The sequence below is a fragment of the Lepus europaeus genome, chromosome 8, assembly GCF_033115175.1.
Source record: "Lepus europaeus isolate LE1 chromosome 8, mLepTim1.pri, whole genome shotgun sequence".
NCBI lineage: Eukaryota > Metazoa > Chordata > Mammalia > Lagomorpha > Leporidae > Lepus > Lepus europaeus.
The window spans coordinates 122,022,667-123,168,965 of record NC_084834.1 but is presented as its reverse complement, the minus strand read 5'-3'; the positions used below and the strand labels follow the sequence as shown (position 1 = coordinate 123,168,965).

General features: G+C 52.8%; 7 protein-coding genes, 3 long non-coding RNA genes and 1 pseudogene across 19 annotated transcripts; 4 read left to right on the top strand and 7 right to left on the bottom strand.

Annotated features, from left to right (window-relative positions):
* Positions 1-115,100: 115,100 nt before the first annotated feature.
* On the bottom strand, positions 115,101-182,727 carry USP46 (ubiquitin specific peptidase 46). 2 transcript variants are annotated; one of them, XM_062198838.1, is made up of 9 exons: positions 182,581-182,727; positions 148,794-148,874; positions 145,299-145,512; positions 143,282-143,511; positions 136,801-136,877; positions 126,101-126,184; positions 123,581-123,778; positions 119,004-119,082; positions 115,101-118,245 (listed from the first exon to the last, which is right to left on the bottom strand). In XM_062198838.1, exons 1-9 carry the CDS (start codon positions 182,614-182,616, stop codon positions 118,144-118,146), a joined length of 1,101 nt encoding a protein of 366 aa, XP_062054822.1. In that variant the 5' UTR covers positions 182,617-182,727; the 3' UTR covers positions 115,101-118,143. The 2 variants fall into 2 exon arrangements, with proteins under 2 accessions (XP_062054822.1, XP_062054823.1); XM_062198839.1 differs by lacking the exon at positions 115,101-118,245 and adding an exon at positions 118,680-118,890.
* Positions 182,728-187,354: 4,627 nt separating this feature from the next.
* Positions 187,355-222,106, bottom strand: LOC133765185 (uncharacterized). The gene is made up of 3 exons (XR_009866582.1): positions 222,023-222,106; positions 220,701-220,775; positions 187,355-190,273 (listed from the first exon to the last, which is right to left on the bottom strand). It is a non-coding gene; the product is annotated as an uncharacterized LOC133765185 (long non-coding RNA).
* LOC133765184 (uncharacterized) lies at positions 214,342-218,685 on the top strand. The gene is made up of 2 exons (XM_062198837.1): positions 214,342-214,415; positions 215,288-218,685. The coding sequence occupies exon 2, from the start codon at positions 215,288-215,290 to the stop codon at positions 216,677-216,679; it is 1,392 nt and encodes a 463-aa protein (XP_062054821.1). The 5' UTR covers positions 214,342-214,415; the 3' UTR covers positions 216,680-218,685.
* Positions 222,107-257,856: 35,750 nt separating the features above from the next.
* Positions 257,857-262,204, bottom strand: LOC133765186 (uncharacterized). Its single transcript, XR_009866583.1, has 3 exons — positions 262,102-262,204; positions 258,343-258,529; positions 257,857-258,026 (listed from the first exon to the last, which is right to left on the bottom strand). It is a non-coding gene; the product is annotated as an uncharacterized LOC133765186 (long non-coding RNA).
* A 5,740-nt stretch (positions 262,205-267,944) lies between these two features.
* Positions 267,945-283,171, bottom strand: LOC133765737 (uncharacterized). Its single transcript, XR_009866615.1, has 3 exons — positions 282,447-283,171; positions 270,456-270,558; positions 267,945-269,686 (listed from the first exon to the last, which is right to left on the bottom strand). It is a non-coding gene; the product is annotated as an uncharacterized LOC133765737 (long non-coding RNA).
* Positions 283,172-299,762: 16,591 nt separating this feature from the next.
* RASL11B (RAS like family 11 member B) lies at positions 299,763-303,328 on the top strand. The gene is made up of 4 exons (XM_062198836.1): positions 299,763-299,901; positions 300,077-300,133; positions 301,347-301,423; positions 302,052-303,328. The coding sequence occupies exons 1-4, from the start codon at positions 299,763-299,765 to the stop codon at positions 302,520-302,522; spliced, it is 744 nt and encodes a 247-aa protein (XP_062054820.1). The 3' UTR covers positions 302,523-303,328.
* Positions 303,329-305,316: 1,988 nt separating this feature from the next.
* On the bottom strand, positions 305,317-661,547 carry SCFD2 (sec1 family domain containing 2). The gene is made up of 9 exons (XM_062198835.1): positions 660,615-661,547; positions 641,072-641,240; positions 601,415-601,542; positions 565,897-566,072; positions 485,475-485,724; positions 325,963-326,108; positions 316,661-316,795; positions 311,650-311,769; positions 305,317-307,670 (listed from the first exon to the last, which is right to left on the bottom strand). The coding sequence occupies exons 1-9, from the start codon at positions 661,438-661,440 to the stop codon at positions 307,578-307,580; spliced, it is 2,043 nt and encodes a 680-aa protein (XP_062054819.1). The 5' UTR covers positions 661,441-661,547; the 3' UTR covers positions 305,317-307,577.
* A 10,593-nt stretch (positions 661,548-672,140) lies between these two features.
* Positions 672,141-743,223, top strand: FIP1L1 (factor interacting with PAPOLA and CPSF1). Of its 9 annotated transcripts, XM_062198825.1 has the most exons (21): positions 672,143-672,411; positions 673,222-673,266; positions 673,359-673,398; positions 675,839-675,896; positions 677,302-677,405; positions 680,940-681,004; positions 681,493-681,600; positions 682,321-682,451; positions 682,750-682,818; positions 691,060-691,169; positions 696,654-696,761; positions 697,157-697,210; positions 697,360-697,416; positions 710,598-710,691; positions 714,133-714,289; positions 725,678-725,704; positions 727,601-727,655; positions 729,504-729,559; positions 733,488-733,701; positions 741,066-741,203; positions 741,848-742,080. In XM_062198825.1, the coding sequence occupies exons 1-21, from the start codon at positions 672,327-672,329 to the stop codon at positions 741,993-741,995; spliced, it is 1,923 nt and encodes a 640-aa protein (XP_062054809.1). In that variant the 5' UTR covers positions 672,143-672,326; the 3' UTR covers positions 741,996-742,080. The 9 variants fall into 9 exon arrangements, with proteins under 9 accessions (XP_062054817.1, XP_062054812.1, XP_062054810.1 ...); XM_062198828.1 differs by lacking the exon at positions 682,750-682,818 and having other exon boundaries at positions 672,142-672,411; XM_062198826.1 differs by lacking the exon at positions 725,678-725,704 and having other exon boundaries at positions 672,142-672,411.
* Positions 679,875-679,970, top strand: LOC133766106 (U6 spliceosomal RNA; annotated as a pseudogene).
* On the bottom strand, positions 743,215-821,789 carry LNX1 (ligand of numb-protein X 1). The gene is made up of 10 exons (XM_062198834.1): positions 821,529-821,789; positions 780,944-781,185; positions 780,306-780,461; positions 778,375-778,577; positions 774,350-774,718; positions 763,496-763,606; positions 759,508-759,685; positions 757,680-757,908; positions 744,150-744,308; positions 743,215-743,769 (listed from the first exon to the last, which is right to left on the bottom strand). The coding sequence occupies exons 1-10, from the start codon at positions 821,618-821,620 to the stop codon at positions 743,634-743,636; spliced, it is 1,875 nt and encodes a 624-aa protein (XP_062054818.1). The 5' UTR covers positions 821,621-821,789; the 3' UTR covers positions 743,215-743,633.
* Positions 821,790-1,080,585: 258,796 nt separating this feature from the next.
* CHIC2 (cysteine rich hydrophobic domain 2) lies at positions 1,080,586-1,137,540 on the bottom strand. The gene is made up of 6 exons (XM_062198820.1): positions 1,137,198-1,137,540; positions 1,117,090-1,117,144; positions 1,116,792-1,116,947; positions 1,086,891-1,086,947; positions 1,086,669-1,086,728; positions 1,080,586-1,081,993 (listed from the first exon to the last, which is right to left on the bottom strand). The coding sequence occupies exons 1-6, from the start codon at positions 1,137,314-1,137,316 to the stop codon at positions 1,081,943-1,081,945; spliced, it is 498 nt and encodes a 165-aa protein (XP_062054804.1). The 5' UTR covers positions 1,137,317-1,137,540; the 3' UTR covers positions 1,080,586-1,081,942.
* Between the last annotated feature and the right edge of the window lie 8,759 nt (positions 1,137,541-1,146,299).

Genomic DNA, 1,146,299 nt, shown 5'->3' with positions numbered 1-1,146,299 from the left:
TTTTTTTTTTTTTTTTGCCAGAATGTCTTGGCTTTCCATGCCTAAAATACTCTCATAGGCTCTTCAGCCAGATCCAAATGCCTTAAGGGCTGATTCTGAGGCCAGAGTGCTGTTTAGGACATCTGCCATTCTATGAGTCTGCTGTGTATCCTGCTTCCCATGTTGGATCGTTCTCTCCCTTTTTGATTCTATCAGTTAGTATTAGCAGACACTAGTCTTGTTTGTGTGATCCCTTTGACTCTTAGACCTATCAGAGTCATCAATTGTGAACTGAAGTTGATCACTTGGACTAGTGAGATGGCATTGGTACATGGCACCTTGATGGGATTGTATTGGAATCCCCTGGCACATTTCTAACTCCACCATTTGGGGCAAGTCCAATTGAGCATGTCCCAAATTGTACATCTCCTCCCTCTCTTATTCCCACTCTTATATTTATCAGGGATCACTTTTCATTTAAATTTAAACACCTAAGAATAATTGTGTGTTAATTACAAAGTTCAACCAATAGTATTAAGTAGAACAAAAAAAAAACTAAAAGGGATAAAGTATTAAATTGTACATCAACAGTCAGGACAAGGGCTGATCAAGTCACTGTTTCTCGTAGTGTCCCTTTCACTTCAACAGGTTTCCTTTTTTGTGCTTGGTTAGTTGTCACTGGTCAGGGAGAACATACGATATTTGTCCCTTTGGGACTGGCTTAATTCACTCAGCATGATGTTTTCCAGATTCCTCCAGAATGCCATCTGTTTTATAAGCTACTTTCTGCTTATGAGGACCTTCATGCTTAGAGCTCTTAGCAGCAGAATATAACCCCAAAGTCAATAGAAACTAGGGGCTCCTGCCTTGTTTGAGATGGGCCAGGAAGCCAAATGGGTCTGCCTCCAGGTGGGTCACAGGGAATCCCAAGGCCCCCCTGTGCTGGGGAACCAGACCATGGTAAGATCACTCGATTCTGACCCACAGATATTTATTGTGTGCCTCATCCTGTTGCATAAACTTGACTCACATTCTGGACAAAAACGTTGGAAGATGAAGCAAGAATGCGATGTAAGATGTTAATGGTGAGGGAAAACCAGGATGCAGGAGCCACGGGAAGGTACAGCTCAGACCACAGCAGATTTGAAGAGACAGGAGAGGGAAGACAAGCAAGGGGAGGCAGGAAAGAGTGTGGGCACCAAGAGACCAACAGGCGGACAGAGGAACGCAGGCTCCGTGTTTGTGTTCACCCAGCATCTCTCATACTCATTTCAAGAGCATCTCTCTCATTCTTTTTTTTTTTTTTTTTTTTTTTTTTTTTTTTTTTTTTTTTGGTCAGGCAGAGTTAGACAGTGAGATAGTGAGATACAGAGACATAGAGAAAGGTCTTCCTTCCGTTGGTTCACCCCCCAAATGGCTGCCACGGCTGGTGCACCGCGCCTATCCGAAGCCAGGAGCCAGGTGCTTCTGCTGGTCTCCCATGGGGTGCAGGGCCCAAGCACTTGGGCCATCCTCCACTGCACTCCCTGGCCACAGCAGAGAGCTGGACTGGAAGAGGGGCAGCCGGGACAGAATCCGGTGCCCCGACCGGGACTAGAATCCGGGGGTACCGGCAGCGCAGGCAGAAGATTAGCCTAGTGAGCCGCGGCGCCGGCCTCTCTCTCGTTCTTGTCCCATCATTCTTTAGCCTGCTCTCGAGTTCATTGACTCTTGCGTCTCAGCATTTTTGTCTTCCCAACCAGAATGGGCCACCTTTTGGAAAGCAACTCCAAGTAAACAGACCCAGGAAAGCAACAAGAAGCAATCTGACCATCACCATATTTCTTTTTAATCTTTACTTTATTTATTTGAAAGGCAGAGTTACAGAGACAGAGATCTTCCATCCACTGGTTCACTCCCCCAAATGGCCACAACAGCTGGAGCTGGCCCAGCCCAAAGTTAGGAGTCAGGAGCTTCAGCCAGCTCTCCCACATGGGTGCAGGGCCTAAGCACGTGGGCCATCCTCTGCTGCTCTCCCAGGAGCACTGGAAGGGCTGGATCAGAAGTGGAGCAGCTGGGACACGAACCAGTGCCCAGAGGGGGGTTCTCACATCACAGGTGGAAGCTTTACCCACGTATGCCACACACCAGCCCCTCAGCATATTGCTTTTTAATGATGTATGTGTCTTCCATGACGAGAACACAGCCTTCTCTCGTTGCACCCGGTACTGATGTAGGGAGAAATACAGTCAGCAGTCAGAGGTTGCTCTTGGTGCTCAAAGTGTTAGATGAAGAAAGGTGTAGGCGTGTCTCACAAGGGAGGGACCTGTGGTGGAATAGCCCTTGCTCACTTCCAACACACTCAGAAGAGTGACACAGCTTTTCTTACTTATTTGATTATTACATCTCAGACAGAGGACACAGTTCAGAAAATTAATCCCTTTAGGAGTCTCCTGGAGATAGGGCCAGAAAGGCATTCAGAGAAGCCAGGCTCCTATCTAGAAATTAAGGCAATGGAAGGAATTCACAGAAATCTGCATACAGACCAGTATCAAGCACTTTGCTGAATGTCTGAGATATTTTATGGCATGAGTCGCTCACAGTGGCGTTCTGTAATCCTCCGATTTCAGAAGAGGAGTTTAAGCTCACATTCAGCCAGGGCGGAAAGCAGGTCTAAGTAGAAACCATAATCACTGGTGACCCAGGAGCTCAAAGACGTGCAAATAGCTGTCCTGCGAACCCAGTGGCTGGAACAGCCTTGTCCGCAGTCCAACAAATGCAAGGAGTGAACTCCACGTGCAGCGTCCTCTTGCAGTTTTCTATGTTTGAACTCTGAGATGAAATGAAACTTCAGCGATGCGTCCTAGGACAAAGGACAGCGAGGGTTTCAAGCTGATTAGTAACGTAGGCTGTGTCCCACAACTGAAGCCAGCAGGGCCCAGCCCAATCAAAATAAGATGTCTTCTAATTGAAAGCAAATGCAGGCCTTTGCCAGACATGGTTAGTACAAGTTCTGTTCAGTCGAAGGGAAGATAATCGGAGATTGTGTGATGGCAAACATCTGGATCCGGGAAACGCGAGACTGAACTGAATTGTCCGTGCCTGCACAGCTGGACCCAATCATCTTTAGGGCAGTCCCTTCTCACCCCCTCGCCCCTGTTCCACCAAACAAAAACAAGTGTTTTCTCCAAACCAGTCCTAGGTCCCATTCCTAACCTCCAGGGTGCACAGAGAGTTGGGGCTAGAGGCCATCACCTCATCAAGCCATTGACCTGCAGCTCCAGGCGACTGGGACGAGGCAGGAAGCCGAAGGAGTGCCAATCACAATCTCAACAACCACAATGTGAGACTCTGGCAAGACATCTCTCTCCAGGCTTCCGAAGGGCAAAGCCGTGCCATCTTGCTGCTCTGTTTCTCTGCCGTCTGCTCAGAAAGGGAAGCCAGGACATTCCATCTGAAGGCATTTTTTTTAAATTTCCAGCAACCCAAGTCCCCTGTTAAAAGCCACGCTTCAGAGTGTGGCTTTTCTCTCCCAGGATTTACTTGATCAGCGACATTTATTTAGCATCCTACAAGGTGAAGAAGTAAAGAGATAGAAGTGTTTGTATACAAGAACGTTCACTGTAGCACTGTTCATCACAATGAGAACAGAGGAAATAGCTAAAACGCCTCATAGAGACTGGTGAACTAGCTCATCAAACAACCGGAGCTGTGTACTTTGAAACTGTAAAACATCGTGCTTTCAGAGAACCATTTAACGGCTTATTGGGAAAAGCCGGATGCATGGACCCCCAGGTAGGAGGTTGCTGCAGTGGTAAGGACCCCGTGGCAGCAGTGTAGATGAGGGTGATGGTAAAAAGCGGGTAAGATGCTGACGTGGTATCAGTGTTCGTGCTGGAGGTAGTAGGGGTGTTGATCCGGGAGGTGGTGACAGGCTTGGTGGCAGTAGCGGTGATGGGTGTCAGAGGAAGAAATAGAAGGATGAGAAATTGGAGGAGGAGAAGAGAAGTGGCCTTGGTGATTGCTTAGAGAGAACCAGTATGCTCTGGGGAGAACCTATCTGCTCTCCCTGTGTTAAGTAGGAAGTTAGAAATTAGCCTATGTGTGTCGGGGACCAGAGGAAGACAAAACTTTCTCCAGAGAGGAATGTGACAGCCTCGGAAGCACACCTTGGAAGCAGCATGGGACCAGCCCTTACCCCTAACTGTAGATGGTCTCCGCCTTTCCCCCAGGAGAATCCTCTCTGCTCAGCACCAGGCGGGTAACCTGGCCTGAGAACATTAAGCAATAAACCTTTTATGTCTTTGCTCCATGGAAGGCACCCTAGGGGAAGCTCCTCCGGCTGGGCCAGGGGGGCTCCCCAGTCTGATAGTACTGAGTGAAACCTTCGGAGGAATTTTGCCTAATCACACTCAGCAGGAGAAGGTGGAGGAGGTGAAAGAGGAGCTGCAGGAAGAACCAGACCCAGACACTTGAAAACCCCGGTCTACATGGAAGCTAGCGCTTCTTTCTCAGATTCTGCCTGGAGAGGTGCCCATCTGTTCCGACAGATGCCCTGCCCCATTGAGCTTTGCTGCCTTGCTACCTTGCTCTCTACTGCTCTCTGACTCATGTCTGAATTCTTTCTTGTGCAAAGACAAGAACCCATCTCACCCATGTCCGCTAACACCTGACTTAACCTCTCTCAGTGGTCCTCGACATACGAGCCAACCTCCGTCAGACACACCACTCTCCCCGTTTTTACATGGGCATGTCCTACCTGCACTGTTGTCTACTTCTCTAAGCCTCCCAATCTTCAATTCAAGGAGCATTATGTTTAAGATTTTCACTTCTTATTTATTGGAAACTTAATTTTTGAAAAGAACTCAGTTATTTACTATTGTGAATGAAAAATGGTACATCACTTGGCATATATTGGAAATGCTGGTAAAATTTACCGTTCGCGAGAGTAGTAACGGCATCCAGGCGGTGTTGGTGCCAATAAGCTTTTAATTATGCAGTAGGGAATCACACGTTTTAATTTACACAACACACTGGGTACACCAACCACCCGAGTTCCCGAAGTACCTCCGGTGCTCCTTGCAAGGTGTCTTAGCCGCGGACGGCGGATTCATTCAGCAACCTCAACCCGAAGGGACTTGGCTCCAAGAGTCAGCAGGGGTGGTGCCTCTGAGCCGGACGAAGCAGGTCTCCCCGGTGACGTGAAGTCTGGAAGCCCGACGAGTGCAGGGCTGGCTGGGAGGCTGTCTCATCGGAAGGTCTGAGTGCAGCTGGTCAACACGGAGGGGGTCCAAGGAAGAGCTTCCGCAGGCTCAGGGGAGGCTGCTCAGAGTCTGGTTGAGGCTGGTTTGCTTGTGGCTGATGTTTGCGCCCCCATAGCCTCCATCGGCCGGGTGCAGTGGGTCGTGCAGGCATGGCTTGTCCTTTCCATCTGAGCAGGTTGGTCTCTGTTAGGCTCCTTACGCTTATGTCAGCAAGGTTGGTCAAGTCTTGCACACTCCTTACAAACACCAGGGCAGGACACTGACACACACCTGCTGACGTACGCAGCCGTTTTCTTACCCTGCCAAAGTTGGTGGCCTGTTTGTGTCCTCCCCAGCGCTGCACAGGCGCCCACAGCAAGGCTGCCTGCCTCGTGCTCACAGCTGCCCTGAGAGTGAAGTGGTGCCACCCACTCTCACCATGCACAGGCCCCTGGAGGTGGGGTGCACAGTGCAGCCCATGAGTGCCTAACACAGGTGCACCGGCCACATTCCAATGGCTCCAGCTAAAGGGACACGATCTTGGGTGCTTTACGTTTCCATTGTTAATTCCCTCTTGGTGCACATGAAAATGCCAGTCTTTTGCTCAGCTTACCTCCTGGGTGACAAGCACCAGTCCCCAGCAAGTTGCTGGTCATGGACAGCCAGGGCTTGAACTGCCTTCACCTCCGTCAGCACACAGCTCTTTCCGAAGTAGGCAGAAAGCGTGCACATCCACGCGGTACCCAGAAACCCTACCGAGTCACTGGGTTCTTCAGACTAGAACTTCCAGACTCCCTGTGCACTTTTCTCTAAAGGGGCTGCTACCCAGGAGCTGGGGTTGGATGAATAGACAGCAGCAACCTCAAGTGATGGACAGCGGCTCCCATATGCACCTGGAAGCCTGAGGGATTGTGGGTGCACAGGCAGAGTAGTGAGTGGCTTGCATGTTCATAACCAGGATCTCGGAACACCTCCGGAGAGAATGCCAGATGCAAGTCTGCAGCTGACCCGCGGGCACCGCCTGGGTTATGATCATTGCATGGAGGCACTGAGCGTCTTCCCACTCCCACCGGCGACATGCCACGTCACAGAGCCCTCCTGCCTTTATGAGAAGGTGTTTCTTCCCAAAAGGTCCCAGGCAGCTCGAGGGCTGAGCCAGTGACCTGACGAGGGGTGGGAGATTCCATGTTTAGGGACTGGCCATGTGCCCAGGTCTGTCTCACATCTCCCAGTCTTGGTGGACGCATGGATGACTACAGTACGTGTTCAGGGTAGTGTGGGAATGGGGACCGAGAGGACAGCCTTCCCTGTCCACTCCAGCTAACGTGCTGGGTTATGTGAGACGTGTTCCATGAGAACACTGGATAGGGTCCCTCCACTCAAAAAGCAAACATTAAGAAAGCAAGCCTATGATTCTGCTCTCTGCAGCTTGAATGTTGATGTAGAAAAATCCATAAAGTGTAGAGTGTCTCAGTGGAAACTACCACAGTAGTAGCGAACTGATGAAGAGGCTTCATGGGTTGCTTTTTTTAAAAGATCTATTTATTTTATTTGAAAAGCAGAGTGACAGAGCCATGAAAGAGGAGATGGAGGGAGAGAGTAGAAAACAGAAAGAGAGGTCTTCTAACTGCTGGTTCACTCCCCAGATAACCACAATGGCCAGGGCTGGGCCAGGCTGAAGCCAGGAATCAGGAACTCTATCCATGCCTCCCACGTGGGTGAAGGGGCCCAAGCACTTGGGCCATCTTCCACTGCTTTCCCAGGCACTACATCGGAAGTAGAGCAGCCAGGACTAGAACCAGTGCTCATAGGGGATGCAGGCAAAGCAGGGGCTGGCTTAACCTGCTGTGCCACAACACCGGACCCTGGAGAGGTTCTGTGGGTTCTCAGACCTACAATAAGCACTCACCGCACATGGACATTGCCTATTGCCACACCAGCATGTCAGTAGGAAGCAGCAGCTGCAGGTTCCTTGTTGGAACATGGTCCCTCCCCTTCTGCATCAAACTCAGGTTTTGTCATCTATGGCAGTTTACAGATGAGTCCTGGGAACATGGTTTCCTTTGTAAATCAGTGCTGTCCATGCTGAATGTGGACATACTTGGAGAGACACTGTGAAGTATTAGCACAGTGAGCCTGCAACTGCTCTCCGCAGAAAGGGTTATTTGCAAGGTCAGTTCTGGACTGGCACCCAGGAACTTGGCATCTGGAGTGTTCCCAGCCAATAATAATCGGCTGATATTGGCAAACAACTAGCAGTCTTTGTCACCAAATGCAAGAAAACAGTTGGGGACTATTTTTAATTGAAATCATTGGTCTTACATCACTCAGCCCTGTGCCTGTATTGTGCTTTCCTTGTGGGATTCTGGGGCTTGGTATACACCAGGCAGAGGGTCCCGTCATAAGTGATTCCCACATGGGCTCTTGTGTGTAGAAACAGCACACACTCTCACACACACACACAAGCACAGGCACACTCCTGCACTCTCACAAGAGAACAGTGAGCAGAGAGCAAGGAGAAGCCTACACATGGACCCGCCTGTGTGTCCTCCCTGCGCTGCCATCATAAACCTGAGCCCGAGCTCTGTAAGCCCTTCCAGCAAAAGTCTAAAGGTGCAGCGGGTGTTGGGAAGGAGCCTGAGGCAGTTCAGGACCAGATGACAAGATGTGCCCCAGGACCAGGAACCCAGGATCCTGCTGTCTTTCTGTCCACTGACTTCATGGTCCAGGGGGCTCCTCCTGACACCCATATTCAAGCCGGCAGGAAGAAGGAAAGGAGCAAGAAAACAGCCCTCGTCCCCCACCACTACAGCAGCACTCCCTAAACTGAAGGTCCCAAGACCCCCGAAGCTGCAGATGGCACTAAACCCTAAACACACAGTGCTTTTTCCTACACATAAGTACCTATGATGAATAGAACCCACAAATCAGGCACAGTAAAATAAGGGCTACTTGAATATAAGCACTGTAGCACAGTGACAGATGATGTGATAGCTGGGATGGCTAGAGACTAAGGAGAGGAGAGGCTAGACTATACAGCACAGTGGGCACAACAGACGAAGGCGGGACTCACATCCAGGGCAGGCTGGGCCAGTGTGCAATCTCAGCAAACTCTGAGAATGACACACATTTCATACCTAGGACTTATTTCCAGAATTTTCCATTCAATATTTTCAGAACGCAGTTGATCAGGGGCAACTGAAACCACGGAGGGAAGCCATGACTGGGAGAGATTACCATACTTAATTATGATTTCTCAGTGTTCTGTCATATCCCTTTGGCCTGAATTTAGTCCACTGGCCACATCTAGCTGCAAGGGAGGCTGAGAAATACCTTTACTCCAGGCATTTCAATGTCCCACCAGCACCCTGGTTTTCTCTACTAAGGAAGGAGAAAGTGGGCATTGGGGAACAACTAACAGTCTCTACCACAGAAGGTTAAAAAAACACAGTGAGGGGCAACTTTTTGAATTGAGTCAAGCTAGGGATCTTTATATCACAACACAAAATTAAACAGGTCAAAGTATTACATCAGTTTCAGCAGACTTCTTGCCTATAAAAAGATTTATTCTGGGACAGTGACCAGCTGCTAAATTATTTGCAAGCTGTTAAATGATTTACATAAAGATGGAGCTGAGAATTTCCTTGACATTGAATCCCTACCACTTTTATCATGCTCCTTCTCCTCCTGTTCTCCTTCTCTCTCTCTTTTCTAAAAATATTTTGACCAGAAGTCTTTAGAGCAAAGGGAAAAATCAAGCCTCTTTACTTGGTTCTCTATACATCTCATAAAACACCTACTACATAGGACTTTGCCAGGCCAACATAATATAGCTCTTGGAATTTCCAATTTAGTGCATGACAAATTGAATATTGGGTTATATTTTTATGCAGCTGTACTGCTGCCAACCAGCTGTAGATGTGTGGTTATTAACCTGGGGACTCTTGGAAGGGCTTCACAGAGCTCTAGGAACATTCCTGAAATGGCGTGCAAAATTACGGGTGAGTGTGCATTTCCCCATAGATTTCATCAGCTGAACAAAGCAGTCGGTAAGCCTCATGATTACAAATGCTCCATTCATGGTTTGACCTCTGATTTTCTAAAGATGCTATGTATGCTGTGATCCAACGTTGATAACTTCCCAGTATCCTGGAGATTGATGAGGACAGGAAGCTTATCAGCCAGACATCCAAGGCCCAAGATAGGGACTGGACAAGAATCAGCAAAATAGCAGGCCCTAGGGGATCAGAAATCACAAAGTGGAGCTTAATTACAGGGCAGCTCTACCACCAACAGCTTTTCTTAGAACAGGCAATTCTTCAATGTCCTTGCTGACTTCTGTTTAAGACGATTCACAGCCTCCCAAATAAGCAGTTAGGGCCAACTCTGGAACTTCTATTTTTCATTTTAACCCTTTTCTTCTGCTCATGGTCCTATTGCAAGGGTCTCATATCAGTAGTGTGACTTCCACTGTTCCCGGTGCCATCTATAATAGATGCGATTAGAGCAAAAATCAGATCCCCAAGTTTAATCAGCATATCACATCGACTTGGATATCTTACAGTAGCCAACGTAAATGAGATCCAGTAACAAATAATAAGATCCATGTGTTAAGGAATACAGGTGATGAAATGGCTTGCTTTTTTTGTTTTGTTTTGTGTTTTTCCTTAATTTACTAGAAGTTTGCAGGACACATGTAATGGTGATCTGAACCATTCAGCTCAGCCATGGGAAACCTTTATTCTGGTGAGGTTAGCAATTTGGGTGCAGGAGTGTTTATGGTTCCTAGCGTTTGCTGTTAGGTGTGTGCAGGCTGCAGGCAGGCACATCCTGGGTCACCCTGCTTAGCCATTAAGCCTCACACGGCCAGATGGTGAGCAGACACTTGTCAAGGGGACTTTAGGTAGCAACTCATGATTTGCACATGGAGTGACAGCTCTGCCAACCTAGGAAGTTTAACTATTGCTCTTGAATCCTGTAAACTGCATCAGTTGGGGGCCAACATCCTATAGTAGCTCAGATAAGATGGAAGTTTCTCTCTCACCAACTGCTCAGTTATGTGGGTGCTCTAAGCTCCACCATCCCTCTCCAAATTATCCAAGGACCCAGGTTCTTTCTAACTTGTTGCTCTGCCATATCAGGGAAGGGCTATGGCCACGCTCCCACCTAGAGGAAGAGATGAAGGAGGAAAGTAGGGCACAGGCACTTCTCCTCTGAGCGTGTGATGCTCAGGCAGCTCCCGAGGTCCTCCACTCAGTCTCCTGGGGAAGAAATCAGGACAAGGTCACGACTCACTGCCGGGCAAAGTCTGTGGCGATGTGGGGCACAGCTGCAGCCTCCGCGTGACTGCTCAGGTGCGGAAGTCACTTCTGCTGCTAGAAGAAAGCAAAGCAGGATGGATTCTGGGGACCAGGGATCATTTCTGTCCTGCAGTGGCTTCTCTAGAATCAGCAGAGGCAGAACACCGAAGAAGGAGCATTGGCTTTTGAGTGACACACACACTTCTAAATCCCGTGTTTCTCCCTTAGAATCTAATTTTTTAAAAAATAAAGATTTAATTATTTTTTGAAAGCCAGAGAGGTTGGGGTGGGGGAGGTCTTCCATCCACTGGTTCATTCCCCAAATGGCTGCAATAGTCAGGACTAGGCCAGGCCAAAGCCAGAAGCCTGGAACTCCATCCAGGTCTCCCATCTGTGTGGTGGGGGTCTAAGTACTGGCGCCATCTTCTGCTGCTTTCCTGGGTGCATTAGCAAGGAGCTGGATTGGAAGTGGAGCAGTCAGGACTGTTACCTGCACCCATGTGGGATGCCAGCATTGCAGGCAATGACTTAACCCAATAAACCTCAATGCCAGCCCCAAGTATCTGTGATTTTGAATTTGTTACTCTACTTCAATGAATCTCAGTTTCCATTACTGCAAAATGGGACTAATAATATCCCCAGTTCACAATGATGAAGTAAGCAATTCTGTGTCCACAGTGTCTGAAGCATAGGAAAAATTATGTATGTGTGTATGTGTGTATGCAAAGAAGAAGAGATAGAAAAGGTAAAGGATAGAGACATCCGGGGGTGTGGGAGTCCTGGAACCAACGTCCCACAGACGCCAAGGGACAACGGAGCAGACAACTTGAGCACAAGGACCACGTAGTCCATATCGATTGTTGTGTCTCTCCCCTCTGCCTGGACAACTAAACTCACACAACCCAGACAAAATCCCTGAGTGCCAAATGGATGAAGGAAGATACTCCCACTCAGCCTCTGCCGCTCAGCGATCCAGAGAAGGTGAGTGCTGAACAAAAAATCAGGACTGGTGACCTGATAAAGGACTAGCTGGGGGAGAAAGACCAGATTGCTTTAAATCTTAATGGTTCTGGGGCATTCAGACACATTTGGTTATACTCAAGAACCATGCATCTCCCAGTGAGTTAACACAGCTCCAAGCTTTGTTTATCTTAATAAATCACTTAACCTTTGTGGCTTCTCATTGCTTCCTGGCCTAATGTGGATAATGAGAGTTGCCCTGCCTTATCACACAGGGTGCTGGGGTAGGAGCAAAAGAGATGGTGACATGGGTGAAATCTCTTTAGGAAATTCTACATCACTGCCCTATCTGAGGTCAAGTTGTGGAAGCAGTTTCCCATTTTATGGGACATAAAAGTGAAGCTGCCAGGTTTGACCTCTGACCCCACAGCTGCATAATCCCTCACAGCCCAGGCTAGTGTTTTTTCTTGGTTTGGAGCAGTGACCTCCCACCTCTCATAACTAAGAAGTCTCAAGACTTGGAAGTCACTTAAAAGCCATTCTGAATTACAGCAGTTGACCCAACCTTTCATTTTACCACTGGAGATCAGACCTGATAGTTCCTTTCTCTACAGACACACTTTCCTCTCCCAACAATCTGCCATCTTGAATGGACATTCTGCAAAAATAAAGTTAGCTGTCATGATAGCTGAAGGCCACCCTCGCCGATAAGACGCCAGGTCTCCAAAGAGCAGAGTGGACTGTAAATTGGAAGCTTAAAGGGGATAGGGCCTAGTTTCCTGAGGCTGCACTCTGCTAACGTTACAAAGAAAGTCTGACTGAGGATGGGTGATAGGGCTTTAGGGTTTCCCCAAACAGGAAACCAGCAAAGGCCTGGAAGGTCCAAGGCTTTGTTCCTAGGGCCGGCCTTCATCCCCATGCAGTCCTTGCTAAGGAGCCAAGAGTCTCCAAGAAAAACACAACAGGAAAGCCACATCCAGGCCCAGGAGCACAACACGGCGGGGGATCCCGTGGAAGAGTGGGCAGGCAGGGGATGCTGTACACCCCTGGGAGACCTCGGGGTGTGATGCATTTTTAATAGGGTCGCTACTTTTAGTGCAGGGCTCTCAGGCTTGCTGACACGAGCTCAGGTAACTCTTGGTGGTAGGGGCTGCGTTGTGCACTGCGGGATGTTTAGCAGCATCCCTGGCTTCTATCTGCTGGATACTAGCAACATACTCAAAGGAGTGACGAGAAAAACATTTGTGAAATATCTTCAGGCATAGCCAAATGTGCCCTTGGGGACAAGATACTCCCACCCCATTAAGAACCTTGTTCTAGAGTCTCCGCACACGAAGAGGTGTAGGGCTCAGTACAGCTCCCTGTACTGCTGCCTAGTCCAGACAGAAGTACGCAGTGTGGCTCATGAGAGCCGCTGCCCTTCAGTTTACTCACATAAATAGAGTAGACCCCAGGGAGGGCAGGATTGTTCTGGAAGGAGCTGTAAGTATAGCAGGTGAGGGGTGGAATTATGGGACAGCAGGGCCTGGGGCAGAGACAGGAGAGGACCAGCTGGTGACAGTGCAGAGAGGCCATGTGAGCGGGGAAGGCTGTTTAGGTCGGGTCACCTTGGGCACCAAGGATCCAATCAGGACCATAGGCAGAAGCCAGCAAGAAGAGGCGAGAGCGCCAGCACTCGCCCTAGAAGTAAGCAACAGCGCATGAAACCCGCAGCTCCCCAGGAGCTGACACGGAGCGGCTTTGCTGCCTCCGGACGGCTGCACCATCCCCCGCTGCTCTAGATGATTACACCTTGACCACACAGGGCCTTTCCATTTCATGGAAAATGGAATTACAAGATAAGTTTACTTCGGTGCAAAAACCTTTTTGAAAACCATGCATAGTTTTTTTTCATCGTTCACGTGAACTTTTTGAAGACTGCCACCCTTCCCCATGTACATGAATTTCAAATATGTTTGGGCCAAAATAAACTTATCTTTCGGCCAACACCATAGCTCAATAGGCTAATCCTCCGCCTTGCGGTGCCGGCACACCGGGTTCTAGTCCCGGTCGGGGTGCCAGATTCTGTTCCGATTGCCCCTCTTCCAGGCCAGCTCTCTGCTGTGGCCCGGGAGTGCAGTGGAGGATGGCCCAAGTACTTGGGCCCTGCACCCCATGGGAGACCAGGAAAAGCACCTGGCTCCTGCCTTCAGATCAGCGCGGTGCGCCAGCCACAGCGAGCCGGCCGCAGCGGCCATTGGAGGGTGAACCAATGGTAAAGGAAGACCTTTCTCTCTGTTTCTCTCTCACTGTCTACTCTGCCTGTCAAAAAAAATTTTTTTAAATAAATAAATAAACTTATCTTTCAATTTCATTTTTCCATGAACATTTTTAAGTTTCCTTGTACACTACACTCTGGTGGCGGGGGTGGTGGGGGTGTGGCCCTTGAGATGTTTTGGGCTAAAATATTATGGAAAATTCTATTGAAAGTGACTTAAACAAGAACATTTATTTTTTTCAGGACATAAGATGTCCAGAGGTAAGATGGCTTCAGATGTGGGCAACTCAGCGGGCAGGGAATGTCATCAGGCCCCAGGATCCTCTCTCCTTTCTGCTCGGCCATTCTCAGTGAGTTTGCAGGGCAAGCGGGTCCCTGAGGGAGGGTTAGAGGAAAAGACTGGACTTTGGGCAAATGCCGGGAGAATTCCACCCCTCCAGGCAAACACAAAATGTAAGAAAACACAATTTGGAATAGACCAAAGGAACCAAGAAGGGTGATGCGACCCTAAGATAAGGGTATGGGGTGTGGGAAAATATTAACCAGCTATGACCCTTCTCACTTGTTGGGGGGTGGGAAATCCAACTACTGGCCCCTTCCCCACTCAGGAATGGGGGGGGATCCAACTACTGGCCCCTTCCCCACTCAGGAATAGAGGTGGGGGATCCAGTCACTGGCCCCTTCCCCACTCAGGAATAGAGGGGGGGGATCCAGTCACTGGCCCCTTCCCCACTCAGGAATAGAGGGGGGGGATCCAGTCACTGGCCCCTTCCCCACTCAGGAATAGAGGGGGGGGATCCAGTCACTGGCCCCTTCCCCACTCAGGAATAGAGGGGGGGGATCCAGTCACTGGCCCCTTCCCCACTCAGGAATAGAGGTGAGGGATCCAGTCACTGGCCCCTTCCCCACTCAGGAATAGAGGGGGGGGATCCAGTCACTGGCCCCTTCCCCACTCAGGAATAGAGGTGGGGGAATCAGTCACTGGCCCCTTCCCCACTCAGGGATAGAGGTGGGGGATCCAGTCACTGGCCCCTTCCCCACTCAGGGATAGAGGTGGGGGAATCAGTCACTGGCCCCTTCCCCACTCAGGAATAGAGGTGGGGGATCCAGTCACTGGCCCCTTCCCCACTCAGGAATAGAGGGGGGGGATCCAGTCACTGGGCCCTTCCCCACTCAGGAATAGAGGTGGGGGATCCAGTCACTGGGCCCTTCCCCACTCAGGAATAGAGGTGGGGATCCAGTCACTGGCCCCTTCCCCACTCAGGAATAGAGGTGGGGGATCCAGTCACTGGGCCCTTCCCCACTCAGGAATAGAGGTGGGGATCCAGTCACTGGCCCCTTCCCCACTCAGGAATAGAGGTGGGGATCCAGTCACTGACCCCTTCCCCACTCAGGGATAGAGGTGGGGGATCCAGTCACTGACCCCTTCCCCACTCAGGGATAGAGGTGGGGGATCCAGTCACTGGCCCCTTCCCCACTCAGGAATAGAGGTGGGGGATCCAGTCACTGGCCCCTTCCCCACTCAGGAATAGAGGTGGGGGATCCAGTCACTGGCCCCTTCCCCACTCAGGAATAGAGGTGGGGGATCCAGTCACTGGCCCCTTCCCCACTCAGGAATAGAGGTGAGGGATCCAGTCACTGGCCCCTTCCCCACTCAGGAATAGAGGTGGGGGATCCAACTACTGACCCCTTCCCCACTCAGGAATAGAGGTGGGGGATCCAGTCACTGGCCCCTTCCCCACTCAGGAATAGAGGTGGGGGATCCAGTCACTGGCCCCTTCCCCACTCAGGGATAGAGGTGGGGGATCCAACTACTGACCCCTTCCCCACTCAGGGATAGAGGTGGGGGATCCAGTCACTGGACCCTTCCCCACTCAGGGATAGAGGTGAAGGATCCAACTACTGACCCCTTCCCCACTCAGGAATAGAGGTGGGGGATCCAGTCACTGGCCCCTTCCCCACTCAGGAATAGAGGGGGGGGGATCCAGTCACTGGCCCCTTCCCCACTCAGGAATAGAGGTGGGGGATCCAGTCACTGGCCCCTTCCCCACTCAGGAATAGAGGTGGGGGATCCAACTACTGACCCCTTCCCCACTCAGGGATAGAGGTGGGGGATCCAGTCACTGGCCCCTTCCCCACTCAGGAATAGAGGGGGGGGATCCAGTCACTGGCCCCTTCCCCACTCAGGAATAGAGGTGGGGGATCCAGTCACTGGCCCCTTCCCCACTCAGGAATAGAGGTGAAAGATCCAACTACTGGCCCCTTCCCCACTCAGGAATAGAGGTGGGGGATCCAGTCACTGGCCCCTTCCCCACTCAGGAATAGAGGTGGGGGATCCAGTCACTGGCCCCTTCCCCACTCAGGAATAGAGGGGGGGGATCCAGTCACTGGCCCCTTCCCCACTCAGGAATAGAGGTGAAGGATCCAACTACTGACCCCTTCCCCACTCAGGAATAGAGGTGGGGGATCCAGTCACTGGCCACTTCCCCACTCAGGAATAGAGGTGAGGGATCCAGTTACTGGCCCCTTCCCCACTCAGGAATAGAGGTGGGGGATCCAGTCACTGGCCCCTTCCCCACTCAGGGATAGAGGGGGGGGATCCAGTCACTGGCCCCTTCCCCACTCAGGAATAGAGGTGGGGATCCAGTCACTGGCCCCTTCCCCACTCAGGAATAGAGGGGGGGGATCCAGTCACTGGGCCCTCCTGTGCTTGTGGACAGAGGCTGAGGAGCCGATCCAGATATGACCCCTACGCCATGCCCTAGGTGAGGGGCCAGTACATCACAGAGAAGGGCAGAGAGAAGTCCCACGGGGACATGAGAGTCCCAGCCCAGGGGCCCCTTCCACACATGCAGCCCCTAGGGGAGATGTTGCCACTCTCACAAAGAAACTCGCTTTTACCCTTGCACTCTGTTCCAGACTTCTGTCTCTATTTCTGTACTGTGCAACAGCAGGTCCATGGACCAGGGGAAGCAGCTCCCGTGCCCGGGACACAGCAGGTTGACTTGGATTTGACTAATTCCCTTCATGGCTACAGAATGACTGCCGCCATCCCCAAAATCACACAGAGAGAGGATATCTGGCAACAGGGTAAGAAACCATTCTCTAGACAATGGTAGGGAAAATGCTTCAGTTCAACTCCCTGGGCCTGCAGATGGACTCCAGCCCCCACGAGTCTGGGTAATGCAGATCTCCCAACAAAACTGGGGTCCACTGGCAAGGAAGAAAGGAAGAAGTGCTATTGGGTAGGCTTCTAAGTGTATGCTTTAATTTCATGTAAACTTTGCTGCAATCCTGTGAAGGAAGAACTACTACTAATTTCATTTAACAGCTGAGAAATTTTAGCAAAGTAAAATGCCTGTCCATTGTCATTGTGCAGGCGAGTGGTGGGGTAAGGACTCCAGCGGGTAGTCTGACTTCAGACTACACGCTTCTTAAGAGTCATTCTAGGCCATACCAGCTGCCTACCACCGCCAGCCATTCGTACCGAATGAGGGTACTGCTAGCACCCCGTTCCACCAGCTTCCAGAGACAGATCACACTTTCAAGTTCAAAATGAAGACGTATTACAATTTTTTTAAAATACAAACTCTAAAACAAGTATGGGAGTGTATTAGTCATCATTTTGCTTCTACAACAATTGTAACTGCTGTCATAAAGAGAAAGGTTTATTGAGCTGACAGCATTGGAAGTTCAAGATTGGGCAGCCGTGCCTCTTGGCTGCTGTGAGCGTGGGAGCGCATGTGGGGAGAGGATCCTGTGGTAAGCCAGGAAGTAGAGAGAGGCTGGACCCCACTCAGGCTCGTCCAGCAGCTACTGTATGAGGGCTAATTCCCAGGGCACAGTCCCAGTGACCTAGTCTTCCCACAAGGCCCGCCTCCTAAGCACCATAGTTGTAATATCAGTAACATATCCCTTAAATGCCATCTGTTATTAAAAGTCCCATCTGGGGTGCCAATTATGTTACCGGATGTTTATTAATAAATTCAGAATATTAATAAGTCTCTGTGGGTTCTTGCCACAAATTCAGAAAAGAATTCTGAATACCGGCACAAATAAATGAGGCAGCATGATAAGTTTTAACCTTTTTATTCAGTGAGAGAAATGCATAGGAGAGTGAGGGCCCTACCTAAGAGAGAAAGGGGAATCTGGATTCAGATCGAGCGGCAGGAGCCAGCTACGTGGAGGAGCACACAGGCCAGAAAGCACGGGCAGGTGGCCCGAAGGCCCCATGCCCCAAAGGCACAGGGCAGCAAGGGACTACAATGGCAAAAAAGGGCTAACAGGGCCAGGCCCACCATGTTTAATCCACTTCCAAAGGGGAGTGGTTAATTAGCCTGATTGGCAGGTGGGCACACAGGTGTGGTCAGGCATGGGCATGAGATCACATGGGGGCGTGGTGAAGGTGTGGCCGTCCAGCTCACAAACCTGCTCTATTTTATCCTGTATGCCTGCCTACAACAGTTGTATTACGTTTCCACTCTCTTAGAACCATCGCCCTATCACTTTGAGTGTTAAATGTCTGCGTGAGTAGGGAGCCAAATCGTATTCAAACCATAGAGGAAGTTTCTCCCTGCTTTTCCGTTTCTCTCTCCCTCTGTCCCTGCATGTCTCCTGATTTTCCCTCCCTGCACTCTCATTCCCAGACACTCAAGTCGATAACCAGGTACTCTGAGGACAAGGACGTCGCTTCTCTTGTTTTAAACATTACTTGGAAATCTGTGGAAATGTCTCCTACACCGCCCACAAAACTAACCTCATTGCTCCAGGGTACAAATCATTTGGTCATGATGTGTTAAATAAAAGGAGTTTAATTGAGCACAAACAAAACCAGATCAAAACTGATTCTGTAACACACCATAGTAATTTAAATTCCTACTGTCCCTGATATTATTGATTTATTTTAAACAGAGTTTTGGTTTCCACATTTACTTTTAAAAGAAGCAAAAAGATTCACCAAAAACAGTCTAACAAAAGTCAGCTCATTGGGGTTTTCCTGTTTCTTCCAAGCACTTAAAGACTGCACAAGCCCAGTCTTACTGGAAGCGGAGCTCTCGGCCAATGGGGCAAGTGTCCAAGCCTCCATTTCCCACCTGAACACAATTCCCAGCCCAGGGCCCTGATCACGTTCAATGGCAGAGGTGCTTTGTGTCGCACAGAGAGCACAGAGGGCCCGGTGCAGGAAGCTGGCTTTGCTACCCGTCACTCTGTCCCCAGCCACAAGGTGTCTCCTCCCCCTGACATAGGTGCGGCTGTCTGGGAAGAGCAGGTTTCAGGTGTGCCCTGCGTCTCCCGAGGGCCCGCAGCGTGCTGTCCCTGGGCACCACGCCCCTCCCACCATGCTCTCCGGAGGCACCTCCTAAGCCACCCTTACTCAGCCTCCATGGCTTGGCTTAGACAGGCCGTCCTCAGAAAGCCCCCTGCCCCCTGGATCAGTTCAGGACCTCTGTTAAACTCTCTCTGGCTCTCTCCTCTGTTGCTTCCGTCACCCACTGCTCTGTTTATTGAGAAGTCAAACTGACAACAGTTGGATCAGACTCTCTTATATGGAAGGAGTCGTGACCTAGTGGGACATACACAAAGGTGCTAACAAATACGTAACAATTCATGTGTGTGCAAAAATGATGCATTCCAACTTTGCTTTTGGCCCTGTCTAAATACTGATGGGGTTTGTGGATTCAAAAGGCTTCCGTAGCCTTGGCAGCTCATGACAAGAGCCTCGGGTGATCACTGATGTCATAAATAAGAGTGTCAATTGTTAAATCAACAGGACTCACTGTGCACTTGCTCCCCATGTAGGACCTCTGTCCTTAATGAGTTGTACTATGAGAATTAATGGTAAAACTTGTCTTCAAACAGTAATTTACACTCTGTGCGTCTGTGTGGTGCAAACTGTTGAAATCTCTACTTAGTATAGAGTTGGTCTTCTATATATAAAGATAATTAAAAATGGATCTTAATGAAGAATGGGATGGGAGGGGGAGTAGGAGGTGGGAGGGGAGTGGGAATGGGAAGGCGGGTATGGGGGGGGGGGAACTGCTATAATCCAAAAGCTGTACCTATGAAATCTGTATTCATTAAATAAAAGCTTTCTTAAAAAATGAAGAAAATATCAACGTTCCTGCCAGTAGATTTAAAAGTTAGAATTATTTACACTATTTCCTACCGATACACATGCTCCAAAAAAGTTAATTGTCAAATTATGTCTTCATTAAATATGAACACAAACATGCTGGTTTTCTAAATAATGTTCCACCCACCCTCACTGAACCGATTATTTTGTTTAGGAAGTAGGGGTGGATTTATTCTGATTGAGAATAAGCTTTCTGCCCAAGGCTTCCGGGATGAGCCGGCTGGAACTGGGCGGGCAGAGCAAAGGCGCAGTCAGGATAGACGTCCTTACAAAGCCGGGCTGTGTGCCAGACAGTTGGAAGCCCTTCACGCACCATTGCAGTCCGTCTTCAGACATCCCAGATGGGCGCCATCACCCTCTCATTTAACACAGAGGGAGTAGGTAACTTGCCCAGGGCCACACAGCTGACGCTGGCAATCTGGACCTGACCTCAGCACCCAGCCTATGGCTTTACAGTACTAAGCATTAACGCTGGGAGTTTCTCACCCACAGACTCCATTATATAAATATGGATTAGGCTAACCTGTGATGAGCGAAGTCCCGTGTAACCAAGGAAACTGACCAGATTAATGATTGCGTATTCCTAGAAGCCATCCAAGGGCCTGCTTGTAGGACCTTGTCGTTTCAGTCACTGACCTTGGCAAGACAGACAGAGCACAGTAACTAGGAGACTCCTAAGACCCCCACTGCAAGTCATCAAGCGGGACCCACGCTTCAGTCAGCGCACACGGGAGTCTGAGCCAGTGTAGATGCTGGTCACGGAGGCCCCGCAGCAAGTCACTTTCATCCCGCCTGACAGTTCCAGCCATTCCACTGTTCGCAGGTCCATGAAGAAACAAACCTCGTGGATGCAGATTAATCAACAGACGTCATCTCCTGGTCCATCTCAGCCGCGGGTCTGCAAAACCGAATCCGCTGGCGCTGTCCTCGTTTCTGGGTGTGAACACCGCAGGCCAGGGGCCGCAGGCGGATATCAGAATCGCGCGCTGATATGTCCTCCTCTTCCCCTGCCTATGAGAACTCTAGTTCGGCAGAGCAATTGAAACTGAAAACAGAGTTTGATGGGTGGCGGGAGCGGATTGCGGACCCCAGAGAGCCCTGAACAGCCCGACCACCCCCAGCCTGCACACCCGGGGAGGAGCCACAGTTGCTGCAGCCAGGAGCTGCCCGACCCAAGCCCCGCACCACGGGCAGGCGTGCAGGGCGCGGTGCCTGCCAGCAGGGACCAGCAGGTCATAGCAAGCCACACCGCGCAGCCTCCCGGATAACCCGCATCCACCAGCCGGCAGACAGACAGGAGCCGCCGGTCCACCGGGGCACAGGCCGGACTGAGCGAACGCGGGAGCGCATCTCCGCCGTCACCGTCCGCTGCCATCCAAGAAGAAATGAGTGTAAGATCCCAGCAGGAGAAATGTTCAGAGGACTGGGCAGACTACGAGAACTGTCCGCACTATCCGTGCAGCATGGGGCTGTTACTACTTTTACCTAGAGATGTCTCTTTTTGGCAATCACAAATGTGTTTTTTTAAAAAAGCCTCATTTTCCTCAGTACACCTTTAAAGGTTTTTAAATTGTTCCATTTCTTGTCAAATGGAAATTTTTAATAATTTTATTTTTAAATTGTAATAAGAGTTTATAACTTGACTTTTTTTCAAAAGTCAGCAAACTTCAAACACCTGTTAATAAAAGTCTTAAGAAATTGGGAAAAAGAAAGAGAGAGAAAGAGAGAAAAGAAAGAAAGAAAGAGAGAGAGAGAGAGAGAGAGAGAGAGAGAGAGGAGGGAGGGAGGGAGGGAGGGAAGGAGGGAGGGAGGGAGGAAGGAAGGAAGGAAGGAAGGAAGGAAGGAAGGAAGGAAGGAAGGAAGGAAGGAAGGAAGGAATGTGGTAAGCACCAGCAACCACAATTTCTACACGGAGGTAGTTAACGTCTTCCATAAATGGTAGATTTGGGTTGTACCTAGTAAATACACTTTCAAATATTCTGCTACTTATTTTCTGTTGCCTTTCTCCTTTGGAGCAAATTAGTTTCTAAGTAACAGACGCACATTTCAGCCAACACTGAAGTATGCGGAGCTGTGTGCTAGTGAGAAAGACCCTCACCTTGTTGTGATTGAGCTTAAGCCAGGTTCCAGGCTGAGGACAAGTCTTCATTTCAGTTGCCCTTTGGTTTTTAATGATTAGTGGAAGTTTCTATTTAATTTTTTAAAAGATTATGTATTTGAAGGTGGGAATTACGTGGAGATGGGAACAGACATAGGTCTTCTGTCCGCTGGTTTACTCCCAAAATGGCCACAATGGCCTGAACTGGACCAGTCTGAAGCCAGAAGCTTCGTTCAGGTCTCCCACGTTGGAGTCAGGGACTCAGGGATTTGGGCCATCCTCCCCTGCTTTTCCCAGACGAACAGCCGGGAGCTGGATTGAAAGTGAAGAACCCGAGACATGAACTGACACCCATATAGGATGCTGGCAACGAGGCAGAGGCTTTACCCACGATGCCACAGTGCTGGCACTCTCTATTTAACTTTCGAGAGGCAGAGAGACAGAGGGAGAGCTCCCATCTGCTAATTCACTCCCCAGATAGACCAAGCCTGATGAATGGAATTTTTATTGAAAGTGAAAGGAAGAAGAATGTTTGCATTCGGGGATATTTCGTGTGCGATGGCACAGAACCTCAGAGCGCACATTAAACCCTGGCAGCCACGGGAGGACAGTAATTCCCATGAGCCCCTGCTGATGCTGGAAATGACCTTGCACTCCACAGCCCTGGCCAGCCCTGCCCAGTGTTCTGGGAGCACTGGTTGTAGATTTGCCCCAAAACAGAGCAATTAGAAACCTTTAAAGGAAATAGCACCTGCCAAGGCATCAGTGATTTGAGCCAGTTTGCTGCAACTAACCCTTTTGTTCCCACTGGACTACTGGAATATTCTCTTGACACCTTGTCTTTCCCTTTCACGGTGCTCGACATATGTAGCGTGAAGTCTCGGGGTGCCTGAGGTCTGCGGGGAGCCACAGGAGGGAAGGGACTGCATCTGTGTGCCACTGTGTTAGCCACATATCACACTCGGTCCCAGAAACAGCCGTGGAATGAATGCATGAGCTCCAGCCAGTGCTTTGCCAAGCCTGTCGTCTCTTTAAGAGGAAGGCTTCACTTTATAATCCATAGAACAGAGGCATTTAGGCCGGCGCCGCGGCTCACTAGGCTAATCCTCCACCTTGCGGCGCCGGCACACCGGGTTCTAGTCCCGGTCGGAGCACCGATTCTGTCCCGATTGCTCCTCTTCCAGGCCAGCTCTCTGCTGTGGCCCGGGAGGGCAGTGGAGGATGGCCCAAGTGCTTGGGTCCTGCACCCCATGGGAGACCAGGATAAGCACCTGGCTCCTGCCTTTGGATCAGCGCAGTGCGCCGGCCGCGGCAGCCATTGGAGGGTGAACCAATGGCAAAAAGGAAGACCTTTCTCTCTGTCTCTCTCTCACTGTCCACTCTGCCTGTCAAAAAAAAAAAAAAAAGTTGAAAAAAAAAAAAAAAAACACAGGCATTTGACACAGCCATTTAGCTGTCACTTGGGATGCCTGCCTCCCATAGCAGGGTTCAAGTCTCTGCTGTGCTTCTGACTACAGCTTCCTGTTAATACGCGCCCTGGGAGGCAGCAGGTAACCACTCAAGTAGTTGGGTCCCTGCCACAGACACGGGAGACCTGGATGGAGTTCCTGGTTCCCGGCTTCAGCCCAGCCAGCCCCAACAGTTGTGAGCATTTGTGGAGTGAAGCAGTAAATGGAAGAGTGGTATGTGTGTGCCTGCATTTCAAATAAAACGAAAATTTTAAGAATAATTTTTAAGAAGCAAAATGCGTGAGACACAAGGCCCACATTTAGCCTAGTGGCTAAGACGCCTGTGGCCGCAGCAGTTAAAGCCTCCCTGTCCCATACTGGAGTGTCTGGGTTCGATTCCAGCTCTGGCTCCTGACTCCAGTCTCCTGCTAGTGTCGACCTGTAGGGCAGCGATGCTGATTCAGTTCATCGGGTTCCTGCCACCTTTGTGGGAGGCCTAATTGAGTTCCCAGCTCCCAGCTGCAGTCCAGCACAGTCCTGGCCACTGCAGCCATTTGGGGAGTGAATCAGTGGGTGGGAGTACTTTCTCGTCTGTCTGTGTGTCTGTCTCTCTCTTCGCCTCTCAGATAAGTTGCTTAGCATTTTTGAGACGATGTCTGCTTTCCACACCAGAGTTCCTGGGTTTCTTCCTGGCTCTGGCTCCCGACTCCAGCTTCCTGCTACCGCAGACCCTGGGGGGCAGCAGGGATGGCTCAGGTCACTGGGCTCCTGCCTCCCATGCGGGGGACCTAGACTGTTCCTAGCTCCTGGCTTCAGCTCCAGCCCGGCTGGAACCATTGTTTGTATTGGAGGAATGAGGCAGTGGTTGGGAGCTCTATGTCCATCTTCCTATGTCCCTTTCTCTCTGCCTCTCAAATTAAAAACATACAATAAAAACAAAGAAAACACTAAGATCAGTATTACCGCTCACGGAAGGGAGGGCAGTGGCCGGAGCGGGTCTCATGGGTTCTTTTGCTCAACTCCGTATAGAAACAAAAAGCTGGGAAACAATTTGCAAAGAGGCAGAAACTTTTATTTGATTGGCAAGGGTTAGAGAAAGCGTCTGGTCCGAGAGGAGACCAGGCGGAGTGCCCGAGCGGGACAGAGGCTTTGAAGAAGTGGCCCGGGTTTTTAAGGCAATACTGTTTGCTCATTGGGTCATGCTGTGGGGGTGCCCATTGGACAGGGGTTTCATGTATGTATGTTGATTGGCTTGGGGCTCATGAAGATAGTGGAGGGGGGGTGTTCCTGGAGACTGTCCATCTCCTTAGGGGCTCAGCCCTGGATAGCTCTGGGTGAAAGCCTGCAGCCACCCTGGACATGTGATTTAAAACTGCAAGGCCACACAAGATAGCCAGGATCTGCTGGAACCAGTCTGACTCCCCCCAGAGGCTCAGCCCCTTCCCCTGCCAGCTCTGGGTGAAATCCTGCCCCCACCTGGAGGTGTAATGTAAGGCTGCACGGTCACACATGCAGCACAAGAAGCTGTTGGGGGGGAGGGGGGGGGGGACGCCAGTTGGCCTGGAGATAGGCTTTCCAGCCACAGCTGACAGCCTGCTTGTGAAGGACATTCTACCTATGTCTACGGAGGCCCACACACTCCCAGCCCCACTGGCCAGCCTCAATCTGCATGTCTGGATATGTAATTCTATCTTAAATTTTGTGAGGTTTCGGGGATAGGTGTTTGCTGTAGAGGTTAAAAACCCCTGTCTTCCACATCAGAGTGTCTGGGTTCAAGTTCGTGCTCCTCTCTTGATTCCAGCTTCCTGCTACAGTGCTCCCTGGGAGACACCAAATGATGGCTCAAGTAATTGGATCCCAGCTGCCCACATGGAAGACCTAGGTTGAATTCCTAGATCCTAGCCTTGACCTGACCCAGTCCAGGTCAAAGCTCACCAATAGATGGGAGATCTCTCTGTCTCTCTCAAATAAATAGAAACAAGTAAACAAAATTTTCAAAGTTAATAATTTTTAAAATAAATAAGTAAAAGACATGACAGTTTCTACAAACTGGCCTTGAACTGGGCAGGAAGGCCTCGTGTGTCAAAGTGCCCTGCTCTGGGTGACATTTGTCTGCATCCCGCGCACTCAGGGAGGAGTATGTGAGCAGAGGAGTCTGTGTTTCCCAGAATCAACTGAACTGCAATAGATTGGCTCCCTGGACCTGAGGAGTGACGGAGGAGCAGCTGCTTGTGATGTGGGGGCTGAAGGTTGGACAGAGGGGTTAGGCTGTGTGCACGAGGCTGGGTCTGGGTACTGGGGGAGCAGCCTATGGCTTGAAACTGACCTTGTGGGCTGGTGCCGTGGTGTAGCAGGTAAAGCTGCCACCTGTGGCACCAGCATCCCATATGGGCATCAGTGTGAATCCCGGCTGCTCCAATTCTGATCCATCTCTCTCCTAATTCTCTTGGGTAGAGCACCTGTGTGGAGATACAGATGAAGTTCCTGGCTCCTGGTTTTGGATTGGCCCAGCTCTGACCATTGCCACCAGTTGGGGCTTGAACCAGCAGACAGAAGATCTGTGCATGTGTGTGTGTGTGTGTGTGTCTCCCTCTCTCTGTGTAACTCTGCCTTTCCAATAAATAAAATACACTTTAAAAAAAAGAAAGAAACTGACCTTTTGTGCTGTCCTGTTCAGGTTGAATGCCTGAGGAATTCCAGAGTCCAGGAATTTCACCCCTGCCCCCCAAGCCTTTGTGGAAGCATACTTGTTAAGGTCAGAGTATGTGTCACTTTGGTCAGCAGTTCCTACTGAAGTTGATTTGTAATGGTTAAACGTTCAGACGGAAGGCATACAAGCCTCCATCCGTCCCATTGCCCTGGACCCTGCCCATACCGAGGTTGGAATTCTCTAGCGGGGAATGGAAACCCTCTAGGGGCCCTTCCTGCCTTGCGGGCGGCCCGACTGCTCCTGCCCTCACCACACAGGCACTGGCGAGGTTGGCAATGGCCCCCACAGGCCCTCTCGCTTCCTGTTCCTGGCAGGTGAAGAGCCCCCTCCCTGAGTCTCTCCGAGCAGTGTCGAGTGCACACTCCATGGACCAGGCCTTGGCAGCTGCTCCACCCTTCACCGTGACAGCAGGAACAGGAGGGGATGGGGACAGCACACCCCGCAGGAGGAGGCCCTGCTGCTCTGCTGCTCTGAGACGCCAGGACAAAACAGCAGGACCTCGCTTTTGTAAACAGAGCACCAGCCCGAGAGAAAAATGCCTGAGATTATCCGCAGTACACAGGTGCCTGGGCCTCCCTACTGGACGGGAGTCTAGGAATGAAAATTGGATTCCTGTGAGATTCGTTCAAGGTTAAACCCATGGAGAAAATTCTGTGCATGTCGTAAGGTCAGACACAGGATTAGCCAGACTGACACCACGAGGATTTGCCTGCTAGAATTCTCAAAGCTTATCACACATTTCTGCTAAAAGCGGCCTGTTCTGGCTTGTTTAGAAAGCTGAGGGGCTAGATCAGACAGTGTCTTGTCACAGGGCCACTTGCTGTTACATGTGCGTATCGTGAGGGTTACAAGCTCGACTTTTTCTGGCACTTGAGTTTCTGGAAGTTGCTAGAAATCTGTAGCAGCTTCTTGCTTACTGGGTACTGAGTAGTTTATCCACTATGCTACGAGAACACCGGGTCAGCTGCTGACCTGCCTGTGCAGGTTGCAACCTCTCATCTACTCTTTCTCTCTTCATCTAGATGTAGTCAGTGTAACAGGAAGATAGGGGGCAGCGCTGAGGCGTAGTAGAGCTGCAGCTTGCATCACTGGCATCCCAGCTGCTCCACTTCCGGTCCAGCTCCCTGCTAAGGGCCTGGTGCTTGGGCCCCTGCACCCATGTGAGAGACCCAGGAGAAGCTCCTGTCTCCTGGCTTCAGCCTGGCTCAGCCTTGGTCATTGTGACCATTTGGGGAGTAGACCAGCAGATGGATGATCTCTGTCTCTCCCTCTCTCTCTGTCACTCTAAATATAAGAGGGACTGAAGAACGCATTAATGGAGAGAAGACCAGATGGAGAGTATGAGGAGTCTGTTCGAGTAAAATGCCAATACAGAACCTTAGGTGGTGGATATGTGAGGGAAACACTGCAAGACTCTGTCAGGCTTCTATAGTTCTGAAGGTTTCCCTAATAAAATGGTAACCAATATAAAAAGACTTTCACAGCTGTCTGAGTGTGAGTGGTCCAACCATTCCCTCACTCAAAGCATTTTAGCTGCTAACTTCAGGATGTACCATTCAAATGGCAAGAAGCATATCAAAGCGAGATAAATATTTGTGTCTGGCCTAAGAAATAAAAAGATGACATTTTGAGTTAGTCTTTCCACACAGGGGTATTAGAACCCTGTGAGTGGTGATTTCACACTCTTAAATGATACCCTTGGAGTTGTAGTGCTGTGGAATACCTGAAAGCAAGCATTTCAGTAATAATGAGGGTTCATATTCCATATACAAATGTCTTGTATTATGTAACACACACACATCCCAAGATGATAATTTCTCTGCCATAAATATAGAGAAGTGGTGGCCTCCATTAACTCATTAATTTCTTTTTCCAGTGTACTATCTGCTTTCATTGGTTTTAAAAGATTAAATAATAAAGATTAAATAAATTTATGGGGCTGGTGCCATGGCGCAGTAGGTTAATCCTCCGCTTGTGGCACCGGCATCCCACATGGGCCCCGGGTTCTAGTCCCAGCTGCTCCTCTTCCAATACAGCTCTCTGCTGTAGCCTGGGAAAGCAGCAGAAGATTGCCCAAGTCCTTGGGCCCCTGCACCTGCATGGGAGACGGGGAAGAAGCTCCTGGCTCCCGGCTTCGGATCAGCCCAGCTCTGGACGTTGCCGTCATTTGGGGAGTGAACCAGTGGATGGGAGACCTTTCTCTCTGCCTCTTCCTCTTTGTCTGTAACTCTACCTCTCAAATAAACAAATGAAATCTTAAAAAAATAAAAATTTTTTTAAAAGATTTATTTACTTATTCATTCATTCATTCAAAATGCAGAGCAATACAGAAACAGACAAAGACAGATCTTCTGTCCACTGGTTTACTCCCCCAAATGGCCACAAGAGCCAGGGCTGGGCCAACTGAATCCAGGAGCCTGGGAGTCCAACCTTGTCTCCCACATGGGAGAAAGGGACCCAAGTTTTTGGGTCATCTCCCATTGCCTTCGCGGGTGCATTAGCTGGAAGCTGGATGGGAAACAGAGCACTCCAATATGATGGCGTTGCAAGCAACCCTTCACACCACCATGCCAGCCCAACCTGCTTTCAACCTTTCAGCATTTTTTTATTTGAGAGGCAGAGCTACAGACAGAGAGTCTTACAGAGCTTCCATCAGCTAGTTCACTCTCCCAGTCCCCCCAGGGACCGTGGCAGGGAGCCAAAGCCAGTAGCTGGAATTCAACCCAGGTTTCCCACTTGGGCGGCAGGAATCCAACCAGTTGAGCTACCACCTGCTACTCCCCAGCGTCTACATTAGCAGGAACCTAGAGTCAGGAGCAGTCTGGGGGTCAATCCCTAGCACTCTAACACAGAAGTGGAGACTCAAACTGGTGCTCACTTGGGGTGCCGGTACTGCAGATGGCGGCTTTACCAGCTACACCACAATGTTGACCCCTAAATTCAACTCTTAAATGAAATGGACCAATTTTCTGTAAGATACAACTGCCAAAACTTACACAAGAAGAAATAGGCCACCTGGAAGCTTTTTTAAAATCTGTTAAAGAACTGAGTCATAATTAAATATTTAAAATAATTAAAATTCATAATTAAACTTTCCAGTTAAATTCACTGAATCAGATATTTATATAGGTATGATTTTCTCTCCACCAGACAAGTTGTCAAATCTGTATCAAATGCCTTTTAATTAATGAAGGATAAAGTGGCCTTCACTATTTTAAAAAATACATCAATTATATCTGGGTAATATTGAGCCTAAAAATGTGCTCTTTTAGTTTGAGTCTGTTTTTTGTTGTTGTTGCTGTTAAAAAAAAAAAACTTTTAAATAGGCAGTTGAATTAGTTCAAGGCTATCTGAAGAGGGAAAATTATTGAGTAATTATGCATTTAACAAAATAGAAATTCATTAGGGGGCACGGTCTTTCTGTGTCTAAGTTTTTTTTTTTTTTTTTAAGATTTATTTATTTATTCAAAAGGCAGAGTTAGAGAGAGAGAGGAAGGGAGAGTCAGAGAGAGGTCTTTCATCTGCTGGTTCACTCCATAAATGGCCACAATGGCTGGAGCTGGGCAGATCTGAAGCCAGGAGCCAAGAGCTTCTTCCTGGTCTCCCACATGGGTGCAGGGGCCCAAGGACTTGAGCATTTTCTGTTGCTTTCTCAGGCCCATTAGCAGGGAGCTGGATTGGAAGTGGATCAGCGGAGACGTGAGGGTTTTTGTTGGAGCCTTTTCTCTCACGCCCACTGCAGAATGCCCGCATCTGAGTTGCTCTCAAATATCAACCAGAAGATGTGGTATATTTAAGAGAGAGAGAGAGAGAGAGGGAGAGAGGGCAGTCTCCCCGTGCATCCCGTGTCAGTCATTCGTCATGATTCCAGTTCCCTCCCAGCGTGTGTTCTATGATTTGCTCTCCACAGTTCCCAGGTACTTGCCAAATGTGTTCCGTCCAGCATTCAGCCGCACGCAGAGGAGTGTGTGGCACCTGCTGCATCCGCCCCAGGCGTCCAGATGACCTTGTGCATGGACTGTTCTCATCTCACTCACTGGCTTGGGAATCCAACCCCTCATTTAAGATTTCCACTCTGACATATAAATCTCTTGGCACAGCAGTTTCAAAATGTCTCCATATTTTTCTCATTATTTTTTGCTTCACTGAAAACTGTGAAGGGATTCCTGAATGAGAGGAAGATAGTGCCGTCAGCAGAGCGTGTGTCTTGGTGTCAGAAGAACGGGTCAAGTCCGGTTCTCACACTCACTGGGTACGTGAGATCCTCAAGCAACTTATCAAATGAATCTGAAACTCAAGTTCCCCATCTGTAAAATAAGTATCATTACGCAAACCTTATAAGGCTGTTGAAAGAACTGGAGGGGCCGGCGCTGTGGCACAGTGGGTTAACGCCCTGGCCTGAAGCACCAGCATCCCATATGGTTCGAGACCTGGCTGCTCCACTTCCTATCCAGCTCTCCGCTATGGCCTGGGAAAGCAGTAGAAGATAGCCCAAGCCCTTGGGCCTCTGCACCCACAAGGGAGATCCCGAAGAAGCTCCTGGCTCCTGGCTTCGGATCAGTGCAGTTCCGGCCCTTGCAGCCAATTGGGGAGTGAACCATCAGATGGAAGACCTCTCTCTCTCTCTCTCTCTCTCTCTCTTTCTCTCTCTCTCTCTTTCTCTCTCTCTTTGCCTCTCCTCTCTCTGTGTAACTCTGACTTTCAAGTAAAATAAATAAATCTTAAGGAAAAAAAAGAACTGTATCAGACACTGGGTGTGCAGGATCTGCCCACAGCAGGCACTTAAGTGTCTTGTGCAGGATTCTCTCCTTTGCTTCACAGTTAGTCACAATGCTATGGTAACAGTAATCATTACACATCCATCGAGACCATTGCGAACAATGATATGAGTGGCCAGAGGCATCTCGATCCACCGGGAATCTGTGAGCTTGGCTGTTTTGTGGGGAGATGGTTACTTAGACGGCAGCACCCTAGGGACCAGCAAAACGACACTTTCTAGGGAAATATGTAGCGGAGATCTGACAACCCAGACAGGAAGAATCAAAGTGACTGCAACTCCCGGGGCTGGGCAAGGCCAAAGGTAGGAACCAGGAACTCAGCTGAGCTCTCGCCGGTGGGTGACAGGAACCCCATTACTTCAGCCGTCACCTGTTGCTCCCAGAGTCTGCAGAAAGCTGGATTCAGGATCAAAGCTGGGACTTGACCCCAGGCCCTCTGTGTAGGGTGCAGGAATCCAGGCAGGTGTCTTACCTGCTGGGCCAAAACCAGCCCCAGTTCAAAAGCAAAAGTCTGCAGCTTGGATTCACTGGTTTCTTCGTCCCCTACCATATCCTGCTGCGGGCTCTTTTCTCCTCAACAGTCCTCCCTGTCGGTTAAAAATCTTGCAAGGCCTGGAACTGCCCTGTTGAAACTGAAGTAGCATTTTGCATCATCAAGCCGTCTGGAGGGCTCTGATTCTCTTTTTCCTTTTGCTAATTAGCAGCCAGAACAGTTCTCTTTCTTTCCCTCTTTTTTTCTCTTTCCACTTCTCCATTGCTGTTTTCCTGTCTGGCAGGTTATAACTGGCATCAGCATTTAACACTTGGTTTCTTCCTTCCTTCCTTCCTTCCTTTCTTTCTTTCTTTCTTTCTTTTTGTGCCAACTCTCTTTTTATAAGCTTATAATGCTTGCCTGGGACTTTTTCATGGCACTCCATTGGATCACAAATGGGTTCTGAACTTTCTATTCTTCGCATTGCAATGATAATAAGTACTAGAGTCAGATTGAACTGAAGAAGAATAACCGCTGTGCTCCAGAGCAGAACACAGAATAATGCGGTGTTTCATTCGCTGTCAACGCCCACGCCGAAAGCTCATTGTGACCGCTCTTTTCCATTCCGTCGCTGCTGCTCTTGCATTCACAGTGTCTGCCGCTGTTTCGAAAGTGCCAAAATACAGCGATGATTTCTTCCACAGGGGCCTGTAAGACTCAAAATAAGCCGACTGTTAATAAAGGAAAAGTACCAGTTATTTCGAATATGAAATTCCGTGTCACCAAGATGGAGAGCCTGCAGCACAGCCAGCAAGGGAAGAGCATGAAATATGTCAGCAGTTCCCCCCTTCCCCACCCCCACCTCCATCATTTCATTCTAATAACCCTTAATCCCAAGTACTCTTTTTTTTTTGACAGGCAGAGTTAGACAGTAAGAAAGAGAGAGAGAGAAAGGTCTTCTTTTCGTTGGTTCGCCCCCCAAATGGCCACTACGGCCAGCACGCTGTGCCGATCTGAAGCCAGGAGCCAGGTGCTTCTCCTGGTCTCCCATGCGGGTGCAGGGCCCAAGCACTTGGGCCATCCTCCACTGCCTTCCCGGGCCACAGTAGAGAGCTGGACTGGAAGAGGAGCAACCGGGACAGAATCCGGCACCCCGACTGGGACTAGAACCTGGGGTGCCGGCACCGCAGACGGAGGATTAGCCTAGTGAGCCGCGGCGCCGGCCCGTCCAAGTGGTCTTTTTTTTTTTTTTTTAATTCTATATTTCTATTTGTAGAAAGCTACAAAGCTAACATGTGATTTGAACAGTGAACGATTAACCAGAAGGCAGGCAGGAGCCTGGGGCGGGGGGAGCAGCTCCTCTTCTTGACCTGCTGTGAAAATTCTTTGAGCTGTCTGTCAGGTTTCCGTACTTTTCTGAATGGATGTTAAACCTCAACAATTTCTCATGAACTTGGGGAGTGAGAATTCTCATATACTCATGGCGGGGCATAAATCTGGGGAGACATTTGCTCCACATCAAAAGTGTAAATGTCTCTCCTAAGAACTTACCATCTCCCAGCCCCAGGATCTGGATCATTATCCTGTACCCCGCAGAACGCATGGAAGTCATCTGTTGGACAATCTTCCTTTTTTAAAGGACAGACTTTATTGCCCATCTCTGGATTCTCGAGGCCATACAGCTCCAGCCTTGCAGCAGGTATCCAATAAATGCTTCGGAAACGAATTCTGAATTCAAACTCCCAAGTGGTCTTTCTTAAAAACATGAACCTCAAAAGCTTCCCAGGTTTGATTTGCCAGCTCCGCAGAACATGCAGGTACAAAGAATCCCGACCATCTATTAAGGTGTCCACCCAATCTCACATGTTTGAAGCTGTACCCCACGGTTATGGTGTTAGGAGACAAGGCCTTGAGAGGGTGGGTGTGTGCACCCATGTCAAAGAGACTGCAGAGAGCTCCACGGCCCCCCGCTAGGTGAGGGCAAGGTGAGAAGATGACATCTTTGAAACAGGAAGCAGCCCCACCCTCACCCATCAGACACCAACCCTGCCAACACCCCGATCTTGGCCTTGGGCATCCAGAACTGTGAGAAATCACTGTGTACTGTTGGAGGCACCCAGCGTGTGGTGTTTTTATTGTGGCAGCCCAGAGGGACTAAGACAGGCCTTGCAGAGTGGGTAGCAGGGGTGCCCAGCACTGCGAGTGTGGTAAGCCACTGGTGGGAAAGATCCTCCTGGAACAGCCGGGAGCAGAGCTGAACCGTGGCTTCTGCTTGGGCTGAAGACCCTGGAAATCTGCCATAAAATTTATTTATGTGGATAATTTTATTAAAAAAAAAACCAGTACTGTCCCTGTGATAGAGGGGAGGGTAGATCTACATTAGCAAGCATTCCAAGCTGCGGTCTGGGTTTCTTAACTGTCTTTTGTACTTCCAAAATTTCTAAAGTCCCCCAGTCAGCTAAGGAAAACTGTATCTTAAAATTATAATGCTGTGTCAAAAAGGAATTCCTAGGGAAGACATTGGAAGTAAATGTCTACTGGCTGACAAAAGCCAAACGGAGAGATTTCTCTCTTCTCACCATGATGGAGGCCTTGGCCTTGGCCCAGCCCTTCTGTTGGAAACAGCTGGGACACTGACATAGACAAGGGAACAAGGAGGCTCAGAACGGGGATCCCTGTGTGAACAGAAGCAAGCGAAGGGAGCCCCTCGGCCTGCCCAGGTCTGGGCTGCGGCAGAGAGCGGGAGAGCCCTGAGAGAGACTGGCCACCTCGTGAGCTCGGCGACCATGGTTGGAGCTCTCCACTGAGCTGGACGGGCCTGGTGCTCTAGCGCAGCGGAGGGCTGTCCCCTGTGTTGTCCCGGAGTGACCTGCGTGGAACGAAGCAGCAAGGCAAGGCAAAGACGACGTTCCTGAAACGCTCAAAGGCCACCCGTGGTCCAGCGCACCCTGCAGTTGGCTGGGCACATTGAGGCTTCCCTGAATCCCCCGTCCTCCCTCTCCCTTCACAGGTGTTGACCTCTCCTCGGCACCGGTCATCCCCGAGCTCCATCTCTGCATTTTCTTATGGAGAATCCAGCTGCCCCCGGGGCATCTACCAGCTAGGAAACAACCACGATCACACGCAGAGCATGCGGGAGGATAGAACAGCCCCAGCTTCTAGCACAGGGCCTGCGCTAACGATGGCAAACTCTCACAGGAACGTTGCAAGGAAATTCAAGATCCCTTTTTAAAAATTGGGTGTAAAAATGCTTAACAAAAAAAAATTACTAAAACGAAGTTATAGAGGAAAGTATATCATGATAAATGGGGTTTGTTCTAGGAATGCAAGACAGAATTATCTTCAGAAAATCAATGTAATATATTACATCAACAAAAAATTATATATGCATCTCAATAGATGCAGAAAAAGCATGTGGACATCAAAAAATCATCTGTCTGAATGTAGAATAGTGATTACTAGAGCTTGGAATTGGAAGGAGGGAAATGACGTTGAATAACAGGAACTAAAACACAGTCAGATAGAAGTAACTGTCCTAGTGTTGCACAGCACAATGGGATGACTACTGTTCACACTAATGTATTGTCCTGTGTGAAGACCTGGAGGAAAGACCAGTAGGCTCCAAACACAAAGAAAAGGTATGGGAAGTCCACTTGCCTGGCTTGATTGGTTTTTGCTGTGCATATGTGTCGAAATATTGCTCTGTACCCCATAAAAGTGTAAAAGTATTACATGTTAATTAAGGTCTTTAATGATAATTTATTTTTAAAAATAAAAAAAGCAGCCGACAAATTTCAACATCCCTTGAAAAACAATCAGCAAGATGGAAAGAGAGGAAAATCCTCCCTGAGAAAGGGACCCATGAGCAACACACAGGCGAGACATTCCCTGGTGCAAGAGGGAGGGAGGAAGGTGCCTGCTATCACCCCCATGCTCAGGGTCACTCAGGAGGTCCCAGCCACTGATAGGCACGAAAGCAAGTCCAATGCAACAAGTCTGGAAAGAGGAAGATAACCTGATTGCCCATGTAGAAAATCCCGATACATCCACAGAGAGGCTAAAACAATAGACTGACTTAACAAGTTTACAGGATAAAAGGCTAATATATAGAAACAAAGACTGTTAAGCAAATATAAAAACAACATGTTTGGTAAGAACATTTTAAAAACTAGAATCCATAGGGCTAATGAAAACACACAATATATTGAAAATTGGGGAAATTAAAGAACTATGAATTAACTGGAGAATTATCCCGTTTTCATGGGCTGGAAGACTTGATGCTATTAAGTGCATTTCTCCCCAAGTTCAAGGCAATCCCAGGGGCCAGAGATGTTAAGCCAACATTTGCAATGCCGACGTACATGACGTACAGCATCAGAGTGCCAGTTCGAGTTCTGGTCACTCCACTTCACTCTGGCTTTCTGCCAACGCACCGAGGAAGGCAGAGGACGACGACCCTCTGCCCTGCCACCCATGGGGAGTCCAGATGGAGCTCCCAGCTCCTGGCTTGTCTGGCCCAGACCTGGTTGTTGCAGCCATCTGGGGAGTGAACAAGTTGAAGGAAGAGCTCTCGCTCTCTCTCTCTCTCTCTCTCTCTCCGCTTCTCTGACTTTCAAATAAATAAATAATCTTTAAGAAAGAAGAGAAGAGAAGAGAAGAGAAGAGAAGAGAAGAGAAGAGAAGAGAAGAGATCCCAATCAGAATCCCACCAGGGTTTTTGTAGCAATTGATCACCTGATTCCAGAATTGACATAGAATTGACACCTGCTAAGATATAGAATAGCCAAAGCATTCTGAAAAGAATGACCCGAATTTGAGAACTTACTCTACTTGATTTCATGATCTAACATAAAACTACAGAAAATGAGGTAGTATGATATTGGTGACAGACTGAACACACAAACCAAAAGGACATAGAGAAAGACTAGAGATAGACACAGCCGATTTATCAATTTATTTTGAACTAAATTGTCATGAAATTCGATGAGGAAGTGAAAGCAGGTGGCATTGGAGCAACTAAATACAATATGGGGAAAATACTTAAACCTTTTAACCATACCATACAGGAAAATTGACTTGAAACACACTGTAAACCTACATATAGGCCGGCGCTGTGGCTCACTAGGCTAATCCTCCATCTGCGGTGCCGGCACACCGGGTTCTAGTCCTGGTCAGGGCGCCGGATTCTGTCCAGGTTGCCCCTCTTCCAGGCCAGCTCTCTGCTGTGGCCAGGGAGTGCAGTGGAGGATGGCTCAAGTGCTTGGGCCCTGCACCCGCATGGGAGACCAGGAGAAGCACCTGGCTCCTGGCTTCAGATCAGCACGGTGCGCCAGCTGCAGCACGCCAGCCACTGCGGCCATTGGAGGGTGAACCAACGGTAAAGGAAGACCTTTCTCTCTGTCTCTCTCTCACTGTCCACTCTGCCTGTCAAAAAAAAAAACCCTACATATAAAAAGCTAACAGTCTAAAACTTCTAGAAGAAAACGTATTAGAAAGTATTAACAAGCTCTTAATAAAAAAAAAAATCATAGAAGGATACACAGACAAGAAGGACAGAAGCCTCAGGCATTTTAGGTTCTTGTTACCCCCCTCCCTTCTTCCAAAAGACCAGTTCAGCCTCACACCCTGTATTGTTCTCCACCCCACCCCTGCATTCTTCCCTTGGTTTGAAAGCCACTGGGCCAAACCTGAAGAACCTATATGGAGAAGCTCATCTCCACCTACTGCCCCCACAACCCCTGCCCACCTAAGATATGAAAGGGCCAGCCTGCTGGGCTCCAGGCCTCTGCCACCTGTGCGGTCTGTGAGCCTAATGGAAGTTGGTCAACCTCTGTGGATTTATTTTCTCCAAATAAATTCAGTCTGGCTGCAAGTTCATATTCTGTCTCTTCTCTGGTATGCACTCTTTTCCTAACAGATACCAAAAATATAGATCATAAAAACTGATACATTTAAATTTTCTCCTCTTTGAAAGACATTATTAAGAAAATGAAAAAGAAAGGACACATTGAGAGAAAATAAGTATAATACATCTGCAATCTCCGACAGAGAATTTATTTGAAGAACTCAATATTTTAAATGACAGATAATGCAATTTTTAAAAAGTACAAAATACTTGAACAGGTAATTCACAGTGAAGTAGAAAAACATTAAAGAGATATTCAACATCAATATTTCTTAGAAAATGCACATCAAATTCATGAGATACAACCTCCCACACACTAGGATAGCTATAATCAAGCAGCTGGACAATAACAAGGGTTGGTGACAATATGAAGAAATTAGAACCCTCGTACAGTTTTGGCAAAGATATATAATGATGTAGCCACTGTGGAAAACAATTTAGCAGTTCTTGGATATGTGGAACATTGAGTAATAATATAGCCTGGAAATTCCACTATCAAAAATATATTTCTCCAAAATTGAAAACATGTCCACACAAAAACATTTGTATACTAATGTTCATAGAATCATTATTCATAATAGCCAAAAAATCTATATCATTATTTCATCCAATGATAAATGGCAAATGGAAGGTGGCTTATCCATCCAATGGCATATCACTTGTTCTTGAAAAGGAGTAATGTTCTAACTCATACTCTAATGTGGATGAATGGTGAAAACATGATGTGAAATGAAAGCAGACAGGCCCAAAGGCAACATCTTCTAAGATTCCATCTTGGTGAAATGTCCACAATAGGCAAATCCATGCAGTCAGGAAGTAGATTAATGGTCTCCAGGCACACAGAGCGAGGGAGTGGGAAGTCACTGCTAGTGTGTGAGGTTTCCTTTTGGAGTGATGAAGATGTTCTGGAATTAGATAGTGGTGATGGTTACAAAACATTGGGATAAACTAAAAAACACTCAATTGTACATTTTAAATGAAGTGTCTAGACTTCAGAAAAGGCTGTGTTTTCTCTACTGTTGTAAAAATATAACAATTGGCAAAATTTCTCAGTCATTAGCAAACCAGAGTTTATATTAACTTCTTTCTAAAAGCCAGTACTGACTTGACATAATTTTGGTACAGAAAATACTGTCATTCTGTGCATAGAAGTTACCACCACCCAACCAGCCCAGAGAGACTAACATTTCTCTCCTTCTACCCACATTCAAGGGATCATGGGACATGGAATTGCTTATATAAACTCTGCCACAGCAAGAGGTTAATTTACTTTTAAGATCTGGCAAATCAAATCTAGATTGTGGTCTGCTCAATGCTGAGGGCTTCCAGTGTTTTCCTAACACTGCGTTTTCACTTGGGTGATGTTGGCACTTGCTAATGGAATTCAATCACCAGTTCGGCTACCAGACAGATCTTAAAGGATGTTCTATGCCAGCGATAACCAAAGAGCAAAATGTGTTTGTGTTCAACATCTTCCCGACATTTTAGCCTAGGAAAAACGTTTGAGATAGAAAATGAGTTAGTATTTTGCTGTTTTTATGGAGAATCGTCACACACTTGGAAGCCCAAGAGTACCGCACTGAGGAGCAGTGCGAGAATATGGGTTTGCACCTGCCACGGGACCGGAACGACAAGGAAACAATCTGCGGGACATGATGCTGACTGTTTGAAGACCTACATCGAGCCTTGGATTTTTTATACTCTGCTAATTTGTGGGAGCCTCTTCATGGCTCTGGACTCCGATTCTCCTCTCTGTTATCTATGAAAAACAGATGAAATTAGCAGCTCCTGGGGTTTTGATTTTAATAAATTGGAGTTCTCCAGAAAAACAGAACTGATAAAATATGTCTATCTAGGACAGATGTGTATGTGTGTGTGTGTATACATACATATAAAGGTCAGATAGATATGTATGGAGATAGATATAGATGATACATAGATAACAGATGATATGGATATATAGAGATAATAGGTAGGTAGATAGGTAGATAGGTAGGTAGATAGAGATAGATAGAGAGATAGGGAGAAAGATGAGATAGATGATTGATATAGATAGATAGATAGACAGGCAGACAGACAGGCAGGCAGACAGACAGACAGGCAGACAGATACTCATTTATTTTAGGAATTGGCTGACCTGATTCTGGAGGCTGGCCATTCCCAAGCCGTGCAGCCAGCAAGCTGCACACTTTGACAGCAGACAATACAATTCCAGTCTGAAGGCCAGCAGACCGGAGACCCAGGAAAAGGCTGATGTGTCCCACTGGACTCTGAGGCAGAGAAGAACAATGTCCCCGCACAGAGCAGCCAGGTAGGCGGAGTTTGCTTCTCCTGGAGACGGGGTCAATCTTTTTGCTTCACTGGGGCTTTTACAGAACAAATAAGGCCCGCTCACACTGGGGAGAGCCAGCTGCTTACTCGGTCTACTGATTCAAAAACACCTCATCCAAAACCCAGCCCAGCAAGCGCTTCAGTGCTTCATGGCCTGGTCGACACGGAGAAGCCACCGCCACAGCGGGGCAGCCCTGATGCAGAGCCGCATACGAGAAATGACGCAGGAGATGCTCACTTGCCGAAAACTTGAGGGTCACCCCGACACGCTTCCCTCTCTCCTGGGGCGATGCCCAGAGTTGGTATAGACCAAGAGGCAGGCAGCCACATGCCCGAGTGCCAACGTCGCAGGGAGCCCCGGAAGCCTAAAACGTCACCACGAGGCACACAGTCGAGGGAGGGACTGCCGGTTTTGCAACCACGCCCATCACCCAGTGTCCCACGGTGATTCTTTCTGCAGCACTAGGCCACTCTGAGAAATTCTCAGACTATGATCTCTCGACGCCCTGTGACTCGGTGTGGCCAAATGCGGGCCAAGGGAATGAGAAGAAACTGATTTTGGCAACTCTAGGCCCTGCCTTAAAGAGAAAGACACTGATTTCTTCCTTCCTTCCTTTCTTTTTTTTTAAAGCAAATACCTTTTTATTTATTTGGAAGTCAGAGTTACACAGAGAAAGGAGAGGCTGGATTGGAAGAGGAGCAGCCGGGTCTCGAACAGTTGCCCATATGGGATGCCGGCGCTTCAGGCCAGGGCTTTAACCAACTGCGCCACAGCACTGGCCCCTGATGTCTTCCTTTCTCCACATTCTCACTGGCTAGAATACAAACATGCTGGTGAGTCATCGTTTTTATGATTTTATTTATCTTATTCATTTGAAATGCAGAGAGACAAAGAGAGACAGACAGAAATACAGAGAGAGCTCTTCCATCCACTGCTTCACTCCCCAGATGCCTGCAATCACCAGGATTGGACTAGATTCAAAACTAAATCCAGGAGCCGGCGCCGTGGCGCAGCGGGTTAAAGCACCAGCCTGCAGTACCAGCATCCCATATGGGTGCTGGTTCAAGGCCCAGCTGCTCCTCTTCTGATCCAGCTCTCTGTTATGGCCTGGGAAAGCAGTAGAAGATGGCCTGAGTGCTTGGACCCCTGCACCTACATGGGAGACCCGAAAAAAGCTCCTGGCTCCTGGCTTCAGATCAGCCCAGCTCCTGCCATTGTGGCCACTTGAGGAATGAACCAGCAGATGGAAGACTTCTCTCTGTCTCTCTGCCTCTGCTTCTCTATAACTCTGCCTTTCAAATAAATAAATAAATATTTTTTATTAAACTTTTATTTAATGAATATAAATTTCCAAAGTATAGCTTATGGGTTACAATGGCTTCCCCCCTCCCATAACTTCCCTCCCGCCCGCAACCCTCCCCCCTCCCGCTCCCTTTCCCCTTCCATTCATGTAAAGATTCATTTTCAATTCTCTTTGTATACAGAAGATCAGTTTAGTATATATTAGGTAAAGATTTCAACATTTTGCCCATATAGCAACATCAAGTGAAAAAACTACCATTGGATTACTAATTATAGCATTAAATAGCAATGTACAGAACATTAAAGACAGAGATCCTACATAATTTTTTTTTCAAAATAATTAATTTTCTATGCCATTTCCATTTTAACACCAGGTTGTTTTTTTTTTTTCATTTCCAATTCTCTTTATATACAGAAGATCACTTCAGTATATAATTAGCAAAGACCTCATCAGTCTGCGCCCACACAGAAACGCAAAGTATAAAAATACTGTTTCAGTACCAGTCATAGCATCACTTGGCTTTAGACGACACATTAGGGACAGATCCCGCATGGGGTGTAAGTACACAGTGACTCCTGTTGCTGACTTAACAATTTGACACTCCTGTTCATGGCGTCAGTAATCTCCCTGGGCTCTAGTCATGAGTTGCCAGGGCTATGGAAGCCGTTAGAGTTCGCTGACTTTGATCTTATTCCGATAGGGTCATAGTCAAAGTGTAGGGTCTCTGCCACCCACATAGGAGAACTGGGTTGAGGTTTTTGTTTTAATTTTTATCATTTTCATTATTTTTAAAATATTTATTTTTTGAAATAATAAATTAATAAATATTTTAAAAATAATGAAAATGATAAAAATTAAAACAAAAACCTCAACCCAGTTCTCCTATGTGGGTGGCAGAGACCCTAGGACTTGTGTCATCACGTGCTGCCTCCTGGAGCTTGCAATAGCAGAAGCAGAACTGGAACTCAAATACAGGCACTGAAATCTGCAACATGAGCATCCCAGGTAGTGTCTCTCTTGGGACTGACAGATGACAAGAACACACACATGGTAGGGCCACAAGAAAGAGGATCGTGGGCTCATGGGGACATCATCATAGACTTTTGGGTGAGGGAAAAATCCACTATCTCATCTGTGTCATTGTTATATTGCCTCTGTGTTGCATGGGGTTAAATGAACATCCCACAGGGAATATAGAACCATTAGAATTTCTCTCAGGAAAAATACTATGTATGTTTCGAAGGAGTATTTTGGAGAAATGAGATCCTTAATAAAGAACACGACTAATGGAGACATTTTTATCTGTGAGGTAGGCATGTGGGTGGTTGCTAGGCTGTGTGGTACAAAAGAAGGAAATCTAATGATGACTGTCCATCACCCACCCTCCCGCGTGCAGAACAGAGCTCTGTTTCTGCTCTAAAGAATTTCTTTCTTTTAATATAATTTTTCATAATGTGTTTAAAATACCAGTATGAGAAGAGGATATGGTATCTGCATGTCCAATGTGACTATATGTCCCCACGCCATCATATTATGAGGTGCAGCCCTGTGGATTTGGGAAAAGCTTCTGGTAAAACTTACTGGAGGGGCCGGTGCTATGAGGTAGCAGGTAAAGCTGCCGCCTACAGTGCAGGCATCCCATATGGGTGCCGGTTCAAGTCCCAGTTGCTTTACTTTCAATCCAGCTCTCTGCTATGGCCTGGGAAAACAGTAGATGGCCCAAGTGCTTGGCACCCTGCACCTGCGTGGGAGACCTGGAAGAAGCTCCTGGCTCCTGGCTTCAGATCTCCACAGCTCTGGCCATTGCACTCCACAAATGGGGAGTGAACCAGTGGATGGAAGACTTTCTCTCTCTCTCTCTCTCTCTCTCTCTCTCTCTCTCTCTCTTTCTGTGTGTGTGTGCTTCTCCTTCTCTGTGTGTGTACTCTTTCAAAGAAATAAATAAATCTTAAAAAAAAAAAAATTGGAGAAGATGATTTACGTGCCGTCTTCTATATCATGCATCTCTGGGGTGCTGCTCCTAACAACCATGTTCAAGAGCCACAGCATCATTCAACTGTAAGAAGCAGCTACATTGTCTCATGTGAGCAACATGGAAACAGGATGCATGAAATAGTGTTTCTATACTCTCCTCCTTTGGTATCCATGGGAGACTGGTTCCACAACACCCATGGGTACCAAAATCTGGAAATGCTCAAGTCTCATAAAATACAGCATAGTAATTGCTTACTGCCTACACACATTCTCCTGTGTACTTTATTTTTTTTAAGATATATTTATTTGAAAGGCAGAGTTAGTTACAGAGAGGCAGAGAGAGAGAGAGAGGTCTTCCATCTGATGGTTCACTCCCCAAGTGGCTGCAATGGCAGGAGCTGGGCTGATCCGAAGCCAGGAGCTTCTTCCATCTCTCCCATGCAGGTGCAGGGGCCCAAGGACTTGGACCATCTTCTACTGCTTTCCCAGGCCATAGCAGAGAGCTGGATCAGAAGTGGAGCAGCAGGACTCGAACCGGCTCCCATATGGGATGCCGGCACTGCAGGTGGCGGGTTTACCCGCTATGCCACAGCACCAGCTCCTCTTGTGTACTTTAAACACCTGCCCACATTCTAAGTGTTGGGGTGGCTCTGCAAATTTTTGACCTCCAGTGTCCTGTCTGTGTACAGTGCCCACGTGGCCACATCAGGCCCATTGTTTTTAAACGCCCTCTGTGCACTGATGGCTCTCAGAATGCAACGCCAGTAGCAACCTGTCCTCCGCTCTGCACAGCATTAACGCGGCCAGACCTGCCTTCTTGTTATTCGTGTTCATGTGCTCTCTGGCCTTCACTCTACTGTCCAGCTGTGTAGTCTTTCTACTCCAATCTTCTTTGTAATGTTTATTTATTTTCACCTACTTTAAAAACAAAGTGACAGAGTGAGAGACAGAAACAGACACACACACACAAACACACACACAGAGGAAATCTTCCGTCCACTGGTTTACTCTCCAAATGCCCACAATAGCCAGGGCTAGGCCAGGCCAAAGCCAGGAGCCAGGAACTCCATTAAGATTCCCCATATGGGTGGCAGGGGGGTGTCCAATTGATAATCACGAAGGTAGCTGGCTGAGCTGAAGGTTGCAAACCACAAGGCCCTGCCCAGGGAATTCTATCTTGTTTGTCTGCCAGAACATCCCCTTTCCCAGGAGGCCTTGTCTTCATTTGGGACCTGAGAAAGGAGCCATGTAAATCTGTCATTAGGCTCCACGTGAAACATTATGCAGGTGCCATAAACCCAGGGAACCACATTACCCCATAAAAGGAGGCGCTTGCTCTCTCTTTCGTCAGAGAGGAGGATGAGAGAAAGTGCGAACGGTGCCCCCTCTCTCTGCTCCCCTTCTTACACCCCCTTCTCTCTCTGGGCCACTCCACTCCACTCTGCAACTGTGCCTGTGTGTGTGTGTGTGTGTTTGCTTTCCTAACCTTCTAAGTAAACCTTACTACTTTATGCCCATATATTTGACTCTACCTAAAATGCTTTGCAAGTAAAAAGCAAGGACCCGGATTGAAACTAAACCCCACTTCTCACACCACAAGCACCTGCCCCATCATTTGCTATCTCCCAGGGTGCACGAGCAGGAAACTGGATCAGAAGCAGTGTAGACAGGACTCCAGCTAGCACTCCAATACGGGATGCAGACATCCCGGGCAGCTGCTTAAACCACTGCACCGAAATGCCTGCCCCGTCAGTCTCTTAAATCCTCAGTTGTTTCTTTTCTTTAACAAATGGAATCTGAAAACCTCTGCCTTATAGTGAAGTGTTTAAGTAATTTATAGTCAGTGTAACTACTTATAGAATTGGCTTGAGGCCGGTGCCGTGGCTCACTAGGCTAATCCTCCGCCTTGCGGCGCTGGCACACCAGGTTCTAGTCCCGGTCGGGGCACCGATCCTGTCCCTGTTGCCCCTCTTCCAGGCCAGCTCTCTGCTGTGGCCAGGGAGTGCAGTGGAGGATGGACCAGGTGCTTGGGCCCTGCACCCCATGGGAGACCAGGAGAAGCCCCTGGCTCCTGCCATCGGATCAGCACGGTGCGCTGGCCGCAGCGCGCCTACCGCGGCGGCCATTGGAGGGTGAACCAACGGCAAAGGAGGACCTTTCTCTCTGTCTCTCTCTCTCACTGTCCACTCTGCCTGTCAAAAAAAAAAAAGAATTGGCTTGATAATGCTTTTTATCTGTGTGGCTCTAGTGGTTACTTTTGGGATTGTAATATGCATCCTTAACTTACCTCAGTATACTTTGATTCATATTCTACCACTCATTGTAGAACATAAGAATTTCATAAAAGCAAAATTCCATTTGAACTCCCTCTTGTCCTCTATCTATTGTTGTCTTATATTTCAATTCTAGTATTTGTTATTAACCTCAAATTACATTATCATTATTTTTATCTGTTAATTTTTCATTAAAAGTAGTTAAATGAATCAAATAACCCTGCAAATTATTAAGTAGAAACCTTATTTTTAGAACCACCCACACGTTAGCCGTTCACTTCACCTGGCGCTGCTGCTGAACCCCTGACTGGTGTCATTTTCCTTCCGCTGAAGACCACGCCTTAGCCTTTCTTACACGTGACCTGGTAAAGAATCCCCTCAGTTCTGATTTTACTGAAACCCTTATGTCACCTGCCTTTTTGAAGCATGCTTTCCTAAGTGCAGAATTTGCATTTGGCAACCCTGTTTCCTTTTAGGACTTTGAAAGACGTTTGGCTCTCCTCTGTCCAGCCTTTGCAGGGAGTCAGCTGTGACCATCACCATTGTTCCCCCCTGGCCACATCACTTTTCCTCCTGCTCTTCCGCCTTTACCTCTCAGTAGTTCGCCTACAACGCCGTCTAGGTCTGGTTTTCTTTCTTTGTCTTGGTTGGAGTTAATGGAACTACTGGGTTCTACATTCTGATGTGTGTCTCCAAGTTTGGGTAACTCGTTTGCCATTCTTCTAGACACACTGTCCTCACAACGCGTCCTCAGAGAAGCCGAGCTGTTTCAGGCTTTGTGCCTGCGCTTGTCTCTGGCATGCTCCTCCCCTAGATGCTGTGGGGCTCGCTCTCCTAGCTCAGGTTCACCCCAGCCCAAGGTCTCTCCTCACAGCAGGCCTCTCTGGTGGCCCCTTACTCTCTGCATTGTTTGTTCCTCAATCCTTTTTTATGGCATATTTGTTTGTTTTCTATTGTTTCCTTATTAAAATGCAAGCCCCAAAGGGGAAAGGACTTGGTCTTATTCTCCAGAAGAGCGCCTACCCAGCACTCATTAGGTGTCTGTTGTGTGTTGATAATTGCTGAAGGCAGACCAATTCTCTGATTGATCTAGTTTGCACCGACTTCCTCCTGGGCTCCTGGGGAAACTCATGCCTTGTGCTGCAGGATTCAGAGCGGCTCCTCAGGGTGAAAGATGGAAACATCTCTACAAATACTAAAGGCTTCCCTCACCGTCATCCGGAACACTTGGCTGTGATCTCATAAAAGAAATTCTGCCAAAGATAGAACTAGGGACATCTGCCCGAAAACTGTCCAGAGGCAAAGTACTCACACCTGCCTTCATAATTACTCCCATGAGTGTACGAATCTGCAGCCAATCAAATAGAGAGGAAGAAAATCCTTCCAGAAGCTCTGTGTCCGTGTACAGATGGCTGGCCAACTCATCACTGCTACCCTAGAGCAGAAAGACAGCCAGTGCAAAATGGACTTAAGAATGAAAAAGTCGGGCTGGCGCTGTGGCGTAGCAGGTAAAGCCATCACCTGCAGTTGCCAGCATCCCATTTGTGCGCCGGTTTGAGTCCTGGCTACTCCACTTCTGATCCAGCTCTCTGCTATGGCCTGAGAAGGCAGTAGAAGGTGGCCCAAGTCCTTGGGCCCTGGCACCCATGTGGGAGTCGCAGAAGAAGCTCCTGGCTCCTGGCTTTGGATCAGTGCAGCTCCGGCCATTTGCCGTGTGAACCAGCGGATGGAAGACTCTCTCTCTCTCTCTCTCTCTCTCTCTCTGCCTCTTCTCTCTGTGTGTAACTCTGACTTTCAACTAAATAAATAAATCTTTTAAAAAAAAGAATAAGTCATTGAGGGGGTGATACTGCCATCAATTTCCCTTTTCCTCCCTAGTTAAAGAAGGAGAGACTTATGGATAACTGGAAATAGCGCAAGCTGACACGGCCACTCTGTTGTGTGGTCTATGGAAAAGGAGGAAAGAAAAATTAATAATAATGATGATAATAGAGTTGTATGGTCCAGCAGAATCCGGCTTAGTCTAGAAGTCTAACCAAGTTTAATGGCAAAATGCTTTTCTTTTCAACTCTGCCGCACTTCTCATTGACCTGGAAAGAGAATCGATTCTTTCTCATCTCTGATGATGTTTTGCCACATTTCAAAACAAGCCCAAGTGAAACGCACCCCTTTTCACCCTGGTAGAATATACCCCAATCAGGCTCCTGGCACTGTCCTTGTCTGTTGTCCTCTTTTGCTTGCTCTGTGGAAATGTACTGTGCTTGCACCGGGGGCCAGCGGAAAAGGCCTACAGAAATTCAGCTGTGTGGATCTAATGTGGCTGTCAGCTTGAATAGAGTTCGCTTGTTGTCTTAGTCACAGTAATTACAGAGCAGTAGCTTTAACAATCCCAGAGGAGGAAGTCTCCGCCTTGGCCCTCTGGTTTCTGCCTGCTACTTCACTGATAAGAAAAACAAATTAGGTTTACAATTAAGCCAGAGCTCGGCTTCATTTGGAAAGGTCACATATCCCCGCCAAGCTAAGGGCCTGATGCATAATTACAGAGTTAAAAACCTAGGGGCTTCCCGTTCAGTTCACGTCTCTGCAGTTCATAGCGAAGGTTGGTACAGTGCCAAGGGGAGCACGGCCAGGACTATGTCGTCTATGCCTGGACCACTGACACGATTCGTCCTCACAGCCTCCATCACAGCAGACAACCCAACCGTGCTTAAAGCAAAACTACACACGGCACCCAGGTGTGTTGGGGGGTCCCGATCCAATCCCAGAAATTATATGTCCCTGCCAGAAGTGGCTCACTTTGTGATCTGACTGACCCCAAATCCCCCCTTTCTCCCACCCTGCTGCCATCCCTCCACTCCCCAAACAAATCAAGTGTCAGCAAAAACCCGGAACCTCGACCTCTCTAAAAATGATCAGCTCACACAAACAAGCACAGGCCTGCTGCTCCAGGGAGACTCTGGTGGCATTGAAGGGATTTAAGTGGGAAATCTACTTTCCACTCAATTTTGCTGTAAACCAAAACCACTCAAAAAGTAATGTCTACCAGTTTTTTAATCTATTGAGGATCTATAAGGAGTTTTTGTTCATTTGTGTCAGGCTTACTGATATCTATCAAATTACAAGAGAACATAAGAAATATTGAAATGTTAATATTGAATTCATTTTAAAAGCTTGTCAACACAAAAACATCTTATTAAATGCACCTCCATTGAAACCATTTATTTCTAGCCAAGACAAAGATCATCCTATTTAAATGATTTTTTTAAAGACAGACAAATGTATTTTTAAAAACAGACCCAGGAAGACAAAAAGACAAATACTGCATGTTCTCCCTTGTATGCGGGAGCTAAAATTAAAAAAAAAAAAAAAAAAAAAAAAAAAAAAAAACCAGAAAAAGAGAAAGAAATTTAGTTTTGTAAAACCTTGTTTCAAAAAAAAATTAAAAAGTAAAATAAAAATCAGGTCTCAAGACACTGGACACGGGAAGCAAAAGATATTGACCCCCCCTAAAGGGCGAGACAATTGAACTGGGCCCCAGGTGCAACAGGTCACTATCAGGACCGGCTAAAAGATCTTGTATAGGGCCAGAGAGGAAATATTTTAACTTTTCTGGCCCACAGAAGGCCACCAGGCAATGGCCTAGGAGAACAAGTCCAAGGCTGAGGGGATGGAGCTGGGTATCTGCATAAGCCAAGGCTCACAGGGCAAAGCCTGGGAAGAACAGAGTGGCACACACAGCAAACTTCAGGGCTCTTCAAGGGGCTTCCGCAGGTGTGCAAGTAAATACTAAGCCCACGTGTGAGTGTTAGAGGGAGCAGTGCCCAGTGCTCACATCCAGCCAAGAGACGCAGCTGTCCCGACACCCAGAGAGAAAACTGTGTGTCTGGTGGAACAGCAGACAGAACACTAACATGAACACTTGAGGAAATGCTGCTCTGGTTCAACTTAACAAACCCAAAGAGTAAGACTCCTCCAAAGACCTAACTCTTCCAAGGAACTTTCTTGCATGCTAGAACAAAGGTCAAGAATATTTTTAGTAATATAAAAAATAGCCAGGACTATAGAGGTAAAATTCATAATACAGGCATTCAATTTAAAAAATTACATAATATATTTTAAAATCAAGAAAATATAACCTACGATGAGCAAAAGCAAACACAGTGGCTCAGAAATGATGTAATAGAATTAATAGACAAGAGCCCAAAAAGTTTTTCAAATTTCAAAATTATCAATTCACAAACCCAATAATTTCATGAACATCAAGCACAAGAAACTTGAAGAAAACTACATCAGGACACCAAAATCAAATTGGTAAAGCCAGTGACAAAATCTCAAAAACACTCAGAAAATATAGGCACATTTACAGGAAGGCAAAATATGCTATCCTTAAAAAAATTGCTTTTAATTTATTTGAAAGGCAGAGTTACAGACAAAGATAGAAAGAGGAGAGAGAGAGAGAGAGAGAGAGAAGAGAGAAAGGATCTTCCATATACTGGTTCACTTCCCAAATGGCCACAATGGCCAGGACTGGACCAAGCTGAAACTAGAAGCCAAGAATTCCATTTGAGTCTCCATGCAGGGGCAAGGGCCCAAGAACTGGTCATCTTCCGCTGCATTCCAGGCTCATTAGCAGGGATCTGGATCGGAATGGGAGCAACGGGGAACCCCCACTGCTCACATGGGATGGGATACCACACTGTCGGTGGCTGCTTAACCTGCTGCACCACCACTCTGGCTCCACAAAGGATTGCTCATTAGATACAATGCTAATCTAGAACACAATGGGGCAAAATCCTTAAAGCACCAAAAGAAAGAACAGTCAACTTAGAATTCTTCACTAACCAGAATATTTTTCAAAAAGGAAGGAAAAATAAAACTTTTTCAAACATACAAAAGCTGAAAAATATCATCTCCAGCAGACTTAACATTGCAAGAGATTTTAAGTAAATCCATTGGGTGGAAGGAGAATGATACCAGATGGCTACCTGGATGCTCACCAAAAAGCAAAAAGGGAGAAAAAATGAAGGGCACCAGAAACTGTAACTGATAGATAATTTTCTTATTATTTAAATCTTTAAATTTAAATAACTGAGATTTAAAACAACACCATTATCAATACATCAGAGATTTAAGTAAATGGTAGAAGTAAATTCTATGACAATAGCACAGAAACTTAGAGGAAAGAAACAGAAACTTAGAGGAAAGAAACAGAAACACATTGTTGTAAAGTTCTCATACTGTGTAGTGTGCAGGGCATAATGCATTAAGTTAGAGAGAAACTCTAATGTGCCCCAATACACAATTATAGTAATTAAGAAAGGAAGGGACTTAAGATGGAATCATAAGAAAACTCGGGGCTGGCACAGTGGTATAGCAGGTAAATCTGCAGCCTGCAGTGCAGGCATCCCATATGGGCGCTGGTTCGAGTCCCAGCTGCTCCACTTCCAATCCAGCTCTCTGTGATGGCCTGGGAAAGCAGTAGAAGATGGCCCAAGACTTGGGCCCTGTACCCGTGTGGGAGACCTGGAAGAAGCTCCTAGCTCCTGGTTTCGGATCGGCGCAGCTCTGGCCATTGCGGCCAACTGGGGAGTGAACCATCGGATGGAAGACCTCTCTCTCTCTCTCACTCTCTCTCTCCCCTCTCCTTCTCTTTCAAATGAATAAATAAATTTTTTTTAAAAAAAAAAAGCAAATCAAATAGAAATTCTAGAGCTGAAAAATATAATAACTGCAGTAAAAAAAAAAAACTCACTAGATAGGTACAAAAAAAAAAAAAAAAAGAATCCAGAAACTTGAAGATAGTTCAGTTAATTGAAATTATGCAATCTGGGGCAGGCACCATGGCTCACTTGGCTCACCCCGCCTGCAGCACCAGCATCCCATATGGGCACCGGGTTCCTCTTCCAGTCCAGCTCTCTGCTGTGGCCCAGGAAGGCAGTGGAGGATGGCCCAAGTATTTGGGCCTTGCACCCGCATGGGAGACCAGGAGGAAGGTGCAGTGCTGGCCGTAGTGGCCATTTGGGGGGTGAACCAACGGAAGGAAGACCTTTCTCTCTGTCTCTCTCTCTCTCTCTCTCTCTCACTGTCTAACTCTACCTGTCAAATAAAAAAAGAAAGAAAGAAAGAAATTATGCAATCTGAAGAGCAGAAAGGAAAAGGGATAACGATGAACAAATTCTATAACATATGCATAATGGGAGTCCAAGAAGGGAATAGAGAGGAGGAGAAATAGAACAAATTTGAAGAAATAATGCCCCTAAACTTCCCAAATTTTATAGAAGACAAGCCTCCCCATCCAAGAAGCCCAAAGAATCCCCCAAAAAATAAATAAATAAATGCAAAGAGGTCCTCACCAGGACACGGTATAGTCAGTCAGTCAAAATCCAAAAAGAATCCTGGAAGTAGTAAGAGAGAACTAAGTCAGCACACCCAAGGGATCGTGATAAGGTTTCCCACATTTTCAGCCCCTGAGCTCGAGTTCCAGCTCTGGCTCCTGGCTCTGGATTCCTGCTGGTATGGGCCTTGAGAGGCAGCAAGGGAAGACCCACTCCTGAACTTAGAGGCAAAAACCATTCACCATATTTTAGCAACTCAAACTTATAAGACATAAAAGAGTAATCTGTAGTAAACAAATAGATTTCATGCCAGATCTATAAGTTTGGCCTAACATTTGAAAATTAATATATATTGAGATACTTGGGGGCAGGCACTGTGGCGTAGTAGGTTAAACCTACTATGAGCCAGTTATGAGTTTGAGTCCCAACTGCTCCAATTCTGATCCAGCTCCATGCTGATGCTCCTGGGAAAACAGTGGAAGATGGCCCAAGGGCTTGGACCCCTGCACCCATGTGGGAGACCCAGAAGAAGCTCCTGACTCCTGGCTTTAGATCAGTCCAGCTCCAGTCATTGTAGTTATTTGGGGAGTGAACCAGCGGATAGAGGACCTCTCTCTCTCTCTCTCTCTGTCTCTCCCACTCTCTGTCTGTAACTCTGCCTCTCAAATAAATAAATTTTTAAAAAGATATTTTCAATCTGAATGGTCATCTGAGTGGATACAAAAAAATAGTATTTCATAAGATCTAATATCTGTTTATGATGAAACCTGACAGCAACTCAAAACAGAAGGAAACTTCCTCAACGTGAGAAGGAGAATCTACAAAACCCTGAAGCTAACAACATGCATAATGGTGAAAGAGTGGACACTTCACCAATAAGATCAGGAGCAAAGCAAGGATTCCATTCTTGCCGTTTCTATTCAGTATTGTACTAGTGGTTTTATCTAGTTTATCTGTTAGATGAGAAACATAAAAAGGCGAAAAATATGGGAAGAAAAAATAAATCCATTTTTGTTCGCAAACAACATGATCATCCACCTAGAAAATCCTATAAATCAATAAAAAGAAAAGTTCCTGAAAGTGTTGATAACAAGGAGTATGTGGAACTTGTAGGATACAAGATCAACATACAAAAATAAGTGTATTTATACTAACAATAAACAGTCAAAACTTACACTTAAAATGCAATACTATTTGCGGCTGACGCTGTGGCACAGAGGATAAAGCTGCCACCTGCAGTGCCGGCATCCCATATGGGTGCCTGTTCACGTCCTGACTGCTCTTCTTCAATCCAGCTCTCTGCGTCATGGCCTGGGGAAGCAATGGAGGATGGTCCGAGTGCTGGGGTGCTGCACCTGCGTGGGAGACTCGGAAGAAGCTCCTGGCTCCTGGCTTCAGATCGGCCCAGTCCTGGCTATTGCAGCCATTTGGGGAGTGAACAGGTGGATGGAAGACCTCTCTCTCTCTCTGTCTCTCCATATCTCTGTCTGTGATTATGCTTTTCAAATACATAAATAAAATCGTTTTAAAGGACTCTAACAAATGTAAATGAAAATAGAGTGTAAAGAAGAAAATCAGAGAGGCAGGAAATGGAGTGGGGATGGAAAAGTAGCGCAGGGAACCTTGCAGGGTGGTGGACAGCCCATGACCCCTACTGAGGCGATGGCTTCGTAGACATTCACATGTCAACATTTATTAAGTTGTGTACTTTAAATGTGTAGTTTTTTATGTTTCAATTATACCTTAGTAGCCGCTTAAAGAAATAACTGTATTTTCCAAAACAAATTAGTGAGCAAATTGTCATTGCCTGACAGTTGTGCCCATCTGTTTATTGTCACACTTGATGAAAGACAGCTGGGCTCTCGGTATCTGTTTGCTGCATTGGATGTCACTTTAGTTTAAAGAAAATTCGTGTTCATGCGAATATAGTTGAGAAAGAGAGAAATATCTCAACAGCCTGTTCAGATAATTGTGGATATTTCTCTTTAATACCACGTTGAAGCTTGACACGTAGAAGATTTTTAAAGATTCATTGCAGGCCGGCGCCGCAGCTCAATAGGCTAATCCTCCGCCTGCGGCGCCGGCACACAGGGCTCTAGTCCCAGTCTGAGCGCCGGATTCTGTCCCGGTTGCTCCTCTTCCAGTCCAGCTCTCTGGTATGGCCCGGGAGTGCAGTGGAGGATGGCCCAGGTCCTTGGGCCCTGCACCCGCATGGGAGACCAGGAGGAAGCACCTGGCTCCTGGCTTCGGATCGGTGCAGCGCCGGCTGTGGCGGCCATTTGGGGGGTGAACCAACGGAAGGAAGACATTTCTCTCTGTCTCTCTCTCTCTCACTGTCTAACTCTGCCTGACAAAAAAAAATAATAAAGAAAAAAAATATAGCAGAAGGGGAAAAGTTTGTTAATCTAGCATCAGCTTCTGTCCTGCAATAAATCTTCTGTCCCGGAGCAACACAGGACAGAATCCGGCGCCCCGACCAGGACTAGAACCTGGGACACCGGCGCCGCAGGCGGAGGATTAGCCTAGTGAGCCGTGCACCAGCCCCCCTCTGTTATATTAAAGCCCATTGGGCTACTGTCTACTTTGCATGGCTCTTTTTCCAAGCACAGTTAGGGTTAGGGTTAGGGTTAGGGTTAGGGTTAGGGTTAGGGTTAGGGTTAGGGTTGGTTCACTGCATTATGTAGCTCTTGCAAATGTTAACACAAGTCATTATGTATATATATATATATATATATATACACACATATATATTTGTGTGTAACTAATATACCATTGATCTTACCTGAGCCTATAGCAGGTGCTCGACAAACGAATGATCACGTTGGCTGTTCTCACTCTGAACTGAGGCAATCCCCCACTCAGTGCCATAATGTTCAGCTCAAGCCTCCTGACACCAGTCCTATCCAGGCAGCTGACCCTGGCGCATGAAAGGAACCTTGCCTGGAAAGCCTGGTCCATCACCCAAAGCCTTAGAGGCCTTGTGAGGGCACGAGGTTACCATGTGGCTACTTGAGACTCAGCTCTTTCTTCCCATCACTCATAATTGTTGAGCCACAGGTTGCAGGTGACCAGGTCTCTCGGGCTGTGCACGCATTATAGCAGCAGAGGCTCCGCTGAGAGAGTCAGTGACCCTGCAAGAGAACCAGCTGGACCCTGGCAAAATGCCCACACCCTGGGACGCCTCCTCACAGGAAGCACTCATTCCCTCCTCTGGGCCTCGTGTGTGACTGTTCCCCCACAGACGAGCCCTTGCCCGTCAGCACCATCAGCTGCTACACACTAGCACCAGGCCATACTTATGGCCCATCTGTGAATATTGACGGTAAAACGGTGGTATCTCGGAAGGCACTATGCCTCTGTTCCCACAACACAATAATTAAGGTGCATTTTCACTGCTTCCTGTAAGAATGGTCCCTGTTGGGGGACAGCGTTGGGGGAGGAAGCCAGCTTGCCTGCCCCGGCTGGGTGCCGACACAGAGTCAGTCTACAGCGCCCAGCAGCTCCTCTTTACTCCGGCTCACCTGAGGACAGACTCGGAGAAGTCTCCCAGCCTTGAGAGCACTGATTTCAGCACTTATCAGGGAACCAAACTGTGTCTCCTGACTGTTTACCGTGGGAGTCCTAACCCCAATACATCAGGATGTGACTTTACTTACACATAAGGATTTTGAAAAGATGTCCAAATTAAATGAAGACATGAGGAGGGGTCCCTAATCCAGTAAGACTGGAGTCCTTATGAGAAAAGGAAGAAGACTGGGGCAGGTGCTGTGGCATAGCTATTTAAGCCATTCCTGCAGTGCCGGCATCCCGTATGGGCACCAGTTCAAGTCTCAGCTGATCCACTTCCAATCCAGCTCCCTTCTGATGGCCTGAGAAAGCAGTGGGAGGTGGCCCAAGTGCTTGGGCCCCTGTACTCATGTGGGAGACCCAGAAGAAGCTCCTGGCTCCTGGCTTCGGACTGGCCCAGCTCCAGCTATTGTGGTCATTTGGAAAGTGAATCAGTGGATAGAAGATCTCTCTCTCTCTCTCTCTCTCTCTCTCTCTCTCTCCCTCTGCATCTCACTCTCTCTCTCTCTCTCTCTACCTCTGCTTTCTCCCCCACCCCACCTCTCCTTCTCTGTAACTTCACCTTTCTAGGAAATAAATAAATCTTTAAAAAAGAAGAGGAAGGAGAACATGACAGAGGAACAACCACATGAAGAGCCAGCATATGCGTATCAGCAAATCAGAGGAGAAGCCCCAGGAAGGCAGCCCTGCTGGCACCTTGATCTGCAATGTCCAGCTCCCAAAAGTGCAAGATAATTCACTTCCATTGTTCACACCACTCGGTCTGTTGTAGCCCTAGCAACCCAGTCTACCAGCTATTTCTCACGCTCTGTGTCTGTTCTTGTGTGCTCTGTCAAAGCCATGCAACACTGAGAACCCTTGCTCTCCAACACAAATGCATTGCCTAAGTACCTGCGCAGTGTTCTGAGAGATCATAGTCCACAGGATGACTTCGTGGCAATGGTGAGATGCTTCCATAAATTCACTTCAGTGGTGCCGTAAGTGATTTAGGGGCACCATGGGGTTGATTCTGAGAGAACAGTAGCCAGGATCGTATGCTCAGCAGTCCAGCACACCAGAGCTGCTTATAAACAAGAATGCTGACTGTTGCCATGGAAACTCATTGAAATATGCAAACAGGACAGTAAATACTTTATTTCACAGTAAGGGATATTTCCTTCTCGCAGCTACAATACTCTACCCCTTTCCAAGGAATTGTCTTCCCACTTGGAAAATACTGAGGACATGTTGGTAGCTGGGGTGGGGGTGACTTGGGAGTGTGGCATTAGCACAAAGGAGGGTAGAGCAGTTGCAGAGGTCTTCATCTAGAGCATGATCCTTGTCCCCACCAAATGGCCCTCTCCAGGCCCTGGACCCCACCTCTCTCACCTGGGCGTGTCAGGTGCACACAGCCAACTGCATGCTCCAAGCTGCCCCTCCCCTCTCTGTGTACCTACTCTGTCTCTCCACGCAGGACACAGTTTGATTGGTTAAGCTCCCTTTTTCTAATGACAAGTCACGTTCAGGTTGGCACTTTGACTGCTCCTAGATTCTTCAAGTCCTCATTTCCTGACAGGTTCTTGCTTTACTCTCAGAGACATCCATCGTACTCATTGCGCTTAACACTGGGGGCAGGCAGCCCGTGCTCCAGGTTTTCGAGAAAATTCCATGGCCTCGTGACCGGATAACTGTGCCTGGTTTTCATTAGGAAAAGAGACACCTTTGAGGCACTGTTGTTCTTTGTTGCTCCCCCGTCAGCGTGTGCAGCTCTTCACGCTCTCTGACTTCACATATGCACTGGATGTGTACTCAGCTCCCATGGCCAGCCTCATCACTGTGTCCACATGTCCCTGCGGAGTCCCCAGGCCTCTGTTTTGCAATGGAAATGACAGAAAATCTAAGCGTTCTGAAAGTTGGGAAAATTCTAAAGTTCTGGTCAAAATGGGTTAACTTGCGAGAAATACCCTGCACCTGCATGGGAGACTGTGAAAAAACTAGGCATGGATATCAAAATGTTTGATTCCAAAATAAACTTACCTTTTGATCCCACATTTTACAAACTGTGAAGTGTCCTCATCTACCTAAAATGCATTGAGCCCTACATTCTGATAACACATTTTGTGCACTTCAGCTGTGTTTATCAGTAGAAAAGTAAACAAATTTTTACCAAGAAACTAAAAGAGTGGAAGCAAAGACTCTTCTCATTTTTTATCTTATCTAGACTACGTTTGAAGCCATAGTGAGATAAAAGAGTAGAATAACATTGACACAGTAGTAAAAAGTCTAATATGAATAGTCTTTAAAATGCCCATGGCATCACATTATTTAGGATTGAAAAAGTCATTTTTGGAGAAATCCATATACTCTTTCATATGGATATGAAAAATACCATTCTATTTTAAATGCTTTGAGGGTCTTAATTTTTTCCACAATCTCTGGTTTCCTTTAACAAATACATGTGCAACACAACTCTATCTTTAGTCCAGACCTGAAGTCTCCGTTCAGAAAAGAAGACTGAAGCCAGGAAGCAGCTTTTATCTTGTTCAACTTGAAAGAGAGAGAGCAAATGGATTCCTGTGAAAAATGAACTGGGAGGAAGAACTGGCGCTCCAAGCCATGTTTCTTCTTTGGTGGGCACCGCAACTGTCAAACAAGTACTTCCCGCCCTTGGCCTCCTGGCTGTCAGCAACACACGGAACGAAACTCCAGCACTGGCAAGGCAAATCTCAAGGGCAAATCAGCTGGGGGGGGCGGGGGGGGGGAAGAGGCCACAGGAGCAGTCAGCAGTGCAAGGCTGCGGGGCGGGAGGGGGGTCTATGTCTCGAGATAAGGTCTGGGAAGCTCCAAGCTTCACCGGCAGCAATGCACTGGAGCAGATGGAAGCCCTGGAGTCGGCCTTCGTCCTTAGCAGCCTCTCGCTGACCTGCGAAATTTGCTTTGTGCCCAGCGGAAAAAGCCAGCAAGCATTTCCTTGGCCATAATTCACTTTAAAAAGAAAGCGGCGGATGAGAAAATCATAAAGCTTTAAAGAGGGAAGAGATCACGGCGTGGCGGAGTGGAAAGACCCCTACATATGGTCTGAAGGCCTGGTTCTCCCACGAGTGGGTTTGGGTGCCCAGCTCACCTGGGCCAAGGTTTCCTCATTTACAAAACAGGGGCGCTGAGCCACACGGCTCCTGTCACTGCTCCCCGCTTTGGTAGGAAGCTGTGTTTCAGAGTCTCTATTTAAAGAACTTGAAGAAGTGGGCTGGAGTCTGAGGAAGGCTTTCATCCATCTGCTGTACAAAGAGCAGCTGGTGCTTACAGGGCTGCGCATCCAACGCTGGGACACGCTCCGCCCCAAGCGCCTGCTCGGAGCCCGTCTCACATTGGCACTGCACCGTCCCTTGGCGTCAAGCTTGTCCAAACCCCAGCTCCGAGATTATGATCGGTCTCAGCCCAGAATACCAGCCACCTCTGCTCTGTGTCTCTTTCCTGGACAGTCTCCGGAGCTCCAAATAGAACGCCCCAGCAGAACAATCGGTGCTTATTCACAGGCACAGAGACAGGAATGAAGGCCACCGTCACAGCTGCAGCCCTCGTCCTCAGGCCCCGGGCCGTGGAACTGTCCCAGCTCCGGGAGGAACAAGGCTCTCACCTAAGCCCCCTGGCCTGGACTCCTCCATTGGGCCTCAAAGCCAGACCCCGTGAAATCACAAAGAGGTAGAGTTTTCTCGGCATTTGCATTAGAGTGGGTGCTGAGTCTTTGTTCCCCTAAAGTACACCAAATGCGTAAAAGGTCTCTGAGAGAGAAACACTTGACCATGCATTCAGCTCCGGAACAGTCCAACAAGACTCCGACTCTGAGTGCGCCTTCCATTGGCATTGCCTGTTCCGAAGACAGCATCGAGAGCTGGATGTTCATGTGCAAGCTGGCCGGGGAGACATGTGACCGTCTGCAAAGACGGCACAAGGTAAAATGCTTTGAACACCGTTGGCCTTGAAGGTGGTAGCTTGGTCCCAGCGGCCAGCAGCCTTCAAAAGCACACATCAATACTGAGGAGATTCACAGCATCAATTCCACACCCTCTTCTTCACAACCTTTCTGCATCAGACACCTGCTATTACCTTCTAGAACTTGTATTTACCATCCACAATCACAGTAAAAATAATAATAATAATAATAACATATTTTTAAATGTGATTCCCTAACCATGACCCAAGGATAACTAGCATAAAAATCTATGGAAGGAGGAGGAGAGGAGGATATGGTCCTTGTCAAAATGCAGCCTCGTGAGTCCAACCAAACTAGAATCTCTGGAAGTATGCCCTTAATCAAGGTCCCAGCCGATTCTAAAGAAGAATGAGTTTGAGATCCATTTACACAGCTTCATTGGCCTGAACAAAACTGAGCGTTCAAGGGCCAATTTCAATAGCAGCTAAAAGAACATCAGCAAAAAAAAAAAAAAAAAGCCCTTTCTAGCAGAAGTTGGTTTGGTTTTCTTTGTTTTTTGTTTTTTGTTTTTTTTTTTGACAGGCAGAGTGGATAGTGAGAGAGAGAGACAGAGAGAAAAGTCTTCCTTTTTGCCATTGGTTCACCCTCCAATGGTCGCTGTGGCCAGCGCATCTCGCTGATCCGAAGCCAGGAGCCAGGTGCTTCTCCTGGTCTCCCATGCGGGTGCAGGGCCCAAGCACTTGGGCCATCCTCCACTGCCTTCCCGGGCCATAGCAGAGAGCTGGCCTGGAAGAGAGGCAACCGGGATAGAATCCGGTGCCCCAACCAGGACTAGAACCCAGTGTGCCGGCGCCACAAGGCAGAGGATTAGCCTGTTAAGCCACGGCGCTGGCCTCTAGCAGAAGTTTTAGTGTCCATAGCTTCCGTCCTATAATCCAGGGCGTCATTGATTTAAAATGCTTCGCACCTGCACCAGCTCACCTGAGGGTCTTGTTAAAACACAGATCCGGATTCAGTGGGTGCAAGGCTGCCCTGATCTGCAGTTCTAACAAGCTGGGTGCTATGGGAGCTACCACCCACGCCCCACACCCTGAGTAGGAAGGGGGCAGAGCCCCGAGGTCCTACATTCTGCTTCCGTCTCAGAACAAATGCATCTGGTCTCTGGTGTTCCGTGCACCAGGACATCTCCGACCCACATCTCCTCATCTGCAATATGACGACTGACTTGAGAGCAGCCACCTCAGTGCCAGCAGTATTCCAAAGACAGGGATTCCAGTCTGAGGCTGTCGTGTGGCTTCTAGTCCCGCCTTCACCACCCGTTTCCTAGGTACAACCTCAGGAAGCCACTTAAGCCAGCGTTGTGGTGCAGTGGGGTGAGTCACTGCTTGTGACAGCAGCATCCCGTGTTGGAGTGCTGGTTTCAGTCCTGGCTCCTCTTCTTCTGATCCAGTTTCTTGCCAATGTGCCTGGCAAAGCAGCAACAATTGACCCAAGTGCTTGGGCCCCTGCCACCCACATGGGAGACCCAGATAAAGTTCCTGGCTCCTACTTTCAGCCTGAACCAGTCCCAACCATGGTGACCATTTAGGAAGTAACCCAGCAGATGGAAGATCTCTCTGTCTCTCCCTTTTTCTGTGTCACTTTGCCTTTCAAATAAATAAATAAATATTTAAGAAAAGATTCCTAGTTTCATCAGGTATAAAATGCTTTCTTTTTAAAAAAAGATTTCATTTATTTATTTGAGAGGTAGAATTACAGACAGAGGGAGAGACAGAGAGAAAGTTCTTCCATCCAGTGGTTCACTCCCCAATTGGCTGCAACGGCCGGAGCTGTGCCGATCTGAAGCCAGGAGCCAGGTACCTCCTCCCGGTTTCCCATGCAGGTACAGGGGTCCAAGCCCTTGAGCCATCTTCTACTGCTTTCCCAGGCCATAGCAGAGAGTTGGATCGGAAGAGGAGCAGCCAGGACTAGAACCAGCGTCCATATGGGATGCTGGCACCACAGAGAATGAACCTATTGCTTTCAATCCCTGGCTCTCTGCAGTGCTGGGAGAATCAGGTGAGAAGACGGGAGGAAAACACCGTGGACTCCAAGATGCAGCACCAATCGCCGCGGTTGCGAGAGCTCAGCAGAGCCATTACCTCCCCGTTGTCTGACCTCGGCCGGCTCCCGTCTGGGACTTCAGGGTCCTGCTCAGCACAGTGGATCTGTCTGGAGGTTTCATTAAGAGAACTGAATCAGATAATGAGCTGTGCCTGTCTCACAACTGGCACTCCTTAAATACCAGCCAAGAAAAGCTCCCTTGTTTGGGTTTCATTAGCTCGGATGTTTTATTGTGTGCCCTAATTTTTTTTAAATCCTTGCTCCTAACTGACCACCTTCCCTGGGTTTATAAAGTCAAAAGCTGGTTAAAACAGGATCTGCAGTAAGAACAATCGCTGGGGCACTCCGGGCAGAGCGGGTGCTCCTGGCTGAGGGCTGTTCCCACCAGATTGGTATGTGGAAGCCCCAACCCCAGGAAGTGAGAATGTGGCTGCCTATGCAGATAAGGACTGTAAAGAAACGAGCCATCCGAGCCATCCGGGGAGGGCCTTCTAGGCAGAGAAGGGGACAGCAGGGAAGCGTGCGCACGTGGAGACCACAAGAGGATGGAGCATCGGGAGCACAGCCACCTGCCGGCCCGGGGGACCCTGCCCCCGCCCCCACTGGCATCATGGCCTTGGACTTCCAGCCTCCGGAACCGTGAGACAGCAGATCCCTGTTGCTAAAGCCGCCAGGCCTGTGGCATCCCCAGCAGAGCAATCCAGGGAGAAAGAAACCCTGAGACGAGGGCTTTTGCATGCTCAGAGCAGCTCCACAGAGCAACTGATATTCTCAGGGGGGGGGGGGGGGGGGGCCTGATGCTACTTTGTCTTTTAAAAAAAATTTTATAGGCTTTTTTAAACAAATGAACTTAGGCCAGTGTTGTGGTATCACGAGTAAAGCCCTGGCCTGCAGCGCCGGCATCCCATATGAACACTGGTTCTAGTCCCGGCTGCTCCACTTCCAACCCAGCTCTCTGCTATGGCCTGGGAAAGCAGCAGAAGATGGCCCAAGTCCTTGGGCCCCTGCACCCACATGGGAGACCCAGAGGAAGCTCCTGGCTCCTGGCTTTGGATCGGCACAGCTCTGACCATTGCTGATGGAAGGCCTCTCTCTGTCTCTCTGTCTCTCTCTCTCTGTCTCTCTCTCTCTCTGCCTCTCTCTCTCTGGCTGTCTCTCTGCCTCTGCCTCTCTGTAACTCTGCCTTTCAAATAAATAAATAAATAAGTCTTTTAAAAATGAACTTTTTTGAAAAAAGTTTTTTATCTATTTGAAAGGCAGAGTCACAGAAAAGGAGAGGCAGAGGAAGAGGCAGAGAGAGAGAGAGATTAATTTTCCATCCACTGGTTCAGTCCCCAAATGGCTGCAGCAGCCAAGGCTGGACCACGTCAAAGCCAGGAGCCAGGAGCTTCATCCGGGTCTCCCGTGTGGGTACAGGGGTAATGGGCCCATCCTCCACTCCTTTCCCAGGTGCATCAGCAGAGATCTGGATCAGAAGTGGGGCAGCTAGGGCTCCAACCAGGGCACATAAGAGATGCCGGCACTGCAGGTAGCAACTTTACCCACTACCCCACACCACCAGCCCCCCCAAAAAAAATTTGAAGGCATAGCTAAATGTGTCATTTGCATGCTTTCACATGAATAACTGTGAACTGAGTGGCGGAGTCCCTGACAGCGCTGGTCCTCCTCCCTATAAGCCGAGGGGCTGGTGCACCTGCACATGCAGCTCGGAGCAGCCACACGGGTGAGGATCACCCTGTTGCCTGGTGAGCTTGCAATGAGCATGATCTGCAACTAATGCCCCCAGCCAGGGTGTGCAAATGCAATCCCCGGAACAGGTGACATGGGACTCCTCTCCTGCAGAGAGTCAGCGCAGCATCTGGAGGCCGGGAGACTCTGCTGGATTTTCCAGGGAGCCCCAGTGCCATAGCAAGTGCACTTCTGAGGGGAAAACAGGAGGAGAAAACAGCCAGGAAGCAGCTTCTCCAGGGAAGCCGCTTCCAAAAGAACGCGCCCTGCAGACGTCAAAGAACAAATGCATGTGTGCGAGCTGAGGTTTGCTAAGCCCGACAGGAAACAGAGACGGGAGTTGCTGTGTGCAGAACTGGCGGGAGCCTCGGGGGGAGCTGGAGCAGCCTCCTGGCGGGATCCACTTGTAGGGATCCATGCACTTGCACTAAAATAAGGTGGGCTAACCCCCAACCCCACCGCCTCTGTAGCTGCTTGCCCAGCAGCCGCCAGGCGACCCGCCTGGGCATGGTATCCCTGAGTAAGGGTGGACAGCTCTAACTAACACCTACGCCATGCCAGAGAGCAATCCACACACTCACTGGCTCCTCTCACACCTCCCTGAGGTCTACAGCCGTCAACCTGAGTTACAGAAGAAAACACAGAGAGGTTAAGTAACTGGGCCCCCGTCACCCAGGCCATCAGCTGCCCTCGATGAGTGCCGCGCAGGGCTGAGAGGGCTCTGAGAGGGGCACAGAGGGCAGGAGAAAGGAGGGTCGCCGACAAGAAGAGTGTCACAGCTGCCCCTGCTGGCTCACAGCAGTCAACAGCAGAGCTGGGCAGTTTGGGCCCCGTCCCGACAGGCACCCTCCCAGCCTGTAGCCAAGGTCAGCCTCACAGCCTCTCCTGCCTGCTCACAGGCACCACGCACAAGGCAGGGCCTGTGTTGTGGGATCAGGGGCTCCTGATGGAGGGGTCCTGGCCACAGGGGCAGCAGAGGAACAGTTGGGGGTGCCTAGGTGGTGGCTGGGGACATAGTCCAGCTGGCCGGCATTTTTGGGTAGCCACCTGCTAATAATTCAACCCGGCCACACCCCACAAGGGGCCTTGTCCACAGCTCCCCCAGAAGGCAGGCTGGGCCTGGAGGCTGGCAGATGAGGCCGTTCTCTCCACTCCACCCAGACTGGCCATCCCTAGCCCAGCCATGGGGCAGGCAGACCCCATATGCAAGGCAGGAGGAAATGGGGAGAGACCGGGAGCCCTGAGACAAGGCGACCAGAGAGGCCCCACGTACAGAAAGAGCTGCATCATCACCAATGAGCTGGGCACCCACAGCTCCGGACAAGCTGGCCACCCTGTGGCTCCCAAAACCAACAGAAACAGAGAGCGATGACGAGATGGGTCCCTGGGCCAGGAGCAAGGAAGGTCTGCTGGCCCCACCGCACCTGCCCTCAACCAGCCTCCCTCCTGCAGGCACGGAGACAGCCTACGCACCACCCCGGGAGGGAGGGAGGGCAGCGGCAGAGGGCCGGGGGAGGCAGAAGCAGCATCAACTAACTCTGACCCACCTCTGCACCCTCAGGGAAAATGACCATGCTCTCTTTGGAAGTAACTCATCGGTTCTTAAATGTCACTGGGGAAGCACGTGGGATCTGCCATCTGTCTTGTCCTGTGTCTCCCCTAGTCTCTGACTTTCGTCACTATCTGTTCCTTTCACAGCTTGGGCGGCCTGTCCATCTCACTGGTCATCTCCCCCTGCCAGCCTGTCCTCTGTCTCTCTTTGCACAAGTCTCTGTGTCTGTCTCTGCCTCTCCTCTCCCCCACCCTCCCTCTCCCTCCCTCTTCCCTGAGCTTGATCTGAGTCACAGGAATCTGGGGAGGGTTGCCTTTTGTAAAGATTCACAGCAATGCTTTCTCGAGAGCAACAGATTCAAACCATCTGGTATGCATCTCTAACTCATGCCTCCCGCCACACACACACACACACACACACACCCCAGCTCAACCCCTCTGTAACCCCCAGCACCATGGGGGAGACTTCAGGACTGGAAGCTCAGAGCTGCAGCTGCGGGCCAACCCCCCCCCCCCCCGGGAGGTGTCCCCTCGACAGCCGGATGCACAGATAGCCTTCCTCCCATCAGCTTCGGGTCCGTGGGCGTCGCTAAAAGGACACCTCCAACGCATTCATAGACTGCAGTGAGGCATGAAGATAGTCGGATTGGGATGCCTGTGGTTTCCCGTGGAGCTCTGCTCTCGGAGCTGCTGGAATAGTTCGGCTCCACTCCGGCCGCGCCTCCAGAGGCTCCCAGGGCATTTCGACTGCCCTCAGCTGTGTGGGGGCACTCGGCGCTGTGCTCCTGCTACGTCTGTGTGTGGGTGATGCTGCCTTGCCTGCTTCGGCAGCGAGGCATAGCCCAGAGCTGAAGACAGGACGCCAGCCCCACCCCGGATGAAGTCACCGTAGAACAGGACTTGACTGTGGGCAGGGGAGCCTGCAGCTGGATTGGACAGGATCGCCAGCCCTGGCCAGCACTCTGCAGCCACAGACTCTCCCCCTGGGGCAGGGCTCATCCCCCTTAACTGGCCCCGTGCAGGGACAGGGGGCCTGGGCAGTTTCCTCTCCCAGACTCCATATGGAAGAAGTCACTCCTCCCTCACGGGTAGGGAGGGTGGGGGTGGAGGGAGTGTCGCCCTCATTAAAGTTTCCCCTGGAAACCCAGAGGTGGAAAGACCAGCCCCCTCCTCGCTTTCTGGGCTTGGAGCACTGTGCCATTCATTTCCATAACAAGCGTTAGCACATAGCATCCCCAAAACAGTCCTAAGAAATAAACCCTGCCACTTACCCACTTTGCAGATGTGGCTCAGAGAGGTGAAGCGACTTGCCTGCAGTCACACAGTTAGCAGGTCGTAGCCCTAGGACTTGAACCCACTCCACTGCCCTGGCTGAGTCCAGTGAGTCCCATAATCTCCCTGAAGAAGGAGATCCACAGACTGCAGACGGAAAAGCAGGGTCCCACGCAACCATGCCATTCCTGGGGAACTTGTGGATTGTGCACCAGGAGCCATGCACCAGGGAGTTGACCACAGCCACTGTCAGAAAGAGCAAGCCTGGAAGCTGTGCTTTACAGGAGCCGGTGCTGTGGCATAGCAGGTCAAGCCACTGCCTGCGACACCGGCACCCCATATCAGAGTTCCACTTCAAGCCTAGCTGCTCTGCTTCTGATCCAGCTCCCTGCTAATGTGCCTCGGATGGCGGCAGGTGATAACATAAATGCCTGGGTCCCTGCTAATCATGTGAGAGGGATGGAGTGCTTGGCTTTCGGCTTTGGCCTGGCCCAGCCCTGGCCATAGTGGCCATTTGAGTGTGAACAAACAGGTAGAAGATTCTCTGTGTGTGTGTGTGTGTGTGGTGGGGGGTGTCTCCCTCTCTGTCACTCTGCCTTTCAAATAAAGAAAATAAAAACATTTTAAAATAAAGCATATTTTACAATAACACTATCAAAATAAAAACATAGGGAACTTGAAGACAAATCCATGAATCAACTCAAATCCAAGCTCATGAGACAACTCAGGGCAAAACTCAATCTTCTCCTGCATGGATTGCAGTTGTCATGGCCAATTCTCCACTGGATATACCCTCACCGTCACTGCCTCGTCGACGGAGAGACACAAAGGACCCCAGGCTCTGCAGCAAACCCAGCGCACACCTCCATCGTCCCCCAGTGCAGGGGCTGTGGGCGCAGGCTCACAGCCATTCTGACTGCCCTGCCAGCTGCCAGAAGCGCCTACAAGATACTCTGAGCTTTTAGAGTTGATGTGTCTGGAAAAGACACTGCAGACAAAGGGCTGAGGGCAGTTCCTGCACAGCTGACCCGCACCCACTAGTAGCTGCAGTCAGACCCTTCACGTCCTGAGTCCTTTATGTTGAGCAGGTCTCCCAATCAGGAGATTAATGACAAAGGGACTCTGCACGTGCAGCCATGGTGAGGCCCAGCTGCGGCCACGACACAATAGGAGGGGCGGGAAGTCATCAGGTCCCCAGTTTCCAGTTGTAGGGGCTCTTGTTTCTGTCACCTTACACCTGCCTCCAGTGTTCTTGCACTTGATTTATTTTTAAAGATTTATTTATTTATTTGAAAGGCAGAGTTACATATATATTTGAGAGGCAGAGGCAGAGAGAGAGAAGGAGGTCTTCCATCCGCTGGTTCATTCCCCAGATGGCCACAATGACTGGAGCTGCACCTATCCGAAGCCAGGATCCAGGGGCTACTTCTAGGTTTCTCCATGTGGGCGCAGGGGCGCGAGCACTTGGGCCATCTTCTACTATTTTCCCAGGCCATAGCAGAGAGCTGGATAGAAAGAGGAGCAGCCGAGACTTGAACCAGTGCCCATATAGGATGCCGGCACGGCAGGTGGCGGCTTTACCTGCTACGCCACCTGCACTTGAAATCTTACGGATCCAATCGCCCTCAAGGTCCTTCCCAAGGTGCGGTGTCTCTTGGACCTTCTCACATTAGGGGTATTTATTATCCTTCCACTCAACCACCCTGAGCCCCGGGCTGTACACTATCGTGCATATGAGCCTGGACAGGCTAATCTGTTCCCCACCCTGCTTTCAACCCCCACCCCTCACTTCCTAAGCTCAGTCCTTGCTTGGTTTCCCAGATGCGGGGACAGTAAGCTGGTGCCGGGCGGAAGGCAAGACTCTGAAGTAAGCCAGATCCACCGAAACCCTGGGCCTGCCACGGCTCAGGGCGTGGCCTCTGTAAGTTACTCTGCAGGCTTCTGTTTCTCCATCTGCATGGCATCAACTTCACAGCCACTGCGCGGTCGTGAGAACCGATCCCGTAGAGAAAGTACTTAGCACAGTAGTAGACACATAGCGATCATCGAAGCAAACGTTAGCGGTCCTCAGCTGTCTCCCTCTCCCTCTACTTCTCTCCTTACACCGTCCTAGGCTCTGCAACCACCTGTAGTCTCATTGCTCTCCTTTCTCTGCCTGTACCCTTAAAATGGGGGCCCTTTGTCCTGCCCACATTGCCCACCCACCCAGGGGGAGCTCACCCAGTCCCCTGACATTCACTGCCACCTCCATGGGCTGCACACATGTCCACAGCTCACAGAGCTCTGATCGCTTATCTAAGTCCTAGGTTTGCGTTTCCAGCCACCTGTTTACCGTGTCACCCTAGACGTCCTATGGGCACCGGACAGACCCACCAGCATCCCCCTCTAACCCGTTTGCACCCCCTGCCGTCCCAAGTGCTGTTGCTGAAGTCAGTCTCCCAGTGCGGAAATCATGATGTCGGGCCAGCGCTGTGGCATAGTGGATGCAGTGCCAGCAACCCTTATGGGTGCCAGTTTGAGTCCTGGCTGCCCCACTTCTGATCCAGCTCCCTACTGATGCACCTGGGAAAGCAGCAGAGGTCGGCCCAAGTGTTTGGGCCCCAACACCCACACGGGAGACCTGGAAGAAGCTCCTGGCTCCTGGCTTCAGCCTGGCCCAGCCCTGGTCATTGTGGCCATTTGGGGAGTGAACCAGCAGATGGAAAACCTCTCTCTGTATCTCCCTCTCTGACTCTGTAACTCTGCCTTTCAAATAAGTAAACTAAATGCTTAAAAAACAGAAATAGAGAGAGACTACTGGAACTCATAAGAGAGTTTGGTAAAGTTGCAGAATATAAAAACCAACACACAAAAATCAATAGCTTAAATAAAAACTCATGATGTCATCCATACCCTCTCACACTCCCTTGCCAAACCCTAGGATCCCAAACTGCCTGCTGCCTCCAGTCCCACCCCGCCCCCACCTGCTGCTGCCTCACTTCCAGGGCTCTGTGGCACATGCTGGACGGAAGGACCAGCCTCTCATGGGCTGCTCCTTTGTCTGGACACTGACCTTCCCCCATACCACTCTTCCTCTAGGCCCCATTCAACTTACCTTCTTCAAAATAAACCAAGGACTGTGAAGATACAAAGATACACAGACAAGAGGAGAGGGAACATCTGAAATATTGGGACATACACTTGGGTTCAGAAACAAACAAATGGGCCTGGTGCTGTGGATTAGGATTCTGCCCACAATGATAGCATTCCATATCGGAGAGCTGGCTCCGGTCCTGGCTGATCCACTTCCGATCCAGTTTCCAGATAAGGTGCTTGGGAAAGCAGTGGAAGACAGCCCACTGCTTAGGCCCCACACAGGCAAGAGGCCTGGATGGACTTCCAGGCTCCTGGCTTCAGCCTGGTCATGCCTTGGCCACTGTAGCCATTTGTGGAGTGAACCAGAGGATGGAAGATCTCTCTCTGTGTGTCTGTTACTCCCTTTCTCTCTGTCACTGTGCTTTTCAAATAAATTAATAAAAAAAAAAAAAAATGAAGAGACCAGTGCTGTGCTATAGTAGACTAAGCCTCTGCCTGCAGTGCCAGCATCCCACATGGGCACCATTTGAGTCTCGGCTGCTCCTCTTCTGATCCAGCTCTCTACTAATGGCCTGGGAAAGCAGTGGAGTATGGCCCGGAAGCTCCTTGTACCTGGCTTTGGATAGGCTCAGCTCCAGCCATTGTGGCCATTTGGGGAGCAAACTAGCATATGGAAGATCTCTCTCTCTCTCTCTCTCTCCCTCCCTCCCTCCCTTCCTCCCTCTCCCTGTCTGTAACTTTGCCTCTCAAATAAATGAAACTTTTTAAAAAATTGAAACCAAAAGAACAAACAAAAAAAAAATACTAGCTATGGTTTGAGTGTGCTCTGTCCTTGCCAACCTGATGCTGAGGTTCAATTTTCCAACACTGGTGGTGGGGGGGCACACTTACAGGGGGTGACAAGGTCTTCAGGAGGGATCCGTGGTAAGTGTGTGCTTGCCCTCCTGGCACTAGCTGTTATCAGCAAGTCTGGCACCACCCTGGGCCCTGCTTCTGACCCTCCACCCTCAAAGGCAGCATTTCTCTTTCTACTTCTTCCCCATCAGGGGAAGCAACACGTGACCCCCACCAGATGTGGTCGCTCAATATTGAGTTTCAACTTGCAAAACCAACAGCCAGCCTGCCTGTCTTCCTACATGACCAGCATCAGGTGCTCTGTCACAGCAGCACAAAGTAGACTAAGCCAAAGCTGTTCTTGTTACGTTTCTGGTTTTTACAACTTCAAGCAGTTTCAGACCTGCACCACAGCTAGAATTCTTGGCTCTGTCCCTAGAGGCCCCAGTGCATCTTCCTCACCCATTTGCACACTGCACCCCACAGGTGTGAGCAGTACCTCATGATCCTGCCACTGCCACCCCCATCGTTCTCAGCTCCACACTCCCAGACTCTACCGTGGCTGACACAGAGGCAAAGCTGTGAGCAGAAGGCAGACCTACAGTCAAATTTTTACACTACTCTTTAGAAGTCAAAACAATTGAGGTTTTGCTTGAAGTCAGAGAATGATAATATAATTTTTAAAGTATAGGAATTCAAGTCAATTCTTTGTTTCATGGTGATTAAAAATAATGCCGGGATCGGCACTGTGGCACAGCCAGCATCCCATGTGGGTGCCGGTTCGCATCCTGGCTGCTCTACTTCCCATCCAGCTCCCTGCTAATGTGCCTGGGAAAGCATCGAAAGATGGCCCAAGTCCTTGGGCCCCTGCACCTATGTGGGAAACCCAGAAGAAGCTCCTGGCTCCTGGCTTTGAATCAGATCAGATCCGCTCCGACCATTGCAGCCATTTGGGGAGTGAACCAGCAGATGGAAGACCTCTCTCTCTCTCTCTCTCTTTCTCTCTCTCTCTCTCTCTCTCTCTCTGTAACTCTTTCAAATAAATAGAATAAATCTTTAAAAAAAAAAAAAAAAGGAATAATGCCACGTGAACAATGCTGGTGGGTGAACAGCAGCAAAAGTTTTGTTGAGAGGCAGGGACTCCTATTTGCCTGGGGGGTCCCCAGGAAGGTGCCCACCAAGGTCTGGGTGTTGGGAGCTTGTATAGCAAGTGCATATCCATTGATGTGCTCTTCCACATAGTTTTGATACACCAGGGATCTGCTTTGCTCCCTCTGTGTCTCTCAGGAAACCACCATGGTTCCTGACTAGTTATCAAACGTTACCTTGCCAACCACTTGTGAGATGTGACAGTTGAGAACTGCTGACCTGACCACTGAGGCAGGTTACGCCTACCTGATCAGTTGCTAAGCACCTGGGACCTGCTGCTTTGTGGTGTGGTCTGGTCTGATGCCAGAGCCTGGTTTCTCATACGGTTACGTACGGTCGTGGGACCCACCGCGCTCACTATCAGTCCTTGCGTGTTCTTGGGGCAATGCCTTTTGTCTGCTCAGCTGATGGAGGTTTCATACAAACACCTGGCTCCTCATTCCCGCAGGGCCCTTTCCCAACTGCCTATTAACCTGCTAACTCCTCGCAGCATTGACGTGTTCCCCTTCTTCATAATTTAGAATTTAGAGTTCTTTTTCAAATTCATTAAGGATAGGCCCCAGGAATGAAAGACGGCTTGCTCCTATAATGGAGAGGTTGCTGCCGAGCCCTGAGGTTCACACTGAACATTTTGTTAAGGTAAATAGGGGGCCATCTTCAAGGACGCCAAGCTGCAAGAGTTGACCACAGAGCAGACAGCAGAAGCAGGTGCCTGAGAGAGCTCCAGCCACGAGGCAGGAGGCAAGCCTGCCCCATGCTGAGTCGGGTTCTCTACTCTGAAACAGTGTTATCAGGATGGTAATGTGGTTCGGTTCAGTCGGGGAAGACGAGCAGCCGCCTGCCCAGACCCACAAGGGGCCACCAGGCATCACTGCCAGTGTCCACAGCCGATTCCCTCACCGTGCAGGGAGTGCAGCTGGCTCAGGAGCCAAACTGCCTGGGCAGCCTCTACTCCAAGCTGTGGAACTGGGCCCACACAACTCAGTCCAACGTCTTACTTATGTAGTGCTTCAGCACAAACCTGAGATCATTCCACTATCTTACAGCGTCTCAATCTTCTATTTTCTTCTTGTTTAAATTTTTTATTAATTTGAAAGGTAGTGAGAGGGGGAGAGAGAGAGAGAGCGAGAGAGCTCCTCCATCTGCTGGGTCACTCCCCAGATGGCTTCAACAGGCAAAGTCCATGCCAGCCTGAAGCCAGGAGCCTGGAACCCCACCCAGGTCTTCCACACGGGTGATGGGAGCCCAAGTCCTTGGGTCATCAGCCGCTGCCTTCCGCGGTGCGTGCAGGAGGCTGGATGGTCAGCGGAGCAGCCAGAACGTGAACCAGCCCTCTGTTACGGGATGCGGGCGTCACAGTGGTGCCACAACACCCGCCGCTCTTCGTGCTTAGATCAGCACTTAGAAGAGCGTCTAGAAATATGAGCTGTCCTGAGCTGGGCCAGCTGGTAAGTGCAGGGTGCGGACACCTGGTCCCTGTCCCCGGTGCACGTCCGACAAGCTTGGCCAGAGGTCTGGTGCTCTTTGTCATGGTGTTCTTTCTCTAAATTTTTAAATTCGTGCAGACTCTATTCATAATGTACATTTTCCATGAACTTTTAGAACTACTTTTTTTTTATTATTTGAAAGGTAGAGTTATAGACAGCGAGAGAGAGAGACAGAGAGAAAGGTCTTCCTTTTTTTCTGTTGGTTCACCCCCCAAATGGCCGCTACAGCCGGCGCTGCACCGATCCGAAGCCAGGAGCCAGGTGCTTCTTCCTGGTCTCCCATGCGGGTGCAGGGCCCAAGCACTTGGGCCATCCTCCACTGCCCTTCTGGGCCACAACAGAGAGCTGAATTGGAAGAGGAGCAGCCGGGACTAGAACCCGGTGCCCATATGGGATGCCAGTGCCACAGGCGGAGGATTAACCAAGTAAGCCACGGTGTCGGCCCTAGAACTACTCTTGTCTTGAACAGCACTAGGCCCGGCAGCCAGGAGTCATAGCCAGGGAAGTCATGGTTCACTGGCTCCTCCTCCCAGGCCGGCCACCAGGCTGTCCTGCCCTGGGAACCACCGACGATGGCTCCTCAAAGCCCGGAGCCCTGCTCATTGTGGTAGAAATGGCCATGTACATGTCAGATCCGGCTCCTGCTGGGCACAGGCCTCCCCTCTGGCAGCTTCTTTTGCTGGTGGGGAGGTCGCGGGGCTGAGCAGCAGTCAACGCCATCCAAGCAGGACCAGGGGAGCCGTTCCCGGCCTGGCCCATAAAACCCCCACAGCAGCCGTCCCTGCTGCGCAGAGACCACAGAAGCAACCTGTTGAGGCTGTCACTGCGGGAAGACACGGGGTCCTTGAACCTGAGAATATTTCCCAGAGCTCCTGGAAAAGTGTTTATTTGGGTGCCAAAAGTCTTTGAGATCCGTGCCTAGCTTTTTCATTATCTACATTTTTCATAAACTTTTTGAAGACTTCTCGTAGGCAAGGATTTCGAAATGCCTTTGCACCAAAGTAAACCTACATCTGAATTCCATTTTCCAGGAACCGGTGGAAGTCCTTTGTACCCACCTGGATGAGGTGTCCTGTCATCAGCTGTGCCCACTGTGCACCTGATACGAAAGGGAAATGAACTTCTATCATCCTTGAGCCATTACACATGCTTGAGCTTGTTTCTTATGAATTCTAGAATTTCCTTGACAAACACATGAACCTGTGATTCCTATAGCAGCGCCCAGAGCATACCAGAAACTTGTATCCTCAGAAAGTCTGGATTTTACCGGAGAATCGAGCCTGGTCTTCAAGCAGAGTAAGGGTCATCATCAACACACAAGAGACCAACCCTGGACCTGCGTGGAAGGCCTTGGCCATGCACATTTCTGACCCATGAGAATGTTCCCAGGAGGAAGAGAGTGGAAGGCATTTTTTCCCAGATTTTATCAGTCAGGTCATGCCGATGGTGAGTTTCCTGAAGCTATTTCTCTCAGAGGCAATAGAAGCCGGGGCACTGAAGTGTGCAGAGCAATCGGGCTAAGGAGGCTCTTGTGGATGGCACAGTCCCTGACAGCTGTTGGAAGACCACAGCCCACTGGGGCCCGGGGAAAATCTGAGGTCGGCCGTAAAGGGTGAAGGAAGAGAGCTGAGAGCAGGAGCCGTGTGGCCAGAGCTCTGCTGCTCCGGGTGAGAGCCTGCGCAACACGGGGGGCAGCAGTCGTCACTGGAAGGGGGCCCTGGTCAGGTGCACGCCTGGCTCACTTTGCAGATGGCACCCGGCCCACTCGCCTCTCCTCCCCCAAATGCTCTCTCGTTAAGGGAGGAGTTGGAGCACTCGCATGTGCGTGGGTGGGGCGTGAGACGTGTGTGTCCTTACATCTCACCATCGACGTTTCCTTAGTTCCCAAGGCCTTTACCTGATGAAGGAAGGAAAATCCCATTTTTACAAGAACACAGGGCTAGTCCTCTGCAAGGGGGCCAGGTAGCCACCACAGAAAGTGACCGTGGCTCAAGAAGATGAGCCGCAGGCAGAGACCGGGTTGCCCGTGGGAGTGACGTGGCCAAGGGGGGCATTAATTGTATTCCAGGCTCTTGTTACGCACAAGGACAAGCATTCCAAGTGCTGAACGTGGAAGGGGCACAAAGTGACAATGTTTATGTAAGAGGAGAGAAAGTGGGCACCCATACGCATGTGAGCAAGAGATACGCCCATCATGAGTGGGCAGTGGGCTGGAAGATTGCAGGAAAGGAGACGGAGTGGGGGAGGAGAAGCAGAGATCCATCCAGCCCCCAGCCCCTCCCCTCATGGCCTGCAGTGGAATAGTGAGAGAGAGCGCTCCTCCCCGAGAGCTGGCCTCTGACAAAGCATGGGGGTGACTCCTCTCCAGGCAGGAAACCACCTGGGAACTACTGGCAGCTCCTCAAGTTCCACATGGAGCTCAATAGCCACACTGTTTTAGAGAAACTCTTTCCAAGCTACTACTTTATTTTTTAAAGATTTATTAGTTATTTGAAAAGCAGAGTTACAGAGAGGGGGAGAGACAGAGACAGAGAGAGAGAAATCTTCCATCCGCTGGTTCACTCCCCAGATGGCCGCAATGGCTGGAGCTGGGCTGATCCAAAGCCAGGAGTCAGGAGCCAAGAACTCCATCCAAGTCTCCCACATGGGTGGCAGGGTCCCAAGTTTGGGCCATCTTCTGCTGCTTTCCCAGGCACATTAGCAGGGGGCTGGATCAGAAGCAGAGTAGCCAGGTCTCGAACCAGCGCCCACATGGGATGCTGGCAGGGCAGGCAGCAGCTTTACTGCTACTCCATGGCGCCAGCCCCAACACCCACATTTTCTGGGCTTCCTCCCTTAGGTCAGATGAAGCAGATGCTTCCCAGGAAAGGGGACATGTCGATTGACAAGTAGGAGATCGAGTTCCGCTGGGGGCCTGTGACTTCCAGCCCAGCCAACCTAGCCAGCTGCCTGCCTGGCCTCATCAGGAGCAGGAGGCAGGCTGCAGGTGTGAACGAGATGGAAAAGTCATCTGCACGGCTGCCGCCCACCCCCATCTCCAGCACCGCCCTGAGCCTCTGCCCCAAGGACATGCATGGCCGTGTACCGGGCCAGCGCCCCTGCCCTGGGCCAAGCGCTGGCCCATAGTCTCTGAGGCACCCTGGTGGGGAATCTGCCTCAGAGAAATAGTGGGGACCACCACACCACACTCTTCCTCCGAGTGCAGCATGGAGTTTGGGGGAAACCTCAGGAGTATGAAGCAGATGTGTGGGGAGCGAGTTTGTCCTCAGTAGCAAGCAAGCGAGGAAAAAAAACATACAGGGGAAAGATGGGCGGGGCTGAAAGGATATTGGAAGATCAAGAGAAAGCGGAAGCTGGGAGCACAGAGGGAGCCCGAGCGAGAGTTGGGAGGAGGCAGGGTCCCGCGTGCGGCTTTTACTGAGAGCATTTGGAGATTAGGACAAGGAGGAGAGGTGTCTGCAGGGCTGACCGCTTGAAAATGAGAGAGAGAGGAGGACAGCAGGTGCTGGTGACCCTGGGGCGTCCGCCTCCCTTCTGTTCCCCGTTAGCCCTGCAGGAGGCAGCATTGCCTCTCTTTGCTCACTCTGCCCCTGGAGCCTGGGGTTGCAGGCTTCTATAATGATTCTATGTCAACACTCTCCGAAATTAGTCTTCCTCCTCCCCTTCAGGTCTCAAATTCTAAAATTCTAAAGCCAGAGGGACGTCTGGAATTCTATCACACTCAGCTCTCTGGATGAAGATGAATTCACCCACTGGCAAAGAGATTCAATGTATGTCTTTTAACATGTGATAGCAAATTGCTAGGTCATCTGAACCAAGCCTGAAAAAGCAATCAAGGAGGGGCCAGCGCCGTGGCTCACTTGGTTAATTCTCCACCTGCGGCATCCCATATGGGCGCCAGGTTCTAGTCCAGGTTGCTCCTCTTCCAATCCAGCTCTCTGCTGTGGCCCAGGAAGGCAGTGGAGGATGGCCCAAGTCCTTAGGCCCTGCACCCGCATGGGAGACCAGGAGGAAGCACCTGGCTCCTGGCTTCAGATCGGCTAAGCACTGGCCATGGCGGCCATTTGGGGAGTGAACCAACGGAAGGAAGACCTTTCTCTCTGTCTTTCTGTCTATCTGTGGGGAAAAAAAAAAAAAGCAATCAAGAAAAGGTAAAATATCTGATGCATTGGTTATCAATTTCTGGAAAGAAAGATTAAACTTTTAACAGAATAGCAACTTATAAAAAAATACCATAACCTTTAAGAAGAAACACACAAGGGCTGGCACTGTGGAGCAGTGGGTTAAGCGACCATCTGCAGTGCCAGCATCCCATATGGACGTCGGTTTGAGTCCCAGCTGCTTCACTTCCAATCCTGCACCCTGCCAATGTGCCTGAGAAAGCAGTAGAAGATGACTCAGGTCCTTGGGCCCCTGCATCCACGTGGAAGAAGTTCCTGACTCCTGGCTTCGTACCAACCCAGTCTAGGCGATTGTGGCCATTTGGAGAGTGACCCAGCCAACAGATGGAAAGTTCCTCTCTCTCTCTCTCTCTCTCCATCTTCTCCCTCTCTGTGCCTTTAAAATAAATAAAGTAAATCTTTAACAAAAAAAAAAAGAAAAGAAATATGATGTGAGCCACAAATGCAAATCATGGACGAAAACCAGAAATTTTTTAAAATAAATCAGATTAAAAAAATGACTTGGATAATACTCATTTAACATGTAATCTATATATAGAAGATATTATTATTTCATCATGTAATCAATAAAAATATTTTTGAAAATCTATTTATTTACTTATTTGAAAGGAAGAGTTATGGAGAAAGGTTCACTCCCCAAATAGCCACAATGCCAAGTGGGCCAAGTCACAGCCAGGAGCCCAGAACCCCATCAGGGTCTCCCACATAAGTGGCGGGGTCCAAATACTTAGTTCATATTCCACTGCTTTCCCAGGCGCATTAGCAGGGTCCTGGACCTGAAGTGGAGCAGCAGAGACTCCAACCAGAGCCCAGATGGGATGCAGGCCCTGCTGACTGTGGCTTAACCCACTGCACCACAATGCTTCCTACTTCAAAATGGCATACTTCTAACTCCACCTCCCTGCCTCAGTTAACTCCAGAAAGATGCCTGGCGTTTGTGACATTAGTATTCTTTAGGGCAGTGTGAGAGAAGAGGCTGTCCTGCCACTCCAAGAGGGAGCCCAGGCTCTGTGACCCAGGAGCCTGCAACAACAGTGCTCAAAACATGAGAAGCAATTTTCAGGAGGTGGTGGGAGAGGCAGGCAGTAAGCACAGGTCCTTACTGAGGACGAAACAGGCAGGACACAGCGCATCCAGGTTCAGCAAAGAGCCACACTTTTATTTTTTAAGGATTTGTTTGTTTGAAAGGCAGAGTTACAGAGAGCAAGGCAGAGACAGGGAAGGAGGGATGGAGGGAGGGAGAAAGGAAGGGGTGGGGAGAGAAAGAGAGAGAGAGATCTTCCATCTGCAGGCTCACTCCCCAGATGGCCACAAAGGCTGGGGCTAGGCCAGGCCAAAGCCAGGAGCCTGGAACTCCTTCTGGATCTCCCAATAGGTGGCAGGGACCACTTGGGCCAACTTCTGTTACCTTCCCAGGTGCGTTAGCAGGGAGCTGGATGGGATGTGGAGCAGCCGGGCCTTGAACCTGCACTCACATGGAATGCAGGCATCGGAAGTGGCGGCTTAACCTGCTGTGCCCCAGCACGGGGCCCAGAGCAGAATTTTCTCAACGAACTTTTTGCTCAACACACTCTGAGTCCTGTACACTCATAAAAGAACTATCACCACGTTCTACGTCACTGCTTCTGAAACATCTGCTCTCCCAATGTGCCCAGTTGAATGAAGCACCTGTTCTCACACACCATGCACCGTGCTCTAAGCAGCTCTGTGTGTAAAATAAATCCACATTGGTCACAGTCCTAGTGTGCAAGCTTCCTGAGGGGGGTGGTCACTCCTGCACCCTGAGCATCTCACAATTAGTAACAAAGCACTGGCTACAGGATTCGCTCTTCAAATGTTCCCTGTGTGTTCACTTATCCCTGAGGGCTGGAGCTGGCCCAACCTCATGAGGCACCTATGTGAAGGATGAGGAGCTCTCACACCTGTGTGAAGGATGAGAGCTCTCACACCTGTGTGAAGGAGGCAGCACTTCACACTTGTGTGAAGGAGGCAGCGCTCTCACACCTGTGTGAAGGAGGCAGCACTTCACACTTGTGTGAAGGAGGCAGAGCTCTCACACCTGTATGAAGGATGAGAGCTCTCACACCTGTGTGAAGGAGGCAGAGCTCTCACACCTGTATGAAGGATGAGAGCTCTCACACCTGTGTGAAGGAGGCAGCTCTCTCACACCTGTGTGAAGTGTTCCAGTTTCCACCATGCAGGCAGTGGCTGATGCCAGCCGCAACTTAGCCCACTGTGCAGGGTGTGCCTGGTCTGCAGTACGGCTCTCTCTCTTTTGCTGTTAGTGGTCTGAATGACACATATGATGGCCGCTGTTCTTAGCACGCAGCATTCAGGATCCAGTTACATCTTTAAACGTGTGCTTTACTCCATGGACTCTTTCTATCTCACTGTGAAGCTGACCATGGCGCCTTGCACCTGCCAGGCACTCAGATGGATGAAGGGTATGAATTTAGAGTTAAGGTGTACTAAAAACAAAGTGCATTCGCTTTTAAAAGCTAAAGTATAAAGCAGGGAGGGAATCAATGTATCTGAATGTCTTTAACTGAGGTAACAGTTAGAGGAATCCTGGACTTTCGCGCAATCAACCACTTGTAACATCCTCTTGGTGACTCGCATCCTTCGTGACCCAAGCTCAAGTTTTTTCTGTCTGAATGTGCATATGAGCTACTCCTGTAACGATCAACTGATTCAAAGCTTTCACCCCCAAGACTGCAGTGCAGGGTCCAGTCCTCATGTACGTCCAGTTGGGAAAAACAATGTAGGATGGAAACAGACATATAGGCAGAATTCTAGAAATCTTTTTTTAAAGATTTATTTATTTATTTGGAAGTCAGAGTTACACAGAGAGAGAAGGAGAGGCAGAGAGAGAGAGAGAGGTCTTCCATCCAATGGTTCTCTCCCCAATTGGCTGCTTCAGCTGGAACTGCGCCGGTCCAAAGCTAGGAGTCAGGATCTTCTTCCAGGTCTCCCACATGGGTGCAGGGGCCCAAGGACTTGGGCCATCTTCTGCTGCTTTCCCAGGCCCTGGCAGAGAGCTCGATTGGAAGTGGAGCAGCTGGGACTCGAACTGGTGCCCATGTGGGATGCCGGCACTGCAGGCAGCGGCTTTACCCACTATGCCAGAATTCTAGAAATCTTAACAAGGTGAGATGAATGGGTCACCAGAAGCCAAAAGGCCCATTTATGGAGATTACTAGTCTCACAGACTGCTTTCTGCAGAGTGCTTTTATCCCTCCCAGAAACCAATTGGTCCATTGGTTTGCTTGCTTATTGTCCACCTGTGCACCTCACTCTCCGCAGAGCAGGAGCCTTGTCTGTCTTGTTCCCTGCTCTATCTCCAGTTCGTGGCATACAGTGCACAGTAAGAATTTTTCTGATAAATGAATCCACAAAATAGAACAATGGAGATGAATGACTTCGTACCGGAATGCTACTGGAAATTACCAAAGACAGCCTTTTCCATACAAACAAGAGGGCTGTTTGCCAGGTTCACTGTGTCCTGCGTCCCAATTTATCTGAGCCTGGTGAGAAAGAACACTCAGAACAACTTGGTTACACAAAGCAGATTTGTTACCTACAGATAGGCAGCAAGCAAAGACAGAAGCCCAGGATTGCTGGCAAGCCAGTCCCCCAGGGCTCAGGAAAGCTGCCTGGGACAGACAGAGTGTCTGCCAAGCGTTCCCCACTAAACTGCAGCTGGGGGGTCTCCAGAAAACAGCCCACCCTCAGCTCTCTACTCCAAGGCAGTCTGACCCACTGTGTCAAATGGGTGAAGGACATCTTATGCCCGGAGGGGACTGGAATGGAGCCCAAGCGCTCCTGGCCATTCCCTTGCTATCTCAGGATGCTATGTTGCTAGCACATTCCACAATTAATCTTAACAACTACAAGCAAGAAAGCAGAGAGAACTGGCAAGTGCAAGGCCACTGGGAGAGCTGTGCTGTAGGAGCCGTTGGAAGAGCAGTGGCCATCTGGGGTGTGGTGGACATTCTTCTACTGAGACACCAAGGCACAGCCCAGTACCCACGGAGCTTGACTTCACTGTCTACAATACTCTAGAGCTTTGCACTAACGCTCTCCTCAAAGTCCTTCTGCCCGCCGCCCCCTTCCAAACCCAGGCCCAGGTTTTCAAGTTTTTGTTACCAGCACCAGCATCAGATTAGTGACCAAGTAAAACGGTCCCGCGGAGGTCAGTGCCTTAAAACAATTGCAGTGTGGTGGGAAATAAACACTTGGTCTTTGTTCCGGTTCCCAGCTCACAGCTCTTAACCTCAGAACCTCCGCAGTGACAGGTGTCCTTTGCACGATAATGAGATGGCTGCTGGCTGCTGGCTGGTGGTAGCCTCAGGATGCGGATGGTGTCCAGGAAGACCAAGGCAGGATTAGACTGTCAGTGCCTGGGGTTCATGGGAGGGCAGCTGCCCAAAGAGGGAACAGAAGCGACGGGCACCCTTCCCTTGCCCTCCGCGTCTCCTGCACTCGGCCGCTATAATAAACCAGAAAATGAGGTCAAACGTGCTCCAAGCTCTTCAAGCCATTCCAGAAAATCAGCAAAACTCAAAAGAGGTGGCCACTTGGCGGCTGGTCAGTCAGGGCCACAAGACGCTGGGCTCTGTGACTCTAACAGAAGTAGGGGTGATGTGCATGAGTGGGGGTATCAATGTTTTTACTCCAGTTCTTGTCCTGCACAGAGACACGAACTGTAAGTGCTGACATAGATAAGGTAAACTTTATCCAAAAGGTGAGGAAGCAGACACACACACACACACACACACACGAGAATGGGTTGTCCCCCACAGAGAGATACCCGTCATGAGTGGGCAGCGGGCCAGAAGATTTGCCCCAAAGGAGCAGGGGGAGGGGAGGGGACGCAGAGAGAGCACCTGGCAACCTCTCCAGCCGGGGTCTGCGGCAGAAAAGAGCCCCCTCCCACCTGATGGCCTCCTTTATGAGCTCGGGCGGTGCCTGTCCAGGCATGAAGCAGCCTGGGAGTTTCACGGCACCACGCACGTTCCACGTGGAGCTCGATATCCACATGTTCATGGCGCCTCCTTCTTGGGTCCCAGATGAAGCTGATGCCTCCCAGATGAAGGGATCATGTTGACTGACAAGTCACATAGCGGCTTGTGGCTTCTGGGTCAGTGGTCCTACACCAACTTCCTGCCTATTTATCCCCAGTCAGGGGCAGAGTAATGGGACCAGGCGCTTCACCAGGGTGCTCTGCAGTAACTGGGTAGTGAGCACCAGGAGGGGATTGGATGAGTTCACCGAACACCCAGTTGGTTCAGGACAGCCAGAGGGGTGGTGGTTGGTGTGGGAACCTCGTGTGCATCTGGTGTAAGAAATGTGAGTGAAACGGTTCAACAGAAGACATTTATCACCTCCTTGCACTGGGAGCTGAGCAGTCCGCCCAGTGGGAGCACCTGCTGAGGTGAGCATGCAGGTGTCCCGGTCTCCCCAGGACAGCAGATCCCTGCACCTGGTCTCAAGGTCACCTGAAGGTCACGTGACTTGAGTGAAAGGGGAGCCACAGTGTACTTGCTCGTTCATCTAACACATATTTTCTTTTCTAATTTTTAAAAATTTTTTATTAAAATGCCTGTGCGTGTTTACAAGGTTCAGTACAATGTTTCTTTAAAAATTATTTATTTATTTATTTATTTGAAAGGCAGAGTTACAGAGAAAGAGAGAGGGAGAGATTCCATCTGCTGGTTCAGTCTCCAATTGGCTGCAGTGGTTGGAGCCAGGCCGATCCGAAGCCAGGAGCCAGGAGCTTCTTCCAGGTCTCCCACGTGAATGCAGGGGCCCAAGGACTTGGGCCATCTTCCACTGCTTTCCCAGGACATTAGCAGAGAGTTGGATTGGAAGTGGAAAAGCCGGGACCCAAACTTGCACCTATATGGGAAGTTGGCACCGCAGGCATAGGTTTAACCTACTACGCCATAGCACCGGCCCCTCGTACAATATTTCAACAGCAATCAAAGCATAAGCAAATCAAACCTCATTTTTTCCTGTGTGTTTGGAGCCTGCCAGCTCCTCGCCTCCATTCTTTCCACAGGATGTAACACGTGACCGGGAACCACAGCCACCCACTGTTCTGTGCACACCAGAACTGTTCCTCCTACCCCAGTGTGTTCTGGTGCCCGATGTCCAACCTCCACTCTGCCCTGCCCTCCCAGCCCCGGGTCATCTCCATTCAAAGTTCAGATCGACTCTGTGACCCCACGCGGGAGAGAGAAGGCATGCTGTTGGCTCTGTGGGCCAAGCTCCCCTGCACGCCAGGCACTGCCGTGAGCTCACACGTCCTCCCTCTGTCGTCCTCTCAGTAGGCCCTCACTCTGCCATCAGATACACAGGGCCTGCTCCTTCCCGTGTCTCCTCCTCCGCTCTAGGCTTTCTCGTCTCACGCCGAGCACCGCCTCCCAACTACCGAGGTTTCCGTTCCTGCTGCCGCTCATTTACTTTATGCCCCCACAATGGCTGCCATCCTGATCTGCTTGGTTCACTGACATAGCACCTGGCTCTTTGTGCTGGTGCCCAAGTGGAAAGGGGCAGGGGACCCAAGAGTGACCGAAAGAGCTCACATTCAGGCCCGGCACTGTGGCGTAGTGGGTGAAGCAGTGCAGGCATCCCATATGGGCGCCGGCTAGAGTCCCGGCTGCTCTACTTCAGATCCGGCTGTCTGCTGTGGCCTGGGAAAGCAGTGGAAGGTGGCCCAAGTGCTTGGGCCCCTGCACCCACATGGGAGACTTGGAAGAAGCTCCTGGCTCCTGGCTTCAGATGCAGCCATTTGGGAGTGATCCAGAGGATGGAAGATTTCTCTGTCTCTCTGTAACTCTGCCTTTCAAATAAATAAATAAATCAGAGGGAGAGCGCTCACATTCTCTGTCGTCTGCTACCCATCATCCCATTGTGCACACAGGTGCCTTCCAAGTGTCACATCGGGCTAGGACACTGCGCAGTGTCCCCATTTCCCCCTCCCGCCCCACAAGCATTCCCGGGGTTGTCCGTGGCTGCTCCCCAGCCTAAGTGCCTCTGCTGCACAACCCAGATCCCCAGGGCTTTCCAGGTTCCGACTTCACACTTGCTGTGAGGAAAATGACATGTGCTTTCAAATGCAAATGTCCCGGGGCCCACGCTTGCTTCCTGACTTCTGCACCACACAGATTCCCGGCTCCGGGAAGAAAATGTACTTGTTGTCACTCGCGAAGCGGTCACACGGGGTTACGAAGCCACTGCTCACTTTCGTCAACAGGTACAATTACAACCTCCCCCCTTGCAAACTGTGGAAAAGACACAGCTCGCCACTCCCCAGAAGCCGCATCAAAGCAAGAACACGCTGCTGACAGCTTAATACAAACAGGACTTAGCCAAGAGGAAGGCTCAGGGCATGAGGCCGGAACTCAACACGGGGGCTGCAGAGGACAGATTCGAGATGAACGTTTAAAGGAGATTTTAGTTACAGTGCAGGAACACAGCAGCGGGCCAGGTCGTGTCTGCAACCTTTCAACAAAGACAATTACATTGTCTGGGGTGCAGCTTAGACAGACGGAGCTGCCTTTGCAGACGGAAACAAAATGGGAACCCAAAAGCACCATGAAGTCGAGATGAAGGGACAGGACACAGCGGAAGGAAGACAGGGCGTGAGCAGAGGGGAACGCCGCTGAAATCAGCAATCAGGAGCTATCTCTGGAATCCAAGCAGTGTTTTGCTGGGAGGGTTGGAGCCAGGAGGGTCACAAAAGAACCTCTGTGGTTTTGATTCTTTCCCTGAAGAAAATGGGTCAGTAGAAGCTGCCCTTGCCGAGTAAGGACGGAATCGCCAATACGGATCCTCAAGAGCTAAGCATCCAACAAGGGGGTCAGTGCACCGGTGCGCTTTAAAACTTAATGGATGGTGGCCGGCGCTGTGGTGTAGTGGGCTAAGCCTCCGCCTGCAGTGCCGGCATCCCATATGGGCGCCAGTTCGTGTCCCAGCTGCTCCACTTTCTTTTTTTTTTTTTTTTTTTTAATTTTTTTTTTTTTTTTTTTTGACAGGCAGAGTGGATAGTGAGAGAGAGAGATAGAGAGAAAGGTCTTCCTTTTGCCGTTGGTTCACCCTCCAATGGCCGCCGCGGTAGCGCGCTGCGGCCGGCGCACCGCGCTGTTCCGATGGCAGGAGCCAGGTGCTTCTCCTGGTCTCCCATGGGGTGCAGGGCCCAAGCACTTGGGCCATCCTCCACTGCACTCCCTGGCCACAGCAGAGAGCTGGCCTGGAAGAGGGGCAACCGGGACAGGATCGGTGCCCCGACCGGGACTAGAACCCGGTGTGCCGGCGCCGCAAGGCGGAGGATTAGCCTAGTGAGCCGCGGCGCCGGCCCCAGCTGCTCCACTTTCAATGGAGCTCTCTGCCAGGGCCTGGACAAGCAGTGGAAGACGACCCAAGTGCTTGGGCCCCTGCACCCACATGGGAGACCCGGAGGAAGCTCCTGGCTCCTGGCTTCAGATCAATTCACCTTCTGCCATTGTGGCCGATTGGGGAGAGAACCTGCGGATGGAAGGAAGACCTCTCTCTGTCTCTCCCTCTCTGTCTGTAACTCTGCTTCTCAAATAAACAAATAAAATCTTAAAAAAAAAAAAAAAAAACTTAATGGCTGCGTGGGCATGGTGGCCTGGCGGGTTAAGCCACAGCTTGGGAAGCAGAATCCCGTGTCACGATGCCAGTTCCAGTCCTGGATACTCTGCTCCCAAATACGGTTTCCTGCTGGTGCATCCTGGGAGGCAACAAAAGACGATTCAAGTTTGTCGGCCTCTGCCACCCACCTGGGAGACATGAATTTAGTTCTGGACTCCTGGCTTTGGCCTGGCCCAGCCCTGGCTGTTGTGAGTATTTGGGTATTTGTGGGTATAAGGAAAAGAGTGCAGATTGGTGCCTCCCCACATGGGCAAAAATGTAAGGAAAAGGAGGGTGCAGAACAGAGAGGAGGCAGGGCGTGAATGTGCAGCCAGACCAAATTTATTCAAAGAAAATAAATCCAAAGAGGTGGGAGACCAACTGCCAGTATGCATGTTGACTGGGCTACTTATATCTTAGGTGGGCTGGAGTGGGGGTGGGTGCAGGGGGCAGCAGGTAGAGGTGAATTCCTTCATATAGGTCTTTCATACAGGGTCTGCTGGATGCCCTCTCTCACCATTGCTATTCAATATAGTCTTGGAAGTTTAGCCCGAGCCATTAGAGAAGAAAAATAAATCAAAGGGATTCAAATTGGGAATGAGGAAGTCAAACTATACCTATTTGCAGACGACATTACATATTTTTATACAGGAGATCCAAAAGACTCCACCAAGAGACTATTGGAACTCCTAGAAGAGTTTGGTAAGGTAGCAGGATAAAAAATCAGTACATAAAAACCAACAGCCTTTGTATACACCAACAATGCCACAGCTGAAAAAGAACTTCTAAGATCGATCCCATTGACAATAGCTACAAAAAAAAATCAAATACATTGGAATAAAATTTAATCAAGGATGTCAAAGATCTCTACGATGAGAATTATAAAACATTAAAGAAAGAAATAGAAGAGGATACCAAAAAATGGAAAAATCTTCCATGTTTATGAATTGGAAGAATCAATATCATCAAAATGTCCATTCTTCCAAAAGCAATTACCAGATTCAATGCAATACCAATCAAAATACCAAAGACATTCTTCTCAGACCTGGAAAAAATGATGCTGAAATTCATATGGAGACACAGGAGACCTCGAATAGCTAAAACAATCTTGTACAACAAAAACAAAGCCGGAGGCATCACAATACCAGATTTCAAAGCATCCTACAAGGCAGTTATAATCAAAACAGCTTGGCACTGGTACCAAAACAGATGGATAGACCAATGGAACAGAATAGAAACACCAGATATCAACCCAAGCATCTACAACCAACTTATATTTGACCAAGGAGCTAAAACCAATCCCTGGAGCAAGGACAGTCTATTCAACAAATGGTGCTGGGCAAACTGGATTTCCACATGCAGAAATATGAAGCAAGACCCCTACCTTACAGCCTACATAAAAATCCATTCAACATGGATCAAAGACATAAATATATGACCTGATACCATCAAATTACTAGAGAACATTGGGGGATTCCTGCAAGACACTGGCACAGGTAAAGAGTTCTTGGAAAAGACCTCAGAGGCACAGGTAATCAAAGCCAAAAATCAACAGATGGGATTATATCAAACTGAGAAGCTTCTATATGGCAAAAGAAACACTCAGGAAAGTGAAGCAGCGACAGACAGAATGGGAGAAATTATTTGCAAACAACGCAACTGATAAAGGATTAATAACCAGAACATATAAAGAGATCAAGAAACTCCACAACATCAAAACAACCTAGTTAAGAAATGAGCCAAGGACTTAAACAGACATTTTTCAAAAGAGGAAATCCAAATGGCCAACAGACACATGAAAAAAATGTTCAGGATCACTAGCTATCAGGGAAATGCAAACTAAAATCATAATGAGGTTTCACCTCATCCCATTTGGAACAGCTTTCATACAGATATCAACAAACAACGAATATTGGTGAGGATGTGGGGGAAAAGGTACCCTAATCCACTGTTGGTGGGAATGTAAACTGGTAAAGCCGCTATGGAAATCAGTTTGGAGACACCTCAGAAATCTAAATATAGACCTACCATATGATCCAGTCATCCCACTCCTGGGAATTTACCCAAGGGAAATGAAATCAGCAAATAAAAGAGTTATCTGCACTCCCGTGTTTATTGCAGCTCAGTTTACAATAGCTAAAACATGGGATCAACCTAAATGTCAATTGAAGACTGGATAAAGAAATTATGGGATATGTACTCTATGGAATACTACACATTGGTTAAAAAAAAAAAAAAAGGAAAGAAAGAAAAGAAAAGAAAAAGAAAAGAAATCCAGCCATTTGCAACAAAATGGTTGAATCTGGAAAACATCATACTTAGGGAAATAAGCCAGTCCCAACGGGACAAATACCATATGTTCTCCCTGATCTGTGATAACTAATAGAGCACCTAAAAGGAAATCTGTAGAAGTGAAATCGATGCTTTGAGAAGCAATGACTTGAACAGCTCTTGTCTTAACTGTCAAGGAACAGTTTTTTTGTTTTGTTTTTCTTAAGGGAGAATGGACTGGGAGTGGGAGAGGGAGGCGGAGATGGGGTGGGAGGGCAAGTATGCTGGGAAGAATCACTATATCCCTAAATTTGTACTTACGAAATTTACACTCATTAAACAAATGGTCTCTTTGGGGAAAAAAAAAAGAAGAAGAATCAAGCAGTTGGGACCCAAACAGGTGCTCATATGGGAGCCCAGTGTCACAGGCGGGGGCTTAACCCACTGCACCACAACGCTGGCCCCCACCTTAGTTTCAAACAGAAATTGGAAGCCGAGTTTGGAGAGCCTGCTTTATTGTCATGTGTGTCTCCGCCCACTCAGGACGCTATAATAGAACACATGAACTTGGCAGCTTTTACACTGCAGGAATTTATCTGTCACACTTCTGGAGGCTGGCACGTCCAAGATCAAGACAGATGCAGGGTCTGGTGATGCCTCCTTCCCTGGCTCACAGCCGGCACCTTCTCATCCTGCCCTGTGCCAGTCCAAAGCCAGGAGCCAGGAGCTTCTTCCGGGTCTTCCACATGGGTGCAGAGGCCCAAGGACTTGGGCCATCTTCTACTGCTTTCCCAGGCCACAGCAGAGAGCTGGATCAGAAGTGGAGCAGCGGAGCTAGAACCAGCGCCCATATGGGATGCCAGCACTGCAGGTGGCGGCTTTACCCGCTACGCCACGGCGCCGGCCCCATTGCATCCTATTTATTAAGCCATGTGGTGGGTTAATCCAGGCTTGAGCCATGCTCTTACTTATCTATGCACTGAGTGACATGTGAAGCACAGATGTGTGTAAGTACAGTGGTCGACACATTTTCAGACTGCTGGACTTACAAGGTGTGACTGAGTGCCCCCTCCCCCCACCGCCGCCTGGCCCAGGCCGTATTCCTGTCCTTGGGATCTCAGCTTAGCAGTAGCCTCCTCTGTGAGGCCTTCCATGTCCCCTCCTGCAGGCTCATTCTGCTGCCCGCGCCACACTGCGTCCTTGCCTGTCTCCTGGAGCACAGGACCATCGCTCGGGACTAAACGCCTGTGGCCCAGCAGAACGCTGAGTGCGCGGTCAGTGGCTGCTGAATTAATCCGCTTCAGGGCCGGTGTTGTGGCTCAGCAGGTTAAGCTGCCACTTGTGAAATCCCATCATGTATGAGCGCCAGTTTGAGTCCAGCTTCCTGCTAATGGGCCTGAGAGAGCAGTGGACGATGGCCCAGGCACTCGGGCCCCGGACACCAACGTGAGAGACCTGGGTGGAATTCCTGGCTCTTGGCTTTGGTCTGCAGCCATTTGGGGTATTGGAGGAGTAGATAGAAGATCTCTACCTCTCTCGGTCTCTCTCTCTCTGTCACTCTGCCTTTCAAATAAATAAATCTTTAAATTAATCCATGTCGACCCTTCATAATGCCTGGGTATCTTTATCCTTATCTTGGTTGTTGGAAGCGAGGTGCTCACTACCCTACGAGACAGTTTCTTCTAGATTTAGAGAACTCCAAACACCAGAAATGCCTTAGAATGGGCTCCTGATGCCTTCTGGGCATCCCCACCCCTTGTTCCTAGCTCTGGCTTCCTGAAATTCTCAGAAGCAGCCCAGTTCCTGCTCCACGGACTACCCGTGTTTGGAGTCCCATCTTCCTTCCCAGTGGGGTGAGCCAAGCCTTCACTCTTCAGATGAACATCTAGGTATGCAGCAACACGGGAAGTACAGGGTGCTTTGAAAACCTCATGGGAAAATGGAAATAAAATGTTTATTTTTGTACAAAAATTGTTGAAATCCATGCAAAATTTGGAAATCGTGAGTAGTTTTTACATAACAACAATTTTCCATGTACTCTTTTTTAAAAGATTTATTTATTTATTTGGAAGGCAGAATTACAGAGACAGAGGAAAACAGAGACACAGAGAGAGAGAGAGAGATCTTACATCTGCTGGTTCACTTCCTAAATGGCTGCAATGGCCAGGGCTGGGCCAGGCTGAAGACAAGACCCCAGAAGTCTCCCACGTGGGTGGCAGGGGCACAAATACTTGGCCATCTTCCGCTACTTTCCCAGGCACATTAGCAGGGAGCTGGATTAGAAGTGGAGCAGCCCAGACATGAACAGGTATCCATGTGGGCTGCTGGTGTCACAGGCGGTGGCTTCACCCTCTACACCACAATGCTGGCCCCTCCATAAACATTATAAAGACCCTTCAGCTACGTGGGTATTAAAATATTTGCACCAGAACGAGTTTATATTTCAATTCCATTTTCCAAACTGTCCAAAGTAACATCATGTATATTTCCCTAGTGGGTAATGTTTGCAGGAAACCAAGCAGATTTCAGACCCAACACGTGGGACAGTTTTGAAGGCCAGGACCTGCAGGCTCACCCCTGAATGTCCACTGCCTGCACCTGGCAGGTGTGCGGCCAAGACTGCTCTGGCTGCCCGTTTTGTTGTATTTATACAGAAAGGCAAGCACAGCTCCACAGGGTCCTCCATCGCCCCCTCCTCAGCCCACCCCAGCCCTGTCGAAAGAAGGCAGCGTTCCATCTGCACAGGTGCCTGGCTCGTACCTGAAATGCCTGGAGCCAGTGTTCCCAGTTTCCAGAGTTTGGGTGTAGAACGTTTGCGTAGATTTTGTGAGGGTCTTGAGGATGAGACCCAAGTCTACCCACAAAAGCTACTTGTGTCTCACACACAACCTGAGTTCACAGAGCCTGGAGGTGACCTCACACACACCTTCTAATACACCTGCATCATGACTGACCCATCTCACAACATCAGCCATGGGGGTTTCCGTGGATGGCCTGTGTCAGTGCTCAAAGCATTACAGATGCTAGAGCACCTGGGATTTGGGATTTCTGGATTAGAGATGTTCAGCACATTGGACAAATGATTTACAAGTGCCGGTCAGCGTGCATCCGAGGGGGCTTTCCTGTGTGTGTCCATTTTCCCACAGGGCTGTGAGCCCTCCAGGAGGGCAGGGTCTTGTTCGTGAGTGTGGCACCCGTACCCAGCACAGGCCTGGCACACAGTGGGTGCTCAGTGCAAGAGCTGAGGAAGTGCAGTCCAGCATCTAAGCTGAGAATGCCACGTGTCCATGTGCACTGTCCACTCCAGAGAGGGGACACAGCTCCGCCGTGCCGGGCCCCTGGGGAGAGAGAAAAGACGACTTCACCCACATCGCACGGTGGGGAATATGTTGGGGGCATGAGAAGGACTCCTCGGGCTTCCAAAATAACAGTTGCAAGCTTGGTGCTTGTACACAGTGATGTGGGAGAACATGGGACATGCCCTGAGCTCAGTGTAATCGTGTGGCTGCTTCCTCAAAGTCACTGCAAAGACCCAAAACCCAACCCCCAGAAAGCACAAACAACTCCGGCCCCTCCAAGCCACCTCCCTGTCCACACAGGCATCCAGACCAGGGTGTGCCCGGAATGTAGAAGTCACAATGTAACTTACTTTTTAAATTACTCTCCATGGGCTCCTTCATCTTCTTTCAGGAGCTAACGGATTGGTGGGTTAGAAGTCAAGAGCCATGAGCCTCACCAGCTGGTAGGAAACGGAGATGCACTTGCTGGTGGCAGCAGGTGTATCCGGGAGACCACATTAAAACAGAACCGGGGCTGGCGCCGTGGCTCAGCAGGCTAATCCTCTGCCTTGCGGCGCCGGCACACCAGGTTCTAGTCCCGGTTGGGGCGCCGGATTCTATCCCGGTTGCCCCTCTTCCAGGCCAGCTCTCTGCTATGGCCCGGGAAGGCAGTGGAGGATGGCCCAAGTGCTTGGGCCCTGCACCCGCCTGGGAGACCAGGAGAAGCACCTGGCTCCTGGCTTCGGATCAGCATGATACGCCAGCCACAGAGGCCATTGGAGGGTGAACCAATGGCAAAAAGGAAGACCCTTCTCTCTGTCTCTCTCTCTCACTATCCACTCTGCCTGTCAAAAAAAAAAAAAATAGAACCGGGCTTACTGCACGGTTGCAGGGATGCCACCAAGGACAAGCTCTGAATCTACAGCTGCGAGTCCTGACTCCATGGCAATAGTCTCCAGGGGTTGGGGAAGAAGAGAGAAGACATGAGGACCAGTGACTGCCTGTGGCCACTGCAGGTCGGCTCCCTGCCTGCTGCCCTTTTATAAAACATTTCCTTTTATGGTCATGTCTTTTTTCCAGATGTATTTTTTTATTTGAAAAAGCAGAGCTACACAGAGAGAGAGGTCTTCCATCAGCTGGTTCACTCCACAAATGTTTGCAATGGCTGGGGACTGAGCCAAGCCAAAGTCAGAAGCTGGGAAATCTGGGAGGGTCTCCCATGTGGATGCAGGGGCCCAAGCACTTGGGCCATCTTCCACTGCCTTCCCAGACACATTAGCAGGGAGCTGGATCAGAAGAGGAGTAGCTGGAACACGAACGGGCGCCCATATGGGATGCCGGCATTGCAGACAATAGCTTAACTCGCTATGCCACAACAGCGGCCCTTGCCCGTATCCCTTCTCAGCTGTCTGAAAAAGGAGTAAGCCCTATCTGTAGCCCCCACAGCAAGGGGGTTTCCATCTATGCACCGCCTCTGCTTACCTTTGTAAAACTTTTTTTTAAGAATTGTTTTGTTTGAAAGGCAGAGAGAGAGAGGGGGAGACAGAGAGAGATTTTTTCCATCCGCTGGTTCGCTGCCCCAAATGGACATAAAAATGGCCAGGAAAAAAGCCAGGAGCCTGGAACTCCATCAGGGTCTCTCTCTTGGGCTGCAGGGGCCCACATACTTGGGCCATCTGTCCCAGGTACATTAGCAGGGAGCTGGATCAGAAGAGGAGCAACTAGGACTCAAATCGGTGCTCATATGGGGTGCTGGTGACACAAGCAGAGGCTTGGCCCATAGCCCCATGACATCAGCCCCTCTGCCTCATCTTTGCCAGGTCTCAGGGATCCGCTTGGAACAGGGAGAAGCCTCCAGGAACCTCTGTCTGCGTAGAGCTGGATGACTGCTGGGCTTCTTGGGGGAGTCAGAGCTGAAATCAGTGATTTTTGTTTGATGGCACTGGACAGCACCGATTCTCTTCTCCAACGCACACAGATTTTGCCAGGAAGAAGCTTCCAAGTCCCCGCGTGGGACAGAGAGGGGATCAAGCCTCTTTCCCTGGCTTCCTGTGTTTTCAGGACCCAGTGGGGAAAAGCCACTGGGACAGAGGGTGCTGACAGGTGAGCTGGTGGCCTCCTGTGAGGTTTGAGGTCCCTTTCCCGGCCACCAGGGCTGGGGGAGGCACTGCAGCAAGCCCAAGTTTTCAGCCAGCCCCCAGGAAGTGCAGGCCCTCCCAGCAATGTCATAGCGGGGTGAACCCTGCACGCGATTGCAAGGAGAACAGCAAGGAGCCGTGTGACCCGGAGATCCTGCAACTGGACTTTCTCCACCGGAAACAAAGCTACCCTCCAGCTGACCCACAGTCCGGGGGAACACGCTAACCTCGTGATTTCCTAGAGGACCGAAAGGATTGAGCAGAGAGAGTTCCAGAAAAGGCCATACCCTGCCTCTGCCGCTCAGGCTCTCCGCCAGCCCCACTCCGCAGGGCCTCCACTGTTCCCGGAATCACAGTTTGAAGGGACAGCGCTGGTCACTCCCTCAAAAGAGCTGTGGACTCAACCGCCTGCTAAGAACCTGCTCCTGCAGGCCCAGTGTCCTTTGCAGAGAGGGTGGTCCCCAGAGAGCCCTCCCAGTGCCTGGGGGGGGGGGTGTTAGCTGCCCTTCAGGGGGTCCCCAAGCAGATGCAAACCCAGGAAGACAGCGGAAGCTGCAGGATTTGGGGAACGCCCCATTTCCTGCAAGGCACCCTCCCTGCTGCAGGCTGAGGGTACCGCAGGCAAGAAAATGGGAAAAATCCTTGCATTTACGGAGCTTCGCCAGTGGGAATGAAATGGAGCTGAAATTTAAGGGCAAAGTCAATTTTGGGAAAAGCCTTCCCACTCATCCCAGCTTAGTAAGAACAAGAACACACGTGATGCACTTAAGTTTCTAAATCTTAGAAGATACAAGATCTTCATAAACCCAGAGTAAAGACAGCAGCCACACAGGAGCAAGATGTCAGGTTACTGAGGCACAAAGGGTCCCTAAGCCCCAGTGGTGGCAGCATGAGACCCTCCTGCCCAACCCAATGAGGAGCTGCAATCTATAGCCTCATTTTTAAATTTTTTGTTTATTAATTTATTTGAAAGGTAGAGAAAGACAGAGGCAGACAGAAAGATAGAGATCTTCCATCCATAGCTTCACTCCTCAAATGCCCACAACATCCAGCACTGAGCCGAACCAAAGCCAGGAGCCAGAAACTCCGTCCAGGTCTCCCACATCGGTGTCAGGGCCCAAACTGCTTGAGCCATCACCTGCTGCCTCCCAGGGGTGCATTGGTGGGAAGCTGGAATCAGGACTGGAGCTGGGACTGAACTCAGCACTCCGATAAGGGATGCGGGCCTCCCCAGGGCGTCAACCACGGTGCCGGATGCGCACACCTCTCCTTCCTAAAGTCTTTCTCTGTTTAACATAGAAAGAGCTGCAAGTGTGGGCACAGCCCTGTGGGACAGATGCTGGGATCATCACTCCCGCTTGTTGTTCAGAGCTCGGAGTACACCCACAGAATTCCAGAAATACTCCTCTTTTCTGAAACTTTATTCCCTCGAGATGCCTGAATTTATATGCAAGCTAAAATTTCTGAAGCAATGCCAAGCAAAGACTTTGTAAAAATAGAGGTCTTCTTTAATATTTAGGGGATTTGGGGCCAGCACTATGGTGTAGTAGGTTAAACATCCGCCTGCAGCCCTGGCATCCCAAATGAGCACCAGTTCAAGTCCCAGCTGCTCCACTTCCGATCCAGCTCTTTGCTATGGCCTGGGAAAAGCAGTAGAAGATGGTCTGAGTGCGTGGACCCCTGCACCCACGTGGAAGACCTTGAAGAAGCTCCCGGCTCCTGGCTTCGATTCTGCTCAGCTCTGGCCGTTGCAGCTGTTTGGGGAGTGAACCAGCAGATGGAAGACCTTTCTCTCTGTCTCTCCCTCTCTCTGTCTTTAACTCTGCCTCTCAAGTAAATAAATAAGCCTTTTAAAAAATACTTCAGGGATTCAAGAGTTCTTTTTACCTTAATGTCGAGGCAAGCCTGATAATGAGCATCTGTCGACTTGGGGTCACCCAGCACCCACTCACCCTTCCTCCTAACAGCTCTGTAACATCTCATTTTCTTCTGAGAACTCTCCCTCCCCTGCTCCTAAACCATGTGGCTTAGACGCACACACCCTCCTCCTCCACTCACCCATCACCTACACAATAGGATGAAGCCTGGGACCTCTGCCAAGCAGCTCAGTGACACTCTTGCGTCCACAGTGACCCCCCACCCCACCCAAAGTCCCAACACCTGTTCTCGTCAGACCTTTTGTGCAAATCCTAGGATGGAAGCAGGTGCTCCTTCTTGATGAACTTGGACTTCACACATTGGAAGACCTAGGACCTCAGCTAACTTGGAACCAGGTGGGCACTGCACACAGAGCTACAACTGTAGGAGCAGAGCAGAAAGATGAAAAAGAAAAGGCAGACAAAGAACAGAAAAGGAAGGAGGGACGAGAGACTGGATCTAGTGACGATGTTGGAGCCAGGCACCGGCAGACCTGATGGGGAACCAGGGTGCTGAGCTTGGAGGGAGGAAGCCACTGTTTGAGGCAGGCACCCCTGGGCCTGCACGTTTATAGATTGGGAAGGACATGCGATTTGAGTGATTGCAATTAGAGGATAACAAACTGCCCAGGGGGACATATTTCCTTGCGTGCCCAGATCCCAGAAAGGAATGTAATTCTCATAGGGTTCCACCTTCTGGATTCATCCAAAGAACACGGGGTGAGAGCAAGAAGCAGCTCCTGCCTTCTAAACCCCAGAGAGTCTTAAAACAGGCACAGGAATGGGCATTTAGCCTAGCATGCCCACATCAGAGTACCTGGTTCCATTCCCGACACCAGCTTCCTGCAGTGTGGACGCTGGAAGGCGCAGTGAGGGTCGGCCACCCACACGGGAGATCTGGATTGTGTCCCCTGCTCCCGGCTTCAGCTTTGGCCTGGCTCTGACCCAGCCATTGCAGGCATCTGGGTCGTGAACAAGCAGATAGGAGCTCTCTCTGTCTCTCTCTCTAAAGAAATAAATTTGAAAATAAACAACTAAATAAAATTCCAGCACAAATAACCCACCACAAAGCCATGAGGACTCCTGACACTGCCAATACATAAACATGCTGTAACAAGAGGTGTCTGGTTTCTCAGAGGCTGCTGGGGCCGTGTTAATAGCTGAGAACCCCGAATGTGCGTGTGGGGCCCCCCAGCCCCTGAGACAAGGTGCCCCTGTCCTCATGAGCGTTGGGTTCCCCTCTGTGTCTCTTCCACTGCAGGTTTGAGCCTGGTTCTCAAATGGGTAAGTTGCCCTTAGCAGCTGCTCATGGTGACCTCAAGGGCTCAGCCCAGGGAGAGAGAGAGATCCTGCAGCCATGAGAGACCCCCACTGCGAAAGCTTCCCTTAAACCACATTCCACAAATCAGCCCCCCAGAGAAAATCCCAGCCTAAACAGATGATTACACTTTTTGTTTTTCAAATACAGCTCAAGTCCCTGTAAATTCTATCAGGAATTCTCCACGGGATAATGAGATTTGGGAGTAGGATTACTGCCACAGTGTGCATGCCCGAAGTTTCAAAGAATTATTATTCTCCAAATCCTGTTTCTCATTTTGTTAGACAACGAAGTTAAAGGGAGAGAGAACTGTTTATTGGCTTGTTTGCTAATTAAAACAATATGCAGCAAGGATTCTGGCTTTGGTCAGCTTCTCCAAGAAAGCATTTTGGGCCCAACCGAGAGCCTTGAATTCCAGGATGTAATCCCTACCTGGCTGGTGCAAAAAAAAGTGAGAGACTAAAAGTAGGTAACACTGGCACCTTCTTTCTCAGGGTACACTCACTGTTGCAACAAACTACCCCAACCAGAGGCTTCACCCGAGACGACTTGATTTCTTCCAGCGGTAAGCACAGCCGACTGTTCGGGGTGAACTTCTGGCAGGCCTCTTGTAAGACAGAGTCATGAGGTCCTCTGCCAGGCCCCGGGCATGTGGCCAGCAGACTAGGGAAGCAGGGAGAGTGAGGGAGGAGCCGGCAAGAGGAGCCGGGCAGCCTGGACTGGTGAGCACCAGCCTGGAGCCCCTGCTCCCGCAAAGAGGACTGGGGGAACAGCCTCGCTCGGTCCCCAGGATGCCGTGGAAACGTGGGGAGCCTCCCCGGGCTCTGCTGCTTCCGCTGGGCGCAGCACAGTGGCCCACAGACCCCTCTTCCCTCTCTGTGTCCTCTGGGAGCCTTGCCAACAGCACAGTCCCCAGCAGTTCCTACAGCCCTGGCATGCCGTGGAGTCCCTCCGAGAGATGGCAATCACTCAGCCCCACTTTGAAGACCAGCAAACCCAGGCCGGGTCTCTGAGCAGCAGAGCTGTGTCCTCAAGCCACAGCTTTGCCGCCAACTGCCTGGTGCAGTGAGATGGCCCAGGCCCTGGCTGTGCCACCACACTGTGTCACTGAAATCCGGCCACACAACGCTGCCACTTGTAAGGAAGACCCGGTTCCGGAGCCCAGCCAGAGGCTGCCTTCTACATGGGGGAAGGGGCGTGTGGGGTCTCGTGGACCCTTGGACTGCCTTTTTCCAGCACCCTGGGGAGACTCTACTACCCCCGGAGCTATATGGCTATGAAATAGCGGGGCAAGTCAGAGCACAGTGTCTCTGACGGTCTCAGCAGGCCTCCCGAAAGCAGGGAGCAGACAGCTCTCCATGATGCCCCAGGACGGAAAGAAAGGAAGGTGGGAGAGCCAGTTCCACGTGTGTTTTGCAGCAGGGTTCCTCCGTGGACGGCTGAGGGCCTCAGGACAGCAACTTCCTGCTCCCCCCACCCTCCTGCCCACCCCCAGCGCAGCTCTGGGCAGGCTGAGAGCAAGCCTTGGTGTGGAGCGCTCCAGGGCCTGCAGGCCTCCGTCCGAGGGTGCAGGCATGTGGCTGGAGCCTCCTCCTGGACGCCCACAGTGCGGGCTAGGTAGAGCGTGGCTGTCCCCACGGCTGCACGAGCCTCCTGAGTGCCGCCGAGGGATGGACATCCCCAGCGACGGAGGTGTGGCGCCGACACTGAACACCCTGCTGTCCCCACAGGGAGCACCCGAAAGCCTGCTTCCCAGCCTGCCGACGAGGGCCACCGGGTGGCCATGGATTGCTAGGAGAACTGAAAGGACCAAAACACAGTGTCCACTCAGGACGGCAGGGGCCACGCAGGCCGCCATCATCAACGTGTTCCGAGTTCCTAGCACGGAGCCTGGGGACCAGTGAGGGAGTGAACAGAGGAAGGAAGGGAGGGTAGTCGGGAAGCAGGAAGAAGGAGGGGAGGGGCAGCGCCAAGGGGCTGAGTCCACAGGTGACTCGCAGTGGTGGGGGCCGTGCACAGCGCAGTGCAGATTCCTTAAGATCGCAGGCACGGTGGGCTGCGCGGACGCTCACCACCGCGTTCCCCTGGCCAAGCCAGGCTTGGTTTAGCACAAACACAAGCTCCGTGCGCGTGAGGAGGGGGTGTTACTGGTACCAGCAGAGGCAGACCATCTCTCTCTCCCCCTGCTGTCTTCAGCCTCTGATTTTTTAGAAAGTCCAGAAAGTCCTCTATTGGCATAAGGGCTAGGCTAGTTCCCGGGGGGGGGGGGGGGGGGGGGGCATAAGAAGTCAACACAATCTTAGCAGCTGGAAAACAAACAAACAAACAAAAAGCAGAAATTCGTTCTCTCGTGGTTCTCGAAGCCAGAAATCCAAAATCAAGACGTGGGCATGGCTGCCTCCTGCCCTGGGCAGAAGGCCATCCACATGCCTGCCCAGGCTCTCTGCTCTCTGCATCCCTCGCCCCCGTATCTAGGGCCCACCCTAAACCCAGAATGATCTACATCATCTCGAGACCCTAAGCCTCATCCTATCAGCCAAGACTCTTTTTCCAAATAAATTTGCACTCACAGGTGTCAGGGCTTGGGACTTGCACGCATCTTTTCTGGGGGAGGGGGGAGCACAATTCAAACCCCTACATGGGAGTAACCACCTGACTACGGGGAACATGACCGCCAGGAAGAGAAAGAACTCTTGGGGTTTTCAGAATGGCAGAGAAATGCAGCCGTTTCCTCTTTGTTGCCAAACATGAATTACTGTGGTCCTTTTTTTCCTTCCCAAAATGCCCTGGCAGAGAGCAGAGGGCTCAGTAGATAGAACCCAACATTTCTGTATAAACAGAGGAAACAAAGGATTTGCTCCAGGGTGCATGGCCTCGGAGATATATACAGAATCTTTCAAGCGCCGACTAATTGTTTGGTTTAAGGGCTGATCATTTATTTGCCAGAGAGTCAGAAAATAGCCAGAGATTAAAGAACAGCTGCGGGTGAATTAATTTTATCCCCATCACATGAATGAGAGCTGGAGTGGTACCAGGAGTAAAAGGAAGGAAGTAGATTGAAAACCCTAGGCACGCACATCAGCCTGAAGCTGATCGTTCTGCACCCATTCCCCCACTTTCGCTGCTGCAGCTGAAAACCCAGCGTTTGCTTCACGCCTCCCACCACCGCGGGCACGTTCTGCTCCGCTGTCTCCCTGGATCTGCACAGGTATCACCCCGAGAGTACGCAAAAGAATATCAAGGCTAAGAAACTTGTCCAAGGGACCGGCGCTGTGGCATAGCGGGTAAAGCCGCCACCTGCAGTGCCAGCATCCCATATGGGCGCTGGTTCAAGTCCTGGCTGCTCCACTTCTGATCCAGCTCTCTGCTGTGGCCTGGGAAAGCAGCAGAAGATGGCCCAAGGCCTTGGGCCCCTGTCCCACAAGGGAGACCCGGAGGAGCTCCTGGCTCCTGGCTTCAGATTAGCTCAACTCTGGCTGCTGCAGCCATTTGGGGAGTGAACCAGAAGATAGAATAACTCTCTCTCTGTCTCTCTCTCTCTCTCTCTCTCTGACTCTGCTTCTGTGTAACTCTGGGTGTCGAATAAATAAATAAATTGAGGTGGGGGAAGAAAGGAAGAGAGGAAGAAAGAGAGGAAGGGAGGAAGGAAGGAATTTGCCCAAGGTCATAAAGCCACTCCCAGGATTTGAATCCAGGCAGACAGCAAAGCACCTACTTTTAACCAGTATGTTGTTTTAAAGTCATCATTATTTATAAAAACCAGGGGCTGGTGCCATGGTGCAGCAGGTTAAGCCACCACTTAGGACGCCAGCATCCCATATCAGCATAGAGGTTACAGGGAGTCCTGGCTGCTCTGCTCTGATACAGTTCATTGCTAATGCACCTGAGAAAGCACAAGGGCTTGGGCTCCTGCCATTCACATGGAGACCAGGATGGAGTTCTGGCTACAGCCTGGCCCAGCTCTGGCCACTGCAGCCATTTGGGGAGTGAACCAGAGGATGTAGGATCTCGCTCTGTCTCTCCCTCTCTCTCTCTCTCTCTGTAACCCTGCCTTTCTTTAAAGATTTTTTATTTATTTGAAAGGCACAGTTACAGAGAGAAGAGGAGGAAGGGAGGAGGAGGAGGAGAGAGAGATTTTCCATCTGCTGGTTCAACCCCTAAATGGCAGCAACAGCTGAGGCTGGGCCATGCCAAAGCCAGGAAACCAGAGCTTCTTCCAAGTCTCCCACATGGCTGCACGGGCCCAAGCACTTGGGCCATCTTGCACTGCTTTCCTAGGCCACTAGCAGGCAGCTGGATCAGAAGTGGAGCAGCTGTGGCGTAGCAGGTTGGGCTACAGCCTGCAGTGCCAGCATCCCATGTGGGCACTGGTTCGAGACTCGGTTGCTCCACTTTCAATCCAGCTCTCTGCTATGGCCTGGGGGGGAGGGGGAGCAGTGGAAGATGGCCCAGGTCCTCGGGCCCCTGCACCCGCGTGGGAGGCCTGGAAGAAGCTCCTGGCTCCTGGCTTCGGATAGGTGCAGCTCCAGCCATTGCGGCCACTTGGGGAGTGGAAGACCTTTTTCTTTCTCTCTCTCTCTCTCTCCCTCTCTCTCTCTCTCTCCTCCTCCTCTCCTTCTCTCTCTATGTAACTTTGACTTTCAAATAAATAAATAAATCTTTAAAAAAAAAAAAAAAAAAAAGAAGTGGAGCAGCCAGAATTTGAACTGGTGCCGTAAGGGGTTCTGGCATTGCAGGTGGAGGCTTAACCTGCTACGCCATAATGCTGGCCCCTGCCTTTCAAACAGATAAAATAAATCTTAAAAAAAAAAAATCCAGGGCCAGCACCGCGGCTCAATAGGCTAATCCTCCACCTGTGGCGCCAGCACCCTGGGGTTCTAGTCCCGGTTGGGGCGCCGGATTCTATCCCAGTCACTCCTCTTCCAGTCCAGCTCTCTGCTATGGCCCGGGAGTGCAGTGGAGGATGGCCCGAGTGCTTGGGCCCTGCACCCGCATGGGAGACCAGAAGCACCTGGCTCTTGGCTTCGGATCAGCACGTTGCGCTGGCCGCAGCGGCCATTGGGGGGTGAACCAACGAAAAAGGAAGACCTTTCTCTGTGTGTGTGTCTCTCTCTCACTGTCCACTTTGCCTGTCAAAAAAAAAAAAAAAAATCCACACATGTATCAAACAACAGTAAGGCTTCTCCTGCTAAAGGCAAAAATATTCAGCAAAGTCCTGCCAGGGTGGACTGTGGGTTAAGCCACCTATCTGACTGCTAATTTGCACCTTGGTTACTCAGCTTCCAACCCAGCTTCCTGATGAGCCTGGAAAGACAGGAGATGATGCCCAATGACTTGGGTCCCTGCCACCCTGTAGGAGACCCAGTTGGTATTCTGGGTTCCTGGTACAGTCTGACCCAGCCCTGGTGAATCATCGGATGGAAGACAGGAAGATATCTCTCTCTCTCTCTCTCTCTCTCTCTCTCTGCCTTTCACATAAACTAATCTTTGTTTAAAATCCTGCCAGTCACTACCAAGTACCCACACTTCTACTCAGCCTTCATCTTCCTACCTTCCAAAATGATGCTATTCCCCTTAGAATGTCTTTCTCTCAGGGTGGGCTCTGTGGCATAGCAGGCTAAGCCTCCGCCTGTGCCATCGGCATCCAATGTGGGCGCTGATTCTAGTCCGGGCTGCTTCACTTCCGATCCAGCTCTCTGCTATGGCCTGGGAAGGCAGTGGAAGTGCTTGAGCCCCTGCACCCACCTGGGAAACTCAAAAGTTGTTCCTGGATCCTGGCTTCAGATCGACTCAGCTCCAGCCATTGTGGCCATCTGGGGAGTGAACCAGTGGATGGAAGACCTCTCTCTCTCTGTCTCTCCCTCTCTCTGTATATAACTCTGCCTGTCAAATAAATAACCTTTTTTTAAAATGTCTTTCTCCTAAAACCAATGGGGAAAATACGTTCCCTAGGGCAAGCAACTTCTACTCGCGTAGCCAGCAGATGAGGGACTCCAGCCTTGGAGACAAGGCCACATAAAGGATGCCCTCCAAGAATAAATGTGGGCCATAGGTTTTGTAAAGGAGAAAAAAAGATAAACAGGAAAAGAAAGGGATTAAGAAGAAATCTTTACATGAATAAATTTAGAAGAATAACAGATTTTTTTTAACAGTTAAGACTAAACAACAATGTGCATGGGTAACAGAACTTTTTAAAGATTTATTTATTTATTTCAAAGGCAGTGTTGCAGAGAGAGGGAGAACTGGAGAGAAGTCTTCTATCTGCTGGTTTATCCCCTCCCCCAAAATGGCCACAGCGGCCATGGCTGGGCCAGGCCGGAGCCAGGAGCCCGGAGCCTCATCCAGGCCTCCCACATGGGTGCAGGGGCCCTTCTGCGGCTTCCCCCAGGCCATTAGCAGGAAGCTGGGTTGGAAGTGAAGCAGCTGGGACGCAGGCCAGCACCCATGTTGGATGCTGACATTGCAGGCAGTGGCTTTCTCTACCCACTATGCCACAATGCCAGCCCCAACAAAGCTATTTTTACAAAACACATGAGCGTGATGGCTATAGAAGTGTGTTAAGGGGGGCAGCTCTGTGGCATAGCAGGTAAAGCCACCGCCTCCAATGCCAGCATCGTGTATGGGCACCTGTTCGAGTCCCGGCCGCTCCACTGTCAATCCAGCTCCCTGATAATGTGCCTGGGAGAACAGCAGAAGATGGCCCAAGTCTATGGGCCCCTGCCACCCGCATAGGAGATCCAGAAGAAGCTCCAGGTTCCTGGCTTCAGACTGGCCCAGCTCCAGCCATTCAGGCCATCTAGGAAGTGAACCAGTGGATGGAAGATCTCTCCCTCTGTAACTCTGCCTTTCAAATAAATAAATCTTAAAAAAAAGACCTGAATAGAATAAAAATGCTGAAAAACAAACAAAAAAAGCTGTTAAGCAGCCACCTGCAAATACCAGCACCCCAAAGGAGTGCAGGTTCAAATCCCTGGTTCTCCACTTCTGATCCAGCTCCCTGCTACTGGCCTGGGAAAGCAGTGGGAGACAGCCTAAGTGCTTAGGCCCCTGAACCGGTGTGGGAGACCCAGATGGAGCTCCAGGCTTCTGCCTTCGGTCTGGCCCAGCCACAGCTGTTGCAGCCATTTGGGAAGTGAACCAACACATGGAAGCTCGCTTGCGCTCTCTCTCTCTCCCTCTCTCCCTCCCTCCCTCCCTCTCTCTCCCTCTCTCTCTGTAACTCTGCCTTTCAAATAATAAGTCTTAAAAAAAAGAAAAGAAAAGAAGAAAGCAAAAGGGCAGTGGTTAGTTTCGACTGGAACAGGGCACGGAGGGTCCTCTAGGGTGTCGGCCAGAGTTGTTTCTTCCTCTGCCCTGGTTACAAGAGCGTTCGAGCTGCAGGGCCCTGATCACACTCCTTGCTTTTGTGTGGTGCTCTGTCTGTTTTATTTTACTTTAAACACGTTTTTAAAACATATAACAGTAATGTAACTTTAAAGTAATTTAACACAAATAGGGTGATCTGCATTACTTACTGATACAAGGCAAACACCAGAAGAAAGGTCTTGAACAGGCAAGGGTGGTTACTCCTGGGTCCTAACCCCTGACTGCGTAGGCTAGGGGTGATGAGTTTCCACATTTCACTGTGAACCTCTGGGTGCTGTTTGAGCTTTGAAACTGCCGTTCACTGGGGTGGGCGTTACGGTGCTAAGGGTCAGACACCGCACTCAGGGGGCCCTTGTCCCATGGCAGAGTGCTTGGTTTGAGTCCCAGCTACTCTGTTCCAATTCAGGTGCCTGCTAACCCACTGGAAAGCAGCAAATGATGGCTCAAGTTCTTGTGTAACTGCCACCCACACGGGACACCTGGATGGAGTTCCCGGCTTCTGGCTTCTCCCTGGCCAAGCCCTTGCTGTTGCAAACACTTGGGGGATGAACCCATGGATGGACGATCGCTACCTCTCTGTCTGTCTCCCTCTCTGTGTCACTCTGCCATTCAAATAAATAAAGAAACCTAAAAAGAAAAAGAGATTAGCTTTAAAAAAATACCCCATATGTACTGCGTTGATTCTAAAAATTAATACTTAGGATAAACTAGGAATAGTAAAACGACTTATGGGACTGTCAAAAGGATTCAACAATGAATAGAGAGCAGCCAGCCAGTGGCCACTATGGGGGGTCCTCAGCCAGTCTTGTTCATCAGGCTTGCTCTCCCAACAAACCGTGAGATGCGCAGGTGTGTCCCTGGGTTCCCAGCAGGGCCTGGCACATCGTACGCCCACAGTAAGTTCCTACCGATTCCATGAACGTGAATGCAGGGGGTTCTTCATCCAACCCAAATATTTGCACACAAAGAAACTCCGTAGCTGATCTTTGCTGGTTCTCGCTGTGAGCCTACCAGAAAATGCCACGTGGCACTAAGGCGTTGGTCATCAGCATTAGGGGAGTGTCCAAGCCAGGCTGCCAAGACATTCCAGGAGCATGCAGCTTCCCCCAACTCCAGAAGTAAAATAACACTAAGCTCTAAGTCTCAAAACTTACAGGTGTGGGAAAATGTTTACTTTTTAAAAGATGTATTTATTTATTTGAAAGGCAGAGTTATAAAGAGGGAGAGAGATCTTCCATCCACTGGTTCACTCCCCAAAGGGCTAGAATGGTTGGGGCTGGGCCAGGCCAAAGCCAGGAGCCAGGAGCTTCCTCCAGGTCTCCCACATGAGTGCTGGAGCCCAAGGCCTTGGTCATCTGCTGCTGCTTTCCCAGGTGCGTTAACAGGGAGCTGGAAGAGGAGCAGCCGGGACTCACTGGCAGCACAGGCCATGGCTGCCCCAAACGTCAGAAGCTGTTTCCTGCTCACCTCACTCCCACCCTGGGCTTGGTGGCTCATTTCCTAAGAACAAACCTAGGAAAGGAAAAACCCTAACTGCAGGCAGCCCCTAGCCCAGGGCCAAGCCTGTGGACGTCACGTTGCTCTGGTCAACACAACAAGCAGGAGCCCTCACCTCTGCACAACCCTTCCCAAACTCACAGCCCCAGTCTCACATGAGAAAAACACCAGACCCAGCCGAAACGAGGGGCATCCGGCAAACACCTGAACAGTACTCCCAAGGCACGCAGGGTCACAGGAATCCGAGAAAGAACTCAAACCCGGCCAGGCCCAGGGAGCCTGCAGGGAGACAGGGCCTCGGGACACAGCGCTCGGCCGGGCTGGGCTACATCTGCTGTCACGGGGCAGACACGGGTGGGAGGCTGGGAGCGGGCAGGAAGCCGGAGAGTGGGACGGCCATGTCAGAGGGCCCAGGCTGGCTTCTGGGTGTTGACCACTGAATTGAGGCAACTGTGAGGTTCACTGGGGGCAGGACAAGACAGGAATTGTCTGCAGCATCATTGCAGCTTTTCTGTCCCTCTAGATGGTTCCGAATGCACAGTTCACGTGTGCCCCTGCACCCCGTGGGGACCCAGAGGCCCAGGCATTCTGTGGATACCTCTGCAGGCCTCCGGCCGCTGCTCTCACAGGCTCTGCCGGGGCTGGTCTGGAGAGGAATTCAGAACGCACACCGGGGATATTTGCTTGTGGTTCCTCCGAGGGCTCCACGTGGGATTATTTCCTCAGGTTATCTGGCTCTGTAAACACTAATACGCTCACTTCTGAGACCTAAGATGCCGACAATATTTTAAATAAGAGCCGAACATCTTTTTAAATGGTTTTTTTTAAAGCCTCTCCTCTTAGATTCTCTTATGGCAAGAGCCTTAAAATACACAGCCCCGACAACCGCCAACACCTGTCACACAGGAGAGGGTTGCACCTGCAGTGGGCTGAGCACCGGTGTGGCTTCTTCTGCCTTTTAAGGCTCATCCAAAAGACAGGTGGCTACAGGGGGTGTCTTAGTCCATCTTCTGTCCTAGGACAAAATACCTGAGACCAGGTCACTTACAGAGGACACAGCTCCTTTGGCTCAGGGTTGTGGAGGCTGGGCTGTCCCAGAACCTGGCCCCGACGTGTGCTCCACGTCTTGGGAAGACCCTCTTGCTGGTGACACAGATCAAGCGTGTCTCACCTCTGGTTTCTTCCTCATCTTACAAAGCTGGCATCCCACCCTGGGCGCCCCGCTGCGATGCCCTTGTCTAATCCCAGCCACCTCCCACCAGCCCCTCCTCCGAACACCGCGAATGCAGACTCGGGACTTACCCTTTCCAACACGAGAACGTTGGGGGACCCACTCCAACCACAGCAGGAGGCGAAGGAATTGTTCTGGAAAATTCCCCCTTGCAGTGCCTCCCCCTCTCAAGGCAATGGCAGTGTTGTGCTCGCTCTCTCACTCACACTCTCTCTCTCTCTCTCTCTCTCTCTCTCCCCCCACCACGGCTGACCATCATGGAAGTAGAACAGGGCAGGGGAGAGTTTCAGGGCTCCCACTTCGAGGGCCCTGTACCCGCTGTGTGGCACCCTGAGGAGGACCCTGCCCAGGAGTGCCCAGGATGGACCCAGAAGGAACGTTCTACCGAGTGTTCTGCTGATTACCAAGCTGCCTGCTCCAGGACTGCACATGTCCCCAAAGACAAAGGCAGCCTGAAGGTAAAGAAGACGTTTAACCACACCACATGTGTCCAGGATGGGACCCTGGAGGCAAAAACTGCTCTCCAAGGCAGTGCGGGGATGAGCGGGAACACGTGGCTGTGGACCCCGCGTTGGCTGACGGTTTGGGTTTCCTGACTGCCCATTGTACTGTGGCTATGCGAGAGAATGTCTTTGTTCTTAGAGGATTCAAGTGCACTGTTAGGCACGAAGGCCCAGGGCAATGCACACGTACGAAGGGAGAAAGGAGACACAGAAAATTACTAAAATTACTAAGTCTAGGAGAAGGTGGATGGTGGGTGCGTATGACCGCACTGGGGCTTATACAGGAGAACGTAGGCACAAGCAAGGGGCGAGGTCATCGCTTCCACCAAGGACTTTGGAACGGTTGCTTCCCAAATTCTCTTTCCAAGCCCCACCCTTCAACCCTCAGATTTCCGCCTTTCATCTCCAGAATGGCAGAACACATTTTGCCGCATTTACAATTTATATCATATGACTTTGGCAGCAATTACCAAAAAAGCTCCCAGGAAAAATATTCGGAAATTCTAGACCCTGTTGAAAGGGCCACAATGGAAACACACACAGGCTCAGCTTTCCGGCCGCTCTTGGGTCTGGGACACTCGAGAAGCTCGGGTTGCAAGCCCCAGACGAGGACCGTCACGGAGCCCGTCCAGCGGTCTTAAATGACGTCTCAGACTGTTAGATGATGGTTCCAGGGTCTGTGTTCTTTAAACAAATGTGAAACGAAAATTCTTTTGGCGCGCATAAATCCAAGTAGTTCTGGGGTTCAGCGTTGGCTGTCAGTCCAGAAGATTTAATGAGTCCCCCCTCTCCCTTCTCTGGGCGAATTCAGCACACACATCCAGTGACGGCTCACCCTCCAGAGTCCACGTGTGTGCCTTGTGACGAGAGGTTTTAGGGTTCAAAGTGCTGCTTGCACAAAGATACAAAGATATTCACTGCAAGGTTGCTTATAATACCAACTCCCCCTCCCCGCCCCCACCCCAGAAAAACCACTAAATATTCCTTAAGTAAATGATGGTGCATGCATATTACGGAATTACATGCAGAGTGTATGTGTGTGTGTGTGTGTGTTAAGTGAATGAACTCTCTTCTCCTATAGGAAGATCTTCAAGACTTAACAAAGCTCCAGGGCCAGCATTGTGCTGCAGCAGGTTAGGCTGCAGCTTCAAACACCAGCATCTGGAATCAGAGCACCAGTACGAGTCCCAGCCGCTCCGCTTCTGATCCAGCTCCCTGTTAATGTGACGGTCCAAGTCCTGGAGCCCCTGCCCCCACAGGGGAAACCCACATGGAGTTTCAGGCTCCTGGCTCCAGCCTGGCCCAGCCCCAGCCATTATGGCCATTTGGAGAGTGAACCAGCAAATGGATGGAAGGTCTCTCTCTCCTTCTCTCTGTCACTCTGCCATTCAAATACATAAATCTTTTTATTTGAAAAAAATTAAGCTTTAAAAAAGAGCAACCTGCAGAATAGAATTCCAGAACATTAGCTTTATACATTTCATGTCATTTAGTGATCATACTAGCCACAGCCACTTCAAAAGCAAAATTTCCAAAAAATCCCCCAAAATGCTCCTGCTTTTCAGCTGACGGCCATGTCAACTCAACCCAGGAGACAAAGCAAGTGGAAAATCTCTTAGGATATTAACACCCCAAACTTCCGGCCTTTCAGGGTTGAGAAATCCTGAGGGGTTGAAAGCTCATGAGTCTGGCAACTTTGAATACTCACTGAAAATTCTAGATTTGCCTTCGACTGGCCACGGCTAGCGGCTGACACCAGGAGGTGCGTCCACAGACGTTCAATACTCTCTCCTTGGCACGTGCTTCAAAGCATCCATAATAAAAAGTGAGAACAAGCGGCCGACGCTGTGCTGCAGTGGCCTGAGCTTTCCGCCTGCAGGGCCAGCATCCCATATGGGCGCCGGTTCGAGTCCCGGCTACTCCACTTCCGATTCAGCTCCCAGCTTATGGCCTGGGAAAGCAGTAGAAGATGGCCCAAGTCCTTGGGGCCCTGCACCCGTGTGGGAGACCTGGAAGAAGCTCCTGGCTTCGGATCAGCCCAGCTCCAGCCATTGTGGCCACTTGGGGAGCAAGCCAGCAGATGGAAGATCTTTCTCTGTGTCTGTAACTCTACCTCTCAAATAAATAAATAAAATCTTTTTTTAAAAAGTGAAAATAGGCCGGCGCCGCGGCTCACTAGGCTAATCCTCCGCCTTGCAGCGCCGGCACACCGGGTTCTAGTCCCGGTCAGGGCACCGATCCTGTCCCGGTTGCCCCTCTTCCATGCCAGCTCTCTGCTGTGGCCAGGGAGTGCAGTGGAGGATGGCCCAAGTGCTTGAGCCCTGCACCCCATGGGAGACCAGGAGAAGCACCTGGCTCCTGCCATCGGATCAGCGTGGTGCGCCGGCCGCAGCGCGCCTACTGCGGCGGCCATTGGAGGGTGAACCAACGGCAAAGGAAGACCTTTCTCTCTGTCTCTCTCTCACTGTCCACTCTGCCTGTCAAAAATAAAAAATAAAATAAAATAAAAAAGTGAAAATAAAGTAAGTCCACCTCTTCCATAAGCCTGTTTTAAAATAAAATCCACCAGGCGGCTTCCTCTAATGGAAATCACGCCTAAGAGGAGAGCGTTTGATGTCTCCAGGTTTCCCGTGGCTCCGCTCTGCAAACCTCCTTGCCTGAATATTCTTCTCCACTGCCACCAGCCGCTCGCTCACAGCTCCTGCTCTCACACATCACCAGACTTTCTGTCCCATCTACGCCCACAGAGAGCTCCTGAGCCTACCGTCCCCAAAGTTCTATTAGGGAGCCTACAGTCCGGGGTCAGGAAGCACCAGCAAAAATCACACAGGACTGCTCCCAAGTGCAGAGCTATTTTCAGGCTTTTCTAGAACAGTCGGTGGGTCCGACTCCCTATCACTCGGGGGCCAGCTTGCCTTTTTTGTTGATAAAAATCAACACCTTGCACAGAGTTGGAACCGGAGTTTGGACAGCAAAAGCAAAGCAGGCTGTGTGCTCCTGGGGGGACGATGAGGATGCACGTCACGCTTGGCCACCAGCTGGCTCACTTTGTGGGACTCTGTCCCTAAACCTCCCAAAATAAGACAGTGGCTCCAGCTCCACATTAGCATTTCTGCCAGTTTCTCAAAGGCGCCATTTTTGCCTCGCTTCTGTGTCCCCTGCCTGCTTGGTGACAGTAACAAGTGTCCGGGCCCAGGACTTGCCGTCTGTGCTTCTGCCCCAGGCTCCTCCACCAGCCCCCCAGCACGGCCTGTGTTTATTTTCACGCAGGGCCCAAACCTGCAGCCACGTGTGAGCCCTTGTCTGCCCAGAGCTCATTTTCTTGCAGAAAGGTGAGAAAGAGTGACTTCAGCCTTGGTTTGGATTCAAGATAACTGCTGCAACCCACGGTCAAATAACATCTTTAAAATTAAAGCAAGACTTGGGCAGGTGCTGAGAAAAAGCAGGGGGTATTTTTACGTCATTCCCACTAGAGGGCGCCAGACCCTGCACTGTGCCTTTGGCCACCTCCACAACGCCCCACTCTTCCCCCAGCCTGTGATTCTAGAAAGCTCTCTGGCACAAGATCCAGGCAGAACTTGGACCTGTTCTACAGTGAAATGGAATTCCCGAAACACAATTTGAACGCTCCTCATGGAGGGAGCTGTGCCCTGTCTTACCCAGTTCCAGGCCTGCCTCAGTCAGGGGTTCCGACCCCTCAGTCGCCTGGAGACGGACACACCTGGGCCCCTGGGATTCTAATTTTGGTGTGGAGCTGCTAAGAATCCAGAACAAGCAGAGCTCATCGGCTTCCATGCCATGCCCACACTGGCCTCTTTTCCAGAAGTTTCTATGCACCTGCTCTCGGTCTCATTTTGTAGGTCAGGAAAAGCCAAAGTCCAGATTACCCCAGTTGCTTGTAAGAAGCTTCCTTTGGGGACAGAGTTACGCTACACTGGTCAGCTGCCCACTTCCATATCAGAGTCCTGGGTTTGACTCCCAGCTCCTCCGCTTCCAATCTAGTGTCCTGCAATGTGCATCCGGGAGGCAGCACTGATGGCTCAAGGACTTGTGTTCCTGCCACCCACGTGGGGGACCCAGATGGAGTTCCCAGCTCCTGGCTTCAGCCTGGCCCAGTCCTGGCTGGCATTTGGAGGGTGAACCAGAGGATGGGAGATCTCTCTGTCCCTCTACCTTTCAAATAAAAGGAAAATAAATAATTTTTTAAGCCTTTTTTAAAAAAAGAAACAGAAACCACCTTTGATGCCTGGCCCAGCACTACTGAACCCCTGGGCAGGCAGCGTGGCTGTGGACCAATCAGATGTCAGGAACTGCAGACAACCTTGGGGATGCACCTTCCCAGCCACAGTGAGAACAGCAAACCAGGACGGGGCTGGCTCCCAGCCAGTCAGCCCAGCAGGAACTCCTGTATGGAGAGTGCTCCATGCAGCAGGACCCCACACAATGGGGGAGAGGAGGCAACAGGGAGACATTAGGGGGCTGGGGCATTGGCTGTGTGGTCCTCTGGATTGGACCACCGGGAAGGGGCGGGATTCTTTGGGCATCTTAATCAGTCTCATGTGGGACAGATACAAGTGGGCCATAGAAAAGAATGAAGTCTTGACATCTGCAGAAAAGTGGGTGCAACGGAGCCGTGACTTTAAGTGAAATACGCCAGACCCGGAAAGTGATACTGTGGGCTTTTCCCCGAACATGGCCGGTTAGAACACTTTGGTTTTTGTTTTTTTTTTTTTTTTTTTTTTTAAAGATCTATTTATTTATCTGAAAGTCAGAGTTACACAGAGAGAGAAGGAGAGGCAGAGGGAGAGAGCAAGTGGTTTTCCATCTGCTGGTTCACTCCCCAAGTGGCAGCAATGGCCAGAGCTGCACCGATCCGAAGCCAGGATCTTCTTCTGGGTCTCCCACGTGGGTGCAGGGGCCCAAGCACTTGGGCCGTCTTCTACTGCTTTCCCAGGCCACAGCAGAGAGCTGGATCAGAAGTGAAGCAACCGGGACTCAAACCGGTGTCCATATGGGAAGCCGGCACTGCAGGTGGCGGCCTTACCCACTACGCCACAATTGCTGAATTGTGCCAAAAACTCATCAGGCCCCAACAGGAAGGGCACAGAACCTGTAGACTGCACATCAGCTGGGGGCACTCCTGGGTTCCTCTGGGCCCCATCTAACCCTGCAGGGCAAACGCCCAGACGGGGCAGGGGCTGCGAGGCCCAAGGCCAAGGCCAAGCAGCAACAGGAGTCTGAACTTCATTCCCCTCTTCCTTCTGGGGCTCACCCACTCCTCCTACACAGCTCTCATCCAGGGCAGCTTCCATGGCCAGCTCGGGCTATGCAAACCTCTACGGAGGCCTCCAAGGACATAAGACCAAGTCTCCAGGGAAAGGGCCCGAAAGCAACTTCCTCTCTCCTCTCCTCCCCGCCCCCACCTCTGCAGGAGCCGCCCAAGTCCACGTGGCACACACCACCCACAAAGCTGCAGTCTGTGCTTTGGGGAGGGTGGGGGCCTCTGGGGCTTGGGGTAGCTGACAGAAATGTCTCTTTCCAAGGAGTTCTCGCACACTGTGGTCCCCAAGAGAGGGAGGCAGTGGCGTCTCCTTCACCCGGCGTGCTGGTCACCTCCTGGGCACAGAAGCCTGTCTCCAGCCGGGCTCTGCGTGCTGAGGAGGGTTCCACGGCTCACGCTTCATTCGCTCGCGTGAATCTTCAGCCGTCTCAGCGTGGCACGTTCTCCCCGGCAGGTGCGTGAACCTCGGGCCGTGAGGACAGGGGGGCGGCAGCAGTTCCAGTTACCTTGCTGCTTCCCAAGGGAGGAGGACTCAGCGTTCTGTTCCGCGCCCCGGCCTACTGCTGCGTGGGGGTAAGGAGGAGACAGGACTCCAGCCCTCAGCCTCGGCGCCTGCCTTCCCGTGGGCAGCCCGTGGACTCCACACCACCTGGATGCCTGATCCCGGAGGACAGTGAGACCCCCAAGGCTTCTAACAGATACTTTTCTGTGCTCCTGTGGGGGAGGAGCACAACACTGGAAATCCTTTTTTTTTTTTTTTTTTTTTTTTTTTTTTACTTTTTGACAGGCAGAGTGGACAGTGAGAGAGAGAGAGACAGAGAGAAAGGTCTTCCTTTGCCGTTGGTTCACCCTCCAATGGCCGCCGTGGCTAGCGCGCTGCGGCCGGCGCACCGCGCTGATCCGAAGCCAGGAGCCAGGTGCTTTTCCTGGTCTCCCATGTGGGTGCAGGGCCCAAGCACTTGGGCCATCCTCCACTGCACTCCCAGTCCACAGCAGAGAGCTGGCCTGGAAGAGGGGCAACCGGGACAGAATCCGGCGCCCCAACCGGGACTAGAGCCCGGTGTGCCGGCGCCGCAAGCTGGAGGATTAGCCTGTTGAGCCACGGCGCCAGCTAGAAATCCTTTTTGTTCAAAGCGTTTTACAGCACAGGAACTTAAAGACAGGGAACACAGCTTGGCCAGTAAGGTCCCGAGTCGCAGAGTTCACGGTCATTCCCTGACTTACTCCGCTACATCCACACAGGCTCCAGTCCTGGGGTAAAAACGCAAGTACACCATTGGAAATAACAAACATCCGCCTGGCACAATCTGCCGTGAGGGGGCCAGCGCTGTGACGTCGTGGGTGAAGCTGCTGCCAGCAATGCTGGGGGCCCATCTGAGCACCAGGTCAAGTCCCGGCTGCTCCGCTTGGATCCAGCTCCCTGCTAATGAGCCTAGAAAAGCAGCAAAGATGGCCCAAAATCCACTGCTAGGACTTCCAATACACTCACTTAAAAAAAAAAAGTTTATTTACTTATTTGAAAGGGAGAGCAAGCGAGCGAGCACTGCAATGCGCAGCGCTAGGCCAGGCTGAAGCCAGGGGTCTGGAACTCCAGCAGGCTTCCCGCGTGAGTGGCAGGAACTCGAGCACTTGGGCCAGCAGCCACTGCTTCCCAGGTGCACCAGCAGGGAGCTGGACCAGAGGCGGAGCAGCCGGACTCCCTGGAACTGGCACTTTGACCTGGGATGCAGGAGTCCCCACTGGCGACTTCAACCTCTGCACCCCAATGCCCACCCCTGTACTCCGTTAATCGGGGCCAGACCTTAGAGTCCACTGCTGCCACCAACACATTTACACTTCGTTATCGAAATCGAGTCATCCCCAGAAGGAGGTGAAAGGCAGGAGGCCACCCCACAAGCAGGCAGGCAAGAAACTGGGGCTCCAAGGGGCAAAGGAGAGAGCCGGGTTCACCCCAGAGCACAGGTCCGGGGCCTGCACCTGCCTGCTTGGGGCCCGAAGGTGTGTGCATTTGGGGGAATGTGGAATGTGCACACAGATAATGAGGGAGTTGAGGACAGGATCCAAGGCTCAACAGCCAGTTCACTTATGCACACCAAGCCTCTTCCTCCTCTCACCCCCCCCCCCTTGGGTCAACGCCCAGTGCACGGCAGGTGCTGAACATCAGCTTAGAAACCCCTCCACCTGAAGCATCGCCGAGAAAAGCAGAGTGGTTTGTTTTTAGCACCACGCCCAGAACCAAAAATATAGAAACTGCTTAGTAAGCCCCTGTATCTCAGGGCAATGCAATATAAGACAACGGGGACAAGGGCTTCGTCCCCTGCCCGAGCCATCGTAAGCATTGATGAAGGGAGGGAAGAGTACAGGGACAAAGAACGTATCTCCTTCCCCAGAAATCGTGTCACATGGGCAGCCTTGGCGGTGACAGGCCTGTCCTGGAAACCCATTTAACAGATGGAGAAAATGAGGCCCAAGAGAGCAAAACACATCTCCTCAGTCTGTGGCCCTCGTGTCAGTCGGGGAGGACTTTCCAACAGCTCGGTCAGGTTCAACTGCACCGTGCAAGACAGGGCCAGGGGCTGGGAGACTCGCACTGCTCCTGGTCTGCGGGCTTTCAGTCCCACAGCGGGGCGCAGGCTCATACTCGGCTGACATCTGCTGTCCATAGGACGGCCAGGGAGAGCAGCGCTCATGGTGAGAGCAGCAGGGTTCACTCGGAGACCACAGCCCTGTGCTCTGCCCCTGTGGGGAGGGAGTACTGGGCACCCAGCTAGGGATTCTGAGTCAGGGGTCCCCACACCCCAGACACAGCCTCAAGCGTCCAGAGCAGGGCCCACCGTCCTCCGATCAGAAACCAGAGGCCCAGGGCTGGACGCCCCTTTCTTACCTGGCAAATGGGTCTTCTGTTCCTTAACTGGCAAGAATACCCACATGTAGGCTCAGGGACGGACGGAATCCATCACAATGTCTACTCACCACCCCCAGATTCCCCCCCGCCCCCCGCCCCCACACTCGCCATCGTGTTATTCCCCAGAGACCAGTTTCTGCGTTAATTCTATTCATCGTTTCCACTTAAAAGATGACGAGTTCTCTGCAACACTGACTTTATCAACACTGGCAGTCAGCACACTTGTGTATGTTCCAGTGCCCGAATGTTCGTGTTCCCAACGCTTTGAATCAAGTTTGGGGTGATACCGACCTGGGCACCGGCCCCTACCTCATCAACAGGAGTTCAAGTCCACGCGCACGGCAGGACCCCGGTATGATTCTCCAGGAAGAGAATTCTGACTTTATTTTTTATTTTTTTTTATTTTTTTGCAAACAATTTTAGAGGCAGGGTGTTCAACTGATTGAAATTTCACAAGATTGACATTATTGCTTAAAGTGCTTGAATTGGTTACATTAAAAAAAAAAAGGGTACGGATTATCTTAAATAAAAACTACATTTTTTAGCAACAAAACCAAATAAATGCTGCACAAATACAGTAACTATTTTTTATACAGAAATGGAAGCCAAAAATAAATTAATGTGATGCTAGGAGAGAGAAATTTAATCAGGCAGAGAAGCAGGCGAGAACTTTCCAGACCCATGCCGTCTGCATGAGTCCCTCCCAACAGTGCTGACAAACGCCTTGACCACTGAATAGCAAACAAGGGCAAAACATCTAGCGCACAACACCGTAACACACATGAAGAGACGAGGCTGACCAGAGGCAGCGTTTACAGATCACGTCCGCCTGCGACAAAGCTCTGCTCAAAGAAGCCCTTCGCTCCGCCAAAACACAGTCCGCTGGCAGGCCTGGCCACGGAAGAAATGCAGAGGGGCCGCTGCGGTCTCCTCCATTCTCCCCATTTCCCTTAAATCCACCCCACAGCAGGCCTGGCTTCCTACCCGGGCGGACAGCCTGCAGGTCGGTCCTTTGCTCCCTTCAAACCCGTCCACTGCTTACAGCCTGGGAGTGGAAAACTCACGGAGGGAGTGGCCCGGCCGTGGGGGGGCGCTGGGCTGAGATTCGCTCTTGGGGGAATGACACTCCAGCATACTGTACCGTAACCTAGGGGCTAACGCAGTAAGCAACCAATCAAGCAGAAATGTCTTGTCTTGTAGAACACCCGGCAGCCGCAGCTCTGCACTCCTGCAGCCTGCAGCTGAGCCTTTGTGCTTTCTGGTGGCCCGGAGTGGCCATCTGCCCGCCGTCCCCCGCTCTGCACTAGCAGTAAGGAATGAAAACCAGCCCCGTGTTTGTGTGCTGTCCCCTCCATGGAGAGCGATGTCCGGGAGGGGAAGGTAGCTGCCCAGTGTTTGCTGAGGAAGAAGGGCGTGGAGCTGCCACACAGCTCGGGTGTTAAAAAGCTGAGGGTGGAGAAATGTGTTCTGGCCTTGTCCAACCTCACACAACCGCTTTACTCTTCCCAGGATCTACCCAAGAACACGGAATTTTAACCGACTCTTTCTATTGAAAGAATCCCTTAAGTCACTGCAAAAATTCTTCACGTGTGCCCCCCCCCCAAAAGCTGTACTGAACCTGTGACTTAGCATGTAAATACCATTCACAGGCTTCCAACCAAACACAGACATCTAATACATTAGCTTCGAGAGTTGTTGCAAAGATAATTTTAATAGCTTCTGTGATGAATCAGTTCCAGATCTATCAGCGCTCAGCCATGGCTTTCCTACGCTTTGTAACATCTGGGTTGGTGACAGCAGACATCGCGGTCCCCTGCAGGAAAGTGCCTCTCCAGAGATTAAAGATTCACCTCCCAGGTAAGCGATTACTGCGCGTGTTTCATGGAGGGAAAACGAGACAAAAATACCCATGAGTCTGAGCCTGCCTCTGCACAAGGCCCAGGACGTTTCTGCCCACTTGCATGAGACAGAAACGTGAAGCTCACCCTGTTTTGTCTTCTCCAGTGAAAAGCGAAACGCTTCAGTTCAAGTAGGAACCAATGAAGTGTCGGCATGCGTATTTAAGTTCTGAGAAATCAACAGTTCAAGATATTTCAAAAATAAGAAATCCAGTTTTCATCTGGGTAAAGTGCTATCATCCTCTTCGGGGTTGCAGAACGGCCACGGACATCTCCCTCTCGAGTTCACATTCCACCCAAGTCTGCACGTCCGTTCGCGCGCGTGTCGGGGAACAGTGCGTTCACAGTACGGCCCCGCACGTGGAAGCCAGCCGACCTCCCCAAGGAAGCCACGGCTCGTGGGGTGCGCGGCAAACCAAAAATCAGCTCCACGCCAAACGGGCCCTCTGAATTAAAGGTACCAGTACTCAGATGCTCAAATAAATACATATGTAACAAAAGTGAAAAAAGGAAAAGGAACCGCGGTGAGATGAGGGTCTTCTCACGCCTTCGGGGAGTCCGGGCCAGAAACCGCCCCTGGGTGCCTTCATCCCCCAGCCTGGGGACCCCTCCTCGGCCACCTTCCCACCTCGCCAGCTCCAGGATGGCCTGCAGCCAGGGTGCCCGTCGGCCCTGGCACTCCCCCATCACCCAGAGGAGCTGCAGTGCGCGGCGAGGGCTGTGACCGGCTGAGCTGAGCTGCACCACACACTGCCTCCGCCCTGCGCCATCAGCAGGACGGCAAAGACGTCCCACGGAGCTTGCCAGGGGCCAGACACCGCGGAGCTCCAGCTCACGGGGCCTCACGGAGGAAAAGTGGGGCCACCGTCCTCCAGCTCGCGTTTGGTAGAAAGGAGAGGAAAGAAACTACTGACTGTGCGCAAAAACGCCCTCCTGGCTTTGCCTGCCCTGGGCTCCCACTCCCCGGCCTTGGAATTCCAACGTGGGCAGCACCTCCCTACCCCAAGAGGCCTTGCTCTTCCCCACGCCCCCCGTGGGTCACCCGCTGCTTAGCGCCTTCCCTCGCACAGAGAGCGACGGTCTTACAACGCACACCTCCACCCAAGTCCGCGGCCCTGCTGTCGGGGAGCCGAGCGCAGGCAGCACTGTTTCCAGGGACACGTTTCTGGAATGCACTGGAAGGGGGCCCCGGGGGCCAGCGAGGAACTCCAGCAAATCCCCCGAAACAGACTGCAACATCCGCAGGAAGCGGCGCCCCGACTCCGCCAGACGGAACACGTGGCACGACACTCACCCCGCGCGAAATTCAGCAACTGCTATCCAAAGAAATGTGACAGCCACCTGACCGCCGTGAACTCGGCTTCACACTAAAACTAAACCAAGAGGAGTGCTGCGTGGAGAAGAACAAAGGGGCAGAGGCCAACGTGGCCAGGCCGTGAGACTCGGAGCGAGCCCTGGGCGGCCGCGGCGGCGGAGGACGGTCAGCCGGGGTCCAGGTCCCAGGGCCGGCGGGCTGCCCCCGCTGCCTTGCTCCCACGGCCCCTTCAGTTATTCTCGTGACTGATAGAATAAAATATATCCAGACTCTGAATTCTTTGATATATCTGACGTCAGGCCATAGAATTCTTCAATAGCTTGGGCGTCTATTTTCTGCAATAAAGGAGAAACAAAACCAGACATGCACTTAACACGAGCCCCGCAGCAACAGGAGGAAACACTGCTAACATCAGACACGTCAAGGGCGAGTGAACCATCCCGCAGACGTGGCGGAGGTGCTGGGGCGCTGGGGGCAGCCACACTTGCACCTGCCCACGGCCAAGTACAGGCAGAACAGAGGTCTTGGGAACGGTCCTAATTATCTCTGGTCAGCAGAGTGCCTCATCCTGTTTCCTTTAACTTCACTCTGCTAAAACTGCTACCCTCACAGGTTAAAGCAGACCCCGTCGCTGCCCACAGAATTCACTCCAGCTCGCATTCCTTGACAACAAAAGCAATATACGGAATGCTTTGGTATAATACAGACATCTCCAAGTCCAACCGATTGGAAAAAAACATATTTTAAACAATAACCGATATGAGAAAATTCTGAATTCCATTGTAGTAAAGGAATTTTAACAGGACTGTGACGTCTTCCTGCACCAGAGAATCACCAGAGAGAACAGGACTTCCAAGCAAGGGAACTTCAAAGAGTCCGTGGGAAATGGAAAAAGGGGAAGTTTACAGTGGTCAAAGAGCTGTTTGGAAACCATGCACAGTGTTTTAAAGATAGGCACTGTTCCCGAACCTCCTCCATCCCTATGGAGAATGGAGAGGGGCACAATTAGGTTTTGAGGGGAGCACTCGGGCAAGGGGCCAACGGGACCGTGTTAGAAGGCGTCCAGGCAGACCCGCCCCCCACGCACACCGACCTCCACGATGTCGTCATCAAACAGGAGCCAGAAGCCGTGACTCTTCACGATGGTGATGTAATGGCCACGATTAGGACCGCTGGAAAAGAAGGAACAACGAGAGGTCACCACGGGAGCGCAGACCTACCGAGCTCCGCTCAGCTCCGGGGCGGGGCTGCCACCGTGGGGGTAAGGAACTGGGTGGAGCTCCTGTCCAGGCCCACAGCACGGGGAAGGGCACTCAGGCTCCGGGCCCAGCTGGCAAAGTCCAGTGGGAAAACAGAGCATCTGATTCAGCAAAACTTAACAATGACCACATACCTACTACGTGCGGGGCCCTACTCTGGCTGTCAGAGAAAGAAGTGGTGAACAGATGACCCCACGCCCCAGGCCTCGGTGCCACGGTGCGAACGTGTCCCACAGGTGCGCAGGCTGGGAACTGAATCCCCAGGGCAGCGGCGTGTGGAGGTGGCTCTGCCGCCTCCTTCTGGCGAGAGCGGGCTTGCTAGAAGTGCGCCCAGCCCCGCGTCCCACTCTCACGCGTGTGTGACGCGTGTGCTGCCTCTCACCGCGAAGGCACACCAAGAGGGCTCCCACCAGACGTGGCCTCTGGATCCTGGACTTCCAACCTCCAGAACCGTGAGCCTCACAAGCTCCCCGAGCTCCTAAGCTACTCCGGACGCCAGCCCAGGACGCCTGGGGCGGGGGGTGGACAGGCACAAAGTACAGGCAGGGACAAGTTCAAGTGCTGGCAAGTGCCCCGAAGAGGAGCACACAGGGCCAGGGCGACGGGGGCGGCAGCATCTCACGTGAGGCGGCATGCAGCCCTGCTGACAACGTGGGGCTCGAGCAGCAGGAAATTTTCCAGAAGATAGGGACGGGGGGTTGGGGGGACACGGGCCACATGGCTCAAGACAGAAGTTTCCAGAACAGGGAACAGCAAGGAGGCCAAGTGAGCTGGGGGCAGTGGAGGGGGGAGGACCAGAGAGGCTGTGCAGCCCGTGGGCAGGGAAGGTGGGATTTCAGGAGCTCACAAGTCGTTAACAAGCCGCAGGCACTGACATAAAGGTACAGGCTGCGCCAACAGCAGACGGGACAACAGATGGAGGGAGCTGTGTGGACCTGCACAGCTGAGGGGGCTGTAATGCTGAACCCAGAGCTGCTACCTGGGACGGCGCTGCTGAGGACAAGTCCCGCCCCCACCTGACCCCTTCACACACGGAAGAGGTCAGGGATCCGCTCCGGCCTTCCTCCAGCCCGGGCTACTCCGCTCTGCTCCCAAACTCCACTGGTTCAACGCCGACCCAGCTTCCCGAGGGCAGGGCCCCATGCTGTGTGTTCCTCATCGCTGGCACGGAGCCCAGGCACCTGGGAGCGATCCACACCACCCACCTCTCCAGCAGGAGTTCAGAGCATCCCGGTGGGGGCTGGGCTGTGGCGCAGCGAGTTAAGCCCCTGCTTCCTACACCTGTACCCCATGGCAGAGGGTGGGCTCCAGTCCTGGCGGCTCCAATTGCAATCCAGCTCCCTGCTAACGCACCTGGGAAAGCACTGGAGATGACCCAAGTGCTTGGGCCCTGCCACCCATGTGGGAGACCCGGATGCAGTCTCTGGGTCCTGGCTCCGGCCTGGCCCAGACCCAGCCATTGGAGCTATTTAGGAAGTGAACCAGAGGATGGAAGATCACTTTCCCTCTCTGCCTCTCAAATAAATAAATAAATCTTGGGGAAAGTGGGGAGGGGAGGGGAGGGGAGGGGAGGGGAGGGGAGGGGAGGGGAGGGGAGGGGAGGGGAGGGGAGGGGAGGGGAGGGAGGAAGAAAGGAAGGAAGGAAGGAAGGAAGGAAGGAAGGAAGGAAGGAAGGAAGGAAGGAAGGAAGGGAGGAAGGAAGGAAGGAAGGAAGGAGGGGAGGGAGGAAGGAAGGAAGGAATCCTAGCAGGATGCGTGACTTGGTACTGACTCACACTGTGCTGCCCGCCAGGGCTTCCTGGCCCTTGTGACCATTCCAGAAGTCGGACGATTCCAGAACCCAACCTCCCCTGGCCCTCACCTGTCCTCCCAGGTATGGGAGACATGGAGGTCTTCATGTGCCCTGGGCACCTGAGTGCTTCTGTGGCCACCACCCAGCCCCCAGCACGCCTGGCCTGTCCACACAGCCACCACCACACACCCAGGTCCCGGCACCCCAGGACCTCCTCCAACCCTGCCCAGAGAAGGGCGGCATCCGGTGCTGGCAGCCAGACTCCTGCATCCCCCCAGGACGGCCGCTAGGACACAGCTGGCTGAGAACTGACCAATACCTAACAGTCGAGAACCAAGAAAAGGCCAAGCCAAGAGGCACACGTGGACCGGCTCTGAGGCTCTGCAGCCCAGCAGCGGGGAAACAAGGGGTCAGACTCCCCTTCCTGGCTTCTCCTGGTGATGGCGCCCCCACTCCACCCCCAACACCCCCATCCAGGCACACAGCGGGAAGAACTTGTTCTACACATGCCCTGAGCACAACCAAGGGCAGGCAGAACACAACCCTTCCCAGCTGGGCGAAGGATACCAGAATACAATTCTCACTATTTAGTTTATTTTATTTTATTTAATTTTAATTTATTTCAGAATTTTGAATTTGCTCAGGGCTGGGTTTTGTAGCCAGCAGGGTAAGCCGCCACTTTTGATGCAGCACCGGTCCCAGTCCCAGCTGCTTCACGTCCAATCCCGCGCCCCGCTAATGCGCCTGGGAAAGCAGCACAAGATGGCCCGGGTGTTTGGGCCCCTGCTGCCCACGTGGGAGCCCTGGACAGAGTTCTGGGCTCCTGGCTTCCGCCTGCCCAAGCCCCAGTTCTTGCAGGCTTTTGGGGACTGAACCACCACGTGAACGATCTCTCTGTGTGTGTCTCTCTCTCTGTTCCTCTGCCTTACAAATAAATAAAACTTAAAACATAAATTTTGCTCAGAACATGCTGCTTCTCCACATCTAGAGGTTTGCTCTCTTATTCTTTTTTTTTAGGATTTATTTATTTTATTTGAAAGTCAGAGTTACACAGTGAGAGGAAAGGCAGAGAGAGAGAGAGAGAGACAGACAGACAGCAGACAGATCTTCCCTCCGCTGGTTCACTACGCCAATTGGCTGCAACAGCCAGAGCTGCGCTGATCTGAAGCCAGGAGCCAGGAGCTTCTTTCAGGTCTCCCACGTGGGTGCAGGGGCCCAAGGACTTGGACCATCCTCCACTGCACTCCCGGGCCATAGCAGAGAGCTGGATCAGAAGTGGAGCAGCCGGGACTAGAACCGGTGCCCATATAGGATGCCGACACTTCAGGCCAGGGCTTTAACCCACAGTGCCACAGTGCCAGCCTCTCCTATTCTTTTCATGATTAAATACTGATTATAGAATTTTGAGAAAGAACTGAAAATCTTAATTGTTTAAGATATTGTAATCATTCAAAATGCCATATTATTAATCTATTGCTTCCGGTTATTATATTATTATTATTTGAAAGGCTGCGTTATAGAGAGAGGAGGAAAAGGAGAGAGAGAGAGAGGTCTTCCATTGCTGGTTCTCTCCCCAAATGACTGCATTAGCCGAGGCTGGACCAGGCTGAAGTCAGGAGCCCAGAGCCTCTTCCAGGTCTCCCACAAGGAAGCAGGGGCCCAAGCACTTGGGCCATCTTGCACTTTTCCAGGTGCATTAGCAGGGATCTGGATCAGAAGTGGAGCAGCTGGGACTCAAACCGGCATCCATAAGGATGGGGAGTTAACCCGCTGCCACCACAGCGCTGGTCCCTGCTTCCAGTCTTTATTCATGTATCTTAAAACACTCTAGATCATACCATACGAACAACTTAGCTCTTAAAAATCTAGACTCCAGGGGCCGACGCCATGGCTCACTTGGTTAATCCTCCGCCTGTGGCGCCGGCATCCCATATGGGCACAGGGTCCTAGTCCCAGCTGCTTCTCTTCCAGGCCAGCTCTCTGCTGTGGCCTGGGAAGGCAGTGGAGGACGGCCCAAGTGCTTGGGCCCCTGCACCCACATGGGAGACCAGGAGGAAGTTCCTGGCTCCTGGCTTCAGATTGGCACAGCGCCGGCCATATTGGCCATTTGGGGAATGAACCAACAGAAGGAAGATCTTTCTGTCTATAACTCTGTCAAATAAATTTAAAAAAAAAAAAAAATCTAGACTCCAACCATGAGCGTTCATTTCTCCATAGTACTCCAAACTCATCAGGATCATTTCCATCCGATGGAGGCTTACTGAACTACTTCCCTATGGTAAACCTTACTGTAGATAAACCTTCCTGTAACGCTACCCATTTGGTAAGTTTTCCAGGTATGCCTAAGGTAACCAGTAAGAGTGTGGGGAAGTGAGTATGTGCTCTGGCTGTTAAGATGTCTGCCTCCCACATCGGAGTCTCTGGGTTCGACTCCCCGCCCTGGCCCCAGACTCCAGCCAGTGTCCTGCTAATGCAGATGCTGGGAGGCTGCACCGATGCTTCAAGGAGCTGGGTCCCTGCGGCCCATGCTGGAGCCCTGGCCTGAGATGGGAGCTCTCCCTGCCTCTCGAGTACGAGGTACTGAGTGCCACAGCCCAGGGAGGGTGCAGCTGGGTGTACCTGCCACAGTGAACGACCACGGCCACCAGGTCATACATGCGGTCCAGGTTCACGGCGTCGCTGGACGTGTTGAAGAGCCGCAGTTCCAGGGGGAAGACGACGCGGTAGGAGAGCTTGGTGTACCTGTGCAGCTGCTCCATGTACTTGAACCGCTTCAGGTGCAGCGCCAGGATCATGGGCAGCTTTTTGACGCGCATCCTGAGAAACCACAAAACAGGAAGTCAGGGGCTCCTAGAGGCAGTGAGGGGAACAGAAGACGCGTCTCCTGCACAAGGGCGTGCAAATACCCCGAGCTCCCAGGGAGAGAGGCGGCTCATTCCGCAGAGTGCACTTCTCACAGCTCCTGGGCCAACCACAGCACTGCCGGCGAGAGTAAAGCAAGACACTGTGTGAGAGTGTGTATGTATGTGTGTGTGACTGTGTATGAGTGTGCATGTGAGTGTGCATGTGTGTCAGTGTATGAGTGTCAGTGTGTGTATGAGTGTGACTGTGTGTATGTGTGTGTGCATGTGAGTGTGCGTGTATGTATGTGACTGTATGTGTACGTGTGTGTGTGTCAGTGTGTTGTGTGTATGAGTATGTGTGAGTGTGTCCGTGTGTGAGTGTGCGTATGTGTGAGAGTGTAGGTGTGTGCGTGTGCATGTGAGTGTGAGAGGGAGAGAGGGCCCGGCCACGGGAGCCAGGCCACAGTGGTACACTAAGAGTACGATGCACAGTTGCTCTCCGCTGCCCAGACAGGAAGCCGACGGACGGCACAGCCCGACAGTAACTGAGAGGAAGGCAGGAAGCAGTCAGGAGCGCGGCGTCTGGCCTGGTGGGGAGACCCTGGGTCAGGCGCGTCCCACATCGGGGCACCTGGATTCAGTCCCCAGCTTCCTGCTAACGCAGACCCGGAAAAGCAGTGACGAAGGCTCAAACAATCGAGTCCCTGCCAATCACACGGGACACCCAGCTCCTGGCTTTGGTCCCAGCCCAGCCCCAGCTGCAGTAGGCATTTGAGGAGTGACCTGGCAGGTGGCAGGCCTCTCCATGTCTGTCTGTCTGTCTCCCTCTGCCTCTCAAATAAACAAATAAAAAATGCAGTAAGTTAGTGAATGGCAGAGAGGAAGGAGCCCAGGTGGCAGGGCGCGGACGGGATGACAGACTGAAGCTGGCGGGAGGCGGTCCTTGGCATCGAACACCATGCTCGTCCCACTCCTCCCACCCTGGGAAAGTCAAGCCCCTTCTCTGGCTCTCAGCTTTCTCGTTTTTAACACGCAGGGGTTCTCTTGGGGCTGCCTGGCCCAGCTCAACGGCACGCTGGTGCTGTCAACCCTTGGAGGTTTGTGCAGCCGACTGAGTCCCGGAGGCTCAGCAGATAACGACGCCCTGAGCACTCCTGCAGCACCGGAAACGCCCGGTTCTCTTCTGTTCCGTGCAGCAGTTCCCAAACACGTGCAAATGGAAAGCTTGGACACCCTCCCCTAGGAAGTCAGGACAGGGACTGGAAGCACCCTCCCCTGTCCACTAACAAAGGCCACCTACTGCTCCATGACCAAGGCGACTGATGCGACAAGGCAAAGTACACAGGTCCAGGTGCAGGGCTGGGGAAGGCGGCAGAGGAATGATTTCCACCCAGACCTGGGCCTGACCCCTGCTAGCCCCCCTGCCTGCTCCCGAACCTCTGGGAAGATAACTTCACTCAGAGTAAGGGCTGTGAGGAGGACCGATGTGTCAGCGTGCTTGGCTTCTTGGTGAATACTCTATGGGAAACAGTGGGCAGACCGTCCAGGAAGTGTGGCTGGTGCGGAGTCCTTATCCCCAGCAACTGCTGGTTCTCCGTGGCCTCGTGATGCTTTTGAACGGCAGACTGACCGTCTCTAAGTCCGCTGTGCTAAGTGACGTCAGCGACCATACTGGGCGTCGGCCACGCGTCCCGTGCCAGGTCCCTTCTGTCATCCACCTTTAATCCCAGTGCTGGGTCTGCATGTGGCTTTGTCCCTGAACACAGGCAGGAGTTGAAACCCCTGCCTTAGGTCAATGGCCCTGAGAGGCTGGAAACTTAATCCAATTGTGGAGGTCAGAGGTGAGGGCCCTGGGAGTGATTCCGATCAGCTCAGCCGTGACGCATCCAGTAGCTAAGTGAGGAGACAGAGACACGCAGCCAGGCACACACAGGCTCCCTGGCTCACCACGGGCCGCTCTGCACCACCCGGACTCTGAGGCCACGCCGACAGGGCCCAGCCGATCTGCACAGGTATTTCATTACGGAGAGCAGAGTGATTCATTCAGGCAGCTCATGAGGACGTGTGGGTCCCACCTGCCCACCAGTGCAGGCCGTAGGCCGGCAGCCAGGCCTTGCTGAGTGGGGGAATGAGCAGAGAGCTACACACTGAATGATTCTGCAAGGCCAGCACTCTGTAGCACTTTGACTCGGCTGGCCTCAGGCCCGCGGAGCTGAGAGCCCAGGCCAAGCCCGACGCCCTGCACAGCGGGGCCCGGCTCGCCAGCCCGGCAGCCCTGAGCCAAACCCACACGCACCTTTTCTGGGCCTCCTGCTTGCTGCAGCACGTCTCACAATAGTACTTCTGCTCACTGCACAGCGTCTCCGTGTTGCTGAAGTCTCTGCAGACAAAGATGCTGTCATTAAACACGGCCACACGCGCTGGGGGCTCACACTGGAACCCGCCATCTGACCTTTCCCGAGTGGGGACAGAGGCACTCGGAAAAGAGCCCTGGCAAGGCCCGGGCTGTGGTGCACGGGGGCCGGCACCAAGTCGGGTAAAACAACCCATGGGAGGTTTTCACATTCAACTTTATCTTGTGAGACACACACACACAGAGACACAGAGAGGAAGAAACTTAGGATTTCACAGAACACCTGCAAGCTGGAAACTAAGAATTATAATAGAAAAATACTGCCTACAGTAAAAGCCCATCGTGATGCTACTAGGCTGAAAGAAACCAGCAGGTAAAAAGCAAGTGATAGGGCCCATTCCCCACGGGCACTGGCTGGAGTCCCGGCTGCTCCTCTTCCGAAGCAGCTCCCTGCTAATGGCCGGGAAAAGCAGCGGAAGATGGCCCAAGTGCTTGGGCCTCTGCACCCACTGGGAGAGCCGGAGGAAGCTCCTGGCCCCTGGCTTTGGCCTGGCTATGGTGGCCATCTGGGGCATGAACCAGTGGATGTAAGATAGATCTCTCTCTTTCTCTCTCTGTCTCTCCCTCCCTCCCTCCCTTTCTCTCTCTCTCTCTCTCTGAGAAAAACCACGAGGTTTTCCGCTGCTTACTGAGCCTTTGTTTTTAAACGTCACGGCTTTGCCTTCCGTTCTGGTCACCGAGACTCTACCGGGATCCTGCTTCAAGGCTGAGAACAGCATCCAGGAAATGACGATCCCCGGCAGACTTGAAGAGCCGGCGACATTTCCCTGTGCACGAGTGCCCGGCGCCAGAACAATCAGGCTAAACAGACGCCGTTGCTTAAACAGCGCCGAGGACGCCACCGCTCACACAGAACTCGTCAAGAGGTAACACAGATGGTCCTTCGCGCATCGCCCGCACGTATGCCGTGCTGGGGCCTCGGGACTCGGAGTGACCGCCCCCCATGGCTCACGGTCTAACAGAGACCTGCACCAGCGACCCCATAGCACCAGCCACCCGGCAGCTTCAACTTGAACCCAACAGCTTCCTGTGCACTCAGGAGCAAACCCACACTGCCACCAGGGCTGCAGGCTGTTATCCGCTCTCTCCTGAGCCCTCTTTGACCTGCTCCCCTGCACCCATGCCTTCCCCTTCAGGGCTCTGCCTGCCCGGGCATCTGCACAGGCTGTTTCCCCACAGTGCTGAGTGCCCCTGGGCACTCACCGTGCAGGGCTCCTCCTTGAGTGTCTCACAGCCTCATCCCTAGCGGCCCTCAAGAATGCACACCGGCTAAATGGATGAATAAGCAAAGGCTACAGCGGGTGTGAAGTCTGGGGTCGAGCCCAGAGGAAAGGGAAATGAACTTGAACTCGGGTGATGCAAGAGATTTCCCTAAGGGGCTACGTCCACGGGAGGTTCTCAGAGAGGGAACAACAGCCAGGGGATGCCACAGAGCTCGGCAGGGTCACGCAGGTGCAGAGGAACCCTGGCTGCAGTGAGCCACCAGCCTCAAGTGCACCAGGCAAACAGCGCGGCAGCTGCGTGGCTCTGGGGCCCAAAGCAGGTCTCCTCAGGGCGAAGTCCTAGTCAGATAGTGTTCTCCGGAACCAGGACCCTGGCAGGAGCCTGCGGAAGGCGTTGGAGGGGTGGGAAATCACGGAGACCGCACCTCCCCTCGACACTCGGATTTCGGTGCAGCTGCACACGGCGGACCCGAGCCCGGCTGCATGGGGACGTTGGCCAGTGATGGCTGTGGACTCCTGCCTGGGTGCACAGCACGCAGCAGGGTGCAGACGGGAACGGGGAGAGGGCGAGTGGCGAAGGAGATCATCCTCGGAGCGTCTGCCTCTCACCGAGCAAAAGGGTCCCAGCCGGGAAAGCCCAGCCTTGGGGAAGGAGTCCAACCCCGCGCACTCGTTCTGGTTTCTCGGCAAACACTCTCTGAAGGGTTTATGGATCCAGAGAGGCAGAAGTGCAGCAAAGGTGAGAACCCAATTTACACGGCCGATCTCGGGGCCGGCGCTGTGGTGTCAGTGGGTAAAGCTGCCGCCTGCAGCGCCGGCATCCTATATGGGCGCCGGTTCATGTCCCAGCTATTCCACTTCCAGTCCGGCTCTCTCCTACCGCGCCTGGGAAAGCAGCAGAAGACAGCCCAAGTGCTGCCCCTGAGACAACCATGCAGAAGACCTGGAAGTAGCTCCTGGCTCCTGGCATCGGCCGGGCCCAACCCAGGCCACTGGGGCCACCTGAGGAGTGACCAGCGGATGGAAGATTTCTCTCTCTCTGTACTCTGACTTTCGACTAAATCAATCAATCTTTAAAAGGAGCTGATTTACAAACAACCACAGCCCCGTTGAGCCCCAGCCGGCCAGAAGCCCGTGCAAGAGACAGGGTGGTGCTCTCGGGGCATCCGTGAGTGGAGAACGGGACAAGGAGGCAGTTAGGGAAAGGGGCTGGGGCCGAGCAGGCACATCCGTCACACCAGACCGCTGTGACGACAAACGTGGGCAGCCGAAGTCCAGGAACTTCCCTTTTTTAAAAGATTTATAGTATTTATTTGAAGGGCGGAGTTAAGGGGGCAGGGGCTGGGGAGATCGTCTTTCTGATGGCTCATTTCCCAAATGGCCACCAACGGCCGGGGCTGGGCCAGGAGCTTCCTCCAGGTCTCCCATGTGGGTGCAGGGCCCAAGCACTTGGGCCATCTCCCACTGCTTTCCCAGGCCATAGCAGAGAGCTGGATCAGAAGTGGAGCAGCCAGGACTCGAACTGGTGCCCTTAAGGGATGCCAGCACTGCAGGCAACAGCACTGGCCTGCCCCAAGGAACCTTAATAACAAGCCAAGGGAAGGAAACGCTAGGAGGTTCTTGATATTCGGGGTAAAGGACTGAATCACACAGAAGGGGCTGAGGACAGAAAATCCTTCATACTTCTTTAAGAAGAGTCACAGTCACAATAAAACGCTGTTTAGAAAGACACTTTGAAGGAATCTGTTAGGACACCGTGTCCCATAGCAGAGCGCCTGGGTTTGATCCCTGCCCCCAGCTCCCTCCTAATGCAGACCCTGGAAGGCGGCAGTGGAGGCTCAAGTGCTCGGGCCCCTGCCACCCATGTGGGAGACCTGGATGGAGCCCCTGGCTTTGGCCTGACCCAGCCCAGGGTGCTGAGGACATCTGGGGAATGAACAGTGGGTGGGCATATTCGCACTCTCGCTCTTCCTCTCCAATGAATAAAAAATGATTTTTAATACATGGTAAGAAGAAATTTAGTAAGAAATGCATGCCCTTTAAAGGAAACCATGACACCTGATGGAAATGTACACGAGGAAACTCGAAAGACAGACTATGTTCCAGAATGGGGACAGAGCCATCTGTCGTAAAGACAGCCATGATGTCCCAGTACAATGTCTGTATTTGATACATTTTCAATTACAATCTTAACCTTTCCCATCAATACAGTGCCTCCGATCACACGCACGTCATCCTGAGATGCTCATGGGAACTGAGGCGGCCTGGGAGTGCCAGGCCCTGCTCAGACTCCGGGAGCGGAAGGGACCCACACACAGCCCACACCGGCCTCCTGGTATACCGGTGAGGAAGCCCTGTTCTTTTTTTAAGATTTATTTACTTATTTATTTGAAGAGTTACACAGAGAAGGAGAGGCAGAGAGAGAGAGAGAGAGAGAGAGAGAGAGAGGGCTTCCACCCACTGCTTCACTCCCCAATCGGTCGCAACGCCCGGAGCTGTGCCAATCCAAAGCCAGGAGCCAGGAGTTTCCTCCATGTTTTTCCACCCGGGTGCAGGGGCCCATCTCCCACTGCTTTCCCAGGCCACAGCAGAGAGCTGGAACAGAAGTGGAGCAGCCGGGACTCGAACAGGTGCCCATATAGGATGCCGGGACTGCAGGCGGCGGCTTCACCCGATACACCACCGTGCCGGCCCTCGGAAGCTCTGTTCTAAAGCCAGGGCACTGCTCATCAGAATCACTTGGGCAGCTTGGTTAATGATCCCAGTGACAACCTCAGCCCCACCTCCTTCCCCTCTCCCCGCAGTGACTACAGGAGCCCCCCAGTGCGACGCAGGCATTGCTGTCTTACAAGCCCCCCAGGAGGCCTGAGGCACTGCCAGAGCCAAGAGCTGCCTTCCAGCGCTTCCCGAGGTGCACCTGCAACACCCAGGGACGTATCCAAACGAGAACCCTGGTGAACTCCTAGGACAGACCAGAGCGTCTGCATTTCTCCTGAGTCCCAGTCCGGAGGCCCTGTGCAAGGAGCAACGGCCTACAGCCGTGGTGCTCAAGCCTGGGTGGTCTCCAAACCGCTGGAATGTTCATTAAAACAGGCCTGGATGCCCAGGCCCACAGAGACTCTTGAACACACACTGAGGTTCCTGGATCTCTATTTTCACCAACTTCCTCGGGTGATTCTGAAACACGCAGTTCAAGTACCACCCAGCAGGGCCCACACTGGCACAGGAGGTTAAGTCTCTGCCTGCGACGCCAGCACTCCATATAAGCCACCAGTTCAAGTCCCAAGTGCTCCACTTCTAATCCAGCTCCCTGCTAATGCACCTGGGAAGGCAGTGGAGGACGGCCCAAGTGCTTGGGCCTCAGCCAACCATGTGGAAGACCCGGATGGAGTTTCGGGCTTCTATGACAGGTACCAGAAAATACCACGTATCAAAAATAACCAAAACTGAAACCCAGATCAGAGAAACCACGAGATAAGCGCGTGGCAAAGGCTGCACCTGTAAAAGCACAGGGCGGGGCGTTCTCAGAGTAAGTAGAGCAGGAATTTCTTACAGGAGATTAATTTTTTTCAATCAAGAGCTCTGGGAGAGTTAGAAGGCCTTTCCCTACCGGCCGCCTGACTTCCCTGTCAGTGGGACACTGGGAATTTTACCAGGAGGAAGGCAGAGGACGGGCAAGTGGCATCAGGACACGGAGAGTGTGGAAGACACAGGGGCACGCAGGCGAAGCAGCCACGGGAGCCATCAAGGCCCCAGAGGCCACGCGCAGATAACTGACATCAACTTCACATTGGCTCGGATTTGGCCTGAGGCCGTTCCTGAACTGTCTGAAACAAAAACCAAAATCTTTCTTTCCCAGCCTCCTCCCATCACAGAGGACAACCCTTGCTCAGGACACCGCTCTGAGGCTTGACAGCGTTAGAATCAGAGCCCAGCAGCCTCCGGGCTTCCCAGCACTGACACGACTCCTCGGGACAGAAGTCCAGGCAAACACCAGAGCCCCCTGGGAGGCAGCAGCAGGCGGCAAATCCCAATCCCACAGCGCCAAGCTCGATTCTCCGAAGTGACTAAAACAGACGAGGACAGGAGCATCACGTCCCGAGAGACACGACGCTCAAGATTTATAATTCTAACTTCAAAGTCAAGTCTCCAAGAATGCAAACCAGAGTCAACCTTCAAAGGGCCCCAGAAAGATCACAATCAACCCTTCCCCTTGATCTCAGAGAAAAACAGCGCAAGACCCAGCTGGCATCGCCTGTCCCCAGGGTCTCCCTCCTGTGCTCCCCCTCCCTCCTCCCTCCCTCCCTCTCTCTCTCTCTCTCTCTCTCAAAGCCACCACCACAACCCAGGACTCTCCGCGAGACAGCACCTGGTGGCTTCTCTTTCTTTACCTGCGCATGTGAGCAGATCAGTCCAGCTTGAGTCTGAGGGTGACATAACGTAGGGGAGGAGGAACAGGTGTCTGACACAGCGGCTGAGATATCTTTTGGGACGCCCACAGCCCACACTGGAGTGCCTGGGCTCCAGTCCCCACTCTGCTGGCACACACCCCGGGAGGCAGCAGGTGATGGCTCAAGTGACTGGGTCCCTGCCATGCATGTGGGAGACCCAGCCAGAGTTCCTAGATCCAGGCTTTGACCTGGCCCAGCCCCGGTTGTCGCAGGCACTTGGGGAGTGAGCCAGAGAATGCAAGATCTCTCTCTCTCTGTCTCTCTCTCTCTCTTTTCAAATAAACAAAATAACTACTTTTTAATAGGGGGCGGAACACCAGCCTCAACAGCCCAACAGATGGAAGGGAATGACACTCACAGGTGTTCAGAGGCCACTCCAAGCTCACCTTCCCGGCCTGAATACTGCCCAGTGCGTACACCCTGCCCTCACCGGTTCCACATTCCATCATCCACATCCTTCCAGGGGGAAAAAACACACGGGGACACAAATGGGGGTTACATTCCTTTGAAAAATCCGTTCCCCCACAGGCCGAAATTGTACCTAACCACTCAGCCTGTTACCTGGCTGACTGATCTGAAAGCTATGGCCAGTGCTGCTTGCCCTCTTGAGAGCTCAGGAATCGGCTGGAAGTGTGGGGAAGCAGCCCACCTCCCTAACTCCAAATTCTCACCAAGTCATGCCTTTGCCCTCATGCTTCTGCCACTAACGCTGGCACAAGTTCATTCAACTTCTTCCAGGCCCTGTGACTGTAGAACCTCAGGGAGACCGAAAATGGCGTGTTAGGAACCCAGGCCATGAAAGAACCACCCAGGAGAAAAAGGTCACTGTAACCCACGCACACGCTACAAACCACGAAGACAAACTCGTCCCAGGCACCTGGGCCAGTGGCATCTGCAGGCAAGAGCCGAAATGCCCGCTCGACAGGGCGCTCAGAGGCAACCATCTGCCAGGGATCGGGCAGGCAGCCAGCATCCTCCCCGCCACGCAGCAGAAACCTCAAGCTGTTCTCCTAAAGGGCTCCAAGTGGGGCTGGCATCGTGGCCCAGCAGGTTAAGCCACCACCTGCAATGCTGGAATCCCTGATGGATGCTGGTTCGAGTCCCAGCTGCTCCATTTCAGATGCAGCTCCCCGCTAATGTACCTGGGAAAGCAGCAGAGGATGGGCCCCTGCCACCCACGTGGGAGACCTGGATGAAGCTCCTGGCTCCTGGCTTTGGCCTGGCCCAGACTCCTGGGGAGTGAACCAGGAGATGGAAGATTTCTCTTTCTAAGTCTGCCTTCTAAATAAATAAACCTTTAAAAGAATTTTTAAAAATAAAAGAGAGGGAGGGGCAATGCTGTGGCGTAGCAGGTAAAGCCACCACCTACAGTGCCAGCATCCCAAACGGGCACTGATTCGAGTCCCAGCTGCTCCACTTCTGATCCAGCTCTCAGCTATGGCCTGGGAAAGCAGAAGATGCCCTTGCACCTGTGTGGGAGACCTGGAAGAAGCTCCTGGCTCTTGGCTTCAGATTGGCTCAGCTCCAGCCATTGTGACTAGGTGGGGAGTGAACCAGCAAATGGAAGACCTCTCTCTGCCTCTGCCTCTCTGCAACTTTGCCTTTCAAATAAATAAATAAATCTTAAAAATTAACTAATTTTTTTTTGACAGGCAGAATGGACAGTGAGAGAGACAGAGAGAGAGGTCTTCCTTTGCCGTTGGTTAACCCTCCAATGGCCGCCGCAGCCAGCGCGCTGCAGCAGGTGCACCGCACTGATCCGAAGGCAGGAGCCAGGTGCTTCTCCTGGTCTCCCATGCGGGTGCAGGGCCCAAGCACTTGGGCCATCCTCCACTGCCTTCCCGGGCCACAGCAGAGAGCTGGCCTGGAAGAGGGGCAACCGGGACAGAATCCAGCGCCCCGACTGGGACTAGAACCCGGTGTGCCGGTGCCGCAAGGTGGAGGATTAGCCTATTGAGCCGCGGCACCGGCTAAAAATTAACTAATTAAAAAGAGGCCTCCAAGTACACCACACTCCAGCAAGAACCGCTCTGCCCTGACTGCTACTGAGAAAAATCAACAGTGCCTTGCTGTGCAGCACAAAACGTCTCTGAGCTGTGACCCCGCAGGAGAGGGAGGCATGCACGCCCCCGCACTCCAGGCAGGTCTGTCTCCTTCCAAGCTCTGCTCATGGCTGTGTGTTCCCAACAGAGAGGGAGCACCGGGAGGCCCTGTCTGATCTTCACTCGTTACCAGGGCACTCGCGACCTCCCGCTGGAAGGAAGGGAGGAGGGAGGGCTGTGTCCCCACGGCAGGCAGCTCCTGGCACATCTCACTGCCCAGGGCCTCTGCGGCCAGCTCTCCAGAGGCATTCCTTCCCTGACTGCTCGCCAACAACACCGACGAGACACAGGGAAAGGCAGCTCCCTCACCGGTGCTCAGCTCCAAAGATGAAATGTTTAAGTAACAGACCGTCGTAGGGTAAGGGCAAAAACCTACCTACTTACTGAACTGCATGCTTGTGTGTGTGTGTGCACTCACTGGACTGTGTGTTGTGTAGGAGTGTGTGTTTAAGTGTATGTGTGTGTGTGAATGTGTGTATGAGTGTATGTGTGTGTGTACACTGACTGGACTGTGTGTTGTGTAGGAGTGTGTGTTTAAGTGTATGTGTGTGTGTGAATGTGTGTATGAGTGTATGTGTGTGTGTACACTCACTGGACTGTGTTGTGTATGAGTGTGTGTTTAAGTGTATGTGTGTGAATGTGTATATGAGTGTATGTGTGTGTGTACACTCACTGGACTGTGTGTTGTGTATGAGTGTGTGTTTAAGTGTATGTGCGTGAATGTATGTGTGTGAATGTGTGTATGAGTGTATGTGTGTCTGTGGGTCTGTGTGTACATTCACTGGACTGTGTGTTGTGTATGAGTGTGTGTTTAAGTGTATGTGTGTGTGTGAATGTGTATATGAGTGTATGTGTGTGTGTGTACACTCACTGGACTGTGTGTTGTGTATGAGTGTGTGTTTAAGTGTGTGTGTGAATGTGTGTATGAGTGTATGTGTATGTGTGAATATATATGAGTGTGTGCACGTGTGTGAGCATATATATGAGCATGTGTGTGACTGTGTATGTGTGTGTGAATGTATGTGTATGTGTGCATTCATGAGCATGTGTTAGCACATGTACATGTGTGTATATGTGTGAGCATATGTGTGTGCATGTGTGAATATATAACTCTACATGTGAGGTTGTATGTGTATGTATGTGACTGTGTATGTGACTGTATAAATCACGCTGTGTGTAGATGTGTGAGAACATGTGTGTATGTTTATGTTGGTCTGTGTGTGAATGTGTGTGTATGTGCACATGTGTGACTATGTAGGTGTATATGTGAGGTTGTGTGTGTGAAGATGTGTGTGAATATGTATATGTGTACATATCAGGTTGTGTGTGAGCAGGTGTGTGCATGTATAAGTATGTACATATGTTGTATGTGAACATGTATGTGTGTGAGGATATGTGACTACATATGTGACTGTATATCAGGTTGTGTGTGTACATGTGTGTCTGTGTCTGTGTTTGTATGTGTGAATGTGTGTGAATGTGCGCATGAGCATGTGTGTATATGTGAGGATGTGTATGTGTGTGTGAATGTGTACATGTGTATATGTGAGGCTGCATGTGAATGTGTAAGTGTGCATATGGGTGTGCATGTGTGAATTTGTAAATGTGCATACGTGTGTGCATGTGTGAATGTGTATGTGTGTATATGTGTGAGCATGTGTGAATGTGTAAGTATGCATATGTGTGGCTGTGTGTATGTGAATATGTGCATGTCTATATGTGAGGCTGTGTGTATATGCACATGTATGAATGTGTACATTGCATGTGTGAGGTTGTATGTGTACATGTGTGTATGTGAGGCTATGTGTGTGTGCACATGTGTGTGCATGTGTGAGGTTGTATGTGTACATGTGTGTATGTGAGGCTATGTGTATGTGCACATGTGTGTATGCATGTGTACGTGTGCATGTGTGAGGTTGTATGTGTACATGTGTATGTGAGGCTATGTGTGTGTGCACATGTATGTGTGTATGAATGTGTACATGTGTATGTGTGAGGTTGTATGTGTACATGTGTATGTGTGATGCTATGTGTATGTGCACATGTGTGTGTGCATGAATGTGTACATGTGCACATGTGAGGTTGTATGTGTGCATGTCTATATGTGTGGCCGTGTATGTGCACATGCGCCTATGTGAGGTTGTATGTGTATATGTGAGGCTATGTGTAAGTGTGCATGTACGTGTGTGTATGAATGTGTAAGTATGCATATGGGAGGTTGTGTGTGTGAGTGTTGAGTGTGTGTCCGACAGAAGGTGGGAGAGAGAACAGCCGACGAGAGCCCACGGCACACATCTGCATTAAAGATTAAAATCCTATGTCCAGATTTCATGACTAAGGACTCCCACTTATCTTCCCTCTCCTCAGCCAGACTCCTCTCCAGACCACATACATTCATTTTTAATCTCTTGAGAAAGAAGAAACAGACAATAATAGGACTACATTGGTTTAAGGAAATATTATCTCCCGAAGACAGACAGAGCGCCCCTTCCCCGAGTGTTTACCAATCTGACCGCAGTGCCCAGCGCCCCTTCCCCGAGTGTCTACCGATCTGACCGCAGTGCCCAGCGCCCCTTCCCCGAGCGTCTACCGATCTGACCGCAGTGCCCAGCGCCCCTTCCCCGAGCGTCTACCGATCTGACCGCAGTGCCCAGCGCCCCTTCCCCGAGCGTCTACCGATCTGACCGCAGTGCCCAGCGCCCCTTCCCCGAGCGTCTACCGATCTGACCGCAGTGCCCAGCGCCCCTTCCCCGAGCGTCTACCGATCTGACCACAGTGCCCAGCGCAGTGGGAAGCCACGGGGTTACCTGAGGCAGTGGGTGATGGACGTGTTCTGTTCCACGTCAACGGAAAGGTCCAGGAAATCTTCATCTTTGCTGCTAACCTGAACCAAAATCACGGGAGGACAACACGTTAGGCACACCACACACAGCAGAGCTGACACAGAAAACTTCGAACATTCACAGATAGCCAAAAAACACCAGGAAGTGGGGCCGGTGTTGGGGCAAGGCAGCTGAAACCGCGGCCTGCACCTCACATGGGCACTGCTTCAAGTGCCGGCTGCTCCACTTCTGATCCAGCTCCCTGCTAATGCGCCAGTGGGAGACAGCCTGGGTGTCTGGGCACCTGCATTCACGTAGGAGACATGGATGGAGCTCCAGGCTCCTGACTTCTGTCTGGCCCAGCCCTGGCCATTGCAGCCATCTGGGGAGTGAGCCAGCAGATAGAAGATTCTTTCTCTCTCTCTCTCTCTCTCTCTCTCTCTCTCTCTCCCTCCCTCTGTAACTCTGCCTTTCAAATATATATCTTAGTTTTATATTTATATTTATATTTATTTTTATATTTATAGCCAAGGCAGATGTGGCTGCACACTGCCTGGCAACCAGTAACCTCACAAACAACCAGAGCTAAAGACAAGACAGCATTCTCAATGTAGCCTCGTCTCTAGTCTCTATCACAGCTTTGACTCGGACTTTTAATCACCCAAACTCCACCAGTTCCCTTCCTCTCCATTCCTTTCCCTTTCTGTTTCAAGTCACAAGCATCAGACATCTCTGCAGGCCTGGCTGGCTGAGGGATGGAAATGGGCGAGGACGGGGACTTGGCCCGCCCAAGGCCCCGCGGTCAGCACTTTGCAGAGGGCTGTTTGCTCTCCCCAGCCCCTTGTAGCCACTCCCCTGCGTCCGTGTGTGTGGCCCAGGAGCTGGAGAGTTGTGCTGACCACACGGGGCTGTCCTGGGCCAAGAAGCATCACCACTGGTGGTGCCCCAGGCTGCCCACACGGCTCCCTGCCCGCTGGAGCTCACTGAGGAGGTGCAAACATCCCACAGGCTCTCCAGCAAGCCTGGGGCGCTCCTGTCTGCAGTGGGAAGGGCAAGCTCGCCCAGACAACCCTGACGTGCTCCTTGAGAACCACGGTAACCAGCTGTGGCTCCAAACTGCAGGAGAGGTATCTAGAGAAACAGCCAGAGACAGACACCTCCTCCGGACCTCCATAAGCACACCTGGGAATGTGTGGACACAGGCTGGTCACATCTAGGCCCTACTCTGGCACTCGTAAACTGGCCAGATACTTACCCTCTGAATCTCGGCTTTCTCATCTGTCAAGTGGGGACAGTCAGAGTATCTGTCTCTTGGGCTGGCTCTGTGGTGTTGTAGGTTAAGCTCCCACCTGCGGTGCCAGCATCCCACGTGGGTGCCAGTTCCAGTCCCAGCTGCAAAGACCTCTCTGTCTGTCGCTCTCTCTGTCACTCTGCCTCTCAAATAAATAAATAAATATTTATAACAAAAGAATAGTATCTCCCTCAGAAGGATGTTGTAAAGATGGAATAAGGTCCTGCATTTGGAAAGTGGTTAAAAAGGAAGCATTCGGGGGGCGGAGGGGGGGGTAATGCAGTGCAGCGGGTTCAGCTGTGGCTTGGGACACCACATCCCACATCCCACTGCCCGTTCAAGTCCTAGCTGCTCCACACTCCCCATCCAGCTTTTTTGTTAATGCAGCGGGAAGGCAGCTGATGACGGTCCAAGTACTTGGGTCCCCGCCACCCACATGGAGATCCAGGTGGAGTTCCTGGCTCCTGGCTTGCTTCGGCCTGGCCCAGCACTCCCACCACTACTGCGGGCGGGCATTAGAGGAACAAACCAGTTGATGGACAATTTCTCACTGTCTCTCCCTCTCCTTCTCTGCGTTACTCTGCCTTTCAAATAAAAATCTCTTTTTTTTTTTTTAAGTGATTTTTTACAAGATATATTTATTGGGGGCCGGTGCTGTGGCGTAGTGAGTTAAGCCGCCATCTGCAGTATCGGTTCAAGTGCCGACTGCTCCATTTTTGATCCAGCTCCCTGAGAATGCTCCTAGGAAAGTAGTGGAAGACAGCCCAAGTCCTTGGGCCCCTGCACCCACGTGGGAGACCCAGATGAAGCTCCTGGCTCCTGGCTTCAGCCTGGCCCAGCCCCAGTCATCACAGCCATTTGGGGAGTGTACCAGCAGAGAGATTTCTCTCTCTTTGCCTCTGCCTCTGCCTCTCCCTCTGTAACTCCGCCATTCAAATAAATAAATAAAAAGATGGAGTGATGGCAGGGGAAGAGGTACAGAGAGAGAGATCTTCAAATTGCTTGCACAACACCCAGGACAGAAGTCAGGAGCCCGGAACTCCATCCTGGTCCCCCAGGTGAATGCAGGGACCCACGTCCTTGGGCCATCTTCCGCTGTTCTCCTAGGAGCATTAGCCAGGAGCTGAACCACAAGTGAGCTGAGACTGAACTGGTGCTCAGGGGAGATCTCGGGTGGCAGCTTGCCCTGCTGCACCTGAATGCCAGCTCCAAATTTTTTAAGTCAGCATTTACTAAACTGGGGAGAGACACAAAAGTTTTAAATGGTCTAAGATGGCCAAAAAGTTAGGAATGGTGTACTGGCCTGTGGTTATCATACTGAATGAAAAAGTAGGCTACACTTTAAAAAACAAAAATGTAAGTTAATTCTGTAGGAAGAAGGCACAGATACACATCCCCTCCCTATCACTCTACCACCCAGCTTCAATTTTTATGGCGCTCAGGATGCATTAATGGCCCCAAATCCTCCCCTCTGCCCGTTCCCCACCCTTGATTCTCAGAGCAGTCATGTGACCTGCCAGTGGGCGGGCACCAGACAGGTTAGGGCTGTGAACTGACCAATGTGTGGGGCTGGCGTGGCGGGTCTGGGGAAAGTGGCCACTTCCACCCCCTGAATCTCCACTGAATGAGCAGCCACAGCCCCCGCATCCCCCGACCCCTGCTCAGTCTGCAAAGGCGTAGGAGCTGCTGTAAAACCGGTACCTTCATAAAGCAGTGCTTCACAGAGAGACCCTCTGCTGGTTCATCCCCCAAATGCCTGCAATCGCTGGAGCTGGGCCAGGCTGAAGCCAGGAACCAGGAGTGCAACCTGGGTCTCCCACGTGACCCGAGTAGGGAGCCACCACGGCTGCGTCCTGGGGTGCACAGGAGCAGAAGCTGGAATCGGAGCTGAGGCAGGACTCAAAGCCAGGCGCTCTGATCTGTGATGTGGGGCTCCTACCCTACAGCAGTCCTGTAAGCAGTCCCCTGAGCGCAGTCACAGAGAGACATGTGCTCTGGTTTAAGGTCCCAGAGAAGCGCTGAAAACCGATTCTCACCGCAAAAATTCAGCTTAGATGGGAAAGGGGAAAATTACAACAGACAACAAAATTCAGCACCAACTGGCCTAACAAAGCCTGGAGGCACATGAAGGTGGGACCCACGAAGCCAATGTGGAGGCTACAGCGGCAAAGCCCCAAGCCCCATTCTGGAGCGCTTTTAGCAAGGTTATCTGGAAAAGTCAGCAATGAATTACCCTTCAAGCAGTCTCTGCCGCTCTACTGCCAAATGAAACTGTTTGTCTCCATGAATCCCTCAGCTGACATTTGCACTGCAATCATAAGCAACATTTACAAAGACGGAGACCCAGGGGGCAAAGCATCCATTTTTGAAAGCAGAAGGGCTGGCACAGGGTTTCCCATAACCGGAGGCTGAGCAGGGGCCATGGCACGGTGCCCAGGATGGAGGGCAGCTGAATCCCACGGCGGGGTTTCACACACGTGGGTCCCCAGACACGGGGCGGGGAGCGGGGGGGCAAGTTCCCCATCCTGGGGGGGAAGGAGCTCCCGCAGGGCCTCCTCTTCCACTCTGTTCACTTACTCCTGTTCCGCAGTTCACAGTAAGAGAAGCCTCCAGGCGATGTGCTGTCTTAGAAAGCGAGGACTTTCTAACAATTAGAGCTTTCTAAAAATGGGAAGCATCGCCTCGGGATTATGTCCCCTGCCTCTGGACGCCATCCGGCAGATGCTGGTGACCGAGTGGCTAGCATATCGCATGTCACAGGTGGGACTGGGGTACTGGGAGAACAGGGACTACAGGACCCCCAGGATCCTGTCCAGTCAAAGGGTCTAAAAACCAATGGAAGTGACTGCAAGTCACTCCAGAGAGAAAACCATGTCCTCCTCCAACAACTCATCACTGCGCGGGGAGCAGGACGGGGTTTTCAAGGCTGTCCCATTCTTCAAAAAGATGCGTCCACACATGGTGACCTCCCACAGTCCAAGCCCCCACAGTCGGAGTCCCGTCTCACACACACACACACACACACTCGGGTAGCGTCCAAAATTTCTGGAGGACTCTCCGAGCCGTGGTTTCCCACCCCTACCCCCTGGGAACTACGGTGACAGCTTCTGCAATACGCATTCCCCAGGATGCAATATTCGCATTTACTGGGGTCATCTGACCTAATCACACAAGAGGAACTACAGAGGGACTGACAGACAGCACTTAAGGTACCCACGTCTTCTCCTGGGGTACCTGGGCTTGAGTCCCAGCTCCAGCTCCTGATCCCAGCTTTCCTCTAGCTGGCACACCCCGGACGGAGGGCCAGCACTGATGGCTCAAACTGCCGGGTCCCGTCTCCTGTCTGGGAGACAGGTGTTGAGTTCCTGGCTCCCAGCTTTGGCCTGGCTCAGCCCCACCTGCTGCGGGTATTTAGGGAGTGAACCAGCAGAGGGAAGGTATCCACTTCTCCCTTTTGCACCCTCACTGTCCCCTCTCTGGTCCTCCAATCTATTTTATTTTTTAAGTGAGACTCAGCCTAAGAGTGTCAGGGCAGGCACTGAGGTGCAGCAGGGTAAGACATTGCTTGGGGGTCTGGCACTGTGGCGCAGCAGGTAAAGCTGCCACCTGCAGTGCCAGCATCCCATATGGGCACCGGTTCTAGTCCCGGCTATTCCACTTCCGATCCAGCTCTCTGCTATGACCTGGGAAAGCAGTAGAAGATGTCCCAAGTCCTTGGGCCCCTGCACCCATGTGGGAGACCTGAAAGAAGTTCCTGGCTCCTGGCTTCAGATCAGCACAACTCCAGCCATTGTAACCAATTGGGGAGTGAGCCAGTGGATGGAAGACCGACCGACCGACCGATCTCTCTCTCTCTCTCTCTCTCTCTGCCTCTCCTTTTCTCTGTGTGTAACTCTGACTTCCAAATAAATAAATCTTTAAAAAAAAAAAAAAAGATACTGCTTAGGACGCCTGCATCCCATATTGGAGCACCTGATGCAAGTCTCGGCTACTCTGTATTTCCAATCCAGCTTCTCGCTAATGCGCCTAGGAGGCAGCAGATGCTGGTCCAAGTACTTGAGCCCCAACCACCCACATAGAAAAGCTGACTTCTCATGACCAACATCTTTTCAAGACGGCCAGTCGAAGTCCAGCTCAACAGCTCAACGTGTGGACCCTAAACTTTGCCCACGGTACAAAGCTGGCCAGCAGTTGAGGCCATCTGCCCTGGAGCTGCACATACATGCACGGGTCTGTCCCTGTACATCAAAGGTAGCTGCTTCATGCTGTTCTACCGCACCGCAGTCGCACGCAACACAGCCCGTGTTGACACTCGCACACAACACAGCCCGTGCTGACACTCACACACAACACAGCCCGTGTTGACACTCGCACACAACACAGCCCGTGCTGACACTGGCACAACACAGCCCGTGTTGACACACGCACACAACACAGCCCGTGTTGACACTCGCACACAACACAGCCCGTGCTGACACTCGCACACAACACAGCCCGTGCTGACACTCGCACACAACACAGCCCGTGCTGACACTGGCACACAACACAGCCCGTATTGACACTCGCACACAACACAGCCCGTGTTGACACTCGCACACAACACAGCCCGTGCTGACACTGGCACACAACACAGCCCGTGCTGACACTCGCACACAACACAGCCCGTGCTGACACACGCACACAACACAGCCCGTGCTGACACTCGCACACAACACAGCCCGTGCTGACACTGGCACACAACACAGCCTGTGCTGACACTGGCACACAACACAGCCCGTGCTGACACACGCACGCAACACAGCCCGTGCTGACACTCGCACGCAACACAGCCCGTGCTGACACTCGCACGCAACACAGCCCGTGCTGACACTCGCACGCAACACAGCCCGTGCTGACACTCGCACACAACACAGCCCGTGCTGACACTCGCACACAACACAGCCCGTGCTGACACTGGCACACAACACAGCCCGTGCTGACACTCGCACACAACACAGCCCGTGTTGACACTCGCACACAACACAGCCCGTGCTGACACTCGCACACAACACAGCCCGTGCTGACACTGGCACACAACACAGCCCGTGCTGACACTGGCACACAACACAGCCCGTGCTGACACTGGCACACAACACAGCCCGTGCTGACACGCGCCCGCCCCCCGCCCGCACTCACAGTTTCACAGTTCAGGCACCGCGTTTCATTGGTGAGCGTCCCCTGGAAAATCTCATGGACCCAGGTGAGCTCCGCCTTGTTGTTCTCCGCAGGTTCGTTCATGTTGCCGTTCTTTAATTTTCCATTTTGCTTTTCCTGTTTCTTCTCTTCCTGCAGGATGTCGGCAATAGTGTTCAGCAAATAATTTAAAAATTCATGGGCATCCTGCTGCATGTAGTTATCGAAGAGATCTGGAAGGCAGAAGGCCGTTATTTCAACCTGTGGTTCCTGAAGAGCGAACAGACACACCGAGCTAGCTGTGTTACACGCCGTGCTGGCGGATGGGCATACAACACAAACAGATCCCACGGCTCCAGCGGGTGAGTGTCGAAAGAATTTTCATTCATTTCCATTTTGCCACCCACCACCAACAACCTGCCCACATCGCTCTGAAGTTTATGTATAAAAAAAGTCCAAAAACGTTTCTTCATTCTACAAAAGAACAGAAACTCTCGGATGAGTTTCGCTGTCTAATATAATGTAACCACCGACATTGAGTTGTTTGTCTTTCACCCTGAACAACTGGGGTCTCTTCCCCAAAATGGGATAAGATCCTGGGCCAGCCTACAAGTAGCTTAAACGAAACAGATGAGGCAGCTGGTAAAGCCGCAGCCTGCAGCGCTGGCATCCCATATGGACGCTGGTTCGAGTCCCAGCTGCTCTAGTTCTGATCCAGCTCTCTGCTATGACCTGGGAAAACAGTGGAAGATGGCCCAAGTCCTTGGGCCCCTGCACCCATGTGGGAGACCTGGAAAAAGCCCCTGGCTCCTGGCTTCAGATCGGTGCAGCTCCAACTATCGTGGCCAATTGGGGAGTGAACCAGCAGATGGAAGACCTCTCTCTCTCTCTCTCTCTCTGCCTCTCCTTCTCTCTCTGTGTAACTCTGACTTTCAAATAAATAAATAAATCTTTAAAAAAAAAATTGGGGGCCGGTGCTGTGGCGTAGCGGGTAAAGCCGCTGCCTGTGGTGCTGCATCCCATATGGGTGCCAGTTCAAGACCAGGCTGCTCCATTTCCAATCCAGCTCTCTGCTATGGCCTGGGAAAGCAGTAGAAGATAGCCCAAGGCCTTGGGCCCCTACACTTGCATGGGAGACCCAGAAAAAGCTCCTGGCTCCTGGCTTCAGATCGGCACAGCTCCAGCCATTGAAATCAATTAGGGAGTGAACCAGCAGATGGAAGACCTACCTCTCTCTCTGCTCCTCCTCTCTCTGTGTAACTCCAACTTTCAAATAATAAATTAATCTTTAAAAAAAAACTCAATGAAGTCTACAGCAGGCTAGTTTTTAAGCTGACAATTTTGTATGGCCTGTGAATGATGTTCACAATATCCAAACAGCCCTTGGCAGAAAAAAGGTTCCCCACCGCTGTCAGGCAATAAAACTTGGACGTGCTATTAAACTACAGAAGCTCTGGTCAGACGTTACGCACTTATTCTGGTCACTCATCGCCAGGTGACTAAGACAGCACTGTCTTACTCAGTTACAGCCCTGCCTGTCTATTCCGACAGGCACTCCCCAGGAAGGCTGCTTGGCAGCCTCTCCTCTCGCAACGATCCTACCCAGAATGACACCAAGCATTCTGAGACGGGGTCACAACTCTGAACTTTGAAGCGTATTCTGAACCTGGTTGTATATATTCTGGGTAGAGAAGAAAAAAATTATCTTTTCTTAAAAAAATACTTGAGGGGCAGTTAGGACTGACAGCAGCTGGGACACTGCCGGGGATGCCCCCGTCCCATATCTGGTTCAAATCCCAGCTCCTCCACTTCCAATCCAGCCTCCTGCTCATGCACACCCTGGCAGAGCTCCAGGACTTGGGCCCTTGCCATCCACACGGAACAGCTGGACAGAGTTCTGGACTCCCGGCACCAGCCTGGCCCACCTCCAGCACATATTCTACCCCATTTTTAAACAAAGCAAAGCAGCTCCTGGCTCGGAGGCTGCACGGCACCGCCGGCCGGCCGCCCCACGACTCACCGTTCTCCTTTCTCAGCCTGGAGATGAACTTCTTCGGGGGGATGACGCCCACCTTCTTCTTCTGCGTGGCGATGCTGTGGAACAGGTCCGCCAGGCACGTCAGCAGGTTTTCCTTCTTTTTCTGCTGGGCCTTGTATGCCAGCACATTCTCACGGAACGGCCGGCAGAAGTACAGCGCCTGCAGCACGGAGTTACAGTAGCACGTGTTCCCAAACTGCCAAAGGACAACAGGGGTCCGTGTCACTGCTGGGGACAAAGGCCACCGCCGGCACACGTGGGGAGAGGGAGCGGGCGGCCGCAGGAGCCCACCCAGGTTACTCGCTGTGCTAGAGAACTAACTAGTCACCACTCCTAACCACCCGCGACAGTCTGAGGGCAGGACAGGGACAGCAGTGTGCCGTGAGTCCTCCCTCATGGGCAGTCTGGCCTTCCAGGGTTTCAGTTCACCTGCACTCAATCAGGATCCGCAAACATGAAATGGAAAATTGCAGAAATAAACAACTTTGTAAGTTTTCAGTTGTCCACTGCTCTGAGAGGCATGACACAACCTTGCACTGTGCTGCTCCAACCCGCCCTGACGTGGACAACCCGTGCCCATGCTGTACGCGCTGCTCGCCCATGAGATCAACTGTGGCAGTGTTGGGACACTTATGTCCAACCAAGACTCATTTTACTTAGTGATGGCCCAGGGCCAGAAACAAGGAGTGATGCTGGCGATTTTGTTACAATCTTCCTACCTAGAGAACATGCGTCACAGTTACTGTTAATCTGTGACTGTGCCTGATTCACTGACTGACATTCACACTTACAGAGAGTTAGGAAGAAACCAAGTTACATCTAGGGTTTGCCACTATCCATGGTGTCAGGGGTCCACTGAGGGTCTTGGAACCGCTCTTCCATGGGTCAGGGGCACTGCTGTATATAACTGTGGTGCTTCTCCACGCCAAGAAACTCTACCACAACTACAAGCACTGCGTCTGATAAAGGGTTGCATGAGACCTTCGGGCACTTAGAGAGAGGAGAAACTCCACGTAACACAGACCCAGGAAAGCAGACGGCTTGCTAAGAGACCACACCGTAACTCGTCCAAAACTCCCCTACGGGAGCAGTGAAGATCCAAATCAGAAGAGGTCTGGGCTCTGGGAACCTCTCGCTCGCAGACACCATCCACACTGAACCGGGTCTGTTTTGTTCCCTCCAGATTCTGTGCCGGCCCCTGGGCTCCGACCGCATTTCCTCACTTGCCCCAGAGCAACCAGGCACAGGTGTCTCCTGGAGTCACCCGCCACACCCCGCCCTCACAACGGCTGCACTGACCTCTGTCCTGTTTCCTCCAAGGTGGCGACTGTCCCAGTGCAACATCACCACGTCACTACCACCACACAGAGCCCACACCTCAACATCACGGACACGGAAGACGACAACGCCACCCCGTGGTTTCCAACCAACAGCGAGGCCAGCTGTGAGGCCACAGGACTGCGCACACAGGCCCTGGGTGAAGACATTCTGAGAACAACACGACTAACGACACAGACTACAACAGGCCACGCAAGCTGAAAGCAGAAGGCGCACACCTCCTCAACAGCGGCGGCCGGGTTGTGTGCCATTCACCCGAGAGTGAGACAGCCGCTGTGCCACAACAATCACGACATCCCAGGTCTACGCAGCTGACGCGGTTACGTAACCGGAGGCAAGCCTCCTCTCACGGAGAAGCTGGAACCTTCATCCATCACCAAAGCGACCATAAAGGCAGCGATTAATAAATACAGCACTCACAATTCCGCCACAAACCAGGAAATGGCCTTGTCTTCCTTTTTTCTTCTACCACGGCTAAAACAGGTGCATTAAAATGAGACGTCGGCGTTGCACACAGAGCTTCAGCCATCCTCCTCCTCCCACGCTCTTCTCCTGCACCAGCGTCTTGCCCTTCGGCAACGCTTGGCCTTGATGACTCCCGGGAACTTAAGAGAACTCGTATTCAACACAGGCCCACTCTGCACCTCGGCCTCACGTCGGGTCTCCCCTGTTCGTCACTCTAACCTTATGGCCCCCATCATTTACAGATGAGGATAGAGGGTCAGAGAAGGCAAGCAACTCACCCACGGTCACACAGCCAGAGAGTGGCACAGGTGGCATCCGAGCCCAGCTCTCACTGCACTGAACGCCCAGGTGCTTGCAGGCCTGCTTCCAGCTTCCCCGAGAGAAGCCAAGTGCATCACTCTGGGCCCCACGGTCAGAGCCATTACCCCAAACTCTGTGTTTAGGAATTAACACTCGCTGTCTCTTGAAACCTCCACCCCAGGGAGAAAGGATGAAGGCAGGAAGAGGGCTCTTAGAAGGGGAGGGTGCCACTGCCTGCTCCGTGCTGGGGAAGCCGGCACGCACCCAGGACCAGGGAAACGAGGCCAGGAGCTCCGCGACACGCCCACTCCCTGCTCTCCCCACAGCCCGTCCCTGCTTCAGGTGAACTGTCAGCCACTCCTGGGTGATCCGCAAAGGCGGACAGAACAAACCCACCAAGGGCTCTGTGTGATGGGAAGCCCTCCCAGCCCAGCGGGGTTTGTGCATCTGACCTGGGCACGCAGGCATTCAATCCTTTTTCCTGGGCCAAGTCATAATCTGAAACACAGATTAAATGAATCCCTTCCCCAACATCTGCCACTTCCACTCACTACAGAGCACACACAATTCTCTAAACCCTGGTAACGTGGCAGGTGTCGTCACCCGGCAGGTGTGGGCTGCTCTTGGGGTGCCAACATCCCACATCAGAGTGGCTGGTTTCAAGTCTCCGCTCCTCCACTTTGGACCCAACTTCCTGCTGATGCATCCTGGGAGGCAGAAAATGATGGCTCAACGACCTGGGTCCCTGCCGCCCACGTGGGAGACTCTGGCAGTTTCAGCCTGCTCCAGAACAGCCGCTGTGGGAATGTGGGGAGTGAACCAGCAGATGGAAGGTCTCTCTCTCTCTCTCTCTCTCTCTCTGTCTCTCTTTCAAGCACATGAAAATAGAGAAGATTTAAAAAAAAGAAAAAAAGTAGTGGGGGGCCAGCACTGTGGCATAGCAGTAAAGCCCCGGCCTGCAGGGCTGGCATCCCATATGTGCGCCGGTTTGAGTCCCAGCTGCTCCGCTTCCAATCCAGCTCCCTGCTAATGGCCTGGGAAAACAGTGGAAAATGATACAGGTCCTTGGGCCCATGCCACCCACAAGGGGGACCTGGAAGAAGCTCCTGGCTCCCGGCTCCTGACCAGCCCAGCTCCGGCTGACACAGCCATTTGGGGAGTGAACCAGTGGGTGGAAGATCTAAATCTCTCTCTGTGTTTCTCTCTCTCTCTCTCTCTCTCTCTGTAATGCTGTCTTTCAAATAAACAAGTAAATCTTTGAAAGAAAGAAAGAGGAGGGGGGAGGGAGGGAGGGAGGGAGGGATGAAATTGGCAGTGGAATTGTTTCAGATGCTCTACCATGTTTGATAACAGCGATGAATTTTCAATACTTACATTGACCAGTCCGAAGTAGTGCTCATTGATTGGAAACTGCTCTGGACCAATGTCTTTTTCCAGAGCAGAGGCATTGGTGCCCTGAAAGAGAAAAACAGCACAAGTTCTGCTGCACGAAATCAACAAGAAGGTACGCACACTCGGAAACGTCACAGCAGTCCCCTGGCAGAAAGGTGTTTGGGATGTTGACGCTGGGAGAAACGGCGCCAGCAGCAGCCCAGCAGACGGTCCATGACGCCAGCCCTGGCCCCTTCCTCATCCCACGGACTCATCCCTGCCCACCTGTCCTCCTTGGCCTCAACTCCCTGTTAGCAGGGGAGGAGACAGCAGGCAAATGAGCACCGCAGCAATGAGAACGTCTGACGCAACACTGTCACTGCTGACAGCTGCACCTGCTGTGCAGCACCTGACACACAACCGCACGCCCACCTTCCGAGGCTACTTCCACCTGCTGGTAAAGATCTATGCGAGATGCTGGTCTCCAGGTCCCAGCGCCGAGGACAGCACAGTGAACGAGAAAGATACGACAGCTGTGCTGCAGCAGGCCACAGCTTAGCACATGATGGCAGCCAGAAACAGAGGCAAGGACCCCGGCCACAGATCAGAAGGTGACAAGTGCAACAGGGAACAACCAGGTGGGAGATGGGATGAGGACAACAGGGAGGCAGGCAGGAGCAGGTGGACAGGTGCACCTGTGAACAGAGTGTACTGGGAACAGAGTGTCCAAAGAAGGTGGAGAATGGAGGAAGAGTATCTAAAACTAAAACACGCCCAGATGCACCGAACCGGAAGCACACGACACTCCACCATAACAGCCACTGGGTCCCCAACTGTGTGCCAAGGACCGTGCCGCTCATTCTCACAACCATCCTATGAGCTAAGCACTGCTGTCATCCCCATCTAACAGATAAGGAGGGTTAAAGAACTGACGGCCCAGGGTCCACGGTCAGTAAGTGGCAGAGCCAGGCCATGAACCCAGGAGTCAGACTTCGGAGTCTCATTCTCACTCAAATACACCCAGAGCAATGAATCAGACGAACCACGGCCATGCAGGCAAGCACACTGGACAGCCATGAGCCCAAGGACGCTGGACGGACACGGGGGCAGGGACATTGGACATGGGGGCAGGGAGACTGGACATGGGGGCAGGGACACTGGACACGGGGGCAGGGACACTGGACACGGGGGCATGGACACTGGACACGGGGACAGGGACACTGGACACGGGGGCAGGGACACTGGACATGGGGGCAGGGACACTGGACACGGGGGCAGGGACACTGGACACGGGGACAGGGACACTGGACACGGGGGCAGGGACACTGGATGGACATGGGAGCAGGGAGACTGGACACGGGGGCAGGGACACTGGACACGGGGGCAGGGACACTGGACATGGGGGCAGGGACACTGGATGGACATGGGAGCAGGGACACTGGACGGACACGGGGGCAGGGACACTGGACATGGGGGCAAGGACACTGGACACGGGGGCAGGGACACTGGATGGACATGGGAGCAGGGACACTGGACGGACACGGGGGCAGGGACACTGGACATGGGGGCAAGGACACTGGACACGGGGGCAGGGACACTGGATGGACATGGGAGCAGGGACACTGGACACGGGGGCAGGGACACTGGAAGGACATGGGGGCAGGGACACTGGACATGGGGGCAGGGACACTGGATGGACATGGGAGCAGGGACACTGGACACGGGGGCAGGGACCTGGATGGACATGGGAGCAGGGACATGGGATGGACACGGGGCAGGGACACTGGACATGGGGGCAAGGACACTGGACACGGGGGCAGGGACACTGGACATGGGGGCAGGGACACTGCATGGACATGGGGGCAGGGACACTGCATGGACACGGGGGCAGGGACACTGGATGGACACGGGGGCAGGGAGACTGGACACAGGGGCAGGGACACTGGACACAGGGGCAGGGACACTGGACATGGGGGCAAGGACACTGGACACGGGGGCAGGGACACTGCATGGACATGGGGGCAGGGACACTGGATGGACACGGGGGCAGGGACACTGGACATGGGGGCAGGGAGACTGGACATGGGGGCAGGGACACTGGACGGACACGGGGGCAGGGACACTGGACATGGGGGCAGGGACACTGGACACGGGGGCAGGGACCTGGATGGACATAGGAGCAGGGACATGGGATGGACACGGGGGCAGGGACACTAGACATGGGGGCAGAGACACTGGATGGACACAGGGGCAGGGACACTGGACACGGGGGCAAGGACACTGGACACGGGGGCAAGGACACTGGACATGGGGGCAGAGACACTGGATGGACACAGGGGCAGGGACACTGGACACGGGGGCAGGGACACTGGACACGGGGGCAAGGACACTGGACATGGGGGCAGAGACACTGGATGGACACAGGGGCAGGGACACTGGACACAGGGGCAGGGACACTGGACATGGTGGCAGGGACACTAGATGGACACAAGGACACTGGACACGGGGGCAGGGACACTGGATGGACATGGGGGCAGGGACAAGGGATGAACACAGGGCAGGGACACTGGGCGGACACGGCTGTGGCCACTCATGGGGCACTGCTCTCAGAGGAACCACTGGCCCGTGGAGTGCTATGCGGAGCAGTGTCACGGGATGAACCCCTGCCTGTGAGCCCCACTCAAGGGCCAACGGCTGGCACCTGCTGTCATGATGGCAGGGCCTCGATGTCTACTGGGATGAGGAAGAGTGAGCAGTTTGGTCCAATGAGGTAAACACAGTTGTCCCCACCTTCAGTGGAGCATCCGTTCCAGGACACCCAGAGACAGCAAAATCTGAGAAGTCACGGCCTCCATAAAATGGTAGAGACGGGCACTGTGGCACGGTGCCCCCTGCAGCGCCGGCATCCCATATGGGCTCCAGGTTAAGTCCCAGCCGCTCCACTCCTGATCCAGCTCCCTGCTAATGTGCTTGGGAAAGCAGTGGAAGATGGCCCAAGTGCTTGGGGGGGCCCTGCCACCCACACGGGAGACATGGATGGAGTTCCAGGCTCCTGGCTTCAGCCTGGCCCAGCCCCCGCCATTGCAGTCATCTGCAGAGTGAACCAGCAGACAGAAGAGCTCGCTCCCTCTCTCTTTCTCTGTAACTCTGCCTTTCAGATAAATAATTTTTTTAAATAAATAAATCTTTAAAACAGCACAGTATTGACAAACGACCTACCCACATCCTGCCGTTTACCTTAAACCATCACTAGAACACCTCTAACAGCTAACAGAATACAAATGCCATGGCCATGAAGTCATCGCTTTGCCATGTCGTCTAAAGAAACAAAGACAAGGCAAAAAGTCCGCGTGCGGTCAGTACAGGCTCAATTCTTTTCCCACATATTTTCAACCCATGCCGGGCTGAAACCACAGACATGGAACACACAGATACGGAGCTGAGAGGTCAGCAAAGCAGGTGGGATCCAATGGCACGCGTGCCATCAACATCCTTCCCCTACTCCCAGGCCATCACAGGAGATTCACGGCTCACAGAGACTCCGAGACGTGGGAGACGGGCGTTCTAGAGAGAAAGAGGCTTGCGCCTTATAAATCCAATCTGCTGCCTGAACCGACTCCTGACTCATACGATGAGCATCTCCTTTCACAGGTTAAAAAAAAAAAAAAAAGTGCCAAGAACCAGTCAAAACGCCACTTGTCACCAAGTAAACATTAAATGCAAATAACACTAAGGCAAGCAGAAGGAGCTGCGGCACTGTGGGCCCTGGTTTCCCAGGTCCGTCGGCCCCCATTCCCTCATGGTCAGTCAGCCGGAGATTTGGGTCAAGGGCCGGGCGTGTGCAGACGGCTCCAGCACCACTCCTCCGCGGTGCGAGACGACACACACGACACAATCACACCTCGAAACACACCGGGATTTTATGGTATGGACAAAAATCACTAAAAACAGTTACCTCAATCCATGAGTTTCTGTAAATAATGCATATTAAACACACCCACAGCCATTTTTCAAGCAAAATTAGAATGCATGGCTTGAAGCCCAGGAGAAATGTCAGATACAAAAATACAGCACATGGAGACAGAGCTCATTAAATCTTCCCACGTGGAAATTCCTGAGTCACCTATCTCAAAATGTCCCCATTTGGGGAGGGGAAGCCTGGGGGGTCACAGCGATGACATAGTGACCCAGGGGCAGTGTCTGACAACACCCTGGAGCACAGGCAGGCCCGGGAACACCAGGCACAGGGCAAGAAGGGAATCCCGGCTGCCCGTTGGGCACACACCGCCCCTCAGCCTCTCGCACAGCTTAGCCCAGGGTCTGGAAGGTCAGGGGAAGTCAGCTGGGCTGCGATCCTACTGCTGCTTCCAGAACACCTTCACCTTGTCAAAACATCCCCCCGGGAGACAGCTCAGGGCCACCGGGGGAGGATGAGAAAAGCAAACTCCCAAACTCTCCTAGCTCAGCCTGTTTCTCCTTGCCTGTCTTAGGCTCAGCCTTGCGGTGGGAGACAGAGAAGGGTTGAAGCAGCCCACACAGGCAAGGCGGCAGCCAACCCCGCTGCTCCAACTGCCTGCTTGGTAAGTAAGAGCAGGTTTGAGACAACCTCTTCTTAGACAGGACGTGGATGGCTGTGTGCAGATACACTTGGAAGGTGTACATACAGATAAGGTAACCTGTGACAATGGCCACAAGGCCTGCACGTCAGATGACCTCAGTGCCACACCAGGGCCCTCACCTGACACCTAAGCGAGCATATAAAAGACAGGCACCAATGCCGCAGGGGCCCCAGGGGCCAGACCTGCTGGCCTGCTCTGTCTCTCAAGGACTGCCCTTTCTCTCCCCACAATGAACCTCTGCTGCTAGACGTTGTTTTAGCCTTGTTCAGTTCATTGGATGAGGTTCAAAAGAACTCCCACTTCTGTGCCTTTCTACTCAACTCTGCACAAGCCCCACTTCCCCGTCAGGCTCAGAGCCTGGACACCAGCCGGGCAGTTCTAACATCTGTGCAGGGGGCCGGCACTGTGGCACAGCAGGTAAAGCCGGAACCTGCAGTGCTGCATCCCACATGGGCGCTGGTTCAAGATCCGGCTGCTCCACTTCCAATCCAGCTCTCTGCTGTGGCCTGGGAAAGCAGTAGAAGATGGCCCAAGTGCTTGGGCCCCTGCACCTACATAGAAAGACCCAGAGGAAGCTCCTGGCTCCCAGCTTCAGATCAGCACAGCTCCGGCCATTGCGGCCAACTGGGGAGTGAACCAGCGGATGAAAGACCTCTTTCTCTCTCCCTCTCTCTCTGCCTTTCTTTCTCTCTCTGTGTAACTGACTTTCAAATAAATAAATAAATCTTTAAAAAAAAAATCCGTGCAGGACAGCCTGGTTTCCAGGTGTCCTTTGCTCCACTCCCAAGGACACACCCCAATGCTGCCATTGAAATCCGGAGCTCCAGCCGCCCACAGCACCCTCTTGACCACCTCTGCCTTGCTGTGCAGTGCGATGTGTCCAGGTCCGGACTTAAGTGCTCTTCACAGCCCCCGGTGCGAGCCGCACTGTCCACCTTCTCTGACGACACAGCCAGCCAGTGCAGGGTGGGCGGGGGACGCCAGACAACCAAGCTGACTGCGCTCCCTGTAATTCTGCAAATTCGAGTGGTCCTCAGACGCCTGCTCCCACACTCTCATCCTCCACTCCACCAGGACTATTCCAGCCTCCCCCAAGCACCGTTCTTTTTTAAGACTTTTATTTTATTTACTTGAAAGACAGAGTTATAGAGAGAGGAGAGACAGAGAGAGAGAGAGGTCTTCCATCCGCTGGTTCACTATCTAAATAGCCACAATGGCTGGAGCTGCACTGATCCAAAGCCAGGAGCCAGGAGCTTCTTCCTAATCTCCCATGTGGATGCAGGGGCCCAAGGACATGGGCCATCTTCTACTTCTTTCCCAGGCCATAGCAGTGAGTTGGATCGGAAGTGGAACAGCCAGGACTAGAACCGGTGCCCATAAGGGATGCCAGCACTGCAAGCCAGTGCTTTAACCCACTGCACCATAGCACTGCCCTCCCCCCTCCAAGCACCTTGAAACTGTAGCCTCCTCATGCCACTCACTGCCTCCAAGTGCTCAACAGGAAAAAACTTCACCCAGCAGCCAGGAGTTCCCTTGGGTCCTACTCATACACTTGTGAGCCGCTCGTGGCCAAGGCTATCTCCTCCTCCATCACAGCCTCCCCACCAAACTTTTTAAATTAATTAATATACTTATTTATTTTGACAGGCAGAGAGAGACAGGCAGACAACCTATCTATGGACCCACTCCCTAAATGCCTGCAACAGCCTGGGGCTCCAGGAACAGAACTCCATCCTGTCTCCCACGTGGGAGGCAGGAACGGGAGCTGTCTCCCAGGGGCATCAGGAGGAAGCTGGACTCAGGAGCGGAGTCAAGACTTGAACCACCAATAAGGGATGCAGGGGCCCCAAGTGGCATCTTAACTCCCGCAACAAATGCCAGAGCCCCCCCCCCAATGTGCACAGGCTTTGTGGTCCCCCGCATCAAAACTAGATGCACACATACGTACTCCCCGCCTCCTCCCCCAGGCCCCCCGCCTTCTCACTTCCCTGACAGAGCTGAACTCGGGTGAACAAGTGTTTCTGATGATGTCTAGGACTTGCTTCAAATAACGCAGTGGAGAGGGGAGACGAGGGGGAGAGGATAAAGTATGGAAGCTGAGGGGCAGGCGGGGCTCACTGTGCTCCCTGAGTCACTTTCACACTCGGGCACAGGCGGAGTCACAGTCGGATGTCCTGGCCCTAAGCCCAGAAGTCCTGAAGAGGATGCAGAGGGAATCCATCTGCAGGTCGGTAAGACAGGGAGAGGATCCTGGATCCTCCGGCGGGCCCTGTGCCTGGATTGACAGAAACGGGACAGACCACAGGGACACAGTACAGGAGACACAACTGGCCTCCACCACTCCGGGAGACGAAGAGAGGGGCCCAGCAGGTGGGGGCAGCCCCTGGAAACTGGAAGGCAGGGAAACACGGGCAGTGCTGGACTAGTAGCCCTCTGTCAGACACAAGTGCTGTTTAACTGCCAAGCTGATGGAAACTGGTGACAGTAGCAACAGGAAGTGAGTGAAACTCCTTTGAGGCTCCCATAACACAACCTTCTTTAACACATCCCTCTATTACCTCACTCCCAAACCTCTCCTCCAAAGAACCCCTCCACCGGGGCCCTGATGAGCTCATAAGGCCACAAACCCCAGGTCCTTTCAGACTGCCAGCTCCTCCTCCCCCTCCCGGGTCCAGGCAACACCCAAACACACGGCTTCAAGGGTCAGCTCTGCCCACAACCCAGAGCCTCCTCCACTGCAGCCCAGCCTGCAGGGACTCTGGCCTTGCCACCTGCTTACCTGAGAGGCCCTCAAAAGCCATCTACACACTTCCCAGCTGTGTCCCCACCTAGTAAATGGAACAGCTCTCCCCTTAGCTCCTGTGCCCAACACATCCTCACCCACCCATCAGAGTCCTCCCTTTCACCCTCCTGCAATCTCTTTCACTCCCCTGCCACCGCTGGGTCGGGCTGCTGGGCTCTCTATCACCCCCTCCTAACAGCCCCACACACACCTTAACTCCACTGCCAACTCTGCAGCAAAAGATGTCGATCTGCTTTAGAACGTCCACTCTGTCTCCTGCCGTGGCTGGCCACTCAGTGCCCTGCACATGCTGCTGACCCAGCAGCCATTCTCTGTTCCACCCCTCAACACTCAAGTTCCTTCCCACCAGCCTCTGAGTTCCTCCCACACCTCTGTCTGCTCACCTGCAAGCCTGTTTAAAGATCAGCTCCTGGGCCCAGCGCAGTGGCGTGGCAGGTAAAGCTGTCACCTGCAGCGCTAGCATCCCATATGGATGCAGGTTCAAGACCCGGCTGCTCCACTTCCAATCCAGCTCTCTGCTGTGGCCTGGGAAAGCAGTAGAAGATGGCCCAAGTCTTTGGGCCCCTGCACCTGCATGGGAGACCCAGAAGAAGCTCCTGGCCCAGCTCTGACCGTTGCGGTCATTTAGGGAGTGGTTAGAGGATCTCTCTCTCTCTCTCTCTCTCTCTCTCTCTCTGCTTCTGTCTCTCTGTAACTCTTCCTCTCAAATAAATAAATAAATCTTAAAAAAAAAAAAAAAATGGAACCTGGGACTATGCTACCTTACAGGCAAAGGGGACTTTGCAGCTAGAACTAAACCAAGGGTCTTGAGGTGGGGATTCTCCTGGATTCTCTGGCCTGGCCCAGCATACTGAGGAGGTGAGGATGGAAGCAGAGGCCGGACATGACGGTGCTGGCCGTGAAGATGGAGGAAGGAGCTGTGCACCCAGGAGTGCAGGCAGCCCTTAGGAGCTGGAAACGGCAGGAAAAGGATTCCTCTCCCCACCCCCCAGCCTCTGGAAGGTACCCAACCCTGTGGGCACCTTGGTTTTGTGACCTCTGACCTCCACAACAATTTTTGTCTTTCTGAACTGCTAAGTTTATGGTACTTTTTTGACAGCAGCAACAGGCAACTGTGACACCCCCTCCTCAAATGCCACCCCCCACTCACAGCAACCTGGATGCCTCATTTCCACATGAGCCGGCCAACCCCTTGCTCATGGGAAAAAGACCGTGTCTGACCTGCTCAGTGGTGCATCCTCAGCAGTTAGCGCACAGTAGGCCCACTGTCTGCTGGCCATCTGCACCAGTGCATGCTGGGACGGTGAGAGCTGGCCCAGCAGCTCCCTGTGCTGCACAGCATCTGGACCAGAGCTCTGCACTCTCCTTACGAGCTGTTCAAGGAGACACACCCGCTACCCTCCACTTCCCCACTCTCCCTTCCCTGTGTAGACACACACTCCAGGAATTAGTTTCCATGGAAACCAAATGTCACTGATATTGACACATGGGACCAAACTCCAGCTCCACATGCTAGTGTTTTCCAGTGAAAGCAGGGATCTTTGTGCATCTTCAACAGACTCTGGATGAAATGCTAAATGTGAATGTGTGGTAAGAAGACACAGTCGAGATGCGGAATGAGATGGAGGTGGTGATGACGATGATGAGGAAAAGAAGAATGCGTACGGATTAATTAGCAGCACCACCCAACAATATCCCCCAGCCCCGAAAGTCTACTCTGCGCAATCTGTCGTACATATTTAAGGGTACTTCAAAATCTTCACAGAAAAAATGGAATTAAAAGATACGTCGGGGAGGGCACTGTGTGTGGCACAGCAAATTAAGCTGCCACTGCGTGCAACACCCACACCCCATATCCAGAGAGCCTGGTTGAGCCCCAGCTTCAGAACCAGCTCCCTGCTGATGTACCTGGGAGGCAGCAGATGATGGCTCAAGTACATGGACCTCTGCTACCCATGTGAGAGACCTGGATGGAGTTCCTGGCTGCTGGGTTTGGCCCGGCCTAGCCCTGACTGTTGCTGCCATTTGGGAAGCAAACCAATGAATGGAAGATCTCTTTCTTTCTTTCTTCCTTTCTTCCTTTCTCTCTTGCTCTATCTCTGCCTCTCAAATAAATAAATAAACCCTTTTTTAAAGAATTAAAAAGTATGGGGCCAGCGTTGTAGCTTAGCGGGTAAAGCTGCTGCCTGCAATGCCGGCATCCCATATGGGCGCCAGGTCGAGTCCGAGCTCCACTTCCCACCCAGCTCTCTGCTATGGCCTGGGAAAGCAGCAGAAGATGGCCCAAGTCCTTAGACCCCTGCACCCATGTGGGAGACCTGGAAGAAGCTCCTGGCTCCTGGCTTCAGATCGGCGCAGTTCTGGCTGTTGTGGCCAATTGGGGAGTGAACCAGGAGATGGAAGACCTCTCTCTCGCTCTCTCTGCCTCTCCTTCTCTCTCTGTGTAACTCTGACTTTCAAATAAATAAATAAATCTTTTAAAAAAAAATTGGAAAGTCACTTTTGGTGCAAAAATATTTGAAATCAGTGCAAATTTTCTTCAGAAGACATATTTCCCATGAACTGTTTGAAGATCCCTCCTGTGCACAACAGTGGGAAAAACAGAGACACTTTAACAAAGACCCAGTGAGCAGAAGCGGCTTCCGCACAGGCAAATGCTCCCGTCTCCTGGACATGTTCAAATGCGGTGCCGGTCTGACCGGGCTCAGCAGTGCGGGGGACCAGACTCCTTTTTTTCTATGCTCTGCCATCCTCAGGAGTCAGCCCTAGCTCTGGAACCAAGGAGGCACCAGCTCCTACATCAGATCACTGCCCCGGGGGAAAGCAGGGAGAAAAGGGGGAATGCCGCCTCCCTCCCAAGGGACGCTACCAGAGGCCGGACACATCACGTCTGCTCACAACCCACAGGCCGGGATCCAACCCACAGACACGGCCACGCCTCCTTCAGGGGAGCCCGGCAAGGTTCCTGACCGGTTCTCTCCCACTCTGTGAAACAGGCACGCTGAGGGCCAGTGGCGGGCACGTTCTCAGGTGGCCTTGCTGTAACATCTGCAGCGGGAAAAGACTGGAAATAGCTTGAACTGGCTGAACAGTTCTGGCTAGCCATGTCACGGAATGCCGTGTAGCTTTTTATTATTTTATTCTTTTAATTCCCGTATTTATTTGAAAGGCAGAGTTACACAGAAAGAGAATTTCTGTCCAATGGTTCACTTTTCAAAGGGCCACAACAGCTAGCTAGACCAGGCCAAAGCCAGGAGCCAGGAGCTCTATCCCGGTCTCCCATGTGGGTGGTAGGAACCCAAGCACTGGGGCCATCTTCTACTGCCTTTCCAGGTGCGTTCACAGGGTGCTGGATTGGAAGTGCAGCAGCCAGGACTCAAACTGGTGCTCATACGGAATGCCGGCATCACAGGCGACAGCTTTACCAATGCTGGCATCCATGTAGCTATTTTTTTTTTAAAGATTTATTTATTTATTTGAAAGTCAGAGTTACACAGAGAAGGAGAGGCGGAGAGGCAGAGAGAGAGAGAGAGAGAGAGAGAGAAAGATCTTCCATCCACTGGTTCATTCCCCAATTGGCTGCAATGGCTGGAGCTGCGCCAATCTGAAGCCAGGAGCCAGGAGCTGCTTCTGGGTCTCCCATGTGGACAAAAGGGCCCAAGGACCTGGGCCATCTTCTACTGCTTTCCCAGGCCATAGCAGAGAGCTGGATCGGAAGTAGAGCAGCTGGGACTCGAACTGGCGCCCATACGGGATGCCGGCACTGCAGGCGGCGGCTTTACCTGCTACGCCACAGCACCGACCCCATAGCTATTTCTAAAAATAAAGTTGATCTATAAGTACTGCTATGAATGTTAAGACACAGGGACAAGCAGAAGCCTGGCTATAAACAGGACAATATTGGGGACATCGGTCGACAGACCAGCACGATCCTGCTGCTAAGGACGCCAGCCGCTGTGTCCAGCACCCATGGCTGGGAATTCCTGAAAGGATACTTGGCCTTTCTCTTTGCGACTCTGGTCTTCTCCTGGGAGGTGTGCTTGTGTATTAGAAACCTAAGGGGGCCAGCACTGTGGCACAGCGGGTTAATGCCCTGGCCTGCAGTGCTGGCATCCCATGTGGGCACTGGTTCAAGACCTGGCTGCTCCACTTCCGATCCAGCTTATCGCCTGGGAAAGCAGTAGAAGATGGCCCAAGTCCTTGGGCCCCTGCACCCACATGGGAGACCCAGAGGAAGCTCCTGGCTCCTGGCTTCAGATCGGCACAGCTCCAGCCGTTGCGGCCAACTGTGGAGTGAACCAGCAGACGGAAGATCTCTCTCTGTCTGCCTCTCCTTCTCTCTCTGTGTAACTCTGACTCTCAAATAAATAAATCTTTTTTTTAACAATTTTTTTTGACAGGCAGAGTTAGAGACAGAGAGAAAGGTCTTCCTTCCATTGGTTCACCCCCCCAAAATGGCCGCCACGGCCGGCGCACTGCACCGATCCGAAGCCAGGAGCCAGGTGCTTCCTCCTGGTCTCCCATGCAGGCGCAGGGCCCAAGCACTTGGGCCATCCTCCACTGCCTTCCTGGGCCACAGCAGAGAGCTGGACTAGAAGAGGAACAACCGGGACTAGAACCCGGAGTGCCAGCGCTGCAGGCAGAGGATTAGCCTAGTAAGCCACGGCACCAGCCAAATAAATAGATCTTAAAAAAAAAAAAAAAAAAACACGAGTACTTTAAAAAAAAAAAAGAAAGAAAGAAACGTAAGAAACGTCCTGAGAAGGGAGGAAATGAGTACCCGGCAGACGAGAGCCAAAGGCCGGCAGCGCACGCCTTGGCTGTTCTTGGCTATTTGTCTCCTCCCCAGTAGGAATTTGCATTGGATTTCGGCCACCTCGCCTCTCTGTGGCCTTGGTTTCCTGGTCTCCAGCAGCGGTCGGGCTGCTGATATCCGGCCTGCCTATTCCTCTGAAGAGAACGGGGACTGCTCCCAGCACTACACAGATTGTCAGGTGCGTCACGGCCCCAGAGGCTGCGCTGCCACTGCGCTCGGCACCTGGCACGAAGGGCAAATGGGAGGCAGTGAAGCCATCACTGCCCGGCCAGACGCTGCGCGAGGGGCGTCCTGGGGGCACGTCCCAGGGTCCGGAGCACAAGAAACACGGGGCTGCCACTTCCATCCGTGGAAATGTGGTAACCTTTGAAAAACAATGCAGCCAACTTCATTAGAAACAGAATCTGAGCTGGGACAAGTTCCAACAAGGGGCGATCATGCCAGCTCTTCAAAGTACCTCTACAAGCCATTCTGTGAGTGCCAAGGGTGCTCCCAAAACACAACACAAACAGCAACAACTAACTGGGACAGACCGACCACCAGTGCACAAGACGGCCAGAGAAAGGGCTTTCTTTTTAAAGCAACGCATAAGGAAAACAAGTTACAATTTCTTCCGTAGAGGGAAAAAGCAACAGAAACAGATTCTTCCCCAAGAGGAGGAAATAATTCGAGCAATGTCATGGCAAGGTCTGTGAAAGCCGAGGAGATCGAGGGGGAGCCTGAAACAAAAACACAGACCAGGAAGGGTCCCTGGAAAGCAGCCAGGCCACGTCGATGGAAAGCCACGCCCCCAAGCAGGCTCACTGACGAGCGTTCCAGGACCCGCAAGTGTGGACAAGGCAGCCAAGGGGCACAGGAAAGACCAGCGGTTACGTGAGAATCCCCACGCGCACAGGGAACACGGCCCCGAGCGCCGGCAGCCAACGGTGCTGAGAAACCACAGCTCGGGGTCTCTGTTCGCAAGGCTCCTTCACCCAGCAAATGTGTTCTCTAAGAACAGGACAGAAAGTCTGCAAGGACCAGGACTCCCAGCTCCGATGACAGAAAGGTGAGGTGACGCACGCAGCCGAAGACCCCAGAGCGAGTCAGGACCCAGCCCCAGGATTCAAGGACGGTCAGAGAGATCGCAGCACCGGTGCCTTGGTGTGATGGGTAATAACTCACTCACAAACAGCATCTGCTGTGTCCAGTCACTGCTCTAAAGACTTCCTGTGCATTCTAAACATCTTAGGACTCATAATCTCCTTCTGACAAGGATACCACTGGTGTCCCCATTTTAAAGATAAGAAAACTGTGGCACAAAGAAGGTAAGTAATTTTATCCAAGTTCACACGACTAACAAGTAGTGGAACTGGGTCTAAACTCATGCTCCAGGGTGTGTGCCCCGACCACTGCACAGTTCTGGCGGTCAAGAATTCTCCTTGGAACCATAGAGGACACTGAAGGGACCACTGAGTCCCTGGGGAGCAGCCCGGCCTCTGAGGCTCTCGTGGCAGTGTTCTAGGCTGAAGACACAAAGTCCTTCTCGGGGCTGGCGCTGTGGTGGGGAGACCCAGAAGAAGCTCCTGGTTCCCGGCTTTGGATCTACTCACCTCCAACCATCGCAGCCATTTGGGGAGAGAACCAGCGGATAGAAGACCTCTCTCTCTCTCTCTCACTCTGCCTTTCAAGTAAAAAAATAAATCTTTTACGAAAAAGACCTCAAATGAAGAGTTTGTTTTGGTGCAAAAAAAATTGAATCCATGCATAGGTTTTTTTCATAATACATTTCCATGAATGTTTTTTAAGATTTATTTGAAAGGCTGAGTGAGAGAGACAGATTGTCCATCCACTGGTTAAATGACCACAACAGGGAGGGCTTAGCCAGTCGAAACCGGAAGCCAGGAACTCCATCTGGATCTCCCACGTGGGTGGCAGAGGCCAAGCACGTGGGCCTCCACTGCCTTCCCAGGTACATTAGCAGGAAGCTGGATGGAAGCCCAGCAGCCAGCACTCTAAGCGACACTCTGATACGGGATGCAGGCGTCGCGAGCCTCAGCTCAGCCCATTGCAGCACAACATCTGACAAGTGCCAGCACAAGGCAGGGGTCAGGGTGAACCTGCGACCTCAGGACCATCACTCAGCAACCCCAACTCCCGTGTCAATGGCCGGCTCCTCTCCAGTCACCCGCAGGACAGCAGTGAGAGCAGTTTGCGCTGTGCACCACGCACTACAGTCTGTCATTTCCATGCCTGACTGGGCAGGGGACAACAACCCCCAAAACCTCAACGTGACTTCACTTAGCAGGTAACTCAAAAGCCAAAACACCTGCCCCTGAAGCCAGGCGATCCAGGGCCAGCTGACTGAACAATGACCCCACATCACCATAGGAAGGAGCAGAGAGAACACCTTGAAGCCCTCAGAGAAAGACAAAACACAAAAGCAGAACGGAGGGAAGGAGCAGGCGTCTGGCTGGGTGGCTAAGACACTAAGCGCCCACATGGGAGTTCAAGAGCCAATTCCTACCAATGCGCACCCTGGAAGCAGCAGTGGTGACGGCTCAAGCAGTTGGGTCCCTGCAACCCGTGTGGGAGACCTAAACTGCACGCCTGGTCCCAGCTCCAGCCAGTACAGGCATCTGGGGAGTGAACAAGCAGACGGGAGGTCTCGCTCTCTCTCTGCCTTTCAAATAAATAAATCTTTTTTTTTTTTTTTTAAAGCAGAACAAGGGCTCCTGGACCCAGGCCTGTTTTCTAGCTGCTGGTGGAGAGAGGCCCCACGGACCCCTGGCTGAGTGCGCCGCAAGCAGGAACCTCCCTCCCAGCCTGTGTTCTAGAAGTCACCCAACGCCTCCTGGCCACCATGAGCGCCCGCTTTGCCCAGAGGTTCGCTGTCCACCACTTCCCAGAAGGCAGTGGGGAGGCCTGGGATCCCTGCGGGGCCTCGGGTCAAAGGCAGCTCTGCAGAGGTGCCTGTAGGGTGACTTTATCCTCCCAGCCTCCCAGCCTCCCTCTCAAGCTCAGTGCACACTCCCCATGAGCCCAGCACCCGCCTCACTGACAGAGGAACACCCCTGGAAGCCCGGACAGCACCAGCAGAGACACCTTGGCCACTGCACCGAAAACAGCCTCAACATCCTGTGCTCTCTCCCCGCAACCGAAACAGCGGCAACAGAAGAGCCCGGGCGCTGCCGGGAGCCAACTTCATATACATGAACCCATGCACAGATGACGACGAGCAGATAAAGCAACTGCGTATCTCAAGTTGATAGCAAAAATTGAGACTTGCTTTCTATTTACTTTTGAGGGTTTTTATTCCACTTTGCTGTGATTGGCTTTTTTTTATTTAAAGATTTATTTTATTTATCTGAAAGAGTTACAGAGAGAGGTCGAGACAAAGAGAGAGGTATTCCATGCACTGGTTCACTCCCTAACTGGCCGCAATGGCTGAAGCTGTGCCAATCCAAAGCCAGGAGCCAGGAGCTTTGTCCAGGTCTCCCACGCGGGTGCAGGGGCCCAAGGACTTGGGCCATCCTCTAATGCTATCCCAGGCCATAGCAGAGAGCTGGATCGGAAGTGGAACAGCCGGGTCTTGAACCGGTGCCCATAAGGGATGCCGGTGCTTCAGGCCAGGGCATTAACCTGCTCGCCACAGCGCCAGCCCCGTTATTGCCTTTTATTATATTTTACAAAAATATCAGTTTGAGCAGATTGAAAATAAGAATAAAACTGGTCCTTCTCTTCGGACTGCAGAAACAAGTGCCAACAGCAAAGCGCTTACGTGAAACTGAATTTATTTTCTCAAGCTCACTGTTAGTAAGAGAAATGCAAACTAAAAACACACCAAGACAGCAGTTTCCCCCTGACTGACAAAGATCAAAAAGAGTTTTTGCACCGCCCTGCTCCGGCGGCCGACAGCAAGAGCTGCACACTGGGACCAGGCAAGTTGGCAAAATCTGTCAATCACAAAAGCAAGTCCCTCTCCAGGAAGGCAGCTGACAGATCACTGCCACACACACGGCGGGTGGCGCGGACAAAGCTGCTCCTCACAGCCTTGTTTGTAAAAGCAGAGACCGGGAAACAGCCGAAGTGACCTGGTTAGGTGAATTCAGAGTTCAGTGCATTCAAGCAGCCGGATACTCCGACCACAGATCCAGTGGGACAGCGGCAGGCGCTGTGGCACAGAAGATTAAGCCTCCGCCTGGCCTGTCAGCATCCCACATGGACACGGGTTCGAGTCCCGGCTGCTCCACTTCTGAGCCAGCTCCCTGCTAATGCACCTGGGAAAGCAGAGGAGGATGGCCCAAGAGCTTGGGAGACCGGAAAGGAGCTCCAGGCTCCTGGCTTCAGCCTGACCTAGCCCAGTGGTTGCAGCCATCTGCGGAGTGAACCAGCGGATAGAAGATCTCTCACTCTCACTCTCTCTCTCTCCTTCTCTGTATCTCTGCCTTTCAAATAACAAATAAATAAATAAATCTTTAAAAAAAAAAAAAAAAAAGCAAGGGGCAGATCAGGACAGATCCTCACATGCCATTAGAAGTTATTTGTGTTTTTAAAAAAACCAAGGGACCAGCACAAATGCATTTGCTCGTATAACATGCCTTTAGATGAAAGCACAAGAAACTGTAAAACTTTTTTTAATTTTTTTATTTATTTATTTTCATTGTATTCGAAAGGAATAGAGAATTCCATCCTCTGGTTCACTTCCCCAGACACCCACAATAGCCATGGCTGGGCCAGGCTGAAGCCGGGAACCCACCACTCAATCCAGGTCTCCCATGTGGGTGCCAGGACTCAGATGCTTGAGCCCTCATCTGCTTCCCCCCCAGAGTGGCTGTCGGCAGAAAACTAGATTGGGAGCAGAGCCGAGACTCAAAGCAGCGCTCAGCCATGGGAGGCCAGTGCCCCAGACACTATCAACGCTGACGGAAGGCAGAAACGAGACTCGGAGAGAGGTCTGTTCTCAACATACCTCTTTCTGCATGTTTTGAATTTTCCATCATATGAACTCATGTTATCTGTTCAAAAACTTCCTTTAAAATTTTGTTAAAAGATTTATTTATTTGTTTCAAAGAGTTAGAGAGAGAGACAAAGAAATCTTCAATCCTCTGGTTCACTCCCCAAGTGGCTGCAACAGCCAGAGCTGAGCCAAGCCGAAGCTAGGAACCAGGAGCTTCTCCCAGGTCGCCCACATGGTAACAGGGGCCCAAGTACTGGAGCTATCCTCCACTGCTTTCCCCAGATCAGTAGCAGGAAGCCAGATGGGAAGTGGAGCAGCCAGGAGTTGAACCAGTGCCCACCAGTCCCTCCTTTAAAACTTTATAAACAAAGGGCTGGCGTTGTGGTGTAGTGGGTAAAGCCACTGCCTGCAGTGCCAGCATCCCATATGGGCACCCATTGGAGTCTTGGCTGCTCTACTTCCGATCCAGCTCTCTGCTATGGCCTGGGAAAGCAGTAGAAGATGGCCCAAATCCTGGAGCCCCTGCGACCATGTGGGAGACCCAGAAGAAGCTCCTGGCTCCTGACTTTGGATCGCCACAACTCCAGCCATTGTGGCCACTTGGGGAGTGAACCAGCAGATGGAAGACCTCTCTCTGCTTCTCCTTCTCTCTCTGTGTAACTCTGACTTTCAAATACATAAATAAATCTTTAAAAAATTTTAAACAAGGGGCTGGTGCCATTGCACAGTAGGTTAATCCTCTGCCTGCGTCGCCGGCATCCCATATGGGCACCAGTTCTAGTCCTGGCTGCCCCTCTTCCAGGCCAGCTCTCTGCTATGGCCTGGGAAAGCAGTAGAAGATGGCCCAAGTTCTGGAGCCCCTGCACCCACGTGGGAGACCAGGAAGAGCGCCTGGTTCCTGGCTTCGGATCGGCACAGCTCCGGCCGTTGCAGCCATTTGGGGAATGAACCAGCAATGGAAGACCTTTCTCTCTGTCTCTCCCTCTCACTGTCTGTAACTCTAACTCTCAAATAAAATTTTTTTAAAAACTTTAAACAAGAAAAAAACTGAGTTTAGTGCCTCCTGTACTGAACAGCTCAGAAGGTCTAATGACACAAAGAGAATGGCAGAAGCTCATTTGCTGGGTAAATGAGTATCTTCCATATACCACATGGCCTCATCATCAGGAAAACAAAGACACCACATCCACACCAGGGGTAACAAACGCTGGGCCACCTGCTCCCGGCACTGTGTCTTCCAACAACTCCAGCTGGAATCCCAGCTTCTTCCTCCATCCTGCCGGGCCAGTCCTTCCCTGGTCCCCTGGACAGGTGGCCACAGCTGGTTCAGAAGGCACTCACCTTCTCCACACTGCTCCCCAGCAGGACTGGCCCTTACCCCACAGCCCGGGACAGGCCACACCATGTGCCCGGTGCTGCTGAACTACAAAGTGACAAGTGGGGGAGTTCAGATGCCCAGCTCAGAGCTGTCCCCTGCTTCACTCACACTTGTTGGGACTGGAAAAAACAGAGGCACTGGACAGGCAGGCATCTGGTGTAGTGGCTATGACGCTGCCAGGACACTGGCTCCTCCGTTTCTGATCCAGCTTCCTGCAAACACACATCCTAGAAGACAGCAGATGACGGATCCAGTACTTGGGCCCCTGCCACCCATGTGGGAGACCAGGACAGAGTCCCTGGCTCCTGGCTTCAGCCTGGTCCAACCCTGGCTGTTTCAGGCATTTGTAAGTGAACCAACAAATGGAAGATCTCTTGTGTCTGTCTGTTTGCCTTTCAAATTAAAAAAACAGAAAATGAAAATAAATCCTGCAGTGCCAGTAATCCCATATGGGAAGGAGTTTGAGTCCCAGCTGCTCCACTTCTGATCCAGCTCTCTGCTAATGCACCTGGGAAAGCAGCAGAGGATGGCTCAAGTGCCTAGGCCCCTGCACCACATGGAAGACCCAGAGGAAGCTCCTGGCTCCTGGCTTCAGGTTGGTCCAGTCCCGGCTGTTGCAGCCATCTAGGGAGTCAACCAGCAGATAGAAGACCTCTCTCTCTCTCTCTCTCTCTCTCTCTCTCTCTGTAATTCTGCCTTTCAAATAAATAATCTTAAAAATAAAAAAAGATAATGAAATAAATTTTTTAGAAAAGTTTTAAAAAGCTGGACCCTGGAAAAAAGCAGTAGTAAAATAGCTGAACACTGGGCTAAGGGGCTGGCACTGTGGCGTAGGGGATAAAGTCACCACCTGCCTTGCCGGCATCCCGTACGGGCACCAGTTTGAGTCCTGGCTGCTCCACTTCCAATCCAGCTCTCTGCTATGGCCTGGGAAAGCAGTGGAAGATGGCCCAAGTCCTTGGGTCCCTGCACCCACGTGGGAGACCTAGAAGAAGCTCCTGGCTCCTGGCTTCGAATCGGTGCAGCTCCGGCCATTGTGGCCATTTGGAAAATGAACCAGCAGATGGAAAATCAATCTCTCTCTCGCTCTCCCTCTCTCTCTCTCCCTCTCCTCTCTCCGTAGTTCTGCATTTCAAATAAATAAATGAATCTTTAAAAACATAAATAACTAACACTGGGCTAAACGCCAGACACCAACGGCAGTGTGGAAACTCCAATCCATGCCAACGCAAGCAGCTCACAGACCAGCCCCACTGTCACTCCCCCAGCAGGAAGCTCTCACCTGACCAAGGTTACCCCAGCTACAGGCATGAATCCTGGAGGGAGGGGCTACGATCCCAGGTGGCACTTCAATGACTTTAGCTTCAGCAATTGTGGTTTTGATCCAAATCAGAAAAGTAGAAATTCAGGGGCAGGCACTGAATAGCCTCCACCTGCCGTGCCAGCATCCCATATGGACACCGGTTCAAGTCCCAGCTGCTCCACTTCTGATCCAGCTCCCTGCTAATGACTTGGGAAAGTAGTGGAAGATGGCCCAATTCCTTGGGCCCCTGCACCCACATGGGAGACCCCAAAGAAGTTCCTGGCTCCTTGCTTCAGATCAGCCCAGCACCAGCCGATGGGATCATTTGGGGAGTGAACCAGCAGACAGAAGACCTTTCTGTCTGTGTGTGTGTGTGTCTCTCTCTGTACCTCTACCTCTCAAATAAATAAATAAATCTGGGAAAAAAAAAAAGAGAGAGAAATTTCTTGCTGGTTTTCTCCCCAGGGCTTGGCTGCCCTAAAAATGCCCCCTGCCCCACAACGATAATAAAATGAGTAAGAAAGATAAAAAGAGGGGCCAGCGCTATGGCGCAGCGGGTTAAAGCCCTGGCCTGAAGCACCGGCATCCCATATGGGCGCTGGTTCTAGTCCAGGCTCCTCTTCTGATCCAGCTCCCTGCTATGGCCTGGGAAAGCAGTAGAAGATGGCCCAACACCTTGGGCCCCTGCACCCGTGTGGGAGACCCGGAAGAAGCTCCTGGCCATTGCAGTCATCTGGGGAGTGAACCAGCAGATGGAAGACCTCTCTCTCTGTTTCTACCTCTCTCTGTAACTCTGACTTTCAAATACATAAAAAATAAATCTTAAAAAAAAAAAGAAAGATAAAAAGAAACAACAAAAGGTGCTTTCCCAACAAGCAGTCCCTACATCACAGAAAGGCAAAGGCTGGGCCCCACCCCACCTGCAGAATCAGAACCCGCATCTCAGCGAGGCGCCCAGGCGATTCCCAAGGAGCACAGCTTTCCTGCGAGGCAAGGCTTCCACGGTTCCCGCTGCATCTCTTAAGTCATCGGCAATGATTTCCTGAGCACCTGCCACACACATGCTGGGCCCAGTGCTGACAGCCAGGAAATAAGCCCCGAACAAGACACACACAGCCCCAGCCCTCAGGGAGCTGCCAGTCAGCCTTGGATGCGCAACAGGATCAACCGTGACACACAAACACCACACACACACACACACACACTGTGACAGTCACAAATTCTGAGACTGGGCCCTGGAAGCTGCATTTCAGAAAGGCTCCAATGGGTGGGACCACTTTGGCGAGCAATGTGACACGGCCTGGTGCTCTAGTGCACTTTCTGTTGCTGTAACAAGATCTTGCAGGCAGCTGGGTAAATTACAAAGCAAGGTTCATTCGGCTCAGTTTCAGAGGCTGAGAGTCTAAACAGCGAGGCCCCGGCTCTGTGAGGCCCCTTGGGATGGCATCGCAATGACAGGAGTTCATGAAACAGCAGGCGATCCCACTGCAAGGACAGGAAGCCAGAGAGCCCGGGAGGGGTCGGGTTAGCGTTGTTATGAGCGCTAACCATGGACCCGCGAGAACGACACCATGTTCCTTCCGAGGGCAGCACCCCCAACGTCTGAAGGGCCTCCCCGACACTGAGGCCCAACACCTGCGCCCCGGGGGGACAAACCCCTCGGAAACCACAGCACCCAGCACAGCTGCAGACCTGCACCTCCACTTCCAGAGTCACACCCTGAAAAATGACACCGCACATGAGCAAAGGTGACAGGAGCTGGCACAGGTGCCACAGCACTGTCCCTCAAGACGGCCATGAGCAAGTCAAGCCCGGTTCGAAGAACACAATTACAGAACACGTGCTTGGGGGCCGGCGCTGTGGCATAGCAGGTAAAGCCACAGCTGTGGTGCCAGCACGCCACAGGGGTGCCGGCTGGTGTCCTGGCCAATCCATTTCCACCCAACTCCCTGTTAATGTGCCTAAGGAAGCAGTGGAAGATGGCCCACGGGCCCCTGCACCAATGTGGGAGACCAGGAAGAAGCTCCTGGCTCCTGGCTGCAGACTGGCCCAACTCTGGCCATTGCGGCCATTTGGTGAATGAGCCAGCGAATGGAAGCTCTCTCTCTTTCTGTCTCTCTCTCTCTCTCTCTCTCTCTCTCTCTCTCTATATATATATATATATATATATATATATACAGCTCTGCCTTTCAAATCAAAAACAAAAACAAACAAACAAAAAAAACAGGTTGAATGAAGAAACTAGGTCTCTACATGCTGATACAATCTCAAATATGTCTGTTGAGTGAAGAAAGACAATTGCAAAAGAGCACATCTGGGGGCCGGCACATGGTGCAATGGATTAAGCCACCATTGTGACACTGACATCCCATTTGACTGCCAGTTCAAGTCCGGGCTGCTTCACTTCTGATCCAGCTCTCCTGGGAAAGCAGCATAGGATGGCCCAAGCACTTGGGCCCCAGACATCCATGTGTTAGATGTGGATGAAGCCCCTGGCTTACTTTTAAAAAAAGGTACAGATTTTACATACACTCATATCCTGCTTATGGGTTCACAAATACAAAGGTGGTGCAAGACACCACACCAGCCTCACAAAAATGATTTGCTCTGGGACAGGAAAGAGACAGGTGTAGTGAGTGGAATAGTTACTATGTCTAGAAAAACTGAATCAAATACGGCTCAATTTTAATATCTGTTAAAACTAAAGGGTGAGTCATTGGACATGTGACCTGTATGCTTTTCCATACTCCTCTGGGTATTAATGGTTTGTGATTTCATTACTTTTAATTGCATTTCAAAGCTGCACAGGTGATGTGATATACAGCCAGGGCTGGGGCTCCGCTCCAGGAGCGCAAAGTAATAAAGACCTGGCTATTTAATATCAAGAAATACACGCACAGAAGGGCCAAAATCCGCAGCCTCTGAGTTAAATGACTACCTTAAGTAATTTTACATTGATTTTAAAAACCTTTCCCACGGTAGGAAGTCCTGCAAGCAGTATTTCTTAAGAGAGCAAGGCTATTACTCAAGGAAAGCAAAGTTTCTCAAAGTGGGAGCCTCTGCTCACTTGCAACAAATACAGAAGGAGAGGGAGGGAGAGGGTGCAGGTTCCAGGCCCCACTCCACATCTACTTGGGGGTCAAACCTCGGGGTCTGAATTTCTAAAGAGAAAATACGTACGTGAGCACCAGGGCCAGCGCTGTGGCACAGTGGGTTAAGCCGCCAGCATCCCATACAGACACTGGTTCAATTCTTGGTTGCTCTGCTTCCAGTCCAGCTCCCTGCTAATGTGCTTGGGAAAGTGGCAGAAAATGGGCCCCTGCATGCACCTGGATGAAGCTCCTGGCTCCTGCCTTCGGTCTGGCCCAGCTCTGGCCACTGCAGCCATCTGGGGAGTGAACCAGCGGGTCAAAGATATCTCTCTGTCTCCCTCTCTCTCTCTCTCTCTCTGTAACTCTGCTTTTCAAGTAAATAAATAAATCTTTTAAAAAAAAAAAGAAGAAGAAGAACCACGAGCATGTAATGCGTAGCTGAAGCTGTCGTTAGCATCCCTTTGAGGAGCACACATTTCCATGTTCAGCAAGAGGACATTCATCACACTCTGAAAATTAAAATGCAGAGCAGGGCGTGTCTTCCAAGTATCTAACACAGTCACTGTCCCGGGACGCCCAGCAGATCCTGATAAAAACCGGTTTCCTGGCCAGCGCCGTGGCTCAATAGGCTAATCCTCCGCCTTGCGGCGCCGGCACACCGGGTTCTAGTCCTGGTCGGGGCACCGATCCTGTCCCGGTTGCCCCTCTTCCAGGCCAGCTCTCTGCTGTGGCCAGGGAGTGCAGTGGAGGATGGCCCAAGTTCTTGGGCCCTGCACCTGCATGGGAGACCAGGAGAAGCACCTGGCTCCTGCCATCGGAACAGCACGGTGTGCCGGCCGCAGCGCGCCTACCGCAGCGGCCATTGGAGGGTGAACCAACGGCAAAAGGAAGACCTTTCTCTCTGTCTCCCTCTACTGTCCACTCTGCCTGTCAAAAATTAAAAAAAAAAAAAAAAAAAAAAAAAAAAAAGCAGTTTCCTGAACAGCCTCCCTACCCCAAAGGACAAAGAAACGTGTCTGAGGAAGAAGACCACAACCTCCCACCACCTGCAGCTGGCAACTGGGAAACAGGAAAGCTCTCCGTCCAGCCCTGCTACTGTTCTCACCGAGAAAGCTCCAGACACACTTTTTCCCAAAGCCACCTTCGGGTAAGCAAAGCATGGACGACGTGGCTTGAACAAGGCCCGGCCAGCCTGGGAAGACATCCGGGACTTACTCTCAGCACCGGAGACATCGTCTCGATTCCAGGCTGTGATCTTCCTGCTGCTCGCCTTCTCCCTACATCTCCCCACTCACCACACCTCTTCACCATCCCTCTCCCCGTGTTTTCAGACACTAACTTCCAGCCTGGAGAGCCGCTCCTGAGCGAGCAGCTGGCTTCAACAACCCCGCACGATGAACTCACAAAAAGACAAAACCTCCTCACTAGGAGACACCAAAGTACAGACTTTAAACCACAAAGACAATCTCACGCCCATCCGACTGGCAAAGCAACGCCAAGTGTGTGCAGGCACGTAATACAACGGGGGCCCACACACACTGCTGGCTGGAATGCAAGTCAGTGCAGGCAGTGACCCGGCCATGTGCATCTTCTTTAAGATTTGAAAGGCAGAGTGACAGAGAGAGGTTCCATCCGCTGGTTCACTCCCCCAAATGTCCAAACAGCTGTGGCTGAGCCAGACTGAAGCCTGGACGCAGGAACTTCACCCGGGTCTCCCACAAGGGTGGCAGGGACTCAAGCATTCAGCTGTCATGTGCTGGTGTGCAGGTGCATGAGCAGGGAGCTGGGACTCAAACCGGCAATCCCACATGGGATGCAGGCATCGCTGGCCACAATGCCCGTCCCAACCTGGCAATATAGCCAAGTGGAAGGTGCCCACTTCCGTGGCCCAGCAAGTCTCTTCCAGGTCTACACCACAGAGAAACTCCACACACACACTGAGAGCCAGGTTCACACCTGTCCACAGCATTAGAACAGCACACACCAAAACTATACACCTAAACGCTTATCAACAACATGAATACACTGTAGGCCATTCAGGTGAAGGTATATTAGCAGCAGCTAAAATAAACTAGGATTACCTTATATGAACAGATACAGCTCAAAACCATCATCTAAACAGTAAAAGCAAACTGAGACGGATCTGTCCAGCAATAGGGATCATGTTTAAAACATGAGCAAACAATACAACACAGGTCGAATATCTGAAATGCTCAGGCACAGAGGTATTTCAGAGCTCAGATTTTGGGGATGGTGGATTATCTGTACACGGATGACAAATCTTGGGGTTGGGACCCAAGTCTGCAGCTTGAAGATCATCTTCTAACTATCGTCAGTGCACCCGTGCCTTCACTGTGATGCCATCACAGGAGATCAGATGCAGAGTTGCTCGCATCTAGTAAACGCACAAAAGCACACGATAACACCACGTTCAGAATCATGGTCACAGGCTGGCGTAGCAGGTTAAGCTCCCACCTGCAGGGTCTGCAGGCTCGACGGTGGCCTCAGAACTCCTGGAGCCTGAACATAGGAAGCGAAGCTTGGGAACCTGGGAGATTCCCGCCCCTCACCCCACAATCTCACAAACTGCCCTTAGCAATTCATGCTCCTCAGAAGTGGGTGAGGACTGACACAGAACACACCTCCCAGCAGGGGCAGGCTAAGGCAGTGTATTTGTCTTAACACTACCTTTGCTGTTCATTTTGGGGTGGCATTTCAAACCCTCAGACTAGGCGCCAGCTGTGGTATGGTGGGTAAAGCCACTGCCTGTGGCACCAGCATCCCACATGAGTACTGGTTCATGTCCTGGCTGCTCCACTTCCCATCCAGCTCCCTGCTAACGGCCTGTGAAAGCAACAGAAAATGGCCCAAGTGCTTGGGCTCCTGTACCCACGTGGGAGACCCGGAAGAAGTTCCTGGCTCCTGGCTTCGGCTGGTCCTTGGCCGTTGAGGCCATTTGGGAATGAACCAACAGGTGGAACATCTCTCTCTCTCTCTCTCTCTCTCTCTGCCTTTCCCTCTTTCTGTAACTCTGCTTTTCACATAAATAAAAATAAATATTTAAAAACAAAAACTAAACCTTTAGACTAGCCATTGCTTTCACCACAAGTGAAAGTTTATTTTAAGGGGCATAAAAATATTTCGAGCAGAGAAGTTAACTAGAGTCAGACACTCTTCACACCTCTTGGGTCAGTCTGCTGGGGCTGGACTGATGGTCAGCCGCAGATACCACCAGCCAGAGACCTCTTTCTGACCACACTAACGGAAAACCAGCACAGAACCTCGACCGCTCCAAACCCGACAGACCACGCTGGGGCTGGGAAGGGGACGGATCTGAAGCCAAGGATGATACTGAGAGAATCAGCATTGAAAATGACTTCCAATTACAACCCATGCAGACCAGAGGTCCCCATTACAGAGAACTAAGCAAACAGGTTTGACGGTGTGGCTGGACAGCACATGCAGCCCGTATGGAGAGCAGGAATTACCATCTCTAATTCTCACTAACTGTGGGCATTCACCTTTGTTTCCCCACCCCCTCAGGATTCCAAGAAAAACAGAACAATCTGCAAACCTGATCCTCAGGCTGTGACCTAACACAGACGCCTGCATATTAGACCTGTGGGGTTGGAGGGGCAGAATGCTCTCCTTAAACATTAACCCAGCTCACCTAAGGCTGCACTTTTCAAACTCCAGCAACCAGACGCCCAGAGGTAAGTGTACCCACTCCCAGCTGATACATTAAACCACTCTACGGAAGGCATGAGTAACAGTAACAGCAGAAAAGGCAAGCTGTCCCCTCCCCGGAACTATGAGGCTGACACACTTCGATTAAACAGCAAAATTTTCCAAGGATGTGTGTTGTGACTCAGCAGGTTAGGCTGCCACTTTCCATGCCGGCATCCTATCCCGGAGTGCCGGCTCACGTCCCGGCTGCTCCACTGCCAGTCAGGTTTCCTCCTGATGCACCTGGGAGGCAGCAGGTGATGGCCAACTACTTGGGCTCCTGCCACCCAAGGGGGAGACCTGTGTGGAGTTCCAGGTTCCTCACTTATGCCTGGCCCAGCCCCAGCCATTGTAGTCATTTGGGGAATAAACCAGTGGATGGAAGAGTGCTCTCTTTCTCTTCCCACCTTCTCCCTTTCTCTCTTTCAAGTAAATGCAAATAAACATTAAAAAAAAAAATTAGGGGCCAGCACTGTGGCACAGTGGGTTAATGCCCTGGCCTGAAGCACCGGCATCTCATATGGGCGATGGCTCCAGACCCAGCTGCTCCACTTCCTGTCAAGCTCTCTGCTGTGGCCCGGGAAGGCAGTGGAGGATGGCCCAAGTCCTTGGGCCCCTGCACCCACGTGGGAGATCTGGCAGAAGCTCCTGGCTCCTGGCTTCGGATCGGCGCAGCTCCGGCCGTTGCAGCCATTTGAGAAGTGAACCAGCGGATAGAAGACCTCTCTCTCTCTCTCTCTCTCTCTCTCTCTCTCTGCCTCTCCTCTCTCTGTGTAACTCTGATTTTCAAATAAAATAAATAAATCTTTTAAAAAAAACATTAAAAAATATTTCCAATTTCAAAATATTTGCTCCAAGTAGTTGACCTACCAAGACAAAAACTATCTTTATAAAAATCCTCAGTTTTTTTTTTTCCAATTTTTATTTTCCTACCATTTCAAAATGGCTTCATTTACTTAAAAGAATTCAAGGGGCCAGCACTGTGACATAATGGGTAAAGTCACTACCTTCAGTACCGGCATCCCATATGGGCACTGGTTCGAGTCCTGGCTGCTCCACTTCCGATCCAGCTGTCTCCTGTGGCCTGGGAAAGCAGTGGAAGATGGCCCAAGTCCTTGGGCTCCTGCACCCACGTGGGAGACCCCGAGGAAGCTCCTGGCTCCTGGCTTCAGATAGACACAGCTCCAGCCAATGGAGCCAACTGGGGAGTGAACCAGCAGATGGAAGACCTCTCTCTCTCCCTGCCTCTCCTTCGCTCTCTGTGTAACTATGACTTTCAAATAAATAAATAAATATTTAAAAAAAAAAAAAAAGAATTCAAAGCTTTGCTAGGGCTGTGGTATAGCAGGTAAAGTTGCTGCCTGAGGTGCCAGTATCCCATACAGGCACCGGTTTGAGTCCCAGCTGCTCCACTTCTGATCCAGCTCCCTGGTAATGCACCTGGGAAAGCAGTGAAAGATGGCCCCGGTGCCATCAGAGGAAGCTCCCAGCTCCTGGCTTAGGCTCGGTTTGGCTCAGCTCCGACCGTTGCAGCCATTTGGGGAGTGAACCAACGATGGAAGACCTCTCTCTCTCTCTTTCTCCCTCTCTCTTTGTAACCCTACCTTTCAAATAAATAAATAAATCTTAAAAGAAAAAAAGTTGAATGTATATTAAAAAGGAAAAAAAGAATTGAAACCTGACACTCAACCTGGTGTCAAGTCTTGCCCTAGGGTTGTCCTCCAGATGCTAACATGGTAGGATCTGAGAAGTTCAGCGTGGTTATGTACTCCAGTGGGTGCTAACCATTTAAGAGACACAGGTTTTCATAAAGACCACACTTAAGAAATACCATTCAGTAAGCTCCTCATCATACAAACACTTCAGCTTTACAATGTGGAAAAAACACTAGCATCAAAGAACACAGCCATCTGCCCAAAGGTGCTATGAAATTCACGCTTCACCAGCAAGACAGGCAAAGGTACAGATCCCAGCTCTAATTCACACTATCCTCAGGGCCTCATACAAATAAAGCCACAAATACCAAAGTGTGCCAAACTTTAAACAAAAGTACCCTAAAGAAGTATCTTGTTGCATTCATCAGCTGTCCTTTGTTTTGTTTTTTAAAGATTTATTTATTTGAAAGGCAGAGTTACAGACGGAGGAGTAGGAGACAAAGAATGAGGTCTTCCACCTGCTGGTTTGCTCCCCAGAGGGCTCCAACGGTCTGGGCTGGGCCAGGCTGAAGCCAAGAGCCAGGAACTTCATCTAGGTCTCCCACATGGGTGGAAGGAACCCAAGCACTTGGGCCATCTTCCACTGCTTTCCCAGGCCACTAGCAGGGAGCTGGATCGGAAGTGGAGCAGCTGGGACTCGAACCAGCCCCCAGATGGGATGCTGGCGTTGTAGGTTGGCAGCTTAAGCCACTGCGCCACAGTGCCAACCCCCTCATCAGCCTTTCTACTGTGCAGCTTGCTTCTGGGATTTTGTTCAGCCTCCATCTGTGCAGATATCACACTGCACTGAAACTGGTTCTCTTTACCGACACTATGCCCACCACATAAGGACTGGCTGAGCTCCTCGGGGGCGAACCCTCGCCTTCTCCACTCAGAAAGCACCCGCAGGTCACAGCTGCCAACATGAACACAGCCGGTGACATCGTGTGACCATCTGTGCGAACAAAACTTGTAGTCTCCTTGGTACATGACACTTCCCCAGAAGCACACCTTCCAGCACCACTAACAAATGAAAGGAAGGCGCGATGACTTGGAGCAGCTTGCAACCGCACGCCACTTTCTCCCAACATGCTCCCTCTCTGGAAAATTCCTCAAGTTCTTCCCACAGAAAACTTTAAAAAACCTTTCATTTTACATGGCCGTAAAAACACATATGAAGTTAAATCCTAGGCCAGCATTGTAGGGCAGTGGGCTGATCTGACATCCCATATGAGCACCATTGGAGTCCTGGCTGCTCCACTTCCAGTCCAGCTCCCCGTCAACAAGTCTGTGAAAGCAGCAGAGGATGGCCCAAGTGCTTGGAACCCTGTACCCACATGGGAGACCCGGAAGGAGTCCCAGGCTCCTGACTTCAGCCTGGCCCAGCCCTAGCTGTTGCAGCCATTTGGGGAGTGAGCTAGAGCTTGGAAGAAGATCTCTCTCTCTCTCTCTCTCTCTCTCTCTCTCCCTTCCTCCCTCTCCCTCTCCCTCTGTTTCTCTCTCTCTCTCCCTCTGTATGTGTGTGTGTGTGTGTAATTCTGTCTTTCAAATAAATAAATAAGTAAATAAGTATTTAAAACAGAAGTTGAATCTTTTAGGTAGGAAATGAGAAAGTTGGGTATGTGAGCAGGAGGGGCCTAAGGCAAACAGGACACTGGGAGGGAAAGGAATGCACCAGCCTTTAGCAGCCTGGGAAGCATAGCTTGGAAGCTGCTACAAAGTCCCACCCATTCCCTGGCAACTTTACAGGTGGTCCCCGCCTTCTCTTCAGGAAGACGCTAGCGAATCCCCTCTGCCAAGCACCAGGTGGGCTCCCCAGTCTGAGAACGCTGAGCAGTGAAACCCCGGGAGGAGCTTTACCTAATTCACACTCGGCAAACCCTCTGTCCAGAGAGGGAGTGGGGCAGGAGAACGAGAGAACTGGACCCAGCTCCCTTACAAGCCCGGTCTGAACACAGACTGCGCGCTCAGCTCTCAGCTCTCTCCTGAGCCGCCCACCTGGCCTGCCTGGTGTATTCTCTCCATTAAACCCCGTAACCTTGCTCACCCCAGTCTGAATGGCTCAGCACGCTCACATCCCATCAGCAGAGGTGCCCGGTGGATGCCCTACCCCACTAAACCTCGCCACCTTGCTGACCACTCCTCTCTGTCTCACGTCTGAATTCTTTCTTGCAGGAAGACAAGAACCTATTCCAGTCATCTCAGCTAACACACACATCCACTGGTCCAGGCAAAACCAGAGGATTACCAACAGGGGCCGTTTCCTCATGCCTGGCTGCAGTGAGTGCACTGTGAAAGTTACAACACACCAGCCAAACAAGCTCTCCTATCTCCGAACCGCGCTGTGGGCCAGGCAGACGTGCCCCGAGCAAGCTGGTGAAGAATCACCTTGCAGGAGTTCAGGCGGAAGAGTGAGAAGCCGACGGGAGCCAGCAGTCAACAGCCAGGGGACAGTGACGTCCAGCAGGTAGGGGGCGAGGGGAGGGAAGGCGATTCCTTCGGAGTCCCTGCACCCAGCGCTGGCAAGGAGGGGTCGGGGAAAGAGACGGCGTTCAGTCCTTCCTGCTCTGCTGGGTCCTTTCTCGTCTGAGGGAGCAAACAAACCCACTTTCCAGGACCACGTCTTACAGATGTTGCCTTTGAACACCTTTTCCATTTAAGATACACCAAACAACCTGCTTTAAACAGAAAAAGGATACAGGGCCAGCACTGTGGCACAGTGGGTTACACTGCAGGCTACAGTGTGTCCCTGCTGCTCTGCTTCTGATCCAGCTCCCTGCTAATGCACCTGGGAAAAGCAACAGAAGATGGTCCAAGTGCTTGGGCCCCTGCACCCGCATGGGGGACATGGATGGAGTTCCTGGTACCCCAGCCTTGCGGCCATTTGAAGAGTAAACCAGAGGATGGAAAAATCTCTCTCTGTCCCTCCCTCTCTCTGTGTTTACTCTTTTAATAATAAATAAGTAAATCTTAGAAAAAAAAAAAGAAAGAAATAGGGGCCAGCACTGTGGCATAGTGGGTTAGGCCTCCACCTGCAGCACCAGCATACCATACGTGTACCAGTTCAAGTCCCAGCTGCTCCACTTCTGATCTAGCTTCCTGCTTATCACCTGGATGAGCAACAGAGGATGGCCCAATTGATTGCACCCCTGTGCCCATACAGGAGACCCAGAGGAGGATCCTGGTTCCTGGCTTCAAATCAGCCCAGCTGTGGCCATTGCAACCTTCTAGGGAGTGAACTAGTGGATGGAAGATGCATCGCGCTCTTTTTCTGCCTCTCCCTCTCTCTGCCTCTCAAATAAATATTTTTTAAAAATAAAATTTTTTTAAAAAGAAATAAATAAAAAATGAAAATGCAATCCCCCGGGCTCTTACTGGGAGTGTGTGGACCTAGGAGGGGAAGGGCCAGTTCGAGCCCCCAGAGAGAACCTGAGCCCTGGGAGGAGCCAGCCAGAAGACAGGGCTGGAGACAGTTCACACTGAGAGGGTGTAAGGAACATTTAGGTCTGATGGGGTGGCAACACAGCAGTCCCCTCATCCCCAGCCTACTCCAGGTGTGGGAGGCCAGCTGGGAGGGGCGGGGTCCCCGAGCAGCCTCTGCACACCGCCCTCCCCTGGCCTGCACCAAGCAGCAGGTGGGCTGTTGGTATCCATGCATCATCTCCCCAGTGCCCGAAACCACCAAAGGCTGGTCCGAGAAGGATGGTGCTGACCTCAACTGCTAGCAGCCCCAGCACCCAGCCAGGTCTTGGGCTCAGCACCTCAGTGAGGCGCTGGGCATGACTGTCCGGATGAGATAAGAGCCAGTATCCTCCCTTTACTGAAGATAAGGAAAGAAGAGCAACTTGTCCCCAAGACTGGGAGGCGTTAAGTTAGAAGCAGCAGCGGCAAGGCCTTGAGAGCGGACACACTGCCGCACGCGCCCCACGCACAGGACCCGCGTGCGAACAGAAAACTCCCCTGGCCTGCGCGCAGCTCCTCAGTCCGCCAGGCTTTCAGGCCTGCACAGACGGGAGTCCCGCTGGGGACACAGCAAGGGCCTGCCACCCCCTGCCTGTCCTGCCCTGTCCTCCTGCAGCTCCTCTCCCTGGCGAGTTTCACGGGAGCCAGGTGCGCTACAAGCCCCCGGTGCAGCTGGAGGCCGGCGTCCCCCACGCTGCTTCAACACTGAGAGGTGTCAATAGCACCAGGGTTTCAGGGCCAGCCTGGCTACTCGGCAGGCCCGAAGGAAGGCATTCGGCAGCTGTGGCTTCAGGATTGGCAGCAGCCGAGGGCAGCGAGGAAAAAGCATCACCAAGCTGCGTTCACGCCACTCGACAGAAAGCAGGCAACCCGCTTCCTCGTGGAGAGAGAGAGGAAGAGAGAGGAGACAGGAGCCGCCCGTGGAGGCCACCCCATGTCAACACCTGTGCCGCTGTCACTCCGGGACGCCCCAGCCTTCCCCCGGCCAACTGTGGCCAAGTCCCACGGAGCTAAAAGCCGAAGCCGCCCCTGAGCTAACACAAGGCTTCTCCGTGCTCCTCTGCCGGCGTGGATCTTGCAACAGAATGTGGGGCAGAAGCAGAAAAGAGCCCGAGATGGAGGAGGGGCGGCCGGCACACCTCACCCCCAGCCTCCTCGGGGTCCCGGCCTCAAAGTGGCACCCCAGGAGCACGCGTTGCAGCCGGGGAAGGCCAGGCAAGGGGCAGGAGCATGCAAGCACACACTCATCCTGACCCCAAGCCAGGCTCCCCAGGGCCATGACAAGGGGAAGGCCGGCAGGGCTGGCTCTGGGGACCCAGTGGGAGCTACTTCTGCAAAAATTACAGTCCCCACCAGGCCACGGCCCCAGACCCCCGTCAGGGCCCACTGCAGAGCCCCTGGCCGGGTGCACGCCAGCCAGCAGCCGTTGGCCCTCGGGGGATCAGGCAGGACAGCCCGGAGCCCTCCTGCCCGTCCAGGCCTCCGCCCCCCTCTGCAGAGACGGGGAACCGCGGCAGGAGACCCCACCACCGCGGCGCCTTCCCAGGCCAGGTTGAAGTTCACTTCCCCAATCGCACTTTTTCCACAGCTCCATCACACGGCAGGTTTCTGCAGACCACCACCGACTGCCGCTGCAAAGTGGATTCAGGCGAAGCCCGAGGGCTGAACTCGGACCCAGAGGGGGCAGCGCGGGGGCACCGCGGGGCTTCCTCGCCCGCAGCCCTGCCCCGGGGCGTCGCCGCCTCCCGGCCCCCGACGCTTCCACCGCAACCCGAGGCGGGGGCACCGCGCTGCGGCCCCGGGTCCCCGCTCTCCCGGGTCCCGGGGTGGGGGTGGCTTCGGCCGCGCGCCCGGCCCGGCCGGGAACTTCCGGCGGGGCCCCGCGCCCTGGCCCGCGCCCCGGCGCCGGCGTGCGCGCGGCTCGGGTCCCCTTCGTGGCCCGGCGCGGCGGCACTCACCATATTACAGATGGAGGCGATGTTGCGGACAGTCATGGGTCTAAAGGTGGCGGCGAGCGCGCACCGCCATCTTTACCAGGGGAGAACGGCACGGGCCATGGCGGGCGCGCGCGGCGAGGCCGGGCCCGGCGGCCTGGGTCCGGCTTCCAGCTCGGCCGGGAGAGGAGGCCGGGAGGGCGGGGGCCGGGAGGCGGCGGCGGGGGCGGGGCGCGCGCGGGAGGAGGGGCGGCCCGAGCGCGTGGGTCCGCGCCGCCGCCGCGCGCCCCGCCCGCCGCCGCCTCCCCCGCCTCGCGCGGGGGCCCCCGGCGCGCTCGCTGCGGGCCGGAGCGCGCGGCCGGGCCTCGCGGAGCGCGGGCCCCGCCTGTGTGCCCGGGCGGCGCGCGGCGCGGGGGACGCCCTAGGCCGCCTGCTGGTCGCGGGTCTCCCTCCCGCCCCCGCAGCCCCGGGGTTCCGAGCTGGGGCCAGGGCGGGGGTGGGGTCAAGCTGACCACGTCCAACTTTTCCTTTCTCCTGTCGCACAACACCGGCGGGGACCCAGGGTGGAAAATGGGGTCAGGACAGGGCAGTGGTCAGACAGCCGTGGCCAGCACGGGCGGGCAGGGCCAGGATGCGTGCGCTCAGGCGGTTTGCGAGCGCGCAGGTACCAAGGAGGAGTCCGGTGCCGGGCAGGGGGCAGGGACCGTCCAGGGGGTGGAAGCAGCCAGAACAGGACTTCGCCAGTTCCTCAAGGAAGACGCACCCCTGCCAGGGAGACCCAGCGCCTAGGTGTCGAGGTGGGCGCTGTCTGCGCACCCCGTCCACCTCTGGGGTCGTAACTTGTGGCTCTCAGCGCACCGCTTGGCAGTGTGGACTCCAGACGTGAGCAGCTTCTACACACAGTGCTGCCATCCCGTGAGTGGAGCGCGTGATAGATTCCGAAAGCAATGTATGCAAATGGAAAATGGAATTAGAAGAGAAATTAGTATAATGGAGGACAACTTTTATCCAACCAAGGATGATCTCATCGGAAGACGTGGGGTTATGCGGGTGAGGTTCCGAGCCACTGATCCACTGATGCTAACATCCCTAGGACCCAGTAGGGACTGAAGGTTGGGGGCAAGGTGTGGGGGGGGGGGGCAAGTCATCACCCTATTTTTCAAGGGATTTAAGGATTAGTATCTCCACTTATGTTAAATCGCTCTACCTGAATCTTACTTCCAAAAAGATCCAGATGAGAGCACTGGCCCACCTTGCTGATTCCCCGTCGTCAGTCCTCAGCACCTTTTTCTGTGACCTTCCGTCACCTGCTGGGTGCGATCCCCACCTCCTGTTGCAACTCAGTAACGTGGGACAGGGGTGGGGAGCCATTTGGAAATTTATAACATCATTCGCAGACCGTACCAGGTTCTCTCTTAAAAATTAGCCTGCCGCAGATTTATTGAATTTGGAGTCCGGCCTGCGGTTGCCTTGGCAGGGCTGGACCCAGTGCTTTCTCGGGCTTTCTCCAGCCGGCGGGCCAGAGTGTCCCATCCCAGCTGTGTTGCCCCAGTGTCACAGATGGAGCAGGTGTGCTTCACCTGGGGGTGGGGGAGGAAGAGAGCAGAACACCTGAACTGGGACCAGTCGGGCATAGAGGCCCGGGAGGGGCTAAAGATTTGAGGAACATCACAAAACAAGTTCAGGAGCAACTTCGGGGCTAAAACACAGGCCTCAGGATTCCATTTCAAATAAATCCCACTACAAAGGCATTGACCCCAAACTTTAAATGAGATGGACATTTTGGAGTAGGGTTCAATACTTTTGCAACATCGGCATGTGCATTGAAAAGTCCGCAGGACTGAAAACGCCACTGACGTCATGAGAAATGGACGGCGTCTGATGGCTGCGTGCTGTCAGCACTTTAGAAGGGCTCTTGCATGCCTTGTAACAGCCCCCAGCCCCAGTGTGCAATATGGACAAACAGCCGGAGTGAAGCCCAGGCAGTGAATGACATAACACAACCAATCAATCGAACGCAGATCCTGTCAGCCTCGCGAGTGATTAAATACGTTTGAAGCTTCCTCGAGGTTGGTGTTCACAGGTCAAAACCGGAAAAAGCCTCGCTGAAGAGGAGGGGTCCTAGGGTGACCCTGAGTGAGCACCGTCGTTGAGAGGGAATCTGGGGAGGGGGGGAATTAGCCGATGAGCGAACTTGGAGGGAACGTGTCCCACAGAAAGAGACAGGTGCAAAGGTGCAGACCGTGTGGGTGGGAAGAGCAGGCAGAGGGAAGGCTTTGATGCACGCTGGCACAAATGCACGCCAGGGCACAGTCACCAAGTGTGGCCCGCGGGCCAGCAGCAGTGACATCACCCAGCTCTGTCTTTAGCTTTGCCCAACACTGGCTGTAGTGGGTATTTGAGGAGTGAAATGGTATAGCTCTTTGTGTGTGTGTGAGAGAGAGAGTGTATGTGTGTGTGTGTGTATGTCTGTGTCCAAATAAATAGAAAATTGAGTTTTTGAAAGCAGTAGACCTGGGGCCGGCGCCATGGCACAGCAGGTTAAGCTGCTGCCCGAAATGCTGGTATCCCATATCCCATATGGGTGCTAGTTGGAGTCCCGGATACTCCACTTCTGATCCAGCTCCCTGTTAATGTGCCCAGGAAAGTAGTGGAAGATGGTTCAAGTGCTTGGGCCCCTGCACCCATGTGGGAGACCTGGATGAAGCTCCTGGCTCCCGGCTTCAGCCTGGCCCAGTCCAGGCTGTTGTGGCTATTTGGGGAGTGAACCAGTGGATGGAAAATCTCTCTATGTAACTAACTATGCCTTTCAAATAAATACATCTTTAAAAATGTAAAAGCCATAAGGAAAAGAAAACAGTAGACCTTGGTGTCCCACTGCCTGAACTAGGCATATGCAGAGGGACGGTTCTGGTTACGGCTGTGCTTCACTCTCCTAATTATGAAATGAAGATCATGAGAGCACTCTTTGAGTGTGAGCTTGTTAATTTGTGTACTAACAGCAAAGTATGTGCACTCGGAACACATAGTACACACTGGCCGCTATCGAAGTGACAGCCTCCATGACTGTGCGTGGTTGCTCTTGGTTGATGCCTGTCCCCTACCCCTCCTCAAACATGAAATAAGAAGAGATCCAGCCCTGCTCAACATTTTGCACCTAAAGAAAAGCACCATGCCTTTCGACCACAGGAGGGGCCGAACAATCGAATACTGACTGTTTGGGCCCCTGCCTCTCTCCCTCGTGGCCTGGAAGATCCTGGAGCGAAGGCACCTTGTCCTGTGCATTTGCAAAATCTCACCCAGTCCTGGCACAGTGGATTCTTTCCTGTCTTCCTCACTGCCAAATGGGCTCTTGTGGCTCACTGATGTGCAAACGACTCGTAGACATTGGAAGCCTCACGGGAAACCGTTTTGCTGGCTGTAGGCTGGACTTGACGACCAAACTGGCTTGTGTGCATTACCTTTCAGTTGTGTATAGTATTTTACGATGGGGGCCGGGGCTGTGGCACAGAAGGTTAAGCCTCTGCCTGAGGTGCCGCCATCCCATATGGGCACCAGTTCGAGTCCTGGCTGCTACACTTCCAATCCAGCTCCCTGCTAATGTGCCTGGGAAAGCAGCAGAAGGTGGCACAAGTACTTGGGCCCCTGCACCCAGGTGGGAGACCCAGAAGAAGCTCCTGGCTCCTGGTTTCAGCCTGGCCCAGCCCCGGCTATTGTGACCATTTGGGGAGTAAACCAGCCCCTGGAAGATCTCTCTCTCTCTCTCTCTCTCTCTCTATATATATATATATATATATATATATTCTCTATCTCTATCTCTACCTCTATCTCTACATTTCAACTAAATAAATTTTTAAAAGAAAAATAACTTTATGATGGCCTTTTTTTAAAGAAAGCTTTTATTTAATAAATACAAACTTCATAGGTACAGCTTTAGGAATATAGCGGTTCTTCCCCCCATACCCACCCTCCCACCCCCACTCCTGTCCCACCTCCTACTCCCTCTCCCATCCCATTCTTCACTAAGATTCATTTTCAATTATCTTTATATACAGAAGACCAACTCTATACTAAGTAAAGATTTCAACAGTTTGCACACACACACACAAAGTATAAAGTACTGTTTAAAGACAAGTTTTACCATTAATTCTCATAGTACAACACATTAAGGACAGATGTCCTACATGGGGAGCAAGTGCACAGTGACTCCTGTTGTTGATTTAACAACTGACACTCTTATTTATGATGTCAATGTCAGAGGCTCTTGCCATGAGCAGCCAAGGCTATGGAAGCCTTTTGAGTCCACAAACCCTGTCAGTATTTAGACAGGGCCATAAGCAAACCTCCTTCTTTGACTATGGTCTTTATTCTTACTTGTCCTGTGTGCAACAAGTATTTATCGAAGACATACTCTGTGCCAGTCCCTGCATGAGGCACTGGTGACCCTAGGATAATACAAGTCCCACTGCCTGGCCGGCGCCGTGGCTCAACAGGCTAATCCTCCGCCTTGCGGCGCCGGCACACCGGGTTCTAGTCCCGGTTGGGGCACCGATCCTGTCCCGGTTGCCCCTCTTCCAGGCCAGCTCTCTGCTGTGGCTAGGGAGTGCAGTGGAAGATGGCCCAAGTCTTTGGGTCCTGCACCCCATGGGAGACCAGGAGAAGCACCTGGCTCCTGCCATCGGAACAGCGCGGTGCGCCGGCCGCAGCGCGCTACCGCGGCGGCCATTGGAGGGTGAACCAACGGCAAAAGGAAGACCTTTCTCTCTGTCTCTCTCTCTCACTGTCCACTCTGCCTGTCAAAAAAAAAAAAAAAAGAAAACAAGTCCCACTGCCTGCCCTCATGGATTTTGGATGTAGTGCTCACTGGTTTGTTTATGTGTCTTTGCTACTTCTCATGAGCCAGTTTATGAGTGAAGCGTCAGATAACCTGGGAGGAAACGTTACATTAGAATTTATATAACTGCAAACACCTTTAAAATCACAGGTGTATTTTATGAGTGGTTATGATTTCCCAAGCCTTTGGAACAATTGGCTCATTTTGAAGTGCAATTGAAATGCCGTTGAAGGGTTGTTAAGCCAGGCTAGAACATGAGTAGGTTTGTATTTGATAATACATTTTGATTAACTGAAAGAACAGATGACTCCAGTTAGCTGCAGTGTGGGGAAAGACGATTGAAGGGCAGCAAAATGCTCCACGTGAGGCCAGCCAGAAATCTGCAGTGAGACAGTCCCCAGGCTCCCCAGGGAGCCTGGATTCAGGAGCGTGGCAGTGGAAAGAGAGAGAGGCAGACAGTTGAAAGACTGGTTTTGGAGGTAGTCAGCCGAATGTGTGATTGACTAAGATAAGGGAGAAGGATGTGTCCCGGTTTCTAACTAGAAGGCAAGCAATGTCAGTGTGTTCTTCACAACAGCACATGCTCAAGGAAGAGGGTCCAGGGCAAGTGGCTGGGAGGAGTGAGCTTTGCTCAAGAGTTGACGTTGAGATAATCATGAAGCAGGGGCCGGCGCTGTGGCGTAGCAGGTAAAGCCGCCACCTGCAATGCCAGCATCCCATATGGGCGCCGGTTCGAGACCCGGCTGCTCCACTTCCCATCCCACATCCCACTATGGCCTGGGAAAGCAGTAGAAGATGGCCCAGGTGCTTGGGTCCCTGCACCCACGGGGGAGACCTGGAAGAAGTTCCTGGCTGCTGGCTTCAGACTGGCCCAGTCCCAACCGTTGTGACCATTTAGGGAGTGAACCAGTGAGTGGAAGATACCTCTCTCTCTCTCTCTCTCTCTCTCTCTCTCTCTGCCTCTCCTCTCTATGTGTAACTCTGACTCTCCTCTGTCTCCCGTCAACAAACGTCACATTTTGTATTTCTCTAAAGCTAAATCGAGCGCACAAAGGATGCCCTTCCCCACTTAGCGGGTCGCTGTAGCACCCGAATCCCGTGGCTGGCTCAGAAACGATCCCAGTGGTTCTCTCCCTCCCCCAAGTTCTGGGCTGAATGGTGCGCACCGGTCCAGGAGGCAGGGTGCGGGGCACCTGCTGAGGACACAGGCGGGCTCTGAGGAGCTGGCTCCCGAGGCCACCGGCACCTGTGAAGCCCCTCAGGGTGGCCAGGAACCAGGTAAAGGAATTCAAAAGTCCCAAGAGCACATGTCGGCTCTGGCTTCATGGAGTCTTTGGAAGCATGATACTCTCTGAGTTTCCATTTCAGGCAAGCTGTAGTCACTGCTGTTTGGATTTTTTTTAAAGATTTTATTTATTTGAAAGAGTTACAGAAACAGGTAAAGAGAGAGAGAGAGGTCTTCCACCCGGTGCTTCACTCCCTTGATGGCCAACAGCCGGAGCAGAGCCAATCCAAAGCCAGGAGCTTCTTCCCGGTCTCCCACGTGGATGCAGCAGCCGGAGCACTTGGGCCATCCTCCACTGCTTTCCCAGGCACATCGTCGGGGAGCTGAATTGGAAGTGTAACAGCCGGGACTCGAACCGATATCCATATGGGATGCTGGCACTACAGGCCAGGGCTTTAACCTGTTGTGCCACAACGTGGCCCCTGGAATTTTTTAATTCAGAGAGCAGTAGAAGGACAGCCTAATTATCTTGTAGCAGGTGGTGGTGATTATGAGTCGTGGGATGGACGTCAGTGATGTAATAATGAGCTTCAGCTTCTAAATGGAGTTATTAGTTAGGTTATTACAGTAGTTAGAGAGCCACTGTTGCTATATCCAAGCACAATGCATCATAGTTTTCCTGTCTTTAATAATATTTTTAGTTAAAACATATAAAATACGTAGAAAAGCGCATAAACTTTCAGTGAATTGTCACAAAGCAGGCACACGTGTAACCACACAGGTCGGGGAATGGACCCCTCCCAGCACCTCTGAGTCCCCCTCCTAGTCACTATCCTCTTTCCCATTGATAACCCCTGTCCTGATTCTAACACAGCCATTCAGTTTTGCTTGCATTTCTTCGTGTGTGTGTATTTATAGTAATAAAATCATGCATTATGTTCTCTTGTGTCTGGCTCTTTTTGTTCAATATTATGTTTGTGCAATTCAGTTGTGTTCAGAAAAGCTGTAGTTTGCCAGTTTCCCTGTAGTATTTTTATGTATAGCATTTTTCATATTTAGTAGTTTTGTGTGTAGTGTCCTGTATGAAGATGTCGCAATTGATTTACAACTTCAACACCAGTGGATTTGCAGTTGTTTCTGGCATGAGGCTGTCACCCAAAGAGGTTGCTGTGAACAGCCCTCTATGTACCCCTCGGTGTACATACCCTCATTTCTCTTCCGCACAGACCTGGGTAGAAAGTGGCTGAGTCACAGGGAGTGCACAGGTGCAGCTTTGGGGAGGTGGTGACAAACAGGTCTTCACGTGGTCACGCTAACACTCCCACTGCCAGAGTGTGCGAGCTCCAGCTGTCCCGTGTTCTCCCCATTCCTGGAAGGCTGTGTCGGACTTCTTAACATTTGCTGTTTTGGTAAGCATACAGCTCTATCTCATTGTGGTATTACTTTAAAGTCCTGCACTAGTATTTTAATAAACAAATGTGCCTTTCAGTAGCAGAACAGAGGGAGTCATATATAATGTCATCATGCTCCTAAGAATGTTCTTGGTGAGGAGCCCACGTCATTCTGTTTAAGACGGCCTTCATGATCAGTTCATGCACGCAACACAAAACAACAACATATACAGGGAAGCAGAAGCAGAAAGACCCATTTACTGCGTCCTGGAAATAAAACAGATGGAGACACAAATGGTCAAAAACTATAGGCAATAACAGAGAAACACAGCTAGCTTTTTAAAAATAAAACGTAAACTGTAGAATAATTGACTACTCCAGCAGTTTCATCTGATTCAGCCTATTTGGAACCAGGAGAGTTTGAATAATTAGGACCCACACATAGCCACAACCACAGGTCTGGACCAAACCTCCCCTTATAGCCTCTTAGAGCCCACTCAGAATTTCACTAGACACACTCTTCTTCAGCTAAAAAAAATTCTCTTTAAGCTCAATTTAATTTTCCAAAGTTCTGATTAATTTTGCAAACACACTTAGCTAACCATGAAAAAGATCAGTGTGTGCATATGTTGTAATTATACAGCCATGCTTGCTCGATTAATTAGGGGACAACTTAACACTGAAGTCCAGTCCTAACACAACCACCGCTGGCTATCGCTCCTCAGGAGGACAAGACAGTCTCAGTGCCCATGACTTACGTCGCCGGCAAGTCAAGGCTACAGTTGTATGAATCGACCCATGTAAACACTCAGCTCCAGTTTCCTCTGAAGACTTGGGGAACCAACACAGAATGTAATAGCTTTCTTGTAGGAAGATGTCACCACTGGCCCACGATCAATAGAGCAAGGACTTGGGGTCACGGCCCTGCACTGATCCATATACTCCCATCCAGACTAGGTGACAAATGGCCTCCAGTGACAGAAGTCTGGGCCCTGGCTGCAGGAGAGGACTGCAAGGCAAAGGGGAGACAGAACAGGGATCCACAGCTAGAACAGGTTTATTCACAGACCTGAGAGGGGCTCGCTCCCTGTGAACACACAGCAGAGAGCCACCTGCCAACACACAGCAAAGAGGGCCCCTTCTAGCACAAACTAGTGGCTTAGACAGCGTAAAGTAGTGGGGAGGGCTTGGGGTGTCTGGGCTAAGGCTGAGCTTTAGAGACACCGAGGAGAGCTTGGGCCAGCAGCTGATCCCTCAAGATAGCACTGTGGTTGGGAAGGTTTGGACTAAGGCTGAATTCTTAGGATAGTGAGGAGAGCTGAGGCTAACAGCTGGACTTTGAAGATAGTGGTGCGGGGCAGGCATTGTGGTGTAGCGGGCAAAGTTGCTGCCTGCAGTGCCGGCATCCCACAAGGGCGCCAGTTCGAGTCCCGGCAGCTCCACTTCTGATCCAGCTCTCTGCTATGGCCTGGGAAAGCAGTAGAAGATGGCCCGAGTCCCTGGGCCTTTGCACCCACGTGGGAAGACTTGGAGGAAGCGTCTGGCTCCTGGCTTCAGATTGGCGCAACTCCAACTGTTTCAGCAATTGGGGAATAAACCAGTGAATGGAAGACCTCTCTCTCTCTGCCTCTCCTTCTCTCTGTGTGTAACTCTGACTTTCAAATAAATAAATAAATAAAGATGGCCCAAGTGTTTGGGCCTCTGCACCTACATAGGAGACCTGGAAGAAACTTCTGGCTCCTGGCTTCAGATCCACCCAGCTCTGGCAGTTGGCAGCCATTTGGGGAGTGAACCAGCAGATGGAAGACCTCTCTCTCTCTCTCTCTCTCTCTGCCTCTGTAACTCTGCCTTTCAAATAAACAGATAGATCTTTTAAAAAATTAGCAAAGGCATACAAAAATTTTTAAAAGATTTATTTATTTATGTGAAAGAGTTACACAGAGAGAGGAGAGGCAGAGAAGGTCTTCCAGCCAATGGTTCACTCCCCAGATGGCCACAACGGCCGGAGCTGAGCCAATCTGAAGCCAGGAGCTTCTTCCAGGTCTCCCACGTGGGTGCAGGGGCCCAAGGACCTGGGCCATCTTCTACTGCTATTCCAGGCCATAGCAGAGAGCTGGATCAGAAGTGGAACAGCCAGGACTCGAACTGGCACCCACATAGGATGCCGGCACTTCAGGCCAAGGCATTAACCTGCTGCACCACAGCACCAGCCCCACAAAACATTTTTTTTTTTTTAAAAAAAAAAGTTCTATTAAGCAATGTGAATCTAAAATGCAGTATCCCCTAAATCAAAAGCTCCAAAATGATGACCCACAGACATATGTGGTTTGGCCATTACAGTGCTTAAATAGGGACCAGTGTTGAATAGGGACCAGCACTGTGGTATAGTAGGCTAAGCACCCCATATGGGCGCTAGTTCGAATCCCAGCTGCTCCCCTTCGATCCAGCTCTCTGTTATGATCCGGGAAAGCAGTGGAAGATGGCCCCAAGTCCTTGGACCCCTGCACCTTGGTGGATCATCTGGAAGAAGCTCCTGGCTCCTGGCTTTGGATCAGCACAGTTCCAGCCATTGTGGCCATTTGGGGAGTGAACCAGTCTTTGGAAGACTTTTCTCTCACTCTGCCTCTGTCTCTCTGTAACTCTAACGTTCAAATAAAAATAAATAAAATCTTTTTTAAAAAATCTGAATGAATGCCAACATTTAAAATCTAGGGGTTCACATAAAAATTCAGATTATCAGGTTACCTTAAACCACCAGAATCTTTTTTTAGAGATGTTATTTATTTATTTGAAAGGCAGAGTAATAAAGAGGCAGAGGAAGAGAGAGACAGAGAGGTCTTCCATCCACTGGTTCATTCCCCAAATAGCCTCAACGGCCAGAGCTGGGCCCATCTGAAGCCAGGAGCCAGGAAATTCTTCCAGGTCGCCTACTTGGGTGCAGGGGCCCAAGGACTTGGGTCATCTTCCACTGCTTTCCTGGGCCATAGCAGAGAGCTGGATCGGAAGAGGAGCAGCCGGGACTTGAACTGGTGCCCATATGATATCCCAACGCTGGGCAGAGGTTTAGCCCACTATGCCACAACGCCAGCCCAAACCACTAAAATCTTTAACCACTCAGGACCTACATTCCTGGCAGCAACCAGGAGAAGGTAAGGGCGGGGTGGCCTCCTTCGAGGATACTTGTCCTCCCAGTTCATGAGTTTCCTGTCCACTCCCCCTTCCTTCCTGCGTCTGCCTCCCTCGCCCTCCAAGGGCGTTTGAGTTCACAGCCCCTGCCCTAACCCAGTAGTCCCAGGCCAGCTTCTGCCTGCAGCAACAAAGCCAGGGCACAGGTAGATAGATGTGTAGACTCCCAAAGCAGGCTGCGTATGGCTGTGCGGGGCCCCTCCGGATCCCGGAGCCCTGTGCTCCACTGAGCTCCTTCTAAGGGTTGGTGTTGCCAAGCAAAGGGGCTGCATTCATCCAGAGAGATCTGGGGTTTCTGCATTCTCCCCAAACCTGGCTCCCATTCCCTCTTCCCTAGTACGTACCCGAAAAATGCTGAGAGATGTGGTTTGGCTTTCCCTACTCTGCAAGAAATTCAATTGACAAGCAGATCTGCAAGTTGAACGGTTTTTTGAAGCATCTGTATTATCCCCCTGTGAGTCACTGCATTCAACAATGCTATTTAAAATTCAATAAATGAAGGCAAATGAAATTATAAAACCGGATCATCACTTTTGCGGAAAACCAACTAAACAAATGTTTTGCTGAAAATGTCAAGCATTAGGGACTTCAATAAAATAATTGAGAGTGTGCCCCCCAGGGGAGATGTGCAATTCAAAGACAGAGCGTGTGACAACAGGACTACCTGATATATCAGCTCCAACGGTACCCCAGGTCCTAATGGAACAGGACGCACCTTACCTGATGAGATGGCACAAATTAAGCAGCGGGGGGCTCAGGGACCCAGTGGACAGCAGCTAAGCAGGATCTGAGCCTGCGGATGTGAGCAACTGTGTCCCTGGAAATCCCGGGGGCAGATCGGTTCACTGCCGTCTAGAACCACATGGCACAGGGTTTATTATGGTAAAGGCTTCTAGGAGTTCCAAGAAGAGTGGGAAGTCGGAACCCAGATGGTGGCACCCAGGTTCTAGCACAGCAGGGGCTCTCTGGCACTGCGGAGCACTGCTCTGGTCCCCGGGGCCTCCTTAGAGGAGCTAACGGGTCTGCCCCAGCCCCCCACCTTCTCTGGATCATCGGTGGTGGATCATGTGACCCAGCTTCGGAGGAACCGCTCAGCTGTGCAGCCAGTCAGTCCTTTATTGCCCACTCTGGTGACTGAAAGGTTGCCCCAGAGGCGTCTATTCTGCCGGCATGTTAACTTGTTTTCATGTATTTATTCTCACTTATTTGAAAGGCAGAAATGGGGTTGGCGGGGGTGGGGGGGGATGCTCTTCCATGCACTGATTCACTCTGAAATGCTCAGAGCAGCTGGCGCTGGGTCAGGCTGAAACCAAGAGCCCAGAACTCAATCTCCCACGTGGGTGACAAGGACTCCAGGACTTGAGCCATCACCTGCTGCCTCCCAGAGTGCACATTAGCAAGAAGTTGGAGTTGGGAGAAGAACCGGGACGCAAACACTGGCACTCTGATATGGGAGGCAGGCTTCCCAAGCAGGGCTTAACTGCCGTCTCAAACACGCGCGTCCCCATCGGCACTTCAGAAATCCCCAGAGAAATGTGTCAGACGCAGCATCCAGATCTCTGCTCCCAGCCTCTGACCCAGTGCGTTCTGGTGGGAACGGGAATTTATAGAGCAACCACTGCCCCTGGGCTTTCTGATAGGAAAGGTCACAGCCATGCTTCAGGAGCCTGAAGCCAACATCTGGTAACTCCATCTCCAGCATCAGTTTTAAAAACACGCATTGGATGACATGTCAAATACATAAAAATCCCAAAGTCATAATAACACAAAACTTCTCCCATTATTGCTGGAAGTTGTAGTCCTGTGAGATTTGATAAATGAAGGGAAAGAAAAAGAATTTATCCTGCCTTTTCCAGGACAAACTCTCGTTCAGTGTAATCAAATAGTGTACGAGGGGAAATTCTTCCATATATACGTATATTATATATTTGCCGATCTTGGTAATGGTATTCTTTAAAAACGATTTATGTATTTATTTGGAAGTCGGAGTTACGCAGAGGGAGGGAGAGATAGAGAGATTTTTCCATTTGCTGGTTCACCCCCAAGATGGCCGCAACGGACAGCTCTGGGCCAGGCCGAAGCTAGGACCCAGGAGCTTCTTCCAGGTCTCCCACAGGGATGCAGGGGCCCAAGCTCTTGGGCCATCTTCCACTGCTTTTCCCAGGCCATAGCTGGAAGCTGGATTGGAAATGGAGCAGCTGGGACACAAACCAGCGCCCATATTGAATGCTGGACTTGCAGGTGGAGGCTTTACCCAGCGCACTTACAACCCTGGCCCGGGAAAGTTCTTCCTTCTAGAAGACCAGCTGACAGAAGCCGAAGGAATTGTTTTAAAATGATTAAAGTCATTGTTTTAGAACTAAGGAAACAAAGAGCAATGGATGAGAAAAGTCGTTGTGTCCGAGGGCATCAGTGGCCTTTCCTGGAGGGGCCCACTTCAAACCACCCGAACCACCCAGGAAACCTGCAAACCTGGGGCAAAGGGTTCTTCTGACCCTCACGTGACCCCCAAATTCACCCTGAATCTTATCCAGCTAGGAAACGGAAATACAGGAGATCAAAAATAGATTACAAGAAATCAGTGAGACCAGTCCAGAGAGTAGGCCATTTTACAGGACAATTAGCTCGATTTCCATGACAAATCAATGGGATACTAAGGAAGAAGATTGTCACAAAATGAAAGGAACTTAAAGACATAGCCAAATGCTATCCTAGGGCAGGGCTGGCATTGTGGCTCAGCAGGTAGACGCCAGCATCCCACATGAGCACAGGTTCAAGTCCCGGCTGCTCCACTTCCGATCCAGCTCCCTGCTGCTGTGCCTGGAAAAGCAATAGAAAATGGCCTGAGTGCTTGGGCCCCTGCCATCTACATGGGAGACCTGGAAGAAGCTCCTGGGTCTTGGCTTCTGCCTGGCCCAGCTCTGGCCGTTGTGGCCATCTGGAGAGTGAATCAATGAAGAGAAAAGCTCTCTCTCTGTCTCTCCCTCTCTCTGTAACTCTATCAAATAAATAAATCTTTTTATCCTGATTACAAGAAATTGACTGTTAAAAAACAACTTTGAAACAATCAATAAAGTATTTTTGCAAAAACAAGGATGATGAAATTATATTGGCAAAATACTGCTGGTGGTGGATAAAGTAGTTGGGTGTGTGCCACCACATGGCAGACACAGAGGAAGTTCTGGGCTCCTGGTTTTAGACTGGGAGATCTCAGTCTCTGTCTCTCTCTTAAATAAACTATTTTTTCTTTTTTTTTTTTATTATTAGTTTTTCTTTTTGCGTGTTGTCTTCTTTCAAATACACTTTTTTTTTTTTTTTTGATAGGCAGAGTTAGACAGTGAGAGAGAGAGACACAGACAGAGAGAAAGGTCTTCCTTCTGTTGGTTTACCCCAAAAATGGCTGCCACCACCGGCACGCTGTGCCGATCCGAAGCCAGGAGCCAGGTGCTTCCTCCTGGTCTCCCATGTGGGTGCAGGGCCCAAGCACTTGGGCCATCCTCCACTGCCTTCCCGGGCCACAGCAGAGAGCTGGCCTGGAAGAGGAGCAACCAGGACAGAATCTGGTGCCCCAACCAGGACTAGAATCTGGGGTGTCAGCACCGCAGGCGGAGGATTAGCCTAGTGAGCCACGGCGCTGGCCTTCAAATACACTTTTTAATATCAGTAATTGCTAAGTCTTATTATACTCTTCTTACTTTTTGGGAAATAGGAAGTTTTTATTTTTAAAATATTTATTTATTTATTTATTTATTTATTTATTTATTTGAAAGTCAGAGTTACACAGAAAGAAGGAGAGGGAGAGAGAGAGAGGTCGTCTGTCTGATGGTTCACCCCCCAATTGGCCGCAATGTCCAGAACTGTGCCGATATGAAGCCAGAAGCCAGGAGCCAGGAGCTTTTTCCAGCTCTCCCATGCAGGTGTAGGGGCCATCCTCTGCTGCTTTCCCAGGCCATAGCAGAGAGCTGGATCAGAAGTGGAGCAGCGGGACTCAAACTGGCACCCATATGGGATACCGGCACTTCAGGTAGCAGCTTTATCCGCTATGCCACAGCACCAGCCTGGAAGTTTTTAAAAATATACTACATCTTTTTTTTAATAAACATCATTTTTTTAAAAAAAAATTGTATTTATTTATTTGAACGGCAGACAGTTACAGAGAGAGACAAAGAGAGACAGAAGTTTTCCATCCACTGGTTTACTCCTCAAATGGCCACAATGGCTGGAGCTGGGCTGATCCGAAGCCAGGAGCCAGGAGCTTCTTTCAGGTCTCACATGTGGGTGCAGGGGCCCAAGCACTTGGACCATCTTCCACTGCTTTACCAGGTCATAGCAGGGAGCTGGATCGGAAGTGGAGCAGCCAGGACTCAAACCTGCACCCATATGGGATGTCGGTAATGCAGGCAGCAGTTTTACCTGGCTATGTCACAGTATTGGCCCCAATTTTTTTTTTCTTTTTCCATGACTTCAGTGCTAGAGGGAAGGAGACTCAAAGAGAGAGAGAGATCTTCCAGCTGGTTCATTCCACACATGGCTGCAATGGCCATGACTGGGCCAGATCAAAGCCAGGCGCTTCATCTGGGTCTCCCCACATGGGTGCAGTGGCCTAAACATTTGAGCCATCTTCTGCTGCTTTTCCTAGGCCATAGCAGAGAGCTAGATTGGAAGAGGAACAGCAGGAACACGAACCAGCCCCTACATGGGATGCTGGTGCCGAAGGCAACGGATTAACATGAAGCCGGCTCCGGTTGTGGTCATTTGCAGAGTGACTGTAGATGGAAAATCTTTCTCTTTGTCTCTCCCTTTCTCTCTCTGTAAGTCTGCCTTTCAAATAAATAAATAAATAAATATTTTTTAAAAAGTGTATTGACGGCCGGTGCCACGGCTCAATAGGCTAATCCTCCACCTGCGGCGCTGGCACACCGGGTTCTAGTCCCGGTGGGGGCACCGATCCTGTCCCGGTTGCCCCTCTTCCAGGCCAGCTCTCTGCTGTGGTCAGGGAGTGCAGTGGAGGATGGCCCAAGTCCTTGGGCCCTGCACTCCGTGGGAGACCAGGAGAAGCACCTGGCTCCTGCCATCGGATCAGCGCGGTGCGCCAGCCGCAGCGCGCCTACCGCGGCGGCCATTGGAGGGTGAACCAACGGCAAAAAGGAAGACCTTTCTCTCTGTCTCTCTCTTTCACTGTCCACTCTGCCTGTCAAAAAAAAAAATGTACAAAAAGTTTATTGACATGATAGGCAGAGAGAAAGAGACCTTTCATCCACTGGTTCACTCTAAATGAGCACAACAGCTGGGGCAGGGCCAGGCTGCAGCCAGGAGCCAAGAGCTCCATCTGGGTCTCCAAGTGGGTGGCAGGGGTCCAAGCACTTGAGCCCTCATCTGCTGCCTCCCAGGATGCATCAGCAGGAAGCTGGATCATCAGCTGAGCTCCAACCAGGCCCTTGGGTATGGGATGCAGGCATCTGAAGCCGCAACACCCATCCCTGCATTTGTGGCGTCTGAGGTCAGTGCCATAGCCATCTGCGCAGTGGTTTAATTCCCAGAGGCCATTTGGCTTCCACAGCCGCTAAGACTACACGTGGCTGCTTCACTCACTGCAGGGCAGCTACCTAATTACCACCTCACTGTTCTCCTGGACATCGCTCCTTCCCACGGCCACCTCCTCAGGAGCAGCGGCCAGGACACGAACCTAGGCCCCTTATACTAAGCTGGAAATAATGTCTCCAGCTCAACTTTTTTTTTTTTTTTTTTTTTTTTGACAGGCAGAGTGGACAGTGAGAGAGAGAGACAGAGAGGAAGGTCTTCCTTTTGCCGTTGGTTCACCCTCCAATGGCCACCGCAGCTGGTGCACCGCACTGATCTGAAGGCAGGAGCCAGGTGCTTCTTCTGGTCTCCCGTGGGGTGCAGGGCCCAAGCACTTGGGCCATCCTCCACTGCACTCCCGGGCCATAGCAGAGAGCTGGCCTGGAAGAGGGGCAACCGGGATAGAAACCGGCGCCCCAACCGGGACTAGAACCCGGTGTGCCGGCGCCGCAGGTGGAGGATTAGCCTATTGAGCCACGGCACCAGCCTCCAGCTCAACTTTTAAAAAGTCTGCTTAGTCAAGGACCTACGAATTGCTTTTATGACTCCTGTGAAATGCCAAGTGTCATGACCATCAGGACTTAAGGACAGCGAGCAGTGTTTTCTCAAATCGCGTTCTGGGGACTCCTGCACTAGAATCCACTGGCGCGTTAAAATGCAGATACTGCCTCTTGAGCACGTGGTATCAGATTCCACCCATGGGCCTGGAACTGTGCAGCTTCTGTGTGCAGGCCAGGTGATCTTTTCCCACGTGCTGTGTGTGATGACCAAGTTATGAAGAACATGGGTTTTTTCTAAGTCTTTGAGGAAAGTAAAGCTAGGGAAACCAGCTGCAGAGCACCAGGAATAGGCAGGCAGTAGAGCTGAGCATGGTGAGCGTTCTGCAAGACGACGGATTTAGTTCTTCAAACGTCAAAGCATGTCCACCAGCAGAGGAACGCACGGACAAAATGTTGTAGAGCCCTACGATGCAATATTATTCAAGTAGAGCAGTACAAGGCAATATTATTCAAGTAGAGCCATACAGCGTAATATTATTCAACCACAAAACAGAATGAGGCACTGACACCTGCTAGAACACAGAGAAACAAACCTTGGAAACTTCAGTTCCAAGTGAAGAAAGCCAGACGTAAGAGGCCACATAGTGCGTGGTTCCACTTATATGAAATGTCCAACACAGGCAAAGCCGTAGTAACCGGAGAGTGATGCAGGGGCTGGAGGGATGAGGTGGGGACAGTTTGTTGGGGTGAAATGTTGAACAGGAAAATGTTCTGGAGTTAGATAGCAGTGACGGCTGCACGATTCTCTGTGCCAGAAACCACGGACTTGTGCACTTTGAAGTTTTATGAAACCTGAGTCATCTCTCAAAAATTGTTATTAAACAAGTTGAAGGTATTAAAAAGGAAAAAGGAGGTATTTTCTGTAGTCTGAAAGAAGTGTTACCAGGCGCGGAGGGGAGGGCGGTGGCCAGAGCGAGTCTCGTGGGTTCTTTTCCTCAGCTTAGAATAGAAATAAAAAGCTGGGAATCAATTTGCAAAGAAGCAGGAACTTTTATTAGACAGAAGAGAAACTTTTATTTGATTGGCAAGCAACAAAGAAAGCGTCTGGTCCGAGAGGAGACCAGGCGGAGTGCCCGAGCGGGGCAGTGGCTTTGGAAGTGACCCGGTTCTAAGGCATTGCTGTCTGCTCACTGGGTCATCCTGTGGCGGTGCCCATTGGACAGAGGTTCCACGTATGTATGTTGATTGGCTTGGGGCTCATGGAGATAGTGGGGGTCTCCTGGAGACCGTCCATCTCCTTAGGGGCTCAGCCTGGTGACCTGCCTTCTCACAGACCCAGGAACTCCAAGGCTGGAAGCCAGTTCGCATCTTTGCAAATTGTTTAACTTCTGCAGGGCTCAGTTTCCTGTCTGCAGGATGGAGACCAGGCAGAGTGTAAGGATAGGAGAGCAGACAAAGAGGAGACAGAACAGGGACCCACGGCTAGAATAGGTTTATTCACAAACCTGGCGAACACACGGCAGAGAGCCACCTGCCAACACACAGCAGAGGGCCCCTTCTCGCACAAACTAGTGGCTTAGACAGCGTAAAGTAGTGGGGAGGGCTTGGGGTGTCTGGGCTAAGGCTGAGCTTTAGAGACAATGAGGAGAGCTTGGGCCAGCAGCTGATCCCTCAAGATAGCACTGTGGTTGGGGAGGTTTGAACTAAGGCTGAACTTAGTGGGGAGAGCTGGAGCTAATGGCTGGACTCCTAAGATAGTGCTTGGCCAACGGTCGAGGCAGGGCAGGGCTGAGCCCGCTGAAGGAGAACTCAGGGAGTTTTGGTCTGGTTCCAGTCACACAGGTGGGAGGCCAAAGTAGTCCTCGGGCTTTTGTCCTTGATCCATCACAGTGCACTTATCTCCAGGTTGGTATGAGGAATCACAAAGGCCATGTGTGCCGGACCCTGGCCCAAAACGCTGGCCGTGACCCTGACGATTAGGGTACAAGCCTTTTGTCCAGCATACACTCTTGCTGTGATGCGGGTGTCATTATTAAGGGTTGGCCAAGGCTTTTCCTCTCTAAGGAGCTGAGCAGCACAGAGGGATGTGTCCCAAAATGACTAAAGTGAGGTTCCAGTCTTGTTTCTTTATTTGCGTGGGTCCCGTCCAGGACCAGTGAGGGCTGCAGGAACGTGCTACATGCTTGGATACTTCTGCGAAGTGCACAGACGTTTGAGGCTTTTGTATTCCTTTCTTTTCTTTTTAAAGATTTATTTATTTATTTGAAAAACAGAGTTACAGAGAGGCAGAGAGAGAGAGAGAGAGAGAGAGAGAGAGAGAGAGAGAAAGGTCTTCCATCCACTGGTTCACTCCCCAAATGGCTGCCAACAGCCAGAGCTGAGCTGATCCAAAATCCAAAACCAGGAACCAGGAACTTCTTCCAGGTCTCCCACGCGAGTGCAGGAGCCCAAACATTTGGGCCACCTTCTACTGCTTTCCTAGGCCATAGCAGAGAGCTGGATCAGAAGTGGAGCAGCCAGGACTCAAACCAGTGCCTGTATGGGATGCCGGCACTGCAGGCAATAGCCTTACCCACTATGCCACAGCGCCGGCCTCCACTGCTTTTCTGAAGAGGGATCACTCAAGTCACCTTACGTCTCTGGAGCCACCAAGACGTGGCGAGCTGGATGCCGACAGCTCTGCATTGATAGATGGATCAGGCTTTATAAATGTGATTGCACCTGCATCAAAGTGTGATCTAACATGCTGAGCTTTCTTTTTTCCTTAAATATTTATTTTATTTATTTGAAAGAGTTACAGAGAGAGAAATACAGAGAGAAAGGTCTTCCATCTGCTGGTTCACTCCCCAGATGGCTGCAACATCTGGAGCTAAGCCAATCCAAATTCAGGAGCCAGGAGCTTCTTCTGGGTCTCTCACATGGGTACAGGGGCCCAAGGATTTGGGCCATCTACTGTTGCTTTTCTCAGATGCATTAACAGAGAGCTGGATTGGAAGTGGAGCAGCCGGGACTGGAACTGGCATCCATATGGGATGCCCGGGCTGCAGGTCAGGGCTTTAACCCACTGCTTCACAGCGCAGGCCCCGAAGATGCTGAGTTTGTCAGTCAGATGGGCCAGCTTTGTTCTAAAACAAAGAATACATATTTGTTCTGGTATGGCTTTAGAATTGGATTAACGTTTGCCTAATACCCTTAGCAGTCAGCTACCTAACCAGAACAGTGTTGTCCGTCCCTCACTGCTTAGCCAGATTTCACAGCTTCCTGCTCTTTCTGCACATTAGCTATGGCCCTGGCTACATTGCTTCCTCGTTCATACTGGTGACTTTTTGTGAATTTCCCTGTAACCATGGCTCCTGACTTCCACCGCTGAGCCTACTAAGCTCTGCAAAAATTGCATCCCACAGCTCAGCAAAACACAAATCACCGTGAATTTAAAATAGCCTCTCCAGGGGCTGGCGCTGCAGCTGAGCGGGTGGAAATGCTGCCTGCATTCCACATGGGCACCTGTTCATGTCCCAGTTGTGCCACTTCCGATCCAGCTCTCTACTAATGTGCCTGGGAAAAGCAGCAGAGGACAGCCTGAATGTTTGGGCCCCTGCCACCCATGTGGGAGACCCTGATGAGGCTCCTGGCTCCTGGCTTTGGCCTGGTCCAGCCCCGGCCATTAGGACCATCTGGGGAGTGAACGAGCAGATGGATGATCTTTCTCTCTCTCTCTCTCTCTGAATTTCAAACAAATAAGCAAATCTGTAATAAATAAATAACTTCTGCAGGTAATTGTCTTTTTTTTTTTCTTCAGTAAAGAAAAACAATGCCAAAACTTAGAAGAAACATTGTAAGGAAAAGGAGAGCAGTACAAAGAGGAGGCAGCACATGAACTCACAGCCAGACGAGGTCTGTTCGGAGAACAAGCCTGGGAGGGGCTCGCTCCCAGTGAGTGCACAGCTGACAGAGCACCTTCCCTTACAAATGGTGGCTCCTCTAGCGCCAAGCAGTTGGGAAGGGCTTGGGGGTCTTGGGCTAAGGCTCACTGCCGAGAGAGAGGGGCGACTTTGGGTGGGGTGGCGTGGGAGGGAGGGGAGAGCTCAGGCTGATGGCTGATGGCTGGAATCTCCGGTGGTCAAGGCAGAGCAGGGCTGAGCCAGCTGAACACTGGGAACAGAGGGTCTGCTTGCAGCTGAGAGGCCAACACGGATCTTCGGCTTTGTCCTTGCTCCATCACAGAACACAGCCAACATGAAATGCAGTGGCCAAGAGTGAGCATCGTGGCGCAGCGGGTGAAGCCTCCGCCTGTCTGGCTAGCAGTGCTGCTCCAGTTCAGCTCCCTGCTAATGGACCGGCGAAGGCAGCAGAAGACGGCCCGAGTGCCTGGGCCCTCACCACCCACGAGGGAGACCAGGATGGGGTTCCTGGCTGCTGCTGGCTTTGGTCTGGCCCACTCCTGATCTGTGTAGCTGTTTTGAGGGGTAAATCAATGAATGAAAGACCAACTGTTTCTCCCTTTCTCTCTGCTAGTCTACCTTTCAAATAGATAAATAAGTAATAATTTATAGTATTTGAAAGCAAAAGCATTTTTCTGTGATGGTTTAGGCCCAGGAAGATGCTAGCAGAGTCACCCAGTACATGCTGCTAAGGGTTCCAGAGCTGGGCACTGAGGCAGGGGCCGGAGAGGGGTCAGGATCAGGTGGGAGGTCGACAGCAAAGGCAGCACGGGGGGAGGGAGAGTGTGGGAGGTCGACAGCAAAGGCAGCACGGGGGGAGGGAGAGTGGTGGCCAGTGCCTAGGCTGGGGCCCCTCTGGACCGGAGAGCTCTCCTTTCTTGGAAAGCCCTTTAATTCATCCTGATATCACTTCTTGCAATTACTTACAAGAGGCTAATTGGAAACACTAGGACTGGCTCCTGAGAGCTAATTCAAGCTTGTTAACTGTCTTATCTCCCTTGCACGATTTTCTTAAGAATCAGAGATAACATATGTAAAGTGCCTGTCCTCAGTAAAGAGCTTTGTTATTATCATGCTTGCAGGGAGAGAGCTGAGGAAGCCTGGGGCAGGACACAACCTTGGGTGGGAGAGGGAAACCCAGAGATCCAGAGCGAGGAGGAGGCCAGGAGAGACACCTCGGAGGCTGGTGGTGATCAGGACTGTGGCTTTGGCCCTGAGGAGGACCCACAGGGCTGGTAGGTTTGTTAGGAAGGGGAAGGGTGTGCCTGGCACCTGGGACAGGGGAGCAGGTGAGGGAGGGTTTATTTTATATATACACAGAGAGGAACGGAAAGCTACAGAGGAGGAGAGAAGAGTCAGAGAAAGAACTGGGCACACCCTGGGGGTCCTAGCAGGCTGCCAGAGCCCAAGAGCAGGGGGTATCGGGGTCAGGGGAGATGCACCTGCTCACTGAGCTGGGAGTCTGGGGTCTCCTGTGCCTTTCCATTTGTATCCCTATTTCCTGTAGGGCACTTTACTCAAGTTGTAAGGCCGTCACAAAATACACCAAACACCGGAGTAAGAGAAAGGGGTTATTGGGGGAAACCCGACAGACCAGAGGGAAAGGGCGAAGAAAGAAAAGAGGGAGAAGGAGAGTGTAAGAGAGACAGAGAGAGGGAGACAGAGGTTAGGAGACAGAGAGAAAGAGCCACGTGTTCAGGAACAGGTCCTTTTAAAACTTTGCCTGGAGGCAGGCAGGGAAGTAGGAGCAAGGAATCCCATTGGGAAAGAGAGGGGTGGGGCTGACACTGGTGGTTGGGCCACGTGGCTACCTGGCTTCCACCAAGGGGTGGGGAGGGGGCTAGGGGGCTAGAGTCTAGGATAGTGGCGAGGCTGCGCCATTTTACTAACATGAGTTTGGACAGGATAAATCTGGACAGACTCACTGCTCTCACTTGATCAGGCCTCCTGTTACTGGGGATTAGCTGCTCAGGGTTTGTGTCTGTACACATGAAAGACTAAAGATGTAGGGGCCAGTGCCATGGCACAGCGGGTAAAGCTGCCGCCTGCAGTGCCAGCATCCCACGTGGGTGCGTTTCTAGTCCCAGCTGCCCCACTTTTTTTTTTTTTTAAGATTTTATTTATTTACTTGAGAGGTAGAGTTACAGACAGTGAGAGGGAGAGACAGAGAGAAAGGTCTTCTATCCATTGGTTTGTTGCATCCACTCGTCAGCTAAGACAAAATGTTACAAAAACTGGTGACAGTCACACATGAATCTTATTGAAAATGAGAAGCAAATGAGAGACAAATGAAAGGCAAGGTAACCGATCGGGACTGACACTCCTTACCAGAGTGCGGCCCCCAACAGTGGGTTACACAGCTTTTTATATTGTCCACTAGGGCTCACAATTTTGAACGGGACCCTTGGTATGCAGGGAACAATAGAGGAAAACCAGAATATGGTTGTAAGATAACAGTTAACAATAACAAACCCAGTAACAGATCCAAGATATGGTGGTGAGACAACAGTGGAGGACACATTTCGGTCAACCTGAAGTCAGAAAAGACCCCACTTCAAACCGAGTTCCTAGTTTCAAAAGATCCACCCTTAGACGTTAGCAAGCAAAGCGAATATGTGCAGAAGCAAGAGATCTGCAATTAGCTGTTAGCCACACTTGTTAGCCATCACAAAGCACACCTAACACCCGAGTAAGGGAAAGGGTTTATTGGGGAAAACCCAGCAGACTGGAGGGGAGGGGCGAAGAAGGATTAGAGAGAAAGAGTATAAGAAAGAGAGACAGAGGAGAGGAGCTAGTGAGGAAAGAAGACGAGAGGAGGAGAGGAGAGCAGATGAGAGGAGCTAAGAGAGAGTCACGTGTTCAGGAACAGGTCCTTTTAAAACTTTGCCAGAGCCAATGCCACGGCTCACTGGGCTAGTCCTCTGCCTGCGGCGCCAGCACCCCGGGTTCTGGTCCCAGTTGCTCCTCTTCCAATCCAGCTCTCTGCTGTGGCCCGGGAGTGCAGTGGAGGATGGCCCAGGTCCTTGGGCCCTGCACCCGCATGGGAGACCAGGAGGAAGCACCTGGCTCCTGGCTTCGGATGGGCAGGCCAGCCGTAACTAACGGAAAAAGGAAGACCTATCTCTCTGTCTCTCTCTCTGTCTAACTCTGCCTGTTAAAAAAAAAAAAACTTTGCCAGAGGGTGCGCAGGGAAGCAGGAGCAGCGAATCCCATTAGGATGGGGGTGAGGCTCACACCGGTGGTTGGGCCATGTGGCCACTTGGCTTCCAGCAATGCCGGCGGGGGCTAGAGCCTAGGATGGTGGGTGTAGATCGCGCCAAAGCTAGGATGGTGGGTGTAGATCGCGCCATAGATAAAACTGCACCAGTTTCCTAACAACACTCACTCCATTTTGATTCTGATTTTGCAGGTTCACTCCCCGCCAGCAACGGCCAGAGCTGCGCCAATCTGAAGCCAGGAGGCAGGTGCCTCCTGGTCTCCCACGCGGGTGCAGGTGAAATCGGAAAAGACCCCCCTAAAATTTACTCTGAAATGTGGCCCCTTAAAGTTCCCTAGAAATGCTATCCGGGGTGCCACATGTGCTGCTAGAATTTGGGGTGCCTTACGATTTCAACAAGGGCTTATTACTAAGTCCCCGACATTAATAAGCCCGAGAGGGTTCTTGCCTAATATTTAGAGAAGAATTCTAAATACCGGCACAGATAAACGAGGCAGCATGGTATGTTTTAAGCTTTTATTTAGTAAGGAAGATGCATAAGAGAGTGAGAACTTTGTTTAGCGGGGGTGGGGGGGTGGTAATGGTGAATGGGGGTTCATACCGAGCACCAGGAACCAGCCATGTGCCCTGGAGGCGCGGGTCTACAGCAAGCCCCCTCCTGAAGAAGCAGGGCCGGGCACACTGTGCCCCAGGCTTTTAACCCACTACAAAGGGGAGTGGTCAATTAACCTGATTGGCTGGTGGGCACACCGGTGCGGCCAGGTAGGGGAATGAGGCCACACAGGGGCATGGCAAAGGCATCTGGTAGGGGCATGAGGTCACACAGGGGCGTGGTCTTCCAGTTCACAAATCTGATCAACTCCAACCTGTATGCCTGCCTACTTCACAGGGACCCAAGAACTTGTGCCATCTTCCACTGCTTTCCCAGGCCATAGCAGAGAGCTGGATGGGAAGAGGAGCAGCCGGGACTAGAACTGGCACCCATATGGGATGCCAGCGCCGCAGAGGGGGAATTAACTTACCACGCCATGGCGCCGGCCTGGCTGCCCCACCTTTGATCCAGCTCTCTGCTAATGCCGCCTGGAAAGCAGTAGAAGATGGCTCAAGTCTTCGAGGCCCCACGCCTATGAGGGAGACCCGGAAAGAAGCTCCTGGCTTCGGATAGGCCCAGCTCCAGCTGTTGTGGCCATTTGCAGAGTGAAGCAGCAGATGGAAGACACTGCCTCTCTGTAACTCTGCCTTTCAGTGGTAAACACATCCATCAGGTTGAATGAAGAGGATGAAGAAAGTACACAGTAAAGAGCTGGGAGCCCCGCCCGCATTCAAACTGGCATTTTTATGGATGCTGGGTGTGGGCCCGCTTTCTCCTTCCCCTATACTCTTTCTGGAATATTGCTGGGTGTGCATTCCTTCCCAGAACTAAATAACACCCCCCTTGGTGAACAGCAGGTGAGATTCCTTCAATCTGTCCCCAGGGAGAGGGCTGGGGCCCGCCCAACCAGGTTTTCGAACAATGGCGAGACTTTTTAAATGTAAATGCTGGTTTGCTTCCAAGGCTTGTTTCCTCATTCCAACACTCAGAATTTCCCATTTTTCTTCTGCCCCTCACACATACATAGGCTCATGTCTATCTAGTGACCTTTACACTAATAATAAATCCAACAGGGTTAATTCCCTCTAGACTTTACAACAAACATTTCTTTGTTGTTCTTTTTTTAAAAAATATTTATTTATTTGAAAGTCAGAGTTACAGAAAGAGGGAGAGATAGAGATCTGTCCTCCACTGGTTCACTCCCCAGATGGCCACAACAGCCAGACTGAAGCCAGGAGCCAAGAGCTTCATCCAGGTGTCCCACGAGGGTGGCAGGGGCCCAAACACTTGGGCCATCTTCTGCTGCGTTTCCCAGGCCATTCGCTGGTTTATACACGGGGCATCCGGGACATGAACAGGTGCCCATGTGGGATGCTGGTGCTGCAGGTGGCAGCTTTAACAATGCTGGCCCCATGACAAGCATTTTTTTTAAAGATTTATTTATTTACTTGAAAGACAGCTACAGAGAGGCAGAGACAGAGAGTGTAAGGCTGCCACAAAACACACCACACACCAGAGTAAGGGAAAGGGTTTATTCGAGAAAACCTAGCAGACTGGAGGGAAGGGGCGAGTAAGAAGGAGAGCATAAGAGAGATAGATATATATGAAGAAAGAGAGATCAAGAGCCAGAGGAAGGGGGAGGGAGAGGGAGAGGGAGAGGGGAACCACGTGTTCAGGAACGGATCCTTTTGAAACTTTGCCTGAGGGCAGGCTGGAAAGTAGGAGCAGAGAATCCCAATGGGATGTTCGTGGAGCTTGACACTGGTGGTTGGGCCTAGGATGGTGTCTGGGTTTAGATCCTGCCATAGATAAGACTGTGCCATTTTCCTGAGAGAAAGAGAGAGAGAGAGAGAGACAGAGAGAGATCTTCCAACTGCTGGTTCATTCCCCAAATGGTTGCAACAGCCAGAGCTGGGCTGATCTGAAGCCAGGAACCTGGAGCTTCTCCTGGGTTTCCCACATGGGTGCAGGGGCCCAAGGAATTGGGTCATCTTCCACTGTTTTCCCAGGCCATAAGCAGAGAGCTGGAAGGGAAGTGGAGCAGCTGGGACTTGAACCAGCGTCATAAGGGATGCCAGTGCTGCAGGCGGCGGCTTTACCCACTGTGCTGGCCCGACAAGCATTTCTAATACCCAACACGGACTACCCTGAACATAAGAGCAGCTATACAATGGTTCATTTGCTCCATGACGTCTACATAGGATCCTCATTATTTTTCCTGGTTGGGGAGCTGTCTCCTGTCTCAGTCAAGGGAACAAATGAACTGCTCTAACCATGGATCAGGGCCACCTGGCCACAGGTGTGACGATGCCTCCCGACAGCTGGGGCTCTGAGTTCCAGTTACCACTGATAGAATTCTTTCTTGAACTCCTTCCGTTTTGGCCACCTGATTTTGGATATGGTTTTACCTGTTAGAACCTGTGGTGAGGACACTGAGGCCTAAGCCCCCAGATAATCTCAAGGCCAGAGGAACGCTTAATTGCTCCGGAAGGCCCCACACCCGAGACATTCCAAACTGCTAACACAATGCCCGGTAAAACTCACCTAGGAGCCTGTCTGCCCATCCCCCACCCGCCTTATCAGATTCCCTGTGGCCCTCTGCCCCGCCCCCAGCGAACAGCCCCTGGCAGGACCCGGCCTGCTGCCCAGGAAGCCTGCAAACACCCCCTCCCACTCCCACCCCCACCTCCCAGCAGCACCAACCCCCACTCTTCCTGGGGATTCTGTCTCCTCTAAAATGAAGTCTTTTCTACTTTAAGTAACCCTAGAAATCCCAACACCTACTATTCCCCTAACCCCCATTAGCTTGGCACTGAATTCCTACATGCCCCTGTCCCAAGAGTCTTGCCTGTCACTTGGCCGTGTGAACCATCATCTGCCTCAGTGTCCAAAGTGACACAGAGCGCAGGTCCCGTCAGAGCTGTGTCTGGGGGACTCGGGGGTAAGGCAGTGTCTTGGTGTCTCCATTTCAGCGGGGTTCTCTGAATGCCTACGGTTCACTGTCTTCCAGCAAATCGATTAAATCCCAGACTACGCACGCCTACATCAGACACCCTCTTCTGTTCATCCTTAGCACAAAATGCAAACTCTCCCAGGGCCGCCTGCAGGGTCCAGCCGGGAGCGGCCCTCCGCTCAGGGGGTACTGAACCAGGTGGTGCACAGTCCTCCCTGCGCCCATCAGGGGGTACTGAACCAGGTCGAGCAGTACTGCCTGCGCCGCGGCTGTCTCCACGTGGACTACCGGCGCCCACAGCCCCAATCAGATGGGGGCTGTTTTGGGGTTTCCCTTCCACAGCCCGGAGAAGGGCAGCGCACCGTCGTGTTTGGGGGGGGGCTCAGCATTCACACCGCTGGGGTTCACACCCCAGCAGCCATGCTCGCCAGCTGCTCTGTGGCTTCGGGCGGGGTCTCCCCCCCCACCCCCGGGGACGACGGCGGGCACTCAGAGGGCAGCGAGAGCCCTCCCGCTGGCCTGTACCCCAACTCCGGCCCACTCCCGCCGGCCTGCGGGCTGGCACCTGCCGCCCCCGGGACGCCGCGGAGGACCCGCTCTGCTGGGGTCCGCGACTCCACAGGCGTGAGGCGGCCGGGAGGACGCGCCGGGAACCGGGTCCCCAACTCGGCGGGGTCGGCTCGCACTCCCGCCGCAGCCCGAGCCCGAAGCAGACGGGCGGGCAGACGACCGCGGGCAGCCAATCTCCGGACCCGCCCCGCCACGCCTCCGCCGCGAGGTTCCCGGCTATTGGCTGCCTGCTCCGCGGGCCGCCTCCGAACCCCGCCTCTCCGAGTCTTCCCGAGGATTGGCTGCGGGACGCACGGTCCTCCGCCTACTCCGCCCCAGGCTTCACCCGGATTGGCTGAAGGTCCGGTGACCCGCCTCCTGCCCCTCCCCAGTCACCGCAAGGATTGGCTGCCAGTGCCGCGGCCGTCTGCCCAGCTCTGCAGAGCTGTGCGGGTCTCCGCGCCCAGGGGGTCGTGGGTCTCTTTGTCTCGGGACGTGCGCGGCAGGTAGGGTGCCCGGCCAGCCCGGGGCCCGGGCTGGGGCTGGGCAGGGGCTGGGCGCGCCCCGCGTCCCCTCGAGCTTTGCCCGCCCGGAGCTGCGCTGCTCCCGGCGGCCAGAACAGAGGGGTAGAGCAGCCCTCGGTGGTCCAGGGGGCGGGCGGCCGTGCCCGTCCCGGGGCCGCGCGAGGCACAAGACGCCGCGCGCAGCCGCGGCCGCTCGCAGGCTGCGGGGCGCCGTGACACTTTGCGCTTTGCCTCCGCAGGGCGGGTCCGTGCGGCTGCGGCAGCCGGAGCCGGTCCGACCTGAGTCCCGGGGCTGCTCCTGCGGCGTCTGAGCACAGGTAAGGGACCGTCCTCGGGGAGGCTCCGCGGACTCGCTCGCTGGTGGGAAGGGGCAGCAGCCGCAGTTGCTTGCGGTGCGTGGGGGGGCGCCCTGCGTGTGCCCCTTTGCAGCGGGGTGGCGTAGGTCTCCACGAATCCCAGCATAGAGGCTGCGCCTCGGACGTGGAGCCGGTCTGAAGCCGCAGCGGAGCCAGGGGACATCTCCCCGCAGTTACAGCACCTGTGCGGGTGGTGCAGTGTAGGGCCCCAAGGTGCAGGGAGGCGGCCGTGGGGGACAGAAGCAGGGGCTGAGCCTGCCCGCACAGAGGGCAGGGGGTTTGCAGTCAGGCCTGCCTCCTGGGCAGCAGACAGGGTCCTGCACGGAGCTGTTTGCTGGGGGCGGGGCGGGGCGCCACTGGGAATCTGATAAGGCGGGTGGGGGATGGGCAGACAGGCGCCTAGGTGAGTGTTACAGGACATTGTGTTGCAGTTTGGAATGTGCCGGTTCCCGGAGCAATATGCATCTCACTGGCCTTGTCTGGGCCCAGTTTCCTCGCAATCAGGGGCTTAGGCCTCAGTGGCCTCCCAGTTAGTATCAGTTATCTTGTCATACAATTCATAGAACAAGTGATAAACTCAAACCTCAACGTTAACACCTTCAGGCATGTTTTTTTTTTTAAAAAAAATTATTTGAGAGGAAGAGTTACAGAGAGAGGTAGAGACAGAGATCCATTGGTATACTCCCCAGTGGCTGCCAACAAGCAACTGGGGCTGGGCCAGGCTGAAGCCAGGAGCTTCCGGGTCTTCCACGTGGGTGCAGGGCCCAAGCACTTGGGCATCCTCAGCTGCCTTCCTAGTTGGATTAGCAGGGAGTTGGACTGGAGGTAGAGCAGCTGGGATTTGAACTGGCGTCCATATGGGATGCCAGCACTGCAGGCCTGGGCTTTAAACCGCTTTTTAATCAAGGATTTACTTATGGAGACGGCATCATGGCTTAGCAATTACAGCTGCCACTGCAGTGCCGGCATCCCTTATGGGCGACGGTTTGAGCCCTGACTGCTACACTTCTGATCTAGCTCTCTGCTATGGCCTGGGAAAACAGAAGATGGCTCAAGTCCTTGGGTCCCTGTACCTGCGTGGGGTGCCAGAAGCTCCTGGCTCCTGGCTTAGGATCAGCTCAGCTCGGGCAGTTGCAGCTATTTGGAGAGTGAACCACCAGAAGGAAGATCTTTTTCGCTGCCTCTCTGTAACTCTGCCTTTTCAGTAAATAAATACATTTTTTTAAAAAAAAGGTTTATTTATTTGACAGGCAGTTACATAAAGAGGGGGAGAGAGATCTTCTATTCACAGGTTCACTCTCCAAACGGCCTCAACAGCTAGGGCTGGGTCAGACAGCAAGCAGGAGTGTGGAACTACATTCTTCCAGGCCTCCCATGTGGGGGACCCAATTACTTGGGCCATTTTCTGCTGCCTTCTCAGGTGCATTAAGCAGAGAAAGGTCAGAAGTGGAGCAGCTGGGACTCAAACCAGTGCTCGTGGGACGCCAGTGTTGCAGGCTGCAGCTTAACCTGCGCTACAACGGCAGTGGCCCCTTCAGACATTTTTTTTTTTTTAAGCTTAATTTTTTACTCGAAAGTCAAACTTAGAGGAGGGAGAGACAGATCTTCCACCTGCTGGTACACTCTGCAAATGTCCAAAATGGCTGAGGCTGGGCCAGTTGGAAGCCAAGAGCCAGGAGCTCCATCTGGGTCTGCCACTTGGATGCAGGAGTCCAAACACTTGTGCTGTCTTCTGCTTTCCCAGGCACATTAGCAGGAGCTGGATCGGAAGTGGAGCAGCTGGGACTTGAACTGCCACTGCAGCAGGCAGCTTAACCCACAGTGGCTTAAGATTCCTCTGGCGGGGCCAGTGTTGTGGTGTAGTGTGCGAAGTTGCTGTCTGCAATGCCAGCACCCCATATGGGCACTGGTTTGTGTCCTGGGTGCTCTGCTCCAGTCCAGCTCCCTGCTAATGGCCTGTGAAAAGCAGTGGAAGATGGCCCAAATATTTGGGCCTTGTACCCTCATAAGAGACTTGGAAGAAGCTCCTGGCTAAGGCCTTGCTGACTCCAGCCATGGTGGCCATCTGGAGAGTGAACCAGCAGATGGAAGATGTCTCTCCCTCTCTGACTTGATCTTTTTTTTTTTTCTTTTATCAAAAAAAAGTCCATCATTAAAAAAAGACAGTTGGGAAAAGCTGTGAAGCCCAGCCCCAACCTCTTAATGCCTCTGATGAAGACTACCAGGCCCCAGTGTGTCTCAACTGGCAGTATAAAGAGTAACTCATTGAACTAAGGAGTCACAGGGGTGGAGCCAGAGCAGAGACCCTGACTCACAGACGGAGGCTGCCCCGTAGTGAACAGCTCAGTGCTGGCCTCAGGAACTCACAGGCTCTGCTCAGTCATGACCCTGAGACCAGAGCCCACCCTTGCCCTCTCAAGGAACCCTGGCCCCTGTGGCTGTGGGTGTACAGGACAGGTTCTTCGACCTCAGGGAATGAGGCAGCACCAATGTATTACAGTAAGCTAAGTGCGCTCCTGAAGGAAGGTGGGTGTGGGCATCCAGGCAAGGGGGCTCAAACTCTCCTCCAGATCCCCCTTAGTTAATGCGACTGACAGACGCCAACTACACAGATAGGGACTGTCAGGGAGCAGGGTGCAGGCTCCTGCTGCCGTTTGGAGCAGCTGTTTGAGTCTCAGAGGACCAGGGAGATGTCGGGCAAGTGGCTTCTGTGGTTGGAGAGTTGGCTTTCACCCAACTACCATAGCCCAGAACCAGTGAGTCACTGCTCAGTGCCTCATCTGCATCTCCTGGACCAATCATGAGACCTTCCCCTAACTGCCTGTAAAGACCTGAGGCTGCTAATCCCGCCTTCTTTCAGGGCCCCTCCTTTACGGGGGCTTTCTCTTCAATAATATGATTCTCTTCTGCCCCTTTGTGCTCCTCCTCCTCGTCACAAGACCAGGGTCCAGGTGATCAGATCCACAGACTGCTGCAGCCTTTCTCGGGGCTCATCTGGGATCCTCCAGAGGGTAAGATGGACTGCTCTTGCCTCCCCACACCCGCCCCTGGAGTCCCTACTGCCCACTGAAAACACCAGGCCTCCGTTAGCCAGTTAAAAGCAACTAGGCTTACATAATGGCTCAACTCCCTTTGCCTTTTGGCACTGGAAATGCTGGTTGTGGCCTAAGAAATTCATCCAATGCATGAGACTGGAATAAGATTGGGGTAACTGAAGGATTCTGGCCAGAGAGTCTTGATCAGACCTGGACTCCGCCTGCCTGTTAGGGTACTGGACTGAATTCTGCACCCCTCTCCCATCACTCCGCCCTGGATCTCTCCTGTCTGGCTGCTCTGCCCATCCTCTCCCCTGGTTCTTCTGCAAGATTTCACTCTCACAGATTCTCCTCACTGTGCCACCCTCTTTAGCTAACAGCACCCATTCTCGTTCCCAGTTGGAAAGATTGCACAAAGGAACCTGGGCCCAACCTTCACGGACATCTGTTGGCCCCTACCTTTTCCTTCCACACACTCTGGGTGCCAGGGAAGACTTTCTGTCAGTGGTTGTAGCCTTATCCATGCCCCTTGGCACTTCTGGCATTTTGATTCCGTCGCTGATCCTCAGATCCTGGGTCATCTCCATCCCAAGTCTACAGACTTAGTGTCACTCAGGAAGCCCACTCAGCCAGCGGTGGGCACAGAGGCACAGCTTTACCAGGTTTGATAGAGGCTTAGAGCTAGAGGCTCAGGGACACCGGGCAGGATGGACGTGTGGCTAAGAGTGTCTACTGTTCACCGACCTCTGCCTGCTGTGGGCTCCAGGACTACCACGGCCAAGGAACTTGGGACGCCTCGGGTGGGCACAGCAGAGACGTAGGGGGATGCCTTTGTTTTGTCCTTGCAGATGGGTAATAAGGCATCTTCAGCATACACCCCCATGGAGTGCATTCTCCGGCACTGGGAGTCCCTAGGCCTGCAGAGCTTGAGGAAAAAACGCCTGGTCTTTCTGTGCACTGAGGCATGGACAGCATACGTCCTGGAGGACGGAGAAGCCTGGCCCCCAGAGGGAAGCATCAACTACAACACCATCCGACAGTTAGACTCGTTCTGCCACAGAGCAGGGAAGTGGTCCGAGGTCGCCTATGTCCAGGCGTTTTTTGCCCTCCGGAACAACCCACACCTCTGTCGACTGTGCAAGGTGGACTTGGCCCTTCTGACTGCCATCACCACCGGGGCTCCCACCAGCCCTCCCTCCCCTCCTGAGCTTTCCCCGGCTCCCTCTTCTGAGCCCCCTGCTTCTCCAGGCCCCTCTCCCGGGAGACCCAACACCCAACCTGTAGCCTCCATCCCATTCCCCCAGGAGGTTCCCACAGGGCTCAGCAGCGCCGCTCACGGGCAGGTCCCCTTCTCCACAGCTCACCTTGGGCAGGTAAAGGGAAAGTTGGGAAGCTTTTCAGATGACCCTGACAGCTATATTGGGGCCTTCGAGCATTTGACCGCGGTCTATTACCTCACCTGGAAGGATGTGATGGTAATCCTAACACACACCCTAACCTGGGACCAGAAACAAGCTGCCTTCCAAGCGGCAGAAACCTTTGCCAATGAGATCTACATGGTCTTTGGCTCGTTATCTAATCGGGGAGACCAAGACGAGCTGTATCCTATAGGGGTAATGGCTGTCCCTCAGCAAGAGCCTTGCCCCGAATGGAAAGCAGAGGACCCTAGGGGGGAGTGGAAACGGAAGTACTTCATCGCCTGTCTGCTTCAGGGACTGAGAAGGATCAAGAGCAAGCCTGTGAACTACTCCAGGCTGTGCATGATCCACCAGGACCGGTGGGAGAGTCCCCTTGCCTTTCTACAGAGGCTGAGGGAGGCCCTAGAGAAACACACCACCCTGTCCCCCGATTCTGTAGAGGGACAGCTGATGTTAAAGGACAAGTTTATTACTCAGTCGGCCCCAGATATTAGAAGAAAGCTCCAAAAACAGGCTTTTGGACCAGAGAGTACCCTAGAAAATCTCCTAAATATTGCCACTAAAGTCTTTTACAACCGGGACCAGGAAGAGAACAGACGATGGGAGAGAAAGGCTAGGACAAAGGCCACAGCTCTGGCAGAGGCTGCATATGCACACCAATCTAAGGGCTCCCAGGGGTCTCTGAAATGCTACAGCTGTGGTCACACAGGACACTTCAAAAGGGAGTGCCCACATTCCTTTGCCAGAAAAAGCCTCCAGGATCCTGTCCTATTTGCAGTGGGGATCACTGGAAGGCAGGCTCAGGCCTCCCACTGCAGATAACCCAAGAGGACCCCTGGGGCCGGGGCCATGCCTACGCCTACGCCTACAGGCTCCCACTACCCAGATCACCTGTATTCGAGAGCCCCGGGCAGCCCGGCAGTAGAGGGGAGGAAGCAATTTCCTCCTGGACACGAGCTGCCTTTTCTGCCCTTCTCTGTAACCCAGGTCTGTCCCCTCTTCCCTTAGCATGGTGAGAGGTGTGCACTAGAAGATAGAAACAAGGCCACAGCCACTTTTCCACTGCCTGAGACCCTCAACCAGCTCAGCCACTCCTGGCTATTAGAGCCATTGCTGACTCTGGACCCTGGCATGGGGAAATACCCACTCCTTGTACCAGCTGATACAAGGCCCCCAGGCGGCAGGGTCCCAGCCCCAACATTGCCTGGTTTTCGCTCCGTAATAGGAAGGGGCATGATGGCTTTAGGGCTGTTGCATCTTAGCAAAGAACCTGACCTGGTGGCCAGTCTGCCTCAGTGGCCCCCTTGATTCCCGAAGCCATCAAACTGACCTGGGTGGACACCTTCCCCTCAGAACCGAGGGCCTCTGAAGTGAAGGTGTTGGCGTCTGAGAAGATTGCTTGATTTTGCTCCCCAGAAGCCTACAAAGTGACAATGACCTCTCTTTCCAGGCCACCTCTACTCAGGGTGTCTCTAAGGTGCTAGTTATTCAGTAGCATCTGTGTGGTGCCTGGAGTCCTCAGTCCTAGAAAAGACCAGTGACACCCTCCAGTGATACCTCAAAAAAGTTTATCTCAGGGAACCCACAGCCCCCAGACCTCCCTCTGACCCCTGGCTTTTCTATGCACTAGAAACTGCCCCTCAGAACTTTTCCAGTCCTGATTTCCTGCTAGATGAGGGATAAGACAGGCAGTTTTGGCAGACAGGACAGCTTTCAGCAACCCAGCCCTGAGAGCAGACTGCCTGTGCAGGAGATCTGTGCTGGTGAAGTCTGCCCTGCCCCCAGCCCCCAGCCCAAAAGGAGCGTGGGAGGGACCCTATCCCATCATGCTTTGTACTGCAGCAGCTAAAGGTGCCTGGACTAGAGTACTGGATGTACCACTCTCAAAAAGCCTGGGCTTCCAAACCAACTTCAGACCCCATCCCAGAGGATGGCTGCAACACCTCCGAAGAGAACGGTGACTGCTCCTGGGAGGTGACTGAGGGACTCCAGCTATTCAGAAGGGAAAAGGACCCCCTCGCAGTTCACGTAAGCACACCTGGCTGGAAGCTGGTTCCCCACGCTGTAGCTCAGTCACGGCACCACTGTGCTCACTATTAGGACTGGACCGTGCTTTCTCTGTTGTTAACTGCTCCTGCCTCCCTGAACTGGCCCTGTGCTGTCACTCCTAACCTTATGCTCACGGTTCAACAGGGATAGGAAGCAACAGTGGATGGGTTCAATGGTCTTGCAGAACTATTGGGGACAAGGCTGAGCAGGTTTGTAAGACTTGAGTCCTGGTCTACAGGTTATCACATATGCAGGCCTTCCGTCCAGGACCCCTGGCAGGCCTCTGGAGGAAGAACCCTGACTGCTGTCCCCAGCATCGCCAGCTTGAAGGAGCCAGAGCAGTCGTCGGCCCTGCTCCCTGACAGCGGTTACAGTCACCTCTTCAGACGGTAGCAGGGGCAGGGGTGCCCCTCCCCACTGTGGTGCTGAGACCTGGAGGCAGCCAGCTTCTGTGATTGCAGACTTAGCTGTCATCCAGTTCCCACAGCCAAGAACCGATCAGAAGTCACTGCTGAGTGTCCCCTTTGCCTCTCCCAGACCAGTCATGAAAACTTTCCTTTATAGCCCATAAAAACCTCGATAGGAGCGCGTCTCCTAACAGCAACCCCCTTTGGGAGCATCTCTTCAATAAACTTTGCACATGCAATCAGCCTTCCTTGTCCATGCTCTGCGTTCTTAGTGGTCGCAAGGCATGAGCCCGGGTGTTCAGAGCCATGGACTCCTGGAATGCAATAGCTGTGAATCTGAGGGAGGGGAGGAAGTTGTCAGGAGCTCCGGCATTGTAGGGCAGAGGGGTGCTCTCAGGAAGACCCTGGCCAGTTTCTGGGCTGAGATATCACTGGGGACACTGGCCGGGGTCCTGGGTTGTGGGGGCAGTACTCTGGTATCACTGGAGAACTGTGACTATCCCCTCCCACAATGTGCTTGCCGACCAGCTTTCTGGCCTTTCTGAGAGCAGGCAGGCTGTCTTTGAGCCAGCTGCTTTTTTTTTTTTTTTAACAGGCAGAGTGGATAGTGAGAGAGACAGAAAGGTCTTCCTTTTTGCCGTTGGTTCACCCTCCAATGGCTGCTGTGGCCGGCACATCGTGCTGATCCGAACCCAGGAGCCAGGTGCTTCTGGTCTCCCATGCGGGTGCAGGGCCCAAGCACTTGGGCCATCCTCCACTGCCTTCCCGGGCCATAGCAGAGAGCTGGCCTGGAAGAGGGGCAACCAGGATAGAATCCAGCGCCCCAACCTGGACTAGAACCCAGTGTGCTGGTGCAGCAAGGCGGAGAATTAGCCTGTTAAGCCACAGTGCCGGCGAGCCAGCTGCTTTTAAAACGTACTTTGAAGCAAGTAAAACAAACATCCCCCCACCCCGCCCTCAGCTTTTTCTGAATTTTCCTCTTGCTGCTCTCCCTGGACGTTGGCTCTCTCCTGCCTCACTAGCCAAGGCAAGGCCGTGTGCACTGGACGACCAGAGGTCCACACTCAGCCCCCACATGAACCTGTAGCACTCACTGCGTTTGTTCTCAGGGAGCTGAGGGACTGAACGCTGCCTAACTCCTCGCTCTGCACTTTTTTAATAAATATATTTGAGAGGTAGGGTTAGTGAGAGGGATTAACACTCCAATAACTTCTTTCACCTCCTGGGTATTGCGTATTGGGTGAGGACACCCAGTTTTGGAGGGCTCTATGGCATCTAAGTAGAACTTTTACTGCAAAGCTCAAAAAGGTCTTGGGAAATGGAATTAAAAGATTAGTTTGGTCCAAAATTTTGAAATTTGTGCATAGTTTATTCATAGTATGGATTTTTCACGAAGACTTTTCTAGTTCAAGATTCTATTTGGGACCAGTGTGGTAGTTTTCCTGCAATGCTGGCATCCCAAATGGCTGCCTTGGGCAGGACTGGGCCAGACCTGAGCCAGGAGCTTCTTCCAGGTCTCCCTCCTGGGTGCAGGGCCCAAGCACTTGGGTCATCTCCTGCTGCTTTCCCAGGTGCATAAAGCTGGGAACTTGAATGGGAGTGGACTAGCTGGGATTGAAATTGGCAGCCAAACCGGATGCCAGTGCTGCAGGCAGCTGCATTGCCTGTGCCATGCTGCCTGCTGGATGGTTTTTTGTTTTTTTTTTTTTTACAGGCAGAGTGGACAGTGAGAGAGACAGAAAGGTCTTCCTTTTCCGTTGGTTCACCCCCCAATGGCCGCTGTGGCCGGCGCACGCGCTGATCTGAAGCCAGGAGCCAGGTGCTTCTCCTGGTCTCCCATGCTGGTGCAGGGCTCAAGCACTTGGGCCACAGCAGAGAGCTGGACTGGAAGAGGGGCTACCGGGACAGAATCTGGCGCCTGGACCAGGTCTAGAACCCGGTGTGCCAGCGCGGCAGGTGGAGGATTAGCCTATTGAGCCGCGGCGCCGGCCCGGATGGTTTTCTGAAGCCCTCACAGTTTGGGTACTTCGGTTTCCTTTGAAGGTGGAAGCTCATCAGCCGCAGCGGGAGAATCCCTTATGTGCAGTTTCCCGAGTCCACTTCCGCTCACTTTTCATCCGTTCTCAGTTAATTGCTACTTTGTGTATCAGGGATGGGATCCCTTCATTTAAACCTCTCCTGCCACTTAAAACTCGGGCTGCTGACATTACTTTGTTACTACCAACTAATATTTCAAATGTCTCGTTTGCAGATGTATTTGACTTTTCTATTAGAAGTTTAATATGGATTCTTTGCTTTACACAATGGTCACTCGTTTTTATGGCGACGAGGTAATTTTGTTCCCATTACTAACTGAAAGCCCAGATGGAAACATGGTAAGCACTTACCCAGTCACACCGCCTCTAGGTTCACAGACCACACGTGGCTGTGCCATTTCAGCTCGGATGCCTCTGTTCTCCCACCTACAAAAGGAATCAGGCGTTTTCCGATTTGTCAGATGAACAGAAAAGTCACACTTGGAATACAGTAATTATGTGCAGGCAGCATGCAGACCCCCTCTCCGGCAAATAAGACCCGCCCATTTCCCAGTCACGGGCACTGCCACTCGGCTATGTACCAAATACAAACGACCTGATGCAGTGGCGCCAGTCTCTGTGTGCCATGTGTGGCTGGGCTTCTAGGAGTTCTGGCACGGAAAAATTAGTCCCTCAAGTCACAGGTCCTACTGAGAAGACAGCCTTCCCTTGATAAAGGGCAAGTGGAGGCTTTGGACGCGTATTTCACTTGGTTTTCAGATAAGTTTGAGAATGTTTGCAAAAATTAGGGTTGTGCAATGCAGACGCTGTGACTTTAAATCTCATCTGCTGAGTGTTTTGATGAAATACACACAACAAAATTGATCCTTTTAATCGTTCTAAGCGTGCAATTCAGTGGTGTTAAGTACATTCGTGATTGTGCCACCAACACCCATTCATGGAAGTTTACCATCACCCCAAATACATTCTGCACCCACTCAACAGTGACTTCCCGTTGCCCACTGCCCACAACCTGGCTGTCACCCTTCTGCTTTCTGTCAACTTGAGGGCGCCAAGTCCCTCCCACAGGCGGAGCCGTGCAGGGCTTGTCCTCACGCTTGCAGCATGGACCAGAACTTCCTGGTGGTGTGAGAACCCACAATGTGTGTGTCCGCTGGTGATGGACACTGGCGCTGGTGCATCCTGCTATGCGCACCGGTGTGCGAGGGCCAGCTCGCTTGCTTCCCACTCCTGTGGGTGTGGTCATGACGGATTTTTCGAAGCCCGTCCTCAGGGGCTCCGGTTCACTGCACGAGCGTTCCCGCGTCTCCTGTCCCACCCGCACCTGGCGGCTCCTCCCCTCGCGGAGCCACAACAATGGGGCTTTTTCACCGGGCCCTGTGCGCCGGCTTTGCGGGGTTTGCCAGCTCAGCGCCCGGCGGCGGGCTCGGCGGCTTCAGGGCCCCTGGCCCGGTCCCGCGGGGCCGGCTGGGCTCGCCGAGGAAGCACGGGCTGCAGGCAGGCCGGCGACGGGAGGTGTCCCCTTCGGGGCTCGGGGTCCGCGCCGCGCAGTGGGCGCTCGGCCCGGCGCCGCCGGGTCTCTGCACATCTCGCGGCCCTTCCGCCCAGGGCCGCCGGGGCGAACGCCGGGAAAGGAACCGGACGGATTGCGGCGCGAACGCAGCCGCCCCTACCTCCCACATCCCAGCCCGGGAGGCGACATCCAGGTGTCCGAACCAGGTGACCAAGATTCAGGACGAGACCCGCACTATCGCGAGAGTTCTCACGCGGGGCCCGCCCTCTTCCCCCGCCGCTGACTGCGAGAACCCTGGGAGACGCGACTGTCAATCACCGCGTGAGGGCGGTCCCCTGGCGCATGCGATTGGCTAGGCACGAAGACGCTGCCGCTCCATTGGCCGCTCTGAGGCCCGAGTCCCCGCCCTCGCCGGCGGGTCCCGGCTCAGCTGAGAAGGTAGGGAGGGGAGAGGGAAGGGTGAGCAGACCCTAACCCCGGTGCGCCTGTACTCGTAGTCAGCAGCCCAGCTCCGAGGGCTACCTAGCAGGTGCACCTGCCGTCTCCCGGGGTGCAGCTAAGCAGGAAGCTGGAGCGGAAGTGGAGCTGGGACAGAACCCAGGGACTCCAGGGTGGGATGGGGCGTCCCGGGGGCGTCCTGACTGCTCTGCCGCTCAGCTGTTGAACTTTGCTCCTTTGGGTCTGTGCGCCACTTGGAGTGGGCCTCCGTGGGCCTCCGTGAGTGCTGGGTCGCTAGGTGGGTCCGGATACCGGTGTGTGAGTGTTTAGTTAAAGGACCTCTTTCCTCCCTTGCAGCTGTCTTTAGTGAGATGAGCGTCTGTGTCTCGTGTTAGTCATCTTTTCTTTGAAGTCCCCGGGAGGAGCTTCTTGGGAAGCACCCGCGTGGGAGACCCAGAGGAAGCTCTGGACTCCTAGCTTCAGATCCACCCAGCTCCAGCCACTGCAGCCATATGGGGAGTGAACCAGTCGATGGAAGACCTCTGTCTCTCCCTCTGTCTGTAACTCTGCCTCTCAAACAATAAGAAATCTTAAAAAAAAAAAAATTTCCTTGTTGAAAATAAATTAATCACCACTTCCTAAGATATTCAGTTTTAAAGATGAAGTAAACAACCCACATTTTCCTGATAGAGGTTGTTTTTCTCATACACATCTCATCATTGTAATCATATACCCTCTCTTTTGTGGCTGAATTCTTCACTTTGATTTTGTAGAAGTGTAGGTTTTGGAAGTAAGCCATATGTAGTAACGGGGGTGTTCCACCTGAAATATTCCTTTGCAGTAGCACCATTATTTACTTATCTGACAGAGAAAAAGATGAAGAGAGCTGGACAGAGGGCTCCAGCCACTGGCTCACTCTCCCAGACGCCCACTAAGCTGAAGCTGGATGCCAGGAACTCAGTCCAGGTGGCTGATGTGCATAGCAGGGTTTTTTTTTTTTTTTTTTTTTTTTTTTTTTTTTACAGGCAGAGTGGACAGTGAGAGAGAGACAGAGAGAAAGGTCTTCCTTTTGCCGTTGGTTCACCCTCCAATGGCCGCCGCGGCCGGCGCGCTGCGGCTGGCGCACCGTGCTGATCCGATGGCAGGAGCCAGGTGCTTCTCCTGGTCTCCCATGGGGTGCAGGACCCAAGCACTTGGGCCATCCTCCACTGCACTCCCTGACCACAGCAGAGAGCTGGCCTGGAAGAGGGGCAACCGGGACAGGATCGGTGCCCTGACCGGGACTAGAACCCGGTGTGCCGGCGCCGCAAGGCGGAGGATTAGCCTAGTGAGCCGCGGCGCCGGCCATATAGCAGGGTTTTAACTCCTGGAGCTGTCATGGCTGCCTCCCAGGGTCTGCGTTAGTAGAAAGCTGAATTCAGAAGCAAGAGCCCGGGGTTGAACCCAAGCACTCCAGTGTGGGATACGAGACCCAGGCACCCCAGTGTGGGATACGAGACCCAGGCACTCCAGTGTGGGATACAAGACCCAGGCACTCCAGTGTGGGATACAAGACCCAGGCACCCCAGTGTGGGATACAAGACCCAGGCACCCCAGTGTGGGATACGAGACCCAGGCACCCCAGTGTGGGATGTGAGCATCTTAATAGCTGGGCCAAACACCCGCCCCCCAAGACTGCACCCTTGAACGTTGTGTCTTGGGGTGGCCTTCTGGCACAACAGGTTAAGCTGCTGTTTGGGACATCTGCACCCCATGTTCGAGTCCTGACTACTTTGTACTTCTGATCTAGCTCTCTGCTCATGCACCTGGGAGGTGGTGGGTGATGGCCCAAGTACCTGGGTTCCTGCCACCCATATATGAGACCTGGATGGAGTATTTGACTCCTGGGTTTGGCCTGGCCTTGTCCTGGCTGTCGCAGGCATTTGGAGAGTGAACCAGCAGATAGAAGCTCTCTGTCTTTACCTGTCTTTCCATCAATCTGCCTTGTAAATGAATGAATGAAGCCATAAGACACTGACCAGAAGAATCAAAAGGATTTGTTCTCCAGGAGGCAGTTTATGGGACACTGGACTGAATGAGGAATTTATCCGGTTCCTTTGAATGACTTCAGTGGAAGACGCGGTTGCCACGTTTTGCACCTGGGTTATCTGGAGTGCAACAAGGATGAGTCAACTTTTAAAAAGCGCATGCGTGCCCACATAGGAATGTATTTGTGGGTCTGGGGGCTGCCTTCACTTTTGAACACAATGTTTTGCCAGGACCCTATAAAGCCAGAGACAAAAGGCAAACACTGCATTCCAGCTGCAAACTGTTCCTCAGAGGTGCAGTCTAGCTAGCAATTCTGGAACTGTGTAACTGGTCTACACTTAGAGTGGGGTTTAACAAACATAAACTGTAGATAACAGACAGGCTTCTCATCATCAGGGGAAAAAGTTACAAGCAAGCAAGGAATGAGATGAGGCTGAAATGAGGCTATGAACTCACTGATTCTGAGAAGGTCGGGATACACTGTGTGCACACGGAAGCACAGGCATACCTGCATTTCCTAGCTCGTCCACAGAGGGGCCTCCAGGGATACCCCCCAGCAGCAGGGGCAAGGAACTGATTTTGTGCCCAGATCTTGGGTTCTGAAACTAGTTTTCTGTCACAGGAACCAAGGTTCCTCGGGACTAGGAATGATCCCTGGATTGGATAGGAAAAATACAAGTTGATCCTGGAGCATATGGAGACACGGAAAAGTAAGGATGTGCTAAAAAGCAAGGCAAAGCAACAACAGGACAGGGGCGTGCCACAGGGCAAGGGGCCAACTCCAAAGAATCCAACAGCCAAAGCTGGGGCAGTGTGAGCGACTGTGTGGCAGTATTGGGTTACAGTACCAGCCAGTGACCACACCCAGGCAGCTGTCCTGATCAAATGACTAGCAAATTGTCCTAAACTAAAGTTCTGCTTAGTAAAAGCAGGAGACAGGAAGCTAAGCTCTGTGCTGGCAAAGAAATAATTGACATTTTGGCTAACTCATAAACTCCACCCGTGGTATAATAATGGAAGGAGGATTTTTTTTGCCTGTAAAATAATTGGTGTTTCCAACATAAAAAAAAAATGCCTTTGTGACCGTCGTCAGTAATTTTCAAAGGATTGCTGTGACTTCTCACGTCCTGTGGACCTTACAGATGGGGAGCTTCACACCCGTTAAGCCAGCACCGAGCTGACCACATCCTAGAAGCACTCGAGCCCCTTGACACATGACACTTTGTCTTCTTACATTCCAATGACCGCACCTCCCCTCAGCTTCCCTCTGACTTTGCCAGACCTTGACCCTGTGAAATGAGGCCAAATAAGTCCTACAAATACCCGGTGCTGAAGGCTGCCTTATCTCCTAGCATCCTCTGTCCAGTGCCTGAGCTTATCTGCACTTGGTCTACACACACAGGAAGTCCTAAATCCGTCAGCTTAAAGTGCCTTTCCATTATGCCCTATACTGCTGCAAGCATTTGTTTCTTACGTACTTTTGACAGGATCAACATCACTACGAACCAGAAACCCACCTCTAAGGAGATGCTGAGAATACTGTTTTAAAAAAAGAAATGTAACTTGAAGTAATTATTCTGAGTTAGTTTATGTTCAACTTTTCAAAAGGAGGTAATCATCTCATTGTCTGTCCCCCTTACATTAAATTACCTTCATCAGCATCTCTGGTTTATCTTTCTTGTTCTTTTATTCTTTTTTTTTTTTTTTAAGATTTATTTATTTGAAAGGCAGAGTTACAGAGAGGCAGAGGCAGAGAGAGAGCAAGAGACGACTTCCATCCGCTGGTTCACTCCCCAGATGGATACCATGGCCGGAACTGTGCCAATCCAAAGCCAGGAGCCAGCAGCCTCCTCCAGGTCTCCCACGTGGGTGCAGGGGCCCAAAGACTTGGGCCATCTTCTACTGCTTTCCCAGGCCATAGCAGAGAGCTGAATCGGAAGTGAAGCATCTGGGACTCAAACTGGCGCCTATATGGGATCCTGGCACTGCAGGCAGCGGCTTTACCCACAACACCACAGTGCCGGCCCCTCCTGTTCTTTCTGCAAATACACACGTGGATACTTCAAAAAGTTCATGGAAAGACAGGACTAAAAGACTGGTATATCTGAGGGCAGGCATTTGGCAGAGTGGTTAACATGCTTGGGATGCCAACATCCCACGTTGGAGCTTGCAGATTCAAGTCACAGCTTTGTTCCCAGTTATAGCTTATTGCTAATGCACACCCCAGGAGGCAGCGGGTGGCAGCTCGGATAGTCAAGTCTGTCACCATGTGGCTCCCAGTTCCTAGCTTCTTTCCCTGGCTTTGGCCTGGTTCAGCCCCAGCTGCTGCAGGCATTTGAAAAGTGAACCAGCAGATGGGCAATCTCTGTCTCTCAAAATAAGTGTAAAAATAAATTTAAAAAGCATATTCATTTTGGTGCAAATTAAAAAAAGATTTAGTAATTTATTTGGAGGGCAGAGTGACAGCGAGAGAGAAAGAGAGATCTTCCATATGCTGGTTCAGTTCCCAAAAGGTTGCAATAGCTAGGATTAGGCAAAGATGAAGCCAGGAGCCCTGAACTCCATCCTGGTGCCCTACGTGTGTGGCAGGGACCCAAGCACTTGGGCCATCGTCCGCTGCCTTCCCAGATGCACTGGCAGGAAGCTGGATCAGAAGCGGAGCAGCCAGGACTTGAACCAGCACTCCACCATGAGACAGCAGCTCTGCAAAGCCGTGGCTTAACCTACAATACCACAAGGCCTGCCCCCACCAACCCCCGCAAATTTTGGAAACCTATGTGTAGTTTTTCATAATAGGGATTTTCCATGAACTTGCTGAAGATCCTTTGCGTGGATGCAGACTGTTTTTCTTACTTCCTGTCCCTTCCTGAGAGGCAGCACTCTGCATACTCTGTCTTCATCTTGCTGCTTTTGCAGCAAAGGCTGTGTAAGTAAGCTGTGTCCCCCTGGAGTTTACTCGTTTCAGATGGGCCCGGCAGAGGGAAGTGCTGCCATCAATGCCACCCCACGCCGTCACCACGGCCCTGCCTGCAGCTGCTGCCCACAGTGGGGGAGGGCGGCACCTCCCACCACCCCATGCACCTTAGCCTGTAGACCGATGTGCCTGCAGGCAGTCAGGAGAGCACAGGCCATCCCCGTGGAAATGGTTTGTAGCTCTGTCCCTAAAGGAAATGCAAAGCTTTCTGTTAGTTCTTTACATAGGATGACTACCCAAAGTTCATTCTTTGAGACAAATTTAAAAGGAGAGAGCCTGGTGTGTAGGTATGGGTTGGACTCTCTCACTGTCACAGTCGAGGTTTGGAAATGCCCTTAGCTACTCAAATCCACTTCCTGCTCCACACAGAGGAGGCTACAAGTGCTGCTGGGAGGTAAACTCCTCCGCCAGCTGAGATTCCAGTGGCGGGGGCCTGCAAATTAATTAACAACAGACAGGTTAATAGGGAACAGTGTTATCACACATGTGAGCAGGAGCGGTTCTCTGAACAGTCAGGGGCAGGGTTTATTTATCAGCTTAGTGGTGTGTGTGCGCGTGGAGAGATGGCTACCGGGAAGTACTGGGAAGGCCATTTATCCAGCTCAGTTCCTAGGAGGTCCTGGTGATAAATTAGTCCCGTCCCATACAGGAGGCACCCTCAGAGGGGCGCCTGTGGCAGGGGAGTCCCATGAAGGCCTGCTACACCCATCAGAGGGAGCGGGCGATAAGCTCCCTCTCTTCCTGCAGCTGCTGTTTGTCCAGATGTCCTCAGACTGAGGTGGTCTCCATGCCACTCTCACGGGTTGTTAGTTCCCCCACTGCCCCGTCTGAACTCGACATGAGGTCTCCTAGACGAGGGCCAGGTGCTCTGCTGTGGAGAGAAGGCTCTGCTTAGAGGTCAGGAGTTAAGAGATCTGCGAGGGGCAGCGACAGGTCACAACAAGGATGAGAAAGCAGAAAACAATGCGAACACCCGGCCCCACATTCCACGGAAGCCGCTCTCACCCCTGGCGGTGGCTCAGTCCAGCTACACAACTGTCTCACTCAGTCTCTGGATTAGACGCTGCTTCTCCCACCTTGTTTAACGGAAGCCGCATGGTTTGCCAATGGCTGCACAAGGTCTTCCTTGGTGGGTGGGCAGTGTATCCAAGATGCGATTTGGGGGTACAGAGGCTAGGCTGATAACTCGATTGGTAGTGACAGTGATTCCATTGCTCTGGAAACTTGAAATTGGTTTTCCTAGATCATGAGTTCCCAAACTTGGAAGAAAGGACATTATAGATCTGACCTTGAGATACGCAGGTGGGCTGACTACAGTGTGTTCCTGGGATCTATATGATTCTGCTTTATGACACATCCCATGCCCATAATATGGCACTCAGGGGGCCAGGTATCCAAGACCACATCTTCCCTAATCATTTAGGTGAAAACCTTATAAATGCTTTATCACTGCATTCACAGAACAGCAGAGCTGCTCCAAGTCCCATGTGTGGAAGCTGCAAGCCAGGAACACTGTGTAGTGACTGGGAAAACAGTTAACAACCTATCAGATTAATTGGCATCACCAGCTGAGGGCTTGGGGGTGCCATCTGTCAATGAGCCATAGTGCTTCAGCACAGTATTGTTTAGGTGTGTAACCCAGAGGGGGCCCAGTGCCGCTGTCACTTTCAAAAGCAAGGAGAAACATTTCCCTGTGATCACCTAAAGGCCAGACTTGAGCTTTGCCTGGTGGTGTCCTAGGGCGTAATCACTCTGCCACAGGGGGAATGCATGGTCTCCACTGTGGATGCCACCTCCCTTCACACAGCCACTAGCCAGTGGTCCACCAGGGGCTTGCACTTGCAAGAGAAAAGCAAGTTCTTAGGCACTACGTAGAAGCTGACATAACCAGCAGCCAGACCGAGAGGAGCAGGGGTTGGGGTTGTGTGTTGTCAGAAAGCTTCTAAGAGTTAGTTGAAGCAGGACACAGTCTGAAAGGGAGCCCATTGTGGGGGGACAGAGAGAGAATCAAATAAACAGTGGAACTTAGTCAACCTGGTGCGAAACCCAAGATCCTAACTGGTGTCTTAGCCACCAGCCCAAATGCCTGCCCCGGGAATTCTGTTTTCATGGTGGTAGCAGTGGATAGCAGTCTCTCGTAAGACCCCACTGCAAGGTGGGAACAATGCTTATTTTCTTTTATTAAAAGATGTATTATTTATTTTAAAGATAGGTTTACAGAGAGAAGGAGAGAGACAAAGGTCTTCCACCTGCTGGTTCACTTCCCAAATGGCTGTAATGGCTGGGGCTGAGCCAGGCCAAACCCAAGAGCCTGGAACATGGGTGGCAGGGGTCCAAGCACTCGGGCCATTTGCTGGTGCTTTCCTATACACATCAACAGGGAGCTGGATCCAAACTGGTGCTCATATGGGATGCTGGTGTCACAGGTGGTAGCTTAACGTGTGTGCCACAATGCCACCCTCAACAACACACATTTTCTTTTAAAAACCTGATGTGCGAGGGTACTTCACAAAGTTAATGGGAAATGGAACTAAATGGTAAGTTATTAAGTAATTTGGGTGCAAATTGTGAAACCCAACCATAGGTCTACTTGACCACACAAATGGGATGGCAGCTGTCCACAAAGGCCATGTTTTCACCAGTAGCAGAGAAGCTCCTAGTTGAGCAATTCTCACATGTGATGGTCATGGTGTTAAATTGTTCACTCAGGACCCTGTAATGCTCAGGCAACGGAAGGTACAGATGCAACCGGTGGGCATAGGCAGCAAGGACTTGTTTCCAAAGGCATCAGGTGGCCGGCGCCATGGCTCACTTGGTTAATCCTCCACCTGCGGCGCCAGCATCCCATATGGGCACCGGGTTCTAGTCCCGGCTGCTCCTCTTCCAGTTCAGCTCTCTGCTGTGGCTCAGGAGGGCAGTGGAGGATGGCCCAAGTGCTTGGGCCCTGCACCCACATGGGAGACCAGGAGGAAGCACCTGGCTCCTGACTTCGGATCAGCGTAGTTCTGGCCGTAGCAGCAATTTGGGGAGTAAACCAATGGAAGGAAGATCTTTCTCTCTGCCTCTCTCTCTCTCACTGTCTAACTCTATCTGTCAAATAAAAAAAAAAAAAAAAAAGGCATCAGGCTTCTTGTTTACAGAATACCAGGTCTGCAAGGGGTAAGGGTGATGCTCCAGCCACTTGTGTCCAGTTTCTCGACCGATTATTTTTTCCCCTAGAGTTCTTCACATGTCTAGATTTTTTGGCTCACTTGTGAGGATAGTAGTGGGTATGAATTTTAATGACTGGGGCCAGCATTGTGGCACAGCTAATTAAGTTGCAGGTTATGATACTGGCTGGCATCCCATATCAGGGGTGTTGCAGTCTGTTTGAGTCCCTGCTACTCGGCTTATGTTCCAGCTTCCTGCTAATGCACCTGGCAAAGCAGCAAAGGACGGCAAGGATGGTTGGGCCCCTTCCAGCCACATGGGAGACCCAGATGGAATCCCAGGCTCCTGGCTTCAGCCTGGCCCAGCCCTGGCCGTTGCTGCCAGTTGGGGAGAATGAACCAGCAGATGGAAGATCTCTCTTTGACTGTCCTTCTCTCTGCATCTCTGCCTTTCAAATAAGTAATTTTTTAAAAGGAAATTTTAATGACTATCCCAGGGTCTTTGCAAACAAATGGTTTATTTCTGCTGCAAAATCAGTTCCTTGGTCCAATTTAATTCACAAAAGGATACCAGACATGGACTGGTCTGAGACGGTCTCTGCCACTCCCGCAGCATCAGCACGTGGTCTGGATGGAGAGCACAGCCCGAACACCAGTGTGCAGGGAGAACAGTCCAGCGTGGAGGGCCCCGCAGGCTGCCTACCTCCAGAATTCCAGTGAGATCTGCACATGGCCAGAAATGCTAACGGTCAGCAAAGTCTCCAGTGGCTTCATTGTCCCATTGTGCATATGAGTCAAGTATTTTCAAATGTGCAGTGTGTTGCTGTCTTCTGGCATTTTAAGAAAGCCTTCTGGCTGGGGAGACCCTGTGCTTCCAAGATGAATCCATTTTTTTAATACAGCAGACTCTTTTTATCCTTTTTTTTTTTTTTGGACAGGCAGAGTGGACAGTGAGAGAGAGAGACAGAGAGAAAGGTCTTCCTTTTGCCGTTGGTTCACCCTCCAATGGCCGCTGCGGTTGGCGCGCCGTGGCCGGCGCACCGCGCTGATCCGATGGCAGGAGCCAGGGGCTTATCCTGGTCTCCCATGGGGTGCAGGACCCAAGCACTTGGGCCATCCTCCACTGCATTCCCTGGCCACAGCAGAGAGCTGGCCTGGAAGAAGGGCAACAGGGACAGGATCGGTGCCCCAACTGGGACTAGAACCTGGTGTGCCGGCGCCGCAAGGCGGAGGATTAGCCTAGTGAGCCGCGGCACCAGTTATCCATTTTTTTAAAAAAAGATTTTTAAAATTTATTTTGAAAGTCAAAGTTACACAGAGAGCAAGAGAGATCTTCCACCTGCTTATTCACTCCCCAAGTGGCTGCAACGGCCAGGGCTGAGTCAGGCTGAAGCCAGGAGCCAGGAGCTTCTTCCAGGTCTCCCCACGTGGGTGGCAGGAGCCTAAGCACTTGGGCCATTCTCCACTGCTTCTCCTAGGCCATCAGCAGGGAGCTGGTTTGGAAGTGGAGTAGCCAGGACACAAACTAGCAGCCATATGGGATGCCGGTGTTGCATGTGGCAACTTAACCGGCTATGCCACAATGCAGCCCCCCTCCCCCCTTTAAAAATATTTATTTATTTTGAAAGTCAGAGTCACAGAGAGGGAGAGACAGAGAGTCAATTCTTAGAGATGATAAAAGGCCCATCAGCAACCCTGAACCTGACTTGTAGCAGGCCCTACACCCAGGACCAGGTGCAGGGCAATTGTGGGCCAGCCCATAGCTTAAATCCCAGGCAAACTATTCAAGCTAGCTAGTCCTCATCTGTTCACCTGGCGCCACCTTTCCTTCCTGTGGAAAGTCCACCAAGGGCCTTGCCCAAAGTGTCCCCTCAGTGTGGTCATGTCTCTGGACCAGACTGGGCTGTCCCCTAAGTGACCCTGCATGGAGCCTCTGTATCTAGGCCTGTTGAAAACAGTTTTTTTTTTTTTTTTTTCCCCTGAGCCTCTCCTCTGTCTCCTTTTTTGCCTTCTCTGACTACCTGAGGGATCCATTCCTGGCTGCCCATATAGCAACGTTGTCAGCCGTGTCATTCCACTCTGTGAGTACCTGACAGTGAACAAGAGCAATTATATAGGCAGACAAGCAGCTGCAACAGGACGGCAACCATATGGCCGCTGGGGGCAGGAGAAGGTTTTCCCAACTGGGACAATGCCATGGCAGAGGTAGCCAGGGTCACCAGGGAGAGTTTTCCCTTTGGCCAGTGTAGCAGCTCAGGCGGGCATATCTGAGGCTTGTGTTTAGACGGAGTGGGTGTGGACTACCCACGCACGTGGGTAAGAGTTCTACCAGTGGTCAGAGACCACCTCCAGGGTTGTAAGGCAGCCATGTGGCTGTCTCCGGCTTGGAGCCTGTCAGAGGAGCAAGCTACAGGGAAGTGGCTGGGCTGCTGTGGAGTGGACAGGTGCTCTACTGACGAGCTGGAGGGAGCAGAAGTTCAAACGACGGAAGGTGACGGCTGTCAATCACAGTGGCAGCAACAGGTCTGACAAACACAAGGAACGTGCCTGGGATTTGCTCGTCCTGGAACACCCACGGTTGTCACCTGTTTGCCAGGTGCTACAGGTGAAAGGGTTTGTCAAAACTGGGTGAACTGAAGGCAGGTGTGGGGGGGCACATGCTACGGTCAGTGCTGCAGCAAGCCTCCTGTGGGTGTGTGGGGAGGAGCAGGAAGATTTGGAAGCCCCTGGTGGCAACAGCCCCCGTCCCTTGAAGTTTGTCTTTGGGAAAAAGACGGACAAAACTCAAGGTGCTTGGAGGTGCACAAGCATTTTCTTTGTCTACGTTCAGCTTAGCTCAGGTGTACCACTGAATGACCCACACATACAAAACCTCTCACCCTTTCCCACATTAAGAAATAATGTATTTTTTTATTTTATTTATTTATTTATTTTGACAGACAGAGTGGATAGTGAGAGAGAGACAGAGAGAAAGGTCTTCCTTTTTGCCCTTGGTTCACCCTCCAATGGCCGCTGCGGCCGGCGCATCTCGCTGATCCGAAGGCAGGAGCCAGGTGCTTCTCCTGGTCTCCCATGGGGTGCAGGGCCCAAGGACTTGGGCCATCCTCCACTGCCTTCCCAGGCCACAGCAGAGAGCTGGCCTGGAAGAGGGGCAACCGGGATAGAATCCAGCGCCCCAACCGGGACCAGAACCCAGTGTGCCGGCGCCGCAAGGCGGAGGATTAGCCTGTTGAGCCACGGCGCCGGCCAAGAAATAATTTAAATACAGTCTTCACTGATGAAACACGAGAGCATGACAATACAGAAAGCTCATTCAACCCACTTCACACAGGCTCTCACAGAGGAGCTGTCCCTTCCCGAACACAGGACAAACCAAGTCAGCACGAACTCCTACTGTCGGTGGACAGAGGGTCAGGGAAACGCAGGACCTCAGAAACAAGACAGGGCCACAACGGCAACCAGCAAACCACTCACGGCTGAGTCCCAAACACCGCTAAATGTGGGTCACCAGCAGAGACCCGCTGCACCACGAAACATGGCCCTGCCATCGCTGACTCCTCCAGTGGGGAGCAGGTGCAGCAGGCACGGCCCTGCAGCCCCGCGGCTTTCTGTACATGCTGTGCGTGTCTGCCCCAGGCCCCCTGTGAGAACGTCCTTGACACCGACCTGGGTTGTGGACCAGCTGCCTTGGCCCCTGGGCCGTGGCTGTTGCAGCCTCCCGCATCTCTGCAGCTGAATTTGCTCTCGTGGTTGTAGCCCCAGGCGGGCAGCAGGGGCATTGCCTTGGCCGTGGCTGCAGCTGCCAGCATGTCTGGGGCACCAGTGAGTTGTGGTTGTGGCCCTGGCAGGCAGAGCCATAGGTGAGGCTGCCATAAGCCCCCAGCCCTCCGAGGCTGGGCGACGGAATGTAGCCTGGTCGCCCCCAAACCCTCGCTTCCATCCGCTTGGGGCCGTGTCCATGGCCTGCAGTGGGACTCCTGGGGAGACTGGGGAAGCCTGTACTGCTGGACCTGCCAAAGGGGATTTTGAAACCGCAGCGTTAACTGTGACAGTTACCCTCCGGGGCTGAGCACAGGCAATGCGTGCCTCTGTGAAGCCCCTGTCTCCTCCAATCCCCTCTTGGGACAGGAGGGCTCCGACCACACACCCCACTTCTCATGCTCCCCCATGGCTATGCTATGTTTAATCGCTGGCATGCAAATGGCCCAGTCGCCTGGGGTCCCCGCTCTCGGCTACCTGCCTACTCCAACGTCCCCCTCAGGACTCCGGGCTCAGAAATCATCCAGGAGTTGACAGTGTCCTCCCTTCTGTGGTGCTTCCTGCTGGGTAGGGGCCAGGGCTAGGGAGGTTTAGAGCCCGAGTCCCTGCTGTCGGGAGCCCAGGCAGGAACCTGCTGTAGACACTGGGAGGTGGCCACCCCCAAGGGTGGCAGGGGCTGATACTTTTGGAGAACAAGGAGGGCGAGTGGGAGAGAAGAGACGAAGTTGGTCAGAAGGCTGAGGACTACTGAGGGGACATCTCGGGTCTTCCATGGGGGAGGTCGCAGAGCCCCCCCCCCGCCCCAGGCTGCACAGACTTTAACTTGGGGCGTCTCCCACACCCAGCTGGCCATGCCGTGCACTGCAACTGCTATACACACATAGTGAGTTGGGGAGGGATCCCTTCCAAAGGAGATCCATCCTCTCAGGTCTTCATAAGGACTGGTTCCCCTGGCTGGTTGGAGACGGGGAGGCTGGTCCCCCTCGGGGCCCAGGGAGGACCTTGCTCCCATGTTCCTGGACAGGCCGCTGCACGTGTCCCAGAGCTAAGGACTCAGGGTCAAGGCCGAGGTCAGAGTAGGAAGAGGAGACCTTCAGAAAGCAGCTCACGCAGACCCTGCTGAAGGCCTGTTTGAACCCTAAGAAGAGGGACAGAGAGGAGCTCTAGCCTGGCATAGTTTGTTCAGGGTGTGTCTTAGAATCTGGCTGGCCCCCTCTGCTTTACCCAAGGCCTGGGGTGACCACAAAGAGTAGAGAACACTGGAACCCCAGGCTCCTGGCTGCAAGGGGTTATCCCAGAGACTGAGGCCGCTCCACTGTCGCTCAGCGAGGAGCCACCTCCCTGGCGTGCTCCGCCCCAGTCTGGCCTGCACAGGCGCCCACGAGAACCAGAAGAGATTTAAACCCGTGGCATGGGCAGGTTGAGAGAGGTCCATCTCCCAGACCTCCCCTGGATATGGTCCCCTCTGCCGCAGGGGAGGTGGAGCCAGCTGGCTCCTCTGAGGTTGTCCTAGATGCGAAGGGCACAGCTCTATCAGATTTATCAGTGTTTTCCGTGGCCTTGGCACAGCTGCTGTAAGCCACCCCTGAGCCACGCGGGCCCTGAAGGCCTTGCCCTGGGACGAGCCTCCCTTCAGAGTTGAGGAGACGGCCTTTCCTCTTGGAGTGCTGAGGCAGGGCTGGAGGGAGAGCTGGGATCAGGGCCCTGCAGCAAGTCTTCCACCTGGGCAGCCCCCTTGGCTGCCTGCTCTGCTCCTGTGCTTCTTTGCCTCCACCTTTGCAATTACTGCAGCTTCCCAGGCTCCGTGGACAGCCTCCAGGCGCTGCAGGACTTGGGCCCTGCACTTCATAGGAGAGTCTCTGGGGCAGATCCTTCCAGATCCCCCTGGGGTATGCAGGACAAGGCAGGCATCCTCAGGGTCCTGTATGTTAGCTCTTCCCCTCTGCCTCTCTGAAGGTGTTACAGTAACCTGGGGTGGCGAAATTCCCTTTCAAACACGCACCAGAGGCTGAGTGGTGGATCAGAAACAATGGATTGATGCCAGCAGGCTCAGTGGGATTGCTTCCGAAGACGGATCCCTGAATGCAGGTACCTTCCAATATTTAGAGGCTCATCGGCATCACGCCATGACAGTCACAGCATTGGTGGGTTTGAACTTCAGCCTACATGACTCGGGACCACTCACGAGAACCTGGTCTACGTGACGTGGGACCACACTTACGGGGAATTGGAACTGGGTTACAGAATAACCGGGGGCAGCTGCTTCACCAGGTGATTGTGAGCAGCCACTCTCCAAAGTTATGTCCGGAGTCTTGTTCTCCCCCCGCACCCCCCTTGTCTCTGATTGCAGCCTTATTTTCCCTTAGGGGACTCTTGTGAGGGCACTAAGCGTCACTTGTTGTGCGCAGGTGTTTGGGGGAAGGGTCTCTATCATAGTTCTGCTGTGGACAAAGTGGCTCCCTTCTGTGTACCTGGCCTGAAGGTCGTCTCTGTTGGAACAGGTCTGGCTGCTGACTTCAGAGAGAACGGGGGCCCTTGCTTAGGCACAGACAGAAGGGAGGCAGGATTCAGGGTGGGACAGACCAGACAGCACCCTCTGACATCTAAAGCCATTGGGGACCTCTTCGCTCTATAAGGCTGGACAGCAGGTGGGAGGTGAAGACATTTAGGGCTGTCTCAGAGCCAGTTTAAAGCCCCTTTAGGCCAGCATTGTGGTTAGGCCACTCTGTGCAACAGCAACTTCACCTCTGGGCACTGGTTGAGTCCCGGTTGCTCCACCTCCAATCCCACTTCCTGCTAATGCACCTGGGAAACCAGCAGAAGATGGCCCAGTGCTGGGGCCCCTGCACCCATGTGGGTGACTGGATGGAGTTCCAGGCTCCTGGCTTCAGCCTGGCTCAGCTCCGGCCATTGCACTTGAAGAGTGAACAGCGAATGGAAGATCTCTTAACTCTGACTTTCAAATAAATAATTTGTTTCCTTGCTTGTTTGTGAAGCCTTTCAGCCAGTAGGGCTGCTGCTGCCACGGCCCAGGGGCATCCACCCATCCCTGAGCCAGGGTCTAGTCTTCTTAAGAAACACCTCAGCGAGCCAGCGCTGTGGCTCAACAGGCTAATCCTCTGCCTAGCGGTGCCGGCACACCGGGTTCTAGTCCCAGTTGGGGTGCCGGATTCTGTCCTGGTTGCCCCTCTTCCAGGCCAGATCTCTGCTATGGCCCGGGAGTGCAGTGGAGGACGGCCCAAGTCCTTGGGCCCTGCACCCGCATGGGAGACCAGAATAAGCACCTGGCTCCTGGCTTCGGATCAGCGCAGTGCGCCGGCCACAGCGTGCTGGCCACAGCGGCCATTGGAGGGTGAACCAACGGCAAAGGAAGACCTTTCTCTCTCTCTCTCTCTTTCACTGTCCACTCTGCCTGTCAAAGATTAAAAAAAGAAAAGAAAGACACACCTCAGCGGTCCTCTGTGGGGCCCAGAGCCCACCCTCACCTCGCTTCCCAGCACTGTACAGTGGTCTAGCCGCTTGGGGCAGCCCCAGCACAGGGGCTTGTGAGCACTACCTCCTGTTCTCACTTCTGTTGGCACTTTCCCCTTTGAGGGCCTCATGCAGAGGCCAGGTCAGCAACCTGTACCCAGGGATCCACAGCTGGCAATATCTGGTCAGACCCAAAAAGTTCTGAGCTGGTTTGGGTTGTGGGAGGTGGTGTCTGATCTACTGTTGACACTCATTCTCCAGGCCATTTGCGAGCCCTGGATTTACAATTAATCCCAAGTATCCAACTTCACCAGCCGGCCCTTGGCTCAGGATACCTCATACCCCTGCTGGGCTGTGACCTGGGTGGGGGGCGGGGGAGGTATCCTTGCTCTAGCTCTTTCGAAGGGGAGCAAATCAGTACATCATCTACATACTGGAGGAATGTCCCTGTTCTAAGGCCAAGTCTCTAAGGTCCTAGGCAGGGGTCCTAGGCAGGTCTGCTGAACCCCCTTCCCACCTCCAATGTTGTTGCTTTTGAACGCAGAGAACCTGGGAGGCTTGGATGCAAAGGTTGGCAACACACGGCGCCTGTAAGACAGGGCTGCGAACCTGCGCCTTCCTGGAGGACTTTCCCCGAGCAGGTGCAAGGGCTGGGTCCCCTAACAGAGATGCACCTGCTGGTGTCCCCAGGGTTTGGGAGTTCAGGGGCTGCAGCCTGGCCCCTGCGGCGGGCTTTCCGGGGTGCCGGCTGGTCTGGAGTTCTTCACCGGATTAAGAAAGAGGCGGCTGTACCTGCCCTTCCCGGGCCCGGTCCGCCCAGTCCTTCTAAGCACTGGTGTTGCTACAGGGTAGAGGAACCTCACCAGTCCCCCAACAGGGCTCACGCATCGGAGAGCCTGTCCCGGACGTGAGAGAAGCCCCGAGCTCTGGCAGGATTCCTCCGCCTGCGAAGTGCACCTGCTCCCTGCTTCCCGCGGGCACCCCCGGGGCCACGAGCCGGCCAGGGCAGACAGGGAGCTGTCGGGCGCTGGGCATCCCTCGCCCGGGGGCCAGGCTCTGCTGCCCGGGCGCCTTTCCTATCGGAGCAGGGCGTCGCGTCTAGCGCCCGCGGCGCCCTTCCCGGGTGCGGGGCCTTACCTGCGCCGAGACCCTGTAGACAAAGTCCGGGTCCGAGGTCCGCCCGGTTCCGGCTCCTGCAGCCGCGCGGATCCGCCCGGGGCAAGCGAAGCGCCAAGGGTCTCGGGGTCCGTGCCGGCTGGGGAGTCGGGGCCGCCGCAGAGAGCAGCCCAGCTCCAGACGGGGACCTGCTCAGCCCACGCCGCTAACCTTCGCCTCCACCGGACCCACACGCCCTGGGGCGGGGCGGAAGGAGAGCCGCGAGACCGGCAGCCAATCCTCGGGAGTGTGGGCGGGGCATGAGGCGGGCCACTGGAAGAGCGGCCAATCGCCGCGGAGACTCGGGGTGGGGGTGGAGCAGGGAGGCGGGCCAATCTCTGCGAAGACGGGGCGGAGTGAGGGCGTGTCGGTGGCGAGCCCGGCGATTGGCCGCCGGAGACCCAATGCCAGCCCGGTCCTCCCGGCCTCTGCGGTGGCGGGAGTCCGAGCCCAGCCTGTGGTGCGGAAGCTCCGTTCTGAGAGGCGGGGTCCTCAGGCCCTCCGGTCCTCGGCACTGGTGGGGCTGGTCCTCTCAGGCCGACCGCGCCCTCAGGTATTCTGGGAGGCTTTCGCGGTCGTGCCGCAGGCGTGCGCTGGCCCAGGGTCCCGGTGCTGTCAGTGTGAGAGTGGACAGTGGCTGTCGTGGGCTCACGGTCCTGGTGCTGTCAGTGTGAGAGTGGACAGTGGCTGTCGTGGGCTCACAGTCCTGGTGGTGTCAGTGTGAGAGTGGACAGTGTCTGTCCTGGGCTCACGGTCCTGGTGGTGTCAGTGTGAGAGTGGACAGTGGCTGTCGTGGGCTCACGGTCCTGGTGTTGTCAGTGTGAGAGTGGACAGTGTCTGTCCTGGGCTCACGGTCCCAGTGGCATCAGTGTGAGAGTGGACGGTGGCTGTCGTGGGCTCACACCTGGTGGTGTCAGTGTGAGAGTGGACGGTGGCTGTTGTGGGTTACAGTCCTGGTGGTCAGTGTGGGAGTGGACAGTGTCTGTCCTGGACTCACGGTCCTGATGGTGTCAGTGTGAGAGTGGACAGTGTCTGTCCTGGGCTCACAGTCCCGATGGCATCAATGAGAGAGTGGACAGTGTCTGTCCTGGACTCACGGTCCTGGTGGTGTCAGTGTGAGAGTGGACAGTGTCTGTCCTGGGCTCACGGTCCTGATGGTGTCAGTGTGAGAGTGGACAGTGGCTGTTGTGGGCTCACGGTCCTGATGGTGTCAGTGTGAGAGTGGACAGTGGCTGTTGTGGGTTACAGTCCTGGTGGTCAGTGTGAGAGTGGACGGTGGCTGTTGTGGACTCATGGTCCTGGTGGTGTCAGTGTGAGAGTGGACGGTGGCTGTTGTGGGCTCATGGTCCTGGTGGTGTCAGTGTGAGAGTGGACGGTGGCTGTCCTGGGCTCATAGTCCTGGTGGTGTCAGTGTGAGAGTGGACGGTGGCTGTCCTGGGCTCATAGTCCTGGTGGTGTCAGTGTGAGAGTGGACAGTGGCTGTTGTGGGTTACAGTCCTGGTGGTCAGTGTGAGAGTGGACAGTGGCTGTCCTGGGCTTACACCTGGTGGCGTCAGTGTGAGAGTGGACAGTGGCTGTCGTGGGCTCACACTTGGTGGTGTCAGTGTGAGAGTGGACAGTGGCTGTCGTGGGCTCACACCTGGTGGTGTCAGTGTGAGAGTGGACAGTGTCTGTCCTGGGCTCACGGTCCCGGTGGTGTCAGTGTGAGAGTGGACAGTGTCTGTCCTGGACTCACGGTCTTGATGGTGTCAGTGTGAGAGTGGACGGTGGCTGTTGTGGGTTACAGTCCTGGTGGTCAGTGTGAGAGTGGACAGTGCTGTTGTGGGTGCTGTGGTGGTCCTTACATCCTTAGCTTCCCTGCTCCTGCACTTCCCATCCCTACTTGGGCCTTTTCCCTACCCAGGCACCTGCACCTGTCCCTCCCCTGGTTTGGGCTCTGGTCACCATGGTCTGTTCCCCAGGCGCCTCCCCTCTGTCATGTTTGCTTTTCTGTGTGGCTCTACCACACGCCTTGCTAATGTGAGCTCATTAACTCCTATCTTGTTTTTCTGATAGCTCTTGGAAACATCTTCCATTAGCGTTTCTTTACCCTGGATTGCACTGTGGTGAGCTCACCCACTGGCTGGAGTAATGCTGTTTTCCACCATGCGAGCTACTGCTCTTAGAACAATCCTCTGTCTTATTTTTAAAAGATTTATTTATTTATTTGAAAGGCAGAGTTACAGTGAGACACACACACACACACAGACCTTCCATCTTCTCGTTCACTCCTCAAATGGCTGCAACGGCTGGGGCTGGGCCAGGCAGAAGCCAGGAGCCTGGAACCCTGTTGACATCTTTCCCGTGGGTGCCGGGGCCCAAGCACTCGGGCCATCTTCCACTGACTTCCCAGGCGCATTAGCAGGGACTGGGTGGGACCCGGAGCAGCCGGGACTTCAAGGAGCGCTCGTGCAGGGTGCCAGCCTCACGGGTGGTGGTTTCACCTGCTCTGCCACGCGTGGGCCCCTGGAACAATCCTCTACACCTGTGTGTGGTGGACACTGTTTCTAACCAGGCTTTTGTTGTTGCTGAATTCTCTTTTCCTCTTTGCCCACTAAGTGCACACTTTCTTTTTCCCAAGCTATTTTTGCCTACATGAATGCCTTTCTCAGTAGAGCTGAATAAGGCCAGGGGTGAGGGACCTTGACTGTGAAATAATATGAGAAAGAAACTCAATCCTTGAAGCAAGAGCCTCATGTTTGTATGGAATCGATAACGCGGAGACCCTGCCATGTGCCAAACACGGTGGTAGCCCTGGGAGAAAACAGTGAGGACACTCCCCAGACATGACCTTGCCCTTGAGAGCTTTTCAGCCTAGTGTCTAATGTGTCTGATGTTTAAAAATGGAAAATTAGGGCCCGGCACTGAGGTGCAGCAGGTTAAGCTGCCGTCTTCAGTGCCAGTATCCCATATGGGTGCCGGTTCATGTCCCGGCTGCTCTGCTTCCAATCCAGGCCTCTGCTAACACACCTGGGAAAGCAGCAGAAGATGGCCCAAGTCCTTGGGCACCTGCACCCCTGTGGGAAACCAAGAAGAAGCTCCTGGCTTCCGACTGGCCCAGCTTTGGCCAATGTGGCCATTTGCGGAGTGAACCAGTGGTTGGAAGATCTCTCTCTCTTTGTTTCTCCCTCCCCCCCCCCCCGACTTTTAAATAAACAAGTAAATCTTTTTTTAAAAAATGGAAAATTACCACTCAACAAGAGCTCAGATGGAGGGGAGGCTGAGGAAGGGGTGGTGAAAAGGAGGGCTGAAGATGAGCTTCTGAGCCGAGGAGAGGGGCTTGGGGTGCAGCTCTGAGTGGAGGCTGTGTGCTGTAGGAAGGAGCTCAGGGCATGCTGGGAGATAGGGGGATGGTGGTTGCTGTGACCTGCACGGAGTGGCCAGGCGTGGGGACAGAGAGGTGTGGGATGAGGTGAGGTACAGACTGGGCTGCAGGCGAGGCGTTGGCTGCACAGGCTGGAGGCTGATGGACCACGCTGGACCTCACAGACCATGACAAAAATGCCCATAGACGATGATCTCTGATGAGTCAGGGTGGGATAAGGGTTGCCAGGGACTGCGAGATAGGAAGGTTGGCCATAGCGTACAAAAGTACACTTAGAGAAGGGGAAGACGTTCTGATGTTCTGTAGCCCAGGAAAGTGACTATGGTTGACCATAACTTACTGTGTATTTCATGTAGCCTGAAGAAAGGATTTGGGAAGAAATGATAAATGTTCAACATACTGGATCTGCATCTCATTGGGTTGTGATGTGTTGTATTCATGGATCCAAACATCACATTGTATCCCATAAGTATGCACAGTTTTTAATTGTCAGCTTAAAAAATTTTTTTAAAAAGAACACATAAACTCTCAGACATGATGTGTTGTATAAATGTGCATCAATCAAAAGTTGATATTTGTGGGGCCGGCACTGTGGCGTAGCAAGCTAAGCCTCCACTTGTGGCTCCAGCATCCCACATGGGTGCTGGTTTTAGTCCCAGCTGCTCCACTTACAATCCAGCTCTCTGCTATGGCCTGGGAAAGCAGTGGAAGATGGCCCAAGCCCTTGGGCCCCTGCATCCACGTGGGAGACTTGGAAGAAGCTCCTGGCTCCTGGCTTTGGACCAGCCCAGCTCTGGGAGTTGCAGCCATCTGGGGAGTGAACCAGAGGGTAGAAGACCTTTCTCTCTGTCTCTCCTTTTCTTTGTCTGTAACTATGCCTTTCAAATAAATAAATAACATCTTTTAAAGAAAAGCTGATGTTTGCAAGCGCTGTGTGTGTTCAGCGTTAAGTGATCGTGCTGCTAGCCTTGGCTACACGGCATACTGTGCTCTGGGCTCCTGGGACGTCTCCGTGGATGACCTCATCTCGTCCTTGCAAGTGCTACACCCAGTAGGCTTCCTCATTTTGAGGACTCACGTGGTGCTGATATTTTGTGAGAGCTATTCTATCCCCAGTTGTATTAGTTCACTGAGAAATACCCGAGGCAGCCAACTTTACAAAGAGAAAATGTCTACTAGCACACAGTTCTGGAGGTTCAAGTCCAAGACGGGGCAGCTCTTTTTGGGTGTCTGGTGAAGGCAGCAGATGGCAATGACCAAGCCCTCACATGGTTCACCAAGAGGCAGGCCCAACGTGGCTTTTATGTTATTTTTATTTATTTTTTAATGGTTAGACCATATGGAACCTTTTTTTTTTTTCAGATTGGTTTATTTATTTGGAAGAGTTACAGAGAGAAAGGGAGAGAAAGACACAGATTGTCCATTCAATGATTCACTCCCCCAGATGGCCTCTACGGATGTGGCTGGGCTGGGCTGGGTCAGGCCAAAGCCAGGATCCAGGAGTTTCTTCCAGGTCTTCCACAGGGATAGCAGGGGCCCAAGCACTTGGACCATCTTCTGCTGCTTTTCCCAGGCCATTGGCAGGGAGCTGGATCAGAAGTGGAGCAGCCGGGACATGAACCGGAGCTGGTGGCTTTCCCTGCTATGCCATAATGCAGGCCCCCAGCTCAGCTTTTAAAACCAGCTCTCTTTGGAGAACTCCCTCCTGAGGGCATGTCCTTAACGATGCAGAACCCTCTACTCAGCCTCCCTTCTAAACACCATAATTGGGTTAAGTATCCACCCTCTAAATAACATTAGCTTATGATTTGGGGATTTAAAGACTTGCATGGGCCGGCGCCGTGGCTCAACAGGCTAATCTTCCACCTTGCGGCGCCGGCACACCGGGTTCTAGTCCCGGTCAGGGCGCCGGATTCTGTCCCGGTTGCCCCTCTTCCAGGCCAGCTCTCTGCTATGGCCCAGGAGTGCAGTGGAAGATGGCCCAAGTGCTTGGGCCCTGCACCTCGTGGGAGGCCAGGAGAAGCACCTGGCTCCTGCCTTCGGATCAGCGCGGTGTGCCGGCCATTGGAGGGTGAACCAACGGCAAAGGAAGACCTTTCTCTCTCTCTCTCTCTCTCTCTCTCTCTCTCACTGTCCACTCTGCCTGTAAAAAAAAAAAAAAAAGACTTGCATGAATTTAGGAGCCAACTCATGTTCAGACTGAAGCAGTCTAATCGTGTGGATGGCTGGTGGATGTATGGGAACCCTAAGCACCGTTGATGAGTGAGTCATACTGGAACACTCGCATGCTTGTTGCACAAACACATATTAGGACATTGAGATGTTAGCTGTGAGGGCAAAACAGCAGGCGCAGGTGCAGGGTGGCAGCATGGGATTCTCAACTTCTGTAACATCGAGGGCACTCTTCCTTAGAAGTGACTGTGGGGTACATTTGGAAACCTTTGAAATTCAGTGACTGCATTAACGCAGTCACAGAAGTTGCACGTTGCCTAAATAATAGCATGCCCTCTCCCATAGCACTTGATTCTATTGGTTTTTATTTTATTTTTTAAAGATTTATGTTTTATTTTACTTGAAAGGCAGAGAGAGAGAGAGAGAGAGAGTCTATCTGCTGGTTCACTCCCAAGATGGCCTCAACAGCTAGGGCTCGGTCAGGCTGAAGCCAGGAGCCAGGAGCTTCTTCTGGGTCACCCACGTGGGTGCAGGGGCCCAAGTAGTTGGACCATCTTCTGCTGCTTTTCCAAGGTGCATTAGCGGGGAGTTGGATCGGAAGTGGAACAGCCAGGACTCAAACCAGTGCCCAAATGGTATGCCGGCAATGCAGGCAGAGGCTTAATCTTCTATGCCACAGTGCTGGCCCTTGGATTTTTAAATACTGTGGTTTTGTTATTTCTTTCTTTCTTTCTTTCTTTTTTTTTTTTTTTTACAAAAATGTCCCTTAAAATAATCACACATGGGGCCGGTGCTGTGACACAGCAGGTTAAAGCCCGAGCCTGAAGTGCTGGCATCCCATATGGGTGCCAGTTCAAGTCCCAGCTGCTCCACTTCTGATCCAGCTCCCTGCTAATGTGCCTGAGAAAGCCATGTACCATGTGGGAGATAGGGAAGAAGCTCCTGGCTCCTGGCTTTGAATCAGCTCAGCTCTGGCTGTTACAGCCATTTAGGGAGTGAAGACCTCTCACTCTTTCTCTGTCTCTACCTCTCTCTGTAACTGTCTTTCAAGTAAATAAATCTTTTTTTTTTTAAAAAACATGATTATACATTATATATTTTTTAAGATTTATTTACTTAAGAGGCAGAGTGATGGGGAGAGAGAGAGAGAGAGAGCGAGATCTCCCCAAATGTCTGTAATGGCCAGGCCTGGGCCAGGCCAAAACCAGAAGCCAGGAATTTCATCTGGGTCTGTCACGTGGGTAGCAATGGCCATCTGTGGCTGCCTTCCCGGTTGCATTAGCAGAGAGCTGCATGGGAAATGGAGCAGCCAATACTCGAAGAGTCGCTCTGATAGAGGATACAGACAACCCAAGTGATGGCTAATCCACTGCACCACAACACAGACTCCCGCATGTTGTCCATTACCCTTAGCATTCAGGGTACTCCATAAGATTACTATATAAATTATATCTGGTCAGGCTGATTAATTAGCATAAAGCATCCAATTGCAAATAGAGCCGACATGAGCTGTTTAATTCTGTTAAGGAAAATTGACTGGAGATAAGCCTGCTTCTTCTGCAGCATAATTTTAATTAGAGTGCCTGGTCTGAGTCAAACAGGAACACAAAGCCCCAGGGCTTCTATTTCTGGTGGTGCCACAGCTTTGCTGTTACACCCGGAGTGAGGTGGAGCCTGTTACTTTGTTTCCATCTGCAAAATGTAGTCAATGCTTTTAGCAGTTTCCCCAGGAGTAGCAGGATTAACGAGCACCACAAATGACCTTGACCTGTTTTGTAACTGCAAATGCATTTCCACTGCTATCCTGTCACGAGAAGTGAAAATCTGCTTTTTTTTTTTTCCGACTGGCGAGTTAATATGAGGCTGAAACTTTGAAATCTGGAATATGTAGCTGATTAGCTGCTCTCCAACATGCCAGGTTCCAAATTTAAACAAAGTTAATAAAATAAATCTTTCATGTACTAATCAAAACAGTGAGAAGGAATTGAGACAGCTGCCTTATAAATCAAGGACTATTTGCTTTTCTGGAAATGCACTCTTTATTTTTAGTGAGATTAGTACGAGTATCTGAAATACATTACTAACGTTTGTGTTGAATGTAGCTGGCTTGCTAGAGAAAATAGTGCCAAAAAGTAAATTGATGTGTCCATGAGTTTACCTGGTCAGCCAGTGGATAAGCTTGCACTAATACACTTTATTTTTTTAAAAAAATCTTTATTTGAAAGGTGGAGAGACAGAGAGAAATCTCCCATCTGCTGATTCATTCCCCAAATGCCTCCCACAGCAGGGGTGGGCCAGGCTGAAGGCAAGAGCCAGGAACTCAATTCCGGTCTCTCAGGTGGGCGGCAGAGACGGCCTCCCAGGGCGCACAGTAGCCGGAAGCTGGCTTGGGGAGCAGAGTGGGAACCATCCCAAGCGGCACCTTAACCACTGATGCCCGCGCCACAGTGCATTTTGAAACCATCCTGGATTCCTTAGATCGCACCATCTGTCCCAGTTCTGATGCTGAGGGCCTGGGATTGATGGCCCGTGAAGTAAGAAACATCTTGACCCTCGGCGATTTTGCAGGGCTCCAGCTGGTCAGGAAATTCTCTCTCCCCTGCCAGTGGCTGTTGCTGGCCAGCATCAATGTGGAGAGCGCAGTAATCAGGTGAGGCACACGCTTGTTTACGAAAGACAGGGTGCAGGTCTGAATCACGGTGATGAGATCCACTGCCCCAACAAACTGGACGGCTGCTTGGTGGGACGTGCCTAAGCCTGCACTCCACAGGTTCCCAGCGGAGGACTGCGGCAGAACCAGGTCCCAGCCTGCCTCTGCCGCCCTCACCCCCCTGGGTGAGTTTGAAGGCGCTGAGCAGGAATCGCAGCCTCTTGTGCCCCTGGCCTCCACGGCTGCCGATCTTCAAGCGTGGGCGCGAATGTTCTCTGCAACGCACCACACTCGTGCCTACCTGGTGCTCCGGCCATGCTGTCTTAGTGTTCTTCAGCGAAACATAGCGAACGAAGGCGAGCTCTGTTCCTAAACTTCCCCCAGGTCGACAATCCTTCTCCGTGTTCAATCCTCCCTCGGTATTTGTGAGTTGGTCCCAGGACCACCCTGCAGACCAAAATCCAAATGGGATCCATATACCCTACAGATACCCTCCCATAAACCTTGAATCACCTCCAGATTAGGTGCGGCATGCAATACCTACTACGAAGCGAAAGCTTTGTAAACAGTTGCTTCACTGCATTGCCTAGGGAAGAATGACAAAGGAGACTGACTGCACCTGTCAGTGCGGAGGAAGTTTGTTTCTGAGTGTGTTTGATCTGCAGTTGGTTGGATCTGAGAATACAGAAGCTGTGGATCTGAGAGCCCACTGCGTGCTGGTGTTCCGATGAAATTAGGAAGACTGCCTGTTCCATACTCCTGCTCCCATCCCTCTAGTCTCTGGCGGCAGTAGCGGCGGAAGTGCTGCTACTGAACCGGAAGTGTGTGTTTTCGCACTGGACCGCTCCTACTCCTGTCATTAGCCGGATGAGGGCACAGGATGGAGCTCGGTAGCTGCCATGTGTGTGAAACCCAGCAAATTAAATTCAGGGTTGTGTTGAAAGTGCTTAAAAACCATTTTAAGGTATCTCGTAATGCCCTCAATCAGATTCCAGTGTGTTATCTACAGGAGATCTGGTTCAGCCTGGGGGCTGTGTCATGAAGCTCATTTGGGGACAGACCTGAATGACTGGGTTCCTGCTGCCCATGTGGGGAGCTGGATGGAGTTCCTGGCTCTCAGCTATAGCCTGGCCCAGCCCTGACCATGGCAGGCATTTGGGGAGTGAGCCAGCAGACAGGAGTACCCCTGCTCTGTGCCTGTCAAATTAATTAACAAAGCCTAAAATCAAACATGATCGGATTCATCCTGGAGTTTATGGCTGAGACAGCTGCCAGCCCCGTGGGAGGCACAAACCAGGCACGGCTGGCCCAGGGAAGCCCAGGGCCCAGGTCGTCTCCCTCGGGCTTCTGTGGTCCGGAAGAGCCTTTCTTTCTACAGCTGGGGTTGAGACTCTTGAGCAGGTCCTAGACTCAGACCCAAAGGCTTGGTGAGGTTGAGAACATTCCTGGAAGGAGAGGGAGAGGTGGATGTGGGTTCTGGAGGCAGGGGGTGGGGGAGGGTGGAGGGGAATTCGGCAGACTCTACCGAGATGCCGGGGGCTTACAGTCAGCATTCGGGCCCTTTTGTGATGGGGACTTGTTCTGAGACATGTGTAGGGGTCAGGGTTCAAGGGAGGAACAGTCTACTAACTAGGGCTCTGTTATAAGGACAGCACCATGTGTGTGCACGCTGGGGTATTTTACTGCCATTTTAGGGACTTACAGTTTGCCAGCAAGCTTCCGTCATCCTACAGCATACGCTTGTGTAGACAAGTCCAGGAAAAAGCCAGATTGACATTAATCTTCAGTGCGTTGCTGGGAAGGCTTTTTTCCCCCCTCGTCTTTGAAGTGAAGATCAGAGGTGGTTCTTTGTCACCCACAAAACTTTGATGTTTTCCGGAGCTACTGCTCACAGCCAGGATGTAAACACCAACATGCATTTGCAACATCCCCAATGGTTTTATGATGAGGTGAGGAATTTGTTAAGGAGAGCATCGTTTGTCACTGCTCAGTTGTGACTTTGAAATGTTCCTGGGCCTGCGGGCGGGCGGGGTGGGGAGCGGGAGGCAGCCCCAGGACGGAGGCACTGGCTCCCGTTAACTGCATTCTGCAAATGAATGTGACAGCATGGCAAAGACAGGGCTTGGAGTGGAGTGGGCAGGAATCAGGATGCGAGTGTGACTGCCATGGATACTAGACCAAGCCCGGGGCTTTGGAAGTGGCAGGTTCAGCGTTGAGTCCTGGCACTGTCATTTACCAGCTGTGTCCCGCAGGCAAATGACAGCCTCCGGGTTCTTTAGAAATGAAGTGAGATACTAATATTGTCATTGGGATTCAGCACAATTACATACTGAAGGTGCCTAATACATAAGGGGATGCTTAAAATGGTAGATACATTGAGCAAAATAGTCATCACGTAGACTTGTTGCTCTGAAGCCTCAGTGACACGACACGAGCTTGAAGTGTTCTGAATGCCCCGGATGCTTCCTGGCATGTCGGCTGCTGTCTTTCCTGACTGCCATGGAGGTGCCGATCGTGCCAGGACTCATCCGTGGGCACGAATGGGACCCGGTGGAGAACCCGAGGACCGATCCTGTGTGTTCACTTACGTGCATACTCACGGTTGTTCCAAATGTTGTGTTATCAAGAACCTGAATGATTTGTGGTTATTTCTGACTCTTCTTTACCAATACTAGTCTCTCCTTAATTTGTAAATGTTCATTTCTTTTCATCTGCATGAAAAGCAGAGAGAGAGAGAGAGAGAGAGAGAGAGAGAATGAATCTTCCATCCACTGGTTTATGTCTCAAATGCCTGCAACAGCTGAGCCTGGGCCAGGCTGAAGCCAGGAGCCTGGAACTCCATCCAGGTCTTCCATGTAGGTGGTAGGGGCTCAAAAACTAGAGCTATTATCTGCTGCTTCCCAGGACACATTAGCAGGGAGCTGGGTCAGAAGTGGAGTAGCCATGGGGTTGGCATTGTGGTATATAGGTAAAGCTGCCACTTACAATGCCAACATCCCATGTGGGTGCTGGTTCAAGTCCCAGCTATTCCATTTCTGGCCCAGCTTCCTGCTCATGGCCTGGGAAAACAACGGAAGATGGCCCCAGTGTTTGAACCCCTGCCACCCACTAGGGAAACCTGGATGAAGCTCCTGGCTTCAGCCTGGCCGCTATGGCCATCTGGGGAGTGAACCAGCAGATAGAAGATCTCTCTCTCAATCTCTCTCTGTAACTCTCACTTTCAATTAAAATAAAGAACTTATTCAAAGAAAACAAATAAGTGGGGTAATCAGTACTAAAACCAGCACTCTGATATGGGATGAGGACACCTCCCACAACAGTGCTCCTCCTAGATTTACAAACTGAGTTCAGGATGGTCCCCCAGGCTGTGGGAAAGTCCTACTGCACCTCACAGCTTGTGGGAAATTGACTACGGAGGCTTTGACCCATCAGAACCATCAGATTCTCCCCACCGTCCCTCCCTCCCGCCCTCCATCCATATAAACGTCTATTGGTGCATGCGTGCACCCATCCCCAGCCCCTGCCCACCCACCCATACCTGTGCTAAGCAGAGAGGACACAGTGGTGGGCAGATACCTTCCCTCACAGGGTTCCCAGTCTGTGGGTCACTGAGTGAGTGATTGACAGCCACACAGCGTTCCCATCAAGTGAGCAGAACCTCCCGTCCTAAATATATACCCCTTTTAAAATTGGGAAAATAATAAAGTAATGGAAAAAGTGACCGTCATCTTTAATCTCTCTCTCTCTCTCTCTCTCTCTCTCTCTCTCTCTCTCTCTCTCTTTTGACAGGCGGAGTGGACAGAGAGAGAGAGAGAGAGACAGGTCTTCCTTTTTTCCATTGGTTCATCCCCCAGTGGCCGCTGCGGCTGGTGTGCTTCGACCGGCACACCACACTGATCCAAAGCCAGGAGCCAGGTGCTTCTCCTGGTCTCCCATGGGGTGCAGGGCCCAAGGACCTGGGCCATCCTCCACTGCCTTCCCGGGCCACAGCAGAGAGCTGGACTGGAAGAGGAGCAACCGGGACAGAATCTGGAATCTCTTTGTTAGAGTCTATCATCATTAACATTTTGGTCCTTCCTCAAAGTCTTCTAACGGTGCTTGCATTTCAGCTGACAACAGTGAAAGCATGCAATCCATAAATGTTTTCTCTAGATTAATTATGCATTTCACATTATATCATGGGAAGTTTCCTATGCTACTAAATCTTTTTTTTAAAGTGATTTATGTATTTATTTATTTGCAAGGCAGAGTTACAGAGGGAGAGGGAGAGAGAGAGGCAGAGAGAGATCCTCCATCCACTGGTTCACTCCCCAGATGGCTGCAACAGCTGGAGCTGGGCAGTTCAGAAGCCAAGAGCTCTTCCAGGTCTCCCACGTGGGTTCAGGGGCCCAAGAACTGGAGGCATCTTCTGCTGCTTTCCCAGGCCATAGCAGGGAGCTGGATCAAAAGTGCTGTAACTGGGACTCGAACCGGTGCCCATATGGGATGCCGGCACTGCAGGTGGTGTCTTTACCCAATACACCACAGTGCCGACCCCCCTACTAAATCTTTAGACATATGATTTTTAGTGGTTGCTTGGTGTTTCACTCTGGACCCATAAAATCACTATTTCCTAAACATTTAAGCTGTTTTTCTCTTATTTCTTACTGTTGCAATTAATACTAGCATACCATTTTTAAACCAAAAATTCTGCCCAAAATCTCAAATTCTCTGTTAGGATAGATGTCTAGAAGTGAAATTTCTGGATTGTTGGGTGTGAAAGTTTTGTGGTGTTTGCCAAGTAGCTTTCCAGAATGGAAAAGATTCCTTCCTGAAGCATGTGGGTACTTTCAGCCCCGGTTGGCTCAGTAGTTGCTGTCATGTGCATGGATCACAATGGCGCCCCCGGAGGAGTGATGCCGTCCTTTGGGAGGTCGGTGTTGGTACGTGAACTTTTAGGCGGTAGGTTTGGGAAGTTGACTCTGAGTCGTGCTGAAAACAATGGGAATTTTGAATTTTGCTTGTTTTTTTTTCCCCCTTTTTGCTCATGTTTCTCATTCTGCTTTACTCCTTTGCTCACAGCATTCCAAAGCCCAACCCCCCACCCCATACACCAGTCTGTGCTAGCAACCTGTGCTCAAAACTGGTTTGCATCCTTCCAAAATTTTATTTTCCTTCTCTTTGAAAAATGATTTATTTTATTTATTTGAAAGGTAGAGAGAGAGAGAGAGAGAGAGAGAGAATGATTCTGTTTCCTCTTGAAACCTGGGGAGGTTCATCTTTCTGTATGGCGCTTAACATATCTTGGACCTTGTAACTCCAGGTGTTAAATTCCATTTTTTAAAAGATTTATTTATTTAGTTGAAAGGCAGAGTTACAGAGAGGCAGAGGCAGAGAGAGAAAGAGATCTTCCATCTGCTGGTTCACTCCCGAAATGGCTGCAATGGCCATAGCTGGGCTGATCCAAAGCCAGGAGCCAGGAGCTTCTTCCAAGTCTCCCACGTGGGTGCAGGGACCCAAGGACTTGGGCCATTTTCCATTGCTTTCCCAGGCCATAGCAGAGAGCTGGATTGGAAGTGGAGCAGCTGGGCCTAGAACCAGTGCCCATTTGGGATGTCGGCGTGGCAGGTGGTGGCTTTAACTGCTATGCCATAGCGCTGGCCCCATAAATTCCGTTCTTACTATCTTAGCTTGTGCTGGTTAGCGCAACGACATGCTAGTGAGTGAGTGAGTGGTGTATGATCAACAGGTGTTGGTTCTCACAGTTCTGGAGGCTGCACAGTCCAGGCCAAGGCTCTGGAAGATGCAGCACAGCCTTCTTTTCACTCCAGCCTCACGTGGTGGAGGAGAGAAGGATTTGTCCCAGCCTCTTTCATAACGGCATTGATCCCTCTCCTGGGGGCTCCACCATTCTAATGTCATCACCTCCCCAGCCCCCACCTCCTAACCTGTCTTGGGGAGGGGCTGAGAAATTCAACATACAGATTTGGGAAGGGAGACATAAACATTCAGACCCCAGTACTAACTAAAGAGAATCATCTCCCGTTTGTCACCTGAGACAAGATGAAAATCCACAGTTTCACAGACTCTCTTGCAGCTAGGAATCAGCTAGGAATGGGATTGCAGCCCGCAGAGGCAGTCATGTGAGGTGCGGAGGATGGAAGTGTGGCAGATGCCAGGTCCTGCAGCTGTCCCACTGGAAAGCCCGCGTGGAGAGATGCAGAGTTATGAGCCCATCATCCCGGTGTCTGATCACCAGCTCCCTGGCCTTGATTGCTGTGGGGCAGTGGAAGCTCTGTGACATCTGATTGTAATATTGTTGAGGTGCCCGTGAAGTCGGTCATGCAGTGGCAGCCGCCTGGCTTCTGTCCTCTGGCCCTTCCAGTACTTTTTTTTTTTCCGCCAAGATTTATTTTATTTATGTGAAAGAGAGTTACAGAGAGAAGGGGAAAGATAGAGATCCTCCATCCACTGGTTCACTCCCCAAATGGCCACAACAGCAGGGGCAGGCCAGACCGAAGCCAGGCGCTTCATCCAGGTCTCTCAGGTGAGTTCAGAGGCCCAAGCATTCAGGTCATCCTGCACTGCTTCCCAGGCACGTCAGCAGGGAGCTGGATTGGAAGTAGAGCAGCAGGGACTGGGACCAGTGCTCATATGGGCTGCCAGTGTCCCAGGCTGTAAGCTAAACTTGCTGTGTGCCACAATCATTTCAATAGTTTTTTTTTTTTTTTTAAGATTGATCCATTTATCTGAAAGTCAGAGTTACACAGAGAGAAGGAGAGGCAGAGAGAGAGAGAGAGAGAGAGAGAGAGAGAGGTCCTCCATCCCATGGTTCACTCCCAGTTGGCTGCAATGGCTGGGAGCTGTGCCGATCCAAAGCCAGGAGCCAGGAACTTCTTCCAGGTCTCCCATGCGGGTGCAGAGGCTCAAGGACTTGGGCCATCCTCTACTGCCTTCTCAGGCCATTTCTGAGAGCTGGATCAGAAGTGGAGCAGCTAGGACACGAACCGGTGCCTATAGGGGATGCCAGCACTGGAGGTGGCGGCTTTACCCACTACACCACAGTGCCGGCACCACCATTCCAACAGTTTTAAAAATTTTTAGCTATTTAAAGAGAACAGGTTCATGTATTTCATACATATAATTCTAAGAAGAATACCATACTTCCTCCCTCAGTTCCTCCTCTTTCCTACCTTTCTTTTTTTCCTTAATTTTTGCAATAACGACTTACTTTATATTTCAGTTTACTTTATAATCAATGGCTTAATCCATCAGTAACCATAATGTTCAATAAGTAAACAATAATCAAATCATAAGATGTCGGTTTCATTCTTAGACATTGTGGGATTTTTTTGTATTCTACATTAACCACCACATATCAGAGCAAACATGGTATTATCTGTTTGGGTCTGGCCAATACTTTTTTTGGTTTTAAATATTTTATTTTATTTTTTAAAATATTTTATTAATTTTGTTCTAATTTTTCATGTTTAAGTTTTTATTCCACCTGGAATTAATATTCTTAAGATAAAGTTTGATGGCATATATATATATATATGGGAGAGAGAGAGAAAAAGCCATCTTCCATCTGCTGGTTCCCTCCCCAAATTGCCAAAATGGCCAAGGCTACTCCAGACTGAAGCCAGGAGCCTGGGACTCCATCTGGGTCTCCCACGTGAATAGCCGAGGCCAATAGTTGGGCCTTCTTTCACTGTTTCTCAGTCGTATTATCAGAGAGCTGGGACAGAAGTGGAGCAGCCAGAACTGGAACTGGCTCTCCAATATGGAATTCTGGCTGTTCAAGTGGTGGCGTAACCCCCAGGGCACAACCCCGGCCCCATGGACCAGATATTACATGTCCAGTTTCAACCACAAACTGAGAATGTCTGTCCCGGCGAGGGCTTGCTTCCCATGAAGCCTTGGATGCCGCTAAAGCAACGGGTGGGGCCGTGGGACAGCTGAGAGCTAAGGATTCTTGGGAATGAGATTGCATGTGTCCAATGTCCCAAAATGCCATCCTTGAATATCTGTGTGCGTTTGACTGTTTTTGACACGCCCATCGATGTTGACTGTGGTTTTTGCTTTCAATTCTTCGCAGCGGATGGTTTAATTAAATCTTTTAGATACCATCATAATAACAAGCTATAAGAAAGGACACTTGATGAAGGATTGTCATAACACAAATGTAGTGACTGCAGTGTCTGTTAAGGTAAAATGCTTTGACATCAAAGCTAAGAAATGCCTTGTTTGGTTGTGAGCTGGGTTCTACCCACTCTGTGCAACACCGACTATTATTTACTGCGTAGCTTCCATGGTCACAGTGTCTGTAGCCGGGTTTCTCCTGTGGCTCCAGCTCTGACCTCTCATCTACCCGCTGTGTTCCTTGTGTCTGTGTTAAGGGTGTGGAACACATATTCCCTTGAATTTCTTTGTTTTATCTGTAACATCCAATTCTCTTTATTCCAAACTGATGCTGAGTGTGCTCAGATACATAGTGTTTTCTGCTGGTGAGAAAAATCAGTGAAACTGTGATTTCTACCAGGGCTCACTGGGCCACCACTCATTTCTGCTTAGGTGTTGTATTATACAATATAGTAGAGCCTATTTAAATATATTATTTTTTTTTTAGTTTCTAATAAAACATCAAACTCTAGTTACTTAAAAGAAAGGAAGGCCAAAGAGTTATTGCTTCAAAAAATATGTATGTATATCTATCTCTATCTATCTATGTATTCATTCCAGAGGAAGGATTTGCCACCAAGGTCTGGGGAAGCCTTCAGGGTACAGGAAACTTCTGAATGGGCACTGTATAAAATGTATCCAACTTCCTTGTTACCATTATTATTTTGAAAATAAAAATCACAGAGCATTAATTGTCATCTGGTATTAACATAAGAGTAATCAAAATAATAGGAACAAATGTTTTATTTTATTTTATTTTATTTTATTTTTTAAGATTTATTTATTTATTTGAAAGTCAGAGTTACACAAAGAGAGAGGAAAGGCAGAGAGAGAGAGAGGAAGAGGCAGAGAGAGATCTTCCATCTGTTGGTTCACTCCCCAGATGGCCACAACAACTGGAGCTGGGCCGATCAGAAGCCAGGAGCTTCTTCCGGGTCTCCCACATGGGTTCAGGGGCCCAAAGACTTGGGCCATTTTCTGCTGCTTTTCCAGGCCATAGCAGAGAGCTGGATTGGAAGTGGAGCAGCCAGGACTCAAACTGGCACCCATATGGGCTGCCAGTGCTGCAGGTGGCAGCTTTACCCGCTGTGCCACAGCGCCGGCCCTGAACAAATGTTTTAGAACTCTATCTCCAATAAGAGACCCCTAAAAGCCCTCCAACTGTACTCCTTCTGCACCATTTCCCACTTCTCTGCCCATTTCTGGTTGGACGCAGTTTGTAGCAGAGTAATGCCCTGTTTCTGCACACCCTGGGCGTTCTCCTGCCCTGTTTTACAGGGAGTCTCTCGTCATCCAGTGCGGGAGTCGTGCACTCACCAGAAGCAGCCATGCCGCCCTCCCCTGCTTATAGACCACACCTGGATCCGGGCCACTCCCACAGGTACCTGAAGATGGAGTGAGTGGGCTCCCCGACCACCATTAGCACTTTTGGGCCCTGACCCTGGTACACCTTGGTGGAGGCTTACAGAGACGCACTGACCTGCAGGCCCCCTCGGAAAGCAACTTCCAGGGTCAAGAACCGGAAGCTCCTGATGACTTTTAATCCCCTGCAGTCGTCAGATACCTCAGGGAATCTTGCCCACTTCCAAGAGGGCTTCTCCGAGTGCTCTGAAAAGGACAGCCAGCCTCCCTGCCCCGTCCCAGGCTGCCACGACGCACGGATCTCTCCAGCATCTTTCTCCGTTCCCCACCAATGTGTTGTCCACTCCCGCACTGCCTGGGTGCTCACAGCTTCACAGTTCACCTTCCTGCCTCCGAGAGCCCTCCTCCACCTCCTGGCGAGTTGGCCTGGCTCTTCTCATGCATTTGTCTTTCTCTATAAGTATTAGAGCCGGTCTGTGACGTCCCCAGAGGAGGCTTGCCAGCCATTGGCTTGGGAAGGCGCTGGGTCTACAGGCCAATGGGGAGGGGGTGAAATCTTGGGAGCAATTTCATCATCATTTGGTGATTTGACAGAAGCTGCTCATGGGGGAGAGGGGTGGAGTCAACATTTTGAAAACGGTGCCTTTTGTGGGGAAGGAGAGGTTTCTAAGTCGCTCTAATATTTGCTGCTTCTGGTGGACTTTGGCTTTTTGCTGTCCAGTATCTAAACAGCCTTCCTGTTCGTGGAGTCTGCTGCTGTGTGCACTTGGCCAAGGGCAGGTTCTGGCTTCTGTTAGGATGGTTGCAGTGATCAACCCCGTGTTGAGGCATCTGGGACGCGGCCATGCACCAGGGGAACTGGTGCGCATCAGCTAATGAGAACTTCTTGCCTTGGACTTTAAGTCTGGGGCAAATTAGTGAAGAATCAGGACACTGCAGAGTGTTGTTTATTTGCATGTGGCCATGGTGTGGAAACTGTCTGCGGACAGCAATGTCTGGTGGGACCGTGGCCTCCTCCCCAATCACTGCCCGATTTTGCCTTTGGATTTTCCTTCGAGTCATTGCTACACTCCCCAAGCTTGTGTTTTATCTGGCCGCCCTGTGTGTGTGTTCTTAAGTGTGACCAGCTGAGGGCTCTTCCTGCACGGTGCCTCTCAGGTTTTGTAAGGAGGCGCGATGCTTTTCTGTTTCCACAGCGAAGAGCTTCAGACTTTGGTTCTCATGTTGGACAAATTTTATTTTTTTATTTTTATTTTTAAAAGATTTTATTTATTTAAAAGTCAGAGTTACACAGAGAGAGGAGAGGCAAAGAGAGAGAGAAAGGTCTTCCATCCACTGGTTCACTCCCCAGTTGGCCACAACGGCTGGAGCTGCACTGATCCGAAGCCAGGAGCCAGGTGCTTATTCCAGGTCTCCCATGCGGGTACAGGGATCCAAGCACTTGGGCCATCTTCTACTGCTTTTTCAGGCCTTGGCAGATAGCTGGAATGGAAGTAGAGCAGTTGGGACTAGAACCGGTGTCCATATGGGATGCTGGCACAACAGGCAGCAGCTTTACCCACTACACCACAGTGCCAGCCCCTCCCACAGATTTTTACAAAGTACCTCTAAGTGAGTGTTTCCCCTTCTGAAGCTCAGAGGAATCCTATGGCCCCTTCCTGGCCACCTTTGCATCCGACCAGGACGCAGGGCCAATGCCCACTGAGGAATGTGACCAGAGGTGATGTGCCACTTCTGGCTGTGGCCTTAAGACATGGGCTGTGTTTTTTAATTTTTTTTTTAAGATTTATTTACTTACTTGAAAGCAGGGAGAAGGAGAGAGACAGAGAGCTTCTATCACTGGTTCACTCCCAGAATGCAACCACCAGGGATGGTCTCGGCTGAAGTCGGGAGCCTGGAACTCCATCCAACTCTCCCATGTGGGCTGCAGTGGTCCAAGCACTGGGGCCTTCTTCCACTGCCTTCTCAGGCACATCAGCAGGAAGCTGGATCGGAAATGGAGCAGCCGGGACTCGAACCAGCGCCCAAGTGAGAAGCTGGCTTCACAGGCAGTGGCTTAACCCATCGCGCCGCAGTGCCGGCCCCTGGGCTGTGCCTATTCAGTGCCCCTGCCCTCTGTTAGCTGGGTGCAGAGAACTCCAAGGAATTGGGGCTGCTGAACCCATAGCCTGGAAGAAGAGCAGCTCCCTAAACCACAGCGTGGAGGGAAAGCCTCTGACCAAGAACATGGACTTGAAAGGTCACACGAGCAAGGAGCAACTGCTGTGCTGTGTCGTGGAAACGCGGGGTTTACAGGTCCAAGTGCCAGTGTTGGCCACCCGATTGAAGCTGCCAGTGTTGGCCACCCGATTCGAGCTGCCTGTGTTGGCCACCCGATTGAAGCTGCCAGTGTTGGCCACCCGATTCGAGCTGCCAGTGTTGGCCACCCGATTCAAGCACTCTCTTTATACAGGGGTGGTTCGTTAAAGTGACGTCTGTGGTGTTCCAGCTATCACTGCAGGAAGCAGAATCCTCGCTGGTGTTCAGCTGTCACAGCTCACAGCGCCCACAGGACCTCAGGGGACAGGGGAAGGAGGAGCAGGCCGGCAGCTGAGCCGCTGCCCCGATCGTCCCTCTCACCTGGAGTCGGACCATGCACAGAAAATCTCCTCGACAGCCTCTGATCACTGCTGCAGTGGAGGGAGAGGCAGTGTTGGTGACCTGGGCCCAGCTCCCAAGGATGCCGAAGTGCACGCTCTTAAGTATGCGTGCCCTTGGGGCAGCGTGCAGGGTACATAAAGATAAGAGCTGCGCAGATCGAAGCCAGGAGCCAAGCTTCTTCCGGGTCTCCCACGTGGGTGCAGGGGCCCAAGGACTTGGGCCATCTTCTGCTTTCTCAGGCCATAGCTGAGAGCTGGATCAGAAGTGGAGCAGCTGGGTCTTGAACCGGCGCCCATTTGGGATGCCGGCACTACAGGCCAGGGCATTAACCCGCTGCGCCACAGCACCAGCTCCAAGAATGCCCATCCTTTATCATGGTACTGTGTACCCACAAAGGAAGCTGAACTCAATTTCTGACTGGCTGCAGCCAGGATTTTAAACGGGGTGGGACAGAGAGAGCTCTCGGTTAAATTTCCAGTGCAATTCAACCTTGCACATCTTATCCAACAGGATCTCTGCAGGGAGTTAGCAGGGACAGGAGGAACTTCATCCCAAGGCAGCAAAAGCCAAGCTGACCTAACCGCCAGCTTTGGCAAGAACCCTGCAGAGCGCACACCAGCCGCAGCGTGGAAGGGTTTCAGCAGGTCTGAGATGTTATCAAAAATTGACAAGAAGATGAAAGAAAGACCTGTAATTTCTTGGAGGTAACAGATGGGATCAGAATGGCTTAATGGCTTGAAATGGAATGGAAACACAAAGCGAACATTTGCTCAGAGGCTGGCTCTGTGTGTGGGGGGAGATTTGCTTTCCCAGGCAGTATCAAAGTGAAGTAAGTGGTGGCTCGGGGGTCGCCGTGTCCTGTCCTTTGGTGTCCATGTGAGGATGGACATGTCACTGGGGACAGAGCCTTCATCTCCACTGGGCCGGTCACGGCTTGGCTGTACCTGCACGAGACCAGGACGTCCACCCAAGGAGCAGAGAGCTGTGAACGTGTCCAGCGATGCCAGCAGGTCTTACGTCTCCAAATATCCAAGTGTTTGCACAGATGTTTCCAAATATGTAGATGTCGGCGGCTTGGTTGATAAAACTCAGATAAGTCCCTGCGTTTTATTTTTAGCATGACTCTTTTTAGCACCAGACTCTCCCAGCGTTCCGTAACGGACGAGAGGGCAACTGCTTCACATTCTTGACCCCAGGAAGGGCCGCGGGTCCAGGAGGCCCCAGCAAGAGCACTCAGCGCTTCAGGCTGCCACGGGGCATCCCCTGAGCCCCAGCAAGGCCTGTGGACAGCCCTGGCTCACGGCCGCCGCAGGGAGGCAAAGGCTTGGAGAGGCTTGGGCCCACTTGGTGCGATGAGCGGGTGGGCAGCCTGAGGCTTGGCGTCTGCCGGCGCTCAGGAAGTACACAGGACACGGGCAGGGAGCAGAGTGGGGCCGCAGACCCCCCAGCACATCTGCCCCGTCTCAGGGCCTGAGCCGCTCCTCCTGCAGACCGGTTGTCTCTGCTCCTGATTCCTTCGCTCTGCAGAGCAGCCTGCTCCAGACGCAGCCCCAGGGCCTCTCCCACCGCCACCCGGGAAGTGGCCCCCTCCCCATCAGCGTACTCACACCCTTCTTTCTCCCATTCTCTGGCGCACACACACACACACACACTGCACATGTCCGTTAGCCACACTCACCATCCTCCTCCCACTTGCTCTCAAGCCTGCTCTGCTCAGGCCTTTCGCTGTGCCCTCCCCCCACCCCCACCTGCTCTCAGCTGCTGCACCTGCCACCGGCTCCCCAGTTCTGCCCCACCCTGATCTCTGCGGACACCTCACACCCTGGGCCTCTGTGCCAGGGGCCTCTTTTCTTCTCTGGGCTTCCAGGGCCTCGGCTCTCCTGATTTTCTGCCCAGTTCGTGTTGGTCCTTCTTGGTCTCCTGGGCTGTCTCTTCCTCTCCCTCCCCTTGTACAGTGCAGCAGCCCAGGGTTCAGTCGTTGGCTCTCTGCTCCATCTCAGTGCATTTGCTTGGAGACTTTGATGTAACCTTACAGCACCCTGTTTTGCTGGTAAGAACCTAACCACCCGTGGGATGTGGCTGGAGTGGGGTGGCGAGGGGGCATTTGAAAGGGGATTAGGAACTTAATCCAGGTCTCTATGAGTGGCAGGGACCCAAGCCCTTGAGCCGTCACCTGCTTCCTCCCAGGGTGTGCATTAGCTGGAAGCTCAGGAGCAAAGCCAGGACTCACATCAGCTGATGCGGGGTGTAGGCGTCCCAGGGGGTGTCTTAACAGCTGTGCCCAGTGCCTGACCGTGTGTCCTGACTAAGGAGCCCCCAGCATTCTCCTTTCACCACTGGATCGGTCGTGGGCATGCCTGACTCACTTCTTTCTCCCATCTTCTTGCAACACCTTCAGGATCCAAGAGCAACAAAGTCGCCCACTCCCCAGGGGACTCAGATGAAAACTGGTACAGCTCAGATGAAGACCTTAGGTGCAGCTCTAAGAGAAGATGCTGCCGAGGAGCCACACCGGGTCTGGGAGGCAGGGCAGGTGTTTGTGGTCAAGGTCACTGTCACCTTAGCCGCATCAAGGAGAGAATGCCAGCATGGCCTGGGCAGCTGGGGGTGTGATCTCCCCTTTGCTTCTGTGCCCTGCACTGGTGGGTTTGGGGAGGCAGCTGCCTCACCCCTCCTGCCGTGTCTGTGAAGGAGCAGGTCCTCACCAGACGCTGAAACTGCCAGCACCTTGGCCCCGGGCTCCCCAGCCTGCTGACCGTGAGCCGTGAACTTCTGCTGCTGCTGCACCTGCCCAAGGCGTTTTCTTAGAGTAATGCGAGTGGACTGAGACAAACAGCTTCAAGAATACCACACCTGTGCCCGTGACTTCTGGAAGGACATCTTCCTCCCAGCCCTCCCTCCCCCTCCAGAGGTTCACCTGATGGCCGCTGCCTGCAGCCCAGCTACAGGTAACTCCATCCTTCCAGGGGCTCAGGTTCAGAGTGGAGCGAGTCCCTACGGCCGTTCCTCTCTCACGCCACAGAAACCCTGCCAGTCCACCCACCCCGCTCCCTGCCCCATCCTGGCTGCAGTCACCGCCAGGCCCCTGACCTAAGCCCCGTCGTGTGACTGCCCTGCTCAGAGCCCTGCAATAGCTCCCCAGCCACTCGAGGACAAGGTCCCTGTAATCCACCCCGCCCTGACTCCGTGTGACTCCCCCTGCACCAGCTGCCAGGCCCCGAGCCCTGCCACCAGTCTGACATCACCGCCAGGCACACAGACACCCTGCAGGACCCGCCACCCCACCCCCAGCCCGGGCTCAGCTGTCACCGTCTCACGGGTGCCTGTCCTCATTGCACTGCTTCCGAGTCCCCTCTGTGTCCTGCATTCCTGGGAGTCCTTGCTGTCTCTGACATGGGGGGCAGGGGCTGGTTCCTGACCCTGCTATCTCTCGTCCACCTCCTCCCCCACTCCCTGAGGGCCTGGTTCACTGACTTAGGCCCAGCGCACCTGGGGGCACTCAAGAGGTATTTGCCCAATGGGGCGGATCAGTGAGTGGAGACACCTGGTGGTTAAGAGTCTCTGGATGGTGGTGGCTGCTAACTGCTATTGTGCACAGCGTTAGTTACAGTGACCATGGGGCTGGCGTTGTGTGTTTCAGGTTAAGACACTACCTGCAATGCCAGGATCCCATATGGGCACCCGTTGGAGTCCCGGCTGCTCCACTTCTGAGCCAGCTCCCTGTTAATGTGCCTGGGAAGGCAGTGGAAGATGGCTGAAGTGCTTGGGCGGCTGCACCCACGTGGAAGACTTGGAAGAAGCTCCTGGCTCCTGGCTTCTGTCTGGCCCAGCCTCTGTCTTGTGAACCAGTGGATGGAAGATTCTCTCTCTCTCTCTCTCTCTCTCTCTCTCTCTAACTCTGCCTTTCAAGTATAAATAAACTTTTAAAAAGTACGGTCATTCCCTTTTTTCTCAAATGATAACATTTCTGTCATTTGTCCTAGGTCACATGACTGGAGGGTGGCAGAGACAAGATTTGAATCCAGAGCTGTGTGCTGAGCCTCTCCACTACTCTCACACATTTCTGGAGTATTCGTTGGTGCAGTTTGGGGCTAACGTTGTGGTGCGGTGGGTTAAGCCACCGCCTGGGATGCTGGCATCCCCTGTTGGATCCAGCTCTCTGCTAGTGCACCTGGGAAGGCAACTGAGCATGGTCAAGACTGCGGCCTGGACCGGGCTTGGATGCTGCAGCTGTTTGGAAAGTGAACCAGAGGATAAAAGATCTTTCTTTCTCCCGTACCCCATCCTGCCCCCATCCCAATTACTCTGGCTTTCAAATACAAATGAAGAAATCTTTAAAATCAGCCAATGTAGCTTTAGACCTTCATATGAAAAGTTTAACCAAAGCGTATGCCTGCTGTTCCAGAGAGCTAAGCATGGACACACACACACACACACAGACACACACACACCATTGCACCATTGTTTGCTGTAACAAACAAGCAAACAAACTCAGGTAAGAGCCCCGGGGTGCACAGCAGGGACCTGATGTCAGAGAACATCTTAGTCCATTCACAAGACAGAAGACTCTGCAGCTCCGGGAAATCATGGCAAAAGAGTGGAGAATGACGCGGGAAGTCCACGTGCGTGTGCAAGCGTGGAGAATGACGCGGGGAGTCCACGTGCATGTGTAAGTGTGGAGAATGACGCGGGAAGTCCACGTGTGTGTGCAAGTGTGGAGAATGACGCGGGGAGTCCACGTGTGTGTGGAAGCGTGGAGAATGACGCGGGAAGTCCACGTGTGTGTGGAAGCGTGGGGAATGACGCGGGGAGTCCACGTGTGTGTGGCAGCGTGGAGAATGACGCGGGGAGTCCACGTGTGTGTGGCAGCGTGGAGAATGACGCGGGGAGTCCACGTGTGTGTGCAAGCGTGGAGAATGACGCGGGGAGTCCACGTGTGTGTGCAAGCGTGGAGAATGACGCGGGGAGTCCACGTGTGTGTGGAAGCGTGGAGAATGACGCGGGGAGTCCACGTGTGTGTGGAAGCGTGGAGAATGACGCGGGGAGTCCACGTGTGTGTGCAAGCGTGGAGAATGATGCGGGAAGTCCACGTGTGTGTGCAAGCGAGGATGGCGCCAGCCCAGCGTGCAGAGCCATACCCCTGGTCCACTAATATTTTAACAAATTGCAATATTCCTGCTTAAAAGTGATGGGAAAGATGACACCCAATTTTTTTTTTTAAGATTTATTTATTTGAAAGGCAGAGTTGAGAGCGCGAGCGAGCAAGTAAACTGGGAGTTGGCCCAGAAGTGGAGCAGCTGGGACATGAACCGGTGTCCAGTTCATGTCCCATATGGGATGTGTCCATATGGGATGCTGGCATCACAGGCAGTGGCCGCAGCACTAGCCCTGACACTCACATGTTAGTGATGGTTCTCCTGCTACTGTGAGATGAGTTTTATTTTCTCTTTTATATTTTTCTGCATAACTTCTCATAAGAAACAGTTATGTCTAAAAGAATTCTGCCTTGACAGTAACATAACCTGTTAATACACCTTATGACCAACTTAAACATTTCTGAAGAGCTGAAATTCCATAGATCCCTATGGAATGCCAAACGGGCTGTAAGAAGTAAGAATGGAACAAGCCCATTTTTTTTAATCCAAGGCTAAAATATTTCCTTTTATTGCAATGTCCTTATCTAGATAAACCACACTGAACAGTTTCAACTAAGCACACTAGGTTTTCCAAGTTTTAATAAGGTTTAGCGTTCTTTCCATTTCTTTAGGAGCTAGGCCCAAAGAGGCATTACGCTATACTTCTCTTGGGAGCTCTCAGTCAAGATCTTCAGAGAGAAGCGTCTCTTTCCACAGCCTAGGACAAGCCCCCGGGCAGCCTCAGTGCCCTAAGTGGCTTCAAGTTGCTCCCATAAGTTGTTTCAAGAACACTGCAAATAGGATGTATTTACACTGTGTCATCATGCTAAGAAATGACGGGATCAAAGCGCATTCCTAAGCAATTACTTATATTTAAGTATTCCTTTACCTCCACTCCTGAAGAATTATCCTCTTTACTTGGAAAACATATCTGTTTAATTTTTTTTTTTTCTGACTACAAGCCATTCTGGGAACTGTCAGAGACCTATGAGCGAACTTCAAAAGATTCGTGCAGAATGGAATGAAAATGTGTTCATTTTGGTGCTAAATACTCTTGCAACCCACGCATAGTTTTACAATAATATGCATTTCCACAAACTTTTGAAGACCCCTCGTATTCATGGATTTCAATTTTTTTTACCCCAAACTAAACTTATTTTTCAGTTCCACAAGCTTCATTTTGAAGATTTATTTATTTATTTGAAAGTCAAAATAACAGAGAAGCAGAGGCAGAGGGGCGGGGGGAGAGGCAGAGAGAGCGATGTTCCATCTGCTGGTTCACTCCCCAAATGGCCGCAATGGCCAGGGTTGGGCAAGCCCAAAGCCAGCGGGATGCCAGCACCGCAGAGGGTGGCTTAACCTGCTATGTCACAGTGCCAGCCCCTTCCACAAACTTTCTAACGCACTTATATATGGTGCAAGTCAGCATGAAGCAATTTCTTAGTATCAGAAACAAGGAGAATGCCAGAACGATTAGCTAACACAGTAAATAAAGGAAGAAAAGGACACATTTAAATTCGCTCGTGGAGCAACTTGAAAGGTCCCGAAAGGTTAATGCTCCCAGGTTAACAGCCATGCAGCTGGAAGTGCTTTCGAAACGTAATCTGAAGCCCAGATAGAATCTTCGCATTCTTGTGGGTTTGCAGGTGAAATGTTTCAACGGATTAGGAGTGAATTCATTACAAGTAATGCTGTGGGTGCCGGCCTTGTGTTGTAGTCAGTAAAGCTGCCCCCTTCGATGCCAGCATCCCATATCAGTGCTGGTTCGTGCCCTGGCCACTGCAGTTCTGGTCTAGCTCCCTGCTAATGGCCTGAGAAAAGCAGTGAAAGATGGCCCAAGTGTTTGGACCCCTGCTACCTGCAGGAGAGACCCAGAAGAAGCTCCTGGCTCCTGGCTTTGGCTTGGCCCAGCTCTGGCCATGGTGGCCATCTGGAGAGTGAACCAGTGGGTGGAAGATTTCTGTCTCTGTCTTCTCCCTCTCTGTGACTCTGCCTTTCAAATAAATAGATAAATGTTGGCGGCGCCGTGGCTCAACAGGCTAATCTTCCACCTTGCAGCGCCGGCACACCAGGTTCTAGTCCCGGTCGGGGCACTGGATTCTGTCCCGGTTGCCCCTCTTCCAGGCCAGCTCTCTGCTGTGGCCCGGGAGTGCAGTGGAGGATGGCCCAAGTGCTTGGGCTCTGCACCCCATGGGAGACCAGGAGAAGCACCTGGCTCCTGCCTTTGGATCAGTGCGGTGCGCCGGCCGCAGTGCGCCGGCCGCAGCGGCCATTGGAGGGTGAACCAACGGCAAAGGAAGACCTTTCTCTCTGTCTCTCTCTCTCTCTCACTGTCTACTCTGCCTGTCAAAAAATAAAAAAATAAAAAAATAGATAAATGTTTAAAAAACATGCTGTGAAGAGAGAGGAAGACTGATGGAAGGTGCCACCAGGAGGGAGCACATGCGCACACACATGTTCAGGTACATACACGTGTACAGGTACACACAGGTCTGCACCCACACAGGCACACACAGACCGGAATACATGACATGCCTGTACACACAATTCACATAAAGACCCATGCAGGCATGCACACAAGGCATGTATAGAAGGAACACATGCCCACACACTTGCACACATCTGCACACAAGGCACCCATGCATGCATGCACACACAGGCATGTTATACAGGAACACATGCCCACAAAAACACACATGCCTGCACACACACTTCACACAAGGCACGCACAAGCACATGCAGGCACACAGGGGCACACATGCCCACACACTTGCACATGCCTGCACACACATGGACACACATGCAGGCACGCACACTCCCTCATGCAGCCCCGACAGTAAACTGGCTCCGCTCTGAGAACTCAAATACGAGCCCAGTCCTTGCTGCCGGCGCTGGTTCCACACGAGTCGACGTGGCTGACGTGAAGTGGGCAGCTCCGGAAGAAAGGGTGAAGAGCCCTGGCCTCTAAGCTGGAGACACCGGCCGCGGACCCGCGCTCCGCACCTGGGGGCGGCGGCAGAGACCTCGGCAAGGTGACGCTCATCCCCACCCCGGCCACCCTCGCGTGCCTGGGGCCCCTTCCTCAACCCTGGGGCAGCCACAGAGATGCCTCCCGGAGCAGGGAGCAGCTGGGCCAAGACACGAGGTGCTGAGTCCCACCAGCGGCAGGAGGACCACGGGGTCCTCCGCGCGCCCACTGCCCGAAGCAAGACGCTTCCCCGCCCCGCAGGTGCTCTGGTGCCCATTTCACTGGTGAGGAGGCTGGGGCTCACCTGTCCCAGTGAGCGCCTCAGGCCCCGCCCCGTGCCAGTGGGAGCTGAAGCCCCGCCCCGGTCCTCTCTCCTTTGACCTCTTCTTTCCCACGGAGTTCGGAGTTCGGAGTTCGGGGTTCGGGAAGGGCTCCAACCCCAGCCCTGGACGGGAACCCGCCCAGCCAGCCCCTTCCGGCGTGGTGGCTTGGGTCTGGACCACGCGGTCCTCCCTGGGGGCCCCCGAGTTCATTCTTGCAGGCCGGTCAGCGAGGGCGGGGCCGGGCCTGGGGAGGCTGCAGGCTGTCCCCCTGCTTGTTGCGGCACCTGCCCTTGGTCAGCCGAGGCCGAGGCCGCCAAGGCGCGGACGTCACAGGCGCAGGAAGGCAGAGGGTGAGACGCTCGTGAACGTGGCTCGGTTGCATTTGCACAGTGCGGGTGGAGGGAGCAGGCAACTTCACATGTTTTTCCTTTTTGCTCATCTGTATTTTCTAAACACCTATCGAAATATTCCTTACTGATGGGGCCAAAATAAGGAAGCAACCCCGACTTCAAGGCCAGCTGCACTGCAAACTTTGCAGGAGGCCGGAACAACCAGACCAAACCAGAGACAAAACAACCAACGAAAACCCAGGCTCTGAATCGCATTCTCTTCTTCCAGTCAAACTGGAACTCCCAGACGACCCAGCCGCCCCACTGCTGGGGACACAAAGGACGTGTCGGGGACACATCTGCACACCCACGCCTCCTGCAGCGGCTTGCACACCCGAGCACATCTGGAATCAACCCGCTGGGCGAGTGTCCATCAGGACAGAGGGAGGGGCCACGGTGCCTGCACACGCGGGAATGCCGTTCGGCCCGTGTCGTCTTCAACACGGAGAGATGCAGACGCCCTGGTGCTTAATGAAAACCCAGCACTGTATGATCTCACTTATAGGTGGAGTCTAAAAACTTCAGAGAGAGAGAGAGAGAGAGAGCGAGAGAGCATGGTACCAGGAGCTGCTGCTGGTGTGTGTGTGGGTGAGGACAAAGGGGAGATCGGCTTCTATGAGAAGGGGTCAGATCTGCTGACCCATTGCCTGCACAGTGATGCTATTGGTGATGTGTTAAGTGACACTAACACACTATAGGTCTCAGACTTGCTAAGAGAACAGCTATCGAATGTTCTCACTGCAGAGAAATGATAAGTGTGTGAAGTGATGGACGTGTTAATCCACGTAATCACACCGTTCCATATGTGTGTGCGTCATACTATCAGGTCGTATCCCACAGACAGATGGAGTCACGTTTGCCAATACTAAATAGAATACAAATGTCACAGACAACTTGCATTCTCAGCAGATAATCATTTAGGGGCTTTTCAGTCTTAAAGGCCATTGTTTCAGAGACTAAAGGAATGGGCTCATCCCAAAGTCGCTGACAAGGGCAAATGAGAGAGTGTGAGAGCGGGGGGGTGCGGGGGTGCAGAGCAAGCCACTGTCTTTATTTCCCACGGGATCTTGGGTTTGCTCAGCTCGGAGCATCCATGCCCGGCTGGCAGCAGCCTGGACTCCTCAGGTACTGAGTTACAAGTGCCCGGCATGCAGCTGCTCTTGGGCACTTATCTGCAAGTGCCGTGCCCAGGGCTGTGAGCCAGTGCACCTCATCAAGAGAGCAGGGTGTCTTCTGCGGCAGCGTCGCCTTCTCTAATTCCAGGGGAGAGATTTCCACCGCACGCAGCTCGGGATAGTTGAACCCTGAATCACCAGCTGAGCATGGCCCCCACAGCAGGCAGCTCGGCTCATGGAAATCTGACGAGGACATCAATCAATCAATCACATCTGGGAAAAGCAGTCCGGGAAGGGAACAGCTCCATCTCTCCCAGCAGGATCTCCTGGGTTCTCCTACGAGTGAGCTCCCAGCTGTGCACTCAACAGGCATCCCCTGATGTCTGCTTTATGCCAGGGGCTATTTGGGCCACCGACTCCCACAATGTGTGGCCCTCAGCAGTGACAACCGTAGCTCTCACACGCCAAGCCTCGTTCCAGGTTCAGACTTGCGTGTTACGTGTCGCCGCCCTTGTGGCACTTCAGTCTAGTGGGAGGGAAGACTAAGGATAGGAAGGTGCTTCGAAACGTTCCTGGTAAACGGAACAGATAAGCTTATTTGGGTACCAAAAATTCTTTGAAATCCACACATACTTTTCCACCATATGCGTTTGCCATGGATGATTTCAAGCCCCCTTGTGAACCTGACACATAGTGGACAATCGAGTCTGTTAGAAGGTGGTGAGTGCTATGGAAAGTAAAACACCAGACCAGCTGCAAGGCCCTGGGACGCTCGGGTGCAGGGGGCGGGTTCAGCGTTGCAGTTATTAACTGGGGCGGGGCAGTGGGGTGAATGGTGACCGCCCCCATCCCAACATGTCCAAGTCCTAATACCTGGAACCTGCATAAGAGGGTCCTGCAGATGCAATTAAGTTAAGGGTCTCCTGGGTCACCCAGCTGGGCCCTGAGGATGGCAGGGGGATTGGAGCGTAGGTGGGGGAAGGAGGCAGGCAGCCCTGGAGCCACCAGAAGCCGGAAGAAGCTAGGGAGTGCCCTCCTCCAGAGCCTGCATTGCCAGTGTTTTGATTTGTCTCAGCAGCTCTAGGAGATGAGCAGAGGGAGAAGGGGGTCAGCTGTGTGACAGGTGGGGCATAGCTGGCTCCCAGGGGAGTGCGCCTCTGTGTGTCATGGCATGGGACACAGGGAGGAGGGACGAGGGAGGAGAGAAGCAGGGAGGGAGGGGGGGGAGGCAGGAGGGAGACAGGAGGGAGGGGGGAGGGAAGGAGGGAGGGAGGGAGAGAGAGGGGGAGGAAGAGAGGAGAGAGGAGGGAGGGAGAGAGAGAGGGAGGGAAGTCTACAGACCTGTGTCTTGCTCTGCTCCCTCTGTGCTCTGCCTTTGGTTGCTGTCACACGATTGTGATGTCTGGAGCTTCTGTGACCATCTTGCAACCACGAGGTAGTAAGTCTGTAGTTTAAGCAGAAGAAAACAAATCTGTTTTAAAAAATAAACATAAAGGGCAGTACCTGGAAAGCACCTGACATCACTGGTTGCTGAACCAATTCTGAGACTTCCCATCGACTACGTGTCAGCTAGCTGACAAAGTGCTGAGCACAGACAGCGGGACCTGTGTTCCCTTCCTCACAGCTGAAAGCATTTTAGCTGGGCAGGAACCCTGTGGGTATTTCACACCACTTACCAGTGCTTAGCTTTCCCGGTAGATGAATCCGGAGCTTCCACTGTAAGCTAACCTCTTACTGCTGCTTCTTCTTTTTTAAGATTTATTTGTTTGTTTGAAAGATTGAGCTGGTTCACTCCACAAATGGCCGCCACGGCTGGAGCTGGGCGGGTCTGGAGCCAGGAGCCAGGAGCTTCCTCCTGGTCTCCCCCATGGGTGCAGGGGCCCAAACTCTTGGGCCATCTTCTACTACTTTCCCAGGCACACCAACAGGGAGCTGGATCGGAAGTGGAGCAGCTGGGACTCGAACTGGTGCCCATGTGGGATGCTGGCGTTACAAGCTGTGCTATGCCACAGCTCTGGCCCCCATGCTGCGTCTTAGCTCAGGGGAGGGCAGGCTCTGTAGTCACATGACAGTTCTCCCACAGGGTCCAGCTTGAGTCACTCACACTCCAGGGTGCGGGAGCTCTGTGCCTGTCATGGGTGGTGATGCCCCGGCTGTGCCCGGACTCCTGCTGGTCTCCCCAAGCCACCTCCAGCTGCTGAGGCCAAGTTCAGGGAGCTGCAGTTGTCCCTGCCGGAAGTAGGGCAGGGCCATGAGTCCTGCCGCCCCCTGTATGCCACCCTCACTGGCCACCCCCACCCCCCTGCACACGCACGCACACACACACGCACACACACATTCTATTTCTCTGGAGAACCGTGACTTACACAAAGTTCTAAACAGTTTTCTGTTTTTATGTTAGCTTTGTATAATGGCTACTGGAAACCTGTCCAAAACAAGAAAGCAACGTTAAGGTCCGCTGTTTAGCCCTCAGCGTCATCAATGCTTCACTCACGCCCTGCTCCTGCCCACTCAGTGCCCCCTGGGTGATTCTGAAGCCGTCACACCTTTCATCCGCACACACTCAGCGCGCATCACTGGGAGCCAGCCACTCTCAGCTACCCAAGGGGGCGGGGGTGTCCGGTGCGTGGTTGACGCCCACAACCCGCGTCGGATTTCCTGACTCTGCATCTGATCCCAGCTTCCTGCTAACGGGCACCTGGGAGGCAGCAGGTGCTGAGCCAAGCGCTTGGACCCCTGCCACCTCCATGGGTCACCCACACTGAGTTTCCAGTCCTGGCTGCAGCCTGGCCCAGCTGCAGCTGTAACAGGCATTCTGATTGTCTTTGTCTCTCTGCCTTTTAAATGAGTAAAGTTTAAAACATATACCCATGTCCATATATAATATATATATACACATATATACAATATATATTATATATACATCATATATATGATATATGATATATATATATGTCTATATATATACATCATATATATATATATGATGTATACAACACCACAATACCATTGACACTCCTGAAAGTCGTTGCTTAATGCCATCAGAGATGAAGGTACTTCCGAAGTTGGTGGGGACTTCAACGCTAAGTTTAGGGGTGGACTTTCGGCGTAGCAGTTAAGACACTGCTTGGGACGCCCATAGCCCATGTCAGAGTGCCTGGTTCAAATCTGGCTTCTTGCTTCCAGTCCACCTTCCTGCTCACGCACCCTGGGAGGAAGCAGAGGGTGGCCCAAGTATTTGAGTCCCTGTCCCCCATGTGGGAGACCCGGATGGAGTTCCCGACTCCTGGCTTCCACTTGGACCAGTCCTGGTTGTTGTAGACATTTGAGTAGGAAGTCAGTGAATGAGATCTCTCTCTCTCTCTCACCTTTCAAATACAAATAAATAAATAAAAGTTAAATTTATTTTGGTTCAAATCAATTCTGAAATCTGTGAATAGCTTTTTTTTTTTTTTAAAAAAAGACATTTATTTACTTGAAAGGCAGAGTTACAGAGAAGCAGAGGGAGAGGCAGAGGCAGAGAGAGAGAGAGAGAGAGGTCTTCCATCCACTGGTTCACTCCCCAAATTACTTCAATGGCTGGAGCTGGGTCAATCCGAAGCCAGGAGCCAGGAGCTTCCTCTGGGTCTCCCACGCAGGTGCAGGGGCCCAATAACTTGGGCCATCTTCTACTGCTTTCCCAGACCACAGCAGAGAGCTGGATTGGAAGTGAAGCAGCCATGTCTTAAATCGTTGCCCTTATGGGATGCTGGCACTACAGGCAGTGGCTTTACCCACTACACCACAGTGCCGGCCCCTCTACCAGTGATTTCTTAAACATGGATTCCATTGTGTTTCATTTAAGGAGTTAATACGACAGTGATCCTACTTATCAAAAAGAACTTTTTGAAAACATGAAACACACAAACAATACTACTTCCAGGGACTGATGCCAGTCTACGTGGTGCCTCTGTAAGATGAGAACCACACGGCCCTTCCACGTGGCACAGCCTGTGCCAAGACGCCAGTCATCCCCGTTCTCCCCGAGGGAGGGGGCCGCCCTGTGCCAGTGTAGCTGGGCCGCTGTGTACCCACGGCCCTGAAAACCCCACCAGTGTTCCCATGTTGGAGGACAGCCCTCTACATTTTCTAGGGAGACACACACACACACACACACATGGCTTTGGAATAATTGTTTTCATCCTGCACGGTGTTTGGTAAGCAGCATTTTTTCCACTTAATAGCCAACCAAAAACATTTTTGCATGTCGAGAGGTTGGCTTCCAAAACCTGCCTTTCCGGGCTACCTCCAGTGCATGCTGTGGCTGTACCACACGGCCGCTTGTTGGACCCAGAGCTCTCGGAGTGCAGCGTCTGTCTGGCAGAGCAAACCCAGGCAAAGAACATTCTGTCTGTCTTGAGAGAAACATTAACATGTGCAGGGCAGGGTTTGTGTCTTCCTTGCGTGAGTTTTTAAATTGGTTCCACCTGTTGGTTGGGAACCAGCAACGCTTTGGCTCCACTTGGTTCAACTCCTGCCCGGGGAGACGGGGAGATCTGTCCCGTGCCGTATTTAGATTCTGAGCCCTTCCACACTACGCAAGAAGCTTCAACCGGAGCAGTGAGCCAAGGAAACAGCTGTTCCCAAAGCTGGGCAGAAGACCTGGAGTTCGGGAGACCAACCTCCGGGGAGTGAGGCTAGCAGGCAGCAGCAGGCCTGCAGGCTCTCTGGGGCTGGCCTCCCAGGGGCCAGGTCATGGACACAGCTGTTCCTGGTGCAAACACCCCCAAGTTGCTTTGTAAGGAACCCCACCCCAGACTCGAGCTGGTTAATGGAGTCTCACATTCTGCACCACTTAAGAATCAGGATAGGCCGGTGCCGCGGCTCACTAGGCTAATCCTCCACCTTGCGGCGCCGGCACACTGGGTTCTAGTCCCGGTCGGGGCACCGATCCTGTCCCGGTTGCCCCTCTTCCAGGCCAGCTCTCTGCTGTGGCCAGGGAGTGCAGTGGAGGATGGTCCAAGTCTTTGGGCCCTGCACCCCATGGGAGACCAGGAGAAGCACCTGGCTCCTGCCATCGGATCAGCGCAGTGCGCCGGCCGCAGCGCGCCTACCGTGGCAGCCATTGGAGGGTGAACCAACGGCCAAGGAAGACCTTTCTCTCTCTCACTGTCCACTCTGCCTGTCAAAAAAATAAATAAATAAATAAATAAATAAATAAAAGAATCAGGATAAACACCTAAGTCAGCTGACAAGGGTCCATTCGCCCAAGCCAGCAGCCCACAGGGGTCTCCAGGTGAGCCTTTACCACCTTTGCTAAAGGCAACGGGACCATCAGGACAGGGGAGGTCATAGGGCAGATGGCAACCAGGATTCTCAACCCCAGAGGCCACGGCCAAGGGCTGCAGAGGTCACTCCCACGCCACTCACCAGAGTTACGCTGGGAGCCCAAGAAGGCAGTAGAGGAAAAGTCGCTAGGGTGTGACATCCATCCACAAATTCCCGCTTAAAAGTTGGCGAGGAGCCCATGGGGCCTTCACTGGGGGCTGCTCTCAGGGCTGGGGGAGGTGCTGAGGAGGCCTCGCCTGTGAACACCCCCTGAGCCCCAACAGCCATCTCTCATGGTTTCCGAGGAGCCATCTCCTGCCTGGCTCTTGTCACACAGGTGCTCTCCGCTGGGGTGTCGGCTGCCTGGAGCTACCACAAGGGAACACCCAGGCCTGGGGCGGGTGCACCCACCAGACGGAGGAAACTTCTGCTCTCCAGTCATGGAGCAGGGAGGCCTGAGACCCAGCTGTGGGCAGCCCTGCTCATGCCATGGCCTTGGGGAAGAGCCTGGCTGGCCCCTCAATTCAGGGCAGCCTCTCCCGGGGCCCTGGGCTCGTGGCTGCCCTACTCTGACTCCAGCCACCATCTCGAGGGGCCACCTTCCCTGGGGGTGTGTCTGGGCCCACATCTCCCTCCCTGGAGTAGGGCACACCCTGGTGACCCCACGTGAATCTGCGTCAGCCCGTGGAGAGCCCATTTCTGAAACGGTCACATCACGGTGCCTGGTGTGGTGACTTCAGCTGGAGCTCAGAGACCCAGCATCCAACGAGGACACTTCAACAAGTTGCTGGGAACATGCAATTGATTTTATTTATTTTTTAAAGATTTATTTATTTTGAAAGGCAGAGTTACAGAGAGGCAGAGGCAGAAAGAGAGAGAGAGAAAAAAAAGTCTTCCATCCACTGGTTCACTCCTCAGATGACTGCAACAGCCAGAGCTGAGCCAATCTGAAGCCAGGAGCCAGGAGCTTCTTCCTGGTCTCCCATGCATTCGCAGGAGCCAAAGGACTTGGGCCATCTTCTGCTGCTTTCCCAGGCCATAGCAGAGAGCTGGATCAGAAGTGGAGCAGCCGGGATGCGAACCAGCACCCATATGGGATGCTAGCACTGCAGGCAGCGGCTTTACCTGCTACACCATGGCACTGGCCTCGAAACAGCAATTAAGACAGCGTTGGGGCTGGCGCCGTGGCTCACTTGGTTAATCCTCCGCCTGTGGTGCCGGCATCCCATATGGGCGTTGGGTTCTAGTCCTGGCTGCTCCTCTTCCAGTCCAGCTCTCTGCTGTGGCCCAGAAGGGCAGTGGAGGATGGCCCAAGTGCTTGGGCTCCTACACCCACATGGGAGACCTGGAGGAAGCACCTGGCTCCTGGCTTTGGATCAGCGCAGCACCGGCCATGGCAGCCATTAGGAGGGTGAACCAACAGAAGGAAGACCTTTCTCTCTGTCTCTCTCTCTCTGTGTCTATAACTCTACCTGTCCAAAAAAAAAAAAAAAAAAAAGCGTTGATTTTGGTGCCCAGCGACAGTGGCATCCATCTGTAGCAGTTTTTGTGATAGGCGTTTCCCATGAGGGTTTTGGAGAGTCCTGTGGGTCCTGCCATGTTCCCAATGCATGGTCCTGGGTGGGCCTTGTGGTCCCTGGGCTCTGCAGGGACCCTCATGGCCTGCAGACCCGATGCCGAGTCACAGACAATGGACTGCAGGTGGGGAGTGTCTGCTGGGCTGGGGCCACAACACAGCTCAGAGCAGCAGCGCCAGGCCCCACATGGGGAGGGGAAGCAGCCCTGGATCCCTCTGCAGCCTGCCAGCCCTCTGTGTATCCACAGCTGCCCTCATGGCCTCGCTTCTTCCCTCAGGGTCCGCCAAGCCCTGGGAAGATGGCAGAAGCGTAATGGACACTGTCATCAGTCCAGCTTTTTTTTCCCCCTAAAGAAACCTTTTATTTTGGGAATAAACACAACTTTAGGATTATAGTGATTCTTCCCACCATACCCGCCCTCCCACCCTCACTCCCACCCCTCCCCTCCTCCCTCTCCCATTCCCAGTCCCATTCTCCACTAAGATCCATTTTCAATTAACTTTATACACAGAAGACCAACTCTATACTAAGTAAAGATTTCAACAATTTACACACACACACAAACTGGGAACAAGTTTTATAGTCAAATCTCATAATACAACTCATTGAGGACAGAGGTCCTGCATGGGGAGTTAGTGCACAGTGACTCCTGTTGTTAATTTAACAATGAACACTCTTACGCATGACGTCAATGACCACCCGAGGCTCTTGATGGGAGCTGTAGGCTATGGAAGCCTTTTGAATCCACAGACTCCATCAGTATTTAGAAAGAGCCGTCAGCAAAGTGAAAGTTCTCTCCTCCCTTTGGAGAAAAGTCATCCTTCTTTGATGGCCCCTTCTTTCCACTGGGGTCTCACCCACAGAGATCCTTCATGTAGGGCACTTTTTGGGGGGCCACAGTGTCTTGGCTTCCCATGCCTGAAATGCTCTCATGGGCTTCAGCCTCACTCTTGGCTTCCACACCGGCCCACACAGAGGCGACCCGGCTGGCTTGGACAGCTGCAGGAGTGAACGTGCACGGAACACGGCCGCCCCAGGCACTCAGTGGGTGAGGCTGAAGGCACCTGAAGCGACACCGAGGCCAGGGCCAGGGAGGTGACGCTGGGCCACCTGCATCCCAGGAATGCGGATGCAGCACCCCCACGGTGCACTGAGCCTGACAGGGTTTGACAGCTCCCATCTGGGAACAATACCCAGCTGGCCACGCGCAGGGCCCGCGCCCCCCCTGTCTGTGCCCGGCTCTGTGTGCTCCCAGGGAGCTGTGGGGACAGCAGTGTCCCGTTGCGCAGTGTGACTGGGCAGCAGGCGGAGCACAAGGGGGCAGGGCCGGATGCCTGCCATTCCAGGAGCAGCGGTGGGGCCGAGTGGGATGCCGGCCGCTCTGCGTGGGGCAGCGGGGGAGCCTGTGCGCCAGTGCGTTTCGGTCATGTTCTCTCTGTGTGCACAGGGGAGGGGCTGCCATCGGTGAAGTTCAAAGCACATTCATAAGCCACCTCTGCTAATCTCTCCTCTGATCCACATTTTGTCCTGGAACTAAACTGATTACAAGCAGTTGGCGGATCGGGGAGGCTGGGCCCCCGAGGGGACTCGCGCATGCTTTGCCGGCGGGAAGCGTGGTCAGCAGTGAGTGGGAAGGACCTTGGGGGCCACAGGCCACAGTGGGTGGTGCCCTGTGTGACAGCGAAGGCAGCGGATGTGAAGAGACGCCCGTGTGACTCCAGAATCGCTTCTCTGAGCCCCAGCAGGAGTCTCTGCCCCCACAACCCCCTGCCCAGAACCAAAAGCAGCCTTTCCCTGATCTGGGCTGATGGGACCCTGCTCTGGGCATGCTGAGGTCCTCATTTCTGTCTGCCCATCCCCACAGAATGCAAGCTCCAAGCTCCCACTGGGGCCCTATAGACCCCTGCCCGCTGCACCTGCCACCAGCCTCCATCAATACCGAGTCCTAGGCCGACCATCCTCATCAGCCAGCCACCAGGTTCTCTCAATGCCACCACGGATGCAGCCCCTGTCTCCCCACGGCTGCCCACGCCTCTCCCCAGCTCCCGCTGCCTCCACATAGGCCTTTCCCCTCCCCTCTGGGCTCTGCCCTGTGGCCAGGATCCTCTTTCTCTTCCTCTCATCTAGGACTTGACAGAATCACGTCTCCTGGAACTTCAGCTCCTAGGTTGGAGGTCAGGGGCCTGCCCACCTGCCCCGACAGCCCCGCGTGTGGATTTTCTGTAGCCTCCCCTGGGCTGCAGGACCCAGGAGGAGTGTGGCAGTTGTGTGCTGCCATAGGCAGGTGACGCGTGTAACAAATATTTGTTGAATGAATGAAGAACCCAGGCAGACAACAGCACCGCGAGGGCTTCTGGTCACAGGCAGGCTTCCAGGAGGCCGCAGGTGGTTTCTCAGACCATTAATCTTAAGTGATTTTGAAGATCGCTGAAAGGTGAGCATACATGGAAACGCAGCTGTGGGACACGAGCTCTGTCAACCAGAATTCCTCTCCTGCAGGGCACGGCACGACGTGGCTGGAGGACACACCCCGACACTCCGTGGGGGACGTTTGAGTAACAGTGCTTTACGTTCCGTGAGCGTGCAAGCTTGGGGCCGGAGCAGAATTGTCCCAGACAACAGCGCAGAGGCTATGCCGCCCCAAATAGCCCCCGCTTCCCCCGCACACACTCAGCATCTCCACGCACAGCACGGCCTCCTGTGCTACCAAGCATGAGCGCTCGGTCGTTGGTGACTTCAGCGTGGGTTCTTTATAGGGTATGAAGGGTATGAATGAATTACTCTTTTGTCTGTCCCAGGTTCATGCTGCCTGGGATGTGAATGCAAAGGCTGGAGGCCTGGCCACCACGTCAGACGGCGAGGCAAACCTCAATGAAGAAAGCATGAGGAACCAGAATGATCATTGATTTATTTCTGGTTTATTGAAGGTTTCGTGGTCAGAGATCTGAGACCAGCAACTCAATGCAGTTCCTCATTGCATCAGGGGCTAACTGATGAGTGGACCAGGGGTGCCACAAGCCTCCGCCAGGTCTGCTCCTGGCCCTCAGCCCGGGGCTCTCCCTCTGCCTCCTCCCTGCCCTTCTCTATTCCCATGTTGGCCTGGCCCCAGGCACCTGATGCCTCCTGGGAGCGGCCCAGGAGCGACTCCCTCTGCACTTGGCAATGGGCAGGCAGCCTGGCCACAATGGTGACCGGCAGGGGAAATCCCACCACGAGCAATACCCTACAGAGGCTGTGAGCACAGGGCCTCTTTCTGGGCAGCTTCCCCTGCTGTGTGTTATGGACCCTGTGTCCTGGCATCCGTAGATGAACTGCAAGACTTTCCTTGAAAATGCAGACGTGGGCAGCACAGCCCGGGATGTCAGGGTGCATGGCGGGAGGAGAGCAACGGAGGCAGAGAGCAGACCGTCCCTGCCTGCACACCCCCTCGCCCGGCCCCGTCCTGTCTCCCACACATGCCCCACTCTCAGAGGTGGCTTCATCTGCCAAGGTCAGGGAGCCGCGTGGCGCCATGCTGACAGCAGTAGCAGCTGCCAGGGCCTCATCACAGGGCACAGCTCCTGGGTGACAGTCGTTCTCTGTGCTTCACGGACCTCACCTCCTGTAGCCCTTGGAACAGCCCATGGGACTCACAGGGAGACTGAGGCGCCAGCAGGCTACACGTGCGCTGGGGCATTTGCCACCAGAGCCCAGGCAGGAGGTGCTCCTAAATCCGGGCAGGTCTGCAGAGGCCCTGCTTCCTGTGTCCTTGTGGGACGAGGCTATGCGACCAGCTGGAGTCACCGGAGCTGGCGGGGGTCAGGATCCCAGAGCCGAGAAAATTTCACTTCCCCTCCACTATGCTTCTGGGAGGCCGTGGAGGGGCACTCAGCAACTGACAGTCCTGAGTTTGAGCTGTCTATTTGAATGTTTAAATAGAAGGCCTTTGAATATTTAAACCTGAGACAGGTGCACCTTGAACAACAGGTGCACTGCTAAAAAGCTAGAAACCTAGGGGCTGGCACTGTGGCATAGCAGGTAAAGCTGCCACCTGCGGTACCAACATCCCATATGGGTGCCAGTTCAAGTCCTGGCTGCTCCACTTCCAATCCGGCTCTCTGCTATGGCCTGGGAAAGCTGTAGAAAATGGCCCAAGATCTTGGGTCCCTGCACCTGTGTGGGAGACCCGGAAGAAGCTCCTGGCTTTGGATCAGTATATTGTGGGAGGAGGGGTGAGCCAGTGGATGGAAAACTTCTCTCTCTCTCTCTCTCTCTGCCTCTGCCTCTCTGTAACTCTACCTTTCAAATAAATAAATACATCATTAAAAAACAAAGCTGGAGGCCTGATTCTTGCACACAGGATCCCTTTGGAAAGGCGCGGGAGGGGTGTGCGTGAACCGAGCGCTCGCAGGGCTGAGACTCCATCAAAGGCCCATCCTCGCCTCGCAGCCCACGCTTTTTCTTTCCGAACCATGTTGGGTTTTGACGTCTGTATCGTTTAAGCACGAATACCCCTGGATTTATGATTCTGAAAGATAATCGGACGCTCCAAGGGTGACACCCATGCGTGCTCTCAGATGGGAAGGTGGATGTGGCTTGGGCCATGGGAAAGATGCCGCCGTGGCTGGTGGGGTGGCCCGAGCCCGGCGTGCTTCACGACACTGTCGGCTCCCTCTCTCTCTCGTATCTCTAATCACTCCTGTATGAGGTCAGATCTTCCAGTGACATCTTTTCATTGGTCATTCCCATATTTCCATCGGAGTGCCTGCATGGCACCCCCAGCTGGATCCAGCAGACACCCCAAACCCAGCGGGTCTGGGACTGGACTTCTGAGCCTCCCCGGCTTCCCCATCTCAAGCTACCCTTGACTGCTCTCTTCTCTGACAGCCCTGACACTAAGTCCTACTAGCCCAACTTTCAGAGTATTTCCAGACTTGAGCCACCTGTCACCACGTCACTGCCACCACCCTGGCCCGAGTCCTCTCTTCTCCCGCTGGGACCACTGCAGTAGCCTCCTCACCAGCCGCCACGGTGACCCTGGGCTCCGTGGCCTCCTCTCCACCTAGCGGCCACACTAGACCTCCTGTGCCTGTGCCAAGGTGAGATCCCTGCTCCGGACCTCCTGGCTGTCCTCTCAGAAGAAGGCCACGGTCCTGGCTCTGATCTGTGTCCCTGTGACTTTCACCCTCCCCACCACTCTGCAATCCTCCTCTTCTCCTCCTCCGGCCCAGTGCTTTTGCCGTAGTGCCCGGCCCTGCACCTGTCTGGATCTGAGGTCAGACCTGGGACGGCACCTGACTTCACCTTTCCCCACTCACGCTTTGCTTTCTCCTCTCCCTGAAACACAAAACTAAAAGCCTTCCCTGCACACAACCCCCGTCTCAGGTTCTGTTCCTACAGTCCCCGACCCGAGACCCTTCTGTAACTATTTCCTTGTTCACATTCACTTAACACACCGCGCATTTAACTCTGGCCATCTCCCTCCCTAACGTGTCAGTCCACAAGGGCAGTCCTGCTTTGTGCACTGCTGTGCCCTCTGTGGCTAGAACAACACTTAGCACGTAGTAGGTGCTCAGAAATTGTGCTGAGAGACTGTGACGTCTCATGCTTGTATAGCCTGAGATTGCCCAAATCCACATTTTGTTGATCAGGCTGGGACCCTGGATTCCTGGCTCTGTAGTCCACAAGGCGCCCACTCCCTCACCATTTTCTCCTGCCTATTAAGGAAATTTCTGAGCCCACGGTCAACTCTTGCCTCTCCCAGGTGACTGCTTGTTTGTCCAAAGTCACCTGTCAGCGTCTCTTCGGACGACTGGCCTCCCACGATCTCGCTGCCCCTGTCACGGTACAGTGATGGGTTAAGCAAGAAAAAGACCATTCGTCTGTGTCCAGGTGTGATTTGAGATGAGGAAAGGGGAGAGGTGGGAGCACCCAGGTGAGGCTGTTCTTGCTCGTGGGGGCAGAGATCAGAAGGTGTGATAGAGGGGGGATGGCCATGGGCAAGGGGAAAGCCCCCCCTTTCTCGGTTGTAACCCTGCCAAAGCAGTCTGTGAGTGACGTGGCTCATGCTAAAGGTCACTTTTGGCACAGTGCCAGGGGTGTCTTGTGCTATAGCCACCACCAGGAGCCATGAGAGGGCGGGAGACGTGGGACCGCACAGGGCAGGTGGGGCTCAGCTCTGGGAGCGGCTGCACTATTGGCTAGTCCTGACCTGGTTCTCTCCCTGGGCTTGGTTTCTGGTCAACGTTCTGTGCTTTCAGAAATAACAGACTCTTAGTCCTGTTTTCCATATGCCAATTTCTGCTCTGAGTGTTTGCTGTAGATTAATGTACATGGTAACTTCAAACCATTAAGCTTGCTCTGGTGCAAAACGTTTTGAAATCTATAACAAAAGATCCTCAAAAAACTGCCGTATGATGAAAGAACCATGGACGGCTCTCAGTTTTCCTTTTCACCGGAATATACTTACCTTGAATTCCATTACCCAGACTGCTTCTGGAACCCTCACGCTTCCTCCTCCCGCCTTCCTGTGAGACAGGTCCTGTTACGCACATTCCCACACATCTCCCAGAGAGCCCCGCGGGACTCTTCAGTGGGGCAGCTGGGAAAGAGGGCGGCAGGCACATCCAGCAGAAAGCACAGCTTGCCCAAGTTCCAAGCAGGAAGTGTCAGGTCGCGCATGTCCCCGCCGACCAAATGACAAACCTGCTTTTCTTTCTTCATTCCTGCAAAGCAAATTACCCCCACCTTTAGCTGCTAGGAGAGCCAGCATTCACACTCCGCCACTCTGTGTCCCGAGGGGAGTCCAAAGCCCCTGGTGGGGTGCCGCTGATGTCGCGTCTCCTGGGAGACTGCAGTCACCGTGCGCTGGAATTGCTGTCACCCGAAGCCGCCCACTCGGCTGGCAGACGGGCTGGCTGTGGGGGCAGCCCCAGCCTCCCCGGGAGTGCCTCACGACCCGGCCGAGAGAGCCGAGTGGCCCCATGGAGGTTTCCTGGACACCCGGGCCGGTCCTGTGCAATGTCGGGGGGTGGCGATCATCGCGGCCACCTCGGACACTGGCTGCTACGCTGCTGTGAACGACACCAGAGCAGGCAGGAGAGGGGCGGCGCGCACACGCACTCACACAGCAATCACAAGGCCGGGGAAGACAGCAGTGTGCATCAGAGCCGTCCGGAGAGTGAACGCTTAGCGGATCCCTGACACATCGTACGTGACACCCGGTGTCAGCCTGAGGATGCGCTGACAGCTCTCGGTCAGGTCCCATTGGCTGAGCCCCGCGTCGGACCCTCCCACCGCGTCCACTTCCTCCCCTGGCCCAGCGAATGCTGTGGCTTCTTCCTCCAGCCCTTCCCGCCATGCTCCCCGGCCAAGTGCTTCCTGCTGGGCTCAGCCAATGGGAGGCCCAGAGCGGCCTGGAGGGCGGGACTAAGGGGGACGCCCAGGCGGTCACTTCCGGCAACCACGTGTCTGTGGTCTGCTGAGGCCCGGGCTCTCGGAGTCCACACCTTCCCTGGTTCCCCTGGCTTCCTGGCCCACACACCCCGCCCCTGTCGACCCCATCGCCCCCATCGCCCCCATCGCCCCCATCTCGGGTTCTGCGGGGTTGAGGTCCACGGCAGGCGCCCTGCGGGTGGGAAGGGCGGTCTCCGGGCTGCGCATGGCGGCGGCCCTCGGAGGCTGTGAGCCCGCGGCCTTTCGCTGGACACGCGCTTCGCTCCGCCGCAACCGCAGCCAGAGAGCGCCAGGCTGCTCTGACCCCGCCAGCGCCTCCAGCCGGACGTGTAGACCAGGGCGGGCTGTGTCCCTCCAAGCCCGCGAGCCCTTCGCTTCCGGAAGCCGCCATAGCGGCCTGCTTGTTTGTTGTTTTAAAGGAGTTACTTGTGTGTTTGGAAGGCAGAGTGACAGGAGAGAGACAGATCTTCCAGCTGGTTCGCTTCTCGGATGGCCACGTGGCTCAGGCGGAGTCAGGCTGAGGCCAGGAGCCAGGAGCTCCATCAGCGTCTCCCACCTGGGCGGAAGGGCCCCGAGCAGATGGGCCATTGTCTGCCGCCTCCCAGGAGCATGAGCGGGATCTGAGTCGGAAGCAGAGCAGGGGCCGGCGCTGGGGCACAGCAGGTTGCCCGCGACCAGCACGCTGACATCCCACATGGGCGCCGGTGTGAGTCCCGGCTGCTCCACTTCTGATCCTGTTCCCTGTTGGTGCCTCTGGAAGGGCAGTGGAAGATGACCCAGGCCCCGGGGGCCCCTGCACCCACGTGGGAGACCAGGATGGAGCTCCTGGCTTCAGGTTGGCACACCTCTGACCACCCCAGCCATTTGGGAAGTGAGCCAGCAGATGGAGGATCTCTCTGTCTCTCCTTTCTGTAACTCTACCTTTCAAATAAATAAATAAATAATTTTTAAAAATAAGCAAAGCACCTGGGACTCAAACTGGCACTCCCTTAGAGGATTCTGGAATCTCAAAAGGTAGATGAAACTACTGGGCCACAATGCGGGCCCCATGCCCGTTTATTTTAAAGTATGCTCTAGAGATAGCAGTGTGTTCGTAGCTTCCAGCAGGTACACCTGGGGGTAGAGACAGCCGTAGACACAAGTGACTCCTACTTTAGAACATCACCCAGGGTTTCACCTTCTGTAGTCAGCCATCCTCAGAAAATACGAAATGGGAAACTCCAGCAGTGAACAAGTCACAGGTTCTGAGCAACACAGTGAATTATTTTGAGGGTGCTCCGAAAAGATCGGTGGGAAACGGAATTTAGCGACTGGTTTCCTTCGGCACAGACAGTTTTGGAATCTGCGCGTAGTTTGTTCATGATATGCATTCTCCATGAACTCCTTTGAGTGCCCCCTTTTGTACAGGAGCGCAGGTAGTGTGTGTAGGGCTCGGTACTGTTCCAGTTTCCGGCATCCACTAGGGCTCTTGAAACACATCCCGAGGCCAGGGAGGACTGCTGTATCTATCCCGCCCTGCTCTGCCTGCAGAAGCAACGCACGTGGGGCAGGGGGTGTGGTGCAGGGGGTGAACCACAGCTTGGGGCACCAGCATCCCACGTCACAGGGCCTGCCTCCCCGGCCCGGCTATACCACACATCGGATGCAGCTTCCTGCCCATGCGCCTGGAAAGCAGCAGATGACGGTGGAAGTCGGGTGTGTTATGCAAAAACTCGGGGAGGTCGTGGAGGAGAAGTTCTGTCTCAATTCCTCTTTGGATGGGAAGCATCCTTTTCTGAAAGCCAAGTCTAGAGGCAAACTGCTGCATGTGAACCCTGGCTGGTCGTGAGCGGCCTGTCCCCTCTGTGAGTGCGGGGGCCAGGCGTTCCGTGCGTGCTCACCCCCAAAGTACCCGTGACGCTCTGTCTCTCCTCTGAAGGTAGCCTGGGAAGGAGGGAGCGGCCATCCAGACCTCACAAGGGGCCGGGCTCTGGGGCTCAGGGACGTCTGGGAGACCCATTAGGCTGGAGCGAGGCCCGCCAGGTTGTCACATGGTTTTCCTATCACCGGCTTGTTTTGACGACTGCGGCTTCCTGGCCACGCTCCCTATGAGGAAGGGAAGGAAGTGCAGGCTGCACCGGCGGAGGCAGCCAGGGGTGCAGAGAGACGAACATGTGAGAGCCCCCAGCACCGGCCCCCGGAGCGACGTCTCCTGCGCCCCGTCCCAGGCACGCAGCCCGTGCAGTGTGTTTGCTTCCTAAGGACCCAGTCCCGTCTGCCTGTTCTTCCCCGAGGAGCGCGAGCAGGAAAATCTGGCAGACGAACCAAAGCCATTCGCAGCGTCTGGTCTGGCGGTGGCGGCAGCACTTGGGGCGGCCCTGGGGCTCTTCGAGGCCATCGTGGGCTGGCCCTTCCATGGGCTGCCCTTCCCACTGGGGCACTGGGCTGCTGTCCATCAAGGAAGAGGGGCCCAGCCAACCAGGCTCTTCCAAGAAGCCATCTAAACCCGGCGGTGCCCGCTGGGGCGTGCAGGTACTTTGTGGCAACAATAAGGATGAGAACTTTAACAACTGGCTCAACAAATATGTATGGAGCTCCTACTACAGTCCAGGCTTGTACCCGTCCTGGACAAGGCCTGTCGTCACAGTGGGGTCTGCCTGGTTGTGTCTCAGCACACCTGCTCTGCGGTGTCATGACGCAGATGTTGCAATCCATTCGTTCTTCAGAGGAGAAACTGAGTCTGGGAAAGATTGAACAACTCGCCACAAACAACACAGTTAGGAGTGGCTGTTAAGACTCTGCCTGGGATGCTCGCAGCCTACACAGTAGCATCTGGGTTCAAGTCCCGGCTCCCCCCTCGGACCATGGCTTCCTGCTAACACACACCTTGGGAGGCAGCAGGTGATGGCTCAAGGAGTAGAGGCCCTGCCCCGGCTCCTGGTTTCTGGCTGCTGTAGGCATTTGGGGAGTGAAGCAGTAGATGGGGTTCTCTGGCTGGCCTGGTCTCTCTGTCTGATACAAACATTAAAATAGGAAGCACTGGATTGGCAGCCACAGGTGGGGTGGTCGGCAAGGAACCGAGCTAGGACCCCAATAACACCGGGGAGCTGCAAAGGCCACAGGTGACCTGAGGCCTTTCCTTGAGGCCTCACGGGGGCTCTGCCACAGCCTTGCCCCATGAAACCCCAACTCTGTCAACATGGGGTCCTGCAGGGTGCGCAGCCCTTTGCCTCACAACTCGCACTGGGGCTTGCCCCAGGCTAAGCAAAGGAGAGGGCTTCTCCTCCAGGGGAGCCTGGCTCCACTCCCTTCACCTGCTCCTGCTCCCCAGGCCCTCACCTGGTCCCCTCCCGCAGGTGCTGCCTCGTGGGCTCTCTGTTTCACTGTCTGTCTGTGGCTGAGGCTGCTCTGATGCTGGCTTGGCTTGAGCTTGCTAGGCGGGGTGGGGCGGCGCTGTGGCTTGCTTCCTGCTGGCAGGAGCACAATTCCATCAGGGGAGCACGTTTGTTTCAGCTCCGGGTTCTGGAGGCCCCAGGGTCTGCACCTGGTGATGACTTTTCCATTGGCAGAGTCCCGAGGTGGCACAGGACTAGGAGAGACAGCGGGCACGTGCTGTGTGTCCTCTGCTCTCTCTTCTTACCAAGCCCCTGGGGTTCAACCCAAGGGGCTCCACGCTGATGGTCTTCCTTAATCCAAACCCTGCAGTCAGGGTCCCACCTTCTAAAGACCTCCTGGGGACTGGATTTCAACTCAACCCTGTACCCAAACCCCCTCGGGAGGGAGGGAGCAGGCATGATGCTCAGGTGGGGGGTGGTGTCGGCTCCATGGGACGTTCACCCAATTAATGGCTCCGACAGGTCTATCGGGGGAAGTGGAAGGATGGCCCTTTGGGAGCTCAGGACTTAGGTCTGGTCGTCTCCCAGGAGGGGAGTGAGGCTTTGGTCCCAACGGTCTCCTCTGGACACGGCCGTCGTTATCACGACATGGGCTGTACCCTGTACCGCTTTGCTCACCTCCACTTCTAACCTCCCCCACCTGGCCCGCACCCTCCACCCGCCCCGCTCCCTGACTCTAGGAGCTCAACCCAAACCGGCTTTCAGCCCGAAGGGGAAGAAAACCTGTGAAGTTCACTGCCCCCGCCTGCCTCCTCCCGCGCGTCCCTCTGTCCCCAGCTTGGTGGCCACAGTCGTCCATGCCACAGTCCACACCTAGCTTGGGAAGAAAGACCTCCGCCTCTCGATCTCTCTCTCCCTTGTGCTTTCCTGGCAGAACGCGGCCTAGTCTGCAGCTGGATGCGGGCAGGGGTGGGCCCGGAGAGAGCCCCGGCCAAGCTGGCTGGGCTTGGTGCAGTCCTTACATCCTGGATTGCTCATCTCCAGCGGGTCCTGACTGCCTGGCGGTCACAGCGAGCACCCCTGGGTGTCAACCTGCCCCCGCCCCGCCCGCCCACAGCCACCTCCCACTTCATCCTCCCTTCTCAGGTCCCCTCCTCAGCTCAGCTACTGGCCCTTCCCAGTGCCCATCCATCGCTGGCTCCTCCTCTTCCGAGAGAGAGGCAGTACCAGTTGCACCAAGACTAAAGATTTGCCTGGGGTCGGCGCTGTGGCGTAGCAGGTAAAGCTGCTGCCTGCAGTGCCGGCATCCCCTACAGTTGCCGGTTCAAGTCCCAGCTGCTCCTCTTCTGATCCAGCTCTCTGCTGTGGCCTGGGAAAGCAGTAGAAGAAGGCCCAAGTCCTTGGGCCCCTGCACCCGTGTGGGAGACCTGGAAGAAGCTCCTGGCTCCTGACTTCAGTTCCAGCTGTTGCAGCCACCTGGGGGAGTGAACCAGTGGATGGAAAACCTCTCTCGCTCTCTCTCTCTCTCTAACTCTGCCTTTCAAATAAAATAAATAAATAAAGATCTCTCAAGAAACTCCCATTTGCTGTCTTTCATTGGCCTTCTGGTGAGTGTCCTTAGAGCAGTGGCCTTGGGCTATGCAAGGGCCAGGGAGCTGGGGCTGCATTAGGCAGGTGAGCGCCCCTGCCACAGAGCGCCTTACTCCCCAAGGCAGCTCCTGTATCGTGGGGTGCCCCCGGGGGTCCCCTCCCTTGTCAAAGCGTGGGGTCCTCACAGCCAGGGTTGTTTGAGCGGAAGGGATGCCTTCTCATTCCACGCCTTAGGCTTCCAGCTCTACCCCGACCTGAATCATACGGCCACTTTATGGGGCTGCCCAGACTCACTCTCACAACCAAACAGCTGTGGGTGCCTTGGGCTTAGGTTAGGTTTCTTGCCTTGGGCTTTGTAGACATTTCTAATCTGTCTTAGCCCGTTTTCTACTGCTAGGCAAAGTTATAAAGCAGAGGGGAGTCCTTAGTTCCCCTCTAGAAGGGAGCTCCTGCCTGGGGTCCTGGTCCTGCTGGACCCCGTGTGCTATGGGGTCCCAGACAGTCCGGGTTCAGAGGTGGCCAGGTGGCAGGGAGCATTTGAGCCACGAGGATCCCTTGTTCCACAGGAAGGGAAAGCTGAAGCTTGGCGTGCGGTGGACTCATCCAGGCCGCCATGCTGGCCCGTGAGAACAGAGCTCTGGCATCCCGTGTCATCTCTCCGGGGCTCTGTTGGTTATCACCCCCTCCTCAGATCCAAGCTACAGTTTGGGCTCTGCCAGTTCGGATTGCGCTTGGCGGCACTCCCTTGAATCGGCAGGACATGCGTCGCTGTTTGCTTACGGGAGGCCTGGAGGAAGGCAGTTTCTGTTTGTCCCGTGCCATCAAGTTGGCTCTTTATCATCGTGGTCACAAGAAGGCTGCCACAACTCCGGACATTTTGTCTTTGCCCCAGTGTCTCAAGCAGGAAAGAGGGGGAGTACTTAATAGCGGTATTACTGAAAAGTAAGATGCTTTCCAAAACTCCCTCTTCTTACACCTTGTGTGCTGCAAAGGGAAGTGGGAGAGTTGTGGTTAGACCCACCATGATGTGTGCCATCCGGAACGGAATAGGATCTTGTTGATTAGAAAGGGTGGTATGGGGAGGGAATGGCCCTGGGGGCAACCTGCAAGATTTACCAGCTTAGGGGGGTGCTGTTATGAGGTTCCTGAGCCTCTCTGGGCTCCTTGCACTCTCTCTCTCTCTATAAGATTTATTTTATTCATTTGAAAGACAGAATTACTGAGAGAGATAGAGACAGAGAGAAAGGTCTTTCATCCGCTGGTTCACTTCCCAGATGGCTACAACAGTCGGAGCTGCTCCGATCCGAAGCCAGGAGCTTCTTCCGGGTCTCCTACATGGGTGCAGGGTCCCAAGGACTTGGGCCATCCTCCACTGCTTTCCCAGGCCATAGCAGAGAACTGGATCAGAAGTGGAGCAGCCGGGACTCGAACTGGCGCCCACATGGGATGCCAGGGCTTCAGGCCAGGGCATTAACCCCGCTGTGGCATGGGCTCCTTTCTCTTAACGCCACAGTGTCACACGGAGGGTGACGTACGGCTGAGCCTTTATTGTTTCTGATCATCATCCATCAAGTCCTTTCCCGAGATTCCAAATACTCACATCTCCCCCGAGGCTACTAGGATGAGGAGCACATGGTGGTTTTCTCACGTCGAGAGGAAACAGAACCGCTAGCTAAGCTAGGATCCCATGGCCAGCAGGCGGCTGAGCCGGAACTCAGAGCAGGAGGCACCAACGTCCCCCCACCTCCGCCCCAGCTCCCGGGGAAGGTTCGATTCTTCAGGGCACCTGGCCCAGCCGCTGGAGGTGAAGCCCGTTTAGCACTGTCTTCTCAACTCCATGTGTCTGTCTTCCAGAGACATCTCTGTGTGAACACCAGGAGCAGAAGGGTCCGACGGCCCCAGGGCAGTGGACTTCAATCTGTTTCCACACTGTGGGACGAGACCCCGTATGAGTCGACAGAGACCCCAGTTCACACGTGGAGGGGAGCATGGGGTGGGGACTGCTCCTGCAGGCCCCTGGGCTTCGTTTCCCATTCGTACCCACCCTGCTCTTGTCTCTCATCCTAGCGGGTCAACGGGCACCCGCACAAGGCTTGGCCCGTGAGCACTTTCTGTCCTCTTGGCCGGGACGATGGGCTGTGAGCTGGCCCGCGACCCCCGCCAGGATGATCAGGCTCACTTCTGGGTCTCTCGTTGGGGCTGGGAAAGGGGTTTTCCCTTTGCTGGGAGTTGCTGCTGGGAGACCCACGCAAGCCCAGTGCTTCCAGGGGCAGCCGCGTGGACAGAGCCGGCCCGGGAAGAGAGGAGCAGGCCCGAGACCCAGGGACCAGGATGCTCTAAAGGCTGGAGACCAAGATTCACCTGAAGGCACTGAACCCCTCTTTGGAGTTCCCACTCAACAGCCCACGGACCCCATCTTGATCCTTAAGCCAGTGTGAACCGGCTGTCTGGGATTCATTTTTTCAGGAAGCCTCTTGACTATTTTGAAAGGAAAGAGATTATTTCCCTACCATCCCTAGAAATCTCCTCTATGTGATAAAGTGAAAACTGCTCCAGCAGCCTTGTTATGACCCAAGGGGCTCCTTGCAGCACTTACACTTCTGCTTCTTCCGTCTTAGCATCACGAGCTGGTCCTTTTATTTTTCCTAAAATTTATTTTATTTATTTGAAATGCAGAGGGAGAGGGAGATTGATTATCCATCTGCTGGTTCACTCCCCAGATGGCTGCAACACCAGGCCTGGGCCAGTCTGAAGCCAGGAGCCTGGAACGCCACTCAGGTCTCCCGGCAGGGACCAAGCACTAGGGCCATTACACTCTGCCTTCCCAGGTGCATTAGCAGGGAGCTGGATGGGAAGTGGAGCAGCGGGACTCGGACCAGCGCCCTCCTGTGGGATGCAGGTGTCACAGGCAGCCGCTTCACCCACTGTGCCACAACACCAGGCCCTCATGGGTCCGTCCTTAGCACGGAAGGACAACACCTTGGCGGACACCCTGAAGTCTGAGTGGGAGACAGCGGGGAGCAGAGGGTCGCTGCTGTCTGTCCATCTTTCCATGGAAAATTCCCTTCCTGTTCGTAATCAATCACACACCTGCTGTGACACTGTTGCCAGCTCAGCAAGGTGGCCTTGGTGCTGGCTTCCCCCGAGCCTTGCTGCGCTCAGTGGGTGCTAGGCGTGTGGCTGTGGGTTCTGTAACTCGTGCAGCCAGTGAGCAGGAAAAGTGCATATTTTGCAGAAACCGGGGCACGACGGTTCTTGCACCTTTAGTGGGTTCACTTTCCTCACTCGGGAGTTTATCAAAGTAGAAAGAGAGGTGGCCTCACACGTGTGAAATTCGCCCCCACCGTCAGCCTTCCGGGGGGAGAAGGCTGCTTTCCCGTCCCTGGCATCGCACAGGCCAGGGGCTGGGTTCCACCACGGCAGCTGTCCGGTCTGCCCCCTGGGGCTTCGTCACGCACGTTTAGTAAATTTAGCACCTGCTGTAAGTGCCCTCCAGTGTCCACCCCGCCCTCCAGCTCGCCTCACCTCTGCTCTAAACAGCAGGGCAGGAATGAACGGGCACCTGTCAGGGCAGGCCCTGTCCATCCGGGTCAGGCAGGGTTTGTTTGGGGGCCTTGTGAGTGAATGTCTTGCTCTTTTGTTTTTCTGAACTCCTCCCAACTCTACCTGTGGATACTTGGTTAGCTGGTTCCTACTCTTTTTTTCTTTAAATTTAAGAGAGAGGGAGAGAGGGAGAAAGCGACGGGGAGAGAGAGAGAGAGAGAGAGAGAGAGAGAGAGATATTCCCACCTGCTGTTTCACTCCCCAGATGCCTGCAACAGCTGCGGCTGGGCTGGGCTGAAGTTGGGAACCTGGATCTTCCACGTGGAGAGTAGGGACTGAGCCGCTTGAACCATCACAGCTGTCTCCCAGGGTGCGCACTAACAGACAGCTGGAGTGAGGAGCCGCGACTCCAACCCAGGCACCCTGACATGGGAGGAAGGCCCCCGATGGGCAGCTTCACCTCTGGACCAAACACCTGCCCCGGTCCCTGTTCTTGGCCCCATCTCAGACGTCCATCCATGCGTGCCTGCTGTCTGCTCAGGCACATGCGAGGCACGTCCGTGGGCCCTGGCCCGCAGCTGCGAAGCCGCTGTTCCTGTTCGTCCCGCGGGGTGCTCGGGAGCTCCTGTGGAACTGGGCAGCTCAGGACCGAGCTCAGTGCATCTGGTTAATGAACAGGGGAGGGAGGCAGGAAGAGGGGAAGAAAGGCAGGAAGCTGGTGCCGGCTGGACAAGCTTTGTCCCCTCGGCAGCCGCAGTTTTCTTCTAAGTTGTCTGTCGTGGGCTATCTTTCCTAAGCTGCACCGGCACACAGCAGGTGCTCCGTGGATACTGACTGCACTGGTTGGTTCTCTCTGTCCCCTTCTCCCGACGGGCAGCCCCCAGGGCTGACCCTTCACCCCGCACTCTGTCCTCCCATCCTCCTGCCCGATCCGGCCTGTGGACTTCTGTCCCTGGGAGGTCAAGGCACCAGGAATGTGCCTTTGTTTTCCACCGAGAGATGAATGTGTGGATTGCATTCCAAGGCACAGATTGCAAGCCGAGGCACCCGCTGCACTGCAGTCATGTCTGACACGAGCCAAAATCATGTCCTAGGTTCTACATTTGCCTCGGGTTTAGCAGACTTTAGAGGGCGCCTCTCCTGCCGGTGGGCTCCAGAGCGGGTGGCTGGCAACCATGAGAGCCCCTCATGGCGTGTGTTGGGACCTTGGGGTTGCCTGCAGATGCTGTCAGTTCCAGGAAGTACTAAATGGCTTGCCTTCTTCCACAGTCTCTTCCTATCCAGTTCTACTCATCCATCCCAACACAAGCCCCGTGTCCCTGGGGCTTCTTCAGCCCTCTCCACCGTGCCACAGCCCTTCCTCCTTCCAATGCACCCTCTCATCCACGCTCCCCACTCCTCAAGGCCCAGTCCATTGCCATCTCCCCCAGAAGCTGCCCAGGGCCCCGCCAGTGCCCCCGACTGCCCGCTTGCTCCCTGGGCATGGCCCGCACCGGCCATTCTTCCCTCTGCACAGCTGGTCTTCCTCAGCAGGTTCTAAGTGACAGGGCCACGTCGGGTTATCTCAATGACCTCTACACTGACCCGCACACACGTGGCGGCTGAAGCGAATGACCCACAGTCTAGTTAAATACCTAGTGTTTTGGTGCAGTCTTTCTTGGGAAATTTTTCCTTCTATAACATTTGAAAAAGCTCACCTTTTCAGCATCACACTGATTAGGACAATCGAAGGTAATTTTGTCTGCCCGGAAATAAACCGTCTGTCCAAGACAGAAAACGATGCTCCCCTCCGGCCCCCTGGAGGGCCTGCCCCTGTGTGCGGCTGTCACATGGGCAGGACATACGAAGCCAGCAGAGGCCCTGCTGATTAAACACCCAAGTGGAGCTGTGGCATTTGTCAACAGCCCAGCGTTCGGCAAATGTGCCCACGTCATCGAGTGCCGGTGCCATTGTGCCGCGTTATTCCTGCTCTGAATGGGGCTGGCATTATGTAACAGACCGACAGAAGGCGGAGAAGCAAAACACCAACAAAGAGACCACGCCGCTTTGCTGTCTTCTGCACCTTGCAGAGAGCCCTCGCGCACGGCTGGCTGAAACTGAAGGCCACGCCACACCTCCCATGCTGAGTGGCTTCTTTTCCAGGCCTGGGGACTTCTGAATGTTTGCATGAAATCAAGCCGCGATCCCTCCCCCGCCTTGGCTGGGGACGGGCTGGAGGCCTTGCCTGGCTGCACCGCTCTCAGCACCCAAGCTAAGTCTCTCCTGCGGACCCAAGGGAGGTGACATCGTTGTGATCTGGGCGGGGCTGCCTGTCCCACCACACACACATGCACATGCACACACACACTCTCACACATGCACACACACACAGGCACACACACACTCTCTCATACACCCCAGGACTCCGGCCTTCTTCCCCCCCAACTCTCTTCATCCCTGCATTTCACACATTCCAATCCAAGTGCAAACCTCCTCCACCTGAAGAGATAAAAAGAGGAGATAAAGGCCGAGGATAAAGGGGCTTCCCCGTAGCCAGCAGGGAGAGCAGTGGGCAGCAGATTAGGAGTCCTGGGCCTCTGGAGCCAGGCTGTCTGGGTTCCAGCGTGGCCTCTCCCGCTTTCTGAGCTGACTGCCGACTCTCTGGGCTTGGATCCCACATCTGTCAGCAGGGGGAGCCCCTGCGAGCGGGGCACTTCGAACAGCGCCAGGCACACAGCCTGTGCGCCTCTGTCTGCGTTGTCAATGCAGGGGAAGTGTGCGAGTCCCGTAAGAGCTACACGGGACCATGAACACAGAAAGCCGTGCCGGTGCGTTCCTGTGCGGAGCCCGCTCCCGTTGCTTCATCGTATTCAGCAAGTGTCTACTAGGGTACAACATCATCCAGGCGCACAGCAGGTGCACCGAACCCAGAAGGGAGGGCTGTGCAGCCTTGCCTCCTGGGTTCCCAGGCCGCCTCCCGTTTCTGCTCGCACAGGCTCTCGGCCCAGGAGGCCACGTGGCTGCCTGCAGGTAGCTTCAGGAACTGGTCATCAGTACCCGCTTTGGGCAGGCTCCCCAGGGACAGGCTTGGCTCACCCCTTGCTTCAGTTCCAGGATGGACCACCCATCAAAATCCAAAGCAACTCAGCCCTGGCTGTGAGCTGTGCCCTGCCCCCACCTCGGGCTGCAGGCTCCACCTGTTCCCTGCTTCCGGCTGTTCCTTTGTCTCTTGCCCAAGCACTTTCACTGATGCCACTTGCTCCATTCCCCCCCCCCCCCCATCCCTGGGCTTATCCTCCATCAGGGACCGATGACCACTCTACACCCTGAGACTCGCTGGCCACCTGCAGCTGCCCCACCCCCAACTCGCCGTCACTTTGCACTTCAAACTGTGCCCTGCCAGTCTCCTCACCTGCTCCTCATCCCCCCTCCACAAAGCGCCCAGCCTCTCTCCCCTGCCAGAGTCCCCAGGGGCCCTCCCTGCACTCCCAGGGCTGGCAGAGGCCGCATGGCAGGTGTGCACAATCTACTTAGGAATCTGAAACCTGAGGGGCTCCTTGGAGGGCTCACCTGGCCCACCTGGCAGCCTCCCCTGCGCCTTGTCTCATCACAGAGGCCTGCCACTTTCCCAGGGTGCTCGTTCCCAAGTCTCCTCTATCTCCGGACACATGGTGGTCAGAGAGGAGGGCGTAGGAGTCTTCCCGTGAGGGGAAGGGAAAGGACATGGCCACCGTCTTTTTGCAGTATTGAGACTTTGCGTTCCTAAGAGTGGCTTTATTAACAACACAGAGTCATCAATGTCCCAACAGCTTCAGAAACGGGCGCTGGGGCTTTTCCTGCGAACCGGCGAAGACACAGTGGGAACTCACCAGCCATGCTACGGCGCGCTCACAACTTAGTGCCGCAGAGCTGCTGTCATCCCACTGCTTATCACCCCAGTGCCCTACGTTCCCAGAAAAGTGACTCGGGCTATTAGGATTCAAGTCACCGAGAGCAGAAGAGATCCTCAGGTTTTGTCCTAAGTAGGAAAGAGGATAACTTCTTCCCTGTCGTTTGGACAGTACGGTGAGACAGCGAAGGGTGCAGCAACCATCCAGAAAAAGAAAGAAGAACAATCCGAGTAGCAGGGGCCTTCTCTGCAGAGTTCTGTCTGAGGACGGAAGGGGCAACTGTGAGCCATTTTGCTGCCATAGAAACCAGCCGAGGTATGTGGGGGGGGCGAGGCAGGCCCCTCCCCCCTCCCCTCCTGCCTTCCCCAGAGCCCACGTGCTCCAGTCGGGAGGGGGCCAGAGATGCATGTGTGCCTGCGCTGTTTTATTTAACCGAGCTCCCATCTGCCTCCCGCCCTAGTCTGCCTTTTGAAATCAGTGACTCTGGCTTTCAGTTCAGGCTCCGCCACCAGAAGCCTGAAAAATCCAAATAAGAGATCCTTGTGCGCCCACCACGTGCACCTGCTCTGCAGTGGGGTGCGGGGGCAGCAGGGCATCCACACCCACACACACACACACACCCCGCGGGGAGAAGCCCACTATGGTGCCTCCTTGTGTCTGTCCCGTCCTCTCTACGCTCAGAGACTGCAGAGAAAACGAGCGGCCCACGACCAGTTTTCTGGTTTAACCCAAAGCTGCAGGTCTCTTTAGCTTTTGGAAGCAAACGGCAGGAACTTCTAGTGCAAGGGGCCCACAGCACAGAGGCAGGGGCCGACGCCTGCCGCTCCATTGCCATCCATGTCCCCGCAGCCGTCTTCCCTTTGCTCCTGAACCCTCTGCGTGAGGGCCGGCTGGGTGAATCTAGCAAGGGGCTGTGCTCACTCTTCTGCCTGGGCGCGAGCACTGATTTTCTGGCACGGCCACACAGGTGTTGGCTGCAAATTCCCACTAGGCCGTGGCTAGCAAGGTTTGGGTTTTGAGAGACGGTGGCAGAGGCAGCCTCTGATGGCTTGGCTGTGGGACAGGTGGCAGCTCCCTGGGTGGGCCAGGCCAGCAGCGCTGCTCTGGGGGTCATTCCTTTGAACCCAGCTGAGAGCCACTGCTCGGGTCCTTCCAACAACATCAAAAGCAGGTAAGTCCCTGCGTTGAACTGCTTTCTGCTTCAGATGGCAAGAGAGGCATTTAAGATTTATTTAATCGAAATCAGAGCAACAGAGAGAGAGAGCGAGCGAGAGCGAGCGAGCCAGAGAAAGATCTTCCATCCACTGGTTCACTCCCCAGATGGCCTCAACAGCCAGGTCGAGGTCAAGCTTCAGCCAGGAGCCAGGAACTCCAACCTGGTCTCCCATGTAGGTGGCAGAGAACCAAGTATTAGCAGGAAATTGGCTTGGAAGTGGAGCAGCTAAAGATGTTCCCTCTGCAAGCTGAGCCCGCCACAGGCCACGCCCACCTGAGTCCCTGCTTCCTAAGCGGGTGTCCATGCATGTGCATAGACTAAGACAAAATCAAAGCGAAAGAAACATTTCTGTCTCAGTGCCTCAGATGTCAGTCAACCCCCCATCCCCATGTCTGTAGACTCCAGGAGATGAAGGAAGAGGAGTGGGGGGGGGAGGGAGGGAGAAAGGGGGAAAGAGAGGGGAGGGGGTTTGAAGCATTGCATAACATTGGTGCACAGTGCACAGGATACCACCTCACTGTGAACCCCTGGGCTATTTTAATTACCACTGCTCCTTTTCAGATCCCGGCTGTGTCCCCTATAGGATGCTTTAGAAGCCAAGACGTTGCTTTCCTGACTCTAAAGTGCATGCCTGGGGAGTCAGACACAAGGTCTTCAACACGATTCCCAGCCAAAGGGGGAATCCGCGGCCCTGGCCTGGGCCCTGGCCCTTCAGTCCAGGTGGGCTCGGTGACTGCTTGGTCCGCAGGACATCGAGGAAGTGACGCTGTGCCAAGCCCCACGCTTCAGCTCTCCACCTTCTGGCGGGCTCAGAGGGAAGCCAGGCACCGTGTGGGGGTGCAGCCTGCGCGCTTGCCGCTGCGACACCCGCCGGTGGGTGCAGATGTGCAAGGGAGGAGAAGCAGTTGTCAGGGGCCGAGCCTTTAGGGGACTCCAGTCCAGCCGCCGACCGATAACAGCAACACGGGAGACCCTCGGCAAGACCCCAGCAGCCCAGCCTGGTGCACACACAGGCAGCAGCGCTGTGTTGGGGTTGCTTAGGGCAGGAGCCGCAGAAGTAGGTGCCCGCTCCTGGAGTGAGCAACACCACCGCCTCACCGCCCTGCTGTGGAGGGAGACTCTTGCAGGCAGGCCCCCTTGCTTGCGGCCCCTCTCCGCATCCCTCCACCTGTCCTGCCTGCCCCCTCGTTGCCAACCCTGTGGATTCCTGAGAGGTGGTAACTGTGGGAAGCCGGGGCGGGGGCACCTGTGCCAGCTGCTCGGGATTGGAGTAGCTTTCTCTTCTGTGCCCCCTCTCTCTCTGTTCTTCCGTCTTTGTGTTCTTTAAAGCACAGTTGGATCATGTGGACCTAAAATAAGAACTCCAAATTCAGACTTTGGGCTGAAGACAGAAAAATCACAGGTTTGCTTCAGTCTCATGGGAACGAGAACCAAGCCCCAGAAGCTAAAATGACTCAAGGCAAAAATTCTCCTGACAACTTTTTGTTCTCTCTCTCTCTCTGTGTGTGTGTGTGCACGTGCGTGCATGGGAAAGGCAGCTACACAAATATTCTCGATTTCCCATCATTTTACGATGGAAACAGGCTGGGGGGAGGTGGGCGTGGTAAAAAGTACAGGGTGACCCGTCATTGTAGCCTTGTTAAGTCCGATTCCTAGACAAGTTGGATTTCAACCTCGCACACAGAACTGTTGGAATATTTTTCTTCCTTCTGGCTCGGACGGCTGCATTTATTCACTTCTAGGGATCACCCCAGCCCTGTATCGTGTTTCTTGCTAGGGCTGTGTGTCCTGCCGCCGACGCGGACCCGTCTCCTTCCCCTCGTGTTCCCGAAAATCTCCCGATGGACGCAAAACGGTTCCTCTCCGAGGCTGAGACACACACGGGTCAGCTAGGCCCGGGGGAAGAGCAGCCAGACGGCCTTGGTTGGCAGGGCGGCCGACGATGCAGGCGGCCCAGCACTCGGGCGAGAGCTCCGGCCACAGATCGCCCCGCCGAGGACGGAGGCCCAGCGTTCTGGGGCGCAGGGCGCACGCCTCCGCGTCCCAGGCCACCCAGACCGGGCGCCCCCAGGCGTCTGCCGCCGTCGCGGGGCCTCGGGCCTTAGCAGGGCGCGAGAGCACTCGCTCCGTCCAGACTTCTCGGTCAGCCGCGGGGCTGCGGCCAACGGGTCGGGGGTGGGGGGGACGAGCCAAATGTCACCTTTTAGGGGCGCGCATGTGAATGACTGCAATCGCAGCCCCATCTGTGACCGGAGATGCCGCCTCGCTAGTGCCCAGGCCACGAGAGCGCGCCCCAAGGGAGGGCGCCAGGCAGGGGCGCGGGCAGCCCCTGGGTACCCCGGAGGGGCCGGGGGCGGCGGTCGGGCAGCCGGGGTCTGCGGGGGCTGCAGGTCAGCGCTCCCCGGAAACGCGACACCCCAGCGGGGCAGCCGGGCGCGCACGTGGCCGCCCTCGGGCCGCGGCCCGCCCCGGCGCGCACGGGTCCGGCACCGACTCCCGGCGCCCGGCGGTGGGGGCGTGCCGAGCGGCGCCGGGGGCGGGGCCTCGCGCAGGGCGCCCGGGATTGGCCGCGGGCGGCAGGGGCGGGGCCTGCCCCGGAGAAAAGCGCGCGCGCGCGCGGGCCGCCGCGCCCCCGCCGGAGTCGGAGTCCGGGTCTTGCGGAGCCGGAGCGGAGCCGCAGCGGAGCCTCGGAGCGGAGCCTGCCCGCCGCGCCCCGGCCGCCCTCCGCGCTCTCGGCCGCCGAGCGCCCCCGCCGGCTCCCTCGGCCCGCGCGGAGCCGCCGCCGGGCCGCCGCGGCGATGCGCCTCATTCAGAACATGTGCACCATCGCCGAGTACCCGGCCGCGGGCAGCGCCGCCGCCGACTGCTGTCCCGGCGCCGCCGGCCGCCGCCTCGTCAAGATCGCCGTGGTGGGCGCCAGCGGCGTGGGCAAGACCGGTGAGCGCGGGGCCGCGGCTGCGCGGGCGCGGGCGGAGAGGGGTCTCCGAGGCGTAGGCGTGGCCCCGCGGGCCGGGCTGGGGCTGCGGGCGGGCCGGGGGGCGCGCGGCCTTGCGGGCGGGGGACGGGCTGGACACGCTCGGACCCGGGCTCACGGCGTGTGTCTGCCCCGCAGCTCTGGTGGTCCGCTTCCTCACCAAACGGTTCATCGGCGACTACGAGAGAAACGCAGGTGAGCAGGAGCCCGGGCGACGGGCCTCGGAGTGACAGGGGGTCCCGCCCCGGCGCCCTCCCCGCCACCCGGCCCATTCATCATTTTGTCGAGGGCCTGACAGCACCCCCCTTGGCGTGTCTTCACTGTGGGACCCCCGTGGGAAGCACCCTTTGTCCTCTGTCTTCCAAACACTCCTCAAAAGTCATAAAAAAGACGGCCGCTCCCCCCCCCCCCCCGCAGGCCCCCTGCTTCCCAGGGGTGACCTTTGAAAGCAAAGGCCAGGGGAGGACCGTCGGTCGTAAACCTTAAGTTCTCTTTTGCTAACAAAGGGAAATAGCTGGGGGGGGGGGGGGGAGCAGAGCAGAGCCGACCAGGGTTGCAACCCCGATTCGGAGCAGCTGCGGGGCGCCTCCCTGTGCAGGGAGCACCCTGGGGATCCGGTCCCGCCACCCCCCTCCCCCGGAGGCAGCCACGGAGGCAGGAGCCATGGAGCATTGCTCCTGCTTCCGTTGGGCGCTGGCTCTCACTGTGTCCCGTTTTCATCCCAGCACTCTGTAGGCTGGGCGCCTTGTGTCTAGTGGCAGATACAAAGAACTTGGGGCACAGAGGGTTAAGCCACCCCATCTTGGACCCTTCCAGCCCTGGCTGCTCCACGTCCAGTGCAGCTCCCTGCTGATGCACCTGGGAAAGCAGTGGAAGGTGGCCCAAGTGCTTGAGCCCCTGCACCCGTGTGGGAGACCCGGATGGAGTTCCTGGCTCCTGGCGTCAGTCTGGCCCAGCCCTGGCTGTTGCGGCCATTGAAGGGAGCATGGGAGATTTCTCTCTGTGCTCTCCCTCCCTGCCACTCTGCCTTTCAAATAAATAAATGAATAAATAAATCTTAAAAAGAATGATAAAGTACTAAAAATAAAAATCTCACACATGCTGAGGAAGAAAATTTCAAGGAACTCCCCTGAATTTTGTGAAAACCCTGTTTAAAATTAGACAAGTTTGCAAAAACTTGCAGACTTCGCCCAGGTTGTAAAAGCTGTACCGTCCTGGGGTCAGCATTGCAGTTGGTTTTTTAAAAAGTCTGAGGTGAGCCCACTAAGCGGAAATAACCCGTGGCAGCTTTCTGTGCCTCGGTGTAGGGCGTATCTTCCCCTAATTTAAAGAAACAACAGAAAACCCTGCGACGTTTTTAAAGCTGCACGAGCAGCAAGGCCATGGTCGTTTGTCTCTGTCTTCGCAGGCAACCTCTACACCAGACAAGTCCAGATAGAGGGCGAGACCCTGGCTATTCAAGTCCAAGACACTCCAGGAATTCAGGTGAGAGGCTCGGGGTGGGCTGGGCCAGCCGACTGCGGTCTGGACTCTGCAGGTAGTTGGACGTCAGCCTCCGGCCGGGGGCAGACACAGCAGGGAAGCCCAGACCGGCCACGCTTGGAGCCGGCCGGCGCTCCGTGCTGTGGGGAGGAAGGTCCGTTTCCACATATGTGTCTTTGGCAGTAAAAGCCGAACATCTAGTATGGTCTGCCAGCCCCTGGAGCCGCTCCTCTGTTGTGGAAAGTTACTCTACGGACAAAAGAGCGCGGCTGGAGCACCCCCCCCCCCCCCCGGCCCCGAACTGGGCAGTTATCCAACTTTAAATGCTTCCAGCTCCTGTCTCTGCTTCCCCAGACTTTCTGTCTAGCCAGTTAATTTCCCATTTTGTGCAACAACAGAGTCTCGCTGCGTGGAGTTCCCGGCAGGTCAATTTTCCACTTGAGTGTGGCGAGCTGCACTGTTATTTATTCCAGCTCCCTGCAGCTGCATCAACATATTGTCGAGAAAGCGAAGCGTGCGGGGCTGGGACCTGTTTACGTGCCGGCGAAGCGCTCTGAATTTGGGCCCCAGCCAAGCCAGCGCTCTCCCTGACCCCTGCCATTCACCGTGCCGTGCCCTCTGTCTCTTTCAGATCCATGAGGACGGCCTGAGCTGTAACGAACAGCTGAATGGGTGCATCCGCTGGGCAGACGCTGTGGTCATCGTGTTCTCGATCACCGACTACAAGAGCTACGAACTCATCGGCCAGCTCCACCAGCACGTGCAGCAGCTGCACCTGGGCACCCGGCTGCCCGTGGTGCTGGTGGCCAACAAGGCCGACCTGCTGCACATCAAGCAGGTGGACCCTCAGCTGGGCCTGCAGCTGGCCAGCGTGCTGGGCTGCTCCTTCTACGAAGTGTCCGTCAGCGAGAACTACAACGACGTCTACAACGCCTTCCACGTCCTGTGCAAAGAAGTGAGTCACAAGCAGCAGCCCAGCAACACGCCCGAGAAGCGCAGGAGCTCCCTCATCCCCAGGCCCAAGTCGCCCAACATGCAGGACCTGAAGCGGAGGTTCAAGCAGGCGCTGTCGGCCAAAGTGAGGACTGTCACCTCCGTCTGACCAGGGGACGCTCGGGCCGCCCTGGGACCAGCGTGAGGACGGAGGCCGAGTGCTGGCCGCGATGCTGGCTCTGGGAAGGGCCACGTGGGGCAGAGCAGGGGCAGGGTTTCCGGGGCCTGAGCGGGGCCGCTCTCTGGGTCTGAGACGTGGATGCCGTGCGCGTCAGTTTTTATTCTTCCCACCGCCGCGTGAATGACGGTCCTGGTGTTCTCGCCAGATATGTGGAAGTGACTTAGGGTGGGAATGAAACAGAGAGCAGATCGAGTGTGTACGGGCTCTCCCTTACCCCTTTATCTTCTCCCAAGAGGAAGGCCTGCTTTCCTCTCTTTGGATGGATTGTGGAATGTGTTTCTAACCTGAAAGGTACCCGGGTTTCTTTAAGAACAAGGAAGACAGCCCCACTGAAGGTCAAGTCCACGGGCCCAGTGCCCACACGGTCTGCAGGCAGCCCCAGTTCCTCCTGGTCCCAGGCGGCTGTGCGGCGATGGGTGTGGGTTTAGTTGTGAACCCCAAACTCTCCAGCCCCGGACTCTGACTAGCGACGAGACTGTGCCGTACGGAAAGTAACACATCCGTTGGTTTTGGTGTTATTTGTGTAACGGCTCCCGCCAGGGACAGTGGTTTGCTTCCTAGGCCTGGCTGAGCCGTGGCGGTGAGGGCTCAGTGCAAAACCACCACCCTGCGGAGCGCGAGCCGCGGCAGGTGCTGCCCCGAGTCCTCTACACAGATGCACTTTAAGAAGCCACTCATGCTTTGACTTGAACAGTCATTAATTTATTTTATGTACAATAAATCTTTTAAAAAGAGCCGATCTGTGACGTGGTGTTGGCTGAAGCCCTCAGACAGGTGTTGCTTCCACGGCAGGTGCCGCCCCTTCCAGGCGTGGCCTCCAGCGAGCCGTGCTTTGTGATTGGTGGTGTTTTTCAGGTGGAGTGGGCGTGGAGGGCGGGCTGGGCAGCTCGGGGAAGGCCTGTGGGCGGGGTAAACTAACCCGCCCTCTGGGCATCACCTGTGTACTTCCTTCTCGGTCCCCCAGGGAAAGCTAAGACACGTGTGTGGCTGTCCACGTGTGCCGGCAGAGCCTGGAGGGTCGGATGCTTCCACACACGGAGCTGCTCCGGGTGTGCGGCCATCGGTCTGGGGCCGCTTGTGTGGATGGGTAAACCACTCTGCCGCCTGCCTCTCTCTGGGTCTGCAAGGCCTCCCGTGCCAGCTGCCTGAGCCACTGTCCTTACGGGCTGATGATGACGCCTGCGTGTGCCTAGCGCTGGCACCAGGAGGACGGGGCTGGGCAGCTGTGACCACCGTGTTACTGATGAGAAAAACAGGCTCCCTCGAGCTCACACAAAGGGCCCGAGTCAGGAGCTCAATATCTCAGTGCCTTCCCACTACACTCCATGTCCTTACATTTCTTAGTATCTTTTTTTTTCTTTCTAAACATTCGTTTATTTGAAAGGGAGAGTTAGAGGGCGAGCGAGCACGAGACAAATTTTCATCACTGGTTCACTCCCTAAGTGGCCACAACCTCCAGGGCTGGGGCAGGCTGAATCCGGGGGCCTGGAACTCCCTCTGGGTCTCCCCTGTGGGTGGCAGGGGCCCAAGCGTTGGAGCCATCTTCCCCTGCTTTTCCAGGCGCATTAGCAGGGAGTTGGCTGGGAAGCAGCACAGCCGCGAAGTGGGAGAACCTGCCGGTACCCAGATGGGATGCGGCGTTGCAGGCGGCGGCTTATTCCACTCTGCCCCTACAACCTACTCTGTCTTTGTTCTATGAAGTCTCACACGGGAGAGACTAATGTGCCTGTGGCCTTGGGGGCAGCCCGAGGCATCCGCTGTTGAGGTCCTCAGCTCTCCTTGTCAGGGGTGGACACCCTGACGGCCCCAGCCAGGCTCCTGGTGATGTCCCCCGTGCCCTTAGGCCCTGTCACTCTCACACTCTCCGAGGAGTGTGTGTGTGTTGGTGTGTTGGGGCCGAGAGGCAAGGTGCTAACTCAAGAGCTTAAAGCTCTCTCCAGGGCAGCGGATCCTCGGAGGATGGCTTGCTTGGGTGAGGGAAGGAGGCTGATCACGCACCCCCATGGCCCTGTACCCCGGCTGGGAGTAACCCAGCGCTGCACGGTGTTTCCACACCGGGCTGCCTCCCCTCCCTTTGCGTCTGCCTGCAAACCTGCGGCCTCCGGGTCTCCGCTGCCTCTTAGCCCTGGGCCCTGCCCCTCAGCGCCTCTCCCTGTGCTGGGTGCAGCCTTGTCTTCTTGCTCTGTCGGTCCAGAGAGAGTGGTTTGTTCAGGGCCACCTGGGAGAGACAGGCACGGGAGGGAGGGAGATGGCCGTAGCTGGGAGCCGCCCGGGCTGGCGCTCTGCCCGCTGTCTCCAGCTGACGTGACTATTTATAGATGCAGAATTAGACCATGTTTTACTTTTGCTCAGTTCTTTGTTCATTTTTGTTTTATGTTTCTGAACGGCCAGCATCGGGCGTGACCAAGGGGCGTGCCCCCCAGCATGCAAGGAAGGGCCCTCCTTGGCCACCTGGAGAGGGGAGGAGCCCCAAGGGTGGGGATGGGGGTGCAGGGAGCGGGGGCGGGGGGCAGGAGGCAGCCTGCATTGACCACTCACGGCTCCGGCTCACACGGAGGAGGCCCCAGAGGAAGGCAAGAACCGGTCTCGCATTTTAAAAATCTCTGAGAGTACATGGCCTGTGAGGACCACACAGGCGGAAACCACGCCTGAGAACTGAGGGAAGGGGGCAGGAGGGCCCGAGGGAGGGGGTGGGGGCCCGGCTCCCAGGGGGCAGAGCCGGGACCCGTGCCCCAGGCCTGGGTGAGGACGCCACAGCCTGACTCGGCCATGGCCACGGAGCCCCAGCTCGACCTCTTCTCTCTCTTGCCCACACCGTACTCCCGCGGTGCCCTGGCCTGTCCCGCGTTCTGCTTCCTCCATGTCCCTCCGTCTGCCTGCCCCTCACTCTGGCCACATCTGCTATTGCCATCAGCCGCTCGGGGCCCACAGCCCTGCTGGGCGAGGAGCATGTCTAGGCCGGGCGGGGGCCCCGTGTGGCCGCCTGTCTCAGAGCGGCGCCCGCGTCTGTCCTGCTGTCTGGCTTTCCAGTGTCGTCAGAACAAAGCCAGGCGCTGTGGCGCGGAGGCTCTGTGGCCGTGGCTCTCTGGGCTTCTGTCCACCCTCTCTGCGGCCTGGGACCCATGGGTCCCAGGGTGCCCCTTCTTTTGGTGAGAAATGAGATTTTGACATTCCTTTTCCATCCTGAGCGAGAACACTGACCAATGGCCTGGGCGAGTGGACAGGCCTGGGGGCAGACCCCTCCCACAGGCCACTGGGAATGGGCCCCAGCAGGTTCTGGTGTGGCAAGACAGGTCCCCCAGGGGTTGGCCCCCAAGGAATATGGAGCATGTCTGCAGGTGACAAGTGACCCAGCAAAGTGCTATCACCACCTGCAGCCCCCTAAGGACTGAAGAGAGATGTTTCCAGAAAGTTCTTATTGTCCTCACTAGTGTCCTAAATTTGCGAGAACAGGATTGGGGCCATCACTGATTGTGCCAAAATGCCAGCCACCCCGCACCCCCACAACACTTCCTTCCCAGACGGCCGAGCACGTCGGCCATCTGGCTGTGTCTGGAGCACCCTGAGAAACAGCCCTGGAGTTGTCTGTTTTTGGCTACATGGGGGCATTTGTTGCTCAGATTCTGTCTCTGGCTCCCAAGACGGGCTTGGGGGGAGCTTGAAGGAATTTGTTGACCGGACGCCACTGCCAGTCCAGGGCCAGGTGGGAAGGGCGCCAGCGCACAGGCCCCGCTCCCGGAATGAATGAATGAGTGAGCAGGCGTGGGGCACGTAACAGCGGCCATCACTCCCGTTTCTTCACTTTAGAAAACAAGAGTCCGCTTCAACGGTAGCTCCTCCGGGGGTTACTTCATTACAATGTAAGGCTTTCAGAGGAGCATGAGGTCTTGGGTGCTTCGGCACCACAGGAGACCGGGCGTGAGGGGGGCCACGCTGAGGCTGTCCATAACAACCCCGCCCCCAGCACGTCTCGGACCGAGCCCCGACTTCGCAGTTTTTTTTCCCCCACAGAATGACAGCGTCCGGCAGAGAACTAGAATCAGACCCCTGTGAACGTCTTGGCTTCCATTTTATTTCCTCTGCCTGTTAATCTGCAATAGACACGGGTTTCAGCTGTACCCGTTGCCGGGAAACCTCGTCTGGAGATGCTGGGGTTCCCGGCAGCCGCGCACCAGAGGTGTCTCGGTTCCCCGCGCTTCTCTGCTGGAGGTCACGTGTGATTTCACCAGGGGGCTGTAGGGTTTTCTGCCATGGCCGGGAGGGAATTTAAACGTACAGAAAAGGGAAGCTTTGTTTCAACAGAGTCAAAATCTCATGGCCACAGGGGTCTGCGCATCCTCTGGGCTCCTGGGGACTTGCTGGCTCCTGTGTGCCTTTGGAGGGGGCACCCTGTAGGCAAGGCCAGTCCCCAACCCGCCTCTCTCCTGCCGCCATTCCCAGCAGCCCCCGGGGAGCAGGCTGGGCCAGTGCAGCCACACATGGACTCCCAGCACCGCCCAAGGTGTCTCAGGCCCTGAGGGATGGAGGCTCAGACCCCACTGGCGCCGTCCTGCCCATCACGGCCGCTCCAGGGGAGGCAGGCTCTGCTCACACATCGTCTCGCAGCAGGTCTCGCTTCTCCTGGGGTGATGTGAGGTAGGAGGACTTGTCACGCATGGACACTTGGCAACCTGCTCTAACTTGGAAGTAATGAACTTGCAGGTGGAACCCAAACACTACAGCAGAGGATAAATGGGAGCTACGGCCGATTCGGCTGAAAGACAGCCTGGCACCTTTGGAAAAACAACAGTACAATTTTTACGACAGAATGTGAGCAGTCCAGGTGAGGTACCTCGCTGTGTGGCTCCCAGGCCCCTTTGGGCAAACTGGGACAAGCCCACGTTAGCGACAGGCGGCCGGTTTGGGAGGCGTCTCTGGAGCGGTGGCAGGCGATGAGGACGCTGGGGTCTCCAGCTTGGGCGGCTCCCGTTGTCTTTGCTGATATCAGAAGCCGAGGTCTGGGTGCAGCCGGTCTGTGGCAAACAACAGCTCAGGGATGCTAAGCGGCTTCAGGAGCCGCGTGGACAGCAGGATCACCTGACAACAGGGGGACAGACAGACCGTGGGCATTAGGGAGGCCCACCCCAGGTTATCAGACGGTGAGACAAACACCAGATCTCTGGCGGGAGGCTGAGGGTGGCACCCAGCACACTGGGAGAAGGAACCACGGCCTACAGGGCGGTGGGACTGTGGCTACTGGCCCTTAACCAGGAGAGCAGGAGCAATGGCCGGGACTGAGGCCGGGAGCCCCGGGGAGGCCACGCCCAGCCACCGTGTTGCGACCAGCATTTGGTGGCACTGTTGCTTTGTGACACGGGGATCTGACCCCCTCCACGTGTGGCTCTCTCCGTGTCCAAATTCTCCTTCTCACGTGGACAGAGTGGTATTAGGTTGGAGCCCACACTGAGGGCCTCACCCCAACAAGACTACCTCCCAAGACAGGCTGCCGTTGCTGGCAGTGGCAGGTTAACCCTGGCAATGACCAGGATGGTGACAGCCAATGCCCACCAGCTCTCACGGCGAGCCGGCGTGCTGAGGGGCGTCCAGTCCTTGTCACGGCCCCAGACCGCAGGCCCATTCGCTGTTCCTAGTCTGCACGTGATGACGTAAGACAGTAGAGACAGGCTCAGGAACCTCTTCAGGCACAGACAGGTGAGGCCGAGTCAGGGACAGCACTTCTGTCCCCAGGAGCTTGGGTGCCACTGTTTGCTAATCCAGTCCACGGAGACCATTAAGATCCCAGCTCCTGGCTTTGGCCCAGCCCAGTCCCAGCTGCTGTGGGCAATGGAGGAGTGAAGTAGCAGATGGCGGCTCTCTCTGTTTCTTTGTTTGCCTCTCAACTAATAAATAAACAAATGCACAAGGAAATCGAATTGCAAAACAAAAGCCCCACAAGCGCTGACGCTGGATGGGGAGGGAGCAGGCAGAAGAGCGGCAGGAGAGAACCCGGAAAGCGAGGCAGTGGGAGGCCCCCCAGGGGTGCACAGGGGTGGCCCCAGTGGCCCCCAGGAGGGCAGGGTCTGAGTTCCAGGGAGGCAGGCAGGGGCACAAGAAGCTGCAGCGCCAGGAGCCTAGGGCCTGGCACAGGGTGAGCAGGTGGCTGCGCAGCCAGGGGAGAGCGCCATGGGGAGGACAGGGCCGTGGTCCTCATCTGCCCACGTGACGGTCGCCTGGAAGAAGAATGAGCCTCGCTCACATCTAAAGAAGTGGGTACTGAGGGCTGGTGCTGTGGCATAGTGGGTAAAGCCACTGCTACAGTGCCGGAATCCCATGTGGGCGCCGGTTCGAGTCCCGGCTGCTCCTCTTCCAATCTAGCTCCCTGCTAAGGCTTGAGAAAGCAGCGGAAGACAGCCCAAGTGCTTGGGCCCCTGCACCCTCGTGGGAGACCCAGAAGAAGCTCCAGGCTCCTGGCTTCGGATCGGCCCAGTGGATAGAAGACCTCTCTGTCTGTATCTCTCTCAAATAAATAAATCAATCTTAAAAAAAAAAAAAAAAAAGTGGACGCCGAGGGAGCAGGTTTGGGCTTTTTCCAGCGGGAGAGTGCAGGGTGCCAGGGGGCTGCTGAGGGAGGGGCAGCTCCTTGGGCAGAGAGGGAAAAGCGAGGCGGGCTGGGGTAGCAGGTCGGGGCCAAGTCTTTGGTGGCCCTGCACCTGTGCCGTTCGGTGCTCACGGCACCGGTCTCCCGCAGCCAGGCCTGGTTCCACGGCTCTCCTAGAAGCAGGCAGCTGGGATCTGCACTTTGGTGCCTGGCTGTGTGTTTCTAAGGAGTTCAAGCAGCCAGGAAAGCCGCCCCCTGTGAACCCTGGGAGCTCAAGGACATGGACAAACCTGCTCTCCCAGCCCCCACGACTCCTCCTGGGGCCTGCCGAGGCTCCGGGGGGCTGTGCACACGTGTGCGGATGAGTGGCAGCCAGGGCCACGCCCTCGGCCTCCTGCAGCTGGGTGGGCATAGCAGGGACACAGCAGAGCCACTGGGATTCTGGTCTCTGTTGCCAGGTGCAGGCCACGGGGCTTTGAAAACACCTGCACGTTATCTGCCCTCTGAGAGTGGGGTCAGCACAGCCACCCGCTGTTACAACGCACCACCATTCTGAAGAGCTAAGAATCCAGTTCATGCTGGCAGAAGCAGCAGCAAGAATGTGCTTTTTGGTTTAAAAAAGAGAAACCAAACAAGCCTTTAGCTTGGAAAGGTGATCCCTCAATGAGCAGATCTTTAACACTGCTGATGGGGGGGGGGGGGGGGCTCAATGAGGCCGACAGTGTCAGCCCATGAGAAATTGCCCAGCTGTGTCCACAGCAGGTGACCAGAGCAGCAGAGGTCGCTCCCCTGCTCAAGAACCTGCTGTAGCTCCCTAGGTGCCTGGGCCCCATCCCGCCGGTGGGCGCACGGAGAGCACCAGGTGGTCTGGCCACTGCAGCAACACACCTGCTGCTACCAAGTCACCCAAAAGCCACAGGGTCACGGAGCTCCTGCTGTGGGCTCAGCCTGGGGAGGCCCAGCCTGTCCCTGCGGGAATTCACACTCGGGTCAGGGAGACGAGGCCAGCAAACAGGGGGCCAGCAAGCGGCCTAGCACGGCCAGCAAACAGGGAGCCGCCAGCAAGCGGGCCTAGCACGGGTGTCAGATGCCAGCAGGGAAGTGGGGCGGGCCTGGAGCAACGGGTGGGACTTCATGGAAGGGGAGAGAGCAGGGGCAGCTCTGTGGCCGGCTGCGAGGACGGGCGCCTCAGCGGTGGATGTGGGGGTCCCGGGCAAGAGGTCTGGGCTGGAATTCCGCCGCCCTCTGGCCTTGGCCTCTGCACAGCCGGACGGGGCAGGCCGTGCAGCCGCCCGCACGCACCTCTGTGCTGCCTGCAAACTGCAAAGCTGCTTGCTCTTGCAGGGCCGGCTCACAGCTGCGCCCCCGGGCTGGGAAGACAATTCCAAGGCAGGTCCCGCCAGGGGGACCAGGCTGGGAGGAGGCCCCGGGTCCCTGAGCTTCGGCCCGACCACTCTAAGGCGTGGTACTCCCACTCTTTAGGGCCCCACGGTCCACAGCAGTAGCTCGCTCCCTGGTACCTTTTCCTGTGGGCTCTGCCGCAGGCAAACAACCGGCTCCCAGGTCCCGCTCTGGGGCTGGGCTGGGGAACCCCTAAGGCAGGGGTTTTCCATTGTCCAGCACCAAGGGCTCTGCTCCCAGCCAGCCTGGGGGCTTCCAGAGGCAGGGTGCCCCGCCTGAAGGCTCTCCCAGGGCTACCCCGCTGCCTCCAGCCCGGAGCCTAAACTGTCCTGCAGGGCAGGCAGGGGAGTCCTGGCAGCTCAGAGTGGCTGATAAAGGCTGCAGCCTCGGTTCCTGGGGGACGAGCCTGGCAGGGTGCTATGGAGCCCATTCGCAGGCCTCGGAGCGAAGGCTCACAGCCCCGCTGCCTGTTCCGTTTCTCTGCTGATCTCTGGCGGGTCAAAGGCAGTGGCAGGCAGGACGGAACTCAGGCCTGAGAAGCCAGCAGCAGCGACCACAGGGCCAGCTTTCCTGCCTGGGGGACGAGGGGCCTTTTTTGTTGGCACAGGGGAGCAGTCGGGACCCAGACAATGGCCCGCTCCAACCCCCCGCCGCTGCCCTCTCTCTAGGGTCACCTCTCAGGGACCAGGGGGCCTGGAGAGCTGGAAATCCCTTGGGTAATTAGTGCTGACTGGACACCACAGAGTGTGCGTCCGGCAGGAGAAAGGACCCTGCCCAGGTCACTTTGCCAGCAACAAGACTTCCACTCAGAGCTCCTCTGCTTAGTGCCAGAGAATTTGGCCTGTCGGGATGGACACCGACAATCCAGTCCCCTGTCACGGTGGGCAAGGGGTCTCCGGGGGTGCCGGGCTGGGCCTGAGAGCCAGGAACAGGGAGAAGGTGACCGGACAGCTGCGGGTGGAGGGGGCACAGGCTGGGAGAGGGGCGCTGGGGCCCTGGGCGAAGGGCCCTGGCCCACCCTCCCCACAGCCGCCCCTGGCCTCTGGATTCCTGCACACATCGTCACGCGCTCAGTACCTGGCTCCCGGGCTTCAGCGACGCCACAAGGTCTTTGACCATTTTGGCCTCGGAGACTGTGACCCCGCCCACCACGAAGAGGATCAGCAGGGGATGGTCACTGGGATGGGGCCGGCTCACCTGCAAAACCAAACACACCAGCATCAGAAAGATGACACAGGTGCGGCCGCGGCAGCCTGTGGCACGGCACCGGGGGGCCCCAGGGTGCCTCCCGCCTAATGCAGGTGACCCCGAGAGGGGCCCTCGTTAACAATCCGCTCTCCCTCCACCCTACCCCGCACTGTTTGTTGCAGACGATCATGCCACACTCACGTGCCAGATTCGCTTTTTTCCCCCGCTTGCGTTTCCTTGGAGATAGGCATCGAAACATGCATCTGTCACAAGCACGCAGGCTCATTTTCCCAAAGAGCACAAACCCGAGCCACCAGCCGCAGGTCAGGGGACAGGAAACTGGCCCTGTGGAGCCCTCTCCCCGCGTCAAGGTCGCCACCATCTTGCTAACAGGCACTGGCAGGGGCACACCAGTGGGCTCTGGTCTCCGCCCCGCCATCACACTGAGGTTGGGTCACGTGGCACCTCGGGCGTCTTCCGTCCCGCCTTTGCAAAGTGCCCCCAGCCCGTGTCCCTGGACGCAGCGAGTCGAGGCCCTGCTGACCCCTTCTGCCAAGCCTTGGCTGGTGGAGCACCTCGCGCTCCTGCGCCCCGCCTGGATCCCGCCCTCCTCAGCCCTGGCCTCCCAGAGGGGCCTGCTGCCCTGGGCAGCTCCCGGAGGGCACAGGCTGCACAGGATTCTCTTGCTGTTCTCCACGCCGATCTCAGTGCCGGGCAGGAGGCAGCCTTTCAGGAAATTGGGGCGAGAACAAGACAGAAACGAGTGAGGCAGGTCCCGGGTTGACAGGAAGCCAGCTTTGCTCTCGCAGGGGCGTCTGGGAGACTCTGTCGGCTTCACCGGCTCTCCTGGCTGAGGGACGGCCCCAGAAGCTGGCCAGCTCTGCACACCACTGCTGCTTCTCACCGAGAGCTGGGACAGGACCGCAACCGGCTCCCCATGGCGCGTGGTGCAGTGTGCTCCCAAAGACACACGCTTCCCGAAGGAGTCTGCAGCCCAACTACACTCCCAGCCTTGGAGGGCCGGGCTGGCCGACGGAAAGGCGGGAGAGAGACAAACACGCAGCCGCAAGCAGTGCCAGGCGCCGTGGCTGTGGGCGGCGGGGCCCCAGGAATGCCTGCTAGGGTAGGCTCTATGGCTTCCACCGAGATCAGACGGCCCCGAGGGCGTGTGAAGTCGGCAGGCTGTCGGGGAGTGCAACAGCCCTGTCTTTTCCGTGGGAAATCCAGGTTCCTTCCTGCGTGGCTGAGCCCGCCTTAGGCAGGCCCGGGTGACGGGCACTGCAGACGACTCTGGCATCAGGGCTGTCACGGCCAATGTCCACAGACAGCGAGCTGGGGCCTCGCCCTCCTGGTCTCCCAGGCCTTTGCTGAGAACATTCACTGCATTAGCATCTCCTCCATCCCATCCCAGCTTGGCAGAGGTGCGGGACCCTCTCCGTGGGTGTGGGCGCGGGCCCCCACGAGAGCGCCCGGAGGTCCTGGTGGAATCTGTCGCTTGGATTTGGAGGGAAGGGTCCCTGCTGCTCCCGCGGGCACCAGGACAGGCACTGCCCTGCCATGGATCGCTTCCTGTCGACGGCTGTGCTTCTGACCCATTCATGCGGTCGGCTGATAACTTAGCTCCTGGGAGCAGGCGGGGAGGACCACAGCAAGTCACTGCTGATGTAAGCGATGTGTGGGAACTCCTGCTGGGGGCGGGGAGGGGGCCAGTGTCCCCTCTGCAATGCTCGGAATCTATCAGGTAGGGGCAGCCTCGCCTCACAGGGACAGACATGGAGGCTTGGGGCTAACATGGCTGTCCGAAGTCCCTGGACTGCAGAGCTGTAGGCCGGCACTGGAGCCTGGGTCTCTCGGCAGAGCCTGGCCGGGGCCACCTGGCTGCCATCAGGAAACAAACTCTGTGACGGGAAGGACGGCGTCTGCACCAGTGCCCGTCTCTGAAAACTGAGCGCTCGGTTCTCCGCGAGCAGCAGCCGAGCGCCAGCTCCTCCGGGGGCGTGCTGACCCGGTCACACCATCCGGTCACACGGCGGGGGGTGCCGGGCTGCCAGGACCCCCTGCCGTGCACCTGCGTCCTGCTGTGATGCCCCGCCTGCCACTCGCTCACGCTGCCCTGGGCCGTGGACGCCGACCCCTCCACAGCTCAACAGCCCGCACACGGCACACGGGTTCTGCTGTGGGTGTGGTCACGGGTCCCTCAGCTCAACCAACCTCAGTTACCTTCTTGTCCACCCAGACAAGGGTGGACGCCCTGCACCCCCGACCAAGCGACGACCTCCTCTCATTACTGCCTCACCTGCTCTCTGTGTGCCCGGGGAACCCACCCCCGCTGCCCTCGCTGCCTCTGCCCTCCCCACCTTCCCTGCCACCCTAGTGGCCGGCTGGCCCCTGTTCCCCTCACTGCTCACCTTGCTCCGACTCCTCCGGGTCTGGGGAGTCCAGCCCCTCCTCCCTAGCCCCTGCCTGCGGCCCTCCATCCCACTCCCTGGCAAGCCCTGGGTACCGTTCACCACTACACAAATGACAGACCGCCAAAGCCAGGCTCTGTGTCTGTTTGACCCTCTGCACCAAAGCTCCTCCCACCAGAACCGTGGGGCGGACTTAATGAATGCCAGACACAGAGCAAACCCCACCTGGCAGCACCAAGGGAAACAGCAACCGTGGCTATAAATAGCGCTGCAGGGCGAGATCCAGGCCTCGCTGATTTCATCAGCAGAGGTGCATGCTGGGATGCTTTCCTCTGATCAGACCCCCGCACGGCCCCAGGGTCCCGTTTCACGCGAGAACGAGGAGCCGCACTCCGTGACCTCCGTGGTGCGTGCACCTCTCCCTGCAGGGGTTTCACACAAAACACTTCATTTCCACCAAAAGCTTCCCCCAGCCCTGCCCCAGACCCCTCAGTAGGCAGCTGTGCACCCCAAAGACAGCAGTCTCCCCTGCGCACGTGGCAGCCCCTGGCCGTGGTGAACCAGTCTGGTCACGGGGCTCTGAACCAGGCCGGGCCAACCACGGATCCATCACTGGGGCCAGGTGAGGCTCAGCCAAAGCTGAGCTCGAGAGGAACAGCGACTCGGCCAGTTGCTCGGCTGATACTCCGGGTCCCCGTACTTCCCATGGGGTGGCCTGTGAGCCAGCGCCGAGGCCCCGAGGGTGCTGGGTGGAGAGGGCCTTGGCCCGGGCCCCTGGAGCAGGAACGGATCCTGGCAGCTGCTGCTGAACAGAATACGTGTTCCTTCCTTGCCGGCCACCCTCTGAGCTGCGCTGCCACCCGGGAGCCCCAGCTCTGCAGGGCTCAACGGAGGGGAGACACGGCGGCTCGTGCTGGCCCAGGGACTGCTTCAACTCCTGCCGGGGCAAAGGCCGCAGGGGGAGAGAGCGGCTTCCGATCACAGGGAGGCGCAGAAGCCACGCGGGAGTGGACCGGAAGTCCACGAGGGTTATTTTGGTCTCTCTCCGGGGGTGAGGCCAGCCTGTGAGTAGGAGAAGAGTGTGCCCGAGGGAGGCTGGGGCCCTGCCCAGCCGGGAAGGCTCTGTAGCGAGCAGACACTGTGCGCCCTGGGCTACGCCTGCCCCTGCAGTGCCGGCATCGCCTATGAGCACTGGTTCCAGTCCCAGCTGCTTCCACCCCTCCCATCCAGCTCCCTGCTAATGAGCCTGGGAAAGCAGTGGAAGATGCCCAAGTGCTTGGGCCTCCGCACCCACACGGGAGGCCTGGATGAAGCTCCTGGCTCCTGGCTGTGGCCTGGCCAGCACCGATCACTGTAGCCATTTGGGAATTGAACCAGTGGACGCAAGATATCTCCCTCCCTCTCTGTCACTCTGCCTTTCAAATAAATTATATACCTCTCTCTCTATTTATTTAAAGGAAGTAGCCGGAACAAAGGGCCACTCGGGACAGGGAGCCGCTGGACAGCTCTCGGCTCACTTTCCCTCGGCCCAGGAGCCCCTGCACACGCCCAGGAAGCTGGTCCTCTCTGCTTTATTAGACTAGGAAGCAGGCTGGAAGGGCGCCGCCGCAGTCGGCGTTGCCACAGAGGCGGGCGGTGCCCGGGGCTGGCAGGAAGCAGCGCCGCGTGTCCGTGCCAGCCCCTCTAGGCTGGGGCAAGAGTCGGCCTGTCTGGCGGCTGTTCGCTGGCTTCTGCCGTGGGCCCGTTTTCCTGGAATATGCATTTACTGAGCTGGGAAAGGTCAGGTCTCTTACAGAGATTAATTCACAATTTCAAAGACGCTTTGAAGCTGGCAAAACATTCTGTTACTTCCAAGAGCCATTGCGGCTGAAATCTGGCATCGCCGGGGAGTTTGGTCCCTAATCTTGTTTGGATCCTTTTGAATGCAGAGACTTGGCAGAGGGTTAAAAATAGATCGCGTCTGCGGACTTTTTCCTCCTTTGATCCCCCCGGGAAGGGCCGGCCAGCCACTCTGGCCCACCCCAGATACTAGCCAGAGACATCCTAGCTTTTAGCTCCGAGGCGTCTGCTGGGCCCATGTTGCTCATTTTCATATGGGCCCCGGGGTGATGCTGGTCACTGGGCCCAGCATCGTTGCTCGTGGTCCCGCGTGGTAAGTTCTGGGCTTGAGAGCAACGGGCCAGGGAGTGTTCACGGATGGGCTCCTGTCACACGAGACCCCGGGCCGCGTGCAGGGGTCTTCAATGGCACTGTCCTAGCAGGCTGTGTGCCCACCGCCGGGCCGGCACAGCTGACCAGCGAGGTCAGTGTGCCCGGAGTCGAGGCTGGACGAGGCCGGGAGGGCAGGCTGCTTGTGACCAAGGTGAAGCTGGACAGCTCTCGAGCTTAGAAGGCCCGAAACACCCAACGCTGCCTACGCGGCCTGGCGGGGGCGGGTGGGCTGTCAGCGTGCTCACCCCCAGCAGGGCGTGCCCCCTTCGTGCTCACCGTACCTTCATGAACATGCTGAACCCGGTTTTCAGGAGCTCCGTGAGGCCCGACGACACGTGCTCGATGTCCACGGGGTCCGGCCTCTCGGGATGGAAGATCTCCTCCAACACCTGCTTCAGCAGCGGCCTGTAGGACGCCTGCAAGGCACAAGGGTACGACGCGGTGAGCCACAGGGCCCGGGGAGCGCGGGGGCCACATCAAGCTTAGGCTGACGCGGGGCAGCGGCTGGCATCGTGTGCGTATGGGGAGGCGGCCTCTGATGGACGTCCTCCCGCAGGCCCCAGCACCGCGTCCACCTTTCACACCCTCTTCAGGCGCCAACACGCCTACCAGACCTCCAGCACCAACTTCTCAATCTTTACTTAAAGATTTATTTATTTTTGTTTTGTTTTCTCCATGCAAATTGTTGAACTCTTTACTTAGAATAGAGTGGGTCTTCTGTGTATGAAGTTAATTGGAAATGGATCTTAGTGGGGAATGGGACTGGGAATTGGAAGAGGAGGAGGGGTGGGAGGGTGGTGGGAGGGGTGGGAGGGTGTGTACAGTGGGAGAATCACTGTATTCCTAAAGTTGTACTTAGGAAATGCATGACTTCTGTATTCCTTAAATAAAGGGTTTCCTTGGGGGGGATAAATAAACAAAACAAAAAAATTTATTTATCTATTTGAAAGATGGAGCCAGAGAGAGAAAGAGAGAGAGAGAAAGAAAAATCTCTTGCACCCACTGGCTCCCTCCCAGATGCCAGCAACAGGCAGGGTGGGGCCAGGCTGCAGCCGGAGCCTTGAACTCCATCCTGGCCTGCCATGGGGGTGGCAGGGAACCAGGTGCCTGGGCCGTCAGGTGCTGCCCCCAGGTGCACACTCAGGAAGTGGCCTGGCAGCGGAGCAGCTGAGGCTTGCACGGCGACGCCGGTGTTGCGGGCACTGGTTAAAGCCCCTGTGCCACAGCTGACCAAGTCAGGCATCCAGAGCTTCCCGAACTTTCCTAGAGTCCTGCTCTCTTCTGCGAGGAACAGGGATGCTCTCTCGTAACATGTTGCCAACACTCAGGCTAAGGCGGCACCTCCCTCTGCTTGACAGTGCAACGCCAAGCGTGCGTGGTGGGCCAGGAGAGATGCTCCGAGGACAAAAAGGAATCAGACCGAGGTTGGGGCTGAGAGCAGGCAGACCTTCCGCAGGAGGGCGAGGTCAGCTCGCAGAAGCCCCTGCCATTTGCTGACCGCGCTGAACGCCTCCCCGTCTGTGCAGGCCTGGGCTATATTTGGAGGCAGCTGCCTCACAGCCGTGTTCACTCCGCCCCACCCCTTCCTCAGCGGCTGCCGCCAAGCTCTTCCCCGGCCTTCCCATCTCACGCACGGTCCTGTTGCTGTCTGGGCTGCCCCGTACATCGGCCACCAAGCCCGGAGTGGGCGGGGCAGCGGCAGCACACATGTCTCCCTCCTCGCACTCTGCCCTCTGCATCCTGTTCCGAATGCCATTTGTCTTTGCGTCGGCCACAGGCGTGTCTCACCCGTACCGCTGTCCTCATCCTTGGCGTCACCTGGCTTTTTCCTTTATTCCAATGTTCTTACTTAAGGTAGCTCATAAATAATGCAGGCAGGGGCTAGAACGGTGGTGTAGCAACTCCAGCATCCTACATGGGCACTGGTTCAAGTCCCTGCTGCTCCACTTCTATCCAGCTCCCTGCTAATGGCCTGGGAAAAGCGGTGGAAGGTGCCCCAAACGTTTGGGCCCCACCACCACGTGGGAGGCCTGGATGAAGCTCCTGGCTTGAGCCTGATGCGGCCCTGGCTGTTGTGGCCACCTGGGGAGTGAACCAACAGACGGAACACCTCTGTTTCTCTTTCTCTGTTACTTTTTCAAATAAACAAATAAGTAATAAGTCTTAAGGAAGGAAAGCAAGCAGACAGAAAGCATTGAGCTGGAACCCAGAGAGTCTGTTTATCAGGGACAATGCGCACGTGTTGGGACGCGGGTTCCACCCCGTTCATGCTTACAGCCCAATAGGCCGCCATGTACCCCGCGACCTCATGGCCGTGCCGCTGTGACGGGCAAAGCATCGAACAGGCACATCAACAGCACAGGAATGGATCAGATCTGCTCATGATAGGAGAAGCTCAAGCCGAAGCTATATCCAGAGAGGTCTTTTCAAAAAGCTTATTAGACTGGCAGGAATCCGGAAGTTTGAAAACACTCTCGATGAGGCCCTGGGGTAACCGGCGGGAGGGCCGGTGTCCCCACCCATCACAACCGCAAGTGCGTCCCCCTGGACGGTCCACTCCCAGTTTATCCTTTGGCTGCACCACGGATGCGCGTGATGTTCACTAAGGGCTTCTGGTAAGTGCCCACCTGGGTGCTGCTGCATAGTGAGCTGAGCTCCATGCTGGCCTGGGGGGTGGGGGGCGAGGTGCTGAGTCCGAGGGAGGGAGGAAGAGTGAGGAAGGGCCGCTGCGCGGGGTCGGCCAGCGCTTGCCTCTCCTTTCTCTGCTCGTCAGCCCTTCAACGTCTGAGCTGTGATTTTTCACGCCTCTGTTGGTCCGATGCGGAGCACAAAGGCACGCACGGGCTCGTTTTCTCACCAGAAACTGGTCATGTTAAACAAGCGCCAGCAGGCCTAGAGCAACACTCGTAGGCTGCAGCAGTTCCGGGAGCAGGGCCCTCCCCCCGCCCCGGCCTGGGACCACAGGGAACAAGCAAGGCCGGGACACGGGCCCAGGGCGGTCAGGGAGGCGGGGTGCAGGGGTCACTCTCTCCCCACCTGGTTCAGGCTCCCAGCTGCACCTTGGCAGATGAAGCCCCAGGAGGGGGCCCCGAGCCGAGCTCCCCGGGGTGAGCGGAGATTGGGAAGAGCTGTGCCCGAGGGCCGTCCTCTGGCGACTCACTGTGGGGGCTGTTGGGAGCCTCAGCTGTCTTGATTACTTAAGGTGTGTGGGTGAGTATTGGAGCGAGAAGGGAGGTGCAAACACAGACAGAAATCACACCACACAACCCAGAACGACGATGCAGATTTGTGCTGGTTCACTGCCTGGCACCCCTATGGTGCTCAGTTCTTACAATTCTGGGGCACCATTCGCTGCCTATCTTTCACATGACAACAATTTCTGAATGGCATTCCCCGTGGAGATGAGCCGGCTGGGATCCCGCTGTCTGAGCCCCAAGCCCTCCTCCTGGACTCAGGTGTGCGGCCGGGCTGAGACCGACAAGGGGTGCTGCGGCAGACGTGTGGGTGGGGTCGAGCTGGGCTTGGCTGACAGCTGATGGCGGGCTCTGAGGCAGGGCTGCCCGGCGCACCTGAGGACGGGGCCCGCCCCTCCCGCTGATTGGCTGTTCCTGCAGTCAGGCTCTCACCACTCCAGGAGACTCCGCCTCTGAACTTCTTCTTTTTTTAAAGATTTATTTTATTTGAAAGAGTTACAGAGAGAGGTAGAGGCAGAGAGAGAGGTCTTCCATCCACTGGTTCACTCCCCAATTGGCCACAACGGCTGCAGCTGGGCCGATCCGAAGCCAGGAGCCAGGAGCTTCTTCGGGTCTCCCACGCGGGTGCAGGGGTCCAAGGACTCAGGCCATCTTCTACTGCTTTCCCAGGCCACAGCAGAGAGCTGGATCGGAAGAGGAGTAGCCGGGACTTGAACCAGAGTCTATACCGGATGCCGGCGCTTCAGACCAAGGCTTTAACCTGCTGTGCCACAGCGCTAGCCCCCGCCTCTGAACTTCTACATCATGGGATCCCAGACACTACCTTCTCGCTGATGCCATTTGGCACTTGTTTGTTTCTGGAATTCTCTTTGGAAGCAAACGCGTAGTGAATGGATTACGTGCATTCTCCAAGAACAACGCTGACAGCAGGTGCTGTGCTGCGGAGGGTCACCATCGCTGGGGCCCCGCACCCTGCACTGGAGCGCGCTGCAGCTCCCTGCTCATGCGCGCGCACGGATCACAGCCAGTGCACCGGGGAGACCCAGGCCCCAGCTCCCCTGGTTCTGGCCAGGCCCGGCCCTGGCTGTGGCGGGCATCTAGGGAGTGAACCAGCAGGTGGAAGATCTGTCTCTCGCTACCTTGTGACTAAATTAAAAAAATAATTTAATTAAAAAGCAGCTGATACATTTCCCCAGTTAAACCCAATTCTGGTTGGAACAACTGCGCACAAAACAGCCCGACAGTCCCATGGGCTTGAAGAACACAGGCCGGGAGACTGCTTCAAGCCCAGGGCAGTTCCCAGGTCGCGTTTCCATGAGAGCTTTGGCGCCCTTCCTGCCAGCGGTCACTTCTGGTGGCGGTGCCCTGCCCCAGTGCTGCTGGGGTCCGAGTGGCACGAATGGCCCAGGCAGTACCTTCCCCGAGGTGAGCCCCAGACTGCCATGGGATTCTCCATTCAGCCAGGTGCTCCCCGGTGCCCAGCGAGGGCCAGGGAGACGGAGATGAGGGGGACACAGGTGTCATTCCTCTGGGATCCCCGCTACGTCTCTCCCATGTCAGACAGGGTCAGCAGGAGGGGGCGAGGTTTGGGGCAGGGGGAAGAATTTCAAAGTCTGACGACCTGGGGCAGGCATTTGTCACGATGCTTAAGATACGACTTGGGACACCTGCATCCCTCACTGGAATGCCTGGGTTCAGTCCTGGCTGTGTTCTGACTCCAGCTTCCTCCTAACGCACACCCTGGGAGGCAGCAAATGACGGCTCCAGCATTTGGGTCCCTGCCACCCCCATGTGAGACTGGATGGAGATGGCGCAGGTGTCTGTGGGGAGAACCAGCGGAGGGGGGATCTCTCTCTCCGCCTTTCCAGCGAAACAACAATAAATAAATAAAAGTTAACAAGAAACACTGCTAAATCACTCTTTGCTGGTCGTTTATGCTGCGCTTGTCGTCACCTCTGGCGTGGGCTGGCAGCCCAGGGTGTGCACCCTGCACAGTCGTTCAGTGACCCAGGTCCCTGCCCACCTCGGCCCCACCATTCCCCAGAGGAGAGTGGCAGCTCACGGGCCTGGCCTGGGTTGTCACTGCCCACGGGAGTTCACTGGCCAGACCAAGTGGCAAATGCACATCCACCGGCGAGAACACCTAAGAATGCAGCCTGGGTGTGTGGGGGGAGGGGAAGTGCCGCCCGGGCTCCACGTGGCATGGTGCGGCCCCAGCCACAGACACAATGTGAGGTTTGCGCCGAGGCGTTAATGAAAGATTTCCCTACCGGCCTGTCTTTCCCCCTTTCTCTTCTGCAAAGGAATCTGACCTCTGGTTAACTTTCCAGCTCTGTTTCCCGGGAAACCCGATAAGGGAAGAATGTCAACCGTGGCTGGCCCTGCAGCTGCTGCCCCGTGGAGAGTGGAGAGCCGTGAATATCTGACGGAGGCCAGAGCACAGTGACTGTGCACAGTACCCGGGGGAATGCTGTGGGCAGGGGACACCGGCTCCCAGAGGGCCCCAGCACTCCTGCACCTGAGCCGTGACCTCCAGGCCTGCACCCAACAGCTCCTGCATAGCTGTGGAGGCAGGATGCTCCTGGGGCCCACTCCGCGGCTCCCCCGACGGCAGTGCCCAGTCTGTGCTGGGCAGACTGCTATCAAGTGGGGGTGCTCTGTAGCCCCCAGCACCTGGTGGGACACGCAGCGTCACCTTGCTTCCAGAGGTCCCTGGAAATGCATTACAGTTTTAAATCCCAGGGGACAGCAGTGACCGTACAGCTCCCAGCAGTGTTCCGATGTGTGCGTCTACACTGGGGTGCTGGTGTCATAACTCCCGACGGCTGTCTTTACGGAGGAAGGGGGCCAGCCACCGAGGTCATCATGTGGGCTTGTGTGCTGGCCTCCGGAGGCTGAGGTCTGGAAGAGCCCGCGGAGACCCCCCGATGGCCGGGCCATGTGAAAGCGTGGAGGTTTCTCATACTTGTCTTGTACCAGAGAGCTTCTCTCTCCCCATCGTCTTCAGACGGCTCCATCTCTTCCAGGCCGCCGAACACACCGGACTTCAGCAAGATCTGGGCAGTAAAGTACTTGTGGCTGTCACCAGCCACTCAGGTGCGGCCCCGGCTCGGCTTTCTGGCGTTATGCAGTCAGAGACGGCTTTAAGGAACGAGTCTCCCTTCCCCGCACATGGAGCTGGCCTGGGGCGGCAGCTTGCGAGGAACCCTGAGCTGCACCACAGCCCGGCCCCGGGGGCCTCTGACCTTGTCCTTGCTGGCCGTGCTGTGGTTGCCAGCTCAGTGCTGCCGCTGTAGACGCCAGCTTCGCCCCTCTCTGCAGCCCGCCCATCAGGAAAGCCGGGCTCAGGGAGCGCATCCATCCAACACCGTGCAGGAAGCACCTGCCCCAACCAACCCAGCTGCGACCTCCCACCCCATGCCGCGGCCTCCTGCAGCGGGGACTTGCAGGATGGCTACACCTGCAGCTTCTGTGCACAGAGTGGACCGGCAGCCTCGTAGCACACCCGGCAGCCAGTAGGGCGCTCGGCACAGCAGGCCAGAGGGCAGCTGCCCGTGCCATCCCAGCAAAGGGTGACACTGCTGTGCTGGCACTCCCCCATCTCTGCTGAGGCTCCTTCCTTGCAGGGGTGGCACCGGGCACAGAGATGTGAGGTGACCTGCCCAAGGTCACACAGCGGGGAGGGGTTCCACACGCTCTGGCTCCACACTCTGTGCACTGTCATGCTGACCTCCTGCTTAGTAAGAATTAAGGACACACGAAGCGCTGACCTAGATAACAGCCACTGTCCAGCATCCACCCTCCCCCCGTCGCCACGCTAAGACCCCACAGAGCCACACCGACAAGCTCAGGTGCTGCGGCCGTGGCCTTCAAATCAGGAGCAGCAGGGGTGGCCTCTGGGTCCCCACCGCCCCGACGCCCCCGGAGGAGCAGGGTTTTGTCCTGGGACTCGGCCCTGCAGGTCCAGCCCCCAGCCCAGGCCTCGGCTCTCCACAGCACTGATGGGTACTCAGCTCTGAGTGTCCGTGAAGCCAGCAGGGTGGCGTCTGCTGTCTGCACCTGGCTCCGTCCGACCCATCTTCTGAAATCAGGAATGGGTAGAGAGGAAGTAAGAGGCTCCTCTGGGCCTAGCAGAGGCCACGGGGCAGCCCTGGCGGCACCGCGAGGGAGGCTGGGCTGCAGGGCTGACAGCCAGGACACAGCCTAGAAGCATGGGGCAGGGACCCCGGGGGCTGGCTGGAAGCACAGGTACCTGCTGGAGCCACTGGGGTCCAGAATGGGAGGAGAGGCCGAGGGAAACCCCCGGGCAGGACCCACCTTCTCAGCATCCCCAGCCCGGACTCGGGCACGCCCCTCCCCCCAGCCCCTGCCCTACCCTAAGCCCTCCTGTGCGTGCTAGTGATGCAGGGATGCACCTGTGGCCCAGTGCCACCACTGTGCTGATGCAGGGAACAAGGCACAGCCTGAGCCTCGGCTGATGCCGGCAACTTAACAATTCCTTAAGTTGGAAAAATACCGAAGAACCCTACGTGGGAAAACATTTACCCACAATCCCTTCAGAAGGGTTTGTTTTATTTATGGAACCAGAAAGCAAGAAACCAATCTTCCTCCTGACTCTCCCAACTGCTCCCATCCCCCCATGGGGCCATCACTATCTGTTTTTTCTAAATTTCCAAAGACTTGTTAAATACACGTACCTGCCCATTTTTAATTTCATTACATTTTTACAAAGATAGAATGATGAGGGGCTGCTGTGTGGTGCAGTGGGTTAAGGGGCTGTCTGTGACCCTGGTATCCCATATGGACACCAGTTCAAGTCCCGGCTGCTCTACTTCCGATCCAGCTCTCTGCAGTAGAAGATGGCCCAAGTGCTTGGGTGTCTGCACCCACGAGGGAGACCTGGAAGAAGCTCCTGGTTCCTGGCTTTGGCCTGGCCCAGCTCTGTGGCCATTTGGGGAGAGAGCCATTGGATGGAAGTTCTGTCTCTTTTTCCCCCTCCTCCTCTCTCTCTGTAACTCTTTCAAATAAATAAATCTTAAAAAAACAAAACAAAACAAACAACAACAACAACAACAACAGAATGATGCTCTACAGAATGATCACCAAGCCGCTTCCTTGCCACCTCATGGGCACATGCCTCTGCTTTGCTGAGGCCCAGGGAGCACTCCCTGGGAGGGGGGCTGGAGCAGTCCCCATCCAGCCCCCCAAGATAGGGGTCCTCCATCTCCCCTTGTGTCAGTGTTGCTATTTACTTAATCCCACCACACACACACGACCCCACTCCCCACCCCCCACATTTAGGATTTTGGGGCGTGTGTTCATATTACCAAGGGGCATGTCCATCTTCCCAAGGACTTCACCGTGGGACAGGGAGAAATGAGGGTGGCGGTGGCGAGAAAACACAGCCCCGGCCACCCCCACTGCCTACTCAGCGTGCACGGGGGCCGTGAAGCTGGCCACACCCATCACACGATGATCACAAAATGGCTGAGACCACGTCCACTTTTCGTGGTTTGGTCACTTCCCGGTTTGCCTTCTCTTTGCCAACCACAGCCGCCCCTTGCTCGCTGGCATCCGTGGCGTGGGTCTCCTCACGCCTCCCCAGGGCTGTCGGCTCCCTCAGAGCCAGTCCATACCACGGTATTTAAGGTGGCTGATTTTTTTTTAATATAAAAATGGCACGCGGCTAACTACGGGGTGACTTCTGTGTGTTCCGGTGGTGGCACTCAGCTCCCTGGGAGGAGGGACGCCAGCCTCCACGCTCCGTGTCATGATGGGGACAGCAGTGGCCGACAGGGCCAAGCAATGCTTCCAGGACCTCCAGGAGAACCAGCGTGCGGCGGGAGGGGTCCGTGTGGGCCACCCGAGTGCCTTCCTGGGTCTGACAGCAACGCCCATCCCACCTGCTGGCTGGGGGAGTGGGAGGAGATGCTGGATACAGCTGTGCCCTTCGCAGACCATCTGTGATTTGAAGGCACGGGAGAAGGAGAACCCAGCCTGGCCTGGCGGCTCCAGCTGACACAGCCATTCCATGGTCCCTAGCACAGCACCACCAGCTCTCCCCAGAGCCCTAACACATGCACCCCACTTCACTAGGACCCTTGGAGGGGAAGAACCCCACGGCCACAGAAGTGGCCTCGTTCCTGGGAAGCCCCGGAGCTGGAGTTCCCTCGCGCCCGGTGTGGCACAGATCCACACTTGTGCGCCAGCCTTTATCAGACCCCATGGAACCCAGAACTCTGAACTGAAAGGGAACGTGGAGTCCATCCGGCTCCAACCTCTCCTTCTGGGGATGTTAACACCGAAACTTCTCGCGCGTGGCCACCGTCTCTGGACCCTGAGCCAACTGTGGACCCAACAATCCATGGACGGCACGGGTGTGCACTTGCCTGGTGGCCATGGCTCCCAGGGGCGTGCACGGACTTGAACTGCTTCATGAGACGCCGCGCCCCGGCCAGATCCCGGAGCGAAGAAAAGAGCTCATCCACGGCCAACTTGGACTTGTGGGGAGTCAGGTTCACGGAACAGTCACAGCCTGAAACGATTCAGAGAGATTTTGGGGGTGAGCAAATCTAAGAAGTTCTCATTGATGGAACAGTTAGGATGCTTTTAACCCAGCTTTCCCTGGCTGCTCACCAACGGGGCTGTTTGAAGCCTCCATGAGCAACGCGACACTCAGAGTCTCTCCGCTCTGGGCAGGAGTGGAGCTCAGAACGGCCTGGGCTCGCAGCCACGGGCGCTCGGCTTCCGCGGCCCTGGGAAGCTGGGGGAAGGCTACGAGCAGCCCCCTGGCCTGGGTGCAGCCGGCAGCTGGAGCGAGCTGGCCGGGGCTGTGCTAACCGAGCGTGGGGTACCGCTCAGACCAAAGGACTGCTCTTGACGGTCATCCTTTCTCTCTGGAACTTACAACGGGGGCTTAGCCTCTGTATTGTCAGAAGGGGAATGAGCGCGGATACGGTGGGCGGGAGGGAGGGAGAGGTTGCAAGTCGGTGCTCTCAACTCCATCAGATACCCTAGGCTTCCATCCTCTCCTCACCCTGTTTCCAGATGAGGGGACGAGGGGCAGGTGAAGCAGCCCTCCCTGTTCTGCTCGCTCAGCCCCAGTGGGGCCTGCAGGCGTGGGGTACCGTTCCCAAGCACCCAGTCCATCTGCACCATCCTGGCCGTCCCAGGTTGTAGAAGCACACGCAGCCACATAGGCACCGCACTGCATGCGCAGGGACTCAACACTCCCAGGAACGACCCCGCTCTTTCACCCCTCGGGGGCCGGTTCTGAGCTGTGGGCTGTAGCCTTCCCGAGGGGCCGGGCATCCCTGAGCCCTGCTGCCTGCAACACGGGCTCGTGTCCTGTTGAGCTGTCCCCCTTCCCTGCTGCCTGACTGCCTGCTGAGGGTGTCTGTCCAAAGACAGCACACCGGAGCCCTCCCAGAGAGCCTGGCCTGGATGCGGACCCTGGGGGCTTCTTTTCTTAAAGCAACAGTGACACCGAGATACAAGTCGCACATTGCAGTTCACCCACTGAAGGTGCACCATCCAGCAGCCTCGCACAGCCGTCAGCACCACAATCAATTTTAGCACTGCTTCAGGCCGACAGAAACCGCACACCGGACAGCAGCCACCGGGGATGTCCCTGCTGCCTGCGGGCACCGACTCACGGGCTCCCTGCGCCTAGTCCGTGTCCCCAGGGGCTGAGCTATTGTAGGGCACGTGGCCTCTCACGATCGGCTCCCTTCACTGATGGGGATGGTTTCAGGGCTCGTCCAGGCTGCAGCACGGATCGGCACTTCCCTTCTTTTCACCGCTCCCCAGCATTCCACAGGGTCCCCCATCAGCCCGTAGACACTGGGGCCGCTTCACCGTTTGCTCAGTGGGAATACTGCTGGTTCTGCAAGTGGACACACGCTCTTCTTTCTCTTGGGTACACCCCCGGGTCCTAAGCTTGTGGAGCTTGATGATCAGAGGGACTGTTTAGGGAGCGGAGGAAGATCCAGGCCAGCGTGAGCTATAATGAAAAGTGTCGGAGGCACCAGAAACACGGACGAACTGGCTACATCAGACACACAGAGCCCATGTGAGGGGCTGAGCCTGCCCTCGGAATTGCGATGCTGTGTGTGTTAATTAAAGGGTGGCAGCTCCTAGCTCCCCAGCAGTCCCTGTCTCCTGGTTTCCAGAACTGTCGGACTCCCTGCCATAAACAAGTCCGCTGTGGCCAAGCCCGGCGAGAGGAAGCCTTCCTGTGGCCAAGAGAGCCTGCGTGGTGGGGTCGCGGGACCGGGGTGGGGGTAGGAGGAAGTTGATGGAGTGGATCCAGGGAGCCCACGTGCAGGCAGACTCTGGTGGGGAGAACAGGCGCAGCTCTCTGGGGAGCATGCTCGTCACTTCCTTCTGACCCAGGTTCAGAACCCAGGATGTACAGGTGCCCATCACGCCACCACGCTTGCCCTTGGCACTGCCGCGCCGGCTGAGATGCAGCGGCTGGCACCACAGGCAGCACCGGACCCAGAGAAAGCCTGGAGGCTGCCGGCTGTCGCTCACCAGGCGGCTTCACTCCCTAAGCCCTCAGGCTGAGCCAGGTAAGGTGTGAGACACCGTATCCATTCCACCTGAGAGCGGTGCACTGTGTCTTACTCTTTCAAACCAGGAGGAAGGAAACATAACCAATGCTAGTACCACGCTAAGTAATTCAGTTCCTCTAAAAGACAATCCAGCTAACAGGGTGATACTTTTTATTTGAAGTAATTCATTTTCTAAAGAGCAGAGTGAGCTAATTTTCCACACAGTCAATTTTGATTATTTGGAATGTGAACAGTAGGATATTCATCCATTAGGTTCAATGGAATAGAATAATCAGATAGATCACATGTTCTGAAAATTCTAGCAGGAACACAGAAATTGCACATTGTATACTGAAATTAATTAAGCAAGAGCCATAGAATTGTGAAGATTTAGGTCAAGATAAGAACGGGTCATTTGACGGAAATAGTCACATGTTACTGGCAAACATTCGCATGTTACCGTCAAAGACAGCTGGAAGCAAAAGAAAAAGTCCAAAATGCACAAATAAGGTAAAACCTTCGTGAAAAATTGTCAGCTGTGTCCACTGTTCAAGCCACCTGTGCCAGGGCAACTTCGCCCAAACCATCAGCCCTGTCTGCCCGGCCTGCTCTCCTCAGAGCTGGTGCTCTCCCACGCGCGTGCTGCTGGGGCACCAGGCCGAGGGGGCTCATCTCCACCCGCCTAGGAGGTCTCCATAATTACATCAGTCTTCCCCAGAAGGATGGCTTGTGTGCATGTGCCCAAGTCCCACTGTAGGGACAGGCCTGTAGGGATGGGGCTGTACGGACGGTGCTGTAGGATGGGGCTGTAGGGTGGGGCTGTAGGATGGGGCTGTAGGGTGGGGCTGTAGGGACGGGGGCTGTAGGGATGGGGCTGTAGGGACGGGGCTGTAGGGACGGGGCTGTAGGGTGATGCTGCAGGGACAGGGCTGTAGGGACGGGGCTGTAGGGATGGGGCTGTAGGGACAGGCCTGTAGGGACAGGGCTGTAGGGACAGGGCTGTAGGGATGGGGCTGTAGGGACAGGCCTGTAGGGATGGGGCTGTATGGACGGTGCTGTAGGATGGGGCTGTAGGGGCGGGGCTGTATGGCGGGGCTATAGGGACAGGGCTGTAGGGACAGGGGCTGTAGGGATGGGGCCGTAGGGACAGGGCTGTAGGGATGGGGCTGTAGGGTGATGCTGCAGGGACAGGGCTGTAGGGACAGGGCTGTAGGGATGGGGCTGTAGGGACAGGCCTGTAGGGACGGGGCTGTAGGGATGGGGCTGTAGGGACGGGGCTGTAGGGACAGGGCTGTAGGGATGGGGCTGTAGGGACAGGCCTGTAGGGACGGGGCTGTAGGGATGGGGCTGTAGGGACGGGGCTGTAGGGACAGGGCTGTAGGGCGGGGCTGCTCCCCCCTGGCAGGGATGGCGTACTCCGAGAAGATGGTGAGCGGGGAGGGAGCGTCTCCTTCCTCTCCCTCAGTTTGCAGGCTTCCCCTTTTGCACAGCTGTCAGGATTGCACTGGAGAGCGCTCGCCCACAGCCAGACTCCTCCACCCCAACTCCCTCCTGGCTCCAGACAATCGATCAGCAAGGGCCCCGACCCTGTGTCTGGGCCCACCCCACGTGATGTAGGTGACAGGGAAGTTAGAGTCCCCATTAAGACCGAGGGACGCACTTCCCCCTCCCCGCCCCGGCCATCCCGCCTGGGTCCCCTCCCCACTTCCTTCGGGCAGGACCGCCCAGCGCTGCTGTTGCCTTCGCCTACTTTGCTTTGTTCTGCCGCTCGCCTCATGCAGGACTCGCACTGCGACTCGCACTCTATCCTTATTTCTGTTCTGAAATAAGTCACGGACCGGGGCGCGGGTGTCTGCTGCTACGCTATGATGGAAGTTACACACACTGGTTAGAAATACACACATCGCCGTCCCTGGAGAGCCAGGGCTCACAGGGCCCCTCGGATTGCAAACCGGAGTCCCCCCACATACGTCCACTGCCTCCTGTCACTCAAATCCTCCCCAAGTTCGCACTGCACTTACCAGATAAGAGGCAATGTGGGCGTGAAGGCTAATGCACGGGGTGAACTGTTTTCTGGCCTCACTGCGTGCTCACGCTGTGCTGGGAGCTGCTCTGAGACGTTTGTTGTCACCTGCCGACTTGCCTCCCCAGAAACCCCAGGCGGTGGGCACCCCGAGCACTCCCACTCTGCAGAGGGAGAGCTCAGTAGCTCAGCGCCCTTGCTGGCCAGTGGCAAGGCCAAGGGCATCACCCTGGGGCCTGTTGGCCACCGTGTTCTGCCATCCTTCCTATGTGCCAAGACCGCAGGCACAAACAACTAACAATGCCCTTAATCCACGTCACTACGGAAGGCAGGCTTTTAACATGCAGGCAGTGGCAAGTGCCTCTGCCCACACCAGGGGAGAGGCGTCCCAGGCCCTGAGCCCCTGCCTGTGAGGAGCTGAATTCCTTTACCTCCACCCTGTCCCCAGCTGCCTGTCCCATTAGGCCAGCTCACGGGACGGCAGCCCTGTGCAGGGGCCCCTAAGCGTTCGGCCCCAGCCGGTTCTCCCTCACACCACTCAGTTAAATACACGATGTCTGTGAACTTCAGCTGCTTCTTGTCCTTGCAAAGGTGTCCCTTCCCCAAGGGCGCCCGTGTTCTGTGAAAACAGGGGTGACTCATGCCCCCGTTTCTTTCTCTGCAGGGCTTAGGGATTCTTGGACGGGGGTCCAGTTACTCGCTGGAGCAACAGAACAGAGCTCTGGTGCCCGTCACCTCTCCCCACTCCCTGAAGTCCCCGTGCTTCTGCAGAGGCACGGCTGTGTCTCCCTGGCTCTGGCCACTGCCGGGACCCACGCCCGCAGCCACAGCAGCTGACACAGAGTGGAGACTGAACAGGGCTGCGCTGCCGACTGCACAGGCGTGCAGCTCTCTCGTGCTTGGGGCGTCTGCCTGTAGGCTTTCGTCTTCAGCTCCTCAGGAAACAAAGCACCTAAGGCCTAGAGCACACACACGCAGGTGCACACACGCAGGTCAGGCATGAAGGACACTTGTGTGGCGGGATACGGCGGGGCGCAGGAGGGCATGGCTCCACTGGGATTTCAGCCATCTCCGGCCACTGCCAATGTTCTCTTGGTTCTAGAGGTTTCCCCAGGCCCCTCCCCTCTGTCTGGGAAAAGCCAGGGTAGAGCACGCAGTCTAAGCCTGGCCACAAGGCTGTGTTCTCACCCGGTCAACCCTGGTGTCCTCACCCTTCTCTCGGCCTCGGGTTTGAGACTGTCGGGCCCCTGTGCAGCCTCAGCCTGCTGCCGGCAGCGCCAAACCAGCAGGTGGGCGGACAGCAGGGAGTCCACAGCACTGGCTCCTGGGCAGCCAGAGAAAAGGCTGGCTCCGGGCTGGGGCACGGCTGGAGGGCAGGGCCCCGAGGTCACAACCTCCTCCATCCATCCGTCACTCTGACAACGCTCCTCCTCCCCCCTTAAACGATGGACTTAAAACAGAGTCTTCTCAGGCTCTCAGTCCTTGTTTGGCAAAGGAATACAGAGCTGACAAAATAAAAGCCTAACCAGATAAAGCTTAGCAAGTGGTAGCACACTGGAGGTGTGTGGGCAACGCAACCATACCTGTAACACGTATGCACACTACCCCTACCTATGACACAGCGGCACGGATGTCACACACACACACACAGGTGCACACCACCCTACCTGTGACAAGTGGCATGGATGTCACACACACACACACAGGTGCACACCACCTACCTGTGACACAGTGGCACGGATGTCACACACACACACACAGGTGCACACCACCCTACCTGTGACACAGTGGCACGGATGTCACACACACACACAGGTGCACACCACCTACCTGTGACAAGTGGCATGGATGTCACACACACACACACAGGTGCACACCACCTACCTGTGACACAGTGGCACGGATGTCACACACACACACACAGGTGCACACCACCCTACCTGTGACACAGTGGCACGGATGTCACACTCACACACACACAGGTGCACACCACCTACCTGTGACAAGTGGCATGGATGTCACACACACACACACACAGGTGCACACCACCCTACCTGTGACAAGTAGCATGGATGTCACACACACACACACAGGTGCACACCACCCTACCTGTGACACAGTGGGACGGATGTCACACACACACAAACATACACAGGTGCACACTACCCTTACATATTACACAGAGACATGGGTGTCACACACACACGTGTGCACACCATCCACACCTGTAACACAGTGGCACGGATGTCTCTCTCTCTCTCTCTCACACACACACACAGGTGTACACCATCCATACTTGTAGCATAGCAACATGGATGTCTCATACACGTGTGTGTACCTCATCCATACCTATGTCACAGACACAGATGTCACATACGTGTGTACACCATCCATACCTACAACCATGTGTTCACACCACCCATACCTATAACACAGCGACATGGATGTCACACGCATGTGTACACCACCCTATGTCTAACAGCGACACAGATGTCACCCAGGCATGTGTGCAGACGAGCCGTCCGAGGACCTGCGGCAGAGGCTGAGGCGGGGTTCCCAGCCTTGCACACTTGGCATGTCCTCAGCTATTTCACAAGTGTTCTGAAAAACGCCTCCTCTCCACCAGCCTCCCCAAAGCATTCATTCGCGTTTGTAGCACGACACGTTTCTGCCTGAATTTGCATTTCACCAGTATGTGAAAACATCCATGAAAATCGGAACTCTGCTGGATCAGCAGGCTCAGAGCACACGAGGCCAGCTTGCGGGGCTCGGGAGGATGCGCACAGCCTGCGGGATGGCCTGGGAGCCAGCCGCCCGCAAGGGATGCGACTCGCTGTGGGCTCGGGGCAAGGGGCGCTACTTAAGCCCGCCTGAAATCTACGTAGGGCGCTCCGCGCAGCCCACGGCCCTGGAATACAAACCTCTGCTCTGGCACAAACATTTCTGTGATCACGCGTGCTTTTCCATGATGGGCGTTTCCACAGGCCTGAGGCCCCACGGCCACACCGCCCAGCCAGTGGTGCTGGCCTTCTCCACCTCACGCCCAGCACCTCCCCGCAGGTGCCACAGTCCTGCCCTGTGAACCGGTCACTCTGGGCCGAGTCCTGCCTTCAGCACATGCCACAGGCAAGGGCTCCTCCGCAGGTGCGGAGGCAGCAGTGCAAATACGCCTGCAGGACCAGGCAGCCCAGCAACATCTGTCCAAAATATCCAGGGGGGGCCACGGGAGGCCACAGACGGCCAAGACCGGCACCGGCTCCCGGAGGTCCCTCCCTGGCTCCACTCTGGCTCCCAGCGCACATACACCCATGGCCCCCGGGATCACGGAACCCTGCTCTGGGTCCTGGGGTCCCTGAGCCCTGGGCCATGGTCATTGCCCAGAGGACAAAGCAGCCATGGAAGGCGGCCCTGGATGCTCCAGGCCTCACTGTGGGTCCTGGGCATGGTGCCTGGATCATAGAACACCTGCGATGCATGGTTCCCAAGCAAATAAACAGGGAAGACAGACGCCGCGAAGCAGCAGCACTGACTGTCCTGAGCGGCTGCTGAACCCCGAGTCAAGTCAAAGGCTCCCAGACAGGGGCCGGAGCTGTGCCATGGTAGGCTAAGCCTCTGCCCGCGGGGCCGGCCTCCCACGGGGGCGCCAGTTTGTATCCTGGTTGCTTCTCTTCTGCTCCAGCTCCCTGCTAATGTGCCTGGGAAAGCAGAGGAGGATGGTCCCTGTACCCATGAGGGGGACCCACAGGAAGCTCTGGTTCCTGGCTTCTGGCTTCGGATTGGCCCAGCCCTGGCCATTGTGGCCATTTGGGGAGTGAACCAGTGGATGGAGATCTCTCCCTCTCCCTCCTCTCTGTCTGGAACTCTGCCTCTCAAATAAATAAATAGAATCTCAAAAAAATAATAAAAATAAAAATAATAATAAAAACAAATAGGTAAGATAATAATAAAAATAAAAAAGAGCTCATAGATGCTCCCGGGCAGCTACAGCGTGTGCATGAGCGGATGGACAGACCCCCAGAGCCTACTCGGGAAGAGCAACCCCGACTGGCTGGTGACTTCTGTGTGCTTGTTCAACAAGCAGAACGCAATGGTCCATGGTTTAGGGACACACACGTGACACAAGTGCTGTCAAAAGCAAGGGAGCAGACGCTTTCCCGGGGTAGATGCCCACACCGCGGGTCCTGGCTCTGGCTGCCGGTCCCAGCTCCTGCTAATGCCAATCCTGGGAGGCAGCGCTACAGCTCAGGTAGCTGGGTCCCTGCCACTCCCGTTCCAGCTCCCGGCTTTGCTGTGACCCAGCCCTGGAGTCTGTGGGCATTTGGGGAATAAACCAGTGGATGGAAGATCTCAAATAAATTAAAAGGATTGGCTGGCTACCCTGCAGCAGCAAGTGCTGGGATGAGGTTGAACGTGATTTCAAGAAATGACAGTGGAAGTGGGGTGCAGAGAGAGGCAGAGCGACAGTGCCCTTCCTGGCTGTGCTGTGCCCTGTCTGCGTGAGCTCTCAGGCAGGTGGCCGAGTCCTGCCCTGCAGGTCAGCTACTCTGCAAGCCCAGCCACACCGCCACGTCCACCTGCAGAAGGGATGCGCCCATAGGCTGAATCGTGGCACAGGAGAGAGCCCTCCCTCTCTGCAGAAGTCTGGCAAACCTGTTCCCTTCTATCCCGCCCCTGGTGCCCCAGCCCCACGGAGCAGCCAGGAGGTTTTGCAAGTAGGGGCAGAGGTAGTGGCGGCTTATGTTTCCGTCTTTTGGGTGAAGGCAAGGTGGTTAATAATATGGGATCAATTTCTGATCTCTTTGAAAACATGGAAAGAATAATAGGCGAGCTTAATGGCTGAAAGTTTCTTGTATGCCTTTTGTTTCTCAAAAGAATAGAAGAGCAAATGGAGTTGATTTTTCTTCCAGGAGTGGAGAGATCAAATGAGGCCCCGCCTCCTCCCCACCCCCACCACCTGCCACACTCTAAGCCTCCCCACACCTGCTGTTGTCAGTCTCCCCTGACCCCAGCCAGCCTGGCCGTGCCCGGAAACCTGAGCTCCTGCAACCGGGGCCCCTTATCTGCAGTCTCTGAGATCCCTTTTGAGGCAGCGTGGATTAGCCTGTGGGTTACTGGTGCCTGCTTCACAGATGGGATGCTGGCCAGAGACGGTGGCCGAGGGCTGGCGGCGAGGAGGGGAAGGGTGAGGATACTGTCCCTTCCCCACCCCTTTCTGAGCCTTGAGAGTGGGCCCCACAAACAAGTGCAGAGGAGCTGGGACCCCTTTCAGACAGACAGACAGCACTCAGGGTCAGGCACCTGTAAGGCAGAATCTGGATGGTGTGGGGCAGAGAGGACGGAGCTGGACTGGCTGCCAGGAAGAGCAGGCCACCGACTGCAGCCGTCCAGGCCGCCTTGCCTGGCCTGACCCGTGCCCCACTCCCCCAAGACATAAGCCCCCGGGAGTCGCTCTCCCACCTCCTTGAGCCTTGGGCGCAGATAACCAAGATGCAGGGCCTTGTCTTCAGAGCAACAGAATCGCCCAGCACAGCACGGAGGCCAAGGGTCTTTGTTTGCATCACTGCCACGGCTGAGACTCCTGAATTAGTGCAAGTGCCTGGCATGCGGCAGGTGCACAGTAAGCGGTTGTTGAAATTATACAGTGGCCTGTTATGGGCTGTTGTGTCCGGAATTGTGGGAGACCTCTACTTTCTACCTCATGCTGTTCTGATTCACTGCAATTTTTCAAATAAGCAAAAGTGTTTAATCAGAAAAAAAATTCCAGTTCTGAAAAGCGAGACACATTAGTCTCCCCCTCTTCTCTTTCATGGCTGCCCCAAGGATTGGCCACGCTGGCTGGGGGAGGAAGGCCAGCCCCTGGGTGGTGCTGGATATTCCCAGGCACCTGGACTGACTGCCCCCGAATGGGCACTGCCAGGTGTAACCCCAGCCCCGTGTCCCTGACACCTTCCAGAAAGCACAGCACCATCCCAGGTGCCCCCACCTGCTCAGTTCCCTCCGAGTCCCGGTCACGGCCACTGCCCAGCTCCGGTGCCGGGCCGGCCCCTCCTGCTCCTGCTCCACCTGTTCTCCTCCCCAGGCTGCCTTAGGAGCTCCCTGCTCTCAGAGCCAGGGTCTGCGGCATTCGGGTTTCCCCGCCTCGGTGTTCACTCTGCAACCTCCAGGCACTGTGTTCCGGAACGAGAATTTACTCAGCCGTTTCCGGCGATGTGACTTGAAGTCATCTCGTTCAGTTACCAGCCGTATGCTGCACGGTCTTTGCTAGGCACCGCGGGCCTGGCACCTGCACGCATGCACACAGCCTGGGCTTTGGTGGCGGGAAGCGGGCATTTACAATTAATTAGACAAGCAAATCATAACGCATCATTGGAGATAAGCGCTAGGAGTAAGGGTGGAGGGAGGAGAGTTTTAGATGTGGCTAAAAAGGGCCTCCTGGAAGAGGTGACGTTTTGGCAGTCATTCCTGAAGCAGGAAGCAAACACTGCAGCTACCGAGGGAGGAGCTTTCTAGGCAAAGGGACAGCAGGTGCAAAGGCCCCGAGGCAGAAATGGGCTGAAGGGTTCCAGGACAGCAAGCAGGCCAAGCGGCTGGCCTGGGGGTGGGGAGGGACAGAGGAGGCTGGAGAGGCAGGCAGAGCCTCGGACAGAGCCCACAGCAGGAGAGCGAGCCGAGCGCCCACACCCGGATGCAGATTGCACAGCCCCAAGCCCGGGTGACGGGTGGATTCAGCGGCATGTGGGGGCCGGGGAGAGAATCGGGCCATCTGGAAGGGGCTGTGTGACAGCACACAAGCTCGGAGTGTCACCTCCACATTTCACATCTCCCCTGCACCCTTCCAACGGTGAGGACGCCACGAAACTCTGGGGCGCTGCCACGCCAGGAGTGGGCCTGTCGCTCTGTCACCAGCCTGCCACGACCATCAGGCCAGACCCAGCAACTGGGTCTGGGAGGAGAAGGGAGGCAGGGAAGCCTGCGGTGGGCACCAGTGCCAGTGCCAGTGCCAGGATTTGTAGGGATGTGAGAATGCCCAAGCCCTGAGGCTGGAGCCTGGTTCTTTCTGGATCCTGAGACTCAAAGCTGGAGGTGGCGAAAGACAAGCAGGGTCCCCGGCCCCAAGAAAGGCTCAAGGATTCAGCCCGCTTGGCAGTGTCACGGTGTAGCGCCCACTGCTGGCTGCCTCAACACACTGCTGCCACACGGCCCTGCCTAAGCTACACGGGAGGACTTCTCCACTGTGTCCACACGTGACAGTCAGCATTACTGAGTACTTCCTGTGTGCCGAGTACTGTTCTAAGTACTCTCTGTGGATCGACTCCCTTAAGCCACACAACAGCCCTACAGAGTGGGGGCTGTCACCACTCCCATTTCATAGATGGGAACAGGGAGGCGTGGAGGGGTTGAGTGACAAGGCCACACACCAATCAGTGATGACCTGAACCCAGGTAGTCTAGACCCAGAGTTGGTGCTCACGACTCAGGGGGCCAATGGCATCCCGTCATCGAGGGCCAGGAGAAGTGGCTCCATGCAGCAGTGCACGGCAGCCCTGGGCCGGCCAGCTCAGGGATTCCCACATGCCTCTCCTGGGGGCACTGGCTCGGGAGGACAGAGGCCACCTGCTCCCCGCTGGTTCTCCCTCACCAGAACCCATCCAGCGTCCGACATCAGTGTCCAGAAAGGGACAGGGAGAGGGTGAGTCAGGGGAGAGATGGAGGAGGGGAGGGTGAGTGAGTGAGGGGTGTGATGGAGGAGAGGGGGTGAGTGAGGGGTGTAATGGAGGAGGTGGGAGGGTGAGTGAGGGGTGTGATGGAGGAGGGGGGGTGAGTGAGGGGTGTGATGGAGGAGGGGGGGTGAGTGAGGGGTGTGATGGAGGAGGTGGGAGGGTGAGTGAGGGGTGTGATGGAGGAGGTGGGAGGTGAGTGAGGGGTGTGATGGAGGAGGGGGGGTGAGTGAGGGGTGTAATGGAGGAGGTGGGGTGAGTGAGGGGTGTGATGGAGGAGGGGGGGTGAGTGAGGGGTGTGATGGAGGAGGTGGGAGGGTGAGTGAGGGGTGTGATGGAGGAGGTGGGAGGTGAGTGAGGGGTGTGATGGAGGAGGGGGGGTGAGTGAGGGGTGTAATGGAGGAGGTGGGGGGTAGTGAGGGGTGTGATGGAGGAGGTAGGGGGTGAGTGAGGGGTGTGACGGAGGAGGTGAGGGTGAGTGAGGGGAGTGGTGGAGGAGGGAGGGTATTGAGGGGTGTGATGGAGGAGGTGGGAGGCACCTGCCACTCTGAAGGAGGCTGAAAGCTCTGGTCAGGCTTGTGCCCTACGAGGGGCGGGGCAGGGAGCTGCAGGTGCTGACTTGGGACAGGTGGACTCGTGATGCCGTCAGGAGCCAAGGCTCTGGGGCCAGTGGATAGCAGACTCCAGCTCTGCTGTGCTCAGCTGGGGCTGGCTGAGGTGCCCAACTTCCCTGCGTTGTCAGCCTAATACGGGCGACAGTGTGCCTCTTTCCAGGACTGCCGTGCAGTGAACGAGCCAGCCTACGGGAGCCTTGAGAGAGGGTGCTCACTCAGCAAAGGCAGCGGCTGGGTTACCTGCAGGTAGTACCCCCCAGAGAACACCACTGCCAGGCAGAGGCACAGGAGGGCGCCTCAAAGGGTTCATGAAAAACAGTGCATGATGGGAGACTAGGAGGAAGCACCTGGCTCCTGGCTTCAGATCAGCGCAGCGCGCCAGTCGTGGTGGCCATTTGGGGAGTGAACCAGTGGAAGGAAGACCTTTCTCTCTGTCTCTCTCTCTGTCTCTCTCACTGTCTAACTATCTGTCAAATAAAAAAAAGAAAAAGAAAAACTATGCGTGGATCTCAAAAGGTTTTGCACCAAAATAAACATCTTTTAAATCTATTTTTTACTTCAAAATTTAACTCCGTTTTTGAGTTCCAACTTTTTATCATTTTATTAGGAATAATTCCAAATGGGTTATGGAAAAAAAAACTTATTCATTGAGTTTGATAAATTTCCCAAAAACTCTTGATGAAGACAGGGTCACCAATAAACAATAAAACATCAGCAGAACGATCATATACCGCGCAGTCAGGCTGACACCAAAAGCAAAAGACACAACAGAAAGGAAGAGCAATCTGCTAAGTATTACAAAGCACTGTCTCATTATGAACTCTGCAACCAGCACAGAACAGATCAGCTCTCAAACCCGATCCACGCCAAGGCGAGTTTGGCTGATGGAAGCCAGGAGTCACTAGTGGGAGAAAAACAAGTTCCCCAGTGGAGCGCATTTCCCTGGCTGGTACAGGCAGTACTAGAAAATCTTTCTGGCAAGGGATACAAGTAAATATAAATGGAATGCTACATTTTGAAATCAACAGCCTGTCCCAGGGATGAGAGTGGTATCAGTGAAGTAACAAGGGGATACTTTTGTTGTTGTTGTTAAAAAAAGATTTATTGCCGGCGCCACAGCTCAATAGGCTAATCCTCCGCCTTGCGGCGCCGGCACACCAGGCTCTAGTCCCGGTCGGGGCACCGATCCTGTCCCGGTTGCCCCTCTTCCAGGCCAGCTCTCTGCTGTGGCCAGGGAGTGCAGTGGAGGATGGCCCAAGTACTTGAGCCCTGCACCCCATGGGAGACCAGGAGAACCACCTGGCTCCTGGCTTCGGATCAGCACGGTGTGCCGGCCGCAGCACACCAGCCGCGGCGGCCATTGGAGGGTGAACCAACAGCAAAGGAAGACCTTTCTCTCTGTCTCTCTCTCTCACTGTCCACTCTGCCTGTCAAAAAAAAATTTATTTATTTATATGAAAATCAAAGTTACACAGAGAGAAGCAGAGGCATATATAGAGAGAGACAGAGATCTTCCACCTGCTGGTTTACTACCCAAATGCCACAATGGCTGGGTTTGGGTCAAACCAAAGCCAGGAGCTCCATCTGGGTCTCCCACATGGGTGCAGGGGCCCAAGCACTTGGGCTGTCCTCTGCTGCTTTCTCAGGCCATCAGCAGGGAGCCGGATCAGAAGTGGAGCAGTGGCATCTCAAATCGGTGCCCATATGGGATGCCGGCATCACGGCTGGTGGCTTAACCCGCTGCGCCACACCGCTGGCCCTCAAGGGATAACTTTAAAACGTTTTTTTGTGGACTCAAGAAACATTCAAACTGGATTTATTTAAAGATGTCACAATAGCTGTGTCCAGGGACTTAGGCTTAAGGGAAGTGAATTAAAAGAGGATACTTTTTCCCCAAGTTATATTTCTTAAATCAAAGCATATAGCTAAATAGCAACATCATACTCGGTAAACAATAACTAGCAATAACGTAAGTTTACAAGTTGAATTATTCTGCCCAAACCAGCCCCAGATACTGCTTAATAACCAGGATGCAAGCTAATTTTATTGTAGCAAGTCAAGACCAATTCTATCAAGCACGATTAGATTGTCCAGTTTAGGGGCGGGCACTGTGGTGTAGTAGGTTAAGCCGTCACCTGTGATGCCGGCATCCCATATGGGTGCTGGTTCCCTTCCTGAGTCCTGACTGCTCCACTTCCAATCCAGCTCCCTGCTAATGGCCTGGGAAAGCAGTAGAAGATGACCCAAGTGCTTGGGCCCCTGCACCCACGTGGGAGACCCGGAAGATGCTCCTGGCTCCTGGCTTCAGATCAGTCCACCTCCACCTGCTGCAGCCATCTGGGGATTGAACCAATGGATGAAGACCTCTCTATCTCTCCCTCTCTCTGTCTGTATGCAGCTCTGCCTCTTACATAAATAAATATTTTTTTTAAAAAAGGATCTGGTTTAATGTTTTGAAGCCTGTCACGTCCTTCACAGAGATCAGTTCGTGTAGCACCAGTGGCTTAAACACACTACGTTGTGTTCTGCAGAAGCTGCAGACCCCATTCCACTGATGGCCACAGCCGGCCTGTTGGCAAAAAGCAGCAGCGCCGCCTCGTCACGCTTGCCCTCCCAGAGGACCCTGCGGAGCTCTGCTCCTCCTTGGATTCGTTCAAGACCACTGCCCTCGGCCAGAAAAATGAGACCCTAGGTCTTCGGAAGCAGTGCTCCGGAGAGGCCTGATTCTAGCCTGACACCAGCACCCCATACCAGGAAGCGAGTGTTCTGGAATGCCACTGTTTCCAAATGAACACAGTGGGAATGGTAGTGCGACCTCCCCAACTTCTACAGATCAGCTGTCCTGCCCCCAGCAAATAATAATAAAAAAAGGATCAAGCAGAAGGGAAGTTGGCTTGTGTGCCTACGATGTTAGCCTCCTGCCACTGAAGGGAAGCTGCTACAACTGTAAGGAATAATTAAACAAGGGCGTGGGAGCAGCTCCATGACCCGCAGTGGTGAGGCCGGCGTCTCTGGCCTCGCGGTACCTACTGTACAGTAAACATCTCACGTTAAAGAGACCATGCCAAGTAACTCACGCCTTTAAAACAACTTCTGAAGCCAGGCACGAGGTTGGTGCAGGGTAGGGGTCTTCTGTCTGGGAGCTGTCACAGAAGACTGAAGACCCGGCAGTTTAAGGAGAATGAGAGTTGTTTTCCTAGCGGTAAAAGTGCTGGCACCTGTGCAGGTTTTGTGGCTGCGAGGGGAAGGGTCGGAGGCAATGAACTCCCCTCCTCAAGCCCCTGCATGGGGCCTTCATCGCCCTCACAGTGGAAACACCCCCACGGCCTGCTCACCTCTAAAAGGCCCCCACTTCTTTCTTCCACCCCACGGCAGCACCTGCGTTTTCGGGGTGCACATCCAAACCACAGTGAACCAAAGCCCAGCGCCTGAGGGGACCTGCAGAGAGGCCCTGAGCTCCCAGTGCCGCGGCTCTGCACGCCCACCGCCCCCTCTGCCAGCCTTCAACGAGCCTGAAATAGAAGCACATGGCAGGCTGCTGTCGGACACATGGCGCCTTTATTTTTAGCCCCCAAGAACGTTCTCTGTGCCCAAAAATCTGAAGACGTGAAAGCCAAAACATAAAAGCGCCCGCGAGTCCAAATGCCATTGGTGCAAACAATTACTCGGCAGACAGACCCCAGGAACTGACGAGGGTAACACGCACTGAAATATTCCCCACGGCTGTTCTGAATGACATTCACACTTGCAATTTTAAACGGATTCTGTCTCATTTAGTTGTATCTGGATGAATGCAATTACGGCCTAATTATATTAATTAGTTGTTACCTCTCCATACTTAACTTTCTGTCAATGTAAACCAAGGCTGAGGGTTCTCTCTTGAGATTTCTTTGTTCACATAAAAGATCTGTTGTTACTTATATCGGGGTTGAGAGAGATTTGCATTCTGCAACAATGTGACTGAGCCGTGCCAGGAGGCCTGTGACTGTGGGGAGGGGACACCGACATTGACACCACCAGGAGAGCAAGCGGGGCTTAGGAACGCTGAGGTGTGCCGGGGGCCAGAGCACAACACAGATACCCAGGGCTGAGCAAAAGGAGGCGACGTGGGGTGAACCCCGGCCACATCTGACTGTGCCCTGTGAGTCCACACCAGAGAAGGGGGCAACGCTACCCCGAGAGACATCAGGGCTACTGTCTGCTGTTCTGATTACATCCTTATCACCTAAACTTGGCTCCCAAGGACACACGTGGCCGGCCTCTCTTCTCATGGGTCTTGGCTGGACAGCAGTCCTGGGCATTGTCGCCTGCAGCCTGGCCAGACATCCCTCTGAGCACGGTGCTTAGCTGGTGAGGGGCTTCCTGGGTCACTGATGACAGGGGAGGGGGCCTGCTGCTCTTGTCCCTCCCTCGATGCTGCCACACCCCCAGCGTCGCTGGGCAATGATCTGGGACGCTATGCAGCTATCCGGGGTGACCAGAAAAGAATCCCACAGCACCGGAAGTGGAAAAGGCAAGCTGTGGGCCCCACGCAGTTGATGTCCTAGATACAGCAAGCCCCAGATGCTCCCAAGCCTTCCTTGGCACGGCGAGGAGGGTGGCAGAAGCCCCAGACTATGATGGGCATCCCTTACGTAAGGACGAGCGGGGACAGCAGGAGGGACTGTCTCTTCTCAGCTCGGTTAAATGCAGTTCAACGGCCTGCATCCCTACAGCCTGGCATTCTGCATCTTACGTAATTACACCTGGAGCTGCCTAGCCCAGAAAACCCCACCCCCACGCACATTCAGAACCGACCCTGGCAGACTCGTCCCGTGTCCTTGTCATGGAATACGAGGACGTAAGTGACATGTGCTCTCACGTTTCTTTGTTCACCAGTGCTCAGGGGTAATCCACGGGGAAACGAGACAAACTTCTGTGAATGTCAAATTCAAAAACGACCAGTACCAACAACAAACAAAACCCAGGGGGCGGGGCCGGCTCTGCGCCTGCATCCCATATGGTTGCCAGTTCGAGTCCCAGCTACTCCGCTTCTGACCCAGCTCTCTGCTATGGCAGGGAAAGCAGTAGAAGATGGCCCAAGTCCTTGGGCCTCTGCACCCTCATGGGAGACCCGGAAGAAGCTCCTGGCTCGTGCCTTTGGCCTGGGCCAGCCTTGGCTATTGCAGCCATTTGGGGAGTGAACCAATGGATGGAAGATCTCTCTTTCTCTCTCTTACTCATTCTGCCTGTCAAATACATGCATGCATAAATAAGTAAATCTTTAAGGAAAAAGCTCTTGGGGCAGAATTCCTCAGTACAGGGCTGAGGTCCCTTCTGGAATGTGACCCCCGTGGGTTTCAGGGGTCACATGGCCCAGCTACGCCCAACACACAGCTTTCGAAAGGAACCAATCTTTCACTGCCTTTACCTCGCGTCCTTCTACCTTTCAGTTACAGAAAGACCAACGAAAACTGTAACTTTCTTCCTCCTCGTTTTGAAAGCAGGCATGGTGATCTGGGGACACCCACATTGAACCTGCATGTGTGTGTGTGAGTATGTGTGTGTGAGTGTGTGTGTGAGTATGTGTGTGTGAGTGTGTGTGAGTGTGTGTGAGTGTGTGTATGTGTGTGAGTATGTGTGTGTGAGTATGTGTGAGTGTGTGTGAGTGTGTGTGTGAGTGTGTGTGTGTGAGTGTGTGTGACTCTCTTGTTAAGTTAGTTGGATTTCAAAAGCAGATGCTACACCCTTATTTTTTCTACCGCTTACAGTTTTAGGAGGAACGGGGTCTGTGACTTCGGGAAAACTCCTGACAGCAGAACGTGACGCGGGTCACTCGTGAAATGCCGGCCGAGGAGACGTGCCACCACAGAAGCAGAGAGGACCGCCGTGGGTGTCCCAGGGCGGGATCTCAGGGTGCCGCGGTGCGGTCTGCCGTTGAAGCAGCGCAGTTGCTCTGTCTTCCAAAGCTCTGACTGGGCCATGGACTGCACAGGTGGATCCCAGAAAGCCCCAGATGCCTTCACATCTCCTGGCAAATAACTTGAAAATTTTCACTGAAAACTGAAAGTTGTCCACTGAGTACCTCTGGCAGGACAGGGGAGGCTGGGCTTCTAAACTCCCAAATACTAGAAAATTCCAACTAAAAGGGCTGGGATTCACCACCCCTCTCACATCTCCCCCTAAACACTTGCTGTACATACCCCAATCCATTATTCCTTCCCAAACCAAGAGAAAGGACTATTATGACTCTCAAATTTTCCTCTTTTTTTAAAAATTAATTCATTTGATTGGGGCTGGCGCTGTGGCATAGTGGGCTAAGCCTCTGCCTGCGGCGCCGCCATCCCATATAGGCACTGGTTCGAGTCCTGGCTGCTCCACTTCTGATCCATCTCTCTGCTAATGGCCTGGGAAAGCAATAGAAGATGACCCGAGTCCTTGGGCCCCTGCACCCACGTGGGAGACCTGGAAGAAGCTCCTGGCTCCTGGCTTTTGATCAGCTCAGCTCCAGCCATTGTAGCCATCTGGGGAGTGAACCAATGGATGGGAGACCTCTCTCTCTCTCTCGCTCTCTCTGTAACTACGCTGCTCAAGTAAATAAATAAATGTTTTTTTAAAAAAATAGCTCATTTGGGAGACAGAAATACTGAGGCACAAAGCAAAAGAGACAGAGACTCCATCCTTCGGCTCACTCCCCCAGGACCCACAATGGCCTGGCCCAGCCCAAGCTGGGAGCCAGGAACTCAGTGCTGGTCTCCCACCCAGGGCGCAGGAACCCAACCACCTGGCCCATCACCCCTGCCTCCCAGTCAGCTCTGGCAGGAAGCTGGAGCCTGGGGCAGAGGGGCTGACACGTGGCCAACGCGGCACTGAATTCGGTGAGGCCAGGAGGAACTGCTCCACAAGCGATGCTTGGGCGAACCAACATCAAGCGTCCGGTTTATACTATAAATTATGGAGGAAAAAAAGTCCAGTTGTGTTAAAGACTTCAATATGAAGAAGCCAAAACTTTCAACTTATTTTTAAAAACTGAAAGCTACCATGAAAACACAAAAAAGATGAGGTTTAAGCTGAGATATTCATAACGGATGAAACCGGCGAAGGATTCTGTAAGCAATGAATAAATGAATAGTGAAAATGCAAACAAGTTGGAAAATGTGCAAAGAATAAACCCAGGAAAACTACAAGAAATGGGTCCAATGTAATGTAGAATCGGGGAGACGTGGATGACGCCAACGGAGAGGTGTCTGGTCGCAGAGGGGTGTCTGGGATACGGCAGAGGCAGGGCGGGCAGTGCGGCACACAAGGCGGGTGAACGACACCCGGGGCCTGGCGAGCCTGGCACACACGAGCTGCTCCGTAAACACACTTGACGCCCCTCTTCTTGTCCCTGCAGCCCATTCTTCTCTTTAGATTTATTTATTTTTTTTCTCTGAAAGACTGAATTACAGAGAGAGGGCGAGACAGAGAGAAAGAGAGAGATTTTCCATCTCCTGGTTCAATCCCCAAATGGCCACAATGGCCATGGCTGGGCCAGGCCAAAGCCAGGAGCCAGGAGCTCCCTGGTGGTCTCCCACATGGGTGCAGGGCCCAAGGACTTGGGCCATCTTCCACTGTTTTCCCAGGCACATTAGCAGGGAGCTGGATCAGAAGGGGAACAGCCGGGACACGAACCAGCACCCATATGGGATGGCGGCATCGCAGGCGGTGGCTTTACCTGCTGTGCCACAATGGCGGCCCCTGCAGCATGATTCTTGAGCCACAGACTGCCTGGCACGCTGGCCAAAGTCCACTGCACCACAAGAGTGGGACGTCCCTGCTGCCGGCTGCGGTGCAGAGCCAGGAATCAGGCGCTTTCAGCCGGACGACCGATCGGCCCTGGAGCTTTGGACGGATTCCTCAACTCCACAGAGTCTCCTCTCTGTAGAGAGTAGACTACAACGGCCTCCAGGTGAGCCTGCCGTCGCTAGCAAGTCAGCAAAGGTGTGAGTGCACCCGCAAGAATGCACAGCATGTCAGTGCTAACCCTGGGGTGACGGTGTGCACGTGGCTCTCAGTACTGACGCTGGGGTGATGGTGTGCACGTGGCTCTCAGTGCTAACCTGGGTGATGGTGTGCACGTGGCTCTCAGTGCTAATGCTGGGTGACGGTGTGCACGTGGCTCTCAGTGCTAACCCTGGGTGACGGTGTGCACGTGGCTCTCAGTGCTAACCCTGGGGTGACAGTGTGCACGTGGCTCTCAGTGCTAACCCTGGGGTGACGGTGTGCACGTGGCTCTCAGTGCTGACCCTGGGTGACGGTGTGCATGTGGCTCTCAGTGCTAACCCTGGGTGACGGTGTGCACGTGGCTCTCAGTGCTGACGCTGGGTGACGGTGTGTACGTGGCTCTTAGCGCTGACCCTGGGGTGACGGTGTGCACGTGGCTCTCAGTGCTGACCCTGGGTGACGGTGTGCACGTGGCTCTCAGCGCTAACCCTGGGTGACGGTGTGCACGTGGCTCTCAGCGCTGACCCTGGGTGACGGTGTGCACGTGGCTCTCAGCGCTAACCCTGGGTGACGGTGTGCACGTGGCTCTCAGCGCTGACCCTGGGTGACGGTGTGCACGTGGCTCTCAGCGCTAACCCTGGGTGACGGACGGTGTGCACGTGGCTCTCAGTGCTAACCCTGGGGTGACGGTGTGCACATGGCTCTCAGTGCTGACCCTTGGTGACGGTGTGCACGTGGCTCTCAGTGCTAACCCTGGGTGACGGTGTGCACGTGGCTCTCAGTGCTGACCCTGGGTGACGGTGTGCACGTGGCTCTCAGCGCTAACCCTGGGGTGACGGCGTGTACGTGGCTCTCAGTGCTAACCCTGGGTGACGGTGTGCACGTGGCTCTCAGTGCTAACCCTGGGTGACAGTGTGCACGTGGCTCTCAGTGCTGACCCTGGGTGACGGTGTGCACGTGGCTCTCAGCGCTAACCCTGGGGTGACGGCGTGTACGTGGCTCTCAGTGCTAACCCTGGGTGACGGTGTGCACGTGGCTCTCAGTGCTGACCCTGGGTGACGGTGTGCACGTGGCTCTCAGTGCTAACCCTGGGTGACAGTGTGCACGTGGCTCTCAGTGCTGACCCTGGGTGACGGTGTGCACGTGGCTCTCAGCGCTAACCCTGGGGTGACGGCGTGTACGTGGCTCTCAGTGCTAACCCTGGGTGACGGTGTGCACGTGGCTCTCAGTGCTAACCCTGGGTGACGGTGTGCACGTGGCTCTCAGTGCTAACCCTGGGTGACAGTGTGCACGTGGCTCTCAGTGCTGACCCTGGGTGACGGTGTGCACGTGGCTCTCAGCGCTAACCCTGGGGTGACGGCGTGTACGTGGCTCTCAGTGCTAACCCTGGGTGACGGTGTGCACGTGGCTCTCAGTGCTAACCCTGGGTGACGGTGTGCACGTGGCTCTCAGTGCACGTTCAGGGAACACAGAATTAAAAGATAAAGGTTATTCTGGTGCAAAGAACTGGACATCCCTGCATAAGCTTTTGTAGTGTGCATTTGCATGCCCTTTGCAAAGCCTCCTGGGTTGTGTATGAAGTGTGCAACTCAGGGCACGCAGCCGTGTGCACAAGCAGCCAGCTGAACATGCTGGCTCCTTCTCTGTGCTGTCAGGGCCTAACCTCCCACGTGGGGGTGGCCGGGCCAGACTGTAGCCATGTGTCCATTTCCAGGGTTGTAATGGGCACTCTCTCTCTCTCCCACATTCTGTCTTTTGTTTTCTTCTCCCTACACAGGCACTTCTAACACCGGTTTGTTTAGAGCAGGCCTCTTACAAGACAGCTGAAAAAGACTCCTGCCTGACCAGACCGAAGGGAAGACTCTGGGGGAGAAACCTGGAATGGGCGGCCAGAGCCTGGGCCTGAGGCTGAGCCATGCGACCTCACTGGTGCGCCACGTCTCGTCCTAGGCTCTCACGGGACGACAGCATTCCCTCCCAGAATGCTACTGTGCCACTTGTAAAATACACACATACTTTATATATAAAATATATATGTGTATATAAAATACACACATACTTTAAAAAAAGCTGGTTTTGTTATTTATTTTCTTTCCAAGGCAAAGAGACAAAGACAGAGAGACGGGAGAGAGAGAGAGAGAGAGAGAGAGAGAATCTCCCATCTGCTGGTTCTGCTGGTGCAGGGTGGGGCCAGGCTGAAGCCAGGAGCTGGGCGCTCCATCTGAGTCTCCCTTGTGGCTGGCAGGGACCCAGCTACCTGAGCCATCACTGCTCCCTCCCAGGGAGTGTTAGCAAGAAGCTGGGATGGAGCGCGGAGCTGGGTCGGTTGGGCACCCAGGCTCTCTGATGTGCGTGTGGGCACCCCAAGCCGTGGCTTAGCCAAACGCCCGTCCACATGCACTTTATGCTCTGGATTCGCACTGACAAGTTCGTGCTTTGCCAGTGGGATCCCCTCCGGTACATGCAACATGAGTCTGGCTCGGGGTTCGGGCCCAGGATGGGGCTGCACTTGCCCCCGGCGGCCACTGCCAGGTGAGCTCTTCCTGAAAGCGGCCAGTCTCCCTGGGAGGCTGAGAGTTGGTATTCAGGTGCTCTCTCAGACTCTGGTCTATACAGGCCGTCTCCCTCGGGGTGCCCGTGGACAGAGTTCATCCGACAAGGCTACTGAGAGGTCCGGGAAATCAGCTCCCCCGGGGCGGCTCCACCCTGAAGATGCGTGCTCCCCTCACTCCCCCGGGGGGAGGCCAGACCTAAATTCCCCATGTGAACACCAAAGTGCGACTCTTCCACCTTCCATTTAGGCCGAGAGGGCCAGGCCTGCACCCCTACAACAGCAGCACGGGCAAGCTGCCTCCGAGCACCGACACAACACCCAGGGAAGCAGTGGGAGGGCAGCATCCGGGGGGTTCCTGGGCGCCAGCTGTGCATCTCACACGTGCTGTTCACAGCTGCCTGTGACTGCTCTGGGCAGAAGGGAAGGGCTGAGGGGACCCACAGACACATCTCACAGCCGGCAGGACCGGCAGGACCGCACGATGCAGGCACTCCTAGACCAAACAAATCTGGGGACAAAAGAAGAAGTAGAGCACCCTGAGGGCCACGGCAAGGTAGAATTTCAAAACAGTAGACAGTTGCACGTGAGTATATGCTCAAAATCACATTCCACTTTTTTTAAAGGGCCAGGAGTCGTGGTGCAGTGGGTGAAGCTTGCAATGTTAGCATCCCATATGATTGCTGGTTCATGTCCCGGCTGCTCCACTTCCGATCCAGCTCCTTGCTCCTGTGATGGGGGAAGCAGCAGATGATGGCCCAAGGATTTAGGCCCCAGCCATCAATGCAGGAGACTAGGATGGAGTTCCTGGTTCCTGGCTTCAGCCTAGCCCAGACCTAGTTATTGTAGCCATGTGAGGAGGGAACCAGCAGATACAAGATCTCTCTGTTGCTCCCTTTCTCTGTGGCTCTGAAAACAAATAATAAATATTTTGAAAGTTTATCAAAAATCTATTTGAAAGGTAGACAAGCACACACAGCAGGGGAGAGGAGGAAGAAGAGAACGTCTTCCACCCACTGGTTCTATCTTAAATGCGTATAACATCCAGGGCTGTGCCAGGCCAAAACCAGGAGCCCCAAACCCAACCCAGGTCTCCCACATGGACAGAAGGGACCCAGGTACTTGAGCCGTCACCTGCTGCTCCCCAAGGTGCACGTTAGCAGGACGCTGGACTCAGAAGTGGAGCTGGGGCTTGAACCCAGGCACTGCGATATGGGTCACAGGCTTCCCAAGTGGGCTCGTAACTGCAACGCTAAGCACCAGCCCGATCTGCAGTCTGACCTCACAGCCCATCCCCTTCCAGGCAGTTCGATGCCGAGTTCCTAGGGTTAGGCCACGAGGACTCCCAGGGGATTGAAAGAAGAAAGACTGGCCTTTTGCCATCAAGCCAAAGAGAAACGGCCCTGGGTGGAGGTGGGTGGCTGGGCATACGGAGAGGAGAGCTGACAACAGGAAGCAAAAACCAAATGTCGCAGGTCCCTAGGGAAAGGGGGACATGTCTGTAGTTCTCTGGAGCCAACAGCATCCAGGCTTTGCTTCTTGGAGTCCAGGATGGCAGAAGGCCTGAGCCGAGGTGGCTGTCACGTGTTAGACAAGGCCACGGAGTTGCCACGCCCAGCTCAGCAGCGGTCCAGGGTGCCACGGCTGCAGAGGAAACCCAGAAGAGATTTGCCAGGCTCCCTGCACTGCTCTTGGCCTAACGGAGCTCACAGAGAGACAGTGTGCTGGACCACAGAGGTGGCCTTCCCAGCTGGATCCAGGGACCAGCGGCCAGGACCCTGTGGAGCCATAGCCAAGACCAGTGGGACAAAGCAGTCCTGGATGCCTTTGGGGATGCAGGGCACTTGTGGAATGGAGACCAGCTCCCGACAGTCGCAGCCCCCAGAACACTGACACGGGCCTGGGATGCAGGGACCTGGACAGAGTCCCCACCCCCCGGGGGACGGGGGCACAGCACACGAGCTGGCAGTCCGAGAAGATGGTCCATCGCTGCACTTGTCCTGAGCCTCAGCTCCTACCCTGGGATCAGGGCTGCCCTGCGCTGGGGGTGGGGGTGCCTGCCCCCCCGCCTCGCCAAAACGGTCATGTGCTCCGCTGAGCACTCGCAATGTTCATCCTCAAAAAACTCCAAACTCCTGCCTTTTTTCCATTTAGAAATGTAGGTGGTGGGAGGAGAAGCAGGGAGGGACAGAAATGGAGACGCTGGTGACCGACTGACGCAGCCCAGCCTGCAGTGACCACGCACTGCACCTGCTCGAGGGGCAGGTGGGGGGGGTGCTCCCCTGGGGCTGGGACAACTCCGGAAACAGACACGCCCTCCCAGCACCACCTTGCCACCAGAAAGCCAGTCTGCTCAGTCCTTGCACAGAGACACCCGTGTATGCTGAGTGCCCCAGGGCTCCACTCGCTCTCCAGCCCTGGCAGCTGGGTGGGCCCTAGGGAGCTGGGGCACCTGTGTCTGCTCTCTGCCCACCATGGTGTCTGAGGAGTCTTGTGGTGGCTGGGCATTCATTTGAGCAAATGGGTGGGAACAGAACCTCCAAGCCATGCTGGACGTGGAAAACAAGCAAGAAAGACACCCTCAGGGGAATGAAGTCCCTGAAGCCTTGGGCTTAGTTGGCCAACGTGGCGAAACTGAGACAACCTGGACAGTGATGGCTCTGCAGACGGCGGACACAGGGGCTGCTCGGAGAAGGGGCGTGGCCCCCCGTGACGACTACTCTGAGAACAAACTGCTGAGTTGGGGCAGTGACGAGCAGGGGGCGGGATCTGTGCCCAGCGATGGCACCCAGAGGTGGGTTCGGGTGCCAGGTTGGTAAAGAGAGGCCTGGACCGGGGGCGTGTGACAGGAGGAAGCATGACAGCCACACTGCTGCCTCCTCCCTGTCTATCTAATGGCCATGAGCCACCCCCTCCCGTGTCCCTGGTCCACATGGTCTCAGGAGGCAGAATCTCCGCAGGGCCACCCCAGGGCAGCGGCTCTTCTTTCTGAAGCTCCTGCCACCTGTCCCACCGCAGTCAGCAGCTTCAGACTTGGCCCCTTGAGAAAGCAAGGAAGGCAGCCAGCAAATTCAGCCAGACTGGGTTAGGACTGCTCGGGGATGAAAGCTATCTCCTCCCCACAAACACCCTGCCCAGGCTGGCCAGTAGGAACACAGTGGTGAATTTTCAAACCCTGCAGAGACAGGCAGTGCCCTCCCGGGGGAGGCATTGAGGCCGTCCAGGCGGGCAGCTGTGGAAGGCGTGCCTTGGCGCTGAACGGGGAGGTCTCCGGCATTATAGTCTGGCAGAGATAACGGGTCCATTAGAAACAATAACTCGCTCAGTCCCTGAAACGCTACTGAACTCCCCCCCTGCTTTCTCCCAGATAGAAATCTTCGCACGACCTGACCATTCCCTGGGAAAATCGCCAAGCAGGGGGGAGCTGGTGATAAAGCGACAGGTGGCGTCATGCAATCAGTGTCCCCGGAGGAGTTACAGAGCAGCGGAGCGTGGTGCCCAGGCGTAGCAGCTCACCGTGTGCTGCTGAGGTTGAGCAGAGTCCTGCTGGGAAAGCAACAAGCCACACGGGAACCACAGGGGCAACGGCTCAGCTCCTCCCTGCCGCACCTGCCAAGCTACAGAGCGCCAAGTGGCCGGCTCCAGGCACACACCCTCCTTCAGTCCCACAAGGAGCCGGGGTGGGGGGGCAGTACTGTCACCCCCACCCAGCAAACGAAATGTTCCACAGTGGTTTCCGATGACTGAGTGGTGTGCGCTCCACTCACACCTGCTGTTGGAGTCACCCACGATGGCGGCCTCAAATGGGACCAAAGGGAGGGAGGGCACCTCCACCGTGCCTCCCACATGAAGCGGCTCACACGCGGAGCTGGACAGCAGTCCTGCTGGGGAGGCTAGATGGCCTCACCAAGGTCACACAGCCCCTAGGGGTGAGCAGGAGTCACGGCGTCCTGGCCACGGCATCCAGGACACCCCTTGTCTGTAAGGTGGCGGTCACACCTGACCTGTTTCCTGGCCACAGCACCAGCGTTCGTTCTACCCGGGAATTGTGGGCCATGAACGAGAAGGTGAACATGAAAACGCTGGGTCAGGGTGTGGCACTGCAGATGTGTGAGGAGGAGGGGGAGGGGGTGGGGTAACGGGAAAATTAGTCACCAAGTAGATGATGACTAGTGGGCTTCTGTTCAGAGTTTGGAAAGTGGCTTCCCCAAGCCAGCAACGAGCCAGGGCATCCGGTAGCCCGGGCAGGCAGGGCGGGGATACTGGAGAACCGCAGCAATGGCCACGCACAGCACAGGACCACCAGGCCCGCACGGATGACCTGTGTCTGGCAAACACCATTCTGCAGTGTGGCAGCTACACCATGGTCTCCTGAGCCGGGCTGCCAGGATTCAAATCCTGGTTTTGCCACACATCGGCTGTGTGACCCTGTGCACGCTGCCTTGCCTCTCTGCTCCCCCACGGCAGGGGCAAGACTCCAAGCCCCGAGTCCCTGGGGTCAGTGCAAGGCGTATGGGCAGAGCTCAGAGTGGTGCCTGTCCCAGGGCACTGCCCCGCCCACACCCTGTTTGATGGGCACGCTGTCACCCTTCAGTGGCAGGTGGCTACCGGCCACTCCCCCGGAAACTTCTGGCTATCATCTGTACTTGAAAATGCTCAGTTAGACCATACAGAATTGCTGTTTCGGGAGGTCAAACACGGCAGAAAACTCGTGATTTCATCGACGTCCCCTGGGAATACACGTGGGCACACCGATGAGGGGCTCAGGGGAGGGAGCGGTTTGGCAGGGACCCCGAGGTCAGACAGGGCAGCCACAGCCTACACAGCTGCAGCAGCACCTCGGACGAGCATGCGCGATCCCACCTTGTCGTGTTGGGTCGGCTTGCACACCAGCTCGGGGGCTGCCGGCCGTGCGGATGCGCACATCCAACTGCGTGGGTGCTTCCGGCCAGAAAGGAAGGGGCTCGCCCTCCCCCAGGGGCCGGCCCACACCCCTCTTTCCTCTGCTGCTCTTTGCCCACTCCTTTTCATCCGCAGAAGAGAACACGCCTGCCCCCCCACACCTGACGTCAGCCCCGCCCACACCCCCTATTCTAGGCCTTGCTTGTCCCATCTGGCGCTACTCTCCCCCCGCCCGTGAGCCAGGGCACCCGCCTGTCCCCTCTGTCCAGGAAGCAGGAGCGGCTTCCAGGCGGCGGCCCCTGTGGGCTGGCGCTGTGCAGTAAGGCGTGGGACTCTTGGGGGCAGCAGGAGGGCGTGCCTGTGTCTCCATCCCTCGGGCTCCGTGCAAAACGACCCGGATTCTCAATGCGGATATTTACGAATGATTACCCACGTGACAGACCGTGCCCAACCTGCCTGTCTTTTCTAACGTTAGTTAGCACCTCGGTGGCTCCACAACACAGGAACCCTTATTGCCCTCGTTTTGTACATGCGGACGCTGAGGCACGGAGGGTTAAGTGATGGGTTTTAGCGGAAGCCACCAGCAAGTGACAAGGCTGGGTGACCACCACCACGCAACCCAAGCCCCTGCCCTGCCTTACTCCAATGGCTCTGAAAACCGGTGCTGTGGTTTCCAGGCCTCAGAGGACCATCATAAAGGACCCCGGCAGCAGATCTCCAACAGAAAAATGATACAGGCCTCTACGCAAAAGCGGAGAAACGCGGGGCTGGAGGCAAAGGCGTGGCTGCAGGATTAACGCCGTCATGCGGGGATCGGTCGTGGTTCGGCCGTGGGACGCTTTCCCCAGCACTGAGCATCATCAGTGGAGGGAGCGAACCGGGCACCTCCCCACCCCCACGACAGCTGAAGTCCCTGCTCCTGGGCAGCCGCACCCCGGGGACAGCAGGCCGGCGGTGAAGCGAAGGCTGTCAGGGTCCCATCTTCTTCCCGGCACAGGGCTCTGAGGGGTCACACGGAGCTTTGGGATTTCTCCTCACCAGAAGGGTGAGGCCACGCTGGAGGCTGCCAGGGTCTCAGGTCACCCTGGAGGCACGGGCGGGAGGCACGGAGGCAGGAGAGGTGGGCGCCAGGCAGCAGCGTGAAGCACCCTTGGACAGTGGGCAGGGCAGGGCTCCGGGGATGACGTGGGCTAGGACTCCTGGCTGCAAGTGGCGAATTGAGCCTTGATTCTTTTAGGGCAAAGAGGGGGATGTTCCGGCCCAAGTAACCATGCTCAAGGAGAAGCAGGGGGCTGGTGGTTCTGGGACAGGGAGGGCAGGCCCTGGAGCCCATGGGCCTCTCTGCCTGTGTCTCTCACTGTCTCACAGGATCGGCCCACCTCTGAGACTGCGCTGTCTGTGCAGTCTGAAAATGGGGCTGCCAGCAGCTCTCGTGAGCGCATCTTCCCCACTTCGTGGCCGAGAAACTACAGGGCTCCTTTCAGACCAAAAGGCCCCTGGTCCAGGCTGTGGCCAGAAAGGTGGGGACCCCAGTGAAGGGGTGTGCCCGCACAGGACTCCCAGAGGGGCTGCAGCTATCCTAAGGACATGCTTCTTCATATCCCAGGTCTCCAGGGTTTTCCAAACGCCTGTGGCCTGGGAGACCCCATCACACAAGGGAGGAGGGCAGGTGGGCTTCAGCTTCCAAGGCTGCCCCACAGAGAGGGGGCCTGCCCACGGCACGGGCACTGGGAGACGAGGGGGCCAGGGGCTCCACGCCTCCAGGACATCGGCGGCCTGGGAAGGATGCGCAGGCGCACGGGCAGGCGTGTGGGTGCGACCGACATAAGCAGCTGCCACGTGGCCCGTCGGGTGAGCACGCAAGCCCCCACAGCCGCAGCAGTGTCACCACCTGCCATTCTGGGAGGCTCCTTCACAGAGCCAGCAGGGCAGGGCAGCGTGTCGGCTGAGTTAAAGTGAAAGACACGGCCGTACTTGCCCACTCGGGTCTCACAGAGGCCGGGGCCCACATGCCCGGCAGCTCCAAGGCCACGCACAGGCTGCCGGGGCTTCCTTTCCCGTCTTGGGCCTTCCAGAACCAGAGGGTAGGAGTGGGGGCCATGGGGCGTTCTCCTTGCCCGGCTTCTTTGACCCAGTCTTCACCCTCTTCCCATTGTGGGGTGTAGAGGAGACATCACAGTGAAAGGGCAGCAGGCAGCACCCCGTCAGCAGCTGTTCTGGAAGGTTCTAGAATGTTCTAGTGCCACACTAGGCATCCACTGCCAAAAGGCAGGAGAGAACAGGTGTATCTGCATTTCTCTCCATTCCAAACAGCTCTCGTGCCTTTCGGGAAGCTCTGCAGGTAGGCTCAGGGAGCTCGGTGTTCACCAATCATAGCCATAAAAAGTGAGGATCCTACAGGGTAGTAAGTGATCCAGGAGGCCTCAGGCTAAGCACTCCACTTGCAGGGTCACGTGCCACCCCTCTGACCACCACCCTCGGAGACAGGTAACGTCGCTACGCCTGGTTCCCCAAGCAGAGACAAAGGCCGGCACCGGCCCAGAGTCTGACACTGCAATGCCTCTTACACACAGGACCTGGGGCCCGGCCTCCGCCTGCACAGGGTGGGGGCAAACCAATCTCACCAGCGTCCCCTGGAGCCTGTCCTTCCTGGGGCTCCAGAATCAAATCCCCGGGGTGAGGCCGGGCGTCCACTCTCGTAGGCACATGAGGTTTGAGTACTCGCACGCACTAAACCTCACGGCACCTGCTGCCATGGGCTCCCTGGTTACAGGCTCAAGAGCTGCCCTTTCCTGAGGACCCCCGTGGAAGCCGCCAGGTCCAGGGGCTCCTCCGTCCTCTGCCAGGCCCGGCCCACACTGCCCGAGCCCCTCCCCTGCCAAAGGAATGCAGACTCCAGACCACGTGGGCCCAGCAGGAAGTTTTCTGAAAGTTGTTTTACAGAGGCGGCGACCGCCTGGAACTACTGACTCAGGGAAGGTCGCTGGATCGGAGTGCACCGACAGGACGTGGGGGTGGGAGAGGGGGCCATGCTGAAACACGCATGTGCACCCACACGGGGAGCGGGAACAAGGGGGATGGGGGGGCCATGCTGAAACACGCGTGTGCACCCACATGGGGAGCGGGAACAAGGGGGATGGGGGGTCCATGCTGAAACACGCATGTGCACCCACACAGGGAGCAGGAGCCGGGGGGATGGGGAGGGGGTCCATGCTGAAACACACATGTGCACCCACACAGGGAGCAGGAGCCGGGGGGATGGGGATGGGGTCCATGCTGAAACACGCATGTGCACCCACACAGGGAGCAGGAGCCAGGGGGATGGGAGGGGGTCCCTGCTGAAACACGTGTGTGCACCCACACAGGGAGTGGGAGCCAGGGGGATGGGGAGGGGGCCCATGCTGAAACACGCGTGTGCACCCACACGGGGAGCAGGAGCCAGGGGGATGGGGAGGGGGTCCATGCTGAAACACGCGTGTGCACCCACACGGGGAGCAGGAGCCAGGGGGATGGGGAGGGGGTCCATGCTGAAACACGCGTGTGCACCCACACAGGGAGCAGGAGCCGGGGGGATGGGGAGGGGGTCCATGCTGAAACACGCATGTGCACCCACACAGGGAGCAGGAGCCGGGGGGATGGGGAGGGGGTCCCTGCTGAAACACGCGTGTGCACCCACACGGGGAGCAGGAGCCAGGGGATTGGGGTGTCCCTGCTGAAACACGCGTGTGCACCCACACGGGGAGCGGGAGCCAGGGGGATGGGGAGGGGGTCCCTGCTGAAACACGCGTGTGCACCCATACGGGGAGTGGGAGCCAGGGGATTGGGGTGTCCCTGCTGAAACACGCGTGTGCACCCACACGGGGAGCGGGAGCCAGGGGGATGGGGAGGGGGCCCATGCTGAAACATGCGTGTGCACCCACACGGGGAGCAGGAGCCAGGGGGATGGGAGAGGGGGTCCCTGCTGAAACACGCGTGTGTACCCACACGGGGAGCAGGAACAAGGGGGATGGGGAGGGGGCCCATGCTGAAACACGCGTTTGCACCCACACGGGGAGCAGGAACAAGGGGGATGGGAGAGGGGGTCCCTGCTGAAACACGCGTGTGCACCCACACGGGGAGCAGGAGCCAGGGGATTGGGGTGTCCCTGCTGAAACACGCGTGTGCACCCACACGGGGAGCGGGAACAAGGGGGATGGGGAGGGGGTCCATGCTGAAACACGCGTGTGCACCCACACGGGGAGCGGGAGCCAGGGGGATGGGAGGGGGTCCATGCTGAAACACGCGTGTGCACCCACACGGGGAGGAGGAGCCAGGGGGATGGGGAGGGGATCAGTGCTGAAACACGCGTGTGCACCCACACAGGGAGCAGGAGCCGGGGGGATGGGGAGGGGGCCCATGCTGAAACACGCGTGTGCACCCACACGGGGAGCGGGAGCCGGGGGGATGGGGGGGTCCATGCTGAAACACACATGTGCACCCACACAGGGAGCAGGAGCCGGGGGGATGGGGAGGGGGTCCATGCTGAAACACGCGTGTGCACCCACACAGGGAGCAGGAGCCAGGGGGATAGGGAAGGGGTCAGTGCTGAAACACGCGTGTGCACCCACACGGGGAGCGGGAGCCAGGGGGATGGGGGGTCCATGCTGAAACACGCGTGTGCACCCACACGGGGAGCAGGAGCCGGGGGGATGGGGAGGGGGTCCATGCTGAAACACGTGTGTGCACCCACACAGGGAGCAGGAGCCGGGGGGATGGGGAGGGGGTCCCTGCTGAAACACGCGTGTGCACCCACACAGGGAGCAGGAGCCAGGGGGATGGGAGGGGGACCCTGCTGAAACACGCGTGTGCACCCACACGGGGAGCCGGAGCCAGGGGGATGTGTGTGAACAGGGTTCGAGCAGATAGGCCTGGGTTTCACGAGAACAAGCAGGTCTTGCCCCCGTGGTCTTGGCTTCCACTTCCTCTAACTCATGCCCCATCTCCCCTGCAAACGCCCCCCTTCCCCTTTGCCTTCACTCTCTCCTCCGATCTACCTTTACTTAGTTCCCTTCTGTCCCTTGCTGCTGCAACCGAGGTCAGAGTGACCTAACAGCTGGCACTCAGGGAGCTCCCCCTGCCCTCGCTGTGCCGCCCGAGGAATACGCACGAGGAGTCCACAGTCCCAGGAGGGCCAAGGGCCCCCGTTCTCCCTGCAGCCACCAGTCCCGGGCCACACACACGCACATATCAGCGAGTCACCCGCAGACCACAGCAACATGTTACGTGTCAGTCACGCCAGGCACAGTCCAGGTGCAAGGAGGGAACCGGGGAGGGCAAGAGGCAGAGGAGGTGACCCCTGCCCCAAGGCGCTCCCCACCTGCTTCTAGGGGCAGGGACTGCCCTGGGAGGCCAGCAACGTAGGAGGTCAAGGGCCCAGTGAGTCTTCCCAGTGGGGCCTGAGCTGGGCCTCGGAGGAGAGGCCGAGGGCAGTGGGCAGAGGGAAGTTGATTCCTGCTTCTTAGGATGACGGCACCTGACTGCCCCCGGCTCCAGCAATCCTGGTGGGGCTGCCGTTGGCCTGGCTGAAGCACCCCAGCACTCTGGCCACTGTGAGGGCGCACGGTCCCCACGAGTCTTCCGAGACGTGACCGCGAGACTCCCGGAGCTCCTGGGGCCGTTTTGTGTCTGCGCGGGAAGCGGTGACCCAAGAGTGAAGCCGGCAGAGGACGCACAGTGGGGATGGAGACTGGGGCAGGAGGACACAGATCGGGGTGCAGAGCCGGCCCTGCCCCTCTCCCGGGCACTGCTTTCCCTTTCGTTCAAGGCTTGAAGCTAGCTGTCATCTGTCACTTGGAGGCAGGAATGTGAGGGTGCTCCTGCAATAGCAGCAGAGCCTCCCCCAACCCCCAGCTAATGCTGGCCAAAGACCTGCTGGGGTGGGCAGGGTGGGGGGAGTGACAGCCAGCATCTCCCAGGCAGCTCCGGAGGAAGGGGAAAGTTTCCATGGGGGTCCCAGGGGCGTGGGGAGGGGGCGTAAGGGGAGCTCTCGGGTCTCCTTCCACTTGAGATTCGGGGCGATGGTGTTAGCTGCTGAGTGAGGGCCTGCAGCCTGGTTAGCGGAGGCGGGCGTGGGACCAGAGGCATCCCAGGCAGGTGCTGACGGTGGGCGGGGACACTGAGGTTGGGGAGGGCAGTGGTCTGTGGTTGGAGGAGGGGGCTGTGCTGTGGAGATTGGGAGAGGCGTGGCTCAGGGGACAGTGGCACAGTGATGTGGGGTCTCCGCACCTGTGACTGGCGGCTCCACGGCAGAGGCCAGCTGGGGCGGGGCTAAGCGGGGAAGACTCCTCACCCTGACATTTCCACAGGAGGGGACTGGGGACCTCTGTGTGTGGCTGGGGTGCTCCCTGGCCTTCTGACTGCAGGAGGGAGGCCAGGGTTGCAAGAGCAGCCTTGGCAGTAAGGGCATTCGGTGCCAAGCAGCGTCAGAGGCGCACAGCACAGGCCCTGGCCTCAGCAGGGCTCTCCTCCCCCAGACTCCACAACTGGCCTTCTGGGTGGCTCACGTCTCAAAACTCTCCGCGCTGTGAACTTGGTCGTCAGGTAGCTCCAGTGTGAATGAGATGGCCTTGCCTGTGAATTCCATCCAGGGCTTGTATGTTTCCTCCTGGAGGTGGCACAGTGGGGCAGCGGCTCAGCTGGGCTGGGCTGGGCTGGGCTGGGGGGCAAGATGGTGCACTTCCCATGGCCACACTGAGGGTGGCGTCCTCCAGGGCCTGCTTGGCAGGAACAGGTGGCAGTGGACGCCAGGATGTGACCAGCACCAGGGAGCAGCGTGGCCAGGAGGTGGACTAGGACAGTCCCGAGTTGCCAAGGCAGTGTTATTTTATTTTAAAAGACAGATTTATTTATTTGAAAGGCAGAATGACAGAGAGAGGGAGAGACAGAGACAAAGAGAGAACTTCTATCCGCGGGTTCACTCCCCTGATGGCCACAACGACCAGGGCTGGCCCAGACAGAAGCCAGGAACCAGGGGCTTCTTCCAGGTCTCCCACATGGGTGCAGGGTCCCAGGGATGTGGGCCATCTTCCACTGCTTTCCCAGGCTCATTAGTAGGGAGCTGGACCAGAAGTGGAGCAGCTAGGACTCAAACCGGCACCCACATGGGATGCCAGCGCTGCAGGCCACAGCTTAACTTGCTGCACCACGGTGCCGGCCACAGGCTGCATCTTGATGTCTGCCTTTGGTTCAGACTGGGGGCCAGGGGAGGGAGGCGCCCCACCCCAGCTGGCTCTCCCAGGGGACAAGGTCTGGCTAATGCCTTTTACCTAGGACAGCTGATGCCATATTTTATTATCACTGTGAATTGTTCTTTCTCCAAATGAACTGGCTCTGTGGATGACACAGCCAAGGTTCTGAGCTGGATGAGTTCCTGACAGCAGAGGCCCGTGATGAACTCGAGCTCGCTGGTGTCGTTCCCCCGCCCCGGGACACGCAGACCCTGGCTCTGTTCCCGGCGGGAAGTTACTGAATGAACCCAAGTCTTACCAAGTCACATCCTCTATAGCTGCCATCACCATCAGCGCTTTTTAATTTCCCTCTACTAGAAACAGACAGACGTATTTTCCTAGATTTGCAACTTCTTATCAGCAATGCCCTGGTCACTAATTCTGGAAAAAAAAAAATCACCAGTTTTCTGATTGAGAAGAGCCCAGGCCCCTCCTCCGCAGTCGCTGTCTGATGGGGTGGGGGGAGCCGCTGGGCTCCGCCGTGCTCCGCCATGCTCACACACACTCACGTCTTCTGCACGGCAGGCGGCTCTAGGGCCCCTGCCCTGCCCTCTCCTCCCATTTCTCAGAGCCAGGCTCTGAAGGCGGCGTGGCTTTCTGAGCGCGTGCATGTCCCCGAGTTGGCATGTCCCCAGCCCAAGATCGAGTTGCTTCGCGTGGAGGGCCCCAGGCACGGTGGGCACCTGCTCAGCTGTCTTCCCAAGGTCTGCCTCAGATGAATTCAAATCCTCTCTCCTGCAGCCAGGATGATCTGCATGAGGGGCCTTCAAACGTGGTCAGGAGAATTATAGTAAAACAAAATATGAGCCTTCCATGAACTTAATTTGCTTTCTTTCTTTTTTTTTTTTTTTTTTTTTATTTGAGAGAAAGAGTGTGCAAGCGAAGGCATCCATCTGCTGGTTTACTTCCCCAATCCTACAATGACTGGGGTTTGGCTGGGCCAGAGGCGCAACCCAGGTCTCTCCCAGCTACGTCAGCCACCAGTTGCTGCCTCACAGGGCGTGCATTAGCAGGAAGCTGGAGTCGGGGGCGGGCCAGCACTCAGACGGAGGTACTGTGGTGCGGGGCCTGGGCATCTTAACCAGCGTCTGCACGGCCAGGCCGAACACCTGCCCTCGGCAAACTCTCTGAAGCCAGCTCATGTCTGGTTTTCCCCGACGCTGGGGGAGGAGTGTCTCTGAGACAGGTGTCTCCTCCGGACACCCAGGGGGCAGCAGTCCGTGTCTCTCGGCCTCAGTTCCGCCCCGCACAAGCTGCACGATGGACAGGAACAGAGGTGGAGGGAGGAGACGGCGTTGTTCTCCGACCTCGTGAGCCGGACAGGACAAGGGGTGGAAGCCGTGGGATACAGACGCTGGAGCTCCACACCACAGGCGTCTGAACGGGTAAGCAAATCCTCACAAGTCCAGGGCGCCCCAGGAAAAGCTGGGCCTGAAGGTGTAGGGGGAGACTCGACTCTCGTGTCTGAGCAAAGCCGTGCCACAAAGCGTGACTGAACCGCTTCCACGGAAAGGCTCACTCGTGGGTTCACCCCTGTCCTAGCGCAGGCCACTCGGCCATGTCCTGGGCACCATTTTTAGAAATGGAATGCCTCCAGGCGAGCTGCCGCGAGCCACGGTTTTTAATTGGCACAGAGCAATTATTTTTATCTGTGCAGCATAGAGAGATTTAAAAACTAGGTCAGGAATGTTTCTGCCTATTGTTAGCTGCTTGCGTTCTGCAGGGGTGAAGGCCCAGGAGCTCGGCAGAGGCTGGATTTCATCCGGGGCTGAGTTGTTAGCACGGACTGCCAACCGCTGCAGACAGGTGCACACTGTCCAAAATGGGAAAGGGAGGCGCTGTATCGCACAAGGAGAAGCCCCACACTGGCCGGGACACCGTGTCACTGTCAGAGGCTCCTCTGTCCTCTCCGGTCATCTCTCCCTTGTCCCCAGGCACATTCTGTAAGCCAAGAGTCCCGAGTCAGGCGTTGGGTCAAACTAAACACAACTCATTCGCAAAATGGAGACAATGCCAAGAGCAGAGCATCTCTGGAGGACAGGGGGTCACGCAAACACGGGCCGGGGTCAGAGGGGACCCTCGAGTCCATTAACCCCAAATTCCCACTGCGTGGCCTTCCGCCCAGCGCCCCGAGGGCCAGCATGGGACAGCGTGGCCCCAGAGAGGCAGTGCGAGGCAGTGGCTCCGAGCCGGCCGGCTGGCTGTCACGATCCTATCACTTGATGGGAAGAGCCGCAAAGAGGCTGCCAACAGCTTCAGGAACGCCATTGCCAACACCATTCCTGCTCCCAGAGACAGCATGCACGTTGGTCAGTGTATAACACAAAAGGCTCACGGAGTAGCCAAAGCTGCACAAAGACGCACGCATACACACGCAAGCCACCACGGATCCCAGGACGCGACCTTCGTCAAGAGGTGTGTGCAGAGCACCTGATCGCGCGCCGTCCGTCCTGGCTGGCGGGCTCTTTGTCGAACACCTGAGCTCTCAGGCCGTCTTCCCTGCACTGTCTGCCTCCCGCCTGGCTTTCCTCTCCCCGGAGCAGCAGTGAGCCCACGTTGGTAAGTTACGGGAATGACAGCAGCTCAAAGCCGGGGGCGCCTCCCGTGGCGCCGTCCCCAGAAGCTGGGCGCCCTGCACTCTTGCGGCACAGACACTGCTTCCCGCTTTCCTGCCTCGGTGCGGGCCACCCCGGTGCCCACTTCCTCCCTGTGGCTGAGTGCGCTGCCCAGGTCCCGCCAGCATCCACCCCGCCCACACTGCGCCATGTGTTCCCACCTCCTCCGAAGCCTCCTGCCCTCCGCCCACGCTGCCCGGTCAGAATCCAGGCGTGCCCCATGTCTACCACACTGGGCAGAGGATCGCAATGACGCCACCACCACCAACAGTGCAGCCCCGGCAGGCCCGGAGCGGGGCACGCGGGGAGGCGGCCCCTCCTGCTGCAGCCTAGGCAGCCCCACCCCCACAGCAGGTGGCCCAGCCTGGACTTGACCCGATTTCACAGCAGCGGAAGGAGCTCAGGGCCTCAGCTCCTCTCACGGCCGTGCTGGGGGGGTCACACTTGATTCCTTCCTGCATGCACTATGTCTGGTTCCAGCGTCTTCACAGAGAACGTGGTGCAGTTACGCGTGATTATTATGTTACAAGAATGAAAACAATGTGGGTAAACACGCCACACACACAACTCCATGGAGGGCAAACAGCGTGCCCCTGGTAGACTCCCTGCGGATGTTGGGATGGAAGTCCAGCTCGGCACAGGGCAGCCCTGTGATGTCTGATTGGCGTAGCAACACCTGACAGCCCAACCCTCACACGCTGGGCACTCAGTTCTGCAGGCAGTCACAGAGGGAAACACAGGGAGACAGAGATCTTGTATCCGCTGGTTCACTCCCCAAATGGCTGCAATGGCCGGGCTGGGCCAGGCTGAACCCTGGAGCCAGGGGCTCCACCCAGGTGTCCCGGGTGGGTGGATCCTCTGCTGCTTTCCCAGGAGCATTTGCAGGGAGCTGGGTGGGAAGTGGCGCAGCCATGGCACCAGCCCTTGTTCATCCCGAGAGACAGAGAGCACCATCCGCTGCTGCACCTCCCAAACGCCCACAATGGCAGGGGCGGGGCCGAGATGCAGCCGAGCGCTGGGACCTCAATCCAGGCCTCCCCACAGGCCGCAGGACCCAGCTACTCGAGCCGTCATGGCTACCTCCCAGGGCCCGTACCAGCAGGAAGCTGGAATCAGGAGCCAGAGCCGGAGATGAAACCCAGGCCCTCGAGCGTGGGGGCGGGCGCCCTGAGCAGCATCTTACCCTCCAGGTCAGATGCCGGCCAGCACTTGTTGCTTCTGGTGGACCGAAACACACGATTACAACGGACTCTCCTCCCATATAGGCTGCCAGATCAGACATGTGAAGTGGCGGACGTGGCCCTGTGTACACTCACAGTGCCGGAGAGCTGTCCCACGTTCCACCTGCAAATCCGAGCCCCTGTCCCCACTCAACAGCAGCGCCTACTCGCTCTGTCCTGCAAATGGAACCGCTCTAGGTCGTCTCCAAGCCTGGCCCTGGGGCGCCCGGGGGTGGGAGGGCAGCTGCACCACAACACAAGGAGCCGCAGTGAGGGGTGACCTGGCATAGGTGCAGCACCGGGGGACCCTAAAACCCCCCCCCCCCCCCCCCCCCCCGCTGCTGGCTCCTGCTGAGTGACAGGCTGGCAGTGAGCCTGCGCAGGCGCGCTGGGTGCAGCCTCCACGTGAGTCCTGACCCCACCACTTGCCAGCTGTGGGGCCTCGGCCAAGGGGCTCTGCGTCTGTGCTGTCTCTTGTCCTCTTGTCTGCAATGGGGGAACAGCGAGGGCGCCCAGCCCCCACGTGGTGAGCATGGGCCAGGCCAACGCTGCTGTCATTCCTGTGCAAATCCTGCTGCTCCCTGGAGGAGGCAAAGTTTGCTTTGAACAACCGCCCCCTTCCCGCTCCGGCGAGCCAACTCCTCGTGCTGCCCTTCCGCGAAGAGGCGGCGCCTGGGCCGAGGACCGACACTCAAGAGCCCGGGAGACAAAAGGACAAGGAACGGGGACGGCCCTGGGCACCCGTTCCCGTGAGGCCAGGAAGGAAAACGGCGGTGGCGAGGCTGCACCGTCACCACTGTCACTCTTGCTGTGTCCAAGCAGAGGGACCGAGGCCCAGGGGCGGCGTCAGAAGCATGCCAGGCTCGGTGAGCGGCAGACACGGCGCAGGCGCCCTGAGCATTTGCTGAAATGACCCTGATCCTGGTGCCTCTGTGCCCTAACTCGGCAAGGCCTGGCTCCGGTAGCCCCGGGGAGCTGGAGCTTGCTGGGGGGCCTCACCGGAGTCCTCCACTCCACTGCTGTCCCTCGAGACAAATCAACAGCCACTCAGCGTTCGCACCAGCACTCCTGCTGGATGGCTGATCACCCCGCAACGCAGCTCACGGGGGGCTTCCAGAACCCCCTGGACAAAGCCTGGCTTTGCTCCCCAGGGGTCTTGCTGTGGGGCCACGCGCCTCTGCTGCCCTCTAGTGGCCAGAGTCATTCAGCTGCCAGCTATAAATTGGCAAAAAGCATGAATGGGCAGCAGCTATTTTTCGAGGATCCCCTCTGGGCACTCTTTGGGATCACTGTCCCCACTCCCTCAGAGATCCGGACTGCGTTCCAACGCGAAGGACTGGACCTCCGGCCCAGGGGCGACGTTTCTGATGACGCTACGGTTCAGCCGACAAAGGTCCTCACCAGCACCTGCAGCCTAGGCCCGGGATGCCTGCCAGGTGGTGCGACCCACGGGCGCACACCAGGAGAGGAACGGCGGGCGGCCTGCCTGGGTGTGAGGACGCCACACCCACGAGACCCGACCCCGCCATCCCCTGCACGCGGGCGTCACTCCCAACCCCTCAGAAGCGCTGAGTCTGCTTTGGGGTGAAACGCTGCGGGTGTGACTGTTTGGGGAGGGGCACATTTTCAAAGCAGCCAAAATGATTTTCAAGCCGTGTTTCTATGTGTGCACACACGTGTGTGCAAACGCTCCAACCAGACGGGTGAACCAGCTTACCACACCGCCTGACCACGCCACACACCCACACGCTCTTGCTCTCTGCTTCATCCACACACACGGGGCCTGCGGGGGGGGGGGGGGGGCTGCTCAGTCAGCTCCTGGGGTCCTCCCAGTAACTCGCTGGGTCTCCTTTACAGAGCCTGGGACACCCACCTAGGTCAGGAAAATGGCGCCCTCTGCTGGGACAAACCGAGAGCAGCCGGAGCGACAGGCCCTGTCTGCGCACTGCTCTGGGCGGCTTTGGGAGTGAACTCAGCGTCCCCGCCTGGCCCAGGGCTCCCGCTGACACCTCTTCTCCCAGCAGAAACCTCTCACCCCGAATGCAGCCTGCAAGGCCATGGGCGCGAGTGAGCGGGCCGTGGGTGCCCCGGGTCCCACCAAGCAGCCTGAGGACCTTGCTTAGATTCTGCCAGGCCACGGTGACCCTGGGTGGCGAGTGACTGCAGGTGCCACTTCGGGCGAGGTGGGGACCGTGCCACACACGTTCACGCTGGGACCCAGGGAGGAGCATGGATGACCTTGAGACCGCAGGCATAACAAGCCCAGTAATATCAGAGTAGGCTTGTCTTTCCTGCTGCCCCGTGAGATATTGTGAACTCAACCCCACGGCGCAAAGCCGCACTGCCAAGGCCACTCTGCAGGCCCTGCTGCCCCGAGGACCCACCCTGTGTTCCTTAATCCCGGGGACAAAAGGGCCACACGGTGACTGACAAAGCACGACTCGGCAGCCCTTGTTCTGGGCAGAGGCTCCGGGTGCCCGTCAGCCTGGCAGCCAGCGAGAGGGCACACAGAGCCGCATGCAGGGGGCAGGTCATCTCACTCCAAGTCGCCTCGTGTGCACGGGCTGTCTTGCACCTTTTATAAGGTCAAGTGCAAATGAACTCTCGAGACTTTCTGAAGCTCATTAAGCTGGATTCTGTCTGCAGGCATTTTATGGCAAAAAGCCACGGTGAAGTCTGAGCAGGACGCAAGTATTTAAAAACACAACTCGCCATTTAATGGGGAGCCACGGAGCTAAGGCTCAGACAACTGAACTTGTAAAATTTCTCTTGAGGTTTTAGGGGTCTGGGCCATAAGGTCCTTAATTCACATTGCTCAACGGGACCACTGCTTCCCGGCATTGGGGGCAGCTTTGCCCTGCCCCCACCGGCCCTGGCCACGCCTTAGCCTGCGTGAGTCCCACCCGCTCAGCTGCCTTGAGGGGCCCCTTAGGATCCTGCAGCGGAGTCATCTGGGTTCTTTTCAAAAAAATATTTATCCGTCTGGCACGGTGCTTAGCTCCATGTTTTATTAATTAGTCTTGTGTTTCAGCCTAAATACCGCGGCAGAGGCCCTGCTAGTCGCCGTGGCTCTCCTGCATTCGCAGTGAGAAGCTGACATCATCCCCACGACTTGGGGGATCCTGACGAACTGGAGGGTGCTCTGGAGAGGGGGCCAGTGCGCACGGTAGCACGTACAGCAGCGCACCAGGCAGGTTTACCCTAGTAAGAAAACACTCCGCAAAGGGGGCTGGAAAACTTGCATTACAACACTGCAAAATGTCATACGCATATTCTTTGCATGAAAAAATTCAGGAACATACACCTCAAATATATATGATTGTATCTTTAAAGATTACACACGTGCACACAGAGTTATCTCCCATCCTCATTTCCTCCCGAATGCCAGCAACAGATGGGGACCCAAAACTCCATTTGGGTCTTGCACCTGAGTGGCAAGGACCTAACTACTTGAGCCGTCACCTGCTGCCGCCCAGGTTGCACATCAACAGGAAGTGGCACCGGGACTCCGAATGGCAGGCGTCTCAAGCAACATCTTAACGGCTGTGCCAAATGCCCCGAGCCCGCTCACGATTTCCAAAGACCCGAGCATCTGTCTGGAATTCTGGGCCAAAGGTAGCAGGTGAGGGCTGAGCTGGGCCGAGAACTTTTCTCCAAATGTGCAACAGAGAATCCCTGCACCTGCAGCCTGTCTCCCGCCAAGCACGCAGCCCCTGGAAACCTCCAATCAGACAAGAGCAGATGCTGCCGGCCTCCTCGCACCTTGCACCCTGCAGAAGCTGCAGGGTAAGAATGGGATTGTGCAGCCTCTGCGGCTGGTGGTGTGGGCTCCAGTTCAAGTCCCAGCACACCTGTGACACCCACTCGGTGACGATGGGGTGCTGGGCACTGCAAGCCAGACGCCCATTCATCATCGCAGCATGCTCACAATCCCGCGAGATCACAAAAGTGCCTCCTAGAAGTGTTCACCTTTCTCCAGGACAAGGCAAAGGCCAACATTTGTGACAGAGAGGGGAGGACGAAGGCCTAAGCCATGCGACAGTGCCAACTTCTGAACACTTTTATCTACAAGAGGCTCAGCCTAACACTTGGCGAGAGCAGGGCCTGGTGTGTGACACTGTCTCAGGCACAGGACGTGGGGCTCAGGTGGAGATCCTCTCACGAGAGCTCAGGAGGGGATGGAAGGTTCCAGAGCCTTCTGGGAGGACTGGGGAAGTGACACAGCTTTTGAGGAGGTGCTCAGCCTTGGGGAAACAAGACCAGGAGAAAAGAACACCAATTAAAGTCAGGAAGAGGAGGTGATCAGGAGAGAGAGATGAGCCTGGTTCACACACGAGTCTGAAACCTGGGCTGACCTGGTTCCCAGTGTGGTCTCCTGGGCTGACCTGGTTCCCAGTGCTGTCTCAACTCCTGGACTGAGCCTGGTTCCCAGTGCTGTCTCCAATCCTCCTGGGCTGACCTGGTTCCCAGTGCTGTCTCAACTCCTCCTGGGCTGAGCCTGGTTCCCAGTGTGGTCTCAAACCCTCCTGGACTGAGCCTGGTTCCCAGTGCTGTCTGAACTCATCCTGGACTAAGCCTGGTTCCCAGTGCTGTCTCAACTCCTGGACTGAGCCTGGTTCCCAGTGTGGTCTCAACTCCTCCTGGGCTGAGCCTGGTTCCCAGTGTGGTCTCAACTCCTCCTGGGCTGAGCCTGGTTCCCAGTGCTGTCTCCAATCCTCCTGGACTGAGCCTGGTTCCCAGTGTGGTCTCAACTCCTCCTGGGCTGAGCCTGGTTCCCAGTGCTGTCTCAACTCCTCCTGGACTAAGCCTGATTCCCAGTGCTGTCTCCAACCCTCCTGGACTAAGCCTGATTCCCAGTGCTGTCTCAACTCCTGGACTGAGCCTGGTTCCCAGTGCTGTCTCAACTCCTCCTGGGCTGAGCCTGGTTCCCAGTGCTGTCTCAACTCCTCCTGGGCTGAGCCTGGTTCCCAGTGCTGTCTCCAATCCTCCTGGGCTGAGCCTGGTTCCCAGTGTGGTCTCCAATCCTCCAGGACTGAGCCTGGTTCCCAGTGCTGTCTCAACTCCTCCTGGGCTGAGCCTGGTTCCCAGTGTGGTCTCAAACCCTCCTGGACTGAGCCTGGTTCCCAGTGTGTTCTCAACTCCTCCTTGGCTAAGCCTGGTTCCCAGTGCTGTCTCCAATCCTCCAGGACTGAGCCTGATTCCCAGTGTGGTCTCCAATCCTCCTGGGCTGACCTGGTTCCCAGTGCTGTCTCAACTCCTCCAGGACTGAGCCTGGTTCCCAGTGCGGTCTCAACTCCTCCTGGGCTGAGCCTGGTTCCCAGTGCTGTCTGAACTCATCCTGGGCTGAGCCTGGTTCCCAGTGCTGTCTGAACTCATCCTGGACTAAGCCTGATTCCCAGTGCTGTCTCAACTCCTCCTGGGCTGAGCCTGGTTCCCAGTGCTGTCTCCAATCCTCCTGGGCTGACCTGGTTCCCAGTGTGGTTTCAAACCCTCCTGGGCTGAGCCTGGTTCCCTGTGTGGTCTCAACTCCTCCTTGGCTAAGCCTGGTTCCCAGTGTTGTCTCAACTCCTCCTTGGCTGAGCCTGGTTCCCAGTGTGGTCTCAACTCCTCCTGGGCTGAGCCTGGTTCCCAGTGTTGTCTCCAATCCTCCAGGACTGAGCCTGGTTCCCAGTGCTGTCTCAACTCCTCCTGGGCTGAGCCTGGTTCCCAGTGCTGTCTCAACTCCTCCTGGGCTGAGCCTGGTTCCCAGTGCTGTCTCCAATCCTCCTGGGCTGAGCCTGGTTCCCAGAGCTGTCTGAACTCCTCCTTGGCTAAGCCTGGTTCCCAGTGTTGTCTCCAATCCTCCTGGACTGAGCCTGGTTCCCAGTGCTGTCTCCAATCCTCCTGGGCTGACCTGGTTCCCAGTGTGGTCTCAACTCCTCCTGGACTGAGCCTGGTTCCCAATGCTGTCTCAACTCCTCCTGTGCTGAGCCTGGTTCTCAGTGCTGTCTCAACTCCTGGACTGAGCCTGGTTCCCAGTGCTGTCTCAACTCCTCCTGGGCTGAGCCTGGTTCCCAGTGCTGTCTCCAATCCTCCTGGACTGAGCCCTGTTTACTGTGGGACTGTGCTCCCTGTTTCCACTGCAAGGGAACCCACTCATTAGCCAGAAGAGAGGAGGAGAGTGCGCATATCTGTCCAATACCATGTAGCATATTTATCACCACCACCATTGCCACCATTACCACCACCACTGCCACCATAACCAGCATCCTTACAATCACCATCACCACCACCATCACCACCACCATCATCACCACCACCACCACCACCACCACCATCACCACCACCATCACCACCATCATCATCAAAACTCCACAGATACCTGCTGGGTTAACAGACCACCAACATCTGTTGCTGGAGAATTTAATCTCTTTATAAATACATCTGTCCTGTGAAAGGAGCGACCAAGTTCCCTTGTGTCACTTCGGTGCTCAGTTTCCTGTGAGCACGAGCAGAGTCACCTCGGTGTGACCAGCACTTGGCACCCTCCCCTCGTCCCAGGAGGACAGACAGAGAGAGGGAAGTTCAAGGAGAAGCCGACGGCCCTCGCAGCCCGCGTCGACGTCTCCAACAAGCCTCTGTGAAGGCGGTGCTGCACCCTGCCTGCTTCTCCCCCACCTCCAAGCACAGGGCAGAGGCAATGGGGGTGAGGGGCTCGAGAACCCCACGCCTGGCAGAAGCGGGCAGTTAGGAGCGGCCCCGAGGAGTTCTGTGTGCACCCCCCGCCGTGCCATGCCCACCTGCTTTGCTCTAGAGCCTGGGGCCAGCCCTGGGGTTGGCACGAATGAGGCTGGCCCTATGCAGGCAGGAAGGGGATGGAGCTGAGCTGTTTCCCTTGATGCCTGGGCTCTCCAGGGTGGCACTCTGTGCCCAACCACGTGCGACCAATGACGGGGGTCGTGGCAGGGCCTGGCGAGCCCCTGCCTTCTTCCCCAGCTCCCAGACACAATGGAGAAAAAGCCAGGTCATCGCTTTGATGGCGGCAGCGCTGGCCGACACACAGACACTGACCGAGCCAGGCGGGACCACACCAGTTATTTGCGATTCTCAGCCCTGAGAGAGATGGAGGAGCCAGGAGGTCAGGGTGACATTCCAAGCCTCTCCAGACACTTGGCCGGCGTGGGTCTTGGCCACGGAGGCGGCCGTGATAGGAGCTATGATAAGGGCCCCGACTGCGGCCCAGTCCCCGGGGGTGTCGCTGTGCTCAGCTCCGGGGAAGCACACTGGGGTTACTGCTTCCCTTGGAGAAATGCTGCTAGTGGGAGCTCCGTTTCTGCAGCCTGGCCTCTGCACGGAACACACGGCAGTGGGCCATCCTTGCGGGGCGTGCAGGAGGATGCGTGGGGTGGGTGAGCAGAGGGGACAGCACGGAGTTCTGGCCACACCGGGTCCTCGCCGCAGAAACCCAGACGGCTGTGAATCAGCGACTTTTCTCCCTACCCCACGGCAGTGCGCGCCCCTGCCAAGAACACAGGAGCCGCCCACCTCCCCGCGGGAAACGGGGCCGGGGCATCAGCCAAGCAGGAGATGAGGGCGCACCCCGCGGCGCTGCAAGGCCCAGACGGGGCTCGGCTGCCTGTGCGTCCCGAGGGGCCTACAACGCTGGGATCCCGAGCACAGGCAGCAGGTGTAACATTGACCTTGAGCCAGGGCCTGCGTGACCCCAGGCAGCGGTGCCCTTGGCGTGGCCGAGGGGCCCTGGGCCCATACCTAGGCCCCTCCACGGCCGGGACTGGGAGTCTTCCGCCGGGAACCGGAATGGTCATTGTGCCTTGAAGGCAGCTCCCTAAAGCTGAAGCCCCTGGGCCTGCAGCAAGGGAAACAGGGGCGTCCAGAACATTCCACAGAGGGAGGACAGGGTGAAAGCCGTCTGTGACGCGTTCCCTGGTCTTTCCCGGGGCAGAGCCGGGGCTGGGGCCGGCAGTGGGTGACACGGGAGGCTCCACTCTGGCTTTGGAGGAGGGCGCTCTGACACTGCATTGTCATTTCTTGGCTGGCCTCAGGAACAGCGAAGGGTTTGGGCCGGGAGCAAAGCAGTCCCTTCATCTCCCTGGGAAATAGGCCTTAGGCCAAAGGAGACCCAGGGGCTTGTGCGGTGCAACCCACTCGCAGGTGTAGACAGCCAAAGACTGCAGCCTGAGAGGAGCACCCCTTCCCCGCCGGATCCCGGGCAGCACTGGGGGCTGGGGCTGGGGATGTTTCCGGACACAAGTGACAGATAACAGAGCGTCTTGCTCCAAGTGCTCACCAGTGGTGGTAACGACACCACCGTCCACATATTCTTCATTGGATAATTCGACTCTCCAGATACTGGCGTAAATCCACAGGACCCCCAGCCCCTGCCCTTTATAACCAAGGGCCTGAGGTCCTGACAGAGGACGCCCCGCCCACTCACGCTGCTGAATCTGGGGCCAGGGCACGGAGCGAGCAAGGGCCAAAGGCGTCGGAAGCACTGACAGAGCAGGGCCAGGGTGGGCATCCTGCACCAGAGAGCTGGGAAGGGGCCCCAAGCTGCAGGGGCTTGGGGCTCAGGGCTGGAGGATGATGGCCGAGGCCTCTGCCCTGGAAGAGGACACAGCGAGACTGTCACTTCTCCAAGCGCCAGGCTGCCTCCATCTAGCAAGGCCTGGGGACTCCGCATCGCCAGCCAGGTGCAGTCACCGGGGCCGAGGCATCCTCCTGTCGGGGCACCTCACCAGCAGAGACCAAGGGCCCTGGCTCTCACCCGTGAACCCCAGGCCCCCTGTGCCCGACAGCGACGGGCTAACTAACGGGCTGTGCTGTGAGCATTGTGGAGGACACAGTGCCAGGAGGGACGGCTGTGGGTGCAGAGCCACGCTGCTCCGTGGCACCCACCGGAGACACCACAGGTGTGCAGGCTCAGCTGGGGAGGGGTGGACAGTGCCACAGACGGGCACTTACTTCCCACTGCAAAGCGAATGTCTGAAAACGCGCTGGCACCGCTCCTGAGTGACCATCAGCGATGACATTCGTAATAGCGCCTCACCACTAGAATACACTTTGACTAAACCATCCTGTGCAGGGGACCCCGCCCCCCCCGACATCACAGGGCCAGAGAGAAACGCGTGGCAGACAGAAACCCTCCCCTGGGGCTGGAGACCCCTGCTCTCCTGGGAATCCAGCCAGGCACACACACGCAAACAGCTTCCCTCTGAAACCTCAGAGCCGAGCCGTGGAGACCTGGACCGTTAGGACTTTCTGGAACCCAGGACTTCTGAGGGCTAAAGTGTCCCATGTCCTGCTCCATCCCTGCTGCAGAAAAACCACTCTGCCCAGTGAGTCCACACCCTGCTCGCTCCCGCCCCACGGCCACCATGAGGCAGCTCAACAGATCCCTGTCCTGGCTCTGCAGTGCTGTGCTCAGTCCTCACAGCACCATCCTGAGATCGCAGTGCTTGTGCTCAGTCCTCACAGCACCATCCTATCACAGTGCTTGTGCTCAGTCCTCACAGCACCGTCCTGAGATCGCAGTGCTTGTGCTCAGTCCTCACAGCACCGTCCTATCATAGTACTTGTGCTCAGTCCTCACAGAACCGTCCTGAGATCACAGTGCTGTGTTCAGTCCTCACATCCCCGTCCTGACATCGCAGTGCTTGTGCTCAGTCATCACAGCACCGTCCTGAGATCACAGTACTTGTGCTCAGTCATCACACACCGTCCTATCACAGTGCTTGTGTTCAGCCATCACAGCACCATCTTATCGCAGTGCTTGTGCTCAGTCCTCACAGCACCGCCCTGAGATCACAGTGCTATGCTCAGTCATCACATCACAGTCCTGAGATTGCAGTGCTTGTGCTCAGTCATCATAGCACCGCCCTATCATAGTACTTGTGCTCAGTCCTCACAGCACCGTCCTGAGATCACAGTGCTTGTGCTCAGTCATCACATCACCTTGCTAAGATCGCAGTGCTTGTGCTCAGTCCTCACAGCACCGTCCTGACATCACAGTGCTTGTGCTCAGTCATCACATCACCTTGCTAAGATCACAGTGCTTGTGCTCAGTCATCACATCACAGTCCTGAGATTGCAGTGCTTGTGCTCAGTCATCATAGCACCGCCCTATCATAGTACTTGTGCTCAGTCCTCACAGCACCGTCCTGAGATCACAGTGCTTGTGCTCAGTCATCATAGCACTGCCCTATCATAGTACTTGTGCTCAGTCCTCACAGCACCGTCCTGAGATCACAGTGCTTGTGCTCAGTCATCACATCACCTTGCTAAGATCGCAGTGCTTGTGCTCAGTCCTCACAGCACCGTCCTATCAGTGCTTGTGCTCAGTCCTCACAGCACCATCCTGACATCACAGTGCTGTGCTCAGTCATCACATCACCTTGCTAAGATCGCAGTGCTTGTGCTCAGTCCTCACAGCACCATCCTGAGATTGCAGTGCTTGTGCTCAGTCCTCACAGCACCATCCTGACATCGCAGTGCGTGTGCTCAGTCACCAGATCCCCGTCCTGGCACCGCAGGACTTGCTCCGGCTCCCCCGTGGAGCTGGCGTCATCTCAGGGAGTCACAGGAAGGGGTGAACCCAGTGCATGAGGTGTTCTGGGCGGTGTACGGTCAGGTGTACGGTCAGCGCGGCTCCACCTCGGCACTAGTGATCGCGCCCACTGTGGCTCCATCACAGCCATGCACGTGGGGAGGGAAACAGCCCGAGCAGAGGTCCGGGTACTGATGGCCTCCGGCCGCACTGGGCGGGCTCCGGGAACCACCCTCAGCCCTCCCGCCCTTGCTGACAGACGGATGCCGCGGGAACTGTCCGAGGCCACGCAGCTACAGGACTGGGACGGAGCGGAGTCCTCTCAGCAGGGCTCCAGGGACCCCTGCCTCCTCCTAACCCTGCAGCCGCCCATCAAGGTGATCCAGTAATCGCCGCTGTGCGACTCGCTGTGCGGAGATCACTAGCGTCCCCGACTCTCCTGAGACACAACGTGTGTGCGGGCAGGGAGCCATGCAGCTGTGCGGCGTGGCACAGCGGCCCTAGTGAGCACTGAGCCGCGGAGAAGCTGCGGGCGCCCTGCCCCGTCCTGGGGAGCAGCGGGGAACCCGGCCACCCCAGGAGCTCAGCGGCCCGCCTGCCTTTCTCTGGCTCCTGTAGAGGGCCGGCTCGGTCCGCAGTGGAGGACATAAGATGAAAATCTGCCCGTTAGCCCCGTTCTGGGCTACAAAAGGCCTGGCTGTATTCCCGCGACGGAGACCAGGGGCTCTCCCGACAAAGGTGCGCTGGTGAGATGGCCGCACCTGGCAAAGTCAGTCATGGGTTAGACAGACGCCTGCGTCTCCATGCATCCCAGCACGCACCGGGGTGTGAACAAGGGCGGTGGGGAACAGAGCAGACGTACGAGGGATGAGGAAACGCTCTGGATTTACACAAGCGGCCCAGCTGACTGTAAGCAGCAGCGCCCCGCGGCTCAGGCCTAGACACAAGGCTATGCCAACATCGCACGCTGTCAGGTGGCGTCCAGGGCCCCGAGACCTGGGGATATTCTCACGGCTCCGCCCTGGCGGTCCAGAGTCAACGCAGGAATCAGGAGCGGATGGAGGTGTCCACGGAGGCCACGTGTAGACAACCCACGCTCGTGGGGGAGCCGGGGCTCGAGGGCAGCCTCCGCGTGGGGTAGGAGGGGAAGCAGCTGGGAGCCAGAGGCGAGGGCAGGCAGAGGAGGCGGGCGAGGGCGTGCCCGGCAGAGCGGGCGGTGGGCATCTCTCCCTACTGACCGCCGTCTCCACCGTCACAGTGCTGGCACTCACTCAGGATCAAACGTGAATGGTGAGTCCACGCAGGAAGACGTGGCACGCACGGACTTTCAAACTCACTTGGCTAAGCCACAGCTTTTCTCAGCGAGTGCCCGGCGGGGCAGGTGCGCTGTTGGGCACACTGGAATCCACACTGGGGTCTGAAGATGCGGAGAGACCTGTTCGAGGCTCCTCAGCCACCTGGGTCTCCCCTGGCTGCAGGAACCTGGCCTTGAACAGAGCGCCTGGCTACAGACACGAGCAGTCCCGGCCTCCCCGACTCCAAGACGGGCTCCGGCCTCACGTGGCATTCGTGCTCTCTCGCCACCCCTCCCGCCATCTTTTCGTTGCACTGCTTGGAACCCTGCCCAAGTCTAAGCTCTCTTCCTTGAGGAGCGGGGCCAGGAGCAGCACACACATCCCAGGTGGGGGCCCGGGGGGGCTACGTGTCCATCCCCAAGGACGCCAGCACCCGGTGGCCCTCTGGCTTGAGCTCTGTGTGCAGTGCAGTTTCCCAGGCTGCTCTGACAGCTGGGAACACATCATCTGCTAAATCCAGGGTTTGTGCTTCCTTCCCTGCCCTGGGACAGGCCAGAGCCCACCTTGCCCACCCCGCTTGTCCCAGCGTCCCACCTCCCCCACACCACAGAGCTCCTGAACCTCGTGCACTGGCTTTGCTGAGTTGCAACCAAGAAGTTTTTTTCCCTAATTGCTGCCCAGCCTCAAAGAAAACACGTCGGCCACCTTTCTATGGCGCTGCGAGACCTTCTTGATGTTACCCGAGGGGCATGTTTTGAATTGCTCTACACTGGGGCCAGTGCTGTGGCACAGTGGGTAGGCCTGCTGCCCGCGACACCCACATCCTGCGTGGGCGCCAGTTAAGGTCCTGACTGCTCCACTTCCAATCCAGCTCTCTGCTAATGCACCTAGGAAAGCCAAGGAGGGTGGCCCAAGTGCTTGGGCCCCTGCACCCATGTGAGAGGCCCAGATGAAGCTCCAGGCTCCCGGCTTTGGCGTAGCCCAGCGCTGACCATTGGTCATTTGGGGAGTGAACCAGCGATGGAAGACCTTTTTGTTTCTGTCGTTCCCTCTCTCTCTGTAACTCTGCCTTTCAAAATAAATAAATCCTTTAAAAACAGTAACAAAAAAGAAGTTGCTCCAAATTTACAGTGACTTCCTTTAAATTGTTTACAATGATTTTCTCTGCACTGCTCTTGGATAGGCAGGAATGAAATCCCGAGTAAAGACTGCCCTGAGGCCAGCAATGGCTTGTACACAGCTACGACGACGCTGGCAGTGGGACAGAGGCTCAGCCACGCCCCAGGGGCTGCGCTCGGCATTCTGCCCAGCGTGGCGGCTGCCTGGGAGGGTGGATAGCACACTCGTGGCAGGGTCTGTCCCCGTGGATGCTCAACAAACACGTCTTCAAGGATGAACAGGACTGAACAAAGGATAAGCGAACCAAGAACCGCTCTGGAGAAGCAGCGTCCTGGACGCCCTCTGTGGGGAGTGGACGGGTGCTCGGAGGACCGGGGTCAGGGTCGGGGGCCGCTCTCCTGCGTCTGGTCCTCAGCATAACGAGAACTTAGATTTTCTGCGCCGCTCCGGTCTGAGAGCAATGCTTCATGCAAACTCGGCAGTGGCGGGCCTTTGCACACAGCCCCTGGAACGCTAGGGGGAAGCATTCAGCTCCGGCCACGCTGCCCGGCACTGGGTCTGTCCGCTCTCCTCTTCCACACCTGGACTCTATGCTTCTCTGCACCCCCAAAAGAGGCAACAAGATGCCAGGGTGCCGGGCTGAGCCGCCTCCCTGCCACCGCGGGTCCACCTCCAGCAGGCACTGTGGAGGCGCCGGGCTCACCACCCAGCCCTCACCGTCTGCATCTCACTCCTCGTCGGCCGTTTCCCCTGAAGAAGTCGCGCAGGTGCCTTTACGCATGCCAGGATGGCTGCCCTCTGCAGCTGCAGGCCAAGGCACAGCAGTGACGCAGCCGCCGGGATTTACGGAGAAGGAGGACGTGAGGCGGACCAGCCCGCTCCCCGCAAAAACTCAGCCACTACAGGGATTTTTAGTACTCAGAGCTCCCTCTGTACACGAAAAAAACAAGGCGGAGCCGGTCTCCTGCCGGGGCAGAGGGCTGCTCCCTCCACGTGGGCGCCAGCAGCGCGTTTGCGTGGCGCAGGAGCACCTGGGCACGAGGACGAGGCGGGCGGAAGACCCCGCGGCACACGTGGACGGGCGGGGTGGGGGGGCGGTGTAGGACGGCAGATCTGGGGTTTTCCCCGGACAGTCTGTGACATGCTGGTTTTAGGAAATGGCTGAACTCTTTTCCCTGGGATAACCGGAGAAGACTCCAGTCCCCCAGCCTGTGCCTCCAAGTTTCCAAAAACAAACAGCAAAAAAAGACCCTGGCAGGAGTCAAAGGGCCTGTGGACCCTCAACAGGTGCCAGGGTCAAGGACACACCGTGGACAGCGAGGACAGCCCGGCCACGCTGTCACAACTCCCCTGGCCGGGCGTCCACACCAGGAGCGCCAACAACCTCCTATGCAGTCCCTGAGCTGTGCGCCTTCCCCACGGGGTGGGGGTAGGCAGAGGGACACGGGTCAGAGCAAAAATCACACAGCCCCCAGATCCCACAAGGACCCGGCCCCCAGATTCCCATTGGTGTGGCCAGGCCGCCTGGACCACGCAGCACTGCCTTAAAGGAAGCCTTGGGCGGCACCCCCAGCCCCGGCCCCTGCAGGGTGACCCCCGCGCCCAGCACCCCACGCCTGCCGTGTGTTCTGCTAGTGGGGGAGAGCTAATGGGAACCACGTTTCTGCGCTCAGTGGCACAGAGGAAACCCGGCCCTCTGAGAAGCAGCGCTGGAGAGCAGCCTTATTTACGACGGGAAGGGACCCCCGCGGCCCCGCTCCACCGCCTCCCGCCCCAGCCCACTCTGTCTGCAGGGCCACGGGCACAGGACGCTGGCTGTCACGAGGACACCGCCTCAGACCATCCGTCCACGGCGCCATCGGGGCTCCTGTCACGGCCTTGACCCCCTTGCTCCACAATTTGTTTCCCTGCAAGTCCCCGAGGCCCCTCCCCAAGACGCCTGCTCCTCACTCAGTGCTCCTGTGCCCTTCCACAGTCCCCCTCCCTTCTAGAAAATTCTGAGAGCCGTGAGTGCGCCTCCCTTTCACGCTGTGGATTTGTTCCTCCTCCACTCAGGCAACAAAGAACAGTCAGCTCCCAGGCGCTCCAGCACCGAACCATCGGCACCGCCGTGACCTGGGGCCCGGGCAGGGACCGGATCGTGTTATGGGATTTTTAGAACAGAGTTTGCTGGAAGGTGCTGTCGAATCTCCACACCCACCCCTGTCACAGAGGAGGAACCAGGCTTTGGGGGAGAGGGGAGGCTTAGACTGTCTCCTTTTTTATCTTAAAAATATATGCTTAGGATTTTGTTTCCTATGTATGCATGAGGGGAGAGAGAGAGAAAGAGTGAAAGATGGCAGTCCCAGTGCCGGCTCACTCCCTGGATGCCCCCAGAGTTTGGGCTGAGCTGGGGCCAGAGCCAGGAGCTCCATCCAAGTCCCCCAGGTGGGTGGCCTCTCACCGCTGCCTCCCAGGCACTGCACCGAGGGACGCGGGCATCTTACCCGCCAGGCCACGCTCCCACTCCCCAAGCACACTTTGTTATATTCCAAGGAACTTCCCAGGTTTACCCGTCCAGGAAAGGCCACTGTTGCCTGGAGCCCACGCAGGAGGGGTCTTACACCCCTCCTCCGAAGAGGGGGCTTGACTCTTCCTTCAGCATGAAACAAAAGGATCCCCTGGAGAACACCTGGCATTCTAGTCACAGACAGGCTGTGCCCTGGGGGCTTGGCGAACGCACGGAGGATGAAGGACGTGGCCTCCACAGCCGCCTTCAGCTCAGAGCCTGACCTAGGAGAACCTGGAGAATGCAGGCACCGGAGGGAGACCCGGGCTGTGGAGGGCAGGGGCAAGGGCAGGAGGTGGGAGGAGCGGCAGGAGGTGGGAGGAGGGGCAGGGGCAGGAGGTGGGAGGAGGGGCAGGAGGTGGGAGGAGGGGCAGGGGCAGGAGGTGGGAGGAGGGGCAGGAGGTGGGAGGAGGGGCAGGGGCAGGAGGTGGGAGGAGGGGCAGGAGGTGGGAGGAGGGGCCGGTTTGGGGAGCAACTGGAGGAGAAGGTGGCAGTGTGCTGGGAACTTGGTGGCAGGAACCACACGGGGCGGGCGGCAGGAAGAAAGGGGCTCCTGCAGGCCACGCCCAAGAGCCCATGCCCCTCCCTCTGGTGCCCCAGGAGCACTCCTGAGTGTGGTGTGTGCCACGAGCTGCCCTTGTCCCTGTCACCCAGAGCAGCGCACAGGAGACCCAGCACAACCCCCGCCCCCCCAACGCTCCCCGCACAGCTCCTCAGCCAGAACACAGCCAGCCCAGGCAGCAACGCCACGTCCCCTGCACAAGCCCAGCGCAGGGCCAAGCCCGCAGCACAGGATCCGCAAGAAAACAGGGTGTTTGGTGGGACGCAGCTCCACCCTCAAGCCGGAGCAGAACGGGCCTTTTAGAGAGCAGGGTCCTGCACAGCAGGAGGGGACGATCAGAACACAGCCGGGGCGCCTGTGCCGTGAGAACCTCTGTGGCTGGGGTTCGGGGACCAGCGGCGCTCGGAGCTTGCAGCTGTCACCAGACAATCTGACGGCTGTAGCATCGGGTGGTAAAAGGCCAATCATGCAAGGTGGAGATGGAGCAGAACGAACCCAAGTCAGCAGGTCAGGAGGGGGAGCGGCTGCTGCGCCCACGCCTGGATGCCTTGCAGGGCCTGAGGCTTCTCCCTGAGCAGAGCTTGCTATGTGGAAGGCGATGGACAAGAGTTTCAGAAACATAGCAATGAGGCCTGACCACGTGCTCGGAGGGTCAGGGCAGACTGCAAGACCGCGGCCCTCCTGCCTCTCGTCCCCCAGCTGGCCCTGCGCACCTGTCATTCCTCCAGCCTTTGCAGGGGACCCCAACGCAGCAGACAGATGCAGGGGCAGGAGACAGCTCCGCCCTGAAGGGCTGTACGGTCAGGCACACAGGCAGAGGTAAGGATGGAACAATGGCAGAGGCGGGCAGGCCCCCCAGGAGAAGCCGAGTCTCTCCAACACTGCTGTCCACCTCAGGTGGCGCTTTGAAAACTGGTCAGCACATGCCTCTGGCCACTGCCAGGAGCAACACTCAGACCAAGGCCCTGCATGCCTGGCTCATCTGCAGATGGTGACAAGGCCCCCAGAGCTCCCAGGAGCACTGTAGGCAGGCCACATTTCTTAGCCTGACCTCTGCCTTGCAAAACACCCCAAGCTCCGGGAGGGGAAGGATGGAGAGCCAAGGGGTGAAAACTGGGCTGTCACAGTCCCCCTGCAGGATCCTGACCAGGCCACGAGGAGGCGCTCTGGATCAGAGAATGAGCAGGCCTCTCCCAGCACTGGGTCCTTTCTTTACAAAAGCCAGCCGGGCTTATCTAACATCAGCAAGCCCTGCAGCCCTTACAGGAGGGCAGATGTGTGCAGCATAAAGCAAAGATGTTTTGGACCGAGGTTCCAAGATAAACCTCATTTATGAAGGGAGGCAGAGAGCATTTCTTGAAAGAGAAGGGAGCTCCTAGTGCCGGGCGCAGCCGCTGTCTCACTGGGGGCCTGGTGCGGAGTGAATCCACAATGTGACAACCCCCAGCAGCACACACGGAAACCCTCACGAGGGAAGGCACGGCTCTCGGGACGGCAAGGGTATCTGTGAGGACGTGGCTCTGCTGTGCACCCGCGGGCTGGACTGCGGCCCCTCCTCTTGTCCCCAGCTGCATGCAGAACCAGCCGACAGGCCCGGGTTTGTGACCTGCCGGTCAGCTGCTGTGGAAACAGCTCGGCAGCCACACGCCAGGTCTCTAGGGAGCAGAATGGTCCCGTGCTAGCATCTTCACCGTCCAGGCGCCCAGCAGAACAAGCAAGAAACCCCACAAGCTGCACCCTTTTCCCATAGGAATCTGTGACAAGTTTTCTACAGAAACTGTCCTCGTGGGGGCGTGCAGAAGGGCAGTGCTTCGAGGCGCTTTTGTCTGACATCCTGAGCTCTCTGGCTGGGAGTTTTCTGCACCTTCCTTGTAGTGGACACGAGCAAGGGACTGTGTTGGACACGTGCACGGGGTTCCAGTGAGAAGATAAGGAGAGGAGGACACAGCTGGGGGCCTGTAGCTGGAAGCGGGGTTTTACAGGCTATCAATCATTGCCCAATCTCCCTTAGAGACCCTGAAAATGCACCAATCTCTTCCCAAGCCTTTCAAGACATCAAAAAATGATCAGAAGCCGCCCCCCGCCCTCCGCTCCCGTCCCTACGTCCCCACGCACTCCCCTGAGCCATCACATTTGGGTGGGTGCGGCTGGCTGATGACAACACAATAGGCTATTGTCTGAGGGCGGCCATGCGGATGCCACATGGACCACCCTTCACCCACCCACCGGGGACACAGTGAACTCCCATCTGAAAAGCCAGGAGACGGAGGGTGCAGAAAACAGGTCGGCAAAAAACACGCCGGGTGCGACGGGGAGGCGGCTCAGCCATGTCTCGGCTGCTCTGCCGTGGTGCCGCGTCCGTACCTAACAGGATGAGCGCATGGACGCTGCCCGGCTCTTACAAACCGCAGGGCAAATGGGCAAACTGGGAAAGCTCGGCTCAGCTCGGCTCTCTCCTTTAAATGCCTTCTATCAGAAGACGGCCTGAAGTATATCTTGCATGGCGTATGACCAGTTCTTCTAACGTTACTTTCTGGGGAAATCCTGAGCGGTCTGCAGGCGTGCAGAGAACAAGGGGCTGGGATTCAGACAAGGAGCCATGCGCCCGGCAGGTCCCGTCCCAGGCTGTGCAGGGAGCTCCCTGGCTCCTTGACCCAGGGCTGTCATCTGTCACTGTCACAGCTGGGCTCTGAGAGGTGGCCGCGCCCACCCAGGCCTAGAACCAGCCAAGGGCTGCAGGGTGGAGACTGGGAAGCTTCAAGGAAAATCTGCAAACGATTTCACAAACAAACGGTGCGACTGGCCCAGGACTCAAGTTACTGAACACCCAAGATCACCGAGCGCCTCAGCGCCCATGCCTCCCACACTGCCTCAGTCCTCACGGTCCCTCTGTCCCCAGCCCTCTCTGAAGGCCCGGCCTCTCCCCGTGGGCCTTCTAGGCCCCCCACCCTGGCCTCAATCCCCACGTGACGCCCCTGGGCCTCATGCTCCCCCCGTGACTGTGGACCCCCTCTCTGCTGTCTGCGGGCCGACGTCCCACCTGTCACTTCTGGTCCCATGGAGCCAGGGCCCGCCCCCTTGCAGGCTGGCCGGGCCCCCGCTGCCCTGTGCTCTGTTGCCTGCCCTCCCCACCCGTGGGTCCCTGCACGGCTTTTCCAGCTGTCGGCCAGGACACCCCCATGTGCCCCGAAGGCCGTGGTCCTGCTCTCTGCGGCTTTGCCCAGATGTTCCCCGTGAGGGGGCCTCTCCTGACAGTGCCACAGCCAGAGGCACAACCCCACCATCGCCTGCTCCACTCGCACCCAAACCTGGGACAGGCCCAGGAGACACTGGTGTGCCGTGCCCACTGCCCTACACAGGAGGGCACCTGGGCCAGCCACGCTGTGCTGGCCCACGCACGGCCGGAGCCCAGGACCCAGCCAGGGCGGGGCACGCGTGCTTAATGCTGCGACATTGTGGCGCGTTGTAGGAGAAGCCGGTGAAGCTGTGGTGCTGTTAGAGGAGGCCGCGCCCTATCAGCTCGGCCAGCCGTAACCGTACTGGCGAGGACTGCAGGGAGAGGGAAAGAAGCCGGAGCCACGAGCTCACCCCCAGGGCCACCCCGGCCCCCGGTGAGCAATGCAGGACCTGCGGCAGCCCCCCTCCCCCCCCAGCAGCCGGAACCCGCGCTCACACTCCAGAGGCCAATGTCCCCCTGGCGGTCCAGCCCTGTTCCTCCCGAGTGGGCAGAAGCACTCAAGTCACAGCGATTTGCGTCCAGTCCATCGAGTCTCTGTGGGCGGAAACCTCAGCGGGGCCACGCGCGCTGGCCACAGGCCTGGCGCTTCCTTGACTGCTGGACAGACACACACGGCCCCAAGGATGCTGAGGACACAGCGACACGGCAAACTCAGCCACCCAGCCTCGCTCAGGAGGCAGCGTGTGGGGCACACGCTCACGTGGGACACGGCTCACGGCGTCCACACTTGCCCGGCAGCCTCGGGACCAAGAGCAGCCTCCGTCCTCGGTTGGTGGCCCAGGACTTCCCCACGCACGCACTGGACGGGACAGTGAGGAAGCAGAGCGGCCAGCGCTGTGGTGACACAGGCCGACAGCCCCTCCCCCGGGAGGGCAGGCCGAGCGCAGCCCGTCTCCTGGGTTATGGCGTGACTCACGGCCAGCAGGCCCTGACGGGCAATGGTAACCCTCGACCCAGCAGTTCCAAATCTAGAACTGTCTCCCGAGGAAGTGATCGAAGATAAGGACAGAGATTCATGCATGAGGGTGGTCAAAGGCTGTAAATAACTGACATGCACAGAAATAGGAAAATGCTGAAATAAGGAAAGCTTCGAAGATAAGGTAACTGCTGAAAAAAATTAACAAATGAGTTAACTTGGGAAGAGCCCCTGAGAGGCAGGTTGGTCTGTACTGAAAGTCTTATTTAGGTAGGTAAATATGTGTCATTTTATATGCACGTATCTATGAATTGAAAGCAAGTTACCAAATTTTTGCAATACTGAGATCAAAGTTGATTCAAAGTTTCGATATCCATAGTTTTATACTAAAATAGATACCGCTTGATTCGGAAGACGGCTGTGGGCTCCATTATACAAGGACACTATCACTCAGGGGAACACTCCACTTGGACTCACAGGGCTTGGGCAACCTTGGCAGCTGATGAAGCCGTGGGCACATTGTGCGGCTGCAGTTCTCTCTGCCGTAGGAAGAAACGTCACCCAGAAGGCTCCGCGGCCGAGCTGCTCAGAGCCGTGGGCTGCGGGATCCTGGACCTAACTCACACAATGTGGCAGGTCTTGGGTGGGACTCTGCTCTGGAGCCACAGCAAGGCTGATCGTTATAAAGCTCACGCTACGCAGGAGGCTGCGAGTTCACGCTGTGGACGTTTGTCTCTGGCTCACCGTGGTGGCGGGGCCTGGTGAACAGTCAGAAAGATGCCAAGTGCAGCGGTCAGTGCTGGACTGCTGAGCCCGTGACCCAGTGCCAGGCGCTCCAGGGCGGGTTTCTCTCCTATGCCGCCCACACCTCTTGGCGGAATGTTGCCTTTGACGACCGGTTCAGCGCCCACAGGCTCAGCACGCAGCTTGTGTCTCTGTCCCTGCCACATGAGTCCTCCTGGGTCAGGGGACAGCGCCGCCAGCTGCTGACTCAGAAGGACCCTGCACAGCATGCCCAGTTGCTTGCGAGGGGTGATTTCCCGAGAACCTCTAAGCACAGACAAGCCTCCTGTCTCTCAGTGTTCCCCGCCCGGGTCCCAGACCCTGGCGCTCAGCAAGCTCTGGTGTTGTGTCTTCCAGGCCCGTAACTGCACCAGAGCAAGGCTTCCCAGAAGGTTCTAGACTCAGAGAGCAGGCGGCTCCCTGTTTCCCAGGCACATGGGGAGCCCCGTGCTCCCCAGCCCCCTGCAGGCAGCAAAATCCACATGCCTGTGTGTGACACGTGGCAAGCCCATGGCCACACCTGGTCATACAGAGCTCCCAGGTACGGCGGTGGGAACCCTGCCTTCCAGAAGGTGGGGGCTGGGGCTGGGTCATGCCTGACCCCACACTTCAATCTCCACACCGGGGTCTTAATGCCAGGCTTGTGTTCAAGTCAAAACTTGGTCCCAGACTAGCTCCCTCCAGAGGGGCTCCCCAGCCAGCACCTCCCACACGGTCCAGGCCAGCAGCTGAGTGACAGCTTCCGGAGCCTCGTGTCTTCTGCTATGCTGAGCAAGCAGGTGCATCTCTCACGTGAAGGCACAGCAGTGAGGTGGCGCCAGGTCCGGCGAAAGCTGAACCTGACGTCAGCACAGCAAGTGCGCAAGGTGCAGGGGCCGCTGCATGGAGGACGCTCAGCTGCCGACGTTACAGGTCAGCCTCAAGCGACATCGGACACACAGCCCGCTGCTTTACGACAGTCAGAAACCTCAACTGTCTTTTAAAAAGGCATCCTGAAACCCCAAATATTAAACTTCCTATTCCCAAGTTTTCATAAAAAAGGGAAATATTTTTAACTGTGACCCTCCCCCCCCCCCCAATAATAGCAACTTGCAATATATTTTATAGCCGTAGGTTTAACCTAAAACTGATTTTTTCTAACTTGCAAATCATTTCCCTGGGCGGAAACACACTGTATGTTATGGCGCCCATTCTCCTTTGAAGGGTTTATGGTCCGGTGGGAGAGGGAAACGCGCATAAATAATACCACGCAGTGTGGGATGGAGGGGCGAGGGTGTGGGAAGAGCTCCGTGGAGAAGGCGACACTGAGGCCTCCCGGGATCCGGAGCCGTGGGCGAGAGGAAGGGAAGGGAGACGGCACGAAGAGCGGTTTGGACGAAGCTCCTTTTTCCCAATTTCTTTCATGGGTCTCAGCAGAACCTTGTTTTGCTCACAGAGAGGTGAGTGTGGTAGCTGGCCCTCCATGGGGCCCCCAGCCGTGGCCCCTGGAGACCTGGAGACAGAACCCAGGCATTACTGGAGGGCGTCTGGTGCCAGGCCCACAGATGGAAAGCATTACGGAGCCAATTCTACCCCAGCGGCTGGATGCAGGCATCCCAGTGTGAAAAATGAGGTGGGGGGTCACAGGTCCCTGTGTCATGGAGCGCAATGGCTAATGCCACTGGGGACGCTGTCTGGTGATTTGTGTGGTTGTCGGAAATCCGTCTCCTCAGAGCACGGCTGGTTCTTTAAGCTTGGGGGCTGTCTCTGGAGGTGGGGAAGGAGGCCGGGCTGCAGAACTACGTCCGATGCAAGCTCACGTCGGGAGGGACAGACACGGCACGTGTTCTCGCGAGGGGACTCAGCTTTCTCGCTGACAGTGACAAGGAATAGGAGCATGGTGTCTTTCCATCCTCTCTGCCCGCCAGTTAGCCCTGGAAGCAGGCCTGGGCCCACGTGGGCAGGCCTCAAGGCCCCTGGAGGCTGCGAGGTCCAGAACAGCCCTGCCCTCATCACTGTGCCTGTTGGCATGGTTCTCCACGAAATCTGCACGTCTGCCTCGATGGCGCTAGGAAGAGCCACTTGTCTTTTTCCATCTAGCAAACTGGAGCTCAGACAAGAAAGTGTGCATGCAAACTGGGGGGAGGTCCTGGCAGACACCGGAGGCCGTGGACTGAGGAGGCCTGGCTCTGATTCTGCGTGATCTTGGCCAGCTCGAACCTTTTCCTCTTCTCCAGGGAGGGCACTAATTCTCGGCAGACTAGCTCACCGGGTAACTCAGAGATCAAAAAAGACATGAGACAGTACCTACAGGACTGGCTAGAAACAACGCAAGGAGAGCTTAACGTTGAGCAGCGACACATAAAAATCATTGCAAACCCTGTGTGTAGACCTTCCGGCGCTTCTGTTCACTGCTTTGTCCCCAGCACCAGACACACATTTGCACTGTGAGGTGTACTTTTCATATGAGTGATTGGGGCCCAGGGAACTCAACAGATTGGGCAGTGCTTCTACAGGACCTGCAAACTCCAAGAGGCCAGGGGCAGCAGTGCCGCCCCTTCCTGGGACCTCACAAGCATCCGATTTGATTGACGTGCAGGTGCGAGCTGGGTAAATACCTGGGCTTTTGGGAACACGGGTCTAGGTGTGGAAGGGGCCTTCTGGGAACATGGGTCTAGGGGTGGAACGAGCCTCCAGGGACCCCACCTCTGGGTCTGAACTCCTCGCCCACCCTCCCCCATCTCTCCTTCCTCCAGAAAAGAACACGCTTCTCCACAAAGCGCACGGTGCAGCGAGGTGAAGCCTGCACCTGAGTTGTGGCTCGGCTTTAATGCAGTCTCGACCCCAGCACTGCGCTTGGGAAAGCGAGGACGGTGGCCCTGGTGAAGGCCCAGTCTGGGAACAGGAGTCACGGACCAGTGTGGGCCCCACAGACGGGTCCAGCTGCAGGAGGCATCCAGAATCCAGGAGGCTCAGCACCAACTGGGAGGGTGGAGTCTGGGCAGGCAGGACATCATGACCTTGGTCCCTGTCCCTTCTTAGGATCCCAAGATCCCAAATCCTTTTTTTTTTTTTTTTTCTTTTTAAAGATTTATTTATTTGTTTGAAGGCTGGGGTTACAGAGAGAGAAAGACAGAAAGAGGTCTTCCATCTGCTGGTTCACTCCCCAGATGGCTGCAACAGCTGGAGCTGGGCCAGGCCAAAGCCAGGAGCCAGGAGCTTCTTTGGGGTCTCCCACGTGGGTGTAGGGGCCCAAGCACTTGGACCATCTTCTACTGCTTTCCCAGGCCATCAGCAGGGAGCTGGATTGGAAGGGGAGCAGCCGGGACACAAACAGGCACCCATATGGGATGCCAGCACCGCAGGCAGCAGCTTTACCTGCTATGCCATAGGGCTGGCCCCAGGATCCTGAATCCTAACTCGTCTTAGTTTCTCCTTGTCCATTTGCGAGGAAGCGCCATGGCAGATCTAGACCAACGTCCACTCTAAGGCCCTACGGACCTCACGGTGCGTAACTGCGCTCGGCCATTTGCTCCAGCATTCCTTTCGCGTCGCTGTACTTTCTACTTGCACATTCTCTCTGCTAAGTTCTGCAAACCACTTTGGCTTGCTGTGTGGATGGGGCCTGATCTCAATCGGTGCCCATCTGGAGGGGACCAGGGCGACCATGAGGCAGGCTGGGGCCTGCTCCTATCATGTGAAGGCAGTCATTCTGGGGCCCACTTCAGCCCGACGTGAGGACACCTCTCTGCATTGGAAGGGACGAGGAGTGGGATGGAGCTGTCATACCGGCCAGAGCTCGGAGACCCTGCTGTTTCCAAGCGCCCTGCCTGCATTCAATGCTCGGGGTGGTGTTTCCAACACCCCAAGGGCAGCCTGAAGCCATCAGGGGGACACTGGGGGACTCAAAGGATCATCTTGGAGAAGAGTCCTCTACACAGGTGACAGCCGGCTCAGTCTTAACTCTAACTCCTAACACACACCGAAAACCAAAGGCTTGCTCCAGGCAAGGGGGCACCAGATGGGGTTTAAAGCTGTGTTTTAAAAATGGCATGGAACACATCATGCTGAGTGAAATAAGCCAGTCCCAGAAGCACAAATATATGTTCTCCCTGATCAGTGACAACTAACCGAGCACCAAAAAGGAAACCTCGTGAAGTGAAATGGACACTATGAGAAAGAGTGACTTGATCGGCCCTTGTCCTGACTGTTGATGAACAACTTAATACTTTATCCCTTTTAGTATTTTTTTTGTTCTACTTAATACTATTGGTTGAACTCTGTAATTAACACACAATTATTCTTAGGCGTTTAAATTTAACTGAAAAATGATCCCTGTTAAATTTCAGAGTGGAAAAAGAGAGGGAGGAGATGTACAATTTGGGACATGCTCAATCGGACTTGCCCCAAATGGTGGAGTTAGAAATGTGCCAGGGGATTCCAATACAATCCCATCAAGGTGGCATGTACCAATGCCATCTCACTAGTCCAAGTGATCAACTTCAGTTCACAATTGATCATACTGATAGGTCTAGGAGTCAAAGGGATCACACAAACAAGACAAGTGTCTGCTATACTAACTGATAGAATCAAAAAGGAGAGAACGATCCAACGTGGGAAGCGGGATACACAGCAGACTCATAGAATGACAGATGTTCTAAATAGCACTCTGGCCTCAGAATCAGCCCTTAAGGCATTCGGATCTGGCTGAAGAGCCCATGAGAGTATTTTAGGCATGGAAAGCCAAGACACTCAGAAAAAAAAAAAAAAAAAAACAAAAAACAAAAAACAAAAAAACCTAAATGAAAGATCTCTGTGAGTGAGATCCCAGTGGAAAGAACGGGGCCATCAAAGAAGGAGGTACCTTTCTCTGAAGGGACGAGAGAACTTCCACTTTGACTATGACCCTGTTGGAATAAGATCAAAGTCGGTGAACTCAAAAGGCTTCCATAGTCCTGGCAACTCATGACTAGAGCCTAGGGAGATTACTGACGCCATAACAAGAGTGTCAGTTTGTTAAGTCAACAACAGGAGTCACTGTGCACTTACTCCTCATGTGGGATCTCTGTCCTTAATGTGTTGTTCAATGTGAATTAATGCTATAACTCAAACAGTATTTTACAGTTTATGTTCTGTGTGGGTGCAAACTGTTGAAATTTTTACTTAATATATAGTAAATTGATCTTTTGTATATAAAGATAATTGAAAATGAAGAAAAGGCACAGCTGACTTGGAGTATGGCAATGAAGAAGAGACTTGGGGTGCAGGGAGTACCGTACAGGGCTGCGGCTGACTCCGGCTGCATGAACGGCCGAAGGAACACACGATACTACCAGCTCTTCACACAGATCTCTGAGCCACTTTGGATTTTGTTGTTATTGTTGTTGTTGTTTGTTTATTTGACAGGTAGAGTTACAGACATTGAGAGAGAGAGAGACAGAGAGAAAGGTTTTCCTTTTTGCCGTTGGTTCACTCTCCAATGGCCGCCGCAGCCGGCGCACCGTGCTGATCTGAAGCCAGGAGCCAGGTGCTTCTCCTGGTCTCCCATGCAGGTGCAGGGCCCAAGCACTTGGGCCATCCTCCACTGCACTCCCGGACCACAGCAGAGAGCTGGCCTGGAAGAGGAGCAACCGAGACAGAATCCGGCACCCTGACCGGGACTAGAACCTGGTGTGTCGGCGCCACAGGCGGAGGATTAGTAAAAGGCGATTTTTAAGGCGTCCATCCACTTCCTTCATCTCCAAGCACCCGAGTAAGGGGGACGAGGCCGCTGCGACAGGTGCCAGTGACCTTTGTCCCCTGGAGCACCACACGCTGGTCACCTGGTGACCTTGCTCACCCGGACACTGATCCTGCTTCTTTTTCATGCAGAGTACCAACTCAGGCTCTGCGCGTGGCGTAGGGTTGCCCCTGCCTGTTCAGACTGAGGGGCTGTTGGGACCAACCCAGCCCGCGAGCACCCCCACTGCCCACCCTCGGCTCTGCTTGCGGCCTCCAGGGCCATGGTTAGGGAAGAGGAAGGTGGTGTGGCCTTCTGGGAGGCCATGTCTAAATGGAACTCTATGCTTGCTCGCCTAAACACCACACCAAGTGTTTCAAATTCTCAAATCACGTTTCTACACTTAAAAGACCTCTCTGTTCCCAAGTTGTCATGGAGGAGGCATGGACGGGGACAATGGCACGAAGGCAATGTTTCTGTGAACCCATTGATGGTTCAGCTGATGCCCGCCAGCAAGAGCGTTCCCAAGCGAGACATGCAGCCGGAGAGCGGGCGGCGGGTTCCCTGATCTCTGGCTGACGGAGGAACCGTCCCAGGAGCGGACAGCGCTTCCCCTGTCCCTGCCCTGCAGTCACTTTTATGTCCTCTCAGCACCTTCTGCTTGATGCCACCCCTTATCCAGGGCCCGATATCTCCATTACAAATGCTAAGGCCCAGGCGGCCCGTGCTGTGGCTCAGCAGGTTCACCACTGGCTGTGACACTGGCATCCTCCACAGACACCGGTTCTAGACCCGGCTGCTCTGCTTCCGATCCAGCTCCCTGTGAATGCTCCTGGGAAAGCAGAGGAAGACAACCCAAGGACTTAGACCTCTGCCACCCCCCTGGATGCAGTTCCAGGCTCTTGGCTTCAGCCTAGCACAGCCCTGGCCGTCGCAGCCATTTGGGGGAGTAAACCGACAGAGGGAAAGATCCATCTCTCTCTCTCTCTCTCAAATAAATAAATCTCTCTCATATATAAAAGAATGACAGTTATTTGATCCAAGGACAACCAAAGGCCAGCACCACGGCCCGTGTGGCTGCCGCTGGACACCACAGCACACACAAGACAACGCACGTAACTGCTGTGCTAACATTCACCTTCTGGGTTGAATTGCATGTAAATGGTTGTCCACATGTAACCTTTGTTAAAATACGTGTGTAAGACTAGCACACTAGGTTTGCACAAGGGCAGTTTAAACATTCCGAGTGGGGAGAGGGTTGGCTCCCGGTGAAGACACTGGTCGGGACACTGACACCCATACTGGAGCGCCTGGGTTCCGGCCCTCACCCCGCTCTGGATTCCAGCTTCCTGCTCCTGGGAGGCTGAAGGTGACGGCTCCAGCAGTTGGGTCCTCTGCACCCACTGCGAGACCCTGCCTGAGTTGCTAGCTGCTGGCTTGGGCCGGGGCCAGCCCCTGCCACTGCAGGCGTTTGGAGAGAATCAGCAGACGAGAGCTCTCTGCATCTCTCTCTTGCTCTCTCAGATTAGAAAAAAAAAAAAAAAAGCTCCAAGAAATTTTTCTACTCAGGTTGAATTCAGCCTTAAAAGCTACCTTAGCATGGAGAGTGTAAACAACCAAAGTTTTTCATTTCTTTTCCCCCCTTCTCAAGAAAAATTTCCAGAACAGTAAACTATCACGGCCACAGAAACAAAACCTCAAGCCCCCAGATTCTTTGTGCTGGGCTCTCATCACAGTGAGCGGCTTTTCCTGCACTGCCCTGCGGTTCCCTTTGGAGCTCGGAGAGACACTGCACAGAGAAGGCGGTTCCCTTTGGAGCTCGGAGAGACGCTGTGCACAGAGAAGGCGGTTCCCTTTGGAGCTCGGAGAGACACTGCACAGAGAAGGCGGTTCCCTTTGGAGCTCGGAGAGACACTGCACAGAGAAGGCGGTTCCCTTTGGAGCTCGGAGAGACGCTGTGCACAGAGAAGGCGGTTCCCTTTGGAGCTGGGAGAGACGCTGCACAGAGAAGGCGGTTCCCTTTGGAGCTCGGAGAGACGCTGTGCACAGAGAAGGCGGTTCCCTTAGGAGCTGGGAGAGACGCTGCACAGAGAAGGCGGTTCCCTTTGGAGCTCGGAGAGACACAGCACAGAGAAGGCGGTTCCCTTTGGAGCTGGGAGAGACGCTGTGCACAGAGGAGGCGGTTTCCTTTGGAGCTGGGAGAGACGCTGCACAGAGAAGGCGGTTCCCTTTGGAGCTCGGAGAGACACAGCACAGAGAAGGCGGTTCCCTTTGGAGCCTGGAGAGACACTGCGCAGAGAAGGCGGTTCCCTTTGGAGCCTGGAGAGACACTGCGCAGAGAAGGTGGTTCCCTTTGGAGCTCGGAGGGACTCTGCACAGAGAAGCAGACCGGGCTGCAAGGATGTTTGGAGTCTTCCATTTACAGACAAGGGAAACTTGCCCAAAGCCCACTGCAGCTGGAGGCATCACCGGGGCCCCCACGCATGGGCCACCTCTGTGCTCCCAGAGGCTAAGGGGTGCCCCGCCTGGCACCCAAGAGACATGCAACAGGTACGTTTTTGACAGATGAGCTCACGCAAGTTAAACACGCTGCCCTTGAATTCCGCCTAGAGAGCTGCAGCCAGGCCACAGGGCCGGCTGTGCAGGGGTGCCCGGCGGGCAGGAAGGACAGCAGGACCTGCTCCAAGGCCGGACTCACCCAGGGGAAAGTGCAGTGAGAACCCACGGAGCCACGGGGGTCACCTTGCCAGCTCCTGCACTTATAAAATCACTTCCTGTCCCATGAGACGGGCACGATTTACGGGTCTGAAGCAGCACTGACCGACTCGCCACCTAACGCCCGGGCAGCACTGACAGACAGCGGCGTGGCAGGCCCCCGCGAGTCCCGAACGGGCCACACTGCCAGCTACAAGGCCCATCTGGCTGAGCCAGAGTCCTCCGGGATCAAGGATTCGTTTCCCAGGAAGGTTCTACAGCCAAGAGCTCTACATATGGCCCATCCCTCCACCTCCCCTGTTCTTCCACCCTCCCAGACCCTGAGTGTCCGCTGCCTCCACCAAGCCAGCGGCTGACAGAGAGAGCTGGCCCGGCTCGGAGGGGTCCTGGGCACTGACCTGGAGGGTGGGCTCAGCTGCCCAGCCGCCTGGCGGCTGTTAACCTCCTGGCCCAGGTGGGACAAACAGGCACTTTTAACGGGAAGTAAGTCTGCTCCTGCGGACACCACTATTTTCTTCTTTCTGGGATACACTAGTGGCAACAATTATTCACGCTTTAAGAAAAACGTATGACGGGCCGCGCCGTGGCGTAGTAGGCTAAGCCTCTGCCTGTGGTGCCACCATCCCGTGTGGGCACTGGTTCAAGTCCCAGCTGCTCCACTTCCGATCCAGTTTCCTGCTGATGGCCTGGGAAAGCAGTGGAAGATGGCCGAAGTGCTTGGGCCTCTGTACTGCGTTGGAGACCAGGATGTAGTTCCAGGCTTCAGACTGGCCATTGTGGCCAGCTGTAGATGAACCAGTGGATGGAAGAACACACACACACACTCTCTCTCTCTCTAACTCTGCCTCTCAAATAGACAAATATTTAAAATAAAAAATACGAGAAGAGTGCTCAAAGTTTTATCCATTGACTTGTTTGTGGCAAATTAGAAGACTGCCACAGTTTTGTTTTATTGATCCGTGGCCCTTGGGAGAACGCTTTGTGAGTGGGGCTTGGGGCCCTGTGGGTCGTTTTCTCCGTGCGGCACAGCTGCCCATTGGGCTCAACACGGACAGGAGGGAGGGGCGGGGGAGCTCTTCCTCGGGGTCCTCAGCTGCCCCTGCTCCAGCTCGGAGTGCTGAGCTGAGTAAGGAGGGGGGGACCGCCTGGCGCTGCTGTATCTGCTGGAACAAGGTTTCCTCCGACCTCGTCCAGCACAGAGCTGACTTGGGCACTGGGGCGAGGTGCTCGGGGCTTCTGAGGGTCAGGCGGCCGGGGTTCGGGAGTACACTGGCGACGTGGGGAGAGCAGACAGCTGGCGGGCGGGTGATTTTTTGAGCCATTTCATTTCTGGCAGGTTACATGCGTCTTAAACCTTGCTTTGAGATCTTGCTGTTTGAAACCAAAAAGACTGCAATTTCTGTGCTCCCAATACAAGAAGGCAAGGTTTCAGTAATAACAACGAATTCTGATATTTCAGGCCTAAACAAATATCAAAGGTTTTGGAGCCACAAACTTTTCCTGCTGATGTAGGTGTGTTTGTGTGTGTGTGCATGTGTGTGCGCATGTGTGTATGTATGTGCGTGTGCGTGTATGTGTGTGTGCATGAGTGCATGTGTGTATATGTGTGTGCATGAGTGTGTGTGTGTATGTGTGTGTATAAGGGGAAACTGTTCTGTATTTTTCACACTTTCCCTACTAGGAAGAATCTGGAAAAGTTTAACACCCATCTTCATCTTTGGAGAAACTGTACCAAAAATATTTAAAGTATGCACACATTGCTTTTCATGAACTGTGCTGCCCACCCCGTGCGCCTGCACCGCGCCAAGGCCAAGGCGGGAGCACGGCCAGGCCCCAGCACGGCAGTGCCCGGGAGCCCGGGAGCCCGGGAGCCCGGGAGCTGGGAGCAGGACCAGCTCTCAGTTCTCAGCACGCCCCTCGGGCCATCTTTGCATGCAGCCATTTGGAGACCCCCGCCTTAAACTATTCAAGTTTTTATGACTTGAATTTAACTAAAAAATGTGTTTACGTTGACTTCATTCATCTATACAAGAACGTAGCATAAATGGGATTAGGTAGCTTCGTTAGTTGGGATAAATTCAGCAGCCATCTGATAGATAAATAAAATTTATAACTCTGCAATAGAATAAACATACCCACAAACATTTGATCAGATGATTTTGGTAAGTGTGCCAAACCAGTTTACTGGGGAAAATCTTTTTGATGGTAGGAGATGAAGTTTCTGGACATCCATAAGCAAAAATACGCCCTCCACCAATACTGTGCTCCTACTGTAAAAGCTAACAATGGGTGCGGGTGTTGAGGCACAGTGGGATAAGCAGCCATTGGGACATCTGCATTCCGTGTCACAGTGCCTGGTGCCAGTCCTGGACACTTTGTGCTTCCAGGTCAGCCTCTTGCTAATGAGCCTGAGAGGCCGTGGATGATGGCGCAGGCCCTGCCACCCCTGCGGGAGGCCCAGAGGAAGTTCCTGGCTTCTGGCTTTGACTTGACCCAGCCCTGGTTGTGGGTATCTGGGGAGTGAACCAGCAGATGACAGATCTATCTTTCTCTCTCTCTGTCTCTCTCCCTCTCACTCTGGCTTTCAAATACATAAATAAATTTTTTTTAAATGTTAACTCCAAATGAATTATAGATCTGAATATAGGAGCTAAAACTATAAATTTTTTTTAAAAGAAAACATCTTTTTTAAAGAAGATATTCATTTAATATTTTTGAGAGGCAGAATTACAGAGAGGAGACAGAGAGAGGGTTTCATCTGCTGGTTCACTCCCAAGCTGGCCGCAATGGCCAGGGCTGGGCTGATCCAAAGCCAAGAGTCAGGAGCTTCTTCCAGGGCTCCCACGTGAGTGCAGGGGCCCAAGCACTTGGGCCATCTTCTACTGCTTTCTCAGGCCATAAGTAAAGAGCTAGATCAGAAGAGAAACAGCCTGGACATGAACTGGCGCCCATGTGGGATGCTGGCACTGCAGGCGGAGAGGCTTAGCCCACTATACCATAGCAGCAGCCCTATAAAACTTTCTTTTTAAAAAAAGATTTATTTATTTGAAAGGCAGAAGCAAAGGGATAGATAGATAGATAGATAGATAGAGGTGTCTCATCCATTGGTTCACTCCCTAAATGGTTGCAATGGCTGGAAATGGACCGATCCAAAGCCAGAAGCCTGAAGCTTCTTCCAGGTCTTCCACATGGCTTCAGAGCCCCAAACCTTTGGGCCATCTTCCACCCATGCACATTAGCAAGGAGCTGGATTGGAAATGGAGCAGCCAGGAGTAGAACTGGTGCTCATACGGGATGCTGGCTCTGCAGGCAGTGGCTTTACCCATTATGCCACAGCAGTGGCCCCAGCTCTATAACACTTTTTAAAGAAATCATAGGAGGAAATCTTTGAGATCTTAGATTAGGCAAAGATTCCTTAGATATGCTAAAAATGATAATTCATTTAAAAACGGTAAGTTGGATATCACTGAAATGTAAGAATTTTGATCTGCAAAAGAGACAGTTAATAATGACCGTCTGGGAGAAAATATTTGCACAATGATATCTGATAAAGAAAATATCTCTCAAAACTCAAACGTCAGAAAACAGCCAAATGGAGAAACGAGGAAAGAGATGAACTGCACGGGGAAGATATATATAAAGGGAACAGCACACGAAAAGGCGCTCAACAGCCCTGGGCGCAAGGAAAACCCAAGTTCAAACCCCAAGGCCACACCTCTGAACGCCTGTCAGAAGGACTCAACAGCAAAACAGAACAAGGAAAAGTAATAGCAGTACCAGGTGCCTCTGAGGACACGGAGCAGCGAACCTGCACATACGGCTGGTGCAATGCAAGACAGCACAGGCACTTTGGGGGAAAGCCTGGTAGCTGCTGAATACAGATAAACATATACTCGGGGTACGACCCAGAACCTCAATCCCGGGATGTGAAACTGAAGGTTATGTGCACATAAAACTGTGTGCGAACATGGGAGCCCTTCAGAAAGCCGATGGGAGAACAGAGTTAAAAGATACGCTTACTTTAGTGTAAACAATTATGAAATCCATACATAGTTTTTTCATAGTAGACAAATTCCATGAACTTTTTGAAGATGCTTCATGTATATGGATTTCAAAATTTTTGAACAAGAGTAAACCTACCTCTTAATTCCATTTTCCACGACTTCTTGAAATACTCTTGCATTTGTAATGACTTTACTCATAATTTCAAAAACAGGAGAAACCACCCTGGTTGTCCTACAACGGCTGACGGGGAAAAAGGGACACGGCCATGCGGTGGACGTCCTCCCCCATAATAAAAATTAAGTGCACAACGGATACACACAAGGACCTGGGGGGCCCAGACACAGGACGCAAGTGGAAGAAGGCATGCTGGTGCCTTCCACGACACCTCGGAAAGACAGGACCACGAGAACAGCAGATGGCCCGTGGCCCCCCAGGGCTGGAGGTGATGGGCAGCTCTGACGCTGAGTTATAGTGGTTGTTGCACTATCCTTTTCCACCAAAACTCCCAGTACATTGTGCCAAAAAGCTAATTTTACTGCACATAAATTAAAAATAAGAATTAAGGGGCTGAAGTTGGGGCACAGCCAGTTAAGCCATATCACAGAGCAGGTTCAAGTCCTGGCTGCCCCACGTCCAATCCAGCTCCCTGCTAACGCACCTAGGAAGGCCCAAGTGCTTAGGCCCCGGCCACCTGTGTTGGAGACCAGGATGGAGTTTCTGGCTCCTGGCTTCAGTCTGGCTGAGACCTGGCTGTTGCAACTATTTGGGGAGTAAACCAGCAGATGAAAGAGCTCTCTCTCTCTCTGGCTCTCCCTGTCTTTTGGTCACTCTGCTTTCAAATAAATAAATAAGTAACCTGTAAAAAATAAAACGTAATCTCTCATGTAAATGTCTATCAACAGGGGACATTTCAAATAAAGTGCGAGCCACTCTTCAAAGGAATAAAGTATTCCTGTCAAAAGAAGAACAAGGGACATTCGTGCAGAAAAGCAAGACAGGTGTCTCACAGAACAGCAAAGTGCTAACGCCGAGGCCCACGGGGATTCCAATGTGCAGGACAGACGCACCTGTGTGTCAGTGACACGGGGGGACCCTCCCACAAACAGCAGGAGAGGTTAGTGATGATGGACTTCTCATTTCCTATTATTTACATATTACAACGGTGTGTGAAGTCTTTGAACAGATTTCTTTTTTTTTTAACTTTTATTTAATGAATATAAATTTCCAGTGTACAGCTTATGGATTACAATGGCTTCCCCCTCCCATAACTTCCCTCCCACCCGCAACCCTCCCCTCTCCCGCTCCCTCTCCCCTTCTATTTACATCAAGATTCATTTTCAATTCTCTTTATATACAGAAGATCAATTTAGTATAAAGATTTCAACAGTTTGCACCCACATAGAAACACAAAGTGAAACATACTGTTTGAGTACTACTTATAGCATTAAATCAAAATGTATAGCATATATATAATCTTCTCTCCCAAGCTGAAGATGTGCACATGTTCACCAACAAACCCATAGAACTGAGCATGCAGGGCACTTACAAATGGGCTGTGGCAATAATTAGAAATGGGAGCTGGGTTCTGAGTTCAGAGTCGATCTGGAACCTGAGCCCCACAGTGTCCCTGTGGGCCGGGGTTTGTTTGAATGATGTTTAATGCAGTCCGGGCTCCCATTCGCGGAACCAAGGGAGAGAGCGAACCAATCAGAGGGAGACACGTCCTGGCTGCCCAGCTGCTTGCCCAGCCTCTAAACTTTGTCTTAGAGCACACGAGTTCCCAACGACATGAAGCTGGGTTCTCGCAGGAAAATGTCAAATCCCTTCACAGTCCCATGTGTCACTTATGGGCCAGAGAAGCCGTCCTGACCAAGGTAAGGCCTAGGGGAAAATATCTGATGAATGACAATAACCCAACAGTGATCAGAACGTCACGGGGCAACCAGACCTGGGAGTCAGGGCTCATGGGGCCTTCTGCTAGGGCACACTTCCCGTGGGCCACAGCACAGACGGCGTACCCGAGTGCACACTCGGTGAAAATAAGATGGCAGCGCCATGATCTTTTAAAAGCCCTAGCTGATGCACGAGTATAAATATAATACCTTTTCAGAATTAACTGGAAACACAAATGAACTCTCAGAGACCCACAGGGTTCTGAGAACTTGTCCAAATGTGAATGGTTCTAAGTCATGTTTCTGGTTTTACTGAGCTACTCAGGGGCGTTCAGAGGCGTTTGGCGGCACCTGACCCGCGCCCCCTTCCCCATGAGGCTGGCTGACCTCCTTGTGAGTCTGGACAGGGGGCTGCAGACCCAGGAGTTGGCCATGAAATCTGCTCTCGTTGGTGCAGCCTGGCCTGGGAGGGTGCATGGATTTCCCTGTAGACGAGCTTTTCGGCTCCTGTGTATTTCCTTACAGATGCTCAGACGCTCAAAGGAGAGCCAGCTTTGAGCAGCTCTCTTTGGGAGACAGACGTGTGCAGGAACGGAGATTTGCTGAAGCGCTGTGCCTCAGTCTGAGGCTGGGAGCCTGCCCAGCTGCATTCTAAGTGCGAACGGACAGGGATGGAGAACACAAAGACAACACCGGGCTGCGAGCACAAAACAAACAACTACAAACACACACGCACACACACATACATGCACACACATACACACATGCACACACGCCACGCACATGCATGCACACATACACGCACATGCACGCACACACATACAGGCACACACACACACATACACACACATACACACATACACATATACACACACGCACACACACATACACACACGCACATGCATGCACACATACACACACACGCACATACACGCACACATACACACATACAGGCACACACATACACATACATGCACACACGTACGCACACGCATGCACACATACACACACATACATGCACACGCACATGCATGCACACACATACATGCACACACATACACACATACACACATATACATATACACACATGCACACACACGTACACACATGCATGCACACATACACGCACACGCACACACACATACATGCACACATACAGGCACACACATACACATACATGCACACATATACACACATACACACGCGCGCGCACACAGACACAGCATTTAACACTGACGAAAATCCTTCCATAGATCACTTCTCAAGATGACACTTTGATTCGAATTTGATTGATAGAATTTGACTATTTGACAGTTTGGTTAGAATTTGATTACTTTTTCCCTCTAATCATACTTCAATTCCATAGGATAGAGTTCATGCAACTCAAAACTTAGCTACCTACAAGGTAACAGCTGTGCGACAGAGTGAAAGCTTGCAGCGCTGCATGGGAGGAGCCTGCTGGTGTGTAGACAGGAAGTGTGGTGTGCAGCCGTATCACACAGGCTCCTGGCTTTGCTATGACCACTGTGCACGGGAGGAGCCTACGGGTGTGTAGACAGGAAGTGTGGTGTGCAGCCGTGCTCACACAGGCTCCTGGCTTTGCTGTGACCACTGTGCACGGGAGGAGCCTGCTGGTGTGTAGACAGGAAGTGTGGTGTGCAGCCGTGCTCACACAGGCTCCTGGCTTTGCTGTGATCACTGTGCACGGGAGGAGCCTGCTGGTGTGTAGACAGGAAGTGTGGCGTGCAGCCGTGTCACACAGGCTCCTGGCTTTACTGTGACCACTGTGCACGGGAGGAGCCTGCTGGTGTGTAGACAGGAAGTGTGGTGTGCAGCCGTGCTCACACAGGCTCCTGGCTTTGCTGTGACCACTGTGCACGGGAGGAGCCTGCTGGTGTGTAGACAGGAAGTGTGGCGTGCAGCCGTGTCACACAGGCTCCTGGCTTTACTGTGACCACTGTGCACGGGAGGAGCCTGCTGGTGTGTAGACAGGAAGTGTGGTGTGCAGCCGTGCTCACACAGGCTCCTGGCTTTGCTGTGACCACTGCGCACGGGAGGAGCCTGCTGGTGTGTAGACAGGAAGTGTGGTGTGCAGCTGTGCTCACACAGGCTCCTGGCTTTGCTGTGCACGGGAGGAGCCTGCTGGTGTGTAGACAGGAAGTGTGGCGTGCAGCCGTGTCACACAGGCTCCTGGCTTTGCTGTGACCACTGTGCACGGGAGGAGCCTGCTGGTGTGTAGACAGGAAGTGTGGCGTGAAGCCGTATCACACAGGCTCCTGGCTTTGCTGTGACCACTGTGCACGGGAGGAGCCTGCTGGTGTGTAGACAGGAAGTGTGGTGTGCAGCCGTGCTCACACAGGCTCCTGGCTTTGCTGTGACCACTGTGCATGGGAGGAGCCTGCTGGTTTGTAGACAGGAAGTATGGCGTGCAGCCGTGCTCACACAGGCTCCTGGCTTTGCTGTGACGACCTCGGCTAAAAATGCCTTTAATTAAGTCCCAAGGTTTCGACTGTGACTGTTTCAATGACATAATCTTTATTTCAAGGTTGCCACAGCGGTCAATAGACTGCTCCATTCATTCATAGGTGTCCCCTGTGTAGTGCAGTGGGATGAGGTTAAAACGAGCTAACCCGTGGGATAATAACACCCTGCTCTTTGGGGTTCTGACCCTTGCTACACAGCACAGCCACACGCAGGCCTGCCAGGGCACACATCCTCACTCTCATTCTCTCAGGAGCAGCTTCCTACGGCTCTTCCAGCGCTGCCCCCCAGCATTTGACTTTTCTAGGGGTTCAGCTGTCATTGACGTATACAGGACCTTGTCCAAGGGTGGAAATGAAGAACAATCTTGCAAACAGAGGCCAAAGGACTTTAAAGTCTTCTGTGAGGCAGGTAAACCCTTAAATAACTGCTCAGGTTTGGGAGGTTTATTTACTTCCCTTGTTTGGTGGAGGGGAAAAAAAACCCCAACATGCCAGGAGGACTGTGCAGCCTGTGAACCTGCTACCAGACATGTGCTGCGCGTATTCCCATGGGGACTTCTACTATGTGGTCCCGGAGCAGCAGATCCAGGCCAGATGGGCGGACTGGAAAATAAAACACATCCCTCACAAGAAGCTATTACTGGGTCAATACTATGCTAATTAAAAGGGCTCCTGCAACCATCTGTGGGATCCCGGGTGGCAGAAGCTGCCCCTCACGGCGCCCCCTGCAGGCTCAGAGACGCCAGACACTCGCGGATGGAGGAGGGGCACAGGCAGCAGGGAACCCGGTGGGTCGCTGCTGTGCGGTTCCTATGGGGTCAGGTGCTCTAACAGTGCCGCACCAAGTACGGAGCCATCACAGCACATTTCCGCGTTCACCACGTGGTGCCCAGCAAAACGGCCCCCAACAGGCTGAGCAACCAAGGCAACGGCCCGGGCACCCCGTCCCTACATCTCGGGGAGTGCAAGAGCACCTGAGTTTTGGAGGAGTAAGTGTGGAGAGAGGGTGAGGGCAACACAGAGAACGAGCCACCGGGTCTCTGCCTTTGACGGCAGAGGAGCACGGGGGTCTAGGCGGGGCTCGATGGAGCGCCTGGGACACGTGCAGACTGCTGCTGCCACAGCACATGTGGCCTGGGCGGGGCTCGATGGAGCACCTGGCACACGTGCAGACTGCTGCTGCCACAGCACATGTGGCCTGGGCGGGGCTCGATGGAGCACCTGGCACACGTGCAGACTGCTGCTGCCACAGCACATGTGGCCTGGGCGGGGCTCGATGGAGCACCTGGCACACGTGCAGACTGCTGCTGCCACAGCACATGTGGCCTGGGCGGGGCTCGATGGAGCACCTGGCACACGTGCAGACTGCTGCTGCCACAGCTGATGTAGTCAGGTGTCGCTGGCGGTGCCGAGACACCGGGGTTTTATTCTCGCCAAGCACCCCGGAACCCAGCCTTAGCTTTCATTTGCAGTCTCACCGCCCAGGGGAGTTTCCGTAAGCGTACGTTTGTCCTTTTTTCAGAGTGAAAGCTCAGTGCATAGATGTTCACTTAGTTCAGACACCTGAGGGACAAGCCGGCTCTGTGCAAAGGGGCGCACACACCTCAGCGGCGCTGCAGAGCCCCTGCCCCGCGGAGGCACAGACACCGCTTCCAGGGGAGCCCCGGGCCTGCACGGCTGGCAGAGCTGGGCTCAGTGGGGCGGCCACGTGATTCCTTCCTTAAACACGTGGCGGCGGAACTGCCAATTCTCCGACCCAAATCTGGAGGCACAATCACTGTTGTGGCTTCAACATCCGATGCTACAGACAGTTCCTTCCTCTTTCTTTACTTTCTTTCGAGATTTGTATTTGTTTATTTGAAAGAGAGAGTTACAGACAGAGAGAGGGAGAGACAGAGATCTTCCATCTGCTGGTTCACTCCCCAAACGGTTGCAATGGCTGGAGCTGGGCCAGGTCTAAGCCAGGAGCCAGGAGCTTCTTCCAGGTCTCCCACGCGGGTGCAGGGGCCCAAGCACTTGGGCCATCTTCTACTGCTTTCCCAGGCCACAGCAGAGAGCTGGATTGGAAGAGGAGTAGCTGGGACGTGAACTGGTGCCCATATGGGATGCCGGCACCACAGGTGGAGGCTTAGCCCACTACGCCATGGCGCCGGCCCCCGGCATTTATTTCTGTGTAGGTAGTATAAGACTTTGTAAAGAAGTAAACAGAAGTCAGAGGTGGATGTCTGGCCTGGTGGTTACGATGCCAGCTGTGCGTGCCTGGGCTCAGGTCCTGGCTCTGCTCCCCATCCTGGCTTCCTATTACTGTGGCTGCACCCCGATACCCCATGGGAGACCTGGATGATGGAGTCCCTGGCTCCCAGCATTGGTCTGGCCCAGCTCTGGCTACTGTGGTCATCTGGGGAGTGAACCAGCTGATGGGGCATCTCTGTGTTTCTGTCTCTCTGTCTCGGCTTCTCAAATAAAAATATATAAATAAATACAACAAAAAAATGGGGAACACTGGGCCCCCATCCCCACACGGCACAGCCAGCGAGAGCTGAGTGTGGGGCCCATGTCTATGGCACAGCTCAGCTGGTGCCCCTAGACCTTTCTCCATGCCCTGGAAACACAGGAAGCAGAGAGGCACTGCAACCAGTTCATGGAAAATGGAATTAAAAGATAAGCTTATCTTGGTGTACAACTACTGTTAATCAAATTTTAAAAATTGTTTAAAGACATGGACATGCTAGCTAACCTGCTCTGCTCGTCACAAACTGAGCACATGTATTGAATTACCACACTGTGCTCCATAAACAGTTACAGTGAAAGCCCACGGATGTGAGCAGGTCCTGGACTTCTCCGAAGCTGACACGTTGAGGCAGGATCTAAATACTGCGATGGACGACGTAATGTATGCAGGAAAACCTACAATATATGGAAAAGCTCCCGTTTAAGACAAAATATCTTCTGAAAAAATAAAAAGCCACCTGTCTAACTTGCTGGCTCTGTAATCTTTCACCAACCTACTTTTTTCAGCTGCGTGCTGCCATTTTACCATGGTTTCCTCCACTTACGCAAATGTCCAGTGTCCAGCAGCCGACGAGCGGCCGCTGGAGGTGACAGCTTTCTTGGATCCGATCTCAGAGTTCTTCCAGGGCCCATTTGCATGCCATGGAGGGCTGTCCCTGTCCCTCCCCGCGGGGGCTGGGCTGAATCCTCACGGCTGGAGGTACTGGGATGAGCTCCAGCTTTGGGACCCAGAGCCTGTGCCTGGACTTTTTACCTTACAACAGCAGCGGGCAGCAGTAGGGTTGGTACCAGTAACACCCAACTCTGGCAGACACGAGTCCAAGGACTTCCGGTTGAAGACGGCAGAGGTGAGCGGGAAGGGGGCTAAGAAAACACCACACCGCACCTCTGCAGGCAGCAGAGATCAGATGGGACTGGGAACGGCTCTGTGGGGAGCCGGGAGGCCCCCATCAGCCGAGAGCGAAGTCAAAGTGATGGCTTCGAGCCAGCGGCAGGCAGGAAACAGATGGCAGCAAAATTAAAGCCCCTGATGAGGCTGGAGACCCGAGGTGGCTGTCACCTAACACATACAAATGAATCGGGGAGACCTGCCGCGTGAGAAACGGTGCTGAGAAAGAAACCGGCCATGTGAGCTCCAAACAACCCTGGACCACGCTGCTATGAAATCCCAGGCACTTGTAAATAAAGAGTAATTAAAGTGAAGAAACAGAAAAGGAAAATAAATAATTATCTGAAATAAACTTTATTTTTTTAAAAAAAAAGATTTATTTGAAAGGTAAAGTTATCGAGAGAGGAAGAGAGACAGAGATATATTTTCCATCGCTGGTTCATTCCCCAAATGGCCCCATCAGCCAGGGCTGGGCCAGGCCAAAGCTGGGAGCCTGGAGCTCCATCTGGTCTCCCACATGGCTGGTGGGGGCCCAAGGACTTGGGCCATCTTCTGCTGCCTTCCCAGGGGCATTAACAGGGAAATGGACTGGAAATGGAGCAGCCGGGGCTCAAACCAGCTCTCATACGGGATGCTGGCATCGCAAGCGGCAGCTTAGCCCAACATACCACAATGCTAGTCCCAAAACAAACTTTCTATACAACAACAGGTAAGGGCTAGAGCAGGGAAAATGTTAAGGTGTGCTAAACATTTTATTTAGTTCAACAAAAATGTAATTTGTGAATTATATTTAACATTCTATTTCTGTATATATAAAATGCACACATACATATGAACCTATAAAAAAAGGCTTTTTGCAATGGTAACTAGGAGTAGAAGGGAAACATTTGTGTACTTCTAAAATATTTAAATAATACAAAACACCTCCTTGAAAAATATTCTCGTTAGAGTGTGAGTGTTCAACCTGTGAAGACACCTGCGTCCTACTTCACAGTGCCTGGGTTCGATTCCTGGCTCCAGCTCCCGGCTCCCGCTCCCGCCAGTGCAGACCCCGGGAGGCAGCAGTGAGAGCACAGTGACTGGGCTCCTGCATTCACAGGCGAAACCTAGACTGAGACCCTGGCTCCTGGCCCAGCCCCGGCCACCACGGGCACGTGGGGAGCGACCCAGCGGACAGGAGATCTCTCTCATTCTCATTCTCTTTTTCTGTTTGTAGAATAAATGAAAAATTTTTTTTAAGTTCTAAATAAAAGCCTTTAAAAACTTAAGAAAAAATCAATAAGCTCCCCAAAACATCTTTCTAAAATACAGACTGTCTTCTTTAGACATTGGTATGATGGTGAGAACTCGCTGCACTTGGAAACACGTCGCTAACGGGGACACCATGGCAGCCCTAGGCCTCACGACCGAGCTCCTGCCAAGACGAGCCCGCCTTCGGGCCTGCAAGGAGTGCAGCCAGTGGACAGCGCCCACAGTTGGCCATGTGCATCCTCTTGGCTTCTGAGCCATGGCCACACTGCTGCAGGCAGTACCGGGAAGGGGCGAGCGCCGGCGCGGCCAGGTCCTCCCCTGCAGGTGACCCTCACTGTGCGTTCTCTCTAGGGTCGGTCACACCCTGGGGAGACCTGCATCAGGGCCTCAGGTCCCCTCCCACCTGTTCTGCGTCCTGCTCTGTCCTTGCAGCCGGCACACTGACGCCACAGAGGAGGGCTCTCCCTGCTCATCTCCACTTTCAGCTCCTGCACCTCTAACCTGCCTTAGTACCTGCTTTCTGGAGGGCGCCACAGACACAGGTGTCTTCAGGGTTCTATGTATTTTATAAGCACTCTTATCCTGGCTGTGTAAGGGGCTGTCACATGATCTAAGCAGCACCAATCACTACTGCAACCTGGAGCAGGCGTTTGGCCTAGTGGCCAGCACACCGGCTGGGATGCCCACGTCCCATATCACAGATGTGGACTAAAGTAAAGGAATGAACAAAGACTGTCCACACAAAAGGAATGCGAAAGCAAGCAGAAGTCATATCCCATCAGATGAACAGACTTCAAACCAAAAGCAGTGAGGGGTGACAGGGCAAGTCACTACAAAACGATGGACAAGTCAAGTCTACAGGAGCAAATGATACTCATGAGGACGCATGCACACAACACTGGAGCACCCCTACATAAAGCAAACGTCAACGGACCTAAAGGAAGAGGTGGACTCCAACAAGATAACACCAGGGGGCTTCACACTCCACTTTCACCAATGGGCAGTTCGTCCAGACAGAAAATCAGAATAGAAACAGCAAGCTGCACCCCAGACCTCTGGGAAGTGATAACCACCTAGAGAACATCCGCCCAGCCCCTCCAGAGCTCAGATCCCAGCACACAAAGCCTTCTCCAGGACAGGCCGCAAGACAAGTCTCAGATTCTAAAAAATTTAAATCGTATTGTATATCCTTTCTGACCAATAACGCAATAAAAGTAGGAATCAATCACAAGAAAAATTTTGGAAACTAAACAAATACATAGAAATTAAACAACTTATTCCTGAACAACCAATGGACAAGAGAAGACACTAAAAAAAAAAAAATTTAAATTTCTTGAAACAAATGAAAATAAAAATACACTATACCGAACCTTTGGAATACAGCAAAATCAGTACCAAGAGGGAAGTTTATAGCAATCAAATCCCAAATCAGAAAGACAGAAAGATCTTAGATAACCTGTCACTCCAGCTAGAAAAATAAGAACATTGGGGCCAGCGCCATGGCTCACTTGGTTAATCCTCTGCCTGTGGCGCCAGCATCCCATATGGGCACCGGGTTCTAGTCTCAGTTGCTCCTCTTCCAGTCCTGCTCTCTGCTGTGGCCCTGGAGGGCAGTGGAGGATGGCCCGGGTGCTTGGGCCCTGCACTCGTATGGGAGACTGGGAGGAAGCACCTGGCTCCTGGCTTCGGATCGGCGCAGCGCCGGCCGTAGCAGCCGTTTGGGGAGTGAACCAATGGAAAGAAGACTTGTCTCTCTGTCCCTCTCACTGTCTATAACCCTACCTGTCAAATAAAAATAAATAAATAAAAAATAAAAACAAGAACAAATAAATTCAAAATTAGTAGGAAGAAAATTACAATAAAGATCAGAACAAAGAGTAAAAAACAAAAGAATGAAATGAAAAGCTGGTTCCTCAAAAAGATAAACAAAATTGACAAATCCTTAGCTAAACTAAGAAAAAAAATGGCAAAAGTCTCAAATAAATAAAATTAGAGATGAAAAGGGAGACATAAAAACCGATAGCACAGAAATACAAAGGGTCATGAGATCATTACGAACAACTACAAATCCGGTAACCTAGAAGAAACGGACAAATTCCTGAACACATACAGCTTAACAAGACTGAATCATGAAAAAACAGGATACTGGAGCAGACCAGTAGTGGGCAGAGGCTGAATCAGTGATAAATGCTTCCCATCAAGGAAAAGCCCAGCACCAGATGGTTTCAATGTTGATTTCTACCAAGCATTTGCAGAAGAACTAATATCACTTCTTAAATTATTCCAAAAAGTAGAAGAGAAAGGAACTCTTCCAAACTCATTCTATGATACCAGCACTACTCTGATTCCAAAACTAGACCAAGATAAAAACAAGAAAGCTATAGGCCAACATCCTTGATGAACATAGACGCAAAAATATTCAACAAAAATGCCAGCAAACTGAACCCAACAGAACGCTGAAAATATTACTCAGCAGATCAAATGGGGTTCATCTCAGGGATGCAAGGAGGGTTCGACATGTGTGAATCAATGCACACGACACATGGGGCCAGCACTGTGGCACAGCAGGTTAAGGCACTGCTTACCACGCCAGCATTCCATATCAGAGTGCTGGTTTGAGTCCCAGATGCTCTGCTTTTGATCCAGCATCCCGCTAATGCTCCAGGAAGGTGGCAGAAGATGGCCCATGTGCTAGGCCCCTGTTATCCACGCAGGAGCCCAGGGTAGAGTTCCTGGCTTCTGGTTCACCCTGGACCAGTCCTGGCTGTTGCTGACATTTGGGGAGTGAACCAGTGGGTTGAAGATATCTCTCTTTTACTTTCTCTCTCTCCCTCGTTCTCTGATGCTATGCCTTTCAAATAAACAAACAAATAAAAAAATAAATAAATAAATAAAATCATTTACCACATCAATAGAATGAAAGACAAAATCACATTATTATCTTACTAGATACAGAAAAAACATTTGATATAATTCAGTTTCTCTTTATGAAAAACATGGTTGAATTATGCATAAAAGGAATGTACCCCAACATAACGGAGGCCATGGATGGGTATAACAAGTCAACAGCTAACATTATACTGAATGGGGAAAAGCGAGAGGCTTTAAAGGATGTCCACCTTCACCACTTCTGTTTAACACAGTACAAGACGCCAGGGACTTAGGCAAGAGAAGAAATCAAGGTGTCCAATTGGAAATGAGGAAGTCAAATTGTTCCTGTTTGCAGACGGTGTGATCTTTTATATAAAACACCCCCAAAAACCACTATTAAAACTAACAAATTCAACAAAGTTCCAGGTACAGAATCCAGACAAAAATCAATAGCACTGCTGTATAATAATAGCAAATTATGTGAACAGAAATCAAATAGGCAACCCTTTCTTCCAACAGCTACCAAAAAAAACCCCAAATACTTCAGAATAAATTTACCCAAAAGAGTGAAAGGTCCCTATAATGAAAGCTAAATAACATTGATGAAATAAACTGAAGAGGATCCAAAGAAATGGAAAGGCATCCCATGTTCATGGATTGGAAGAGTCAATATTGATAAAATACCTATAGTACTCAGTTATCATTAGATTCAATGCAGCCCCTATCAAAATATCACTTACATTCTTCAGAGAACTAGAAAAACATCCTAAAGTTTGCCTGGAAGCACAAACAAAATCCTAAATAGCAAAAACAATCTTGAGCCCAAAGAACAAATCAGGGGGCACGACACAACTTTATTTCAAAACATACTATTAGTCGACATTAATTAAAACACCTGGTGTGAGCATAAAACAGACACAGAGACCAAAGAACACAACAGAAAGCCTAAGAGTAAAGCCACACACTCACAGCCAAGTGGCCTGTGCAGAGGCTTGAAGGACGCGGACTGGAGAGAGGACAGTCTTTTCAATAGACGGTGCTGGCGGAGGAAGCTGGACTCCCATCTCTCACCACATGAACGATGTACTCAATGGAAGGCCAGAGACCATGAAGCTACTCACTGATGGTCATGGGATGGTCAAGGGCAAAGTAAAGAGACCACAGAGTGAGGACACCACCTACAGAATGGGAGAAAATATTTGCAAATGACACATCCAACAAGGGGTGAAGAACCAGAAGACATAAGGAACCCAGGTAACTCAGGAGACAAAAACCCAAATAATCTGGTTTGTAAATGGGCAATTGTTCTAAACAGACATTTTTCAAAAGAAGACACACAAATGGTGACCAAGTACATGAGAAAATACACAGCATCACTAAGCATGAGGAAAATACAAGTCAAAACCACAACGAGATATCGTCTCACTCAAGATAGAATGGCTTTTCCCAAACAGATTTTAAAAATAACAATTTCTGGGGAGGATGTGAAGAAAAGAGGGCCAGTATGCACTGTTGGTGGGGATGCAAATGAGCACCGTGATTGTGGGAAACAGTTTCAAACAATTCACAATAGAACTCACCACATGACTTGGCAGTTCCACTCCTGGGTATACGTCCAAGGGGAACGAACTGCGTGTGTCGAAGAGACGTCGTGCACTTCCGGGTTTATCCACAAAAGCCCAGAAATGGAAGCAGCGTCCATGCCCATCGATAGATGAATGAATGAGGAGAACGCAGAACATGCGCACAGTGGAATACTACTCGGCCATACACAGATGCAAATCCACTATTTGCAACAACTTGGAGGGAACTGGAGTGAAGTGTTCTAATTTCATGTACGAGTGGAATTTGAAATGTCTGTCCCCAGAGAAAATGAGTCCAGTGGTAGTTCCCAGAGGCTGGGGACTGCAGGGGGTGGGAAAGGCTGATCAAAGGGTATCATTTTATAGCGAGGTAGGAGAAAGAAGCTCTGGTGACCTATTGTACAGCAGGGTGACTGCACAGTAACAAAGTGATGTGTGTTTAAAAATCTGCAAGAGAGAATTCTGAGTGTTTTCACCATCAAGAGATACTAAGCATTTGATGAGACAGATACGTTTACCCTGACTTGAACATTGCACAATGCAAACATATATGGAGCTACCATGAGAGCCCATAAGTATGTACAACTGTTTATGCATCAACTACAAATAAAAAATACACACTACATGAGTACGGTACATACGGAAATGTTGTCTTAGGACAGTTATTTTCTTAAGTTATCTGACCAGCTGCCACGGTTTGAATGTCTGTCCCCTCTGAACTCAGGTTTTACCTGTGAATAAAGCAGCACAGTGAGGTGGCCGGGGTGGGTGATGAGGATGCGAGTGGGATCAGTGCTGTCGTTAAAGACGAGTTCAGCTCCCGTGAGCCTTCCTTCCCTCCGCCCCTGCTCCACGTCCGCACCTCCCTCTTGGATTTCCCAGGCTCCAGGACGTGAACCGACTTCACTAACCAGGCTTGACCCGGCTCAGACAGCACCGGGCGTGCTCCGGGTGGCACGGCCCCAGACGAGCCAAAACACTTGTGTCGGTTGTGTAAGCCCAGTTACCCAAGGCTTGAGACTGGCGAAACTGACGTATGGCAACAGAGATCAGAAGGGTGCTGGGACTGTGCAAAACCCACAGGGCTCTAGACTTCAGATTTGTGTAACTCACTGGTACTTCGCTGAAGAAGCAAACAGGGTCCCCCGGCTGAACACAGTCCACAGGATAAGGCCCGCCTCCGTGGGCAAGGCACTCGCAGCCTGCATGACCCAGCCACCCCTGCCCTCTCACCACCCCATGCTTCACGCTTGCACGCCGTGCCCGCCATGTGCTGCTCCTGGGGGGCTCGGGCTCAGGCCTTCCGTGGGCTCACCTCCTGCTTCTGCACCTGCCTGGGTAGGAATCAGTCTGCTGCCACCCAGGCACCTGCTGCTTCCTTCTCCCGACGTGTAGTTCTCATTCCTGTCCACACACACGTGGCAATCAGCACTTTGCCAATTAGCTGGCAATTTACACGTCTACTTCCCCTGCAACACGGATGGCTTCTGCGGGGTAGAATCTAGCACCAATCAGCTCCGTGTCCTTAGCTCCTATCCCACGGAAGGCGCCTGGTAAATACTGACCTTGAACTGGAAACTACACAGTGAGACTTACGACATGCAGCGAAGAGCGAGAGGCTACTTTAACCCGTGTTCAGCTTAAACAAACTAAAACCCTCTACAGTATAAGAAGCCAGAGATGGGGCCAGTGTTGCAGCACAGTGGGTAAAGCCGCCTGTGGCGCCAGCATCCCATATGGGCGCCAGTCCAAGTCCTGGCTGCTCCTCTTCCAATCCAGCTCCCTGCTAAAGGCCTGGGAAAGCAGTGGAAGATGACCCAAGTGCTTGGGTCTCTGCACCTATGAGGGTGACCCAGAAGAAGCTCTTGGCTTCAAATCGGCCTAGCTCCAGCCACTGCGGCCATTTGGGGAGTGAACCAGTGGACAGAAGACCTTTCTCTACCTCTCTCTCTCTCTCTGGAACTTTGCCCTTTCAAATAAATAAATATATCTTTTTCTTAATAAAAAAAAAAGTTAAATTGCACAGGTGAAGCAGGAGAAACGCCAAGGCTAATGGCGGTTTGTGTTTGTGGGCGTGAGGCGCGAGCTAGGTCAGGATAAACACAGCAATCGTGGTATCTGACATGGGCCGAGAGCACTTACTATCTGCTAGGCAATTTGCTCTCATTATCTGGTTAATCTTTACAGTAACCCCTCAAATGTCGGCCATGACTGCCCATCTCACATTCCAGGACACTGACTTTCCAAGGGTGGGATTTGTTGGGGGCGACACAGGGCGTGACAGAGTGCAGATCCTGGGCCGGGGCCGGGAGACTCCAGAGCCTGCGGCAGAGGGACTGTGACTGGTGGCTCTCTCAGAAGAGCCCCCCAATTATGAGGACAGGCAGGAGACCAACATGGCCTCGCTCCCCCGTGTCCACACCGGGAAGGCCTCACTCCCCCGTGTCCGCACCGGGAGGGCCTCACTCCCCCGTGTCTGTGCCAGGAAGGTCTCACTCCCCCGTGTCCGCACCAGGAGGGCCTCTCTCCCCTGTGTCCACACCAGGAAGGTCTCACTCCCCCGTGTCCGTGCTGGGAGGGCCTCGCTCCCCCGTGTCTGTGCCGGGAGGGCCTCGCTCCCCGGTGTCCACACCAGGAAGGCCTCACTCCCCCGTGTCTGTACCAGGAAGGTCTCGCTCCCCCGTGTCCGTGCCAGGAGGGCCTCACTCCCCCGTGTCTGTACCAGAAAGGTCTCGCTCCCCCGTGTCCGTGCCGGGAGGGCCTCGCTCCCCTGAGTCTACACCTGGAAGGCCTCGCTCCCCCGTGTCCGCACACAAACGGCCTTGATCCACTGTGTCCGCCTACGGCATCTGCGCGGCCACGGCCACCCTGGGAAGGAAAGCCTGGAGTCCCAGAGGTTTGGAAAGTAGCCCAAGCAGGCCCGTTACAAAGCCACACGCGAGGCTGGGCGCTGACTTCCTGTGGTCATGATTCCCACACCTACGGGGAGAAAAGAGAAGCACGCTGGGGGAAGCCAGAGGCCCACAGCCCTGCTGGAGTAGCTACGGGGCCCGGACGCCAGGAGCAGAGACGGGAAAGCAAACACTCGGCTCCCACCACACCCGCCAGTGGCGACGCCGCGGTCAGCCGAACACATCTGGCTGCTTCTGGGTGTCCTGGGCACCAGGCATGGGAGTGTGGCCGCACGGGCTCTGGGTCACGGTGCTCCCGGCCACCGCACTGAGGCCAAGAGAGCCACTCACCGCAGCTCACTCCCAGGATAACAAAGCACCCCCAAAGGATCGCGGGTATCCCTGCCACGTTAGCCAACCCACCCTGCCAGAATTTTTAGTATGTTATTCTTCCAGGTGCCTTCCAAAACCAACATGTCCAGCGTGCGCTGTGACTCCATAATGCAGCTCATTTCGTTCGGGTCACAGGGGAAGGCAAACAGACACATTTTTTCACATTGACAGGCCTACAGCAGTAACAATGGCCTGCCTGTGTTCCACAATGGGGCCTTGTATTTTTACAGCTCAGCTGCATTAAAATACAGCCAGTGGCCCCAGACTAAGCCAGCGTCGTGACCTCAGGGGAAGGCCCAGGGGACCCCGCTCTCCAGCAGCCCCGCATCCAGCCTCTGCCGCAGCTCGGCGCTCGGCCCTGTCGGTGTCTCTGGACGTTAATGTAAACTGTGTGTGCTTTGCCTCTGGATGAAGGGAGAGCCCCTGGACTACAGGGAAGAGCAGATTTCGCAAATTCTCCGTGATGCACAGCAATCAGACTCCTGCGTACCATTTTTTCTAATACGCAATAGACTGCAGACGCACGCCTGGAATGCAACTTGGACAACAAGCAGGAGAGGCCATGCTGGGGAAAGACTTCCCATGATACCTTGTGCGCTTCTTCCTAACTGCTCGGCCTGGAGGAGAGGAAAGACCTGCCTCTGCCCCCCCACCCCCATTAACACTCTCTGTGCTCTGCCCGCCTCCTTCAAGCGCTTGCCCCTTGACGCAGGGGCGCGTCTGCGTGCGCAGTTCTCCAAACGCGGCAGAGCATAAACGCAGGCTGGGCCTCTGGCCCGCAGCCCTCAGTGGAGGGCCGACTCTGCTTCCAATCCCAGCTTCCTGCTCGTGTGCACCCGGGGCGGCAGTGCTGGCTCAAACACCCACCTGGTCCCTGCCGCCCACATGGGACACCTGGATCGAGTTCCAGCCTCCTGACTTCAGCCTGGCTCCTGATGCTTTGGGCATCTGGGTTGTGAGCCAGCAGAGGGGAGATTTCTGTCTCTGTCAAATAAAGTAATTAAAAATAGTAATAACGCCCTGTGCAGTGTGCTGTGTTAGCATCCCCAAGCAAAGCTGTGAAGAGTAACCCTGAACAGCTAAGGAGCACGGAGACTGGCAGGAGCTGGGGGCTGGCTCAAGGGCGCGCGGGGGCCTGGGGTCCCCATGCAGATGCAGTCAAATTCCAGCACCGGGACTCTCCCCTCCCCCCCAGCACGTAATCACAGCAAGTGAGGGCGACCGCTCACAGCCGTTGGATTCATTGCCGACTTAGTGAATCTCAAATAGGACTTTTTTACCCCCTAACAAACAGATGTTTATTAAATAGGTATGTTAATTAAGGCAAAATCTGAAACTTTGTTAAAAAAAAAATAAGACGTAAGCAAATAAGCACAAACCAAAGCGCAGACCAAGACGACTCAGCAGGCACTGGGCCATCTTCAGGAAGACACAGAGGAGAAGGAAAACAAGTCTTCCATATCCCACACTGAGAAGCTGTCCGGGGTGCAGGCCAGCGCTAAGGCATTACAACTCCCCACCCCCACCCCCACCCCCACCCCGACTGCGTGCGGACTTTATTTACTATTGAAAATGCATTGATGTGAAAATGCACACAACTTGTGACTTGTAACTACTGCAAGACCTGTGTGTCACGTTACTTAGTTCTCTGTCGTGGTTAACTTTATCAGTATTTCCAAAGAACCAACGTTTTACTTTCATCCCTTCTACTGCATGTTTGGCAGTAATTAACTCGTTTTAGTTCCCGAGTTTCCTTTGCATTTAATTTGCTGACAAATTTTCGGCTTCTTAGGATCGTGGAAGCGGTAAATTTCAGCCTGTCCTTTACATAATACATACATACACATTTAACTCACGTGACTTTTAGCTTTCTACCTGAAATAGCCATGTTAAGACAGAGTAGTTCCATGTTACGATACGGATTCTCTTTAATAACTGTTCCGTTTAATGCGTAAGTAGTGCATATTTCCACATAATTGAGAAGATGTAAATCGATGTTATATTTAACATGTCAAAAAGATCTCTGCTTTTAATGTATCAGTCAGACAACTCCATAGATAGCTGTGCCTTCAGTCCAACCACACATCATCTCCCAGGGAGACTTGCTGCTTCATGCAAAACTTCAGGGTCAAAGTGCATGCTGCAGGGCACTGGCTGCACACTGGTGTCACCTGCTGGCCCCCCTGGGTCGGTGACATCAGACTCTGGAGGTGAGAACAGGGGATGGACAGCTTTAAGTGCCTCAGGTGAGTATGGTTTGCAGTCGGAAGTTCAACACCATCGTCAAAAAAGGAAACCCAAACCTCACAATCTGCCCTTGGCTGGTCCTTCCATTTGGATCTGTTTGCTTGGTCCTTCGCCACTTGCTTAGACAACAAGGCCGAGAACCTTCAGACAGCTGTAAGGACGGAGAGCACACGGTTCTGTCTGCTTAGATCCCGGAGCCCTGGACCCTCAGTGAAGCAGTCATGAGGGCCCAGCCCACAAGGACAGAGGGGGTGCTCGGGAGGAACTCACCCAAGACACAGAGACCATGGATCACAGAGGGAGGGCTCGGGGGAACCTCATCCAAGACACAGACACCTGGACCATGGAGGTGAGGGCTTGGGGGATCCTCATCCAAGACACAGATACTGTGGACCATGGAGGGAGGGCTCGAGGGAGCCTCATCCAAAACACGGAGACTGTAGGCCATGGAGGGGAGGGCTCGGGGAGCCTCATCCAAGACACAGACTGTGGACAACAGAGGGGAGGACTCGGGGGAGCCTCATCCAAGACACAGAGACCACAGGCCATGGAGGGGAGGGCTCGGGGAGCCTTATCCAAGACACAGAGACTGTGGGCCACAGAGGAGGCACACACAGGAGTGGTAGAGACTGTGACGTGAAAGCCACTCGGGGCCACCGCAGCTGAGATGGCCAGGATTTGGGTGCCAGGGACAGCTGGGGGGGGGGGGCAGGGGGCTGATGGAGCTGCAGAGCCAAGTGGGAGGGGTGGTGAGAAGGGAGTCGTGGGAACGGCTGAGGACAGCCGCTTTCTCCCCCAGGGACCTCCGGCCATGCGACAGCTCTCTCCCTCACCTCCACAGAAACAGGGGGCTAATCTTGGACAAAATCAAACAGGGAACCCCCAAAACCAGGGATAGCAGAAGCAGAGAAGTTGTGTGCTGGTTTCACAGCTGTGAACCAGGGCGCCACTGGCTCCATTTTACAGGCGAAGGATCCTATGAAAGGCAGAGCCAGCATTCTGAAGTCTACAGGCCAAGCATGCTAACAGCTTCAGTCATTCAATCTTTAAGGAAACCACTGGGAGAAGGCACCTTCAGCCCATTTAAGAGATGAGCAAACTGAGGTTTTTATTAAGTATCCAGGTCCGGTATAGACCAGGTGGCAGAGCTGTTATGTGGGGCCTGAGCACTCAAATACCAATTTAAACAAGAATCTGAGGCCGGCACTATGGTCTAGCAGGTAAAGCCAGCACCTGCAGTGCCAGCATCCTGTATCAGCACTGGTTCAAAGTCCAGGCTGCTCCACTTCCAACCCAGCTCCTGGCTAATGTGTCTGGGAAGGCAGTGGAAGAGGGCCCAAGTGCTTGGGCCCTGGTACCCTATGGGAGAACCAGAACAATCTCCTGGCTTCAGATCAGCCCACCTCCAGCCGTTGTGGCCATTTGGGGAGTGAAGTAGCAGATCGAAGACCTCTCTCTCTCTCTCTCTCTCTGCCTCTCAAAGAAATAAATACATCTTTAAAGAAAAACAACAAAACCAAGAGTCGAACGTAGAGCTCAGCTCATTGATCCTTGTGACCTTGCTGTGTCAGTGCCTTTGGGAAACATCTCCTTGACCTCCTCTGTCCTGGGCCTGGGGAGGGGTTAACTTGCGGTCTCTTCTGCACAGCCCCGTTTCAAACAGGCATTCGGGGCAACTGTGCTCAACTCGGGACTCCTAGATGAGGCAGGGTGTGACTGAGCCGGGTTCCAGTGATGCCTGGGACGAACGCGCTGCTCCTGGCAATCTGGTGCCCGGAGATGTCATGCAGAAGGAAATCTCTAGTCGACAATGAGTAGATTCGTGATGAGCGTCCCCCGGAAGTGAGAGAAGACACGGTCTCACTAAGCGGACCTAGGGCTCCTGGGCCATCGTTCTCACTGTTGACCAACTGGGACTCCGAGGTCGCCCAGAAAAATGACTTCCTTCAATGAGCCAAAGAGTATTTCCCCCAGTAGTACACAGGGACCGATACGTCTGCTCATGAGGAGTGGGCTGAAGACAAGACCGGTTGAAAAGGAAACGCAGAACCAGGTCAGCGTGCTGAGGACACAGAACCCACCACCCCACTTTGCCCACGAGGCAGGCTCAGCTTTGCGCTGCCCTCAGGTATCCAGAGCTGCCTGGGGCGGGGCCACAAAGGTCTCAAACCTGGGTGTTCGGCCTGATAGAGAAATGGCCGGCACTGCGGCTCACTAGGCTAATCCTCCGCCTGTGGCGCCGGCACCCTGGGTTCTAGTCCTGGTCGGGGCGCCAGATTCTGTCCCAGTTGCTCCTCTTCCAGTCTAGCTCTCTGCTGTGACCCGGGAGGGCAGTGGAGGATGGCCCAGGTCCTTGGGCCCTGCACCCGCATGGGAGTCCAGGAGGAAGCACCTGGCTCCTGGCTTCGGATTGGCACAGTACGCCGGCCATGGTGGCCATTTAGGGGGTGAACCAACAGCAAAGGAAGACCTTTCTCTCTGTCTCTCTCTCTAACTCTGCCTGTCAAAAAAAAAAAAAAAAAAAAGTGAGCGTCACACATATGCAGACACGAGACGTCCTGATGGGATTCAATCGCGTTCCTCGTACAACTGCAAACAGCTCTCACGGTAATGTCCGGCTGTCCACAAGGCTGGCCTCTTTCAGAGTAACGTCATGGCTAGGACGCATGGCCGTCTGTGTGAGCCCACAGGACAGCAGGGGGATACACGGCTGTCCGTGTGACCCCACGGGACAGCACAGGGCGCGTGGCCGTCTGTGTGAGCCCACAGGGGACTGATGCAGGAGGAGGTGGGTGGGCCTGGCCGTGCCGTGTGGTGGGGGACGTGTGAGAAACCTGCCCAAATTTGAGACGGCGCCGCTGACTACACACGAGCACTTCCAAATGTCTGTAGAGAAGTGGAAGTAAAAGATCAAAGACTTTCCCATGGGCCCTTTAAAGTACAGATGGATTTGTTATTTTGAAAATGTACTTTTTTTTCTTAACAAAAATCAAGATCTGTTACTATGTCACGTGTAATGAATTTGTTGTCCTCAGGTTTAATTTCTGATGGATAAACAACAACAGATAAAACTCACACAAACAAAAGCTCTCAGGGGCTTCTCTTGACTTCTCCAGGCAACGGGGTTCTGATGACCACCAAGTCCAGGGACAGAAGTGCGGCTTTTCTGAGCCCCACCACCTCCAGGGAGCTGTGAGCCCAGGGTTCACCTGTACTGATTAGTCAACAGCAAAAATACACTGCGGTACACTTTTGGTTAAAAGCACTTAGTGCTTTCAAATACATAGGCCATAATAGAAATGTTTAAAACAGGGCATAATTTTCAGAAACCCATTTTGATATTTCTTTATTTAGAATGCGCTACGAGCTTAACAATCAAAGAAGTCTTTCCCCAGTGCACAGCCCATCAGTGAGAGCACAGGCCACACCCTCGGCTCTCGGCATGCCCAATGCCAATGGGGAATCTTGACCACACCTCCCCCGTGATGTGGCCACATCCGGGGGGCTCCCCTGGCTCTCCCTGCAGAGACCTCACCGCAGTGCGGGCAGATGGTCCGAAGCCCAGAGCCTGCTCTCAGCCACCAGCAGTCCTTGCCTGTCGTAGGAACCTTCCTCTCCGACTCACCGGGATGGGAGGCATTTTGCGTGCAAATGAGCAGGGGGAACCAAATCCAATGTACGTCGCCCGTGAGAGATGGGCCTCGGTTCTGCCTCCTGTCGCCTCCCCACCCTGGGCTCCTGGAGGGCACCGTTTATCTATTCATGTGGAAAATCACACCGTGTGTGCGCATGCTTTGGGGCTGGCGGATCAGATGGTGGACTCCAGGGGCTTCTTCCCTGGGGAGGCGCAGCTCGGGAGACTCTGGAAAAGCCAGTACGTGCCTGTTCCATTATGCAAATCTGTGCATCTTCCTCCGCCCTCCTTGGCCTGTCAAGGAAATGTGATGCCAGCAGACCTGCGGGCGCGAGGGCTGAGACCCAGCTGGCCGCTGTTAGTACATCCAGATGTGCGCCCAGGAAGTGTAAGCCCGCAGTACTGCTACCACCGTAATTACATAACGTGCATCACCCTCACCGCCCTCACAGTGGTCCTCTCCCATGCAAGAGTTAGTCTGCTGGCAACACTTCCCTGTAGACGACAGCTGATGGGGAAACTTCCCCCTGCGTTTCTTTTTTTCTTATAAGACTTAGTTATTTATGTGAAAGAGGCAGGGAGAGAGAGAGAGAGAGAGAGAGAGAGAGAGAGAGAGAGAGAGAGAGAGAGAGGTCTTCCATCCACTGGTTCATGCCCCAAATGGCTGCCATGACCAGAGCTTAGCTGATCTGAAGCCAGGACCCCGGAGCTCCTTCCAGGTCTCCCATATGGGTACAGGGGCCCAAGCACTTGGCCATCTTCCACTGCTTTCCCAGGCACACCAGCAGGAGCTGGATTGGAAGTGGAGCAGTCAGGATTTGAACTGGCGCCCATATGGGATGTCGGCACTGTAGGTGGTGGCTTTCCCCACTATGCCACTGAACCGGCCCCTCCTTTGAATTTCTGTTCTAATTCAGATCCCAGTTATCAGAGAACCAAGCGAAGAGTTCCAGGCACTGTTTTAGAATCACACACACTGACCCACTGCAGCATCATTTCCAGTCCACAGGGTGGGACGCGGCAGGGTCGGGGGGGAGGCCTGGATTGCCAACCTAAACCACGAGTTCCTGTGCCTTGTGTGCCTTCTAAACTCTCAGCCAGATCTCACAAGTCTCCTCTCACCATGGTATAAATGCAATTCCAGGGTCAATTCTGACTCAACAGGGACCCACAGAAAGAGAAGGGATCCACTTTCATGAGAGGAGATACAAATCACACGCGGGAAGAAATGGGAGCCAACCTGCTCTCCACGTCTTCCAGGCATTCAGTGACAAGGCTGCCATTGTTACGTGGAACCCACACAACCCAGCAGGTGTGAGCGAGAGGGAGAGACCTTGCCCTGCCCCGCCCCCAATCATTCATCTACAAGTAGACATTTCCTGAGTTCCTTTTACATAGAGATGACAAAACAGACGATTCATAGATCAAAATATATGCTCACATTTAAAATCCATAAGATGAGGCACTGCTTATGGCAATAGGAACTGAACAGGTGCCTGCTAATATCCTGATAAAGACTAATTAACAATGTCTTTTTGACTTTATTCCTAATTTATTATGAATACTAATGACCTCTTACTTCAAATGTGTAAAACTGTGTAACCAACCTCTGTATTACACGTATTAATTTTAAAATCCCAGAGTAATTATTTCATATACAATTTATCACCCAGTGTAATGTTTCTCCAAAACCAGTAAGACAGGCATCATTCTCTAGAGAAAAATATCATAATATGCGTTGAACACACTAATTCCTTAAAAAGAGAAAAAGGGAAAACAGAAAAGAGGGCTTGGTTTCACGCGCCTAAACACATTCAATGCTCCCAAGGAACCAATAAACACCCTGGGTTCCAGCTACAGGTAAGGAAAGGAAGGCAGAGAGGTCACTCCACCCGCTCAAAGCCTCGCACGTGACAGACAGCGGCTCACACCGGGTGAGGGTCCAAAGGCAAATGTCTGCTCGGGACCACAGCGCTGCCTCCCGGGAGAGAACAGTGGGAGGCCACCATGTCGCCTGAAGATTCACTGTCGTTCATGAAGCTGTCCCGAGCTACTCCAGTTCACTTCCTCTCAGAGAGATTTATTTATTTGAGAGGCAGAGAGAAGGAAAGACAGAGAGAGAGGTTTTCCGTCCATTGGCTCACTCCCCAGATGGCCACAACGGCCAGAGCTGGGCCTATCTGAAGGCAGGAGCCAGGAGCTTCTTCCAGGTCTCCCACGTGGGTGCAGGGGCCCAAGGACTTGGGCCATCTTCTACTGCTTTCCCAGGCCATAGCAGAGAGCTGGATGGGAAATAGAGCAGCCGGGACTAGAACCGGTGCCCATATGGGATCCTGGTGCTGCAGGTGGTGACTTTACCTGCTGCGTCACAGCGCCAGCCCCTAAAATGACTCTCTCAATCACTGTAAGTACATTCACGCGACCAAAGTGGCCCTCGGGGTCCACACGATGGGGCACGCTGAGGCTCCACTTTCAAAACCATGACAACGAAGCAACGTGATTCTTCCTATGCCAATCTCACCAAGCTCTGAGGGCTATCAAATAAGAGTCCTGGTCACCAGGAGTCTTTGAAGAGAAGGGACAGTCGGGCACAACGATGGGAGTGGGAGCAGGGACTGAATAAGCTCACCTCAGAAGATACCCTAGCAACGAAGCATGCCAGCATTTATCTGGAAATAATAATGATAATTAATAATCAGCTCACCCAGAAGTCACCTGAATGCAGTGAGGCACGATCCCCCTCACCGGGAAGAAGCAGCCCCCCAGCCTTGGGATCCGCCCTCTGTGGAGTCGGAACTCCAGCTCCGCCACTCACGCTCAGAACTGCACCCCCTCACCCCGCCCCCGCCCGCCCCGCCGTGGAAAAGCAGGCTCAACAAGGGCACTGATTTCACGGGGTTCAGTGAGCCAGTCCACGGCGGGCACACAGCCTGAACCCGGTGGGTGATGGCTGGTAACCAAGGACGTTCAGAGTTCCTGTGGGCACAGCCATGATTTTCCACTGCAAGGTGAGCTTCTGGAAGTTCATTTACGAAAGCGTGTTCCTTTCAGAAAAGAGCCACTGGTGTCTTCCAAAAGCTACAGAGGTGACAAAGGGAAAATGTGTTGAGGAAAGTGCAAAAAAGAGGGGTGAGACCTGCAGGCACGGCAGCAGGTGCCTTGAGACTGGCAGCGGAACTTCCCTGGGAGAGCATGCCGTGAGCGCCGACTCCACTGGCAGCGGAACTTCCCTGGGAGATCATGCCATGAGCGCCGACTCCATGAGCGCCAGGCATGTAGCTAGCGGCACTCACAGACAGCTCACAGCAAACACCACGTGGCTTGGACGAGGCAAGAATATTTATACAGTACCTGAATTGCTGCAAGGACATGGACACTACCCGGGAAGAGGCCTAACAGATCAACTTTGGTCTACACAGGAAAGGAAATCCAGAGAGAAAAGGAACAGTCCTGCCGCAAGGACACTGCCCACCAAGCAGCAGGTCGGATGTCCGACCAGGGGAACGGGAGAACGCCAGCAGTCCTGCCGAGAAGCCGAGGTAGCAAACCGCCCGTGACCCTGGCCCGTCCAACGGATTTCAACAGAGCCTTAAACTGTACTCAGGTTTAAAGACACCAAATGTTATTCCGTTTTCATATCAATGATATCACACTTCAAAGCTCGTCATACTACCTTTTAGGTCAACATTATTCAGTGGCATTACTACTCTATTCCAAAAAGTCATGTCCTACAAGAAAAATTTTATAATAATTTTCTTGTTTGGTTTTCGGTACCATATCTTATCAAAATAAGAGTTTGGTTTCTTTTTTAGTTATAGAAAAAGTACATAAATATGGTGCTTCCTGTTGCCACTCTATCTATGGCAACCATAAAACGACAATGTGTTTGTCATTTTTCAACAGTTTTAACACGCGTACAGCAAGTCTGATATTTTAACGAGATGAGTAAGATTGCTGACTGAAAGTTTTAACCAAGACAACGACCAACCAAGCCCTGGAAGAAGAACCACATACATCCTAGATGAGTCTTCCTGCTACTGTAGCCACTGTGGCCTCTTACAAAAACCATGCAGAATGTTCTGGAAGTCCACTCTGAAGTAACATCATTCTTTTAACCTCAGGAGATCTAATATTAATAATTTGCCATGAAAATAATCACAGATGACTGTTCTGACCAGGACTAAAAGTCTTTGAAGGTCTCTAAATTGAAGCCTAAAACACAGCGCTTGACAAAACCCTTTATCAAAAAGCTATATATAAAAAAAAACCAAAAAACACCAACTTGCATCCCAGACTCTGTCTGCTTTGGCTTGCAGTTAAAATCAAAGCTGTGTTCAGCAGCACTAAAAGGAATCCTGTTATTAAGACGAGCCGACCTTGGGAGCCTGGCCTCCTGTGCTCATCTGATAATGATCAAGGTGAAGAAACAACCACAGCGCCGCTTAGCCATCAGAATGGTCAGTGTGCGCACTCTGCGCCTGTTCTGTGATACCCACAGTTCAGCTGTAAAAAACAAATGGTACAGCCGATAGACCAAAAAGGTATAGCACAGCCCAGGAGAGCATTTGCCCACGAGTGGTCGGCTCCCGTGGGGAGTTTGGGCCCTGAAGGCTTCTCTCTGTGTCGTGGGAGCCCCATCCAAACCGCACCCACAGCCAGAGCCTTGGCACACACTGCCCCTCTGCTGGAGCACCTGTGTGTGCCACTGCCCCGTGCGGCAGCCCATCCCTCGGGTTTCCCGGGTGCTGTTCCCGCGGGGAAGTGGGCCCTCACGCCCCAGGTCCCCACTCGCCATGCAGCCTTCCTCCGAGACACTTGTCACAGCCACACCCTTCACCCTTCAAAGAGACCGGCGAAGTTTCCATGTTGGATAGGTACTGGCACTCACTGGCTTAGTTTAAATGAATTCATGCTTAGTTCAGTCTGGAAGAAGGAGACATAATAAATAAGAGGAAGGGCTGGGGAGAGACTCAGAGGGAGAAAGGGGAAGGGAGGGAGGGAGAGGAAGAGAGGGAGGGAGGTGGGGGAAGAGGGAGGAAATTCAAGCTTAATCCTCTTCCTCAAAGGTAACATGGGGAGTCTGTTGGCTCACATCTTTCAATACGTTTTCCTGTGTATACGTTTTTACTTTTTCAGAACAACACTGAGATAATATTCTAGACATTATTTGGCTAAGTGGATGATAATTACCCATAACATGGAATACCGTGGCCCCCTTTGCACTTTCTTTTCTTCAACATTATTTTTAAAGATGGCATGCCATTCCACTTTACGGGCAGGTGAACTCTGTTTAACCAGTGTCTCCCAGGTCTGGACACGCGATATTGATGTGTGGACGGCAAGCATCTCCTCTCCCAGCTCACTGGTCCGCACATCTTTACAGAATGGCACTTTGTAGGCTGGGAACACTGGATACTCTCTTTCCAGCTTTATACAAGATAACTAGTGTTGGCACCGCAGGAGAGCGGACCAGCTCTTCCCAGACGGATGTGCGCAGCCAGGGCCCGCGGGGTGATGAATGGGTCTGGCAGCGCGTTCTCCCCACCTGGAGTGGGACTACAGTGTGTCTCTGGAGCGGGGCCCGCAGGGCAGGAAGCAGGGACACGGTGTGGCGTGCTCCCCGGGTACAGTCACTGGCTGGCTCTCTGCGCACAGAGAAGCGCACACAGAGCCTTTACTGGCAAGGCTCAGACTCAGCTGAAGGAGCCGCTGGGCACTGCCCAGGCTTGGGTTAAATAGCCGGCTTATTCCTGCTCGCACAGTGCACAAAAGCTCCAGTGATCTGCCCAGCAGTCATCTGCTGACCTCACACCTTAGGATAAAGAGTGCACACACATGCTCATTAACACAGAGCAGGATTTCCAGGAGACTGAATCTAACCCACAGTTACTGCGTTTTCCCGTCTGATTGCGATTCAGCACAGCCCCGCCGCTCAGCCCAGCCCAGGCGCCCCGAGCAGCGCTTCATCATCGGGACGGCTGTGGATCCAGTTTCCCGAGCGCCGGCTTCCCCAGCACCAGCACGGGGCTGAGCCCTGGAGTGCACATTTTACCTAAGTGGCTGCTTTATTTTTTGAGGACAGAGCTGTGTAGTAGGAGAAAAAGAAGTGCTACAGTTGTCGGTCGCCTTTCCTACCATTTTTCTCCAAAATGGAAACAGTTTGCTCATGAGTTTTCCCCACAGTAACACGACACGATCCCAGAAAAGCCCACAGGACATAGAAGGGCACCCTCAGTCCCGTCTCTCAGAGGCAGCTGCCCGCAGCAGTGGGCTAGCGGGCGCACGGGGCCGCGAACGCTTCCCTCCCGACACAGCCGGCGGACTCGCTTTGTAACCTCCCTTTCCACGCTAACGATAAACACATGCAGCTTTCTGTGTCCATCAATACTGATTTGCACGGCTGCGTAATTAACTGTTTTCAATACTCTAAGAAGTCCTGAAATAGTTTTACTTTGACAATTAAATTAGTGAGACCATTTGCTGGGGGTGGGGGTCGCATGCTGCGGTGTTGACATCTGGCTTTTTTTTCTGGGGAGGGAAACTTCTTGGTAGACATTAAAGTAAATAACCCAAGCATTTATAGCTACAAATTTCTGCATAAGCAAAGACCATGCACAATAAAAACAAAAATAAAGCCATCAAAATGTCTAAAAATGGTTTACTCGCTCGGAGTTGGTATTATCAGTTGTTTATTTTTGAAATGAATTAAATTAGAATTTTTGACATTTTATGAGTTACTCAACATGTGTTATTTAAAATATAAAAATAAAACTTAAAAATAAAAGGATTAGAGGACGTGAACAAAGAAAAAGCATTAAAAGCAAAAAATCCAATTAAACAAAAAAATGATGTTGACTGGGCTTATTAATTAGAAATTAATTACAAAGAGCAAGAGTCAATTATTTCTTTCAAAAAGAATCTTGATTAGTATACGAAATGATGAGAGGTAAACAGAGTGTAGATAAATTTTTTAATTGTTTAAGGATTTTCTAAGCAATAGATTACAAGCAGTATACATGAAAAGGAAGCCAATGACTTATGACGTACAAAGTGGTTGGTTCAAAGGGGCAAATTAAATAATAAACGATCACTATCCAATGATGATGCTCTGTACACGACAGCAGATCTGTGCCTTCTAACTGGCTGGTTATTTACAAGCCTTCCAATCACAACACAGACAGAAGATAATCTAGCAGGATACTTTTAATCTTATGAATTATATAATAAAATAATTCACTTTGGAACTCTTTTTTAAAAATGTTTATAATCATAATACTTCCTTAAGATTCTGATATCTAACTTTTTTTTTTTTATCAAAAATACAAGGGGTCTTCCAAAAGTTCACAGCAATGAGTACTACGAAAAAACTGCACAGACTTCAAAGAATGTTTGTGTGAAAATAAACTGGGCCTTTAATTCCACCTTCCACAACGAAGTCCCTGGTACTCAGAATCACAGCCACACAAGATTCTCCCAGTGTGCACCTCGCCTTCTTGCTCAGTAATGGGACCTCCAGAAAAATGGCCACGCTCCGTAGCTGCTCCTGCCACTGGGTGAGCCACGTGTCTGGGACATGGCTACTGAGGGGCAGGCCGAGGCGTCAAGTTCAACAGCCGGGAACTGTTCTACGAGGTCGGCCGTGTGCCCTTCTTCCACCCTCCTTCCCTCGGCCTTTCTGGTGGTTTGAGTGCTGGCGTTACAACCTGGGGCCGGAGCTGTCTTTTTGGTCGATGAGAGCAAAGCCACAGGCCTCGTAGAGCGGAACCACCAACGAGCAGGTGCCTGGGTGCCTGTGGTCACGGTGCTGCCGTACCTGCTGCGCTGGCTTTCCTCGGGAGGGAAGTGAACGCCGTTCTACTGCGGCAGAGTCATGCTCAGGGGTCTGTCACTCAGACGGGACCTGCACGGCGACTGACACGGGCACCAGCGCGCAGTGGCTGTGAGTTCTCCGGAGGAGGGGCTGTCCACGGGCCTGGGGACTGAGACCATCACCCCAGAAACACACAGGACATGGTGACGGACACTCTGCAATGAGCAGACTTCTCACACCCATTTTCTTTCTTGATCTTCACAATCACCCATGAAATAAATATTGGCTTTAATGCCACCCATTTATTGGTTTTTAAAGAGCCAACAAAAAAATCCTGAGGCTTCAGGTCTAACAGTTTCTCAAAGTTAACAACAGAGTGGAAGTATAAACAAGGTGAGGATTTTCAAATACAGTACTTTTATCACTATTCCAATGACTGCGGTATTTTTTTACTTTTGTAGAAAAATCATGCTTACAAGCATGTAAGAAAGGAAAATTGCAACTTAAGGCTAAGAATTATGCTCTGTGAGCTGGCATTGAGGTACTGAGGGTTAAGCTGCTGCCTACACCACGCGCTCCCACATGATTCAAGTATCAGCTGCTCTGCTTCTGATCCAGCTCCCTGCTAACAAGCCTGCGAAAGCGGCAGAAGACAGTCCAAGTGTTTGGGCCCTTCACACCGATGTGGGTCAGCCATACGGAGTTCTTGGCTCCTGGCTTTGACCTGGCACAGCCCTGGCTATGGAAGCCATTTGGGAAGTGAACCAGTGAGTGGAAGAGTTCTGTCTCTGTCTCTCCTTAACTCTGCCTTTCGAAGAAACAAATCAATCTTTTTAAAAAAATTATGTTCTAAAAGGCGGATTCTATTTCCATATAGCTAAACATATTTAGCTATTATGAAATATTTATTTATATTAAAATTGCTTCTTTTTTGTATCAGATAGTAATATAATTTGTACACGATTACTTAAAATACTAAAGGCAAAAAGGACTGTCGTTTTATGTGCAGTATTTCAGTAGCACACCACCCCTCATTCCTCTGTGACAGACCCCACTCCCAGGGGCCAGAGCCGACAACTTTCTAACTGGAGCTGGTAGGACACCATTTCTGCTCTGATGGATGGATTGTTTGGATATAAGCCCAGGATCTCAGATACTTAAACCAAACCTCTTGTGCAGTAGGTACTCACTCACACACAGTAAGGGGCCGAGACAAGAGGCAGAGAGAAGCAAGCCCAGCCCTGGTTTTGGCCCCCAAGCCATCCAGGGCTGCCTGGCTTCTGAGTCAGTGGCGTCTCCCTAACTAAACCCACCTTCTTTATTAAGTTGGGCTGGGCTGAGTTCCTACTAGTGGCTGCCTGTAGGAGACCAACATAAACATTAAACGTAAGGACGTACATCTGATCCTGAACACTCACTCCTGCTTCCATTCAGCATCCATGGGGCATTCCCTGCACGCCGGCACTGGGGCAGGAGCAGGGGACACCACGGTGACCTGGTGTCTGGCCTCAAGGCGAGGAACAGCTCCAAGAATGAAACAGGTGCAGACTAACAAAACAACGCCCACTCTAGGATGCAGGAGGTGATGGTTCAAGTAGTACTTGGTTCTCTGCCATCCCAGTACTGGCCCAGCCCCAGCTGTTGTGGGTGTCTGGGGAGAGAACCAGTAGACGGAAGATCTCTCAGCCTCTCTCTCTCTCTCTCTCTCTCTCTCTCTCTCTCTCTCTCCCCTTGTCTCTAGCTTTTTCAAGTATTATTATTATTTTTTAATTTCTAAAAGAGGAGTTGAGAGGAGGACCAAAAAGCAATGATTCCATGAACTCATTTGGCATCTGAAAGTGTGATTTTTTTTGCTGAGATTTTCAGTCTATAGCTTGAAGCCTCTCAATTGCAACGTCTTTGTGAAGTCTTAAATAGCTCCTTTCCAGGATTTCATATACTTGCAATTTTATTTTCTTCTTTTCTTTAACAAATGAACCAATCACTTTGAGGGCAGTGCCTAATGTCGATAAAGATCTCCTATTCTCAGTGCTTCCCAGCTTCCCATTTGCCTCAATGAAAATTCACCACTCACTGACTCAGCCGACGAACTGCGCGAGCCTACCATGTGTCATACTTCTCTAGGTCCCAGCAATAACGCAGGGAACAAAGCAGACACAATTCCCTGCTCTTGAGAACGTCATAAACTTCAGGAATGATCTCACTAATAGCAAACCTTTGATTTTTCTACTGTCCACTAATTTCTATAAATAAAAATGAAATAAAATTTTTAAGTAACTTTCCAAACATGGCTGAATTAGTATGGTGGTGGTCAACATGGCATGAACACAGCTAAAGATCTTTATCAACTAAACTATGAATCCAACTGTAAAATTTTAATTTTTTATTTGAGGGTTTCAGTTCACGGTATGTAAAGAAACATGCAGGTTTAGAGCACCTGCACTCTGGGGGAGCTTGCACTCAGCACCAGCACCTAAGACCTCTGCACAGGAGTGCTCCTCTACCAAAGGCGTCGATGGAGGCCCTGTCACTGGGGAGGACTGGCCTGTGACGAGATTCTGGAACGTGGGAGAAGGCAGGCAACGTCTCTAACTTGTGATTGTGGCCACAGAAAGTAAGGGTCACGCTTGCCGCTGCCCCTGCCCCTGCCCCGCTGGCTGGAATGTGAAGTAGCAGTGAACCATCCTGGACCGTGCAGATGAACCTAACACCCCAGGAACAGCAGATCAATGAAGCCCATGGAGCCCAGGTCTCTCAAACACTGAACACGCAACCCTTGACTGCTCTTGCTTAGACTGTTATTGAATGAAGAGGTTTCTAAGAGAGCTTAAGTCACTTTTAGAGAAATCAAAATGTACCTCCTTTAAAACACAGGCAATGGAATCTGTTGTGATTTTTTAAGAACGAGAGGAGCCAACATTGTGGTGCAACAGGTTAAGCTGTTGCTTGTCACATAGACATCCTATATTGGAGTGCAAGTTCAAGTCCCAGCTGTTCCACTTTTTTTTTTTTTTTTTAAGACTTATTTACTTATTTGAAAGTCAGAGCTACATAGAGAGAAGGAGACGCAGAGAAGGGGGGAAGAGTCTTCCATCCGCTGGTTCACTCCCCAGTTGGCCGCAACAGCTAGAGCTGTGCTGATCCGAAGCCAGGAGCCAGGAGCTTCTTCCAGGTCTCCCATACGGGTGCAGGAGCCCAACCACTTGGGCCATCTTCTACTGCTTTCCCAGGCCATAGCAGAGAGCTGGATCAGAAGTGGAGCAGCTGAGACTCGACCCATATGGGATGGCAGCACTGCAGGCAGTGGCTTTACCCGCTACGCCACAGCACCAGCCCCTATTCCACTTCTGATTCAGCTTTCTGCTTATGTACTTTGGAAGACAGCAGATAATGGCCCAAGTACTTGGGCCCCTGCCACCCATGTGGGAGACAAGGATGGAGCTCCTGGCTTCTAGCTCTGGCTGGCCAAGCTCTGGCTATTTCAGCCATTTGGAGAGTGGACCAGTATATAGAAGATCTCTCTCTCTCTCTCTCTCTCTCTCTCACACACACACACACACACACACACACACACTTTCTCTCTCTTCTCTGCAGCTCTGCCTTTCAAATAAATGAATGAATAAGTAAATAAATACATAAATCTTTTTCTTTTTAAAGAATGAGTTAGATCCACATCTTTTTGTTGAGGGATGACCTTTATTTTTTAGGTAACTAAGTGATAAGTAAGTATCATGTTTTAAAAACAAAATTAAACAACAAAATACCAAGGCCTATATGTGCATATAAAGGTTCACGTGACTACAGAAGGATCCAGAACACACTGACAGCTGCAGGCCCAGTGGGAGGGTGAGCAGCAGCCAATCGCCAACCATATTACTTCTACTTTGCTCATATCACTTTGGTATTTAAAAAATACTGGCTGTATAAAACTCAAAAAGTCATATCAATTATGTAAGCTAAACATTCAGAGTTTGCACTAGATGAGATTTCTACTGCTCCAAATATAAGACCACCTAAGAAGACTGGACATTGGGGGACGGTGTAGCTCTGTTTAAGCTTCACTGGACTTCCTGCATCTGGGTTGGACAATGTTGCCATTTTTCCTTACAATCAACCCCATTTTTACTTGATCTAATTTAGGTGGGTTTCTGATTCTTCTTAGCAAATCTTCCTTCTTCTCTTTCTAGTAGGAACTCCACTGCCGTGATTTTGTACCACTGTCTGGAGTCCTGGAACACCTCACACGGTGTACAGCATGGGATGTGTACCACTGTCTGGAGTTCACATATACCTCACGTGCTGTACAGCCTGGGACGTGTACCACTGTCTGGAGTTGTGTACACCTCACACGGTGTACAGCCTGGGACGTGTAGCCCTGTCTGGAGTTGTGCACACCTCACACGGTGTACAGCCTGGGACGTGTAGCCCTGTCTGGAGTTGTGTACACCTCACACGGTGTACAGCCTGGGACATGTAGCACTCTCTGGAGGTTCTGTACACCTCACACGGTGTACAGCCTGGGACGTGTACCACTGTTTGGAGTTGTGCACACCTCACACGGTGTACAGCCTGGGACGTGTACCACTGTCTGGAGTTGTATACACCTCACACGGTGTACAGCCTGGGACGTGTAGCACTCTCTGGAGGTTCTGTACACCTCACACGGTGTACAGCCTGGGACATGTACCACTGTCTGGAGTTGTGTACACCTCACACGGTGTACAGCCTGGGACGTGTACCACTGTCTGGAGTTGTATACACCTCACACAGTGTACAGCCTGGGACGTGTAGCACTGTCTGGAGTTGTGCACACCTCACACGGTGTACAGCCTGGGACGTGTACCACTGTCTGGAGGTTCTGTACACCTCACACGGTGTACAGCCTGGGACGTGTACCACTGTCTGGAGTTGTGCACACCTCACATGGTGTACAGCCTGGGACGTGTACCACTCTCTGGAGTAGTGCACACCTCACACAGTGTACAGCCTGGGACGTGTACCACTCTCTGGAGTTGTGCACACCTCACACGGTGTACAGCCTGGGACATGTAGCACTCTCTGGAGGTTCTGTACACCTCACACGGTGTACAGCCTGGGACGTGTACCACTGTTTGGAGTTGTGCACACCTCACACGGTGTACAGCCTGGGACGTGTACCACTGTCTGGAGTTGTGCACACCTCACATGGTGTACAGCCTGGGATGTGTACCACTCTCTGGAGTTGTGCACACCTCACACGGTGTACAGCCTGGGATGTGTACCACTGTCTGGAGTTGTGTACACCTCACACGGTGTACAGCCTGGGACGTGTACCACTGTCTGGATTTTGCGTATACCTCACACGGTGTACAGCCTGGGACGTGTAGCACTCTCTGGAGTTGTGCACACCTCACACGGTGTACAGCCCGGTACGTGTAGCCCTGTCTGGAGTTGTGCACACCTCACACGGTGTACAGCCTGGGACGTGTAGCACTCTCTGGAGTAGTGCACACCTCACACGGTGTACAGACTGGGACGTGTACCACTCTCTGGAGTAGTGCACACCTCACACGGTGTACAGCCTGGGACGTGTAGCCCTGTCTGGAGGTTCTGTACGCCTCACACAGCCCTGCAGCACAGGATGTGGTCAACAATGTCCACTCAGGCTCGTCCTCCCTTCTGCCTAATACTCGGACAGATGCAGGGAAAACTGACTTCCGCGGAGACCATCGCTGTCCCTGTTTATGGCCTCATGGTCAGAACCTGGCCCGCCACGGCCCCTGTTCCGTCAGGGTGGCAGAAGAGGCTGACTTCCTGGCACCCGGGCGTGGGCACAGGGACGCGCTCTGCTTCAGAAACCACATGTGAATGACACTTGACTTCCAGCTCGCATCTGCCTCCTGAAAGCCTCAGAGGGACCTCTCGTTGCTGACGTCTTACACATTCTCCCTGCATCCTCAAGTTCGTCTTAGGCTTACAAATGCCATTGTCTCAGCCGACTCCTCCTCTGGTTGCTGATTATTCTCACTGTGAGAAATGCCAATCTGAAGGCTGTGGAGGAGGCTGCGTGACCACCACCACCACCACCACCACCACCACCACCCCCGGGAGTTCCCATCTCCATTTTCACCTAGGAGGGTTCCGGAAAGGAAGGCACCCTTCTGTTTCCATCCTACACACACGACACACACAAGTGCTATTCTCCCTCTGGGAATGCGTGAAGCTGTGAAACTTACCCACTTTCGACGGCTTGGCCAGAGCGGATTTCGTGGCCTACCAGGGTGGATGAGGTCTCCCTAATTGATCAGAGCCGCGTTAACCCTCACAGGGAGGACCCTCTGCATTCCGAACACTGCTGGCCCTGTGCACTGCTTTGGGACTGTCCCCTGGGAAGGAGATCAAGGTGCTGAAGAGACAAGACAGAGACACGACTTTCTTCTGTGGGAGGACTCGTGGACACAGCGGGCAAGGTGGCCATGCCAGGCAGGGGCTGTTCCAACCAGGAGAGAAAGCCGCTTCCAGCGACAGGGCTCATTTCTCCATGGGATTTAACAGAGTCTGAGCCTGCAAAGGTGCTCCTCCCTGTCCTGACTCCCCCACCCCTTCACAGAGAGCTCCCCACTGGGCCCTCTGGGCGGCTGCCCCAGCCCTCTGGGGCCTTCCTAAAGGCACCTCTCATACCCAGAAACGTCTCGCTGTTTTCTCCTGGCTGCAGAGCAAATCCGATCTCACAAAGTCGGTGCTGTCTACGGCATGGAGGCTGATGAAAACCATACCCTCGCACAGGAAGCTGCAAAGACGGGACGGCTGGCGGAGCTGCCCCATCCCCGCAGAGGCCGCCAGGCCCTGCCCCGCCTGCCGCTGACAAGAGCGCGCTGTGATTGATGAGAAACCTGGGCTCCTGGCGCGGGGCAGCCTCGCTCCCGAGCCACCGAGCGCGGATGTCTCGCTGGCCTTGGGGCCTCCTCACTGTCAGGTGCAAAGGTGCTGGTGACGCCGAGGAGGAGAATGAGGGGCCCCAGCCAATCCACAGCTCTGAGCATTTCAATACGGCTCTGTGGCCCCACAGGAGCCTTCCAATGGCAATGGCCAACAGGCCCCCGGAGGCGGTGCCTTTTCCCACTTTGCCTCTCTCTCTCTCTCCCTCCTTCCCTCCTTCCTTCTCCCTCCCTCCCTATCTCTCTCTCTCTCTCTCTCTCCCTCCCTCCCTCCCCCCCTTTCCTCTCTCTCTCTCTCCCTTCCTCTCTCTCTAACATGGATCATCTCTTCTCTCTTGGGAGCAGAGTGGGACCTGGGTTCAAGTTTGGCCACTGCTCTCACATACAAGCACCAGGTCACCACACACACCACGCAAAGGTGTAGGAACACAGCAGGCTGCAAGATGGGCCTCACGGTGCATCCTGCGGCAGCAGCACTGGCTTCTCTGTGTCTCCTTGCCATGAGAAAGACCCTCCCCGTCTGGCTGGGGGCTGCAATGTGGAGGGCGCCACCGTGGCAGCCACCTTAAACATTAGAGTCTCCCAGTGGGCCAGGGGTCTTCCACCGCGACACAGCTATTTCAGCAGACGAACCGTGCTTTCAGAACGGTGTTAATGTGGTTCCTTTGGGGCCTGGCTGGGTATGACGGGCCATCTTCCGGTGTTAAGGCCTAACTCTCACTTCTTTTCTCATGTCCCACAGGCTTCCTGAACAAATCATGGAACACTGCGGTAATGTTGATACCCCGCTTTGACAAGTGCATAGTGGTTCCTATGGCAGGAGAGGCTCACTCTGTCTTCCCAGGACTCAGGAACATTTGTGCCTAAGAACACATGGTCACTTCCTAGCCCAGCCTGTCCAATCCTCCCATGTCAAGGATGAGGCCCGGGCGGGCGGGCGCCTGGCAGTCAAGACAGCTGGGGCCGCTTCCGAGTGCAGTCCAGCCCACTGCCGACCCCAGCTTCCTGCTACTGCCCACTCCGAGAGACGGCATGACGACCCACGGTGTGTGCCCTCCAGGGGGAGTTCCTGCTCCTGCCCTAGGCTGGCCCAGCCCCAGCCGCTGTGTGAGTCCGGGGAGTGAACCTGTGCGTGGGAGCTGTCTCTTTCTGTATTCTCTCTCTGTCTCTCAAATAAGTAAAGAATTAAAAAAAAAAAAAAGTGAAGCATAGAACAATTAAGCAATTTACACAAGCTTAAATAAGCTGTGGTTATTAGTTAGCTAGATTTTGTATCTATAATGCACACCACTTTTCTTTCTTAAACATTTTTATTTATTTATCTATTTGAGAGGCAGAGAGACAGAGTTCCCATGCCCTGGTCCACTGCCCAAAAGTCCAAAGGAACGGAAAACTCAGTTTGGGGCTCACCCGTGGATGGCCGGGCACTCAGCGACTTGAGCTATTACCGGTGCCCCCCAGGTGTGCACTTATAGGAAGCTGGAACCGGGAGTGTAACCAGGACCCTAACCCCGCACTCTGCTACGGGACCCAGGCTCCCCAGGCGGGGTCCTCGCAGCTAGGCCGAACCCTTGCCCCACCACTCTCCTCTGGGGTAAGCTGTTAAGCCTCCCTTTTGAGGATGAAACCCCACTTAAGCTCATGGTTCCTGTGATCGCTGGCACACTGGGCAGCGTTGTAAGATCAAGACCGCTGCGACCCTGGAAGGACATGGCTGACCCTGCTCAGCTGCTTGCGTGGCCGACAGGAAGTGGCCGCTGGTTACCCGACAAGAGCTGCTTTTTGCGCACCACCGTTTGTGTCATGTCAAGATGTGTCAACTGCCTTGCTGGTCTCTTTCCATAAACAAGGGACTGAGGCTCTGAGGAGTCAAGGACTTGCCTGGGTCAAGGTCACAAAGGGCAAATGATGGAATGGAGTTTCAAAACCAAGTCTCTTATCTCTCGACTTCACATTCTTGCTATGACACTGAATTGCCATTAATCTCAACTTACTCCTTCGTTTGTAGCAAATAATTCAAAATTAAAGCATTCGAACATCACAAATCTGTTTTAGTTCTAACAAGGGGAAGGGAGTAACTGTAGTGGAATGAGAAGGCCATGCCAAGGTGGCCACTGGCAAGCGAGCGTCAGTTAGTCAGGAATGGTTTTGAAACTGCCTAGCAACAGGCTGTGATTGGATGGCTCTGGAAACTGCCTGGCAACAGGCTGTGATTGGTTGGGGTATAGACCGCCCCTTGACCAGATTGGCTGGTCTTGGATATATAAGCTTTGTATCAACTGTAATAAACGAGTCTGCAGGCTGCTCGCCTCAAGCCTGCTCTCACCGGACTCCCGGGGTCTGTGTGTTGACTCCGCGCCTCTTGCCCCCACCACGCTGCTCTTCTCAGAAACGAACCCACTGCTACATTGTAGAGAATTCAACGGCTACATCTGGCGCGCCAACGTGACTGAGAAAGAAACAGCGTGTCGGACTCGGCGAGGTCCCCCCTGGATTTCGGCAAGTAGGCCCCTCGGTGTTTTGTGTGCTGTTCGGTTCTGTGAGGGTGAGCACAGAACCCCCTCCTACGCCCCTTTCCTTGTCCTTGTCCTCGGTCTAAGTGACCCCAGGTTAGCACACACCGCCCTGAAGCGTACGTCGCTTCTCGGCTCCTCCTTTTACTTTCGGTTCGCCCGGCGAATTCATATAAGGGACTGATCATCCCAGAATTCGGAACCAAGTCATCTTCCCTCACTCGAGAGAGGTGACGCTCCGGAGACACTGTGTGGGCATACGGCCTTGACCTAACGAATCAAGGAAGTCCCCCACTAAGCACAGGACATACGTATGATCTGATACACCACTATCTGTTTGTCTAACATAGGGAAACCTCCTGCAAAATGCCATCCACAGCTGAGGTGCTAGGAATTTGCTTTGTTACGGTAGCAGTGCTATACGTGTCTTTCCTCTGGCTAGAGTTGGCGTACCGTGCCTCTCTTAAGTGCTCAGACATGGGAAAGATATCCCCCTCTCAGAATCCTGTGCAGATTATCAAAGATAGTGAATCTGTGAGTGATAGGAGCCTGACACTCCAGGTCCCTGTCTCACAGAAAATGGTTAATGACTTAGGGAGAGAGAACTCCGACAGTGAAAAAAACAACGTAGCAAACAAGGTAGCAATGCCTAGTCAGCCACCCCCCACATACCCGTGGGATGAACTAAGAGGACCTCTACACAATAACTCATGCGAGGTCATCCCATCCGCACCCAGTGAGGATCCCCACATTTGTGGCAGTCCTTGGGCACCCCAAGCTCTCAGCGCAGCTGCTAGACCCCATGCCATCAGCATGTTTGCTATTAATGTCGAAGTGTATGCAAAATTCAGGCCCTGGATTCCAACGCCTGTAAAAAGGCTTCTATTAACCAAGGGTCGAGGATATGCTTGTGTCTTTCCAGAGAATGCAGAACAGCCCATTTGGGTACCAGCCAGAAACATCAAGCCTGCAACTGACAGCCAACCAGAACCAGCTGAACAAGACCGAGACTCCGCCTTGTTAGCAGACGCACCTGCCCTATCATCCTACCCTGAGAAACTGCCCAAAGCCATATCTGTTACTGTTGTGTACCCCACTAGCTCTGGTCAGCCACTCAAATGGCCCACAGCCTGTGTGTGGTCATGCCATTCCTGATAACCGTTATTCCTCATTCCTACCCCTATCTGAGCAAGCAATCCTGTGGTCTCTCGATTTGAGCGCTGGTTAGTCAATGACGGGTAAGATCCCCTGGGGGACAACCTAAGACAGGCACAGCTGCGTATGGAGACCACATGGAAACGGGGTCAACAATGGTATGGCCAAGAATCATGCCTCCCGTTGCTCAAAAATAAACAAAAAGGGGGAAATGTAGTGGAATGAGAAGGCCATGCCAAGGTGGCCACTGGCAAGCGAGCGTCAGTTAGTCAGGAATGGTTTTGAAACTGCCTAGCAACAGGCTGTGATTGGATGGCTCTGGAAACTGCCTGGCAACAGGCTGTGATTGGTTGGGGTATAGACCGCCCCTTGACCAGATTGGCTGGTCTTGGATATATAAGCTTTGTATCAACTGTAATAAACGAGTCTGCAGGCTGCTCGCCTCAAGCCTGCTCTCACCGGACTCCCGGGGTCTGTGTGTTGACTCCGCGCCTCTTGCCCCCACCACGCTGCTCTTCTCAGAAACGAACCCACTGCTACATTGTAGAGAATTCAACGGCTACAAGTAACCATAATTCATTAATGAACAATTTGGTACAAAGTCTAACATTAAAGATTTCATTTTGACAGAGAGAATTTTTCAAAAGTTAAACATTTTATAAATTTTTTGAAAGGCAGACAGAAAGAGAGAGGCACACACACACACACACAGAAATTTCCCATCCACTGGTTCACTCTCCAAATGTCCACCACAGCAGGGTTGGGGCAATCAGACAGCAGGAGCCCAGAACTCAATCCAGGTCTCCCATGTGCATGGCAGGAAACCAAGTATGTGCGTTGTCACCTGCTGCTTCCCAGGGTGGATCACAAGTGGAGAAGCCAGGACTTGAACCAGGTACTCTGATATGGGATGTGGGCTCCCCAGGCAGTGCCTTAACCGTTGTGTAAAACACCCATCCCCTGCATTTGTAATCACCAGCTTTGCTCTATGTTTGGGGCTAAAAAGTAAACTACAGATTAACATCTTCCACTCTGCACTCAGGAAGGCCTTCCAGTAGATGCTTGGGTAAAACTTGAACTTTGCTGTATTACAGGCTATCTTAGTGTAGTTAGAAAGGCTACAGCAATTTAAAAAAACTGGTAAACTATGCTCTTTAATATAAATGCTGATGCTATTATAAACATTTATACTCAATGTCTCAAATGGAAATGAGCAACCTGGAAACAATGTTGCAAGATGCCCGATTCCTTCAAGATTCCACTTATTCCACAAAGGAGACTCAGCCAGGACACTGCCGGCCTCCCTGAGGGAACACAGGCAGGCCGTGGTTCCTAACGCAACCCAGGAACACGGGGGTGCTGTCGGGAGGCTGAGTTTAACCCCTGGGAACGCTGGCATGCAAGTAGGAGATCCGTCAGCAACCAGGTTTCAGAAAACCTCCAAGTAAACACGGCCTGGGACAGCCCACAATGTGAGATTAGCATCAACAGCCCTCGAGGGAAGAGTGCGTATGGCTAACAGCTCTGGAGGGCATTTAAGGAAAACACACAATACAACTACCACATTTCATCAACTCCAAGACACTGTCAAACTGAGACTCAAAGACGGTAAAATATGATTGAAAAAAAAGCCCGATGTCTTGGAGCAGAGGGAGCGCAGTGAGTCTGTGGCGGCTCCAGCGGTGGGGGTTACTACGACATCACGTTAGCGGCACTGCTCCAAACCATGGTCCACCTCCAGCGAGCAGCAAAGGCTGCAGATGGCCAAGTCCACACCGAAGCACTGGCAGCGGGGTTGCAGCGCTGTTCCCGGGGCGCAGGTTAAGAACATCCAGGTGGTTTCTGGGTAACTGATCTTTGTACCCTGGCAGAGAGACCTGCTATTCCACACCTCCCAATTCTTGGCATTTTTACCTTTTATTATAGGACCATAGAGGGGAAACAAAACTCCAAACTGCAGACGTACATGGCTGTAGCAGATGACTCTTAATTTGTCAACTCATTTTCATAGGTTTTGAGACACGATTCTCCCTCTCCCCTCTCCTGCCTCCACCCCTTCCCCACCCCACTGCCCGCCCTTGGTAACCTCGAGCCCTCTGTCTCTGTAGACTTGCCTGTTCTGGACATTTCCTATAAACGGAACCATCTGGCCTTTGGTGTCTGGCTTCTTGTGTCAGCATAGCACTTCCAAGGTTCACCCATGGCATGAACCAGGGCTTCATCTGGTTTCCTGGCTGAGTATTAGATGGAGAAAACATAGTCTATTACACCATTCGTGAGCTGATAGACCTTTGGCTTGCTTCTAACTCTGCGTCACCTAAGTGAGACTGCTATGCACAAATGTCCGAGCGGCCATGCGTTCTCCATTCTCTCAGGTGCGGGAGTGGGACCGTTGTGTCACGTGCTAAGTTTAGGTTCCACTCCCTGAGCGACAGCCCAACCATCTTTCAGTTTTAGTGGCTGTGCTGCTCTCTGTCCCCACCAGCAATGTACTGAAGGTTCCAACTTCCCACAGCCTCATCAATAGTTGTTATTGTAGGCCGGCGCCGTGGCTCAGTAGGCTAATCCTCCGCCTTGCGGCGCCGGCACACCGGGTTCTAGTCCCGGTCGGGGCACTGATCCTGTCCCAGTTGCCCCTATTCCAGGCCAGCTCTCTGCTGTGGCCAGGGAGTGCAGTGGAGGATGGCCCAAGTGCTTGGGCCCTGCACCCACATGGGAGACCAGGATAAGCACCTGGCTCCTGCCATCGGAACAGCGCGGTGCGCCGGCCGCAGCGCGCCTACCACGGCGGCCATTGGAGGGTGAACCAATTGCAAAAAGGAAGACCTTTCTCTCTGTCTCCCTCTACTGTCCACTCTGCCTGTCCAAAAAAAAAAAAAAAAAATAGTTGTTACTGTCCTTGTCCCTTTCATTACTACAGCCATCGGGCGTATTGCAGGTGTGAAGTAGAACCCACCATGGCTTTGACGTGCATTCCCCACATGGCCGGGGCAGCTGAGCACGTTCCCATTGCACACTTTGGAGAGCGGATGGCTACTTTTATATGTCAACTTCCCTGGACCAAGGACGCCCAGAGTTGGTAAAACAGAGCTGCTATTTCTGGGTGTGCCTGTGACGGAGAAGGCAGAGCTCAGCATTCAAACTGGCAGGTCTAGGGAAGAACCCACCCTCACCAGTGGGGACAGCCATGCTATGCCAGGGAAGGCTGGCGATGGCTTGGGTGTGGCTTGACTGTAATGGGAGGCTTGGTCCCTGGGGTGTGGGACTGTAGGAGGTGGGGCCCAGTGGAGGTCCTTGGCTACACTGAGATGAGCACTTGCTCTCTCTCTGCTCCCGGTTCCAGATGTGCCTGCCTGTCCCCCCCCCCCCCCCACTCCTGCCTTTGCCACCCACCATCTGCCATTTACCAGGAGGTTCTCACCAGAATAGGGCTGGTAGGGGTGCTGTGCCCTTGAACCTCCAAAACTGTGAGCTAAAGAAGCCTCTCTGTTCTCCGTTAGCAGTTTGTGTCAAGCACTTCACTGCAGTAACAAAGCTGACTGGTAACAGGGTCTGAACAGAGCAGAAGGCAGAGGGAGGTCGGCTCGCGCTGGAGCAGCCATCGTCCGTGCTCCTGGCTCTCAGGCCTTTGGCCCTGCCCTGCGGCTGCGCCGGTGGCCCCTGGTGCTGGAATCACACCACTGGCTTTGCTGGGCCTCCAGCTGCAGACAATAAAGAGCCTCTGTAACTGCTCTCACCGATCCCTGGTAATAAATCTCTGTCTCTCTGGCTCCGTCTCTGTCACTCTCGCTCTCTCTCTGAATATACGAGCCTTTCCTTTCGTTCAATTTCTCCAAAAAATGCTGAATCATACAGATGTTGCTACCAAGAGCAGAGTGCTGCCATCACAAACCCCTAAAAATGTGGAATCGGCTTTGGGACAGGGAAAGCAGTAGAGGCTGGGAAGAGCTCCGAGGTGCATGCTGGAGAAGGCTCGATTGTCAGGTACAAAATTTTAAAGCTATTTCATGCAAGGCCTCAGAGAGAAAAGACAGGAGCTGTGGAAGCAGCTCAGGCTTAGGTAAGTAGCCACAAACAGAATGATGGTAGAAAGAGGAATTAGAGGGGCTGCTCTGATGGGGTCTCAGAGGGGGTCGGTATTGTGGCCTAGCAGGGTAAGCTGCTGCCCGTGACACGGGCACCCCATGTAGTTCCAGTTAAAGCCCTGGCTGCTCCACTTCTCATCTAGCTCCCTGCTTATGTGCCTGGGAGGACTGCCAAATACTTGGGCCCCTGCACCCATGCAGGAGACCCAGATGAAGCTCCTGGCTTGAGCCTGGATCAGCCCTGGCTACTGCAGCCATCTAGGAGTGAACCAGAAAATGGAGGATCTCTCTTTCTCCTTCTCTCTCTGTAACTCTGTCTTTCAAATAAATAAATAACTGAAAAAAAGAGAAGGAAATGAAAATCATGTTGTTGGAAATTGGAGGAAAGATCAATTTGTTATAAAGTGGCAAAGAATTTGATGTGCTTATGCTCCAGTGTTTTGTGGAAGGTTGACAAGAGAACTGGCCTGAAGCCAAGTGTGGAAAGTGGAACTTGACTCCTCGGAGTGCTTATAACAAAACTGGAGAAGAGAGAAATGACTTTAAAATGGAATTGTTAAGCACAGAATTTAATAAAGAATTTAGAAATCCTGTCTTCCTAGTACAAAAACGAGGATCCTTGGTAACTGATGGACAGGCAGGTTCCTATGGAGGAGCCATGACATCAGAAGCCAGGAGCAGTTCTCCCAACTATGGATGGATGCCTTCAAGGGTGATTCTGAGCTGATTTGGGCTGCTTCTCTGATTTCACAAAAGAGGACCTAAGCTTTCTTTCCACAACTCCTCTCCCCAGTGGTGAGGGCAGAGCCTCTGCAAGCCGTGGGCACCCAAGCGCTGCCTGCAAAGCCACGGATGTGGTACCTCTGCCCCAGCAGGTCTGGAAAGCAGATCACAAAGCCAAAGAAAAACATTCTCGAGATTTAAGGCCTCCTAGAGTTTGCCTCGTAGTGTGAACTTGGACTATGTCTTCCTTCTGGAATGGAAGCATCTGTTTCACTGACCCTTGCTGCATTCTGGAAGCGTCTAACGTTTCTGACTCACAGCTGGAGAGACGTTTGCCTCAGGATGAGTCAATCATGTCTCGAATCGAAGTTAAACGATATTTATAGGAAACTGGATATGAGACCTTGCTGTCCGTGGCAGAATGAATTAAGAGTTTTGGGCTGCTGGGATGCAAGGAATGCCTTGCAGGTGAGAGGAACAGGAACCAGGGGGACCTGGGGAAGGTGCTACAGGCAAAACCCGCGTGTCCCCACAGCCTGCGCTGAGACTCAGATCCTCAGAGCTGGAATCGGGCCGCAGAGCCTTGTTGCGTGCCAGACCAGCGAGGGCACAGCCTCTCAAAAGGGGCCAAGAGAGCTCCCCCCACTGCCATGGAGGGCCCGGCAAGAGGCCTGCAGCCTGGGAGCCCAAGATGGGCCCTCAGCAGCCCACGGATCTGCGACCTCCAGCCCCCAGCGCGGAGAAATAGACCTGTGCTTCTCAACCACCCAGTCACCCAGGCTACGCGGACTTGGACAAATCTCTGCTAGACCCCCTGCTCCATCGCTGATTGAATTATCTATCTCATTTCATTGTTGAGCTGTTACGAGTTCTTATATATTCAGAATACTAGGTAATTATCAGATTTGTGATCTGTGAATATTTTCTCCAATTCTTTGAATTGTGTCTTTACTTCCTTGTGAATGTCTTTTGAAGGAAAAAGTTGGCAATGTTGATGGAATCCAATTATACTAATATTTTAACCACAAAATTCTGTATGAGATTTTCATTATTAGAAAAGTAACTGCACGAAAATGCAGGGCTGGTTACAGTTATTCATCTGACAAATAAATGAAGGAGGAGGCAGCTTCCAATTGTTCCAGTCGCACAAAAGCTAAAACTTCTGTTTAATTCTGTAACCATAAGATATATCTACAAAACGGGCAAATTAAAGGGTTCACAGGCAGAAAATGCCAAAGTCATTTCATCATGAGACATTTGAAACAAGATTTCTTTTTCTATCCGAGTTAGGGGGCAATTTCTTGAAAAAGCATTGAAACAAATCTGACCCATTTCTTTGCCAATAGATAGAAATTTGGGCCATCTTTGGATGGCCTGTTTGTAGAATTTCCATATTTTAAAATTAGTTTTGGAATCCACCTCTGGACAAAACTGTGAATATTATTAATGTACAGAACATCTTTGTCTGCCATCATTTCTGAAGATGTGGGGTTATACAAACATTATTTCCCCTGTGACATTTCAAAATACGCTCAACCGTTAAAAGGAAATTAATTTTAAAGACATCTGTGCCAATACATATACATTTGCTGCTTCCACGGAGAGTTCCAACGGCCAGAACTCTGCGTTGGTAATAATCAAATCCATGCTGCTAACTTCCAAGTGCTGCGTGGTTTTGCAATGGAAACAGGCTGGCGCAGCTCCGAAGGCTCGTCGGGAACTGTGATGTCTGGGTGGCAAGTGGGACCTCAGAGGCCCATGGGACGTTGCGAAACCCCCTTCCCCACCAGCTGCGGCTTTGTATCTGCAACTCTACTGGAAGCCAGTCAAAAGAGGATGACAAGTGAAAGCTATTTTGGCAAGAAAACAAAAAATTAGAAATCCAGAACAAACATCTTCCCACAAACAATTGGATTTGCTGTTGTATTCAAATCATACGTGGCAACAACTCTTGGAAAACCCATATATGTGTTAGACACATAGAAGAAACACATGAAGGAGCAAAACAACCAGGGAGAAACTTGTCTGTGTGCTTGGTTTTCCCCTTAAGATACAAGCCCTATGAGGGCAGAGACCAGTGCTGGTCACTCTGAGCACTCAGAACCTCTGCGCTGGCTAACCACGTGACAGGAGGGCGCAGGAAAGGATCATGAGAGCCGGCTAACAAAGAAGTGTGCTCGAACGAAAATATCCACTTGGGACAATGGCACCCCTGTGACAAGGGCACACGCAGAGCAGGCTCCTGACCACCGTCCGCTCCCTGAGCCTGTGAACATTGGTCTGTCTGTGAGGGGGAGCCAGGGCGGGAGCAGCTCTAAGCAGCAGACTAAGTCCTTGCTCTCAGGAGCCTACAGTTAAAAGCTGGTGAAAGTGTGTCCAGTCTTGCATCGAAGGCTTCGAGTGTGTCACCTTACTGATCTTCACATGAACCCTAGGGGATAAGCACCAACATCACTCACCGTCTACAGATGAGACAACTGAATGTTAGGTAAAGGGACTCCTTAGGTCCAGGAACACAGGCTCAAACTCCGGTCCGCCTGTCTCAGAACCTGTAACATTCAGCGTGACTGCACGATGACAGCAGATTCACGATGCGACTCGAAGCCACGCTGTTGACCTCAGGATGCCAATTACACAAAGGAGTTAGACCGTCTTGTCCTGCACCACACAGGAGGGGAGACACTTTCAGACGTGTAAAGCTTAAATCCTTGGGCTTAGAAAGGAAATCTACCTTCCCACAGTCCTGGCAAGCAGCGGAGTGGCTCACTCACAGGCTTGGTCTGCAAAGGCCCCCAGAAAACAGCGAGGCAGTGCCACCTGCTCTCCTGATGCCCCAGAAACAGCAAGGTGGCCCTGCCCACCCGCCCTGGCCCCAGACAGCAGCTAGGTGGTCCTACCCACGCATGCTCAGCTCTAGGAAGCAACTGGGCAAGTAGTGCTCGGGAGCTTGGCTCAGTAGAGGCTCCCAGGAAGTAGACAGGGTGGAACCCTCAATCTCTCATTGTCCCAGGAAGTACGCAGGTAGTACTGCTCACCTACCCTCAGCCCTAGAATGTAGCTGGGAACCCACCCTGAGTCACCTGGAATCCAGAGACCCAGGAAGACAGAAGAAAGAATTTCTTAGCTTAAAGACAAGTGTTTCAAATAATCCAATGAGAGAAATAAAAAAGGAAAAACAACAAAGAAAGCTTTCAAGAGTTATGGGCCATCAGTAAGCAAGGAAACAGTCACATCCATGATGAGTGTTACAGAAGGAAAAGAAAGGGGGAAGGCATAGAAAACCTAGTCAAGGAAACATTTGATGAAAACGTTCCACATCTTGGGAAACATGGACAACCAGGTCTAGGTAACTCAAAGGATCCCTAAGATGTTACCAAAAAGATTCTCTCTGAAGCATCAAAAAATACTGCTAAAAATACAAGAAAAAGAGAGAACCTAAAACAAGAGAAAAGCATCAAGTCCTTTATGATGAAATGTCATTTAGATGGACAACAGACTCAGCAGAATCTTCATGGGCCAAAGAATGTAGGCTGATGGGTTCAAAGTCCTGAAAACAAATAAACAAACAAGCAAGAATGCTACAGCCAGGAAGCTAATCTTCAGGAAGAAGGGAGATAGAGAGACTTCCCACAACTCTCAACACCTCACCACCAGGCCCACCCTTCAAGAAATATTTAAGGGAATCCTGTTAGAAGTAAAAGATGATGAGGACCATCAGGAAAACAAGTTGAAGCCCAAAACTGAACACTGAAGAACATCCACAAAAGAGTAAGAGGAGAGGATCAAACACTACCAGTGCCGAAAAACACCAAACCACAAAAATCAGCTAGAGACAAAGAAAGGAGTAAAGGATATATAAAATGAGAAAAAATTAATATCTTCACTCATCATTAATAACCTTGGATACAAACAGAATAAATTCTGCACTTAGAAGTACAGACCAGCTGAATGCCTTAGACACAGAGGAAGCCAGACTGAGCGACACGCTGCCTAGAGGAAGCGTACGACAGCAGACACACAGACTGAAGGTGGAGCCGTGGAGAAAGATGCCCCCAGCAGCTAGCAGGGGGAGCGACACCTATATCAGACAGTGCACACTTCAGTTCAAAAACTACAAAAAAGACAAGTGAGTCCACGACAGCATGATAAAGGGCTACCGTTAACAAGGAGGAAGAACAATATATGGAACCGAGGCTGGAACATCCAGTTACACAAAGCAAACATCATTATATCTAGGAGGAGGGACAGACTCTATTATAATAAGTGGGACTTCAACGCCCCACTTTCCTCAATTGACAGATCATCCGGACAAAAAATCAACAAAGAAACGCCAGAGCTCATTATACTGCAGATCGGATGGGCCTAAAGGACATTTACGAACCTCTTATCCGGCAGCTGCAGAATCCACACTCTTCCCCAGGAAACACCATATGCTAAGCCACGAAACAAAACAAGTCTCAGCAAATTCGGGAACACTGAAGTCACACATGTAGAGCCTCTGAGCACAGAGGAATAAAACTAAAAATCAAAAAGAGCATTTCTTCTTTTCCCCCAGAAGCCTTTATTTAAGGAATATAAACGTCATGCATTGCCTAAGTACAACTTTAGGAACATAGTTTTTCTTTCCACCCTCTCCCTCTTCTTCCTCCTTATACTATTCCAATTCTTATTTTTTAGTAAGATCCATTTTCAATTAACTTTATACACATATGATTAATTCTATACTAAGGACAGAGTTCAATAAATAGTATGAAATAAAAACTGTTCCTCAATAGTTGAGACAAAGGCTGTTCAAAGTCACTGTATCACAAAGTGCCAATTTCACTTCTATAGATTACCTTTTAGCTACTCTAATAGTTATCACAGCTCGGGGAGGAACATATGGTATTTGGACTGGCTTATTTCACAAAGTATGATGTTTTCCAGTTTCATATATTTTGTTGCAAATGACAGGAATTCATTTTTTACTGCTGTGTAGTATTCCATGGTGTACATATTCCATAGTTTCTTCATCCAGTCTTCAGTTGACAGGTTTTTGGGTTGAGTCCACGTCTTAGCTATTGTGAACTGAGCTGCAATAAACATGGGGGTACAGTTAACTCTTTCATGTGATTTCATTTCCCTTGGGTAAATTCCCAGGAGTGGGATGGCTGGGCCATATGATGGGTCTATATTTCAGCTCTCTGAGGTATCTCCACACTGTCTTCCACAGTGGCTGTACCAGCTTACATTCCCACCAACAGTGGGTTAGGGTACCTTCTTCCCCAGATCCTCGCCAGCATTTGCCGTTTGCTGATTTCTGTATAAAGGCTATTCTCACTGGGGTGAGGTGACACCTCATTGTGGTTCTCATGCGCATTTCCCTGACAGCTCTTGAGTGACCCTGAGCAGTTTTGCATATGCTTGTTGGCCATTTGGATTTTCTATTTTAAAAATACCTGTTTAAGTGCTTTGTCCATTCCTTAACAGGGTTGTTTGTTTTGTTGTTGAGTTTCCTGATCTCTACACATTCTGGTTATGAATCCTTTATCAGCTGCATTGTTTGCAATTAGTTTTTCTCATTCTGTTTGTTAACTCTTCACACTGCTGAGTGTTTCTTTTGCAGTGCAGAAGCTTCTCAATTTGACGCACTCCCATTTGTCAATTTTTGCCTCTGGGGTCTTTACCAATAAGTCTTTGCCTGTGCCAATGTCTTGCAGGGTTTCTCCAATGTTCTCCAATAATTTGATGGTATCAGGTCATAGATTTAGGTCTTTAATTCATTGTGAGTGGATTTTTGTGTAAGGGGTAAGGCAGGGGTATTGCTTTATACTTCTGCATGTGGAGATCCAATTTTCCCAGTACCATTTGTTGAAGGGACTGTCCTTGCTCCATGGACTGAATATAGCTCCTTTGTCAAAGAGAAGTTGGTTGTGGATGCATGGGTTGGTTTCTGGCATTTTTACTCTGTTCCATTGGTCTATCCATCTGTTTTCGTACCAGTATCAGGCTGTTTTGATTATAACTTCCTTGTAGTGAGTCTTGAAATCTGGTATTGCAATGCCTCCAGCTTTGTTTGTGTTGTATAAGATTGTTTAGCTATTTGAGGTCTCCTTTGTTTCCGTATTAATTTCAGCATCATTTTTTCTATATCTGAGAAGAATGTCCTTGGTATTTTGATTGGTATCACATTGAATCTGTAAAATGCTTTTGGTAATAAGGACATTTTGATCAGATTGATTCTTTCAATCCATGAGTATGGAAGATTTTTCAATTTTTTATGTCTGCTTCTATTTCTTTCTTTAAGGTTTTGTAATTCTCATGGTAGAGATCTTTGATATCCTTGGTTAAATTTATTCCAAGATATTTTATTTTATTATAGCTATTGTTCTTTATCAGCTGTGACATTGTGTATACAAAGGCTACTGATTTTTGTGTGATGATTTTATATCCTGCCACTTTACCAAACTCTTCAATGAGTTCCAGCTGTCTCTTAGTCTTTTGGATCCCCTATATATAGATTCACATCATCTGCAAATATGGATAGTTTGTCTTCCTCTTTCCCTGTTTGTATCCCTTTGATTTCTGTTTCTTGCCTAATAGCTCTGGCTAAAACTTCCAGGATTATATTGAGTAGCAATGGTGAGAGTGGGCATCCTCATCTGGTTCTGGATCTCACTGGGAATGCTTCCATATTTTCCCCATTCAATAGGATGCTGGCAATGGGTTTGTCATAAATTGCCTTGATTGCGTTGAGAAATGTTCCTTCTACACACAATTTGCTTAAAGATTTCATCATGAAAGGGTGTTGTATTTTATCAAATACTTTGTCTGCATCTATTGAGATAATCATACAGTTTTTCTTCAGCAGTTCGTTAATGTGGTGTATCACATTGATTGATTTGTGAATGTTGAACCATCCCTGCATACCAAGAATAAATCTCATTTAGTTTGGGTGAATGACCTTTTTGATGTGTTGTTGGATTCGATTCACTAGTATTTTGTTGAGGATTTTTGTGTCTATGTTCAACAGGGAAACTCGTCTATAGTTCTCTTTGTTGTATCTTTTTCAGGCTTAGGAATTTAGGTGATTCTGGCTTCACAGAAGGAGTTTGGGAGGATTCCCTCCCTTTCAATTGCTTTGAATAGCTTGAGAAGAATTGGAGTTAGATCTTTAAATATCTGGTAGAATTCAGCAGTAAAGCCATCCAGCCCTGGGCTTTTCCTGGATTGGATGGTCTTTACTACTGATTCAATGTCAGTCTTGGTTATGACTCTGTTTAAGTTTTCTATGACTTCATGGCTCAATTTAGGTAGGCTGTATGTGTCCAGGAATCTATCCATTTCTTCTAGATTTCCTAATTTGTTGGCATACAGCTCTTGGTAGTAATTTCTGATTATTCTTTTTATTTCTGTGGTGTCTGTTGTTACACTTCCTTTTTCATCTCAATTTTATTGATTTGAGTCTTCTCTCTCCTTTTTTTTGGTTAGTTGGGCCAATGGTGTGTAAATTTTGTTTGTTTTTTTCAAAAAGGCAGTTCTTTGTTTCACTGATCTTTTGTGTTTCTTCTTTCAATTTGTTTATTTCTTCCTTAATTTTAATGATTTATTTTCCCCTACTAGTTTTGGGTTTGGTATGCTGTTGTTTTTCTAGGTCCTTGGAATTCAGTAATAGCTTCTTTATTTGGTAGCTTTCCAGCTTCATGATGTAGGCACCAGTTACTATAAACTTTCCTCTTAACACTGCTTTTGCTGTATCCCATAAGTTTTGATCTGCTGTATTTTTGTCTTCATTTATTTGTTTCCAGAAATTTTTTGATTTCTCCAATGACCCACTGTTCACTCAGGAGCACACTGTTCAGTCTCCATGTGTCTGCATATGCTCTAGGGATTCCTGAGTGGTTGATTTCCAGCTTCATTCCATTGTGGTCAGAGAAGATGCATGGTATGGTTTCGATTTTTTTGAATTTGCTGACACTTGCTTTATTGCCTAACATGTGGTCTATCCTACAGAAAGTTCCAGGAGCTGCTGAGAAGAATTTGTGTTCTGCAACTATAGGATGAAAAGTTCTGTAGAGATCTGTTAGGTCCATTTAGTCTATAGTGTCGATTAACTCTGTTGTTTCCGTGTTGATTTTCTGTCTGGTTGATCTGTCCATTGCTGAAAGTAGGGAACTGAAGTCCCCCAGTAATATTGCATTGGAGTCTATGTCTCCCTTTAGATCCATTAACATTTCCTCTAAATAGCCAGGTGCCCTGTAATTAAGTGCATATATATTTATAATAATTACATCTCCCTGTTGAATTGATCCCTTAATCATTACATGGTGCCCTTCTTTGTCTCCTTTAACAATTTTTATGTTAAAATCTATTTTATCTGATATTAGGATAGCTATACTAGTTCTTTTTTGGATTCTGTTAGCATGGAAGATCTTCTTCCATTCTTTCACTTTTAGTTTGCATGTATATTTGTTATGAGATGTGTTTCTTGTAGGCAGCTAATAGATGGGTTTTATTTTTAATCCATATAACCCGTGTGTGTCTTTTAACTGGAGTGTTGAGGCCGTTTACATTCAAGGTGACTATTAAAAAGCAGTGACTTGGCCTTGCCATTTTTCCATAAACACTCCTGTTGTTTACTTTAGATTTCCTTTGGACTTTTACTGGGAGATTTTATGCCTTCGCTTTCTTTCATAGTGATGACCATGTTTCTGTGTTTCTGTGTGTAGTACATCCGTAAGAATCTTTTATAAGACTGGACGAGTGGTGACAAATTCTTTCAATTTCTGTTGGTTATGCAAGTTCTTTCTTTCACCTTCATTCATAAATGAGAGCTTTGCAGGGTATACTATCCTGGCTTGACAGTTTTTCTCTCAAGACCTGGAATATATCTTGCCATTCCGTCCTAGCCTGTATGGTTTCTGATGAGAAGTCAGCTGCGAGTCTAACTGGAGATCCTCTGAGAGTAATCTAGCTTTCCCTGGTGCACATGTTAGAATCTTTTCTTTATGTTTCACTGTGGAGAGTTTGACCACGATGTGTTGTGGTGAGGATCTTTTCTGGTCATGTCTATTAGGAGTTCTATGTGCTTCCTGAACTTGGACATCCCTTTCTTTCTCCAAATTAGGGAAGATTTCTGTAATTATTTAACTAAAAAGGCCTTCTAATCCACTCTCTTTCCGTGTCTTCAGGAATTCTGAAGACCGTATGTTGGGTCGTTTGATAGTATTCCATAAATCTCTATTATTGTTTAGTTTCTAATTTCTTCTTCTTTTTTTTGGTCTGACTGTACAATTTCCAGAGATCTGTTTTCTATCTCGGATATTCTTTATTCTGCCTCAGTGAGTCTGCTGTTAAGGCTTTCCACCACACTTTTTAATTGTTCTACTGATTTTTTCATTTCTAATATTTCATTTTGATTTCTCTTTAAAATCTCAATTTCTCCAGAAAACTTTCCATTCATGTCACGTATGGATTTCTTTAGTGCATGGATTTGCTTCTGATCATTTCTAAGTAACCCTACAGTCCACGTTTTAATTCCTCTTCATCTTCATAGTCTAGTGCTGAAGCACTGTGTGCCTCTGGGGGCTTCCTGTTGCATTCCTTACTCTTGTTTCCTGAGTTGCTGCGTGTACTTTTAGGCATTTGTGGAAATACTTGCTTCTTTTTTCCCCTGTGATGGCTTTTACCTTTGGACTGTGGCTCTGTGGCCTAGTGGAGTGTCACCTAGTTTCAGTGACCCCCACAGGCATGTGCTGTGCCCAGGGGGCGCTGTTCAGTGCTCTAGGCGAGCAGTGTCCAAAGTGACACCCAAGTTGGGTGTGGTTATATATGTATATAATTATATATATTTATATATGTTATATATTATTGTATATTAATATATATATTTAATCAGAGAGGCATTTTGTTCAGCTCTGTTGGAGTATGCTCATGCTCACCTCCTCTTCTCAAAGAAGACCAATGCCTGGGTGCTGGCCCAGTGGGTATAGTATTCATCCATGCTACCACAAGAACCACACAAAGGATCTGTGCGTCCTTGGTGTGAACACAGAACAGGCAGCAATGACCCTCAAAAGAGAATCAGGGAGCCCTGAGCGTGTGGCACTGCCCACACGGTGAGTGCCCAAAGTTCCGGCCACACCCTGCACCCTCACATGCAGCCACAGTGTTTTCACAGTCCTGGCACACAAGACTCCCACAGTCATGAGCATCCAACCCGACTCAGGCGTCTCCTCACAGCTGGTTGCTGGGCACATGGATGCGAGCTGGCACAGCTATTACATATGTCCAAAATGGTGCCCACCCTCTCTTGGCTAGTTACAGGGCCTGGGGCCAGGTGGTCAGAGAGAAATGTGCCCTCTTTTTTCTCCCTATAGGTGGTAACTACACTGTCCCCCCAAAGGTCTCCAAGCCAGACTCTTGCCAGGCTGTTCTGGCAGCTTTATCACAAAGTGGCTTGCAATGCTGCAGTCTGGCCTCACCTTACTCTCCAAAGCTGGTGCTGAGGCCCTTGGGTGCTGGGGTCCTGAGCTGTGTGGCTCCCCAAGGTCCACAATGGTCCTCTCATCTGTGTGGAGTTTCTCTGTCATTTCCCCCCTCTCTTCCTTGAGATTGCACTCTCCACCGTTTTAAACTACCTTCCCCTAAATTAGAACAGTAAAATGCATGAACTCATGTAAATTAACATTCTCTTGCATGCTACGATCATGTATTCTTTCACCACCTGCGATGCAGTCCTCAGTGGATCACTTCACAGGACATGAGTCAGAAGCAGAAGAGAAAGAAATTCATACTTATATATATATGCATTTATATTTATATGTATATATCATATATATATATATGTATATATATATCCAGCATCTTTATACACTAGTAATGAAATTGCCAAGAAAAAAATCAAGAAAGCAATCCCATTCACAACAGCTGGAAAAAAAAAACAAACACACAAAAATGCCTAGAAACAAATCTAAGTAAGGAAATGAATACATGCAATGGCAATTAGAAGAACACTGATGAAAGAAACGAAGGGGACACATAGAAATGGAAAGATACCCCGATTAATAATACTACCCAAAGTGACCTAGACATACGGAGAAAACACTATCAAAGTATCAAAGACACTCTTCTCCTAAGTAGAAAAAACAATCCTAATGTTCAGTTGCATCGCAAAGAGACGCAAACAGCCAAAGCAATCCTTAACGCAGAGGAAGGAGGCAATATCTGATTTCAAAGCATACTACAAAGCAACAGTAACCAGGACAGCATGACACTGGCATAAAAACTGACACACAGACCAACAGGACAGAATAGAGAATCCAGAAATAAATCCACAGATATCCAGCAAACTGAGTTTCAACACAGACAGCAAGAACATACATTAGAGATGAGAAAGTCTCTTCATTAAATAGTGTTGGGGAAATTGGGTATGCATATGCAGGAAAAAAACCCTTTTCCTCAAAATCAACTCCAAATGCATCAAAGACTTAAATGTAAGACCACCAAACTACGAAACTACCAGAAGAAAATACAGGGAAATGTTTTAGGACATTGGAATGGCAAAGATTTGTTAGATATAACCCCAAAAGCACAGGTAACAAAGCAAAAATTGACAAATGTTATCACCTCAAACTAAAAAGCTTTTGCGCTGCAAAGGAAACAGTCAACAGAATGAAGACACAGCCTATAGAATAGGAAAAATCTCTATAAACTATTCATGTGACAAAAGGTCAATTTCCAAAATATATAAGGAACTCAAACAACTCAACAGCAAAAAAATTTTTAAAACCCAAATAATTCAAATAAAAAAGGGGCCACTGAACTAAAGAGACATGTCTCCAAAGAGGATATACAAATGACTAACAAATATATGACAAATTGACATCACTAATCATCAAATGTCAATCAAAACTACAAATGGGATATAATCTCATTCCAGTTAGATTGGCCATTATATAAAAAAAATAATAACAAATGCTGGAATGGGTTTTTTTAACTGGTTTTTTTTTTTAAGTTTTATTTATTTATTTGAAAGGCAGAATTATGGGGAGGCAGAGGCAGATGAAGGAGGGGGAGTCTTCTATCCGCTGGTTCTCTCCCCAAATGCCACAACAGCCAGAGCTGGGCGAATCTGAAGCCAGGAGCCAGGAGCTTCCTCCGGGTCTCCCATGCAGGTGCAGGGGCCCAAGGACTTGGGCTATCTCCACTGCTTTCCCAGCCATAGCAGAGAGCTGGATCAGAAGTGGAGCAGCCGAGACTCAAACTGGTGCCCATCAGGGTTGCTAGCACCACAGGTGGTAGATTTACCTGCTACACCACAGCGCTGGCCCATGGGATGGATTTGGAGAAAGGGGAAGGCTCACATGTTGTCAGAGGGCTGTAAATCAGCTGTGGAAAATGGTATGGAGGTCCCTAAACTAGGAACAGAACCACCAGACGATCCAGGAATCGCGTTACTGGGTGCGTGTCCACAGGAATTTCAGTCACTCTGTCAGAGACACGTGCAGTCACGTGTTTGTTATGGCACCACTTGCCACGGCCACGTATGAAATCAAGCTACATACCCACTGATGGACGAATGGATAAAGACTGCGATGTGTGGGTGTGTGCACAATTAAACATTATTCAGCCATAGAAGAGAATGAGACTCTGTCTTTGTAGCAACATGGATGGAACTAGTGGACACTACGTTAAGAGAAATAAGGCAGACAAAGAAAGGCAAGTGCCACGTGCTCTTACTTCCACGGGGAAGCTGAAACAGTAGTGTTGGAGAAGCGGAGGACAGAGAGTGGTGACAGGAGCCAGGACAGGGTGTCGGGGCAGGAGGGTGAGAGAAACTGGTTGGTAGGCACAGAGTGCATCTGGAAGAGGAATAACTCCCGATGCCCGATGGCATGGCAGGACAACCAAGGTCAACAACAGTGCCTGATGGCACGGCAGGACAACCAAGGTCAACAACAGCTGGACGTGTATTTCACACTGGAAAGTAGAGAGGCTTCCAGTGTCCCCAGCATGAGAAATGATTGTGTGGGGAGACCCTTGCCCCATCACGCTGTGCCCCACAATACGCACAGTTACTGAATGCTAACTTAGACAACTCACTAGCTAACAGATACTTCCTCCTCTGATGATGCTGAGAGGACAAAGGAGTGAATTCAGAGATACGAAGTTAAAAGATTCACGAAGGGAATGAGCTGCTCTGGGGTGGAAGAGACGCGTCTCCCAGTAGGGATACAGAACTTGTTCTCATAAGCCAGAGGAGTGAATGGGGAACTCGGGCCGACTTGGTGCCAGCGAGGTGTGGAGAGGAGACCCAAAGTTACTGCTACTGAGAGATCTGCGGCACACAACACTTGAAAAACCATTTGTGTGTATTGTCTCGGAATTCAAACTCTAGAAAATACCTGAAAGTATGGACATAATCCTCCAGCGATGTGTGCATGAATCTTACTGCCAAGTGAAGGTTGACTGTGACTGCTTGTTCCATAAAAGTCAACTTAGTTCGACTTTCAGCAGCTCAAACAGCACACGTGAAGTCCTTTCTGGGTCCTCTGACTATGACGTTCATAAAAACCACTTGGGTGATCTGTGATAAAACACAGGCGGAAGCGAGCACTTCCAGGGCAGGAGCGGCACTCGGGAGTACAGGGCTGTGGAGCCTGGGGCTTGGAAACCCATTTGAACGCTGTCACATCCGTGCTGGAAAGACATCCCAGGCCATGCTCCTTTTCCATTTATAATAAATAACTTAGAGATTTTTCCCTTGAAAGCAATTCTTTAATTCAAATTCTATTAGAATATCAAAAAAATTTTATTAAAAGGAGAAACAGTGAAAGAGGTCCTCCATTCGCTGGTTCACCCCCCAGACGGCTGCAATGGCTGGGGCTGTGCCAGGCGGAAGTCAGGAGCCTGGAGCTTCCTCGGGATCTCCCGCAGGGTGCAGCCTCGGCTGCCCTCCCAGGAGCACCAGCAGGGTGCCGAATGGGAAGTGGAGCAGCTGGGTCTTGAACTGGTACCCATACAGAATGCCAGCATCATAGGCAGCAGCCTAAGCCACTACGCCACAACACCGGCCCCAGAATATCGTAACTCGTCAAAGATGCAATGATGCAACAACTAAAGAAATACAAACCTTGCAGAGCAGAAATCAAGAATATTACATGGGCTTTTAGGCTGATGTGGCAGAAAAGGGGCTACGTAATTATAACAGAATATTACCCACGGAAAATGATCCCACTGAATCCCAGCTGCGTTAGGAAGTCCTGCGACGTATCGCGCACATTACAGCCCATCCTTGTGCCTTTTATTCAGTAAATGTTGACAGCAAACAACATGCCGGGCCTTGTGCTAGAAACACAGATCCAAGGAAAACATGACAGCCTCGGCCTTTGCTGAACTCACAGCACAGTTGCCTGAAAAAGGTGCAAATATAACATGCAGGGAAACGTTCTCATGCCTTTTTAACATCTTAGAAAGGAAGTGATCTTAACACTGCTAACTGAAGAACAGGGACAACCACTCTGGTTTGGCAACTTTTTTTTTAAAAAGTACACTCACCATGCATGCCAGGAAGTGTAACTCTGACACATGTATTCTAGAGGAATAAGGACACACACACACACACACACCTGCAGTGGATATGCACAGCAGCTTTATTCGTGAGAACCCCAGGTCGGAGGGGGATGGTTAAACACACGGTGACACGTACATAGCACGACTACTCACCACCCAGCAGAAGCGGGATGGACACGTGATACAGGAGCTACCACGGCGCACAGCAACCATGATGGGCTGAGGGCTCGTGAGGAAGTCAGCCTCGGCCACTCAGCAGTACTGCAGGCAAGGAAAGCGAGACACTGTGGCAACAAATGCCCTAGATGAAGGGTCTCTGTGAGTGAGAGCCCGGTGGACAGAGGCCGTCGAAGAAGGGGGTACTTTGCAGGGAGGAGAGAACTTGCACTTTGCTTATGGCCCTGTCTAAATACTGACGGAGTTTCTGGACTCAAGAGGCTTCCGTAGCCTTGGCAGCTCCTGTCAAGAGCCTCGGGTGATCACTGACATCATAAATAACAGTGTCAATTTTTAAATCAACAACAGGAGTCACTGGTGCACTTGCTCCCCATGTAGGACCTCTGTTCTTAATGTGTTGTACTATGTGAATTAATGGTAAAACTAGTCTTCAAACAGTACTTTATACTTTGTGTGTCTGTGTGGTTGCAAACTGTTGAAATCTTTACTTAGTATAGAGTTGGTCTTCTGTATATAAAGTTAATTAAAAATGAATCTTAATGAAGAATGGGATGAGTAGGAGGTAGGATGGGAGTGGGGGTGGGAGAGTGGGTATGAAGGGAAGAACCGCTATATTCCTATAGCTGTATCTATGAAATTTGTATTCATTAGATAAATGATTTCTAAAAAAAAAGAAAGAAAGAAAAAAGTCACTCAGTGCATGACCCCACTTACATAACATTCTTGACATGAAAAAATTATAAAGAAGGAAAACACTAACAGTTGCCATGATGTAGGGATGGCTAAAAATTAAAACATTCTATGTCAGGTGGCAGTAAGTGTTATGGAAAAACAAGGCAGACCCCAAAAAATAATGTGGAAGGCCAATTTGGGGAGGGGGCCGTGGCTGGTTCTTGCAGGGGTCAGCCAGGCTGCCCTAATGGAGCTTAGAAAGCGAGGCCCGCGAGTCTGTGAGGGGGAACGGCTGCCCGTAGGAGCACGCCGGGTGTCTGATACGCCCAGGGGCTCCCATGGCAGAAGAAGGCAGGACAGAGGAGCAAGGACACTGGGAGGGCTGGGAAAAGAGGAGGGCAGACCCCAGCGGACGTGCAGACAGCTGTAGGGCTTTTGCTTTTTTCGCCGATTGACCTAGGAAAGCAACTGAACGGCTCTGGGTCGAGGGTTCTCCCAACGCCCAGAAGTGACTGCGTGCAGCAGGTGGGCAGCAAGTAGCTGCAGAGGTGGTAGAACACGTGACTCACACTCTGAACCAAGACCACCCTGGCTGCTGCACAGGGCCCTTGAACATGTGCCCTGGACACTCAGCACACCCGCAGGAGACCTTGGGCTCCTCCCCGACGCTCTGCTCACATCTTCCCCCACCCCAGCAGACTGAACTCCAAAGCCCAGGCCAAAACTCGCAAGTGCCATCTCTGCTGGCTTCCTCTTCCTTGTACCCCACATTTCAGGCCCAGGGCATAACTGCCAAGCAGAGGCAGCCTGGGCTCTCATCACTGCCTCCACCACCACCATCCTGGCACAGAGGCCATCACCGCCCGCCGCCCAGGAGTTCCTGCGGCTTTTGCACCATTTCCTTACTTACCCTTAAACATACCTATGAATGCGAGAGACAGGCAGAGAAGAGATCTCCCATCTATTGGTTCACTCCCCCAAATGCCTGCAAAAGCCAGGGCTGGGCTGGGCCAAAGCCGAGAGCCAGGAATTCAGTCCGGGCTCCCCCGTAGAGGGCGGGGATTCAGGTCCTGAGCCTCCCAGTGTGCGCATCAGCGGGAGGCTGCATCAGGACTCCACCCCAGACACCCAGTGTGGGACACGGGAGCCCTGAGCTGCGTGTTAACCTCTGTGCCAAACTCCTGCCTCTCGCTCCCTCGGGGAACTGCTCAACCGAACAGACAACTTGATTCTTGAACAACGCAGCACAGAGTTTCACTCCCCCTGCTTAGAGCACTCCCATGGCGCCACAGTCCGTCAATGTTGAAACCAACGCTGACCCTGCACCCCCAGACTCCCCAGGATCTCTCGCCCCCCTCACTCATCCTGTTCCTCAAGCCTTCCAGACTCACACCCCACAGTGCCAGCAACTTCCATGAACTGCCGAAATACACTTCTCTCCACAGCCTGCACCACTTCTACTGTAACTTCCCGTCCCTGTCCATCAATCTTCAATCAGCTGTCACTCTTCCTACAATTCCCTTTTCTCACCCGGGATCACAAATCTCACTCGGTTGAGAGATGCACTGTAAGAGTAAGTTGTTGTTCCAATTTTTTTAGTATATGTCTGGCCGGCGCTGTGGCTCAACAGGCAAATACTCCGCCTTGCGGCGCCGGCACACCAGGTTCTAGTCCCGGTCGGGGTGCTGGATTCTATCCCGGTTGCCCCTCTTCCAGGCCAGCTCTCTGCTATGGCCCGGGAAGGCAGTGGAGGATGGCCCAAGTCCTTGGGCCCTGCACCCTCATGGGAGACCAGGGAAGCACCTGGCTCCTGGCTTTGGATCAACGCGATGTGCCGGCCGCGGTGGCCATTGGAGGGTGAACCAACGGCAAAAAGGAAGACCTTTCTCTCTGTCTCTCTCTCTCTCACTATCCATTCTGCCTGTCAAAAAAAAAAAAAAAAAGAGTAAGTTGTCATCACATTTCTCTCACCTTGTGACTGTCAAACACACCAGCATGAGCCCTTCTCCTGGACGAGACAATGAAGTAAACCTTATTCAGGTTCAGTGGACATGGAACACATAAAGGAAGAACCAGTTTGGAATTAGCAGAAAGACCAATAAACAACAGAATGAGCAAATCACAAGGAAACCACAAAGGATCAGGGAGCTGGCACCGACAATGCTAACAGCACTCCGTCCTCTTAGGAACCAGGGTTCCCAGTTCCACTCCGTCAGGCATTTCTTTCTGCAGTGGCTAAGAGCTCAGGAATTGAATTACAATACTCATACCTGGGTGCTTGGACAAGTCATCTGACTTGTGATCTGTTTTATGTAGGCAATAATAGCAACTACTTACAAGGACTTCCAGGAGGAATAACTCTATTGCTTGAAACACTGCCTGGCAGAGTGTACAACAGTACAATCGATCATAATTCATCATATTCCCCAAATATTAGCACTCCTAGTGACGGCCCTGGGGTTATTAAGAACCAAACGTGCCATTATAGTTATGAAAGCGAAATCAGTTACAGAGGGCTGGCACTGTGTCACAGCAAATCAAGTCACTGCCCCTGACGGCAACATCCCATGTCACGGTGCTGGTTCAAGTCTCAAATCTCGGCTGCTCTGCTTCAGATCCAAGTCCTTGCTAATACGCCTGGGAAAGCAGCAGAAAGTGGCCCAGGCCCTTGGGCCCCTGCCACCCACATGGGAGACCTGGAAGAAGTGCCTGGCACCTGGCTCCTGGCTTCAGACCTGCCCAGCTCTGGCCGCTGTGGCCTTCTGGGAAGCAAATCAGCAGTTGGAAGATCTCTTTGTTTCTCTGTCTCTCCCTCTCTCTCCGTCACTCTGCCATTCAAATAAATAAAACAAATCTGTTTAAGAAATGATACAAATAAGCAAATGTGTATAAGTGCAGTGGGACAGAAAGAGAAAAACGGTTTCTTAATCTGATTATTTAATTAGCCATAAAAACCATTTTCTATAGCAAACGCTAGTCACCCTCACTGAAGTAGGTGTTGAAAGGTTTGAGTGCTACGCTATAAATTCCCGTTATTAAAAAGCAGCTTATATTCTGGCAGAGCCTCCTGTGAGGTGCAGCCGTGGGACAGCGGGGCTGTGTGATGGACCAGGCCCCCGGGAGCCTTCTGCAACCTCCGGCCCAACTCAGCAAGCACCAAGACCTTCAGACCTTGAATTCCTGGTTCCACTGCAGCAGTATTCTGGGTGCTTAAAATTTGCTTTAGGCATTTTTTTTAAGCATTTATCTTTTCTAGATGTTGAAATGTTGGAAGTGAATTATAAAAAAAAAAAAAGAAGTGGTTTGTAAGTTTCCATTAGAATCTCATGTCTATGCAAATATTCAGAACGTTTGCATAAGTGATCACCGCCACCCTAACCTGTGTTTCAGAGTGAATCATGCAAACCCACAGCTGTGAGATTAAGCAAAGGCGAGTCACAGCTCTGCATCTGGCACAGCTCCAAATGCCTCGATGGAGACAGAAAAATGTCAAACACAAAGATTACCCTGAGGCACTGCAGCTCCCCTGGCCTTGGAAGAGACCAGAGCTTCCCGTATGGTGGAATACTTAACACACTTCACCTCGGTGCGCTGCACAAGGGCGAGCCTCTGCGCACCCGGGGTCAGGGCTTCGCGGGGCCCGCAGGAGTCGGCGAGGCGCCGGACACAAACCAGGTGGCAGGGCCTCGCGCTGCTCCTCCCTCTCCCGGGCCCCTCGCACAGCATTCTGGTGCACAAATCCAAACCCGCAGAGTTCCCAGAGCAAGATTCTCCCTGGATAAGAGCTGGTCGCTTAAATTCTGGACAATGAAGGGTTCCAGGAGATTCCAGCTCATAGTGCATGTGTGGCATTTTAACCTTATCTGCTGAGAGAAAGGACGTTACTCATGGAAGAGATATCTTTGATGCATAGCACACAGTCTGGCTGTGCTGAGATAGCTGGAAATGAAAAAAAAAAAAAAACAAAAAACAAAAATGTGGTAAGCAGTGCTGTTAAACAGAAATGAAAAAAAAAAAAAAACCAGTAAAAGTTAAAAGAGCAGACACAATGCCATTTACAATAACAATGGAAAAAGAGATAATACCTGGGGATCAACTTTAAGAGTTTCAAACCTACAAGTAAAATACTCCAGTAACAGACAAATGTAACCGCAGCAAATGGAAAGCCACTCCTGGCTCTCCCATGGGAGGTCTCCTCACCCCTACAGATGCTGGGCTCCACTGAGTCAACTGTTAAATGTGGTGAAATCCCAGCTCCACAAGCCAAACGACACGAAGTTCCCACGAGAACAGGGGATACCTGGGAAAGTTCCCTCGAGAACAGGGATTCCTGGGAGAGTTCCCAGGTAACAAGAAGGATTCCTGGGAGAACAGCAGAAAGCAAGGGCTGGGAGACGAGCACCTGCCCAGAGGCTGAAGGCACCATGGGACGCGGCCCTGCAGCACAGAGACGCCAGACAACGGTGCGGCACAGCAGGCCGGGCCGGGCAAGAGACCCCAGCACAGGCAGAGGCCTCCGCAGCACAAGATGGCCACGCTGGAACAGCAAGGACTGACTCCTTAACGGGTGACGTTGGACAACGGGAAACATTTTGATCTATGCCTCATGCCATTTGTAACACAGACTCTAAACTGATTAGATATTTTTAAAATTAATCATAAAATTAAATTCATGTAAAACTCCTCTACATCTGAGGGTAGAAAAGGCTGTCTAATTATGACTCAAATCCTGATATAACAAAAGCAATTGATATGCCTGACTGAAAGAATACCTCAATGGCACAAAACACCCTAAGACAGTCACAAGACAGATAAGATACTTATATATATGTAATAGATGGAGAACTAATATCCCTAATTATAAAGAATTTTTGGGCCGGCGCCGTGGCTCAACAAGCTAATCCTCTACCTTGTGGCGCCAGCACACCGGGTTCCAGTCCCGGTCGGGGCACCGGATTCTGTCCCGGTTGCTCCTCTTCCAGCCCAGCTCTCTGCTGTGCCCTGGGAGTGCAGTGGAGGATGGCCCAGGTCCTTGGGCCCTGCACCCACATGGGAGACCAGGAGGAGGCACCTGGCTCCTGGTTTCAGATTGGCGCAGTGTGCCGGCTGCAACACGCCAGCTGTAGCAGCCACTTGGGGGGTGAACCAACAGAAAAGGAAGACCTTTCTCTCTGTCTCTCTCTCTCTCACTGTCTAGCTCTGCCTGTCCCAAAAAAAAAAAAAAAAAAAAAAAATTGAGTCGTAAGAACATCATCAAACCAGTGCTACTGAGAGGTAAAGGTAGCACTCTTTTTGGAGGAAGCAGGACAGAAACACCCTTGCTTCAACTTTATAGGAATACGGAGGGTGCACCTTAGCCATGACAGGCTAGACTGCGCTACAGTGCAATGCCAGAACCTCAGTAACTTGCGGCAGCAGCCTCCCTCACACGACACGACCACCAGGACCAACAGGGGAGCTGGCTGAAGCTGCTCAGGGACGCGGCCGATGGGGACTCCGCCCCGACGCAGGCTTTGACGACTGCCACGGCAGGAGAAGGAGTTACAGGAACAACACACTGGCTCTTAGAAGCACGTCATATGCCACCTCTAACTTCAGGGGACAGAGAAGCTCAGTGTAGTCGTGCGCCAGCAGGAGGGAAGCTGGAGATATGGGTACAACAACAACAACGACATGCGGGTACAGCAGCTGTGCTACCAGGAGAACAGTGCTGGCAGAAGCCCAAAGCTCACTGCTTGAGCTCCTGAACCCAGCTGCGCCTGGGGCTGGGTGGCCGTGGGCCGTCTGGTTTTGCCCACCAATAAGCTTGTCTTTGAGCTTCATTCGCATCTGACAACTACACGAAGCCTAAGTTACACACTGCTCTGTGGATAATGGCGCGGTGTTTAGGGGTTTTGAGGGAGGTGCGCGCAGGATGTGACAATCCTGGGAAAACCAACAGGTCTCCAGCTGCTGTTGCCCCTGTCACAGGTTTCTAGAATTCTGCATGATACACAGTGCAGGATGCGGGTGAAGACAGAGAAGCAAAAATCCCAGGCCAGGCTGACCCCGCTGAGACCCTACGTCCCAGCCTAGGAGAGCTAAACACAAGAGCGGCACAGCAGGGACCCCACTGCCCCTCCTGCGACCCAGTGCCCCGTCCCATAGCTGCTTTGGGTAACAGGGTCCCGACCTCCACCAGGCTCTCCCAATACCGACCAGGGGAGAAGGCATGTGTCCTTGTCCTCATGTCCAGGGGGAGAGTCGGAAGACCTGGGCTCAAATCCTGCCTCTGCCACCGCCCTCTGGGTGACCCTGGGAGTCCCTCAGCCTCCCCCTCCTCGTCTGTACAGTGGGGCCAACAGCACCTGCTTCAGAGGTCAGAGGTGACCAGGAAAATAAAAACAAAGCATTCTGTAGCAGACGCAGCCACCCCCTGCCTGTCCCAGCACCCCCGTCTTGCTGCTCCATCTGGGGTGCAGAGCGGGAGGCTGCATGTGGGCAGATTGGGAGTTCTATGTGCATTAGAAAAGGAACTCGCCCTGCTTTAGAGTCCAGTAATGTTCAATGTAACTGCCATCTTGGTTGTACATCTCTTAAACCTCCTTCTACAGCTTTCTTAGTTTATTATTTCAGAGGCAGAGAGAAAGACAGACAGACAGACAGACGTCCAAATAGGGAGAGAGCTCGTACCCACTGGTTCACTCTCCAAATGCTTGCAACAGCCAGGGCTGAGCTGCAGCCAGAGGCAGAAGCCAGCATGGCAATGCAGGTCTCCCACAGGAGCTGCGGGGGCCCAGCAATCACCGCTCCCCCAGGATCTGCACTGGCAGGAGGCTGGAGTGCAGAGCCACAGCCGGGACTCAAAGCCGGCACTCGGATGTGGGACACAGGCATCCTCACCTCTAGGTTCAGTGCCCTCTCCCTATGCATCCAAATCCCACGAGCAATTTTACACAAATAGCATCCGTGTGGGAGGCTTCTTCACATAGCAAGAAAACAGTCATCAGCTAGATCTATTTCTCATCCAGACTGATGGTGGAAATTGGTTTCAAATAAAACCTGAAGACACAAAGTGGTCCATTCACAGAAAACTCTGATTTCATTTTCTCCAAAAACAAAAGGTTCCAATGTACTATTCAGCTTTTCATCACTGTAACAAAACGCCAGAGGAAACCAGCTTAATACAGAGAACAGGCTCAGGGCTCTGGAGGTTCCAGCCCTCTGGTTAGAACTGCCGTGGGCGGGCCTGCCCCCCGTGACTCAGGAAGTGGACCTCCCCCCGGGCCACCTCCTAGACACCAGGGTTGCACTGGGCTTCCACCCTCTTAGTACCACTCTCTTCTAACTCTGGGAACCAGGCCTGTAACATGTGGGCCTCTAGGTACACTCAAACGAAATCCCACCCCACGCATCCAGAAAGAGCAGCACAGACGGTCAGTGAAGGTGCAATTACTGCAGACAACCTCACACTCCCGGGCACCTGGTGTCCGCCGGGGTACGATGTGGTGCAAAGGGACACAGACAGGAAGAAGAGTTATGCTGCCTCGGAGGAACACGCTCCCTGGGGCGGGGCTCTGGCCCTGCCTACTTATCCTCACGGTATCCCAGAACCCACTCCCACCTGGCACATAGTAGGTGCTCAGCACACAAGAGACACCTGGTGACAAGATCGGTCCAGGCAGTTCACGGCCTTCTGAGAGCTCAGAGTGCCATCAGTCATGTCGGTGGCTGTGTTTCTCCTTGTCAGTAGTTACTGGTTAGAGCAGGGCGAGGAACATCTTCCCGAAGGGCCATAGAAAGCTCAAAATCATTTGTCTGAACCTGTCAATGCAACTGCAGGGGGGACGTGAAACTCCACAAGTCTATGGCAGGCCAATTTTCACAATTTTGTATGAGCTGAGAATGAAGTTATAAATACTCACAAAGCAGAAAAAAGAGTTCCTATCCCTGGGATACAGGAAGAGGCTTCAGTGGTCATGGGGATGAGATCACAAAAAGAGGTAACTCAAATATTTTCATCAGGAAGGAACATGCTTAGAAAATGCTTTGACAGGGTCCAGTGTTCCAGTGCAATGGGTGAGCCACTGCCTGCTACATCGGCATCCCATATGAGTGCTGGTTCAAGTCCCAGCTGCTCCACTTCCAATCCAGCTTGCTGTTAGTGCACCTGGGAAAGCAACAGAAGACGGACCAAGCACTTGAGCCCCTGCCACCCACGAGGGAGACTCACATGGAGTTCCAGGCTCCTGGCTTTGGCCCCACCCAGCCTCGGCCATTGTAGTCATCCAGGGAAGTAAACCAGCAAATAGAAGACCTCGCTGTGTGTGTGTGTATGTGCACATGCCTCCTTCTAACTCTGCCTTTCAAATAAATAAATAAATCTTAAAAAAAAAATGCCCCGACAACATGAGACGTCACCATTGGAAGAAGAGGAATTTTTTGCCCTGAGGACAGCAGCACAGCAATGAGGCTGGTGCTCACTGCAGGGCGGTGCACGGAGCCTCCTCTCCACGCCGAGGGGTGCACTCATGCGACCCCTGACCTACAGAATGGAGAGGCAAGGGCACACCAAGGTCACGGGAGTCCTCCCACGCCTTCCACCCAGCCATCCACGGCCACCCCACAGTTCCTCCCTCCTGCTGCCTGCTGTGAGGCAGCCACTCTTTATTTATTTTTTTTAAACAGAAGGATTTTACTGCATGGGAATTGGCAACACATGGGGTACAGAAACCACTTGAGGCATGAGCTCTGAGAAACTCACTGCCTCTTGGCAGAGACCTGAGAGGAATGGAAATGACTGGAAAGCAAGGGCCCAGCACACAGCACTTCCCAACCACGCTGGCCCTGGGTCACACCCAGTTCTGCCCCAAGGATGCGAGAGGCAGTGGTAAGGAAGGGAGCTAAAGAATCCCGCCCTTGATGCTAAGGAAAACGGAGTTGGCACAGGGACGCCAGCGTCAGGTGTCTAGCCCCTCCGGCCCGCTTGCACCTCGGAACCGTGAGCCCCCAGGGAAAGCAGACAATGCGATGTTCCCGCACCGCAGGTGAAACCCAGAACCTGCAGACATTGCGCCGCACTGCACGGCTGGCCCCGGGAACCAGTGAGGGAGGGTGGAGCCTCACATCGGCCCGCTCCCCACGGGAAGATAATCCTCTCCCCTCCAGCAGGCCTCATCCGCCTAGCACAGCCAGAAGAGCGCGGGCCCCCAGTCGGCCCTGAGAGCTGCTTGTTCTGCCAGATGAAGCTTATCGTAGGTCCAGGGGGGGAGTGCATCCACCAGTCCCACAGTCCGGCGGCAAAGGACTGCGCGACCCTTAAATGAAGGGACTTCAGGGAAAACCAGTACAGCCCTAGATTTGTCAATGGTATCTCCAGGAAGCTAGAGAAACAAGAGACAAATGGGAATCTCAAGTTCTCAGCGGCTAGGCTCTCACCACCTAAGACACTTCTCACCGCCGCTGTGTCCTGCACCTCCAGGGCAGTCCTGGCCGCCGAGGGGGCGCGATGTGCCAGCACAGTCCTAATGATGCAATGTCCCAGGTCCTACTACCATGCCCACTGGGCAGATAAAATGGAGACGCAGACACGTGACGTGACTTGTGCAGAGCCACAGGACAAATAACCAGAGCACCAGGATTCCGACCCAGGTCACCCGTGGAGCCCCGGTTCTGCACCACTGTGGTAACAGCGACAGGAACTTGCATTTTGCCTGGTAGGGCAGAGTCTGTGTGTTCTCAACAAAACAGGGATTCGTGGTTAACACCACAGGTCCCTGGGGCCCAGGCTCACAGAGGCCCCTGTCCCAGCCCACACTGGGAGAAATGGACAACATCAGGCGAGACTGTCGGACCCAACGGAGTCCAAGAGGATGTTTTCTTCAGATGAGAAGAAAGGAAAATTGTTGAAATTTTATAAGGTCACCAAAGTTTAATGTCCCCCCAAAGGGATCTGGCTTAAAGTGGCCAAGGTATCCAATCACAAAATAACAATAAAACCCTGAACTCCATGGAAACGGAAAGATTGCTAGCTGTCATCCCAACTCAGCACGTATTTAAAGGAGCCAGGAATATTCCCCAGCTACCCTTTGATGTCTCTTCTTCCAGCCAAACCAAGGGCCTGGGCCCCCAGCATGGGGCGCTCGGGGCGGCTCCACTCCTCGGGCAGGTGCTCGGAGGTGCCACATCCTGCTTCCTTTCAGAGCCTCTCAGGACGCGACTGTTCACAAAAGCGACAGTGGTAAGTGATCAGAACGGCTGTGCCTTCTAGGCCCTCACTCCCCGCCAGGGAGGGGGAGGCGGGGGGCGGGGGGCAGGCGCAGGGGCAGCCGCAGCTCACTCCAGCCATTCCTCACATATTTCAGAGGAAAGAAACAAACCAAAGGCCAGGCATCCGTGAGGAGCCCAGCTGCTGGTGCGGGGTCTCTGCACTGCCCAGGTCTGGCTGCAGCTGAGTGACCAGGAACCCAGGAGGCCCCAGCAGCGGGGCTGCTGGGTTGCGCAGGACTGCGGCCCTGGGCAGTGCCTGCAGGTGCCCTGAGTCCACGCCTTTGAGCGTGTCCGCCCCCCAACCCCGCAGCCCTGGTCGCAGCTCCACGGCGTCCCTGGGCCCTGGGCCCGACTCCAGGAGGGGAGAGTGCAGATTCCCGGCCTGCCTGTGCACCACTCCAGGTTACAGCAGCGCAGCTGAGGGCCTGGGGTGTGCTGCGCCCTCTCTGAAGGCAGACGTTAATCGGGAACGCTCATCGAAGTCGCTCCCAAGACCACTCTCATTTTCCTTGTCTTCTTGTCCCAAATGGGCCCTGGCCTTTCCCAGCCCAGCTGCCGTCACCACGTCGCACTGACCCCCACCTGCTAAATGGGATCACCTGTGGAATGACTTACAAAGAAACCCAAAGGGGCAGACCCCGGCTCCTGACCTCCAACCGCGGACAAGCTCCAGCTCCCTGGCCGCCGCAGGGAAGGCCGAGTCCCGGCCCGAGGGCTGAGCTGGCGAGCACTCCAGGTGGGACATGCGACAGCCGCATCGCAGTGAACGATGGGAGGTCGACAGAACACGCAGGCGGGAGCCCCTTCTTCCCAGGCCGCCGCGGCTGTCAAGCCCAGCTCCAGCAGACCCTCCGCACCCTGAAGCCTCCGCTCTGTGCCGACAACACCTCCCCTTCTCTCGTGTTGTAGCAACACAAGGAAAAGCGAACCAGTGCAGGGCCAGGGGTCGAACTCCACGCAGGGGCCGTGCAAGGCTCCCTCAGCCGCCCAGCCTCTCTGAGCCCCGTCCCCCGAGGACAAGGTGCGGTGAAGTACAGAGGTCATTTACAGACCCTCCGTAACCTGCAACTGCCCTTCATAGAACAGGAAACCGGGCCTGGTCACACAGGGCCACGAAGACTCATTTCTGAACGGAGAGACATTCGCAGTGCACCTGAAATTTCAGGTCCGGTGTGCGCTTTCTGCTCCGGTAAACAGCCCCAGAAGGGCTAGTTCGTAGGTGCACATTTCCAGTGTGGGTATTTCCAGCCACACATCCATGTCTTCCTTTTCATTTCTCTGCCTCCGTCTGTCCCCTCCATGCACTCTATCCCACACCCGCTGCTAGACTTGAGTCATCTCAGAAAACAGAGCGTGGCAAACATTTACGGCTCAGTTTAACCCAGGCTGAGATGTCTCCAGTTGGGTCTAGGGAATACACAGGCAGGGGAGTATTCCCATAATCAGGAGCACCCAGGGCCACAGAGGGCAGAGCAGGAGACCACGCCAGAGCTGGGTGCTGCAGTGCAGCCAGCCTGGGGCAGGGAGACACTGATGGACGCCCCAGCAAGTCGCCAGCTGAGCACCTGGGAGAGGGGCTGCCCACTGAGGCCAAGGCTCAGCTCAGAGCCCACAGGCGATCTGCTCATGGGCACAGACCCTACCGCATCCAGAGACCAGGAGGGGACCTTCTCTGAATGTTCAAGAAGACACGGCGAGCTCCCACGTCCCTGGGGTGGGGTGAAAGCCCCTCCCACGCCTGGTCAGAGGTTCCGGAGAGAACACCTGTTCCAGCCCCAGAGGCCCCGGGCCTGCAAAGCTGGACGTCTAGGAGTCAGATCCGGCTGGTCTGTGAGGCACCTGTGTGGTGGCAACAGTCTACAAATCCCACGCGGGTGGGCAGGGACCCAAGGGCCTCGTGTGTCCCGGAGATGAGCCTACAGGAATGGCGTAGGGCTTGTCTCCTGAGAGGGCCGTGCATGGCACTGTGTGGCTGAGACGGCCGGCCTCGTGAGCTAGATCATTCTATAGGATGCTTCTGGTGCTGTGACAGGACATTGTGGGTGTACAATAGATACCAAGCCCTGTCAGTACTGGTCCAAGTGCTTGGGACAGAGACCACTCCTCGCGTGGTCACGTGTACTGCATCCGATAAGCAAATCTGTCAGTGTTCCGGCCAGAGAAAGCCGGGGAGGGGGGGGGGTGTCACGTGGGTGTCACCCCACCTGTGAAATCCTCTTCAGGAGGTAAGTTCATTTCAACCACGCGTGATTTCAGCGCCCTTCTCTCACACAGTTAAAGGAAAGCCTTCCAGTTCCAGATGCTCATGTGTACGGAGAACGGGAGTCCATTCCAGGAGAACACGCTGGCTCGGGAGGACACGCTCGGTTCATTGCCAAGAAGAAGATATATTGTCAGGCTCTCTGGGTTCTCAGGAACAGAGGGGGAAAGTTCTCTCGTCACTTAGCAGAGTTTCAACAACGCAGGATTTTACGGACAATACTGATGACTATCAAATGCTTCCCTCATCACCCGGCATCTCAGAATCACGTCTAGACCCCAAAGAGCGGGGGCAGGGCGGCTACCACTGTGGTTAAAGAGCAGCATGAACATCTGCAAACCCACCGACTGCTCCTTCCTTTGTCCAACACAGGGCCATGTAACACGCAAGCAGACAGAGCCCCGGGCCGGGGCAAGCTCTCCACTTCATACGAACACTGTCCACACAGAGCGTGCACTCCCTCTAGATGAGAGCCATCATTTCGGAACGTTCGCTTTGTGACTGGCAAGAGCCGACCCGAGAATGGCCACTTTGCAAGATCAGGGTGTGCTGGGCTGTATCACGCTGCTTCCCAATCACAGCACACACGTGGGATCGACCTCCCTCCGCATAAGTGGGTGCTGCGAGGCCTTCCCGCGGAGCCATGTGACCTGCCACCAACCACAGAGCACCGGCCCTCGGTGAAGCTCTCGGCCTGCCTCCTCGCCCGCCTGAGCCACGGGCAGAGGGACTTTGGGAGGACCCCCAAGTTCATACATTCCAGGGCCTCACTGCACAGAGTGCTGGGTACCTGGCCAGGAAAACAGGACGAAAAGGAAGGGGAGAGAAGCAGTGACAAGGAGGAGAAATGGGAAAAGAAACCGCCAGTGGAACCCCGAACTTCCAGAATTGAGAATGTCGGCCACATGCAAACAGGAACGTGTAAAGCAAGCCCTCCGTGAACGAGTGGTGCTGTCTGTTGTTACTGCAAGAAATGTTTTCTCCTCCGCACTTCAAGCCACGGGATTTTAAAACACATTGGTAGCTCGTGGCTTCTTCCTCCAGCCTCTGTGTTCTCCAGAGTGGAGACCCTGAGAAGCTGGCAACGTATGTGCCTTGTCGCCTTCTCAGGCAACCACATCACAGCTTCCTTCTTGTTCCTTCATGCATTCAAGAACACTTACCCAAGAGCCTCAGCTGTGCCTCCAAACGTGACCCATGGATGCTTGAGGTACAATGGTGAGTTCAGGGTCAGGGAGAGAAGGCAGACACTAACCAGATCGTCCCACAGATATCTAATAAGCTGTTGACTCTGGAATGCACTGTGGGGCTGGGGGCACGGAGCTGGGCGGGAGGGGCCCGGGGCCCAGCCCAGGAGCTGCAGTCTGACCTGAACCAGGCAGGCTGACTGCGATGGGCTGGGGAGGTAGAGGAGGAACTGTGTATGTGAGGTCGGGGGGAGTGGGAGCTAGAGTCTACAGAGGGGACAGAAAGGCCTGGGGTAGGGACCAGGAGGATAATCGGGCGGGTGTGAGGAAAGTGGGCCTCCTTCCACTGCTCGGAGAAGCCCGGCATGGAGGGTGTGTCGCTCTGGGCCAGGCGGAGGACACGGTGGGGGGAGTTTGGTAACAGTTCCTAGCTCCTCCCTACCCTGGAGAGTAATGACCCAGATTTTTTGCTCAGCCTGATCATGTTCATTTTTCGCTATTCTATTATTTTAAGCAAAATGCTGATTTTTTTCCACTGCCAAACTGCAAAATAAGAGCCATGTCCTAAAAAAATGAGCCAATGAAAACCACAAAATATGCATGTTCCCAGAATTTTTTTCTCCTGTCTTTTCACATGTTGATTCTGCGTTAAAATAAATTCAAGCATAAATGGGCTCAAGAGAGAACTGCAAAGATAACAATAAGGAATTCGTTAAGGGTTTGGTACTTGGATTTTTACTGAGGCGCATCTTCTGGTGATTTCTGTTCTGACCTCTGTGCACAGCTGCTCTGACATTCCAGGCTTCGCAGTGTTCTGCAGCTCTGAGACTCCGTAATCACCCTAACGTCAGAAGCCATGAGAGACCCATTTGTGAAAGAGGAGGCTTGTGCTCGTCTTAGGTGATGTGACTTGGCCTGGGCGCCTGTGTTCCCGGAGAGGACGAGGTGAAATAAGAACACAGAGCAAACTCCCTGCTGACCCTTCACAAGGTGGCGTGAGCTCTGATTGCTCCGAGAGGTGGGGGGGGATTAGCAGGGAGGAAGAGCGTGGGGGGGGGTGTAGGGAAACGATTTAAGGAAATAATAAAGATACAATTACAGGACACATTGATGCCTTGAAACAGGTTTCTGGGAACAAACTTTAGAGCACTCTACATTTTCTTTAATAAATGAACGTGAGCGCTTCACTTCTTGCCTTGAAAGTTCTGACCAAACACTAAGAGCTCTGAACCACGGTGTTACTGTTTGCGTGGTGCACAGAAACAAGGTGCCTTCCTGGCTAGGAAGCATCCAATCACCTTGTAATTACAAAGAAACCTTTCTTGGTCCAAGACTGAATTCCCTGCAAGGTGGTGATCTGTACAGAAATGAAATCCCAAAGCCGACCTCGGTGCATGCAAAGAACAGTCCAGATCTGGTTTCTTAACCACAGCACCAAAAATGAGGAGATAGTCTGGTCATCTTGGAGTGCAGTTTGGATAAAACCACGGCTTCTAAAATTAAAGCCCTAAACCATCTTGCATTTTAGAAAATGTAAATTGTTAATGAACGCTGCACCATTGTAGGTTTCCTGTTCCAGTGGGCTCATGGGAGGCTGCCAAGAACTCGAGAGATGCAGGCGCATGTCTGTGTTTAAAAGGAGGAAAAAAAAAAAAAAAAGGAGAAAGCAGCTTCATTTTATAAACACTTGGATGAAAATCACAATTCTGTTTGGGACCGATCCAGTCCAGGTGCTGGGGACAGAGAGGCGGGCAACACCCGAAGGCAGCAGTCAGGCTGCCGTGGGAATTCACCATGAGCTACCCTCAGCACCAAAGCGCACGAGGCAGAACCAGCATTCCCATGCTGCACCACACATTCCCCCTCCAGGTTCTAAACAGGCTAACCTTGCACAATGTTTAAGATAAGTCAAGGCCCAGAGCCTGTTACCTCTCCCTTCTTCCTCCCTCCCTCCCTCTCTCCCTCTCTCTCTCCTCCCTCCTTCCCTCCCTCTCTCTCCCTCTCTCTCCCTCCCTCCCTCTCTCCCCTGCAATTTTAGACTACATTGGTTCTACCTAAATATGTTTTCTCCCACCCAGGACCTTCATGACCTCCTTTTGGACTTAGGGGCCTCACAAACTCTGCTGAGGGGAACTGTACTTGGGAGGGGTGCTGGCTCCCAGAGCTCGGGACTGGAATGTAGCAGCGACACTGTCCGCTGGCCATTCTGCTGTTAGCTCTAAAGTCTTTGTGCTGACAATCCTTCCTGCACCTTCTTTCCTCCAGCCCCCAGGGCCTAAATGACCAACTACAAAACAGGTGCAGCAAATAACCCTGCACCTTTCGCCAGGAGTCGGCTGTGGGCTCCGACTCTCTACCTACCCACAGATCGCACACCAGGAGAACCACATTCTAGCAGCAGTTCTTACTGGGTAGTGAGTTATAGGTTATTTTTTCTTTTATTTTGTTCTGTGTTTGTTGAGCAAAAGAGCTTTCAAGTACTCTAAAATGAACGAGACTCTGTAATCAGGAAAAGAAAAAAAGACCCAATTATAAATATTTTAAGGAACGTATAAACATGAATGGAGCCTTCAAACTCACCCCAAAGCCAATCCTGGCCTTCTGATGCTTTCTGTTCACAGAATTACATACAATTACCCGGCCACATACGGCAGGCACAACGGAGGGCAATCACATAATCACATGGCGAAAGCAGCTCCCACTCTAGCAAGGATTCTAGTCGCCAGTTGCTGTTTTCTAGAAGACTGGTGAAAATTTCACACGGTTATTTTTAGGGACTCAAACCCCTACGCTTTCTGCAGTTACTCAGGTGCAGTGAGTACAATTTCAGAACGAGCAGAGGGAAGACAGGGTACTCACGTATTTCTTTACGGAACTGGCTTACTAGTGAATGTTCCTATGGTAGGAGACCTAGTTTGATGGTTTTTAGTATCCCTTTGTGGAATCGTCCAGTTCTTATTCCAAGAGGCAATGGTGGAACAGTCAGTCACAGCCTGAACTCACCACCTGTTTCTCCAGAGGCCTGCCCCAGCATTCCATTTCTTCTCTCTCCTGAGAAAGTCGACCCGATCTAATGCACAGTTACCCAGAACCAGCAGTGCCGGACCTCCTGAGTAACTAATGTGCAACCACATACAGTTAAATTGTTTGTCGCTTAAGGACTGGGGGCAGGCTCTGAGATCAAGGACTCGGGCAGGCTCTGAGATCCCAGCCCGGATGACTTCATCACACACAGGCAGACAAACCTGGAGGGCAAAGGTCACTCAGCAAGGCCTCTTGACCCACTCAAGACTCAGTAAACACGAGAGGTGAGATTCTGGGACCACCACCGCACACGGAGCCTGCAACTGGCCAACAGGTCATTACGTGGCACGAGAGTATTGCGTTTGGCACTGTGTGCAGACAAGACAACAGCTCAGTGGCTGGACAGCAGCACAGCTCGTGCGTATGTACATGTATAAATACCACTGTCCAAAGAACGCACTCGAGTGGCTCTAAGACTAACTGGCTTCAGGACGTGCAATGGAGACATCAAGTACTCAAGGAAGTAATTTGTAGTGCCCCCTTAATTTGTTAGCATAACTACCTCCCTAGTTAGCCTCCTTAACCAGCAACTCTAAGTATCGCCCTGTGCAGCTTGCGAGACATTTTAAATGTGCACCAAACCCCATTGATATAGCTGCTGGGGATTATGTGCAGGGCTGAACTGTTTTTGCTATGTCGGGGAGTAACACAAAATGTAACAGCTCCAATATTTCTCATGGGAGTGATTTAGGGTGCACATATGTTCCTCATCAGTGTCTCCAGCACAAATCGCAGAAATCAAGAGGAAAAATAGTCCCTATTATATCAAAGTGTTGCAAGCTGTGATGTAGAACAACAGGCTCTGAAGCCGGTTTCTGTTTTGTTTGTTTTGTTTTGGCAGCCCTGAACCATGAAATCTGAAACACTGGACAGGAAGGTGTATTCCTTAATGGAAAAGTCGGATCCTGGCGCGCCAGAGTAGATGAGACGCGAGAGCGAAGACATCCTTCTCTGATACACAGTGCGCCCCTCCAGCCCGCGGAACGTGTGCACTGCACAGCCGTGGTCCCCTGCACTGTCACCCAGGGGAGTGAGCTCGTCTTCCTGCCCCTGAGAGCGGCATGCGGGTGCAGATGGACTGTTAGGCTCCCTCTTCAGTCCCCATAGCAACACCTCCCTCAGTGCCTCGCCAGGGGGTGTGCTCAAAGCTTCAGCCATCATTCCTCAAGGAAGAGATTTTTGAAACCCTGAACATTTGTAGGGTTTTGTTTTCTTTTGTTTTGTTTTGTTTTCAAATTTATTTATTTGAAAGGCAAAGTGAGGGGGAGAGAGAGAGAGAGAGATCTTCCTTCCACTGGTTCCCTAGCCCAAATGGCCATAATAAGCGAGGCTGGGCCAGGCCAAAGCCAGGAGCCAGGAAGTCCACCTGGTCTTCCACGCGGATGGCAGGGCCCCAAGCACTTGAGCCATCATCTGTTGTCTTTCCAGGTGCATTAGCAGGGAGCTGGGGCTCCAACTAGAGCTCCAACGTGGGGTGCTGGGGGTGCGGGCAGCAGTTTAGCTCACTACACCACAGGGGGGCCTTGAAAACTGTTTCTTTTTTTAAATCCAATTTGAATAGCCTCATCAGGGGCCACAGTAAGCAGGAATGCTTACTCTGAAATTTGCTCCTGGGGCATGAAGGGAGAATGCAGAAGTGAGAGGTGCCAGAGAGGAGGAGAGATTCTCACGGCTTCATCATCTACCACTGACTTCTGCTAGGCCAGGGAGCAGCACGTGGCCAAGCATGCAAAATGCCCTGACACACACCTCCGCCTACACAATAAACAAAAGGCCAGTGCTGTGCTAACGGGGATGAAAGCTTTTATAATTTTTTTTAAAGATTTACTTTTTATTTGAAAGTCAGAGTTACAGAGAGAGAAGGAGAGGCAGAAAGAGAGCAAGAGTCTTCCCTCCGCTGGTTCACTCCCCAATTGGCAACAATGGCTGGAGCTGTGCCAATCTGAAGCCAGGAGCCAGGAGCTTCCTCCAGGTCTCCCACGTGGGTGCAGGGGCCCAAGGACCTGGGCCATCTTCCACTGCCTTCCCAGGCCATAGCAGAGAGCTGGATCAGAAATGGAGCAGCCGGGACTTGAACTGGCACCCATGTGGGATGCCAGCACTGCAGACAGCGGCTTTACCTGCTACGCCACAGTGCCAGCCCCAAAAGCTTTTATAATTAAGTGGCAGCCGTGAACAGCAATAACCATGTTTACGTGGTCTCTGTTTACCCGATCGTTTCGGAAGAGGAAAGCTGCTGTGAACAAATCGTCACAGAGATTTCCCTGCCGGCCGTAGTGTGTGCTTTGTTCTGGATACGAGCTCCTGCTTGTAGGTCCAAGGGGCCTGAGCTGCCCCCGACCCCTTCCTCACGGCCAGCTGATGGGGAGGTGAGCCCTGCCTGGATTCCGCTGGGGAAAACGAGATTCCCAGCCAAGAGCGCACTGCACCATGCTGCCCGCCCCCGTGTACCTGTGAATGGTGTTTACTGTTCACACCTCAGTGGGCTTTTAGGTTGCTTCCACGTCGTAGCTCTGGTGAACAGCGGCGTGGTGAACACCACTGGGATCCTCTCTCGTCAAGGAGTGAATTCTGGGATACCTGGGCCTCACGTCAGCCCAGGTCAGCTGGGCAGGGCCTGCAGGAGCCAGAGCGCCAGGGCTGCTTGCCTGACCACGGCAGCCTGGTCCACGCATCTTGGCATAACATACATTCCCAAAGTCCGTGAGGTGAAGAGCACTGGGCACCACTCACATCTGACAACTAGATGCCACCAGAACAGCTACAGCAATGGGGGAAACACCTCTTCCAACACTGTATGGGCCCCAAATCAGTTCCCACTCACACATCGCTTTATTCTCAGCAGAACCAGGCGCGGTCAGCGACATGGTTCTGTTTATTCCCAAGGTTCGGGACGGGTGAGTCACCTGCTCACTCCCACTGCTGGGAAGCGCCAGAGCCAGGACCTGCGGAGCCAGCATTTTACACCCAATCCCTGGGCTGTTACTGACCCGCTCCCTGCAAGATGACATTCCAACTACACACAGGACGTTCGAAACCGAAGTTTGACTTCATTCTCTGAAGAAGGTTCGAATGGCTTTCCTTTGTTTTCTCTTGTGGCTGCCAGGCAAACGCTCACTGTGGCCTATGGAAACTGATCTTCTCTTTGAACTTAGCAGGGCCAAGAAAGCATAACACTCACTGACATATTTAGGCCGCACTAATTTTCTCTGCACAGCTCCAGCACCTCGAGAGCCAACCCTGTTATCTGGTGTGAGCAGGGAAGGGCTTTTGCCCACCACTCCAGAAATCCCCCCAAAAGTTTATGTCAAAAAGAGATTAAAAATAGAACAATGAGCTGCCATCGACCATGCTTAAGTTTTTGTTTTGCTTTGCCAATCACAGTTCCTTATGCTGCTTCCATACCAGGAAAGAATAAAGGGGAATGAAAGAAGCTGTGGAAAGGAACTTACGTGATGAACAGAGCAAATGAAATATGAATTTTAAACACAGGGCACTATCAAGAGACCTTATTGAAATAATAGAGTTTATGTTAGCAACTCCTGCTTCAGAAAGCTAGAAGACCAATAGATTTAAGGGCTAAAAACAACAGTTCAAACTCTTTATCACAGTGAGGAAGCAAAGACAGTGTATGTACGGAACAGGGAAGTTTGGGAAACAGCAACAAGCAACCAGCAGAGACCGGTTAATCGGAGAGCAGTTCTCTGTTCAGAAAGGGACACGGAGGGATAGGTGAGCGTGACACCATCCACACAATGTGATCACAGGACCCAGCACACGCCGGGCGGGCCTGTGGCAGATGAAGAGGCCTGGGCTCCACGCCCAGGACGCCCAGGTCCAACCCTGGCCCCTCCAGGAGCAGCCGGGTGAGCACAGCACTGCCGAAGAAGCAGAGAGAGAAGAGGCTGTGTCCCTGGTCCCATCAGCATGAAGGAGAAGTCTCCAATGGACCCATGGCTTGTCTTCCATAATTCTTAAAGTTTTATCAACCATAAGACATCCACAAGGCACAAAATAAATCCCATCGCTGGGCAACAAGAAAGCCCAGCCCAGTCCCTAGAGGAGCACAGGACAGCACCAGGGCAAGGTCCCGGCCAGCCCAGCCCAACACAGGACAGCACCGGGGCGAGGGCCCGGCCAGCCCAGCCCAACCCTGGAGGTACACAGGACAGCACCAGGCGAGGGCCTGGCCAGCCCAGCCCAGTCCCTGGAGGTACACAGGACAGCACCGGGGCGAGGCCCACAGCCAGCCCAGCACAGGACAGCACTGGGGCGAGGGCCCGGCCAGCCCAGCCCAGTCCCTGGAGGAGCACAGGACAGCACTGGGGCGAGGGCCCGGCCAGCCCAACCCAGCCCAGGACAGCACCGGGGCAAGGGCCCGGCCAGCCCAGCCCAGTCCCTGGAGGTGCACAGGACAGCAGCGGGGCGAGGCCCCCAGCCAGCCCAGCCCAGCTAGCCCTGTGCCGGGACATGGCAAGCTCCTGGGATGTCACTCAGCTCCTGCAGCGCCTGCTGAGACCCTCACCCCCAACATTCGATGCTGGTGGTTTTCATCCTGAGATGCCCATCAAACGTTCTCCTCCCAGGCCACGACTTCCCAGAGAATGGCCTACGGAGTAATGTCTGCCACAGAAAGTCTCTCGTCGAAGATAACGTCACTTCAGGGTCTACGGTGGCTGGGGTGTGTGTGTGTGTGTGTGTGTGTGTGAGTGTGTCCAGTGATGAGTTCCCTTATGTCAGATTTAAGTAACACATCCTCTCCACCCTCATTAAACCGTGTATCTAAAGTTCATCTAGGCAGGAATGTATGCTTAGTACTTTACAATGTCTCTAAAGTTTAAAAATATACTAGGATTTCCATAAATTCTTTTTTTTTTCAACCTCCGAGCTTACAAAAACTTTCCTACTACAAACAAGAACGCACGGAAGTCTTCTGAAAGCTAGAAAACCAATATCCTGAGCAACCATAAGTAAACTCATAAAAACGCAGCACCAGGCGGCGAACACCTTGAGCGAATATTGAATGCATCTCGTACAGCCCGACTCCGGTTCCAACAATAACAGCAACACACAAAGTCCACAGAAAAGCTCCCCCAACGCCTCCCGCTGAAACATACCATCCCTGTCTCTCCACAAACTGTGCGTCTTAACAACTTCCAGTGGAAGGCTCCGAGAGTCGGGGTTCACTCTGAAACAAAGCTCCATCGTAAGCGCTGTATAAACCCCAACCCGTGTTTCCAACGATCTTCATTGACAGCCACGCAAACACACGCCATCACACGTAGTGCTGCACTCAATGCCGTGGGAACAAGCTCTTCCCCAGCAGATTCTAAGTTGGCACACGGGTCCCAGGCTGAGCAAGGGACCACTTCCCTTCTGTGGAGACGTCACTCATCGAGGCATCGTTTCCCATCACCACCACTGGGAAGGTCAGAAGTGGGGCCGGAGTAACAGGTGCGCGGGGCTCTGCAGTGGCCAGCTCCCTGGCCTCGTCGGGGAGTGGCGGATCCCGCCCCAGAGGCCCAGCAGGGCCAGGGAGACCGCTGGGTCGGCGTCTGCTCAGCTGAGCTTCCTCCACACAGGCCTACGTCCACCCCAGTGCACACTCACAGCACGCGCATGCACACTTGCTGTTCTCAGAGCATCTACGCCTAGCAGAGACTCGATGCATACCAAAGGAAGTCAGCGCTACCCAAAATACAAATGACACTGAATTCAGTACAACAACACACTCGCCTCCACGAGGTAGGCCACCGTTCTTACAGGAAGTACAGCCAGGTTTTATGGTATTTTACTATGAGCACAGCCTGCTTTGCCAGGATGTCCAGGTACTATTTGGGACGGTACCAGTTCAAATTGAAAACGAACTATGAGAAACCAAAACGTGACACTACTCTTGAGAATGCCACTTCCAGGCCCATTACACGCCTTAGAGAGAGAGTTTAAGTTTACAATGGCAATCTCAACGAAATGCATCAGTGGAAACCCTACAGAAAAGCTGCATCACATTATATACATGCATGCGAATATTTTGCTCCTTTAACCAAGTTTCAGCCCCAAGAAATAGGAATTCTGACAAGCAGTTATGAAGGAGGAAACTGCCTCACCTCAAAGGGCAAAGAAGACATGGCACTGGACATGCTTGCTCCTGAATCAGGCACACTGGCACCCAGCCGGCCCACACCCAGCTGGGATACCTGCTCCCGTATCAGGTACGCTGGCACCCGGCCGGCCCACACCCAGCTGGGATACCTGCTCCCGTATCAGGTGCACTGGCACCCGGCCAGCCCACACCCAGCTGGGACACTGCTCCCGTATCAGGTGCACTGGCACCCAGCCGGCCCACACCCAGCTGGGACACTGCTCCCGTGTCAGGTACACTGGCACCCGGCCGGCCCACACCCAGCTGGGATACCTGCTCCTGAATCAGGTACGCTGGCACCCGGCTGGCCCACACCCAGCTGGGACACTGCTCCCGTGTCAGGTACGCTGGCACCCGGCTGGCCCACACCCAGCTGGGACACTGCTCCCGTGTCAGGTACGCTGGCACCCGGCTGGCCCACACCCAGCTGGGACACTGCTCCCGTGTCAGGTACGCTGGCACCCGGCTGGCCCACACCCAGCTAGGACACTGCTCCCGTGTCAGGCACACTGGCACCCGGCCGACCCACACCCAGCTGGGATACCTGCTCCCGTGTCAGGCACGCTGGCACCCGGCCGGCCCACACCCAGCTGGGACACTGCTCCCGTGTCAGGCACGCTGGCACCCGGCCGACCCACACCCAGCTGGGACACTGCTCCCGTGTCAGGTACGCTGGCACCCGGCCGGCCCACACCCAGCTGGGACACTGCTCCCGTGTCAGGTACGCTGGCACCCGGCCGGCCCACACCCAGCTGGGACACTGCTCCCGTGTCAGGTACGCTGGCACCCGGCCGGCCCACACCCAGCTGGGACACTGCTCCCGTGTCAGGTACGCTGGCACCCGGCCGGCCCACACCCAGCTGGGACACCGCTCCCGTGTCAGGTAAACTGGCACCCGGCCGGCCCACACCCAGCTGCGACACTGCTCCCGTGTCAGGTAAACTGGCACCCGGCCGGCCCACACCCAGCTGGGACACTGCTCCCGTGTCAGGTACGCTGGCACCCGGCCGGCCCACACCCAGCTGGGACACTGCTCCCATGTCAGGTACGCTGGCACCCGGCCGGCCCACACCCAGCTGGGACACTGCTCCCGAGTCAGGTACACTGGCACCTGACCGGCCCACACCCAGCTGGGATACCTGCTCCCGTGTCAGGCACGCTGGCACCCGGCCGGCCCACACCCAGCTAGGACACTGCTCCCAAATCAGGTACGCTGGCACCCAGCCGGCAAGTCCACACCCAGCTGGGACACTGCTCCCGTATCAGGTTCACTGGCACCCGGCCAACCCACACCCTGCTGGGACACCTGCTCCTGTGTCAGCCACGCTGGCACCCAGCCGGCCCACACTCAGCTGGAACACCTGCTCCCGTGTCAGGTAAACTGGCACCCGGCCGGCCCACACCCAGCTGGGACACTGCTCCCGTGTCAGGTACACTGGCACCCGACCGGCCCACACCCAGCTGGGATACCTGCTCCCGTGTCAGGCACGCTGGCACCCGGCCGGCCCACACCCAGCTAGGACACTGCTCCCAAATCAGGTACGCTGGCACCCAGCCGGCAAGTCCACACCCAGCTGGGACACTGCTCCCGTATCAGGTTCACTGGCACCCGGCCAACCCACACCCAGCTGGGACACCTGCTCCTGTGTCAGCCACGCTGGCACCCAGCCGGCCCACACTCAGCTGGAACACCTGCTCCCGTGTCAGGTAAACTGGCACCCGGCCGGCCCACACTCAGCTGGGACACCTGTTCCCGTGTCAGGTGCACTGGCACCTGGCCGGCAGGTCCTCACTCAGCTGGGACACCTGCTCTCGTGTCAGGTGCACTGGCACCCGGCCGGCCCACACCCAGCTGGGACACCTGCTCCTGTGTCAGGTACACTGGCACCCGGCAGGTCCACACCCAGCTGGGACACTGCTCCCGTGTCAGGTACGCTGGCACCTGGCCGGCCCACACCCAGCTGGGACACTGCTCCCGTGTCAGGCACGCTGGCGCCCGGCCGGCCCACACCCAGCTGGGACACTGCTCCCGTGTCAGGTACGCTGGCACCTGGCCGGCCCACACCCAGCTGGGACACTGCTCCCGTGTCAGGCACGCTGGCGCCCGGCCGGCCCACACCCAGCTGGGACACCGCTCCCGTGTCAGGTAAACTGGCACCCGGCCGGCCCACACCCAGCTGGGACACTGCTCCCGTGTCAGGTACGCTGGCACCCGGCCGGCCCACAGCCAGCTGGGACACTGCTCCCGTGTCAGGTAAACTGGCACCCGGCCGACCCACACCCAGCTGGGACACTGCTCCCGTGTCAGGTACGCTGGCACCCGGCCGGCCCACAGCCAGCTGGGACACTGCTCCCGTGTCAGGTACGCTGGCACCCGGCCGGCCCACACCCAGCTGGGACACTGCTCCCGTGTCAGGTACGCTGGCACCCGGCCGGCCCACACCCAGCTGGGACACTGCTCCCGTGTCAGGCACGCTGGCACCCGGCCGGCCCACACCCAGCTGGGACACTGCTCCCGTGTCAGGTACGCTGGCACCCGGCCGGCCCACACCCAGCTGGGACACCTGCTCCCGTGTCAGGTACGCTGGCACCCGGCCGGCCCACACCCAGCTGGGACACTGCTCCCGTGTCAGGTACGCTGGCACCCGGCCGGCCCACACCCAGCTGGGACACTGCTCCCGTGTCAGGTACGCTGGCACCCGGCCGGCCCACACCCAGCTGGGACACTGCTCCCGTGTCAGGTACGCTGGCACCCGGCCGGCCCACACCCAGCTGGGACACTGCTCCCGTGTCAGGTACGCTGGCACCCGGCCGGCCCACACCTAGCTGGGACACCTGCTCCCAAATCAGGTATGCTGGCACCCGGCCGGCCCACACTCACCTGTGATTTTCTGCAGTAGAGGTGACAGCTCGGGCTCCTGGCAGAGAGCCTGGGCCAGTGCATTCTTCACGAGCTCCTCAGCCTCGTCCAGCTCTCGGTCCGCAGGGCACTCTCCAGTGATGGAGTAGATGTAGACAAGCAGGACCAGCAGCTCCTCGGGGCTGTAGTCGTCGTGGGTCCTCTGGGAGGCCGGCTTCACCAGGGGCAGCAGCTGCCCCAGCACCGTGCCCATTGCCGAGTCCCCGATGCTCTGAAATGAAAAGTGGCGGCGGGAAAACAGGTCAGTCTCGTGCCAGGTCGAGGTGTGGGCGCCCCGCTAGCGCACAGGCAGCCTGCAAGCACTTTGTGCTGCCCGTCCCGGAGACAGCACCGCAGGGAGGCTGAGGCTGGCACGTGGCTGTGAAAGACCTGGTGCACAAAACGCCCATCACGTGCAGTCCCTGTCACGTCAGCTGAGCGCCGTCCCCACCTATCTGACAAATAAACACTTGTGATAATACACATTTTAAATAAAAATAGCAGATCGGTAAAGTGATATGGTTTTAAAACAAACATGGCGGCACCTTCAAAGGGAACTTCAAAAAATTCGTGGGAAATGAAATTAAAAGATAGGCTGCTTTTGGTGCAAAACATGAAATCTGGGGTGGGAACTGTGGTGCAGTGGGTTAATCCTCCACCTACAGTGCCAGCATCCCATGTGGGCACCGGTTCGAGTCCTAGCTGCTCCACTTCCGATCCAGCTCTCTGTTATGGCCTGGGAAAGCAATAGAAAATGGCCCAAGTCCTTGGGCTCCTGCACCCACATGGGAGACCTGGAAGAAGTTCCTGGCTCCTGGCTTTGGATCGGCACAGCTCCGGCCATTGTGACTGGGGAGTGACCCAGCGGATGGAAGACCTCTCTCTCTCTGCCTCTGCCTGTCGGTAACTTTGCCTTTCAGATAAATATATACATACATACATACATCTTAAAAAAAAAAAGTAAAATCCATGCATAGTTTTTTCATAACACATTCTCCCATTCTCCATGATCTTTTTGAAGACCCACATTTGCATGGATTTCAAATGTCTCTGTACCCGAATAAGCGTCTCCCGCGACTCTATTCTCGCGACCTCAGAAGCGCCCTGCACGCGAGGTGAGGCCCAAGCCCTCGGAGCAGTCACTGCAGCGTCGGAGGCTCGGGCTCAGCGCCCTCCACACTGCAAACACAGGAAGTCACTTCCTGCCGGATGCAGGGCAGAAATGTGGGCTGAGCTCGCTCATGTTGCTGAACTCACCTTAAAATTTAAGAAAACACTTTCAGAGTGGGACTTGCCAGAGAATCTCAGACTTCCTTACGAGTGATCAGCACACGGCACTGTGGGATAACTGGATAACCTCAAGGAACCAGACACATTCCAGCCTGAATTCTGAGAACCTTGGTGAATAGATAAATCCATCTTAAGTCATGGGCTTCAACTTCAACTATAACATAAGACAGCCCTATGAAATAAAACTCCACGATTTTTATTTAAATTCACATCAGGGGCCACCCTCTCCCAACCTGCAACTTACGTTATTCTTTTGTAGGTGTTCATCGAGCACCAGCTACGTTCCAGGCACTGCTGCAGGTCTAGGGATGCAGCAGCGAAGGAAACAACGCCCTTGCTCTCTCAGAGGATGTGTGTGTGTGTCTGAGCGTGTGTGTGCATGTGTCTGAGCGTGTGTGCCTGCGTCTGCATTGGTGTGCATGTGTGAGAACATGGGTATGCATGTGTGTGCATGTGTGAGAACATGGGTATGCATGTGTCTGAGCATTGTGTGCATGTGTGTGCATGTGTGAGAGCATGTGAATGTGTGAGAGTGTGTGTATGTATGCATGTGTCTGAGAGTGTGTGCATGTGTCTGAGCATGTGTGTGCATGTGTGAGTGCCTGTGTCTACGTTGGTGTGCATGTGTGAGATTGTGCGTGTGCATGTATGTGTGTACATGTATGTGTGCATCCGTCTGCATTGGTATGCATGTGTGAGAGCATGTGAATGCATGTGTGAGAGCGTGTATGTGTGTGCATGTGAGCATGTGTGTGCATGTGTGAGAGCGTGTGTGTGCATGTGTCTGAGCATGTGTGTGCATCTACGTTGGTGTGCATGTGTGAGAACATGGGTATGCATGTGTCTGAGCATTGTGTGCATGTGTGAGAGCATGTGAATGCATGTGAGAGCGTGTATGTGTGTGCATGTGTCTGAGCATGTGTGTGCATGTGTGAGAGCATGTGTGTGCATGTATGTGTGCATGTGTCTGAGCGTGTGTGTGCCTGTGTGCATAGATGCGCTATCTTACCGAGCAGAGACATGTAGCCAGGGAATACTGGAATACAGGCCGAGCTGAAGAAGCTCTGGCCACGAATAGCTGGATGTTGTTCCGTCTAGGGTGACTACCCAAAATGTGCTATTCCAGTCATTTCTACACCTGGGAGAAGCTGGGGGGGTATCATCTCAGGGTTAAGGGTCACAGTTACATTTCAAATACAAAAACCAGCCGTTACTGTTGATTTCCACTGCAACTCCTGCATGTTCACGATGCAGCACACACAATAAAACGCGACGTCCTTGGGGCGGATGAGGTCCAAGTGGCAAAGGACACACAGAGGTCTCTGCTACAGGTGGCAGGACGGATGTACCCGCTACAGACCCACACACGCCTCAAAGGGAACCAGGGGCCGAAGGGCCTGATGGCGCCCCAGGCTGCCCCGTGGCTTTGGAGGTCTCTGGAGGGGGCCCCTCCGGTGTCCTTTCGTGACTTCCCAAGCTGCCAAAAGTGATTTAAAGCACACCAGCCGAGCGCCAGCCTGCTGAGGGCGGGCCAGGGAGGCCGCCCTTGCGTGCTGCTCTTCCCTCTGTCACCAGCTCCCGGGCTGACAGGAAGCAGGCTCCTCCGTTGCTTTATATCCCATCACTGAGCAGGTGCACACGTGAAGTAGCTGCGCTACAGGAGCCCTGCGCCTCCCTGATTTTCCAGAGGACAGCTAGATCGAGGAGACACGGCAGGGTAACCACCCCGGTCACCTGTGAGCATGCTCACCAGTGCAGCCTTCGGGCCGCTGGTCTGTGACTCGTGCTGAGGGGCAGGGGCCTCCCTGCTGTACCTCCTGTGGACGTCTGCTGAACACACCGACTCCCACGATCACATCCTCACCCAGCGCACGGCCACCCCAAGGTGTCAGCAGTTGAGTGGACACACGCCCGAGACCGTGAGCCAGCCTCATAGGCACATGAGACAGGCTGGAAATGAATTCCACTCCGAAAGCCAGAGTCCAGCCGTGGCGGCCCCGCTAACCAGCTCCCTGCTCTCGGCAGCTCCTCCCTGGCTGTGCAGTAGCCCCGCGATGCCCAGGGCCCACTTCACCTTCCACCCCACAGCCCCTACTTTCCTTTAGCAGTGCTGCCTGCTCCTAGCACCGGCGACTCAGCAAATCACAGTGCTCAACAAAGCAAAGCTCCACTGTCGGTACGGACAGCCGGACCAGATCCAAGTGCAGGCATGCATGCCACATGGCTGACACACGTGTGCATTTCCCAACTCTGTGAACCGGGAGGATCTGGAAGGAGTAATACCCCTGCATCGAAGTGAGCACGCAGGGCACAGATCTGAGTCGCTAATATTTTCCAGGCAACGGAGCCGGGGTCCCCGGAGAAGGGACGGATTTGAGGGACGGGGCAAGGAAAACTCAAGACGGACCTGAAAGATCCTGGGGTGCCAGAACAGGAAGGAAGTGCTCAGAAAATGAGAGAACGGGACGCGTCCCAGGGACACGGGAGCCAAAGGAGAGCCCTGCCAGGGACCAGAGCTGGAACAGGCTGACCAGCAGGACGGAGCGAGCAGGACCTGAAATAACCCAAGCTACAACAAGCGTCCGTCAGTCCCTGTCATATGAGGGAGTGACTGAATTAACGCACGGACGTGTGAGGGGAGGGGCAGACGCTTCTCCCAGAGTCCCAGCCGCCTCCCGGGGAATCCTCCCAGCTGCTGAGGACCAGAGCCCAGCGTGCACAGCAGCGAGCCCACCAACACTGGGCATCCCGAGGGTTACAAGATGACAGCGTCTCTCCCCTTTCTTTCTTTCTTTCTTCTTTTTTTTTTTTTTAAGATTTATTTATTTGAAAGTCAGAGTTACATAGAGAGTGAAGGAAAGGCAGAAAGAGAGAAATGTCCTCCATCCACTCGTTCACTCCGCAATTGGCTGCAACAGCTGGAGCTGGGCCGATCCAAAGCCAGGAGCCAGGAGCCTCCTCCGGGTCCCCCATGTGGGCGCAGGGGCCCAAGGACTTGGGCCATCTTCCACTGCTTTCCCAGGCCATAGCAGAGAGCTGGATCGGAAGTGGAGCAGCCGGGACTTGAACTGGCGCCCACATGGGATGCCGGCACTGCAGGCAGCGGCTTCACCTACTACGCCACAGCGCCAGCCCCTCTTCCCTTTCTATTGCTCTTTCCTAAAACCCTCGAAGGAACCACGTCACCAATCCCAGGGGCAGACCCTCCCCAAGATGCCTGACGAGCACTCCTGGAAACCATCAAGGTCAGGAAGAAGGAGGGAAGAGGGAGAAACAGTCACACAGCAGGCAGGTCGAAGGAAACGGGTATCCTGGCCGGGGCTCGGAGATGAAGTGGGAACAAAGAGTTCGGGGCTACGAGTAACGGGCCTCACTGGTCTCGTAGCTGTAACCCACATCCTACTGTCACACAAGATTCGGACAATGAGCCCTGCACCTGCAGGGCAACCCTACCATACTTAGGTAAAAGGACAGGGAAGGGGAGAGGAGGGAGACAGGGCGGAAGGCAGGAAGCAGGCTAACAAGAGACAAATCTGTGGCAAGCCCAGCAGAGACCACTTGAACTCTGCACAGCCACCTGCAAGGTCCGGGACTGGCCCGGGAAGCAGGGACTTCCCACCTTGGGCCAAGGGCGGCAGGGAGCTGACCCAGCCGGGATGAAGCCAAGGGAGCCGGGGCCGGGTGGCCTGGCAGGCGAGCCCACCACACGCGGGGCTCCCGGCTAATACAAGCCTGTTTCCTCAGGTCTTCTTGGCTCTTGGAAAGGGGCCTAGACAGGAAGGAAGCAGCAGACCAGAGATTCCCCAGGCCGACATCTTACCGACAAAAGAAAGACCCCTGGGGCCTGGCTGCACTGTGTCCTCAACGTAGGACCACAGGCAAAGTGTCTACCTTCTCCAAGTCCCAGGGTCTTGTGTGTAAAGTCCAAATGACAGCACGAGCCCCCGAATCCTAGGCAGTCTCCTGACACAGGTGCCCACCTGCACAGCTATGGGCCACGGCTGCAAACGCCATGAGGTTTCCCTCCACAAAGGAGCGCTCCGGCAAGGACCCAGACACCAGGGGCTCACGTCTGCGCAGGGCTAACTCTGGGGAAAACACTTTGCCGCACGCAGGAACACACAGCAATGGTGAGTGCTTCGCCACGCTGGTCCGAGGCTTCAGCGACAGCTCGGCGCCCGCACACGCTGCCCAGGCGGCAGGGCTGAATGAGACCTTCGAGGAGCAGGGCGACCCTCATCTCCAGGGAGGAGCGGCGGCTACGAGCACGGGGTTTGAAACCACAGCTTGGAACACAGCTGCGGCAGGCAGGAAAATGTCAACGGAAACCCAAACAGCACCAAGGGCCGCCATTAGAACAGCACACGCACAGCAGCCAGACCAGCGTGGGAGGCAAACACGGCTTCTTTGTAAGGGACCTGGGCTTGGGTTTCTCATGCACGTTTATACAAACAGGCCTGCTCAGGAGGGAAAGCCGGGGGCTGCGTCTGGAACGGCAGAACCTGGGGCTCCTGTTATTCTTGACCGTGTCCCCGGCCAGCCCACACAAAGGCCCTCTGTACAGCGTGTGCTGGCCTAAGAAGGGCCCCCGCTGCGTGGGCAGGCTCAGCCTCAGATCTGCCAAGAGGGCTGTAGTCTGGCTGCAGAGCAGGCCTGGCTGGCCCCACACCTGCCCCTCCATGGGCCCAGGCTGCAGAACCCACCTGGCCACGCCTCTAAGCTTCAGGCCCACTGAGGTGTGTGAGACCCACAGATGCTGCCAGTGGGGGCCCGAGACTCCTCTGCCTAAAACCTGCCTCCACCTGCCGTGAGACTTGCCTCCAAGCTTTCTTTTCTTTTTTAATTTCTATTTATTTGAAAGGGGGAGAGCAAAAGATCAAACAAGCTTCTACCTGCAGGTCCACTCTCCAAATGCCCACAACAGCCAGGGCTGGGCGAGGCCAAAGCTAGGGGCCAGGAACTCCATATGGGTCTCCCACGGAGGTAGAAGGAACCCAAGCACGTGGGCCGTCATGTGCTGCTCCCAGGTGCATTAGCAGGACGCTGGATTGGAAGCAGAGGTAGCACTCTATCCCAGGCACTCTGATGCAGGACGCACCACGTCCCAAATGGAGGCTTAACCAGCTGCACAAGAACACTTCCCCCATAACCAGTCTTTTAGGCCCCAGAATGCACTCTGTTTCCTTGGGGAATGGGCTTCTTTTACGTGTCCCAGCAAAATGCAAAACTGTAATTTGATGAGTGCAAGGGCAGTGTCTCAGTGCAGGCATGCACTGACAAAGCCCTCAGCACTATGTTCACATGGTGTGCTCGCTCTGTGCTGTCCTCCGGACATGCAAACAGAGCAGGACACAAGACTTGGGGGGGGGCTTCCAGCTGGGGTGGGGGTGGGAGAAAAGAGCTGTGAGTCCATGGAATGAGTCGTTTGTACAGCACGCCCTCACGGAGAAACACAGCAGAGGGTCACCTCCACCCAGAAGAGGCAGGCTGCTCCGACTGGACCAGACTTGGCGCCCCAAATCCATGCCATCGTGTAACCCCGGAACCTTAGGCTGGTGTTTGCTGGGTTGAGGGTGCAGACTTGAGCTCATTATGGCCTCCTGGGGGTGGGCCTGGGAGGAGGCCTTTGTGTCACTGTTGTTCCCAGAGCAGAGGGGAGCTCTCTCGTGCGGGCTGGCCACACGGCCAGGCACGCTTCCTGGGCTCTCTGTGACTGTCTCTCCACGCGTGCTCCACCACGGCCAGTCTCAGCAGAGGCCGGATGCAGGGAGCCTCCGCACCGTCAGCCAGGGGAAACCTGCTCCCGGCAGGTGAAGGCAGGGGAAGCTGACACAGCGCTGGAGCTCAACCAGCCTCGCTGGCTCTAGTACCAGAGAGAGGTGCGGCATGCAGGCAAGGGCGACGGGACGGGACCGCTCCAGCATCCCCTCAACTCAGCATCATGCACACGCAAGGTGAGTGTGGGCAGGAGGAATAATTCCTCCAACCAGGGAACCCACACACTAAACCCTAAGTGTCTACACGGCAAAAGGGATCCTGTAGACGGGCCTTGAGGTGAGCAGATTACCCTGCACTGTGGGAAGCTATTCTGACCACTAAGTCTTTCCGGCAGGGACCACCCCCGGCCGTGGTTAGAGAGAAGTGCGATGACGAAGGTCGGACAGAGGCAACGTTGCTGGTTGGACACTGAAGGAGAGGCCAGAAGCCACAGCATGCAGGGCAGGTGGAAACCGGAAATGGCCAGGAAGCCAGTGCTTCCCGAGAGCGTCCGAGAGAGACGACGCCTCTGACAATGAGACCTCCAGAACTGCCAGGTGACACGCTCGGGTTGTGTGAAGCCGGGACACGTGTGCCAATTGCCTACAGCAGCTACAGCGGCTGGCGAGAGCTGGGCACACGAAGCTGTGCACCAGGGCGCACGGCCTGGGAGCAGGGGACCGGGCCAAGGGAGTCCACCCTCACTGGTGCTGTTACGAGTCTGCCCCTAACGCTCTTCTGTGTTCCACCATGGGTGATGCAAGAGGGCCCTTGTTAGACCCCAGCACCTGGAAGTCTGATCTCGCCAATAAATTTCTGTTCCTTATAAGTGACCAAGTCTTAGGAAGGAGAGTACTTTAAAAAGTTCATAGAAAATGGAATAAAAAGCTTACTTTGGTGCAAAAAAAAAAACCTTTGAAATCCATGCAAAGGGTCTTCCAAAAGTTCATCAAGATGTGTATTATGAAAAAACTATGCATGGGTTTAAAATGTTTTTGCATCATAATAAACTTGCTTTAACTGCATTTTTCCATGAACTTTTCGAGGTTCCCTCATATTGTTTACATAGCAGCACAAAACAGACTAAGACAAGGGGCTCAATAAGTAGCTGAATGATTAAATGAACAGCCAAGGCAAACAAGCCAGTGAGTGCCATCAGGGCTGACACAAAGCCAAGGCGCAGAGACGCACCAAGTCCAAAGCTTGCTTCTGAACACTTCTGCCAAGAAGTAGTCGTCAACCTAACACCTGGGAGCCTCATAAGCCCATAAGCAGTAGGCCGAGAACAATGATACAGGACTTGGCTTTTCTGAATACGGCCCATAGTCCCCTGGGATTTCAGAGACCTTTTCCAGAGATTCATGAGGCCAAAATTATTTTTAAAATGTGAAGACATTCTTGGCCTTTTTCATAGTGTGGGTGTGGACACTTGTCCCAACAGAGCAAAAGTATGCTGAGTAGAACTGCTGGTAACTTAACACGCATCAAGGCCGAGGCTCCACACCACACCAACAATCACCACGCTCACTGCCTGTATGCTCTGTGCTCACTGAAGCTGGCTTCAGCGAAGGGCTTCAGTTCTGCTCACAAATGCCCTTCAGAAGCAGTAGCTACAGACTCTCAGCCTCTAAGCACCCCCTGACAGTCCGTGTGACAACACAGACACCATGTCGAGAGCACTTCTGCAGCATGCTAAGGTAGACAGCGGGTAGCTCTGGAGAAAGTATTGGGAAAGTGTGGCAATTATGAATGCGATCAACTGCTACCCTCACTCAACACCACTGCTACTTGAAAGAATGTCAGAGAAACTATGATGATCAAGATTTCAGTATTTGGTAAACATTTTCTCAAAAATCTTCCAGCTCCCTACTAATGGCCAGGGAAAAGCAGTGGAAGATGGTCCAAGTGTTTGGGCCCTTGCACCCACGTGGGAGGCCCAGATGAATCTCTGGCTCCTGGCTTCAAACTGGCTGGGCTCTGGCTGTTGCAACCATCTGGGGAGTGAACCAGCAGATGGAAGATCTCGCTATTTCTCACTTGCTCTCTTTGTAGCTTTGACTTTCAAATAAATGAATTTTTTTAAATGAACAAGCTTAGCCTTTTCCAAGGAAAAAACTGATGCAGTTTATCATCGGTCACAAAATTCTGGCATTTGAGTAAAAATGTAAACTTTGGAAAACCTGTTTCTCTCACTGCCAGATTCTCTACTCTTAGAGACTATTCTGATGAGATCAGAAGTGACATTAAAATGTGAATTTTCTCAATTACATAATAAATATGTCAACATTTGGAAGATCTATAAAATTCAGTGAGCCAATGTTTTCCAAACGACCAATAACATAGTGAAAGAAAACCAGCCACCCAAAATTTAAGATTTATCTGTGGATTTTAACGTAAAAGTACAAAAAGCTCATTAATATGATTTCTGATTCCACATTACAACTTATCCTCAAGAAATCACTACTTGTAGAGTTTGGATGGGGAATCCAAAAGGAATGCCCGCAAACATCTGTGAAAGCCATCAACACCCTCCCCTCCACAGCTACGTGTCTGTATGATGCTGGATTCCATCACAAACTCCCACCAGAACAACAAATGACAGCACACTGGATGAGCAAGCAAATGAGAGCTGAGCTGTTCTCTATCAGTAAGACACCGAAAAAGATTTTCAAAAATACAAACCAGGGGCAGGTGTTCAGCCTAGCTAAGAGGCCTGTGTCCCATATCAGACTTTATAGATTCAGGATCGGCTCCATATGCAGACCCTGGGACAGAATGGCAATGGCTCCAGTAACTGAGTCCCTGCCGCCCACGTGAGAGACCTGGATTACGTTCCTGGTAACCAGCGTTAGCCAGGCCCTGCCCTGGCCAGCGCAGGTATTTGGGTGTGGACTAGCAGATAGTAGCTTTCTCTCTGTCTCTCAAATAAATAAATAAATGTCTCAATGGCATTCTCACTTTTTTTGTCTTGGAAATATAGTTACATTTTATAAAATATATTATCTATATTAGCAATATAGTAATTTATTATTTTAAATAAATGAATATGTTAAGTTTTATTTTGAAAATTGTTATTACTATAAACAACAGATTTCATGTATTTCCTAGGTACAGTTCTAAGATGACCATACTTCCTGCCCTTCCCATCCCCCTCTCCTTCCCTTCCTTTTCATTAATTTTGCAAAGTTATATTTTAATATAGCCTATAATCTCTACCTTAATTCACTAGTAACCATAATATTCAGTAAATCAGAAGCAGGCAGACCACAGTCCCACAAGAGTATAAGCAAGGATTAAAAACAACAATCATATCAGAGGTGTATGTTTCACCCTTATATATATATATTTGGTATTCTATATTAACTGCCACATATCAGAGAAAACACTGATATTTGTCTTTTTGAGACTGGCCTGTTTCACTATGTATAATGGTTTCCAGTTGCATTCACTTTGTTGCAAAAGACAGAATTTCATTCTTTTTTATGGCTGAGTAGTATTCCATAGTGTGTGTGTGTGTGTGTGTGTGTATATATATATATATATATATATATGTTTTCTGTATCCAGTCATCAGTTGGACATCTGGGTTGATTCTCTATCTTAGCTATTGTGAACTGAGCAGCAATAAACATGGAGATACAGGTAACTCTTTCATATGCTTTTTATTTTGCTTGGGTAAATTCTCAAGAGTGGGATGGCTGGGTCATATGGTAGATCCCTTTTCAGATTTCTGAGGGATCCCCACACTGTCTTCCATAATCATTGTACTAGTTTACATTCCTACCAACAGTGGATTACGGTACCTTTTCCCCCCACATCCTTGCCAACATTTATTATTTTTTTATTTTTGGATGATACCCATTCTAACTGGGGTGAGGTGAAACCTCATGGTGGGTTTTATTTGTATTTTCCTGATCCTGAGCATTTTTTCACACATCTGTTGGCTATTTGACTTTATCCTTTGAAAAATACCTGTTCATGTCCTTTGCCCATTTCATAGCTGGATCATTTGTTTTGTTGTTGTTGGGTTTCTTGAGCTCTTTATAGATCCTGGATAGTAAATCTTTATCAGTTGCATAGTTTGCAAATATGTTCTACCATTCTATCAATTGCCTTTTCTTTTTGAATGTTTCCTTTGCAGTGCAGAATCTTCTTAGCTTGATATAATCCCATTTGTCTATTTACTGACTGTGGATGTCACATTGTGAAAAGAAAGCTCATAATTTCCTTTCAAGACTCATCCCAGGAGCTGGCCCTGTGGTATCGTGGGTAAAGCTGCTGCCTGCAGTGCCAGCATCCCATATGGGCACCAGTTCAAGACCTGGCTACTCCACTTCCAGTCCAGCTCTCTGCTATAGCCTGGGAAAGCAGTGGAAGATGGCCCAAGTCCTTCAGCCCCTGAACCCACATGGGAGACTCAGGAGAAGCTCCTGGCTCCTGGCTTTGGATTGGCCCAGCTCCAGCCATTGCAGTCATCTGGGGTGTGAACCAGCAGATAGAGGCCTCTCTCTGCCTCTTTGTTAATTCTGCTTTCCAAATAAATAAATAAATCTTTTAAAAAATGAAAAAAAAATCATTTTATTTATTTGAAAGGCAGAGTTACAGAGGGAGAGAAAGAGAGATCTTCCATCCACTGGTTCATGCTGCAATGGCCAGGGCTGGGCCAGGCCAAAACCAAGAGCCTCAAACTCCACCCAGATCTCCCACATGAGTGGCAGGGACCCAGGTACTTGGGCCATCTTCCACTGCTTTTCCAGGGTATCAGCAGGGAGCTGGATCAGAAGTGGAGCAGCCAGGACTCGGACTGGTGCTTACATGGGACGCTGGCTCTGCTGGCAGTGGCTCAACCCCCGCACCATCATGCCAGCCCCAAGTTCATGACTCTATTCTCTCTCCTCCTTGCCACAGCTGACATGCAGATGAGGCAGTGGGCAGGCGGCTTCAGCTCCTCCTACAGAGGAGGGTGAGCAGTGGGCTCCCTGCATCACAGCCTCCTGAGATCTGATGTGCACACACTGTGCTGGGGCTCCTGTTACATTCCCTAGGTACAGGATGGGCCTCGAGGAAGTCTCCCAGGCGATGCTGGAGTTGGGTGCTGCTGGCCCACAAAACGTCCTGGGCGGCATCTGGACTGCAGGCCAGTGTAAAATATGCTCTCCTGATTGAGCCACACACATCTCCTGATCGTGCAGCACTTTAAGCTGAATCCTAACTTGTCTAACTCGTGAGTGTCCATCTCCAAGTTCCTCTCCAAACCCAGCCAGCTGCCCACTGGACTTCTCCACTTGGATATCTCAAAGTCACTTCAATGAGTAAAACGGAAACCAGCATGAGCGGCCCCCAGTTTGCTGTTCATTCCAAGTGCCCTGTACTGCTGTGTGAGCCCATCGCTCGTTCAATTGATCCCGGGAGAAGCCATGACACCGGCACTTCTTTTACCTTCTTGGCTTCTTTAACCACTCAGCCTCGTCATCACGAACACCTCCCGCCCTGACGATGGCTCAGCCTGGCCGATCTCGTGTCTCTGCCTCCGTGCCTCCGTACACACCCCTCTCCCTCCCCTCTGCTGGGTCTCAAATCCAACTGCAGCATCATCTCAGGCCTTCCCCAGCTGAGTCAAACGACCCCAGAGAAGCCTGCACCTTGGTCCTTCCCAGCCTGAATTCACCTGTTTACTCGGGTCTGGATCCACTCAAACACCCAAAGGTTCCTGGAGAAAGAACCACATCTTATTCCTGATGCCGTCTCTAGGCCCTAGCTTAGCCCTTTGAATGCCGGGGAAATGGTACTCATCTCCACAATGAAGTAGCTGGCCCAGAAAAAGAGAGGAACAAGAAATGCAGGCTACCTTATCTAATCCTCCTTAAATCCTATCATTACTTCAGAGAAACAAGCGAGGTTGAGAAAAGTTACTCCTGCAGGTATCATCCAGTGATTGGCTGAGCCAGGATCCAACCCAAGACTGCCTTTCTCCAAAACCTGTGTCCGCCTGCTGTGGACTCCAGTACATCCAGGGAGAGAACCCTTCTCTGGGGCCGTGGGGATTCTAACGGAGACACACAGTCGAGGGAACCTGCTCATGAGACCATATGTAAATCACACAGGGCAAGAGCAGCGGAAGACGAAGCTGGCACATCGGGGGGAGCCACTAACCTGCAGCTCCTTAGGGCCCCTGACAAGGTACATGGAGGGCCCAGAACCTCTGGGGGCGGGGGAGGGATTTGTAGTTCCAGCCACCAGTGTCAAGGCAGACTTTGCCACCCTTGATGTCACCATACCATGTTTACGCCCCCTCCATGCCCTGGGGACAGCTGGTGTCCCTGGGCCAGTGGCCTCCAGTTGTGACCCCCCCCTCCGGCAGCCTCATTTTCTGTGGAACTGTCACCAGGTGGAGAAAGTGGGGCACACTGAAGACACACACACACAGAGCAACCAGGTGCAGAAGTCACCCAGAGGGCCGAAACGGTGTCCAGGAGCAGCGGAGTCAGAGAGAGCAGCAGGAAGAGTGGCCGGCAAGCCGAGTGGACAGACCCAATTGGCTGAGCTCGGGCACGGAAGGCGAGACGTGAGGCAGAGAAGGGGCAGGGCGTTCAGGGCCAGCAGCCAGCCCACGGTCAGAACTTCAGTTTTTCTTCCAAGATGGATTCTGTGGGGGCTTTGAGTGGGCCCAGGTACAATCTGTATCGTGCTTGCTCTAAACCCCACCTCCCTGGCTGTGGCGGGGAGGGGACAGCATGCTGGAGCAAGGGCGGAAGCTGGGGGGGGGGGGGGGGCGGAGAGTTTTAGGAAGCAAAATCAATGCACCAAGCGAGGACCCGCGGGGCTTGAATCACGGTGGGAGCCGTGGCGGGACGGAGAGCTGGCTGAACTTGCAAACACTTGAAGTTAAAGGCTGGCGCCGTGGCTTAACAGGCTAATCCTCCGCCTTGCGGCGCCGGCACACCGGGTTCTAGTCCCGGTTGGGGTGCCGGATTCTATCCCAGTTGCCCCTCTTCCAGGCCAGCTCTCTGCTATGGCCCGGGAAGGCAGTGGAGGATGGCCCAAGTGCTTGGGCCCTGCACCCGCATGGGAGACCAGGAGAAGCACCTGGCTCCTGGCTTCAGATCAGCGCGATGCGCTGGCTGCAGCGGCCATTGGAGGGTGAACCAACGGCAAAAAGGAAGACCTTTCTCTCTGTCTCTCTCTCTCACTATCCATTCTGCCTGTCAAAAAAAAAAAAAAAAAAAAAACCAGCAGCTTGCTGACGGGATGAACACGGAGTGTGAGAGAAAGAAGAGCCTAGGTTACCCCAAAGGCTTTGGATGGAGCTTCAGAGGAGGGGGCAGGGGAGGGCAGAGAGGGCAGAACGGGCGTGAGGGGTGAGAATGGCAGGCGAGAGAGCTGAAGAATGCGCCAGGGAGCCTTCATAGGACAGGCAGACACAAACACACGCAGAGGGGCACGGGGCCAGCCGGCGCTCTGTCCACGGAGCGCAGGATTCCCGGGCAGTGAGAACACTGTAGCCCCAGACGTGGAAACAGGTTCATTTAAAATGCCCCTGAAGAACACATGGGCTGTGTCGCACGACGAACTGCTACGCAGCAGTGAGAACAAATGAGCTATAATTTTATGAGGACCGATGAGTCACAGACGAAAGCAGCCAGGAGGGGGAAAATATGAAATAACCCCATGTACGTATTACAGAAACCAGGACAACTAATCCCTGCTTGCAGGACTCCCCACTGCTGGGGCTCGTCCAGGTGGCCCTGGGGCTGGGGACACAGCTGTCTCCAGTCAGCAAAATCATGGAGCCGTGCTTTCCTGAGTTACACTTTCCCTCCATAAAAAGCCCTTAAGAAGCCATTAGACCAGGCCGTATTTCCTGCACCCTGGGAGGACCAGCGCCATCTACTTAGAGTTCTTGTTGCAGAGTAGCGTCGACCCAAAGCAAGAGCAGGAAAACCCGAGAAGCCTCCCAGAGTCATCTGGTAACAGGAGTGGGCCTCGAGCCCTCCGCCGGGGGACGGGGAAGGCTGACTTCCGAGGAGGCAGAGAAGGGTCAGCAATGGCTGTGCACCCGACGTCTCGGGGCAGTCGCCTCCCGCGCTGCTTTCTCCCACCTCTCGGGGAATGACGCGGGCGCTGTGCTTCAAACAGGGCTGCCAGGTCGGACAGGCTGTTTCCTCTCGACAGGTCATCTGGGCTGCAGGCCGAAGGAGACGGGAGACGGGGCCAGGCGGCTTGCGCAGAGCGGAGCCCAGCCTGCGGGGAGCTGGGAACCGCAAGGCCAACAAACCACCGGCCTTGTGTCCCTATCCGGCCACCTTTAAAGAATCGAGGGCTCCTGTCGTGCTGTCATCCATCCGTCACAGTGACGGAGCAGCCTCCACGCCCTGCCCCTGCGTGTTTAAAACTCAGCTCTCCGTGACCCAAGTGTCTGGCTGGTTCAGTTGGCCCCAGGGCAGGCCTGTTTGTCATCAAGGTAACCAACCAAAATAATAAAACGGGTCAGCGCCGGGCCTTCCAAAGCCGGCATGGAAACATCCACGCCCCTGCAGCCAGGGCCAGCTCGGCCTGTCTCCTCGCTGCTGCTCCTGGAGAACCTTCCCCAGACCACAAACACCGCACGTGGATGTGAGCTCAAAGCCCGCCTGTTCTGACTGGTGTCTCGCCTGTTCGCTCTCCCGTCTGGCTCAGAGCAACTGTGCAGTCTCGGCAGGGGGCGTGAGTGATGTCATTTTGCTGACCCCGCAGAAGGAGCCACGTTCACGAACGAGGGGGCACGAGAGCAGATGAAGATGTGGACCCCAGCTGTCTCAGCGGGGTGCGTGAAACTGCTCCCTCACCTGTGCTGGGGCCGACCCCCAGCACCCACAGGCAAGCGAGGGCTGCAGGCTGACCGGGAGGAGGGAGAAACCGGCCAGTGAGGAGGACGGCTCCAGGAGGCCTCTGCAAACCAGAATGCTCTCCCCAGTGCTATCTCCGCCCGCTGCGCACCCCGTGCTGGCAAGCTCGAAGGGCAGGGCCTCTGAGCTCCCTCGTGAGAGTGACCGCACCGCGGAAACCCCATCCAGGAACTAGACCTGTCCCTCGTGGGCATGCCCTGCCAGGAAGAACCACAGCCAGGAGCTCTGCAGGCAGGACCGGCCTGCGCAGATGTCGTTCGGGAATGCTCTCTGCTCCAGAGAAGTGTGCAAAACCCCAGGACGGCCTGTTTGCAGGAAGGGGACCCAGACGCGGGGCCTCTTCTCTCCCAGCCTCTGGCCCTGACCCACGCAGAGCTCACGGGCACCTTCCTCGTCCCGGAGCGAGCCGTGCCTCCTCTGAGAGGAAATGCTCTCGGCACAAGCCTGCACCCAGGAGGAGGAGAGGCAGACGGAGGAGGGAGGCACACGGCTCCCGAATGCTTACTTCCCAGGCTTGGGGGCAGCTGGGCAGTCACTGGGCGTAGAAGGCCTCTCTGGATGGCCGCCAAGTCACACCTTACAGAAACCGACTGCAGGCTTCCTAACACTGTTCTCTTTTTAAAGTGTACCAGCACGTGGCCAGCACTGTGGCACAGCAGGGAAAGCCACCGCCCGCAGTGCTGGCATCCCACACGGGCACCAGTTCTAGTCCCGGCTGCTCCACTTTCTATCCAGCTCCCTGCTCGTGGCCTGGGGAAAGCCAACGGGTTTGGTTCCTGCCACCCACGTGGGAGACCCGGATGAAGCTCCTGGCTTTGGCCTGGCCCAGCCTGGTGGTTTCAGCCACTTGAGGAGTGAACCAGTGGATGGAAGACCTTTCTCTCTCTCCCTCTCCCTCTCTCTACAGCTCTGGCTTTCAAATAAATAAATAAATCTTTAAACAAATAAAAATAAAATAAATTTAAAAATGCATCAGCACAGGGAACATCCCACCTGCTCACAGGAACAATGTGGAGCTGCACCTCAAGCCGAACTCACACCTCTAGGGCTCAAGTTCAGGGCCACAGCCGCACCAGGCTCTCACGGAGGAAGGCGACACGAACACTTGCCCATCCACAGAGAGCCCACGTCTGCTGCATCCTTTCCTTCCTCTCCACAGGCCGCTCCTATTTAGAGAGGAGGGGGCACAGCCTCTAGAGACGCACCGCCCACTGCCCCCACCCCCCAGACCTGGCCCCTTGGGCAGTGGCCTCGGAGCCCCATGGCACTGCCTCGCCTCAGCACTGCCCACTGCTTCTGACTCCCCTGGGAACAGCCGTCCAAGCCGTCCCCATGGCCTCCACCGTAGGTGTCCCTGTGCAGCTGTGGCCAGCTCAGCGATGGACCCTGGCTTTGGCCCCAAGCCCTCCCCTCCCCATCTTCTTTCTGCTCGCTCGACTGTACCCCCTCTCCTTCAGCTTCACCGTGTGCATTTGCCTCCAAAAGCAAGACAGCTCCAGGCCCCGCAGGCTCTGGGACCCCCACTCTATGTGTGTGTGTCGGTGTGTGTGTGCACATGTGGTGTGCGTGTGTGTGTCTCTGTGTGTGGGCATGTGTCTGTGTGTGTGCGTGTGGGGTGTGCATATGCGCGTGTGGGTGTGTGTGTGCACATGTGGGTGTGGGTGTGTGCACATGTGGTGTGCGTGTGTGTGTGTGTGTGGGCATGTGTCTGTGTGTGTGCGTGTGGGGTGTGCATATGCGCATGTGGGTATGTGTGTGCATGTGAGGGGTGTGCGTGTGTTTGTGTGTGTGTGTGGGTGGGTGCATGCATGGGTGTGTGTGTGGGTCTGTAAGGGTGTGGGGGTGTGCATGTATGTGTGTGCGTGTGGGGGTGTGCGTGTGTTGTGGTGTGTGCATGTGTGGGTGTGTGCATGCGTGTGCATCTGGGTGTGTGCGTGTGTGGGTGTGGTCTGTCTGCTTGTACACATTTTAGAACAGAAAACCCTTGGGAAAAGGGGGCTGTGCCTGTGCTTATGTAATCAATGGGAAATCAAACACTACCCAGTGACGAGGCACAGAGGCACGGCTTGGTGCCTTGAGGCTGCCGGAGCTTCAGTTCCCGGGAGCACAGACAGCGCTGAGATCTGCTGCCCGCACTGCTGCCTGGTGGCCCTGCGTGGCCAGCTCGGCCCCAGCACGCCGCCCAGCCCCACTCCTCCCCCTTCCCGGTTCTGCCCCGCCACCAGCCAGCTCCAGCCCCACTCCTCCCTGCTTCCCCGGTTCTGCCCAGCACGCCGCCCAGCCCCGCTCTCTGCATGGCCCTCCCTCGCTCCTGTCCGTCTCACCTGGCTGAAACGCACAGGGAGGCTGGACCACTGTCTGGTTTCTAGACGCTGTGTCTGTTGTGTCTAAATCATGCCTGGTCCATGACAGGGACTCGGCACTGGCAGAGTGGACGGATGGATGGTTGAACGAGTGAATGAAGTCTCCGATTCATGACCTGTAGGATGTGATTTTCTCCCAGTCATCGTCCTCAGGCACACTGATGCAAAGTGACCGTGCTAGAGTGACATAAAATCAACGATCTGCATCCCACTTAAGTGCAGCGTGTGTCTGCAGACTGGACTGCTACGCTCCCCCACAAAGTGGTGACATCTGATAGCCGTCCATGGCGCCTGGCTTACACCACGTAACAGGACATCTCTAAGGCTCTCCCACACTGTGGCGTGTCGGAATCTCCCTCCTCTGAGCGCTGAGTGCCATTCCACCGCCTGGGTATCCACACTGCGCCTGTCTGTGGCACGGACTGGGGGACACCGAGGGGCTCCCGGCTCTCGGCGGTTGTAAAAGCGCCACGTCAACGCTGGAGCGCCACGTGCACTTTTCACAGCAAGAACACACAGGCGACCGCAGAGGTGGGCACAGCCAGTCCCTGCCACACTCGGATCCCTTTTCTTGGCTGTTGTGACAAAAAGCACAAACCCGGGGAGCCACACTCGCCGTTTGCTGAGCGGAAATCAGGGAGTCCGCACTGACGACGCCTCGCTTCACGCTTCTGCAGAAAGCTGAGAGGGGCAGGGAGGCCAGGGCCATCACCACAGGGGAAATCCTGAAGTTGTAAGGACAAGTAAAGTGCCACAAATACAGCTGGGAAAAGGCAACGTTAACGGACAGGGACGAGCAGGAGCCTGGCAGCCTGAAGTGAAACAAAGCATTTCCATCACTCCTGCTACCAATGGGGACAGGGGACACAGGAGACTGGGCCACTGACAGCCGAGGAAGCTGCAGCCAAGCCCTGGCCCACAGGTGCCGGGCATGAGAAGATGCTCTGTGTCCAAGGGGCCCACAGAGAAAGAAGCTCCACACCCGGGTTCTCTGTGAGCCGGGCCCATAAGGCAATGCTCCTGGGGGGCGCTGGGAGGAAGGGGGCGGAGAGGGGACAGGAGGGATGCACAGCTATGGCTTCATAAAAACCAAGTCTGTGGCTTTAGGACAATGAGTTTTTCCTCTGAAAACCCCCTAACCTGCTCCACGCTAACAACCCGACTGCCTGGAACTCCTCACCATCCTTGCCCCTTCCCAACTTCCTGCCTATTCCTCTGGCCAGCGAAGGGGGCCTGGCCAGCCCGCGGCTCCAGCACCACAGGCACAGAGGGGCCCTGCCCACTGCGCCACAGCCGCTTGCGCTCCTGGTTCTCAGCTGTCACATCCAAGCACAGGCCTCGGCTACTCGAAGGCTACGATCTCACGGTAACGGATCCAGGAGAGCTGGAGGATGCTGAGTGGGGACAAATGTGAGCCCAAGGAGATTTGTTAGCAATGAGCAGCAGCACTGACAATGCCCAAAACAAGGAACAGGCCCAACATCCCAGCCCCGAGCTGCGGCCCCACTTCAAGGTAACCAGGTCCTGGGCACTCCCTGTCCGTAATCTCGTGCGTGAATCAGAACACTGGATTGGGGCTTCAGTTTTGTTTCAAAACCATCTAAGAATAGCTGGTGGGCTGGGATAAAGACAACGCCAAGTGACCGTACAAGCACACCTGGCTAATTCACCGGCCACCACAGCCAGGAGTGGGGCACGCTTCCCTCCCCACGACTAACCTCCTGATCGCTCTATTTCCCCACAAAAGCCCTCCACAAGCAAAGTTCTCTCGATTAACTCAGCCGCCTACAGCTTATCTTCTTGACAAGACAGATTTTGGGGTAACTGCGAAATGAGTCATAAGGGTCTTGAAGTAATGCCAGGCCAGGTTCTACAACGAGGCCTCTGGCTGTAGTGACACAGACACATGTTATACACTCACGCACAACACAGTCGGACACAGAAGACATCAACCTACACCTCAGTTCAATCCTGTGCTACAGGAAGGAGAAGAAGATCCCAAAATACTTAAAACCTGAAAAACCAGCCGTAAGCTTAGCTCAGACTTTGGATAGCAAGGCAAAAGGAAACTGGCCTTGTCTTGGGAAAACTACTGATTTCTATGCAGAAATCGAGAAATCTGGCCTTGGGCTGCCCTCAAGGTAGGAGAGCGTAAACTGCAATGCCTTTACTAATTCAGGAATCTGAAGTAGGTCAAGGCAGCAACTGTGCAGTGTCCTTAAGTGTCCTTGGCTCCAAGGAAGAAGACAGGCCAAACCCTCTCTGAACAGAAGCAGAGAGAGAGAGAGAGAGCGAGCCACAAGTACCTGCAATAGCCACGGCTGGTCAAACAAAGCCAGGAGCCCAGAACTCCCAGGTCTCCCACATGGATGGCAGGGACCCAACTACCTGCTGAACTATACCTGCTGCTACCAGGGTGTGCATGAGCCAAAAGGTGATCAGGAGAGCTGGGACTCCAAGCCAGCACTTCCACAGTGGATGTGGGCGCAGGAGCTTACCCACTGCACCATAAAGCCTAGGCTAGATTTTGTTTCTTAATGATTTTATTTTAGTGGGTTGTGCATTCAGGAATTTATCCATTTCTTGCAGGTTATCTAACTGGTGGTCTTACCCTTGTTCACAGTAACCTCAAGTCTTTGCGTTTTGTGGCTTTAGCTGTGACGTCTCCTCTTTCATTCCTGATTTTGCTGATTTGAGTTGCCATTCTTTTTTTTTTTTAGTTTAGCTAAGGGTTTGTAGGAAAAACCTACTCTTAGTTTCATTGAATTTTTTTTCCCACATTGTTTTTCTGGTCTCTGTTTCTTTTTTCTTAAGATTTATTTATTTATTTGAAAGGCAAAGTTACAGAAATGTAGAAGCAGAGAGAGAGAGATAAGTCTTCAATCTGCTGTTTCATTCCCAAATGGCCATAATGGCCGGAGCTGCACTGATCCAAAGCCAGGAGCCAGGAGCCAGGAGCTTCTCCCAGGTCTCCCACGTGGATGCAGGGGCCCAGGGATTTAGGCCATCTTCTACTGCTTTCCCAGGCCATAGCAGAGAGCTGGATCAGAAGAGGAGCAGCTGGGACTCAAACTGGTGTCCATATGGGATGCTGGCACTGGAGGCAGTGGCTTTATCCACTATGCCACAGCGCCGGCCCCCATTGTCTATTTTTACTCTGTATTTCCTTTCCTTCTGCTAATTTTCAGCTTAGCCCTTTCTTTCTTGTTATGTGAAGTATAACATTAGATTGTCCATTTGGGATCTTTCTTCATTTATAATTCAGGTGCTATTGCTATAAATTTCCCTCTTGAAACTGCTGTTGTTGCACCCATAAGCTTCCTTATGCTCTTTGACCAGCTTCACTTTCTCAACACATTTTATTATTTCATTGTTATCTGCTGACTCACTGGTTGTTCTGGAGCATCTTATTTAACTTTTGCATACTAGTGAATTTTATGTGATTTTATGTTTGTGATTTCTAGTTCATGTCAGTGTGATTAGAAAGAGACCCAGTGCTATTTCAGTCCTTTTGAATTTATTCAGCTTGGTTTTGTGGCCTAACACAATCACCCTGGAGGACATCGCATGCCCCCTCGAGAAGAATGCACACTCTGCTGCTGTTGGATGAAATGTTTTGTATGAGACACAGACTTCCAAGAGCCTACGGAGAGGCCAGCGCTGTGGCCTGGTAGGTAAAGCTGCCACCTGTGACACCAGCATCCAAAGGGGCACCGGTTCATATCCCGGCTGCTCCACTTCCCACTCAGCTCCCTGCTGATGGCCTGGGAAAGCAGCAGAGGATGGCCAAGTATATGGGATTCTGCCACGCACACGGGAGACCCAGAGGAAGCTCCTGGCTCCTGGTTTCACCTGGCACAGCACTGGATGTTACAGCTATCTGGGGGATGAACCAGTGGATGGAAGACCTCTCTCTCTCTCTCTCTAACCCTTTCAAATAAATAAGTAAATCTTTAAGTCTGTGAAAAATGGAATTACAAAATAAGTTTATTTTGGTACAAAAATTCTTAAAAAGTATACACTTCATTTTTTCATAGCAAGCATTTTTCAAGAAATTTTTAAATACTCTTCAATTGTATGGATTTCAATTTTTTTGCACCAAAAGTCAGCTTTTCACTCCATTTTCCATGAGCTTTACGAAGCGCCTCAGTACCCTTGGCCCGAGGTGTACCTGAAGCCAGTACTTCCCTCCTTGATTTGTGTGCGTGTGATCTCTCTAGGGTAGAAAGGGGGGTGCTCAATTGTGCTGCTGTTAGCGTGTCACCGCCTGCCTCTCCTTCAGGTCATCTGGGTTTACGCTAAATACTTCCGAGCTCCACGGGGGCATGTGTGTCTGCAACTGCTACATCCTGTTGATGAACTGACTCCGTGCCTGTCACGTAAGGGCCTTCTTCGTCTCTGTATGGTATTTTATGAAGTTCGTTCTCTCTGATGCAAGTACCCACTGTGGAGACATTTGCTGTCTCCTGGTTTGAATGAAACGCTTTTCCATGCCTTCACTGTGAGGCTGTGTGTGTCTTTCAAAGTGAGGTGAGTCACCTGTAGACAACATATAGTTGGGTCTTGGTTTTGCATCCACGCAGCCCCTATGTCCTTTTATTAGAGAATGCCCCCTGCTCACATGACAGCAATCCCTGAGGGAAAGGACTCGCTGCTGTCTGCACTGTGCTTTCTGCTTGCTTTACAGAGACCTGGTTTCCTTCCTCCTCTCCTGCTGTCTCCTGGCTGGGCTGACAGTCTTCCGTGCTGCCATGCTCCGCGTGGTTCCCACTGGTTCCAGTGCACCTACGACAGATGCCAGCCTGCGGGCGACCAGGAGGCACCGTAAAATAGCTCGTCATTGAATTAACTAAAACCTGTCTTCAGACAGTACTTTATACGTCTGTGTCTGTGTGGGTGCAAACAGTGCAAATCTCTACATAGTACAGAGTTGGTCTTCTGTATATAAAGTGAATTAAAAACGAATCTTAATAAAAAAAAAATGGAATGGGAGAGAGAGTTGGAGGTGGGATGGGAGTGGGGGTGGGAGGGTGGGAATGGGGGGAAGAAACACTATATTACTAAAAGCTGTACATATGAAAATTATATTCATTAAATAAAAAACTTTAAAAAATCTGATAGCTATAATAAGCTATATCAAGCTTATAGCAGTTTAGCTTGGGTCCTCTGATCCAAACTTTAACTTCGAATCCTCCTACCTTTTTACTCCCATCCCATACCACACGGTGCTTCAGATTCGGTGACTTCAGTAATGAAATTATCAACTAAAGAATGTAAACAATATATGAAATATGGAAAGAAACAGAAAGAGGAAACAAAATAATTAAGGTAGGAATAAGACTACCAAAAATAATGTAAATTTTTAAGAAGCTTTTAAGGATGAGAAAAACATAATATTTGAAATTACAAACTCAAATACTGGATAGAAAAATAACATGTCAGAGGATAAATGTGAAGATTTTAACAAAATTATAGCAAAGAAAGAATATATGAACATAATATGAAATGAGAAGGTATAAAACATGTTTAATTGGAGTTCCAGACTTGTTTTTCAAAGCAATGAGAAAAGATAAAACACTGGATGAGATAATTTATGGGAACTTCCTCATGAAAAGCATAAATCCACAGGTACAGGAAACAGAATATGTAGCAAGCGAAGTAAATGTAAAGAAATCCAGACTTACACATATTAACACTGTAATGAAACTGTAAAAACTACACACACACACACACACACACACCCCTCTGCAAGGCAGCCAAAAAATAACAAACAGACCACGTAGGAGGCACTGGCATTACAGCCAGCACAGAGCTCTGCGGGGGACAGAAAGCTGGATGCAGTGGAAGGCACAGTATCCAGCACTCGTCGTCTTTGTGCACCCAGCTCCTGCGGCAGGATCAAGGTCACACTGAAGGGCTCGGAGGCATCAGGCTGCTCTCCAGCTCTCCGTCAAGCAAATGAGGAAATCGGGCGCCGTGGGGAAGTCGGAAACGGGTCATTTGCTCGTTTTGCTGGCGTGGGTGGGCTGGGGCTACAACTATCATTTGACCACAAGATGAAACATGTCAACTGACATGGCTCAGCGAGCCTCAAGCCTCACCCCTTGGGCTCAGTAGAAGAGGCAGCTTCAACCCGGTGTGGCGAGTCCTCGTCTACCACCCCACCCAGGACGGTGGGTCTGCGACACACGCTGACGACACAGAGCCGCGCTCCGCTCCAGTGTCAGTTTACTGTGGAGTTTCGTATTCTGCTGACGGCAGACAAAATTTCGTTTCCCCAACAATGGCTGCATATTCTAGCCATCCCCGTAGAATTCCACAGGAGCCTGAACTGAAATGCAGGAACGCGCCAGGCACCCTAACAAACAGTAAAAGCTTCCAATCACTTTCAGAGTCCATAACTTTTCCACTTAAGTAAAAAGCAAATATTATTGGTATAGAAATAAATTTTACTTCTTAAAACAAAGCCATGAAATGTGATCTGTTTTAGCTTGGTTTCAATTTCCTGTTTTTAGGAGACAAAGAAATTGGATGTGCAAATTCACTTGAGACAACATTGTAATGTTTTCCAAATTATTCAAATATAACCCGAAAAAATCCCACTAAATGTACAATTTCATTTGCACACGGAAGGAGGTAAACACTTGCTTCAATCTGCAAGTAATTAAACGAGTTTATAAGGTGACTCTGTACTTATGCAGCCTTCTTGTTTCCTTTAGCTTTCATTATGCACTGAAATTAACTCCTACGTCAATTAAAATATTACGGTGAATCTGATTCAGATCTGCCATACTTTTTTTAAATCTTGTCCTTTTTTTCAGAAGGCATTTAAAGTGAGAAAGATCAGAGGCTGGTGTTGTTGGTGTAGCAGGTAAAGCCTCCGTGGCCTGTGACGCCGGCATCCCACGTGGGCACTGGTTCAAGTCCTGGCTGCTGCACTTCCAATCCAGCTCCCTGCTAATGCACCTGGGAACGTAGCAGAAGACAGCCTAGTGCTTGGTCCATCTTCCACTGCTTTCCCAGGCCACAGCAGAGAGCTGGATCAGAATAGGAGCAGCTGGGACACAAACCAATGCCCATATGGGATGCTGGCGTCACAGGCAGAGGTTTAGCTTATTACGCCACAGCACCACTCCGCAGTTTGACAGATTTAAATGTACCTCCATGGACTGTTTTACCAGAGCACATGACTACAAGCCAGGGCAGCCTCAGGCCCGAGACAGCAGGTTCGGGCACTTGACCCAGTGGTTAAGCTGCCACGCAGAATGCCCGTACTCCATACTGAGTGCCGGGTTCAGTCTCAGCTCTGCTTCTGAGTCACGGTTCCTGCCAATGCACACTTGCTGGCGGCAGTGATGGCTCCGGTGCTCGAGTCCCGGCCACCCACGGAGACCTGGACTGAGTTCCTGGCTCCTGGTTTCAATGTGGCCCAGCCCTGGCTGTTGAAGGCATTTGGAAAGTGAATTGGTGGATGGGAGCTAACTTGTGCGCGCGCTCTCTCTCTTTCTCTCTCTCCTGCTTTCAAAAACGTAAAATAAACAAAAAGGCTTTGTTAAATGGCAGAGCATTTACCTAACAAGGATCACAACTGCTGCCTCCAAAGACTGATGCTTAGGCTCTCTTCACCTGCAGGTCCCACAGCTTGACAGGCCCGTAACACATGCGAGGTCTTTGCTTCTTCCAAGCGCCTGCCTTCCTTCACATGTCTCTGCTCACCGACCTTCAATTATTTCCCCATGTATCAGAATAAGTCTTCGCTGTGTTTTCCAGAGCAGGCTCGTTCCACTGGGACCAAGTGCTCAGTGTTGGACATGATAATAAATGGCACGATGATAAAAATACATCATTGAATACTTCGATCTGCACTAAGTAACAGTCCAGCAAGCAACGTGCTTGCCTTAAAAACACCTTCTTCCAAAACTCTGCAAATTAAAACACTAGCGGAATATATTTTGCCAACTCTAAAAATGTTGCATGGACTTCAAGTTACTAATGCTTGAAAATACAGATAACATCCAAAGGACATTTGCTTTTGAGAATTGGTAGACTGTATCGCACAGTTGAAACACATTACTGGAACCCTCCCCAAGTCTCTGGGGTGCTCTGGAAGTGAACTGATGAGGTCCCCTGGGGAGGAAACAGGACCACTCCCTTGGCCAGCAGACCAGTGAGCCAGTCCAGAAATGCCCCCTCTCCCACCACACCCTAAACTGCCTCTGCTCCCACCATAGCACGGAAAGCCAGCGAGCATCTCAGGGACACAGCCTCTCACCCAGTGTTCTCACTGCTCTGCCCAGAGCTGCCGCTGAGTGGAGCTGACACTGTAACACCTTTTAAACGTGTCAGTAAATTCAAATGTACTTCTGCTGCTGCGGGAGAGGGAGAGAGGGAGAGAGGGAGAGAGAGAAAGAGGGAGGGAGGAAGGGAGGGAGGGAGAGAAGACTTCCATCTGATGGTTCACTCCCCAACTGGCTGCAATGGCCACAGATACACCAATCCAAAGCCAGGAGCCAGGAGCTTCTTACAGGTCTCCCAGGCTAGTGCAAGGGCCCAAGCACTTGGGCCATCATCTACTGCTTTCCCAGGCCATAGCAGAGTGCTGAATCGGAAGTGGAACAGCCAGGACTCGAACTGGCGCCCATATGGGATGCTGGCACCACAGGCGGCAGCTTTACCTGCTATGCCACAGTGCTGGCCCCCGTTCTTACATTTAGTTAACTGACGGTGTTTCAGCTGTGTCTGTTAGGGGAGAAAGCCCTCTCTCCTGCACAGCTCAGAGTCCAGCAGGGGATGGTAACGTACAAACTGGTGAATACCAAACAGGGTTGGTCTGGACATAGCAAATAGCACTCCTGGCATCACAGTAAAATGCTGTGACATCAGGTCAAGACAGCTCTCTGGGGAAGTAAATACCACACAGATCCGGAGGGGAGAGTAGCAGAGTGAGCTCAAAGAAGGAGGAGGGGTTCAAGTTGTCTTCTTTGGAAGCCAAGCTAGATTGAACACCAAATTAAAAAAACAATGAAGCCAGGGAAATTAACATTTAATAACATCACGTAAGAATGTTTCTGAACTTATGAAGTCATCCACCTCTCTCATATTCTGATTATTAGGATGATAGAGACCTCAGTAGGTCGAAGACCAAACCTTTAAGAAGAGGGCAGTGGGGCTGGCGCTGTGGTATAGCAGGTAAAGCCACAGCCTGCAGTCAACATCCCTTATGGGCAGCAGTTCAAGTCCCGGCTGCTCCACTTCCAATCCAGCTCTCTGCTATGGCCTGGGAAAGCAGTAGAAGATGGCCCAAGTCCTTGGGCCCCTGCACCCATGTGGGAGACCTGGAAGAAGCTCCTCTGCCTCTGCCTCTCTGTAACTCTGACTTTCAAGTAAAATAAATAAATCTTTAAAAAAAAGAACAAGGGAGAACTAACTTCTATCTCCACATCCCCATATGTTCTGGAAACATAGCAGGCCACCTGCCCTTGACTTCACACTTCATAATACAGTGGGTAACCTAAGCCAGCACCTCAGCTAATCCAAGTCAGGACACTGACGTCGAACATCCCATCAGCAGTATCTGATAGAACAAATGCCTTTCAGAGATCCCAGAGAGGCTGGCGCAGTGGCTTAACAGGCTAATCCTCCGCCTTGCGGCGCCAGCACACCGGGTTCTAGTCCCAGTTGGGGCACCGGATTCTATCCCGGTTGCCCCTCTTCCAGGTCAGCTCTCTGCTATGGCCCGGGAAGGCAGTGGAGGATGGCCCAAGTGCTTGGGCCCTGCACCCGCATGGGAGACCAGGAGAAGCACCTGGCTCCTGGCTTCGGATCAGCGCGATGCGCCGGCCGCAGCGGCCATTGGAGGGTGAACCAACGGCAAAAGGGAAGACCTTTCTCTCTGTCTCTCTCTATCCACTCAGCCTGTTTAAAAAAAAAAGAGAGAGAGAGAGAGAGAGATCACAGAAACACTGGGAAAAGTAAACCACTCTGAAGAGGTATGCCTCGAGACATGGAATTCACATCGCTGACTTCCGTGCTACAACAGTGGTAAGGACCACTTCAGCAGAGATTGCTTCCTAATCCAATACTCAGTCTCCCTTACTTCTTTAACCACCACTGTGGCGTGGCACGTGGCCACCCAGGAACATGGCATTTCCCAGCATCCCTTGCCAAAGGACAAGGCCCTATAATCAAAGTCTGGCCAATGGATGGTGAGATGTGGTGACGATGGGCAACTTCTGGGTCATGACCTGACAAGGCAAACATTGTATCCACTGCTTTCTCCATGTTCCTATTTGTGATCTCTGGATTGAGGAAATGCTTTCAAGAGCTACAGATTGATTGATTGATTTGAAAGGCAGAGTGACAGAAAGAGCGAGAGAGACAGACATCTTCCATCTGCTGGTTCACCCACAAAACGGCCATAACAGCCCAGGCTGGGCCAAGCTGAAGCCAGGAGCCAGGAATCCCATTCAGGTTTCTCACGTGGATAGCAGGGCCCCAACTACGTGGGCCATCCTCCACTGCTTTCCCAGGCACATTAGCATGGAACTGGGTTGGAAGCAGAGCAGCCTAGACTCAAACCAGTGCTCTGATAGGACATGCTGGTGTTGTAAGCAGTGGTTTAACCTCCTAGATCCACTGTTTGAGACTACAAAACAGAAATAGTATACACAGCGTAACGACAGGATCTGGGACCCTTACTCCAAGAAGTGTAGACCATGGATAGAGACTGTTACATGACAGAGAATGAAATTTCTGTCTTGCTTGCATCCACTGTATTTTGGGTCTGTATGTTATAATAGCCTAAGATGTACCCGCTCTGTGTGCCCAAGGCCTCTCCAGAGAGCAGGTGAACTTCTCGGAAGCTCTGGACAACAAGGAGCACAACTCATCCGTCTCTCACTCTGAACTGATTGTTCGTTTCAGGTCAAACGGCAATAGTGCTAAGCAGGCAGAACAGCCTTGCTTGTTGTCATGAGTCTGTGTGGAAGCCTGGGAGCCTTTCACTGGCTCTAACACACCCCCGGCTGCCCCCAGAGCAGTCTCTCTAGAAGTTACAAGGGATTAACTTTCCTGGTGAGCAAGCATTCTCTTTGTGCACAGGCTTATTGTGAAGAATTTGACTTATCTCTAGATTTAAAAAAAATACCTCCCTCCCCAAACCGGAGTCCGTGAATATTACCAAAAGCTAACCAGCTCTCACATACCACAGAGTGATAAGGGGGAAAAATACTCTTCGCATGTCCCAGGCCACAGGGGCTGATGTAGCGCAAAACACAATCGCAGGGAAATCAGACGGCAGTGACACTCTCCTGAAATAATGAGCCTTTGCGATATCCAGTATCAGGTAAGGAACCCAGCTAGTGACCAGACCACAGCACATCCTCTTCCCTAGGTGGTCGTGAGCCACGGCAGTTTTGACCTGGAATACTATTTCGCACCCCAAGTCTAGCCTGGCACCCTTGAAAATGCTGGCCTGAAGAGGAGACTAACATTATGGGCAGAATTGAGAAATACTTTGCGAGTACTCTGAATCATAAAAACCTATAGCCTTATCTGTTTAATCCCAGTGCGCTTCCATTGTGCAAAATACTTTCACAAAACAAGTTTCTGAGGTTTAAAAATTTGAAAACACATCTAAGCAAATGGGTATAGAAGGAACATTCCTCAACACCATCAAGGCCATTTATGACAAACCAACGGTCAGCATCCGATTGAATGAGAAAAAGTTGAAAGCATTCCCACTGAGATCCATCTAGATCCAGACAAGGATGCCCATCCTCACCATTGCTGTTCAATATAGTCCCGGAAGTTTCAGCCAGAGCCATTAGGCAAGAAAAAGAAATCAAAGGGATACAAGTTGGGAAGGAGAAAGTCGAATTATCTCTTTTACAGATGACATGATTCTATGTATAGGGGATCCAAAAGACTCCACTAAGAGACAGTTGGAACTCATTGAAGAGTTTGGTAAAGTAGCAGGATATAAAATCAACACACAAAAATCAATAGCCATTGCATATACAGACAATGCCACAGCTGAGAAAGAACTTCTAAGATCAATCCCATTCACAATAGCTGCAAAAAAATCAAACACATTTGAATAAATTTAACCAAGGATTAACAAGGATCAACAATCTATAAGATGAGAATTACAAAACATTAAAGAAAGAAATAAAAGACACAAAAAAGAATGGAAAAATCTTCCATTTTCATGGATCAGAAGAATCACTATCATCAAAATGTCCATACTACCAAAAGCAATTTACAGATTCAATGCAATATCAATCAAAATACCAAGGACATTCTTCTCAGAAGCAGAAAAAATGATGCTGGGGCCAGCACTGTGGCTCACTTGGTTAATCCTCTGCCTGCAGTGCCGGTGTCCCATATGGGTGCCAGATTCTAGTTCTGGTTGCTCCTCTCCCAGTCCAGCTCTCTGCTGTGGTCTGGGAGGGCAGTGCAGGATGGCCCAAGTGTTTGGGCCCCTGCACCTGCATGGGAGACCAGGAAGAGGCCCCTGGCTCCTGGCTTCAGATCGGCACCATAGCAGCCATTTGGGGAGTGAACCAGCAGAGGGAAGACCTTCCTATCTCTTTCTCACTGTCTATAACTCTACCTGTCAAATAAAAAAAAAAAAGAAAAGAAAAGAAAAAAATTATGCTGAAATGCACAGGGAAACAAAGAAGACCCCCAGATAGCTAAAGCAATCTTATACCACAAAAACAAAGCTGGAGGCATCACAATACCAGATTTCAAGACATACTACAGGGCTATACTAAATATTACAGGGCTAAAACTACTTTATTATAATCAAAAAGCCTGGTACTAGTACAAAAACAGAAACATTAGAAATCAACCCAGGCATCTAGAACCAACTTGTCTTTGACAAAGGAGCTAAAATCAATCCCTGGAGCAAGGACAGTCCCTTCAACAAATGGTGTTGGGTAACTGGATCTCCACATGCAGAGGTATGAAGCAAGACCCCTACCTTACCCCTTACACAAAAATCCACTCAACATGGATTAAAGATCTAAATCTATGACCTGATACCATCAAATTATTGGAGAACATTGGATAACCACTACAAGACATTAGCATAGGCAAAGACTTCTTGGAAAAGACCCCAGAGGCAGAGGCAGTCAAAGCCAAAATTGACAAAGGGGAGTGCATCAAATTGAGAAACATCTGCACTTCAAAGGAAACAGCACAGTGAAGAGGCAACCGACAGAATGGGAAAAACTATTTGAAAACTATGCAAATGATAAAGGATTAACAACCAGAATATATAAAGAGATCAAGAACTCTACAATAAGAAAACAAACAACCCAGTTAAGAAATGGGAAAATGACTTAATCCAAATGGCCAACAGACACATGAAAAAAATGCTCAGGATCACTAGCTGTCAGGGAAATGCAAATCAAATCCACAATGAGGTTTCACCTCACCCCAGTTAGAATGATCTCATACAGAAATCAACAAACAATAAATGTTGGTAAGGATAGAGGGAAAAAGGTACCCTAATCCACTGTTGGTAAGAATATAAACTGGTCCAGCCACTGTGGAGGACAGTATGGAGATACCTCAGAAATCTGAACATACACCTACATATGACCTACATATGACCCACCAAACTCACTCCTGGGAATTTACCCACAGGAAATGAAATCAGCATTTGAAAAAGCTATCTATACCCCCTTATTTATTGCAGCTCAATTCACAACAGCTAAGATATGGAATCAACCCAGATGCCTGTAACTGAAGACTGGATAAAGAAATTATGGGCTATGTACACCATATAATATTACACAGCAGTAAAAACAAAAAAATGAAATCCTGTCATTTGCCTCAAAATGGATGAAAGTGGAAACCATCATCTTGTTGAAATAAGCCAATCCCAAAAGCACACATATCGTATGTTCTCTCCCCGATCTGTGATAACCAATAGAGCACCTAAACGGCAATCTACAGAACTGACCTTGACACTCCGAGATGCAATTGCTCTGAACAGCCCTTCTCTTGACTGTTGAGGAACAGGTTTTATTTATTTATATATATATATATAATTATATATATATATATATAATTTGTTGAACTCTTTGTTTAGAGTTAATCGTATGCATATAAAGTTAGTTGACTATGGATTTTAGTAAAAAACAAGAATGGGAAGAGGAAAGAGAGCAGGAAAAGCAGTGGGAGTGGGAAGAATCACTCTATTTCTAAAGCTGCATTTACAAAATACATGAAGTTTGTATTCGTAAATAAAAGGTTTCTGGGGAAGAGGATGAACTATGGTAGATGATGCACCCCCCAAAAAAAATGAAGGACAGGTGGTGGCCAGTATAGAGGTCCCCGTGTCTGAATGACGCTATTCTGGGGGGCGTCGGGAATTGGGGCTGGGGTGTCTTTAGTGACACAGTAGCTGGAGAGCAGTACAGTGAGACGGAAAGTGCAGCCAAGGCATTAAATACCCAACAGTGCCCAACACAGTTCCCCACGACAAAGACCTGTGTGGGCCAGGGGAGGTGAAGCCCTGGGTGGGACCAAAGACTCCAAAGGTGAGAGCCTCTTCAGGAGGCCTTGGTCCTTCTTCCTCCTCCTGTGTCCCTTCGCAGCCTTGGCCTCCAGGGTAGGACCACTTGGCTGGACAAGGCACATCTAAAAGTGTACAGTTAAGCCACAGACTCTGCGGACCTCCCAAGCAAGCATTCACATATCCAGGGGAAGGCTTGCCTTTTCGTATGCCTATTAAAGTCCCACAGGGACCACCAGATGTTCAGGGCTTTTCTTTCCAACTCCATAACTTCGTAGACAAGGAAAGCTGGTGCCTGTGAGGAAGTACGCAATGGTTCTGATGGATATGGAGACAGAAGAGACGGCTTGATGGCCTGGTCTTTCACTGTGGACTGCTCCAGCGTATCATAAATGCTAACGATCATTAAGAGCTACAATTGATCTTACCCACCAAACTGACCCTCTGCACACACCTGCTCTCTCTCAAGTCGTAAGGACTGAGGTCTGCTCTCAGGGTAAAATGGAGAGGGGCTTAGTCTTCCTTTGACTGAGTCCTGGCTCCTAATCGGGTCCCTGATGTACAGTGCTGCTCTCAGAATAACAAGCTCCCTGCCTCCTAACCACCGAGAATGGCCACGGGGGCCCAGCAGGGGCCTGCCTCCATCAGCACAGTCCCCACACACCCACTTTCTCAGGACCATCCTCCAAGCTCCCCATCAGTCAGCAGCGAAGGTAGCAAACGTGGCTTTTCAAGATTCTACTCACTATAGGAATTAAACTAGAGGTACTGCAAACATTACTGTAAGCCACTGTTTGAGTTACTAAGAGTAATAAAAAGTACACACATGCACATCACTGTTTGAAGATACTGAAATTTAACTGTGATCACAATCTATAACTGAGACTGTCAGACTTTCGTAATTAAACCTCTTTTTAAGGTTGATTTGTAACAAAGGAATAATTTTCAAAGTAGAAGCATGAGCTATAAAAGTTAATAAAACTGGCTCCAAGTTAATTAAATTTACTTTCCTTCAGAAATATCCTGCCATCCTTGGAACACAGCACGAACAACGCAGAACACAAGGCAGAAAGCAACGCAACACACAAAGCATCAACCAGGGTTCCCAAAGAGCCAGCGCAGCACTGATCCACAGGCAGAAACCCGCAGGGCAGGGCTTCCCGTGCAGTCAGCACTGTTCACGGTCTCATGGCGGTTGTGATCAGAACAGTGCTGAGCCCTGATTCAGCTCCTGACTGCGTGCCCAGGCCAGCTCCTCCTGCTCTACGAGCTTAGCCCCACTGACCTTCACAACGGCCTGACGAGCTGGTTCTCTGATTACCCTGGCCTTGTGGCCTGACTTTCCCGTCCTCCCAGGCCTGCCTTAGCTCCACTTCCTCGCAAGTCCTTCCTCTGCTGCCCCCGCCTCCCCCACCAATTCAGGACGTGCCCTGCCTCCCCTGCGCACCACGTTAACTGCAGCCCATCAGAGGTACCACAGAGCTCGCCAGGCCTGAGTCTCTCACAGCCCAAGTTCTGAACAGATTCTGTCTTGTTCATTTTGCTTTCCCACAGTGCCCAGTAGAATTTTTTTTAAGATTTATTTATTTATTTGAAATTTAGTTACAGAAAGATGGGGAGAGATCATCCATTTGCTGGTTCACTCCCCAGATGGCTGCAAAGGCCAGAGCTAGGTCAGGCCAAGGCCCGGAGCCAGGAGCTTCATCCAGGTCTCCCACGTGGGTGCAGGGGCCCAGGTACTAGGGCCGTCTTCTGCTGCTTTCCCAAGCACATTAGCAGGGAGCTGGATCAGAAATGGAGAAGCCAGGACTCGAACCGGTGCCCAATGGGATGCTGGTGTCATAGGTGGCGTCTGAACCCACTACACCACCACACTGTCCCCCAGCAGAGATTCTTGCACAAAGAAAGGACCCAGCAAAATGCCTGCTGAGCTACACTCCCATTAGTAGGGGGGAGATGAAGACAGGAACTTAGCAGCAGCTGTAGAAACACAGAGAGTCAAGCACAGAAAGCAAGGAGCAATTGTTCCCTGCGTCTGCAGACGACAGAACAGGAGAAATCCCAAGGGTTAGGGGAAATGTCTAAACAGCAGGCAAACTTTAAATCAGGTTCACACTGGGAGAATCGCAGGGGCTGTGACAAGACTCTGCGAGGCAGAAGCTGCGTGTTTCGCAGACAGACGGCAGACCAGGCGAGAGCCCGCGCCGAGCCGGGCCGGGCTGCGGCCACTCACTCGCAGCCGCTGTGTGTGGAGCCGCTCCTCTCCTCGCTCAGATGGGGCTGATGACTAGGTCTCGACCCAGACCGGGAGGGGGGAACGCACAGGAAAACACGCGTAAAGTTCCCCACGCAACGCATGATGGAATGTCTCCCGTGACGGCCAACAACATGCCGACGGAGGAAAAACACTTGACTGCAGACAAATACATGCGTGCTCTAAAGTACCAGCAAATAAATGACAAGAGACAGACAGGAGAAGGAACAATTGCTATCCTGAATGTAGGAACAGCTTTTACAATTTAACAAGAAGATGTAGAAAATTAGCAGAATTTAGCATTTCATAACATATTAATATACACAAATAAAATAAGCAAACCTGAAGAATGACCCACCAGATTTAGGAAACTAGGACGTTGCAGTCAAATTTTCATTTTCTTATTAAATCAGCAACATTGACAATGGTATGAAGTAAGAGGCACACAGAGCCTGCATGGGTGTTAACTTGCATATGTCACAGGGCATGTTGCCAACAAACACCAAAAAGTTTAAAAATGCATACCCCCTTCAACCACGAAGTCAAAGCATTTACGTACGCCAAGAAAATAACCAGTGATACGCACAAAGATAGAACCCGTAGTCGTGTGGTGAACAATTGGGCATAAAACAGCTGCCCAACAACGAGACCAGCAAGTCAATGAAACACCTTCTGAACTATGACTGCTGTGACCCCATGGAAGACATTTAACGCCGTGAATGATAGAGCAACCAGAGTTGTGGTACGGGGTTACGCTGCTACCTAATACCCAGGATCCCATGTGGGCACCAGTTCATGTCCAGACTGTTCCTCTTCCTATCCAGCTCCCTGCTAATGAGCCTGGGAAAGCACCAGAAGATGGCCCAAGTGCTTAGGACTCTGCCATCCATGTGGGAGATGGGCCCAGATGGAGTTCCCGGCTCCTGGGTTTGGCCTGGTCCAACCCTGACATTGCAGCCATTTGGGGCATGAACAAATGGATGAAAGCGCTCTCGCTCGCTCTCTATTGCTCTAACTGCCTTTCAAATAAATAAATAAATCTTTAAAAAAAAAAAAGGAAATGAGAGAAAAACATTATTGCATGGTTCCATTTCCCCTAAAGCAGCAACTGGAGCGAAGCATGTGCCATTGTGGGAGCGTACACACACACACAGAGCATGCGCCGTTGTGGGCGTGTGTAAATATACACAGCATGTGCAGCTGTGGGCGTGTGTAAAAACATAGCATCTGCAGTTGTGGGAGTGTACACACACACACAGCATGTCCAGTTGTAGGTGTGTAAAAACACAGCATGTGCAGTTGTGGGGGTGTACATACACACACAGCATGTGCAGTTGTAGGTGTGTACACACAGCATGTGCAGTTGTGGGCGTGTACGTACACACACAGCATGTGCAGTTGTGGGCGTGTACACACAGCATGTGCAGTTGTGAGAGTGTGCGTACACACACAGCATGTGCAGTTGTGAGAGTGTGCATACACACACAGCATGTGCAGTTGTGAGAGTGTGCATACACACACAGCATGTGCAGTTGTGGGCGTGTACACACAGCATGTGCAGTTGTGGGAGTGTACGTACACACACAGCATGTGCAGTTGTGGGCATGTACACACACACAGCATGTGCAGTTGTGGGCGTGTACACACAGCATGTGCAGTTGTGGGCGTGTACACACAGCATGTGCAGTTGTGGGAGTGTACACACACACACACAAAGAAGATCTGAGAGGAAGCACACCAAAACGCTACCACTGATAGCCTCTCCATAACAAGAATGTGACTCTGCAAAGCACAAAGTCCCTTAAGTTTTTATCATGAAGATATTTTGTCATTAAGAATACAGTAAGAGTTGTCTTTTCCAAAGGGCAATGAAGCATCAGGAGATACTGCTGCCTGCCCTTCAGATCCCTGACACCAGCATCTCTCTCCAATGGTGGCCGCGTGCACTCCAGGCAAAGGCACTCAGCATCACGCTGCAGCCCCAGGCAGTCCAACCAAGTGGACAGGAAAGCCCAGCCCACACCACAGCGCTCAGGGAGCACCATGAGTTCCCCAGGTCAGCGACACCAGGAGAAGGAGCAGAAGTGGACAGGCCACGTCCCCGTCTCCTGCTGACTCAGCAGCACTGGCTATGGACGGCTGCGTGGTCTGCGTGGCCGCAGCCCAGGAACACTCCTCCCGCACTCCTGGTGTGTCCACCTGTGCTGCAGCTCACTGCTGTCTGGGAACGTGAAGGAGCCTCAGGGCTGATGTCCTCGCAGCAACATCCAAGGGGAAGCACCGTTCAGTCACTTAGACAACGGGGCAAATGGGAAGGGCGTCCTGCTGCAGCAGCGGTGTGCTGGAGTGTGTGTGTGTGCACATCTGGTGGGTGGGAGTATGAGAGTGCGTGCACGTCTGGTGGGTGGGTGTGAGTGTGAGAGTGTGTGCACGACTGGTAGGTGGGTGTGAGTATGAGAGTGTGTGCACGACCGGTGGGTGTGAGTGTGAGTGTGTGTCCACGTCTGGTGGGTGGGTGTGAGTGTGAGAGTGTGTGCACGACCGGTGGGTGTGAGAGTGAGTGTGTGCAAGTCTAGTGGGTGGGTGTGAGTATATGTGTGCACGACTGATGGGTGGGTGTGAGTATGAGAGTGTCTGCACGACTGGTGGTGGGTGTGAGAGTGTGTGCACGACTGGTGGGTGGGTGTGAGTGTGAGAGTGTGTGCACATCTGCTGGGTGGGTGTGAGTGTGTGCACATCTGGCGGGTGGGTGAGTGTGTGTGTGTGCACATCTGGTGGCTGTGTGGGTGTCAGTGTAGCACCTGAGAGAGTGTGCATGTGTGTGAGTGTGTGCGTGTCTGGTGTGTGAGTGTGGCATCTGAGAGTGATGTGCACGTCTGTCAGTCTGTTAAGTCTGTGTGAGTGAGTTTAATGCCTTTCCCACTACCTAGACTCTACAGCCTAAATGCACAAGGAAGTCAGCCTGAACACAAACGGACTCCACAGCTCCTCCCCACAGCGCCGCCATCACACTGCACGTCCACGCACTCTTAGAAAGGCAGGGAGGGCCCCAGAATTACAGTAGACAAGCGCCATTAACCTGTGCCTTTCAAAACCAACGAGAGGGGCCGGCACAGTGGGACAGGGGGTGAAGCCACCACTTGTGACACAAGCATCCAATACTGGATGGATAGAAAATCTCTCTCTCTCTCTCTCTCTCTCTCTCTTTCTGTTATTCTTTCAAATTAATTAATTAAGAATAAAATGGGGGGTGGGGTGGGTAGCATTGCGGCATAGCAAGTAAAGCTGCTGCCTGCAGTGCCAGAATCTCACGTGGGCACCGGTTCAAGTCCTGACTGCTCTACTTCTGATCCAGCTCCCTGCTATGGCCTGGGAAGGCAGTAGAGGATGGCCCAAGTGCTTGCGCCCCTGCACCATGTGGAGACCTGGATAAAGCTCCTGGCTTTGGATCAGCCAAGCTCTGGCCATTGCAGCTATTTGGAGAGTGAACAAGCAGGAGGAAGACCTCTCTCTCTCTCTCTCCCCTTCTGACTCTGTAACTGCCTTTCAAATAAATAAGTCTTTAAAAATAAATAAATAAGTAAATAAATAAAACCAGGGTTGGTACTGTGGCATAACAAGTTAAGCCTCCATCTGGGACACCAGCATTCTACTTGGGCACCAGTTCGAGACCTGGCTGCTCCACTTCCAATCCAGCTCCCTGCAGATGCACCTGGGAAAAGCAGCAGAGGATGGCTCATCCTTGGGCCCCTGCACCCACATGGAGACCTGGAAGAAGCTCCAGGCTCCTGGCTTCATATTGGGGCAGCTCCAGCTGTTGAGCCATTTGGGTAGGGAACCAGTAGATGGAGAAACTCTCCCTCCCTCTGACTCTGGAACGCCGCCTTTCAAATAAATAAATAAATCTTTAAAAATAAATAAAACTGGGGTCAGTGTTGTGGCATAGCAGGTTAAGCCTGCACCTGGTACAGCACCTCCTCCTCCTCCTTCTCTAACTCTGCCTTTCAAATAAACAATAAATAAATCTTAAAAAAACACAGAAGCCAATGAGCGAACAGGTCCAGTTGAGGAGTCCTCCTCACTTCATGCAGAGAAGTGAATCCTGAACACAAACTGCTGAGAGCAAACAAGGGTGAGGAGGAAAGCACTGCTCACGCTGTCCGCCCACCATCCGTCCAGGAGGAGGGGCCGCTCGCCTTTCCTGCCTGGCACCCACTGCCCCCCTCTGCACCCAGCTTTCCCTGGGGGACAATCTCTGGGTCACGTGGGGGTGGGGCACACCTCACACCCCAACCTCAGGAAAGGAAGAGGGAACCCAGGAGAGGTGAGGGAACGTACTCATTCCCCTACATTGCATGGACGCCCGCCAGCACACGGCACAAGCCAAGCCCAGGAGGACAAGGATCGGGGGCCCCAAAACGTCTCTGGAGCTCCTGGGCAAGAGCACACGGCTGCTGCCAGAGTCCCTGCTGAGACAGCGCAAGCCCGCTGTGGCTGGTGACAGCTGGCTGCAGAGTGAACCCACAAAGAAGGCAGGAGAAACAGGGACAGGAACAAAAGGATTCCTGATAAACTTCTCTTTAATTTTACCATTTTTAAAATTTGACAAGCAGAGGGAGAGGGAGAGGGGGGAGAGGGAGAGGGAGAGGGAGAGGGAGAGGGAGAGGGAGAGGGAGAGGGAGAGGGAGAAAAAGTATATCCCATCCTCTGTTCCCGCCCCCCCCCCCCCCAAAATCCACCACTGCTGGAGCTGGGCCAGTTGGAAGTCAGCACTCTGGGGCTCAATTAGGGTGTCCCACGTGGGTGGCAGGGACCCAGGCACTCGAGCCATCACCTGCCACCTCCCAGGTGCACAGTAGCAGGGTTAGGAAATGGAGCCAGGGTTCAAAACCAGGCACTTTGATGTGAGATGCGAGCATCCCAAGCAGTGAGGTAGCTGTGGTCCGCATGCTCACCACGATATGTTGTCTTTAAAAGCTGGAGTCCAGGGGCTGGCATCACAGCGCAGCAGGGAAAGCCATCGCCTGCCATGCCAGCATCTCATATGGGTGCTGGTTTGTGTCCTGGCTGCTCCACTTTCAACCCAGTCCCTGTTAATGGCCTGGGGAAAGCAACAGAAGATGACCCAAGTGTTCTGGGCCCCTGCCACCCGAATGGGAGACCCAGATGAAGCTCCTGGCTCCTGGCTTCTGCCTGGCCCAGCCATGGCCATTGCAGCCATCTGGGGAGTGAACCAGTGGATAGAAAACCTCACACTCTGTAACTCTGGCTTTCAAATAAATAAAGATTAAAAAAAAAAAAAAAGTTGGAATGCAGCCATGCCCAAAGCCACGGACACGGAGGAAAGCGAGGGGAGACAGCAGCTCCTCCCTCCCAGGTGGTCGGCTCTGATCAAACACTACAGACCAGACTGCTTCAACAGCAGCCATCTACTCCCACAGCTCCTGAGGCTGGCAAGCCCAAGCCCAGAGGGCCAGCGTGGTGGGCGCTGCCGTCCTGCTGCGTCCTCACACCAGGCGGGGTTGGGAGCGACACCTTCTTACAAGGGCATCATGGGGACCCCACTCTCGTGGCCTCATCTAAACCTGATCACTTGTCTAAGGCCTCCAAACACCATCACACTGGGCTTCGACATCGGAATGCAGGATGTGCATTCAGTCCATAGCATCACCTAAATGGCTTTCAGATACACAGAAAATACACAGGGCAGGTGGTCCTATGCCAGCTCCAAGCTGATGGCTGTGAACTTCACCATACCAGCTTACAAGAAGGTCGGCCACCTCCTAACAGGCAGACAACTGCTTACCCCAGAGCCAAGGCCAGTGCCACAGCAAAACAGGTGAGGAGAGGAGATGAGGCCAGACAGTCCTGCACGGTCACAGGACATATGCACAACACACATACACACATAAGCCCCTCCAGAAGATTCCAGATCTACTTCTCCAGTTAGGTAAATAGTATACAGAAAATCACTCAAATATTTGCTGGAAAATGAATATACAAATTAAGTAATCCTTCAATATAAGCTAAATAACAAGATGGATGATAGAATTAAGGCACCGTAACCTGACCTGAAAATACGCAGGGGTAGGCATTGTGGTGCAGCAGGTTAAGCCACCACTTGGGATGCCCACATCCCATAATAGAATGCCGGTTCAAGTCCTGGCGCCTTTCCTTCTGATCCAGCTTCCTGCTAATGCACACCGGGGGGGCGGGGGGGGGGGGCAATGGCTCAAGCACTTGGACCTCTGCTCCCCTCAAGAGAGATCCAGATGGAGTTCTGGGCTCCTGGCTGTGGCCTAGCCCAGCCCTGGCTATTGAGGACATTTGGGGAGTGAACCAGTGGATAGAAAATGTCTGTAACTCTCCCTCTTTCTCCCTCTCTATCACTCTTTCAAATAAATAAAGTTTTTAAAAAATAAATAGGAAGAAAGGAAGGGAGGGAGGGAGGGAGGGAATAAATCCACAAGAAGGGACTTTTCTCTAAGGAAAACTGAAAACTGGAGATTCTGTTGTCACATGCCAACCCTGAACAACACCATCCCTCGTGACCAATCCACTCCTCGCTGCAGGCCCACCGCCCAGAGGCCCCAGAGGCGCAGAACACTGTGAGCAGGGAACAGGATCTCCGTTCACTGGCCTCTCCTAATTAGCTGAAAAACACCTCTGAGATTGCAAAGACAGAGCCCTCCACTGTGCTGTGCCCTGTGCCCTCCCCACACCCCCAGGATCTGTAAGCCCCTGCCTGCCCCTCCCCACACCCCCAGGATCTGTGAGCCCCCTGCCTGCCCCTCCCCACACCCCCAGGATCTGTGAGCCCCCTGCCTGCCCCTCCCCACACCCCTAGGATCCCTGCAGCCTCCTGCCTCTCCCCACACCCCCAGGATCCCTGCAGCCTCCTGCCTGCCCCTCCCCACACCCCCAGGATCCCTGCAGCCCCCTGCCTGCCCCTCCCCCCCAGGATCCCTGCAGCCCCCAGCCTGCCCCTCCCCACACCCCCAGGATCCCTGCAGCCCCCTGCCTGCCTCTCCCCACACCCCCAGGATCCCTGCAGCCTGCCTGCCCCTCCCCCCAGGATCCCTGCAGCCTGCCTGCCTCTCCCCACACCCCCAGGATCCCTGAAGCCTGCCTGCCCCTCCCCCCCAGGATCCCTGCAGTCCCCTGCCTGCCTCTCCCCACACCCCCAGGATCCCTGCAGCCTGCCTGCCCCTCCCCACCAGGATCCCTGCAGCCTGCCTGCCCCTTCCCACACCCCCAGGATCCCTGAAGCCTGCCTGCCCCTCCCCCCCAGGATCCCTGCAGCCTGCCTGCCCCTCCCCCCCAGGATCCCTGCAGCCCCCTGCCTGCCCCTCCCCACACCCCCAGGATCTGTGAGCCCCTGCCTGCCTCTCCCCACACCCCAGGATCCCTGCAGCCCCCTCCCTGCCTCTCCCCACACCCCCAGGATCCCTGCAGCCTGCCTGCCCCTCCCCCCCAGGATCCCTGCAGCCTCGTCTCTTCTGGAGACCCCTGCGCCCCTCACTGTGCCCCTCTGCCCACAGACCGCCTCTGTGGCTCACGTCCTTGCTTCTCGCACGTCTTTGCCCAGTGTCATCTTCTCAGTGGGTCTTCCTGACCAGCCTGTGTGCAAGCTCCAACTCCTCCACCACTAGGACGCGGCAGCTCTAAGCACATTCCAGTGCCCATGCAGGCGTTTACTCTGTCCACCTGTCTCGCGTACTGGAAGGTAAACTCCAGCAGAGGAGCAGAGATTGTGTTCTCTGTGAACCTCGGACGCTACAGAAGTGACAGATGCTGACTACATGGATGAGAGAATAGGAAACAAGAAAGCTACGACTGAGCAGTAAACGCACTGCTCCAATAAAAGTAAAATACATCGTTACATCTGTGAATTCTTTCAGAAGCTAAAACCACAGAATTGCTAAAAAATTTTTTTTAATTAGAGTTGCTATAAGATAGTTTCTTTTTTCTCTCTTCCCCCCCCCCCCCCTCAGGCAGAGTGGATAGTGAGAGAGAGACAGAGAGAAAGGTCTTCCTTTTTGCTGTTGGTTCACCCTCCAATGGCCGCTGCGGCCGGCGCATCGCGCTGATCCGAAGCCAGGAGCCAGGTGCTTCTCCTGGTCTCCCATGGGGTGCAGGGCCCAAGCACTTGGGCCATCCTCCACTGCCTTCCCGGGCCATAGCAGAGAGCTGGCCTGGAAGAGGGGCAACCAGGATAGAATCCGGCACCCCAACCGGGACTAGAACCCGGTGTGCCAGCGCCACAAGGCAGAGGATTAGCCTGTTAAGCCACGGCGCCGGCCAAGATAGTTTCTTATATTACAGAAATCAAGACATGAAATTATTTGAAAATTACAACATATTATCCTAGAAAAACTACACTGGGGCTGGCGCTGTGGTGCAACATGTTAAAACCACAGCCTGGCTTCTCCACTTCCAATCCAGCTCCCTGCTAATGTGCCTGGGAGGGCAGGGAAGGATGGCCCAAGTCCTTTGGCCCCTGCACCCATGTAGGAGGCCTAGAAGAAGCTCCTGGCTCCTGGCTTTGGCCTGGCCCAGCCCTGGTCATTGTGGCCATCTGGGGAGGAAACCAGGAATGGAAGATCACTCTGTCCTTCTCTCTTACTGTAACTCTGCCTTTCAAATAAATAATCTTAAAATTAAAAACAAAAGAAGGATAAATAAAAACTATACTAACAACCAGAAAGCATTACGTTTGAAAAACCTATGAAAAACAATCTCACTGCTTAAAAAAAAAATCTATAAGCACAAGAGCCAGTGCTGTGGCACAGTGGGTTGAGCCACCACCCGTGATGGTGCATCCTACATGGGCACCAGTTCAAGTCCCGGCTGCCCCACTTCTGACCCAGTTCCCTGCTAACGAGCCTGAAAAAACAGTGGAGGATGGCCCAAGTGCTTGGGCCTCTTGTACTCATGTAGGAGACCCAGATGAAGCTCCTGGCTCCTGGCTTCTGCCTGGCCCAGCCCTGGCTGTTACAGCCATTTGGGGAGTGACCCAGAAGATGGAAGATTCCCTCTCTGCCTCTCCTTCTCTCTCTCTCTGTAACTCTGCCTTTCAACTAAATAAATGCATCTTTTAAAAAACCCAAAAGCATAAATAACATGTAACTTGTCAAGCGTGCTAATCTGGGAAAAGACTGTATTTCCTGAGAACTACAGATAACTTCTAGGTCAAATAAGTTTAGCCAAATAATGTTTTCAGGAATAATACACATGACCCAAAAAAAGCCTATCTGGGAATGATAATGTAAAAAATGAGCAAAACCAGTTTGCAAAGGCAACGAAGGCAAACGCTGATATTAAAATGTACATAATGAGGTGGGATTAGCAGGAGCTCCAAAGAGGACATCTCGCGATTTCCTAAACGGCTGGCCTGACCTCCGATCCCAGACAGCCAAGGCTGCTGGGAACCAGCCTGCACCTCTGGCTGAAGTCACAGAGAAGAAACCATCCAACAAGTCCTGCAGGCATCGCACCATCGCATCCATCACTCAGACCTACGGGCCTCAGTCACTTGGGAACGGAAATTAATCAAAATGGCCCGCAGGTCACTGGTCAGGTTTATTTAACCATTCTCAAAGCTCGTCTAATTAGCCAAACAGATTATGACAAATGCCTCCTCTGCAAACCTTCACCTTGGCCACAAAGGGAACTCCCGCGACCACAGAAACCAGGAGCAATTGCACAGGCACAGCTGGCGGGCGAAGGAGAACCACCGTGGGTTCAGAAGGGATACTTCTCCTTGTCTTTTTCAAAGATGTAGAGCCTGGAGTATTTTCTTGTTTCTACCACTGTTTAGACGGAGGACGCAAGGCGGACACTCTCCTGCCCCACGCTCCCCGCCGACGCCTGCTCCCGCTTCGCAGAGGAGGCCACTGGGGCTTGCCTTCGCCTTTGGATTCTCTGGAGTTCAGCATCAAGTCACCAAATAACGCCTTGTAATTAATCCAGTCCTTTGTTAGGTCACTCTTCTGTCATCACCTACTGTCTTCTACTACGATGGAGAATTCAGCTTGCCTGAATCCCAACCCCCCAACACCCAGCATGCACACACACATACAGCACACAGACATACAGCACACACAGAGACACACACAGACACAGACACATACACACAGTACACAGACACAGAGACACACACAGACACAGACACATACCACAGTACACAGACACAGAGACACACACAGACACAGACACATACCACAGTACACAGAGACACACACAGACACAGACACACAGAGACACATAGTACACAGACACACACACACACAGACAGAGACACACACACAGTACACGGACACAGAGACACACACAGCACACAGACACAGAGACACACACAGTACACAGACACAGAGACACACACACAGACACACACATACAGTACACGGATACAGAGACACACACAACACACAGACACAGAGACACATGGTACACAGACACACACACAGACACACACAGACACAGACACACACAGAGACACAGAGACACATAGTACACAGACACACACACACAGAGACACACACAGACACACACACAGTACACGGACACAGAGACACACACAACACATAGACACAGAGACACATGGTACACAGACACACAGACAGAGACAAACACACAGTACACGGACACAGAGACACACACAGCACACAGACACAGAGACACACAAACAGACACACACACACAGTACACGGACACAGAGACACACACAACACATAGACACAGAGACACATGGTACACAGACACACACACAGACACACACACAGACACACACACACAGACACATACACACACAGTACATGGACACAGAGACACACACAGCACACAGACACAGAGACACATAGTACACAGACACAGAGACACACACACAGAGACACATAGCACACAGACACACAGACAACACACATTTGCATCCCCACTTTGGTTGCTCCATGGATCACCTTCGTCATGCTACCCCTCCAGACCACAGCCAGCCGGCTGTCTCGTCTTGAACAGCCACAGAGCGCACTGCTTCTTTCCTGGGTGAACCACTGACTAAGGTTTCCTCCTTGTCTTCCCCTCTGACACTTCCAGGGCTTTCCTTCTTTGAGGCGGTGCTTCCTCTGCTACAAGACAAGAAATTCACCATACTCTATCCTAGCGTCTTGGGGCCCCGTGTTAAAGATGCCATTGCCAGTGGTGCCCTGGCGCCTCCCTGTTAAAGACTGAGTTTCTGACTACGAAAACCCCTCTGGGACAGGTAATGTCCCTGGCAGTTTGGACAGCGGAGTTCCACCGCAGAGAGCCTGGGTCTGAGTCCTGCTAAGGCAGGTCCCAGGAGGCAGCGGTGACGGCCCCAGTCACGGAGTCCCTTCCACCATGTGGGAGACCTGGACTGAGTCTGCAGCTCCCAGCTGTGGCCAGGCTCACCTTGGCTGCTGTGGGCAATTGGGGAGTGAGCCAGTGGAGTGTGCGCGCTCTCTCTCTCCCCCCTTGGCTCTTCATCTCCAATAAATAAATATTTAAAAAAAAAAAAAAAGCCATTCTAATCCTTGTTTCTTCATATAGAAAAATGAACATTCATCAAATTTCTCCGGGAACTAAATTTGACGTAAGCAAGGAAGCAGCGGTCGTACGTGGTAAAGAGCGGTGCTGCCTTCACCGTCGGGTCAGGTGACCTTTGGAGCAGAGGCCTGGCACAGGAGCATTCTACAAGGGAGCACAGAGCACGGGCAACCGGAGTGCCTGGGGGCACAAGCCGCAGACTCGGACCCCTCACTAAAGAGCTGTTTGCATCACTGCCGAGGCCCCTGCCTCCCAGCTCCTGCAGCCGGACTCAGCCCCGAAGTTCCTCTGCAGGTCCAGGGCCACTGGTACGGGCACCGTGGCTGCAGGCGCAGACGCACCTGATGACTGGCTGGACACTAACGGGATTGTAAGTGACACAGATGATATAGAAAACACAAGAGGCGTTCAAAACAGAAGCCAGCACGTACTGGATAGGAGCAAAGCAGGCGAGGAGTGTGGGCCCCATGGTACACGTGCGGCACTCAGCACGGGGCGCGGGGCATTAGAACAGCTTCCCACGTGAGACCCGCTGAGGTCAGCAGTGGCTATGGTGGTACCAGCATGTCACCGGCCAGAGCACCGAGACCTGCCCCATTTCTGACGCTGGGCCTGGTCAGAGCTGACATTTCGCCCACCTGGTGAAGTCAAGTGGAAGAGTTTGCTCTTTCGAAAGCTGCCTGCACCTCTGGTGCAGTCAGGGCATTCAGGCCTGTGGGCAGAGTCCAGGAGGCCCGTCAGGGCCCAGCTCTCTGAGATATCGACCCGCACCCTAGCTGGTGGGAGCCTTCAGACACTTCCACCGGGGCACTTGCTCTAATCTCAGCAGGGCTCTAAATCACCTACACTTGGAACCAGCTGAGAAGGCTAACAGACGTGCGGTCTTCCGGACAGAATAAAGGGAGTCTACGAAACACGGACTCCGGCTACCTGCGTTGCCGCTGAAAGCCATCCAGTGGAAGTCACTGCGAACAGGCCTGCGAAAGAGGGAGTCTGCTCCCAGAGTCCTCGTCAGACAACTTGGGAAGAGGAGAATATGGAAATTTTCAATATACTAGAAATGAGGTAAAGCCAAAGGAGAGGAAAAGAAATTTTAGTTCAGGGACCTAAAATCACCAGATGTGAAATATCAAATAAACAGGGACTCTAATCTCCACTGGTAATCTTTCCTTTCGGCCTTTCCCGTTTTATTGGACCAAATATTTCAAGCCTCATCTGTGTTCAATTACAACCCAAAAGACAGCATGAGATCCACGAGCGTTTAAATGTGAAAATCATTTGAAATTGGGTGGTGCTAAATATTCATGTCCAGATTTCACTGGTCCAAGATTTTCTATAATTACATAGCTGTTTTTAAAAAAAATCCTGAAATGATACGTTTCCCACTTTGGCACCGAGTTTTTCAGCTCCACTCCCGATGCCAGCAGAGTATCATCGTGAAAATAAATCAGAGGTAGGTGGTCTGGATAGTCTTCACTTTGCTACATTTTAATCAGGCAAACCAGTGAAAAAGATGATTGTGGAAATGCTGGCGGATCTTCAAACAACAGCGCACGCTGTCCGTTTTACTCACAATGAAAAAGCTCTTCAAGAGACTTCGATAAAGGTTTCCCTCCTACGTGCAGTCCACATTTGTAATGTTTATATAAGTGGGGGATATAAATCTCCCTCCAATGAACCCCGTGGTTTTGAAAGCAGACTTCTTGTTATAAACTGCCTGTTTCCGTTCTGCCTGCCGAAGCGAGCTAGGCAGAGGCTCCTTGCGAGAGGCTGGAACTAATTTAATGTGCTCCAGGTTTAAGCCCCCAGCCTCTGCGCCTTCACAGGGAGATTTTGCACAGTGGATTACTGCTGACTTTAACAATGATTCACAGGATAAGTGGCTTTCGATTTGTTTTTTAATGTCAGAAAATATGCACCAGCGAAAGAAATGTCATCAAAATCATTTCTTTAAGGAAAAGCCATAAAACAGAAAAAGGGAAAAAAAAAAAAGATTTAACTTATAACCAAAAAAAAAAAAAAAAAAAAAGGAGGGGGGGCAGGTTAACTCTTACTTAGGACAAAGGGACAAAGGGCTGTTTACGCGCACTTTCTCCAAGCACTGAGTCAGTGCTGCTCACAGGCACTTAGATCTCCGACCGCAGAAACTCCAGGACAGTTGGCCCCGCTCTGCACTTCACCACGAGATTCCTGCCTATTATTAAGCTTCCCAAAGCCACACTGGAGAGACAAGCGTCATTCTCCATCCAGCCTCAAAGATATCTTGTGTGCTTTTTTTAAAGATGCAAAATTCCTTAAAGCCAAGACCAATTAAAGCAAAAACACATTCCCAAAAGCCCAAACACACTCCATCCTCCCTGAGGCTCGAGATTCCAAGAAACAGGGCAGCAGCACTAATTCAGGAGGAAACAAACCGAGGTGCAAAAGCACGCATCACACCACTACCCCGCGTTTCTGCACGCGGGGGCCTGCAGCGTCCCCCAGAACGTGTCTGCAAATCGCCGGAGGGGAGGAGATGCAGTCGCTCTTGCTGAGTTGGCTCTGTGTTTCTTCCTGCTCCTTTGGGAGAGCCAAGCAAAACTGCACAGTAGGGGGCAGTGTTGTACCATCACGCACACACTGGCGAGGGCTCAAGGCCAGAGGAAGGGAGGAAGAGGGGCCATTATTCTTCATTTAGACTTAACCACGCCGGCACAGTTACCCAAATTCATTACACAATTTCAAATTCTTTCCCCCGAAGCTAAACCCGGTTATTCACCATCTACCTACAATATTAAGACGTCTTAAATTATACAGAAAGCAAATGTTCTTTAAAACGACCCAAATAGCTGAGACATGCTGATTGCTGTTTAGCACTGAAAGGAGAACTATTTATTGAATGTCATATTTCAAAAGCATGAAGCCTTCTCCAATTGCAAATATCCAGATGTTCTTTATTGTAAATATAATATCACATTGGGAGATGGTAAAAAATTGAATGAATATTTCATCTTGGTCTACAATGAAGACCAGAGCTGGTTTATAAACACAAGTCCATGTGACCCATGCTAATTAGATGTTAATTTCAAAAATATGGGGGTAAGAAAATATTTACAAGTACAAGAATGCCTTCGTATTTTCCAGAAATAAACTTTTCCTTTCCATCTGCAGAGGCTGGCTCTTGGCTAGCCTGCTAGGAAGTATGGAAACCGAAGCTGTTTGTACTGAATGCTTGGCTTCCAATGACTTAGAAGACTGGCAGTCTGCTGAGGGAAAAAGCCAAGTCTCTGCCAGACCCTAATAATAAAACCTATAGACACATAATGGGGTAATTTTTTTTTAAGCATGCACAATCACAATCCAAATGGTTTTCTCTTAATTCTGAAAATTTGAGTGACTGAAACTTCTATTTAATACTTGGAAGCCTTAAGGCCTCTACACAAAACAGTAACGGATTCCCAGGCTTGCAAAGCCTCAGACCTCACGTGGTCTTAGCAGGCACTCTGTTTATCTTTGCTTTCCATTTCAACTCAGAGTTTGTTTGTTTCCTTGCTTGCTTGAAGAGAGTGGGGTGTTATAAGTTCAAACAAGGATTTTATTTTTCCAATTTAATAATTCCACTGGAAAATTCAACATTAAAACTATTAGTTTGTAGGCACATTGGCTAATATTTCTAAGTGTACAAAAAGAAATGCTAAGAATACTTAAACATTGATGAAATATAAGAAATCAGCAAGAATTTATGCAATCATGTTTAAGCACTATAAATTCAAAATGCCAGTACTTGAAATTATGTTAGTTTATTATCCTCTCAATATTACGGATTATGGTCCATTTTTTCCACTGTTGTCTGCCTTGTCTTCAAGGTGGCCAGGTGAGGAGCCTGTGCACACAGTGTGTTTACAGCTCCTAGAACCTTCTACACATGCTTCTCAGAGAACAGGGGCTTCCCTAGGTCTGCTCACCACAGGTTTCTCCATTGTTTGGATAAGGTCCTTTTTCAAGACTTAACAGGAAAACTGGGTCTGTAATTACCACCAAATTTCCTCCAACTGAGCTAAGCAAGGTACGTTTGAGCTGTCAGGTGGGACGTAATTCTTCATAATTATTGTACAAAAGAGCGTGTGACAGTTGCAACACAGTAATTGGCTAATGGAAGAACACCAGGCACGCATTTCCCAGGAACATCTGTTTGAAACTCTGGGTCACTGGACGAGCACGTAAAAGGGCTTCATCATCTAAGTAGCTGCTCGCCAACCAAAGCGTCCCTGCCAAGCTGTCCCAGCTAGCCTGCAAGGTCAAGGTCCTTCCGAGGCAACACTGAAGTACTGACTCTAGCCCTCCAAAGCCATCATCTCCAGGTGGTGATAAATGAGTGGGGAGACGACCTCAAGCAATAGGGTATGATGTTGGGTTGTGTGATATGCATATGGGGTCTCGTGCCTGGTTCGTAACCTGGAGCTCCCCTAGCCATCAGAATTCCCTAACAGGAGAGACTTCTGTTGTTGGTAACAAGCCCCTTCAGACTCCACTGAATCCATACTAAGGCGATGACTTAAGGCAGGCCCCAGATAGACAGCCTCAGGAAGGGACTGGTCGTCAGAAGGACCAGGTGATTAGGTGGCTGGAGCTTTAAGCCCCTCCTGCTGACCTATGGGAGGCAGGGTGGGCTAGAGATGGAGCTCTGCAAACTCTCTTGAACAACAGGATTTGATGAACTTCCCAGCAGGTGAACACACTGACCTGCTGGGAGGATGGCGTGACCAGAGAGGCAGCGAACCTCCTAGCCTCATTCCTCTCCTCACCGGACTGTTCCTGGGATGTGTCCTTTATAATAAAACAGAGAACACAATAAAATGCCTTTCCGGATTCTGGAAGCCCTGCCAATCTGAGGTAGGGAGCAGGGCAACCCTTAATGCTTTGGCCCTGGGCTTGGACTTGCATCTCAGAAGGGGCATCTGTGGGACTGGCCCCTTTTAACTTGTGAGGTCTGACACTGAGGGATCTAGCTCGACGTGACTGCAGCCACCTTGGCCATAACTGCCACGGTGCCGACTTGGGCGCCTCATACTCATTCCAAACTCCATGGGACCAAGTTGCTAAGACAGTCCCCCAGGCTTTCTGTGCTGGGCACTGACGCTGCAGTGTCACGTGGCTGGTGCCTGATATGCTAATATTTCTTGAAGAGTCTCGGTTCACAGTGGTTGGCTGTGGGTCACCTTTGTCTAGCTCAGCATAGACACCCCCCCCTACAACTGTCTCAGCTATGGAAATTTTCTTGTCCTGCTGCAGCCCCAGTCATGCTTCTGTGTACTGAGTCCCTGATAAATTACATGCTATAGAACTTCTTTTCTCTACCTCTTTCTTTGGTCGCTCAGCCCTGTCTACCTTTGGCAGCCAGTTCTCGTATACCGTGTTTTTCCAAAACAGACACTAAAACCAGGCAGAGAGTGTCAGAAAGGAATTAAATTACTGGACACCCAGTTGGGATCAGGAAAATTAGGGAGCCTCTTGGTGTGAGAAAATATTTCCCAGGATGCACATGCAGAGGACGGATGGACCACAGCCAGGGTTGTCTCCCAATGACCGTGTGTCGATCAGTCAGCGCGAGCTGCCAGTCCTGGGGGCTAAAAGTCAGACCAGGCTGTGAGCATGGTCAGCCTCTTGTGAGGGCTCTCTTCCTGGCGTGCAGATGGCTCCCTCCCTGCTGTGTGCTCGCTTGGCGCGGGGGTGGGGATGGGGGTTGGAGAGAGACTTTTCTGATGTCTCCTCTCTAATCACAATGCGGGGTGGGGGAGTCCCACTGTCATGACCTCATCTAAACCTAATCATCCCTCATGGGAGTACCACCAACACTCGCGAGTTGAGACCACCACATCTGAACCCGATGGGACGCAGTGCAGTCCACAGCACAGAGATTACTGGCCAGAATCAGAAATACAGCTTGCCGTCATATCATAATGCTTCGAGTGTTCTACAACCAAATCCTTTAAACCAGGGTTTAAAAAATGAAAATTAAAAATCCAGTCAGGCCGGCGCCGTGGCTTAACAGGCTAATCCTCTGCCATGCGGTGCCGGCACATCGGGTTCTAGTCCCGGTTGGGGTGCCGGATTCTATCCCGGTTGCCCCTCTTCCAGGCCAGCTCTCTGCTATGGCCCGGGAAGGCAGTGGAGGATGGCCCAAGTGCTTGGGCCCTGCACCCGCATGGGAGACCAGGAGAAGCACCTGGCTTCTGGCTTTGGATCAGCGAGATGCACCGGCCGCAGCGGCCATTGGAGGGTGAACCAACGGCAAAAAGGAAGACCTTTCTCTCTGTCTCTCTCTCACTATCCACTCTGCCTGTTAAAAAAAAAAAAAAAAAAAAAAATCCAGTCAGCCCTACAGTCCATGCAACTGAGGTTCATCTTGACCCCCTACCCACCTACTTCTCCTCTTCCCATCCCTCCAACCCGAACCCAAACGCCCCCTGTGGGAGCAGGAGGGGCTGCAACCGGGAACCTCTGAAAACTGGAATGATTAGAGGGCTGTGAGATGGAAAGGCCGCTGTGGCCCCGATGTAACTGGATTTGACAGGCAGACAAGAGCACCGTCTCCATGACGAATAACAGTTTCTCCTTCACTTAAGGGGAAAGCAACCACCTGTTTCCGGAAGGCAGGTTGCGACTTCCTGTTTGGAAAGTTGGGACGTGGGACAAGCACTCTGCTAATAAACCTACGAATGTTTTGCCCCAGAAAGCACAGAGCCTCTGGTTCGGGCAAATCATGTTCAGGTAAAACCCTGATGATAATATTGACGAATAATCACATAAAAGTACATTCTGTCCTGGTGGCATGAATTTAATCTTCATTACGACCTCTGTAGCTCCAACCGACTCAACCTCATCACACGCTGGGGCTCAGTGAATTCACTCCAGTCATTCATCTCTGTGTATATTGAGTTTTTCACTGATTACTCATCAGAAACATATAAATCTACCCTCAGAATAAATTTTTTTAAAAAATTTGGTGTGGTTTGAGTATTTGCTGGGAAATAACACTGAGACTACTATTTATAAATGATGGGAACATACAGGAAACAAGGTCAGCTATGCCTCTCAGGTTGCACTTGACTCTTGGGAGATCAATGAGGCATAATGGAAGGTTTGCAAGTAGGAGTTTCAATTTTAGGAAGATCAAAGGAAGTCAAGATTTAGACTGCAAACTGAACACATACATATAAATACACTCCCTCACCAAAAAAGAAACAAAAACATTATCCTATTCTGTTTACGTTGCTATAAGGAAATAACTGAAGCTGGGAAGTTGATAAGAAGTCTGTTTAGCCCACAGCTGTGGTGGCAGCAAACCCCAAACAGCACCCACCCCACCTGGCCAGCCAGCCCAGACCCCCGCATCACAACCAGATGAAGACGCAGAGAGGACCAAACACATGGGCGGCCTGGCTCTTGCAAGAGAACTGATCCAGTCTGCAGACAGTGTCAGTGCAGCCCTGGGGGTGGAGCCCTGTGCCCTCACGACCCTCAGCAAGGCCCTGCCTCTTTACGGTCCACCAGCACGAAATGTTATTTAAGGACCCCATGAACTTCTGGGGCACAAGCCATACCCAAACCACTGCACGAGTCTTTGCTCTTTGTTTTACAGTAAAGACACCCACAAACACAAGGAAACCCAGAGAAGAGATAAGAGCGACAGGTTGGACACTTGGAAGCGAACAGGTAAGTTACCAAGGACTTAGAAGCAAAAAGTCCAATCTCAACCGATGGAGAAGCTGAGAGACAGACAGATTTATACAAAGCTCAGCACGAGGTTCTGAGACTGGGGGAGACCAGGCAGAGCAGAGGCGTGTGAATAAAGGGGTTTGGAAAGCAGCTGGGCCCCTAGGTCCCCTGCAACGCTCACAGCCACCCGGCAGCCACTTCCCTCCCTTCACAGCAGACCACAGGTTCACTTGCAGGAGAACTTCAACGGGGGGCTCTGGTCTAGCACTGCCCAGCACAGACCTGACGCTGACACTCCGCAGCCCGGAGGATGCACCGAGACCCCCCCCCCCCCTCCATGCAGGGTGTCGGACGGCTTACAGGGGAACACGCTCTCTCAAGAAGGAGCACAGGGATTCTGGTGACTCGGCAATAAACAGCTCACCCGATTACCCACCGCGCACCTCAAATCCACAAGTCCACCACAGGCTCGGTCTGCACAGCCAACTTTCTAGACGTCACGGTTAATCCTCAAAACCAAAGACAACCCAATACCTGTGAAAAGCGTCTAACAGAGAACAACAGAATGAAATACTTTTTAAAAAGCAATATGGAAAAACCCTGCAGGGAGAAGCTAATGTCAGAAACAAACAAAACTGGCATTTGAATAAATAAGAGAAAATAATGTTTTCAAAAGAAAAGGCCATTTAAAAAAATAACAATATGGAGAAGATGGACATACTCAAACACATACAAACATACTCAAATGGACTATCAAAACTATGACAACAAAATGGAAATTCAATAGAAGGCTTAGAAGATAAAGGTAAGGATTTCATCCAGAAGAAAAATTTTTAAAAAAGGGAGAAGATTAAAAAACTGGAAGTCCAGTTATACACACAGAGGGCCAACACACAAATAATAGGGGTAGAAGAAAAACAAAGAGAAAGGGAGACACACTCACACACACACTCACACACGCATACACACACTCACACACACTCACACACTCAAATACATGCTCACACTCACACACATTACACACACTCACACACTCAAATACAGGCTCACACTCACACACACTCACACACACACTCACACACTCAAATACACACACTCACACTCACACACACTCACATACACACACTCACATACACACACTCAAATACATGCTCACACTCACACACACAAACTCGCACACTCATTCACACACAAACTCACACTCACACACTCACACACACACTCAAATACACACACACTCAAATACATGTTCACACTCACACACACTCACACACTCAAATACACGCTCACACTCGCACACTCATTCACACACAAACTCACACACATACACTCACACTCACTGACACACACACTCACACATTCACACACACTCAAATACACACTCACATTCACAATACTCTCACACACACACACTCAAATACACGCTCACACTCACACATACACTCTCATACAAACACACACACAAACTCACACAATTACACATTCACACACTAACACTCACACACACTCACACATACACTCACACTCAAATATACGCTCACATTCACACATACACTCTCACACTCACAAACACTCACAAACTCACACTCACACATTCACACACTCAAACACACACAAACATACACACATGCTCACACACACACTCTCTCTCACACTCACACACACATGCTCACACACTCTCACACACATGCTCACACACTCTCACACACTCACACAATCAAGATAATTCCCTAGAGCTGAAGGTATGTGATTCCCAGCAAAACAGATGAAAAGACCCACAGCATGGAATATAATTATGAAATTTCAGAATACCAGCAACAAAGATTATGAATTGTTATGTATGTTCCCATGGATGGGAACAAGTGTGTTATGAACGAACAGGAATCAGAACAGGTGAAGACATCTCACAAGCAACACTGGAAGTAAGGAAACAGTGGAACCAAGCCTTCAATAACCCCAAAAGGAAATTATTACTCAGCTGGACTTCAATGCCCACATAATCTGTTGATGAAATGGTAAGAGAGCCTGTAGGCATTTTCAGCAATTTAAGGTCCTGAAAGTTAAATTTTCTCTTTCTGAGGAAATTAGCAGACCTCATCCTCTACAAAAATAGGGCAAAGTCAAGAGCGAGGAGGACACAGGGAGGAGGACACAGGGATCCAGCAGCAGGAAGAAAGGGAATTTGCAGATGGTGGAGCCGGAACTCCAGATGACACCGGGCACGAGGCACACAGCACAAGCTGGCCAGGCCAGACGGAGGACACTCAGGGCAGGCACGCTGAAGGCTGTCATCCCCAGTGTCAGCACCATCTTTTCTACCTGGCACACTCACTGCAGGTTGTACACGGGAGTAGCCCAGGAAAGATAAGGATAAGAGATGAAACAAAACGCGACTATTCCAGGAAAAAAGCAAACGAACTTTGAAAGATGACAGCAAAGGATGATGCTGCCCAGGAGGCGAGCTCAGCATGCCCAGGATGGAAGATCAAAGAGGCTGCTTGCAACTCTGGCCCTGACGTGATTGATCTTAATGGGAAATCACAGAACAACAGAAGGCTATTGACGGATGTGCAAAAAAATTAGTGATAGGTACAAAGCAAACTTAACAAATCAAAAAATAAGGTATAAAATGAAAAAGCAAAAAATATAGTTCCATACTACTGAAAGCAACTTACAAGTTCAATACAAGCCCAAACAAAATACAAATGACATTCTTTGCAGGTCTAGAAAAAAAAGATACTGAAATTCATATGGAAACACAGGAGACACTGAATAGCTAAAGCGATCTTATACAACAGAAACAAAGCCAGAGGCATCACAATTCCTGATTTCAAGGCATACTACAGGGCAGTTATAATCAAAACAGCCTGGGACTGGCATGAAAACAGACATGTAGACCATTGGAACAGAATAGAAACTCCAGAAATCGATTCGCATCTACAACCAACTTATCTTTGACAAAGGAGTTAAAATCAATCTTTGGAGCAAGGACAGTCTCTTCAACAAATGGTGATGGGAAAACTGGATCTCAGTGTGCAGAATATCAAACCAGACCCTTATCTTACACCTTACATAAAAGTCCACTCAAAATGAATAAAAGACATAAATCTATGACCCAACACCATCAAATTATTAGAGAACATTGGGTAAACCCTGCAAGACATTGGCACAGGCAAAGATTTCTTGGAGAAGACCTTAGAGGACAGGCAATCAAAGCCAAAATTGACAGATGGGATTACATCAAATTGAGAAGCTTCTGTACTGCAAAAGAAACACTCAGCACAGTGAAGAGGCAACTGACAGAATGGGAGAAAATACCTGCAAACTACACAACTGATAAAGGATTAATAGCCAGGATTTATAAAGAGCTCAGGAAATTCAACAACAACAAAATAAATACTCCAGCTAAAAAATGGGCAAAGGACTTATACAGGCATTTTTCAAAAGAGGAAAAAATTCAAACAGCCAACAGACACATGAAAAAATGCTCAGGATCACTAGCCGTCAAGGAAATGCAAATCAAAACCACAATGAGGTGTCAGCTCATTCCAGTTAGAATGGCTCTCATACAGAAATCAACAAACAACAAAAGAGGGCAAGGATGTGGGGGAAAAGGTACCCTAATCCACTATTGGTGGGAAAGTAAACTGATCCAGCCACTGTGGATGACAGTATGGAGATAACTCAGAAATCTGAATATAGACCTACCATACGACCCAGTCATCCCACTCCTGTGAATTTAACCAAACCAAAAGAAATTGGCATATGAAAGAGTTGTATGTACCACCATGTTCACTGCAGCACAATTCACAATAGTAAAGATATGGAATCAACCCAGATGTCTATCAGTTGTGGCCTGGATCAATAAATTATAGTATATACAGAGTATTACTCAACTGTTAAAAAAAAATTCCTGTCTTTTGCAACAAGATGGATGCAACTGGAAACCATTACACTTATTGCAATAAGTCAATCCCAAAAAGACAGATATCCTATGTTTTCCCTGACCTGAAGTAACTAATAGAATACTTAAAATATAACGTATTCAACTGAAATGGACAATTTGAGATGTGATGATTGTTTATGGCCCTTGTCTCTTCCACTGAGGAACAGTGTTATTTTTTTTCCCACCTAGCTGTTGAACTCTTACATAACATATGGTTAACTTTACAATCATTAAGTAAACTAAAAATAGATCTTAGTAAAAATTAGGAGTGGGAATGGGAGAGGGAGGAGGAGGAAGGGTTGGAAGGTGAGCAGGAGGGAGGGTAGGATGGTAAGTATTACTATGTTCCTAAATCTGTATATATGAAATGCATGCAACTTGTATAACTTAAGTATGTTTTTTAAAAAGAAATAAAAATAATCATAGTACATTACAAGCTCAGCTAGGAACAATATTTCTCAGCCTTAAGAACACTAATTATTAATACCAGTCTGCCAAAGCGCAGCTCAAACTTTGCTACCATGGCATATTAACAGAAAAGAATTATATAGAACAAACTTCACTGTTGGCACTTCAGTCCACAAATTGCTTCATAAATAACCAGCGAGCACCAAGACCAGAAACCAGTCACATCCCGTCTGTGCATCTGATACTCAGCCCACACACAGACAGCACAGTGTGTGGCTGTGTCGCCTCCTTGTCACCCAGTGAGCTTAAAAAATGGATAACTCAAAGCAGAAATTGTTTGATAAAGATCCAAGTACAATTAAAAAAAAAAAAAAAAAAGCTCCTGGCTCCTGGCTTCAAATCGGTGCAGCTCCAGCCGTTGCAGCCAATTGGGGAGTGAACCAGCAGATGATGGAAGATCTCTCTCTCTCTCTCTGCCTCTCCTCCTCTCTCTGTGTAACTCTGACTTTCAAATAAGTAAATTAAAAAAAAAAAAGTGAATGTTAGAAACATTAAGTAGCTGTGGCACAGTGGATTGAAGCCCCAGCCTGCAGCACCAGCATCCCATATGGGCGCCGGTTCAGGTCCAGGATGCTCCTCTTCTGATCTAGCTCCCTGCTTATGGCCTAGGAAAGCAGCAAAGGATGGCCCAAGTGCTTGAGTCCCTGCACCCACGTGGGAGACCTGGAGGAAGCTCCTGGCTCCTGGCTTCGATTCACTCAGCTCTGACCATAGCGATCATTTTTGGAGTGAATCGGCAGATGGAAGACCTCTCTCTCTCTCTCTTTCTCTCTCTCTGTTACCCTTTCAAATAAATAAAATAAATCTTTAAAAAAAGGAAACATTAAGTAATTGGATCAGAGAAAAATCACATTTTATATTCATCATGTTCTAAATGAAAATGCTAACATTAGAAACAATAACTCATAAGTGAAGTAATAACTGGGTAATACAGATTTATCAACAACAGTTCTGTAGATATTCACTGGATAATCGTACACTTTCCAGCAAGTAGTTTCTGTTAACATTCAACAATCCTGTGGCACTGGAAAAGGAGGCCATGGGTCAGGGAAGCTTGGAGAAAAACTCCAGGTCTGCACAGCTGGGTTGGTGGCAAACCCAGTCTCCTGGTTCCCAGCTACAGGTCCCATGTGGGACTACAGCCAATCAAAGCCATAACCACCTGACACAATTCCAACGAAGTGGGAGGGTATACTTTAGAATTAGGTACAGGAGGAATTGGAGAAATCCTGTCAATTAAATACCTTGTCAGAGGTGCACAAGTTAAATGGTAAAGTGAATGGGTAATAACCCTGTGATTTCGGGTAGAAGAAAAATCTCAGTGGATTAGACTAATTCCCCGAAGCTTGGCCTCTTGGGAGTCTGCCCACCTTAGGTAACTAAAGGACCCTTAGACAGAGGTGACAACAACACATTTATTTAGGGAACTCTAAGTGGCAACAGGGATGTGTCTAATATATGATTCCTAACAAACCCTAATTGGGATCTTCTGCTCTTGTGCACAGACCTGGGGCAGAGGTTTAAGGTAGCTGGTCCTCACAGCTGGCCCAGGTCTCTGGGAGCTCCCAGGACATGGGAGAGTCAGTGCTAAATGCAGGAAAGTCCCAGGCCACTTGAGATGAGCTGACCATCCTAGGGAGGTTGCAGCACCACAGGGGATACAACATCTCCTTCCCCAAGGTCAAAGTCTACGCAGATACTAACTGAATACCAGGCAGCCAGCATCTCAGTGCTTACTGCAGCCCACCGGCTAAGACTCCCCCAAAGGTGGCAGTACCAAGGTTTCCCCTTTGGGTAATAGATGTCTGCTTAATGTTCACTCCCAATGTATCCCTGAAATGCTGGAAGCTGATGACCAAATGCTTGGTCTCTGAAGACCCAGCGGAGTCCACTTGGCCAGTCCTCCCTGTGGCGCTAATAGTGGGGTCAGAAGCTACCCACAAGGAATGTAGTTTCTTAATGTGGCCTATGCTTCCTTCCCTCACAAGGAAACATCCAGTACTGCCAGACACAATGTTAAAACTCAGAACAAGACAACAAGGCATGATCTCTGTCCTCAAGAGAGCGCCTTGTAAAGAAGTGGCGGCCCGTTGTTTGTAGAGCCCGTGAACTGCTTTGAATGCGACACTAAGGTCTTATTTGAATGCGACACTAAGGTCTTACTCCTTTCTTAACAATCACATGGTGTTGGGGCCAGTGTCACAGCACAGCGGGTTAAGCCGCCACCCGCGATGCTGGCATCCCGTATGGGCACCAGTTTGAGTCCCTGCTGCTCCATTTCTGATTCAGCTCCCTGCTAATGCACCTGGGAAAGCAGCAGAAGATGGGTCAGATGCCTGGGCCCCTGCCACCCCTGTGGGAGAACCAGATGGAATTTCAGGCTCCTGGCTTTGGCCTGGCTTAGCCCCGGCCACTACAGTGAATAGTAGATGGAAGTTCGATCAATCTCTCTCTCTCTATCTCCTCTATCTCCCCCTCCCTTTCCCTCTCCCTCTCTGTCTCCCCTCCCTCCCTTCTCTAACTGCCTTTCAAATAAATAAATGAATCTTAAAAAAAAAAAAAAAAAAAAAAAAAAAAGACCTGGCATAACATCCAAAGACCAGGGAATACACAGACTTCATATATTGTAAGTTTAAAAGGTATTGACAGATGCGTGTATCTTCCCTGGGACTCTGTTCTGAACTGCTCTTTCAACTACCCAATCGTCTCCTGGCCCTGGTCCCCACAGGTAAGGAGACTCCAGCGACAGTGTTAATCCAGAAAATGAGCTCACTCGTTCTCCATGAACTTGTTCGACATTTTCATTGCATTTTGAGTTAAGGAACCCTTCCAAGACAGACAGCTGTACTGGGAGATGCCAATGGACCCTAAACGTAGGATTTTGTTCTCTACACTGTGGGCACCAGGACAGCAGGTGGGGGGAGGGCAGAGAACAGCCTTAAATGTTGACATGAAGAAGCTGCACTGGGGTTAATACAAGGGTGTGACTGCGAAGATCTGTTTGGCCAATGGTTCTCAAACTGTGGCCAGGGAACCCCTGGGGGACCTTTCCCGGGGTCCGTGAGGTCAACATTATTTTCCTAATAATACCAAGAAATTATTTGCCCTTTTCACTCTCACTCCCCCAGGAGCACGCAGCGAAGCCTTGCAGAAGCTGTGTGATGTGTGATATGACAGCAGATTGAACGCAGACACGGAGAGGAGAGTCCAGCTGTCTCCCATTAAACCCGACATTAAAGAAGATTGCAAAACATGACACAATGCCACTCTTCCCGCTAAACGTTTCTGTTTTGAAACATACAGCTATTTTCCATGAAACGTGTATTATTTATGTTAGCATACATAATATATTTATTATCATCTTAATGATAGCACATTTATTATTGTTATTTTTAATGGATAAGCAAATCTTTAAGATGGTTAATATCAATAGACAGAAACAAAAGCGATTTGGAGGCCACAATAACACTCAGGAACATGAAGGGGGTCCGGAGACCACGAAGTTTGAGATCCACTGGGTTGTGCCAAACACAGAGAGGGAAAGTGCCGACGTTGAATGTTGGGCTTAGCAAGGTTTACTTCTTCCTAGCACTTCACCTCTTCACCCCTGCTGTCCCCTCCCTTCCTCAGCTGCCTTAAATATCGGGTGGGTGATGCACCGCCACGCCAGTTTCCTCCAGCTGAATTTTAGATTACTCAGGCCAGGCACCTCTGACCTTCTGCTGGGGAAAATACTCAGAACTCAGAGGCCAGCACTGTGGCGGAGTTGGTAAAGCCAGTGCCTGTGGTGCCAGCATCCCGTACAGGTGCCAGTTCGAGTCCCAGCTGCTCTACTTCTGATCCAGCTACCTGCTAATGGCCTGGGAAAGCTGTGGAAGATGGCCCAAGTGTTTAGGCTCCTGCCACCCACGTGAGAGACCCGGACAGAGTTCCTGGCTCCTGGCTTCAGACTGGCCCAGCTCTGACTGCTGTGGCCATTTGGGGAGTGAACCAGCAGATGCAAGATCTCTCTCTGTTACTCTGACTTTCAAATTAAAAAAAAAAAAAAAAAAGAAACTATTAAAAAAATACTCAGAACTTCACAGAATTCACTCTTGGGAAATCATTCTCCCCCCTTCAAAACCAAATGGTCCATTCTTGCCCCAAAGGTGGGAAAGGCAACCACACGCCACAGCTCACAGGACTGGGACTCACAGGAGCGGAACTCCACATGGTTAAGCCAGTGTAGCTTTCAGTGGACCCAAGGTGACACAGCCACAAGGAAAAACAATTATCTCGTCAGCAGGTGTCTGCCCGTCTCACTTCCCAGACCAGCAGCACAGTCCAGGACAGCTGGAGAGATCATCCAAGTCAAAAGAAAGCCAAGGGCTATTTATGCATGGACAGAACAGCACCATCAAGATAAGATGTGAGGGTGGGGGTGAGCGAGTGCTGGCGTGGGTGTTGTGGAGAAACGACCACTGTTCCTCAAGGTGCCGGAGATCTGTTCAAACTCCACGTGCAGTTGTGCGGTGTTTGTTCCACGGTACAGGGGAGCTTTCTCCTGAACGGTGGCAGTTTTAAAAGGCAACCGAACGAGACGTCCAAGCTCTGCTTCACGGTGGACCTTAACTCGGTCACAGTGATTACAGCACTGATCTCTTCAGTCAGCACAGTTTACTTCCAGCTTGTTAGCAAGCATAGTGGATCCTGAGAAAGGATTAGGGGCTGAGAGAAACACAAAGCTACCCGGGCAGAGAAAGTCAGGCGGCCAGGCAAGCACGCGGCCGGTGAGCACGAGGATGGCCGGTCTGGTTGGTGGCCCATGGAAAGACTTCTGTAACGATGATAAATGATGCCTGCGGAAGCACGCACAGTCCACTAAAGTTCTCCAGCAGTGACGCTACACTAGGCTACCCAGCAGGCTCGGAGGACAGAGCACTCCCTTTTACAGTTCAACACCTCAAGACGTCCGAGTTGAATGTAGGAGTTTAGCCTCCGGTCATAAAGGAAGGACGAAGGAGGGAAGTGGCCACTGCCCTGTTTTGGTCGGTGCGCCCTGCAGACACACAGTGAACCGTCACACGGTAGCCCACAGACACAGACAACTAGTGATCTAATTCCACAAGGACTTCTGACTCGGTACACGCCTAAGGGTGATGACGAGGTCCATGAAGGTAGCTCTCAACCGCCCTTGTATGTTTCAGTGCTGCAGGTGGAGGGGAAAAGTCCTCCCAGAGGTGCACAGTGCCAAGACAAAGTCTCCAAGTCCTCTGAAATAGGGTGACAAGAACAACGCCTCTGACTTCATGTATTTCTCTTCGGGGACCTGGCTGTGGATACGGAGGGCCCGCCACGGACGCGGAGGCCGCCTGCCCTGCTGGCAGTCGGCCTTTGTGGAACGTTCCCGAGTTCACACACAACCACGTCAGGCTAGGTCAACCTGAAGGAAGGCTCAGGAACAGAGATGCGCAGCAAATACCCCAGCCTACAAGAGCTCCGGCGAGTTCTTCGGGTTTCCTCACTGCGCCAGCCAATAATGCCGCATGCGTGTTCAACGGTTGACATTTTCAAACAGCCATAATCAAAATCTAAGAGACAATAGAAACCCTGTGCCTGCCACCATCGCCATCACTACTCCCAGCAGAGGTCAACGCTGCGGGGATGTGGGGTTAGGAAATGAGGGGTGGGGAGAGACGGGGCCCTCCTGCCACCCACCACAGGCCCAGCCCCTGACAGTGGCACCCAGCAGGAGGCAGGGGGAAGACCACTAAATGCTGAGCTTGGCAGGCGTGGGACTGAATCTGAGAGCGGGTCCCTGTGCTCCCATATGGGTGCCAGTTTGAGACCCGGCAGCTGCAACTTCATATCCAGCTCTCTGCTGTGGCCTGGGAAAGCAGTGGAAGATGGTCCAAGTCCTTGGGCCCCTGCACCCACGTGGGAGACCTGGAAGAAGCTCCTGGCTTCAGATAGGCACCGTTACGGCCAATTGGGGAGTGAAACAGTGGATGGAAGACCTCTCTCTCTCTCTCTTTCTGCCTCCCCTTCTCTATGTAACTCTTTCAAGTAAAATAAATAACTCTATTTTAAAAACTAATCAATAAACATTTGCTAATAATGTCTTGAACTCACTGGGTATTTTTTTTGAAGTTTCTATTTGGCTTCATAACTTATTGTGATAACTAATAACACTTCCGGGGGTGGGGGGGATGTGGAAACTTCCACACCAATTAAATCCGTCACATGTGGAAGAGCTCCTCCCAATAGCGCATTTCCCCTATCACACTCATCCCTAAGGGCCTGCCCGGGCCCAGCTCTGGCTGCCACATTTCACCATGATTTCAGATGTGTCAGAACATCAAAGGGAGCCATCGCCACGAACAGGCTGGGGAACAGAGCTCTGCCTCCTGTGCACAGGGTCCTCTGCCAGCTCGTGCTGTCCCGGAATACTTCAGGAACTTCAGCTGCACGCGCTCGACGTGGAAGCCGGGTGTCCGCAGACACAGGCAGCGGCAGGTTCTACAGAGACGTGTCTATGGAGTCCCTCGGAGGAAGATCTGCTTTTCTCCCCCAAGAGCACGGGCTGGTCACCATGCGGGGCCCATATGGCACACGGACACGCATGCCCTGGGACAGGACAGTAAGACTGGGGCTGCAGGCCTCCGGCAGCAGGAGCAGCCACTCAAAGATGATGCGCAAATGCTCGCTTCCACCCACTTACAGAAAGATGTATCTGTGAAGCACGTTGTTTTTAAACCCAGAAATACGGCCTGGCCAGTCATGCTCTCCAACTCTTCTGGCTTTTCTTGTTGGAAATGCATCCATGTGAAGGCTATTACGTGGCCTGAATTCTGCCCCTTCACATACAAATCACAGAGAAGTGCAAAGAACGCAAATGGAATCAGGAACAGATAGAGTTAAGCTGTCTCTCCTGAACTGTGAGGGAGCTGTGACGGCTGGTCCCCAGGCCCCAGGTTCTGCTCTGGGTTGTCTCTTCAATGTCATCTCCCGCCCCCTACCCAAGTGTCAGCTCTTTCTGCCCAAACGTATGCCTGTACTCGCAGCCTGCCACACAGACCCACCCTGCAGTAGGCAGCTTCCAGCACCCTGCGTGTCCCTCCCGCCCTTCAACACATAGCTTACGTCTCAGCAACTCGCAGACATGTGGCCTGGCTTGCCTCGCCAAGACCACATCTCTCTAATGCCATTTAAAATGAGCCCCCAGTGGCTCCCATTCGAACGGGGGAGGGGTCAAGGTGACACCTGCAGAGGGCTATGTTTCTGCCATGTGGTTAACTGCGTGCAAATCTCACTCGGGGATCGGCACTTAACACATACGAAGCTCTTGCAGACGTACAATAAAGAATACATCTGTGTGACACACAATGCAGAAACACAAGGTAAAGCACTCAGTCCAACTGGGGTTGGATCCAAAGGCGGTCACGGGCCTTCAGCTACTCCTCCCTTTGGAAGTGGAGCCCGGCTCCTTCCCCCGACGCTGGGCGGGTCAACACCAGTTCCAGGCTTCCAAGGGGAAGCTATGAGCAGTCCTGCGGCTCCTGTCCACTCCCCAAGAACAACTTCCCTGGGGAGCCTGGCCTCCGCGGGGGGAGCCTGCTTTCTACAGAGGCAGCCCCCACTGGTGTGGCTCAGCCCTTCCCTCTCACGATTCCCTGTTCTGAATCCTCCCCTGCCCAGCTGAGTGCCATCAAGTAACCTCCGGAGACGCCACGTGGAGCCGGAGACACGCCCCGCTGGGCCCTGCTGAGCTTCTGCCACATGACATTGTGAGCTATATTTAGAATGTTGCTCTAAGCCCTAAGTTTTGGATCAACTTGCTAACCAAGCTAACGAAGAATCCGCTTCTCCGGAGACGACGACAACCACGTTCATGAATTTTCCTGTTCTAATTTCTTCTAAACATCTACCCTCCCTCTGCTGTCTTCACCTTTAAAAACTACTTAACAGAGCTGGATTCACAATAAAGATGCAGTTTCGTTTCTCAAATCCGTATGAGGGAATTCTTCTATTTTTACATGATTAACCTTTCCCCCACCTCCTCTGAGTTACTCTTCAGTGACTTGATGTTTAATGACAACACAATACATTCCATCTGTCTCCTACTGTGGAACATCTAGTTATCAGCAGTATAAGTAAGACTGCAATACATGTTTTCTGGTTTGGAAAATAATGTGGGTGTCGCCTACACGCCCACGTGTTAAAGTCTCCATGCCCGGAGTTTTAGGGAACAAGGACAGAGCTTAATCCAACTGTGGAGTCTGAAGGTGGGGCTGTGAGAGCGGCTGCACTGATGAGGCTGGTGGCATCGAAGGGGAGACCACACAGAGGGTGGGTGGAGGGTGTGCGTCCCCAGGCCGTCCCCTGATGAGGCTCCCTGATCCCGGGCTATGAACCTCCAAACCGTGAGCTGAAATCCACCTTCTTCCTGCCTAAGTAGCTTCTCTCAGGGATTTTAAAGTGGCGAGAAGCTAACTCAAACATCTTTCAACGAAAGTGGTATCGTGTCTCTGATTACGTCCTCAAGAAGTGGAACCACCAGAAAGCGCTCCTGTAACCAGCTCAGGGTCTTGGCCGCACTGCCAAAGGGCTCCGACAGAACGCAGTCTGCCAACAGCCCTGCTTCCGCACGACCGTGCTGCCGGGCTCCGGCCAGCGCTGTGCGCCACGTGGTCATTGTCCACCATCTAGAGTGGCAAAGTCGGCCTCAGTGGACCTGGGCTTCTCTGTTCTTTAGAAAGGTGGACGTGTTTCCACACGCTTGTTAGCCACAGTCGCTTCATCTCCTGGACGGCTGGTCTCACTTTGTGATTGGTTCTTCTGTTGAAGGATGGTGCTTGTTCACGTGAATGGATTCTTTACAATCTCTGCGTAGATGGCCAATAATCTTCCCACGTTCGTTCTGTCTCTTGTTGGGGTGATGCGCTAATAGCAATAAAAACCGTGAGCAGAATAAACAAAAAGGCACTGCGTTTTCCACGCCTGGAAACGGGCAAGCTCTTCGCACAGGTTTCTGTGACTGGCCACTGTGCCTGTCCCCTCCAGCTGGGCCTCATCGGGTCCAGCACAGGGGAGCTCTGGGGCTGGGAGCAGACCCGGAGCCCTCCGGCCTTGAAGTCCTTCTCCTTGGGCACGAATCCAGCCACAGCGGTGCTGTTACCAAGGACGGTGACTTCCCCCTGCAACTGCTCCGTGCTGGAATTCTCTTCCCAGTTCCCAGATAAGTCGGACACTCAGCAGCATTTTCTAGTAGTTTGTTTATTTACCTTTTATATAGCAATAGCTTCTGCTCTTGATCATGTACGCAATATTATTTCTTTTCCCCCGGTTTGCAATACTGCCTTTATGAACTATAAAAATCACTAAAACATTCCCTCATCTGTTTCCAAACTGCCCTGCAGCAATACCACATTAAGGGTTAGTTTTGTAGATGGGGTAGGGAGAGTTAGTCGCTGAATTAAAAGGAAAAACAAAAACAAAAAAGAATAGTAAAAAACACTCCTCAGTAGTACTGATATAGAATTGATACAAACTGATAGACAATATTGATCAGTACCAAAATGTGGGCTAATTGAATAAGCCTTTTACCAACTGTTGTTTTAAAGGTTTTGGTTTTTGCTTGTTTTTGTTTTTGTTTTTCACTTTATTTTGAAAGTCAGTGTTACAGAGAGAAGGAGAGACAGAAATCTTCCCAGATGGCCACAATGGCCAGGGCTGGGCTAGCCCGAAGCCAGGAGCTTCACGCAGGCCTCCCAAGTGGGCGGTAGGGGCCCAAACACTGGGGCCATCTTGCATGGCTTTTCCCAGGCCATCATCAGGGAACTGGATCGGAAATGGAATTCAAGTGGGATGCCGGCGTCCCAGGTGGCAGCTTTACCCAGCAGGCCACAACGCCAGCCCTGTTTTTCAGCTTTATTGGCTATTTTTGAGAATCACTTACACAAACTCTTAGAAAACACTAACGGCTGGGATTCTGAACAACCCTGCAGTAAGCCAAATGCCTTCTACCTGCCAGGTGGAAAACCGGCAGTCAGTGAGGCTTGTGGAGACCCCACCTGCTGGGAGCTAAGCAGGCACAAGTAAACCAGGCATCACATGAACTTAATTAGACTATCGAGGACAGGCCGTTAGCCTGGATGCGGAGGCTAGGGGACGCACGGTGGACAGGCAGAGAGGTGAGTCTGCGCAAGGAGGCAGCAGGTGCAAAGCCCTGCACGGCAACGTCGCCAGACCTCCACTGAGACCACGGCAGCCACGCGGCTCATTCACCGTCGCTTCTACCACGAGACACGGCCGGCCTACAGGGGCCCCTCCAACACCAATGTGCACTAAATGTCACACAAGAAAGTGCTCTCCCGGTTCTCAAGGACACTCCAGGTCTCCTTGTGCTCCTGTCACTGCATCTTCCCGAAGAAGAGGACGGTACACATGGCCTGCAGCATGGAAGGACGGTTGGCCTGTGGCCCCCAGGGAGGACCTCCTGGGCGTGGCTGAGCAGCCCCTGTCCTAGCACCACTGAGCAGCCCGGGCCAGGACAGCAGCTGTTACAGTGTCAGCTGTGAGAGGACGACACAGCATTCAGAACACTCTGCGGGAGGCATTGCACATGACTGGTGTGAACACAGAGTCCCCTCCTCACGCCTCTGACACAAAGCAAACAGGGAAACTGGCCTGTGTGTCCCACGACTGGGAGGAAATCTCCATGTCACACAGACCCACACGGGCCATCCACACACGGGTCTGCCGCAGAGGGAACTCCTACAGCACTGCCCGAACACGAGCAAACACAACAGCACAGCGGCTTCTCGAGAACTCCACACCCACGCCAGCTGCTTGGATCTGAGCTCGCGGCTGCAGAACACCTGGGCTCTCTGGGCTGGGCACGGACAGCCCACGCACTCTGCTCCCAGGGCACCTCTCATCACCTGACACGGACTCTGGGCTGGGCACGGACAGCCCACGCACTCTGCTCCCAGGGCACCTCTCATCACCTGACACGGACTCTGGGCTGGGCACGGACAGCCCACGCACTCTGCTCCCAGGGCACCTCTCATCACCTGACACGGACTCTGGGCTGGGCACAGGCAGGCCAAGCACTCTGCCCCGGGGCACCTCTCATCACCTGACACGGACTCTGGGCTGGGCACGGGCAGCCCAAGCCCTCTGCTCCCAGGGCACCTCTCATCACCTGACATGGACTCTGGGCTGGGCACGGGCAGGCCAAGCGCTCTGCCCCGGGGTGCCTCTCATCACCTGACACAGACTCTGGGCTGGGCACGGGCAGGCCAAGCGCTCTGCCCAGGGCACCTCTCATCACCTGACACGGACTCTGGGCTGGGCACGGACAGCCCACGCACTCTGCTCCCAGGGCACCTCTCATCACCTGACACGGACTCTGGGCTGGGCACGGGCAGGCCAAGCGCTCTGCTCCTGGGCACCTCTCATCACCTGACACAGACTGCTGCAAAGCGGCAAATGAGGAGAGCTGGATGTACCAGAGACCACTCCACGGAGAAAGCCCAGGGTGCGTCGTTCACACACGAAGCAGACACGAAGAGGCGAGCAAACGTCACGAGCAGACGCTGCGTTTTCCAGTGACCCGCTGTCCGGGTGACTTGTGGAGACAGGCAGAGCTGCACTTCCCACACTAACCCCACAGTCTGACCACGGCGTCTATGTAACTCGGGCGTGTGAGCCCTGCCAGGTTCGGGACTGTAGACGTTGAAAGCGCAGGTGCAGGGCTCAGGCAGAGCCAGGACAGAGCGCAGGCTCTACACTGATCAGCCACGAACCCGTCCTGGACGCAGGTGCGGGGCTCAGGCAGAGCCAGGACGGAGCGCAGGCTCTACACTGATCAGCCACGAACCCGTCCTGGATGCTCAGCCTTTCTAGGCTTCTGTGGGATGAGAGCTGGAGAGCTCCGAGAACTGCAGGGTGAGGGGACAGCAGCACAGGGCAGCACGAAGGCCGCTGCAGGTACACGGAGAGCTCGGGGGGGGGGGGGGGGGTCAGCATCAACTGTCCCATAGCCTGAAAACAAACGTCCTGTAAACACTTCAGAAAGATTTCACAAAGTAAAGGGTGAAAACGGGAAAGGTTTGGTAAGAAACTCAATTAGAGATGCAGCGCCAGCATCCCATATGGGCACTGGATCCAGTCCCGGCTGCTCCACTTTCAATCCAGCTCCCTGCTAATGGACCTGGGAAAGCAGTAGAAGATGGCCCAAGTGCTTGGGCCCCTGCACCCACATGGGAGACCTGGAAGAGGCTCCTGGCTCCTGGCCTAGGTCTGGTCTAGCCCCAGGCATTGCAGCAATTTGGGGAGTGAACCAGTGGATGGAAGACCTCTTTTTCTCTGTCTTTGCCTCTCTCTGTCTGTAACTCTTTCGAATAAAATAAATAAATCTTAAAAAAAAAAAAAGTCAATTAAAGGCTTGTGGCAAGACTCACAGATTTGACAAGACTGGACTTAGTTACACGTTTTATCTATGAACTTTCCCACCAAAATAAAGTGGGCGCAGGGGGTGGATCTGGCCGTGACCATGGCTCCCTCAGGAGACACATATCCAACAGTAAGAAGTCACTTCACCCTTCCAGCTTCTCCAGCTTCTCCCGTAAAATCAGCTTCCTTCCGTGGGCAAAGATGCCCCCGAGATAAAGTCAGATGAAGGTGCCTCGCTAGTGCAGAGACCCACGCGCGCACGGAGCCAGGAGGTGCTGTCCGGCTCGGCTCACGAGGGCTTGACTGACGAGTTCTAACCAGGACAGCGAGGAAAAGCACAACGCGTTCCGTAGAAACCACACTTGGAACGTGGAATTCTGATCTTTTCCTGGGCTATGACACTCAGCACCCAACTAACCGTCTCCCGACACTGGGCGGCGGGCAGGACGCAGCTGCCAGTCACCGGGTCAGCGGAACTACCGCGGTACAGTTCACGACTCCGCGTCTGAACGTCAGCCTCCAATTCCTTTTTTAAATTCTATCCTTTTGTCATGCCAAGCAGAAAGACACTGAATTACCCCTTTTCCCAACAGGTGTCGGGATTATTCCTAAGGAAAACTGAAGTTAGAGGGCTGCCAGTGGGAGTTCTGTGAGTGAAGAGCAGTGCCGCTGGCCTGTGCTTTGGCTCCCGTGTCTAGAACACGGAAGTGGATCGCTCTCCTCTGAAGAGCTGCGCTCATGGGATCACTACTAACACCTTTTTCTTTTCTTTTTCTCAACAAGGCTATAATCTTAAAGAGTATCTCTGTAGGGTCAGAAAGAAAACAAATTCACCGAACATAAGTTACCTAACAATGAACTAAAGTATTATATGCATATATTATATGCAAATGTTATATGAAATCATATGCAAATATTACATGAAAGTCTCATGTAATTATCTTCCTTCTACTCCCAAAACACTCTGATGCAATTTATATGTGCAAATTTTGTTAATGCTTTTATATTTTATAATGTGTTCCTACTAAATTTGGAATTTAGAAATACAAAGTAGGACAGGTGTTGTGGTACAGCCACAGGATAGCCACTGCTTGTGAAACCAGCATCCCATATTGGAGCACTGGTGTGAGTCCGGCTGCTCCACTTCTGATCCAGCTCCCTGCTGATGCACCTGGAAGGCAGAGGATGGCTCAGGTACGTAGGCCCCTGCCACCCACATGGGAGACCTGGGTAGAGTTCCTGGCTTCTAGTTTCAGCCTGGCCCAACCATTTGGGGGAGTGAACCAGCTAATGAAAGATCTCTTTCTCTGTCTCCCCCATCTCTATCACTTTATCTTTCAAATAAAGAAAACAAATCATAAAAAAAAAAAAAAAACAGGGACCGGCACTGTGGCATAGTGGGTAAAGCCACTGCCTGCAGTGCCGGCATCCCATATGGGCGCCAGTTCAAGTCCCAGCTGCCCCACTTCTGATCCAGCTCTCTGCTATGGCCTGGGAAGGCAGCAGAAGATGGAACCAAGGACTTGTATCTACATGGAGACCCAGAAGAAGCTCCTGGCTTTGGATCAGCCCAGCTCCAGCTGTTTTGGCCATTTGGGTAGTGAACCAGCAGATGGAAGATCCCTCTCTCTCTCTCTCCCTCTCTCCCTCTGTCTCTCTCTGCCTCTGCCTCTCTGTAACTCTCTAACTTTCAAATAAATAAATAAGTCTTCAAAAAAAAAAGCAAAAAAGTATGGGTAGCATGTATTCAACAGGATAGAAGGAAAAAAAAAACACATTTTTCATTGAAAAGTAATAAACAGGATGCCAAACCCAACTTTTTCCAATTTAATTCCCTAAATTTTTTGTATTTAAAAATCACAAATTCAAGTGTTGCAAGGAAACAAACTCCAAACAACTGCTAAGAAATCGAACAAAAGAGCCACACAAAACTGTCTCACACACATACACAAACCTCACACAGGCTGCGCCACCCCACATGAACTAACTACTAAAAGGAATTTTTGTACTCTTCTGTCAAACCACAATAAGGACTGAAAGCAAAATCACATGGGGGATGACAGAAATAGCTCTGTGTGGCAGGGTGGTGATCTACCCGTTTTAACACATATTCTCCCTGGAATAAGCCTCCTGGCAATTTTATTTTGCTCTTCTGCTACCTTTTAAGAGCTCGAAACAAGGGGATTAAAAGAAAAGTGAACAGTGTGCCTGTATAACGCAGTAGGGAGGAACCCCGCTGTGTGGCTCCGTCTGCAAGCCACGAGCCGAGGAACATCTCCACAGGTGCACACGCTGACCCTGCAGCACCAGTGCCACCTGAGCACGGCCCCGAGCACCAAGCAGTCGGGCAAGCAGGCGCTGAGGGGAGCCGCACGCAGAGCCGGGGAGCACACCGCTCGCCTCTCCCGGGGATCCACAGCGGCCGCCAACCTGAGAACTGGAGACGGGCAGGCTGAGCAGCGTCCACCAGGAGTCTCGTAACTCCCACGTGGTGAACAGGCGCACCGAGGGGACCCCACGCAGAGATGGGAGCTTGAGCTAACTCAGCTCTGTCAAGTCCTCACAGTGTCTCCTGCCAGAGAGAAACTTGGATTTTTCTTGAAGATTTCTCCTGGCTTTGAAGATGAGCAGCCCTTGCAAAAAAAAAAAAAAAAGACAAAACCAACCAGCCAACCAGAAACCACTTCCCTTTGAGGGTGGCAAGAAATGAGAAAAGGAGGGCGAGCCCTTGCCCAGCACAGCCCTGCTGTCGGGGCTCGGGCCTCACTGCCAGCACCGTCAGGCCGTGGGACCACACTGCGGCAGATTCGGCCCAAACAGGCCCAGTGTTTGGCTGAAGCAAAACACGCCTTCAGGTGACACCTGAGGCTGTGCCCGTGGGCACGCACAGACCCGGTTTCATCCAGGCTGACGGGCTGTTTCTTTCCATTCTCGGAGACCTGATGTTTCAGCCCAGCCGCTGGTGGGGCGGCCAGCACGGTGGAGGCTGTGGGCCGTGGTCAGGAGCATCCAGCTGTGTGGGGAAGCACACACCCTGACATCCCCCTCCTGGTCAAGCAAACCAGAGGGGCTGCGCCCTGCCTGTTTTTCACAAAACAAAGACCCACCCACACTGTCTAAGCCACCGGCACAGAGTCTGGACGTGATACTTTTTTGGTAGACCCACAAAACGCAAAGAACCAAAATTGCTAGCCTTGAGTGTGTGTTGCCTGATTACTAACCCTGGCTCCAGCCCCAGTGACACATGCTCTCACTGCCTGTGAGGCAGGCCCAGTTAAAGGCATGGATTCTCACAGCCTGCGCCTTCCACTGCCGCTGTCCAGCCAGGTGCCCGCACACACTCACCGGCTGCGTGCCCACCCTGGGCAACAGAGCCAGCAGACCAAGCTATGATTTCGGATTTTCCGCTTTTCTCTCTTACTGTTCAAAAATGCAATGCCTTCATGTGATGGGGGGAGAAAAAACAACATCAAAATAAACATATTTTGCCAGAAAAAGAAAGTGACATTGAGATGATAGGTCCCTCTGGAGAAACGGGCGCGTCTTGTAAGGTTTCCTCTGAGGGCTTGCTAACAAGTCAGACTCGAGCCGGACACGGAACCGCAATGCCAAATGCACACACATGCCACAGAAGACAAACCAGTAGGTAGCGCAGCGTGTCCGGGGTCTCACCACCTGTGGAGACAGTTACCCGCTTACACACACACAACCAAGCACTCTGTTAATGGATACGCAGCCCTGTTGTGCTGTGCAAAGTGTGTATGCCGAACCCAGGGAGGAAGCATGAGGGGGTGATACAGGGGCCGGCACCCCAGGACAGGTGTCCCAGCATGGGTGTCATAGGTCAGGTGTCACAGGACAAGAGTCCCTGGACAGGTGTCCCAGGACAGGTGTCCCAGCACAGGAGTCCCAGGACAGGAATCACAGGACAGGAATCACAGGACAGGTGTCCCAGCACAGGAATCACAGAACAGGTGTCCCAGCACAGGAATCACAGGACAGGAATCACAGGACAGGAATCACAGGACAGGTGTCCCAGCACAGGAATCACAGGACAGGAATCACAGGACAGGTGTCCCAGCACAGGTGTCCCAGGACAGGTGTCCCAGCACAGGAATCACAGGACAGGAATCACAGGACAGGAGTCCCAGGACAGGAATCACAGGACAGGTGACCCAGCACAGGAATCACAGGACAGGTGTCTCAGCACAGGAATCACAGGACAGGAATCACAGGACAGGAGTCCCAGCACAGGAATCACAGGACAGGAATCACAGGACAGGAGTCCCAGCACAGGAATCACAGGACAGGAGTCCCAGCACAGGAATCACAGGACAGGAATCACAGGACAGGAGTCCCAGCACAGGAATCACAGGACAGGAATCACAGGACAGGTGACCCAGCACAGGAATCACAGGACAGGTGTCCCAGCACAGGAATCACAGGACAGGAATCACAGCACAGGAATCACAGGACAGGTGTCACAGGACAGGTGTCCCAGCACAGGAGTCCCAGGACAGGAATCACAGCACAGGAATCACAGGACAGGTGTCACAGGACAGGTGACCCAGCACAGGTGTCCCAGGACAGGAATCACAGGACAGGAATCACAGGACAGGAGTCCCAGCACAGGAATCACAGGACAGGAATCACAGGACAGGTGTCCCAGCACAGGAGTCCCAGGACAGGTGTCCCAGGTCAGGTGTCCCAGCACAGGTATCCCGGCACAGGTGTCCTTGGAATGCCTCCCCGTCAAGGCATGGCTTCAGGATCAGGCAGATGTGGGCTTTGACAGGCTCTGACTGGCTCTGACACCTCCTAGGGTAGAGCCACCGTCCTGTTCACACATGCTCGGCCTCTGCCACACAGTTCTCAGGTTCACAGGTACAGCTCAGGAAGTATATGCTAGGTGCGTGTCTCAGATCCACGCAACGCTCAGGCCCTCACCCGGCCTAGGAAACCTTGTCTGGCCTTGACCCCTGATAATGGCACAAGCTGTCTGATGGGCTGACTCTGAACCCGAATTACTAACAAACGGTGTGCACAGCCCGGAAACCGTGTATGTTTCCGCGTCACACCATCACTGTCCAGCAGGCAGTGGGAGCCCAATGGGCCATGGGCCACCCGGCATGGAAGGAAACGGGTCTCCCACATGGATGGCAGGGGCCCAAGCAGCCAGGACTTGAGCTATCCCTCAGCTGTGCCACAACACCAGCCCCAATACATAAGTTTCTCAATGTTAACTAATTTAATAAAGATTTATTTAAAGGGGAGGGGTAGTGGAGAAAGCAGAAGCAGCTGCCAGCAATGAGGTCAGATCCTGGCCCAGGAGAGCTGGGCACACACAGTTCCCTTGGGAGCTGAGAAAAGGAAGCGCCGAGCCTGTGTACCCCTCCCAAATTCAGCAAGCAGGTAGACCACCCAGGCATCAGACAGAGGCCAAGCGTGTTCCCAGGAAAAGCCCTCCCCGTGGAAATCAGGAGTGGGCTCCAAGCCTTGCCTTCGCTGCTACCGGTAAAGCAACGGTGACAAGAGCGCGCCACAACCCTTCTCGGGAAAATCCCCTTCCAGAGCTCTCCCCGTCGGTAAAGCAGGCCCAGGCCTCACTGGGGACCACCTTTTCCCACCCGCCCTCATCTCTATCCAGTGGTGGACGTCGCAGCACTGCCAGGCCCTTTGTCCGTGGGGAAGCTGCGGGGGAACTTTCCCCCAGGAGCCAGTGCTCGCAATCACTCGGCAGGACCTCCCAGTGCGATGAGGAAGCCACAGAGGGTGCAAGACCAGGTCGCGGGATGTGCAAGACCGGGCCACGGGGTGTGCAAGACTGGGCTGCGGGGTGTGCAAGACCGGGCCGTGGGTGTGCAAGACTGGGCTGCGGGGTGTGCAAGACCGGGCCGTGGGTGTGCAAGCATCTGTGCTGGGCGTGACCACAAAGGCACGTAGGGCAGGAAGAACGTTACAGAACCAGGAGACAGACGGCCATTCAGCTTAGGGAAATTCAGTTTGTTACACACAGAGATCATCTAAAAACCTCATTTATTAAAACAAAACCTAATCCTGCCTATTAAAAATTACTCTGGCAATTAATAAAACAGGATGGCTACTTTCCATTGCAAACATACACAGAATGTGAAGCTGAAGCAATCTTTCACCTGGATTATCTTGAGTCGCTTCATGCATAACTCATTTTTATTTCAGTTAAAACACCCCTCTCTGAGCTGCATTATACACATATATATTTACAAAGTATGTGCTTAGGGAGCATAAACACAGCTGCGGCCTTCACCATGGAGTTTGCTATAATTTTATAATCACAATAAATTAGATTATAGCCAATAAATGTTTTCTCTTGTGGCAATTAGCAGGAGGGCATCAGTTACACATTGCAGATTTAAGTAAAAATGTTGTTAAACATTATCAGACAGTAAATATAAAAAGATAGAAAACATTTTTCTAAGTGATAGGTTTATTCTTCCAAATAAATTTTACTTTGGGAAAACAAAATCTAGGTGAGACTATATGAAAGGCATCAGTCACATAAAATAAGTTGCCATTCTTGATATTTTGGGCCCAACCACAAAGCTGCAACAGGTGCAGCGCTGTGGTGTAGCAGATTAAGCCAACACCTACACTGCCGGCATCCCATATGGTGCCAATTCGAGTCCCAGCTGCTCCACTTCCCATCCAGCTCTCTGCTAATGTGTCTGGGAAAGCTGTGGAAGATGGCCCAAGTGCACGGGCTCCTGCACTGACATGGGAGACCCAGATGTAGTTCCTGGCTCCTGGCTTCAGTCTGGCCTGGCCTACGGCCATTTGGGGAGTAAACCTGCAGATGAAAAATCTCTCTCTCTCTCTCTCTCTCTCTCTCTCCCCCCCCCCCGTCTCTCTCTCATCCTCCCCCCACTCTAACTCTACCTTTCAAATAAATAAAATAAATATTTTTTTAAAATAAGGTTTTTTAAAAGATCCAACAGTAGTTAGCACCTGCAGTAGTTGCTGTGCCAGCATCTCACTCCGTCCTGACACCCACGCCGGGAGCAGGTGCTGAGGAAACACTCGAGTTCACGTCCTCGCCACAGTGCACGCCTGTGCCTGATTCAAAGAGGGCAAAGCTGCTCTGGCAACGCCGTCAGTCAGAGATCCACGAACGCGTCCACGGCACTCACAGTGAGCACAGTGGAGCCTTCAGTGTGCAGTGACTCGGGAGCCACCTGCCACACATGGGGCTGAGGGGCGGGCAGTCACCGCACCACCAAGCGCAGGCAAGGTGCTGACCGCGGCCTCCCAGGGCCGGGGCCTTTCCGTGACAAAGCTGTCCAGGGTGTCCCTGGGGCCAGACACTCAGCGCTCGTGATGGGAACGATCCTCCCGAGAAGGAAACACTTCTCGCACTCGCTAAGGTTGCTCAGAGGCTCCCAGGCCCTGGGAGAGACGGAGCATCCCCTTCACGCTCAAAATAACCTCAGATGCTCTCCTCCAAACCCCAGCCTGGGACAGGGAAGCCGGCTCTCCGTCACGGCTCGTCCGTTTCATGGGCAAGTGTAACCACATAAAATAAGCACGCTCATGACAAAGAGCAATCACACGGCTGCTGGAGAGGCTGGCCTCTGCCAGACACCAAGGCCAAGGACCAGAGGGGCGGAGAGCGTCACCACCAGCGGCCACGTGCGAGTGAGCACAGCGGCGGCTCTGGGTAGCTGCGATGCCTGCTTCTCTTTCCGCTTGCTGGAAAGAACCATCTCAAATCCCACGGTCGCACCTAATGGTTCACTCTAACATGGATTCTAAAAATTTAAGCACAAACTCCGGGGCCCAGGACGAATACTGTGTCAAGTGTTCAGAAGCCACTGTGCACTGAAAACGACCGCCCTTGGCCGGAGGTCTCTGTCTAGCCCTACTGGGAAACACTTGCTCGAAGCGAGCCTCAGGGCACCCAGGGGTGGACAGCAGCCGGGCGAGATGACTGCCCACATGGGGGCCACGAGAGGGCTGACGGCCTAGTGGAGCTCAGCAGAGCGCCACGGGGTGGGCAAAGCAGCCCAGAGCAGTGACGGGGCAGCTGTGCATGGGGTGCTGGAACCTGAGAGGCTGGAGGGTGAGAGCGGGGAGGGCCCGAGCGTCAGAGCCCGAGCAAGGCAGTGGAAGTGTTTACAGGCCCAGCAGGCCCCAGGTCAGGAAAGGGGATTCTGGGAGACATCTGGAGTGGGCTGGCAGGGCCCTGCGTGGACGTGGGGGAGACAGCCCGTGCGGGGTGGGGAGGGCATCCAGTAAGAGCGGCAGTGTCAGGCACACAGCAGGGTCAGAGGCTGCAGAGCAGGCAGAGCGATTAAACAGAAGTTAAAAAAAAAAAAAAAAAAACCTCCCCATGAAAGTCAATCATCAGTCATAAAGAGTTCCCACGCCCCCACCAACTCCTGGACACGGGGAACGGAGTCTGCCTGCCTCCATCTGTGGCTGAACACCACTGTATGGCACACGCTCTGTGCGGAGTGAGGGTGAGGGGCGAGGTGCTGTCAGGAGAAACGTGAACACACACGCTCTGTGTTGTGCGAGGGTTAGGGGCGAGGTGCTGTCGGGAGAAACGTGAACACAGTAACATCTCACAGAAGAAGCGGTAAGGACAAAGACAGACTAAAGCTGCCAGCGAGATCAAGAATGGTCCAAATGACATAAAACTGAAACAAGGTGTCCACAGGTCAATTAAATGTTCAAAAACATCCTGGGTATGGGGGGAGAAGCCAAAGATGCCACTGTCAAAAACTTGTTAAAACCCAGGGCTGGCACTACGGCGTGGCAGGTTAAGCCACCACCAGAGACTCTGGCGTCCCATATGGGTGCTGGTTCAAGTCCCAGCTGCTCCACTTCTGATCCGGTGCCCTTCTAATGGCTTAGGAAAGCAGCAGCAGATGGCCCAAGTGCTCTTGCAGCCATGTGGGAGACCCAGAGGAAGCTCCTGGCTCCTGGCTTCGGCCTGGCCCAGTCCCGGCCTTGCATCACTTGGGAAGTGAACCAGCAGATGGAAGACCTCTCCCTCTCTCTAACTCTGCCTTTCAAATAAATAAATAAATCTTTATTAAAAAGAAAAAAAAGTTCTTAGAAAGTTCATAGATTGGGACCACTTAGAGAACACACCTCGCAGGGTGCGTGTCCCGAAGCCTCTCACAAATACCAAAGTGTCTCCCCCCAGTCCAAACCGGACACCCCCACGGCAACAGACCTGCAGCAGGAGGCGCTCGAAGGCCAGGAAGTTGTCCCACTTGGCCGTGTGCGGGTGCTTCAGAGTCTGCACTGTGGCCAGCCCCAGCTGGAGCAGCCCGCAGTGATTCGTCAGAGCCTGCAGGTTGTTCCTGAAGAGCTGGATGTAGGACGTGAGCTGCCCCGCGGTGACTCTCCCTGGAAAAACACACAGGCCATCAGCACAGCTCTTCTGGGAGCAATAAAGGGCACGAGAAAGATGCCGCTACACACGCCTCCGCTGGCGTTCACGCCGCTATACACGCCTCCGTCCACATTCGCGCTGAACCTCCGAGTTGACCACAAGCCTCCCTGAGCTACCATGATTTTCACAGCATGGTGAAAACGGTCGAGTGGACGCTGTCACCTGAGCTTGTTGAGTAAGGAAACAGATGTTACGGGATTTGGCCAAGGTCACATTGCTAGTGGGATCCATTCTATGACTGTGTTGCCCAGTAGATCCACTTGCAAATAAAATCACAGACAGACCTTGGTGCAGCTCAACGTGCAGAATCTCTCTGAAAACAGGACACGGACTCCTAAAAGGCAAAGGTAGGGTCTCTAACTGTGTGTGCACATGTACCCAACAGGAGGACCTGGAGAGGGTGGGGACAGAGGGAGCCGCACACACGCTGATGGACAGCATGAAGATGCAGTGAGGCCAGAGAAAGAATCTGGCTGCCCTAGTGCTCAGCACGGTGATGACAGCCTTTGTGAAAAGCTAGAAGAGGGGCCGGCACTGTGGCACAGCGGGGAAAGCCGCCGCCTGCAGTGCCGGCATCCCATATGGACACCTGTTCGAGTCCCAGCTACTCCACTTCTGATCCAGCGCTCTGCTATGGCCTGGGAAAGCAATAGAAGATGACCCAAGTCCTTGGGCCCCTGTACCTATGTTGTAGACCCAGAGGAAGCTCCTGGCTCCTGGCTTCGGATCAGCACAGTTCCAGCCATCGTGGCCAATTGGGGAGTGAACCAGCAGATAGAAAACCTCTCCCTCTCTCTCTCTCTCTCTTTGCCTCTGCTTCTCTGTCACTCTTTCAATAAATAAATCTTTTTTTTAAAAAAAAAAAAGCTAGAAGAAAGGATTTTTAATGGTTTCACCATGAAAAATGTTAAATATTTAGAAAGATGAATATGTTTATCCTATTTGAACATCACACAATGGATGCCTGTTCCAAAATACCACGTGGCATCCCATAAATATGTATTTCATGTATCAATTAAAAATAAAAGTGAGGAGGGTCCTGTTAGGAATATAGCTAAAATGTTACCATTGATATCAATGGTTTTGTGATGATATTCATGAGGACCAAAGCTGCAGGGAACAAACATGTACAGAGAACTGGGTAACAACACTGGAAGATGAGCCAGCAGCACAGGGGCTGGTGTGGGGAGCAGCCTGCTGTGGTGCAAGGGGGTAAGTGGCCGCCTGCAACAGACATCCCACAGCCTGGAGTCCCGGCTGCTCCACTTCCAATCCAGCTCCCTGCTAATGTGCCCAGGAAAGTAATGAAACATGGTCCAATTACTTGTTCTTGCATCCATACTGGAGGTCTAAATGGAGTTTCAGGTACCTGGCTTCAGCCTGGCCCAGCCCCCAGCTTGGAATGGACTGGTGGATAGAAGATGGATCTCTCTCTCTTGTCTCTCTCTCTCTCTCTCTCTCTCTCTCCCCACACACCTCCATATCCCTCTCCCTCTCTGTCATTCAGTCTTTCAAGCTAAATAAACAAATGGGGTCTGCTCCTTTTCCTTGCAGTAATATCTCACTGAATGCATGCACAAGTAAATGTTTACTAAGCCATTTATTCCCTCATCAGTCAACAATCATTTGGGTTGCTTGTAACTTTTAGATTTTGAATAGAGCCTTCATAAATACCAGTGTACAGGCAGACGTGTGGACAGTTTTCTTTTTCATGGATAATTCCCTAGGTGTGGGTTGCTGGGTCATATGTTAGCACAGGTTCAACTTTATAAGACACTGGCAAACTGATTTCCAAAGCTGGCCTATGAGAGTCTCGGTTCTGCCAGTCATTTTCACCCCAGGCATTCTAAGAGGTGGACAGGCGTGACACTATGGTCTTGATCTGTGTTTCCCTAATGACCAGCAGTGCTGAGCACCTGCTCACCAGCTTATTCGACATCCTGTATCTTTTCTGGTGAAGTCTCCATTAAGATCTTTCATCCATCTTTTCATTAGGTTAATAATGACTAGGTTAATGTGACTAATAAGTTATGAGCATCATTAACTTTGACTATCAATTCATTGATTCAACCTGTATTTTTTAGCCAGTGCTCTCGCTGCGTCATTTCACACAAAAACCCCTGTCCTAGTAGCCAAGAAATAAGGAAGAGGGGGCCTGACACTGGGGAACAGCAGAGAGCCACCGCCTGCAGTGCCGACATCCCATGTGGAAGCCAGTGCAAGTCCAGCTGCCTCACTTTCGATCTGCCTCCCTGCTAATGCGCCTGGGAAAGGAGTGCAAGACGGCCCCAGTGCTTGGGCCCTGCACCCTGTGGAAGGCCAGGAAGAAGCTCCTGGCTCCTGGCTTCAGTCTGGCCCAGCCCTGACCATTGTGTTCATTTGGGGAGTGAACCAGCAGATGGAAGATCTCTCTTGTGTCTCTCCCTCTCTGTCTATAACCGTGCCCTTCAAATAAATTTCAAAAAATCTTAAAAAAGAGAGAGAGAGAGAGAGAGAGAGAGAGAGAGAGAGAGAGAGAAAGAAAGAAAGAAAGAAAGAAAGAAAGAAAGAAAGAAAGAAAGAAAGAGAAAGAAAGAAGATAGCTCCATGACATTCTCCTAATTAGCCTAGCCTATTCCATATCATTCCTTCGTAAGCACAGGGACACTGTGTACAAATGATTAATGTTTTTGCACAGGATGTACTCTGACACCTACTACATTCAGCATGTGAAAACAAATTTTCACATAAAATGAGTTCAAATCTTAAGACTGCCATGAGCTCCATCTATTTGTTTATACCTTGCAAGGCAGGTGATGGCAGTGTGGTTCCTAAACACAGAGAGCTTAGTCTCCCAAGACACACATCCACCCAACACTCACACAAGTAACTACTTAATCATCACTGTGGCAAGTACTATCCGGGAAAAATGGGAAACGCCGTGGAAATGTGAAAGCCTGCCTCACCAATCCCATCTGCTGACCCGAAAGAGGAATTCAGGAGGTTCCACGTACAAACAGTCCTTCTGTGAGAGACAGCAGGGCATGGAAACCATCGGAGAGAGCCATCCGTGATCCACTCACGCTCCTGACCCACGGTAACAAGCAGTTCAGCAGTGTTTTCAGCCATAAAACATAACTGAGTTTTATACTGCTGGCATTCCCTGGCCGGACACAGACTCAGCCACCACATTTGGGTGATGCTAGCATTCACGTACAGCACTGGTTCTCTCTAGAGAAACGAAAGGGCACGTTTCTGTGACGCTCCGATAAGCCCCATTTGGGTTTTCTTCCATGGGTTCCTAGCTCATTACTCCGTACCCCTGGTTACTTCCTAAGTGACAGCAAGTGTTGGGGCCCTCCGGGCCACAGAGAGCATAGGCACCTGCTCCCTGGCTGATGCTGGGGCAAACCCAACCCACCTGGGCTCAGAGTGACCCCTGCTATGAATGCACAGCAGGAGAAACTGAGTCTGGGTCCACTTTCCCCAACAGTCTCCTAACAGGAGAGCCAGCAGAAGAGCACACTGCTGACGGAGCTCTTGTTCACCACAGCGGCCCCACTGTGCTCCCCTTCAGGTATCCTGCTCCCACACACACAGCATGAGCACTGCGTCAGAGACAAGCCAGCAAAGTCCTTCCCTAGGAACCCAACATATGCTGACTGTAACTTAAATACTTCACATAGACGCTCTCATATGAGTACCAGTTCAAGTCCCAGCTGCTACATGTCCAGTCTAGTTCCCTTCTGATGTGCTTGGGAAAGCAATGTATAATGAGCAAAACGTGTGGGCCCCGGCACACACTGAGAGATCTGGATGGAGCCCCAGGCTCCTGGCTTCAGCCTGGCCCAGTCCCAGACACTGCTGCCATCTGGGGAGCGAATCAACAGAGGGAAGACTTTGATTTCCCTCCCTCCCTCCCTCCCTCCCTCTCGCTCTCTCCCTCTCTCCCCCTCCCTCCCTCTCTCCCTCTCTCCCCTGTAACTTTGCCTTTCAAATAAATACAATGGCTGGCGCCATTTTCAAAATTTAAGTCAAATCACAACCTTGCAGAAGACAAGCGAATTACCAAAGCTACTGTGGCGAACCCACCCACTGCGGTAAAGCCACTGTGTCACATGGACTAAGAGAGCAGACACCTAGGACCAGGTGTGTAAAACCTGAGGGACGGCCACTTATTCATGCTCACAGGACACACACCTAAGGACACGGTCAGGCAGAGTCACGTGGTGCTTCCCAGATGTCAGCCCAGAAAGTTTTTGCAAGCCCTTCTGAGGAGCCATAAAGGAGAAGCTGCCCTACATCAAGACCGGGAGCTGCATGGCAGCATCCTGGAAGACGATAACCTGACTCTGGCAAAGTGGGTTTCCAGTAAGAACAGCGATTAGGTTTGTATTTACTTATTCTATCTTTAAGAAAGAAATGGGGCCAGCACTGTGCCATAGCGGGTAAAGCCGCCGCCTGCAGTGCCAGCATCCTACATGGGCACCAGTTCTAGTCCCGGCTGCTCCACTTCCAATCCAGCTCTCTGCTGTGGCCTGGGAAAGCAGTAGAAGATGACCCAAGTCCTTGAGCCCCTGCACCCACATGGGAGACCCGGAAGAAGCTCCTGGTTCCTGGGTTCAGATTGGCACAGCTCTGGCCATTGAGGGTATTTGGGGAGTGAACCAGCAGAGGGAAGACCTCTCTCTCTCCGCCTGTGCCTCTCTGTAAATCTGCCTTTCAGATAAATAAATAAATCTTTAAAAAAAAGAGAGAGAGAGAGAGAGAAGCAAAGAAGCAAGAAAGGTTTCCAATTTCAATTTGGCTAAGAGAACAACACAAAATTTTAAGAACCATCAATTCTACACATTTTATAAAACATGAAAATAAAATTATTTCTTGGGGGAAAGGCACAGATTTGGAAAATAAAAGAATTTAGTATATTTTGAAATTTTCTGTAACCTTACAATACATACCTCAGTTGGCTCCACATGCATTATAGAGTTAACTCTTGCAAGTAGTGCAAACGTAACAAATGAGTTTTCTTAAAATTTTGTGTTGCTTGGTAAAATATATTTAAAATATCTAAATGTATACAATTTTTTAAAAAATGTTTATTTACTTATTTGCATGTTCTGAAAAACATAGCTACAGAGAGAGAGAGAGATCATCATCTGCTGGTTCACTGCCCAAATGCCTACAACAGCCAGGGCCGAATCTGATCAGGCCAAAGCCAGGCGCCAAGCGCTGCATCCTGGTCTCCCATGTTGGTGGCAGGGGCCTAGGCAGCAAAGGCATCACCTGCCGCCTCCTGGGATGTGTTAGCAGAAGGCTGGGTCGGAAGCAGAGGAGCTGGGATTCAAGCCAGCATGCTGATACAGGATGCAGGCACCCCAGGCACCAGCTTGACCTGCCGTGCCGCACACCCGCCCCAGGTACAGAAGTCTTTCTGGGCGTTCTGAAAATAAACAGCAGTCAGTGCCAGGTGTGATTTAAACCTGTAGCTGTTCAGATCGGAGGAGGCAGCAACTATCAGAAATGCTGTGTAAAACAGTACATTTAGAGAGTGGATTTTTAAAAACCAAGGCCCTGATATAGGAAATACTCATACTGACAACGCATGTTTTTGTTCCTTACACTCCTGCAGTGTACAGAATCTGAATGAGCAGACCTCTGCTTTAAGACTCACATTCCAGCCGGCGCCGCGGCTCACTAGGCTAATCCTCCGCCTGTGGCACCGGCATCCCGGGTTCTAGTCCCGGTCGGGATGCTGGATTCTGTCCTGGATGCTCCTCTTCCAGTCCAGCTCTCTGCTGTGGCCTGGGAAGGCAGTGGAGGATGGCCAGGTCCCTGGGCCCTGCACCCGCATGGGAGACCAGGAGGAAGCATCTGGCTCCTGGCTTCGGATCGGCGCAGCGCGCTGGCCGTAGCGGCCATTTGGGGGTGAACCAACAGAAGGAAGACCTTTCTCTCTGTCTCTCTCTCTCACTGTCTAACTCTGCCTGTCAAAAAAAAAAAGACTCATATTCCCAGAAATCAAAGACCGTTGTAAGGTTTTCTTGACCTATCTTTAACCTTTTGGCTGGCTAGTTTATCTTCACAACCATCTCTCTAATTTCCAAAAGTCTTTTAAAAAAAATCACAGCTTTATTGAGATATACTTCACACGAAGAGACATAAAAAGTTGTTAAAAATCGAGCAGGCACCGTGGCATAACAGGCTGAGCCACAGCCTGCAACAGCCACATTCCACATCAGTGTCAGCCCAAGCCTGGCTACCCCACTCCCAGTCCAGCTTCCTGCTGGTGCATCCTGGGAGGCGGCAGGTAACGGTTAAGTACCTGGGCTCCTGCCTCCCACCTGTGAGGCCTGAGGGGAGCTCCAGGCTCCTGGCTTCAACCTGGCCCAGCCCTGGCTGTTGCAGGCATTTGGGAAGTGAACTAACGGACAAAAAAATCTTTCTCTCTTTATCTCTGTCTCATTCTCACTCTCACTCTAGTTTTCAGAACAATGAAAATAAACATTTTAAGTTTATCTTGAGTGCAAAGCAATTTCAGAATTCATGCACAGGTTTTTCATAATACACATTTTCCAAAGAGTTGTTTTTAAATTTACTGATTTTTATTTGTTTCAAAAGCAAAGAGACAGAGAGCTTCCATCTGCTGATCCGTTGATTCACTCCCCAAACGTCCATGATATCCAGGGCTGGGTGTCCAAGCTGAAGCTAGAAGCTGGAAACTCCATCCAGGAGTTCAATCCAGGTGTTCCACATGGGCGTCAGGGACCAGGGCACTTGAGCCACTGCCTGCTGCCTCCAAGGGTGTGAATAAGCAACAGACTGGACTGGAGGCAGTGCCAGCACTCGTATCTAGGCACTCCAATGTGGGTCGCAGGCACCTGAGCGGCAGCCTGACCACGGTGTCACACCTTGGCCCCTCCCTGAAGGTGTTGATGATGGCTTATATGCATGAATTTCAGTGTTTCTGCACCCAAATAAAATGGTTTTTATAATTTTTTTTTTGACAGGCAGAGTGGACAGTGAGAGAGAGAGAGAGAAAGGTCTTCCTTTTGCCGTTCTTTCACCCTCCAATGGCCGCCGCGGCCGGTGCACCACGCTGATCCGATGGCAGGAGCCAGGTGCTTCTCCTGGTCTCCCATGAGGTGCAGGGCCCAAGCACTTGGGCCATCCTCCACTGCCTTCCCGGGCCACAGCAGAGAGCTGGCCTGGAAGAGGGGCAACCGGGACAGAATCCGGTGCCCCAACTGGGACTAGAACCTGGTGTGCCGGCGCCGCAAGGCAGAGGATTAGCCTGTTGAGCCACGGCGCCAGCCTAAAATGATTTTTAAATTTAATTTCTTACAAACTTTTTGAATGATTCTCATATGCCAAGAAATTCACTTTTTTAAAAGATGTATTTATTTAAAAAGGAAGAATGACAGAGACAGAGAGATCTTCCATCTATTGGGTTACTTCCCAAATGTCCACAACAGCTGAGCCTGGGCCAGGCTGACGCCAGCAGCCCAGAACCTCCTCCGGGTCCTCCACGTGGTGACAGTAACCCAAGTGCTGGGCCATCATCCACTGCTCTCTCAGGCACCTTCACGGGAAGCGGAGTTGGAAGCAGGCAGCTGTGACTAGAACGAGCAGTCTTACGGGGGACCCAGCGGCCCAGGAGATGGGGTAAGCTGCTGCGCCATACCGCCCACTTCGAAATTCTCCCCCTTCTTTATTTAAAAGATACATTTATTTATTCTGATATGCAGAGTGACAGAGAGAGAGGGAGAGGAGGGGCAGGGTACCCCCTCCATACACTGATTCAGTGCCCAAATGGCTGCTATGGCCAGGGCTGGGCCACGCCGAAGTCAGGTTTCCCACAGGGTTGGCAGGGACGCAAGCACTTGGGCCATCTTCTGCTGCCTTCCCGGGCCCATTATCAGGGAGCTGATCAGAAGCAGAGCAGCCAACACGTGAACTGGCGCCCCAGCGTGGAAGGCTGGCATCACAGGCAGCAGCGTAGCCCGCAGCCGCACCGTGCCAGCCCCTGAAATTCACGCCCAGAGCGTGCCGCTCTGCGGGGTTTTGCTGTGCTCAGAGCTATGCGCACATCAGCACCATGTAAATCAGGACATCTTTACTGCCCCTAAGGGAAACCCCATACCAAAATGAAAAAGATCGCATAAAGAAAGGTCACTTTATGTCGTGTATAAATACAGTCACAGGCCCGCAGCAAACAGAGAGCCCCTTGTCTAGAACATGAGTGAGTGCAGGGCCAGCAGCCTGGGGAGGGGCGAGGTTGCACCTACAGGGGGAGCGCGCAGCCTGGGGAGGGGTGAGGCTGCACCCACAGGGGGAGCACACAGCCTGAGGAAGGGGTGAGGCTGCACCTACAGGGAGAGCGCGCAGCCTGGGGAGGGGTGAGGCTGCACCCACAGGGAGAGCGAACAGCCTGGGGAGGGGTGAGGCTGCACCCACAGGGGGAGCGCGCAGCCTGGGGAGGGGTGAGGCTGCACCTACAGGGAGAGCGCGCAGCCTGGGGAGGGGTGAGGCTGCACCCACAGGGAGAGCGCGCAGCCTGGGGTGGGGGCGAGGCTGCACTCACAGGGGGAGCGCGCAGCCTGGGGAGGGGTGAGGCTGCACCCACAGGGGGAGCGCGCAGCCTGGGGAGGGGTGAGGCTGCACCCACAGGGGGAGCGCGCAGCCTGGGGAGGGGTGAGGCTGTACCCACAGGGGGAGCGCGCAGCCTGGGGAGGGGTGAGGCTGCACCTACAGGGGGAGCGCGCAGCCTGGGGAGGGGTGAGGCTGTACCCACAGGGGGAGCGCGCAGCCTGGGGAGGGGTGAGGCTGCACCCACAGGGGGAGCGCGCAGCCTGGGGAGGGGTGAGGCTGCACCCACAGGGGGAGCGCGCAGCCTGGGGAGGGGCGAGGCTGCACCCACAGGGGGAGCGCGCAGCCTGGGGAGGGGCGAGGCTGCACCCACAGGGGGAGCGCGCAGCCTGGGGAGGGGCGAGGCTGCACCCACAGGGGGAGCGCGCAGCCTGGGGAGGGGCGAGGCTGCACCCACAGGGGGAGCGCGCAGCCTGGGGAGGGGCGAGGCTGCACCCACAGGGGGAGCGCGCAGCCTGGGGAGGGGTGAGGCTGTACCCACAGGGGGAGCTCACAGCCTGGGGAGGGGTGAGGCTGCACCTACAGGGGGAGCACACAGCCTGGGGAGGGGTGAGTCTGCACCCACAGGGAGAGCGCACAGCCTGGGGAGGGGTGAGGCTGCACCCACAGGGAGAGCGCGCAGCCTGGAGAAGGGGTGAGGCTGTACCCACAGGGAGAGCGCACAGCCTGGGGTGGGGGTGAGGCTGTACCTACAGGGAGAGCGCACAGCCTGGGGAGGGGTGAGGCTGTACCCACAGGGGGAGCGCGCAGCCTGGAGAAGGGGTGAGGCTGTACCCACAGGGGGAGCGCGCAGCCTGCAGGGCGTGTCCACATTTCTCTGTCCACGTATTCGCCACGCAGATTCACGCGGAGGACACGGCCAGCCCAGCAGACCACCCAGGCGACGGCCCCGGCCTTCCGTCTCCATCAGGACAGAGGGTGCTGCGTGTGCCTGTGAACCTCACAGAAGCAGGCGGCCCCTGTGGCTCTGTGCTGCCTGATCTTCCGCTGGACATCACCCCCAGTCGCCATTTTTCTGGTTCCTGGGCTTTACTGCTCTGTGTGACTTTGCTGAGGGACACTGATCCTCTCGGCTTGGCACCGTGGTAAACGACAGAAACATCCTAGCACGTGCACCCATGTCTACTGCCCGCACACCCAGACTGGAACTGCAGCGCAGTGAACGCTGGGCTCCCGCCAGCACTGCCAAGTGGTTCTCCACGGCTGAGCCAACACCCTCACACACGGTAAATGGAATTCCACGCCACGTGACTTCTGAGTGGACACGCGGGGCTCAGGTGAGGCACCTGCATGAAGAAGCTTCCCGCTCGGCACTTCAGGCTGGGCAGCCAAGGCTCTAACACGGGTGGGAGAAACAGCACACGGGAAAACGCAGCGCCACACTGTCAGCGTGTCCTCTCTCACGGCTTCTTATTGACATTCTAACTACACAGGAGTCCGCCTGGAAGGTCACAGGAAGGGGCCGGCGCCGCAGTGCGGCAGATGAAGTGGCTGTGGCGATGCAGGCATCCCGCACAGAAGGCCAAGGCTGGGGCGATGCCGGATCCCGCACAGAAGGCCAAGGCTGGGGCGATGCAGGATCCCACACAGAAGGCCAAGGCTGGGGCGATGCAGGCATCCCGCACAGAAGGCCAAGGCTGGGGCGATGCAGGATCCCGCACAGAAGGCCAAGGCTGGGGCGATGCAGGATCCCGCATCAGAAGGCTAGGTCAAGGCCTGGCTCCCTGAGGAGGCAGCACAAGACGACCAACGTACCTGGGTCCCTGCCACCCATGTGGGAGACCAAGATGAAGCTCCAGGCTCCCGGCTCCAGCCTGGGGCAGCCACTTGGGGAGTGAATCGGTGCACAGAAAATCTCCCTCTCTCTCTCTTTCTCTCTCAGTGTGGGTATCTGTCTTTACTCTGTGTGTATGCAGTGTGTGTGTGTGTGTGTGTGTGAGTTTACATGTCTCGGTCTTCTCTCTGTGTATGTGTAGGTATGTGTGTTCGTGTGTGGCTTCTCTCTGGTTATGCGTGTGTGTCTCTGGCTTCTCTCTCAATCTGTGCGTGTCTGTTTCTGTGTATATGTGTGTGTACGTGTCTTGGTCTTCTCTTTGTGTATGCGTGTGCTTCTCTTTCAATCTGTGCTTGTCTGTGTGTGTGTGTGTGTGTGTAGGTCTCGGTCTCCTTGGTCTTCTCTCTCTGTGTATGTGTGTGTGTGTCTTCTCTCTGTGTATGTGTGTGTGTGTCTTCTCTCCGTGTGTGTGTGTGTCTCTGTCTTCTCTCTCTTTCAATCTGTGCATGTCTGTGTGTGTGTGTGTCTCTGTCTTCTCTCTCTCTCAATCTGTGCTTGTCTGTGTGTGTGTAGGTCTCCTTGGTCTTCTCTCTCTGTGTATGTGTGTGTGTGTTCTCTCCGTGTGTGTGTCTGTCTGTCTTTTCTGTCTCTGTATGTGTCTCCATCTTCTCTGTGTGTGTATGTCTCTCTCTCTTCATCTCCCTCTCTCTCTCCTTTTCTTGGCTCCCCTTCCCCTCCTTCATCTCTGACTTTCAAACAAACAAAGTAAATTCTAGAAGAAATGTGCTTGGGGACCACAAAGGAGGAAAGGGTGCACGGTACATTCACTTTGTGTTACGCACAGATTGTCATTCGAATCTTCTAGAAGACCTCGCTAGTGTTACACTTTAAATATTCTTTTGTTCTAAAACAACACACTGTGTGTTTCCTGGGAAGTGGACAGACCTATATTCTCCCCCCACCCCACCCCGGGAAGTGTGATCTGACCACCACCAAGGACTTGATCCTCGGGTGAAGAACGGCTTGCACAGATGAAAAAACATCAGGGTGATGCTGCTCACTTCCCACCGTAGCTGAGGTCGGGGGCAGAAAAACGCGGCTCCGCGCAGGTGGAGAGGTTTAAGCCGGACACAAGGAGAACCTCTGATGGTGACGACTGGCAGACACTACGCAGCCACCGCGCCGTCGGGCAGAGGTGATGAATCTGCCCCGGGACCGCGAGGGCAGCGCACGCGGCCATCTGCACCGCCAGCGCGGACAAGGCCCAGCTGGGGGCTGACGGCCGTTGTTATAACACCATAAATCCTGGAGAGGATCCTCCGGGACATCCTTTACATACAACGGTTCTTGTTACACAGACTTTTTTTTCCCAGCTCTTCACCATTACAAAGGTGGAACCAGAGCGAAGGTGAAGAGAACAACTCAGCCAAAGGGGTTCAGAATGCAGACATGGGGTGCACCCCGAGGCGAGCACGGAGACAAAGAACTGCAGCAAGATCGGGGTCACAAACAGAAGACAAACAGCTCACCCCAGAGTTACACAGCACAGTGAAACCCAACACCACCAGGAACACTCGCGGCTCAGCTTTCCTGGGAAACGCAGCCTTCCCGGGATTAACTTAAACACCGCCTGGACATTTATAAACCCAGCAGAGAGCAGGCGCTCGCGGCGGGGCCCGGGCTGTCTGGGAAGCAGCGTTTCCACGGCACGCCCGCTCCACCTGGAAGGGGGCCCTGCTCTCTAGGTGGCCTCTCAGTAAAGACGCTGCCCGCTCACAGCCGCGGCCTCCTTCCCGCTCACAGCCGCGGCCTCCTCCCCGCTCACGGCCGCGGCCTCCTCCCCGCTCACGGCCACGGCCTCCTCCCCACGCTGCCCGCTCACGGCCTCCTCCCCGCTCACGGCCACAGCCTCCTCCCCGCGCTGCCCGCTCACGGCCTCCTTCCCGCTCACGGCCACGGCCTCCTCCCCGCGCTGCCCGCTCACGGCCACGGCCTCCTCCCCGCGCTGCCCGCTCACGGCCACGGCCTCCTCCCCGCGCTGCCCGCTCACAGCCGCGGCCTCCTCCCCGCTCACGGCCACGGCCTCCTCCCCGCTCACGGCCACAGCCTCCCCCGTGCTGCCCGCTCACGGCCACGGCCTCCTCCCCGCGCTGCCCGCTCACGGCCGCGGCCTCCTTCCCGCTCACAGCCGCAGCCTCCTCCCCGCTCATGGCCACGGCCTCCTCCCCACGCTGCCCGCTCACGGCCACGGCCTCCTCCCCACGCTGCCCGCTCACGGCCACGGCCTCCTCCCCACGCTGCCCGCTCACGGCCACGGCCTCCTCCCCGCGCTGCCCGCTCACGGCCACAGCCTCCCCCAGCGCTGCCCGCTCACGGCCACGGCCTCCTCCCCGCTCACGGCCACAGCCTCCCCCGCGCTGCCCGCTCACGGCCGCGGCCTCCTTCCCGCTCACAGCCGCGGCCTCCTCCCCGCTCATGGCCACGGCCTCCTCCCCACGCTGCCCGCTCACGGCCACGGCCTCCTCCCCGCTCATGGCCACGGCCTCCTCCCCACGCTGCCCGCTCACGGCCACGGCCTCCTCCCCGCGCTGCCCGCTCACGGCCACAGCCTCCTCCCCGCGCTGCCCGCTCACGGCCACGGCCTCCCCCGCGCTGCCCGCTCACGGCCGTGGCCTCCCCCCACGCGGCCCGCGGGGCTCCTGTGCACTAGTAAGCAAGGGAGCCCACTGGAGGGCCCGGCGCTGGTCCCCACGGACCATGACCAACACGGTGAATACAGACTGCATTCACACCACCGGCCTGGAGGACACCAGCCACCACAGTGAGCACAAGACACAAGACTCAGGGTGGCCACGCAGGAGAAGGACTGCTCCACCTCGTCTCCCCAGACAGGATCGGCTGCGAGCGGGAAAACCTTCCACCCGCGGGGAGGTCGGCAGGAGGCGCCGCAGCCCCCTCGGCCTGCCAGACACTCACAGTCTCCACGAAGAATCCTGAGCTCCGTGCTTGACGCTGCCCTGGACCAAAAGCTCCGGCTCAGAAACAGACAAACAAGCAAACAACATTAAATAAAAAGGCTCCTGCACAGAAAAGGAAACAGTCCGTGGAACAGAGAGCGAACCCACGGACCACGGTGGTCAACATCACTGATCGTCAGAGAGACGTCACCTGACACAGAGATGTCACCTGACAGAGAGAGACGTCACCTGACACAGAGATGTCACCTGACACAGAGAGACGTCATCTGACAGAGACGTCACCTGACACAGAGATGTCACCTGACAGAGAGAGACGTCACCTGACACAGAGAGATGTCACCTGACACAGAGACGTCACCTGACACAGAGATGTCACCTGACAGAGAGACGTCATCTGACAGAGACATCACCTGACACAGAGATGTCACCTGACAGAGACGTCACCTGACAGAGAGAGACGTCATCTGACAGAGAGAGACGTCATCTGACAGAGACGTCACCTGACACAGAGATGTCACCTGACAGAGAGAGACGTCATCTGACAGAGACGTCACCTGACACAGAGATGTCACCTGACACAGAGACGTCATCTGACAGAGACGTCACCTGACACAGAGACGTCATCTGACACAGAGAGAGACGTCATCTGACAGAGACGTCACCTGACACAGAGATGTCACCTGACAGAGAGAGACGTCACCTGACACAGAGACGTCACCTGACACAGAGACATCACCTGACACAGAGATGTCACCTGACACAGAGAGACGTCATCTGACAGAGACGTCACCTAACACAGAGATGTCACCTGACAGAGATGTCACCTGACAGAGAGAGACGTCATCTGACAGAGACGTCACCTGACACAGAGAGACGTCACCTGACACAGAGACGTCACCTGACAGAGAGACGTCACCTGACACAGAGATGTCACCTGACAGAGAGAGACATCACCTGACACAGAGACGTCATCTGACACAGAGAGAGACGTCATCTGACAGAGACGTCACCTGACACAGAGATGTCACCTGACAGAGAGAGACGTCACCTGACACAGAGACGTCACCTGACACAGAGACATCATCTGACAGAGACATCACCTGACACAGAGATGTCACCTGACACAGAGAGACGTCATCTGACAGAGACGTCACCTGACACAGAGATGTCACCTGACAGAGAGAGACGTCACCTGACACAGAGAGATGTCACCTGACACAGAGACGTCACCTGACACAGAGACGTCACCTGACAGAGACGTCACCTGACACAGAGACGTCACCTGACACAGAGACATGTCACCTGACACACAGAGATGTCACCTGACACAGAGACGACACCTGACACACAGAGACGTCATCTGACACAGAGAGACGTCATCTGACACACAGAGACGTCACCTGACACACAGACAGATGTCATCTGACAGAGAGACGTCACCTGACACGGGTGAGGACGGCTGTGATCACAGACGCCACACACGTCCATGAGGGTGTGGAAAGGGAATGCAGACTGCTGCAGCCTTCATGGGTGACGCCACCGCGGCTCCTCCAGAAACTGGAAACAGAGGCCCCACCTGACCAGTGACCCTCCTGAAGGCAGACGGCCACGGCGGGGACACACGGCACCTGGGAGAGAAGAGCGCGCTCCCACGTTCACTGCGTTATCCGCTGTGCACAGTCTTCACTACTGTGAACTCTCCATCATCCACTAGGCGAACAGCCCAGACAGAGGGACAACCTCAATGTCTGGTGATGGGCAAGTGGATAAAGCACATGCGGTATCCACCAGTGTGTATGTGGCGGAATATTATCCAGCCTCGAGGAAGGAGGTCCTGACATTTGCCGCAACGTGGATGCAACCAGGAGCCATCAGACTGAGTGGGTCGAGCCTGACCCGGAACCAGAAACGCTGCAGGGTCTTGCTGACCGGTGGGATTGGTTGAGGTCAAGGAGAAAGAAGCAGAGGACTCAACAGTGGTTACCAGAGGCAGGTGTGGGGGAAGGAAAAGGGAAGGCGTTGGTCAGAGTGCACAAGCAGCAGACTCACAGGGGACAAGTCCGGAGACACACAGTACAACGTGAGGATGACAGCTAACGACGCTGTCCTGCCTTAGGGACACTGTTCTCAGGAAGCAGATTCTAGCTGCTCTTGTCACACGCAAGAACAGTGACTGTGAGGTGACAGGTGCGTTCCTCTGCTCCATTACGCCGGGAGTGATGGTAGGAACCGCTTTATCATCTGTACACGCACACACACCATGACGGGAACCTCGAATATGCACAATATAACTTATTTTTTAAAAGGAAGACAGAAGACAGGGAGACAGAGGAAAAGCAGAGAGCTGGAATTCAGAGCGAGATTAGAGGTGAAGAGAGGTGCCCAGCGCTGCTCCCACCACAGCGAGGGAGGAACCCGCCTCGGGAGGGGGCCGAGGGAGCGCATCCTGGGGAGGGGTCTGAGAGAGGGCCTCCCTAGACGGGGGGGAGAGGGGGGATCGGCAATGGGGGGCATCCTGGGTGGGGGCAGCTAGGAGGCGTGTGCCTGGGAGCAGCCTCGGGGAGCTCTGGGTCAGGGGAGGCTGGGGGCCCCAGGCAGCAGAGAGCGGAGGGCAGCAGAGAGAGGAACAAGGCACCCGGAGCGCCAAGCCTGGCTCGCCAGCCGGGGGACCCCCACACTGCTGGGCAGAGGGGCGTGCACAGTGATTCCCACCACCACTGCAGACCAGGAGCCCCGACCACAGCAGGGCTTCACATTCCCACAGGCTTAGCTCCAGTTGGAGGAGCAGCCTGGGGGCCCACACAGGGCTGTGATCCAGGGAACGGACTCACAGCAAGCACCACCCACCCATGCCCAGAACCCAGCTGCTGCAGCAGGGCCAACTTCAGACCAAGTCCCTGCCGGAGTCCATCACGCCCTAGGGGCCAGCACACGGCCCCAGCCTCGTGGCTACCGCTCCCAGAAGCCCTGGGGCCAGCATTTGCCCTCTCACATCCTGCACCTCCAGGACCGTGGCTGCCACCACGAGTGCAGGCGCTACTGGCAGTCACCTCGCAGGGCCTGCACAGGCCTCGCAGTGTCCCCTGTGCCACAACCAGGGCTGCCCCACCACCAACCCAGGCTCCACTGCTGCTTGCCTAGCAGGGCCTGAGGACTGGACACCCATGGGACCAGGGATGTAGCCCTGACACCACCAAGGCTCACTTCATAAGGCCTGGGGACTGGACACCCCATGGGACCAGGGATGTAGCCCTGACACCACCAAGGCTCACTTCAGGAGGCCTGGGGACTGGACACTCCATGACCAGTGACCACGGGACCAGGGATGCGGCCCGACACCACCAGGCTCACTTCGGGAGGCCTGGGGACTGGACACTCCATGACCAGTGACCATGGGACCAGAGATGCGGCCCGACACCACCAGGCTCACTTCGGGAGGCCTGGGGACTGAACACTCCATGACCAGTGACCATGGGACCAGGGATGCGGCCTGACACCACCAGGCTCACTTCGGGAGGCCTGGGGACTGGACACTCCATGACCAGTGACCACAGGACCAGGGATGCGGCCCGACACCACCAGGCTCACTTTGGGAGGCCTGGGGACTGGTTTCCCCGTGGTTCTCAGCTCCTGACCCCAGGTGCGAGCACCAGAAGCCTCAGCATGGCCTCCCCGGGACTGAGAATTCCGCTCTGGACACCATGTCTTCAGCAAGGCCACAGCACTACCTCGACAACATCTGTAGCCTGGACCACGGTGGCAAACACGGCTGCAGGCGCAGACAACGCTGACGTCGGCCACAGCTTAGAAACTACACGGAGGCTACACCGCTGCACGCGCTCAGAACCAAAGCCAAAGTGATCAGCACACTGCACCCACATCCCACATCAATGAAACGTCTCCTATGGAAGCTACTCTGTAAGAAGAGAAGAGACAACGGCTACACCGGATGTACAAAGACCAGCAGAGGGACACGGAAGCATGAGCAGCAAGGACACGCGACCTCGTTAAAGGAACACAGCACAGCAATCGTACAGAAACAGACCCCAACGGGAGGAAAGCCAACAAACGCCCGAGGACAAATTCTAAATACTTGCTCTAAGGACACTGAGCAACATGCAAAAGAAAATAGATACCTGATTCACTGAAATGAGGAAAACAATTCCTAATAGTATTGAGAAATTCAACAAAGAGCTGGAATCATAAAAGAACTAAATAAAAATCATAGAGCTGAAAAATTCTATCAATGAAATAAAAAACATAATTGAGAAATTAAGTGACAGACTAGACCAGTTAGAAGAAAGAATTTCATAGCTTGAATATAGGTCTTTAAAGTAAGATAGACAGATAGACAGATAGATAGATAGATAGATAAGTAGGTAGGTAGGTAGGTAGGTAGGTACGTAGGTAGGTAAATAGAAAGAAACAGCCCTTGAGACTTACAGGACATTATTAAGTGAACAATTTACATTATGGAGGTTCCAGAAAGAGAAGAGAAAAGGCATTGAAAACCTATTTAACAAGATAATAATTGAAAAATTCCCAAGTGTCTACACGCACCAAGAAAGAACTTCTCCAAAGTATATTAAACAGGGCGGGCGCTGTGGTGTAGCAGATGAAGCCACCACCTGCAGTGCCCACATCCAATATGGACACTGGTTCAAGATCCGGATGCTCCACTTCTAATCCAGCTCTCTGCTATGGCCTGAGACAGCAGTAGAGGATGGCCCAAGTGCTTGGGCCCCTACACCCATGTGGGAGACCCAGAGGAAGCTTCTGGCTCCTGGCTTTGGGTCAGCCCAGCTCTGGCCACTATGGCCATTTGGGGAGTGAACCAGTGGATGGAAGATATCTCTCTCTCTCTCTGCCTCTGCCTCTCCATAACACTTTCAAAAAAAAAAAAAAAACTCTTTAAAAACAAAAGAATTATCCAAACTATATTATAGGTAGTAAATTGCCAAAAGTCAAAGACGAAGGGAACACTAAAAACAGCAAGAGATGAGCATCAAGCAATGAGGGATTCCTCATTAGACTAACGGCACATTTCTCAACAAAAGTCCCTACAGGCCATAGGATAATGGGATGACATATTTAAAGTCCTGAAAGAAAAGGAAATGCCAACTAAGAACACCATATGCAGCAAAGCTATTCTTGAGAAATTAAGAACAGACAACCAAAAACTGAGGGACTCCCCAGCCTTATAAGAAAACCTGGAAGCCATAACTACCATCACAAAACATGAGAATGAAGCTCACTGGTAATGGAGAAACCCCAGAGAAAGAACCAAACCTCATCACCACAGAACACCACCAACTCACAAAGACAATAATAGAGGCAGAAACAGAACTCACAAAGTAACTGACAAAATGGTAGGAAAACATTCTTACCGATCAGTGACAAACCTGACTTGAACAAACTGGATTTTGGAGGCCAGTATTGTGGCACAGTGGGTTAATCCGCTGCCTGGGATGCTAGCTTCCTGCGAATATGCTTGGGAAGGCAGCACCAGACAGCCACCCACATGGGAAGCCTGGATGGAGCTCCTGGCTCCTGGCTTTAGCCTGGCTCAGTCCTGGCTATGATGGCCATTTGGGAAGTGAGTCCGCAGATGGAAGAGCGCTTTCTCTGTCTTTCCTTCTCTCCCTGTCATTCTGCCTTTCAAATAAATAAATAAATCATTTACTTAAACAATCTGTGAAAGGCTAATATTAAGAGTGGTGGATTCACTTACTTGGTGGAGATTTCAACAAAGCAAAGCATTGACACTGCAGCCCAGCTGGACGGTTCTGGCCAAATTTACAGTGACCAAGAGAAAGCAGCACAGTCTTGCTAAGGGCCGATTCCTCCTTTCCACTTTCTCGTTCTTCCTTTTGGATTGAGATTGTTATCTCGTGCCTAGCCACCCTTATCCTTCAGAAATATGCAACTTTTTAAAATGTTACAGGCTAACAGCTGTAAAAATTTGCCTTAAGTCTCAGATGAAATGCTGGGCTTGCACTGTAACTAAACAATTAGTACCAGGTGACACTAGGGGAGTGGAATGAATGCACTGTGAGATGGACCATGGGAATGTGAGGATCTGGGGGTGGCTGCAGTGTCTCCTGGGGTCTGTGGTCAGAAGCTTGGTCCCAAGGAGGGCGCAATGGGAAGTGCGGGGGGGACTCTTAAGAGCAGGGGCCTGGTGGGGACGTGCACTCAAGGGAGGTCCTCCCAGTCCACCTCACAGTGCTCCCAAGAGTGTTGTCACAGAGGAGCAGCCCGGGCCCTCCACTCCCGCTGCTCCTATTTCAGACAAAGCACTTGCCCTCACACACTCCCACCACTGTGATCCAATAGGATGTGATGCAGCGACACAGAGGGTCCTCGCCAGAACTGAGCTGATGTCAGTGCCCTGGCCTTGAACACAAAGACCATGAGCTAAGTAAATCTCTTCTTTGCCATTAAAAAAAGTCTCTCATTGAAGAAAAATTTCAGGACATAATGGCTTTACATCCGAATTATACAAAACACTTCAAGCACTAATTCCAATTTCCTAGAACTATTCCAAAAAATTGAAAAAGAAGTCTCTCAAAAATTCTCCACAAGGTCACTATTATCCTGATACCAAAACAAGACAATGACGCACACACAAATTATGGACCAATCTCCCTGATGACCATAGATGTAAAGATTCCTAACCAAATAGTAGCAAATCAAATCCAACAACACATCCAAAAGAGCATATAACATGATCAAGTGGGATTTATCCTGGGGTTGCAAGGACGGCTCAGCATATGGAAATCAACAAACGTAAATGTAGCTCAACAGAACAAAGGACAAAAACCATATGAGCATCTCAGTAAACGCAGAAAAAGCATGTCTTCAGACAAGCCTCCCTTCATGATTAAAACTCTCAACAATAGTTATACAAGAAATACACCTCAACACAATAAAGGCTACGTTTGACAAACCTATAGCCAAATGAAACTGAAAAGTGAACACCTGGGGCCGACACTGTGGCGTAGAGGGTTAAGCCACTGCCTGCAGAATTGGCATCGCATATGGGTGCCGGTTTGAGTCCCAGCTGCTCCACTTCCGATCCAGCTCTGTGCTATGGCTTGGGAAAGCAGTGGAAGATGGCCCAAGTCCTTGGGCCCCTGCACCCTTGTGGGAGACATGGAAGAAGCTCCTGGCTCCTGGCTTCGGATCAGTGCGGCTCCAGCCATTGCAGCCATCTTGGGGGTGAACCAGTAGCCTGGGAAAACAGTAGAAGGTGGCCCAGGTGCTTGGGTCCCTGCACAGGCGTGGGAGACCCAGAAGAAGCTCCTGGCTCGTGGCTTCAGATCGGTGCAGCTTCAGCCATTGTGGCCATTTAGGGAGTGAACCAGCGGATGGAAGATCTCTCTCTCTCTCTCTCTCTCTCTCTCTCTCTCTCTCTCTGCCTCTCCTTCTCCCTCTGAGTAACTCTTTCAAATAAAATAAATAAATCTGTAAAAAAAAAAAAAAAGTGAAAACCTATGTGTTTTCTCTAAGATTTCAATGTAATCCCTATCAAAATGCTAATGACATTTTTCACAAAAATAGAAAAACAATCTTAAAAATCATATAGAACCACAAAAGAGCCAGAATAGTTAAAGCAAAAGCAATCCATCACAGTACTTGACTTCAAAACACACTCCAAAGCTGTAGTAACCAACAAAGCATGGTACTGGCAAAAAACAGACACACAGGCCAATGGAACAGAAGAAAGAACTCCCACGGTGATCCATGCACATGCAGCCATCTGATTTTTGACAGAGAACAGTCAATAAATACTGATGAGAAAACTGAATATTTATTAGAATAATAAAACTTTATCCCTCTTACCCTATATGAAAATAAACTCAAAATGCATGAAAGGTCTAAGTTTAATCTCCGGTCATTTGAAACTTATAGAAGAAAGTAAAAAGGAAACACCTCAGGATAGATGACGACTTTTCAGACACTAAAAGTACAAGCAACCAAAGTGAAAAAGGACAAACAGGAATGTATCGAACTAAGAAGCTGCTGCACACCTTAGGAAACACCAGGATAGAGACAAGAGACAGGATGGGAGGAATCATTTATGAACTATTCCCCCAACAGGGAATATTTTCTAGACCATATAAAGAACTCACAATTCAGGCCGGCGCCATGGCTCAATAGGCTAATCCTCCGCCTAGCGGCGCCGGCACACCGGGTTCGAGTCCCGGTCGGGGCGCCGGATTCTGTCCCGGTTGCCCCTCTTCCAGGCCAGCTCTCTGCTATGGCCCGGGAGTGCAGTGGAGGATGGCCCAAGTGCTTGGGCCCTGCACCCCATGGGAGACCAGGAGAAGCACCTGGCTCCTGCCTTCGGATCAGCGTGGTGCGCCGGTCGCAGCACGCTGGCTGTGGTGGCCATTGGAGGGTGAACCAATGGCAAAAGGAAGACCTTTCTCTCTGTCTCTCTCTCTCACTGTCCACTCTGCCTGTCAAAAAGTAAAAAAAAAAAAAAAAAAAAAAAAGAGCTCACAATTCAATAGCAAAAAAATATAGTGAAAATCCAATGTTAAAAAAGACAAATGATCTAAACAGACATTGCTCCAAAGAAGACATACAAATGGCCATAAAGTATGAAAAAATGCTCAATACTGCTAGTCATTAGGAAAACGCACAAGATCATAATGAGAAATCACATCACCCCAGTAAGAATGGTTATTCTCAAAAAGGTAAAAAACATGGGGCGGCTGGCCGGCACTGTGGCACAGTGGGTTAAGCTGTCACCTGCAACGCCAGCATCCCACATGGGAACAAGTTCAAGTCCTGCTGCTGCACTTCCGATCCAGCTCCCTGTGATTGAGCCTGGGAAAGCAGTGGAGGATGGCTCAAGTCCTTGGGTCCCTGCCACCCACATGAGAGCCCTACATGGAGTTTCTGGCTCCTGGCATTAGCCTGGCCCAGACCTGGCTGTTAAAGTCATTTGGATGGAAGACATCTAGTCTCTCTCTGTGTATGTCTCTCCCTTTCTGTTAATCTACCTTTCAAATCAATTATTTTTTTTAAAACAAAGGCAAGAAATATCAAATGCTGGTTAGAATACATAGAAAGGAGACTGTTTAACACACTATAAATAAGTACAGCCACATGGAAAACAGTGTGAAGTTTCCTCAAACCACTAAAAATCTAACTACAAAACAGCCCAGCAATGTTACTACCAGTTAAGTATCCAAAAGAATTGAGGTCCTATCAAAGAGCTATGTGAAGTTCTACCACTTATCGTAGCACTGTTCCCAACAGCTAAGACAATCCACCAAAGCACCACCACCAACAATGCACGGACAAAGAATGTGGTGCATATCCACAATGGAACAGTATTCAGCTGCAGAGATGAATGAAGTCCTGTCGTTCAACTAAGTGAAGCAAGCCAGGCACAGAGAGACGACCTCTGCATGTCCTCTCTCATTGGTGGAAGCCAGGAAGGCTGCTGGCACAGAACAGGACAGGGAGCAAAGCTCACTGGGAGCTGAGGGGGGGGATGGTGGGGATGGAGAGGGTGCCAAACACAATCAGGTAGCAGGACTTCGTCCTGGGGTTCCCTAGCCCAGTGCAGCCCACCACAATTAGATACGCTCAGATAACTAGAACAGGAAAGAAGCCAAAGGTTCTCAACACATGGAAACAATTAACGGTGGAGAAGATGGAAATGCTAATAAGCCTGACTTAATCATCATACTGTTCACAGGTTTGGAATTTTCATATTGTGTGCCAGAAACATTCTGTGGCAGAAAAATGTCCTAAAAAAAAGAAATACGGAGCCGTCGCTGAGAAGCATGGAGGCAGAGGGGGGATGCTTACGAGACACTAGGACTCGGGCTGCCGGCCCGCAGAGGAGCGACAGAGAACAGAGGCGGCCAGGAAAGCCCTGTCCAGGACTCGCCGCTGACCGTAACCCAGTGACAGCTCCTCTGATGTGCTTCTCCATCTCCTCTCCCTCGTATCCCCTGAAGGGACGCATCCCGCAAGGGCTCCGGCCTCAGCGCTCTTCTTCAGTCCACCGTCTCTCCTCCAGTGACCACGTATTACATGGATTTCCTTAGGAGTGCACTGGTTAGGTGTCAACATAGGCACAGGCAACTAAATCCAAACCTCTACCAGCCCTTAGAAACCATCTCTGTAGCCACCCATTTCTCAAGATGACAGGGGAACAAATCCTACATCAGAGACCTGTCATTACTTTGATAATGTGCCTTATCCCCGCCCCCCCGCCCGCCCCCAGGAGATAATAATGTCATCATGCTGTATCCTTGTTTCAAAGATCACCTTGAATATTATTTTTTTAAGATTTATTTATTTATTTGAAAGTCAGAGTTAGAGGAGAGGCAGAGAAAGAGAGAGAGGTTTCCATCCGCTGGTTCACTCCCCAACTGGCCACAACTGCCAGAGCTCCGCTGATCCGAAGCCAGGAGCTTCTTCTGGGTCTCCCAAATGGGTGTTCCAAATGGGTCTCCCAAGTGGGTGCAGGGGCCCAAGCACTTGGGCCATCTTCTACTGCTTTCCCAGGCCATAGCAGAGAGCTTGACTGGAAGTGGAGCAGCCGGGACTAGAACCAGCGCCCGTATGGGATGCCGGTGCTTCAGGCCAGGGTGTTAACCTGCGGCATCACGGCACCAGCCCCAGTCACCTTGAATTTTAAAAGCCCTATGTTTCACATAAATCAGCTCACTACCATTGCCAGGCTGGAAAGTACGAAAAGCTTCTTTTTGCACACAGAGAAACAAATAACTTGTTCATTTGAAAGCAAAATATTGTTTTTGATATTTTAAAGATTCATCTTATCTATCTGAAAGATAGAGAGAGAGAGAGAGAGGAAGAGAGAGAGAGAGTATCTTCCACCCACTGGTTCACTCCCCAGATGTCTGCAACAGGCATGGCTGGGCCAAGCCAACGCCAGGAGCTTCTCCCAGGGGCCTAAGCACTTGGGCTGCCTTGCACTGCTTTCCCAGGCCATTAGCAGGGAGCTGGATCAGAAGTGGAGCAGCTGGGACTCAAACGGGTGCCCATATGGAATGCCAGTGCTACCGACTGTGGCTTACGTCACTACGCCACAGTGCCGGCCCCACAAAATATTCTGTATGTCTAGGAGAACGTAAGAGACAGTAAGCACATACAGTAATTATGTTTTGAATGAATGAAGTGGTCTATTACCTCCATGTATGGACAACATACAGAAAACAGCGAGCTTTGCCTCCTTTTGCACATCCAGCTGTGACTCCAGCGGTCCCTAAGAAACTGTTCCAACCTTAAACCCCAGAGAATATGGCGTTCTTTTAAATAATCGTTCCCAAAGATGTCCTCCAGCCTGTCTCCGAGTCACTTTCAGGTCATCAGCAAAGTCAAAACTATTTTCAGAGAGTGGGTGCTTTTTCTAATTCTTACGACATCTGTGTCCCACATCAAAGGACCTGGCGTCAACTCCTAGCCAGAGGCCCTGAGTCCAGCTTCCTACTAACGCAGACCGGGGGAGGCAGCAGTGACAACTCAAATAACTGGTTTCCTGCCTCCCACGTGGGAGACCTGGACTGAGACCCTGGCTCCTGGCTTCAGCCCTGGTCCAGCCCCAGCCGTCTGTACAGTCGGGGAGTGAACCAGAGGAGAAGTGCATTCTCAATCTCTCTCATAATCTCTCTTTCTCTAACAAAGAATAATTTTAAATGTTTTAAACTAATAATACCACGGAGCTATTTGATTTTGTCACATTCAAACAAACAGTGAAAATTAAGAGTGTGAGCTAAGCAAGAGTGCTGAAGAATGCCAAAGAGGGGGCAGGCGTTGAGCCGCAGCGAGGGAAGCCGCTGACTGGGCTGGAGTCCCGCCTCCACTGCCAACCCAGCTTCCTGCTGCGCATGAGGGCTCACGCACCTCAGTCCCTGCCACTCACACAGGAGATACAGGCGGAGTTCCTGGCTCCTGGCTTTGACCTGGTCCACACTGGGCTATTGCAGCCATTTGGCAGGTAAATCAGCAGATGGGAAATCTCTCAATCTCTCTCTCTCTCTCTCTCATCTCTTCCAAGTAATAAATAAATAAATACTTAATAGAAAAAGAAAGGCAACAGGGAAGGGTAGAGGGATGCAACCAAGGCGTCCTGCAGGGAAGAAGCTGAGCAACAGCACCCTAGCTATTCTCGCCTCCCTGCCCCCAACATGCCCTACCCATGCCTCCGGCTGGCAAATGCAACCGACAGGCAAGGTCAGCTGAGCTGGCAAAGCCACCCACAGGGTTGGCCTCCAGTGGCACAGGTGGAGAAGGCTGGACAGTGGATGTGGAGAACAATCAGAGGAAGCATTCCGGGCCGAGGCACCAGAGACCTGGATCTGGGAAGTTCACGCTGGAGAAAGGAGAGTGGAGCAGGTGGTGACACGCTGCTGGAGGTGAGGCTAGAAGGCAGCGACTTTACGAATCGTGCTCAGGCGTTCCGACACTATCTTAAGGCAACAGCAACCATCAGAGGGCTTTGCGGGCAGGGGAGTGGGCAGTCATCCCGTGTGTCCAGCTGTGTGGCTGCGGCTCCCGCCCCAGTCTGACCCCTCCATCTAGAAAGAGGCCTGAGGCCGGAGTCGAGCAGAGCCAGCTTTGCTCCCTGGCTCACTCGCAGCTGCCTGCCACGTGGAGGCCCAGCGAGCAGGACACAGACCGGCTATTCCAACAGAGGAAAGGGAGCCGGGCGGCTGAAAGCAAAACACACCGGGGAGGCAGCGACTCAGAGCAGCCAGCACCAGCACCACGGAGAGAACAAACCCAGGAGGCTGGGGTTGCAATAACTCACGAGCCTGGGGACCTGTGAGCTGCACCCTGGCCCTCTGGGAACAGCTGCTCAGCTGGGCTGGCCTCTAGGGGAGGGGGGTGCTGGAAGAGCTGCAAACTGGACCTGGCTGCTACAGGAGGCAGAGGGAAAGGGCCCAGGGCACCAACAGGACAGGGCGAGTTGCTTCTTTACCCTCCAGCCTCGCAGTCCCCTGCAGCACCCCTTACAGCCAAGCCCAGCAGGGGCCGGCCGGAAGGCAGACTGTGGCCTGATGTAGAGGGAGATGGCGACAGCAGGTGCAGGAATCCTGGGAAAGAAGCTTACCCTGGCTGGGCCTCAGTTTCCCTCGTCTGTGAGACAGGAGTGAAAGGCAACAAACTCACAGGACTAAATGAGAAAACTGCAAAACACTGTCATCACCCAGAACTTCAGAAAAGTTCAACCCCTGCCCTGGTCCCCCAGCTGTACTCAGAGCAAACGAGGGCGAGGGCGTGTGGGAGTTAACCAGCAGAGCGAGCGAGCAGGCGCCCGGACTTTCTGATCTCCTGTCAATCAGCTTACACGAGCATCGCAGGCTGTGCTGCTCTTATGGGTTCTAATCTACTGCTTCTTGCAGTTTGGCAAGTTCCCCATCTTCCCACCCCTTGGCGAAGGCGGAAGTTATAACTGCGACCAAAACGCAGCTGTCAGCCCAGCCACCACGGGACGAACTCAAGGACCCAAAGCAGGAAGTGCAGCACTCCCGACCATGTGGCGGGAAAGCACACACCCAAGAAACGTCTGCTTCACTGCTGGGCTTCAAGGCCAGTGTTGCCAAACGTTGAGAGTGGGAAATGGCTGTGCGTACGGCATTGATGGGAAACAAACAAAACCTCACATGGAGCTTTATTAACAAAAGTGCACGGTCCAAAACAGAACGGCACGTCTTTGCTCAGCTCTGGAATTCACACTTTAGGAAAGAAGTTAACAAACCAGGGCTTTGCCAGTGGCTCAGAACTGGAGACAACTGTGACGATAAAAGGAAGGAAAGGCTTGTCTTCACGAAGAACTCATCACACTTAATTCAAAAGACAAATGGTGGTGAGTTGCTAAGGCTGACACTGGAGTGCCCAGAACTTGGACATCAAAGCAAAGTAAGACGTCCTGGAGAGGCCGGCACTGTGACTCAGCGGGTTGAAGCCCCAGTCTGCAGTGCCAGCTTCCCATATGGGCGTCTCAGCTGCTCCACTTCCAATCCAGCTCTCTGCTATGGCCTGGGACAGCAATAGAAGATGGCCCATGTCCTTGGGCTCCTGCATCCACGTGGGAGACCCAGAGGAAGCTCCTGGCTCCTGGCTTTGGATCGGCGCAACTCCAGCCATTGCAGCCAACTGGAGAGTGAACCAGCAGATGGAAGACCTCTCTCTCTCTCTCTCTCTCTCTCTGCCTCTGCTTCTCTGTAACCCTGCCTTTCAAATAAATAAATAAATCTCTTTAAAAAAAAAATAAGAAGAAGAAGAAGAAGAAGTAGTACTGGAGAAGACACTGGGTGTATCAGGTAAGACCTGCGTTGGATGCCCACACCCCATATCAGAGTGCCCGGATTCTAGTTCTGGCTCTGCTCCCAATTCATTGCCTGCAATGCACACCCTGGAAGACAGCAGGCAATGGTTCAAGTAGCTGGGTCCCTGCCACCCAGGTGAGAGGCTTGGATTTAGTTCCTGGCCCTTGGCTTCAGTGTGGCCCAGTGTGGCTGGTCTCTGTCTCTCTCTTTCTCAAAACAAGGAAAAGAAAAAGAAAAAAAAAAAAAAAAAACACAAAGAAGTATCATGATGTAATGGATCAGGCTCCTGTCTAGAAATGTAGCTCGAGAGACCTGTCTATCAAGTGTGACCACAGAGGTCTGGGGCTGGGGATGGTGAGCAGTCAGCGAGGAGGTAACTGAACCTGACCGTAACTGAACGACTGTCAACTGTACATAAAGAAAGACTTGTTATCAGAAGAGACAGATTCAACAGAAAGCAGAAACAAATGAAGTGGAAAGAACGAATTTTCCAGAAATTCAGTCAACAATGCCAGGAGCCAAACTGCACTGGATTAATCAGCAAGAAGCCAGCGAGGAAGCAGAGGCCGCAGCGTGCAATGCAGACAGCATCGTAAACAGATGTGTCTCACTCCAGCTCTAACAGCAGCTTCCTGTCACCGTCAAACACGGGCGTGAGCTCCGTCTGCAGAGCCACGGCCCAAGCCAGCGAGGACCTCGGCCACAGCAGTCCTCCAGAGAAAGGGCTCCCGTGCGACAGCCGTCTCCATTCACTCTCCCGTGAGCGGTCGCTTCTCATTCAAACAAATGCATTTCCTGGGGTCCATGTGCGCTTCACGTTCAGGACACATTTTTCATTATGAAAGCCAGTGGGAAAAACACAATTTACTTCCCGTGCTGTAAAAGTCACTTTTCTGGAACCTATCTACTTAGTTAACTGACAACTTAATAACAAGCTCTCAGAGAGATGGCATGTGTTTATACTGCCGTGATAAAATGATTTTTTTTTTCATTTTAGCAATTAAACTTTTATCCTTTAAGAGAATGATGTTTATTTCCCTTGGTGCTCATAATGTTTTAATGTGAACTTACTTTGTACTAAGAACTTTTGTGTTTAGAGCTGAGGTCTCCATCCAGGGATCCCTCTCGGTGAATTTAAATGCAAGTGAATCCTCAGACTAGAATTAAAATCTGCTCAATGTCTCAACAACACCAGAAGCCTCTGTCTCAGTCAGAAAAATTTACACTTCAGGAGAATTTACAGCAGGGGATGGGGAAAGAGTCATCGTTTAAAGCACATTTTGTAGCTGAAAACATTGCTACGAGAAGCATTCCAGCCACGTAGGATTGCACAGCGTGACTGTTTTAGGATAAGCCAAGTGATAAGCCGTTTTCAAATATCAATGTTTTATTACATGTGAGGCTTACAGGTCGCTTTCTTACTGGTCACGGCCACATGGATGTTTGTCTATGGAAAAGAGAGACACGAGAAATCCTGGCCTGTGACACAAAGCAGAGACGGGCAGCGACGCTGTGCGGGCACTCGGAGAGCGGGTGCTTGGAGCCCAGCTCCTGGGTTCTGCCTACAATAAAAGGCTGCTAACACACATCTGCTTCTTCCCTTCTTTTTTTCTCCTCACTTCACCCCAACGTCTGGTGTTTTGGAATAAAGAATCCATTTTACCTTTGTTTCCTTTTTTTTTTTTTTTTTTTGGTTGACAGAAAAAAATTTAAATTTGAATTCCTTATGGGGCTACTCATGCTTTTTTAAAAAATGTCAGCCTCTGATTGCTGTTAGAAGATACTGCCCTTTAGAAAAGTAAGTTTGTTGATCTTTTAAGAGCCCTGAAATGAGCAATAAAAACTGATTTATGCTCTGTGATAGCATCACCAGGTTCTATCACGGAAACACAAAATAAATTAACCCCATCATCAAGACCCTGCCCAGGGGCCGGCACTGTGGCAAAGCAGGTAGAGCCACTGCCTACAGTGCTGGTGTCCCATGTGGGCACCGGTTCGAGTCATGGCTGCTCCACTTCTGATCCAGCTCCCTGCTATGTCCTGGGAAAGCAGTGGAAGATGGCCCAAGTACTTGGGCCCCTGCAGCCACGTGGGAAACCCGGCAGAAGCTCCGGGCTCCTGGCTTTGGATCAGCGCAGCTCCGGCCATTGCAGCCAACTGGGGAGTGAACCAGCGGATGGAAGACCTCTCTCTCTGCCTCTCCTCCTCTCTGTGTAACTCTGACTTTCAAATAAATAAATAAATCAATAAATCTTTAAAAAAAAAAAAAAGACTGTGCGCATTCGCCCTTTCCCTGCTCTACAGTATGTACCAGCTCCTACTCCAACACAGTGAGGAATTCGGTAACACACTGGTAAGAGGTCCCAGTACCCAGGACGGTGGAAAGAGAAGAAATGAGGGAAGGGGAGCAGGGAGGGCACAAGGGCTACTGATGAAGTTTCAGGACAGGCACCAAGCGTCAGCTGGTTTCTGCTCCAAACCAACACGCAGGGCTGTGGCACTGGTTCTACAGAAGCAGGACGGCGTAAACACACAGCCCATCCCTCCCTGGCTCCTTATCAGACACCCAGCTGGCAGCATACTTCACTGTCCTCTGCTACGGCTTCCTTATCTGAAAAGTGGGATTCCTATCTCACGGAATCTCATCAGGAGGCCCTGGCAGAGGTAAGGTGTCAGGAGATGTGGGCTCTCCTCTCTCCCATCGTGGTCGCCATGTTCCTCAGAGCCCTCACAGACAGTCCCCAACCCACCACAGTCATGGTGCCTTTTCCTACTGGGATCCGGTAACTGCTTCCTCCCAGCGATTTCCGCAGCCTTCCACATCCCAAGGCTTCTTCTACTTCAGTTTGACAGGCTGAGTCGCGCCCGTGAGTAACTCGAGACGGGCTGAGTCTCGGCAAAGAAAAGGCCCCACCCAGGACAGTGCCCGAGTGGTGTCCACTGGGCACCGAGGGGCAGACGACAAGACAGAAATCTTAGATTTTAAAACATGGAAATTTTTTGCACATTTCCAAAAACAAACTCTGTGAAAAGACTCAGTATACGTACTGAAATATTTCTCTGTTAATAAAATCATTTAGCATAGTTTTTAAAACTGCAAATAAAAAGGCAAATTCCTTTTCTTTTCTTATTTTTTTTTAAGATTTATTTATGGAGCTGGCACCATGGCGCAGTAGGTTAATCCTCTGCCTGCGGAGCCAGCATCCCATGTGGGAGCCGGTTCTAGTCCCAGTTGCTCCTCTTCCAGTCCAGCTCTCTGCTGTGGCCCGGGAGGGCAGTGGAGGATGGCCCAAATGCTTTGCCCTGCACCCACATGGGAGACCAGGAGACGCACCTGGCTCCTGGCTTCAGATCGGCACAGTGGGCGGCCATAGCGGCATTTGGGGAGTGAACCAACAGAACGAAGACCTTTCTCTCTGTCTCTCTGTGTCTAACTATGCCTGTCAAATAAATAAAAAATAAATCTCTTTTATTTATTTGACAGACAGAGTCACAGACAGTGAGAGAGAGAGAGAGACAGAGAGAGGGGTCCTTGCTCCATTGGTTCATGCTCCAAATGGCCACCATGACTGGCGCTGCGCCGATCTGAAGCCAGGAGCCAGGTGCTTCCTCCTGGTCTCCCACACGGGTGCAGGGACCCAAGCACCTGGGCCATCCTCCACTGCCCTCCCGGGCCACAGCAGAGAGCTGGACTGGAAAAGGAGCAACTGGCTAGAACCGGCACCCATATGGCTATATGCCATATGCCGGTGCCGCAGGTGGAGGATTAACCAAGTGAGCCACAGCGCCAACCCCGATTTATTTATTTATTTAAAAGGCAGAGTTACAGACAGAGAGAGAGGTCAGTCTTCTAGCTACTGGTTTACTCCCCCAATTGGCTGCAAGAGCTGGAGCTGGGCCAGTCTGAAGCCAGGAGCCAGGAGCTTCTTCTAGGTCTCCCACACAGGTGCAGGGGCCCAAGCACTTGGCCATCTTCCACTGCTTTCCAGGTCATAGCAGAGAGCTAGATTGGAAGAGGAGCAGCCAGGTCTTGAACTGGCACCCATATGGGATGCCAGTGCCACAAGCAAAGGCTTAACCTACTATGCCACAGAGGCAAAACCCCAAATTCCTTTTTTAAAATCAAAACAGTAGGGGGCAAGAGGTTTGACTGACAGCTAAAAACCCTGGTTAAAATGCCCACATTCCACATCAGAGTGCTGAGTTTGACGTCCAACTCCATCCTCCTGCTAACGCAGACCTGGGAGGCAGCAGGTGATTGCTCAGGTGACTGGGCTCACACCACCCCCTGGAGACCCAGATGAGCCCCTGTCCCCTCAGCCCAGGCCACTGTGAGCACGTGGGGAATGAACCAGATGAGGGCTTTCTCCCACTCTCTCTTCCTCTCTCTATCCGCCAGTCTTTCTCTGTGTTTCTAATAAATAAATGAAAATTTTAGGAGAAGCACCTGGCTCCTGCCATCGGATCAGCGCGGTGCGCCGGCCGCAGCGCGCCAACCGCGGCGGCCATTGGAGGGTGAACCAACGGCAAAGGAAGACCTTTCTCTCTGTCTCTCTCTCACTGTCCACTCTGCCTGTCAAAAAAAAAAAAAATAGCAAATCAAAATAAAACATTAATTCTGTGCTCCTGTTTCTTAAAAAAGTTATTTATTTATTTATTTATTTGAAAGTCAGAGTTACAGAGAGAGAGAGGGAGGGAGGGAGGGAGGGAGGGAGGGAAGGAGAGAGGTCTTCCCTTGGCTGGCTCAATCCCCAGTCAGGCTAAAGCCGGGAGCTTCTTCTGTGTTTCCCATGTGGGTGGCGGGGGCTGAAACACTTGACCACCTTCTGCTGCTTTCCCCAGGCCATTAGCAGTGAGCTGGATGAAAAGTGGACCAGCCAGGACACAAATCAGCATCCACAGGGGATGCCAGCACCGCAGGCAGCTACTTTACCTGCTATGCCACAACACCGGCCCCCTCAGACTTTTTTTTTTAAGATTCATTTATTTATTTTAAAGTCAGATTTACACAGAGAGAGAAGAGGCAGAGAGAGAGAGAGAGAGAGAGAGAGAGAGAGGTTCTCCACCCGATGATGGTTCACTCCCCAGTTGGCTGCAAAAGCCGGAGCTGGGCCAATCTGAAGCCAGGAGCCAGGAGCCTCCTCTGGGTCTCCCATGTGGGTGCAGGGGCCCAAGGACTTGGGCCATCTTCTACTGCTTTCCCAGGCCGTAGCAGAGAGCTGGATTGGAAGTGGAGCCGCCAGGTCTCGAACTGGCATCCATATGGGATGCCAGCGCATCAGGCCAGGGCGTTAACCCGCTACTCCACAGCGCTGCCCCCTACCTGACTTTTTGATCAAAAGGAAAAAGGCCTTTAAATTCATATCCTTCTGGAGCCAGTGCTGTGGTGCAGTGGGATAAATCTCTACCTGTGGCGCCAGCATCCCATGTGGGCACCAGTTCAAGTCCTGATCTGCTATGGCTTCCAAAGCATAGAAGATGGCCAAGTCCTTGGGCCCCTGGACCTGTGCAGGAAACACGGAAGAAGCTCCTGGCTCCTGGCTTTGGGTCGGCACAGCTCTGGACATTGCGGCTATTGATGAGTAAATCAGTGGACAGAAGACCTTTCTCTCTATCTCTCCCTCTCTTTGTAACTCTCTCTTTCAAATAAATCTATAACATTAAAAAAAAAAAAAAAAAAAAAAGGAGCCGGTGCCGCGGCTCACTAGGCTAATCCTCCGCCTTGCGGCGCCGGCACACCGGGTTCTAGTCCCGGTCGGGGCACCGATCCTGTCCCGGTTGCCCCTCTTCCTGGCCAGCTCTCTGCTGTGGCCCGGGAGTGCAGTGGAGGATGGCCCAAGTCCTTAGGCCCTTCACCCCATGGGAGACCAGGAGAAGCACCTAGCTCCTGCCTTCGGATCAGCGTGGTGCGCCGGCCGCAGCGCACCTACCGCGGCGGCCATTGGAGGGTGAACCAATGGCAAAAAGGAAGACCCTTCTCTCTGCTCTGTCTCTCACTGTCCACTCTGACTGTCAAAAAAAAAAAAAAAGGAAAAAGAAAACCATATCCTTTTAACACCAAAGACAAAGCTGGAAGTGAAAAGAGAGAGAAACCTGGGGTGCGTAATGAATGCCCTGGGAACAAAGGATAGCACTTTGAGGGGTGGAAGTGCCCACACTAAGAGGGAGGGCCAGCTGCTACCTGTCCCATCACTTTGTCAGTACAACAGTCCAGTCATTACTTCAAAACCAATGAAAGGGCCGGCGCCGTGGCTCACTAGGCTAACCCTCCGCCTGCAGCGCCAGCACCCTGGGTTCTAGTCCCAGTTGGGGCACCGGATTCTGTCCCGGTTGTTCCTCTTCCAGTCCAGTGCTCTGCTGTGGCCCGGGAGGGCAGTGGAGGATGGCCCAAGTGCTTGGCCCTGCACCCGTATGGGAGACCAGGAGAAGCACCTGGCTCCTGGCTCCAGATCGGTGCAGCGCACTGGCTGTAGCAGCCATTTGGGGGGTGAACCAACGGAAGGAAGACCTTTCTCTATGTCTGTCTCTCTCACTGTCTATAACTCTGTCAAGTTAAAAAATTTTAAAAAAACAACGAAAGAGCTTTCATCACTGTAAATGGGGGAGGGGTGAAAGGAAGTGGGGGAAAAAGAGGAGTAGGAGGGGAACAGAATTAAGACATGTTCTTGGGGCCGGCGTAGCAGGTAAAGCTGCCACCTGCAGTGCTGGCGTCCCATATGGGCACCTGTTCAAGTCCTGGCTGTTCCACTTCCGATTCAGCTCTCTGCTATGGCCTGGGAAAGCAGTGGAGGATGGTCCAAGAGCTTGGGCACCTTCCCCACATGGGAGATCCGAAAGAAGCTCCTAGCTCCTGGCTTCAGATAGGCCCAGCTCCAGCCATTGTGGCCATTTGGGGAGTGAACCAGCAAATGGAAGATCTGTCTCTCTCTCTCTCTCTCTGCCTCTGCCTCTCAGTAACTCTGCCTTTCAAATAAAATAAATAAATCTTAAAAAAAGAGAGAGAGAGAGAGATGAGGGTTGGCACTGTGGCACAGCGGGTTAACGCCCTGGCCTGAGGTGCCGGCATCCCATATGGGCACCTATTCAAGTCCTGGCTGTTCCACTTCCAATTCAGCTCTCTGCTGTGGCCTGGGAAAGCAGTAGAAGATGGCCCAAGTCCTTGGGCCCCTGCACCCGTGTGGGAGACCAGGAAGAGGCTCCTGGCTCCTGACTCCTGGCTCCGGATCAGCACAGCTCCAGCCATTGCAGCGAATTGGAGAGTGAACCAGCAGATGGAAGACCTCTCTCTCTCTCTCTCTCTCTATCTCTCTCTCTCTCTGCGTAACTCTGACTTTCAAGTAAAATAAATAAATCTTTAAAAAAGCAAATGTGTTAATTCTAGATCAACAAAGAAACAAAAAGAATCGTTCTTTGTAAACAAGAACTCTCCTCAAGTTCCCAAAGTTGAGTCTAAGAAATGGGGCCATGGCTGAGCCCCAAGGGCAGTATGCACGTGGCCTTCCCGGTCCTGCCACGCAAGGTGCTCACACCCGTCCCTCGACGCATGCAGGCGTAACCGAGCACGCCAGGGCCCCAGCAGGAGAGAAGCGGCTTACCCATGCTCATCTTGAGGGGCAGGTTTTCTCTGCTGGCTGCCTCCACCAGGTGTCTCCGCACTTCCATCACGGCCTCTTTGTGCCTGGCGCTGAGCAGGGTGTCCCACAGGGCTCTGGCGGCCGGGTCACTGCAGCAAAGCCACAAACAGAGCTTCAGAATCACCGTGTACTGGCTGACAGCAGGGCTGGAAGAGCCCCAAGCGAGCTCTTCAGCACTAATGGAGTCGTCCCTGCCGACAGGTGTATGCATTCAGGTTAAATAAACATCTAATTTGTTTAATTGGCACAGAATACTGAGAATTAAGAGAATAATAAAATCAAGCACCCCCAAAATGGGGGGAAAAGCTATTTGGTGACACAAAAAGGAAAACTGTAAGACAAAAAACCATTGTTTAAGATTTTGCACTTATGGAAATTCCAGACTGGTAGAGGAGCGTAAGTGTTATGTCAGTCTAATTTAGTGAACTTCTCAGCCACTGGAAGCAGTGTTATCCACTGGAGATAACATACTTTCTTGTCTAAAAAAACACAAAGCCACGAGCAGTGAGAATCCCTGCTCGAAAGTTAGCCCACAGCCTTCCTAACTGGCAGGCCTCCCCGGGTGCACTAAGTGCCCAGGGCTCCCAGGTTCCCGTGCGGGGCCCCAGACAGGAGCGATGGCAGTCAGCGAGGGCCTCGTGGCAGTTCACGGCAGCACGGGGCGCCGCCGCACACGGCCTCCCGGCTCGCTCCCCCACCAGCCCCCTGAACCGCCAACAGGCCACGTCCACATGATGAATGAGTCCAGTGTTCCTTCCGGGAGACCTCGGCCACGGAGCCAAGCTTACGCATCTGCAGCAGTGCCTTCGAAACGGAATTCGGAGGAACAAGGGTGACTTCTGTCCCTGTCTAAGGAGCTTTTCTCCTCCTCCCGGCCCCACTGACTCTCCCAGGATCCAGCTGGCCATAGTGCAAGGCTGCGTGCATCTTTAAAATTGAGTTCTACAAGATGAATCCGTGGAGATATTAGTTTTAAAGCCATCCCTAATGAGATCTATCTTCTGGAACAATGGAATGGTGCATTTCAGCACTGAGTTTAGCGTCTGGCACACAAAGCCCCTTTCATTCAAGAGCAGTTGTTTTCATCATCATCTGTGTCTCCACAGTAAGCTAACATCACTGCTTAACATACTCCTCTTGTTTAATCTGATCAAAGCTGTCATCATTACAGCCCTGCATCTAAAATTCTTAAATGTGAGTGGGCAGGGAAACTGACGTCAGGCCCTGTATGTGGCTGGGCCCTAGATTACAAAGGCAGCCTTCAGTGACCTACAGTCTGTAAGAAGAGACAGACATATAAGCAAAGAAATTACTCTAAAAAGTGTGATAGAAGCCATGATTGATTCTTGCGTAAATGTCCATGCTGACTGGGAGGACGGGCCTGAGGGAACGCTCTCTACTGGAAATGACAAGCAAGTGCACGGATCCCCACATCCAGGGGCAGCCCAGGGGAGAAGCTACACCCCAGTCTGGGGAGGAGTGGAAACAGGCTGCAGGGAAACTAAAAGCAAGAGGCAGAAGGTGCACATTCCCAGCTCCGTGACACGCACGAGCACTGCTGGGCTTCGTGCTAGGGTACATGGGGAAGGGCAGTGGAAGGAGGGGCACAGAGGTGGCAGCCACACTGCGCGCCTTGCCAGGTCCTGCTGACTCCAGCAGGACACAGGACGCCAGAGCGTGCGACTGGGTTCACAATCGGAGAAGCAGCGGGGCTGCCGCCAAGTTCCTGAAGCTCTCTGAGGTGCTGCAGCCGCAGTGACCGGAGAGCGGAGCACCGGACCCTCCCACTTGTCAGCCCTGCAGCCCACAGAGCGCCTCTCCCCAGACCAGGGATGCCACAGCTCCACACAGAGCTTCGGGGCAGAACATCAGCCCCTCCTCTTCCCTGTGAAAGGGCAAATCCTGCGAATACGGTTCACCTGCCAGGCCACAGGACGCTCGATTACCCAACAGATCAGTGCAGTTGCAGTGCGAGCGCCCCTCACACCCCCGAAATGCTTGGGCTCTGCTCTCCAAGCACAGGGACCTTCCCTCCCAGCCAGCAACTCTTGCTACAAATCCCTCTCTCGCCCTCGCCAGGCACCTGCAGAAATTCTGCATTATCAGAGAGGCGCTCTTACCACCCTACGTGATGAGTGATATTGGCCGTGCAGTCCCCTATCCTGGCACTCTCCGCTCTTCCAGTTTTGCATAACCCTTGTCAACATCTGACTCCCTGCCCGCCAAGTTTTCATGCTTACTTGCTGGTTGCCGCTCTCTCACTCATAAAAGATGAGGAGCGAGGTAGGCACTGTGGTGTAGCAGGTAAAGCTACCGCCTGCAGTGCCAGTATCTCATATGGGCTCCGGTTCTAGTCCCAGCTGCTCCACTTCCGATCCAGCCCCCTGCTGTGGCCTGGGAAAGCATTAGAAGATGGCCCAAGTCCTTGTGCCCCTGCACCTGCGTGGGAGACCTGGAAGAAGCTCCTGGCTTCAGATTGGCCCAGCTCCAGCCATTGTGGCCACTGGGGGGCCAGCGGTTGGAAGCCCTCTCTCTCTGCCTCTGCCCTTCTGTAACTCTGGCTTTCAAGGAAACAAATCTTTGTATAAAAAAAAAAAAGTGAGGGGCTTCCATGAAGGCAGGGATGCCCCACTGCCTACGACAGCGTCCAGGCCGGTGGTGGGTACGCTGCGTAAACACAGAATAAGTGATACTTGCTAGTTGTGTAACTGGGGCACATCATTAGTTCTCCCGCCTTTTCTCTGTTTGCTCCTCCCTGGAGGCGGAAGTCACCATCATGGGACGCACAGGGCAGTCGTAAAGACTAACTCAGAGAGTGCGCAGGAAGCACCTTCCCGATCCACGACAAACGTGAGGCACCAGGTGTCTGCCGCACGGAGCTCGCTGCCGGCCGCCGTGGTTGCTACGCTGTGACCGCTGTGGGGAATGGGATGTCTGGGCGTCACGGCGTGAACGCAGTACGTTCACAAGTCTGTGATACTTTGGATGAACTTGCTCATTCACACCGAGCATTCTGCTAATCCTGATTAGCGAGTACACACCACAGTCACTTTGGGCTTGTACACCAGTCTGTGAAAACACTCCAGGAGAAACACAGAACCTCTGTGATTCTGAGCAATGATGCCGACTCAGTCGGGTCATTTCCTCGACAATCCTTTTGCTGATGTCAACAGTCTGAACAGACATGCATGACAGTTCTCATGTCTTTTTCCTGTGCTGAACAGTTTCCTGAACACATCACCCAACTCCCACATCACACACGGTCACTTTAAGTTCGCCAAGCAAGCACTCATGAATTGATGCAGGTTCTCTAATACAGCATGGGAAAAGCCCAAAACCACACTCGCTGGTGTCTCTTTGGACTCCTGTACCTTACTCACTCTACCACGTGCTGAGCTACACACATTCCTACATTAGCATCCACGCAGAGGGTGGGACTTAACTCACTGCCTTTCTCTGACATGCTAATAAACAAGCCAATCCTTGGCGACATGTCACACTACTGAAGTTTCACATGAAAACTACCCCGATACAGACTTCTATACATCAGGAAAAGTTCATGGAAATCCACACCCCAACCACAATAGTAGACTGCATGGAATTATCCTCTCAAGGTGTGCCGAATCCTCTACTTTCCCAACGAGGAAAGAGGCGATACACAGGGCGCTATTACAACAGGTCTAGTGGAGTGGACTAGAAGCAGGCATCACTGTGCAGGGGTGGGAGCTTGGGTTCTGGAACAAGCCATCAGGGCTCGTCTTGCCACTTACTAGCTCTGTGTCCAGGAGAGTCACTTGTTCTTCCTCTGTACACGTGTTCTCTTACGTAAATGTGGTTGCTAAGCGTACATATTCAATGGTTTGTCAGGAGAATGGCATGAGCAAATACATTTAAAGCACATGTAACAATGAGTAAATGCTCTATAAATGCAACAGCAATAACGTAGAAATAATTTAAAAAGTCAATGATCATATTTTTTATGTATATAGAAGGAAGTCTATGTTAGAAGTAAACTATCCACCCCATTTACCTGCATACACGAATGTATACCCACTGTCGGCACATTAACTCTTTTTAAAAATTTTTTTTATTGAGAAACAGAAAGACAATTGGATAGACAGAGAACCCCAATCCATTGGCTCACTCCCCACACATCCACAACAGCCAAGGCTAAGCCAGGCGTGGAGCCAGGAGCACAATCCAGGTCTCCCACAGGGTAGCAGGAACCCAACTAACTTGAGCCACCACTGCTGCCTCCCAGGACTGCACACGCAGAGTGGAGTCAAGAGTAGGAGCTGGCCGGCGCCGTGGCTCAGCAGGCTAATCCTCCGCCTTGCGGTGCTGGCACACCGGGTTCTAGTCCCGGTCGGGGTGCCGGATTCTGTCCCGGTTGCCCCTCTTCCAGGCCAGCTCTCTGCTATGGCCCGGGAAGGCAGTGGAGGATGGCCCAAGTCCTTGGGCCCTGCACCCCATGGGAGACCAGGAGAAGCACCTGGCTCCTGCCTTGGGATCAGCGTGGTGCACCGGCCACAGCCCGCCAGCCGCGGCAGCCATTGGAAGGTGAACCAACAGCAAAGGAAGACCTTTCTCTCTGTCTCTCTCTCTCTGTCCACTCTGCCTGTCAAAAATAAAAAAAAATAAAATAATTTTTTTTAATTTTAAAAAAGAGTAGGAGCTGAGAATCAGATGCAGGACTGGACTGTGGGACCCAGGCGTCCTAATCACTGGACTAACTGTCCATTCCGGCAGCTTTGTTCTCTCCCATGAAATAACAGCAGCAGATAACATGGAACTCATAATCACAATGAAATAGCCAACCCAAGTCACCTCCTTACACACGGCAAGCTGACGCACAAAAGTTTCATTTTTCAGGGACAAAATATAGAACTTTACTATCGATGACTTAGAAACCGACATCTAGAACTTTTAGAGTTTTTCTTATAAAGGTTTTAAAACAATGACTGCTATGTCAGCTTCTTGCTTCTTCAATTAAACGACATTGAAATCCTGGGTTCTGCCCACAAAACTACAAGCGTCACTTATACTAGGAATTCAGGTTCTATGAATATTTCCAGATTGACTTATCGAACAGCTGCACAACTCCTAGATCGGAAGTGCTTATCAGAGGTGATACTAAAAGCAACATCTTTACATCTTCAGCAGGACACCGCCGACCCCAACACAGGCAGATGGAAATCTATTTTTAGCTTTAAAAAACAGCTAAAGAAATATTTATAGCATGCCTATTATATAAAACACTATGACTTCAAACAAATCAAACTATTTATACCTAATATAAACCCTTTGTGCTCCACTGTAAACCTACTTTATCTTGCTTAATATTTTCTCTTAATTTCAGAAACAGCTGGTCAACATCTTTTTAACAATCAAGCCCACCCAAAAACAGTCTCTTTTTTTACAGCTAAATTGAGGGAGACTTTTGAAAGGTAAATAAAACATTAAGAACTATTCTTGAAAACCATCACTACATTCTGATTTCAAAGCATTTCAGAATTTATAGAACTTCCTATATCTCATTTGATCTTCAGCTCCTGAGCAAAGCTCTTATCACTGATGCATTTTAAAGAGACTGAGAGAGGCCACTGCTATGGCGCAGTGGGTTAACGCCCTGGCCTGCAGTGCCAGAATCCCATATGGGCACCGGTTCGATACCCAGCTGCTCCACTTCCTATTCAGCTCTCTGCTATGGCCTGGGAAAGCAGTAGAAGATGGCCCAAGTGCTTGGGCCCCTGCACCTGCGTGGGTAGACACAGAAGAAGCTCCTGGCTCCTGGCTTCGGATCAGTGCACCTCCAGCCGTTGCGGCCAACTGGGGAGTGAACCATCAGATGGAAGATCTCTCGTTCTCTCTCTGATTCTCCTCTCTCTGTGTAACTCTGACTTTCAAATAAATAATCTCAAAGTCGGGTGGTGGGGGTGGGGAGAGACTGAGAGAAACTGACTGACTTACTTAAGAACTCTGAATCTGTGAATGGGAAAAGCAGAGCTATACTGAAGTAACTGGCTCCCGGGCCCAGGAATCATTCTAGAACACCATGCCTTGCTTGTTATGCGAATCATCAAAGACAACACATTATGTCTTTTCCATTTTCTGTGTTGGTTTTCTTTTCCAACCCTTAATGTTTTCTATCCTCCCTTTGAGTTCACAGCTGGCCCCACACAAGGCAGAATGGAACAGGTGCAGGGGGAAGCAGATCTACACGGACCCACGTGCAGGAAAGCTATCTGAAGACTGCACACCTCTGTGCTAATCTGGGCCCTCCTGTTCCCACTGGAGGCCGTCACCATCCCCTGGGAGTCACCACACCACACGGGGCAGACCAGCTCCACTCTAAACGTCTCCCTCCAAGCAGACCTTGCCGACGCTTTGGTCTTTCCACACCTCAGTCATATAAATGAAAACGCAAAAACTAAACTCTACACTGCCTAGAGGGACTACTTCCAGTCTAACTCTTAGTTTGCATTCATTGTATCCTCGGGAAAGAGAGAAACAGACAAAGAGGAGTGGAGCTCGGACTCGCCACTGGAAGGACTGGTGGGTAATTCAGCTCATGACACCACAGGGGCATGATGTCTGAGAGCTCATGACATCACAAGGGTGTGACAGTATCACACACTGAGCACCAGCCTTCCAGCGCGTGTCACTGACCCCATCTCATAGGTGAAATAACCAGTTCCTAAAGAGATGAAAGAACCTGCTCAGATCACACAGCAATAAAATAGGATATGAGGGGCTAAAGCTGCAGCACGGTGGGTAAAGCCACCGCCTGCAGTGTCAGCGTCCCATACAGGCTCCGGTTTGAGTCCCGGCCACTCCACTTCCAATCTAGCACACTGATAATGGCCTGGGAAGGCAGCAGAAGATGGTCCAAGTACATAGGCCCCTGCACCCACGTGGGAGACCCAGAAGAAGCTCCTGGCTCCTGGCTGCAGATTGGCCTAGCTCCAGCTGTTTCAGCCATCTGGGGAATGAACCAGTGGATGGAAGATCTCTGTCTCTCTACCTCTATCTCTTTCTCTGTAACTCTGACTTTCAAATAAAATAAATAAATATTCACACACACACACACAAACACGTTTGGGCTCAGAAACCCATCTTTTAACCATGGCTCTACATTATTCTACAAAATAAGAGACCTAAACTAGAATGCCAATTTCTGAGCTTTCCTGGGTCCCTAACAGGCCCTGTGTATAAGGCTTCCATTACGCCGTGGTGGTCAAAGTTCACAGGTATGATGTTAATTAATTCCAAAGCTCAGCAAAAGACGAGTGAATATCCCATGTTCTCTGTCATTAAGACCCTTTTTCTTCACAAAAATCCAGTGACAGTAATGAAAGGAGTTATCAAAAAGAACATCCTCAATAGCTTGTAGAATTTACTTTTCTATATTTTTGTTCTTAGTGTCATGTTTTCAGAAAAACTCTTTCTAGCACACAAATTTGTTACTTATAATAGATACCTTGAAGTATAAAATATCAAAGCAGAATAAGTCCTATGAAAAGATCCACTGCATTGCTATGAAGTGGAATTAGTTTCTATATTGTTAGTAACTAAATAAAATGTAAATACATACTACTATTTCCTTTAAAAAAGGATTTATTTATTTATTTATTTGAAAGGCAGAGTTACAGAGAGAGAGAGAGAGAGGTCTTTCATCCACTGGTTTACTCCCCAAATGGCCACAGTGGCCAAAGATGAGCTGATCTGAAGCCAGGAGCCTGAGCTTCTTTCCCCACATGGGTGCAGGGGTCCAAGGACTTAAGGCATCTTCTGCTGCTTTATCAGGTGCATTAGCAGGGAGCTGGATAAGAAGTGGAGCACCTGGGACTCGAACTGGCACCCATATAGGATGCTAGCACTGCAGGCAGAGGCCTTAACCCACTACGCCACACCACTGGCGGCATATGTCCTTTTTTGATAAACTGATTATCTTGTAGTCTGGAAAATCAAACTATTTTGACAAATTATTGTTTGAAAAAAGACTACAGACCAATTGTATACACAAGATTATAACCTGCTAGAAACAGTCTCTTTATTTTTTTTTAATTTTCATTTTATTCGAAAGGGAGAGAGAGGGAGAAGAAAAATCTTCTATCCACTGGTTCACTCCACAAAAGGCTGTCACAGCCAGGGCTGGGTAAGGTTGAAGCCAGGACCCAGGCACTCACAGGGTCGGTCCAGGTCTCTCACATGGGTGGCAGGAACCCAAGCACTTGAACCACCATCTGCTGTCTTCCAGGGTGTGTACTAGCAGGAAATTGAATTGGAAAGTGAGCCAGAATCCAGATCAGGCACTTCAATATCCAGGATGTGGGCGTCCCAATAGGTATCTTCACAGCTGTGCCAAAAGCCGGCCCCAAAGCAGCCTTAGAGTCTTTCAGAGACCTCGGTGCATGCAGACCTTGTCCTCTCAACTCATTCCTGGCTCTGGATTCACCGGATTACTCAGCTCCGAATGGAATCCTAGAAGCTCCCTGGTTTGGCATGCATGAAATGTCAACTGTAACCCACGAGGAACAAACAGGAAACGTTAATCACCAAGTAAAATATTAAAAAAGACACGTAAGAATGTGTAAAAGGTGGCTGGACGCTGACTCACAGAGCCACGTGAGCCGAGCGGAGGGCATGCAACCCGGACCCTGGCGGAAGGCGAGCACACGGCGCTCCCGTGACTGAACGCAGAGCCATGCTTCCTACATGCTGTGCACACGCAGGGGAAGCTACTCTCCCTCACGGGATCTGGAGTCACCGTCAAAGAATTCCAACAGAAACACAAGACCAAAACCCAAACATTTTCCCCTAATTTCAAACAGAACAAGCTGAGTCATGGCTTTTCAGGGCAGGGCATAATGGCTTCCACAGGGCTGACCTTAGAGGATCTCAAGGCAGGTTTGTTAACCGAATGACCCACAGAGCCCTACTAGCCATCCTTCCTCTAAACTACTCTCTAAACCAATTGTTTCCTCTTTAACAAACCTTCCCACGAAGCTGCATTGCAACAGAAGCAAAAGCAGCTAAAAGCAGGGTATGCAGAGTAAGGGCTTGGCTCAGCAAGCGCTGGACCCACAGGTGCAAGCAGCCGCCAGGGCCAGGGCGCTGGCAGGGAGCACACACCAGCCCAGGGTGACGAAAGCCGGCAACAGGAGCTCTGGGAGGTCCAACCGTCTAACCGGGGCCTGGCACAGAGGGCACAGAGGGTACGGAGGTGAGACCTGGGGAAATGCGCAGGAATTGGCCAGGTGGAGCGTGGAACAGGAGCAGCAGGGCCGGGAGGCCTTTTCAAAGAAGCGGGGAGGTAAGCAGGGGGCATGAGGATCTAGGACACTGCACTCGGTGTGCGTCAAATCTCACAAGGCCACAGAGTCCACATCACACACGAGGGCAGCTGAAGGGGTTTCCATAACTGGACGTGATCAAATGAGCACTGTTGAAAGACCACTGGTGGGCCAGCACCATGGTGCAGCAGGTTAATCCTCCACCTGCAGTGCCGGCATCCCATGTGGGCGCCGCTTCTAGTTCCGGCTGCTCCACTTCCAACCCAGCACTCTGCCATTGCCTGGGATAGCAGTGGAGGATGGTTCTTAAGTCCTTGGGCCCCTGCGCCCGTGTGGGAGACCCGGAAGAAGCTTCTGGCCCCTGGTTTCGGATCAGTGCAGCTCCGGCCATTGCAGCCATCTGGGAAATGAACCAACAGATGGAAGACCTTTGTCCCTGTCTCTCCCTCTCACTGTCTGTAACTCTACCTCTCAAATAAATAAATAGAATCTTAAAAAAAAAAAAAAAAAAAAAAAACACCAGCGGTGGGTGCGTGGCACATTGTGGCAAAGCAGGTTAAGCTGTAGCTTGGGACGCCCATATCCCATATCATAGTACCTAGGATACAGTCCTGCCTCTGCTTCCAAACCGACATCCTGCTCAAGCGCACCCTGGGAGGCAGTGGCTGAGGCTCAAGCAAGTACTTGGATCCCTGCCACCCACGTGGGAACCCCTGATGGGGTCCCTGGCTCCTGGTTCAGCCTGGCCCAGTCCTGGCTTCTGGGGGCACCTGGGGAATGAACCAGCAGAGGGAGACTTCTCCTTCTCTATCTGTTGCTCTGCCTTTCAAATAAATACAAATCAATACATAAACTTTAAAAAGAAAAGATGCCTCGGGCCTCACTGTGGAGAGCAGGTCTGAGGACGGGTGACATGCTACTGGAGAACTACAAGCCGACTGATGATGGTTTGGACTATAGTGACTTTTTTTTTTTAATAAAGGCTGATTTATTTATTTGAAAGGCAGAGTTACAGAGAGGGAGAGGCAGACAGAGAGCTATCTTCCACCTGCTGGATCACTTCCCAAATGGCCCCAACAGCCAAGACTGGGCCACGCTACTCTAGATACAGCTCAAGGGTTCTCTCCTTGACAGCCGTGGCTGGTGTGTCCCACCTACTCCAACCCCACCTGTCTTATTTACACTTGTCACCGGCAGAAGCCATGTACCATTACACAAAATTCATTTACAGAAACTGGGAGAAGAGGCGTCCACAGAAGATGAAGAACAGAAGCGTTCTGACTTTATCAGAACGTTAGCATCCTGGGCCCGTGGGTGGCAGTGGGTCACGTGCTCGGGGCACAACAGTGAACAAGGGCCAACAAGTCAGGCACGGGTCTTCTCTCAGCAAATACCAAACTCTAGCTGGAGAGAACAGACATTAAGCTAGCAATTATAAGATGACGCAATTTGAGCTGAGGCAGGAAACAGTGCTGTCCGTGGGAGCAAGTGGAAGGTGGAGGCGGAGGGAGGAAAGAGCAGCAAGTAGGGCTGACACAGGCCGAGAGGCAGCGAGCAAGGCGGAGCTGAGGCCGCAGCGCCACCTAAACCCCAGCCCCTTTCATGCAGGCCTCAGCTGCCAGGTTTCGCCATTTAAGAACCAATGTCACAGGCTGGTGCTGTGGAGTAGTGGGCGAAGTCTCTGCCTGCGGTGCCAGCATCCCACATGGGCGCTGGTTCAAGTCCCAGCTGCTCTACCTCTGATCCAGCTCTCTGCTACAGCCTGGGAAAGCAGTGGAAGATGGCCCTAGTGCTTGGGCCCCTGCACCCACGTAGGACACCAGGCTTTGGATTGGCTCAACTCTGGCTGTTGCAGCCATTTGGAGAGTGAACCAGTGGAGGGAAGACCTCTCCCCTCTATCTCTCTCTCTCTCTGTCTCCACCCCCCTCCTTCTCGCTCTCTCTCTCTGCCTCTATAACTATTTCAAATAAATAATCTTTTAAAAAATAAATTTAAAAAATTACCCTGGATACCACACCCACTTGTATCACCCACCTGACACTAGGACACTTGCAAGATTTCCAAACAAGGGCAAAGAAACGCAGGGTACTCAGGGCCTGCCCCAAGCTCCACCCCTCATCAATAGTTTAGTCAGCCCCACCCCAGACCTGTGCCTCCAGACCACATAAAAGGTTGGTCCTGAACCCTGTTAGGAGCAGTTCTTCCTCTCCCGGGCTTGTGCACGCTCACACCTGAGTGCGTGCTAACAGGATGGCTGAAATGTGGGCTTCCAGGACACGAGGATCTGAAAGCAGTCACATGTAGCTGCAGCGAAGAGTATGACTGTGTAGGAGGGAGGGAGCAGGCAAGACAGACAGCCCAGAGTCCAGGAGGACAAGGAGCGCCAGTGAAGGGTTTGACCAGCACACATCGAATCGGAATGCATGTACCTCCTGGCCAGTGAAGTGCTTCGTCCATTCTTCCTATTGAAAGTTCTTACACTGGGTTTAGTTCACTTATTCAGTAAACACTTGGTGCGTACCTACTGTGCGCCAGGCTCCGTGGTTGGGCCAGGGAGAGAACAGTGCAAACACAACATCCCAGCCTACACATAATCCATGCTCTGGACTTTATTTTATGAATGCAACACCTGGAAAGCATGAAGTGAATGGAATTTGAACATTGAGGTTCCTAAGAAATCATCCCATCCACTTGGGAGACAGAGAGGAAAACGGACCACGAGAGACTGGGTACCTTGTTCATGTTCACAGGGGCGTGGTGGAAAAGCCACGCAGACCGCAGTAAAGACGCAACCGACAAGTACACGGACGCTGCTCAGGGACACCAGGAACACCACAGCCCCGGCAACGCGTCTTGAGGTTCAGCAACTGTGTGTTGGCTCCACCGTCACGTGTGTAGGGAACGGTCCCCTAACCATCATCTACACTGCTGAGAAACGGAACTCATAAACGTGAACCTAAAACCGCGCCGGAGCACATTCTGAGGAGAACCATGTGGGACGGGAAGCGCATGGCTGGCCCAGCTGGTCCCCGGGAGCTGCTCCACCTGGGCCTGAGCTCTCAGCCACCGGCAGGAGAGGGACACGCAGTCACCAGGAAGAGGAACACGCCTTTCAGATTCATGCTGTGTCGTTCCACGTGGGCGAAAGGGTCACTTTAAAAGTCTGGGTGAATGTATGATCCGTTCCAAGCTTTCAATTAGCTTAACACTCTTGTTGTGAATTAGATGCTTTTAGTCTGGTGTTCAAAAATTTTAAGAGGGCCAGCGCTGTGGCCTAGTGGATTAAGCGGCCACCTGCAGCTCTGGCATCCGCTATGGGCACAGGTTTGAATCCCAGCTGCTCCACTTCTAATCCAGCTCCTTTCTAATGCATCTGGGAAAGCAGCAGAAAATGGCGCAAGTCCTCGGGCCCCTGCACCCACGTGGGAGACCCAGAAGAAGCTCCTGGCTTCGGGCTGGCCCAGCTCCACCTGTTGTGGCCATTTGGGGAGTAAACCAGCGGGTGGAAGCTATCTCTCTCTCTCTCTCTCTCTCTCTGTCTTTACCTCTTTCTCTCCCTAATTCTTTCAAATAAAATAAATAAATCTTTAAAACAATTTTTTAAGATGTCCTAAAAGAACGCATGCTCCTTCCCGCACTGGTCTATAGCTAAGAGAAAACTGTGCATCTGGAGTACAAACCTACAGAAGGTCTTCAGTAGCACAGAGATCAAATCCAGGACAACCATGCAATCTATAACGTTCAGAACACCAAAACGATAATCTCCAGCCGACACATAATGAAAGTTTCACCAGTCTCCGAGGACTGTTCTGGCTCATCACTTCTTCCGTCAACAGGATGTCTTCATTCCACACCAGTGTTGCCCATGCACTTTTTCAAGGGGCACCAGGACACAACGTCAGTTCTTTAACCATCATATAACATAATCAAGGACAACTGAGCTGCACCTCAGCACAAATAAACATTTGTATTTCCACTCTCCTGGCTCTGTAAGATAAAGCTCTCACCCACACACGCTTACTAAGCATTTCCTCCGGACTCCAGCAGGAGAGAGCCTGTTCCTCAGGCCCAGACAGCGGCGCTCAGCATGAGGACGTCAGGCACCGCAAGCAGACGATGCGCACTAAACCCGTAGCCCCTCTCTGCACACTCTCTGACTCTAAAGAATACACTTGCAGTCCCTGGAGCTCAGCCCGACCCAGCCCCAAGGCCAGGGCTCGCTCCTCTGGGGGACGGCACACCACGCTGGGCCGACTACAGCTGTGTGTTTTGGCTCAAATCCAAAACGAGGAAAGTTAAGGATTAGTTCATGTGTCAGGAAAGGCCATGACAAGAGTGGATGACAGCTTTATGGAGGCTGGAGAAGCAAGCTCATCCGCCAGCTTCCCCTCTGGGACTCTGCTCCGTGACAAAGGGTCACTGCCACCCAGGCACAACCCATTACCCTACCATCACACAGTGACCCCAGGACCTCTCCCTCTGCTGGGCCACACCATCATATCTACACACACGCGCACACAAGGGCCTGCAAAAAGCTTGTGGTAAATGTGTATTATGAAACAACTAGGCTTGAATTTCAAAACAAAAGTTGGCAAAATAAATTCCTCTTTTAATTCCATTGTCCATGAACTTTTTGAAATCCCAGTACCCTCATGTGTACTAAGCTTCAAAGCCACTAACTTGAAAAAAATTGATTTGTTAAAAATGTTATAGTCTTGGACCAGCATTGTAGCATAGCAGGTAAGATCTCTGGCTGCAACACCAGCATCCCATAGGGGTGCTAACTTTTGTCTCAGCTGCTCTGATTCCTATCCAGCTCCCTGCTCATGGCCTGGGAAAAGCAGTGGAAGATGGACCAACTGTTTGTGCCCCTGCCACCCACGTGGGGGACCTGGATGAAGCTCCTGACTCCAGGCTTCAGCCTAGCACCAGGGCTGGCTATTGGCAGCTATCTGCACAGTGAACCAGCAGATATCTTTCTCTGTCTCTCCCTCTCTCTGTTTGTTTTTTTGTTTGTTTTTTAATTTATTTATTTGAAAGTCAGTGTTACACAGGAAGAGAAGGAGACACAGAGGCAGAGAGAGAGAGAGAGAGGTCTTCCAACTGCTGGTTCACTCCCCAATTGGCCGCAATGGTTGGAGCTGTGCCAATCCAAAGCCAGGAGCCAGGAGTTTCTTCCAGGTCTCCCACGTGGGTGCAGGGGCCCAAGGGATTGGGCCATCTTCTACTGCTTTCCCAGACCACAGCAGAGAGCTGGATTGGAAGTGGAGCAGCCGGGACTTGAACCAGTGCCCATGAGGGGTGCTGGCACTGAAGGCGGAAGCTTTACCCACTATGCCACAGTGCCAGTCTCTAACTCTGACTTTCAAAATAAATAAATAAATAAATAAATAAATAAAAACTACTAAAAAATTATTACGGTGCTTCAGGCCAGGGCAGTAACACGCTGTGCCACTGCGCCGGCCCCTTCTATTGCTCTTAACATATACTCTCAGAGCCGGCTCGGTGGCATAGCAGGTGAAGTCTCCGCCTGCAGTGCTGGCAATCCATACGGGTGCCAATTCGAGCCCCAGCTGCTCCACCTCTGATCCAGCTCCCTGCTGTGGCCTGGGAAAGCAGTAGAAGATGGCCCAAGTCCTTAGGCCTCTGCACCCACATGGGAGACACAGAAGAAGCTCCTGATGCCTGGCTTAGGATTGGCACAGCTCTGACTGTTGGGGCCAATTGGGTAGTGAATCAGCAGATGGAAGATATATATCTCTCTCTCTCTTTCTCTCTCTTTTGCCTCTCTGTAACTCTGCCTTTCAAATAAATAAATAAGTAAATCATTAAGAAAAATACTCTCATATTGCCCATAGATTTGGGCAAGGTGCTTTGTATCATCTCCCTTGACCACTCAGAAATACAGAAGAGGGTGGCACAGGTTAAGTCACTACATGAAATGCTGGCGTTCTATATGAGAGCACTGGTTCGCGTCCTGGATGCTCCACTTCTAATCCCGCTCCCTGCTAATGTACCTGGGAAGGCAGCAAGCAGATGATCCAAGTACTGGGCCCCTGCCACCCCCGATGGAGACCCAGATGGAGTTCCTGGTTTCTAGCTTCAGCATGGCCCAGACACAGCTGGTACAGACATTTGGGGAGTGAACCAGCAGATAGAAGCTTGCTCTCGCTCACTCTCTTTCTCTCTCACTCTGCAAAAGGGAGGGAGAGAGAGAGAGAGGGAGGACAGACGGACGGATGGACTATCTATGGAATACAGGCCTGTGAACCATCATCGTAACAGCTAAGCCAAACACCCGCCTGGAGATTTATTTTAATCAAGTCTCCCAAGAAACAGTAATGGCTGTCAAGACGGAAGAAGGTTTTATACCAACAATAACTAGAAACGAGAGGCAAAGAACACCACGCAGCTACATGGGGCAGCACTGGGGCTGGTCAGCAGGCAGAGGAAACAAGGGGACACACGGCTACGAAGAACACCAGGGCATAAACTTTTGCTGTGCGTTTTTAAAAGACATTTATTTTAGTCACTTGAAAGGTAGAATAAGCGACAGAGAGGGCGAGAGAGAGAGAAGTTTTCCATCTTCTGGTTCACTTCACATATGGCCACAACAGGCAGCTGGGAGAGGCTGAAACCAGGAGCCAGACACTCCACCCACATTTCCCACCTGAGCAGCAGGGGCCCAGGCACCTGGACACCTTCTGCTGCTTTCCCAGGTGCGTCAGCAGGGAGATGGGTTAAAAGTGGAGCAACCGGGACTTGAACTGGCCTCCATATGGGATGCCTGCATCACAGGAAGTGGCTTAACCTGCTGTACCACAATGCAGGCGCCCACTGAGTTTTCCATGGGAAGGAATGGGCAAGCCTGGGTAAGCAGGTGAGCAGGTTTAGGGTTCGCTAGTTTCAGTGGGCTCTAGAGTGAGCTGTCCCAAGTGTTCTGGGACCTGGCCCTGGGTGGTTGGGGGAGAGCCTGAAGGAAGGAGGGTGAGCCTTGCACTGGCTGTTTGGCATATGCCAGGCATAAGGGGCTTGAATGGACAACTGCCTCACAGTTTGGTGTGGTGCCACAGGAACAGAGGACAAGGAGAGCGCCCTTGATACTGACACTGACCCAGCGACCTCCAGCTTGGTAAACGCAGCCTGTGCAGAGACCATCAAGAAATCCTGAAAGACAAGAGAGGTTTCAGCCCCTTCAACAGGAGAAGATGCATAGCACACCCCTCCCCTCCAAGCGGAAGTCAGCCCTCTAGTGCCAGCACCCCCTGCCTCCCAGGGAAGATGCAGCTGAACCCCGCCCCCACCCAGCAACAATCCCACCCACCCCCCAGAGCCTCCTTTCTCACTAGAGAAACTACACTGCCCCTTACCTTTGGTTTCTGACACCGTTTCTTTAAGTACCCAGTGTAAGCTAGGGAACCACAGCACGCGTGGGCGTGTGGGTGCACGTGTGCTTCCCCAAGCACGGCAGTAAGACTGCTGCCTGCAGCAGAGCTGCGCTGATCTGAAGCCAGGAGCCTCTTCCATGTCACCCACACGGGTGCAGGGGCCCAAGGACTTGGGCCATCTTCCACCGCTTTCCCAGGTCATAGCAGAGAGCTGGATCAGAAGTGGAGCAGCCGGGTCTTGAATCAGCACCCATATGTGATGCTGGAGCTTCAGGCCAGGGTGTTAACCTGCTGCACCACAGTACCGGCCCCATAAATAAATCATTTTTTAAAACAGTACCCTCTCAGGGCCAGCACTGTGGCGCAGTAGGTTAATCCTCCACCTGTGGCACTGGCATCCCATATGGGCTCCAGTTCTAGTCCCGGCTGCTCCACTTCCAATCCAGCTCTCTGCTATTGCCTGGGAAAGCAGGGGATAATGGCCCAAGTGCTTGGACTCCTGCACCGGCACGGAAGACAGGGAGGAAGCTCCTGGCTCCTGGCTTCAGATCAGCGCAGTTTCAGCCACAGCAGCCATTTGGGGAGTGAACCAGTGGAAGGAAGACCTTTGTCTCTGTCTCTCTCACTGTCTATAACTCTACCTGTAAAATAAATAAATAAAATCTTTAAAAAAAAAAAGTACCCTCTCATTCCTAGAAGATATGGTCTTTTTTGTTTTTTTAAGATTTATTTATTTTACTTGAAAGTTAGAGTTACAGAGAGGCAGAGAGAGAGAGAGAGAGGTCTTCCATCCACTGGTTCACTCTCTAAATAGCTGCAATGGCTGGAGCTGCACTGATCCCAAAGCCAGGACCAGGAGCTTCTTCCAGGTCTCTCACGCGAGTGCAGGGGCCCAAGGACTTGGGCCATCTTCTACTGCTTTCCCAGGCCATAGCAGAGAGCTGGATGGGAAGTGGAGCAGCCGGGACTAGAACTGGCGCTGATATGGGATGCCAGCACCACAGGCTTCAGCTTTACCAGCTATGCCACAGCGCCAGCCCCCAAGATAGGGTATTGTTATCCGTTTAATCAGGTGCCAAGATCAAATCCAGTGCCCCGCCACCACAAAAATTCAAAATGGAAATCAACCTAAAATGCACTGAACAGCCTAAGCAGTTTCCTAATGATGGGGTTGGCAAGCTGATTTCCACAGGTCCACAGATGAACACCTTCGGTTTTCATAATCTCCATTTCTTTTCATGTAAATCAGAAAAAAATATGACTGACACATCCAACTCATGACATTGCAACTATGCAGATACTATTTCTTAGAAGGAGGTTAGGCACTGCCCGTTCAAGCCCAGAAGCCACAGATGCTTCCTTCCATCATAGTTGAGTCCAAATGCCATCAGGTGGTGCCTGGAAAGAGCCGTGCCCTGACGCCCTGGCACGGCAAGCAGACAGACAGCATCCTCACACGCAGCGCTGGAGAGACACGAAGACAGCAGCTGGCAGACGCAGGGGGAGAGCACCCACGGGAGAAATGCATCCCAGGCTCAGGGAGCCCAAGGGCAGAGGCGCCTCCTGTCCGTTCACCCGTGACCACCCTTCTGACCGGCCACTGTGCCTCATCCCCTGCTCTTGGCTGTGGTCACCCTGAGCCGGTGTGCGGCCACCCACCTGGAGGTCCTACTCTTCCTGGATTGCTCTGCTCCGACCATTGCAGCCATTTGGGGAGTGAACCAGTGGATGGAAGACCTCTCTCTCTCTCTCTCTCTCTCTCTCTCTCTCTCTCTCTCTCTGCCTCTGCCTCTCTGTAACTCTACCTTTCAGATAAATAAATTAGTTAATTTTTTAAAAAGAGTTTGGCATGAGTGAGGTCTTCTCCAGTCACCTAAGTGTGGAAGCCAGTACTGATCTACACACCAGGAGAAAACCCAGCCACATGACGCACCTGACTGCTCACCATCCTTCTCCTAGGGGGAAAGTTAAGTAGGGCGCTGCTCAAACTAAAATTAAGATGTTCAGCGTAATCTCCGTGTAGGCTCAGAGGACCGGAGTTTTCACCCTTGTGGAGTCTGACATTTTCCAAGGCTTGAAAATCCTCGAAACAAAGAAAATCCTAAACTACAAGTAGAGCTGACCTGTAGAGCCCTCGGGCATTCGTACATCGTGCTTCTCGTGGGAATGAGGAGACGGCAATACAGACCAGTATGAACAACAGGTCTTGCTTGTATTCTAAAAATCCCTTTTCTCATTGTATCACTAACAGGCTCCATGAAGCAATTACCATAATTTAATTTTAATATTGAGGAACTCATAATTGGAGTAGTTTAGCAATGTAGTACCCAGTGAGAAAATCCTAGGAAAAAATGTAATCCCAGCAGGAAGAAAAAGGATAACATTTTTCTAGATAGGAAGTGATGATGTTCTATAAATAAAGTACAACCACAGAGGCCACTTTTAATATAAAGAAAAAGGACGAGTCCTATAGTCATTACCTGGGCTCAAAATCCATGGCACCATGTTGCTAGCTCCTTAACCTTCAACAAGTTAACTAAATTCCATAAACTCCAGGTTTCTCATTGATAAAATAAAGCTACTGGGGCTGGGACTGTGGCGTAGCGGGTAAAGCCGCTGCCTGTGGTGCCAGCATCCATCCCATATGAGCACCGGAAAGAGTCCAGGCTGCTCCACTTCCAATCCAGCTCTCTGCTATGGCCTAGGAAAGCAGTGGAAGATGGGCCAAGTGCTTGAGCCCTGCACCCATGTGAGGGACCCAGAAGAAGCTTCTGGCTCCGGGCTTTGGATCAGTGCAGCTCCAGCCATTATAGCCAATTGGAGAGTAAACCAGAGGATGGAGGACCTCTCTCTCTCTCTCTCTCTCTCTCTCTCTGCCTCTCCTTCTCTCTCTGTGTAACTGTGACTTTAAAATAAATAAATAAAGCTACTTCAATGATTGTGTTTAAATTCAGTAACTAGGTAAAGTAGTTGGGGCCAGAGTTGTGGCGCAGGGTTAATTAGCCACTGCCTGTCACGTCAGCATCCCATACGGCACTGCTCTGAGTCCTGGCTCTGCTCCCCGTCCAGCTCCCTGCTAACGTGTCTGGGAAGGCAGCAGAAGACGGCCCGAGTGCTTCGGCCCTGCACCCACAGGGGACACCTGGACAGAGTTCCTGGCTCCTGGCTTCAGCCTGGACCAGCCCCAGCCATAGTGGCCATTTGGAAAATGAACCAGTAATTGAAGATCTCTCTTTGTCTGTTTCTCCCTCTCTCTCAATCACTCTGTCTTTCAAATAAATAAATATATACATACATTTTTAAAAAATTTTAAAAGTGGTTGAGTCCTTCTAAAGCACTCCTTTCTCTCCCATGCAAGAACAACAAATTTTCTAGGATTTATTCCAGAATATAAAAGAATATAATAAGTTCTAAACTCTTGAGTCAATGCTGTTGCCAACAAGTATTAATTTAATAGTGAATTATGAAAACGAGCAAAGAACTAATAAGAGAAAACAGGTATTGCCCAGGGAATACCTTTTTTTAAAAAAAGATTTATTTATTTATTTATTTATTTGAGAGGTAGAGTTACAGACAGTGAAAGGGAGAAACAGAGAGAAAGGTCTTCCGTCCGTTGGTTCACTCCCCAGTTGGCTGCAACGGCCAGAGCTGCGCCAATCCAAAGCCAGGAGCCAGGAGCTTCCTCCCTATCTCCCATGTGGGTGCAGGGGCCCAAGCAGGTGCAGGGGCCACCTTCCACTGCTTTCCCAGGTCACAGCAGAGAGCTGGATTGGAAGAGGAGCAGCTGGGACTAGGACCGGTGCCCATATGGGATGCCAGCACCGCAGATGGAGGATTAACCTACTGTGCCACAGCGCCGGCCCCACTCAGGGAATAGTTTTTAAAAAATTTTATAAACTGAGGCATTAAACAGACTTTGGGCATTATAAAGTGATATTACTATGTGAAAACAATTTGAAATCATAAATGAAGATAATGAGAATCTTATTTTTTTAATTTTTATTTATTTGAGAGAAAGAAAATAACAGTAATTAAAAATTCAGAAGCAGTAAGGGTGATACACACACTATAGAAGACAAACTTCCCAGCCTCTCATGAGTAAGAACATTCAACAACTATTTGTAGGCAATTTCTAGCATCAAATGTTCCTAATTACAAGTATTTTTTAGCTTTTTATAAATATTATTCACAATAAAAGTAATTCAATCTTTTAATGAGTTTGTAAGTAACTGTTATTTTTAAAGAATGCGAACAGCACATAAAGTTAAAGGAAATAAAAGCCACTGGAAGTCCACCATCCTGAAATTTTACTAATCTCTGTGTGAATCACGACAGACTAGGTTCTGTTGTAATAATGACACCAAAAATCTCAGTGGCTTAAACAACAAAGGTGCCCACTCATGTTTTAGGTTTCCTAGCCACTGGCTGTGGCTCTGCACTGCCTTGCCTTAACCCTAGACCCAGGCAGAACCTAAAGGAAGGATCCCACAATCCTTGGTGTGGTAAGCTCTCTGTAAGCACTGCCTAAGCCTGTGTTTCATTAGGCCAAGCGAGTCATGTGGCCAACTTTAAGAGCAGGGGGGTTGGAGACTGGGGATGGTGGGTGAGGAGATTTTCCCAAAAGAAAGAAGGGGAACAAATGTTATATATTCTACCAAACTGCAAATTGTGTTGAAGAATTTAACAGTCAGTCCAGGGCATCCTGGATAAACCTGCCCACCCACAAGTCATGTGAGCCACCAAAATGGCGGCAGGGACATGAGCCTCGAGCAGACCTGAAGGACCAAGTGGGTGCCTTCAGAACCGGGGAAGTGCCAAGGACATCAGGATGGCAACATACACACACAAGCAGCTCAGTCCTCCAAGAGATGCAAAACTCGGAAGACTAACGGTCAACGAAATCACAGGGAGAAAGTCAGTACCTTAAAAAACAGAAGACCTTAAGTATGTCCACGAGACACTGTCCCTTGGAACAAGAGCTGGTTTTCGGGAACACTGGCAAACTTCATTTCAGACACTGCTTCAGAACCCAAGGCCTTGAAAACATACGTGTCCCTGACTACACTTCCAATTTTATCTACTACAGTTGCTTACAAGCTCCTTGCAACCAATGCTCAGGAAACAGAGGTAAGGAAAATTGTGTCCTTACAAGTTCATGATGCACGGGTATGTGGTGTTTTATATCCCTGTGGCTTGGCTTTTTCTAAAAACGGATGCCTGGCAGTCGGGTATCACACAGCTCCACTGGCACCAAAAGCAAGGGTTTTACTCCACTGGCTGCTGCTTTGTCAAACGGAGCTGAAAGCAATGGTGATTCCTCTAGTCTTTCAGACAGCGTTCGGAACACTTATCATACAGAATTATCCAGTATTTGAAAAGACATTTGAGAAAACGGCACACGAAGATAAACTATAGAATGAGAGCATGCTGACTCAGCAAAATGGGATTTATTTTTTACTTATTTTTTTTAAATTTTTTTCCCCCTTTCTGTCAAATACCTGGATATTGCTGAAAGAATTAAAAGTCTCTCTGGGGAGGAGGAAGGCAGGCGGTAGTGTGGGTGGGAGGGCAGGCATGGTGGAAAGAATCACCATGTTCCTAACAAGCAATAATGAAGTGCATGAAGCCTGTAACTGTAAAGCTCTATAGTTCTGCATACATTCTACTTCTATGGGTACAGTTTAAAAACTTGCCATGGAACATCAGATCCCCATAAGCAGGGTGGCAAAAAAAAAAAAAAAAAAAAAAAAAAAAAGCATTTAAAGTGTTAAAGTGATCATAGGGATAGGATTAAGTGTTAAAATGATCATAAAAATAAGATTAAGTGTTAAATCATTCATACAAATAGGATTAAGTGTCTGGTAATAATAATAGAATTAAAAAGCTGTGAATGCTCCAACAAGGGAAGCAGTGCACAAAGCAGACTCAGAAAGACAATGGCTTAAAGTAGCACTCTGACCTCAGAATGAGCCCTTAAGGCATTCAGGTCTGGCCAAAAAGCCCACAAGAGCATTTCAGGCACGGAAAGCCAAGCCACTCTGGCAAAAATGTCCTACATGAAGGATCTCTGTGGGTGAGACCTCAGTGGAAAGAAGTAGTCATTAAAGAAGAATGCACCTTTCTCTGAAGGGAGGAGAAAACTTCCACTTTGCTTATGGTCTTGTCTAAATCTGGAAAGAGTTTGTGGATTCAAAAGCTACCATAGCCTAGGTAGCTCCTGTCAAGAGCCTTGGGTCACCATTGACGTCATACATAAGAATGTTATTTGTTAAATTAACAACAGAAGTCACTGTGCACTAACTTCCCATGCAGGACCTCTGTCAATGAGTTATAAGAGTTAACAGTAAAACTTGTTCTTAAAGATCTACTTCATATTAGTGTATTAAGTGGAGGATAATCTCATGTCTCATAAGTTTTAGATAAGCCTAAGTGCCCAACTCCATTGTCTAATTCCTTGGGTGCATATTCAATTAATGATAAAACTTGTTCTCAAAAAAAAAAAAAAAGTATATTATGGCAAAAATCAAAAGAAAAATAAGAGGGGACCAGTACTGTGCTGTGGCACAGCAGGTAAAGCCCCGGCCTGAAGCACCGGCATCCCATATGGGAACCAGTTCTAGTCCTGGCTGCTTATCTTCCGATCCAGCTCTCTGCTATGGCCTGGGAAAGCAGTAGAAGATGGCTCAAGTCCTTGGGCCCTTGCACCCTTGTGAGAGACACAGAAGAAGCTCCTGGCTCCGGATTGGCGCAGCTCCAGCCACTGTGGCCAACTGGGGAGTGAACCAGCGGATGGAAGACCTCTCTCTCTCTCTCTCTCTCTCTTTCTCTGTTTCTCCTTCTCTCTGTATATAACTCTGACTTTCAAATAAATAAATCTTAAGGAAAAAAAATTTTCGGGGCTGGCACTGTGGCACAGTGGGTTTAAAGCCCTGGCCTGAAATGCCGGCATCCCGTACAGGCACCGATTCTAGTCCTGGCTGCTCCTCTTCACATCCAGCTCTCTGCTATCGCCTGAGGAAGCAGTAGAAGATGGCTCAAGTCCTTGGGCCCCTGCACCCATGTGGGAGACTGGAAGAAGCTCCTGACTCCTGGGTTCAGATTGGCACAGCTCCAGCCATTGTGACCATTTGGGGAGTGAACCAACGATAGGAAGACCTTTCTCTCTGTCTCTCTCTCACTGTCTGTAACTCTCTCTCTCTCTCTCAAATAAATAAATAAAAGCTTTAAAAAAAATTTTTTTTAAAGTCTCTCTGAAGAGATGATTTGTTTCTGTCTCTTTTCCTGCAATATAGCAGATACTTGATAAATATTCAGTAATTCAATAAATGTAAATAAAAATAAACGTGAATAAAAAGAAACTGAATGGTGAGATTATTTCAAGGTATATCACAGTGACTAACTTGCGCTTTTAGGGATGTAAAATCAAATTACATTTCAATGATATAAATCCTATTTAATAAAAGGAAAATTTCAAAGTGTTTAACTTGGGGACCCTTATTTGACGCTCACAATGTGGCACAGCCATCACCCCCATCTAGCTCCACACGTTCATCACCCAAAGCCCTCAGTCCTCTACTAGTCTTCCCCCTTTCACCACCCTGCCCATTCCTGGTACCACTGAGCTCTTCCTGTTTCCCTAACTTACCTACTCTGCGAATGTCAGACAAATAGAATCACGCGACAGGTGGCCTTGTGGCCTTTCCTTCGGGAGAATGCTTTCATGACTGTCCTCATTGTAGAGGATTGTACTATACACTCATTGTACTATACACTCATTGTAGAGTGTACGGTACTCCACCTGTTTCTGTGGCTAACTAGCATCTCCTTAGACGAATATGCTGCACTTTGCCTGCCCATTCATCTGTTGAACACTGGCTTGTTTCCACATTTTGGTTGTTGCATTGCTGCCATAAACAATCACACAGAAGTTTCTGTTTGAATACCCATCTTTCATTCTTTTGGGTATAAACCTAAGAGTGGCATCAGTGGGTACTTCAGCCCAGCCCAGTCCTGGATGTTGTAGCCATCTGGGGAGTGAATCAAGGGATGGATAATATGTCTGTCCTTCTCTGTCTGTCTGTCTCTCTCTCTCTCATGCTTTTTCTTTTAAATATAATAAATCTTTTAAAGAAATGGCAAGTCTTGTCATATATATCTTATCCTAATGAACAAATATTACTATCTCACAATTCCAAAATAAAGTGTTATAAATAAATAAAATGTCGGGCTGGTGCACTGGCTCACTTGGTTAATCCTCCACCTACGGCGCCGGCATCCCATATGAGCACCGGGATCTAGTCCCGGTTGCTCCTCTTCCAGTCCAGCTCTCGGCTGTGGCCCGGGAGGGCAGTGGAAGATGGCCCAACTGCTTGGGCCCCTGTGCCCGCATGGGAAACCAGGAGGGGGTGCCTGGCTCCTGGCTTCAGATCAGCTCAGCACCAGCTATAGCGGCCATTTGAGGAGTAACCAACGGAAGGAAGACCTTTCTCTCTGTTCTCTCTCACTGTGTATAACTCTACCTGTCAAATAGTGGACAGTGAGAGAGAGACAGACAGAAAGGTCTTTCTTTTGCCGTTGTTCACCCTCCAATGGCCGCCGCGGCCAGTGCACTGCAGCCGGCGCACTGCGCTGGTCCGAAGGCAGGAGCCAGGTGCTTATCCTGGTCTCCCATGGGGTGCAGGGCCCAAGCACTTGGGCCATCCTCCACTGCACTCCCGGGCCACAGCAGAGAGCTGGCCTGGAAGAGGGGCAACCGGGACAGAATCCGGCGCCCCGACCGGGGCTAGAACCCAGTGTGCCGGCGCTGCAAGGCGGAGGATTAGCCTAGTGAGCCGCAGCGCCGGCCAAAAATTTTTTTAAATAAATAAAATGTCTTAAAAGAAAGACTCAACAACACTATCATATCACATAATCAACATTTATAGATCAGTCTACCCAAAAACATCGTTATAGAGTCAAGTGTCTACAGAACATACATCCGGACAGACTACATTCTGGGCCCTAGAACCAATCACAAGTTTTAAATAACTGAAAGCACACAGGGCTGGCACTGTGGCGCAGCAAGTTAAGAAGCCACCTGCGATGCCAGCATCCGATATGAGCGCTGGTTCTGGTCCTGCCTGCTCCAATTCCAAGCCAGCACCTGCAAATGCACCTGGGAAAGCAGCCAGAGAAAGTCCAAGCGCATGGGTCCCTGCATCCGGGCTCCTGGCTTTGCCTGGCCCAGACCCAGCCATTGTAGCCATCTGGGGAGTGAATCAGTGGGTGGACGACAGCTTTCTCTCTCTCTCGTGTGTGTGTGTGTGTGTGTCTGTCTGTCTCCCTCTAACACTGCCTTTCAAATAAAATAAATCTTAAAAAAAAAAAAGAAAGAAACAAAGCATACTTTTTGTCTCCAACCACAATGGAATTAAACTCAAAATATATAACAGAAATCTGACATTAAAAATTTCCAGACACTCAGAAACTAAACAACAATCTTCTAGATGTCAAAGTCTCAAGGGACATCATAAACTATATTAAATAATATAAATAAGACATTTTGAGGGGCTAGCACTGTGGCACAGCAGGTTAACGCCCTGGACTGAATCGCCGGCATCCTATACGGGTGCTGGTTCGAGACCCAGCTGCTCCTTTTCCAATCTAGCTCTCTGCTATGGCCTGGGAAAGCAGTGGAAGATGGCCCACGTGCTTGGGCCCCTGCATCCACGTGGGAAACACAGAAGAAGCTCCTGGCTCCTGGCTTCGGATCAGTGCACCTCCAGCCATTGCGGCCAATTGAAGAGTGAACCATTGGATGGAAGACCTCTCTCTCTCTCTCTCTCTCTCTCTCTCTCTGCCTCTCCTCTCTCTGTGTAACCCTGACTTTCAAATAAAAATAAATCTTTAAAAAAAAAAGACATTTTGAGAAACTATACTGATATAACTTTTATTACAATACAATGGTCTAATTTTGCTCTATTGCTCTATTTTATTATTAATTACTGTTGTTGATCTTTTACTGTATGTAATTTACAAGTTAAACTTTATCATAGGTATTATGTATATATTGGACATGAATAGGATTTAGTACTCCCCATAGTGTGAAGCACCCCCTGGAGGTCTTGGGATCTATCCCTGCAGAAAGAGGAGACAACTGTGACAGGATATGCACAGGCAAAAAAACCCTCAGGCTAAATCTTCAATGTTTATAAAAATTAGCTCAGAATGGGTCACAGTGGACAGGAGCTGAGGACAGACATCCCATACCGGAGCGCCTGCGACTGAGTTCTGCCTCTGTTTCCAATCCAGTTCTTGTTAATGCGCACCCTGGGAGGCAGCAATTGATGGCTCAAATACTTGGGTCCTGGCCACTTACGTACAAGACCTGGATGGAGTTCCTGTCTCCTGGCTCGGGCCTGGCCAAGTCCCAGCTGCTGGAGGCATTTGCGGAGTGAAACAGAGAATAGAAGCTCACTCGCTCTCTCTCTCTCTGCCTTTCAAATAAATAAAAATAAGTAAATAAACTTAAAAAAATGGACTTAAATGTTAAACAATAAAATTTTAAGGGGGTGGGGGAGACAGAAGCTCTTCAGAATCTAAGGCCATACAGTTTCAACATCTTACGTCATAACCAGAACAAACTACCCTAAAAAGGCTGGAAAGCACTCAAGAGAAACACCTGCTAAGAGCAGTACGTGGAGTGAGCAGATGCGCTATTAATCTTACCCACCAGGCCAGTCTGACTTGGGCGATGTGCACAAGGGGTCTGCTTCTGTTCATGGTAGCCATCTGGAGCAAACGTGTGCAAGCCTTTGTTCTTTACACATTCCTTATCTGAATCCCTTATTCCTTATCTGTTCCCAAAAACGCCCTTCTTAAACCTAATCAGGAGTCATAGTTTCAGCAGCCTCTTGTCCATGACCATACCCCGCCTCTGAAGATGCTCGTAACAATGGTGTTGTAAACAGATGAGCTCCAAGCTGCGGGAAGCTCAGCCCTGCTCACCTGAAGTCCACCTTCCCCGGCCCCGTCTTTCGGGGTGTGTCTCCCGGGCCTGCAGCACACACACTGCGCCCGGAATAAACCTGGTACTGACCTCTTTACAGAGCCTGCTTATTTCCACCAACTGAGAGTACAACGTATGAAAGAGAAAACTGAGAAATTGGACTTCATCAAAATTAGAAACATCTGCTCGTGAAAAGATCGCGTTCAGAGATGAAAAGACCAAGCTGCAGATGAGGAGCTCCGCAGACGGAAGAGCTCTCAAAGCTCAGCCGGGAACAAGAAAAAGGCAATTCATTTAGGAAACGGGCAGAGGATGTGGAGAGAGATTTTGGAAGGGGATAAGTGGATGAAAAACAGGCAAATGAGAAGATGTGCAGCATCTTCAGCCACTGGAGAAATGAGACGGGTCCAGTGAGCTCTCTCAATAACCGACCCTTTCCCTGGGTGCAGCGCTCCGCCCTGGCGTGCGCGAGGCTTGCGATTGCCTGCAAAGGTTCCCTTTGCACCCATGATGCTTTACTCCAGGACATTTCCTGCCTTTCAGGGCCCCAGAGATGCCTTCTCTTATGGCTAGAAACATTGCCCCCCCTGAATTCCCCACCAGCGTTGGTGGTAGGGCAGCCACACGACCCTGCTGGTCCAAGCCACCTCACCAACAGCATTACCCCACTGTGACTCTACTGGAAGGCACAGGTCAGAGGACAAAGAGGACCCTCAGGCAGAAACACCGGCAGATGTCAGAGGAGAGACGCTGCAGCCAATCTGGGGTGCTGCTGAGTAAGAACACTTGGCCCTACATGACACAGATCTGGAAGAACACCAGCAGAGACTGTGACTGGTTAACTCACCAGCAGTTCCATTTCCGGCCCCGTTACTGACTTTGACTTGGCAGTGAAAGGCAAGCTAATCAGGAACTGCAATCACTTGTCACTCCTGTGCAGTCTCTATTCCTCCTTCTCCATCGGAGCTCACCGGAGAGGGTTGCTGGCTTTGCTTAAAGGAGCCATAGTTTCCACTTCCATTACGAATCCCAAAGCCACAACGACCCACAGTCGTCTTCTCGCAATGCAGAAAGCACAAACCGTGCTGAAGTTTTCAGTGTGAAGAAGATGGGAGGATTTAAATGCACATTCCTAAACTGACAAATACCGTAACAGAGGAGCAATGTCAGCTATTAGAGAACAAGAATTTCTATCTCTACCTCCAAACCTTTTCTTATGACACAATTTTAAGAAGAAGAAGCCTGAATGTTTCTATTAAACATAATTCTTCATCAAGAAATATAACTTTAAATGCATCTGGGGCCGGCGCCACGGCTCACTAGGCTAATCCTCTGCCTGCAGCGCCGGTTCCCCGGGTTCTAGTCCCTGTTGGGACACCGGATTCTGTCCCGGTTGCTCCTCTTCCAGTCCAGCTCTTTGCTGTGGCCTGGGCGTGCAGTGGAGGATGGCCCAGGTCCTTGGGTCCTGCACCCGCATGGGAGACCAGGAGGGAGCACCTGGCTCCTGGCTTCAGATCGGCACAGCACACTGGCCGTAGCAGCCATTTAGGGAGTGAACCAACGGAAAGAAGACTTTTCTCTCTGTCTCTCTCTCTGTCTATAACTCTACCTGTCAAAAAAAAAAAAAAAAAAAAGCACCTGGCATATCAAGTGACTTAAATACTTCTCAGAGGACACTTCTGTCCTTTCATTTCCAAAATAGAACCCTGCTTTATTTTATGCCATCCACAGACTTCATGAATTCTGTTTGCTGAACCTGCAGCTAAGCCAGATGATCCCTAGGAAAAGTCCTATAAAAAGCTACACACAGAATGCTGTCTGCTAAGAGGGGGGCCTTGCTCCTACCTAGTTTGCAATGTTTACTGGAAAAACACAAAATGCATCTTTTTTGTAGGGAGGTGCAAGGGGGGAGGAAGAGAGGCCCTGCCTGAACCAAAGGGGAGACAGGAGCCGTTCCTGTGGAGACCTGGCCACTCATGGAGCTGGCCCTCCGCCTCCACGTCAACACCTACTACACAGCAACTCGACGTTCACTTCCAAGGTCAGCAACTATCCACAAGCAAGTCTAGAACAAGAGGAAGCCATCTGACTCTGCCCTATGGAAAATTATCCTTATTCCTTCTGAAAATGTCAGTCTCTTTAACAGTAATTTTAATTTTTACTTGGAAACCAAGAAAAGATTAGAAAAATGTATCACTATTTGGAGGTGATTTGACAAGTTTCAATTTTGAGGGTCCAGTTAATAACAACATTCTCAACATCACCAGCTTAGTGAACAGTATGAAAATTCACAAAACTTTGGCTCGTCCCTGTTTAGACTGGAACCACTGCATTTGTCTGTTTGATTTATTCTATTTATTCTATTGCTCTATAGGCTAAAAAAAAAAAAAAAAAATGCTGGCGTTGTGGTGTAGCAGATAAAGTCATTGCCTGCAACACCAGCATCCCATATGGGCACCAGTTTGAGTTCCAGCTGGTCCACTTCCAATCCCACTCTCTGCTAATGGCCTGGGAAAAGCAGCAAAGGATGGCCCAGGTGCTTGGGCCCCTGCACCCATGTGGGAGACCTGCAGGAAGCTCCTGGCTTTGGCCTGGCCTAGTCCTGACCACTAGAGCCATCTGGGACGTGAGCCAGCAGATGAAAGATAGCTCGATATGTTTATGTCTCTGTCTCTGTCTCTCTCTCTCTCGTCACTCTTTCAAATAAATAAATGTTCTTTAAAAAGTATAAAATAAGAGCCAGCACTGTGGTGCAGGGAGTTAAATCCAAGCCTGCAGCACCAGCGTTCTACATGGGCACCGGTTCAAGTCCTGGCTGCTCTACTTCCAATCCAGCTCCCTGCTATTGTGCCTGGGAGAGCAGTAGAAGATGGCCCAAGTCCTTGCGCACCCACACCCACACCCACATGGGAGACCCGGAAGAAGCTCCTGGCTTCAGCCTGACCCAACCCAGTTGTTGTGGCCATTTGGGGAGTAAACCAGCAGATGGAAGATTTTTCTTCTCTGTCTCTCCTTCTCTCTGTAACTCTGCCTTTCAAATGAATAATCTTCAAAAAGAAAAAGAAGGGCCAGCGCCATGGCTCACTTGGTTAATCCTCCACCTACGGCATTGGCATCCCATATGAGCACCTGGTTCTAGTCCCGGTTGCTCCTCTTCCAGTCCAGCTCTCTGCTATGGCCCAGGAAGGCAGTGGAGGACGGCCCAAGTGCTTGGGCCCTGCACCTGCATGGGAGACCAGGAAGAAGCACCTGGCTCCTGGCTTCGGATCAGCACAGTACCGGCTGCTGTGGCCATTTGGGGAGTGAACCAATGGAAGGAAGACCTTTCTCTCTGTCTCTCTCCCTCAATGTCTGTAACTCTACCTGTCAAATACATAAATAAAAATCTTAAAAAAAAAAAAAAAAGAAAAAGAAAAAAGAAAAAACAGGAGTGGACCTAAAACACGACTTTCCATGAACCCCGGCATCCACGCTCCTGCACTCCCTGGTGCGTGTGCACAAGCTTCAATCTAGTGTGCTTCGCTTCTGAGGGTCAGTGTGGTACAGCAGAAGACGGGCCTGTGGCTAAAGGAAAAAGTTTTTAAAACATCGGAGTCAGTCAGGGCAGATTTTGCTCAGGTGAAGTGACTTAGGTCTCTTTCTATAAAATCAGAGAAAGAATAATACCCACCCTGCCCAGCGCTTTGGGATTTAAGTGAAGTAATCTCAAACCCACAGTGCAGTGCCTGAGAGAACAGACACTGACACTCCCGGCTTCCCGCCGCACTCACTAGGACTGTGAGGGAGGGAGAAGCACAAACGAGATGTCCTACGCATCAGGAAGTTACTGGAAGAAAGACACTTTAGACCTCTGAGCACACAGACGCAGATCAGCTGTGCTAAAATGAAGCCCACAGGGCTCGTCATGCATTTACGTCATCAGTCTCACACTTGCTCTCAAATATAAGGCTTGCTCAACCGTTTACAGATTCTCTTAGTCAACTCACTAGCACATCTTAAGAGCGACAGGGCACAGCTACTGCCTGCAAGGACTTGGCAGCCCAGTAGAGGCGGCAGATTACAGCGGAGAACGTCGGCCCTTAGCAGAAGTTTCAAACAAAGCAGAGAAGTTTTGCAGAGATTCCAGACGACTTTGTTTCCTAAGAGCAGAGAACCCTACCTTGAAATAAGGAGGAAGCAGTATTTTTATTTTTTTAAAGATTTATCTATTTATTTGAAAGTCAGAGTTACAAAGGGAAAGGAGAGGAATGAGGCGGGGGGAGAGGGAGAAGTCTTCCATCTGATGGTTCACTCCCCAATTGGCCGCAATGGCTGGAGCTATGCCATCTGAAGCCAGGAACCAGGAGCCTCCTCCAGGTCTCCTACATAGATGCAGGGGCCCAAGGACCTGGGCCAGCCTCCACTGCTCTCCCAGGCCACAGCAGAGAGCCAGATCGGAAGTGGAGCAGCCGGACTTCGAACCAGTGCCTATATGGGATGCCGGCACCACAGGCCAGGGCGTTAACCCACTGCACCACAGCACTGGCCCCAGTATTTTTATTTAAATCTAATTTCTACCTGTTTTTAATAGGAGATACGTTCCCATGATTGAGAATCTGAAATACAAATTGACATATATAACACATCTCCCCCACTTCCTCTATTTTCATTCATTTCACTAAGTTCTCAGGATGTCCCCAGCTCCCCAGAAGCCCTCTCTTTGGCAGCTCACGTCATCAGTGCCTTAGGCAGGTCAGGTATCCCTTATCCTAACATCTGGGACCAGAAATGCTTTGGACTTAGATTTTTTGGACTTGGCAATATTTGCATATATACATAACAAGATATTCTGGGGATGAGGCCAAAATCTTAACATGAAATTCATTTGTTTCCTAATACACACAGTCTGAAGGTAACTTAATGTTTCCTATATGCCTTACACACCCAGTCCGAAGGTAACTTCCTATTTCCTGTAGGTCTTACACACACAGCCATACGGTAACTTCCTGTTTCCTGTATGTCTTACACACACAGTCACATGGTAACTTCCTGTTTCCTGTACGTCTTACACACACAGCCACACGGTAACTTCCTGTTTCCTGTATGTCTTACACACACAGTCTGAAGGTAACTTCCTGTTTCCTGTATGTCTTACACACAGTCTGAAGGTAATATTTCCTGTACCTCTTACACACACAGCCTAAAGGTAACGTCATGCAATATGGTTACTGTGTCGCATTTTGACTATGTTTTCCACTTGTGTCTTCATATCAGTGCTCAAAAAGTTTCATATTTGGAGCATTTCAGATTTCCTATATTCAACCCGTATAGTCTCAAGAGAAATTCAGTACACCACAAGCAAATGGAACAGCCAGCCAAAGACAGTGTCGTACATGCTCAGTAATCAGAGCAGAGCCCCACGCCCTGGCGTGGCCTCACCCTGTCCACAGCAGCCTCCCTCCACTCAGGGCCCGCCCTGGAACATCTGTCCCTCTGTGTTTACCCACAGGGTCTCTGGCGTGCCGGGCACTCTTCCAGGCATCAGAGACACAGCGGTGAGTGAGCCCCACAAAGATCCTGCCCTCCCAGGACCCAGATGGGGGGCTCTCCCCATAGCTCTCTACTAGAGGAGATCAAACAAACGTAAACCAGTGTATTAGAAAGTGCCAAGGGAGGCACAGACAGAAGCCTGCGTGGACAGGCACGTGACTGGGAGGTGGTGCGCGGGGCCAGGACAGCATGGGGCAGGCTTGCAGGCCACTGTAGGAACCTCGGCTGTCACTGGAAAGCACGTGTCGAGCGACGGGAGAAGCGGGCAGCAGTGAGCAGCAGCTCGGCGGCACCAGGCACAGATGGAACAACTGGAGGCAAGGCAAAGAGAAAGGCTGCTTATGGAGCTGAAAGGAGACTAGACCAAGGAGTGAGGAGCTGGGGGAGCAACCAGAAACCCACTGCAACAGCAGGAAGGCAAAGGACCGGAAAAGATTCCCCCTCCTGCTGAAACCGTCCAGAGACTCCAGGAAGCGATGCACAAGGACTGGCCAGCCATGCAGGATGCCTTTAACTTGTGCAGCTCTCACTTGCACTGGTTAGAACTCCCACGGCCATGATTAGAGACAGCCCTGTACAAAAATCCTATTAGCAATACATGCGGATCACCAAGGCTTCCGGCGCAGAGACCTGCGTTTGGAAGATCACTCGTGGCGGGCACATGTGTGCCGAGCATCTGTCTGCCTGCATCTTGGTCGAGCTTTCACCCCCACTCTCCTCTCACTGAGAAGGTCTGGAGGGCGCTGTCAGAGGTGGCGGCGCTCACGGCTACTCTGACGGAGGTGTCGTATACGCTGAGAAAGCTGTCACTTCTCTCAACTCCTCTCTGCGGAGAAATGAGCACAACGTCCGCAGACTTCTAAGCAACTGGGAAAGAAAGCTACCATCTTTTCCCCAATGACTGCTTACATCGTTATCTGCTTGTAATTATTTCACCACCCATCTCTTTCCCTTTCACAGGCTGCCTGCTAGTCCCATTATCTCACCAAGGCCGCCCTCCCTGAAGCTTCTTCCCTATTAAAATGCCTCTGGGACTCATCTGTGACATGTGTGACACGACGACACTCATCTTCGGATGGCACTCGAAGTTCAGGTTCCAGGATTCCATAAGAACAGGATCCTCAGGGAAGACCAAGGCCAGGAAGGGAAGGAGACATCCAGACGAAACATGGTAAGTGCTCTGAGACGGCTGAGTTACAGCAAGCGCTCAGCTGGGAAGGATTTTTATTTTAAACCCAGGGGCCTGCATTACGGCACAGTGGGTTAAGCCACTGCCTGTGACACCAGCATCCCATATGACTGCAGGTTTGCATTCCAGCTGCCCACTTCCAATCCAGTTCCCTGCTAATGCACCTGGGAAAGCAGCAGCAGATGGTCTAAGTGCTTGGGCCTCTGTAACCTACATGGGAGACCTGGGTGGAATTCCAGGATTCCAGCTTCAGCCTGGCCCAGCCCTGGCCATTGTAGCCATTTGGGGGGTGAATCAGCAGATAAAGATTCTCTCTCTCTCTCTCTCTCTCTCATCTTACTCTGTAACTCTGCCTTTCAAGTCAATAAATCGTATGTGTGTTGTATGTGTATAAATGTGTGTGTATACATGTGTGTATGTGTGTATATGTGTGTTGTGTATATATGTGTGTATACGTGTGTGTATATGTGTGTATGTGTGTGCATACATGTGTATATGTGTGTTGTGTGTATATATGTGTGTATATGTGTGTATGTGTATATGTGTGTTGTGTGTATATGTGTGTATACATGTGTGTATATGTGTGTTGTGTATGTGTGTGTATACGTGTGTGTATATGTGTGTATGTGTGTATACATGTGTATATGTGTGTTGTGTGTGTATATGTGTGTATACATGTGTGTATGTGTGTATATGTGTGTATACATGTATATACATGTGTATATGTGTGTTGTGTATATGTGTGTACATGTGTATACATGTGTGTATATGTGTGTTATATATGTGTATACATGTGTGTATATGTGTGTGTACATATATATATATAAACATATATATAAAACCCAGGAAGAGGGGCAGGTGTTGGCACAGCAGGTTAAGCCAGTGCTTGGGAAGTCATCCCATATCAGAGCCCCTGGTTCTTGTCCCAGTGACTCTGCTTCCAATTCAGCTTTCGTGCTAATGTGCACCCCGGGAGACAGCAGGCAATCTCTCAAGTACTTGGGCCCCTGCCATCCACATGAGACCCAGCTGGAGTTCCTGGCTTCTCATTGAGGCCTGGCCCACAGCTACATTTACTGCAGGCATCTGGGGAGTGAACCAGTAGATGAAAAAACTCTCTTTTTCTCTCTGTCACTCTGACTTTCAAGTAAATAAATTAAAAATAAAAACTTTAAACCCAGGGAGAGCCTTAGAAGTAATTCAGCACAATGCCTTCATTTTATTTTATTTTCAAAGATTTATTTGAAAGGTAGAGGCAGAAAGAGAGAGAGAGAGGTCTTCCATTTGCTGGCTCACTCCCCAGATGGCTGCAACGATCCGAAGCCAGGAGCCAAGAGCTTCTCTGGGTCTCCCACGTGGGTGCAGGGGCCCAAGCACTTGGGCCATCTTCCACTGCTTTCTCAGGCCACAGCAGAGAGCTGGATCGGAAGTGGAGCAGTTAGGACTCGAACCAGCATGCATATGGGATGCAGGCACTGCAGGCAGCGACTTTACCCGCTATGCCACAGCGCCAGCCCCAATGCCTTCATTTTATAGATGACATAATATAGAAAATCTTTTAGTGTGGCTTTGGTTGCATGTGATACAAAACAGACACTGAATTTGGCTTACCCTAAGGAAATACAAAAGTATTTCAAAAGGTTCATGAAAAATTGAATTAAAAGATAAGTTTATTTTGGCACAAAGAAATTTTGACCTTCACGTGTAAGAAGTCATCAAAAAGTTCATGGAAATGCATATTATGAAAAGCCATGTGTTGTATTTCAAAATTTGTTCTTCCATTTGTCTTACTATGCTTCTAAAACCGCTTCTTGTCCTGTTCTTTGATGAGGAACTCAACTCTTTATGCAAACTTCCCCCAGAGAACTCAGCTGTTCTTTTCGTGATCCCTGAGGCTCCTCTGGACCAAGCAAAGGGCTTGCAGTGGCCAGTGATGGGCCCCACCCACCACTCGCTGCACCTGCCTCCTAGGGCATATTATTCAACTCCCTTCCTCACTCATCAAAGGAGATGTTCACAGAATCTGCTGCACAGAGTTGTGCAAATTAAATAGGTAAATATGGGGGTCAGGGCTGTGGTGTAGAGGGCATCCCATATGGGCGCCAGGTCAAGTCCCGGCAGCTCCACTTCCAATCCAGCTCCCTGCTAATGCTCCCAGGAAAGCAGTAGAAGACAGCACAGCTTGGGCCCTTGTACCCATGTGGGTGATCAAGATGAAGCTCCTGGCTCCTGGCTTCTGCCTGGCCCACCCCCCCCCTGGACATTGTAGGCATTTGAGGAGTGAACCAACAGATAAAAGATCTTTCTCTCTTTCTCTTTCTCTTTCTCTTTCTCTCTCTCTCTTTCTCTCTCTCTCTCCCTCTCCCTCTCCCTCTCCCTATCCTTCTCTCTCTCTCTCTCTTCTCCTCCCCTCCTTCTCTCTCTGTATTTCTGCCTTTCAAATAAATAAGTAAATCTTTAAAAAAAAAAATAGACTAATTTATATTGAGTGCTCAAGACAGTGCCAGCTACACAGTAACTCTTCTGTGAGTATTGGCTACTATTAATAATAGATGGAGTTTTTTTTTTAAGATATATTTATTTATTATTCATTTGAAAGGTAGAGTGACAGAGAGGGAGCGACAGAATCTTCCATCCAGTGGTTCACTCCCCAGATGACTGCCAACAGCCAGGGCTGATCCAAGCCAAAGCTGGGAACCTGGAACTCCATCGAGGTCTCCCACATGGGTGCAGGGGTCCAGTTACTTGGGTCATCATCCACTGCTTACCCAGGCACATTAGCAGGGAGCTAGATTAGAAGTGGGGCAGCTAGGATTCAAATCAGTGCTCCAATATGGGATGCTGGCACTGCAGCCAATGGCTTAACCCAGTGCACCTGCCATTCCAGTCCAGTCTTTGCTGTTTCTCCAGTCCAACGCCACCCCCCACCCCCACCCCTTATTCTGTTAAGGGTTTCCATTTTCACCGGAAGAACCCTCCCTCCATCAGGCCAGCTTCATTTATTTTTTAAAGGATAGATTATCTTTTATTAAAATGTATTTTATTTATTTGAAAGGCACACTGAGAGAGAAAGAGAGGGAGAGAGAGAGATTTCCTCTGGCTCCCTACCCAAATGACTGCAGGGGCTAGGGCTCTGCCAGACATGGGTGCAGGGGCATAAGCATTTGGACCATCCTCCACTGCTTTCCCAGGCCATTAGCAGGGAGCTGGATCAGAAGAGGAGCAGCCAGGACTCAAACCAGCGCCCAAATGGGATGCCGGTGTCACAGGCAGCAGCTTTACCTGCTATACAATGCCCACCCCTTGGCAGCCTAACTTTAGTATGAACAGCTCCAAAGTCCCATTGAGCAAAATACTGGCCAAGAGAGCCCAATCTTAGTATTTTCCCCTGAACTCTAATCTTAAGCAGAATGATTCAAAGACAAAAAACGGTGAAAATTCAATCTCTCTGATACCAAGGTCTCCACGAGGCCCTTCCCAAGCCCCTGCTCCTTACAGTCCTAGACCTGTTTTGCTCCATCCAAAACCTGGTTGTCAACACATCCTCCTATTCTGGGAGCGACTCAATCAATATCCCTCAGCAAGTTCCTTTTTCACTAAAATTCACCAAGAGATTTCTGCTGTCTGCGTAACCATTACAGTAAACAAGTAAGACCCCACATAAAGTCATGAAGCCGCTTTATTTCTGTCTATTCTACAACTCGCTGTCCCTGGCGCTGCATGGGGGGCTTGCCTGGAGCCAAGCATTCTGGGTTCACGTCCAGCTCCAGCTCCTACTCCTCCTGCTGAGCTCCTCCATGTCTCTCTGCCTCAGTTTCCTTACCTGTAAAATGGGAATAACAACACCTACCGCACTGGGTCCCTGTAAACGTAAAATGACTTCTCCAACGTGAGGTGCCTGGGAGTGTGTCTGGCATACGGTGTGTCCCGGGAGAGGCTCACAGAGTTGGTGGCAGGAGCGCCGCCATGAAGCTGTCTCTCTTCTTCACAACCCAGTTCATCAGGCCCTGCCCACTCTCCTTGCTGTACCACCGTTCATGCCACCCTCTCCGCGTCTCTAAATCCGTCAAGGCGTAGTCAAGTCCAGCTCCACCACTTCCACGAGGCCCACCTTGATCTACAGAAGCCACGTGAACCTCCTAGCGTCCTTGTGGGAACAGCCACATCAGCCTCGATTTCGTGTCATTTCTAACCATGCAGTATATCATGACTCTTCAACGAGAAAAGTCTCAAATGCTCTAAGTCTGCGCCTAGAGCAAGGCTCTCGGTAGGTCCTTAATAATTAACTTATCACTGGCCGCAGAACAGCTACAGGTATGGACAGAAAGGAGTACTTTTGCCTCCATGGAGCTGCAAGTCTTTGGGCCTCCGTTTTTATTGCATGCATAAGCAGACAGAAAGGCAACGTCTAGAACTGATCATTTTCTTCCCACACTGGCCCAGCCACAGTAGGCATCCGATGAATGTCATTAACATCCACAGAGAGCTGAAAACTGCAGGAAGAGCAAATTAATTCCAAACTCCACAGGAAACTCCAAATGTTGCTGTAGAGCGGAGACTGCGATGCCAGAGATATGGCTGTGTTTAAGCCAGGACACAAAGACAAGAGTCATCCTCTAGACACTGCTTCCCCTTCCAGCCCTCTGTCTGGTCGGGGGGCGAGCTCGATTCCCACGAGAGCGCTGCCCAAGGGGGACCCAGGCAGAAGGTGGCCGTCGCGCGTCCTGAATGTTCTGTCTTGTCTGAAACCGTGGAACACGTAACGCACACCATCCTCTTTCTCTGATGTCCCCGAGCATGGGAAAAAATAAGAAATCACAACTCCCCCTGCCCCGAGCATGGCACTTACCTGGGAAGGGATGGCACTGCTTCACAGCCGGGGGGCTGCCTCTTAGGGGACAAGCCAACGGGGAGACTGAAGTGGTGGGGCCTCTACTCAGTCCACGTGAGACCATCGGGGAAACGCAGATGTATAACCCGACTCACTTACCTGATCTTGGGAACAAGCTGACTACCTCCAAACTACACTTCCCCACAACCCCATGCTTTCTGACCTACGGTTGGGCTGGATGGTTACGCCAAAGTTCCGGAAAAGCGCCCTTTTCTAAGTGCTGTTCACCACGAGCTGTTCACCACGACCAGCTGCGCACCGCCTCCCTTCTGCAGGAATAGGCTGTCCAGGAGAAAAGGAAGGAGGAAGCAGACGAGGAAACACCCACGGAGCTTACTTGGCCTGAGCGAGGCAGCCTGGCGCGACCACGTCCTGGCAGTCGCCCTCCGCGTGCAGCGCCGTGAGCTCCACCATGTCAACCATCACGTCGTTTGTGTGGCCGGGGAGCTGGGGCAGCGCCGAGAGGATCTTCTCCACCAAGTTGTCTCCGTGATGCCCGACGGCGCCTGTGGACGCAGACCATGAAAACATGAGCTCAGAGTGGGGGGAAAGGAGGCTGGACGAAGGTATCTTCACACCCCCTCCATCGAAAACACACCCCTTCAGTTTCTGCTCCGCATACCCACACACACCTAGCGCTCTGCTCTCACAACACTAAACGGTTACCCAGTGCAGGCGCACCTCCTGGGCAGAACCTCCAGGTGCCAGCAGGCAGGCAGGTCTGCTGTGCTTACCACCCTATCCCCAGCACACAGCACGGTGCGACGCACAGTAGGCATCGCTGAGCACTTGCTGAATAAAGAAATTATCAGCATATAGACAAGAGAGTATGGGCAAACTTCAGAAGGTTTGTGGGAAATGCAATTAAAGAGTGAGTTTATTTTAGTGCAAAAGATTTCAAAATTCATGTATAGGTTTTACATAACACACATTTTCCACAAACTTTTTTTTTTAATATTTATTTTATTTATTTGAAAGACAGAGTTACAGAGAGAAGCAGAGACAGAGAGAGGGGTCTTCTATCCACTGGTTCACTCCCCAGATGGCCACAACGGCCAGAGCTGTGCAGATCTGAAGCCAGGAGCCAGGAGCTTCCTCTGGGTCTCCCACATGGGTGCAAGGGCCCAAGGTCCTGGGCCATTCTTCACTGCTTCCCCAGGCCATAGCAGAGAGCTGGAACAGAAGAGGAGTAGCCAGGACTAGAACCAGCGCCCATATGGGATGCCGGAGCTTCAGGCCAGGACTTTAACCTGCTTAGCCACAGCACTGGTCCCTTCCACAAACTTTTTTTTTTTTTTTTTTAATTTTTGACAGGCAGAGTGGACAGTGAGAGAGAGAGACAGAGAGAAAGGTCTTCCTTTTGCCGTTGGTTCACCCTCCAATGGCCGCCGCGGTAGGCGCGCTGCGGCCGGCGCACCGCGCTGATCCGATGGCAGGAGCCAGGTACTTATCCTGGTCTCCCATGGGGTGCAGGGCCCAAGCACTTGGGCCATCCTCCACTGCACTCCCTGGCCACAGCAGAGAGCTGGCCTGGAACAGGGGCAACCGGGACAGGATCGGTGCCCCGACCGGGACTAGAACCCAGTGTGCCGGCGCCGCAAGGCGGAGGATTAGCCTAGTGAGCCGCAGCGCCGGCCCCACAAACTTTTTGATGACTTCTTATATGCATAGATTTCAAATATTTTTCTACAAAAATAAGCATCTTTTTTAAAAGTTTTTTTTTTTATTTCAAAGGCAGAGTTAGAGAGAGAGGCAGAGGAAGAGGTAAAGACAGACAGAGAGATCTTCCATCTGCTGGTTCACTCCCCAAATGGCCACAATGGCCAAAGAGGAGCTGATCAGAAGCCAGGATCTAGGATCTCCATCCAGGTCTCCCACGTGGGTGCAGGGGTCCAAGGACTTGAGCCATCCTCTGCTACTTTCTCAGGTGCATTAGCAGGGAGCTGGATCAGAAGTGGAGCAGCCGGGACTCAAATCTTCGCTCATAGGGGATGCCGGCACTGCAGGCAGTGGCTCTACCTGCTACGCCACAGTGCTGGCCTCCATAAACTTATCTTTTAAGTCCATTTTCCATGAACTTCTAGAAGTGCTCTTGTATGTCACGGGAAAACACTATCCTGAAATTTAAAGCTGAGTTTTATTTTTATTTCATTGATGAAGACACTGAGACAGAGATGCACTGAGGGAACAGACCAAGAGCACGTCTCCCCTCCACAGTCCCCTCCTCATCCCCTTGTCACCTCATCACTGGGAAAGGCCCACTGCTCTGGCTCACCCTGCACCCACCATGACCAGCATGGACACCGGCAGCAGTCGGCTCTCACCAAATACGCGTTAGGTGGAGCAGAGAATGAACAGTAAACAGCCTGCACTTAGTGAGCGCTCTCTGGGTACCAGGCACTGATCTGCACTCTTCATTAACAGGAAGTGAATGAGTGAACAGAAACCAAAATTCAACACTAATGACACGGTCCAGTTTTCTCCATGAAACCAAGCTCTCTCTCCAAAAGCCGTGATCACTAGGAAGGCCGTCATTCCAACACACACACAAATATTGTGGGACTTTCACTTCCACTGTTAAGGGCCCATCTACTGCAACTCGACTAACGTTTTCTTCCTGACGTCACCTCGGTGCCACCCCTCCGGCTTTTGGTTTTGGTTTTGTTCTTGTTTTGCCACCCATGACAATGAGACAGACGAGGCAGACAGGGGAGTCAGGAACCCGAGGAACCATCGTCACCATCATCATCCTCATCACAGCTAACATCTACCAAGGTGACCACACAGCAGGTAGTGAGCTGCATTCTGTGCAATCAGCAACCACTTAATTCTCACGGCAGCTTTGGTAGGGAGGGAGATTATGCTCAATTACACAGAAGACTTAATTTCAATGATTTGCTCAAAATCAAATAAATAATTAACTTGTGAATGACAAAAATTCAAATTCAAACTCGGAAGCCAGATCATGCCAAACCATACTCTTTGTTTAAAAAAAAAAAAAAACCAGACGCACAGCAGTGCCTTAGGACAGAGCCAGCAGGGTGACTGGTGAGCCGCAGAAAGAAAGCCTGTACGGTCGCCTCCCAGCACTCAGAGCAGGAGTCGCTTGCTACCCACTTGCTGGATGGACACCTGCAGAGTACAAGTGGCCTGCGATCCAGCGGGGTCAGAGGACTCTACAAGAACTACGTTTTTCTTTTTTTTTTTTTTTTTTTTTTAAGATGCACTTATTTATTTGAAAGTCAGAGTTACACAGAGAGAGAAGAGGCAAAGAGAGAGGGGTCTTCAATCCACTGGTTCACTCCCCAATTGGCTGCAATCGCTAGAGCTGCGCTGATCGGAAGCCAGGAGCTTCTTCCGGGTCTCCCGCGTGGGTGCAGTGGCCCAAGGACTTCGGCCATCTTCCACTGCTATCCCACGCCATAGCAGAGAGCAGGAACAGAGTGGAGCAGCCAGGACTAGAACTGGTGCCCATATGGCGATTCAGGCCAAGGTGTTAACCCGCTGTGCCATGGTGCCAGCCCCAAGAATTATGTCTTTAAAATAAGCTTGAAATAAAGATGCTAGGATCGCCTCATAACTGCATGCATTTTTCTCTCCACTAGTTCCTCCTCACTCACTAGAAACTTCTATAAACCTCTGCTTATCGTCTCAGTAACTTTGCTTTGAACCTTGTGCCCATAATCTGACCCCTGCCCCGAGCCACTTTTACTTCTCATCTGCCATTCGTAGACTCTTGGCACAAACAAGCGTGCTGTGTGTGCTGTGTTTCCCTCCTACACCCTCAGCCCCCACAGCCCAGCTGCTGCTCACTCCCCTCTCCTACCAATCGCAGGGATCACTGGCAAGGACCAATCCCTTAAACCCTGCAAATTAAAGTGCTCACTATTCCTCTTGAAATGCTCTAATTATGAGAAATCAAGATACAAAATATTGATTTTCCTTCATGCTTAATGGCTAAGAGATATGTTTTACAGAACCAAAGTAACACTTATTTGATTGAACTATTATTCTAACATCCTAAATGTTCAAAACCAGAGGAATGATTTTCTAACTTACGATATACATCTATTTATTGGATTAGTTCTCAAATTGAGATTTTATATTCTGCTATTTATGTAGTACTTCTAAGCTTTGTACGGTGAACATATATCCCTGTTATAAGATATATGGGGGGGCTGGCGCTGTGGCGTAGCGGGTAAAGCCGCCACCCAGCAGTGCCGGCATCCCATATGGACGCTGGTTCAAGTCTCAGCTGCTCCACTTCCAATCCAGCTCTACTATGGCTTGGGAAAGCAGAAGATGGCCCAAGTCCTTGGACCCCTGCACTCACGTGGGAGAACTGGAAGAAGCTCCTGGCTCCTGGCTTCGGATGGTGCAGCTCCAGCCATTGCAGCCATCTGGGGAGTGAACCAGCAGATGGGAGACTTTCTCTCTCTCTCTCTCTCTCTCTCTCTGCCTCTCCTTCTCTCTCTGTAACTCTGACTTTCAAATAAATAAATCTTTTTAAAAAAAAAAAAAGATATATGGGGCAGGCATTTAGTCTGGTGCTTAAGCCAGCAACTGGGACACCCATGGCCCATAATGCAGCGCTTGAACTTCAGCCAAGGCTCCAGCTCCCGACTCCAGCTTCCTGCCAGTGTGTACCATGAGAGGCCGGGGTCACAGCTCAAGTAACTGGGTTCCTCCACCCTTGTGAGACCTGGATTGAGACGCCAGCTGTAGCTGCTCGTGAGCATTTGGGGAGTGAACCAGGGGACAGGTGCTCACTTTGTGTGCATGTTTGTTTCTCTCTGCTTTCCAAAGAAGATAAGTGTACATATAATTACACACATGCCTCCAACCTTAACAAGGGTTACCTACTGATGGTAGGACTACGGCTGACTGTATTTCCCTCCAGTGTTTGCAACAACATCATCAGACATGAGACTTACCTAATTAGAAATGCAATTCACATCCCATCAGAAACTGACAGAACAAAATGCCAACATTTTTTATTTTTTTGACAGGCAGAGTGGACAGTGAGAGAGAGAAAGACAGAGAGAAAGGTCTCCCTTTGCCGTTGGTTCACCCTCCAATGGACGCCGCAGCCAGCACGCTGCAGCTGGTGCACCGCACTGATCCGAAGGCAGGAGCCAGGTGCTTCTCCTGGTCTCCCATGGGGTGCAGGGCCCAAGCACTTGGGCCATCCTCCACTGCACTCCCGGGCCACAGCAGAGAGCTGGCCTGGAACAGGGGCAACCGGGACAGAATCCGGCGCCCCGACCGGGACTAGAACCCGGTGTGTCGGCGCCGCAAGGCAGAGGATTAGCCTGCTGAGCCGCATCGCCGGCCCCAACATTTTTTTTAAAGACGTATTTATTTATTTGAAAGGCAGAGTTACAGAGAGGCAGAAGCAGAGAGAGAGAGAGGTCTTCCATCTGCTGGTTCACTCCCCAAAAGCCCACAACGGCCCGGGCTGGGCAGCTCCAAAGCCAGGAGCTTCTTCCAGATCCCCGACGCAAGTGCAGGGGCCCAAGCACTTGGGCCATCTTCTACTGCTTTCCCAGGCCATAGCAGAGCTGGGTAGGAAGTGGAGCAGCCAGGACTCAAACCGGTACCCTTATGGGATGCCAGCACTGCAGGGGGTGGCTTTACCTGCCACACCACAGCACTGGTCTCCAAAATGCCAACTTTTCATGACTACTACTCAGCATCCTAAGACTTAATAAAAAGGATACATCCATCCCATTGTGCTGCTCTTCTGTGAATACAGTTCTCACACATCCAGCTTTGGGGGGGGGGGGGGGGTGTCAATATTCATTTTTAAAATTTAGTTAGTGTCGTTTAGATTAAGCATTCGGAGTCTATCAATCTCACAATGATTTCAAATACTCCATTTACAAAATGCATAAAATGCCAGTATTTGTATCAAATTTTCAAAGAGCTGAGTTTTTCCTTCATTACAGAAATGTAAAATGTTCTGCAGTGGGGCAAGCATTCGGCACAGCAGCTAGGACCCCCCCCCCTCCCCCGAGAGGCCCCCATCCCTATCACAGTGCCTCGGAATCTGAGCTTCTGAGGCTGTTTTCAGAGGACGTTCCAGGAGAGCTCACCTTGCAATGCTGCACTTGGGGGCCCAGGCTGCCACGAAGGGAGCCAGTGTGGGGGAGATCTTCCTGACCTGAGCTGAATTCTCCTCACTCACGGTGCGGGCTCTGCCCAGGGGAGAACTTACAGTGGGTGAAGACGCGAGCTGCCTGGGCAGGAAGGGCCCGCGGGCTCCCCCTCGCCTGCAGCCTGGGGTCCACTGCAAGCTGCAGGGCCCTCCAGTCCCACCTGCCTACGACACTGGCAAGTCCACACGGACTGTCCCCGGCCTGGGCTGACCGGGTGTCGGGAGCAGGACCGCGGTGGTGCAGCTCCTCCTGGGCTGGCTCTCCGGTCGGCCGCTCCTTCCCACCAACATGGGCAGCTTCACCTGGGACCTGGCAGGCCAGAGCTGCTGACCTGGGGACGCAAGAGGTGAGGTGGCCACTGAGCCCCCTCTGTCCAGTGCTTCATGGAGCTGAGGGGCAATTGGGGATTGCTGCTCTCACGGGTGTCCAAGAGTTGCTGGAAGGGAAAGCAGGACAGGACACGAGCGACCAGGGACGAACTGGGGCCTGGTGAGGGCCGGCCTTTCCGGGGCACGGGAGTCACCACGTCGGGTTCTGCCCTGGGACACCGAGGACCAGGAGGGGGAGGGCTCAGGAGTCTCTGAGCCGGGTTTCCAGACTGCCGGACCCGTCCTCCCCGGTGCCACTGCATTCAGGTTTAGAGATCTCTACAGGAGCACGCAGAAAACAAGAGGGAACCGCACACTTCATTTATTTCTTTTTTCAAGATGTATTTAGAGGGCCGGCGCAGGGGGTTAAAGCCCCAGCCTGAGGCGTCAGCATCCCATATGGGCACCAGTTCGAGTCCCCGCTGCTCCACTTTCAAACTCACTCCCTGCTAATACACCTGGGAAAGCAGGGGAGGATGGCCCAAGTGCTTGGCCCTCTGCACCCACATGGAGACCTGGCAGAAGCTTCTGGCTCCTGGCTTCGGATTGGCCTACCCCAGCCATTTGGGGAGTGAACCAGTGAATGAAGACCTCTCTGTAACTGTGCCTTTCACATAAATGAAATAAATGTTCTTTAAAAAAGAAGATGTATTCATTGGGGCTGGTGTTGTGGCTATACCAGCCAGTGCTGGGCCAGGTCAAAGCCAGGAGCTCCCATGTGGGTGGCATGGGCCCAAGCACTTGTGCCATCTTGTGCTGCTCTTCCCAAGCCATTAACAAGGAGCTGGATGGGAAGTGAAACAGCGGGACACGAAGCAATGCTACATGGGATGCTGGCATCACAGGCAATGGCTTTACCGGCCACGCCACAACACTGGCTCCACATGGGATGCTGGCATCACAGGCGATGGCTTTACTGGCCACGCCACAACACTGGCTCCACACAGGATGCTGGCATCACAGGCAATGGCTTTACCGGCCACGCCACAACACTGGCTCCACATGGGATGCTGGCATCACAGGCGATGGCTTTACTGGCCACGCCACAACACTGGCTCCACACAGGATGCTGGCATCACAGGCAATGGCTTTACTGGCCACGCCACAACACTGGCTCCACACAGGATGCTGGCATCACAGGCAATGGCTTTACCGGCCACGCCACAACACTGGCTCCGGAACTTCATGTCTTTTTTTTTTTTTTTTTTTTTTTTTTGACAGGCAGAGTGGATAGTGAGAGAGAGAGAGAGACAGAGAGAAAGGTCTTCCTTTTGCCGTTGGTTCACCCTCCAATGGCCGCTGCGGTTGGCTCATCACGCTGATCCGAAGCCAGGAGCCAGGTGCTTCTCCTGGTCTCCCATGCAGGTGCAGGGCCCAAGCACTTGGGCCATCCTCCACTGCCTTCCCGGGCCATAGCAGAGAGCTGGCCTGGAAGAGGGGCATCCGGGATAGAATCCGGCACCCCAACCGGGACTAGAACCCGGTGTGCCGGCGCCGCAAGGCGGAGGATTAGCCTGTTGAGCCACGGCGCCGGCCTCATGTCTTAAAGCTCAGGAAAACTGTGTTTCTCGGTTCATCTCTGCTGCTTTGGGGTATTAAGTCTGGAATTTTATTATTCCTTATTTGTATGTTTCCTAATGGTTTTCGAGCTTTGCCCAGTTGGAGAAAACCTCTTCTGTACACAGGAGTACCACCACAGGGCTTTAGCAAACCCCACTTTGATGGGATGGGTTTCTTTCCATACCCTTCTTATTTGGTTCTTTGAATGTGCAAGATGAAACCAAAATTGAGCAAGAAATAAAGTCTAGGGGCCGGCGCAGTGGCTCACTTGGTTAATCCTCCGCCTGCGGCACTGGCATCCCATAAGGGCGCTGGTTCTAGTCCAGGTCGTTCCTCTTCCAGTCCAGCTCTCTGTGGTGGCCTGGAAAGGCAGTGGAGGATGACCTAGGTCCTTGGGCCTCACAGCCACATGGGAGACCAGGAGGAAGCACCTGGCTCCTGGCTTCGGATCGGCACAGTGCCGGCCGTAGCAGCCATTTGGGGAGTGAACCAACGGAAGGAAGTCCTCCCTCCCTCTCTCTCTCTCTCTCTCTCTCTCTCTCTCTGTCTATAACTCTACCTGTCAAATTAAAAAAAAAAAAAAAAAGAAATAAAGTCTAGTTCCAAAAGCCCTTTAATGGGGGGGACAAAATGAGCATCTCCACAAACCCGCGGCCCCGAGACGGGCACTCCCCCTCCCCCCACAGAAGGCGCGTGCTCGGCACCACATCCACCCCTTCCTGATGCCAGGATCAGGACGACGTGGCACAGACGGGGCGGCAATAAGCCTGGGAGAGGCACGTCCCCCTCTGTCAGTGTCCTGATGGGGAGCGAGGGAAGCAGGAGGGATGTTCACGTGCCATTCGCCACCCCGAGCGTGTACGTGGACGGCAGAAAGGCCTGAGAGCCGGCCCTGTGGAATTCCTGACACTGACGACGGGGATTTTCACAACTCCTACCTGGGCAGATACAACCTTAACGCGCACCCTCCTGACAGTGGATGAACAGTCAGCTGTGCTAGCCACAGCCAGAGAAGCAGCGGCCGGGCAAACACAGGTGTGGGGGCCCCTGAAGATCAGTCCCAACAACAGCCCCAGGCTGACGCCCGGGACACCAGGGGACCTGCAGAAAGTACAGCATTACAGGACTATGCTAACAGGCACCCAGGAGGGAAGCAGGACCCCGCAGACGGGAGGAAGCTGAGAGAGGTGCAGGGGAACCCAGCAGACGACCCCTCTGCCTTCCCAGGCAGTAACTTCTTGGGACCCTGGAGCCCAGGGGAGTCAGGGGCTTCTAAACACAACAGCATATAGAGTGCTCTGGACACAGGAGAAAGCCTCAGAAACTGGCGACTGGTCCCGAGACCGATCCCTCTCGGTTGGTACAGGCTGCCTTCAAGGCTTTCAAAGACCAGGACGTGGCAGAAGATGAGGACAACAGAAAGACGCAAAGCCAGGCACCTTGATTGGCCAGAGCGCTCCCGTCTGCTCCAGGCAACCCACCGTGGGTGAGGAAGCCGGTCCACGACATGCAACCAGAGACAGGTTACTAGCTCAATGAGGCCCTCGCCAGGGTGCAGACTGCAAGCAGGAGGGACGCTGGGAGAGGGCGGCTCGGGCAGCCCTGGTTCCCCTCAGCTCCGCTTGGCAGAGGGGGAGAGAAAGGCAGGGGCCCCGACTTGCTTCCTCAGGGTGGAGTCAACCTCCTGGAGAAGCCCCTGGCGAGACAGGACACTCGACTCGGAGCCACAGATCTGAACGGAGCGCTGACAAGGCCTCTCTCCTAGAGGGAACGTAACAGCAAGTGTCGGGCGAGGCAGCAGCAGACCTCGGGACCTGCGACGTGGGCTCCCAAGTTCTCACTCACTCCTGCAGGTCCCTGAGTGCTCCATCGCACTCTTGGGAGAGAGACCCAGTAAACCAAGTAGACATGGACGTCCCAAGGAGCCAGGGACCGAATTCCTGGCTCTCCCCCATGAGACACCTAAGAATCCTGAACCATTCCAGAAGGCCCTTTAGCTCGAGTTAGTCTGGAGGTGTGGATCAGTCAGGTAGGATGAGCTGTCAAAGCCCTCGCCTGATAAGACAACGCTAAGGCAGCTGGTAACCCAGGGTGCAGCAGTACCTTCCGAGACTCGGAGCAAGCCCTCACCAGTTTGAGACAGACCCCTCCGTCAGGGAGCCATCAGGCCTGAGACCTCCCTGTAGGACTGCTGTGCTGCTACTATGGAGCCAGGGCTGGTGGGTGTGGGTGTGTGACACTGGGGGGCTGCGAGTGACGCAGGCCAGGACACTCTCTGCACGGCACCAGTCTCCACACTCGGTGGTCCGATTTTTCAGGGGGTAGCAAGTAAACTGCCTTAGACTTAAAGACACCTTATCCTATATTCCCTTGGATCCTGAGCCCTAAGAGCTATTTCCCTTTGAGTGAGAAGACTCAAACAATCACCAGAAATCTCAGTACAGTTGGACTGGTTTAACACAAGGATCTAAAAACTCTTCTACAATTTGGGGGGAAATATTAAGTACATATATAACAGAGCTACAAATAAAAAAGAAACAGTCTTATACATGAATGATATTATCAGTAGTTCTCAAAGGCGGCCTCTGGTAACACCATTAAAACTTGAATTATCTGGCAGAGGGGGGCTATAAGGTATCAAAGAGATGTCACAAATTGATAAAGAAATGGAAAAGTATCTAGGTTTTATAATAACCCAGTAATGATGGAGCCCGTCCACAGACCACAAATTGGCCCTCTGTGCCTTGGCTCCACCCGAAACCGGGAATCCAGGGAAGGGCCAGCTTCTGCAGAATTTGAACACCAATCTGGGTTAATCACAAAGCCCTCTAGGACTTAATAAAAGGAACAGAACTGCCCTCCTTGAACAGTAAAAACACCATAATCAGGTCTTTAAAAAGTTAAAGCAAATGTTCTGGAAACAAAAGGTCACCACTGGTTGACTGGTGGTAGATGCTACAGTATCGAGCCTTGTAGCTGGATCCTCCAGGCATGACTCTACAACCCTGCCGGACCTGCCACACTGCTGCCAGGGTCTCAGGACCCCTGCACAGGACGGCTTGGATCCTCCAGACATCACTCTACAACCCTGCCGGACCTGCCACACTGCTGCCAGGGTCTCAGGACCCCTGCACAGGCGGCTTGGATCCTCCAGATATCACTCTACAACCCTGCCGGACCTGCCACACTGCTGCCAGGGTCTCAGGACCCTCCCTTCCCCCACACACAGGACGGCTTGGATCCTCCAGGCATGACTCTACAACCCTGCCGGACCTGCCACACTGCTGCCAGGGTCTCAGGACCCCTGCACAGGACGGCTCTGCAGTGACAGACCTGGGGTGCTCAAACAGAAAACGGTTCAAGGGGGTGGGCCTTTGACACAGTGGCTAAGATGCTGCTTGGTGGCTTAACAGGCTAATCCTCCGCCTTGCAGCGCCGGCACACCAGGTTCTAGTCCCGGTCGGGGCGCTGGATTCTATCCCGGTTGCCCCTCTTCCAGGCCAGCTCTCTGCTATGGCCCGGGAAGGCAGTGGAGGATGGCCCAAGTCCTTGGGCCCTGCACCCACATGGAAGACCGGGAGAAGCGCCTGGCTCCTGGCTTCGGATCAGGACAATGTGCCGGCCGCAGCGGCCATTGGAGGGTGAACCAACGGCAAAAGGAAGACCTTTCTCTCTGTCTCTCTCTCACTATCCACTCTGCCTGTCAAAAAAAAAAAAAAAATCTTAAAAAAAAAAAATTAAAAAAGATGCTGCTTGGGACAACCTCAGCCCATAGTGGGGAGTGTGGGTTTCAGTCCTGGCCGTACTTCCATTTCCAGTTTCCTGACAGTGCACACCCTGGGAGGCAGCAAGGGATGACTCCAGGACTGGAGTCCCTGCCACCAGCATGGGAGACTGAGATGCAGCTCCAGGCTCCTGGCTTCAGTCTGCCCAGCCCTGTCAGGGAGTGAACCAGCAGGCGGAAGATCTCCATCGGAAGGAAGATTTCTGTCAGCCCATCTCTGTCTGTTGCTCTGTCTTTTAAGCAAAATGAAGACAAATAATTAAAAATGTAAAAAGCAGAGATCTCAGAAGTGAACGTCTGCCTAGCACAGAAGAAATGTGGTGGCCAGCACCGCGGCTCACTAGGCTAATCCTCCGCCTGTGGCACCGGCACCCCAGGTTCTAGTCCCGGTTGGGGTGCCGGTTCTGTCCCGGTTACTCCTCTTCCAGGCCAGCTCTCTGCTGTGGCCCGGGAAGGCAGTGGAGGATGGCCCAAGTGCTTGGGCCCTGCACCCGCATGGGACACCAGGAGAAGCACCTGGCTCCTGGCTTCGGATCAGATCGGCACAGCGCGCTGGCCGCGGCAGCCATTTGAGGGGTGAACCAACGGAAGAAGACATTTCCGTCTCTCCCTCTCAGTCTAACACTGCCTGTCAAAAAAGTAAATAAATAAATAAAAGAGAGAGAGAGAGAGAGAGAGAGAGAGAGGGAGGGAGGGAGGGAGGGAGGGAGGGAGGGAGGGAGGGAGGGAGGGAGGGAAGGAGGAAGGAAGGAAGGAAGGAAGGAAGGAAGGAAGGAAGGAAGGAAGGAAGGAAGTTAGTTAGTTAGTTAGTTAGTTGGTTGGTTTGTGGATGGTTACGGTTTTACGGCCAATGGTCAGCGGGCAGGGTTTGCAACTGTGTCTTTACAAGGAACTCCTCCAGCTCAGAGCCCTCTCCAGGGACATCGGCACAGAAGACAATGACAAGAAATGACAGCCCCGACCAGGGCACGAGAACTGGGAACAGCAAAGACAACTCCAGGTGTGCCTTCTCGGCACATTTCTGTGTAACTCCTAAGTCTCCTTTCCTGTGGAGCGACAACGGTAATATCACAATCCTGCACTTGCTTCACCTCCTTCACCCTTAATTCCCACGGTATCTAGGGTTCTACCTGGCTCTGCTCCTCCTAGGACAGGCTGCGCCTGTGGGAAAGGAGTGGAAGACTCGCTCTGGCGCAGTCCTGATGCTGAGCAACCAAACCTGCCAACTCGAGGAATCAGCATTCAGAAGCTCACTTAGGCCGGCGCCGTGGCTCAACAGGCTAATCCTCCGCCTTGCGGCGCTGGCACACGGGGTTCTAGTCCCGGTCGGGGCGCCAGATTCTATCCCGGTTGCCCCTCTTCCAGGCCAGCTCTCTGCTATGGCCCAGGAAGGCAGTGGAGGATGGCCCAAGTGCTTGGGCCCTGCACCTGCATGGGAGACCAGGAAAAGCACCTGGCTCCTGGCTTCAGATCAGCGCGGTGCGCCAGCCGCAGCGGCCATTGGAGGGTGAACCAACGGCAAAAAGGAAGACCTTTCTCTTTGTCTCTCTGTCTCTCACTATCCACTCTGCCTGTCAAAAAAAAAAAAAAAAGAAGCTCACTTGGCGAGAGACAGAGGCACGCACACTGATGTTCACTCTGTCTGTAATAAAGCTGGCATTTTGCTCTCCCCTGGCCCCAGTCAACTCTTTTTTTTTTTTTAATTTTTATTTATTTATTTATTTTTAAACTTTTATTTAATGAATATAAATTTCCAAAGTACAGCTTATGGGTTACAATGGCTTCCCCCCCTCCCATAACTTCCCTCCTACTCGCAACCCTCCCCCCTCCCGCTCCCTTTCCCCTTCCATTCACATAAAGATTCATTTTCAATTCTCTTTATATACAGAAGATCAGTTTAGTACATATTAGGTAAAGATTTCAACAGTTTGCCCATATAGCAACACAAAGTGAAAAAACTACCATTGAAGTACTAATTATAGCATTAAATAACAATGTACAGCACATTATAGACAGAGATACTACATAATAGTTTTTTTAAAAAAAATTAATTAATTTTCTATGCCATTTCCAATTTAACACAAGGTTGTTTCTTTCATTTCCAATTCTCTTTATATACAGAAGATCAGTTCAGTATATAATTAGTGAAGACCTCATCAGTTTGTACCCACACAGAAACACAAAGTATAAAAATACTGTTTCAGTACTAGTTATAGCATCACTTCACATTAGACAACACATTAAGGACAGATCCCACATGGGATGTAAGTACACAGTGACTCCTGTTGCTGACTTAACAATTTGACACTCCTGTTCATGGCGTCAGTAATCTCCCTAGGCTCTAGTCACGAGCTGCCATGGCTATGGAAGCCTTTAGAGTTCGCTGACTTTAATCTTATTCCGATAGGGTCATAGTCAAAGTGGAAGTTCTCTCCTCCCTTCGGAGAAAGGTACCTCCTTCTTTGATGGCCCCGTTCTTTCCACTGGGATCTCACTCACAGAGATCATTCATTTAGGTCTTTTTTTTTTTTCCATGATATCTTGGCTTTCCATGCCTGCTATACTCTCATGGGCTCTTCAGCCAGATCTGAATGCCTTGAGGGCTGATTCTGAGGCCAGAGTGTTGTTTAGGACATCTGCCATCCTATGAGTCTGCTGTGTATCCCACTTCCCATGTTGGATCTTTCTCTCCCTTTTTGATTCTATCAGTTAGTATTAGCAGACACTTCTCTTGTTTGTGTGATCCCTTTGACTCTTAGACCTATCAGAGCCATCAATTGTGAGCTGAAATTGATCACTTCAATTGAAATTTGAACCTGAGTAAGCAAGTCTTAGTAACCGGATTCTCTGTACCATTTCCAACCCTATATTATGGCCACCTCCCATCAGCCAAATCCAGCAAAGATGCACGAAAGCAGATGCTAGACACAAAAGCCTGCTTAAGCCCACAACGTACGGACAGCACAGGAGGGCAGGGCGTACAGGCAGCACGCACACACCACATCCACAGCTGGGTGCACCCATGCCAACAGTCATGCCGCCATCACCACCTACCCCACAACCACACTCAACCCGGGCCCACTCTAGAGACATGGACAAGTAGTGCACGTCCCCCTCCATCACGACTACCCTGACCTCCACCGCGTCAGCCCTCTCCAGGTCTCCAAGAGCCAGGGGTGACCTCTCACTCCCTCCCACTGGGCACCAGTACTCGGCGGCTATGGTCTCAGGAGCTGGGGGTAACCTCTCACTCCCTCCCACTGGGCACCAGTACTCGGCGGCTATGGTCTCAGGAGCCAGGGGTGACCTCTCACTCCCCCCACTGGGCGTCAGTACTCGGCGGCTATGGTCTCAGGAGCCGGGGGTGACCTCTCACTCCCTCCCACTGGGCACCAGTACTCGGCGGCTATGGTCTCAGTAGGTGGAGGGTTCTTTTCCTCACCAGGATGGGAGTATTTAAACATTTAATCTACAGGTTTGACAATACAACTATGGACCAACTTGAAATCAGCCCTGTACATTCCTAACAAGGAATCATAAATCTGTGTTGAAACATCTCCGTATCAAATCAGTCTTTCAGTTGATCATGTGGATGATTAACCAAAAGTTAGCTGTTAAAAAGATTTAACACATTGGGGCTGGGGCCGTGGCTCACTTGGTTAGTCCTCTGCCTGCAGCACCAACATCCCATATGGATGCCGGTTCTAGTCCCAGTTGCTCCTCTTCCAGTCCAGCTCTCTGCTGTGGCCCGGGAGTGCAGTGGAGGATGTCCCAAGTGCTTGGGCCCCTGCAGCCGCATGGGAGACCAGGAGAAGCACCCTTCGGATCGGCACAGTGCCAGCTATAGCGGCCATTTAGAGAGTGAACCAACAGAAGGAAGACCTTTCTCTCTGTTTCTCTCTCTCTCACTGTCTATAACTCTACCTGTCAAATAAAAATAAGTAAATAAAATTTAAAAAAAGACTTAACAGACACACAAATGCACTCATATTTACATTTTTTTAAGATTTCTTTATTTATTTGAAAGTCAGAATTATACAGAGAGAGGAGAGGCAGAAAAAGAGAGAGAGAGGTCCTTCATCCAATGGTTCACTCCCCAGATGGCCGCAATGGCCGGAACTGTGCTGATCCGAAGCCAGGAGCTATGAGCTTCTTCCCGGTCTCCCACGCGGGTGCAGGGGCCCCAGGACTTGGCCCATCTTCTACTGCTTTCCCAGGCCATAGCAGAGAGCTGGATCAGAAATGGGGTGGCTGGGACTCAAACCAGCACCCATATGGGATGCCAGCACTGCAGGCGGCGGCTTTACCCACTACGCCATAGCGCTAGCCCCTACTTCTTTAATTTTTAAAAACTAACTGTATGGCAAATGATGTCAACTACTGCTTTGAATGAATGCTGATAACCGAACCCTGGATTTGATACAGAACCTATGGCTGACCCTGACAAAGAAATTTTCTGGACAGTATTGGAAAATAAAAGCTTGGGGCCAGCGCTGTGGTATAGTGGGTAAAGCCACCCACTGCAGTGCTGGCATCCCATACGGGCGCCGTTTCAAGCCCCAGCTGCTCTACTTCTGATCCCAAAAAAAGAAAAGAAGAAAGAGAAATAAAATAAAAGCCTGATTGAAGTGGAATCTAGGAAAAACTGGAGAGGTGGACACCTGGCCAGCAATTAAAACACCAGTCAGGAGGCCCGCAGCCCATTCCGGAGTACCTGGCCTCAATACCCAGCTCCAACTCCGATTCCAGCTCCTGCTAATGCAGCCCCGAGGAGACAGCACTGACGGCCAGGAAGTTGGGACCCTGCCACGCACAGCAGTCATGCTGCAATCCTGGCTCCCACCTTCCACTCCAGTCCAGCCCTAGCCACTGCAGACACGTGGGGAGTCAACCAGCGAATGGGAGCTCTGTCTGCCTCTCAAATACCCATTTAAAATGTTTCTTACCCCAAGAAAAGTGTAGTAAATGTAACACTGAAAGTATAGACAAGTCTTTTAAATCTGATATAAAACGAAGAAAAATAGAAGTGAGGTTGGAGGACACCGGGAGTCCAAAACGAGATTTCGCAGTCTGAAGTCAACGGTGCGAAGCTAACGACAAAGCGACGTCTAAGAGAGGAGGCCGGCGATGGACGCGGGAAAGGCTAGGACACAGTCTGCTCCAGTGAGCCCGCTACCGTAATCAGCCGCAAGGACAGCACTTCCCTTTCTAACACGAAGGAAGGAGACGGCACTGCCTGTGTGTGCACACAGAGAGAGCCGGGGGACTAGGTGAGGGGCGACATGGACACGAAGGAAGGAGACAGCATTGCCTGTGTCTGCACACAGAGAGCCTGGACACTGGGCGAGGGGACATGGACACGAAGGAAGGAGACGGCACTGTGTGTCTGCACACACAGAGAGCCTGGGCACTGGGCGAGGGGACATGGACATGAAGGAAGGAGACAGCACTGTGTGTCTGCACACACAGAGAGCCTGGGCACTGGGCGAGGGGACATGGACACGAAGGAAGGAGACGGCACTGTGTGTCTGCACACACAGAGAGCCTGGGCACTGGGCGAGGGGACATGGACATGAAGGAAGGAGACGGCACTGTGTGTCTGCACACAGAGAGCCTGGGGACTGGGCGAGGGGACATGGACACGAAGGAAGGAGACGGCACTGTGTGTCTGCACACAGAGAGCCTGGGGACTGGGCGAGGGGACATGGACACGAAGGAAGGAGACAGCACTGTGTGTCTGCACACAGAGAGCCTGGGACTGGGCGAGGGGACATGGACACGAAGGAAGGAGACGGCACTGTGTGTCTGCACACAGAGAGCCTGGGACTGGGCGAGGGGACATGGACATGAAGGAAGGAGACGGCACTGTGTGTCTGCACACACAGAGAGCCTGGGCACTGGGCAAGGGGACATGGACACGAAGGAAGGAGACGGCACTGTGTGTCTGCACACAGAGAGCCTGGGCACTGGGCAAGGGGACATGGACATGAAGGAAGGAGACAGCATTGCCTGTGTCTGCACACAAAGAGCCTGGGCACTGGGCGAGGGAACATGGACATGAAGGAAGGAGACGGCACTGTGTGTCTGCACACAGAGAGCCTGGGACTGGGCGAGGGGACATGGACATGAAGGAAGGAGACGGCACTGTGTGTCTGCACACACAGAGAGCCTGGGCACTGGGCGAGGGGACATGGACACGAAGGAAGGAGACGGCACTGTGTGTCTGCACACAGAGAGCCTGGGGACTGGGCGAGGGGACATGGACATGAAGGAAGGAGACGGCACTGTGTGTCTGCACACACAGAGAGCCTGGGCACTGGGCGAGGGGACATGGACATGAAGGAAGGAGACGGCACTGTGTGTCTGCACACAGAGAGCCTGGGCACTGGGCGAGGGGACATGGACATGAAGGAAGGAGACGGCACTGTGTGTCTGCACACACAGAGAGCCTGGGACTGGGCGAGGGGACATGGACATGAAGGAAGGAGACGGCACTGTGTGTCTGCACACACAGAGAGCCTGGGCACTGGGCAAGGGGACATGGACATGAAGGAAGGAGACGGCACTGTGTGTCTGCACACACAGAGAGCCTGGGACTGGGCAAGGGGACATGGACATGAAGGAAGGAGACAGCACTGTGTGTCTGCACACACAGAGAGCCTGGGCACTGGGCAAGGGGACATGGACATGAAGGAAGGAGACGGCACTGTGTGTGTCTGCACACAGAGAGCCTGGGACTGGGCGAGGGGACATGGACATGAAGGAAGGAGATGGCACTGTGTGTCTGCACACACAGAGAGCCTGGGTACTGGGCGAGGGGACATGGACATGAAGGAAGGAGATGGCACTGTGTGTCTGCACACACAGAGAGCCTGGGCACTGGGCGAGGGGACATGGACACGAAGGAAGGAAAGGTCTTCCAGGCACAAACTTACACTTCTGTATTTATGACCTGCAATTAATTGTTAAAGTAAAAAACCTCTGACCTCGTAAGAGAAGCTCACTAAGGCCGCTTCCCGACCCTGCCCTGCCCCTGGCTGTGGACACTCTGCACCCCCAACAGCACTGCACTCACCTGATTACAGAACTATAAACTTGGCCTTTGAAAATAAACGCACGGGTTAAGTACCAGAGAGTGAGAGTATTTTTGCTTCTCCTGTTTGAAGGGTTACATGTGTATATAGATAACTAGCACATCCTATGACTTAAGATTATCAAATTTTCAAAATGAGAGCTCAGAATAAACCAATGAACATTGAGGACGTTTTCTACAATTTCATCTCATTGACCGGGGAGCGCTAAGGTTCAGTCTCACTTTTTCACATTGAATTAAAGAAACCCAAACCTCAACTGTATGTGACGTTCATGTTTTCCTATACAGGCGTTTTCCCTCCAGGCGTCATCCGTTACCATCTCCCTGGCCAGACAACCGTGCTGAGGTGCAGCGGTTAAGCCACTGCTTGTGACGCGGGCACACCACGCCAGCCATGGCTACCTCACTTCCAGTGCAGCCTCCTGTCAAAGTGCCCGGGAAGGCAGTGGAGGATGGTCCAGGTGCTTGGGCTCCCGCCACCTACTTCAGAGACTAGGATGGAGCTCCAGGCTCCTGGCTTCCGCCTGACCCAGCCCTGGCTGCTGCAGCCATTTGGGGAGTGAACCAGCGGATGGAAGCTCTCTCTACTCTGACTTCTCCTGTCTGTGTGTCACTCTTTCAAGTAAATAAATCTGTACAACAAACAAACAAAACCCTCTGCCACAGATGAGAGTCCCCGATGAAGGTTTGTTCTGAGTCCCAGCCTCTGCACCTTTCCAAAAGGTTCCTGGATGAACAAGTCCCCTCCAATGCAAAAAAAATTCAATTTTTCCCATCTCTTGCACTGTACACAGCTGTTGTTCAGCCAGTATCCCTTGAGGACACACCTACAATGACAGCTCATAACCTGCTGCGTGCTACTGGCTACTGTGCCAGTGCCTCAGGGTCACCCAGCACGCCCCCGGCAGTGCCCTTACCTGTGAGGTCCAGCGTCCTGTCTACAAAGACCACCGACGCCCTGCCCGGGGCAGTCTTCCTCCTGTTCTTGGCAGGGGCATAGTTCGCCAGATCTGCAGCTAGGACTCGGCTGAGGGTGCCCACGGCGAAACACTCCTCCCGAACCCCCAGATGCTCACACAGGGAACTGAGCCCGGACACCAGGCACCTGATCTGCAGCTGCAGCTCCGGCGTCAGGGCGGCGGCGTCCACCTCGGCCAGGCTCCCCAGTCTCCTCTTGTCCGGACGCGCGCTGTTGAGGACACGCACGTCCCCAGGCAGCAGAGGGAACAGGGACGCAAAGGCCGGCGTCAGGGCCAGGTGCGCGGCCGCGGGGGCGAGCAGCAGCGGCACGTGCAGCACCTCGGCCGTGTAGTTCAGGTTGCCCATCCACTCGCACAGCTTCTCCTCCAGCTGCTCGAACACCGGCCGCTGCCCCTCCAGCTCGGCGGGCACGTGGTTCGCCGTGAGGTGGACGGCGTGGCTCACGGCCGTGACCACCACACAGTACTGGAAGTGGCTGCGGCGCACGATGTCCCGCAGGGTGTCCACAGTCCGGCCTTTCAGCAGGCCGCTCAGCACAAACACCGCCTTGGGCTGCGCGGCCCCGCCGCTGGCCGCGCCCCGCTCGAACTCGCGCAGGTGGCACGCAGGGGCCCCCACGGCGTCCAGGAGCCGCGCGGCTCCGCAGCCCCAGTGCAAGCTCTCGGCGCAGGCGGCGTCCAGGTACACCACAGCCCGTCTCACTTTGGCCAGCACCTGCTCCCAGCCCTGCTGGGTAAAGGACAGCACGCCCGGGGCACTCATGGCTGCGCGGCAGCCGGCTCGGCCGGACTCCGGTGCGGGAACCTCTCTGGGAACTCACCGCTTCCGCAAACCGGGAGACTGACAGTCAACACCGTACACGTGGTCCTGCCTGAGACCCGCCCTGCGGCGCGCGGTGATGACGCAGAGAGCGCTGATTGGCTACCGGGGAGGCGCGCTCGAGGCAGGCGCGTCCGCGCGCGGAAGAAGTGGGCGTGTCCCCCGATCGGGCTGCCGGGATGGTGCGGGGAGGTGGGGGAGCGAGCTGTGGTCCGGCCTCTGTGTGCGCGGATGACCTGTCCCTGCCTCCCGAGAAATCTGAAGAATAAACCCTAATCGGAAGTCTGAGTCTTCCTTTTCTCGTCCCAATTCGGAGCCCTGGCGGCCTGGTGCCGCGTCGGCGCGCTCAGGCCTCCCGTGCGCTGCTCCCCGCCTCCCCGCCCTCGTCTCGCTGCCCCCGACCCTGGTCTGGTGCTGCGCGACGCCGGTCCTCGCTCCTCTCGCCGGCCCTCGCCGGCCCGCCGCCGTCAGCCGCCGCCCGGCACTCCCCGCCGGTCCGGTTTGCCCCGGGACCCCGAGCTGGTGCCTCCATCTCCCTGCTACAGGCCCCTGGCCCTGCCTACGGGACACGTCCAGACGAGTCTAAGGCCCCCAGTCCAACCTGACTCAGTGCGTGCCTGCACCGGGCGCCGCGGAGCCCCTGGTGTTTCCTGGGCTCAGTGTTCAAACAATACCCGTTAACTACTCAGTAGCACCACTGCGCTGAGTTCCCGGGACGCAATGGTTACTGACAGGCGGTGCTCAGCCACAGGTAATTTACACCTGGTAAGCTCTTGCTCCCCGGAAACAATCACTCCAAGCCTCTCGCCTCTGCCCTCCCCTCCTCCCCAGTTGCAGCACCCAGCTGAAGCTTGGCTCGGTGCTTGCCCTATCCTAGGGTAAGCTTTCCTCTGGAGATGCGTTATATGTATTTGAAAGTAACCGTTACAGGAAGTGGGGGGCTTCCATCCGTTGGTTCGCTCCCCAAATGGCTGTAATGGCTGGGGCAGGAGCTCCATCCGGGTCTCCCACGTGAGTGGCAGGGCCAAAGCCCTGGGGCCATCCTCTGCCGCTTTCCCAGGCACGTTAGCAGGGAGCTGGATGAGAAGTGGAGCAGCCTATGAGATGCTGGCCTCACTGGCTGTGCTGTGCCCCCAGCACCCCTTGGGGTGAATTTTAACAAACCTATTTTCCTTAGTGCATCTATTTTTCTAGATTGTACACTAGAGGCCTTGTATCCCCAGCACCCAGGACATAACAAGTATTGAATAAGTGTTTGTTGAATAAATGTTCGATTGATATCCAAATAAATAATGAGTTCAACCAATGTTTTAATAAACATGCACAGTTTTCCAGGCACTGCTTTGGATACTGAGGCTATAAAAAGAAATAAGCCACAGTCCTGACTCCAGAATAATTATAAGAAACCGGACCCACACATGTGAAACAAAGAAGTACAGTAACATGTTACAGATGTACTGAAAAATACATGACGATTACAAAGGATGAAAAGTAAAATCTGAATGAGGAAAGAAAATAGGGAAGTGGTCAAAAGTTTCGTGTAAGACACAAGTTTGGAGCGGCTTTCTCAGAAGGGCAGGTGTTCACCAGGTGGACAGGATGGGAAGGCAGCCCCGCAGATACTGCACCAAGAACAAAGACGCAGAGGCCTGACGTGTGCACATGTTCTCTGTAAGCACAGACAGTTCACTTCAGCTGGCCTGGACTGCGAGACGAGAAGCCCAACCACCAGGCAAGAAAGCACTGAACTAAATCGGGAAGAGCGGTATTTTCCATTCTAAATACAGCAGCCAGGGAAGAACCAGCAAAGTGTCTTTAAGTGTGGAAATCATTTGTTCACATCTGCCTGTCAGGAAAAAAGAATCTTTCTAAGGGAGATAAGGAAAATAATCTGAAACAGAGCAAGCTTCAGGCCAGAGGGAGCAGTTAGGAAACAGCAGCAGCAGCTCTGGGTGACAGCTGAGAGGCACACCCAGGAGACGGATGCAGCCTGAGTCCACAGAGACGTTGGGAAGACAGTGCCAAAGGCAACTTGGCACAAAGAGTGAGGCACACGGAGAAGTTCGGTGAATGCCCAGCCTTCTGTCTGATGAATGGTAAATGGCGTCACCTGGGATTTGGAAAGCCAGAGGAGACGCAGATTGGGGAACACACAAACTGAATTCATTCGGCACATGCTTAGCCGTGACAAAAACAGACACGCAGCTGACGGTGTGAACCGTTTCTGAAGTCGGTGGTCGAGTGGCACGCAGCGCATCGCGTTGTTGCGCAGCGACCTGCAGACCGCCCCCTCTTGCAGAGCTAACTCTGCAAACTCTGCACTGAACCAAACTCCCCCCACCTCACCCCCAGCTGCTGGCGAGCTGCCTCCTGCTTTCTGTTTCTATGCATCGACTGCCACGGATTCTTCACGTGAGTGGAACCACACGACGTTTTCTGTTGTGATTGGCATTTCACTTAGCGCAGCATCCTTCAGGTTCTAGGCTGTAGCCTGTGGCAGAATTCCCTTCGTCTTTAAGGCTGAGTAGTACTCCATCCTACGCATCTACCACTTTTGTTTATCCCTTGAGCTGTCAATTTTCGTTTGAATGGGTTTTGTCTGTTATGAATAATAGTGCCCTGGCCAGCGCCGCGGCTCAATAGGCTAATCCTCCACCTGCGGCGCCGGCACACCAGGTTCTAGTCCCGGTCGAGGCACCGGATTCTATCCTGGTTGCCCCTCTTCCAGGCCAGCTCTCTGCTATGGCCCAGGAGTGCAGTGGAGGATGGCCCAAGTGCTTGGGCCCTACACCCCATGGGAGACCAGGAGAAGCACCTGGCTCCTGCCTTCGGATCAGCATGGTGCGCCGGCCAAAGCGCACTGGCCACAGTGGCCATTGGAGGGTGAACCAATGGCAAAGGAAGACCTTTCTCTCTGTCTCTCTCTCTCACTGTCCACTCTGCCTTTCAAAAAAAAAAAAAATAGTGCCCTGAACATGGGTGGAAAATATCTTTTTTATTTATTTGAAAGGCAGAGAGAAAGAGAGAGAGGGAGAGATCTCCTATCAATGCCTGCAGCAGCCAGGCTGTGCCAAGCCAAAACCAAGAGCCAGGAACGCAGCCCAGGTCTCCTATGTGGGTGGCGGGAACCCGCGCACTGAGCCCTCACTGCTGCCTCCCGCGGGCGTCAGTAAGAAGCTAGATTCAGAGCAGAACCAGGACCTGACCCCAGGCATCCTGGTGTGGGATGCAGGTGTCCCCCGCAGCATCTTAAACACGGCGCCATGGGCCCACCCCACAAATATCTCTTTGAGATCTTGCTTTCAATATTTTTGTGTATATATCAAGAAGTGGAACTACTGCATCATTTGATAATTCCATTTTTTTAAGAAACCCCTGGTTTCCATACAGCATGCACTGTTTTATATTTCCAACAATAATACACAAGAATTCCAGTTTCTCTATATCCCTACCAACATTTGATAGTTTCTAGTTGTTCCTTTTTTTAAACACATATTTTATTTATTTAAAAGGCAGGGTTACAGAGGGAGAGAGAAAGAGACAGAGATTGAGGTCTTCCACCTGCTGGTTCACCCCCTAAATGGCTACAATGGCTGGGGCTGAGGAAAGCTGAAGTCAGTAGCCAGAAGCTTCTACCGGGTTCCCACATGGATTCAGGAGTCCACGCATTGGGCCATCTTCTTCTGCTTTCCCAGGTGCATTAGCAAGGAGCTGCATCAGAAGTGGAGCAGCCAAGACTGGAACCAGTGCCCCTGTGGGATGCCAGCACTGCAGGAGGCAGCTTAATGGGCTGTGCCACAACGCTGGCCCCATTCATTTATTTTTTGATAGTAGCTGTTCTTACAGAATCCTGTTGTTTTTAACGTATTTGTGGGACTTCTGAGTGGAAATAGCAGGAAATAGCAGGCTATTGGATGTATGATTTTAGAATGCAGGAGAGAAGTTTGATAATTTGGGAATTATTAGTAAATGAGTTTGTGTGAGGTGTAGGGCAGAGGAAAGAGAGAAGAATCAGGCCGGCGCCGTGGCTCAATAGGCTAATCCTCCGCCTTGCGGCGCCGGCACACCGGGTTCTAGACCCAGTTGGGGCGCCGGATTCTGTCCCGGTTGCCCCTCTTCCAGGCCAGCTCTCTGCTGTGGCCAGGGAGTGCAGTGGAGGATGGCCCAAGTGCTTGGGCCCCGCACCCCAGGAGAGACCAGGATAAGCACCTGGCTCCTGCCATCGGGTCAGCGCGGTATGCCGGCAGCAGCGTGCCAGCCTCGGCGGCCATTGGAGGGTGAACCAACGGCAAAAGGAAGACCTTTCTCTCTGTCTCTCTCTCTCTCACTGTCCACTCTGCCTGTCAAAAAAAAAAAAAAGAGAGAGAGAGAGAGAGAGAGAAGAATCAAGCATGAACTTTTGGTGTGGGTTTGAACAGCTAGGGGCTATACAGTGGTGACTCAAAGAGGAACTCTGGCGGGGTACGAGAGTGGGGCAGGACAGGTTGCAGGGGGATCCATGGATTCAGCTCTGGGTACGAAGTTTGAAGCACCTGTTAAATGCCCAGGAGAGGCATCTGGGGGAGCCTCATAGTGATGCTGAATACCATGACCTCAAGGAGAAGTTAAAACTGCGGAAAGAGGCCGGCACTGCGGCTTAATAGGCTAATCCTCCGCCTGCGGCGCCGGCACACCAGGGTCTAGTCCCGGTCGGGGCGCCAGATTCTATCCTGGTTGCCCCTCTTCCAGGCCAGCTCTCTGCTATGGCCCGGGAGGGCAGTGGAGGATGGCCCAAGTGCTTGGGCCCTGCACCCCATGGGAGACCAGGAGAAGCACCTGGCTCCTGGCTTCGGATCAGCGCAAAGCGCCGGCAGCAGCGCGCCAACTGCGGCGGCCATTGGAGGGTGAACCGATGGCAAAAAGGAAGACCTTTCTCTCTGTCTGTCTCTCTCACTATCCACTCTACCTGTCAAAACAAACAAACAAACAAACAAACAAAAAAAAAAAAAAACCACTGCACAAAGAAATGTAGGAGTTACTGGCTCCTAATGGCACAAGTGGTATTAAAAGTCACAGAACTGGGGCCAGCGCTGTGGTGTAGCAGGTAAAGCCACCACCTGCAGTGCCAGCATCCCATATGGGCGCCGGTTTGAGTCCCAGCTGCTCCACTTCCTATCCAGCTCTCTGCTATGGCTTGGAAAAGCAGTAGAAGATGGCCCAAGTCCTTACGCCCCTGCACGCACATGGGAGACCCAGAAGAAGCTCTTGGCTTCTGGCTTTGGATCAGCACAGCTCCAGCCGTTGTGGCTATCTGGGGAGTCAACCAGCAGATGGAAGATCTCTCTCTCTCTCTCTCTCTCTCTCTCTCTCTCTCTCTCTCTCTCTGCCTTTCCTTCTCTCTATGTGTAACTCTGACTTTCAAATAAATAAATCTAAAAAAAAAAAAAAGTCACAGAACCAAATGAAACGAGTTTGGGAGAGTGGGTACACAGAAAAGGGAGTCCAGGAAAATTATCTTTCTTTTGATTTTTTAGAAAGATGTATTTTACTTATTGAAAGGGAGTGTGACAGAGAGATAGTGGGAGGGAAGGAGGAAGAAAGGGAAATGAAGAGAGAGGGAGAGAGTAGAGAGAGGGAGAGAGTAGAGAGAGGGAGAGGGAGAGAAGGAGAGAGAGAGAATGTTTTGTCTCCTGGTTGACTCCCCAAATTGCCACAACAGCCAGAGCTTGGCTAGGCTGAAGCCAGGAGCCAGGATCTCCATCTAGGTCTCCCACATGGGTGGCCGAGACCCAATACTTGGAACATCTGCTGCTTTCCCAGGTGCATTAACAGTGAGCTGGATTGGAAGTGTTAACAGGAGTCCAACCAGTGCCCATATGGGATGCTGGCATTGTAAACAGCAGCCTAACCCCTGCATCACAGTGCTGGGCCCAGAAAATATCCTTTCTTGATGCTAAATATTATGGTGGGGTAAAATGAATTGCTGCTCTAATAATCTGCTTAAGAGCATCTCATTTGTCTTGCCAAATGTTGATTTGTATTCCTTTGCTTCAAAGTAGCCAGCAATTATGTTCCATTCCCCATAACACCAAGCATATCTCCCATGATCTCTTGCGCTTGATCAGGGCATGGCTCAGGGATTTACTGAGCACTTCCCAGGTGCAGGACATGGTGAGAGAGGAGCTGGTGAACAAAGCAATGGAAAGATTTTGTTCTCACACTTGCAGTGTACACAACATTTACATAACACTGTAGACACAGGAGGAGGAGGAGGAAGTGGAGGAAGAAAAAATACAGTGTCGACATAAATAGGAGATGGTAGAATTTTCCAGAAACAGCTTGCAATATAAAAATTTAGTGTTAAAGGACATCAAGATGCAGGGGAGGATGGCTGAGGGGGCCTGAATTCTTCAGGACGTACCCAGAGAGAAAGGAAAGCGTGAGACGTGTGTGATTATTCTGGCTGCTCAAAGGAGAAACACAGCATCTGCTGGCCTCTAACTTCTCAGATCCTTTGACATTTGAAAACTTCATTTTAGCTTTGCCATCCTTCTAAAACATGGAAATAAGTGTTATTACACCAACTTACTGGCGAGGAAACTGACGAACATTTAAAACTGGCAGCAACGCACACGGTTGGGACTAAAGGCCATATCCTCACGCAAAAGTGTCACCAGCAGCAGCCGGTTTGCCTCGGTTATTTTTTGCCAGTGGAGTAAGAGTTACAGTTCAGAGGGATGAAAGTAGGGCTGGTAAGACGAAGTTTATTGAAGTGTGTTCCAAGGAAGGAAGGGGCCAGTTGAGAGAGGGTGTGGCAGCCTTTCTTCCTGGTCTGGGGTTGGTATCCCTGAAGTATGAGGGGCGTTGACCGGTAACGTAGCCATGATGCTCAGGACTGGCATTTGTGATTAACATCTGGGAGCTGCACCTGTGCACGTGGCTATGAACTGGACTTTTCTGGTTTGTCTGAGCTCCCGTGACACTAACCACAAGTTAAACTTCGCAGTCTTTGGTGGGTCCTGTGGAGAGAAGGGTCTTTGGCTTCATGCCTGGAAGAGAATCTTGCACCTTCTTGCTATCTAAGGAACGCTCGACTCTTGTCATCATTTGAATCATCAACTCCCAAGCACTCCTTTCAGTACTTTTTTTTTTTTTTGACAGGCAGAGTGGACAGTGAGAGAGACAGAGAGGAAGGTCTTCCTTTCGCCATTGGTTCACCCCTCAATGGCTGCTGCGGCCGGCGCGCTGCAGCCAGCGCACTGCGCTGATCCAAAGCCAGGAGCCAGGTGCTTCTCCTGGTCTCCCATGGAGTGCAGGGCCCAAGCACTTGGGCCATCCTCCACTGCACTCCCTGGCCACAGCAGAGAGCTGGCCTGGAAGAGGGGCAACCGGGACAGAATCCGGCGCCCCGACCGGGACTAGAACCCAGTGTGCCGGCGCCACAAGGTAGAGGATTAGCCTAGTGAGCCGCGGCACCGGCCCCTTTGAGTACTTCTCAGACATACCTGAAAACAGATGATCATGGTTGCCAAAAATAGTCCACAAGGAACAGTAAAATGAAAAGCTATAATCAGAATACACGTAAGATTGTTGTTTGATGAGGCCGCAAGGTAAGAGATGCACACAAAATCTTCAAGGCACCCAGCTGTAAAGGTTTCCCTCAGAGCATAGAAAGAAAGGCACCTGTCACGAGGGGAGCGTCCAGGCAAGGAACTCAGTTTGGCAGCAAGCGAGGAGGGAGCCTTCTCAGGGGAGTTATTAATGCTTTATGGGCTTCTCTGCTTGTAGAAATTCTTTTTCAAAGCTTAGCTCAAATGCTACCTCCACCAACAAGGCAATTCTGAGGCCCCAATTATTATCAATTCTTCAGTTCAGTTTAAGCAATGCCTTGAAAGGCAAACTCCCTTCAGGGAGCTAGGAGGAGATGGAAACCCCTTAGCAAAAGATAACTGGTTCTTCCATGAATCTACCTGAGCTCATTATAGACTCATGGAATAAGAAATAGAAATAGAAATGGGTCTGGGAGCTATTGCCTTGGGTCGCTCCCAAGCAGGACACAAAATCCTCACTCAATTATTTTTCACAAAGGCTAAGAAGATCTATTCATTGTTATGCACCACATAAAGAATGGAAGGGCCAGATAAACAAGATGCTCTGTTTGTGGCTGGATTGAAGAATCGAGTAAAGGCTTTCAGAAAAAGTCACATAATTCCTATCTAATGTGATAGACACACACCATAGAGGCAGCATCAGGCCTAGAAGGGATGATAGTTTTGTCTTCCTTAACCCCACCTCCATAACTCTGGTCTCATTTACATTCTGTTTCTTGCTCACTGTCCTTCAACTACATTTTGGGTTCCTTGAACATGCCAAGCGTGCCTCTGCCTCTGGGCCTTTGCACTTGCTAACCCCTCTGTATGATAGATTATTTACCCACAAATCTGCAGGGCTTACTTCCTTTCTCCATTGAGATCTCTATACTCATCCCACCTCATTAGAGTGGCTTTGTCTGACCCTGACACTCAATCCCTCTTCATCACTTTGCTCTGGGTCCCTTTATATCGTGAGTTCTTCTTCTTAATACTGATCAAAACAACACATCAATGACGTTTGTTGCCTTGGCTTCTCAGAGGAAGGACTTTGTTTTAGCCCATGCTGAATCTAGGGAGCTTACAAGAGTTCCTGGCACTTGCTAGACTTTTCATAAATATTTATGGACTAAGTGAATAAATGGGTGGATATGAAGTGGGTTCCAGGAAAGCGATCATACTTCAGCAGCATTTAGAAGAACACAAGTGATTCTCCTAGACAGGTAAGAGAGCTGAGAATAGTAGGTGGAGGTGTGTTCAGATTAAGGAGGATGATCTTAATGCCATGATGTTCTGTGGTGCTGATGGGGTACAAGCATTTCATGTGTGCATCTGTTATCATGCATCCTCCTTTTCTCCTGTAGGCTAGTTAACTGTGTACTGCCCTTCTGTCTTTCTCAATGAACTGAGAGCTCTTATTTAAGGCCAGGGACTATGTTTTACTCATGCCTCTAGTTCCCACTTTTTAAAACAAAGCAGGTATTCAATGATTGCTAAATAAGCAAAGGCACAAAAATCCATTGGTGGACTTGTGCATTCAAAATGGGCTTTTACATAGAAATTCTTGAGCCTGTATGTATTTGAAAGGCAGAGTGACAGAGAGAGAGGGGGAAAGACAGAGAAGACAAAGATCTTCCTTCTGGTGGTTTCTTCCCCCAAATGTCTGCAGTAGCCTAAGTTGAGTAAGGTGGAAGCCACAAACCAGAGGCCAGGAACTCTGCCTGTGTCTCCCATGTAGGTGGCAGGAACCATCACCCACTGCCTTCCTGGTACACTATCATGATGCTGGATGGAAGCACAGTAGTCAGCACTTGAACTTAGCCTCTAACATGGGACTTGGGCACTCCCAGCAGCTCCTTAACCCACTGTGCCACACGGCCACCACTAAAGTGATTTTTTTTTCCAGCAAGTGAACATCCCATTTACAACTAAAAGGGACCTTGGGGATTACCTAATTCAGCTTCTTATTTTTTACTTGAGAAAAACTAAAGTGCAGAAAGATTGATTTCTCAAAGTCACAAGATGAGGCGGCATAAGCAGCTGGGAAGATGAAATGAAACACCATTGAGAACTAGAACTCCAGTTCTAACCCACACTGGGGCATCTTTCCCTTGGGAGATGTGTTCTTGAAAGCAGCCTGGAAACTTTGTATTATCTGTTAAAACAGAACTGCACAGAGTTCACAAACCGTCTTGGAGAAACACTTGGGCACATCTGCAGGAAGTCCCAAGGATCTTCACCGTAAGGTTTTGTTCACTTCTGGGTGACAGAGAAAAGGTGAAAACATTACAGGAAGATCAGCTGGTGAGCGTCACACTCACTGTGTGATAATCACGCTTTGGGATTGCACGCAGCATTGCTAAGTGGGCAGTTTGGTGTATACTAAAAGGAGCGAGATCTCCAAGGCGCCACTGGGCTAATCAAGCAAGAAAAACCCAGAAGCAGGATGACACATGAGCCCTGGGCCCTTGAAGGCTCATTTCCCTTAAGTTCTCCTTTGAAAACAATGCAACACAGGTAAAGCAAATGCGTAGAAAATTTCAGAACGGTGCGCACAGCAGGTCCCAGTGCCCACTTCATAGACGGTGGTGCAGCAGGTTCTTTCATTTGCACGTTGTTATTGTTTTTTTTTTTAAACAAGAATGCATCGTTCACGGATCACTTTTGCTTTTGTTGGCTATTAAAATTAACTTCTCAAGACTATTAATCGTTAATTCTTGGAGCGCGGATTATGATTTCTTTTGCAGAAGAGCACCGACAGGTAACAACTGCGTATTAAGGTTGATAAACAAAAACCTTTAAGATAAATCAAAGCTTTAGACAAAGCATCACAGACAGGGGAGAACAGGAAGTCTTCCTAGGCGAAGGCAGGGCGGGGGAGGGGAGCCGCGCCGGCGCAGTGCCCCCGCCCGCCCGGAAGCCACGCCGGAAGACCAAGCGCGACGCTGTGGGGGGGCGGGGCCACGCGCAGCGCGCAGGCGCAGTCGGGCCGGGGGGGGTGGGCCGCGGCCGCGGAAGCGAAGCCATCTAGAGACGCCGCGCTGCTCGGACGCTGCTGCGCGTGCGCAGGCGGCCGGTGCTGAAGTCCTCGCCTTGGCCGCCTCCGCCGCTGCGGCCTCCTGTCCGGGATTGGCGTCTCGTGTTTCCTTGGCTCGCTCGCCGGCGGGTTCGCGCCCTTCTCGCGCCCCCGGGGCAGCGAGGCTGGGGAGGGGGTTGGCTGGGGGCTGTTGATTGGCGCCGTGAAGGGGCGGCCGGGCGGCCATGTCGGCCGGCGAGGTGGACCGCCTTGTGTCGGAACTGAGCGGCGGGACCGGAGGGGACGAGGAGGAAGAGTGGCTGTATGGCGGTACGGAGCTTCCTGTCCCTTGTCCCTCGGCGGGGGTCTCCGGGGCGGCCCGCCCGGCCCCGCGCCGCCCCCGCGGCTTGAGGGCCGCACCGAGGCCTGGCGGCCCCGGGCCCCGCGTCGCCGGCGGCCTGGCTGCGGGGCCCACCCGGGAGACCGCCGGGGAGTCTCCCGCCGCTGGGGGACAGCCGCTGTGCAAGTCTGGCTGAGTAAAGGCGGTGCGGAGACGCTGCCGTCTGCCGTGTGCGGGGTGCACCTGCCGGCGCGCCTCGCTGGCGGGTCCTGCTTCTAAAGTCAACTCGGAGACCCAGGTTGTGGCCCGTAAAGAAACCCCTGACGTCTCCGTGTAAGCTGACGTTGTGCGTTTTTTTTTTTTTAGGGACCCATTAACTCACGTTGTGGAAGCACCGCGTGGCCCTTTTTGGCCTACCTTGTTCAGTGTTAATCTGTTTTTCTCTTGTGCTTGCTTCTTGCAAGGTGACTTGACATCGGGATTGTTTAACTTTAGTGGAGCCACAGGGCCCCACGTCTGTTCCGCGAGGTTTGGAAGTTTGTATCTTTTGCTTTCCTAAAACGTACATTCTTGATGGTTTCCAGCGTCGCACAGTAAAGGTGTCCATTGGGCACCAGGCAGCTCCTCAGTGACCTAACTGGAATAGACGTCTTAAAAAAAATTGCTCCTCTGTCAGGATGCGGCGCTGTGACGTTCTTTGTAGTGTGAACGTGTAACTTTGTATCTGTGAAGTCTGGTGTCCCGTAAGGGTGTATCTGGTGGAGGGATTGTAAGGTGATCTAACTCTGCTGTGTTTGTAGGCCCGTGGGACGTGCACGTGCACAGTGACTTGGCCAAGGACCTAGGTTAGTGCTTGTGACAACCGCTTCAGATTTGCGTGAGACTGATCTGTAAGAGTGGTATCTTCACTTACTCGCTTGTTTATTCTGTTTGGTAGATGAAAATGAAGTTGAAAGGCCAGAAGAAGAAAATACCAGGTTAGTGCAATTGCCTGTTGATCTTGTACACACATTGTGTGAGTCCATCAGCAAACTGTCAAAATGACTTCTGACAGCATTTGGAGGTCGCCAAGTCTGTCAGACTTTCTTCCGACATCAAGGCCTACTCTTAGACCAGTTCCACTTGGTAGCAGCTCGGAGGACGGTTTTTAAAGTTAGACTTGACTAGGTTTTCCTATTAAGTAACTACTCGTCCGTGAGCTCAGTAGCAGAATGTACAGTGTAGTCATTAAACTAAGGAAGATGTTTTAACCTCAGGAGTTTTGAGGAACTCTGAAGATTACTGCTTTTATAAGCGATTAATATTTTTGATAGTCTAATGCACCTTGTTATGACTTCAGTGCTTTGTATATAAGTTGAAAGTTAACATGTTATAAGACTGATTCTGTCAAATTATCAGGGAGGTGTGGCATTTGTAGAAATTTAAATTTCAGAACAACTCACGCATACTCTTGCTGACTTTACCCTGACCGAATGCACTGGTGTCCTATAATGTAGGACAGGGTGGTAAAAATGGGAACCTTAAAGAATGTTTGTATTCAGAAAGCGGAGAGCATCTCACTGAACACCCTGGGGTGGCTGGAATCAGATAAAACAGGTGTTGGTGACGCTGTGTCAAAACTGAAACCCCAGCACACTGCTGGTAGGCTTGTCAGAGGTGCAGCTGCTTCGGAGCATAGACTGGTAGTTTGATCCAGTGGTTAAACAGAGTTACTGTGTGCCTCAGGCGTTCCACTCCTGGGTTTATACCTTAGAGAAAGGAAAACACGTATCAGCTCAGAAAGCTGTCCGTCAGTGATCATAGCCGCATTATGCATTTTAAAAAAGCAAAACGGAAGCAGCCCGAGGACTGATGAGTGACAGGCTGAGTGTGGTATGTCTGTGCAGCGGAATACTGTTGGGCTGTGAAAAGGACAGTGAAGTACCGCACCGTGTAGCAGCACGGGAGCACCTGGAGAACATCACGCTAGGCGAAGGAGACCCGTGGCCGAGGACAGCGTGCATGTGACGTGTCCAGAATAGGCAGATCTGGAGATAGTGCATAGTGGCTGGCAGGCTTTAGGAGAGGGTTGAAAAGGAGTGGCTGCCAGTACAGCTGAGATTTCCTGTTGGGGCAGTGCAGATGTTTGGGAATTGGGTAGCTGCACTGTGCTGAACCCACCAAACCGATGTAATTGTGTCCCTCAGTGGATGCGTTGGGTGGGAAGTGGAAAGGGGAATAGCTGAGGAGGAGCTGAAACTTGAGCGTTCTTCCTTTCCTAGATACACTTCCTATGTTTTTCACTCGCTACTGTATCAGATTTTTTCATTTAGTTCTGAGTTTTATGGTGTCACCTCAGTTCCTGACCCTGATCTCAACCACAAAATTGGGATTAGCATAGTTTATAGTTATGAAATCTGTTAAATATTCATAACCCACTTCTTCAGTTGGAAAATAAAGTAAATTGATTACAAGGTATAGGTTCACAAATGCACTGTTTTATAAGTAATTTTCATCCCATAGGTTTTTATTGTTTTTGCTTTAGTTGGAGATTGTTTAAAATGCCACTATAGAGATTAAATTGATGTATAAAGAAACTGCTTGATAGGAAGTGAAGTTCAGAAGAGATTAGCAGAAATGTAATTAAAAGAGCTCTGAACTTGTCAATATCCGGTCATTTTTCTTAGAAATGCTACTCAATATTTCTGAGACTAGGGCCAAATCCCTTTGTTGCTTTGTACTTTAGTTTTCCCATCTGTAAAGTAAGGCAATGGCTAACTCCCACTGTCAAATCAGTAATTTGTATTTAAAGTGTGAGCAGCTAGTTAGATTATGGTGCTGTAGAAGTGTTATATGTTAGTTAAGGGCTGTGCGCTGAAGTCTTAGGGGAATGGGGATGTTTTATTGTTACGTATCAGTTTTACTGTGAAAGGACAAGTTCATGTGTTACCTGGTCTTTGAAAATAATCAGGTTTACAGTTCATCAGAAGAAAAACTTGAATTACAGCCATCATCAAATTTCAGATCATTAAATTGTATTAAGTTGTGAAGGCATTTTTGTTCTGCTTGTTTTCAGGCTTGGTATTAAGGATAATAGAGAATAAGATAGGCGGATTTTACCATCTAGTGGGGACAATAATTCTAGGAAACTTTAATAGACGTGCCTTAAATACTAGTATGATCAGTCCCGCCCCCCCCCCCAATTATTTCCCCAAAGAAACCTTTTATTTAAGGAATACAAATTTCGTGAGTTTCATAAATACAAATTTAGGAACATAGTGATTCTTCCCACCATGCCCACCCACATTCCCACCCCTCTTCCTCTTCCCGCTCAGTCTTATTTATTTATTTTTTTTACTAAGATCTATTTTTCAGTTAACTTTTTCTGTCTCTCTGAGTCGTGGTATCTGACATGTGCACTTATGTTACTGTTTGTAGTGCTAATCCTCCATCTGGGGTTGAAGATGAAGCCGCTGAAAATGGCGTACCAAAACCGGTAACATAGACCTCGAAGTCCAGTTACTTTCCTGTTTAAAATCTTTGTAACTTCACAGTTCACTTACAAAGAGTCAGTGTTTAACATCGCTTTTAGTATTGGGTGTGAGCTACACCCTTCAGACATTTTCATCGGGTGCCATCGAAAGCACGTGTAGGAATTAGGTGGGAGAAAATAGAGGCGAGGACATAGCATGTGCAAGGGCTTCCGGAAAACTGGTCACCTGTCACCTAAATAGATCATACAGAGTTTGCTATTCAGAGCAAACATTGAGTCCCATAGCCTAAATTTCAGTGTGAAAGATTTTTAAAGATGTGTTTCCCTTTAGCTTTTTTTATTTTAGCTTTCACTTGCTAGGCAGAAGAGATAGAACAACTATCTGCTAATGAACTCCCCAGACTCCTGAGGCCACCAGGGGCTGGGCTGGGAACAAAGCTGGGAGCCAGGAACCAAATCCAGTTCTCCCACTTTGCTGTGCCAGGAACCCAATTACTTGGGCCATTTCCACAGCTGTATTAGCAGGCAGTTGGAGTCAGGAAGAAGAGGCCAGTATTGAACTCAGGTGCTTTGATGCGGGATGCTGGTGTCTCAGTTGCCAGGACAAAGGCATGCCTGCAATGTTAGGGTTATTTAGCAGCACTTCTGTGTGGGATAGTCGGTCCCTTAATGCCTATTTGGAGGTCAACATCATTCCTTGTAAACTTGTATGTTTTAATAATAGAAGAAAGGATTATTGTGTAAGCTTGAACTTGTGTACGAAAGAGTAATTTACTTAGGTGATCTGCTGATTTACCATTAACGTGATTAAGCTCAAAAAGAGCCTTTTAGAATGAAAATAAAACCTTCTTAAGTGGCACCACTTTGCCTCAGAAGGATGTCAGGTTTCTCTTTCTGCGTTTTGGGAACAGGGGGTGTGAATGAATGCCAGTAGTAATTCAGCTACTTCTTAAACTGTTGGTACTTTTAGCTATTACACAGTGAATCTTGCTGTTTTTTGGTATATCCTGTTTCGCTAAGAATTCCTCAAGTAATTTTATCTTGTAAATATCTCAGTATATTCCTGTAGATTCTTTTTGCAAGAGACGGTTACAAATAGTAAGAATTACATGAGGTGTTACCAAAGAAAGATGATGTTGGAAAAAAGACTTTTTAAATTCTTGTTCCTTTTTATCATGTAGAGCATCAGAGTTGTTACAAATTAGTTGAAATTAAACTGTAACTTTTTTCTCTAAAAACTATTTCAGATAGAGCATCAGAGTTGTTACAAATTAGTTGAAATTAAACTGTAACTTTTTTCTCTAAAAACTATTTCAGAAAACAGGTTGGTTACATATTTTTCGGTTATTAATGTTGGATGCTGAAGTGGGTTCTTGAGTGTATTTCATAATTGTCCTTGTTGGTGTAGAAAGTGACCGAGACAGAAGATGATAGTGATAGTGACAGTGATGATGATGAGGATGATGTTCACGTCACCATAGGAGACATAAAAACGGGAGCTCCACAGTATGGGTAAGTTATTTTTAAGTAAGTAGCTATTGTGTGGGAAGCTACATAGCAAATACTGTGCCTGTGTCAAACCATCAGTGGTTAAAAGCATTGTTTGTATGTTTTTCTACCTTAACCATGATAAGAATTTTTGTTAAAGTTTCAGCATGAAAATAATTTCTCTCCTAAAGATGTAAGTCACCTGATTAGGTAAAGATACCTGGAAGCAGTAGCAGTTCTTAATTCTTGTGTTTAGAGAAATTCTGTAGAATAATTGAGAGATATGAAATCTTTAGTTAGAATTAGGAAACCTCTAATTGCAATTAGAGGTTACATCTGTATTTCTTATTCTTTTACTTTATTACTTATCCAAACCTGAGTATAGATTTTTAGGGGTTTTTTTGGTCTAGTAAAAACTACTAAAGTGGTTTTTTTTTTGGGGGGGGGGTTTCCTTGTTTAGTTGATTATTCTCAACACTCATTGAACATTTGTAGGAAAAAAAAGAAAGGTAAAAAGGGAATAAAGTTAGAATTGGAATTAGGTGGAATAAATCAATAGTTTTTGTTGTTCAACTTGTATAATGTGATTATTATAGGGTGTGCAGTAAAAATACAAAGTAACTCCATTAATTTCACCGTAGTTCATTAAGCAGCCTTATTGGCAATCAGCCATTTTATACACACACACACACACACATATACTGAAGTTTTTTTGTAGAGCTCTTTTTCCCAAAGTCTTTATTTTAGGATATTTTAGGATTTTAGGAAGCTTAACGATAATTTACTTGTTGTCATGGTCAGTTTTGCATTATTATAATGAATACTCGCTTAGCAACTTTTTAAGGAGCAGAGTACAAAGTAGCTAACAGACTCAGTGCTCATGTTGAGGTAGATACTTTTTTAAATTTTTGTTTCTTTATTTGAAAGTTACAAAGAGAGAGGGACAGACAGAGAAAGCAAGCTCCCATTTACTGGTTTACTCCTCAGATGGCTGCAACAGCCAGATCAGAGCCAGGAGCTTCATGTGGGTCTCCCATGTGGGTGGCAGGGGCCATCTTTCACTGCTTTTCCCAGGCCTTTAGGAGGGAGTTTGATCTGGAGTGGAGCAGCTGGGACACCAGCTGATACCCATAGGGGATGCTCAGTTAGCAGGCAGAGGCTTTATCTGCTATGCCACAGTGCCGGCCCAGAGATAGACACTCTGAATGTGGTCCTCATACTCGCTTGGGAAAGCAGATAATTAGCGTTGGACTGACAGTGCTGGGAGGGAGGTCTGTCTGCATTGTGCAGGGGAAACATTTGTGTACAAGACTATATTAGTTGCATATTTGGAGGATATTGTTATGTCAGATTATTTATCTTTGCTAGTGTAGAACAGTTTAAAGCAAATGGCAATTTTTTGCATTATGAACAATTTGGGAGTAGGAATTGCATGCAGATTTTAAATATTTATAGACTTCCATGATCCTTTATGTGAACTTTATTTCTTAGAGCAGTTTTCAATTTCATAAACTGTAGTTATATTTATATATGTTTATCACCTTTAGATTCTAGACCCCTTTAGAGTAGAAGCTATGGTTTATGAATTTTCTGTTCCTTACTTTGTCTAATTTATGGTGTTCTACAAATGGCTTTTTTGGCTATTTAAGCTGTTTCTGAAGACTTCCCACCTTAATTATGAAGATTTTCAAATAAAGTCATGTGTTGCTTAATGATGGGGTCGTGCTGTGAGAAATGCATCATTAGGGAACTTGTCTTGTGACTTGGAGGAGCTACACAGCCAGGACAGTCAGAATCACTTACGGAAGGAGTTAGGGTGGTTTTGGCATGCCACTGTGGAACTTTAAAGAATTTTAGGCCAGTCAGGTTACTTAAAAAGATAACTAGCAGAAGCTGTTGGGATCCATTAGATGGGGAGAAATTATCTAATGGAGTTGAAGTATTTCTGGTGAGATGATAACTTAAACTAAGCCAGCAGGTTGTGTGTATTTGAGTGAGTCCAGAACAGAAATAATGTGGGTAACTGTTAGTTGTGGATGGAGGAAGCCAGTAAGGGCTCCATGACTTGAAGGTTTCTAGAGCAGTAATGTGAGTACCCATCATCGGAGCAGGTTAGAATTTGTCACTATGTTCTTATTTTATTTTTAAAGATTTATAAATTTGGAAGTCTGGGTTAGAAGAGAGAGGAAGGGAGAGAGAGCAAGCCAGTGTGACCTTCATCCGCTGGGTCACACCCCAGGTCGCTGCAGCCACTAGGGCTGTGCCAGGCTGAAGCCAGGAGTCAGGAGCTTCTCGGTCGCCCACATGCACGGCAGGGGCCAGGACCTGGCCATCCTCCGCGGCTGTCTCAGGTGCATGACCTGGCAGGAAGTGGAGAGCGGGGACTTGAACCTTGGCTGCCATATGGGATGCCGGCACTGCATTGTATTTGAACACGGGTCAGACTGACTTGAGTTTTTGTCATATGTGTTTACATGAGAAGTGCAGCCTGTAGTGCTTCAGCACATATCCTGAAACTGAAACAGTGCAGAGAAGGTGAGCATGGCCCCTGCGCAAGGATGACATGCAAATTACATTCATGAAGTGTTCAATAAAAAAAAACCTGCAGCCCAGTGATGATTTCAGATGTCTCTGTTTGTGTCTCCACGACCTAGGTCATGTCACAGAGCATCACTAGTATCCTGAAGCTCACTTGTTTCCTCTCAGTCATTAACCACCTTCCCCCAGCAAACACTGTTGTCTCACCCCAGGTTTATTTTTGAATTTTATTAGTGAACTCCTGTTATGTGCACAGTACTCCATGGTTATTTGAAACAGGATTTATCAATAAAATAAAATGTAGGGAAGACAAAAGAAGCCCCTGGGCTGGCAGCAAGGTGGAGAAGTTTCATTCTTTCCAGATTGCTGTGTGTTAAATAATGAGGAGGTGAAGAGAGAAGATTAGCTTACAAACCATTGTTGCTTTTCCTGCCAGATGTCTTGTGAATTTGTTATGGTGGAACATTGAGCTAATGCCTGGGAGGTTTGAGACGGAAATAAGTAAAATTGATTTATTTTTAAAATATTTAAGTTATTTAAAAGTATTTATTTATTTGAAAGGCAGAGTGACATGAGGGGAGAGACAGAGATCTTCCATCTGCTGGTTTACTCCCCAAATGGCTGCAGCAGCCTGGGCTGGGTCAGGCCAAAGCCATGAACTGGGAATTCTGCCCTTGGTCTCCCACATGATGGCAGGGGCCCAGGTACTTTTGCCATCTTCTGCTTCCTTCCCAGGTGTATTACCAGGAAGCTGGCTTAGAAGTGGAGCAGCTAGCAGCTGACACTCTGATTTGGGATGCCAGCTTTGCAAGCTGTGGCTTAAGCCACTGTCCCACAACACTGACCCCAAGTTAGGTTTTTTTAAAGATTAGTTTCCCTTTTATCAAGCAAGTTACAGACTTAAAATATTTCCCAAAATGTGTGTCTATCCCTTTACTATATGCACATGTGATTGATATATAGAGAATATATTATTGTTTGTGGACTCTGTGAGGATAATTTTTATTATTTTGTTTTTAGGAGTTATGGTACAGCACCTGTAAATCTTAATATCAAGACAGGAGGAAGAGTTTATGGAACTACAGGTAAAATCTTTATTTACAGCGGCATCACAGGCAGAATGACCTAGGTCGCATTAGCTCATTTTCAGAGCAGTTTCTGACCACGTTTCAGAGATGAGTAAAGCCTTCTGTCAGGGCTGGGTGCAGGTGTCTTGTGCTTTGTGGGCTGCCGAGTCTTTGCATGTTTGTTTCACAACGCTTTAAAACGGTTAAACTCTTTATCGCTCACAGGCTGCACAAAAACTCTTGTTATGATTGTTAGCAACTTCCTATTGGTGCAGGAATCCCTTATTAGTAATAAATCCTTAATCTTTCTTTGAATTTTTTAATAGTTGCACCATAAGGCTTGACTTTACCTACTTTGTTTGTGATGAGCATTACTCAGTGCTTTGGAACTCTTGACTTTTTTTTGTGCCAGGAATGGTAAGACGGTGCTGAGTTTTGTCTGTCTGTGGTGGCTCTAGCTTCTTGCTAATGCGGATCATTCACCGTTTTGTGATTTTATACAATAGGAACAAAAGTCAAAGGGGTAGACCTTGATGCCCCCGGGAGCATTAATGGAGTCCCACTCCTGGAGGTCGATCTGGACTCTTTTGAAGATAAGCCATGGCGGAAACCTGGTAAGATCATTTTGGATTATAGTAACTTCAAAGGTTTTCACTATAAAGTCATCAGAAACATTTTTAATCATCAATTTAGAATATTATTGTTTCAACATAATTATTGTCTTAAGCACATGATGAGAAACAATGACCTGGCTATTAATTAATGTTAGGCCGCCAATAATATTTAATAAATGAGACTTGCATATGGTTTATTATAATATGATTTTTTTAAAAGATGTATTTGGGAGGCAGAGTTACAGAGGGAGAGACAGAGAGAGGTCTTCCATCTGCTGGTTCACTCCTCAAATGGCCACAACGGCCAGAGCTGGGCTGATCTGCAGCCAGGAGCCAGGAGCTTCTTCTGGGTCTCCCACATGGGTGCAGTAGTCCAAGCACTTGGGCCATGACCCGGGCTTTCCCAGGGCATTAGCAGGGATCTGGATTGGAAATGGAGCAGCTGGGACTCGAATGGGGGCCTGTATGGGATGCTGGCACTGCAGGCGGAGGCTTAACTTACTACACCACAGTGCTGGCCCCAGCACCATTTCTAAAGGATATAATTCAGGTTAAAATGTTTGTAGTATTTTGGTTTGTAGTGATAATTGTGAGAGCTGGTAAAAGTAGAAGGTATAGATGCTAAGACTGGTAAAACTATATTTTTCTAGTTAAGAGTTTTGAGGCTGTGTAAGAATACCATTGATATATTTGTATACTTAAAGTGTGTTTCATCTTCAGGTGCTGATCTTTCCGATTATTTTAATTATGGATTTAATGAAGATACTTGGAAAGCTTACTGTGAAAAGCAAAAGAGGATACGAATGGGACTTGAAGTTATACCAGTTACCTCTACTACCAATAAGATTACGGTAATTAGTAAATATTCCAGAATACCCTTGCTTTTTCTACAGTCCCACTTGTGCTCCCCAGTTAAATCACTTTTTCCCTATAAAGGTGGTTAAATAATGCCATACGATAGTTTAAGAATTCCGTTCTCTTTACCGTGTTTGTTTTTCTTCCCTTTCTTCCCTTCCAGAGTTTTATATTAATGATTGTCTGATGTTTTTAGTTTTAAGTCACAGACCAGCCACAGCTAGTTTGTCTTTTTATGGCCTATCAATTAAAAACTATGTGGTATCTTAATGGGGAATATGTTATTTAACTTAGGCCGAAGACTGTACTATGGAAGTTACACCAGGTGCAGAGACCCAAGATGACAGATTCAATCTTTTTAAGGTGAATTTTAGTAAATTATCCTTGGTTGCTCTCATTTTTTGTTCTTGAGTCTGCTCCCATGCCACTACTCAAGGGACGGAATGAAAGTTGAAGTAGCTGCCTTTTCCAAACCTTCAGCTTCCTGGTGACTTACAAGTTTGCTGATTGTTGTTTTATCTCTTCTTTTGCAAGCATGTGAATTTATAGCCTGTTATACTAACATGCCAAGTAAAACTATTCTTTGCTTGTATGTTGTGATTTTTGAGACATAGTACATGTTTGTTTGTAGGATCTGAAAGTTCATGGCAACAGGTTAAGTTCTCACTGTAGATCACGCTCTAATCTTTATCAGCAGAACTGGAGATTTCTTTCTCCTGAGTGTTTATAAAGTGGTGAGGCACGTGGTATGCAGTCATTATCTACATGATGCTGAGACCATCCGTGTGATGTCTCTTAGTTCCATATATCTTCAAGAATTTTAGGAGTTCTCTGAGATGCTAAACTCCACATTGGGATAAAGCCATTGATTGTTAATATATAAGGGTGTTGGTTGACATCTGATACTACTGTTCATGCATTCCGTGCTGGCAGCACAGGTAGCCTTAGCCCAAACAATGTTATGTTTTCATACTTCTATCTTGAAACTTTTTGTGTACTCTTCATTCTTTACCTTGATACTGTCTTTGTGTATTGAATTGCACTGTGATGAAGATTGGGAGTGGCTTTCAGCTTGGATTCTGTACTCAGGAAGCTTTTGTGGGCTGAATATGGAACTGTGCCCCTTTTGGGATTGCAGCCCTGTCCACCAAAACACTGCCTTATGCATTGCATGTGCTATATCCGCAGATGTAGCCGCTCTGCTGGACACAGTTCTGTAGAGTGAACTTAATTTTAATTAACATCACACTCTGGGTAAGTATTTGGTTCTTGTTCTGTTGCAATTATTTTGAAAATATGTGATGGTGTCTCCCCTGTTTTAGCAGGAGGTCAGGTTCTCTGCTGACTCTGGACTTAGGCAGTGAGTGAATTGTTATCCTGGACCAGGTCGCGTGCAGTGGTGCATCAGAAATGACAGCTCCCCTTGTAGACTGCTGGCTTCCGAATACTGTGGTTTTTTGTTAGTTTTTCTGTTGACTTCTAGAAACAGAGTAGGACTGATCTCATCGAAGGTAGTCATTGCAGCTGTGTTTTTTATATGCATAATGTTCATGGAAAAATTATTTTTAAGTTTATTTTGGCTATAGGACCAGAGGTCATTGACTGTTGCAGTCTGATTTATTGGCTTCTGAATGAGTAAGGACTTGAAACGTATGGGTGCAGTGTAGTAATTTTCTTGCCTTGATATTGCTGAGATATTAATAATGTCCGGGTTGGGAACAGAGTGTGCATTTTAATGTCTGTGGCAGTCCTTTTACCTTTAGGTGGGTGTTGTGATCTGTAGGAAACAGTGGCACTAGGACCATGATGAGAAAGACCTTAATCGTAAACTGCCTGCAAACATTGGTGTGGACGGTGGGAAGCTGCTTTGAGGGTTGGAAAAAGCATGCATACCCGATTTTCAGAAGAGGAACTGGCAGAAGGTTAGACTAGAATGGGAGAGGGATAAGGAAAATCAGACCAGCTGGGGAGCTTGCTGTAGGCACTCGAGGAGTGAAACTCTTAAAGCTGAATGGGCACATGTTTGGATTTAAGAATCATAATTAAACTTTTTGTATATACTGTAAAAATACTTTGTCTTCATCCTTAGTCAAGTGAGTGACAAGCCATCAGCCTCTTTTAGGTAACTTCTTTTGCTTTTCATTGTGTAGATTTTCCAACATAGTAACGAGTGGGGAAAGTGGTACAAACGAACCTCTAGGTGCTTATACAGCTTCAGTGATGACCAGCATTTTGACATTCTTGAGGTACAGCCTTCTAAATACTTTAGTATGAGTAAGGTCTTTTTCTTAAAATAGAGGAAGTTGAAATGTAATAGGTATAAAGATAAGCCACTCAGTTGGGTGCAGGTGAGTTGTGTAACTATATAATTCAGAGTGAGGTAGAGAGAAGTGATTGGGTAACATGTATGATGGGTATGCATAAGAAGAAAACTGACCGCATCCTTTTCTTTAAAAAAAAATTTAAGATTTATTAATTTATTTGGAAGAGTTACAGAGAGGGATAGAGAGAGAGAGAGAGAAATCTTTTATCTACCGGTTCACTCATCAAATTGCTGCAATGGCCAGGGCTGAGCCACGCTGAGGCCAGTCACCAGGAAGTTCATCCGGGTCTCCCACTTGGGTGCCAAGGGCCCAAACACTTGGGCCATTATCTGCTGCTTTCCCCGGTCATTAGCAGGAAGCTGGATCTGAAGTGGAACAGCTGGGACATGAATTAGCACCCATATGAGATCCTGGCATCTCAGAGACTACCCACTACACCGCAATGTTGGCCCCATCCACCCCTTTTCTTAAAATACTTTTTTTAAAAAAGATGTATGTGTATATGTATGTATTTGACAGATAGAGTTAGAGAGAGAGAGAGAGAGACAGACAGAGAGAGGTCTTCCTTCATTGGTTCACCCCCCCCAAATGGCCACTACAGCTGGAGCTATGCCGATCTGAAGCCAGGAGCCAGGTGCTTGTCCTGGTCTCCTATGCGGGTTCAGGGCCCAAGCACTTGTGCCATCCTCCACTGCCCTTCCAGGCCACAGCAGAGAGCTGGACTGGAAGAGGAGCAACCGGGACTAGAACCCAGTGCCTACATGGGATGCTGGCGCCGTAGGCGGAGGATTAACCAAGTGAGCCACAGTGCCGGCCCCAAGATATATTTATTTATTTATTTGAAGAGCAAAGGTAGAGAGAGAGGAAGGGAGAGGTAGAGAGCAAGCAGCATCTTCCATGACCTGGGTCACTCTCTAAATGACTGCGGTGGTGGCCGGCGCCGTGGCTCAACAGGCTAATCCTCCGCCTTGCGGCGCCGGCACACCGGGTTCTAGTCCCGGTCGGGGCACCGATCCTGTCCCGGTTGCCCCTCTTCCAGGCCAGCTCTCTGCTGTGGCCAGGGAGTGCAGTGGAGGATGGCCCAAGTGTTTGGGCTCTGCACCCCATGGGAGACCAGGAGAAGCACCTGGCTCCTGCCATCGGATCAGCGCGGTGCGCCGGCCGCAGCGCGCTACCGCGGCGGCCATTAGAGGGTGAACCAACGGCAAAAGGAAGACCTTTCTCTCTGTCTCTCTCTCTCACTGTCCACTCTGCCTGTCAAAAAAAAAAAAAAAAAAAAAAAAAAATGACTGCGGTGGCCAGGGCTGAGCCAGACTGAAGCCAGGAGCCTGGAACTCTATCCCAGTCTCCCATGTGGGTGGCAGGGGTTCAGGCACTTGGGCCATCTTCCACTGCTTTCCCAGGTGCAGTAGCAGGGAGCTGGTTTGGAAATAGAGCAGGGGGACTGAAACCAGTGCTCATACGGAGGCCAGCGTTGCAGATGGCAGCTGAACCTGGTATGCTCCAACACTGGCCTCTTAAAATTCTTTAAAATCCACATGTGCACATATGTGTACGTGCATACATGGGTTTTTTTCTTTCTTCAGAAATATATATGAACTCTGGCATCATCATTTTGAAATCTCAAAGTTATATTCATTTTCTTTTTTTCTTTTGTAGGATTATTTTAGTTGAAAGGCAGAGAGAGGGAGAGATACAGAAAAGATTTTGCATCCACTGGTTCATTCCCCAAACAACTGCACTTGCTGGGGCTGGGCCATGCCCAAACTGCGATTCTGGAACTCCTCCTGGGTCTCCCATGTGGGTGGCAGGGCCCAAGTACTTGAGCCCTTTTCTTCTGCTTCCCTTAGTTCGGTAGCCGGGTACTGGATCAGAGCGATGCAGGGTGCTGGTGTTGCAGGCAGCAGCTCAACCTCTGTACCACAGTGCCAGCACCACAGTTCTGTCTGGTTTCGATCTGTTCCCATCCGCTGCACCAAGTCTGGAACACAGAGCCTTCGCTTCTGGGACTTTACTCTGTTATTTCTCTACTTTGGACTACCTTTTCAGATGTTGGACCTGTTAGCCTGGTCCTATAGTTTCCTTATTTTTTCTTACTTTGTATTTCTTTGTCTGCTGTTATCTGAAGTTTTTTCAGCTTTGCTACCCTTATACTCAGTTTTCATTTCTACTGTTGTATTTTTAGTTTTCAAGGAAGTTTTTTTCCCCTTAATCTAACCTAGCACCCCACCCTTCAGTCTTGCAGTAATGCCCTTTCTCCCCCTCACTCGATGACGCCACCTTGCAAGAGATACTAATGATAAGTTCTCTTCCTGCAGTCTTCTCCTCAAATTGATTTTTTTGAAGTTTGTTATTTGTGGCTTCAGACTTCGAGTTTTCTGCAGTTTGTGTTGATTGTTGGCCAGTCAGTCACTGGTTAACAGTGGGCCCTGAAGCTCTGCGGAGGTGCATAGAGCTTGCTCAGAGTGGCATTGCTGTCAGGGCAGAGCTTGTCACCAGTCCCCTGAGGTCAAAGTCTTTAGGTTGTTTTTCTTTTTTTTCTTTTTGTTATAATTTAGTTTTTTTTAGAAAAACAATCCAGTATCCTGCCTGGAGAGTATAGGCCTGGATGATTGGAATGTTCTGGGGACGTTGATTGTCAGTTCGAGAGCCTTGGGAGTCCTGCGTAATCTTCAGTGTGTCTTTGCCTCTCGTGCTGACTTGGGATGCAGCTTTCCTGGGGCTGGCTCAGTCACTTCCTCTTTCTTCATCTGCTCTCAAAGCATTACATTTTGTTGCTTTCCCAATATTTTTGTTCTTGTGGATTGAAACAAAATGATAGGTTACTTGGGGTCTGGTTTGCTTTTTCACCCTCGTACTAGGTGGTACATGCGTTTGTAGGTTACTGTTTCACTGCCTCACACAGCTGGTGAGTGCAGGAGCGCCGCAGGTCACTCAGCGTTCCTGCTGCCTTGCTGTGGCGCTGACCTTGACGCCCGATGCTGTGGCGGGCACGCCAAGGAAGTTCCAGACTCCCACACCTTGTGGCACAGTGGTGGCAGGATTGGGTGAATATTTGGTTTCCAGTGTTACACACTTTACTCACATTTTGTTTGGATTTGTAAGATCTGACAAAAATTCCCTTTTATAGTAATTTTTTAAATTGTTAGCTCATTTGCAGTGATAATCCCATGATGTTCTGGTGGGACAGTTTGGAGTCTGTCATCCTCAGTGCAATGTCTGAAGACAGTGAATTGGATAATGATTGTGCAGGCCGACTTGGAGTGTATATATATATATATATATATATATATATATATTTGACAGGCAGAGTTAGACAGTGAGAGAGAGAGAGAGACAGAGAGAAAGGTCTTCCTTCTGTTGGTTCACCCCCCCAAATGGTCGCTACGGCTGGCATACTGTGCCGATCCGAAGCCAGGAGCCAGGTGCTTCCTCCTGGTCTCCCATTAGGGTGCAGAGCCCAAGGACTTGGGCCATCCTCCACTGCCCTCCCGGGCCACAGCAGAGAGCTGGACCAGAAGAGGAGCAACTAGGACGGAACCGGTGCCCCAACTGGGTCTAGAACCCGGAGTGCTGGCGCCGCAGGCAGAGGATTAGCCTAGTGAGCCGCGGTGCCGGCCAACTGACTAGGAACAGGAATATTACTAGTGAGTATTCTCAAGAGTCGTTTGATATCATGAGTATATTAGGAAGAGGTTAAGGAGAAAAGAGAATTTAAAAGCGGCCTTGTCTACCTTGTGCCGTCTTCACCCTTCTGGTGTTGTAGAAATTCCTTCATCTGTACTCTCCCTCTTCCTGCCCTTTTACTCCGTCTCCCACTTCTCTTCCCTGCCTTTCTCCAGTCCTCCTTCCAGTTTTTAATTGAGCGGTGACTATGCCAGGAAGTGCATTAGGCCTGGGCAGGGCAGGGAGGAGGTGGCTCTAGGAGACACAGATCCTGCAGTCTTGGGAGTTTATCAGTATTCATGGGAAAGATAGGTTTGAAGTAAGCTAGCGTGCCAAAGATTACGTAGTTGTAAACTCCATGTCCTGTGGAAGAACTTGGGGGAAGTGACAAGACATTTGAGCTGAGTCCTGAGGTCAGTCAAGTAGCACGTACTTATTGAGCACTTACACACTTGCCAGGAACTTCAGGTACTGCGGATGCAGAAGGACCCATCTCCAAGGAGCCTGAGTTGCAGTGGCAGCAGACAGCAGTGCTCATGGTTCAAAACCAATTCAGATAATGATGCTAGAGAGAAGTTGTGTGAAGGGAGTGGAAAGCAGCCTTGAGGAGACGAGGCGTGATCAGGGAGCACTACAGCGAGGAGGTACTGTATGCTACGGTAGCCCCCACCGTATCTCGCAGAGTGAGAAAGCAAGCTTGTGTCCACTGGTTGGCTACCCAGATGGCCGCAGTGGTCAGGGCCAGGCTGGGCTGAGTCAAGAGCCTGGAAGTCCATCTGGGTCTTCCACATGGGCAGCAAGGGCCCACTTACTTGGGCCATCTTCTGGTGCCATCTCAGGCACCTCAGCAGGGAGTAGGATCTGAACCACAGTGGCCGGGACTCAAACTGGTTCTCTCATGTGGAGTGTTCGGTGTTTAGGCCATGGCTTACCAGCTGTAGCACCGTGCTGGCCATACATTTTAGACAGGTTATACCGAAAGTGGAGAGCAGCAGGAGGGCTGAAATGCGGTGGTGGCTTGACCTGGGTTTTAGGAGAGGACACAGTACGTTATTGGGGTGGTGAAGTGGACATAGTGGATGTTGCCATGTGTGAGATAATTCCTGAGATGTTGTGTTGTGTTGTGTTTTTCTTGAACCACAAGGTAGATGGTGATGCCATTTACTTATCTGAGGACTGCTTGGAGAAGATGAGGTTGAGGGAATTCAGTAGTTTTGTTTTGGCCGTGGTAACTTTGAGATGCCTCCGAGACGCTGTAGGAAGTTGGGTATAAATGATACGGTGCTCAGGGAAACCTTGGGACTGTGGAGTCCCCTCAGGGTGTTGCTGGCATCCCCAGGGAGGGTCGTGTGTGTTATCCCATAGGTGCTTTTCCCATTGAGCGCATTGCTGTGATCATAGTGTGTCTGTTTTTCCTAAGGTTGGGATTCTGTAGTGTTTAGTATTTGATGAGTGAGTCATGTTCACTTGCCCAGTTACCAGAATCTGTCAATTATACCTGTGAAGTTTCTGTCAAATCCATTTCTGTCTTTCTATCTCCATTGTCCTAGTGCTGACTGTGATCCCTCGTTAGTGCATCTTATATGGTAGCTTTTTAAATAGCAGAACTCATTCAAGGAAACTAAATTTTGTAAAGGCCTAATTATATGAAGGTATCAGTTATAGATTGGATTGGACACTAGTTATGGGGAGATCTGACCATAATGACTTAAATACACACACTTAGGATTTTTTTTTTCTCACATGGTAGTTAGTTGGGAGGTAGATGACTTCTGGAATGAATCTATGGTTCATACATATGAGAATTGGAATATCTGAGATTCTGTTGGCTTTTGCCATATGGGGAGGGAGACTGAGTTGAATTTAGGTGGAGCAAGGGCAGTAGGATTTAAGTAGGAAGTAAAATAGTGTGATGTTACTTGAAGGTATATTAACTTAGTTTAAAGTTAATGATTTGTTGATGAACTTAAGATAGGAAGGTGAGTATAAGAACAAAATAACATAAGCCAGGCTGGCGTATAATTGGACTATACCCAAAAGGATGTCGTGGGGCAGACGGGTTGGGCAAATCGTGGAGAAATCATGAAGTTTTGAAAGTTAACAAGAAGAGGGAAGATAGGTCTTGAGGGCTCGGGTGACTGGATCTGCTGAACTGGCAGGGCAGTGGTGATGGGAGAATGGGGGACGTGGTGTGGAAGTGCAGGAGCCGCTGTTCGTGTTCCTGTCACCACGGTCTGACCAGAACGTGCTCAGAGCGGCTGCAGGGCTGCAGTTCTCCTGGATGACACTGATGGGCAGAGAAGATGCTCAGTGCCTCTCTTGAACTCTGACACTTGGAATCATGGTCGGGTGTGTAGACTTGGTAGTGGTGGTCTGGGGAAACTGGACTGAGTGTATAGGGCTTCTGAGCACCCTCAGTGTGGACGTTCCATCCCAGAGTCCATCTGATGCCTTCTGCCCAATGTTTTTCTAAAATAGCTTAATCTCAATAAATATGCAGCAATGCAACTTTTCTGTGTTTAACTACAAATGAGATGTTACACATTTATTTTAACATCTTAAGTGTATTGTACTTGAATGTCCTAGTAAACAAGCTAATGAACTTTTTTTTAAGGTGCAGCAGGGAAGAACTGGAAATTCAGAGAAAGAAGCGGCACTTCCATCTACCAAAGCTGAGTTCACTTCTCCTCCCTCTTTGTTCAAGACTGGGCTCCCACCAAGCAGGTTCGTTAGACCCCTGCAGCTCAGTGACTGTCAGGCGTTGGCGCCTGTACACTGTGTTTGTGCTGTGCTGGGAGTGGAAACTGCGTCTCCTGTCAAGCTAGAACATCTGTCTTTGTTGTAGCACCAAAGAAATTATTTGTGAAACTCTTTCTTGGTGCTCTTGGATCCTGCTAGAAATGAAGGGTTGTGTGTGTGTGTGTGTGTGTGTGTCCTTGTGCATGTCCATGCGTGTGCGTAGCGACGGCAGTGTGACACTTGAGAGGTGCTCGCAGTCCTGCTCTTGCTGTTTTCTATACTCTTCTTACGTAGAAAATGACTGGATTTCCTGCGACCTGTTGACTCAGTGGTATTTTGCTGATTTTAGTAAAAGGTTGTAGAAATTTCAGCCAGGAAAATCTTTCAGATTTGACTCATTTTCTTTTATTTCTTTAGTTTGATGTGGAACACCTAATTTTGTGTTTCACAAGGTGCCAGATAAAAGAGGCGAATGCACTGGAAAATGTCCTTTTTGTTTAAATGCAACAGATAGCCGTTGCTCCACGGTCAGGAAGATGGTGAGGGTGGCTAGAACTAGGACAGTCTGTTGTCAGCAGCTTAGTCTTGGGTTAGATCCGTGACCCAGCCACCACTGGCTCCTAGCTCATGTCCCCCATGTGTTACATTTCATAACAGATCAATGCAGGAAGAGACCTTAAGGGAGATTCTTGTTTACTCCTGTGAGATTCTTGAGCATTTAGCTAAAATTAGATGTCGTTAAGCAGTCCTGGGTTCTTATGGATTGTCATAGACATATCTAAATGTGATTATTTAAACTGTGTACAGTGTCATAAAATGACCATAAAGAACTCATGATAGCTAAGGAAGATTGCTCCTTTTCATATCTTATATTTTTATAATAGGTCAACTTTCTTTCATTGAGTTTATGATGTTCTGTAGGATTGAGTGCGGTTAAGAGCCAGGACTCTGAGGTCAGACTTCTGAGGTTCAAAATTTGGCTCTCTGATTTACCAATTCTGTGTCTTTGGGCAAGTCCCCTCATCTAATTGCACCTCAGTTTGCTAATTTGTACAATGTACTGATGGTATTTCCTTCATAAGGAGGTTTATAGATTGAATTTGGGATTATCTTTTTTCTTTTTTTAAGATTTATTTATTTATTTGAAAGTCTGAGTCAGAGAGGGAAAGAAGGAGAGGCAGAGAGAGGGAAAGGTCTTCCATCTGCTGGTTCACTTCCCAATTGGCCGCAATAGCTAGAACTGCGCCGATCTGAAGCCAGGAGCCAGGAACAACTTCTGGGTCTCTCAAATGGGTGCAGGGGCCCAAGGACTTGGACAGTCTTCTGCTTTCCCAGGCCATAGCAGAGAGCTGGATCAGAAGTGGAGCAGCCAGGACTTGAACTGGCATCCATATTGGATGCCAGCACTGGAGGTGGTGGCTTTACCCGCTACAACATAGCACCAGCCTTAATTTATCTTGAGTGTTTTAGATCAGTACCTGGTTTGTGGAAAATATTCTATTGTAATTAAACTACTTGTAAATCAGTAACAGTTTTTCTGTATCTTGTCTTTTGTTCATTTATTTTAATTTGGGCCAGATTATATAGGGACTTGTGCCACTGTGTGAGCTTTGGCTTTCCCTGTAAATGGAATAATTGGGCAGTTGCTAATGGATTTTCAGAGTGATGGAATAATTTGATTTAAATTTTTAAAGTCCAAATATAGCTGTTTTATTTATTAAGAACAGACTACAGAGTGAGTGAGGGTGGCAAAAGGCCAACTCGTAGGTTGCAGCAGTTGTCTTGACAAGATATAACAGTGACATGGACCAGGGTAGTAGTGGAGACGGGAAGTAGTCAGATGCTAGATACATTTCAGAAGGTAAGCCAATAAGTTATCTGGAAGGATTGTATGTATATTATATAGAGAAAGAAGTCAAGAAGGAAGGCAAGGTTCCTGTCATCAGCTTAGTAGGAATGATGAAGTTGTCATTGATTGAGAAGGGAAAGACTACAAGAGGGGTAGTATATGGAGCAGAAGACCAAGAGTGCCTACTGAACATAAAAGTGGAGAATTTGGGCAGGAAGGGGATACGCCAATCTGAGAGGGGAAGGAATATGGGCTGGAGATACAGACTTGAGATGGCTAGTGTTTATATGAAGCTGGGAAATGCGGTTAGGCCGTAAGTCTTGACAGAGAAATGGTGAGGAGAGAGTCTTGGGGCAGTGTCCTTGTAGGTCAGAAAAATAAAGAACAACCAGTACAAGGAGGCCACTAAGGAGGAGTGACTAGGAAAGTGCAAGAAGACCCAGCATATGTCTAGAAAAGGGGGTTTTAAGAACAAAGAATGGGGGCTGGCGCTGTGGTGTAGTGGGTAAAGCCGCCGCCTGCAGTACCAGCATCTCATATGGGCGCTGATTAAAGTCCAGCAGCTTCACTTCTGATCCAGCTCTCTGCTATGGCCTGCGAAAGCACCCTGCACCTGTGTGGGAGACCCGGAAGAAGCTTCTGGCTTCTGGCTTTGGATCAGCGCAGGTGCGGCATTTGCAGCCAATTCAGGAGTGAACCATTGGATGGAAAACTCTCTCTCTCCCTCTCCTTCTCTATCTCTATCCCTCTCTGCCTCTCTCTGCCCCTCCTCTCTCTGTTTAACTCTGACTTTCAAATAAATTGATCTTAAACAAAGGAGAGACAATTGGATTTTAAAGTGCAAAGGCCATTGGTGATCTTAACCAGGATAATTTCCAGTGGCACATGGTGTGGATAAAAATCAGCTTGGAATGTGTTCAAGTGGAGATGAAAGGAGAGGGATTGGAAAAAGAAAAGAATGTAGGCAGTTTTGAAGATTATTTTCTTTTTTAAAAAATATTTGCTAATTTATTTGAAAGAGTTACAGAGAAGCAGAGTCAGAGAGAGAGAGAGAGAGGGAGGTCTTCCATCCTCTGGTTCACTCCCCAAATGGCCGCAATGGCCAGAGCTGATCTGATCTAAAGCCAGGAGCTACTTGCAGGTCTCCCACACAGGTGCAGGGGCCCAAGGACTGGGACCATCCTCTACTACTTTCCCTGCCATAGCAGAGAGCTGGGTTGGAAGTGGAGCAGCTGGGACTCAAACCGGCATCCCACAGGCAGTGACTTTACCTGGTATGCCACAGTGCCGATCCTTATTTTCTTTTTTTCAAAGGGAACCAGAGAAATGTGACACTTTGATCTGAAGGGAAGTGTGGGTCAGGAGTTTTTTCCATAATGAAAGCAGTCACGGCATTTTGTATTCATGGCAGTGAATTAATGAGGGATAAACTGGTGAAGGCAAGAAGTGAGAAGTGCCAGTTTACAGAGTAATGTCCCCAGTAAGGCCAGAGGTCGTGGGACGTGGTATACAAGCAAGAGCATAGGGTTAAGTAGGAGCATGAACTGGTCATTTGTGCTGAAGGAGGGAAGGCAGGATATAAGAGTGCCGTGCTGGTGGGTGGGTAGATAATTGTAATGGGAACAACTGAAGGCTGTCTTCTGATTGCTTCCTTTTTGTACTAAAGTAAGATGGAGGTTTAGCTGGGAATATTCTGGGTAGTGGAAGGGTTGGTCCGTGAAAAGAGATGTGAGCATGAATGAAAGGGAAGGAATGGGCTTGCCAGGAGGGAGATGTGCCATCAAAAGTGGGGTGGCTTGCTTGCCTTTTTTTTTTTTTTAAGATTTATTTGAAAGTCAGGGCTTCAGGGAAAGATGGAAAGATCTTCCATCTGCTGGTTTACTCCCTAGATGGCCACAACAGTCAGTACTGGGCCAGGCCAAAGCCAGGAGCTTCTTTCAGATCTCTGACGTGGGTGACAGGGGCCCAAGCACTTTGGCTGTCCCCCAGTGCTTTTCCAGGCCATTAGCGGAGAGCTGGATTGGAAGTGGAGCAGCTGGGATGCCAACTGGTGCCCATAGGCGATTCTGGCGGTGGCAGCTTTAACTGCCATAGCACAACCCTGGATCCCGGAGCGATTATTTTCAAGATGAGAGAAATTACAGCATTTTTATATACTGATAAGAATAAGTTAATACAATGAAAAATGACATATGGAGAAAGGGCACATATTTTTAACTTTTCTTGAGGCCTGTTGATGGTCATTGGTGTGTGTATCTCACCTTTGTTAGTTATGCGTGTGTTCATGAAGGGTAGCTAGGGTTTCCTTAACAAGGGTCAAGTTGAATCAGATAAATATGGAGAGGTAGAGGGCGAGTGTATGCTCAAAGGAGTGATTGTTGGCTGGCCGTGGGTCCTAGGAGAGAGTGGGATGAGGTGGCAGGGAGCACAGAAGTAGGAGCCGCCGGGACGTGAACTGGCCTGTGTGGGAGGCCGGCACTGCAGGCAGTGGCTTTACCCACTGTGCCAGCCCTGCCACCGATTTCTCACCTCTCCTCTGTTCCATATCAGATCTCCTGCTTCTCACAGTGCAAACCTTGCTCCCTAACTTCACTGTGTAAGCTAAATAGATACGCAACTTCTTCATTTACCATTACAGAAAACAAGCCTATTAAATAGAGTTCAAAGTTTGCTTGTACTTTTTGTTTTTCAGAATGAAGGTGTATCATCAAAATACTGTTTTCAACAGTTTCCTTCAAAGTAGTTATGTTAATCACTTAAAGTATAATTTTGTTCAGTGTGTGTTTATTCAATTTTAGCTGTTCTTTTCCTCCATGCTTATTGATATAATCTCATGTTGTTACCTAGGTAAGACATTTAACATAGTTCTGGAGGCAAGACTGTCTATCCAAAGACATTTAGAGATTTGGTCCTTTATTCTCCACTTTTTTCTCTGCTCTTTTTTCCATTCTGGTCAGAAACAGATTTCATTTAATTTCTGCTTTATTCTTCTTTTGTTTATGGTTACATAAACAAGCAGATTTATAGACATTTTTTCTATTGATTTGAAGGAACATTTGAGTAATTCTTTAAAGACTGGCAATAATGTGAGTAGCTTAACTTTTTATGGGGATATCACTGGATATATTTTGTTGAATTTTACTTGAAAGGAGTTGATGGCATTTTTATAAAGTATGTATTTACCTTGGGCTTTTATTAAACATTTCTGAGTATTTCTATTAACTGCACTAACAGTACTTTTATCTGTTACTGAAGAATATAAGGAAAGAAAGAACCTAAATTTTGAGTAAGATTTTGTGAAGTGTAGAAATTCATGTTGATTAGCTACGGCATGGAGATTCATTTCTTGCTAATGAACTGTACCTGAAGTAAGCCCTGATTCTCTTCTCATTTCTCCATTTTGACATCAAGCTATGTTGAAGATTTAATAACAGGTCTCTATAAATCCCACTGGTAAATGGTCTGTGTGACTTGGAGAGTGACACTGTAGGAACATGCTGAAGGTCTGACTGTAGGGGAGAAACACAGGGAGGTGGTAAGACAGCAGTAGTAAACACATGGGGGGCAGGGATCCGACAGCAGTATGCAAAAAACAACACCCAGGAAATTTGTCTCACCAGGAACAGCGCCTCATCTCAGTCTCAACCGAGTGCTGCCTCCAGAAAAGCCAGCTCAAGCGTGGGCAAGTGGCAGGATCGCTACGGGAGGGCTGAATCGCCTGATCTAAGGTGAGACTTTCCACTTGTCGGATACCCCCGGTAGACAGCGCCAGTGCTGCTTTGATTAGACAGTGCCATGTTCCTGCTCTCCACATTATCCCTTCAGGGTGCAGTTGGGGGATTTTTGCTTACCTTATGAATTTAGACCCTCATATGTCTTGCTACCTATCCTTCTAGCTTCTTTTTAAAAGATATTACTTACTTTCATTTTATTTGAAAGGCAGTAAAGCAGAGAGTGAGAGACAGCCAGCCAGGCAGAGATCTTTGTCTGCTGGGTCATGCCCCAAATGTCTACAACAGCTAGGGCAGGGCCAGGCTGAAGCCAGGAGCCCGGAACTCAGTCTGGGTCTTCCACAGGGGTGACAGGGACTCAACTACTTGAACCATCATCTGTTGCCTCCTAGGGTGTGCATTAACAGGAAGCTGGAATTGGAAGCGGAGTCTGGACTTGAACCCAGGTACTCCTATAGAGGATGTGAGTGTCCCAGATGATGTCTTAACCGCTGTGCCAAATGCCTGCCCTCAAGCCTCTTAAAATGTAAAATAAATTACATTGAATGATGGTAATGAGTGCTCAGTAAATATTTTTTTCTCTCCTTTGCTGCAGGTTGATTCTTCTTTCTCATACCACATCCAGATTTAAAAAAAAAAAAAAAATCCCCAGGTGCTTTTCATTTATTGACTAAAACCTAACCTGAGCCAATATTTAAGACCTGTACAATTTTACTGAGCTGAATCTTTCCAATCCCTGCCCCTAACTGCAGTGCCTAAGCTTGCTATTCCAGTAAGTGTGTACACCAGCTCTCCTGGAATACGCTGTTTTCTTTACTGTTGTTGGAATTTTACTTATGATCTCTCCACCATAGATTTTTGGTTTGTGTTCTAAATTTTTACAAAACATACAGCTGTGGGGCAGGCATTATAGTTTCTCTGAGCCTGAGAAGTGGAAGTAACACTTCCTTCCTAAGGGAGATAATGAGAAGAAACCGTTAGGGTGTGAGACTGCCTTGTGAACAATAATCAGTTTGAGAGGTTTTATTACTCTGATGCCTGACTTAGAAATACATACAAAGATTCCTTTTTTTAAAAAAAAATTTTTTTTAAAGTTTTATTTATTTGAAAAGCAGAGTTACAGGGAGAGATCTTCCATCCACTGGTTCACTCCCCCAATGGCCACAACGACCTGGGCTGGACCAGTCTGAAGCCAGGAGATTTTTCTGGGTCTCCTACATGGGTGCAGGGGCCCAAGCAGTTGGGCCATCTTTCACTGCTTTCCCAGGCCACAGCAGGGAGCTGGATTGGAAGTGGAGCAGCCGGGACTCGAATCGGTGCCCATATGGGATGCCAGGGCTTTAATCTGCTGTGCCACAGTGCCGCCCCACCAAGATACCTTTCAAATATACGGTTTGAGATTTTAAATAATTGTAGTACATGAAGGATAAGTTTCTTTGTTTTATTTTTGTTGTTATGTAGTTTTAATTATTTCTGGGCAACTTGATCCTGTATCTTAATGTGCTTTAATTATTTAATTTCAGAACTTTTGAATATGTAATTTATGATCAAATGTCTTTGATTCTAACATCTAAAAGCAAACCAAAGGAAAAAGCACTTATCAAAATTTAGATTTCTTTCTTTATGCAGTGAACTTGGTAAAATTTTCTGTTAGAGAGTAAGCTTAGTCATTTTCAAAAGTGGGTATTCACCTCAAACTCAGAAATACCTCGACATTTTAAACAGTAAGCTATAAGGCTAGAGACTTAATGAGCAGTGAGTTCCATGTGCTTTTGCAGGTTAAAGAATGAAAATTTATGTTTATCTATTTTAAAAGTTTCCATTGACATTTTTCATATGTTATACAATATTTGTTGGTTTTGTTTTTAGTATTCTACTTGAGGCAGCTGTAGAAATTTCAAGAATTGTTCTAAATGTTAGGTCTGACAAATGGAGCAGTGTTTTTCACAGACCTACAGAAACCCAAGTTTAATATTTGGATTATTAATATAACTAGCTTGGTTTAATGTATGCAGAAACACTTGGATATGTATCTAAACTGGCCAGCAACAGGAACAATTTTGATCCTAAAATTGTTCCTAAAATAAATAAGTCCTATTTATTGATCCTAAAATGGCCGGACAGTAAGAAATTTTATTATTATAAATCCACATCATACTGCTGTTAATGAATTGGTTGTCATCTTTATAGAAAGAGAGGGAGTGTAATTTTTTTAAAAGATTTTATTTATTTATTTATTTGAGAGGTAGAGTTACAGATAGTGAGAGGGGGAGACAGAAAGAAAGGTCTTCCATCCACTGGTTCACTCCCCAAGTGGCTGCAATGGCCAGAGCTGGGCCATTCCGAAACCAGAGCCAGGAGCTTCTTCTGGGTCTTGCACATGGGTGCAGGGTTCCAAGCACTTGGGCCATCTGTTTTCCAAGCCATAGCAGAGAGCTGGACCAGAAGTGGAGCAGCGGGGACTAGAACCAGCACCTGTATGGGGTGCCGGCACTGCAGGGGATGGATTAACCTACTGTATCACAGTGCCTGGCCCCAGGAATGTAATTTTCCTAAAGTTTTAGCTTTATCCTGGCACAAGTATTGAATTTGGATTTTTTAGCTTTAGTTTTGTCAATGACTGCCTGCGTGAATTAAGGAATGCTCCCTAATGTATCTGGGCCCACGTCACCTCATTTGTGGGATGGTGAGGCTAGACTGTGTGATCTGGAAGGCTTCTGCAATCTGAAATTCTTTGTTTTGAGGCTGGTCCTTTGCTTTTTTTTTTTTTTTTTTTTTTAAGATTTATTTATTTTACTTAAAAGGGTTACACAAAGAGTGGAGAGGCAGAGAGAGAGAGAGAGAGAGAGGTCTTCCATTCGCTGGTTCACTTCCCAATTGGCCACAATGGCCGGAGCTGCGCTGATCAGGAGCCAGGAGCCTCCTCTGGGTCTTGCATGTGGGTGCAGGAGCCCAAGAGCTTGGGCCGTCTTCTACTGCTTCCCTAGGCCATAGCAGAGAGCTGGATTGGAAGTGGAGCAGCCAGGACTCAAACCAGCACCCATATGGGATGCCAGCGCTGCAGGCTGTGGCATTACCTGCTAGCTACAGCACCGGCTCCTGGTCCTTTGTTTATAATAGAATAAAAGATCTTGAGAAGTTAGGGGATTTACCCAAATGACAGCTAGGATGCCAAGTGTAGGCAAATTACTTTCATAGGTGAAGACAAAAACATTTAAAGCTCTTACTTTTAATGTAATTTAAAAATCTTAGATTTGTTTCTTTTGCATTGACTTCTGAAATTCTTTTTATATCAACTGTTTGACTTAGAATTTTTTGCTTAAAATGGTTATGTTTTTAATGTAATACTGTATATTGAAGTATGTAAGATGGCTAGTTCATGAAAGTGGTACATCTCAGTGCTAGCTCTAAACTCCCTGCAGTCACCTGTACCCCCAGAACAGATGTCTTGGAAACACAAAAAGCTCTCCATTCTGACTTCGATTAATCTCAGGGATTGTATGTAGTAAGAAATATGACAGTGTTTTTTTTCTTTATGTCATTGCTTTTTTAAAAAAATTATTTATAAAAGGGAACAAACTTCATGTATTTCATATATATGGTTTTAAAAGCATAATGATACTTTCCACTCTACCCACTCTCCCTTCCTCCTCATTTTTCTTTTAATGTTTTGATATACTTTAAATTTTCTTTATAGTCACAAGCTTAACCCTCCACTAAATATAGTTTCAGCAAGCAGTAAGTAGAAAACCATTAGTCCTCAAGAGTATAGAAAAGGGCTGTAAAAATAATTAAATCTCAAAATATTAATTTTACTCATAGACATTACTTTTTTTGTATTCTGTATATCAGTTACCACAAAATAGGGAAAACATATTTGTCTTTTTGGGACTGGCTTATTTCACTAAGCATCATGGTCTCTATTTGCATCCATTTTGTTGCGAAAGATAGAATTTAATTCTTTTTTATTCCTGAGTAGTATTCTATCAAGTATATACCATAATTTTTTTGTCTGTTCATCAGTTGGTGGATTTCTGGGTTGACTTCATATCTTAGCTGTTGTGAGTTGAGCTGCTATAAACATGGAGGTACAGATAACTTTCATATACTGATTTCATTTCATTTGGGTGAATTCCCAGGAGTCGAATGGCAGGGTTGTATTGTAGAACTCTTCAGATTTCTGAGGAATCTCCATATTGTCTTCCATAGTAGTTGTACAAGTTTCCATTCTCACCAGTGGCGTATTAATAGAGTAGCTTTTTCCCTACATTCTCAAGAGCATTTGTTATTTTTTGATTTTTTGATGATAACCATTCTAACTAGAGTGTGGTAAAACCTCATTGTGATTTTCATTTGTGTTTCCTTCTTGGCTAGTGATCCTAAGTATCTTATATCTTTGGCCACCGGATGTAATTCATCCTTTGAAACGTGCCTGTTCATATCCTTAGCCCATTGCTTAGCTGGATTGCTGGTTGTCTTGTTAAGTTTCCTGAGCTCCCTATATTCTGTATCTTACTCCTTTATCAGATGTATACTTTGTAAATATATTCTCTCTGTCTGTAGCCTGCCTCTTTGTTGAGTGTTTCCTTTGCTATGAAGAACCTTCTTGGCTTGATAGAATTCTATTTGTCTCTTTTTGCCTTTTTTTTTTTTTAATAAAATTTATTTATTTATTTGGAAGTCAAAATTAGAGGGAGAAACAGATTTCTCCATCCACTGGTTCACTCCCCAAATGGCCGCACCGGCCAGGGCTGGGCCATGCTGGTGCCAGGAGAGAGGAGTCTTATCTGGGTCTCCATGTGGGTGCAGAGACCTGAAGACTTGGGCCATCCTCTGCTGCTTTCGCAGGTATATTAGCGGGAGTCGGATCAGAAGTGGAGCAGCTGGAGCTTAGCTGTCGCCTTTGTGGGATGCCGTGGCTCAACCTGCTGCACACTGTGCCAGCCCCCATTTAAGCTTTTTATTGCCTGTGCTTTTGGAGTCTTACCCAAGAAGTCATTGCCTGTGCTAGTGTCTCGCAGTGTTCTTCGATGTTTTCCTCTGGTCATTTTATTGTTTCAGGTCTTAGATTTAGATCTCTGATCCATTATGTGTTGATTTTTGTATAGAGCATAAGGTAGGGGTCTTGTCATACTTCTGCATCCAGAGATCCCATTTTCCCAACATCGTTTGTTGAAGACACTGTCCTTTTCTAGGGAGTGCATTTAGCTTGTCTGTCAAAGATTAGTTGGTTGTAGATGCGTGGATTAGTTTCTGGGGGTCTCTGGTCTGTTCCATTGGTCAGCAGTTCTATTCTCCACCATTACCAAGCTGTTTAGATTATAACTGTCCTGTAATATGTCTTGAAGTCAATTACTTTCATGCCTCTCGCTTTATTTTTGTTGTTTAGGATTGCTTTAGCTATTCAGACCCTATTAATTTTAGGGTCGTTTTTTTCTCCAGATCTGAGAAAAATGTCTTAGGTATTTTGATTGGGATCGCATTGAATCTGTAAATTGCTTTGGGTAGTGTGGACTTTTTTTTTTTTGGGGGGGACAGGCAGAGTGATAGAGAGGGAGACAGAGAGAAAGGTCTTCCTTTTTGCTGTTGGTTCACCCTCCAATGGCCGCTGCGGCCTGCGCATCACACTGATCCGAAGCCAGGAGCCAGGTGCTTCTCCAGGTCTCCCATGTGGGTGCAGGGCCCAAGCACTTGGGCCATCCTCCACTGCCTTCCCGGGCCATAGCAGAGAGCTGGCCTGGAAGAGGGGCAACCGGGATAGAATCCGGTGCCCCAACCGGGACTAGAACCCGGTGTGCCGGCGCCGCAAGGCGGAGGATTAGCCTGTTAAGCCACGGCGCCGGCCATTCTTTTACTTTATTACTTATCCAAACCTGAGTATAGATTTTTAGGGGTTTTTTTGGTTTAGTAAAAACTACTAAAGTTTTTTTTTTGGGGGGGTGGGGGGGAGGTTTCCTTGTTTAGTTGATTATTCTCAACACTCATTGAACATTTGTAGGAAAAAAAGGAAGGTAAAAAGGGAATAAAGTTAGAATTGGAATTAGGTGGAATAAATCAATAGTTTTTGTTCAAATGTTTGGTTGTTTGAAGTATCCCATAAATCTCAAACACTGGTTTTGCTTTTTCTAATGTCTTCTGCCTAATCCCCCCCGGGGGGGTGCTATTTCTAAGGATTTGTCTTCTAGCTCAGATATTCTGTCTTCTTCTTCTTCTTCTTCTTTTTTTTTTTTTTTTTTTTTTTTTGCCAGGTAGAGTTAACCAGTGAGAGAGAGACAGATAGAGAGAAAGGTCTTCCTTTTCCGTTGGTTAACCCCTGAAACGGCCAGCCGGTACGCTGTGCCGATCAGAAGCCAGAAGCCAGGTGCTTCTCCTGGTCTCCCATGTGGGTGCAGGGCCCAAGCACTTGGGCCATCCTCCACTGCCACAGCAGAGAGCTGGACTGGAAGAGGAGCAACCAGGACAGAATCCGGTGCCCTGACTGGGACTAGAACCTGGGGTGCTGGCGCCGCAGGTGGAGGATTAACCAAGTGAGCCGTGGCGCCGGCCAGATATTCTATCTTCTGCTTCATATCATGTCTGTTAAGGCTTTCCATTCATTTTCTATTTGATATGTTGAATTTGTCATTACCTGTATTTTGGCTTGATTTCTCAATATCTTTATCTCCCAGAAGAATTTTTTATCCATGTCTTACATGGATTTCATTTTTTTTTTTTTTTTTTTTTAAGATTTATTTGAAAGAGTTAGAAGGATGGAGAGAGGGATATCTTCTATCCACTGGTTCACTCCTCAAATGACTAGGATGACCAGAGCTGAGATAGACCGAAGCCACGAGCTTCATCCAGATCTCCTGCATGGGTTCAGGGGCCCAAGGACTTGGGCCATCCTCTGCTACTTTCCCAGGCTCATTGGCAGGAAGCTGGATCAGAAGTGGAGCAGCTGGGACTCAAACCAATGCCCATAGGAATGCTGGTAGTGCAGGCAGTGGCTTTACTTGCTACGCCACCATACCTGCCCCTGTATGGGGTTCTTTAAGTCATATATTTGCTTCTTTGTGTTTCTGATTAATCTCATGATCATTATTTTGAACTCCTTTTCAGACATTTCATCAGTCTCTTAATCTTTACATTCTGATACTGCAGTGTTGCTATGTACCTTTTGGGGAGTCATACTGGCTTTGTTCTTGTATTTCTATGTTTATTTTATATGCTTTTTTAAAAAGATATATTTATTTATTTGAAAGTCAGAGTTAAACAGAGAGAGAGGAAAGGTGTGCGCTGGGGGGGTGGGGTGGGTGGTCTTCCATCCAATGGTTCACTCCCCAATTGGCTGCAACGGCCAGAGCTGCGCCAGTCAGGAACCAGGAGCTTCTTCCGGGTCTCACACATGGGTGCAGGGGCCCAAGGACTTGGGTCATCTTCTGCTGCTTTCCCAGGCCATAGCAGAGAGCTGGATCGGAAGTGGAGCAGTGGGACTCAGAACTGATGCGCATATGGGATGCCGGCACTGCAGGCGCTGGCTTAACCTGATACACCACAGCACTGGCCCTGGTTTATGTCTTGATAGATAATGTCCTGAAAAGATGCACCTGTGCCTTTTGACTTTGGTTGAACTCTGAATTTGTATTGCTACAGTATGTAATTTGGAAGGTTTTTTAAAATATATTTGCGTGAATGGACATAAAAAGGTCTTTATTTTTTAAAATTGCTTTTCCCATCAATAGTATATTTAAAAGCATCAAATGAAGTATAACATATAATTTATAATATATAAATATAAAAAAAACTTTCCAAGTTTTGTATAAAAGTAAGTGAACTTGACTGTTCTAATGAACATATTCATGTCCTCCAATGAGTCAAATTGGAGCTTATTTCATCTTTAAGCATTCAAGGGTTTTTATATTGTTTTACATAGAGCTTAAGACATACATAACATTTAAAAAACTTAGCTCAGGAAATTAGTATGGAAAACACTATTGTGGAAGAAGGGAAGGGTTTTTAAGTTGATTGTAGTTGGCCTGAATCTTTTTTTTTTTTTAAGATTTATTTATTCACTTGAAAGAGTTAACACAGAGAAAGAGAGGCAGAGAGAGAGACTGAGAGAGAGGTCTACATCTGCTGCTGGTTCACTGCCCAATTGGCACAATGGCCAGAGCTGAGCTCATCTGGAGCCAGAAGTTTCTTCTGAGTCTCCCACGTGGGTGCAGGGGCCCAAGGACTTGGTCCATCTTTTATTGCTTTCCCAGGCCATACAGAGAGCTGAATAGCAAGTGGAGTAGCTGGGACTCAAACTGGTGCCCGTATGTAATGCTGGCACTGCAGGTGGTAGCTTTACCCGCTACACCACCACCCTGGCCCCTGGCCTGAATCTTTGTGCTGCCAGTTTACTATGAAGAAGAATCTCCTTTTATATCTATAAAAGTAAAATTTACCAGACCTGTACCTTTTACTTGAAGGAGTAAGTAGTTGTAAACTTTTGCAAGGTCAGGCACAGGGTAAGGGTGGCTCCTCTTGGATCTCTTGCTTCACTAGCATGCCATCAGTCTCTTTACATAGAGTGCTGATGGGAGATACATTATTTGTCTTGAAGACAAGTTTTAAATTGTTCGATTTTTTGTACGTATATTATTTTCTAGATAATTTTTTATCGTTTAATCTTTACCTAAGCATTAGAATATATTTAATTTTCTTTATACATTTTGTATGAAATATTAGGGAAATTTTTCCTGTGCTTATGAAAGTAAAATTGTGGCTGTGGAAACATTACCATGTAAGTCCACAAAAAATATTAGTATAAAAAAAATGATATCCTTAACATAATATAATTGACGATTTGATAGAAATAATTTTGTATTTATTAGTTAATAAAGAATTAAGTTGAATTTTTATCAGCTACTCTATTCTTATACTTATTTTTTCTACATATACAGCTGCTGTATTTTTTTTAGTAGTTCTATTCTAGTTGGTTGTGTATTTGAGTCATTGGGAAGCTTCAGAAAATTTTTTGGTGCTTCAGTCTGAAAGATGCTGATTTAAATAGCCTGGTGTGCACCCTGGGCATCAGGATTTTTTTTTTTTTAAAGATTTATTTATTTCAATGGCAGATTTACAGAGATGGCTGCAATGGCCCAATTTACAAATGGCCGCCATGTCTGGAGCTGGGCCGATCTGAAGCCAGGAGCCAGGAACTTCTTCTGTGTCTCCCACTTGGGTGCAGGGGCCCAAGGAGAGTTGGGCCATCTTCTGCTGCTTCCCCAGGCCATAGCAGAGAGCTGGCTTGGAAGTGGAACAGCAGAGACTCCAACTGGTGCTCATAAGGGATGCCAGCACTGCAGATGGAGGCTTTACTATTGTGCCGTAGCATTGGCCCCTTGCATAGCTTTTTATAGCCTTATAGGCCCCCCCCCTCCTTTTATGGTTCTCATTTAATTTATATTCTCTGCCTCCTTGAAAGTGTGTGGTTGGTAACCACTGCTTCTGTTATAAGGAGATTGATGGAATATATTTGCTGATTTTTATTTATGTATTTGAATGAGTTAGGGAGAGACACAGAGAGCTTCCGTCTGCGGGTTTGCTTCCCAGATGGCCACAGTAGCCAGGTCTGGGCCATGCTAGAGCCAGGAGCCAAGAGCCGGGCACTTCTTAGGGGTCTCCCATGTGGGTACAGGAGCCCAAGCATTTGGGCCATCCTCTGCTGCTTTCCCAGGTACGCTAGCACAGAGCTGAAGTGGGTTACTATGCACAATGTAGTTTTTACTGTGTTTTCTGGCCAACAGTGTTTAAAAACTACTGCACTCTATCCAACTTTCTCTTAATGTGGATTCAAAGGAGAAACGTAAGTGGGAGTAATTGTTGCTACCTCTGTGTTATTGTGAAGAGTAAACATAATCCAAAATGCCTTCAAGAGTGCTCACCAAGCCCAGAGATGAGAAACGCTAGCTTGTATTATTCCAAGGAGGAAAAGCTGTCTTCAGAGCGGATGTTTGTTTTTGTCTCATGCAGTTCAAAGACTTTATCATTAACAGTGTCCTTGTTTGACTGCTAAAAAGCACCGACGGAAAAGCTGAGCAGCTCACTTTTTGTCTGCCTTGCCTTGGTTCTGAGCCCTCGTTTTGAAATTTCTGTTGCATCTCTGCAAGCAGCCTTCAAACCTTTTCTAGGACATCAGTAGCCAAAATGTGGCATTTGAATTCCATTGTAATTTCAGATGAGCTTTCAAATAAGATTTGTCTTGTTCATCTGTCCCAAGAAGGAAAGTGGAAGTTCTTGTGAACACTTGCTCAGTGCCCTTTAAAGCGTAGATTGTAGATTGACGTACAGATGCAGTGTGATTTGTGTCTGGCTCTTGGCTTGTGACTACGCGATTGAGTTCAGTACAGAGAAGAGAATCTTGTGGTAACGTTGGCTGTCTGTTGAATAGGCCCGATGAACCCTTGCTGTGTGGAAGTGTAATTAATAGTAAATTTCCTCCTAGTGAAACTGCTGAATCTTGTTACGTCGTGGAGCAGCCTGTTCACAGAGGACTTTAGTGGAAGCACAGATTTCTGTGTTGTTTTGCATCAGGTGGCACCAGAATGACATGGAGTTTTTAAGTTGTTCATCTGTGTTAAATGCTGCTTGCTTTTTACTATCATTTTACTACATATTGGATATGTGATAAACGCTTCCAAACAAAATGGTAAACTTCACATTTCTGATGATTTTTTTTTTTTTTATTAAACCTGATGAATTTAAGATAAATCAACCTGTGGTAAAAATTCCTGGGCCACAAGACATTATGAAAGTGTAGGAAATTATAATTTTCTGACCTTCCTTCTCAGGATATATATTTGTTTCTTATTTCTCAGTTGTATGTCTTTGAAACACAATGTTTGCCATTTTGCATTTTCAGTGATTTATCCATTTAAAGTGGAAGAGGCTAATTAGGCTTCTCTGACTGTATTTATGATAGACTTTCAGAGATGAATATGCTAATGTGTCCTAGAATTTTTCAAAGCCCAAAATGCTTAGAGATAAGTGAAGGAGAGGTTATAGAAAAAGTGGAGGGGGGAGAATTCTGTAGCTTGAAATAGAAAAGAGTAGGTCAAGATTTGACCACGAAGTGTGGGTAACAGTGAGTAGTGAGGGAAATCCTGGCCCCAGAATACTCAACCTGTATCTGGCAGGAAGTTGGAATCCAAGATGTGTGTGTGTCAGAAGGCATACGGCACACACTTTGATGACACGGTAGGGTGGACATAGCTTTGTAATCAACTGAGGTTTTAGAGAAGAAATTGGAGGGTTTTGTGGATTGTTTCTTTTTTTTAATAATCTTAGAAGTGTTTGGATTTTTCTAATGTGTGGATGTTAGGGTATTTCCCCAACCTGGGTTGAAGGATGGGAGTGAAATGACTCTTGATCTTTGGGATCGTGAGGGAACCTAGGAAGTCAGTGACCCAGCTAAGAGAAGCAAAGTCTAGAGTGAACAAGAAATGATGGCAAATGAGAACTCTGTACTAGAAGATTCTCCACATGCTCTGTACAGAATTACTTGTAGAAGGGGGCAGGCATTTGGCCTCCTTGAGATAGCAGCTTTCCATATTGAGGTGCCTGGGTTTGGTACCTGGCTCTGGCACCTGACTCCGGCTTCCTACTAATGCAGACCTTGGGAGACAGTGGAGTTGGCTCAAGTGGTTTGGTCCCTGCCCCCTGTGTGGTCACCGTGGATTGAGCTCCCAGCCCCTGGCTTTGGCCTGGCTATTATAGGCATTTGGAGAGTGAACTAGTGGAGGAGTGCTATCTTTCCTCCCTCATTCTGTGTCTCCCTGCCTCTCAAGCATACTCCCTCCTCCTAAAATCATGAATTCTTTGAAGATTCACTTGAAACAAACTTTCTCTGACTTTCTAACACTCTAGAAAAGTCTTACATCCCTTAAAGGTTACTTATCTTAATGGAAAGAAGCATAGCTTAAAGGGAGGGAGTTTATAGGTTTTGGGATCAGAAAAACTCAGACATCAAAGTTAGTTTTGCCACTTAATTGTTAGGTGGGTCAGTGACTCCATCTGGACCTGGCTTTGCTTGTGGCAGTAGTTTTATGTTGGGGCTTTCTGTGAGCTTTAGGTGTAGCGTGTTGGCATCCCAACAGGTGACAGTTGTTGCTGTTAGTCATTTTAGGAACCTGACTTAATGATTGTGGAAGATTATAGGATTCCATGTTTTTTAATATTTATTTTTTTGAGATAACATTTTTAATCTGCGTTATGGTCAAAGGCTTAAATGAAAGCTCTACAAAAAGAATTCATCAAATAAATGGAAAGACCATAGTACAACAGGAAAATAGGTAAGGTCTATGAACAGTAATTAAAAGATATTCAGCTTCACTCATTAAAACTAAATTTTAGGGCCGGTGCCGTGGCTCACTTGGTTAATCCTCCGCCTGCGGTGCCAGCATCCCATATGGGCACCGGGTTCTAGTCCTGGTTGCTCTTCTTCCAGTCCAGCTCTCTGCTGTGGCCTGGAAGGGCAGTGGAGAATGGCCCGAGTGCTTGGGCCCTGCACCCCCATGGGAGACCAGGATGAAGCACCTGGCTCCTGGCTTCGGATAGGCACAGCGCGCCTGCCATAGCGATCATTTGGGGGGTGAACCAACAGAAGGAAGACCTTTCTCTCTGTGTCTCTCTCTTATTATCTAACTCTGTCAAATAAATAAATAAATAAATAAAAACTAAATTTTAAATAGTTATGATTCAGAGCTGTAATTTATTTTACCTCTGTAAAGTAGTAAAAGCAGAATTGTTTAGAATTGAAAGATAAAGAGAATGAATCTAATTTGCATACACTTCTCTGTTCAACTACAGATAGCTTTTGACATTATTTTAATTTTTAAAAAATTTAACTTAATATATTTCTCTGTTAAACTTGCAGCATTATTTTGTAGTAGACTAACTTTTCCCTATCTTCCTGTACGTAAACTCTAAAGAGGTTTTGTGTACAATTGGAGGTAGAACAGGTGTTTCAATTGCTTGACTTTTTTATCTAAAACCAAGTTATCAGAAATGGAGAATTAATTCCCCCCTTTTTTTTTTAATGCTTGGAATATATCATTAAGGAAGATATCCTGTGTATTTAAAAATGAGCAGTACTTCTTTTTAAGCTTTGTGGGCACTTTTCAAACTTTCTCTAATAGAACTATGGTTTGTGTTCCAGTGGTGGCTAACAAATTTTACTTCATCTGTCTACATAGACTAATTCAGTTCTGTAAAGATAAATTCAGGTGGAGGCTATCAAAAAGCTATACAAGCAATGAAAGTTTACTCATTATGATGTTTCTGGGTATGTTAGTATACTAATAAAACAATTTTAGGGCCCATGTTGTGGTATAATGGGTTAAACTGCCATCTGCAGTGCCAGCATCCCAAATGGGTACAGCTTCAAATCTTGGCTGCTCCATTTCCTATCCAGCTCCCTGCTAATGCAGCTGGGAAAGCAAGGGATGATGGCCTAAGTCTCTGGGCCCCTGCACCCATGTGGGAGACTTGGATGGAGTTCAAACTCCTGGCTTTGGCTGGGCCCTACCCTAGCTACTGCGGCCATTTGGGGAGTGAATCAGCAGTTGGAAGATTCTCTCTCTCTCTTTCTCCCTCTCTCTTTCTTTCTCCCTCTCCCTCCCCCCCCCCAACTCTGCCTTTCAAATAAATAAATCTTAGAAAAAGATTTTTTGTAACAGTGCAAAGTATGTTGTGATCTTCATGTTAGTTGAGAATATATGACAAAAGGTTTTAGTTTTTATTTGTCACTTAATACTTTTAAACCTTCTAACTAGGTGAAACTGAATTTCTTGTATTTGTATGTTGCAGGAGATTACCTGGGGCAATCGACGTTATTGGTCAGACTATCACCATTAGCCGAGTAGAAGGCCGGCGCCGGGCCAATGAAAACAGCAACATTCAGGTTGAGTATTTAGACATCAGCTGCAGGACTGTGTACGCTCTGCCTCATTCAATGCATATTTGTGGTGGTGTGTTAGAAGTGGAATTCAAAAAGTTGTGGAAAAACAAGAGGATTTTTGAAATCTATGCATAGTTTATTCTTCACATGCATTCTCCATGAACTTTTTGAAGATCCCCTTATATATTAGGTGCTGCAAAGAGATTTAAAATATGGAGCCAATCACTCTTAAATTTATTACAGAAGCTTTCCCTTTTTCTTTTTTAATGGAGAGATGTGTTTCTTTTTAAGATTTATTTTATTTATTTGAAAGAGTTAGAGAAGTCTTCCATCAGCTGGTTCACTCCCCAAATGACCACAAAAGCTGGAGCTGAACTGATCCGAAACTGGGAGCCAGGAGCTTCTTCCAGGCCTCCCATGTGGGCGCATGGGCCCCAGGACTTGAGCCATCATCCGCTGCTTTCCCAGACACATTAGCAGGGAGCTGGATCAGAAGTAGAGCAGCCAGGACTCGAATCGGCATCCGTGTCGTATGCTGGCACCGTAGGCCCAGGCTTTAACCCTCTGCACCACAATGCCAATCCTAAAGCTTTTCCTTCTTCATTTATGATCTCAGATATTTTTGTTTAAAAACTAAAATCTTTATTAAAAAATATTTTATTTGAGAGAGAAACACAGAGATAAACATACAGAAAGAGAGCACGCTCCAGTCTGCTGGTTTACTCCCCAGATGCCTGCAGCTGCCTAGGCTGGGTCAGGCTGGAGGTGGGAGCCAAAAACTCAGTCCAGGTCTCCCACATGGATGGCAGGGACGCAGCTACGTGAGCCATGTCCTGCTGCTTCCTAGGGTGCATAGTAGCAGGGAGCTGGAATCAACCACAGCTAGGACTGGAACTCCCTCCAGAGGGGAAGTGAGCATCTCTTCCTGTGGCCTGCCTGCCCACCTGAGTGTTCCCATACACTTAAAGATGTGGCCCAGTGTCTCCCTGGTAGCTCACTGTATGGACTGAGCTGTATTTAATGTGGCCTTTCTGGGGGAAGGGCAGTTCCTCTGTGTTCAGGTGAAAGACTGATATGAGGAAACTGGATAATTAAAGTGGAGCTCCAGGAAGTGAAACTGCCAGCTTTAGTCCTTTTTCTGAGTACTTTAGAAAATGTCCAAAGTGTTTTGATTTTTTTATGTTTTTTTTTCCTCTTATTAAATTTTGGTTTATATATATATATTATGTCTATTCATCTATATTTTGGAATTTAGTAGTTATTTTTCTGAAGTCTTTTTTTTTCCTTAAAGATTTATTTATTTGAAAAGCAGAGTTAAGAAAGGCAGAGAGAGAGAGGTTTTCCATCCACCAGCTGACTACCCAGAAGGCCGCAATGGCCGTAGCTGAGCTTATCTGGAGCTAGGAGCCAGGGGCCTCCTCCAGGTTCCCCACTGGGTACAGGGGCTCAAGGACCTGGGCCATCTTCTACTGCTTTCCCAGGCCATAGCAGAGAGCTGGATTGGAAGTGGAACAGCCGGGACTCAAACTGGCGCCCATATGGGATACCGACACTGCAGGCTGTAGCTTCACCCACTACACCACAGTGCTGGCCCCAGTGTTCTGATTTTTACAACTGATAAATTAGGTAGTGTTTTTAACATCTTTTAAGTGTAAATCATTTCTTTTTCCCCAGCACTAAAATGCCACAATTTCTTAAAATAATTCTGTTCTTTACTCCTAAGAACCAGGTTATTAGCATAAACTTTTCACAAATTATTGAATCTTACGTCAGTACATAGGAAAAGTTAAGTCAGTAAATATTTGAGAAGTCTAAGTTATATACACAGTATGTTGCCTGTTCACTTCTTTCAAGTAAAATAGAAAAGTAGCATGCATTTTTAAATATATTTTGAACAGCATTTGATTATTTATTAGAAACCAGATTAGTGATAGTAGAATAAAAATCCCCAAATTCCCTCAGAATTTGTCAAAAGTCCTGCTTTTTAGGTACCACTTTGCTTGCTGTTCTGTTTCTGTGGATTTGGGGTGCTTCTGCGGTGCCTTCCTTTTTCATCTGTACAACAAACCAGCATTTTGAAGTGCTGCTTTATTTTATTTTTCAAGTAGAAGCCCTTCGTCTTAAAGTGACAAGGCTCACATGAAACAGTTATTTTTCTTGCCGCCCCCTCCTTTGCACCTTGTCAATGCATTCTCTTACTTTGCAATTTAGTACTACTGTGGGTGTCTCACCTATTGCCATCTTAATTCTTCTTTTCTCTCATTTTTTCTAAATTCTTCTTTTCTCTCTCTCTCTCTTTTTTTTTTTTTTTTTTTTTAATTAATTATTTGAAAGACAGTGGTTTAGATATATTCCCTCGGCTTGTTTACTCCCCAGATGACTCTAGTGGCTGGGGCTGGACCAGGATGAACCAGGAGCCTGGAATTCCATCTGGGTCTTCTGTGTGGGTGGCAGGGGCTCAACCCTAGGGTCATCTTCTGCTTTCTCAAGCACTTTAGCAGGGAGCTTAATTGGAAGTGGAGCAGTAGCTGAAAGTTAGACCAGTGCCCAAGTGGGATTTTGGCGTTGTGGGTAGTGACTTAACCACTGTGCCAGGACGCCAGCCCCATGCCTGGTTCTTTCTTAGGGTAATGGCTGTGATGGGGATTCCATTGCCTTTACCCAAATACTTTAACTTTGGTTGAGTAACAGAGAATAGAACTAGCTACATTATTTATACAAAGAGCTTATTTCTTTTTTAGAATTTTTTTATTACAGTTATTCCGTAGGAGTATTTTGGGTAATGATCTAGTTTTTCCTAGGCTTTGAATATGAACAGGCACTTCAGGCAAGGGCGTTAACCCACTGTGCCACAGCACTGGTCACAGACAGTTGTAAAAGAGTGTGAGGGGGGTGGCACTGTGGCGCAACAGGTTAACGCCCTGGCCTGAAGTTCTGGCATCCCTTATGGGCGCTGGTTCGAGACCTGGCTGCTCCACTTCCGATCCACCTCTCTGCTATGGCCTGGGAAAGCAGCGGAAGATGGCCCAAGTCCTTGTGCCCCTGCACCTGTGTGGCAAGAAGTTCCTGGCTCCTGGCTTCGGATCGGCATAGCTCTGGCCGTTGTGGCCAACTGGGGAGTGAAACATTAGATGGAAGACCTCTCTCTGTCTTTTTCTCTCTGCCTCTCCTCTCTCTGTGTAACTCTTTCAAATAAATAACTAAAATATTTTTTTAAAAAAAGTGTGTGTGAGAGAATGGATACTCACGTATGTATATAAGTGCACATACTACACACACTCAAACTGCTCTGCCCCTCAACGCTAAATGCATGTCCCTGTGAATTAAACTACCTTTTGCTTTTTTTCAGATTAAGTATAGTTAACTTGCTAAGATTTATCTTAGTTAAGAATATTTATTCCTTGATAATATTAATTTGTCCTGTTAATTGTGCTCTAATTTCAGGTCCTTTCTGAAAGATCGGCTGCTGAAGTGGACAACAATTTTAGCAAACCACCTCCGTTTTTCCCTCCGGGAGGTCCTCCTACCCACCTTCCACCGCCTCCGTTTCTTCCACCTCCTCCAACTGTCAGCACTGCTCCACCTCTGATTCCACCACCAGGTAAATAGTAAATAAAACACTTGATTTTGAAAGAAAAATAACATGTGTTTCTTGTATTTTGAATTAGTAATTAAAGTATATACTTAGAAACAATATCTTGGTTAATTGCATTGCCTTACAAGTGGCAGGTAGTGCTTTATTAAGTGGTCTGTAATAGATTTGCACTGAAACATGTACGTCTTGCTGTTTCCGCACAGTAGAGCGACGGTGTCTCAACAGGGAAGGGCACGGATAGTAAAACTGTGACCCAGAAACGGGTGGCAGTGATCCCCAGACTGAAACTGCTGCAGAACGTGTCCTCCACGGCACCATGTGGTGACTTAATGAGACGTTTAGAATTGCGTAGGTTAAAAAGCAGAATCCTATGAGAATAGTGAAATAAGGATTTCAGATTGATTGTCTTCTGTATATATTGTTTTCCTTTTAGGAGACTGCTATTGGGTGCCAGGTACCTGGTATTCACTTCTTTGAAACGAGATAGAAAAGTAACGTACATTTTTTAGTATATATTTTTAATAGCATTTGATTATTTATTAAAAATCAAGTCAGTGGTAAAAGAGAAAAAAATCCCCAAATTCCATTTTTATTTTTGCTTTCAGTCTTTCCCAGTGGCCTTTCTTTCTTTATTCCTCTTAAGTTTATCTTCCTTGATCACCTTTTATGAAACTGACAAGATTGATGGAGAGGATAGTTCCTTCTTGTGAGAGGGTGGGCAGTCGAAGATGACAGCTCTGGTGTGGTTCAGGACAAGAGAAGTGTGGGGGGAGGGGAGCTGTTTCCTACCAGCAACAGTAGGTACCTGAAGGCCATGTGGTTGCCCTCCCTTTTCCTTTGTAGGAGAGTGGTCTGGTTTTGGGGGCCAGCTGGGGTTAGAGGATGGGGCCACGTACTGGGTGTGAGTAGCCCTTTCCTGGGGTGCTCAGCCACTGCCTCTGCCTCTCGTCCTCAGCTTCGAGTCTCCTGTGCTGTCACCTCCGGTCTCCAGAAAGATAGGGAGAATACTGTGGAGGATGACTTGTGGCTCTAGAGGTTATCTGATTTCAGAAAGAGGATGGCAAGACTGGAATAGGTGCTTCTTCCAGAAAACACCATTTCTAAAGTCCAGTGACTCTTGTGTTCTAACAACTAAATTGGGTACCAACCATGCAGAGATCCGGGTTATACCCAAGATTCTTGGGTCTTCTAATATGCTGAGATTAAAAAACCCAAAAGGGAGTTATGTGATTCCTGCTTCAGGCTAGGGTGTTTTAAATGAGCGCTTTGTTCACTAAAAGAGAGTTCTATAAAATGTAGAAAGAATCTGTCTTTGAACATGTTTAGCTAATCAGTAAAAAATAATTCATGTTTGATAAGTCTCCTCATACTGAATTGTTGTGTAATTCTGTTTAACCTTTACTAGACTCTAAAGGTGAATTGAAAGAATTTTCATTTAAGATTTTTTTTTTTTAAATTAAATGGGCAAATAATTGCATATATTTACGGAATACAATTTATGGGGTTCAATGCTTGGATATATATTCACAATGAGGAGTGACTAAATTAATCTTATTAGCATATCTGTCACCTAGTATGTTTATTTTGGTGGTAAAAACATCTATTATCTATTGTATAATGTATAATTGTTATTAACTGTAGACATCATACTGAGCAATGATCTCTTAAAACTTCTAACTGAAGCTTTGTTCTCTTTGATCAACAACTCCATTCCTTAGCCCACCCCCACCTCAATGTCTGTTAACCTCCATTCTACCCCTTACATGTGAGTTCAACCTTTTTAGATTTTACATGTAAGTGAGATCACACAGTAATAATTTTCCTTTAGGTACTTAGCATAGTCTCCTCCAGGTCCATGCCATGGTGTTGCAAATGACAAATTAAACTTTTCTTGTTTACTACCTACCGCGATCTGTCTCCAAATGACAGATTTTGCCTGTTTGATACCAGCTGTTTATTAAAGTAAGTAGGGGAGAGGTAGTATATGTTAGTGATGAAAAAAAAATATTTTGCTAGTGTGAGTGTATCCAGAAGTCTGTAGGCTGTTGCTGCAGTGGCCTTCCCTGGAAGTTTGCTTTATTCAAAATGGTAAAATTACTCCATTTTGTTGCAATACAGCCTGTTTATAAGGGTGACAAATCTTTGAATAATGTTTAGGTTACTGATGTGATTAGCTGATTATTTTTCTGTGTTTTTGTCAGTTTCATGTTCATTCTCAGCTATGTACTTTCCATATTTAAAAACCTCTCCAGATTTCCCATAATGTTTATTCTTAGATCACCTTTCCATGAATGAATTCTACTCCTGGCTGAAGAAATACCTAACTGGTTATTTGCTGAGTGATATCAATTTATATTTAAAAGAAATATTCATAGCTAGAAGCTATCTGAATCGCTCCTTATTTTTACTAGAATGTAAACTGTTGGGGAGAGTGTAGGCCGTGTGTTTTCATCTGTGTTTCCCTAAATGCAAGTCACGATGTCTTGTGTATATTTGGCATTCCCTAGATAAGCTAGTTGAGTTAATGTATTTGTGTGTTCATAACAGAGATGACTTTGAGGTGGACAGTTGGTATACACCATCAGAAGGAGGACTGCCTACACAGAGACCCATCAGCTCAGTGCAGGCCCTGCTTGCAGCCGTGTTTTCAGTTGCCGCTTACCGCAGAAGCACATTTGTTGCACTGTGTTCCTAGTGTGTTCTCACTTAAATCACCTGAAGAATAACAGGCAGATGACAAAAGACAGCTGTAACTCAGGGGTCTTTAGTAGGTATTTCTTTTAAAAGTATTCTATCTTTCCTAAGGAAACATTGTGTTTCTCCTTTTTTTTTTTTTTTTTTAAATACTGAAAGAGGGGTTGGCACTGTGGTGTAGCTGGTAAAAAAAACTGCCTGCAGTGCCGGCATCCCCTGTGGGCACCACTTTGAGTCTTGGCTGCTCCACTTTCTATCCAGCTCTCTGCTATGGCCTGGGAAGGCAATAGCAGATGGCCCAAGTCCATGGCCCCCTGCACCCACGTGGGAGACCCAGAAGAAGCTCCTGGCTCCTGGCTTTGTTCACATTAGATTGCTAATGTAAAAAATTTTAAGACTAAAATAAAGTTTGTGATGAGGCAAAATATAGTAATGTATGCCCTTGTTTTAGAGAACACCCATGTAAATGGTGGCTATACATCCAGTTTGACTGGAATAATCCTCTTTTACACCTTTTATCCTAGCATAATTACTGTTTTTCAGTGTGAGAAATGCCCTGGTTTGGAGGATAAAGTTTGCAGCCAGCCCTTCATGGTGGTTTGCAGACACAGCTCATTGCTCAAGTAAACAGTGCTTACCATTTGGGAGGCGACAAACCCAGCTCTTTTCCTGTCAGTGGACAGAACAGGAGACACGGGCTCCTCTTTTCCTCCCCCGCACTTCTGCAGACATGCAGGAAGTGTTGTTAGTGACACAGAGAGGACAGTATCTTTGGCTGTAATGGGTTCGTTTGGAGACTGGAGAAGGTTACGTCTGCAGACGGCTGAGGAGGCTGAGGAGACTTCTAGAAACACGGCCGGGTATGATGGAATGCCCTGCAGCGGTGCTAATAGTAGCTTGGACACCAACACTGCTGGGTCCAACTCCTCTGTCGTTTTCATTTCCCACTGAGCCAGAAAATAGGTTCACTAGTATTAACTTTTTCATTGCAATTGTAGCTTTGTGTTTTCTGAGTAATTGTTGAAATAACTCACTTTCGAAGGTACTCTTCTAAGAACAGCCCGTGTGTTAGCTCATTTCATTATAGAACAACATCTAGAGCAGTTCTGCAGCTCAGGAAACTGGAGCTTAAGGAGTATAAGCAGTAGCCAGAAAATAGCAGAACTAGAATCCTAACTCAGACAATTGGAAGGTTTGAAATTCTATTTTCTTTATTAACTATATTGAAATAAATCAGAACCTATATTAGGAAGACAGTATTACTGAAATTTGTTTTCTATAATAGCATGTCTTAGACGCTTTTTTAATTTTAAAGCATTTTTCTGATATGGAAGTGCATGGATATGTATTTCTGGATGAGGCGTTTAGGAAGATGAAAAAAGCAGGAATTAATTTATTTTTAAAAGATTAATTTATTGGGCCAGTGCCGTGGCTCACTTGGTTAATCCTCCGACTTTGGCGCCAGCATCCCATATAGGTGCTGGGTTCCAGTCCTGGCTGCCCCTCTTCCACAGCTCTCTGCTGTGGCCTGGAAGGGCAGTGGAGGATGGCTCAGATGATTGGGCCCCTGCACCCTCATGGGAGACTGGGAGGAAGCACCTGGCTCCTGGCTTCGGATCGGTGTATCTCCGGCCATAGCGGCCATTTGGGGAGTGAGCCAGTGGAAGGAAGACCTTTCTCTCTGTCTCTCTCTCTCTCACTGTCTGTAACTCTACCTGTCAAATAAAAAAAAAGATTAATTTATTTGAAAGGCAGGGTTATAAAGAAAGAGAGGGAAAGGAGATCTTTCATATGTGGTTCGTTCCCCGAATGACCACCATGGCTAGGGCAGGGCCAGGCCAAACACCAGAGCCTGAAACTCTGCCATCTGGGTCCCCCATGTGGATGGCAGGGACCCAAGCACTTGGGCCATCTGCTGCTGCTGTCCCAGGCTTATTGGCTGGGAGCTCAATTGGAAGTAGAGCAGTTGGGACACAAACTGGTACTCAAATGGTATGCCAGTGACAAAGGCAGCAGCTTTACCCACAACATCTCAGTGCCGGCCCTGGGAATCGTATATCTTAAGATATCTAGTTACCACAGTTTAACAGCTGTTTGCCTGATTTTTATAACAAGTCTCCATCTAACTGAATAAGCCAATTTTGAAATACTCATTTATTGGAAGAAAAATTGTAAAAATTGTAAGAATTGTAAAAAATTGTTCTAGGTTATGTAATGTTGCATTTGCTTATTTATTATAAAACAATCACACTTTTTGTTCTGTGTGTTAGTAACTGCAATTACATTGACAGTGTGTTTATTATCACTGTGATCTCTGTATCTAAAACTTTCTCGCCATCCCCAACAAAACTCTATACCCATTAAATAATAACTCCTTTCTCCTCTCCCACAGACCCTGATAGCCTGTGTTCTACTTTCTAGATTTGCTTATTCAGATACCCCATATAAGAGGAATCATACGTTTGTCCATCTATGTCTGGCTTATTTTGTTTTTTTTAAAAAATTAGTGATTGTGAACTCTACATATGGTAGACTTTTCTTAAATGTGAACTTAATTTAATGCTGTCATTATTTTGTCTTTGTTAAAGTGGAGTCTATTGAAGATAGAGGCAGTAATATTAAAGCTGATGTGGCTGTTGTTTTTTGGGTCTTAGAAATAATCTAAATCAAGTCCCATGGTAGAATTTATCTAAATTGAAGAAAGTTCTTTGCTTTTTTGAGATGTGGCCCAACTGCTCAGGACCACAAGAAGGCGTCCCTGCTTTCAAAGGTGGATGTCAGGTTTAGCTGGTTGTCTGGATATCAGATATAGAAGTCGCTTCTTAGAAGGAAGCTTGTTCCTTCCTGAAAGACGGTTGTCGTGTGGGTCACTAGATTAGTCATCCTAAGAGCACTGCTTGTGTGAATCTAGACACCTCGTTTGTTCCTTAACCTTAATCTAGAGTGATCCACAGGGCAGCTCGTGTGTGTCTGTTCTGTGAGGCTTGTTCCCCTTGGGTTATTCTCATTAACAGCGTGGGCATTCAGCACAGTGGTCCTCAAACCTTTTGGTCACAGGCTTCTTTAAACTTGAAACATTACTGCACTTGTTAGAACAGATGGCCTTCTACTTTGTGGCTTATTAGAAAAAGCTGCCTTTTCCTTTTGGTTTTTGCATCGAATCAGTGGTGAAGTCATAGTCATAGAGCCTCTAGAAAATTCCGTTGTACGTTTATAAGAGAATAAGCATGAAGGAGGCAAATAACATCTTGGATTTTTGTGAAAGTGGTTTTGACCTGCAAGTTCTGTACAAGGGTCCTGGGGCTCCCAAGCATTCCTGGGAACTGCCGCTTGGCAGAAGCTTGACCTGGATTCTTCATATTATCTGATAACCCTTTGCCATAAAAGTACATATTATCCAGAAGTACCTTTGAAAAGGAATTTCTTTTACTTTTTACTTGAAAGTCAGAGTTACACAGAGAGAAGAAGAAGAAGAAGAAGAAGAAGAAGAAGAGAGAGAGAGAGAGAGAGAGAGAGAGAGAGGTCCTCTATCCACTGGGAGCTGGGCCAATCCGAAGCCAGGAGCTTATTCCGGATCCCCCACGTGGGTGCAAGGGCCCAAGGACTTGGGCCATCCTCCACTGCCCTCCCAGGCCATAGCAGAGAGCTGGATGGCAATTGGAGCGGCCCAGACTGGAACTGGCACACGTATGGGATGCCAGCACCGCAGGCAGTGGCTTTACCAACTACACCACTGCACCAGCCCCAGAAAAGGGATTTCTTGAAGTTTGTTTTCAGTCAGCTCATAAAGAATGATGCTCATTGTCTGTAAATTTAGTAGAGAATAATAGTTCCTTTAAGGCGTTGTTTTTTTTGAATGTCTTTTTTTTTTCCTTCGGTATATGCCATTGACACATTTTCTAACTATAATATCTGTCTCTTGTTTGTACTAACCTTCCAGTCATTTTCTGATTATAGGTGAGCTGGTAGAGATCTACTCCTTTACAGGCTCTCTACCAAAATATTGATGTTTCTATAAAAGATGCATTAATTCTAGGATAAAGTTTATTTTCCATAGGCTCTAGATGTTATAAATTGGAGGATTGAGGTCTTTTTTGTTGTTGTTGTTTAAGATTTTATTTGTTTGAGAGAGAGATTTACAGACAGGGAGAGACAGAGAAAGGTCAATCTTCCACTGCTTTCTCAGGCCATAAGCAGAGAGCTAAATAGGAAGAGGAGCAGCTGGGACACAAACTGGTGCCCATATGGGCTGCCAACACCGCAGGTGGAGGCCTAGCCTATCAAGCCACAGCGCCAGCCCCGGATGAAGAGATCTTAATAAAGACATACTATAAGACGTCTTCAAAATGTTCATAGAAAATATGTTTTGTTAAAAAATTGTGAATGGTTTTCAGAATTGTTTTGCACCAAACTAGTCTTTTAATTAGATTTTCAGTGAACTTTGTGAAGTATATTTTATAGGTAAGTTATTATTTTATTATTTTATTTATTGGCGAGGGAAAGGGATTTTCCATCTGCTGGTTCTTAACCCAAGTGCTCCCAAGCACTGGGGCAAGACTAGTCTGAAGCTGGGAGTGTGGGCTCAATCCATTTCTCCCACACGCGTGGCAGAAACCCAGCTATTTGAGCCGTCGTGGCGACCTCCCAGAGTGTGTGTGGCAGGAAGCTGATTGGAAGCACAGGGAGGCTGGGACTCAGACCGTCATTCTGATACAGGGTGAGGGTGTCCCAAGCAGGGGCTTAGCTTGTTGTGTCTTGCTGTCCCCTGGCCCATCCCATGTTCACCCTTTTTATGCATGTTAGATGGAAGTATGTTGGTAACTTATTTGGTTGCTTTTAGGTTTTATGACCGTACCACTTTTCAACTCAGTGTTTTTCTTTAAAATTACTTGCGTACTGTTTTGTGCTTCGTGATTGTTGTAATTATTAAGAGAGATGGTTCTGTTTACCGTAGTCTGCATTTTGTGTGTGTGTGTGTTTTTTAAAGGACAGGTGGTAGATAATATGTGTGTGTGTTTGTGTGTCTTTGTATGTGTCTCTGTGTTTGTTTAAGGTGGTAGTCGGTTTCTTTGATTAAAACCTAATTTAATGAGCTTGATAGATTTCAAGTAGAAATTGAGACTTAAGGAACGTAGCCTTGTGAATTCCACACAGGAGTGCTTATGGAATTTGGGATTTACTGGTGAGAAGTAGGCAGCAGTGTTCCTTTGCATGTCGTGGGGAAAGGAGAGGTTGTTGTCACGTGTCCTGGTTTTCTCTTGCTGCAGACCGAATGATTCCAGAACGTGGTGGCTTACACACAGCACCCACAGTGATCACGGCACGGCTTCTCAGGGTCAGGAATCTGGGGAGGAGTTAGTTGGGCCTCAGACCTCACAGCCATCTCTGAGACCTTAATTGTGGGTAGGTCTGTGCCCAGGCGCAGTCATCCCTTGGTGAACTGGAGACAGTTGTTGGCCTGGGAGGGTGTCGTTTCCTCTCTGACCGTAGTCCCCCCAGCAGAGAGGCTTCCTCCGTCCAGGCATTCAAGCTGGGGGGCAGTGTGCCCTGCGTGGAGGTGAGAGCCTCTGGTTCTCCTGTATTTAATGTATTAGATACGCAAGTCCTGATGTCCAGCCCTGCCGCAAGGGAGGACATCAGTGCCAGGTGGGAAGGTAGAGAAAAAGAGCCCTAGCAGCAGCTGCCCATCCCATAGCTTCTCTTTGCACGAGTGACACAAAACGATGAAGGGATACGTTGAGGATGGGTATACAGAAATCGTCTGGTTTATTTTTCGACTGCACAGCCCATCACGTGGAGTTCTGTCGTACAGGTAAGCTCTCTTTAATGTGAGGCTTGACAGGGATGCGACCTCTGTTTCTGTGCTCAGTTCCCATGGCCTTCAGGGGGGGCTTCACATCTTCCCCACCTCCCTTTGCATGGGAGAGGACGCGCTAGGTGCTGGAAGAGTTAAATCCTCTGCTCTCTGTTGAGAATGCCAGATAGTGCAAGCGCTACTCTAAGTGTCACACACAGACACCTTGGTTTGTTTCATGGAAGTTTGGAATGGGATTCATTTTTTCTGCATTAAGGATTGAGTTTTTCAGGAAGATAACGAGGGAAGTTTAGAATCCAATTCAGGGATTCTCGAATTCTGGTCCTGAGCCAGCAACATGATATCTCCTGGGGAATTCTTGGGAATACACATTTTCTGGCCCCACCCTGGCCTCAGAATCAAATTCTAGAGGAAGAGTCCAGCGGCCTGTGGTAGCAGACGCTCCAGGACGTGATGACGCGTCCTCAGGTCTCAGAACACTCATTTATTGAGTCTATTAGCATTGAAGTACTTTTCCCAAAAGCTTTGCCCACTGCTGGAAAGGTAGGTTCACTGCTGTTATGTAGGGCTCTCCAGGAAAGAAGCATTTTTCTTCCTACTTGTGTTGCAGGTAAGGAATGGAGCAGAGGTAGAGTCCTCACCTTGCAGGTCTCCTGTCTGAAGGCCGGGCTCGGCCGCGTCTGTGTGCTTCCCTGGGGGGGTGTTGGCAGGAGGAGGACGTGGATTGAGATGAATGTTCTTTTCCCTTACATTATTTCTGCTTCGTAACAAAGTGACATAAATACTGAATAGTTGACTTCAAGTTAAGTACATATTAAACTTTTTTAGTTATGGTTTGAAAGTGCACTTGCTATTAGTCAAAGAATTGGTTGTATAATGTTTCATATGCTTTGTAGTTTTATTTCAGTGAATTTTCACCAACAGAGATTCATGCTGAGATAGATGAAGTAGAGGACTCACCCAGAGTTGGGGAAGGGCTGGGTTCCAATGTTAGATACCAGTTAGAATGGTAACTGCATAAATAGCCCGATTTTTCTTTGTGTTCTTAATTCCAGATGTTTTTAACACATCCTTTGATACTAGTGTAGCAAGATTAAAAGCAGACTTTAATTTCCACTGTGTTCATGACATACTTAATTGGTCAAATATCATTTTATGTTTTGCAGAAGTCTCATAACTTACATGTTTTTGAGGACTAAGTTTTTGAAGGGGCTGTTTGTAATGTGTTTGCATGAATCATGTTTGTGAGCTCTGTAGTATGCACTGGCTGAAGGGGTAGAGTTGTTCATATATTGGTTTAGGTAAAGTTGTCAGGATTATAGTTTCACATACTGGGTGACTGATTTTACCTTTGTCCTTTATCTTGTATAAAGAAAATCTTGTATTTAAATGTGAAAACAGATCAAATAGTGAAGTTCTGTATTATTCCAAAAAAACTATTTTTTAAGGAAAAAAAGGTAATCATGTGTATTAACAACATTTAAATCTCAGCCTTCCTTGAATTTCTGCTTAGTTTGGTGTGTGGGGCTCTGCTAGCTTGAATTGTTTGCTGGATTCTTTTAGTCTGGTAATTGGGGAAACAGCAGAGTAACCCGGGCAAGATGAGAACTGTCATTGACTTGTGGGGTCAGTGTCCTGCACTTGTGGAGCCTGATGACTTGAAAATGGTAGCTGCTGCTTTTATATATCTTCTTGTTTTGTTGACTTTGTATGTTTAGTGTAATTTATAATTTTATTGCATGGGTTGTTAAATAAGGTAGTTCAGTCTATTTCAAGGCTATTTGTTGCCTTGAGACTTTTTTTTTTTTTTTTAAATAAATCTCTTATTCTGGTAAAAACTGCATGTCAGAACATTTTGAAATAAATTATTAGCACATTTCGGCGGATACGAAAACATTTGAAAGTGATTCTGTTTTCATTTTTGTGCACGCATTTAGTTAATGAGTTATTTTTCCTTGGTTGAGCTAATTTTGATGCAGTTCTTAAGATAGAATTTGGTAAGCCATTCTGTGTTGAAGTTATGGCATGAATCTTTTTTCATGAAAAAGCTGTTTTAGATTTTTATTTTTTTTTTACTTAGAAAATGTCATTTTTCTTCAACTGCAGATAGAATTTGCATGCCATATAAATTGTATTTTAAATATTTCTTAAATTTAAAATCCTCAATTTTAAGATTTAGTAAATTTTCTATTAGAGTGAAGGGCATATATTTGGCCAATGTAAATTGAGACTGTTTATGCATAGTTTATTTCTCAAAGTTTATAATGTACACAAATAAGTCCTGAGTTACTGGAATTAGTGTTGGCTGGCACCCAGAGAAGGAATCCATCCACCTTTATTTTCAGTGTCTTGGGGGTGTGTATGTATGTAAAGGAGCTCAGCCCCTTTCTCGGATCAAGGGAAATGCTAACTTTCCCCGCCTCCTGTTGACACAGTCTGAATCAACACTTGAATGCCGCAGTACACTGGGCCTGGCAGAGGTGAATGCTAGCCAGTCTACAGTGTTGTCTAGCACCACCGGCAGTATTGGTGTCCACGGATTAGTTTCCCTGTAAAAGTAAAATGATCAGAAATTGATTATCAAATCTAGTTAGCATTATTTTCTTGGATTTTGGATATTTGTGTGTGCACAAGTGTGCTTCTTAACCGATGTCTAACTTCATTTGTGATTGTAACAAGTTCCTAGGCTGGGTTTCATCAGGGGAGTTGGATGTTATGCTTGTATTGTTGGTCCTCTGCAATAAACTAGAATGCTTCCCATGAGTGACTAAGCCAGGATGGTGAGGCAAGGGGTTTTATTTGAAAATTTGTTTTGGTGATGGCATAAATACATAACAGGTTCTGAAATCCAATTACTATATTAAATTTCATCACTTGTTTTTTAGGTATTCCAATAACTGTACCACCTCCAGGTAAAACTTTTTTCATGTTTTCTCCATCGTTGTTAATAAACATGAAATTTCAAGCTCACAGTTACAGGAGGGCAGTGTTGATGCGCTTAGAACATGCAATAGGCTATGATTCCAGGGTCCTATTTTCAGCTCTGCCTTTGCTTCATTCTACTTCTGATTAAGATACTTAATTTGTCTTATACCTGCCTTACCCGTTTATGTTGAAATAGATCTTCTTTTTAGATTCTTACCGTATCAATTTGTGAGGAAAACAGTTTAGGGAAGATAATCAGTTTTTATCAAAATAGATTTTGAGACCAGTGAATTTTTTATGATTAAGTGCTACAGGAGAAAGATCATTTATCTTGACTTTACCATGGTTTCTGATTTTTTTTTAACCTACTGGCATAACTCAGTATCATGAGGCAGTAAGTTCCGAAGCACACAGCAGTAGCAGTTAGGTAAATTGACAGCTAGCTGCTCTTGGCTTCGTCATCATTGCTCATTGTTGTATGTGCAGGGTCGGTAGGAGTTCACAGGTGGACCGGTGTTGTTTTTACATTTTTATCAGTTTTCTCTTTTTCTAGTAGGCAAGTTTGTTTACTGAGTTAGTGTTAAAAGCCAGGAAGAGAATGCTTGGAAGGGTGGTGATGCAGAGGTAGTGTAGTTCAGATAACAGAGGAGAGGAGGCATTTTTAGCTACGTGTAGAGAGTCACTGTGTGAAAGTGGCTGAAGAAGACTTACCAGGAAAAGAACAGGAATCGTTGGCACGGCTCTTTAGTCTGAAAAGCAGTGTGGTTGTGAGGCTGCCTTAGATAGGAGTGTGGACTTCAGGAGTAATGTAATGCTGAACACACATGTCTAATGTTTACTGAGAGTCAGAGCTCCTAAAACAATGTAGTGAGAGCATGGTAAACTTAAAAGTTTGTAGCAAGGCTAAAAATGGATTTAAATGGACCTTTGAGAAGAGTTAAGGAGCTGAGATTTCTTTTTATATGGGATGTCTAGAAGGAGGTTTAGTAGAAGTGTTCCAAACATGGAGAAGGTGGAGAGTAGAACCACGACACTTCTTACCGTTAGGACGGTGTCAAGACTCGTAGTGTCAGAGATTTCAATGTGTTGGTAATGAGGATTGTTAAAGCGTGGAAGGAAAGGAATTGGTACAGGTTGTGGAATCTTTAAAGTCTTTTTGGGCCCTTTATTGCCTCTCTGAATTTGCAAGTGTAGAATAGGTTAAGGGCTAAGGTCCCTCGTAGCCATTTTATTCTATGGTATTTCATTTAGGTCTGCTGAGTGAGTGAGAATGCAGACCTCATTATATCAAGGTGCAAATTATTTTCTTTCCTCTAACCCACAAACTGCATTATGTGCCTTTCTTTGTAAAATACTTTGTTAAGGTTGTGCTATTTAAAACATTTTATGGTGGATATTGAGTGTTTATGTACTTACTGGTAAGATTTTATTTATAATTATACATATTAAAGAAATTTCTACGTATCTAAAGCTCAAAAACTTTTTGAAACAGGTAAACATTATTTTATTTGCTTTTCTTCTAAAATATTTCATGTATAACATATCTGGTGGCAACGCTACTACTGTTTTTATATGGAAAAGGTAAGGCATTGAAATTAGCTTTCTGATACTCACAATGGGCTGTGTGTGGTGCTGAAAATAAGACCAGGTGTCCTGACTCCTTTGTGTCCTGTGTCATTAGAGTAGACTGTTCATTTTAAGTTGCATTGCTCCAACAATCTGTTAATAAGTTTTAAGTTCCATTTTTTTTTTCTGTCGATTTTAACATAGGGAAGCACGGTTATGTCCCCTGAGAAATTTAGTGATACGCAACTGCTTGTTTCACACTTTTCATTAAATAGAAGTTCTGTTAACTTCTTATGTCTTGCTGTTGAATGTTTCAGGTTTTCCTCCACCACCAGGCGCTCCTCCGCCATCTCTTATCCCAACGATAGAAAGGTAAATCACTGTGGATCCTGTTCTGTTTTGGTGGTTGATAACCATTTGACAGAAGAATCATGTGCATAATGTAATGTTTTTAAAGATTTAATTTTAGAATCCTAGAACTTTTAATTCATAAATCTAGATCTGTTAATCACTTTTTTTTAAAGATTTATTTTATTTATTTGAAAGACAGAGTTAGAGAGGTAGAGACAGAAAGAGAGATATCCATCCACTGGTTCACTCCCCAGATGACCGCAACAGCCAGAGCTGCGCAGATCCGAAGCCAGGAGCCAGGAGCCTCTTCTGGGTCTCAACGTGGGTACAGGAGCCCAAGGACCTGGCCCATCCTCCACTGCTATCCCAGGCCATAGCAGAGAGCTGGACCGGAAAAGGGGCAGCCGGGAACTGGTGCCAATATGGGATGCTGGCGCTTCAGGCCAGGGCTTCAACCCGCTGTACCACAGCACCGGCGTTAATTACAATTACTTTAATACAAGATGTTGCACATATGGCCTGATATCAAAACTGGACAAAGAAAACTAAGTCATAATATCTTTAAATAGTATCTTTGGTTTATGACACATTGATTAAAGAAACCCTTAGATTATTAAAAAAACAAAAACAAACCAACCCTGGCTGCAGTCAGTTTTGTGAGAAATAGAAGCATAAGTCTGTGGAAGTCATGAACAATGCGTGTCTTGGTTAGGATGACTATCATCAGTCCACAGTAACAAAGGCTGCCTGTTGACTGCATAATGCCGTGTCTCCACGTCCACAGAGAAGGGTTGAGTCCCCCCGCCCTGGGGACCTGAGTGCTGTGCTTGTGAGCGCCTGTGGCCAGCAGTAGGAGGCGTCACAGCACACAGTGTTGCTGGGGGAGACCCCGTTTCCTCTGCCAGAGAGGGTTGATGGAGTTGTGAAGATCCAAACAGCTAGTGAGGGGAAAGCACCAGCCTGCTGCTTGGCAGACAGATGTCATTTACAAAGGAGACCTGTCATCCTGTTTGGCAGACGCTGAGAACACCAGCAGGCTCCGGCCATGCCTGTGATTTTTAGAGGGAATGATAATGACTTAGTTTGTGACGTCTGTCACACACACGCTTGGTTCTGTGCGAAATGCTAGAAAGTATTGTTAACCCCGATAGCCAGGCAGACTTAGTAACTTCATTAACAGGAAAGTGTTTGAGACTACATTTTACTTTCAAATAATCTGTTAGACTGAATTTGTGAGTCCCCTTGTGAGTGAGACTGAACTGATTGTGGTTCTGTTAAGTAATATTGCAAATTTGCATTTTCTTTACAACTTAGATATTAGGTTTAGTGTTTTTCAGGTTAAAAATGTATGTTTGAGTGTGAAAAAATAAAATTTGCAGAATTTGTTAATGAAATGGTGGCTGAATAAAAGTTTTAATTTGGCCGGCGCCGCGGCTCAATAGGCTAATCCTCCGCCTTGCGGCGCCGGCACACCGGGTTCTAGTCCCGGTCGGGGCACCGATCCTGTCCCGGTTGCCCCTCTTCCAGGCCAGCTCTCTGCTGTGGCCAGGGAGTGCAGTGGAGGATGGCCCAAGCCCTTGGGCCCTGCACCCCATGGGAGACCAGGATAAACACCTGGCTCCTGCCATCGGATCAGCGCGGTGCGCCGGCCGCAGCGCGCTACCGCGGCGGCCATTGGAGGGTGCACCAACGGCAAAAGGAAGACCTTTCTCTCTGTCTCTCTCTCTCCCTGTCCACTCTGCCTGTCAAAAAAAAAAAAAAAAAAAAAAAAGTTTTAATTTTGCCCTGATACTTTCCCATTTGCACAAAACTATTAAAATTTAGAATTTCTTGCAACATATGTGAAAATACACTTTGTCTCTTCAACAGTGGGCATTCCTCTGGTTATGATAGTCGTTCTGCACGGGCATTCCCATATGGCAATGGTAAGTAGTATTAGTTACTGAGATTCAATTTGAATTAGTAAAGTGCTTACATATTTTTATGGTGATAAAAATCTGTTTCCATGGTTTAAAGTAACATCTTACAGAGAAATCTAAAAATACTAAGTTTAGTAATAACTTGGGTTTATTTATCTGCCAGGTTGCTTAATGTAGTAATTGTCATTACTTACCAACTGTTCTTTTAAAAATGAATACATGGTGACATGATAGGGATATTTGTACCTTGCTTTTTCCTGAAGGAGTTAGGATCTGTCAGCAGGCTGTCTCAGTCTTCATTGTTCATATCTTTCTGATTCTTGGCTGGTGGCGTCCACCACAGGCGCATTTTTTTCCCCTTGCTGATTTAATCTCACATTGTACAACACATTAAGGACAGAGATCCTACATGGGGAGTAAGTGCACGATGACTCCTGTTGTTGACTTAACAATTGACACTCTTGTTTATGGTGTCAGTAATCACCCTAGGCTCTTGAGTTGTCAAGGCTATGGAAGCCTTTTGAGTTCACCAGCTCTGATCTTATTTAGACAAGGTCATAGTCAAAGTGGAAGTTCTCTCCTCCCTTCAGAGAAAGGTACCTCCTTCTTTGATGTCCCATTCTTTCCACTGGGATCTCACAGGGATCTTTCATTTAGGGTTTTTTTTTTTTTTTGCCAGAGTGTCTTGGCTTTCCATGCCTAAAATACTCTCATGGGCTCTTCAGCCAGATCCGAATGCCTTAAGGGCTGATTCTGAGGCCAGAGTGCTGTTTAGGACATCTGCCATTCTGTGAGTCTGCTGTGTATCCTGATTCCCATGTTGGATCGTTCTCTCCCTTTTTGATTCTATCAGTTAGTATTAGCAGACACTAGTCTTGTTTGTGTGATCCCTTTGACTCTTAGACCTATCATTATGGTCTATTGTGACCTGAAGTTGATCACTTGGACTAGTGAGGTGGCATTGGTACATGCAACTTTGATGGGATTGTATTGGAATCCCCTGGCACATTTCTAACTCCACCACTTGGGGCAAGTCCGATTGAGCATGTCCCAAATTGTACATCTCCTCCCTCTCTTTTTCCACTCTTATATTTAACAGGGATCACTTTTCAGTTAAAATTTAAACACCTAAGAATAATTGTGTGTTAATTTGTTCATCAATAGTCAGGACAAGGGCTGATCAAGTCACTGTTTCTCATAGTGTCCATTTCACTTCAACAGGTTTCCTTTTTGGTGCTCGGTTAGTTGTCACCAATCAGGGAGAACATAAGATATTTGTCCCTTTGGGACTGGCTTATTTCACTCAGCATGATGTTTTCCAGATTCCTCCATTTTGGCCTTAAGATATTTTAAATTGCTTATTAATGTCTCCATTAATCCATTAATGCTTCCTTTTCTTCTTGAATACTTTCTGGTAAATTTTTGTTTTTAGAAATAATCCATTTCAGGTAAGTTTTTAAGTGCATTGCTATAAAGTGTATAATGTTCTCATTTAGCTTCTGCAGTGTCTAATTGTGGCCCTTTTTGGTTCTAGTATCATTTATGTGCTCTCTTTTTTCTTAACTTTGTCAAAAGATTGTTATTTTTTTAGTCTCCAGCAACCAATTTTCGCGTTTTTCATTCTTAAGTTCTTAAATTAGAAGCCTAGTGCATTAATTTTCAGTCTTTCCTAACGTAGTGATTAAGATGAATTTTCCTCTGGAAGAGCTCTTTTTATGTCCCAGAACGTCTGATACATCATATATTTGTATTTGTTCTTTTAGTTATTTAAATTATGATTTCTTTTTACTCCTGACTTACCTGAAATGTGTTAATTTGAAATGGGTGTTTTTAATTTTAAATGTTTTAAATTTGACTTCAAACTTAAATTGCATAAAGGTCATAGAACATGGTGTCTCTTACACTCGTCCTTTGAAAATGTCTGTGTTTTGTTAACAAATTCTTCATGTGTGCTGGAAGAAGCAGCATTCTATTCTACGGAGAGTGTTGTGTGCTCTGTCCATGTAACCAGCCTTGTCAACAGTGTGTTACTCAAACCTTACTCCCTCTATTGATTGTTTTTCTGCTTAATTTGAGTAATTGAGAAAAGTATGTTAATCTCCCATGACCATGAGGTGTTTTTTTTTTTTTTTTTTTTTCCTACCTGTATTTCCATCAGTTCTTGCTGTCTAAAAATTAAGGTGATCGCTGATGCCTGGAATTTTAAATTTGTTCTCTTTTGGGTAAAGTGCATCTTCTGTCCATATTTTCTCTTTTTTTGAGTCTCTTTCAATAATGGCCACACTCACTTGATGCCTGAGGGGTGTTAGGATTTTTCTTGTTGGTGTTTTTTCTTTTTTCCTTCCCTCTTTTCCTTTCCGTCTTTCTGTGTGTTTTTATATCTGGTATTCAGAATACAGTTAGTCTTTTAAAGATTTTGAAATTTTATTTATTTATTTGAGAGGTAGAATTAACAGAGGGGAAGACAGGGAGAAAGATCTTCGATCTGGTGGTTCACTCTGCAAATGGCCACAATGGCTGAACCTGAGTGATCCAAAGCCAGGAGCCAGAAGCTTCTTGCAGGTCTCCCACACGGGCGCAGGGGCCCAAGCACCTGGGCCGTCTTGTACTGACTTTCAAGGCCATAGCAGCAGGGAGCTGGGTCAGAAGAGGAGCACTTGGGATATGAACCCTGTGCCCACATGAGATGCCAGCACCACAGGCAGAGGCTTAGCCCACTGTGCCACAGCACCAGCCCCTAGTTAATCTTTTTAAAGCACGAATCAATACTGTGTCTCAGCTGGTGAATTCAGACTCTTTTTGTTATTGAGATTATTGAGCTATTTGAATATGTGTCCCATCCCCATCCTTCCAAAATCTTTTTGAATTGACTTGAGTTTTTCAATTGATTTTTCTTAAATTGTGATTTTTTTCTTTATTGTGAAATTAGACATTTCTGTACAGTGGTTACACTTGAAATTTACTATGCATACTTAATGATAAATTATTAAATAAATCTGAACCCACTTCTGCATCACTACAGAGACCGCAGAACATGTCTTTGTTTTCTAGCTATTATGTTTTTTTTTTTTTTGACAGGCAGAGTGGATAGTGAGAGAGACAGAGAAAAAGGTCTTCCTTTTGCCATTGGTTCACCCTCCAATGGCCGGCGCACCACGCTGATCTGAAGGCAGGAGCCAGGTGCTTATCCTGGTCTCCCATGGGGTGCAGGGCCCAAGCACTTGGGCCATCCTCCACTGCACTCCCGGGCCACAGCAGAGAGCTGGCCTGGAAGAGGGGCAACCGGGATAGAATCTGGCGCCCGACCGGGACTAGAACCTCTGCCGGCACTGCAAGGCAGAGGATTAGCCTAGTGAGCCGCAGCACCGGCCTAGCTATTATGTTTGTTACTTTAATTTGATTCCTAAGGCTTTTCTATTGGATTTGCCTGTATGATTACGGTTTATGTGTTCCATGCCTTTACATTTAAGATCTTTGTTTTTGGAGTAATTTTTCTTCTCTCAATGTGTATCCAATAGAAGTTCTTTTGATGAAGTCTGTTGGTTATGAGTTTTGCTTACTTTTTGTTTATAAATGTCTTTGTTTTCATTCAGATACAACTTTGGTGGGTGTACCTTTCTATGTTGATAATTCTTTTAAGTCAGCAGTGAAGAATTCATGATGTGTTCTCTGCATTTTAGATTCCGGGAAGTTTGTGGTCAGTCTCATTCTGGTTGCTGCTCACCTTGCAGAGTGAGGGGCTTTGTCTGTTAGGGCTTCAAGAGTGTTGCTGGATCTTCCTCCAGTGCTCTGGGTGTTTGCCACACGACAGTTCTCTTTCCCATTATAAAATAAGTTTCTGTTTTAACTTAATGACACATTTTTGGTGGTTTTCTGTTTTTGTTTTTTAAGTGCCTTAACCTTGGTTTTTATTTGTTGTGTTTTGCTTCTTTAGTTGCTTTTCCCCATCTTCCTGGTTCTGCTCCTTCATGGCCTAGTCTTGTGGACACCAGCAAGCAGTGGGACTATTACGCAAGACGAGAGAAAGACCGAGACAGAGAAAGAGACAGAGACAGAGAGCGGGACCGCGACCGGGACCGAGAGAGAGAGCGCACCCGCGAGAGAGAGCGGGAGCGTGACCACAGTCCCACACCGAGTGTCTTCAACAGGTCTGTTGGCTGTGCGGGAATTTCTACACATGTAGCTCACACACACTTTTGGGCTTACATTTGATGTACAAAGTGACTTCCAGTTTGCTTGGAAGAGGGATGCTTGAAGAAGAGTACTTAAGAAAAGCCTTTTTTTTTTTTTCAGCTTTTATTTATTTATTTATTTTTAAAAGATTTATTTTTGTGGCCAGCGCCATGGCTCACGGTTAATCCTCTGCCTGCAGCGCCAGCATCCAATATGGGCGCCAGGTTCTAGTCCCAGTTGCTCCTCTTCCAGTCCAACTCTCTGCTGTGGCCTGGGAGGGCAGTGGAGGATGGCCCAAGTGCTTGGGTGCCTGTACCCACAAGGGAGACCTAGAAGAGGCTCTGGCTACCGCCAGGCCTACCCCCAGCTATTATGGCCACTTGGGGAGTGAACCTGCAGATGGAAGATTCATCCCTCCCTCCCTCCCTCCTTCTACTCCCACCCACCCACCTCCCTCCTTCTCCTCCTCCTCCTCTCTTCCCCTCCCAGTGGAAAAAAATTTTTAAAAGAAAAGACTTGGAGAGAGAACCTGCTCCAGTCTTCTCTCATAGTTTCTGATGGTCACTGGCACTCCAGGGTTTTCCTCAGCTTCTGTGGTTGTAGGCTCTATCTCTGTCTTCAAATTCTTTTCTCTGTATCTAAATTCCCTCATATAAGAACAACAGTCATTGGATCAGTCAGTCTAATACGTTACAACTTCATCTTGTTAAATTTGCAAGGACTCTATTTCCAAATAGGGTCATATTCACAGGTGCCAGGGTTAGAATTTAGCTTTTTGGGAAACAAAATTCAACCCAGTACATTTGGTAATCAAAGTCTTTTAGTTTTATCAGTTTCCTGGAACACTGAAGGGTGTTACCAAGATTTTTCAAGACTATGATTTATACTTGTTATTGTTACTCTTTCATTTAGGCAACTTGTTTAACTTAATATGCTTGGATAGGTTTGGGAAAACCAAAATACTATTAATTTTAATACATCTTTCGTAAGACTTTTCCTTTTTAATTTTTTAAAAAGGTTTACCTGTTTATTTGAAAGGCAGAGTTACAGAGAGGCAGAGGCAGAGAGAGAGTGGTCTTCATCCGCTGGTTCACTCCCCAAATGGCTGCCAACGGCCAGAGCTGGGCAGATCTGAAGCCAGGAGCCTGGAGCTTCTTCCGGGTCTCCCACATGGGAGCAGGGACCCAAGGACTTGGACCATCTTCTACTGCTTTCCCAGGCTATAGCAGAGAGTTGGATTGAAAGAGGAGTACCCAGGACTCAAACTGGCACCCATATGGGATGCTGCCATTGCAGGTGGCGGCTTTATGAGCTACCCCCAGTGCTGCTCTCCCTTCACTTATTTTTAAGATTTATTTGAAATGCAGAGCTGGGGGTGGGTGGGTGGGGCGCTACCTTTTATCTCCTGATTCACACCCCAGATGCCCACAGCAGCTGGGGCTGGGCCAGGGCCAGGACAAGGCCAAATCCAGGAGCCTGCAGTTTCATCTGGGTCTCCCGTGTGGGTATCAAGGGCCAAGGTACTTGGACCATCTGATGCTGTTTTTTCCAGGCATATCATTGGGGAGCTGGATGGGAAGTAGAGTAGGCAGGACCTAAACATGCACTCCTGTCGGATGCTGACATCGCACAGTCAGCTTATTATTACTGGGGAGCTGGATGAGAAGTAGAGTAGGCAGGACCTAAACATGCACTCCTGTCGGATGCTGACGTCGCACAGCCAGCCTATCCTGCGGTGCCGCGACATCCGTCCCTGCTAAAACATGTTTGAATAGTGGAGCAGCTTTATGTGAGTTACAGAGTTCTTTTCGTGTACACACAAGAGCGATATATCTCTCATTTCATTTACAGAAAATGGCTACAAGGAGCTCAGTTGGTAAAAGACATTTCTCATTGTCAAACCAGACAGCCAAATTACACTCAGTTTGTATCAGAAAAAAGACTGACTTCATTTTTGTGTTCGGATAAGTGAGTTAATCAGCATTCCCAGTCTAAGATAAACAGAGTTGTCTCAGAGCCCAGAGCAAGGTGCTGACTTCTCAACACTTTGTTTTACTTCCGTTCACAACTAGTTGAGGGGGCAGAGTGAGGATTCCCACTGTGCTGCTTCTCACAGTTGTCTCAGGATCAAGCCGGAACACTCGCTGTTAACTGCATACAGAGCTGTGAGACAGGAAGGCCCGGAGCCCTGCTGAAGCTTTCTGATTCCTCAGCTCTGACATAGATGACAGGGGAACTGTGAGAGGGAGTTTGGCTGGCAGCTGTAGACTTAGCAACGAGCACCATGGAAGTCGAGGATCTGGAAACTCTGCTCAGACCTTCTGTGCTGCTGGAAGCAGCACATGTGTGGATCAGTCCTGGTGTGTTCTCCCATCCTGAAGGGTAGATGTCCAAGCACGTCAGGATCCCTGTGCCACAGCTTTCTTCACAGTCTTGCCTCAGCGCACGTGGTGTGCGTTCTAACCCCAGTCCTCTCCCCAGGCAGCCTCCCTCTGCTGGGATCACACACGTTCCGTGTGTGCGGTTCCCGTTTGTCCTTCCCCAGCCTCTCCCGCCTTGTTCCGCTCTGTGTTCTGGGAGCTGCCCTCTGAATGCTCCCTGCACGTCTTCCCTGACTCCCTTAGGGGGCCTCTCTGAGTGCACAGACCACTGGTGTTCATTTCTGTGTCCTGACCACTGTGTGCCATTATGCTTGGCACATAATAAGTGTGTCAACAGGTCAGTGATTACAATAGAGAATTTTGAAAACTGTTGAAATGCAATTATGTTATCTAGACCAATTTTGAAAGGGTAAAAATTCAGCCATGCCTTCTCAAAGCATCAATTTGGTCATCTTAGTCCTTACCATACCAGTGTAGGAACCATCACAGTTCAGAGTGAGGTAAGTTAGAGATAAATACAAGTAAACCTACAGGTGCAGGAGCACATATTGATGGAGGCAGCATTTCTAGCTGAATGTGGTCACATGATTGTAGACTTCTCAACCCAGAGGTCTTAGGAATGATCTAGACTACATCTCAATTTGTTTAGTTAGGAGCTAGAAGTTTAGAGAAATTAGGTGGTTGGTTGGTGCCGTGGCTCACTAGGCTAATCCTCCCGGTCGGGGCGCCGGATTCTGTCCCGGTTGCTTCTCTTCCAGTCCAGCTCTCTGCTGTGGCCCGGGAGTGCAGTGGAGGATGACCCCGGTCCTTGGGCCCTGCACCCACATAGGAGACCAGGAGAAGCAGCTGGCTCCTGGCTTCAGATTGGAGCAGCACGCCGGCCGCAATGCACCGGCCGTAGCGGCCACTTGGGGGGTAAACCAACGGAAAAGGAAGACCTTTCTTTCTGTCTCTCTCTCTCACTGTCTAACTCTGCCTGTCAAAAAAAAAAAAAAAAAAGAAGAAGAAAGAAAGAAAGAAATTAGGTGGTGATAATAGACCCATATTATCTTGAATCTGATTGAGGCATTATTCAGGATCCTTCTGAGCCTTAAAATTAGGTCGTTAGACATTCTGTGACTTTTTATTTTTACCCTTATTCCTCTCTGGGCACATCTTTCTTTTTTTCTTTAAAGCATTCATTCATGTAACTGACATTTTTTAGTTCCTGTCACGGGGTAGGACTAGTACTATGTACTGGGGAGACAAAAAGACACTGTCTTTACAGATGTAACCCTACTGTATTGCCCAGTTGATAGGGGCTGCCTGGTAGTTGAGGACTTTGTGCAAAGCACATGCAAGAAGGAACTGAAAAGAATTTATTAATCTTTTTCCCTTCCTTTGGCTTCTAGTAATTTGACTTATATATTGTAGGCACTAGTAAGATTTTATTGGTTGAATAAGTATTTAGCTATATGCTGCATATGTGTGAGTGTGTGTGTGTTTGCGTGGGGCTACGTCTGCTGTTGACTTCAGCCACTTAAATGCATAGTTCTGATAATGTAGCTGAAATGAATGTTTGAGATAGCACTGCTGTCTCTAGAGAATGTTTATGTTTACCAGTAAGGCGCTTATTAAAACCTGGTAGGAAAGTTTTGTTTGCATAAATACATGATGTTTATAGAAGATGGGGAGCTAAATGTTCTTGATTCTTCGATTTCTGACCCACACATGCACAGATGCTACTGAATTTTTATTCAAACTTTAAAAAATTGTCAGTGGTTAACCCAGGTTTGATTTTTCAGGTTCCTGAGCCTCAGGGCGTGAGGAGTCAGTGTTTACCTAGATTTGATTTAAAGTTTAAGGCCAGAGAGGCCAGAGGTGAGAAATGCTTTGTGCGCTGAATTATCTGAGGAAACATTTGGACTCGAGAAAATCCAAGTGAAGTTGGAGTGAAGGCTGTTTGTGAAGAGTGACCGAACAGTGTCTGAAAAAGCAAAATGTCATGTAGTATTTGCTGCATTACAAATTACAGGGTCACTGTTCTGACAATTGTAGACCAGTGTCCGCATCTGTTTTTTAGACAGTGTAATTGGGAGCCAGAAGGAAGATTGGTCATTCTAGGATGTTTAAAATGAGTTCTAATGGTTTCCAGGTCGAGAGAAACATTTGTTGGCAGTCATTGAGCTGAAAAGGGCTGGAAGGCGGGTCTTGATCTTTTGTGAGACCAAATCTACCATCTTTCATATACTCCCATCTGATGGCTGCTTTAGGAATCTAAAGGCCCCAAAGCCAAAAGAATTTGTTTTAGTTTACGTGGGTTGGAAAAGGGTTCCAGAGGACAGACTGTGAGGTCACTGACCTGGACTGTTTCTCTGTAAACGTAGGTAGTGGCAGGCATTTGAAAGAGAGCCTCAGGTTGGAGAAGGGTTTGCCTCGGTGCCGCCTGTGCTTTAGAGACTTTGTCGTTATTGCAGGGTCAGTAATCATTACTGAAAAATATTCTGCTTCTGAAACATTTAAGCATTAAATTCACTGGCGACGTCTGCTTACAGAGCACCTACTGTTGTACCAGACAGGTATACATGTTATTACCAGTTCTATAAAAACTGCAAATGCTTATTGCTGGTTTCATAGAGGAGACAGCGGAGGTTTAGTGAGGCTCAGTAACAGCCAGCGTTACTCGTTTCCTAAGTGGTAAAATCCGGATGGAACCTGGGTTCACGCTGCCCATAACCTGCGCGCTGTGGTGCACCGCCTGCCACCCTCCACTTACGTGGCACACAGCTGCAGGGAGGAAGGCGGCGCTGGGGATGTAGGTATCTGTGCACGTGTGCACTCATACAGCAAGAAGTGTCCCGCGTGGCAGTCCGTGGTGGCCTGGTAGCTGTGCCATGTGGCGTTGGTGTGGCAGTGCTGGAGCGTAGCTTTTGCCAGGACGTGGGTGGATTTGTTCCTTTGTGCTTGCGCTCTCTGCTGCCTTTGTCTGTTGCTCCCACTCAGATTTAACTTCTTGATATCTCATACAAATCACTAATACAGTTTATGTTAGGCATATTTTAGAAACTAAAGCTCTTTAGCATATAGTCTTCCAGAAGAGAATTCTACATGAGAAAATTTACTGACACAAGGTTGTAGAGTATGTTGGTTTATTTGCTGAGCAAAAAAAGAAGAAAAGTACTTGATTAAAAGGAAGCTAGCAGGAATCTCACTGAAAGGACTGGGAGGAAGACAGGTCTAGGGAGGTCAGGGAAGACCACCTCTGACCTTAGCTGTCAGCCCCAGCTACACCAGTGCGCGTGAGAAAGCAGAGCTGCAGCTGACAGGTATGCCTTGGGGGCTGTGGCCCATGCACCCCACGCACAAGTACAGGATGTTTTAGTGATTAGGATTTTGGAGTATGTGTAATCTGCATATTTTGTATGGTGTTTTGGAAGTCCTATCCATGTCTCTCTTTCGTATTCTATATGTATATGTTGTCTTTCTGTAGTTAATAAACAAGGTTTAAGAACTTTTAGCTGCTTTCTAACTCGTAGCCACTCTGAGCCGTATGTCCTTGGAATCGTAACTGTGTGCCCAAGATTTACAAATAATAGAAGAATTTTGGTTAGAAATCTGAGAAATACAAATGTGCTTTTAATGGTAGAGAAGCAAATGAAGATAAAACTGCTGATTATATTTTAAATAAGTTACAGAACCCATTTCTGCCCCCCCCCCAAATAAAAATCTGTCTTTTCCCCCCTCTCTCTATAGCTCTGCCTTTCAAGTAAATAAATAAATTTTAGAGGGTTTGGGGTGTGGCATTGTTGCACAGCCAGTTAAGCTGCTGCCTGCATCTCCAACGTCCCAGATGGGCAGCAGTTCAAATCTGGCTACTCCACTTCTGATCCAGCTCCCTGCTATGCACCTGGGAAAGCAGTGGAAGATGGCCCAAGTGCTTGGGCCCCTGCACCCACATGGGAGACCTGGTTGAACCTCCTGGCTTTGCGCTTTGGCCTGGCTTTTTGGGAGTGAACCAGCAGATGGAAGATCTCTCTTCTGTTTCTTTTTTTCTAAGTCTGCCTTTCAAATGAATAGGTCTTTAAAAAACAAAGAAGAAAGCAAAGCAGGGGTAGGCATTTAGCTTAGAGCCTAAGATGCCCATGTGCTCCTATCAGAGAGCCTGACTCCAGCTTAGAGCCCAAGATGCCCACGTGCTCCTATCAGCACGCCTGACTCCAGCGTAGAGCCCAAGGTGCCCACGTGCTCCTATCAGAGCGCCTGACTCCAGCTTAGAGCCCAAGGTGCCCACTTTCTCTATCAGAGCGCCTGACTCCAGCTTCCTTTTCTCTCCCACAGAGAGTTTATCAAAAGAATTTTCTTTTTAAAATTTATGTAATTATTTGAAAGAGTTAGAGAGAGACGCAGAGACAGATCTCATTCGCTGGTGCGCTCACCGCCAGATCACAGTAGCAGCAAGCCCTGGGCCAAGCAGAAGCCAGCAGCCGGGAGCTTCATCCGAGCCTCCCACGTGGGTGACCTAGCACTTGGGCCATCTTACACTGCTTTGCCAGGTATATTAGCAGAGAGCCGGGTCCGAAGTGGAGCTGCCAGGACACAAACTGGCACCTAGAGAGGATGCTGGTGTTTCAGGTCACGGCTCAGCTTGCTACGTCACAGTGCCCTCTCCTCGAAAGCATTTTTAAAAGCATTGCTATATAAAAGCTCTGTTTGCCTGGCAAGTGTGGTAATGCAGAACACAACTGGTCATTTAGCATCATGTGCTCTTACTGTATGTTTTGTTTTCTTATATTCTATCTAGTACTAATTTTGGAACAAGCCTTGTGTTACTATTAACTCAAATGTTTCCCATCTATCTATTCGCCAAGGTTCTGATATCTGGAGGCTTCTGGTTTGAACTTCAGGATCTTTATGAAAGCTTGAAGTTATTCAGAATTACATTTCAGTTGTCAAGAAACTTGTTTCTATTCCAATTTCAGTGACGAAGAGCGATACAGATACAGAGAATATGCAGAGAGAGGGTATGAGCGTCACAGAGCGAGTCGGGAGAAAGAAGAGCGGCACAGAGAGAGACGGCACAGGGAGAAGGAGGAGACCAGACACAAGTCCTCTCGAAGGTTTGCTCCTGAGTAAAGTCTGAGGCTGAGAGAGAAGCTGATTGGATTTTAGCCATGAAAGCAAATATTTACAGATGGCGCATAGAATCGATGTGTTCCTATTTGAAAGATTCAGAATAATCTGTGGTTCCTTGCAAGCTTCAACAAAGATTTTAACTCTAGCAAAACTACATTTAATATCCCAAAACCAGAATTAATGTGGAGGAAAAAAAATCATATATGAGAGAGAATTTGTTTACAACATTATCTCATTGAGAAGAAATTTTGGTGTATGGTGTTTGGTTCAGGTAAAGAAAATGTGGGGCTTGTAGTCTCCAAAAACAACACGAGCAACAAAAAACCAGCACTAAGTTCTAAGGCCTATTTCTGTGAAGTGCCTTCTGTGCTGATGGAGTGCTTCGGTTTCCTGTTTGCAGTTAGCCATTTACAGCAGAGTGCATGGCACTGGGACTCTGAGATGGTGTTGGTGAGATGGCCCTGGATTGAGTTCTGCATTGGAGTTACTTTAACTGATGTCTTCATGACGTTGGATTAGCTGAAGTCAAGTGTTGTGTAGAGAATCAGAGTGGCTTATTTTTGTCACAAAGTGTGTACTTAAGGGTTTTTAAACAGTACATTGTTTTTTTTTTGTTTTGTTTTTTCAGTAACAGTAGACGTCGCCATGAAAGTGAAGAAGGAGACAGTCACAGGAGGCACAAACACAAAAAATCTAAAAGAAGCAAAGAAGGAAAGGAGGCTGGCAGTGAGCCCGCCCCTGAGCAGGAGAGCACTGAGGCGGCACCTGCAGAGTAGGCGTGGGCGGGGCCTTTTGTGTACAGCAGTACCAGAACTAGATACTGTAAATCTTGTTATTTTTCTGGATAATGTTTAAGAAATTCACCTTTAATCTTGTTCTGTTAGTATGAAAAGTTAACTTTTTTTCCAAAATAAAAGTCAATTTTTCATGTTAAGTTAAAAATCTTTGTCATGTAATATTTAAAAAATAAAACATCTAGTGAAGTAATGTGAGTGAGTCACGTGTAGGGATTCCAGAGCACTGTGGCTGTGGTACGCGGTGTCCGAGAAAGGTCAGGCCGCGCCTCGGCCCCGGTTTTCTTGGCAATCAGCAGTCTCATCGAGGCTGCACCGCAGAACCATCAGAAGGCCCTCTTGAGTCTCTGTCTTCACGGCCGGGGCGTTCTTGTTCCTGCTGCGCATGGTCAACAACTCGGGCACGTGGTTGCTTGTACACGGCTTGTTTTGTTCCTGGTTTTTGTTTCTGTTTTTTCGGTGGGGGGAGACAGATGCAGCCAGCTCCCATCTGCTGATTTAATCCCTGCGACAGCCTGGACTGGACCCCGCTGAAGCTGGGAACCCGGAATTCGATTCGGGTCTCCCACGTGGGTAGCAGGAACCCAACCGCTTGAGCCGTTGAGCCATCATCTACTGCCTCCCAGGATTAGCAGGAAGTTGGAACCAGGAGCAGGAGGCAGGTACTGAACCCAGGTGCTCCCCTGTGGGACCTGTGTGTCCTAACTGAGGTCTTCACTAATAGGCTAAATGCCACCCACCCCGGCTTTTTGATGGCAGGATCTCACTGCATGGGGAAACTGGATGGGGCGGTTTAATATGTAAATTACACAGTTGGAAGGCATTTGGGTGGCCTCTGTGAAGTCACTTGCTCTGGTGTGGTTCCAGCATGGATCATTGTTAGCAGCGTGGATCCCCTCACGCCGGCTGGCGTGGCCCTGCTTGGTGCATTCTCCCAGGCTCGTTGGTAGAGCTGCACGTGCAGTTCCCGCCAGTTACTAGTTACGTTGTGAGGACAACTGAACGTCATTTCTTATTAAGCCACAAAAACCCAAGTTTGTAATTCTGTGAGCATTTTTAGGGATAACTCTCAGAGATAATTCTCCAGTCACATAAACAGATAACTTGGTATTTGAAAGAACAGATTGCTGGGTTCTTAGAAATGGTGCCGACAGAAGGAAACTTACAATTAGCATCACATACAAAAGGCGGCTATGGTTTGTGGAAAAATATTTATTTCTCATTTGATGAATGTTTTTCAGCAATGAATGCATTTTTAAAAATGCTCTTGCTTTAAATTAAAAATGCCCGTAATGTACCCTTTGCTGATCTCAGCCTAAACCAGCATTTGAGTTGATGATTTGAATTCGGTGGGCCATAACAAACCATTTCAGGTGCTCGAGAGCTTTTTATTGAGTACAAAATACAAGTGGAGGAGTACAGTGAAGTGCTGCATCCTAGATCAGACCATTCTGTAGTAGTTTTTATTTTTTGAGAGTCATATTTTCTGAGGTGCAATTGGCTTTATTGGACTAGGCCTTTTCTGACATTTTCACCAAGTTTTCTTTCACTATAAAAACTGACAAGATAAATACATTGTTCCAACTTAGCCCGTGTGTGATGTTCCCTGACCCGCTGATGCTACAAGAACGTGCCAGGCCAGGACACCAGGGTGAGAGTAATTCTTCCTCTGAGTTCTTTGAGCATTCGAGCCAGGCAGGCGTGCGTCATTCCTGCTGTACTCCGGCCGTTGACTGCGAGGAGGATGTCGCCGCACCTGGACAGGGCAACAGGAGGGATGTGTGCTTTCTTAGCTGGAGTTCATGCAGATTGATTTGGGTGGCCTAATTTTTGCTAGATTTGTTTGATTTTAATTACTTAAGGGTCCCCCCCCCCCCCCCCTTAGATTCTGTAAACATGTTCGTCATTCAGCTTGTGTTGAAAGGGACGCTCAAGGTAGAGTGACTGCAGTGTGGGGCCGAGAACACGTGTGATCATTTCGGTGCTTTATGTTAAATGCTATGTAAATGTTTTAATTTCTTACCCACCCTTCCCCCCAAAAAGAAGAGCCCTTATTTCAGATGGGACCAAGATTGTGTTGTGTCTGAAGCAAAGGAGCTGAATGTAAGCTCTCTGTGCAGTGGTCGTCTTTATTACCTGATCCTTCCGTCGTTGTATGCTGGTGTGCCTTCCACCACGGATTTGATAAAGAAAGGCTTGTTTCCGCTGTGTTCTTCATACCCTCCCACGATGCAGAAGCCCAGGCTGCCGGCCGCGTTTCTTCGTAGTGCAACGTCTTTGCAGGGATACAAGTACCTGGGATGGAACGGAAGTGGAGGACACGCACAGTTCAGTGTAACGGCTGGAGGCTGACTGTTGTGCCTGTATCTCCCATTCCTTCTGCTGGCATTTTTTGAGGCCAAATAACACCGGACAGCTCCCACCCAAATGTGCTTCGTAGCTCAGCAACCTCTGTGCTACAGCTGGCTTTTCATAGTTGATCCTTTTGTTTTCATAGCTGATTACCCTTAAAAAAGTGACACCACCTGCTCTGTTCAGACATCTACCAGGAAACAGTCTTATTTTCGACTTAAAGAGGACTTAATGCTTGAATTTGTCTTAGCAAGAAGTTGGGAATGCCTAAATCCTCTTTGATAAACAAAAGCAAACATTATGGCCATCGTATTTTTATTTACTGAGTATAAATTTTTAATGAACGCAGAAATCTTTTGAACAAATCATTAACATCAAGAAAATTTAAATGTAATGACTGACTTTGTTAGAGTTTATCTGACCTAGTGCTTATCTAGTTCTGCGTGTTTGACAGGTTACTGAGAAGTGTGCAGGCGTAATGTGAGTGGGATTGCACCTTCAGGGAAGCTAGACGGCAGACCCTGAGTAAGCAGCTGTAAGGGGGATGGGAGGAGCGAGCACAGCTCTGCGGTGGGTGGAAGCCTCCACCAAGGCAGGAAAGGAGAGACTGTACATTCTGGAACTCTCCATGGTCGCTGGCTCAGTGCTCGCTAGGATTGCCGTGTCTGCCACATGTGGGCTCAGTGCTCGCTAGGATTGCCGTGTCTGCCACATGTGTAGTCCATGAACTCTGAGAGCAACACGTTTTCATGTTGGCAAAAATCAAGATATGACTACTGTTTATAAACTGTACCTTCAAATAATGTTGCTTTTTGAAAACCAATAAAAGTCTCTTGTGAATAAGTGAAGTTGCTCATTACATTTGTCACCGATCTTGCTAATCAGGGTAACGTGACTTTTTTTCACGATGTTGCCAATACTCAGTTGAAATAAAACCACCTCTGAGGTTTAATGAATACATTTTAAATGTAGTGTTTTGTATCTGTTGTCCTATATATCATTTATAATAATTCGATAGCTGAAAAACATGAATTTCATTAAATGAGGAAACGACTTACTGTAAAATACCTGCTATTTCACAAGAAACCTTGATGTCAGTTGATGACTTCATCCTGTAGAAGCCGTGGTGCGTGGGATACCACGTTTTACTTAATAACTTACTGAGTGCTTGTGCACAAAGCAGGTGCGTGCCTAGCCCCCGACACCAAAGCAGTGGCATTCCCTGTGGGAGCCCCTGCGCCCAGTGTCTTGGAGAGAAGACAGTAATTAGAAGATGCTCTTCCCGGGTCATGGTCCTGGTCTGCAGACACAAACAGGTTCCTGGAGCAGGACTTGAAACTCCATGTTTCTCATCCTCGTGACCATCTCCACAGTGCTCCCTCTGGGGGCTCCTTCCTCGTAGTCCCTAAGTTCATGTAGTTGCTGCTGGGCAACACCAGAACTTCATCCTCTGAACTGTCCTGCTACCTGTCACCAACCTCCCCAGTTCACAGCCTCGGAACCAGGAATTTACATCCGGGTCAACTCCTTATTTTAGCTTCTACGTTTGGGAGAGGACATGTGGCACCTCACTCAGTAGCCGCTGGTTCTGTGCGTTCTGCTGCAGATGACACAACGTCCCCTTTGTGTGGCTGAATAATACTCCACTGTGCACACACCACACATTTTCCTAAACCACTCGCCCCTCTCCGGGCACCGAGGTGGACTCTGTCTGCTGTTGTGAGCAGTGCTGCAGTCAGCGTGGGGGTGCAGTATCTCACGTGCCGATTGCGCTGTCTTAGCTACGTGTCAGCAGCCAGATGGCTGGAGCCTCCTGCACCGCGTGAAGACGGCTAGTTGGCATTCCCCAGCGGTGTGTCCGGGTTTGCTCTGTATCCTCACCGGCATCGTGGCTGTCCTAGCTGGCTGATACGATACCTCACTGTTAGGACTGCATTTCCCTGCTAAGGACTACGCAGTTTTTCCTCTCTTTGTTGGCCATCTGTGTTTACTTTTTTATTTTACTTTATTTTATTTTTGACAGGCAGAGTGGATAGTGGGAGAGAGAGAGAGAGAGAGACAGAAAGGTCTTCCTTTTTTTGCCGTTGGTTCACTCTCCAATGGCCGCTGCGGCCGGTGCACCGCGCTGATCCGAAGCCAGGAGCCAGGTGCTTCTCCTGGTCTCCCATGCGGGTGCAGGGCCCAAGCACTTGAGCCATCCTCCACTGCACTCCCGGGCCACAGCAGAGAGCTGCCCTGGAAGAGGGGCAACCGGGACAGGATCGGTGCCCCGACCGGGACTAGAACCTGGTGTGCCGGCGCCGCAAGGCAGAGGATTAGCCTGTTGAGCCATGGCGCTGGCCTGTGTTTACTTTTTTGAGAACTGTCTTTAGATCCTTTGGCCTATTTTTAAATTGCACTTTTTTTGTTGTTGAGTTTTTTGTTCCTTACGTATTCTGGATATTAATCCTTTGTCAGATGAAGAGTTTGCAAATATTTTGTCATTGTGTCAGTTGTCTCCTTTGCTGTGCAGAGCTTCCTAGTTGGAGAGAATCCCACTTGTCTGTCTTTGCCTTATTTTGCCCAAGCATTTGGAATTTTACCTCCAAAAGCATTGCCTATATTGTAGTCTTGAAATATTTTCACCATGTTTTCTTCCAGTAACAATTAAGTTCTTTGGTCCATTTTGCGTTGATTTTTATAGTGATTGAGGTGGTGTGCATGTGGCAAGTTTCCGCTCTCTGCATCTGGGTATCCAGTTGTCCCAGCACCATTAACAGAAGAGGCTATCGTTTGTTCTGTCCATTTGTCTGTGTGTCTGTTTCCATGCCAACACCGTGCCCTCTGGTTCCTGTAGCTCTGTCATCCATCTTGAAATCAGGCATCGTAATGCTTCCAGTGTTGCTGCTGAAGCTTGCCTGGGCTCCTCAGTCTATTGTTTCTCTGCGAGAATTATAGGATTTTTTTCTACGAGGAGTGGTACTGCAAGTGAGGATTGCATTTTATCTGTAAAATTGCTTTGCATAACCGACATTTTAAACACTTCTTCCAACCCATGAACAAGGAAGGTTTTTTTTTTTTTTTATTGTGCCTTTTTCAATTTCTAAAAATTAGTGCTTTATAATGTTCATTGTAGAGGTTTTTCATGTCCTTGTACATTCATTCTGTGGAGGGTGTGTGGGGCTATTGTGAATGGGGCTTAGCAAGTTCATTATTGGTTCTGATTTTTTTATGTTGATCTTTTTCTTTAGTGAATTTGTGAACTCTAGTAGTCTTGGTAGTCTAGGTTTTTATGCGTATAGAATCATAGCATCTGCAAACAGATAATTCAACTTCCCCCTTCCTATGTGGAGGCCCTCTTTCTCTTACCTAATTGCTCTGGGAAAAACTTCCAGTACGATAAGAGAGTAGACAGCCTTGCCTTTTCTAGATCTTAGGAACACTTCCAGTTTTCCCCCATTGTATAATGTTCGCTATGGGTTTGTCATATAGTCTTTATTTTAAAGATTTATTTATTTGAAAGAGTGACACAGAGAGAGGAGAGGCAGAGAGAGAGAGAGAGAGAGAGAGAGAGAGGTCTTCCATCTGCTGGTTCACCCCCCGGTTGGCCATGGTGGCTGGAGCTGAGCTGACCCAGAGCCAGGAGCTTCTTCCAGGTCTCCCACACAGGTGCAGGGGTCCAAGGAACTGGGCCATCTTCTACTGCTTTCCCAGGCCATAGCAGAAAGTTGGATTGGAAGTGGAGCAGCTGGGACTCAAACCAGCGCCCATCTGGGATGCCAGCACTGCAGGCGACAGCTTTACCCACTACACCACAGTGCCAGCCCCATCATATAAAGTCTTTAATATAATATTGAGACCTGGAGCCACCGCTTTGGCGTAGCATGTAAAGCCACTGCTTGCAGTGCTGTCATCCCAGATGGGTGCCGGTTCGAGTCCCAGCTGCTCCACTTTTGATTGAGCTCCCAGCTATGGCCTGGGAAAGCAGTAGGAAGATAGCCCAACTCTTGGGCCCTGCACACACGTGGGAGACCTGGAGGAAGCTCCTGACTCCTGGCTTCGGATCAGCTCAGCTCTGGCCATTGTGGCCGTTTGGGGAGTGAACCAGTGCATGGAAGATTTCTCCCTCCCTCCCTCCCTCCCTCCCTCCCTCCCTCCCTTTCTCTCTCTCCCTCTCTCTTTCTGCCTTTGACTTTCAAATAAATCATTTTAAAAAATAAAGATCACTGATAAATAACTTTTTTTAAAAAAGATACAGACTGGCTGAAACATACTTCACCAACAAAGATACATGCAGACTGAAAGTGAAAGGATGAAAAAATATTCCATGCCGATGGAAAGCAAACAAGAGCTGGTGTAGCCATCCTACTATCAGACAAAATGGTCTTTAACACAAAAATCTTCAAAAGAGACAAAGAAGGGCATTATGTAATGATTAAGGGACCAGTTCAACAGGAATATGTGTCTATAATGTCTATGCACCCAATATCAGAGTACTTGGCTATTTAAAACAGATGTTAGTGGATCTAAAGGGGAACAGACTCCAATAATAATGGGGGACTTTAATAGCCCCCTTTCATCAATGGACTGATCAACTAGATAGAAAATCAATAAAGGAAAAACAGAGCTAATCTATACTATGTACCAAGTGGATCTAAATGATAGCTACAGCATGTTTCTTTGCACAGTTGAAGAATACATATTCTTTTTATCAGTGCGTGGAACTTTCTCTAGGATAGACCACATGCTAGGCCATAAAGCAAGTGATAGCAAATTCAAAAAATCAAAATCATACCATGCATCTTTTCTGATAATGGAATGAAGCTAGAAATTAATAACCTAAGAATCTCTAGAAAATATGCAAACACACGCAGCTTGAACAACATGCCCCTGAATGAACAATGGTTCACGGAAGAAATAAAAAAGGAAATCAAAATATTCCTGGAAACGAATGAAGATGACAATACAACATATCAAAACTTATGGGAAACAGCAAAAGCAGTGTTGAGAGAAGTTTATAGCAATTGGTGCCTACATCAATAAATTGTAAAGGCATCAAATAAATTAGCTATCAATGAGTCTCAAGGACCTAGGGAGACAACAACAAATCAAACCCAAATTTAGTAGGAGAAAAGAAATAAGAGAATAAACATTGAAACAAAAAAAAATTACGGTAGATCAGTGAAATGAAGAGCTGGCATTTTGAAAAAATAAACCAAATGAATACACCACTGGCCCAACTAAGACCTCAAAAAATAAAATCAGAGATGAAAATGAGGATGTAACAATGGATACCACAGAAATTAAAAGAATGCTCAGGAATTATTATAAATGGCTATATACCAATAAATTGGAAAATCTAGAAGAAATGGATAGATTCCTGGACGTATACAATCTACCAAAACTGAATCATGAAGACATAGAAAACCTAAACACATGGGGTATATCCTAAGGGAGGTGTGAACCTCCTAGGGGAAGGCACTCTGTTGAGATAGATAGGTCTGGGCCTCTGAATTTACAAGGCCTAAAGCCCACCAGATTATTATCAAGCCCCTTCTATCAGGTTCTATTTGCCTCTCAATCAGAAAAATTACTTGTAGCTTAGACAGCACCTTTCTTCGCTCCTCTAATAATGACTCTGTCCTTTGTTCTAGGCCCTGTCTAGTGCACTTGGGCCTCATTCCTTTGTAATCATAACCTCTACTCTACCACCAATGGCTCTACTCCCAACATGTGTGTACTGATGGTCCTCTTCCCCACTTAATGCTGTATAATTGTTCAAACCTGGTAAATGCCACTCTTAGGATCATTGGTTACTATCCTCACTCTGTCTTTTATGACCTTGTCTAAATATGATCAGAGTCGGCAAACTTGGAAGGCTTCCATAGCCTTGGCAACTCATGACTACAGCCTAGGATGGTTACTGGCGCCATAAACTAGAGTGTCAATTTGTTGGGTCAACAACAGGAGCCACTGTGCACTTGCTCCTCATGTGGGATCTCTGTCCTTAATGTGCTGTACATTGTGATTTAATGCTATAACTAGTACTCAAACAGGATGTTTCACTTTGTGTTTCTATGTAGGTGCAAACTGTTGAAATCTTTATACTAAATTGATCTTCTGTATATAAAGAAAATTGAAAATGAATCTTGATGCAAATGGAAGGGGAGAGGGAGCGGGAGAGGGGAGGGTTGTGGGTGGGAGGGAAGTTATGGGAGGGGGAAGCCATTGTAATCCATAAGCTGTACACTGGAAATTTATATTCATTAAATAAAAGTTAAAAAAAAAAACCTAAACAGATCATTAACTAAGACAGAGATTGAATCAGTGATAAAGACCCTCCCAACAAAGAAAAGCCCAGGACCAGATGGTTTTACTGATGAATTCTACCAGATTTTAAAGAACTAATGTAATTCTCAAGCTATCCAGAACAATTGACAGGGAGGGACTCCTGTATGTATGAGGCTCCCTGTATGTATGAGGCTAGCATCACCCTAATTCCAAAAGCAGAAAAAGATAAAACAAAGAAAGAGAACTATAGACTATATATCACTGATGAACACAGATGCAAATATCCTCCACAAAATACTAGCTAATCAAACCCAACAACACACCAAAAATATTCACCCAGACCTAGTGGGATTTAACCCTGGTAAGCAGGGATGGTTCAACATTTGCAAATCAATCAATGTGATAGATCACATTAACAAAGAATAAAAACTATATGATTATCTTAATAAATGCAGAAAAAGCATTTGATAAAATACAACATCTTTTGTGATAAAAACCTTAAGCAAATTGTGTATAGAGGGAACATTCATCAACATAATCAAGGCAATTTATGACAAACTCAAAGACAGCATCATATTGAATGGGGGAAATTTGGAAGCCTTTCCACTGAGATCAAGAACCAGACAAGGATGCTCACTTTCACTATTGCTATTCAATATAGTCCTGGAAGTTTTAGCCAGAGCGATTAGGCAAGAAAAAGAAATCAAAGGGACACAAATGGGAAAGGAGAAAGTCAAATTTGTACTGTTTGCAAATTATATATATATATATATATATATATATATATATATATATAGGGGAACTAAAGACTCCACTAAGAAAATGTTGGAACTCTCATAAAAGAGTTTGGCAAAGTTGCAGAATATAAAATTCACACACTAAAATCAGTAGCCTTTGTATATACAGACAATGCCATGGCTGGAAAAGAACTTCTAAGATCAATCCCATTCAAAATAGCTACAAAGAATTTAAATATTTTAGAATAAATTTAACCAAGGAGGTGAAAGATCTCTATGCTGAGAATCACCAAATAGTAAAGAAATAAAAGACACAAAAAATGGAAAAATCTTTCATCTTCATGAAGTAGAAGAATTAACATCACCAAAAGCAATTTATAGATTCAATACAATCCTAATCAAATATCACCAATATGCTTCTCAGATCTAGAAAAAATTATGCTAAAATTCATGTAGAAACACAAGAGACCCTGAATAGCTAAAGTAATATTAAACAATAAAAACAAAGCTAGAGCCAACACAATACCATATTTCAAGATATACTACAGGGCAGTTATAATCAAAAGAGCCTGGTACTTGCACAAAAATAGACAGGTAGACTAATGGAACAGAAGAGAAATGCCAGAAATCAACCTATGCATCTACTTGACAAAGGAGCTAAAATCAGTCCCTGGAGCAAGGACAGTCCCTTCAACAAATGGTGCTGGGAAAACTGGATCTCCACATGCAGAAGTATGAAACAAGACCATTTCCTTATACCTTATACAAAAATCAACCAAAATAGATCAAGAATCTAAATATTTGACTGAATACCATCAAATTACTAGAGGAGAACATTGGGGAAACTCTGCAAGACATTGTTATAGGCAAAGACTTCTTGGAAAAGACCCCAGAAGCACAGGCAATCAAAGCCTTAATAGACGTGAGATTACATCAAGCTACGAAGCTTCTGAACTGCAAAAGAAACACTCAGCAAAGTGAAGAGACAACCAACAGAATGGGAGAGAATATTTGCAAACTACAACTGATAAAGGATTAATATCAAGGGTTTATAAAGAGCTCAAGAAACTCAACAAAGTAATCCAGTTAAGACATGGGCATTTTTCAAAAGATGAAATTCAAATGACCAACAGACACATGAAAAAATGCTCAGGATCACTAACAATCGGGGAAATGCAAATAAAAGCCACCAGGAGGTTTCACCTCACCCCAGTTAGGATGGCTCTCATACAGAAATCAACAAACAACAAATGCAGGCGAGAGTGTCGGGGAAAAGGTACCCTAATCCACTGTTGTTGAAAATGTAAACCACTATAGTCATTGTGTAAAACAGTGTGGAGATACCTCAGAAATCTGAAAATTGATATACCATATGACTCAGCCACCCCACCCCTGAGAATTTAGCCAAATGAAATCAGCATATGAATGAGTTAGCTGTACCCCCATATTTATTGCAGCTCAACTCACAATAGCTAAGATATCAAATCAACTCAGATGTCCATCAACTGATGACTGGATGAAGAAGTTGTGGTATATATACACTATGGAGTACTGCTCAGCCATAAAAAATGAAATCCTGTCTTTTGCAACAAAATAGATGCAACTGGAAACCATTATAATGAAATAAACCAGTCCTAAAAAGACAAATCCCATGTTTTTCCTGATCTGTGGTAACTAATAGAGTGTCTAAAATTTAATGTTTAGGGGTAAAATTCACATTTTGAGATTCTATGATTGTTTACAGCCCTTGTCTCTACCGTTGAAGACCAGTGTTTTTTTCTTACTATTGGTTAAACTCTTTACTTTGTGTAGGGTTGATCTTACGAATTAACTGAAGGCAGATCATTGTACAAAGTAAGAGCAGGAATAGGACAGGAAGGTGGAGGACGGGTGGGAGCGTGGGCAGGAAGGAGGGTAGAGTGGAAAGTATCACTATGTCCCTCTACCTGTGTATGTGATACACAAGAAATTTACCTTAAAATTTTTAAGAAATTTAAAAAGCCAAAAACAACCATCATCAACAACAACAAAGAACGCTTTAAGAGTTTCAGGGAGGGAAAGGTTAAATTCTCGAGAGGAGGTCTGAGCTCCATGTGTGGTTCTAGCCTACGAGTCCAGACAAGGGCATGCTTTGAACGACTTCCAGATGTGGACCGTGGGCACTGAGAGCCCACAGAGGACACAGCACAAAGTCCCCAGTGCCGTCTGAGTCACCAGACCTCGGACAGCTCAGGCCGCGCCTGGCCGTCGGTGCACTGAGCCTGCACAGCTGTGTCTTCCTTTGCAACCACTGCCTGTTCTGGCTGCCCCAGCACACAGCCCCGCTCACTGGGGCCCTCTTCCCAGAGCGTCCTCCACACCTGCGGCCCCGACCGCGGCTGCCGTCCAGCTTCTCCGTCTGCTAACACGTTATAGCACTTTTCTTCCTTGGCAGAGTAGCTGGGCACCTGGCTAGATTCCATTAGGGCAAACACACTTCCTGAAAATCAGGCCAGCGAAAGGGGGAAATGTGTGACCGGGTAGACTTGCCGCTTGGAGGGGAATAACCGGGAACTGGAGACTGCGTGTAGCCGCCATCTCCATCAGCTCAGTGAAGTGACTTGCTGATGTGACAGGCAGCCTGACGTTCGTGCTGGGACACTTAAAGCCGACGATGCTGCCACGGGCAATCACGGAGAAGGTGGGGAGCAGTGCAGATTGGAGACGGGAGCATACCCCACCCATCCGGAGCCTATGGGGAGGCCACACACAGAATGTGGCTGAGTAGATGGACTGCTGGGGGGTGTGCACAAACCTCCAGCTCCGAAATGGCACAGTAAAGACCGCGCTTGCCCCTCTGCTATTGCAAACTCCGACGAGAGCCACGGGGAGACTCAGATACAGAAACGGCAACCCCATCACGAGCAGAGTGCGGTCCTCGTCTCTGAGAGCTGCCAAGGGCAGTCACCGGCAGGGAGGAGAGGAGGCGAGAGGCCAGCCGGCTGCTGGCCAAGAAGCAAGGTGTGTGTGAGGCGATGGGAGCCCGTCAGCTACGCCAGGCTGCCGGCGGGCGCCGAGGCGGTCGGGAGGGGCTAGGCGCTGTGTACAGCCCGTGAGGCTGCCCCCAGTCGGCGTGGGAGAGGAAACACACAAGAAAGCTTGTGCCGCCACAAAAAGCCGGTTCTGCGGTCAAGAGTCGGCCCCTGCGCCTGCCTCGGATGATGCCCCCAGCGCACAGCCGCCCGGAGAAGGGACCTCGCTCGCCGATTTCAGCAGCAGCAGCAGAGAGGGGCGAGCAGAGGAGGAGGGGCGGGGAGGCACAGGAAACACCGAGGAGAAGCACCCCCAGGAAAACGCAGCCACAGACCAAGAGGCAGGGCTGGAGGCAGCGAAGTGTGCAACCAGCCATGGCCTGGGAGACTCATACTCCCGAGTATAGGAGCTGGAACGGGCGCTGTGGTGTAGTGGGTAAAGCCTCTGCCTGCAGGGCCAGCATCCCATATGGCTGCCAGTTCTAGTCCCGGCTGCTCCACTTCTGATCCAGCTCCCTGCTATGGCCTGGGAAAGCAGTAGAAGATGGCCCAAGTCCTTGGGCCCCTGCACCTACGTGGGAGACCTGGAAGAAGCTCCTGGTTATTGGGCTTCATTTGGCCCGGCTCTGGCCATTGCAGCCATTTGGGGAGTGAACCAGCGATGGAAGACCTCTCTCTGTAGCTCTTTCAAGTAAATAAATAAATCAGAGAGAGAGAGAGAGAGAGAGAGAGAGAGAGAGAGAGAGAGAGAAGCTCAATGCAGAGACAAATGTCGAGGATCACGTGGTGAGAGGAGAAACCAGGGGCAGAGCAAGGGAAAGGAGCAGGAGGGAAAAGTAAAAACACCGTGGAGACGGCAGTGGCCGCCAGGAAGATGGACCCGGCAAACACGGTGAGGGATGGTGGGAACAGGCAGGAAACCCTGGGGCAACAGGACACGACAAGGATTTGGGAGAGAGGCAAGGAAGCCAGCAGAGGAAGACGACCCAGGGGAGCGGGAGCTGTTGAAGACCCGCCCCACGCGGAGGGAGGAGAGGAGGGGCCTGGCTTCCCCACACCCTGGGCGCAGTCAGCAGAGTGGGGGGTGAGGCGGCTGGGCAGCGGTCACCCGGCTGGGCAGACCCGCCTGTGGGCAGCCACGCTGCAGGCAGACATGTGCAAGTTTACAGCCTGGGGGTGAGGGAGTGCGTGCGCTCAGTAATGCAGCCCCTACCGCCCGTCCCACGGCCGCTCCGACGCCCCCACAGCAGGACCCAGGGATGCAACAGCGCCCGTGCGGACCCTCTGCAGAGGACGTGGCCAGCCTCTCCCTGAGCCTGGAGAAACACAGCAGAGAGCGGTCACCGGGTCAGGTACAACTTGCAAGCCTCTGCGTGCTTTTCTGTAGCCTCTGAGTTTTGGGCTGTTTCTTCTAGGACGTTCCCGGAAAAGGGCATGAAACGATCAATTCATGTTGTCGCAGGAAAGTTTGAGATCCATGCACGGTTTTTTCTCAACACCCATCTTCCGTGAAGTTTGGGAAGAGGCCTCGTGTGGCCGCAGGGAGAGGAACGAAGCTAAGAACTTCCGGGGCCTGAAAACCAGAGTTGCTCCTGTGCAGACGACACTTGAGTGACAGCAGGGCCGGCCGCAGGTGCAGGGGACAGGAGCACCCTCGTGGCCATGAGAAAGGAGCCTCCCCTGTGCGTGCCCACGTGAGTGGGTGATGAGCTGCTTCCAGACACAGAACCAGCACAGGCTAATTTGAACAGACTCTGGTTTCGTAGGGGGTGGTGTTTGTGGTCTCTGGCCCGATGGCTAAGTCCTGGTTCAGTTACACCCGTCCCGTATTGGAGTGCTCGATTTGATGCCAGGCTCTGGTTCCTGGCTCCGGATTCCTACTAACCCAGCCGTGGGGAAGAGCAGCTGTGGCTCCTGGGGTCGGGTTCCTGCTACCCACACGGGAGTCCCCAGTGGCAACCCCAGCTTCCGGCTTGTCCTGGGCATTTGGGGGAGGGTGCAGGGGAGGAGGGAGGTGATGGGGGCTTTGTCTATCCATCTGTATTCTTCTAAAAACAGGTTCACTAAAAACATTTATTTACAGTAACACTTTTCAGGCTCAGGTCTAACATGTGTAACGATTTTTAAATTGCCTCAACATTTAAGTTTTCAACTGTTTAAGGAGTTTTTTTTTTTACTTTTTTTTTTTTTTAATTTATTTGACAGAGTTATAGACAGTGAGAGACAGAGAGAAAGGTCTTCCTTCCTTTGGTTCACTCCCCAAATAGCTGCTACGGCCAGCGCTGCACCGATCCAAAGCCAGGAGCCAGGTGCTTCTCCTGGTCTCCCATGCGAGTGCAGGGCCCAAGCACTTGAGCCATCCTCCACTGCTCTCCTGGGCCACAGCAGAGAGCTGGACTGGAAGAGGAGCAACCGGGACTAGAACCTGGAGTGCCGGCGCTGCAGGCGGAGGATTAACCAATTGAGCCACAGCGCCGGCCCCAAGGAGTATTTTTTTAAGACGCACAGATTTTGGAAGGCTCCAAAAGGAATCTGGGTGAGTCTGTATTTGAAGCAAGGACTCTGAGTTCAAGGGTGAGGGAGAGGCGGAGAGCGATGGAGAGGGAGGGAGAAAGAGAGGAGGCGGGAGGAGGAAGAATTGTTCCCACCCTCAGAAAGGGGACTACATATCTCGCTTCCCTCACGGAGTCCCGTGCAGTACATTCAGAGATGGAATTGTGTTCAGCAAACCCATGGAAAACACGTTTCACGGCAAGACTCCCTGAAGTGATGGGAACTCCCTAGGAGCAGGCACCGAGGACTGAGGGTCCGAGCAGTGTCCCCACCTGCACGATCGCACGGCCGGCTGCATTGTTTCGTGTGCAACCAGGGCCACTCAGAGCAGCAGGGGGAAAGCTACAGGGGTGTCCTGCTCTGGACAAGGTCCCAGGTCTGCCACCGGCCGTCAGACCCAGGTGAGCCTTCCACTGGGCAGGTGCAGCTCAGCCCTCAGGTATGTGAATTTCCGGCCCCATTTCCTTGCTGCATGAACAACGTGCCCATCTGTACCTGGCAGCCCTGAGGACTTGGTGTGCAGCTCCCCAGGGTGTTCTCTCCAGGCTTTTGTTCTTGCCCGGGGACGTCTGCATGCATTTCCCGTTACAAACAGGAAGACGATGATTTCAAACCGTGCCAGAACCAAGACTGGATCTCATTAAGATGCCGGCGCCTGACTCAGCCCCAGGAAGTGGAACAGCACCTTCGGAGACGAGCTTCCTTCCACCCCACCCCACCCAGGACGTCCCGCGAGGACTCACCGTGGCAGCCCCAGCCACATGACCCAGGACGGGGCCCAGTCGCCAGAGGGGGTCGCGTCGTGGCTGGCGTCCAGGGCCACGGGGCTGCTGTCCTCTTCCTGGGGCTCGGGCTCCCTGACTTCCAAGACCCTCAGCACCACCAAGGACGACGTGCTTTTCAGCAGGGCCACGGCCTCGCTGCGGCTCACCTCGCTGAGGTCCGTGCCATTCACGTTGAGCAGAATGTCACCTGAGGGCCAGAAGCAGAGGGAGGCGGTGTCACCGGCCCGCGTGGCGGTGTGAGGCTGGGCTCATGCGGCAAGGGTCATGTGGCGCGCACCAGAGGGCCGCGCTCGTCCGTGCAGAACCCGGCAATAAACAGAGCCGGAACGAGCGAGTGCGACACCACCCCGAGAGCGGCAAAGGGGCCAAGAGCAGAGATGCAGAGGGGCCTGGAGCCGAGCTCTCATGAGGTGGAGGCGAGCTAGCGCCACGTCCGTTCTCACTGTGCACAGCCCCCACTCGCGACGCACCTGCTCCATGCAGCACAGTCCCCACACATCCTATCTGGGAGCCTCCAGCTCATGGTCTGTCCCTAGCAAATCATTTCTTGTGTGTCCTTGTCATTCGCCACCCAGGAGCTTGCAGAAAAATTAAGAAGAAATTAAAGAGAAATTAAAAAATGATCTTCCCCACCCTCACTGTTTTATTGTTTCATCTCCCTCTGTCTTTCTACCTCCCCCGCAGGTCATTTTTGGAAAATACAGAACAACCTTGCAGGAGTAAAAGGACAAGAGGAGAAAATGGGAAAGGCCTTGGGTCCTTTCTGACCCCAAAATGAGCACCCTTTGGGTTCCGGACTCAAACTCGTAGCACGTTCTCCCCGCGGCTGCTCAGGCTGTGCAATTGTACTTCAGGAACTTCACACTGTGGTTCGTGAATCTGAACCCTTAAATGGCACAGGTGCTCAGCCACCTGAGCTGACAGCTAAATTCAGAATGCAGGGCCAGCACTGTGCTACAACAGGGTAAGCTGTGTCCCATACGGTTCCAGTCCCGGCTGCTCCGCTTCTGATCCAGCTCCCTGCTGGGAAAGTGGCGGAGGCTGGTCCAAGTGCATGGGCCCCTGCCATGAGTGTGGGAGACTCAGATGGATTTCCGGGCTCCTGGCTTTGGCTTGGCCCAGCCCTGGCCATTATGGTCACTTGGGAAGTGAGCCGGCAGATGGAAGCGCTGTCTGTCTGTCTCTCTCTCTCTAACTCTGCTTTCATTTGAAAATAAAATCTTTAAAAAAAGAATATATATTTGTAGAGGAAAATTGGGGGTATTATCTTCCTTTACCCAAAGCCACCCAGGACATGGAAGATTACCATAGCCACATACTTTTCACCAATGGCAAAGTATCTAGCACGGTACCTTCCCCTAATATTCACTGAGTACAAACCCATCACATAATCTCTCCTCTCCATCCCCTAAAATGGAATAATCTTTGAATTAGTTTCATCACAGGCTCAATCCAGCAAAGGACTACTTAGAAGGAATGGAGCCACCCTATGCCATGCAACTGTGGCAACCTGATCCTAACCACTGCAGTTCCCTGTTGGTTCCTGGGGTTGTTTGGAGGTTCTGGCTGCACTAGCCATTGGCCCATGTGGACCCACATGGATCGATAGGGGTGAAACACAGCCTAGCAACTGTGCTCTAACCAGTCATGGTCAACGGTAATAGCTGTTCTGGCCAGACCACTCTCACGTGCTCTCATTCATTCCAGAACTGGTTACCTAACCCAGCCACCTGCTTGTTCCTCTTGATACCCTGCCGCCCCGGGCCTTAATCTCCTCGCTCATTACCTGTTTTTATTCTTCCGTCTCGGCTTATGACTCCTCCAGGCTCAATACTGATGATGTAGATGGGCAAGTCCCACTCGCTGTGTGACGCGCCACCTGCAACCGTCATGCCGAGGGACTCGCTGGGGTCTTTCTGGACACTTACCACCTTCTCATGACAGGTGGCTGTGGGATGGAGGGGCTGAGGAAGGCACAGAGAAACAGGGCATACGTATGCGTCAGGGGGCTTACATGTGGACGTGCAGAAGTCACCAAAGTTGCATAAATGGGGCAAGTCAAAGGGGCATGGTGTTGGTCTTTGATATCCGAGAAGGATACAGGACGAGGACCCTCCCTCTGGCCCCGTCAGCCACATCTTCCTGATTTCTGCAGGCGAATGTAGAGAAAGTTCTCATCTCCAAACAAAGAGCACAGTGAAGGAGGGAACAGGCCTTGAACAAAGTAAACTTCACCGCAAATTTCTCATGGGCGTCACCTGTTCCCGAGGGCAGTGGAGTCAGCCCTCAAATCACTCATGTCACTCGTGAACACCGGGCACTTTGTCCAAGTTATTAAGAAAGAGGGACACTTTGTGGTCAGCTCTTGTACTTCCTTGGTGCTTACAAGCGGCCTTGCCTGTGCCACGTGCCAAGGGGCTCGAGACAATGACCGGCGTCCCTCCAACAGGGCTGGGGGCCTCCAAGGGCCCTCTGCTTCCCCGCTGGAGAGACAGCCATTTCTGCACAGAGCAGCCCGAGGCTCCGTGGAGCCATCACACCCATCACATGACGTCACACCCAGAGCCCCCGATCTCTGGTGGGGGCGGGGGAGCTGACTACAGGGGACTTCAGAAAGGCTGTGGAAAAACAGAATTAAAAGATATTTTTATTTTGGTCTCCCCAAAGTTTGAAGCATAATAAGGATTTACAAATATGCGTGTTGCCATGGGAGACCAGGAGAAGCACCTGGCTCCTGGCTTCGGATCGGCGCAGTGCGCTGGCCGTAGCAGACATTTTGGGGGTGAACCAATGGAAGGAAGACCTTCCTCTCTGTCTCTCTCTCTCACTGTCTAACTCTGCCTGTCAAAAACAATATGCGTGTTGCGTGAGCTCTCTGCAGACCGTGGTTTGACAGAGATGACCTTTCCTTCCCACTCCCCTGCATTGGAGACCTCTGGATTTTCCCTTCATGTGGAAAACCACAGTGTGTGATCGATAGGGAGTCAGCTAAAAAGCATCACGGGTTCCCATGAGGCTTTACCACTCCACCTACACAAAACAATACCCGTCTTGGGTATTCTGAACAAAACGTTGTAGACATATAAACAAATAGAAAGGGGACAAAGTCGCTGCCTGCGATGCTGGCGTCTATGTGGCAGTGCCAGCTCCAGGCCCAGCCTCTCTGCTTCTGACGCAGCTCTCTGCTAACACACCTGGGAAGGCCACGGAAGATGGCCCAAGTGTGCGGACCCCTGCCACCCATGTGAGAGACCAGGATGGAGTTCCAGGATCCTGGCTTCAGCCTGGCCCGACTCAGCCTGCGTAGCCATCTGGGGAATGAAGCCGCAGAGGGAAGATCTCTCTTGTCTTTTTTTTTTTTTTTTTTTTTTTTTTTTGACAGGCAGAGTTAGTGAGAGAGAGACAGACAGACAGGGAGAAAGGTCTTCCTTTTCAGTTGGTTCACTCCCCAAATGGCTGCTGCGGCTGGCACACTGCACTGATCCGAAGCCAGGAGCCAGGTGCTTCCTCCTGGTCTCCCATGCGAGTGCAGGGCCCAAGCACCTGGGTCATCCTCCACTGCCTTCCCGGGCCACAGCAGAGAGCTGGCCTGGAAGAGGGGCAACCGGGACAGAATCCGGCTCTCCAACCAGGACTAGAACCCGGTGTGCCGGCACCGCAGGCAGAGGATTAGCCTAGTGAGCCACGGCGCTGGCCGATCTCGCGTGTCTTAAAAACAAATTACAAACAATACCATGACATCCTACCCGCTGCCCCGTCCGGTGACAGCCCCGGGTCCTCCCTCTGGTCATGGTGCCTCTCCTTGCCCGCACAATGGCCATGCTCCTGCGAGAGCTGCCTCTCGCCCCTCCACTCTCCGCTGGCTAAGGTTCCTGTGCCATCGAGCTGGGCTTCCCTCCTTTGGTATTTTTTGAGTCATTCAGAAGCCTACTTGCAAAAAGCCAGAAAGAGTCGATTCCTAAATCAGACAAAACTTTACTTGGATCATAAAAAAAACGAAACCCCAAACAGCCGCTCGTGACTCAGTTTTCTGCTATCTGTCCCCCTCTTCTGGGCCAGGAGCACCGCATCGGCGGGCTGAGCTGCACAGAACCGTGAGGATAATTACGGTTTCCCACTCGGCCAGCTGGCCCGTGCGCTTCCAGGAATTCAACTCAGGACGAGCAGCGGGAAACACGGAGTCAGAGGTTCCCGCTCTTCTAGTGCTTTGTGATGGGAAAGTGGAAGGAATGGTAAAACCGCTCTGCGGGTGTGGGGGGGCTCCTTCTTAGTAGTTCAACGGACCTTAACTTTTAGTTGTTTTATTTCGATGGCTGAGAGACAGACTGTCTGTAAGAGAGAGAGGTCTTCCATTGCTGGTTCACTCCCTAAATGCAGGGCGGGGCCAAAGCCAGGTTTTGGGAGCTCAGTCCAAGGTCTCCGCTGTGGATGGCAGGGACCCAGGTCCTGGCACCATCACCTGCTGTCTGCTGGGGTGCGCATTGACAGGAAACTGGCGCACAGGCAAGGAGCGGGGACTTGTACTGGGCGCTCGGACGTGGGCGTGGACCTCCCCAGTGACTGCTGCTCTAAGGGCCCACCCCGGTTTACTGGATTAGGATGTAATACATTCTAGTTCACCTGACTCCAATTAGTTAATTAGATACAAACTTTTAATTCATTAACTAAGCCAATAAGCTAGTTTTCTACCGGCAAATACCGTCTGGGTCATGTAAAACTGCTAATGGTGTTCCCTAGGGCGGGGCCGTGGGGAGTCCACATCTATTCGACACTTTAGCCCGACGTGCTGGCTCTGTCTAGGTTGCTTCCTGCAAGCGGACCTGGAATTCCAGACTGGGGCATGGCTGGCTGGAGCGTGGGGGTCTCACCGCATGACTCTGCAGTGAACCGAATAGAGCACGGGGGCTCCAACCCCAAAATGTCGGGTCATTTTTCCCTACATCCGTGGCTCAGAAACTCAGTGGAGAAGCCGCTCCCCACCACCTGGGAGGAAAGGGCACCTCCGCTCTCCGTGGCTGGTACAGGAGCAAGGGGCTCCCTGGGAGACGGTTTCCCAAGTCACCAGCGATGTGCTACAGAGCAGCTCCCCGGAGAAGCGCCGGCTCCAGACTGTTGCTCTGGACCAAGGGCTTGTGCTGCTCAGACAGCCTCCAGACAGAGAGGTCAGGCCCCGGGCGGAGCGCAGGCTGGCCCGAGTCACCTTATCTAAAGGGCAGCTGTGCGCTGATGGCCACAAGGATGGCTCCCAGCCATGGCCACATCTGCTTGGTGCACCGCGTTGGAAGGCGTGGACTTGCGTGCTCCAGTTGGCCCCAGTCCCCACCACTCCCTAACGCCCCTGAGCCTGCAGTGTTTCAGTGATCCTCCTGGACCCTTGCACAAGCACCACACACTGAAAACAGCAAGAGACAGTCAGGGGCATTCCGAGACCAAGCAATCCTCTCACTTCCCTTCAAAGGGAATGGAAAACAGTCCTCGAACAAAATGACTTGGTAAACACATGACACTCATGTGGCTGGCACTGGACGCTGTCGGGTCAGCTTTCCCGAATTCCCCCCGCCCCACCCTCAACACACCTTTCCCTCCCCTGTGCGTGTGAGAGACACCTGTTGTCTCACCAGGGCTCAAAGATGGACCCTGGACTTCGTGCTTTATGACCGCATGGTGTTTCCACACCTGACAAGCCCAGAGACGACTCTGAAGCATTGAGCTCCGCCGCCTTCCCAGAAAATCGCTCTGTGCGGGAGCAGCGGACGCGCCCTGGCCAGCCTTACCTGGTGAGCGTGGCTCCCGTCGCCGCCACTCCAGCCGGCCTCCTGACAGATATCGGGGCTCTGCTGTCGCACGTGGCGGGACACCACGAGGTGGACGCGCTTTTCACTGGCCTGGGGAGAAGACACGCGTGTTAGCCACTCACGGCTCCTGCCCCTGGGCTTACCAAGGTGGCACTTGGGCTGTCCTATTTTTTTTTTTTTTTTAGACAGCAAAACATAACTTCTAGTGTTTTTTAAAAAATTGTATCAGTGTCTGCCTTGTAGTTTGGCCAAAGCAGGAGGGGTCTGTCGTTTATCCTCAAAGCAGGTGAGTGACCCCTGCTTCCAGGGCCAGCCTGGAGAAGCTGGGGTTCATCCCAGCCGCACGCGGACCCAGGGCTCTCCAGACAGGCGCAGGTGCGCAGCCCAGAGCAGCGGACTGAGAAGGAAGCGCAGTCAGCCACAGGATCTTGTTGCCGCAGGAATGGAAGTCTGGCTCTGGCACCGGAAGGGACGGGCAGGTCGGAAACAGCCGGTGACTGCCTAGGTCCTACCCCAGCCCAGTGAAAGCCCTGCTTGGCCCTGCATGTGTTGGGTGACCACCACTCTGATGCCCTTGCTCTCTGCCAGGTACGGTGATGCTGGGACAGGGGATCGAGCGCAGAAAACGCATTGCTTTTCTGAAGCGGCCACTGCATGTTCTGGCTGAGTCGGCATCCTGCCACGGCCAGGCTCACATGGCGTGGGTCGTTACCGCGGATCTGCAGGGCAGGCAGAGTCGCCCTGAGACCCCGAAACGACCCCTGGACTTGCTGACGGCCCAGGCTGGAGGAGCGGGCTGATGAATGAGGTCCAGCCAGACTGGCAGCCCATCCCTCGGTGCACAGAGGGGCACTGGCCTGTCTGCCTGCCTGCTTCGGCGACAGGCATGGTTACCAGGACATGGAGAAGCCAGGCCAGGCCAGGCCAGGCAGGCCCGGAGCGTCCCTGCTCTTCTCTGTGGGCACAGACACTGGGAGCCGAGACATCCGGCTCTCGCATGCTGTGATCTGAATGCTGGTGTTCACCCTGAACCCAGAGGTTGGGATCCTAACCTGCACCTAGGTCACAAAGGCACCGCCCTCGTTATGGGGTTAGTGCCCTCCTGGGAGGCCCAGGGGCACCTGTTGGCGCTTTCTGTCATGTAAGGACACGCGGGGTGGCACCGCCTGCAAGCGAGCAGGTGCTCTTGGGACGCTGGGTCTGCCGGCCTCTGGGCCTGGGAGCAGCGCACTTTGTTACAGTGGCTGGAATGGTCTGAGACCTGGCCTCCCTGCGCCTTCCTTCCCGGAACGCAGGACAAACCCATGTCAGGAGCCGGGACCTCGTTTTCAAAACCACCAGCCACGAAGTGCGCCGAGGACGTGCGGTCCCCGCGGCTGTCCGACCACGCACAGCCCGAACTTTCGCGACTCTGCCTGCGAACATCAACACGCTTGCCTTCTCAGGGTCCTCCTCACGGTCTGGGGCATCAGTGGGTGGCCATGCGCCCATGGGTGGCCAGCCAGGGGAGCTGATCCATTGCACACAAAGGCAGAAGACCCTAACATGACCAGGAAGGACATGCAAGTTCGTAGCCCACTTCCCTGCACATGCAGCCTGGGGTTCCCTCCTGACCTAGCTGGTCATCACACATGCTGGCCCATCTCCAACTACCCGGTGCTTCTTATCATATGTAAATCCCGTGTTAGAATAGAAGAAAGGCAGCAAGCTCAGTGAGCAATCAGGAAGACAGCTCTTGCCAAGAAGGTGGCGTTCGCCCACTACGTCCACTGCTTGGAGGAAGGTTTTGCAATGAGTGCACGGCCTTCTTTGTTCTGCAAACCTCTCTTATCCTCATGCGGTTACCTCTGCAGACCTCAAGCAAAAGTCTCTACAAGATAAGCAGCAGTCAGCACTCAGGTCCAAAATGCAATGCCCGAGACCCTGTTTGTTCCCGTGTTCCAGGGTCTCGGCGGCAGGTCCGTCTCTGGCCTGCCTGTTAGCTCACTTGCAGTTGGCCAAGGAGCAGCCGCGTGCTCTGAGCACCCTGTAAGAAATGAGAACAGCTTAGATGCACACATCAGATCAGCACGCCAGGGGAGGGCCAGACTGCCAAGGAGCAGCCTGCAAGAGCCAACTAATTCACATTTCGAGCAGGAATTTCTCACTGGCTTTGGCATTAAGTTATTGGCAGGATCAGTGTGCCAATACATAGCTCTGGCATCGTTTACTTGGAATTAAGTCCCCTGCAGGGCCGGGTCTGGGGCTGCTGCAGGCCGACTGTTTGCTGTGCTTTCTTCAGCAGTGTTTGGAGATGCAAGTTGGAAAATGGGCTGACGTGTTTGTCCCAGCTCTGACTCTCGTGGGCAACTGGATTCGGGGTACAGGAGCAGCCCCTGGCCCCAGGGACGCTTCCTTTCCACCGGGGCGAATGTGAGAACGGGCCAGAGGGGCGGACGGAAGACCCATGAGAGAATCACCAGGACTTGTTTCTTGGACAATGCAAGCCAGGAAGACAGGTCTGGGGACCTGCCGTCCAACAGAACAAGCAGTCAGAGGGAGGCTTTGCCGCACGAAACAGGTCTGGCAGCTTTGGGGAGGCTCGGCTCAGGCTGCAGGGTGGTTGAGCTACTGTTAGGAGACAGTTCTCTGTCCCCTCGACCCAGGCACGCTCTGGGGACGCTGCTGCGTTCCTCTCTCTTCTCCCTCCCCGGAGCAAGGCACGAAACTCTCGCGCTCCTCCCTGCACGGTGCCAGCCACACTCGCCCGCTGTGGACTTTGGCTATCGGCAGCCACTCGGTAAGCACTCCATGCCCAGAGCTCACGGGCGGCACTGGGCCCGACCCTCACCATAGGGGCCTGGGGACGCGATTCCTGCCTGTAGGGATCCATCCCTGCCTCTTAGACAGAGGGAGGAGGCCTGAGAGAGGTCCACGGAACACGCATTGTGGGCAACTTCTAGCTCAAAAATCAGAACGACGCTAACACCCAGAGGAAGGCAGAGGAGTTAAACAGAGCGGCAAGTGTGGCAGGAAGAGCAGCCGCCTGTTCGGGCAGTGACTGCTTTTCTCTGTCCTGTGGTTTGGCTCAGAATCGCTCGTCCACGCTGAGAGTAGGCAGAGGCCAAAGCAGGGCGCCCCAGTCCGCAGCCTCCCTGACACGCACCATCCTGGAGTAGCGAACGCCCTGGAGGGGGCCGCCCCGTGACGTCTCCAAGGGCGAGCACCCTCTCAGCGTGCAGATGGCTTCCCCTCCCAGGGCCATGGAGGCTCCTGCCGCCAGGCGCAGCCCAGGCCAGAAACCCCACAGAGATGGGAGGTGAGGACACCTGAGCCAGTATCATCCCGCACAACACCCAAAACGGCGGCACCCAGACAGACGGGCGGGCATCAGAGGCAGGCCACGTGCACAGCTGCCTAGGGTCAGCTAGGTTCCGCCTAGGCCCTCAGGGACCCGTGCACGATTGGCGGCGTCTTGTGAGTGACAGGCGAGAGCTGCAGTGGGACTGGTCTCTCTGCCTTCTGAGCTGCTGTCCCCGTTGCGTTCCCCACACGCGTGCTGGAGGCTTGAATCACCGGATCTTAGAAAAACGCAACTCCCTGCATCTCCCGCGCTGGTCTCTTCTCCAAAGGTCTCAGAGGGAGGTGGTCTGACCTTAGCGGGTTTGGAACACAGACTGCGCGGAGGGCTGTGTCCACGCTGCCTGGAACTGCCCACTTCAGCTCCCCTTAAGCAGCTCTTAAGGATCATTCTCAGTTCAAGGACTCGCCAGGCCCCGGGGAGTGGAGGAGGGGTGCTGGTTCCATCAAACTGGACAGTCAAGCTGGCGCCGCGGCTCACTAGGCTAATCCTCCGCCTGTGGCACCAGCACCCCAGGTTCTAGTCCCGGTTGCCCCTCTTCCAGGCCAGCTCTCTGCTGTGGCCCGGGAGTGCAGTGGAGGATGGCCCAAGTGCTTGGGCCCTGCACCCACATGGGAGACCAGGAGGAAGCACCTGGTGGATCGGCACAGCGCTGGCTGTAGCGGCCATTTAGGGGGTGAACCAATGGAAGGAAGACCTTTCTCTGTCTCTCTCTCTCACTGTCTAACTCTACTTGTCAAATAAAAATAAAAATAAAAAACTAGACAGTCAGAGACACGCAGGAGACATCGGGGCTGTCTCGGCCAGCGCTTTGATTCCCCTGCAGGAGCCCCGCCATCGGTCGCTCAGCTCACGCCTCCGCGGCCCCGACGGGGTGCTCACCGGCCCAGGGCGGCGCAGCGCTGCTGAGCAAGCTTGTCCTTCGGGGCGGCTGGGATTGTCCTTCCCTCGTGTGCCCGCTGGCCCTGCAGATGCCCTGACAGCCGACACCGTGTCGCTCCCCACGTGACGACCCCGGGAGAGGGTGACTCGCAGGGTCTTTCCTGAGCTCTACTCCGCCCCAAGTCAACTGCCCCTGGGTACTTCCACACTTGTTTTCAGATCACGTGGAGGGTCTCATGAATGCTGGGCTTGCTCTATTAGAGCTGTGTGCGTGTGCGCGCGTGTGTGCGCGCGTGTGTACATGTGTGCACGCGTGTGTACGTGTGCATGTGTGTGCATGTGTGCGTGTCTGTGTGCCTGTGTTTGAGAACTGGGCCTACAAGATGAGTGCTGATCTGTCCAGCACACAGTAAGACCTCTGCCTACGCACCAGCTGTTCCGGCCTCACTGACAGCGCTCACTATTGGACCGGCCGTGCTGAGGGTCTCACGGGTCGTTACTACGAACATGGGGGATGGGCTCTACAGGCTACTTGATTACTGATCGATTGAACGGTGACGGGGAGGTCCCAGGACCTCACTGTAGAGCAGACTGCAGGGGTAGAGCCCAGCCCTGAGGCTGGGTGGTGGCACCTGGACCTCACGTGGCAGCAGGGACACTGGAGGCGTCGGAACCACAGCATGCGCGAGAGGACTCTGCGAGGCATCAGTCCTTCCTGCTGATGTGGCAACAAACTCCACAGCGAGTGCGCAAGAGGCCCTGGACCCCTCCGCCCGCTTCCGGTGAGTCAGAGAACTCCTGGGGAAAAAATGCCTTCCCTTCAGCAAAACACTAGGGTTGCCAGAAATGCAACTGGAGAACGAGCTAATGACTCACTGGAGCCGACGCTCCCTACGTACCACGGGCAGCTGGAAGCAAACCTGGCGTTGTCGACTCGCTCACCATTGAAACGTCGGCACCCAGCGCGCTGGCCCGTCCTAAGGAGATTTTATGACTCTCTCTTGCTGAAGAGGGGGCAGCTCGTTGAGTGAGCTGCGAGTGGCCAGCGTCTGGCCAAGGGAAAGAGGTTAAATTAAGGAGGCTTTGCGGAAAAGTGGTGGACGGGAGCTTAGGGTTGGGCAAGCACAGGAGGAGAGTCTGGGCAGCAGTCCGGTGGCTTTGCCCTCTGGGCTGTAGTTTCACGTTCGCCCCTGCAGTCCCGCAAGCGCACAGTTCTAGGGGCAAGGCAATCCAGGACAAGACCGAAGACGGATGACACAGGGTCGTGGTTTGTAAGGGTCAAGGTCAACATCAGGATGTCATTCTCACGAGAACTGGAACCTGCTGACTGCTGGGTCCGTATGGTGACGCAACGGCTTGGCCGCCAACGTGCCCTAGAAGTTACTGTCATGGTTAATTCTGCTCCGTGGGCAACAGATATGCTGGTGGGGGATGCCCGGGCTGGGGGAGGGACACTCAGGTTTCAGGTCCCCTAGCATTGCAGCCTGCAGCTGTGTGTGTGTGTGAGAGGCACTCTTGGAAGACCCTAAGTCGAAAGAAAGAAATGCCTGTATCAGGTTTGCTGCAAATACAGTGTTTTGTCAAACTCTGTTTTAAGTCTTTGTCAAACAAATTGTTAAGCGTGATAGAGCACTCTAGTTTTAATGAGCTGTGACTATCTTACAAGTTTACGGTATGCGAGTGAAATTGGCATCTTTTCATTTCGTGATTGTGTATAGTCCCTGTCTATATTCCTGCTGAACCAGGGTCTGTTTACTTTGCATTTGTTGAATTTTTTTATTAAGCTTTTTACTGTCGTTATTTGAAAATGTTCTCTCAACAATTTTTTAAGAATTGGGAAAAAGAGAGGGAGTCTGGGAGTCGGAGCCCAGGGCGATTTGGCGTCCGCATGTGAGGCGCTCTATGGAGGCCTGGTTTCAAAATTTAAAAAAGATGCCAAGTTACAGATTTCATGAACTAAAACCACCCAGCCCAGACGGCAAAATCTGACGACGGCAGCAGGAATAAAATCCACCTAAGCCACACCAGGCCAACAGGAGAAACCCCTGCTATGAAAGGCTGCGCACTGACCGAGTCACACTTAATCCCTAATGTGCAAAACTTGGAGCCCTGAATGAAAATCCTTCAGGCTTTGGGGATTCAGCTCTGGGAGGTTTTTTTCAGAACGTCCATATAGAGTTTGGCCTGTGTGCACTGAATGTGTTACAGTCCGTGGTAAGCCCGTGGTGAGGGGGGATCGGGTTCCACCTGAGCCACGCTGACCTGTAACACACACACACGACCCGGTCAGGTCCTGTTTCACTGGCGATGCTCGCTGGCTCCGGGGGAACTGAACGTTTGGATCCCCGCGGCACCTCTGCCACTGTTCCCAGCTATGTGGCGGAGCTCACGAGCTGGAATCTGCATTCAGAACAAATGTAACACGAGCAACCTGATGTTTGCTCTCTGGCTCTGTCCAAAGGTCCCTGACATCCTTTGTAGAAGTTGGAGGGGCCTCGTGAAATAACCTCTCACTTAATCATCCGTTCACTGGGGGAGCAAACCTCGCACACGGCTCTCGTGGGGCGCCGGGCTGCCGAGCTCGGCTGGGATGGTTTTCATGTGGGGCGCCGGGCCTTCGAGCCCAGGATGCTAAGACCTCTCTCTCTCTCTCTCAGTTCTATCAAATTTTTGTTCTCCTATGTTAGGTACGACATCTGACAGTTCCAACAAGCCATTTCGGTCACAGCCACGGAGCTCAATAAGCTTCAGCCATCGAGGCTGGTTGTCCCGAGTTGCTTCCTGTGGCACAGGCTCCTGTCTCCTTAGCGCTTTCCTTCTCTGGGGGCCGCCTCTGACCTGCGGAACCCAGGCTGCTGCTGGGCGCTGAAGCTTAGAGCTCCCGTTAGGAGCCAGCTGCAGCCTGCGTGTCATGGCTCCCCTGCAAGCAGGCAGAAGGAGGCAGGCCGTGGTGTGGCAGCAGGGGAGAGGCCAGGCCCCACAGACGTGCCGTCTGCGAATTTCTTCGTGGGGCTAATGGGATTCATGGAGTAGACACACAAGGGCGCCCCAGCCAAGGATTGGTTAGAAACTTGAGTTTCAGTCTTTAAGGTATTCAGTTCCATCCCCAGCCTGGGTGTGCTCTGAACATCCCATAAATTAAATCCACTCTGCAGAACCAGCAAGAAGTGGCTTAGCTGAGCTTTTCCAACATTCTGTTGTTTTTTTCTCATTTCTCTTCCAACTAGTTCTGCCCCAGCTTTTATGTATTTGTTTTAGTTTTTTCAAGTGTTTTTCTGCTTACAAAGCACATGGGCTTTATTTAGTAAGTAAAGGAATCTTCTAGGAAGTTCCACTGTTAGGCCAGACTTTATTTCATAAATTAACTTTCTCAGGGAACTTTTTTTGCTCTCCTGTTATTAATCTACAAAAGTAGATGCCATATGTTACCAAGATTTTTCCAAATGACATGAGTAAGGGAGTTTTTCTCTGGCCTGTTGCGAAATTGCAAAGGCTAGCTGGCAAAGCTCATGTTCAGAGTGTGAGCTGCGCTGAGGACCTGCAGGGGGCGCTATGTGCAGCAGGACAAATACTGATGATCACCTAAAATGTCTTGTTGTAGAGAAAAAAAGGCTAAGGATGCGATTTCTTCTGCATAGGAGAAAATGGAGTCTTCCTTTGCCATGCATACGGCCTATTTTGTGTCCCCTCCCAGTGGTGCACCCAGGCTGGGACCCCCCGTCTGAGGCTGCCCTGACTGTCTGAGACGAGACGGCAGTGTGTTTCCAGCACCAGGAGGCAGAAGTGTGTCAGGACCTCAGGCTGCCTGGCCCACAGGAGCTGCTCAACCAACATGGCAGGATGCCCTGGGGACAGACGGCGCGCAGAAGCCGGCGTGCTGCCGGGATGTATCGCGTAACTACTTCCGGCAGGTGCTGATCTCAGCGTCGGGACAGCATCGCCCGCCCCGCTCCACTGCACCGGACCTAAGGCCGCAAGGAAGCTGCTCGGTAGAAGACAAAGCGCCGACAGGATGCAGACTGAGTGCGCTGTGCTATTTAAGTGAGACTGTCAGTGAGGGCTTCCCCGAGGAGGTGACCTGTGTGAGGTGTGCGAGTAGGTCATGCAGATTTCTGGGAGATTCTCCCATGGTGAGGGACAGCCAGCGACCCCGATGAGGACGCTCTGGAAGTGTTTCTGGAGTAGCAAGGAAGCAAGGTGGTGAACAGGCCCACCCAGGGGAGAATACTGATGTCCTCCCCTTTGCCTAGGAATGAGCGTGGAGGGAGAGCCAGCGGCCCAGCACCTGCGGCTCTGCAGCCACTGGAGGCCTTGGGATTTTCATCCGAGTGTCTTGGGAAGCCTCCGCAAGAGTGGCCGCCAATACCGCTGCAGGGACAGCAGAGGCTGGGGGCCCCAGAGTGGAAGCCAGGGGCTCAGGGACCCCAGACTGAGGGTCTGGTGGGGTCCACGGAGGTGCTAAACAACAGACTGGGAGAGGGATGCAGGGGCAGGAGGAGTTGGGCACACAGTGGTGCCATCTCTCGAGACTGGGACAGACAGAGGGCAGTGCGGGTTAGGCAAGGGGCGCAGTGGGGGAGCCGGGGACCAGTGCTGACGTGAGGTTTGAGGGCCAGACTGGCCCTGGGACATGTGAGACAGAGCAGTGGGCTGGGCGAGTAAACTCGGGGAGACGGTGCTAAGCCCAGGAGGAGGCGCCGCTCGTAGCTCTGTCCACCTGCTCTACTCTGCGGGGTGCAGGCACAGTCAGGCACAGGCGCGTCCACAGGGACTCGGAGCTGGGCTCTGAGCTCCCCACCAAGGTGCCCCCTGGGTGCCTCCTGCGCTGAGGAGCAGGGGACAGCCCCCTGTGCCCCCCCCCCCCCCAGGCTGCTCACGTCTCAGAGGCCGAGCCCACCACTCACTGCTCAGCTGTCCTTAAGCGCAGGGATGTGTCACCATGCACACAGCAGGGAAGACGGCCACCACCCGGACGGACCCCTGGCCGGGTCCCAGGGGCTCCTGGACGGTCAGATCTGGAGCAGTGGACTCTCCCCCATGTTCCTCCTCCATACAGCCCCTGCTGTGACCCACCGCCGAGGCCCGGAGCACAAGGCCCGTGTCACCACGTGCAAGTCACCGTATGCCACTGCTGCCTCGAGAGAGATCTTTCTAGAAGATCATGCCACTTCCTTTCCTGAACCCGTCTGACGACAGCCCATGGCCTCGGGAGGAAGCCTGGGCCATTAGCCTGGCTTGCGGCCCTCTCCAGAGCCCGGCCCCAGCCTCTCACTCCTGCCACGTCCACTGCTGCTTCTCTGAGTGCCCCCACGACCCAGCAGTCGCCCGTCTTCCCAACAGGCTCTCGGGAAGTGCTCTTTTGTGCCGCGTCTCCTCCAACGACCCTTGCTGCCTTGTCTACCTAGAGAACTCCTATTCAATCCTCAAAGCCCAGTCCAGGCTTTTCCCCTCTCCGGGAGCACTTGTTAGGACCAGCCATGCAAAAACCACTGTGGCAGCACCAGCACTGTAGGCACGTGAGCCCTCCCCCTGGGAGCCACCACAGCCTTCGGCTGGCTCCCCCGAGATGCTGGGCTCTCTGGGAGAGCGATCTACCTGGTCGCCATCTCTCTGTTCTCTGCACCCAACTCAGGACCAGGAAAGCACCAGTAATTTAGCGCATGTGCACAACACATGGAGGAAAGGAAGGCGTGGCTTAGGACACAGGAGCCCAGAACACCTCTGTCCCTCTGAGACAAAGCTGGCCACCAGGGGAGGAACATTCTTGAGGTTGAGAACAGGATGGAGGGAGCAGAGGCGGCCCAGGGTTGAGTGGGCGGGGAGGGGGGTGGCTCTAAGGGAAACCGGTATGAGGGTCTCTGTGTCGGCACAGCTGTCTGCCTGTGTTCAACCCCATAGATCTGCAAGATGCTAACAGCGGGAAAACCTGGGTAACAGGTGCACGGGAGCTGTCTGGATTAGTTCTCGTAACTACAGGTTCACTTGTGACGATCTCGAAGTAAAAAAGTCTGACTTAAAAAAAAAGAGGCACACAATTTGACGGAGACCCAGCCAAAGTCACAAAGCTGCACGCCGGGGCTTGAGGACATGGCGCTGGTCGGCTGGTGAGCCGGTCTGCACCGTGGTCAAGCTGTTGGCAGCTCCTGTGCCTCTCAGTCAGGGGCTACTGCTTGCATAGCCCTGGGCTCTCCAAGGGAGCTGGACTTGACCCTGGAGAAGCCAGCACTCTTGTGGTCTCGGTCCCTGGCGCCCCAGGAGGCTGTGCCACATGGCTTCTCACTGGAGTGAATGCAGCCGCTGTCTTGGACGTGTCTGGGTGAGCCCTGGGCCTGCGTCTACCATTCTAGGTACCAGGTTGGCTCAGCCCTACCAGCCTCTTGAGGCCACGACACGCAACCCAGAGTGTGCGTCTACAGTCTGGCTAAATGGCTGCAACACAGACCCAAGGCACAGCTGGGACCCGGCGAGCGCCGCTGGCCTGAGTCATCTCACCTGGGCAGAAGCTCAGAGCGTGCAAGCCCTCCCCACTGCCTCCTTGCGAGGCAGGCACCGTGTGTAGCACGGGGTGGTCACCGGGTGGCCGTGGGGTCTCTGGCTGGGCTGTGACCCACCTGGATGAGATGAGCCGCGCTTTCTGGGCTGCCGTATCGGAGGTCGTGGCCGTTGACGGCTACGATGCGGTCGTCTTCCTCCAGCTGCCCGTGGCGGTCGGCCAGGCCGCCGTCCAGCACGCTGAAGATGAACACCCCGGGCTCATCCGCCTTGCGCACCAGTTTGATTCCCAGCTGCTCCTCGGGGCTGCTCTTGTGGAGGGTCACGTGGAAGCTGTCCCGGGGCCCGCGGGCGTCTGGGGCCTGCGCGCTGCTCCTGCTCCGGACCTTGTCCTCGCGCAGCACGGTCAGCCGCAGCACCTGGCAGGGCTGGCGCAGCAGGCGCAGGGCGTAGTTGTGGGGCACGCTGCTGATGTCCATGCCGTTGACCTGCAGGGTGGAGCGGCCGGTGGGTCCACCGTGCGGTCACTCTGCCCGCCACAGCCCTTCCTAGGGGACCCCAGCATAGCCGGCACGCTGTCCTGCTCCGTCACCTCCTCCTGCGCCCCAGTGCCCTGGTTTACCCACGGCGCTGCCCCCTGCACCACCTGTCCAGGCCCCCTCTGTCCTCAGTCCTGCCCTTACTCCGGCCCACTGGCTTACCAGAACCTGATCTTCGCCTGCCTTGCCTGACAAGCTGCTTTTTAAAAAAGTTTTTATAGATTTATTTATTTGTTTTGAAAGGCAGAGTTATGGAGAGGAAGAGGGAGAGGGAGAGGGAGAGGGAGAGGGAGAAGGAGAGAATCTTCCATCTGCTGGTTCCCTCCCCTAATGGCTGCAATGGCCAGAGCTGGTCCCATCTGAAGCCAGTAGACAGGAGCTTATTCCGGGTCTCCCACGTGGGTGCAGGGGTCCAAGGACTCAGACCATCTGCTACTGCTTTCCCAGGCCACAGCAGAGAGCTGGGTTGGAAGTGGAGCAGCTGGGACTCGAACCAGCGCCCATATGGGATGCCGGCACTGCAGGTGGCTACTTTACCCGCTATGCCACAGTGCCGGCCCCCAAGCTTGTTTCTTAGCTGATGGGGTTGGGGAGGAAGGAAGAAAGGAAACGCTCGCACGCGGTTCAGTCCGACGGTGACACGGACGCCGCCTCCAGCCAGACTGCCTTGGCCTTTTCTTTCCAAACCTCTGCAACGGGGCTTTAAGCTCCTGGGTTCTACCACTGTGTGCACGCTCACACACACGCGTGTGTAAGAGAACGTACTTGACTGTATGCGTGCAATGAGTGCTCGTGCGTTAGTGTGTGCACGCGAGAAAGACACTGTGCCCTTCTCAGCGTGTGTGCGTGTGTGTGCTGGTGCGTGTGTGAGTGTGGCTGTGCTAAGGAGGGAGGTGTGTGGGGGAGAGAACGTGCCCGAGTGTGCACGCGTGGGCAAGAGTGTGAGCCTGCAACTGAGTGTGTGTGAGTGTGTGGTGTGTGTATGTGTGTGGTGCGTGTATGTGTGTGATGTGTGCATGTGTGTGTGTGTATGTGTGTGGTGTTCGAGTGTGGTGTGTGTATGTATATACGTGCGTGTGGCATGTATACGTGTGTGGTGTGTGTATGTGTGTGTATGTGTGTGTGCGTGTATGTGTGTGGTGTGTGTATGTGTGTATGTCTGTGTATATGTATATGTGTATGTGTGGTGTGTGTATGTGTATATATGTATGTATGTGTGTTAGTGTGTGTGTATGTATGTGGTATGTGTATGCATGTGTATGTGTTTGTGGTGTGTTTGTATAAGTGCATGTGTGTGTATTTGTGTGTGCATTGTGTATGTGTGTATTTGTGTGTATGTGTGTATATGTATGTGCGTGTGTGTATGCGTATATGTGTATGTGTGTGGTATGTGTGAGCTTGTGCGTGTGTATGTGTATGTGTATGTGCACATGTGTGTATGTGTGTAGTGTGTGTGTATGTGTTTGTCAGTGTGTTTGTGGTGTGTATTTGTGTGTGTGTGTGTGTGGTCCCAAGGGGAGCCTGTAGTACACTCGCTGTGCTCTCAAGAAAAGGAAGAAAACCCACCCAGCGTCAGCCGACCGCGGAGACCGGAAGCCTCAGACCCGCAGCACGGCTGACGTCTTGGTGGCCACTTGGTCGCCCTCAGCACAGCCCTGGTCCTCGCTCACCAATGATGGCCCGGCTGGGCCGCCTGCAGCCGGCTCCCTGGCGCTCACGGCTCTGGCCACGCAGGCCCGGCCTGGAGGCTGTGGCTGAGTCGGCCCCCGCCCTGGAGGCCCCCGTCTGGCGGCAGTGCAGCCCGTGTGCAGGGCGCTCCGCAGAGAGGAGCCCCCGTCTCGGTTCCCCGGCGCCAGGCCCACTTCTGGCCCTCACGGCCGGCCAGGCGTCGGGGAGGCTGGGATGAGCCTCGCGAGGCCTTGCTGGAGCACACGGCCAGGCCGTTGCTTCCTGGACCGGGGAAGCAGGGAGGCCCGCAAGGACAAGGCTCACCGCCCTCCTCCCAGCACTGGCGAGCAGAGCAGCGCCGAGGCGGCAGCTGGGGCCCGGGCACAGCCAGGCGGGGGGAGCTCAGGGCTGCCTGCTGGAGCCCTGGCAGCCCCTTTGCCTGCAGGCGCCAGTTGAAGAACACAAGACTTAAAATGTGCGGCTGTGCAACCCTCCAGGCAGCACGGGGGTCCCGCCCCTGACGAGGAGCCTGGCCGTGCGCTCTACCCCGGGCCCAGTGGGAAGGCGTTGCTCCTCTGTGTCAATCACTCTGCCTGAGCAGTGGCTCAGTACGACAGACACTTGTCCCTCACCAACCTGGACGGGGAGGGGTGGCACGTGTGTCACGCGGGACACCCACGGGCAGGGAGGAGTCTCTCGTCTGATAAACACTGTGGACCCTGTCTGATAAACACTCCCCTCCCCCTTTCTCTTTGGAAACCCCCCCTTCACTGCTCTCCCTCTAGGAAGCCCCCGGGGGACAGCACCCTGGGCACGGGGCTCCTGCCTGTCTCCCCTGAGGGTGTCTGCGTCGGGGGGAGCGACTTTTGTCCCCATGGCTACTACAGGACAGCAGGTGACAGAAAGTACACGATTTCCCATGACTCTGCTCCCCGGCCAATGCCAGGACATGGGAGCTCCAGTCGTATCTTACCAAGGCTGCCTGGGAAGGGGAGGCAGGAGGAGAGAGGCCAGAAGAAAGAGGAGGCGGGGAGAGGGCCAGGAAGATGAAGGCTGAGACGGGGGTGGGGGCGTAGGGGAAAGGAGGGGCAGAGACCAAACCACACAGACAGAAACCTCTGTGTAGGGGGAGGGAGGGGAGAGGCCGGAGGGGCGAGGGACCTGTCTCAGCTCCATTGCAATTCGCGCCTGAGAAGTCCTGAGAACACACTAAGAATGCAGAGCGATGAGCCACACCTGCTACGCTCCCTCGTGGAGCCGCCTGTCTGTCCGTCTGTCCACCCATTCTTCCTCCTTTCCACTCAGCTGTCCACTCATCCTCCTACCTCCCTCTCTCTTTCCCTCCGTCCCTCCCCATCCATCTATCCCTCCCTCCCATCTGTCCATCCCATCTGTCCAGCCACCCGCCCATCCATCCATCCCCCCATCCGCCCATCCCTCCATCCCCCCATCCCTCCATCCGTCCATCCCTCCCTCCCTCCCATCTGTCCAGCCATCCCTCCATCCGTCCATCCCTCCCTCCCTTCTGTCCATCCATCCCTCCATCCATCCCTCCCTCCCATCTGTCCATCCATCCCTCCATCCCTCCCTCCCTCCCATCTGTCCATCCATCCCCCCATCCCTCCATCCCTCCCTCCCTCCCATCTGCCCATCCATCCCTCCATCCGCCCATCCCTCCCTCCCTCCCTCCCATCTGTCCATCCATCCCCCCATCCCTCCATCCCTCCCTCCCTCCCTCCCATCTGTCCATCCATCCCCCCATCCCTCCATCCCTCCCTCCCTCCCATCTGTCCATCCATCCCCCATCCCTCCATCCCTCCCTCCCTCCCTCCCATCTGCCCATCCATCCCTCCATCCGCCCATCCATCCCTCCCCCCATCCGTCCACCCGCCCCTCCGTCCACGCAGCCCGTTGCATGCTGGGACAGGCTCTCCCACCTTCAGCACGATGTCCCCCGGCAGGAGCCGGCCATCCCTGGCGATGGCGCCGTCGCGGTAGATGTGCTGGATGACCATGTGGACCAGCGGCGTCTCGCTGCCCCCCACGAGCCTCATGGAGAGGCTTTCCCGGGGATGCGTGCGGGTGATCTTGACGCTGGTGACCTCCCCGTCCGGAATCAGGTGATACAGCCTCGGGTAGGCTGAAAGGCACACAGCGGCGTTTGTTTGACATCCACCCAGCGACATTCCACCGCTCATCTCGCCAGAGCTGGGTTCAGCCAAACAGGACCATTCATCGTTCCCCGTGGCTGGGTTCCACTCACCGCCTCCGTGCCAGCCCAACTTCCTCTGCCTGGAATACTTTTCCAACCTGGGCCGAAACCCAATTTTCCCTTCAAGCCTGTTTGAAACGGTCCCTCTCCCTGGCTCTCCTTGGCTGTCCCATTCCCCATAACCTTTCTATTACTTTTATTGCACTCCATTTCCAACGATCGCCATTCACGCCCATTTCTCAGGCGCCCCACGGACCCTGGGACCCTGAGGGCATAATGTCTGGCTGATTCTGCACACAGGTCTCTGTGTGCAGGCAAGCTCAGCCGGCGTCTGAGTGGACAGCAATGAATGACCTCGCGGGCTCTACGGAACAAGCTGCAGTTCACCCCTTGCTCGCCGAGAGATGAAGCCAGAGCAATCCTGCTCTCGGTCATCCCCAGTCACCCTGAAGAGCCCACCTTTCAGACACGAGGAGTCATCTGTCCCCCCTGGACTCTGCTGCCCAGGAATGCACATTAAGAGACCCGCGTCGGGACCCAGAGGTGGCCAATGGCTAGCTGGAGGCGGGGACTGCCAACATCACCGAATTCAGAGCTGCAAGGAGACCCACAGATCACCTGACTTGTGTCCCCAGACTCTATTTTTAAAAATTTCTTTTATTTGAAGGAGGGAGCAGGCGAGATCTCCCATTCCGCCAGTTCACTCCCCAGGTGCCTGCGACAGCTGGGGCTGGGAACTCCATCCGGGTCTCTCACACGGGTGGCAGAGACCCAACCACTTGAGCCATCACCTGCTGCCTCCTGGGGTGTGCACCGGCCGGCCGCTGGGATCGGGAGTGGAGCTGCCGCTCTGGCCCGGGGAACTCTGCCATGGGGTGTGGGTGTTCCAGCCAGCATCCGACCACTGCTCCAATGCCCTCCCCTGAGCTCTGCTTTTCAGCTGAGGAACCTGCCTTCCCCATGAAACCTTTCCCAGCCCCGTGCCTCCGCCCCGCACCGTGGCCACCCAGCAGCCTGGCAGCAATATTCAAGCCTTTATTTCCCAAGAGCGGCTGTTTAAGTGCCGTGATGGGAAGGCAGGCACCTGCCTGGGGATCGCAGAGCCTGCTGGCCTGCAGCACCAGCCCAGAGCCCGGCTGTCTGGGCCTCCGTGGGATCCCCCTGCAGCCCCCCACGTGGCAGCCAGCAGCCTGGAACAGCACGGCTTCTGCACCCCAGCTGGAACAGAAGTGCGCAGAGGGGTGCCGGGGACGGCGGCTCCGGCTGGAACACGGAGGCCGGGAAGCTTCTTGGCCCTGCTTCTGCGTTTGCCATCTGGAAAGATCTGACACCGCAGGCCTGGCTCTGATAAATCTAGCGGTTCCCTCCTCCCCGACCCACACCTGCTGCGGCAGGTGTGTGGTATAAGCTGGAGGCTGGGCCACTGGGCTCTGGAGCCCAAGGACCTGAGTTAAGCCCTGGTTCTGCATTTCCTAGCTGGGCGACTGGGGGCTGGAGACCGAGCCCCCTGGATCTCAGCTTATTCATCGGCCCAATGCGAACAACAAACCTGAAGGGAAGGGAGGGTCATGGGGCGGGGGTGTGGCTGTCGCCCCCAGTGATGGACGTCCGCCTGGAAGCCCGCCCCTTATCCAGCCTCGCCCAAGGTTCTTTTACCTTCCGGGCCAGCGATGTCTTCAGAACTGTCCCCGCCCTGGCCAGCGGGGCCAGCCACCGCGCCCCCACCACTCTTGGTCCTCCGGAGAGCACTCAGCGCGCGGTTGATTTTCTTAAAGGAGCGGCTCCTGATGGTGGACCGCTCAAAGGGCCGCGCTGTGGGAGAGAGGAGAGTCACTGTCCATGGACAGAATGTCTTTCACAGGTGCACCTGGTCGGCCACAGTGACTACCGCTGCGTGGCCACATTCTAGCGTCCACTGCCCTACTAGATCTGCTCAACTTTCTACAAAGACGTATTTGCAGCTTGTTGAGAAATCTGTCTTTTTCTTTCTTTCCGGGGCAGAACTGGCTAGAACAGCAGGTGCCCCGGGCAGTGCTGGGGGGTGGGGGAAGAGTCCCACACTGCAGAGTGAGGACCCCGCAGGCCCCGCACCAAGGCACAGACACAGCCTTGGTGATCTGGGATCCTTGGGGCTTTGGTCTGCTTTACAGAACTGGACATTGGATAAGCTGCCGAAACTATCCCAACAGTTTCCCCTTAAAGCAACATTCCTAGAACTGTCCATAGTGAGTTAGCCACAGAGGGCAATCCCAAGGCACAGAGCCCACCCCCGGACTACTGCCTGTTGGACTCACCCCGGACTGGGTTGCTGTGGCCGGCGTCGGCCACACTGTTGGCTGGTGGCTCGTCCTCCGCCGTGGACACGTAGGCAGGGTTGTCCAGGCCGGGCTCGTCCGCGGCACAGGGGCTGGTGGTGGCTGTGGAGGCCTCTGGGGACAGCGTCGTGGCTGTGAGGCTCGCGCAGCCCTCGGGACAGCCATGCTGGGAGCGTCGCTTCCTTTCCTTGGTCAGGCCGTAGTGGGAGACGCCCTTGCAGCTGTGATGAGACCCGTGGGGACACGGTTAGGACAGGCTCCGGTGGGGCTGCTGTGGTCCAGTCAGAGCCTCTTACAAACCCCCAGGGGGGGTGGGCTCCTTCCCCTCCCTCATCCCCTCCCTCTCCCCACAGAAGAGCTCCGCCGACATGCTGCACTATGAGAACACGATTGCATTTATTTATTTACTTAAGATTGATTATTCGACAGGGAGAGACACAGATGGGGAGAGACACAGCGAGTGCTCCCACCTGCTGGTTCACTCCCTAGATGCCCTCCGCGGCCAAGACCAGGGCAGGAGAGATCTGGGAGCCAGGAACTGGACCCGGGTCTTCCACGTGGGTGGCAGGAACCCAGTGATGGCAGCCATTGCCGCTGCCTCCCAGCAGGAAGCCGGAGCCAGGATCCAGGATCCAGGATCCAGGATCCAGGATCCAGGATCCAGGAGCCAGGAGCCAGGAGCCAGGAGCCAGGGACAGGCATCAAACCCAAGCCCCGTGATGTGCAATGCAGGTGTCTGAACAGGAGCTGTAATTGACGGGCCGGACGCCCAGCCCGGAGAAGACAGCTCAAGGCTGCTTATTGTCGTCTGCGAAGCCGTCTCAGCAGTGGATGCTGCACTGGTCACGATGCCCACGAGCCCGGGCCTGGAGCCCGGCGATCCGCGGCCGCCTGGGCATGGCGACGCTCCTGCAGGGTTTGCACTGACCCCGCGAGCTCCAGGTCGCACTCTCACTCTGCTCTTCTGGGTTCTGCTCCCGCAGCACAGAACACAGAATCGGGCTCCTCCCAGGTTCCGTGTGTGCAGCCGTCCAGGACAACAGCATCGCTGTCACCAAAAGCCTCAGAAGTTCACTTGGCATCTCCGGTCCCTGGAGACGGGCTGGGGGGCCTCCCTTCTCCAGCCTTGGGCTGCTCTGAACCGGCCCCCGTGCTCCTCCGAGAGGCCAGGCCCAGGGGCTGGGGCTCCCGTGAGCTGAAAAAAGTCACTCATTGCAGCTGGGAGCCGAAAACAGCGTCTACGATTTTTAACAAAGCCTATTCGTTCCCGCCCATTCATCATCCTTGTAATAAAAAAACAGGCCGCTCCCAACCCTCCTCCCCTTTGTGAGGAAGGCGAGCCACTGGGGTAATAGATGGAATAGGGAGAGACCGGCCGGGGCTCAGGTGGGGGCTGACGCAATGCGGGTGTCGTGCAGGAGCCTACGGCCACCGCCACGGGGCTCATCTCAGCTAGCAGCCCGGTTTTCACAGGGAGATGGGGATGATCTCACTGCATTGTGGTGAGGGTGCCACGAGCAGCCAGGCCAGCTCCCACGGCTGTGGTGAGGGTGGAAATCACACCAACGAGCCCCTTTAAAAACCGGCCACTTGTTGGGGAGGGCCTTCGGCCTAGCAGCTGAGCCACCTGAGCCCCATGTTGGGGTACTTGGTTGCAGTGCTGGCTCCATCCCTGCTCCGGCTCCCTGCTAGTGCACACCCTGGGAGGCGGCAGTGATGGTCCACACAGTTGGGTCGCCGTGGCCCACGTGGGCGACGTGGGCTGAGCTCCCAGCTCCCTCGGATGGATGTGCTAGTTGTAAATTATTCTTGTCAGTTCGTTACACAAACCCCTGTGTGACTGCACCTTATTAAGCACCTCTTTGAGAGCCTGTCTGGTGTGGTGGTTCACGTGTTGGACAGAACCAAACCTCAGCCCGCAGCTGATCTGCATAGGATTCACACTGCCTGTGGACCCTGGGAGCCAGCAGGATGGGAGGTCCTGTTGTCTGGACCAGAGTCCTGGCTCTGAAATTCACCTGCTGGGAGTTCTGGGGAACTTGATTGTCCTGGCCACACTTCCTGTTGTGCACACTTCTTGCTGTGAGGGTTGATTGACATTAAATCTAGTGCCGAGCCAGACACGGGGGGTCGCCCCTCATCTGCGTTTTGCCCTATGTGGTTTCAGTTCCCCCAAGATTAACAGTTTGTGAGCTTTAAGCCACCTGCTGTTCTGCATAGCAAGACGAGATGACGAGGTTGTGTGTGGTCCTGCTCCCTCCACCTGCGTCCAGCGTCTCCCTGCTGCCCGTTAGTCATCTGGGAGCCATCTCAGTCACCAGGTCGACTGCCACAGGACCACAGCTCGCGTTCAAGCCACTCTCATTATACTTACCATCGGCCTCAAAGTGAAGAGTAGTGATGCTGGCAATTTAATTACAGTCTAGGATTTTAAAGGTTCTATTTGATTTGTTATTGCTAATATTGACTGTGCCTAATGTATGAATCATAGATTTGTATAGAGAAACAAACAAACAACACAACATAGCACCTGCAGAGTTTGGTGCGTCCAGCAGCAGTCTGGGAATGCAGCCTTATGCTTGGGTAAGGGGAGCACTGTGCAGAGTAAGTTCTCAACAGACTGCAGCTGCTCCCACAGTTCGTCCGTTCTAAGACGCTCGTTCGTCTACACTTGAACACGTCTGAGAGCACGTGTGATGGACAGGGCTGAGCAGTTTCGGTTGCCCAGCAACAGTCGCGACACACATGTCACAGCCTGGGCATGGCCAGCACGGACACAGGTGTTTGTCGCGTGCCCTCTTACTGCTACACCACTCTTTAAATATCTTTAAAAAGACTGCCTTCTGATGACTCATTGCGTGAGAAGTCAGGGTATGTATGTGTAGAGAGTCTCAGAAATGCACATGGGGTACACATCTGGCATCCCTGGAGCCAACATCCTCCCTTGGAGGAAAGGCTGCAGCCCCAGCTCTGCTTGCCGAGGGACCAGAGAGCCTTCCTCCCCTCAGCAGGAGTGACTTCCCCAGGGCCTGAGCCGTGGGCCGTTTTGTTATGAGGCTCGCTCTGCAGGGCTGACTTCCACGCCACACCACACAACCCAGGGAAGGTGCCACATGGGTCTGGATGGATTTTGAGGCCACTAGAGAGGCTGGCGTGCCCGGCCCACACACCAGGGGGACATCTTCAGAAGTGTTTGGGACTCATCTTACGGGTGGCTCACTTCAACATCTCCTTTCCCAGTTGTACATGAAACCTGCTACTTCTCACAAGCGCTGGCATCCTGGATGTGATGAAATGTGGTTTTGACATGAGCAGCAAAGGGCTTGAACTGCACAAGCCTGAACCCCCTCTTCCAGCTGCGGGAATGGGCTATTGCTGGCTCCAGCTAGCTACCCGGCGGAACGTTCAGCTCTGTGCTGTGGTGGTGGTGGGGGGCAGCACCATCCTGCTCAAACACAGCTGAGCGGTTGGAAGGGGAAATTCACAAGAAACAATGTGTGATGGAAAAAGAAGCCAGAGTGCACCTGAGCTACCAAAGTCACAAAGACGTGCACGGGACACTTGCACGGGGCAGCAGCATCTGACCCGCAGAACAGGGGCCGTTCCTGCCAGTGGGTCTGCACGCGGGCAGCGGTGGTCTTGACCGTGAACTAAGCTTCTCCGTGGACCGCTGGCAGCAAAGCCACAGGGGAGAAGAGTGCCAAACATCGGAATCCCAAGGCCGTCTCTTAAAGATACCACTGCTGCTCTAAATGCCTGGGGTTCCGATGACACAGTTTAGAGCCCAGGAAAGAAGTGGGGGAGCAGCCCCATGTCACGGCTCTCCGTACCGCAAGGAGGAAGGGCGCGGAATCGGGAGGCACTCTTTCAGGCTCACAAGCGTCTGGTACGAATCGGTGCTTAGAGCAGCGCGTGGTTACGTAACGTCAGCTTTCTCCAGCCGCTTGGCTTAGCCTGGGCTCACGGCACGGAGTGATCCATGAGGTAGCGGCTTGTACTTACTAATTATCTCTTCTGTAGTGACTAATGCAGGGGCCTCTTGATTTATAAGCATGAACGAGGGAAGGCGAGGGGAAGGAGCTGATTAGCTTTGGCCGGAGCGTGGACATATGGTGAGCCCTGGGTTGTGTTCAAAGCAAGCAGGATTTATGCTCTCTTTTAGTTACTCTGAGCTCTAAGTACTCTCAGGTGGTGATGGCCGTGAACTTGAAGGATGAACACACGGAACACAGAAAACCATTTTTCAACCAAGCTGCAGCTTTGGATGCGCCGCCCGTTCAAAGAAAGGATTCTGAAAATCAGCTTCCTTGGTAATCACGGAGTTGGGAGATGGGCTTGCTGGTCGGGGCAGGCAGAGGCGAACCATCCATCTCTCCCCTGGAGGGGGCAGGGAGAAAGTGAACCCAGGTCCCAAAAGATCCCCATGCCTGTGAGGTCCCTGGTGATGGGGCTGGGGGTGAGGCAGGCTGGATCCAGGCGGAACCCAGGGAGCCCGGAGCGGGTGTCCTCCGTGTTGCTCGGCCATGCGGGCAGCACGAGCCGGTGTGCAGGCATGCTGACCCACTTAGGGGACAGGGTCAAGCATGGGCAACAGGGAAGCGAGCCTCTGTGCCCGGCTCACCATGCTGGACCCACCCTGACCCCCCCCCCATCCCTGGAGCTCCCTTGAAGTTCCCCCTCCCCGGCCGCCTCCACACTCTGCTAGCCTGGAGAGCAGCAACTGCACTTGAGAGCGTGGTGGTACTTGAACCCAGGGCTTGCACAGCTATCGGAGTCAGGGGCAGGAAGGCGGCAGGCGGGGCTGGGGGTGAGCAGTGGGTCTCCGGGAGAGCCACAGGCAGCTTCTAATGAGAACTCGCTCGGCGTTTCAACATTGGCAGCAGACTCGAATCGTTCAAACACTGTGTGGTCCAAAGGAAACACACGTGTGCTGGACGGAGCCGTCTCCAGGGCGGCCACCAACCTTGGGAGCAGAGGGGCCGCTCCACCTCGGCCTCCCCCGTCCTCTGCCTCTGCCTCCCTCCCTGTGCAGAGGTGAGGTGGCCCCCGTGCCCACAGGGCCGAGAGCGAGCCTGGACCCTCCAGTGCTCTTGCTGGGCGTGGTCATGGCTAGAATTCAGCTGGAAGGTACACGTTGGGCCATGAGGACATAAGTAGGGGACACAATTTCTTTCCCACTCCGAGGGCCCTGACGAGGCCGGGAACGGGCAGAGTTCTCCCTGCCCAGAGCTGGGTCTGGAGTGAGCGACTGGGAAGCTGGGTGGGGCATGCACACTGGAGTGGGCCAAGCAGAGACTGGACTGTGGCTCTAGGGAGGAGATGGCTGCGGGGAGGGAGCCTTGGCAATTCTGGTGCCAGGGAGCCGGGGACCCCAGAGACGGAGGGTGGGCCTGGGCCTGTGTGCCCAGCCCCCGACTCCATCTCCAAGGCCACGTACCTGGCCCTGCCCTCACCCGCTACCTTCCAGTGGTGGGGAATGTCCTTGCAGGGTCACTGGGTCTGGCCCGGCCAAGGCTACCACACGCCGGACTTGAAATACGGCAGGCTCATTTTTCAGTTGATGATTTTGTATGGCCTATGGATTGTGCTATTAATACCCAAATGGCCCTCCGCAGAAAACAAGCATCCCCGCCCTTGCTACATTGTAACTGCACCTGCCCACTGAACCGTGTCCTGTTGCTGATGGGACCAAGTCCCACCTCCCGGGTTGTCCCGGGCCTCCCCGATCGGTGCCATGCGGGAGTGGTGGTCTGGAAGCCAGCTGGGAGGAGCAGTGTGGACCCGCAGGGACACAGTGTGGGACTCCCTCACTGCCCCACTGGCTCGGTCACCCACGTGGTGCACAGATGAGCATGTGGGGGCTGCAGGGGCAGGGCCTTGTCCAAGGCCACAGGGTGGAGCTGGGTCTGAGCCTGGGCGGCGGGCCCTTGCTCTCCCCGCTCCTGGCTGTCGTCCCTGAGCGTCCCCTCGGCTCCATGTCGTCCGTGGCTGACTGCCAGGTGCTGTTAGCACATCCGGGGCCCAGAATCCTCCCCACCAGTTGGCCCTGCCGGCTTCTTGCAATATCATGAAATCGAACCCGAAGTGCTTCCCACTGCACAGGCCCCGCCTCCTTCAGACCCATCCTTAACTCTCTTCCTTTCTCTCAACAACCCTGCAGTTGAGCGAGAAGCATCTAGAAGCCAGCGACTCCGCTCGGCTCCGTCCATGCCCCAGCCCCCTACGTGTTCCTCCTACCCACATCCAGCCCCCTACGTGTTCCTCCTACCCACGTACTCAGAGCAGAGTGGCCACGGGTGCCTCGGGAGGGGCTCTCCGTCTCCCTCCAATGCAGGACCTGCGCCTGACCCGTGGATCACCAGCCTCATCGCCACTTTCGCGGGCACAGCCTCCCTGCGTGGCCCCAGACCTGCCACTTGGGCGTCTTCACACCCTGCTGCTGCCCCTGCCTGGAGCGCCCTGCCCCAGGCTGCCCCTGCGTTGCTCCCTCACCTCCCCCAGGCCTCTGGGAAAATTCACCCTCACCATCCACCGTGCAAAGCCGCGGCCGCTTTCCTGGCACGCCCTGCCTCTCCTCTGCTTCCCTCTTTGTCAGTGTGCACAGCCTGCCAAGGGTGGGGATTTGGGTTTGTTCATTGTTCTATCTCCAGTGCCCACCATGGTGATGGCAAAGCCAAGGTGCTCGGTCGGGCGTGAGAACTGCTCATCTTCTAGATTTATGTTATTTATTTGAAAGTCAGAGTTAGAGAAAGAGAGATACAGAAATACAGAGATACAGGAGAGAGTTCTTCCATCTGTTGGTTCATCCTCCCAAATGGCTGCAATGGCCAAGGCTGGGCCATGCTGAAGCCAGGAGCCAGGTGCTTTCTCCAGGTCTCCCACGCAGGTGCAGGGGCCCAAGCACTTGGGCCATCTTCCACTGCTTTCCCAGGCCACAGCAGAGAGCAGGATCAGAAGTGGAGCAGCTAATACTGGAACCAGTTACCAAATGGGATGCCAGCACCGTAGGCAGTGGCTTAACCTGCAGCACTACAATGCTGGCACCCTCCCTTACTTCTTTAATAATTTTGATAGAATTTTATATTTTAGGGGCTGGCCCTCTGGTGTAGCGGGTAAAGCTGCTGTCCGCAGTGCTGGGATCCCATATGGGCGCTAGTTCGAGTCCCGGCTGCTCGACTTCCAATCCAGCTCTCTGCTATGGCCTGGGAAAGCAGTGGAAGATGGCCCAAGTCCTTGGGTCCCTGCACCCATGTCAGAGACCCAGAAGAAGCTCCTGGCTCCTGGCTTCAGATTGGTGCAGCTCTGGCCATTGCTGCCAATTGGGGGAGTGAACCAGCTGATGGAAGACCTCTCTCTCTCTCTCTCTGTCTCTGTCTCTCTCTGCCTCTCCTTCTCTCTCTGTGTAACTCTGACTTTCAAATAAATAAATAAGTCTTAAAAAAAAGACCCCAGTGCCATGGGGTCCTTCAGGTCTTAAAAAAAAAGAATTATATATGTCAAACAAATATTTGAGAGATGAGAGAGAGAGAGAGAGAGACCTTCTACCTCCTGGTTCAGCCCCCAAATTCCTGTAACAGCTGTGTCCAGGCGAGGCTGAAGCTAGGAACCAGGAATTCAGTCTGGGTCTCCCACGTGGGAGGCAGGGAAGCGACTCCTTGAGCCATCACCTGCTGCCTCCCCAGATGCAGGAAGCTGGAATGAGCTGGTATTGGAACGCAGGCGCTCCAGTGTGGGACGTGGGTGTCCCGAGCCGCAACTTAGACCCTGTGCCAAAAGCCTGCCCCGTTATGTGGGCTGTAAGACTATTATGCATGTAATAGGAATAAAGAGAAATGAATACCATATGCTTTCTCTGGACGAATTCGGCCGGCCCAGTGGGTTTTTTTAAGAGTGATAATGAAATGTGTGTGTGTGTGTGTATGTGTTTCAATTCAAAGAGCATCGATAGATGACTTAACAAAGCCGGCACAGGCAGTGGACAACGCAGGCTTCCGTGTTCAGAACCGAATCTCGCCCGCCACCCTCCAGCGACGTGACTTCGGCGAGCTCCTCCACTCCTCTCTGCCTCGTTTCCCACGTGTGGACTGGGCACAGTGATGTCCACTCCCCGTGAGGGTTACGGATGCCTGCCAAGTACCCAGCAGTCCCTGGACGGCAGCTGCAACCCATCAGCAGTGACCAGCGCGAGTGCGAGGCATCGAGGCACAGTGCTAGACGCTGTGGATGCAAAGAAAGTGCCTCCCAGCGTGCGCTGGCACGGACACAGAAGCACAAGACCAGCGAGGCACGGCGGAGTCGGGCAGGGGCCACCCACGGTGCTCAGGGCAATCCGGGAGGGCTTCTCAGGGGAGGTGACATCGGAGCTGAGTCTGGGAGAACCAGACTGGCCTAGCAGACCAGGTAAGAACACCACATGCCAAGGCCCCCGAGACTCAAGTCCACAGCAAGTGCGCGCAGGAGTGGCTGTGGCACAGACTCGGCCCCAGGTGACGGTGACGAGGAGGAGCAGGGCTGAGGTGAACCAAGGAGCAGGCGAGGTGCTGGGTCCCGGACACCTGACCACAGTCCACGTCTCCACTGCTGGGGTCGGCAGGGCTAAGCCACGCCACGCGGGAGAGGACAGGAGCAGGCAGGAGGGAGCAGCACCCCCCTCCTCGCTCTGTCACCCCTCCCACCCCCAGCACTTACACCCTCGGAGGTGACATGTATGGCGATCGCTCCCTTTCAATGCCCAGTTTCCCCATCAGAAACATGGCTCCCGCCCGTCTTGCTCCCGGCTGAACCCTCAGCTCGGAGCCGGAGGTGCGGGGGAGGGGCCGCCAGACAGGTTCTGCAAGCAGTTATTATTATTTTTTTAAATGCTTTCAATTGTGTTGGCCCGGATTTGTTTTAATAGCTGCTGGCTGTTTTCTTTTCTTTCTTTCTTTCTTTTTTTTAATTGGGAGTAGGCAGGCTATATGTTTTAAAGACATGATAACAACTAATATTTTGTAATTCCTTTAATGCAAAGCACGAGAAATCTGTGTGTATGTGCATGAGATAAAAATAACTGTCCCCGTCTTCTGTTAAACCAGCCCCATTGGGGTTCCTGCGGCCCACCCCCGAGAAGGGCCCACCCTTGTAATTGAGTCCCGACCGTGCACTTGGCAAAGCCGCGCCTCTGGGACACAGGCGCCCCGAGCCTCCACACAGAAGTCTCCTGGGGTCTCTTGAGCCCACGCCGGAAGAGTATTTTCTACATTTTACTCTCCAAACCTGCAGCGTGGTGTAAGAACTTCAGATAAAGTCCTGCCCGGTTTGAGTTATTCCTTGTACCCCTCTAATTTAAGACCCCCAAGATGATCTTGGATGGGAGGACACGGCCACCCACATAGCTCCCAGAACTACACGTGAAAATAACCACTAGCATTCTGTGTGGTCATGAGTGAAGTAACTACCGGTTAATATGTAACAGAGGTCGACAGAGGTCATCGGTCGGGCAAGCCCACGGTAGACCCTGAGTGTGACCTTGAACCTGAATGGCCCTGCTTTGGAGAGCCGATGGGCTTCTTGCATCACCCCAACCACAGACTGCTTCTCCCCAGCAGCCCCCTTCATCTGCCTCCACCCCACGGGGAGAACGTCCCCAGCTCGCCCCACCCCCCATTTCCCTTGTCCATGACCACCAGAAGAGGCAAACTCAGAGCTGGACAGCCCTGTGGAAGCAGGGGCTGCTGGCTCCCAGGCTCCTGGCTCTGTGGGAGAGGTGGTGACAGGTGCAACGTGCTGGGGAACACCACCGCCAACCAAGGCCAGCCCACTCGACTAGGTGCACCCAAGACGCCAACACAGCGCTGAGTTTTGGGAGGTGGGGGCAGCCGGGGAAAAGGTAGCACCTGCCCGCACCCCACGCTGACCTCCCCTTTGCTATCTTTTTTCTATTAGTTTCCAGAGTGGGTGTGAGAATCCGCGGCTAGAGCCTGCCAGCCTTCAAAGCTCAACTCACAAAGTCATAGCCAATGCTTCCGGGTGATCCTCGCCTCCTCCCCGTGGACACACCCCCTCGGCTGCCCACTTTGCCTATGAGAGACTAAGGCACAGAGAGACTCGGCCGCTCTCCCGGGCCCACACAGCTGGCAAGCAGAGTGCTTGGACCTGGACAGAACCTTGGTGGAGACATGCACCTGGTGGCTGGTGACTGGGCGGTGAGGGACCTATCTTCATGGCAGCTCCCGAGCTGCTGCTGTAGGGGCACCTTTGGCCCACGGTGGACGGGCAGGAGCTGTGAGCGCCACGCAGCCGGGCTTGGCTTGTGCCCATCATCAGGGCTAGGCGTCAGGGCCACCGGCTCCCCCTCCAGCTTGCTGTCTCCCTGCCACACTTCCGCACTGAACAGAAACCCGATGGGCACCTCCGGGTGATTCACTTCTTCCACCTCTAGGGGGAGCCCCTTCGCCCAGGCACCCAGAAGTCACACTTAAGGCAGGGGTTTGTGGGTGGAGGGGAGGCTGGTGTGCCCCTTCCCTTGCAGCCAGGAGCGCCTCTTCCCTCCCGGGTCACAGCAGTGCTCGGGGTGGGCACCATCCTACCAAGCACCACCCTAGCTGGGTTATTTTGTCCCCATTTCACAGATGGGGACAATGCGGCTTAGAGGTTAGGGTTATGACACAGCAGGAACATGGAAGAGCTGAAGTCACACAGAGCTCTCCTGGGATCTCGTTGCTGGCTTCAACCCGGTATCTCTCCATCAGGTTACATTGGGGCTGGCGCTGTGATACAGCGGGTGAAAGCCCCAGCATGCAGGGCGGGCATCTCATATGGCTGCTCCTGGCTGCTCCACTTTTGATCCAGCTCTCTGCTATGGCCTGGGAAAGCAGTAGAAGATGGCCCAGGTCCTTGGGGCCCTGCACCCATGTGGGAGATCCAGAAGAAGCTCCTGGTTCCTGGCTTCAGATTGGCGCAACTCTGGCTGTTGTAATAATCTGGGGAGTGAACCAGCAGATGGAAGACCTCTCTCTCTCTCTCTCTCTCTCTCTCTTTCTCTCTCTCTGCCTCTATGTAACTCTGACTTTCAAATAAATGAATAATCTTAAAAAAAAAAAAAAGTAACCCCCCCCCCCCCCCACGGGCTGGGCAGTTCTGAGCACTCTGTCCACTACTCAGGTAATCCTCATAACAACCTAATGAGCTAGGGTGGTTACTGCCCCCACTTTGCAAATATGGAAACTTCACCTGAGGTTAGCTTGCCCGGGGCCCCACAGGTAGCATCCAGGAAGAGCTGGGACCATCAGGCCCCAGACCACTGGGTCAGGCCCTGCACGGCAGCCACAGGTGGAGCTCAGAACTCAGTAACCCTATAGTCGGCTGAGTTTTACATTGACGAACTAGTGTGGCCTGCAAATGACAGCACAAATATCCACAACGGCCTTGGCAGAGAAAAGGGCCCCCATCCAATTCCAGGGGGACGGGCAGCCCGTTTCCCCGGGGTGGACCTGGGTCTTGAGAAGCAGTTTCCAGTTTTACAACCGGCCAGTTGGGGCTGACGTTGGGATGTAGCAGGCTGAGCCGCCATGTGGATCCTGTCAAGTCCCGGCTGCTCTACAATTTTTTAAAAGATTTATTTATTTATTTATTTATTTGAACAGCAGAGTTACAGAGAGGCAGAGGCAGAGGCAGAAGCAGAGACAGAGACAGAGACAGAGACAGAGAGAGAGTGAGAGAGAGCGAGAGCGAGAGCGAGAGCGAGAGCAAGAGAGAGAGAGAGAGAGGTCTTCCATCCACTGGTTCACTCCCCAGATGGTTGCAATGGCTGGAGCTGCACCAATCCGAAGCCAGGAGCTTCTTCTGGTCTCCCACGTGGGCGCAGGGGCCCAAGGACTTGGTCCATCTTCCGCTGCTTTCCCAGGCCATAGCAGAGAGCTGGATCAGAAGTGGAGTAGCTGGGACTCGAACCAGCACCCATATGGGACGCCGGTACTGCAGGTGGCCGCTTCACCTGCTACGCCACAGCACTGGTCCCTGCTCTATTTCTTCTTCTTCTTATTATTATTTTTTTTTTGACAAGCAGAGTTACACAGTGAGAGAGAGATAGAGAGACAGAGAGAAAGGTCTTCCTTCCATTGGTTCACCCCCCAAATGGCTGCTATGGCCGGCACTGCGCCAATCCAAAGCCAGGAGCCAGGTGCTTCCTCCTGGTCTCCCATGTGAGTGCAGGGCCCAAGCACTTGGGCCATCCTCCACTGCCTTCCTGGGCCATAGCAGAGAGCTGGACTGGAAGAGGAGCAACTGGGACAGAATCCGGCGCCCCGACTGGGACTAGAACCCGGTGTGTTGGCGCCGCTAGGCGGAGGATTAGCCTAGTGAGCCGCGGCGCCGGCACCCTGCTCTACTTCTAATCCAGTTCCCTGCTAATGCACCTGGGAAGGCAGCAGAGGATGGCCCAGGGCCTTGGGCCCCTGTACCTGTGTGGGAGACCCAGATGGAGCTCCTGGCTCCTGGCTTTGACCTGGCCCAGCCCTGGTCATGCGGCCATCTGGGGAGCCAGTGGATGGAAGATATCTGTCTGTCTCTCTCTGTAACTCTACCTTTCAAACAAATCAATAAATCATTAAAAAAAAAAAAAAAAAAGCCTGGCCAATCCCAGGCCAAGCAGAGGAGTGAGTGACCTGTACATGGCCGACACAGAGTCTAAGGTCGGAGTTGTGATCCCCAGGCTCTGAACCGTGGCACCGTGCTGTGTGGCCGTCCTCTGTTTCTCCCCCAAACGCGATGCCTTCCTTCCCCTGCGCTTAGGCCGACGGTGAACCGCCAGGGCTTGCCCAAGCCCTCCCCGGGCCGGGTGTCATGGCTCCCTCGGCCGGCACGAGGCTGTGTCCTTGCTCTGAGCCAGGCCGTGTGTGGTGGAGAGATCCCACTTGGGCTCTTTTGGGCCAGATCTTGTTGCATGAAACGAACAAAACTCGTATTTTTCCAGTTTCCCTGTGTGCTAAATGTGCTTCTTCCCCCTTCACCATGCATTCCCAGGAAGCAAGTTTACTCCTCTGTAAACCATAGTTCACTTTCCCCAAGCTGTGTTCTGCAGGGGGCGGAGCAGAGCGATGCTCTGTCTGTGGGGTGGAAGGAGCTGATTCTATACAGGGTGCTCCAACAACTCAGTGCGAAATGGAATTAAGGAAGTTCATTTTGGGGAAAAATTTGAAGTGCATGCATGTTTTTTTCCTAATATGTATTTCCATGATCTTATTGAAGACATCTCATATCAAATGTAAAAAAAGCTATAAATATTATATATATGTACTTGTACATACTTAAGATATCTGTATGTATAGGTGTATACGTATATTAAGATGCATACATGTAGGGCTGACACTGTGGCACAGCTGGTTAACGCCCTGGCCTGCAGTGCTGGCATCCCATATGGGTGCAGGTTCATGTCCTGGTTGCTCCACTTCTGATCCAGCTCCCTGCTAATGTGCCTGGGAAAGCAGTAGAAGATGGCTCAAGCCCTTGGGCCCCTGCACCCCTGTGGGAGACCCAGAAGAAGCTCCTGGCTCCTGGCTTCAGATCAGCTCAGCTCCAGCCATTGCAGCCATTTGGGCAGTGATCCAGCAGATGGAAGACCTCTCTCTGTCTTTCCCTCTCTCTGTAACCATCTTTGAAATAAATAAAATAAATCTTTTTTAAAAAAGATGTGTAGGTGTATTTGTGTGTGTATATACATACACCTACATATTCAAGTTTGTAGAAACTCCAAAATTTGTAGAAAAATGGAAATAGAAGTTACATTTTTGTTACAAAAAACTTTGGAAATGCATGTGGATTTTTCATAACGCACATTTTCCCACCAGCTTTTTGCAGACCCAGCACGCCGTACTAGGCAACTGAAAATCCCCTCTTCTCCGTCTCTCTCCCACCAGGCACAGCTCTCAGCTCCTGCTCTGCTCGATTTTGTTCACTGGGCATCGTCCGGGCACTCGACAAGGCTTCTCATGGTCAGGCCAGTGGACAACTGCCCCTCGTCCCATCAGACCCAACCCTGCCACAGGCCCTTGTCCAGGCTGGCCGCCATCCAGACAGACCCAGCTTGCACACGCCGATCTCACACTCACCACTGGAACTCCGCCGTCAGCTCGCCTCTCTGAGCTCATGCACCCATTCCCTCCAGGAATAGCGGGGAGATGACTAAAGTCTGCAGGCCACAGCACGAGAACCGGTGGTCCTGAGCCTGCCCCTTGGCTGGTTAGCGATGTCACGGGGCAACAAGACAGGCAGGGGAGCAGACAGGACAGTGGGGCCCCGGTTCAGCCCAGAACCTCAGCCCTCATTTCACGCCGATGCTGCCCCGGGCCTCTTCACCTAACGGCACCCCTGAGAGCAGGTGTCGGGGCGCCCGTGCTTTCCACCATGCCTCCAGGTACAGGATGTGACCAACAGTCACGAAATCCTCCTTCATTTTATTTTTATTTATTTTTTTTATTTTTATCTTTTGACAGGCAGAGTGGACAGCAGAGGGAGACAGAGAGAAAGGTCCTCCTTTTGCCATTGGTTCACCCTCCAATGGCCGCCACGGTAGGCGTGCTGCGGCCGGCGCACCGCGCTGATCCGATGGCAGGAGCCAGGTGCTTCTCCTGGTCTCCCATGGGGTGCAGGGCCCAAGCACTTGGGCCATCCTCCACTGCACTCCCTGGCCACAGCAGAGAGCTGGCCTGGAAGAGGGGCAACCGGGACAGGATCGGTGCCCCGACCGGGACTAGAACCCAGTGTGCCGGCGCCGCAAGGCAGAGGATTAGCCTATTGAGCCGCGGCGCCGGCATCCACTTTCAAGGCAGTGCCCTGATGTGCCTGAGAAAGCAGCAGAAGATGGCGCAAGTGCTTGGGTCCCTGGAGAGCGTGAAGGAGTTCCAGGCCCCTGGCTTCAGCCTGGCCCAGTGCTGGCTGTGTGGGAGTGAACCAAGGATGGACGATCTCCATCTCTCTCCCTCCCTGTCCCTCTGCCTTTCAACTAAATAAAGTAAATCTTAGAAAACACATGCTTTCATTTATTATATGTTGCTGATCACCAATACAGAGGGCTTCCGGCTAGATCAAAGAACAGATTCTCCTGGGAACCTTGCAAGGGGACACCAGCCTGGGCATGGGTGTGGAGTCCTGACAGGGAATACTAAAAGATTCCTCTCAGGGAGAATGCTGCATTTCTAAACTGGACAAGGATCATCTCAAGTTCTCAAGCTGTGTGATGTTTCCAACATAAATATTGTAGAAAATAACTTGTATAAACATATTGTATAAAACAACTTGTACAAAATCAGACAGGGGATGGGCACTGGGCACGGCGACCAAGATGCTGCTTGGGGCGCCTGCGTCTCATACGGGAACCCTGGGTTCAAGCTCGGGCTCTGTTTCTGATTCCAGCTTCCTGCCATGTGCACCCTGGGAATTCTCACCTCCTGGGTGTTGGGGGGAGAGGTCTTTCTGTCTCTCTCCTTCTGTGTCTCTACCTCACAAGGAAGATCCATACACGAAAGAGAAATAATAAAATCAGACAGTTGGAAGATGAACATAGATTTTCTTCACAGGTGAACCTGGAAGTAGCTTTTGCATCTCCAGGGGAAGACAGACCCAGAGCTGGGACACACGTCACTCTGCAGCCTGGTGGCTTGAGACCCTTGGCCCGCTCTGCTTGCCAATTACCCTTGAACGCCCAAGGAGGGCTCCGTCGCCACTGCTCCCCTCTCCCGCTGCTTGCCTGCCCGAGGGCTTGGTGATCACAGCAGAGGAGTTAGTGAACCAGGAAGCTGAGAACCGGAACTGAGAAAGTGATTTTCCTTGCCACTGGCTTCAAACTCTGGCTGCTCGGCCCGCTCTTATATTGACCAGCAAGTGGGTTCCACAACAGCGACACGGACACCAGGGGAGCTGGCTCGGGGTCTGGCCTGTTGTTGTTAACGCAGTGGATATGTTTTGAGAAGATACAGTTTGATGAGAAACAGCCCTGTGGCCTAAACTCCTCTTCTCCTGTGCTAAAATTACAGTCAAAGTGAACAGCTTTTCCCTGGACCTTGGTACTCTATGGCCATTGGCTTGGTGAACGTGGACTGAGTTTGAAAGGGTGGAGAGGGAGACTAGACGTTTCCTGTCCAGAAATAGCCAAAGGGTCAGGCTCAAGACATGGCACGCAGGGACAGGAACACTTCTCCAGGGCCGAACGACGGGGGACCACATTCAACACTCATCGTCAAACCTGAGGACCAAGGCCGTGCCGGCCCCCACTTGACAGGTGCGGAATCAGACTCAGAGGAGCTCCGTCACTCACCCACGGCCGCCCAGCAGGGACTTAAGATGATGTTCCCCATTCGGCTCTACTGGCACCGTACACGGTAGAGCAAGGGATGAACAATGGGTCGCTGGGGACTTGTGTTCTGTGGGTTAGTGAAGGAAACACAGTTGAACCCTGGGATGGCTTGACCATGACCTGGGCCTGAACTCAAGCAGAACTTCAACCCCAAAGACCTAAGTGAATGGCACGAAGAGGGTAGAAGCTGACTCTCTCCCAGCGTTTAGTTGGGGGTCCCGGGGTCACTGGGCTGTGCCCTGGGACGGTAGCCCTGGTGAGATGGTTGCTATAACGGCCTGGGTTTGGGCCCAGCCTCGCTCTCTGCTTCCTGGCTCCTCTCGCTGGATTTTTCCTCCTCTCATACTCCCCCGTGGCCATCTGCTGCCCTCACCACGGGGCCACCTGATGTGGGCCTTGTGTCTCCCAAACTGCGAGTGAAGGAAACCTTTTCTCTCTGTAAAGCGAGCTCTTCTAGTTACACCACTCCACGCTTTCAGCGTCGCCAGGCTGCACCAGCTAACCACACAGATCAAGACGCCCGGCTTCCTGCCTGCAATCCCAGCTCTGTTTTGACCTCAACGGAGCTCAGGGCTGTTTCAGTCCCTCCGTCAACAGCTGGTCAGAGAGTCCCAACTTCCCCCCGACTCCACAGCTGCCCGGGGAGACTCCTGGCTGCAGCCGCACCAGCCGCCAGCCTCCCCTGCTCCAACACCACAGCCCCTGCCCCGGCCTTCCCTCTGCTCCGGCAGCGGCTGGAAATGCCCTTTGCCTTTTGTGGCCCAATGAAAGCCCCCCGTAACAGCCAGGCCAGGAGCCTGGGGCTCCAAGCTGCTGTCCCATGTGAGCGGCAGGGACCCAGGCACTGGAGCCTTCAGCAGGAAGCTGTGTGGGACGTGGAGTGGCCAGGACTTGGACCAGGCGCTCTGATATGGGGTGTGAGGTCCCAAGTGCGGGGCTCACTGCTGTGCCACGTGCCCTTAAGCGTCAGGGTAGAAGTACAGCCGGCCCTCTGTCTGTGGCCACGGTCCCACCAGCTGTGGTTCATCAACAGCATTGACGAGTCTTTGGTCCTCTGCTTCCAATCCAGCTCCCCGGTAACACATCCTAGGAAGCAGCAGATGATGGCCCAGTGCTTGGGCCCTGAGACCCATGAGGGAGACCCAGATGGAGTTCCGGCTCCTGACTACGGAATGGCCCAGCTGCTGATGTAGCCGAGGAGGGAGCTATCAGACGGTCCATTTCTCTCTGCGTCGTTCTGTTCTCCAAATAATTAGGATAAATAAACATGGAAGAAAAGAACCACTTAAAAAAGATGGGAAAAAAAGGAGGAATCTGGACAGCAGCTAGTGAGAACAGAAAATTGATCAAGGGGCCCTAAGGAGACTGCTCACTTAACCTGGAAACATCTCCCTTGGAGGTAGCAGGTGGAGTTGGGGAGGGGTGACACATGTGACCAAAACCAGCCAATCAGGACACCCACAGCCAGAGGGGTTGGTTCCAGGATGGACATTTGATTGCATCAGATCCATTGAGCTGGGGCCACGCATGTCTGGAGCGCGGGACGAGCCAGCACTGTGAAGTGTGGAGGCAGCACCACGTGGACTGAGCCCCAGGACCCGGCGTGCCTGGCATTTTCAGTCTGTGAGCTGTTTGCTCTGCTGACTCTGTGACCAGCACCCAGACAACGGATGGACAGGAGCTGGGAGCTGGGGCCCTGGGGTGGTGCCCCAGCGGGCACCCTGCCCCGTGCACTGCGTGCGTACTGCCTCATGACATGCCGCAGAATCTGCAGGGGCAGGCGTGGGGGAGGGGGGGGACAAGGGCATCTTCTCCCTCACCCTTCTCTGCTCGCTGTCAGAGACACAGGAAGTTCATTTCACCAAAAAGTAGGCTATGAGGGTGCTGAGTTAAGGCAAACAAGCTACCACGATCACATTCATATATGAGTTAAAAAAAATTATAACCCGGGCCTAGTTTTTTGTAATACACTATTTCTGTGAACTTTTAAAAGAGCTCTCTGCATGACAGCAAAGTCATCTTTTAATTTAACTTTCTGCAAACTCTTGGAGGCAGCCTCGTCTTTCTTAGCCATGGAGAAATCGCTATGCCCGGGGGAACAGCAGGGAAGGGGCGAGGGGACCACACTGGCACCCTGGGTCCTGGGAGGAACAGCATGGAGCTCTGTTCCTCACCAAAGCCCCCAGCATGTGAATGCATGGTGGGGGGCGGTGGCTGGATGCCCCCCTCCAAGCCCCCACCCCAGCAGAGCACAGCAGACCCCCGCCACAGGGTGCTCCCCATGCTGTGGGGATGGCGTAGGCTTTGCCGTCCCCCAGGGCACGGTGATCCCAGCCAAGGGGAGTGGACTCACAGCATCAGGGCTCACAGAGCCCCAGGAGGGCTGCCCTAAGCGAGCAGCATAGACGCGCTGTGGAGAGGGGAGAAGCTGTGGTGGGCACTTTCCGACCTCAATATGGAGAACACGCCCAGGATGTGGGAGAGCAGTGCTTGACGCGTGCACCCAGTGAAAATGGAACACTTCTCTCCACCAGAAACTGCTGTGAGCCCAGGGCAGTTACGGAGCCACGCTTGCCTTCACGCCCCACACTGGCACGTAGCAACCTCTGTGTTTGGACGCCAGCAGATGTTTATGGCTGTTGCGTGCAAGCATCCTCTGAGACACAGAAAGGATCTCCAGGGAAACCAAGACTGCCGATGGCAACAGCGATTCCAGCGCGTCAGCCAAGAATGAACATCTCCAACGCACAAGACGTATGCTAAGGTCACCACAAAAGCTACACCAAACAACTAAGGAATAGCACAGACATGCAAATGGCAAATGAAACACGAGAAAAAAAGTTGCATGTTTGTACTTGAAGAAGTGCAACATTGTAACGGAAGGAACAGCGCTGAAATCATATATTGGTGAATGGAATCGGCAACCGAATGCCCACTGCTGGTATAAGCACCGTAAGCGAGGCACTTTTCCTAAAAGCTGACAACGGGAGTAGAAATCTTTAGGAAGCCATTTGGCAAGTGCATCAGATATTTTAAAAATCTCCACTTTGAGCCAGTGATTTTATCGCTAAGAAGCCAGCCTTAACCAACGGAGGTTTCTTTTAATGGGGGATCATCACAAAATTACTTGGGATGGTGAGAATGTGAAGTCTAAAGTCCACGTCTTAGTCCATCAGCTATGGCCACAGGGCAGGATACTATGCAGCCAGTGGCAGCCATACTTTTGTTAAAGTATCTCTGGGTGAAATTACATGGTGTCCAGAATTTGTTTTAAAATATTCCAGTCCCCTTGGTGCCGATGCTGTGGCATAGTGGGTAAAGCCGCCGCCTCTAGTGCCTACATCCCATATGGGCGTGGCTGCACCACTTCCAATCCAGCTCTCTGCTGTGGCCTGGGAAAGCAGTGGAAGATGGCCCAAGTCTTTGGGTCCCTGCACCCACGTCAGAGACCCAGAAGAAGCTCCTGGCTCCTGGCTTCAGATTGGCCCAGCTGCAGCCATTGCGGCCAGTTGGGGAGTAAACCAGTGGATGGAAGACCTCTCTCTCTGCCTCTCCCTCTTCCTCTGTGTAACTCTGACTTTCAAATAAATAAATAAATCTTTAAAAAAAGGAGGGGGCGGCACTGTGGCATAGCAGGTAAAGCCACCGCCTGCAGTGCTGGCATCCCATAAAAAATATTCCAGTCCCCCAAAGGCAGAGGCTGAAATAAAGTTACAAAATGCTGATAGTTTGCTAAAACTGGGGATGCACACATGGGGTTCCTGGAACTTCTCTCTCCACTCTTGAACCCAGACTGGGTTCCCTGCTCGTAGCGTCCATCTGGTCCAGCCCTAGCCATTGTGGGCATTTGTGGCACTCCTCTGTCTGTCTCTCCGGTCCATTCTGCCCCTCCAATACACAAAACATGTGCCCACTCACTGTATGGTCTGAATTGAGGCCCCTTCAAATTTGTATGCTCACGTCCTAACCCTTAATACTTCAGCAGGTGACTGTGTTTGGAGACGAGACCTTTAAAAGAAATAAATTAAATTAAAATGAGGTCATCAGTGTGGGCCCTAACCCGATATGGCCACGCTTGGAGAAAGACAAAATTAGAACACAGACAGGTGCAGAGGGAGACTGCAAAGGCACGGAGAGGGGCCTGGGGCAGACCCTACCTTCACAGCCCACAGCAGAAGCCGGTCCTGCACACACCCGGGTCCTGGGCTCCCAGAACTGTAGCATTTCTACTGCTGAGACCATTCAGCCTGTGGTACCGCATGGTGGCAGCCCAGCTCCCCATGCATGGGTGCGCACGCACACACACACACACACACTCACACACACTCACACACACCGCCCCAGGCTTCCTGCTCTTCTTCCTGCAAGAGAAACTCTATGGGCACTGCTGGAGAATTTTTCTCTACATATCTGGAGCAAGGAACTGTTGTGCACGAGAGAAAGAACGCCGCTGGGCAGCAGACCTCTACGGTCAGCAGAAAACTGGATCAGAAAGGAAGCCTCTGCCCTACATTCTCTTAGGCAAACCTCTCGAGCAGGGCTTCAGTCTTCTCGTCTGTCAGCTGAGAGGCCTAGACTGGACATCCTCTGACTCCCCAAATGATTTTTTTAAAAACCTGCATCGCAGCCTGGTTCTGATACAGATCCATTTCATACTCCACTCCCCCAGCGTTCCGGACAAGGCACGCGGAAATAGACGGTGGTTGGGACAATATTTACCTTTCAAAATGTGTGTCTTGTAAATTATTTTAGCTTGAAAGCAGTTGTTAGGGTTGGACTGCTCTGAGGCTTCCCTACCATGTAAACATATCAGCCCGGGGCAGCGTCCAGGCGGGCACAGAGCCGCAACCGCTGTGTGCACCACGAGCGAGGCCCCCACGTCTGCAACGCGTTTGAACCCCGGTCTCTGCACTTCATTTTTCTTGACCCTGTGCATCAGCAACGCTCAGACTTCTAAGAGGGATCCCGGGACAAGTTCTGGCCGGCTCGGGACGTTGCGCTTTGTTCCACCGCACGCCCTGGCTGTGAGCTCGGGTTCTAAGTGTTCAGGGTGGAGGCAGCACGGCCGCTCTGAGGACTGGAGATCACCCCTCTAGCTGAAGGGGAATTAAAGGCCCTTGGTGCTGTCCTAAGGAACACGAGGAGACTTCACAAAGTTCATGGACGATGGAATGAAAAATAAGTTTATTTTGGTGTCAAAAAGGCCTATGTCCATGCATACCAGGGGTCTTCAAAAGATTCATGAAAAAATGGATATTGTGCATGGGTTTCAACATTTTTTTAAAAAAGATTTATTTGAAAGGCAGAGTAATAGAGAAAGGAAGAGGAAGAAATTACTTCCATCTGCCGGGTCACTCCCCAGATGGCTGCTATCGCTGGGGCTGAGCCAGGAGCTCCACTGGGTGTCTCCTGTGGCTGGGAGGGACCCAAGAACTTGTGCCATCTTCTGCTGCCTTCTCAGGTGCAGGGAAGTGGATTGGAAGTGGAGCAGCCGGCACATAAACCGGCACCCATATGGGATGCTGGCATTGCAAGCAGCGGCTTATCTCAATGCATCATAACTCCAGCCACTCAAAATTTCTTGGACCAAAATAAACTTGTTTTTTAATTCCATTTCCCCATGAACTTTTTGAGGTACCATCCTACGTAAGCCCAAAGCTGACCCTAAAAATCTATTCAGTCTTCCAATGACACACACAGGCAACACCACTTCTAAAGTTAGACTCCCACCTGGGCGGTGCTAAAGCTCTCGGGAAGCAGCTGTGCGAAGGGCACACTCTCCAGCCACATACTCAGGCTCCTCTCCCAGAACGCGCCTGACCGAGCCCAGCAAGCCCGAGGGGACACCTCTGAGCTGTCAGCTCGTGTCCAGAGCACAGCCCCCCCAGAGCCCTTGCTGCGGCTCACGTGGCTGCTCCCATGTTCACGCAGGAACACAGTCTTCAGTCTTTTGTTAATGGACTAACGGGAGCGGCTACTTAATCCAACGACGCTTGGAGAAGGGCTCGGATTAGATCGGGTCACTAGGGTGGAGCTGCGTGCTCCCTGTGTCTGGCCATGAGACGACGTCCCCTTGCCACCTCATGACTCTGACAGCAAGAACACCAGCCCCAGAGGCCAGCCCCCCCCCCCCGGGGGGGCGGGGTCTGAGCTTCGGCAATGGCAAGCCAAGGCAGACCTGGGTCCTTTATAAAGCCAGGCGGCCTCAGGCATTTCACTATGGTGACCCTCCGCCAGGTGACACAGCCCTCACAGGCAAGCGACCGGTGTCGGTTAGGAAGCAATGTGACCACAGCAGGCACAGAGCGGACAGCGGAGCCCCTGGCAGTCTTCATGTCTTGTGTGCTGGAAGGGCTCCTGTGGGACCCCAGGCAGCAGGCGCGGCTCGGGTGGATTCCACCCCATGTCCCCCCGGGGAGGCTCCCAGCTGCCGTGGGAAGCACCTGCTGGCGTCATCGCCCAGAAATGTCCTCTCCAGGAACCGGCCATGCTGATGCTCTCTGTCCCTTTAAGGGTCCCAAGATGCCACCAGGGCACCTGTTTTCTGCTTTCCTGGGTTGCACAGCAGGGGGACCTCATTCCAGGGGGACCTGTCTAGAGGCACATGGCCCCCTGGTGACAGGGACAGGCCCTGCACAAGTCCTAGGCGCAGGTTTTGTCTACCTGGCAGCATGGGTAGCCTGGCTGGGAAAGGCGAGCAATCAACCACCCACCGGTTCACTCTCCAAATGCCCACGATGGCCAGGGCTGGGCCAGGCCACCAGGAGCCAGGAACTCCATCCAGGTCTCCCACACGGGTGGCAGGGGCCCAAGTACTTGAGCCGTCATCTGCTGTCTCCCAGGGGGCATCAGCAGGAAGGGAGCTGGGTGGGAAGCAGAGTAGCCACGTCTCTAACGGATACTCCGATACAGGAAGCAGGTGTCCCCTGACATGGCTATACCCACTGCACAATACCCGCCCCAACACGCTTCACCTGCCCGTCTCATGGCATCATACGAAGCGTCACCAAGAGGATCCCTCAGACAAGGCCTCTTTTAAGATTCATTTATTTGAAAGGCAGAGTTACAGGGAGGGGGAGGGAGAGGAGAGAGAGGAGAAAGAGAGAGAGAGAGAGAGAGAGAGAATCTTCTCTTTGCTGGTTCATTCCCCAAGTGGCTGCAATGACTGGGGCTGGGCCAAGTCGAAGCCAGGAGCCAGGAGCTTCCTCCGGGTCTCTCACATGGGTGCAGGGGTCCAAGGGCTTGGGCCATCCTCCACTGCTTTCCCAGGCCACAACAAGGAGCTTGATCGGAAGTTGAGCACCAGGGACTTGAACCAGCACACATAAGGGATAATGGTAATGCAGGCGGTGGCCCTACCCACTATGCCACCGTGCCCGCCCGGGACGGGGCCTCTGAAGAATGACATTCGAGTGGACATTTAACCAGCAGTTAAGATGTCCAAGTCCCACCGCGGATTTCCGGGTTTGACCCACAGCTCCAGTTCCCTGCTCGGGGGTCCTGCTACCGCTGACCCTTGGAGGCAGCAGGGACAGGCATTTGAGGAATAAACAGATGGGATCTCTCTCTCTCTTTCTCTCTCTCTCCCTGTGTCTCTGCCTCTCCAATAAATTAAAAAAATAATAATAAAGAAGAAACGACATTTGAAAGCAATGCTTGGGCTTGTAGGTGGAGGACAGAAAGCTGTTATTCACCCGTTAACGTGCGAATGTTTTCCTATGAAGTCATGGAGCTGCTCATGGGCGGCTATGTCATTTCCTTGGAATAATTAGCTGTGCACAGGGTTGTAAGGGATCCGGAGAGGAGCAGAAGCAGCCTTTTCTAGATGCACCGTAAGTTAAAGGGTCGGACTTCTCTAAGGAGCACAGAGCCTCTAACGGAAGCTGTATGCGACTCTCCAATCCTAGTTTCCCTGCAAAGGAAGCGAGCGGTCTACAGACGAGCCAGGCCAGGCCGTGTGGGTTGGTTGCCCACGGCTGCCTCTTTCTGTCCCCTTTGCAAACGTCACTGAACCCTGTCTTTCTCCAGCGATGTTATTATCGCCGTGCTATGAGAATCCGCACCTTGATTTGCCCCGCGTGAAACATCCGCCCTGGGTCAGGAATAACAAACTCCAAGTTGCTCCGCTCACCTCCAAGGCCACGTTGGAAACCGGCATAAAGCAGATCAGCCCCCCGCCGCACAGCAGCGTGGACAGGACTTGTTTCCAGGGTGAGCTTCACCCTTGTTCGTGAGCACTCTCACGCCTGCGCGGATGCCGGGTCCTTGCAGGTCAGCCCTGCCCTTCGCTTTCTCTGTCTCTCATCTTCCGTTGTTCCCCATTCACCTATGGGCCTGGTTCATGAGCACAGGGGGCTGGGGCTGACTTTACTTCTCCCATGGTATAGCGACTGACGACTGCTAACGAAGTCACATCACCCCGCTCTGCCGATGGGGAGGCTCAAATGCAGGGCGCGAGTGCTGGGTGGTGAGGCCAGCGCACGGGAGAGGCTTTCCGGGATGGCAACCACGTGGCCTCGCGGCTGATCCACCTGCACTGCCTTACTCTGTTGGAGGTGACATTCCTCTCAACGGGGTGGCAGGCTTTCCTTATGTAACCACGAGGACACTGGCAGAGAGTAGCAAAGGCCATTTCTGCACAGAGGCGATGCCCTCCGTCTCAGTACAAACCAAACCACAGGAGTTCCGAGAGGATGTCCCCTGTGCAGGAAGTCCCGGCCCCAACACAGCACTGCACTCAGCAGGGGTGTCCTCCATGAGCGTGGCCATGGCAGAGCATCTAGCATGTCTCTAGGCCACAGGCAGCTCCTACAAAGGTTTCTTCCTCCCTTGCCTGGGTGGCAGAGCTCAACGTGTTCTAAGAACAGGTGTTAGAAAAGTGCACGTGGCCACCCAGGGGGCCAGCTCTGGGTCAGCGCTCAGGGCCATCCTGCCCCCTTTGGGGATCCATTCTTGCATGGCATCCTCACAAGAGAGTATCACGGATACCAGCGGGACATGGTGGCCTTGAATGCCGGCCTCAGATGCCTCTCGGGACCTTGGATGCCACCACGACGCACAAGACACCCACGACCCATCACTGCTTGGCCTCCCTGTAATTCCCGGTTCTCTTCCTCGCCTAATCCTGCAGCCGAAGAGGCTTGGGTGCAGTGACCAGCGGCGGCACTAAGATCTATTAGCATCAGCACCGAGATCTGTATTTTCCCCAATAAAGCACCTCTAACTTGGCCTTGGAGTGATGGTTTCTATCGACCTGGACAAGGGACTTTGTTGGCCACTGTTTGATCTACGGCCTGGGCCATGAGAATGTTCTTAGGAGAAAGTGCTTATGACCAAGTCCATCCTCCTGCATTTTGGTGTGGTCGTGGGGCCAGGTGTACCAAGCCCCCACCAAAGGTTTTCTGCCCTATGGTGTGCTCAGGGTGGATAGGGGCATTGCTGTTTTGCAAAAAGAACATCTGGCACTTTCTATGGCATCAAACACCCAGCAACTCATAAAGAAATGACAAGCGTGCCTGTAAGTGCTTTGAACTGGCGATCAGCACCCTCAGGGGCCCCCCCTTTCCAAAGCTTGTGCCTGGCAGCCAGGTTCTGTCGTCCCTGTGCTGGGTGGAGAGCGGAGAGAGCCACGGGGGGCCCACGCAGGTTCTGTAGAAAACATTGTCAGTTGTATTCCTTTTATAGCATCACATACAGCAAAGGGAGTGGTTGCAAAGGAATGGTGTAGGCCTTCTTTCCACATTCCCATCCATTCATTTGTTTTCATATTCTCTCTCCCTCGTCTCCAGCAAACCTTGCAACCAACACCAGGCTCACCTGTCAGGCCCCGAGACCCCCGATGCTGCCTGGAACCATGCACAACCTGGCCCCGGCCTCTGCACCATCTCCCCAGCCTCGCGGACCTGGGACCTGAGCTCCATAGAGGCCTCCCCCAGCCACAGCCAGGACACAGCCAGGGAGGGAGTGAAAGAGCTGCATTCCTTCCCCACGAAACACAGGATCCAGCTCGCCCACCTCCTTCTGCTCCGGGGCTGGCACAGCCCCTGCTCTCCGGCGACTGCTTCTCCAACTGTTCTCAACCTGAACAGGAAACAGCGAGGGACACAGAGTGCAGAAAGAGATTTGCCCACAACGGCTCCCCATCCATCATTGGCTCAATATTCATGTGTCATTAAAGAAAGCCCCAGAAGCACAAAACCCCACTGCCAAGCACAGGACCCAGAGCACAGGAAAGGGCGCCTGCACATCACACGTGGCCCCAGGCAGGGACAGTGCCTGCTCCACGGCCTGACGTGAGACTGCTATGGACGGGGGCCGCCCACGCAGGCCATGTCGGCAGCCACACCCGAAAGGCACCTCTGCCAGCCACAGCCCCTCCCCGCCCCGGGAGTAGCTTTCCTCGGAGTTCCACGGGGGTGGCGGCTACATGGCGGGGCAGGCACGCGATGAGAGGTCGGTGTGCGATGGGAGAAATCTCTGGATTGCACGCCAGCCACAGCGAACCTGAGCAAGCCCTACGTTCTGGAAAAGTTAGTGTCAATCCACCCGCTCTGACGGAGGCTTCAGCCCGCTGCATGGCGTGTTTCCTGTTAAAACCTCTTCTTGCAGCAGCCCGAGTCTCGCTCGACTCATCTGGGACCCAAAAGCTTCCACGGAAGGAGCCGGGGACCTCGCAGGTGCTCGGCTCGCCGGCGACACCAGGCACAAAGCAAAACGCTGTAGCCATTAGTGTCCACTCTCATTATCATCACAGCCGGGGGTGGGGGCTCAGTTGGACATTTGGGAAGAAGGGACCTGTTGGGGTGGAGGAGGGAAAGAGACGGCGTTTGAAGACCCTGAATACGGACAAGATGTTCGGGAAGATCTGGAAGCAATCAGAGGGAGGAGGCAGCTGGCCGATTAACCTCAGTGGAGAGTCCCGCCTGGCCACGGCCCCGACAGCTGACCGGGAAGGGGACCCAGCAGGAGGAGGAGGTCAGGCGGGTCTCACTTGGAGCGGAGCCAGCCCTGAAAGGACAGTGTGCTTTACAATGTTTTTTTTTTTTTTTTTTTCCACCTCCACTAAGTTTCCTGACTCTAATTGGATCCGCGGTGGTCACAGCAGGTTGCAGTATCTGGCACAGCCACCATCAAGGGCTCTGTCTGCCATCAAAGGCCCCAGATACCAAGACACACATGCACACGCACACACAGACATACGTACAGAGAGAGAGAGAGAGAGAGAGAGAGAGAGCGAGAGAGAGAGGTCTTTCATCTACAGGTTTTCTCCCCAAATGGCTGCAACAGCCGCAGATGGGCCAGGCTGAAGCCAGAAGCTTCCTCTGGGTCCCCAACAAGGGTGCGGGGGCCCAAGGACTTAGGCCATCTTCTGCTGCTTTCCTAAGCACACTAGCAGGGGCTGGATCAGAAGTGGAGCAGCCTGAACTTGAACCAGCACCCATATAGGATGCCAACATGCAGGTAGAGGCTTAACCTTCTATGCCACAGCGCCGGCCCCTGCTCCACTTCTGATCCAGCTCTCTGTTGAGGTGCCTGGCGGAGCAAGCAGAAAATGGCCCAAGTACCTGGGCCCCTGCCACCCCTGTGGGAGACCGGAGGAAGTTCCTGGCTGCTGGCTTTGCCGGAGCCCAGCCCCGGCTATTGTGGCCATTTGGGAGTGAACCACTGGATGGAAGATCTTTGTCTCTCCCTCTTTCTCTGTCACTCTGCCTTAGAAATAAATTAAATATATATATATATATATATTTTGGCACCAACATAAACTTTTAATTCCAGTTTCCACGAGCTTTGCCACGCAACACCTTGTGACGTCGGCATGTCCATTAGCCTCTGTCTATGGAGAGAACGGCAGAGGCCATGGCATTTGCTGGGTGAGGAACATCTGAGCTGCTAAGATGCTCAGTGGGCCCCAGCCTTTGCTTTTGTGTTCAGTGCAAATCTTTTAGGACTTTTAAAACGGAAGGCTTTGTGGCAGCGAAATGCCTGCCTTAGCAACAGCAGCACCTGGCTCATGGAAACATTTTTTCCATCGCAGGAGTTGACGCCGTCCTAACTTGTTGGATGAGCTCCCGCTCTGTGCTCTGTAAGGCTTCACGCGCCGTGGCTCCTGGTACCCACGCCCCACACGGTCAGGATGTGCCCACAGCAAGTTTTAAAACTAAGCTTTCAGAGGAGCTGTCCCCGTAAGCACCGGGTGGTTCAGATGCGAGTGTCCTGACTTCCTGGGCTCAAACGTTGCTCTTGAGTAAAACAAGGGCATGGACTGAGCCCAGAGAGCCAGTGCAGGAACGTGTGCTCTGGTTGCAGGAGTCTCCTGTGGGTGGGAGGGTGGAGGTCTCCTCCCAGCTTGGACGCCGCCGGCTGCCGACTAAGCTTCAGCAAGACGCTCGCTCACCTCGCGCTGGCTGGGCACGGTCCTACCCAAGAGGAGGTCGGGCTGCATCTGAGCATCTCTCGGAGGAAGCGTGAAGTTGTGCCGAAACGCCCGCCAAGTGGAACGTGCCGTGTGCCTCGGACGGAGGAGAGGCCGGCCCGCCGCTCCGATCAGCACATTCCACTGTTTCCTAAAGAAACTCAGGGCCCCGCACTCCCTCCCCAGCCACCCGCTCTTCCTCTCGACTGGAAAGAGCAGGCCCCTCTTCGGTCAAGTGTCAGAAACGCTTAGGATCACGCACAGCTCTGAAAGCCCGAGTCAGGGCGGGAGGGTCGGAGACAATGGGTTCCTCCGAGGTAGGTCATCAGAGACAACACCCGGCCCGAGCACCGAGCGCGGAGTGAAGACCTGCAAGCTCCCCCGACTCCTGACAAAACAGGCCAGGCAGCTTGAAAGAACACAGAGCTCCGAGGAAAAGCGGCAGAGGCGGCAGTAAAAACCACGGGGAAAGCCCGAAACGCTGCCCTCCAAGAAGGGAAGAACAAACAAACGCGCGGATACGTTTGGATGACAAATAGGTAGAGGACTATTTGGCAAACATGAGCACGCACACATCAGCGGCTGCAGATGACACACGGCCCCGGGGAATACAGGAATTTGAGTAATATGCTTCCCGCACCACGGTGCAGTAAAAATGAGTAATTATTTCTTGAAAAATTACCTTGCGCTCAGGGGGATGTCAGAAAGTTGGAAAAAGACCAACAGCATGGGATCGGACCAGGGGAAGGACACAGAAGGAAAAGGCCGGGGAAGAACATCAGTGCACAACGCATGCAACTGTTGGTTTAAGAAAAGCCGCAAGCAAAAGGCGAAAGATTCAGAAAACCAGGGCTGGGTCCGCGAAGAGCGGTGTGCCTTTACAGGACCAGAGCGGGTTTAGGGCAGGACCTGGCAGCCCGCTAAGTGCGTTTGGAGGCCTGCAGGGGTGGGGTAGGCCTGCAGGGGTGGGGTGGACCTCGCAGCCTCTCCTGGGAGAGATTGCATTTTGGGTGTTCTGCCAAGGTTCATGGTGTGTGTGTGTGTGTGTGCGCACGTGCTAAAACAGAAATCACAAGCAACAGGGGTACTCGGCGGGGTCTGGAAGGTGTTAACAGTCTGCCAGCACCTGGATCTGGGTCCACACCGCACTCAGGGCCTGGAAGCCAGGGTCCCAGCATGCATACGTGATACCCAGGGCGGGGAGGCCCCGGGAGACACTCGGTCAGCGGCACACACATCCGTACAAGGGTCCACCGCAGACAACGCGGAGCGAGCACCCAGGCCCAGCGGGGGGTGGGCGCCGGTGTTTTCCATCCCACCTGGAAGCGTCCTCGGAGCAGGTGACCCAAGACGACATTGAACCCATGAAACTCCCTCCACCTCCCCCGTTCTGGAACAAGCCGGCCCAGGGGAAGGTGAGCGGAAGCGTCGGGCTGACGGCCGGCACCGCCCATCACGCAGGTGGCCGTTCAGGCAGGTGGACTTCGGAGTTGAGGGCCCAGCCGTGCGCCCGGCTCCCTCCTGGCCTCTGCCCCAAGACCTCTCTCTCAAGGAGGCCGCCTTGGGCAACAGGGCTTCCCCGGGGGGGGCCTGGTTGTCTACTTCCCACAGTTCATCTCCGCCCGCTGCCGCACGCCCTGGCGCGTCTACCGCCCCCTGGCTGGAACACACGTGTACTGCACGATGCCCCCATATTTCACTGACTCAGGGCGCCAATCTGTGGAGCCCGAATCTTTTCAGACTTGCAGAAGCAAACAACACCTGCATCCTAGAGGGCGTGGCGCTGTTCCCGTCTCCTTCCCCTTTCCTGCCCCGTTTCCATATTTTTTGCCCCCTTAACCATTTCACACAAGTTTTAAGCGCATGCCTTTGATTGACACGTGGCGAAGGTGCAGGTGGTGCTTCCGTGCACAGAGGCAGCGTATAGTGAGCAGATCAGGGTAACGCACCCATCACCCCGACACCTATCGTCTCCACATGCTGGGGCATTCCAACTCCTTTCCATTAGGGACTTGGAAATGTCCAGTTTAGGGCTTGGCCTAGTGGTGTAGCAGGTTCGGCTGCTGTCTGTGATGCCCGCATCCCCTGTGGGCGCCGGTTTGATCCCCAGCTGCTCCACTTCTGGCTCAGCTCCCTGCCAATGCTCCTGGGAAAGCAGTGGAAGATGACCCCGTGCTGCCAGCCACGTGGGAGACCCAGAGGATGAAGCTTCAGGCCCAGCCAATGCGACCATTTAGGGAATGGCAAATGGACAATCTGTGTCTCCTTCTCTCTCCAACTCCACTTACCAACTAAAAAAGTCTCATCTCATAGTCACCGCGTGTGGCTGATGCCCGTGATGATGGTGATGGTGGTGGTGGTGCTAACTCAGGACGCCCGTGCTGTTGCCCAGACACGCGCCCAGCAAGCTGGGAGCCAGGGTCCATCCTGAGAGTGCGTGCTGGTGATGATAATGCCACTCGACCTGCCTGTCCCCAAGGACACCTCAGACCTGCAGAGTCCGTGTCCAGGATGGAGAGGCTGGCACACCTGTGCCAGTGCCTTGTCCTTGTCCCTGGAGCCCGCGCAGCATCCAGGAGGAAAGGTGCCCAGATGACTTCCTTCATCTATCGCTAGGAAGCCAAGAACATTCTTGGCTGACACTGCAAACAGCATATTTGGGACCCCTGCCCTGTTCTGCCTGCCACAGTGGAAAAATAATCGTGTGAGCTGGAAAGCTCCGTGTCTAGCAGGATTTTAGCTGGCCCCAGAAATGACCCAAGTGTGCTAGCCAGAGGGGGTTAGCTCACAAAGCAGTTAACTTTCCTGGTTCTGAATCCATCTCTGTCTCCTAACCCGGTCCTAGTGAATGATAAATGCCCGGAGCAGCCCGACAAACACCTGGGCAGTGCTGTTTCCATGGCGACACAGGAAGAGAAGCCGCCAAAAAAAAAAAAAAAAAAAATCCCTGATCCTGGAATGAGGATACGAGTGTGCCAGGCTGCCTGGGTCACCCGAGGACGCGTTCCCTGGCCTCGCTTAATCTCAGGCTGCCGCCCCGGAAGATGGGCAGCCCCTGCACGTGCTGGGAGGTTCAAAGGAGGTCATTCATTCTCCACCCCCATGGCTCATATTTACAGGGCGCGGACGACGCTCCAGGCTTTTACAAACGCTCCAGGTAGCCTGTGCTCACCCCCGCCCCAAGGAGATCTGTGTGAGGATGAGAAACTTGAGGCTTAGCCGTGGTTAACTGTGCTTTTTAACTTGTTATGTACTTGACACACACACACACACACACACGTCTGCTGGTTTACTCCCCACATGCCCGCAAAGGTGAGACTGGGCTGCGCTGAAGCCAGGAGCTCAGAACTCAGTCCCACGGGTGTGGCAGGAACCCAGTGCCTCGAGCCATCCCCTGCTGCCTCCCAGAGAGTGCATTAGCGGGGAGCTGGAGGAGCTAGGGTAGAGTTTTGAACCCAGGCACTCTGACGCGGGGGTGGGCACCGTGACTGCTGGCTACCTGCCACCCTGGAGGTTAAATAACTAATCCATGCTGCGTCACATGGCTAGCCAGTGATGAGCCAGGATTTGAATTCAGACCCAAGAGACGTTGGCACCTGCGGTTCTCACCAGCACAAGCTGCAGCTTGTAAGTGCTTCAGATGGGGCTTTGCCTGCCTCTCTGTGGCCACGTTTCGAATGCAGAACCCTTGGAATGAAATAAGACGCTTAGGACGCTGTGTGAAAACGCAGAGCTCCATCCTTGCCTGACGGCCTCAGGGGGGCCTTTGTGTAAAACTGCTCGGACAGGGAGCCCCGGGTTCACGGCTTCCTGAGGACACATCCCACATGAGCATTAACATACCACGCCATCCCCCAACAAGACATCAGGGCTGTTCAAGGTCACGGAGTCTGTTACTGGCAGGGCGGAGCACTCGGGTAAACGACCTCTGGTTCTTCACCTACAAAGTGGGAGGTGTGGGCTGGATCATGGCCAAGGTTTCCTTGGGTTCTAGAACACTCGGTGGGCCACAGACTCCAGCAGCCACGCTCCCCGCTGGAACAGGGTCAAGAAGAGGGGTCAGGTGTGGCCAAGACCCACGCAGAAGCAGAGGTGTGTGGAGGGGGCATGGCCTTGTCCAGGCGTCTCCCCACAGCCTGTACCCCGAGATGCCAGCCGGCCCCTTCTCGGTCTAGCCACGTCACGGGGGAGGAGGTGACCGTGTGGCTTCAGCTCCTCCACTTTTCTGAGCCAGTGCACCTGGCTCACCGTGGGTGACGTGGAATCACTACTGAATTTCATAACCCTAAGGCTGACCGACAAGGGCATACACGCTGCAGAGTTCCTTTCCTGTAACTGCTGCTGCCGCTAATAGAGCCCGTAGCTAAGAGCTTCCTACACAGCGGGCAGAGCAGGAAACGCCTCAGAGAACTGTATTCGGGACTCACAACAGGGGCCGATGTCCTGGTGCGCTGGGTTAAACCACAGCCTGCACAACCGGCATCTCTTCTGGAGCGCCGGCTAAGTCCTGGATGCTCGGCTTCCGATCCAGCTCCCGGCTAATGCACCTGGGAAAGCAGCAGCAGATGGCCCAAGCGCTAGGCCCACTGCCACCCAGGTGGGAGACCCAGAGGGAGTTCCACGCTCCTAACGTCAGCCTGGCTCGGGTCTGGCCATTGTAGCCATTGGGGGAGCAAACCAGTGGATGGAAGATCTTTCTCTCTCTCTGCAAATAAATACATACTTAAAAAACCACAACAATCTATGGGGCAAGTATTCTTACCCACATTTTTGTTGGGGAAGTTCAGAGAGGCTCAGTAAGTCACCCAAGGCTGAACAGGCGCAGCGAGTGTACAGGACGGGACCAGCCTCGCTCCAGAGTGGGCGCTGGTCCCATTCCAGAACATTCACCCCAACTTCCGATGGAGGCCCCTGGATTCCGGCCCTTGGGGTGGCGAGTGGACTCACTCACATGTTGCGGCCTGTCTTACTGGTCTGGGCAGAGCTGCAGGTGAGGGAGGGCTTAGAGGGCAAACAGGAAGACGTCCAGCCCCAGGTACCAGGAGTCAGAGCTCAGGAGAAGGGGCTCAGCAGGGCCCCGGGGTCTCCAGGGCAACAGGGGAAGAGAATGGGAGAGGGGATTCGGGAGGAGAGGGTCTCCATGAGCTCACGCAAGAAGCAGGACTGCGTGAGGCTGATGGTTGGTCGGGGTTCAAGGTCTCTGGCACGCACAGGACCTCTGAGTTCATGGTTTTGCCTCCCTTTCAAAAGGGGACTCACCAAATCCTACTTCCGGCTTTGAGAGCCTGAGTGCCCCCCAGCCTGGCTCCTGGCGTCTGGGGAAGCAGGTGCGGTTGGGGGAAGAGGCCGCAGGCAGGCTGGAAGGCAGAGCAGCCCCCCGGGGATGTGTGCTGGGAGGAATGACAGTGACAGAGGGACTGCGACTGGGAGAAAGGAAGGCCGCTTCCTGCCCTGTGTCTCCCAGGACCCACCCCAGACGCCGGCGGCGAGAACGCGCCCTGCGTTCACCTTGAAGAGGCTGTGTCCAATGTCTACAACCCACTGCACCGGTGGGGCCGCAGTCCACGGGCCACGTGGGGAAGGCCCCCGAGGATGTCTTTCTCTTTCTTTACAAACGCTTCTGGCATGTTCCCCAGTGGGTTTGTTACTGCAGGAGGACGGTGGCTAGTTCACAAATAGTCAACTCTACACGTGGCTGTACGTACACACTATTCACACCCGGGTAATGGGTCTATGACTGCGTGACTATATAAACATGACTCATGCGTACACACACACACATGTACACCTGCCTGCAGGTATAGATAGATACCTATAGCTCTGACACACACATGGGCAGACTTCTTTATTGAAAAATCAATAAAGAGCTGGAATTTGGTGTAGTGGTTAAGGTGCCGGTTAGGGCGCCTGCATCCTACAACAGAGCACCTGGGTTCAGTCCCTGGCTCCGGCTCCTCACGCAGCCTCCTGCTAAGGCAGACCCTGGGAGGCGGTGGCAATGGTCGGAGTCGTCGGACTCCCGCCCCCGGCTTGGGAGACTGGATTGAGTTTCTGGCTCCCAGCTTCAGTCTCCGAGCCATTGCAGGCATTTGGGAGTGAAATGGCAGATGGGAGTTCTGTCTGTGCCTCTCAGAAACAAACACACACCTGTGAGGCTGTCACCTTAGGAGGAAGGAGGTTAAATCCAGGAGGATTTTCAGGTTCAAGGTTTTGATTTTTTTTCTTGTGTACATTTCCCTCGATTTGAATGCTAGATCAGAGCATTGCGTCATTTCTCCCAGTTGCCAGGCCAGTGTTTGCAGCTAGGGTTGGAGGAGGAGGAAGAGAAAGAAGCTGAAGCGATGTGACCGTTCGCGATGCGTGGATCTTAGCTCACGACCAGACCGCAGAGGAGGATGATGGGATGAGGAAGAACAACACTCCCTGGGTACTTGGTGAGAGTGTTGTTTGCGTAGTCCATACTTGGACGTCTCGGTACCTGTTCTTGGTGTGATGCTACTGTTGTGGTCACATTTCTTAAAGCTCCATCCTTGAATGCTAAACACCAAAGCATCGGCAGGTTTGCACAGCCACAGTTGAGGGGGACCCACGCGGAGCATGGTTGGTCACGAAGGGACAACGCTGACGACGAGTACCGGGGGCGTGGAGTCCGCCATCCCCTCCCCTCTGCCTTTGTGTTGTGAAAACAGAAAACTCAAACAACCGCGTGTGAGGAAGACGACAAATCGACCGAACACGAATCTGTGTCTTTTGAGGAAACCCCAACCTTGGCCGTCAGAGTCACGTGACTAGACAGGCAAAGGCAGTCGCTGGGCGTGCGAGTGAGTGCCCACGACTGCTGGGTTTGCTTAGGGTCCACGTCCTCGGAGGGAGAACGTTGGGGACCAGACAGCGAGCAGTTAGGGACTGGGGCTGCTTTGCTGTTGGCAAGAGTTCTCAAGCAAAAATACGTCCCTGAAACAGGATCGCAGTGCTCCCTGGGCAGCCAAGGAGCCTCGCGACGCAACACTGATGAGTTTGGGTCAACGAGTCAGGAGCACGCAGTGCCAATCTCCTTCAAAACACACGCGTCTAAAAATCGCAGGGCAAACGTCCTATTGCAACATGTGCTGAGCTGAAACGCCTCGGAAGCCGCAGGACAGCCACCGAGCCCAAGTGGGCCCCTGCCTGGCCCCTGAGACCGGCCTGGACTTCTCTGGGTCACCCCTGTCTTCTGTGAACGCCCCCCCACCAGGCCAGACCCACAGCCACGTCGGATGCACAAGACACATGACAAGACACATCCAGAGATGAGCCTTCTGGTCTCCGTTACTGCCCAGGTTGATGAGAAATAAAATTCTGGGAGACTCCACTTGGAAACCACTTACTGGCAAAGCCACACAGCGCTGTTGGCTTGGTCTTTGCCTGTGTTGGGAGCCGTTAACACAGAGCAAATGAAAAGGGGTGGAACGGGGCGGGCGGGCGGACTTCCTGTCGCTCAGCCCCAGGCCTCCCACTAGGGCCAGACAGACCCCAGCAGCCATCATCCGGACTGGCTCAGGTGCACCTCCCTTCGCACAAAGCTGTTGACAAAGATGCTCTGCCGGGTTACAGAGTTCCCAGCCCCAGGGCCTGTGTCCCAAGCTTGGCAGAAGTCACAGGAAGAGGAGCCACAAAGGCCGCTGTTGCTACCCAGCCCGGCCTAGCGCAGGGACCCTGGGCAGCCAGACCCAGAGTGGGCCGTGAAACTACAGCAGGCGCGCTCCTCACCTGGCCTGGGAGCCCGAGCGACGAAGTTCTTGGTGCTGGAAACCATGCACCCTGCAGCGGGGCCTCGCAGGAGGGCGCTGGGGGGTGTGAGTGCCACCCATGGGTGTTCTGGGTCCCGAATCCCAGGGCCGACCCCAGCTGGCACCTAGAACTCTGCTGCCGTGGGCAGCTTCCCCACAAGACCCCATCCTTGACTCAAGTTGCGAAACTGGGTATCGGTCACCTTGGTTTCCCAAGTCTGAGGCTCCGTTGGGCATGGGCCGTGCCCACTCAAAGCCACTGCCTTACAGTGCCCTTGTCCCCTTCGGATTCTCGCCCCAGCAGTGACTGCACTCACAGGCCAGGATCACTCATCTGACTACGCCAGCAGAGAGCCAGCACTTCCCAGTGTCGCCAGAAGCCACAGCTTGACGGCGGGGGCACGAGTTCCCGAGACCTGGCCCCTCCAGCCACGCCCTCTCTGCCTTGTTGCTGACTGTGTCCCTAAGACGCCGAGAAGCAAGGGCTTGACGCGCTGTGCGCCCACTCAAGGCCCCACGGACACGGACACGCATGGGTCATGGCGTCTACCAGAGCCAGACACAAAGTGGATGAGTACATCGGCAAGGGTGCTGGAACGCGGAACTGCAAATCCCCCCCCCCCCCGCCCCGAGATTCTCCACGGGGAAGCCCAGCTGGGGCTCCGAGGCGGCGGATTGTGGAACCACCTGGGGTGGGAAGGGAGTTTCGCTTTAGGTTTGATTCAGAGCCCAGGCACCTGCACTGGGCAAAACCTCCTGGCCCCCAGGGCTGAAGCGGGTGTTTCTGGGAACCTGTGCGGCTCCAAGGCCATTCCCTACGAGTGTCCCGCCGTGGGCCCGCAGCACCAAGCCCGTGACCCCGAGTGTCCACTTCTGAGCGTCCTCAGCTCTCGGGCCCCGCCCACCACACACTGCCCGGTTTCCGGCTTCCGCTGTGATGTCACCCTCCCCTGCCGGAGGCAACAGGTGACACTGGACCTGTTTAAGGCAGGGGTAGCCCAGGGCCACGGAATGTTGGTCCTCGGGGCCAAACCAGGCACACGGCGGTCAATGCTGGGCGGAACACAGTGTTGTGTTTGAAGCGAACATTTGAAGTCGAATTTGATTGTTTTCAGGTGTGATACGGTAGGAGCTATCCATACATCAAGAGGATTATGGAAAAGTGGAATTAAAACATCAGTTTCTTTTGGTGCAAAGAAATCTTGAAATCCGTGCGTGGTTTTTCCTCACACACATTCCCCATGAACTTTTGGAAGATGCTGTGTCAATGTGCATGCATGAAATTCATGGCTGGCCACGTCTTTCCCACCACCGTGTGTCCCTGCTTCCTGGGGCAGCTGAGACCCCCGCTCCACAGCTACCTGGGACCCATCTGCTGGATTAGCCCGTGCCCCAGCTGGGCCCCCAACTGCGAGCCTTGGCGTTGGACGGGAAGGGAGACGCAGCGGGGACTGGGGTGTTTCACGTAGGGCCGGGCCCCAGAGCTCAGAGCGGGGTGGAGGAAGCCTGAGAGTCCCCTGACACAGCCTGGCTCCAAGCCATAAGAGTGGCTCTCTTCAAGGCTGGTGCTGCAGCACAACTGGTTAAGCTGCCACCGGCATCCCTAGGGGCGCTGGTTCGAGTCCTGGCTGCTCCACTTCCAATCCAGCTTCCTGTTCATGGCCCGGGAAAGCAGCAGAAGATGGCCCAAGTGCTGTGTCCCTCCCATCCTTGTGGGAGACTCGGAAGAAGGTCCTGGCCCCATGCTGGCTGTTGTGGCCATCTGGGGAGTGAACCAGTGCATGGAAGGTCTCTCTCTCTCTCTCTCTCTCTGCTATGCTTTCAAATAATTTTTTTCAAACAATAGTTATCTTCATGGTACCACCTATTGTGCCTGTTTCCCAGGGTGCTAACCTGGGCCCCACAGGCCCATTTGCTGCTAGAAATCGGGCTTTGGTGACAACCACAGCCACCCCAACCTCTGTGCTATTTGCCCTGCCTGAGGCACCTGCTCTTTCCACCCCCCCCATTCTGCCCCACTCCCCCGGCTCTCTAACAGCTGCCCCTGCCCGGGCAGTGGGCCCTCTCCCCCCGCCTCACCTATCGCCTGCTCCCCCTGCCTCGGTATCCCCTCCACCTTGGAGCACCGCTTATATCCTTAAGTGCAGTTAGATTGTCGGCGGTTCCTCTGCCTGCACTGGCCAGCTGGAGGCCCAGCACGGGCTCCGTATGGAGGACAGAGCTTTCTTCTGGTGCACGGCTTTAGGGGTTCATAGCCCCAGAGGGGGCAGGCCCCTGGCTTAGCCTCCTGGTGAGGCTCGGACGGCAGGCGTGGTACAGGTGTGGAGAAGGGGTCACTTGCTGAGCCAGGAAGCAGAGTGCCGGCCCAGCCTGGCCTTTGCAGGGACCACAGTGTCCCAGCCACCCCAGGCCTCCCTTTGGGCCCAAGTCTTAGACAGCATGATGGGGCGAAGGTCACACCCTCCCAGCACCACCAGCGCACGGCCCTGACAGGGGAGCTGGTGTCCCAGCTCCAGCGATGCCTCGGTAGCTGATCTACTAGTGAGTTATCTCCAGCAGTCAGGTGGCGGCTGGCAGAGCCTCCCCGGCCACTGGAAGCTTCTAAGAAAGCTACGCCCCTTACGTTAGGGATCAGGCCTGGGAAGCCCTGGCTTCACGCTGTCTAGATCACTTCACGCGCTGGGAGGAATGGCCTGCCTGGGCCCACTCTGTTATTCCGAAGATTGGTTGCCTTTCATTCATGCGATTGGAGGAAAAAAAGTCACTAAGGGAGCAGGAAGAGCCTTCCTCCTCCTGGTTACAGAACTGAAGGCGAGGAGTGAGCAGGAGGCTCCGTGGTGGCCCCCAGGCCCCAGGTCCCCCCGGAACCTGTGACTGTGACCTTCTTTGGATAAAGGGTCTTGCAGGATTAGTTAAGGGTTCCGAGATAAGTGGGCCTGGACTTCCATGGCAAGGGCCCCCGCAGGAGGAGAAATGAACAGGCTGGGGCAGGCCACGGAGAGGCCGGGGTGGACTCCAAGCCTTCCTGCTGCGGCCAACGGAATGGCGGGAGCGTCGGGCCTGTGGGTCACAGAGACCCAACTTGTCGGCCTTTGTGACAGCAGCCCTGGGACAGGAGCCTGCGTCCAAGAGGAGCAGCAGGTGCGGCCGGGTGGGCAGGCAGGGAAACCAAGGCGGCCTCCTCTGAGAGGAAGCCAAGAAGCTTCGCAGAATCTCCGAAAGCTCTGGCATCCGGGGCTTCTCTCGAGAGCCTGCCGCAATGTGGTTATCCCCAGAGATGCTCAGGACTCGGCTTGGAGCCAGCCACTTGCTCCTGGAGCCTGCCTTATCCAAGATGGACGTTATGATGGGGGAGCGCCCCGACATGCTGCATCGCCCAGACGGACAAGCTGCCCCCGAGGACCCAGCTCAGGTGTTCACGGAGCATCTACTGGACCGGAGCATCTGGCTGGGACGCAGGCTGTCCCCGCGTGACCGGCCACCTTTGCTGCCGTGAGCCCCAGGAGCAGTCCGGGTCTCGTTCGCCCTCTGGCTCCGTCTCACACGTAACCAACTCCGGCTATTTTTATCTGCCTGGCAAAGCCCCACAGAGGAGGAATGCATTCCTACAAACGCTGCAAAGGAGACAGGGAGCTATGGAAGCCTTTCCCTGGGCGGCCGCCGTGCCGACTCTCGAGTGTGGAGATAGATGCTCTCAGCAAGTGGAAGGCAGCAGCCGGGCGGGGGCACAGCCCCGCACGCAGGCTCAGCCCCGCACGCAGGCTCTGCGGGTTCTATTTATGGCAAGACGGCTGCACACAGCGATGGAGGAAGAACACAGCACAAAACGCACACCCAAAGCAGGAACACAAATGCCTCCTTGGGACGGCACCACCCACGGTGGGACAGACAGCTAAGTGCCAGCAGGGCGTTCCCCTGCACCGCCCCAGCAGCAGGGGGCAGCTGCCTCAGGCCCCGCCCCCACCACGGGGGGGGCACACACATGCATGCACACACACACGCTTGCACGCACACACACGCATGCACGCCGGCCCGACTGGGCAGTGGACTCACAGTTCTGAGCACAGGAAGTGCAGGCTGCCCACGTTGTCAATGTAGTTGGCAGGGCTGAGCCAAGGCAGGACCAGTAGCAGGAGCGCCTTCATGGTCCCCGCCGGGCGCTGCTTCTCCCTGGCCGCCGGCCCTTTAAACACACAGGGCCATGTGCGCACAGGGCCGGCTGCTGGCTGAGAGCCTGCCTTGCCCAGCCTCTGTGTGCAGCCCCGCAGGTGAATGCTGGGGCTCTCAGGGGATCACGCTGTGGCCGGCTGGGGCCCAGGCTGCCAGCGAGAGGCACCGGCCCCGCCTGCAGGGCTCAGACTGGCTCTCGGGAAGCAGCTGGTCTGTTGACATCACCGGCCGGGGACAGGCAGGCTGTGTGGGAGCTTGGCACGGCACACGCTGGTCCCCACAGTGTGGACAGCAGAGCGAGCGATCGGAGCAGCGCTTGTGGCAGACCCTGACCCCGAGAACTGGCCCCCTCCCGGGCGGGCGCAGCACAGCCCCTCCGCTGCCGCCGCCATCCTGACCGGCTGGCGGCTTGGCTGTGCTGGACAGCGGCTGTCCGCTCTCTGAGGGCGACATGAAGTCCCCACCAAGCAGGTCCCTGAGCGAGCGGTGACGGCAGGGGCCGCCCCTCCCCCGCCCCTGGCCTTGGTCACCTCTCCCGGGGGATGCAGCTGCAACACTGGGCCTTGTCACCCCTCCAGCTTTGGGGACTGCCACTCGAGAGCAGGGGTGGGGACCCCTTTTTTCCCACCAGGGGCCACGGGGGTATCTACAACATCACACAACATTCGCAACCTCAAAACGAGCCGGCTGCAGACTTCGCAATGTTCCCGTCCCGCCCTGCTGCCTTGGAGACGCCAGAACGCGTGATTCCGTGGGCCTCACGTGGCCCACGGGCTGGATGTTCCCCACGCCTGTTCTGGACCGACGGCCCCTAATATCGCAATGCCCCGGCTCCTGGAGGAGCCCCCAGTCCCCCTCTCCCCACCCCGGATGCAAGAGACCGAAGCCCATTTTGCCAAGTCAGGGCCTAAAAGTGGCTCAAATGACTACCAAGCAATCTGGCAAACTAGACTGGGTAGGAAGCTGTCCAGGAGAACTCGAGGAGGAGATGAGGGGCCCCGGGAGAGCGGCCCCGGGCTCTGCACTGACCTGCGGGCAGGCTGAGGGCGTGCACGGATGGACGGTGGGCCTTCTGAATGCGCACACCCCACTGCTCAGCTCGGCTCAGAGGTAAGCAGCCCGGGGAAAGCGCCGTGCCGAGGCCCAAGTCTGAACTCTGGTTCTGGGTGAGGATGGGACGCGAGAGCGACTCAGAGCAGGTGCAAAGCGGCCCTCGGGAAGCAGGCTTGGCGGCCAGGCGTCTGAGTGCTGGCTCTGCCGCGTTCTCGCCGGGTGACACGGGGCCTGGGGCTGGCCCTCCCTGAGCCCCCGTGCCCACATCGCTTGTCTCAGAGCATCCTCAGAAAGCAGGCATCAGATGCCATCCTAATTAGTGTATCCCTGTAGGGACACAAATCTCAACTTCGAACGATCATGCATTGCTCTCGTGTTTTCTTGCCACTAGGCCCTAGAGCCAGCCCTTGCACCCCGGCTGTCCTATTTGTCCCTCAATGTCATTACCCATCACCTCCTGCTTTCTCGTTTCTTTTTCCTTCACTCAACAGAGGCTGGAAGGAGGGGGGCAGCAGGACAAACCGGGTTCAGGGTTGGAAAGCTGCAGTGAGGGGGTACGCCCACCGGGGCACCATGACTGTGCAGAGGTCCAGCCCGCGGGCAGGGCCGCTGGGCGTGGGAGCAGGCCTGCCTCTCTGCGGACAGCGGTACGCCCTGGTGTCTTCCTCCCTGCGGGCAGCGAGCCCCGTCTGGGCTGCCCCACACAGAAACAAGGGCCGACAAAATCCAGGGTACACGGCCATGAACGAAGCTAACCAAGGAATATTCAGGGGGCCTCCAGCCAGCCGTGTCGCGGGCCAACCACATCGCGTTCTCACACGGCCGCTTTTCAAAATACCAGTGATCTCTTCGTGCTGGTGAACTCTTACGGAGGGTTGGCCTTAGCATCCCCTACGTGTGTTTTCAATTTCTCTCCTTCACCTTCCAAAGTTCTGTCCTCCAAGGCAGACAGCACGGCTTGGACAGGTGTCTTGGACAGCCCTTTTCACCCAGGGCCCAGCCTGTCGGGGGTCCTTGATAAGTATCATCTGTGCCGATGGTGGTTCACACACCGGGGAGGTGGCCTTGGTCCCGAGGTCGGGCTCACACAGGGTTCAGGAAGTCATGTTTCATCCTGGAGAGCCTCTCGTCACTGGACCCGCTACTGACCATGGCCTCTGCTGGGGAAGGCTGCCGGTCAACGGGACAAGCCCACCACCTGCCTGGGAGTTCTTTGCAGCAGAGCTGGGCAGGGGAGTAGCCCTGTGTGACGGGAGTAGCCCCATTAGACACCAGGGGACACGCTGATGGGAGCAGCCCATGCATGGGAGTCCATGTTCCCTAAATGAGGCAGAAGGCAACAGTAGAAGATTCCAAACTCCAGCTTCCAAGTTCACGGCTGCTTCCAGAGCAGGGCTCCTGGGCTGGAATCGGAAAAGCTGTCCATGCAGCCGGGGGTCGTGCCAGTCAGGCAGCCCCCCAGGCAAGGCCGAGAACGTCCCTTAAGGATTGACGCTGAGCTCAGTGCTGGGGCTGAGGTAATGGCCTGGATTCTGACGGCTCGCCGCCTTCGTTCAAGGACGTGTCACGGCTGCCTGCCTGCACCCCGGACTCAAGTCCAGTGTCGGTCACGGCGAGATCCCAGACAGGGCAGTGAGCCGACTCCACGGCAGAGTGTAATGACTGCTAGCAGCACCACACTGTGCATCTGAGACTCGCTGGGAGATTGGAGGTGTTCTCACCATATAAACTGTCAGGATGTGAGGTCACGCATATTCATTAGCTTGCTGTAGCCATTCCACATTTCACATTTCAAAGCATCGTGTGCACCATAAATATATACATAATTTTGGTCGATCATAAAAATAGTTACAAGGCTCCCTACGTCCTTTATGTGCGTATTTACTGAATAAAGTGATATTAAAGAACCAGGGGACAATGCCAAGTTCATAGTGCAGGGCCAGCCTCCAGCACTCCTGTACCAGCAGGTGCCAACCTGCAGGCCTCACCCAGGAGCTGCAGGAAGACTTGGCCCTGGTGACCTGAGCGTGCCGGCTGGGGGGCTCCAGAGGCACTTGGCACTTCGCCTCCCAGCACCCCTCCTAAGGGCAGGAGGGTGGTCCCAGGAGGGGCCAAGGGCCAGCTGCTGGGTGAGCTCCAAGTTCTCAGCCCTGGCCCAGGCGTGCCCGGGCGGGGGTGGAGGAAGGGTGCGCTGAGCCTGGCGTGACTAATGCATACCAGGTATTTTTGGAAACACCGGTGTCAACCTACTTAGGAAGCGGAAGTGTGGAAGGGCTCACGAGCAGGTGTGAGGCCCACAGCTCAGTGAGGCAGTGGCCTCCGCCCGAGACGCCTCTGGAGCCCCGTGGGGGGATGACTCGATTTTGGCCATTCTGGGGTCCTCCCATCATGGTCCTTTTCCTAGTGTGCACGGCTTTCTCAGCTGAGTGCCCACCAAGCCTTCATCCCACGCTTCCTCGAGGGGCGTGGGTCCCACTGGCTGGCCGTGTGCTGTGTCATTTCTCTCCCCGAGACCCCGTAGGAACCCAAGGCCTCTGCCCAGCCCTGCCCCTGCCCATCCCTGCTCTGGCCACACCCTCGGATCCAGGCAGTTACCTCCCAGGGCACAAGGGACCTTGGAAATGCGGTTCACTGGGGCCGGGGGCTGAGAAGACCGCCTAGGCTCGTCCAGGTGGGCCCAGCGTAGGCACCTGGGTCCTTAAGAGCGGCCTGAGGTCTGAGCCACAGCAGGTGTGGAGATGACAGAGGAGAGACCAGGGCAGACTGGACAGCGCCAGCCACTGGCTCAGGAGCCGGAGGAAGGCGCCATAGCCGAGGAAGGCAGGCGGCTCGGGGAGGCGACGCAAGGGGCTGACCCCTCGGGGCTGGTCTAGGGCAGCTGTGCGGGGCTCCCTCCCACCCCGCTGCAGCAGAACAACCCCCCAGGCTTGCATGGCCTGAAGTCACAAGGGTTGCGATTGCTAGGGCAGCCACGGGGGACGCGTACAGCTCACAACCTGCGGGTCACGACAGCCATGCCAGGGTTGGTGGCCTCTGGGGGAACCTTTCTCCTGCCCCGCCCCTCCCCCACACCACACGGCCTTGCTCTTGGCCTTGACTTTGGACCAGCACCTGTCAGCACCGAGCCTGCCTCTGGCCCTGGACCCACCTGCCTCCTGACAGTGCCTCTCACTCAGGAACACTCTCCCATGACCCCTGGGGCCAAAAAGCCCAGTGTCAGGAGACAGCCAGCGGCAACCACAAACCCAGGATGATGGCCCTGGCTCAGCAGATTGGGGGGGAAGGGAGTCCCCCGCCATAAGTGGCAGAGAAAACCCGTGCTAAGCATCACAGCCAGGCCACGGCCTTCGGTGCAAACCTGCATCCTGGAAGATCCACGCGTGTCCCGAAGCCAGGACCCAAGGTGTGTGACCTCCGACACAGAGCAGGGCACCTTGCCCTTGTCACCACACGAGGTAAACGCGCACTTCCAAACGTCCTTGCACAACATAACTGGAACTATCGATCACCGCAGTGCCGAGAGCATTCCTGGGGTGGAACAGGACCGGGGCCGCCCCGAGGCCAGCCACACAGAGCGCCCACCCTGACCCGCGGTCGGGAGCACACCGTCTTCCCGGCTTGGCAGAAGTGAGCGGGAGACTTGGAAGACAACGCTCCGCTCACTTTCCCCTTGGAGTCCTTAGTTGAAAACACCACCTCGGATCTTCTCAACAAACAACTGGCTCTTGTCCGCTCCCAGCCAGGGGAAATTCTAACTGTCCCGGGTCCAAGTGTGACACGTGGAAGACGGTTAATGCCCGTCTCAGAGACAGCTTCTCACCCTGTCCCTCCCGTGTCTTCCCTGCTCCAAATACACGGACACGAAAGAAGCCAGTCGCACAGGACAAGGCACGCACCAGAGCGAGGTGGAGACGTGGGGCTTGCAAGGGCTGGGGAGGGTGCAGTGGGCAGTGGGCACTGGGTGCGCATGGAGAGAAACAGGTTCTGGAGCGGGGTGTGGTCACAATTGCACAAAACGTAACCATGTTTAATGTCGCTGAACTGTACACTCAAAAATGGCTAAAAATGGTCCATTGTGTTACGTATGTTTCTTCCACAATGAAAAAGCCCACCGTAAACCACACTGCGCGCGCACACACACACACACGCGCGTGCGTGTGCACAACTCTGCCAAGTGCTGCTTCCTCACAGGGACCCACAGCCCCAAACACCCAGAGATCTCCGGCTGTGAACACGTTGTCTCATTGCTTGCAATGGAAAAGACAGAGCAGCAGGCACCCCAGGGAGCACCCAGGGCCCTGGAGGCCGCCTGGCCCTCGGGGCACAGGGGAGCACCAGCTGCCCCCGGAGGGCAGGTGGAGGGGCTCCGGGGGGGGGGGGCAGGACCCACCTGGTCTGAAGGTGCTGCTGCAGGTCGCAGCGCGGCAGCACCTGGGCGCAGTGCCCGGCGAAGGGGCAGGTCACCGGCAGCTTGTCGAGCAGCTTGTGCACCAACACGGTGGACCTCCTGCAGTGCTGCAGCACCAGCGGCAGGCGGTCCACGGGGCAGAAGTCCTTCTCCACCAGGAAGCTGGTGAGGCAGAGCGTGCAGTAGGTGTGGCCGCACGGCGTGTCCAGCGGGTCCACCAGCGCCTGCAGGCAGATGTGGCAAATGAGGTCGTCGTCCACTTCCTCCGCGTATGTGTAGCAGTGGTTCTCCTCGGCGGAGTGGGCTTGGCCGCACACCTCGCACAGGGGCTCCGGGCTGGGGTCCGGCTCCTCGCCGGGGTCCGGCTGGCTCATGGTCAGCGGGCGGACAGTGTCACGGGGAGCTCAGTAGAACAGCATCTCCTTGGGACAGAGCAGGTCTTCGAGGAGCCATGCACAAACCTGAGAGAACGAGACAGTTTAGCCTGGCTTTGGTCCACGCGTGACAGCACTGCCAGTGCCCACCCAAAAGGAACAGACAGGCGCGCAGGCAAGTGATTTGACCCGCTGTGCCTGTTTGACCATTCCTTCCAGCGGGAACAGGGCTGCCTTGGAACATCCCATGTTGCTATGGTAATAGCCACCTGAATAGAGGCACCCACTTCAGAGGACCTGGTTTGACTCCCAGATTCGGCTCCCGACTCCAGCTCCCGCCAACACACACCCTGGGGCACAGAGGTGATGGCTCGAGGGATCGGCTCCTTGCCATCATATAGGAGACCTGGGCTGAGCTCCTGGCTTCCGGGCCGGCCCTGGGCCCGCCCCTCTGTGGTGGACATTTGGGGCATGCACCAGCGATGGGCCATCTTTCTCTTTCTCTCCCTCCCTGGTAAATATTTATAAAAGTCACTTGGGCAATATCTGTGAAGTACTTAGAGGTGCTCAAAGAATCATGCCGTAAGAAATGTAATTTGGTGATAAATAGGCTAGTGATTTGTAAAAATTGTTGTCAGATTAGGGCAGGAAAAACCAGCTAGCATGCTGACGGCTTCCTCTAGCGCCTCTTCTCCATAACTCAGGGGCTTCCTCTAAACCATCGGAGCAGTAAGGGCGCCGTGCCTTCCGCATGGTCACAGGCTCAGCTGGACGCATTCACTCTATGACACAGTGCCTGGGTTCAAATCCCACCCCCCTGTGCCCCCGGGGGTTCAGCGTCTGTGCCATGGGGACACTAAGAGCCCACTCCATAGGGCTGCTTCGATTACGTGAGAAATGATATTCTTAGATGGGTGCCTTGCACTCACTAAATGCTCAGTGAGCACCAGCCCTGCTTCTTTCCTGCATGAAGGTGCTTCAAGAAGCATGTGGAGCATGCAGTTAAAGTCTATTTTGGTGCAAAAATTCGAAACCCATGCATAGTCTTTTCATGATATTCATTTTCATACGTGTTTAAATTTGGGAGGCAGGCCGGCGCCGCGGCTCACTAGGCTAATCCTCCGCCTTGCGGCGCCGGCACACCGGGTTCTAGTCCCGGTCGGGGCACCGATCCTGTCCCGGTTGCCCCTCTTCCAGGCCAGCTCTCTGCTGTGGCCAGGGAGTGCAGTGGAGGATGGCCCAAGTGCTTGGGCCCTGCACCCATATGGGAGACCAGGAGAAGCACCTGGCTCCTGCCATCGGATCAGCGCGGTGCGCCTACCTTGGCAGCCATTGGAGGGTGAACCAACGGCAAAGGAAGACCTTTCTCTCTATCTCTCTCTCTCACTGTCCACTCTGCCTGTCAAAAAAAAAAAAAACAACAACAACAACAAAAAAACAAATAATAAATTTGGGAGGCAGACACAGGCACACATGCACACACATACACATACACACACAGGTCCCATTTACTGGTTTAGTTCCCAAAATATCCCCAGTGGTCAGCAAACAAGAATTGGGAGCCAGGAACTCATTCCAGGTCTCCCACGTCTCCCACGTGGGTGCCAGAATCTAACTGTTTGTGCCAGCCCTGCTGTCTCCCAGGCTCTGCATTAGCAGGGAGCGGGAGTCAGGGGTCAGAGCTGGGGGCTCACCCAGCCTCGCAGTGGGTCACGGGCATCATAGCCAGCGTTTGACCACTAGACCAGATGCCCAACCTTTCATGACCTATGTGAGGGTCTCTCCTATGCAAGGATTCCAAAAACGCTCTGCCCTAAAATAAACTTATGTTCTAACCGCATTTTCCACCAACCAGTTGAAGTGCTTCCATATTTATTAGATGGTCCTTTTGTCTCCGGGCTAGCTCTCTCTTGCCTGCACACTGGAAGCCATGGTTCCTGTAAGGGGTCTCCCAGGTCCTTGCTAGTAGTGCTCTTTTGTTTTTATTTGTTAAACATGTATTTATTTATTTGTTTGACAGGCAGAGTGGCTGGAGGTGGGGGGTGTGTGGAGAAAGAGAAAGAGGAGGAGAGAGAGAGAGAGAGAGAGAGACAGACAGAGAGAGATAGAGAGATAGAGAGAGAGAGATCTCTTCCATTTGCTGGTTCAGTCCCCAAACAGCCACAATAGTCAGGACCAGACTGAAGCCAGGAGCCCATAATTCCACCCGGGTTTGCCATGTGGGTGGCAGAGACCCAAGCACTTGGTCCTTGCTCCGCAGCTTTCCCAGGCCATGAGCAGGGAGCTGGATGGGAAACAGTGCAGCGAGGACGCAGCTGCGCTCCTATGGGCTGTCGGCACTGCGAGCTGCAGGGGAACCCGTGCGCCCCAGCAGCAGGCTCCACAGCACTTTCAAACCAGCAGAACACGCTCACGTATGCGTTTCCCTCTGATGCTCACAGGGATCCCAAACCACGGGCTTTTCCAAACATACTCGGTTTACCTCCCGGCGGTGTCGCGGACAGTTAATACTCAGGTGGCAAGCACCACCCTGGGTGAGGGAGCTTTAAGGGCCTGCCTCCACCCTCGGGGAGCCCCCAGCCCAGGGGGACGGCACCTGCACACAGCGGTTAGGCGCTGAGTGAGTCAGGGCAGCCCACAGCTCTGGTTGGGGCGATTGAGAATCCTCTCCCTCCGGCATCCCCCACTCAACCGCCCTCTTGTCCAGGATGCACGAAAACCCGTTTGGCTTAGCCCAGGATCACAGAGACAGGCTGATGTCGGGACAGGAAAGGGGCCGTCGCTGGAATCAGAAGCCGCATTCCAACTCCGCTTTTCTCCAACCCCGGCCCCAGCCTGTCCGCGCCGGCACAGCCTCATCTCCAGAAGACAGGCACGCGCTCACACCTCTGTGCTGTCCTGCTGCGCCCTGGCCAAGGGAGCCAGGCGCTGCCCTGAACGGGCAGACAGTCGGGGACCACAGCAGGCAACGGGGGAGGTGCAGGAGGGGTCAGTGTTCTGGACAAATCCACAGACACCCACCGTCACAGGTGGGGGCACCAGAGACAGCGGACGACAAACACGAAAACCAGATTGGCCCCCCCAGGGCGCCGTCACCACGCGGGCAGAGGTTCCCACAGCGGGGGCCGCACATCGGAGTCTTGAGGGGCTCTCCCCGAGGGTCCCGCCCTGCACGAGAGCTCTGGGCCTGGTGTTGTTTGCCATCCCATGTTGGGGAAAGTGGCCCAGCAGGAAGCCAGCCGCACCCCCCAGCCCTTTATAAGCTGGGAGCCGAGCAGGGGCTTGCGGACACAGCAGGCGGGGCTGCCTGGCTCCCTGGCCGCCATCCTGATCACACTGAGAAGCCCAGCCGTGGCACTCGGGAAGCACAGGAGCCCCAGGAGCTAGCAGAGGCTTTGGCTCCCTTTAGGCTCCATGGCAGGAGATGAGGAGAGGCGAGGACAAGGACCCCGATCTCACAGATCTCACAGAGGCAGTGAGGGGAGCCGGGGAGCAGCGGCAGGTTGAGTGCCTGCTCCGATTCTGCCCCCCGTTTTTCCTTTCTGGGAGCAGTGGATCCCCTGGCACTCACCCACGTTCTTATTGAATATTCATGTCAGCACCGCTGAAGACATTGCCCGGCTCGACTTCAGGCTAAACAGAGCCCACAGGGAGAGGGACAGATTACAGGAGCAAATCGACTGGACAAGTGATGTGGGCTCTGCGAGTGAACACCAGGTAGACTCCACACACAATGGTAAATGTCACTCACCCAACCGCTCTCACCTGCGGTTTGTACCTAAACACTTGTCTGCCCGTCTTGGTGCCGAACCGAGACATTATCAAACATCGTTATGGCTCTCTCTTTCTGTCTCTCCCTCTCTCTCTGTAATTCTGATTTTCAAATAAATAAATAACTCTTAAAAAAAAAAAAAAAAAAAAAAGACGGGGCCAGTGCTGTGTGGCGTAGCGGGTTAAGCTGCTGTTTGCAGTACCAGCATCCCATATGGGGATCAGTTTGAGACCTGGCTGCTCCACTTCTGATCTGGTTCTTTGCTATGGCCTAGGAAAACAGTAGAAGATAGCCCAAGTCCTTGGACCCTTGCACCTACATCAGAGACCCAGAGGAAGCTCCTGGCTCCTAGATTTGGCCTGGCCCAGCCCTGGCTGTTGTGGCCATTTGGGGAGTGAACCAGCAGATGCAAGACCTTTCTCTTCCTCTCTCTCTCTCTCTCTCTCTCTCTCTCTCTCTCTGCCTCTGCCTCTCTGTAACTCTGTCTTTCAAATAAATAATAAATCTTTTTAAGAAAAGTCATTAAGGCTTATGGGTAAGCTACGTTCTCTGCCACAGAGGAAGAGAGGAGCGGCGGCTTGGCCCCAGCTTCGGTGGCCTCAGAGCGCCTCTGTCAGCGCTGGGGACTCGGGCTGAAGGAGACAGCAGCAGGTGGATCCCCCTCAGGTGTGCGGGAGGGGCCCTACACCTCCTCGGTGCAACCCCAAGTGTGCCCAAGGGCCCCCCCTTGCTGGGGTGGGTAGGATGAGGCCTGGGGCGCAGTCTAGCCCACCCACGCAGGGCTAAGCAGAAGGAAACCCCCGGCCCTGCTTCCTTCCCCACGGTCGGACGGCGTCGCCCACCCCATGCCGACTTTGCCACCCCAGAGCTTCCCGGCTGCCTGCGTGCCTCTCGCGCCGCTGTGAGAACACCAGAACACCAGACGGGGTCTGCGGCTCCTGCTGCTGGAGGGCTGGGCTGTGGGCAGGGGATGGGCCAGCCCAGCCTTCTGTAACTCCCGTGGGAGATGACAGACCCCACCACCTCCACGGCCTGCCTCTCAACACACGGACAGGTCTTCACCCTGGCAATGAACGTCCACATGAGCGTCCGCGGGGGCTTTCGAACCACAGCTTGGTTGCAGAGCAGAGCGCACGCGCCTGGTGCTGCCTGCAGCGAGGGGGCGGGTGTGTGGCGCCGACGGCCAGTGGGACGTGCCGTGGCCCTGCTGATGTACCTTCCTGCCTGGGCGTTAAGTCATGATCTGGTGCGGAGGCCAGAAGACGCCGTGCCCTCCGGAGGAAACGCAAGCGGCTGCACCACTCCACCCCCTCCTCCTGCTGGGAGGCACCTGCCCAGCCCCAGGGCTGCTGCTAACTTCCGTCTTCCATCAGGGGGTGGGGTTTCCACATTATTGTCAGAACCCGAGTCCCGCTTTAGGGCCTTAGCCTGGTCCAAGACAGAACACTGGCAGAGACTCCCAGCCCAGAGGAAGCCTTGAGAGCAGTCCTTACGTGAATTATTTTGTTACACTGTGCATGGCCCTGCCAGGGGGAAAATCCACAAATCAAGCAAAAATCGGCCTCCCTGTGACTCGCTCGCGGCTTCCATGGGCGCCAGTGTGAGCCTGGGCCCAGCCCCAGGGCCTTTGATTGTTTGGAAACAAACCCTGGTGCCCTCCGCCAGGCCTGGCAGCCTCAGGTGCGCCCAGCAGCCTCAGGTTTGCAGATTCTGCGCTGCCAACCCTGATCTCTCAGTGTCCCCACTGTGACGCGCAGGTGGAAAGCACCCCAAAAGTCCAGGACACAGCGAAGCGGGAATGTCGGCTCCCTCAGCCCAGACTGCACCTGCTGTGTGTGGCGGGGTGCCTCGGCTTTCCTGGAGCCCGCCTCTGCCCAGAGAGAAAGCAGAAACAGTATCTCTCTACCCACCTACCCATTATCTATCTATGGATAGACGCATAAGGCACTTCAAAAAGTTCCTGGAAAGTGTGCATTATTTTTTAGTTCCATTTTCCACAAACTTTTAAAAGTTCCACGGGTCGCACTTGCCTGTGTGTTTATCTCAAAAGTATACAGTAGCACAGGCATTCGGCTTAGCGGATAAAATGCTTACATCCCACATCCGAGTGCCAAGGTTTGAGGCCCAGCCCTGCCCCCAAGTCCAGCTCCCTGCTAACGCACACCCTGGGAGGCACTGGTGATGGCTCAAGTACTTGGGTTCCTGCTACCCACGTGGGGAGACCTGGATGGAGTTCCCGGCTCCTGGCTTTGGCCTGGCTGTCTCGGCCCTTGCAGCCATCTGGGGAGTAAACCAGCAGATGGGAGCCGTCTCCCATTGTCTCTTTCCCATCAGAAAAAAAGTAATAAAGTAGAAATGCAGAGGTTTTTCTAAATGCACCACGGAAAGTTACAAACACTGTTTAGAAAATGGAGTTTTTAAACAGAACGTCTTCAGTGCTGCGGTCAGCCCTGGAATCCCCAGTATCTACCCTATCCCGAGAATGCCTGGTATCTGGGGAATTTGGGATGCTGCTAAAATATTTGTAAACATGCTTCTATTTTTGATCTATCTCATTCCAAAGTGTGCCGACACAATAAATAACATACATAAGTGGAAACCAATTATGCCAATGGCAAATCGGAGGTGATTACCCCGCACCGAGTACAAGCACTGGTTACAGTTCACTGACATTCACTAATGAATGGAGAAGTGAAAACAGTAGCAGGCCGAGGGCAGCTGGGGGTGGCGGGGTGGGGGGAGGCAGCAGTGGGGACAGGAAGAGCCCCTCTGGATGCCCCCACAAAAACCCAGAACTAGGGAAGGGCGTGTCCAGGAGGCGTGTCAGTCACAGCCACGCCCTCATCAGGAGAAAGACAGCCCTGCCCATGGAAAACTCCTCCTGTGCCACAACAGGTCAGAGAGATGCAGGGCCATAGACACATCTACTGAGAGAGAGGGAGAGGGAGGGGAGGGGGAGGGGGAGGGGGAGGGGGAGAGGGAGGGGGAGGGGGAGGGGGAGGGGAGGAGAAGAGGGAGGGGGAGGGGGAGAGGGAGGGGAGGGGGAGTGGGAGTAGGAAAAGGAAAGGGAGAGGGAGGGGAAGAGGGAGAGGGAGGGGAGAGGGAGAGAGAGAGGAAGGGAGGGAGGGAAAGAGAGGGAGAGGGAGGGGGAGAGGGAGAGGGAGAGGAGAGGGAAGAAGGAAGGGGGAGGGGGAGGGGAATAGGGAGGGGGAGGGGGAGAGGGAGGGGAGGGGGAGGGGGAGAGGGAGGGGGAGGGGGAGGAGAAGAGGGAGTAGGAAAGGGAAAGGGAGAGGGAGGGGAAGAGGGAGAGGGAGGGGAGAGGGAGAGAGGAGGAAGGGAGGGAGGGAAAGAGAGGGAGAGGGAGGGGGAGGGGAGGGGGAGGGAGGGAGGGGGAGGGGGAGGAAGAGGGGGAGGGGGAGGAGAAGAGGGAAAGGAAGAGGGAGGGGAAGAGGGAGAGGGAGGGGAGAGGGAGGGAGGGAGGAAGAGAGAGAGAGAGAGAGAGAGAGAGGGAGAGGAGGGAGAGAGAGAAAGATCCTATGTGCTGGTTCACTCCATGATGGCTGAGGGCTGGGCCAGGCTGAAGCTGGGAGCAGGGAACTTGATCCGGATCTCTCAGGTGGGTGGCAGGGCCCCAGCTGCTGGGGCCATGCCCGCTGCCTCCCAGGGTGTGCAGTAGCAGGAAGCTGGAGTCCGGAGCCAGAGCCAGGAGCCAGTTCCACGGGCTCTGCTGTGGGATGCATCTGTCTTAAGTTCCAGGCTAAACACCCACCTTTTTAAATGGTTAATTTGTTTCCAAATCATTAAGGTAATTGAAAAAAAAAAAAACGTGGAAAGCGTGAACCTAGGAAGCGTAAACGTGGATCCTACCTATACTAAGACCAGAATTTAAAAAGTTTTACTTTCTTGGCTCTAAAGGAAGCAAGTTCATCAATAAGTTCTCAAAAGCTACCTCTTTGCTTATTTCATTTTTGACTTGAGTATGTTCTTAAATAACTTGTAGTGAATTCTAACCTAACGATGGTGCCTTTATTTAACTACGCTCTGATCTTCTGTTCGCTCTGGTTTTTCCTGGCTTCGATTTCTTAAAAGACTGCACTAACTGCCAGGCGGGCCTCCCCTCCCTCCTGGCCTCGTCACTGTCAGTTTTAATCCCAAGTGGGGCGTGTGGGGTGACAGCCCCGTGCTTGCGCCCAGCTCTGCCACTGACCCCTCTGGGGTTCTGCATGCTTTTTCCTTTCATGTGACCTGGTGGCCGGCCAGGTGCACCTGACCAAGCTGTAGAATGACACACGCTGCCCAGGTGTGCCGGTAAACTTTAACCAAGGTCCACGCTGACCTTGCTGCTGGCTGTTGTCCCTGAGAGAGACGCAGGTGAGCAGCCTGCCGAGGGGCTCGCCAGGCGAGAGGGACCCCTGTCTTCCAATAAGGGGGAAAAGAGCAAGCCAAAGCCAGGTCTCAGAACAGACCGCGAAACGACTGGACCCCGCAGGAGCTTCGCTTCGTGAGCACGAGGGGACTTCCAGAAGCTTGTGCAAAACTAGAAGAGAGAAGTTCATGTTGGCACCACCACATCTGAACTCCATGCACACAAAGAGTTTTCCAACAGCTCAGGGGAAAGGCATACGACGAAAAAGGTTTGCACGCATTGCAAAATTGTTTGCGCCAAATAAAGTTACCTTTCAGTTCCGGTTTTCCAAGAACTTTTGGAGGGGCCTCGTGGGACAGCCCCATCACCCTATCAGCAGCTCCCTCCAGCGAGGGGGCCACACAGAGTGGTGCCCTGCGAGGCTCCGCCCACCCGGAGCTGTGTTGGCTCTGCCACGCTTGCTGACTTCAAGTCCGTGAGAATCTTCCTCTGTGGAACCGAACTTACGGTTCCACAGCGTGTTCGCGACACGCACAGACGACATCTGAGGTGACTCCCAGCTTCAGGACACGGAACTGTGGGGCTCACAGCGTTGAGGGCGCGTTTAAGTCTGGATGAAGCCCCGCGTTGGTTTCAACCTGGCCCCTGGGTCTGGGTCACTTTAGTGCAGAGACCACGGTCTGGACACACAGCCTGGGTGGAACCGAACAGCCCGGGGACAGTCACTGCCTCCCACGCTGGCCTGCTCTGGCTTTCTCAGTTAACTTGGCCAGCGGGCACGGGTGTCCAGCGACAGACCTGGCCCCGGCTGTCACTCCTAGGTTAGATGACTGGGGTGGGGGAATGCAAACTCTAGCTTTCTCTATGACACAAAGTGAACTGGTGACTCTGTCTTAAATTCCAGATAGATGGAGCAGGCCCGGGAGCGTCCGTGTGTTTATAGGCACCCATGGTGAGCTCACAGTACATAAACGACGGGTTAAGGTGCTGTGGCGACCCCTCGGCTTCCACACTCAAACACAACATAGGAGAACCGGGTGCTGAGTCACCTGAGTGAAGATGATCACACGTGGGATAAAACTGGGCTCAAAGCGAGAGCCTGGGCTGGCCGTGAGGGCGGTGCGTGGGCGCGTGTGCGTGCGTGTGCGTGTTGAGGCGGGGAGGGCGTGCACTGAGAGGGAAGAGGCGCAGGTGCTCCGGGCCGCTGGGAGGCTGTGCTGGCTCTGCCTCTGCTTGGCATCCAGACCGACAACCTCAAAGCAGGGGGGACCCATTCATGAACCCTGCAAGAGACACAGCCCACACTGTGTCCTCGCACGGCGTTCCAGCACAGCAAACATGGAAGTCGTTAAAGAAATCTCGGAGTTGAACAGCAAGGAGACACCGGCACGTATCTGGAGACCGGAACTTAGAACACAGCTTCCCAGGAAGTGGAGAGGTGAGGAGGGCGGTTAAGTGAGAACTGTCCTTGTGCCGCTGGGTGATACAAGAGCCAGGCGCCAGGGAGGGCCTAGGGCAAGCAGCCTGGGGAAGAGCGCCGCCCTCCTGGGGCAGGCCTGGTGCGCTGGTCACACCCGGGTTGGGCTGGAGGAACCCGGTGCCAGGAAGATGGCTTTCCATTTCCTTGTGCGTGAACCTGGGCAAACAGACCCAGCCCCGCAGACAGTAACAGCGAGGGCACAGGATTCTGCACCGACCCTGGGCTCTGTCCACCCAGGACCACGGGATCCTGGCGGGGCTGATGTCAGACGAGAAACATGGAAAAGAAGGAAGCTGGCGTTCTTCCGCCCGGAGCTGAAAAACAGCTCCAGGAAATGCTTATGTTTTTTTCAACAGATAACCGTGTTTTATAGAAGGAAAGACAAGAGGCAGAAATGGACAGGTTCAGTGTTCCTTATCTGAAATGCTTGGGACGAGATGTGTTTCCGATTCTGGATTCGTTCAGACTTTGAAACCCCCGCGTATACACACAGATGAGCTATCCAGGAATAGAACCCAAATCGAAACACAGAAGTCATGTACGTTTCATATGCCCTTTTGCACATGGTCAGAAGGTAACTAGATAATATTTTCAGTGCCTCTCCACATTTTAAAAGGTTTATTTTCACCTACTCGGAAGACAGAGTGACAGAGGGAAAAAGAGAGAGAGCGAGAGACCAGTTCTCCCCCACGGATAACAGGGGTCCAAGCCCCTGGGCCTCGCGGGATGCATGAGCAGGAAGCTGCCCTGGAACTGGAACAGCCAGGACTCAGACCAGCTCTCTGATGTGGAAGCCCCTACGCTCTGCCACCTGTCACCGTGGGTCAGGTGTGGGACCTTCCACTTGTGGCATCCTGTTGGTGCTCAAAAAGTTTTGAGATTTGGAGAATTTTGGATTAGAGATGCTCAACCTGCACTGCATTTTTTTTTTTTTTTACAGGCAGAGTTAGACAGTGAGAGAAAGAGACAGAGAAAGGTCTTCCTTCCGTTGGCTCACCCCCCAAATGGTCACTACCTCCGGAGCGCTGCGCCGATCCAAAGCCAGGAGCCAGGTGCTTCCTCCTGGTCTCCCATGCGGGTGCAGGGCCCAAGCACTTGGGCCATCCTCCACTGCCCTCCCTGGCCACAGCAGAGAGCTGGACTGGAAGAGGAGCAACCGGGACAGAACGGGTGTCCCAACCGGGACTAGAACCAGGTGTGCCGGCGCTGCAGGCGGAGGATTAGCTAACTGAGCCGCGGTGCCGGCCTATACTGGAATTTGCAACACTTTTCTGCTGTCTTTCGGATCTGCATTTGGTGATAGCTGAGTCCACACCTGGCTCTTGTCTTCAACTCTCAGGGAGTGCCTAGAAGGAGTTCAAGTTTATCTTCCGGCAGAGTCAGTCTAGCTAAGAGCATACATAGGGCAGGCCTGTGGCCAGTGGGTAAGATGCTACTTGGAACACTGGGATTCCACATCAGAGTGCCTGGGTCTTGGCTCTACCTCTGATACCAACTTCCCACTAGGGTGCACCCTGGGAGGCAGCAGGTGGTGATCACGTGGTTGGGTCCCTAGCACCCAGGGAGGAGACTCGAATTGAGTTCTGGGCTCTTGGCTTCAGCCTGGCCTAACCTTGGCTGTTGTGGGGGTTTGGGGAGTGAACCAGTTGATGGAGGACCTCTCTCTGCCTGTCCCTCTCTCTCTCTGCCTTTTAAACAAAGGTACATAGGAGCACTTAGCCATAGGGCGAAAAATGTTAAAGCGCAGAAAGAAAATACAGTTGTCCCTTGGCATTCAGGGGGCATTGGTCCCAGGACCCGCAGAGCCACACGAACCCTCACATCCTCAAGCCCCTCCTGTAAAACGGTGTGGTATTTGCAGAGACCCCACACATCCCCTCCAGATGATCTACAGCCTAAAGTGATGTGAAGAGTGGTGATGCCGCCCTGATAGGGAATAGCGCACACGTTCAGGACAGGCGCGCTGTTTTATGCCGATGGTTTCCGTCCGTAGTTGGCTGAGTCTGCGGGGGGGGGGAGTGCATGGATTCGGGGAGCTGACTGTCCACACAAATGGCAATGAAAAGGGTGCCCCAGGATAGGAGCCACAAGCAAGCTTTGGAAGAGAACAAGACCGCAGTGTGGCGTGGCCCAGCGCAGCCAAGGAAAGGTGACGGCATAGATAGAACCCAGGAAGGGTCAGGAGAGGACCAGGTGGGAAGAAGTCAGATGAGGGCTAGGACCTGCGCCAATGCACCCAGCCACGTCAGGCCGACGTGTCTCCGTGGCTGTCTGTGTGTGATGTGTCGGACGGGCTTACTGGGAAGTCACAGGACGTAGTCGGTGTGGGTCCTGGCTTCTCCCCAGGTGGGGAGATCCTCTCTCAGTGTCCCTAAGGATGGCCTTCCAGCTCCACCGGGGCGCCACTGATGGAGGCAGGGCCCCAGGGCTGCGCCGTCCTCTTGTCACTCTGACTGCTGTCCTGCCCGCAGGTGCAACACACCCCGCGGATCTCCCTGAAACACGGCAACTCCCCCACCCGGGTTAAAGACGGGGTTCACGCTCCCTCACCCCCTTTATTTATTTGCTTCTTTGTCTCTGGTTTTTCCGACTATTTTCCTGGGTCGCCCTGGTGGTGGCAAAGGTGCCAGGAGGGTGCCTTCGAGAAAGATGTGTGCACAGCCTCACCTTGGAACCTGTACACGTGACGCTGCTGGGAAAACTGTCTTTTTTTTTTTTTTTTTTGGACAGGCAGAGTGGACAGTGAGAGAGAGACAGAGAGAAAGGTCTTCCTTTGCCGTTGATTCACCCTCCAGTGGCCACTGTGGCCGGCGCACCACGCTGATCCAAAGCCAGGAGCCAGGTGCTTCTCCTGGTCTCCCATGCGGGTGCAGGGCCCAAGGACTTGGGCCATCCTCCACTGCACTCCCGGGCCACAGCAGAGAGCTGGCCTGGAAGAGGAGCAACTGGGATAGAATCCGGTGCCCTGACCGGGACTAAAACCCGGGGTGCAGGCGTCACAGGCGGAGGATTAGCCAAGTGAGCCACAGCGCCGGCCTGAAAACTGTTTTTGAAGACATCATTACATTCAGGATCTGAGAGAGAGCGAGAGCTTCCCGGGCCATCGGAACGGGCACTGTATCCAGTGACTAAGACCGAGGAGAGGCCGCTCCGGCCAGAGGCACAGCAGACTCACGCAGCCACAGCCAAGGAACACGCAGGGCCACCGGAGCCTTCGGAGAGGGTGTCCCCGGGCCCCTGGAACAGTGCAAGAACAGATCGGAGTTGTTTGAAGCTGCCGAGTCCTAGGCAGCCTAGGAAAGGGACACGGGGGCCCTGTATTTGCAGGGCCACTCACACAGGAGCGGGAGACCATTCCCAGTGAGGCACCCCAGCACTTCTCCACGTGGCTTAGGGAGATGCCAAGTGTTTCTAGGGGGCAGACACTCGCTTAGGGATCACAGCTCTGCCCAAGGCTGAACATATAATCATTTCCTTTCAATCCACGAATAAGTTAGAATAACAAACATCTTTAGAGACAACTGGTAAACCAGCTCGACAAAAGCCTCAAGGAGGAAGGAGCCACAGGTCGGATGGTTGAGTGTGTGTGTATAGTGGAAGCTGTGACATAGGCATGACCGTGATACCTAACGAGGAGCTTGCAAACACAAGGTGACTCATTCCTTGAGGCTGAGTGTATGACGTTCTTTTCCGAAAGGGCCATGTGACTGACAACAGCAGTCATAGGCGAGTTATGCAAATCATCTCAACACACAGCACTGGCATTCTTACGGCTCAGCATCACCGTGCACTGTGCCAAGAGGCGATGACAGCAAATGCTTGGAGCGCTTCCACTCTGCTGCCGGCACAGCCTTTCGTGTCCCTGTGACAAACGCATCAGACACAAGAAGCAAATAAGAGTCACTGGGGAACAATGGTGGAATTTAAGTCCACGCATTCCAAGTCGCAAATTAGCGATGCTACAGAAACAATGTTGCTGGGTAATTGGGATGGAACCTATTAGCACTGCTGGAGGAACGTGAGGCGAGGACCGTGGCTCCCCAGGGCGGGGAGGTGGAGGAAGAGCCAGCGTTGGCCACAGGCACTGTGGTTTGCAGGCCATCTTGTCTACCCCCAGCCTGAAGCAAGCATTTCTCCTCTCCCTTCCTAACCAGAACAGACCAGACAAGGTAAAGCTGCTCGTGTTGCTATGCAGCAGGAGGAGTTTGCTCCTCGGCGTGCGTTTCACATTTAACCTCCAAAGCCATCCTGAGGTCAGTAGTGCAACTGCCATGTCCAGCCGCCTGCCTGCGTGTGATGCTGGAGAAACACGAATCCTCTAGGTCACTCACTCATTCCCTCACTCATTCATTCATTCACCTGCCTCAAATGCAAATGAGGCACTACATGGACTCAATGTGCCCCAAAGAGCCCAGCTGCAGCGGCAAGGTCTGAGTGCCCCAGAGGCCACCTCTGGCACTTGTGGACAATGCTAATCTGCAGAACGTTCTTCCCTGTAGGGAGCCGAAGTGCCTGTGAAGGTAACCAGCGGGGCGCAGTGGTACCCACACGGCACACAGAGCACAAGGAGCCACCGGCGAATGCAGGAGGGCTGCAGGAGACGGGAGACAGGAGATGGCACACACCTACAGGAGACAGGAGATGGCACGCGCCTACAGGAGACAGGAGACGGCACGCGCCTACAGGAGACAGGAGACGGCACGCGCCTACAGGAGACAGGTACTGCACGTGCCTACAGGACACGGCTCGCATCCTCTCCTCCCGGTTTCAGCTCCGTGCAGGTTCCTGGCTCTGCGGCTCTCAGTGTTTTCCCGCCTACCCTTAGTCTTTGGGGACAGGAAATGCTTGAACCTCACTAACCCGGGAAGAATGATGCATCTTCCCTGCAAATCGTTTTGAAGAGGCCCTGTCAGAGGACAATGATTTCGCTGCCCACATAAAAGTCTGTGTGTGTGTGTGTGACCTGCTGGCCCGGGGCACTGGGCAGAGTCCCACCTGCTGGGGCAGCGAGCAGGCCCGGGGAGGGGCGGAGAGCCCCCCTGGCAGGCTTATTCTCTCCACGTCCAGTGAGGGCTGCAAATTAAAAAGGGGGCTCCTTTTGGCTACAGGCAAGGCGTTGTGTCTGGTGTGAAGGCAGGGGTCACGGCTCCTGGGAGATCCACTGTTGCTCACAACCCAGCCCCACGGCCCGCACGACTGCAAAGATGGGGCTTGCACTGGCAGCTCCCTGGCCTGGAGCTCTACGGTGATCAAGATCAACTCTGCTAGGCGGTTCCCTCTGCTGCCTTCGGGCAAACCTGCTTTGCTCGATCTTTCGACCTCGACTTCCCACCATCTCTATCATTGCTGCACGCGGGCGGACGCCGGGTAGCCATACCCAGGGTGAAGCTGTGTCCCGCAATGATTTAACAAGGCTAACACTGGCGGAGCACGCACTACGGGGCAGGCACCCACGAGACAAGACTGCCGTTCTCTGGCCTGCCATTCAGTGAGCCCCATGAACATTTCCTTTGGGGGCTCATCCACCCCTCAGGGTGCAGCCCACCCAGCTGCCTCCGGGGAGGACCCAGCACATCATTGTTGCAAGAAAACTGATGGCAGGGAGGCTGAAGATCCTCCCTGTGGTGACCTAAGCAGCGACAGGTTCAAGGTTAGAAGCCACGGCCCTCAATCCACTAGGCCTCTCTCCCACCTGCCCCCCCTTTTAATTATTCACTGCGTTTATCTGAAAGGCAGAGAGACAAAGAGAGATAACTTCCTCCCCACCCAGCAATGGGATGGTCCTTCCTCAAATGCCTACAACAGCCGAGCCGGGCCAGGCCCAAGCCAGGAGCTGGGAACTCAATCCGGGTCCCTCATGGGAGTGCAGGACCCCAGGTGCTTGAACCCTCATTGGCTGCCTCCCAGGTGCGCATTGGCAGGAAGCCGGCTGGGAAGCAGCGCCAGGATTTGGACCAGGGACTCTGACAGGGACGCGGGCATCACAAGTTCTTAGCCACAGTGCCACTCACTCGCCCAGGGCCTTTGCTCTAAATGCTGACCATCTGATGAGGCCACCAGGAAGGGCCACAGGGCCCTGGGAACACACCTGCTCTTATGCAGTGACTTGGGGTTCTCTATTCAGAGGGCAATCATGTCCAACTGACCCCATGCTGCCCTGCCATGACACGGGGCGGGCCCCAAACCAGCTGCCCTCCATGCCAGTGGCTTTGGCACCGTTGTGTCCCAGGCTGGTGTGAAGGGGGCTTGCCCATGAGACTGGAGAAGGTCAAGCTTACAGAGGGCCCCCCGAGAGTCGGAGGGGTCTCCTGCCGAGTCAGCTGTGGCGAAGGCCACAGAACTGTGCGTAACCCCACCCCCCAGCAAGTCAACGCCAGCAGTGGCGGCAGAGCAGCTCCCCCGCCCCAGCCAGGCCTGCCGAGAACCCCGTTCTGTGGGACTGTGGCAGGTGAGAACCTTGGGGTGGACAAAGTCAGACGTGGCCCCACAGCCCCACCGCCTCCTGCCTCCTGATTATGTTCAACTGATCACAACAACCGGAAGGAAGGGTCAGTCGCAGCAGCCATCGGATATCTCATATCTTGGGAGGGGCTGACCACCTCCTCCAGGCCACCCTCGGGCCGGAGGTTCCACCCTCCCTGGATGCCTGCTCAGCCACAGGCATCGGTCACTGGGAAGCCTGCTCATGGGAGTGACCTAATTCCTTTCTCAGGACCGCGCTCGGTCACAGTATGTCCTGTTTTCTGATGACGTCACTGAGGGTCGGCGACGTCCCCCACTCAGGGACCGTTCAATCCCTGTCTGTGGCAGGCCTTACATCCACTTGAACCAAGGCGTGTGGCCGCCACGGGGACTCCGGACAGCAATCGAGTACAAAGCAGCCCAAAGGTGCCCAGCCTGGGGTCATCCCGACTCGGAATCCCACTCTGCCACTTCGGCTTTGTAGGGGACCAAGCCTGCGCAGCTCTGTCCCGTTCTGAGCCAGAGACGCTGACAGGTAGTGGTGGTCATAAACTGACTCCCACAAAAAAGAACCGACCAACCACGGCAAAGCACAGGGAATAGCATCTTGTGGGGCTCCAGAGACACGTTTTTATCAGGAAGATTCTGGGTCTGATGGCAGAGTTCCGAATCAAATAAGAATTTCAGTAACAGACCAGCAGTAGCCACATAACAAGACACAGGCACAAAGCTCAGTGAAGGAAAAGCCGTGCGAGCTTCCTAGGGGCAAGAGAGACAGTGGCAAAGAGAGCAGGCGATAAGAAGCAGCCTTCTAAGGCGGAACTTTTCTCGGCTCGTTCCAGTTCATGCTCCTGGAGAATTTACATGCATTTTGCATTTCCGGGCAACGCGTAGGAGCGTAATTCCACCGGAGTGTTCCTCGCAGCTGCTAACTTAAGTTTCAGAGCTAGCCCGCAAAGGATTCCGGAATGAGGTGGGCTTCGCTCTCCCCAGTCTCCCAGCTCCCCGCAGTCGGAAGGGGCGTTTGGAAGTACTTCCTATCATTCCTGCAATGGCACAGGACAGGCAGGGTGGCTGCCGGGCTGCCCAGCGTGGAAGCAGCCCAGGTCGTGTGACCGGGATGAAGAAAACGAATACGGACCCCAGAGATAAAATGGCAGAGCGACCTTCTTGCTGTATTTGCAATAAAAGAAAATGCAAAAGAGAAAAAAGCAGGAGCGTCCCCCCAAATTAAAACTCAGACCTAAAGTTCTGTTGTGGTGGCCCCGAGGGAACAGCTTTACGTGAGCCAGCGGTCAGCAGGCAGCCAGCCGGCTCTGGACGTGAACAGTCCCAGGACAGTCTGCAAGGTGGTTCCTAAGAGGGCCTTCAACAGAGAACAGAGGGGACGCTCGAACTTTCTGGAGAGGAAAGAGGAGGGGAGACTGGCGGCCGGGCAGGGACCCAAGCAGACTTTTGGAAGGACACAAGCAAAGAGATCCACATTGCCTCTGGTGAGACGAATGCAGGAAGCAAGATAAAACAAGAACAAAAGAGCAAGAGCCGGACTGCTCTGCACGCCCTCCTCCCAGCCCCCCGGAACGGGCTGAACGGGTCCGCGCCTTGCAGCCAGGTTTCAAAGATGTCTCCCTCTGCTCCCCTCCCTCGGTTGTAAAAAATCAGATCAACGTCACAGACGAGCTGGCGGGGCTGGACCAGTGGTTAGGCCAGACTGAGCGGATCAAGTGTCAGGCTGGGGACGGCTTCGCTGCGCAGGTAGAATGTCAAGTCCAGAGACTCGCTCCGCCGGGGCCCAGGGCCAGGGCCAAGCCAATCAGCTCCCATTTCCCATTCAAACGCCTCCTTCTGTCCCCTGGTGGTCTACGCGCCACGAGAGAGCTCCACTCACCTGGTCCAGCTCTGGCTCCCAGAGAAGCGGCAGCGGGGAAGCTGGTCCCGCCTGGGTGGACAGAGGAGCTGCTGGGGCCGCCTGAACTGTGACCAGCCTCAACTTCAGCGTACAGGTGCCTGGGGGAAGGAGGAGGCCATTGGTTGGCCCGGAGCAGGAAATGTGTGACGTCACGGCAGCCCGGGCACATAGAGCATTGCAGAGACCTTAGCGACCGCAGGAGTCAGTAGGTCCCGCCCACCTGTCATTTACCTGAATACCTGGGGACAGGTAGGTGGCGTCTTTCCGCGGACAAATGAATCAGTTAGAGCAATTTGCCAGGCGGAATTTACTTTCCTTTCTGCGTCCAGCACGTGTCCAGCCCCGTGTACAGATCTGAATGCCTGTACCTGGTCATTCCTTCGGCTCCTCCCCCTGGCACTTCCTGGCTGCCTACCCGGACATCCGAAGGGGAGCTGAAACCCCAAAATGAGGCAGCGATGTGGTGGGTGCAGAGAGCACCTGTTTGTGAAGATCGAGTGCTTAGAAATATCTGCAATCCACCCCCAACACTCTCCCCATGCCCTTCTGAGTGGCGTCCACCTGGCTCTCTGGACAAACTGGAGGCGACAAACAAAACCACTTTCCGGAAACCTCAGCAGGACCCCGCCAGCAGTTTCAAAGCCTCTCCAAACACATTTTGCATCACACGCTCGCTCGGGCATCTGAATCCGGCCGTCTGGAATCTGCGCAGCGCCCGGCATTCCCACCTGCGCTGGCCTGGCAGCTCGAGTCACCGATGAGCCACCCACCATGGGCGCGCAATTAGCAGCGCCCGGTGACTCAGGTGCCAGCGCCGGCGCAGGAATGCGGTCGTGCCGCCGGGGCCAGGCAGGAGCGCTCCGGCGCGGGGGGCGCGGCCCTGGTCTGGGGCGCCTGCAGCCGGGCGCCGGGGTCGCCCGCTGCCCGCAGACACGCGCTCCCCCTTGGAGGAAGCAAGCGTGGGAATTCCCCGCCCTCTGCTCGGGGGCTCGGGGGTCCGGCCGGTTGGCGGATTGGCTGGGGTGGGGGTGCGGGGCAGAGGAGCAAAGCTTGCTGTCGCGGCTCAGTGGCCCCTGAGGCCGCGGGGCCGGCTCCGGACGCGCACCTGCCGCCGCACCTGCCGCCGCGCCGGCTCCCTCCCCCAGCCGCCCCGCGCGCTCGGAGGACAGCCCGGAGCTTTTCAAACAGACACAAAGAACTTCTTTCTTCCCGACTTTGCTCAGTGGAACTAACGTAGGTGTGGCTGCCCCTGCGTGACTTAAAAACAAACAACGCAGGCGTTTCGGGAAAAAGCATCGGCCCACCGGTCCGTACTGAGCTGAGAACCGTCACCCAAAGGCTGCCTCGCTCGGACAGGGGTCTCAGAGGGGCAGGCCGGCCGCCCAGCCGGCGACCCTGCACGAGGCCCCGCCCCGCGCGCCGTCAATCACGCCTCACCTGGGGCCCAGGGCGCTGGGCGCACCTGGGAGGGCGGCGCCAGGGACTGGATTTGCGGACAGGGACGGCCCCCGTGGGGCCTCCCCTGCTGGTTTCCCGAGCACAGCCGCCTGCCTGTGTGGTCTGGTGAATCGAAAGAGAAGAAACCACAACAGAAGGTAGACCAGGGTGGAGCCACCGACGGCCGAAAGGCAGGGGAAAAATCCGACTTGGAGCTCCTGGATGTGGCATACTCCCCAAGGGGTAAGCAGAGGTAAGCAAGGGCTTGGTGATGCCACTGGGGCCCCTGCAGGGTCGCGGCCCGCGTATTTCTAAGCTATTGGCGGAAACGTGAAAAGAATCAGGGCCGGCCTCTGGCCGGGCGGCTAAGATGTGTGCATCCCGCATCTCGGCCTGGGTTTGATCCCCAGTTTCCTGCTGCTGAGGCCTTTTCCCCCCTCTCTCATCACTCTGCCTTCTAATACATAAAATAAATCTTTTTAAAAGCAATTCCATCTCTATAGCAATTCCATCTCACTGTGCTAAATGTCTCCCGAAATCAGAGCGAGAGAGGCTTTTCCTAGACTTAACTTTTATGAAAATCACATGAACTGTGTCGATTTTGTTGTCCCAGCTCTACAAATATGTCATGGAGGGGGAGGGGACAGGCAGCATAATAGAGGCAGAGTAATTCTCCCAGACTGCAAGGCATGGCCAAGGCAAGAGGCCATTGCCAGGCGAGGTCCCTGGGAGTGCCAGCCTTCATGGCTTCCAAAGCAGACCTCCTGCTTCGGATACAGAGACTTCAAACCAATCCAGAAGCCCAAGCGGCCGGCTGGCCAAGGAGCACAGGCCCGACCTTGACTTCAGAGCTCGCTAATGCGTTCCGCCTGCCTCGGCGGAGAACAAAGCTCCCAGCACACTCTGGCGGCAGAGGAGGCTCGCTCCAAGAGACAGAGAAGAGCAGGTGGCCGCCGACACGGCGCACCGTGGAAGAGCGGCCCAACACGGACCACATCGTCACCCTTCAGAGGCGACCCCATGCCCCAGACCCTGCGTGTCTGTCTCTCCCTTGTGAGCCATTTAACCCGCAGAAGATGAGCAGCCAGTGGGAAGCAGTCTTTCCTAGGGGCTCCTGGAGTGCTTTGTGACCTGGTCCCATGTCATCCATCCAAATTCTGCACCCAGTGGGTCCCTCCCTCCACAATGGCTAGGCCCAGGCCAGGCTACAGCCAGGAGCCTGGAGCGCCATCTGGGTCTCCCATGGGAGTAGCAGGTGCACCAGCACTTCAGCCATCCTCAGCTGCTTTCCCAGGCGCATTAGCAGGGAGCTGGATGGAGAGTGGAGTGGCCAGGACTTCACTGGGCGCCCATATGGGGTGCAGGCAGCAGCTTAGCCCACTGAATGTAACATTGGCACCAGCACTATTATTTCAAAGGTCTGCCCTACATAATTATTCTTTTAGATTTTTCTCAAATTATCCCAACCCGGGTGGGAAGGAAGGGCTCTGCTCATTGGGGTGCCCCGGGATGCTCCCCAAAGCTGTTTGTGGTTCCTGTAACAACCAAGCTCTCTGACTTCTAGCCTCACGTTTCTGTTCAGTTCCCATTGCCTGGGGGATTCGCTTTGTGCACTTACTCTGGGTTCTGCTGTTGAGTCCTGGCTGAAATCCCACCACCGGACAGATTAAGACAGCGAGTCTCGGGTCTAGCGCTGTGGTGTGATGGGTAAAGCTGCCGCCTGCAGTGCCAGCATCCCATATGGGCGCTGGTTTGAGTCCTGGCTGCTCCACTTCTGATCCAGCTCTCTGCTGATGCGCCTGAGATGGCCCAAGTGCTTGGCCCCCTGCACCCTGCAGACTCCTGGTTCCTGGCTTCAGATTGGCCCAGCTCCACCTGTGGTGGCCATCTGGGGAGAGGGCCAGCGGATAGAAGATCTCTCACTCTCTCTCGATTTCTCTGTCTCTCTCTCTCTCACACACTACCTTTTCAATAAGTAATTTTTTTTTTTTGACAGGCAGAGTGGACAGTGAGAGAGAAAGACAGAGACAAAGGTCTTCCTTTGCCATTGGTTCACCCTCCAATGGCTGCTATGGCTGGAGCTGCGCTGATCTGAAGCCAGGAGCCAGGTGCTTCTCCTGGTCTCCCATCCGGGTGCAGGGCCCAAGCACTTGGGCCATCCTCCACTGCACTCCTGGGCCACAGCAGAGAGCTGGACTGGAAGAGGGGCAACTGGGAGAGAATCCGGCACCCCGACCAGGACTAGGACCCGGTGTGCCGGCGCCGCAGGTGGAGGATTAGCCTATTGAGCCGCGGCACCGGCTGTAAATATATTTTCAAAACAGAAAAAGCCGCGGAGTTTCTTCAGAGCCTGCTTCCTCTCCAGCCTCCCACCCACCCTTGGGAGCAGAGGCAGCCTCTGATGACCATTGGGTTAAAGGGACTGTGGAGGAACACAACGCAGGGGACAGGATGGAGGGAGGGAGGGAGGGAGCACCCAGTGGGTTAGGGCTTGAGTCATCCCTTCCTCCCGCCCAGAGTCAGGCCTGCACACTCACTTCGGGTGTTTCATTTCCACAACAGTGCACAAGAGTCTAGACATCTAGACGATACCCATTCATCCAGCCACCCCTCTGTACCACAGCCGATTAAGCACCTTCGGGATGCCAGCCGAGGGCACGGATGAAGACTCTCTGCCTTCAGAGCCCATGGTCCCCAGGGAAGCGGAGTTAAGACGATTGAAGTGCAAGGTGGAAATAGCCCTGAGGGAGGAAAGTTACAGATGCCAAAGAACTTGCCCAGCTTTGCCAGGCGAGTAAAAGGCAGAGCTAAGGTGTGAGTGCTGTGTTGGGGGACCTGTCCTGGCCCTTAGCCAGGGAGGGCTGGGCACAGCAGGAGGCTCACGGGAGCGAGCGCCTAAACTTATTCCTGGATTCTGTGTGCGTCGCCCCAGAAAACCTCACGTCTGAGGGCTTTTCCCACCTGCACAAGTGCAGAGGCAGGTGCTCTGCGTGGTAGGGAGACCAGGTGTTTCTTCCTGGTCTCCCATGCGGGTGCAGGGGCCCAAGCATTTGGGCCATCCTCCACTGCCCTCCCGGGCCACAGCAGAGAGCTGGACTGGAAGAAGAGCAACTGGGACCAGAATCCGGCACCGATATGGGATGCCGGTGCTGCAGGCGGAGGATTAACCTAGTGCACCATGGCGCTGGCCCCTCGTTAAGTATTTTGTAACTTAAACCGCTTGCACTGCTGTCTTGGTATGGTCAGTCCTCGGTGGAGAGGAACAAGTCACCATTTTCCTCTGCCTGACTTTGGGATATCTACTCTGTGTGTGTGTGTGTCTAATAGAATACTGTGTCCAGGTTAAGAACTCACATCCTGTCGACTTCTCCCCAAGGGGGTTAGAGGTTCGTCCTGATGAGTGGCACAAGGGGACTTGAGGACACACACAGTCATTCCTGGCAGTGGCCAAGGCAGCAGCCAGCAGGGCATGGGTCGCTGGCCTGCGTGGCTGAGACGCCGGCTTTCCTGGCGGGAAGCGCGTTCCGTCCCCTGGACTTCCATCCCGGAGTGGGCGGGCCCTCGCAGACAGGGCTCACGGCCAGGGAGCCAGCCTCTCCGTCGCCCTTGGTGAGAGAGCGTCAGAAGGGGGCACCACGCAAACCACTCACCATGGCAGCCGACAGCGCGCTCTGGATCCGGCTAACAGGGTCACCGCACCTGCAGGCTTGTGGGGTGCTCCCGCTCAACCTGGCTGTGAGCCCGGACGTGTGACCTCCCTGTGGTCCTTCCTAGAGCTGAATTCTTCGTGAGCACCTGTCACCAAGGCAGGGTGAGGTCCCGAGGCTTCCTGGTGGCCAGCCTCTAGGGTGGGCCAGTGGCACAGATTCAGCCGTGTCCATGTCTGTGTCCGGTTCCCAGCAGCCACCGTCTCTGCCGGGGCCAGTGTGGAAGCTGAACTTCAGTCCCAAGTGTGGAGGGTCGCGGGGTAATGAGTGCTCCCTGCTGCCGCCTGTGCCTGTCACGAGTGTGGGTGTTATTCCTCCAGAGCTCCTCGGGGGCACCCCCTTACGAGGACCCCAACTCACGCGTCATTGGAAATGCTGACTTCAGCTGCAATCCAGGGGCCCCCAGCTGCCGGGATACAAGAATGTCTGCGTTTTATACTTAGACAGCAAGTGAGGGTCAGCAGCTTGGGGGTGCTGTTATCAGCCCGTCTGCTGACAGAGGACCGGCGTCTCCATATCCCCAGTGTGGGATGTCCTAATTTGAGTCTTGTCCACATCAGCACCAGCCATCAGCCCGAGGTGGCCAGACCGGCCCTTCCAGGTGCAGCTGTCCCCCGGAGGTGGCACAGTTCTCCTCTCTCCACTTTCACTGCTTCTGCCCAGGACGTGGACTGGAGCCCCAGCCGCACTCACGCCCCCATACCGGTGGCGCTGGCCCAAAGGCCTCCCCAGGGTGACTGTCCTGTGCGATTGGCCTGCACCTGGCCCAGTGCTGCTTGCGCTCTGCCCACCCACTCCTAACCTCTCAGTGGGAGTGGTGGCGTCTACTCCAGCGAAGGGAACCAGGAGCCTCGTGCCAGGGGTCGCCAGCAGGTGAGGGCCAAGCTGTCCGGCAGCTCAAAGCCCAGTCTTTAAATGGCTGCCACCACATGTCCCGTCCCCATGCCCTGCTCTCAGAACCTGCGTGCCACGCCCCCTTCTGACCCTTCTTAGGCCAAAGGGCCCTGGGGATGATGGACAGAGGGGCGGAGCCAGAGGGAGACTCCAGGGTCTATACCACGCCCACAGTCCTGAGGCCGCTCTGCGGTGATGGCGGGTGGAACCCAAGGAGAGGAGCGAGCTCTCCCTGTGTGCCTTGACTGTCGCCAGGGCGACAGACGCCCAGAGAGCATTCAATAGTCCAGGGCCTGATTCAGCGAAGTCCCTGCGCGGCGCGGATGTGAGAGTGGCTGGGACAGCTCTCAGGACGCAGCGCGAGTCTGAAGCCACAGAGGAGAGGGGCAGGGAGGCGAGGCGGGAGCGCACGTGAGCCACAGACAGCCGTCGGCGCAATGCCGTCTCTCAGAATCCAGCCGGAGCCAGCGCTGGGCCAGGCTGGGAGGGCCCAGCACTTGGGATTCTCCACTGGACTCTGGTTTAAAGCAAGCCAAAGCCTGGAAAGACAACCGCTTTCAAATGGGTCCTCGCTTGGGCAGTGAGCTCTGAGGCCCCTTTCGAGGCCACGGGAGGGAAGGAAAAGGGACAACGAGAGGCAGAGAGCGGAGTTTCTTGGACGACCATCAGCGCTCTGGACCTCAGCACCGCGCTCTGTACAAAGGCTGTCCAGGACGGCCCCAACTCTAAAATCAACGGGGCTGTCATCAGGGGAGTTCCCAGGGGGCGAGGAAAGCACCTTTCTAATACCCAGACACCCTGGTCTCAGGGCGGAGGAGCGGGTGCGTGTGCCCTGCCCCTGCTGGCTGCAGGGCAGTGTAGGACTCCACCCTGGGACCCCAGGCACCTGTCCGTGTTGAAGGTCCCCTCTTTTGTAGCCATGGTTTCCAGTGCACAGAGAAACTCCATGTCTTTGTTAAATGAACGCACAAATGAAAAATTAAATAAAGGAAAGGAAAGCGAAAGGAAGGATTTGGGTGCAAAATAATGCAGAGTTTTGTTATAGGCGGGGAGCGCTAGGCTGGGCTCCTCCAGGGGTGTGGGGAGCTGTTCACGCTCACATCTGCTCTGATTGGCTGATACTCGGACTGCACCGATTGTTAAATATTTTCCTCCAGGCAGAGAGAGAGAGAGGGAAAACATCCATCCACTGGTTCACTCCCCACATGGCAGCAACAGCCAGGGCTGGGCCAGGCTGAAGCCAGGAGCCAGGAGCTTCATCAGGGTCTCCCACGTGGGTGGCAGGGGCCCAAGCACTTGGGCCATCTTCCGATGTGTTCCTGGATGCATTAGTAGGGAGCTGGATAGGAAGTGGAGCAGCCAGGACTCGAGCAAGCGCTCTGATGTGTGATGCCGGCAAAGCAACAGGCGGCCTTCCCCACTGCACCACAGCCGTGGCTCCTTCTGAAATGTTTTCAAAGCCACCCTGAGCTACATGGGCCATGGTGCTGCCTGGGGTATTTGGGAGTGGCTTCCCCGACAGACAACAACTTAGGTCTGGTAGCTGCTGCACTGCAGTGAGGGCCACATGCGTATAAACAATGCTTACAGAGGGCGGGGTGGGCCAGAAACAATGAGAGCGACCCAAATCCGTTTGCTGTCCCGTGAATTTGGTGTAGGAGATTCAACGGACTGAGCTACATCCGTTCAAAGTTCTCACCTTCCTAGGAAAGAGTTCCTGCCACTCCCTTCCCAGTCCCCTCTAACAACAGACCGGTTGCTGAAGCAGGTGCACCTGTCTCTGCTCTGTCATCACAGGCATCGTGTCCTCCTTCGACTGGGGATGAGGGAGAATCGAACGGAGACCGAGCGACCCATCCGGCGTTCAAGTCCTTACCCTCACAGAACACTTCGGATAAAGAGGACATGCAGGAGGGCCGGCACTGTGGCTCAACAGGCTAATCCTCCACCTGCGGCACTGGCACCCCGGGTTCTAGTCCCGGTCAGGGCGCCGGATTCTGTCCCGGTTGCCCCTCTTCCAGTCCAGCTCTCTGCTGTGGCCCAAGTGCTTGGGCCCTGCACCCACATGGGAGACCAGGAGGAAGCACCTGGCTCCTGGCTTCAGATCAGCGCAGTGTGCCGGCCACAGTGCACTGGCCATGGCGGCCATTGGAGGGTGAACCAATGGTAAAGGAAGACCTTTCTCTCTGTCTCTCTCTCTCTCACTGTCCACTCTGCCTGTAAAAAGAAAGAAAGGAAGGAAGGAAGGAAGGAAGGAAGGAAGGAAGGAAGGAAGGAAGGAAGGAAGAAAGACATGCGGGGGAAGCCGCCACGAACACTTTCAGCTTAAAAGATGGGCAGAGTCCATGGCAGCGTGGGTACACAGAGACAGGAAGTAGCGGGAGGAAGTAGCAGCAGCAGCAGCAGCAGCGGGGACTCGGAATGCTTGCAGCTGCTGCTCTTGGGGTTCAGCCTGAGCTAACTGGGTCTCCACAGGGCATTCTGGACATGTCTGATACCTGGGGCATCTGGCGTCCGATTTCCTGATTTCTTACAACCAAAAGCTAGTTAGGAATTTTAGTCCAGGGTCAGAGCCGGACTAATCTGTCTTTATAATAATGAACTAGAAGGTGAATTCTCCAACACTAAGGATTTGCGCTCTGTCTGGATTGGTGCTGATCCCGGGTCATAGGTCTCCTCGGAGCCTGGGAAAGACGAGCCAGGCACGTGTAGGAGTCTGGGAGATGACCCCTGTCCTCTGTGCAGATTAACACAGGGCTGCATCTCTGACCCAAGGCTCAAGCTCTCCTGTGCCCCAAGTTCTAGTCACGGCTCCCCATGCTTGTGAGGCACTGGCTCTGCACGCCCACTCGAACACAAGTCACTCCCCATTCCTCGGCACTGCGCGGTCCCTGTGGTCTCACCACATCGCATACTCACCTTTGGGAACGGCTCGTTAGCTGCTTCCAGTCCCCTGACTTGGCAATGGCCTGCTTCCTGCCCAGAAGGATACAGTGACCCCACAGGTGCACACAGCCCGCTGCTTCCCGCTGTGCCCAGGGCTGATGGGAAAGAAGAGCTGAAAGCCCCACCTCTTGTGGCAGTGGCCAAAGACGGGGAGAGAGCAGAGTGCACAGCGGCGACTCAGGAATTCAGCCTGGAGCCGACCGGCCTCAAGTCACAGCCAGGCCCATAGAAATCAGGAGAAAGTGTAAAAGCAGCACCAAATAAATACTAGGGGTAGGCGCTATGGTGCCATGGGGCTAGGTGCCACTTGGAATGCCCACCCCCATCCTGGGGTGTCGGTCTGAGTCCCAGCTACTCTGCTTCAAGTCAGCTTCCCGCTGATGCAAAGATAATTGGAATATTTATCTCTTTAATCGGATAAAGTGAAGATGTACAACACAATGTTTTGATGGACACACACAGACTAAAGTGACGATTAGGCATCATTGCAAGCAAATGCACACGTCCGTCATCGTACATGGCTGCCTCTTAGATGTGTGTGCTGACGGTGTCGGCAAATTCCCGCTATCCATTATTAACCACCGCCTGCATGCTGTACATTAGATGTCTAGACTTACCCAACCCGAAGCCAACTGTGTGCCCTTTCACCTACATGCACCCATCCCCCCTTTTGGCCTCTACCCCAACCCCTACCAATCACATCAGTGTGTTTTGCGTGTTCAATTTTAGAACACTGGTTATTTATTTTGATTACTTTAAAGGGACAGAGCAAGCCAAAGAGAGAGAAAATTATGAGAGACATCCCCCCTCTGCTGGATTGTTCTCCAAATACTTGCAACAGCCGGGACTGGGCCAGGCTGAAGCCAGGAGCCAGGGACTCAATGCAGACCCCTCACAGGGGAGGCAGGGGTGCAAGCAATCACGCCGTATTCTGATTTCCCAGGCACGTTAGCAGGAAGCTGGGTCAAAAATAGAGCTCTGGGCCTGGAATCAGCATTTCATGTGGGGTGCAGCCACAGTGCCGGGTCCTGGGGTGCAGATGATGTCTATGAGGTAGTCATTCCATTCCCTTTGCCTTTATACCCTGAGCAGATATTTCTGGTCTGGTAATGCCATTTTTAATGTTGTGAGAAACCTCCTTGCTTTTTCGCATAGCAGTGGTACCAATCTACATTCCCACCAACAGCTCACAAGGGTTCCCTCCCAACATTTGTGATCTTTTGTCCTTTTGCCAATGGCCATCTCTTAGGGAGGCAGTATTTCATTGTGGTTTGCTGCCGAACACTTTTCCACATGTATCGTGGCCATTTTTACATCTTCTTTGGAGAAAATATCTATTCATGTCCTTTGATGATTACTTCCTTTTTGAACTATGGGGTTGTGTGAGATCTTTCTAGGTTTTGGATAATAACATGATACATATGACTCACATGACATACATGTCTCATGACATACATGACTCACAAACATTCTCTCCTAATCCATTGGCCACATTTTCATTTGGTTTATTGCTTCCTTTGCTGTGCAAAAGCTTTTTATGTTTAGGTCTTCAGTCAGTTTGGGCTGATTCTTTTGTGTATGGTATGAGATAAGGGTCCAGTTTCATTCCTTTGCATATAGAAACTCAGTTTTCCACACCATTTATTGAAAAAAACTATCCTTTCCCATTGTGTCTTCTTGGTGCTGTGTCAAAGTTCGGGTGACCATGTATGCTTGTGTTTATTTCTGGACTCTATATTCTGTTCCATTGGTCTATGTGTATTTTGCACCAGTACCATATTATAATATATTATCTTAGTGTCACATAATTTACATGCAACTTAACAGGTTAAGGACATTTAATAAATTAAATTGTAAAGATACCCTGAGAAAGTATTACATATTTTTGCTAGAATCATAAATTAATGAATGGTATTTTTACATTATATTAATTTTATTTCCTCTAAGGAAGTAAAAAGCCAGAAAGAGCATTCCTAGCAATCTAAGAAGAAGCAGACTCATCTACAGAACCGTATCATAATCACAGCTAAGACCTAACAGGGCAGTGAAGCCTGAAACCCGGGAAAAATAGATGCTTCCAAGGATCTGAAGCAGAATATGACAGGCAGGCCATGAGAGCAGGTAACAGAAATCTGCAATGGATTCTACCCTCACGCTTGGGCTGACTCTGGAGCTACGGGTCCAAGGGGGATTCACACCCACTCACAGCCTGCTTCTCCATGGCTCACAGCAGGTGCTCGTGAGGGAGGAGTGTCGGAGCTTCTGCTAAGAGGACACCAGGCAGCACCAGCCCCTGCCCCCCTACTCCCGCAACAAAGGTGCCCCTAGACACACCGCACTTCCCACACTGTTGAAAAGAAAAATTAAGATCATGGAGGGAGTCAGAGAGAAGACACATTGGCTTTTGCCTTATAGTCAAAGGAACAAAAGAGGAATGGCAGCCGACTGCCCTGTAGAAACTATGCAAGTGGAAGGCTATTGGGGAACATCTTAGCAATGCTGAAGAGGGAGAAGATTATCAGCCCCAATTCTACACCCACTGAAAAGCACTTCCAAACGTGAAGGGAAATGAAGACTTTAGACAAGGATTGAGAACATTCACCACCAACGGACGTGTGCTGCAAGAAATCTCAAAGGAAAACGTCAGGCAGAAGGATTATGATACTAGACAATAAATATAAAGAATGCTGGAAATGGTCAAAGCAAATGGACTGTGGACCTCAGTACCCCCCCCCCCCCCCCCGGGAGCATGCTCTGGCCCATCGGTCACCCAGGCTACGATGTCTTTCCTGAACTGCTCTGAAGGAAATCTGGCCATCTTTAGAGTAGCAAGGGCAGCTACTCATGTACGATTTGGGGCAGAGGGCAACTTAGTCAAGGAATAATGGGCCAGGTTCATTACAGGGCAAAGAACTTTCAATTAAAGTGAGGCCACGTGAAAAAAGTAATGAGAATACAGAAAATTCAAGGAAGAGAGATGAGCTTTGCAAATCTAGAGGAAAAACGTAAGGAAGAATTAGATTTAAAATACATCACTTTAACAACCTAAAATTAAACCAAAAAAGGAAGGAGTACTGGGGCTGCTGCTGTGGCAAGGCAGGTGGAAGCTTCTGCCTGTGATGCCGGCATCCCACATGGCACGGAGTGGTGTCCCGGCTGCTCCACTTCAGATCCAGCTCTCTGCTGTGCCCTGGGAAATCAGTGGAGGATGGCCAAGTGCTTGGGCCCCTGCACCTGCATGGGAGACCTGGAGGAAGCTCCTGGCACCAGATCAGCTCAGCTCTGGCCATTGTGACCATTTGGGGAGTGAACCAGCAGATGGAGGATCCCCCTACCCCATGTCTTTCAAATAAATAAATAAATCTTTAAAAAAAAATACCAGTGTATGTTTTGATCCATGAGCCAAACTCAAAAGCACCAAAATTTATATTCGCTCAATATATCTTTGGACCATTTTAGAAAGTTCTGTAGAAAGAAATAAGGAATTGATGAATTGTTGTTTTTTGTATAGTAATTCTATAGGATTTGTTGTGTGCTAATTCCTGTCTAAAGGCTTTGTGAATACTGAGTAACTTTGCACACACAGCAGCCCGATGGGGTACAGGTGGGTGTTATTCACAGACTCAGCCACATAGGAAAGCTGAGACTGGGAAGCCGGCGTTTTCTCTGAGGTCTTTAACCCTCATCCCATGCATCTTCCCAACATCATGATAATGAACAAACCCCATGTTCTTGATAAGATCATTTTCATATGTCTGCAGAGTACGTAGAAAGCAAAGAAACTTCAGCAAGTTCAAGGGGTAAAGATTTTAGAGTTTAGGCCAGCGCCGGGGCTCAACAGGCTAATCCTCCGCCTTGCGGCGCCGGCACTCCGGGTTCTAGTCCCGGTCGGGGCACTGGATTCTGTCCCGGTTGCCCCTCTTCCAGGCCAGCTCTCTGCTGTGGCCAGGGAGTGCAGTGGAGGATGGCCCAAGTGCTTGGGCCCTGCACCCGCATGGGAGACCAGGAGAAGCACCTGGCTCCTGCCATTGGATCAGCGCGGTGCGCCGGCTGCAGTGTGCCGGCCGCGGCAGCCATTGGAGAGTGAACCAACGGCAAAGGAAGACCTTTCTGTCTCTCTCTCTCACTGTCCACTCTGCCTGTCCAAAAAAAAAAAAAGATTTTAGAGTTTATATTATCTGATTATAATTCAATAAATCAGAAAAAATTATTGATCCATAACTTCCTAGTCAGAGCTTAGGAAATGTTTAGAAAATACTTGGGTCAAAGAGGAAATCTACAGGGAAACTCAGGTTCCCTTTGAAAGGCCCCGGGTGGGGGAGAGTCTCACAGCAGACTCTAGACCCTTGTGCAAAATGTTCTGTCTGAAACATGTTAAGGCCAAAATGCCTTCCTCGCAAAGAATCAAGATGAGAAATAAACTAAATCCATACCCCGAGAAACTGTAAAAGAGTATTAAAGAGCATTTTAAAAAGACAAAAGTTTAAATTAATGAACTAGGAAGCAAAGCAAATAGATTCTATAAGTACACCAAAACCCTCGTTATACAAAAACATCTATACATATCTATAAAGAAGCTCCATTTTTTTTTAAAGGAAAGAAAATAACACTATGAGATCAGGAAGCAGAAAGAGCAAATATTAAAATGCCTGAAAGTACTGAAAGTAATGTAATATGAAACTCTATGGCAACAAATTTGAAAACTGGAATAAACATTGAGAAAAAGCGGTGAAACTATCTATTTTTGCAGACGCTGTGGTTGTAAACCTAGAAAACCCAAAGGAATCTAATAAAAGTCTCCTAGAATTAAGTGGAGAATTTGGCAAATTCGGGTCCAGAAATATGCCAAAACATCATTAACCTTTCTCTATTCTAGGAATCAGAATAGGGCTGGAAAAGTTTATTTAAAAGTGGTGAAAATAAAATCCCTGTGAAATACTTGAAACAGATATGACCGAGAGAGAGAGAGAGAGAGAGAGAGAGAGAGAGAGGCAAACAACAGTCATATTAAAATATTTAAAAGAAGTGAAAACAGGGGAAGATTTACCGGAATCTTAGACAAGAAGTCTCGGTGCCATAAACGTAGCTAAAGCCCCCGCATTGTGTGCGTATTTCACTGAAAATCACAACAAAGCAGACTCTCGGTTTGTTTGTTTTTGATAATTAGATAAAGTGGTCTTAAAGTTTCCAGAGAAAACATAACTAGCAAAGAAAAGACAACTAATTTTGGAAAAATAAACAGAGACGACTCAGTGAAGCCATCTCTGAGGAGCCCCGATCCAAATCACGTCTTCCTGGGCCTGGATTTATTACACCTGTGTGGGTGAAGAACGTAAAAGGTAGCAAGGGCTTGCGCGGAGTCTGGTGCTGAGAGCACTACGTGGGCAGGAACACCTTCCTACTAGAAGTGGAGAAGACAAACGCTGTGAGAGAAGAGAGATTCAACTGTGACAGTTAGACACTTCCAGGAAAAAAGGCTGAAAATACAGGAGACCGTGGTGGATCGCAGTGTGTGTGTGTATGTGTGTGTGTGTGTGAGTAATGTACATAATAGATTCAGCTTTTGGGATATATAAACTTACTATAACTCGATAAGAAGCGAGGACAAACTAATAGGCAGATTTTATGAATGGGAAACGAGAAATCTTCAAAGAGTTCATGGAGAAGCAGAATAGGAAAAACTTATGCGTGGATTTCAAGTATTTCTGTGCCAGCATAAACTTATCTTTCCATTCCATTTTCCATGAACTTTTGGAAGTCTCCTCCTGTGTAAAAAAAAAAAAAACCAAAAAGTAAATCCAAATGGCTAAGAAACACGGAAAGATCCTCGAATTCACGGAGAGGAAAGAGAACACATACACGTGGATGCGCAAGGCGATGCGGTCTGCGCTCACTGCGCCGTCCGGGGATCACTTGCTGCCCACAAGGCTGCCGGAAAGGGGGCCCTCGGGCATTGGTGTGGGTGGAAAGAGACGCTGCGGCCTCTTGGGGAAGCAGAGTGGCACCGTCTACCTATTAACACTCAGACTACAGGTCCTCTGCAGGCCAGCAACCCCCCAGAGACTCTCTCGCCATCATATACCAGGCTGCCTGCCTGCTTGCTTGCTTTTCTCTTTTGTTCTGCAAATTCTAGGAGCTGGGAGTTGTTTCCTGCACTAGGGGAAGGGCTGAGTGAATTACAGCACACGCACTCGACGGAGCAGCATCTGGGAAGAGGGACTGGAGTGGCCGGCTCTCAGCCCGGGTTTCAGGAGGAACTGTTGACTGAGGAAAACACCATGCAGAGGGGAATGTATACCAAACAGTGATCAAAACTCGCGGGGCCTCTTAGTGATTCTGCAGTCTCAGGGCCGAGGCAGGAACGAGGCGTGCTGGAGAGTCACTGCAGGTTACCTGGGCGGGTGGCGATTCGATGTGTGTGGAGAGAAGAGGAGGCACGAGCCAAAAACCCAAGGGAAGACCCCACGCTGACCGCCACCTGCACCTGTGCTTGTACCGACCGCGCATGCGCGCATCTGGGGGTGCTGTCCTCACACAGGCACAGCTGGAGGAGCTCTGGCTCCCGACAGGACAGTGTGCTGCCCTGTTTGCGACCCTGTGCCTCCACACCCTCCAGGGGACAGCAGGGCACCCTCAGGACTCCAAGGCTTCCCCTCCCGATCGATCGGGTCTCAGGGCTCCACCACCTGTCTGGGGCAGGCGCCCCCTGCGGTTTCTACCCCTCACTCACAGCTCCTTGTAGGGAGTGACCCCCACGCTGACCGCCGTGGGTCACGCGCAGGAGGCCGAGTTAGGGAAGCCACAAGGTGCAGTGCCCCGCTCCGGGCCCCCACAGCTCCTCAGACCTCGGTCTCTGTAGGGTCGCCTACACTGTGACCTTCTCCGGGGCCGAGCGAGAGGAAAGCCACACTGCTGCTGCCCGAGTCCCTCTGCTCTCCGCGGTAGAAAGAATGTGCCCTGCTCTCCGGTCCTTGTGGGCGTCTGTCTGCCTCCTGCACCTGCTGGCGGCGAGCGGTCCCCCGACTGGCAGCACAGCCTGGAACGGACAATCCCCCCCAGACGTAACTGCCTCCTATCCAGTACACACTTCCAAGGTCGCAGGAGCTGGGGCAGAGGAGCCCCCACGTCTCCCATCAAGGTGCTGGCCAGTACCTCACGCCCGAGCAGCAGTGTGAGGCCACCTGTGGCTGCCGTCATCCCACGTTCTTTGGTGGCACCTGCGTGTGCCATGCACTGAGTGGCCTGCTTGGCGTGGCTTGCCTGGCCAGCTCTGCCACATGGACGGCTCCCAAAAGTCCCAGTGCGGAAGAGGCGAGGAGCTGCCCAGGCGGCGGGGACACCATGCTCATTGGCCAAGGGTGCTGCCGTCACAGCACGTGGTGGCAGCCGCAGCAGCTACGGCCACTGCCGTGCACTGAGACCCCCTCCGCGTGCTGTTGTCGCGTTCCATGAAGGGGCTCATTAGTGAGCTACTCGTTTGTCATTTCCACAGCTTTTCCCAAAGCTGATGCAGTGAGTTAAACGGCAGAAGCTTAGCTCGTGGCAAACATCCTTGGCTCTGCCGTTACGGGCATTTAAGCCGAGGGATACTGACCATTGTCACGGGTGAGCATTCCCTAGCTGGAAATCGCCCGCGTGTTGTGATCTTTGAAACGTTCACGTCTTGTCCGTGCTACCGAGAACACGCGGTGTGTCTGGGCTTGTACTTGTTGCGACAGAAAGTTCTAGAATATAGAAACTTCAGGCTGGCGCTGTGGCTCACTTGGCTAATCCTCCGCCTGTGGTGCTGGTACTCCGAGTTCTAGTCCTGCTTGGGGCGCCGGTTCTGTCCCGGTTGCCCCTCTTCCAGTCCAGCTCTCTGCTGTGGCCCAGGGAAGGCCATGGAGGATGGCCCAGGTGTTTGGGCCCTGCACCCGCATGGGAGACCAGGAGGAAGCGCCTGGCTCCTGGCTTCGGATCGGTGCAGCGCACCAGCCTTAGCGGCCATTTGGGAGGTGAACCAACGGAAGAAAGACCTTTCTCTCTGTCTCTCTCTCCCTCTCACTGTCTAGCTCTGCCTGTCAAAAAAAAAAAAAAAAAAAAAAAAAAAAGAAGAAGAAGAAACTTCAGCACAAAAGGAACGCATCTCGGAGTCTTGGCTGTACAGAGGCTGACCCTATATTGAAGAGACCAGAATTAGCACCATGATGGGACTCAAGAGGGGGCCAGGAGATCCCACACCGGGAGGAGACGGGCAGAGGGGCTCAGCGCCCTCTCAGCCCTTGCCACAGGAATCCAAGACCTAGTTCCAGGCTTCCGCTTTCTTCCCCCTTCTTGGAGCAAAGCCTCGGCTTTTGTTTTTGGATGTCACTTCACTCAAAGACGGCTCACCAGGCCAGCCTAACCTGTGTTAGCAACTAGAGTGATCTCCGGAAAGGAAAATTTACTTTGGGATTTAAGATGATCAAAACTGATGACTTCTCAAGAGGCTTGGAAACCCGAGGTTGTAAACACAGCTGGAGAAACACTTGAGCGTGGGGCCATAAACTCCAGCGCCATGAACTCCGCCCTGCGCTCACGTCAGGGGCAGCACACCACGTACAGGGCTGCGGGGACGCGGGCTGTGTTTTGTACAGACCGTGGCAAAGAGGAGGCAAGAGTGGAGTGTGACAGCCCACGCACGTCATCCGTGTGTGTGATGTAAACATCTCCCTGTGTTGTTGAAGTGATGCGAAGGGGTTGCATTCAGTCGGGCCACCAAATTCTAACACGGAGATGTTATATAATCAAACGCGAAAATGGTGATTGAATGGGAAAAAGGAGTTCTACTATGTGTTGCCTAAAAAGTCAGTAGAGGGGCCAGTGCAGGGGCGTAGTGGGTAAAGCCGCTGCCTGCAGGGATGGCATCCCATATGGGCGCTGGTTCGAGTCCTGGCTGCTCCACTTCCGATCCAGCTCTCTACTGTGGCCTGAGAAGACAGTAGAAGATGGTCCAAGTCCTTGGGCCTCTGCACCTGCATGGGAGACCCAGAAGAAGCTCCTGAGTCCTGGCTTTGGATTGGCTCAGCTCTGGGTGTTGGAGCCATTTAGGGAGTGAACCAGTGGATGGAAGACCTCTCTCTCTGCCTCTGCCTCACTGTAGCTCTGTCTTCCAAATAAATAAATCTTAAAAAAAAAAAAAAAAAGAAGTCAACAGAAATGGAGCCAATTTTCTCCACATAGAAAAACCTGGACTTGCCAAGCTGTGCACCACGTACGGGGTCTTCCAGAAGTTTATAGAAAATACACACTATCTCTGTTGAAAGGAAATATTGATTTAATGGAGAGAGAGGGAGACTTAGAGATGGAGAGAAAGACACGCAGAGAGCAACACACACACACACACACACACACACCCCTCTCCTTTGCCAATTCATTCCCTAACTGCCTGCAACCCCTGGGGCGAGGCTGACGCGGGAGCTGGGAGCTCCATCGGGGCTTCCATGGTGGTGACAGGAACCCCACTACTTGACTTGTGCCTGCTGCCCTGGGGGTCTGCACTGGCAGGAGCCGGAGCCGGGAATCGAACTCTGCGCTCTGACATGTGTGGCGGCGTCTGAACCAGCGTCTCAGCCGCTGGACCAAATGCCTGCCGTGAACGGGTTCTCCTAATTCCGTTTCCCACAGAGTTCAGTATTATGTTCACAGTGACTACCTGTGCTGGTAGGGTGAAGAGCATTGGTTACTTCTGTCTCTTGGCTTACTGATATTTTTGAAATTTTTCAAAACAACATCTTGCTTTTGAAATCAAAACAATGAAATGAGCTTTCCTCCTTGTAGACATTCTTCTATCATTTAAATAAATGACCCTTAACCTGTTTTGACTACCAGGTAAATCCTCGTCTTTGACTCATTTTAAAATAATGTTCCCTTCCGGGAGAGTTCTTCCGATCGCTAGAAATACATGTCAAGGGTAATGGTGTTTATCTGTGGCTTTGGGCCTTGGAAGAAAGTTCCACTGACGAGGAAAGAAATTATGCTTAAAAAATTTCTTTTTCAGATGACTGCCTGTGCAGGTCATTAGCACGAGACACAGAAAGCACTTTCTGGAAGCATAATGGCCCAGGACCTCGCTCCTGGAGATAACAAGCCTTTGTGTTTGCAGGTGGCCTTCCACTCAAAGAACAAAAACTGGAAGCGCCCATTGAATTGCCCTGTGGACAGGCGTTGCGTCATGCGAATGAGCAGCGCTAATGAAGCCGGGAGACAGAGCCCCTCTGTGAGGAAGACACCGGGCTGGGCGTCCCTCGCCCCAGATGCGCACGCTTTCCTGTGTCTGCCGAGACACACAGCGCGTTGGCGGGGCGCAAGCAGGCAGCGCAGGTTTGAGAAGGATAGCGTGAGCCGCAGATGCCGGAGGCTTTCGAATCTCTGGTGCGCACGTTTAGAAAGGGAAGCTCGGTAGACAAGTGCATTTCAGTTTTGTGTTTTAGTTAACTGCGTACAAAGGGGCTTCCAAAGTCCTTGACGGAAACGTGGACTTGAAAGATGCTTATTTGGGTGCAAAGTCTGTTTGAGATCCCTGCGGTTTTTTGGGAAGACGTAGCTTCCACAAACTTTTTGAAGATCATCTGAGATCGTATCATTTCACTACTTGTTTATTTTTCTTTTTATTTATTTATTTTTTATTTTTGACAGGCAGAGTGGACAGTGAGAGAGAGAGAGAGACAGAGAGAAAGGTCTTCCTTTGCTGTTGGTTCACCCTCCAATGGCTGCCGCGGCCAGCGCGCTGCGGCTGGCGCACCGCGCTGATCCGATGGCAAGAGCCAGGTGCTTCTCCTGGTCTCCCATGGGGTACAGGGCCCAAGCACTTGGGCCATCCTCCACTGCACTCCCTGGCCATAGCAGAGAGCTGGCCTGGAAGAGGGGCAACCGGGACAGAATCCGCCGCCCTGACCAGGACTAGAACCCGGAGTGTTGGCGCCGCTAGGCGGAGGATTAGCCTGTTGAGCCGCGGTGCCGGCCCATTACTTGTTTATTTTTAAAAATATTTATTTACTTATTTTTTTGAAAGGCACAGTCTCACACACACACACACACACACACACACCCCTTCCATTACTGGTTCACTTCCCAAATGGCTACAACAGTCATTCTGGACAAGGCCAAAGCTAGGAGCCAGGAACTCCTTCCGGGTCTCCCCTTTGGGTAGCGGGGGTCCAAGCATCTGGGCCACCTTCTACTGCTTTCCCAGGTGCATTAGCAGGGAGCTGGATCAGAAGTGGGGTAGCCTGGACTCGAACTGGCGCTCTGATATGAGGTACCGCCATTGCAAGCAGCAGCCTAGCCCACTGTACCACAAGCTGACCCCTCATTTCACTATTTAAAATGCTCTTAGATTTTAAAAAATTTTTTGAATGAAGTCTGAATTTCAAGTGTGTTCTGCACTTACAAAGCTCATTTGGACAAGCCACGCTTCTAGCCCACAGAAGCCACACATGGTCATGGGCTGCCTCGTGGCAGTGCAGTTCCCAGGGGAAAAAGTCGTCATCACCAAGTGGAATTCAGGGTCTTATGTTTTCCCATGGAGGCAGAATTCACGTTCTGTAGCATTCGGCCTCGCCAGCCTACAGTGCCGTGGGTTGTGGTGTGCTCACAAGACAGCGCCATCGTCGCCACTGTAATTCCACAACAGTTTCTTCATCCCCCAAAGAAATCCCACAGCACCGGCGATCACTCCACACGGCCTGCTCCCCCAGTCCCTCCACCCACCGCTTGGCTTGCCGCCTCTGGATTTGCCTACTTGGACATTTCAGGGAAACCGGAAAACTAGGAAACTACGCGGAGAACGTGAGAACGACAAAATGCAATTGGCGCTATGAATGCTGAGATCCGAAAGAAGCTCACACCTGCCCCGTCTGCCTGTAACACGTCGTGGGTTTGTTAAAAAGCTGCTCTGCCCACGCCATCAGCAAGTGAGGGGAGCTCCCCTAGAACCAGTGTGCGGCACCGGAGGAGCGATGCGTATGAGTCCACCGGGTGCTCGCACTGCCCGGGGGGAGGCACCGCTGCCTGTCTCCATTTCTGGACATGCGCTCGGGCCTGGAGAGGGTAACTGATCTGTCCGAGCTGTGCCTTTGGCACTAAGCTCCTTTAGTTCACTGCCAAGGTCCCCTGGCAGGAAGTTCCTGGTGGTCTCCTTTCACCTGTTCCAAAGGCCAACTCGCAGGCCCCGGCCGCACCCCCGGAATCAGACGTGGGGCACAGCATCCAGCAATTCGTTGTTTTCCAAGGCCTCCCGTGGCGCAGGAACTCTGTTCTAGGGTCAGCATAACGCGGGCCCAGCAGGCACGGAAAGACACGGTGCTAAATATTAGGCACCTTCTGTTTGAGCATGGAACGCGGCAACAATGGAGCCACCTGCCCCGTGCTGAGATCTGAGTGACTATGGTAGAAAGGTGCGGCCCGGCCGACGTGCAGTGCAATGCGCCCTCAGTCAGTTTGGGCCTGTGCTGCTCCGTCCAGGCCAGGCTGAGGAAGCCATCAGTGACCTTGGAGGCAACATCGGTGCCAGGACATCGCCTGAGCGTCAGTCCTGGAGTGTCCTGGAGAAGACCCCAGCTCTACAGCACGCCTTCCACTTGACTCACCGGCTGCCACTCCCACCCCCGCAGCCGTCTCCCCGTCACCTGCTCCTGAGTGTGGCACACAGCGTGCCCTGGGAGCCTGTTGGCAAGGCAGAAGTCAGGGCTCACTCCTGACCTAGGCAGGCACAGTCTGCATTTTCCAGGATCCCCGAGAGAAGGCGGGGTCCCTCCACGCATCATGCTGACTGCGGATTGCGGGTTTTCTTCCCTTTATCCCTTTGAAAGTGAGCGTCTCCAGGTTTCCCCGTGATTTCCAGAGATGCAGGGCTTTGCACGCAGCACCGGCTGAAAGGCAGGGCAGACGGTGTGGTGGGCCACGTGCCCGCAGGGGGACGGCACACCTGCTGTGGCTGTTGTCTAAGGCCCAGTACTCTCCTCTCGTCCACACCCCACCGCCTCCGAAGTCTGAGGGAAGCAGACTGGAAGTTAAGGCCCCAGGAAGCTGGGGTAGAGTGGATGTCCGGTTTCTACTTCTGAAAGTTCACACTCCGCTCTGAGGCTAAGCCCCTGACTGCAGCACTGGCATCCCATACAGATGCTGGTTCAAGTCCCGGATGCTCCTTTTCCGATCCAGCTCTCTGCTATGGCCTGAGAAAGCACTGAAAGATGGCCCAAGCGCTTGGGTCCCTGCACCTGCCTGGGAGACCCAGAAAAAGCTTCTGGCTCCTGGTTTCGGATGGGCACAGCTCTGGCCGTGGCTGTGGCACGAGCAGGGGACGGGGACAGGGATGGGGATGGGGACAGGGTCCTGAGTCCGGCACTGTTGGGGGGTGGGTTGCTGTGTGCCCTTCCTTTCAGCTCCTGGGCTCCGTCTCCTGAGGTCCGAGTGAAGCAGCTGGAGCAACCCCCACCCCGCCACGCCCTGCCCGTCTGTCTTTTTAAGCATGAAAATTCTAATATTTGCTGGTATGTAAACCCCTTTGGAAATTAACCTTTCATTAGAACAGGTCTCTGGCAGTTAATAATCAGCTTTCATAATCTCTTTTTAGGTAAGTTACCCTTAGTCACTATTTCCCCGTTTTCCTAGAAGTCTCCCGTTTCGTTAGATTTTGCAACAACATTCTTGGTGGTGTAGCGAGTGTTTCGTGTGTCTCCTGTCCCCTAGACATTTTAAAAACATTATTTGTTGTCTATTGAATGTTCTCTTGGGAAGGCAACCAGTGAGCAGAGTCTGCTGGGGACAGATGTAGGTATGTCGAAGCCGGGAAGAGTGGATTTTGTTCAAGGAGGTTGGCATTCGCGATCAATCCACCTTTGTTCTGAGCAATTAAGTTCTTTAGAAAACCTATTGACTTTCCAAAGAGTGCGTGGACAATTTGCAGACCACTAGCCTTGCATTTTAATGCCCCGGTGTCGCAGGCGTGAACAGTGAGCCTCTGTTGGCACACACTGGGCCACTCATGGCTCGCGAGGCAGGTCAACCTGGCGGCGTGGACGGACCCACTCCCCTTGTCTCCTCATCATACCCCGGCCGTGGGCCACCAATGGGCCATTCTGTGCGACTGGGATGTGGGAGACAGAATCTCAGCGCCAGGAAGGAAGTTTTGCAAATGGCATGGAAACAAAAAATCCTCTTGTTGCAACAGGATACACTAAAGAAAACAAGGGAGGAAGCTCACGAGAGGGCAGAGGGTTTGACATGTAAACGAGAAATACTGAGCAAAACAAGAGACCCCAATGCAGCACAGTGGCTGTGTTTGCTGGGAAGAGAGCCATCGCCAGGGAGCCGAGAGCGTGGGAGGGAGGCGGACCTGTGTGTGGCTAGAAACGTGGCTCCCGACGGCCACGGCGCGGGGCTTCGCAGTCTGACCCCTGGAACGGGCAGTCGATCGATTTGCTCTTACAGTTTCCCTTCACTGAGAAGTACAGTATTCTTCGGGAGCCGGAACGAGGACAAAGCCTCTGTCCGGTGACACACAGTCATCCAGAGCACCCTGCTCCGGGCAAGGAGAGACACGGAGGTGCTGTGCTGCTGTCCCCACCCGGGACCCCTCGGCCCAGACAATGGCTCACGTGCACCATGTGATGGGCATGCCCATGTCTGGACAGTGTGAATGGCTTGGTTCAGCTGTACCAGGGGATGGGCGCCTTCGACTTCAGGTGACGGAGGTCGGGCTGCACACGGCGTAAGGAAGAGGAGGCAACTCTTGTGAAACCAGACTTTGGTCAGGAGTTCTGTGGCCTAGTGTTAGAGAGAGGGCTATGATGGATACAATGTGATTCCGTTGACCTTAGTTGCTAAGGGTTTATAACTATCACGTGGTTCGGAGGCCCTTGGGACGCCCACATCCTACATTGTGGGTGCTTGGGTTTGAGTTTCGGCTCTGTTCCTGATTCCAGCCTCCTGCTAAGGCTGACCCTGGGAAGCAGCAGGTGAAGGCCCGAGGAGCTGGGTGTCTGGCAAGGCCAGGCTGAAGCCGGAGCTCAGAACTTAACCTGGGCCACCCACGGAGGTGGCACTTGGCACTTGGCACTTTGGCCATCCTCCACTGCTCTCCCAGGCACATTAGCGGGAAGCTGGACAGGAAGTTGAGCAGCCTGGACGCGGTGTGGGCATGGACTGGGTGTGGGATGCTGGGGACACAACAGTGGCTTAACCTGCGGTGCCACGTTACGCAAGTGTTGGCAGTGGCTTTCTTCATGATAGTCAAGAAATGGAGACAGCTCAAAAAAAAAGGAAAATAAATGTCTACCGTAGGTAAATCTGTAAGGTTAAACAATATATTGATAGTTTTCAGGAGCTGAACAGAGGGGGAAAGTGGAGAAAGAATGTGAGTGGTTCTGGGATTTAAGCGTGTTGCAAATGTTCTGGTGTGATGGCAGTGATGGGCACACAACCTTGGAAATACAGTGAAGGGCCGTGGCGTTGCACAATTTAAAAGGGTGAAGTTTGTGGTGTTTGACTAAAGTTTAATAAATCCTTTTAAAGAGAAAGAATAAAGAGGAGCCGCTGCCCGCAAGCTGGCTGCTCTCTCCATTTGTCCCTTACCGAAGTTGTGCTGGCTCTGCTTTGGGCCAGGGGGTGTGCTGGGTGCTGGGCGTGGCTGTGTTTTGGAAGCATCGCCTGGCTTCAGTGAGGAGACCAGGTTGGAAGGGGGTCAGAAGCCACGTGAGTAGGTGACGAAATTGGAGTCCAGCCAGTACAGAAAATCCTGTCTGTCTCTGCTCGGTCAAGGGCACGTCTTCCCATTGCTTTTGCCATGACCAGGCCAAGTCAAAGAGGGGAACCGGGCTCATCCTCAGCTCCCAGGTTCCTCAGGGGCTTCAGGAAAGAGCCGCACCGTCACGAGGACCAAAGGCTTGGACGTGGCGTTTACTTCTGACGTCTAATGCAAGCCATGCCACCCGCCTGTCTTTGCCAAGTGTCTGAGCTGGAAATGTGGGGGTAGCAGAGCCGTGGTCTGGGGAGAACGAAGCTGTCCACGCATCTTTGAAACAAGGAAAGGTTGCCAAGGGCGCGAGGCCAGTGTGGTGCACAGGAGGGGCCTGGGGGAGCGCCTCGTGTCCCCCTGGGCCTCCCTGGGCCCGGTGCAGGTGCTGGGCGCTGCCGGGGGCGTGGCCCACTCATTTCAAGCCCACTCCAGAGCCTCTGTCTCGGCGGTGCGGGTGTGCTCAGGAGCAGGGGCTCTTGGCCAGGGGAGCGAGGCCTCCTGGGCAGTGTCTGGGGGCAGAAGCAGTTTCTTCCATCGCCTGGGAGCGTCCCCGTCCCCTCCAGTCTCCTATCTCAGCTCAGGAGGGCAGCAGATGATCCTCGGGGTGTATTTATAACGTAAACTGCCCACTGGATGTTTTCAGAAAAGACAGAGAAGTGCTGGTGAAGCCGATAAGGTGGGGACCCAGGCCTGGGCATGGGAGAAGGGTGCTGGGTCAGTGGCTAGGGTGCGGGGGCGCTGCGGGGGTTACCCTGAGACCTGCAGTCCTGACTTGAATTTGGCCTTTAAAATTTTTTCTTAAATGTTGCAGGTACACTCTGGCTTGATTTCTATTTTATTTTGTTTTTCCCAAAGATTTATTTATTTATTTAAGAGTCAGAGAGAGAGAAGGAGGAAGAGAGAGAGAGAAGATATCTTCCATCTGCTGATTCACTCCCTAAATGGTTGTAACAGCCTGGGCTAGGCCAGGCTGAAGTCAGGAGCCAGGAGCCAGGAACTCCCTGCTGGTCTCCCATGTGGGTACAGGGGCCCAAGCACTTGGGCCATCCTCCACTGCTTTCCCAGGTGTATTAGCAGGGAGCTGGATTGGAAACAGAGAGCGGGGACTCGAACAGGTACTGATACGGGATGCTGGCTCTCCCAATGGTGGTTTAACCCACTGCGCACAACGCATGTCCCTGGTTTGATTTTTAACATGGATGAGATCGGCTTTTTTTTTTTTTTTAAGATCCTCTGTATGTATGTTCAATGAAGATCACCAACACACCCGCTTTTCTCATTCCTCCAAAGCCCAAATCTACACAAGGTCCCTAGGCTGATTTTTGCTGTTCTTTTTCTAGGACGGGGGTCCCAATACAGCACCAAAGCTTCCCTCCCCTGTCCACCTCCCCCCGCCTCCCCCAGCACAATTCACTAGCTCCCCAGCCCGGGGCTCTTCCTCTTGGTTGCGCTGTTCCTTGTAGCAGCCAGGGAGCTGAGAAAGCCCCTCCTCTCCGAGTTAGACGCCCGTGAAGACGGAGCAGAGCAGTGTTTCTGGGGATGGGATGCGGCACGGGTACCTTTGAAAACGTCCTGGGCGAGTCTCACGGCCCCAGTGACCGGGGGAGGCACAGGGCCGGCTTCTCGGGGGACCCCAAAGACATCTGGGGCTGATGTGCCCAGGTCTCCCCGGAGGTGGAGCCCTGGCTTTGGGTTTTTTCCAGTGGTCCTAGGGGGTTCTCGCCTTGGTGGGCTTCCATAGTTACCGTGTACGCTGACACTTTTAAATAGGGTCCGCTGGAGAAAACAGACAGGGAGATGAGGATTGGAGACGAATACCAGGGGACTTCAAACACGGAATTAAATTTGTTTGGGTGCAAAAAATGTTTGAAATCAGTGCATCCCCCCCCCACCCCCATAATACATGATTTCCACTATTTCTGAGTCCAGCTCCTCTGGTTCTTCCGACCCACTGGATCCGAGGGACCCAGAGGGAAGCAGGTGGGGGGCGGGGTGGTGCTGCAGGTGCTTTGTTGTCACAGGAGCTGGCTGTTGCCTGCGATTAGCCGCTCTAGGGGTCCGGCACGCAGGGTGCGGTATCAGTGCCCACTGGGCACCGCGGCTCCTTCTCCCCTGGGTTCGTGCCCTCCCTTCCGTCTCACAGGCAGGGGCTGGTGGCAGAGTGTGCAGCAGATACCACTGCCTTGCCCGCATGCCCCAGCTGCAGGGAGTGTGGAGCTAAATGGTTTAGGGCGGCCTCTGGAGGCCCAGGGCTGCCCCACCCCCAGCCCCCAGCCCTCTGCACCGCAGTCACAGTGGCCTGGCAGACAGCCCAGCTCCCTGCCTCTCGGCAGGCGGAGTCGGCAGGTGCAGGTGTGAAGCCGCCGCTCCTGAGGCCGTATCTCTGCTGGGAATTATCCCCAGCTCTGGGCGGCTTCCTCCACCGCCTTCGCCCCACGAATCCTCATTTCTGGCTGCACGCCTGGACAGAACACACCCTCTGGGGTCCCACACGGCTGGGTTCAGCCTGACTTTATCGCTCCTTAGCTGCGTGAGTACTTTTCCTTTTCTGTGTCACACAGATGGAGAGAATGGCGGCGAAAGCCCGCGGCACATAGTAGGGGTGCAGCGATGCCCCCTGGCGTGGCCCCTGGTGCGGTGACACCATCTCCCTCCGCTGTTCTCTTTGTCCCTGGTGCCTGCCGACTTTCGTACTCTCTCTTCCGTTTGCATTTTTGCCTTTTCTACCTCCTGTCCCCAGGGTTTCTTCGCTCTTTATTTTCGCTAACTTCTGGCCATGATTCACCAGGGAAAGTGCAAACAATACCCAAAAATACACAGCCTTGTGCTGCGGGGTTTCTGTCCGCTCAGCAGATAGGCTGGGTTGGTTTGTGTGCAAGCAGGACTCGGGGGGCTGGTTTGTGGCTTTCCCTGCAAGAGTGGGCAGCCAAGGGAGGTATGCTGTCTCCCCACAAGATGGAAATGAAGACCATTAAAAACCGATCGTGTTGGGGTTTGACATAAGAGCCTTCATCAATCTTGCAGTGCTGGCCCGGGAGGCAGCTGGTCCCCGAAGTCAGAACAGTGGACAGCGTGGCCACGAGCTGGCCGTGGGACCATGGAGAGCTTGCATAACCCCCCTCAGGATCCTGTTTCCCCATCACCAGGCAGGCTGGCCAGAGAAACGCACGCCAGCTACATCACGAGGGACCTGCTGGGATTCATATTGGCCGGGAAGCCCTGGACCCCAGTGCAGAAACAGACCCAGGGCAGGGTATTTTGTTGCTAATATTCTAGTGACTAACACCACGAAGCCGCCACAAACCAACCCAAGCGGGGAGTGGGCTGTGCGTCCCGCGGTCCCCAATGCCACTCTGCACGGCTGAGCCGCCGCAGCCTTGGACACCAGCCGCTCGGCTGGATTTTTATCATTCGTATCATTGCAAGCCGGGGAACAGGCTGAGACTCTGGGCTGTCACCCGGCTGCAGCACCCGCTTCTGTCTTCTTCCTCTGGTCTAGAAGCTCCTCCTCCACTCCCCGGCCCCATGGGCCTGGACTCAGGGTGGGGCGCAGGCCAGCCCCTCAGCACCTCCCAGCAGCCTCAGCTGCCCAGAGCACGCTCTGTGTGGCTGCAAGGTTGCTTCAGGGGTGGCCAACTCTGCCCCCAGCCGAAACGGGATGGGATGAAGAGTGGGGGTGGGGAGAATGACACGGGGAGGGTGGGGGAGGCTTTGAAGCAGTGGAGCAGCCAGAGTAGAGAGAGACAGAGACACCAACACCTTCGGAACAGTCTCACCACCCTGTCTCGTGACCCAGCGAGATGGCTCTTTTTCTTTAGTTAGTTTGAGTTAGGGTTGTCGCACATGGAGCACTTCATGTTTTAAAGGGTGCCATTCACAAAATTTGAATTTTGATTAGATGGAGGATCTCCTAGTTTGAGTATCTTGCCTTGGAGAGTGTTTGGCTAGGATAGATTGAGTACATTCGATGTTAATGTCTTGCTATGGCTTATGTTTGAGTTACGGCTTATGTTGAGTATGGCTATGGCTTACTGGTTGTAACTTAAATCTGGTTGTAACTTAAATACGATACAATGTAAAAAATTCAGGGAAAGAGGACTGTGACTTGATCAGTGTTCCATCCGACTCACTTAAAAGCAAGCCACCCCTTCCTTTTATTTCCCAGAGGATGTTTCCTTTTTGATCTTACTTGTTTTTGAGTCAGCACATAGTCATCTGTCTGCGTTTATGGGGTAGAGTGTGATGTTTGGACGCGGATGCGTTGTGTGGCGATCGGCATCTCCGTCACTTTAAATACTGATCATTTCTTTGTGACGCGAACATTAAAAATCCTCCCTCCCACCCGCCGCGGCCGACTGTGTGCCCTCCCCTGAGCCACGGAGCACCCCAACTCGTGCCTCCCTTCTGGCTGCCTGCCTCCCTGCCCCGTCCTGTAACCTTGTTCTACCCCCGGCTTCCACCAAATCAGAGCTTGAGTGTCCACGTGAGTGAGGCACGTGGCGCTGGTCTTCCTGTGTGCCCTGTTTCCCTTGTCCACGGTGCCACAGGCGACAAAGCTTCAGTTGGCCGCGCAGACCCTGTTCTGTGAACATAGCACGCTCTCTTTATCCCACGCTCAGGTGGCTTCTGTGTCAGTACCGTGATCACAAGGCGTGTCCCACGCACAGCATTGAAGACCAACCAAGGGGTCAAAAGCGACAAAGGTCTTGCATCCTTCAGGGGCAGCCTTGTTCTTTGAACATCAGGCGGAGGTTGTCCTCAGCTAACGCAGGCTCCTGGGCCTGGCCTCTGTTCCACCTGCACAGACATACATCTGAGAGGTCTTATCCTGCCTGCGTAGGGAAAGTGCTGGAAGCTGTCGGCGTTTACCCAGAGAGTCCGGAACAGCAGTGCAGGCTGATGCGGCCACTGGTGAGCAACACGGAGCATTGCTCCCACTTCCGGCTCCGTGGCCGGTGCCTGCGTGGCCTCGGGCAGCTCAGCGAGAATCTCCGTGCTCCACTGCTACGTTCGCCCCCGGCTGGCCCGTCCCGTCAGAATCTTGCAATGTATTTGTCCCTTTATATCAAGGGACAAACATCTATGAGGGAACTTACAGACGTTCCTGGAAAATGGAGTTAGATACACTTAGGGGCCAGCACTGTGGGGTAGTGGGTTAAGCTGCTGCCCAGAAGGCTGGCATCTCGTATGGGCATCGGATGGAGTCCAGGCTGCTCCACTTCTGATCCAGCTCCCTGCTAATGCACCTGGGAAAGCAATGGAAATGGCCCAAGTCCTTGGGCCCCTGCTCCCACGTGGGAGACCCAGAGGAGGCTCCTGGCTCCTGGCTTGAGCCTGGCCCAGCCTAGGCCGTTGTAGCCATTTGAGGAGTGAACTAGCTATGGAAGACCTCTCTCTCTCTCTCTCTCTCTCTCTCTCTCTCTCTGTAGTTCTGCCTTCCAAATAAATATTTTTTTAAAAAAAACGATAAATTTGGTGAAAAAATAGTTTGAAATCCATGCATATTTTTCCCACGAACTTCTAGAAGATTCCTCACACAAGGAACAAAACACCCCTTAGGAGAGAGGTGCGCTAAGCTTTCTCCTGGACACAGAGTCTGGGTAACCTCTCTCCCCTCCCCAAAGGTGCGAAGGGGGATTTTCTGGCTGGATGGGCGGGGGGCCCAGGGGCCATGTCACCACCTGGGGCTGAGCCACTGCTTCCGTTGCTTCACTCGCCGTGTGCCACTGAGAGGACAGATCCCAGGCAAGGAGACCCTGGCAGAAAGCAGCCTCCAAGTAATCCCATCGCTCGCACCCTCAGCCACAGCACGGGGATGGAGGAAGCCCTGCCTGACCTCCCACCACCCAACACCACCACCAAGAAATTGCTAACAACGCTGTCTTCCATCAACGAAGACTGAATCCTCCTAAAACCACATCTTTCCTCAAAGCCCTGGTTCTCAAACTCTTTCTAGGACCTCTTTCCAATAACAAAGAATTGCTGGGAAAAATCCAGTCCGAGTCAGAGGGAAAATGGTGCAGCTCTTACGCAGTTTCTTAAGTAACCTCGAAAGCCAAAAATCGATGTCTCCCGGGAGGAAGACAATACTGACGGTCAGGATGATAACTCCTCAGTTTCCAAGAGCTCTGCACACTCGCTCTCCCGTCACCACGTTGTTGACTTGTTCACAACAGCCCCCCTGTGAAGTTGGAGCACGGCTCAGGCCTCACACGCGTGTCGGAGCCACTTCTCAGCACCACCAGGAGCAATCGCGTCCTTAGGTTATGCGTCATCCAGAGAGAGCCACAGCAGGGCCAGCGAGAGCAGCGCACATCGCTGCTAGAAAACAAGACAGAAACCTCACCGTCCCCTGGCTTCAGAGGCGGTAAGATGTGAAAGAGTGAGTGTCTCAGGATCCACAACATGCAGGCTGTCCATTCCAGAGACGGGGTTCAAGGCCAGCCTACTGCTGGAGGGGGCCGCCTCAACTCAGATCGTCTGAGTTCAACCTAAAGGATTCCTCTTCGCCAGGACTAGCAGTCTTGAAGGCAAGATGGAAGACTTTTGCCCTCGATTCCTGAAACCACCATTTTAGAAGGAAATGATTTATCATGGAGGGATGGGTTCCTGAAGCCATTGTTTTAGGAGGATTCAATCCTCGTTGATGGAAGGCAGCACTGTTAGCAAGGAACAGCAGCTCTTCCTCCAAGGCAGGTGCACCCGGCCACCTGCCTGCTTGTTGTTCCGGTATGTTGCATTGATGCAGTACAGGGCCGGTTTATCCCCAGTATTTGTAGATGCCAGGGCTGTAAGTCCCCTACTAGATACAATTTTATTGCAGTCCCCAAACCAACACTCAGTGTTTCTGTGCTCATTTGTTGACAAGCCCAGAGCAGCAGGTATCTGAGCCACCAGACCCACCCACACCTCCCGGCTGAGGCTGCACAAGGCGCTGCCTGCCCTCTGACTTCAGCTCCTTACTGCAAATAAGCACTCTTTTTGCCATCATCTATGGAGTGCTACATTTGTCTCTGTGTTTTTGTATGATTAAATGTATTTGTTTGAAAGTCAGAGTTAGAGAGAGAGGGAGAGACAGAGAGAAAGAGGTCTTCCATCTGCTGGTTCACTCCCTAAATGGCTGTAACAGTCGGTCATGGACCAGGCTGAAGCCAGGAGCCAGAAACTCCATCCAGGTCTTCTAGGTGGGTGCAGGGGCCCAAGCACGTGGGCCGTCTTCTACTGCTTTTCCAGGCCACCAGACAGAGCTGGATCAGAGGTGGAACAGCCAGAACAGGAATAGAGGCACCCATATGGGATGTCGGCATCACAGGCGGTGGCTCTATGGGCTACACAACACGGGCCTCTGTGCTGTGCTGTTGGTGAGTCCGTGGCTTAGAGTAGCCCCAAAGCTGCAGTGCTGCGTGGTGTTCCCAAGTGCGAGAAGGCTGGGGTGCGTCTCACGGGGAGTACAGGTGGGCTGGAGGAGCCTTGTGCCGGGGCACTTGTTCTGCGGCCAGCTGACCAGGCATTAGCGCGTCCTGACTGCAAGGCAGCCGGGCCCAGCCAGAGAGAGGGCAAGGTGACAGGAGCGCACCTGCTCCGGGAGACGGCCCGTGTGCCGGTGACGAGATCTGGGAGGAGACACGGGGAAACAGGGGACGGCGTGGGGCGCAGTGGTTGGCTTCTCTGCCAGCATTTCTGTGGGAGCTTCTCTGGAGGTGTAGGTGGTGGGGAGCATGTGGGTGCCTGCGAGGAAGGGGTGCAGGGACGTCTCCCCAGGAGCGCTCCCTCAGCTGCTGAGGACGATCGATGGTGGCAGAGGGAGCCTGACCGCCATTCAAGCGTTCGAGCTCCCGGGAGGGGCATTTGGCACAGCGGTTACGTTCCCGCTTGGGGCCCGCACCCCGCGTCGGAGTGCCTGGGTTGCAGGCCTGGCTTTCCCCCTGATTCTGGCTTCCAGCTAATGGCGGCAGGCGATGGCTCAAGTACTCGGGTCCCTTTCCCTCTGTCTCTGTCTCGCTGCCTTCAAGTCAATAAAATAAATGAACGTCAGAGCTTCCCTTTCAAAAGGCAATAGCCTTTAGCCCAGTGGTCAAGACGCCACCGATGGGGGAGACCCGGATTGAGTTCCGGGTTCCGGGCTGTGATCTGGCACAGCCCTGGCTGTTGTAGGCATTTGGAGAGTGAGCCCGAGGATGGAAGAGCTCTGTCTCTCTAGTGGATGAAGATAAATAAAAGGAAAGGTGAGTAGGGGGAAAATAGGAAGGGAGAGGGGGAGGAGGAGAGAAAATGAGTCTGTGTGCTCAGTGCTTTCTTGCTTGAGGGTGGAGCTTTGACAAGCACACACACGTGCACACACACATCCACACACACACGCACCCCACTCACACACACATACACACACATACCCACACACACGCACACACATACATACACATACATACCTATATACTCACACAAACACACCCACTCACACACATACATACATACACATACACACACGCACACACATATCCACACACATACACACCCACTCACACACACACCCACATACACACATACATACACACAGGCACACCCATGCATACACACATACACACCCACATACCTACACATATACCCACATATACACACATACATACACACATCAACACCTGTATATATACATACACACAGACACACACACACGCACACACACACACCGCTCTTGGTTAAACAGAAAGGGCTGCCCAAGCTTGTGTGTTAGTACCAATGAGCCACCCACAGCAGGGGCTGCACCCCGCACTGTAGCCCTGCAAAAGACCTCAGGGTCAAGGGCACGGTTGTCAAAGAGGAAGCAGCCCCAGAGCACGAGCTGTCGCAGAGTCTGCGCACTGCAGGTTTGCAAAAGCAAACTCCGGAGGGCAGCTCCTGGGGGCGGGGAGGCCGTGGAAGGAAGGCTTCCTGATTTCCACCACGCCGGGCTCCTTCTCAGAGAGGCGGTGAGCATGGAGCTGGGTTTCAGGTTTAACTCCCATGAGCTCCTTTTCTTTGGGCCATCTTTGTTCTCCCCAGGCTGGTCGGCTTTGCTTCCGGGCCGTCCACAGTCCCTGGCAGGGGCTGAGGCCCAGTCTTGTTGGGGATGAAAAGGGACTGGGAGCCAGGCTGCTCTAATGGGAGCTTGCACCTGCAGACGCCAGGCGTGGGGTGGCTGGGCGCTGGGTCCTGCCTGTGTGTGCGTGTTCCTGTGCATGCGTGTGTGTGTGCGTTTGTGCTCACTCACATGTTTTCCTTCGTTCGCAAGCACTGGGAATGCTGCAGGGTTTTTGGCCTGTGCACGCTGGCAGGGATCCAAGCTGCTCCACCACTCTCTGTGTTGTGGAGAAAAAGCGCCGCCTGTGTAGGCTGTAAGCAGGGGCTCTTCCAGCCACGAAAACACAGCCAGTGCACTTGGGTCTAACCTCCCTGGGCTCCGGAGAGGGGGCTCAGAGAGGGAGCGACCCCTGCGGGGCTTTCCCCACCGGCCAGTGGGTGTGCTTCTTACGTTCCCCTCCCTCCACGCTGGGAACACTGTCCAGGCGGTGCCAGAGAGCGGTGGCCACCGAGATGGAGAAACGACCCAGGGGACCCTCACCACTCTGCCTCCCACTGCACACCCAGCCCTCTGCCCTCGTGCCCTCTGCCCTCGATTGTCTGTGCCCATAAAGTTGTCACCAGGACAAGGAGCATGTCCGACACCCCCAAAGCCCCCCAAGGCCCTTCTGTAATGCACCCTCCCCGGGCAGCCGCTCACCGGCTTCTTCTCACTGGGGGCGGTCAGTGGGTGTGGGGTGGCTGTAGTTGCTTCTGCCAATGACTGACAGTGTGGAGCGTCGTGCTCACCCCTTGTCTGTGAGTACCCTCTGGCCGAGGGTTCAAATCTTCCCACCATTTCTCCTGGCTTCTCCCTGCTTCCGATCCAGCTTCCTGCCAATGGACCCGAGAGGCAGAAAATGACGGCCCAGGTACATGATGCCACCCATGTGGGAGGCCTGGGTGAAGTTTCCAGTGCCTGGCTTTAGCCTGGTTCAACCCCAAGCTGTTGTGGGAGTTGGGGAATTAAAGCAGCAGGTGAAGGTCCCCTTCCCGCCATCTCTCCCTTTCTTGTTGTCATTCTGACTTTCAAGTAAGTATTCTTTTTTTTTAGATTTATTCATTTATTTGAAAGAGTTACACAGAGAGAGAAAGAGAGAGAGAGAAGGAGAGAGAGAGAGAGAGAGAGAGAGAGAGAGAGAGAGAGGTCTTTCATTCGTTGGTTCACTCCCCAGATGGCTGCAACGGTCAGAGCTACGCCGATCCAAAGCCAGGAGCCAGGAGCTTCCTCCTGGTCTCCCCTGCGGGTGCAGGGCCCAAGCACTTGGGTCATCTTCCATTGCCTTCCCTGGCCACAGCAGAGAGCTGGACTGGAAGAGGAGCAACTGGGACTCAAACCAGCGCCCTTATGGGATGCCAGCACTGCAGGTGGCAGCCTTACCCACTATGCCACAGCGCTGGCCTAAGAATTCTTTTCAAAGAAGCCTCGGCAGTTCTTGCTACGGGCAGAACATCCCGTGGTACACAAGAGAACACTCCTGTCCCAGGTGCCGGGAGATGAGAGACAGAGAAGGCGTGGTCTTCGCGATCTGACCAGGTGCATCCAGACCGGGTGCGTGTAGGACTGACCCGGAGTCCCAGAGGGAGGGCCTTTGTTACTCAGACCCCGAGCTGGCAGGGAGGTAGAGTGGTTGGGGGCATGCGAGGATGACAGACTGGTCCCCTGGGACCCTGGCCCTGCTTTCTAGCCTGAGGCTGCTACCTGTGCCCACGGACAAACTGCCAAGGCTCCGTGACCACTGCTTTCCACATCTGAAGAATGGGAACGCCGGGGCGCTTCAGAATGCCGGGAGGTAAACAAGAAGCGCCAAACCGTGCGCAGTCTGCCGGTGTCTGGTACCCAGGAAGCATCACGGCCGGTGCTCATGGTTCCTGCATGAATTGAGCACCTGCTGAATACAGGCACCTTGCCACGTGTGTTTTCCAGACACTGAGCGCTGGTGGGTGAGAAACTTTGGTTCATCTACACAGCCTCAGACTCCAAAAGTCTAATGAAGGTGACCACTGCTGGTCACATATATACGCTGCAGACAGCTTTGTCACGATGCCCCATTTCTCCTTTCAGTGATGAAGGGGATAAATGGGGGCGTGACTTACGTTACAATGTCTATTGCAGGCCTCCTCTGCCTGGGTCGGTCTAAGCCTCTACGTTAATTCGTTAATTCGTGGTCCATGATAGGAAACGTACGTGCTGGAGAGAACAGAGCAGCGGCTGGGATTCTCACCTCAAGGGGTCAGGAGCAAGCAGCTCCCAAGTCCACCCCAGAACAGTCTCAGGGCAGGATGGCCAAGAGCCCGTGAGACTCCAGCTCCAGGGAGCTCAGATGTTCCTGGAAGGTGTTTGTTACAAACCCAGAGAACCCGTTCTGTGAGGTCGGCTCAAAGGGCGCCTTCATCAGAGTAGCAGGGAGCTGTAGAGGCAGGCCGGGCCAGGCACACAGCGGCACGGTCCCACGCCCGACCCGCTGTTCTGAAGGGCCAGGGAGAAGTGGTGGCTGGGGCCTCAGCCAGCTCCCTTGCTCTTGCCAATAGCTGGAGAGGGAGCGCACAAAGTGTCCGTGGGCGCAGAGCTGCCCTGGTGACGATGCTCCGTGAGGCCAAAGCCAGGCCCACCACAGGGCCTGCAACTTGGCTGAGCATGGTTTGGGCTGTGTGTTTCTGCTGGGCGGGGCCCCTACAAGCCTGAGTTGCTGTGCACCTAGGAACACGAGTGAGCTCCTTGGCAAGAGGTGGGAAAGGGGTCCCCAGGAAGGTTCTGGAAGACGGCCCAGACTTCCTGGGCTTTGGTCACCAGCTCAGGAGCGTGGCACAGCCCCACGTGCAGAGGGTGAGTGCAGAGCTGCAGGCCTTTCCGTCCCTGGGGCGGGCTGTTCCCAGCACTAAGGGGTCAGAGGGCACAACCATTGGCACCCCCCTCTGCCCCAGGCGATTCTGGAAGAGGGAAGGAGGTGTTTCTGCTCTAATCAAAGGTCACAGGGCAGAGAGGGCCACGTAGGACAAACAGGAGTGGCTGACATGGAGGCCCTTGGTCATCGTCTCTGCCTCCCCAGTGCACCTGCTATGGTGCCTGGAAGGAAGCACCCTTGAGTGACAGGCATTTTGCCCAAGTGCTCTGGACCTGAGATCAGCAGGCGCGGCGCTGCCCTGGCTCGGCGCCCATGAGCCGTGCCCTCCTCTCTGTTCTGCCCACACTGGAAGAACACTCGGGTTTTGCATCCCTAGCGCTTAGTTTTGTGTCTCAAAGATGTGTTTTGATGAGTGACTGGGGTGGCGGGAGATGCACCCCCCTGTGCGTGCGTGGTCAGGGGTACGGAGCACTTTGTAAGGCCTCACAAGGTCAGTTTCAACTCTGAATTCCAACGTGAAGGTCTCCTCGCTTTCTTTCTCTTGAAAACAAGAATGACGTCATCGGAGAGAATGAGAATGATGTCATCGGAAGAAACAGAGTCTGCTTGCAAAAATCCGATGCCGGCTATACCCATCCAGGAGGCTCTTAAGGGGCCAGCACTGTGGCACTGTGGGTAAAGGTGCTGCCTGACATGCTGGCATCCCATATGGGTGCCAGTTCGAGTCTCGGCTGCTCCACTTCTGATCCAGCTCCCTGCTAATGGCTTTGGAAAGCAGTGGAAGATGGCCCAAGTGCTTGGGTCCCGGCACCCACAAGGGAGACCTGGAAGAAGCTCCTGGCTTCTGGTTTTGGATTGGCATAGCCCCGGCCATTGCGGCTATTTGGGGAATGAACCAGCAGGTGGAAGACCTCTCTCACTCCCCTCCTCCCCTGTCCCTCTGCCTTTCAAATAAATAAATAAATCTTAAAAAAAAAAAAAAAAAAGAAGGCGGCTCTTAAGCCATACACTCTTGGCTCCTATTTCCCCTGGTCCTGTCATCTTATTCTTATTTATATTTTCCTTGTTCTTAATTTAAATCTTTGTGCTTCTCCATGGCTTATCAAAGAGCTCACAGCCTCAAGTCTCCAGCCAGACAGCAATGGCTGAAGTGAACGGGTAACAGGGCACGGTGGGGACTGTGGCAAGCAGAGAGGTCTTCCCTGCTGAGCTCCACACCAAACCCCGCGTCGTGCATAGATCCGTCATTTCCTGTAATTCTTTGTCCATCCCCTTGGTGATCCGTGTCTCACCTCTGCTGCCTCCCCGGCACCTGGCACCATGATGGCACAGAGCTGTCACCCATCCATACTCGCTGCCTGGGCACAGTGAGTCCATGGGGGACCAGGCTGGCCACATTTTCCTATTCTAAAAGAATTCAAAACTTTTTTTTTTATCTGAAATCTCTTAATTTTTACATGTTTGGTGGTTAACGTAAAAACAAAAGCCCTTCGCTGGCCAGAAGCGGGCCGTGCTGGTATGTGGCCTCCGCACAGCTTTCTGCATACCAATCGCAGCCGCTAGTTTCTCTGGGAAACCAAAGGCACACAAGTGAATGAAGACGCATCTGTTTCACAAAGCCCCAGTCACTCGCTATGCATGTCTTTGCTGTTGTTTCCTTATTGTTTCAGTTTCACATGAGTAAATTAAGAAACTCAGCCACCCCGCCCCGAGATGAAGCCACCCTGTTGTTTGTGAGTGGAAAAAGGCATCCGAGGGGACCGGCACTGTGGTGTAGCAGGTAAAGCCGCTGCCGGCAGTGCCGGCATCCCATATGCGCGCCGGTTCGAATCCGGGCCGTTGCACTTTTGATCCAGAGCTCTTCGATGGCCTGGGAAAGAAGTAGAGGATGGCCCAAGTCCTTGGGCTGCTGCACCAGTGTGGGAGACCCAGAAGAAGCTCCTGGCTCCTGGCTCTGGATTGGCCCAGATTCAGCCATTGCAGCCATTTGGGGAGTGAACCAGTGGACGGAGGACTTGCTCTCTCTGTCTGTGACTCTGTCTTCCAAATAAGTAAGTAAATCTTCTTAAAAAGTGGTGATGCAGAATTAGAGCATCCAGTGGTACCTTCACTTGTTGGCAGCACCCCTGGCTCTGTGACACCGGTCACCCTGGCTCTGTGACACCGGTCACCCCAGCTCTGTGACACCTGTCACCCTGGCTCTGTGACATCTGTCACCCTGGCTCTGTGACATCTGTCACCCCGGCTCTGTGACACTTGCCAGCAGCTGCAAGCCTGCGACATGTTATCAGCACATCACTCAGTGTGCGCACATGCCAAGCACTGAGTGAACACTTGGCCAGGTGTGTCTCGTTTCGTTCAGTGTCATGTTGAACATATGCATTTTAGCGGCAATCTCCTGACCGTAGATGTGTTGGTTCTTTCTGATTTTTTTAAAGATTTATTTATTTATTTGAAAGGCAGAGTTTCAGAGAGGCAGAGGCAGAGAGAGAGAGAAAAAAAAAGTCTTCCATCTATTGTTTCACTGTGCTGATCTGAAGCCAGGAGCCAGGAGCTTCTTCCAGGTCTCCCATGTGGGTGCAGGGACCCAAGCACCTGAGCCATCTTCTACTGCTTTCCCAGGCCACAGCAGAGAGCTGGATCGGGAGAGGAGCAGCCGGGACCCGAACCAGTGCCCGTATGGGATGCCGCCACTGCAGTGGCCACAGCGCCAGCTCCTTCTTTCTGATTTAACAGAGCATAGCCAAGTTGTCACCAAGATTGATGTTCTCATTTATTCTCCCAGAGAAGAGCTTTACAATAAAGTTTAAGTATCGCAATTTATGTCTCTAGCATTTCTAGGAAACTCTGTTACAAGGAAAATGTCTTCATACCCAAGGACTTTTTTTTTTTTTTCTTTTAAAGTTCTCTTAGTTGCTTTCCTCTGATGCATCCATTCCACTTTGTTTAAGAAAAGACAAAAACAACCACTGGGATCTGTGGGCGTTTTTCCCTTATGATAAAAATCCATGTAGCATGAAATCTACCAGCTCCATGCTGCACACTTAACGCTACTGCACAACCGGCGCCAGCATCCAACCCCGCTCTCTTCCTGTGCAGGTTTGAAGCTCCCACCCAGGAAACAGGCCCCGCCCGTCCCGATCCTCCCCTCCTCCCACCCTCCCATCCTCCCAGCCACCATTGCACTCCCGTCTCTAGGAGCCTGACTGCTCTCCGTCCCGCACATGCACGGAGTCTTGTAATGGCTGTAGGTTGTGTCGGACCTATTTCCCATCACCTGCTGTCCTCGGTCTCAGCCACGCTGCAGCGTGTGCCAGAATCCGTCCCCCTGCAGGCTCGGGCAGGTGCCTCCTTATACACACACCCACGGCTCATCCCTCTCGGGCTGCTTGGGGTGCTTGTGCCCCCGATCTCTCCCCGTCCTCCACAATACTGTGCTCGCCTTGTTGGCTTTTTCTTTTTGATATTCGCCGTCCTAAGGGTGTGAGGTGGTAGCATCCTGGTTTCGATTTGCATTCCCCCGACAGCTAGCGAGGCGGAGCGCCTGTCTCCTCTGGAGAAATGTCTATTCCTTTGCCTACTTTTGCGCTGAGTTGTTTTTGTGGTTGCTGTCGCTGGACTGTAGGAGTTCTGGGTGCCGACCCGTATTCACATGTATGATTTGCAAATATTTTCTCCCGTCCCGTGGGCCACCCTTTCATTCGGCTGCTTGTATCCTTTGAGGTCGAGGAGCTATACATTTAGATGCACCGTTGGCGTCTTTGAGCTTTGCACCTCTGGCCTCCCTGGCTCTCAGGGGCATGCACTGAGGGAGAAGGCTGCCTCACGGCCCCAACAACAGCGGCTGGAAGGCCACCAAGTCCTGTTGCAAACAAAGCTGTATGCCGTGTCCAGAAGTCACCCACAGCCCAGCCTGCCTCCCCACAGCCACATCCGGCTGCAGGATTGCCTTGGCATCAACAGAGTCTCAGCTCTGGAGCAGCCCCGGTGGGTGCTGGTTTGCTAGGACTCTCACAGCAGTGCCTACGGGCCGGGAGGTCGCAGGTGCACCCAGCGGCCGCTCCTGGCCGTCACAGGGAAGGAGCAGCCAGCAGGAGGCGGGGGGGCCGGGGCGCCTCAGCACACAGCCAACGCCAGAACGTTCAAGGTCAAAATACTGAGATGGTTATAGCACCGCGCGCCCGAAATACTTCAAAAACAACAGTCAGCCGAAAAACGAGTCGGAACACTTCTGATTTTTCTCAAGATAATGACTTCAGTGCTTCTTTTGAAATGTCAAAGTCCATTCTTCCACGATTCTTTTAATTGACTGATTTTAAACTTTCTGGTGCCTCTGTATTGCCTGCGCCCTAACCCCTCCTCCTGGATCCACCTAACAGGAAGCAATAATCACGAGAACTAATATTCAGTGCCTGATTCTCGTACGCACACATTTTGTTTGCACTCCGTGAGAGAGCTCATTCACCGAATCGCGCCAGGCCCAGGTAGCAAGCACGGCCCCGGTCTCGTTTGACAGCCGGGGAAGGCGAGTCGCAGAGCGGGAACTTGCCCAAGACCGAGGAGCTGGTGGTGGGTCTCAGAGGCAGGATTGCGTGCAGAGTCCACTGGTCTGCAGAGCCCACCTGGCCCGGCTCGCACCGGCTTGTCCAGCCCCTCCCTTACCCGCTGGCCTGTCAGCATCTGAAATTGGGGCCAAGCCATCTGAAGCAAAGCCTACGTGCTAATAGTGCCCTGAAGACCAAGCCGTGCTGAGCGGTGTACGTAATGTGACAAGAAGGTTGGCCCCCTGGGTGCCCCCAGCAACCATGGGTGACGGTAAAAGGACAGTGTCTCCCAGACGAGGGTCACTTCTGCACCATCACGACGTCACGTGCCATGGGTCAATTGCCCCAAGCTGAGGGCTGACTGTGCACACACGAATGTCCAGCACGGTCACCATCATTAAAGGCTGCTCTCCTCCGCATTCCAGCAGCTCCTTCGCAGCCAGACACGAGCTCATCACAGCACGAGTGCTTACTGTGCACCTGCTACGAGCCGGCGAAGGCACACACGTCCCTGTGCGTATTCCCCAGGTGCGTCATTTACCTGGAGCTCTGAGACAACTCCACGAGGGACAGAGGACCAGCAGTTCCATCTGACATGACGTGGGAGACAGTGACTGAGCTACCCAGGGCCCAGAGCCGGTCACTGGGGGTGGAACCAGCTCTGGGCACAGCTGTGCCGGGCCCTCTCTGTTCGACGCCCCCCGTCACGCTGTACGTATTGTCAGTGCACTCCTACCTGAGGGGCCGTGCCAACCGGGATGTCCTCTTTCCCTCAAACACAAGTCCCTGCCTTGCGCTAAGCCCTAATTTGAAGCCCAGCCCCTTTGGAGACCCCCGGCCCCATTCCTCACTGGTGTGGCACTCCTTGGGCACAAAGCCTGCACCACGCCACGGCATAAGACACAGCGCTTGGGCACAGGCAACACAGTTCTCTAACACCTGCTGAGCCGGATTCAACGCCCCGGAACGGAAACCAACAGGGACAAGGCGATGAAGTCCCGGGCCCTGGGGGTGTCTATTCCTGGATTTTCTAGCAGAGTTTCGCTTTTGGAAATCCTCTCCCCTCTCAGGGGACCATTTGTCAGAACGTGAGGCCAAGAAAGTAGCCGGGGGTGTGGATTAAGAAGTGAGGTCCCCTGTCTACGGCAAAGAGGGGAGGATGGGACGGGGTGTGGAGTCGGCCGCCCAGCGCCCCCCCCCCCACCACCGTGTCCCTGGGCAGCGAACGCTTCCCTAGGTTAGTTCTCCCCGGAGAGAACAGCCAGGAACAGCCCCTCTTCCTGCCCGCATCCCAGTGAAACAACACGTGTGTGAGTGTGTCTCAGACTCTGACAAGCTTAATGTTAGAAGATTCCGGTTACCGCCAATGGGATTGCTTGAGTTCGGATGGCCTCCCTGGCCAGCATGTTTTGAAAGTAAACAAAGAAAAGAAAGTAAAGGAAGAACGTTTCCATCAGGACTGGTTAGGAAAAAGACATAGGGGCAGCGAGCACTGGAGGGCCAGCGTCGTCAAAGAGTCGCCCCTAGGTAGCTCTGTCTTCTAGGCTGTCCTCAACCACTTGCCATGCGTGTGAGTGTGTGTGTGCAAGGGATCATGTGTGCGTGCATGTGTGTGCAGGGGTCAGGGCAGCCTTGCGCTGCGTGAGCCCCAAGCTGGGGGAGCGGCCAGGCCGCCTTACCTTGGCCGCCCGTGCACCTGCTCCGCGCTGGTGGTCGAGACCTCAGGGGACCGTCCGCTGGGGAGCTGAGCTCTCTGGCGCAGCAGTAGCTGGGGAACCTCGTCTTCTCCTTCTGTGTCCCATCTTCCAGACGTGTGTGGAAACCACAGCACCTGGGGAGCCGCAGGGGTGAATCAGCGCCTCCGCTGGCCGAACGCAAGACCCGGGGTCTCGGATCACAAGCCTGGGCACAGCCCGTTGAACAGGGCACGTCAGCACCGGCGATGAAGGCGCTCAGGCTGGACGGGGCGAGGCTCCCCTGAACTTCCCCTGTTCTCAGCACGGTTGGGGCTGCCAAGCCAGGTCCTCTGCGCCCAGGGATGTCGTTTCCTGCAGGCAGTGGGAAAGTGAGCCTGCAGCTGGGCAGGGGAAATCAACAAGGAAATCAACAAGGGTCACGGCACCTCCAGCCATCACTCGGCTGGGGAGAGGTCATGCAGCACGGGACTGGGCTGCAGAGGCGGGGCCACGGCCGCCCGGGCCACAGAGTCCCACGTCCTTGTGTTTCTGTCTTTGCAAAGAAGTGTGCAGCAAAGTCTTCATCAGACAGATCACGCTGCCCCCAGTACCTCGTCAAAACATTTTTAAAGATTTTCCGCAGATGGGGCCAGCTGTGCCGGGGCGCCGGTTCGAGTCTCAGCTGCTCCACTTCTGATCCAGCTCCCTGCTAATATGCCTGGGAAAGCAAAGGATGGTGGCCCAAGTGCTTGGGTTCCTGCATCCATGTGGGAAACTCGGAGGAAGCTCCTGGCTCCTGGCATCAGTCTGACCCAGCACTGGCTGTTGCGGCCATCTAGGGGGGTGGTGAACCAGGAGATGGAAGAACTCTCTCTCTCTCTCTCTCTCTCTCTGTGTGTGTGTGTGTGTGTGTCTCCTTGTCTCTCTCTGTAACTTCTGCCTTAAAAAGAATATTTTCCATAGACAGTGTTACTCATAACCGAATGTTGTCAGCAAACTGGCTAATGTTTGTAGACAAAGAAGAAAACGAGGAAGTTTATAGCTGGTGCTGTTGATGACTTTTGCTTCTAAACATACAGAATCGTGGTTCAGAGGATTTCTTGGCTCACCCTGTGCCCCTGCATCTTTGCTGTCACTGATGGGGTCCGACTGTGCGCCCGGCCCTGTGCCAGTGACCCGGTCTGCGTGACTTCATCAACAGTCTTGGAGGGACCACCTGCGTCGTGAACCTCAGGACTGGCGACCTTTATTTTCTGCCAAGGGCCATTTGGGTATTTGTAGCATCCTTTGTGGGCCATACAAACTCTCGGGTTAAAACGCAGCTGGCTGTAGATTGATTGGATTCTGACCTCCCCTGTGGTTGCCTTGGCAGGGCCAGGCGGAATGATTTCACGGCCTTGAATGGCCCACGGGCTGGATAGTCCCACCCTGGACTGCAGAGGGAGAAACTGAGAATTGGGAAGAGCTAGGCAAACATCGAACGTTGCATTTCTGAGCCTAGCCGGCTTGAGCGCTCCCCAGTGATGGCCCAAGATTTCGCTTAACTAAGCGAGCGCTCTGGGACAGAATTCTGAAGAGCAGCGTGGGTCCTCGATGAGATGCCAGCCGGTGCTTGTTGTCGCACACAGCGCCAGGCGGAGCGCCTGCAACCCGGGTACCTGCCGTCCTCTCTGCTGGCCGCCTGGGGAGCGTGACTCACACCCCGGGAAGGGCTCCGCGGTCCCCTGGGCCTGGGTGTGTGTCCCACCGCCTGCCAGTTTGTCCTTTTCACTTTAGGAGTCTACTTGTTCCAGGCGTCTTTTTGGCTGGTGAGCCACGGAATGAACCAGATGAGATTCCCAGCCTGGAGCCCCCGCTGGGAGAGAAGGGGTCAGAGCTTGTAGTGCTGAGCGAACAGCCCACTTTTTTATTTTATCGCTCTCAGTTTCACTTCTAGGCCTTGGCCACGTATCCTCCTGTGCCAGGGCCGCCTCGCAGGGCAGCCAGCCGCCGGGTGAGGAAAGTGAGACCCCATGGCGGTGCCCTCCAGGGTTTGCGACAGCGGGCAGCGGCTCACCCTCCTCACCCCGGGGCTGGGCTTGGTGGCGCTTTGGAGTGGTTTGCCCTAAGGCCTCGTAGGCCTTGAAAGCTGAGGCCGGCCAGCTTTTTGTCCTTTACAGGGACTCAAGATTTATTTACTGGGGTGATGGTGATGGTGACGATTGGCTGAGCTTGGAGATTTGGCTCCGATCTCATTTGATTTCTCTTTCCCAATGGTTTGCAGCTAAGTAGGGAGCAGGTCTGCTTCCAGCCTGTGGTCTTGGGCTCTTTGGGGAAGGGGGGGCCGGGAAGAGAGGCTCTTGGGGCCCTCACCTGCCCCTGCCCCACCCGTAGCAGCTGGGACTCTGTGTTCTGTAGGGGAGGTGCGGGGGTCTCGTTTCACCTCCTCTCCAATGAGCACCCGGGCCAGTGCGCAACAATTCGGCTCCAAGAGTTGAATCTGGTGAGATCAACAAGGCACCGATTCTGCGATTTTTTTGTTTTGCATGGTCCTGTAACCAAGGCAGCTGACTGTCTAACACTGGAAACAGGGAGGTCACAGCTGACCGACAGCATGCGTTAATTCGGCCTTACACGTGTGTCCTCTCCAAAGCCAGGATTACTCACTCCCTGGCTACCCACAGCAGGCCTGGGAGCTTCCTTTGCTTTTAGAACGGGGCTTTCCGTGCAGGCGACCGGCTCAGCAGCCACGTCCAGCTGGGGAGGCGAGCAGAGCCCACCGCAGGGGGACGGACGGCCCACTTCCGTGTCCCAGAAAAGCGACAACCCTGGGCCTGCAGAGCGTGCAGGTCTGCCTGCTCGGTGCATGTGGCGCGAGGGAGGTTAGATCTGGGAGGTGCATGGTCAGGGCGGAGCCGGAGAGCCAAGCTCTCAGCCCACGTTCCCTCCCGCAAGGCCCTGCACTCGTCCCAAGAGCAGGTAGCAAACACGTTATGCGCCATCCGGGACTGACTCCCGTCCTTCCCCTCATCTGATGCACGGTGCACCTGCCCTGCCCTGTCCTGCAAAGGAGAGGCAGTGAGCGGGCCCCGCCCCGGCCCAGGCTGCAGATCCCACCCCGGCCCACACCTTTGAGTCTGCGTGTCAGGCGCACGCCGGGCTTCTGCTCTCAGCCACGCCTTCCGAGCCTCCAAGGCTTCTCCACCCACGGACCGGCACTGGTGCTGCTTCTCCCGCTCCTGCCTCCCATCCCAGCACCCGCGTGCTGCAGCCCCGTGGCCACATCCTGTCGCCTGCAGCCACGGCTCCCTCTACATCCCTTCTTGCTCGTGTCCCTGCTCTCTGCTCCCCAGGGCCAGCACCTGGCTGGCCCGGGCCAGGGGCCGCCTGAAAGCCACAGACGGGCTGGCATGCAGACCCCTCCCTCCACCCACCAGGTTTGCACCACGTGGTCCCTGCTCAGCTCCCCAACCCCAGCTTGGCTGCAAGCCCCCGACACCCACAGGGACACAGACACTGATTTCCTTTATAGGCGGGAGCTGACTCGCCCCCCCCCCCTCACTTGTCGCTAAGGATTTACCCACCCTCACCTCCCACCCTAGACCAGGCATCCTGTGAAGGTGGCAGCTGGGCCCGTTCTGTCCACAGCCAAAGGGGAGCTGCTCAAGGAAGCTCACGGAAAATATTATGAAAAGACCACGCCCGGAGTTCCAGGTTTTTGTCCCCAAATACACTCATCCTTTGATTCCATGTTTCCACTAACTTTGGAGTCCCCACCTATGTCTGGGGCCTGGTAGCTCACAGGTGCCAAGTTACAGCAAAGAGCGCTGAGGGGAGGAAGGAGCCTGGAAACCCTCTGCCCACGGAGAAACCTGGGTGTCTTCAGCGGCCGCTGAGAGGTAGCCAGAGGCAGAGATGGGCTCCCCGTGTGGACAGAGAATTAGCAGGGAACAGTGGCCTCTGAGAGCCCCCGAGCCTCCCTTCCGAGGGGACCAGGTTCCGCGGTGCTGCTGGCTCTGCACGTGAGACCTGGAAATTCAGCCTCCGTGTAAACAGCAGGCGGGGTGAAAGTCGCACAGTCAGAAAGACTTCCGGTGGGCAGCTCCGGGAAACCAAATTTCATTTCGATTTAGAACATGAGTTTATGGCGGGGAAAATGTGATCCAAATTCTAACCAATCCCCACCCCACCCCCCATGTCCCGCCAAATGGCTCAAACCAAAAACGGTTTCTAAGCTGGGAGTTTGCCTGTTTTGAGTTTTAGATGAATTTGCCAAAATGTGGTGACTCAGCCCCAGCTCCACATGCCCTCCCTGAATTTGGGTCCTGGTTAGCATGCGCCGGGCAGCGCTGGGAAAGCCTCCGCGAGGATTCATTCACACTGGGATTATGTTTATTTGCGTTGAGTCAGAGGCAGGAAACACTTACTTTCCTGTCTACGTTAGGAACAGACTTCTGGTCCACCAAGAAAGCATGGTGAGGAACCCATCTTCCGGCAGTCCCCGAGCTCCTGTCTCACTCCTCCCAGTAGGAGGGGTGAAGACCAACCTGATTGGTGGGATCAGGGGTCTTTGGCCAACCTGATTGTTGGGACCAAGAGTCCTGATTAATCTGATTGGTGGGGTCAGGAGTCCTGATTAATCTGATTGGTGGAGTCAGGAGTCCTGATTAATCTGATTGATGGGATCGGAGTCTTTGACCAACCTGATTGGTGGGACCAAGAGTCCCTGACCAATCTGATTGGTGGGATCAGGAGTCCTTGACCAATCTGGATTTTGAGATCAGGAGTCCCTGAGTAGGGAGGCGTTTGGTGCAATGGCTAAGACTCTGCTTGGGACACACTCAGCCTGTATTGCAGTGCCTGGGTTTGAGTCCCAGCTCTGTTTCCCACCCAGCTCCCTGCTAATGCACACCCTGGGAGGCAGCAGGTGACGGCTCCAGTAGTTGGGTCCGTGCCATCCACAGGGGAGACCTGGATGGAGTTCCAGCCTCCTTCCTGGCTTCAGCCTGGCTCAGCCCTGCTGTTGCAGGCATTTGGGGAGTGAACCACTGGATGGAAGACCTCTCTCTGTCTCTCAGCTTTTAAACTAAGTGAAAATAAACATAAATTTTGGAAAAAGGAGTATCAGAAATTGTATTATTAAAGACACACACAAAGCGAGTCCCTGACGAGTGTGGTTGCTGGGGTCGGGCCCTGGCCAGTCTTGTGAGCTGGAAGCAGCTTTTCCCTGGACCTCTTTCCCTGAGCACCCCGAAGCTGCCTGCACATCCGCGGCCTCCCTCCGGTCTGTGTGCTGCCGCTCGCCTTCCAGTCTCCCTGTGCTCTCGGTTTTCATTTTTTAAAATTTGAGAGTCAGGCACGCACACACACTCACACAGGGGTGGGGAGGGGAGAGAGAGAGAGAGAGACTGACTCCCATCTGTAGGAAGCCAAGAGCCAGGAACTCATTCCAGGTCTCCCACGAGGGTGGCAAGAACCCAAATACTTGGGCCATGACTGCTCCCCCAGGGTCTGCGTTGGCAAAAGCTGGAGTCGGGAGCCCGAGTGAGGCCTTGAACACAGGCAGCCTGGCTGGGACGCGGCCATTGTCACTGCGGGGTCATGGGCAGCGTTGCCGTCTTGGCATCCGGCTCCCGTCGGCTCCCCTGCCACTCACTGCCCCGTGCAGTGGGCGCTGCGCTTCAGGGAGGGAAGACGAGGCTCAGAGCCGTGGTCAGGCCGCTGCTTGGCAAGCTGACGGCATGTATGTCCCCACGCAGCACGGTTCTCTGCAGTCAAGCCTCGCCGTGTGCAGTTCACTCAACCTTCAACTGTTCCTCTCGCGAACAACCTTGCGCTACCTGGGTATGGATGCTTGTGACGGTGCCTCTCACACAGGGAGTAGAAGGCAGAGGGACGAAGTGCCGCCTCAGCTGTAAACCAGTGTTAGCCTGACGTCTTGCTCCAACCTGGATTTCCCAGCATGCTCTGGCAGCCTCCCTGAGGGACACACGTGTGCCTCCAGTGTCTGCAGTCAGGGCTTCTGGTCCCGGTGTTTGCCGTCCATGCAGCAATTCTGCTTTGCTTTGCCCCCCAAGGGCTCCCATCCCGTCACCGAAGAGCACCAGGACTGGCAGAGGGTAGGTGGCAGTCGCTGGGCTTGCGAATCTGGTGTCTACACAGGCAGTGCATGGTCTACACAGCGGCTGCAGCTTCCCCCAAACGGTTCTCAGGGATGATCTCTTTCCAAGCAGGTGCCAAGCCTTTCCTAGGTGGATGCCCACAGAGCTCACCAGGGCCTGTCTGGAAGGGGGCTTGCGTGCAGAACTGGACTAAAAGCAACAGCTGTTGCATCAGGAAAAATCATTTTCTCCCCAATGCTTCTAAGGTGTTCACTGGCATGGGAAGGACACATGAAGTCTAGACTCTCCCATTCAGCTACATACCTTTGAAGTTTTGTTAAAAAGACTTATTTATGGGAAAGGCAGAGGGACAGAGAGAAAGGGAGAAAGAGAGAGAGAGATTGTCCATCTCCTGGTTCACTTCCCAGATGGCCACAGCAGGGCCGGGCCGGGCCAGAACTGGGAGTCTGGAGCTCCATCCAGGTCTCCCGCGTGGGTTGGAGGGGCCCAGGCACTTGGGTCCCCGTCTGGGCTCCTCTGGGTGCGTTAGCAAGGTGCTGGTTTGGAAACAGATGAGCCAGGCCAGAAGCAGTACTTCCACACAGGACACCAGCGTTCCAAGCTTACCCTGCTGCGTTGGCGACTTTGAGCAAGCCGGGGATGGCCCTGGAGGGTGGGGGGCCCTGGAGGGTGGGGGGCCCTGGAGGGTGGGGGGCCCTGGAGGGTGGGGAGGTGCCCGCTTGACGCCACATCTCTTCTCTTCATTCCTGCCGTTTTTGAAAATGAAGGACTTTGCCCTCTGAAGTGCAACCGCTCTCTCCGGGCCCTGCGGCTGCTGCGGCGAGCCTACATGTCCTTTGTCTGGGCTAGCCCCCGAGAAGGCACAAGCTGTCGTCCCCTCGGCAGAGCCTTGAGACTCCTCCAGGACTTCGCTCCAGCCCCGGGGACGCTGTCAACGCTTGGTAAAGCGGGGGACACAGCAAGAACTCGCATCAGGAACGGCGAGGACAGCTTCTGCCACGCCAGCAAGACCTCACGGAGTTGGCTCGGGCTTGGGAAACCATCCCAAGATGCCGCACTGACTCTTAGCTCTGCTCCCCGGGTGCAAAGCCTTTTGCCTACTCATTTTGGAAGGCCTGGGGAGTCTCCCGATGGGTCGGGTCTGCTGATCGTTCAGACTGCATCACGATGCGAAGGTCGACAGAAAACATGGAGGAGCGCTTTGCTTTTTTAAAAATAGAGTTCCTGTCCTGCTTCAGACAGCTGGACCCCATTTTGCGTTTGTTTTTCCAAACAGATTCGGCCTCCAAACCAGATCCAGCTGTTTGCACTAATTGCATCTCAGTGCCTGGGTTGGCTGTTGTCTTGTTGGGAAAATCTCATTTGGAAGGAAAACGAATGCTTACATTTCACTGCGGCTGCGCTGTTACTTCCGCCTCGATGTTCCAGTTTGAGAGTTTGTCCCGGGAAATGGAGCCTGCACGGGCGTTTGGGCCGCGTGGAACACGTGGGCAGGACAATCGTGCCAGAGAAGATTCTCCGTTGGGCCTGTGCCGCCTTCTGCTTGTTCGTGTACACACGTATGCCCGAGTGCTTTGTAGTACCAGGAGATATTGTTCTTTTTTAAATTCACTTTATTGGGGCCGGCGCTGTGGTGTAGCTGGTAAAACCGCCGCCTGCAGTGCTGCCATCCCATATGGATGCCGGTTTGAGTCCCGGCTGCTCTACTTCCAATCCAGCTCTCTGCTATGGCTTGGGAAAGCAGTAGAAGATGGCCCAAGTCCTTGGGCCCCTGCACCCATATGGGAGACCTGGAAGAAGCTCCTGGCTCCTGGCTTCGGATCGGAGCAGCTCCGGCCATTGCAGCCATTTGGGGAGTGAACCAGCAGATGGAAGACCTCTCTCTCTCTCTCTTTCTCTCTCTCCCTCCCTCCCTCTCCTTCTCTCTCTGTAACTCTGTCAAATAAATAAATAAATCTTTAAAAAATAAATTCACTTTATTTATTCAAGAGGCAGAGTGACACACACACACAGAGAGAGCTCCTATCTGCAGGTTCACTTCTCAAACGCCCACAACGGCTAGGGCTGAGCCAGGCTGAAGCCAGGAGCCAAGAGCTCCATCCAGGTCTCCCCAGTGGGTGCAAGGGCTCAACTAGTTGGGCCTTCAACTCACACACACACACACACACACATAAATGCTCACACATATATGTTCATGTGCAGATACATACACACTCACACGTGTACACACACACGTACTCATACACACCCCATCTCCAATTTCCAGGGACTATCTGTACCCTCACACACCCATGCCTATCACTGTATCTGTCTCCTGAGCTATGCCAGATACTGTATTTCTTATCCATCACTCTGCAACCCAGTGGCTTAAAGTAATAAAACCATTTCTCCTCTCTAACAGTATTCCAGGGCTCATGGATTAGGGAGGGGCTTTTCTATGTGGTTGTGGGCTGGGGAGTCTCACGAGGTTGTAGCCAGGTGTTGGCTGGGGTCGCAGTCACTGGGAGATTTGCCGGATTCCAGGTGGCTCATTGCCACTGCTGACAGACTGGTGCTGGCTGATGGCCGAGGCCTCGGCTGCTCTCACCTGGGTCTCCAGAGGTGGCCTGGATTTTCTCTTGCAAGGTCCCTGATGACACAGAGGAGCAGGTGGGAGGCGCAAGGTGTGGTACATCCTGGCCTCAGGCACTGCACGCATCAATTCCGCCGTCTTCTTTTTGTGTTACATCTTTTAAGATTTATTTATTTCAAAGGCAGAGACAGTGAGCGAGATCTTCCACCTGCTGGTTTACTCTGCAAATTCCCACAACAGGCAGGGTTTTGGGTCGGGTCGAAGTCAGGAGCCAGGAACTCCACCCTCACCTCCCACATGGGTGGCAGCAGCCCAAGTGCTTGGGCCATCATCCACCGCCTGTAAGGTGCATTAGCTGAGACAGGGTAGCCAGAACCCAAGTCCGGCACTCCAATATAGGATACAGGCCCACAAGGGGCAGCTTAGCCTGTGGGGTCCATATGCCTGCCCCAGTCTCCTCCATTCGTCACACAGGCTAGCGCTGATGCCAGCTGGGAGCCAGAGAACATGGTCCCAGGAAGGAAGTGAGAATGGGGGCCATTTTAGAGGATCTGCACCCAGCGCCAGGAACAGAACAGTCCCCTCCTTGCATCCAGGCAAGCCTTACGATTTTCTCCGACCATTAGAGACGCTGGAGATGGCACTGGGAGGTCCCAGCTACGGCCTCCTGAGTTTGCCTCTCAGCTTTCACCCCTTTTAGGATACACCTGCCATGGAAACGAGGCTGAGCCGGCTCCTAGGATAGAGAGAGCAGGCGAGAGCGGCCCGAGCCACTCCGCCTGTTGTGGTGAGCTCAGCTAGCACCACTCAGAGAGGACGTGAATGTGAACCGACGTTAATGGTCTGCGCTGAGCCCCCACCAAGCCACCAACCCTCAGAGTCCCAAGTAAATGATTATTGTTTCAAGGCACTGAGATGGGGGGGGGGGGGACTCGCTATGAAGGCTGGAGAACGTATACAATGTGATTAAACAGTGGCCCAGTGATCTGTTGTTTTTATTTATCTATTTACTTTTTAAAGATTTATTCATTTATTCAAAAGTCACAGTTACACAGAGAGAGGAGAGGCAGAGAGAGAAACAGAGACAGAGAGAGAGAGAGAGAGAGAGAGAGAGAGAAGTCTTCCATCCGCTGGTTCACTCCCCAGTCGGCTGCAATGGCCGGAGCTGCGCTGATCCGTAGCCAGGAGCCAGGAGCTTCTTCCAGGTCTCCCATGTGGGTTCAGGGGCCCAAGGACTTGGGCCATCTTCTACTGCTTTCCCAGGCCATAGCAGAGAGCCGGATTGGAAGTGGAGCAGCCGGGTCTTGAACCAGTGCCCATATGGGATGCTGGTGCTTCAGGCCAGGGTGTTAACCTGCTGCGCCACAGCGCTGGCCCCTGTTGTTTTTATTCCACAATATACTGTGGGCATCCTTTTTGTGTCTACATAGATACAGCATTCCTGTTTCTGTGTGCTTATCTATATATATATATATATATATATATGTGTGTGTGTGTGTGTGTGTGTGTATAATATGTGTATCTTTTCTTCATATTTAAAGAAATGTTCCAATACTGGGAATTTTGCAAGATGGCAATGCTGTATCATGGAACATATTTGCTACTAATGGACATTAGGTGGTTGCCAAACTTTTTCCTACTGTGGTCAATGCTCTTTGAGCTTCATTCCTGCCGTTGCTTGCATGGAGAGCAGTGGAATTGCTGGGTTAAAAGGATTGGAGAAGTCTTAAAGTATCTGGTGCTGAGTTGTGTTTCAAAATGGGAGTGCCAGCCTCCACTCCGTAACAGGGGGCACAATTTAAAGGACAATCCTGGGGCGGCACTATGGCACAGTGGGTTAAAGCCCGGTCTGCAGTGCTGGCATCCCATGTGGGCGCTGGTTTGCATCCCAGCTGTTCCACTTCCCATCCAGCTCCCTACCATGGCCTGGGAAAGCAGTAGAAGATGGCCCAAGTGCTTAGGCCCCTGCACCCACGTGGGAGACCTGGAAGAAGTTCCAGGCTTGAACCAGCAGATGGAAGACCTCTCTCTCTCTCTCTCTCTCTCTCTCTCTCTCTCTCTCTCTCTTTCTGCATCTACTCTCTGTAACTCTGCCTTTCAAATAAATAAGTAAACCTTCTTTTTTTAAAGGACAATCCTAATGGCTCACTTACATCTTCTTTTTGAATCTTTCCTAGTTCAAGGCCAGGCTGGGAACAAGAGGGGGCACAGGCTGCTGGGAGAACGCCGCTTTCCCTTGAGCTGAGCGAGGAGTGCCTTGTGAAAATCCTCAGGGTGAGTGCGCAAGGGAGAGCTGGCGAGAGCTGGGGGCGCTTGGCTCCTCTCACAGAAGACAAAGAAGACTTTGTCTTATCGGAGGTTTCCTTAGAAATCAATTTAGCAGGCCAGGTTGCCAACTCAAAGCTTTTTAAATGAGTTATGACAACAGTGAACATTAAAGTCTGAAGTCTGAGAGATAATAGCACAGTTAGGACGCGATAAAAATGGAGCATGAAGGCCTTAACCCCACTCCTCCAGCCTGTGTAGCCAGAGTACTCGATGCTGCTCGTACCCCAGGAGGCCTCCGTGGCTCCAGATATGCAAACAACAAGGACGCCAACCACGCACCAGGCGGCTCGGATCTCAGCCGGCCATGGTCTGTATTATGGCCCAGCATTCAGACGAGGGATGGCGATCCCAGACCTGGAGAAGCCCAGATCCCTGCTCGAGCCTCCCAAGGGGGGAGCCAGCACCCCAGTCACTCGGACCCCCGCTGGGGACAGCTGACTTCCGCCTGACGAGGTTTATAAGAGGCGAAGTAGCTCAGCTCGCCAGCCCACAAACTCGAATCTCTGCCCTGCTGGCGCAGGGGGTGAGGGAGGGGAGGACGCCCGGCTGCCCCGGCGCTGTTTTTAGAATGGTGGAGCTGGGGACTCGAAGCCAAGCCGAGCCATGCGAACACGGGCAGACGCCGCCAGCCGGCGGCTTTGAACAGGAGAGCAGGCAGCAGGGGACGCACACTTGCTTATTCTTCTGCATCGTCTCTCTTCCCAGAAGAAAGCAGGAGAGCGTCCAGAGTGCCGGGGCAATGTCTCTTCGCCTGTTTGCTCGGCCCTAAGTCCCTTTCTGTTGGTTTCACTAACACCAAAAATGAAAGTGGTCCCATCAGGGCAAAGCTTACAGGCTAGTGGTGGACGCAGGAAGAAATGGAAGTCCCCAGGCCCCCGTCTTCTCCCCTATCCTGCTTCCACGCTGGGTCTCCTGTCCCCGGTACAGAAGGCACCATGGGGAGACGCTGGTGCGGCTCCTTCTCAGTGAGAGTGCGTGTGCGTGCATGCGTGAGAATAGACTTTTTATTTATTTACAGTGAGATGACGGATCTCCCACCCACTGGCTCCCTCCCCAGATGCCCTAGTGCTGGGCTGGCCTGGGCCAGAGCCAGGAGCTCCATCCAGGTCTCCCACGTGGGCGCAGGGGCCCAAGCACCTGGGCCATCTTCTGCTGCTTCTCCCAGGTGCATTAGCAGGGAGCTGGATGGAAAGTAAAGCAACCAGGACTCCAATCAGTGCTCTGATATGGGATCCTGGAGTGTGGGTGGCAGCTTAGCCCCCTCCACCACAATGCTGGCCCCTGCTGAGTTATGGCAGGGGCCAATGTCATCCAACCATGCCTGCCTGGGACAGTCACCGCCCCTCCGGTGATGGGCAGGGCTGGGTGCTCGGCGTGAATCATGGCAGCCTTTTTCAGGGTGGTTTTCTCCTAGCTGCACCTGCACAGAGAGCTGGATCGGAAGAGGAGCACCCGGGACTCGAACCAACGCCCACATGGGACACCGGCACTGCATGCGGAGGCTCAGCCCACCACGCTACAGCACCGACCCCGGTGTGTGTGCACTTTTACAGCACATATGTGTTCACAGGCATTTGCAGGAGCAGTTTGTGTGCTTTAAAAGTTGGACGAGGTTGACGCCTCGTGGAGCCGCGATTCGATGCACAGCTTGCCTTCCTGTGCGACACGGTCTGTGGGAGCCGCAGCCGGCCTGTTCATTTTTACTGCTGTGTAGTAGTTGACAGCTTCGCTAGCAGTCCTGCTGCTGCATTACTGTGTCTGTGTCTAGACCGTACGGAGCTGCCTGCATCCGGGGCTTGTGTTTGTTTTCCAGTTGGTTTCCCCCGTGATGTGCTCAGGGGAAGCAGCGGCTCGTGTGCCGGACTGAAAACACAGCACCTCCTGCCCCGTCTGTACGCCTTCATCCCAAAGGAAGTCATGGCGGCGCGCACCCTGACGAGGGCAGGAGATGGGAACACAGCTCGCCGACCCGACCTGGGCCGAGTTGTTTACTTGTCAGCCGCGGCTTCCTCCCGTGGGGAGCGACTGGTTCTCTGCAGGTGCAGCCCAGACCCCAGAGTCCAGATGTCTGCGTCCCACGGGACCTAGAACAGCATGGGCGCCCAGGTGGCCGGCACACGGGGCCGAGACAACCCAGTACCTGGCAGTAGTTGCTCTGTGAGGGCCGGATCAGTGTCCCAGTGGGAGAGAAAGTCCAGCACGAAGCTTGGGGGAAGCTGCAGGCCCCGGGAGCCGTCCCCCGACAGCAGCCCCGGGCCGTCTTATCACAGGAGAGCGGCTGGCAAGGTGCACAGTTTTGTGGGAAGTGGATCCACAGGTGAGCGGGAGGAGACATTCTTCAAGGGACAGGAAGCAAGAGCCAGGGCCACTTGTTGCTCAGAGAGGCGCGTAGGACGCCAGCGGAGACAAACGCGGGGCCGAGACTGGTGTCGTGTGCAAATAGGAGCAGAGTTACTTTGGACAGCAAGGAACAAGGTACATTCACGTGCGAGCGTGAGCCACCCTGCAGGAAGTGCACAGCACCAATGGGCCGCCGAGGCACGGGAAAGCACGAGAGACAGAGAACCGAAACGGGCGGGCGCAGTGCTGCAGCCGGGAAAGTCACCACCCTCGCTGGCATCCCTTAGGAGTCCGGGCTGCTCCACTTCTGACCCAGCTCCCTGCTAATGTGCCTGGGGCAGCAGTGGAGGATGGCCAAGTCCTGGGGCCCCTGCACCACCCAGCATACAGGCATCGCACACGTGTGATTGCCATGTAGTATAGTACATGGGTGTGTGCATTCTGTGCTTACATACAGTACACTTGTGTGTATGCCATGTGCTCACACACAGTGCACACACTGTATATACCACATGTTTATACAGCACACTCACAGCACACGTATGCATACACCACACACCCACACAAACACACATGTGTATAATCATGTGCTCACACAGCACACGCATGTGCATACCATGCACTCACACAGCACACGTGTGTACACACCATGCACTCACACACAGCACATGTGTGTATACACCATGTGCTCGCACATGGGACACGTGTGTATACCATATGCTCACACAGCACACACATGTGCATACCATGCACTCACACACAGCACATGTGAGTATACCATGTGCGCACACACTCCTCAGGCCATGTACTTTCCACCTCTCACTGTCCTCTTCAGAACCGGGGCTCCCTGTGTTGGCGTGTTTCCTGCATCATGGGCTACTTCTCTGTGTCTGGCACTGTTCCTCCCTCCACGGGGCTCCTGGTGAGCACATGGTCTATACACACGTGTGCTGTGTGGCAGTATGCACACGTGTGCTGTGTGTGAGTGCATGGAACACATATGTGTGCTGTCTATGCACACATGTTATATACACACGTGTGCTCTCTACATGCATCTGCTGTGTGTGGCCTACACCCACGGCTCCCGGTATCCAACCCCCCCAGCCCCGCTGCCCTCCCCCAAGCTGCTGTGTGCCTTGGCTGAGCATCCTGAGATCTGTCAGCATGGACCACACCCGCCCATGTGCAAACACGCATGCATGCACACGCACGCACACGCACACACATGCGTGCCCCTGCCAGGTTGTGGTAAGGAGCACCTTAGGAAGAAAAGCAACTTCCGTGTCCCGAGTGACCTCACAGCGTGGCTGCTGGGAGCCAGCCCTCACCTTAGCTGCAGGTCCCTGTGAGCATGGGGGCGGGGCCTCCCGTGCCTGCCTCCCTCCCCAGGGAGCACCTGCGGCTCAGGCTGAGTACATGGCTGAGCTAGGAGCTGGGGGGAGCCCCCACAGCACAGCTCTGCCCCTCGTCTGGGCTTCTGGCACAGGGAACGCACTCATGTGGGGCTTCGGAGCCGGAAGCCCAGCTCCCAGCGGCACAGCTGTCTTCTCCCGGACCAGGAACTCGGAGGCCCCGGATGCTCCAGGAAGCAGAAACCCCATCTGGGAGTTGTGCCGATCCACGGACGCTGTTCCCTCAAGGCCGCCTTGAAGAACCTGTGGCTGGGTTGCCCGGGGTCTCCATTCCTCCACTGACAGCCCACAGAGGCCAGAGCTGGCCAGTGGCATCGTCCCCGGAGCTCAGGGCCACCATGTGTTTTGCGCATTAAGTAAATTATTATTTGAATATAATCTCTTTTTCTCTAACCAACAAATCATCATTTGCAGAGCCAAGGTGAGTTTAACAAAATCAATATGTCACCGAGTGGAAAGAAAAATACCCTAAAATCTTGTGTCTCGGTTTCTTTAGACGGTGCTGAACATCTGCACGGTACCCGCAGTGTCGGAGAATTTTAGAGCTGAAATCAGCGCACTGAGCTGTAACCGTGAAGTCAGAGCACGGGCAGCCTGCAGAGAAGGCTCGGGCAGGGTGACGGCCAAGCTGGTGCTTGCCTCGTGCCCGTGGCCTAAGCCCTTCCTGCCGGCCAGCGGAGTTTAGGCGTGGCCAGCTAGTGATGGCCCGAGATGGCACTGTGGGGGCTGTGGCTCCTGCACCCACCTCTAAGTACCGGGCAATAGCTGGCTGCGTCAGAGCCGGGGTTGGAGCCAGGCTCTCCCTCCCACCTCGCTCTCTAGCCTGCCTTACTCCAGCCATGCTATGCACACAATGCGAGTACAATCTCGGCACAGGACAACCCCACTTGTCACGTCTCTCCTGCCTACACACCACAAACATTTTCCTCTTCTCTGTCAAGGTCACTTGGAGTTCCTCACTGGTGTTGAGTACCACGACAAAATGTCCAGCCTTCTTTCTTTCTTTCTTTCTTTCTTTCTTTCTTTCTTTCTTTCTTTCTTTCTTTCTTTCTTTCTTTCTTTCTTTCTTTCTTTCTCTCTTTCTTTCTTTCTTTCTTTCTTTCTTTCTCTCTTTCTCTCTTTCTTTCTCTCTTTCTCTCTTTCTTTCTCTCTTTCTCTCTCTCTCTCTTTCTTTCTCTCTCTCTTTCTCTCTCTCTCTCTCTCTCTCTCTCTCTCTCTCTCTTTTTTAAGTGAACTTATTTATCTGAAAGACAAAGTTACAGAGAGAGGAGAGACAAAGAGAAAGATCTTCCATCTGCTGATTTTCTCCCCAAATGGCCAGGAGCCAGGAACTCTATCCGGGTTTCCCACGTGGGTGCAAGGGCCCAAGCACGTGGGCCACCTTCCACTGCCTTTCCAGGCGCATTAGCAGGGAGCTGGATGAGAAGTGGGGTGAATGGGGCCCTGGACCGGCACTCACACAAGACGCGGCATTGCAGGTGGCGGCTCACCCACGGAGCCACACTACGGCCCCCAGCCTTGTTCCTAACAGTCACCTGTGTGCCCTGTGTGCACGTGGCCACAAGCCTTTCTCCAGAATGGCCTGTCGCGTCTGCTGTGCTGGTGCTGCGCCCGCCCACCCAAGACTCTCAGTCCTTCCTCTATGCATGGCTCCCGTCCCCCTACCAAGAGCAAGGGCCTGTGCCAGAGGCTGCCGGTGCCTCCCGACACCACCCGCTCTCCCTTTCATCCTACAGAGAGAGACAACCGCCGAGCCTAACTGGGCTCGCAGCCTGTGAGGGGCTCCTGCCACGGCTCTGTGCCACGTGTGCCCTCCCGTCTCCCCTCCCTCTTCCTGCCGGGCGAGCTGAGGACTAGGGGGACAATCGCCCAGATGAGGCCAGCAGCCCAGGGCAGGCAGAGCTAGGAATGAGACGGAGCCTGGGCTGCCCACCACACAGCTGGCGGCCAGCCCAGCCCAGCCCTGCCTTCCCCAGACCCTGGTGAGTGAGAGAAGTCTGAAACCCCTGTCCGGTCCGTGCTCCGTAATCCTGGGCTCTCTCTCACAGGGGCCGACCTGCCCCCCTTCACAAATGCTCCTTTGAGCATCTGCCACCCTCCTGCTTTCCTGGAATCGACCGTGCAGAGAGCAAACGCGGGGTTTGCAGGTAGGCAGCCGTGGCTTTGAATTGCAGCTCCGCCACTTCTCAGCCCGGCCGTGAACTTAGTGTCTCTGAGCCTCGCTTTCCTTACCTGTGCACCCTGGAGGCCTCGGGCTGTGGAGTAACTTTCCACTGCTTCTCAGCCTGCAGGGGCCGCGTGAGTCACTCTAGGAACATGCTAACCACAGAAACCAAAACGTCCACGTGTGCGACTCAGGCGCCCCCTCCCACGGACCGGGCCGCAGATGCTGGCGCACTGCCCGGCCCCCGCTCCACTCCAGCCTGGGCAACTCGGCCCGCTGTTTGTGTAGGGGAAGCCATGATTCACCCTCTGCCCGCCCAACTCCCAGCACGCCGGGGTCATGATGGCCCCCGTTCCCAGCTGGCTCCCCAGGCACCCACGGATGCTTCGAGTTAGCAAGCACACGAGGGCCGAGGGATGCAGCCTTGCCCACGGAGGAGGGGGGTGTGGGTGCAGACCACTTCCCCAGCAGGAACCTTGCTCTGCTGAGTGTCTGTTCCTTGTCCCTTGTCCCACCACAGCTGGTTCTGGTTTTTGGCATCACCAGCATTACGAGAGGTTCATGGGAAACAAACTAACATGCTACAAAGCGCTGACTCGTGGAGAGCCAGAAAGCAGAGCTGTCTCTACCTATGGAAACCCAGGAGGGCACCTGGAAGAGGCGACTTCGCACCTGATCTCAAAGGACGAGCGGCATTCAAGGAGAGGGAACAGCAAAGAGTGGGCAGGCCCACCTGGGGAGGGAGGCAGCGGGAGCCCAGGTGGGAAATGCTGGCCACGCTGGGGGCTCTCGTGTCTTTCTCTGGTGATGGGGAGCTATTGAAGGCTATTAAGACACAACCGAGGGCCAGCACTGTGGCATAGCAGGTTAAGCCTCCACCTGCTGTGCCGGCATCCCGTGTGGGTGTTGCCAGTTCGAGTCCCAGCTGCTCCACTTCTGATCCAGCTCCCTGCTGTGGCCTGGGAAAGCAGTAGAAGATGGCCCAACGCCGGCGCCGCGGCTCACTAGGCTAATCCTCTGCCTTGCGGCGCTGGCACACCAGGTTCTAGTCCCGGTCGGGGCACCGATCCTGTCCCGGTTGCCCCTCTTCCAGGCCAGCTCTCTGCTGTGGCCAGGGAGTGCAGTGGAGGATGGCCCAAGTACTTGGGCCCTGCACCCCATGGGAGACCAGGAGAAGCACCTGGCTCTTGCCATTGGATCAGCGCGGTGCGCCGGCCGCAGCGTGCCTACCGCGGCGGCCATTGGAGGGTGAACCAATGGCAAAGGAAGACCTTTCTCTCTGTCTCTCTCTCACTGTCCACTCTGCCTGTCAAAAAAAAAAAAAAAAAAAAAAAAAAGAAGAAGATGGCCCAAGTCCTTGGGCCCCTGCACACATGTGGGAGACCTGGAGGAAGCTCCTGGCTCCTGGCTTTGGATCAGCCCAGCTCTGGCCATTGTGGTCATTTGCGGAGTGAACCAGCGGATGGAATACCTTTCCCTCTTTGCCTCTCTGTAACTCTTCCTTCTAAATAAACAAATAAATCTTTAAAAAAAAATGGAGAAGAAGACAGGAGGACAAAGGTTGAAGGCGGGGCCGTGGGAGGACCAGGGCAGAAGACAGCAGGGCAGAGAGCATGGGAGCAGAAAGACCTGTGGCTGGAGTAGGGGAGGAAGTGCTGTCGCCCGGACAGCCACATCAAGCGGCCAAAGCTCAGGAAGCAGAAGGCTGTAGGAGGGTGCTGGGAACTGGGTTCTCACAGGCAGGGCGTGGCCTCCATCCCTACTGGGCACGAAACCATCCAATGCCTCCGTCCATCACTCACTCCCTTATTTGTCCAAGAAACAAATCAACTCCTGTTGAGCAACCACGATGGGAATACATTGGGTGGGAAGCAGAAAAGAGACAGACGGGTGGTGGAAACCAAGTAGACGCTTGGCGTGAGTAGAGGCAGTGCAAGCGCTGTGGACGAAGTGACCTGGGGCGAGGCACGAGGAAGAGGAAGCTGGGGCAGGGGCGGGGCTCTGCCGTGGGAAGAGGGCATCGGGAGGACCCTGCATTCACCCCTGAAGGAGGTGAGCGACAGGCATAGACCTCTGGGCCTGGGCCTCGGTGGCCCAAGGGGCAGCAAGTGAGGTGGGAGCTGCCGACAGAGCAGGTGCACAAGGGGTGCAGAGAGCAGGGGAGAAGCTGGGTGGGGTCAGGGAGTAGGGGTGTGGCCTCGGCTCCAGATGTGAGCAGAGGAGGGGCTCTGCTGTCTTCTCAGGGTCTCTGCAAGGTGGGTGCAGGGACGCCTTCCTGTGTCTCCCCGTGCTGATGCATGGCAGGCCCCGGGTGCCGACAGCGGCCACGCTTGCCTGCATGTCCAGGGCCAGGTCTGTAGGACACCATGTCCAGTGGGGCAGCTGCTGGGTTTTCCGAGTTTCCCAGCCGGACAGCAGGAGGGCACCTTCTCAGGACAGCGTGGGCGTCTTGCACAGGGGCCAACGCCGAAGCCTGATTGTAAAATTGTTCTGTAATGAGCACAGGAAACACGTGTTTCTCAGACTGAACAGGACGACACGTTCTTCCCCCAGACGGGCGCGGAGGGACCTCAGGGACATCGTCAGATGCAGTGCCTCACACAAGCCCGTGGCTGTCAAAGGCAGAGTGACAGAGATGGAGGGAGGGGAGAGGGACTCCATCCACTGGTTTGCTCCCCAAATGGCTACAACAGTTGGGACTGAGCCAGGCCAAAGCCAGGAGCCCAGAATTCCATGCAGGCCTCCCTCATGGGTGCAGGGACCCAGAGACTTGGGCCATCCGCTGCTGTTTTCCCAGGTGCATTAGCAAGGAGCTGGACTGGAAGTGGAGCAGCTGGGACTCGAACCAGCGCCCCACGGGATGCCAGCGTCATAGGCGGCAGCTTTACCCACTACGCCACAACGCTGACTGATTTAAAGGTCACAAAAATGAAAGGTGTTTTAAAAAAAATTCTAAGACAGTGTTTAGATCCTGCAGTAAAGGAGGATTCTTAACCTGTGGATTCGTGTATTTGCTTTTAAGACTGGGAGGTGGACAGGAAGACACGGGAGGCCACTGCTGCCTTAAACTCTGTTTAATTGTGTGATTACGGGGCCCCCAGGGTGACATAGCACCCCTGAAATGCCTGGCCCTGAGCCTTCCACAGAGTCTCACTCAGCCAGCGCCAGCACTCCCACCCCATGCCCCCAGCTGGGCCCCGGCTGCTCAGCTGGGCCTCATAGCCCCTCCCTGGGACACGCCCCCTTCTCACATCGGTGCCAGTGGGACACCCATGGGCCCCTCCCTCCTTTCTGATCGAGCCTCAAGTGTTTCGCCTTTGTACTTAGTTTTTCGTTTGGCAAAATGCAAACTGGTGCAGCCACTGTGGAAGACAGAATGGAGATACCGCAGACATCTGAATAAAGACCTACCTACCATACGACCCAGCCATCCCACTCCTCAGAATTTACCCAAGGGAAATGACATGGGAGCATGTGAAAGCGTTATCTGTACCCCATGTTTGTTTATTTATTAGAGAGGTAGAGTTACAGACAGTGAGAGGCAAAGACAGAGAATAATCTTCCATCGGCTGATTCACTCCCCAAATGGCCACAACGGCTGGAGCTGAGCTGACCCGCAGCCAGGAGCCAGGAGCTTCTTCCGGGTCTCCCATGTGGGTGCAGGGATCCAAGGACTTGGGCCATCTTCCACTGCTTTCCCAGGCCATGGCAGAGAGCTGGACTGGAAGTGGAGCAGCCGGGACGGGACTAGAACCAGCACCCGTATGGGATGCTGGTGCCGCAGGTGGAGGATGAACCTACTGTGCCACAGTGCCGGCCCCACCCCTGTGTTTAGTGCAGCTCAATTCACAATAGCTAACATGCAGAAGCAACCCAAATGCCTGTCAACTGAAGCCTGGATAAAGAAATTATGGGATATATACACCATGGACTGAAAATGTTATCATTTGCAACAACATGGATGAAACTGGAAAACATCATACTTAGTGAAATAAGCCAGTCCCAAAGGGACAAATACCATATGTCCTCGCTGACCTGTGAGAACTAATAGGGCACCTTCAAGGCAATCTGTAGGAGTGAAATCGACACTTTGAGAAGCAATGTCTCTGGACAGCCCCTATCTCGCTGTCTCGACTGTCGAGGAACAATTCCTTTTGTCTTCATCCCATTTGTTGAACTCTTTACTTAGGGTAGGATTAATCTTATGTGTGTAAAGTTAATTGAAAATAAATCTTTGTGAAAAATAAGAATGGGGGGGGGCAGTGCCATGGCTCACTTGGCTAATCCTCCACCTGTGGCGCCGACATCCCATATGGGCACCGGGTTCTAGTCCTGGCTGCTCCACTTCCAGTCCAGCTCTCTGCTGTGGCCTGGGAGTACAGTGGAGGATGGCCCAAGTGCTTGGGCCCTGCACCCCATGGGAGACCAGGAGGAAGCACCTGGCTCCTGACTTCGGATCGGCGCAATGCCGGCCATAGCGGCCATTTTGGGGGTGAACCAATGGAAGGAAGACCTTCCTCTCTGTCTCTCTCCCTCACTATCCAACTCTATCTGTCAAATAAAAGAAAAAAAAATAAGAATGGGAATAGGAGAGGGAAGAGGAGGGCGGGTAGGATGGGGAGAACCACCATGCTCCTAGATTTGTATTTATGAAATGTATGAAATTTGTATACCTTAAATAAAAGGTTTCTAGGTAAATATATATATATATAGGTAAATATATATATATAAATATATATATAAATAAATATATATATATATATAGGTAAATATATAGGTAAATATATATATATGATTGATTTTCATAGCTCTTAAAATTTATTTTTTTTTTCAAATTGAGACAAAAATAAAGCCAGTTTATGGCCCAAAAAGTTCACTTTCCCCTTGAGATTCCTAACACACTCAAGCCGGTTGGTGGGCTGGGCACTGTGCCCCCCAGGTGGGGGAAGTGCAGCCCCGGGTCTCAGTTCTCGGGGGAGTGGGTCCTCCCGGCTGCATGGCCCCTCGGTCTGCGCCGGGGGCTGGCAAGGGGCCCAGGGGAGCTTTGTCCCTGGAAAAGGAAGGGAGGGAGAGGAGCCGGGCAGTAAGGTCTGAACGCAGCGCAGCTGGCCAAGGAGGCTTGCAGGGCAGGCTCGGAGCACCTGAGCACAGGGCCGTCCAGTTCACGGTGACTGCTTTTTAACCAGCTTTACCGAGGTATAACTTACGCATCAGAAAATTCACTCTTTTCCACGTAGGACCTAAGAATTTAAGTAAATTCACAGCGCCACGCCAACGCGGCCACAGCCCGGATTTAGATCATTTCTGGTTGTACTGGGAACAGACGGCATGAGGTCTGCTTCTTAGCTCTGAGCGCACAGCACGGTGCTGGGGTGCGGCAGGCCTGGGGACTCTCTCATCTTCCTGCACGGAAGCCCCCTGGCCGGCTGCCGCCCTCGCCCCTGCTGCCCTGCTGTGACTGAGCGACTCCCGTGTCCTCCGGCTTCATCCGTGTCGCAGCGTGGGGCAGGCTTTCCTTCCTTCAAGGCTGAGGGATAGCCGGTCACACGATGCTCGCTCTCTCTATCCGCTCATTCTTCGGCGATCGGTTGTTTGTGCCTCCTGGCCGTGGGTGGCCAAGCCGCCGTCCCTGGGGGAGCGCACACATGCCCTGACCCTGTTTCCACTGTGGACCGGGCGGGAGGTGGGGCGGCTGCGTGTGGTGCTTCTGTTTCTAACTTCTCACGCACCTCGGCGCTGTCTCCACAGGGCGCCAGGGCCCCATCTCGCCACATTTTCCCAACGTGCATCGTTTGCTTTTCGTTTGTGAGTGGGGTTAGACTGCATTTCCCTGGTGATTTGTCATGCTGGCATCTTTTGAAAACAGATTTATTCATTCATTTGAAAGGCAGCGTGACAGAGAGAGAGGGAGAGAGAGAGAGAGAGAGAGAGAGATCTTCCATCTGCTGGTTCACGCTGTTAGGAAAAGAGGCGCATAATAGAGAGGAGGCAGTGTACGAATTGACAGCCAGACACAATTAATTCAGAGAAAATAAATTCGCAGAGGTGGGCGACCAACCGCCCGCGTGCACATGGTGGAACAGCCCCCAGGGGCTGGGCCTTTTTATATTTCAGGAGGGCTGGGGATGGGGGTGGGGTGGGGGCAGCAGGTGGAGGGGATTCCTGGAACTGGGCGGGGCCTTGGGGACCTGGGAACGAATGCAGGGTGGGGTCTGACAGCAGTAGGGTGTGAGAGCCAACTAAGATCCGAGGGCAAGGAGTACATTCCAATGTTTGTGGATCTTCTGGGCCGGGAGCGGGAACGGCTGAGGCTTTGTCTTTGTCCCATCACGCTCCCCAGATGGCTCTGGGGTGGGAGCACCAACCGGGTCTCCCACATGGGTGGCAGGGGCCCAGGCACTGGGCCATCTTCTGCTGCTTGCTCGGGCGCACGAGCAGGGAGCTGAATCGGAAGAGCAGCAGCCAGGACTCGAACCGGCGCTCACGTGGGGTGCCGATGTCTCAGGTCGAGGCTTAGCCCACTGTGCCGCAGCGCCGGCCCTGTAGAACAGGTGTCACACCCGTGTTGGGGTGGCAGTGGTTCAGTACACAGCTGTGAGCTCCAGGAGGTCGGAGGTCACTGGGACTCACGGGGAGCTGTCAGGGAATGTTTGTCACATGTGTGAACTTCTCTGTGCCGGGCATTTCTGGATGCCTTGCAAGTGCCCAGGCACAACCCTGCCCGTCTATAGATGATCCAAGTGGGGCTCGGGGAAGCTTCTGGTCACGTGGCCAGGCAGGAGGAGGCTACCGGACTCGAACCCGGATCTTTCCAATGCTAACACGCAGGTCCTTCCTCCACCTCTTCTCAGCTTCTCTGCTCCTGGGCAATTTAATATCCTGCAGCGCAGAAAACCAGCGACAAACGGGGCATCAGGCCGACTCTGGGCACAAACCAGACTCAGGAACCAACCCAGAGTGACGTCTGCGAGGGGAACAGAGCCAGCTCCCTGCCTGGGAGGCGCTGTGCCTCACACGATGGCAAGCGGCGTGCTAGGGGCCTCCACTTTGCAAAATCCTACTCTCTGCCCCAAATTGTGATGATTTGTACGTAAACCCTCTGCCTCCCTAAACACTTGAGCTCCGACTGGCAGCCCAACAGTTAAAATCCACTTCCTTTGATGTTTTGCAAAGCATAAGCCAAGTAACCACGGACACGGAAGTGCACCACAATTTCTCTAGGACTCGGTAAAACATCTTGGGCAAAACCTGTTAAGCCAGTGTTGGCCTAACTCACGGTCGCACCTAATTTGAAACAACTGTTTTCCCTCGGCCAACTGGCTACCCTATTGTGCCTCCTGCAAACAACAGAGTCCAAATTGAGTCAAGTCCCCCATCCCCAGAGAACGTCACGTCTCATTTGAACACAGCGTTCCTGCAAGCCACCCGCGCTCCGAGCTGGGCGGCCGTCTCTCCCTAGAGTGGGGGCCACGCCAGGCTCAGAGGAACCAACCTTTGGGGTGGTGTCAGCAGAGGTCAGAATCCCCACGCTCCAGAGGCCTTTGTGGCTGTGACCTCTTTGACAGCCCGCTGGGGGGACGCTCAGAGGGGCCCCACCTCCCAGGAGAGTCTGTTCTTCCCTATGGAGGGGAGGGCACCAGGGTTTCTACCCACGTTTTGCTGGTGGCCACTGGGGTTGAGTTGTCCTAGGTTAAGGAGTGGCTACCACGTGGGAACTGTGGAGGAGGGCACAGTGGGGGTGCTGCAGCCTGCGCTGTGGACCCCCAAATCCACGTCCTGAAGTTGTAGCCACGCCGTTCCTGGACCTGCTGGTGGGCACTGCGTGGAGGGAACCAAGCGAGGCCATCAGTCAGGACTCGGATCCAATGGGCTTCGTGTCCTTTTAAAATACACACCAGGGGGCGCTGTCTCCCTCTCCCTGTGCACAAACCGGCTGTGAGCTGGCAGCCAGGAGGCGGGAGGAGAGCCCTCACCAGAGCCAGCCCGACCTTCAGGAGCTGTTGCAGTTCAGCCAGCCCAGCCTCTGGTGGCTTGCTGTGGCTGCCCCGGGCAGAGTGGGGGTAGGGAGCTATTGGGCGGGAAGGGAGACAAGAGGACTTCTCCTGGAAAGGTGATATTCAGCATCAGGGCACCTCAAGAAGTTCCTGGGAGATGGAATTAAAAGATAACTCTGTTTTGGTGCATTTTTATCAACTTTTAAAAGACTTTCAAATGCATGGATTTCACAGTTGTTTTGCAATATAATGAACTTCTTCAATTCCATTTTCTACAAGTTTTTTTAAAAAAAGATTATTTATTTGAAAGGCAGAGAGAGAGAGAGAGAGAGACAGAGACAGAGAGAGAGAGAGAGAGAGAATCTTCCGTCTGCTGGTTCAGCCTTCAAATGACCACAACAGCCAGGGCGGGGCCAGGCTGAAGCCAGGAGCCAGGAACTCCATCTGGGTCTCCCACGTGGGTGGCAGGTGCCCGAGGACTCTGGCCGTCCTCTGCTGCCTTCCAAGGCACATTAGCAGGGAGCTGGCTGGGAAGTGGAGCAGCCGGGACCTAGACCAGTGTTCTGTTGTGGACGCAGGCACCCGAGTGCCGTGGCACTTGGGACAAAGCTTTTGAAGTAGCCTCATCTTGATCAGAGTAGTTAAAAGGGTGAATTCATAGAAAAAAAATTGATCACACAGTCCACTTAAGATTTGTACATTTTTCTGTACGTAAACCCTACTTAAACTTAAGAAATGCTGTCCTGGGACCAGCGTTATGGCATAGCGGGTAAAGCCACTGCCTGCAATGCTGGCATCCCATATGGGTGCTGCTTCAAGTCCCCACTGCTCCACTTCCAATCCAGCTCTCTGTTATGGCCTGGGGAAGCAGTGGAAGATGGCCAAGTCCTTGGGCCCCTGCACCCACGTGGGAGACTCAGGTGAAGCTCCTGACTCCTGGCTTCAGCCTGGCCCAGTTCTGGCCATTGTGGTCATCTAGAGACTGACCCAGCCGATGGAAAACCTCTCCTCTCTCTCTCTCTGCAACTCTGACTTACAAATAAATAAATAAATCTTTAAAAGCAAAAAGAAAGAGAGGCCATCTCCACCCCTTCCCCAAGGAATGTGTTTGGAAAACATGGCACCATGTCTTCGCCTGTCTGCTGGGCCTGACAGGAGGGAAAGCAGGGAGGATTGGTCCCCACCCCCACCGTGTTTATCGACCATTATCTCAGGGACTCGCAACTGGCTCGGGGTCACCAGCTGCCGATGCCCATGTGCAGGCCAGGCCTGGACTCTTGGGCTTCCGAGCTGCCCCGTGCCCACCAGGCTACACCAGACTGTGTAGCCGCCCGGCCACCAGGGCTGTGCCCGAAGAATGGACGCCCGGAGTGGCCAGGACCTGGGGTCGGCAGGGCGGCTCTGAGCACAGTGCCCGAGGCACTGTCTGCCCGTGCTGCTGCCCACTGCCCACCGCGGCCAGGAAGGGAGCTGCGGCGGGCGGCTGCGGGGCCCGGCGAGGGCCGGCCAGTGCATTGCGGCGGGAGCCAAGAGCAACAGGAAGCCCTGGCCGCTCCCTCACAGCAGTGGCGGCCTGGACACCCGGAGGGCCTGCAGCAGATGTTACACAAACAAAACCGCCTTTGACTCCGGCTCAGGGCCCGGCCGAAAATAGCCCCCGGCTTCCCCGCACCCCAAGTGTGCAAGCCGCTCTGGGTGGCCGCGGGCGTGTGTGGACGCCGCTCTGCGGGGTCCCCAGGGGGCCGAGCCACGGGGACCGGCCCGCGGGGCTTGTTTGCTTTCCCGGGCAGTTCAGACTCGGGACGCCCTCGGAGACCTTAGGTGGCTGCCGGCCAAGGAGCCAGTGTCCCCCGCGCCGGGGAGGCAGGAAGCTGGCCCCGGGCCCGGCGCATGGGTCAGCAGCCGGTCCCAGGGGTCCGGCTCTCTCTCCATCTCTCTTTGTCCTCCTCGGGGTAGGATGGAGTTTGAAGGAGCCCTCGTGCACACCTCCCAGGTGAGGGTGGGAGCCCCTGGGGTTTCCGCTCACCCTGGCTTGGGGGACGAGGGGCCCCTCTCCACTCTCCCCTGAGCCCTAAATCTTCCCAGTGCGCAGCTCTGCCTCAGCGCCTTCGCTCTGCACAAAACCATTTCCACCACCGTCCGGCGGCCCAGTCTGTGCCCCAGCCCGGGCCCCCCTGGGCTCCACATCTTCTGCAGACACCCACCAGCTGCTGCCCCCTTTCCTGCCGGCCATGGGCAGCTGCCCAGGACCCCGAGAGGTGAAAGCAGCAGAACCAGCGCCTGCAAGGGGCCAGTGTTTGTGTCCAGGGTTCTCCCGTGCTTGGTGCCACGCTAGGCGGTGCGCATGTCTTCCTGCTCGTGCACGGCTCTGGGAGAAGGGCACAGTCATCATCTCCACAGGACAGACAAGTGAGCAAGCACGGGAAAACTGCTCGCTGGCCTCAGTGGGGAGGAGGCGGGGCCAGACAGAGCCGGCAGGGCTAACCTTGTGAGCTAGCCACTGCCTCACGCGCCCTGGGGGGGGGGGACACGGGAGGGGCTGAGCTCCTCTTCCCAGGGTCTCCCTTCTGTCCAAAGCCCACCTCCCGTGGCTGTTCCTCGTGGGGTCACCACAGCCACCCACTGCTCACTGAGGCCTCTCGTGTGTCCACCAAGCCAAAAACCACTCACCTCTGTGCTGTGTGCTCTGTGGCTGTACACACATACTGAGTGCTCTGGCTCCATACACGTGTGTGCTGTGTGCTCTGTCTCCATACATGTGTGCTGTGTGCTGTCACTCTTACATGTATGTGCTGTCACTCCTAAACATGTGTGCTATGTGTTCTGTCACCATATATGTGGGTGCTGTGTGCTTGTCACTCCTGCATGTTTATGCTGTGTGCTCTGTCTCTATACACATGTGTGCTCTGTGCTCTGTCGCTGGTGCACGTATGTGCTGTGTGCTGTGTCATTTGTATTTTACTGGTGGTTGCTCTGTGGGTGTGACAGGCAGGGTACCAGGCCCCAAGCCCGGTGTCCAGCCCAGCGCTGAGCCTTCTACTGCCCTGGAGGAAGGAGGATGGCAGGGAGAGAGCAGTGATATGGGCCCGAGTCGGCTCTGCTGGCTCTGCAAGGGGCTTACAGAGCCTGGGAAGGCCCCATCTGCCTGCCCACCTGGCCCCTCACCCTGCCTCTACCACCTCCCCAGCAGGAGAGGGAGCTGGGGCAGGGGGCTCAGCTCCACGCTGGGGGCTCACTCCCCGGGGAAGTCCCGCCCAGGGGCCGCCTCCTGTGGCGAGCAGGTGCAGCTGCGGGCAGGGCCAGTGAGTCCGGTGCAGGCAGCGTCTTAGGAAACCCCCTGGCTGGGCCATCCAGAGCGACTCAGCCAGCCGGCTGTTATCAGCATGCCCGTCTTGACCCACTGCCTGGTCCCTGTGTTGGAGAGAGAGGGGCTATCTCTAAGGCTCCCTGATGCTCTGTGACGCCCTGGTGGGCGGCAGCGGTGGGCTCAGCGGCCCGGCTCTCCTGAGAGCAATGGGGGCCTTCTTTCGAGCTTCCTCTGTGCAGCCGGGCAGGGTGGCTCCTGGGCTGGGAGTCGGGGGCTGCCCTCGGAGGTCGGGCCGGCCCTGGCCCCGCCTGGGCCCCCCGCCGACATCCCAGACAGGGCTGTCGGGACAGCTGCCTGCTGTCTCTATGTTGGAGCGGCCTCTTTTGCAAACGTCCTTGAGACAATGGCCTTGCCCTCTAGTTTCTCGTGCTGTCGGCTTCCTGCGGGCTGACCTTGGGAACCTGGCGGTGCCTGGAAGAATAAGCTGTAACCATTTTCCCCGTGGCCCTCAGAAGGCGGGTCAGGGCTCCTCTTCCTCCTTAGATGGCAGATAGCTGAGACACGAAGACGGACGGGCAGAGGGGCCACCCAAGGAGGACTGGCGGGAACCCAGCGGGCTGAGTCGCAAGGCATCCAAGACTTGCTTGCTGTTTGATTCCGGCAGCGGCTTCCTCACTGCCCTAACCCTTTAGCGGCCATGTAACGAACCGCCCAGTAGGGGGAGCTAGACCAGAAGGTTCCCAGGCTGAAGGCCAACAACCGCCCTCAGCCAGGCAGGTGGTCCTGTGTGGGCTCTGGAAACTTCATCTATGCCGATCCAAAGCCCCGAGCCAGGGCAGAGCGTTGTAAAGTAGCGTCTTGGGCTTTGCGGGCTGCCCGAGGTTGTGCGTCTCGCTTCCGTCAGCAGAGCCTGGGTTTGGCTCAACATGATGCTTGCCACAGCTCGGCAGGCCTACGGGCTCTGTAGGCAGGCCCTGGCAGGGGCACGCCAAGGGAGACGGGCGGTGTCGTGGCTCCTGCAGTCACACACCACGCAGGCAATGCTCGCGGTCTCTCGCGGTAGATCCTGGGTCACAGAGACCTGTGCCTTAACCACAGTGGCCAGGGAGGAGGTGCAGTGAGGGGAGAATCTTGTAGAAGTGTCTGGAGCTTCTGGCTCCTTGTGGGCCCTGAGACTGGGCCAAGTTCAAGTCCTGGGCAGCCCTTGGTGGGGTCAAGATCTTTATCGAATAAACTTCTGTCACCGAGACGATGATATGTGGCAAACGATCAAGCCAGAACACTGTGCATGCGTGTGTATGCGGGTGTGCGCGCGTGCGTGTGTGTACGTGTGTGTGCGTGTGTGTGCACGCGCGTGTGTGTGCTGGGGCTGAGAGCAAAAGTCACCAAATTTGACTGTGGGTCCTGAAAGGAGCCAGCGGCGGAGACTACGGCCGGCACAGCGAGCGTCTCCGCGCCACCCCTGGGAAGCGGCCTGGTCCCCGGGGCGACCTCGCCACACCCCTGTAGGCCACTGGTGCTGCCATCACAAACACAGCTGTGCTCCCACAGCCCTGGGGGCGCAGGCCGAGGCCCAGGTGCAGGCTGGCTGCTCCGAGGCCTCTCTGCTTGGCTGGTGCCTCGGCGTCTTGCTGCCTCTGGGTGGCGCACGTTCCCCCACCTGACCCTCCTCTTAGGACAGCGGTCATAAGGTGCTGGTTGTGGGGCTGATGCAGGCTGGGACGGCTGGTGAGTTGTTTTTTTTTTTTTTTTTTTTTTTTTTTCTGACAGGCAGAGTTAGACAGTGAGAGAGAGAGACAGAGAGAAAGGTCTTCCTTCCGTTGGTTCACCCCCCAAATGGCTGCTTACAGCCGGTGCGCTGTGCCGATCTGAAGCCAGGAGCTGGGTGCTTCCTCCTGGTCTCCCATGCGGGTGCAGGGCCCAAACACCTGGGCCATCCTCCACTGCCTTCCCGGCCCAGAGAGCTGGACAGGAAGAGGAGCGACCGGGACAGAATCCGGTGCCCCGACTGGGACTAGAACTTGGGGTGCTGGCGCCGCAGGTGGAGGATTAGCCTAGTGAGCTGCGGCGCTGGCCCGCTGGTGAGTTCTAAGTCCCAGGCCTCATGGCTGTGGGATGGGCCTCCACGCGGCTGCCGTCTTCAACACACACTGTGTCCCAGGAGGACAGCGTGGAAACACCACACCCCTCCAATGACTGGGACCCCCGGGGACACGCCGCACGTCCTGTGGGCCCAGCCGGGAAAGGGTGTTCAGGAGAGTCATCTGTGTCCCACCCCAGGAAGAGAAGCAAGGTGGTCTTTGCAGGATAGAAAGGGCGTGGTCAGCCTCCAGTCCAAAGCTGGGCCACTGGGACCTCGTCCCTGGGTAGCAGACAGACAGGCAGGCACCGGTGCTGGGCACCAGGCCATGGAGGGCCTCTGTGGGGAGCCTGGGGCCTGAGCGCTACTTGCACATGGGAAAGGATCATTGTTGTCCTGCGTTTTGGGCCCATGATGGCTCCAGCCGAGGCTGGAGGTGATGGATCTGTAGGCGGGGGGGGGGGGGGGTATCCTCTACTGGCAGCCTGCTTGCGAGACCCTAGTGTGCTGTCGCTTACAGGTGGGGCAGTTGGGGTCGAGAGGGTAGGACAACAGGTGGCTGGGGTGCACCTTGTGTGAAGACCCAGCCCACTGCTGCCATCACGGGACAGAACCAAGAGGGAAGCTAGAGTGCTGAGGGTCTTTGCAGGATGTCCCGGTGTAGTGGACACGGCTTCGCCCCTCCTCTGGGGTCCACACCCAGTGTGGGGCCCCTGGAGGAGCAGGATCAGTGCGGCGACTGCCAATTCTGTTACATTTGGGCAACTCCTCTTCCGTCCCCCGAAGAATTCATTGGAAGAGCATGACGAGGGACGCCAGACGGGGACATCGAGACCCACCAGAAGACAGCACGTAGGGGAGACACAGCATGCACGTTCTTGAATGCCTCCACACAGATCCTAGATGCAAAAAGTGTATACACGCTGCCTTTGGCTTGCTTTAAATCACATCCACTCGGAACTAACAAATATTTAGGCTTCTCTACAAATAACTGAGCTAACACTTACAAACGACAGACACGCAGTTGCATGGTATGTGGCCCGCAGGCCGCGGCCAGGGACAAAGCTGGGATGCCCTGAGCAGATGCCCCAGCGAGGGAAGTCGATCTGTCGCCCGCGATCCTTGCCACCTCTGTAGCCGTAGCAGCCCTGGCCAGCTCACCCCACAACTCACTGCTCGTACGCTTTGAGACGAAACCGTGCTTTGGCCTGAAAACCAACTCTGCCACAGCCACAGTTCTCACTGTCCACAGGTTATGAAAAACAAATTGGAGAAATCTCATATTAAGATTTCAAAAGCCAATGACTTTCAGAAGCCTCTCCAAGCCCTCTGTTACCTCCTTTCTCCATTTTCATCAAATATGGGAACGCGGAACCACACAGGAAGACGTTGGTAGATTCGGACAGCGGCTGGATTCTCCCACTGTCAGTCCACATGCAACACGGCAAGTGCAGGAGAAACACGACTTGTGCCGGGTGCACGCGGCAGGGAACCAAGCCCCTTCTCCCCCCACCTTCCGCTCAGCTTCAGCTCCTGGGGCAGCCGACCCGCTGTGGTGCTCACAGATACCGGACAGATACAGCAAAGCCCTTGGCGAAGCCCCCACGGCTGCCTCTCCCACCCTGCACAGGCGTCAGTTTGCCTGCTCCCTACTTCCTGGTTCCCACTCGGGGTCCATGGCCAAGGGCAGAGGGCAGCGCCGGGCCCCCCTGCAGGAGAGGAGCAGAAACCCGGGGTGTGCGCCACTCACCAAATCGTGGGTCCTGGTGAGCGGCTGTGCTCTTGGGAGCAGGGGTGCCTGTTGCTAACTGGGCACAGGAGCTGTGCTGGTGCTGTCTCCCCTCCTCCCACTCCTGCTCCCGGGAGCTTGGGTCTCCTGAGAGGTGCTGCCCTCGCTTCTGCTTCTGGCCCCCTCACCCTTGTCCCACCCCTCTCCAAGACAGCGTCTGCAGTGCCTGGGCTGGCAGGGACAGCGCGTGCCTCCCTCTTCCTGGGCTCTCTGCGTCTTATGTGTGCCAGGCAGCTCCAATGGAGACTTGGCTATGGCTCCCAGGGATGGACCTGCAGCTGTCGGAGAGAAAGGGGTACAAGCAGGAGCTAATGGCCACGGGGACTCCTGCGTGTCCACACTGTGCTGAGGGCATCTCCTCCTCCTGGCGCCCCCGAGAGGTCAAGGTTAATATTCTGACACAGGCTCGGAGCGGGCGGGGGACGCGCCTCTCACCCGGGACCCTGCAGGGCTGGTTCCAGCGGTGCTCCAGTCTGCCCCCAGGGATGGAGAAGACGGGACTCAGCCCGCTAAGCGCTCAGACCGCCGGAAGCAGCAGGCAAGACCGCGCGAGCCCGGCAGGCAGAGGCACAGGTCTCCCTTTGGGGTGAGTGGGGATGATGCTTTTCCCCCTTTGAAGGTTCAGCTCCAGCCCGCTGTGGGACTGAGTTGAGGTTTTGCATGTCGGAGGCTGCTCAGCTCCGCTGTAACCAATTTAACCAAAGTGCCTAATCCTTGTCATCGTGTTAGGACCTTGGCATGCAGGCTGCAATGGTTTGCTTTTGTTTTCAAGATTGATTTACTTGAAAGGCAGGATGAGAGAGAGAGAGAGAGAGAAGGAAGGAGGGAGGGAGGGGGGAGGGAGGAAGAGAGAGAGGGAGGGGGGGAGGAAGGAGAAAGAGAGAGAGGGAAGGAGGGAGAGAAGGGAGGGAGGGAGGGGGAGAGAGAGAGAGAGAGAGAAGGAAGGAGGGAGGGAGGGGGGAGGGAGGAAGGGAGGGAGGGGGAGAGAGAGAGAGAGAGAGAAGGAAGGAGGGAGGGAGGGGGGAGGGAGGAAGGGAGGGGGGGGAGGAAGGAGAAAGAGAGAGAGGGAGGGAGGGAGGGGGAGAGAGAGAGAGAAGGAAGGAGGGAGGGAGAGGGGGAGGGAGGGAGGGAGAGAGGGAAGGAGGGAGGAAGGAGAGAGAGAGAGAGGGAGGGAGGGAGGGGGAGAGAGAGAGAGAAGGAAGGAGGGAGGGAGAGGGGGAGGGAGGAAGGGAGAGAGGGAGAGAGGGAGGGGGGAGGAAGGAGAAAGAGAGAGGGAGGGAGGGAGAGAAGAAGGGAGGGAGGGAGGGAGGGAGGAGGAGAGAGAGAGAGAGAGAGAGAGAGAGAGAGAGAGAGAGAGAGAGAGAACCTTCCATCTGTTGGCTCACTGCCCAAACGGCCCCGACAGCTGCACTAGTCCCCCTGGCCCAAGGGCTGCACTGGGGAAGTGGAGCAGCTGGGGCTGAACTGGCTCCCATCACAGGCAGCGGCTTCACCCGCCGCACCACCAGGCCAGCCCCAGGTGCAGTGTTAGGAGACTGAACCCTTCGGCTCTGCTCCATCCCAGCTTGTGTGTCCCATGTTAACCCTGTCCGTTTGCGGCGGCGGTGGCCTCGGTGGGGCTGGGCACTCCCTGACCGTTTGGCGTCTGGAAATTTCAGGACAGGACATGAAACCAACGGCTGAGCTGTGACTCAGGACACTGCGCATTCTGCCTGGGATCCGTGTCGTCTGTGACCCGCTCGCCGGCCGTGCCGCGGCTGCCTGCCCGTTTGCCCCTGGGAGATGGCCTTCACTCCAAGTGGCTGTGAACACACATTTCCCACTTAGCCTAAGAGGGTGGGAAAGGCGGTGAGTTTGGCACTCACCTGTAAGAATTCCGGTGGAGGCGCCTGGAAGCTGAGGTCTGCAGTGACACTGGCCTGTCCTGCGCAGTAGCTGCGCGACCTTGGACGTGCCCTGGGCTTCTCCGGAAGTCTCAGCTCGGCAGCTAAAAGGTAGACACAGGCGATGGGCCGTGTGTGGCTCCCTGCTCTGCCGCGGGGGTGCAGTGAGATGACGCGTGTCCAGTTTCTTCAGCACCAGTAGGCACGCAGTGAATAAATGTTTGTGATCTTAGAAATGAAATCCAACAGAACAGAAGCACTTTCATCAGAATTTTTTTTTTAAATTATTTTATTTGTTTGAAAGGCAGAGTTACAAAAAGACACACACACAGAAAGAGACAGACAGACAGAGAGAATATCTTCCATCTGCCGGTTCACTCCCTCAATGGCTGCAATGGCCAGGGCTGGGCTGGGCTGAAGTCAGGGGCCTGGAGCTCCAGCCAGGTCTCCCACGCGCATGGCAGGGGCTGGAGCACTTGGGCCATCTCCTGCTGCTTTCCCAGGTGCATTAGCGGGGAGCTGGGTCGGGAGTGGAGCAGCTGGGACTTAACCGGCACTCATACGGGATGCCGGAATCACAAGTGGTGGCTTAACCTGCTGTGCCATAAAGCCAGCCCCTCCAAGGGTACACGTGATAAAATCCCACTTCTACAAAGCGACAAGGAGGGCGAACCCGAGGGACAGAAAGCAGACCGCTGGCGCAGGGCTGGACAGCTGGAGGGAAAGGCGACGAGGACTGCCGGCCGTGGGCTTCTCGTGGGGCTGACACAAGCGTCACCAGGATGCACCTGTGGTGGCTGCACACGGGCAAGCGTCCTCAGACCCACGCGACTGCACAGCCCACAGTGCTGTGCCTTCTGTCCAGGAATGGTAGCTCCCGAGACGCTCAGTTCAAAAGAAGGAACCATGTGGGCACTCCGTAAAGCTTGTGGAAAATGGAATTAAACAAATAAGTTTATTGGGGCCGGCGCATGGTACACTAGGTTAATCCTCTGCCTGTGGCACCAGCATCCCATATGGGTGCCGGTTCTAGTCCTGGTTGCTCCTCTTCCAGTCCAGCTCTCTGCTGTGGCCTGGGAAAGCAGTGCAAGATGGCCCAAGTGCTTGGGCCCCTGCACCCACGTGGGAGACCAGGAGGAAGCTCCTAGCTCCTGGCTTTGGATTGGCACAGTTCCAGCCGTTGTGGCCATTTGGGGAGTGAACCAGCAGATGGAAGACCTTCTCTCTGTCTCTCTCACTGTCTGTAACTCTACCTTTCAAATAAATAAATGAAATCTTTAAAAAAATTTATTTGGATGCCCTAACTTTTGAAGTCTATGCATTGTTTTTTCCATAATACATATTTTCCACGAACTTTTTGAAGATCTTTCACATATGTGACTTCAAAAGTATCTACACCAAAATCAGCGAACCTTTTAATTCTCTTTTGAAGTATCCTCGTACCTAGCACGTGGCTCAAATGCACGTACTTTGAGGCTAGCCTGCTTCATGGAATCTTTCTACCTCTCCAGGCTGGAAGAAGGATTTGATCTTGAACTGGGGGACGGCGTCTCTTTGTAGCTAAGTCCCTGTTGTAGGACGACTGCGCGTTAGGGGTCAACCCGCCGTGCCTTGGCGTCCGTGAGCACCCACCACGCAGTGCCGTGGCCGTCACGCGAGCCTGTGTGCATGGGCACGAACAGCTGAGTGACCGTCCCCGGACCAGGAGCTTCCTGCCCCTCGGCTCACCTGGGGGTGGTTCCAGGTGCTGAGTGGGCCACTTCCCTCCCTTGGGAATGGAAAAACAAGTCCGGGAAAGAAGTCAGTCTGGCTTAACCATGACTGGGTTGATGTATCCCAGCTGTTGTGTCTAACGGAACGAGTGTGTGCACACATGAATGTGTGTGTGGGTGCATGTGTGCCCGCCCAGGGGGCGTGAGGATGGAACTTCCTGGAGAGGAAAGAGGGCGGGGTTTGGATGAGTCAGTGCGAATTTCCAAGCTGGAGCCGATGAATTCTGGAATTCCACTGGGCACGTTCAAGGCTCCCAAAGTATAATTTAAAAAAGATCCAGTGTTTTCAGCTCCATAGCCCAGACAGGGCTGTCAGCCATGCTTAGGGCAATGTCTTGCGGCATGAGGAAGGTTGCACGATTTTGATAAAAAATTATTTCTTCACTGTTTGGATTGTCTAAGTAGATTTGCGGTCTTTCATGTTGCTTTAAAATGTGATTAAATATGCTTTCAAAATCAAAGACTTCTGCCTGAGTGTTGAATTTCTTCCAGACTTGTTGCTGGTTAATATGATGAATGCCATCCTGGGTTCTTGTTGTTGTTCAATAATGTCATTTGAGGATTTTTCAAAGGACCAAAAAAAAAAAAAAAAAAAAAGGAATCATTTGTCCACCACATTAAGGCCTTGGGCATTTATCAAAATCTTTATCAGGAACAGTTTTTAAAAAGATTTGTTTATTTACTTGAAAGGCACAGTGACAGAGAGAGTGAGCAAGAGAGAGCGATTGATCTTCCATCCTCCGGCTCATTCCTCAAATGGCTGCAAAGCCAGAGCCAGGGCTGGGTCAGGCCAAAGCAGGAGCCTGGAACTCCATCCAGTCTCCCACGTGGGTGCAGGGGCCCCAGCACTGGGCCACCTCCCGTGCGTACCTGCGTGCTCCAGCAGGGAGCTGACCTGGAAGTGGCGCAGCCAGGCACTGTGTGTTTTGGACTCTGGGCTGGCACTGAGAGAGGGGGCACGGGTGCAGTCCCGCAATTCGGAGCCCGAGTTCTTTCCAAGTGCTTTTTTTTAAAACTTTATTTATTTATTTGAAAGTCAGAGTTACACAGAGAGAGAGGCGAGGCAGAGAGAGAGAGAGAGAGAGAGAGAGAGAGAGAGAGAGGTTTTCCATCTGCTGGTTCACTCATCAAATGGCTGCAAATGCACCGATCTGAAGCTGGGAGCCAGGAGCTTCTCCTGGGTCTCCCACGTGGGTGCAGGGGCTCAAGGACTTGGGGCCATCTTCTACTGCTTTCCCAGGCCACAGCAGAGAGCTGGATGGGAAGTGGAGCAGCTGGGACTCAAACTGATGTCCATATGGGATACCGGCACTGCACGCAGCAGCTTTACCCACTAAGCCACAGCGCCGGCCCCTCCGTGTGGTTCTTTCACTTTCCCAACCACAGCTCCCCATTGTCAGCCACGTGGCCTGCAGGTGACCCACCCTGCTCCCAGGACCACCTCTTGGCCCACAGGAAAGAAGAGCAACCAAAATCCTGCCTTTCCCTGGGGACGCCTGGACACTTCCACGTGGCTCCCATGTCACCTTGCCACGTGGACACACCTGCTGCAAAGCTCATTATTGTTTTTATCAGTCACCTTTCAAGCAAAAAAAAAAAAATGGGGATCAGATTACCATGGAAATGGGGGGGGGGTATAAGAAACAGGACAACTGGTAGACCCTGATCTCCTTCTGCCCGCTATGGGCCGCTCAGCCCGTCCCTCCCTCGGATCCTCACAAGTGCCCCCGCCCCCATCAGCAGGAGAACTCCGTGAGGGCATGGGTCTGTCTGGCAGAGATGGTCCAGCTCCGAGTTTGGTCCTGTCTTCTGTTTAGCGTAGTGGACACGCACCGTAGTCCATGGCTGGAGTTCGGCACGGACACACACACTGCAGGAGTGGTATCCGGGGTGAGATCCGAATCAGGAGAGAGTTAGGCTGGGACAACAGTCTCGAGGCAGGATGGGACTTGGCGTCTTCCAGGACAGGGGGAAGCCTGGTGGCCAGGGAGCAGCTCGAGGGAGGGAGAGCGGACGGAGGCAGGCGAGAACGCTGCGCACAGGTGCTGGGGTGTGAGGGCAGGTGCAGGAACAGAGCTCTGTGTCACCCAGGGGCCTCCCCCCACGGCTGGGGGCTCCTGAGCAAGGGACTTGGTCTTTCTGGGCTGCCGTTGTCCCGTCTGTAAAGTGCTACAGAACAGCGTCTGTTGGATTTCAACGGCGGCTCTGTCACGCTCAGCACTCAGCGGGCTCTCGACGCCCACAGACCGGTACTTCGCCTGCTTGTCTAGTTGCTTGCTGTGTGCATCTTTGCACCCATCTAACACCTCCACCTGGCTCCTAGCACCTCCCTGCCTTATACTTCCGGTTAGTTTTTTCCTCCCACAACAGAAAGCCCGAAATACAGCAGAGTGCACACACGAAACCGACTCTGCTTTCAAGTAGAAATCCTGAGTGTGCGGGCCAGGGCCGAGAAGGCGACAGCGTGCGCGGCACAGACCTCAGCCCCTCCGACACCCTTGGCTAACCATGGTTGCTGGGGCCCAGTCCTTGTGTCTGCACCCCAGGAAGAGGAAGGGCGGGGCGGTGGGAGGGGACAAAAAGCCAGGCCTCCTCTCACATCTTCTCCCGGCGCCCCTCCCAGTAAGCTGCTGTCATCACATCAACCAGAATTGCTTCCCGCGGCCACATCCAGCCAGAGACGCTGGCGAACGGGACTGGTTGCACGGGGGTGGGGGGGGGTGGGGGGGGGTGTAGTCACTAAAGAAAACACTCACTGCCCCGCTCTCCCCCTTGCCTCCCTCCCAGCCGGCACCCAACATTGTGTCCCTAGCTGTCCCCTGGAGGCACTGCAGTCTGACTAAATGTCAGAGCTCCTGATTTTCTGGGTGGGCGGTGCCACAGGTTCTTCAGGAAGCCCTGGGGTCAGAACAGTGACTGTTGTGGGGACAAGGGTGTCCCCCCCCCCCCCCCCCGCCCCCGAGCTGCACGCGCCCTCCAGGGAGACCTGAGAACTTGCAGCACACAGGGGGGTCCCAGGAAGTCAGGAATTACTTGCAGGGAGAATTTCTGAGTGTGGCTTTTCAAGTGTTTTTGGCACCAAAAGAAGCCTTTTGATTGCAATATTTCATGAGCTTTGTTGCAGCTCCCGCATACGAACTCTGCAGAACCTGCAGACGTTTCTGATATCGGCAGGAATCAGCAATTCTCGAGGAGTTGTTTTATTTTAGCATTTTACACGCGTTTGGCCAAGACGGTCGTTATCTGGGCCAACAGCACTGCTTGGTGGGCTGTTGGCTCAGCCAGCCAGTGTGCCAATTAGGAGGAACCCTGCGGCTCTTTCCCCAAGGGTGGTCTGCACCCGGGAGACAGCTTCCCACTCAGCACCTGCTCATTCCACAGCCCAACAGGCCGAGGGCTCCACGTAAGTGCTTTAAAGCTTGGAGGAGTGGGGCCTGCCCTGTGGTGTAGCGGGTACAGCCGCCACCTGCTGGGCCTACATCCTGTATGGGCGCCAGTTTGAATCCCGGCTGCTCCACTTCCTATCCAGCTCCCTGCTAATGGCCTGGGAAAGCAATGGAACATGGCCCAAGTGCTTGGACCCCTGCTGCCTATGTGGGAGACCCAGAAGAAGCTCCTGGCTTCTGGCTTTGGGTTGTCCTAGCTCCGGCTGTTTTGGCCATTTGGGGAGTGAACCAGCAGATGGAAGACCTCTCTCTCTGTCTAACTCTGTCTCTCAAATAAATAAATAAATCTTTAACAACAAACAAACAAAGAACCTTGTAGGAGAAATTGTGGGCCTTTGCTTTCCTTCTTCCTTCCTCACCATAGAGATACGTCTCTCAGTACAGCTGTGGCCCGTCTCTGGGCCCCCTCAGATACGAGCAGCTGGACTGTCCCGTTGCCCGTGACCATGTGGACGTCCACCACGATGGCTTGGCTGTTGCGGCCAAGTCCATGGCTGCTTTCCAAGTATTGGCTCATCCTTGCCGTGGGCACCTGAGCACCATAGGCATGAGCCCTGTCCGTGGGCTTTGAGCGAGGATTGTGTAGGGACCAAACTCGGACAAGATCATGCATCAGGGTCCCTCCTGCAGTTTCACAGTTAAAATCATTTCTATGCTGCCTGTTTGGGGCACAGATAGAAAGGTAATTTGCGCAGGCCATGGTGACCCGTGTTGCTCCCGCAGAGTGCCAACGTCTCGCCATCGTGAGAACCCGGAGGGCTACGCTCGCGCCACCTGCTGAGCACAGCACGTGGAAGTGGTCACGTTCCGGAGAGCACATTTCGCCCTCACTGAGAAGCACGACTGTGGCTGCTGAGAGCCGACCACGTCCGGGACGAGAGCTCTGATGGGGACTGGGTTCCCCTTCATATCTCCCCCCAGAAGCCCCCATCGGGGAAGCGGCGCAGGGTTCCTGAGTCACTGTGCAGTCAAAGCACAAGGTTCGGAGGGTTCATCTTTCAAATTGATGTTGGGGGGCGCTGATGGGGGGCAACGGGCTAAAGCCGCCTGCCACACCGGCATCCTGGGAGAGCTCTGATGGAGTCCTGGCTGCTCCACCGTGATCCAGCTCCCTGCTAACACACCCGGGAAAGCAGCGGAAGATGGCCCAAGTACCTGGGCCCCAGCCACTGACCTTGAAGACCCAGGCGGAGGTCCAGGCTCCTGCCTTTGGCCCGGCCCAGCTCCAGCTGTTTCAGCCATTTGGGGAGTGAGCCAGTGGATAGAAGGTTCTCTCTCTTTCTCTCTCTGTAACTCTGCCTTTCAAATAAATAAATCAATCTTTTTAAAAAATAATGTTTGCAGACTACACCTTACATGTATGATCTCTTAAATTTTTTAAAAGATGAAGATCACTTTTTCATGACTTTGTAATAAGTGAAACTAAAACATGTAGACTTAGGAAGAAAGGTGACAGGGTGAAGGCGAAATAGAGACTCTCTGTGTTCAATATATAAAGGGCAAAATAAAGAAAGCAGTGGTCAGAGCCAGCAGACAGGAAAATGGGCGGAGCCTATTCATTTCCATGAAAAAGCAGAGGACAGGGGAAGAGGGAGATGGGGGACTTTAGAAGGGTGCAGTTTCTGATCACCTGATTCACCAAAATCTTGAGAATTGATCAAAATCCCCAGATCTGGAAAGAAGCGAACCAGCAAGGCATCTTTCCCCCGAGTGCTTTGGGGTCCAGAATAGGTCGATCAGAAATTCAATATTCTGGGGGCCGAAGAGGAACAAGAGAGTGAATATTTCAGTGCCTTAGAAACAAATCAAAACCCAAACAAGACTATCATGGAGCTGTTACATCAACGACAACAGCCAAACAACGGAACAGATACAGCTACACGTAGAATTACAGACATAGAAAACAACGCCGGAGATACACACCAGGAGCGCGTGCGACAAGCACACAGCATTGTGAACTCAGTTGTCGCTAAGTAGAGGCTGCAAATAGGACAGATGGAATGTGGAAAGACTTAGAGCAAGAAAATCGCTCCAACAAAGAAACGAATCTGTAGGTTTAAAGAGCATGCAAACTGCCTGAACAGCACGGAGGCGTTTTCTCATTCTCTTATTGGACTCCAAGAAAGCATATAAGCTTAGGATACACAAAGAAAGGGAGCCAATTAGATTAGTCTCGCCTTTGATAGTCAGTAGTCAATGCCAGAAAATAATCAAGCACCGTCTAGAATTTCTCGGAAAAAATGTAACTCAAGGCCGGCGCCGCGGCTCACTAGGCTAATCCTCCGCCTTGCGGCGCCGGCACACCGGGTTCTAGTCCCAGTCGGGGCACCGATCCTGTCCCGGTTGCCCCTCTTCCAGGCCAGCTCTCTGCTGTGGCCAGGGAGTGCAGTGGAGGATGGCCCAAGTGCTTGGGCCCTGCACCCCATGGGAGACCAGGAGAAGCACCTGGCTCCTGCCATCGGATCAGCGCGGTGCGCCAGCAGCAGCGCGCCTACCGTGGCGGCCATTGGAGGGTGAACCAACGGCAAAAGGAAGACCTTTCTCTCTATCTCTCTCTCTCACTGTCCACTCTGCCTGTTAAAAAAAAAAAAAAAATGTAACTCAAGAGTATCCCAACCTGGCTGGCTTTGTGGCAAAGTGGTTAACCCCCAACCTGTGACGCCAACATTCCATATGGGTGCCAGTTCGAGTCCCAGCTGCTCCACTGCCCACCCAGCTCCCTGCTAATGCACCTGGGAAAGCAGTGGACGATGCCCAAGTGCTTGGGCCCCTGCACCCACGTGGGAGACTTGAAAGAAGCTCTGGGCTCCTGGCTTTGGCCTGGCCCAGCCCTGGCTGCTGCAGGCATCTGGAGAGTGAGCTGTCAGATGGAAGCCCGCGCTCGCTCGCTCTCTCTCTCTCTCCCTCTGAAATAAAAGAACATTTTGAAGTCACAGATAAATATCTCGAGGCACCCTCATGGATCCTTCTTGAGGAAAATGATTCAGAAATGAAACCCAGACAATTCAGAGATAAATCAAGTGTCTGGGGATGGCCAGGCCGGAATAGGAAGAGATCGTCGCGACGGAACGTGAAACTGACGACCCTGAGCAGAGACCAGCACAGCATGTCCTCAGCGAGGCTGCCCTAGAATGGTACCGGGGACAGAACGGGACAGGAAGGACAGATCAGGACGGGAGGGGCTGAACGGGACGGGAGGGGCTGAACGGGACAGGAGGGGCTGAACGGGATGGGAGGAAGTGGCCTGAAGCGTGACTCAGCCTTCACATCCCTGAGTCATCGAAAATGCAACCGTGTTGCTCAGCAAACCGTGACTCTGACGCTTAACATTTTTGATGGTTTCTTTTCTTAGCCTTATTTCCCCAGGAGGGCATTTTCTAAGGCAAAAATATCTCCTGCAGTAAGGAACATTTAGCTGACATGCAACAATTCCCTCAGGTTCACTTTCGCTTTACTCTTCTCACGTCAAGTTCAAGTAGTGTTAAATCTATTGTTTTATTTTATTTGAAGGGTGGAGAGAGAGAGAGAGAGGGAGAGAGGGGGGGGGAGAGAGAGAGAGGGAGAGAGAATCTCCCATCTGCTGGTTCACTCTCCAAATGCCCACATCAGCCAGGGCTGGACCAGGCAGAAGCCAGGAGCCTGGAGCTCCATCTGGGTCTCCCACGTGGGTGCGGGGGCCCAAGCACTTGTGCCATCTTCTGCTGCCTTGCCAGGAGCATTAGCAGGGAGCGGGATTGGAAGCAGACAGCAGGGACTTGAATTAACTCTCCAGTATGGGATGCCTGAATTTTATGCGACGGCTTAGCCCACTGTGCCCGAAAGGGCCAACCCCCCCCCCCCCCCCGCCAGCTTTCAAGAAAGCTTCGCCGTGGCAAGCTCCCGACCTCTCTCTCTGGACCTGTCACTGCAGATGCAAAACCCAGAGCTGCTACAGACGCTATGACCACTGTCCTGGAACCAGCCTGGGCTCTGCCCCCCGCCCCCTCACCCACTCTGAGGGAGCCGACCCTAAGCCCGCCCCCTCCCTGGAAGTCAGTCCTACAGATCATTGCGTGTCCATGCAGCAAAGCACTTCGAGGCCGATGGTGTGCATATTTTGGGAGCCAAAAACATTATCACAGATATATCTGCTTAGAATGATGCAAAAAATCACTCACCTTGGGCCGATGATGTGGTGTAGCAGGTAGAGCCATCACCTGCAGTGCTGGCATCCCCTGTGGGCACCAGGTCGAGTCCCGGCTACTCCACTTCCGATCTAGCTCCCTGCTATGGTCTGAGAAAGCAGTGGAGGATGGCCCAACTTTCTGGGCCCTGCACTCTCGTGGGAGACCTGGAGGAAGCTCCTGGCTCCTGGCTTCGGATGGGTGAAGCTCCTGCCATTGAGGCCAATTGGAGAGTGAACCAATGGATGAAAGACCTCTCTCTCTCTCTCTCTGCCTCTCCTTCTCTCTCTGACTTTCAAATAAATAAATCATTTAAAAAAATCATTCACCCAATGATAATTATGTTGTTATTATTTTAAAAGTTCTTATTTTCATTACCTAAATACTTTATGAGCATATTTCATTTTTAAAGACAAAAAGGTCATTATTCTTACACATTAAATTAAGTTGGCATAACAATAATACATGCCAGGGGTGAGCGTTGTGGTACAGTGGGTTAAGTAATGCCGGCATCCCCTATGGGCACCTGTTCGTGTCCCGGCTCCTCTGCTTCTGATCCAGCTCTCTGCTAAGGCACCTGGGAAGGCAGTGGAGGAGGTCCAAGAGCTTAGGGCTCTGCCATCCATGTGGGAGAGCGGGGAGACGCTCCTGGCTCCTGGCTTCAGTCTGGCCCGGCCCTGGCCATCACGACCATTTGGGGAGTGAACAATAAATGGGAATCTCTCACTCCCCTTCTCTCTCTCTCTCTCTCTCTCTCTCTCTCAGCCCCCTCTTTCTCTGCCTTTAAACAAATACATCAATCTTTAAAAAGTACTATATGTTTATTCTAGGAAACAAAACCCAGACATCTCACTATCAGGCATCCTAAAACGAGGTGAGAAGAGAGTGTTTTTGAATCTGAAAAGCTGGCTACAATGGTCTGAGAAGCAGCCACCATCCTCCCTGTGCTACGAGACCAGAGACTGAGACCTCGGGCCTCATCTTACTGAATTTTCAGAGCTTATCATGGAGCTGGTAACAGCTCCCTTGTACCGACCAGGAAGTAGCTCTTTCATCCTGAAATTGCCCACAGCTCCTTTGCGAAGATGTAGAATCTTTAATGCGTCATCAAAGATCAAAGGCTTGCAACACACACACACACACATACACACGACCGCGAGAATGAGCGTGTGCCCACGAGCAGCGCCCTCTCCTGGCTTGGCAGGCGGGCGCTCGGCGGCCAGCAGGCCAGTGGCCCTCAGAGGCTGGGCGGCTGAGCTCTCCACAGCCCGAGCTTGGGAAGGGAGGGCCTGGCTTTTTGCCCTGGGGAGATGCCGCCATCCAGGACTGGAACTCTGCCTCTTCACAAGATGCTTATTTCTAATTTTATATTGTGATCGAAGTGGCAATATAATGTTATAATTTATAATACATTATAGTGCTTATTCACTTTTATTAATTTGAAAGGTAGAGAGAGAGAGAGAGAGATCCTCTGTCTGCTGGTTCACTCCCCAGATGCCCACAACAGCTGGGCCAGGCCCACGCCAGGAGCTGGAAACTCCATCTGGGTCTTCCACACGGGTGTAAGAGACTCACATACTGAGCCACCGTCTGTGACACCAAGGTCATTAGCAGGAAGCTGGCGGTGGAGGTGGACCTGGATCCCAGACACTGCGATGTGGGATGACGACATCCCCAGGGGCGGCTCACCCCGCTTGCCACACACCTGCCCCTCCTTTGACTTTTTTTTAAGATTTTATTTAATTATTTGAGAGGCAGAGTTACACATAGAGCTAGAGACAGAGAGAGGTCTTCCACCCGCTGGTTCACTCCCTAAATGGCTGCAATGGCCGGAGCTGCGCTGATCCAGAGCCAAGAGCCGGGAGCTTCTTCCAGGTCTCCCACACAGGTGCAGGGGCCCAAGGACTTGGGCTATCTTCTACTGCTTTCCCAGGACATAGAAGAGAGCTGGATCGGAAGAGGAGCAGCCGGGACTCGAACCGGCACCCATATGAGATGACGGCACCTCAGGCAGGGGCTTAGCCAGCTGTGCCATAGCACCGGCCCCTCTGTTGACATTTTTAATGACTTAGGTGACGTGTGAACTCCAGGGAGGTGAGAACTGAGCCTACCTTGTTCAGTGTTATGCTCCTGGCACTTGGCGCCATCCCTGGTATACAGCCGGTGCTCAGTGAATGCACACACAGAGAGAGAGGAGAAGGCAGGAAGGTTATTTGGGGCTTCTGTTCTGTGCCCAGTTGGACACGTCTCCAAGCTGATGGTGCCTTTCCTCTTCGTCTGGTCTCTCTCCCAGCTGGCAGGAAGACAGACGATGGCAGGAGCTTCCCTGCCCTGTTGGGCCATGAAGGGGGAGCTGCTTTCTAGGATGGGAACGTGAGAGTCGACCACCACTCAAACCACGCCAGAAGCCCTGGGCTGCCCTCGGACGTCTGCATGGGGACGGCGTGCGTCTCGCTGAAGGTGATGCATTGGGGCTCTCCGAGGCCGCAGCCTGGCTCTCGCCGGGGACCAGGGACGTGCCCAGGTGTCCCAGCGGGAACAGTGTTCCCAGCATGCTTCATTCACTCCTTTCTCTCTAGTCTTAGAGACTGACACGGCGGATGTATCAGGTCCCAGGATCAGCACGGTGAGAGCTCAACACACGCACGACCCAGCCTCTCTCTCTCTGCTTTGCCCTGTGCTGACTCCTCTCTCTAGGAGAGAATCCCGAAAACCCAGCCTCCCTCTGTCCTTAGAGAGGGCAAGTCCACAGGAAAATCCCCTAGTCCCGAGTTCCCGTAAGAGCCCAGGGACTGACTCATTGGCTCACGGCCCATCTGGAACCAAGCAACCCTCGTGGCCTGTGGCTCAGGCTCAGGGCTTTCACCAGGAAGGGAGGGAGAACCGAGGACCGGTGAAACCCATGGGCAGGCTCCATGGGTGCTTGCTCACTCCGGGACTCCGCACGCACCTGCTGAGCACCACGAGGGTGCCCCGCGCTGTCTTAGGAGCTGGGATGCTGCACAGAGAGAAAACAGACAGAAATCCCTGCCCTGTGTCCCCACCCTAACCCCACACCACAGAGCAGAGGCCTAGAAACAGCGCACATTGAATGCTCCCAGCTCTGCGGGCTGCCAAGTTCAAGATCAAGGTGCAGCTGGTTGGTGTCTGGCGTGGGTGGGGCCTTCTTGCTGTGTCCCCCGTGATACAGGGGCCAGGAAGTTCTCTGGGTGACCGATCTCGCACCCGAGGGGGCCCCTGCCCTGCCGTCGGCACTCCCCAAGGCCCTGTGATGTCACCTTGGGGATGGGAAATCCACCAGAGGAATTTGGAGGAGCCCCGGTATCCCCCAGGGGGACAAGTCCTTGGCGTTTATGGCACAACAGGGAAGCCAGTTCTCGCCTGCGTCTGGGATGCGACCAATCCCACCTGGCTTCCACTGTCGCGATCTGGACTCTGACATGGTTGGGAGAGTACCGGGGCTGGATGGGCTTCAGCCGGGAGGCTGGGCGAGGCCACTGCGGGGAACAGAGGCCCGGCAGGGGGCACCCACACCACGGGGGCGCCTTTGCTCGGGGCTCGCTCATGGTGCGCACGGCTCCGTTCTTCCCTTTGGCTCCCAGGCCAAAGATTACAGAGGCCTTGAAAGGGCTGGAAGAAATAGTGCAGTCTGACATATGGGCACCAATTAGCCTTTTTTTTTTTTTTTTTTTGGCGTAGGAAATGAAGTCCTCCCTTCTCTATTCATTCCCGGCGAAGACAGCGGAGCAATTTGTCTCCTGGAGAAGCTGGGAGCGTTTGCCGCCGTTTCCTGTTTTGCACACGGCTCCTGGCCGTGCCAGCTTGTCATCTGGATGGCTCTCCCCCCATAGCCGTGGCACACATGCTTGCAATTTGCGGAACGCAGGCATTGCGGGAAGGTGGGACTTGTCCCTGAGCAATGAGTGTCCGAGAGCCCATTTCCTGGCCTCACGTGTCAGGAGAAGTTGGTTCTCCCCCAGCCGGCGGCTGCATCCACAAGACTCACAAAGAGGTTCCTGCGCTCGCCCGACGCAGGCACGGCCATATTTCAGTGTCACAAAAACATTCCCTTTGTCCCCTGTCTGCTCAGCGCCGGCCCCGCTGTCCCCCACCCAGCCGTCCCACTTGGCAAATGCCGACGACCAGGAGGTTTCAATTTAAACAAATATCTGGCGAAGAAAAAGGAGAAAAACGGTCACGTTTGGGTGGCTGGGCGGGGGTGGGGAGCAGGGGAGGGGAGGACTGAGCCAAGCCAGCCGTGAACTGGCTCCTCACCGGGCACTGATCGGCTGGGGCAGAGACGGCGGTGACCTGTTCTGTCTTTGCAAAACAAAGGGGCAGGCGGGACACGTGTGTGTGCTTTCATGGAAACTTCCTAAACCCCACTGGCCTCTTGTACGTGTGTCTATCAGTTGATTTCTGCCTCCGAGCCTCAGTAGTTCTCGTCTGTAAGATGGGTTAATGGTATGTAGCCCGTAGGGTTGGGAGGATTAGAAGGTACATCCTGTGTAAGGTGCGTGGGTGCGTGGCTGAAGGTTGTCCTGTTTGCACACACTGGTACACACACATCCCGCTTAGGGAGCGGGGCACGCTGCTTGCACAGGTGGCCTGTAGGCCTGGGACTACGGGCCTTTGGCAGACAGGTGCTTCCGCCTGCCGTGTCTCTGGGCTCAGCTTGGGGGCCCCGGGGGGTCTGAATGACAAGATCACTTGCAGAAGCCCACTTGGAGCCTAGACGCTGGCAGCTCCTTTTACTGTTCCCCGCCCAGAGAGGCCATTAGACAGCCACGGTGCGTGTGATTCGTGCGATGGCTGATGGAAACCAGGAACAGAGCCTCCCAAGGAGAGGCCCGGGCCCTCTGGGGCCTGCAGGGGCTGCGTGGGGAAGTGGGTGCAGGAGATGACTCCCGGTGGGTGGGTCTGCGAGGCTCCTGAGCAGGTGCGCCTCTCGGCTCCGCCTCCAATCTGACACAAGCCTCAGAGGCAAACTCGTCCTGCAGCAGGGACAAGTTCCCGGGGCTCAGAGCTGGGCCACGAATGGAGGCAACGCCGGGGAGGAGATGCCCGCCCCAGAGCCTCTCGGCCCAGGCCGTCCCATCCGGGGGTCTCGGGGTCACCTGGCCCAGCCGGAGCCAGGCACCATTGCCTGGGGAAATTCTCCAGCCACAGGAAGCCGGAATCTCTCCCAAAGACAGGGAAGGAAGACTTCTTTAACAGGGCGAGGGAAAAACCTGTTTTTAAAGCATAAAATGGATGCACACCCACTCAAGTAAAAGTTAAACAGTTCAGAACTATATACAATAAGAACTAACAAACTGCAGGTTGCTTACCAAACACAGCCTGCCCAGGCCCTTCTCCCAAAGGGGAGAACCTAACAGTTTCTCGTGTGCCACAGGATTTGTTGTGTACATTGACAGTAAATGCTGACTTTAAAAAAAACACAACAGAGATGAGATCACGCAATGCTGTTTCTGCTTAACCATGTGCTACACGGCTGTTCTGGGGCCAGGGCTTGCACGTTTGTCCTATCGTGCTCAGTGTCTCTTCCATGTCATGTTGTGTGTCCTATGTGTGTCACGTGTGTGTCATGTGTGTGTCACGTGTGTGTCACGTGTGTGGTCATTCAGATGGTCCCCAGCGTTGTTCTCACCCATGCGATTAAGCCAGCAATGCTCACCTTGCTCAGATCTGGTGCACCAGAGGTCATCTTTCACAAACAGGAGATTCTAGGGAGGCCGTAACCTGCACATCGCTCTTCCATTAAAGGCATCTGTTCACTGTTTGGTAAGGAATGAGCCTTGGAGTATGCCTCAAAGAAAACCCGCAATAGGTCGGCGCTGTGGCATAGCGAGTGGGAGACCTGGAAGAAGCTCCTGGCTCCTGGCTTTGGATGGGCGCAGCTCCAGCCCTCGTGGCCAACTGGGGAGTGAACCAGCCAATGGAAGACCTCTCTCTCTGTCTCTCTGTCTCTCTCTCTCTTTCTCTCTCTGCCTCTGCCTCTCTGTAACTCTGCCTTTCAACTAAATAAATAAATCTTTTAAAAAACAAACCCATAGTAATAACTAGTATTAATAATAACTAGTATTAATTTGACAAAATCTACTCCCCATGTTTTTTGCCCACGTATGTTAGCAAAATCTTGCAAGGTGCAGAGACCGCACCCTCCTCAGTCCTGGGACCTCCCCAAGCCCTGGTGCTGAGAGCTGGACCTCAGTAGGGTCTGATGGGGACAAGGGACACTGGGGTGGGTGGCATGACCCATGTTCTTGGCTGCCCTGAGTGACCACAGGGATCCCCAAGCACAGAACGACCAGCGAGGGAGGCTCAGAGGGAGGACTTCGGGGTTCTCGGCCGCAGTCCAGCCTGCCGTCCCCACTCCAGGTCTCAGCATCCTGTCCCCTCCCCAGCAATGCCCGGCTTCTGCAGAGAACCCTGGCAAGGCTGCCAAGCCAGATGACCTTGTCACTCCGCAAGCTGCCCAACCGGGTTTGGATGTTGCACAGCATCAGCTGTGGCCATCAGAAATAAAGGATTCTGCTAGGGGCGGCCACAGAACCTTCCTGTTCTCTGGACAGCGACCTTGAACTGAGAATGTGTTCTGTGCACGCCCCAAGTGCACTCGGAGGAAGCCGGCACACCGCGCTCCCACTCCCGTTCCTCGTCCGTCAGTCAGCAGACCTTGATTCACGGCGAAGCGGCCATGCGCAGGGCCAGGATTCTCCATCCCCGTGGGCACTGACGCCTAAAGACACGAGGGGACTGAGATCGGTGTCGCGGCTGAGGCTCTGTCTTCTGGGCCCCGTCCCGGCGCCCACCCGCATCACTCAGCTCCAGCCGGGAGGCGGATGCACGTGAAGGGATTCGAACGAGAAAAGAGCTGCCCAAATGCCAGTCTGCTTCTCTGTCTTCTCGGGTGATGTAAGTCACCCGTCTGGGCCTGGTCCTGATTCCTGGCGAAGGGCTCGGACCGCAGTGGCAAACCACGGCAGGTTTGCGAGCAGGGCAGTGGGCGCATCTCTCTGTGCTCTGGGAAGACCCCTTCCGGAAGATGAGATGGGGGGGGATGGAGGCGGTAATGCAGGAGGGGTCGTCCTTAGCCCCAGCCTGCGCCTGCTGGCTCCAGTGGCTCTTATCTGTCCAACGCATGCGTGGTTTCCAGCAGTGGCCGCCGGTGCCACTGAGCGCTTAAGGGTCTTCCGGTTTGCCTGACGGTGGGTGGGGGAGGGTGTTCCCCAGACCTGAAGGGCTGATGTGGCCAGCCCGAGCTGCCCGTGTTTCTGAGAATTCCTGGAGGGTGTGAGAATGACGGAAGCCCAGGGGTCCCCCGGCCCTGCCCCTCATGGGGCCCCAACACCGACTGCCCAGGGCCTGAGGACACTGTGAGACCCTTGCCCGGGGCCACGGCAGTCTGTCCACTCCCTCCCAGGGGTGCTGTGCTCTGGGGGCCGTGGAAGCCTTTGGGAGCCACGTTCTGCCTTCCCTGGACCCGTGAGAAGCAGAGGCCCGCGGAGGGTGCACAGGGACCCGCGCGGACGCAGTTTCTGCGAAGTCACAAACCTTGGGAATGCACCCCCCTGGGGGGCGCTCAGGACCTCGGCACCTCCGGACCACTTCCTCTCACGGGAGCCCCTGCCCAAGCCTGTCCCCAGCTCCACTGCAAAGCAACCCTGATCCCTGCCCAAACCCCACGTGGGGCACAAGGCACAGCCTTCTCGCTCGTGGAAACCGCGGATCTGACAGCCCTGTGCCGGTCCTCACCGCAGCCAGCCAGGTGGTCCCGGTGGGAGCTCTCCCGGCTGTCATGGAAGCTGGGACATGCAGGAGGGCACAGAGGATATCTGTGCTCAGACGGCCGCTTCTACTGCTTTCCCAGCCATAGCAGAGAGCTGGATCAGAAGTAGAGCAGCCGGGACTTGAACCGGCGCCCATATGGGATGCTGGCACTGCAGACAGCAGCTTTACCCATTACGCCACAAAGCTGGCCCTTGAGACTTGCTTTTAAGATGTGTTATAACAGTAGAAAATGGCCCAAGTCCTTGGGCCGCTGCACCCGAGTGGGAGACGCGGAAGCAGCACATGGCTCCTGGCTATGGATCAGCCCAGCTCCGGCCACTGTGGCCATCTGGGGAATGAGCCAGCAGATGGAAGACCTCTCTCTCTCTCTCTCTTTCTCTCTCTCTCTCTGCAACTCTTGACTTTCAAATAAATAAATAAATCTTAAAGATGTGCTGTAAGACTCACTGACTAAGCTCTCATTTAAGTTTCCGGTCAGCACGCGCTGTTTGTAGGTTTGCATGGGCTACAGTGCCATATTTCAGCACGTGCATGCAGCGTGGACTGATCCATTTAGCATTGACACTTCCTCATCTGTTCTTTGTGCTCGGATCCTACCAGCACTCTCTTCCAGTTTTTTGCAGCTTGTTTGTTTCTACAGCTGATTTTGAATAGTTTTAAATGTACGAAATAGGAATTGTGGAGTAGTAGAGTTCCTACGTTTCCAACACCCGCATTCCCCTACTGCTAACATCTAATCTTGTAAGAGCTACCTGGCGCCATCTGTAGACCACGCCCAGCTCGCCAGCCATTCACGCCTCCTACTGGAATAACAGTTGGGGATGTACCATAAGGTGTGATCTACAGTCGCCCCAGTGTGCGTGGAGCCCCAGAGTCTGTGGCTTCTTCCTGGGGTTGGTGCCTGGCATCCCTCCATCTCTCTCCCCTCACTCCTGCCAGCCTCCCCTAACTTCGCATCAGATTTTTGTTTAAAGATTTTATTTATTTATTTGAGAGGCAGAGTTACAGACAGTGAGAGGGAGAGACAGAGAGAAAGGTCTTCCATCTGCCGGTTCGCTCCCCACATGGCCACAATGGCTGGAGCTGTACCGATCTGAAGCCAGGAGCCAGGAGCTTCTTCCAGGTCTCCCACGTGGGTGCAGGGGCCCAAGGACTTGGGCCATCTTCTACTCCTTTCCCAGGCCATAGCAGAGAGCTGGATTGGAAGTGGAGCAGCCAGGACTCAAACCGGTGCCCATACAGGATGCCAGCACTGCAGGAGGAGACTCAGCCCGCTATGCCACAGCGCCAGCCCCTTCACCTCTGATTCTTACAGTTTCCGTGTGTAAGAGAGAACATGCAGTATTTGCCCTTCTGGGTCTGGCTTGTTTACTTGGCGTAGTGACCTCAGTCACGCTCACTGCGGAGCAGGGTTTTGCCTGTAATGATGGAATAATCTTTCACTGGGTGCACACCCCACATTTTCTGGCTTGATTCCCCCATCGATGTGCACCCAGGTGGAGTCCTTGCCGTGGCCCCTGTGGCCGGCGCAGCAGTGAACATGGGGGTGCAGCCTCTCCTTCATAGGCTGACGGCCTTGACTTTGGACGTGTGCCCAGCAGCTGGATGGCCGGGGCATAGGATAGATCTATTTTTAGCTTCCGGAAGAAACTCCGTAGCAGTGTTTTCCTTTCTACAATGGCTGTGCTCATGTGCATTCCCGAGGCTGCTCAGGGCTTCCGGTCTCTCCACAAGGCAGCCAGTGTTTGTTCCTCTTTGTCTTTTTGATAACAGCTCTTCTGAGTGGGATGCCGGGTGCCTCGTTGTGGTTTTGATTTGCATCTCCTCAATGGCTAGTGGCATGGAGCATTTTTTCATGTATTTGTCAGCCAACTGGGCGTCTTTTTAAAGAAATGTCTCTTCAGATCTGTTGCCTGTTTCTTAACTGGACTGTTTGTTTTTGTTGATGTCGAGTTGTTTGAGTTTCTTACATAGTCCAGCTAGCAATTTCTTTTCTTTGTTCTTTTTTTAAAAGATTTATTTATTTCAGAGAGAGAGTTACAGAGAGAGAGAGGGAGAGACAGAGAGAGAGGTCTTCCATCTGCTGGTTCACTCCCTAAATAGCTGCAATGGCCAGAGCTGCACTGATCCCAAAGCCAGGAGCTTCTTCCAGGTCTCCCACACGGGTGCAGGGACCCAAGGACTTGGGCCATCTTCTACTGCTTTCCCAGGCCATAGCAGAGAGCTGGATCGGAAGAGGAGCAGCCGGGCCTTGAACCAGCGCCCACATGGGATGACGGCACTGTAGGCTGAGGCTTAGCCCACTGCACCACAGCACCGCCCCATCTCCCCTTGTAAGTATCTTCTCCCATCCTGTTGGCCGTCTCTTCACTCTGTGAGCGTTACCTCGGCTGAGCAGAAGCTTCTAAGTTAGATACAATCGCGTTTGTCTATTTCTGCTTTTGTGTCTTATCAAAAAAAAAAAAAAAGGCATTTCCAGTGCCAACGACTAGGGCTCGCTGGGCTCAGCAGTGCGTCAAGGACCACTTTGTTTTTAACGAGCAAGGAATTTCCTCACAACACGCTCTGCTTTATTTAAAAGAGAAAACATCAAGACAACTCACACACTTCCAACGGACTGTCCCCAAAATGTCAAAGCTTGGAGTGCTTAGGAAAGGTGACGGGACACAGCCTACCTGGCTGAATTCTCATGGACAAGCCAGGGCTGCGGTGGGGAGATACTGCCCTCAAGATAACCTGCAACTCATCCAGCGAGCGGAGCTGCGTCGTGTCGCCTGCCAGAGGGGGTCAGAGGGGCGCCAGGGCAGGGAAGGGTCCCAGGGCCCTCCATCAGATCTCATCCACCCTGGCTGAGGTTAACCCTCTCTGTCCATCTGTGCCGGGATGGGCCGTCTCTTCTACATCATCGGTCATCTTTAAAATCCGCCTCTGGGGTCAGCCCACGCCCGGCTCACCCGTCTGATTAAAGCACTCAGTAACTCCGGTCACACAGCCACGTCACTCGCAAACAGGCGCGTCCCCGTGGCACAAACCAGAACACTCCTGACCCGGGAGGTTTGCCCTTGATTTGACCTTGTCTCCGAGACCCTTTGTGGAGACAACAGGGAAACCTCAACTATTCAGACTAATTGTGCGGTGAGGGAGGACAGAAAGCAGAGCCGGTGAGCGGAAAGTCTGAGTTATAGACCACAGAAGGATCGCCACGCCGACTTTTCCGCTTGCGTTAACGATCGAAGTACAAGGCCCAAGGGTCCGAGCTCCCAAATACCGGGCTCTGTGTGGGTGCCCGGCTGGGGTCTGGGGTCCTGCTTCCCCTGCATTGAAGCAAAATGAGGAAACCAAGACATCAGAGGAATCAGAAAGACTCACAGAGCCCCAAGGCCTGGCTTGTGGACTTCAGTTTATCCAACTCTTAAATTCCAGTGGCTCCTACTTTTTCTTTTTCAAGTTACTCTTTTTTAAAAAAAAAAAAATTTATTTATTTATTTGAAAGAGTTACACAGAGAAAGGAGAGGCAGAGAGAGAGAGAGGTCTTCTGTCCACTGGTTTACTCCCCAGATGGCTGCAACAGCTGGAGCTGCACCTATCTGAAGCCCCCATAAATGAAATCTTTAAAAAAAAAAAAGATGCTACCTTCAATGCTGGCATCCCACCAGCATCCCATATGGGCACGGATTCCAGTCCTGGCTGCCCCACTTCCAATCCAGCTCTCTGCTAATGTACTTGGGAGAGCAGCAGTGGATGGCCCAAGACCCGGATGAAGCCCTTGGCTCCTGTCTTCAGCCTGGCCCAACCCTGGCCATTGCAGCTGTTTGGGGAAATGAATCAGCAAGTGGAAGCATTTCTCTCTCTCTCTCTCTCTCTCTCTCTCTCTCTCTCCATCTGCAGCTCTGTCTTTCAAATAAATAAATAAATAAATATTTAAAAGAAGAAGAAGGAGGGGCTGGCACTGTGTCATAACAGGTAAAGCCACTGCATGCAGTCCCGGCATCCCACATGGGCGCCGGTTTGAGTCCTGGCTGCTCCACTTCCCATCCAGCTCTCTGCTGTGGCCTGGGAAAGCAGTGGAGGATGGCCCAAGTCCTTGGGTCCCTGCACCCACGTGGGAAACCCAGAGGAAGCTCCTGGATTCAGATCAGCCCAGCTCTGGCTGTTGCAGCCAACTGGGGAGTGAAGCTGGGGATGGAAGACCTCTCTCTCTCTCTCTTTCTCTTTGCCTCTCTGTAACTCTGACTTTCAAATAAAATAAATAGATATTTAACAAAAAGAAGAAGAAGGAGGAGTAGGAAGAGGAGGAGAAGAAGGAGAGAGAGAGCTCAGAGGAGACACCACTGGCTCCCTGCCACCGGCTGCGGCCCCGCACTGCCTCCGGGTTCTGCCAGCAGCAGGGTCACCACCACCAACCTCCGGAACCAGAACCTAAACACACCTCTTTCCTTTGTGGGTTCCCGAGCCCCAAGCGTTTCCTTACAGTGGTGGAGACAGACTCGCCCAGCCTCTTTGTGAAGGAGGCATAGAGGGCGCTGTCTGAGGGCCCGTGTGCAGTCAGACCATAGTGAGGAGCCCTGGGGCAAGTCGCGTGACACCTCCACCTCTCTTTCCTCATCTGTCAAACAGGACTAAGGCAGCACAGCGTGCACGCCTTAGAGCTCGCACCGGAAGTCAGTCATTCACATGTAGCGGATGCTGAGCAAGGGCTCGCGACTGTTACTGCTGCTACTGCCCGCAAGGCTGCTTGAGGCGGGAGGCACGGGACGCAGTCTGGGCCAAACCTTCTTTATCTTATGAGATTGCCAGGCAAGCCCTGTCTTCTGGAACACGTCCGAAATGAACTGCCCCCTTAGATGAGCCCAATAGTTACAGGAGACTTCAAGAAGTTCATGGAAAATATGGAACTAAAAGCTAAGGTTTTCCTGGTGCACAAAATTTTTGAAATCTGTGCAGTTTTCTCTCTAATATGCATTTTCCATGAATTTGTTGAAGAATTTTCACAATGCATGGAATACTGAAAGTTCATTTCAAAATTTTTTTAATTTTAAGATTTATTTATTTATTTGAAACACACAGTTACAGAGAGAGGGAGAGACAGCATGAGAGAGAGAAGTTCCCTCTGCTGGTCCACTCCCCAAATGGCTGCAACAGCCAGGGCTGGGCCAGGCTGAAACCAGGTGCCAGGGACTTCATCCGGGTCTCCCACATGAGTGCAGGGGCCCAAGCACTTGGGTCATCTTCCACTGCTTTTCCAGGCGCATTAGCAGGGAGCTGGTGGAAGCGGAGCAGCCGGGACTTGAGCTGGCTTTGAAATGGGATGCTGGCATCGCAGGCAGGGGCGTAACCCGAACTCCAGCCCGTACTGCAAGGTTTGTACCTGACCCTCTCCTGCAGACTCAGGCAGGAAAATCCCATCCCACACTGCCATGCCATCTTGGACTCTAGAGCCAAAGGCCCCGCAGCTGGTCCTCCCGCGGCCCAGGTTCTGCAGACACTGGGAATCCCCAGGTAGCGGGCAGCCCTACAGCCTGCTGCCGTAGCCACACGGGCTCTTTGGGGGGCTGGGGCACAATGGTCCTCTGACCCTAGTTGTCCCAGGAGGCAGTGCAATTGGCACGGCTGTGGAGGGGGGGTGAGGTGAAGTTCCGGAGGAAGAGCCGAGGCCGGGGGCGCATTCAAAGCCACGACCCCTTTCCCTGTAGGTGGAGCCAGCCGAGTGACACCATAGCGGCTTCCCGGACAGCGTAAGCAGTCGGCACATGCATTCACTGTCCATCGCCAGGCACCACCAGGGAGCTCTGGGGGTGAGGGGAGCTCCTCCATCAGCACCACGTCCACCCTGAGTCCCCTCCCCGCCACCCTTTCGGCATCTCTTCCCCTCCCAACACCCAGTGACCTCAGAGCATCGCAGCCCAGGCCCCTGCTCTCAGGGTTCTCGTGGGTCTGATCACAGCTCGCATTTTAGTGCTGCCCTTCTAGATCCTAAGTGCTCAGAGAGGGCTGGTGTGTCCTGCTCAGCCCCATCCCAGTTCTTGGCACACTGCCTGGGACACAGAGGCTTCGGTGAATATCTGTTAAATAGATGAAGGGAGGGAGGAGAGAAGGACAGACGGATGGGTGGATGGACGGACAGATGGGTGGACGGACGGACGGATGGGTGGATGGACGGATGGGTGGGTGGACGGACAGATGGGTGGACGGATGGACGGACGGATGGGTGGATGGATGGATGGATGGATGGGTGGATGGATGGATGGATGGACGGACGGACGGATGGGTGGATGGACGGACGGACGGATGGGTGGATGGATGGATGGACGGATGGACGGATGGGTGGATGGACGGATGGACAGACGGATGGGTGGATGGACGGACGGATGGGTGGATGGATGGATGGATGGATGGGTGGATGGATGGGTGGACGGATGGACGGACGGATGGGTGGACGGACGGACGGACGGACGGATGGGTGGATGGATGGATGGATGGATGGGTGGATGGATGGATGGATGGACGGACGGACGGATGGGTGGATGGACGGATGGACGGATGGGTGGATGGATGGATGGACAGATGGATGGATGGGTGGATGGATGGATGGATGGATGGACGGACGGATGGGTGGATGGATGGATGGACGGATGGACGGATGGGTGGATGGATGGATGGATGGACGGACGGATGGACGGATGGATGGGTGGATGGATGGATGGACGGATGGACGGATGGGTGGATGGATGGATGGGTGGATGGACGGATGGACGGATGGATGGGTGGATGGATGGATGGACGGATGGACGGATGGGTGGATGGATGGATGGGTGGATGGATGGATGGACGGATGGACAGATGGGTGGATGGACGGATGGGTGGATGGACGGATGGATGGACGGACGGATGGGTGGATGGACGGACGGATGGGTGGATGGATGGATGGATGGACGGACGGATGGGTGGATGGATGGATGGACAGATGGACGGATGGACGGATGGGTGGATGGATGGATGGACGGACGGATGGATGGGTGGATGGACGGATGGACAGACGGATGGGTGGATGGACGGATGGATGGACGAACGGATGGGTGGATGGATGGATGGGTGGATGGACGGATGGACAGACGGATGGATGGGTGGACGGATGGATGGACGGATGGGTGGATGGACGGATGGATGGACGGATGGGTGGATGGATGGATGGACGGACGGATGGGTGGATGGATGGATGGACGGATGGACGGATGGGTGGATGGACGGATGGACAGACGGATGGGTGGATGGACGGACGGATGGGTGGATGGATGGATGGACGGACGGATGGGTGGATGGATGGATGGACAGATGGACAAATGGATTAATGGATGGATGGAGGATAGATGAATGAATGGGGATGGATGGATGGATGGATGGGTGGAGTGAGGGAGGGATGAACATATGGATAGAGGATGGATGGATGGATGGACAGATGGGAAGATGGATGAACTGTGGACAGACAGAGGGACGATGGATGAGGCACCTACACTATTATCACCATTCCATGGAATTCTAGTTTAGGGTCTCTTGCTAGTTTTTGCCCCATCGAAATGAACGTTCCATGTTCTCACGTCCGCATCCTCACGTCCGTGTTCCCATCGTCCGTGTTCTCACGTCCGTGTTCTCACGCCCATGTTCTCACATCCGTGTTCCTGTCGTCCATGTTCTCACGTCCGCATCCTCACGTCCGTGTTCCCGTTGTCCGTGTTCTCACATCCGTGTTCTCACGTCTGTGTCCTCATGTCCATGTTTCCGTTGTCCGTGTTCTCACGTCCGTGTCCTCATGTCTGTGTCCTCACGTCCGTGTTCCTGTCATCCGTGTTCTCACGTCTGTGTTCTCATGTCTGTGTCCTCATGTCCATGTTCCCGTCATCCGTGTTCTCATGTCCGTGTTCTCACATCCGTGTTCTCACATCCATACTCTCATGTCCGTGTTCTCATGTCCGTGTTCCCGTCATCCGTGTTCTCACGTCCGTGTTCTCTTCATCCGTATTCCCGTCATCCGTGTTCTCACCTCCGTGTTCTCATGTCCATGTTTTCACGTCCGTGTTCCCATTGTCCGTGTTCTCACCTCTGTGTTCTCACATCCATGTTCCTGTCGTCTGTGTTCTCACATCCATGTTCCTGTCGTCTGTGTTCTCACGTCCATGTTCTCATATCCGTGTTCTCATGTCCGTGTTCTCATGTCCATGTTCCCGTCGTCCGTGTTCTCACATCCATGTCCTCACGTCTGTGTTCTCACATCCGTGTTCTCACGTCCGTGTTCCCGTTGTCTGTGTTCTCACATCCGTGTTCTCATGTCCGTGTTCCTGTCATCCGTGTTCTCATGTTCGTGTTCTCATCATCCATGTTCTCACATCCGTGTTCTCACGTCCGTGTCCTCACATCCATGTCCTCACGTCCGTGTCCCCACCGTCCGGCTGTCTGAGTCTTTCACTGATTACATATATTTGAACAAATGCAATCCTCATCGAGAGTACTGAGTATTTGTGAGGATCCACGGCCATTGCTAAACCTCTTTCATTTCTACTGCCGTGTTTTATCCTCAGAACCCCTGCCTCGGGTCCATGGGGAAGCAGGTGCACCCAGTGGGGGACGTGGCCAAGGTCATGTGCGTAGCCAAGGTCACGTGACAGTGTTTGGAGTAGCAGGCACAGTGTCCCAGCTCCTAAGTTCATCCAAAGCCTCCAGGAACGTCAGTCCCCTGCTCCCTGTCTGTGCACCCATCACCCGTCTCTGCATCTCTGGTATCTGGGCCTCAGTTTCTCTCACTATAGCTGAATCTCCTCCATGGACAGGGCAGAGAGAAGAAGAACCTGGCCCCACCAGCTTCTGGAATGATCCTTCCTGATCACAATTCCTGGAGGAACACAGAGCTTTTCTCTCTGATCAATACATAGTCACAAGGAAGGGTTCTGGTTGGTCCTCAGGGCTCAGATGCCCAATGCTGAGCCAATGCCCTGTGGCCACTGGGGAGGTGTTGGGGGGGGCAGGGCACACCACACCCCCGCTCATGCAGCCAAAGACAAATGCTGTGATGGATGACTGATAGAAGGAGAGGCAGTGGCCACGGGTACAGACCCCCTGGGGAGTCGCAGGCTGGAAGTGGAAACTGGCTGAGGTTATGGGGGAGTTCTGGGGCCCCAGCAGAGCTCAAGCCTCAGGTAGGGTCAAGTCTCCTCCAGGCTTGTTCATCAGTGCTAGGTAGGAGTCGGGGATGGAGCACTTTCTCTGTGCAGCCAGAGCCAACTCTCCCAGGCAGGCTCACAAACATCTCAAGTGCATGGGTACTTACTGAGCACCTGCTGTATCGTAGGAATGCACACATGGCATGCCTACTGACACAGCCTCTGTCACCCACCGAGGGCTCGCTTTTCCTCCTCGTCATCGGGAACAATGGTGTCCCATCCCACAGCCTCATCGGGAGGATCCACGTGTCACTGTGGTAAGGCCACGGGGACCATCCCCAGCACGTGGACAGCGCTGCCGGAGCTTGCTGGTGCTAGCACTGAGTGACCTTGGCAGGTGCAGCTCACCTTCTGGTTGTTCCTCTGTAGGACAGGGAGGCCGTACCGACTGCACTGTTTGGTTTGGGTAAATAGAGCACAACTAGAGCACCACGTACATTATAGACACTCCAGCCTGGCCCCCGTCACGCGGGAAGTGTAGGTCTTCTGACAACCCTGGCCCTCTTCTGGGCACTGCCCCTGGAGACAGACGCAGGATCCTGGGGGAGGCCCAGCACTGCTGGGCACGTCTCCTGGCAGGTGCAACCCCCCCTGCAGGGCTGGTCACTGCCGAGGTCCCACAGGGTCAGGCTCCCGTCTGCAAACCGTCCTAACATTCGCTCTAGGTCAATTAGCGAAGTCACCACACTTTTTCCTGGTAGAAGAGACAAGGCCGTCTTCTCGCCAGGTAAACGGTAGTCAGCTTCAGAATTCCTGTCCCAACCCATAGGACGCCTTTTGAAATTGTAGCCTCCGAGTCTGACCGAGAGATACAGCCGAAATCACAGGCCACGCAGACTGGTGACAAGCGACCGTATGATAGCCGTTACGATGCACACAGCTAATCCTTAACACATCACATTTTCCCTAAGAGGATCACAGCTGTCTCCCGCATGCGGCTTTGTCTTAAATACTTTCTGGCAGAATTGTCTCGCTCTGTCTGCTTCTCAGTTGACAAATTGTGCTCACATAGCCTTCCCACACGTGGAAGCCAGCCACGGGCGCTTGGATTCTGAAAGTGGGCAAAATAACTAGAGACCCTCGGCTGCTGTAGAAGCTTGACCACTTGCTTGTGGAGTGTTGAGTTAAACACCTGTCTATTGGCACAACGCGTATTAGCACAGGGCAAGGCAGGAGAGGGACTTGGGCTGGAAAGGGAAATTATGGGGTTTTGTTTCATTGGACACAGGGATTTAAAAAAACTATTTAGTTTTTTAAAGATTTATTTATTTGAAAGTCAGAGGATGAGAGAGAGAGAGGGAGAGGGAGAGGTCTCCCATCTATTGGTTCACTCCTCAAACGCCCACAACATCTAGGGCTGGGTCTAGCAGAAACCAGGAGCCAGGAGCTCCACCTGGGTCACCCATGTGGGTGCCATCCTTTGCTGCCTTCTCAGGGGCGTTAGCAGGGAGCTGGGTTGATGGTGGAGCAGCCGGGCCTGGAACTGGAGCTCCGATATTGGATGCCAGTGTCAACAGCGGCAGCCTAACTTGCTGCGCCATAGTGCCTGCCCTTGTATGCAGAGTTTTGCTTTGTATTGTTTAAGATTTCATTTATTTATTTGAGAGGCAGAGTCACAGAGAGGAGAGAGAGAGAGAGACAGAGAGGTCTTCTATCTGCTGGTTCACTCCCCAAATGGCCACAATGGCTGAAGCTGAGCAAATCCGAAGCCAGGAGCCAGGAGCTTCTTCCGGGTCTCCCAGGCAAGTGCAGGAGTCCAAGCACTTGGGCCATCTTCCACTGCTTTCCCAGGACACAGCAGAGAGCTGGATGGGAAGTGGAGCAGCCAGGATTCGAACCGGAACCCATAGGGGATGCTGGCACTGCACGTTGAGGATTAACCTATAGCACCGGGCCCTCATTTGGTTTTAATAGTGATATGGTGGACATACTCAAGGTGTCAACTTTAAGAAGCTTTGGAATCTGTGTGCACCTGGGAAGCCATTGCCATGACTGTTCTCAGTCACCCCCGGAAGTTCCTGAAGGAGTTCTCATGTCTCTTTTCAGCACTCCTAAAATGTGTCTAATTTTTTTCCAAGCTAAAGAAAAGCACTGTTTCTCTGTGATTAGAAACAAAGATTTGAAGACCTGAGAGGATGCCAGAGAGGCGCTGGGAGCCGGGGGAGACTCCTCCACAGCTGGGGTTTCACTCATTCTGCGAAGACCTGCTTGCCCGGTGCAGGATGGCTGTCCTGGGGCACGGACTCCCTCCAGGAGCTCCTGAGCACCCCATAAATCAGGCTCAGCCGCCCCGGGGGAGTTCTGCCAGGTCTGATCACAACCAGGTGCGGAGCAGCGCGCAGTGCACGGTGCGGAAGACAAAGGCCCCTGACGGCTGGAGCAGAGTCCAGCAAGACAAACGGTCCCAGATAAAGCTCGAGACGTGCACTTAGGAACTAAAGGGAAAGGGGAAAAAACTGTGAACGATAAGAGCAAAGGCACATCCATCGTCTGCAGTGTCACCGCGGCTGCTGGGCTGGCTCTCCGCTGACCCGCTGGGCGGGAAGAAGGCGTGCTCACCAGATTGCATGCAGGAAGCCATCTGTCAGGTGGGGGAGGGCAGCCCCGCCACTCCACCCAGGTGGCGCGCGGCCAGGACAGAGGAGCAGCTGTGGGGAGCCGTGAGCCGGTGTGAGATGAGGCCAGGTCGGAGCCCGGGCATAGGGGCGGGGAGGCTCGGCACTTGAAGACACCTCGATTCTGCGGGCTCGTGGCCTGAGAGAGGTTTGTGCTCCTACTGTTCCATCCCAGAGCTGTGGCGGGCCTCTCTGGGGTCCTTGGAGGTCCAGGAGCAGCGCTGTGGAACAGGGGACCCAGCGTGCGCCGATCGGGGGGTCGGGCGTAAGGTCTGTAGTTGCTGAAACGGATTCCACGTGATCGAATCGAAATTCACACTCAGCTGTGTCAGACAGGAACCTGCTCCCCCATACACTGAGCCACTGACCCCCAAAGATGCCAAAGGTGGGCTCTGGTCTGGGGTTTCCGAATTCAGAGGCAGACTGAACACCGGAGGCAGCCTGGAGACCGCTGGGCGGCCTGCACCGCTCCTGTTTTGCGTCCCACTTTTGTCTTCTTTCATAACAAGGGTAAGCATCGGTGTGCACAGGCAGGGAGAATTCAAGAAACGCCGCCTGCAACAGACAGGAGACCCTCCCTGGAGCGCCTGGGCTTCAACGAGCCACCGCTGGTCCCAGACGGCCTTGCCCAGGTGTGGGGACAGAAGTCCCCTGAGGGGCAAGCTGCCCTATCACAGCCCCCGGCCCGCCTTCCACCCAGGGGAGCCAGAAACTCTGCCCGGAGCAGCAATGTGCACACACGGCCCGGGAGGAGGCGGGAGCCCTGCGCCCTCGCTGAGCCGTGGCAGAAGGGGGTGCCCCAGAGAGGCCCGCGTGGCATTCCTGAGTTTTTCCGCCTTTTTTTAATGTGATAATTTCCACTTCCATTCATTTAAGATAAACTAGAAGTAGACAAGTGGGCGAAAAAGAAAACCGCTGTTAGCATTCCTTGAATATTCTGCAAGACTGGTACTGGAAACGCGTGGACCATATAACCAACCTCCTCTTTCTGGTTGTGTTTTCTCGTACCGCTGAATCCAGCAGGTGCGTGGCGATGTATTTAATTCTCTACAGGAGAGCTTGGTTGTTTCCGGTAGTAGTTTTTTGTTTTTATCGCAAACAACCTGTAGCTTTAAGTTAATTCCTTAGGGTCCATTCCTAGGGGTATTGAGTCAAATGGTTGCTGTCAAACTACAGCCTCCTGCCCACCGGCTCCCCAGTCCCCGCTGCGTTGTTTTGGCTGTGGCTAACTGGGGCTGTCCATCATTCCTTCTGCCAACCTGCTGTGCCTGTGAGCCGGTCCTTTCGCCATGGTCCACTTGCGTCTCCTTACTCACCGCTGAGACCAGGATTCTTCCTTGGTGGGTCGCCCGTTGGCTCCCCTTGACTCATTGGCTGTTCACGCTCATGTTTCTGTTGTGATGTTCATCTGCTTCTCCGTGAGAACCCTTTATATTTAAAAGATGTATCAGCTCCTTTTCATTACGGATTTATTTACTTGAAAGGCAGAGTGATGAGAGAGAGAGAGAGGGAGAGAGAGAGAGAGAGAGAGGGAATCTTCCAAATGGTTGCAGCAACCACGTCTGAGACCGGCTGAAGCCGGGAGTCTGGGATTCCATCCGGGTCACCCACGTGGGCGGCAGTGGTCCAGACACACTTGGGCTGTCATCCACTGTCTTCCCAGGTGCAGTGGCAGGAAGCTGGAGGGGACATGGAGCAGCCGGGGCTTGAACCAACAACCAACCTGTGACAACAGCTCGCCAGCATCGCAAGCAGTACTAACCCTCTGCACCACAGCACTGGCCTCTGTATGAGCCTTTTATTATTTTTTTTTAAGATTTTATTTATTTATTTGATAGGAAGAGTTACAGACAGTGAGAAGGAGAGACAGAGAGAGGTCTTCCATTTGTTGGTTCACTCCCTAAATGGCTGCAACAGCTGGAGCTGTGCCGATCCAAATCCAGGAGCCAGAGCCTCCTCAGGGCCTCCCACACGGGTGCAGGGGCCCAAGCACTTGGGCCATCTTCCGCTGCTTTCCCCGGCCTTAGTAAGGAGCTGGATCGGAAGTGGAGCAGCCGGGACTAGAACCGGCGCCCATATGGGATGCCGGAGCCACTGCCTCCCAGGATGCACGCTAGTAGGAAGCTGGAATCAGGAAGCAGAGCTGGGACTCGAACCTCGACTGTCGGGCCTGGCTCAAGAACAGGCACGTGACCCAAGCCAACCCAACGAAGTCCAATTCCCAGACTGCTGTTGGCTATTACTGGCAGAGACGTCCTCCCGTACCAGTGAATTTTGATTGTCACCTTGCCCCATCCTGGGTGGAGCGCGTCCCCATGGGATGGAGCCGGACAGTGACCCACGGAGCGGAACTAGTGGGTCTGATGGCAACGGTGACTCTTCTGTCTGACTTGTGCCTGGACCCTGGACCCCTGTCCCCAGACGATTCCAGAGCCGACCACTCCCTGCTGGCCGGTGGGGTTTTCCCCACCTGGGTGATGCTGCTCAACACGACAGCGTCTTACTCTCTCCGAACACCTTGACAATGAAGTCCAGCGGTCCGGGAGTTCGGCTGTGGCCCTGCCTCCCCCGACGACTCCCAGACCCTGGGGCCGCCTGCTGTGGCTGGCGGGCTTGCTTTTCTCATCTGTGACAGAGCATTCTAAATGTGTCTCCTAGAGCCCTAAGTCTTGGCTCCGTGATAACACTGTGTCAACACGTCGAGCTAATCTGAGGGCTGTCTCCCACCGCCATCCCCGCACCCAAGCCAATGACACATGACACGGATTTGTTTCCAGAGTTGAAAAGCAAATCAAACGAAAGACCACAGCACGCTGGACGGAGCTAGCAGACAGAGCAAGACTCTGGGCCAAGCCCCGCTTGGATGCAGCTGCCTCCGGAAGTGTGTTAATGAGGTGAGTAGTATATGAATACATTGACCATTGCAGAGATCAGCAATAAATATTTTGTTTTAGGAGGTCTCCCGCTCCAGTTGCGCAGAGCTAAGTACACAGAGACTCCGGTTATGTCAACAGATGACACAGGGCTCAGAAATGATGCTGTCTGCTCGCAGGAGGGCAGGGAGGCTGCTCGCGGGCCCGGTTCTCCCCACTCGGGTCACTGACGTTCTTCACGCAACTGCGTGAGCAGTGCTGGGATGTGGGAGCCCGGCACCTTCAACTCCAAGTGCAGACCTGCTGGTGTGGCCTGCAGCCCCTGGCCGTGTGCAGCTGGCTCCCCACTGCCTGTGCACCGTCGTCCCCTCCCACTCCTCCCTGCGCACCTGGCCTGCACCAGTGCGGGGTCAGCACGCAGTGTGGCCCCCGGCGTTCAGTGCACCTGCTGGCTGTCGTCAGCGTGCCTTAGCCGCACTCGCGGTTCTCTCGCGTTGCAGGACGGGTCCGGGAGCTGTTCGGCCTGAATCCACCCTTACGCCTCCCCAGCTCGGCCGTATCCACCACGGCACACCGGCTCCCGTGTCTCCGACCTCCAGTGGGTTGGGTCGGGCCGGCGGGAGGCCCTGCCAAAAGGCAGAGGATGGAGAGGAGGGAGCAGCGGCCGCCTGGGGCAGCTTCCTCGGTCCTGGTGGCCCCTTCTGCAGCTCCAGCTCTCCTGGAAGTGGCTCGCCGTGGTTTCCGCGTCCCGTCCCTCCTTTTGCCCTCCAGCAGTGGGGGCTTCCGGCTCCCACTAACCTCTGTCTGATCACCCCAAGTTTAGCACTCAGCTCTCTCTACCATGCAGCCACCCTCCTGCCCTACTGAGGTCTCTGTGTTGTCAGTGCCTGCTGGGCGCCGCTTCCCCAGAGAGGCCCTGGCGGGTTCACAGAGCTCTCACGGTCCCACCTACGCTCACACGCCTCCTCCGCCTCCTCACCCCAGCACCAACGCGTGCTCTCCTCGGGGGACATGGTTCCCCCATCATCTCCCCACCATGGTTCCCCCACCATCTCCCCACTGGGGCTGTCCCAGCTCCGCCTGCCATGGCTCCATGGAGGACGAATTGGGCATCCCCTCCTGTACACATCTGTCAGCCTGGTCTCCCATCCAGAAAGACGGGAGACCCCTGTCCCTCTCCCTCTCCCTCCCCCTCCCCCCTCCCCCCTCCCCCTTCCCCTCTTCTTAAGAGCAAGTACGTTGTCTTACTCAATGGGAATCTCAACCTGTCTAACAGAATGTGGGGAGTGTTCGTGGAATGGATGCCCAATGCAGTTAAAGAAACACTTTCGTGTTCCCACAGCAAAGGAAGCAATCAACAGAGTGATGAGACAACATCCTGAATAATGGATGAAAATATTTGCAAACTATTCACCTGCCACTCTCCAAGATAGGTATGGAATGGAAACAACTCAACAGCAGGAAACCAAAATAATCCAGTTGAAAAATGAGCAGGGTGACAGTGTAGACATCACTTGGGATACCCGCCTCCCACCAGAGAGCCTGTGTTTGGGTCCTGGCCACTTCCTGCGGGTGCACACCCGGGGAGGCACAGGTGAACGCCCAAGTGCTTGGGTCCCTGCCACACCCGGGTGGGAGACCCCGGTTGAGCTTTGGCCTCCAGACCTCAGCCTGGCCCAGCCTCGGCTGTTGTGGGCATTTGGGGAGTGAATCAGCAGATGGAAGATCTCTCCGTGTGCTTCTGTATCCCTTTCAAGAAAAAAAACACAGGATAACGAATGCTGGCCCTGATGTCGGGGAGCGGGAATCCTTCAAGCCTGCTGATGGGAACGTAAATTAGTGCTGACGTTGAAGAAAACAGCGTGGAGAGTCCTTCAACAGAAATAAAAACAGATCCAGCATACGATCCAGCAGTCCCAGCCACGGCTGAGCGTACGGGGAGGGCAAATCAGCACGGGAGAGAGAGCTCTGCACGCCCGTGTTCATGCAAACACCGCTCCCCATAAAAGAGAGTGAGATCTTGGCCCGCGCAGCAGCACGGAAGGACCTGGACGACGCTGTGCGAAGTGAAATAAGCCAGGTACGGAGAGACACAGCCACTCTGCCTCACTCCACGTGGAATCCAAAAGGCTGATCTCACGGAAGCAGACAGTAGCTATGGCTGCCATGGGCTGGGAAGGGTGCGGGTTGGCTGATGGGTGCCCAAAACCAGGTCCGCAGCGGGATCAAGGTCTAGCTTCCATAGCAGTCCGGGACAGCTGTGGCTAACAATGACTCCTCACGCTTCCAGACGGCTAGGAGAGACAATTGTGAATGTCCCTGGACAAAGAAAAGATCGACGCTTGAGGTGACAGCTGGGCCGGCTGCTGTGATGGTTACACGTTGTAGACACAATCAGAATGTTGTAGGCACCCCACCCGCGTGGACAATCACTACGCATCGGTTACACGTTGTAGACACAATCAGAATGTCACAGGCACCCCACCCGCGTGGACAATCACTACGCATCGGTTACACGTTGTAGACACAATCAGAATGTCACAGGCACCCCACCCGCGTGGACAATCACTACGCATCGGTTACACGTTGTAGACACAATCAGAATGTCGTAGGCACCCCACCCGCGTGGACAATCACTACACATCGGTTACACGTTGTAGACACAATCAGAATGTCACAGGCACCCCACCCGCGTGGACAATCACTACGCATCGGTTACACGTTGTAGACACAATCAGAACGTCGTAGGCACCCCACCCGCGTGGACAATCACTACGCATCGGTTACACGTTGTAGACACAATCAGAATGTCGTAGGCACCCCACCCGCGTGGGCAATCACTACGCATCGGTTACACGTTGTAGACACAATCAGAATGTCGTAGGCACCCCACCCGCGTGGGCAATCACTACGCATCGGTTAAAGCTCAAGGCAAGGAGACACACCTTTCAAATCCAGGTAAAAAGCCTCGTGAGCCATCCATAAGTTAGCCTCTCAAGAATCCTGTCTCCTTTGTGCTAGCTCGCAGATCCCTAGCTAAGTTTGGAGTGTCCATGTGCCCAGCCCCGAGAACTGCTGCACTGGGTTTCCCAGACTTCCTTGCAGCTGGAGATGGCCATGTGATGGCGCCATCCAGTTGAACAAGCGCAAGTCAGCTGGGGAGGTTTCCTGTTCCAAGGGAGAGTCACAGCCAGCACCATTCTTCTTCCTCTCCTGGTTTCCCTGGACCTTGAATGTATGTGTGATGTCTGGAGCTCCTGCAGCCACCGTGAAGTTACGAGAGCATGAGCCTGAGTGGAAGATTCAGGACAGCAAAGCAAAAGATGGGGGACAGGGAGACACATCATTGTTGGGTGCTTGATGGGAGAGAAACACATACACACCTTTCATTCGATTTCTCTGGTGAGACTCAATACATTGGGTATAGAGGGGTAGAAAACTAAGACTCACTGGGACACAATATCCTGTAGTAGGAACCATGAAGGGGCTGACGCTGTGGTGTAGTGGGCAAAGCCACCGCCTGCATTGCCGGCATCCATATAGGTGCCAGTTCGAGTCCCGGCTGCTCCACTTCCCATCCAGCTCTCTGCTGTGGCCTGGGAAAGCAGTGGAGGATGGCCCAGGTCCTTGGGCCCTGCACCCACATGGGAGACCAGGAGAAGCACCTGGCTCCTGGCTTCGGATCAGCCCAGCCCTGGCCATTTCAGCCATCTGGGGAGTGAACCAGTGGATGGAAGACCTCTCTCTCTCTCTGCCTCTGACTCTCTGTAACTCTGCCTTTCAAATAAATAAATAAATCTTAAAAAAAAAAAAGAAAGAAAGAAACCATGAAGAATGGCAATTCCAACATTTTTTTAAAGATTTATTTATTTATTCGAAATTCAGAGATACACAGAGAGAGGAGAGGCTGAGAGAGAGAGAGAGAGAGGTCTTCCATTCGTTGGTTCACTCCTCAATTGGCCGCAACAGCCGGAGCTGCGCCGATCCGAAGCCAGGAGCCAGGAGCTTCCTCCAGGTCTCCCACGTGGGTGCAGGGCCCAAGGACCTGGGCCATCTTCCACTGCTTTCCCAGGCCACAGCAGAGAGCTGGATCAGAAGTGGAGCAGCCAGGTCTCTAACCGGCACCCATATGGGATGCTGGTACTGCAGGCCAGGGCGTTAACCCGCTACACCACAGTGCCAGCCCCTATTCCAAAATTTGTTAAGCATGTTTATAGCTTTTTTTCTTTTTGCTATTTTTTAAAGATTTATTTATTTATCTGAAAGTCACAGTTGCAGAGATACAGAAGGAAAAACAGGGAGAGAGAGAAAATGATCTTCTGTCCACTGGTTCACGCCCCAAATGGCCGGAGCTGGGCCAGGCCGAAGCCAGGGACTCCATCTGGCTCCCACATGGGTAGCAGGGCCGAAGCCCTTGGGTCCTCTTCCTCTGCCTCCCCAGGTGCATGGGCAGGGTGCTGGATCGGAAGGAGAGGATCTAGGACCCAAGCCCTTGCTCTGATATGGAGGCCAATGCTGCAGGTGGCGGCTAGACCTGCAGCACCATAGCACGGGCCCCTGCCGTTCTGGACAAAGAACGAAATAGAACCTGGCCTATCACGGTCTCTTTTGGCCCAGGAGTGGCCTGCGATCCCCGGTCCCACTGGTAAGCCCTCGGCGCTGCACCTGTCATCTTGGTGCCTGGCGTGGGAGCCAGCGCCTGCGGGAGCCACGTGTCCCCACCTGCCGATCTCACGCGCTCTGGAGGGGCCGTCTGCTGCTCTCGGCGTGGCCCTGTGGCCCCTGCGGCCCTGCCCCTGCTCTCGGGGTGGAAGGCTCTGTGACAGCGCGAGCTGCTCTGTCTGGGGCATGGTTTATTTACGAGACCAGACTTCCACGTTTTAACTTCTGCGCCGGCTGCTGCGCCGCCTTGCTGCCCAGTGACGCCACCTCTGAGTCGTGAGATGAAAGCCGTGGTGGGCCTGCTTCTCACTTGTTCTCCAAGGCCACCAGAATTCTCCAGAACAGGCTGGCCTGTGCAGGACCGGACTCGGGCCTCCGGAGCTAAGTCACACCCTCGCCCCTGCGGCTGTCAGTCATGGCCTCCTGTGTGGACCTCCCGGGCGCGGGTCCCAACCTCGCTGGTGCACGTGGGCGAGCTGGTTGGAAAGGCCGAATCTCTCAAGCCTCCGAGCAGCGGGAGCTGGCAGACGGTAGCCCTCCAGCCACACCTGCTGGCATCGCTGTCTCGGGTTAAAAAACTGCTTTCACGTTTAACAATGCAAAGAAAAAAGAATGAGCCAAGAGGGCGGCGGGTCACCCACGAATGCTCTGTCCCCGGCCCCCTGCCGGGGGTCCTAGAGCAGGGACCAGAGGAAGCCAGAGGGAGGGAAGGGGGCTCTGGGGGTGCAGCTCGGCCCGTCCTGTTCAGACGAACCCGAGACACAAAGAGGACCCCTGGGGAGCGCGCCGTGGAGGGAGGCACTCCCGTGTCTGGGAAGGCCTGGCCTCTGGCTCTGTGTGCATTGCCCTGCAAATGACATCCCATGCACGTGTGCTGTGCACGTGTGTGTTCACGTGCGCTGACCACACGGGCACCGCGTCCTTCATGCCACAGCGTGCACACGGCAACTCTGGGTCGGGGGTGGCGTAGCTGCCCCACCCCCGCAGGGACACAGAGTGGATCGCTGGGATTGAATCTGTCAAAGACACGCGGCTGCTCCGAGCAGGACACAAGTTCACAGCCAACGTCACCGCCAGCCGGTGTTGCTTTGCCGCTCTGCTGAATGGGAGGTGATGCGGCTTCTGTCCACGGCCGAGTGGAAGGTTCTGGATCTCAAGTGTGTTTACCCAGGCTTTCTCGTCCTCCGCCTCCAGCCCTCTCCTGCCGGCTTCCTCTCCCCGCGTCGGGGTGGAAGGAGACGTGGGCCGCACAGTGCCTGAGCGGATTGTGCAATGTATAATATATCCCAGCCCTTCGGGAAGTGGGACAAACTGGAAGATGTGTTTAGATTTCTAAACTGGGAGACATTTCGGAGTGAAGAGGCTCGGCTGGTCCTCCAGATGGTTGCACATGGCCTGACGCTGTTTGCTGGGGCGCAGCGGCCACCGGGATCCAGCTGTTTACAGGATGTCGAGGTGGCTGGCCTGCTTCTCGTGTCTGGCCCGCAAGGTTCTGATGTGAGGACACGTCCATCAGGTTCAGAAGGAAACCACAGAGGAGGTCGGGGTTCGAGGCCCCAGCCCTGCTGCACGCGGGCCTGGGCGCAGTGTGCAGGGAGTGTGTGTCGGGGTCCTCTGCTTGCTGGAACCAATCAGCACACACAGGTGCATGTGCTCACAGACGGAGGGGCACCAGCAGGCACACAGGGAAGAATCCAGTCCCTGCCTCCTGCGGCTGCTGGGGGCTACCTGCTTCCTGGGGCCCGTGGCTGCACGGCCCCCCGGTCTGCCCCCCTGGTCACCTCACTGCCGCCTCTGCTGTCCGTCTTCTCTCAGATGGCACCTGCCCTTGGAGCAGGTTCCTGCAGGGAGCCCAGCTCGTGCACCTCAGCCCCGGCTGTCAGCTTGACGATACCTGCACAGACGTCTCCCCGATAAAGAGAGAGGGGAAGGCTCTTGGGTCCCAGGCGCACAGACGTGGGCACAGCTCTGGGGGCCAGCATCAGCCCACATGTGCGTCAGCCTGGGAGAGCAATGGAGGTGCCAGGGCAGGGAAGGGAGCAGGTGCCACGCAGGGGCCCTGGCGTCCAGCCAGCCCAGCCCAGCTCTCATCACAGCTTTCAGACAAGGGGAGACGTGCCCTTTCCAATTTGCAATTTTTGGGGAGACTCAAGGATGTTTCTCCTGCAATAAGGAGTGAAGAGACCGGCAGCCACGTTGTCCCAGCATCCTCTGCGAGCCAGGCACCACCTCTCCCTCTGCTCCTCATCTGTCCATCCAGCCTCAGCTCAGGCCGTCCCTCCTTAAGATGGCCACATAGCTCAGCCAGGCTGCTGAAGCTTCAGCCATCACATCTATATTTCAGGCAGGAAGAGAGTGGTGGGTGCCTGCTGAGCCAGCCCATGTAGAGGCCAATGCACTGGCCGAAGCATATGGACCTCCAGCCGTAAAGGAAGCCGGATGAAAGTGGGGGGGAGGAGGGGAGGCGGGGTGGGGGGAGGGAGAGAGATCCACGCTGTGCTGAACACACGGGAGGGCCAATTAGTAGGGACCAAGAGGAAATGGATATCGGGTAGGCGATCAGCCCCTCGGTGAGTCAAGACAATCTTGGTGTTTCCGTGGAGGCAGGATTGGGGTCAACGTGCCCCTCTGCTTTATTTCTTTATATTTTTTAAGCATTTATTTATTTGTTTGAAAGGCAGAAATACAGAGAGAGGAGAGAGAGAGAGAGAGAGAGAGAGAGAGAGAGAGAGAGAGAGAGATCTTCCATCTGCTGGTCCACTCCCCAAATGGCTGCCAATGGCCCAGGCTGGGCCAGACTGAAGGCAGGAGACAGGAGCTTCATCCGGGTCTCCCACGTGGGTGCAAGGCCCCAAGCACTTGGTCCATCCTCTGCTGCTTTCCCAGTTGCATCAGCAGGGAGCTGGATGGGAAGTGGAGCAGCCGGGACCCTAACTGGTGCCCACAGGGGATGCCGGCGCCGCGGGCTGAGGTTCGACCTTCTACGCTGCAGCGCCGGCCCCAGCTGGCCCCTCTCGTGCCAAAAGCAGAGGCAGCCATGGTGTGCTGAGTGCTAGGCTTGGCTCACCACACCTCACAACAACCCATTGATATACAGATGAGAAAACAGGTGCAGGAGGGCGTCTCTGCCAAGGGCCCCTTGCCTGGATGTGACCGGAATCCACCTGTCGTGGCCTGAGCTCTGGAATGGCCATGGGACGTGGCCACGCCACGGTGAGGCCCCCACAGGTCTAAGGGCTCAGCGTGTGCCGCACGGCACCCTGACTTCCCCCCGGCTGCAGAGGTGGGGCGTCCATGCTGTCATGGCCACACCCTGCTGGTGCTTCAGAGTCCTCGATCACGGCCTCCCACGGGGGCGCCTTCCCAGGTTGCTGATCGGCTGGCTCGGGGCAGGCAGCGGGCCCTCCCGGCCATGTCCACAGCCACGCTGACCTCAGCTGCAGCCCAGGAAACTGGTGCTCCGTCCGGGTGCCCAACACTCTGTCCTCGTCCCCCCTCCATGCCTCTGTACCTGCCAGCTTTTTTTTTTCCTGGAACATTCTCCCTTCTTTCAGCTTGTCCTCCACCTAAGCTGCTTCCTCTTCTCCCAAGCCACAGGTCCTTTGATTGTGTGCCTCCTCCCCTCCTCTTCCCCCTGCCCCTCCCTCCACTCTCAGCACCTCTGCTCTGTTCCACTCACTCAGCCTCGGGTGGTCCCGCGCTGTTTGAGGTCCTGCACAACATAAATCCCACAGTGCCTCTCCCACTTCCTCGTGTCCCCTGAGTCCCCACCTCCCCCGAGTGCCCGTAGCCCCAGCTCAGCAGGTCCTGGACTCGCCAACGTGCCTGCACACGTGCACGTGTTGCCTGCACATGTCTGCACCGCGGTCCAGCTCTGTCAGCCAGCGCTGAGGGCTCGAGGGAAGGGGCGTGGCCACAGCAAGCAGCAGCAGGTGCAGCCTGTCTCGATGCGGCCCCTCCCTGGCTGCCGGGGCCCCTCGTGATGTGTAGCTGCTGGCAGTGCTGCAGGCACACAGCGTTCTGCCAGAGGTGAAGGGAACAGTACAGGGCTCGCTCCGCCCCTGTCCCGTCAGCCACGGCTCACCCTGTCCCAGAGTGGGAATGTGCCCTGGCAATCCGCGTGTGCCCACCTGTGGGACTGTTTACAGCAGTGAGACCACGTCCTCAGTGTGGAGAGCAGGTGCGTCTGTGCCCAGGGAGCCCTGGACGGCAGCCCTGACACCCACTCTGCTGAACCTGCCCAGGTGGCTGGCCCTCCTGTTGGCGTCGTCACCTAGGGAGAGGTCCCCTTCAGAATGGCGCAAGGACCGGAGGCCACCAGCTAAGCAGGGCCCAGGGCTCTGGTTTCCTTCTGACGCTGACCAGGAAGGTGGCGCCCGTGGCCAGGATGGACCTGCTGGCGCGGGGCAGGCTGGTTTCCGGCTCCCAGGTGCTTCCAAAGCTCGCTCGGTGCTAACTCGGCCCCACGAGAACTGGAGCGGCAGCGTCCTGCGTGTGTCCAGCACACACACCTCAGAGCCAGGGCTGCTTCAGGGGCTCCCTAGTCTCCCATTTTAGCCCTGAAATAGCAGCTGTCAGAGGGACGGAATGGCAGCCCTGGGGCTGAGCCTTGGCCGAGAGACCGACTCGGGACGCGGAGTCACTGACGTTCCGGGGAAGCAGGAGACGGAAGGCGGCTGGGTTTTGTTTGCTCCACAGAGACCTGACTTCTTGCAGCAGGGGCAGGTGTGCAGGGAACAGGAACAGAAAACAGAGAGCACCCCCAGCCCTCCCCACCCCCGCATCCCCTGGCCCTGAACGCGGCACTCACGGCAGCAGACGCACCTGCACGGACGCGCCGGCCTCACCGCTGTCTGCAGCGTGCGCTCTCCGTGGCTTCCAGTCTGCGCGTCCTGGCAGCCGTGCGCTGCTGCCCTGTAGGACCTGCCTGTCCCTCCGCTCACCCCTCCCTTCCCGTCAGCCCCTGGAGGCCACGGGCCTTCACTCTCTCTCCCTAGTGTTGCCTCTTGAGAATGTCACAGCCTCGGCTCATACAGCAATGCAGACACACGTGTCACAGGCCTCCCAGCATGCCACGCGGTTCAATCACACAGACACGCAGCCTTACGCGCCGGCTCCTCTCCCCTGGTGATGCGTGTCCACAGTCCCTTCGTGTCTTTCCACGACCTCCATTCTTCTTCGTGGTGATCAGCATTCTGCGTCAGGATGGGCCCCAGTGGATCCATTCCGCTTCTCCATGTTTTGGTCCCAGGGCCAGGAAGAAAAGGCCAATGAGCACGCTCTCTGGGAAGCAGGACGGGGCGGCGCCGTGCGAACAGCAGCTCTGAAATGGAGACCGCTAAGAAGCCACACCCGTGACGTAGAAGGAAAGAGCAGAGAGCGGGACGCACTTTGAAAGTCAGCGTCTGCTCCCCACCCTCTGAGCGGCCCTGCAAAGCAAGGCATGGTGCTCCTTCTGTCCCAGTGTTCTGGTCTCTCCCTGCGACGCCGTCGCCTCTCTCTTCCATTGCAAATCACGGAGGTGGAGAGGATGCTTTGTGGCCACCAAGCCTTAGGCCGCCCTCCCCACCCCGGTCCCCAGCCACCGGGTCCGCAGGAAGACGGCACTGCCTGGTGCCTGTGCACCATATTGGGGCTGTAGTCAGGTTGAAGATCACAACAGACGAATTCTTTGATTGCCTTTGCCGCCACCGTTTTCAAGGCCCGGGACAGTCGCCCCAGGCCAGCGGCTGAGGATCCGTCCGTCTCTGAAGGTGGCGCTGAGCTCTCGGGAGAGCTGGTGCGCCTGTCTCAGTCATGTCATAGCACTGCGGTGTTGTTTTCACAAAACCTCAACAATTGTTGTTGTCAGAAAGACATCATCGGTTGCCTGGAAAACAGCTTTTAGAAATCACTTAGAAGTCCAGCGCCCTAGGGATAACTTTTGTATTTTTGCATGATTCCTTTCCCTCTTTGATGCTTTCCATGGCACATTTTATTCGTATCTCATTTCAAAAATCCCCACTTGGAGGCACGAATAGATCTTGTTCTCTTGATCTCGCCTTTGCTCTTCATTTAGTGGCGCATGGTTGCATCCTGGTGGACACTGTATCCACGCCCTTCCAGGAACGCGTAATAACGCACTGATGCCTCGGCTGTGATTTCGTTACCCTACGTTCGGGGAGCGCCGGACTGTGGTCATTTTCATTGTATCTTCACAAATACAGCTTTTTTTTCCTTTTGCGGGTTTATTTGTTTATTTAAAAGGCAGGATTGCACAGAGAGAGGAAGAGACAGAGAGAGAAAGAGACATCTATTTGCTGGTTCACTCCCCAGATGGCCACAACAGCCAGAGCTGGGCCAGCCTGGAGCCAGGAGCCCGGACTTCTTCCAGGTCTCACACATGGGTGCAGGGTTGCGAGTGCGTGGGCCACCTTCACCTGCTTCCCCAGGTGCATGCGCAGGGAGCTGGCTGGGAGGCGGGGCAGCCGGGGCATGAGCTGGCTCCGTATGGGATGCCAGCCTCGCAGGTGACCACTGAACCCGCCTGCCACGGCGCCGGCCCCGCAGACAGCGGTTTCTTATTTTGCTCCATCCCCTTAGGGCAGGTTCTCAGAAGTGGATTTCCTGGTGTGACTGCTTTCATGGGACTTGTGTTAGTTCCAAACTGCTCTCTGAGGAAGGTTGTACTAATTGACGGCGCTGAGAGCGAAGTGTGGGAGCGCTCGCGTTACTGTGCGTTGAGCACGTATGCTATGCCTACTGCGAGACCACAGTTCCTTACACGGTAACTGCTTTCACTCGGTCGCCCATTTAGTTGAGCTTTTTCTGTGCAGGATTGTTCGCTCACATTTTAAACTCGCTTCGTTCTCTGGGTCTTTTACATAGTCGTCTCTTGTTAGGGACCCATCTGCTTCTTGCCTGTGTTTGTGACTTAACCAAGGTGCCAATACTTCCTCTCAGGCCTGTAGACACCTCGATGAACACTTCAGATGGCAACGCTTGCGCCCCCAGTGGACAGCGATGGGTGCCTGCTTCGGCCCTGGCCCCAGGACTACGACCGCCCATTCACTGCTCTTCAACTTCCCACCGCCCAACAGCATCACACAGCGGCTGCTCCACGGGGGGTTGTGCCCTGCTAAGCCGAGGTGCCCACTGCTGTGGGGGATGCCCCCAGCTCCCCTCCATTTGGCCTCAAACCAAACCAAACCAAACCGAACACTTCCCCATAGCTCTGGCCCCGGCGCCAAGTGCAGCCTCCCAGCTCCTGGTGAGCTCTGCAGCGCCGGCCCGAGCAGCCAGGGCGGAAGCAGCAGGGGAGCCGTGACGCGGCTGTGGGGACGGTCCCCAGGCAGAACAGGTGCGAAGGGTTATCTCCTGCACACCTGGCATAGTCTGTCCACTGCTGTGGCCCCCAGCCCGTGCCCTGCCAGGCGACACCTGTCACAGCACTCACCCACCCCGACTGATCCACTTCCTCTTCTCTTTGTTTTCTGATTTGTGGGTGCAGCGTCGGGGTTGACACGTTTCTCTGAGACATGAGACACGTTTCTCTGGGCACAGCTGACTGATCCGCTTCTGGAACCTTCTATGCAACCTTCCCCCATTCTCCCAGGAACAGTGGAAACCCAACAGTGTGAGGTGTCTTCAACACGCACAGTATCAGAGCAGGAGAGCCTGCTGTGGCCTGAAAGACAAGTCATGGCCAGGGCCCCTCCTTGTGGAGCGAGGGCAGGCGGCGTCCTGCAGGCTGGGAGCAGGGGTGGGCGCAGCCCCCGCGACGGGGCTCATCTCACACCAGCCACCACCAGGGAGGGAACGGAGGGCTCCCTGTACGGCCCCACTTAGCGTAAGACGGCTTAGAATGGCTCTGTTCTAAATGCGCCATCTGGTTTACGTTCCCGTGGGCTGAGGAAGGACAAGTGCCAAGGCGTCTGCCGTCCCCCAAGATCAAAGTCACCTTCATCCCCCGCCCATCACGTATATCCAAAGAACGTTCTTCTGCCCCAGGAGGGGTCAGACCAGGACACCTTGTTGTAAGTCTCGGGGGCGGGGAGCAACTTTTGCCTGAGGCCCTGAGACGCTGTCTCTCTAAGCTGCTTTCCTGTAGCTGTGAGCACTTACTGGAAACTGGAGCTGGGAGCAGGACCGTGGCAAACACTCCGGCGTCTCCGGGATTTGCGTGGGATGGGTTTTTTTCCAGTCTTGTTTCTCTCCCATGCAGTAAACAGGAAATGCTTCTTGAAGGTACCAACACTGGCCAGGAAGACGCTCTTTGACTCACGCGGAGGTGTTTGCCACTGGGGGTCTTGGCCCTCGAGAAGAAACGCAGCTGCTGTAGGGGGGCCAGGGAGGCGTCAGGGGCGTCTCGGCCACGGCTCAAGCCCCAGGGCCTGTTCCAGTTTCCCCAGCGGCCGGTCCAGGACAGTTGCATCCACACTTTGGTCTCTCGAGGGGAAGCAAAGCCCACACGAACCACCATCCCTTCCAGTTTTGTTTCAGGCACTTTTTTAAGATTTATTTTTGTGTATTTGAAAGGCACAATGACAGAGACAGAGAAGGAGACGCATATATGGAGAGAGAGAGAGAGAGACATAGAGAGGTCTTCCTTCTGCTGGTTCACTCCCCACATGGCCATCATGGCCAAGGCTGGGTTGATCTGAAGCCAGGAGCCTGGAGCTTCTTCCAGGTCTCCCACGTGAGTGGCAGGGGCCTAAGCACCTTGAGCTATCCTCTGTTGCTTTCCCAGGCGCATTAGCAGGGAGCTGGGTTGGAAGCGGAGCAGCCAGGATTGGGCTCCGTGGCAGGCAGGGGCTCCACCTGCTGTACCCCTCAAACCCTGTCTAAATGCCTGTTGTGTGGGATGCTAAGAGCACGTCCTTGGTTCCTGGTGAGACTCGATGAGGTTCATTCCCTTGTGCATTCGTGTTCTGGTTCCCAGGGTGTGAGGCAGACCCTGCTCCCCCCAGCCTGAGACCCCCTGTGGGAGGCTGGGCCGTGAGAAGACCTGAGGACCCTCCACGGAGGTCCCGGCGTCCGCTGAGCTCTTCCAACACAGCCCAGGAAATCGCCAAGCCCGGCCAACCACACCGGGCAGAGCTGAAGAGCGGCCAGCAGGCAGGAAGCTGTGCAGAACAGGAGGCAAGAGGCAGGGTTATCTTGGATTTATGGGTCTTGCAAATATTTACACAAGGTGCTAAAAAGTAGCATCTCTCCTTCTTAAAATTATTGGCCCAAATGGGCTTGGACCATTACTTTGTAAGTAAATATTGCTGCAGCATTCTAAATGGATTTATTAGGCCTGTCACCAGCAACCAAATATTTATGTAAGCTCCAGGGGTTGAAAAGGTAGCTGCAGGAGACTGCTTTAACCGCAGCTTTGTGAATGTTGGCAGTAACATCCTGTCTCTTTGAAACCACCCCACCTAGCCCATCATCGTGTTTATGATAACAGACAGCAAGTTCAAGGTGATGCCCTGTTTCCTGCTTCTGCCCATTTGCTGGAGTTGGCAGAAAGGGGAGGCCATCTCAGAGCGCTTTCCACGGAATCATGGGGGGATGCCACCGGACGCGCTTCTAGTGGGAGCTGAGAAGGTGGACGTAGAACTTCAGTGCCAGACATGGATGGCGTGGCTCGGCCTTGGACAGCCACAGGGAAACTGCTGGGCCTTGCTGAGCACAGCGGGGCCCCGTTTTGTCCAGCTGGTCTTGACCTCAGAGGACGATCCACCCACAGGACTCGCTCAGCCGCATGTGAAGGGAGAAACTCCGCCTTGGCGTGAACAGCCGGGGCCACGCACTCACTGCTCCATGCCGTGCAAACAGCAGGCGCTCAGAGCTGCTTCCCAAACCCCCCCGCTCTGCTTTGCCCTCACTGGCTGCACTCTCAGCGGCTTTAGCTGCTGCTGCGGCTCCAACCCTTGGTGCTGCCGCCCAGCCTGCTCCAGACATGGCTGCGAAAGACGGCTCCTCTCGCCCGTGGGCCTGGCTTCCTGAGCCGGCTCTGCGAGTGAGGCCAGCCGCGGTCTGCCTCCTTGATTGACAGAGGGAGAGCTTCCTGAGAAGGCTGAGCGAGGGGCAGAGAGAAGGCGCTCAATGAGTGATGCATACGACTGATGCCTTGTCCGATTGAACACGATGGCAAGAGAGCACCTGTCGGATTCATGAGACGCAGGTGATGAGAGAAGGCCCCGAGACACAGGCCGCCTGCAAAGCTGGTGCCAGGCCATGGGCGGGGCCACCCTTCATGTGCTGGGGGGGGGCAGGTCACTCATGTGCGTGCCCTGAGGACCTCACAGCCACACCCAGAGCTGCTACCTCCCGGTGCTGGCGCACCCCACAGCACAGTTAAAGACTGGGATCCTTTACCCCAAAATGTAGGCTCCGGTTCACCCGAAAATGCAGATTCCTGGGTCCTGGGTTCGCACCATGGCCTCTGGGAATGGGTACCTGCGTTTTAACATGCCCCCGAGGGAATTTTATTATTAAAGATTTTTTTTATTTATTTATTTAGTTGAGAGGCAGAGAGAGAGAGAGAGAGAGAGGTCTTCTATTCGCTGGTTCACTCCCCAATTGGCTGCCACGGCTGGAGCTGTGCTGATCTGAAGTCAAGAGCCAGGAGCTTCTTCCAGGTCTCCTATGCAGGTGCAGGGGCCCAAGGATTTGGGCCATCCTCCACCGCTTTCCCAGGCCTTAGCAGGCTGGTTTGGAAGTGGAGCAGCGAGGACTCGAACTGGCGCCCATACGGGATGCCGGCACTGCAGGAGGCCCCTCCCAAGGGAATTTTTAAAGAACTGTCTTCCCCAGAAAAATGTGAGAACTCTGGGCTATGGGATGTATGTTCCCATGTGTTTCCGGCCGGGTGCTGAACACGTATGAAGTGACGGTCCTGTGCTATGACTAGTATGTAGATAAGTGTCCTACACACTAGGGTCACTGTGGAACTGCTGGGCTCAGTTCTGCACCCTGGAGCCATACCCTAGCCTTGATCTCGTATTGGCAGAAGGGTCTTTTGCCTCTAGGCCTTGAACTTGCTCGTGTGCGCTGGTCCGTGGCGTGAGGACAGACAGAATCGGCTACCGACGCAGTTTGGACCCTGGGAGACCTTCGCTGTCCCCACGTGCCGCTTGTCCGTCCCCCGAAGCCCTGGGAGCAGTCTGGCCTGAGTGGTCCAGCCTTTCTATCCAGGTCCAGAGGGAACCCACGCCGAGCTGAGCTCCCGGACGAGTCCAGCTGGACACAGAGCTAGAAGCAGAGCCTCGCCTATGCCTAAACCTATGCCACCACCCCTAGGTCTCTGACAGATGCTGAGGACAAAGGGTGACTCTGGGGGCCGCTGTTACACAGTGTGGCTGTAGCAAGCACCAGCCAGCATGGCCTCTGGGGAACAGTCAAGGGCGTCGGCCACCAAGAGAGCGATGTGGAGAGTCAGGAGTTGGCACGTCATGGGGAGGGGTATTTGGGGGGGGTAAATGTGGTCCACTCACGGGGATCCAGAGGGGACCAGGTTGCCACCCACACTGCCAGCACCGTCGCCGCCCACAACTGATACCGAGTGTGCCCACCAGTGGCCCCAGCACAGTGTGGGGATGGTGAGAGGTAAGAGGCGGAACCCGGACCCTCGAGAGCTGTGGTCCCATGGCAGACTCCCGGGGAACATCGTCACGATGTGCTGACCCGGACTGACCACACTTCCCTGAGGGCTTGCTGGTTGAGCAGCAAGAACCGGAAGAGAGCAGGTCCCCCTGATCCTGCCCCCCGCCCCCAGCCCAATCTGTACACCCAACGGGCATCATCTGGGGGTCTTTGAGGAGCCGAGGGCTGGGGAGGGGGCGCCTTGGGACCAGTGAGATCCTCACTGGCCATTCCCGAGGGTCTCAGGCTGGCCGAACTGCACGCTCACGTGGTACGTTGAGCATACTCGAAACGCGCTTCCTCCCCGATGCCACTCCCTGTCTCACTTTCTGCCGGAGCCTGGTACCCGGCACCAGCTCCATGCGGTGCGGGGCTCAGCATGGAACAGGGATCTAGAACCTGGGCAAAGACTGAACTGCAAGGCAGGAAAGAGAATGGAGAATCACACAGAACCCTTTTGAGCTGGGACTGCCCGGGTCTCAGGCCCCGGAAGGTGGCCCTGCCGCTGCCCCAGGGGCCGATGTCCCGATGAGTGTTGACGGGGCCCATCCTGGCCGGAAACCAGACAAGGATCCCACTGCTCTTCCCTCTGCAGGGCACCCGCTGCTCCCGGGCAGAGTGCTTGCCCGCTGCGTGGGAGCCACACCCGGCAGGCAGCCAGATGCCGGGGACGCGGGCGCACAGCCGAGATGCGAGCCGTCCTCTGCCCCAGGGACTCCTGGCCGGGCTTGCCCTGGTCACCTTTAGAAAACATTTCTATGAGTGCACAGGCAGCAGCCCGGGCAGCCCAGCCTTGGCCATGCATGTGAGTGTTCCCAGCTGTCTCGCAGGGGATGCATTAGAGGGGATGGCGGCGGTGGCACTGGCCATGGGTCGTCTATGGTGACAAGGACTGCTGCCTGGGCTCAGGACAGCACAGAGCAGCACGGTGAGGGCATCACCCTTCGGCCGCAGAAACCCTGGGGGCTCCCGCACGCTGCCTACAGAGCATGTGGCTGTCGAGGGAGGCAGTGCAGAGAGGGGGCCCCTGGCACGTGCTGACTGCAGTGCTATTAGAAATGTGGGTCCTGGAGCCCATTCCCTGGAGTGACTGTCACACCGGGCCGTGGGCGGTCTCTCCCCACCCGGCCCCGGCCTCAGGCAGCCACCGTTCTACTCTGAGCTTCTGTGAGCTCCCCACTTTCCCACGGATGAGCGCCACCCAGCTGTCTTTTCTTCCCTGGGCCTGGCAGTGAGCTCTGTCCGGGTTCGTCCGTGTCACCACCAACGACAGGCTCGCATCCTTGGGATGACGGCAGTTAACGGCAGCGTATCGGGAGAGGGTTTCCCGAGAAATTATCCATGTTGGAGGTGAGGATGTGCCAATCGCCCGACCTGGTCCTGGACAATGGACGCCTGGGGCAGCCTTGGGTTTCATCGATGACGAGGTGCCGGTGTCGTAGGTCAGCTCACACAAGGAGAGACGGCGGAGCCCAGATCCGGTCAGATCCACAGAGCAGACACCTGTGCTGCCCTCGCTTCCGGGTGTCGGGTCTGGAGTGGTGACGGCTCGCACGACGGAAACCCCCGTCTCTCAGTTCTGGAGGCGGCCAGCAGCTCCTCGGCGGGCAATGGCCACTGTCGCCGGTGTCCTCCGTGGCTGCTCTGCATGGGAGAGCCCTTCCTCCTCCTGTACGGGCGCCAGTCCCAGGTTGCACTGGGGCCCCGTCCTTACGACCTCACGTGACTTCGGTTGCTTCCTAAACAATCCTGTCTTCCAAGACAAGGGCGCTTCCAAAGTTCATGGTAAAGTGGAATAGAAATGTATTTATTTTGGTGCAAAAATTTTTTGAAATCAATGGATAGTATTTCCTTCCTTCCTGTGTTCCTTCTTTTCACCCTTCCTTCCAAGACAGAATGACACCCCCCACAGAGAGAGAGAGAGAGAGAGATCCTCCATTGCTGGTCCATTCTTCCAAAAGACCTCAACAGCCAGGGCTGGACCGGTCCAATCCGGGAGACAGGAGCTCCATCTGAGTCAGGTACGGAACCAAGAGACAGAGCAGCACCGAGACACCCAGGGCGTACCTGGGGCCACACCCTGGGCGTACCTGGGGCCACACCCTGGCTCGTGCTGACAGCTAGCGTTTCTGGGGCGCACATTGTGTGCCGGCCCTGCTGTGCGCCCCTCGCGGGGGGTCATCACCCTGCACGGTGGAGGGATGTGACGGGGACACCGGCTGCTAGGAAGCTGCTAACGGATGGTGCAGCAGTGTGTGTGGGTAAGGGGGAGTCCAGAGCTCGGGCCCTCTCCCCTGCTCCCAGGTGCACGCTGGAAGGGGGTCCCGGTCCCCCGAGAAATGTGCCCTACATCCTCCCGCCTCAGCTGGGGCCTGAGCGGAAACTCAGAGGCCCACCTCGCTGCGTTCGGCTTCCTGAGGGTCTGGCGGAGTGGGCTCAGGCAGGCCCTGCACTGGCCTCTGTGCCACCCGGAGCTGGGAGCCCGGCTCTGGCCTGCAGGACTCCCGGGGCCTGGCACACTGCTTGTTTGCTGAAGGTTGTGCTAAAGTGCTAGCCTGGCCCAGTGGGCAGCTGGGCGGCCTCTCTGCCCGTGGCCACGGGTCGCTGAACACAAGATTGCCGCCAACATCTGAACCAGACGCCCAGCCCCAGAAGGAAGGCCTTTAGGGAAATGGTCTCTGTGGACCTGGCCGGGTTCCTGGATCTCCTATAGAGGAGCCAGGCAGGGACCCGAGGGCTGGCCCGCAGCAGGCCGGGTAAGGACGGCCTCTCAGCCAGTCTTGCTCACGCTCTACCGAAAATGAGAAGACAGCTGGCACCTGCACCGTGGGGCACTCGGCAGCCCGTTGGGGAAACTGACCTAAGTTCCCTGCATGTGGGGGACCGGTCTCCCCACCTAAAATGCCTGAGGGCGCCGGTTGAGCCACAGAAAGCGGGGAGCTTGCAGAGCGTGGGGTGGGCAGGACAACAGTTCATGCGTGTTTCCCAGCCCAAATATGCTGCCTGGAGGAAGAGGAACTGGGGCCGTGCATTCTCCAAAGGGATCTCACGAGACAGCCTCCTAGAGGGTTGAGGGGACCCCAACAGAGAGCCAACCAGGAGCCAGGGGCGGGGCAGGCAGCCTCAGGTGGGAACCCCTCAGTGCTGGGGCTCCAAGGCGCCCAGAGGAAGAGCAGGCATTGGGCGAGCCGCACCGAGAGGGCGCTGGCGCTCAGCAGATGACCAATTTTCCCTTGGGATCTGCACGAGACATTCCCCGGTGAGCAACATAGAAAGTGCAAGTGCTCAGAGTGTCTGACGGGCAATGATGACGGGAGTCCTTTCAACTCGAAATACACTTTCCATATTCATGGGTGCACATGGATAAGGTCATCCAAAAGGCAAGTGGGTGACACATGGCTCACAGATGATAGTGTATCTATTTATTTATTTGAAAGGCAGAGTTACAGAGAGGCAGAGGCAGAGAGAGACACAGGTCTTCCATCTGCTGGTTCACTTCCCAAATGGCCACAACGGTCAGAGCTGCACCCATCCAAAGCCAGGAGCCTGGAGCGTCTTCCAGGTCTCCCACGCGGGTGCAGGGGTCCAAGGACTTGGGCCATCTTCCACTGCTTTCCCAGGCCATAGCAGAGAGCTGGATCAGAAGTGGAGCATCCGGGACTCGAACCAGTGCCCATATGGGATGCTGGCACTGTGGATGGTGGCTTCACCTGCTGTACCACAGTGCTGTCCCCCAGGGTATATTAATAGCTGTAGGGTACAGTCAGGTCTTCCCAGGGTGAAGCAAATGTCAAGGTATTTTTTTTTTAGATTTCTGTATTTATTTGAAAGGCAGAAATACACAGAGAGAGGGAGGGAGAGAAAGAGAGAGAGAGAGAAAGAGAGAGAGAGAGAGAGAGAGATCTTCATCCACTGGTTCACTCCACAGTTGGCTGCAATGACTAGCCAGGGCTGGGCCTGGGCAATGCCAGGAGCTGGGAGCTTCCTCTGGGTCTCCCATGTGGGTGGCAGGGGCCCAAGTACTCGAGCCATCTTCCATTACTTTTCCCAGGCTGTTAGCAGGAAACTGGATTGGAAGTGGAGCAGCCGGGACATGAACCAGCACCCATGTGGGATGGCAGCATCACAGGTGGCAGTCTCCCCTGCTACGCCACAGCGCCGGCCCTCAGGGTTCCTTCTGGAGTTGTGTGGACACAGACAATGGCCCTACGCCCGGAAACTGTCCTTAACAAGTCAGCAGTGGAAGAACACAGAGGATATGGTGCTGTTTGAGAAAAACAACCTGGTCAGGGCAGGGCGGAAGGGAAGCAGCCAAGTGGACATGTGGTCCCCTTCCTGTGCCCATCCGGGCTCCCAGTTCCACCTTGGGCCGCGCACGCCGCTCTCAACGCCATTGCTGCCGTTTTCCAGATGTTGTGTGTGGCACCTCCTGCCACGTTGGCCCAGATGTGGTCCCAAGGGCACACCCAGCTGCAAGTACACTGGGCCGTCTGGCCTCCCCCACTGGGCACGCAGGGGTTCTGACGCTGAACAAAACATGAGACTGCGGCCGGTGTCCTGGCACAGTACATTAATCCACCACCTGCAGCAACCGCATCCCAAATGGGCGCCGGTTCGAGTCCCAGCTGCTCCACTTCCGATCCAGCTCTCTGCTAGGGCCTGGGAAGGCAGTAGAAGATGACCCAAGTGCTTGGGCCCTTGCACCCATGTGGGAGACCTGGAAGAAACTCCTGGCTCCTGGCTTTGGATTGGTGCAGCTCTGGCCGTTGAGGCCATTTGGGCCATTTGGGGAGTGAACCAGCAGACGGAAGACCCTTCTCTGTCTCTCTCATTGTCTGTAACTCTACCTCTCAAATAAATAAATAAAAATCTTTAAAAACTAACCTAAACCAGGAGACTGGGTATGGGGTGTGAGGTAGGGGTGCCGGAAGTCTCCTCTGTGCCTCTGTAATTATTGGCAACAACCTGTATTCATGTAACAAGGGTTTGTGGAGTGCTTTCTCTCTACTGCTGTCCACTGCACGCAATAAAATTTTTTCTGGGCTTTTCCTTTATCCCCACAAATTTTAAGCAAACTAAATTCACAAATAGGGCCATAGCTTGCATATTTATTTCCTGGTAAAAAATGACAGCAGAGGCAACTCTTTTACTTCCCACTGGGTGTTGATTGGATTAAACTGCTTTGCACACTGTCCGGCAAGAGGGCAGGGCTGCACCCCCCATGACGTGAGCTGGCATGGGCTTGTTAGGCACGAGAAACGAAGTGTTTGGTCTGGCAGGGGAATCACGCCAGGACCACCGGTGGGCTCCCCTCCTCCGCACATCAGCCCCACCCCAAATCAGCACCCGACGTTAAACAGCTACAGAAACAGCACAGGCAGGGCCAAGGCGTCCGCACCTCTCACCTGCATGCAGGCTCGGCACGGGGTCCACCCCTTCCTGACGCCCCCCAGGTAACCCTGCCTCCGCACCCCATTGAGGTGCAGCTGGGACCTTGGCACGCCCGGTGAACAATCGCTGGGGACATGGGCGTTGATGCTGGAGACGGCCGAGCACCTCCAAGGGCCCTTGGTCCTGGGCTTCCGTTGTCAGGGGATCCCTGATTCTCAGCTGGGCATGCACCTGCTCCTTCAGAGTGGCCGTGCCACGGGGCCCTGGCTGGGGCAGCAGGCATGTCTCCCCATCACGCTCGGGGAAATCAGAGGCGGCCCTCCCATCCCTTCCCTTTCCTGCTGGCTGCGGTGCGGGTGTGGTGGTGAGTCACCTTGCACCATGGGGAGGAAGGAGACAACCCACCGGCAGCAAAGAAACACAGCGCATGCACCCGGCAGCCTGCACTCGGGTCCATGTCTGTGTGTGCAATGATGCCTCCCTAGTGCAGCTCTGGAGCGAAGGCCGACGCGCTCGTGTTTTCTTCCCGTCAGGCGTCTGGGCACGGCCAGGGTCTGCAGGCAAGGAACTGGGTGGGCACTGGGGCCCCGAAACCCTGGCAGGTGTCCCCAGAGGACTGGACACCTTGTGAGGCTAGGGCCAAGTCTGCACACGCGTAGGAAGGGCAGGGTGTGCAGGGAGATGGGTGCCCACGGATAAGGGCCTCAGAGGGGGTCCTGCTCCTGGCCTCGCTGAGCCTGGCTTTGGAGTCCAGCTGCAGCCAGGGAGCTGCCTCTGAGCCACGCCAGCAATGCACCCTCCTCCCCACACCTTTAGAAAACAAAAACCACGTTGCAATTGAAATGTTAAAAATCTCTAAGTCCTGTAGGTGTTGGTCCATTTCCAGCAGGTGGCCTCAACTCTGTCACCCCTGGGATCCTGGTGCGATCTCCTCCCCGGGGGGCGGGGAATGCGCTCTGGTGGGACCAGGTCGGCCCCGGCAGGAACCCAGGAGGGAGGATTGGCGTGGAAAAATGCCTGCCGCTAAGGTCCGGAGAGGCAGATGCTCTGGAGCAGCGGGGTGGGGCCCGGCCACAGAAGCTAAGAAGCCCCGGGCCCTCCCACGTGCTCCCGAGACAAGGAGAGCCCCCGCCATCCCCCATCCGCCATCCGCGTGAGTCCCCCCGCACCTCCCCTGGAGCAGCAGCCCCCTGGCCCCTGGCAGCCCAGAGCCCCTGTCCGCTCGCCCCTCGCTCCCCTCCAGGCGCTCTGGCCGCCGAATGTTTACTTGTGAACCCCGGCCAGGGTGCCTTGGACGGCTGTCTGGCGGTGGTGGAATTCAGTACAGCACTTCCTGAGTCGCACCCCGCGTGCCTTTGATGCCTGCTCTGAGCCGCGGGCCATCTTGCAGCAAAGCTATTGGCTGCACAGGCCCGCCGAGGGCTCGGCCCAGCCCTGTCCCGAGCAGCTGCCCCTCCGGGTGAGGTAAACACAGGAAGGCCACGAGCCCTGACTTGGCCCCCGGGAGCAGGAAACAGCCCGGCCACGTGCAGCCCAGAGCCCCCGTCCCAACCTTCCGGGCTGCGGGGGCGCCTCCGGGGCAGCTGGCCGCGTGCTAGGCAGCCTGGGGTGGTTCATGCCGCAGGAACTGGTCTCAGACACGGCTTCCAGAATCTTCTGAGCCTGGGGCTGCAGATGGACGGATGGAGGAGCAGTGGAGGAGGGGAGGATGAGCGATGAGCTGCCGGCCCCACCCTGTGCCATGAGCGCTGGCCCCACCGTGCCCGGAACTCCAAGCCCTCCGCACCTGCCCAAGTTCTGCCACTCCTTTTTTTAGATTGATTGATTTGAAAGGCAGAGTTACAGAGAAAAGGGTCAGGGGCAGGGGGGTCTTGGTCTTCCATCTGCTGGTTCACTCCCCAAATGGCCACAATGGTTTTTGCTGAGCCAAGTCAAAGCCAGGAGCCAGGATCTCCATCCAGGTCTCCCACGTGGGTACAGGGGCCCAAGCACTTGGGCTGTCCTCCCCTGCTTTCCCAGGTACATTAGCAGGGAGCTGGACTGGAAGTGGAGCAGCCGGGACTTGAACCAGTACCCATATTGGATGCTGGCCTTGCAGGAGATGGCTTTACCTGCTCTGCCACAGCACCTGCCGGAACTTCTAATACATTCAACTCCACAGTCAGGTCAGTCTCCCCCTGCTGGAAAACAGGCCTTGTGAGGCCAGAGAACCTGTGTTCACTGCTGGATCTCAGGAGCCCCGCAGTGTGTGGCACACAGCAGAGGTTCGAAACTAATAAATGGATGGATGGATGGATGGACGGAGGGACAGACAGAGGGACGGCTTTCCCTGGGGAATGGCGGGTCGTCAGACTGCCTGCCCCACCTGCACCGCTGCAGGTAGCTCCCAAGCACCCACCCCACTGCCTCTGTGCAGAGTGGCTGTGCTGGGGCAGGGCCAGGCTTCCAGGGTTCCAGCCCCTCTGTCCACCTGCTGTGCTGTCTGCTGGTCCACAGGGTAGCACCCTGCTCCCCGCTGCCGGCTTCTGCCTCTTTTCCTCGTGAGATCACTGTGAGATGAAATGACACCACGTCCCCTGGTGTCCCCCGTCGGGTGCCTTCTCGCCCTCCTCGGGGGCACCCACGTTACCTGAGTCTCTCTGAGCGCGTCTTCCTTGTTTGTGCTGTCTGGCCATTCTCACACACAGAGGTTTTCCCGGACAGCGTGCGTGGTCTTCAGCGCCTCCTGGAGCAGTGACAGGGCACCTTGAGACAGAGACACGTCCCGACCAGGGACGGGGGTGGGGGAGGGGTGGGGGTGGGGGAGGGGCGTCAGAGGACGGGAGATTGTGATGAGAACTGCATGACCCCAAAAGCTGCATGGAACCCTGCATCGGAGTCCGCCTCCTGGGGTTCAGGAGAGGCTGGTGAGGGTGCGGAAGGCGGCTAGACTTGACGTCTGCAGAAAGGGCCCCCCCCACCCCGCTACACCCCGCAGTGGCAGCAATGCCCTGGAAAGCTGTGCACGGTAAACACAGGTGTGCCTCTGAGTCCGGCTCTTACCCTTCCAAGGTTCCTGTGCGTGCGGGGGGGGGGGGGGGGATTAGCAAAGCGAGGAGGCCCAGAGAAAGCCATAAACAGCCAGCAGCCCCAGCAGGGCCTCGCTCCCCCCACCCCCGGGGCAGGGCGCAGGCCAGGAGCCGGCGGTTTGGCGCAAAGGATGCCCGTCTGTGGTCTTCTTCCCGGGGTGGCTCCTACTGCCAGGTGCGGAGGACCCGGCTGAGCCACAGGTAGGACAGGTGAGCAGCGGGCCGCAGGGAGCGGCACACAGAGCAGCCCTGAGCTGCTGCCCCGCAGACCCCCGAGAGCCTTCAGAGGAAGCAGAAGTCACGGGCCGACGTCTCTCCCCCGATTTTATAAGGACAGGATCGGGGGGCTGGTGCTGCGGCGTGGTGGGGTAAGCCGCTGCCTGCTGTGCCGGCATCCCATATGGGCGCCAGTTCAAGTCCCAGCTGCTCTGCTTCTGCTCCAGCTTCCTGCTACTGTGCCTTTGAAAGCAGCAGAGGATGGCCCAAGTGCTGGGGCCCCTACAACCACATGGGAGACCTGGAAGAAGCCCCTGGCTCCTGGCTTTGGCCTGGCCCAGGCCTGGCCATTTGCAGCCATCTGTGGACTGAACCAGTGGATGGAAGATCTCTCTCTCTCTCTCTCTCTCTGTCTCAATTCTGCCTTTCAAATAAATAAGCAAATCTTTTAAAAACTGTGATAGACAGTTCCCGGCCTCTGTACTCACCATTCCGTCTTCCACGTCTGTGAACCTGATGACTTTAGATTCCACACATAAGCGAGCACATACAGAATCTGCTTTTCTGCATCGACTTAAATTCTTACTCATTATTTATTCTTATCGGTTTGAAAGGAAGAGAGACAGAGACAGAGACAGTGAGAGAGAGAGAGAGAGAGAGAGAGAGAGCTCTTCCATCTGCTGGTTCACTCCCCAAATGCCCACTACAGGCAGGGCTGGGCTAGGCCAAAACCAGGAGCCCGGAGCGCCATCCCTGCCCCACATGGGTGGCGGGGAGCCGGGTACTTGAGCCTCCCAGGGCGCGCATTAGCAGGCAGCTGGCCTTGGAAGAGGAGCTGGGATCCAGACCCAGGCTCTTGGATGTGGCTGTGGGTGCCCCAAGCAGTGTTGTAACTGCATCCCCCAACGTCTGCCTTCTCTCTGCTTTATTCCACAACGCCTTCCAGATTCATCCATGGGCAGGCTCTCCTTTCTGGAGGCTGAATAATGTCCCGTGTGTGTGTGTGTCTGTGTGTGAGTGTGTGTGTCTGTGTGCGAGTGTGTGTGTGTCGGTGTGTGTCTGTGTGTCTGTGTGTGTGTCTGTGTGTATGTGTCTGTGTGTGAGTGTGAGTGTGTGTGTCGGTGTGTGTCTCTGTGTGTGTCTCTGTGTGTGAGTGTGTGTTTGTGTGTGTTTGTGTGTGTGAGTGTGTGTATCTGTGTGAGTGTGTGTATCTGTGTATGTGTCTGTGTGTGTCAGTGTGTGTCAGTGTGTGTCTATGTGTGGTCTCTGTGTGCCTGTGTCTGTGTGTGTGTGACATTTTCTTTACACTTCGCTCATAGTGGACAGTTAGGTCGCATCTGTATCTTGGCTGACATAGACCAGGGCACGTGGATCAATCAACAGGGAAGCCCAAATCAAAGCCTCCATGAGCTGTCGCCTCTCGCTTGCTGGAAAGCGGAGTCACAGGGACACAGGAGAGCAGTGATGGGGCCATAGCTCCAGGCGCCCAGCCAGTGATGGGGCCGTAGCTCCAGGCATCCAGCTCAGTGATGGGGCCATAGCTCCAGGTGCCCAGCCAGTGATGGGGCCGTAGCTCCAGGATCCAGCTTTGCAAGCTGAGCGTCGCCCCCCGGGGTCGCTGCGCTATCCCAGGTCCAGGACTGCAGATCGGAGCCTCCCTTCTCTCCTGCCCTGTGTTCCAGGCAGGCGGGGCCCTCTATCCTGGGAGGAGTCTCAGGGTACAGAGGCAGAGTCTGTGCTCACTCGGCTCTGCCCCAGCAAGGCGGGGCCCTCTGAGGCTCGCTTTCCCCTTCTGTGAAATGGGGGTGAAGTAGGCCGGGGTCTCCACGGGCCGGTCTTTGGGAGCAGAGAAGTCAGGGGGAGCCCTGGTCCCAGGTGCTCGGGCTGAAGGGGAGCCGTCAGGGTTGTAAGTTAGCGGGGCGTCCGTGTTTGGAGGGAGAGGAGGAGCCCGCGGTGGACGCCACCAGCGGAGGCTTGTTTTCCTGAATCCCAGGAGCACGAGGTGCGGCAGGCCCACCTCCAGCTTCGCCCCTCGGGAAGGAGACCCCGCAGTTTTTAGGGGTGGGTGGATATGTTTGTCGGCTGCGGTGATGGTTACCCAGAGCTTATTCTGTGCCCTCACTCGGTGCCATGTGCGGTCTCTCGGATGGATTTCAAGAGAGCTGCTGTTTAGAGCAGCCCCACGTAGCAGAGCGCCAGAACCGTGCATGGTCCCCAGGCAGGAGGTGGTGGGCGGGCAGGTGGGTGGGGAGGGGGCTCCCCCGGGAAACACACTGCTGCTCTTTGCAGGTCTCTCCAGCGTCCGCCTTCGCGCTTCCCTTCCTCCGACCGGATCAGACAGCCTTCAAGCCCCAGGTCACATCTACCTGCTCTCAGAAGCCCCCAGGGACCCCTGGGCACTCCACTCCAAACGTCTGAACCCACAGCTCCCGAGCAGCGCCTGCTGGCTCCTCATGAGCCGCTGTAGTGTTGTTTACAGCTTGCAGTCTCGTGGTTTGGTGGAGCAGGTGTCCCAGACAGGACACGAGACAGGTGCTCAGCGGCTTTGGGCACACGGCTGGGTGTCTCCTGGTGCACAGTAATGTTGAGAGGCTGAGAGTCCTAGCACGCGCCCCGAGGAAGCAGCCCGGTCCTGGCCCCCGGGCGCCGTGCGGTGTCCTGTCCACAGGGCCCTGGCTGTCCCTCGTTTGCTTTCCTCTAAGCATCATTCCCATGGCAACAGCCTAGGCAAAACCGGCAGCAAGGCTGGGGGCCATGGAAGTGGCTCCCCTGGAAGTCTAGCGCAGGCATTTACAGCCCCTTCTCTGCCTGCAAATGCAGAGGGGTATCTGGGGAGGCCCCCAGCCGGCTCTCTGCTACCTCCTCTCCACCTGCTGCCCCTGGCATTAGCCGCAGGGTGGGCAGAGCCTGGGCTCCCGGCGACCTGAGCACAGGATGCAGGCTGGGGCTTAGGGGATGGCTAAGTAGGCCCTTCCTGTCTCGGAGGGCTGCTGGCAGGTTCCCGAAAACCTGCAGCTTCCTTCTGTCTCTGCGCTGGGCTCCCGGCCACACGCATCTGGGGCCTGGATGCAGCCGTGCTCGGTCCCCCCCACCACCATCACCGCCTTTGGGTGTGGATGCACCGGCTGCAGGCGCAGCGCCAGCCAAGGGAAGATCAGGGGACCGGCCCGGGAGGAGGTGCCTTTGAGAGACCGCCAGGCGGGGGGCGGGGGCTTGGTTTTCTGGTGTCTAATCAAAGACAGAGAGCAGCTTTTCGGGGAAAAGCTAAAAATACGGGAATGTTCAGGAGGAAATGCCATGTCCCCAAATGGTCTTTGTGGTTTTGTTTCTCCATTAAATAATCGCTCATTGCCGAGTGAATTGTTGACATCGGCATTTCCCAAACACGGTTCCACGCTCACCGTAGGTATCGCTTTTTTAAAAATGTAGGCGGACATTCCACCATCTAAACAGTTCAGGAAATAAGGATCAGGAGAGCTGGGGCTCTGGGCTGACCCCAGCTCCCGGCAGCCATAGGGCCATGGTGGAGGTGGCATCCCCGCCCAGCCTGAGTTACAACAGCAAGGGGGTGTCCAGGCCAAGGGGAGCGACAACTAGCATGGAAACTCTCAAGGAGGAAAAAGCAACTCTGAGTTGGCAAGGTTGGGACAGAATAATATTTTTTGAAAAGAAAAGAGTTAGTGGGGCCGGCGCTGTGGCGCAGCAGGTTAACACCCTGGCCTGAAGCGCTGGCATCCCATATGGGCGCCAGTTCTAGTCCAGGCTGCTCCACTTCTGATCCAGTTCTCTGCTGTGGCCTGGGAAAGCAGCAGAAGATGGCCCAAGTGCTTGGGCCCCTGCACTCATGTGGGAGACCCAGGTGAAGCTCCTGACTCCTGGCTTCAGCCTGGCCCAGTGCTGGCCATAGTGGCCATCTAGAGAGTGAAACAGCAGATGGAAAACCTCTCTCTCTCCCTGTAACTCTGACTTTCAAATAAATAAATAAATCTTTAAAAAAAATTCAGCTCAAAAGAAGAAGGAGGAGGAGGAGGGGGCAGGAGGAGGAAACACACAGGAGGGTCTGTGTGCCTATGACAGCTTCCACAGAAGGGACTTGAACATGCACAGATTTTGAAGGCTGCAGAAGGTACCGGAACCAAGCGCCAGTGGAGACCCAAGGATGACTATGGCTCCTTTCTCCTGGCCGTGGATTGGATCAGGCGTGGGGATGGAGCCCGATCCTGAAAATCGGAAGCAGACAGAGTGCTCCCGGGGCTCTGGGCAGGCTTCCCCTGCAGAGTGGAGACCAGGAAAGGCCCTCTTCGCTGCACCTGGGCAGGTACCCAAGTCCTTGGTGACGCGGTCAGGCGGCCCAGCCAGCCCTGGAACGCCGCAGCCCTGGGCCTCGCGTTACAGGACAATAAGCCCCTTGGCTCAGCCCCGTTGTGCTGACTCAGTTCTCCACAGCCTGGTGCTTCCTAAGAGCGCTTCCCCCACAGCTCACAGCACCCCCCGCCACCCCCGCCCAGCTCCTCGGGCCCGGGGGAGGGGAAGACCTGGCTTCTCTGGTGGTGGCTGCCTTCCCCCGCCGCAGCCCCCACCATCCCAACTGTCCTGGTGCCAACCGCCCCACCCCCCGGCTCCATCACACAGCCAGCCAAGGGGCGGGGCTTCCAGAGTCGGCCCCGCCTCTGTCACAGGGTCATCGCATTCCTTAAGGAAGCCTGCGGGTGCTTCAAAAAGTTTGCGGAAAGTGGAATTAAACGATGAGCTTACTCCGGCGCCAAATGTTTTGAAATCCATGCATCTGAAAGGTCTCCCGAAAACGCCATGGCAAGGCATATTATGGAAAATCCTGCACGGATTCCAAACTTTTCTCGCCAAGAGAAACTGGAGTTCTATCTCGGCACGATCTTCGTGAAGTTTCCGCCTGATTAAGCTTTGACGAGCTTCACAGGGCCGGCACCTGTGGAACACAGACCTCGCATCTCGCCAAGATACTGACGAAAGAGCCAACACAATGCCCGGTGTACGCGGGTGCCCTGTGGGTCATGGTCTTTGAGCACTGACGTTGAATCAATGACTGCTCTGGTCTGGGTGGGCTCCGCTGGCTTGCCTGAGATCGGGACATTGAGATTGCAGTGGGGTGGCCTGGTTCCTGCCCAGGATAGCAAGGAAGGGCTGTGGCGCATTTGATGCTTGGTTGAACGTCAACGTTGTTGATTCCCAAGAGGAATCTGCAGTGCCGACACCACTCCCGGGTCAGGGCGCAGCTGGGGCTGGGCGCGCGAGGAAGCCCTCGGCTCGTAGAAGTGGGCACCAGCCTCTCGCACTGGCATCCACACTGCCCACTGCCCTCTGGGGTGGCCACTGCCCTCCGGGACTGCCTGCATCGGTTGTTCCTCTCTGCTCACTGTTGACCAATCCGGTGGGAAAGTCCAGTGCTGGGGGAGGAGAGCAGAGCACACGTTCAGCGTCCCGGCATCCTCTGGGGGAGCCAAGTCTGGGCAGCCCCTGTTTGGGGCAATCATTGAATATGCACAGGACTCCTTAGTCTGACTTTGTTTACCCAGGGGCTGAGAGGCTGTGACCAGGAGTCCTAATGAGATTCACAGCTGTCAGCAGCGAGCCCAGGTGGTGGCCGAGAGATGGAGAGAGGCAGGGTGGGGGTGGGGGGAGAATGAGAAAGCAGAAAGGGGGGAGGTGGGGGGAGGGAGAGGGAGAAGGAATGAGAGAAAAAATGGCAGAGAAGATAAGTGAAAAGGAAAGGTGGGAGAGTGAGAGAGGGGGAGAGAAAGAGACTTCCATTCAAGGAAAATAGGAGTGGATTCAAAACTAGAGAAGACCTTTTGGAAATTCAGTAACCCCTCCCCCCAAAAAAACAACTAAGCCAACAGCTGAGTTTAAGGATTGGGCGGATGGGGGCGGGCTCGGCGCGCTCATATGTGCAGTCCCTGTGGGTCCCTCCTGACAGCCACACATGCTCCTGGGGATTTTCTTCAACCTTCTCTTTTCTAGCATCTCCGAGGCAGGCACTGTGAAGCGCTGGGTTTCCCTGGGCCTGGGGCTTTTGGTGGTCCCTGCTTAGGGGTCTTTAGAGTGACCGGCTCAGCCCATTACTGAGTGGGAGGCTGAGCTAAGTTCCTTTTGTGCCGATCCATTGCCAGAGTTAACTGCCCAAGTGGCTGACGAGCAAGGGCTTCCAGGGCTGTGTGCCTGGGGTAGTGGCCTCCCTGTGTCTCCTGAGTTTGTTTTACTTCTGCGACGTTCGGAGCAAGCACTGGACCTCTTGGAGACACATTCTCCTCCAGGGAGCATCTTAGCCTGAGCTTCAGCAGAGGCAAAGACTCGAGGGCCAGCAGGTGAGGGGGTGACCGTGGGAAGCACCAGCAGGGATGGGAAATATTGGGAAATCCACGTGTCGTGGTCTCCACCCCCATTTCCTGGCACAGAGCCCCTAGTATCCTGGAGATTTCAAAGGGACAGGTGTCTCCTTTGTGTGCCAATGACACGATGGCTGGCTGGCACCCCTTGGGGGGCTTCAGGATGGGAGTGCTGCTCACCAGAAAGACCAGGGCACCCTGAGGGGGTCAGGAGTCTGAGCCCCTCCCTCCCAGCCTCCAGAGAGGTGAGAGGAGCTGAGGTTGGACAACCATTTAATCACTGATGCCTACAAGATGAAGTGTCCGTGAAAACCCAGAAGGACAGGGTTTACAGTTTCTGGAGAGCAGAGCTCTTGGGGGGGTCCCGTTAGTGACTGTACTGTCCACTGCGCGCTCTGTGACGGGGTTACTGATCCTCGAACACGTTACACACCGGGCTGCTCTTTGAGGAGACACTGCGATGGTAAGTGCACAATGTTATAGAAACGCTCAGCGAGACGCGAACCGTCCCCCCAGGAGCGCATCCCAGGGGGCGCCTGGGCTATGAGGTCGTGCTCAACAGCGTGGAAGGCAGACTTAGCCCTGAGTCGTAGGAGGCTGAGCGCAATCTTGGGGGGGGGGTTAGAAGATACCACTGGGGATTCAGTTAACGACACCAAATTGGATGCATGCTTTCATATGTAAGCTTCTGAAACTCTACTGAAATAATAAAGGGTGAGAAAGGTCTAAGCATAAAATTAAAAAACAACTCCAGAGAGGAGAAACTGGTAGCAGCATTCTGGGGGTTGGGAAGCAGGTGGGTGTGGGAAGCAGGTGGGTGGACAGTCCGTGATTGGAAGAACCAAGAACGCTCATCCTACGATCTCCAAAGGTCTCGACAATTGAAGATGTCAGGCCTTCCAGGACTTAAGGGAGAGATCCGCTTGAACCAGGCGGCACGGAATCAAAGCCTGTTGGAGAAGCGCTGGGGCCCTCCGTGCTACACCGGGGCCCCTGGTGCAGCCAGCTGACAGGTGCTGCCCCTCCGTCTTGGAGAAGGGAAGGTGTGGTCTCCAGACAAGAGAACTCGGCCACTGCTCAGAGGCAAACGATGGGAGGAAACCAGGGAGACCAAAGGACAGCTTCCTAAATATTGGAACCCTACCAGTTGTCTGCCCCTACTTAGCTCTCAGAACATGGCGAGCAGGGACCGGTGTCATGGCGTAGCAGGAAAGGCAACCGCCTGTGATACTGGCATCCCATATGGACACTGGTCTGTGGCCCGGCTGCTCCTCTTCCGACCCAGCTCCCTGCTAAGAGCTTGGGAAAAGCAGCACACGGTGACCAAGTGTTTGGCCCCTGCCACCCACGTGGGAGACGGATGAAGCTACTGGCTTTGGCCTGGCTCAGCCCTAGCCATTACAGCCACGGGGGAGCAGATAGAAGATTCTCTCTCCCTCTCCCTCTCCCTCTCCCTCTCCCTCTCCCTCTCCCTCTCCCTCTCCCTCTCCCTCTCCCTCTCCCTCTCCCTCTCCCTCTCCCTCTCCCTCTCTCCCTCTCCCTCTCTCCCTCTCCCTCTCTCCCTCTCCCTCTCCCTCTCCCTCTCCCTCTCCCTCTCTCTCTCTCCCTCTCTCCCTCTCCTTCTCCCTCTCCCTCTCCCTCTCTCTCTCTCCCTCTCTCCCTCTCCCCTCTCCCTCTCCTCCCCCCCCACATATCTCTCTGTAAGTCTGATTTTCAGATAAATTAAAAATAAAATTCCGAGTGGCATCAGCCGTGTCACTCTGGAAGCTAGCCAACCACGGAGCTCTACCTCAAGCACTCGGAAGACAATGACTTCCCAAACCAGGATTCTGTGTCGAGTACTCGAGACAGAGGAAGGGAGGGGCCGCTCAACGCCGTGTTCTGGACCCGGGTTCTCGCAGGGTTAGCCCTGTGCCCGCTGGCTCAGAAGCGCTTCAGCAAAACGCCAAAGCAAAAAGACAGGCACCAGAGCAGGAAATACGCTCTCCAGCGAAGGATGGAGGAGTCCTGAAGGGGGCGCTGTGCGGACGCCCAGGGATCGGGCTCCCGCACACTTCTTCAAGCCCCTGAGGCTGGGGGGTGCGGGTGGGGGCGACGCGGGGGAGGATGGTGATGCTTCCAGTCGCCGCCGCCCTGGGGGGCGCTGAGCGTTGCAGGGGGCACCGCGGGCAGCTGCCTAACCCCCCCCCCCCCCCGGGGCCGAGTTTCTCACTTGTGCAATAAGAGAACCACATCATCTTATTTACAGTTTTTCTCCAGGGGGCCGGGGAGTTACCCAGTGACACAAGCCGCAGGAATCCCTGGCTCAGACTGTGTGCGGGAAGTGTTTGCCACGCTGTTTCATCCCTGCTGAGACAGAACCGGCAGAACCAGCGCAAACCCCATGATGTGATACATGAGGAGTCGTTATCTTGGGACGGGTGTGACTGTGGGTAATTTTGTCTCCTTTTTTTGATTTCTGAGTTTAAAAAAAAAAGTCACTTGGCGCACAGCTCACGGCAGAGCGACATCCAGTTGTACAGAGTGAATATCTTCTGGCCCTGTTTTCTTCCGTCCCGGTCTTCCTTCTTAATGGACTTTCAAGTGACAGGGGACAGAAGGGCCAAGGTGTGGCACACAGGTGCCCGCAGATCCCGTGAAACAGCCCTGAGAAATGACAAAGGCATCCCGGTCCTCAGAGAGACCACAGAGCGTGTTTACCTTATACAATCAGAAGGGGCTCGATTTCCAATCGCAGACGAATCGTGAACCCAATTATGAGAGAGTTACGGCATACTCGACACACTTCAAAAAGTCAGTATGAGAGTGAATGTAGGAGACGAGCGCCGAGAGACGATCACGGGTTTTTCTCCATGGGCCTTTTGGAGGACCCTCTCCTATGCAAGGGATTTCAAAACCTTTTGCACCAAAATAGACTTTTCAGTCCATCTCCACTGAGCTTGTAGAGGGCCCTTATATGGTCATTACGAAGGCTGTGTGGCCTCAGCCACACACAGGCACCTGTTGAACAGAACTCCAGGGGGGAAAGCTGGACGACTCTGTGTCTGGGGACAAGGCTGAAGGTGGGTGAGGGCTCGGCTCCCCTCCCTCGCTGTCCTCTTCTTAACTCCGATCTGTCTGGAGCACCTGAATCCTGGCCCCGCTCTGTGTCTTCAGAGCTGACCCTGAGTGTGAGAGTCGAGACCTCAGCAAGAGATCCTGCCACCACCTTCTCCGGGCACGCCCTGGGCCACACCTCGAGACCATCTGGGGACATGGACACTGGCACTCAGTACCACACCCAGGACACGGAAATCAGCATGGTTCCCAGCATGGGGGGTGTTCTCTCCTCTCTGACACGTCCAAAGGCCCGGGACCCCCTGGGGAATCCCAGCGAGCTCCTTTCCCTAAACCTCCCAGGCTTTCAATATTCAGGGTGCAGTGTCTTCAGTGGGGAGAAAGCCTGGTCCTGCGTGGGCCTCTGGCTAGGAGGGGACATGCTTCGGCGACTGCTCCCGGGGTCTGCAGAGACTCCACGAGTCTCTTAGGAGCTGAATTTTCAACCTAGCGGGGAGAGCGCCACAAAGACGCACATGGGAACTTGAGTGACGCTGGGACCCCGTGGAAAACAGAAGGGAAAGGAAGCTTCTCGTTTGATTTTACATCCTGAGAAGGATCGGCCCAAGGGGGCAGAAGCAGCGCTTGCTTGCCCACAGAGAGGCCGCTGTGTGTGGCCCTCCCAGCTCGGGCTCCGAGTGCGTCTAAGTCGTGTCCCGATGGAGGGAAGCCCACTGTCTCCCTGCACCTGGACCTGACGGAGGAGGGGTTTGCACACCCAGGAGAAGTAGAACGGCTCCGACACCTGCCTGGGACAGCAGCACTGACGCCGGCTAGGCTGCAGGGCACGTCGGATTTCTGTAGAGGAGGATGATTCTGGAGCGCCTGTCACAGCACAGCAACCACGTCACCTCCCAGGCCCATCTGCTTCCTCTGCTGGTTCAGGGCCCACACCATCACTGGTCACCTCAAACACACACTGTATGATTTATGTTGTTTTTTTTTAAGTGCCATTCATGCATATCAGTTCTGGCAGCAACAATCCTAATGACATTTGGGATATTTCTTTACAGCACTGAACAGTTACAAAGAATGGGTGCCGTTCATCATAGAGGCAAAATGTGAAATCGTGCAATAGCAGAACTGTAGAACATTAAAACACTGACTGTCCAACAGCAATACAGAGAGCAGGTTGTGTTTGCACAAAAAGCCAATGCATTTTCATCACATATATACCATATAGATATACACACATCACCCTCTGAATGAACAATATCAAAATACTCTATTCCATTTGAAATTATCCCCGATTGATTCCCTCCCGATGTATGATTTATGTTTAAAAACACAGTACGGGGCCGGTGTGTGGCACAGTGAGTAAAGTCGCCACCTGCAGTGCCAGCATCCCATATGGGCGCCGGTTCGAGTCCTGGCTGCTCCACTTCCAATCCAGCTCCCTGCTATGGCCTGGGAAAAACAGGGGAGGATGGCCCAAGTGCTTGGGCCCCTACACCTGCATGGAAGACGCAGATGAAGCGCCTGGCTCCTTGCTTTGTCCTGGCCCAGCCCCAGCCATTTTGCTCATCTGGGGAGTGAACTAGCAGATGGTTCTCTCCCCTCTCTCTGTAACATTTCAAATCAATCAATCAATTTTTTTGTAATGTAGTACCGTGTTGATCAATAAGCTACTCTTCTGGTGAGCTGTGCTGTCCCCCTCCCCCCCACCCTTACTGATAGGGCCAGTGGCGGCCTCAACTCTGCCAAAACCAGTTCTGCTGGGGGTTCAGCCCGGATCCTAAGTACACTCTGCCCCTGGGGGCTTTGCACATGGGCTTGTTCATGTAGGTCCTGACTCTGTGCACGTGTGTGCACATGTGCACGTGTGTGCATGTGTATGTGTGTGCCTGTGTGTGGGCACATGTGTGTGCCTTGCATATGCGTGCCCGTGTGTCTGTACATGCAGGATGTGTGCACGTATGTACATGTGTATGTGTGTGCCTGTGTGGGGGCACATGTGTGTGCCTTGTGTATGCGTGCCCGTGTGTCTGTACACGCAGGCATGTGTGCATGTGTGTACATGTGTATGTGTGTGCCTGTGTGTGGGCACATGTGTGTGCCTTGTGTATGCGTGCCCATGTGTCTGTACATGCAGGATGTGTGCACGTGTGTACATGTGTATGTGTGTGCCTGTGTGTGGGCACATGTGTGTGCCTTGTGTATGTGTGCCCGTGTGTCTGTACATGCAGGCATGTGTGCACGTGTGTACATGTGTATGTGTGTGTCTGTGTGTGGGCACATGTGTGTGCCTTGCGTATGTGTGCCCGTGTGTCTGTACATGCAGGCATGTGTGCACGTGTGTACATGTGTATGTGTGTGCCTGTGTATGGGCACATGTGTGTGCCTTGCGTATGCGTGCCCGTGTGTCTGTACATGCAGGATGTGTGCACGTGTGTACATGTGTATGTGTGTGCATGTGTGTGGGCACAGGTGTGTGCCTTGCGTATGCGTGCCCGTGTGTCTGTACATGCAGGCATGTGTGCTGTGTGCGTGTGTGCACGTGTGTGTATGTGTGTGTGTGTTTGGGTAGCGAGGGCTACTCGCGGTCTGGGTTTTGCTGGGCTGTCTCTGTGTTTTGTGGCTGAGTGCTATGTAGGATGGACTCACGGTGAGGCCCTCCTCCACGCCCTGTGCCCATAAGACAGCCCCGACACTGGGGGCGGACAACCCCCCCCCGGCAGGGACTTGATTAGCCACGCCGGGGAAAGCAGACCACCCCAGAGGAGCACATGTGGCTGTGCGGGGTCAGGAGCCCCTCACCGGCGGTGGGCCACCAGGCCTCCCGCGCAGTCAGGGTAGCACTGGCGAGAGCTCTGAGACCCTGCTTCCCCCTAGAGCGCGGGTGACCCCTGACAAGGAAGGCGTGTGAGACCCCAGCCCCGGGCCCCGTCCCTGGCACGCCACGTCCCTCAACCTCTAGCAGTCTGATCAGAGAGGCGACTCAGGACCCAGGCTGCTTCCTGGCGGTGGGTCTGCCCCGGGACCTCACCAGCTGGGCAGCCTCAGGCAAGTTACTGAACCTCCCTGTTTATTTTTATGCACAGGAGAGCGGCTCTCGCACCGACCCCAGCGCTGCAGGTGCCGCGGGAGAGCTGCGGCCGAACCACCTCCGCCTGTTTGCCTCTGGTCGCCGCAGGTTTCCTTCTACTTTCAAATCCTGTTGGCAGGAGTGGGAGGAATTGTGCCGGCACAGAGCCGTGTGCGTGGGTCTGGATCCACACAGGAATTCCAGGCGCGGCGGACATAGGGACAGGGAGTTCCCCACGGCCTAGCCCCACGTCCACAGCGGTCCAAGGAGAACGCGGCGTGCTCTCGGGCTGCGCGAAGGGTAGTGAAGCCGCGTGTGGACAGGGCAGGCGCCGAGCTGTGGGGAGAGCTGCTCTCTCCTCCTTGGGACCTGGCTTCCGCCAGTTCACCTTGACCTCCCTGCATTCAATGAATTCTCTTACAACTGCTTGTTAGAAAGGATTTGTGTGTTTACTCGAAAGGCAGAGTTACAGAGAGACAGAGACCGCACACTTCTGTCTGCTGGGTCACTCCCCAAATGGCCGCAAGGGGAGCCCAGAGCCAGGAGCCCAGAGCCTCTTCCAGGTCTCCCACGTGGGTGCAGGGGCCCAAGCACTTGGACCACTCTCTGCTGCGTTCCCAGGCGCAGTAGCCGGGAGCTGGATGGGAAGTGGAGCAGCCAGGACTCAAACCATCAATCATATGTGAACACGCTACGCCCCAATGCCGGCCCCTGTCTTACTGTTAAAGTCTGCTGGAAACTGGTTTGTGGATTTTAGGGGCTGAACTTTGTCTTCTCTGGGTTTTCTTTGTTTGTTAATATTTCTTTTTTAAAAAAGATTTATTTATTTATTTGAAAGACAGAGGTATAGAGAGAAAGAGAGAGATCTTCCATCCACTGGTTCACTCCCCAAATGACCACAACGCGGGGAGGGGAGGGGAGGCCAGACTGAAGCCAGGAACCAGGAGCTTCTTCTGGGTCTCCCAAGTCCTTGGGCCATCTTCTACTGCCATCCCAGGTGCATTAGCAGGGAGCTGGACCAGAAGTGGAACAGCCAGGACTTCAATTGGTCCCCATATGGAATGTCGGCATTGCAGGTGCCGACATTGGCTTTACCCATTATGCCACAAAGCTGCCCGAGATGTTAGTACTTCTTAGTGCTGTGTTGATTCACTGCCCCTGCCTCCCTGTGCCTGGGACGCCGGTGAGGTCTGCGAAACTGGTAAGTGGCCGACCACAGAGGTGCTCTGCGAGCTGGGCAGTGCAGGCCAGTCCCCGAGACAGGTGCGCCAGCAGAGGTGTGGTCTCCCCAGAGCTCAGTCTTCAGGCCTACGTCACCGGGCTGCTTGTCTTTTTGGACAGAACTGTTTTTTGGTAGGTGAGATTTTTCAGAATTATCTGTATGGCCTTTTCTGTTAAAAATGACAATTAAGGGGCCAGCACGGTGGCACAGGGGGTTAAAGCCCCAGCCTGAAGTGCCAGCATCCCATTTGGGCAACAGTTCGAGTCTCAGCTGCTCCACTTCCCATCCAGCTCTCTGCTATGGCCCAGGAAAGCAGTAGAAGATGGCCCAAGTCCTTAGACCCCGACACCCATGTGGGAGACCCAGAAGAAGCTCCTGGCTCCTGGCTTCGGATCGGCTCAGCTCTGGCTGTTGAGGCCATTTGGGGAGTGAACCAGCAGATGGAAGACCTCTCTCTGTGTGTCTCTACTTCTCCCTGTAGCTCTTCCAAATAAATAAAATAAATCCTAAAAAAAAAAAAAAAAAGACAATTAAGGGTGGTGTTTAGCCTGCTGAGTTAGGCCACCATGCCACATCCGAGTCCCCGGGTAAGTCCAGGCTCTGGCTCCAAGTCCAGCTTCCTACTAATTAATGCACACACTGGGGAACGGGGGCACCTGCTGCCGCCCACGCGGGAGACCTGGATTGAGTTCCAGTCCCCGCTTTAGCTCTAGCCCGGCTCCAGCCACTGCAGGCATCTGGGGACTGAGCCAGACAAACGGAGCTGCCCCCTCCCCATCTTGAGTTAAAAGAAAAACAGCATAAAAATGTCTCAAACTTCTCTGTGCTTTCAGCTGCCCTGCGTGGCCTTCCCTGAAGTTTATTCTGCTCCCCACCTCCCCCCGGTGTCCAGCTGGCGTTGCCCCTCCTCCCATACGACCCCCGTAACCACACCGGGCAAGTGGCTCTCCCGGGCTCGCAGCCCAGCGGCGCCAGGTCTGTTTCGGCAAAGCCGCGGCTGCTCCCGGTCCCGCACTCCACTCTGAGTCCTTGAGAACCTGCCAGGCCGACAGCCTGCCTCTCCCAGAGGGAGAGTGGTGTGCATGCCTCGGGCTCCTGCTCCAGACACACATGCTCAGTGGCTCCGGGATGCCCCGCTTCGCCCCCTACCCAGCCCCGCCCCTCGGCGCCCCCACCCAAGCCCCGACAGCCAGCCCCTGGCTGCACTGCCAGCCAAGAGCGGGGTGTGCAGGCTCAGCTGGCCAGTTAGAGCTAGGTTGCAAATCTACTCTCTGCTGGGAAGCGCAAGCCCGTTAATATATTAAAGTTGTCAGAGAGTCTTCCCTTGGCGTCAGCCATAGAAGTGTGTATTCTCACAGTGCTAGAGGCTGGGGGGCTTCTGGGTGAGGGTCTTCCCCCAGCTTCGGGTCGCCGCCTCTCTCTGTGTGGGCTGGGGGCTTCCCTGGGGTGCTCCGAGATAAGCTTTCTGGCGTGGCTTCCTACCAGGACACCAAGCCTGTGCCCCACCGTGAAGACCTCACTGAGCCGGGCTTAGCTCCTGAGCAAAGCTAACACAGGGGTTAGGGCTGCAACATAAGCGATGGGGGAGGAGGCCATCACCACTCATAGCAGAGGGGTGAGAAAAATGCTTGCAGGGTGTCATGGTAGAATGTATTCCCAGCCTGCGGATGGCTCAGAGCTGTCTCCACACTGGCTGCCCGGAGCTGCCCAGGGGAGCCCCCCTTTCAGTATTGCCTCTTGGACGAGTTCTTACAGCAACCAGGACAGTGGGGGACATTTCAGGGGTGGCGGGTGCTCCCACTGTGCCTGTGTGCAGCGCCATCAGATGGCACGTGTTAGATGTGCAGGTGCGGGCACACGCTCCCGCATCGAGTGGATGGTTTTAGATTCTCCGCCGCTTTGCAGGATCGCGCCTCGTCTTCGCCTGCTCGGCACAGGTGCCTCTGAGGGAGTTGGAGATGTTGAGAGGCTGTCGATAGGAAACCGGGGCAGAGCCGGCATGCAGCAGGAGGCGGCTGAGACGACACCCAGCGAAGCTGTCCCCGGGTCTGCAGGTGCCGGGGTCCTCCTGCAGAGCCTGCCTCCGTCCCACACCCCCGTGTGGATCCACTGGGCCTCCGGCTGCACTGAGCTCCCTCTCCAAGCGCAGGGCTGCTGAAGGATCCGTGCTATTTGTGGGCCACTGCGATACCTACTGTTTCTCTTGAACCGAAGCCCAGCCTCTGACCAGCGCTGGGAGAGCTGGCCCCGCCCGCCCTGTTCTACACTAGACTTTCCCAGGCCTAGGTGCTGGGCTCCAGTCGTCTGCCCTTTCTCCAAGGCCTTCCTGAAACTCCGCAGCTCCCCCCGCTCCCTGGCAGATTCTCACCGACCTGCCCGCAGCCCTGTGCCCGGCTGGTGGTCCCGCACCTCTGACAGACAGACAGACAGAGATCTCCTGTCTGCTGGGGATCCACTTCCCAAATGCCTCCCCATGCCCCGTGGCTGGGCCAAGCCAAAGCTGGGAGCTGGTCTCCTGGGTACGGCAGGGACCCAAGAACTTGAGCCAGGCTGGAGTTAGGAGCAGAGCTGGGCCTTAAACCTGACTCTCCGATATGGGCCGTGGGTTTCTTTCTTTATTTCTTTTTAAAGATTTATTTATTTATTTGAAAGGCAGAGTTATAGAGAGGCAGAGGCAGAGAGAGAGAGAGAGAGAGAGAGAGAGAGAGAGGTCCTCCTTCCGCTGGTTCATTCCCCAGATGGCTGCAACAGCCAGAACTGAGCTGATCCAAAACCAGGAGCCAGGAGCTTCTTCCAGGTCTCCCAATCGAGTGCAGGGGTCCAAGGACTTGGGCCATCTTCCACTGCTTTCCCAGGCCATAGCAGAGAGCTGGATCAGAAGTGGAGCTGCCGGGACTCGAACCGGCACCCATAGGGGATGCCAGCACTGCAGGCAGCGGCTTCACCCACTACGCCACAGCACCGGCCCCAGATGTGGGTTTCTTAACAGGCAGCTCACCTGCTGCGCCAAGCCCCTGGCCTTGTCTTTTATGCTGCAGTCTGGACATCACTGATCACACAAAGACGCATCGGAGCCTTCCACGGAGCGGGGCTGACCGGCCCCTCTCGGGCTTCCCTAAAACTCGCTTCCAGCCCCTGGTGCACCCCAGGGCAGCAGTCTGCTGACTGGGCAGTGGCCTCTGAGGGACTGCAAACTCCGCAGGGGGAGCAACCTGCCCAGGGCCCAGCCTGGAGCCTGCAAAGTGGCAGCTGTTCAATGAATACATGAATGAACGATCATCAGTTATCACTCTGATGCGAAGCGTCGCAGCAGGATCCCATCAGCAGATCCCCAAGTATCAAACCCTCCCTTCCTGATCGCAGGATGAACGGCCAGCGACAGCCCGACTGCCACCGGGCTGTGCCTTCCTGTGCCGCCTCTTCTTAAACCGTCAGAGTTAGGACAGCGTCGCAGGGCTGCCCTCAGCCTGGCCGGGACACCCACGTCCCGTTCTGAACAGCCCTGGCTGCAAGTTTCTGGTCTCCCTGAGAAATATAACGTAGACAAACTCGGGCTCCACAGCACCCGTGTCCGCCACTGTCCTTTTCCAAACAGACTCAAGGTCAAGGATGGCAAGCAGCGACTTCGCTGGTGCCGGAGTGAATCAGGCTGTGTCAGCCAGGCCCGCGTGCTCCAACGCCCTTCCCGGCCGGAGCTAACGCGGAAGCTGGACAGCTCTGGAGAAACAAATTGCTCCGGCTGTGGAGCTGACCAAGGAAAATACACGCCGTCCTGGGAGATGGATGGCTTGGAACCAGGAGGCCGGCATTCCCGGAGCCAGAGAGCAGACCTGTCACCGCCCCTAAGACACGATGCTGGGGTTAGTCATGCATTTCCAGGACTTGCGCTGGGTGGCAAAACACGTCGACCCCCAGCAGAAAGCCGCCGTGAAGGAGACGTGGGCTAGGCCCTGCGAGGGCGCGGCGGGACGCTCCCTTCCGGCCCTGCCAGCTGGGTGGTGGCCCGAGCTGTGGGGCAGGGGTTTGGTCCAGTGGGGAAGACGCCACCTGCATAGCCCACATCCCATACAGAGTACCTGGCTGCGGACATTCGGAGAGTGAGCCCGTGGGCGGGAGATTCTGTCTCTCTCTCTCTCTTCCTCTTCCTCTCCCCACCTCCACTCCCCCGTCTCTGCCTTTCTTTGGATTTTTAAAAATGTATTTATTTTCATTTTTCTTGAAAAGAGAGAGAGAGAGAGAGCTTCTAGGTGCTGGCTCACTCCCCAGATGACCGCACAGCCAGAGCTAGGCAGGTGGAAGCCAGGAGCGAGGAGCTTCCTCCAAGTCTCCCATGTAGGTGCAGGGGCCCAAGGACTCGGGCCATCCTCCACTGCCTTTCCTGGGGCTGAATGGGAGGTGAGCAGCCAAAATACAACTTGGTGCCTGTGTGGGATGCTGGTGCTGCAGCCGGTGGCTTAACCTGCTACACCACAATGCCAGCCCCCCGCATGCCACCTTAGCTGCTGCACCAAATGCCAGCCCCCAGCTGTGTTTTTTCCGCCGGCAGCTTGCCCAGTGGTCAAACTTACTCCTTGCCATGTTCTGGCACAGGTGTGTGACAAGGTAGAAGGTGTCGGGAGGCCAGCATGGTAAGTAAGCGATTCTGGCTGCCGAAACAGGTGGACTCCCGCATCTCTGTGACACGTGGACCTGGAGGTGCACAGGGCAGCCAGCGAGGACGGCGAGGTCCTAGCTGATGCCCGGGTTGGTGGAGATTCTACTTCTGACCCGTGGCCTCCACAGTCAGCCTGTGGAGAAGCCAGAGCACGGGTCATGTGGGGTGGGGGTGCCGTCCAGGGGCCAGAACCGAAGTGTCGCAGAACCCAAGCTCTTGGACCCACGTCCCTGCAGGGGTGCTGGCCAGCGTGCTGGGAGGGGTCCGGAGGTAGAGGAAACAGGTGTTGCCGAGCACGTATGATCTCAGCCACGGCGCAACACTGCAGTCCTCAGATACCCAGCGCAGCAACAAGCCTCCCCCTCCCCCGGGCACACAGCCGCAAATCCCACCGCGGCTCGAGTCCTGCGCCAGCTCCTCCCAGTCACGTCCAGAAGGGGCTCCTGGGATCCAGTCATCTGTGAACCAAATACCCACACATGCACATGCTAACTCTCTCTCTCTCTCACACACATGTGTTCACCCATGCCCACACACGTGTTCACTCACACATGTTCATCCACACGTGTGCTCACACACATGTCCACTCACATACACATGCTCATATGTTCACTCACTATCACCCCCACACACATTCACCCCATCCCCACACATGTTCGCTCAATACATGTTTGTTCATGCCCATGTTCACTCACACATGCACATACATATACAGATTCACTCACACACATATTCACATAAACACACATTAGCTCACAAGCACAATTCATTCACGCACGTGTTCACTCACATACACACATGCTCACCCACACATGTTCACACACATGTTCACACACACATGCTCACCCACACATGTTCACATACATGTACACCCACACATGTTCACTCACGTGCACAATTTGCACACATTGACGCACATACATATTTACTCACACACACATGCTCACTCACACACATATTCATGCACACATGTGTTCACTCACACATACATTCCTTTGCACACATGTGCCCGTATGCACACACACACTGCATGGAGAAAGAGAATGCACGCAGTGGAGACTCCTCCCACGACAGGAAGCCAGGGCCCTGCGCAGTGACTACAGAGGCCCGGGGAGCAGGTGTCACGAGGGCCTCTGCTCGGGGGCAGCCACGCTTCCCCTGTGAGACCCGGAAGCCACCACAGAGGCCACGAGACAGAGGCCCACGCCTCTGCTGAGCCGCGGCTCCCCCTCCTGGCCAGCACGACCTCCTTGGCTGCCTCTCCCGTGGGCTTTGGAACGGCGCCCTCTCCAGAACGTGCGTGTCTTTGGCAATAAAATTTCCTCTAAAGCATCGTGTGTTTCATGCCCACCCACATCCAGTGACTCCACACGTCCGTTCTGACATAGAATCACAAGCCTGATGTCTTGTTTGCTTTCTTTACCTCATTGGACTCTTGACCTGATGGCAACCAATCTGAGACCATCCGGCTTGAGCAGAAAAGCCATACACCTAGCCCGAGCTTTGCCAGAAGTCTTTATTTTTTATTTTTTTATTTATCTGACAGAGTTAGACAGTGAGAGAGAGAGACAGAGAAAGGTCTGCCTTCCATTGGTTAACCCCCCAAATGGCCGCTACAGCCGGAGCTACGCCGATCTGAAGCCAGGAGCCAGGAGCATCTTCCGGGTCTCCCACATGGGTGCAGGGCCCAAGCACTTGGGCCATCCTCCACTGCCCTCCCGGGCCACAGCAGAGAGCTGGACTGGAAGAGGAGCGGCCGGGACTAGAACCCAGTGCCCATATGGGATGCCAGTGCCGCAGGCAGAGGATTAACAAAGTGAGCCATGGCACCGGCTCCTGCCAGAAATCTTAATCGTCAGGAGAAATCATCAGTCAAAAGGTCACGCAATCTTAGTTCCTATTTTAGGGGGTATAAGAGCGAATGGTTTTTCAAAGCTTTCAATACCCAAATATGGACTCTGTAGATCCCTTTTCTATTTCAGTTTTCTTTGTCTGAACTCACCTCTTTGGTCTGATCTTTTGGTCAATGCAACTGATCCCAACCAACACCCACTGCTAGCGTTCCATTTTCCAGTCTGTCTTTTTATTTATGGTCACACTGTGCACAGTTACCTTCTCTTCCTGCTGCATGAATCAAGCACGTGTGTGTTTTTTTTAATGTATTTGAAAAGCAGAGCAACACGGAGAGAACAGTTGGAAAGACCTCTCCAAAGAAGACTTACCGTAGGTGAGATTGCTGAAAGCCGTTCGTTACTTTCAAAGGAGCGAAAAATAAGTCTGAGAGGTGACGAAGATAATGAAACGGCGGTTTGGGAATGCTGAAAGGGAAATACCTGTGAACTCACACGTGCAAGTGGTCTTTCCATTCAGGGGCTGGTGTAGCACAGCAGGTTAGACTGCAGTGTGTGGAGCCAGTGGTAAGTGGTAAGGTCCATGGGGCCAGCACCGTGGCTCACTTGGTTAATCCTCTGCCTGTGGTGCCGGCATCTCATAAGGGTGCTGGGTTCTAGTCCTGGCTGCTCCTCTTCCAGGCCAGCTCTCTGCTGTGGCCTGGGAAGGCAGTGGAGGATGGCCCAGGTGCTTGGGCCCTTGTACCCGCATGGGAGACTAGGAAGAAGCACCTGGCTCCTCTCTCTCCCTTACCAGTTTCAACATACCTCTGTTTTCCCCTGCCCTTTAGGGTTTTGAACCAAGAACCTAGGGTATTCCACACATACTCCTCCCTGGCATGTCTTGAGCACTCCTCTCTGCAAATTGGCCAATTTTTGCTCAGATTTTCCAAGGCTTTCTTGGTCTCCCCTCCAGCATGGCCCTCTGATTTCTTATGCAAAAACCCTGAGAGGAGAGGCGGGCACACACTTGAGGCCTTCATTCTCTTCTGATAGATGCAGTCCTCTGGAAGCCCAGAGACTTCTTTTTTCTGATTTATTTATTTATCAGAAGGGCAGCGTGAGAGAGAGAGAGACCTCCCACCTGCTGGTCAGCTCACCAAGTGCCCACAGCAGCCAGGGCTAGACCAAGCCAAGGCCAGGAGCCAGGAACTCCATCCAGGTCTCCTACATGGGTGGCAGAGACCCAAGCACTTGGGCCCTTCTCTGCTGTCTCCCAGCTAACAGGAAACGGGATCCGAAGCAGAGTGTTGGAACTCAAACAGGTGCTCCCGTGGGGACGTGGCCATCTGAGCAGCAACTTAACCTGCAGCACCACAGCGCCCACCCACAAACCTGAGATTCTGCACCCTTCAGCCTGAGCCCAAATATGACGGATGCTCCTAAGGTCAAATCAGATACAGGAGTTAGTGCAGCTGTCCGAAGCCACCACTCTCCTGAGTCTTGTCCCTGCCGTGCCTGCTGACATCAGCTCTCTATGCCTTCGAATCCCCTGAGAGCTGTGTGTGCAAAGTGTACACTGTATCTGTTTCCTGTATACAACAGGAAGTTCTGAAATACGTGTGCATAATGTGATGGCTGCTTGAGCCTCACACACTTGCTGTGCGCCCTAGTGAGAACACTTACAATGCACTCTTCCGGCAAGTTCCAAGGATGCAATCCACTGTTACTGATTGTAGTCGCCACGTTTGCACTTGTTCCTCCTAAGGGGAAGTCTACATCCTATGACCAACACCATCCCAGCCCCACCCTTCCCCGGCCCCTGCACGCTCCTCTCTACTTCCCGGGCTTGACTTCTTTAGAGTCCACGTGTGGGTGACAGCGTGGCGGTCGGCTTCCAACACAGGGTTTTGTGGCACGGGCCAGAGCTTTCCCAGGCATCTCCTATGTGTGTGCTCTTAGGAAAAAATACAGCTCGACCGTGTGAAAAACAACTTGAGTCCTGTGGGGAGGAAAGAGCTGAACCCACCACCGCTTGGTGAGGGAGTTAATATCTGTCTCCCACTTGCCGCCAAAAGCGTGCAAACTCGGGCGGATTTAGGCACAGCACAGCAGGATGGAAAACAGTGACCAGCACAGGGCTCTTCCAGGTCAGGGAACAGCGGGTATTTCAGCAAAGAACCAAGTGTGACCTCTGAGGGGTAGCCCTGCTTCCTATCCAACCAGCCCGCTTCTGGGCGAAGTTTCCTGCCTGGAGACCGGGTCACCTGTCACTGCTGCCCTGGTCGCACCGAGCACCTCTGCCTCTGGATTCCCGCGCAGCAGGAGGAGCTACAAGAGGAGCTACAAACGAGGCATCTGCAGAAGGCAAGGGCTGGAGACCACATGTGTCTTCTTACGATTCATGACTCATTGAGCCAACTGCTGCTCTGCCTGGCCGCGTTTGTTTTTCCCACGGAGGCATAGAGAAACAGCAGCCAGAGCGGCCCGGGACACGCTCCCCCGTTATAGAACATCTCTTTCTTCTCTTGTATCTCTGCATTCTCAGCCAGACGCACGTCAGACCAGCCCAAAGCTGATTCCCCCCGGCCTCGTAAAATCCTCGGCGCTCCCCAAGTTCTCGCCCGAGAGGCGGCACGAGGAGGAGCTTCGAAACCCGCATGGAAAATAGAAGCAAAAGCTGAGTAGTTATTTTGGCGAAAAGCAAATTTCTTGAAATCCGTGCAATTGAGGGGTCTGCAAACGTCCCAGGAAACATGCACTATGAAAAAGTGATGTGTGGAGCTCACATGCTTTCGGCACCAAAACGAAGCTATCATTTCATCCCGTTGTTCTGCACATGTCTTACTTAAAATCAGTGTTCTTCAGGGATTCCTTCAAATTCCAGAATCAGGGCTGCCTTGCCATGCAGCTGGACCTCGGAGGGCTCTGCCCAGCTCAAAGAAGGCAGGGCTGTGACCAAAGTGTCTGTGGGGGTCCTGGAGCTTCCAGGGCACCTGTACCTAGGGGGTGGCCTCGGAGTCACTACCGTTCCCTGGACACTCAGTACACCAGGCACCACGTAAGGTGCATGGGCACCTTATTTCTGACATCTTTTATCGACACCACAACAATCCTATTGGGTCGGTTTTGTTCTTCCCATTGATTGGACAAAAAAAGCATTTTTGCAACCTAAATAATCTGAATTAAATAACTTGCCCAATCACACGTGAAGTGGGCTCCGAGCGAATGAAGCAACATCTCTCGGGTACCAGGATCCACGTGTGTCATCCCGGGGTGGCAGGGGACATGGGGCCTTGCCTGGACTCAGGCTGACCTCGGGGGGCTCCAGCCCCTTCCCCCAGGGAACACAGATCTCCAGGTCGGCAAGAAAAAGCAGCAACTGCACTCTCGTTGTTAAACGCTGGCTGCTATTAAGAAAGGTTCTCTGCTCTGCGCAGCCAAACAAAACACAGCTGTAGGCTGGGCTCAGCCTGCAGGCTGGGGTTGCAGATTCAGTCCTCGGTGCTGGGCCTCGGGGAATCCACGGGGTCCTTTTGTTCTTAAAGAAACAGAGCAGAGCCAGAGTGTGTTAAACCATCAGTGAGGGCGCAGCCCTGGGAGACACGGTGTCACCCACGATGACACTGAGCGTGACGCTTGGTGCCACGTGTGAACTCACGGCCTGGGAGGCCTGGGGGAACCCGGGTTGCCTCTGGGGGTGCCAAAGGGAGAAGAAAGGAGCAGGCGAGCGGGGCCCCCTGCGGAGGGCCGCCCACCCACCCCCCTCCAAGTCCCTGGCCCCTGTCTGTTTTCACCATCGAGACTTCGCTGAGTCCTCTCCCCGGAGGAGATAAGGCCGACCCCGGCCTCTCGGTGTGTTTTACATCAAAGGCTGCTGAGGGTCCTGACAGACTGGATGGCAGTGCTGTAAATAAACCATGAATCACGCTGCTGCCCGCCTGGCCATGCTCCGCCCCGAGGGCATGAACTTTCTCCAGGGCGCTAATAGGAACCAGGTCTCGGCTGGCCCAGCGGGATGTCGGGCCCCTCAGTGACGCACCTCTCCTGCCACCCCCACACATCGCGGCCAGAGTCGCCTCACATGGGGAATGGTCAACGAGGGGAGGGACGGGCGAAATGAGTTCCACAAACGAAGTCAGGGCTTGGAGCAGCATGGATCTGCCAGGGCGGCTGCCTCCACCCTTCCAAGCTCTCGGCTCCAGATGGGGCCCCGGGGCTGGGTGGGGTGGGGGGAGTGCTCAGAGCACAGCGTTTGCTCTCTGCACGGTGAGGTCAGGGTCACTGGGCCCAGGGTTCTGACTCGGCCAAAGTCACCTTCTAGAGGCCACGTCTTTAGCGTAGATCCATTCACGGATGCATGAACGCTGCTACAGACAGACGCTGCCGGCGCTCCGGTGGGAAGACAGGGAAGGCGCTGTCAGCTTGCTGGGGCCAGCAGTCACTCAGCACAGGACCAGCTGGGCAGGGACAGAGCCGTCCGCAGCGCGGGAGCGGCGAGAACTCACCAGTGAAAGCGACCCTGTGCACCTGGACGAGAAGATTGGTTCATTCTGCAACTCGACGCGGCCGTGGGTGCCGGGGCGGCCAGAGCCGCAGAGGGAGAGGGCCTGTGTTTGAGGACCTTACGCTGTGGCTGGGAGATGTGGCTAGCACACAGGAATCCTCCGAAAACAATGATTGTGCAAAACCTTCCTGCAAACCTGGAATCCCAAGAGCCAAGATGCAACTGGGGGTCAGGGCAGGCTGACGTGAGGCAGGGTGGGCGTCTCAGTGCGAACAGATCCTGCATCCAGGGTGCGTGGGGAGAAGGAGCCTTGGGGCGTCGGGAGCTGCAGCTGGATTTGGTCGGCGCCCGAGCTCTCCCAGCTGAGCTGGGGCGGGAGGACCACAAGTGCCTCCTGCTGTGCTTTGCCCATGCTTTGTCCTGAGACGGTTTGTGCGCTGGAAGTGGGGTTCCCAGCGTGGTGGAGAGGTGGTGAACTCTGGGAGAGGTGAGGTCTGGCAGGAGGAGATGAGGCTGTGGCGGCGCCACCCCTGGGAAAGGAGCGATGTCCCCCGTGAGTTCTTCGGAGACCGGAGGAGCCCTGGCAGGAGGGGGCCGGCTCTCATGTGGCTGCAGGTGTTCTGGGAGGAGTGGGTTGTTGGAGGGGGTTGTGATGCAGCATAGGGCCCTTGCCAGGAGCCAAGCAGATGCTAACGCCATGATCAGAGACTTCCAGAGCTTTCTAGAAAGAGGCTCTTCCTTTTACCTCGTGCCTGGCTCAGGCCTCTTGGCGGACATGGAGTCTGCAGACAGTTCATGGACAAGGTGTTTTATGGAAGAACTAGGCATGGATTCCAAGTTCATTTGCACCAAAAAACCCTTCTGTTCTATGTCCGTTTTCCTGTTTTTGAAGAGTATTTGTAGCCACAAAACAGACTAACACACAGCCTAAGGACAGGTTTGGAAGGAAGGCAGAAGGAGCAATGATACCGTGTAGCTCAGGTAAACTCCAAACGCATCCCCGGCCTGCACCGCACTGGCCTGGCCTCCTCCTGCTGTCCCGCCGGTCCACACATGACTCCACCCACACCCAGGTGCGAGGACTCTGCCCCCTTCACCTCCTCACCAGCTTGTGTCTGGGACGTGGCTCCGAGGGGCTGCCCTGGCCCCCAGCCCCTCTCCCTCACCTCTCTGGTGCTCCGCTCTCTCTGAGGTGCTCCGCTCCTCTCTTGATGTTCACTCTTGTATTTGTTTGCCGGTCTGTGGCCCATGTGCCCCTCTAGGGCATAAGCATGACCAACATCCTTGCCCGTGGCTGTCTCCCGTGGCTGGTGTGCCACCTGGCCCCGAGCGGGAGTCAGCTGAGCACCTGCTCTGTGCCAAGCACCTGCCAGACCCCGTGCATAACGCCGTGACCTTGCGTCTAGTCCTCGTGCCGTGGCTGTGCAGCCGGCGTGGTCAGGGTCAGCTTAGCCAGAAAAGCTCCTGAACGGATTCGTAGCACACAGCTATAAACCACTGCCGGAGCCAAGCCCCTAACCCTACAGCCTCATGTTCTCTACGTTCTAAAATCGGGAACATAAAAGGGGCCCCGGAAAGGCATTCCAGGTCCAGTGAGAACCAGGAGCACCTCAGGTCGGGACTGGCACAGGTAAGGACAGAGGCCACTTTCAGCTGCTAGGACCACCAGGAAGAAGAGCAGTGGCCCCGCACCACCTACCAGTGCCGAGGGGCTATATGCAGCCAAGGGCATGATGGGAAAGCCACTTACTCCCCAGAGCGCTGACGCATAGAGAACACAGCAGGTGGGCAGGTGGCGGGGACAGGACGCAGAGTCTGGAACACCACAGGGAGGCCTCCTGGCCCAAGGGGCCGTGATGCATGACCTTGGACAAGACGGATGTCTTGATGATGACCTTGGACAGCAAGACTAACCTGGGCTACCCAGCTCCAATGCCGTATAGAAGAACGGCCAGGAAGCCTGGACACTCACTTATTAAATGAGAGCAGGAAATTTAAATCGTTCACTCCACCCCCCCGGGACAGCACCTGGTACACAGTGGGCACCTAACAAATATCTTTGGAGATAGCCAGCCATGGTCATGGGTGCACAGCTTCCCGCTGGCATTGACGGAGGCCCACACGGCAAGGTCCTCTCTTTGGAAAGACACATGATGCGGCTGTGGGTGTCCTGGAAGAACCTCCACCGTGAGACCGGATCCTGTTTACCCCCCGGGCGGTAATGACTTGGCCTTCCAAGGGAGCAAGAAGGCAGGCACATGGGGCCGCGGGTTAAGCCTCCACGTGGGATGCCTGCGTCCCATACCAGAGTCTGGTCTCCACGTCAGACCCGGCTTCCTGCTGATGTGCGCACTGGAGGCAGCAGGGATGGCTCAAGTAATTGGGTCCCTGCCACCACGTGGGAGACCTGGATGGAGCTCCAGGCTCCTGGCTTCAGCCTGGCACAGCCCTGGCTGTGGCAGGCATTTGGGGAGCAAACCATAGGATGGGAGATCTCTGCCCAACTATCTCTCTTTCTCTCGGTCACTCTGCCTTTCAAATAAATAAAAATAAACTCTAAAAAGCCCCGTGTTGGTCACCTCGTGACCCAGAGCCCAAGATGGCGAAGACGAGGTCTGTTTTGCCCGCTTGGCAGAGTTTTTGAGAAAAGTGAGGAAGATGACAAGTCGAAGCATCACTCGAACGTCGACGATTCTAGAACACAAATGGCAGCGACCGGCAGCAGCAAACACAGGAAGGGGAACCAAATCCCCGCCAGGCCCTCCTGCCTTGGCTCAGTGGTGGGGACAGACCTGACTCCAAACCATCGAGGCAGGAAACACGGGAAGTGGGGACCAACTGCCAGGGCGGAGCCGGAAGCAGGAGAATGAGGGTCCGGCAGGTGCATTTCAAAAGCTGGTGCCCAGCGAGGCTGAGGACCTACTCAAGAGCGGGGAGTGGACGGTGCTGTTTCTCCCTGCCCAGCGTCCACACCTCCACCCTGGATTTCGTTTGAGGCTCCCTCTGCCCCCTATTCCTGTACCAGACCCACAGCCTGACCGCGCGCGTTCCCGGGGGTCAGGCCTACTGCCATCAGAATCCTCGCTGGGAATGAAAATCTTGCCTGGAGTGAGCCAAGACGAGGGAGATGTCTGCAGTGAGTAGACCCGGGAAGCGCCCTGCAGGAGCCCTACTCCCGAGTCCCGGAGACTGGAGCAGGCACTCGCAGGGAGCAGCGAGGCCTGGGTCCCATGTCCTTGCAGTGACCGGCCATCTCACCGTCAGACCTGCTGGCTTCTCCACCTTGCACCGCCAGCCTCCAGCCAGGACCAAGAGAAATAAATCCCTTAAATCCTTAAAATGGCCGAGTCCGGGCCATCTTGTTATAGCAGCCGTATGGCTGTGGGTGGGAGAGCGTGTGAGCGAAATCGCGTGCAAGGCACGAGCCGGCACTGCTGTGTTAGAGCGACCCACTCTCGTGAGAACTCACCAGGCTCCCGTGAGAGCAGTATTAATCCCTGCCAGGGACAGCGCCCCCACCCCAGTGATCTAACTGGACCCGGCTTTTAAAGGTTCTTCTGCCTCAGTCAACATCACACCAAACAAACCTCCAGCAACAGGCCATCGGGAAATGCTCCCGGCGTATCCAGAGCACAGCACCGCACACAGGGATGGAGACACTGTCCCCTGCCAACAGGGACACCCTCCTCCCACAGGCAAGCGTGGGGCGGGAACGGCTGTTAAGGCCTCCCGAGCTCGGGTGCACGCCGGCGTTCCTGCTGAGCCCCAAGCTCAGCCCGGCCGGCTCAGTCTCCCTGGTTCGGTGCTGGTCCTGTGGCACCAGCCAGTAAAACAGGATGGCCAAGGGTGACCTGAGAGAGGACAGAGGATTGCCAGAGCTGCAGCCGCCCTTGACATCAGCTCTGACGTGACCACGCCCGCTCGGCTGCAGGTGCCTCTGGCTGTCGTCGTAGCTCCTCGCTTCTCCACCCCTGGTCCCCTGAGCTGCTTGCTGGCAGAGGCTTGGGCGGAGACTTGGATGCTGAGGGGAGGGGGGTCTGCTGGCAGAGGGACCACCAAGGCGCTCCCCCTGCTTCCCCTTCGTCCACACAGTATCTCCAGAACCTTCCGATCTCAGCACTCACGCAGTCCGTCTCCGGTTCTGCTGGTGCCCCTCTCCGGTCCTCGTGGGAGTTATCTGGGGCCCTCACAGACCTGAGCCCTCTGACTCGTGCAGGTGCCACTGGCGTCCCAGACGGCCTCCACCCCTGCACCTGCAACAGGCATGAACTTTCCCTGTGACCGCAGGGAGCTGAGTCAGTGGGCCCGCGCCGTGTGCGTGCTTAGGAACATTTATTGTCATCCTTCAACGTCCTTATAAAGCACTTTTGCCGGCCGTTGACAACTGGGAAACAGAACAGTGCGTGCCTCTGGACCTGGTGAAGCCAGGCCTCCTGCGGGACTGTGCTGATCCTGGGGTGAGCTCTTCTGAGGGGACAATACCGCTGGTGACATCAGCAGACGACATCAGAGGTGATCACTGTGGGTCGCCAGAGCCACCCCCTACTGCCCAAGGACTGATTTCTGAGCGCTTTGTGTTTATGACCTCATCCAAACTTGCTTTGAGCCAACCACGCTGCCCATCACAGATGCGACAGCCGTGGCGGGGGAGTAAGGAGAGGCGCGGCCACACCTGAGCACAGGTGCGCTACAGTCACCCACGTGGAGCACCCGTGCCCCACATCGGCACTCCTCCCGGCACTGTCTCGTCCTACAGCGCTCCGGCCAGGCAGGGCCACGCGCACCTGCGGGGGTTAATTTCACGCGTCAAGTTGACTACATCAGAAGATGCCCAGTCTGCGCACTTCTGTGCTGGTGTTTCTGGATGAGATTGACATTTGGCCAATGGTCCTCCTCTAGGTGGGCCGCAGCCAATCACCGGCCGGCTCCTCCTGCATGGCTGCCTTGCCTCAGGGCCGTGCGTTCGTCCCTGTGTCTGGGCAGGAACTCCTCTGAGCGTGGCTCTTCCGCAGCCCCAAGCCTGCTGGCTTCCCGACCTGCTTCTCCAGCCTCTGGCCTTGAACTACACCATCGGCTCTGCCGCGTCTCCCGCCAGCAGCAGGCGGGTCCTGCGGACTTGGTGGGCCCCACCATTGTGTGAGTTAATTCCTTGTGAAAAATTCACGCGCAGGGCAAGGCAGGGCAGGGCAAGGGTCAACCACGGATAGACAGGGGCACTGACCTGGCTCTCCCCTGGGGTCTGTCTCTCTGGAGAACCCCAACACATAGAGCCCCCGGAGCCTTCACTGTCTCCCCAGTATACCCTCCAGCGCGGGGCTTCAGCAACAGCCTGTGTCGGCCAGCAGTGTGTGAAGACCAAGGTGTCCGACTAGGAGCGCAATGAGGCACTAACTCCACGTTGCTGTTGCCTTTGTGGGTAAAAGAACGAGAAGAGATGCTCAGCCCCAGGATGCGGGAATCGTAGGGGCTTCCGGGCAGCCCAGCAGTGGAGGGACCACCGGGGTGAGAGGGGGAGGGGCTTGGGGGAGAGATGTGTTCCTTTTTTTTTTAAGATTTATTTATGTATTTGAAAGAGTTACACACAGAGAGAAGGAGAGAGAGAAAGGTCAAAATCCAATGGTTCACTCCCCAATTGGCTGCAATGGCTGGAGCTGGGCTGATCCGAAGCCAGGAGCCAGGAGCTTCTTCCGGGTCTCCCATGTAGGTGCAGGGGCCCCAGGACCTGGGCCATCTTCTACTGCTTCCCAGGCCATAGCAGAGAGCTGGATCGGAAGTGCAGCAGCTGGGACTTGAACTGGCGTCCCTATGGGATAGGAATCCTTCCCAGAGGTCCCTGGGCCCTCCTGACACCACAAGGCACATGCTTCTAGCCTGAGACTAAAACAGTGACAGCAAAGAAAGAGGAAGGCCTGTTGCCCAGGGGCGCCCACGCGGTGGCAATGGTGGGCAGCGGCCGGCAGCCCTCCTGCCCGCTCCTGGGGCAGGGTCGCTCCTCCCGGAACTCACCTCCATCCTGGGGCTCGCACACTGCTCTCCGCCGCTGCTGATGGAACAAACCGAGGCTCTGAATGTGGACCAGTCTGACGCTGGGCACCGGGTGTCCCGTGGCAGAGGCGAGACTTGAACACAGACCAGTTGGACTCTGAGGTCTCTCGGGCCTCTGTTCTGCCACACTGTGGTTATCGTTTGTGTCGTCTTGTTTCTCGTTTTATAATAATAGGTGCAGCGGCTAAGCCGTCCAACCGAGCGGCCAGCAGCCGCGGCCTCTCCCGCAGAGCGCAGAGCCACTTCCTCTGGGCTTTGTATAGGCCCCTGGTTCTGACTCTGTGTGTCGTGGCCGTCACTCAGGCTGACACGACGCAGCCCCCACGGTGTAATCGCTGGGAGTCTTGAAATTACCCCTGGGCTCCTCCGCAAGCCGCTGTTCCACGGCCTGCAAATTGAAGACTGGGCTGACCTAAGAGCCACTTCGGTCTTCCCAGCACCCACTGCGCCATTTCACAGCCCCGGGCACGGCTGTATTTTTAAGCTGGCTTTCGCCCCGCCCCATCGGGCCAAGCCACCACCACAGCGAGTATCGTGAGTTCACTCCACTGCCTGTCTCCTGTGTTTACGGCTCCCTGCCCAACCCCAAGTGACAAATGGCTCCCCAAAGCCACGGCCCTGGCCCCAGCTGACCTGCGGCCTGGCTGCCCCAGCCCAGTGCACGGGTCAGCACTCCAGCACTCCCCGCGCTCCCGCCCAGCTTGTAGTTAATTCCCGAGTGAATTCACCGGCCAGTTGGAAGAGCTGGGCACTGGGTGTGTCTGTAGCACGGGCCAGGGGTGGACCCGGTGGAGCAGCTCCATCAGAACCCTTGTTTGAGATACAGCCCTGTGCTGAGAAGCAGCCAGGCCCTGCCACCTCCGGGCAGGGCTCCGACCCCAGAGCTCGCAGGTGCACCTGCAAACGAGAATTCAACAGCCAATTGCCGAGTCACCGCTTCCCCTGCTGCGGCTCTCTTTTGACCTTTTTGCGTGGCCTCCGGGCTGGCATCGCTCAGCCGCCAACCAGGAGGACCGGCGTGTGAGCCACAGCTCAGCTTGGAGTCCCAGGGTCTGTGTGTCTATGCACCACTCGTGCCTGCGCTGTGAGTGCTGTCGGAGGCACCCAGCACAGCACAGAGAGGAGGAACCCACAGAGAGACCCAGCCCCAGTGCCTCCACCCTGAGCCCACCGCCTGCCCCGGAAAGGAGGTGGAGGAGGGGCAGAGGAGGGAAGAGGAGGAGGAGGGAGAGAGGCTGAGGGAGGGAGAGATTAGACTGCGAAGACGATTCGGGCCCCCCATCCAGCTTGCCGCTGGGCGTATTCTGAAGCCGGGCGATTACGTAAACAGACATGCTAGCTTCACACGGCCGGTTCTACTGTACGTCCTGCGTATTTATCGACGTGATACTTACGTCTGTTTTGCTTCATCTGGGCTCCGTTTCTACTTCTCTCGGGTTTGTTTTATGCTCCCTTTTTACCTATAACTCTGTGGTGTTTTTATACGCGTTGCACCTGAGGTTACAGCCTGTGCAAGCGCCTTCAACATGTCATGATCTAACTTAGTGCCGTCCAGCAGCAAATGCATGTTCCCGGCCCCCAGCCGCGAAGCCACCATTGCTGTGCCGTGTACTGTGACAGCTGTCTTTTAGAGATTTAAGTAGGAAAAAATTCACATATGAGAGCATTTCAAATGATTTACGGAAAATTGAAATTCAAAAACAGGTTTATTTCAGTGCCAAAAAACATTGGAAATGCATGCACGGTTTTCCCTGAGCTCTGTGACGGCCCTCGCACCTGCCCGAGTCCCCACTCCCGGGGCTCTGCGCCCGCCCACGAGTCCCGTGGGGCAGATCCGCAGTCGATGATGTCCTTCAGCTTTGGAAGTCTCAAACGTCCGTGTCCGTCCCCGGCTTTTGAAGGTGCCCATGCCTGCACAGGATTCTGAGCCAGTGGGCTGTGCCCTTTCTCCTTCCTTCTTCTTGCACTAACCCGAAGCCCTCGCTCCACGGTCCTATCCCACGCATTTCTCTGGCCAAGCCAGCCACCCTGGTCTTTGTCCTCAGGGCAGCGCGGCGCCGTCTCCGGCCCCTCCATGCTGGTCCTGCATAAGCGGGAACTTATAAGACAGCCTCGTCTCTGAAAGTCCTTGGGTCTCTCCCATCTCTTCCACGTCTTACGTCTTTGAACTCAGGTTCAAGTATAATTACCACCCGACCTTCCTCTGCTCGTTCCAACGTCTAACATCAATTCTGAGTCGATTGCAATCGGCTTTTTTCTCCTCCTTACGCATGCCTGGAAATTTTTTATTGGATGTCATGCACTGTAAACTCTTCCTTGTCACATACTGGGTATTTTCGCATTCCTGCAAACATTCTCAAGCTTTGCTTTGGAACACAGTTAAGTTTATTAGAAAGAGTTTGATGTGGGGGAGACCTGGCTTTCAAGAGTTGTCTTTCGGGGGTAAAGAACAGTAAGCTGGCAAACCAACTTTTTAAAAAAGATTTATTTATTTATTTGAAAGGCAGAGTTACACACAGAGAGAAGGAGAGGCAGAGAGAGAGAGAGAGAGAGAGAGAGAGAGAGAGGTCTTCCATCCGCTGGTTCACTCCCCAATTGGCTGCAACGGCTGGACATGCACCGATCCGAAGCCAGGAGCCAGGTGCTTCCTCCGGGTCTCCCATGAAGGTCCAGGGGCCCAAGCACTTGGGCCATCCTCTACTGCTTTCCCAGGCCATAGCAGAGAGCTGGATCAGAAGAGGAGCAGCTGGGACTAGAACTGGAGCCCATATGGGATGCCAGCACCGCAGGTGGAGGATTAGCCCGCTATGCCACAGCGCCGGCCCCCACATTACTTTTATAATACATTGTGACAATTGGTCCATATTGCCATTGGTCACTGCACCTAATTCCTTTCTGTGCCTGGTGCATAGATTAAGCTCTATCAGAGGTGTATGTGCAGAATAGAACCCGAGGTACACAGGGTGGGTACCGTCTGCAGTTGCAGGCACCCACTGGGGTCTTGGAATCCAACCCCTGGCGACACAGGAGGCTCCGTGGCTGGTGGTGGGGTTGCACAATCTTGCGCGCACAATAACATCACTGAACCACACACTTTGAAAGAGTGTGTTTTACAATAGGTGCATTGCATCACAGCAGTAAAAACAAGATAATAAAAAAGAATGCGGGCCGTGGTCCAGACCCCCCCAGCACCATCTGTGCGCGAAGATCCTCACGTCGCAGAGTGTGGGAAGCAGCGGTGTGCGTGACGCTGATGCTCACGTATGGCTGCAGCCTGCAGTCACCCGTGGAGCCCGTGGAGCCCCTCCCCGCCATGGCTCCCTGCCTCTCCGTATCTCATCCGCCTGGGTTAGCTCGGGGGGACCTCCCTGCCCCCCTGCAGGCACCACCTGGTCCTGCTGGGCACGAGGGCAGCGACCACGGGCCGCCTGCCTCACCCACAGTGCAGCCGCGGGCCTCGGGTGTGGGACCATCTCACCTTCCCACGGGGGCTCCTGGTAGCTTCTACTTCCTGGGGCTGCTGACAGGAGTATAGTAGTTAATGATTGCATGAAATAAGTGAGCATGACTCCTGGCTGTTCAGTGCATACGGTGTGATTACATGTGGTGTGTTATTACATCATAGTAGCCACTGTTGAGCCACGGCCATGAGCCAGGCACCAGAGCTGGTGTTGTCCGAGATTTTACGTAGTTCTGGCAGTAATGCTAGGAGGTGGGAGTGCATTTGGCTAATATTGGCCAGGGCACCGTGGCCCACGCGCCTTGCCCCGTGCATGACCTGCCCATGGCTCCCGAGGTGGTGGCAGGGCCCCCGTCTGGCTGCAGATTCCAGCCCCTGCCCAGCCCCTTCTGTGGCCCAGTCTGGCAGGAGAAACACAAAGGTAGTGGCCAGGTGGGTGCAGGTGTGGGGGGAGTCCCGGCAACCCTGGGAGCCCCTGGGGTCCCCCACGCTGTATCGTGTGCAGCCCCAGCCCCATGGAGCGTGGTGGACCTGGGGGACCCAGCCCTGGCTGTCAGAGTCCTGAATTCAGGGCCCCTGTGGTGGGCGTGCTCCCCAGAGCCCCTCAGGGCCTCCACCAGGAGCCCCCCCCCCCCAGCACATGAGCCCCCAGGCCCTCTCCACTGGGAACTTAGCAATCTCCAGCGGCTGGGTGCGGAGCGGGAGACAGCTCCAAGGCAGCCCAGGTCTGCTGGCCGTCAGCAGCTGCACGGCCCCACCGTGCCCCCCACCTCCCCTCCCCTCCCCCCACCCCAAGCCGCTGCAGTCTCCCCCAGAGCTCTGACTCCCTCATTATTCAAACACAGCCATGTTTATAGACAAACTCTTGTTGCATATTCGAATTTCAAAGTGGCTCTGCCCATCCAGATGTTCCTGCTTAGACAGGAGTGGGGGTGGAGAGGGCGCTGGAGCAGGGAACATGGGCCCAGCGCCCACCCCCACCCCCTCCCCCACTGGGTCTCCTGCCAAACAAAAGGGCTGCTTTTGATGGAAAACACCAGCTCACTTCAGCGTGGGTTTCTCCTCACTTGCCCCAACTCCGACTCTGACTCCGGGCCTCTGTCCTAATGGACTTGCTGCACCCAGACACTAACCTGCTGTGCAGGGGAGAGGAGGCGAGCCAGAGAAGTGGGGGGGGGGTGGAGGGAAGGGAGGGGTGAGTGTGTGCCTGTGCGCGCATGCTCACGCGTGTGCATGTATGTTCACCCGTGTGCGACCACCTCATACAGGCATGTGTGTGCTGGTGGTGTGTTGGAGCTGATGGGGTCCAGGGGACCGACAGAGGGGCCGACTCTGCTCTCACAAAGCGAGCAGTCCCCAGTCTGGCTGCTTCGTTAAATCAGCCTCCTGTTTGGTTTTAATTTTGTTTTCTTAATGAGTACAGTGTGTTAAAATCCTGTTGAAACACACAGATCGGGGGAGTAGATCGGGGGTCACTGTGGGCCTGACACCTGGGAGCCCCCTGGAGAGGCAGGGGGAGACCCTCCGTGTCCCCGCCCCTCACCCCTGCGCCCCGCCAGACGCTACCGCCATCAGGAGTTTCCAGGTGGGCAGTCGCACGCTCTCCAGACACAAACAGCAATTACAAGTCAACAGAAACAGGGGCTCGTGTGCACAGTCACGTGCACTGAGTCATCGCGTGAAAGCCGGACTGAAGACGACTCTGTGCCTTTGTTTTTTGTGCTTTGAGGGTGTGGCTCTTCCTTGGTCCCCTGAACTCAGCAAAGAATGGTTACCTTGATGAAATACTGACGGCCAACCCACAGCAAAAAAAGAAACAAACTGTAAAAATGGTTTTAAAAGTATCATTACCGGGGCCAGCACTATAGTGCGGTAGGTTAAGCTGCCGCCTGCAGTGCCGCATCCCTTATGGGTGCCGGTTCAAGACCTGGCTGCTCCACTTCTGATCCAGCTCCCTGCTAACACACCTGGGAAAGCAGCAGAAGATGGCCCAAGTGCTTGGGCCCCTGCACCCACCTGAGACCTGGCTCCTGGCTTCGGATCGGCCCCGCTCCAGCCATTGCAGCCATCTGGGGAGTGAACCAGCAAATGGAAGACCTCTCTCTCTCTCTCTCTCTCTCTCTCTCTCTCTGCCTCTGCCTCTGCCTCTCTGTAACTCTGCCTTTCAAATAAATAAATAAAATAAAAAGGATCATTACAAAATAAAAAATGGTCATCGCTTCCTCCCTCCGCATTTTGCTTTTTAAACTTTTTTAAGTGTTTGATTTTTTTTAAACCTGAAAAGGAGAGAGTAAAGCAGTTTCTGGGGCGGGAGCTGGGCTGGGAGGAGGAGGAGCAGGCGGGAGGGTCTTCCCCTCGGGAGCTGAGGCCTCACTGTTGGCCCGGAGAGTGGGGTTCTTCTGGCAAAAAGAAAGTAGGAGGGAGAGGAGGAGCCATGGGAGGTAGGGGACAGACAGCAAATAAAAGGTCATTGTCGCCTGTTTGAATCCAGAGAAAAATGCTTGGCCGGTGGACAGAGGCCACTGGGGATGCCCCAGCCCCCTGCACCACGCAGGGGGCCCCTGGCAGGTGCAGGTGGAGGGAGTAGAGGGGCCAGGCTGGTGGGGTGAACGCGTAGGTAGCTCCGGCAGTACGGCGGCCACCAGCCCTGGCTCCGATGGCACTGGTTTCCCTGCTGGGCCTGCGGCTGACGCTGCATGTGCTGGGCTAGGGTGGGTGTGTGTAGCGGTGCAGCTGGGTTGTAGCCGCCACAGCAGGCGGGTGCTGGCGGACATGGAGGCGGTGGGGCCGGGCGACCCTGCATGTAATTCCCTGGTCGGGGCAGTGCCTGCTGCCAGGACCAAGGCTGGTGTCGGCACTAGGGCCAGGGCCGTTCTTGCTGTAGCCACTGTCTCCCGGGGGTGGGGGTGGGGGTCCCAGCAGGGCTGTAGCTGGGTAGTGGCGTTGGAAAGGTTGCAGTGTGTGTGGTCCTGCCAGCAGCAGGTAGGGCCACCATCATCGCCTGTCCCTTTGGTCCAAGGGTGCCATGGATCCACTCAGAGCGGGGAAGGTGCCCGGTGAAGGTGGCTCCTGCCAGAACAGACCAGAAGGACTCTGCCCTCTGTCCCAGGTTGAACTCAGGGACACAATCTTTCTCCAGGATGTGAGGGTAGAGGGCCTGAGCTGGGTCTGCCCCACCTCTGGCCATTGCAGCCATCTGGGGAGTGAACCAGTGGATGGAAGAGCTCTCACATTCTCTCTCTCTCTCTCTCTCTCTCTCTCTCTCTCTGCCTCTCCCCCTTTCTGTCTATAACTCTGCCTCTCAAATAAATAAATCTTTTAAAAATTAATTTTAATAAATAAATCAGGCATAAGGTGAAATTCCAGGCAAACAGTTGTAGAACTTTAGGTTTTCATCTGAACATATGAGCAAGCTGTATTTGAATGCATTTCCCCTCTGCCAGTGTCCGTGGAGTGTGTGCCCACGTAGTGACGTCGGCACGGAGGGGAGTGTCACCACGCGCTGGCATAGGCGGTCTCCGAGCCAGCGCCGGGGCTGCCCTGACTTGAATGCTCTTCTTGTCGGACCTGTCCTGCCCCTTGCAGTTTTAACAAATACCACACTCTGCTCTTGCAGCCCGTAGAGCCCTTGCATCTGTAAAACTCGCCCGGATCGTGGAGGAGTGCTTGCTGTCGTACCATCCGTAACATCCAGCAGTAAAGAAACCATGCAAAATTCTACTCCAGGAAACAGGGCTGCGAGGGACAGCAGGAGATGCCAGAACACGGCGAGTGTTGCCTTCGGGGAGGGATGTTTTCATCTCTGTTCCCCCCTCACACACGCACACACACACACACACACTTCCAGCTTTCTACAGTAGAATTGAAATATAACATGAAGTGATCAGGAAGAACCAACCCGAACACGCTGGGCGGGAGTCACAGTGGGTGCTGATCTGGGGTGCCAGCAAGTGCATCAGGCCACCCGCCCGAGGGGAGGTGTTGTGTTTTGGCCTCGACTCCCACACAAAGTGTGCCTTTGCAGCCCAAGGAGATCTGAATCCTCTCTCCTCGGCCAGGGCGTACCATGGCCACTATTTCAAGATCATCTCAGTAGAGGGAGTGGCCTGAGAGGGACAGGTACAGAAGGAGTCAGCCAGGGCGGAGAGACGGCTGTAGCCATGCCGCCAGCTTCCCAGCCCTGGGGAAGGAGGTTGGCGCCAGCGGGACGTGGCGCGGGAATCCACACCTTCCAAATAAAACACAGAGACTGCGTTGTCCACGGCCATAGGCTCAGCTCTCAGAATGTTCTACGATGAGCAGGCCCAACTCTGGTGTTAGACAGAGGCGGCCCAGCGAGCTGCACGGTCTGAGCCAGGATGCGACCTTCCAATGCGTCCCCAGCGCCAGCAACGCCATGAATCCCGGCCGTCCCAGACCATGGGAGTAGGACGGTGGGTGGATGGGGGACATTGGTTCCTTGCTGAGGGACAAACGGAGTGGGTGCCACCTTCGAATGTCAATGGTTTTCAACAAAACTCAGCCAGCTTCAGCAGCCTTAAGGAACAAATTTCAGGCCACTTCCCCAGCACCCACGTTTTCACCACCGTGAGGAATTTTTGCAATCTTTAATGCCCTATAGAGTTTATTTTTAAGTTGATCTCTGTCCAAATGTACTACATGTTATGCATGATTTTCTTTTGTCATGGGGGAAGAATTGAAATCAGTATGGCAAGAATATTACCTGTTGCACATTGAGCCCATATTTGGTTTTTTTTATTTTAAATACGTCACAAAAGTAACTATTTTATCGTCACAGTAATCATGCAAAACCGCGCTATCATCTCCATTCACAGTGAGAAGGCGGAGGTGCACAGATGAAAAATGACATTAAAAAAATGATGCCTGAGTGCCTAGTGACCTCCTGTCTCCCCAAAACCTGACCCGGCACCGTGGAGGGCCCGCACGGTGGGGTTTTTAAAGGCTGACTCGGGCAGGGGCACTGGTAACGCACTGTCACACTTCAACCCCGTTTCCTCCTCGCTGGATTTTCTCTCCGGCGTCTCCACTCACCTCTCTGTCCATGGAAAACCAAGCTGTCGCCTTGCACTGCTGTCCTCAGGAGGACAGCATCCGAGCTGAAAGGAGCGTGAGAGACCCCACGATTCACCCGACTCGGGGAAGAAGCCAGGGCAGCAGTGGACCTGGGCAGCTGTCCCAGAGCCACGGCCCGGAGCCAGTGAGCCCAGCGGGGAGGGGGGCAGGATTCGGCCCACAGGAGGCAAATGCCCCTAGATCTGGCTGTCCCTCAGCCTCCCGGGCTGTGAACGGGTGTGAAAACCCCTTCTGCTAAGTTGGGGACTCCATTGCAGCATGGCCTCTGTGATAAAGCAAACAGAAGAGTATCAAGCCATAACGCCTGAGAGCTAGAATGACGTTTAAATTGCCGTCTCTATGTGTTTCACCCATCAGAACATCAAAACCGTGTAGCAAGGGTCCCACCCGATGCTGGCAAAGGTGTAGGAAAACACACTCTCAAATACTGCTGGCGGGAACATGAAATGTAGCACCCGCTTGAAAATGAACCTGGCAGTAGCTTTTAAAGTCAGAACACATCCGCTTTTGCTCACCATTTCCATGTCTAGAAATCCATCCCCTAGACCCAAAAATGCCTTCATGTAAGGCTACGGAGGTAACTCAGACGTCAAGAATAGCAAGTGGTAATCGCAGAAGAGCGAGTTAGATCCAGGGAAATGTCCACAGTGTGCTTATTAGGTGAGAAAAATAAGAGGCGGCAGGAGGAGAGGAGGGACAAGGAGGTGAGAGAGGAGAAGGACGGAGAAAGTGAACACAAGCCAGGCCTGGATACAAAGTAGCTAGTAGCCCATCCTTTCAGGTTCCCGGTGTGCATAGCGGCTGTGGTCTTCACACCTACAGGCTTATTGCGAGAACGAGGTGAACTCGAAAGGCACGTTTTGAGATTTGGTTACGGATTATAGCTTTTGTCTATACTCCTGAGGATCGGTGGGTTTTCTGCTCACTACTTGTTGACTTCTTTATTTAGTGAGTGGTTGAGCCTGTGATTATAAAGTGAAAGTATGTCGTTGTAAAAATTAAAAGAACAATAAGAATGGAAGGAGGAGGGAGAGTAGGGTGGAGGGTGTCATTATGCTCTTAAAACCATATATGAGGGGCCGGCGCTGTGGTGTAGTGAGTAAAGTCAATGCCTGCAGTGCCGGCATCCCATATGGGCGCTGGTTCGAGTCCCGGCTGCTCCACTTCCAATCCAGCTCTCTGCTATGGCCTAGGAAAGCAGTGGAAGATGGCCCAAGTCCTTGGGCCCCTGCACCCAAGTGGAAGACCAGGAAGAAGCTCCTGGCTCCTGGCTCCTGGCTTCAGATCGGATTGGTGCAGCTCTGGCCGTTGCAGACATCTGGGGAGTGAACCAGTGGATGGAAGACCTCTCTCTCTCTCTCTCTCTCTCTCTCTCTCTCTCTCTCCTCTCTCATGTAATTCTGACTTTCAAATAAATAAATAAATCTTTTAAAAAAACTGTATATATGAAATACATGAAATCTGTTCCCTTTATAATAAATACATTTAAGCGTTAAATTAATTCAAGGTTTTAAAGGGCTTGGGGCTAGCCCGGCACACAGGCGTTCTAAGCGCATGTTCTGATATTTGTCACTGTTGCTGCAAGGACGCACGCGCTGAATGTGCACAGAGATACAAGTGATCGAGGTGAAGCGGGCGTGTGAACATGGCTCTGAGCGTGCCCGGGGCTGTCAGCCACACTCCCTGGGGACTGCTTCCATGGTGCTCGGCCGCAAGCTGGTGCTGGGGCAGGGGCAGCCGCTTCGTCTCCGCCAAGCCTCCTCTCTTGAAGGCGGGACCGCGTCTCCCCCAGTTACTGAGGGGTGTTTTCCTCCCTTTGTTGAAAAGCCACGTCCGCGCATCCACAGCCAGGAACCGCCTTTAGTGCTGCACGGCGCGGGCGCCTTCGAACGCTTCCTTTGCAAGGAGAGACCACGTATCAAGGACGTAACCTGAAGAAACTTTATACACTGAGGAAGTTTTGAGAACTCCTGCAAAAAGGCACAAAAGCCAAATGACACTTCCTTGTGCATTTAATAAACAAATGACTCGTACTGAAAAAAATGAACTTGGTGAAATCACAAATGTGCCCAGAGCGGCCATCTGGCTGGGCGCACATGCGCTCTGGCTCTGGTCTCCAGGGAGGACCTCAGCGCGGTCCTGGCCATAAATCTCGGAGGAGTGGAGGACACCCTTCCACGCTGTCTCTCAAGCGGCCACGCTCTGCCGGACGGGACCCCGTCTCTCCAGAGACCAGGCGACCATTACAACACTTGGCAAGGGGCCTGGCGGGTGCCGGCTCTGGCACAGGGCCATGCCCGAGGTCGGCGTGCTGCTGTGTGCCTGTGACTAGAAGCCATCTCCAACTCAGTGCCAGAGCCCCACGCGCCAGCCCCTCTCGGAGAGGGGCAGGAGGAACTGAAGAGTTAACAGCATGTGCTTGCCGGCGGTAGGACTGGCTCCAGAAACAGGAAGGTTAAATTATAAGTCTTTGGCAAAACACGGTGTTCGCTACGTCATTTGCCTCTGGGACTGGCTGAGGAGCAGCTGGGCGTTTGGACAGAGAAATGGCTGGAAAAATCACACTGGTTAACAGCTCCTCCCAAACCGTTCTAGACTGTTCCTTGCCTCAGTCTCGGCTCAGCTGTCACCTCCTTCCCCGTGCGCCTGGTTCTTTGTGGCACTCACCATGGTTGGAGTTCTCTTATTTGCTCTCTGTGGTCTCTCTTCCAGCATTGGAGCTACACTGCCATATCCTGGCGCCTGCAACAGTGCTGGCCCGCAGTAGGTCCTCAACCCAGACCAGTGCCGGCACACAGTAGGTCCTCGACCCAGACCAGTGCTGGCACACAGTAGGTCCTCAACCCAGACCAGTGCTGGCACTCCGTAGGTCCTCAACCCAGACCAGTGCCGGCACGCAGTAGGTCCTCAACCCAGACCAGTGCCGGCACGCAGTAGGTCCTCAACCCAGACCAGTGCTGGCACGCAGTAGGTCCTCAACCCAGACCAGTGCTGGCACATAGTAGGTCCTCAACCCAGAACAGTGTTGGCACACAGTAGGTCCTCAACCCAGACCAGTGCTGGCACGCAGTAGGTCCTCAACCCAGACCAGTGTTGGCACACAGTAGGTCCTCAACCCAGACCAGTGCCGGCACGCAGTAGGTCCTCAACCCAGACCAGTGTAGGCACACAGTAGGTGCTTGGCCAATCCGTGTTGAGTGGATTGGATGTGCATAAAGGATCACTGTGCTTTTCAACTTCCGTGTCTCTTGAGTGAGCATGGGCTTAATTTACTTTGTGATAACCACAATATTCACCCGAATAAAAATCTATCGGCCAACGTGATTTCCAGTTCCTTTCGAAAGACGTGGACAATGTGATTAGTGTGGGTTCCCATGGTTTCCAGAAAATGGGGCTTTTGTCTTCCTCTGTTCCGTGTCCCCTGCGTCCAACACGGAGCTCGGCTCACAGCAGACACTCAGCACGCGGATGGCTCCGGACAGGTCACGTGGTGCCTGTGCGATGCTGGCCATGGCACAGCTCGGTGCCTCGCCACGACAACCCTGGGAGGCACGGAGGCCTCACGGCTTCCTCACATCAGAAAGGGGGAAACTGAGGTAGTGTTTGAATCTGGGTCTGCCGAACACCAAGTCCAGTGAGCTGCACCTGCAGGGTTGCAAAGACCCGGGGGTCAAAGTCACTCGCACAAGTTTTTTTCTTAGAGGGGGCGGTGGGATTGGTGATGCTCGGGTGCCCTGACTTCCAGCTCTTTAACCCTGAACGGCTGTTGGCTGGGAGGAGGGATGAAGTAAGAGAGAGAAGGGGATGAAGGGGAGGGACGCTGGGGAGCCAGGCTTCTCTGAAGACCACCGGGGGGGACAGGCGGGTGACCTTGTCACCGTGGAGTCAGACTCAGCACCAAGCTGCCGTGATGGACAGAGGCTGCGAACCTCCCGGGGAGCCCCCGAGTGCCTTCTGTCATGGGGAGAATTTCTGCTGTGACCTGCGGGAAGGGAGCGAGCAAGAGAAGAGGGAGCCTGGGGTGCCGGTGTCTGGAGCGGTGTGGTCACCGCCCAGCTGTGAGCTGGCGTCTGCTCTGTGTCCCCCTGCAAGGCAGCCCCGCCACAGCACGGGGCCCCGGGGAGGCGTGCGCTCCACGCATGGCTCATGCTCCCTGCACACACCGAATTCTGCAATCCTCTGGACCCCCGAGCACTTGGGAACGAGGGGTCTGGAATCATCTTAGGCGCCAGGAGCACCACGGCTGAGTAAAATCCCCACGGTGTCTGCACTTAGAGAACTGACTTTTCAGCTGAGAGGGAACTAACAAGGAGGCAAACAAGTCATGATTTCTGGGAGTGGTCAGCGTCCTGAGAAGCGGCTCCAGGCACTTCACTGATTCATTTGCTGCTAGACCAGGGGTTGCTCCTGCCCCAGGACCTTTGCACAGGACGCCTCTTCCACCAGGAAGAATCAGATCCTTAACCTCAGTCTTGCTCGGGATGGCACACGTCTGCAAAGTGTCAGAGCTGGCATAGAAACCCGGGACGTGGTGACAGTCACATCAGGGGCATGGAAGGGGAACACACGCCCGTCCGAGGCAGAGATTTTGAGAATGAGGTGGGCGTTCTGGGAAGGACGATGGACCACACAGCAGCAGCTATCCAGGCCAGGGCGGGGCACCACCTGCTCCGTGCGTGTCCTCCATGTGGGCTTCCACTGGTGACCCAGAGGGTCCTTAGCACTGGTGCTCCCATGACAGTGACAACCACCAAGTGTCCCCTCCTGGGAGCCCACGCCCAGCCAGCCCTCCCCGCCCACGGTGCAGCCTGCGAGCGTGGGTCCCATGTTGTCCTGTAGCTACTGCAGGCAGCTGTTATGGCCGCGCTTCCCTTGGTCGTCTTGTTTAAGAAAAGGGAGAGGAGACCTCAGGGTCCACACTGCTGTCTGGGCAGCTGCACATTTACTGTGGCCACACTGTGTGCAAGGAGCCCGCCGGGGCCCGGGGAGGAGAACGGGTGAACAGCATGACCCATGGCCATGCGGGGGCGACAGGCTGGCACGGGTCATTGTGCCATGCACCCTGCCTTTCAGCTCTGGGTGTCAGCAGCTGGTGATGGCCTTAGTGACAGGTGGGTGGGGAGGCAACCATGACACCACAGCTTAGCGCTCCCCAAATCGGGGTGAGTCGCCCTTCCTTGAACCCTAGCAGGCTAGTGTTTGAGAACACGGGGCTTCCCTGGACAGTAATGGCCGCTGGGTTCCTCTGGGCTGGGTTAGAGTCTTTCCCATCTCAAAGAGCTGTCAGGAAAAGAGCGTTGCCAGGTGGTGAGACCTGCATGGGAGAATGTCTAGGAGCCCGGTAAAGCCACCGTCCGCAACTCTAGCATCTCACATGGGCGCCGGTTCAAGTCCCGGCTGCTCCACTTCTGGTCCAGCTCCCTGCTAACGCATTTGGAAAAGCAGGAGAAATGGCCCAAGTGCCTGGGCCCCTGCACCCACATCAGAGCCTGGATGAAGCTCCTGGCTCCTGGCCCCAGCCTGGCCCAGCCCTGGCCATTGCAGCCATCTGGGGAGTGAAACAGCAGAAGGGAGATCTAACTTAGTCTCTCCCCCTTTCCCTGTAATTCTGACTTTCAAAGAGGTAAATGAATCTTAAAAAAAAAGAAAAAGAAAAAGAAAAAAGTCCCTGGGGGCCAGCGCAGCGTCCCACGCACCTGTGAGGGAGTCTCCTGACGCTCTCACTCGGCCTCCCTTCCACGGCTCCCCCGCACTCGGGCACAGTCGCTGCCTGTCTGCAGAGCGCTGTCGCACGCCTTGTCCTGCAGAGGGGCTCTGAGAGACAAACCACAAGAGCCCTCCTGAGCGCGCCAAACCCTCCCCAGCCTGCCCCTCCAACCCCCGCTCCCCCAGCCTCTTCCTCTCTCGGTGGACATAAGCGTGGGGTGGGGGGCGCTCACTCACGTCCAGACACACTGGTGGCTCTGTGCTCCCCGGCCCAGGCCCGCCTGCAGGAAACATCTCCCAGCTCCAGGAGCTCAGCACCAGGGGTGGGGCGGGGGTCCCCTGGGCCGGCTCTGAATGGGCAGTCCTGGCTGCAGATCCCGTGTGCATTCCCAGGGCCGGGCCCTCCCAACAGTTGGTGCGCTCACGAGGCGCCTGCCCGCCCTTGCTGGTTTGCCCAGATCTGGCAGGGCCTGCAAAAGTAGGGAGCAGCTGGTGCCAGCCCCACCCGTGGAGAGCGCAGGGAGGCAGTTGCCGAGGAAATACGGTAACCGGAGCAGCCCTGGGAGACCCAGGACCGGGAGGGAGTGCAGTCCGCAGGCCTGGGGATTGAAATGTATTCAAGCTGCGGTCAGAGCAAAGTGTGGTCAGAGAAGCAGCCCGGACAGGGAGAGGGAGAAGTCGCCCATCACCACGCCTGCCCTCACCTAGGCGTCCCTTGGGGACCGTCACCTGAGTCGCCTCGAGCCAGCGTTACTCAAGCAAGGGAAACACACCTCCCCTTCATCGGGGAGGATACAAGCCGGCTGTTCCCCTGGCAGCGGCCGCGATCCCCCGACGTGAAGATTTCTCACGCACGGTTCCAGTGAAGCGATCGATCAATCGATCGATCGTTAGGAGGAGCGCCCCGGGAGTGTGGAGCCCCTGCTCTCTCCCTCATGAATCAGCAAAGCGAGTTCTCTTCCCTGGCCTGCGGGAGCCGGGCCTGAAGCCCAGCGTCGTACTTTGCAGGGCCTGTGTCTGGAGACGGCTCGGCTGGCACTTAAGTGCCGGTCACCCAGGGCTGCGGTTGTCCTCGGCGCCTGGGGACTGCCACGCCTCTGCGCGCTCCCATTTTCCCCACTGCACAGTCACCTTCTAGAAGAAAATCTTTTGCTGTCACTATGTTCAAAATATTTCTTATTTAAAGATTTTTTTATAATGTATATGAAAGGCAGTGTTACAGAGAGATGGAGAGAGAGAGACACAGAGAGCGATTTTTCATCCACTGGCTCGCTCCCTAATTGGCTCCAACAGCCAGGGCTGGGCCAGGCCAAAGCTGGAAGCCAGGCACTCCATCCGGGTCTCCCATGGGAGTGGCGGAGGCAGTTTAAGAGGGAAGGGGCAGGTCCTCAAGCCACTGCCACCGAAGCCCTGTCTTCCACGCCGGCGGTGACCCGGCTCCTGCTCCCCGCCCGGGCTCGGCCCTGGACCCCACAGGGATCAGGGGCCCCCAGGGCGGAGAGCCTGACGCCCACCCAGCAGCTGTCACTGGAGGCGGAGACCAGGCGGTCCCAGGCCCCGAGAGCCAAGCTGCAGGGCCCGCGGGCTCCCGGGAGGGGCGGCAGGGACCCCGGGCGGACGACAGAGGGCAGTGCTCGCCACGTCTTCCAGCGCTCTGGGGCCAGCGTTCCACAACACAGGAAGTGGGGAGCAGATTAGATAGTGGGATGGCGGTCGCCCTGCCCCCCCCTCCACGCCCCCGCCGCCGCCTGGGCTGCTTGTGGGATGGAGAATGTTCAATCCCTTCAAAATAAGATCCGTGAGATGCCCTGGGCGCACAGGACGGGAAGTCCTCGCCGGAGGATCCCAGCCCCCCCCCCACCGTGGGGGCCACCGCATCCGAGGCGCTGACCCAATCAGGGGGTCGCAGGGGGACCCGGGGGGCCCGCGCCAGGCCCCGCGTGTCTGCAGCTGCCTTGGGGAGGGGGGTGATCCAGAGGTGAATGTTGGGGGAGGGGGCGCTGAGCAAAGCTGGAGGGCAGGGCGAGGCGTGGGTCCTGCTCCTGCACCTGTCCCTCGGTGTCTGTGGGACCCCCCAGACACCAGAATCCACGGGTGCTCAATCCACCGTGTGGACACGGCCCGCGAGCGCCTGCCCCGTGCTCTCCGTCTCCTCTGATGGCGCCTAACACCCAGGCCAAGAGAAATGCCACCGCTGTCGGTGATGCCCGCGCTGTAGAGGGAAGGACCACCTACAGCCTCTGCGCATGCTCAGCACAGACCCCCTCCCGGCCGTGCGGCTGAGTCTGCAGAGGGCGGGGGACCGGGAGGATGGAGGATGAGGCTGGGGACTCCGGGGAGAGCCTCCCAACCAGTGCCGGGCATCCACACGGGGCTGCTGGGCTTAAGGGTAGAAGCCGCGGGCGGGAAAACTCGGGGTGGGGGTGCCTATGACGCCTGCAGGGCTCAGTGGGCCTCGTGTCAGGGAATGACCCTGCCTCACAGGCGTCCAGCAGCTTCCGGGGGAAGCCAAAGGCCAGAGGCCAGAGGCAGAGAGGGAGAGGAGGGGCGGTCGCGACCCCCGAGTGGCCCGGTGATGGACAAGTGCTGAGAAGTGGATGTGGGGCGGCAGGCAGAGGGTGGGGACAGCGTGAGTGACAGCTGACAGCGTTGGCGATAAAGCAGAATAGAGGGAGGTCCTGCAGAAGGTCCGGCAGGAGGCCAGGGTCCGGGTGTGGGACTGTTCACGTGAACCAAGCCCCTGCAGGACATCTGGTGACAGGGCGGGCGCTGTGGCCAGAGGGTTAAGCCCGCACCTGCAACACCAGCAGCCCACAGGAGCCCATGTGCGGTCCCGGCTGCTCCACTTCCCATCCCTTTCCTGCTAAGGCCCTGGGAAAGCAGCAGAGGAGGGCCCAAGTGCTAGGGGCCTGGGGCTCCTGGCTCCCGGCTCCTGGCTTGGCCCGGCCCAGCCCTGGCTGTTGCAGCCACTTGGACAGTGAAGCAGTGGATGGAAGTTCTCTCTCCCTCTCTCCCTCTCTCTCCGTCTCTCTCTCTCTCTCTCTCCCTCTCTCTTCGTCTCTCTCTCTCCGTCTCTCCGTCTCTCCGTCTCTCCCTCTCTCCCTCTCTCTCTGTCTCCCTCTCTCCCCCTCTCTTTCTCTCTGTGGAGTGACTCGGGGCGCTCCTGCCCTGGCCCCAAGCCCTGCTCATAGCCTCTCTCTCCTGTGTGTGGTTTCCCTTACCCATCACACATCTGGGTGGTCAGGAGCACAGGTCCTGGCCTTGACCTGGTCCCAAACTCCAGCAGGTGCCAGATCCTCCTCCTGTCCCTCTGGGGCCAGGTAAGGGTGCTCCCCCTCCGGCTCCTAACTCCCCCAGCCTGCAGGAGACAGTGGGACCAGGAAGGGTTCACTTCCGTCCAGCGTGTTCCCATCCTGGGGGACAGATGTGCCCCTGAGCGGTGGCTCCTTTCTCCCCGCAATGAGTCTGCAGGTTGGAGCTCAGGCTGAATGGGGTCACACCCCAGCCCCGGGCCTCCCAGCTCTCTCAGCCTGGAGCCTGCTCCTCCTCCCTGCGTCTCAGTCTCCAACTCTGTAGAATGGGGCTTTCCAAGGGCGCTGAATTCTGCGTAACTGTAGACCCTAGATCAGAGACTGGACCTGCAGGAGCTCCCGGGATGGAGCCGGACACAGAGCGAGTCCTTGAGAAGCCATCGCTCCCCAAACCGTCCCCTGGGAGAGAAGCACGCTCAGGCCAGTGGGGCGCCAGGCGCAGGCTTGCACACCTGCAGGCACAGGACCAGAGCCGAATTCAAGCAGGTCAGCGCCTGCCTCCCAGAGCAGAGGCCTGGGTGGGGGTCCCAGCCCCACTCTCCACGCCGGCTCCCTGCCGATGCGCGCCCTGGGAGGCAGCAGCTGATGGCTCAAGTCCCTGGGCCCCTTCCCCCGACCTGGGAGACAGGCGGAGTTGCAGGCTCCTGGCTTTGGCTGGGCCTCGTCCTGGCCATTGCAGGCGTTTGAGAGTAAAGCAACCCATGGGGAATGTCTCTCCCTCTCTCTCCCTCCCTCTCTCTCTCTCTCTCTCCCTCCCTGCCCCATCACTGTCTCTGTATCTTTCAAAAAAAAAAAAAAAGAACAAAACCAAGAACTCCCTCCACACTCAGATATGTGTGATTGATGCCAAAAGCAAAATTAAGGCTGCTTCTACCGCTCCCCTGCGAGGATCTCCCCATCAGAGCCACCCCTGCCTTCCTCATTCTGCTCCCTTCCCTCTGTCGCTCTCTCTGGCTGGCTAAAGGTCAGGTTGCAAAGAAAAAGAAAAAAAAAAGTTGTGGATTGGGATGGGGCTGAGGCCCAGGGCTCCGTCCCTCTGTCAAATCCAATTGCCCAGTCACCTCATCACGCCCGCTTATCAGTGAGCAAACCCTAATTGCCTCGGCACCCTGTGAGCTCCGGGCCTGCCCACCAGGGCACGGCTCAGGCAGCCTGCTGTCTACCAGTAGCCTCTGAGCTGCCAAAGGGAACAATGGAATGCAAACAGGACGCAGTGATACTTTCACACAGAGTGGCCAGCTGTAGACCCATGGCTGTGAGGGCGTTTGGCCCAGCAGCTCCCAGGCCCGGCTTCCTGCCGCAGGAGACCCTGGGGTCGGGGGAGCCGGGATGGCTCCAGTCCTGGGGTCCTTGCCACTCACCAGGAAGACCTGAGTTCCCAGCTCGGGGCTCCAGCCAGAGCCCAGCCCAGGCCACTGCGAGCGCTGGACGCAGGCGTCAGAGAACGGCCCCCAGCCCACCCCCATCACCAGCAAGCTGGAAGTGAGCACACAGGGTTAGCCTGACTCCAGGGCGTTCCCTGTAAGTGCTGAGCCCGGTGTCCTCCCGGGACAGGCGGATCCTCCTCCACAGGACAGCCTGCCAGGATTGCTTCTGAGGGAGGCTGCAGCCCGCTCCAGCGCTCCAGCGGAGTTCCAGGAAAGTCGGAGGCTGGGGGAGGGGGGACCAGGCGTGTCCCTCCACGTCGGCAGTGCCACGTGGCCACGCCAGACATGCCCACCTCGCCTCCCCGACTCCACCTTTGCCCCCTACTGTCTACTTGTAACGCACTCTCCAAAAAATAAGTCCAATGACGTCATCTGTTGGCCCCAAACCTTCTCTCACAAAACAAGCTGTAATTACTAAAAATGCAGGTGACTGTTAGCCCAAGACCACGCTTTTCCTCCAGACACAACCCTGCTTCGAGGCACAACATTTGGGGAGTACAGGCGTCCGCCTCTCTGGGAGCCGCCTCCCCAGCCCTGTGGCTGCTCTGGGCTCCCTGAGGCCGCAGACCCCTCCCCTGCCGTGTCCACAGTAGTCCTGGGGCTGTCGGGCCGGTCCTCAGGACCGTTCCTTCATTCGCCCGGTTTCCTGAGCATCCACAGGTGTCAGGCACGGAGAACGAGCAGTGGACAGCAGCCCCCACCCCACCCCACCCCACCACCACCATGCCGTGCAGCATCACAGAGGGAGGAGCCGACCCGAGAGCAGACCTGGGGTCCTGTAACATGGTCGTAAGTGCTGTGGAGCATGGGGGAGGGGGTCTGGGCCACGCTCCCGGGGAGACCAGGACACCTGCTCACCCATTTGACAGCTGGGAAAACCGAGGCTCAGTGAGACTTGCAGGTTTAGTGAGGCTTAGTGACAGACTACATTTTCCAATGCCTGAGCAACATAACCCTTCAGAGACCCAGCCTGGCAAGCATAGGTGTCCTTCTCCCATGTCCACTTGGAAGGGCTTAGTGTATGGGGTAGGGGCTCCTGTCGGGCAGGGAGTGCCCTGGCCTGCGGTTTGCCGTTGACATTCAGTGAGCATCCACTGCCCGCTACAGAAGCAGCTCCACCCCGAACAGCCACAGATGAAGAGGAGTGGATACACGGACCGGGTGCACGCACACACCAGTCCCAGTCAGCCACCCTGGGCCCAGGGCACGGGGCCAGGGCAAGCCCGGCCATAGCCACAGGACGCGGATGGGTGCTTGGCCGGGGCCGTGCTGAACCGGGGTCTTCCTGTTGGGCTGAAGATATTTTCAAAACAGAAGCGGTGTGTGCACAGCACAGCAGACGGACTTGCTGCCCACCGAGTGGTCCACTTCAAAACAGATCGCTGAGCGCCTTGTGAATTTCACCTCCGTCTTTGCTCCCGTCACCCTCACCGGGACTCGCGGGTCCTGATACACGTGCCCACGTGGAAACTGAGCCCCCAGAGGGACCAGGGACCTGGTCGGCCTCCAAAGCTGGACTTGAAGGTGCGGTCAGGTTGACCCCAAAGCCGGGGTTCTCCCAGCCAGTCTCTCATCTCCCCATTTCTCTGACTCAGCCACAGCCCCTGAGTGACTTCAATGGAAACCCGCTTTGGAAGACCACATTTGGGGAGCACCACCCGGCAGGTCCCAGCGGGGAGCCCTCCTGCTCCCAGGGGCGGGGCTGGTGGGCAGGGCATCCAGGAGACAAGCGCCCAGCAGGAGGCTTGTGGAGCCCCCCCCTGTGACAGCCTCTCCTGCTTGCTTCTTCCTCAAAGCTTGTTAGCACCTGCGCCCGCCCGGGAGACCTGTGAGACGGGCTCCAGGGGGCCGAGCCCCCAGCGGTGTCCACAGAGCGGTCACAGCGCCTCAAAAGAAGCATGCTCCCAGAAGCCAAAGGGCAGGGAAGCGCCGCGCCTGGCAGGTAGCCCTCGCTGGAGCGCGCAGCACTGTGCTCGCGTTCACCTTGGAGAAGGAGCAACCCAGAAATGAGTCAGGGCTAAGCTCCCTCCATGCCACTCACTCCAACCAAGCAAGAGGATGCTGGGAGACTGGCCTAAGCCAAGCGTGCTTGTCCTGAGTCCTCCCACTGGGGAGGGTTTAACAGAGCAAAGGGGGTGTTCCCAAAAGCACCAGCTATCCCGGACCCCAGGGTGCGGCTTGGGTGGTTTCTGCTGGTGTTTCAGAAACTCCTGGGTGGCCCCTGGGGACACCACGGCCAGCAGCAAGGTACAGACCACCTGTGAGAGCCCTGGGTTCAGAGCCGCTCCCTGCCTCTTCTTTTGACGGGTTCTCTCGTGCCTGGTGTGTTAAGTACAGCATTCAAATACAAGCATACAGCATTTCAAAATGAAAGAAAGATGAAAAGAATCAGAGTGGGATGTGTGTGGCAGAGCGCAGGACCTGGGCGAGCCAGCAGAGGTGGGGCATGGTTGTCTGGGTGATGTTAGTGTCTCCCGGGAGCCATCTGCAGGGTGATGCTGAGTTCCAGCTTGGAGGTGGGACCTCCGTCTTCTCTGCCGCTTAGCTGTGCCGCTTTGAGCAAACTCCCACCCTCTCTGTGCCTTGCTTTCCCCCTCGGTGCCCAACCGTGGGGTTCACCATCTGCTCAGAAGGCTGCCAGCAGTGGCCAGTCTGGTGTGCGACCAGCCAAGCGCTGCTGTACTGCATCTTTGTTATTTCAAAGCCATAGGCAATAACAAACACCGAGCTCCTACACAGAAAGTCCGTTTCCCCGCTGAAGACCTCGCCGGCTTCCTCCGACTTTAAATCCTCATTGGCGGCTGCTTCATATGCATTTGGGCTGAAAAATGGAAACATCCCCAGAGAGGTCCCAACCTTTCCTGTGACAGCTTCAACGGCAACTGCTCATTGAGTCCCAAATGCTGCTCCCCAGAGGATGCACACAGATTTCCATGAGGATAGAGACAGACAGGTTTTAGGGGACAGCGGTTCCTTCCTGAGCCCCCAGTGGGAGCCGTCCATATAACACCTGATGCTAGTTGTAGTGAGCGAGTTCTGCGACATTAACAACATCCCGTGGTCTGTGCTTGGTAAAAATCACCACAGCACACCAGTGGCTCAGCCCCCAGCGTCAGTGGCCTGGGGATGCCATCAGGCAGGCGGCCCCCCACTCCCAGCCCCTCCCAGTCAGGTGTGCTCAGCACCGGGGAGAGAAGAGCCATGCATGTGTTCCTTGCTTTCCGAAAGAGAAGTCCTGGGGACAGCTGGAGAGAGACACGGGCAGCTCTCTCCCTGGCCCTGTCTTGACTACAGGATGGTTTTCTATCAGGCCACTGGCAAAGGTCCCCCCAGGACCGTCCCCATTACTGTCATCATTGTCAGGAGGCATCCGAGACCCGGAGTGGCCACCAAGAGCCAGGTGCAGGAGTGAGCCTGGAGGGAGGCCAGGCAGCCAGGGCAGCTGGCTCCATGTCTCTGCCCACAAGAACAGCCGGCTGGGAGGAGGGAACGCCCGGGCAGAGAGGAAGTGGTAGGTGGGAGGGCACAGAGCCACGTGCCTTTGGGAATGAAGTGGAGTCTGAGAAGGGTGGTAGACGGACATCCGTTGGGGAGACTGCAAAGCCTGGGGGAGGGGCCTCGCTGCAGAAGTCCTGTAAAAAAAAAAAAATGGGCCGGCGCCGCGGCTCACTAGGCTAATCCTCCACCTTGCGGCGCCGGCACACCAGGTTCTAGTCCCGGTCGGGGCACCGGTCCTGTCCCGGTTGCCCCTCTTCCAGGCCAGCTCTCTGCTGTGGCCCGGGAGTGCAGTGGAGGATGGCCCAAGTGCTTGGGCCCTGCACCCCATGGGAGACCAGGAGAAGCACCTGGCTCCTGCCATCGGATCAGCGCGGTGCGCCAGCCGCAGCGCGCCAACCGTGGCGGCCATTGGAGGGTGAACCAACGCAAAAGGAAGACCTTTCTCTCTGTCTCTCTCTCATTGTCCACTCTGCCTGTAAAAAAAAAAAAAAAAAAAAAAGGATATCGGGTGTTTTTGTTTTTTCCCCTAGGAGGCAGCGTTGCAGCCTAGCAGGGTTAAGCCACTACAAGCAGTGCCGGCATCTCATCTGGGTGCTGGTTCAAGTCCTGGCTGCTCCACTTCCGATCCAGCTCTCTACTATGGCCTGGGAAAGCAGTAGAAGATGGCCTAAGTCTTTGGGCCCCTGCACCCAAGTGGGAGACCCGGAGGAGGCTCCTGGCTTCAGATCGGCGCAGCTCTGGCCGTTGCGGCCATCTGGGGAGTGAACCAGTGGATGGAAGACCTCTCTCTCTCTCTCTCTGCCTCTGCCTCTCTGTAACTCTGCCTTTCAAATAATAAATAAATAAATGTTTTAAAAAAAGACTTTATTAAAAAAAAAAAAAAAACTCCTAGACAACAGAAGTGTGGACGGCAGAAAGTGTCAGCGCCTGGTCTTTCCTCCGCCCTCAGCAACACCGACCATGTGTTCTAGGCGTTCATTCACGGCGCTCCCGGCCCTTTTTAAACACACGTGCTGGAGCGACAGACGACAGCCAGGGAAAATAAACACAAATCTACGCTTCCCCTGGTCGTTTCTCCTCTTTTAGATGATTTTCCAGTTAGAACCTTATTTTGCTCAATGCCTGAAAATGTATGTAACCACTCGACAAACATGTATCATGCAACCAGATAACGCACTGGACACTGGAGGAAGGCAGGACATACTGGTAGCCTTCAAGTCTCCAGTGCTTGCTACGAGAAACCACAGTGAGCATCTTCCTGCATGGATGCTGGGATACTTGCCCAGGTATTTCTATGGGGAAAGGTGCGAGAACATGAGCTGATGGGGGAAAATACCCACACCCACTGCAGATGTAAAAGTTAGTCCAGGGCTGCTGTCCGCAAACAAGTCCCAACGACTTCTAGTTCCACCATTATGAGAGATATATGCACCACATTTAAGTCCAAGATAAATATCACCCTTCTCGTACTTTGCCCATCTGATAGAGCAAAGCTCAGAACACGATATCAAGATGGTCACTTTAAAATTCTGTTGAAGGGAGCTGGGGCTGTGGTGGAGCAGGTTAAGGAGGGCCAGCTTGCAATGCAGGCATCCCATACGGCACCACTTGGGAGCCCTGGCTGCTCCACTTCCGACCCAGCTCCCTGTTAATGCACCCGGGAAGGTGGCAGACGATGACCCAAGGACCTGGGCACCTGCCACCATACGGGAGACCCAGAGAAGTTGCTGGTACTAGTTTCAGGGGAGTTGCTGGTCCAGCTGTGGCTACTGTGGGCATTTGAGGGATGAATTAGTGAAAGGAAGAGCTCTCTCTCTCTCTCTCTCTCTCTCTCTCTCTCTGTTGCTCTGCCTTTCAAATAAATACACAGTAAAATCTTTTTACAAGCTTTCTTTAAGACTGGTATTTTTCATCAGCTCCATAGCTGTTTGGGTTTCTCCTCCACCTGTTGTAAACATTGCTTTTCTTGAGGGAATCCGTTTCTCCTGGATTTGTAGGAATTTTTTTACACGTCTTGCACCTCAAATCTTTGCTCATCTGTGTTGCTGAGGTTTTCCCAACATTTGATGATTCTCCACCCTTCTCTAATGCTAGACTTTGCTTAAAGAAAATTCAAATTTTTCTACTGTTGGGTACCCCTGCGTTGTCTGTGATGGTGTTGGTTTTCCGATCTCGCTGTGAAGACGTCGTATTTGTGGACTCACAGCTGGCCGAGAGAGCTCCACATTGCGGGAGTTGATTCTGGGATGTGTGGGGCTCCTGCCGCCTCCTGGGGAGGGGGGGGCATTCAGACCTTCCTGGGGTGAAGCATTTGTAATATACAGATGTACAACTAATGCCAGACCAGACGACGAAACAGGAATACAAAGAGCTATAGCCAACCTAGAATGGACATCTAATTAGTTACTCTAAGTAGGACTCTGGGGGCTGGCCTTGTGGCACAATAAGCTGCCTCCTACGATGGTGGGCAAGTCCAGCTGCTCCACTTCCAATCCAATTCCCTACTAATGTGCCTGGGGAAGCAGCCGAAGACGGCCTGAGGGCTTGGGTCCCTGCCATCCACATGGGAGACCTGGATGGAGTTCCTGGCTCCTGGCCTTCCCCGGCCCTGCCATGGCAGCCATTGGGGGAATGAACCAGGGAGTGGAGGGTTGCACACCCCCCCCTCTCTCTAACGATGCCTGTCAAGTCAATAAATATCGTTCACAAAGAAAGAAATAGGGATTTCTCTATTACACAGGTAATATATTTTTACGATGACGAGGGAGTTACATGACAGCACAAGGAAGGAAGTTTCCCTCATCATCGTCTTTCTTGGAATAGCCACGTTCCGCATCTGGTCTTTCTCTAGCCTTGTGATACTATGGTTTGTTTTAGTGAATCGGGTCTCCAGTCTCCGGTAATGGATCTGGTGGAGCCAGGGCTGACCGACTGCCGTCGGCCCCGTCACCCAGCGCGTGGCTGACTCAGGACAGGTTTCCAGATACCAGCTCTAAACACGTGTGCGCTCCGTCGATCCGTCGGCATCTGTTTGTCTCCTAGGATGATAAGCGTCCACGCCCAGACGAGCTTCGCGCCAGATCTGGCAACCTTTGGCCTCTGATCCCCTCTCCCCTGCCCGGTCCTGCTGCTCTCTGTAGAGCTGCACCGTCAGGGTTTCCCGGTGTTATCACCACGCCCTCCTGGAGGCCCCTGGATTTCACCACATTCCTGAAAGTCTTTCCAGGGAGTACACAGATGGCGTTTACTTTGTGCCCCTTGGAGTTCTGTACGAATCCCACTTTCCTGCAGGTTTCCATCTCAGCACACGAGCTCACCTTCCCATGAGCGCCTGCACGGCTGTCGCGCCACAGGGCGGCCGACAAGTCCAGGAGCACCTGCTGAGCCGGCCCTGGGCCCAGGGGCGCCTGGTGGGCGGCTGGACCCCGGCCACGGCAGCTAGATGGCGCTCATGCCCACACGTTTCCCCAGGAGCCGCGAGGGGCCCTGGGGATGTTGTCTTCAGTCTTCAGTCTGTGGTTTGCAGACTTGAGGGGAGAGAGACCAGCCCATGTCGTGCACTGCGGAGTGTGACACACATGTGTTCCAAACGTGCCACAAACAGAGCGTGGTGGACACGGTCCCGAGCCTTGAGCTGCCCTCTCACCTCCTGAGAGACAGGTGCAGAGTGGGGAAATCCTGCCTCCACAGAGGGGGCACCCAGAGATGCAGTCCCGGGGCAGAGGCAGGAGGTCAAGCCAGGCAGCTGGCCCCGGGCTCGCAGTGGCTCACCACAAGCCGGCTCAGGAAAAGGCTATGAGGACGGATGTCGGCGGTCAGCCCTGGGCAGGAAGGCGCCCTGGGAGATCACGCTGTTTGCCTCCTGCACAAAGCCCTGCACCACTGAAAATTATTTTCCTGGGGCAGGTGTGTGGCATAGAGGTTAGGACGCCGCTTGGGTCACAGTAGCCAGGACCGGGCCAGGCCAAAGCCAGAAGCCAGGAGCTTTGTCCAGGTCTCCCACGTGGGTGCAGGGGCCCAAGGACTTGGGCCATCTTCTGCTGCTTTCCCTGGTGCATCAGCAGGGAGCTGGATGGGAAGTGGAGCAGCTGGGACTCGAACCGGTGTCCATATAGGAGGCCGGTGTTGCAGGCGGCAGCTTTACCCACTGCACCACAGCGCCAGCCCCATCTATGTTTTTGGTGATAAACGGCATGAGCATGACAAACTCCTGAAGAAGCGAATCCCTTCCTCTCCTCTTCTGCCCTGGGCGTTGGGGCACACTCTGTGAGCATTTCTTCACGTGACAACACACCACACGCCACACGTACAGCACACACACAGCATGCATACAGCACATACACATACCACACAGACACACACGCCATACATACAACACGCACAGACACCATGCATACATCACACACACACACCATACATACATCACACAGACACCATGCATATACCACACACACCACACAGACACACACACACCATACACATACCACACACACAGCATGCATACAGCACACACACACACCATGTATATACCACACACACAGCATACATATCCCGCACACCACACACACATCCCACAATACACACACCACACACCATACATACAACACACACACACCATGCATAGACACACACACACCACACATACCACACACATCCCACAATACACACATCACACACCATATGTATAACACACACACACACCATGCATATACCACACATACCACACACACCACACACACACAGACACCATACATATACCACATACACCTCACACCCCCACAATACACACATCACACACCATACATACAACACACACACCTTGCATATACCACACACCACACAGACGCACACACCATATATATATACCACACATACCACACACACACCCAATACACACACCATACACCATACATACAACATACACACACACATACCACACAGACACACACCATATAAATACCACACATACCACACACTGTACACATACCATACATACCCCACACGTACCCCACAATACACACATCACACACCATACATACAACACACACAGACCATATATATACCACACACAGATACCACACACACTCAGACACTATACCTTATACATATACCACACACATCACACATACCATACACACACCACCCCCACACACAAACAATACACACCATACATATACCACACATACCACACACCATAAACACACCACACACACACATACACACAAACCACACCATACATACACTGTGCATATGTTAGACACACCACACACACACACCACACACGACACCATACATACACTGTGCATATGCTATAAACACACGCACAAACACATACACACACACCATACACACCACACCATATGTATACTATGCATATGCTACACACACACACACACGCACCACACACCACACCATACATACACTGTACATATGCTACACACACACATACCACACACACACCACACACACACCACACCATACACACACTATGCATGTGCTACAGACACACACACACACGCCGCACAAACTTCTACAGTTGCATCCTCTGCTCCTGTGTTTCAGATCGGCCCAGTTACAGTCACACGGAGCCGGCCACAGCGGGGCTGCGGGTGGCCGGAGCTGTCACTTAGCTCACCGCGTCCGTGTGGTTTTGCAGGGAGAACGATGAGGTGGAGGCGGCACGATCAGCAGGTGAACAGTTCCTGGAAGTCCAGACCCAGGAGGGCCACTCCCGCCGTCTGGGGGATTTTTCACGCGCGCTTTGCGAGGCCGGAGGGTCAGAGCTGTGTTCCGTGTCGTCAGCTCCCGCAGGAACGCCCTGTAGCTGTGTTTCCAGGGAGGTCAAGTGTGAATGAATGCGACACGGCTTCCGCCCTCGTGGGGACTGGGAGGCGGCACAGGCTCCAAAGCTCAGTGCTTTCCAAGCACAGTTTTCCGACTTTCGAAATCATTTCATTCATTGACTGGAGAGGCAGGGAGGCAGACACGCGACAGCACCCGCGTGCTGGTGCGGTCCCCGAATGCCCACATCGTCCGGGGCCGGGATGGAGCCACGAACCAGAGCCTTGACCCAGGTCTCACGTGGGTGGCAAGGACCCAAGTACTGGGGCCAGCACCTGCTGCCTCCCAGAGTGTGCACCAGCAGGGAGCTGGGAAAGACCATGGAACCGGGACTTGAACCCAAGCACCCCAACACGGGGCGCGGGCAGCCCAGGCTGTGTCTGTACAGCCTGGCCAAAGGCTCATCCCCTAGTTTGCTGATTTAAAAAACTGTGAAGTTCTGTGGCTGCGGGTGATTCGGGGTGGAGCCTGGGTCTTCAGATGCTTGTCCACTTCAGAGCAAGCCCGCTTCCCTCGGGCCCCGCCCGTGTTCGCACACGCTCTCCAGCTTTGCACTGTGGCTGGGGGAAGGCACAGCCCTGATGTGACTGTGTCCCCTGAACTCAGGAGTCTCCTCCCCGGGGTCTCGTGTGACTGGCATGAACAGGGCGGGAGCTGGGTGCGGGGATGGGTTTGGCAGCGGGGCCTCTGGGAGGGGGTTAGAGAGGAACCCCCGTGGTACCTTGGCACCGGGAGAGCAGGAGAGCCCACCCTGGGGGGCTGAACTCACCCAGTCTCAGGCTGAGAACCTCTGGCACCAGGAGCCTGCGCAAATCTCCTTTTCTTATACAGCTGGGCCACCTCGAGTACTTTGTCATAGCACCAGAGGCTGGCTCGCAGGTGTCAGTGGCACCGCCCCAATCAGTGTGTCTCAGACATGGGATGCACGAAGCCAGTGGCATGGAGCAGGGCCCAAGGGGGCCTCTCACAGGCTCTAGCAGGGTCCCAGAAGCCCCCACCAGACACAGGCTCCTAGGGGCAGAGAAGATAGCCATCCATATTGTCCTGGGGGCGTGGCCTCTGCCCAGCATGTTATAAGCATTTAATTAATATTTACCAGCTTGAGCAAGGCTGGTTCTACCGGCAGATGGAACTAAAATTTTAGTATCTTTTTAAAAAAAGATTTATTTATTCACTTTAGAGAGAGAGCTGCAGACACAGAGAGAGAGAGAGAGAGAGAGAGAGATCTTTCATCTGCTGGTTCATTCCCCAAATGGCCACAACAGCTGGAGCTGCGCCGATCCAAAGCTAGGAGCCAGGAGTTTCCTCCAAGTCTCCCACGTGGATGTAGGGACCCAAGAACTTGGGCCATCTTCTGCTGCTTTCCCAGGCCACCAGCAGGCAGCTGGATCAGAAGAGGAGCAGTCGGGACTCGAACCAGAGTCCATATGGGATGTGGACGCCACATTCGGAAGCTTAACCCACCGTGCCACAGTGCCGGTCCATAGCATTTTTTTTTTAAAATAGAAAATAAATCATTGAGATATCTCCCAAATCCTGGTCTAAAGGAGAGGGGAGGGTACCGTCACTTGATCTCATAGAAAAGGCAGGAACATTTTTTCACCATTACTGCTACTAGTCAGGAGCCGCTTGGCTTGGCACTGAAGACACAGGAGTGCCCGAACTTGAGTCCCCGCTCGTGAGCATGGGAGGTGGTGGCAATGGCTCAGACGCTTGGGTCCCTGCCACCCACACGGGAGACCTCGCCCCTGGCTGCAGCCAAGCCCAGCCCCAGCTATTGCGGGTCCTTGGAGGGTGAGCCAACAGCTGGAAAGCTCTCTCTGACGCTCAATAAATAAATAAATATCAGAACTTCCAACTTAGCGAGAGGCAGTGGGCAGGACACAGCAACACACCATGCTGACATCTGCCCTCTAGGAACCTGATTATCTCTGCTTCTGTTTCAGGACGTAGCTTACGTCACACGGATCACCGAGGACACATTCACTGCTCCATTGAAGGCTTCACCTACCTGCATCACAATGTCCCTAAGAGGCTGCAAGGTGGCTGTTTGCAAATGAGAACACCTAAGGCAGAGAGGGGCCACTGGTGCCCCAAGTCCGCCCTGCCAGCCCCCATTCTGCAGCTTCTGCTACCCAGGAAGCGGTCAGAGGCTGGGAGAGCCCTGCTCGAAGCCCAGCCAGTGGTCTGGTGACCTGTGGGCATCTGTGCCCCTGCTGGCCTCCTGTCCCGATGGATGCAACATCACCAGAGGAGGACCCAGATGAGACAGAGCTGCAGCCGAGCTGAGACACCTGGCTGTCGGGGAGTGGGGGGCCTGGCAGACCCTGCACATCCATCACACACTGCATCAGCCCCCAGGGTGCCCTCCTGTGGGCCCTATTTCCCAACAGACCGGAGAGTGATTTGGGGGCCACCCACCCATTTCTCAGACCAAAATATCCAAGATCTGCCCTCCAGCCAGTGGCCATGCAGGAGGCTTGAGGTCTTGCACCAGACTGGTCTGGAATCTTCCAGAAGCATCCTGAAGAGCTTGGGGGAAGAGCACCTGCGCCGTGCTCTGGAAACCTGTAGCCCGATTTGGAGAGGATCCAAGGTCTGAAGACGGATCTCCTCCTGTTCCCTTCTGGATGCCATCAGCCGGGGTAGAGGGGAGTCCCTGGAGGACTGGCCGGGATCACCTGGTCGTGACTAATGGCGCTGTCACTTCCCACTTCCTGCGGGTTCCCAGCGCTTCCCCAGAGCTCCTGATGAAGACGGAAGGGCTGGGGACGCGCACCCCTGGACGGGCCGTGCTGTCAGCGAGCACAGAGACTGGCTTATTCTGAGTGCATTCGATCTCTCATATGCCGCACAATGACTTGTTATTAAATGAGAGTGGATTTGCCATCAGGAGCTGGGTACTATTTAATAGCTCTTCAGCAATGTTCCAGGGTTTGTTTTTTTGTTTGTTTGTTTGTTTTTGTTTGTTTTGTGGTGGTTAATGCAGGTGAGTGAATGTCACTGTGGATTAGGCTGAGGTTGGATTTTCTAGAATAATCTTAAATGTTTCATGGATTTTTTTTTTTTTTTTTTTTTTTGACAGGCAGAGTGGACAGTGAGAGAGACAGAGAGAAAGGTCTTCCTTTTGCCGTTGGTTCACCCTCCAATGGCCGCCACGGTAGCACGCTGCGGCCGGCGCACCGCGCTGATCCGATGGCAGGAGCCAGGTGCTTCTCCTGGTCCCCCATGGGGTGCAGGGCCCAAGAACTTGGGCCATCCTCCACTGCACTCCCTGGCCACAGCAGAGAGCTGGCCTGGAAGAGGGGCAACAGGGACAGAATCCGGTGCTCCGACCGGGACTAGAACTCGGTGTGCCGGCGCTGCAAGGCGGAGGATTAGCCTATTGAGCCACGGCACTGGCCTCATGGATCTTGATCATTAAAATTTTGATATGGTTTGAAGGTTGCTTTACAAAATTCTGATTTTTAGTTGACTGCTTTAAACTTGAAAGGGGCAGGGGCCACACTGTGGCGCAGCAGGTAAAGCCCCCGCCTGCAGCACCAGCACGCCATATGGGCGCCGGTTCAAGTCCCGCCTGCTCCTCTTCCGATCCAGCTCCCTGCTAATGGCTTGGGAAAGCAGTGGAGGATGGCCCAAGTGCCTGGGCCCCTGTACCTCAGAAGACACTCCTGGCTCCTGGCTCCTGGCTTCAGATCGGCCTAGCTCCAGCTGTTGTGGCCATTTGGAGAGTGAACCAGCAGCTGGATGACCTCTCTCTCTCCGTCTCTCCCCCTCTCTGTAACTCTACCTCGCAAATAAATAAATAAATCTCTATTTTAAAAAGTGAAAGGAGCACATGGGATTTCTCCCATATACTCCCAGGGAGGCGGGGTGAGTGTCGGGTGCAGAGTTAAGACACCATTTGCACATTCTGTAGCAGAGTGGCTAGGTTCAAGTCCTGGCTGTACTTCCAATCCAGCTTCAGGCTAATGCGCACCCTGGGAGACAGCAGGTGATGGCTCGTGTCCCTGGGTCCCTTCCACCCACGTAGGAGACCCAGATGGGCTTCCTGGTCCCTGGCTCCAATCTGGCCCAGCCCCAAATGTTGTAGGCATTTGGGGAGTGAACCAGCAGATGGAAGATCTCTCTCTCTCTCTCTGTGCTCTCTATCTGCCTTTCAAATAGAATGAAAATAAATACAATAAAAATGAATGGATGAATAAACAAATAATTGTTAAAAGGGATTCTTGATGTAATAGTCTAAAAAGAAAGAAAAAAATGACATGGAATGGTGATTTAAGATTTTTATTTTTTTATTTTTATTTGAAAGAACAATAGAGAGACATAGAGAGATGGAGGGAGATTTTTCTACCTAGTGGCTCACTCCCCAAACACCCAAGGCAACCAGGGCTGAGCCAGCTGGCAATCGGGAGACTAGAACTCCATGTGGGTCCCCTACATGGGTGGCAGGGACCCAAGTACTGGAGCCATCAGCTGCTGCCTCCCGGGGTGAGCATTTGCAGGAAGCTGGCTCAGAAATGGGGACAGCACGTGAACCCAGCCCTCTGATACGGGCTGCAGATGTCCTGAGCGACAGCTTCCCAGGTGCTCCCCATGCCCGCCCCAGGCAACGGTCTCCAGGCAAGCACCGTAGCTCTGCCGGCAGCAGTGGGGAGATTTCTGCACAACTTCTCCTTCTCCCACCGGCTTCCCCAGAGCAGCAGTCACTAGGCATCAATGTGACCTTTGCCATAACAAATAAACCCCCAAATCTCAGCGCCTCACCGGAGAGAGCATCGTGTCTTGCCCGTGCTACGTGTTCAGGGCGGGGCTGTGTGCCTATCAGGAGCTACCCTGGAAGCCCTGATGGACAAACACCTACTGTGTGGGACGCCTGCCGAGGACAGACAGGACTCAGCACCGTCTCGGGTGGGCAGGTCACAGCTCGGCCTTGAGCTGGTCACGCTGCCCCATCCCACCGTACGGAGTGGGAAGGGACCGAGACGGACAGTTTGGACTGAGACGGTCCAAACAGCCTGGCTGGTGATCAGTGCCCATGGTACTGATGTGAGCTCAAAACAAGGGGCCGCCCCAAGTCCACAGTCAGATGAGCCTCTGGCTTCTGGGAGCAGCTCCGCCTTCCCCAGTGTGTCTTTTGGCTGTGGATGGACCCCCGGGACCGGGCGAGGGGGTCTTGTCCCCTGGGATGGGGAGAGGTGACCGGCTCACATCCGCTGCTGCTGTGAGGTACGTGGGAATCAGAAAGGGGCAGCAGGAGGGATAAAACCAAACCACTCCGGACACCACGCTGGGGTCCAAGTGAGAGGTGTGGGAAGCTCGAACTTCTACGATGGCTACAGAGACCTAGCTGGTGAGATCTGCAGGTGCTGGAAGGGACGTGCAGGCCGAGGGACAGCAAGGTGACCAGCATGTCGCCAGATTTCTGGCTCACACCCCAGACGTATGGTGGTGCTGTCTGCTAACACAGGGAACACAGGGCCAAGGTGTCAAAAGGTTCGACCCCTGCCACTCACTGCTCTGCCTCCATGATGCCAATGCCTGGGTGGTAGTGGCCGACTCTGGGGCAGCCCTGAGGGACCGGCTGTCAGGGGGTTCTGGAGGTGAGTGGGCCAATGCCTTGGGACAGGGAGGAAGGAACATGGGGCTGCCACGCCTGGACTCCCAGGATTGGGGGGGAGGGTGGCACCCAAACTTCACTTGGCCTCAAATTCTCCACTTGTAAAGTGTTGGGGGGGAACCCACCCTGCAGGGGCTCCTGGGGTGACCACCAGGTGCAGCCGCCAGATCTGCCGGATACGGCAGGAACGGTGGAGAGACCGTCGGTCGGCGAGGTTTCTCTCCAGGAAGCCTCGATCACCGGTAGGTAGTGATGGTGGAGAGAGAGAGAGAGGTATTTCTCTCCAGGAAGCCGCCCATCACTGGCTGGGGGGTGGCATGCGCTCCGGGGAGGGATGGCCTTTCCCTGGTGCCCCAGCTCAGCCAAGAGGCAGAGAGGGGAGGGGTCAGCCACACCCTACACCAAGGAGAGAGTGCCGCGATTGTTAACTTTCCTAATCACTGACTACAGCCTGGGAACTTCTGCCATCTGAATTTCTTAAGAAAACAACGCAAACATCTCATGAAACAAAAGGTGGAAAATCCAGAAAACGACATAGAAGAAATTGTAACAATCATGCAAGAGGCCACCACCTAGAAATCATTACCTTCGCTATCATGCCACATATACTGCTAGACTCATGTGCACTTGACAAGCAAAACTGCCTGGGAAAGCAGTAGAAATGGCTCAAGTCCTTGGGCCCCTGCACCTGCACGGGAGACCTGGAAGAAGCTCCTGGCTTTGGATCGGCCCAGCTCCAGACATTACAGCCATTTGGGAGTGAACCAGTGGATGGAAAACCTCTCTCTCCTTCTCTCCCTCTCTCTGTAACTCTGCCTTTCAAATAAATAAATAAAACCTTAAAAAAAAAAAAGCGAAATTGCAGCCAAACAATAACACAGTGTTGTTACCTATATTTTCATTGTATTAGTGTCACCGACCACTTGGCATTTTACTTCGCATATTTTTCTACAACAGGAATTGTTTTTTTAAGAGCAGGTTTTTAAAATTTTCGATCTATTGAGAGAGAACACGTATCTGCTGGCTCACTCCCCAGAAGCCCCCAACACCCAGAAAAGCCAAGAGCCAAGGATGCATCCAAGTCTCCCACATGGGTGCCAGGGACCCACGTACCTGAGCCATCACGCTGCCTCCCAGGGTGTGCAGCAGGGGGAAGCACAATTAGGTGCAGAGGCTGCGACGGGGATACAGGATGCAGGCATCTCGCCCAGTGTTAGCCGAGGGCCAGATGCTCACCCCAACCTGTCTTCTGGAAGCACGTCACATTTTATCTACTTGCTATAATTATTTAACCAGTCTCAAAGTGTTGGGCAGTTATTTTCCGGTATTTGTGTGTGTGTGTATGTGTGTGAGACAGTGTGAACATCACAAAGAACTTTGCCCCAAGACCTGCTTCCAGCCTTTTTTTCCCAGCATCACCTGGTTGTGTGCCAACTCACCCTATATGCACTACTGCAAAGTCAAAATTCAGAGGCCAGCGCGGTGGTGCAGTGGGTTAAGCCGCCACTTGCTACATCAGCATTCCAGTTGGAGTCGCACCCAGCTCCCTGCTACTGCACCTGGGAAGGCGGGGAGGACGGCCCAAGTGCCTGGGCCCCGGCCATCCACGAGCGAGACTAGAATGGAGTTCCTGGCTCCTGGCTTCCACCTGGCCCACCCCTGGCTGTTGTGGCCATGTAGGGAGTGAACCAACAGGTGGAAGATCTCTGTCTCTCTCTGTTCTCTCTGTCTCTATCACTCTACCTTTCAAATAAACAAAATAAATCCTAAAAATAAAAAGGTCAAAATATCTGACTGTGTAGGCTCCCCTTTCCCCTTGTTTTTGGAAAAAATAAAATAAAAAGACTAACGTAAACACCACCCACCACGTAGCGATCAGCAAATGTTAACCTCTGCTGTGGTTAAGTTTCCTTGGGAAGTTTCCAGTTTCTTTGAGAAGAGAGTGAAGAGCTGCTGATGAATCGAGTCGCTCACGCGTGGCTCCCCTGCCCACTCGCCTTCCTGCCAGCCTGGAGCGGCCACCGCGGGGACCTGACATGGAAACTTCCAGTCCGTGCTCCAAAATCAACTTCGGACTTAGCGGTCCGTATGGCGTGGTTTCACAGGTTTTCACTTCTTTATGTTCCGGAGTCGTCCTGTCAAAACCCCTACGGACCCTTTCTGGAATTTTCCACTGCAGACCCACGGAGGGCTGGGTTGTGTGGGGGAGGATGGGGTCTTTCCAGCATTAGCCTTCCCCTCTCCAGAGGGGGCGCTCTCCCTGTTCCAGCCCCCGCTAAGCCCCATGCCTCGTACTAAGTCATTTCTAGGGAACTTGTAATCTGTGCAGATGTTACAAACAGGAGTTCATTTTCACATTGTAACTTCTAACTCATTGTTACTGAGATACAAAGAAAGCACTTACTGGGCGGGCAGAGCCGGTTAAAGCCCCTGCCTGTGGTGCCGGCATGGATATGGGCACCGGTTCTAATCCCGGCTGCTCCACTTCCCGTCCAGCTCCCTGCTAAGGTCTGGGAAAGCAGTAGAAGATGGCCCAAGTCCTTGGGCCCCTGCACCTGCATGGGAGGCCTGGAGGAAGTTCCTGGCTCCTGGCTTCGGATCAGTTCAGCTCTGGCTGTTGCAGCCAGTTGGAGAGTGAACCAGTGGATGGAAGACCTCTCTCTCTCTCTCTCTGTGTGTGTGTGTGTGTCTACCTCTGTAATTCTTTCAAATAAATAAATCTTTTTTTAAAATAGCAACAACAACAGCAAAAGGGAAGCTTCTGAAATACTTTGTAACTGGCTTTGCTGCTGCAGATTCTCAGGGATTCTTTCTCCGGCTCTTGGTAGACAATGCGTGTTGTGTACTAAAGACTGCACATAAGCAGTGTGGGCTCTGCCTGCTCTGCCTGCCCCTGCTGGCTTCGCTTCTGTCGGACTTCTGGGACAGCCTTGCAGTGCGTGAGCGCCACAGCTCCGTCCTGGTCCCACGCGCAGGGTTCTGCCCCTTCACTAGGAGAGCTTGGCTGTGTCCGAAACGGCCTCTGCTGTGCTTTTGTCTTTTAGAGGGCTCGGGAGTGTCTCCTGTGTGTCCATTTGCAGAGACTGAACTCAGGACGTCTCCACGTCGCTGTGGCTTGCCCAGGGTCCCGCGTGTCCCCTCCAAGGTACACCTGAGGGAGCTTAGGGCCCAGGCAGCGGTGCTGGGAGGAGGGGCCCTGGAGATGGGCCCTTGTGGGGGGTCCTTGGGTCATGGGGGGGCAACTGCCCTTGGAGAGGGGACACTGCTCTCGTCTTGACCAGAGTTGTTAGCTGCCGCACGCTCCGGCGTCCTGGACCAATATATGGCCAGCTCTTCCCAACTCCAGCTCCCGCCGGCCCCCGCAGGCCTCACCAGAGCCTGTACTGGCCAGGGTTCCCTCTGGCTATCCACATGGGAAGGAACCAAGCCTGGCGCTAGTTCTGGCTTTGGAATTGGTGGTCGACTTGGACCAAGTCCTCTCACATCCTTAGGCCTGGTTTTCTTCCTGTGAGATGAGGAGGGAAAACATTACTCCCAAAATTCTGTGTTGAGGCTGGCACTGTGTGTAGTGGGTAAAGCCACTGCCTGCATTGCCAGCAATCCATATGGGCACCGGTTCGAGTCCCGGCTGCTCCACTTCTGATCCAGCTCTCTGCTAATGTATCTAGGAAAGCAGCAGACGATGGCGCAAGTCCTATTTTAATAAAACCTTTATTTTGTTTAAGTCAAACAGTTTTACCAGGTCAGCGGCACCACTAAACTGACAGGGCTGAAGAAGAGCAAAGGCTTGGGTCAAACGCAGAGAAAAGCGAGCTGATGACATCCCAGATCCTGCACTGCCCGGCCAAGTTGCAAAGACAAGAACTCCCACGCATGAAGCATTTAGGATGTCCCAGGAACGGTGTTAAATATCAACACCTAAGATGCAACCCATGAATTGCTTACAGCAACTTTGTGACATAGGCAAAATCCGTCTTCCACTCTACAGCGGAGGAAACCAAGGCCTAATGGGCTGAGAACTCTCTAGACTGGCTGTGGCAGGGACCCACAGACCCACCTGCTTTGAGTCCACTCCAGCTTCCTTCTGCAGCCCTCTTCCCTGTATTCCATCGCCTGGGTACCCAGAGCCCCAGACTCGCCCACATGCAGGATTCCACACAGGGTCCGGGGCGGAGGCCCGAGCCAGGCGGGGACAATGGAGCATGTGTGGCTTTGTCTCACAGACTGAAGTGGGCACGGGCAGCTCTGGGGCCTGCAGCTCTGCCAGGGGCTTCTTCCTTCTTTTAAAAAATATCTTGATATATTTGAAAGGCAGTTACAGACAGAGAAGTTGAGACAGAGAGAGACAGAGACAGAGAGAGAGGTCTTCCATCACTGGTTCACTCCCCAGATGGCCACAATGGCAGAAGCCAGGAGCCAGGAGCTTCATCCTGGTCTCCCACGTGGGTGCAGGGGCCCAAGCACTTAGGCATCTTCCACTGCTTTCCCAGGTGCAGTAGCAGGGAGCTGGATGGGAAGTGGAGCAGCCGGGACTCGAACTCACTCCCAGGACAGCAGCTCCTTGACTCCTAGCTGACACAGAGAAGAAGGTGGTCCCCACCTGTGCTCACAGTCCTCCCAGCAATACCACGAGCACCCAGTTCCCCTCTAAATTGCTTTGTGCTTAAACGAACCACAGTGCCATCTCCCGTTGCACTTGAACCCAGGCTGCTGTGTGTGTGCAGTCTCCCTTCTCCCACGCATGGTGCAATGGGCCATGGCCTGGATTAGCATCGGGGGACCTGGGTGCTTGTCCCGCCCCTGCTATTTAGTCGCAGTGTGACCTCGTTTGTCTTCGACAGGAGGGAACACAGTGTCTCTTTTGCCTCCTACGCTCTCTGATTGTCCCGGAAGGAAAGCCAGCACCCACGATGGGGGCGGCCATTTGGCACCGCAGTAAAGCTGTCGCTTGGGACATCTGCAGCTCATATCCGAGTCCCTGGTTCCCGGCCTGGCTCTTCTTCCTGCTCCATGTGTATCCTGGGAGGCGGTGAGTGATGGTTCCAGTACTTGGGTCCCCGCTACCCATGTGGCTCCTGGCTTCAACCGGGCGCAGGCCTGGCTGTTGCAGGCGTCCGGGGGGTGAAGCCTCTCTCTCCCTCTCCTTCCCCTTCTCCAATAAAAGCAGTACATTAAACTTTGTAATTAAAACAAAAAAACCATAGTGCAGATTGCCACTCACACAGCAAGCCAATTACAATCTTGACACTCACAAAGCCGCCCCCAATTTCTTTGCACTTCCTTCCTCTAAGGCATTTGGCAGAGCACTCTGTGGCAGGCATGGAATGCAGACCCCGCCCCAGACAGGCCCTGGAGCCTCACGGCAGGGGCAGGGGTGAGAGCTGCAGGACCTGGCCGCAAGCCGAGGGTCAGGAAGCCTGTGGCTGCGACAGATGCAGCCAAGCAAGAGGTCAGGGCACTGGAAAATCAGGACAGGACCACGGAGAATCCTGGGGGCAGAGGTCAGGCGCAAGTCAGGACCGGCTCAGGCTGGCCAACACCCGGGGCCAAGGGGTCTGCGGTCCACAGGGGAGAGGGAGCCCCGGGCCCTGGAGTCCTGGTCAGCAGGTAGGGGGAGGCTCCCGGTCCGGGCCCCACCTGCCTGCTCCGATGTGGCTAACTCAGTGCCAGCGTCGCTGTGGGCCCCGGCGCCGCGTGCAGGGACGGTCAGGTGCGGCTAAGAGAGGGAGGGAGCCCCCAAGGGTCACAGAGCAGGTGTCCCAGCCATAGAGGGGCAGGAAGAGCTTTCCAGCATTGGAGAGAGCCGCCTGGCTGCCTGGGGCCACATCCTGAGCGATGTAGGGGCGGGGGGGGGGGGGGGGGACAGGGCCATAAGCCCGCACCGGCTCCCCCACAGCACCTGCACGGCCTGCTTTCTGGTCATCACCCCCTGCCCGCAGCAGCTCCACACCCCTCCCTTTCTGACTTTGCTTTAAGTCCATTTCGGCAGGGAGGCAGATCGGGGCTGGGGACCCTTTTCTCTGCCGAGGGCCACGTGGATATTTGTAACATCCGTGGGCCAGGCAAGATGACCAACTCAAGGTTCATCCTGCTGTAGGCTTGTGGAATTTCCGTGGCCGTGGCCGTGGCCTTGGCTGGGCCAGACCAGCTGATTCTGTGGGCCTTAGACAGCCCGCGGGCCGGATACTCCCCGCTCCCTGGGGTAAACTCCTAACAGGACACAAGGGACCCAGGTAGCTGCTACCCAGGCAAACGAACAGTGCTGAGCGGGAACCTCCTCTGCACGGGAGCAGGGCTCACAGAATTCACTGGGGCACACGGAACATTCTGCACTTGTGAGTCCATGCACCGCTGATTTATGTCAGGAACCCCGACCCAGTGCAGGCAGACTTCGCGGCCGGCCACAGCAGACATGCGCAGAGTGGCAGGTTGGCATCTCCCACTCCCAGCCGGCACTGTGCACCTTCTTGCTTCTACTCCCCTGCTAGCAATGAGTCTCCTTGATGCAGTCTGGGTTCAGCTTTTGTGCTTTTTGTTGATTGCACTGTTCAAGCGATCCCCAAGGGTTGGTCTAACACTTGAGACACCGGTGAAGATACTCGCAGCTGGGTCCAGCGCTGTGGGACAGCCAGTTAAGCTGCTGCCTGGGATGCCTGCATCCCACATGAGCACCGGTTTGAGTTCTGTCTGCTCCACTTCAAATCCAGCTCCCCGCTAGGAAACCAGCACAGGGTGGCTCAAGTACTGGACCCCTGCCACCCACGTGGGAGATCCAGATGGGGTTCCAGGCTGCTGGCTTCAGCCTGGCCCAGCCCCAGCCATTGCAGCCATCGGGGGAGTGAACCATCAAATGGGAGATTGTCTCTCTCTCTGTCTCTCTCTGTCTCTCTCTCCTGCAGGTCCCGAGCTCCATGCTAGTGAACGAGTAGCAAGCAGCCGAGTCTTTAAGCAAAGGCACGCAGGAAACCAACGGACACGTGGTGGATAGAGTCTCACGGGCTGGGATGCCCAGGCGCTGTGCTCGCCCCACCTGTACAGGATACCGGAACCTGCGCTCCAGGATGCTTCCCCCGCAGGGCTGTGCCCGAGGCCGGCCTGAACCCGCCTACAGCTGCGTCCTCACTCACCAGCGCTATTTGAGGAAGGGCCCCCGTGCTGTCACAGGCCTATGCCAATTGTCACGGTGCCCAGGCCTGGAAGCCCATCACCAGAGCGCCACTTCTCCACCTGTTTCCATGCGTGGATGTCACTGTCGCATTAGGGTTGGCTGTGCTGTCCCAGAAACCAAAGTCAATTCTGCCCCAACTATTCTTCTATGAGATTTATGTATTTGAAAGGCAGAGTTACAGAGAGAGAGAGACAGAGAGACAGAGAGACAGAGAGAGAGAGCTTCCATCCACTGGTTCACTCCTCAAGTGGTCCCAACGGCCAGGGCTGAGTCAGGTCAAAACCAGGAGCCAGGAACTCCATCCGGGTCTCCCATATGGGTGCAGGGGCTCAAGCACTCGGGCCATCTTCCGCTGCTTTCCCAGGTGCATTAGTGGGGATCCGGATGGGAAGTGGAGCAGCCGGGACTTGGATGCCGGCACCGCAGGATGGCAGGAGGCAGCTTAACCCGCTGTGCCATAGCACCGGCCCCACCTGTTTGCACTGTCGCCGGAACTCCTCTGGGATGGAACAGTCTGGAAAGAGGCTCCTCAGTGAGGGGTGACCTCGCTGGACAGAGGCGTGGCTGAGGGCAGAGGCTGGGGCACGGGGGTGTCTGGGGGCTCCTTGCTCCAACAAGCGAAGGTCACAGGGACCGTGTGGGTCCCACGCGGAGTCGTTCAGCCTGGACCTGGAATCTGACCATGCCGGTGCAATTTCACTCATGCGGGCGAGGTTCTTGGCCCCAGGGGAGCTGTGCTGCTTGTATGCAGTGGTCCAACAGGGTCTGCGGTCCGGGTGGTACAGGGGTGAGGCCGGGGCAGGTTGGGGGGAGCCCGTGGCAACCAGAGGCCTTGCTCCCCTGGAAGGAAAGGCGTCTCCCGGTCATATAGCCCCTTGCTCTGTGTTCCTTCTCAGTGAAGCACCGTGGGTTACCTGAGACACCAGCATCCCACATGGGCACAAGTTCAAGTCCCGGCTGCTCCACTTCCAATCCAGCTCTCTCTGCTGTGGCCTGGGAAAGCAGCGGAAGATGGCCCAAGTCCTCGGGCCCCTGCATCCACATGGGAGACCTGGAGGGAGCTCCTGGTTCCTGGCTTTGGATCAGCCCAGCTCCAGCCATTGTGACCAATTGTGGAGTGAACCAGCGGCTGGAAGACCTCTCTCTCTCTGTAACTCTGCCTCTCAAACAAATAAGTCTTAAAAAAAAAAAAAAAAAAAAAAAAAAAGCCTCCTGCCCTATGGTTCACTGCTCCCGAGCTCTTAAGCGCCTCTCGTGCTAGAACCACAGCAAAGAGCTGGAAATGTCTCAGGCCCACCTCCTCAGTCAAGGGGCCTCCCCTTAAGAGAGAAGCCCCCGGCTGTGTGGAGGGAGCCAGCCCCCTCCTGGGGGGGGGGGGCAGAGCAGGGAGAACACACGAAGGATGCTGGGGCCAGGGAGCCGTGTCCTGCTTGCTGGCTGCTCGCTGGCTCGCTGCCTGTCTGGGGTGTGGCAGGTGTGAGTCTCCAGCTGAGGCCGCCCCCGACGCTCACTCTGGGCAGCAGGACCCACACCCTTCCTGGCCCCCAGAACGCTCCTGGCTCCTGGCCGGGAGAGATGCACAACGCGTGCGTGAGAGTTGAGCGAATCCTGAACCACCCCTGGCTCCGATCCTTCAGCTTCCCCTACGCCACCAACAGGAGCTCACGGGCCAGTGGTCCTGGGCTGATGCAGGCAGCCGAAGACCCAAGAAACCCACCCTCACTCCCGGACAGGTCACGGAGCCCCGCCGGCCCTCCCGACGCCGGGGCTGACATTGGCCGAGAACTTCCACTTCCTGTTTGGTGGGCGACTCACAGACCCCGCGGGGCCCCTCGCGACTCTTGCACTCAGAAGCCCCTATGCCGGTCCTGATGCAGCAAAGCTGGCCACCCAGCATCCTCGGAGGCAGGTACATCCACCAGGAAACTGGAGGAAGCTTTTCGGCAGGAGTAACCGTGGAAACAGCCCAGGTCCCTGCTACTCAGAACATCTGAGCGGCCAGCTGCAGGAAGTGGCAGCTCTGGGACATAAAGGGGCTCCGTCCGCCTGCCTTATTATCTCATTTTCCAGAGGCGCTGACGGGACAGCTGCCTGTTATTACCGAGCGCACCAGGAAACAGCCGGCTGCCAAACAGCGAGGGATTAGCGGCTCCCACCACACAAATGAAATTCTTGCACCTGGTCATCACGCAGTGCGATGCTCCGTCTTCGCAGGGTATGTTACTTAAATCCCATTTACAGAGAAACAAAAACAACCCAAAAAGGCGCCTACATGTCACTGTAATCACGGGGAAGTATTAAGAACCATTTCGCAGTTTTTAGTCTAGATTAAATTAATTGGTGGTGGTTTTCGGTTAATCGCACTAATCTCTGATTTGGTTCCCATCACGTCGTAAATGTGTGATTCCGTGTTGCAAATCAAAAGTGTATTTAAAAGATCCATAGCAGCGCCATCAGCTAGGAGGCTGCAGTGTAGCAACAGAGATCTCTTTGCAAGGGGGCAGCCGGTCCACGGAGGTGACAGCTCAGAGGGAGCCAGCCATTTCCTGCCCGACTTCCTTTTCTAACGAGAGGGGCTGGAGGGAGTCCAGCTCTCAGGAATTGGGAGCCCAGAGGCAGAGAGGCTGTGGGGGCTTTCCACTGCGAATCTTGACTTCAGCCACGGGCAGCCACCTCCTGGAGCCCTGGGGCTGCCTGGAGACTGTCCTCATTGGGCACCTGGGACCTGCCATGACCCAGAGGGATGCCAAGGCGGTGAGGCCATGGTGGTGCCCTCTGACTGGGATTAGTGCCCTAGTATAAGAGGGGGCCGGTGAGCCTTCTCTCTCTCTCTCCACCCCCCCCCCCAGCCCCTGTCTCTCCATTACCGATCTAGCTCCCTGCTAATGGGCCTGGGAAGGCAGTGGAGGATGGCCCAAATCCTTCGGCCCCTGCACCTCATGGGAGACCTAGAAGAAGCTCCTGGTTCTGGCTTAGGATCGGCTCAGCTCTGGCCATTGCGGCCATCTGGGGAGCGGATGGAAGACCTCTCTCTCTCTCTACTTCTCCCTGTAACTCTGTCTTCCAAATAAATAAGATAAATCTTTTTAAAAAGTTTATTTATTTTTTCTTATTTGAGAGGTAGGGTGAGAGAGAGAGAGAGAGAGAGATCTTCCATCTGCTGTTTCACTCATTACTGCCCACACAGCTGGGGCTGGGCCAGGCCAAAGCCAGAAGCCATTACCTGCATCCAAGTCTCTCATGTAGGAGGCAGAGACCCAAGGACTTGCACCATCTCTGCTGCCTCCCAGGATGCACACTGGCAGGAAGCTGGATTGGAAGGGGAGCCAGCACTGGACCCCAGGCCCTCTGATGCGGGGCGCAGGTGATCCATCGCTTACCCACTGTGCCACAACACCTGCTCCCAAACTTATTTTTTAATTACTTTTCCCCATGAGCTTTTTGAAGCACCCTTGTAATTATCTGAATTATTTTGTTTTTTAGTTTTAGCTTTTATTTTTATTTTCATCTACTTAAAAGACAGAGGCAGAGAGAGAAGAGAGAGAGAGAGAGAGAGAGAGAGAGAGAGAGAGAGAGAAAGAACCTCCATCTGCTGGTTCATGTCCCAAATGCCTGTAACAGCCAGGGCTGGGCCAGGCCACAGCCAGGAGCCTGGAACTCCAGCTGGTTCTGCCATGTGGGTGGCAGGGCCCCAGCTCCCCTGTGGGCTGAGGGGGTCACAAGCGGTGGTGGCCCTATCTGCTGGGACAAAGCGCCCACTCCTGTTTTGTTTCTTCATAGGACTGTGATGGAAAGGAAATAAAGACCCAGGGCTGCATAGGAGCTCCCGGGAGGGAGGCAGGGCAGGGAACGAGTGGGGATTGGGAGGGAGAGCGAGGGGACGCCGAGCCCTGCAGATACAGCCTCTTCAGCTGGGGTGGGAGTGGGGAGCTGTTCACCGTCTTGGCTGCGTTGGCCAATGCCCAGCGCCCTTCTCTCCCTTTCAGCTCCGACCCAGGTACTGCCGGCTCTAGGCCTCCCACCCCGTTAGGGCAGCCGAGTGTGCCCCTGGTCTGTCCCCACAGGCAGCTGCTCCAGTGCGTGTCTCCACTCTGGAGCCGGGAGGGTCTTCCTGGGATTGGTGGGAAGGGAAGAGCCCACAGGCCCGAGACCAGGGTCAGCACACCTGGCACTCAGCAAGGTGCTTTTTTTTTTTTTTTTTTTTGACAGGCAGAGTTAGACAGAGAGAGAGAGAGAGAAAGGTCTTCCTTCCATTGGTTCACCCTCCAATGGCACCGCGCTGATCCGAAGCCAGAAGCCAGGGGCTTCTCCTGGTCTCCCATGTGGGTACAGGGCCCAAGCACTTGGGCCATCCTCCTCTGCCTTCCCCGGGCCACAGCAGAGAGCTGGACTGGAAGAGGAGCAACCAGGACAGAATCCAGCACCCCAATCAGGACTAGAACCTGGGGTGCTGGCGCCGCAGGCGGAGGTTTAGCCTTGTGAGCTGCGGCGCCGGCCCCTAGCAAGGTGCTTTAAAACAACGGCCACACAACTTGAAACCAGAGCTAGCCTGGGCCGTGTCCGGCCGTCCTGAACCTCTGTCTTCCATAGCCGGGAACAGTCTTCATTTGAGCATGGATGAAATGTATGATCAAAGTCAGATACAGAAAATATTTCATTTTTCCCCCATTTTACTTGAAAGGCGGAGAGACAGAGAAAGATTTCCCACCTGCTGATTCTCCCCCAAATGTCCCTAAAAGCCAGGGCAGGGCCAGGAGCCAGGAACCCAATGTGGGCCCTCCAAGTACTCGAGCTGTCACCTGCTGTCTTCCGGGGTGCACGTGAGCAGGAAGCTGGAGCAGGAAGCAGCTGACATGGGATGCAGGTTGTCCCGACTGCTGTCCCCACTTCCGTGCCACACAGCTGCTCGGGTATAAAGACACCCAGATGACCACTGCCACTGAGGGAAGTCCCATAGACTCTTAAGAGTATGTCTTCTTTTTAAATTTTTATTTATCTCTAGGGGCCGGTGCCGTGGCTCACTAGGTTAATTCTCCGCCTGTGGTGCTGGCATCCTATATGGGCACTGGATTCTGTCCCGGTTACTCCTCTTCCAGGCCAGCTCTCTGCTGTGGCCCGGGAGTGCAGTGGAGGATGGCCCAAGTGCTTGGGCCCTGCACCTGCGTGGGAGACCAGGAGGAAGCACCTGGCTCCTGGCTTCAGATCGGCGCAGTGCGCTGGCCATAGCGGTCATTTGGGGAGTGAACCAACAGAAGGAAGATCTTCCTCTCTGTCTCTCTCTCTCACTGTCTATATCTCTACCTGTCATTAAAATAAATTTAAAAAATCTTAAAAAAAGTGTATTTATCTCTACTTGAGAGGTACACACACACACACACACACGGAGATTGGGTTCTCTTCTGTTGGTACACTCCAAATGCCTACAATGGCCAGGGCTGGACCTGGGCTGAAGCCAGGAGCAGGAAATTGAATCCAGGTCTCCTACCCGAGGGGCAGGGACCTGATTACTTAGGCTATCAGCTGCTGCGTCCCAGGTACATTAGCAGGAAGCTGCATCAGAAGTGTGGAGCAGCCAAGACCTGAACCAGGCACTCCGACACAGCACGTGGGCGTCCCGAGTGCTGGCTTGGCCCTCTGTACCTCAGAGCCCTGCTCTTAGCTTTTGAATGTTGCCACCTCAGGAACAAAATCAGGTTCGTTTCCTTAAGAGTACGAGGCTGGGGAGTTGGGGGCAGGGAGAGGCCCCTTTGTTTCAGCAAAGCTGGACACAGGAAGCCACTGAGGCTACTCGGGACACCACCGCCCAGCCGCTCTGCCAGCTGCCTCTGGACCCAGGAGTCAACCCGGCATCGGCACCCAGGGTGGAGATGAGCCGCCCAGCTGAGCCCAGCCTGAATCACCTCTGTGTGGAATTGTGAACAGAGTGGCTCTGAGTGACTAAGTTGTTGTGCAACAAGGAGTAACAGGGCCCAGCTTGTCTGACTCTGAGCCTACAGCATGGCCAGACCCCAGTCTGTGCTCCAGTGTGGGTTTCAGCCCTGCCCCTCCCTCCCTGAACCTGAGCTCTGGACGCAGTTACCATCCGCGGCTGAGCCGTCCTCCTGGGTCTGCATGTGGGGATGCGTTTGCTCTTGCAGTGTCTCTGCGCCAGTGTCTCTCAGACCGTCACGTGCTTCAGAACCTTCCGAGGATTCTGGTGATATGCAGGTTCTGGGGGTGCACAGTAGGTTAATGTAGATTTGCTGTGGGACAGTAGGTTAAGCTGTGGTGTCAGCATCCCATATGGGCACTGGTTCAGGTCCCAGCAGCTCCACCTCTGATCCAGTTCCCTGCTGCGGCCCGGGAGTGCAGTGGAGGATGGCCCAAGTCCTTGGACCCCTGCACCCGCATGGGAGATCTGGAAGAAGCTCCTGGCTCCTGGCTTTGGCCTGGTCCAGCTCTGGCTGTTGCAGGCATTTGGGGAGTAATCAGCGGATGGAAGACCTCTCTCTGTCTCTCCCTCTTAAACAAATAAATAAACCTTTAAAAAAATAAAGTGCATATTCTGGTCCAGGTGGTCTTGGTGGGAGCCAAGATTTCCAACGTCCTAAGGGACAGATCAGCTGCCAGCACTCCACCTCGCTCTGGAATCAGCCACGCACCTGTGCCTGGAAGGTGAGGATCGGTCCTTCTTCTCTCTGCACACCGAGGTGCACCTGCCCCGTTTCCCCAGGCCTCGGGCAGGGTGGGAGGGAGCTTGCTTGGCGGCGCGGGTCTGGCCGGTGGCAGAAAGCTCTGGTGTCGAGGGCTCACCTCAGGGCCCACGTGCCTGGACGTGGGAACACCCGGGACCTGTTAGGGCGCTGCTTTGGGCGTTTCTGGAGGAGGGCGGTGTGAGTGTGGGTGGACCTGGGGGAGGGTGCGCACGAGCAGTTGCCGGGGCTCCAAGAGGATGAATCCAGAATGGGGAAATGGTGCCGCTCTGAGCGCCAGGATGCTTGTGGCTCTGCCGTGGACGGCAGAAGGCTGGGCTCGCTGTACTGCAGGACTCAGCCCCAGCCCCCGGCTGGCTCTCCAGCCTTTGGCCAGCTACATCCTTGGCTGCCATGGCTCAGGCCCTGGGGCACCCCGAGTCTGCCGCCATCCTGGGACTATTCGGGAAGCTGCAATCACATGGCCAGCCCCCGGCGGATGGCCCCCCCTACGGCTTGATGGGGGCCTGTGGATTTGGTCTCTCCACGGAACCCCAGCACACCCACCTGTAAGACAACAAACGGAGTCCTTAATTAGGCACCGAGATGCAGCATGGTGTGGGGCAGACACAGTCCCTGGTGGGGAGGGACAGGGCTCTGGGCACTGCAGGGACCCAGGCCAGGCTCCCCCCAGAAGCGGGGAATTAGGGAGCAGCGTGAAAGGAAGACTGGAAGAGAGCGTGCGGAAGCTTGTGGTGCAAAATCAATTTGGGGAAGAAGTTGTTGAATCAAAACCAAACCCAAGTGGCCACAGCAACGGGGCACATGCAGGACACTCGGGGTCTTAGGAGAGGGGGTTTTGCTCTGTCTTCCACGCCGGGAAGCCTCGCTGGGGAGGAAGCCACACAGAGAGCAGGGCTGGCGTGCAACCACAGGCTCTGCCTCAGAGACACCTGGTGCTTCCCCAGCCCCGCGGAGAACGGCAGACTCCACGCCAGCCCCACTGAGCACGAAGTCACCACGGCTTCCCTGCAGGTCGTGGCTTCACAGCCCCTGGGGAAATACCCAGCCCTTGTAGAAATGGACCTGGATTTTGTGACGCAGTGCAGCTTTCTGAAGGTACTTTTAGGGCCCATGTTGTGGCATGACGGTTAAAGCCACAGCCTGCAGGTGCCGGCACCCCATATGGGCACCAGTTCGAATCCCGGCTACTCTACTTCCAATCCAGATCTGTGCTAATAGGCCTTGGAAAGCAGCAGCAGATGGCCCAAGTGCTTGGGCCCCTGCACCCACATGGGAGACCCGGAAGAAGCTCCTGGATCCTGGCTTCAGCCTGGCCCAGCCCTGGTCATTGCGGCCATTTGGGGAGTGAACCAGCGGATGGAGGCACTCCCTCTCTCTCTCTCTCTCTCTCTCTCTCTCTGCGCTTCTCTTTTTATATATGTCTGCCTCTCAAATAATAAATAAATCTTTTCTTTAATTCATTAAAACTTTGGGAGGAGAGTAGCCTGCTCTTAACTCGCCCGTGGTTTCTCCAGATCTGAAAGATGCTGAATCCGTAGTGGGGGCCTCGTTCTTTTCTTCAGCCTCGAAGGTGTCAAGTGTCCAGATTCCTCTGATAGTACCAGCTTCAGCAGGATGGCAAGAAATCACAACAGGCTCACCTATGCGCCCCAAAACCTAGGCCCAGCCTCTGCTTGTGTGGAGAAGTTTTTTATAAATCTTTATTTATCTATTTGAAAGGCAGAGTTAGAGAGAGCCAGAGAGAGAGAGAGAGAGAGAGAGAGAGAGAAAGGTCTTCCATCCGCTGGTTCACTCCCCATGTGGCTGCAACAGCCGAAGCTGCACCAGGAGCCAGGAGCCAGGAGCTTCTTCCAGGTCTCCCACGCGGGTGCAGGGGCCCAAGGACTTGGGCCATCTTCTACTGCTTTCCCAGGCCACAGCAGAGAGCTGGATAGGAACTGGAGCAGCCGGGACCTGAACCAGGGCCCATATGAGATGCCGGCGCTTCAGGCCAAGACGTTAACCCACTGTGCCACAGCGCCGGCCCCTGTACGGAGAATTAATGAGTAAAACAATGTACCTTTGACAGCCCAGTGAAGGGTACCAAGGAATCACAAAACGTGGGGTAGGAAGGGCCAGAAATGTGCCATCGCCAGCTCTTTGCTTGCCTGCGGTGTGAAGGGATCAAGTCGAGTGCACAGCCGGCTGGGCCGACACGCTGGCGGAACACTGCTGGGCCTTCAAAGTGCAAACCCAGCCTTGCACAGGCATGCGTGTCCCTGCCTTCCGCCGAGGACACGCCACGTGCTGGGTTTCAGCAAACCTCCCAGGCCGGCAGGGGGCACCGGGCACACACCACTGTTCTGCAGCCCCAGCGGCTCTGCAGCGCCTGTCCCGAGAGGTTTGGGTCAGCGCTGTGGTGGTGCTCGGCCCCACCATGCCTTCTCCCCATGTGAAGTGGGCACAGTCCACTCTGATCCCCGCCTCTCCATCTGTCTCCGTCTTGTACCCCAGTTCCTCCAATCCAACCCCCTGCGTCTCACACCCCCCACCTCTCCCCTCAGCCCATTAGCCGCTGCCCACATCGGCAAGAAACTTGCAAGGAAGCAGAGAACACGGTGCGGCCTCCCCAGCCCACACCACCAGCCATGGAGCCGCACCTGGTGCACCTGGGGCCAGCCCTTCCCCGGCTCAAGCACACCCTTCGTGACCTCCCTCTTCCCCCCTGCACCTGCACTTCCTGCCCTGTTGGGTCACAGCGTGCACCCACGCCAGTGAGCACCCAGCTAGCAGTCAGTCCGCCGCCCAGCTCCCACAGCAGGGCGAGGTCCACGGGACCTGGTCGGTCGCAGTTCTCCGTGCCCAGTAACGGTCGCGCCTTTGATCTGCGCGCCTGAGCGTGGCTCGCACGCCCCTCGCCTTCGCATCCTCTGGGCTCTTAGCCTCGGACTTCCTGCCTCTGGAGATACAGGAGCCTCTCCCTCGCCGACCTCCCTTTCTCACCCGGGCCACGCTGCGCAGCCCTAGCCCGCCCCCCTTCCCCCCCCCAGCCCTGCAGTGGGACTCTGTCCCGCACGTGCAACTTCCGGGTTTTCATTTGCTTCCCCCTGCCTATCAGAAGGCGAGTGGCACACAGACGAGGCTCCGTAGCCCCTATAGTCTGTTCACCGACAGATCCCAAACATCTGGACCCACGCCCGGCGCCCCGCAGTACCCGTGGCAGGAAGGAGGGGCTTCACTTCCACATTGCAAGAACATATGTGGCAGGCTTTATGTCATCCCTGCTTTACATACGAAGAAACTGGGACACGCATGTTTTACAAACGGGTTGTCAAGTCACAAGCCCTGCCCTCCGTCCCCCAGGTCTGCGTGCGAAGTGGCCACCACGCGGACTCCTCACCTTGCACCTGCCTCACGGTTTAGAATGCTGCCCCCCCAACATGCCACCATCCACTGCCACCTTGTCTTCTGTCCCCAGGGCGCTGAAGTCTCAAGTGGTCTCACATAAGAGCAAAAGGGTCCTTGGTTCACTTCCTCGTTCCAGGAGACAACAGGCTGGGCCGGTCTGATCCCAGCCAAAGGGCTTGGTTTGCGTCTTCATTTCTTGAGCCGGAGAAACAGATGCAGCGTGGCATTCCTGGGACAGAACCCACAGGTGACGGTCACCTCCACCGGCATCACCACCACGGCACCGAGGGGCGTGGCTGCGGGGCCTGGCCGCCTGGCTCTGGGTCCCAGCAGCCCGTGCAGGAATTTGGAAGGAATGTGTGTGGTGCTCAGGTCGAGCCTCGGTTTGGCTTCGGGGACCATTTTAATTAAATTAATTATCCCTAGAAGGAACACTTGGAGCTGCTTAAGCCGAGACAATGGGCACTTGTTGTCGTTGCTAAGAGGGTCGCGTGGTGCCAGGGCTCTCGGTGCGCGAGGACAGCAGCGGCAGCAGGCGCCCCCGGGCCTCGCTCACAGCAAGGGGCCCGTGGAAGACGTGACCAGACGGCTGGGCACACTAAGGGACCCGAGCCCCGGATCCATGCTCCAGAGACTGGGGCCCCATCCCAGTGGCTTTGCTGTCCCCCGTGCAGGCACAGGCGGTGCCACTCCACAGGATGTGGCCGGGTCTTCCAGGAGCGCAGGCAGATTTCGCTTCCTTGCCCAGCCCCCCTCACTCAGCAGAGGCCTGGCCTGCGGGGGTGGGGTGGGGGTGGCAGAGTTCTCATCTCCCCAGAGCCTTCCCCCCAGCTGGGATACGGCTGTGCCGGTGGGGACCATATTGAGGTCACGCCTGCAGGTGTCGGTGTTATGAGCAGCCCAGTATCCAACTGTCCCTAGCCTGACTCCAGAGTTCAGCAGGGATGGCGGTGGCTGCTGTCCTCGGCTGTCTCTCCCAGTGAGTGACCAGCAGACAAGGGGCAGAGAGCTGAGGAGTCTGACGGTGGCAGAACTCAGTGCACAGGGGCTGGATTCACTGTGTGCAAGGAAGAGCGGGGGCTTGTCACATCCACCTTCCACGATAACCCTGCACAGCTGGTGCTGGAGGAGGTGGGCGGGACCCCCCAGCTTTGCCAACCCTCAGCTGCTATCTGGCAAGGAGGGCTTGTGTGCAGCAGCTGGGGTGGTCCCACCCCCCCTCACCTACAGCGACCAGCAACCAGGATGCTCAGTTACTTTTCTAAGATTTTTTTGTTTGAAAGTCAGGGTATCAGAGAGAGACAGGGGAGAGATCTTGCATCCGCTGGTTCTCTCTTCAAATGGCCCAACAGCCAGCGCTGGGTCAGGGTGAAGCCAGGAGCCAGACCTCCATCCGGGTCTCCCACGTGGGTGACAGGAGTCCAAGCACTTGGACCATCTTCTGTTGCTTTCGTAGGCACATTAGCAGGGAGCTGGATTGGAAGCAGAGCAGCCTGGACTTGAACTTGCCCATATGGGATGCCGGCAATGTGGGGCCACACACCAGCCCCCAGAATTGCTTTAAATCTACTTTTGGATCATCCTCACTCGCTCACAGTGGGCCAATAATGAGGAAGTAAAGGAAAACAGGTTTATTTTTACCTTTCATTATTATTCAAGAAAAATCTTAATTTTTTTTTCCTCTGGGATGATCCAGCTCCCAATCTACTTGGCAAAAGCGCACTGCTTTGAATGCGTAGGCAAATTCCATACCTTCTCCACGTCACTGGTCACACACGTGCACACGGCCCATCCTGGAAGCACCAAGCACCAGTACCACCAGCTTCCTGCCCTCAGGGCCCTTCTACAGGGAAGCAAGCAGAGCCCCAGGACACAGCCCCCGCAAGGCCCAGGGCGACAGGTGAGGCTCAGCCACGCCTGACTTAGCACTAACTCCCTTGCGACCCAGAAGAGTTTCCCTACTTGAAGACAAGCCGCAGAGGAGGAAAAAGCCGACGAGGAACAGAGGCGTGCTCAACACGCGGGCAGCTCACTCGGCAATGCACCTTCCTGTCTGACAGACGCCTGGAGTAACTGATGTCACGGCTGCCCTCACTTGCAAATTTACAAATATGTGTCCCATGCACAGCGTGGAGGACAAAGGTGACCCTGGTGGGAGGTGGAGTGCTGGACATCGGGGCTGTCCCCCAACCCTCCTTGGGACAAAGAGGACACCAGCACCTGTGCAGTGGCCCAGAAACACGGCCTAGGGATAATGTGCTCATGGCCTGTGGGCCACCCCCCCTGCCCTGCCTCTGCTGGCCCATGGTGGGGGCACCTGCCTGGCCACCCCCCCTGCCCTACCTCTGCTGGCCCATGGTGGGGGCACCTGCCTGGCCACCTGCCCCGCCCTGCCTCTGCTGGCCCATGGTGGGGGCACCTGCCTGGCCACCCCCCCGCCCTGCCTCTGCTGGTCCACGGTGGGGGCACCTGCCTGGCCACTCCCCCGCCCTGCCTCTGCTGGCCCATCGGGAGGCCGCCCTCTCTGCCTTGCCCTGCTTGCTGAAATCAAGGGCAGCCCAAGGACTGGAGGGGTGTGGGGAGACGTGTCCAGCCCAGCGCCAGCTCTGCACGGATAGTCTGCTGATGAGCTTGCTCAGTGGCCCTTGTTGAGCCACCGTTGGTCTCCCTTCATCCTGTGACTTTTGGCTGTGGGTGGAGAGCAGCAGGGCTCCTCTGGGGCAGGGCTCAGTGGGTAAGGCCCTGGGCACAGGGACTGAGGGGGAAATGGCACAGTTTCCTAGGGTTGGCTGGAGGGCAAAACAGCTTCCTGTCAAATCAAATATAGTCCTGTGTTTAACACAAGTGCTTATCGGGAGCCAGGTACTGTTCCTGGTGTGGGCGACATCCGGTGCTGGGGGTGTAAGCTGACGCTCTGAGTCCTGGCTGCTCCACTCCTGATCCAGCCCCTTGCTGTGGCCTGGGAAAGCAGCAGAAGATGGGCCAAGTCCTTGGGCCCCTGCACCCATGTGGGAGACCTGGAGAGGCTCCTGGCTCCGATCTGGCGGTTGTGGCCATCCGGGGAGTGAACCAGTGGATGGAAGATCTCTGTCTCTCCCTCTCTCTAACTCAGCCTTTTGAATAAAAAGTAAATCTTAAATATATATATATATATTTTTCATTTTATTTGAAAGAGTAAGGAAGTGTGCGAAAGAGGTCTCTTACCCGCTGGCTCACTCTGCAAACACCTGTGGGGGCTGGACCAGGCTGGATCTCCTATGTGGGGGCAGAATCCTAGGCACTTGAGCCACCCCAATGCCCCTAGGGTGCGTCCCAGCAGCAGAGCGGCCAGGACCGGAGCCACGCACTCACATGGGATGCTGGTGGCTCGTGCCGCAGCTTAACCCTCTGCACTGAATGCTGGCCCTGGAAAGATGTGTTTCTCAAGGCAGACAAGGCAGTATGGGAGACCACGAGCAAATGACAGCTCCTGGGTTTTTGTCTGGAATGCCTGTGGAGCAGAGGTGCCACGTGCCGTGGAGGGGCGGGGAAGGTAGAAGAGTTTTCCAGGAGACGGTCAGGAGCGACGCTTTGGCCGCGGCCGGTGCAGAGTGTCTGTCACCGAGCAGGAGGAGGAGGGCCCCACCAGCACCCTGGTGTCTGTACTTGTACAGCTCCGTAGAAGGTCAGCGCGGCCACGGGCCGACGGTGAGCAAGCAGAGGTTGTGCGTGGACACACAGAGATGTGGGCGACCTGGGCAGAAAAGTTCGTGAGCTCAAAAGGCAGTCGGCCAGCCTGGGTTGCAGGTTTCTCTGCAGCCCCGTTGGGAGTAGGGGCTGGGACGCCCAGGTGGCGATGACCCAGGGGCCAGGATGGAGTCCCCAGTGCAAGACAAGACGTGCACGTGTTCAATGCTTGGCGAATGACAGACCTGGACTAGGGTTCGTCACTCCCTGCCAGCCAGGGCCTCAGCCCCAGCTCAGGGCCCAGCCTCGGGCTGTCATGGAGGATTTAACTGTAGCTTTGGGACAGGTTCAGCTCCCTTCCCAAATTTCTTTTCTTGCCCGCATCAGTCATTCCACAATTATTTCTTCAGCTCCTAGGTCGTGCCAGGCACTGCACTGGGCGCTAGAGATAAGGCTGGGAAGGACCCGTCTCCACGGTGCACTGGGAAGAGTTTACAAATAATGCAGTTCAGTGAGATAAACACGCTGAAGGCTGACCAGCGGGATAAACAAAATGGAGTTCAGAATAGGACTAGGTTTCGGGGCCCGTACCGTGGCTCACTTGGTTAAGCCTCTGCCTGCGGCGCCGGCATCCCATATGGGTGCCGGGTTCTAGTCCTGGTTGCTCCTCTTCCAGTCCAGCTCTCTGCTATGGCCCAGGAGGGCAGTGGAGGATGGCCCAAGTGCTTGGGCCCCTGCACCCGCACGGGAGACCAGGAGAAGCACCTGGCTCCTGGCTTCAGATTAGCGCAGCTCCAGCCATAGCAGCCATTTGGGGGGTGAACCAACGGAAGGAAGACCTTTCTCTAACTCTCAAAAAAAAAAAAAAAAAAAAAAAAGACTAGGTTTTTATAATTATGTTTTTAAAAATTTATTTTTGAAGATTTATTTATTTGAAAGGCAGAGTTACAGAGAAGCAGAGAGAGAGATCGATCTTCCATCTTTTGGTTCACTCCCCAAATGGCCGTGATGGCTGGGACTGGGAGAGGCCAAAGCCAGGAGCCAGGAGTTCCATCTGGGTCCCCACGTGGGCGCAGGCCTGGGCCAGTCTCTGCTGCATTCCCAGGTGCATTAGCAGGGAGCTGGAGTGGAAGTGGGGCAGCTGGGACTCGAACTGAGGCCCAGACGGGATGCTTGCATTGCAGGCAGCAGCTTAACCCATTACACCACAACCCCTAACACTTTCAGACGTGTATAAAAATGTTCAAAGAAACCTGCTGTTGGAAGTTTAACATTCTGATTTGTCCGAGTATGAAAAATGTCAACTCAGAGTACAAATCTACAGCTGGAGACAAACCCAGGCGCCTGGGGGCGGAGTAAGAAGGGGCTGTGTGTGCGTAAAGGCGGACCAGCTTTGCTAGCCTCCGCTCAGCACAGCACACGGGCCCCCACGCCGCGCTCAGGACGCATGAGAGAACCGGGCTCATCGTGACAAGGCCGTAGGAAGTTCCCTGCGAGTTTTCACGTTAGGCCAGGCCCTGTGCTGAGTGATGAGCAAGGACAGTCCTGGGCACCCGGGAGTCTCCTGAGCACCCTAGGGTGCCTCCCTCCCAGAGCGCAGCACGGGACCGGCCACTGTGGGACCACAGCCCCCCCCAGCTGTGACTTCACTTCCTCTCCCCACCTCCTAACCCAGATCCACGGAGACAAACCCACAGCCAGCCCTTGGCTCCTGGAACCCTCCCCGTCACCACCCGAGAACCCAAAGCCCCAGAGAAGGCCCCAGGATCCCCGTGCAGTGCACGCCTGCTTGAATAAACACCACACTCCATTGCGTTCGACTCCTCGCTCGCTCCTGCTGGCCCACGGCTGGGTGCCTTGCCGGAACCCAGGCATCCTGAGACTCCATCCCAAGACAGGGGCTGTGAAGTCCTCTTCGTACACAAGGCACAGAGCTGCTGAGTCAGAGCCCAGGTCACACAGCAGGAAGTGCCATCTGCAAGTCTGACCCCAAGGAGACCCCCGTGGCGGCTCAGCAGGCTGGGCTCCGGGCACAACAGGTCTCCAGGCCTGCGTCCCTCCCGCTTACCTGCCGCCGGGTCTCACTGCTGAACAGCAAACGCTTTGGTGCAGGCGTTTTGACGATGTCGCTCTACGGGTTAGAACAGGTTAGCACTGGGGACTGCTCCCCACCGCTGCCAGGGACAGATGTGACCCGGTCCACTCAGCCTCCCGCAAGGCTGGACTTAAATTTCAGCCCAGCCCATTCTCCTGATGCTTCCTCGCAGCCCAGTAACTTCGCCAGTCGCTGCTGTGTGCCAATCCCTTCCCACGTCCCCATCACCCCATCACGCAGAGCCTCTCGGTTCTTGCGTTTTTGCTCTTAAAGGCAGAGCGCGCAAGACAGCTCTCCCATCCACTGGCCCGCTCCCCACGTGTCCCCGACAGCCAGAACTGGGTCAGGCTGAGGGCAGGAGCCCAGAACCCAGTCCAGGTCATCCGGGTGAGCTGCAGGAGCTCCATGACGTGCGCCCTCACCCGCTGCCTGCCAGGGTGTGCAGCGGCAGCCACGGTGTCAGGACTCTCGCCCAGGTCCTCTGCTGTGGCACGTGGGTGTCCTGGGTGGCATCCTCACTGCGGGCCACCAGCGTCCCCGCCCCCACGTCTTAACAGAACCTCTGTGCCTCTGCTTGCCTGCGTGTTAGGCTCCAGCCAGCACTGTATGGCTCCCGCAGGCACCTCCCCTGCCCACACACGCGAAGTCCTCCAGCCTCAGCCCTCCAGGTGCCCAGGGAGGCCAAGGGAGGCTGTTGCCCTTCAAGTCCTTTGCCACTGGCCGTGCCTGGGAATGGGCTGGGCTCTCCACGCGTTCCCTGAACCCCTCCTCAGCCAAGGCAGATGAAAGCATGACTCCAGCAGGATGCACGGCTCTGATGTCTCCAGTCAACTGCGCAACAATTCCCAGTTCTGACACCCAGGTCTCCAGGCTGCAGCAACGCCCTCCCTGGGGGGTCAAGGGCAGCGTGCTGTGGGAGCGAGTCTCCCTCCACCTGCCAGCCCGGGAACCAGTCAGGCGTGACTGGGGGATCTGGAACCCCCCAGACAAGCAGGAGGAAAACGTACTAAAAACAAAACACCTCGAGAAGACAAAAACAAAACAAAACGCCTCCCAACAGGAGAGTGATGACTGTGGGGGAGCACACTGCAGGCCAGGGGCAGGCGCAGTGAGGCAGACCCGGCTCCCAGTCCTGGCTGCTCCACTGCTGACCCAGCTCCCAGCTAACACCTGCAGGGCAGTGGGAGACGGCCCACAAGGGTCCCTGCCACCCATCGGAGGTCTGGCTGGAGTTCCCGGCTCCTGGCTCTGGGGAGTGAACCAGTAGATGGTAGATCTCTCTCTCTCTCTCTAACAGGCAAATTATCTGTTTAATCCAATGAAGAAAAATAATGAAAAGAACAGGTTTTAAAAGCAGATTTTTAAAACTGAGCTGCATTGCCTTTTGCTTTGGGGAAAAGGATTAGGCAGGCACCTATTCTAAACTTAAGAATAAATAAAGAAAACACAAGCCCTCACCGTGGCATGAAAGTGCCAATACATTTTTTAAAATTTGTTCCCACTTTTGTTTGCTTTTGAGGGAGTAGTTTTGAAAGGCAATCTTGGCCTGTGCCACGGCTCACTAGGCTAATCCTCTGCCTGCAGCTACAGCACACCGGGTTCTCTCCCAGTTGGGGCACCGGATTCTGTCCCGGTTGCTCCTCTTCTAGTCCAGCTCTCTGCTGTGGCTTGGGGAGGGAGTGGAGGATGGCCCAAGTGCTTGGGGGCCTGCACCAGCATGGGAGACCAGGAGGAAGCACCTGGCTCCTGGCTTCGGATTGGCGCAGTGCGCTGGCCGTGGTGGCCATTTGGGGAGTGAACCAATGGAAGGAAGACCTTTCTCTCTGTCTCTAACTCTGCCTGTCAAAAAAAAAAAAAAAAAAAAAAGGCAATCTTACGAGCAAACAGGTCTGTTGTAATAACTTCCATCCTGTCTGAAGGCTATCTGACTTCCACTTATTTCTACAGGACTTGTCTTTAACATTTTAATTAGATCACGCATTTTCAAAAAGTGCAAAGCCTTCAACCTCTCTGGAAAGGGGTAAGCAAAATAACCATTGTGTCAAAACAAAGGTGAAAATAAAAACTTCGAAATCCGTTATTCCAAGGTACGCCTTTGATTTCCAGCCCACGTTTTTATTTAAAACCCAGAGATCCCTTTTCTTCTGCCCCTTGTTTCAAGCTATTTAAACATTATCTCTGCTGCTTTTACACATCACCCGGAAGCTCGCTTTGAACGCTCCACCCTCGCACCCAGGTTTCAACACTGCCAGTTCATGTCATCAAAACCATTCTCCGCTTAACTTTGAGTCAATGACTTTCACTTGTAATCTTGATTCAAATTCATTGTAAGAATGTGATTTTGATGAATGGATCTGAGTTTTTAACACAGACTCGGTGACAACTAGCTCAATGGCGGAAGCAAAGAGAATAAGCAAGTAATTGCTCAGGTGTCTCCACTCGTGTTTGTGACTGACACGGTGCTGGAAAGGGAGCCCGCAGTGCACGGGGCTCCGGCGACATCAAAGGGCTGCACGCGCGCCAACGCTGCAAGCTTCCGGCAGAGCTCCATAAAATTCATAGAAAACACTGAAAACTGTGCGGGCTTTAAAGTGCATTTTACAGTTTCCTTTTTATCAAAAATGTCTCTAAAGCAGTTTTTTTTTTTTTTCAAGTTGCTGAATTTTCAAACTGCGCAAGAATGCATTGTAATGAGGAGTTCCGGTCTAAAATGACTGATGTAGGCAGAGCCACTTTTGAGGAGTTAACGTGCTCCACACCCACAAGACGCATGGTCTCACGCCCAGGGAAATCAGGCCCAATCAGAGTCGTGATGTCATCACGTCTGATGCCAGCAGGGAGATATGGGGTCTTTCCTGTCCCCGCTCTGCCACACCTGCTTGTCACTTCCGCTCTACTGGAGGCCTGAGGGACAGGCAGGCTCCTCAGAGCACAGAGCTCTTAGTTACATTGTTTCAGTTCAATGTACTGCTCAGCTCCAGGACCCTGCGCCCCACTTTGAAATTCAGTTTATAACTTCACAGGACTTCCCCCCAAAACATAACCTGCTTGACACAATGGCAAACCGCCCTTGGGTAACCCCAACCTCCAGTGAGTATCACTCATCCACTATTACATTTTTATTTTGTTGCTCGTTTTCAAGACGGGTCACTTCTGTCCACGGGAATCCAAACCTTGAACGCAGCCGAGCAAGGAGAACTCTTCCTTATCCCAAAGCAGTACCCCTGGGCTTTTGTGCGCGGCTCTACAGATAAGGCCAAGCAGTGCTCACTGCCGTTACTGTCACCGCACGCTACAGTTAGCACATACTCAAACTTCAAAGGGAGCTCGATGGTGAAAAAGCAGTCGGCACTCATTAGTCACTTGTCTGCTTGGAAAACGCTATGACACACATGTGCGCGTGCGTGCGCACACACACACACACACACACACACCATTTGCAGATCTGCCTTGGTCATTTAAAATGTTAATGAAATGTAAATTTTTCAGCACCAAAGTCATGAACGTCCATCCCGAGGCTGCACTGTGCCGGCCCCTGTAGGAGCCCCTTCTTTACCAGACCCAAAGTCCTGCACCCTCCCTTCCTTCCACCTGCCACCTCCTGAGAAGCTGCCCTTGACAACCATGATGCCAGTGATGCTGATGGACTGGCGCAGTACAACAGAAAACGGCCTTAACTTAGCAAACAACATGGCCCTTGCACCTTTGGTTATTAAAATCAAGCTTCTGGACGCCACGCCATCCGTCCTGAGGCAAAAGCTCAACCGGAGGCGAGGCTGGCAGCCCCGCCGTCCATTTCCAGTCCGTCTCCTCCCGGGCTGCAGGCTGCCAGACGTCCTCTTGAGCAATAAATAACAGAACGTCTACGTCACCGTTCTCAGACTGGGCGGTACACAGAACTCGCCTCTAGGTGTTCTACACACAGGCGATCCTCTTTCGGATCACGAGACTCCATTGTGACAAATGGCTTTCCGAGGATCGCTTCCAGGATTGCTGACGGCAGACCGAAGTCTACTGAGGGCAATATTTGAGATCAGCGCCACATTTGTCCAGACCAGGGGCTGCATGCCTGGGGGCGTGGCCTGGCGCTATCACTAAGGACCTACGACCTGCAACAGGAGATTTCCTAGGTCTTAATGTCATAAAGTTAGGTCAGCATGGGAAGCGAAGATGGCACAGGGCAGGAAAATGCTCAAACTGCGTATGCCCTCTTTCTCAACTTTACTGCATTTTATTTTTAAGAATCTATTATTTATCTCAAAGAGTGACAGAGAGGGAGAGAAAGACAAGAGAGGAGGGAGAGAGGAAGGAGAGACAGGGAGAGGGAGAGGGAGAGGGGGAGAGAGAGAGAGAGAGAGAGAGAGAGAGAAATATGAATCTTCCACCTGCTGATTCCCTCCCCAAAGGCTGCAACAGTCCAGGCTGGGTCAGGCAGAAGCTAGGAGCCAGGACCTGAATCTATGTCTCCCACCTACGTGGAGACAGAGACTCCAACACTTGCGCCGTCATCTGTTGCTTCCCAGGCACATTAGCTGGGAGCTGGAAGGGAAGCAGAGCAGCAAAGACCCTCAGTGAACACGTGATCTGGGACACAGGTGTCCCAAGAGGTCACTTAACCCACTGTGCCACCATGCTGGCCCCACTGTATTTAAAGAGTGAAAACAAAACCTCCCAGCTGATTCTAACGCCCTGACACCCCTGGGGCTCATGGTGGATCCAGTGCTGACGGAGTAGGACCAGACGGTGTGTGTGCTTTCTCACACACCCTGTCCGCAAAGCTCCCTCCCCCGGCGCAGCCTACTTGTGGGTGGTTTTGATAGTGTTTATTTGTAGGTGACGGCCCAGACAACCGTGGCAGAGTGGCCATGTCCCCGCTCTGACATTCCTTCAGCAAGGTACCATCCAGAAGAGGAGCAGGCCACCAGAGTCCCCGCACCTGGCGTCCCCACTGCTATCCTGGGATACGAGTTTTTGCTACCTGCTTGGAGCTCAGAGTAAAACCACACTAGCTCATGTTTTATGTTCATGAACGGGCTTGCCTACCATGCAGGGGAAAGAATTTTTAAGATAAAAGTAACTTAAAAAACAGTTTCTATACATTAATTCCAACATGGAAATCAAAAAGCTCTTAATACATAGTTTAAAAAGTCACTTATACCTTATTCATCTCATTCTTAGAATCTTTTCTCAAAATTTCTATTTACTTATTTGAGAGATTGAGATTGAGATTGTGAGAGAGAGAGAGCGTACGCGAGCGCTCCTGCCCATCTGCTGGTTCCCGCTCCCCAAATGTTGTAACCAGCTCAGCTGGGAACTCAGCACCTGAGCCACCACCGCCAGTGTCCTCCAGGGCGGCCGCCCAGGAAGCTGGGGCCCTGAGTGGGGTTCACCTCGGGCTCTCTGATGAGTGGGAGACGCAGCGGCTGCACCATGAGGCCAGATGTCCGCCTTTCACTCTCCTACCTCTGAACCCCAGGATGAGGCCACGGAAGAAGGGTACAATTCACCTGGAGACCACTAAGACAAGAGGCACCAGCCAGCTGAAAATAGAAACTTGTATTTCCCACTTTACTTTGGAGTTAAGTATAGAAGCTTCAAAAATACTACAGGAAAAAACACCAGACCATCTACAGGCGGGTGCTGGGTGCGGTACTGAAGTCTGTTCGGGACACCCACATCCTGCAGGTGGCTGGGCTCGGGTCCTGGCTCCTCTCCCAACTCCAGCTCCCTGCTAATGCACACCCTGGGAGGCAGCAGGTGCTGGCCCCAAGAGCTGGGTCCCTGCCGCCCACATAGGAGACCTGGACAGAGTCTGTGGTTCCTGGCTTCAGCCTAGTCCAGCGCAGCTCTGGTTGCTGTGGGCGGAGCCTGCAGATGGCAGATTTCTGTGTCTGTTTCTCTGCCTTTCAGAAAAATAAAAATGCAATTTCATTTTTTTAACTAAAAAGGAAACGCCTCCCAAGTACACATGAATTACACTTCTGTGATGTAAGACAATAGATGTTACATTTAGCCTGGAATTTCAAAATTTATCAAGCGTCCTGTGGGGGAAAAACCCTCCCGGAGGGACACAGTACACGCAGGCACTGAGCCTTCCTCCCTGGGATCCCTGCTTCCCAGTGACAGCGCGTGCACCTTGCACTCAGCGTCACGGGGCTGGCTGATGGTTCAGACTTTATCCTGCTGAAAAAATTCACTGCCAAGTTGCTCCCATGGGAACAGTCCATTTTTGTCTCCAGGTCTCGCGATGGACACCTGAGACGCTTTAAGACCAATTGTTAATTTCCTCAGACTTCTGCAGCAATGTTCTTCCTGACTTCTACACTGTTTTTGACATTTCTACTTTAAAGCATCCTTTAGGTTACACAGGTGTGGGATTGCCACAGAGGAACGGGCGCGTGCCCTTGTGAATGGTACCCGGTGCAGAGCACCGCACTGGCCGAGCAGAGGCGCGCCCAGCTGGTCTCCCCTACTTGCAGGTGGAACACGAATGGACAAAGGTTGGGTCTCTGGGTCCACAGTGGGGTACAAAGCAGGCAGCACAGAACTGAGCTCATCCTGTGAACGTCCTTTTCACCAAAGGCGTCAGCCCAGCCAGACCAGCAGGTGGACAGGAACTGCTGCAGCCACAGCATGTCCCCGTAAGATAAGGCACAGAGGTGCCACTCTAGGAAGGCCGAGGGAGAGCCACCCTGCGCCACCTGACAGGAGCGTCTCCCTGCTCTCTGGCGTGCCAGCCCAGGCCCCAGAAGTGGGTGGTCTCTGGCCGGGGAGGAGCCGGCTCAGGCTGCCTCTGGCTGCAGCCAGTTCCTGCAGCTGGACGGGGCAGCCCGCAGACTGCACCCGCTCAGTCCTTCATTCCTCACTGGAGTGGCTTTCTTTAGTTCCCTTTCAACTGCCCACTTTACATCGGCTTCAGTACACCACCGCTCCGTTTGTAATGCAAATTGGGAAACTCGGGGAAGTTTTTCTTTTGGCCTTGTCTACGGAAGAATACCGAGAGGTATTCAAAACGTATTAACACAAATCAATGGCACCAATAAAAGCAGAATCTCCTTAGCAACATAATCTTGATTGCTAAAGGAGAACTGAGAGCATTTAGCAGGACAGTGGCCCACATGGAATACGCATTTGTCTGGAAGAATCCAGCACAAAGCCTAAAAGAGAGATTTTGAAAAAATCCAAAATTAACTCACAGGGAACAGTTACTCTTTTTTTCAAAAGTCCACAATCGGCCACATTAAACCGACCGCGCTCCTGGCTCGGCAACATTGTATCACACCGCTTTGCAAACTGCGATTACAACCCTGCGCGCTTCACAGGAGCTACAGCCTGTTTTTTGTTTGTTTTGTTTTTTGAGGATTTTTTTTTCCTCCGTTGATTTCTTTAGTAAAGCAAACAAAAAGTCTCAAAAAATACTCATCTCACCCACAATGCAAAGCACACTGAATGGCTACTTCACCACATCTAAGCCGGGCGCAGAAGGCGGAGTCCCCGAGGCTCCCCTCGGCGGGTTCTCGGATGGCAACTCCCGCCAGCAGAGCGGGGTCTGCCTGAGCTTCATCTGTGAAGAGGAGTACGCTGCGAGAATGCTTCCCCGTCAGGACGAGAGCGAGAGCGAGACAGAGAGACAGAGAGACAGAGACAGACAGACAGACTCGGCCTCCAGAAAATACAGAGTTAATTCTTTGAAAACAATAGTGAGGTGAGACAAAAATAATCCAGAAACAAAACGTCTTCAGTTTTTGAAACTTTCAAGTCGAAACTTTATGTTAAGGAAAACCAGCCAGGTAATGGTTAGAGGCATCTTCAGTGTCTTGGTGAGCTGAGCCCCGGTTACTGCACCTTACAGCTGTATCTGTGTGTGTACACACGTGTGTGTAAATATGTACGCGTGCAATCTAGTTTTTCATCTGCAAAGGTTTACATTTTACACTGGACTTTGTGCCAGCTGAATAAAACAGAAAAAAAAACAATGTGGCAACTAGTCCCTTGATACAATGCAATAGACTTTAAGTAGCGCTAAAGGTGCATGTCTGCAGGAGCGGGGATTCCAGATGACCGCCTCCTGCAAAGGGGAAAACCTCAGTAGGGTATCTGAGCATCCCATGTAAAAGCTGCAGTCACCTCACAGCTCAGGGACAAGTAAAAGATCTTTGGAGGACAAAGGGAATACAAAAGCTGCACACTTTTCGTATTCTGTTTGTCTGACTGTAAGTTAGGAACACATCAACTTTGCTGACTCCCGGCACACAGCTTGTAAACGCAGATTCACAGCACTGTCCACGTAATCGTCCTGCTCCCAGACGCCCGGGCAGGTGCTGTTCACAGAACCCATGGACCGGTGACTTTAACACAGATTACGGGTCTGCTCAGCTTCGGGTACACTGATGGCGTCTCCACGTTCCAGACGCCCCTGCCCAACTCCGCCTCAATGTGCTCGGGACCTGATGTGCAGGTCTTTAAAGACCAAATGGTAGGAATTAGCTAAATTAACTAAAGTAAGCTTTGAGCATGGAATCATGTGTTGAAATCACATGTTGCAACAGACTCACTTAAAGACAACATTCAACCAGCCAAAACAAGCAAACAAAAAGTGGGGAAAAAATCCTGTAACACCAATTAGGTCTCCATTTGTTACCCAATCGATGAAGACTTCACGTCATAACACGAAATATACCGCGACTGACATGCAACCAGAGACCAAGTCGCCTCAAGCATAACCAAGCCCACAAGGGTTACCTAACCAAGCAATCTCACGACCATGATGTCTGGCGATGGTTCTAATCTGTTAATAAGGAGTGCAAAGAGCCTCAGCTTTAGGGCGTCACCGGACTCACCCCAACGTCACCAGGATTATGTGGAGGCACAGTTAACGGCACCTGTATAACTGCCCACTCCCCAGAAAGTTCTACTGCACCGCGGCCTAATGGGTCAAAGCCACGGCCTGCAGTGCCAGATTCCAGATGAGCTCCAGCTCCCTGCTAATGTGCCTGGGAAAGCAGCAAGAGTGGCCCTAGTGCTTGGGCCCTGCACCCATGTACGTAGGACACTGGGAAGAGGCTCCTGGCTCCTGGCTCCAGCCTGGCCCAGCCCCGACTGTTGCAACCATTTGGAGAGTGAACAAGCAGATGGAAGATTTCTCTGTCTTTTCCTCTCTGTAACTCTGCCTCTCAAATAAATAAATCTCTTAAAAAATTCTTATTTTATTTGAAAACTATTGCATGCTCTCTTAAGAACAAATTTCTGGAATCCTTTGGTCTGTTCCTGTAACTGCTACACTTAAATTATAAAAGACAAACAGAACTACTATTTTTTCAAGGAAGCCTCCCACTATCTTCTCAAAGGTCATGTCCTGGAGGAAGAGGATCTAGAACGGTGTTTTTCCCTTTATTCTCTTCAGGTAATTACACACGAGCACCGCATGTGTAACAGAGAGCACACAGCCGCCTGCCGCTCCTGCAGACCCAAGTGTACAGCGAGCAGGGGTCCACATCTCACCTCTGCTAACAATTCACAATGCTTGACTCTCCGAAGAGGGTAACATGTTAACAGCTTCAAAAATGCAAACAGCAGTGGCCTGCGTTGTGGTGTAGTGGGTAAAAGCCACCACCAGCCACGCTGGCATCCCCTATGGATGCAGGTTCGTGTCCTGGCTGCTCCACTTCTGATCTAGCTCCCTGGTAATGTTCCTGGGAAAGCACTGGAAGATGACCCAAGTCCTTGGGCCCCTGCAGCCATGTAGGAAACCCAGAAGAAGATCATGACTCCTGGGTTCCATCTGGCCCAGCTCTGGCCATTGCAGCTATTGGAGAATGAACCAGCACACGCAAGATTTTCTCTCTCTCCCTCTCTGTACTCTGCCTTTCAAATAAATAAAATAATTCTTAAGAAAAAAGTAAAAAAGAATTAAAAGCCACTCTGAGAAGTGAAGACACACAGGTGTTTGCCAAGGCGTCACAGCAGTTGGACAGGACTGTTGTGATTACCTAACTAAATGAGCTGCTGGTAGGAGAGCTCTTCAGTTCAGTGCAAAAGGTTCCCAGAGGGAACAGAACACTCCTCTGGAACAGAACATTTTAAACCTGTACAGGGGCTGGTGCTGTGGTGCAGCAGGTTAAAGCCCCAGCCTGCAGCACTGGCATCCCATATGGGCGCCGGTTCAAGTCCCACTGCTCCTCTTCAGATCCAGCTCTCTGCTATGGCCTGGGAAAGCAGCAGAAGATGACACAAGTGATTGGGCCCCTGCACCCACATGGGAGACCAGGAAGAAGCTCCTGGCTCTTGGCTTCGGATCAGCGCAGCTCTGGCTGTTGTGGTCATTTGGGGAGTGAACCAACAGAATGGAAGACCTCCTTCTCTCTCTATCTCTACCTCTCTCTGTAACTCTTTCAAATAAATAAAAAATAAATCTTAAAAATCTGTATAGACTTACATCAAAGGAAAGAACTGGAATGAGGTTTTCTAAAATCGGAACCAGTAGGAGACGTGACGGGATGGTAATTCTGCCGTTTGTGGGGAGCACTATGTCTGTACACAGGAGAGCAGACGAAACACAGCCCCATCACTTCTGTTCTCTGGAACACTGGCCGGCTTTATGTTCCCTTAAGACAGCAACAACCAGCACAAACCAGCAACAGAGAACCTCTCTGCCAAAGTTAAGAACAGCTGGTGTGGTCAGTGCACAGAAACAGTTCTGAGACAAAAAGCCAGGAAAGCAATTTACTATTTTTCATGAAGAGAAAAAAAGTAGTTAACTCTCAAATTCAGAGTACCAAGTTCATGAAGTACAGAGATAAAAAAAAAAAAAAAAAGAAAAGCAGGACTCTGCTTAAGTAACTCACATGCGACTGTATTTCAGACATCCTAGTAGGAACTTTTCTCAAGTATTTTTAATGTTTCCCTGACTTCTATATACACAAAGGATTACTATCAGCACATTTAGGGAATACGAGATCGCCTTCATTTTAAGTACAAAATGTGGAAAAAACTCATTGTGCTGATACGGTAGATCAGTCAAAAAGCTACTTATCCATTACTCACAGACACCAGCTACTGACCTACAACACAGCACTGAATACAACAGAGAAACAGACGACTGAGAAACGTTGTCTCACAGACAACACTACCAGGTAGCCACGGAGTACTCTTGTTCTGGAAACGGAAAGCAAACAGGCCAAGCAAGAGGATGATTCTGTAGTGCCACAGCAGTGACTGAACACCAGCGTTATCTACTGAGGTTACAAACCCCTTGGGGGGTTTAGTTTGTCAGGGGGTGGGCAGCAGTGGCTACTGATCTCTGTTATGCAAACAATGGCACACAATTATGACCAATAACATACACAATATTTGGGCCTCCATTAAAGTATCATCTAAAAACCTCTGTCACACTGCAGAACAAGATATTTGAGGATTTTAGGACAATCTTTCAAATTCCAGCTTACAGAAAGGGTGTGTTCCTAAAAACATGAATTTGGCTGTTATATCAACAAAAGTGAAGAATTACTTTATTTAGAGAGTTTGATACTTAAACATGAACTGTTGTGGTAATGAAATAACTTGGTTTAGGCTTGGCCTATTCTTCCCCGCCCTGAATCAGACAGAAGCCAGCTTCCTTCAAACATGGTGGACTGAGGGGCGTCCTCAGGGGCAGCCACACTCTCACTCCTTCCATGGGGAGTGTGGACCCACCACACCAATCCAGAGACTCCCTGTCCCAAATACAAGGCCTGCTCGGCAGAAGGGAGGCGTCAGACAGTCACCACTTAGCAGGATTCGCTCTAACTGCTCTTCCAACCAACCAGCTCAGATGCAAAGCTGCAGCGTTCTCCATGGCGCTGAGGAAGGAGACAAGAAGGCAACTCTGCCCTAGGCCAGGCCTGCGTGAAGATCCTGGCTCAACCAGAAGACAACAAAAGGGTCCGGAGGATGGAGCGAGCAGGGCTCAGGTCTGGATGCTACAGTCTGCTCACAGGCAGTATGAAACACCCGTACTTCGGATTCAAGAGCAAGCCAAAGCCCACACTCAGCGAAACATCAGGTAAGCACCTAGAGCTGTAATTGGGAAGCTAAATACCAGGAAACTTGAAAAGAGTCTGACCACATACGTAACACTATACGTAATGGAGTTTGAACTCGTGCAACTGCGGGGCCAACTGCGCTGGAGACAATTTAGTATCACTCTCGTACAGACCGGTACTGGGACGGAACGTTACCAGAGGGTTATGGTCCACCTGTGTCTAATACAAAGCAGTGATAAGAGCAGCTCTCTGCAGATAACACTGAGAACACACGCATGGGGGAGCTGCGGTTTCCTGGTTTAAAATCCCTCAATCACGGAACTAGTTCTAACAAGAAAAGGAAATCACCACTCACTTTTACTCAAGGTTTTACTGAATCAATTTTGTTGACTCCAGGCCAAAATTACATGTTCATTTTTTAAATGAATGAAGCCTAGTCCTTAAAGAGTCCTAAGGATGCATCTGATGATCATTTGCATATGGAAGAGGAGCCCTGTGTGCACACGTGTGGAGGGCGGGACCACACTGCGTCACACCAGGCTTCACGCGTTACTGGGCTCTGCAGGATCTACTTTAATCAAGACAGCTAAAGTCATGTATTAAAATACAAGAGGACTTCAAAAACTTTGTGGAAAGATGAAATGAAAAGGTAAACTATTTGGTGCAAAAATTTTTTGAAATCCATGCATAGTGGGTTTTTTTTTTTTTTTTTTTGTAATACATACTTTCCATGAGCTTTTTGAAGACCCTGTGTCTAACAGGGTTCAGAAGGTATATCATTCGAGAAAGGAATGTTTCCACACAGCAGTACCTTTCTACAAGGGCATGTGACTGACTTAGCCTACGTCAAAGCTCGCCACTGATTTTCTTCCAGTAGCACCTTTTCCTGGCCATCTTAAAAGCTTCAGAAGACAGGGTCTGAACCATCGTCATTTCAAACGCTTCCTTAGACACCTCAATGTCCCCCAAACGCCAGGCAGCACGGACGCTTAAACTTGGGAGCCGAGAAACAATAAGCCGGCGTTACACCAAAGACCACGAACGAACACCCAAGCGGCAAACTGGCTGTGCACCTGCATTCCCAGGGTGGAGAGCACACACCTGCAGGGGATCTCTAGGCAACGAACACAAGGCTCAATAAAATTAGAGAAGCTTTCAAAGACCTTGTCCTTGGACATCACCAGCTGTGGAAACTATTAACTGCAAAATGTACTTCCAGGGATAGAATGATTTTTGAAACTATGACTGACAGAATGATCATCGGACAAAAGAAGTCTAAATTGGTACGCTCTTTTCATAAGGCTGATCAACACAATGTCTACACGGGGAACACGGTGCTGCGGAGCCTACACGTGTTCCGTGTTCCTGCTCTCTCCCAGCAGTGTGCACTGTCTGGAGATGCAGTGTCTCTCACACCGAAGCCCCGGGGATACTGGAGTTGCCGTCACACAGCTTCTAAGGGCTCCAATGGAAGGTGGCAGGACACGCCCTGCACACACCGGAAATAAAGGGGGACGTGTCTGACCTTTGTACTTTGAGCTCCTCACAGGAAAAGTGTTCTGTAAACTCAAGCTGTTATCTGAAGGGCAACAGAAACAAATAATTCTCAGACAAAAAACCTTTTTTGAAAAATCCTAATTTTTAAGACAGTTCCTAATGTCCAATATAGGATATAAGATACTGGCATTTAGCTATTCAAACTTATATATAGAAGTACAGTACTTTGGAGAAGTACAAAGAAATACTTTTAAAAATACATGTATATAAATTAATGAAACTAGTATTTAAAAGATTTAATACAAGGAAAAAATGTATAGTGGTACCAATTCTTAATACAAATTATTAAGCATAGTTTATATAATTTCAAAAGTTATTCACATTATTGCTCGATACCACAGTTGTATGGAACAAGTTCTTGACACACATCAAAACCTGTATAATTTCAGGCTTATGAAAACAAAAATTTACACATAAGTCATTCAGAAATCTAGAAAATATTAAAATGCATGAAGATATGTACAACCAAAAGGGAGAAACATGTGTGTATGCTTGTTCAAAACAAGCCAATCTAACTGCAATGCATAGGTCACATTCTCAATCAAGGAAATGCACGTAACTGAACTAGAAGTGAACCAGTGGGTAACACCGCGTCCGTTTCTTAGTAACAAACTGCTCTCAATAAGATGGGGTATTCAACACTCTAGAACCTCTGCTTTCTTTCAAAAACATAGTTCTACAATGATGCTAGATCTGGAGAAATATTCTTCTTAAAAATGTTAAAAGGAGTACTTCCATATTTTTATATAAGATTTGATAAGCAATAAAAATAACCCAAGTAAGGCTATTATTAGTATCATCTCGACCAAAAATATACAGATTGTGATGCTACTCTACTTTGCGATCCTGAGCTCTAGGAACCACTGATGCATGCACACCATCCATTGATTTGCCTACTCTAGGAGTAAAAATAATTTAATTCTGCCGCACCACCTTGGAAGACAAGCAGGCCTTCATGATGGCACAGACGTAACCGCTGTAAACAGTGTTAGGAACTGTATGGAAGGGGGAATGTCTGGTTCCAAAGGCTTTTAAAATAATAATGACTAGGTTAAATGTAAAAGCAAGAAAAAATAATACAAATTGTGCTTGCTAGAATAGATAAGTAGAGCCTTACAAAGGTGTTTTTCTATGTTAAGGAATTTATAAATAAAGGATTCTGTGTACCTTGGTGATAAAATAAAAAAGGCTGGCCACTTTTTATGCTAAGTTCAAATGTATTTTTTGATAATACAAAAAAGTAATCCTTGAAACTCAGAATACATAACAGAACAGAGCACAATAACTTAAGTATTAAACATCTGTATGAAATAACTTGCAAAGTTTGACAAAAATGCACACTTAGAACATGCGGTTATTTAGAAAAAAACAAACAAACAAAAAACACCACACTATTCTGTAGAACCAATGTTATGTCACCACCAGGAGAGCACCAAGCAAGGCACCATTGGAAAGACAACATACTTGGAAAGTCTCTATAAATAAGATCAACGCTAATCTGGTCGAAAAATCGGTGTCTTTGGTAAAAATTCTATGAGGATGACCTGTAAAAGGAGAAGAAAAGGTTTTAAAGAGATTTAAACAGATTTTTAATCTTAAAATTTCAGTTATATTTCTCTCACTTATATCAGTTACAATTTTGAAAATCCATTCACATTTTAAAATAGCAATTTTATATTATTAAAACACATTATTTGATAACACAGAGCTCCATCACTGAAAATTTTTCTGGACCTTAACCAAACATGCAACATACCTCAGTTCTAAGCAGAGGAAGACTGTGTGGGAAGGCGGTGGATGGGTGATAAGGCCGGCATCCCTAACACCCTGGAGCCCCGCCTCCCCCCCCCCCCCCACGCACACGCATGTATGGGTGAACCAGGAAAGGGGCTAGCTCTCACTGAGAACTTACCACCCAGCAGGTGCACCACACCGCTGGACATGTCTGCTTAACCCCAACAACTCCTGTGTGCAGCAAGTGCCACTGTCCCCACTTCCCAGGTGAGGGAACAGAGTGGACCGGGGAGTTGGCATCTCTGTCTCGTTGCAAAGCCTGTCCCCTCCAGCGCAGACTGGAGCTGAACCCTTAGTCCCAGTTTTCCTCTGGCTTCCCTCATTTATCAACTCAGCTCCCTGATCTTTAGGTCCTGGAGCTGCCCTAGATCGACAATACAGGGACTTAAGTTAGCAAAATCAAAGATCAAAATATTGGCCCGCGCTGTGGCTCAACAGGCTAATCCTCCGCCTAGCGGCGCCAGCATACCGGGTTCTAGTCCCGGTTGGGGTGCCGGATTCTGTCCTGGTTGCCACTCTTCCAGGCCAGCTCTCTGCTGTGGCCAGGGAGTGCAGTGAAGGATGGCCCAAGTGGTTGGGTCCTGCACCCCATGGGAGACCAGGATAAGCAACTGGCTCCTGCCTTCGGAACAGCGCGGTGCGCCGGCTGCAGTGTGCCAGCCGCGGCGGCCATTGGAGGGTGAACCAATGGCAAAGGAAGACCTTTCTCTCTCTGTCTCTCTCTCTCACTGTCCACTCTGCCTGTCAAAAAGTAAAAAAAAAAAAAAAAATTAAATTAAATTAAAAAAAAAATCAAAATATGTCCCAAAGGACTTTTTAATAGGAGACGGAAGGAAAATCAACAAAACAGGATGGAAGACCTCTCTCTCTCTCTCTCTCTGCCTTTGCCTCTCTGTAACTGTGCCTTTCAAATAAATACATAAATGTTTTTTAAAAAATTACTTGAGAGAATCATATGGTTTTTCTTCTGCAGTCTGTTAATGTGGTGTATCACGTTGATTGTTTTGCGAACGTTGAACCATACCTGCCTACCAGGGATAAATCCCACTTGGTCTGGGTGGATGATCTTTCTGATGTGTTGTTGCATTCTATTGGTCAGAATTTTATTGAGTATTTTTGCATCTATGTTCATCAGGATACAGATATTGGTCTGTAATTCTCTTTCAATGTTGCATCTTTTTCCAGCTTAGGAATTAAGGTGATGCTGGCTTCATAGAAAGAATTTGGGAGGATTCCCTCTTTTTCGATTGTTCTGAATAGTTTGAGAAGAATTGGAGTTAGTTCTTCTCTAAATGTCTGGTAGAATTCAGCAGTGAATCCATCTGGTCCTGGGCTTTTCTTTGTTGGGAGGGCCTTTATTACTGTTTCAATTTCTGTCTCAGTTATGGGTCTGTTTAGGTTTTCTATGTCTTCCTGGCTCAATTTAGGGAGGTTGTATGTGTCCAGGAATTTATCCATTTCTGATAGATTTCCCTGTTTGCTGGCATACAAGTCCTTGTAGTAATTTCTGATGATTCTTTTTATTTCTGTGGTGTCTGTTGTTATGTTTCCATTTTCATCTCTGATTTTATTGATTTGGGTCTTTTCTCTTCTTTTTTTAGTTAGTTGGGCCAATGGGGTGTCAATTTTGTTTTTTTTTTGTTTGTTTTTTGTTGTTGTTGTTGTTGTTTTTTTTTTTTTTCCAAAAAACCAGCTCCTTGTTTGGCTCATTTTTTGTAATGTTTTTTTGGATTCAATCCTGTTGATTTCTTCTTTGATTTTAATTATTTCTCTTCTCCTACTGGGTTTGGGTTTGGTTTGCTGCAGATTTTCTACATCCTTGAGATGACTTGAAAGCTCATCAAACGAATATATTCTACAAATTCTTTTTCTTCAGAAGCCACACATAGAGATTGGCTACTGGTCTCACTTTTTTCTAAATTCTATCTGTCTGCCACATTTAAACAAAGAAGGCACCTGCACTGTGTGTGGTGCAGCAGGTTAAAGCCCCGGCATCCCATATGGGTGCCAGTTCATGTCCCAGCTGTTCCACTTCTGATCCAGCTCCTTGCTAATGTGCCTGGGAAAGTAGTGGAAGATGGCCCAAGTCCTTGGGACCCTGCACCCACGTGGGAGACCCAGAAGAAGCTCCTGGCTCCTGGTTTTCAGATTGGCCCAGGTCTGGCCACTGTGGCCATTTGGGGAGTGAACCAGCAGATGGAAGACTTCTCTCTTTCTTTCTTTCTATAACTCTTTCAAATAAATAAAATAAATCTAAAAAAAGGTCATCTTTAATAAAAAAAAAAAAGTATCAATTGGTGTTTTTTTCTAGATGGTCTACAATATTCAAAATATGATCAGGAAGAAGTAATTTTCTTTAACAAATGAAATTTCTGTAAGCTACAGAAAAGGAAGGGTAGATAGTTAAAAGGTCCAAAATCATTAGAAAAGGAAGCACCCTCTTCTTACCAGATTATCTGCTATTTTAATTTTTAAAAATTGCTTTTTAGGGCAATTTTTTAAGATTTATTTATTTATTTGAAAGGCAGAAAGAGAGAGAAAGGTCTTCCATCTGCTGGTTCACTCCCCAAATGGCTGCAATGGACAGCGCTGAGCAGATCTGAAGCCAGGAGCCAGCAGTTTCTTCCGGATCTCCCATGCAGGTGCAGGGGCCCCAAGGACTTGGGCCATCTTCTACTGCTTTCCCAGGCCATAGCAGAGAGCTGGATCGGAAGTGGAGCAGCTGGACTGGTGCCCAAATGGGCTGCTGGCACTGCAGGCAGTGGCTTTACTGGTTATGCCACAGCGCCGGCCCCTAGGTAATTTTTAAAACCATGTAATTCCTACTTTCAACTGTTACAAATGTATAAACTCTGAGGCAAATCTAAAAAATATTTTTAGAGCAATTTTAAATTTTTAAATTTTATTCTGGATATCTGAGAGTATGAAAAATAATGAGTTCAGGAGAAGTGCTTATTGTCTAAAAGTCCACGGCAAATTACAGGACATTACAAACAAAGCAAAGCTCAGAATGTTTCGGAAGCTACTATTTTTAGTTAGTAAAAGAATGTCATAAAACAATAAATATATTTTATGAATTAATGATATTCAAATCTGTAAATCACAACATTGGGAATAACTTTTATGTTGTCTTTTCCAAAGTCAATTTAGAGATGCACACAGATGCATAGAAATTAAGGCTTCAGTTTTAAGCTAAGTGTCTGGGTTTATAAATGTAATAAATGTGTTTTCACAAAATCTTTACGTCTCCTAAATAACCATCCCTCCCCTCGAATGTATCCATCAACGCTTTTACTATCTATGATGAAAATATAAAACCAGCATTTTCCATAGGTCAACAGCTCACCTGAATGTGCTTTTTTGCGATTATAAAGAAGTATCAAGTGTCTTTCTCAACATCATGAATTTACATGTTTAATGTAATAAAGACAAGACCTACATTATTCAGTGAACTGAACAGAGCTAGTCTGTGAAAAAAGACCTTTAAAAATACCTTTTATGCTCAAGGCTAGAAGTGGGACTTGGCTGTAAGACAATGAAAGAACAGGAAAGTGCTAACAGAGAAAAATGATTTTATGATAATTCCCAACTATTTAAACGCTTTTTTAATCCATCTTTTATATATACACACACAGAGAGAGACAAAAATTCAGCAGGAATGTTAAACCCAGCACTTAGCAAAGGCTCTGGCTTGCATTTCCAACAATTACCTCTTCCTGAGGTCTTTTTCTTTTAATGTAATAACCTTTCCGTATTTACAATCAAACACCCCAGCTCAAGGGAGAATAAACACAGATTCATAGCTTCCTACAGTACTGCAAACTTTTCCAAAGGAGAAAAACGGTTCAAGTGCATCAAGGGGTCGGAATTCACGCTACAAAAGAGCGAAACCAGGTCACAGGATGAGCGCCACGGCCTCTCTGTGCTGACCTCTAAGATAATTTTACACAGCAATATTTATCTGAGCCACACTCTGGAAGCTCCTGTGATGGCCTCTGAGGTCTACAGGCAGCTCAGAGCTACACAGGCGAAAGGGCTCTTAAGCGCCAATGGCTTGGTGAAAGGTTTTCTTCCATACTTGGAAACTTGATTAGCATGATATAAAAAAGCCATATCTGACGTGGTTATTCTTTATAGAGCGCGTAAAATTTCACACTCCATCAACACATGTTCAGGCTATTTTATCTTGGCAATTAATTTATTATTTTTCAGAACACAGTGAAGCCTTGTTTTCAAGTCATTCATAACTTCATAAATCAGTCTGTGCACATCAAACCATGCATCTGTGAACCGTAGAAAATCCTTGCACGCAGGAGATTCAGCTCCTGACACCTTTGCTGATTAATAATCATGGAAAGAATAAGATCAGAAGCAAAATAAATGATCATTTAATAGAGAAACTCACAAAACAGCCCTTTAACTTACATATTCCATCATGTTACTCGTTTCACATTTCCTTTTGCTCAGTCGCCAGTGCAAACACAGCTAGACAGGCAGGAGGGAAGGGAGAGGAGTGAGCTCCTTTCACTGCGCACGCAGGCCGCCCCACTTGTCCACCTTTCATATTTCCAGCTCAACAAAAGCATCTGTTTCCATACTGCGCGACTGAGACCCCGGCAGTCCGAAGCCGCTCCCTGTGGTACCCACCTTGTGGTATAACCTATTGTTTTCCCATTCTAATAACTTCTCAATCGATCTTCGTGTCTGAAAGACAAATGAGAAAAAAGTTCACCCTCAACTGGTTTTAGAAAAACTTTGTTTTGCAGCTGCTTTTTATGTGAAAAGGGGAGAGGTAAGACACCGCCAGAGCATGGGGTGGTCCAGCACTAAATGGTGTCTGTAAAAAGCTGATCTAAACGTACCAGCCTCCAACTGAAAGCTACTCAAGTCTCAAACGCTCTATAAAATGTATAAATTTAAATATACTTCTTTCAAAATATTTTGGCAATGCTTAAAAAGTAAAGAAAAAAATTTAATGCATTAGTTAATAAACTACAAATGACTTTTGGGTAAATTAAAAAATAACTGAAAATTAATCAATAAAAAACAGTTATAAAACTCAAACTAATTTTCTTATTACTTAAAAGTAATAATCCACATTTAAAAGCCAGTTTACTGATTATTCCACAGACAGGTTTTCCAGCCAAAGTTTTTATGTAAATTAACATAAAAGTGTCATCTGGCAGCAAAATCAAAGTCTTCATTCAATAGTACTGCTTCAGGAATCAATTGAGAAATTCACTTCACTTGATTGTTGCAACACATACTACGCAGGATAGAATGCTTCTTGCTTTGCAGTCTGAATAGAGGAGGAGATAATTCATGGGCCAGGTGTTAGGATGAGACTGTGCCACAGCTGCAGGTGCAGCGCCGACAGAGCTGCCACCAGATCCCCCGCACCGTGGTGCAGCTGCAGGACGCTTGCATCGGCTGTTATTAATGTGGCGCAACTTACTGTAAACAAGCACTGTCAATCCATCGGAAGATCTGCACGTCACCCAGGGATAAGTCAGGTGAAAACTGTTAGCCTCGAACTGGTCTTAAATAATGTAATGCTACGTAATCAACTGTTCCTATTTATTTTAAGCACTCACTGTAATCTGGTGACCGTTTTACCTTGTAGCAAGCTGAACACCCTGGGCACGCCACGGTCACCTAGGTGCCAACCATAATCCATAATTACCAACAAACCACGACTGCCTTCCACTTCCCAAACTTATGTCATAAAAATCAGAACCCCACCACCTCTCTGGGCACTGGCAGCCAATGGCTAATTTATTACATTACTTTTTTAGAACAGTCTTTCTGGCAAGAATTTTCAAGGAAAAAAAATAGTGCCCTTGTTAACAATGATCAGCAGACCTCACTTGTTTCTTTGTAAAGATAGCCTTTTAGAGGCAGCTCTCCTTTTAAATGAAAATAGGGCAGCAGTTATGGTCACACTTTTTGTTAATTTAGTTGCCAGTCAGCCCCAAATCAAAAGAAAATAAGGCAGCAGAGTATAATTAGCATTCAGTTCAGTCGTTCTGTCCCTTGTCTAGCCCCCAAGCTTTGTTAAAATTGCCATCTGAATGCTGAAGGCTGGAGGGAAATCGATTTGATTCTAATCGCACCATGAAAAGAACATGATCTAACTGCTTTCAGCCCTCCGTAAATCTGTACTAGGTCTTTAGCACAATGCAACTTCCAATTTAAAAAGCACTGAATGTCTCGTCAATGACTTTGTGAAGAAAAAAGAACAAGGAGCAGACATAAAAATTCCAATAGTTGTTTAAGCATTAAAGTTCATTTGCATCACAGCGAACCTGAAAAGGGCTGACCTCTCAAACCGCCTCTCAGGTCTATGAAGTTGTAGCCGTGACAAGCTCATTGACTCTGAAAGGCTACTCTATCAATGGTGGAAAATGGCAATAGGTTCTACTCGGAGCAGGCATCTGCCTGCCCACCCGCTGCTAAACCAATGGCAAACCGATTCAAACCTCAGTCTACCTTGTAATCTTCCTTTCTAGGGCCTTTAATAACAGATTAAGATTACTATACAATTTGAGGTTTTACTTTTACTGATGGTTTGGGGCGGGGGGGGGGGGGGGGGCTGGTGGTGATAAAAGAACCAGGGTGGGGAGAAGAAGTTTTCCAAGTCCCTTATTTTACTTTAACATATAAAATAGTTCCCAAAAGATTACCACTATATTCTGCCAATATTTATTACTCAACAAGAAAAAAACGTAGCTACCACTATCATCATTTCATCAGAAACTTAAGCCATTGCTAGATTACAATAAGAGCAGGTCTCATATATCCATAAACACGTACATACACACACATATATACATACAACTTAAAGTATTAACTATAAATAACTTAAGCCAACTACCAGTATTTGAATAAAAGATAATTACAAAGCATGAACCTTAAACTTCAAAATATTTATTTTGAATAAATTTGAATCTACTCTTTGCATCTAATTAGGACGTTAATGATAGGGTCTCATATAATAATAATTGTATCTTACAATATCTAAGTGTTTGAAATCAAACAAGCTCTGGTACGCCATATTCTGAATAAGTACCTAAATATAAAATATTTCTATAACCTTGACAGTCTAAGTACATAAGCTGTGAATTAGCACCATCTAATCTTGCTATAAAGACTTTTTTCCTGCTTGACAGGTGAAAAAAAAGAACTTGCACGTGCAGCTTAATTAATCCCTGCACTTGACATGGCAATGATTTACAGTGAGGAGCAGGTGAGAACACACAAAACCAGAAAGGAGCCCTTGATGTGAGTGGGCCGCGTCCAGCACGCGAAGGTGACAAGTACACAGATCCTAGCAGTCAGTTAAAAGAAGGGGGGGAGGGCAGGGGGAAGAAACTGTGCCACAAAATTTTTTGTTAGTAGCGACAAAAGCTCAGATTAAAGGGGGGGGAGGGGGGCTTTAACTACTGAGAATGTTCAACACTCTGCAATTATTTTTAGTTAGCAAAATCAAAATATATTCTCAAGATTAAATATAATGCCAATTTGGCAGATACTGCAAAAATACGACACAGCAGTGCTTATAAAAGCTATTTCAAAGCTTTTCAATACGAAAAGAAAGCACATTACAATTGCAGCCATCTAGAAATAGAAGTTAAGAATTGATGTCCACGGGGCTGTCTGATAGTTATTTCTAATGAAATGTAGGACTATGCCAAACGTTTGTGGAAAAACGGAATTAAAACCCAAGTTTTTGCCTGTATGAAAAAAATGTTCAAGTCTACTCATAGTTTTCTGCACAAAATGCATTTTCCATGAACTTTTTAACGTATTTCATTAAGGTCCGACACTTAATAGTTACTAGCTGGACAAGCAAACCTAATCTTGGTTTTTAAAAGTTTATGTAAACTCTCAAACTCAAAATGAGCGTGCATCTGAAACATTATCACGAATGGGATCCACCCACATCAAACACCCACAAAACACCACCTTTCAGTATTCTAGGCCAGCTTCTTAAAAGAACCTCGCGCTTGTGAAAGCCCCGCGCTGACGGTCCTGGGAACCAAAAATCTCCTCGTTAGCTGAAAGACAGGGGAAGGGCAGCGCGGCTTCCCCACCGAGGGTCTAATCCCCCTCAGGCCGCCCAGAGCGGAGAGGACAGGTTAGTGGTCCTCCCAGAGGATGCCCGTCCCCTGGGGAAGACGATCCTGGATCCGGGAGAGGCCAGCAGCACAGACTCCCACCATGCAAGCACACAGCTGTCCGTGAGAAAGACGTCAGGTCACTTCCCAGCTCGGGGAGGCCAGCGCCACTCATGACAGCGACCTTCTCCACACCAACACCTGGCTCCTCAGAGTTTTCTCCCCGTGAGCTAATTCTAGCACAGCCATTCAGCCACACTGAAGTGAAAAACGACGGAGCTGACACAGTAGTAGAAACCGAGTGCAAAACTTTACTTCTACTCCTACTGCCCTCAGTCCCTTTGAAAGTTTTGGTAGAATTGTAGAAACGAGCCCAGACACGAAAACCGCCAGAGAAGTAAAAGGGTCAGAATAATTCACAAAATAGCTAATTAATTAAGGGTTGGCAGCAATATTAGATGTGATATACTACCAAAGAAAGCTTAAAATAGTAAAACACACACTAAATAAATGGAAACATTAAGTTACTACAATAAAAAAACTAAGATTCTCTGAAAATTCAAACGTAACTTTCATGAAGCATTTTTGTAGTTTCTCCTCGATACCGCAACTTTTAAGGAATTGACTTATTATTCCCTACATATAAATAATGAACCGCTACACACACGTGAGTGTTCCAGGTCAGTACGGAACCACTTAGGAAATCTTAGTGTATTACGCTTCTATTTTGTTACCGCCATTACTTAATAGAATATTCATTACTGATGATTCATTTATTCACAATCATTTGAAAAAGCAGTTATTCAAAGAAGTGGCTTTCCAGATCTTACTAACAAAACCAAACCTCAGCACTTTCAGAGTACTTACAGCCAAATAAGAAAACACAAAACGTGGAAACTGTCACAAAATTCCTCTGAATTTTCTGCAAAGAAATAGAATTATCAGTCCTTACAAGACAAAGACGCTAAAACATGCTAACAAAATGTTAAATAGGATATCCCACTAATAATGATTTATAAAAGTTCAGCTATTTAAATGTACAATTAAAATTTATTTCAATTAGGGGCCTACGCTGTGGCTCTCCAGCGCTCTGCTATGGCCTGGGAAAGCTGTAAAAGATGGCCCAACCCGCACGTGTGACCTGGAAGAGGCTCCTGGCTTTGGATTGGCCCCAGCTATGGCCATTATGGCCATTTAGGGAGTGGACCAGCGGACCTCCTCTACCTTTCAAATAAATAAATAAATCTTTAAAAACAATTTCTATTGGATATATCATAACATTACAAAATGTCAAAGCCGAACTTCAAATGTTCAATTTCTTAAATTTTAATTTGAAGCTTCTAAATTGATAAGATTGCTTTAGTTATAATAAAGTTTTAAATATTTTTTATTTTTAACTTTTATCTTTAGACAGCTGTGCAAACAAATTGTTAAAATAAGTAAAACAAGGTTTTTAGTTGTGAGTTATTAGAAGGAAAACATAAATAATTTTAAAAGAATTATTTTCATTTAGGAGAAAGTTCACCCGATTCTCGTTTGTGTTGAATATTAAATCTTATATTCCAAAGATGTGCAAAAAATGAAACAGCATATCAAAAAATCATGATACACGAAAAATCTAGATTCATCAACAAGATAAACTAGCATATGAACAGATTCCTCAAAATGATTTTTAAACAAATTCCCTTCCTGTATGTAAAAGCTCTTTTAAAAATTTTAAGTGAATATTAACTTTAAAATAATCTAGATATACTAAAATATCCAACAAAGTATCGCTAGAACAACCCTGTCAGTACTGTTTAATAGTAATACCGTTAGGCAGAGATGAGTAAAACAACGGCTAGTATCGTGTGTATCAAAAATATCCTCTCGGGGCAGGCACTGTGGTGCAGGTTAATCCTCTACCAGTTCTGGTCCCTGCTCTTCCTTGTCCGATCCAGCTCTCTGCTAAGGCCTGAGAAAGCAGAAGACGGCCCAAGAACTTGAACTTGGGCCCCTGTACCCACATGTGAGACCTGGAAGAAGCTCCTGGCTTCAGACAGGCCCAGCTCCAGCAGAAGCGGCCATCTGGGGAGTAAATCAGCCAATGGAAGACCTCTCTCTGTCTCCCCTACTCTGTCTGTAACTCTACCTCTCAAATAAATAAAAATCTTTTCAAAAAATCCTCTTGGGGCCGGCACCATGGCTCACATGGCTAATCCTCCACCTGTGGTGCTGGCACCTTGGGTTCTAGTCCTGGTCGGGGTGCCAGATTCTGTCCCGGTTGCTCCTCTTCCAGGCCAGCTCTCTGCTGTGGCCCGGGAGAGCAGTGGAGGATGGCCCAAGTGCTTGGGCCCTGCACCCCATGGGAGACCAGGAGAAGCACCTGCCTGCCGGCTTCAGATCAGGGCGGTGCGCCGGCCGTGGTGGCCATTTGGGGGGTGAACCAACGGAAGGAAGACCTTTCTCTCTGTCTCTCTCACTGTCTAACTCTATCTGTCAAATTAAAAAAAAAAAAAATCCTCTTAACATATCACTGAGCTGTGATTGATAGGTACTAATAAGAATTATCATCAAAAGTATATGATCTAGGCTACTGAGTTGTCATTAACTATTTTTAAGGTTTATTTATTTGAAAGGTAGAGTTCCAGAGAGAAGAAAAAGCTGAGAGAGAGAAAGAAAGGGAGTATGTGTGTGTGTAGAGAGAGAGAGAGAGAGGGAGGGAGGAAGGAGAGAGGGAGAGAGGTGGGAGGAAGGGAGAAGGGGGAGAGAGGGGGAGGGAGGGAGAGGGGGGAGGGAGGGGGGGAGAGAGAGAGAGAGAGAGAGAAGAGAGAGGAGAGAGAGGAGAGAGGGAGAGACAGATATCTTCCATCTACTGATTTACTCCCTAGATGGCGGCAACAACCATTATTCTAACAGGTCGAAGCCAGGAGCTTCCTCTGGGTCTCCCGTGTGGGTGTAGGGCCCAAGCCTTTGGGCCATCCTCCGCTGCTTTCCCAGATGCATTAGCAGGGAGCTGGATTGGAAGCAGAGCAGCTGGGACTCAAACAGGTGCCAATATGAGATGCTGGTACTGCAGACGGTGGCTTAACCCTCTGAGCCACAATGCCTGCCCTGTCGTCAACTTTTTAGGCTAACACTGCCTACTTTGTGAATGATACAAGTTACTGCTTCTCTCCAGAAAAACACATATAAGTACCAACATAAAATGTTGCACATAATTTTAAGGGAGTTATCTGAAAACATTTCAGAAAATCCTAAGATTTCACAAAACTAAAACTGAATTTCAATTAACAGCAGAAAAATTGCTCATAAGATGAATTTCACTAAAATAAAAAGTACTACTATCAGATTTATTTTAAAACCATAAAAGTACAAAAGGAAGAATCGGTGCTAGGGACCAGCAGAGAGAACTCAGGTGAAAACAGCGGCAGCTGCTGACTGGCCACAGGAGACAGGGAACGAGAGCAGGGGCCGGCGGGTCCTCGCCGGGGGTCTGACCCCTCACAGTACTCGCTCTGCACAGCACGTCTCTACGGAGCTGTACTACTCCCACTTCACACATGAAGAGCAATAAGGAAGACCAGGGTGTGAAGTCAGGATTAGACGGCCTTCAGCCCCACTCTCCGTCACACTACAGAGCCATGACTCTGTAAAGAATGTGTTACTTTTTAAAAGGTGCTATGCGGGGCCAGCGCTGGGGCGTAGTGCCGGCACCCCATATGGGTGCTGGTTCATGTCCCGGCTGCTCCACTTCAGATCCAGCCCCCTGCTAACGGCCTGAGAAAAACAGTGGAAGATGGCACTAGTGTTTGGGCCCCTGCCACCACGTGGGAGACCCAGGCCTCGGGCTGATCGAGTTCTGGCTGTTGTGGCCACCTGGGGGGTGAACCAGCAGATGGAAGATCTGTCTGTCTGTCTGTCTCTCTCTGCAATTCTTTCAAACAAATAAATAAAAGATATTATGCTGAGACAAGTAGCTATCTATGACTTACAAGTTATCTAAACCACCCTAATCAGGTTGTCAGTCTGGAATAGCCAACTTACTCTGAAACTTGATTAACATAATCAAGAAAATAGATGGGAAGAGGTAGATGAAAACTGGAACCTACAGAAACATCAAATGGCCATCTGAGGACTGAAACACATGACCTGTATTAGAAACTCACTGGGTGGGTCCAAGCAGAGCGTCACAGAAGCAGATGGACAAATCCTGCAAACCACACATCAACTTGAGGTCTAAACACGCCCAGAGAACTGATATTAATCAGCTGGCAAACACATTTCCTACCAGCTCTAACACAGTGCCCTCTGCACATGCAAGGCTCGAAGTGTACAGGTTTCTGAGTGCCCTCTTCTACTCTGGTTAACAGCAAACTGTCAGAGTGGGCATTTACCCTAGCAGTTAGGATGCCTGCATCCCACAGTGGAGTCCCCGGGTTCAATTCCTGCGTGGCAGAGGGTCCCTGCCACCCACACAGGAAGCCTGGACTGCATGCAGGGAACCAGCTTCAGCCCTGACCCAGCCCCAGCTGCTGCAGGCATTTGGGAAGTAAGCCCGCAGATGGCAGCGCACTCCCCCTCCCTCCCTCCCTCCCTCCCTCTCTCTCTCCCCCTCCCTCCCTCCCTCCCTCTCCCTCCCTTCCTCCCTCCCTCCCTCAAATTTTTTGAATGTCAGTGCTGTTTACAATAATTGCCTTAATTTATATAAGAATCTGCTTTCTTAGTTTCAATGCCAACGCGCTCTTTAAAATCAAACACACTAACGCATTCCTCCAGTTATGAGGACTCTTTCCTGTGAGGTCACTTTTGCAGGGTGACTGGAATAAGGCTCCGTAAGGGCTAAACCTACGACTCGATCCTGCATGTAGTGATAGAGGAGGCAAGAAGGACCCCCTTAGGGTTGGATGCAGCACACCCAGCTCCTGGTTCCCTCGGTTCCTGTCCGGCTCACACTACAAGACGTTCTCCACCTCTCCAAGAGTGAACAGGGGTGATCCTCAGAACACTCATGGAAAACGTCTATTATGAAGAAAAAACCCTGTGCACGGACTGTAACAGCTCCCTGCACCGAAATAAACGTAACCCCATTTGGGCGCTCAGTGCCTCAGGAGGCAGTGGACTCCCAGGGCACACGGCAGTCCATACTGCACACAGTCTCCGTGCAGTGAACTGCACTCCCGACAGCCTCCCGTCCCCAAGTGTCAAGGAAGCATGTGAATCAGAGGAAAGCGAGTGTCCACAGAAACCATGCACTCTGATTGGCCAGGGAGTGGGAACTCAGCAGATGATCTTTTGAAGGCAAGTCATGTTCGTTTGCATTTGTTTTTACAAAAAACAAAGCGAAAGCAATAATACATCAATTCTTAGCTGTCCAACTGTAACTGTGTCTAAAGTCTGAAAAAATGTACTTTTTGTCCTGTATCCAACTCAACTGCCTCAGTCAAGATGAGAATATTTAAATATTAGACAGAAAAAATTACAAAAATAAATCTTCCAAAACACTAAAGAGGGCAGGGCACAGCAGAAATTGCTGTAACAACACCGAGACACCGTTCGGCTCGTCGGTTCCTGGATGCGCTTAAGTAAGCTACAGCCTACTGGAGAGCCAGAGGGTCCCACTTGTAGTCTGTGAAGTTCCTTCCAACACACCAAGGTCCTTCAAGATGGAGAGTCAAACTGTAAGAATGCAAAATGCCAGATGTTCTTTTTCTACACGCGTGAGGAAGCAGGGTATCTGGAACCCTCAGCCTGCGATTCTGACTGAGACTTAGCTTCGCAAATTCGGAGACCTCCAACAGGTTTCTTGGCCTGCACTTCAATGTTCTCATCCTTAAAACAGGAAGATACGGCTGTCCACTCTTGGAATTCTGGGAAGTACACAGGACAAATAAACTGATTAACCCAGCCCCTAGTATATGGTAAAGACTCCATAATTATTAGATGTTACCATGATATTTTACTACAAAGAACTGTTGTGAAAATTAAATTTTAAAAAATTATGTATATTACAGAGTTCAACCACTAGTACTAGAACAACAACAACACTGTAATTAACACACAGTTATTCTTAGGTGTTTAAATTTTAACTGAAAAGTGATCCCTGTTAAATTTAAGAGTGGAAAAAGAGAGGGAGGAGACATACAATTTGGGACATGCTCAATCAGACTTGCCCCAAATGATGGAGTTAGAAATGTGCCAGGAGATTACAAGACAATCCCATCAAGGTGGCATGTACCAAAGCCATCTCACTAGTCCAAGTGATCAATTTCAGTTCACAACCGATGGCTCTGATAGGTCTAAGAGTCAAAGGGATCACACAAACAAGACAAGTGTCTGCTAATACTAACTGAGAGAATCAAAAAGTGAGAGAAAGATCCAACATGGAAAGTGGGATACACAGCAGACTCATAGAATGGCAGACGTCCTAAACAGCACTCTGGCCTCAGAATCAGCCCTTAAGGCATTCGGATCTGGCTGAAGAGCCCATGAGAGTATTGTAGGCATGGAAAGCCAAGATACCATGGAAAAGAAAAAAAAAAAAAGAAGAAGAAGACCTAAATGAAAGATCTCTGTGAGTGAGATCCCAGTGGAAAGAATGGGGCCATCAAAGAAGGAGGTACCTTTCTCTGAAGGGAGGAGAGAACTTCCACTTTGAATAAGACCCTATCGGAATAAGATCAAAGTCAGCAAACTCTAAAGGCTTCCATAGCCCTGGCAACTCATGACTAGAGCCTAGGGAGATTACTGACTCCATGAACAGGAGTGTCAAATTGTTAAGTCAGCAACAGAAGTCACTGTGTACTTACATCCCATGTGAGATCTGTCCTTAATGTGTTGTCTATGTGCAGTGATGCTATAACTAGTACTGAAACAGTATTTTTACACTCTGTGTTTCTGCGTGGGTACAAACTGATGAGATCTTTACTAATTATATACTGAATCGATCTTCTGTATATAAAGATAATTGGAAATGAAAAAAAAAAACCTGGTGTTAAATTGGAAATGGCATAGAAAATTAATTAATTTTTTAAAAAAAATATTATGTAGGATCTCTGTCTTTAATGTGCTGTACACTCTTATTTAATGCTATAACTAGTATTCCAACAGTATTTTTTTCACTTTGTGTTGCTATATGGGGCCAAACTGTTGAAATCGTTACCTAATATATACTAAACTGATCTTCTGTATATAAAGAGAATTGAAAATGAATCATGATGTGATTGGAAGGGGAGAGGGAGCGGGAAAGGGGAGGGTTGTGGGTGGGAGGGAAGTTTTGGGAGGGGGAAGCCATTGTAACCCATGAGCTGTACTTTGGAAATTTATATTCATTAAATAAAAGTTTAATTAAAAAAAATTATGTATATTACATGCCTTGCTAATAGCAGATATATACTAATTATCCTTCTTTTACTTGTTCCTTGGAGTCTATCATTCCATCATATATCAACACAGATGCTATATTTCAGAGCAAAATATTTTTAAGTTATTCAAATATTGGGAACTTAGAAATTCGGAGTGATCGGCGCCACGGCTCACTTGGCTAATCCTCCACCTGTGGCACTGGCACCCCTGGTTCTAGTCCCAGCTGAGGCGCCGGATTCTGTCCCGGTTGCTCCTCTTCCAGGCCAGCTCTCTGCTGTGGCCCGGGAGGGCAGTGGAGGATGGCCCAAGTGCTTGGGCCCTGCACCCACATGGGAGACCAGGAGGAAGCACCTGGCTCCTGGCTTCGGATCAGTGCAGCGCCGGCAGTGGTAGCCATTTGGGGGGTGAACCAATGGAAGGAAGACCTTTTTCTCTCTCTGTCTAACTCTGCCTGTCCAAAAAGAAAAAAAAAAAAAGAAAGAAAGAAAAAGAAATTCGGAGTGACTGCTATTACAAACTAAGTATTATATTTTAATTAAAGTAGTTTATAAAGGTCAGATATCTAATATGATGTGAAAGTTTTTCTTCAATATAAAACAAAGGTGTCTGTAATTTAAATATTTATTTCTCTAGGTTTGCCTGCTGGACTTCTGTAAATTACATTCCTCTTTGTAAACACAGTTCATGCTGCTAGGTCTATGACTGCACCAGAACAAAGGGAGGTGAGCCCTGCCCTAGAGACCAGGCTCCCCTCCCGAGGGACTTCCACAAGAGAAGCACACAAAGCACAACAGAGGGGGCAGTGGAGAGCAAGGTCACCGCTGCCGGTTCACGCCTCTCCAGGTGCAGACCGCACAGCCCCTGGGAGCTGGCACTGGCTCCAGAGACCCGACCAGTAACAGCAGGCAGGAGCACGCTCATTCGTCATCTCCTGTTCACTAAGGCTCGTCAGGGTCCCCATTCACTAAGACTGCAACAGAACGCTTTCACATTGGCTTGGCTTCATTACCTGCAAATGCTGGAGATTTCTCACCTAGCTCTTTATTTAATTACACGTTCACAGCCTTTCTTGTACTATGCTGCAGACTTCGGAGCACAATCCAGTGCAGGGCTGGCTACTCGACCACCGTCAGTCCACTGAGTGAGTGGACTTCAGATTGCCCCCAGACTCAGATACACCCAGCTTTCTCACGGCTCCCCCCAGGTTCACTTCCTCTTGAATTTCTTCAAGTCTTTAAGGCTGTATCCAGCTTAAAAAGCCCTCTGTTCCCCACTTCTCCCATGTAGATTCTCAACTCTCACTACACTCTAAAAAGAGGATATTCAAACTTCAGGGTGAAAGAAATTATAGTCAGGAGTAAACCTAGGTATAACCAGAACTTCAAATAAAATACATTTTATTTAAATTTTGATTAAAATTGGATTTTCATGTATACAAAACTTTTTTTAAAGAGAAAATCAAACATTTCAAAAACTAAGTAGCAATGTCTACAAAAACTCAGAGAAGAAAAAAATTTTAAGAAATTTGTCTGAAAATATTTACCAAAAACATTTACTTCTCGAAGATTCTGAGAGCTAGAAAATACCTGTGAGGTAAGAGCTCGTGCTCTCCTCATATCACGAGGAGAGGCAGGGCGGCGCAGAGGCGTGGCCAGCTCCCAGCGGTGCTCTGCTCTGCCCTACACTTCAGCGCACTGTTCCTACAGAGCTCTGCCGGGCTCCACCCACAGGCTAGGCGCTTCCCTCCACCCAGGAGTCGCATTTGGACCTGGGAAGCCCCCATCTTCTGAAACGCCATCCTCTCAGCAAGCCAAGGATGTTAACGGCTAGACAGACACACTCACCCACCCCAGGCAGAGGCCAGGCAGTGCGAGAGGCTCCAGGAGTGTGGCGGAACAAGACCGACCCCGCAATAACAACGATACCACTGCCGTGAACTGAAGGCCGCTACGAGGAAACGCTGTCAAGTACTACACACGCACTCGCTCCAGTTCTTAAAACAACGCTGAAGAAAGGGATCAACCTCATTTCAGAGAAGTAGAAATGGAGGTTTAGAGAACAGTTGTGTGTCACATTGCTGACCAGGAAGGTCTAGCCCCAAAGTGGAGTTCCAGCCACCACGCACTGCCAGCTACTTCTCTATTCCCAAGTGAGTGACTCCCTGACACGGAACTGAACACAAATAAGAACACAGATGGAATGCAGGTAAACAATGTTTACAACAAATCCATACAGACGGCACTTTGAGGAAGCCACACAGGGGCTAGCACTATGGCCTAGCTGGTAAAGCTGCCGCCTGCAGTGCCAGCATCCCATATGGGTGCCGGTTCGAGTCCCGGCTGCTCCACTTCCAATCCAGCTCTCTGCTGTGGCCTGGGAAAGCAGAAGATGGCCCAATTCCTTGGGCCCCTGCACCTGCGTGGGAGATCCTAAGAAGCTCCTAGCTTCGAACTGGCCCAGCTCAGCCATCGCGGCCATTTGGGGAGTGAAGCAGTGGATGGAAGACTTCTCTCTGCCTCTGCCTCTCTGTAACTCTACCTTTCAAATAAACAAATCTTTTTAGGAAAAAAAAAAAGGAAAGCCACACAATTCTGGTCATCATATACAAGCAAATGAAGCATCTTAAGAAAGGAAGTAAGCCAGCTGGCACTGCGGCTCACTAGGCTAATCCTCCGCCTGCGGCGCTGGTACTCCAAGTTCTAGTCCCGGTCGGGGCACCAGATTCTATCCCGGTGGCCCCTCTTCCAGTCCAGCTCTCTGCTATGGCCCGGGAAGGCAGTGGAGGATGGCCCAAGTGCTTGGGCCCTGCACCCACACGGGTGACCAGGAGGAAGCAAATGGCTAGGCCATAGTGCTGGCCCCTGTGTGGCTTCCTCAAAGTGCCCTCTGTATGGATTTGTTGTAAATATTGTTTACCTGCATTCCATCTGTGTTCTTTTTTTTTTTTTTTTTTTTTTTTTTTTGACAGGCAGAGTGGATAGTGAGAGAGAGAGACAGAGAGAAAGGTCTTCCTTTTTGCTGTTGGTTCACCCTCCAATGGCCGCTGCGGCCGGCGCATCTCGCTGATCCGAAGCCAGGAGCCAGGTGCTTCTCCTGGTCTCCCCTGCAGGTGCAGGGCCCAAGCACTTGGGCCATCCTCCACTGCCTTCCCGGGCCATAGCAGAGAGCTGACCTGGAAGAGGGGCAACCGGGACAGAATCCGGCGCCCCAACCGGGACTAGAACCCGGGGTGCCGGCGCCGCAAGGCAGAGAATTAGCCTGTTAAGCCACGGCGCCGGCCCCATCTGTGTTCTTATTTGTGTTCAGTTCCGTGTCAGGGAGTCACTCACTTGGGAATAGAGAAGTGGCTGGCAGTGCGTGGTGGCTGGAACTCCACTTTGGGGCTAGACCTTCCTGGTCAGCAATGTGACACACAACTGTTCTCTGCTACGCGCCGGCCATAGCAGCCATTTGGGGGGGGAGGGGGGTGAACCAACGGAAGGAAGACCTTTCTCTCTGTCTCTCTCTCTAACTCTGCCTGTCAAAAAAAAAAAAAAGGAAGACAACTGACAGGTGATGACGTTGGCAGAGTGGCTAGCGTGTTCACTTGCAACACTGGTGTTCCGCGGTCAGGTGCCAGTTCTGCCTCCAGTCCAGCTTCCTACTACATTCCCAGAAGGCAGTGGACGAAGCACTGCCACCCACCTAGAAGGACCAGGATGGCTCCTGGCTCCGGGCACTGGCCTGGCCCAGCCCTGGCCCAGCCCTGGCTGTTGCAGCCATTGGGGGAATGAACCAGCAGAAGGAAGCTCTTTCTCTCTCACCCTCTCTCTCTCTGTCTCCACCTCTCAAAGAAACACATCTATGAAAGAAGCTGGTACGTAAACAGTTTAAAATTCAGGACTGTTCATTCAGAAAGGGCAAAGACTGCCAGCACATAAAAACAAAGTCTACAAAATCACTAACACTGGGATCTGACATACGTTTGTGCAAAAGGAGAATGATACAAGTTCCCTGGGAGAGCAAGCAAACATGAACTAAGCAACACGACAACACACTGTTCCAACAGTGAGCCAGCCGGAAAGCACAGGAAAGCGATGCTCACTCACCCGGACACAGGCTTCCTAAGCGATAAAACTACAGCGCAGGCGCAGTCGAGAAGCAAAGTGTGAACAAAAAGAAATTTTTGCCAAGTAAATGTCATAAAATCTATTTAATAAAGCTAAAGTATTTCATTCATTGGTAAGCTCCTTGGGCTCTTATAATGACCCCATTAAGGGGCCGGCGCTGTGGCGTAGCAGGTAGAACTGCAGCCTGCAGTGTCGGTATCCCATGTGGGCACTGGTTCGAGTCCCAGCTGCTCCACTGCCGATCCGGCTCTCTGCTGTGGCCTGGGGTAGCCGTGGAGGATGGCCTGGGTCCTTGAGCTTGAGCCCCTGTGCCCTTGAGGGAGACCCAGAGGAAGCTCCTGCACCCATGTGGGAGACCCAGAGGAAGCTCCTGGCTCCTGGCTTCGAGTGGCGCAGCTCCGAAGCAGCCAACTGGAGAATGAACCAGTGGATGGAGGACCTCTCTCTCTCTCTCTCTCTGTAGCTCTCACTTTCAAATAAATCAATCAATTTTTTTTTTTTAAAAGACCCCATTAAAAGGCTAAAGTTGCCTGTTTTATTGCCTTCTAAGCACGGAAAACTGTTTGAAATTATTTTGTGTTTATTTTCTTGCTTTTACCTATCTTTTAAGTCCACAAAAGGAACCCCTTAATCTCAGAATCTAAACCAGTACCAAGCCTACAGTGTAGCTTCAGGAATACTCAGTAAATTAAAGAATAAAAACAGCGAAAGTCCAAGGATGGCACATGGCAGTATAAAGAAATGGTTACCAAACCCAGAAATTTCTTCTTTTTTATAGAGTTAGACAGTGAGAGAGAGAGAGACAAAGAGAAAGGTCTTCCTTCCGTTGGTTCACCCATCAAATGGCCGCCACGGCTGGAGCTACGCCAATCTCAAGCCAGGAGCTAGGTGCTTCCTCCTGTTCTCCCATATGGGTGCAGGGCCCAAGGACTTGGGCCATCCTCCACTGCCTTCCCGGGCCACAGCAGAGAGCTGGACTGGAAGAGGGGCAGCCGGGACAGAATCCGGTGCCCCAACCGGGACTAGAACCCGGCACCCACATGGGATGCTGGCGCCACAGGTGGAGGATTAACCAAGTGAGCCACGGCGCTGGCCCCAAACCCACAAATTTCTTAAGATAAATATGCTTTATCTTCCTAGTTTGTCAACTTAATAAGTCATTTGAAGTATTTTCTATTAAAATAAATATAAATTATATAAATAGAATATAAAATTCAAGGATCTGAAGCACAATACAAGCCTTCAAATATTTTTGTGACTACAAGTGGCCACTTCCTATTTTTAAGAACCCATATTTGTCTTTTGTTCTTACACCTACTTCATGAGAAACAGGAAAAGTACTTACAAACGTATACTAGCTCTGCACTCTCCTAGCCAATTCTCCTAAAAGAATTGCTAAGGCAGAGAAGTCAGTCACAAAAAGTCATACTCTATATCATTTATATGAAATATTCAGAGTGGGCAAAGCCACAGAGACAAAACACAGACTGGGGACTGCCAAGGGCTGCGTGGAGAAGGCAAGGGGCAGAAACTGATTATTGGGGAGTTTTACTTTGGAGTAACAGAAATGTTTTAGAACTAGGTAAAGGGGCTGGCACTGTGGCGCAGTGGGTTAACGCCCTGGCCTGAAGCGCCAGCATCCCCTATGGGCGCCGGTTCGAGACCCGGCTGCTCCACTACTGATCTAGCTCTCTGCTGTGGCCTGGGAAAGCAGTAGAAGGTGGCCCAAGTCCTTGGGGCCTGCACCCATGTGGGAGACCCAGGAGAAGCTCCTGGCTCCTGGCTTCAGCCTGGCCCAGCTCCAGTTGTTTTGGCCATTTAGGGAGTGAACCAGAGGAAGGAAAACTCTCTCTGCCTCTGCCTCTCCGTGAATCTGCCTTTCAAATAAGTAAATAATCTTTTTTTAAAAATTAAGAAGGAAGAAATGAGAAAAAGTGGGAACAAAAAACTGAGGGGGGAGACAAATTCCAAAATGAAAGACTTAAACTTAGGCGTCAATAACCATAAGAATGGCAAATATTGCAAAATCTCCAACTAAATGTTAGAGAGTGTCAGACTGAATAGAAAAGCAAGCTCCAACACTGCTTCTAATAAATGAACTTTCAATAAAAACCACAAATAAGCTAAAACGGTGACAAGTGTTGGGGTTAAGGGACGAACACCTGACACAGCAGGCAAGATACTGTGTAGGACTCCCGTAGGCCCTATCAGGGTGCCTGGGTTCAAGCCCCAGCTCTGCTGCCAAGTCCAGCTTCCTGCTAATGAGCACCTGGGAGGCGGCAGGTGATGGCTCAAGTGCTTGGGTCCCTACCACCCATGTGGGAGACATATAGTTCCAGTCTCCTAGCTTTGGCTTGGACCAGCCCCAGCTACTGTGGGCACTTGGGAATTAGCAGATGGAAGATAGATTTGTGTCTATCTCTCTGCCTCTGCCATCCAAATAAAACGAAAATAAATAAAAGGCCGTCGCTGTGGTGTAGCAGGTAGAGCCGCCACCTGCAGTGCTGGCATCCCAAATGGGCACCGGTTCGAGTCCCAGCTGCTCCACTTCCGATCCAGCTCTTTGCCATGGTCCTGGCAAAGCAGAAGATGCCCAAGTGGTCGGGCCCCTGCACCCGCGTGGGAGACCCAGAAGCTCCTGGCTCCTGACTGTGGATCGGCTCAGCTCCAGCTGTTGCAGCCATCTGGGGAGTGACCAGCGGATGGAAGACCTCTCTCTCTCTCTCTTTCTCACTCTGCTTCTGCCTCTCTGTAACTTTGCTTTTCAAATAGATAAATAAATCTTTAAAAATAAATAAAAACTTCTTTTAAAAAGGTTATAATGACTATATTAATAGTATACAAAGTAGATTTCAGAGAGAAACAAAGATCAATGTCATAAATAAAGAAGTCCATGAAGTAGACACAAAAATCCTGAAAGTCTACGATTCTAATTAAAGCGTCAAAATATATGAAGCAGAAACTGCAAGAATAAATAGGCAAACCCACAATTATTCTCAAGGATTTGAACACCACTCTCTTGGTAACTGATAGAACTCACAGACAGAAAATAGCCAAAAATATCAAGTCATTGGACCTAATTGACATTTATAGAACATTCCAATCAGTAACAGGTGGATACACAATCTTTTCAAGTACAAATGGATTATCTATCCAGACAGTTCGTATTCAGAGTAATAAAGTGAATCTCAATAAATTCAGAAGAATTCAAAACATACAAAGTTATATGGTCACAATGAAACAAAATTAAAAATTAGTAATAGAAAGATCTCTAGAAATTCTCCCAACTAAAAGGAAGCAAAATAAAATTTTTCCAAAAAACTCATTATTTATTGGTCAAGAACAAATCAAAAGGGAAATTAAAAAGCAGGATGAATTAATAAAAACCAAAACACAACGTACCAAAACCTGGGGACACAGCTAACGCAGTGTCCACACTCAGAAAGGAAATCTACAGCACAGAGCACTCACACTAGAGAAGGAGTTCTCAAATCAATAACCTGGATCGCCACTTTAGGAAACTGGAAAAAGAAAAGAAACTAAACCCAAAGTAACAAGAAGAAAGGAAATTAAAAAGTTAAACTGAGGAGCCGGCGCTGTGGCACAGCCGGTAAAGCCGCCACCTGCAGTGCCGGCAACCCATATGGGTGCCGGTTCGAGTCCTGGCTGCTCCACTTCCTATCCAGCTCTCTGCTATGGCCTAGGAAAGCAGTGGAAGATGGCCCAAGTCCTTGGGCCCCTGCACCCATGTGGGGGACCTGGAAGAAGCTCCTGGCTCCTGACTTTGGATCGGTGCAGCTCCAGTCATTGTGGCCATCTGGGGAGTGAACCAGTGGATGGAAGACCTCTCTCTCCCTCTCTGCCTCTCCTTCTCTCTCTGTGTAACTCTGACTTTCAAGTAAAATAAATCTTTAAAAAAAAAAATTAAACTGAAACCAAGGGAGTATAAAATATTAATAGAAACAAACAGTGAAATCAAAGACAGGTCTTTGAGAAGATCACAAAATTCACAACTGCTCACAGAAAAACAAAGAGATACACAAGACAATTTCAGGAATGACAGCGGTACCATGACTAAAGATCTTACAGACAGTAAAAGTAAGGCAATAATATTATTGATTGTATGCCTATAATTCAACACCTTAAATAAAGTGGACAAATTCCTTGAAAAACACAAACCATAAAGCTCAACCAAGATAAAAGAGATGGCCTGAGAAGTGTCACATAAATTAAAGTTGAATTTGTAGTTAGAGTAAAAAATTAGAACAAAGAACATTTGAGGACCAGATGGTTTCACTAGTGACTTCTAAAATTTAAGGAGGAAATGATACAGATTCTCTAAATTCCTCAAGAAAACTGAAAAGATTACTTCCCATCTCGTTTTCCGAGGTCATCATCACCCCAATACCAAAATCAAAAAAAGATGTTAAAAAGAAAAGGCTACAGAAAATATCCCTCATGAACTCGGATGTGAAAGTTCTAACAGGGGCCGGCGCTGTGGCACAGCCAGTAAAGCTGCCACCTGTAGAGCCCGAATCCCATATACGTGCCAGTTCAAGTCCCAGTTGCTCCTCTTCCAATCCAGCTCCCTGCTATGGCCTGGGAAAGCAGTGGAGGATGGCCCAAGTCCTTGGACCCCTGCACCCACATGGGAGACCAGGAAGAAGCGCTTGGCTTCTTATCGTCTTCAGATTGGCTCAGCTCCAGCCGTGGTGGCCATTTGGGGAGTGAACCAGCGGATGGAAGACCTTTATGTCTCCCTCCCTCTGTAACTCTACCTCTCAAATAGATAAATAAGATAAACAAACAAACAAATAAGTAGGTAACTACACATTTAGTTAAAAAAAAAGTTCTAACAAATTTTTAGCTTATGAAACCCAACAAGAATATAAACACAAGATAAAAATATAAAATAAAATAAAAAATATAAAAACATAAAAACCCAATTGGGGTCAGCTCATAAATGCAAGGTTGGAGATCCAAAATTTCTAATTCAGTATGTTTCTAAACTAAAAGTCATACAATCAGCTCTAAAGAGGCAGAAAAAAGAATTTGACAAAATCCACAATCTATTCCTGATTAAAAAACCAAAAAACAGAATTAAAGTCTGAACGTGTTCCCCTATGACTACAAACAAGTCATGTTCTCATCAAAATAGACCAAAACAAACAAACAAACAAGCCAAAACAAAAAAAAAAAGACCCTCATTTACATACATCTGACTTCCAACAAAGGTACAAGGCAATTCACTGAAAAAAGGATAGTCTTTTAAACAAATGTATCTGGTACCAGAGAGATTTATAAGCAAAAGAAAAAAAACCTTTATTCTATATATTGTTCCATACAAGAAATTAACCCAAAATGGAAAACTCCAACCTACATATTTCTAGAACACAGAGGAGAAAGCCTCTGTGACCTGGGTCTAGGAAGAGGTACCAGATACAATGCTAACAGCAACGTTCACAAAAGACAAAGTGGGACACACAGTACTTCATCAACACTGGAAGACTGTTGGAAAATGAAGACAAATGGCTGGTGGAAGAAAACGTTGCAAAGCAGATATTTGTATCTAGAATACATAAAGAATCTTCAAACTCAGCAACAAGGAAACAACATACACAGGGTAAAAAGTTAAGAAGAGACAGGTCACCAAAGAAGGTACACAAACAGCAAACAGGCCTGAAAAGAACATGCAATGCAAATTCAGACCATAATGATAAAACCACCAATCTTTTAGAATGACTGAAATTAAAAAGACTAATAACCATGGGGCCAGCACTGTGGCATAGCGGGTAAAGCCACTGCTTGCAGTGCCAGCATCCCATACGGGTGCCGGTTCGAGTCCCAGCTGCTCCATTTCCAATCCAGCTCCCTATTAATGCACCTGGGAAACCAGCAGAAGATGGCCCAAGTCCTTGGGCCACTGCACCTATGTGGGACACTTGGAAGAAGCTCCTGGCTCCTCGCTTTGGATCAGCCCAGCTCCATCTACTGCAGCCATTTGGGCCATGAGCCAGCAGATGGAAGACCTCTCTCTCTTTTCTCTCTCTCTGCCTGTCTATAACTCTACCTTTCAAATAAATAAATCTTAAAAAAAATAAAAGACTAACCATATTAAACGTCGACAAGGATATAGCAGAACACACTCTGCTAGTGAAAATACAAAATTATAGTACCTCCACTTTTGCAAACAGTTTCTCAGTTCCTTAAAAAGTTATACATACATGTATCACATGATCAAGTCACTCCACTTTTAGGAGTTAGAAAAGAAAGAAGACACCCAAAGGGGCCAGTGCTATGGTTCAGCAGGTTAAAGCCCCGGCCTGCAGCACCAGCATCCCACATGGGAGCCAGTTCAAGCCCTGGCCGCTCCTCTTCTAATCCAGCTCCCTGCCAATGTGCCTTGGAAAGCAGCAGAGGATGGCCCAAGTGCTTGAGCCCCTGCACCCACATGAGAGACCCAGAAGAAGCTCCTGGCTCCTGTCTCTACCCTGGCACAGTCCTGGCTGTTGCGGCCAATTGGGGAGTCAACCAGCAGATGGAAAATCTCTGTTTCTCCTTTCTCTAATTCTGCCTTTCAAATAAATAAATAAATCTGTGAGAAAGAAAAAGAGAAAGAAAGAGAAAGCAAGGAAGGAAGGAAGAAAATGTCCGTGAAAGACCAGACCGAGAATGTTCTGAGCAGCTTTATTTAGAGAGGCCATGGAAGCAGCACCTACACTCGTTGGCAGGTAAAGGGTAAACAAGTGTGGAGGGTGACAACACAGTCACTCATTGGCAGGTAAAGGGCAAACAAGTGTGGAGGGTGACAACACAGTTGAGTCTCGACATGATGAGGACGAAACCACGAGAAACATGAGCTGTATGATCCCACTTATGTACAGCCTAGGAAACGCAAACGGTCTCCAGTGCCAGACAGGAGGAGTGGGAGGGACTACAAAAAGACACAAGGAACCTTTCAGGGGTGAGCAATCCGCTCCCTGGGTGACGGAAGCGTGGGTAAGGTGTGGGTGTAAATCCGTAGTTGACTGTGTCACTAATAACTCGATAGATGTCATTAGTAAGATATACCATATTCAAGGACACAAACCTTCACACAGTCAAGAGAACTGAAATTACACAAAGCGTGCTGGCTAACCACAATGGAATTGAACTAGAAATCTGTCAGAGAGGTCTGTGGAAAACCTCCAAATATTTACGGAGTTTAAACAACACACTCCTTAGTAATTCATAAATCAAAGAAGCCTCAGGGAAAATGTGCTGAATGAAAGTAAAAACATGACATATAAAAATGCACAAGAATACCATCAAAGCTAGCATTAAATGCTCTATCAGAGATAAAGAAACAAGTCAATGACAAGTCAATGACTTCTACCTTCAGAAACCAAAAAAGGAGCACTCAGTATGTGTCTGAAAAGTCTGAAGAGAGAAGCTAAAACAGAAGAGTAAATGAAGTCAAAAGCAAGAAATAATTAAGGTAAGGGCAAAAATCAGTGAAAGTCAAAACAGAAAAAGAGAGAGAATCAGGACTAAAAGGAAGGAGTCATTCTTACCACTCCTCCACAGTAGTGGGAGGAAAAGAGAAAAAGACAGACGTATACACATTGCATACTAAGAAATAAAACTGTCACACTGTCAGACAACCGTCATCTATGTAAAAATCCTATGGCATCTCAAAACACAATGCTGAAATACAAAATAATCACACTTTATATATTACATTTTACATTTTACCAACTTATTAGAAAAAGAGAGAGAAAGAAACAGAAACAGACAGAGCAAGCTGGTTCACTCCCCAAATGCTTCCAATAGGCAGGGGTGGTGGGCCAGGCCAAAGCCAGGAGCCTAGAGCTCATTCATTCCAGGTCTTCCACACCTATTACCTCCACCTGCTACCTTCCAGCGTGCACACAAGCAAGAAACTGGCATCAGAAGCAGAGCTGGCCCTCCAATATGGGAGTTGGGCATCCCAAGGAGCCTCTTCACCAATGTGCCAAATGACTGCCGCACAGAAATTGAAATTTAGAAAACAACAAGCATAAAATACAAAGAAATGCGTATTATGTTTAATGAAACATGCACTTGAGGGACTAGCATTGTGACACAAGGGGTTAAGCCACTGCTTGCATCACCTACATCTCGTACGAGAGTGTCGCTTCAAGTCCTGGCTGCTCCACTTCTGAGCCAGCTCCCTGCTAATGCACCTGGGAAAGCAGAGGAAGATGGCCCAACTGCTTGGGGCTCTGGCACCCTCGTGGGAGACCAAGATGGGAGTTCCTGGCTCCTGGCTCAGCCTGGTCCAGCCCCAGCCATTGCAGCCATCTGGGGAGTGAATCAGCAAATGGAAGAACTCTATTTCTTCCTCTCTCTGTCTGCCTTTCAAATAAATAAACTTTTAAAAAAACAATTTTAAATATGTGCATGATCTGCATGCTATGCAAAAACCTACAAAACACTAGTGAAAATTATCAAATACCTAAGTAATACATACATGGAGATATGTCACACTCGTGGTTTGGCAGACTAAGATTTCAACGTTACCCAAATCTATTTACAAACTGGCTGCAATCCTAGTCCAAATCCCTGAGTTTCTGAGGACATCGAGAAGCTGATTCTAAAATTTCAAAGGAAAGGCAAAGAAGTAAGAATAACCAAAACAGTTATGAAAAAGAACAAACGTGGGAGACTAATCCAATCTGAGCTCAAGACTTAAGAAGCCGTGGTACATAAGACAGTGTGATGTTAACACCAAACAGATACACAATCCACAGAACATAACAGAGGCCAGAAATGATTTCTGACAATGTACATGGCAAATCACTGGAGAAAGGACCGTCTTTCCAACAAATAGTGCTGGGAAACCGTAAAAATGGACTCAAAATGCATCACAGACCCACATACAAAAGAGAAGACAAAAGAAAATGTTTATGAACTAGGTTTAGGCAAATCCTTAGATACAACACTAAAAGCACAAAGTGATAAATTAAGTAATTAATAATTAAAGTGATAAATTGGACTTCATCGAAATTAAAATCTTTTTCTCTGCCAAACATAATGGTAAGAGAATGGAAAGGCATGCTACAGACTGCAAAACCGTTATTTGTACATATTTGACAAGGAACTTACATACAGAATTATATAAAGAATTCTAAAAAACGAACAATAACAAAAAATTTTTACATGGGCAAATAATGAGTGCTTAGACAAAGAAGATGTACAAATGGTATTCAATATCATTAGCAGGCTAATATAAATAAAAACCACAATGAAATACCACTAGATATCCAGGAGAATGAATAGAATTTCTAGAAGTGCCAAGCCCTGATCAGACGCTAAGCAAGTGGAACACTGTTGGTTAGAAGGCAGAATGGCTCATCCACTCTGGAAATCAGTTTGGAAATCTCTTCTGAAATTAAGCATACATTTACTTAATGACCCAGAGATCCTACTCCTACAAATGAAAACTTATGTTCTCAAAAAGAAAAAAATGCACAGGAATGTTTTATTCAAAATCAAGGGCCAGCATTGTGGCACAGCAGATAAACTGCCGCCTGTAACACTGGCATCCCACGTGGGTGCCGGTCTGTGTCCAGGCTGCTCCACCTCCGATCCAGCTCCCTGCTAATGGCTTGGGAAAGCAGGGGAAGACGGCCCAAGTAGCTGGGCCCCTACCCAAGTGAGAGACCAGGATGAAAGCTCCTGGCTTTAGCCGGGCCCAGCTTTGGCTGTTGTAGCCATCTGGGGATTAAACCAGCAGATGGAAGATCTCTCTTTCTTTGTCTCTACCCTTCTCTTCCTCTCTTTTTTTTTTTTTAAAAAAAAGATTTATTTACTTCTTTGAAAGGCAGAGTTACAGAAAGTAACTCTGTGGGGAGGGAGGAGTTGTTTCATCCACCTTCACTCCTCAAATGACCACAACGGCCCAACTGGGCCAGGCTAAAGACAGGAACCCAAAACTCTAGCTGGGTCTCCCATGTGGGTGGCAGACACCCAAGCAGTTGGGTCATCGTTTGCCGCTTTCCCAGGTACCTTAGCAAGCAGCTGGATCAGAAGAGGAGCAGGCAGGACTGGAACGGTGCTCACATGAGACACCTGGCATCCTAGGCAGCAGGTTAACCCACTGCGCCACAACGCTATCTTTACCACTCATACAAATTATGATTCTTCCTATCATATTACTATGGATTGTCTACTATGATCTTTTATATGAATTACGAAGAAACATGTTTAAAAACCACATATTTGAAAGTTTAATATTTTGACAACTATATTTTATGCAACTGATTACCCCTGTAATCCTAAACATACCATTTTATACATTTAAAATACATTAAATGGGTTCGCTGACTTTGATCTTATTCCGATAGGGTCCTAGTCAAAGTGGAAGTTCTCTCCTCCCTTCAGAGAAAGGTACCTCTTCTTTGATGGCCCCGTTCTTTCCACTGGGATCTCACTCACAGAGATCTTTCATTTAGGTATTCTTCTTCTTTTTTTTTTGTTTTCCATGGTATCTTGGCTTTCCATGCCTACAATACTCTCATGGGCTCTTCAGCCAGATCCGAATGCCTTAAGGGCTGATTCTGAGGCCAGAGTGTTGTTTAGGACACCTGCCATAAAGGCTTCCATAGCCCTGGCAACTCATGACTAGAGCCTAGGGAGATTACTGACGCCATGAACAGGAGTGTCAAATTGTTAAGTCAGCAACAGAAGTCACTGTGTACTTACATCCCATGTGGGATCTGTCCCTAATGTGTTGTCTAATGTGCAGTGATGCTATAACTAGTACTGAAACAGTATTTTTACACTCTGTGTTTCTGCGTGGGTACAAACTGATGAGATCTTTACTAATTATATACTGAATCGATCTTCTGTATATAAAGATAATTGGAAATGAAAGAAAAAAAACCCTGGTGTTAAATTGGAAATGGCATAGAAAATTAATTTTTTTAAAAAAATATTATGTAGGATCTCTGTCTTTAATGTGCTGTACACTCTTATTTAATGCTATAACTAGTACTCCAACAGTATTTTTTTTCACTTTGTGTTGCTATATGGGGGCAAACTGTTGAAATCGTTACCTAATATATACTAAACTGATCTTCTGTATATAAAGAGAATTGAAAATGAATCTTGATGTGATTGGAAGGGGAGAGGGAGCGGGAAAGGGGAGGGTTGTGGGTGGGAGGGAAGTTTTGGGAGGGGGGAAGCCATTGTAACCCATAAGCTGTACATTGGAAATTTATATTCATTAAATAAAAGTTTAATAAAAAAAAAGAATTTTAAAACATACAAAAAAAATAAAATAAAATAAATACATTAAATGGGGCTGGCATTGCGGTACAGTGGGCTGCCTACGATGCCAGCATCCTGTGTGAGCACTGCTCTACTTCCAATCCAGCTCCTTCTGTGCCTGGGAAAGCAGCAGAAGATGGCCCAGGCACTTGGGCCTACAACCCGTGTGGGAGACCCAGACTGCGTTCCAGGCTCCAAGCTTTGACTGGGCCCTTGCAGACATTTGGGGAGTGAACCAGTGGGTGAAGATCTCTCTTTACCTCTACCTTTCAAATAAAAGTTAAAGAAATAAATAAGGACATAATGAAGGCATCTAGAAATGGATACGTTAATAACCAGGTACAGGGGCTGCGCCACTGCCTGAGCTGCTGCTCTCCCATATCAGAGCACCAGCTCAAGTCCCACTGTTCTGCTTCTGATCCAGCTCCTGGCTAACATCCCTGGGAAAGCAGTGGAAAATGGCCCATGTGTCTGGGTCCCTGCCACCCATGTGCGTGGGGAAATGCAGGTGAGGTTCCAGGGCCCTGACTCCTTGGCTATTGTGGGCACTTGGATGGTGAACCAGCAGAAAGAAGGTCTCTGTATCTCTCTGACTTTCCCTCTCTCTGTCTCTCTGCCTTTCAAGTCAACAAATAAATCTTTTAAAAAAAATGTATGAGGGCTGGCGCTGTGGCTCAGTGGGTTAAGTCCTGGCTACTTCACTTCCAATCCAGCTCTCTGCTAATGTGCCTGGAAAAGCAGTGGAGGATGGCCCAAGTCCTTGGGCCCTGCATCCATATGAGAGACCTGGAAGAAGCTCCTGGCTCCAGGGAGGGGAGGGGAGGAGAGGGAAGGAGGGGAGGGGAGGGGAGGGGAGGAGAGGAAAGAGGGGAGGGGAGGGGAGGGGAGGGGAAGGGAGGGAAGACGATGGAAGGGGGAGGGGAGGGGGTGAGAGGGGAGATCGTCTATTTACTGATTCACTCCTCAAATGGCCACAATGACCAGGGCTGGGCCAGGCTGAAGCCAGCAGCCAGGAGCTCCATCTGGGTCTCCCACATGGGTACAGGAGCCCAAGCACCTGGACCATCCTCTGCTGCTTTCCCAGGCACATTAGCAAGGAGCTGGACCAGAAGTAGAGCAACTGGGACTCAAACCAGTGCCCAAGAGGGATGCCAGTGCTGCAAATGGTGGCTTAACCTACTGCACCAGAACGCCAGCCCCCTGGTTGCTGCACTTCTGGTCCAGCTCCCTGCTAATGGCCTAAGAAAAGCAGCAGAAGGTGGCCCACATGCTTGAGCCCCTGTCACCCATGAGGGAGACCAGGAAGAAGCTCCTGGCTCTGCCCCAGCTGTCATAGCCATTGGGAAAGTGAACAAGCAGATGGATGTTCTCTGTTTCTCCCTATCTCTCTGTAACTCTTTCATATAAACAAATCTTAAAAGAAGAAGTTCCTGTGGTCTAAAGAAGATCCAGTGCAGGAACATGTTAGAGAACAGTAAATATGTTAGGTATTTGGGTAAATACCAGGGGTCCTTACAAAGTTCACAGAAAATGTATATTATGAAAATACTACACACTGATTTCAAAACTTTTCTGCACCAAAACAGACTCACACTAACCTGCTACAACACGTCTGAGCAGGACCTAGCTGAAGCAGTAAGGACAGACATTAGTTTGAAGGAAGCCACTTTCAGAGCAACATGAATTCTGCTAAAATTGAGGCAAGAACATGAAATGGATGGTAAAATTTGGGTGCAAGAATGGTCAAATCAATGATGCCTTACAAAAAGTTTATAAGGACTCATTTTAAGAAGGGACAAGATGATGTTGAAGATGAGGCCCACAAGGCAGACCACTCACATCAGTTTACGAGAACAAAATTAACCCTGTGTATGTCCTAACAGAAGACCAACATTAACAGTAGAAATGACAGCCAGACGCAGAGACATTCTGAAAAATTAAAGTGAAGCAAACTTTCTGCTCACTGGGAACAAAAACAAGAACAGATTTTTCCATGGAAATTTTAAACAAGCGGGATCAAGATCCTAAAGCATTTCTTCAAAATAGAACAGGAGGAGAGATGCGGCCTTCCCAGTACAATCCTGAAAACAAAGTACAGCCAAAGCAATGGCTACCGAGAGCTGTCAAGAGCAAAGGCCCTGTTAACAGCTTTTTTTGGACGCTGAAGGCACGCTGCTGACTTTGGAGGGTCCAAGAATGATGCCCCCTGCTTATTCAGAGGGTATTTTGAGAGTCAGCCAAAGCTTACAGAAACACACCTGGGAAAGCTTCACCAGACAGTCCTCCTCCACTGAGGCAACGCTCCTGCTTACCTCACCACACAAGGTGATCCTGTGAAGGCGCTGCCGGAAAACCACCAGGAACCCACCCAGCAGTCCTAACGTGGCTCCTCTTCAAGTCTTTAGAAGGGCCCCCATTTTTCTTCAGTTACTGATGCAAAACACACTGGATTAACATGGCTAAGTTCCCAGGACCGTCAGTTCCTCATGGATAGACTCAACGACTGGTACCATCGTTTATCCAAGTGTCTTGCACTTGACAGAAATTATGTTGAGAAATAAAGTTTATATATTTTTTTCTTTTGAAAGACAGGGAGACACAAAGAGACGGACAGCACTCCTAGCCACTGGTTTACTTTCCAAACACCCCAACAGCCAGGGGTTGAAGCCAGGAACCAGGAACTCGACCCAGGCCTCCCCCGTGGATGCCAGGAATCCAGCTGTCTGCGTCCTCACTGCTGCTTCCCAGGAGCCACACGAGCAGGAAGCTGGAATCAGGGTGGAGCCAGAAACCCACTCTGCTCCAGATATGGGATGCAGGCGTCCTAGGAGTCACCTCACACCCAAGGCCTAGCAACTGCCCCATTTTCATCTTTTAACTCCATTTCTTCATGAATTTTTAGAAGTTCCCTCATATTATAAATGTGATTCTATGACAAAGGCATCACCTTTCTAGCAATAAAATGTAGTGGTCTAAAAATTCTTAGCAGACATACACCTCTAATCTTATATCAGACATCAGCCGACAAACAGAACTTGCTTTTCTGTATTTTCTCTCATTGTTTGGTAACAAAATGAAATGTGGCCACACAAAACCATCATTCAATTGAAACTTAACAGTATTTCCTTTGTATGTGATGAATACTAATTTTTTTAAACTTTAACAAAAATGTAATGCATTCAGCCTAGACTACTTTCCCATATCTCTATCAACATCTTGGGAATGTTCTATTATGCCATACCATTTAACCATTTTATTTCTTCTACAGGTACTGTCCTACTTATTACCAATAACGCTATTAATCAATACTTACTAACTACTTCACCTGAGCTCTTTGGCTAGAGCTTCACAAACGACTTCCTTTTACAACAGTGCTATTCCAGTGGGAGGTGACTATTGCCAGGGTTGCAGATGAGAGGTAGAACCCAGCCCAGCACCCTGGATGACTACTCACATGCAAACACTGCCATTGTCCACTCTGCTAAGTCACTCCCCACAGCAATTACAAATATAACTGTAGATGGCTATTCAATGCTAGCATCTGCATATACAAATATTTACTTCATCACTCCTCCACTGGGTCACACTACTCTTGTATAGTGAAAAGACCAAAAAAGCAAACCTCGGCAAATGCAAGACTCGCTCCTGTCCATGTAGATTTCAGTTAGGACAGACCATCAACTTACTCTCTTACTGAGGCAGATAACTGGCCACATACTGCAACCCAGTGTGCAGCAGCAGCAAAGGCAGCCGCAGAGCAGCCAGCGCACGTTGACAGGAAGGTTCTTCTTAAGACAGCTGTTAACTCTGTTGATGCTGGCTTTGAATTCTTCAGGAGCTACCTACGAAGAAATTTTAAGAAATAAGAACATTGCAATATTAATGTCAAGAAGCATGTCTCATTAGCATACATTTTCTAGTTTGCTTGGAAAAAAAATTCAGTTTTGAGGCACATAAACAGTACATAGTAATTAAGACACTCACTTTTCCAGTTAATGAAGAAGGGAATTCTGATTCAAATTTGTTGCTCAGTCCAAATCTATTTAAAAAAGCAAGAATATGCTATTACATAAGGTCACAAAATATTTAAACCATTTAAATTAACCAAGGTCAAGTACACAGAGTGCAGATTCACATACAGACCAGGCTGAGACACAACCAACGTTTAACACACAATCACTGCAGCAATTTGAGAACTGTAACACCCAATTATTTTAGCAGTTGAATCGGAACGTTCATACAATGAATCGAGGCTGAATGTTAACCAACCAACAGAATAAACAACAGAATACACAGTTGATTTAATTTGAGCTACCACTTAAGTATCTTAAAAACTTCCTACACTGCACATTACTTTAACAGATGAAACAATAATCGTTTTCTAGCTTTAAATCTTATTGATGGAAATAAGAAATGGCTAAAAATTTTAGCAGGTTTCTGACACAAACAAGAAGAGAAGGAAAAGTGTAAGAGAAAGAGTAGGGAAAAGGGAGAGGACACAGTCAAAAGGCCAGTGGGAACTGACAAAGTGCTACCAAGGACCACCCCGTGGCCGGCCACATCTTGCCAGAGCTTTCAACGCTATAAAGAAACTGGACGCTTCAGCTCTACCTACAGCCTCTCTTATGACCTCAAACACCTTTCCCTGAATCGCTGTTAAATCCTCCATGGCTCCAGAGTTGGTAACAAGCCTAGCCCATGTTGTTCTCTCATGTATTAGGACCCCAGCAGAAGAAAATCCACTTGAAGGAAAGAGAACTCATGCAAACCACAAACACTGAGCCCCTTCTGTGTAACACTTAAGGTGATCCTACAACAGGAAGCTTAAGCTTTTCTTCCCCCAAAAATAATAGACAAAACCAACTTTACTTTTATTTAATTTAAAATAATTTTGAAAGTTCACCATGTAAAGCTCTGAAGGGGAAGTACCACTTTAGACTGACATCTAAATGGAAACTTGAGACACGCTGGTTTTAGTTCCATTTCACTACCTCCTCATGCTACAGTCTAGAGCCACACTCAGGGCTGGCCCACTCCGGCCGGGCACCCTGCACCCTCATCCTCACCCAGGTCAGTGGGAGCCTCCCCGTTAACACTGCGTTCGACACCTTCCTGGCAAACGCTGATCTGTTGCTACCTGGATAATTCCTTACATCCACTCTATTAAAAAGAGAAGGAACGAACAGAAGCCCCTTCACCTGAACCAGAATGCCTACCGAGAGGCGGATCTCCACAGCCTCCAGCCCCGCCTGGGTCCTGGCCGGCCTACTGTGAGGCAATGCAGCTCCCCCTAAGGCAGCAGCCCACCTGCTCTGCCAGAACGTGGACACTGCCACCCTGTGAGACCCTGAACTCGGCAGGACCAGGGATCACTGCACTTCTCCCATGCCTGGTAATAACCTGCTGCTTCCCGCCCCTTGGGAAATGGGGTCAGAACTACACAGGCCATCGTTGGGACCTGGCTCCAACAAACACTCTCTCCCGTCTCTAAGCGCCCCTGGCCAACCCTTGTTCAACTGAACTGCTGACTTCCCTCACTAGACTTCCCACTGCCTGGGGCTCCTGGAGAAAACCACGGAACTATCATAAACATATCCTTTCTACTTCAGTAAGCGTTATTCCAGCAAACTTTGCAGTCCTAATCCGTCCCTCTTCCCATGTCCCAAAGCTGTGGCTCCTCTCCTTAGGTGCTCAACCTTAGCCTCAGGGCACAGCTTTGCTGATGACCACACACGTGAACTCCAGGAGAGCACTCTCTCATGTCTTTCTCAATGGAAGAAAGGTTCCCAAAGTGAGCCAGCTGCTCCTCAGGTCTCCTCCGCAATCCTCGGCACTCCTCCCTCTGTCCTGGCTTTGCGCACACAGCCTACACACCTGAGTCAGTCTACCTAGCCTGCGCACCCGAATGCCCATCTTCTCCCTCAACGACAGGACGGCATCCATCTCTTTGCCTTCCTCAACCAGCGTCTGGAGTCACTGACATTCACTGTCTACTTCACCTCGAACTTGAACTCGCGAGGCAAACTGCTATAGTCAGGCCTTCACCCCACTTCTTCCCAGATGGGATGCTTTCAGAAGAGCAGCCTGCTTTTCCCGGCAGAGCTCAGCACCCGAATGTCACACGCGGCACGGGCCACAGCAGGTCCCTCCTTTGTTCTAGCTTTCATCACTGCCAAAGCTTGCTTTTTTCAAAACTAGGCAAACCAAGGCAGTATCATCTGGCAAGACTATCTAATTTTATTAAATGGACAAGGAAGGCCACACTTTGCTAATACAATTGCAAAATATCACCTTTTATGGTTTTGACTTGACATAAATTACTTAGTTTTGATACTAGGTTCTGACTTTTTTTTAATTTGGCAGGAACCAGGGATTGTTAGAATGAAAATGGAGTATATATTTCTGTTTCAATTGACAGTATTATAAATTACACCTTTTATCCATTATGCTTCTTTAAGCTTAAAGTTTTTAAATATGTAAAAGTAATTTATTATACTCTAAGACAAAGTACAATTGGTCTGGCACAGTCTCAGAAAAGCCAAATTTCCTCTTAGGAAATGAAATTTTGATGAGCCTGAAGACTCTAAGCACTTTAACACTCTAAAAAGCTGGAGATTACACTCAATTTTTTTTTTTTTTTTTACAGGCAGAGTTAGACAGAGAGAAAGGTCTTCCTTTTCCGTTGGTTCACCCCCCAAGTGGCCGCTACGGCCGGTGCACTGCGGCCGGCGCTGCGCTGATCCGAAGCCGGGAGCCAGGTGCTTCTCCTGGTCTCCCATGGGGTGCAGGGCCCAAGCACTTGGGCCATCCTCCACTGTACTCCCGGGCCACAGCAGAGAGCTGGACTGGAAGAGGAGCAACCGGGACAGAATCCGGTGTCCTGACCGGGACTAGAACCCAGGGTGCCGGCGCCGCAGGCGGAGGATTAGCCTAGTGAGCCATGGCGCCGGCCTACACTCAATATTTTTAAAAGATATGATTCAAGATGGGCAGCATCTTAATTCAGCTATCTACAAGACTAAAAACTGGAATTTTAAAAATATTTTATGTTGCTAAGTTCTTAACATGGAAAACATCATGCACTGTCAGTTGAATTATAAATTATTTATAAACAATCCAGAAATTAATTTAGTAATAAAAATATTTATACTTTTTTTAAAAAATAGCAGCCCACATCTCTCTCTCTTTTAAAAATTTATCTATTTGAAAGGCAGAGTTACACAGAGAGAAGGAGAGACCCATCTTCCATCCAATGGTTCACTCCCCAGATGGCCCCAACTGCAAGGGCTGGGCTGGGCCAGCCACAGCCAGGAGCTTCATCAGAGTCTCCCACATGAGTGCAGGGGCCAAGCACTTTGAATCATCTTCTGCTGCCTTCCCAGGTGCATTAGCAGAGAGCTGGACTGAAGCGGAGCAGCCGGGACTCGAACTGGCACCCATTTGGGATGTTGGCATTGCAAACGGTGGCTTTACATGTTAAACCACAATGCCAGCCCTAATTTATACTTTTGTCACAGTGATTTGCCTTTTTGGGGTGTAATCTCAAAAATAACCTGAAATGTGGGTAACACCTTATACATAAAGAAGATCACTGAAACTTTATGCACAAAGTAAGCACTTATTCCCAATGTTACATGAATGGTTAAGTAAGTTACGGAAAATCAGCAGCAGAATATTAGGCAATCATTAAAAATTAAACTTCAGGGGCAGGCACTGTGGTGCAGCAGGCTGGGCTGTGACTTGAGACACCTGCATTCCATAGCCAAGCCCTGGCTACTCCGCTTCCTGCTCATGCACTGGGATCGCAGCAGAGGGGAGCGAAAACACTTGGCCCCAGCCACCCAGGTGGGAAACCCTGATGGAGTTCCTGGTCTCTAGCTCTGGCCTGGCCCAGCCCCAGCTGTTGTGGGCATACAGGCCAGGGACTGAACCAGTGGAAGGAAGATGTCGGCCTTCCCCCCACACCCGGACTGAACCAGTGGAAGGAAAATGTTGGTTTCTTCCTCCCTCTCCCTCTCTCCCTCTCTCCCTCCCTCCCTCCCTCTCACTCTGTGCTACTCTGCCATTCAAATAAACCAACAAATAGATCTTTTTTAAAAAGCACATTCATGGGGCCTTATGTGGTACAACAGGTTAAGATACTGCCTCCGATACTGGCATCCCATATAAGCACCAGTTCAAGTCCCAGCTGCTCTACTTCCAATCCAGCTCCCTATTAATGCACCTGGGAAAGCAGCAGAAGATGGCTCAAGCGCTTGGGCCCCTGCACCCACAGGGGAGAATTGCAAGAAGTTCTGGGCTCCTGGCTTCAGCCTGGCACAGTCTCTGTAGTTGCAGCCATCTGGGAAATGAACCAGTAGACAGAAAATCTGTCTCTTCCCTTTCTCTCTGTAACTCTGCCTTTCAAATAAATAAATAAAAATTAATAAATAGGGACTGGCATTATGGCCTAATGGGCAAAGCTGCTGCCTACGACGCCAGCATCCCATGTGGGTTTGAGTCCCAGCTGCTCCACTTCTGATCCAGTTCCCCACTAATGCACCTGGGAAGGCAGGAGAAGACGGCCCCAGGACTTGGGCCCCTCCACCCACATGGCAGATCCAGATGGAGCTCCTGCTTCAGCCTGGCCTAGGTCCAGCTGTGCAGCCATCTGGGGAGTGAACCAGTATATGGAAGGTCTCTTTCTCCCTCTTTCTTTGCAACTCTGCCTTTTAAATAAATAAACCTTTTTAAAAAATCCAATCAATAAATATATTTTTTAAAAATTGTATTATTGCACTATCATTTTTAATTAGCATATGTTTTGGACTAGGAGATGTTTTGAATTAGGGTATGTTTTGCTATGTGGTAAATTTTGCTTTTTCAATACAAAACTGCAAGAACTGACTGATTCAACTTGTTTTACTGTTAAAAATATTTGCTTGGCCGGCGCCGTGACTTAACAGGCTAATCCTCCGCCTTGCGGCGCCAGCACACCGGGTTCTAGTCCCAGTTGGGGCGCTGGATTCTATCCCGGTTGCCCCTCTTCCAGGCCAGCTCTCTGCTGTGGCCCGGGAAGGCAGTGGAGGATGGCCCAGGTCTTTGGGCCCTGCACACCATGGGAGACCAGGAGAAGCACCTGGCTCCTGGCTTTGGATCAGCGAGATGCACCGGCCGCAGCGGCCATTGGAGGGTGAACCAACGGCAAAAAGGAAGACCTTTCTCTCTGTCTCTCTCTCTCACTATCCACTCTGCCTGTCAAAAAAAAAAAAAAAAAATTTGCTGAATGCTTATTTTCCTTTCTTCTGAGTTGCAGTGTTATTTTAACAGTGAAACTTGAAAACATATTGAACTGTAATACTGAAGACACTGCACAGTTTAGAACAGCGTGCACGAGAGAGAGTAGCCTGTTTCTCTGAGGGCTGTTCCACTCTGGCTAGTGGGACCACAAATGGGCATTGCTTTGGGAACAGCTAATCCCTGGGCTGGCTAGCAAGCGCCCCGCAGTCCTGCCCAACTAGGACAACCTTCTCCTACCCAGCCAGGTCCTCTCTAGGAGTGTCTGAACACAAGCTGCATTTCTGTGTTGACAATGTTTACGGCTTCCAGACAGGGAAAGGACTTCAACTAAAGCCAGAGCACAGCGAATCCATGAGGAACTGGGGTTCAGGCACAAGCCGAAGCCAGCAACAGGCAGACAGCACGAGGTCTGCGAGTTCCCACTGCGCAGCGAGGCTGGAACTGAAAGTAGGTGAATCACTGTGACCAAGCGCTCGGCCGGGGCACAGGCTCCGTGCAGCCGAGACCTGGCTGTGCCACACACTCTCACAACACACTGCCAGTGCCTAGGACCACCCAGGAGCTCTGCTCTTTTAAATCTAATAGAGCCTAACATTGCATACACTTTAAGAATCTAGGATACTGGCAAATGCTCCCAATATAAACTTAAATGAAAAAAGCAGAAAACAAAATACTTTATTAGCATGGTCTCAATCTTTTAATGAAAATATTCATGTACATACAAGAAAATCAAAAGGTTAATCCATCAAAGTATTAACAGTAGGTAGTCCTAAATGAGATTATGAATGACATTTCATTTTCTATATTTTCCTGTTTTCTATAATTTCTATAACAATGTATATTATTTAAATCTAAACAAAGATTTTCAGAAAAAAATTAAAATACTTGGGATAAATACAACAAAATATTAAATGGCCTTTGCCTCTTGGTGATTTTAAGTGTCTGCTTCTCTGGGAAATATTATTTCCAAATTACTAAATAATCTTGATGCTTTTCTCTATAATTAAAAAAATGATTAAAACCTGAAGGAAAAAAAAAGATGATTAAAGGGGTTTTGTTTATATTTTTAAGCTGGCCTAAGGAAATACATGTGCAGATGACATGTCTGGACTTAGAGATAATTCTATAGGTTTTCACATACATTTTTAGTCTATATTTTAAGGATATTTTATACTTATGCATAAAGTATGTCATAAGGAACTTAGAAATTAACAGGGAAAAGCTGGTCCCTAATTCTGAAACAGCAGAATCTCAGAATTCGAGAATCATGAGGGTCTGTAAGTATCATTTAGTCCAAACCATTTGTTCTACAGAGGAAGAACGTGATGTCTAAGAGCACTTAAGAGTGTCATGGCTAACAAATACAAGCCATCGAAGGGAGCGCTTCACTCTCCTGAACCTCATAGCGTTCTCTGTAAAAACAGAAAACGTCTACCCACCTGAACTACAACCTTCTAAATTAGCAACGTATTTGAAATTGGGAGGAAAAATTTTATAAATAGAAATCCCAAAAATTTTTAAAGATTTATTTTTTTGAAAGGCAGATAGATTCTCTATCAACTGGTTCACTCCCCAAATCGCCACGATGGTCAGAGCTGGGCCAGGCCAAAGCAGGAGCCACAAGATTCATCCAGATCTCCAACATGGGTGGCAGGGGCCCAACACCAGGGCCATCCTCTGCTACTTTTCCCAGGCCATTAGCAGGAAGCTGGATCAGAAATGGAGTAGCTAGGACTTGAACTGGCACCCATATGGGATGCCAGCATCATTGCAGGCAGCAACCTTACCTGCTATGCCACAACACTGGCCTCAGAAATTCTAAAATTTATATTAATATACAACAAATGTTAAAGTTTTCTCATGAGATCTTGGGGGGAAAATCTGTTTTTAAGGTTTTTATACTTGTACCCAAAATCAAAAAGAGAAAAGAAAAAAAAAAGTTTGTTACAATGCTTGTGTTGGTGAATAATCTGTAGAGAACATACAATTTTGTTACCGCGGTTCAGTGAAATAAGTGGGGCTGGCACAGGGTGCAGCAGGTGAAGCCACCACTCTCAGACTGGCATCCAGTTCTGTCTGCTCAACTTCCGATCCAGCTCCCTGCTAATGAGCCTGCTGAAGGCAACCTGGGCCCCTGCCACCCACAACCGGGACCCAGATGGAGCTCCTGGCTCCTGGCTTCTGCCTGGCCCAGATCTGGCCACTCAGCCATTTGGGGAATGAACCAGCAGATGGAAGATCTCTCTGTGTCTCTCCCTGCTGCTCTGCCTTAAGGAAACACACACAAACGCACACACACACACAACTTCAACCAAATAAATAAATAAATAATTAGCAAATAGACAACTGGCTGGATTAGAAAATCTTGACACAGCCTAGTACCTAGCATCCCATTTTCTAAGCCTCAGCCCCCTACTGATACACCAGGGGTCACAACACTGCCAAACTCATTTAATCCTATGTAAACTTAAGCTCCATCTGCTGTTGTGACCTTGGCGCTCACCTTCCTGCTCCACTGGCGACATTATCATCTGAAACCCAGCACAGAGAACGTGACAAACCCAAGAATGTCCGGATCTCAACAGTTTCCACAAATCTTGGTCAAACAGCCAGCAAATAAAACAGCCAACGATAAAACCAGCTAACGCTAACTACAGAAACTTCCCAACTTTTTGTCGACCAAAGTCAAGAGGTGGCATGGGCAAACAGTACGCACAATAGCAGTACCAGGTTCAAGAAAGCCAGGTGACACGCAGGGGTTCACAGCTGAGGCGGGCACGCGCCAGGTGACACGCAGGGGTTCACAGCTGAGGCGGGCACGCGCCAGGTGACACGCAGGGGTTCACAGCTGAGGCGGGCACGCGCCAGGTGACACGCAGGGGTTCACAGCTGAGGCGGGCACGCGCCAGGTGACACGCAGGGGTTCACAGCTGAGGCGGGCACGCGCCAGGTGACACGCAGGGGTTCACAGCTGAGGCGGGCACGCACTTGTCCAGGCACCCAGGCAGCTAAGAAAAAGCTGAGCAGCACAGAGAGGCTCCTGTGGTGGGACTGGAAGGCCCACGCCATGCGCAGACAGCATGCCAGGGCTCTGAGCCTGGTCCAGACAGCACCTTGGCAGAGCAGATCCCCCTGCCTGTCCTACTGACCTCAGATGTGGGAACTGATCTCAGGGCTGTGGAGATGCCAAACGCGGTCCCAGAGTTTTTAAGAAAAAAAAAATTAGCAAGGTTTTCTGGTTCTTTAAAAAAAAAAAAAAAAGATGTATTTACTTACTTGGAAGGCAGAATGACACAGTAAAGAGAGAGGGAGAGGTGGGGGGAGGGGAGAGAGATGATTAAAGCTTTAAAATTTCCATTCTTGTAAAAAAATAAGTTATTGAGAACTTTTCCCTTGTAAGACAAGGCTGTCAAAAGATTGTACTCTAACTAAAGTCTCGCTCATCTCAATTTCTGCAAGAGGAAGCTCTAGAAACAAAGACAACGGCTGCAGAGCCAGCAGGAGGCGGAGGAGTTGTAATTTTAAACAGAAGCAGGGTAAGATTCATTAAAAAGATAACGGAGCTGGCTATGCCCCTGGATGGCTGGGGCAGAACCAGCCGGAACAAAGCCTAGGCCAGCAGCATGCCCGGGGTCACTTGGGGCCAGGAGAAGTCAGGGAAGGGTCTCAGGCCGGGAGACAGTGCGGAAAAGAAAGACGACCAGTGTTCTAACAGAACTGCTATAAGCAGATGTCCCAGAACGCGAAAGAGAAGCCAGGGCGGAGACGGGGACGAGAAGGTCGTCAGGTGGAGCCGGAGGAACAGAGGCAACTCGCTCCAGCAGTGGACTGGCAACAACCAGTGGGCTTCGGCAGTCAGAGTCCATGCATTTCTTGACAGAACAAACCCAGTGAAAGAGAAAAGAGACAGCACGGATGCAGCAGAAGGTGTTGGTCCAAACCCACAGGACGCTGACGTGAGGGGACAACGGGGACGTCCGTCTTGGACATTCTGGACTGAGGCACTCAGCCTGTACAAACCTACAGGGCAAGGCCTGTGAACGTATAAACCAGAAACTCCAGACCCAGAATGAGCACACGGGCTACACAGATGCCAAAGGATAGCAGCACGGATCCCTAACACTGAACGTCACGTGTACCTGGCCGGCCACTTCAACATACATGACTAGCAGCGCTGCTCAGGGAGCCAGAGATCTGGAAGCGGACTCTCAGCGCCCCTGGACTGGAGCCACGGCTGGTCTCTGAGCAACTCTAAACATTTTAGTATGTGAATTTATCCAGCTCTGTGAGAGTACAATCTCCTTCCTGAAAATAGTGAAATCAGACTTAACTGTTTAAATCTCTATTAAATTCACTCCATTACAAACCTCAACACTACACAGTCCTATGATATCTTACCATTAAACTTTTCCAATTTTTTTTTTTTTTTTTTGACAGGCAGAGTGGACAGTGAGAGAGAGAGAGAGAGAGAAAGGTCTTCCTTTTTCCGTTGGTTCACCCTCCAATGGCCACCGCGGCTGGCACACTGTGGCCTGCACACCGCGCTGATCCGAAGGCAGGAGCCAGGTGCTTCTCCTGGTCTCCCATGGGGTGCAGGGCCCAAGCACTTGGGCCATCCTCCACTGCCCTCCCGGGCCACAGCAGAGAGCTGGCCTGGAAGAGGGGCAACCGGGACAGAATCCAGCACCCCGACCGGGACTAGAACCCGGTGCGCCAGCGCCACAAGGCAGAGGATTAGCCTGTTGAGCCACGGCGCTGGCCCCAATTTTCAATCATTAAGATATTTTCAATTAGGACAATTACATATGCAGTTTTCATCAGGGAAAGTTGTATACATGTATACTAACTAAAATTCATGGTACTAATTCATTTGATCTAACACAAATACAAGTCTAAGGAAGAAAGAATTTGGTATTTATACATATTTTAGAATCTTCTTCATACTTACATAAATCTTTTTTATATTAAAGATTTATTTATTTGGGGCTGGCATTGTGGCGTAGCAGGTCAAGTCCACCACTTGCAGCGCCGGCATCCCGTATGGGCACTGGTTCGAGTCCTGCTGCTCCACTTCCAATCCAGCTCCCTGCTAAGGTACCTGAGAAAAGCAGCAGAGGACGGCCCATGTGTTTGAGCCCCCGCACCGACATGGGAGAACTGGATGAAGCTCCTAGCTCCCGGCTTCAGCCTGCCCCAGCCCCAGTCATTACAGCCATCTGGGAAGTGAACCAGCAGGTGAAAGATCTCTCTGTGTCCCTCCTCTGCTCTCTGTAGCTCTTTCAAATAAATAAATAAATTCTTAAAAAAGAGAGAAAGATGTATTTATTTGCAAGAGAATGAATATGTTCCAACTACTCATTTACTCCCCAAACGGTCACCAACGTTGAGGCTGGGCCAGGCTGAAGGCAGGAACCAGGAGCTCCACCTGGGTCTCCTATGTGGGTGGCAGGAACTCAAGTACCTGGCCCATCATGCTCCGCTCCCCAGGCACGCTAAGAGGGAGCCATACAGGAAACAGAAGAGCCAGACCTGACCTGGTACTCCAACATGGGATGCAGGGGTCCCCTGATGTGGCTTAACCAGCTGTACCACGACACCCATCCCATAAATATAATGAGCAAAGCTAGATGTTCAATTATGGTCATTTAAGAAAAATAAATGAACTGGTTTATACTGTATACTACCAGAAATACCCATTTCAAGTAACATAACCGAACAGAAGAGGAGGGCGAGGGCAGGCACACGGCGCCTGCTTCACTGACCAAGACATCAGAGCTGCAAGGCGAGATCACAGACTGACACGAGGCGCTCAGAGGCAGCGTTATCAGGAAAAAGCTATACACAGATTTCAACAGTTTTTGCACAAAATTACACTTCTCTTTCAACTGCATTTTCCCAAAACCTTTTTGAAGGACCCACATATTTATATTCCCTTCTTACCAAATAAACAAAAGTAGGTCACCCCAAAGGTCAGCCAACTCTGCCCTAAACCAATGTCACGTAGGAGAAGCTGGCATAGAGAAGAGCCTAAGAAAACAGAACAGGGCCCAGGGCGCTTGGGAGGACATCTCAGCCCTGCGGATCCAACTCAGCTCTGAGTGCGAGGTCTTGCTCGGGAGCCCGCACCGCCTGGAGCTCAGGTGTCACCACTTGACCAAGGTCCTCCCTGCAGAACCTGCGACCTTGGGGAGAGCCCCTCTGCGCTCGAGGGCACAACAGGAAGCGGAGGAAGTGCAGGCAAAGGCACCAGCCTGCTCCCCAGGCAGCAGCAAGGGCAGCCACAGTTCTTTGAACTCACCCTCCACCAAGCCGAAACAAAACACAAACTACACACAGACACAACAACCGGGGGAGGGGAGCAGATAGCAAAAGCAGTTATGGCCGTGTTTTTCCATGCCTCATAGGAAAGTTCTGAAATCTGTTTATGCCCAGAACTAAAATACCTCCTTTATCTGAAGGCCAGCACAGCGGCTCGGGCCGTGAGCACGTCCCATCTAGACGGCTGCAGTCAGCCCGCACGTCACTGGAACCCCTTTACCATCCCTCCTGGCCCCACTGAGCGCCCTAACCCTGATTCAAGGCACTGACCCGTTCACCACGCTGGAGCCCGGATGCAGATGAGCCAAGCTTGCTTTGGCTCAGGGTCCTGGCACCTGCTGCTCTCCAGGCCCGGCAGGCTCTCCGCGGGCCTCTTTCATCCCTCCTAAATGTCACCTTCCTCTCAGGAAGCCTCCCCGTCACGCCGCTCCCGCACTCGCCACCCTACGGGCTCCCTTCACGGTTTCCGCAGACACCATCTGCCATTTATTTATTTTCATTTTTACTTGAAAGGCAGAAAGACAGAGATCCACCTTCCATCCACTGGTTCACTCCGCAGATGCCCACTACACCAAGGGCTGGGCCAGGCTGAAGCCAGGAGCTAGGAACTCAATCTGGTTCTCCACGCGGGTGGCCAGAACCCGACCCCTTGGGCCATCAGCACTGCTCCCTGGCCGGTTCTCCACGCGGGTGGCCAGAACCCGACCCCTTGGGCCATCAGCACTGCTCCCCGGCCGGCCACACCTTAGGAGGAAGCTGGACCGGAAGCAGAGGAGCCAGGACTCAAGCCAGCACTCTGATCACGCGCCGCAGAAGCCCAAGTGTCGACTTAACTGCTAGGCCATGTGCCCACCCCATAATATGTCTGTTAGCTGTAAACTCCATGGGGGCAGGAATTCCCTGCGCTTCATTCACAACTGCATACCCAGAGGCTCCTAATACCCGGAATAAGAGGCATTTTACTGTAAAACCCTTGGCTGTCATCAGGATGCACAGGAAGGAAAGAAAACTGACACTTTTGGCTATTATTTACTAGGAAACCTAATAAGACAGCTGATAATCAAGGATTAAGCAAAAGAAAAGTAAGCAAAATAAATGCTGTAAAAATCCAACTACTAAAATTCAAGCACCTGTATTACATTCAGCCCTCAGAAAAACTCTTACTGCACGGAGTTCTCAAAGGCTGCTTGTTGCATTTGCAAGCACAGTCTGATCGAGGAGAGAGAGATGATAAACAGAAAGCAACAGTCCACACGTGTGACAGTTAAAGGACGAGCCGGTTGCAGAAGATTCTCAAAATCCAACACATGCAAGGCCTCTAAGACATCACTATACCCACCTGATAACTGCTTTGGATGCGAAAGATTCCTTTAGCTAAGTAGGTAAGGGTGACTCAGGCTTAGGATCTGTTTTAAGGCAGTATATGTCACATTTTAGATTGACCCCCAACAGAAAGGGAAAGATTAACCAAGAGAAAACATCAACATGTGCGGTAGGTCATAACCTGAGGACGGCCTGTTCTGATAAACTATTTCTAATCTCTACAAGGTCGGTCCTCTCCCCTCTGCAGGCAAGGAAACGGAGGTTCAGAAAGGTGAATGTGCCTGACCACGAAAGTCGAAGAATTGCAATCAGTCCGCTCAACACCCAAAGCACACTCCGGGACAGGCAGCAGGTGAGACTCCACCTGGGACGCCAACAGCCACGTCATCCCTGGCCCCACTCCCAGCTCCACTCCGGGAGGCAGCAGCGGTGGGAAGTGCTCCGGCCCCGACCGCCCACACGGGAGACACACTGAGCTCCTGCCTTTAGCCTGGCCCCGTCCTGAAGCTGGAGGTATCTGGTGAGTAAACCAGCAGGTCCATCTTTCAAATAAGCAAGTTTTTTTTAAAAGACCACATTCCTTCCACAGCATCATCCATTACTTTCCAAATAGGTCTCATTTTTATTAAAAATAAACATTCCTAGACTCAAATATTCTGGTCAGGTGAAAAGTCACCAAAAGGTTTACACAGAAAACTTAAGAGTATCTGTTGCTACGTGTTGTTATGTAAAGCTTAATTTTGAGAATGAAATCTTACATATCCTTAGAGTAGATTAGAACTCTAAGTCAGACATACATACTGCAGAGACTTAAAAGCTTCTCAGTATACAGATAGTCCAACACACCGGGCCTTTAACCTGTTCACAGTATAAACTCCGTCTGGAATGCAAGGGTAGCTCTCAAATTGAAAGTTCATTCTTTCCAGTAACATTATTTAAAGGAATGTTGTTATTTAGAATCAAGCAAGCCGTATATTTGCTTTATTCTTTTTCATGAGAAAGAATTACATGTAACTACTCTTTACCACATAGTTCGTACATTCCATTTGGCTAATCACATACCATTTTAAGTGCAATTTCACATCTCTTGGTAGGTATAAAGCCAACAATGAATTTTTTGAACTGAAACAACATGTAAATTTTCAAATTCAAATAAAGTAAAATGCTGAAACTTAAGTTTATTACCCTTTCCTTTCATTTCTACAAGAAAGCTTACCTATTAAGAAGTTTGTTTTAGTAGCTGGTCAACACTTAGCATTTGTTTCTACATGGTACTAAAGTTCAAAGTTACACTTATTAATTTAATTTTCTAATTTTAATAAGAAAATTTTCTATGAAAATAAGGTCTACTTGAATTTAACAATTTCCTCACATTATCATTAAAAAAAAGAGAGAAAGAAAGACATTTGGCTGTTCGGTGTGGTAAGAGTCCTATTACAAAATACTGCCGGCTGTCAGCTGGAGCTACAGAAAGCAAAGCAAACGGATTCTTCCCTTACTGCTGACAAGAGGCAAAGGCAGACGCGACCCACTCAGAGCATTCAGGGTCTGGAACACCGCAGATGCTGTCCTGGACGGTAGAGAACCACACACACAAGATCCCTGCCCTCACAAAGAACTTGCAGTCTGGAAGAGCATCAGCAAGGTCTCTGAAAATCTCTAAACAAAGCTTAATCTTACAAAGTGAAGAATGGGGGCAAGGGGCCGGCGCTGCGGCGTAGCAGGCACAGCAGTGGCCAGGACACCAGCCTTCCGTCTGGGCACAATTCGAGTCCTGGCCGTGCCACATCCAATCCAGCTCCCTGACTGGGAAAGCAGCGGAATCTGACCCAAGTGCTTGGGCCCCTGCCACCCATATGAGAGATCTGGGAGAAGCGCCTGGCTCCTGGCTTTGGCCTGGCCCAGCCCTGGCCGTTGTGGCCATTTGGGGAATGAACCAGGAGATGGGAGATATAACTCCCCTACCCCGTTGCTCTGCCTGTGAAACAAATAAACCTTAAAAAAAAGTTTAATTGAAGTGATTCTGTAATTTGGACAAATCATGTTCAAAGTCTCTTATTTCTAACCACCGAACCTAGTAGTAATCCTGAGATACGAATACTTTTTGTTTTGTAACTATCATCTGAAAGATTCACATTAATGTGTTCTTATGATGTCTCCTATCTAAAGAGCCTACTGTACCCCAAAGTGGTTTCCAAACTGTTTCAAATCATATTCCTAAACCCTCCATTTTCCACACAATACCTGAGACAAAGACCAGCAAACAGTGGTATCCCACAGCCACTGACAAAAGCTGGTGCCGAAGGAGGAGGAATTATTTGTGGAGAGGGTTATAAATAAATAAATAAATAAATAAATAAATAGAGATGCCTCAACAGAAAGCTCAGGAAGTCAGGGTCATTCAGCAACCCCGGAAGAGGATGACATTAGAAACCAACCTCGGAGAGCGAGCTGGCTTCACAGGTTCACAGGCTTACCCAGAAGCGGAGCCGGCAAACGCTCCGGGGTCCGGGCCCTGCAGTACGACTGATACAGGATGGGAGGAAGAGAGCGGGGAGCGAATGGTGTCTCCTACAAGGCTGAGTGAGCTGGGACCCCGGGCCTGAAGTGGCTTCTAAATCCCAGCTTTTAGATGGACACAGCTCTCAGCCATCATCCCCGAGAAGAATCGAAAGATCGATACACTTTGCACAGATCCATTCTGAGGGAGAAAGAACTCCATAATTCCCAGACATGAACCACTCTGGTCAGAACTACCTAAGAAGTTAGTCACTTGTTCCTCATCTTCATTACATACACACAAAAGGCAACCGATTTTTAATTATGAGCTCAAGCCTGTTCTCTAAGATGGATGTGAACATTATATCATAACAGAAGACTACCACTGCCTCCCTTCCCTCCAATACCCTCTTCCCCAAAACATGCCTCTCCCTAAGATCTCCCCATACGCTACACATGAACCTATCCATGAGGAACATACTGCACTCCCCCAGAAGAATGTAAGAAAGAATACTGATTATGATAAAAGTACACAGTGGAAGGCTGGCTTGGGGTCAGTACGCAAATATTGTATTTAAAACCACTTTAGAGCACACTTCGTCAACGACACACATCTGAGGTGGCGAGTGTAACAATACCCTGATCTGAAGATCATGTATTGAAATGTCACTCTGTACCGCTAAACAGGTACTATCTCTATGTGCCAATGAAACATTTAAAAAGACAGTTTTTTAGAAAAGCAGAATATGTTTAGGTAAACTGGCCAGTTTATACATAGGTCCCAAAAATCTGATAAAATATAATAATTCCAAAACTAATCTAGACCTGCCTGTGTAGAAAATGGAAGGCAACTTATATGCTCACGTCACCACAATGACATGCTGATATCATAATAGAATGATTTCAAAAGTAAAAGTATTATAATATACAAAAGTAGAGAAAAAGAGTAGAAATATTCAAACACAAAGGCCAAAAGTTAAATCTGTGAAAAAACCTGTGGATGGATCTATAGCCTCTAGACTGATCTGCACTAGAGATGATCCCACTTAGACTATATTTACTTTAAACTGGTAAGAGGAGACTGCTCTGCTCTGATCAGCTACTTAGCAAAAAAAAGGCAGGGGGAAGCAGTGATAAGCTTAGCCAATCGGGGAGAAGCAGTGATAAGCTTAGCCAATCGGGGAGAAGCAGTGATAAGCTTAGCCAATCTGCCCACAGCTGTTTTACTAACTTCCATTTAAAGGCGAAACACTGACCGTGCTAGAGTTATAGTAACACATAAGCATCCAGTTAAGAAATCCTCACAGGTGCTAACTGGGCTACTCACTGGCACAGTTATGCCTCAGAACTACACTGACAGTCAGGTAAAAAAAAAAAAAAAGCTTCATACTACTATTGCTATTCCTATCTAGGTCACCACAGAACAGGCTGAGTTTTCAATAGAAAAAGATCCTTATTCTCACCAAAATACTTCACACGGTAATGTAAACACATGCCAGTTGTCTTCTCTGGTTTTTTAAGATTTATTTATTTGTTTGAAAGGCAGAGTTACAGAGAAAGAGAAATGATCTTCCATCCACAGTTCACTCCACAAATGGCCTTAATGACCACGGCTGGGCCAAGCCGAAGCCAGGAGTCCGGAACTTCATCCAAGTCTCCCATGTAGGTACAGGGGCCAAGCACTTGGGCCATCTTCTGCTGCTTTCCCAGGCACATTAGCAGGGAGCTGGATCAGAAGTGGCACAGACAGGGCTCCAACTGGCGCCCATATGGGACGTGGGCGCTGCAGGCTGCGGGTTTACCCACCACTCACCCACCGCATTGGCCCAAGTTACTGAGTAATGGAAAAACAGGGCGCAGAGCTTGAAGCCCTGCTGGGGCTGCCCATATCCCACATCAGAGTGCCTGGGGTAGAATTCCCCTGCGCTTCGGATTCAGCTTCTTGCTAATGCACCCGGGAGGCAGCAGATGATGGCCCAAGTGCATGAGTTCCCACAACCCACATGGGACACCCAGAAGGAGCTCGTGGCTCCTGGCTGCGTGGGCATCAGGGAAAGAACCAGAGAACAGAAGATCTCTCTCTGTGTTGCTCACTGCCTTTCAAATAAATAAACTTTAAAAAAGAAACAGAAAAACACAACTAAAGCGAATCGCTCTGAAGTTTGGAAACGGCAGTGTTGATGTTTTAGTACTGCGTTTCCTACCTGTGTCTCAAAGTGCGCCACTCCTTCTGAGGAAGGTGACAAGGCTCTTGGGCGCGTACCGCATCTGTGATGGACCCTGCTCTGCTGTGCAGTTTAATCCGTACTCTTCACAGGTGCACTGCAGGGCGAGCGTGTGGCAAGGCTGCGTCCCTGCACACTTCCCAGTCCTGCTTCTGGGCAGCGCCCACCCTGGGAGGCAGCGAGGGACGGCTGAGGGCCACATGGGAGACCCCGGCTGAGCTCCCAGCTCCCGTTTCTGTCTGGCCCATCCTTGGTTATGGTGGGCACCGGGGAGAGAAACGGCAGGCGGAAGACAGACAGCCTGCTCTGACTCTGCCTTTCGAACAATAAAAATGGCAGGAAGTGTTTTAAAGGGGGAGGACTGCGACATCCCCCTCTGACCGAAGAGGCAGAGGTAACTGGGTCAAGAAGCAGCAGAGGCAGGGCAGGTGTCCCCCACAGCGTTAGGACCCCATTGGGACACTTGCCATCCCTCCAGCGTGCCTGTGTTCGAATGCCAGTTCTGCCCCCATTCCAGCTCCCTGGTAACGTGCACCCTGGGAGGCGGCAGGTGATGGCTCAGGTACCTGGGTCCCTGCCATCCATGAGCAAACCCCGGAGTGAGGCCCCAACTCCTGGCTTCAGCTCAGCCCAGCCGGGCTCTGGCTATTGGTGGCATCTGGGGAGATCACTGTCTCTACCTTTCAAATAAAGACGTGAACAAATTTAAGTTTCTACAGAAACATTTACATACACTAATTAAAAAAAAAAAAGGTGGGGGGAGGTGGGCAGAGCCTGGAACCAAGGTGACTGGGGTGGGTGTGGCTGAGCAAACCCCAGACACCCAGTGCAGTGCAGAAAGGCGTGGTGTGACCGGAGGCAGAGCGCCTGACAGCAGAGCAGCGGCGTTCAATGCGGATCGCACACGAGAACCACGTGTGGAGGTCTGCTGGGACCCTAACACCTGGTCTTCAACTGTGGCCAAGGCCTGAGTAGGTCTCCAAAGCTCCCCAGGTTATTCTAAGGTCATCTGAGTTGGAAACCTTAAGTGACAGTTCTTTTCTACTCTGTAACCTCACTAAGCAGCCAACTACAATCAAACGTAGTGCTCACCTACTCGGTTCTCAGCACTCGTAAGTGCTTAGCTTTCCTTCTCCTTAGACGGAAAAAACGTTACAACTACACCTGTACCTTATTAAACAAAATTCTGCCTACTTTTTAAACATTTGTTTATTTGAAAGGCAGAGAGAAAGACAGACAGGCAGACAGACTTCCATCCACTGGCTCACTCCCTGAATGGCCTCAATGGCCGGAGGAGGGCGAGGCCGAGCCCAGGGACCTGGAAGTCTATCCGGGTCTCCCAGGCGGGTGCAGAGACCCAAGCACTTGGGTCATCCTCTGCTGCTTTCCCAGGCCATCAGCTGGGAGCTGCGGGGAAAGGGGGCAGCTGGACTCTCCCCTGCACTCCGGCAGGAGACCCGTGCTGCCAGCAGCGGCTGACCCTGCTGCTCCACACCCCTGCAGGGCCCCTGTAACGGCCGGACCGCATGGACAGCCTGGGAACCCCTGTCGCAGCACTCCCACACTCTCGGGGTCAGGACAGTGCGAAAAGGCCCCAGGAGTCAATCTAGACGACAGGTCCGAGACTGACAAAGCCAGCGATGGGCGCTGCCAAGTTCACTTCGCTGAGATCCGCCTGCATGCCCAGCTGGGCTGATGACGACAGTGAAACCCGCTGTGACTGTGCGGGGACAGCGACCACCGCGTCACCGGGACGTGACCCGCCAGGTGCTCCAGGGTCCGCGCACGGCAACGCGGCTGTCGGCTCAGGCGTGGGGAAGCGCGCGGGCTCGCTAAGTGCTCCAGAGCACGGCCCACGCACCGTCCACCCGGACACAGGGAGGCTGCGGCGGGCCTTCTCACACCGGTCAGGTGCAGCCGCTCCCCGAGCTCCCCGACAGAGCGGGGCCGCTCCGAGTTGCACCGCGCTCCAGACTGCCCAAACAGCGCCAACTTCCTGCTTCCGGAGGGCGCAGGATTCGGCTCCAGGCTTCACATCCCCGCATCAGCCAGGACCTCTCGGACAGCCGTCTCGGGCCGGACTTCCAGCGTCGACGGCAGCACTCGCGGGGCTCGGCAGGCGCAGACCGCGGCGCAGGCTGCACGCCCCGGAGTCCAGGAACTCTCGGCTCTCCCGGACCGGGTGACCCCGCCGCGCAGATGTCCACAGAGCGCATCGCGAACACGCGCGACCCTGCTGCTCTTCGCCCGGGCACTCCGACATCCGGCACGCACACGCGCGGCGCGGCCACCGCGGCCTCCCGGGCCCGCACCCGGCCTCCGGCCGCGCCCCGCGCCCCGCCTCCCCGCCCCGGCCCCGAGCGGCCGCCTGCGGGCCCCGCACCTGGCCCAGGCCTCCCGGGGGGCCCGGCCAGCCCCCACTTCCTGGTCGCGCCCCGCGGGCCTTACACGGTGACGTGACCGGAGCCGCGGACCACCACCGGGTCCGGCGAGTACTTGAGCAGCTGCTCCTCCAGGGCCCGCTCCTCGTCCTCCTCCTCCTCGTAGATCTCGTCGAAATCCGCCATCCTGGGCCTCGGCGCCCGGCGCCCGGCGGGGGCGGCTGAGGGGCCGGCGGCTCGGAGGCCGCGGGGCGGGCGCTCGGCTGTGTCCGCGCCGGCTACGCTCGGGAAGGCGTCCGGGCCGCCGCCGCCATTACCGTCCGCAACGACAACAACAACACCGTGTCAACATCCGCCCGGCCGCCGCCGCCGCCGCCACTCAGGCAACCACAGCGACAGCGCGAGCCACCCGCAGCGGGAGCAGCCGGCAGCGCATCGCGAGACTTCCCGGGAGCGCGGCCGTGGGCCGGCGCGCGCGCCCCCGCCGCCGCCCTGCGCGCCTGGGCCGCGCGCCCCCGCCGCCGCCCTGCGCGCCCCCGCCGCCGCCCCCCGCGCCCTGGGCCGCGCGCCCCCGCCGCCGCCCCCCGCGCCCCCGCCGCCGCCCTCCGCGCCGCGCGCCCTGGGCCGCGCGCTCCCGCGGGGCCGGCGCGGGGCAGGATCGGCCTCGGGTCCGCTCGTCGTGGACGGCGAGACCCGCGCTGGGCCCCGTCCCCGCGTGGCCCTCGAGGGGAAGCGGTTTTCCGTGGTGCTGGCGCGGGCGGACGTGCCTGTCCACGTTGCCACGGGTTTTGGCGGACACAGCTCCGAGTCCGGCGCCCCGGCCCTTTGTCCGCGCGCGGTCCAGTCCTGAGGCTGCCCAGGGGTTTCTCACAGGAAATCGCAGCCCCTGCGCCCCTCCCCAGCCAGAGCGGACCCGGGGGAGCCCCGCTGCCACAGAGGGTCCTGGCCGGAGGCCCTGTGTCCCCAGTGTCCCCAGTGTCCCCTGTCCACTCCCGGCCGGCCCGGGCAGGGTGGGCTCCTGAGGAGGGGCCAGGCAGCCGGGGGAAGGGGTCGCACTGGGATCAGTGCCGGGTCCTGCCACAGAGGGTCCTGGCCCGAGGCCCCTGTGTCCCCAGTGTCCCCTGTGTCCCCTGTCCACTCCCGGCCGGCCCGGGCAGGGTGGGCTCCTGAGGAGGGGCCAGGCAGCCGGGGGAAGGGGTCGCACTGGGATCAGTGCCGGGTCCTGCCACAGAGGGTCCTGGCCGGAGGCCCCTGTGTCCCCAGTGTCCCCTGTGACCCCTGTCCACTCCCGGCCGGCCCGGGGCAGGGTGGGCTCCTGAGGAGGGGCCAGGCAGCCGGTGGAAGGGGTTGTGCTGGGTTCAGTGCCGGGGCCTGCCACAGAGGGTCCTGCCACAGAGGGTCCTGGCCGAGGGCCCTGTGTCCCCTGTGTCTCCTGTCCTCTCCCGGCCGGCCCGGGGCAGGGTGGGCTCCTGAGGAGGGGCCAGGCAGCCGGGGGAAAGGGTCCTGGCCCATGTGCAGGGCCGTGCAGTCGGCCAGAAGCGCCCAGCTGGCTCCTTTGGGCAGTAAAGGAGGACACGGCCGGCTGGCCCACGACCCCGGGTGTGCCCCAGTGCCGGGCTGTGTGAATGACAGAGGCCCTCCTTCCAGCAGCAAACCGTTAAGGCAAGCAGGCGCCCTGGCCAGCCCAGTACTGGCCGTGGGCCCCACCCCTGGCACCCAGGAGGTCCCTCGGGGATCTGGAGTGGGGGTTCCGGAGCCTGGCTTTGAGTCTCACCCTGGGGGGCCCTGGCCGAGCCACTCAGGTGCTCTGTTCTCAGGGTGTGTGTCCCACTGGGCTGCTGGCATACTCAGTTCCTGGCTTAACACACAGGAAGTTCTCGGATGAGGGCGCGCAGTGGATACGGGGTGAGAGCGCTGCTTTGTAAGGGCGGGCCCAGCTCAGCGGCTCTGCCAGTCATTGGCTACACAATGAGGCTGTCAGTGTTTATGGAGTGTGTGTGTATGTGTGTGTGTGTATTATAGATAGATAGATACACCCCCCCCCCCAAGAACCCTGTAAGGGAAGCAAGGAGGGCGGGGCGTACTGCTTGCTTTCTGGGATACCCGGGACTTGTCTCCATGGCCACCTGACACTGCATGGTCTCACTCAGGCTGTGCCAGCACCATGCCGGCCGCGTACACCAACTCAGGCGCCTGCACTTCTCTCCTGGCAGGAGCTGGGGAGCCAGTGACCCCACCCAGTCCCCGCGGCTGAAGGCCGGGGGTGAGCAGGGGAACGAGGAGAAGGAAGGTCAGCCCGTGCCGGCCCAGCCAGGGCTGGGAATTCCTTTCTGGCCCCGAGGACCCCCAGCCGCAGAGCAGGGGGAGGGAGCTCCATACAAGCTACCCGCATGGGAGTGCACTGTGACTGGTGCTGTTTCCATACAGGAGGTAACCAGCCCGCATCCTGTGGGAGAACGTTCCTGTTCAAAGATCCCAACAGACAGGCCTTTGTGACTCCCACTGCCTCGAGAAAGGTGGGGGCTGCGTGGTGGTTCCTTTTTCCTGAGCTGAGAACCTGTCAGAGCCAGCAAAAGGGTGTAAGGGTGTGGGGCCTGCACGTAAGGCCCAGAGGGTGGGTGAGGATGAGTCAGTGCTAGGGGGAGGCTGACCTCAGCATTCCAGACTCCACCCCCGACCCCGCAGGGCCTGGCTTCCTGTCAAGCTCCCTGCTGATCTCTGGGGTGAGCCACCCCATGCCCTGCTTGTGGCCCGCTCCTCCCTGTGCCCACTCACCCCCTTCCCGGCCTCACACACTCCATCTGCCTTCCAGTCCAACTGGATGGCGCCTCAGGAGGGCGCGAGTCTTCGGCTCCCTGTAAGGCAAGGGCTGCAACAGTAGAACCCTCCAATTCCTGTCCCTTCCAAGCTCAGTGACCTTGGCAAGACTCAATTTACCTTTTTTTACTGTTGATTTTAAGATTTTATTTATTTGAAAGAGTTACAGAGAGCTCGATCTTCCATCTGCTGGTTCACACCCCAAAAGGCCGCCAACAACCAGCCCTGGGCCAGGGCAAAGCCAGGAGCCAGGAGCTTCGTCCAGGCCTCCCATGAGGGTGGCAGGGGCCCAAACACTTGGGCCATCCTCCACTGTCTTCCCAGGCCATCAGCAAGGAGCTGGATCAGAGTGGAGCAGCTGGGACACGAACCAGTGCCCATACTGGATGCTGGTGTCAGACTTAACCCACTGCCACAACACCAGCCCTGAGACTCAATCTTCTAAGCTTTGTTTTTTTGTTTTTTCATCCTACAGCGAAAACTATGTCATGGGGTGTCACACATCAAATGAGATCATGAAACTGTTGTCCCTTTAATCCAGTCTCCCCTTGACACTCCCAAAACTAGAAAGACCCCTGCCATGTTTTCCTGTTCCTCCCCTCAAGAAACTGCCCCACTCTGTTCTTTAATGGCTCCACGTTTCAGCCATGAAAGGTTATCAAACCACTATTTCCTAAGCTGTCTCTATAGGTTCCTCAGTAAGGTGGCCTAAATCGGAGTCAATCACATTAAGACATCAGCTGAGCTACACTTGCACAAAAAGGAGGCCTGTGATCTGTACATGACACCCAGAACCAACAGAACCAAAAACTGGAGAATGAGCAGAAACAGAGAAACTGGACAGCTTGAGGAAGCCAGACACCGAAGATCAAACGTCTGCTGACCAGGGGCTGACGTCGCACTGTGGGTTAAGCTGCCACCTGGGATGCCTGCATCCCAGATGAACACTGGTTCGGATCCCAGGGGCTCTATTTCTGAGCCAGCTCCTTCTGCTAACGCACCCGGGGAAGCAGCGGAAGACGGCTCAAGAGCTTGGGCCCTGCATCCACCTGGGAGACCTGGAAGAAGCTCCTGGCTCCTGGCTTCAGCCTGGCACAGCCTGGGCCACTGCAGACATTTGGGGAGTGAACCAGCAGATGGAAGATGTCTCTCTCCCTCTCTCTTTGTAACTCTCTCAAAATAAAGAAGTCAATCTTTAAAAGACAGACAAAGTGCACATGTAATGGTGTCGCTGCACGGCTTCCCATCCTCACCTCCCTCACTTCTGTGATAAATGTCAGGTTTCTTGCAAGGCCCACCAACTGTCCGGCAACCTGTGCTCCACCTCAGCTTGGGCTCTGCCTCCCTGACCGTGACCTGGCCCCCTGGCTTTGATGTGTACCTCCCTTGGGCCTGCTCTTTCCGGCCTCACAGCCTCTCAACGTGCCATCCCCACCGCCTGCCTCTTTGTCCTCTTCGTTTTCCACTTCTGTACGTCCATCCCTTGGCCTGGCTCATCAGCTTACCTATCATCTCCCCAGACGAGAAAGCCTGACGGCCCCAGGAACTTAGGCCTGGGCACTACTGGCCACGGCCTTCATGCTCCGGGAAGGCAGGCACTGTGTTTTGTGGCCTCGCTGCCAACTCCTAGTTCCTGACACGACGTGCAGCATGTGGGATATCCATGGATCTCTGTCTAACGCGTGGATGACGGACGAATGAGGGTGGCTGTGCTGACTTGGTCAGCTTGGGCTGCCACGACACATTACCATAGCCTGTGGTGTCTGGCGTGGGCCAACTCACAGGCGCCAACTCTCGCTGTGTCTCACACGGTCTCTCTGGGCTGCTTTTCCAAGGGCACTAATCCCCTCTGCAAGGGTTCTGCTCTCATGACCTGACGACCTTGCGAAGTCCTTGCCTCCTGAGGCCACCCCCCAGGGACTAGGATTTCACCAGGCCAATTCCTGGGGACACAGATGCTCCGTCTACTGTAAACCAGATGACTTAAACAGAAATGTATTTCGCCCAGCTCTGGAAGCCAAGAAGTCCCGGATTAGGGTGCTAGCTGATTCGGCTGCTGGAGAGAGCTGCCTCCTGGCTTGCAGGTAGCCATCTTCTTGCTGTGTGCTCAGGTGGCCAGAAGGCGGAAGGTGCAGGGAGAGTGAGCTCCCCGGGGAGTCTGCTTGCAGCAGGACTGGGAAATGTCTGGCCCGTGGGCCATACAAGCCTCGTGAAATCATTGGTCTGGCCCTGCCAAGGCAACTGCAGGCAGGACTTGAAATTAATAAATCTGTAGCAGGCTAGTTTTTTAAAAAAATTTACATGAAAGGCAGAGTTACAAAAAGAGTGAGAGAGAGAGAGAGATCTTCTGTTCACTGGTTCATTCTCCAAATGGCTGCCATTGCTGGGCTTGGGACAGGTCAACGCCAGAAGTCAGGAGTTCCAAATCCATGTGGGTCTCCTACGTGGGTGCAGGGTCCCAGGGACATGGGCCATCTTCCACTGCTTCCCAGGCTCATTAGCAGGGAGCTGGATCATAAGTGGAGTAGCTGGGACTCCAACCAATGCCCATATGGGATGCCAGCACTGCAGGTGACGGCGTAACCTACTGCACCACAATGCCGCAACCTGAAAACAGAGAAAAATCTTCCATCCACTTGTTTCCTGCCCAAATCGCCAAGGACTGGGCCAGATGGAAGCCAGGTGCCAGGAACCCATCTGGGTCTCCCACGTGGGTGGCAGAGACCCAAGCACTTGGACCGTCGCCTGCTTCCTTCCCAGGCACATTAGCAGGGAGCTGAATTAGAAGCGAGGTAGCTGGGGCTTGAAGCAGTGCTCCAGCAGGAGATGCCAGAGTCTCAGGTGGCAGCCCAACCTGCTGCACCACACCGGCCCCTCGCTGCGCATTTCAAATCCCCAAATGGGAGCAGTCCAGCCTCCCCCGCCACCTTCAGCAAGGAGCACCCCCAGGATTTTGATAACTCATAATGCCACCCCCCCTCCCCCTCCCCCTCCCTTCCCCTCCATTTTCAGTACATGTGATTGAACACTTGTCTTTTTTTCTTTCTTTTCTTTTTTTTTTTTTTTGACAGGCAGAGTGGACAGAGAGAGAGACAGAGAGAAAGGTCTTCCTTTTGCAGTTGGTTCACCCTCCAATGGCCGCTGCGGCCGGCGTGCTGTGGCCAGCACACCGCGCTGTTCTGAAGGCAGGAGCCAGGTGCTTCTCCTGGTCTCCCATGCGGGTGCAGGGCCCAAGCACTTGGGCCATCCTCCACTGCACTCCCAGACCACAGCAGAGAGCTGGCCTGGAAGAGGGGCAACCGGGACAGAATCCGGCACCCCGACCGGGACTAGAACCCGGTGTGCCGGCGCCGCTAGGCGGAGGATTAGCCTGTTGAGCCACGGCACTGGCCGAACACTTGTCTTATATCCCCAATACAAGAGTAGCCATGTGACCTAAGATTGGTCGGACGTGTCCCTGCCTTAGTGTCGTGGCGCGCAGGGTGTAAGTGATGGGAAGTAGCACCCCGGTCCCATGTTGGCAGGGAAGGAAAGGTGTGTGTATACAATGTGCCCATGCGTGGGGCCCGTGGAGAGCGACACTCTCTGGTCTCCACACCACTGTGGCAACTAAGGGAGAAGGAAAGAAGGAGACCCGGCCTGGGAGCGTCCTAAGGGCAGCCCTACTTAGTTTGGAGGGAAACTATATGCCTGTGCAATACTTATCGCATTCCAGATACTGTCCGGAGCATCTGTACACATCAACGCGGTTAGCGTCACAACGGGCCTGTAATGTGGGCAGCATCTTCTTCCTTGTTTTACACGTTAGACAAACTGAGGCACAAGGAACTCAGGGAAGTGGCTCGAGGCCACACAACCAGGCAGCAGGACTCACACATCCTGAATGTGTTCTTACTGCCACGCTGCACGGTCTTCCACGCCACAGGGAACTATTTGGGTCGCTGACCTCTCCCCTCCCAGTACTTGCAGCAGTGCCTGGCCTATAATCGGTGCTCAGCAAATCCAAAACAGATGGTTGCTTCCTGCTCTCATTTTTCCCAAGATCACTTCACTTTGTGTAAACATATTTAGTCAGCCTGCCCCCCCCCCGATATTTTGGCAATAAATCTGTAAACCCACGTAGAGTCTCTCAGTCCCGCACAGAATAACAGCTAAGTCTAACTAATATCTAAACAATAATCCTATCTAAATGTTACCTGACTCCATCCACACTCTCAGTAGGAAATACAAGCGAGGCTGTGTTCTCACGACTGTCGCTGACGTTCAGAAGGATCTAGAAGCTACTCCAGAACCACACATCGTAAAGCCAGAAGGCAGCCCCCATCACGCGGACTGTGCTGGCCTCTGAAGGGTGGGGCTGAACACCTCTGAGAACTGCAACACTCACAGCATACGCAATAATACTTCCTGCTCTCCCACACGAAGGTCTGGGCAGTGTCTCGGCGTTTCTGTGTGAAAGTCCTTGAGTGTCGCCGGGATCGGGAGTCATTCAGCACATCATCATCTTCATTCAATGCATCCAACATCTGAGCAGGCACGAGACTCCCGTGCGGCCGTCCTTCAAGCAGGTGAGCTGCCCCAGCCCCCTCCTCACGCTCCGGCTAACCACGTCTGTTTACTCAGCGGCACTTCCTCCAAGAGCACACGCAGGCAGAGGTTGCTTTGCCGCCGACCAGCCCTGGACTGGTCAACTCCCTTCCTGTACCAGGCTCTCAGAACCAGGTGTGCCGTGACTTGACGAGTGACAGCCAGCCTCCAACATGGCCCCCTTGAGAGGAACCTGGTCTTTCCGTCTCTCCGTGGCCCCCTCCCACGCTGAAATTGAGCTAACAGGATTTGTGAAGTGACAGTAATTGACTTCTGAAGCCCTAGTAGCTTCCTCTTAAAGCCGGCCTCCACGGCACGAGTGCACTCAAGCCCTACGGAGGGACCCACGTGGAGAGGGCAGAGGCCTCCCACCACTCAGGCGAGTGGGCCATCCTGCAGTTGGGCCCTCTAGCCCCAGTCAAGCTCAAATGACAGTGGCCCCACAAAACATTCTGACCGTAACCTCATCAGAGACACTGTGCCAGACCACCCAGCCAAGCCATTCACCCATTCCTAACCCACAGAAACCACCGGAAACACTAAGTGTGCATTGTTGTTATTTTTACGTTTTTGAGCAATCGGTCCTGTAGCAGGAGATAACATTACAGCAAAGCCAGAAAAAAGAGACTAGCGCTTCCTTACAGACCCTGGATATCATTAGCAGCAATAGAAAGACAAACAGATTGATCAAACTTAACTTTTGTGTCTGAAGTATTTATTTATTAATTTCTTTATCTGTTTGAAAGGCAGAGTGGCAGAGAGATATTCTATCTGCTGATGCACTCCCAAAATGACCACAAAAAAAAAAAAAAAAACAGCCAACTCTGGGTCAGGCTGAAGCCAAGAACTCCATCCTGATCTCCTACTGGGTGACAGGGGTCCAAGACATCCGCTGCTGCCTTCCCAGGAGCATTAGCAGGGAGCTGGATCAGAGGCACAGACGCCAAGACCCAACCAGCACTCCAATGTGCAATGGGGGCATTGCCAGCAGTGACTTCAACCACTGTGCCACAATGCCAGCCCCAAACTCTTAATCAGGGAGGGTTTTCTTTGGGGGGGGGGGTGTCTGTGTGTAAAATTTTATAATGCATATTTTCAACTGAGTTGCTTTGTCTTATGCCTCTTTAGCCTTGCCAGGGGGCCATATGTGCACACTCAATATGGAACTTCTAAGATACTGAATCTCACCTTTAAGGCCTGAGCAGCACAGACAATTTTTGTTCCTAAATGGGTGCCAGGAAAATCTATTCCCCACCCTTTTGGAATTTCTATTTTGTTTTTTAAAAAATAAATACTTGAAAGGCAGAGTTACAGAGAGAAGAGGAGAGACGGAGACATCCTCAATCCACTGGTTCACTTCCCAAATGGCCAACACAGCCGGGGCTGGCTCAGGCAGAAGCCAGGAGAACCAGCTTCCAGGTCTCCCCCATGGATGCGGGGCCCCAGGCACCTGGGGGGCATCCTCTGCTGCCTTCCCAGGTGCACTAGCAGGGAGCGGGATCGGAAGTGGAGGAGCCGGAACTGGAACCGGCGCCCACATGGGATGCCGGCATCACAGGCAGAGGCTTAACCTGCTGTGCCACAGCGCTGGCCCCAAGGTCCTTCTCTGGCAGAAGGGGAGTGGATTTAACAGCTCTCACCGTGCTGCTCTCTTGCGTGTCTGTGTTCAGGCAGCACCCAGCTTCACTTGGGAGCGTGTCCCTAACAATACCTTCTCCTATCATTTTCTTTCCAAATACGTCTGCTTTTTATATTCACACTTTAT

Excerpts from the sequence above, each read along its gene's own strand:
- CHIC2 (XM_062198820.1), bottom strand. The coding sequence starts at position 1,137,316 with ATGGCGGATTTCGACGAGATCTACGAGGAGGAGGAGGACGAGGAGCGG. Across the intron at positions 1,086,948-1,116,791 it reads TTATCTGCCTCAGTAAGAGA|ACACGAAGATCGATTGAGAA; the intron begins GTAAGTTGATGG and ends TTTGTCTTTCAG. Across the intron at positions 1,081,994-1,086,668 it reads CGAGTAACATGATGGAATAT|GTCATCCTCATAGAATTTTT; the intron begins GTAAGTTAAAGG and ends CTCCTTTTACAG.
- LOC133765184 (XM_062198837.1), top strand. The coding sequence starts at position 215,288 with ATGGGTAATAAGGCATCTTCAGCATACACCCCCATGGAGTGCATTCTC.
- RASL11B (XM_062198836.1), top strand. The coding sequence starts at position 299,763 with ATGCGCCTCATTCAGAACATGTGCACCATCGCCGAGTACCCGGCCGCG. Across the intron at positions 299,902-300,076 it reads CAGCGGCGTGGGCAAGACCG|CTCTGGTGGTCCGCTTCCTC; the intron begins GTGAGCGCGGGG and ends TCTGCCCCGCAG. Across the intron at positions 301,424-302,051 it reads AAGACACTCCAGGAATTCAG|ATCCATGAGGACGGCCTGAG; the intron begins GTGAGAGGCTCG and ends TGTCTCTTTCAG.
- USP46 (XM_062198838.1), bottom strand. The coding sequence starts at position 182,616 with ATGACTGTCCGCAACATCGCCTCCATCTGTAATATG. Across the intron at positions 148,875-182,580 it reads TCGCCTCCATCTGTAATATG|GGCACCAATGCCTCTGCTCT; the intron begins GTGAGTGCCGCC and ends TTTCTCTTTCAG. Across the intron at positions 145,513-148,793 it reads ACTACTTCGGACTGGTCAAT|TTTGGGAACACGTGCTACTG; the intron begins GTAAGTATTGAA and ends GTCCTTTGGCAG.
- FIP1L1 (XM_062198825.1), top strand. The coding sequence starts at position 672,327 with ATGTCGGCCGGCGAGGTGGACCGCCTTGTGTCGGAACTGAGCGGCGGG. Across the intron at positions 682,819-691,059 it reads ACAGATTCAATCTTTTTAAG|GTGCAGCAGGGAAGAACTGG; the intron begins GTGAATTTTAGT and ends CTTTTTTTTAAG. Across the intron at positions 727,656-729,503 it reads CTTATCCCAACGATAGAAAG|TGGGCATTCCTCTGGTTATG; the intron begins GTAAATCACTGT and ends TCTCTTCAACAG.
- LNX1 (XM_062198834.1), bottom strand. The coding sequence starts at position 821,620 with ATGAAGGCGCTCCTGCTACTGGTCCTGCCTTGGCTCAGCCCTGCCAAC. Across the intron at positions 744,309-757,679 it reads ATGTGGCTGGGGCTGCCACG|GTACTTGTATCCCTGCAAAG; the intron begins GTGAGTCCTCGC and ends GTTCCATCCCAG. Across the intron at positions 743,770-744,149 it reads TACAACGACGGAAGGATCAG|GTGCGGCGACATCCTCCTCG; the intron begins GTAATAAAGACG and ends TGCCCTGTCCAG.
- SCFD2 (XM_062198835.1), bottom strand. The coding sequence starts at position 661,440 with ATGAGTGCCCCGGGCGTGCTGTCCTTTACCCAGCAGGGCTGGGAGCAG. Across the intron at positions 316,796-325,962 it reads CTGGGAGCCATGGCCACCAG|GCGTCCTACAGGCCGCTGCT; the intron begins GCAAGTGCACAC and ends TGTGCCTTGCAG. Across the intron at positions 311,770-316,660 it reads GGTTCAGCATGTTCATGAAG|GTGAGCCGGCCCCATCCCAG; the intron begins GTACGGTGAGCA and ends TTGGTTTTGCAG.